This window comes from Schistocerca serialis, chromosome 2 (assembly GCF_023864345.2).
Source record: "Schistocerca serialis cubense isolate TAMUIC-IGC-003099 chromosome 2, iqSchSeri2.2, whole genome shotgun sequence".
Lineage (NCBI taxonomy): Eukaryota > Metazoa > Arthropoda > Insecta > Orthoptera > Acrididae > Schistocerca > Schistocerca serialis.
The window spans coordinates 482,061,163-483,214,595 of record NC_064639.1 but is presented as its reverse complement, the minus strand read 5'-3'; the positions used below and the strand labels follow the sequence as shown (position 1 = coordinate 483,214,595).

Genomic DNA, 1,153,433 nt, shown 5'->3' with positions numbered 1-1,153,433 from the left:
CTTCGACGGTCAATTCGACTAAATACCTAAGAATTACAATTAGGAACACCTTATGTTGGAATTACCACATAGATAATATCACAAGCTGCGACATGGTCGCGAATTGAACAGTGACATGAATGTAGAATAAATTTCCTTTACCTCACGCCTATGGTCAGAAATACTTTGTCATCAGACTACCGGTTTCGGTCTATAATGGCCATCTTCAGATCTGTTTTATAAAAACGTGTCCTAATATGCTGGAGCCATACTGGCATCGTCAAATGCTAAACACAAAATCAGCGTCAGCATCGTCAAATATACATAAATAATAGTATATACAAGAGTCATCTTGTCAGCAGGACTACTCACAGTACTGCGGTATTTTCTGTGTGTAAACGGAAATGGCTCCACAGCCTTCTTTACAACACTGCTGTTATGTATACAAAAAATCACAGCCGTCTAAAGCTATATTTTCTAGGTTCACAGGCCAAATTCTGCAATAAAATTTTTCCCCCATTTGGTACATTGAAAAGCGAGTTTGGCGCATTACACTGCTTAGGGTTTTAATTTGTTTATGCCATTTGTAGTTCGAATTTCAAGGAAAAAATTGGGATAATAACCTCAATTATGTTTACTATCAAATAAGCCAATAAAAATAATTTGTAAAATTTCATTATTTCTGCCCTTAAGACAGCAGCCAGATTACACTCAGAGTACGTCAGAATAAATGCATAATCGTATTCGCCCCCTCGTAAAGGCTCTTGTCTGCATACAATTATAACAAGAGTCCAAAGAACAAAATATTAGCATAACATAATTATTCACCATGCCAAAGACGAAGGACAATTGTACAAAGGTACATGCTCAAGCGATATGGAAAAATTGGGAAGCAGAGGGTGCTAAATACATACGCGTAAGAACTAAGCCTTGCTTGTCTTAAGTAACAGCATTTTACATTAAAGTAAGAATGTAAATTTCTTCTGTAAGGCTACTAATAAAGCAATAAATTTACAGGTATGCATTACGTATAAAACCTCTAATACAACTTTTGAGGAAGTAATACTACGCGTAAATTCAGTGTCCAGAAGCTAGACTTCTATTTACAATGGACCACTGGGTACAATTGCATGGCTGAAGAAGAGCAAATATGAGCTAAAGCAACGTCACTAAAAAGAGAAACTTCCGCATTAACACTACGGAAGCTTAAGGGATAAGGAAAACTTGGAATGCAGTGGACGCTATATACATGCGCGTAAGCCACTAGTAAATGCACTAACTTTGGAGGTATACATTAAATATAAAATTATCAGTAAAACATTTAAGTAGCAGAGTGATATTGCAAGTAAATTTAGCGTGTAGGAGATAACAATTCTATTACAGGGAACTACTTCTGTTACAAAATGGTGGAGGGAAGAATACAATGGATAAAGTTATTTCACAACTTGGGCAGAAAAATTTTGATGAATATTAATTCATCTGCCTTTACGGCAGAAGTAACTACAACTGTAACTCAGTTTATTACGCTATACAGAATTTGAGAAACTTAGAACCGAATCTTATCTCCACTTGTTTTCTACTTTAATGGTCTCGTATTTTACCCTTGTGGCGATTTATTTAAGTGAACTGTATATTAATGTTAGTTTTGTGCGTGTTACAGAAGCTGTTGTCAATGTACAGCACTTGATGTTTGTTGTTTCGGGTCGGATCTCGCGCACGAAATTCAGATGAGCGGCCAATGTCGAACGCCAACCGTCAATACTGTGCTAATTTGTGTCTACTCTTTTCAGGTAGTTGCAGTGAATAATGATCACCCGATATTTGCTGTTATTATTTTCTCTGTAAGCTACAGAGTCTTTGGTTATTAATCAAGTTACTCAATTGTGATAGAGATTCTTGCTGTTAAGACAATTTGCATTTGAATAATTTGAACCCTCGTTTGTTAGAAACTGTTTTAACATACTGACATTTGGAAGGGCTCATCATTTGCCTGGGTCAAAATTCGTTCATTCAAATTCATCAATAGTTAAGTTTTATAATGTTAATTGTGAAAGTAATTCTATTTAACAGTAATACTGTTTTATTGAGGTTTTGGGCCTTAAGCCTGTTTATCGTGCACGCCTTCAACTATTGTTTGCTTAAATGGATGATTTTTCTTTAAATTTTTGTTTTAAGTAATTCCGTACCCACGAGTATACCACTGGTTGCTCATGATAGCATTATCTGTAACTGTTCTGTTATCAGTGTTTGCATCTCGATTTTGTCAAATAAATGTCTTTTTTGTTCTGTGTCCTCCAATTGCGGCTCGGCATTCCACTCCAGCAGCCTTGTGCCCTGTTCCCTACCTTATCACTGACGCCTAAACGTAGTTACGTTAGACACCTCCACATTACAAGCTGCAATTCGGAGCCCTCTAGCGGCAGAGAACTGCAAATTTGTAGACATGAAGAATAAACATGTAGAATGTTACTAACGTTTATTTTATTTAAAAAGCCTCAAAAATTTTCAGATAAAAATTTGGAAACATTGTTTTCCAGAACACCCTCTTATTTGGGAGTGTTTTCGCTATTTTCTGGAACGTTTCTGATTGACTTTTCCTTATAGATTGAGTAGATGGGAGTTGAACTGTTATTGTAAATCTTTTCATTGGTAGTAGCTCTTGAGCCAATGCTTCGATGGACTCTGGGGCTTGTTGGGAACCGTAGCACAGACTGAGAGAAGCATCGGAGTCTGTCCAGTAACTGGCAGGGCTATAGAGAGGTTGGTTGATCCATTCGCCAGCAAGGACTTGGGCTGTGCACCGAAATGGGTACTTTCCGCATTGATGACACGCGGAGCTGGAGGAAGGCAGAGGGCGATAAACAACTGGTCATCTCGCGACTGATGCTGGAACGTCTTCAGCGAAGGCCATCTTTCCTTTGCTGCCTAGTCATCAGTACAGCGGTATTAAGATAAACGTGCGGCACTACGCACAGAGTCCGTAATGAAATTTCGGAGCGGCCGGTTTATAGTTTAGTTAACTTGGGATTGTTAAATGGTGGATATTTTTGTCTACGATGCTCACCAGATCTTACCAGAGTAGAACTTTTTTGGGTTGGGATATATTTCTCATTTCTCTAGTATCGAGTATTCACTCATGGTCGCAATCAATCAAGAGGGATATCATGATTTGCTGTCATGTGCGATATGACAAAATCACTTTCCCTATTCCTAGCCTGTTCGGGATTACCTTCCAGTATTTCAACTGAATGTTAATGTCATCATTTTTCCTGTATATGAGGTATTATACACCTATGTCTGCATCTAGACACATACTGTGCAACCCATAGTACGGTGCGTGGTGGAGCGTACGTTGTGCCACTACTAGTCATTTCCTTTCCTGTTCCACTTGCAAATACGAGTAATAGAAAAACGACTAGCAGCCCTAATTTCTATTATTTTATGTTCATGACCTTTACGCGAAATGTTCGTTGGCCGCAGTAGATTCGTTCTGCACTCAGATTTAAATGCTGTTTCTCCAGGTTTTCTCAGTAACGTTCCTCGCCTTCCCTCCAGGGAACCCCACTTGAGTTCTCGAAGTATTTTCTGGTGCATGGTCTATTTTTTTTATTATTTGCATTTGCTTGGATTTTGTAATTTTTTTTCATTTTTTACCTGTTTTCCAGCCCGGTCCATTCAGCCATCTCAGTGGTAATATCAATTATCACGAATATAAGTACAACACAGCACCCATTCTCTGAACGGAGAAGATCTCCGACCTGGCCAGGAAGCGAACCCGTACCCCTTCACTTAGTAATCCGCCGCTCTGACCGCACAGTCGCAAAGGAGGACTTCTGTGAAGTTGAGGAGCACCATTTGAAACATTAAAACTGTAATATCCCGGAGAATTACTCAGTCCTAAGAAATGTGGAAAAGAAGATAAGGCATTAGATTGACTGGCGTGCAATGTATTAAAACTAATACAACCAACCATAAACGGACATGAAAGTGGTCTACACACTCTAAGACAAATAAATAAATCAACAAACAAAAAGAGAGAGAGAGAACATCTCACTAAGTAGAAATTATCAGAATGGGACGTAAAGCATTAGATGTGATATACATGTACAGACGAATAAATGACTACAATCTCAAAAAAACTGTATGATTTATTCAAGAGAAAGAGCTTCATAAACTGAGCACGTCAATAGGGCACTGGTCCACCTGTGGCCCTTATGCAAGCAGTTCTTTGGTTTGGCATTGATCGACGAGTTGTTGTATGTCCTCCTTAGTGATATCATGACAAATTTTGCCCCATTGGTACTTTAGATCGTCAAAATCCCTATTCATAATATTCCAGAGTTCTTAAATGGGCAGAGAACAGGCGACCTTGCTGGCCAAGGTAGTGTTTGGCTAGCACGAAGACAAGCAGTAGAAACTCTCACCGTGTGGGGACCGGCATTCTATTGCTGAAATGTAGGCCCAGGATGGCTTGTCATTAAGGGCGACACATCGGGGTGCATAACATCGTTGAATGTGCTGTAAGGTTGTCGCCGATGATAATCATATGGGTCCTGCTATGAAATGAAACGGCAACCCAGAGCATCACACCTGGTTGTCATGCCATATTTAGGGCTACATTCAGGTTGCTAGTCCACCACTGTCCGGGGCGTCTCCAGTTACGTCTTTGCTGGTCATTTTGGCTCGTCACTGAATAAGATTCAACTCCAGTCAACGGGGCCCCGGTGACCAGCAGAGACATGTTTGTTGACTCCCAGGGGAGCGGTGGGAAACCAACGTGACTGTCGCCCATCCAAAATGTAGGGGTGATGGTATGGTGTACCATTCCATTTCATAGCAGGACCATTTTGGTTGTCAACCGCGGCACCCTTACAGCACGGCGGTACGTCAACATTATTCTCCGCTCCGTATTATTGCCCTTAATGGCATGCCATCCTGGGCTTACATTTCAGAAAATTAATGCCTTTTCGATGACGGAGAGAATTTCTACTGTTTCTCTTCGTGTTTACCAAACCCTAACTTGATTTGTAATGCCGCCGGATCTCTCCCCAACTGAGAACGCTTGGAGCATTATGGGCAGGGACTCAAATCAGCGCAGGGTCTAACGATGTAAGGTGCCAGTAGGACAGAAATTCCTGCATATCCCTCAGGAGAACATCCAGCGATTCTGTTAAGAATATATAAGGGCCAGAGGTGGACAATCTCGTTATAGATGAGCTGTTTGACTGCTCAAGCTACGTGCTAGAAAAATCAAAATTGCAATTTAACCACAGCTACTTAAAGGAGATAGGAAGCTAGAGATCTTTGCTGATGGACAAACTTGTGGATGGTACGTAATTTTAATTACCACTAAAGAACAAATTTCGTTATTACGGAGTTACAAATCAGAGTAACATAAAATTGAATTCGGACCTTTGTCTTCTTAAGAGAATGTACAGCTGACTTTAACCGTCTGCCATGAGTTATTATAACAGACATATTTTAAACATAATAATTAAATTAGATCTGACTGCAAAAGGATCACAGACAGTCGGCACAATAAGCCCACCGTTAAATTCATTGCTTACGTAACCAAAATTTTCACAACACTAATGATTCACTTTGAGTTACTTATAAAAAGATCTCGTCCACCCCGGCGGATCGGACAGATATTTAAGTGAAGGATGGGCGCAGGGCTTATACACGGTGGTACTCGGAACAAACGAGTAGAAAGCAACAGTCAAGCAATTTCGAAAATGATCAGGCTGAACACCAGGCAGAAAACACGCTGCACACAATCACACACACACACACACACACACACACACGCGCGCAAGCGCGCGCGCGCGATCTTAGCCTGCCCGCCAAGGCGACAAACCCCATCTGTCCCACATAGCAGACCATTTCTGCAAACAGCAAATATTTCCGCGGCAGACAAATTCAACTCGTGGTTCAAATGGCTCTGAGCACTATGGGACTTAACTTCTGAGGTCATTAGTCCCGTAGAACTTAGAACTACTTAAACCTAACTAACCTAAGGATATCACACACATCCATGCACGAGGCAGGATTCGAACCTGCGACCGCAGCGGTCGCGCGGTTCCAGACTGTAGCGCCTAGAACCGGTCGGCCACCCCCAGCCGGCTCAACTCGTGATTCAGCGTTTTCAAGACCAGGTAAGGCTTACTAACTACGCGACTATCTGTAACGTAACTGGCAACCAAAGTGAGACGTTTACCGAATAAAAGAACTCTGCCCTTCATCTTAAAGGAAAGTCTAAAACCAAGACTGGGCGAAGAGCACATTAATTAACATACTTCGTCAAATTAACATTGCACCATCACACGTAACTTATTGCTTCCAGTTACGCGATGAGAAGATGTCCAGCCTGAGACGGCGGACCCGCCACCGTTTCTCACGCAAACGCGTCGAATAATCATCACTGTACACCCGGCGCGCGGCAAAACGTTAGGACGGCGGGGCCCAGGCACAGCGGATAGAGACTAAAGACTGCCTTCAAAACATGTTGGCTCGTTGAATGCCGACCAGCGAGAGAGAGCTCGGCCACGCGCCAAGCTGGAAAACCAAAGGCGGAACAGTCAGAGATACACGACCAGACGAGAGTCGATGTTAGCGACACAAATGGAGGGTAACTAGTGTCAGTCGCCACGGCTCAGTTGACTTGCTCAATTTGTGAAACTCTTTCTCTGGAACAATCACTAAATTTTCTGAAACTACACTCCTGGAAATTGAAATAAGAACACCGTGAATTCATTGTCCCAGGAAGGGGAAACTCTATTGACACATTCCTGGGGTCAGATACATCACATGATCACACTGACAGAACCACAGGCACATAGACACAGGCAACAGAGCATGCACAATGTCGGCACTAGTACAGTGTATATCCACCTTTCGCAGCAATGCAGGCTGCTATTCTCCCATGGAGACGATCGTAGAGATGCTGGATGTAGTCCTGTGGAACGGCTTGCCATGCCATTTCCACCTGGCGCCTCGGTTGGACCAGCGTTCGTGCTGGACGTGCAGACCGCGTGAGACGACGCTTCATCCAGTCCCAAACGTGCTCAATGGGGGACAGATCCGGAGATCTTGCTGGCCAGGGTAGTTGACTTACACCTTCTAGAGCACGTTGGGTGGCACGTGATACATGCGGACGTGCATTGTCCTGTTGGAACAGCAAGTTCCCTTGCCGGTCTAGGAATGGTAGAACGATGGGTTCGATGACGGTTTGGATGTACCGTGCACTATTCAGTGTCCCCTCGACGATCACCAGTGGTGTACGGCCAGTGTAGGAGATCGCTCCCCACACCATGATGCCGGGTGTTGGCCCTGTGTGCCTCGGTCGTATGCAGTCCTGATTGTGGCGCTCACCTGCACGGCGCCAAACACGCATACGACCATCACTGGCACCAAGGCAGAAGCGACTCTCATCGCTGAAGACGACACGTCTCCATTCGTCCCTCCATTGACGCCTGTCGCGACACCACTGGAGGCGGGCTGCACGATGTTGGGGCATGAGCGGAAGACGGCCTAACGGTGTGCGGGACCGTAGCCCAGCTTCATGGAGACGGTTGCGAATGGTCCGCGCCGACACCCCAGGAGCAACAGTGTCCCTAATTTGCTGGGAAGTGGCGGTGCGGTCCCCTATGGCACTGCGTAGGATCCTACGGTCTTGGCGTGCATCCGTGCGTCGCTGCGGTCCGGTCCCAGGTCGACGGGCACGTGCACCTTCCGCCGACCACTGGCGACAACATCGATGTACTGTGGAGACCTCACGCCCCACGTGTTGAGCAATTCGGCGGTACGTCCACCCGGCCTCCCGCATGCCCACTATACGCCCTCGCTCAAAGTCCATCAACTGCACATACGGTTCACGTCCACGCCGTCGCGGCATGCTACCAGTGTTAAAGACTGCGATGGAGCTCCGTATGACACGGCAAACTGGCTGACACTGACGGCAGCGGTGCACAAATGCTGCGCAGCTAGTGCCATTCGACGGCCAACACCGCGGTTCCTGGTGTGTCCACTGTGCCGTGCGTGTGATCATTGCTTGTACAGCCCTCTCGCAGTGTCCGGAGCAAGTATGGTGGGTCTGACACACCGGTGTCAATGTGTTCTTTTTTCCTTTCCAGGAGTGTATCTTTTGTTTGTCTAGACAGGGACATCAATTTTTTTTTCTTTTGAGTGTAAATGTCGGTGCAAAGGGCAGTGTCTGTTAACTAAGCGAACCACATTGAAAAATATCCTAAATATTGTCTTTATAGATGTAGTGGGACGCGAAATTGAAGCGTCACCCATCCACCAGTGTCAGCCCAGTTTGCAGGTGAATATAAGTTTAATTTAGTTTTGTTTATGTATTTTTTGTAATATTTGTAATGGTTGTGAATTGTCTAAAGTTTGTATTAATTTTTTATGTTTCATGTACGGAGAGGGCGGCGCAACGAACGGAGACAGCATCTTCGCTGCCGGGACCAGAGAGAAAATTGCTGGCCACTATACGTCGCGGGTCGACAGCCAAAGAGCAACAGAAGATCCTGAAACCGAGTTGTTGCGTCGTGCTTCCAAAAATCGAAAAAATAGGAATTTGTAATGTTTTGTACAACAATGACGTCATAGAAAGTTTAATCTTGTTGTAAATGTTCAGTTCTGTCTCGTCAAGGCTCAGGTTCACGTCTATATGTAGGAAGATAATAAACTAGTGGATGCTACTGAAGTTTAAATACGTGTTCCGAGAATTTATTTATGAAGAATTATGTTAAGTAATTTATTTAACAAGATTATTAATTTTTGACACCGTTCATCGCGAGTGTGATTCTTGAAAGTTTATTCAATGTGGTTCTAATATTTATTAAAGCAGATCACTTGCATTAATATAATTTCTGAGGAGAAACAAACGACATCTAAATTGAAAAAAGTCTGCGCAAACCAATTGGACTGAGTGACGTACTTCTGCGCATACGACTCAAATGATGTCTTACAGTTTCGTTCAAGAACCATTCAGAGACAATTTAAAAAGAGTTTAAATAATTTTGAAGTGTGTTGTAACTGACGTAGGTAACGAAGTCTGCACATTGTCATATGTCCAAAGAAAATCATTTATACAAACTTGCGTCGTTACACTACACCGTGGCGACCTTAAAAACAGGACTTGTGTGCAACTAAGGCACACAGGTACGAAACAATTAAAACATAAAACATCAAGAGTCCTTCGGAAGTCAACGCGAGTCTTCGTGGAGCCTTTACCAGCCAGCGGCGACTTCGCGGGTGTGGGCAGCTGACGGAGCGCAGCCAAGCAGTACTGTCACGCTGTTATTCTACGAGAAGGCGCATCTGTTGGGCAGCAACTGAACGCTGCAAACCCCGACAACCTTTTTCTCCGTGAACTAACAGGCCCAGTACGTCAGCTGGGGGGCGGTCCTCCGGCTGGTATTAGAGGTGTTGCTGAGGGCTTCGCCTGTCTACGGTGCGGCCGGGCGTGGTTGCAGCCAGTGACGTCTCCGGGGTTCGACCCAGCGTCCTGCCGGTTGCGGAAGTGGGGTCGCAGCATCTCAGCGGCTGCATCGACGGCTGTTACTTCTGCAGCCCATAGCAGCACGCTGATCACCGAGAACTACAAACTACAATATTAGTGTCCGGTGAGTCTTTTTCTAGTTGGAATTGGAGTGTTGTACATAGGGAGTGTGCTTTTAATAGGATTGTTGATTACAATTCTGCGAGTGTAACTAGTTAATATCTTACAATAATGTCGGGAAGTGAAATGTCAGACGAAGAGCAGTCTGTGTCCGATAGGAGCATGAGATCCCTTTTTAGGGCGATCGCTAAATTAAAACAATCTAATGAAGAATCCACTGCTAGATTAAAAGAGGAACTAAAACAGGAATTAAAACAGTCTAACGAAGAATCTACTGCTAGATTAAAACAATGTAACGAAGAATCTGCTGCCAGATTAAAACAGTAATTAAAACAGTCTAACGATGAATCTACGGCTAGATTAAAAGAGGAACTAAAACAGGAATTACGACAGTCTAACGAAGAATCTACTGTTAGATTAAAAGAGGAACTAAAACAGGAATTAAAACAGTCTACTGAAGAATCTACTGCTAGATTAAAAGGGGAGCTAACAAAATCTACAGACAGGTTACAAGAATATCTTAATGAAACCAGTCGAGAATTAAGTGATAAAATAGAGGCTTCCAAACTTGAAATGCAGGAAAAACTAGTAGGACTTAGTAATAAGATTGCTGATAATAGTAAAAGGTTAGAAGAACATATCCAGGAATCGCGTGAGGAAAAAGCTCGCATGCGAAATGATATTACTGATTTAACCAAGAGACTAGATAATGTCAATGTCTTAGTTGTGAATGAAATAGAGAAAAATAACGATAAGTTACGAGATGAATATTCTATGCAAACGGAAACTGTTCGTAGAGAATTATTAGAATTTATTAAAGAGGTTTCTACCAAACCTGTAGAGATTTCTTCAATAGATAATGTAGAATTAGAGACATTAACTCATCGAGTAGAAAAAGATCATACTGAAATAGAAAACATGAAATTTTTAACTACCGAAATATGCAGTAACCTTGAGACTTCCAAAGGCAATAACATTGACGAAGGGACAGAGCGTTCACATCGTGAACACAGTGAAGAATCGATATTAGCTAACCGCGTATCCAATACAGAAATGCGAATACAGGAAATTACTAAACGGTTATCGGAATTAGATAATAATGAAAACATTTCAAGTAGTAGAAGTAATTACGTAATCAGAGACAACAGTCGCATCGTGTTTGCTAGCTCGGACGACAACAACACAAATAAAGAAATCGCGGCAAGCAAATCCGACGCAACTCCGTCTCTGCAATCTAAACAAAATGCAACTAAGTCTCTCGCAGAAATTCCAATGAAGCAAGTCGATTTCCTGTATTGAAACCAGGAGGCGAACTTCACCCTATAATCTTTATAAAAGCTTTTGAAACTTCATTATCTCCTAAATGGAGTAATGAAAAACGGATTCAATATGTAATAGGACATTTAGAAGCAGAAGCTGCGGAATGGACAGTACTGCATAGAACTGAATTTAGGCTCTGGGATGATTTCGTTAAGCAGTTTAAACAAAATTATTCGTCAAGAGGAAAACAACAACACTTAACTTTAGAGTTGTCAGACCCTCCTCCTTATTCTAAACGGTGGAGAGGTTATAGGAATTATTTCAAATGGCATTTAAACCGTGCTAAATTAATTGAAGAACCAATTATAGAAAGTCATCTAATACGAGTCCTAATTAGTCGGTTACCGTATTATGTAAAGGAGAGAAAAATGTTATTCTACGAAATGTTCATCCGAACGAGAAAAGGGAGATCTTGTATTAGTACGATCTCATCCTAAAAGTTCGAAGATCAATAAGGAATGTAGAAAATTCTTCTTCATCTTTGAAGGTCCATATGTTGTACATAAAATTGTACATCCCAAAGCGTTACTTCTTATGGAACATTCATCAGGTGTAATTAAAGGATTATATAGTGTCGATCAAATGAAACCCTTCATACCTAAATAAGTTCATATTTAGTAAATGTTACAAACGGAAGAGCGTTCATAGTATATTCATGTGAAGTTTTTCGTGATAGTTACGTGTTATTTTTAAAGAAATGACAGGAAGTTTAAACAAGTGTTCTACAATAATCTACCGGTACTTCAAAAAGGGAAAGATAACTAAAAGGGTATTTATATGGAAGAAAGTTTTGCTATTAGGTCAGAAGGAATTTTGTATATTTTACATTTACTCGGATAGTAGGAACCAAAGGGGATGGTTAATAATTTTAGAGACCATGGGCGTCCAGCGCTGTATGGCTCACGAGAACATAGCAGAGTGCCTTTAATAGAGATTTGTAATAGTGTTAATATAGAACACACCAAACGGGGCTCTCTCGCTTGTTTCTCCTAAATAAATTGCCATTACCCAACAAAGTGTCCGAAGATAAAGAAAGCCGTGCCGAGATTCTAAAGAAAGTTTTGCTTGATTTCTTCTTGACCGCAGGCATAAATAAAGCATTAGGGAAAAGAACGACGTAAAGTAAATAGTACTATTAGTTATTGTGAGAAACTTACTAGCCATATACATTTAGGAAAGAATAACTCTAGTAAATGAATAAAACTGAAACTAACCTATCACAATTTGAACGCTCCGTCCTAATGTAACAACGTTAAAGAACGTACTAAGTTATTATTTACTAGCAACTACACTCCTGGAAATGGAAAAAAGAACACATTGACACCGGTGTGTCAGACCCACCATACTTGCTCCGGACACTGCGAGAGGGCTGTACAAGCAATGATCACGCGCACGGCACAGCGGACACACCAGGAACCGCGGTGTTGGCCGTCGAATGGCGCTAGCTGCGCAGCATTTGTGCACCGCCGCCGTCAGTGTCAGCCAGTTTGCCGTGGCATACGGAGCTCCATCGCAGTCTTTAACACTGGTAGCATGCCGCGACAGCGTGCACGTGAACCGTATGTGCAGTTGACGGACTTTGGGCGAGGGCGTATAGTGGGCATGCGGGAGGCCGGGTGGACGTACCGCCGAATTGCTCAACATGTGGGGCGTGAGATCTCCACAGTACATCGATGTTGTCGCCAGTGGTCGGCGGAAGGTGCACGTGCCCGTCGACCTGGGACCGGACCGCAGCGACGCACGGATGCACGCCGAGACCGTAGGATCCTACGCCGTGCCGTAGGGGACCGCACCGCCACTTCCCAGCAAATTAGGGACACTGTTGCTCCTGGGGTATCGGCGAGGACCATTCGCAACCGTCTCCATGAAGCTGGGCTACGGTCCCGCACACCGTTAGGCCGTCTTCCGCTCACGCCCCAACATCGTGCAGCCCGCCTCCAGTGGTGTCGCGACAGGCGTGAATGGAGGGACGAATGGAGACGTGTCGTCTTCAGCGATGAGAGTCGCTTCTGCCTTGGTGCCAATGATGGTCGTATGCGTGTTTGGCGCCGTGCAGGTGAGCGCCACAATCAGGACTGCATACGACCGAGGCACACAGGGCCTACACCCGGCATCATGGTGTGGGGAGCGATGTCCTACACTGGCCGTACACCACTGGTGATCGTCGAGGGGACACTGAATAGTGCACGGTACATCCAAACCGTCATCGAACCCATCGTTCTACCATTCCTAGACCGGCAAGGGAACTTGCTGTTCCAACAGGACAATGCACGTCCGCATGTATCCCGTGCCACCCAACGTGCTCTAGAAGGTGTAAGTCAACTACCCTGGCCAGCAAGATCTCCGGATCTGTCCCCCATTGAGCATGTTTGGGACTGGATGAAGCGTCGTCTCACGCGGTCTGCACGTCCAGCACGAAAGCTGGTCCAACTGAGGCGCCAGGTGGAAATGGCATGGCAAGCCGTTCCACAGGACTACATCCAGCATCTCTACGATCGTCTCCATGGGAGAATAGCAGCCTGCATTGCTGCGAAAGGTGGATATACACTGTACTAGTGCCGACATTGTGCATGCTCTGTTGCCTGTGTCTATGTGCCTGTGGTTCTGTCAGTGTGATCATGTGATGTATCTGACTCCAGGAATGTGTCAATAAAGTTTCCCCTTCCTGGGACAATGAATTCACGGTGTTCTTATTTCAATTTCCAGGAGTGTATTAAATGAAAAGGAGTAATCTCCATATATTCGGTTGTGAATTACCATAATAGCACAATTAAAAGTAAACGACAAATAGTCACAACAATATCGTCATAAAAGGATTGAATCTATCTAACAGCAAGGACTTTAGATTACGGAAAAATGTGAGAAACATGTATAATATTAAGAGTTAAATATTGTATAAAGAAGAAGTTTTATTTTCGGTTAAAACCTGACAAAGTGAGCTTGTGGGTGGGGTATGTAGTGGGACGCGAAATTGAAGCGTCACCCATCCACCAGTGTCAGCCCAGTTTGCGGGTGAATATAAGTTTAATTTAGTTTTGTTTATGTATTTTTTGTAATATTTGTAATGGTTGTGAATTGTCTAAAGTTTGTATTAATTTTTTATGTTTCATGTACGGAGAGGGCGGCGCAACGAACGGAGACAGCATCTTCGCTGCCGGGACCAGAGAGAAAATTGCTGGCCACTATACGTCGCGGGTCGACAGCCAAAGAGCAACAGAAGATCCTGAAACCGAGTTGTTGCGTCGTGCTTCCAAAAATCGAAAAAATAGGAATTTGTAATGTTTTGTACAACAATGACGTCATAGAAAGTTTAATCTTGTTGTAAATGTTCAGTTCTGTCTCGTCAAGGCTCAGGTTCACGTCTATATGTAGGAAGATAATAAACTAGTGGATGCTACTGAAGTTTAAATACGTGTTCCGAGAATTTATTTATGAAGAATTATGTTAAGTAATTTATTTAACAAGATTATTAATTTTTGACACCGTTCATCGCGAGTGTGATTCTTGAAAGTTTATTCAATGTGGTTCTAATATTTATTAAAGCAGATCACTTGCATTAATATAATTTCTGAGGAGAAACAAACGACATCTAAATTGAAAAAAGTCTGCGCAAACCAATTGGACTGAGTGACGTACTTCTGCGCATACGACTCAAATGATGTCTTACAGTTTCGTTCAAGAACCATTCAGAGACAATTTAAAAAGAGTTTAAATAATTTTGAAGTGTGTTGTAACTGACGTAGGTAACGAAGTCTGCACATTGTCATATGTCCAAAGAAAATCATTTATACAAACTTGCGTCGTTACACTATATAGACTGCCACAACCAAGAAGTCTGAAGGCACCAACAAACATTAGTTCGCTCAACCATACAATATGCTGATCTGAGGCAAAATTTAATTTCAGAATCCTTGCGCCAGGCAGCCTAAGGTCTTGACTAAAAGTGTGCTTGCTGATACTGCTCCACACGTTTTCTTTGTTTATGTAAGAGCGTCTTCGCACATTCCATTGCTTACATTCCATTGCTTACTATGAGAATTTTAATAACACAAATGAGAAAGAGCATGAGGAGGAACGATTATCGGTCTCAGTGTATGCGGGTTACGCATAGTGAGCAATGGAATGCACGAAGATGCTCTTACATAAACAAAGCAAACGTGTGGAGCAATATCTGCAATCTCACTTTTAGTCGAGACCTGAGGCTGCCTGGCGCAAGGATTCTGACATTATATTTTACCTCACATCGGCATATATGTAATAGCAATTACGGAAATTACTTTCGAGACAGCAACACTTTCTGGCTTTCGGAAACTTTTAAAGGTTGCAATACTTATAAAAGTCCAAAATTTTAAGGCAATGTAACTAGATTTGGCATTGTTGTTAAACAATGTTAGATGAAAAAACACAACACACGTTTCATTTTTATTACGTTTATAATTACAAACAACTGAAATATTTTCAACAAGGTGAGTACAAATGTTCCTTTCTTGAAACATTTGTACGAACGATGTTCATGTATTTCTGCACAAAGTTTGGTATACTATTATTACAAGACTCTCTGGAACAGATCTTAATTCACTGGTTTTCTACAGCTTTACAAATTTCTCTCAAATAGAAAGAAAAATTTACCAAATCTTAGGGCTTTTCTCTTACACAAATGCCTTACCATTGTGATAATGAAAACTTATTCCACAGAAGTTTTCACCATGGTATTGACTAATTGCATGCAAAATTTAAGTACTATAACGTCAGTAATTTTTGAGGAAAAGCTACATGAAGTTGCCAAAACGTAAGTTACGGGAAACCTGAATCAAAGTCCTTAGCTTATGACGATGGACTAGTGCAAATCATATGAATTCTTATTTTCATCCTAAAGGAGTGTTTTCTTTGCATGTCCTCTAAGATTAACCTGATTTTCAAACTGAAACTGACAATGCCAGTTGCATTGGTTCTCCTGTTACCGACTTCCTTCAATATCGGCAGTGTGAAAGCTCCTGGATCAAATCCTAGCCTATGTAAAGTCCACAGTCTGTCAAGATTAGCACAGTTAAAAACTAAACACGCATCATTCGTTGCAACTTTTTCAGCAACAAATGTTGTCTTGGGGCATGGTTTTCATTAGGATTTTGGGTTTTTACACGCACCTATTTTTGTGAAAGTTCTGCATATGCCAAACACATAAATATTTATCACATTTTGACTGTATAAAACTGGAAGAAAACACCGTAGGAATAAATAATATGAGGAAATACAGAGCAGCAAAGCAAGGTTTTGTTAATTATTATTCTTATCACACTTAGGAGTGAAATTGGAACGCAATATTTAGGGATTTAAATTTCAATACCATGCAGTAAATGAAGATCGAATAAAACATTTTTTAGAATTTTGGTCACGTTTGTGTACGTGCCCCCTAATTTGTCTATTGGTCCTGAGTACCAATAGTGCGAGAGACAATGTATAGAAGCTGTTTGCAGCTGACTAGTAATTGGATACATCAATTAAAAAATGGGACATGTGGTTTAGGTATATTTGGAAACCAAAACTGAAATAGTTTTTAGTCTTCTCTGAGACCAGAAATGTTTCACACCAAGTCCATCGGAGGGCTAAGAATGTGACAAAGCAAGTTGACACCCGCCATACTACTTCGTATGCACGCCTATTTCCTGTATTACGGTCTATATAAAACTTTCACTATCTTCCTTTTCAAAATTCCGATGTTTAAACTTGTAACGTTAAGCACATAGTATGCATATCAGAATGGTAGAAACAAATCCCTCCCCACCCACACTCACAAAATGTTATTGTTCACATAATTCAGTTTGTTGCCCTGATTGCAATGAAGTAATTAGTTTCGTCAGAAATGATCGCACTAAAAAATTATTACAGTATAAAGTTTCCTACATCTACTGTTGTGGTCCTCAGTCTGTAGACTGGTTTGATGCTGTTCTACTTTGTGCGAACCTCTTCGTCTTTAAATAACTGCTGCAATCTACATTTTTTTGATTATGCTTACTGTATTCATCTCTTGGTCCTCCCTCTACGATTATCACCCACACTTCAATCCAACACTAAGTAGGTGATCCCTTCATGTCTCAGGATGTGTCCTATCAATCGATCCCGTCTTTTGGTCAAGTTATGCCACAGATTCCTTGTCTCCCCAATTCTCCTTCTTTTGCTCTAGTTATGACACAGATTCCCTGTCTCCCCAATTCTATTCAGTACCTCCCCTCATTCGTACATCTAGCTATTGGGAAAATCTTATGAGCTAGCAGGTAAATTAGAAGGGAAGACCACTTTCAAATCAAAGAGTTACTTTTATTCTTTCCAGTAAATTATTTACACTAATCCAAACATAAATAGTTTAATAATACTGTTAATTAAAGATTTCAAATGTTCCAAAATTTCAGTGCCAATTATAGCTAAACTACTGTAAATTTTCAGGATCTCTTGATATACCATTGATCACCTGATTTTTCTAAATGCAGTGACACCCATACTGATGAGAAAGAGACCCTAGTTAAAAATTACTAAATTTTCAATAAATAAATTTTAACATACAAGAGGATCCCATGCTCCTAAACCCTGGATACCCATTGCGTAGGCATGAATTAGTACTGCATATTTTAATAGATACACCTCATGCGAAATAATGGTTCAAATGACTCTGAGCAGTATGGGACTTAACTTCTGAGGTCATCAGTCCCCTAGAACTTAGAACTACTTAAACCTAACTAACCTAAGGACATCACACACATCCATGCCCGAGGCAGGATTCGAACCTGCTACCGTAGTGGTAACCCGGTTCCAGACTGTAGCTCCTAGAACCGCTCGGCCACCCCAGCCGGCGCGAAACAATGCTCTAACAAAATAAAACAACAAAATCAATGACCGATAAAATATGAATTCTGTAACGTATAGAATCAGTAAATTTTAATTAATTAACTATAGTAGTAGGAGTTTATATGCCAACTAGCTCTGCAGATGATGAAGAAATTGATGAAATGCACGATGAGATAAAAGAAATTATTCAGGTAGTGAAGGGAGACGAAAATTTAATAGTTATGGGTGACTGGAATTCGAGAGTAGGAAAAGGGAGAGATGGAAACATAGTGGGTGAATATGGATTGGGGGAGACAAATGAAAAAGGAAGCTGTCTGGTAGAATTTTGCACAGAGCATAACTTAATCATAGCTAACACTTGGTTCAAGAATCGTAAAAGAAGGTTGTGTACACGGAAGAATCATGGAGTTACTAGAAGGTATTAGATAGATTATATAATGGTAAGACAGAGATTTAGGAACCAGGTTTTAAATTGTAAGACATTCCCAGGGGCAGATGTGGACTCTGACCACAGTCTATTGGTTATGAACTGTAGATTAAAACTGAAGATACTGCAAAAAAGTGGGAATTTAAGGAGATGGGACCTGGATAAACTGACTAAACCAGAGGTTGTAGAGAGTTTCAGGGAGAGCATAAGGGAACAATTGACAGGAATGGGGGAAAGAAATACAGTAGAAGAAGAATGGGTAGCTCTGAGGGATGAAGTAGTGAAGGCAGCAGAGGATCAAGTAGGTAAAAAGACGAGGGCTAGTAGAAATCCTCGGGTAACAGAAGAAACATTGAATTTAATTGATGAAAGGAGAAAAAATATAAAAACGCAGTAAATGAAGCAGGCAAAAGGGAACACAAACGTCTCAAAAATGAGATCGACAGGAAGTGCAAAATGGCTAAGCCAGGATGGCTAGAGGACAAATGTAAGGATGTAGAAACATATCTCACTTGGAGTAAGATAGATACTGCCTACAGGAAAATTAAAGAGACCTTTGGAGAAAAGAGAGCCACTTGTATTAATATCAAGAGCTCAGATGGAAACCCAGTTCTAAGCAAAAAAGGGAAAGCAGAAACGTGGAAGGAGTATAAAGAGGGTCTATACAAGGGCGATGTACTTGAGGACAGTATTATGGAAATGGAAGAGGATGTAGATGAAGATGAAATGGGAGATATGATACTGCGTCAAGAGTTTCACAGAGCACTGAAAGGCCTGAGTCGAAACAAGGCCCCGGGAGTAGACAACATTCGATTGGAACTACTGACGGCCTTGGGAGAGCCAGTCCTGACAAAACTCTACAATCTGGTGAGCAAGATGTATGAGACAGGCGAAATACCCTCAGACACCAAGAAGAATACAATAATTCCAATTCCAAAGAAATCAGGTGTTGACAGATGTGAGAATTACCAAACTATCAGTTTAATAAGTCACGGTTGCAAAATACTAACGCTAATTCTTTACAGACGAATGGAAAAACTGGTAGAAGCCGACCTCGGGGAAGATCAGTTTGGATTCCGTAGAAATACTGGAACACATCAGGCAATACTGACGCTACTACTTTTCTTAGCAAATTGATTAGGGAAAGGAAAAACTACGTTTCTAGAATTTGGAGACTTAGAGAAAGCTTTTCACAATGTTGACGGGTATACGATTTTTAAAATTCTGTAGGTGGCAGGGTTTAAATACAGGGAGCGAAAGGCTATTTACAGTTAGTTCAGAAACCAAATGGCAGTTATAAGAGTCGAGGGACATGAAAGGGAAGCAGTGGTTGGGAAGGGAGTGAGACAGGGTTGTAGCCTGTCCCCGATGTTATTCAATCTGTATATTGTGCAAGCAGTAAACGAAACAAATGTAAAATTCGGAGTAGGTATTAAAGTCCATGGAGAAGAAATAAAAACGTTGAGGTTCGCCGATGACATTGTAATTCTGTCAGAGACAACAAAGGACTTGGTAGAGCAGTTGAACGGAATGGATAGTGTCTTGAAAGGAGGATATATGATGAACATCAACGAAAGCAAAACGAGGATAATGGAATGTAGTCGAATTAAGTCGGGTGATGCTGAGGGAAATCGATTAGGGAATGAGACACTTAAAGTAGTAAAGGAGTTTTGCTATTTGGGGAGCAAAATAACTGATGATGGCCGAAGTAGAGAGGATATAAAATGTAGACTGACAAAGGCAAGGAAAGCGTTTGTGAAGAAGAGAAATTTGTTAACATCGAGTATAGATTTAAGTGTCAGGAAGTCGTTTCCGAAAGTATTTGTATGGAGTGTAGCCATGTATGGAAGTGAAACATGGACGATAAATAGCTTGGACAAGAAGAGAATAGATGCTTTCGAAATGTGGTGCTACAGAAGAATGCTGAAGATTAGATGGCTAGATCACATAACTAATGAGGAGGTATTGAATATAATTGGGGGGAAGAGGAGTTTGTGGCACAAATGGACAAGCAGAAGGGACCGGTTGGTAGGACATGTTCTGAGGCATCAAGGGATCACAAATTTAGCATTGGAGGGCAGCGTGGATGGTACAAATCGTAGAGCGAGACCAAGAGATGAATACACTAAGCAGATTCAGAAGGATGTAGGTTGCAGTAAGAACTGGGAGATGAGGAAGCTTGCATAGGATAGAGTATCATGGAGAGCTGCATCAAACCAGTCTCACGACTGAAGACAACAACAACAACAACAACAACGATGTTCATTAATATCATGGAGCGAGTCGTCATAAAGCCGGACCTCACGCCATTTTTGTCAGCCTACGCTCTCGCTCATTCTGCTCTGAGTCCTCATGTGATATTATGTACTTCGAGTTAGCTAGTCTGTATTCTAGAAAAGCCTTGGAAACCGTTGGTTTAACCTCTGTTTTCATGCTGAAGAATCATTGTTTATAGTTATGGGCAAAGCACTTAAAAACACGTGAATCGGATCATTTGATAATTTTTATGACTGTCGGAATGTTTCTGTGACTTTTTCTCTACTTAATGGCATGTGAAGCAACTTTGGATCAGTTCATGTGTACTGTGTGCTCTTTTACGTTTTGACGAGATAAGAACAATTAAGCTCCGCATATGCCCGTACTAACTACCTGTTTGTACACATTAGAGGCTGTAAGAGATCTCCTCAAAATCAGCAGATTTTTAAAATACGTGATTAAACATGGATAAACTTCATTCACATTTCGAACTTAAAAAGAAGATTTTGGCTATTCATTTCAAGGATAAGTCCTACAACAGCTCTTTCATGTGGTGATCTTGCGAAACTGTGCCGCTACCAAAGCTTATTAAATGACTGGTAGGACTTGTTTACGTATCAAGTGCTTAGACGTTTTCCAATTACCACCAGAAAATAACCTGTTATGAAACATCCTAACAGATAAAAGCTCTGTGAAGGCTTATATTCGAACTTGGGGCCTTTTCCTATAGAGTAAAGGGGTTCGTTAGTATTACTGCAGCGTTAAATGGCATCCTTTTCTTACGACACTGTAGCTGTAAGTATAAATCCCTATCTGTGATTACCTGAAGTGGTGACTGACGCTTATGAGCGAAGAAAAAGTTAAATAATTTCTTACTTGTGTAGCCCCGAATGGGAGAGCAATTTTATTATTAGAATTTAATATCTGCAGCGTCGCCTTTTCGGGTAATAGCCGTTGAGAGATGGAGTCTGCAGACTTCTTAAGGTCCAAACTTTTCCGATAGCTCGACGATATTCTCATCTTGATTGAGGAAAGAGAAAGAGAATGGAGCACAGAAAGGAGGTAGATGGATGCGATTTGATTATAATGATTTAGACGGCCTCTAAAAGTTTATTATTCTCTTCCTTTGTTCTACCGACTTCGTATTCAGGTCAACCAGATTTAATGTTAGCAAACTCTCCCATCGCAGTGCTTTCGACCCAGATGTAGATGATTTATGATGAAGCCCACGCATCTCTGAAATGTGACTGCCGCGTAATTCAGTTTACATCGAGCCATTTCTCACGCGCTGTTAGCAAACGCAAAGTGAGATTACACTGCTCTTAATGTCTTACATGAAGCATTACGGATGAGCACTCAAACCAGTTGCTCGTTCAGTCAAAACTTCCAGTGGCAACTGGCTGCACAGAGCGAAAACTAACTAAAAACATATTACAGGCACAATCGTATTTCTAGTGCCAACAATCTGACTATTATTTAGACTACTTTAAGTTCTGATCGTTAAGTCAAATTTCCGTTTTCATATAGATAACCGTTATTAGGTTTTACCGTTCTTCTTGAGTACGTTTCTTTACATGTGTCCATGATCTGTGGATAATAATCATTTTCTTTTCCACACACTGGCGCTCGTACTACCTATATAGTCACAGTAATTGTGACTGGAATGAGTTCTTTGGTTTTCGATCTACTACCTCCTTACTGTGGGAGGCACAGCACTTATTTGTTATTCTAAACTTGGCAATGTGCGTACAGCTAAGCTAAATGACAAACGAAACTTGTAAAATACTGAGGAAAAATGCTCCTGTCACTGCACAAAGAAGGCGAACTTGTTCCTCTTTAAAAGCCTCCGACAAAAAAAGTCGGGCAACAGCTGCCTCAATCCGCATTCCACCTTAATAACAAAAATTTTGGCATGCGAACACATTCGCGGTATTTCAACACAGAACATTCTAAATCCTTTTATCCGGTCTCTTTTGGTAGTTAAGTCTTCATACTGAGCATGTCTCTCACTGCCTCTCTCTCTCATATATATATATATATATATATATATATATATATATATATATATCACCGTCTCGTCTTTCTCCCATTGATTTAAGATTTAAGCACGTATAGCCCACTATCACTGGCCCCTTTCTTTCCCACTGCCACTGTCTCCACCATACCTTGACAACTCAAAAACTCTGGGACGGCGGGTGTTCAAATTACTTTTCCCCCTATAACCACGTGTTTAAAATTTCGGTCCAAAATGCGCTCTACCCTACACCTACATGTTAAAGTTCTCTGGACAAGAGGGATCCAGACACACCAGGACTATGACCGTATAGTCTCCACTATCTCTATTTTACATTTCCACTGTTCTCCTCTCACTCTCTTATTCTCACTCCTTACATCTCCACCCATCTCTGTACCTCTTTTACTGCTACTACCTCTCACTGACTATCACTATCTCCTCTCCCGTTAGCTTCCACTGTTATTGCCTTCATCCATCTCTCTTTCCTACTCACTGCCACTTTCCCTCTCCCACCCTCACTGCTTCCTCTTTCTTTGTCTCCCAGTGACAATGTATCCTTTCTCTTCCACGGCCACTGTCACTCTTCTGCTCTCTTTCAGCACAGGAAAGTGCGTATGTGTTCGCATGCCAACATATTTGGTGAGGAAAGTGGAATGGGGATTTTGACTGCCGGTTCCTCACTTTTCTGACAGAATCTTTCTAAGAGGAACGTTTCGCTTTTTTTCGTGCTTCGGTAGAAGCATTTTTCTGCTGGTTACGCACTTCTCCCTGGTACACCAGAGTGTGCTGCTTATATACAACTAATTCTATAGGTCAGTAAAGTTCTGACAGTTAATTTACATACGTCCACAAATATACACACTTTGCCACATACGAACAACAAATAACTACGCAAAATATAAGGTTAACACAATATCATTAGCTTTACATTATTTCCGGATATTTTGCACATCAATCACAATTAATCGAAAACGCAAGGCTTGTGATTTTATCTTAAATCAGTAGAAACGTTATTAGAAATATTTCAGTGAATTTACAGTCTGTCCAGATTTATAAAATTTTTGGCGGTCAGTTATAGTTCTTTTCAGGCATGTTAAGACCCTAATAGCTAATTTTTTGTCACTGCAGTAGAACTTGAGGCATATTCATGTTGGTGTAAAGTGCCTATGAAACAGAGACAGCGCTTCATAAAGTTTTAATGGTGAAAAAATTCTATTTTCTTGAGCCATCAGTCTTCTGACTAATTTAACGCGGCCCACCACGAACTCCGCTCCTGGGCCAGACTTTTCATCTCAGAGTAGCACTTACAACTTCCGTCCTCAATTTTTTCTCTATGTATTGCAATCTTCCTCTTCCTCTACAGTTTTTACCATTTACAGCTCCCTATACTGCCATGTAAGTCATTCCCTGTTGTCTTAACAGGTCCTATCAACCTGTCCCTTCATCTTGTGACTGTTATTCGCTTATTCCTTTCCTCAACGATTCTGCGGAGAACCTTCTCATTCCTTATCTTAGCAGTCCACCTAATTTTCAACATTCTTCCGTAGCACCTCATCTCAAATGCTTCGATTATCTTTTGTTCAGGTTTTGCCACAATCCATGTTTCACTACCTTACAATGCTGTGCTCCAAACGTACATTCACAGAAGTTTCTTTCTGAAAGTAAGACTTATGTTTGATACCAATGTACTTCCCTTGGCCAGGAATACCCTGTTTGCCAGTGCTAGTCTGCTTTTGATGTCCTTCTCCCTTCGTCTATAACTGGTTATTTTGCTGCCTAGATAGCAGAATTCCTTATCTTCATGTCCTTCGTGACCAGCAGTCTGATAACTTCATTGGTATTCTTATTTCTGCTACTTACCACTGCAGAAAGGTGGAAGGAATATATAGAGGGTCTATACAAGGGCGATGTACTAGAGGACAATGTTATGGAAATGGAAGAGGAGGTGGATGAAGATTAAATGGGAGATACGATACTGCGTCAAGAGTTTGACAGAGCACTGAAAGACCTGAGTCGCAACAAGGCCCCGGGAGTAGACAACATACCATCAGAACTACTGACAGCCTTGGGAGAGCCAGTCCCTACAAAACTCTACCGACTGGTGAGCAAGATGTATGAGACAGGCGACATACCCTCAGACTTCAAGAAGAATATAGTAATTCCAATCCCAAAGGAAGCAGTTGTTGACAGATGTGAAAATTACCGAACTATCACTTTAATAAGTCACAGCTGCAAAATACAAACGCGAATTCTTTACAGACGAATAGAAAAACTGGTAGAAGCAGAACTCGGGGAAGACCATTTTGGATTCGGTAGAAATGTTGGAACACGTCAGGCAATACTGACGCTACGACTTATCTTAGAAGAAAGATTAAGGAAAGGCAAACCTACATTTCTAGCATTTGTAGACTTAGAGAAAGCTTTTGACAATGTTGACTGGAATACTCTCTTTCAAATTCTAAACGTTCCAGGGGTAAGATACAGGGAGCAAAAGGCTATTTACAATTTGTACAGAAATCAGATGGCAGTTATAAGAGTCGAGGGGCACGAAAGGGAAGCAGTGGTTGGGAAGGGAGTGAGACAGGGTTGTAGCCTGTCCCCGATGTTATTCAATCTGTATACTGAGCAAGCAGTAAAGGAAACAAAAGAAAAATTCGGAATAGGTATTAAAATCCATACAGAAGAAATAAAAACTTTGAGGTTCGCCGATGACATTGTAACTCTGTCAGAGACAGCAAAGGACTTGGTAGAGCAGTTGATCGGAATGGACAGTGCCTTGAAAGGAGGATATATGATAAACATCAACAAAAGCAAAACGAGGATAATGGAATGTAGTCGTATTAAGTCGGGTGATGCTGAGGGAATTAGATTAGGAAATGAGACACTTAAAGTAGTAAAGGAGTTTTGCTATTTGGGGAGCAAAATAACTGATGATGGCCGAAGTAGAGAGGATATAAAATGTAGACAGACAATGGCAAGGAAAGTGTTTGTGAAGAAGAGAAATTTGTTGACATCGAGTATAGATTTAAGTGTCAGGAAGTCGTTTCTGAAAGTATTTGTATGGAGTGTAGCCATGTATGGAAGGGAAACATGGACGATTAATAGTCTGGACAAGAAGAGAATAGAAGCTTTCGAAATGTGGTGCTACAGAAGAATGCTGAAGATTAGATGGGTAGATCATGTAACTAATGAGGAGGTATTGAATAGAATTGGGGAGAAGAGGACTTTGTGGCACAACTTGACAAGAAGAAAGGGCCGGTTGGTAGGACATGTTCTGAGGCATCAGAGGATCACAAATTTAGCACTGGAGGGCTGCGTGGAGGGTAAAAATCGTAGAGGGAGACCAAGAGATGAATGCACTAAGCAGATTCAGAAGGATGTAGGTTGCAGTAGGTACTGGGAGATGAAGAATCTAGCATGGGATAGAGGAGCATGGAGAGCTGCATCAAACCAGTCTGAGGACTGAAGACCACAACAACAACAACCATTTCTTTGATCCTTCTTCGATTTACTCTCGTTCCATATTCTGTAGGCATTAGCCTGATCATTTTACTGAACATATCCTGTAATAAATCTTCACTTTCATTGAGGATCTTATAACTGATATCCCTTCACTTTGAATTTTAATCTCTCTCTTGATGCTTTCTTTTAGTTCCGTCATTGCTTCTTCAATGTTTAAATTGAACAGTAGGTGCAAAAGACCATAGCCCTCTCTTTCGCCCTTTTTAACCCAAGCACTTCGTTCTTGATCTTCCGGTCTTATTTTTGATCCTTGTAGGTATTGTATATTAGCCATCTTCCCCCGCAGCTTACCACTATTTTCGTCAGAATTTCGAATGTCGTTCACCATTTTACATTGTCGAACGCTATTTTCCACGTTGCCAAATCCAATGAACGTGTCGACTTTTATTCGTTCTTCTTTCCAACATACTGCGCAATGTCAGAAATGCCACTCTGGTGCCTTTACTTTTCCTAAAGCCAGACTGATCGTCATCTAAAGATCTTCAAGTTTCTTTTCCATTGTTCACTACGCCAGTTAAAATTACTTTTACACCTCAGAACATATACAGTATTACGTGGGTAGTTTACGTACATAAGTAGCGTAAATGTGAAGTTCTGGATCTCTGTAATGGATGATGGTGACGAAAAATGTTTTAAGGTTCCCCGAGAACATCATCTTAAAAATAGACAATAAACATTTCAACGATATGCCATGAATAGGAATTGTATCATGTTTTTTTTGGCTGTATCTTGGAAAGAGGGGCAGATTTTTAAATTAGGAAAATTTAATTCCTTGACGAAAGTTTAAGTAATGCTCAGTTAAAATTTGAGCTATGTGTTACAATTAGTTACTCAGATAATTGCGCCCTACGCTACATAAACGCCTAAAAACCAGTTTTTGCGATTTTCTGCATAAGCACGGTAACTTTGAACGCCTGGATCTCGGTGACATGTAATGATGGGAAAAAAATCGAAATTTTCAGGAATATCATTTAATGAGCGCTATGAACAGAAATTATAGAAATGGCCGTCCACACAACTGGTCAAGGTTTTTCGGGTTTTTCTCAGGATCCACCAATGAATGAGTGGTGCTTTTGTAAGATCCACATTAAACTACATCTAATGCAATTGAACCAACCGGGGTGCTCCATTTGCCTAGGTTGGAGAAATTGACCCTACAGGTTAGCTACAGTATGCCCATTCTTCCGAAAGGAATACAAATGTCACATTGCCAAGGGCTATACAGGGTGTTACAAAAAGTTACGGCCAAACTTTCAGGAAACATTCCTCACACACAAATAAAGAAAAGATGTTATGTGGACATGTGTCCGGAAACGCTTAATTTCCGTGTTAGAGCTCATTTTAGTTTCGTCAGTATGTACTGTACTTCCTCGACTCACCGGCATGATTTCATACGGGATACTCTACCTGTGCTGCTAGAACATGTGCCTTTACAAGTACGACACAACATGTGGTTTATGCACGATGGAGCTCCTGCACATTTCCGATGGATTGGTAGAGGCGGACCAATTCCATGGCCTCCACGCTCTCCTGACCTCAACCCTCTTAACTTTCATTTATGGGGGCATTTGAACGCTCTTGTCTACGCAACCCCGGTACCAAATGTAGAGACTCTTCGTGCTCGTACTGTGGACGGCTGTGATACAATACGCCATTCTCCAGGGCTGCATCAGCGCATCAAGGATTCCATGCGACGGAGGGTGGATGCATGTATCCTCGCTAACGGAGGACATTTTGAACATTTCCTGTAACAAAGTGTTTGAAGTCACGTTGGTACGTTCTGTTGCTGTGTGTTTCCATTCCATGTTTAATGTGATTTGAAGAGAAGTAATAAAATGAGCTCTAACATGGAAAGTAAGCGTTTCCGGACACATGTTCACATAATATATTTTTTTTCTTTGTGTGTGAGGAATGTTTCCTGAAAGTTTGGCCGTACCTTTTTGTAACACCCTGTATATTTCGTGAAACGGCGCACCACCTGGAATGTGACTTTCAGGACATGACGAACGACTTGCCACATGAAGTCACTAAGATAGCATCAGTGACTGTTTTCAAGAATATGCAACCTAGAGATCGAATCAGTGAAGTCGTAGACTTCCCCTCCATGAACACGATTGCAACACAAGCAAATTGTTGACCTGGCACTCAGGAGGTTACGTGAGGTGGGAGTGCAGAGGAAAGAGTTCTGGCCTATGAAGGGACGTGTAAGTGAATTCCGCATTCGTCAAAAGGTGTTGGTTAAAAGTTTCCATCTGTCCAACAAGGAGACACACTTGTGCCACAAGTTCTATACCGTGTACAGTAGACCAATCCAAATCCACAGCATTGCTCACATTAACACACTAGAACTCTAAACCTTAAAATCAAGGAAATCTCTGAGTATCTACCTTTTTGGAACACCCCGTATAAAAATATTGACTCCTTATCTGTGATCAATAGAACCTGAGCTGTTAAGCTGATTTTTCGATAATTCTAGCACTTGTCGGCTCTTGCAGTCTTCGGAATTGTGTGGATGATATTTCTCGGGAAGTCAGATGGTATAACGCCAGTCTCATACACTCTACTCAACTTGAAGAGTCTCATCGTTCTCTAAATGATGTAAGAAATTATAATGAAATGTTACCTTTCGCTTCTGCCTTAATCAATCTTAAATCTTCCGTTGGTTTTTTAAATTCTAATTCTAATACTGGATCTCCTATGTCTTCTGTATTGATCTCTCCAGAATGAGATTTTCACTCTTCAGCGGAGTGTGCGCTGATATGAAACTTCCCGGCAGATTAAAACTGTGTGCCGGACCGAGACTCGAACTCGGGACCTTTGCCTTTCGCGGCCAAGTGCTCTACCATATGAGCTACCCAAGCACGACTCACAGCTCGTCCTCACAGCTTTACTTCCGCCAGTTCCTCGTCTCCTGCTGTCCAAACTTCACAGAAGCTCTCCTGCTAACTATGCAGAACTAGCACTCCTGGAAGAAAGGATTTTGTGAAGACATGGCTTAGCTACAGCCTGGGCATGAGTCGTGCTTGGGTAGCTCAGATGGTAGAGCACTTGCCCGCGAAAGGCAAAGGTCCCGAGTTCGAGTTTCGGTCTGGCACACAGTTTTAATCTGCCAAGAAATTTCATATTGATCTTTGTTTCTCCTTCTGTCACGTCGTTAGACCGGTCCTCCCCCTCATACAAGCCTTTAGTGTATTCTCTCCGTCTATCCCCTCCCTCCTCTGCATTTACCAGTGGAATTCCATTTGCAATCTTAAAGTTAGTACCCTTGCCTTTAATTTCACCGTAGGCCGTTCTGACTTTTCTGTATGCTGAGTCCGCCCTTCGCCAATCATTTCTTTTCATTTTCTTCACATTTACGTCTTGCAGCCATTAACTGAAGTATTTATTGTGTTACTTGTGGATTCCTTGCCGTTACCTTCGCTGAAACTATGTTTATCTTTCCAACTTCTTGATTGCCCTTTTCAGAGATTTCCATTCCTCTTAAACTGAACTGCCTACTGAGCTATTCCTTATCGCAGTGTATACGAGACGTATTCGGAAAGTAAGGTCCGATTTGGTGCGAAATGGAAAGATAGATGGAGCTTTGCACACATGTGTTGGGCAGTGTCTTTATTTGGACTGTCCATCGCTTTCAGTTCAGAGCACAAAGGGATCAAGTAGAAGTTCCTAACACAAAAGTGTTTCCCGCCAAATATGTGGATCTGGTGAGAGATTTCGCCTGAAGCCATTCAGCTCACAAAACATAAATGTCATGCATATCTTTCTTCAAGACAATTTTCTGCCGCATTCTGCAGGGGCAATGAAGACGCTCCTGTAGCGTTTTCGATGCGAAGTGTTTGAACACCCACAATATAGCCCTTACTTAACTCCCTCCGATGTTCATCTCTGCTCACATAAACCGTTGACTACGAAGACAACATTTTGTCACAAGCAACAACAGGCAGACCAGTGTAGAGAATTGGCGGAATGCAAAGGGCGGCTGCTTTCTGTGACGAGGGTACTGGAAAATTTGTACAACACCACGACAAAAGTCGGAGTGGCGACTATTTACAGAAGCAGTCGGAAGCTGTAGCTAACTGTTATGAATAAATTTTTTTTTTCAGCGTGTTTCCATTTCGCGACCGATTGGACCTTACTTTCCGAACAGTCCTCGTTTATCCTTTGAGAACTTAAGGCGTATGTCTTCTTCCCTTAGTACTTCCGTATCCGACTTCTTTAGTAATAATTTTTCCTGACTGGACTCTTAAACTTCATCCTACTCTTCATCAGTACTACATTGTGATCTGACTCTATACCTGCTCCTGGGTACGCCTTAGAATCCAATATCTGATTTCGGGATCTTCTCCTGAAAATGATGTAATCTTTTCCAAGTATACCTCCTCCCCTTCTGAGTCTTGCACAGAGTATTCGCTATTACTGATTGATATTTATTGCAGAAGTAAGTTGATCTTTCTCCTCTCTCATTCCTAGTACCAAGCTAATATTCACTTATTACCTTTCCCTCTAGGCATTCCCCTACAACAGCATTTCAAACCCCCATGACAACTGGATTCTCGTCCCATCATATACTTTATCTGTCTCTTGATCTTGCGACCTCGGTATGTATACCTGAACAAACATTGTCGGTGTTGGTTTGTTATCGATTCTGATGAGAACAACCGTTTCACTGAACCGTTACGATAACTCACTCTCCGCGCTATCTTCTTAGTCGTAACGAATCCTACTCGCATTATATCATTTTCCTCTGCTGTTGGCATTACCCCATACTCATTTGATCAGAAAGCCTTGTCTTCTCTCCGTTTCACTTGAATGATATTCACTATATCTTGATTGAGCCTTAGCAGTTCCTGTATCAGATTTTCTAGTTTCCCTACCACATTCAAACTTCTGACATTCCACGCCCCGGCTCGTAGAACGTTATAATTTCGTCGGTTATCCAGCCTTTTTCTCATGATCACCTCCGTCTTGGCAGTCCCCTTCCGGAGGTGATACTCCGAAATGTTTTGTCAGTGGAGGCATCATCGTGCTATTTTTTCTATCAAAGGACACATGTCCTGTGGATACACATTATTCGTCTCTAATGCTGTAGTTTTCATTGTCTTCTGCATGCTCATGCCGTTGATCATTGCTGATTCTGATCATTGCTGGTACCCTTTAATAGCAGTTTCCCGCACCACGTGCAAGAAATCGCTCTAAAGCTCCATATTCCCCTCCGACCTGTTTGGAAATGCCATTGACTAAATGAGGGTAACCTATTAAGCTGAAAGTCCTCGTCCGCCATTGCTGTTGATTTTTATTCGAAATTTAAGTAGTGCCGTGCTTCTAACTCGGGACCGAGGATGGTACATCTTAATTTAGGTAGTAACACGCAATTGAATACGTGTTTGGTCGGACGATTATCTGCTGTTTATCTAACGGTTTGTGATTTTTCCCTTTCTTGCTGTGGTAGACTTTACAAAACAGACAAAGGCTGTTGCAACTGAGAAATGTAGCATCCAGCCAAGCACTACAAATGTTGAACCAACTGCTCAGAGTGGACAACAGAAAAATCCATTGTTGAAATTATTCGGAAAATGAAATCCTCGGACAGTGTCCACTGCACTCAACCAGGGTGAAGTTGTGTCGGAAAAGTAGGAGAAGCAATGTCAGGATAGCAGTATGCTATGCTATGCTATCAAAGCAAGGAATTTCCGAAAAGCAAGCGGCATTGGTGAAGGAAGTTTTCGAAACTCAAGCTGCATTTTTGAAGGCAGTCTCCGACATCCAAACTGCACTGGAAGGAATTTTTCGTTTCGCAAACCAATATAGCAAAAGAAACCTCTTACAAGATTAACAAAGCACTGCAGCCGGATACGCACAGGCTGCTACAGTGCCTGTTTGATATTGTAAAATTGCGGCGGCAATTCTGAGACTACCACAACCACACATTTTTCGTTAACAAATGATGCTGAATATTATAATTGGTCTGGCACGAATCTTTGGTAAAAATATGCAAGACCAATGAAACCATTCAATTTCTTCCTCATGCAAGGAGCAGAAAAATTAGCTGCTGCTCTAATTTTGCACTGTCCGGTAACATAATGTCAGATGAGACTAGATGACAAGGGAACTTAATTTTTTCTGTGTCTGAACATCGGTCTTTGCAGGTTGGCAGTAACTCGGCCTACAAAATTTTTTTAAAGTTCTTTTGTATCACGTAGATATGACTTGATCATGTTTTCGTTGCCATCAGCAAATAATCCACATGTAGTGGAAGGGGGATGGGGGGCGGGGACTGTGTTGTGGAGACTGGACTGTTGTTCAGGTTAGAGGCTCTCGGGATATCACAGAAAGGGCGTCAGGGTGCAGGGTAAACACAGGACAGCTAGCAACAATCGGTATTGTAGTTGTTAATTGCAGTACTGTTTTGGGAAAGAACTAGAGCTCCAAGTGCTAATAGAAAGCACTGCAACTCAAATTGAAGTAGGTAGTGAAAGCTGGCTAAAGCTGAAGACAAGTTCCGTCAAAATTTTTATAAAGGACCTAAAGGTCGCCGGCCGAAGTGGCCGTGCGGTTAAAGGCGCTGCAGTCTGGAACCGCAAGACCGCTACGGTCGCAGGTTCGAATCCTGCCTCGGGCATGGATGTTTGTGATGTCCTTAGGTTAGTTAGGTTTAACTAGTTCTAAGTTCTAGGGGACTAATGACCTCAGCAGTTGAGTCCCATAGTGCTCAGAGCCACCTAAAGGTCTTCAGAAAGGATACATTAAATACAGTTGGTAGTGAATTGTTTATCGCTGTCAGCAATAGTGTATATTGTAGTGAACTTGAAGTAGACAGTTCCTGTGAATTATTGTGGGTGGAGATTACACTTGACAACAGAAGTAAATTAATAATTGTTTCCTTTTAACAACCCCCCTGCCACCCCGGCCTCCCCTCCCCTCCCCCCTCCCACACAAGCACAGATGCTACCGTTGCTCAACTGTTCGAAGAAAACTTAAGTCCCCTTTCAAACAGGTACCCAGTTCATATAATTACAGCTGGTGGTCACTTCCATCTAACCTAGAGATATTAGCGCAAATGAATGTTTAAAGTCCATGGTAGCCGTAAAACATCGTCCGAGATCGTACTGAAAGCTTTCTTAGAAAGTTTGTTTGAGCAATGGGCTCTAAATTCCCACCTGAAGAGCTATAGCAACTTGTTCATCTTAGCTAGTGTGAAACACATCTCATCTAGTGAACAAATGCTCATTACTCTTAATTAAGGTACGAATTTTACAGATCATGTTAACTAGACATTTTTTCTTGCTTAGGTCTATACTACCACTTCTGAAAGTTGCATGCCCTAAATTCCTAGCAACAACAGTATCCGTACTTGTACGAGTATTCCACTGTCAGAGATATCACAATGATTTCCCGTTTGTTTCTCAACCAGGGACACTTACCTGAAATTGGTGCATTTATCCCTCTCCATCATTCCTGGAAGTTTGTAACATCAGCATGGTATAACCCCGTTTACAACTGGCGGCGCCTGTAACTTTCTCGCTCCGTTCATCGTTGGATGACTTTTATGGACATGGGTTCTTTTATAAAACTTGATCTAGTAAGTTCCTTCTACAACCTCTCGAGGTGTGTGATATGAATTGTGGAACATCCTATAAACCAAAGAAATTCATAAGAGATGCTACTGATCCTCCACGGTACACAAATCAGGTCAAAACACTGCGGCGTATTTTAATGTGAGGTACTTGGTAACTGTTTCCACAGTGAAACTCTGTCTCGAAATCTGGCAGAAGATAAAATGATATTCTGATCGTATGTAAAACACACCAGTGGCCAAAACTGACGACACCTCACACAATCAGAGGTATTAAACGAGGTTTCTCAAAAATTCGTTCGCCAAGGAAGACGAAGTAAAAATACCAAATTCGAATTAAGAACAGTTGACGGCATGAGAACCTCAGAAGTAAATGACCTCGGTGCAACGAATTAGCTTAAATCAATAAAGGCAAGGCCTGCGGTTCAGATGTATTAGACTTACTTTCCTTTGAGAATATTCTGACACAACAGCTCCATGCTACGCAGTTATATTCAATCGCTCATTAGAAGAAAGTTCCACACCTAAAGAATGGTAAGTTGCACAAGTCACACCCAAACTCAAGAAAGGAAGAAGGAGTAATCCGCTTAATTACAGATCCATGTCACTAACGTCGATTTATGGTATGATTTTGGAGCATATACTATGTTTGAATTTTATGAATGACCTTGAAAAAAACGATTTACTGACAGATAGGCAACATGAATTTAGACAATATCGTTATTGTGAAACACAACTTGCTCCTTGTTCGCATGAAGTAACAAGTGCTATCGACACGAGAGCTCAAATTGATTCAGTAGTTTTAGATTTCCAGAAGGTTTACGACACCACCTCACACAAATGACTCTAATCAAATTGTGTGCCTACACAGTATCGTCTCCGTTGTTTGACTAGAATCGTAAATTCCTGTACAAAGGCTACAGTAACAGACGGAAAGTCATTGAACAAAACAGAAGTGGTATTCGCTGTTACCCAAAAAACTGTTATAAGCCCCCTGCTTTTCCTAATATACAGATCTTTAATTTTTTTTTAGACAAGCTGAGCAGCCCTCCTAGATTGTTTGCAGATGATGCTGGCATTTACCATCTAGTAAGGTCATTCGAAGATCGATGTCAGTTGCACAATGTGTTAGATATGAGATCTGTATGGTCCGGAAAGTGACAATCGATCTAAATAAGGGAAAGTACATGCTTATTGAAGGAAATTAGTTAAATTTTGCTTACTTGACAAATCACACAAATCTAATGTTATGAATTCAACTAAATATATAGGGATTATGATAATGAATAACTTAAACTGGAATGATCACGCAGTTAATGTTGTGGGGAAAGCGAGCCAAAGACTGTTTTATTGACAGAACACTTAAACGATGCTAAAGGTCAACTATAGAGACTGCCTACAGTACGCTAGTCTGTTTCTGTCCTCTTATAGACCATTGCTGTGCAGTATGAGATCCGCATCAGATAGGGTTGATGGAGGGCACCTAAAGAGCTCAAAGAAGAGAGGTTCATTTTGTATTTTTTCGATATAGGAAGAGAGAGTACTACAGATAAGATATGTGTATTGGGATAACAATCATTACAAAAGGGCTTTTTCCGTTGTAGCAGAATCTTTTCATGAAATTTGAATCACCAACTTCCTCCTCTGAGCGTGAAAATATTTTGTAGGCGCCCACCTGCACAGGGAGAAAGTATAACTGTAATAAAAAAAGAGAAATCAGAACTTGGGCAGAAAAGTTCAAGTGTTCGTTTCTCCCACCTCCATTTGAGAGTGGAAGGGTAGAGAAATATCTGTGCTGGGCACTTACTCCTGAACTGCAAAGTAGTTCAGAAGTAGATCCAAGAACAGAGGCAAGTGCTGCTATGAATGCACCTCCACTCACATAAAGACCAGAAGGCAACACATTAAATGAGCAACTCCTACCAGCAAGTATAAAAACTGTGTATTTACCCAGATCCGAGGATGTTTGCCAATATGAAGAAAAAGGCTCAGTTCTTACCAGGTAATTTACTCCATAGAATTTTTGTACCAATTCACTTATATTGTCACATCTCATTCGGGCAGCCACAATGATCTGACTGATAGCTCTTACGTCTATAGCGAAATAGACGTTTCCGCTACTGCAAGAAGTGGACTACAGTAAGGTCTATCTGATGGTTCTATGACATCCCAGTCAAGTATCTTTCTAATCTGTCAATAACAATATTAAATGTGGCAGAAAGTTTTACGTCGCATAGCATTTAGATGGTACTGGTAACCTTGTCAGGCACATCTGCGCTATCATTCATGTAGTATATCTAATAACTCAGTCCACGTACGCTAAATAAATAAATAAGTAATAACTCAGAGCATCGGCTTCTGGTTAAAGAGTTGACTCCGCAACCATCAACTCTATGCACTCCTTTTCGTAAGGAACGACATTAACTTCAGACCACAGGCTGTTTGTCTTGTGGGTCTCACTAGTTATCCGCGTTACCTTGATTCCTCGGCTATTTTCCCATGAAAATAACCGTTTTCAGTGAATCCACTGAAAAAATACCACTGTTTACTATAAAAAAGCATTTTCTTGAAAAAAAAAAAAGGTCGAACTTCTGTCGTTTCCTGCTTTGAATTCAATGATGATAATGCAGTCCAGTATGAAACTATTGATAACTGAGAACCCTATCGCACCACATCTAGGTCCGCACTTTTCACATTTTTTCATCTGTTGTCAAGGATACCCACGATTTAACAATTATTAACAGGTGAAGTGCGAACTCCTACTTATTCACAAATTCCGTTAAATACATCTGGGGACACAGCATTTACAGTTGAGCCTATGGTTACTATGAACGTGACAGATATTGTCGCTGTCCCGCGTTAAACACCGATTTCGTAACAGTCAAGCAGTCGATGTTGCAATTGTCAATATTAGAGCACAGTTCCTGCAAAACATCTGCACTATCACTGTATCTCAATATGTTTACCTCACTAACAAAAAAAAAAAAGTTCAAATGTGTGTGAAATCAGTCCATAAGCTTACACACTACTTAACCTAAAGTACCCTAAGGACAAACACACACACCCATGCCCGAGGGAGGACTCGAACCTCCGCCGGGACCAGCCGCACAGTCCATGACTGCAGCGCTTAAGACCGCTCGGCTAATCCCGCGCGGCACCCTTCTAACAGCCCCTACCCCATTCCACAACCAATATTTCTGGTCTAGATATAGTCGTGTCTAGTTTCCCTGTCTGTCACTCGTCGAATGATTGTTATTGTCGCCAACTTTTGATTTACCCAGTTACGGTGATAGTGCCTATCCCGCTGGCTGTTTCCGAAGCAGTTATTGCTATTTGGTGGAATATGACCTCAGTTACATTAGTGGTCTTCACTTTTCTTTTTGTTTCAAGTGTTGCCGTAGTTGTTATTACAGCTACTACCTCTTTGTTCACATTTAGGATTCAGCAGATGACTGAAGTGGCCACCATGTTAATTACCGAGTGTGTTGTATACCAAACCATTGCTGGTACTCACAACATTCAGCTGATTTGATGGTTGGTCTGTTCTGGTATTGATGTCTTCATGTATTAAATCCATAGATTAGACGACCGACATGAATTCCTCCAAGTTCGATTATCATACACGAGTTAAATTTCTTGTGCTCGTCAAGGGACAACTTCACTTTTTGACAATTGCTTATTGATGTTTTGCGTCTTACTGGTGTACTTCTCGAAGTAACATCTCAAGCTTCCTTGCTACAAGTTGAAGGTTTCTGGATTGAAAACTTTTTTTCTGTGGTGCCCTTAACTGCCATTCGACCAGTATTTGACCAAAAATGTGCTCTCAGAGTTATCATAGGTCCCACAGTATTTCGCATCCTCTGTATCCCAGAGTGTAACATCTTCATGCACCTATCCACTAACAAATCTTATCCTCTGAACAGGAGCACACGGCGGAACGCCCAGATGAAAACTATGGAATGAATACTCCTCTTGTCCAGTGAAGTCTGAAATAGCCGTTTCTTTGGTTCAAATGGCTCTGAGCACTATGAGACTTAACTTCTGAGGTCATCAGTCCCTTAGAACGTAGAACTACTTAAACCTAACTAACCTAAGGACATCACACACCGAGGCAGGATTGGAACCTGAAACCGTAGCAGTCGCGCGGTTCCAGACTGTAGCACCTAGTACCGCTCGGCCACACCGGCCGGCGCCGTTGCTTTAATACGTTCTCTGCAACGAACACAGCTCATAATGCTCACGCTGAATTTGATCTAACAATGGTTCCGCTAATCGCGTTCTCTCAGGTTGGTGTGTAATTAATTGCGTGTCTTGCAACATCTATCTAACTTTGGCATATTATTTATTCAAATGATCATTTCATTAATTAATGGTATCACGACCAGATGTTTTTTCGTCACTTGCAGCTTATTTTTCACTGCCTTTGGTGAACAATCGTACTTAGCTGAGATTGACTGCGACCTAAACTTTACTGTCAATTTCTCTTGCAGTATGTTCATCTGTCCCGTATGTTCAACTAACAAATTTAGTTGCAAATTGTTCTCTGTCTAGTAGGTACCTAAATAATGATGGCCAATCCAGTGGCTGTATTTGAATCTGACGTTGTTTATTCTTCTTAAAACATCCTACCAGTTTCGACACCATATGGTATCATCTTCAGGTCCCTGCATACGGAAACATACGTAATATGACAGAAGAGTATGAGAGCAAATGCAACATAAATCATAGTTTACGAATAGGAAGAAATAATCACATAATAAAGTAACAATAAAAAATGTGGTATTGTTATCCACAGAAAAAAATTGACATCTAACTTTCATTGGAAGGACGTAATGGACTTGAGAGGAACCAACACATACAAAGAGTTAACCCAGCAAAGTGATCGCAGTCACATAGATACCTAACAGCCATCGTCAATATGTAGCCACAGGCTTAAAAGTGGTATTCATGATGTATGTCGACAAACTATTGCCGAGAAATATCTCACGTGGCGCATCCACTACTTATATGTAACAACAGGCTATAATGAGTAACCTAGTAAGAGTCAATGAGTAAAATCAGTAGCCACATATGTGCAACTACGCGTATTGCACCGTAAAGTAAGAAACGCGCATATGAAAATCCAGCAGCCTAAAACCAAGAACATGCACTTATTAAACACAAGAACACGACAAAGAACTCCGAAGATTCCATAATAATGGAAACCCAGGTAGTAAATTACCCAAACGTGACAAACGTCGAGTGCATCTATCTACGTCCCAGACGAAACGCATGATTCATCTCTTACACCCCTGGTCCATTAAACTATACTGGGTAGCGGTACAACAGTGTAACCAAACTGTGCTCCCAAAAAGCACTTCATGCAGAGAAATGAACAGCGAACCCACTCCCAGGTACTAATGAACCGGACACGACCATACATTAATAACAAAATTAAAATAAAAGTGGCTCTTGGAGTCATTCTTTTATTGCATTACATCAAACGCAACAAAGCCACAACCAAACACGATCCTAACATACACGTAATAATGAAAGCGCACACAGACAACATGCTCACGCCCCTTAAAACTTTAAGTGTTCGTTAAGTTTCCAGACCAACAGGTCCACACAACAATCCTCATACCACACACCGTAATATTTGCGCCAATGTCTCTAGGGTAGGGTGAAGTGACCACCAACCATAATTACGTGAAAGGGGTACCTATTTGAAAGGAGTCTTAAATTTTCTTTGAACTATCCACCAACTGTAGCATCTGTGTATTTGTGTGCCGTAGGGAGAGGGGGGTGGGGAGGTTGGTATAAAGAACGAATTGTTAGTTTAATCCTACTATAAAGTATAAACACTACCAATACTAATTCACAGGAACTATGTACTTCAATTTGACTGCAAGATAAACTGCCGCTGACAGCAATAAACACCCACCACCACCTGTATTTAATTTATCCTTTCTGAAGGCCGTTAGGTACTTTGTAAAAATTTCGACCGAACTTGTTTTCGGTTTCAACCAGCTTTCACCACCTGTAACTTTCGAGGTTCTGTGCCTTCCATTAGCACTTGGAGCTCTGGTTCTTTCCTAACGCAGCTACCACAGTTTAAAACTACGACACACATTTTTGCCAGGTGTCCTGTGTTTACCGTACATCCTGACGCCATTTCTGTAATATCCCGAAACCCTCTAAGCTGAACAAGAGCCCAGTCTCCACAACACTGTCCCCGATCTCCTCCCCATTCCAGTACCTGTGGATGGTTAGCTGATGGCAACACAAACATGGTCGGATCATATTGATGTGATACAAAAGATTTTAAAAAATCTTTGCAGGCCAAGTTACTGCCAACCTGAAAAAACAGGTGTTCAGAATCAAAAAATTGAGTTCCTTGGTCTTCTGGTCTCTTCACACAATATGTTACCGGACAGTGCTAAACTTAGAGCAATAGCTAATTTTCCTCCTCCTTTTATGAGGAAGAAATTGAAACGCCTCATTGGTTTGCATATTTTTACCAAAGATTCGTGCCAGACTAATTATTGTATTCAGAATCATTTGCATATTTAAGAAAAAAATGTGCAGTGGTGATCGTCTCAGAACTGCCACCGAAATTTCACAATATCAAACAGGCAGTGTAGCAGCCGTCACGAAAATAGATTAACCAAGTTCATACCCACTGCATGATATCTTCAGGCGTGAAGCTCTATGATGTGTCCATTTCATAGCTTTGTTTCCACATCCCTAACAGCTGCGAAGGAGGTCAGCGCCATACGTATGTTCAGTGTTCCCTTGCGATATCGTGTATTCACCTGTGGTTTGTGTTCCGTGGGAAGGTTATTGGTATTTTCTCGTGAGTGTAATGGAGGAGCAAGAGCCTACATGTTGCGCTACACCAGTCGGTGTACTTAAAGGATGATAAGATATTCTAAAACAGAATATTTCGTATAGAGCGTACTGCAGGACTTTTTAGTGATATGGCCAGTAGGGAAGTGGCCAGGAATATTATAAATTTCGCGCATAGCAGCAGATGCAAAATCATGTAATATTTCCGAATCGACCGTATGCCGTAATAAAAGCGGAATAACATCGGCAGAATCTCCAGATATGAGAACGTGTTTTGATTCTCCAAGAAAGGGTTACAAAATGACATCGAAAATCTACGGAATTTGATGATTTCAACAAACAATTTGTGTCTAGAACTGTTCTTAGTTACTACGACAGAGTATACTTGATTGTAAGAAAGATACAGGGTGATCGTCGTGTAAAAATTAATTATTCTGGATCAGAGACGGCCGTTTTTCGTCTTCTCACCCATATGAATTTCGATTCAGGAAGTTTAATGATGGACGAAAATTTTCATTGAAATGCAGAATTGTTGCAGCAACTGGAGGGAAATTATTGTGTACATTGAACTTATTGCGCGCTGTGGACAACAGGCTTCAAGTATACTTAGATAAATCTTGTGTTTTACAAAACCATAGGATCAAATATACTTTGTTCGATTTCAATGGAAAGTGCCTGCAGCTTCTTTTGTAGTAGATAAATCAGCGTTGGTGGGTGATCGATGCAATAACGAATGATCTGAAACAGCTGAAAATAAAAAATAATTCTGGCGGTATCGAAAATTCTCGTTCCTAAAAGGCAAGCCGTCGGAACAAAAATCCTGGCGGCGGCCTACAAGTAGTCGCTCGCTGCCACGAATGTGGAATCTCTCATGAATAAATTGCGTTGAAGGGTGACACTATACAATAACGATGTCTCAGATGGAATCAAAATTGATTTTGTAGTTTTCTTAACAGTTTTATAACTGTAATTCTCTAGTTTTCTTCCTCATTCTTAATTATAATTTTATGTGTTAACACACCTGAGAACGCACTCATAGAACCAGAAGTGTCATGTGTAGCACTGTCAACTATTCACGTATTGAGCTCAACACACATTCGTGTAAAAGTAAGATAGTCGCGTTTACACTTCTCAATAATGGATGAAGCAGATATTTGAAAAAGAATTGGCAGCGAGTAGTTCACCGAGACCACTCGTGTTTCCAGTCTGCTTCTCAAGTAATTCAAATGGACAGTGCTTCTTTTCAGTTTTGTTTCAAAATAATGCCTGATATTTTCTCTACTTCAACTGATTTGTTAGTTATATAACAGATATTTTTCTCGCTAATAATGTGAATAATACATGAAATCACCTTGCTTGGAAGTTCGCGAAATCCAATAAACTACATGTGGGAACTGAACAGCCTATAAAAGTTTCCTCCTTTTCTGAAGATTACAGAAATCATTGCACTCCGGCTACCATTGCATGATCTGTAAGTATTTTTATGTACTGAATTTGACACGGTTAACCAATTTCGGCATTGCAGGCCATTCACAGGTGCTATAGGTGACAAAACATCTACAACATGCAGAAAATCACACTTCCTTTTTGCTGTGACACTGGTCGTGCAACGAGAGGGACTGAGAAACAGGGGCACACGAAGTGCATCCTCTGGACGTTTTATTTATCAGAACACAATGCACCTGTCTGAAATTTAACTTTTCACTCTACCGTCTTAAACTGGGGGAGGGGAAATCAATAGATCTGTATGAAAATACCTTTATACGGGGTGCTATTAGAGGTGACTTAAATTTGTTTAGTATCGACTGGAAAATTACTACATTACCCTCGATAAGAATAAACAGTCTTGTGGAGTAATACTAAATGACATAGCAGCTAATTACTTCAAACAGCTAGCCCGAAAACCACACGCGATGGAAGCGTTTCGTAACTCCTGACGACGATCAGACCTGATGACAGGAATTATCGACCATTGTAGCTCCGCTAGTTACGAAAGGCTGTAATTTAAGAGAAACCCTTACATGCTGCAGATTAACTTTTGTATTTTACTTGTGCAGCCAGACGGGTTTCGCCTTATTTAAAAGCGCGCCTTCAGTCGGTGTCCTGATATATTACATGATTTTTTTCGTTTGCCCACATAAGTTATAGTTAAAACAGTTCAAGGAAGTTTTGTAATAAAATGTAAAGATACTTACAGATCAGCGACTAAATCCTTATTTGTTAGCGCAACAGCTTTCTCTTATGTGAAAACTTTTCGGAAGCTTAAAGAATTTCTTGTAGTCACTCTGTTTTCTTAATATAACACTATAACTGCCTCTTTTTGAAGCTGCGTCTTTCTGAGTGAAGCGTTTTATCCGAGTATTATCGGATTCCTCAGTTTTTGCTTTAAAAACTGAACCATCTACTTTCCTGCCGTATCGGTTCACGTAGCTATCAACGCTTTTCTGTACCATCGTGTCTCAAATGCTTTGATTCTCTACTATTCTCTACTATTCCGCAGTTCGTGATCCACTTTCATACAATGCTGTGTTCTACACGACAACTTTCAAATCTTTCTTCCTCTTATTACGCTCTAAATTTCATACTAGGAGAGTTCTTATAGCTAGGAATGCTCTCTTTGAGCACCTAGCCTACTTCTTACATCTTACATCGCACGGAATTTTGCCTCGACAGTAGAAGAATTGCTTCCCTTCGTCCATTTCGTGATCTCCAATTTTAAATGTCAAGTTAACTACTAATCTCACTACTTCTGTATTTATTTGGTTTACGCTCTACAAATATTCTGTGTTGATCAAACTGATGATTCTATTCGACAGCTCGTCTAATTCTTCTTGACTTTCACTGAGGATGGGAATGACATTAGCGAATCTTATCACTGATATCCTGAATATTAATTCCATTCCTAAATTCTTCTTTTATGATTCGTAATTACTTCTTCGATATACAGGTTGAACGGCATCCCTCTTTTCCATCCACTTCTAACTCTACTACATCGTCTTCCCCTTCGGTTCCCCCTTGTTTCATGTACACATAGCGTACTAATCGTCTTCCTCTATACCTTATACCTACTTTTCTGAGAATTTAGAACACGTTGCATTATTTTACAAAGTCGAGCGCTATTACAGGTTGACATATACAATGAAAAGTCTCGATTTTCCTTAAGGCTTGGTTCCATTATCAAGTACGTCAGAAATGTCTCTCTGGCGCTTTTACCTTTACTTTCTCCAAACATATCTACAATTTTCTTTACCCCTCTTCTGTACATACATTTGTCAGCTGTTGAAGTAAGGTAGCGAAGTGATTGATTTTAGAATGCTGATTAATGCAGAACGATGAACCCAAAACTAACGAATGTAGATCTTGAAATGATGACACTTTTAACTTAAGCATACCGGCGACCTTGTGTATCAAAATAAATCATGGAAGTAAGTCTTGGTGAAATTTTATTTTGTTTGTGTATATATGCAGTTTCGGCTTTACAGCTATTATCAAATCTTAAAACAACAGTAACTATGAAGACCTATAGTCGCAAACAGATGCAGCTTGTATTTGACGTGAGCAGAGGAAAATAAGCTTCTCACAAACTACCAGAATTTTCTCAGAAAATGCCATTGGTGGAAAACACACGGATAACATGTAAATATTTGACGGAGACAAACAAATAGATCTTGTCATCCAAACTGCTGAAGCTATCATCACCCCGAACGTTGGTTTTAACATTACTATGCTTTACTTACAGGCTTGGTCTATTTTTTGCGTTCTTCTTACCTTTGAGATGATTCACCAAGTCGTTTATAGGGGTAACTACTGTTTAACGTAGGCTCTGAATCAATGTGCTATGAGACATTTCTCACAGTAACGAAAAGTGCCAGAGGGGAGAAAAATGGTAAATGTCAGACAGAAATCCTAGTAGTAATCGGGGATCGAACCTCGGAAGCCGTATTCTGCCTCTTAAACACTGAGCCCCCGAAAGCTGCTCCCAACTCCCTATATTCCCAAAAAGTGATTGCTGATCTACTGCTTTTGAATGTGTCAACCGATACACAATAATATGCAGCATCCTTACAAATATATGAAGATGTGATACTCCTAGAGCTTGCGATTGACAGAGCACAATGCTTGTATGGATGGCGCACGTTCAACAGCAACGAAAGTAGTATGGGCTGCTGCCCAAGGAAGCGTGCTGGCAGACTATTCCGATACTGGCGATGTAACTGGCCGCGGGAAAGTATCGTTGTTGGATGATTCTAAGGAAATCCAGCACGTTTTGGACGGTATTTCTAATCAATTGCAATACAATCAAAATGAATATCAAGATGCCAACAACAAAGAGAAAGATCCGATGGTACATGTCGAAATGATAAGTGAGAAACTCTTAGACGCTGCCAAAACGTTCAGTAGTACTATGTATCCCGGAAAGCCGCCCAGGTTAGAGCGCCACTACCCCATTTCTGGGAGGTCAGCCGGCACCAGACAGAATCCGCCCCGTGCTTTGACTACTATGAGTGGTATGATGACCAGCCTGGATGCCGTTTTTAAGTGGTTTGCCACATCCGAATCGGTGAAATGGTTCAAATGGCTCTGAGTACTATGCGACTTAACTACTGTGGTCATCAGTCCCCTAGAAGTTAGAACTACTTAAACCTAACTAAGAACATCACACACATCCATGCCCGAGGCAAGATTCGAACCTGCGACCGTAGCAGTCACGCGGTTCCAGACTGCGCGCCTAGAACCGCTAGGCCACCGCGGCCGGCCGAATCGGTGAAGACCGGGCTGGAACCCATGTCCTACCTCAGTAACACGATTCCTAAACATTTCATAGACATACACGCGCTTTGACATGAGAGAACACTACATGTAGAAGGTTGAAGCAACAAATTTCATCCTGGGAAGCTAGAGGTGGCAACAGGAATGGCATCTGGCCACTAACATTGCCAAATCCGTGTCAACGTGCTAATTCTATCAAAATATGGATAATGTCAAGAAAAGGTGAAAGGAAACGAAATAGCAACACCAAATAAGATATGCGTGTAATACCGACATAGGTAGGTAATTCAGGACTTTACGTTTGTTATTTTTTTCTGAAAGTGGACATTCCAGCGCACTTTTCCTTTTCCTATCGTGTTTGCTACACGCACGGTAAATGGCAGCCGATATCCAAGGGGAATGAGGTAATCAAGATGGCAGGTAGTGGGAGATTTAAAAATTAAATGCGGTGACACATCTAAAAAAAAACTTAAGAATGACAATGTCAGAAAATTATTTTAGCATCAATTAAATATGAAATAGCCAACGATTACGCTTAAAATATGAGATGACAGTGTCGAGAATTTTTTTTTAGCGTGCATTAAATTGGAACAACTAATCACAGTGTACCTGATGTAAGAATATTAAAAGAAATTAAAGATGGCAGTTGCAAATACTTTCTTTAGCATCCATTAAAAACAAAACAGGTAATTACAGTGCCTTAAGTTACAAGATGGTGCTGATAGGGAAATATTTTTCAGCCAACCACAGTCCAGTATGTATGTTTTACAGAAGCTTGCCATGTTTAAAAGTATTCCCAGATCTATTTATCAAAACTTATGTTTGTTCACACACACACACACACTTTTTTATGTTGAAAAGCGTCTAATTATACTATATTCTTCCCAAAAGCTTCTTTGGGCACAATACTGAAAAGTATTTGATTTTTAATCAAAGCACTTTTGTGAGTACAGACACACACACACACACACACACACACACACACACACACACACAAATTATCCAAAAAATTGTGTCAAGTGTGTAACTTACATTAATTAAAACTATTTTACATGCCAATGCTATGCATATTGTACCATGCTGAAAAATGAGAGTGTGGAAATTGTTTGATTTGTATATCAGAAAAAAACCAGAGAAAATCTGAAATGAACTTTAGTGATGATGACGATGTGGCAGATTTGGAAATATTATATATAATTATTTTACACTGTGCACCCACATAAAGTGTATAAGCTGGACTCGAAACTATATCAATTTGCCCCTTTCCAAATGTACCGGCTTGCCCCAAAAATGTATCAAATTTTCGCAAAAATGTATCAATTTACCGCCAAAAATGCATAAACTTGCACCAAGAGTTTGTCAACGTGACGTCAAAAAAATATTAACTTTCCCTGAGAAGGAATCAAGATGTCCCAAAAACATGTCAACTTGTCCCAAAAATTTATTAGCTTTCCCTGAAAATGTATCAACTGGCCCCCAATACGAGAGAAAAACAAATGTCACAAATTGTGCTTGTGGTGACACATCATCGAACATATGCATTTCCAGGCAATAAATAGCTTACAAATGGCTCTGAGCACTATGGGACTCAACTGCTGAGGTCATTAGTCCCCTAGAACTTAGAACTAGTTAAACCTAACTAACCTAAGGACATCACACACATCCATGCCCGAGGCAGGATTCGAACCTGCGACCGTAGCGGTCTCGCGGTTCCAGTCTGCAGCGCCAGTACCGCGCGGCCACTTCGGCCGGCTAAATAGCTTACACCATCTGCCTTGCTGAGAAGGACCATTTACAGTGGTGATTGACATCACCCCTCACATAATATTAGGTGGACCAGTGATTGTCATCTTCATTTCTCTTTATCTCTCTCTCTCTCTCTCTCCCTCCCTCCCTATTCAAACACACACACACACACACACACACACTCACACACACACACACACTCACACACACACACACACACCTGAATTTAGTGTCATGCTGAGAAAAGTATGGTCTTGAATTGTTTATGCCACGTCAAAAAGAAAAAAGAAATGCTAGATCTCAGTCGTTAGTAAAACGCACACACGCGCATGTGAAAAACATGTTATGAACGTCAGTACTTTATGTAAAGCGTAGTGAACCAGTTATCTCCTCATATCCCAGGTATCAGATAACACACAGCCCAGATGTGCTAAAAGGGAGACGATGCCTATAAATTGACTGATATTACGTTGCACGAAGCTAAAACAATGTATTATAGAGGAAGGGGTACGAAAAAAAATTCAAACCGAAAGTATTCTCGACAGAAGGTTCATTAAAAAATTGTTTTTTTACATACATGGTTTCTACATTCACTGCTGTACATACTATGATCTTTATATTCAGTGACGTTCACATTTTCGAAGCGCAGCTGTCGCTCTCTTTTTGTCACACGCCTCTTCAATGACCGTCTGTCACGATTACTCAACACACACACTTCCGTCTGCCTTGTGGTCTAACCCTGTAAGTAGCATAGGTATTCGATACGGTGCTTCTATTTCGGGAGCATACTTTTTTCATCCCAGTCCTATGAATTTTGTAAAAATCTCTCCTAATAATTCATCTTCCATTAAACTCAGTTTCCTTTTATTGCTGTATAGCATGTTCTGTAATTATAAGTCTAAGTGTTAAACCACATGTGTCTATGACGTTTAACATGAAAATAAATATTTTAGGTTGTTACGTGGTATATTAGACTAACCAAGTCTGTGCAACACATTTTTACATTTTCTTACCCAAACTTTTTCATCGTGTAGTTACTATGAAAAACTACAAGCAACGTCTTGTATATATTCAAAATAGCCATTTCTAAAGCTATAGGATTATCAAAGACAATATTAAGCCTGTTCCATCAACTGCAACTAAATATGGCACTGCGCTTAAATCTCAGTCATGCAGTGAGAGCAGCTGCTCTGTACCACCCAATCTCGTTATTAGTATCACATCACTTTCCTTCGCACATTTTTGGTGCTGTACTGAAAACACTACAAATCTTGAGTTTGAAGAAATTTTTTCGACATTGTTCTTTGCCTTCGTATGTGTCTCAGCATTAGTACATACTGTTTCATCAAGGCAGCTTGATGGAATGACAATTTGCGATGAAATTTCCTTAACATAAGATTACTCTTAAGACACTGCTTTAAATTCCTACTGTAAGTCACATACTTTTCCTTACCGTATAATGTGGAAATGAGTTTCTTTGTATCTCCCGGATTCTTGATGATAGGCGTTGGTACAATTTTCCGTGAACATAACGGTGGATCAAAATAAAGTTCGCGTAAATTTTCTGGGTACCCCATATCCACTCCTATAATATAGGCTATGTCTGAACCATCATGTATGCTCCGTAAGTCAAACCCGTCAGGAGAGATCCACATCAGAAAGGGTCAGGTATTGCATCAGCGTCCAGCTGTACAGACTGTTAACTTCAAGATTTACATTATAGTGCATCACGTACTTATTGTTTACAGCTCCTTGTGTATGTGAGCAGCGAACAATACCACCTCTGATGCCACGCTAAACACATTGTACGAAGGACGTTAAATATGTAATGATCTAATTTTTCACGAAAGCAGATTGGTTTTATCCAGGATTCCAATACATCGTATTATTCCCCACTCTTTTGGCTACAAACCACTGTCCCTCAACATAACCTCCGCTCAGTGTGACACCGTCTCGCCGCCTTACTGGGAGGGCCTGTATGCCTGCACAGTACTACTCTATTGATCGACGTCGGAGCCAACGCCTTGCGACATCAGTAACCTCGACAACATTCACGTACTGCTTCCCGCAGAGTGCATCCTTCATTGGGTCAAACATATGGAAGGCGCGAGATCCAGAGAGTAGGATAGCCGCGGTGAACGAGCGGTTCTAGGCGCTTCAGTCTTGAACCGCGCTATTGTTACGGTCGCAGGTTCGAATCCTGCCTCGGGCATGGATGTGTGTGATGCCCTAAAGTTAGTTAGGTTTAAGTAGTTCTAAGTTCTAGCGGACTGACGACCTCAGATCTTAAGTCCCGTTGTATTCAGAGCCATTTGAACCATCCAGACTGTAGAGTGAATGAGGAAGAACAATCCAATGAAGTCTTGTGAGATACACTCGGATGTGCGGACCTGTGTGAGAGTTTGCGTTCTCATGGAGAAGAAATAGTTCGGTCGTTCGTGGCGATGAACACACGACGTCGTTTCTTCAGTTTCATAAAGGTAGCGCAATACGCTTCAGAATCGAATGTTGTACTGTGGGGGAAGACATCAAGATGGCCGAAGTGGCCGTGCGGTTCTAGGCGCTGCAGTCTGGAACCGCGAGACCGCTACGGTCGCAGGTTTGAATCCTGCCTCGGGCATGGATGTGTGTGACGTCCTCAGGTTAGTTAGGTTTAACTAGTTCTAAGTTCTAGGGGACTAATGACCTCAGAAGTTGAGTCCCGTAGTGCTCAGAGCCATTTGAACCATTTGAAGACATGAAGTAGAAAAACCCCTGCAGACGTCGGAAGACCGTCGCCAGGAATTTAACGGCCGAGGGCGCGCGTCCTTGAACTCTTTCCTCGGAGGTGAGGTGATGTGTCACCAACCTATAGATGGCTCCCTTTTCGACACGATGAATCGATACTTCATCGCCTTTGACGATGTTTGACACAAATTTTTACAATCAGCCTCGTAACGCGCAAGCAATTCTGCACAGATAATCCTTCGTTGTTTTTTGTAGTCTTCTGTCAGGCGGCTATAGACACAGTGGGCACACCTCCACGAGAGCCCCAACAGCTGGACAAGTGTGACAGCCCTACCAGCAGACATGTCCAGTTGAGCAGTGACATGTTTGGTTGTGAGCCATCAGTCACGTCGAATGAGAGCAGACATTCTGCAAGCGCCTATGAACATCTGTGGTGCTCTGGTTTTCCGTCAAAAGAAACTCAGTGGCAGCTCTTTGCTTAGAACTTACTTCCATTACAGGCGCTATTTTGAGAGCTACGTATAGCACCGCCACCTATCAGAACTTCGTGAAACTATTGCGGCAGAATCGGGAATATTCCACAAAGTCTCATAAGAAATTCTCCATTTTCACGACAGAAACTGGCCAAGCAAAATATGTGTTGCATTACTTACTGAACACCTCTCGTAACTGCCCATTGTCGGTCATAACTTGCAATTCCGCAGTAATAATTTTTGGTAGAGCATCCCATGCCACTCCAGGTGATCTAACGTGAAAGGCAGGGTCCAGTTCATGCGTCTTAAGCCAAAGACCATGGAAGTTTTCAAATACATCGAGAAGAAGTGGCACATAAATTTCCAGATATAAATCAGAATAATCTTAAAGTTTTCTACACTTGAACGCATTTCGTACACTGCAAGCTCTATGGTGCCTGGCTTCTGTAATTGTTTCGTTGGCTACCAAACTTCAAAGTTTTCAGCTGGCTATAGACGAGCTTCCATTCAATTCGTTGTTCACATACTCATACGGATGAACAGCCTTCTAATTAACTAGATTAAAAGCTCGATCACCAGAAAAATGTGTTCTCAGTATCCTGCGTTCATCGGATTTTTGGTAAGAAGCACTGATTTCGACGGAGCACATCAAAACATTAAGCTGATCAATAAATCGAAAATTTATATTATAGTACCGCTCTTGATGCAATACCGCTATATTTTTAACAGAAGTTTTATATTTCTCCATATTTGATGCCAGAATAGAAACGTGAAATGATTTTAATTTAACTATCACCCCCTGTATGGTCGCGATCAGGCAAAGCCCGTCATCATTTCTAAGGTTGTGGAATACGGCTGCCGCTGTATTAAGAGGCCTGTAGTTAACATTCCAACTGGTATATGCTGTGCCTCGGTATGCACCAGTGAAATGAGAGTAGTCTGTGTGTTTTACATGCCCTTACTCACGTGGTACCCGGCAAATGTGACAAATCTGAGCTGAGCCAGACGCTAATTCTTCATGACTCATTTCCATCTTCTTATTTTCCGCAGCGCATTCCATATTTCGAGCAGCCCTTCACCTGGATGACGATCTATGTGGACGCGACCAGTCATCTGATGCAACAAGGAATGTGATTCAAATTCAAACAGCTCTGAGCACTATGGGACTCAACGTCTGAGGTCATCAGTCCCCTAGACTTACAACTACTTCAACCTGATTAACCTAAGGACATGACACACATCCAGGATTCGAACCTGCGACCGTAGCAGCAGTGCTGGTCCGGACTGAACCGTCTAGAACCGATCGGCCACAACGGCCGGCAGAAATGTGATTCGATTCAGACGACTCATTGCCGTCGACTTTCGCTCCAATCTCGATAATTCAGTACCCAATACAATGTCGTTGGGTCAACATGGGAAGACGTAGGGGTCGTTCGCTGCGGAGCCGCATGTGCAACGTCATGTAGTAAACCGTGTGCTCCGACAGACTGCTACGTGTAGCGACACTGTACTCTGACGTCCCAGATCGCAGCCTGTTCTGCTTTACGGAGTCGGCAAACTTCCAACCTCCAATTATTGTTCTGAGGCATGGATTTCCAACGTCTTGTTAGCTACTCGTGGTATCTTCGTTATTCAGTTTCCAAAGACGCTCACGATGAAAGCACGAGAACAGCCGGGCATCTTCGCCGTTCCCAAGATGCTCGTTTCCATGCGTCAGACCTTAACAATCTGACCTATATGAACATCCATATTTGCGACCCTATCGCCGATATAATGATTCCTAATTCGTCTGATCCTCTCATACACTTTCTTCATCACGTCGCACGCGCACAGCACCACAAGGCTGCATTCAGGTTCGCGTTAGGCAGACTCATAATGAAATAGACACAAAGAAATTTCGTACATTGGCTGCGGGGAGCATTAATTTAAATCAGTGGGGACGACTGAAAATTTGTGCCCGACCATGTTTCAAACCCGGTCTCCTACTTACTACGCAGATGCCCTGACCAATGCGCCATCCAGACAGTGGTCATCACAAATGCACGGATTACCCTAGCACGCCTCCCGTCAGATCCAAATTCTCAACCTATCCCACAGTACGAATGTAGTGGCATTTACCCATTGTCCTCATTACTCTCTGCATTTCGCCGATTCCCGGAAGAATTCGAGGTGAACAGTCATCGGCCGTCTTCTCCCTAATTATACACGGTGACTCAGGAGGAAAAGTACATGCTTTGATGGGTGATAGTATTAGTGGTTCTGAACAAAAAAATTCATATGGATATATGCCCTATTACGAATGTAGGCCAATTTGTGGTAGTTTCCCGACTTGATAGATCACAAATGTTTCGTATCAAACTTTTCGTCTCAACTTGCTACCTCAATATGCTACCTCAAATTGGCCTACAAAAACTACGTAAGCTACAGCGCATGCGCGTCGAACGAGTTTTTCAACATTCTCGCCCTCTCTTCGCACAAACCATTAGCTCTAGAGAAAAAATGAATAGGACCTTTCTTCTAGGAAATTTAATACAGTTTAATTTTGTACTGTGACACATTTTCTCTGGAGGGTGCGGTTTTCAAGTTATTCAAGAAAAACATACAAAAGTGGTATTAAATGTCGTCTTTCTCGGAAACCATTCGGAATAGAGCATGCATCACGAATACTATCACTCCTCAAAGCAGGTATCTTCCCTCCTGACTCACCCTGCATATATTTGGTGCCTTTCGGACATGTGTTATCTGCTCAGGGTGATCAAAAAGTGACTGTACACACTTCGTGGATGTAATGTATGCAAAAAAAATAGTAAATTGTTAAAGTTCCGTCTGAAGTTGCTTTTTTCTCAATTATGCTGCATAATGTGGTAGGCATTACATCACGGGCCAGTAAAGGCTTTTGACGTGTCGTGTTCGCCTGCATATCGACCAATGTCGACGGTGCACATTTCAGTCTGGAGGTGAGAGAGTAAGAGTCTCATCCCGCTAAGTGGACAGGTTGTACACGACCAAATGAAGTAATTTCAGACAATACTCTATTTAACGTTTTACTCTTATTTTGATGGATACGTTACACCCAAGAACTGCGTACACTTAATTTTGTATCACCCTGTACAATATATGCACTTGACAGCATGTCGATCTTCTATTGCAGATGGACTGTACCTTCCGACTTCTTGCGACAATATAGTAGGTCTGCGAGTTAAGGGGAATAATGGACGGGGGACACTACTCTGTAGTATACGGCATATAGAGATGTGGGTCGGAAGACATCTACGCTGAGACAGCTGAAGCAGTGAAGGTGACCGCTCCCGTAAAGCGGGAAATCCAGATTCGAATCCTGGTGCGGCAAAAATGTTCGTCTGGCGCCATTCAGTTATTTCAGTTTCCCAAAGCAGAAACAACTTAATTTTTTTTTGTCAAGTAGTCGTTATGTTTTGTCTCATAATAGAAGATTTATAGCAATAAAATTCACGTCGCCGTCCGGTCTCCGAGATGTAATTTTCCGTTGATTTTCCTGTCACTTTATGGTAGCACAAGAATGAGTCCTCCACGTAGTTGAAGATGTATTCTGACATCCGAAGTTGTACGATTTACTTCTCGACTTGTAACTACCTCAAAACTCACGGAGCTGTAAAATTTAATATTATCCATTACAAATGTGAGATAATGATTGTTAAATTTTTACAGTAATTTTCGGTAGGATTCAACAATATTTCTGTCCTATACAAGGTCAATAACGCTTTCCGAGAAACAATACTCTCATTATCAGGCTGTAAAACTTAACTCATGAAGTTAAAACACTAAAACACCTACGAACAATGTAAGGAGTACTGCTATATTTAATGTTGTAGAGTATCGATATTGCATTCCCTGATTATCGTGGACAACTGAATGTTCCAAAGCTGAGCACGGTTTTTACGTGGAGGGAGCATTGTATTGCTTTATAATGACAGCAGCGCACCAGCGATAGTCGTCACTCATGTTCCCAGTGTGTGAAGAGAGTCGTTGTTGGCTCCGGAGCTGAGGGGAGGCGGGGAGGCGGATCGCTGATAAATTAGTATTAAGAATTATCTAGGAAGTATAACCAAACGTTGAAAGGATTGAGTTGGTTCTTAGGAGAAAAATGTTAGAGTAATTCAGTTATTTCGCGGACAGATGCGTGGATCAGTTAATGAGATTTAAGGTTGAAACAGTGTAGTGTTTGTAATACAGTATTATTCGTGGAGAATCATATTGATAGTAGAATTTAAATGAGAAGGCTTCCGTGATCGGTGGTAACGCTTTATTAGTATGGAAACGCAAGGTAGGAACGGTTTATTCAACTTGAATGTGAAACAAGCATAACTGCTAACACAGGATGGATGACTGTAGTCATTGTTAGAGAAATGTTACTTGCTAAAGGACAATAAAACAAAGTAAAATGACTTGCATTGCTATTATTGAAAAGTGACATTTTCCATTTCTGAACTGAGTAGCTCTATTATATGGAAAGTATAAGAGACACTCGTGTTCGTATTTGGCACATGGTCTGGTTTATTTTGTAACGAATAGTGTTCTCTATGTAAAGCTCCTATTCTCGAGTCCAGTAGTCCGACGCAAAATTAATCTGAAATTTACTGAAAAGACATCGTGGAGCTTTACTACAGTAATAATCGCGACGATCACGTGATAATACCGAATAAAATCACACTGGTTGTTATGGTTGAGCCAACAGCCGTAGTTGCACATTAATACTAGGTAGGTGTCAGTAAACAATAACATCTGGACCTCCAAAAAGCGTCAAATTGACCGTCTTGGAGCCCACAACAGGGCAATGGGAGGGTTCACAATGGGAGGTATCATCATTCGGATCTCTAGGAGCGAGTTACAACCATATTCTATGCACCTTCTTATTCTTTGACACTCTCTTAAACAAGTTTTCAGGTTCACGAACGTATGTTCTGTCTATCCAACTAATTGAAGGCAGTTTGTTTACTGCCATACTCGTTTCGAATCTTTTATTTGTCAAGCATTGCCATATTCGTTTCGCTTCTTTTATTTGTGAAGCATCTTCACAATTAAAAGAAACGAAACCAGTATGTCAATGAACACACTGCCATCAATTAGTTGCACATGAATTCTGAAGAAACTAAGGAAGGACAGAAACCAGAAAAAAATGACGAATTTTTCAGGTGTTTTTATAGATGTATTTGTACAGTGAGGTAGTACACATCATTTGTAGCTCATATTCAGAAGCATAAAATCCAAAACAAGATGTCGATGTGAATGAAAATGAAATGATGTATGACATTTATGACTGTTTCCAGAACACAGTCAAATATGCTATCGTTATGATGCATGCATGAAAATACGTGATCAGCAAAATTTGAAACAGTATTACATACTATACTTTCCGGAACTGCGAAGAATAGCATGCCTGTGTCGGTTGGTAAACCCTTCGGGAATGTGCCGCTGTACACGTTGCAGTAGGCATGCGCCAATACAGCGACGTCTCGGTTCGCTAGGACCTTATGGCATCACTTCCGAACCGATCAACGTGGGGACTCTCATTCGAAAAAAACAACGTAGCTCAGTACGCAAGCCTACCTATTCGATCGGCAGAGCGGCCGAAAGACAGAATAGGGCCTCTGATGTAGTGTGCGGAGTGAAATGGGATGGCTACGGACATTTGTTTCATGTAAGACAAGGCCCCATAGTCCTGTCTGTTTTTATAACGTATCATGAACACCACAGTTATTATTACTGCAGATCTTTTGATGTTTTGACTGTATGAACATGAAGAGAGCATTGCCTCTCGAAACTCGTTGTCGATCAGTGTATAAGACAGAAGTATGGTTGATGCTACTATTAATCTAAAAGTAATGTCTAAAACTTTTTCCGCAGAGAGCATAGGTGCTTATCGGCAATAACCTGTGAAATTTCTAAAATATCAATAGTTTAACATTAGTTTCAAAACGGAGAGTAAAAGGTTGTGCATGCAGTTCCGAAAGTTGTATTCACCGAGATTCATCTTCTTTGTGGAAGAATGCACATATTTTAGGAAGGAAGTGTCAGGGGCCCTCACAGCAAAAGAGCTGCTTTCCGACCCAAGGCGGAGGACCCAGAGCACCTGCGATACTGCCACTAGAACAGCCTCGCGGACTGCTAGACCGGCGGACTGCGTGGGTTGTGCCCGAGGTGATTGCCACTGTGTGCTCATCCCTCGCAGCTTACGTCCGCCGCCGCTGCAGAGCCCGGGAAAGCCCCTTACCTCCGGCACTCGAGCTGCGTGGCGTAGGACACGTCCCACCCCACGATATACGCTACTGAGCCTGCTTTATTCACTGCCTCTCTTTTGTCCGACACATTACTCCTCCTTAAGCGGCTCCTTGATGGTAGTATTACCGTTCTACACAGCGTGCTTCAAATTGAATATATGGGTTTTGCGACTTTGTAGCATTTATTCGACGTATAATGAACAATACACCAAAGGAAAGAATAACTCAAATACGTTTTTTTTTTGTTTTTTTACGGGTGTTCAATGTGATACGGGAGTCGATTTGGAAGACACAAATGATACAGTACTAGAGTTTAACATAGACTGGGGACAGACGATCAGCCTTTTCGAAAAATATCACCCACCCAATATCGAATGAAGTGAGGACAGACAGCTGTGAGGAACATCGCACAAGCAGTATAAGACTCAGACATCAACGTCACTGACTAATATATAGACGAGTATAAATTAATGTCAGGTTCAGTTACAGTATAACTATCTGCAGCTACATATACATATACAATTCGCAAGCCATCATATGAAGCATGGCGGAGGATACCTTGTCATTCCCTTTGTAAAGTGCCCAGATTTTACGGACCTTAATTGAGTTTGATCCATAACGACAGTACAATACAGTGCAAGATGCTAAAAAAAATTATTATTTTATATCAACAAAAGGCAATTGTAGTAATCTCATGTACCGAAAACTAACAAAACAATATCTAACAATATATGGCAATAAAGTGAAACGCATTTTGGAGACGAACCGAGCAGGTCGTTAATGGCATCGGAAACCCCCACCTAATAAAAGAAAGGCGAGCTTCAGCGCAGAAAGGGATAAGGCCAGAACAACACATTATTCATTTTAATGTAAATATGGCTGCGACTTAGGGTAAGTGGCTGCACAGCATTAGCAGCGCTAGGCTGCAACCCAGCAAGAAAAACAAAATTCACCTCTAGCGAGAGGGCGATTGGCTGAAGCCATAGTGAGCGATGCATATAATGGGGAGATCTCCATTATATAAAAGCATTTTGAGAACTACAATTGCTAGATATCTCTGTCATCTCGTGGCAGACCGCACAAGTGTGTGGAAAATGTCGAGAGCGTTGAGAGCTTTGCTTTCCGCGAAGTGTGGACGATATGCTTCATTTATTGTGGCGACAGATAGCAAACAAGTAATTAATTATTACTGTGGGAATTTTTGCGGGCAAAGAAATTGTGCATGTCGCTCCAAACCTTATCGAGTGTGCTATAGCCATTATTTCTACACTCCTGGAAATTGAAATAAGAACACCGTGAATTCATTGTCCCAGGAAGGGGAAACTTTATTGACACATTCCTGGGGTCAGATACATCACATGATCACACTGACAGAACCACAGGCACATAGACACAGGCAACAGAGCATCACAATGTCGGCACTAGTACAGTGTATATCCACCTTTCGCAGCAATGCAGGCTGCTATTCTCCCATGGAGACGATCGTAGAGATGCTGGATGTAGTCCTGTGGAACGGCTTGCCATGCCATTTCCACCTGGCGCCTCAGTTGGACCAGCGTTCGTGCTGGACGTGCAGACCGCGTGAGACGACGCTTCATCCAGTCCCAAACATGCTCAATGGGGGACAGATCCGGAGATCTTGCTGGCCAGGGTAGTTGACTTACACCTTCTAGAGCACGTTGGGTGGCACGGGATACATGCGGACGTGCATTGTCCTGTTGGAACAGCAAGTTCCCTTGCCGGTCTAGGAATGGTAGAACGATGGGTTCGATGACGGTTTGGATGTACCGTGCACTATTCAGTGTCCCCTCGACGATCACCAGTGGTGTACGGCCAGTGTAGGAGATCGCTCCCCACACCATGATGCCGGGTGTTGGCCCTGTGTGCCTCGGTCGTATGCAGTCCTGATTGTGGCCCTCACCTGCACGGCGCCAAACACGCATACGATCATCATTGGCACCAAGGCAGAAGCGACTCTCATCGCTGAAGACGACACGTCTCTATTCGTCCCTCCATTCACGCCTGTCGCGACACCACTGGAGGCGGGCTGCACGATGTTGGGGCGTGAGCGGAAGACGGCCTAACGGTGTGCGGGACCGTAGCCCAGCTTCATGGAGACGGTTGCGAATGGTCCTCGCCGATACCCCAGGAGCAACAGTGTCCCTAATTTGCTGGGAAGTGGCGGTGCGGTCCCCTACGGCACTGCGTAGGATCCTACGGTCTTGGCGTGCATCCGTGCGTTGCTGCGGTCCGGTCCCAGGTCGACGGGCACGTGCACCTTCCGCCGACCACTGGCGACAACATCGATGTACTGTGGAGACCTCTCGCCCCACGTGTTGAGCAATTCGGCGGTACGTCCACCCGGCCTCCCGCATGCCCACTATACGCCCTCGCTCAAAGCCCGTCAGCTGCACATACGGTTCACGTCCACGCTGTCGCGGCATGCTACCAGTGTTAAAGACTGCGATGGAGCTCCGTATGCCACGGCAAACTGGCTGACACTGACGGCGGCGGTGCACAAATGCTGCGCAGCTAGCGCCATTCGACGGCCAACACCGCGGTTCCTGGTGTGTCCGCTGTGCCGTGCGTGTGATCATTGCTTGTACAGCCCTCTCGCAGTGTCCGGAGCAAGTATGGTGGGTCTGACACACCGGTGTCAATGTGTTCTTTTTTCCATTTCCAGGAGTGTACTATGGAAAGATTAAAGTTCTACGGAATGCAGCAAAGTTGAGACTGGGTGAATTCAGTCAAGGCCAGAATAGGGAATTAGGGTTTCAGATCCAGCACAGAGACAACGGCGCTGCAGATGCTGCTTGGTAAAATACCATCAGGCATTAGGTCACAGTAAATGTTGACTCGAGACTTTGGTCACTCCAACTTGCATAGGCTTTTACTAACCTATCCTCACACTGAGTTCATGAGAGTTCTTTTTCATTGGTTCAAAAAGTAAATTTATTCTCTACCAACTCAGTGCATTGACCAGCTACGATTACGTTGATGTAAATGAGCTGATCAATATTTTAAATCATTCTTTCCTGTGACAAAAAATTTTTGATATGTAGAGATAACGATTTTAATAATCGTCAATTCAGTATGTCCAAGAGTTAAATGTTTTGTAATTGAGTGTTGAAAGTAACTGAACATGATTGTTTTGTATCACTTGACCCCTGAAAGCACAGTTGATAAATTATATGTAGAAAAAAGGGGAATGGCTGTTTTGTCTTTCTAGAATAGATCCCTAGCTTTCACTTTTATTAATTCATGCATTCTACTTAAGTGAGAGCAGAATTTCTAATGGTTTTTGTTACGATCCACACCTAATATTAGCTCCCTAACGGGGCTAGGTTTATATTTATTTAGAATGTCTCTTTGAAACCCTGGGCTTGAGAAGACAGTTCAGATGATTTGTCCATTAGCATGCTAAGTGGTAAGCTAAGTTTGCACATATTAGTACACTCAATGTGCAGACATAAAAAGTGTGGACACTGACACCTTTCTTGTTCTACTCGCAAATGGAGTGAAGGAAACCATTCGTAAGAGCCTTGATTGCCCTTATCTTGCTTCGTGGTCCTTAAACGAAATGTACACTATGTGATCAAAAGTGTCCTGACACTCCGAAAAACATACGTTTTTCATATTAGGTGCATTGTGTCGCCACCTACTGCCGGATACTCCCTATCAGCGACCTCAGTAATCATGAGGCATCAAGAGAGAGCAAAATGGGGCGCTTCATGAAACTCACAGACTTCGAACGTGGTTGGGTGATTGGGTGTCATTTGTGCCATACGTCTGCACGCGAGATTTCCCCGCTCTGAAATATTCCTAGGTCCACTGTTTCCGATGTGATAGTCAAGTGGAAACGTGAAGGGGCACGTACAGCTCTAAAGCGTACGGGGCAACCCCGTCTCTTGACTGACAGAGATCGCAGACAGTTGAAGAGGGTCGTAATGTGTAATAGACAGACATCTATCTGCATCACTCAGGAATTCCAAACTGCATCAGGATTCACTACAAGTACTATGACAGTTAGGCGGGAGGTGAGGAAACTTGGATTTCACTGTCGGGCGGCTGTTCATAAGCTACACGTGGCGTCGGTAAATGCCAAACGACGCCTCACTTGCTTTAAGGAGCATAAACACTGGACGATTGAACAGTGTAAAAATGTTGCGTGGAGCGACGAATCACGGTACACAATGTGGAGATCCGATGGCGGGGTGTGAGTATGGCGAATACCTGGTGAACGTCATCTGCCAGCGTGTGTAGTGCCAAAAGTAAAATTCGGAGACGGTTGCGTTATGGTGTGGTCGTGTTCTCCATGAAGGGGGCTTGGACCCCTTATTGTTTTCCGTGGCACTATCACAGCACAAGCCTACATTGATGTTTTAAGCACCTTCTTGCTTCCCACAGCTGAACAGCAATTCGGGGATGGCGATTGCCTCTTTCAACACGATCACACACCTGTTCATTATGCACAGCCTGTGGCGGGGGTGTTACACTACAATAACATCCCTGTAAAGGACTGGCCTCCACAGAGTCCTAACCTAAATCCCATAGAACACCTTTGGGACGGTTTGAACGCCGAGGCCTCAGCGACCGACATCGATACCTCTTCTCAGGGCAGCACTCCGTGAAGAAGAGCTGCCATTCCCCAAGAAACCTTCTAGCACTTGATTGAACGTATGCCTGCTAGAGTGGAAACTGTCATCAAGGTTAAGGGTGGGGCAACAACATATTGAATTCCGGCATTACCGATGAAGGGTAAGTCGTCTTCAGTCAGGTTTCCGGATGCTTTTGGTCACATAATGTACGTTGGCGGCAGAGGAATCGTTCTGCAGTCAGCAGCAAATGCCAATTCTCTAAATAGTGTTTCGCGAAAGGAGTGTGTTCTTCCCTATATGGATTCCCATTTGAGTTCATGAAGCATTTCCGTAACACTCGCGGTTTGATCTAGCCTATCGGTAACCAATAAAGCAGCACACCTCTGAATTGATTCGTTGTTTTCCATAAATCCTAACTGATGAAGATACCAAAGAGTCGAGCAGCACTCAAGAATGGAGGCACTCTCCTAAAATTCATCCATGATACCGAATCCGTCCACTGCCTTCCCTACTGCGGACCTTACGCACTGGTTCCGTTACATGTTCCATTGCAATGAAACGCCAAGATATTTAATAGTCGTTACTGAGTCAAGCAACACACCACTAACACTGTATTCGGCGTTACAGTATTGTTTTTGTTCGTCATCTGCATTAACTTCCAACGGCCTTTCCGCAGTGGTAACACTGGTCCCGTCAGATCACCGAAGTTAAGCGCTGTCGGTCTGGTCTAGCACTTGGATGGGTGGCCATCCGGTCTCCAGAGCGCTGTTGGCAAGCGAGGTACACTCAGTCCTTGTGAGGCAAACTGAGGAGCTACTTGATTGAGAAGTAGCCATTCCGGTCTCGGAAACTGACATATGGCCGGGAGTGCGGTGTGCTGACCACATGCCTCTCCATATACTCATCCAGTGACGCCTATGTGGTGAGGATGACACGGCGGCCAGTCGCTACCGTTGGGCCTTAATGGCCTGTTCGGGGGGACTTTAGTTGAGTATCTGCATTAACTAACATCTTTCGACATGTAGTTTAAGTTCTCATTCATCAAACGAAAAAAGTAATTCTTCTTAAGTCATACTGTATCCTACCATAGTCACTAAACGACGATACTATCCGTGCACTACAACGTCCGCAGCGAACTGTTGCGGACTGCTGCTCGTCCTATCCGTCCGATCAGTTAAGTATATAGAGAGTACAGGTTTACATTACTTAAGTAGTTTCCAGGTCACTCACTTATTGGGAAACCTATGGCGCATGTTCCAATTGCGTACCGATTGCGTATGTTCGGAGCTTCGTAAACTGTCAGCAACATGGCACCGTGTAAAGCAAATCTGATATATTTCGCTTTAGGAAAAATAAAGGCACCACACAGGAAATTTTGTAGTTTTGCTTGACAATGTGAACAAGACTTTTAAAAAATAGACACTTTTATGGAATTAATAGGCATTCGATTTTGTAAAGTGGTTAAAGGTTTTCGCAATTCTCCGAGACATAGACATGAGCTATAGCGGAAGAAGTGTAATAAACATTGTGTACAAGAACAAAGAGGTAGTAATAACAATGGAAGGTGAGGAACGAAGTGCTCGGATAAAAAAATGGCACAGGACAGGGATGCAGTCTTTCTTCCCTTACCGTTCAGTTTGTACGTCGATGTAATAACGTCGGAAAAGAACGTTTCGGGAGGTAATTTAACATTCAGGGTGAAAGGATGTCAGTGACTTTATTTTCAGTGAAAATGAGGAGGAATTGCCGGACCTCTTGAACGGAATGAGGAATTTGATGAGAATGCACTGGGGGTTGAGACTAAACCAAATGGAATTAGCGATAAGCTTAACATCAAAATTGAAGATCACAACGTAGATGAAGTAAATGAATTCTGCTACCCTGTGACCAAATTTACTCATGACGGATTATGCTGGGAAGAGATAAGAGACTGGTTAGACAGTCAAAAATACATTTCTCGCTAAAGAAGTCTGCTAACCTGACACATGGGCCATTGAAGAACGTATGTCTGGAATGCATCATTATAAGGCAATGAATAGTGAAATGTGGGAAAACCTGAAAAGAAGAGACCCGATGAGTTTTAGATGAGATGCTACTGGAAGATGTTGAAAATTAGGTGTACTGAATGAAGCGAGAAAGTTGTCCGCGGAATCGATGACAGAATATGTACAAAACAGTGACAGGAAGAAGGGACACGATAATAGGGATACTCTTGAGACTGTAGCCAAAAGCGGCCACGATACTAGGAGGAATTTATTCAACACATAATTAGGAACATGTGCTGCTCTGAGATGAAGAGCAGTCTTGGCGGGCCTCACAAAACCACTCAGAAAACTGACAACCGAATATAAAGTGAGAAAAATATAGTAAACGAAGATGCACTCGCAATAAAGCAAAGAAAAAAGTAAAACAAAGTTTCCGCTATGAGCTCTCTAGCCACAGTGAAACTTACAGTGTTTTTTTAATTCGAGTTGGTGTAGCTAGATTGAATAACGTCCCGTTTAAAAAAATCACAGGAATATTCAGGACGAAATCTTTTTAATATGAATGCCTCAGGACGAATTAGAAAGAAGGCAGAATAAGAACGGAACCCTATGAGCAGAAAAATCTGCGTTTGACAACCAAAACCGTGGTACCGGTGTTCCGAATTCCTGTGTCAAGCGCAGGTCGGGAGCGTTCGTTTGAGCAACGGGATCTCCTCTGCACGTCTCTCTGGACGACGGAGAGGACACGAGAGTTCCGAGAGTAGGTTCTGGAGAGGCCTGTCGGTGCGCTCTCAAGAGGTCAAGTGGGATACGTGTCGTTCGTTTGGTCGTTGGCAAAAAGAAGAGCGTAGGGCTTCACATAGCCTGTTTATAGGTGGAGCGGCGAACTGGATCAGAATGAGTTCGCGCCTCGTGTTCTATTGTACACCGAGTGTAAATTAAAAGATGTTTAGTTCTGGGAATAATTTGGCTGACCATGAAACTGTCTGGATTGAAGCTGTTAGTAGTAAGACTTCTTTAAAGAGTCTGGTTTAAAAAAAGCACTCGAATGTTTTAGATCCAAAGGAGTGACAGATTTCTAATGGAAATAAATTTGACTGACACTGCTCTCGCCTTTCCCGCACAATTTATTTTTTCTCCACTGTAGTTGAACTCTATGTATAGTTACTTCCGTCACCGTAAAAATTCCGAGTTGTTTGCGAGAATCGGACAGTGATTCAATAACATAAAGTGGATGCGGTTGATAATGATCATCTGCATTTTTGTGTACATGAAATGGAGCACCTATCTCTTTCTCCATCAGGACAATCATGTGTAACGTGTGTAGTTCAAGCGCCTAGTCGTCTCATAGTAACCAGCTTCTGCTGCAGAGACTTTTGAAAATACCTAGGGGAATCAGAAGATTGTGAGAGTGTACAGGTTTCGTAGATTTCTATATATTTCATAGAGAGGTTTCTGTGTGACCATGTCTGTCGCCCCCATTGTCGAATGGTCGCGAATTATTTACCACTCCCAGGAGATCGACGTGCACTGGAAATATCTAAATAGCACTTACAGTCATTTTTCCGATGGTTTACGAATGTGATTACGTTACAAGTCGACAAATCAAACGCCTTTACAGAGTGGACATAAAGGTGACAGACAAATTGTCCGTAGTTGTGGGCTGTAGTTACTATTCCTATTTCAAGATCCTTGGATCTGGTTTCCATTACTAGCTGGGGTGGAAATGTTCTCTGTTCGGGGATTGAGTATTTGTGTTATACTCATCATTCATCTGATCGTTATCGATGTGCAGGTCACCGAAGTGGCACCAAATAGAAAGACGTGCAGCATGTGACCGAACTAACCCAGGTGGGGTCTCCTGGCTAATGGTGACATATCATCAGTTCATTATCACTGCATAATTCGAATGCAATATATCTCGATAGCAATCTTTATTTAGATAGCACACGGTGTCGTGCATCTGTATCGATCTTCAAATTTTTTTGTGTTTTGTGCTGAACACTATGTGATCAAAAGTATCCGGACACCACCAAATACAAACGTTTTTCATATTAGGTGCTTTGTGCAGCCACCTAATGCCAGCGACCTCAGTGGTCATTAGACATCGCGAGAGAGCAGAATGGGGCTTTCCGCGGAACTCACAGACTTCGAACGTGGTCAGATGATTGGGTGTCACTTGTGGCAAACGTCTGTACGTGGGATTAACACACTGCTAAATATCCCTAGGTTCACTGTTTCAGATTGATAGTGAAGTGGAAACGTGAAGCGTCAAGTACAGCACAAGAGGGTGCAGGCCGACCTCGTCTGTTGACTGACAACGACCGCCGACAGTTGAAGAGGCTCGTAATGTGTAATAAGCAGACATCTATCGAGATCATCACTCAGGAATTCCAGACTGCATCAGGATTCACTGTAGGTACTATGATCGTTAGGCGGGAGGTGAGGAAACTTGGATTTCATGGTGGGGCGGCTGCTCATAAGCTACACATCACGTCGGTAAATGCCAAACGACGCCTCGCTTGGTTTGAAGAGCGTAAACACTGGACGACTGAACAGTGGAAAAATGTTACGTGGAGTGGACGTCGTCTGCCAGCATGTGCAGTGCCCATAGTAGAATACAGAGACGGTGGTGTTATGGTGTCGTCGTGTTTTTCATAAAGGGGGCTTGATTTGATGGAACCAGTAATGCAGCGCAAGTTTTATGTCTTCCTTCTTTACATGTACAGTTTCCAACCAGACAGGTGCGCAGTACTCGGTAGCAGAGTACACAAGACTGATGCCAGTTAAACGCAGACAGTCAGCAGAGGTTCCCCAGGTGGTACCACTGAGCTTATGTAGTATGTTGGTCCTTGCAGCAACTTTATGAGAAAGTTTGGTGATGTGTTCTTTGTAGCTCAGGGTTGTATCTAGAGTGATTCCGAGATATTCCGGGAAAGGATTCTACCTCAACGTTTGTCCATTAAAATGATAGATACTGAAACAGGTCGGACTCGTACCCTCCGTCCCTCTTTGTAAGTCACATTCTCCGTCAAACACTCCACGTGCGAGTTGCTTTTTTGCTGAGCTTAGCGTACCTTGCGAGTCAACAGCAAGCGGCAAAGACTGCGTCGATCTGCGTGTCACATCAATAGCCCAGGTACTTTGACTGGCACGGGCAGATTGACAAATTCAGCTGTACAACAGGCTCTGAAAGCAGCAAATTAGATATTTCTTGGTCCTGCCCTGATGTAGTTTAGACGGTCTGGTGGAAGATGGTGGTGTTTTGATGCTGCGTATCTGTTTGGTACAATTTGATAGTACAGAATATTACTGGATGATTAAGTGATTTATGAACTTTTGCATTAGTTGTGCTGATGATCTTTGCTGTCCTTGTGGCACAGAACCTCTATTCACTTAGCAGTATGCACGGCTTCTAAGATTTTTCAGCGTACAAGTAAGGTCTGTGTGATGCAGAGCCGGCAGGAGTGGCCGTGCGGTTCTGGGCGCTACAGTCTGGAGCCGAGCGACCGCTACGGTCGCAGGTTCGAATCCTGCCTCGAGCTTGGATGTGTGTGATGTCCTTAGGTCAGTTAGGTTTAATTAGTTCTAAGTTCTAGGCGACTGATGACCTCAGCAGTTTAGTCGCATAGTGCTCAGAGCCATTTAAACCATTTTTTTGTGATGCAGATCCTGAGACTCAGTTTTGAATAGAAGTTTTCTAACGTTCAGATCTACCACAGCTCGCTGTTGGTAATTTCAGGCACAAAAGTCATGTGGTATCTCTTAATATCGCGTCAGACCTCCTTTTGCATGGCGTACTGCAGCAACTTGGGGTGGCATGGACTCAACAAAACCGCAGAAATTTTGAGCTATGCTGCGTCCATGAATGCGAAAGTGTTGGCGGTGCAGGATTTTGTGCATGACTGATTTCTCGATTGCGTCCCGCAAATATACAGTGGGCGGCCAAGGCATTCGCTAGAATTGCCCAGAATGTTCTTCAAACCAATTGCGAACAATGGAGTCCCAGTGACATGGTGCACTGCAATCCATAAAAGTTCCAAAGTTTTTTGGAAACCTGAAGTCTATGAATCGCTACAGGTAGCATCCATGTAGCTGAACATTACCATTTCCGGTCAATGATCGGTTAAGTTGGACCACAGGCACCCGTCCATTCCATGTAAACACAGCCCATACTATTACGGAGCCAGCATCAGCGTGCACAGTACCTTGTTGACAACTTTTGTCCATGGCTTCGTGTGGTCTACACCACATTCGAACTCTGCCATCAACTCTGAAATCAGGACTCATCAGACGAGGTCACGGTTTTCTATTCATCTAGGGTCCAACCAAATTTGCCACGACCCAAGGAGAGGCGCTGTGCACGATGTTGTGCTGTTAGCAACGGCACTCTCTTCGGTCGTCTGCAGGCACAGCCTATTAACGTCAACTTCGGCAACACTGTCCTAACGGGTACGTTCGTCGTACGTCTCACATTGATATCTTCGGTTATTTCGCACGCCGACCGCGGTGGCCGTGCGGTTCTGGCGCTGCAGTCCGGAACCGCGGGACTGCTACGGTCGCAAGTTCGAATCCTGCCTCGGGCATGGGTGTGTGCGATGTCCTTAGGTTAGTTAGGTTTAAGTAGTTCTAAGTTCTAGGGGACTTATGACCTAAGATGTTGAGTCTCATAGTTCTCAGAGCCATTTTTATTTCGTACCGTGTTTATTGTCTGTTAGCACTGACCATTCTACGCAAACGCCGCTGTTGTCGTCGTTAAGGCCAACCACCATTGCGTTGTCTGTGGTGGCAGGTAATGCCTGAAATCTGATATTCTCGGCACACTCCTGACACTGTGGATCACGGAGTATTGAATTCCTTAACGATTTCGGAAACGGGATGTACCATGAGTCTAGCTCACACTACTATTCTGCGTTCTAAGTCTGTTAATTCCCGTCGTGCGGCTATAATAACGTCGGAAACCTTTTAACATGAATCATCTGAGTGCAAATGATAGCTCCACCGATCCACTCCCCTTATATATATCTTATGTACGCAGTAGTACCGCCATCTGTAATGTGTACATCGCTAACCCATTACATTTGTCACCTCATGTAGCATTGACAAACAAAGCAACTGGGGCGGTGTTCCTGGACGTCGAAAAGGCTTTCGATCGTCTATGGCACAACGGCCTAATACGCAAACTCAGCGACGCAGGGTCCCCCGACGGGCTCGTACGTCTCATACACTCATATCTCACGGACAGGAGTTTCAACACCGACGTGCAGGGCAAACAATCGGTACGACATGGTATCCAGGCAGGAGTACCCCAAGGAAGCATCCTTGGGCCCTTACTGTTTAACCTCTACATTAACGACCTCCCAGTTACACACAACACGACGGTGGCTATCTACGCGGATGACACATCCATTCTTGCGCAAGATTGGAAGCCGTCTAACATTAACTCATGACTACAGACTGCACTCAGAACGGCAGAACCTTGGCTGGCGAAATGGCGTGTTAGAGTAAACGTCGACAAGTGCGAAGCCGTTCTGTTCACTTGAAGACCAAAGCTACTGCTCAAACATCAGCACTGCAACCCAATAACACTACATGCACGCTCAATACGTTTCCGCGAGAAGGTCAAATACCTCAGTGTCTGGCTGGACCTGAAACTACTCTGGGGGGACCACATCCAACACGTGACCAACAAAGCAAACGCGAGACTCAAACAACTCTACCCTATGCTTAACAGGCGGAGCACACTCAATAGGAGGGTGTCTAGGTCCATGTACATGACACTTATTCGAACCCTGACGACGTACGCAGCCCCTGTCTGGGGATACGCTGCGCCCACTCGCCTGCGCCGTCTGCAGCTCATACAGAACAAAGTACTCAAAATCATAAGCAACGCTCCGCGCTGCACACGCATCGCGGACCTTCACGGGGAATATCGGCTAGATACCGTCTTGCAGGTATTCCAAAAACTCTCCACACGACTGTACAATAACACGAGACACTCGCGCAAGCCGTTTATCCTTTCTCTGGGTAACTACGACCACAGCCATAGATGGAAGCATAACAGACCAAAGACACTATTGGCTAGGAACTTAACATCTATGGTCCATACCACGCTAACACGTACTGGCGAGCCCCTGCAACACAGATACTACTGGTAACCCCAGATACTCGACCCGCCGAAAAACAGGCAACCGCAGGGAAACCGTACCGTACATAGCACGCAAACCAGCCACTCACACCCCTTACACTGCCTGTGAGCCGATATATGACCGATCGCCCACTAATGTACAACTGCAGCAAGCCCCACAACGAGCTCCCGCAACGACAAAGGTAACGATGCACGATACCTCGCACTAACATAACCACACCTTGCATGCACTGTCACAGATAGCAAGCCGCTACTGCCCTTACTACCCGTCCTACTGTCTCAGAGGTTTTTATCCCTTGGCGCTTGCCTTGTCTCATTTTTTTCCTCTGCCCTAACAACCGCTATCCTTCGATCGCTTTCGTCCACTTTCTATCTCCTGATGGACCATGTTAATGAGTAACCTTACCCACACGCATGGATAACATCACAGCCCGCATCCTGTGACTCCTGATTCAAAAACTAACATGTTATACGGAGGTGACAGTAGAACTTTAGGTTTGGTCACCACTTTGGTGTGGGCGTGGAAGGGCCCCATCCTTTGTTTGTTGTGTCATTAATATTTTTTATTGGGATAGATACTCCACTGTTCCTCTAGTCTTCTTGACTGAGGTTCTCTATGTGTCCCTTAATCAATAATGCCGGTGATGGTTCCGCTACCATTGTCGCCGTGGATTCCCGTCCCACTGCAATTCGAGTTAATGTAATAATCTTCAAGACAATTCAGAGCAGAACGACCACAGTATTACGCTTAGCTCAAGCTTGGAACACGATATAGATAATACAGAAACAATAAAAGCATAGACACGCAAACAACTTTCACTTCGTCAACGAACGATGTGTGATACATCACGTTATGTTGGCTTTCTCTCATAATCAAGTTACATCTCCAGAGGTTATCGCAGCTCAAATTCTTGAATACTATTCTACGCGAAATTATTACACACTTTGAGGAGGCTTCTGGAAGAGTGCTGTTCAGTAACCTTACATGAAGCGTTTGGCAGAGGACAACACCATAGTACATAGTCTAAGGATTTTGAAATGATGTGTCTCACATTGTCAGCACGCTCGGCGGAATCAATGGAGAAATAAGATAATGAAAGGAGAGTATGGGGATGTATACTAATACTCGACCATATTTGCACTGTGTTATAGTTAAAAAAAAATGGAAGGTTCTGAATGCAGGAAGATGAAATATGTTTGTGGCTTTTATTACGGTCCATTGTATAGCATAGACACTACCCAGTGCCATTGGCTACGTCGTCTCGTGTTTAATGTACCCACCGCTGGCCACCACTATATTGCGGCGAGGCCCATTTCCAGTAAGCTTTCGGGGAGCCATACCGGACGGACGAGCGCTGTGCTGGGTTACTGTGCCATCTAAAGTTATGCGACCTCGGCTGTTCCGTAATGCAGCATTCCTCAACAGCAACAGCCATCTCAGAGTAACGATACGTCCTACATCTGTGCGCTCCTAAAAGCTGTGGAGCTCACGTTAATGACCAAGTATGTCCTGTACATATGGCAACTCACAACACCCAGCACAGAGGAAAAAATTTTTGCAGTATATGTTAACTGTAGTTTGAACAGTAACGAGTCATCGAGTGCTTTCTTTATCGACTGTATATACCGTTTTAAATTTCATTTAGCTAGAAGACAAAGGCTATATACGGTATCACCGGCTTTGTCTCTGATCAAAATCTTGAGCTTTCCCTGTTTGTGACCCAGGGACTAACTATTTAAATGCTTAAAGTGCTAGTTGTACACAGGGTGGCTTGCCGATTAACTTATTTGGGGAAAGTTTAACCGTATACCGAAATGCTAGGCTAACGATAAATGAAGTACTACAGTAGATAAGAAACTCAGTTCCACCGAAATCGAAACCGCACTCGAAATTGTCTGGACAAGATTTATTATCAAGGATGGGCACACATTTGTATCCGGATCCTTCTATCGGCCATCCGACATATCTCCTATAGGCTCTGAGCACTATGGGACTTAACATCTGTGGTCATCAGTCCCCTAGAACTTAGAACTACTTAAACCTAACTAAGGACATCACACACATCCATGCCCAAGGCAGGATTCGAACCTGCGACCGTAGCAGTCGTGCAATTCAGGACTGAAGCGCCTAGAACCGCTCGGCCACCAGCGGCCGGCATATCTGCTATTCCACAGACGTATAGCTTACGTACTGGGTATCTGAAACCTGCACAATGGTATTAGCTCTAACAGTGAAGTGGAATTGCCTCCCCAGATCATGAACAAGCAGGGAAATGTACAAGGTACCTACCTACGATAATCACCTATTATATGGTCACCATTCTCCTCCATTATGTCTGACGTCCAGCATGCTCTACAGCGGTTTGATCCGGGGAGTACGCAGGCCACACTATACGTTCAGACGTTCAGTATTTTCACTATCCAGTGTGTCCGACACCTCAACAATCCTGTGAGCCCGAGAACTGTCATCCATAAACAGAAAGTCGGGATCTAATGCATCCCTAAACAGACGGACATGATCCAGAATATTCTCCCTTGGGTACCACTGTGCTGTAGCGCTACGTCGCGCAAAGGTGTGCACCAGTGTCCGGCCACTGTGCACAATGCCTTCCCACGCTACAGCGTGTAAGTCACACTGATGACGTCCATGAACATGGTACGGTGTGAAACGTGTTCCCTTTTCTCTCCGCACTAATTGGTGGCAAGAGTCATTTGCCACAGTGAAACAAGATTCGTCGGAGAATATCACTACAGACCACTGCGGATTGACCCCAACCAACACGTAAACGTAGACTTCCGCGGCCACTGTAAAAGTAAATAAAATTTTTCTGTGTTCGTGACCGCATGGTCAGTATGTAAAACTACCGACGTTTCGGTCACTGTTGCAAGTGACCTTCTTCAGGGAGTTTTTGTTTACACATTGAGGAAGGTCACTTGCAACAGTGACCGGAACGTCGGTAGTTTTACATTTTGACCATGCGGTCACGAACCCAGAAAAATTTTAGTGACCCAACCAACATGCTCCCTGCACCAACGAACCCTTTCTTGACAAAGATGTAATCTGATGCTGTGACACAAATAAACAATCCTTCAGATTTAACCGGAAGGCTTAAGGATAAGTTTCCCAACCATACTGTCATGGTTAGGAGTGATTTTAATCACCCAAGACTCATTTTGGAAAATTATAGTTTTCCAATTGATGGGCGTGCAAACTAAATGCGTTCTCTCAGACCTACCTAGAACAGATTGTTCGCAAGTCCACACATAATGAAAATATATTGGATAGAAACCTGACGTAACGTCTTTCAGGATATGCAGACTGAAGCGATGAGTGAAAATTTGTACCAAGGCCGGAATTCAAGCCAGGTATCCTGATCACTAGGAACATCAGCTAATCACTACGCCACTCTGCCACAGTTGCTTTTCATAACGCACAGATTACCGTAGAACGCCTCCCTCCTCAATCCAGATTCCCATTCACGCCTCAGCACACTCGGTATTCCCCTAAACTCGAACTGAATTGCAGGGGATCTCCCAATATATTGGAATGGCCCTCCAGCAACGAACAAAACGGGGGACCCTGTCTTAAACCCAGCATAGGTGCTTTAATCAAATGGAACTACATGGTTCCAAGCATCTATGATGCATACTGAAGCTGCAGTCGTCATCAAGAATCGGTGGATCAGCCGAGGTAGCCCAGTGTTCTGGACACGCAGAACACCTGACCTCGCATGTTGGATTTCTTCCTCTGAGACCATATGAAGCAGCTCATGCAGGAAACTGTTGTGGAAATAGAAAGATACATCGTCGCTACAATTGCCGTCCATGCTGGTACCATTGCGGAAATGCGAGGAATCTTAGAACGAACACGACAGTCAATGGTCCGGCGATGTACTACGTGCATATAGACCAATGGTTGCACATTCGAGAAGTGCCTGTGAATGGCATTGTTGTAATTGGCGTACTAAATAACCTTCTGTGAAAACCTTCATAGCAACAGTAATTACCGTAGGGACCGTACGTACCTTAACAAAATATATTTGTTTTGATGCTCTCTACCTTCTATATCAATCTGAATGAATAGCTTCCGAACATCCGGCATACACAAGGTGTGTCAGGATGAGTGGTCAGCATTCAGGGATATGACAGGAACGGTCATTCGAACCAAAAAAGTCCAATAAACTTGGGCTCTAAACAGTGTATATTAAGAGTTACGAGCAATTTTTCGGTAGAAATGTGTTACACAGTACTGAAGAGAAAAAGTTCTCGTAGCTCCTTGGGTATGCATTTTAGAGCCAACGTTTACGACATTTTTTTGCTTCGTGTGATCGTTTCTTTCATATCCCAGAATACTGACGATTTCTCCTGGGACAACCTGTATAATAAGACATTTTCAAAATTTTAGAAAGAGCCCCAACCATTGTCTTCTGCGATTTACGGAACCCCCAAGTAACTAGATCTGATGGGCACGTCGAAACCTGAATCCCGTTCCTCTCGAATGCTGTGCTAGTGTCTCACCACTGCGTTACCTCGATCAGCCACGTGACAAATGAAACATACGAAGTTGTGAAGTCGAAAGTTCTTGAGTAACTTCACTTGCACCTTGTCTTAAGGGGACTCGATAGCTTGATCCTCTTAAAAATCATCTTCTTCTCATATTTTTTTTTGTGATGGAAAGTCTAGAAACGGATCCACTCTGGATCGTGAGGCAAATCGAAAGGCTTCACCGGACAGAGAATCGAACAACATCAGATTGTTTCTAGTAATAATGGTGTATAAGTCTGTGGAGAGGAGTCAGTTTTACTTCCAGTCGAACACGAGATAGGGATGGAGAAAGAGACTGGATATTGCTTATATTCCGTGTCTGTTTCGATGGAAACATCGTCAATCGATTTAGGGAATGCAAGGAAAACTTAATTCTGTATGAACGGTCAGGGATTTGAACCCACGCCTTCAGAATACGAGTGTGGTGCACCACCTCGCTATAGGAGAGACGCCGTGGATTCACCCCAATGAATTTTATGTGTTTTGTATGTATGCCAGTGTGGAAAATGGATTATAGAGGAATGTAAGAATAATTGGTATCAGACGCATGCGGTAAATTAGTGCCACAATTAAATATTAACTACATATTTTGCATGTGCGTACTTCTGTATGTAGCAAGAGCACTTTACCATCAATGCAAAACAAAACTTAATATTGTTATGACAACTCTGGCTGCTAAATACACATCTCATGCCCATCCCATAAACACAATTTAAAATGCAAACACGAAATAATGTACAAGATGATTATAGTACGACCGACGGACCGAGAAATGGATGTTATATTGCGTCACTGATGAAACACCGTTATTGTTATCTGTGAATTATTAACTAGTCGCTGTCCTCGAAATAACAGTCCGTATGGTGGAAGTAATACAGACAAATGTGACTAGTTAACATTCTGAACCAATGTTTAGAATACTTATTAACTCGCCCTCGTGCAAAGCTCACTCACAGCAGATTCGCTGCATAAAATTGGAACTCATCTGATAATCTAACGCCCTTCTCCACCACGGTGTTCGTGCGTTCTCCGATATTCCAATTAACGCGGTATTCTCGAAACGCGAACCTTACTTACAGGCAGTTCGCTTTTAATTAAAACATTGGAAGAAAGATGTATTTCAAATGGGTTTCAAATAAAAATTTTAAATGAGGTTTACCTTTCTATGTATTTTTTCTGTAACTAGGCAATTGTCATTTTGGGCAGTCCATCTGATACTTGATACTAACTGCTCTTTCCTGTTTAGAGGACGATGCGTGTATAACGAATGTTATTGACAATCTCGAAACGCTTCTTGCTTGTTTTTCTATATAAGACAAGCTGCAGTTATACAACAGCTGTCCCTCATATCCAGTTATTGTCTGTACGCAGAAAGTGTGCAGCAAGATATAGAGATTTAACGAGTTGCGAAATACTGCAAAAATGCACAAATCCAGGAAAGGATATTTACATATCTGTTCCAGTCATGGACCGCAGTTTTTAGATCCGGTTATGAATTTCAGTCTATGATGAACTTCTTCAGACCAGTGTACAAACAATATTTCCAGCATACCATGCCAACATATGTTTTTTTTTTGTTTAAATTATGGAAATTTTAAACAAAAATGTAGCTTATGCATGAAGAGAAAATGTGTAATGTAATGGTGTTACAAATCCTTGTAAGACGTGGATGGCTATCTTGGCCATTCTGAAAAAGTATTAAAACTAAAAAGTAAAAGCGTTCCCGTTGCCACAGTGATTACTTTCGCACCAACGACGAGATGTCACACACCATCACGGTGTGTAGTACGGGGCGTTTTTCTGTTCTCTCGCTATAAAATGGCCGCTTCGGCGCACAGTCTGTAGTCCATACATCTGTTAAGTAGTTGTCACTCTTTCCAATTTATACGAGCACTTGGATGAGAGACAAAAAGATATCGATTGAGTAGACACAGACCATAGTCCACACTTCAAGCAACTGAGACACAATCATCAAAAAGGATATATAACAAAAATGCATTGAAACAGGGAGGGGGGGGGGGAGTATGTCTTGAGTTATATATCCAAATGGAGACAGGGACACTGTGAGTGTCGTTTCACCTTTGCCACCAACGTTATCACTATTCACGGAAGGCGCTACTACAACATCTTTGATTTCGTTATTTATTTATCGGGTAGTCAAGGGTTGATGATGAAGATTGTTATATTGAATGAACAGGTCAGATGCACCAACATCATAAAGTTCTTCAATATTTCATAGGACTCTACCCGGCCAAACATGTTCCAAATGGCGCCTTCGTCGCATTACGTTGCGAACGTCGTAAACTCAGTGCTCTCAGTAGAGAAAGAAATTGCATTCGAGACTCATTTTTTAAGATAATGGTGCTTTATGTACATAAAATAGAGCCGTGATCATGTTACGTAAGAACCCTGAAGCAAATTCCTGTAAGGCCAAACAAGAGGACCCAATAACTAATAACAGATCAGGATGACACAAATTGATAGCAAGAACGAATTAAAATTCCTTAAGAGTTATGAGTAAAAAAGATAAACAAAAATACATATATACTACGTTTGTCTGACTTTCCCCGACTTGGGTTTACGATTTTTTTTTAAATGTTTGGGCGCTGCTGTGCAGATGTGTCAACGACCTACAACCATCAACACTTTTTCAGCCGTTTTCTGACTGGTTGTGAGACCCACCACGAATTTCTCTCCTGCGCCAAGTTCTTCGTAGCAGTACTTTCATTTAGCGCCGATAGTTGTTTTTTGGCCAAGTTCCCATCTCTGTCTTCCTCTACAGCTTTCATCCTCTTCAGGTCCCTCACGTACCGTGGAAGTTATTCCTTGATGTGTTAAGACATGTTCTGTCGCCCTGACGCTTCGTCTTGTCAGTGCTTTACATACGTTCCTTTCCTCGCCAACTCTTCGGAGAACATCCTTTCTAATCCGCCAAGATAATTTTCAACATCCTCCTATAGCCCCAAGTCTCAAAAGCATTAATTGTTTCTTTTCGGATTTACAGTCCATGATTCATTTCATACAGTTCGTTGCTCCAAATGTACATTTGCAGACACTTATTCCTCAAAGCAAATTTCTGATACTATTTGATTTATTTTGGCCTAGAATGCCCTCTTTGCCTATACTAGTCTGTTTTTGATGTCCCTGTTGTTTCATATGTGAAATGTTATTTTTGCTTTCAATGTAGCGGAATACTTTCACTTTCTCTATTTCGTAGTCCCCAATTTTGATGTTAAGTTTAACGTCAGTCCCACTTCTGCTTTTCTTCGTTACTTTCCGTTCACCGTCAGTCCGATTCTGTACTAATTAGACGGTCCATTTCATACAGTAGATTATACTGTTTTTACTCAATTTCACTGAGGACCGAAAAAAATACCAGTGAATATCACCCTTAATTTTGATCCTATACCAATACTTTGATTTCTGCCATTGCTTCTTTGGCGTATACATTGAATATATAGTCATGCCTTACTATAGTTCTAATCCGAACACTACGATCCTAGTCTTACATTCTTAGTTTTACATTTTATTTCTTACACGTAATGCATTGTGACCGTCTTCCCTTACAGCTTACACCTGTTTTCCTGAGAATGTCGAACCTCTTGCATCATTTTTCATTGTCGAAAGCTTTTCTTAAGTCAACATATCTTATGAACGTGTCTTGACTTTTCTTAAGGCTTACTTCAAACATCAACCACAGCGTCAGAGCTGCTTCTCTGATGCCTTTGCCATTTCCTAAAAACGTTTTACAGACCCTCAATATTCTTCTGTATTTTCAGCATCTTCGATGCTTGAACTGTTAAGCAGACTGTGTGGTAGTGTCCACAATTTTCTGGCGTTGATGTCTAGTCTGTATGATACTTTTCCGAATGTCTGATGGTACGTTTACAAAGCAGCGTAAACAGCCGTTTGGTTGCCTCGTCCCCCAACGTGTTAGAAATAACGAAGAAATTTTACTTATTTGATAGTAAGCTTCTTGGAAAAATCCAAGTCACAAGAAAAGCTTGATGGAAGTGCTACAGGTATGTCAAAGCTGACACTGTGAGCTAGTTCGAAAATTCTGCGTTAGATAGTAAACTTACATGTACCTAAACTATTGTGCTTATGAGCGGTTCACCGTCTGCTTTTTAAATAAACCCAGTAAGATAAGGGTTTATGCGACTGGAAGCATGTAAAGCTCAGCTCTTACCTGCAAACACGCCGGACGAAAGGAATGTTTTGTAGCTGCGCCAGTTACCATAGTGATTCGTATTAACACCCACAGCTGCAACCAGGCAGGCGCAATGCCGTAAAATGTGATCAAGTATACGACAGAGAACTTCTGCTTCTGACTCAAAACTTACTATACGACTCTCAATCTAAAATCTGGTGTCCAAGAAATAAAATCTCAAAATTTCATCGTTCAGCCAAAAATCTAAAGATAATTGCGTTTGTACATTCGGAACAATGTGGAATAAAGAATATTCTCGTTAGTTAAAAATATTCAGAACTGCGTGAGAATTTGATTCAACGCCAACGGCTATATGTAATTAGAAGAACTGGAATCCATTGTTCTCGTTTGAAGTCACAATTCACAGAACGTGGACAATATGTGGCTTAAGAGTCAATTTGCTGCAGAGTAGTTTCCTCCCCAAACTTTCTGAGTGCTCCTTCGATTGGCAAACATTTTCAAATCCATAAATACATACCTGTAAATAGTAGAGATCTACATAGAATGTCTGGAGTGTGTTTTACGGAACTTGCCGGTATTGAGCTTGTCAACTTTTGTGGGAGCTCCACAGTAAAGTAGAATGTTTTAAATCTGGATGTGTTGCAAGACCGGGATAGGAAACAATAACGGCACTAACTTTTCAATAAATTGTTCAAATTTAAATTCTCAAAAAGCCTCAACAAACATGTCTCTCCACTGTATCTTATGTGCGGAATACATTTCATGTCAGCATAGGATACGACTTGCACTTACGTTTTTTAATTTACTTCTAGGAAATCAAGAGAGACTTAATCGAAAAAACTTCCCGAAGCATTAAGTCCTGTGCGTTGAAATTAGTGCAAAAACGTAAATTTCGTGTAACAATACTTGTGTAACATAACGACATTAAAAAACACAAGTGTAATTGTGCATTGCAGCTTTACCTTATGACAGGTTCTTTCAACCAGAACCTTATCGTTCTGTTGGCTAGAGACGTATTTCTTTGTGCAATGGAGAGGTTTGGTGTGTGGCGAAAGTGCTAAATCGCATACGCAGCAGTTCCTACACTCCTGGCCGCACCTTGCTTGGTCACGATCCACCCGCTCACACACCTACACAAACACACACACACACACACACACACACACACACACACACATACACACACACCTCCTGTAGAGAAGCCAGCAGACAATATCACTAGCATTGGCCACGTTCATAATTTCACACATCTACCAAAGAACTAGGTACAAGGCAGTTAATGCCTTCATGTTCACTAGTTATATGTTATCTATCAATGCTTGATCATTATTATCTGTAAAAATTATAGTTACGGTCAGTATTACTATACATGATAGAGGCTGCCTAACGCAAAACATAATAATTTGTATAGTTACAGAAATACTTTTGCGCCCTATATCTTTAGCAGAGCATCACGTTATTTTATTGTTGCTCTTGTTTTGGCGTTATTATTCTTTCATCACGTACTAGTCTATACAGCTGATGCTACTTCACATTAATGGCTTCAGTTTTTTAATTCCCTCCTTGATCATCTTAATGGCATTAATGATGTATTTTGCTCTATAATAGTGTTCGTGTTGTCATAAAATTTATTATTGTAATTTCCTCGTTAATCTTACCTTTCTGTTTCGTATTTTGTAACTCGCACGTCTTCTGCAGCACATCATTTCTGGTGTACAGAAATGTACTTGCGTGTGAAGTACAACAGTCGTCTTTCATTGGAATCACTATCTCATTGTAAGCGTAAGATAGGCATAGCTACTGTTCTGTAAAATATCGTTACAGTATCTTTTAGTAATTTCAACTTTTTTTATAAAACTGCAATTTATTGCAATTAAAAGATAAGATATAAAGCTTCCGTTTATATATACCCACTTCTTCTCAGCCGCGCGGGATTAGCCGAGCGGTTTGGGGCGCTGCAGTCATGGACTGTGCAGCTGATCCCGGCGGAGGTTCGAGTCCTCCCTCGGGTATGGGTGTGTGTGTTTGTCCTTAGGATAATTTAGGTTAAGTAGTGTGTAAGTTTAGGGACTGATGACCTTAGTACTTAAGTCCCATAAGATTTCATACACATTTTTGAACTTCTCACCGACAGAGGTGTGTCTTTAGTAAAACAATGGTATTAGTGAGCAACAACGCTTCAGATTCCTTCCTGAACAAACAAATTTAAGTTCCCATTAGTTTTTCTAAGTCGCTTAAGGTATTATGACGGTCTAGAAAATGTTTTTCCAAAGTTGTTGCTTTCGTATGAAATATACAACGTTCTAATTTTGAAATACAGTCGTTTCCTAATTTCAGTATTACTATTTTAGGTGCTGGTAGCTGATGATTATAAAAAGAAGCCTGTTCAGGCTACACAAAAACTGCAGTACGAACTGAGAGATTTTCTTAAGACGGTGTTATTGAACTTCATTCTGGTCATTTCCAGCTGTCTTAGAGAAGGGAGAATACAAATGACTTTTCATGCACCACTCTTTCAGCAATGCTACACTTTATAGTTGAAGTGTAACTCCCATCGACAAATAAACTTAGCATCACAGAGTTAGCGGAGCGCCGATGCGCAAAACATTCTCTTAGCGCTGTAGTAGTAGTTAAGGTCGAAAGAATACTGTATTGTTCGCAAAGCGAAATGTAAGAGAAACTATAGCCATTTACGAGTAAAATGACTCTCTTGCAGTCACAAATTAAATTTTCTCATTGTCACTTATTACGTTTGTTGCATTTCATAAAACTTACAAGAAAATAACCAATGAATTTGGAAAGATAATTTAACTCTATTTCTAAGATAAAGTCGACGGTCACAGAGCTGCCAAAAATTTTTTATGACTTTCCAAGTCTCAAATTTTTCCAATGGCAAGAACCTATTTTTGTATGGCTCTCAAAGTTTCACTCTAGTGCTGCTACACAAATCTTACTAGATGTCTTGGCTAACAGATATCATCTTGAGGGAGGGGCTTCATTCAGCACATCTACAAAATACATCTCTGAGTTTATATCGATTCTACATGATACTTACAATTATCTGAGTATGTATAAAACCATAGAAATATCGCAAATCTAAGTAAAGTAGCCTGTGATCTATGTAATTGTGTTATTATATGTTTATATGTGTAATTATATCATGAAGATATAACTGCGTCATGATAACTGACAAAGATGAAACGTCTTATGAAAAATTCTTGGATTGAGCCGTTCTTATGGTAAGGATAGTGTCGCAATATTTCCAGGATTGTAAAACACCGAAATCGGCCAGCATCTCGGCTTTTGGCAGTTTTTCTAAGAAATACATCATGTAAGGTAGAGCCAGCGCTTCACAAGTGAGTCGCAGACGGGAAGGAATCTGAAGAACTGCTTTATACTATTGAAGATGTTCAAAGAGTATGAATTAACAGTAAGTTGGGACTCAAGAATTGCAGAGGATATATACCTGCTGTCATTTTAGTGCAGCGGTTAGACTTGTAATCTGGCAAATGGCACGATTTTTTCGGTTTTTGGAGACAATGCGGTCATCAGATGTAAGTTGCTTAATTTTGTAAAGGGCAGATAGAACTGCAGTCCATCGAGTGGCTATTGGTTAGTAAAATCTGGAACAGCGAAAAAATATTGCAGTGAACTCCCTGCTCATTCAAGTAACTACTGTGCAGTAAAACTGAGAATAGCGAAAAAATATTGCAATAGAGTAAGGATTAGACCTATCGTAAACTCTTAGAGCCTGAACAGTGACTCTTATTCGTTTTTATAACAAACGACACGATTTCTTTGGAAATATCTACTTATTTAACATATTAATATTACCTGACACTGTCAGTGTGGTAGGAAGCGATCTTTAAATATAATGTTGCAGTCTTTTCTATGAGAACTTTTTATTTGCCAAGATCACAAGGAAGGATACATCGATTCCTTGTTTCGGCCACTTAAATGGTCGTCTTCAGATAACATAAGAGAAAGCGGTGTCTACATCCACTAATGAAGTAAGACTCATTGTCACAATCGTGTTTACAATTCCAAAGTAAAAAATTGTAGTTTTGATTTTGTGAGTCTGGAATTCTAAATACGATTGTGATAAAGCGTCATATTTCAATAATCGATGTAGAATCTCCTTTCTATTACGTCATCTGAAGCTCGTCATTTTACTGGTTGAAACTAAAAATCTGTGTATCCTTCCTTGCGATCTTGGCAAATAAAAAGCTATCGTAAAGAAGACTACAGAACTAAATGTAACATACTTACCACAAAACTGAATTCTGATGTAATTTTAATCACGTTTATAGCACAACAACTGAAGTTTATGTTCGCTAGGTCACACTATTTTATTTGATACCATCTTTGAGAGACGTCCTTTGAAATTCATCTTTGGTGGTATTTTGCAAACAGCGGTAGAAGACTTGATTCCAGTGTGAGAAACATTTGTGCCATTCATTATGCGAGATTATTACTTATGACATAAAGTGCGTAAATAAATCATTATTTATATGAGAAACCACACTCGTGAGGTAAAGGTTGTCTCTATGCATGGTGTGTTAAATAGTATAATTTACAATACGATTCTTACCAATTCAAACTGAGCAGCGAGTAAATTCTATCGGTACGCAAAGCTGTTAAAATTTTTTGGAAATGTGGCAACAGTGACGGGTAGCACGTGGATTGTCTGCTGACATTGCAGCAGTGGTATCAGATACACAAGACGTCGTTAACGCTCGCGACCGCGCTTTCAATATAAGTCTCCAAATGAGACCATAGGGTTGTGAGAACATTAGTTGGTATGTCTATTTATCGATCTATACTTTAGTTAAAAAATAGCTGATCGATAATGTTTGCAGACTTTTGTTACTGGTTTTGGACATGTCTACCACTTCAGGGGTTGACATCAAGCAGTTTTATTTACAAGTGAGAAGCCTTCTTTTACATTTCTTCACCAAACCTAAAACGGGAAAATACAGGATGGCGCAGATAAATGTAGTCCATGTAAGTATAAAGGAAGTGCAGCTAAATTAAAGAAACGAGTAGTTGAAATGGATTTACCGTTTATTTTGTAATTTTTCCTCCTATCTACGTAATTCTGTAGCTCTCAATTCGTTCGACAATCAATCATTCATGATAGGAAACACAGTCATAGCTCAGTCACTCAAAATGATTCTGAAATTTTACTTGTTAGAATGAAATCAGGTGATGATTCTTCTTCTCTGCAGGCACGTGCTTTGCGGAAGTCTGCTAATCTGTACAAATAAAATGCCTCGTAATTTTGGGAGCGTTGTATAATCAGTCGGGAAACCTCAGATCAAGCGGATATTTGGCTTTGATGAAGTTTAACCTTCCGAAGAAGTAATGGAGCTCTTGGATTATTAAATGCAGGTTCGTATCCAGTCTTTCGGAAGTTCCCTTCTGATTAACAACTACGCAATATATCGATAAATATCATTAATTCTCAAATACACACCTTTTGTATGAAGGAGCAATCTATATATATTTCCTTTTTAATCGTACAATTCGTATCAGTTATCTTCTGTGATACATCTCAATAATCAGATTACAGTTCTTCCAAACCAAGCTCAGGCTAATCGGCACGAAGACAATCTCGGAAGCTCCCTTTTTTTTTTCTAACAACCACCAGAGAGAGTACTACAAAGAATGCTTATGCGCTCATGGCATAGCTATTGTATGAAACTATTTTGCGCATGGATTCTGCGAGTATTAAGATAGAAAGGGTAGAATTGTATCATAATAATTCATCGAATTAATGATAATACACTTTGCGAGCTAACAGAAAAAATTTGTTGGGTTGTTTATTCAAAAGAGGAATATTTTGAATTAGTAGAATTTTACTATAGAGAGTATGGGTAACATGTTAAGACAATAAGTTACGAGAATACCTAAGCTGTAGCTTTTACATGTTGCGGGGTATACCCGCATCGCGAGTACATAACCAGGGAAGATGTAGATTGGTGTAATTACGAAAAAGATCTACCCATTTGGGAACTGGACTTCACAGGGACACCCTGGAAAACCCGGAGGAATAGACCCCAGTTCAGGTATTAAAGAAGATACGAAAGCCTAAATCCAGTAATTTTGAAATATATAAAAGCTGCATAGATTAGATCGAAGGAAAAGTGCCTCATAGCAAAAAAAAAAATTACAATATTGCTCAAAAACATTTTTCAAAATTCTTCTTTCGACGATGTAGCCGGCGATCTCGTTGTGAAGTCGATGGAACAGGAACACTGGGTACGGACACCGGGTAGGCGATGTACAGCGTTTGGTGGAGGCGGCACGGAGGACAGACGATGGCTTATGGTACAGAACAGAAGCTGGTAATGTGCCGTAGAAACAGCAAGATGATCTCAGGAACAGATGGTCAGGGACGTGAACATGGAACAGGTTTAAAGTGGAATAAGAAAAGGTTCTGACTGAATAAATCCCTGGAAGAGAGTGGATTAAGGCAACGAAGTTCATATTCCATCGTTGAACTCAAAATCGGAGTGGATTCTTATATTGTTCCATCTGTACTAGACTGGAACGTCCATCAGTCCTGACAATCGCGAATTTTTTTTTTTTTGTAGTCATCAATACCAAAGTTGTTTTGCATTACAACTGCTGATTGTCCAAAACATTGCCAAATAGACTGTGGGCATTTAAATTTTGTTGTAGCTCATATCGAATGTATTCCTCTCAAAAAAATTTTTAATCTAGTCTTCATTTGAATCTTTCCGAGGTTTGCTTTCAATTACGAAATTGTGGATAAAATTTAAGTTTACACCTGATGAAAAATTTTAAACATAGGCATATGTCACTGACTCCACAAAAGGAATGATTTGAAAAATTTTCATTATTCTTATAATTAATTGATTTATAGATCCACTCGCAAATAAATATCATTAATGATGACGTATGTTCATTTAACAAATCATCCACTCGCAGAATCTTCTTCATCCTCTCATGAACATTTATCTAAATATATTTCAACAATTATGTCCATAATAGGAAACACACAAACTGATATTCTTAAAATGTTAATTAAAATTCTTAAATTAATTCTCCTGGTAAAGAAGGCATAATGAAAAATCTAAAAATTATAATAATTTTCTCTCGCGCAACCAGAGAGTTTCTTCAATTGTTTGCGACAGTGACATTATCGACTGTTGCTTCATTTCACAGTTCATTTGTTATCTTGCGTGAACAGCGCACGTCATACACACAGCGTATTTACCTACATATCCCACACTGGTCAAGTTTCACCCGCAATTCTCACATAAGTGCCGTGTCTTGAGGAAATGTAGATGCACTTTCATTGTATATCACTGTGGCTTCTGCTCGTAGTCCACACTTACAAACACTAGTAATTAACAAATTCTTCTACCTATCTTAAAATTTTTGTGCTAAACTATCACAGGAGTAATCTCACTGTCTCTTAACCTATCACAGGAGCACTCTCACTGTCTCTGAACCTACCACAGGAGTAATCTCACTGTCTCTTACCCTCTAGACAACATAAACTTCTTGATATTTATATACACATTCGACTCATAGTCAAATTCCACTCTAAATTCTTCTCCATATTTGGTATCACAGATCTGCGATCCTTCAAAAAATTTCTTAATATCATTATGCGGGAATAATCACTTTATTCTTTTCGATTCGGGATATGCCAACAAGTATGATCCAGGATTTGGTATATTTACAATAACATATGGTCCAGTATAAATAAGATTCCATTTCTTTATGTTCTTCGTCAGTTTCGAGGAATGGATGTGTCACCTCAATAAAACCTTTTCTCCAAGATGAAACGTCTGAATCAGGTGAATCCGTTTATTATATGTCAATTTCCGTTGTATTGCCTTTTTAGTTAAATTGACAAGTGCGAGTCGAATCTTTTCCTCCCATTTTAAATTCTGGTCTTCATACTTTGGCAGATGGTTTATCTAGAAGCTCTTTTCAATCTGACTAAACATAAGCTCTGTTGGAGTAAAATTAGTTGAGGTATGTGTCAGATTATTAAATATTTCTCCAAATTCTGACAAATAATCAACCCATGATGTTTGTTTACTGTGACAGTATGTACGCACAAATCGGTTTAATTCTCGGAAAACTCGTTCTATTGGACTACCTTGTGGATGGTAACATGATGTCAAAATTTGTCGAATACCAAGTTGTGTTAATGTTTGCTTCCATTTAAATCCAGTAAAAATTCTGGCATTATCTGTAATTATGGATTTCGGTAAACCTACATGAGGAAGATAGTCACGCGCCAATCTCACTACAACAACTCTGGTAGTAGCACACTTTAATGGATATAGTTTTACATATTTTGTAAACACGTCAAAGAATCCAACAATGAATTTGACTCCTCCTCTTGATCGTGGGAGAGGGACGCAGATATAACACGAAATTAGCGCCCTTGGCTCTCGTGGAATAATTGAATGCAGAACATGCTTACTACATCCATTATCCGGTTTTGCCTTTTGACAGAGTAAACAGTTTTGTATTGTTTGGTGCACATTTCTCCGAATATTCGGAAAATAACGGTATGCTCCTATATTATTGGCACGTATAATTACAACAAAAACGCCCCATGATAAGTGGGTAAACCAAATTAATTTTTCCTCATATTCCTTTGGGATGCATACACACCATTGTGGATTGTTGTCCTTCCCACATCTGAAGAATAATACTATATTTACTAAATTATAATGATCTAAACTAGCCCTTGAATTTTGTTGTTCCCTTAGCTGAATTATCTTCTTCCATCGAGGGTCTTTTCGCTGTAAATTTCCCATATCTCTACAAAGATGTACATAATAAGTCTTGTAGATATTGTCCTGCAACAGTAATACTGGAAAATCCGAAGTATTTACTGATTCTATTTCCGGCGTTAAACCTTCTGGGGATCTTGACAGTGCATCCGCAATAGTATTTTCTTTGCCAGACACATGAATAATTTTAAATTGGTGCTGTTGTAGTGTCATTGTCCAACGTGACAGTCTAGGATGTAATAATTTACATGTTTGCAAAAAGGTTAGTGATTGATGGTCACAATACACAATCGTTTTCGAACCATATAAATAATAGTTAAACTTCTTGAATACCCAGGTAACCGCAAGTGCTTCAAGTTCTGTGGTCGTATAGGCTCTTTCACAGGGCGATAACACTCGACTAGCAAATGCTATCGGACAGAATGTTGGTACCCCTTTTATTTTCCTTATTTGGAAGAGACGAGCACCTAATCCAACATCCGATTAATTCGTGGCCAGACAGAACTCACAATTCATATCAGGGTGATATAATAAGGATGCGTTAACGAGTTGGTCTTTAATGTCTCCAAAAGCTAGTTCACATTCATCAGTCCATTGCCATGGCACATCCTTCCGTAGAAGCCGGTTTAATGCCTCGGAATTCATGGCTTGAGTCTTTATGAAACGACGGAAGAACGATGCCATACCTATAAATCCCTTCAGCCGTCGTTTATTCCGAGGTGATGGACAATTTCGAATTGCAATTATCTTCTTCTCGGTAGGCAGGATACCTTTCGCATCTATCGTATGTCCTAAGAACTTAATTTGAGGTAAAGCAAATTGAGACTTTTGTAAGTTTACTGTAATTCCAGTTTTCTTGAAAACAGCAAAAATCCTTTCCAAAATATGCAAATGCTCTTCCCATGTTTTCGTGGCTATTAATAAGTCGTCAATAAACACAGTTATACGACTACGTAATTCTGGTCCAAGAACATAATCCAACCCTGAAATAAATATTTCGGCACTAATATTAAGTCCGAATGGGACAACTCTAAATTGGTAACTTCTCCCAGCATAGATAAATGCGGTGTATTTCCCAGATTCTTCATCCATTTGAACCTGCCAGTACGAACTTCTCAAATCAACACTAGTTAAGTACAGAACATCCTGGAAATTTTGAATTAATTCATCTATATTTTCAGGATGAGTTCTTACAGGTTCTATTATTTTATTAATATCTCTCGCATCCAGAACTAATCTAACGTTACCTCCAGGTTTTGGGACGACTAAGAGAGGAGAACAATATGGACTAGTTGATGGCTCAATCAAGTTCCATTCTAACATCCTATTTATCTCCCTTTGAACTGATTGTTTTAAACACCAGGGGATCGGATAGTACGTGTAACAGTAAGTCTGATGTGGCTTCACTTGTAGGTGACAAATATACCCTTTAATAATTCCTGGTTTCTCATCAAAAATCTCTTCATACGCCTCTAACAAATAATGAAGCTGCTGCCTTTGTTCTCCGGTAAGCTGATATGATTCACTAGCTTTTACCATTGTTGTTTGGTTAGAGTCCTCCTGTTGTATCAAATCCTTTGAAAGCTCCTTCCAACGACCGTTTGTAGTGTCAATTCATTGAATTATGGCACCGCGACAATATTTCTCATGCACCGTTTCCTTTCTATTTAAATCCAGTGCTATCTCTTCTCCAATTAATCTACATTTAACTATTCCTTCCAAAAAATTAATCTGACAATCGTACTCCTGCATACTCCCAATACCAAGAATACAGTCCACTAATAACTTCTCCACTACAAGGAACGTGCATTTTATTGCTATATTTCCCATTTTCATCTCTAATTGTGATTGTATTTTGACATTGGGAGAGCGTGCTCCAACAGCTCCGATGATTTTGCAGTTCTGTACTGGCAAAATTGGTACCTTCTTCTTCCTAATAATTCTCCTAAAAAGAGCGCCTGAGATGACATTGGTGGAAGCGGCGGTGTCTAATATCACATTCGTTGGAACTTCCTCGATTTCAACAAATACTTCTGATACAGGAACACTCGATCTGTCATTATGACACGTTATTAAATCCTTTGCTAACTCTTCAGTCACCAGCTCACCATCATTATATCTTAACAACTGTAATTTTACTGTTTCGCCCCTAACAGATCCCCTGACCGCTCCTCCGGGGCACGATGCGGTCATGTTTAGTTTGACTGTTTGTTGGTCCGATTGGTATTTGTCTCTTCAGCTACTTCAGTGATTATCGGTTGTTGTGGTGAATTCTGTCTATGTAGTCTTGCTTGATTCGTGTAATTATTGTTGTTGTTCTGCTGGTGTTGGTAGAACTGTCCTGTGTTGCCATACATTGGATTATATCGATTAAAATTCCTACTGTTCCTAAAATATCCCCTCGCTGCACCATTACTAAAGTTTCCTTTATGGTAATAATTATTGTTTGCATTTTGTCCATTGCTAAGTCTCCTCGGAGAGTGTAGTTGGTTATGATTATTGTTACTGCTACCATTACTGCCATTCCCACTCGAGTTGCAGCTCGGATTCGCTTCTATTGCTCTTCTTTGATATGACATTTCTCTTGCCCTTTTATTGTCCTCCTCAATTATATCAATACGATCAAGCGTAGTCATAAATGAGTCTATATCCTTATCATTTATATATAACAGCTGGTTCCTTATACTGGTGGGTAGTCTGGACTTGAGTATTCTAAGTGTATCCGGCAAAGGAATCGGTACATCCCAATACAAAGATTTATTAACGTATTTCTCAAAATATCTCTTTAGAGATCCTCTAGAAAATGAGAAAGGCTCGGGATATAATACTTCCTGCCTAAGTCTTTCTTGTATTCCAGCAGACCAATATTTTGCTAGAAAAGCCTGCTCAAATTCTTTGTAACATTTACAAGAAGATGTTTGTTCGGATGCCCACAGTGCTCCTGATCCTTGTATATATCCAGATACAAAACTAATCTTTTGCCATTCTGTCGAAGATCGTGGAAATAGACCTCTGAATCTTCGAATAAAGACTACAAGATGAACATTTTTTTTTGTCAGGGTTAAAGATTTGAAATTGTCTCTGTGGCTCTCCGTTATATCGAATCTAACTTGTGACGCTCCAGTTCTGTCTACATCGGATCCTGACGTGGACGGAATGTCACGCACAGATTGAGAGCTTTGTTTCCTACTTCTCGGTGTTTCTAAATCTTCCTGCGAGAGATTTAGTGATCTTTCGATATTTTCTTTCCAACGCGAGAATTCTTCGCCAAGTTGTTCTCGAACTTCCTTTAACCCTTTGTTGAAAAAATTCTCCTCGGAACTCTCTGAAATTGACTGTAAAGCTACTTTCACAGTTTCTTCTATGGTTTCCGAAGGAAAATTTTGCCGTTCTAATGTCATTTCTGAAAACTTTCCCGCAAGTACATTCATTCTATGTTCCACTGTCGTCTGTTTTTCCTTCACTTCGTCAAATTGCTTCTTTAGATTATCTTGGGATTCTATAACATCTGGTATCATAGCTACGGATCACTGTATGTCCTCTTGAGCTTGTATTACTTGAGGAAACAGTTCTACTTGTTTTTGTATCGTGTCAATTTTGACGGATACATATTCGGTTATTTCCGCGTTTAATTTACTATTGTTTTCTTGGCATTGTTGGCGGTCTTGCTCAGTTTGAGCAATAAGATTCTGTTCGGTCCTTTTTGCCTGCTCTTTTATTTCCTGTGTCTGGGTATTTAATCTCTGATCTAAGTCGGTAAAGGTTGCTCTTAACTGATTTTGTAATTCTAATTGATTTTCGGCTAATTGATTTTGGAGTTCATTTTGTATAACGGATAAGTCTCGTTTTACCTCCGCTTGGCCTTCGGCTAATAGAGACAACTGTTGCATAATAGCAACTAATGTGTCAACAACAGTCTGATCAGCTGTCGTATGAATGTTTTCTGAACCAGCGGGAATATTTATATTGCTACCGCTAGACACAACAGTCTCAGAATTGCTATCCGTGGCCTCTGCTCCTGTGCAAACAGATGAAGTCTGTTGCACGTCTCGTTGCTGATTCAATGAGATTTTAAATGCCGCTCTAGTCAATACCATTAAATAACTGTCAAAATCAGGTTCTAGTCACTAAACAGAGTTTCAAATTTACCGTCGTAGACACACTTAACTTTCAAATTACTTCACAGATGGTATAAAGTTCAATGTCCAGATATGAAAATCACACAATATACAGTTCTACAATCTAACTACTATCTGGAAAAAAGTTCTTTCTAAATTGATTTCAAACTATTTTAACTACAGGATAAAAAAATTAGATTTCTCTGTCCTTGTTCTGTAGTCTCGGTGTTGTCCAATAGTTGAAATCGTTTCTTGGTATCAACAATCTTTTACTATGGGCACCGAATCTCTCTTCAGATTAGTTACCTCTCGTTCTCGTTGGTTTTCATGAAACAAAAAATACATATATTATATAACAATCCAAGAGAGTTATCCTCCTATCTACGTAATTCTGTAGCTCTCAATTCGTTCGACAATCAATCATTCATGTAGGAAACACAGTCATAGCTCAGTCACTCAAAATGATTCTGAAATTTTACTTGTTAGAATGAAATCAGGCGATGATTCTTCTTCTCTGCAGGCTCGCGCTTTGCGGCAGTCTGCTAATCTGTACAAATAAAATGCCTCGTAATTTTGGGAGCGTTGTATAATCAGCCGGTAAACCTCATATCAAGCGGATATTTGGCTTTAATGAAGTTTAACCTTCCGAAGAAGTAATGGAGCTCTTGGATTATTAAATGCAGGTTCGTATCCAGTCTTTGGGAAGTTCCCTTCTGATTAACAACTACGCAATGTATAGATAAATATCATTAATTCTCAAATACACACCTTTTGTATGAAGGAGCAATCTATATATATTTCCTTTTTAATCGTACAGTTCGTATCAGTCATCTTCTGTGATACATCTCAATAATCAGATTACAGTTCTTCCAAACCAAGCTCAGGCTAATCGGCACGAAGACAATCTCGGAAGCTCCCTTCCTTTTTTTCCTAACAACCATCAGAGAGAGTACTACAAAGAATACTTAGGCGCTCATGGCATAGCTATTGTATGAAACTATTTTGCGCATGGATTCTGCGAGTATGAAGATAGAAAATTTGTAAACGTCATTCAAGGGTAGAATTGTATCATAATAATTCATCGAATATGAAGAGATATTACAATTTTCAACGAAAAATACAGTAAAAAAATGAATTTATTGAAGATGCTGAAAGTGACCCCCTGAAACATCAGTACACAGCTATCCAAGTCTAAGGATATTCAGTTTCTGCTGGTATGAATTTCTGCTATCGACGGCGGCAACTTCACGGCTGAGATTGTCTTTCAGTTCCTGAATTGTATGTGGACTTGTGTCATAGACCTCAAGTGTCCCTCACTGGAAAATGTCACATGTTCTTAGATCCGGCGAACGTGGTGGCCATAAACGCTTGGTGATAGTTCGTTCCACACAGAAGATATCATACACTCGTTCCAGGGATACCCATGTTGTTGGAAAAAGCAGTGCTGTTTTCATATCCAATGAGTTGAGCACAGAATCTATCAGAAATTTTCGTATTTGCAACCAAGTTGAAGGTAATGTAAAAATATCAGTCCAATGACGCGCATTCCTTTTACACCGCACTAAACGTCGACTTTTTCACTATGGAGTGGTTGCTGGTACACAGTGTTAGGGTTCTCCGTTGCCCAGGACCTCGTGTTCTGCAAATTCTCGTGACCGGAAAGATGAAACCATGCTTCACCACTCTTAACGTAATGGAAAGGATCTAAAAAACCATCACTGGTGTTATTCAAAACTCACGTTCAGTAATCTACACGTTTCTGACTGTCATCCCCTCATAACTGCTGCACAACCATCACGCGATGTGGCTTCCAATTAAGACTTTTCAGTATCAACTCGTCATTCCTCCAACTTACATACGCCTGTTGGGCCAGTTTCCGTGTAGAATTCTTTGGGCTCTGAATAATTCTTCAGCGAATGGCTGCAGTAACTTCCGATGTAAGAACTGTAGGACTTCTTAGTAGTTTTACATTTTGTACAGATGAGTAGGTGCACCAATTTTTATACAGACTCTGTATTGCTCTCTTTGCTGATAGCCCTCCATCCGCATCCCTGACACCGAAAATTTCAAGGGTTTTCTTAATCGAACCTGTATTCACATATGCTTCCCTAATTTCAAATATTTATTCTATCGAGAACGCCATTTTGCAAACCACAAAGAGAAATATCTAACTTCTCTGATGAAATACGCTGAAATCCTGACAGAAGAATGCTACCAATCGATTAGTGCATAATACTGTCCATTGTTGTAGCTGTTTATTTCAGAAGTCGAAATATTGCATTCGCCTTCAAAGGTGGGCGGGCCACTTTTAATTGCACTAGCCTGTATATTCACATAACAGAACATTAACCTGCGTTCAGAATCATAGTTTATGAGAAATCCACAGCTGAACAGCGGAAAGGAGTAGTGGAGGTGCACAGTAATGTGACAACCTGTTACTCGTATCACTTCCACAACGAAGTGTCAGTCTGAAGCGGAGATATTAAAGCGCCCACAGGAAGGTGTAAGCATACGGTATACTGCTGTGATTAACAAGAATGAGTTTAGGATGCTACATGAAGTCGCACAGGAACCTGTAACCAGAATGGGTATACTGAAAATTAGCTTCTCACGACTTTATTCGATCACTAACAACGACAGTCCACTTGTCAAAAATCTATCTGTTTACGCGTTTGGGGCTCTGTCCACCAACAGAAAGTCATATAAAAGCCTTGAATACAGTGCCGTGACACAAGATTTAAGTCTTAACATTGTTGCTGAATTAATATGGAAATGGGGTGATGCAGAAGTATGGTTTGTGATTAACTTTGTAGATCGTTTAATGCAAGGGACGTTCAATAATTAAAGAGACATATTGATGTAGAAGAAACCTGTATATTTTTACAAACGAGGCGTTTACTGATTCCCAACATAATCCCACCAATATTTATACGCTTCTCACAACAATGTACAAGTTTTTTTTATAACTGATGCAAGAATTATTTCTCTCGTTGTTGAGCCACTTTCCCTTAAAACACTGTTCCATGCTTTGTGTTTTGGACTCTGGTTCAAAATGGCGAATCGAAGTTTCATCACACGTTAAATCTTGTAAAGAGAAGTATGACAATCCCTTTCGTAGCGTTCCTTTAAGTCTGTAAACTTTGAGTCTTGATTCATTTTGATGTTGCACGAACTCTTTCGGGGCCTGCCCTGCATTTCTTTCATCAGCTTGTTGATGGTAAGGCTATGAACTATACCAACGTCTCTGGAATTATTTTTGCGATATGTTCACCTATAACACGTCGATCTTCACGAGTAATGTCGTCAAAGCAGGTTTCCAGCGACCAAATCATTATTTTTCCTTGCCGGCCAGGACGGTCCTCGCCAGTGACTGGGTTTCGGCCGGCTGTGTACTGTTCTGCCCACTTACAATTATTTCTGTAGTTCATACAACTTCCACCATAATATAAAAGCGTTCGAGAACAGATTTTAGCCAGTTTATCATCTTCGTAAAGCCAAAAAAGAAAGAAAAATCAAATCAACTAATGTGTAAAGTTTAAGCACCCACGGCAATGTTAAATTCAATATTGAGATTATAAACAGAACAATTTTTTTCAGCTATACTCAGTGACGAAAATCGAAGACCATGACAATAAAAAGTTCCTCCTACAAGCTTTCTCATTTCTCCACGCATTGTTCTCTTTAATTATTGAATTTACCTCATATATATTATTATTTATCCTCTCTTTTCAGGTACTGTCGTCATCAAAACGATAACTCAAGTCCTTTTAAATAATGTTGTGGTGATGAGCCCCGACCGAAACACGAAAACAAAGAAATTCTTAGCGATAAGTAGACTAGTACCACTAGCTACGTGTAAAAGAGGGAAAAAAGACATGCTCAGTATTAACTACTGTAACAGGGTACTGTTGTGTTTTATGACGTTAACACGTTATTCAGAAACTTTGAATAATTATCTTGTTGACAACGGATACTATTAATGAATCTCGGTGTTTTAGCGTCATACAGTTACACCTACTGAGACCGTCTAGCCATCCATACCGTCGCATCGTATCCCCAGGTATAGCTGTGTATCGCTTGCTGTAAACGCCACACTATGCTGATTATTGAATTTCTTATTGTTTCAGGACTGGAGGTGATCGGGCAATTCATTAGAAAAAGCGCAAATTTTTCCTATTTAAACTCGACTTAGCAGTCGATTCTAACAATTACTCCTGAATAATTCACAAATAATATTCTGATAACTTATTATCCAAAACACAAAAAAATAAGTCACCTGTGAAGAGCAAGGCCATCCATTTCATCTCAATTACTCTTAATGTGTGTCGTTTCTGTTGAGTTACACACATAGATAAAATTTTTCGTATTTTAGGAATGTGTCGACTTGTGAGGGGCTTCCACTGTGTCTTCACAGTGCAAGCGTTACTGTTGGAATACTAGCCTGATGATGGAAATTTATTTTGAATTTTAACTTTATTCGTTGTCAATAACATTGCGTGTCTGTTTCGACCCCCAGAAAGACACAGACCTTTTCGTCACATCATTTTAAATTGAAAAATGCTATTGCTAGCTACTGGTGAGAAAGAATTCGATATTTAACGTGTCTTCATGTGTGGCCTACAACGATATTTGGGAGGGTCGATACCCAGTCATCATTGTACTCCTCGTCACGTCACGTCTAGTTCAAACATGCGCACGTCTCGATTCTGATGAAAAAAGGGTATGAAAACTACATTTAATTCCATTCTTGGCTAGAAAGCAACGGTGATAGTTGCTGGATTATAATATAGGGAAACAGAAATTATTCATTTTTCTCGTTACTGCAGTTTCAAACGCGTCGCTACCGCTGAGAAAATTCGATATCTGTAATTTGTTTGTGCTTACGTAACAATCGGATTAGGTACTGAGTTCTAGTCGCCGTCCAACATACAAAGAGTGTTCAAAAAGTTTTGCACAGTCATTTAGCTATAAGTTGGTGTTTAAAAGTATTTTCTTTTATTTACAGGCGAGCCATAATGAACCGTGAAGTAGATGTCAGGTTGTGACAACGGTCGGTGGTGGAGTTCCTCCGGCGATAACTCTGCCACATCGATTCACAGGAAGTTGCTCCCTGTTTATGGGGAGGACACAGAGGATCGCAGCAGTATCCAGCGGTGGTTGCAGAGGTTTGAAGAAGGTGATTTCTCTGTACTGGACATTCCAAGATGCGGTAGGCCATCGATGGCAGTAAGTGATGTGAATAAGGAGACCATTGATCAAATCATCCAAAATGACAGATGTGTGACGACACGACAACTTGCTGAAATGACTCGTTGGGTAGTGTGGTATCACTGACACAGTCACTAGGGTACATGAAAGGCTGTGCACGTCGGGTGTCTAGATTATTGACAAGAGAAATGAAAACGACGAGGAAGAATGTACGCGAGGGTCTCATAAAGACCTTTACTGAGGGGTGGAAACAGTGTTTTGACGGCGTCGCTACCCAGGATGAAACATGGTTGTTTTTGTCCGAACCTGAGAGCAAAACCCAATCCATGGTTCAAATGGTTCAGATGGCCCTGAGCACTATGGGACTGAACGTCTGAGGTCATCAGTCCCCTAGAACTTAGAACTACTTAAACCTAACTAACCTAAGGACATCACACACATCCATGCATCCATGCCCGAGACAGGATTCGAACCTGCGACCGTAGTAGCAGCGCGGTTCCGGACTGAAGCGCCTAGAACCGCTCGGCCACAACTGCCGGCTCAATCCATGGAGTGGCGTCATTGGGGTTCCCCTTGGAAGAAGAAACCAAGACTTTAACGAACAGCAGGCCGAAAGGTGATGGCTTCCTTCTTCTGGAATCAGTATGGTGTCATTTTCATTTACTTTTGGGGAACCTGGCTCCACAATTAACGGGGACCGTTCTGGTTGTCATTGGACAAGCTGCGACGTTCCATCAAGACCCACATATCACAGCTTCAGAGTCAGCTCATCAGGCTACACCATGACAATGCCAAACCTCATACAGCCCTTATGACGCAGGAAAAAATCAAGAAAATGGGTTGCAAAATTGTTCCTCATTCTATCTACCGTCCGGATTTGGCTTCGTCTTACTTTTACCTCTATGGTTGTGTAAAGGCCCACCTGCGCGGTATAATATTTGACAGTGAGAAATACCTTATTTCCTGTGTCAAGCGATGGTGTAAAAGTAAATCCCCAGAATTTTACCAATGTCCATTTACATCATGGAACGAACGTTGGGCCAGATGCGTCACAGCTGATAGAAGCCACACTGAGTAGGCTCAACGTATAGCTAAATGTTCCAAGAATGTTCACAAAAAATTTCGTTCTCCTCCTGCAAAAAAAAAAAAAAAATTGACTACGCAAAAGTTTTTGAACGCCCTTTGTATTATGTGATTTCAAGTTTGTTAGCTGGAAATGAAACCAAAATTTAACATCTTTTGTGGTTAGTTAACAGGGACAACAATTTTTAGATAGCAGGCCTGATACAACATAAAAGTTTTCATCATTTAATTTGCTAACTGATACTGGCTAATAATGTGCGACGTAATGTCTCTTTATGTTTAGTCAGCAATTACGATTAGTGTTGCGGTCTAGACTCACATGTCAATAACTCACATTTTTAACACAACTTTGTGTTAGTTAACAATTCCGGTAGATGGTTTTCGAACTGCGCATAGACCAACGTGCCATCATGGATAAAGTGAATTTGCTAGCGATACGTTGTTGATGGTAAGGCTTCGATAGAGAGCTTGACGCAGTTAATCCTGGTTTTTCTGAGCGGTTAGTTCATTAATAAGTTTATGCAAAAGCACTCGCCAAATGAACGACGGTTAATAGATTGTTGGAAAATCTTTTAGAGAGCAGAAATACTCATGTGTTACGGTCATTATTTCTGTCTGGTACTAATGAGAGTAGTAACACTTTCCAAACGTCAATTCCCGTAATAAATGTGAGTTTACATGCGTTATGGACTGACTGAGGTGTTGGGGTTGGGTGTTTGGGGGAAGAGACCAAACTGCGAGGTCATCGGTCTCATCGGATTAGGGAAGGACGGGGAAGGAAGTCGGCCGTGTCCTTTCAAAGGAACTATCCCGGCATTTGCCTGGAGCGATTTAGAGAAATCACGGAAAACCTAAATCAGGATGGCCGGACGCGGGATTGAACCGTCGTCCTCCCGAATGCGAGTCCAGTGTGCTAACCACTGCGCCACCTCGCTCTGATGTTTGTAGTATCGTTGTATTAATTTATATTTTGAATTATCGCCATACAGAGCAGTGTTTTCTACTTGGGGCAACCACTTTATACAGTTCAATGACTATACCGAAACGAGATTAGAGGACCTGCAAGAAAATTACGTTATGTTGGTTGCTTGAAAATCGGACGAAACACAATTCATTTCGTTCAGATGCTTTTGAGCATGATAGTACACGGCCATTGTGTCTTTTGCCAAGATTTACATTTTACTTTATAATTTATAAGCAGTCAGATAATATTGCTCTGGTCCACAACGTGTTATAGTTGTTGCCTGTTCTGTACAAGTATTAACTGAACTGTTAACTAAATATAGTTTTTGATGCTTGATGCACGCTCTTGGGAACACGTGCTGTATTAGATTTATGTTGTGGGAGAAGTACCTGAGATCACGGTTTAAACTGTCACACAATTTCAAATTGCAATGAAAATTTGAGATGTTAAATATTTATGGGTGCATTTTACCAAACTTGTCAACTCCACATGGTAAAAGAAATTTTTAACAGCAGCTTGGAAAATTTTTTATTTAGTAACTGTTCCTTGTTTCTGGACAACGTGTTACATTTTCGTGGTCTACCACCTTACCAGTCCCAGACACCTGCTTGCTTAAGTATTTCAGTACTAGCAGAGTATAGCTGCAGGCTTGAGTGAGCTGTCATGACAGAAAAGGCACAAAAAGCAAAATTTAATTTTATGACGTAATATTCTTGTGGCTGCCTACTGTCAAAGTATTTTTTGGTTCATAGGTGATTCTATTTTCAGTCATGGTTGTAAGAGATGTATTAGGGCTTATGCACTTCAAGGAGGATCAAACGCTGTACTAATTACAAATATGCTGCCAGCAGATAGATCAATGTTCAAGTAAGTTGTTATGCCTTAGAATGCACGTATGTTAAAAACTGAACTTTAGTGTCTTCTCATTTGATAGATGCTGTGATGATAATAATAGAAAGAACATTTATATTTAAAAATCCATCTAATGAAAGACAATATTAACTGCATAACTAAAGTACGGTATCGTGCGTCATTACTTCCAGAAGCTGTATAGCTGGTGAATATAAAGCACCTGAAATAAATCAGAGTTCTGTTCACTTGTCACCGTCTTGCTGTCTTGTCTCTGGTTCATGGGAGGTCTAGATGAGCAGATGTAAGTTAGATAACCCTGTATATTTTTCTGGTTAAATATTATACTACTATAATCTGTATAGTTCGTTATTTCATCAGAACAGCCAACTTGTCTCCTTACCATTTAATGGATTTACTTTTTACGTATTTTATATCTATTTCCGAGAGGAAACAGTTGAGGTTGTGATGAAGATGATGATGATGGTGGTGTTTGTTTTGTGGTTCGCTCAACTGCACGGTCATCAGCGCCCGTACAAAGTTCTAATTTTTATGCAGTCCATTTTTCTCACAATCCAACATATCCACTGTCACAAATGATGATGATAATGATGAAATGATAAGGACAACACAAACAACCAGTCCCCGGGCAGGTAGAATCCCCAACCCGACCGGGAATCGAACCCGGGACCATCTGATCCAGAGGCAGCAACGCTAGCTACTAGACCACAAGCTGCGGACGTTGAAGTTGGTGACGGACTGCTCGGTATCGAACAACCGAACACTATTCGTGTTCTGTCGTTAACTGATTTTCAGTTGACACCCAGAACCCGAGTGACATCTTTTATCTGACTTTTCCTTGGTCTGAGCAACCATTTATAGTGAAAATTAAGTAGGTATCTTCGGTTACAGGTTCCGAACAACGATGTCTGCCAGCCTGCTAATTGTGAGACTGGAAGTTACGCCACTAATTAAGTGTTATACGACCAGCATCCTACCGGTACCAGATCCAGACTCCCTCTATTTTCAGCTGGTTCAGGGGATGATTATCCTAGACGCAATGTGCCTCTCATCATTGAGATTATGTAGATTAAACTATAATGATCACAAATCCCCTAGCTGATACCACAAAAGTTGATCACGCCTCCGCCTGGTAAATGATGGGATGAAACAAACGTAACGGTATTACGACTCATGGACTAGCAGAGTCACAGGGGGAAAGGGGCGGCGGTCTGTTATGTTGACGGCAAGAGGAGTTCTTACTAGATGGTGTCGTATATTGATCCGATCTCTTCGTTCACTTACTTTGATACGGATAATTTCTTTTTCCCATTGTTTTTCCAATGAACGTCACTTGTTTCGTCGACCCCGACGCTATTGGAGCATTTGTGGGAAGAGTCTTTCTAATGTCTTTCCTCAACCTTTCGAAACAAAGGGGATTGGGATTTCTAAGGCGTGGTTGAACCTTATTCCATAGGGGCGTAAAAGCTGACTGTAAACCCCGTCATCCAGGTTGGGGGTTGAAACGACCGACCTACACCTCATTATTCTGATCTCCAAAAAATCCTAGTCAAAAGTTTCAAACGGATGAATAAACAGCTGCAACGAAAAGGACTAAAGGAAAGGACAACTACAATTAGATCTTGGAAAATTTAAGATCGCAGTTCAATGTGTAACGATGCCTAAGAATAAAGAGGATTTGATATTACTGTTTTGAGTGAAACGTGGAGAGAGGAATGGTAATTATATGACATTTTTCAGCGGTATAATAAAAAATAATAGAGCAGAAGCCATAACATCTTAATAATTGATGTATATGGACTAACTGATGCTGCAGAATAAACAGAAAATATGTTTTTTCATAGGCGGGCGACTGCGCTTTATGAGCAGGATCAAAAAGTACATCGTTCACATGGGCGAATAAAGTGGACCATTTCGGAAGCCCCACTAAGCAAATGGGCTCACATTAATTGAGGTTTGTAGCCACTAATAATTAAAAATCTTAAAACAGATTTCCCACTTCCAACTAAACTTGGATTCTGCCCAAAACTTACAACGCTCACTAAATTTTCTCTAAGTCATGAACGTTATCTCCCCAATTTCAGTTATTATGAACACTGTCATGACATCTTGTACGACGAAGAAGATGAAGAAATGCACGAACCATTTCCTATAATGTATTTTAATTTGAAAATAGTATACATGTGCAAATGAGAAATAAATACATTAAAATTATTGTATTCTGGAATTATAATTTGTGATTACGTGAACTGAAATCTATGCAGAGTGAAAGTTTCACTGAGCAGCAGTGCGTACGCTGTTGTGAAACTTCGTAGAAAAGGTGTGTTGGGCCCGGACTTGACAAGTCGTTATGGTCAAAGTACATCAGTCGCTATTTACACTGGATCCTTACCTGCCTCACTCTTTTTTGTGCCCATCTTGGAAATTAAACTCGCTGAGAAGTAATTTTCATAAAAGCTGATACTTGTGTATTTAAAAGATTACGGAATACTTGTTTATTGAATTCAATAAAAAACTGAATAATCAACAAAAAATAAGTACATAATGTTCGAAAAATAAATTCTTGAGGGATAAAATGATTTTTAATGGCAGTGTCATCTACTGATCTGTTATTAGGTTAAAGAAAATACCTTTGTGGCTCACAATGTGTTGGCGAAACCTGAAGAAAATGAGCCCAGTGTCTGTTTTCAGAGACATCCTGAAACATTGGAGGATCTACGTAAATACGAAGTTGGCTCTGCGGTTGACTACTGCGAGAGCGTACAGGAAGTCCAATTTTCCGGCCCGGAAAGCAGTGCAATTTTCAAAGCCCCGGGCGCTGCCATCGTGTGAAGCTCGCCTTTAAACATTCATAGCTCCATCAGGGGCACTCTCTGCAGTCCCCTTCTGATTGCTCGCCCAGTAAAATAAAAAACCGTCTGTGACCTAATGACCTTGAAAGTTTATTAACTTCGCTGCAGGACAGATTCCTTTAATTTCTGGTTGCTCGCCCAGTAAAAGAAAAGGCCTCTGTGACCTAATGAGCTTGAAAGTTTGTCAATTCCTTTAACTCTAATTTACTTTTAGGGCTTGTATCCTCTTTATTTATGAATGGAGTATCTGTATTGACAAAGCATAACTGCCGCCAAGTGATGCCACACAAAACATTAGACTGCGCTCTTGCATGATGTAACTTATCGATAAAGTTCACCTTAAGGCGTTTAATTATTCCAAGGCAAATAGCAATGTTATTTCTCAGTGGACAATGGAGGAGGATGTTTGATTTTCCTTTATTCTATGTATCTGCTTCAGATTATTTTTCATTTTTCGACAAAGTGCGAAAGGCTTTTAGTTAGTTACAATAAACCTAAAAGCGGAGACTCCCGCTTATTCAGCCTAAGTTATATTACTCACTGTCGCACTAAAAATTTATTTAATAGATTTCCTATTTTAAGTCGTGTCAGTGTCATTAGTAACAGTTGAAACAAGAAAGGAATAGAAGTTATTGAAATGTGGTGTTACAGAAGAAAGCTGAAGATTAGATGGGTAGATAGCGTAGCTAACGAAGGGATACTGAATTGAATAGAGCAAAAAAGAAAATTATGGCAAAATTTGATTAAAAGGGAGATTGGTTAATGGCACACATTCTCTGGCCTAAAGGAATCGTCAATTTGGAGTAGACTGAAGCAGTGGTAAAGGGAGGGGTGTGGGTTAGGAGGGGACGTAAACATTGTGGAGGGAGGCTGGATTTCAGAAGGAAGTTCAAGTGCATGTAGGCTGCAATAGTTAAGTAGACGTAAAGTGGCTTGTACAAGATACGTAGATTAACGTGGAGAATTGCATCAAGCCAATCGCCTTAGAACTGAAGACTCCAGCACCAGGAACTGGTGACATAGATTCGCAAACTAGCGAGAGCATGAGGATATTTATAAGCAATATTGCGATATTAAGAGCACGGCATTCAATAGCGTTTCTATTTGACCAACCTTCTAAACGTGTTCAGTGATTCTTTATGTGTCGGATACACGTTATTTTTGCTTCTGTTTCGTAGACTCTCTTGTTAATTAATACAGTGCTATTACACAGGATGCATAGAAAACTACCGGTGGGAGTTTTATCCTAACGATGCTGTAAATAACTTTCTTTTCCAGCAGTTCTGTGAAAAATTTTCCATTACCTCTAGAACTTAATGACAACACACTGGCATCAGCCACGATTATGTACGAAAAACGGCTTCCCTAGAAAATTATCAGCGACTTGGCTTTCAGTGCTGAATCTGCGAAACTAGATATTTACCTGTAACGATTGTTCGGTGAGGTAGGCAGGAGAGTGTCTGTGGAGTTTGGAATACAAAAGAGGGATACTTGTAGAAATAGAGCTGTGTGGAGTGGCTGGGTAGCTCAGTAGGTCAGCGAAAGACACTGTCTGGCAGTTTTAATCAGCCAGGAAGCACCATGACAGCACAAATTCTACTGTCGAATGAAATAATTTTGCAGATTTTTATGTGATATTTTCTGTACTTTATCATTATAACTGTAGTATAGGTTGAATAAATCAGCCAACCAGTTGAAAACTAAACGTTTATTTAGCCCTTGACCTAGATTTCGATATTACCTAATATACCTTCTTCAGAAGGAGTGGGGCTTGTTACATCTCATGGCGGTAAATTGCATTAGCTGAAGCCGCGCCGCTCTTGTCATGTACAAAATTCAAATAAAAACCAGAAACATCACATGCCACGGGTTAAGACAGTAGTCAGATTACATTCGGCGTACGTCAGAATAAATGCATAGATGTTTTCGCCCACTGGTACAGGCTCTGGTCAATGTAAAATTATAACAGGTGCCCAAAGGAAAAAAAAAATATTTGCATAACTAAGTATTCATCATGTCAGAGACGAAGGACAACTAATGTAATTTACCTCCACGTGATGTAACAAGGTCCACTCCTTCTGAAAAAGATATTTTTAGAAATATCGAAACCTAAGCCAAGGGCTGAATAAACCTGGTTGGCTGATTTTTTTTCAACCTCTTCAAATTTATTCAGTTACTGATTTGCAGCCGTATTTAAGGTGACTGTAGTACTGTTATTAGTATATGATTCACAAGAATTCCTTTTTCGTTTTACACTAGAACGTACTGAAACAGCCAGATACGACCTGGTTAAATATGTCATATAAATTTGTAAAATGATGCTGTTAAAGATATCCACAAGCGTACAAAAGCGAAGGCCATAATTGTTTCATTTTTAGACACGACTGTATTTGTAAATGTTCCAGCTCGTTGGGTTCGAGGAATTACGTGACACTGATATTTAAGTTTATATGCACGAATAGACCGTCAGTAACATAAAATACCTATCTTAATCTGTCAACAGTTGGATATAGGTTGACCTACTACCACATGCCTATCATTGGTTGCCAGTCATAGTATATATCCAATAAGTAAATACAAATGCAAAAATCAATATCATACCATACTGACCTTACGACTTATCTTAGAAGAAAGATTAAGAAAAGGCAAACCTACGTTTCTAGCATTTGTAGACTTAGAGAAAGCTTTTGACAATGTTGACTGGAATACTCTCTTTCAAATTCTAAAGGTGGCAAGGGTAAAATACAGGGAGCGAAAGGCTATTTACAACTTGTACGGAAACCAGATGGCAGTTATAAGAGTTGAGGGACATGAAAGGGAAGCAGTGGTTGGGAAGGGAGTAAGACAGGGTTGTAGCCTCTCCCCGATGTTGTTCAATCTCTATATTGAACAAGCAGTAAAGGAAACAAAAGAAAAATTTGGAGTAGGTATTAAAATCCATGGAGAAGAAATAAAAAGTTTGAGGTTCGCCGATGACATTGTAATTCTGTCAGAGACAGCAAAGGACTTGGAAGAGCAGTTGAACGGAATGGATGGTGTCTTGAAGGGAGGATATAAGATGAACATCAACAAAAGCAAAACGAGGATAATGGAATGTAGTCGAGTTAAGTCGGGTGATGCTGAGGGTATTAGATTAGGAAATGAGACACTTAAAGTAGTAAAGGAGTTTTGCTGTTTGGGGAGCAAAATAACTGATGATGGACGAAGTAGAGAGGATATAAAATGTAGACTGGCAATGGCAAGGAAAGCGTTTCTGAAGAAGAGAAATTTGTTAACATCGAGTATAGATTTAAGTGTCAGGAAGTTATTTCTGAAAGTATTTGTATGGAGTGTAGCCATGTATGGAAGTGAAACATGGACGGTAAATAGTTTGGACAAGAAGAGAATAGAAGCTTTTGAAATGTGGTGCTACAGAAGAATGCTGAAGATTAGATGGGTAGATCACATAACTAATGAGGAAGTATTGAATAGGATTGGGGAGAAGAGAAGTTTGTGGCACAACTTGACCAGAAGAAGGGATCGGTTGGTAGGACATGTTCTGAGGCATCAAGGGATCACCAATTTAGTATTTGAGGGCAGCGTGGAGGGTAAAAATCATAGGGGGAGACCAAGAGATGAATACACTAAGCAGATTCAGAAGGATGTAGGTTGCAGTAGGTACTGGGGGATGAAGAAGCTTGCACAGGATAGAGTAGCATGGAGAGCTGCATCAAACCAGTCTCAGGACTGAAGACCACAACAACAACAACAACCAGAAAAAATATTAGTCAACCCCTAAAAAGAGGACAGTGTTCACTTTTGAGCGGTGTAGATGGTACAGGACAGGTGGCAGGCGGTCATGGGACAGCTCCAACGATGGCGTAGGTCGTGGGAGTGATGTGTGTACGTGCGGGTAGTGCGTATGGAATCAGTGCAGTGAACCGAAATGGCAGAAAAGGGCTGCCGTGTTGCTTGCGGCCTAGACTGCAACGTGCATGAAGCTGCCCATTTGTTGATGTAACAATGTAACCGAAAGGAACTGGACTCTAGCGACGCACATTATCAATGACATTAAGTTGCGTGCGCCTCAATAATTCCTTTTGTAAGTGAATGCAGGTCACATTTGACTCGTATTCAGGAGAACTAAGTTTCAAATCCTCGCCTGGTGATCTAGATTTATGTTTTCTGTGATTTCACTACACGGCTCAGGCAAATTCCCCGATGATTTCTTCGAAAAGGCCATGGCCGATTTCCCTGCCCAGGACGTTAAACTTTAATGTACCTTTCTTCCTTCCTTCGATCCTTCCTTCCATCTGATTGTATGTCCATGTTAACCAGCACCCGAGCGAAAATGTGACGAGAATTGCATGCACCGAGACATTTGAAATCAAGTACCTCGCAAGCTGCACTTCTGCATTTGGCTGTATCACCCACAAACTGGACACTAGCTGACCGAAGGTGTGAAATGTAGTTTGATGAGTCACGATTTGGTCTGTTTTCATACAATGTTACTCACCGACGTCACAGTGAATCGTTTAATCGCCCCTGTTTGGAGAGTGTAGTTCAGATGGTAGTTGACTCTCTGATGTTTCAGGGGCGTTTCTCGAAACAAGACCTAGAAGCAAACTCATTCGAGGTACTATGGACATAAAACAGGAATAAACTTTCTGGCATCTTAAAAGTCTGTTGGACCGGGAATCGAAATTGGGATCTTTGCTTTTCGCGGGCAAGAGGACTACTTAACTGAGCCATTCAAGCACAACTCACGACTTATCCTCGCAGCTTTACTTTCGCCAGTACCTCATCTCGTACCTTCCAAACATTACAGAAGTTTTCTAGCGAAAGTTTCGGGTCTAGCACTTTTGGAAGAAAGGATATTGCGGGCATATGGTTCAAAAACGTTCTAATGTGTGTGTATTCCTAAGGGACCAAACTGCTTAGGTCATCGGTCCCTAGACTTACACACTACTTAAACTAAATTAACCGAACCTATGCTAAGAACAACACACACACCCATGCCCGAGGGAGGACTCGAACCTCCGGCGGGAGGGGCCGCGCAGTCTGTGGCATGATGTCTCAAACCGCGCGGCCACTCCACCCGGCGCAGGCGTGTGAATTGCCTTCAATCTAGAGGATTGTTCCTAGAAGGAATGTTCACTCTGTGAGACAGGACGTTTATTTCAAATATGTCGGTAAGAAAGTATCGTTTCTTCTACATATCGGTGATGCGTGTGCTGCGTACTACAACATAACAATGTTCACTGGGCGGTGTCCGTACGTCCTTAGATGGCTGCACAGGCACCTGATTGCACTTCGACTGGCACACTACAATACTTGATCTTAATGGAATAAAACCGCCTGGGCCATTTAAAACAGCATGTGAAATGTAGTAGCATATCTGAAATTTGATAGCTGTACGATATGTAGTCCTCAATGAATGACTTTACCTTCAAAGTCTCCTTTCATTGCTATTACAATTTTTGCTGACAATATAATGGCATTTTTTAATCTTCAGTTGCTTTTGCAATGATTTGTGTGTCTCTGCAACAGTCAGTTTCAATTATTCGAAATACGTTCTTTGAGCAATCTCTTGGTATCTTCCCGAAGCATTTCGTTTATTTGGGAATCGGTTATGCTGCAGCCAGTGAGGTATGTTATGGGGTTTTTGGAACAACATGGTGTTACATTTCGAGTTTACAATCTCTATTATGTCTAAGTCTGTTGTCTTAGGGAGGCAGTTTGGCTTCGTCAGGTATTAGTGCGGGCTGGTTTAAAGTTTCTACAATGTTAAAGAAACTGTGTAAGATCTTTTAAGCGAATGTATGTGAGCCTTTCGGGCTCCAATCGATATTGATTCCTAACGGAAGTCATTATCTTTGGTTGAGAGCCACGTAGGGGGAAAAAGAGGGCTTGTATGGAGAGCGGGAGGAGGTTTCAGCTGACAGCGTTCGGACGGGCCGGAGGCACGTGGGCCGTCTCGGCCAGGCACCAGGAAGTGAGCAGCAATACTGAAATACTGAGTTTAAGTGCGGGCAGACGGGGCCAGTAGCTGTGGAGTGGCTGAGGGAGTGGGTTTTAGGGGGTTGGCTCCCTGGGATCGCACAACGCGTCACCTGCGTGGTTATTGGGATGTTCCGTGCTGTGCTGCTCAGAGGAACGCCTTGCTCTGGATTTGATGCTTTTTGATGTCAACTGGCTGTATCAGAAATGTGCATGTGTTAATCCATTGGTCTATTTCAAGTCTAAAATTGATCTGATCAGCAGTCTTCTTGTGTGTGTAAGTTGAAGATGTAGTCTTTATGAGGTTTTGCAGCATGTGATTCAATTTTAGACTGACTGTAGAACCTACTGAAGAAGCTTGTTTTACTGCATTATAGGAAACGCTACGGATTTAAATGGTAATCGATTCTGCTCGTGTTTGTGTTTTGGCAGAAGTTGCAGTTTGGGTGAATACAACGCAGGGTATATGAAAACAGTTTTGCGTGGTTGGTATTTCCTAACTAACGTTTGAATACGAACTGAGGCCAAGCTGTTGAGCGAACATGCTTAGTGTTTGTTTTAAATTTCACTGTACTTAGTAGGAGCAGTAAAAATATTGTGTCTTATACCATTTTGGAGAGTAATTCAGTTCCAAACTTTGGATATCGTAATGTTAAGAAGTATGTGGTTCTCACATTATAGACATACCGATTAGAACACTTTTGTAGCCTAGAAAAGTTCATTTATTTCTTAAACTGTAAAGCTGCTGTGCAGTCTGAATCAGATTTTGTAATTGTTACATCGCACTATGCTGTGTGTTTAATAACTGTTCCATTAAGTAGTTTAATTCACGAAGACAGTTGCCACTGAAGGTCTTTTATACGGCATGTTTCATTTGTGGCTAACCGAATCAGTATAACTTTTACTGCACAGCTGGCCATTGCTGTCCTGAATTTCTTATAATTGTTAAAACTCGAGTACATATTAATTAAAATTTTTAATTATTTGCAATAAATTTATTATGATGACCGCCGTTTGAGCTAGAGGTCTTCTGGAAGCATATTGAAATTTTGTTAATGAGACTGAATTTAAAAAACTCAGAAGTTTGAAGTGTTTGTGGCCGTTTATGCCGAGCCAAGCTCAGTGTCCAATCTCTTGGTTCATATTTATGTGAATATGTACCATGCCATGATTTAAGATTTTACAGGATTTTAGCCTTATGGTTAAAATAAGTTGTTCGGGGCTCTGTTTATTTGAAATGTAATCTTAGTTTTTACTCTGTTGCCCTTCTACCCTTGTCTGTGGCTCCTCCTGTTGTCTGATCCTTTTAGGGCGCTTAACCCTGCCGGGTTGTAACTGTATGTGACGGTGCCAGATTAAAGATTCTCGTTCTAAATTCGATTTTGTACCCTTTCAGAAAAAGCTTACAATGAATGTCTTTTATTTCATTGTGGGTAGCCTGGACAAATACCTTTTAAGGGGCTTAGGACGTCAAACGGGCCGACTTGGAGCAGGAGAGGCATCACAGGACATTTTAATTTCCAGTGTCTACACTTTTACAAATAAATTCATCAAACTTTTTCAGCATCGCCAAGCAGGATTCAGGATTCACACCCATTGCAGTGAAAGTTCGAAAATATAACAAAACACATTTTTACGTGCTAAATTTCATCGTTTTTTCACTAACTAATGGCTGCATTTGTTGCTATAGGTACACTTTTCTTCATAAGTTAGAGAGATTCTTCGATGAATTTTGCACATCATACAGGTGTATGAATCTCTAGAATTTATTTAATTTATGAAAAAATGAATGAACTGTTATTTTATAAACTACACGATTAGAAGAAACACAAATTTTATAGTTCATTACCTCAATTTTTACCACAGTTTTTAATAGATTTGGAAAATTCCAGAGTTTCATACACCTTTAAGTATGGTTTGTATGCTGTGATAAATTCATCGAAAAATCTCTCTTACTTATGAAGAAAAGTGTACCTACAGCAACAAATGCTGCCATTAGTAAGTGAAAAAAATGAAGAAATTTCACATGTAAAAAAAAAAATTTCGTGTGTTTTCAAACTTCCACTGCTAAGAGTGTGAATTCTGAATCCTTCCTGGCCATGCTGACAAAGTTTTATGAATTTATTTGTAAAAGTATAGACAGTGGAAATCAAAATGTTCAGTGGTGCCTCTCCTGCTCCAAGTCGGCCCGTTTGACGTCCTACCCCCCTTAAGAGATGTAAGTACTGAAAAATATTATTTCATTTTAGTTGTACTGGCCTGACGCAAATTATGCTGACGTCAAAGTGCCGTACTATTTCGTACGGTAAAGGTAAAAGAGAGGCAATTCTGACGTCAGTCTTTATAATGGAACCGAAATTTAAGGAAAATCAAGACCCGTCCATAGGATTTGTCGACATATAAAAGCAATTCGACGATGTAAAATGATGCACGATGTGGGAAATTCTCAGGAAAATGGATGCAACCAATATAGGAAGACAGGTGCTATACAATGTTTAGAGGAGGGAGAAATTTGAATCTAAGACGAAGAACGAAACGTTGGGGTCAGAAAGGGCGTATGACACATGTTTAGTCTGAATTATTTTGCGCATTTCATTTACTATCTTTGTTTAATACAGCTGCTGCTTAACACCTGTTGTCACCAGCTTTATGATGTACATACGCAAATATGATGTGAGTAGTCAATTATATCCTGCAAATGCAATACATCAGCAATAAATACTGTTTCTTGACATGCAGCTGGGCTTCAAACGGGAAAAGGTAAGTCGTCAGCTGCTGTTGTGGAAGGCTGCCGATTTCTGAATGCACTCTGTAGTGATCGTGTCAGTTATTGAGACATGTTGAGGAACAGATAATTTCGAGGGGGCTCTCTATAAGCAGTATTAGACGATCATGTTCTCAAGATCTGTTCTCATCTTAGTGGTTCAAGTAATTATTGATTTAATTATTATTTAAAGTCTAGATTCAGTGAGTACAGATCAGAGGAACAACAGTTACTGCATAATTTTTGGGTAGTTTCTTGCTCGAAAATTAGTGTTTAATTTTTTAACAGCTAGCTATGTGAAATTCATTCCCGTTTCCTACATTAAGTAAGCGTGTGTGTGTCAGACTATTTTCGTTAAATATTCGTGGCCGGAAGTAGCTTTCCAGTGGTATAATGTTCATATATTAGAGCGTTGCTTGATATTAGACTGATGCCTAAGTTTCGTTTTGCGTGTTGGCATTCCGGTTGCTATGTATTTATTTATCGATTGCCATTTTTTATGTAATTCTCTGTTGCTATTTGAGTTTACATATTGTTTTATCATCTGGAGGTAATGAGTGGAGCTGTGGAAGCTAGAAAATGGAGTGGATAAATTGGAACATTTCGCACATGTTGAAAACGGTATAGGGGTGACAGCAGTGGAGGCAGCCAAAACACTTGCCTCTGCGTATGGGGATAATGACAAAAGACAAACTACGGAAAAAACTGGTTTTCTCGTTTTAAGTAGGATCGTTCGACGTTAGTGACTCTCCGCGTTCATGAAGACCTTAGGGGTTTGATGAAGACCATTTAATAACATTAATCTATAATCATCCACGCCAGTGCACGCAAGAACTGCCAATTGTGATGAACCGTGATCATCCCACCACCGTGCGACATTTGTGTGCACTGGGAATGGCTCAAAAATGGAATTTATGCTTCTCGCATGCTCTAAGTCAGAACCACAAATATCAGAAGGTGGCCATACATGGGATAGGCAAAATAATGTGAACACCTGTACGTACCTGGGAATGGTTTATTAATAAGAGGTTGGACCCCCATTTTGCCGTAATACAGATCCGATTCTTCTTGGAATACTAGCATATAATGCCAGTGGAATATTATGCCACTCTTCGATTAGAACCTCTTCTAAGTCCTATAGTGTCGAGGGAGGTGGAAATCTGCTCCGGAGTCTGCACTCCAATACCGCCCATAAGGGTTCGATAATGTTCAAGTCCGGAGACTGTGGTGGCCAGGGAAGATGCTGCAGTTCACTTGAATGCTCTTCATAACACCATTCCACTATCCTCACTGTTTGAATCAGTGCATTATCATCCTGAAATGTGGCATAGTTTTTGGGGAACAACATTTGAATTATGGGGTGCACATGATCATCTGAAATGTTCACATAAACGTTGGCTGTAACATGGCCTTTGAGAGTAATGATGGGACCAACAGAATACCATGATACGGCTGCTCAGACCATCACACTTCCACCTCCATACTTACCCGTTGGAATCAAGCAATCAGGATTGTTGGGTTCTTCTGGCGTTCTCCAGGCACAAACCCGGCGCTATGTTGGAAATAATGAAAACGTTGACTATTCGGGCAATATGACGTGTTTCCACTGATCAGCCGTCCAAGATTTATGATCGTGACACCATTTTTTACACTTCTTTGCGTTGGGTGTCGTCACTAATGGTTTCGGTATAGCAGATCGTCCATGAATATTCGCTTTATGGACTTCTCGGCGGACAGTGTCGGCAGATACGGGGCTATTTAGCTCTACAGGCACTTTAGACGATAGTTTTGTGTTGTTTCGACACAATTCGTGTTAGCGTACGACGATCTCTGTCATTTAGTTTTGATTTGCGTACACTATTACGTTTACTCGATTATGTCTTTCCATGTTTTGTGTAGGCTGTCATGACTGTTGAAACAGGTGCTCTTGAAACGTTCAATAAGTAGGCTGTCTTGGCCACTGATGCTCCATCTAATCGGACCCCCACAATCTGGCCTTTTTGGAAACTGTTGGGTCTTTCACTGCACGTAGACCTGGGCCTCTGAATGCAGATATGAAGTCTGCTCTACTCGTAAACAACCTGCACTGATGTCTAGTCTGTAGTGAACACGCACAGTCCAGCACAACACGTGCCTTACTGTGCTGTTGACCGTCAAACACAAACATCCCATTACGACCACTGTTCACATAACTTTGCCTATCCCCTGTATGTACATGCTGATAGTTTGGCGTGACTGTCTGATGTACAACACCGACCGTCCCTATACTTTGTCTTTATGCTAACATAAGGGAAAAGAACAAAGCCGCAACTCCCCCTACAAAGACTTGCGCACGTCCACGAAAGATAATGTTATGCATCTGGTGGAACAACGACGGTGTGATGTGCTACGAATTTCTTCCCTGAATTGTAATCAATACTGCTGACATTTATTGTCAGTATTGTGTCTAGGAATCCTGCATACTCGGTTCGCCAGACAAACAATCAAACAACTCGAACTAATGTGTTTTATTATAAGAGAAGACACACTTACTCAACTTTGATACATGTATCGCAAGCGAAGGGCGACATAAAAAATAATCAGTCTTCTTCAGTATAGACAAACTCAGGTCTGTGCTATGTAGAGAGTACTAATTAATTGGCTAATGTTGAAGCTGCTATCGAAGTGGGTTCCCACCAGTTGGGCGCAGCACTTATGTCCTCTTCACCTACGGGCCGCTGCTGCAGCGTTGTCGTCCTGGAGGGAGGTCGGTTAGCGTGCGATTGGCTGACTGCTTCTCACAGCCATCTCTTCTCCTTCGTTCCCGACTGGCGTGCCAGCGCAGACTTCACGTCTCAACAGTCAACATCTGAGACGTCTTACAGACGGATGCATAGAACAACGAAGAGGAAGACTGAGTGAAGTGATGCCACTCCACGGTAACGCCCACCCACAGAGTGCTAGACAAAAAACGCTATACAGGAGGATGGTTGGGAAGCCATTCTTTAACCACATTATTTACCTGATTTTTATGCACTCGGACTTTCAAGTTTCCCGTTGTCTATTGCACAATCTTCAAGGAACTTCCTTGCCCAATGAGAATGTGCTGCAAACATGGCTCGATGAGTTCTTTGCCTCAAAACAACGTTATTTCTACAGACGCGAAAGTCGTGGAATCGAAAAGTCATCTAACGTTGGCAGACTGTTCTAAACAGTAAAGGAGAATATACTATTAACGACGTAAGTCTCTGTTATGTTTATCCCTTGTGTCTATTAAACCCATGGAAAAATGCTACGAGCTTATGCACCAACCCAATAGTTCAGGGCTTTACTTAAAGTCTCACGTTAGTTGTTCAGTCTTTAACACACACACACATATACACACACACACACACACACACACACTCACACACACACACAAACACGCGCGCCCGAGTTCATGCACACGTCTTTCAACATCGATAAGGCATACCTGAAAAAAAAAATTTGTAAACTCTTCGTTACTGTACTAAAGCCTACATCTATATATCGAGGTGTGAGGCGATGTTACACTGTATTATCGTGCTGTCTTGTAGTGCTATAAAAGATAGTGTTGAAGAGATAATGAAATTTTGTGTGTCTCTTGGCAACAGGATCAGAGATTGGTTGTATTGTCTTATCGTAAAAGGTCACTGTAATGATTATTTCACCTGATAAATGTTTTTAAATACCTGACATTCTTTGGGCATAGAGCAGCAGATTAATTTATTTGACATTGATAGGAAGCAACATTATCATTTCCGCGTGTTTTCATGGCCGTGATTCTGTCATACCCGGATCGACACTAAGGGACCAAAAGATTTACTGGCTTTAAAAGAAAAACAGTACACAATTAAAAAAGATTGATTCAGAAATGATAGGAAAACAATAATCAGCGTGTTCGTAAGTTCTGGAGATAAACTGATACAAATTGATTAACATTCAAGTAATGAGGAGGTGGAGATACTTAAGGATAATTTGTTTTGATAAGCACATTTCATATATAACACACGCTTTTTTAATGCTACGTACCTTTTTTGTATTAGTTACAATAGCTGGTGCGTCAAAAAAAAAAAAAAAAAAAAAAAAAGATTTACACATAATAGGCAATAAGTGAGATTAATGTCCTCTTGATGGTGCCTGCTCGTAATTAATTACATAAACATATAAGTTCTCTGACTGAGATGAGAATTAGCACATTGACAGAATATTTCCCACAAATTATAAAACAGAGATCGCGGAATACAGCAAGTCCGTGTCCACCTTTCATGGAATAGAAACAGTAAAAGGTGAAGCGATCAGGGCCTCATTTGTCTTGAAACAACAGAATTCTTCTTGGTTCATTAATCGATACGTGTACATAGAGATTTACAGCAGGAGCGGCAAAGATAAAGAATAATAGATTCTGTCGCTGCTATGCGACGGTTCATTTCTTTTACATTACAACTGTTAGATAACTTCAGGCCATCAGGCGTTTACTATTGAGCGTATACTAATGTTTGTGAGGCGAAAATTCCCAATATTACAGCCTCCGGAGCGAGACAAATTTCTTGTCCGAAGGACTTACTATGTTTAAGGGTTCACAGCGCTAACCTCGCGTCACAGAGGGTCAAGGCGGAATGAGGTGTGTTTGACGATACAGGGTGTGCCTGCTGTCTGCTAGCGAATTGCCGGAGTGGGGCGGCCCGTGGAGGCGCACCCGGACCGCAGAATAATTCAGCCTCAGTGTCTGGTGCGCGCGACGGAGCCGCCAGCCCGAGGCGTCGGCTCGTAGTTTATGTACGCCGGGGAAGCGGAACTGCCAGGGGCCGGCAGCAACACGCGATACGGTGCGCCGCTCACGCACCGCAACATGTGGTCCGTCGTGCGACTGAGCACTCTCTGTTAATTTGCACCATCGTGGTACGTGTATGATTCTTGTGAACCTAGTGCTTCGGACACAGAGGAATTACCTCTCGGTTCCCTTACACTTTGCAAACAAGCAAGGCACTGGACAGTGCATAGTGGAAGGTTTATCGTACCAGTAATTACAATACTTTGTCCTATTCCATTCGTATCGTGAACAAGAAAAAATAAAGACTTTATATGCTTTTGATTCTAGTGATCCCTACCCTCGATATACTATGACAGCAGCGTATTTTTCCCCTAGAACCCCGGCGTCTAATTTCAGAGGAATCCCATTTAAGTTCTTCGAGAATTACTGTTATTTCCGAGCCGTTCGTGCTTACGATATGTAATCGAAAGCGAAGTTTAGCCTCTAATCATCGGCCTGCTCAGTGTCAATCAAGGGGCCACACACGCGGTTTGCCGCATAGGCTTGCATCCATCTCGGTTGAGCTCGGTTTCAATAGTTCCTCACTGATAAAGAAATGTGACCATCCAAAAGTAGCTCCTAGCGCTTGTGTGGGACATGAACGCTACAAGCATCTGACGAAATTGAGTAGCAATTTGAGCTCATGTCTACACTGCCACTCTGTCTATTACATGCCTGAAATATACCAAGCTTGAATGTGTTGGATGACGGCCTTGATTCAATGTCTGCTGCGTCGTATCTACAGAAATTACACACAGCGTTGACTGGTTGAGTAGTATGGACCTACATGGTGCGCACCTTAACGTATAGACCGTACGTGGATCTATTTGGAGTTATCTGCTGTGCTGTGGTGTGCTTAAACCGTGCGTATTAGGCTTCAGTTAACCCCAGTGATATTAAGAGGCGTTTACTGGTACTTATGTTGATAAACTTACCATAACTTTACTCTAATTTCTTTATGTTCCCATTACGCTCTTTCCCCTAATGTGTACACATCGCAAAGAAAAGTTAAATTAACTGTCTTAGTTGAAGCTGGTTCAAATTTCAGTGATAAAATTTTTTGGTGTAATCTGAAAGCAAGACATGAACTTTGCTGAGTCTCTGCCTGCTGATGTTAAAAATATTCTTTACCGTGCCAGAGCTCAGATTGCAAATTAAGAGTATTAATTACGCCAGCTTAGCCACGCAGGTATAAATATATTACTTGTCCTTTTCTTAAAAATTTTATTTATAGATGTTTTATCGTTGCCTGTAGCGTTGTCTGTTCTGCGCTGATAACTGATCGACCATGTTCGGTTTATTACTCTGCAGTATTTGCTTATGGAAATGTTTTTCTCTCTGTTTTAGCTCACATGGGCTTGCTTAACGTATCTCGGAACAACAGCTTAAAAGTGGTCAGAGAAGAGTTCAGCGGCAGGGCGCAGCGGACCTGTGGGAGTGCCGGGTCAGACAGCCTCCTCCACCCAGCCGCTGACCATACCCCTCCGAGTCCAAGGTTCGACACCACAAGGCTACTCATAGAATCCAGTGAAGCCTTCTCGTAGGCAAAGCGCGCACATGACCATCAGGGACGACCGCCGACACTTCACTGATGTAAAGACACCACAGATCGGCGTCAGGCGGCGTCCATCGGACAAGGGCTCGCACCTGAATCGTCTCTACCTTAACGAATAACACAGTTTTCTTGAAGTCTGTCTCATCCTGCAACGGATGCCTTCACCACCTACTGATTCCTGTAGTTCCTGTCAGCCCGCTGAACTCACAACGCCCCTTGGGACAGCAGCTCCTAGTGGTCTCATCATTCTGGATTACTACAAACGTGATGTGCTCAAGATGTTCTCACTAATCATGTGGTCTAATACTATCGGGATATTTCATTTTGATTCAGCCGTTATCGCACTTTTATCAACACTCTAATTAGCAGCAATTCATTACACTAAGCGCCGGCCGCTGTGGCCGAGCGGTTCTAGACGCTACGGTCGCAGATTCGAATCCTGCCCCAGGCATGGACGTGTGTGATGTCCTTAGGTTAATTAGGTTTAAGTAGTTCTAAGTTCTAGGGGACTGATGACCTCAGATGTTAAGTCCTATAGTGCTCAGAGCCATTTGAACCATCTGAATTACACTAAGAGGGAACCTTCTCTTCCACAGAGATGTAGAAACTACTGATTTATGAGCCTTGGAAACATAAGATCTGTGATGGTCTGGCTACTGTGAACGAGAGTTATGAAACGCTAAGGCTCTAAACCACTCCTACATGAATATGGAGCCGGTGGCTTGTACTCAGAGTGAAATAAGAGCATTAATTCTGTCTTATTCCTTTGTAGAATAAGAGGTATTGACTGCTGCGGAAATCATCCTCATCATTTGTTTCGCTCGACAGATTGTGCTTCCCATTGACAGACTGAAACCTACCACAAATGTTTCGCAGTGCCAGAAATCACCATTAACTGTGCGTAGTTCTCCATTGTAATTTAGCTGGTTTTCCAACCTGAATTCCATTTACATCCAACTATCATTTATTACATCGTATTCTTAATTTCATTTATTAACTGCCGTAGTTAACAGCAAAGTTCTATCTACGTTTTGTAAATTGAATAAAATATTGACATCCTTTGTATGATGATTTACTATGTCACAATCGCTTACGTATACATGATTTCCCAGAAGGCTTGATCGTTATACAGAGGTGTGACAGGAACCATCATATGGAACAAAAATGTTCGTTAAACATGTGCTCCAAAATGCATACCTTAAGAGCTATGAGCACTTATTCAGAAGAAATGTGTTTATTATTTATTATTATTTTTGAGCTTTTCCTCATTACAGAGGCTTATCTCCAACATAATAATTTACTTGGAAATTACAATACAAACAATAAACGTTCTTAAACTATACTCTCAAAATATTTCTCCAGGTGTTTCGATCTTGCGTGTCCTCTTCCTCTGCGCCCATTCTCCTCATTGTGTGCTGTACATTTTGTAGCCAGGTGGTCACAATTACAAAGTTGAACATGAACTCATAGCTCTTAAGGTATGCTCTTTAGAGTTTATTTTTACTGGACATTATTTCATTGTTTTGCACCATACTACTACCGCTAAAATATGGAAAACAAAGAACTAGCAGTAGAAGAAGATTGTTTCACAGTATCCAATATACAGAAGTGCTCTTAGATCATAAGGTATGCACATGTTTACAAAACTTTCCTGCTTTGAATTATTGTTTTTTGTTATACCATGGAATATTGATCATTACTCCTGGGACATCATGTATATAAATAAGCAAGTTACTAGTTTCGGCGACCAGCTACTATCATTCACTAAAGACCTTCCCACAGAATGTGTAAACGAACTTAAGCGGTTCCACGAACGTGAACCCAATCAAAATATTTTAATGGATGTACCTCGTACCGTCACATGGTGATGTTGGTAATATGTCAATTTCCTAAGAAAAATAATATCAACTATTTCATAAAATAAATTGTGACAGTTTACAACAGACTTGAAGTTGTGGAATATAGGGCATCAGCAAACTAAGAGCTGTGTACACAGGACCCTGCAGGAGAAGAGAAGCAATCTTTTCCGCACAGAGATGACAAGAGGCGTACTGCTCTTAAAACCGATCACGTCACACAATGTATTTTGTTATATATAGGACAGAAGAATGAAGGAGACTGGACCGCAAAATCTGAAAATGAAAGAACGTTGGACAAAGAAGACGACCATAATAAACTAAGGATAAATTAACACGAAAATTGTAGTTCTCCGATTTCAGTTTTCACCCTTTAGCATAGAATAATCATAATTCAAAAATAGGGGCATGATCTCCGCTTACAATACGATTTTTGAGCAGAGTTTCATAAAATTAGAATCAAAAGGAGAAAGCCAGTGATTTTTTGTAGTATTCAAATTTTCATCACTGTACGAGAAAATCAGCGAATGGTGAAAGGACTAAATTTTTTTTCATTGGGCTTGCAGAACTAGCATTCCTGGAAGAAAGGATATAGCGGGGACGTGGCTGAGCCACAGCCTTAGGGGATGTTACAGAATGAGATTTTCACTCTTCAGCGGAGTGTGCGCTGATATGAAACTTCTGCATGGTTCGCTGAAGAGCTTATGTGATTTTTGGGGGGGTAGGAGATGAGATACTGCCAGAATTGAAGCTGTGAGATGCTTGGGTAGCTCAGTCAGTAGATCATCTGCACACAATAGGCAAAGGTCCTAAGTTCGAGTCTCGGTCAGGTACACAGTGTTAATCTGTCGGGATATTTTATATCAGCGTACACTCCGCTGTAGAGCGAAAATCTCATTCTGGTAACTGGCACAAATTTGCCAACAAGAAAAAAATGTTTAGTCCGATTCGATACTAAAATTCTACTTTTAACGAAATCGATAATTTGTAAAACTTCATTCGCTGATACTTTGTAACAGGAGACGCATCCAGAAGCTGTTAGGACAGCAAATACAACTATCAGATCAACTCTCTAAGCCAAGGAGCCAAAAGTGTGCACAATGATTTTGACGATAAACTAGTCTACGGGATCAGAAGATTGGAAAGATAGGCGCTGTGTACAGACTGAGAATCTCCTGCCGCTGTTACGCAAACCAGCTGGAATATCCAATGTGTATGTTGTGTTTGCAGAAACTAGGAATCCGGTGGAGCTGATCGAACGCTCTAAAGAGACCCGAGCTCGCTCTCGCACTTGGACAACCCCAGCCGAAATCGCGTAACAAATATCTTCATCTACATCCACGTGATTACTCTGCTATTCACAATAAAGTGCCTGGCTGAGGGTTCGATGAAACACCTTCAAGCTGTCTCTCTACCCTTCCACTCTCGGACGGCGCGCCTGAAAAACGAGGACTTAGATTTTTCTATGAGAGCCCTGGTTCCTCTTATTTTATCGTGATGATAATTTCTCTCCGTGTAGGGTGTTACCAACAGAATGTTTTCACCGTCGGAGGATACCACTGGTAACTGAAATTGCATGAGAAGATCCCTTCGCAACGAGAAACGCCTTTGTTTTAATGATTGCCACTCCAATTCATGTATCATGTCTGTGGCACTATCTTCCCTATTTCGCGATAATACAAAACGAGCTTAACTTCTTTATATTTTTACGATGTCATCCGTCAGTTCCACCTGATGCGGATCCTACACCGCACAGCAATACTCCAGAATAGCTGGACAAGCGTGGGTTAAGCAGTCTCTTTAGTAGACCTGTAGCACCTACTAATTGTTATGCTACTGAATCGCAGTCTTTGGTCTACTCTACCCACACTATTTTTATGTGATCGTTCCAATTATGTTATTTGTAATTGTAAACTCTACGTATTTAGTTGAATTTACAGCCTTCAGATTTGTGTGACTTATCGCGCAATCGAAATTTAGCGGATTTCTTTCATTACTCATTCGAATAACCTCACACTTTTCCTTTTTCAGTGTCAATTGCCAATTTTCGAACCATGCAAATATCTTACCTAAATCATTTTGCAATTCTTTTTGGTCATCTGATGACTGTACAAGACGGTAAATGACAGCATCATCTGCAAACAATCTAAGATGGCTATTCAGGTTGTCTCCTATGTCGTTGATATAGATCAGGAACAATGTAGGGCCTATAACACATCCTTGAAGAACGCCGGACATTACTTCTGCTTTACTCGATGACTTTCCATCTATTACTACGAACTGTGATCTTTCCGACAGGAAATCACGAATCCGGTCGCACAACTGAGGCGATATTCATAGGCACGCAGTTTGGTTGGAGGACGCTTGTGAGGAGCGGTACCGAAAGCCTTCTGGAAATCTAAAAATAAGGAATCAATTTGACATCCCATGTCGATAACACTCATTACTTCATGAGTATAAAGAGCCAGTAGTTTTTCGCAAGAACGATGTTTTCTGAATCCCTGCTATGTGCCAATAAATCGTTTTTTTAGGTAATTCATAATGTTCGAACATATGCTCCGAAACCCTAAAGAAAATCGACGTTAGTGATATGGGCCTGAAATTCAGTGGAGTACTTCTACTTCCCTATTTGGGTATTGGTGTGACTTGAGCAATTTTCCAGTATTTAGGTACGGAACCTTCTGTGAGGGAGCACTTGTACGTAATTGCTGAATAAAATGGTTCAAATGGCTCTGAGCACTATCTGACTTAACTTCTGAGGTCATCAGTCCCCTAGAACTTAGAACTACTTAAACCTAACTAAGCTATGGACATCACACACATCCATGCCCGAGGTAGGATTCGAACCTGCAACCGTAGCGGTCGCGCGGTTCCAGACTGTAGCGCCTAGAACTGCTCGCCCACCCCGGCCGGCAATTGCTGAATACAGAGTTGTTGTATCAACATACTCTGAAAGGAACCGGACTGGTATACGATATGCACCGAACTCCTGCCTTTATTAAGTGATTTAAGCTGCTTTTCTACACCGTGGATATCTACTTCTATGTTTCTCATTTTGGCAGTTATTCTTGATTGGAATGCAGGAATATTTACTTCGGCTTCTTTGGTAAAGGAGTTTCGGAAATCCGTGTTTAATAACTCAGCTTTAATGGTACTGTCATCAGTGACTTCACCGTCGTCATTGTGCAGTGAAGGTAATGCTACTGGTGTGGTTTATGTATGACCAGAATCTCTTTGGGTTTTCTGACAGAAATATGAGAGGTGCACCTGAGATAAACAAAATCCTCTTAGTTTAGATACAAGTACCAAACCTCCTCATGACCCTCACAGAACGGAAAAACAAGGTACTGTACTAGAGCCTGGGTACAATAATGGGAAACAAGTTTCCCTGATTATAGCCTCGTGTTCAGTTCCCTATGACAGCAGGAGCACTCTTGCGCTTATTCCATGTACCGTGACTGCAAATTTGTACGTCAGTCTGATGATTTGATATGTTGTGCTGTCTTTCATGAACAGCATTCCAGTGGTTGTTTTTCCCAACAGGGTAACTCTCTCCCATATACCGATGCTGTAACCCAACATGCTCTACAGAGTTTCGACACGTTACCTTGGCGTACTCTATCAGCAGATGTGCCTCCAAATGAACACATATGGAACATCATCGGACGACAACTCTAGCGTCATCGACAACCAGTATTGACCGTCAATGTATAGACTGAGCAACAGGCGTGGAACCCTATCCTACAAACTGACATCGGGCAACATGATGCATGCACGTTTGCATGCTTGCTTTCAACGTTCTGGCTGTCACACCGATTGTTAATGTACCAGCATTTCACATTTTCAATGGCTTACCTCACGTTTACATTAACCTGTGATCTTGCAAAGTTGGTCACTTGAATATGTTACCTAAATAAATGTATTCCCGAAACTTCATTACCCTACATTAATTATTTTTGGTAGTGCGATTTCTTTCCGTCAATGTATAAAGTAAGAAAACCCTCTATACAATTTTCGTCTTGGGCAATACAACAAGTATGAATGAATGCAGAGGGTATTCCATCACAATGAAAAAGTTCGTTAAATGGAGTAGTGTAAACACCTCAGGACCATGAGAGCCCTCTTGCACTGACAAGCATTCAGTAACATTTTGAAAGCGAGAGAAATGGAAAAAGTCAACTAGCTTCCAGTTTGCGTCTCTCCCGGCAGCAAGCAGATAGGTAAATAACAGCCCTGGACATCAACCAGTGACGTTGGACACACGATAAACTTAGCGACGAGCTCTGTCTACATTCTAAACTACACATCAGTCAGTCATGCAAGCAAAGCGCTCTAAGGATTCAATTAAAGGAACACGCATACACTCTTAAGAATGATAGCACATCATATATACGTATAAATACTACAATTTCCGCGAGGCAACAAGATTGTAGCCGGCCGGAGTGGCCGTGCGGTTCTGGGCGCTGCAGTCTGGAGCCGCGAGACCACTATGGTCGCAGGTTCGAATCCTGCCTCGGGCATGGATGTGTGTGATGTCCTCAGGTTAATTAGGTTTAATTAGTTCTAAGTTCTAGGGGACTGATGACCTCAGCAGTTGAGTCCCATAGTGCTCAGAGCCATTTGAACCATTTGAACAAGATTCTAATCGTAACTGAGAGGCTATATTTTTCTTACACTACCAAGAAGTGAAAGATCAGGACAAGACGTGCAATGACTCAGCCTCCAAAATACTAATTTTCATTCTTTTCACGTACTGCCCGAGACACCAGAAAGGAAGGCCGATGAAAATAAAATCTTGCACTTAAGGCAACGTGTAACAAAGCCACGGTGCCAGTTTAACGATGATGACGACAGCAAATGCACTTCCAGGCCCGGAACAACACGGGCTGCAACTGCCGAGCTGCATGTCACGGTACAGGCCTTCACAAACTCTCTCTCCAGATCCCGGTTCGACTCAAACGACCCAGCCTAACCCGTTTCTAGGGACGTCCTGTCTTGACCCTCGTTCGACGGTCGGTCACACTCTGTTTTCGGTGGAAAATCGACTCTGAGCGAGCCGCCACGGCTCAAGGGGATCATTTGGCTTTGTGACAATGATTGTCAACATTCTTGAGAGTCAAACTCGAGAGGTGTTCTGATCGACCTCCTTATAGCCCCTATTTAGTTCCCAACGACTACCACCTGTACATCCAAAACGATCAGCCAGCCCCTTTGCAACACATTAAAACCTCCCGCCTAAAAGCATTGGGGTAGGGAACACTGATGGACAAAGGATATACACTAAAACTTAAATGAAACGGTAAAATCACCCCTCACGTATAAAACGTAAAGCAAAATCAGCCGATGAGGGGGGTGGGCGGGGGGAGGGAGCGAAGCAGAGAGAGAGAGAGAGAGAGAGAGAGAGAGAGAGAGAGAGAGAGAGAGAGACAGAGAGCTTGTGTTTTGACAGGAATTTCTCAGGTATCTACACTCCTGGAAATGGAAAAAAGAACATATTGACACCGGTGTGTCAGACCCACCATACTTGCTCCGGACACTGCGAGAGAGCTGTACAAGCAATGATCACACGCACGGCACAGCGGACACACCAGGAACCGCGGTGTTGGCCGTCGAATGGCGCTAGCTGCGCAGCATTTGTGCACCGCCGCCGTCAGTGTCAGCCAGTTTTCCGTGGCATACGGAGCTCCATCGCAGTCTTTAACACTGGTAGCATGCCGCGACATCGTGGACGTGAACCGTATGTGCAGTTGACGGACTTTGAGCGAGGGCGTATAGTGGGCATGCGGGAGGCCGGGTGGACGTACCGCCGAATTGCTCAACACGTGGGGCGTGAGGTCTCCACAGTACATCGATGTTGTCGCCAGTGGTCGGCGGAAGGTGCACGTGCCCGTCGACCTGGGACCGGACCGCAGCGACGCACGGATGCACGCCAAGACCGTAGGATCCTACGCAGTGCCGTAGGGGACCGCACCGCCACTTCCCAGCAAATTAGGGACACTGTTGCTCCTGGGGTATCGGCGAGGACCATTCGCAACCGTCTCCATGAAGCTGGGCTACGGTCCCGCACACAGTTAGGCCGTCTTCCGCTCACGACCCAACATCGTGCAGCCCGCCTCCATTGGTGTCGCGACAGGCGTGAATGGAGGGACGAATGGAGACGTGTCGTCTTCAGCGATGAGAGTCGCTTCTGCCTTGGTGCCAATGATGGTCGTATGCGTGTTTGGCGCCGTGCAGGTGAGCGCCACAATCAGGACTGCATACGACCGAGGCACACAGGGCCAACACCCGGCATCATGGTGTGGGGAGCGATCTGCTACACTGGCCGTACACCACTGGTGATCGTCGAGGGGACACTGAATAGTGCACGGTACATCCAAACCGTCATCGAACCCATCGTTCTACCATTCCTAGACCGGCAAGGGAACTTGCTGTTCCAACAGGACAATGCACGTCCGCATGTATCCCGTGCCACCCAACGTGCTCTAGAAGGTGTAAGTCAACTACCCTGGCCAGCAAGATCTCCGGATATGTCCCCCATTGAGCATGTCTGGGATTGGATGAAGCGTCGTCTCACGCGGTCTGCACGTCCAGCACGAACGCTGGTCCAACTGAGGCGCCAGGTGGAAATGGCATGGCAAGCCGTTCCGCAGGAGTACATAAAACATCTCTACGATCGTCTCCATGGGAGAATAGCAGCCTGCATTGCTGCGAAAGGTGGATATACACTGTACTAGTGCCGACATTGTGCATGCTCTGTTGCCTGTGTCTATGTGCCTGTGGTTCTGTCAGTGTGATCATGTGATGTATCTGACCCCAGGAATGTGTCAATAAAGTTTCCCCTTCCTGGGACAATGAATTCACGGTGTTCTTATTTCAATTTCCAGGAGTGTATATCAGTGTGTTGTTACTGTAAGTTACTGAAGGGGCAAGGTAAGGAAGGAGGGGATTTGTGGGACGAGGGGTGGGGAGATTGCCTTTCCCAGTGTCCTCTGCCAGTGGTATTGTGAACTAACTCAGGCAGTATCTGCACAGCAGGGAAAGCTCACAGAGCAGCTGCTTCCACTGACCTGTTTGGGAGCAAAACAGGAAGGGAGTTTGGTATCGAAGGGAAGAGGGCACCTAATGCTTTGTTCATCAATTAAGTAGCGGGTGGCCCGAGGTCCGACATTCCCGCAGTCCCTGATAACTGTTCAACGCTCATGCGTCCGCGACCCCGTCATCAACCAATAGTGCACTAAGAAGCAAATGCGTGGAATCGGAAAGCTGTTTTCACCAGATACGTTTAGCGCCATATGTAATAGTGTAATTATGTGCTGTGAGTGTTATATGACGACGGTATTCACTGCGCGATCAGATAAAGTCACCAATTGTTTGAATGTTCCATAAATTGTCTTGTGTTCCATAAATTGTTTAAATTAACAATATTCCATACATTGCAATATATTGTTGGGACATTTCAATCAATCAAAAGTGTTTCAATACTTTCAGAAAGGGTGGGTAACGAAGGGACTGTGGGATCGATTCTCAGTTGAGACAGTAAGGATTTTCACTTAAATGTGTGAGGAAAACGCACGAGGTCATGAGGGTGGACGAGTTAATTCCCATAAATTTCTGATAATTTTATTAATTAGTCAACTAATTAGATACCGAATGTGGTATAGGATTTCCGGAGTGGGGGGGGGGGGGGGGGCAGGCTGGTGATTTCTCAGAGAGGGGCAGCGACATTGAAAAGCCACTTAACGGAACAACAGATTAAGGAGGAGTATAGATTTAGAAACCAAGCACAGTGGGGTGAGAACTGAACAGTATGTTATGGAAGGGAGGAGGGGGTGACATGGAATAGAACAATAAGTTAGGGAGGAATTAAAATTAGGCAATTATGCAGAGTGGAGACATGTCCCCATTCCATCTTGAACAAATTTCGCAACAATTCAGAGTGTGGTAGTGCCGCCATTACCCTACTACATGTGAAACTATATTGTAAAAGCTTCTAAACTCAAACTACGTATATTGTAAAAGCTTCTAAACTCATATTTCTGTGTGTCTGGTTGGTATCTGAGAAAAATATGTAAAACATATTGTGATATAGAAATACATAAATCTCGGTGCAGGGCAACAGAACTGTGTTAAAATTAAATTTTGAACTGAAATATGCGGAGCTCACCCGACACAATGCGAAACACAGTCTAGCCAGTACATCAAAAAATTCGCCTGTGACGGACCAATCCGTTTTCAATGAAATGTGTTAATGCTATTTGACTGCAAAACAAATTACTAAGATTAAAATGTTAGCCCTGTACATTGTTACTCTGTATCTTTAGTCTCGCAAACTATAGCTGTACCAGAGCTTTCAGTATAATTACACAGGAAATTAACATAAAATCTGATGCATCTGACCATTCGTTGAAACTGCTTGAAAACTCACAAGACAGTTCTTTACTGACACCTTGCCCTGCTATTAATCCTCTGACTTAATACATTATTTTCACAAGTAATACTCTGATAATCACTGTGTCCTACAATGGGCATGGATTTTGATGATCATTAAATTTGTTGGCTTACCTGTGCAAGCGATATTCTCGTCTGTCTGCTTCCTTTTATTGTTAAAGTAATGATGGAACTGTCAAAATCAGATTTAGTTTGCCGTACTTACGATGTGTAACGCAACTGTACGAAAACATTTGTACAGATAAAGAATGGAAAATGAGGAATTAAACTTAACGACTGATGAATTGAGAACAAGAGTCCCTGTTAAGCTACGCTTCATTAAGCATTTTCATAAAGTTAGACAAGTTAGCAAAATATTCATTACTAATTTTCCTGTGCACAATTAATTTCCTTGACATTTTTTCAGTTATAAGACAAAATCATATCTTGCATTATAAATTTTCTACTCCAAACTCCAAACATACGCAATGTTCTAACAATGAGAAACTACAAACTACAAATAAAAAAACTGGATTATTATCCGCCATTGATGTTGTAGAATTCCACCTACTCAGTATTTTTCATTAAAATGTATCATTGAAAAATCATTTCTAAATACAGCTGCCTCCACCACACAGCAGCCCAGCTTCCATCCTTTTGAAACCAAGTGCTTGGAAGACTGTCTAACACACACTGACTGCTTCTATGGAAAAGTAAAACTAGCCCCTCTGACCAAGGGCTGTGGTCTCAGGAAATGATTTACAAAGAATTTGGTTATATCGATACAGAGGTTGAGTACATGTATTAAATTCACAGTTCCATTCACATTTACGGCTAAAACATCATGATATCATCAAGGCAAATAAGACAGTCTCCTCTCACTTGTAACTGAGATCCTGCAGACAGATAGTCTATGCATTGGCATAACAGAGAATTGATAAAATACACAGTAATATAAAATAAAAGATAAATAAATAATTTAATATAAAGGGTTCCATCCTAACGTCTGTAATGAATGTAGAAGACAGATAATTATGTTCAGTAATATTTATTCAAGAAAGGGCATCTCATATGAACTGGAAGTTGTCCTACGATATTCAGTTAAAATACGAAAAGTAACCTTGAGAGCATTATGAGAATGGTAGCAAAATCACCAAAGTAAAGAGTCATCAAGGAGTCGCGAAAACTAAGCCCATTTCGCCATCACACACTACTGGCCATTAAATTTGCTACACCACGAAGATGACGTGCTACAGACGCGAAATTTAATCGATAGGAAGAAGATGCTGTGATATGCAAATGATTAGCTTTTCAGTGCATTCACACAAGGTTGACGCCGGTGGCGACACCTACAACGTGCTGACATGAGGAACGTTTCCAACCGATTTCTCGTACACGAACAGCAGTTGACCGGCATTGCCTGGTGAAACGTTGTTGTGATGCCTCGTGTAGGGAGCAGAAATGCGAACCATCACGTTTCCGACTTTGATAAAGGTCGGATTATAGCCTATTGCGACTGCGGTTTATCGTATCGCGACACTGCTGCTCGCGTTGATCGAGATCCAATGACTGCTGGCAGAATATGGAATCGGTGGGTTCAGGAGGGTAATACAGAACGCCGTGCCGGATCCCAACGGCCTCGTATCACTAGCAGTGGAGATGACAGGCATCTTATCCGCATGGCTGTAACGGATCGTGCAGCCACGTCTCGATCCCTGAGTCAACAGATGGGGACGTTTGCAAGAGTTTGCAAGACAACCACCATCTGCACGAACAGTTCGACGACGTTTGCAGCAGCATGGACTATCAGCTCGGACACCATGGCTGCGGTTACCCTCGACGCTACATCACAGACAGGAGCGCCTGTGGCTCTAAGCACTATGGGACTTAACATCTATGGTCATCAGTCCCCTAGAACTGAGAACTACTTAAACCTAACTAACCTAAGGACATCACACAACACCCAGCCATCACGAGGCAGAGAAAATCCCTGACCCCGCCGGGAATCGAACCCGGGAACCCGGGCGTGGGAAGCGAGAACGCTACCGCACGACCACGAGATGCGGGCAGAAGCGCCTGTGATGGTGCACTCAACGACGAACCTACGTGCACGAATGGCAAAACGTCATTTTTTCGGATGAATCCAGGTTCTGTTTATAGCATCATGATGGTCGCATCCGTGTTTGGCCACATCGCGGTGAACGCACATTGGAAGCGTGTATTCGTCATCGCCATACTGGCTTATCACCCGGCATGATGGTATGGGCTGCCATTGGTTACACGTCTCTGTCACCTCTTGTTCCCATTGACGGCACTTTGAACAGTGGACGTTACATTTCAGATGTGTTGCGACCCGTGGCTCTACCCTTCATTCGATCCCTCCTGAGAAACCCTACATTTCAGCAGGATGATGCACGACCGTATGTTGCAGGTCCTGTACGGGCCTTTCTGGATACAGAAAATGTTCGACTGCTGCCCTGGCCAGCACATTCTCCTGATCTCTCACCAATTGAAAACGTCTGGTCAAAGGTGACCGAGCAACTGGCTCGTCAAAATATTCCAGTCACTACTCTTGAGAACTGTAGTATCGTGCTGAAGCTGCATGGGCAGCTGTACCTGCACACGCCATCCAAGCTCTGTTTGACTGAATGCCCAGGCGTATCAAGGTTGTTATTACGGCCAGAGGTGTTTGTTCTGGGTACTGATTTCTCAGGATCTGTGCACCCAAATTGCATGAAAATGTAATCACATGTCCGTTCTAGTATAATATATTTGTCCAATGAATACCTATGTATCATCTGCATTTCTTCTTGGTGTAGCAATTTTAATGGCCAGTAGTGTAATACACGAAAGACTGTCCAGATCAAAATAGTTCATAGTTCAATGTATTGATTCTCAGATGAACGTATGCGATACGAAGAACAGTAACTAATGCTCTGTCTACTCACAGTTCCGTGAATCAATCGGCAGAAGTTCTCCTCTGGAGTACATTCAGACTTCTCGAAATATAAAAAGCGTTAAAATGTTATTGTAGTAACGGCCGTTCACCGTCCAGAAACAATCGCCTGTATGGCTAAATGGCTGACGTTTCTGTAGGCAGGTCTGCCTTCTTCCAGAACTCTTCAACAAACGCCCAGAATTACACCCTCGTGCTCTTCAGTCGAGAAGTCTCAGTCTCGAACAGTGTTCCCCATCAAAAATGCAGCGTTCTCAACCTCTGCAGACACATGGCTAATTAATATGTTACAACGATATTTAAATAAAGAAATGTCATAAACATTACAATAAATGTAAGTAATAATTGGTTCGAAAATTCGCATTCTTGCGCAAGTGCGCTTACTTTAAATGGCAACAGATCGTTGCTAAAATTGGTTAAAAATAATTTATGCCTGATGACAGAAACGTCTTCTGGCACTCTTTTGAATTGTGGTATTCGCTAACACATGTGATTGACCACTTTTAAATTAACGTAGTTTTTAGTAGCACTTGCAGTCAACATTTGAGAAAGTAATTGGCGAACAAGTATTTATTAATAACATGAGATATTCATGTTGTATTTATTTTCTGTGTAAATGTGGAGATTACGATGTTCTGACAAACATTTGCATAATGAAAAAGATATAAAAGTCGTCGTCAATAAATAAAGTAGATATAGATAAGGAGTTTTCAGGGATGATAGCTTCAGTGCAATGCTATAATCTGAGATTGCGTTTGTTGAAATCGCATGAAGCGATTAAAAGTTGTTAATTCATAAGATCATTGTTTATTCGCTGTGAGATGTTAACTTCTGTAGTTTCAAAGGTACTTCACTGGATGTGCTCATTTTTCTGAGATCGCAAATGTGTTCAGATTTGCATTAACATTTGATGTGAATGTCGAATCTCAATGAGCTGTAACTTCGCCATCTGTAAGAGTGTCTGTCACTCCGCTGTTTCCTGGATCATATTCTGTACAAAGGCAATGCTAACATCAGCCATCCAAATTCGCAACTTTGGTATTTACCCATTTCCGGCGATACAGTCCTTGTCTCTGCACCTGAGCTCGCCAGAGGCGGAAACGGTCAACCAGCCACGCTGGCCGCGGCGCGCCCTGTTCCCTGGGCCCGATAGCATTCAGCCGCACAAAAAATTCGGCTTACATCGAGCGGTCGACTACCTCGCCTAAACACGCGTAACGCTAAAACGCATTGCGTATGCTTATTTTACTATCCTGACTTCGTATACGCAACATTCAGTGGATTCTGTTGAGTTTTGGCCATGTGCTGTACTGATTTTCTTGTGAGCAACGGGCAGTAGAACTTGTGCGGAACAGAGTCCTCTTTTGCTTCGCGTAGCTAGATGAATTACATTAGTAAGACTTTCAGCGTTTAGGGCTCCGAGAAGCATTTGATAGAGTCCAGCAAGTACTGCATTGACCTCTCGACCTTACAGCACAGCGCCCATGCGTCCTCTGAACAATATAGCAGCTACCCGAGAATTCATTTATTAACCATGAAAGGGGCAACAAACAGACTGCACTAGTCGTAATTCTGCTGTTACAGTATTCACAGTTTATGAACGCTTTAACTTGCCTATTCAGCCTGCTATTTGTAAATTCTGTTACGGTATTATAAAAGTACATACACACGCGTACCTCAGTGGCTATTGTTTACGGTTTGACACTATTCAGAATGAACTCTGTATGTATCTCTCTGTCTAACGCGCGAGCGTGATCGCGCGAGCGCGGGCGCGAACACCTACACGCACGTACACACACACACACACACACACACACACACACACACACACAGATAAACACATACACATACACTCTCTCATACACTACCAACAGCAGCAGCAGCAACAGCAGCAGGAGAAGAGGACCATTAGCGTTTATAGCAAATACTCACATTATGTGCTGCAGTTAAATGTTCAAATTTGTGTGAAATCTTATGGGACTTAACTGCCAAGGTCATCAGTCCCTAAGCTTACACACTACTTAACCTAAATTACCCTAAGGACAAACACACAACACCCATGCCCGAGGGAGGACTCGAACCTCCGCCGGGACCAGCCGTGCTGCAGTTACATTTATACCTTCCAATGGACAGAACTTAACCGAATGTCAGACTAGTCGTACAGAGAGAACTGTATAATAGCTCCACGAATTCCAAGTAGTGATGCCACTCTGGTACCATTAAAGAGCAGCTTTATACATTCAAGTAAAAGAAATATCTCTATGGAATTCTAAAGGTTATTACGACGCAAGGCTTTGAGAAAATTACATCTGCAAAAGTGAATTATTTCGCTGCACGAATGAGACATATATTTTCAAGCCAAGCACGTATCAGCAGTACATAAAGGCGGCTAGCTCGTGTCGTACACAGCTGTTCTCTCTCGTTCCTACATATCATGTATTTCCGCCATTCCGAATCTATCATATTCTTAAGGAATTTCATTTCCCTGTGTTCTTCGACAAACATCCCCACACCAAAGAAAAATCTATCTGTATACTGTAAGCTTTATGGAATATCAGAATAAAACGACCTCTGGAAAAATCAGTAACCATAGGCGAGTGATTATAGAATCTGTAGGAAATTAAGAGGAAACTCACATCCACTGAGTTACAATAAAGATTTTACTTGTCCTACGCTAACACTTTCCTCCACGATCGAAGTTACTGTTTTTGTGACGAGTAAATTGTCTCACCTCATTCACCTAATAATTATGCGCCTTCAGAAAAATTTAGTTTTTACGTGGAATATACTCTAGTTTTAGGCCCAAAGCTACCAGATTTTAATTTTCATCAGTGTAGCATTAAAAATAGTTTTCTTCCAGATAAATTTTATACCAACTACGGCAATTTGAAGGGTTGATAAACCAATGACAACCTCCAATATGTGTCCTAAGTGATGTGGCGACTAGAAAAAGTAACTGTAAACTGTCACGTATTACTTATTACTAATTCAGTGAACTTATTTTCTCGGAAAGCTAATGTTTGTACTAGCTCATTGCTCTAATTCGATTCGATAAAAAAATGGTTAAAATTACTCTGAGCACTATGGGACTTAACTTCTGAGGTCATCAGTCTCCTAGAACTTAGAACTACTTAAACCTAACTGACCTAAGGATATCACACACATCCATGCCCGAGGCAGGATTCGAACCTGCGAACGTAGCGGTCGCGCGGTTCCAGACTGTAGCGCCTATAACCACACGGCCACCCCGGCCGGCTCGATTAGGATACTCTGTATCATTACATAAACTGAACTGGAAACGTAAAAATGTGTAGTGAAATAGACAGAAAAGAAATGCCTCGTGGATAGTCTCATAATGTTATCGTTCTCTGGTGGAGCAGAAACCAACACTTCTCTCCTTAAGAGCATAACACTGCATCATTATATTTTGGACGGATTGTTTCTGCTTCTAATTGTAGTTATTAGTACGTCCAACGTAAAATTGTAACTACCTATTACTACATCGTACTAGGTATTTTGGCTGCAGGTATTGTAGGCTACATCTAAAAATATATAAATGCCTCGTTTTGCGGCGATAAGTACTGACAAAATTCTCTCGGGCTTCCAGCTGCCTCAATTGGTATAAAATCCACGCTTTTTCTGCCGAGTACTCCTTGATCACTGTCAACTGGTCAGTGTTTTTTAGTTGCTGCTGCCGTCCTTATACAGCCACGCCGCCTTCTGTGACGTCACTGGTCCTTACTCCAACGCCAAACAAGCTGGGGTTTCCGTTAAGCGCTCGCCGTACCCGATTCAACCTAGCGATGGCCGGATCTCAAGTCGTGCTTAAATGTAGGCCGCCGTCTATACTGAGAGTGTTGTCACGAACGTTTATCTCGATTGCTTCTTAAATTAGGTAATCCCAGAAACTACTACTCCATGTAATAACTTCTACAATAAGATGTCCGTTTTCTAGAGCAAGTCCGTTACCGCTGATTTCTCAGGGTACCGAAACGGAAAGCATCATTCGTGTTCTACATAGTGCTGTTCAACAGTACGCAGTCTGTCCGACGTAAAACTGTCCACACCCACACGGTATTTTATATACTCCTGGTGTTCTGATGCCTACATCGTCCTTCAGGCCTCACGAGTTGTCAAACTTTTGTTGGAGCTCTGAAGATAGTATCGATTCTATATCTATTTAGCAGCTGACCTTCCCTGTTACTGAGCAAAAGTACAGAAAAGACAGAAACTTCTTCGGGTCTACTCAGGTGTCCTTCTACTTCAGTGTTTTCGGAAAGATGGCTTGCGAAATCTTGTGGTTGCTGTAACCGTTTTCCTTGAAAATTTTTCCGTAAGTGGCTGAGTTCCTTCGGCAGGTTTTCAGCGTCTGAACGGGTTTCACTCGATGCACCAAGATCCTCACAACAGAACATTACTGCGACGGATGGCGATAGCCGTTAGCGTGTAGATATCGGTCCGTATGAGTGGGTCTCCGGTAATCACTGTGGCTGAGACACCCATTTGCTGTATGGCAGACAAGGACCTCACGGAAAGCCAAGGTACGATAGGTCTCTGCCTCCACCGTGATCTTCATGTTGTTGTGGATATTGTTGATGTCGTCCAAGTATTTCACGTCCATGATACCACACAACGAACGCGTAGTCGAGGTATCACAAAAATCAATTAGGCTTTACAGGCGCTGTGTCCAGGGCGATGTCCTCAAAATGTTCAACAAACAGGTTGGCTACAACGGGAACCAATGGGCTCTCCACAGCGATACCATCCGTCTGATTAAGATATTCACCATCAGACAATAAATACGTTGACGACAGAGTGTGCTTAAATAAATCGACAACGACATCGACGAACAACTGGGAGAGGAGATCTATGGAATCCTGGGTGAAGACATGGCTGAATATTGACACTACATCAAAGCTGACTCTAATATCTCCTTCTCCAAGACGAAGGCATTTAATTCGACTGATGAAGTCGGTCGTATTCTTGATGGAGTGGACACAGTGATCAACATGTGGAGTAAGGAGGCTGGGCAGATGTTTCTCGATTCTGTGAGTCATCGACTCAGTGGTGCTCGGGGTGGGACGCAGAAATGTGTTTTTCTTGTGAATCTTTGGAAGGCCATACAATATATGTGGTCGAGGTGCCCAAGGGAGGAGATTCTTATTGGCATTCTCTTTCAGTGGATACCTCTTGAGAGGCTCCGGCATCTTTCTAAATACTCTGGAAGCTTGCGTTTTTGCCATTCTGTCCCTTTTAACAGGAAAAATTGGCCAGCTCCTAAAGAGAAATGAAATACATTCCGTCTTCAGGGCTCCAACAAAAATTCGGCATCTCACGAGGCCTGTGAAAGACTATGTAGGCCTCAGAACGCCGGAAGTATATAAAGTGTTGCATGGTTGTGGACAGTTTTGTATCGGAAAGACTGTACGTGCTAAAGAATAGCGGTTTCGTTTTCGGCATCCTCAGAAACTCAACGCTCTAGGAAACGGGTATCTTATTGCAGTCCAAGAGACATCAGTTACTATACGGACTAGTAGAACCTGGGATTTTTTTTTTTTTTTTTGGTCATCAGTCAACTGACTGGTTTGATGCGGCCCGCCACGAATTCCTTTCCTGTGCTAACCTCTTCATCTCAAAGTAGCACTTGCAACCTACATCCTCAATTATTTGCTTGACGTCTTCCAATCTCTGTCTTCCTCTACAGTTTTTACCCTCTACAGCTCCCTCTAGTACCATGGAAGTCAGTCTTAGCAGATGTCCTATCATCCTGTCCCTTCTCCTTATCAGTGTTTCCCACATATTCCTTTCCTCTCCGATTCTGCGTAGAACCTCCTCATTCCTTACCTTATCAGTCCACCTAATTTTCAACATTTGTCTATAGCACCACATCTCAAATGCTTCGATTCTCTTCTGTTCCGGTTTTCCCACAGTCCATGTTTCACTACCATACAATGCTGTACTCCAGACGTACATCCTCAGAAATTTCTTCCTCAAAGTAAGGCCGATATTTGATATTAGTAGACTTCTCTTGAGCAGAAATGCCTTTTTTGCCATAGCGAGTCTGCTTTTGATGTCCTCCTTGCTCCGTCCGTCATTGGTTATTTTACTGCCTAGGTAGCAGAATTCCTTAACTTCATTGACTTCGTGACCATCAATCCTGATGTTAAGTTTCTCGCTGTTCTCATTTCTACTACTTCTCATTACCTTCGTCTTTCTCCGATTTACTCTCAAACCATACTGTGTACTCATTAAACTGTTCATTCCGTTCAGCAGATCATTTAATTCTTCTTGTATGGATTTGGAGAGGGCACCAGTATAAGGACGGTAGAATCAACCGAAAAAAAAACATTCACCACTTGACATGGGCCGAGGAGAACTCGGCCGAAGGCTCGTGGATTTTAAATCAGTTGACGCGTCTAGTAGCGCGAGAGAATTATTACGTCTTATAACACTCGTAATTGTTTAAATACGAGTCCCAACTGTGGTGTGCTTACTGTAAGACCTTCGGTACACACAATATCAGATTATTTGACTTGTCGCTCTAGTGAAGTAGGCGAGTGTCAGCAATATGCCTCGTGGTCTTATTGTGGCGTGTTTTATCTTCTGCCGTTAGGTCAGACGATAGAAATGCCACTTGCACGCTTAGAGTAGCAGATTGACGGTGACCAACTTTAAACAGAACTTGATTATTTTTGACACACATTTATTAAAATAAAAAAATCATAAACCTTACTTAACTTAATTCTGGATGCTATTTACAATTGACAATCTGAAGTTCCTTTGGTCTTGGTACGTTAATCTTATTCTCACATATCTCTGATACTTGACAAAGTGTCTGTTCATTTATCTTATGGCTATGTACAGGAATATGATTATCTTATTAGGCACAGACTGAAACTTGACTATAGAGTGGTACAGACAAATGCAGACTAATGCAGACTAATGCAGACCGGCTAATCGGAGGTCTGTACACTCATTATAGTACCTCGCGCGTTCAGGTATCACTGCGCGAGCCTGATCCGCGAGGAGAAAAGGTTCTACGTTAGCAGCAATCTCATTGGCTGCGTTACATATTAATACGCGGATCGGCGGAAGCAGAAATTGGTCCGTCTCTAAGACAGCGCCATCTCGTAGTGCGGAGACGGACGAGCGCTGCGACTGCGCTGTTGTGACGCGGAACTATGTACACAACACAACGAAAGTAGGTAATGTTACCTGCACCTTCCATCTACGACATGCATCACAGTGCTATGTTCACGTTACGGTGAACGTTCAAACGACGAATGCATCAAAAATCCCAAACTGTATACTTTTGTGGCAAATGGATGACTGTGTAACACTGCAGAGGAATTTCACCTCCCAGCTGGCAAGGACAATAAACAGGTGGCATGTCGAAACAAGGGCATAAAGTGTTTGTGGATGTGATTCCGAGTACCCAATCGGACAGTAACTATGCCTCGCAGAGAGACACTTGAACAATAGACGCAGATGTTAGCATTTAAGAGAGGACGTGTAGTTGGGCTTAAAGAAGCCGGGTGGAGTAATCGGCAAATCGTTCGACGTTTGGATAGGACCGATGCCACTGTTTGACGATGTTGACAGGAATAGGGAAACGATGACTGAATATAGCGTCAAGAGGGAAGCAGCCGACCTAGAGAGAGGACCGATCATTCATCAAAGAGGCACTCACAGCCCCGGATTCATCATCGATCCGTCGTGCAACTGGTGCTGCAATGACCACAAGGACCATTAATAGGCGGCTCACAGAAAGGGCGCTGAGCTCACGACGCCCCTTGCGCCAAATACCATTGACCTCTGTACACCAACAAGCCATTTTCCACTGGTGTCGGGCACATTCGCTGTGGTATCCCATTGGTTGGAGTAGCAGTGTCTTCTGTGATGAGTGCCGCTTCAAACAGAGCATCAACGACCAGTGAAGGCGTGTATGGAGACGCCCCAGGCAGTGGCGAGATGCCAGCCCGACTGTTGCCCGCCAAACGGCACGACAACCAGAAGTGGTGGTCTGGCGTGCCGCTTCATTTCATAGCGGGACCCCTCTGTTTGTCATCTGCGGGACTCACACAGCAGAGCAGTGCGACCGCGATATTCTATCCCCGATTGTGTTCCCCTGATGGCATGCCAAACTGGGCTTACATGTCAGCAAGATGATAGCCACCCGCCTACGGCGAGAGTTTCTACGGCTCACGTTGTGGAGCTCTTTCGCGTGAATAGATCATCCAATTTTTCTGAAACTGCAATAATTTGTTTGCCTGCACATGTACATCACATACACCGTTTTCCGACCCATTCGGATAATTTCTTCATAGCGCACCGTTTTATATATGACTTACACGTTGCAACACATTCTGCATGTAGTCATGCATGTCGACAAGCTTCCGCAGTTCCTAAAAAACAAGTATCACAGCGGTTACGAACACAAACAGATAACTGGCGTTGCATTCGTCGAACTCACTGCCGCGTATGACAACATCAACCATAAGAAATTATTAGGAAAGACCAATGCTGTTACGAAAGACTATCATCTGACACAATTTATGAGATGCCTGTTACAAAATAGACGCTTCTTGCTACTCTACAAAACAAAAGGAGTCGATGCAGAATACAGAATAATGGCATTCCACAAGGAAGTGTGTTAGCCCCATTGTTATATAATATCTATACCAATGACCAACCAATTGAACCTGCATCTATGCAGATGGTACAGCAGTTGCTGCCCAAGGAAGAACCTTTGAGGAGGTGGAAGAAAAACTAACTACAGGTCTTCAAACACTGTCTGCCTATTATCATCACGATTACCCGAAACCAAATACCTCTAAAACACAAGTGTGTGCTTTCCATTTACGGAATAGAGAGGTTAGAAGGAACCCAAACACAACCTGGACAGGACAACAACTGACCAACTGTGATACCCCAAAATATCTTGGAGTAAAGTTGGACTGTTCCCTCACCTTTAAAGTCCACTGCAAGGACACAAAAATGAAAGTATCTTCTAGGAACAACATTATTCGGAAACTGACATGTAACAATTGAGGCCCACAACCAGATGTTCTTCGCACATCTGCATTGTCCTTATGCTTCTCCGCTGCTGAATATGTGAAACAGGACGCTTTGTCACTGGCTGCTTGCAGACAACTCCTGTTAATAAAATATATCATCTCATGGGCATAGCACGTCCATATATCAGAAGAAGAACACCAGCAGCAAGAAAGAAGCGGACACAGGAGACAGATCCAAGACACCCCTTGTTCGGATGTGAATACCAACATCTAAGATTAAGACCAAGAAAGAGTTTCCTCCGTTCAACAGAACCACTTTTAACGTCACATTCAAATCGTCGAATATAGCTTTGGTGTAACTCACCATCAGAGAGGTACTGAAGCAACCCTAAAGAACAGCTTGCTAAAGGACGTCATGTCCTATATGAAACATGGAACGTCCTCAACAGGCTGAGAACTAGTGTAGCCCGATGCAAGGTCAATTTGAAAAGGGGGTTTCTCTCCAGGAGATGAACTATGCGAATGTGGCGAACACCAAGATCATCAACACCTGCTCAACTGAAGAAACCTCCGAGCCCCATGCCAATGGACGATCTGGTTATCGCCAATGATATAGCAGTTCAAACGGCGGAATTTTAGATGTCATATGGAATTTAATCATGTACTTATACTGTTCGTAAATTGATTTCATATGGAATTTAAACATGTACTTATATTGTTTGTAAATTGCTTTTGGTCGGCAATATATGTATGTTATGTTCTGGACACAAGTAAATAAATAAATAAATAAATCACAGCGAGCATGCTGCGCTAACTGAAACATCAATCACAAAGTTATTTTGATCTGTTTTGATCGAGAAGTAAGGTACATTCTTATGCTGGTGCAGAAGTTGATAGAATGGCTTCAACACCTCGTCATTCCAATACAAAACACCACAGAACTGTTTTGGACACGTCTATGAACGTATGTAGCTGCCAATAATCGATTACAACCATTTATCTTGTTTTAAACCACGTTTGGAAGAAAAATAGATGCGTTTATTTACAACTAATAAATACCCATTTTTACGAAATTTCTGTTACACAAAACAGATCTATTGTCTGTTATGGTGGATTGTTATGTTGGGTTGCAGCTATGTGGGAGTGAAGTACGATAAGAGATACTGGCGATGTCTACACATATTTCCATTTATTACAGGATGAGTATGAAAACTTTAATCCTAGATGCTTGTTTGAAAGTAGAGGACAAAAGGAAAGGTATCGAACTGATGTGATGCGGAGGATCTGACAAACGATCTGATGGTCCCAACGACATCTTGGCTACACATTATCAGTTGCCGATGTGACACTGACAAAATTATACTTACAACTGAGTCTATATCTCCATCATACTGAGTATATATGATCCCAGAAGATTATGCTTGGGACTTTACTACATCACACACATAGTAATACCCCATTTGTCTCGTGCTCACTACCTGGGGAATTCTTACTTCAACCACACACATACTAATACCCCATTTGTCTCGTGCTGACTACCTGGGTAATTCTTACTTCAACTAACTGCGAAGCGTCCTCCTAGTGAGCCACATATTACAGCGCTTTACTGAACATCTCTATATACTATACACTTGTCCGATACCTTTATTCCTTGCTCGGAGGTAATTAAGGTATTTATCAACAACAAGTAATTTTAACTACATTTGTTTTTAAGGGTTGTATTCCGTTTACGGCGAGACGGAAAATTAAAGCTGACCTCAACCCAAACCTCGATTTCAACAGCACAGTGCTTAGCGGGACGATAAGCATTTTGAAGTTCACCGTGCCGTTATCTTTCGCCGGAGAGCGGTAATTTTGTGTCCGGCGAAGTGTTTAGTTAGACTGAAAAGTAAAGAAAATCTTTACTTTCTGTCTGAAGTATTAGTCTGTCTTGGGGCACTTCGCCTCGGTTGCAGTTCAGTCAGAGCGTGTAGGATTAGTTTAGTGGAAGTTTGATCTTTGCAGGGCGTATTGGTGAAGACAGTGTCGGACAACAACCGCCTCATAGCTTGGGCAAGTGCGATTGTGTTGTTGGAACAGTCTGCATCATGGCTGGCAATGGTGTTGTCTATGAGTGTAGAATACAGGCTTCCACCTTAGTGCATATTTGGGCTCGGATCTTTCGTCAGATCTGCCCCACTGCAGCAGCCAAGATAACACTGGGATCGAAATCTGTGCTTTCATTTTTCTAATTTCAGACAAGCTTCTTGGATTACAATTATCTTCCTCCATATGTAATAAATGGAATGTTACGTTCACATTACCACTAACTTCCATCGTACCTCAATTCATCATAGCTACAATCCACTACAATAAGAGTGACAAATCCATATGACTGTTTTTCTACTTGTGTAGCAAAAGTAATGAACGTATGAAATGGTCTCTATTCTTATTGCAAGGCCGAGTGCAACAAGTAAAAGGCTGGTGCTAGCAACAACCATCCAGGAGTGTTTCAAATGGCTCAAATGGCTCTGAGCACTATGGGACTCAACTGCTGAGGTCATAAGTCCCCTACAACTTAGAACTACTTAAACCTAACTAACCTAAGGACATCACACACATCCATGCCCGAGGCAGGATTCGAACCTGCGACCGCAGCGGTCACGTGGTTCCAGAGTGTAGCGCCTAGAACCGCTCGGCCACTCCGGCCGGCAGGAGTGATTCCAAATTCGTTCTAGAGACGACTCCAAATCCGTTCTGTAGTATTTTACACTCTAAGACGATAAAAAAATGACATACCACGCAAATGATTCCGTGTGCAGGAAAGTGATTACAGTTTCAGAAAAATTGGATGATTTAGTGAAGAGAAAGAGCATCACACATTGAGAACGTAACTAATGCGTCGGTCCACCTCTGGCCCTTAGGCAAACAGTTATTTGGCTAGGCATTGATTCAAAGAGTTGTTGTATGTCTACCTAAGGGACATCGTATCAACTTCCATCCCCTTGATCCGTTAGATGGCCAAAATCACGAGCTCGTTGAAGGGCCCTGGATAATGCTCTAAACGTCATCAATTGGGGGAGATCCAGTGAACTTGCTGGCCAACGCAGGGTTTGGCAAACATGAAGACAAGCAGTAGAAACAAGCAGTAGGAACTCTTGACGTGTGCGGACAAACTTTAACTTGCTAAAATGTGAACCCAGTATGGTTTACCGTAAGGGCCAACAAAACTGGGCATATAGTATTGTGGACGTACCGCTGTGCTATGGATGACTACCAAAGAGGTCCTGCTCTGAAATGAAACGGTACCTCAGCCATCAGCCCTGTTTGTCGGGACGTATGGCGGGCGACAATCAGGTTCGTATCCCGCCGCTATCCGTGACGTCTACAGACACGTATTAACTGGTCATCGAGGGTCACTTGGAAGCGGAACTCATCACTGAAGACAATTACACTCCAGTGAATAAGATTCCAGGCCGAAGATGCGTCTTGAGAACGGCGGGTTACCAACCGTTTGACTCCCGCCAGACTGCCCGACAACCGGAAGTGATGATATGGAGGGTGCCATTTGATTCCATAGTAGAACCCCTTTGGCTTTCATGCGCGGCAACCATACAGTGTATCCATACGTCGAAGACCCCGTTTCGTTGCTCTTCATCGAAAGTCATCCTGAGGTTATGTTTCAGCAAGACAATGCCCGCGAGCTCACGGCGAGAGTTCCTGCTGCTTGTCTTCGTGCTTGCAAAGCCCTACCTAGACCACCAAGGTGGTCGGATCTCTTCGCAATTGAGAACTTTTGGAGCAGGGCCCTCCAACCAACTCGGGATTTTAACGCTCAAATGCGACATTTACATAGAGTTCGGCACGAAATCTCACAGGACGACATTCAACAACTCTTATTAATCAGTGCCAAGCCGAATAACTACCTGCATTATGGTCAGTGATGGACCAACGCGCTGTTGACCTGCTTGTTTTGAATAACTCATCAATTTTTGAAATTGTAAGCACTTGTTTGCCTGTACGTGTACATCACATCTAACGATTTCAGTCCCTTTTGGGTAATTCCTTCGTAGGGGTAGTTTTGCTATCTTAGAGTGTACCATATATGGGGAGAACTAACTATCGAAGACATTTGATCACCTATTGCTTCAGCACAATTACGTAGGTAATTTCTCGATCAAAATAATTTCGAGAATGTCGTTTCAGTGAGTACTGTGGTAAGGGATAGATTCCAGCTTTCTCAAGCGTATCATGTTCGCTGTGTTACTTGCTTTGTAGGAATATGCGAAATCTTATCGAAAATGGCTAATCACATACGGAAAACGCTGTCCACAACCACTGCAATGTGCCAGTCATTCATTGTGCTCATGCTAGACCATCATCATGTTGTTTTTCTTGTTGTTCTGCCGCAAGACCAAAATTAGCCGGCAGCCGTCTGTTGAGGCATGTGTATCACCAACTTCCATTGGGATACTGCATCGCATACCGTGACTTGAAGAAGCGCTTCCGTAATCTCTTGTATGTCCACTTATACTGATGCGGTCTTCTTCCTCTTTCTCAGTTTACTGTTTGCGCATTTCATTCCAATTAAAAATTTTTGCATACGAAATTCCACTTATGTTTAAACTAACTATGGAACAAAACCATGACACAAGATAGAACATTCGGTGAAATAGCTCTCAGATTATTATTTGACGACATTCAACACAAAATAAATTTGAGCCAAATGGAGAATGAGGAGTAACCGGAGCTTGACAATTAATAAGGAGATTAGCAACAACACTGATGTAGAGCTTACCTGACAGGAAATTTCCAACGACAGCAACAGGCTGCATGAAATTAGATTTATCTAATTATTTATTTGCACTTACAAATTTAAACGCTTCTGTTCAGAAGTTGAAGGGCTTCAAATGGCTATACAGAAGCAAAACACAGAGAAAGAGGCAAGTCCGCGTTGTAATACTCAAATCGTTCGTGATACCGCTATTAAGTTTCAGTTCAAATAACAAACTACCTTGGTCAAATTTTAGTTACAAAATAACCATGTCGATATTCGAACAAAGGAACACAAGAATACTTCTACACCTTTTAAAATATATTTGTACCTTTTATTCGGGTACATTTTATTCGGACCTCGCGTGCAGTTGTTTATTTTGTATCCCTTTACGAGCATTCCGCAGAACGGGCAACTCTTGTGTGTTATTTCACATTTATGCATAACACTGGGAAATATGTATACGTGACATTTACGGAAATAACAAGTGTTGCACGGCCGCGCGCAAGCGGGAAAACACACAAAGAGAGGAGGACAGAATGCCGCTCTTACTCAGGCAGAATGCAGTGCGCGCCAGTGGGCGCCGCTATTCAAATGGGTGCTTTGTGTAAATTAATTAAAAGGGACGGCCTTCCTGGGCGACGAAATTTCATATTTCGGGAGCATCGTTTCTGAACCAGTCTGGAATATCTTGAATATTGGAAGAGACGAAGAGTGTTTTGCTACGGTTTTGGAAGCATCAGATGTGTGGAGAAACGCTGAGAATTTAGGCATATAAAATGTATGTGTATGCTTTCAAGATCTTTCTTAACTGCTGGACTGTTTTTAACCAACCATGATACACACATTACTTTTCATCTGGAAAGAAGCGCTGTGGGGATGAGACCCACCTACGTTTAAAAGGTGTGGGGCTGGGGGTGCCCATATCTCGGGTTGTATTTTGGTAGGGTCAAGTCTTTTGAACCTCCCTTGGGCTCGGGAGCATATGTCTACAAAACAGAAGAATAGTCTTGGTGTCCCTATCCTATAGTACAGGGTCAAAATAGGAATATTACGTACGTCCTCCTGCTTGGGGCAAATCGGTTGGTTGATTTTGCATTTGAAGTGGTCTGCGGTGGGCTTCTACGATGGGCTTGATGGGACTTATGGTTGGCTCTGAGCACTATGGGACTTAATATCTGAGGACATCAGTCCCCTAGAACTTAGAAGTACTTAAACCTAACTAACCTAAGGACGTCACACACATCCATGCCCGAGGCAGGATTCGAAACTGCGACCGTAGCGGTCGCGCGGTTCCAGACTGAAGCGCCTAGAACCGCTCGGCCACACCGGCCGGCCGATGAGACTTGGGTAGACGTTATTAGCTCATGGGCGGTTCCTTGGAAACTACCAGAAAAAGGATTCCTTACTGTGTCTGGCCGTCACCAGCGGACCAAAACCAAGTCGAAGATTCCAAGATGGCTATCCACATCAAATGGCTAAAATTTTTACGATGTATTCCTTAGCTCCAGATGTTATCGTTATCCTTTTCCTAGATACAGAAGTTCAGATCTATTCTGCTTCTACACCTAAAATTCGCACGGAGAAAATGCTGTCAACTGCCTCCATTGTCACCTTGGAACATAATGTTGTTGTACTGAAGCACATGCAAATTATTTTTCCACGTAAATTCCGTTCTGAGGTCTAAAATCTGTTTTCGGTTATTTCAGTTTAACATAAGTAAACTATCTAAATTTTACTTACAGTTACATCTCTCTTCATATAATTTACATGACTGCTGCAGCAGCAAAAGAAAGGAACAAGAGGAAAAATACTTATAAGGGAGAACAAAAAATGCGGATAGGTTCCTGTTTACTTGAAAGGTTCTTAGAATTGGACTACCAGCTGCCTAATTCTATGTTCCTCAGCACCTTTATGCTTCTGTCACACGAACGAATTTCTTTTTGTCTACTGCGAGAGAACAAGACGCTGGCTGTGGCAAAAGAATGGAAAAGTAATAAATACTGGAAGACAGAAGACAGTAGTTGTGTTACAGAAAGCGCGAAGGAGACTATGATAGTGTGAGAGAAAGAGCTGGATACAGCGGTAATCGAACATAGTTGACGACACGTGTGCCAGGAAAAGAGTGAAGGACACAGTGCCAGGGGGAGGGCAGGAGGAGGAAGTGTAACGAGGTGAGAACGAGTGATAATGACACTGTATATGACAATGATATCAAAGATGAGAGAGACAGTGACAGAAGAGATAATGTTCATGTCTGGGGAGGTGGCCAGCGGAAGTGTTTAAACTCGGAAGAGTGTTCCTGGTGCCACTCCGTAACAATTGTTTGCAACGTGCTATTCAGAAGAGATCTTCATACCCTCGTACTCATACGGATTTATGGACAGACCTGCAGGATTCATGGTGTCAATTCCCTGCAGCACTATTTCAGACAGTGTCGATTCCATGCCACGTCGTGTTGCGGAACTTCTCACGGACGCCCTACACGATATTAGGCTGGTGTACCAGTTTCTCTGGGTCATCAGTGTATGTACCAGGTGGCCCATGCACGCTGTTCTCCGTTGATGTTAGCTAATCCCAGATACCTCATATGCCGAAAGGCCTGCCGTAGCAGAACAGCAAAGGGGCTCCACACCAACAGAGAGGAGACCCTCCTAAACGTAACACCAGCGCTTGAAAACAAACACTGTACAGCTATAACTGGTCCAATAGCTCGTCGCTAGAAAACATGCTTGATGTAGGAGGAGTGTCGGGTTCAATTCCTGTGGTCGAGAAAGGTGTCTGTGTAGAAGAATGACTATCCCTGACCAAAACAATACGCATAAAGGTCAAAACATATTAATTATCCATTTCAAGGCATATCAACATATGGCAGCTAATTTATTAACAACACATAACGCATCAATTCGTGGTTCAAAATTGGTAGTATTACATAAATTCTATTATATCGTTGGCTGAGAAATGAATATAATGAATATTATAAATGATGTTCCTTTAAACATATATTTATGTTACAGACAGACAAATTCTTAGAATTACATTATTCGTAATATAAATGTTCAAATGCACGTCATTCTTTCCATTAACGAAATTGTGAACCACATGAAGCTCTTGACTTACGTTACCTCCATTTTAATCACTTTACACTTTTCACTGACGACAGCTCTCTCACCACAAGACTGGGATAAAAAGGGCAGAATAACATTTAATCATTCAGCAAGATTTTCCGTTTGCAGTGCTATGAAAGAAAAAGAGATTGAGAAACTAACGGATAAAGTAACGAAGAAAGGCGCCATTATGGATCCAAAATGAGTTGTGATGAATCTCTCAATATAGGTAATTGATGAAGCAGCTGCACTTAAGATAATTCTCGTTGAAGCATCCTTGTTCTGTCTTCCGAAGGTGCAGGCCGACAAGATGTGTCAAGAATTTTGTGGAAAACGAAACCACCCAAAGCAACGTATCGGCGCAAGAAAGGAAAGCTATTAATGGACTCAAGAGAAACGAAAGCATTGTCGTGACGAAATTAGATAACCAGAATGCTATAGTTGATATGAATTCTGTAGATTACAACAAGAAGATCCAGTTAAGCAGCAGCTGAACCGCCACTTGGGAAATGCTAGGATTATCAGCCGTCATTTTCCTACATCCTGGCCGTCTCGATCACCGGATCTTAATCTGTGTAACTTCTGGCTGAGGCACTATCTGGAAAATGTTGTGTTCAGGGTTCCGATTGCAATCTTAGCTACATTGAAGGCACACATTGCTCTACACATTCTGAACGTGACTCCGTTAACACTTCTATCAGTTGTGGAAAAAGCTGTTTCTCGATTTTAACTTGTTGCAGAAAACGGTGGACAGCATATTGAACAAGTTTTGCACCAGTCACTCGGAAATTAATAATCCGATTTGATTTTGATTGATGTTATTTTGCGGTTTTCGGCCTGAGGGCTGTTAAAAACCGATGTTATTGATGATTTTTATGCGGTTTTTGGCCTAAGAACAGTTAAAAACGGATGTGAGTGATGCTTTTCATGCCGTTTTTGGCCTCAGGACAATTAGAAACCGATTTTTCCCATACGATGTGATTTGACCTTGCCGTGGTGGATAGGCGTACGTAACTAACAGTAGCACACTTGTACACTTATCCACACTGAGTAGTACAGTTAGTTTAACGTAAAACGTACACCTTAGGCATTGTTGAATGATTCATTTGTCATTTGCGGTCGACCACTATTAAATTATGATGCTTACAGAACCATCTATTGCTAAATGTTGTAATTATTTATTTTCTTCTGCCATACGTGTTGCCCCTTCTCCGATAATATTCCATTGCAATTTGACGTCATTCTGACCAGTCTCGTTGTTTCTACAGCGGATTCTAAGTTTAACTTTAATTATAATCACACTGTACATGAAATGGCGAGCTGTGCCGGATACTTCCAAGAAGGACCCAATGAAGCCAAAACAGGCTGAGCCTCGTCCCGCAAGCGGCATGTACGACGGACCAGCGAGCGTGTTGATATTCCGTAGCTGACTCTGCTGTAGACCGTCTGCTACACATAGTGCACTGGTGAGCGGAAATATTCTCACCACCTGCTGAATAGCCTGTTTGTCCGTGTTAGAAACGAAATACATCAATGATTCTGCGTGTCAAGGACCCGAAAGTTCGTTGGTACGTTTGTGGAAATATGTGGTATTAGATGTCTACGCACAAGCCATGTAATTCGCGTAAATAAGGGCCCCTGATTTGCGTACGCTGTGATGGCGCCCGATAGCGACGCAGAAGGGTTCCGTAGGAATTGCATCAGGTCGATTTGGTCGCCCAGACGCCAACATGAGTTCACTATAATTCTGTGTAAGGTTCTGCCTCCGAGACAAGGGCGATGATAATGTTGAAAGACGACGTCGCCTTTGGGGAAGACATCAAGGACGAAGGGATGCAGATGGTTGGCAGTTGTCAGCTTGTCCCATGGGAACGCAGGAGTATGTCTCCCATAGCATACTAACGCTCACACCGGCCTGCGTCCGTGGCTCTCTGCACGTTTCGAGCCGCCGTTCACCTCGATGTCGGCGTTTGTGGAGGCAACCTTGGACCACTTGTTGAAAAATGTGATTCACCCGAAGAGTCGACACGCTTCCATTGATCGACGGTCGAATCCTGATAGTCCTGCACCAACTGCAATCGTAACTGGCGATGTCATTGGCTCAAGATGTGAATATATGGGGGTGGACTGATGCAGAGCTCCCGTGTGCAACAATGTACGATGGACGGTGTACTTCGGAACACTTGTTTGTGCACCAGCATTGTGCTCTTCAGGCAGAGATGCCACAGATCATTATCTACCGTACTTTACAGACAAGCCTCCGAAAACCATGTTCTGTGAAGAGTCGTGGACGTTCAACCATTTAGCGCTTAGTGGTAGATTAACTGTCCTTCCACCTCTTTCCGTATATGCTTAGGCCAGTAGCGCATGAACTTTTGGTTAGCTTTTCCGTTCTCGAGATACTCGTTCACAGGGTCTCCGTAACTGAACTGTGCATGGCTCACGTCCATGCCATTTTATTGTTTGTCATCTTCTATTACTGTACTGCCGCCTCGTTTTCTTATTCCATTTATTGGCACCACTAACTTCGTGCCTTACTTTCCCATGTGCGGCAGCAGTAGCGCGTATCGAAAAGCGCACTGTCATATCATTGGAGCCACCGATAGTATTTCTGGGTCGTCGTGTGTCTGACTAGTCAGTTGAAGAAGGACCAGCAGTGCAGTCGGGACGCAGCAGCTGTGAAGTCGGGGACGGAGTGTCGGTGAGGCGCGGACAGCCAGTGCTCTTCGACCACTGGCGACAAACACTCACTGTCTGACGGAGGGAGATTGGAGCGGGACGACTGTTGGTTGGTCGTTCGGTTGGTCGTCTCATCGGTCGACGTATATTTGGTCCTTCATCGTATCCGGGCCTGAGGAGTTGGTCGGTTGGCGTGGAGCCGCGAGGAAATCTCCACGGAGCATACTTTGTCCGGGCCCGCTGGCGGCCTCTATGCGGTGTCGGAGTGTGTGGTGCTGTTCCCATTGCTACGAGGTTCGTGGCTCACCGATCCTGGACATGAAAGTTGAGCTTTGAATTAATCACGACTGTCCACATTGTGTCATTTGGAATTCGTGGGCTGTTGGGATATTCCCGCGAGCAACAATGTGCGTTTCCAAGTTGGCAAATCTTAGCCCCCCTCCGGTGGAGCTTAACTGTACTTGGTTATTATTTGAATTGAAGTGCACCAGCGGAATCTTCTGCCTTGTGGCCGTTAACGTTCCGGTTACCTGCTCTAACCGTTGACATCAATTCGGCAGTGTATGTTCCTCATCATGTTGTCGATATCCAGCACGGCGTGTAGTTTGACAGCTCAATGTTTAATTGTTTGTGGGCACCAATACCTTCTATGTTGTTCCATTGTACTCCCTGTTGTGTACTGGTCAGGTGGAGCAGAACTTATCCTGTCAGTGGGTCCGTTTACTGTTTGTCGGTTGGGTTGTCGTCGGATCGACAATGGTTTGGCCGACTGCCTGCCTCACCTAAATGAGCGTTAGTGTTTGAATTCCAGGCCGACCCTCGGACCTTCTGAGCGCCCTTGGGTGTACTGCCTTTCTTGTTTGTTCGTGTTGTTTGTACTTGTATGGCTTCTAGCCGATTTTTAGATTAAGGTTGTTTTGCCCTTAAGGCGTCACATGCTTTGGGCCTCAGCCTAATTTAAGAATTGTTTTACGTAAAGACTTTGCCATTTTTAAAATTAATGTTATTGGGTCTTAAATGTTGGGCCTTCAGCTGATTTTTAATTTAAGATGTTTGCTCTTAAAGTGTCAGATTCTTTGGGCCTTGGGCCTAATTAAGGAACTGTTTTAAGATAAGGCTTTGCCTTTTAAGTTTCTGATTTTGGTTGAGCTTTAATTTATTGGCTTTTAGCCGTTTTTAAATTAAAGTGGTCTTGTCCCTGAGGCATGAGATTGTATGGCACAATCAGCCGCTTATTATGTTCCAAAACTAAAGCTGTGCTTTTTTTAAATTTTTCTTGTCTCTTGTAATGTTTGATCAAATAAAATGTTGTATGTTCGAGTGTAACTTACAGCTGCTTATTTGGCCCCTCTCCACAACTTAAACTACCTGTCCTGTCCTGCGGGTTTAGCAAGGTGTATCAGTAATAATAATCTGCCCTTTGTCAAAGTCGCTCATATTGATGGATTTCCCTATTTGCAGCCCATATCTTCGCTAGGGTGATGCCCCATCGGTGTCTACTCCGCTTACATACTTTCTTTATCAGTCTTTGACTGGTTTGATGCGGCCCGCTACGAATTTCTCTCAGAGTAGCACTCATTGATGTCTACCATGTGCGCCAGGACCGTATTCTTGTCAATAAATTTTGGATAAATGACAGTATCGCTCATAACGAGTGAAATCGATTTCGGCTACTGTGTGACCATCTTCAGTGGAAAATATTCGGACCTTGTAGGCCCCATATCATAACACAATATTTTCTATGAGGTGTGACATTACTTCCAAGAAGCTAGACTTTTACTGCGTACTTCACAGTTGCTGAGCCAACATACGATCCGTGCATACTTTTCTACGGGGTCACTTGTCCGCGACCCCACAAGGCGGCATCCAACGTTACGGTGGACACTGGTCATAATCCTCTGGCTCATCAGCATATGATCATAAAGTGCAGTATTCCAAGAAGTAGACGATGTGTGGAATACGAACTGTCTTGTCAGAAGGGAGTTGTCAACAATTCCCGTCAAGCCTGCTGCTCATGCATGTCTGGGCTGCTGTAACAGCAGGGTGGGAACGATCTCTTCGACCGGCCAGCTGCGGGATTCTGTACTTGCAGATCAGTGGCAATGTTTGTGGCGGAGCGGTTTATTGCTTACACAAAAATGGTCCACTCTGCTTTCGGTTATCTTCTTCTGCAGCATGCACTTTCCCTGGTGCTGAGAACAGAGTTTCTCCTCTAGAGAAGCTGTCGCAGAAACATGATAAACTTAGCAACAAGGTGCATGAAATGTTTAGGTCTGCCAAGCTTCTATATTGTCACTCCTGAATCTTCTTTCAACTATCAAGTCTGTACTGTTTTGGAGCTCAAATACGACATTCACACGTAGGGACGGTCACTCTCAATAGACAGCTTATGGCATTCACCTTAACAGGCTATCGAAAAAATACATCGGATTGTCTGTGGATTGACTGTCCGCTCAGTACTCTACAAATTGATCACCCTGAGCTTTCAGTTCTGGGTTACGATTTAAATTATTCAAGAAAGTCACAATTCACATAGAAAATCCTGAATATGCACATTTGACATCACATTTCGCCAACATTACTTTTCGACGCTCTACGATCTTTTTAAGACCACGATCAGTCAACTCTTAAACATATTTTCAGAGCTCAGTGCTAACGCGTCTGATCGCCATGATGTCCGAACTCCGAATCGTCTAGCCTCCAGCACGCTCTTTCTCTCTCGCCATACAAAATACGTGCTCTCTTTTGATTGGGTAGGACTCATCATAAGCAGTCAGCTTGCAATTCTAAACCTAATTGTTCCATGTCATCTACCTTGCACTAATTGCATTATTAACATTTCTTTAGATTAATTCATTAAATAATAAGCTTCGAAAAACCCACTCGAAGAAAATTAATTCAGTTTTATTCACAAAATTGAAATACCTGCGTACGTTTCTTGTTTCCCCAATACCGTAAACTGGCGTAATACAAATAACAAATTTCCTTGTTGTATATAACTCACTGATCCAGTCCAGATGCATTCTCCTAGGTCTCATAATACACTCAGTTATTCATAACTATTCACAAGTGACGTTTACATTATATTTATACATTCACACAATCAATAAGAAAACAAATTTATTAAGAAATATGAAGTTAATGACAAATAAACTTAAAATCGTATAAGTTAAAGAAAAGCCTTTTTCTTTTAGTGTAAAGTGGAAAGCTAGATATACCGTCAGACTATCAGACTATCAGTTACGAAATGCGTACAGTAAGTAATGCAACACATTTTTTTTCTGAAAGCGAGTTGGTTTTATCCTGGATTCCAATACACTATATTATTCCCTACTCTTTTGGCTACAGAATTATACTTTTCAACACAATCTTCGATCCATGCGATGGCCTTACGCCATCTCACTGGAAGCTCGACGTCGGAGCCTTCATTGCGTTGCATCGGTAACCCTCCACCAGCCGATTACTGCTTCGCGTGCAGTGCCAAACACATACAATAGGGAAGTTACGCGGTTCGTGATATAGGGTGGACAGGGAAGAACAGTACAAAGAATTTTTGTGAGCTCTTTTAGGGTACACAGACTTGTGTGTTGCCTTGCTTGTCATGGAGTAGGCTTTTCCAATTTTTCTTCGGAGGACATGTGGTGTGCCATCACCCAATGGATAGCCGTTTTCTGTCTGGTTCGAACCGATGAACAAATGTTTCATCTCCTGTGATGATTTTCGACAGAAAAGCGCAAACAGTTCCGCACTGTTTATGGTCTTCGCTTAGGTAGCCAAGAAGCAGCGGGCGAGATGTTCCAATACCCCAATTGATGGACGAGTGTATCAACACTACCAATAAACACTTCCAGTTGTGCCGCGAAGTGTTTGAATATCATCCGTCTATCACGTCGAATGAGAGTGTCCGTACGTTCCAACATTAGAGGAGTCACAGCTGTTTGTGGCCCGCTGTCACGCAGGATATCGGAGAGGCACTCGCGACCTTGTTGCGATGATGACAAGACACCTACCCCAACAACTCACCGTGCTTTTTTTTCACTCTCATATCTGTGTAGACGTTCGGCAGTCGCATTGGATTATCTGTGGATTGCTCTGGGTTTCCGCCAAAAGAAACTCAACGACAGCATTCTTTCTGGAACGCACCTCCGCTACATACGCCATTTTGAAGGTGCCACCACCCGTGGGAATAACTAGGGGTTCGAGCTGTAGTATTGCACGATGTCCCATAACAAATTACGCATTTTTTTCAACGGAAATCGGCCGAGAAAGAAGATCTGTTTTATTACTTATTTCAGGCCCATCGTATTTCACAATAAGTGACTGGTTAATGACAGACTTAATATCTGCGTCTAATTTACGTATCTCTATAACTAAGATTGTTGCACTTGACACTGATGTTGCCTTCTTACGTTATGAAACTATTGTATGAAGTACTGGAATATCCAAATTCGGCATTTAATCTTACAATAGAGTTTTGTTGCCTGGGCGGTAATGACACATCTCGGCTGAAGTGGCGTGCTGCTAGCAAATAGCTGGTTCGTACAAACGAACATCTGCCACGGAGCAGGAATGACCTGCTACCTATACGAAGCTGACAAGTGAGTGTCCCAATATGAGTGATAGATGGCCCTACACCGCACACTCTACTGTGATATGCTGACTATACGGAATTACCACATTTCTGTGGTATTCGCGGGCTGTATGTGGAAAAATAAATTCAATTTTCTCCATTGCCGGATTTGTTTGCAACGTTTTTACTCAAGAGTTAAGTGACGGCGTCTCGACTCTTTGTTTATTGTATAATGTGATAACAGACATCGACTGATGGTTAGTGGAAACAGTACAGAGGCCCTTTCGAAAGTTTAGAAGGAAATACTAATAAGTGAAACGATAAATATGAACAAGGGGCAAAAATTACATGTAAACTGGTGTACAAGCAAGAATCACGAAAGTTTCAAGAAATGTAAGCTGAAAGCTGGCATAGGTAAGGCGAAAGAAACCCACAGAATGGTCGAACAGTGGTGAAATGTGGCAGCATGAATGGAACTGTCGTGAAGGTTGTTTGTTTGTTTGGTTGGTTGGTTTGGAGATAAAGGGACTAAACTACAGGGTCATCAGTCGAACTGTCAGGAAGCAGCGAGTTATTGTACCATTAATGTAACCTGATGTCGTACAGGATTTTCTTCATTCTGACTGCTTCGTGACATAGTTCTTATGTATCACTTGAAACAACTTACTTCCCTGCATTTTATGTCCATTTTACTTTTATTTTTTATATCCATTTTAGATACATTTTTTTAAACTGCGATGTTTCGGCTGTGCAGCCATTTGTATGCAAAATGTTTACCACATTTAACAAATAATGGTTACCCAGAATCCATCAAAGGTAAGGAAGGAGGATATTCTGCGCAGAATCAGAGAAGAAAGGGATATGTGGAAAATACTGACAAGAAGAAGGGACAGGATGACAGGACATCTTTTAAGACATCAGGGAATGACTTCCGTGGTACTAGAGGAAACAGTACATGGCAAAAATTGTGAAGGACGACAGGGATTGGAATACATCCAGAAAATAATTGAGGACGTCGGTTGCAAGTGCTAGTCCTGAGTGCTAGTCCTAAGATGTAGAGGTTGGCAAGGGAGAGGAACTCGTAGCGTCCGCATCAAGCCAGTCAGAAGACTGATGAATAAAAAAAGAAATAAAGCCATCAAATAAGTGTCAGTTCTAGGATTGGTGTAGAACTGTCTTTGGGTCTCTCATTCTCTCGCTCAACTTGTGTGTGTGTGTGTGTGTGTGTTGTAATGACAACAGACGCTTTCAAACAAGGGAGCTTACTGCTTGTCAGTCAACATAGTTATCGTAATGGCACTAAGTAAAGCATAAGCAAACGATATAGTTGCCTCATCAGACGACAACAGTGGTGTAACGAGAGTGCGTAGGTGAAGTATGGCGATGATGAAATGTACACATACCGCTGCGTATCAGACCAGGTGCAGCTCAGCGCAGCAATGCTTTGCAAGCCGTGGAAACTGGTGTAGCATTTTCGATGCATCTGTTAATCAAAGGTAGTTTTGCTCCATCAACGCAGTGCGGCACCGAGTTGCACAGTGCAACAAATATTTGCAAAACCGTAAGCTGTGGCTATGACTACTCTCGCAAACTAAACTTTTCATTAAAGAACTACTGTTTATTTTCTTTCATCTCGTACTGCAAGTCAGCTTTGCTAAGCGCTGACGGAAAAATTCCAACACAAATAAGGATTTGTGCAAGATACACGAAAGTTGGTAGGTTTGTTTCTACATTTAATTGATGACGGGTATTCAGATTTTGCGCCAGTCGCATAAGAGTGGCCCTAGAAATACCACTATGAGGTTAGAAATCAGGTTTGCTTTAAATAGTGCTGTAACCGTACTCAATGTTAGTGACTATTGAGATTGGAGGCAGTGAGTTGATGTTAGTCCAGAATGCCTTTACGATGACGAAGACACTATTATCAACAACTAAGTGCTTGAAAGAGATCATATAATAACGCTGCGAGAAGCTGAATGTTCCTTCCGCGATAGTGCAGTAAGACTTGGCAGGAATGTGGCCAGTGTGCATGATTGCTGGCAACGGTGATCGCGAGAAAGAACGGTCGCAAGAAGACCCGGCTCCGGATGGCCACATGGCACTACCCAGAGGGAAGACCGTCGTAGTCGACGTATGGGTACGGCCCCGTACTGAGTCTGTAGCAGCAGTTAGAGCTGAAGTTGGCACCACAGTGACACAATAAAATGATACAATCGGTTACTTCAAGGACAGCTCCGAGCCAGATGACCTCTGACCTATAGTGTACATCCCACTGGCCCAAAACAACCGCCATTTGCGACTTCTGTAGTGCCAAGCGAGAGCCCATTGGAGGGTGGAGCTCTGTTGCGTTTTCCGAAGAAAGCTGGTTATGCCTCGGTGCCAGTGACGGCCGTGCATTGGTTACAATCGAACCAACCTGTCTGCAGCCTAGACACATTGATCTACACCTGGAGTTAGAGAGCAGGAGTACTGGTTATCCAACGCACTCTGACTGCAAACTTGTACGTCAGTCTGGTGATTCGATCTGTCGCGCCGTCATTGAAGAGCTGCATACCAGCGAGCGTTTTCCAACACGATAACGCCCGTCCACATACCACTGTTGCAACCCAACATGCTCTACAGAGTGTTAACACGTTCCCTTGACTGTTCGGTCCTCAGATCTGTCTCCAATCAAGCACGCATGGGACGTCATTGGAGACAACTGCAGCGTCATCCACAGACAGCACCAATCGTCCCTCCATTTACCGGCCGCCGGCCGCGGTGGTCTCGCGGTTCTAGGCGCGCAGTCCGGAACCGTGCGACTGTTACGGTCGCAGGTTCGAATCCTGCCTCGAGCATGGATGTGTGTGATGTCCTTAGGTTAGTTAGGTTTAAGTAGTTCTAAGTTCTAGGGGACTGATGACCACAGCAGTTGAGTCCCATAGTGCTCAGAGCCATTTGAACCATTTACCGGCCAAGTGCAATAGGCATGGAACTACATCCCACAAACTGACAGTCGGGACCTGCATGACACAATGTATGAAAGTGTGCATTCTTGTATTCAATATTTTGGCCGTTGCATCGGCTATTAATGTACCTGCACTTCACATCTGAATTAGCTTTTCTCGTGCTTACATTAATACGTGATCTTGCGACGTTACTTACTTAAATTTGTCACGTAGACGCATGTATTCCCAAAATTTCATTCCACTACATTAATTATAACCTGGTGTTGGGAATTTTTCCGTCATTGTATATGACTTAGTGACATGCTCCAGCTTTGCACATGTAGCACTAAGTATCCACGGCTGGACGACTGGCATAGCGGTAATAAATTTTATACACAACCTTCCTTGTGAGTCAGTCTGTATATTGGTAAAATCATATCAAAAGCCCTACAGTAGTTCCTAAGGTTACCCTTCACGTACAGCTGAAAAAACAATGGCGGCGGGAGAGGGGGGGGGGCGCCTCTATATACGATACTTCTTTCAGTAAAGGGAATACTCCCAACACCGTGATGAGATCACGATGGAAGCATTATGATCTCCTTGTGTGATGCAATAGTTAAAACATTAAAACCGAAATTGGTGGAGTGGGAAGTCCCTATCCAGCAATAGAAGTGAAGACATATTTCAGGATATTTCTGAGTCGTGGTTGCGTTACTATCAATACTTATCGCTCATTAAACATCTCTGTACTTTGCATCATATGGATGGGTTCGCCGGATCCCACCAGAGGTAGCAAAGCTGATCAGTGAGTAGTTCTGCTGGGAGAATTTTGCTTGCTGCTTCGTATGGTGAATGGTAGCCAGGGTTGGAAATCCAACTCATCGTGTTACGGATAACGATCCGCAATTGTGAAAACTGTGCCTTCGTGGTTGGAGGTTCACATTGTCAGAGTCGTCTGTTGTCAAATCTTGTAGTGCAGGTACATTAACTGCTGTATCTAATCGGATTTGTGATGCTGCTATTTTATTTCATATCTAATCTGATTGGTGATGTTGCTATTTTTATAAACCACTTAAATTTTAAATTCTAGTGGTTGACATTGTATTTATTACTACGACTTTTATCTCAAATTCTTTTGAGGTAAGGCTTATTACTATATTAATTCTTTTGGCAGCTGTATTCTTGTCTTCAGAGCCGTATGTTGCTGTCTTGTTTCTGTTTGTGAATGCCTAGTACTATACCGTCAAGGTTCAGCGTAGAAAGAAAACAGTAAGCACATTTTACTGTGTGTGACTGAAGTACTGGTTCACATTTGCGAAAACCCTGTTGTTCGAGCGAGGCCTTGTCATAGAAATTTAGTTTGGGATCTTGCTTATAATGATTTCTACTTTTGAATACCGACGGTGAAGCATAATTGTCAATTCATTTTATACAGATTAACGAATTGCGCCTGACAAAATGTTGCACTGGCACGTCATGTGAAATCTAGTTTCGCAGGACAGAGCAGATAGGGTCGTGGAAAGGGGCCCAAATCAGTTGCTGCTAGCTGCACAAACGTACCAACTTTATTTGCCAAAAACACTCAATCACACATGCCCTTCAATGAACTCAGAAACAATACGGCTGAAGGCAAGAACACAAGTTATTAAAATTGCGTTAAGGAATACACACGGCTGAAGGCCTTAGTTACAAAATAGAAGAAGGCTTAAGGACGGGTAACAAGAACTCCAATAAGGAAATTTTAAAAGGTTTTAGACAAAGACCTTTCAAATTTCAATTTAAGATTAGGCTTTCAGCCTAATCTTAAAATATTTCACATAAAGCTCTGCTGAAGGCCGGGCCATATACTGAGCATAAAACAACTCAAGGTTTAAGGCCTGGATAACAAATTAACATAAAGGAATATTTTGAAATTTCAAATGATTTTTTTCTTTGAAGGCCGTATCTTAAAATATTCCACATAAGGTTTGGCTGAAGGCCACATACTGAACATTAAAACAAACTAAATTAATACATGGCTGAAGGCCTTGCACAGAATTTGAGACAAAAGAAAATCACAATCTCAAACAACAGAGCACTGGTGCTCAGAAATGTTCCAAGGGTCGGCCTGGGGAGGTGAGGTTAGGTGAGACAGGCAGCTAAGCGTAACACTAAATAATCGGTTAGCAGCATGACCTAGGGACGGCTGAAGAACCAGTCAACAACCTAATCAATTTCCTTCCACCAAACCAACGTTACGACAACCGAAAATCAGTGGAGACGAAGAACGCAGCAGCACTACGTCTTGGTAATTGGCGCCTAAACATAGTCAGGGCACAATAACCACTCCAAAAAAACAACATCAAGCTGTCGAACTACACGCCGCGGTGGACAGCATCAACACCGTGAGGAGGACACACTGCCGGAAAACTACACTAACGACCAGGCCCGGTAACCGAAACGTTAACGGCCACAAGGCAGAAGATACCGCTGGTGCACTTCACTAATAAGTTACAATCATTTCAATAGTTAAACACAATACAGGAAGACGGCTGCAAAATTTTCCTACTCCGGCACACTATTTGTTGCTGCTTGACGGAACGGCCCAGTTCTCGAGTAACTCCATGACCAGGGAGTGGGTTTCTGTTATAGTGAATTGGACTTTCCGACCATTGTTCATGGAGACTTCGTGACTATATTGAAAAAACAAAGCGATGTATCTGTGTCTCTTTGCAATGCAGTGCAGCATTCAATAAAAGTTACTTGGCCTGCCATAATGATAACATTTTGAAGTCTCCCCATAGTTGTAAACAAGAAATTGGTGACGGACATGGAAATTTAAAGAAAAGGCGATTTTCGAATTTTTTAATGTAAAGCATGAAATTAAACAATCTGCTTAATATGTTGTAATATTTACTGTTGATTGTGAATGTACTATGTGAATGTGTATCTTTCTTTGGCAGTATCTACTGATGTGAGGAGCTATTTACAATCATGAGAGAATTCGATCTCCTATCAGATGCATACTTATGTTCATTGTGAGTCAGTTTTGAACGGAATTTTCCGTAAGTATGTCAGGTAATTTCAGAGGGTGTCAAGTGCCAGTAAGAATATTATCGTTGTCGTCCTGTTTTTCAAAGACTTTTCTTCTTTCGGTGCGCACAAATTTACAATTAGGTGTTATTATGTGAACTCAGTTGTTGGTACGCTCAACGGAGAGTTTGGGTTTAGTATGCGTTGTTTAACTATTTTAATGTCGAAGAGTTAATATGAAGTGTACCTACGAGGTAAAGTGGATACCAGACGTTATCGGATAGCCGGCCTGTACGTGTTTCTTTGAATCGATACAGACGTGATTGGGTTCCCAGCCACGTAATTTGGAATGTGTATTCGGAAATCGATCATGTACAGTACGTTGTTTGGTTAGCCGACTTTAATAAAGTGCTGTCTGAAGCAGTCTCGCATGAGGAAGTCTGTAACCTTTCTCGAAATAAAATACTTTGCTTAACTCGTCAACAAAAGGAAGAAATACATATTCGAGTTGGACGTTGTTTGGCCGGGACTGTTCTTTGAGTTTGACGCGCTTGGAGTATATTTTTCCTCCTGAATGAGGCATTGCGTAACAGGTACATAAATTCATCAAATCGGCTTAGTTTTCGTTCCTATCGCGTCAGGAAAAAGTACTCTTCTATCACGAAAGTGCCCCATACCCACTTCTCCAGTTTCTGAACGCGCTCTGTAATATGTTCATCAAATCCCTGGTTCTACAGAGGCCCCATCTGTCCCTCACGGAACAGTATGTACGACATGAAGAGGAAATGTCCTGATGGAGCTCCGTTACAGGCAACATCGCCTGAAGAGATGCGATTGCACGTGGAAGTAGCATGCAATACTGTCTCTCGAGGTGACACCAGGAACTTACACGATTGTCTTGAAGTGCCGTGTCTAGAGAATGCAGTACAAGATATTCATATCGCTCCCCACGTCAATATGTAAACAGAGATGTGGTCAGTGCACTATGTTAACAAAATTTTGCTCATGTGTGACAATTGCTTTAACGTGACCACTTTTGCAATTCACCGATCTGTTAACGTCAATCACACTGTTTTCCACATTATGTTGAGAATACGTTTTCACAAATACAGGATCGAGTTTCCCTCGTGCAATTAAATGTATAAAAAAACGATTTTTCGTAGGGACAGGTAGTCTACCAACTTCTCATGTTGCACTTCTATTTAAACAGTATTCAAGCACTGCTGCGGTCGTGCTCGCACATGCGGTAGAAACAACGAAACATTCACGATCGCGCCATTTACTAAAAGACATACTATGGTGAATTATTTGAAGTAGACGAAAACGATTACCCAGTTCATGAACACAGTCAACGTAGAACATCCAAACTCCAATTCAAAGGTAAAACATAAAAAACACAATATTATAAACTTGTAGGACACGAAAATCCAAAGAAATAGTGACAGGCATGAACTCTGAGCTTGTGGGTGGAACTTCTTTGTGTTTCATTAACTAGCTACGGCTTCTCTGATGTCTCGGTAGGTGGTGGTCTTGTAGCATTCGGATGCGATTTAAGAGCACACGCAGCTCACTCTGTGGGTCTACTGGGGGTTGACAGAAAAACAGCAAAGCTCTTTGGATTGTGGCCTAAAACGGGTCCGTCCATTGCGTTTGGATGGCAGGTGTTTACTTCTGAGAGCGTGCTTTCGCCTACTGGATAGTTGCCGCTACCCTTCCCGTAGCGGGCCACACTTTGGAGCTTGACGGGGCTTCTTTCCTGCCGCTTTGGTTAGTGATCATATACACCGTTCTTGATTCACCTAGGTCTGACGCAAGAACACCTGTGAGCGCCACAACTTGTTTGCGAAAAGTGTCCGTCGCGATTCGTGGAAACAACACTGCGTTAGCTCATTAGTTTCTGTTGGTGTTCTTGTCATAATCTAGCCTGGTTTATGATACTAACCGTTATTTTCGCCAACGCCCTTAAAGTGGATCAGCATCCTACGAATAAAGACGTGCCCGAGTTACACGTTGATTCAACTGCAAGAGGGCTAGCATTTTATCTAGTACCGTTTTGTGAGTAACTGATCTAGAAGGATTTGCCATTATCTGCATTACTGGTGCGTGTATTTTCTATGTTTTGATATTTCATTGTCAGTTAACTTCAAGTACTAGTAGGTCAAATAGCCTCAGTTATTTTCTTTGAGTTTCTGAATCAACATTAAAGGGCCTCAGTGCATGTTGTAATTCATATTGTCATGTAAATTTTACTTTCTTAACGTTAAGTATTTATGGCCGGAATGGGCAGTGTTGTGTGCCGTCTCTGCCATGACGTGAGTTCCGTGTGCTATTTGTCATTTATTTGTCATGTAAATTTAATATATGTCTTATCTGTGTGTTTTAGGATCCCTACTGAATCGAGCAAATGTTTGCGACGTGGGCCGATCTCAAGGCCATTGGGGCTTTACGTTTCAGTTTTTTCTTAGTTGCCCTTGTGAATAATTACGTCTGCTTGTTGATTTGCTAATGCTCCCTTCCTTATTTCAAACGTAATACACAAGTTTGATATTGTACTAACTTGAAACTATTCTTAATGTTTAAACTGTGTTGTGTATTGCGGTCATTGTAATATTGATTACTAAGGAGAAAAAACATTTGTTAAATACACTAAGTACCACTGGAGGCGACATTCCTAACGTTTATCAAGTTCAAAGGTTTTGCATTGTTATTGTTGTTGTTGTGGTCTTCAGTCCTGAGACTGGTTTGATGCAGCTCTCCATGCTACTCTATCCTGTGCAAGCTTTTTCATCTCCCAGTACCTACTGCAACCTACATCCTTCTGAATCTGCTTAGTGTATTCATCTCTTGGTCTCCCTCTACGATTTTTACCCTCCACGCTGCCCTCCAATACTAAATTGGTGATCCCTTGATGCCTCAGAACATGTCCTACCAACCGATCCCTTCTTCTGGTCAAGTTGTGCCACAAACTTCTCTTCTCCCCAATCCTATTCAATACTTCCTCATTAGTTATGTGATCTACCCATCTAATCTTCAGCATTCTTCTGTAGCACCACATTTCGAAAGCTTCTATTCTCTTCTTGTCCAAACTATTTATCGTCCATGTTTCACTTCCATACATGGCTACACTCCATACGAATACTTTCAGAAATGACTTCCTGACACTTAAATCAATACTGGATGTTAACAAATTTCTCTTCTTCAGAAACGCTTTCCTTGCCATTGCCAGCCTACATTTTATATCCTCTCTACTTCGACCATCATCAGTTATTTTGCTCCCCAAATAGCAAAACTCCTTTACTACTTTAAGTGCCTCATTTCCTAATCTAATTCCCTCAGCATCACCCGACTTAATTAGACTACATTCCATTATCCTTGTTTTGCTTTTGTTGATGTTCATCTTATATCCTCCTTTCAAGACACTGTCCATTCCATTCAACTGCTCTTCCAAAGCCTTTGCTGTATCTGACAGAATTATAATGTCATTGGCGAACCTCAAAGTTTTTATTTCTTCTCCATGAATTTTAATACCTACTCCGAATTTTTCTTTTGTTTCCTTTACTGCTTGCTCAATATACAGATTGAACAACATCGGGGAGAGGCTACAACCCTGTCTTACTCCCTTCCCTTTCATGTCCCTCGACTCTTATAACTGCCATTTTGTTTCTGTACAAATTGTAAATAGCCTTTCGCTCCCTGTATTTTACCCCTGCCACCTTTAGAATTTGAAAGAGAGTATTCCAGTCAACATTGTCAAAAGCTTTCTCTAAGTCTACAAATGCTAGAAACGTAGGTTTGCCTTTCCTTAATCTTTCTTCTAAGATAAGTCGTAAGGTCAGTATTGCCTCACGTGTTCCAGTGTTTCTACGGAATCCAAACTGATCTTCCCCGAGGTTGGCTTCTACTAGTTTTTCCATTCGTCAGTAAAGAATTCGTGTTAGTATTTTGCAGCTGTGACTTATTAAGCTGATAGTTCGGTAATTTTCACATCTGTCAACACCTGCTTTCTTTGGGATTGGAATTATTATATTCTTCTTGAAGTCTGAGGGTATTTCGCCTGTTTCATACATCTTGCTCACCAGATGGTAGAGTTTTGTCAGGACTGGCTCTCCCACGGCCGTCAGTAGTTCCAATGGAATATTGTCTACTCCGGGGGCCTTGTTTCGACTCAGGTCTTTCAGTGCTCTGTCAAACTCTTCACGTAGTATCGTATCTCCCATTTCATCTTCATCTACATCCTCTTCCATTTCCATAATATTGTCCTCAAGTACATAGCCCTTGTATAGACCCTCTATATACTCCTTCCACCTTTCTGCTTTCCCTTCTTTGCTTAGAACTGGGTTTCCGTCTGAGCTCTTGATATTCATACAAGTCTTTCTCTTATTTCCAAAGGTCTCTTTAATTTTCCTGTAGGCGGTATCTATCTTACCCCTAGTGAGATAGGCCTCTACATCCTTACATTTGTCCTCTAGCCATCCCTGCTTAGCCATTTTGCACTTCCTGTCGATCTCATTTTTGAGACGTTTGTATTCCTTTTTGCACAGAGCACAACATAATCATAACTAACACTTGGTTTAAGAATCATGAAAGAAGGTTGTATACATGGAAGAACCCTGGAGATACTAAAAGGTTTCAGATAGATTATATAATGGTAAGACAGAGATTTAGGAACCAGGTTTTAAATTGTAAGACATTTCCAGGGGCAGATGTGGACTCTGACCACAATCTATTGGTTATGACCTGTAGATTAAAACTGAAGAAACTGCAAAAAGGTGGGAATTTAAGGAGATGGGACCTGGATAAACTAAAAGAACCAGAGGTTGTACAGAGATTCAGGGAGAGCATAAGGGAGCAATTGACAGGAATGGGGGAAATAAATACAGTAGAAGAAGAATGGGTAGCTTTGAGGGATGAAGTAGTGAAGGCAGCAGAGGATCAAGTAGGTAAAAAGACGAGGGCTAGTAGAAATCCTTGGGTAACAGAAGAAATATTGAATTTAATTGATGAAAGGAGAAAATATAAAAATGCAGTAAGTGAAACTGGCAAAAAGGAATACAAACGTCTCAAAAATGAGATCGACAGGAAGTGCATTGTTATTAATAAAAACAAAAGAACAAAGAAAGGATAGAAAATTACAGTTTTGTCAGTTTTTTGTGGTGTTTGTTGGAGCTTAATATTGTTCGCCTCGTTTGTTGTGATAAATTGTCCTCCACGGCAAGTAAATATGAGTCATCATAGTTTATGCTACATTTGTCCTCTGTGGAAAATAAAAATATTCAAAATGATTGTCTTCTTAGTTTCCAACATCGTACCACTGCCAGATCTAAGCTCCCTGCCACTTAAAATCCCTTCAGCGACAGACGGCATCACAAGTGAGACATCCTACCAGGCTCTATATACGACAAACACTTCCTTAATTTGCAAGTTTCGCAGTTCAGTCCAGTTAACGAAACTAAATATCTTAGAGTATTAAGGCAGAATGTGGTAGCTAGTGGCTACAATATCAGCCTAATTGAAATGCTAGTAAGAAATTGACTATAATGTACACCATTAAATAACAACATAGCAAAAAGAAATTGGGATGTCGTATGCCCGTAACTTCAAAAATTCATATCTCTAATTCAAAATTCCCACACCATTATTTTGGACGACTGGAAGGAGTTTGGCGATTCGACTCAGATAACTTTCTGAAGAGACAAAATCGGCAAAATTAGACGTTGCTAATTATTCGCTTCCACATAAACGAAAAGTTGATACGTGTGATGATGTTTTCCTCACCGAGTCAAAATGCTGCTCCGTACTTTAAAAAAGATTTAGATGTCTCGGGAGGAAATTCACGATATGCTCAGTGAAATAATGAAATCCTTCTTAAATATGTTGCTTTGTATACTGCTGGAGTAAGGTAAAAACAAGACTACTTTACATAAGTATTCTTGTACAAATAACTGTTAGTTGTTGCAGAGAGTACATTTAAATGAAAAGTGGGAACAAGGGATGAACATGAGTTTGAAATTAATGAATAGCTGTTGGTGTTGCACTAATCGAGGTGCTCAGTGCTTAATAAGCACGCAGAAAATGTTCTAGAGAGAGGGATCTTGTGAGCAATTAGCCGCTAATTAACGAGCTGTTGTAAAATAATTGATCAGAGTTTGCACTGCGGCACTGGAAGAACCCCTCAGTGGAGATCAACCTTATTGTGTTGTCTCTGGCGATGCCCTGGTGGGTTCCTTCGTAGTGTAGTGGCAGAAACAGTCTCTTATACAGCCTTCAACGACCTGAAGTTCTTTACAGGATGTTTAGAATCTGGAACTAGGCACTGCTTCGGCATCCTTAAAATTAGGATACGACATTCGTGAGTTCTTTCACACGCTTCTTGAAATAACATACGAACGAAACTAGAAAGGTATGAGACTGATTCCCATCCCTACAACGAAGTTATGTTATCCAACAGAATCCGAAAATAAAAGGATGTAGGCAAATTTAATGAAATTCTGAGGTGTGCGAAAAGTTCAGAATAGTTGTTTGCGCCAGGGGACACAAATACTCTGCCAACATATTTCGTGTCTTGCGCCTGACCACAGAGAGGGTATCGATATTCATCTTAGCGAAATCTGCATGTTGTACTCAAATAAGGCGTTGCATTAAACCGTGGATGCATAACAGATGTTTTTGAGACCCGCTAACCTTTCATTTTATCGATAAACTATCTTAAAATGTGTTTATTTTAGTTTTTCGTCCTTGGAAATACAACTGATTTTCTGTAGGAAAAAAACACTATTTAGTACTGACAAAACTTAGCAGTTGGGCCCAGATACAACTGATAGCTAAAAAGTTAGAAGTACTCTGAAGTCTATAACTCAGCATTGTTCTGTAAGGTAAGAGTATTTATATATGCCAAAATTGTTTCCGCTGAGAGTAAGGTTTACATTCATAAACAGAATACCTGTAGATACTTTACTTGCAGGAAAAGTTCCATATTGTCTATCAGAAGCAAAAGAATGTCATGAAAAACCAGAACAACTGATAAAAAATTTTAGTCAACAATTTGTGAGTGGTTTGAATCCCCTCTGCTCAGAAAAATGATAGCTTTTCGGATACTGCCCGTCTTCCAGCAGTGACGAACCTGATGAGACAGATCACAGAAGTCTTCATTTACTTATAGCCACAGTCCAGCAGAATCGAGTACACAATGCTCTGAAAATTTTACCTGTTCCAGTAGGAAGTACTGTAGCTGCCACTCCTAAAAAAAGCGTGAGACTTATCTCACAAAGAACATTATAGCACATCGTGCATTGTACTAATTTAGAAGGTAGGCAAATTACCAGTATCAAGGGAGAAAACCTGACAGTCTTACTTCTGAGGATATGAATAAATTTTTGGACTCATAATTGCTGGTTTACGTAGAATCTCTTGTGCAAATCACAAAGCTATTTACGACAACTTCACCAGTATTACTTACTTCACCACATTTTCATTTAACAAATCTGAAGGTCTATGAAGAGCCTTGGCAGACTGACCAGAGAAGCCAGGAGCTACACTCACAACATGGCAGAAGTTCGCTACGTTCTGGAACTTTTTAGAGCAGACTGCTATGATAGGATGCATCCCGATGACAGAACTCAGTAAAGGAAAACACTGCCACCACTAATGAACGACTTGTCCCTTCAAAGGCCGTAGCGAGTTTATTCAGTGTACTCCAAGCTTCGTCTTCTTAAGCTAGAGATGATTTACTTTATACCGATGAGACAAAACTTACCAGGGCACTCTTACTTACAATTGGGACAAATACCTTGCTTCTGCTCTTATACCTCATGCGGGAAAATGTTAACATTGTATAACCAACTCCACCGATTTTATTCAACGCTTGAAGTCTATGTGCTGTGGAACATCTCACCTAACTAGTTTTGATGTTGTTTCAATTTTTACTGACTTTTCACTCAGGTACCTTTGGAGGAGTCCTTGTTGCTAGTCGGTCACTTTTTGGCGATAAACTTCTGAGCTGTGTCATCCTGTATTGACATCGACATATTATTTATTAAATGACACATTTTTAAACAAACTGACGTTGTCACTAGAGTCCTCTTTCCGCTACTGTCGGCAATTATTTGGTGGAAGATTTTGGAGATACGGCACTCAGAACTTCTTCTCTACTACCCATATGTTTTTTTGAGGTACGTGGATGATATTTTTACCGTTTGGCCACATGGAATGGAAGCCCCTCATCAGTTTTTAGACCATTTTAACTGCCCTCATCCACGAATCAAATCTGCGATGGAAATTGGAATGGGCGGAAAATTACCTTATTACGACGTGTTTTAGTACACAAAAGAGAAGTGGGACTTTGGGACCCCGTGTACCGTAAATCTACGGGTACAGATCACTACATCTACTTGTCATCCATCCATCAACGCATGGGAGTTCCACGTACATTGGTCAAGAGCGCTAATGATATTTCGGATTCTGACACTTTGACGCAGGATCTGGCTTATCTTAACGTTGTTTTCAGGCAAAATGGTTCTACCGATCATCAAATTGTTCGTGTACGCGAAAGAACTTACCCCCCTTCTAACAGCCGTGTACCGCAAGTCTCTAGAGGAACGGAGGGTTCCAAATGATTGGAAAAGAGCACAGATAGTCGACTCTGTATGCACAGAACAGGGAATCAGTGATCATAAGGCCGTTGCAGCATCCCTGAATATGGAAGTTAATAGGAATATAAAAAAAGGGAGGAAGGTTTATCTGTTTAGCAAGAGTAATAGAAGGCAGATTTCAGACTACCTAACAGATCAAAACGAAAATTTCTGTTCCGACACTGACAATGTTGAGTGTTTATGGAAAAAGTTCAAGGCAATCGTAAAATGCGTTTTAGACAGGTACGTGCCGAGTAAAACTGTGAGGGACAGGAAAAACCCACCGTGGTACAACAACAAAGTTAGGAAACTACTGCGAAAGCAAAGAGAGCTCCACTCCAAGTTTAAACGCAGCCAAAACCTCTCAGACAAACAGAAGCTAAACGATGTCAAAGTTAGCGTAAGGAGGGCTATGCGTGAAGCGTTCAGTGAATTCGAAAGTAAAATTCTATATACCGACTTGACAGAAAATCCTAGGAAGTTCTGGTCTTACGTTAAATCAGTAAGTGGCTCGAAACAGCATATCCAGACACTACGGGATGATGATGGCATTGAAACAAAGGATGACACGCGTAAAGCTGAAATACTAAACACCTTTTTCCAAAGCTGTTTCACAGAGGAAGACCGCACTGCAGTTCCTTCTCTAAATCCTCGCACAAACGAAAAAATGGCTGACATCGAAATAAGTGTCCAAGTAATAGAAAAGCAACTGGAATCACTCAATAGAGGAAAGTCCACTGGACCTGACGGGATACCAATTCGATTCTACACAGAGTACGCGAAAGAACTTGCCCCCCTTCTAACAGCCGTGTACCGCAAGTATCTAGAGGAACGGAGGGTTCCAAATGATTGGAAAAGAGCACAGATAGTCCCAGTCTTCAAGAAGGGTCGTCGAGCAGATGCGCAAAACTATAGACCTATATCTCTGACGTCGATCTGTTGTAGAATTTTAGAACATGTTTTTTGCTCGAGTATCATGTCGGTTTTGGAAACCCAGAATCTACTATGTAGGAATCAACATGGATTCCGGAAACAGCGATCGTGTGAGACCCAACTCGCTTTATTTGTTCATGAGACCCAGAAAATATTAGATACAGGCTCCCAGGTAGGTGCTATTTTTCTTGACTTCCGGAATGCGTTCGATGCAGTTCCGCACTGTCGCCTGATAAACAAAGTAAGAGCCTACGGAATATCAGACCAGCTGTGTGGCTGGATTGAAGAGTTTTTAGCAAACAGAACACAGCATGTTGTTATCAATGGAGAGACGTCTACAGACGTTAAAGTAACCTCTGGCGTGCCACAGGGGAGTGTTATGGGACCATTGCTTTTCACAATATATATAAATGACCTAGTAGATAGTGTCGGAAGTTCCATGCGGCTTTTCGCGGATGATGCTGTAGTATACAGAGAAGTTGCAGCATTAGAAAATTGTAGCGAAATGCAGGAAGATCTGCAGCGGATAGGCACTTGGTGCAGGGAGTGGCAACTGACCCTTAACATAGACAAATGTAATGTATTGCGAATACATAGAAAGAAGGATCCTTTATTGTATGATTATATGATAGCGGAACAAACACTGGTAGCAGTTACTTCTGTAAAATATCTGGGAGTATGCGTACGGAACGATTTGAAGTGGAATGATCATATAAAATTAATTGTTGGTAAGGCGGGTACCAGGTTGAGATTCATTGGGAGAGTGCTTAGAAAATGTAGTCCATCAACAAAGGAGGTGGCTTACAAAACACTCGTTCGACCTATACTTGAGTATTGCTCATGAGTGTGGGATCCGTACCAGATCGGTCTGACGGAGGAGATAGAGAAGATCCAAAGAAGAGCGGCGCGTTTCGTCACAGGTTTATTTGGTAACCGTGATAGCGTTACGGAGATGTTTAATAAACTCAAGTGGCAGACTCTGCAAGAGAGGCGCTCTGCATCGCGGTGTAGCTTGCTCGCCAGGTTTCGAGAGGGTGCGTTTCTGGATGAGGTATCGAATATATTGCTTCCCTCTACTTATACCTCCCGAGGAGATCACGAATGTAAAATTAGAGAGATTAGAGCGCGCACGGAGGCTTTCAGACAGTCGTTCTTCCCGCGAACCATACGCGACTGGAACAGGAAAGGAAGGTAATGACAGTGGCACGTAAAGTGCCCTCCGCCACACACCGTTGGGTGGCTTGCGGAGTATAAATGTAGATGTAGAACAATGGCCACTTGTAAAAACAGTTGCTTTTTTTCTGCGGGGAATATTTCTTCGAAAATCTTAACAATTCTTAGAAAACAGAATATTAGAACTATTTGGGATTGAGAAATCTGGAGTCCATAAAACCCCATGTCATTGCGGAAAGGCTTATATTAGAGAGCGTATTCGAACGGACCATGGCCGATGTGTAGATGATCAACGACACATACGTTTGCTCCAGCCCGAAAAATCTGCCGTTCTTGAACATTATCTCAATGAAGTGCGTAGCATGTCGTTCAAAGATACGCAAATTATTGCTCCGGCTTCCCGGCTTCCCGGCTTCCCGGCATGCCCGTAAAGAGCATCAACAACACCAACAAATGTTTGCTGTTCTACAGTAGAGACACTAATAAAGGCACTAAAAGGAATCACAACACATATTGCAATGAATATTTTTGTTGCAGGTGTTCCTATATTTAAGGAACTGTTGCAGTAAATGATATCAGCAGTGGGAACTTTGAGACAAAACAAAAAAAGGAATTCCACCAGCAGTGAAAGTTTCCAAGTCTAGAGAAGTTATTTCTTCATTTGGTTCCCAAAACAATTTGGCAATTGTAAATTCCGTGTTCGCAAAGAAACAAAAGTGTCCTACTGCTGTTTTCTCTGCACCACAGTGCCATGGTGATGAAAGATATAAAAAAATGCCTGAATTTGTTTTGTTCTATAGTAAAATTACTTACCAGCTGGCACGTACATACACATACAAAAGAGAGTCACGAAGGAGAGTGGTAGCCATAAATTCCCTGTGAGGTTTCTTTCTTTCCACAGCAATGTCTCAACTACAGGGAAAGCAGATCTGATAAAAGAAGCATTTTTCTCAACGAACTGGAGCAAGAAATTATATCTCCTTACATCTAGAAGAGAGACAACAACCACACCTCCAAAAGACTATTCTACAAGCTGTTGTTGTGGAGGCGCTCACCGAAAGCACACAGACTGCGGGAACTGAAAGATCGCCAGCAAACACCTATCATGCGATCCCGTCGATTAAACGGAACAAATGGTTGAAACTGCAGCAAACAGGAACAAATAACTGCAGATAACAAAGTGCAAGTAATTGACTCTGTTTGTTTTTGATGAGCAGAAATTTTGGCGTGATCTGAATAAAACTGAATGTTTGTTGTTTAATTTCGGAAAAAGTATACCTTAATATGCGGTATTGCGTTTCATATAATAAAATAAGGGTCAAAATATCATAAGACTGTTTTCTTATTCATTCAGTCACCAAACCCATAATAAACTGATAAAACTGAGTTAATAAATAGCGTTTGATATTTCTTCTGAGACGGGAGTGTTATAGGCCTCTCTCATGCATCACGCATTTTTGCGAGTCCAGACAATCATGTATCCAATGGTTTGGTTTTGAGCATGTAGAGTTACAAATCAGTCCTGATAACACGGCTGTCTTTTCCGTCAGAGAGTCAACAGATAAATATTCATATTTTAATGTTTTCATATATTTATCGAGCTTTTGGTGAAGTTCTCCATCATCTTCATCGGGAACAATGATCTTCTTGTCTGCTGCTGTCGTAACATTTTATAGCCCATATAAGCCATGTGATAGAAGTTCGTATGTTCACCGTTATGTCATATTACCTGATAAATTCACTGAATTGTTCGTGAGCTTTGACAGCACTGGCACGCTACTGCAGAAGCTCTGGCAGCAACATGCAGTGATGACGAACGCCGACCCTCACAAGGCGTCTGTGGGATACAAATGGTTACCACAACAGCAACCACAACAGATTTTCCTGACGGAGTCGATGGAGGATTTCATCGAAAGTTCGAAATTCTAACCACATTTGATCCTACAAGTAAACTGAGCATGTTCTATGCAAGAATGTCGTCAGTGTAAACTTCGAACCTAGTTCTCCTTGGCCAAATATCGCAGTAGGGCTATAGTGCGACATAAGAGTTCCCATTTTGGAATACTTTGGAGGGTTCAGGAACCCCCTACTCGTACTAAACCTCCAGAAATGTCTCCGTTTAGCCTGTGAGTCCGTAGATGATGCTATAATGGGCTTACAGTATGACTGGTCCAGTATACCTGACCACGCTTTCAAAGCCGAGTTTTGCTATGATTAAGCCAGCTGACTTAGAGAGCCGCCGCGTAGGAATTCTTCCTACCTGTTATGTGGCGATGCCCTCGAGTCTTATGTCTCCTTACAGAGCCGTAGCAGCGTCGTCGGAGTCTGAAAGTGCAATATTACTGTCTGTGTTTTGCGTAATTAAGCAGGAAAAGTTTTCGAACAATAAAATTTTACACGGGATGTTATTAAGGAGTGTTTATTTAAGAAACACCGTAAAATTAACTTGTTCATACTGATTATAAGCTAATTGTTAACGGTACCAGAACATGGTCTGCCGAATGACTACATCGAAAGACAACCTATCGATGACTGCCGACTATGGCGTCCAGTCTGTAACCTGAGCGTTCATGTGGCATAGTCTGTATAAGATTGTACATCTTCAGTTATGCGAAAGTTATTCATTTATTTATTAACATCAACGTTTCCTGGCATTGTAAAATTGCTGAAGGGTAGTATTTATGAACCGTAGACTCATTCTGATGTCTGAGTGACAAAAGGCAACATTTTTTATCAAATATGTATTAATAACGTTTACTTTATTCACGCCAGAATAAATGTACTTTCCCTACCTGTCTCTTTGCTGACGTCACGAGCGATTTCTGCATCGGCACCTCAGCCCACTGACTCTGCTAGCCAGCGTGGCAACCTTCCGCTCTCTCCTTACTCCGTACGTACTGCAGCGGAGATACATTCATTCACATTCGTGATATAGCAAAGCTGGAAATATAGAAAAATGCGCTCTTGTCTGCAAATAAGTTGTACCTTACAATGGAACGCCTAGTTCCCACATTCGCCTCATAACCAATGAAAGTTACCGAAAACGTAGATGGGGACTGGAGGGTTGGAATGATTTCAATTCATTTCTGAGACAATGTTCTGCATTGTCCCAGCCAAAACCTGAAATTTTATTTGCGTTTATGTTTTAGAGTGAAGTATGTGTTGATACAATGTGCTAAGCAGCAAAAAAGACTGAGAAATCGAAGTGTTTGGGGTGGCAGGTATGTATACGTTACTTACCAGAAGACACAATTTACCCAGAAATGAATGACATTAAAATCAGTTTGCAACAAGTGACACAGCTGACTATAAATATAGAACCCTTAAATAAATATTTAAACAAATTTCAAGTCAGATTTTCATGCATAGAATTAACGTTTTCCAAATAACGCAGAATAACGAAAATCTGTCCTTGAATAATTAAAACTCAAAATTAAAGAACAAGATATTGAGCATAAAAGGTCGGTACCAATAATACGAGAAACAACGGAATTGTTTTACACAGAGCCTGGCCCAAGAATTACAATACGCAGTGACCAAACAAAATTTTATAACAGTGTATCAAATTTAATTATTCTATACCCCAGCGTTCCAATGCACATTATAATTTGCCACTATCACAAACTTCACAAAATGAAACAATGAAATGAGTATCAGAATGAACAAAATAACCGTCCTGAATATTTCTCGGGCAATGAGCTGAGTGGCGTCATCCAGAAAGCGTAATATTGCGGTGAAACAGTGTCTTGTCATCTTCAGGTGTTCTTGATGACTGACTTCTTTTTTTCATTTCCAGCTCTGAGGGAGACTGGCGAGCCACGGAGAAAACTGGTTTATTGGTCCTAAGATTCTAAGTAGTTTATTCTGATTTGATTCTATTAATTAATTTGCTGCGATATTGTAAAATAAACAGTTTTCAGCTTTGGCTTGCCTTTGTACCGCCCCTGCAGTCCTCATCTCCAAGCCACCCGGCTGGCTTTGTTTGGATACGTACGTAGTATCTTCAGGAATTGAGCGGTGAGTGAGCGGTGGGGGGGGGGGGGGGGGGCAGCGACGTCGGGCCTCCATTCAAATTCTTCAGTCGCGGCGCGAATGACGCCGGACGCATGTCTCTGCCGGCGTGGCTACTATGCGTTCTCGTCTTCAACCGCCATGACGGGAGCATATTTCCACGTAGATTCCCGCAGTGCCTTGACTGTGTTCAAGGTTGGGTCCAAGGCATTCCTTAACTGAAAACCACTGCATTTATTTATTAGTTCGTAGTGCAGTTGGATCTTTATAGGCTCTTTTAAAATACAGTCACAGAAGGTGGTTGATTACTGCAACAACTTCGCAACGCCATAATTCTTTGCTTGTCCGTGGGAGATGCAGTGCTCTGCCGCTGCGGTATTTGTCGGCTGTTCGTTGTCTGCGTAGCGTTTATGCTCACTGTATCTCTCCTACGCCGTCTTCATAGTCTGGCGTACATACATTTTTCGAGACAGCCGAGGGAAAACGTGAGATCGTGCAACATAACGCTCACCATTAATTTGCTGCAAAATAATTTTTCCTTTATCATTAAATCCCATCTAAAGAATTTGCTGACTCTGAACTGCTGCAAGGAATTCACAGAATAATCTTACCCAAGATAATCACAATTAGGCGTAACCTGTTAGACAACCCCGACCCCGGCGCTAGCTTCAAGTTGAGGCTGTCCCACTGTGACGCACCGCACTCATTAACGCTGTCGCTCTGCACCATACGTCGACTAGCGTGCTGCCACGGCAGAAAAACGTCATCCGCCCAGGCGGCAATTGCCGAGTAGGTCGGGACTTCAACTGTGCCCAATGTGCGTAATGCTAGAAATCTTGCGCCAACCACTGACCACGAGAGGTTTTGTCAGACACTTTGTCAATTTTTATTTTTATTTTTGAATTTGTATACATGCCCTTGTAAATTCTAAAATTTCCCGTAAAAAAGTAAATAATCTACACGTCGAGATGCCACCGCTCACATGCTGTCCTCGTTGCTAACTGTTCCCTCTCTCACTAATCTCACTAATCTCAGACTCATTTTGCAGATTCTGGCTTGCCTCTCTTAACCTGTGAAACCCGACGATCGATAACAATTCCGCCATTTTCCTCTGATTTCAGTATAGTATGTTTCTTGTTCAAGTAAATACAAATCTTCAGAGCACAACATATTTCAGTTATCGAGTAAAATTTAGCTCTTTCCAGTTTATGCTTGTGATGTGACCCTTCCTGTTCATCTACTGGGTGATTCAAAAACAAACCATAGATTTCATTTGTTTATTACAGAGAAGCTACGAAAAAATATGTTGCGGATGTCACTGAACAGAGGAAGGTTCAAAGTTTTATGTTCGAACAGATTCTACACCATAAACTCGGGCACCATGCATTGCTCGAGAAAAATCGAAACAGTCGTTCATTTTATTTCCAAGGCGAGTCAACGGCTTCAACAATTAGATCTCTCGGCTCTTGTTGAAGAGTGGCTACAATAAGTGGGACAAAGATTCTGTCTTTTACGTACCACCACAGAAAAAAATCGCAGGGTGTGAGGCATGTTGATATGGGAATGCAAGTGCAATGAACGAGATCTTGTCCACCTTTTCCAAGCCAACGTCGTGGGATGATGCCGTTAAGATAACGTCGCACCTCAAGATGAAAGTGAGAAAGGGCGCCGTATGCATAAAAATGAAATCATTGGAATCTTCTTGGGTTCAAAGAAACAGTTTCGCAGCAGTCTGGGTATAATATATCTGTCACAGTTTTCTCCACAAAAAAGGAAGGTCCATAAACTATCAGAACAGACACGGCACAAAATACTTCAGTTTCAGTGACTCAAATAATGTTCGATGACGACAGCAGGATTTTATGACCCCCAAATTCTTACTTTACGTCAGTTTATTTTACGCGATAGACGAAACATCGATCAGTAAGAAAAGACGAATCTCTCAGAAATAGTATCCTCTGCCATATACTGGAGAAGTGAAACGCAAAATTCGCACCTTCAGTTGTGGTGGCCACGAGTAACTGTCGCTTGTTCGCCTTCATATGCAGGCGTCATTTCAGAACACGCCACACGGTTGTTAGAGCCTTATGGCCATCCGAGGGCGCCGTGTGAACGCATCACGGATACGCTCAACATTTTCATCAGACATCCGTGGCCGAGCAGTGCTATTTCCTTGACATAAGCAACAAACTTCCAAGAATTCTTTATGCGAGTCATATATCTGCTTGTGCAGAATCTACATCGGAATGCGCGTTGCACCTCAACAATAGACTTCCTGCAAATTCGAAAAACAAAATTATTTCTCTGTAGCTTTACTCGCCATGTTGCTAACAAACAAACAACAGAGCAGGTCTGTCGTCAAAACTTTGACCTTTCCTCTATTCAGTAACAAGAGCAATGAGTTTCTATCGTTTATAGTTTGCCAGTAGTCATCAACTGAGATCCGTTCTTTCTTTTTGAGTCACCCAGTACACAGCATGATTAGCCTTTAATCGTTGTAATAGTATACTGCAGCATTCACACCTTTACATGGGCTTGAGCGCAATAGTTCTGTTGTGACACGAATCAGAGTCTCTGATTTTCGCTGCACTGCAATACACAAGCCACTTTACGGTATGTAGCCAAGGGTACTTCGCGTACCGATATCGTTTCCCGAGTTCCCTTCCAGCTGCACTCGAGGATCGTGATTTGAAGAGCGACAGTCACTACATCTCCGTCTAATCTCTAACTTCTCTCACTTTATAGTAGTGGTAATTTCGCTTGTTGTATGTGCACTCCGTCTTCAGGTCACGAGTGGCCTACTGGGACCATCCGATCGCCGTGTGATCCTCAGTGGAGGATGCGGATAGGAGGGGCATGGGGTCAGCTCACCGCTCTCCCGGTCGTTATGTTGGTATTCTTGACCGAAGCCGCTACTATTCGGTCGAATAGCTCCTCAATTGGCATCACGAGGCTGAGTGCACCCCGAAAAATGGCAACATGGCATGGCGGCCTGCGGCCTGGATGGTCATCCATCCAAGTGCCGACCACGCCCGACAGCGCTTAACTTAGGTGATCTCACGGGAACCGGTGTATCCACTGCGGCAAGGCCGTTGCCCTTCTTGTATGTGGGAGGAAGTAATATGCTACCTGACACTTCTTGGAACGTACGGTTTCGATATTTGAGCAGTAAACCTCTCCTTGATGCACAATGCCACTCTTGCAGCGTCTGCCACTAGAGTTTGTTGAACATCTCCGTAACGCTCTCGTCCTTACTCTGGGATCCCGTTACGAAACGCACCGCTCTTAATTGCATTCTCTCTACCTCTTCGACGAATCCAACCTGTTAAGGCTTACAGACTAATAAGAAGAACTCAAGAATCAATCGAACGAACTCGTTTGGAGCCACTATGTGTATGAACTGCATTACCTTAAGATTCCTAGTAAATCTAAGGCGGGAATTGCTTTCCCTACAAACAATTTCACTTGATCGTTCTTTGGATATCTCCTGACGGTTATGCATAGGTATCTACGTTGGTTACTGTTTCCACTAACTTACCATAAAAATTTTAATGGAACAATAATGAATACACCATTAAAATGATTCTGGGTTTGCTGCTACCTCTCCCGCTGCGTGGCAGCGGCCTGCTGATCAGAGGAAGGCAGCAGCAGCTCGGCTCAAATACCGGGTATTTTAAAATTGTAAATATTTTACAATATGCTGTGACCATACATCTCGAAGGATGCTAGTGAGATTGGTCCCGGATGCGGAGCCCCACGTGTTTACTCGAGTAATGGATTTTGTCGCCTATTTATACGCAGATCGTTACATTACTACTATTCACATCAACTGACACCTCACCAATCGTCGCCCGCATCTCGTGGTCGTGCGGTAGCTTTCTCGCTTCCACGCCCGGGTTCCCGGGTTCGATTCCCGGCGGGGTCAGGGATTTTCTCTGCCTCGTGATGGCTGGGTGTTGTGTGCTGTCCTTAGGTCAGTTAGGTTTAAGTAGTTCTCAGTTCTAGGGGACTGATGGCCATAGATGTTAAGTCCCATAGTGCTCAGAGCCATTTGAACCATTTCTCACCAATCGTCCATCCTCTTCATTTCGATAACGTTTTAACCTTCCTATGAACAACAGCATTGTCTGCGACCAGTCATTCGTAGATTCCGTCGCTTTTAACTTGATCGTTTATGAATGTTTCAAACAATAACTGTGCTACAAAACCCGCTTGGTTAGGTCACGAAATTACATTTCCATCTCATGATTTCGTCCCTCGAACGACGACGTATTGAGTTTTACCTGCTAGTAAATCAAGAATCCAGTCACAAATCTATACCGATATTCGTGAGACTCTTGTCTTGTTCACTAACCTCCCGCAGCAGGTTCGAGTCCTCCCTCGGGCATGGGTGTGTGTGTTATTCTTAGCGTAAGTTAGTTTCAGTATTGTGTATGTCTAGGGACCGACGACCGCAGCAGTTTGGTTCCTTAGGAATTCACACACACATTTGAACATTTGTTCACTAAACGACAGTGAGTAACTGAGTCGAATGCAGAAAGTAAAGGAAAACGGCATCAACCTGGACACAAGCATCTACATCTTTCTACATCTCACGAACAAACAGAGTGAACTAATTTTCACAAGTTCTTAGCTACCGACATTCATTTCATTTTTAAGCAATGATTATGTTTCTATTTAAAAAAGCGCGTAAGACGAGTTCTACAGTTCAAAGACAGATATTGTCACCTAAGTATTGCCGGCCGGGGTGGCCAAGCGGTTAAAGGCGCTACATTCTGGAACCGCGCGACCGCTACGGTCGCAGGTTCGAATCCTGCCTCGGGCATGGATGTGTGTGATGTCCTTAGGTTAGTTAGGTTTAAGTACTTCTAAGTTCTAGGGGACTGATGACCTTAGAAGTTAATTCCCATAGTGCTCAGAGCCATTTGAACCTAAGTATTCCTCACGATCAACAAATCTTTGGAGGAACCAGCAAATTAAAGCTGCATCGAACGAGGTGGGGCAACCTCGATTTGTGGTTCGTTAGTGGAGACCGTGTGCCCACCGTACGCGAACGTAAAATAATGGAGACGCGGAAACAATCACATACTGTGCGCCGCGCGCGGATTGCGTTATCTGTATCCGTTAAGCTGGCAGTTACGTCCTACGCAAGGCTGAAACAATTATTTCGACGAAATGCGAGCGGCTCACGCCCACTTTATTATTCGCGTTCCGCCCATGAATATTCATTATGCGTTTCCATTTGCTCCGGGGCTCCTATTGCACTGCATAGCGCTCGGAAACTTTTTGTACCTCTGCTGCCAGTGACTCATATTCTTTTCATCAGTTTCCACCCTGAGAGACTGACTTGAAATTCCAGACATCGGACAATACAGAGAGAGAAACAAAATGTCTTTGTTAACCTTTAGAGTTGAGATGTTCGCTCGGCTTTTTCACACATTTCTAGTGCAAAAGTTGAAAGGGAAGTAAAATATATATAAAAATAGAGAGAGAGAAAGAGAGAGAGAGATAACAGTGGACACTGAAAGAAGTTTATAAAGACTAACATTCCGCCGACATATTGGTAACTGAAAACAGAGCATGAAAAACTCGGCAATGGCCATTTTGAATGGACAGGTACTCGAGATCCTCTTCAAGTGAATACTGTTCTTCTTAGTTAGGCACACATGGCAAAGGCTGCAAAGTTTTATTTTATTTTTTACTTGAAGATCGCTGCTCTCAATTCGGACCATTGCTTTTTCTCAATATAATTTTATGGTTTATGAAAATTTCATTCTGATGAAGGCGCCCTTAGTAAGTATCGAAACCTAGGTCGGTGTACCAAACGGTAATTTGCAACCGGTTCAAAATATTTATGTGTTTTGATTCCAGTATATACTTCAGTATCTATTAGGCCTACAACTTTGCTTCCGCGGTTTTGCAACAGGTGCCAATAGTAGCACGTGGTGTTCCATGTGGTACGTCGTAAGTCACACAAAAAGCTCAGGAATTTGTAAATATAACGTCATTAGAATATTAGTTGATGTGTATTTCCTTCATAAAGTTATTCTCGATTGACTATATCAACAAACGAGCTCAGTTCTTCTCATCTGCGGGAAATTTTAATTTTCTGATTTAACGTGAAGAAATCAGCTTCTGAAGCCGATGTGATGATGGATAAGACCTACGGTGAGACACTTATTACTGAAAGAACGTGCCGCGCGGGATTAGCCGAGCGGTCTCTGGCGCTGCAGTCATGGGCTGTGAGGCTGGTCACGGCGGAGGTTCGAGTCCTCCCTCGGGCATGGGCGTGTGTGTTTGTCCTTAGGATAATCTAGGGACTGTTGACCTTAGCAGTTAAGTCCCATAAGATTTCACACACATTTGAACATTTTTTTTTTTTTTAAAGAACGTGTAGTGAATGGTTTCAACGATTCAAGATCGGTGATTTTGACATCGATGGTGTTGGATTAGAGAAGTTTTTCCAAGCTACTGAGACCGACGGAAACACCCACAAGAGATGGATAGCGAAAGGAATTGATGCGTTTGAGCCGAGCACTGAAAGCCAAACGATCACAATACGGAGACAGACATGGAAAGGTGAAGTTTCAGCATGACAGTGCTCGACCCCATGTCGCAAAACCCGACGAAACATCCTCGGAAACGTTGAAATGGGGCGCCCTACCACAACGCCGTATTCTCCAGCACTGCTCCCTATGACTACCACCTTTCTCCATCAGTCACACACGGTCTAGCAGATCAGCACCTCCAGTCACACTAACAAGTAGAAAATTGGATCGCTGCATGGATCTTCTGGAACGATACCAAGCTTTTCCGCTACGAGTTTCGAACGCTGCCAGAAGGCTGGGAGAAAGTAGTGACCAGCGATGGCCAATACTTTGAATCGTACATTTTTTGTAGGTTTTCCACAATGAAGCCTCGAACTTTGAGAAAAATAGGCGAAACCAAAGTTGTAGACCTAATATATCAATTGTGCATGCCAAACAGTAGATTTCGGTGTAGATCATACCGCTATTCATCGCCTGAAAAATATGACAAGTAGCTGCACATCTGATTAAGGGAGAAATTCTCCACAGTCAGAGGCCAATGACTCATCTGCCCCTTTTTACTGAGACAGCTTCCTCAATTAACGGTTACCAGTAAAGGATCGAGGTTATGTCGCATGAATACCTGTTAAGGAGATCCTGCGCATCGTGATTGAATCAAATGAACGATCGTTACACCCACTGTCTCTCCCAACACAACCTCTTGTCTCGTTTCTACCCACATCAAGAAGCGTGGCATTTTGAACGGGTCGCTAACAGCAAGATGTCGTTGACAGATTTATTGCGGAGAAAAACCGTTTGTTAGTCACACAGCTGCATCTGTACGAAATGACGACAGTGTTTACGAAATTTGCAAATCTCATCTCGATTCGCAATACAAATAAACTGTTACACTCCATCAGAGAAGTGGCTTGTCACGTAATTTCTGGACTTACCATGTCGCACTCATTGTGTTGTTTTTAATATCTACGTATGTATCTGTTTTGTACGTCAGATGGCATGCTGCGTGTGTACACGCACAGTTCATTAAACTGTATGATTCCTAGGCACATATACGTATTGTTACACATGAAATGATGCCACACACACTAAAGTGACAACACAGCTTATCACGGTCAACTTTCACAGTTCTTTATTTTTATGGAAATATTATGTTAGGGCTTAATGCCCGCAATATGAAACACGTCAAGTGCGATGTGAAGCACCGTAGTAGCTCGTATGTTGAAAAAACATCTCAGATTCTTTTTGTATTGCAGTTACATTGAAATTAATACTGATTTAACGTCGAGAGTTCACGTAGACAAATATCGTTGTGTGGCTTATTTGTCACCCATCATTTCGGAGTAAGTTAAGTTTTGTGAATTTACATTAAGATGAAAGATAGCCGTTTTCGCAATTTAAATTAAAATGACACTGGAATTAAATAATATAATTAAAATGCAAACATTGTAATTTGTTGCGGTGGCACTGTGCCGTTAAATATTGGCAATATTCAAACAATACATTACGGCCGTGCAAACGGCCGACAACAATCAATCATAGGCCTGCGCTCTTCTGCGCTTGCTGATACTCTGAAATAAAAAATTTTAGTATCTTAACATGCAGGTATCCTAAAGACACATAACTAAAGATTTTAAGAGCAAATAAACACATACATTTAACAAAAATGCTACGTAAGTACACTTACAATGTCTCTCGTGTCTATCTTCATCCAAGATCAAGACCAGAGTAGGTAATATACAGGGTGTTTCAAAAATGACAGGTATATTTGAAACGGCAATGAAAACTAAACGAGCAGCGATAGAAATACACCGTTTGTTGCAATATGCTTGGGACAACAGTACATTTTCAGGCAGACAAACTTTCGAAATTACAGTAGTTACAATTGTCAACAACAGATGGCGCTGCGGTCTGGGAAACTCTATAGTACGATATTTTCCACATATCCACCATGCGTAGCAATAATATGGCGTAGTGTCTGAATGAAATTACCCGAAACCTTTGACAACGTGTCTGGCGGAATGGCTTCACATGCAGATGAGATGTACTGCTTCAGCTGTTCAATTGTTTCTGGATTCTGGCGGTACACCTGGTCTTTCAAGTGTCCCCACAGAAAGAAGTCACAGGGGTTCATGTCTGACGAATAGGGAGGCCAATCCACGCCGCCTCCTGTATGTTTCGGATAGCCCAAAGCAATCACACGATCATCGAAATATTCATTCAGGAAATTGAAGACGTCGGCCGTGCGATGTGGCCGGGCACCATCTTGCATAAACCACGAGGTGTTCGCAGTGTCGTCTAAGGCAGTTTGTACTGCCACAAATTCACGAAGAATGTCCAGATAGCGTGATGCAGTAATCGTTTCGGATCTGAAAAATGGGTCAATGATTCCTTTGGAAGAAATGGCGGCCCAGACCAGTACTTTTTGAGGATGCAGGGACGATGGGACTGCAACATGGGGCTTTTCGGTTCCCCATATGCGCCAGTTCTGTTTATTGACGAAGCCGTCCAGGTAAAAATAAGCTTCGTCAGTAAACCAAATGCTGCCCACATGCATATCGCCGTCATCAATCCTGTGCACTATATCGTTAGCGAATGTCTCTCGTGCAGCAATGGTAGCGGCGCTGAGGGGTTGCCGTGTTTGAATTTTGTATGGATAGAGGTGTAAACTCTGGCGCATGAGACGATACGTGGACGTTGGCGTCATTTGGACCGCAGCTGCAACATGGCGAACGGAAACCTGAGGCCGCTGTTGGATCACCTGCTGCACTAGCTGCACGTTGCCCTCTGTGGTTGCCATACGCGGTCGCCCTACCTTTCCAGCACATTCATCCATCATGTTCCCAGTCCATTGAAATTTTTCAAACAGATCCTTTATTTTATCGCTTTTCGGTCCTTTGGTTACATTAAACCTCAGTTGAAAACTTCGTCTTGTTGCAACAACACTGTGTTCTTGGCGGTGGAATTCCAACACCAGAAAAATCCTCTGTTCTAAGGAATAAACCATGTTGTCTACAGCACACTTGCACGTTGTGAACAGCACACGCTTACAGCAGAAAGACGACGTACAGAATGGCGCACCCACAGACTGCGTTGTCTTCTATATCTTTCACATCACTTGCAGCGCCATCTGTTGCTGAAAATTGTACCTACTGTAATTTCGAAAGTTTGTCTGCCTGAAAATGTACTGTTGTCCCAAGCATATTGCAACAAACGGTGTATTTCTATCGCTGCTCGTTTAGTTTTTATTGCTGTTTCAAATATACCGGTCATTTTTGAAACACCCTGTATAAGATCATTCAACTGTTTCACAGTTATTAATATTTTTAACATAGAACAAAGAATAATAGTAATACATCGACACTGTCTTTAAATGCAATTCCTTTGAAAGATAGCCGGCCGCGGTGGTCTAGCGGTTCTGGCGCTGCAGTCCGGAACCGCAGGACTGCTACGGTCGCAGGTTCGAATCCTGCCTCGGGCATGGGTGTGTGTGATGTCCTTAGGTTAGTTAGGTTTAAGTAGTTCTAAGTTCTAGGGGACTTATGACCTAAGATAGTGCTCAAAGTCATTTGAACCATTTTTTTGAAAGATAACTGTTTTTTTCTGTACATTTTAAGTACGTCTTTCAAGAATCATAAAAGTCTTAATTCATTGCACTATTCGTAATGGCATATAAATAAATATAGTTCTCCCCAGGGCAACCAGCACATCACTCAGACACACCTGTAGCCATCGGATATGTCGAATCTAGTGAGATTTCTTCAACAGTCCTCGTCGGCTATAGGTTTCGTTAACCGAATAAATTTAATACGAGAAAAAGCGACATTAGCGTCCAACTAATGCCAAATTCCGCTCTGTATGTTGGTAAGCGAATAAGGCTTCACACGGAACCCAGCAACCCCCCTACCCTCCCTTCCTCCACTCTTCTGCGCTTGCTGATACTCTGAAAAAGAAAATTGTTAGTTTCTTAACATGCAGGTATCCTAAAGATACACCAGAATAGCTCCATCAGGTGGCTGAAGAACTGTCTTCAGCTCAGGAGAACGATATGACTCTTCTCGTGCTGTTTGAAAGTTGCTTTCCGTTAGAACGTTCAAAACAGGGTACTAGCACAAACAGGCAGCCTGGGTGGCTGACTAGAGGGATAAGAATATCTTGTAGAACAAAGTGGCAATTATATCAAAACGTTAGAAACAGGCAAAATCTAAATGCAGCAGCCCATTACAAACAGTATTGTAAGGTGCTTAAAAAAGTTATTAGGAAGGCAAAAAGCATGTCGTATGCAGATAGAATAGCTAAGTCTCAGGATAAAATTAAAACCCTATGGTCAGTCGTAAAGGAAGTGGCTGGTCTGCAGAGACAGGTCGAGGATATGGAATCAGTGCGTAGTGGGAATGTCCGTGTTACTGATAAGTCGTATATAAGTACAGTATTTAATAATCACTTTCTTAATATAGCAGGTGAACTACATAGAAACCTAGTCCCAACTGGGAATCACATAGCGCTCTTAGAAAAAAGTGTTCCGAGACTGTTACCTGAAATGCTCCTCCATGATACTGATTGTAAGTAGGCTGTTTAGGTTTTTTTATTGGTAACGCCACCTCTGTACGAAAATCACTGGCTGTGCTGTGTGCAGTCTGTGGCTGCTTTGCATTGTTGTAATACTCGCCATTGTAGTGTTAGGCAGCTGGATGTGAACAGCGCGTAGCGTTGCGCAGTTGGAGGTGAGCCGCCAGCAGTGGTGGATGTGGGGAGAGAGATGGCGGAGTTTTGAAATTTGTCATGAACTGCTATATTTATATATGATGATATCAAGGTAAATACATTGTTTGTTCTCTATTAATATCTTTCATTTGCTAACTATCCCTATCAGTAGTTAGTGCCTTCCATAGTTTGAATCTTTTATTTAGCTGGCAGTAGTGGCGCTCGCTGTATTGCAGTAGCTTGAGCAGCGAAGATTTTTGTGAGGTAAGTGATTTGTGAAAGGTATAGTTTAATGTTAGTCAGGGCCATTCTTTTGTAGGGAATTTTGAAAGTCAGATTGCGTTGCGCTAACAAAATATTGTGTGTCAGGTTAAGCACAGTCTTGTATAATTGTTCAAAGGGGACGTTTCATATGTCGACCCTTAGCCTAGGATACCTCACTGGAATCTTCTGATTTTTTCTTGTAGTTTGTGTATTTAGTGTAGCTTTTGTTTATTGCTAGCGCGTAATTGTAGAGAGAATCTCCTTTGTAGTTGTAGCCTTTCATTGTTGTACAGTAAAACAGTTGTGGCATGCATATAGATTTGCACCAAGTATTTCGCAGCTACGCTTGCAATTAACTAGATATTATTTTCAGTGCTATGTTAATGTGTTCTCCTATTTTTGCACTTCAAATAGTGCTTTTCTGTGTTATCGTGTGAAATATTGTGACAATTATGGCGTGTGAAAAACGTAACACTAGGCTCCAAACTAAACTGAGAAATAATAGTGACGACGAGCGTAGCTTATCAGCGCCGCCGAGTAATGAATTTACTAATGTTCAAAGTAGTACTTTGGTAACTGTGCACAGGGAAATGGAGCGGGCGTCAAATAATGGCGTGGACAGTGAAACAATTAGTGAAGAGGGAAGCATTATCGATCGATCGGTCGGCAATAGCTCGCCTCAGGAAGCCGAAATGACACGACACGATCTCGCAAATACTGTAGATTCAGGTTTTGGATCCTCACCGTTTTCTCAAATAAGTCAAGACACATTTTCTGCTTGTCAAAATGTGAATGTTTCCGGTGCAAATTCACTGCCGAAAAGCACTGAGGAACATGTTTCAGACACCAATGCATTGTTATTACAATTAATACAACAAATTGGACAAACACAGCAAAAGCTTCAAAAGTTAGACACAATGGAACAAAATCTTAAAAAGTTAGACTCATTGGAACAAACTCTTGTACAAACACGTGAAGATTTAACTACTGAGTTACATAACATTGAATCGAAATGTCAAAAAGTCTGTAATGACGTAAAAACACAAATTTGTGAGCTTTTTCAACCTATTTTTTCGCGGCATGAAAATGCATTACAGAATCACGAAGCAGCCACAAAAAAACTGCAAACTATTGTTCATGAAAATCATGAGACCTTGCAAGCAAAATTTGACTCAGTTGCATCTATCGATTCGGTTACGCAACTTGCAAAAACTCAGGAAAACTTAAAGGACACAGTAGATACTCTGAAACTTGGTTCAGAAAAACACACTGAGGAAATAAGTACACTATCGGAGAAAGTAGCCGAACTTTCGGATCAGTTCACTAATTTATCTACAAAGGCAGATGATGATCTGAATGACACAACACCTGTAGCCTTCACGGACACTGAAGAGTATGAACAAATTAGAAAATTCAAACAAAATCAAAATCAAATCAATACACAGTACAAAAGAGAAATCCGGGAAGTGCAAGATCAGTTGGCACAAGTAGTACAAGAATTACGTGTTTCAGAGGACACTCGCGCCCCAATACGGGAAGAGGGACATAGAAATACGGAACAGACACAAAATAACAACACAGGGCACTTCGGAAATTGTGAAAGAAGTTGGCAAGGTACGCCGAATTTTGAGATGGAACCGCCGAAACGACGTAACAATGACCGATATGCGACTTGCCGATATGATGATTTTGACTATAAGCTGTTCATTACTACACGTAAATTCAAAACATTTAAGAATTCTGGCAACGACATTCATCCACAAGCATGGCTCCATCAATTCTCTCATTGTTTTCCTCCCAACTGGTCGTTAGAACACAGATTAGAATTAATGTGTGGCTATTTAGAGAATGAACCAGCTGTAAGAATGCGATCGGTCATTCACGATTGCCACAGTGAAGGAGAATTTTACCATGCCTTCCTCTCAGCATATTGGTCTCAAGCTACACAAGACCGAGTAAAATATGGCATCATAATGATGAAACATTTCGAACAATCTGAATTCTCCAGTCTTGTGAAATATTTTGACGACATGTTGCACAAGAATCAGTACCTGTCAAACCCATACAGCCCCTCAGAACTCATCCGCATTTGCTTAATCAAATTACCTGAACATTTACGACATATTATTTTAGCAGGACGTTGCAAAGAAGACATTGAGGCTTTTCAGGGACTGTTACAAGAACTGGAAATTGACACTGACAATCGGGGAACGCGGGAACAGGAGCACAACAATTACAGGTCACATCTGTCAGAATTCCGCGATGACAGAAATAATACACGACAAGGCTATTCTTATAACGTAAATCGTGACCAAAACAGACACCACCCATATGACAACCGTTGGCAGAGTAGTAATAGTTACAGGGAAAGATCACCTTTCCACGGTAATGACTATCACAGAGACAATCAGAGAAACAGACAATATTGGAACCAAAACAATTATTATCAAGGGAGACAGAGTAATTTCAGACGCAACAGTTCAGCGCGCAGTTACGATTCCGGGAGAAATTCTCCACCACATGACCGACAAAAAAGAAACTATGTAAACTACCGACAAAACGACAGACCTGAATTCCATCAGAACTGGCGAGCTTCAAACAGAGCAGGGCCCTCTCGACAAAGTGAATTTGTAGAAGTTAGGTCTCCTAATCCCAATAACGACGCGCGCCAACAAAGAGACAGACAATGACTCGCACAGCAGGCAGCCGCGTGCGCCCGCTAGCTCCGAGAAAAATAACATAAGACGCTAGCCTTGAGAAAAATTTTAGCATTCTTTACCGATGTATACAACATGATAATTGCTTTGAAGTTGAAACTCTGCGTACTAGGAAGAGTAAAGGTTTACACCACATTTCACATGTAAAACCATTTATTGAGAGATAATCTGCTTTTTAACTTTGTCTTTGCCAGAAAACTTTTCAATTGACGCTAGTAGTACGCTTTGTCACACTGAGAAACTGTTAACATGCAACAATGTTTTGAAGTTAAATATCCAGTCAAGAACCAAGAGAACTGATTTAAACAGAAATTACGAATGCATTGTTATAATGAACAGACGACACAGTGTTGTTAGTTGTACATTCTTGCTTGTTAGTTGCACGATTACATAACGACTATCAGGCTTACATACTTAGGACACATACTGGTACTGCTAATGAGATTTTAATGCAACATTTTGGTTTACTTGAAAATACATTCTGGGTTTAAAGTACTTTCTGTGAGATACCAGAGGACACAGTGGTTAGTTTATGTGACAGCTACACGATGTTATCACGACGCTACTAATGAGTGACAATTTACAATGTTGCTTTTGCAGTATATCTGTTTTATATCTGCACAGTTTTCTGAATTCTTCTAGGAAAAAAAACATGTTTTAGTAGTAACTTTTGTGGTATAGCTACAATGAGACAGCCTCTTTCGTAGCACAACAATACGTTACTGTACAGTACTTTCTTCATCATGCCAATAAGCATAATAACTACGATATCTATACGCAAAGCATTTCACTTTTGTTTATCATGTGGTAAGTACATTGACTTCTGCAGAACTTAGCTTTCAGAGGACGATAACTACGACACTTCCACAGAGATTATGTTGCGACAAGATGCACAGTTTAGCGCTACAGTACACGCATTTGAGTGATTAATCTTATACTTAAAACAATTATTTTTAAAGATTTTTTTAATTACAAATAAAGTTTTCCGTGATACATTTCATTCCATTGCTGTAATTTGTAACACCTGGGAGTATAATTACATTTATCCTCAGGGGGTACACGCCTACTTTGTGTACCATGTGTTTGGCAAGCACAAGGAACCCTAGCTAATATGGTATTTGCTTATACAACTTTACACATCGGTACCATATTTCTCTAACACACAAATTACACAGCTATCTGATCATGTAACTGAGAGATAAACTTTTTTTATGACATCAGTGACAGATGTTTACGCAATTACACAGTTGGATAACTTCACACTTATGAAATTGTATTTTGTCTGTACTGTGTGAACTGTTCATATTTTTTCGGACCCATTGTGATACTATGAGAGCTTTGAATGATGTATTTGGTATGAGATCATGATTTTTAAAGTACGTTTGAGGCAGATGACACTTTTGACATGAGCAGAGAATTTTTTTAATTATTGGAGGAAGCTACGACGATTTTGAGATTTGACTGAGGTGTTATGATGTTATTTTTACGACGACGATGTGTATTATGCTGCTGAGGTATGTTTATGATTAATAGGCTGAGGCTATATCAGTTATTTGATTATGCTTCATATTTATAATGACGAAATATTGACGAGTGTCGATGGATACGTATATGTGTAATAAGGTAAGGAGTAATGAATAGTGGGTAGGGACTTTTGACTTGTGAAACAGGATGTTGGAAACCAAGAATCGTACTTTAAGAGTTATAAAATGTGTGTAAATGCGTGAATGTATCACAATGCCGGCAAAAATTTTTTTGGACACTTATATTTATAGGATTTTGTTTCTACAGATTTGCAACGCTAATTCTTGACCTGTGAAATATTTTTATGTGAGACTGTCACTGTAGCGGAAACTGCTGTCGTAAATATTTCCGTAAGAAAGTTAAGTGACCACCTGCACGTAATGCGTCGCGGGCACCCACCTGGGCGACAGCCGCCCGAAAAAAAAAAAAAAAAAAAAGCCATTAGCCTTTCAGTGGCACAGGTAGAAAAAAAAAAGGGGGAGGCCATTGTCCATGCTACTGACATTTCCTTGTTGAAAGCATACTGTGGAGCTCGTAATTTATGATATTTACTGAAATGCCTAATAAAATGACAAGAAATATTTTTACATCTGCACACCTGATTATGACAAGCGTCTTTCTATGAGAGTTGAGAGAATTTCTACTAACTTATGAAATGTCACATGACTACTGAATGATATTTTTATGCTTTGCTTTTCATAGTTGCTTATTTCATTTGAAATCTGGTTTCTAGCTGTGTTGCAGCATTGCTTTTATAAAATGAAATGCATTTGCTAATGTGAACACTTTCTGTCAACAGATCTATTAAATAATAATTTTATGATCCACATTCTTTAAAAAAGGAGCACTTATAAAGGAAAGAACAATAAGAAGGAACTAGTAACAATAACACATAATTTTCTTTTCAAGTACATGGTAATATTTCTTTTTACAATCAGTTGTTGTGGTGCACCACTTTAATTACATAGATATTAAGATGTGAATATACATTTCCCTTATCTGCATTGTTGTTTTTACTGTAATATTTTTTCTGCTTGAGCTATGTCATGTTTAGGTATAAGTTACTGCTGTTTGCCAGGCGTAGTGTCACTGAATTTGACTTTGTGTTACTCTGCTAAGCCAATTTTACTACTCATGTATTTTTCTTGTTGCTGCACATTGGCTCATATTAGTTGTAATGTTGCATTGCTTGGTAATTTAGATTTACTGTAGCTTGTTTTGCAATTTTCCATTTTTTTGGTCATTGTTGTTTGTGTTACTTATTTTGTGCTGCTGCATTGCCTCGTTCCTTAGTTTAGCATCTGAGCTCAGTAGATTTAAGTTAGCTTAAGAGGGGGTAGCCTCTAAGAGAATGAGTTGCGATGAATTGGAAGAAATGCATTCAGAAATTATACGAAAAAAAGTACAGAAAACAGGTTTAGGTAGGATTTTCTTGGAAATAAATGTTGAGGTAAGAAATGTGTGAACATATAAATACAGAAGGCATGCTTAGATAGAATTTTTTTGGTGGAAACAAAGGATGAAATAAGAGGAAAGATATATGAAGTTTTGGGTTGGACTGCAGTACCACATGTTACACTGAAAACGAACCCTGTCCTTTCCTATTGGTGTTATCCCACTATGTGTTTGTGTACCCTTGTGTATTTGTTTTCTTCCTGTCTCTGTGTAATTTCATAGAATTTTTTTCTTCTTTTAATATTAAGCTACATTCACTATGAGGAGGAATACTGTTATCCTCGAATATAATTGGCATTAATAATATGTTATTTACTTTGTAAAGATGTTAGATATTATTAATTCTGTTCTGTTTAATGCTCATGTGTGAAGTTGATGTTTCAATAACTATTCTGATCTTTTATGTATGTACTTATCTCATAATTCCTGTAACATTGATGTATATGTTATTTCGATTCTTCTGTAAAGCCTGCATTACTACAAATGTTATCTGTATTATTATGTTTTTACTGATGTATTTTGTACCTTTGTAATTATATTTTCGTGTTATAATATTGTAATTGACACCAGTTAATCAATTAAGTAACTTGTTAGTTACATGTCACTGCACACGTTTCTGTTGGTCATAGTATATGGACAATATGTGAGAAGTAGGGACTGATAGTGTTTGCACGTGTGTTAATGATACAGCAAGGGACTGGATAACAGCATTGCTGGTTCTAAGGACAATTCCAGAAACTTTGTGAGTACACAAGTGGTGGTTTATGGACTTGCTATATTGTTCGCAAGACTCTTCGATGGTGATTGTGCACCTGCACATTTGCAACAGATGGCTGCTGGCCGTCTCTACAAGGACTACAGTGGGTCTGCGTCTTTGCTGACTCACCAGTACCATTATTTCTACAAGGACTGCAGTGGGTCTGCGCCTGTGGTGGCCCACCAATACCGTAATCTCTACCAGGACTACAGTGGGTCTACTCTGTGATGACCTACCTACCAATATTCTTCAAAACTTCGACTGACTCTGCTGTGGGTTAGCTCCGTTGTGGCGCATTACCTGTCTGCATGTCGAGAGTCAGCCATGTCTTTCCGTTGGAAGCACAACACTACTTCTTCAAGACTGCATGGAAATCCACTACTTCTGTGTGCAATTTCTTTTACTAATGAGACTTTGTGAAAAAAAACTGTAATTACTATTATGATGAATGATCAGGACTATCTTTATGGACTGTGAGAAATTTTTAGCTTTTGACCAACATTGTATCAATAAGTGTGTGCATTTGATTTCTTTGTTATTGTAATTATGAAAAATTTTTTTCAAATCTGTATTGGCCACTGTCCAATACAATTTGTAAAATTTTTTGTGGTGAGCATGGGGGCTATGTAAGTAGGCTGTTTAGGTTTTTTTATTGGTAACACCACCTCTGTACGAAAATCACTGGCTGTGCTGTGTGCAGTCTGTGGCTGCTTTGCATTGTTGTAATACTCGCCATTGTAGTGTTAGGCAGCTGGATGTGAACAGCGCGTAGCGTTGCGCAGTTGGAGGTGAGCCGCCAGCAGTGGTGGATGTGGGGAGAGAGATGGCGGAGTTTTGAAATTTGTCATGAACTGCTATATTTATATATGATGATATCAAGGTAAATACATTGTTTGTTCTCTATTAATATCTTTCATTTGCTAACTATCCCTATCAGTAGTTAGTGCCTTCCATAGTTTGAATCTTTTATTTAGCTGGCAGTAGTGGCGCTCGCTGTATTGCAGTAGCTTGAGCAGCGAAGATTTTTGTGAGGTAAGTGATTTGTGAAAGGTATAGTTTAATGTTAGTCAGGGCCATTCTTTTGTAGGGAATTTTGAAAGGCAGATTGCGTTGCGCTAACAAAATATTGTGTGTCAGGTTAAGCACAGTCTTGTATAATTGTTCAAAGGGGACGTTTCATGATGAGAGGGAGATTGAGTTAATAATTAAATCACTAAAGACCAAGAACTCTCATGGATGTGACGGGGTATCTAGCAGAATACTGAAGTATTGTTCCATGTATGTTAGCCCAGTACTTAGCCATATCTGTAACTTTTCCTTTAGGAGTGGTTGGTTTCCTGACCGATTAAAGTACTCGGTAGTGAAGCCGTTTTATAAAAAGGGAGACAGGGATAATGTTGATAATTATAGACCTATTTCTATGCCATAGGTGTTTGCTAAAGTTATCGAGAGGGTTGTATATACAAGGTTACTGGAGCATTTAAATTCACATAATTTGCTGTCAAATGTACAGTTTGGTTTTAGAAATGGCTTAACAACTGAAAATGCTATATTCTCTTTTCTTTGTGAGGTTTAAATAGAAGGTTGCGAACGCTAGGTGTTTTCTTTGATTTAACGAAAGCTTTTGACTGTGTTGACCACTAAATACTACTGCAGAAGTTGTAACATTATGGAGTAAGGGGAGTAGCTTATAATTGGTTCGCCTCTTACTTTAAGAACAGAAAGCAGAAGGTAATTCTCCGCAATATTGAGAGTGGTAGTGATGTTCAGTCCCAATGGGGCACCGTTAAGTGGGGTGTTCCCCAAGGGTCGGTGCTGGGGCCACTGCTGTTTCTTATTTATACAAATGATATGCCTTCTAGTATTACAGGTGATTCAAAAATATTTCTGTTTGCTGATGACACCAGCATGGTAGTGAAGGATCTTGTGTGTAATATTGACACAGTATCAAAAAATGTAGTTCATGAAGTAAGTTCGTGGCTTGTGGAAAATAAGTTGATGCTAAATCACAGTAAGACTCAGTTTTTACAGTTTCTAACTCACAATTCAACAAGAACCGATATTTTGATCAGACAGAATGGTAATATTATATGCGATATGGAACAGTTCAATTTCGTAGGCGTTCGGATAGATAATAAGCTGTTGTGGAAAGCCCACGTCCAGGATCTTGTTCATAAACTAAATGCTGCTTTATTTACCATTAGAACAGTATCTGAAATAAGTGACAGTTCAACACCAAAAGTAATCTACTTCGCATATTTTCATACAATTATGTCGTATGGTATTATTTTTTGGGGTAATTCTTCTGATTCCAAAATGGTATTTTTGGCTCAAAAACGGGCTGTTCGAGACTTCTCCTTAATTTGGTCCCACGGAACAATAAATAAACTAATGTGTACGGTCTAAAGCTTTTACAAACAGTATGAAGCGCTCAATACGATAAATTAATTGGAGAAAAAATGAAATATATGTGATCAACACTGTTACCAGAAACGTTAAAAATTTTCCGATAGCACACAGAATAAATGAAAAGAATTTCCAGTCGAGAATAAGAATGGATCGTTTGAATACTTGCAAGAGATTGTTTTATTACATTTATTGATTTGTATTTGGTTTACGCGCCGCCGAATATTACATGTAGTACAAAGTAGCTGGCCGGCAGTTGTGGCCGAGCGGTTCTAGGCGCTTCAGTCTGGAACTACGCGACCGCTACGGTCGCAGGTTCGAATCCTGCCTCGGGCATGGATCTGTGTGGTGTTCTTTGGTTAATTAGGTTTAAGAAGTTCTAGGGGACTGATGACCTCAGATGTTAAGTCCTATAGTTCTCAGAGCCATTTGAACCATTTGAAGCTAGTAACAGACCGTAATAAAACTTTGAAAACTTTGTGGCAACAGGTTACAAATATAATAATTTTAGAATTTTGAGGAAAACTGGGTAAAGACCGGAAAAAATACATCAACATTTTCAGATGTAAATTTGCAACATTGCTTTCTGGGTGGCTTCCAGACAGCAAGGATTAAGCATTAGATAGGTATGCAACGACGACTCCTGGGTAGTGAAGTGGTCCGAGGTGTGGGACCACATCTGTGTGGGTTTGTTGAAGGAGTAGGCCGCTGGTAAATTAGACAAACAGCATCAAAAGCCAAAACTTTTTTCGTTAAAGTTCATGTGAGTACACTTGCAGCGTTCATGGTGGAGGCGGCATCCATGCCCCTTCACAGCACATGGTGAAGGTGACACGTGATGGCAGCGAACTAAAGTTTACCGAACCGTCACATTGGCACCCAGAAAGGCAGACTACAGAAGCTTATATAGCAGCGTCCACCCCAATTAGCGGGACACGGCTGCTCGCAGATGGATCCAGCGACAATGAAGACTGGCATATTGCCTGCAGGGAAAACCAGTCACTGGTGGTGGATCTCGCCCCAGCGAATGATGGTATGTGACCCTAGCACAACGTGTGGTGATGGAGGCCTGAATTTTAGTAGCATGTGCTGCCCCATAGGAACGTGGTGGTCTCACATGGCCCCCTTGCCTCAGTAGACACTGCTGGACTTCTCTTCCCTCTACTAAAACTAATGGTTATTCACAATGGTTCGAGGCCGAATTGCTGAGCTTGTTTTCAATCTCAACAAGTACGGGGCCTGGTGGGTGGAAATGGCTTAGCTCTTTCTATGCTAGTTCCATTTTACTCATTGCACTGGAATATTGCAGTGCTTCGCCGCCATGTGCTGTGTAAATAGCCCCGCTGTTACATCCAGTACGCCGACGCTTTAGCGCCCTCTGTATGCCTTGAGCTACTGTGGCTGGACTATTAGTATATACGGTAACGCACAAAAAATTTGCTGTGCTGGAGTAACTCCCTTCCCTGGAAAACTAAGTTTCAGGTATCTACCCTTGACCTATCTGCAACAGAACTCAGTATACATGGACATAATGTACAATATTTACTATTTTTTGATCTTAAGTACTAGCTCGAACCACATTAAGAGGTCGAGAATTATCCTGTAATGTTTAGTTCTTATATCCTTACTTAAAACTACAAGTTTACATCCTTATTACTTTAATTAACAGGCCGCGCGGCATAGCCGTCCGGTCCAAGGCGTCTTACCAGGGTTAGGGTGGCTGCCCCCGTTGGAGGTTAGAGTCCTCCCTCGGGCACAGGTGTGTGTGTTGTCCTTAGCGTAAGTGCCCGTAAGTTAGATTAAGTAGTGTATAAGCCTAGGGTCTGATTACCTCAGCGGTTTGGTCCCAAAGGAACTTACCACATATTTCCAAATTTTGGTAATTAACAGTTGATTAGATTTCGTAAGAACATACAACTTGATGTACAATCCAGCTATTAGCATCCTGCTAGCCGTGCCTACTTGACAATTTTCTGTGTCCCATTTAACATATTATCTCACTCACAAGGCCCCCATGGCCTCCTCAATAATCTGATACCTGATTATGTAGAGAATAAACTTTGTGTGTGTGAGTTTTGAATTGATAAGGGTTCATGATCGTATGTATGTAAGAATCATGATCAGTAACAACATATCTTTTGGAAACGGAGCGGGAGAGTGATTATATTCCCGGTTCTTGGGTCGCCGTACGCGAGGATAAGGATGAAGTGGATTCTAGTCGTGGCGCTGCTTCACTTCTTCGCGGAGGACGAAGTGGGAGTGCTGCTGGCTGAGAATCTGCAAAGCGCAGTGCTTACCAGAGAATAAGATGTGGTGATCACTAGGCATTGTTGGCAGATGAGATGAGGAATGAAGTTAGGGGATATTGAAAGGTATGTGCTGAGGTTCGATCAGGGTAGAGCCAGTGAAAAATGTCGATAGTTCCCAACCGCAAGGTTGGACGAGTAGTACATCTTCGAGTAGTAAGATCTTTGACAGCTAACAGAGCTAGGTGCACGCTGTAAAAGTTGGAGTAGTGGTGAGGAGATGCGCAGAGACAGCAGACGTGTTTCGAGTCGGAACTAGATGCCTGCAGGAGGCAGCCGAGTCGTGACAGCATCAAAGTGAGAATTGGCGCTACGCACATAATAAGCTATATATTGAGCGAAACTCGCCACATACCTGAGAAACTAGAAAGAATAATAAATAAAATAGGTTTTCTTTGGTTAATGTCTTAAAGCTAGATAGAAATCCCATTGTTGATGCAATAAGCGTTTTGTGAAACTTTCTCGTAAATCTATGCTACAGAAGTTTTTTTTAGTTTTTCACATGTGCCCTAAAAGTTTGAACAATAAATATTTTTTAGATAAAATTAGAGTTTCATCTCACACCTTATGTCGTTCTCCGCATCCTGTGCTTGCATTGAACCAAAAGGTACATTAAAGTAAAGTTCCCACGAGTAAAGCTAATAATTTCATTTATCAGAGTAAAATAATCTATATGCCATTGCACAGTTGGCAAATTATTCAGATCTGGACAGAATTTTTATTAAGTAACAAACAGGGTCAAAATGAGTAAAGTTATCTAGAATGAAAATTTTATGCCATTGCACTACGGCTGACTTGAATATATGTTTTATTATCGGCTAAACGGGAAGGAGTGCACGAGCTGCAACCACAGACGCAGTCAGATTCAGGTTGGTGACTTTCATTTATTTTTACCACTAAACTTTCATGCAGTCAGATGTGTATTTTGAGTATAAATTTTCCAACAATATTTTCATGCAGTCAGATAAAGTTCAGTTCAGTTAAATACGCAGTCAGATGCAAGTTTCATTAAAGACTAAAGCAGTCACATGCAGTTCAGTCTAGTTTAAATAGAGAATTTTTGTTAACACTTTCACTTGGCGACATCCTCTGTGGTGATGTTCCTGGACATATTTTTTCCGTAACTGTGGACTTTGTTTTCGAGCATTCTTTTTTGCCACCATTGTTTCAGATGTACGCTGCCTTGCTAGTTGCGTAATATTGCTTTGGCGGCTATGCTTGTGTGCTACAGTTGCTAGTTCCGTAGTATTGTGTTTGCTGCTACGCTTGTGAACATTCATTTCAGCTTGCTTTCTGCATTTTTACAGATTTTGTGTGTCCATCCTAAATAATTTTTCTTCTTCTTGTCTGTAAAATACCGTCTTGTGACTTACGTCCATTTTAAAATTGTTGTTAGCCAAATTGTCTCTTTCAAGATGTGTGAAACAAATAGACAGGACGATAAAGTAAAACTAAGCAGATCCTCAAAATCACGTAAGCTAAAACAACCGGACAATGACCCAGTTTTGCCCCTTAATCTTCCTACGTCACAAACTGATCAGGAAGTTGCGAATAAAACTGCAGCTATTAATGATGCAACAGAATCACAAATTTCCTGATCGGTTCGTCTTCTGCGTTCGGATTCTCAGAACACAGGAACACAGTAAGCCATGTAGAAACAGTTTCAATGATATCCTGTAATTTCCTGTCATTTGCTTCCTTGTATGTTTCAATAGTGTGTGTCAATGTAGTTGGCTCCAACAATCAATTTCTCTTGCAAAATCCTTCTACAGATAGCGAAATTGTTTCATCTGAGAGTTTTCAAACAGTCCTTGGTAACCCTAGCCAGCAATATCGGTTGCCACACTCAAATCCTGAGGTGACGCCCCCAGTAACAGATGAAGATAAATTTGACCGTTATTTTCGATTACTACAGGAACGTGACGCTAAGAGTGAGGAACAGAACGCAAAGCGTGACAAACAATTTGCGCAATTGCGTGCAGGTATTGCGGAACATAACAAAACATTAACGGGACGATTAGACGCCTTGTGTGCTGACAATGCTAAGCGTGCTCAGCAATTGACACACACTATTGAAACATACGAGGAAGCAAATGACAGGAAATTACAGGATATCATTGAAACACACAACCGTGACATTACTGACCTTACGAACAGAATCAATGCAGTACTTCCACCAGAGGTTATTGACAAGTTGCAAAAAACTTCTGCTACTCATTCAGAGCAAATACAGGTCTTAACAATCCTGTACAGAATCCCTGACATCTGACGTCACTCAACTTGAAACTAAGGTCAGTGAATTCTGATCACAGTTAGAAAACATAACCGAAAGAATAGCTGCTTTGGGAACGCACGCAGACAATGAATCAGACCATACAACCAAAGTTCATTTTTCAGAAACAACTGAATACCAAGCCCTGGCCAAATTTAAGAGCAAACAAGTCACTATTAACGAACAGCAAAAAAGAGAACTCAATTCGGAATACACTTTTTGATATTCAGCAACAATTGCAGGACGACAGTGCGCCTCGTAATTTTGTCCCAGAACACCAGAGAAATAATGTTGCTTATCTACAACAGCCCCCCTTCGTATCTTTACAGGCTCCATTTTCACAGGATTATCTTCAACAAGATAGTACCTTCCCAGGCAGTCGATTGGATTCAGCAATTTACTGTTGCGTTTCCTCCGAATTGGCCAGTCGCACATCAGAACTTGTTTGTAGTTTCTTGGAGGGCGAACCTGCAACGAGAATGCGACACGTTGCACGACAATGCTTGTCTTTCCAATCATTCCAACAACAATTTTTGCATGCTTACTGGAATCCCACTTCACAGGATGCTGTAAAAGATCAGTTGTTAAATATGCCACCTTTCCATAACTCACAATTCCGCACCTTGACGCAATATTTTGATTACATGATCCAACAAAACCAACATCTCACAGAACCTTACTGGTCTCATTCAGCTCTGTATCAGCGAGTTCCGTTGCTGATAGGGAGTCGCACGGAAAACTTGAACACTTTCCGTGACGTCTTACAGCTTCTTGAAGTAGACGAAACTCATAATTCACGATCTAGTCAACACACTTTCGTTTCCGTAATAACGGTACGCAGTTTCCGAATAACAGACCCCAATATGGAAATGCAAGACAGTTTCTTCCGCAATCCCAGTATCAGCAGAATGATGTGAATGCCTATTCATCAAGGAATCAAAATTATCACACTTCTCCCTCAGTGTCATTCCGTAATAATACCCCACAAGATAATCGGCGGTACGGTAATAGTCAGAGAGCCTGGGATAATCAGCGGAATAATTCCAACTCTGCTTTCGTACAAAGAAACCAAATGTGGCACCAGAACCGCCACCAACCGTACGGAAACAATGACTACCAACGACGACAAACCCTTAACCAACCACCCACTCGTCAGCACAGTCAACAGAATTTCCCAAATCGTAATTATAATTATGCAAATCAGGACCGGAGACAAACCAGCGACAGCCGACAGAATTACGGCAATGACGGACGTGTACCATTTCATCAACCAAATTCCCGGTTCCACCCCAGACCAGATATCAACAATTCATCCGGTCGAACAGTACAATTAGTAGAGGTTCGTCCACCCAACCCACGTAATTATGCAGATACGCAGCGTGAGACAGAATACCAACAATAGTAATTAACTGCTCCGCCTACTGAATGCTCTCCGCAGAGCGGGCGGTGCCATGATTCTTCAGAAAATTTAACGTCACACGTTATCCGTTGTGATGACATACGAGAGGATCTTCTGCTGAAAAAAAAAAAAAAAAAATTCTCTGCTGTACATGACTCGGGTTCTCCCGTTTCTGTAATCAGTGAAGCCGCCTTTCAAAAATGCGCTGCTATTTCTACCATTCCAACACTTCCGCTTACGCATACCAAGATCAGTGGTGCTGTTCCTGGCAAGAGTATAGATATCAGACAACGATGTTATCTGGAATTTCAAGTTGACACACCTTCCTTATGCAACATTTTTAATAGTTCCGCTCCTCACTACAGACGTCATTTTGGGGATCGATTTTTTGAACACATATAAAGCTATTTTAGATTTTCAAGATAATTTCATTCGTCTCTGTGATGATGGAGTTTGCTTCTTTATGGACTTTCACAAACAGTAGTCGAAAGCAGAACAAGATATTAACAAAATCAACTTCATTCAGTCTCAGCTCCCGTCGGACGTAACACTGACTTCATTCTTTGTTCCTTACCCACATATGGACAATAATGATACGACTCCAGAGATTAGCGACACTATTGAGAATAAAATCAAGGTCGTCAATTCAGCCTCAGTTCAGGAAAAGGAAGGTTTATATGCCATCTTAGCTAAATTTTCCCATGTTTTCGCCACAGCTCCAGGCACAATCAAAGATTTTGTATATGAATTCAAAATGAAACCCCACACCCCTTTTGCTGTTCCACCTTATCCGATAGCGTTATTTCACCGTGACAAAGTCAAACAGGAAATCCAATCTATGTTAGCTCACAATACTATTGAACCTGCTATCAGTCCATACAATTCTCCAATACATGTTGTGCCTAAACAGGATGGTTCAATTCGTCTTGTTTTGGATTCAAGGCAAATCAGTACCATCATCATACTAGAAACGGATAGGCCGTTAACGTGGATGAAATCTTACAACAGTTTCTTGGTGTATCTATTTTTTCCTCGCTGGACCTCCGAAATAGTTTTTAGCAAATAGAACTACACCCCAATTGTCGTAAATACACAGCTTTTCTTTGCTTCGGTACACGCTAACAATTTCGCAAACTGCCCTCCGGGTTAACAATCTCATCTGCAACCTTTATCCGTGGATTAAATACTGTGTTGCCAGCTCCTTTGAAAGACAGGATTACCACCTACGTGGATGATATTCTTATTGCCGTTTCTTCCTGGCAAGAACATAATGAAATATTATCCCAACTTCTTCACTCGTTCTCTAGCTTTGGTGTTTCAGTAAATTTGGAAAAATCTCACTTTGGACAAGTTCAAATCAAATTTTTAGGCCATCTCATTTCATCATCCGGAATTCAACCGGACCCTGATAAGCTGAAAGCAATTCGTGACATACAGGTTCCCTGTACGAAGAAACAACTTCGCAGCTTTCTTAGAATGATAAACTTTTTTCGCAGGTTCATTAACAGCAAAGCGTTGGATACGCCTACCTTGTGCAAATTAACTGGAAAAAATTCTATATGGCTTCGGGATAATTCTGCTTAGAAGGAATTTGAGACGTTAAAACAGTCGCTTATAGATGCACCCCTGTTATCTCACCCTGCTATTACGACTGACTTTTGCATTGCAACAGATTCTTCAAACACAGCCCTTGGAGTTCATCTCTTCCAAGAGTTTATGGAAGGTGATAGTAAAGTACAAAGAAACATCGCCTTTGCTAGTCGAGTATTAACTTCTTCCGAAAGAAACTATTCCATCACAGAATTAGAAGCTTTAGCTGTTGTATGGGCGTTTTCCAAGTTCAGACCTTTTCTTTTCGGTAGACACACCACAGTATAAACAGATCATAGAGCACTAGAATTTTTGATGTCAGCTAAACTATCCCATGGTCGTTTAGCGAGGTGGGCTCTCTTGCTACAAGAATTCTCCTTTTCAATTGTGTATGTACCAGGACCTCAAAACGTCGTTGCTGACGCTTTCTCACGCACTTTAGAAACCGACAACGATCCAGCCAACACCTTCTGCCATAACAATTTCAGTTTACTGTATATGCGCCAGATCGCATTTGAGAACTTTGTTTCCGATGCCCTACACAATATTGCGTCAGAACAAGATAGATTCCATCTGGGAAGACGTGAAACAACAATGGCGCGATGTTAATAATACCTCTCTACGACAGTATTACCTCATACACAACAATATTCTGTTCCGCCGTATCAAACCAGATACGACAACGTGGCTAGTTTGTATCCCTGAAGACTTAATTAACCAACTGATTTGCTATGTTCACCTTAGCTATGCGCATTATGGACCGCGCAAATGTTATGAGCTGCTTAAACAAACATCTCACTTTTTCAATATGGAAAAAGTCCTTGCAAAGTGCAGACCTTGTCAAAAAGCTAAAGCACCTACAGTATCCTTTGCTGCTCAGACATTCCCCATCATACCTTTACGTCTTCGTCAGCTGGCGGCCGTTGATTTATTTGGCTCGATTCCTACTACAAATAGAGGTTACGCCTATGTTTTTGTCTGTGTGGAATTAACTTCTAAATTCGTCACTTTCACCCCATTACGTAAAGCTACGGCCTGCACTGATTCACGTGCTTCTACTAAACATTTCCTGAAAGAAGTGGGTCGTGTAACATCCGTAATATCCGACAATGGGCCGCAGTTCCGTTCGCGCACTTGGCGACGTACTCTTCAGAATCACAAAATTTCCCCCATTTTCATTTCCAGGTACCACGCATCTTCCAACCCAGCAGAAAGGTTAATGAAGGAGTTCGTGAAATTATTTAAGATCTTTTGTAATGCAAAACACAATGACTGGGATAAATACCTCCACATGTTTCAGGATGTAATAAATTCGTTACCAAATTCTTCCACACAATTGTCTCCACATCTGGTTTTAAAGAACCAACATCCACCTGACAAGATTACAGAACTCATACGTTTCCCACAGTCTCGCTGCCTAAGGCATCACGAGATTATTCAAATTGCGTTGCAGAATATTAAACGAGCTGCTGACCAACGGCTGCGCCAGTTGAAGTCAACAAAGAGAAATGTTTCTTTTCAAGTAGGAGATAAAGTTGTGGTCCGCTCCTACAGGCAATCCAGTAAAGCCCGCAGTTTCACTCAGAAATTGTTTCTGTTATAGAAGGGTCCATATCGTGTCGTCCGTATAGCACATCCTAATGCAATTGAAGTACAAACCCTACCTACAAAGAAATCACGTGGTGTACATCACATCGCAAACTGCAAACATTTTATTGAATAGACAATACTGCTATCTTTGGGAACTTTCTAAACCTTATTTCTTACATTTACTTCTGTAATCCCAGCTATATACGTCCAGTTAGTTTGTTCAATTATTTCTCCCTGGCCCTTGTACAGTTAGCGAGCGCGTAGCGCGTCGCTGCAACCGTTGCCTGGGAACCGCATTAGTGACAGGTGGTCGGCCGGCGTCGTGTGCTTTTCTTTTAGAGTGCGAACATTCTGACCGTATACAAACTTCAAATAACACCAACTCTGTTTGGATCTGGCAATATGATAAAGACAAGAGTTCGGAGACATCTTTTTCTGGAGACACCTTTATTAATGTTACCTGTTTTCTTCCCTGAGATTTACAGATTTCTTACGTATTGTAATAAACTGAGATTTTTTCTGTACATTACTAATAAACTACGTTATTGTTTTCTGTGGGACTCGTTTCATGCTGGCGTTCGAAGTTGACGTTACAGTGGAGTATTTGGGTCATCATTCATATATTTGATGTTGATACTTACTACGTGATAATTTTGCTCTTATTTTTTTTTTTTTGTTGGTCGCTCACCACTGTTACTTTGCGATGATTACATGGAATTATTACATAATGACACTGCTTGTATGAAGATTTTGTCGTAACGAAGGCTACTTTGTAATGTTGATGTTGAGCTAGTGGTAACAATCTTCCTGAAGTTTACGTAGGGTCTTAGTGCTTAAGGTTGTATTACGCGTATTGAATAAGAGTATTGACTATGAGGATATGAAGATAAGACTAATGTTCTCGATGAATTTTATGTATTTGAAGAAAATGAGGGTTTATAAGAGTTTTTAAGATGATATTGGAAGTTTATGTAGAGAATGAGGTATTTTTAGATTGAAGTTGTTTTTTTTTTTTGACTTTGGGATCTTGGACGCTACAAGTGATTATTACCAAATACTGTGTGCTGAAGTTACGACGACAGAAATATGAAGTGTGAGCGATGTGGTTTTGCATTTACTAAGAATGTCAAAAATAGTTATATGACGAGTTTCAGGTTTCACTTTCATACTATTTAACAGTTAATTTCTTTTCACAACCTTTATGAACAAGTATCAACGATTTTATGACGTACCAAGTTTACCAGAATTTACCTCTGTCAGAATATTTTCATTTTACGTTGACACAATGCAGCAAGTGGTAGATGTTGTGTCGCATACTGATTGGATACTGGGCGAAGAATAAGGAAAACCGTGTTCGGGACCGCGGATGAGGGCGATATTAGGGACATGAATGAAAGCACAGAACAAGAATGAAACAGCAAAACGCAGTAAGGCGGTGTTTAGTATACCACGCAGGTCTTATGCTTTGAGCAAGGGGCGTTGAATGACACGCACTGTAACGAGAAACGACAAAAGAAATAGTGGAGTATACCAAGGCGTGGCTTAAGTTCGAGGAAGAATCTGGCAGCATATTACTTTCTCCCTCATACGTCTTGTGAAATGAACACGACGAGAAAGTGGGAGATGTTAGAACATAAACTGAGCTTTATCGGCAGTCATTAAACACCAGACATCCTCTCTGCCCTGCAAAGCTCCCAGAGCCAGATTCACAGTGTCAGCTGGAAAGGCAAGGGAACTGAGACGAAACTGGTTGTTCCGTCCCTTTACGTTATCTCAAGGTATCCAAAATTTCTTTGTTAGTAATGACAGATTGGGAAAGACGCTGATTTGGGTTCGGATGGCTGTGAGTAAGGACAGAACCTGTGCTGGTCTCCGTCAAGCACTTTCCTAATTTAACAACAGGCTGAAGTATATCTTAGTTTAGAGCACTAATCTGTTCTTTTTCAGCACAACCACAGTTAGGCTTCCATTAGGACCACCTTTTAAAATTGTTTTCCAAGTATATTGGGTAGTTTGTATTCACGATTCCAATGTGAGCATCTGGAGCTTTGTGAATCATTTTTAAGTTGTTAATCCTGTGGTGCCTTCAGCATCCACAATGGTTTTTCGGCTAAGTTACAGAATATTTAATAATTTCGTTGTATTCTATTCCAGAACTTGTTAGACTTTTATTGGTAGCATAGGCTTCTCCATTTGTTCAGCCTTCAACTATGTGGTTGTAACAGTGTGATAGAGACTAATTATTTCCTTAAGGTACTTGGAATTGAGCATGTGAATAGTTTGAAATATTTAAAGAACATTGCATGTGAAGTTAGTTGATTTATTTTTTTCTTTGTTAGTCTTCCTCTCCATGTTGCCACGTGTCCAGTACTGTTCGGAGAAGCAGTCACCAGCATCCTGAATTAAATTAAATTTTGCTTGTGAAATTATAATCTAAAATGCAAGGACGATCGCAGATAGTAAATGGAAATGAGCGTTTGGCATCATTGGCCGGGAGGCCTCTAGCGGGGCAGGTCTGGCCGCCTTGGTGCAGGTCTTATTACAGTCGATGCCACATTGAGCGACCTGCGCACCGGATGGGGATGAAATGATGAAGAAGACAGCACAACACCCAGTCCCTGAGCGGAGAAAATCCCCAACCCACACTGTCCGTCACACTGACCACTTTTTTTTTTGTAGCAGCTAGGTACCAAGTCTTTAATTGCAAAAAAAACGGTCAGAACAATCATATCGCGAGTGGGTAACAGATTTGCAAGGCATGACAAGGAAATGCAAATTCAAATGTGCATTCGGTGCTTTATATTCAGATGTCATGTTGCGTGGTGCGATCGTGTACAATGTCCATGATGTCAAACTCAGAAGACAAATTTTGAAACAGTCCAATTCATCATTTCAGCAAGTAGTGCAAATACTAGATCAGTCGGTTTCCGGTGCTCTGACTGCCTTGCTTGCGATCGCTCTATTCCACACTGGCGGTGTGCGCTAGCCATGCCGAGTAAACACCGTTCCGCGCCACATAAGCAGTTCGCTAAACAGGCGGCTACACAAGGACTTTGAGAACAATACTGGGCGGTAAAAATGTAAATGTCGTGTGACTGGGGCCTCCCGTCGGGTAGACGGTTCGCCGGGTGCAAGTCTTTCAATTTGACGCCACTTCGGCGACTTGCGCGTCGATGGGGATGAAATGATGATGATTAGGACAACACAACACCGAGTCCTTGAGCGGAGAAAATCTCCGACCCAGCCGGGAATCGAACCCGGGCTTTTAGCATTGACATTCAGTCGTGCTGACTACTTATTTTTCTATCAGGTCTTTTTATAAGACGATGATCTTTATAAAATTAAATTATTTCTGGGAAACGTAAATAAGTGGACTTTTTTTACATAATGGTGTAACAATAACAAACATAAACTGCTTCTATCAGTTTTTTTATATAAGACGATGACTTTTATAAAATAAATATTTCTGGGAAACGTAAATAAGTGGACTTTTTTTACATAACAATGAAAAAAAATATCCTGCTTCTGTCAGTACAAATCAATAACGGACCACGTTCCTCTTCTTAGATGCGTACCTCGCTAATCCCGTTACACCTCGCGTTGGCGTCGGGTTCGTTTTCACGTGTGGTGGTCGATCCTGTCCACTGTCCTGGTCCTTTCTTGTTCTGACACTTATAGACACTAATTACATTCTCCTTCCCGGGACACCCCAACTGGGTGGGGGATCAAGCAAGGCCCTCCCTAAAAAATTAACGTAAAGTGTTCGATTTCTCGGATGTCTCATAGGCTGTGAGTGATGTTCTTGTAGTAAGGCCCGGTACATTCTTACTGCCGTCTCGGAAAAGATAAAGCACAGTCAAACCTCGAATCCAAGTCACTGCGTTTGTCTTTGTTCGGGGATAACAGGTTATATCTGGGAGAAGTAGTATCCGTGGTTCTATTGCTTGCGGCACCACCCGAAGGAGGAAGGCGATCATTTTTTGCACCAAACACCATATGTCCACCGAAGGCCCGCATATCAAGCGATGTTCCTGTGTGTCTATAACATTGCACTGCGAACGTAGAAGCTCGTCCGCCATATGAATTGTACGCAACCTGGAACGAGTCACGTATTTCCCATTTACCACCAGATACTACAGTGCGCGCGTTTCCGTATCAAGGTGTGCGTGGTGCACAGTACGCCATACCACTGACCACGTAACTGTTGGTTGGCGGCGCTCTACGGCATTATTCTTCCGTCGTCGAATCAAGATGTGATATATATCACGTGCCGTTGCCCTCCTGGTAGTCGGTAGTTCCATATGTACATAACTGTGTTCCACAAGAAAGGTTCGCATATGGTCAAGCGATGGTGAGATGTGACACAGCTACCGGAGTCGAACGAGAAGGTGGAGCGAGTTCGTCTATCGAGGTGCCCGTCAGACTGGTCCGGTGTCGTCCACATCTTTATCATCGTGCTTACATAAATAGCCACTGCTCGGTCGCGTACGTGGACTAGTGAAAGACCTCCACGACTACGAGGAAGGGTGAGGGTTTCGTATCCGACCTTAAAAAGCAGACCTGTGCTCACAAAATATCCTAATGTTGCCAGGATTCGGAGCGCCAACACCACCGGCATAGGAAGGACTTGTGCCAGGTAGGGGAAGCGAGAAGCTAGGTAAGTGTTGGCAAAGGTGACCCGTTGTATCATATCCAGTGCCCTTAACCTGTGACTTCGGACACACTCATGAATTGTTTGTAGGAGATGTCTGTAGCTCAGTGCCGCCGTGCGTCGAACGTCTGTAGTGAAGATAATTTCTAGGCATTTCATCTTGTTGATCGGCTGTAATGGTGCTACACTTCCTGTAGGAAGTCCTTTCCAGATGTTCATCGCTCCCATTTTTGCCATGTTCAGGCTACTTCCCGTAGCCATACAATACAAATTAATCCAATGCAAGGCCGCTCTTGCCTCGTCGCCTGACCGTGCTAAAAACACTAGATCATCCGCGTATGTTGCGCATATAAACTTGTTGTGCCTTATGGTCATTCCTTGGAGGCGATTCCAGAGCCCGCAGAGCAGCGGCTCGACAGCGATGTCATACAATATCGTCGACAGCGGGCACCCTTGTCTGACCGATCGTGAGATGGCGATGGGCCCCACCAAGCGTCCATTGATGAGCACTCGGGATGCAGCTCCGTGGAGTAGTCTCTAAACGACGGTGACAAAACTTTCCGGAAACTTCATTTGCGTCATCACTTGCGTGAGATAGGCATGGCAGAGCCTGTCAAAGGCGCGACCTGTTGATGCCAGTGCGATAACATCGCGGTAGTCGCTGAGTGCCGTTTGCATATTGCCATCCCCTCCTAGCTGGGTGTGGTCGAGTGATACGCGTTTAAAGCGTGCTGCAAGTATCCTGGTGTGGATCTTGTAGTCGCAATTAAGAAGGGTCAGTGGCCGGTAGGTCTGTATCCCTGTGCCGCCGGATGGTTTGTGGAAGGGGATGATCATTCCTTCCACGAAGGAGGTGGAAGGGCACATTGGGAGACATCAATTCGCAGTACATGACAGTCCATCTGGAGTCATGAGATCTTTAAATGTACGATAAAACTCTATCGGAATCCCGTCTGGCCCCGGCGATTTGTGCGACGCTCCCTTATCAAGCGCTTCCATTACGTCGTCAACTGTGACTTCCCCTGTTAACTCCAGGTTGGCCGTCTCGTCGAGACACGCGCAAAGCGTTCGTCGGACCTCATGAAAGGCTGCCTGATCGTGTTCCGCTTCTTCATAGAGATGACCGTATTGTTCCACAAAAGTGTTGGCAATGTCTTTTTGCGGTGTCATACGGCGACCATCTGGCAGTACTGCCGTCTATATTAAGGTTCTGCGGCTACGTTGTTTTTCTCTGATAACGTGATACATCGACGGTGATTCTCCACGGACTCGTTCAAAGGCCCTTGCACGCATTGCTCCAGACAATGGTGCGTTATGGAAATTATTTGGGTGTGCGCTCGTTTTATACCGGCGCTACGATCCTGTGAATGCGCTTGTACAGAAAGTTCGCGGAACATCGTGAAGTAAAATTCTGTCGTGTGTCGCCTCCACATCATCTGCTCTCTTCCGTATGCAATTAGCGCTTGGCGCAATGCAAGCTTAACAAATTCCAGCCACCACTGCAACGTCGTCGGATATGTCGGGAGGCGTCGTTCACACACGTGCCAAGTGTCTTCGACTAAGCGTCTGCACTCAGGTTCCTTGAGGTGTGCTGTATTCAGTTTCCTAACACTGCGACCCCTCCACACTCGTTGACGACTCAGGGAGACGGTGCATATATATGCTATGTGATCTGAAAAGGCGACAGGGCACAATTCCGCATCGAGGATCGCAGGTTCGAGACGACGTGTTACGTAAATGCGATCGAGACGACTTGCAGAGTGACTCGTGACGTAGGTGTATCCGCGTCTGTCGCCATGTGTCGTCTCCCATGTATCAATGAGATTCAAGCCCTGTATCAGTTGGCGCAGCTCCGGGCATGAATTATAACGTGGGTGTTGATCTTTTAGTGCGAGCGCGCAGTTAAAGTCGCCTCCAAATAAGACATGTTCATACCGGCCTAGGAATAGTGTTTGCAATCTCCTCTGCGTAAAATCGGGATCTATCTCGCCGTCTGTCGGACCCCGATGGTGAGTAAATGTTAACGATCCGTACTCCCAGCACTGTGAGCGCCAGTCCTCGCGCTGACGGCAGGTACACCACGTCCTCGGCTACTATGCCGCCAAGTATCGCTGTTCCGCTGCCGCCGTCGGCAGTAGGTGTAATGTATGTATCGTACTCACAGAGGTCAGGGAAGCTCTCAACACATACTTCCTGCAGAAGAACGATGTCGACGTCTGACGCATGCAACATGTCTCGTAATGATTGCAACTTGACCTGCGTTCTGATGGTATTAATATTAATAGAGGCTGTTCGATATACCTACCGCTGTTCCTCACTGCCTAAAGCGCAGATGAACGCTTATGTTAATTTGTGTGCTGCTGCTCGGCGACATGCTGTCCGTGCGTCAGTCTGCATCTTCTGCGTGGTTAACATCCGGTGGACGCAGCACTCGCCATTGCGGGTGCGTCGTCAGTCCGTGGGTCAGTATCGGATTCGTCGGCCCAGTTTCTGTGCTAGAGGTCCAGCTCCCGTCGTGTTTCTCCGGCCTGGCTGACCGAAGGCGGTGGCGATGCTGCGGTGGGTGTAGGGACTCCTTCCGTCCGCTTTCCGTCCGGTGTGTCTGCATTCAACCCCTGTCTCGTATGATTCGCGTCGTACTGCTGTGTGGGAGGTAGAGCCTCCCCTTGCGCATCCGGATGCACTGATAGACGTTGCACGCAAGTCAGTCTGACGTGGACTGCAGTAAGCAGGTATCCGATTGCGCTAGACCTCGTTTCTTGTGGCGCTTCGGCGATCGTTGTTTGCGCGTGTGCGCCTGTGTATCCGAGTGCGGAAGTGACTCCCGGTGCTCAGGGACGAAAGCAGCTGTCGGCACAACAGCAGGATCAATTTCCATACCTCCTACCGATCCTTTCCGGTCGGGTAAGGGCGTCGTCGGCGCCGGAGTGGCAGAAGTGTACGTCGTTTCGTCACAGGTAGCGGTCTCTGCTGCAGTCGGTTGCCGTAAACTGTCAGGGTGTTGGAGCTGGTCATTCTTCGGGATGGGGATCTGTTCGAAACGCGTCCGCATACGTCAGTGTCAGCGGCGTCAACGTGGACGGGGGCACGGGTTCGCCATTTGAAACTTGTACAATCCTCCGCTGCATACATTCGGAACGGACGTGGCCCTCATTCCCGCAGCCTGAGCATGTTTTTGGTTGTCCATCTTAGATGACTATAGCTCTACATCCGTCGATGAACAAGTATGAGGGTACATGTTGTGTCAGTTCTATTCTGATTTGACGCACCCCATTGAGAACGGGGTAAGTCGTGAAGTTGGACTATTTTTCCTCAACGTGGCTAAGCACTCTTCTATATGAGCGTAAGGCGTCAATGACCAAGTCAGATGTAACCTTGAAGGGAAGTTCGAAAATACGTATGTTTCGTAAGCCCAGTCCTGCGTGATCAATAGTTACTTCTCTAACATGTCCTTCAGAGTGACGAAATTTGAGTCCATGTTTAGCATCTCGGATGATTGTCACATACAGCATCGTTAATCTGTTTGATGTAAACGACACTGCTCACTATGGAGACGTGTATTCCAATAAGTTCGTTGTAGTCAAGTTTAACTTCGTCTCGTAGGAACCTTTCGCTTTCGTAACCTTTCAGTCTCGCATATTGATTTGAAAAACTAATCTTGAGAGTCGCCCTTTCGGTATGTATGTGCCATTCTATATCGAGTCTTCGAAACGCGCGAGTACGCCGAAGAGGGAAACAACTGCGCGAGCGCGAACTTCCCCGACAGGGACGTAAACAGACGTCCGTGCCGCAGCGCCGCCGAAGGCAGACTTCCACTCAGCTATCAGGGCTGACATCGGAGATGGTGAGTAATTTGGACTGATTGACTTCCAAGATCCCACGTGGACTTGGCTACACAATCTATGAGATGACGATCGTTCTTGGGGAAAAATGAAGTAGGGATTGAGAGTGGTTCGTGTGAAAATGTGATACTATCCAAGAACGATCAATGATGGTGACAACGACAAGATTTTAATGAAATGATAGCTTTGGATCGTTGTTCCATACGACCGTTCTTGTGGAACTCGAACGTAGAATTTGGAAGGGTTCATGTGAAGGATTTAATAGGATGCATTTCATTTTGTGTATTAACTGGGAATATTTGAGTCCACTTGCGTACAACCCGACCCCCCCCCCCCCCCCCCCACTATAAGATCGCGTCTTAGTTTGCTATGTTGTTGCCCCCAAAATCAAAGGGGGACGTCAAAATTCCTTTTCAATAGATTGTGTTAAAATAGGAGTTGTTCCTCAGTCCATGTGTGGCAAGATTATGAAAGTGTCGTATGAGAACGGTAATCCCAAGAGCAACGTAATGTTCAACCCCGATCATACATAATAATTAGAAGACCATTTAGCTTACACAGAGTGCGCATTATGTCGTTGTTAACTTCTTGAATGTTAATTTGTGCAGCTTGATAGCGTTACGGAGATGTTTAATAAACTCAAGTGGCAGACTCTGCAAGAGAGGCGCTCTGCATCGCGGTGTAGCTTGCTCGCCAGGTTTCGAGAGGGTGCGTTTCTGGATGAGGTATCGAATATATTGCTTCCCCCTACTTATACCTCCCGAGGAGATCACGAATGTAAAATCAGACAGATTCGAGTGCGCACGGACGCTTTCAGACAGTCGTTCTTCCCGCAAACCATACGCGACTGGAACATAAAAAGGAGGTAATGACAGTGGCACGTAAAGTGCCCTCCGCCACACACCGTTGGGTGGCTTGCGGAGTATAAATGTAGATGTAGATGCAGAACTGAGAGGATGTCGGCTAGTAAAAGTGATATTAGATAACAATCTTCGATGTATAGAACAGTAATACCACCCACTGTCCCATACCCAACAAATTCAATCCTGAAATAAGCTCTGATAATATAATGATGCAAAACCAGAAATTAATGAAAGTAAAGATGCCATGTGGGAGTAAACCCGTCTGATAATGGTCCAGATGCTTTCAGTTATCTGGGTTCTTTGGTTGCTAGGGCTCCTCCCCTCTCCCCCCCCCCCCCCCCAATTCCTATTGCGTTGTTCGTTGCGAAATAGATTTAGTTAATCTCCATGAAATGTAATGACAAATTAAACAATCCTGGCTGTCCGCTTAACGATTATTGGCCAAGCACTGAGTAGAGAAAGGCATCGAGAGGATCACTATCAATGCAAGCTTAAATCACCAGAGTCAGGCAACGACAGATTCGAGACAGAACAAAACTTAGTCGATCGAATTGTTCACAAGTAAGGAAGACACACGGGAACAACGGTAATCTTGCATCATGGCGACCGCTGACAGAATTAAATCTAGGACAGTCGGATCCTCCAGTAACGTAGACATATCAAATGTATTAATCACACTTTTCAGTATTCCATCACTTCTTCTGTTGAGATTAACGTAATTGTTCGTTGGTTGTAATTGTTGTCAAATTTTGGGGTAATGTTTCTGTATTCATTAGTGGTTCAGAGCACTATGGGACTTAACATCTGAGGTCATCAGTCCCCTAGAACATCGAACTACTTAAACCTAACTAACCGAAGAACATCACACACATCCATGCCCGAGGCAGGATTCGAACCTGTGACCGTAGCAGTCGCGCGGTTCCGGACTGAAGCGCCTAGAACCGCTCGGCCACCCCGGTCGGCCTATTCATTAGTGGGATTACTACAGTGATACTTGGGGGAACTTGTTTCATTACATCTTCGTGTAAAGATATTAAGAATAGTCAGTCAGGGTATATTTCTTAGTGGTTCGTGTATGAAGTAGAGTTGTATTTTAGCCAGTCATGGTGGTTATGAGTGTTGTAAAAAGCGCGAGCAAAAAGTTCTGCTATCACGGATGGCGAGGCGACGGTAGAGGCAAATGGGGCGAGTGAACGGACAGGAGAGGTGGCAGCTGCATGTGGCCTCGGAGGGCTGGATGCGGGCAGCTCTAGCGAGGGAAGAGAAACACGCGTTGCCGAAGCAGACCGGAACAAGGCGGCCTTGCCAGCTTAATGTCTTTCTACCACTAGGGGGCAGCTTTGTGCAGACGGCAAGCCGTGCTCCGCTAGCGTTACATCGCCTGCAAGCTTTCAGACCCCCCAATACTGGTGTTCGAACGCCTACGTAAAATGATGCTCTCACGCTATTATTGTAAAATATGACACGATCAGTTAATAAATGATTCTTTGAGAGGAAGCTGCAATTTAATACAGGGTCTTTCAAAAAGAATATACGTATTTCGAATGGATATGTTTATTAAACTGTAAGATGTACGAATATGAAACTTTACACACATATTTACGAACCTCTCAAGTTCAGACTACAGATGTTCAATATGTCCTCCGTCAGCGACACGAACAATATCACATCGATACTCAAATTCCTCTCATACTCGGGCAAACATGTCCTTTGTCACTAATGTTATGGTAGTACGAATGCGGTTCATCAACTGTTACAGGTTCTGTGGGAGTGATGGTACATAAACGTTGTCTTCAACGAAACCCCACAGGAAGAAGTCAGATGATGTTAAATCCGGTGACCGTAAAGCCCAGCTCAGACATCAGTCGCCAGCTCCTTGACGGCCAATCCAACGGTTCGGTAGAGTTTCATTCAGATATTCACACACTTGGCGACTCCAGTGAGGGGGTGCCCAGTCATGTTGATAAATGAAGTTGTCTTCGTGTAGCCTCGGAAACAACCAGTTTTGTAACAAAGCGAGATACTGCTGATCGTTAATCGTTTTCCCATCAAAGAAGAATGGGCCGCAAACAGATGATAAGGATATCGCACAAAACACATTGACTTTGGGCGAATCTCGTACATGTTCAATGGCTGCATGTGTGTTCTGTAGGCCCCCAATTCAAACATTGTGTTTGTTTACGTGACCACTAAATGAAAAGTCGCTTCATCACTGAACACGATGCATTGTGCGAAAGTGTCACCATTGTCAATAGTATCAATAATCTCGTTACAAAATGCCACACATCTGCGTTTGTCATCAGGACGCAAAGCTTATAAGAGCTGTAACTTGGACAGGTTCACAACCAATCGACGTCTCAAAACACACCAAACTGATGTTTTAGGCAGTTGTAACTCCCGACAGGGACGACGAGTTGATTTTGAAGGACTACGTTGGAAAGCAGTTTGAATTCGTGCAACATTTTCTTCAGAAACACGAGAGCGGCCAGGACTCTTTGCTTTATCATACACATCCTGTATTTAGAAACTGTCGATACCATCTGCGAATGTTCCATCCATTAGGAGGATCAATTTTGAACCTGAATCTGAAACGTCTTTGCGCTGTAATCACGGAAATACACTTCGCAAACTCGAGAACACAAAGTGATATCTTCTGCGGAGTAGCCATTTTAAACATATGACGGTTAACAAGCAATTAGACTACGTATTCGTTTCTCCAAAAGCCGAGCCGAGGAGCAGCGATCGATAGTTTGGCAAAATAATACTTTGTAATATGTACATTCTTTTTGAAGCACCCTCTATACTGTTCGATGAGAATAAGCAAAAACTTAAGCGGATTAATAGACTCCTGGATGTACAGGAGGAAGATCAAGAGAAGGTACTTACGAAACGATTCGATGAACAAGATCAAAGATTAGCAGAGATTAATACTAGGGTGGATACAGAAACAACAGAAAATCTAGTGACGACAGAAACAAACCAGAATGACGTGAAGGAAGTTAGACAAAGTGTGAGACGAACGAGCGAATTGATAATCGTTTTGCTGCTGTTGAACATGATTTGTCAGTATTCGAGGGTGTAAGAAAGTTTTGTTTAGGACGTAGTAACGGAACTCTGTTCGGAACAGCATTAAAAATTAGAGCAAGTTGGTCAACAAGTCACGCAAATGATTCCAACTCTTCCACACACGTAAGTTTTATCGCCAATTTTCTAAGTCACCCTGCGTTTAAAGACTGCAAGCAGAGGCCCAGTGTCATGGTGCATGGAGGCTGGACCTTCTAACATCCACTGCAGTCAAACTGAAGTCGACATCAGCACTTCTGACACCCACTGAAAAGACGCGTGGGCCTAGGTCCACTGCTATGAGGAGTTGAATCGTGGCGGTGTGCTGGGGCGGCGAAGCACGCCTTTGGTAGCTTAGACAAACAGCATCAAAAGTCGAAACGTTTCATTAAAATCCATAGGACTACACTCTTAGCCGTCTATGGAGACGGTGACAACGTCCCTTCACAGTACGTGGCGTGTCCCTTCACAGTACGTGGCGTGGAGGGCGAATGCCATGACACTGGTGAGCCATGACACTGGTGAGCCATGACACTGGTGAGCCATGACACTGGTGAGCCATGACACTGGTGAGCCGGACTGCTGATTCCAGAAGCCTACGCTGCAGCGTGCACCACAGTTAGCGGGACATACCACTCGCAGATGAAGCCAGCTGCCATGAAGACTGCTGGGTTGTTTGTCAGTGGTGGACGATCTCACCACAAAAGATGATGGTTCGTTGCGCCTAGCCATCTGCACCAGCATGTAAGGGTGGATGTCTGTATCGCCGTGATCTCATTTTGCTGTCCTTTGCGACAGGAGCCCGCTTGCTGTGGGAGTGAGCCAGGAGGCGACCCGATGCTGGAGGAGTACCAAGTCCTAGAAGGACGACCCGGCGCTAGCAGAATGTGACATGGTGGAGGCCTAAACCTGCACCTGCTGGGTGCTGTCCCACATTGTCCAGTCTGGTGTGGACCTCTAACTGCTGCAGGCACAGCTACACTGCTCCCAAATCTACTAAACGGTTATCTATATTGGTTCGTTGCCCACTTGTTGTTCTGACACACTGTTTCCAGTCGTGCTCTGGGCAAGAAATCTGTGATCTGGCGCTGGGGTAGCAGCTTGGCTCCTCCTGCAACATCTCCGTTTTACCAATGCGTTGCATTATTGCAGTGCTTGGCCTGCCCTCCTCGTGTTGTATAAACAGCCCAGTTGCTGCAACGTGCTGCCTCGAACTGCTGCCACTAGACAGCTAGTTTCTGCGGTGACGCCCAAAAATAATCGTGGCGCTCTAGTAGTTGACATAGAGCGATAGGAATAGTATTCTTTCCCTTGTTGGTCGTGTATGGTGTTAATGTTGATTCACTTCAACTTTTAGAGACTTTTCTCTGTACAAATGCTAACTTAGAACTAACTCTCTAAAGTAGCTCCTATGTAATCCTGCACGTAAATGAATGATGTTGTTATAACTCTGTGTAGTATTAATGTAACTTTTGTGTATTTATGTTAATGGACTACTATGTCTTCTACGACAGAAGTTAACATGTTTGTTTTTTACTGGAGAAGGAGACAGTGGGAATGAGAAATGATTATGTAGACTTGGAAATACTTTAATGGTGGAACAATTTATACTTGAGGAAACACGAAGTAATTTGAGACGAGGTGGAAGCAAACGCCATTTTCCGCTATCGTGATCCAGCAGCATCGCGGTGGTGAGAGAACACGTCCGTGCAGGTTCCACTTCCAGCGACTGCTACTATCTCTGGCAGGCGACTTGCAGAAATACATCTTTGGAACCTTCATTTCTAAAACAACAACGTAATATGCCATAATTTTCATTAAGTCAGTGCTGTTAGTGCTTTAATAACATACTAAAACAATTTTGAACATTTAAATATTACATTTTCAACATAGGATTATACAGCCAACCAGTTGCGGTTAACTGGTAGGTACATTGACCTCTGCTTCGACATCTACGAGGGGTGTCTTCATCAGAGTGAAATTATGATAAATCGTAAAATTATATTGCCAAAAAGCAATGGTCAGAATTTAGAGGAGTTATGCTCAAGTCAAAAGTACATAGCTGCTCTAAATTCTGACGATTGCTTTTTGTCAATGTAATCATAATTTCATTCTCATGAAGACACGTCCAAAAAAAAAATGGTTCAAATGGCTCTGAGCACTATGGGACTCAACTGCTGAGGTCATTAGTCCCCTAGAACTTAGAACTAGTTAAACCTAACTAACCTAAGGACATCACAAACATCCATGCCCGAGGCCGGATTCTAACCTGCGACCGTAGCGGTCTTGCGGTTCCAGACTGCAGCGCCTTTAACCGCACGGCCACTTCGGCCGGCAAGACACGTCCAGTAGGTGTCCAGACCTAGGTCAATGTAGTACCATTTATGTGAAACCGAGTGACTGTACAATCCTATGTTGAAACTAGTTTACGGCTGCTGAGTAACAGCCATGTTTAAAACTATTAAAATATTAGATAATAGAAGTTTAGCTCATTGGAATTATATAAACTACAGGCAGTCCTGTCGGAGGAGCATCCGCACCTGAGCGTTACACGAGAGTTTGCAAATACTGCTAAGTTGCAAGGTTCTTTTGTTTAGAACACGACCGATTTCGGGCCCATACGCCCATCTTCAGGAGTTATTAGTTCCTGCTGTGACCCTGAGCGCCGCGGTTAACTAGTATAGGATGCGGTGTATTACCAGCGACCGCAGAGCACGGAGTATCCGTGGTCTGCACCTGCTAGTAATACACCGCGTGCGGTATTCGTCCACCGCGGCGCTCAGGCTCACAGCACGAATTAAACACTTAACCTCTGGGAAACTATAGGCATAAATTCAGGGTATCAGTAATGAGGCTGCTACACAGAAATAATTATTTCCCTCACAGCTATAAAATTTTCTTTTATGACCGTGTACCACTACACTACAGAGAGCCTACAAGTCAATTATAACCCATGCTACTCAACAAACGCAGCAGACATGTGCGGCCTGGTAAACATGCGTCAGCACATTAACCCACTCTCAAACATACTACTGCCTAAGGTTACTGCAATCTCTGCACGTGCTGGAGCCTGCCAAATCATGTCGATTGTCGAGACCAGAAACAGAGCAAAGCACTCTCAAGCTCACACGGCCGGAAATTCTCTCTCGCACAAACCTACAGCATTAAATAAATTGATACAACACGACCATTTGCGGTACACATACTATCCTTCTTCCATGCGGTAAATGCCTTGGCATTAAATTCAGGCATCTTGCCGGATGCATGGAAATCTGATATAAATAACTGCCCGCTGTTCGCGGTGTTCAAATGGCTCTGAGCACTATGGGACTTAACATATGAGGTCATCAGTCCCCTAGAACTTGGAACTACTTAAACCTAACTAACCTAAGGACAACACACACATCCATGCCCAAGGCAGGATTCGAACCTGCGACCGTAGCTGTCGCGCGGTTCCAGACTGAAGTGCTAGAACCGCTCGGCCACCGCGGCCGGCGTTCGCGGTGTCCTTTGTGACGACGTCTACGCATGTGCAGGGTGAGGCAAATGAAAGCGTCCCAGAGAACAGAGTTCCAGGGAAGAAAGAAAGACAGCAGTGGAAGGGAAATGCAGTACTAAACTTCAGCAGATGCTGAAAGTGACCACAATTCATCTCCTGCCACTTCTGTTCCCTGGTTAGTAAGTTGCTGAAAGCAAATCGAAGCTGGTCTGGAGGAATTGCTGCAGTCTCATCGGAAATGTTCTGCAGCAGTTTTTGGAGTCTACGAGGGTTGTTGCGATACACCTTAGGCTTGAGGGCTCCCAACACAAAGTAATCGCACACTGACAGATCAGGTGAACTGGGTGGCCAGCTGGGGCAGCGAGCAGACGGACCTCTGCTAACAACTGTGTCAGGTGTGAAGATTGTGTAAATGTTCACCATGGATCAGCCCGGTGTACGCAAAGTTGCTCCATCCTGTTGGCAGTAACTCCCGTTAATACTGCCACAAATAGTTTCGAATAAGCGAAACGCGTATGGCAAAAAGCAAACTGCCGTACGTTTATTTTCATAGACAGAACACGCCTCCATACCAACCCCCCGCCGGCCGGGGTGGCCGAGCGGTTCTAGGCGTGTCAGTCTGGAACCGCGCGACCGCTACGGCCGCAGGTTCGAATCCTGCCACGGGCATGGATGTGTCTGATGTCCTTAGGTTAGTTAGGTTTAAGTAGTTCTAAGTTCTAGGGTACTGATGACCTCAGAAGGTAAGTCCCATAGTGCTCAGAGCCATTTTGAACCAACCCCTCCCCCCCCCCCCTTTCCTTCGGATTCTCCGCTGTCCATTCTGTGTGTTGACATAGCTACTCATGTGAAATAAGACATAGAGAATAGATCTGTGTCCAAGCCATTCATTCTTATCTCATTGAACAGTCATTCACAAAACTGGAGGCACCGAGGGGTATCTGCTGGTTTTAATGCTCGAACAACAGATTCTGGGTGCGTTTTGTAATGTTTCTTAACTTCTTCAAAACAGATACCCTCCGACGCCATTTTCGGACTAAGCGTTCCTTGACACTCTTAGCTGGCACTCTGATACCATTAAACTTCTCAGCATACAACTGGTCACACCGTTTCCACGACTTTGTTCTCACGTAACTTTCCACAACGAACACCCGCTGCTCCACTCTGAATACCATCGTTGCCTTTGCACTGCTCCACTCACACCGACGCAGCCCGCACGACGCTCTAAACCGGTGTAGATCACATGGCCCGCGTGCACGTGGTGTGCTCGTCACGGGGTGTGGTTAAATACATACATTCACGTCCAGTCGTATAATCTCGTCGTGTCACTTTTATTTGCTCCACCCTGTATTTTGACGGAAGCTTTGTTGTGTTGGCATCTAGAGAAATATTACTTAAGCTCCAGGCCGCTGTATCTTTATCATTTTCTTTAACACGTTAATAAAGTTAACGTTGTAGTATCTCCGTATTCCTGTGACACTGAAAGCCGATATTAAATTTAATGAACTTATATAATCTCTATTCCAAAAAGTTTGCGAAGAAGAGGTTTTTTGTGAGTGCCGCTGTTCCTCTGGTGAATACTGACTTTGTTGGAGAGACAACAATTGCTCCACTTGGGGATCAAGACTATACAAGGCTTTACTCTTGTATGAAAGACTGTTTTAGCCCTGCCAGGGAACGCTTTAATCGCAACAGGCCCCTACTTTTAAGCGGTTGTCTGGAAACTTTTTTTAGTGTTCGGCTTTTCACATTATGGTAGCACGTGAATGTTGTACGAGGTGAGTAACTTAGGAAAAGGAATTTAGAACCGTAGGTTCGTCCGATGAACTGGGTGGTAATGAGGTTTTCCTGTTAAATAACATATGCAATTCTCCATCATAATGTTTTTTTTTCAGTAGGAAAACAAAAAAAAAAATTGTTTCCAGTGGCTCTGAGCACTATGGGACTTAACATCTGGGGTCATCAGTCTCCTAGAACTTAGAACTACTTAAACCTAACTAACCTAAGGACATCACACACATCTATGCCCGAGGCAGGATTCGATCCTGCGACCGTAGCAGTCGCGCAGTTCCGGACTGAAGCGCCTAGAACCGCACGGCCACCGCGCCCCGCGGAAAACAAGAACTGGTTTCACGTTATGGTACCAGACCATACTCAGTGCAAGAAAATTTTCTTTCATTGGGTGCGCTGTTACAATTCACCGATGGCGGCGGTGCCGTGGGATAGTGGGCACGAATTCGAGAGGAGAGCGCCAAGCTGCGGCGATTTTGGGCACCAGTCGTGAAAATTGGAAAACCTGGTGCCGCCGCAATTCCCTGAAAACCCTTTTGTTCACCCGACTTCCGATACGCATAGTCTGAACCCTTTGTTCTCACTCGAGGGTGAGTGGTGGACTGTGGCGAGATGGCATATCTCTGTTCAGAAGGCGATAGCGGGGTGTGGCCACACGGCTGCCCTTTTCACCTATCAACAGGTACCAGGCGCCATGTTTTTTCGTGGAGCACCCATTCACTTCCCACGGAACATCATTGATCCGTGCAACACAGTTTGGCTCACTGTGGGTTAGAGGAATCATTCTTTGAGATCACTGATGAATTGCCTGCCGAAATCGAATGTCGATCACTCGCATTATACTCGGAGAACATTCGTCTTCGCAGATCTGAAATAGGAAACGTTGATTTGATATTAGTGGACTTCAGCTGATTGACGAAACAACGAAGCACAAAAATGTTCTGCGAAATTCATGAATACAGAAATACGAGTCACTATGGAATGAATTAAACAATAACGGCATGGAAGCTAGGGCGAAATGGATGCATGACAAATTTGAAGGAATCGAAAAAGAAATGTTTGTCAAAAGGACTGGCTCAGCATATAGAAAAGGCAAAATAACTATCGTTGAAATTAAAAGGAAGGGTGGTAACACTAAGAGTGCAGTGAGAACTCCACTGTTCAGAGGATAGAGCAGATAGACAGGAAGATTACATTGACGGTCCCTCTCAGAGGTAGGACTTCTCTGAAGATATGGTAGAAGAAACAGGAACCGACAGAGAAGAGAAAGGGGATCCAGTACTAGGTTTAGGATTTAAAAGAGATGCCAGGAAAGTACCAAACTTTTCGGTCCGTCGCCTGCACACGCGTTTCACCGCCCATTGTTTCCACGGGAAGATATGGCAAAAGGGACTACATTATGATGCCAAGCACGACAGCATCTGTAAACTTTGCAACGAACCATGCCCCAAGTAACGATTAATGAAGTGTGAAAGCAGAACTCAATCATTAAGCACATTGAAACTGGTGAAAGCATAACTCAGATGTAACTGCATGTACACATTGTGTTTAATGAAGCTATTATCAACAACAAAAATCAAGATGAAACCTCGTAACAGATCTTGCGAGAGACAGCTCACACTGTTCGTACATGGAATCCAGAGCGTGATAGACAGAAGTCTTCACGTTGATACCGTGTTCCATGACTTCATTAATGCATTTGATACAGTTCCACAACGTCGTTTAGTGAAAAAAATATATTTGGTAACGGATTTGTAGCTGGATGCCGGCTTCCTTGCAGGTGGAAAACAACACATTGTTCTTAACGAAATTAAATCGATGAATGTAAAGGCAATTTCTGGAGAAGCCCTAGTTCATGTTGCAGTTCAGTTACTATTTGTTACTTATATTAATGATCTAACGGATAACGCTGTAGGCTCAGAGAGGCTATTGGTCATCGGTGCTGTTGTCTGTAGGCAGGCTGTAGGGCCGGAATACTATAGCGGATGCAGAAAGACCTGTAGAGATTCGCCGATAGGTATAGGGACTGAAAGTTGGCCCTAAACGTAAATAAATGTAACGAAATGTACACAAATAGGCGAGGTAAACTACAGTTCGATTACACTATTAGCATCAGTTCACAGGAAACAGTAACTACCGTAAAATACCTAGGAGTTACCATCCGGAGCGACATAACGTGGAGTGGCCACAAGAAAACAAATAGTAGAAAAATCAGATTCTAAATTGAGATTCATTGGGGGAACCTTAAGGAAACGTAATTCATCTACGAAATAAGGGCTTAGAAAACACTCGCTTGACCGTTTCTTGAATATTGTTCACCTTTCTGGAACGATTAGCAAGTAAGCGTGAGAGGAGAGAGAGAGACAATATCCAACAAAGATGGGCGCGTTTGAGCATGGGATTCTTTACTCGACGGGATATCGTTACGTAGAAGCTAAACATACTCCAGTATCAGACACCGCAAGAGAGGCGTAGTGCATCACGAAAAGGTTTACTATTGAAATTTCGAGGGCTTACGTTCCTAGAATAGTCGGGAACACATTACTTTCTGCCTCATACTTCTTTGAAATGAACACATCGAGAAAATTGAAGAAATTAAATATCACACGGAGACTTATCGGCAGTCATTTTTCCCAAGCGCCATTCGTAAACAGGAAGGAAATAGAGCGGGACAATATAGTGGTACGAGACGTACCCTTCACCACATACTATAAGATGGCTTGTGTAGAATAGATGAAGATGTAGACGGTTTCGCGGAAATGAAATGATCTATATGTGTTTCTTTTATCCTATAAATTTACGCAATCATGGATAACATTACCTCATGTACCAATTAATGTCGAATCAACCAGGTAGTCTTGTTTTCCTTGTCTTGCTGGTGCTTATGGAACAGTGCTTATAGCTCTTACGAAATATGTTTCATTTAATAGTGTTTATACCAGTCGTAATACGCGTTTGGATGCCGGTTTGTGACGTTACAGCCAGAGACATACACTCCCGGAAATTGAGATAAGGACACCGTGAATTCGTTGTCCCAGGAAGGGGAAACTTTATTGACACATTCCTGGGGTCAGATACATCACATGATCACACTGACAGAACCACAGGCACATAGACACAGGCAACAGAGCATGCACAATGTCGGCACTAGTACAGTGTATATCCACCTTTCGCAGTAATGCAGGCTGCTATTCTCCCATGGAGACGATCGTAGAGATGCTGGATGTAGTCCTGTGGAACGGCTTGCCATGCCATTTCCACCTGGCGCCTCAGTTGGACCAGCGTTCGTGCTGGACGTGCAGACCGCGTGAGACGACGCTTCATCCAGTCCCAAACATGCTCAATGGGGGACAGATCCGGAGATCTTGCCGGCCAGGGTAGTTGACTTACACCTTCTAGAGCACGTTGGGTGGCACGGGATACATGCGGACGTGCATTGTCCTGTCGGAACAGCAAGTTCCCTTGCCGGTCTAGGAATGGTAGAACGATGGGTTCGATGACGGTTTGGATGTACCGTGCACTATTCAGTGTCCCCTCGACGATCACCAGTGGTGTACGGCCAGTGTAGGAGATCGCTCCCCACACCATGATGCCGGGTGTTGGCCCTGTGTGCCTCGGTCGTATGCAGTCCTGATTGTGGCGCTCACCTGCACGGCGCCAAACACGCATACGACCATCATTGGCACCAAGGCAGAAGCGACTCTCATCGCTGAAGACACGTCTCCATTCGTCCCTCCATTCACGCCTGTCGCGACACCACCGGAGGCGGGCTGTACGATGTTGGGGCGTGAGCGGAAGACGGCCTAACGGTGTGCGGGACCGTAGCCCAGCTTCATGGAGACGGTTGCGAATGGTCCTCGCCGATACCCCAGGAGCAACAGTGTCCCTAATTTGCTGGGAAGTGGCGGTGCGGTCCCCTACGGCACTGCGTAGGATCCTACGGTGCACGTGCACCTTCCGCCGACCACTGGCGACAACATCGATGTACTGTGGAGACCTCACGCCCCACGTGTTAAGCAATTCGGCGGTACGTCCACCCGGCCTCCCGCATGCCCACTATACGCCCTCGCTCAAAGTCCGTCAACTGCACATACGGTTCACGTCCACGCTGTCGCGGCATGCTACGAGTGTTAAAGACTGCGATGGAGCTCCGTATGCCACGGTAAACTGGCTGACACTGACGGCGGCGGTGCACAAATGCTGCGCAGCTAGCGCCATTCGACGGCCAACACCGCGGTTCCTGGTGTGTCCGCTGTGCCGTGCGTGTGATCATTGCTTGTACAGCCCTCTCGCAGTGTCCGGAGCAAGTATGGTGGGTCTGACACACCGGTGTCAATGTGTTCTTTTTTCCATTTCCAGGAGTGTAGGTTAGCATATAAGAAGGAAGCTGCTACATTTCAGCCCAGTTAGATTTGCGGATGCGGCAGAGACGAGTCAGTGCGGTAAGGTGGTTTGAGTGGTGACTCGTTCGCCGCTGCTGCTATCGTCCATACTTAACGTTATTAGCTATAAATTTTTCGGGGTTAATCTCGCTCATGACTTACTAAAAATCGTGAGTCATGTTAAGTAGTGAATAGCTCCCACGATGACTGAAGCTAATTGGGTGATAAGAATGAGACTATGAATTTCTGTAAATTACCATTCACGGTGTAATTCTGTTACAGTTTGACTATGAACTTGAGTTACGCAGAACTAGCCGCTGGTATTTTATTGCGCAGCGACTTGTACCAAGCCGAATGCTACTTATTTTTGAATAACAGCGCTGATAAACTCATATTTACTAATAAACTTTCATTAAAGCTTATATCAATCTTCATGTCACCCAAATCATTTAAGCTGGTCCACATATTTACTGAAGTATATCAACTTTTCAGCTAGCCACTGCTGTCTTAGCAGCAGGTAAGGATGATACTCGTAGTCGGTGCAGAAGAGTATTTCTGGACTCTCATCTGATCCGGAGGACGATGGTAAAGTTGTAATTTGAAGAGCAGCGGTCGTCTAGTATCTGCATCTCTCATTTCCCGTTAAGTTTATGAAGTCGTAATCGGACAACAATGCATGTAGCACAATGAAGGATGAGATGTGCTTTTGTCGGTATTACCTAGGTATCTCTCCGATACAGCTCCACAAATTGCTGTCAGCCGCAGCAAATACCCCATAAGCGCCGGTTATAACAGCCGTATGGAACAGTGAGGGAGAACACGCTTTACATTAGGACTCTGCTCACTGGAATGCAGTTGTTCGTGGTTACCCACTACAAGTAACATGGCACAGCTGTCGCTGTATGTATGAATTGGAATTACAATGTTATATCAGTCACGGTGTTCTGTGTAACGTATTGGATGTTATGCTGTGAGATAGTGTTCCAAGCTGTTGGCGTAGTTGGGATATCGCAAGTAATTCAGAAGCAATGGGAAGCTAATAATGTATCACATGTCCATCCCATCAGGTAAAAGGGGGAAGTGGGCACTATCCTTTGGAACATACGAAGTTTTTTTTCGTGAATTAGTAATGTCAGCAGTTTGGGTTGCATTATACTCTGAATATTTCACACGTTGTTCAGTGTGGCTTCAAAAATCTCCTCATATCTGCAGTCATTTTTCTACCTCTAATAGACCATTTTCTGGCACACAAGTTTTGGAATTTTCAAGACTACGTAGCTGTGACATAAATATTTTACTGTTACCTGTAAATGTTATACACGATCTAGTCTTTTCCAAAGCACTACAAGAAAGATACGAGATTTACTCTTCAGAATGAGATTTTCACTCTGCAGCGGAGTGTGCGCTGATATGAAACTTCCTGGCAGATCAAAACTGTGTGCCCGACCGAGACTCGAACTCTGAACCTTTGCCTTTCGCGGGCAAGTGCTCTACCAACTGAGCTACCGAAGCACGACTCACGCCCGGTACCCACAGCTTCATTTCTGCCAGCATCTCGTCTCCTACCTTCCAAACTTTACAGAAGCTCTCCTGCGAACCTTGCAGAACTAGCACTCCTGAAAGAAAGGATATTGCGGAGACATGGCTTAGCCACAGCCTGGGGGATGTTTCCAGAATGAGATTTTCACTCTGCAGCGGAGTGTGCGCTGATATGAAAGGTTCGCAGGAGAGCTTCTGTAAAGTTTGGAAGGTAGGAGACGAGATACTGGCAGAAGTAAAGCCGTGGGTACCGGGCGTGAGTCGTGCTTCGGTAGCTCAGTTGGTAGAGCACTTGCCCGCGAAAGGCAAAGGTCCCGAGTTCGAGTCTCGGTTGGGCACACAGTTTTAATCTGCCAGGAAGTTTCATTTACTCTTCAGTGTCAAAGCTTTTCCCAAGTTAGTTTACATTAATTTTGTGTTCTCTTACACAGAAAATCATGGTAATGAACAAAACTCACGCACATATTTAAAATAAAACTTTGTATTGCTTAATACAAAGCTTTTATGGGTTTGTGTATTGTATTGTATTAAACTGAGGACCTAGAATCGACGGAGACGCTTCGTCCCCACTGTAGCTGTCAGTGGTACACAACCCTACAACGGGCTATAGCAGTCTACCCACCCCACCGCTGCCCCACACCGAACTCAAGGTTATTGTGCGGTTCGGCCCCCAGTGGACACCCCCGGATCTTCTCATTCCAGACGAGTATAACCGCAATGTTTGTGTGGTGTACGCATACGTGGAGACAGTGTTTGAGCACCAATCGCCGACATAGTGTAACTGAGGCGGAATAACGGGAACCAGCCCGCATCCGGCGAAGCAGATGGAAAATCGCCTTGAAAACGATCCACAGGCTGGTCGGCCCACCGGGCCTCGACACTAATCCGCCGGGCGGATTCGTGCCGGGACCGGCACGCCTTCCCTCTCAGGAAGCAGTGCATTAAACTGCACGGCTAGCCAGGTGGGCACGGTTTTATGGCGTTGCCTTATTTCTATCCGAGAATTCACCTATTCTCGAGAAATAATTTTAAGGAGGAAGAACCAGAAACTACATTCGTAATTTCTGACACAGACACCTTGGGCAAATTGTCAGTTTTATACCTCTCCATGGTAAAGATAAATTTGCTAGAAATGCAGATAACTATTACGTTCTAATACTGTATATGAACATCTGAATTACTGAAGTTCAACAACGCATTTTAAACGTAAATAAATTTAATGTGGTGCTCGATATTCTCGAGATCTTTAACAGACATTTACAACATATGGATCTGTGAACTACTTTATTATTATTATTATCATTATTGTCTGTTGGAAGATTTAACTTAAAATCCTGTATATCCTCAATGAATCAGATTATGCAGAATATATTAAGACTTATGCTTATTATTCTTATTGTAGCAAGATATACACAAAGCCAACACCTATCACATTAGTACAAGTTTATAAGTCAACTAGCTTTGAAGGAATGTATGATGATACATAGAAACTATTCATGTAAGTAGCGTAGACGAAAATGTAATAGTGATGAGGGATGAAATTCGACAATAGGAAAAGGGTAGAGAAGGAATATCTGTATGTAATAGGATGACAGGAGTGGGTGACGTGGTCAGGGTTGTAGGGTGTGCATGGGTAGAAGAAGGCTGTTTTTAGCAATGTTCCTCTTTATTGTTGGTTCTTCCAATACATTCTCTGGTACCTCAGCCCCACAGCTTGTGTTGTGGAGGATACGTGCTGATGCACTCAGCCTGGGGAATGCGACACTGTGCTCGGTCAGTGGCTGCACAGGCGATAGGAGGTTAGCGGCATCAGGCCCAGCCAGGCTCGCCTCCTGCAGACACGGCGACTCGTGATAACGCCGGGAGTCGCCAGTGCAGCAGCGGGCAACGCCCTTCGCCGGCCAGTCCTCAGGCACAGCGTCACTGATGACGATGACGTAACAGCGACTGAACGCCCAATTGGTCGAACCGATGCCAACGCCCACCTCTGATGCCCTTAAATAGCACAGACCATTGCTAAACACGCTGGTTACACGGTGCTGTGTTTATTAGAAGGTTCTTGATGAGTTGGCTAACGCAACTGTGCCACACGCAGCCCGCGCCTGCGTAATTCTGCTAATGCTGCATTCTGGCTGTTGATGGCTGCTGGCCGGCCGCTGGTGGCCGAGCGGTTCTGGCGCTTCAGTCTGGAACCGCGCGTCCGCTACGGTCGCAGGTTCGAATCCTGCCTCGGGCATGGATGTGTGTGTTGTCCTTAGGTTAGTTAGGTTTAAGTAGTTCTAAGTTCTAGGGGACTTATGACCTCAGCAGTTGAGTCCCATAGTGCTCAGAGCCATTTGAACCATTTTGATGGCTGCTGCACACGTACACACATACCGACGCTCGTTGTAAAACTGTATAACCTGCGTAACTGGCCGAACAGCATTCATCCACCGTCTGCCATGAGGCTGGCGCATCACACAGTGAAACACACTATATCACAATTTCGCACCGTATTTCCTAAAAATAACCCCTTGTCCTCTGCAATTCCTCCCTCGCATGAAAAGAATTCGTCCCTGAATTCAATCAAAAAGTCAAAACAACTACAGTTCACTTCACAAACACTACAAAATGCTATTGATTCACTATTTACACTGTGTTCATTCACATGTATCCTCAGTCCAATCTTTGTTCATAAACGTTACTCAGTGTCCTGCTGCAGTGCCTCACAACTGTTCAGTGATTTTGTCTGAACCCTTAGGTTAAAGGTTGGAAGCTGCAGGATTTGGGTACCTTCCTCTTGCACCGATAGTACACTAACCCTATGACAAAGATAAAAATACAGGTGGCGGTGGTTGATGACCCAGTAACTAACAAGCGTTGCTTATGCTCATTACGGTACTCATGCACTCGTTGAGTCCGCAGCTCGTGGTTGTGTGGTAGCGTTCTCGCTTCCCGCGCCCGGGTTCCCGGGTTCGATTCCCGGCGGAGTCAGGGATTTTCTCTGCCTCGTGATGACTGGGTGTTGTGTGATGTCCTTAGGTTAGTTAGGTTTAAATAGTTCTAAGTTCTAGGGGACTGATGACCATAGATGTTAAGACCCATAGTGCTCAGAGCCATTTGAACCATTTTTTAACACTCGTTGAAAAAAATGTTCCATAGTTATACGTCCATCCTGAGCTGCTAGCATCCAGTCCAAAGAGGCGAGCAAAGTGGGGTCTAATGTGCTATTCAAAAGAGTCAGATTTTCTTTCATGACCAATTGCACTGGTTGGTCGGGTACATAGATCAATGTGCGTATTATGTTCATGATTGTAGCTCCAGTAATCATGGCTGGTAAACGGGAAGTTGGCACTGAAATGTCACACTGTGTGTCGTTAATTAACAGTCCCTGCCCCTGTAATTCTATTCTTAGTGTACTCCCTTGCTTACCCTGCTCGTAACAAACGCTAATAACGACTGTGTTTTCCATTACTGAAAATACCCGACCCACTTGCTGAAAGAACTGCACCATGCCTGCTATAATTTCGTTAGGGCACTCCACGACTGGTTCTTGAGAGCAGAATAGAGAATACTCAAAAGATTTGGGAACAGTGTGTAACAATTTTGCCGGGCAGATGGTAACTGGACCTGTTCGACAATGCAGGAAGTCTTGTGCAGTGAGGAATGCATGAGCTTGTCTGTTACGTGTCGCTAACAGTATGTCCCGTATGGTTAATTCTACGAATTGCTGCAAAATTTCCCACTTTACAGGAAACGTATGCAAGGCGTAACATTCAAATTTACAGTCCTTACTTGTTAATGGTATTATGATATGATTTCTTAGCAGGGTACCCGTCTGCGTACTTGTAACAGTGGCCATTTTGTACTACAGAGATAAGTGTTCGTCTGTTAGTGTCGTCAGTAGCTCCAGGGATGTGGGCAATTCCGATTGAACTTTCCGTAATCCTTCCCAAAGTTGTTCTGAAGGTAACAGTACCAGGGTTAGGTGCCCACGCATTGCGTGCAACAAAGCCCCCTGTAGTTCCATGGCTTCTATGCGTGCTCCCGTAATACTATCAGGAAGGACACGGGCCAGCTTAGCGATTATCAGCTGTGAATCGATGTTATCCAACCGGTATTTGATTATACCCAACTCATGATTGGTTGTGTTGGCCGTGGCCTTAATGTGGGACATCAAGGTCGTGGCCAAAGCTCGCAATTGGCGCGTATTATTAACTACATCTTTCTCCAAACTCTTTAATTGGGCTGTGTGAAGATCTAGCATTCCGTGGTTGCTATTCTCATTATCCTGTACCTACCGTAGCGTTTCATTAATACTTTTAATATCTTCCGCATCAGCGGTCCCAAAAACAGTTTTTAGGATATGGCCACCTGTGTCTAACCATCCTCTTTTCCTACTAATGTGTGGGATTGACCCTGCAGTTTGCCGCAACTGAGCTTGTAAGCATGCAAAAGCTGATCGTAGTAGCTGATATTCCCCCTGTGTATCATTAAATCTTGACTGATTAGCCACCATGGAATGAAGTTCATTAAATGTATCCTCTAGTTTACAGATTTCGTCTTCAACCGCCCAAATATTACAGTCCACCCTTATAGTCTATTGATGTCTGGACATAATTACGTCCGCTTGTCGTGAGAACAACACACCACTTGATATCAGACGTACCTTCAAGGCTTCAGCTAAGTTGCAACAGCAAAACAGAATAACTATGCTGAGAGATAGTGCACACCTTCCCTCTTCCCTCTTCAACGCAACCCATGACGCTGGAACTGCTGGTCTTACCAGACCGTTACGTCTCCTGAGAAACAAAAATAAAACAACTTACATTAGCTCTTCCTTTCTACGTGTGGCCTAAGAGGTTAGTAACATGTCTAATCGCTTCCACAATTAACTTGGTTCTCTTGTTTACCTACTCCTTTCTTATTCTTTTTCTTAGATTCATCTTTCTCTCCACTAGAAGTTATTGCAGACAATGAAGGAAGTTCCTCAAAATTCCCCCTGAAAGGCCTAATTCGGCTCGCATGCACAATAGTAGGGCGAGTTGGAATCTGTAATTTCACATTCACTGGTGATTGTGAACTTTGTCCTATCTCTCTAACGCTTTAGTGTTCATTTTTTTCACCTGCCGCCAGATCGTTTTCAACTTTGTGGATAAATCCTTGCCGGCCGGAGTGGCCGAGCGGTTCCAGGCGCTAAAGTCTGGAACCGCGCGACCGCTACGGTCGCAGGTTCGAATCCTGCCTCGGGCATGGATGTGTGTGATGTCCTTAGGTTAGTTAGGCTTAAGTAGCTCTAAGTCTAGGGGACTGACTACCTCAGATGTTAAGTCCCATACAGCTTAGAGCCATTTGAATCATTTCATAAATCCTTAATAGCCAAAATATCGGTTCCTGGTGGGGTCTTGAGCAATTCAACGGAGATGGCAACTTCCAACCAAACAGTACTTCTTACGGAGACAATCCTGTACTTTCATGCACTTCTGAGTTATAGGCCGCAGTTACAAACGCGAGTAGGGTATCCCAATTGTTGTGTTGCGAATTTACATAATAACTTAACATCTTAGCTATTGTATTATGAGCTCTCTTGGTCTAACCATTAGCCTGCAGGTGTAACGCGCTCGTTCGTGATTTCTTTACATGCAACAACTTGCATAATTGTTTCATCAAATCGGACATAAAGTTTGTCTCTTGATCTGTAATTATAGTTTGAGGTGTTCCGAATTTCAATATTCATTGATGTACCATGGCATGAGCCACTGTCTCATCTCACTGGTTCGGAATAGCTGTCATAGACATATAGCAAGAAAAATGATCTATTATTGTTAAAACATAGCGATTACCCGCTGGTGTTTGCACAAACGGTCCAAAGACGTCTACGCCAAGTAATTGGAGAGGTCTATCCGTTTCCGGTAGTCGTTGCAACACAATTTTCTGATGACTCAATTCCGCCCGTTGAGCACACGGAATGCAATTCTTTACGTACTGATCGACATCTTGCCTATGCGTTGACCACCAATAACTCTGTGCTACCCTCTTTTCCGTTGCTCCTCGACCCAATTCACCAGAAAACTTTAATTATGTGCTTGCCTTAAAATTTCGCTTCACAATTTTTCTGATATGACTATGTGTGGACCGTTCTGAGTTTTATGGTACAATATCCCGTCTTCCACGACGAACTGTTGCTGCGAGGTAAATCAGTGACAATCTGTGTCGGCGGTTTGTGCCTCCACTCATTTGTTCTCATTTATTCCTGTCCATTCCATGGCCAATACTTTACGACTCAGACCATCCGCATTTCCGTGCGATTTACCTGGTTGATGAATCACTTGAAAATCGTACTAAGACAGAAAGCGCACTTAGTTAATCTACTCGTTGGGTCTTTAAGCCCTAACCAACACTTAAGTGCTGCATGGTCAGTAATCACCTCCAAACATCGTCCATACAAATAACACCGGAAATAGGTTATTCCGAAAATTAATGCCGATAATTCCTTCTCAGTTTTTGAGTAATTTTTTTCTGCATTGTTTAGCTGTCTGGAAGCATATGCTATTGGGTGTTCCTGCCTATCTATTTCCTGAGATAATACAATACCCAAAGCAAAATTGCTAGAGTCACAAGATAATACAAACTGTTTACTAAAATCTGGAAAAGCCAAACCCGGACTATACGTTAATAAATTTTTTAACTTTTGAAAAGCCTCTTCGCATTCTGCTAACCAGTGAAATTTTTTCCCTTCAACAACTGTGAGAGGGGCCTTGCAATTTCCACAAATTTTGGAATATATACCTCCTGTAGAAATTGGCGAGACCTAAATAAGTTTTCCTCTACAAGTTTCAGATCCATGCGGACGCCCTCCTGTCCTGTAATATGACCCAAATAACGGACTTCTTGCAACAAAAAATGACATTTTTCCATATAAAGAGTTATCTGTGCTGCTTTCAGACGATCGAAAACTTCGCGCAAATGGCCGACATGTTCTTGCCCGTCCTTTGACAAAACAATTATGTCCTCCAAATATACCATACACTGATTAGATTTCAGCCCTCGCAACACGCTATCTAGTAACCGTTGGAAGGTTGCCAGAGCGTTTTTGAGTCCGAAAGCCATTTGCCGATACTGAAAATGACCTGTAGGTGTTGAAAAAGCTGTCTTCGGTAGGTCTTCTGGGGCGACCTCCAACTGGTGCTACCCGCTTCGAAGATCCAAGGTCGTGAAGTACCGTCTCTGACCCAAATTATCCAGACTTTCAGTGATATTAGGCATTGGGTATGCATCCGATACAGTTTTTTGATTCAGGAAACGATAATCACAACAAAAACGATATGCCTGCCCCCATCAGGTAGTTTTTTTAACCACTATTACGACAGGAGCGGACCAGGGACTACTACTGGTTTCTGTTATCCCAGCCCTAAGCTGTTGATTAATAAATTCTTCCATGACAGGCTGTAAACTTTTTGGAACATGATATGGACGTTAATACACCGGTGCTTGATTCCCAGTCGGGGTGTAATGCTGAACTAATGGTGTGGCGGGCAGTGGACCATAAGAATTAAATAACACTTTATATTGCGTCAAAAGGTTCTCCATGACTTCTTTCTTGCCCTTCTAAATGTGCTACTTTACCCCTCAGTGAGGACCAGCTGACACTGTCCCAGCATTGTGTAATCTGCTGTGAAATCCTTATCCAGTTCATCTTCCCCTATTATCGCCAGATTCGCTATTACGTTACCTTGTGCTAATTGCACCTCTTAAAGGTCAAAATTATCAATACTGACAGGCACAACCTTTTTTCCTTCTATCTCCCGCACGTAGTACACGCTACAGCGCGTAAAACACGTCATTTTATCCAGCGGCTCATTCTCAGACAAAGGTTCAACGACACACCACGAATTTACCAGCACGCTAGTTCCAACATCTGCCCAGATTATTTTCCCTGTAACCTTCGATGTAGTATCCCGCGAGTTAACCCTAAGGGACCTTGTACGCAGTTTAGGTGGCCCACCCACGTCTGGCCGGTTCCTTGCGACAGTAATGGTTTTTCGGCCGCAGAACCTAGGCGAAATTGTATTCCATCCAGTTCTACTGTACGCCGTTCCAGGTTAACTTTTGTGTGATGCGCAACCAGGAAATCCAATCCGAGTATGACATCATAGCTGCCGGCCGGAGTGGCCGCGCACTTCTAAACACTTCAGTTGGGAACCACGTGACCGCTACGGTCGCGGGTTCGAATCCTGCCTCGGGCATAAATGTGTGTGATGTCCTTAGGTTAGTTAGGTTTCAGTATATCTAAGTTCTAGGGGACTGACGACCTCAGAAGTTATGTCCCATAGTGCTCAGAGCCATTTGAACAACATAGCTGCTGCCAACAACTGGAAGAACTTCTACCTTCACCTGGAAGTTCCTCATTTCCACTCGGAAGTTTAACACCGCTGACCCAAGTGACTTCACCTGTCCCCCACCCACGCCACTTAAAAACCAGCGTGGTGGTTTTAATTCTACTTTACCGAGTACATTTCTACTCGCCCTGGATACCTGAGACCCTGTATCCAATAAAAATTGTGCACGGTCTGCCCCTCACCAAGCCGGTCAGGAAAAACTCTACCACTGATTCTGCGCTAGCATTAATCCTTACCGGGGGTGTTGCACAGTGGACACACCACCCCCTGCCCCGTTTAACTGAGGGGGTGGCACCCACCTTGCGGTTCCCTATCATGTTTCCGCCAGGGCCCATTGCAATTACGCTCCCGATGACAACGTCTGCATTTCCTGCACTGCATGGGACTTAACTGCTGTGGTCATCAGTCCCCTAGAACTTAGAACTACTTAAACCTAACTAGCCTAAGGACATCACACACATCCATGCCCGAGGTGGGATTCGAACCTGCGACCGTAGCGGTCGCGCGGCTCCAGACTGTAGCGCCTAGAACCGCTCGGCCACATCGGCCGGCTCATGCACTGCACTTCCTTGCAATCGCGTCTAATGTGTCACATCTTACCAAATCTGAAACATTTTATTTCTCCATTAAACACTGCTTTCCTGTCCCACGTCTTTGTTACTGCTTCAATTTCCTCTAACGCCACAGCGATTCTGGCTCCCTCATTGAGAGTCTTAGGGAATTCCATCTTAATCTTGCGGGAGGTTTTGGGTTGTATTCCCCACAAAAATGCGTCTAGTGCCCTCTGTTCAGCTCCCTGCAGAATGGCTTCATTAACCCTATCGGAATCCGTTAGCTCATAGCTATTAACATTAATTTTTCGAATTCGATGTACAAAAGCTTCTATTGATTCGCCATTTCTTTGATACATTCTATTCAATTGTTCTCGACAATATCTCTACGTATTTTTCCTCTGATACCTTTCCAGCAACCCTTTTTTGAATACTTCAAATGTCCGAGCATCTCTTAATTCTTCATGGCATGTAACATACGCTCTGGCATCCCTAGTTACTTTCAACTTAGCGAAATGCAAAAGTGTTTCTGCACCATAATTTCCAAATTTAGGGGCCATACTACTCAAAAAAAAATCATAACATCCTCCCCAGCTTTTCCCGAGGAAGGGGTGACCAAAGACGCAGCAAAAGTGTCAAGAATTACTGCATTAACAGGAAACGGTTTCTTGCTCGCTTCTTTAGACCGAGCAAGCTCCACGCTGTTTAGCGCCCGTAAACCTCAAGCCACATCGGCCGGCTCATGCACTGCACTTTCCCGAGGAAGGGGTGACCAAAGACGCAGCAAAAGTGTCAAGAATTACTGCATTAACAGGAAACGGTTTCTTGCTCGCTTCTTTAGACCGAGCAAGCTCCACGCTGTTTAGCGCCCGTAAACCTCAAGCACACACACACACACACACACACACACACACACACCGAGCAAGCTCTATCTCTAATTCCGACACTCGCTCAAGTAGCTGCTGAATAACCCCTTCGGATGGCACAGACTTTTCCATCACTACCAGTTATCGAATCAAGACTAAAGTAAGCCCAGAAAGAAGAACAGGATGGGAAGACGGACTATGCTACAGGTTCAGACAAACCAACAAACGAAAAATTGGCACTTACTGTCATGTTTCAGGGGTTGCTGATCCATTGTTGCCCTTCTCGGGTGCCACATATCCTCGTCGATTACCAGCCACAATTTCCTCCAAATCCAGGGAGAAGACTAGTACTGTCACCAATTGTAACAGGAGTATGTGATGCACAGGTTGCCAGACTGACACCATGTGTAGTAGGATGACCGGAGCGGGTGACATGGTCGAGCTTGTAGAGCGTGCATGGGTAGAAGAAGGTGGCTGTTTTTAGCAATCTTTCTCTTTATTGTTGGTTCTTCCAATACATTCTCTGGTAACTCAGCCCCATCACTCATGTCGTGGTGGAGACGTGCTGATGCACTCAGCCTGGGGAACACGACACTGTGCTCGGTCAGTGGCTGCACAGGCGATAGGAGGTTAGCGGCATCAGGCCCGGCCAGGCTCGCCTTCTGCAGACGCGGTGGCTCGTGATGATGCTGGGAGTCGCTGGTGCAGCAGTGGGCAATGCCCTCAGCCGGCTGGTCCACGGGGACAGCGCCACTGATGACGACGTAACAGCGACTGAACGCCCAGTCGGTCGAACCGATGCCGACGCCCTCCTCTGATGCCCTTAAATAGTGCAGACCACCGCTGAATCCGCCGGTTACGTGGTGGCGTGTTTATTAGAAGGTTCTCGATGAGTTGGCTAACATAAACGTGCCACACGCGGCCCGCGCCTGCGTAATTCTGCTAATGCTGCGTTCTGGCTGTTGATGGCTGCCGTGCACGTACACACATACCGACGCTCGTTGCAAAACTGGCACCTGCATAACGCGCCGGCCAGCCTTCGTCCGCCGTCTGGCGTGAGGCTGGCGCATAGCGCACTGAAACACACTAAATCACAATTTCGCACCGTATTTTCTAAAAATAACCCCTTGTCCTCTACATGTATGTGAATACGGACTGGGGCAAAGGAATGACAGAGGAAGCCACCTGATAGAATTTTGCACAGAGCATAATTTAACAGTAGCTAACACTAGATTTAAGAATCAAGAAAGAATCCGTCAAAGAGTCCTGGAGACATCAGATGTCAAACTGTAAATCACTTCAAGGGGCTGATGTGATCTGTGGTCACAATTTGTTAGTTATGCAATTTACATTAAGACCAAAGAAATTACAAAAAAGTAGGGAATTATGGACTTGGGACCTGGATAAATTGAAAGAATCAGAGATTTTTGAGAGTTTCAGCGAGAGTTTAATGGCAATGGCTGTCTAGGACAGGGAAAAGGAATACAGTAGAAAGCGAATTGGTAGCTTTGAGAGGTGAAATAGTTATGGAAACACCGATCAAATAGGTAACAAAGGGCCTATTAGAAATGCGAGGATGACAGAGGAGATATTGAATTTAACTGATGAAAGGGGAAAGCATAAAAATATAGCAAATGAAACAGGTGAAAAGGAATGCAAAGATCTAAAAATGAGACTGAAAGTAAGTGGAAAATGGCTAAGCAGGAATGGCTAGCTGACGATTGTAGCGGTTTATAACTATATTTCAGCAGGTGAAAGATAGATACCGCCTACAGGAAAGTTAAAGAGGCCTTTGGAGAAAAGAGATGCAGCTGTATGAATATCATGACCTCAGATGGCAAAAGATACAGTCCTCAGCAAAGAAAGGAAAGCTAAAGGTGGAAGGCGTATACAGAGGATTTGCATAAGGAAGACGGACTTGAAGGCAGTAGTCTATTGTAGAAATGGAGGAGGACGTGGATAAGGATGAGGTGGGAGATATTATACAATGAGATGAATTTGACAGAGCACTGAAAGACCTAAGTCGAAACAAGGACCCCAGGTCTACTGATAGCATTGCGAGAGCCGTATGACAAAACTCTTCCATCAACAGATGCATGATCTCCACGGTTGTTGATCATCTACAGAAGATCGAAATCAGTGCGAGATGCTTATAATTGTTTTTACTACGAAACGTTGTCTAAAAGCCTGACAGAAAATCGAAAGAGCTAGCGGCAAGACACAATCATTGCCTTCTCTGCGCAATAGCAACGGAGATAGTATCGAAGACACTGCTGCCAAAGCAGAATTCGAATGAAGAACAGCTGCCAACATGATTAACGTAGAAGTAGATATCCTCAGAGTGGTGAAGCAACTTAAATCACTTAATAAAAACAAGTCTTCTGGTCCCGACAATATACCAATTAGGTTCCTTTCAGAGTATGCTGATGCAAAGGCAGTACTTAAAAATCCTTTCAACGAAAGATCCGTACCCAAAGACTGGAAAGTTGCACAGGTCACACTAATATTCAAGAAAGGTAGTAGGAGTTATTCACTACATTACAGGCTCATATCGTTAACGTCGATATGCAAAAGGATTTTGAAACATATATAGCCGGCCGAAGTGGCCGTGCGGTTAAAGGCGCTGCAGTCTGGAACCGCAAGACCGCTACGGTCGCAGGTTCGAATCCTGCCTCGGGCATGGATGTTTGTGATGTCCTTAGGTTAGTTAGGTTTAACTAGTTCTAAGTTCTAGGGGACTGATGACCTCAGCAGTTGAGTCCCATCGTGCTCAGAGCCATTTAAACCATTTTTTTGAAACATATATTGTGCTCGAACATTATGAATTACCTCGAAGAGAACGGTCTATTGACTCGCAGTTAACACGGATTCAGAGAACATCGTTCTTGTGAAACACAAATAACTCTTTACTAGCATGAAATATTTAGTGCTATTGACAAGGGATTTCGAATTGATTCCGTATTTCTGGATTTTCGGGAGGCTTATGACACTGTACCATACGAGCGGCTTTTAGTGAAATTACGTGCTTATGTAATATTGTCTCAGTTATGTGACTGGATTCGTGATTTCCTGTCAGATAGGTCACAGTTCATAGTAATTGACGGAAAACCATCGGGTAAAACAGAAGTGAATTCTGGCGTTCCACAAGGTAGTGTTATAGGCACTTTGCTGTTCCTTATCTATATAAACGACTTGGGAGACAATGTGAGCAGCCGTATTAGGTTGTTTGCACTTGACGTTCTCGTTTATCGACTAGTAAAATCATCACACGATCAATAGAAACTGCAAACCGATTTATAAAAGATATCTGTATGGTGCGAAAATTGGCAATTGACCCTAAATAACGAAAAGTGTGCGGTCGTCGACATGAGTGCTAAAAGGAATTCGTTAAACTTCGCTTACATGATAAATCAGTCTAATCTAAAAGCCGTAAATTCAACTAAATACCTAGGAATTAGAATTACGAACAACTTAAATTGGAAGGAGCACTTAGAAAATGTTGTGGAGCAGGCTATTGAAAGACTGCATTTTGTTGGTAGGGCGTTTAGAAAATGTAACAGAGCCAAAAAGGAGACTGCCTACACTACACTTGTCTGTCCTCTTTTAGAACACTGCTGCACGGTGGAGGATCCTTAATAGATAGGATTGACAGAGTATATGGAAAAAGTTCAAAGAATAGAGGCAAATTTTATACTATAACGAAACAGTGGAGAGAGCGTCACTGAAATGATACAGTGTTTGGGATGAACATCATTAAACCAATGGCGTTTTTCACTGCGGAGGACACATCTCATAAAATTTCAGTCAACAACTTTCTCCTCCGAATGCGAAAATATTTTGTTGACGTTGACCTACATAGAAATGATCACCATGATAAAATAAGGGAAATAAGAGCTCGTACGAAAGATTTAGGTGTTCGTTCTTTCTGTGCACTATACGAGATTGGAATAATACAGAATTTTGAAGGTGGTTCCATGAACCCTCCGCCAGGCTCTTAAATGTGATTTTCAGAGTATCCATGTAGATATAGAGATGTAGATATATATCTGATGTACAAGATGTAGGAAACAGGCGAAATACACTCAGACTTCAAGAAAATTGTAGTAATTAAAGTTAAAAAGCATTTGCCGTAGTATCAGTTTTAGCCGGCCGCTGTGGCCGAGCGGTTCTAGGCGCTTCAGTCCGGAACAGAGCTGCTACAACAGTCGCAGGTTCGAATCCTGCCTCGGGCATGGATATGTGTGATGTTCTTAGGTTAGTTAGGCTTAAGTAGTTCTAAGTCTAGGGGACTGATGACCTCAGATGTTAAGTCCCATAGTGATTAGAGCCATTTGAAATATGTTTTAGAAGTCATGGCTACAAAATACTGACACGAATTCCTTACAATAGAATGGAAAATGGAAAAACTAGTAGAAGCCGACCTCGGGAAAATCGGTTTGGGTTCTGTAGAATTGGAGGAACGCACGAGGCAGTACTGACCCTACAACTTTCTTTAGAAAATAGTTTAAGAAGGCAAACAGTTTTATAACATTTGTAGACTTAGAGAAAGCTTTTGACAATGTTAACTGGAATACTCTTTGAAATTCTGAAGATACCAGGGTAAAATACAGGGAGCGAAAGGCTATTTTACAGAAACTAGACGGCAGTTACGAAAGTTGGAGGACGTAAAAAGGAAGCAGTGGTTTTGAAGCGAGTGAGATATGATTGTAGACTGTCCTAGATGTTATCCAATCTGTACATTGAACAAGCAATAAAGAAAATCAAAGAAAAATTTGGAATCGAAATTAAAGTCCTGGGTAAAAAAATAAAACCTTTGAGATTTGCAGATGACGTTGTAATTCTACGGCAGGCAGCAAAGGACTTGTAAGAGCAGTTTGATGGAATGGTTAGTGTCTTGAAAAGATGATATGAAAAGGACATCAACAAAAGCAAAACAAGGATAATGCAATGTATTCGAATTTCTTTTAGAAAGTATTTTTGTGGAGTGTTACCAGGTATGGAAGTGAAACATGAAAGACAAACAGGTTAGACAAAAAGAGAATTTAAGCTTCTGAAATGTAGCATTGCAGGAGAATGCTGAAGATTAGATTGATCTTATACATCACATACCTAATGATGATGTGCTGAATAGAACTGGGGGGAAAAGAAATTTGTGGCACAACGTGTCTAAAAGAACGGATTGGTTGATAAAACACATTCGGAGACATTAAGGGATCACCAGTTTAGTATTGGAGGAAGCGTGGGGGGTAAAAATTGTAGACGGAGACCAAGAGCTGACTACTGTTAGCAGATTCAGAAGCATGTAAGTTGCAGTAGTTATTCGGAGATGAAGAGGCATGCACAGGATAGATTAGTATGGAGAACTGTATGAAACCAGTATTCGGATTGAAGGTAACAGCTATAATATTCTCATGACAAAAGTTGTCATCCAATTGTTTAAGAACTTCTTAAACAAACCTTTGGTTTCTACTTTCAGTTTTCATCTTAAAGTAGTCTCAAGATAATAGTTAAAACTGGTTTTAATTTAAATTAGATCTTGGTGGATATTTTATTACGCGAAGTTGGAGGGAAAAACTTGAACTACTTCAGCCAATTATGCAAATTCAAATAACAGCTTTTACATAAACATCATTTACTATTATGTAGATGATTCTTTGTTTGACTTGACAATAACGTTTATATAAAACGTAAAAAATAATTCTGCAACCTTAATCAGACGACATGATAGATTACCAACAAACAACAATACGAACAATGGGCATGGTCGAACCCACTTCAGTGCATATTGTAATTTCTTCCCGTTTACAGGAATTGCATTCCTCAGTGAATGATTTGAAGAGCCTAGTGCAACATTTTCATTTCTTTTTCTTAAAAAAGACCAAATAAGGTATGAAATGGATTATGTATCCCATAAAAATGTGATTCCTCTAATACAATATTACGAGTTTCACCATCCATTTCGTTGAACGTGTCACAGAAGGTCGCCACTTCTGGAATTTAACATTTTGATAATTTGCTCACTGAAAGTGTAAATAGCAGTGCCAGTAGCGTAGCTATTTTGAAATCCAAACAGAAATATATTAAGTTACGTGCACAGTTCAGGAAGAAATCTAGAAAACACTAATCTAAGTTAAAGAAAATCTAATGGAAAATGGCACTGAAAGGTCAAAAAGTTATTGAAGAGGGTCAAGTCTGTACTGAGTCCAGTGCCTGATTTATTTGCTCTATACTTTGTAATTAATTTCTCTCATAGCCTACCGAGTGAAATGGTGCAGTAGTTGGTAAATTTGACTCAAGTTGCGGAGGAGTAGAATTGAAATCCACTTTCGATTTTGTGACTAGAGCGAATTCCGAGATGATTCACTTGAGTATGATTCTGCCGATTGCCTCTCACGAACTTGCATCATCTGAAGCAGTGCTTCATCTCTAATGACGGTAATTTAAACACTAACATGTTTTTCTTCTTTCCTTACCAACTAAACGAAATTAACTCAATACGTTCGTTCATAAAGTAGTATTACTCCTCTTAGGTATACTTCGATATTACTCCCTTCCACATTATCTACAATTTTATCTGAGTTACCTTATAGCCGCGTATCTATCGAAATTTAAAGTTAATTCTACCACATTGTCTTCTGGCCTAAAGATGCACACATCTTCCCATCTGTGGTTGAAGATCCTAAACTTCACTGTACATTTCTCCATGAAGCTGAAGTGGGTTCACAAGCGGTGTGTGACTCCATCTACTAATATTAAGCCGCTGCTATATTTATTACTTTCTTCTTCATGATCTTCATTACTTTTCAAGCAGTATTTTAATGGCGGGTCGGTACCTGAAAAAAGTATTTTTTTGCTTTTGGAAACAGGAATTCGCCGGCCGCGGTGACCGAGCGGTTCTAGGCACTTCAGTCTGGAACCGCGCGACTGCTACGGTCGCAGGTTCGAATCCTGCCTCGGGCATGGGTGTGTGTGAAGTCCTTAGGTTAGTTAGATTTAAGTAGTTCTAAGTTCTAGGGGATTGATGACCTCAGATGTTCAGTTCCATAGTGCTCAGAGCCATTTGAACCTTTTTTTTTTTAAACAGGAATTTGACTGCTACACTGTTTTCATTTTATTTAGACTGTGCGACGAAAACAAGTTAAGTACTCGGAAGACATTTTCGGATATTGTACACACCGTCAGCAGGTATGTAAATGCCTAGAGATACAATTCTATACGTCAGGTATGACGGCGAGCGAAATGCATTTGTGTTGTTCATGTTTAGTGTTGTTACCTGGCCTGGTAGGGTGTATAATGGGCCGACCAGCATTGCATGTTCAGTGGTCAGTGTGAATGCAAAGAGATGCCGAATGCTCGTATGAGACAGCGTTATCAGCATCTGACGGCGGCTGGAAGGGATCACATGATGGGTTCTCAGTTTGACTGTCTGTCCAAATAAAGCAATTTTCAGGTTTCTGAAGCATTCTGTTGTGACAGTGGCCTGATGTTGGATTCCATGGGAACGGTAAGCCAGGCATACTCGTCGTCCATGTTCCGGTTGGTCACGCCTGTTCTCTCACAATGGAGGATTGCCGTACCGTGCACCAAGCTCGTCACAGCCCCGTCACATCTGCGCCTGCTATCCGATAACAAGTAATGGAGTTCCTGCAACATTTTGTGTCATCCAGCAACATCGGTCGCAGCCTAGCAGAAGCTGGACTATGAAATTACCGCGCCATGTGTAGGCTACCGTTAACACCACAACACAAACAGGTGCATCTGGATGGGTGCCATGACCAGCAAAGATGTGCTTCTAATGAATGTCGTCTTAATGTGTTCAGCAGTGAATCGCGGTTCTGCGGGTCTGATCGTTGCCAGCGAGTATGGCGGTGACTTAGGGAGCGTTTCTATTCTTCCAATACTTTACACAGGAACGGCGGTGTTACTACTGGCGCTATGATATGTGGAGCCTTTCGATGTGCCTTCAGGTCAGGGCTGATAGTGACTGAGGGGATTATGATGCACAGCGGTACACCACCGACATCCTGTACCTTCATGTGTTACCTCGCATGCCACGGTGTCATGGTGCCATTTTTCAGCAGGTCAGTGCTCGTCCAGACATACACGTGTATCTGTAGATTGTCTGCTTGATGATGAGTTACTCCCGTGACTAGCAAGGTCCTCAGATTTGTCATCAATAGAACATTTGTGGTTCACATCATATATCAACTCTGTCTCAGTGCCAGGATGTCAAGGACCAGTTACAACATTTGTGGGCCAGCTTGCCTCAGGAGAAGATACAACAGCTTTATGACACCCTTCCCAACTGAACCAGTTCTTTCATCCTGGCGAGAGTGACTGAAACGTCATACTGATAAGTGGGTTTATAACACCACAACTCTGTAGATGGTCATAAACTTTATACGTGTTTTACGAAGTTTGTTTCATTAGTTGTACTGAGTATTATTCTTGTAAGTATGTTCTCAAGCTACAAATGGTGTTTATTATTTAAGAAAAAGAATATGCATGGAATGTTAACATTTTGTAAGTAGACACGCTGGCCTAGCCAGGAAAAAGATATTGTTAAAGACTGTAATAAATTGTAAATGCATTACCGCTGGGCGTGGGAGCGCGCCAAAAATTTAGCAGTTGGGAGTCGGGAGGAGATGATTGGTGTCATTGGTTGTGTGTATTCGCCGGTGTGAGTATGTCAAAAGTGCGGAGACAAAAAGTCTATTTCTTAAGTGCGGAACAGTGAATACTGAAATGGTTTGTTTGGCGGATGTTTAATATGAGCAAACTATGACATTTACTGGGCACAATACAAATGAAACAAGAGTAATTCACATAACATCAAGAGTAGTGTGGGCCCTTGTTGTTAGCTATGGTATGGCGAGAAGATAAACATGTGCCCTATTTTACCGATTAATGAAGTCACTCGACAAGCTTACCGCATCGTGAAGTGAAGAAAGATCTACACATTTGATAATTAGAAGTGTAATAGACCGACCAGTGTAGTTGGAATTTTATTGATTAAATAACATTGTTTTCGTGCATATTGTCACGTAAATAATTTCCCAAGCTATCATCCACGTAGTATCCATCCTATCCCTTTGTATGAACCGAGATAATCAGAAAATGATTTGAAAATGAAGTGAACATTAATCTATTAGATTATCAAAACATAGCTTTTACATCTTTCGGACAATTACGTAATCATGAAATCTTTGGCTGTAGTAAGAATAATGCCAGAAATAAAATGATGCAAAAGCCAGTATTAATTCATTTATTAAAAATAGATTACCTTTCATAACAAAAAACTGATAGCAGAACTCTGCAGAACTTGAACATTGAATTTCACTGTGAAAGCAGTATTCTAATTTATAGCTTGTGACATAATGTATATCTTTTATTACAAAGAAATAGCAGAGTAACTGCTAGGTAAACAACAGTCCTTACCAATGACTAAATTCAAACAATCCTTCTGCTTGCTACAATTACGACGGTCAGTATTACGGTGAGTACTGTAACAAAAAGTTTCTGTCCACAGCCACTAATCAATCTTACTTTAATTGATCTTTGAAAATTAATATAATATGTTGTATGTGTTTGCTATTTTATTATTATTTGGCTACTCTGACATGTGTGGTGTGAAGTACTTGAAAGTGTGCGTTAGCTACTGTTCCTACGTTATGGCGCCAATAACTATTCTTACTAAGATTGCTTACGAGTATAAAGTTCGGTTTCAATATAATTAGTTTTGTTCCGGTGAGGAACTGGAACCATTGGTTCTTCTCGTTAATGATATACTTTGAAAACTTTTTCCAAATTTTCTACTAACTATTGTTAATTAAAAACTAGTTTACGTAATAAAGATATATGAAGTTAACCGAACTTCGTTTCTGATCGTCACTGCAAAAGTACTGAGAAGAGGCGATTCAGTTATAACTTCATCTACTTCTCTCGGTTTTGCAGTGTTCTTCGAAGTAGATGCCTTTTCCCCATAGATTAGGCATTTTAGGTACACAGTCATATAAAAAAGCCTGATTAGCTGGTAGGGTGTTATAGGCTAAGACTGTTAAATTCTTTGTAATTTAACTTTATTTTCTAATCACTAAATAGTCACATTTCCCCTCACGATTTGACGTTTCATTAACTAACCTCCTCCCCTTTTCGGTGCAAAGTTCTTCCTAACTTTTCTTTTTTTTGTCAGGCAATATTTTTATCTTCTGTTCTTGGTGCTAGCTTCCGGTCGTAACCGCAATTTCAGGGGAGGTATGATTGCCTGAAAGTGAGGCTATGACTGAAACTGGTAACAAGAACGCAAGGTAAATACGTGAATGTTGACTTGTGTTGGCCACCTCAGCCAAAATTGATGTTAACTTCTGTCGTTGATTGAAAATAAGTTATACCTGCTCAAAACTTTCGCATGGACATTGGTTTTAAACGGTGGAAAAAGAAAGACTTATAACTGAAACGACACGCAGTAAGAACAACATTTTTGAGACGTTAAGTGACGGGTACAGAAAAATGTGAGTTTTTAAACAAAAAAGGCTTTTGTGAATCACACACAAATTAAGCTGCTTATATAGAGTGTCTCAGCTAACCCAACGACTGGGTTTTATGCAACTCAAAACACATTCAAATACCACGTGCCTTATTTTCAGACTCTCTTGCTCACTGTGTATGAACTATTAGGCCTCCATATTTTATAGCGGGATATATTTTCGTTAGAGGCTGTGGTTTCCGATTTATTCGAGACAAACGAACAAGAATGACCTACTGTCATGTTTCTCTTAATAATTCGAAAACGTATACCAGTATAAAATTTAACTACATTAAATTTTCTACAAAAAGGTTCTTTTCATTTTTCATGTGGTACTGATAATTTGTGCATAGCGAGCAAGAGAACATGAAACTCTCGCATGTGGGTTTCGAAAGTCTTGCGGATTGCATAAAACCCAATGGCAGAGGGGAGCTGAATTAGCCTGGACATTAAAAGTATAAGATAATTTAAAACATAACAGCTGGTTCAAAAACCCTTTAACTGTTGGTCGACTGAAGCCAACATAACGCATTAAATTTGTGGAGTTACGCTTTCTGTGACACAGTTCTGAGTGCTTCTTCCTAAAGCTTTCATAAAATCTTACCTGTCGATGCTCAAAAAGAAATAAAATTTACATGTGACAGAAACGCTTTACGGTAGCCGATAAACTCCAAGTGGACCATCCTATCTACCGGCCTGTACGAACCGCCGTTCCCCTTAATGACATGAAAGCAGTGTAGAAGTGGAATGTCTGTTTCCAAAGCAAATGTTGCTTGTTTGTTAACAACTTTCATCCTCATACTGAGATAATTATCAATTAGGCAAGTATGCTCATAAAGACAGAAAAATTACTAACGTATCTTAACTGAATAATCAAATCAAAGTCTGCATTCAGTTTTTAAATTTCCTGATGTCTCATGACGCAGGATATCGTTGCAGACTTCTTGTTGACATTTGCTGTCGTACAGCTGGATTACTTCACAGTATCTCTGTATAGATCCGATAATGATGGTGTCGATGGCGAAATCAACTCTTGGAATGCGACGAAGTTTGAGAAGTCATTTTACATCTGAGACGATCGTAGATTTGTCTTGTATCTATTCCTTGACAGCGGTTGGTGTGCAAACTCAAATCTTTTAGGTTGACCACATGGATGATTAGTGGTGTTGCGGTGGATCAATGATGGCTTCAAATGGCTCTGAGCACTATGGGACTTAACTTCTAAGGTCATCAGTCCCCTAGAACTTAGAACTACTTAAACTTAACTAACCTAAGGACATCACACACATCCATGCCCGAGGCAGGATTCGAACCTGCGACCGTAGCGGTCACGCGGTTCCAGACTGTAGCGCCTTTAACCGCTTGGCCACACTGGTCGGCGGATCAATGATGTTCTTTTGTGGCTATTGGCCTCTAAAGATACTTCCAGTACACAAAATCGTTTCGGCGTTTGGAGTCCTTGTCGAGTGGGTGTGGCAACGGGTGTCGAATGTAGATTCGGACTCCTGGGGCCCTGGCATCTCAGTGTGGCCCATACGAAGGTGCACCTGAGGTACTCATCTGACTTAGACAGGAATTCGTGAAGGATGGACGACGTAATTCTTGCTAAACCTGGTGCGAAATTGTAGAGAACTGGTATTAGAATAAAACTGCCCGACCATTCTGCTGGCATCTTCGTATATCTGACACGGGGTCATCAGTACGCAGTCATACAGTCATTTTTCCGTCGCTCAGTATCTGAATGGAGAGGGAACACAATCTGAAATATTGGTATGATGTACCTCGCGCGATGCACTGTGCAGTGACTACGAATTTGTTTATGTTGATGTATGAATCCTGCCCTCTCTGCCCTTCATATTACAGCTGCAGGTCAAGATTCTTGTGTTCTCCGTGTTGTGCATCCTTTTTTTTTTTTTTTTTTTTTTTTTTGAGACCATACAGTTCAGTGAAATTCCGTTATTTAAAGCCAGCTTTGGTACTAAACAAGATAATCATTTATGATTCTACCTGTAGCCACTGACAAGAAGGGCTCGAGTTATTTCTTTTTCTCATCGATGGAGTTGTCGAACGTACATATTGCTGAACTGACGAGTGATATGCTACATCAGCTACTGGTTGAATTACCGAGTGATATGAAGCCAGTACCCTCGTACCCTGACAACGAATGTGTGGCATTTCATGGACACGATCATCAGCGAAATTAATGATTTTATATTTTTCGTTGGTGGAGTTAACTATATGATCTCCAGCTCCAACAACAGGTGCAAATAAATCTGTACGCAACAGCTGTTACAACCTCAAAGGATAGGAGAAGCTGTATACGTGTCCGAATAGGGAACATCACGGTGGAGTGCGTTGTGTAGAACAGTGAATCACCCCCACCGTGTGAACGTGAATTCGACTCTGCGTGAATAATGAGAACTACTCATCCTTAAACAGTGTCTCAAATGCTGAACAGTTTCTGGTTTATATGTCGTTTCACAGTGAAACTACGCGCAATAAAAATACCGGTGATCGCTACTTTTTGATACTACACGGCGGTTCCGAGCGCCAGTTCCTCATGTGGTATGAGTAAGTTACTTGTGATCTGATGATGGATGTTACAACCGAAATACCTCACCATGAATTCTAAGAAAGTATATTACGATTTAGAATGCTACGATTTATTATTATATATACAAAATGTCGCTGACTTTGCTAAAATTTCATAGTGTGAAACACATTTTTCTGAGAGTACTTAATACTTACATTAATTTTACACAGCCTATGCTGTACCTGAGTTACGAGAGAGAGAGTTCTAACAAGATTATATTGATGATAAAGAAGGAATTAATACAAAGTAGTTGCTAAAGATCGAGAAATCGTCCCTCTGTTCTTTTACTCGGCAGTGGGTGGAGTTTCTGGCACCTATCATTGGACAATGATCTAAGACACTTTCTGCATTGCAGGGAAGCAGAATGACGAGTTGAGGTCACTGTCTTACCAAGTTTGTGCCCCTATTAACGGAGCAGCTCTTTGATTTGCTCGCAGGCTCGGCGTAGAGGAGCAGGCGCCGGTCGAAGACAGTGGGGAAGGAGAAGAAAAAGAAGGTGAGAGGGTGGAGCCAACCCTTGGGACGAGTCGGAATTAGATAAGGCACGCGACGCGACGCGGTCTGTATTTATTGGCCGTTGGGGTGAGCGATCGACCGCCACGGGCCACATAAATAACTCGTGAGGTGGGTATAAATTCCAACACCCGGATTGGTTCCCAGGGAGAATCGTTTTGAGGCGTGCCAGACGGCCGGGAAACGTATCTCGCCTCAGTTCGCCGGGCAGTTGGCACGACGTGCCGATTACTCTGAACCGCACCGAGCGGCAAGACACATTCGCCTTCGTAGATAGAAGCAGAGTCACAAGGGGCTAACATTTCATTATATCTCAAGTTGCGACATAAGGTCGCACAGGAACTCTGCGACTATTACGTAACTTCTGGACGCGCCTTATATCACTGCTTCATTACGTCGCTGAAATTAATCGATCACTTGTTAAAAATTAAATTAGCTGACGTGTTTCAGACGTTGTCCATCGTCAGTCATCTGCCAAAATGAAACAAATTCTTACGAAAATACAAGCATAACGTATACATGACATAGAGTAAATATACTTAAATCATTGGCAATTAAGCGCACAAACAACACAGAACTCCTCAGTACCTAGTATTATGCCACATAATAGCATCCTGACGTTGGTGCTCTTCTGAGAGCACGCTGCCGTTTCCAAAATACATGGAACTGGGTGGCACGGCTGCAGTGGCGTTAGAAGCTCTTTTGCATTAAAACTGAAGGATAATTTAGTTATAAAAATGATATTAGAAACGATACAAAGATAATAGAAGCAAAATCCAACCAGTAAAACTAATCACAACAGTCACAGGTGTATAATCAAAAGTACTTCAGTAAATGACATGGTTCAAAATGGCTCTGAGCACTATGGGACTTAACATCTGAGGTCATCAGTCCCCTAGAGCTTAGAACTACTTAAACCTAACTAACATAAGGACATCACACACATCCATGCCCGAGGCAGGATTCGAACCTGCGACCGTAGCAGTCGCGCGGTTCCTGACTACAGCGCCTAGAACCGCATGGCCACGGCGGCCGGCAATAAATGACATGTTTGAGGCTTGATGGGAGCGGCGTGAAAAGAGGGCAGTCAGAAACCATTTTTAACGTAACTCATAGAGATAAGTGCCAACAACACACAAATTTCGTAAGTCATGTATATTGTTTCTCAAATCAACTTCCCTTTTTTCTCAGCACGAACTAATCGTACAGAGATGAATGAGGTATGCTTAGAAAGATTTCTTAGACAGATTCTGACATTAAATACCCATTTTTGCGCTAAAACTTACTACTTCTGCAAAATTTTAACATAAAACAGTCTTTTAACCATCCCAGGATGCCTAGCTTCATACCTATATTTTACGCAGCTAACTTATTAATCACGAATAAAAGACTTCATTTTCATATTATCTTATTGCAAATATCAATTTATTTCCAGAATTTATTTGTTTTAAAGTACTTATTAACTTTATACACTGAAGTGCCGAATGAACTGGTATAGGCATGCGTATTAAAATACAGAGATATGTAAACAGGCAGAGTATAAGACAACAAGTGTCTGGTGCATTGTTAGATCGGTTACTATTGCTACAATGTCAGGTTTTCAGGATTTAAATAAGTTTCAACGTGGTGTTACAGATGGCGCACGAGCGATGGGACACGGATCTCCGAGGTAGCGATGAAGTGGGGATCCTCCGGTACAACCATTTCACGAGTGTACCGTGAATATCAGGAATCCGGTAAGACATCAAGTCTCCGACATAGCTGCTGCCGGAAAAAGATCATGCAATGACGGGACCAAAGACGAATGAAGAGAATCGTTCAACTTGACAGAAGTGCAATCCTTCAGCAAATTGCTGCAGGTTTAAATGCTGGGCCATCAAAAAGTGTCAGCGTGCGAATCATTCAACCAAACATCTTTGGTAATGGCTTTCGGGGCTGAAGGCCCATTCGTGTACCCTTGATGACTGCACGACACAAACTTTACGCCTCGCCTGTGTCTGTCAACACCGAAATTGGACTGTTGATGACTGGAAACATGTCGCCTGGTCGGATGAGTCTCGTTTCAAATTGTATCGAGCGGATTGACGTGTACCGGTACGGAGACAAACTCACGAATGCAAGGACCCTGCATGTCAGCAGGGGACAGTTGAAGCTGGTGGAGGTTCTGCGATGGTGTAGGATGTGTTCAGTTGGAGTAGTGTGGGACCCGTGATAGGTCTAGATACGACTCTGACACGTGACACGTACGTAAGCATCCTGTCTGATCACCTGCATCCATTCATGTCCACTGGTCATTCCGACGGACTTGGTCAGTTCTAGCGGGACAGTGATGCAGCCCACACATTAAGACTTGCAAGATAATGGCTCCAAGAAAGCTCTTCTGAATTTAAACTCTTCCACTGGCCACTAAACTCCCCAGACTTGAACATTTTTGAGCATATCAGGGATGCGTTGTAATGTGCTGATCAGAAGAGATCTACACCCCCGCTCGTACTCTTACGGATTTATGGACAACCCTCCAGGATTCATGATGTCGTTTCCCTCGAGCATTACTTCAGACGTTAGTCGAGCCCATGCCACGTCGGTTGCGGTATTTCTGCGTGTTCGCGTTTGCCCTACACCATTTTCTTTTGCTTTTTAGTGTAGATAATACCGTGACTGCTGGGGTAGTCGATTACTTACGCCAGGAGTACTAGTTGACTTTTCAAAACTAATTTACTTTTCGAGATGAGAACCATATTGGTCACTGTCGCCTTGAATTGTGATTTATCATTGCTACTACGTACTAACGTACTTACATGAAGTAGGAGATGCAACATTATTGTTATGCTGATAAGATACCTGAACGCTGAATACGGCTTAGTCAATGGAACACGCATAGTTGTTACAAAATTTAATGATTTTACAATCAATGTTCAACTGAGAAAGAGACAATAGGAACTGAAAACGACACCGACGACTTTGATTGTACACCAAGGTGAAGAAAGTCATGAAATAGCTATATGCACAAGTACAGATGGCAGCAGTATCGCGTAAACAAGGTATTAAAGGGCAGTGCATTGTCGCAGCTGTCATTTGCACTCAGGTGATACATGTCAAAAAGGTTTACGACTTGATTTGGCTGTAAGATGAGAATTAACGGACTTTGAAAGCGGAATGATAGTTGGAACTAGACTATGGGATATTCCATTTCGAGAATGGTTAAGGAATTCAGTATCTCAGTATCTATATTGTCAAGGGTTTGCCGAAAATACTTAATTTCAGGCATTACCTCTCACTTCACCAAGTTTAGTGGTGTTTGCTTAGAGCTGTCATTGCTAACACACAGGAAATATTCCGAGGGAACCGCAGAAACCGATGTGGGTCGTACGACGGAAGTATCCGTTAGCACAGTGCAACGAATTTGGGCTGCGACAGCAGACGACCGACGCGAGTGCCTTTGCTAACAGTACATCGCCTGCAGTGCCTCTCCTGGGCTCGTGACCATCGACCATCTCGAGGAGGGTCAGTTGGTACGGGTGGATGGCAGAATTCAAGTGTGATGCAGACGCCAGGAAGCTATGGACCCAAATTGTCAACATGGTACTGTGCAGGCTGCTGGTGGCTCCGTAATGCTGTGGGATGTGTTTAGATGGGATAGACTGGATACACCCTCTACCATGCACAGTGTACCATGGCAGTGGGCCACAATTGTTGGCGATTGGTTTGAAAAACATTCTGAACATTTGGAGGGAATGATTTTGCCACCCAGCTCACCCGACATGGGGCGTAATCGAAAGGTCAATTCGTGCACAAAACCCTGCACCTGTGACTTCTGGAATTATGGACTGCTATAGAGACACCATGGGTCAATATTTCTACAGGAGAGTTCTAACGACGTGTTGAGTCGATGCCACGTCGAGTTACTGGATTACGCCCGGCGAAATGTGGTTCGACACAATATTACGAAATATTTCATGACTCTTGTCACCTCAAAGTGGGTCGAATGAATGAATATTGTTTCTTTCACACCTTCATTTGAGACATCGTTTGGTGTCTCAAACAGCAGCTTAAGCAGTTTCGACGAATGATTCTTAGTAATTCGTAGGAGGACAGGTCTTACGGTAACCTGTGTTACGCAGCAGACTGCTATGAGTTTGTGTACTAAGCAGAAATCATTTTTCTCTTGCTCCACAGATAGTCACCCTTTTTGAGCAAAGAGGAAAATACGAGTGTAATGTAATAATGATTTGCACGTAGACAGAAATTAAGATTTGGTAGCATTGAAGCTAATAATCTGTCCGGTATGAACAGCACGGTAACCATCCGCTGTCAGTTATCATCATTGCCATTAACTATTGCTTTAACGTCAAACAGGAGGTGCACCGCACACCACAGCAATTCACCCGCTTTACCTTGAATCTGTTATTCGCACCTTAGCGAGAAGGCCTGCATTTTCCTCTGGGCTATTTGCGCTCTGCTTTCTCTTCCCCCTTTTTGTTGGGAGAGCTTCGTATTACAGGCGTTTTTAATCAAGAGATGGGTCGATGGTGGATGCATGGGTGCTTTCAGCTAGCGCTGTTGTATTTTTGTGTGGCGTCTAATATATCACTGCGGCTTCTTATTGTACTTACATCCATTCATAACGAGAGCTCTCTGTTGCGCCGAAGTACAAAGACTGTTATTACGTGTAAAATTACAGTAGAAAGAACTATCACTGTTTTTCACCGACAAGAGATAGTTCGTTAAGATCTAAATTTAAGATACAGCCAGTATTTTCTTAAGAAAAATGAAATGATCGTATGGCATTCATTGGCCGGGATATCCTCTTCGGGGATCGGCCGCCATATTGGAAGCCTTTTTTAGTTGACTCCACTTCGGCGACTGGCATGTCAAGGATGATGGACACACAACACCCAGACCCCTGCCGGGAATCGAACCCGGAGCTCCTTACCTGGTAGACGGTAACGCTACCGCTGCGCTACTGATTGGAGGAACTTCCAAACTTCTGATCTGTGCGAACGATAAGATCCAGCAGTTGCCATTCGGGTGGCTATATCTATCGTCTCATGGAGAACCGAATGACTTCTGGTAATAATAGGAATCACAAGTATACAAGTTATTTGGGCATGGCATTGTTAATACGGTAAAAGAGCAATCATGCTGAAAGAAAATTATAATTATTTATGAGAAGTGCTAAGAAGTGTCGTACAGTTTCAAAAATTAGTCGAACAGAGGGAAATATGAATTTTCTTTGGCCATCAGTCACAAAAAGTTGTACGACGTGGTTAACGTGCGATTGGCTGTAAAGTTTACGTTCCTGCAGGCGAACAACACAGCGTACAGCATACCTAAAATATTTCGATGATACGACATTTTTTGCATAGCAGCGTTGTCAGCCTGTCGTCTGCATGTCCAGTACACCGTGTCCCCTTACTTGCAACTATGTAAGTGACCTGAGAGTATCCAACAATGTACAAAAATACGGGGTGTTTCGAACTTTTTGGTTCAAATTGAAACAGGTGACAGTGCGTCCACAACCGATTATATGGAGGCAGAGAACCAATCGTAGGATATGCGTATTTATTGTGTTATGGACATACACAGCGCGCACCGCATAACAACGACGTAGTGACGGCCGCCTGTCTCGTTGCACGCTTGCCAACGACCCATGCAGTTGTGCCGCACTCTCTCTAAGATCCCTGGCGTCAGTTGTACCAGCAGCCATGCAGCTTGTACCCTAGCAAGCAGGTCAGGGGTATACGGTCTTTGTCACCCGCTACATTTTCTAGTGTACTACAGACACCCGGGATCTTGGCGAGGGTGCAGCAGAACTGCATGCGCCGTGCAGTACACGCACTGAGACGCGGTCATCGCTTTGAACGGTTACTGTGAGCTAAGTTGTTATTATACCCTGTACACCATGTACGTCCAAGAGGCAATAAATACGTTTTTCTGACCATTAGTTCAATATTTCATTATAATCTGTTGTGGGCTCACTATCAACACCGAGCGAGGTGGCGCAGTGGTTAGACACTGGACTCGCATTCTGGAGGACGACGGTTCAACCCCGCGCCGGCCATCCTGATTTAGGTTTTCTGTGATTTCCCTAAATCGCTCCAGGCAAATGCCGGGATGGTTCCTTTCAAAGGGCACGGTCGACATCCTTCCCTTTCCTTCCGTAATCCGATGAGACCGATGACCTCGCTGTCTGGTCTCCTTCCCCATACAACCCAACCATCACTATCCCCCATGGTAAACAAAACAGGTCCGAAAGCTGTTGCAGAGGCAACGGAAAAAGCATGCGAAGTTAAGAAGAACGCCAAATTCCGAAGATTGGCTAAAATTTACAGACGCGCGAAATTTGGCACCGACTTCAATGCGAGATGCCTTTAATAGGTTCCACAACGAAACATTGTCTCAAAATTTGGTAGAAAATCCGAAGAAATTCTGGTCGTATGTAAAGTACACAAGCAGCAAGACGCAGTCAATACCTTCACTGCGCAGTGCCGATGGTACTGTTACCGACGACTGTGCCGCTAAATTCCTTCACCAGGGAAGACGAATGGAATATTCCAGAAATTGAAACACGAACAGCTGCTAGCATGAGTTGCTTAGAAGTAGATACCTTAGGGGATGCGAAGCAACTCAAATCGCTTGATACGGGCAAGTCTTCAGGTCTTGTATACCGATTAGGTTCCTTTCAGATTACGCTGATACAATAGCTCCCTACTTAGCAATCATATACAACCGCTCGCTCACCGATAGATCTGTACCTACAGATTGGAAAATTGCGCAGGTCGCACCAGTGTTTAAGAAGGGTAGTAGGAGTAATCCATCGAACTACAGACCTATATCATTGACGTCGGTTTGCAGTAAGGTTTTGGAGCATATACTGTATTCAAACATTATGAATCACCTCGAAGGGAACGATCTATTGATACGTAATCAGCATGGTTTCAGAAAACGTTCTTGTGCAACGCAGCTAGCTCTTTATTCGCACGAAGTAATGGCCGCTATCGACAGAGGATCTCAAGTGGATTCCGTATTTATAGATTTCCGGAAAGCTTTTGACACTGTTCCTCACAAGCGACTTCTAATCAAGCTGCGGGACTATGGGGTACCGTCTCAGTTGCGCGACTGGATTCGTGATTTCCTGTCAGGAAGGTCGCAGTTCGTAGTAATGGACCGCAAGTCATCGAGTAAAACTCCCCAGGGAAGCATCCTGGGACCGCTGCTGTTCCTGGTCTATATAAATGACCTGGGTGACAATCTGAGCAGTTCTCTAAGGTTGTTCGCAGATGATGCTGTAATTTACCGTCTAGTAAGGTCATCCGAAGACCAGTATCAGTGGCAAAGCGATTTAGTAAAGATTGCTGTATTGTGTGGCAGGTGGCAGTTGACGCTAAATAACGAAAAGTGTGAGGTGACCCACATGAGTTCCAAAAGAAATCCGTTGGAATTCGATTACTCGATAAATAGTACAATTCTCAAGGCTGTCAATTCAAATGGTTCAAACGGCTCTGAGCTCTATGCGACTTAACTTTTGAGGTCATCAGTCGCCTAGAACTTTGAACTAATTAAACCTAACTAACCTAAGGACGTCACACACATCCATGCCCGAGGAAGGATTCGAACCTGCGACCGTAGCGGTCTCTCGGCTCCAGACTGTAGCGCCTTGAACCGCACGGCCACTCCAGCCGGCGCTGTCAATTCAACTAAGTACCTGGGTGTTAAAATTACGAACAACTTCAGTTGGAAAGACCACATAGATAATATTGTGGGGAAGGTGAGCCAAAGGTTGCGTTTCATTGGCAGGACACTTAGAAGATGCAACAAGTCCACTAAAGAGACAGCTTACACTACACTCGTTCGTCCTTTGTTAGAATATTTCTGCGCGGTGTGGGATCCTTACCAGGTTGGATTGACGGAGTACATCGAAAGGGTGCAAAAAAGGGCAGCTCGTTTTGTATTATTACGTAATAGGGGAGAAAGTGTGGTAGATATGATACGCGAGATGGGATGGAAGTTATTAAAGCAAAGACGGTTTTCGTCGCGGCGAGATCGATTTACGAAATTTCAGTCACCAACTTTCTCTTCCGAATGCGAAAATATTTTGTTGAGCCCAACCTACATAGGTAGGAATGATCATCAAAATAAAATAAGAGAAATCAGAGCTCGAACAGAAAGGTTTAGGTGTTCGTTTTTCCCGCGCGCTTTTCGGGAGTGGAATGGCAGAGAGATAGTATGATTGTGGTTCGATGAACCCTCTGCCAAGCACTTAAATGTGAATTGCAGAGTAATCATGTAGATGTAGATGTAGATGAGCAGTTTCAATTTCACTCTGTATAGACAGTTCCGTAAACTGTATATCTGTTTTCATCATAAATGTACAAATGGCTCTAACAAGGGAATCTCCCCATCGCACCCCCCTCAGATTTAGTTATAAGTTGGCACAGTGGATAGGCCTTGAAAAACTGAACACAGATCAATCGAGCAAACAGGAAGAAGTTGTGTGGAACTATGAAAAAATAAGCAAAATATACAAACTGAGTGGTCCATGCGCAACATAGGCAATATCAAGGACAGTGTGAGCTCAAGAGCGCTGTGGTCCCGTGGTTAGCATGAGCAGCTGCGAACGAGAGGTCCTTGGTTCAAGATTTCCCTCGAGTGAAAAGTTTACTTTCTTTATTTTCGCAAAGTTATGATCTGTCCGTTCGTTCATTGACGTCTCTGATCACTGTAATAAGTTTAGTGTCTGTGTTTTGCGACCGCAAGGCAAAACCGTGCGATTAGTAGACAAAAGGACGTGCCTCTCCAATGGGATCCGAAAACATTTGATCGCAAGGTCATAGATCAATCGATTCCTCCACAGGAAAACACGTCTGATATATACGATATGACACTGGTGACGGCATGTGCGTCACATGACAGGAATATGTTGTTGACCCACCTAACTTGTACACTTGGCAAATGGGTAAAAGGATTGTTCTACTTTGCCCGATTTAGGTTTTCTTGTGGATGTGATAATCACTCCCAAAAAGGTGATGAAAACATAAGAGTTTGTCACATAAACTGAAAATAAAAAACTAAACTTTTGACTTTTTTTCGCATTTTGTTCGTTGTTGATGGTTTGGTCTTTGAGGACGTCACATCACGTCCAGTTAAGTTCGCTGGCGATCCTTACACTCAGTTTTTTTTTATTACAGAGGCAAACCAGCTCTCTGACTGAGCACGCTGAGCTACCGTGCCAGGTAGACTCCTGAGCTCACACTATCCTTGATATTGCCTATCTTGTGCATGGACTACTCAGTTTATATATTTTGCTTATTTTCTCATACGAGGTGCATTCAAGTTCTAATGCCTCCGATTTTTTTTCTCTGGACTGGAAAGAGATAGAAACATGCGCATTGTTTAAAATGAGGCCGCGTTCATTGTCAATACGTCCCAGAGATTGCAGCACCGTATGGCAGACGGAATTTTACCGCCAGCGGCGAGAATGAGAACTGTTTTAAATACTTAAAATGGCGACGTTTTCTTTACTTGAACAGCGTGCAATAATTCGTTTTCTGAATTTGCGTGGTGCGAAACCAATTGAAATTCATCGACAGTTGAAGGAGACATGTGGTGATGGAGTTATGGATGTGTCGAAAGTGCGTTCGTGGGTGCGACAGTTTAATGAAGGCAGAACATCGTATGACAACATACTGAAACAACCTCGGGCTCGCACAAGCCGGTCTGACGACATGATCGAGAAAGTGGAGAGAATTGTTTTGGGGGATCGCCGAATGACTGTTGAACAGATCGCCTCCAGAGTTGGCATTTCTGTGGGTTCTGTGCACACAATCCTGCATGACGACCTGAAAATGCGAAAAGTGTCATCCAGGTGGGTGCCACGAATGCTGATGGACGGCCATATGGCTGCCCGTGTGGCATGTTGCCAAGCAATGTTGACGCGCAATGACAGCATGAATGGGACTTTCTTTTCGTCGGTTGTGACAATGGATGAGACGTGGATGCCATTTTTCAATCCAGAAACAAAGCGCCAGTCAGCTCAATGGAAGCACACAGATTCACCGCCACCAAAAAAATTTCGGGTAACCGCCAGTGCTGAAAAAATGATGCTGTCCATGTTCTGGGACAGCGAGGGCGTAATCATTACCCACTGCGTTCCAAAGGGCACTAATGTAACAGGTGCATCCTACGAAAATGTTTTGAAGAACAAATTCCTTCCTGCACTGCAACAAAAACGTCCGGAAGGGCTGCGCGTGTGCTGTTTCACCAAGACAACGCACCCGCACATCGAGCTAACGTTACGCAACAGTTTCTTCGTGATAACAACTGTGAAGTGATTACTCATGCTCCCCACTCACCTGACCTGGCTCCTAGTGACTTTTGGCTTTTTCCAACAATGAGACACTCTCCGTGGCCGCACATTCACCAGCCGTGCTGCTATTGCCCCAGCGATTTTCCAGTGGTCAAAACAGACTCCTAAAGAAGCCTTCGCCGCTGCCACGGAATCAAGGCGTCAGCGTTGTGAAAAATGTGTACGTCTGCAGGGCGATTACGTCGAGAAGTAACGCCAGTTTCATCGATTTCGGGTGAGTAGTTAATTAGAAAAAAAATCGGAGGCCTTAGAACTTGAATGCACCTCGTAGTTCCACACAACTTCTTCCTGTTTTCTCGATTGATCTATGTTCAATTTTTCAAGGTCAACGTATAACTAAATCTGAGGGGGGTGCGATGGGGAGGTTCCCTTGTAATCACTATGGGACTTAACATCTGAGGTCATCAGTCTCCTAGACTTAGAACTGCTTAAACCTAACTAACCTAAGGACATTACACACATCCATGCCCGAGGCAGGATTCAAACCTGCGACCGTAGCAGCAGCGCGGTTTCAGACTGAAGCGCCTAGAACCGGCCGGCCATAAATGTACTCGCTAATTTCATTACAACCTTGGAGTAACGAATCCCTGATTGAGGATTAAGTATGAAGGATAGTTATAAGCTTTCATAATCACCATAAAAATATCAAACTGCTACCATAAAACGTGAAGTTTTTAGTCGTTCTCGACATACACTTTAAAGCGGCAGAATTTTCAAATCTTCAAATGTGTGTGAAATCTTATAGGACTAAACTGCTAAGGTCATCAGTCCCTAAGCTTTCAAACTACTTAACGTAAATTATCCTAAGGACAAACACACATACCCATGCCCTAGGGAGGACTCGAACCTCCTCTCGGACCAGCTGCACAGTCCATGACTGCAGCGCCTTAGAGCGCTCGGCTAATCCCGCGCGGCGACAGAATTTTCCAGCGCTGTATGTTGTGGCTGTGAATGCGAACGGCCATCCAGTGAGTTCTGCATTGGCTTGGCACATGATAGCATGTAGGTTGCACCGTGTGTGCTTTTAGCGGGAAGTGGTGAACTGTATGAGGAAGTAAACACGCCCGGCCTTGCTAGAGAGGAACGAGTACGCCGTACTCAACTGCTTGTGGAGGTTACAGCACGGGCTGTTAACACGGTGCTACCTGCTAGTTGAATCCAGTAAGGAATTATGGAATGATGGCATCGGTGTTTGTTTGACACGTACAGGCGAGATTCGTTAGAGGCTATTCATTCCGGTTTTGCTAGATTATCATTGAAATCAGCATCCTGATAGTACGGTGAGTATAATTATTATTTGCTTTTGCAGACTACTACGAAACTCTGTCCCACCTCTTAGACTCTTCCGCTATCGTCAGCCGTTCCAGTTAGTCGTTACGCAGTTTGAATTGCCTGGCTGTACTTATCGATCTGCTCGCTTTGTCGGCTCAGTCTGTCCCTCCCTATATTAAGACATTTTATGCTCTGTTCTTTAACAACTTCCCCCAGAGAGTGTTTGCTGTGTACGATTTGTCTGGGGTATTGGTATCTCAAGTCCGTTTGTTTAACTGGCGGCAGGGGCCGCAAAATTGTATTTCAGTAACAAAATGTTCCTTGCGGCGCCAACTTATTAGCGTGGGGTCAGCATAGTTCAGTTTAAGTTCTCATTTTAGTTATTATTGTATTTATTTGTCAGCAGCGGCAGGTAATTGAATGTTTTAGTCTGTTCTAGACTTGTGAACGCTCCGACGCTATACTGGTGGTTTACGAGCCGGCTGTAGTGTATCCGCCAGGTCATTTGTGAGCGAAATGTGAAGCAGCTTGCACTAATTTAGAGTTGAGGAACAAGACTGCAGTAATTTTACTACCGATTGTAATTATGGTCTGTGGAAAGTCTACCTGTTACTGTGATTCCTTTGTTAAACATTCTGCTTCTGTCTAAAGTGTCTTGTTAATTATTCAGTCAAATACCTTGTTGTCAAATAGCGTGTGTTTAACTTAGGCCTTCAGGCCTGTTTCAAAATTAACTTTTCAAGTACTAGTTAATTATTGAGTTTTTTATTGCATTTCTTTAATTAGCCATTGGTTGTAGTTTCTATTTCTCAAAATCAGCCGTTCAGGCATTAGTGGTTGCAGTTTACTATTTCTTGCTGGAATCAGCCCATCAGGCGTTAGCGGTTGTTGGTTGCAATTTTTTTTAATCAGCCCTTCAGGCGTTATTGGTTGCTGTGTGCTGTTCCTTAAAATAAGCCCTTCTGGAGTTTTACTTTCAGAATTTGTTGCATTACCGTCTTTGTTTTTTATACTAGCCCTTCAGGCTGTGTGTGAAAGATTTTGTTACCAGTGTTTTTAAAATAACTCATAAATTTTTAAGGATCACTAGCTTGTACTGTCAAGGATAACTTAATATAAATAAAGTCTGTGTTACTTACCCATCAACTATGTGCAAATGAACAAACATCGGCCCAGTCCTTCCCTTGGTTATTTCGTCTCGTGGCATCGGGATGGATACCTGTCCGCGTCTATCCAAGTTTTTACTGTGGAAAACGTTCCACTTCGAGCATCACTTCGTTAGCGATTTGAAAATGACCACCAAACTACAGTTTCTTCATCCGAGGAAGGAGGAAGAAGACACTGGTTTTCATGTGAGGAGCATACGAGGGCAAGAGGAAATTAACTAGGGCGTTTTCGTGGAGCGAAAATACTCCATTTTCAATCTGCGCTTTGCTTCATCTTGACAGGCACCCGCAACGTCATCAGTAGATTCCGGTAATATGCTGAGGTGAATTTCCCCTGGCGAAGATAACTTTTTTAACACCACACAATCATACCATACTAAAAAGAAGGCACAATTGTCTCTTGAGATAAGTTATGTCTTCACCTATCTCGGTGATGGTGTATCCACACACTGCTTGCTTTGCTACTTTGGCTCGGTGTCACAGTGATCACGGAGCATTAGTCAATCTTAGTTAGATGTATTTGGAAGTCATTTGAATTAGCCTGCCACAGCTGAATCAGTCCCACTGGACGTCCTCCTGAGGGATATCACGCCAAATTTTGTCCAGCTGGATCGTTACAGCGCCAAAATCCCGAACTAGTATTTGTGTGTGTGGCGGGCCGGGGGCTGCTGATAATGCTCCAGATGTTCTGAATTGGGGATAGATCCGGCGATCTTGCTGACCACGGCAGGATTTGGCAAACACGAAGACGAGCAGTAGAAACACTCACGGCATGCGTGCGGATATTATCTTACTGCAATGTAACCCCAGGATGATTCACCACGAAGGGCAAGAAAACGGGGCGTAGAACTAGAACTTTGTCGACGTACCGCTATGATGTAAGAGTGCCGCAGAGGACAGCCAAAGGGGTCCTAGTATGTAATGAAATGGCATCCCGGACTATCACTCCTGGCTGTCGCGCCGGGTGGCGGGCGACAGTCAAGGTGGTAGCCCTCTGCTGTCCGGCGCGCCTCCAGACAAGTCTTCCCTGGTCATCGGCCCTCAGTTGGAAGCGGGTCTCATCACTGAAGGCAATTCTACTCCACTCTGTAATTTGTTTTTTGGCTAGTGCTACTACTACTACTCAGAACATCGGGGGCTTTCGGCTCAACACACCCAGAGTTTTTCCAGTAGATATTACAATTCGCCACAGAGCAGTCACCTACTGGCTGAAGAGGGGAGACGTGACAGAATAAGAGAAATGAATACAAGGCATTACCGACAAACGGAAATTAAACAAGTGGCAGACAGAATGGGACACAGTTGATAAGGAAAGACGAGTCAACTGTTTCTTCCCCAGTATTTGAGAGCGGATGAATCTGAAGTACTTAAACCCAACACGAGTATTCCGTGCATTTCCACAGGTTTGGCCTGAAACACTATCACTTGAGCCTGTGGCGAATGTGGCACACCTGAGCACATGCCAGCACGTAGAACAATTAATACGTAGACAAAGTAACTGGAACTCTGTAAACTATACCGCAGATGAAGTTGTGAGCACTATATGTGGTATACAAAGAGGGTAGACAGTACCCTAGAATAGGACAGGCTCCACATCTGACAGATCAGCAGTACATAGTAAACGACACAGCCACTGTCTCGGAAGGTATATCACACACAGGAAGTGAAGACGAGGTACACATACAAACGTAGCAGAAGTAAGCTAAGTTTTTCCAACACTAAATCGAATCATTCTGAAAATGTAACTCTCTATATACACTACTGGCCATTAAAATTGCTACACCACGAAGATGACGTGCTACAGACGCGAAATTTAACTGACAGGAAGAAGATGCTGTGATATGCAAATGATTAGTTTTTCAGAGCATTCACACAAGGCTGGCGCCGGTGGCGACACTCGCAACGTGCTGACATGAGGAAAGTTTCCAATCGATTTCTCATACACAAACAGCAGTTGACCGTCGTTGCCTGGTGAAACGTTGTTGTGATGCCTCGTGTAAGGAGGAGAAATGCATACCATCACGTTTCCGACTTTGATAAAGGTCGGACTGTAGCCTATCACGATTGCGGTTTATCGTATCGCGACATTGCTGCTCGCGTTTGTCGAGGTCCAATGACTGTTAGTGGAATATGGAATCGGTGGGTTCAGGAGGCTAATACGGAACGCCGTGCTGGATCCCAACGCCCTCGTATCACTAGCAGTCGAGATGACAGGCATCTTATCCGTATGGCTGTAACGGATCGTGCAGCCACGTCTCGATCTCTGAGTCAACAGATGGGGACGTTTTCAAGACAACAACCATCTGCACGAATAGTTCGTCGACGTTTGCAGCAGCATGAACTATCAGCTCGGAGACCATGGCTGCGGTTACCCTCGACGCTGCGTCACAGACAGGGGCGCCTGCGATGGTGTACTCAACGACGAACCTGGGTGCACGAATGGCGTCTATTCGTCATCCCATACTGGCGTATCACCCTGCGTGATGGTATGGGGTGCCATTGGTTACACGCCTCGGTCACCTCTGGTACGCATTGACGGCACTTTGAATAGTGGGCGTTACATTTCAGATGTGGTACGACCCGTGGTTCTACCCTTCATTCGATCCCTGCGAAACCCTACGTTTCAGCAGGATAATGCGACCGCATGTTGCAGGTCCTGTACGGCCTTCCCTGGATACAGAAAATGTTCGACTGCTGCCATGACCAGCACATTCTCCAGATCTCTCACCAATTGAAAGCGTCTGATCAATGGTGGCCGAGGAAGTGGCTCGTCACAATACACCAGTCACTACTCTTGATGAACGTGGTATCGTATTGAAGCTGCATGGGCAGCTGTACATGTACACGCCATCCAAGCTCTGTTTGACTCAATGCCCAGGCGGATCAAGGCCGTTATTACGGCCAGAGGTGGTTGTTCTGGGTACTAATTTCTGAGGTTCTATTCACCCAAATTGCGTGTAAATGTAATCACATTTCAGTTCTAGTATAATATATTTGTCCAATGAATACCCGTATATCATCTGCATTTCTTCTCGGTGTAGCAATTTTAATAGCCAGTAGTGTAGAAAATTATCGAATTTCCCCAATATTCCTCAACGTTAAACTGTTGCGGTTCTACCGTCCCAAGGCTGCATGCCTCGAATCAGCAAGTCAGTATGGGCCAAAATGAATGTAGTGGTAAAAGGAGGGGTCTGGCACTAACAAGCTGTGTGGTGTGGGTAGTGTGGCGACGCATACAGCAGTACCACGACAGCAGCCTCAGATGCTCATTCCAGATAAGCGGCGCTGCAGCGGGACTCGGCCCTTATTTCATGGCCACCCCGTCGCGTCGCCACGGCTGCTGCCGCTTAATTAGGCATGGCTAATGGCCGGTCTGCTCGCCGCCTGACACACACCCAGTGCTGTAATTTTCCGATCGTTACGACTCGGCGCCCGCAACGAGGGGAATGTTACTGCCAAGGGAGTAGCTAGCCTCACGAAGCTACCTTTTGCGTCGGTGGAGCACTGCTGAAAAATCCGGACGGCTGTTCCGCTTGAGTCGACAGATTAGTGGCTACGTATAAAGGGAAATGAATTTGTAATATTGTTGGATAAAGGAAGCCTCGCAGTTGTTAGGCAGCGTGAAAAATGTACGCTCCTTCAGAACTGGAAGCTACTCCCAGTATCAACTGGTTGAATCCTCACCGCGTTACCCAGAGTAGCAGAACCTGGAAAACATCACCAAAATTTGTAGGCAACGTTTGAATTACATTGTACGGTGTGGCTTTGTCGGACTCAGAGATTCAGTGCAACTTCTGTAGCAGAACCGGATTTTTTTTCCCGGTTGAACAGGAAGCGCAGCAAAGGTGAAGGAGTGGTTTGACCTGACTGACTTCTGTCTTTCATGCGTCTTCATACAACTAATCTTAGAAATTTAGCTGTTTATAGTGCCCGAGGTATATTAGAAATAAAGAGAAGAAGGAAACGTTTGAAATTTACTTTTTTTTTTCAACTCAAAACGGAACTGAAATATCGATTTCATTATATGAGTACTGAAAAAAAAAAAAAAAAAAAAAATGTTTGGTGTTTAGTAGGATGTGAGCAGATTTTGTTTTCCAACAGGATGAATTTGCTATAGGATTCAGAAAAGGCTTACTGATCGTTTTGTATCCTCTTACAATGACAAAATCTGCGATAGCGCTTTTTCCATTTTACATGTGGACTCCACATCTGGTGTAGTCACGCCCCTAACTACTGTGGTTGCGTGGAGCTTGAATTAGGGAGGCCCTCACATGTTGCTTCCTCCACACTGTTGTGTGGAATATATCATGCTGTGCGCACAGTTTTTAGTCTGATGTTACTTGGTAATTCCCAAAAAATTTACCCTATGTCTACCTGTACATATAAAAGACAATTGAGGAATATTGTTATTTATCGCGTTAGAGTGGCAGAGACAGTATTGCACCAACAGGCAGCGAAGGAAATAAATTAAGATGACATTTCAGTGGCTCTAAGAGACCTTGTTAAAACGTTTTTATTGTCGTTGCTGCTTTCGTGGTCACTTGTTGACGTGTTAAATGTTGATCATTGTCTAAACATCTTCCGCCGATAGTCATTTCTTATGGACTCTAACCAACGTCATTCGCTAGCATTGTCAAAGATTTACCCGCCACTAGAAATGGAGTGTAAATCCTTGAGGACGCTAGCCACTCGTGCTGGCAAAACGTCAGACAACCTACTAAACAAAAGACGTTTGATGCTGGTAAGACGAGCATATACTAGTATCTTATCATAAAATAATAGTTGTATAAGAAGTAAAAGAAAAACAGCAAAATTTGGGTCCTTTCTTTTTTACAAACACTACCACACGCACGATCCTCCTTTTGGTTTATCCAAATATAATGTATTACCTCGTTTTGAAACGCTACAGTATTCACGGAAAAAATGCTGTGCAGTGGGGCACGCGAAGGGTATGGCATGACAGAAGAGATATTTCGTTCATTGACTTCTTTTAATTTTCAGCTCTTCTTGCTGTACCTTCGCCCCTATCTTTTGTTTCGTCTGCTACAGTCGTCATGTTCATTGCGTATTCCAACACGCAAGGCTAACTCCTGGATATTTGTGAACGGCGTTCCACCCTGCATTGCGTTACTTAAGTGAAGACTAAATTACAGACCTAGTTTGAAAGCTAATATTTCTATATACAATGCTTCCGTAAAATGGAACGCAGTTGTGTACCTCAAAGAGATATAACAGTGAATTAATCACGATTTCCGGTTAGTCCGTTCTTGTTATTGAGTTTTTCGTAGTATGAGAATACTCCTCGTTAAGAGGTCCGGTAATTTAGTTCTGTCTACATTTCTCACCACTTATTCTAAGATATATATTGCCGAGCAGTTATCTTTCATTCGAATTTCCTTTGTTACTCACAATTAGTCTTATATCTGCAATTATATTTTACGACTAGCTACTTCCTCTTATGCTTGTTGAATAAAAACCGCAGCATCTATTGTAAATCCTTTATGAAAGGTACGATTGGTTTCGTAATTTTAAATTACATCACCCTCTTTTCGGTACTCTTTACAACCTTTCCTCTCGTCCCGTTTGTCCATAGATTCCAGTTTTATTGCCGCGTTCTAATCCATGACTGTTTTAAAGAAAGGGCTGGGATCGGACTGTAAAACTGGCTTGACTATTTATTGTATGTGCTCAGTGTTACGGACACTTTTTATCACTGAGATATTGTCTTTGCGTAATTTTATTTACGTTCTCTCTTCTTTTTATTCATATTTGTTCCTGATGATGTAATTTAAAATTACGAACCAGGTCGGGTCTTTAACAAAAGGATTTACAATAGCTGCAGTGATTTTTGTTCATCACGCAAAAGTTTGGCTATGGACCCTATTAATACGCAGTTACATACTTTCTTTTACTTTATAGTTGCCTTCATTAGAGTCCCCGCTCTACACTGTCTGCGTACGTAGCCAGGGCAAAATTACTGTTAGGTTCCTCACATACTATAAATTCATTTATCTAATATTAATAATCCCTGTGCAGGGTAAGTACATAAGAAAAGTTCATAATTTGTTAGACTGTTAACCTCGAATATCAGACTTACCCATCTTAATTTCATGGGAAAAGTTTACACTTTTCACAAGACTATAACGGTCCGTTACGATCCTAGGACTGCGTTTCTGATTCCCCCGTCGTCTGTAGCTGGACGTACTTTAAAATCACTTCAAATATGGTTAATTATTGTAGAATCGATAGCGCTAACTCTGTGATCGGATAGTGCCGAATTCTATTTGTATGTGTCCACATTTAAAGAGCGCAGCCATTCAGCTGCTCTTCTTCGATATATCAGTGAATCTCAATCATTACTGCAAAGAATTTTTTTTCATTTAGTTAGCAAGTCTCAGTCCTGAACACTAATTAAGATTAAATAAAAATAGTGTAATTTGTATTTGTTTACAAACGCAATTATTTTTTACTTTATTGTTAACACGGTGTACAAGCTAACAATCAAATTGTTTAAGTACAAACTAGTAGTTTTGTGTTTCATATGGGGTAAAACATTGAGGTGACTAAAGTCATGGAATAGCGATAGGGACGTATACAGCAGGCGCTAGCATCGCGTATACAAGCTATAAAACAACAGTGCTTTAGCGGACGCGTCATTTGTTCTCAGGTGGTTCACGTGACAAGGTTCCGACGTCATTTTGGCCACACGAAAAGGAATTAATAGAGTTTGAAAGCGGAATGGTAGTTGGAGCTAGACACATAGGACATTCTGTTTCGGAAATCTTTGGGGAATTCAATATTCCAATATCCAGTGTCAGGAGTGTGCCGAGAATATCAAATTTCAGCCATTACCTCTCACCGCTGACAACACAGTGGCAGATGGTCTTCGCTTAACGACCGAGAGTAGCGCCGTGAGCACAGAGTTGTCGTTACTAACAGACAAGCAACACTACGTGAAATAACCGCAGGAATCGATTTTGCACGTACGATGATCTTAGCCGTCAGGACAGTGGGGTGAAATTTGGCATTAATGGCTTTTGCAGCAGATGACTGGAGCGAGCGCCGATGCTAACAGCACGACATGACCTGCTGCCCCTCGTCTGGGATCGTGACCTCACAGGTTGAACCCTTTTTGTTTTTTGAGTCATCAGTCTTCTCACTGTTTTGATGCGGTCCGCCACGAATTCTTCTCCTCCAGCCTCTTCATCTCAGAGTAACATTTGCAACGTAACTCTTCAATTATTTACAGGATATATTCCATTCTCCGTCTTCCTCTACAGTTTTTGCCCTCTACAGCTCTCTCTGATGTCTTAACAGAGATCCTGTCATCCTGCCCCTTCTCTTTGTCAGTGTTTCCCATATATTCCTTTCCTCTCTGATTCTTCGGAGAACCTCCTCATCCCTTACCTTATCATTCCACCTAATTTTCAACGTTCGCCTGTAGCACCACATCTCAAATGTTTCGATTCTCTCCTGTTCCGGATTTCCCTCCGTCCACGTTTAACTACCATACAGTGCTGTGCTCCAGAGGTACATTTTCAGAAATTCCTTCCTAATATTAAGGCCTTTGTTTGATACTAGTAGACTTCTCTCGGCCAGGAGTGCCCTCTTTGCCAGTGGCAGTCTGCTTTTGATGTCCTCCTTTCTCCGTCCGTCACTGGTTATTTAACTGCCTAGGTGGTAGAATTCCTTAACTTCATCTACTTCGTGACTATCAATCCCAATGTTAAGGTTCTTGCTGTTCTCATTTCTGCTACTTCTCATCACTTTCACCTTCCTTCGATTTACTCTCAGTCCATATTCAGTAACCATTAGATTATTCATTCCGTTTAGCTGATCTTGTAATTCATCTTCAATTTCACCGAGGATAGAAATGTCGTTAGCAAATCGTATCATTGACATCATTTCACCCTGAATTTTAATTTCGCTCCTGAACCTTTCTTTTATTTGTATGATTGCTTCTTCGATGTACACATTGAACAATAGAGACGAAAGACTAAAGACTACATCCTTATGTTACACCCTTTTTAATCCGAACAATTCGTTCTTTGTCGTCCACTCTTATTATTCCCTCTTTACTCTTGCATACATTGTATATTCCCCGTCACTCTCTAAAACGTACCCCTAACATTCTCAAAATTTTATACAACTTGCACCATTTCACACTGTCGAACGCTTATTCCAGGTCAACAAATCCTATCGGCGTGTCTTGATTTTCCTTTAATCTTGCTTCCATTATTAACTCCAACGTCAGAATTGCCTCTCTAGTGCCTTTACCTTTCCTAAAGCCAAACGGATCGTCATCTAACACATCCTCAATTTTCGTTTGAGTTATTCTGTTCATTATTCTTGTCAGCAACTTGGATGAATTAGATGTAAAGCTGATTGTGCGATAATTCCCGCAGTTATCGGCTCTTTCAGTCTTCGGAATTATGTGAATGATATTTTTCCTAAAGTCATATGGTGTATCGGCAGACTCATACATTCTACACATCAAAGTGGATAACCGTTTTGTTGCCACATTCCCCAATGATTTTAGAAATTCTGATGGAATGTTATCTATTCCTTCTGTCTTATTTGATCTTAAGTCTTCCAAAGCTCTTTCAAATTCTGGTTCTAATACTGGACCCCATATCTCCTCTAAATGGACTCCTGTTTCTTCTCCTATCATATCAAACTACTCTTCCCCCTCATAAAGACCTTCACTGTCCTCTTTCCACCTGTCTGCTCTCTCCTCTGCATTTAACAGTGAAATTGCCGTTGCACTCTAAACGTTATCACCCTTGCTTTTGACTTCACGGAATAATGTTTTGGCTTTCCTATATGCTGAGTCAGTTCTTCCGACAATCGTTTCTTTTTCGATTTCATCACATTTTTCATGCAGCCATTTCGTCTTAGCTTCCCTGCACTTCCTGTTTATTTTATTCCTCAGGGACTTGTATTCCTGCACTCCCGAATTTCCCTGAACTTCTTTTCTACTTCCTTCTTCTATCAATCAACTGAAGTATTTCATCTGTAACCCATAGTTTCATCGCATTTAGCTTCGTTGTATCTACGTTTTCTTTGCAAATTCTGTGATTGCCCTCTTCAGAGATGTCCATTCCTCTTAAACTGTACTGCCAACAGAGCTATTCCTTACTGCTGTATCTACAGTCTTAGAGAATTTCAAGCCATCTCGTCATTCATCTTGGGTATTAATAATCGCTTCAGCTGTATTTTGATCCTTTATTAATGTACCACTACTGGTTTCGTAGCGTTAAAGCCATATCTTCAGGTGACATCTGTATAACGGTAAATCCAGAATGAATAACAACCCTGACACATACACTAGTGGGGTAAATTGATTTAAGATTTTAAAAAATATTAAAAACTTTTACTTGAGAATATGAAAATGTTATCACTCACATGATTAAAACATTAGAGCCGAAATGCTCTGAATCCTTTTTCCAACATTCGTTGTCTTTCAAATACAAAACACCGCTAAAAGACAGGATGTCACGAATTAAAAACTGCTAAATTCAAATATAGCGGATGGGTCCAAAACAAATCGTATCGTAGTGATTTATTGGTAAGAAGAAAACAAATGAATACAATTAATACCTGATTTTAGGCGAGAATGAAGAACCAAGAAGTGGTTGCCACACAGTGGAGGGATGCTCTACCTAGACAAAATCGTCAAGTAAATAGCTAATGGCACAAAAGCAGAACCTGAGAAACGCACTTGCCGCTTTTCCTATCTATATGGAACTGCGTAGTGGGGATGCGGTCACGTGTTCTGTCATACTGACGGGAAGAAAGTAAACAGTTTGCCTGCGGACGCCTCGCGCATGCACTGATGAAGCGGCGGCTCGACCGAATGATTGGGACCTATCGGCGATTACACGAATGGTCAATGACAACAATGAATATTGGGATAAAAAGTACAGAAACTTTTTTAACCACCAATAGAATATCAATATAATAGTGACAGCAGACATTTTTCGTTAACAACGTCCCCAAGTCATGTTGAAGTCAGAGTGTAAAAGAGGAACATCAAGTGCATATATGCCAGGGCAGCGAAACAGATGTTACGGCAGAGTGCACTGAATAAACCCTAAAACTTGAGTACATTAAAATTCTAAATATTATATCTAGGTGAATACTCTTAGCTGTGGCTGCCTCACTTGCAAGGTAATCTCGTCATTCTTTAATAGATCCGTATCCCACTTCTCTCGCGTATTGATTCTTCCTGACTAAACTCTTAATCTTCAGCCTACTCTTCATCACTACTACATTGTGATCTGAGTCTGTATCTGCTCCTGGATACATCTTACAATCCAGTATCTGATTTCGGAATCTCTGTCTTACTATGATGCAATCTAACTGAAATCTTCCCGTATCACCTGGCCTTTTCCAAGTATACCTCCTCCTCTTGTGATTCTTGAACAGAGTTTCGTTATTACTAGCTAAAATTTATCACAGAACTCAATTAGTCTTCATTCTTTGTCCCAAGCCAATATTCTGTTGCTATCTTTCCTTCTAGTATATCCCCTTGTAACACCATAGCTTACACACTACATACCTTTTGTTGATTCATAAAGCTTTCTGTTTTGTTCAACATCACATCGTTGAACTTCTGTAATTAGTGTATGATTAATTCGATACTGTAATGAAGTGTAATCTCTGTAATATGAGAAAATGATATGTTTTGTCTTTCTCACATAATCTATTTGGTTATCTTTGAGGTTGAACAATTTTGTTTAAATAATTTTTCGAAGAAATGTCAATATGTGCAAATGTTCTGTTTTGTTTAATATGTTTGGTTGATGTTATGTAAACTGCTGACCTTCACTTAGGGTTCTTAGTTATTTTGTATGTAAAAGGCGTTGTGGTTCCCCTCCGGAACGGAAGCATGCAGCGCGCTCAAAATGTGGTTGGTATGGATAGAAAGGTGGAACCAAGAGACAGTCGGGGATGAGCTACTGTGTGAATTGTGCTGGTGCCGAGAGGGGCTTTTTGTGTAGTTTTCCAATGTGCCAAAGCCTCAGATGGATGCAGTAACTAGCTGGAATTATGTTGGAATTGATATCTATCATCGCCACCAAGAAATGACAGAGTCCAGCAATTCTACTTGCGAATCCACCTATCAACACGCACTCGCCACCACATTGTGCAATCACTGTAATGGAACAGAAGAACTATGATAATGTACAGTGAAGGATCAGCTCATAGGATGTTATAGTGTACTCAAATATAAGGTAAATTTTGACTGAACTCTTGTACCTACCGTGATTTATCCTCAGTCATATATCCACTTAGGGTCCCTCCCACACTAAATTGCTTACCCTGTGTCCTTTATTGAAAGCATATTAAAATTAATATGGCAATAGTGTGCTAAAATTAATATTGTTTGTTGAAAGGATCTTACAAATGTCTCAGTTTTGTTGTTTCACTGCAGTAAAAGTTCAGAACTGCAACTGTTGAGAGTTACATGTTCATGCTTGTTAATTACTTGTTTCACTAATTTAATGAAAGGGCGTTTATTTTTCTCTGTTACAGTGGTCAAGATTAATGCCCCCCCCCCCCTTCCCCATTGAAAGTAATCCAAATGCTCAAAGTTACATAATTATAGAAAGATTCAATTACTCTTGCTATTCCTGTGAAGCTCCGTACAATATTGGGTTCCTCTTGTTTGTTAAAAGTGCATATTAATGGTGTAACAGGATTCACAGTTTGTCTATTGTGCTCATGCTAGATAACGATTAATAGAAAGACCACTATCTATGAAAACAGTGACTTCTCTATTCAAAAGACAGTGAGTAGTAATTTGTTAGTAAACTCCATTTAATTTTTATTCTATGTAGAAAGGAGTTTAGTAGTGAGAGACTTAATCTACGTCCGCAGCTCGTGGTCGTGCGGTAGCGTTCTCGCTTCCCGCGTCCGGGTTCCGGGTTCGATTCCCGGCGGAGTCAGGGATTTTCTCTGCCTCGTGATGGCTGGGTGTTGTGTTATATCCTTAGGTTAGTTGGGTTTAAGTAGTTCTAAGTTTTAGGGGACTGATGACCATAGATGTTAAATCCCATGGTGCTCGGTCATTTGAACCAACTTAATCTATGCACAAAAACTAATTTTGCTGTGAACCATATCCATATTTCATGTCTGATAGGAATATGTTTGAAAAGTAACGCCGGCAGGAGTGGCCGTTCGGTTCTAGGCACTACAGTCTGGAACCGCGTGACCGCGACGGTCGCAGGTTCGAATCCTGCCTCGGGCACGGGTGTGACTGATGTCCTTAGGTTAGTTAGGTTTAAGTAGTTCTAAGTTCTAGCGGACTGATGACCTCAGAAGTTAAGTCCCATAGTGCTCAGAGCCATTTGAACCATTTTTTGAAAAATAATATTGAACCTATGCCCAATTTGTGATTCTACAGTGAATATTAATAGTAATACTATTGAGACCATTAATTTCACTAAGCCCTGGTGGTAATAGTGTGTATCGTTATCTATTATATTTATGCAAATAGTTTATTCTGCTCTGTCAGCTCCAACCTTAACGTTAGCATATGCAGGTGCCAGAGTTCGTTGCACTCCCGTGTGACAATGTATAGTCTGTATTTGCCCGTTGAAGTTATTTATTTTCGGTTTCTTGAACAAGAATGTTACTCATTCTTATGCCCAATTAGTCTGGCGACCGTTTCTTTACTCTTTGAACAGTGTGGATGGGTAAAATTTGTCTGTTACTGTTTAAATATTTACGTAATTCTGACTTTCACTTACGATAAGCCACCTCCGTTAGGTACATCGCGGTGAACACAAAAAAATTCCTTTCAGAGGGTAAGATTGCTCTGTTGCTTAATACCATAGTTGCTAAAACAAGATAATTCCATTTTACGATCTGCCTCCAACTTTAAGGTTATAGTATAGCAGTAGCAGACGGTAGTCTTATACCTTTCAATTGCATTTCCGTCCTCCATGATTATCGAATTATCATCTCCCTTTACGTATTATACTACCCATTCAGTATCCTCATATAATCTCTTCATCCTTAGTATGTGACGTCGGCATGTATACCTGAACGATTGTTGTCTGTGGGGGTTTACTGTCCACTCTGAGAAGGACAACCCTATCGCTGAATTGTTCACGGTAACACACTCTCTGTCTACCTTCCTATTCATAACGAGTCCCGTTCCCAGTATACTGCTTTCTGCTGCTTTTGATATTACCCTATACTCATATGACCAGAAATCCCTGTCTTATTGCCATTTCACTGATCCCTACTATATACAGACAGAACCTTTACATTTCATTTTTCAGACTTTTTAGCTTCCCTACCATGATCAAGCTTCTGACATTCCACGCTCCGACTCGTAGAACGTTATCATTTAGATGTTTATTCGATCGTCTCCTCGTCGTCAGTTTCTCCTTGGCAGTCCGCTCCCGGAGGTCCGAATGGGGGACTATTCAGGAATCTATCGCCAATGGAGAGATAATGATGACACTTTTTCAATTACATGGCACATGACCTAGGGATATACGTTATGTGCCTTTAATGCAGTGGTTTCCATTGCCTTCTGCATCCTCACTCCATTAATCATTGCTGATTCTTCCACCTTAGGGGCAGTTTCCCACCCCAAGGACAAGAGAGTGCTCTGAATCCCTGCCCGCTCCTCCGCCCTCTTTGACAAGGCTGTTGGCAGAATGATGGATGTTACGCCGGAAGTCTTCGGCCGCCAGTGCTAATTACTAACCAAAATTTAAGCGTGGCGGCTTTCGGACCCGGGAGAGAGGACGTTTTGGTTACTGATTAGAAACGCTATCCTTTTTTTTCTATTCCGCAACCTACAATTTTCCAGGCACAGCCTTTCAAAGTTTTTTTATTTTACTTTCTTAATAATGTTTAGACAGCACCCCAAAAACATATTTAACCTAAAAACAAAACAAAAAATACTAGTGCCACCGCCGCTTTCACCCCAAAAATCTAAAGCTAACCAGGACGGTTGTTTGCCACCATCTGAGGCTCCGCCAACGAACAAAAATGAAATATACCTCTGATCGTTTTGCCGAAAAAAGAAACGAAAGGGTACAATAGTTTTAGTACATCTGATTTCTTCATTTTTTCTTATTACGTTTTTACTTGCAATTTTTTGTCCGTATTTTTTTTAACCTTCTTCCGGGGGTGTCCACAGCAGTCAGATGGCGGTATGTCCAGGTCGTCTTTTCGTTCAGCTAGGGTGAAACACCCAATAATTACTGTTGATTAACTTTTTATACCTGGGATTCACAGTCATGTAGAATTTTATAAAAGACATCATATTTACGCCAGTGACTGTAACACTTCATTTATTTCACCATTGCAATTTGCATTATCTAGTGAAGATATTGTGGCTATTAGGCCATGTCACCCTAAAATGAGCTGACACATTTATATGTCGTTGTCATTACTATTAAATACATTTGTGACGCTGTTACATAGTTCAAAAATGGTTCAATTAGCTCTGAGCACTATGGGACTTAACATCTAAGGTCATCAGTCCCCTAGAACATAGAATTACTTAAACCTAACTAACCTAAGGACATCACACACATCCATGCCCGAGGCAGGATTCGAAGCTGCGACCGTAGCGGTCGCGTGGTTCCAGACTGAAGCGCGTAGAACCGCTCGGCCACAGCGGCGGGCTGTTACATAGTGCGAGCACACATATCCATATGTCATAAAACAACAAAGTCAGTAGACACTCATGTTCTTTAGCCCATCACTAGTCACATATGCATACACGAACATGAGTGTCTACAGATTATGATGTTTTATGACATATGGATATGTGCGCTCGCACTATGTAACAGCGTCACCAATTTATTTAATAGCAACGACAACGACACATAAATGTGTCCGGTTGACATTGGCTAATAGCCATAACATGTTCACTGGATAATGGCCTAATGCCGAATTTCCAGTCGTGAAATAATGAGTGTTACAGTCACTGAGGTAAATATATCTTTTATAATTACAGTTGATGTCTTTCATCAGTCCATCATGAGCTATATATCAATCTGTTCTCACATCCGGTACACCCCCAATGGTCTGGAGGGAACGTAAAAAACGACCCCAAGTAATTTACAAAGAGCGAACCATACGAAACCTTGTGCCATGAAACAGTGTAGTTGCTCGTTAAATAGTGCCAAAAATCTAACAGCTCTGCAACGATCTCACTACAGAAGTACGACAGTGCCATAGCCTTTACCCACATCGTGGCGTTATGATGACTGGCAGGGTAGTAAGTGAGGTCTGGATGGATCAGTTCTGTCGGCTCTACGGACTGCGGTGTCTGTCGCAGTAACAATGCCAACATTCCCCTGTGAGGTGCCAGCAGTCGGCAGCCGTCTCACAAACGAAAAGTTGTATATCGCTGACGACAGTGGTGCGTCTGGGGCAGAGAGGTTCCTCAGCAAGGTGAATGATGTGTACATGTTGTCGGTTGGAGAATTTTTCACTCGTTGTCACCTACCATAGCGCCCTCACCGCGGTGGGAAGGAAAGGCGAGTGTATGTTCCTCCACACCAGCCTACACCCAACCGCCGGGTGTCGGCTTTCAATCATATTAGCAGGCAATGTCCGTTGAAAGTGCGCTAGAAGTCCTGGTTATAGGAGCCTGTGTGGTCAGTAGGACATCCAACAGATAGCTCATGTCGACCATACAGGTGCGAATGTGGCACGGTGCCTGCGTGATATGTCCACCAGGAATCGGCGGCCGGAGGGATCGATTTGCCACCTCCTCAGAGTACCAGGGAGGGTGTCCTTTCCGAAGAAAGTAGGCGATGCTTCGTACGCAGAAAGAGAGCGCGCGTCCTACTGTGCACGTTTACCATTCCAATGCCATCTGCATGTGTGGGCAACGTTAGTGCCTCGTAAACGTTCTTGAACACGCTACCATCGCTGACGTAATGACGTAAGGCCGCCTGAAACTTGGCAGCTACCGTAGCGACCCTTGGAAGAACGTGTGTGTAATGGCTGGCCGGAGTGACCGTGTGGTTCTAGGTGCTACAGTCTGGAACCGCGCGACCGCAACGGTCGCAGGTTCGAATCCTGCCTCGGGCATGGATGTGTGTGATGTCCTTAGGTTAGTTAGGTTTCAGTAGTTCTAAGTTCTAGAGGACTGATGACCTCAGAAGTTAAGTCCCATAGTGCTCAGAGCCATTTGAACCATTTTTTGTGTGTAATGATGAAGTTTCGGAGCGAGGTAAACGTTGAAGAAATTTACCGGCATGATCAAGTCAATCGTCCACATAGGCATAACATTTAAAATGCGCCTTGCGGAGGCGAAAGCCCTGCAAACGCTGTCGTAGGCACTGAAGTGCATAGGGCGACTTAGCGCTGAACAGTGAACGGTGGCGAGCAGTAGCCATTGACCAGGAGGAAAGGGGCTCCGTAGATGAGACGGAGAACCACACCTGCCGACATTGGGGACAGTCCCATCATCTACTAGAGGGCATATCATTTATATAAATAAGGAACAGGGGCATCCCCAACACTGATCTCTGGGGCACCACCCACTTGATCATACCCCACTCAGACCCCATGTCACAGCCATTCCCAGCACTGTGAATAATGACCTTTTGCCATCTGTTGCTAAAGTAAAAGGTGAACCAATTGTGAGCAACTCCCCATATTCCGTAAAGGTCCAACTTCTGGAGAAATATTTTGTGATCAACACAATCAAAAGCCTTAGTTAAATCAAAAAATATGACCAGCGTTCGAAATCTTTTGTTTAACCTATCCAGTACCTCACAGAGATAAGAGAATGTAGCATTTTCAGTTGTTAAACGAGTTCCGAAGCCGAACTGTACGTTTGATGGCAAATCGTGTGATATAAAATGATCTATTATCCTCACACACACAGCCTTTTCAATAACTTTAGCAAACAGTGATGGCATAGAAATACGTATAAAATTGTCTACGTTATCCCATTTTCCAGTTTTATAAAGCGGCTTTACTACTGAATACTTAAACTGTTTAGGAAACTGACCATTCCTAAAAGAAAAATTACAAATATGGCCAAACACAGGGTTGACATGTGCAGCACAGTATTTTAATATTCTGCTAGGCACTCCATCATATCCATGAGAGTCCTTAGTCTTCAGTGATTTAATTATTGACACTATCTCCCCCTTGTCTGTATCACAGTGGAGTATTTCAGACATCAATCTCGGAATTCCCCGTAGAAAATAAATTTTTGTTCCATTCATCAGCAATACCCAGAAAATTATTTGTAAATACTGTACATATGTCTGATTTATCAGTAACAGAAATGTAAGACATAGTGCTCAACTGGGCCAAATGCGTGCTCTAGCTCAGCTGCCACGAGAGCGCCTTCTAAGCAGCATGCCGCCATATCTCTATAACAGCTTAACGCCATGTGTATATTTTTGCCACCTCCGAGACGTGTTTGGTCGGCATCAATGCCATCTTTGACAATAGCGAGCAGGTGAGCATGAAGTATATGGGAAAACAGCTTGTAATCCGAATTCAGTAATGTCAATGGCCGGAAGTCCTGCGGTCCGCACCTCCGTTTGGTTTTGGCACAGGGTTGATCATGCCCTCCAAAAATTCGGGAAAGGAGGGGGGGGGGGGGGGGGGAACGCTTAAGTCTGGATCCAGGAGTTCGCAGCACATCTGCTGCCAAACTTCCTCCATCATGGCAGAAAAGGTGGAAGACCATTAAGTCCAGGGGTTTGTTTCTCGCGCCACTTGACAGGGCCATGCACATTTCCTTCCACGTGACGCCCTCCAAGAATGTTGCGTCATGCAGGATGTCCTCAACGTCATTGTCAGGCCGTTGACCTGCTAGATAAGAGTGCGGTAATAATCTGTGAGTACACGGCAAATGGCGGGGTGTGTCTTTGCACGTTGCCCATCCGCCGAAGTGAATGCCGTGATGAGTCGCGTCTTTCGATGTCTCCGTTCTCTGACGATGTGATAAGGAGAAGCACGTTCCTCTGGGATGGAATCTTTCAGTCTCACTCGAACTCACGTTCCGTCCCATCTGTCAGCCGTGAACGCCAGAATACATGCCTGTGTCCGGTGGACGTTCGTTTTGCGCTCTGATGAAAGATGCGACGCTAGTTCTAGCAACATCGTGTAGTAAAACTCAGAGGTCGATCGGAGCCAAAGCGCCTTTTCTTGTTCATACGCCATGAGCGTGCGGCGAAGAGCTGGTTTGGCGTAGTGTGTCCACCATCGTGTCGTGGAATCTCAGGTAAGACGCCGTCGCTCACATTTGTGCCAGGTATCAGTGACGGCTGCACTGCAAGTCTCTTCTGTTGTTGTGCCAGAGTCACTGCGCAGATGAAGCCCTGATGGTCTGTGAAAGCAACGGGCCACAGCTCGACACCGACAGTCGTTGCCCGAAGACCTCGGGAGTCGTAAATTCTGTCCAACCTGCTGGCCTAATGGCTCATGAAGTGTTTATATCCGCTTCGGTCACCGTGGATTAGTGTCCATGTATCATGCAAAGCGTGGTCCCTGATCGTAGCATGAAAGGGCGGGACATGGGACGAGGTGAGGGATCTGATCCTCTGGGCGTAAGACGCGTAAGTCCCCGCCCACCACGGAGTGCTCTGTGGCGCCTTGAAACGATGGAGCTACCTCAGGAGAGTAATAGAGAGTTTGCAGTACCAGATTCACAAGGCAGACTGCGTCAATGGTGAGCGCAACACTTCCTGCTGATGCAAATACTGAATATCTTTTGTCCTATGCCATCACTTAGTAGTATGCTCGAACCGCCACGACTGTCGGAAGTTGTATTGACGTAAGACCCGTATCCATAAACATCCAGGCGCAGATCACGACGTACCTCTCGAAGAAACACGGTATCAAAGTCCACCACCAGAATAATGTCCTTTAACAGCTGGGTTCTGCCGTTGATATTGACTGTGCGTATCCGATACACCTGGGTCATAGGATAGTACGATGACGTATCCTAAAGTCGTTAAGCTAGTAACCGCAACGTCGCCCGTCTAACCGTCCCTGTCACCCTCACCATATATATTACTGATCTTGAGAGACAAGATGTCCGTCCGACGATCTGCCAGCCGCGAGCATCAGGTTGTCGCTCGAGTCTGACACCATTCTTTCCATCTAGGACGTCCAAGCACCAAGCTGGAGGTGTGGTAAGTAAGGCGACGCGTGACGTTCATCTGGTGTCTTAGCCGCAAAATCGCCAAGGGGCTCGTCGGTGGGCTGAGCATCGTCAACTTGTCTTTGTGTTTCGGCGGACGTTGCAAGGTGAAGTTTCTGCACGTGGTGCCTCTACAGGCATTCAGAGCATACATGCCCTTCCTGCCAGCACCCCAAACAAGTGCGCGGTTGAATAACTGACGGCCACCAATGATCACGTATGACGGGATGTGTTTGCGCAGTTCGATTCGCACCTGGCCCACTCCGTTCGGAACAGGATATGTCTCGAACGTATGCCACTTTTCTGTCCCGTGACTGCCGGCCGGAGTGGCCGTGCGGTTCTAGGCGCTACAGTCTGGAGCCGAGCGACCGCTACGGTCGCAGGTTCGAATCCTGCCTCGGGCATGGATGTGTGTGATGTCCTTGGGTTAGTTAGGTTTAATTAGTTCTAGGCGACTGATGACCTCAGAAGTTAAGTCGCATAGTGCTCAGAGCCATTTGTCCCGTGACTTAGTACTTCCTCCTTAAGCCGCAGCACAGCCGGGACTTCAAACGGCAGCTCAAAGATTCGTATGTTCCGAACACCGAGTCCTGCATGGTCGATAGTCACTACACCCACGTTTCCCTCTAAGTTTCGATCGCACAATCGTTTATTAAAAGAATCTTCTGTTAACGCACCATCCGTCTGACGATTACGACACCCGGAAAAGCTGTTCTGGGGTTAATACAGCTGTTCCAACCACCATATCGTCAGCCGGATGGTGCATTACCTGAAGATGACATCTAATAGAGGCCGAACCCGGTCATACTTTCGATAAACGACTGTGGATCCGGGACTGTTTTTTACTAATTTTTCTTAACTGACAGATTGCTGTTCCGAACAACGTTATCTAAGATTACAAACATAGTGCACTATACCCATACTTATCTCAGTTGGTCGTACGAAGCTCTAAAGACCAGTACTGTCAGATCGCAACGGAAAGGTCTGCGAATCTGTCACGAGTTTTCCTGAACAATACTCCATACCACTTCTCTTTATAAGAAATACCGAGCGTTTTAGTGCCTTCGGTCGCATTTATCATCAATACTAAGAGACGTTTATAGGGCTTATATACCTTATGACCATTTGACAGCACCTATGACAGCTGTTAGCAAGAGTTCTCAGTGATTATCAGCTGACCGTTCTTATTTGATATATTAATTACATATACGAAGCTGCAGCAGCAACAACTGCACGCAGATTAAAGTTAAACGTTTCGTCGACGACGAGGTCAGAATGATGAGAGGTAATCGGCTTTCGATGAATTCATTAGGGAAATCATGGGAAAGCTACATCTGGAAGGCTGGACTGGTATTTAAACTGGGATCCTCAGTACCAGCCCAGTAACTTAGCAGTGCGTCACATCGCAACGACAAGAGTTACTTTTATGTTAGTTTTCACTGCAACAGCAAAGGGCTGATAGTAGGTGAGGTGTAAAAATGTTGTGAGTTGTGCTATCTTACACAACGATCTGTCATCAGCACCAGATTGATTCCCACAAAATAAATAAATAAATAAAATGCACATAAGTGTTACTTCCTTTTTTAATTTTTTATAGAACTATGTCCGCCATTTTATCTGCACGGAAGATCACTGTGACGTAACCGTGTAACTGAGCTAGTGTTTCTACGGCGAAATAAATGAATCGTTCCTGGCAATAGGAGTTACTCAGGATGCCTTGCTTTTGAACTGAGAAATACAATTTGAGAAAACGGGCAGTCTTCTTCGACAATTTCCAGAATTTATTTATACAAATCGAACGCTTTTTACCCATTTTTGTTGGCACATCCCTTTTTCGGTTCTTCGAATACGATAAACTTGTCTTGCCAGAGGAGATAGCTTTGTGTGTGTCCTATTCCGTGCTGCTGCTGAGGTCGGGTGGAGGATGGTATCTCGAATGGAAATCTGACCGGACTTCTCCGTGCGCGTATCCCGGGGGCTTCGGTTTCAGACGCTATTGTCGTTCCCGTAAAGGCGTTTAGCCTAAAGATAAGCAGAGCAGTAGGGAAAGGAGACAGAGCCTTGGAAGATACACTTCGAAAGAATCGTCTTACCGGAAAAGCAGTCCTCAGCGGAAGCGGAGGCAAATCTCTTCTGAGCAGAACAACACCGACAGTAACAAACGCGGTGACTCGCTCGTCGTATAGAACTCCCGGTTTTAGAATGGACTTTAGAACACATCTCATGTTCCTCAGCCAATCATCATTTTTATTTTGCCTTCCTCAGAAAAGGAAACACATTTCGAGATAAGGTCCCTGCCGCAACGAGACTAAATCTTTGCAATATTGTAACTTTACTTATTTTACAATCCATATAAATATTTTTAAAAAACGTTTTACAACATCAATAGTAATGGTGGAAGAATAAGATGGGAAGACCAAGAATGAAGTGTGCGGATTAAAGAGGGGGTTATCTGTACATGGAAGAAGCAGTAACAAACATATAAGATAGGTTCATGTCTGTCATTCAAACTCAGGGTAAAAGAATATCAATGACAACATTAGAAGATAACATTCCTACCCTTAGTGAAATCCAGAAAGATTTTACTTACCGCCTCAAAAAATAAAGTAATCTGATTATTTTTTTTTATTTTGTTTCCTTGTATATGTAGTAGTCCCGGTAGAAATTAAATATCCGCGCCACAATTCGTAGCACGGCGCTAGATGATTCAGAACAAATAGGCACTGCACATTAGTGAAGTGGAGATAGGATTCACGTGCTTGTTTTGGCTATTCTGGCATCAGATACGGTTCCATGACGGGGGGGATTGCAATATATACCCAGAACTCTGACATTTACCTTCAAACAAACAAAAAATGATGACGCAACTTCATATTTTCGTTTTGATAATTAAAACCTTAACTCTCATGCTGTTACTGTGTTTCGCTACTGCTCGTAATGCTGTACACACTGTTCAAATCTCCGTTGTCTAGTTAAAAGACTGCTCATCAGTAGATTCAGATTGTATGTTAATTTCATGTCCATAATTCAGCTTCTACGTGTTAGTTTTACATTGCTCTTAACAGCGAGCAGTGCCGTTGTATTTATGTCGGAATTTACCTTCTCATACTGTCTCTTGTGTCTATTAAATTTCTGGGAAATAGTTCCCTCTTTGCATTTGCACAATCTATTCAGTCTTTCTTTATTATTTTCAGTTTCCAACCATCGTATCTTTACAGGGCCCCTTCTAATCTCATCACTTCACTGTGGCGCTGCTCTTCACATTAATAAAGATTGGTGGCCGGAAATGACCAGCAGATGTCCCTTATGACCTATCTCTCCTTAAGCGATGGACAATCTATAGTTGCACTGAATTTGCAAATCCGTTTCTCGTGTGACAGTGAATATTGCCCACCCGCTATAATGATTTTTTGGTTTCTTTTTTGTTTTTTGGTGACCAGTCTTCTGGCTTGTGAGTGGCTTGATGCGGCCCACAGCCTGCAACGAATTCCTCTCTTCTGCCAACCTCTTCATCACAGAGTAGTATTTGCAACCTATGTCCTCATATGCTGGATGCGTTCCATTCTCTCTCTTTCTCTAAAATTTTTACCCTTTATAGCCCCCTCTAGCACCATATCTCATCAGATGTCTTACCATCCTGTTCCTCATTCTTGCCAGTGCTTTCTATATATTCCTTTCCTCTCCCATTCTGCGCAGAACCTGCTCATTCGTTTCCCTATAAGTGTACCTAATTTTCAACATTGGTCTATATCACCACATTTCAAATGCTTCGATTCTCTTCTGTTCCCGTTTTCCCTCAGTCCAAGTCTCACTACCATACAGTGCTGTGCTCCAAATGAAAATTCCAAGGAATTTCTCCTCAAATTAAGGGTTAAATATGATACTAGGCAACGGCCAGGAATTCCTTCTTGAAAGTGCTAGTCTTCTTACAATGTCCTCCTTTCTCCATCCGTCATGAATTGTTTTGCCGCTTATCTAGAAGATTTCCTTAACTCCATATACCTCGTGATCATCTGTTCTAATATCGAGTTCCTTCCTGTTCTTTTTTTTCTGCAAGTATTCATTACTTTCGGCCAGCCGGGAGGGCCGAGCGATTCTAGACGCTACAGTCTGGAACCGCGCGACCGCTCCGGTCGCAGGTTCGAATCCTGCCTCGGGCATGGATGTGTGTGATGTCCTTAGGTTAGTTAGGTTAAGTAGTTTTAAGTTCTAAGGGACTGATGACCTCAGAAGTTAAGTCCCATAGTGCTCAGAGCCATTTCATTTCATTACTTTCGTCTTTCTTCGATTTACTTTCAGTCCATATTCTGTACTGATTACACTGTTAATTCCATTCAGCAGATCCCGTAATTCTTTTTCACTTTCATTGGGGTTAGCAATGTCGTAATTGAATATTACCATTGTTGGCCTTCATCTTCAATTTTAATTTCGCTCTTGAACCTTTATTTTTCCCGTCGTTGCTTTTTGGTGCACAGATTAAACGGTAGGGGCGAAATACTACATCGCTATCTTAAACCCTTTTTAACCATATCACTTCGGTCTAAGTCTTCCACTCTTAGTTTTCTCTCTTGGCTCTTCTACGTATTGTATATTACCCGTCGTTCCCTATAACTTAATCTTATTTTTCTCAGAATTCGACCATCTTGCACCATCTGACACTGTCGAAAGCTTTTTCCAGATCGGCATATACTATGTATGTGTCTTGATTTTTCTTCGGTATTGCTTCCATTATCAACCACAACGTCAGAAGTGCCTCTCTGATATCTTTAACACATACTTAGATTTCTTTTCCATTCTTCTGTATATTATGTTTGTCAGCAATATGGATGCATGAGCTGTTAAGGTGTTTGTGAGGTAATTCTCATAATGTCCGGTGTTAAGTGGATAATGTTTTTCTGAAAGCTAGACGTTGTATCACCAGACTCGTATTGAATAGTCACTTTTTTAAATCTTGCTCAATTGATTTTAAACGTTCTAATGGAATGTTATCTACGCCTTCTGCCATTTTTGATCTTAAGTCTTCCAAAGCTCTTAAATTCTGATTCTAATACCGGATCCGCTATCGCTTCTATATCGACTTTCTTCTTCTATAATGTCATCAGGATAGTCTTTCTCCTCACAGAGGTCCTCAATGAACTTTTTTCACCTACAGCTCTTTCCTCGGCCTTTAACGGCGGAATTGCCCTTGCACTCTTAACGTTACCATCCCTGCTGTTAATTTAATCTAAGATTGTTTTGATTTTTTCATATCTTGAGTCCGTCGTTCTGTTGATGGTTTCTTTTTCGATTTCTTCGCCTTTTTCATTCAGCCATTTCGCCTTACATTACAGTCCTTATAAGCTATTGACATAGTGACAGGACGTGCAGCGCTGAAATTTTTACAGTATCGTTAATTTTATAGCAACAGAAGAGACTTTAAAATACTACCGTGTAATTGTATGATGCCTGAAGTTTGGTAACGTATGAAACGTAAGATATATCGTCCACGGACTATATCATTCATATGTTTTCTTTACGTGCATGCTTGATTAGTAACAAATTCCGCCATCTTACTAAACAAGCTACGGTTACTGTCCCGTTGGAAGCTAATCTGCGCAATGCATGAATAGAATGTGTAAATGATAGAACCCTATGAATCCCTTTGAATTTTTGTGTGAGATGTTAAGCTCTTACTATCGTATTTCAAGCGTCAACTGTATTATCGAAAGTTCTGGAACTTCTGTCTACGTTGCACCAACACTCTTCATGTGGCTTCGTTAGTATGTTCACGCTCTCGTAAGTTGGCACTACGAGAGAACACTAACTACACCGACCACAGCGACCTCTGGCCGACGCTGTGGAGCTTAGTGAGTGCCGTCTGGATTTCTGGCCATTTCATCAAGAGCAGACAGCCTGGAAATATCGCTTCTACTACCGAGTAAGCTAGCTTGCTATTGAGACTTTGTATTAGTTGCGTTCAGTTGAAGTTGGACAGCAACGAATATTTGTTAGTTTTGAGGTTATACAGAACAGTCATCCTAACTTCACAGGATTAGACATGGACTACGGCTTCACACCTACGTGCTCATCCTAGCCAAAGTTATGTATTCATTTAATATTTACTTGTGATTTTGTCTATATTAGAAATGTTAAAGTGCTTCACCTCTCCTGCTCCTACTCGCTTCCTTCACTCTCGGCCTATGTTACAGAAGCAGTTCACAGGAGCAGACCCACGCACCGCCTATCCAAGAGAGATACAAAACTTCAGATCATTGTAATACTCATTAATCGTTGTTCTTGTTGTGGTCTTCAGTCCAGAGACTGGTTTGCTGCAGCTCTCCGTGCTACTCTATCCTGTGCAAGCTTATTCATTTCCAAGTAACTACTGCACCCTACATCCTTCGGAATCTGCTTAGTGTACTCATCTCTTGGTCTCCCTCTATGACTTTTACCCTCCACGCTGCCCTCCAATACTAAATTGGTGACCCCTTCATACCTCAGAATATGCCCTACCAACCGATCCCTTCTTCTAGACAAGTTGTTCTACAAATCCCGCTTCTCAGAAATCCGTTCAGTACTTCCCCATTAGTTACGTGATCCACCCATCTAATCTTCAGCATTCTTCTGTAACGCCACATTCCGAAAGCTTCTATTCTCTTCTTGTCGAAACTATTTACCGTCCATTTTTCACATCCATACATGGCTACAATTCATACAAATACTTCGACAAAAGATTTCCTGACACTTAAATCTATACTCGATGTTAACAAATTTCTTTTCTTCAGAAACGCTCTCCTTGCCATTGCCAGTCTACATTTTATATCCTCCCTACTTCGACAATCAACAGTTATTTTGCTACCCAAATGGCAAAACTCATCTACTACTTTAAGTGTCTCATTTCCTATTCTAGTTCCCTCATCATCACCTAATTTGGTTAGACTATATTCCATTATTCTCGTTTCGCTTTTGTTGATGTTCATCTTATAGCCTCCTTTCAAGACACTGTCCATTCCGTTCAGCTGCTTTTCCAGGTCCTTTGCTGTCTCTGGCAGAATTACAATGTCATCGGAATACCTCAAAATTTTTATTTCTTCTACACAGATTTTAATTCCTACTCCAATTTTTCTTTTGTTTCCTTTGCTGGTTGCTCAATGTATAGGTTGATAACATCGGGGATAGGCTACAACCCTGTCTCACTCCCCAACCACTGCTTCCCTTTCACGCCCCTCCACTCTTATAAATGTCATATGGTCTCTGTACTAATTGTAAATTTAACCTCTGCCACCTTCAGGATTTGAAAGAGAGTATTCCAGTGAACATTGTCAAAAGCTTTCTCTAAGTCTACAAATTCTAGAAACGTAGGGTTGGCTTTCATTAATCAATCTTCTAATGTAAGTCGTAGAGTCGGCATTGCCTGACTGATCTTCCCCAAAGTTGGCTTCTACCAGTTTCTCCATTCGTCTGTAAAGAATTCGTGTCAGTATTTTGTAGTAGTGACTTATCAAACTGAATGTTTGGTCATTTTCACACCTGTCAACATCTGCTTTAATTGGGGTTGGAATTACTATATTCTTGTTGAAGTCAGGGTATTTCGCCTGTCTCATATATTTTGCTCACCATATGGAAGAATTTTGTCAGGCCAAGCTCTCCCAAGGCTATCAGTAGTTCTAATTAATGTTGTCTACTTCAGGGACCTTGTTTCGACTTAGGTCTTCCAGTGCTCTGTCAAATTCTTCACGCAGCATCATATCTACAATTTCATCTTCACCTACGTTCTCTTCCATTTTCATAATATTACCCTCAAGTACATCGCCCTTTTATAGATCCTCTGTATACTTCTTCCACCTTTCTGCTTTCCCTTCTTTGCTTAAAACTGGTTTTCCATCTGTGCTGATGATATTCCTACAAGCGGTTCTGTTTTCTCCAAAGGTCTGTTTAATTTCCCTGTAGGCAGTATCTACCTTACCCCTAGTGATATATGCCTCTACGTCCTTGCATTTGTCCTCTAGCCACCCCTGCTTAGCCATTTGGCCCTTCCTCTCGATCTCACTTTGCTAGGTTGTGGTAGCACGTAACTAGACGGTGACGACGGAGAGGGGTCTAAACTGCGGACCGTTACGTACATTAGTCGTGATAACGGGGCAGCCACGACAGACCGACACAGCAGGTCTCAGATGATGGAAGATTCCTCTATCCCAACAGCCACTGCAGCAGCGCTGCCAAATTCACGCGACGACATTTAGAATCTAAGTAATGTATTATAACTTCGAAAATCCTTACACAAATCAGCTTTTCTTTCAATAATAAAACTCGTTATAATTTAACGAACTTACGAGCACGCGTATTCCAAATCATCATCTATATGCCTGATACCTGATCTCTTTAACAGAGAATAAGTTCCATATTTTAACAGTATTAAAAGCTCTAGCCCTCTTGTAAAGCAGTCAACCCAAATAACTCAAAATTTATTTCGGAGAAGAGTGTATAAGGTGCTGCACAAACTCATTGTTTCTAATGTATCTTGAATTAAAGCACGCTGATTGTTCACCTTATGGTTCTGTGGGTAACTGCGAGTCAGATTACAAGTGTTGAATTCAGTCCTTACTAGCGGCTCTCTTCGATCTCCCAATTATCCGTTGTGACGCTGGGCTGTGTGGCGATCTTTGCACGAGCGCACCTCCGCGTCGCGATAGCGGAGCCTCGCTATATTCCGTTCATCATAAGAATAAACTTGATAGAAATATTACACTACGTATTCTGTGGTGTGGGTACTGTAAGACCTTCGTTACACACACCATCAGATTATTTGACTTGTCGCTCTAACGAAGTAGGCGAGTGTCAGCAATATGTCTCGTGGTCTTATCGTGGCGTGTTTATCTTCTGCCGTTGGGTCAGACGATAGAAATGCCACTTGCACGATTAGAGTAGCAGATTGATGGTGAACAACTTTAAACGGAACTTGATTAATTTTCACACACATTTATTAAAATAATAAAAATCATAGATATTACACAACTTGATTCTGGATGCTGTTTACAATTGACAATCTGAGGTTCCTTTGGTCTTGATACTTGACAAAGTGTCTATACATTTCTCTTCATGGCTATGTACAGGAATATGATAATCTTATTAGGCGCAGACTGAAACTTGACTACAGATTTATGCAGACTAATGCAGACTAGTGAAGACTGACTAATCGGAGGGCTGTACACACGTTATAATACCTCGAGCGTTCAGGTATCACTGCGCGAGGGTGATCCGCGAGGAGAAAAGGTTCTACGTTAGCAGCAATCTCATTGGCTGCGTTACATATTAATACGCGGATCGGCGTAAGTAGAATTTGGTCCGTTTCTAAGTCAGCGCCACCTCGTAGTGCGGAGACGGACGAGCGCTGCGCCTGCGCTGTTGTGCTTAGCGGGACGAGTTCTAGTGGGAAAGTTGTGTACGCGCTGACTACGCGGAACTATGTACACAACATATTTTTATGCGTTTTCTGGGATCTCATTGCATTTCATTTCACTTGAGGTGGAATCCAAGCTGTCTCCAGTACAGTCAAGTGCGATAATGAGGACACGTTTTATGCTGTGCGTTACGCGCACTTCTACTCAGCGATAATACGGGGCAACAACTTTACCCGCGCATTTCATTTGGTCAGCACTGCCAGGCAAATGATCCAGCTAGCCTGCAGTGGTGTGAACAATTGGAGTAGAGACGCAAAAAGAGACGAGTAGAGAGCAATATAGCTTTGAATGTCATTTAATTTTGAAACCGAAGGAAATACTATATGTGAAAACTCTGGCGATACGTTCGTTAGGTGATCGGACGGAAAACAACACGCTCTTGATCTTACCTATTTTTTGTAAGTAAGCCTCAGAAACCGTTATAATGTGTTAACATGTCCAAACGGGACGAATGAGATGTGAATATCATCATGTCGTTAAATACGAAAAAAAATTGTTTGTCTGCACCCTAAAAATATTTTATAAAGTATATTGTGTTTAATGACAGTTTGACCTGTTAAATCGTGGCATATATTGTACAATTACCACTGTTTATGTATTTGACTTCTTGGTTTTAACGTAATATTTTACGTAAATTAAGAACTTTGCACTTCTGACTTGCCACGCCAGATGGCGGTTGCTGTGCTATAACAAATTCTGTTATATTTGATGTCATGTTATTTGTATATTTTTCTTTTTTCTTTTTTTACTAGTTCTGTAATCTGACGCTTTATTATTTATCTGTTCATTTTTATTCTTGCATGTTTTTTTTAAAAGTTGTTTTGAAAATAACGCGCCAGTGTATATTGGCAAGATGTGCATTGCCCCTTTCCTTTATGCTATGCGTTTTTAATGTACAATTTTAATTCGAAATATTCAATTAATGATTTGCAAGTGCACATTTGGTAGTTTGTGGTAATCTCTTGCCAAATAAAGTAATGTTAAGTCTTCACGTGACACATGTCACATAGAGGACGTTCCAAGCTCCTGTCACACCGAGGACTGATGTATAGGTGAATGTAAACAGCGGCTTCAGTTATTGTGATCGTTCCATAGCTTCTGTTACTGCTAATAACTAGACACTAGTGTCTACGAGCTTTAACTTGTACGCTAAAGGTATGTTCTTACCAACTGTCGGTTTATACTCAGGTGTATTTGTGGTCTTTTATTCACTTATCGCTATGTGAAACGTTTAACTTCCTCCACTGAAGATAATCATTATGTGAACGAAAATCGATTTTGCTGTTAATAAATCATCAAAATTACGGCCAATGCAGACTTTCCTTCTAATTTTGTTAATGGTGTTCCGCGCGCGGGTTTCACTACGAAGCAGGAAGAAATGTCATCCATTTTCAAAGTACATATGAACAGCGAGACAATTACAGCACAAGAAGCGTTTAAGCCCGTTACAGAGACTGTGACTCGTTACAGAGACTGTGACTTACACGATTTTCAAAATGAAAATTACATAGCTTAAGTACGATTACGAAAAGCGTTGATGGCTGTTAACACTTAAGAATATATTAAAGTTTCATACACAGTGAAACAGTAATGATATTTCTAATACGTAAGTTGGACCTACTTCCAAGAGCGGAACAACACTAATCATCGCGTTTGTGTTTGTTTACATCAGGTTTATTCTTATGATGAACGGATTATAGTTGGAATGTGGCCTCCAAGCAGTAGGGCGTCGGAGGAAGGACCGTGGCGGGCGTGAAGGAAGTGGTCAAGGAGCACTGTGCTGTTAGCTGGAGTAGCCGTGAGTCTGTTGGGGCAGGCGGGTGTCTTGGACTGTGAGTGGAGTAGTATGGGAGGAACGAAAAGAATGGTCATCAGTACCCTAGAACCTAGAACTACTTAAACCTAAGTAACCTAAGGACATCACACACATCTATGCTCGAGGCAGGATTCGAACCTGCGACCGTAGCGGTCTCGCGGTTCCAGACTGTAGCGCCTAGAACCGCATGGTCACTCCGGTCGGCCTCGGAGGAACGCGACGGTGACTGAGCCGCGTGAAGTTTCTTTTTGTGCGTGCCGGGCTGTCTCAGGAAGTAAGCTTACGAGGGACTACCTGAAACGTTGGTTTGACGCGATCTCCTACCAGATGGGAGTGACCGATTGCTGTTGCTGAAAAAGAAAACAAAAAGTTGTCAACAATGTGAGATTCTGTTTTACACAGTGGACTGTTGGTGCCTTGTTGTCAAGGTGCTGTATGAACCTTGCCTCAGTGAATTAGAACTTTGACCTTTTATACGAGCCCTGCGGCCGTTAAATTGTGTTGGGCCGCATAGCGCTCTACCAGGATAGGTCAAAGGCTGTGCCTATTCTGGATTCTACTACGTCGAAGCGAATCTCTAAGTTTAAATTACTGTTCTCCTTGTGTAATTGTTATTGCAGTAAAGGCCTTAGCGGCTGTCTTATTGTGGGTTATTATTAAAGGGGGTAGGGCGTACAAACGGGCCGACTTCGAGAAGGAGAGGCACCACAGGACATTTTAATTTGCACTGTCTACACTTTTACAAATAAATTCATAAAACTTTGTCAGCATGACCAGGAAGGATTGAGGATTCACAATCATAGCAGTGGAAGTTCAAAAACACGAAAAAATAATATTTTTTAATAGTGAAATTTCATGATTTTTTCACTTACAGTTGGCTGCATTTGCTTCTATAGGTATACTTTTCTTCAATAGTAAGAGAGATTCTTCGATGAATTTTGCACAGCCTACAAACCATACTTACAGGTGTACTTAACTCTAGAATTTATTTAATCTATGGAAAAATGAATATGCTGTTACGTTTTAAACTTTGTGTTTAGAGAAAACTCGAATTTTATAGTTAATTATCTCAATTTTTACCACAGTTTTTAACAGATTTGGAAAATTCTAGAATTTCATACACCTGTAAGTATGGTTTGTAGGCTGTGCAAAATTCATCGAAGAATCTCTCTTACTTATGAAGAAAAGTGTACCTACAGCAACAAATGCAGCCAATACCAAGTGAAAAAATGATGAAATTTCACATGTAAAAAAAATTTCTTTTGTTATGTTTTTGAACTTCCTCTGCTATGAGTGGGAATCCTGAATCATTCCTGGTCATGCTAAAAAAGTCTTATGAATTTATTTGTAATTGTATAGACAGTGTGAATTAAAATGTCCTGTGGTGCCTCTCCTGCTACAAAGGCCGTTTCACGTCCTACCCCCCTTAAGATATTTTGTAACGTTTTTGGGATACAGCGATCTTGTAAGCTACGCAGAATCAGTGAAAAAGTCTAGTCGCGATGGCTACTTTATTAAAATGGCCTGTTCCGGCCTAGGCTTAGGCCATCTTCAGACAACACCATCAACTGAAGCTGAAGGCGCTTAGAACAACCGTTTGGCCTCAGTCGTTGTAACTGTTCTTCGCAGCATCAACTTCAGCTAGGCCGAAATCGGCCACTTTCATAAAGTAACCAACGCGATCTAGACTGTTTTTCACTGATTCTATATAATTTTTAAGGGTCTGAATTTTTTAAATCTTTCCTTGTCAGTCGTATAAGCAGGTTTAAGTAAGGAGGGTGGAGGTCTGTTGTGTTTTCTGGTGAAAGCCGGTTCTACTTCGTTGTCAGTGATGGCTGTGTGTTGGTTAGGAGGAGGCCAGTTGAGGACTTCCACCCAACCTGTCTGCGTGCTAGACACACTGGACTTACACGTGGAATTATGGCTCAAATGGCTCTGAGAACTATGGGACTTAACTGTTGAGGTCAAAAGTCCCCTAGAACTTAGAACTACTTAAACCTATCTAGCCTCGCACACATCCACGCCCGAGGCAGGATTCGAACCTGCGACCGTAGCGGTCGCGCCGTTCCAGACTGTAGCGCCTAGAACCGCTCGGCCACGTGGAATTATGGTCTGGGGTGCGACCTCATATGGCAGCAGGAGCACTCTCGTGAATATCCCACGAACTTTGACTGAAAACTGTCTGTCTGCTGATTCGACCCGTAGTGGTGCCATTTATGAACAGCGTTCCCGGGGATGCTTTCCAACAGGAGCTTCATCTGAACCATCCATGGTATCGAGAAAAGTTCCTTTAAGCGAGTCTGCTAACATTTTAGCACGATGTTCACGAGAAGGGAGGAATATCCAAAATCTTTCTGCATGTTTACCCTCAGAAAAAATATATTTGATAACCACTACAAATTGTGAAATGGTTGAAATAACCGTTGACCCGTCTACGATAATTGACACAAAATCTTTCGTACTCGGTAATGGTGAAACTCCGGCATGTATAAAAGTAAATAATTCTGAACTATAGAAGTGCCTTTGAAAACAGTAGCCTTCAAACGATGATCACAAAGCGAAGCATCAACTTCTGCAGTGGAACTTATAAGACCACGGAAAATTCCTAGATTTGATAAATCGCTGCGTTCATCATGTCTACGAAGTTTGAGGTCAAAAGCAATACAGAATTTGAAAAAAAATACAGTTTTAAGGCGTGCGTAATGATTTTTGTGAACGTCATCAAGAAATTGGCACCTCAAGGATCTGTACCGCTAAAACTTATGGACTCCCCAAGGTCCACAAAGATGGGGTGCCGTTACGCCGATTGTCAGCAACATCAGAACTCCAACATATCTGCTGACAAAGTATCTAAGTCCTTACGTGGGTAAATGTCCACATCACACGTGAGTTTTTTGAAACGCCTCAACAACTTCAGGCTAAAGAAGCTTTGACGTCGTTTCGTTATTCACCAGTGTGCTTCTACGCGAGACACTAGAATTCATAAGTCAGAAATATGACACGGAGATCACCGACCTGCTCAGGCATGTCGTAACCTGCATGTATTTTCTGTTTAATGATTAACACAGGGAGCAAACGGAGGGAGTCACGATGGGCGCCCACTCTCACCTGTGGTTGCTAATTTGCGTGTAGAGCTCTTCGAGGAAGAGGCCCCAAAGCTATCCAAATGGAAACCCATCTGATTTTTCCATTATGTGGATGACATATTCTTCATCTGGGACCACGGTATGGACAAACTCCTAGACTTGCTTTTACATATAAACTCCGTACACCCCAACATGATATACAACATGGAGCTCGAAGAAGAAAGAAGACTACCATTCCTTGACGTCATGATCAAGAACTGATGGCACCTTGGGCCATGGCGTGTATCGGAAGGAAATGCACACTGACCTGTATTTTCACGCAGATAGTTGCCACCAATCTGCGCTGAGGAATGGGGTACTAAAAACATTAGCGCGCATGGCGCACATCACCTCAGAAACTGGAGCGCCTCGGATATATGTTCCGAAAAAAACATAGAATGACATATTATCGCGCTTTTCGCCCTTCCTCTATAGTACAACTTATGGAGACGGAAGAACTCACGGTGGAGCCTTTGTACCGTACACGGGCACACTATCGGGGAAAGTCGGGCACATTCTGAAAGAAAGCACCAAGTTAGAAGCGTCTTTTGTCTGACCAATAAAACACGCCAGTTACTGGGGAGTGTCAAAGCTGACCTCTGTTTGCTGGAAGGCCAGGATATATCAGATTCCGTGCCCTCGTGGCAAGGCATATATTGACAGATAGATGCTGAGAACACCCGAGGCTAATGTACCCGAACAAGTCCGCGGTTGCATAGCACAGTTTGTCAGAAAATCGACGGTGGAAACGACCTTACAAAGCTTTTAGCGCAGACATCCAAAACCTGGAACAGTGTCGTAAGAGAAATCGAAATTAGCACTAGGAAAAATCTTATCAGTTGAGACTGCGGCTATAGTTTCGGTAAGGCTTGGAACCAGCACTGGTTTAGTAAAGAAGACACTCAGCAGATCCAGCTACCTGGCGACGGGGGTGGGCAGACCAACTACAGCGATGCTACAACAGACGCCGACGCAAACGCCTCCGAGACTGCCGACGCGCGGCTTCGTCCTTGGACCTCGGAGTGAATGACTTACGGTGGGACAGATATAAGTCGGCCGCGCGCCTTCAGGCGTTCAGATCGTAAACGCACCTGACGATGGCGACATGCCTGACCGCCGAAATATTGTGTCCATTGGACGCTACGAACCAGCAGTTCACCTGTGTACTATTTGATCACATCCAGTCTACTTTCCTGTAAATGTCCGGTCTGAAGATTCTTACAGCTTCGTCAGTTTTATTTTTGGTTTCCTTGACTAGCTTGACATCTGGCATTAGTCTCCCTAGGTCCTTGATAGGGAGCTTATCTTAAAGGGAAAGGCAGGACAAAAGAAAAAAAAATGGCTCTGAGCACTATGGGACTTAACTTCTGAGGTCCAGTCCCCTATAACTTAGAACTACTTAAACTTAACTAACCTAAAGACATCACACATATCTATGCCCGAGGCAGGATTCGAACCTGCGACCATAGCAGTCGCGCGGTTCCAGACTGAAGCGCCTAGAACCGCTCGGCCACTACGACCGGCTAAAGGCAGGACAAATTAGTTTTACTAAGCTTCTGCACCGACTTAGCACACATACTGACTTCGTACTGTAAACACCGGGCGCCGGAGAACTCATGTCTCCAAACCCACAACAGCATACTGAACCCTCCCGCGTGGCAAACAATAATTGCTCCAATGATCTTCTCCACAACTCACCTACGAACTTAAGGCCGGAGTGTGATCTTCGTAGGTGCACAACTGGACTTTGCAAGGCGGGTCGAGCTGAGGACGTAGGCGCTGACTGCCAGTTTGAAACATTAATGCAGTTATCGACGGAGAAGCTCATTTGTATTACCAAATGATTATCTACCACAGAGGCAGGAGAACGGTTTTATGCGCTGTGAAATAATCTTACGCGCGAACGTTTATATGGGAGGAAGGGAGTTCCCTGCTCCGTTGCGCCACAGGACGAACATCCACTGTCGGATATGTTCACGGATGAAGAGTTTGTAGATTTTACCTCTTTTAACAGTTCAGTGAATGCTGTCAAAGAGCGGCATAATGACTCAATTCTAAGTAGTTCCCGCAATTATTGCAGGGCTGTCACTGTACTTTTGCATCTGTATGTAGAAGTTTTGTCACTGTATGTACACTCTCAGACAAAACATAAAGGATGCACCTTGAAGTAATTATCAGAATGGTGTGGAAATCGGTGGATGTGATGCAAACGTGCAGAAAAGCAAATTATTACAAACTGATCAAGTCAAAAACCTATCAGTCCACCTCTTGCCCTTATGCAAGCAGTTGTTCCAGCTAGGCCTTTACTGACAGGGTTGTTGGGTATACTCCTGGGGGATACTGTTCCAGATTCCGTCCAAATGACACGTTAGATCGTCAAAATCCCGAACTGGTTGGATAGTCCCACCCATAATGCTCCAAACTTTCTCAGTTGGGGAGGGATCTGTCGACCTTGCTGGCCAAGGTATCGTTTGGCAAGCAAGAAGACAAGCAGTAGAAACTATCGTCGATCGCAGGCAGGCATTACCTAGCTGAAATGTAAGTCCAATGTCTTGTAAGGTTCTGCAGATGACAACCTGCTATGGAAAGAAACGGAAACGTGGATCATCCTGGTTGTAGGGTTGTCGGGCCGTGTGGCAGGTGACAGTCTGGTCGGCATCCAACCGGTCTGCGGCGTCACAACGCATGTTTTCACTGGCTACCGGTATTCAGCTCGAAGCGAGCCTCGTCACTGAAGACAATTCTTCTCCATTCAATGAGATTCCTGGCCAAATGTGCCCGACACCGCTACTAATGGGATTGTTAGTATTTAGACGCGAACATCATCAAATAGTAGCTTCACTCCACATGTTGAGTGATTCGCTGGTTACTCTGAGCCCAATTACACGTCTTCCGGGGTGCCACCAGTGATGTAGGGGTATTCTTGCTTCGCGTGTTGGGCGAAAAGGTTATACCGCAGAGATTCTTTGTTTCCCTTCTGATAGTGCGAGTCCTTGTGTGTGTCTCATTGTTGTTTGCCTCTCAGTGTCTCGTGCTTGTCAATCAATTATGATGCGGCGTACCCATGTGCCATGATGTTTTCCAAGGCTCCCAGGAACATTCCACGTACACCAACCATCAGTTTTATTTTTGACAAGTCCACGTGTCATGTTCAACCAGCTTTTTCATAAACTGATGATTGGCTTGTAGACACGATCGAGATAACTCAATAACAGGTTCACATGGCTCACATCGCTTCTGTGTGTCTAATGGCAAGTTACTAAACCTGATTCAGGCTGACATGCTCCTTTTGTGGCACACGCAATAAACCCCTTTCATTCATCGGCATAGTTCTAAAAGTATTGTTCTTCTGGCGAATGCGGAGATGGTATATAAGAATGCCAGGGTGTTAAGCTTTCCGTCCGAAGTTGATGACTGTTTCCTCAAGACCGTCGTGCTTCCGTTTGATGCAGTTATTAGGTCGTTTCCTAATGACAGATCATATTTTTCGACTCCAGTGACACATATTACAAACAGATCTCCGCTTTCTCGTTGGGGAGTACAGTAAGCCCTCCCCCCCCCCCCCCCCCTGTTGAAACTGCCACGCCAGTCATATCTTGGAAAACAGTGTGGTTCCACGTTAGTCTTCCTATCCTCACGTTGGGAGTCGCCTCACAGTTGCCCAGGGTCATTCACAATCTGATGCTGACCAATCAAGACTCATGTCCTCAACCTAATACGTTACCACACAGGCTTGTCTCTTATGGACGAGAACAGTAGCAGTGAATTCACCGATAGCTGGCTTTCCTTACCCGATCAACTGAAGATATTTCCACAGTTTAACTTCTCTACTCGGGCTTTCTAGTTTACCGTCGAACGAAATCTAATACGGTCGTATGGATCCTCGGATTCGACATGCACTATGAAAAACAAATGTCCTCTTTTGAATTCCTGAACTGTTTAATTCATTTCTAACATTAAAAAAAAAAACAGCAAAATGAGAGGTGGGGGAAGGGGAGGGAGATGGAGAGGGGGATGAGTCCTCGTGGCCAGGGCTCGGGATTCAACTCCTGCCCACCTTGTCTCCACACAGCCTGCCGCTACAAGCATGACTGGGTCCGTTCCTTCCTATAATGAAAGAAAAGGGGTAGAGTCTGCGACAAGTCCCCCTTCCAATCCCCGCCACTGCCTACATTTTGTTTAAAATTCGGCGTAACAAGTCAGCCTCGTACTGCCAACGCATTTTTCATAGAGGACCGAGGAGGAGACAGAGGCTCAGGTCATTCTCTTGCCCTTGGGGTGAGAAATTGCCCCTAAAGGCAGAATAAACAGCAAAGATCAAAGGAACGAGGACGCAGAAAGCAATCGAAACCGCTGCGTTAAAGACACATAATGTATGTCCATAGGACATTCGGCTTGCAATTGAAGAAATGTCATGATGATCTCCCCTTTGGTGACATTATGGATTAGTTCCCCATTCGGATCTCCGTCAGGGTAGTGCCAAGGTGGAGGTGATCATGAGAAAAAGACTGAATAACCAGCGAAGGGATAACGTTCTGTGTGTCGGTGCATAGAAAGTCGGAAGTTTAAACGTAGTAGAAAAGTTAGGAAAGCTGAAAAGGAAATACGAAGGCTAAATCTAGATAGAGTGGGAATCAGTGAAGTGAAATGGTCATATCAATATAAGATAATATCAACAGTAGCACAAAATGGTATAACTGGACTAGAATTCTGGACACTGAATAAATTTTCAAATGCTGAGATTTCTAAAATCTTGTATTCACATAGATTACCGTCTTCGTCGTTTCCCTGTTGCCACCTTTGGATCTACGTTTGCAACATTACACGGTCGTCTCTTTCAGTGCTAAAAGAGAATATGGTCCAGTGATATAAACATAGATCCGAAGATGATAACAGAGAATTGCCGGAATCGGAAATGTAAATGAATAAATGACTTTACCGGTCTTGTCAGTTGAAAATTTATTCAGCGTTCATAACACTACAGACTACCCCCACTCTCACGATGTCAGAAAAACATCAGGGTTAGACAGAGATTTCGAAACCAGATATTGGATTATACACTATGTGATCAAAAGTATACAGACACTCACAAAAACATACGTTTTTCATATTAGGCGCATTGTGTTGCCACCTACTGCCAGGTACTCTTTATCAACGACCTCAGCAGTCAATAGACACCATGAGAGGGCACGATGGGGCGCTTCGCGGAACTCACGGGCTTCGAACGTTGTCAGGTGATTGGGTGTCACTTATGTCATATGTGTCATACGTCTGTATGCAAGATTTTCACGCTCCTAAACATCCCTAGGACCATTCTTTCCGATGTGATAGTGAAGTGGAAACGTGAAGGGACACGTACAGCACAAAAGCGTATAGACAGATCCCGCCTGTTGACTGACAGGGACCACCGACAGTTCAAGAGGGTCGTAGTGCGTAATAGGCAGACATCTATCCAGACCATCACACTGGAATTTCAAACTTCATCAGGATCCACTGCAAGTACTATGACAGTTAGGCAGGCGGTGAGAAAACTTGGATTTCATGGTCGAGCGGCTGCTCATAAGCCACACATCACGTCGGTAAATGCCAAACGACGCTTCGCTCTGTGTTAGGAGTGTAAATATTGTAGGACTGAACAGTGGAAAAACGTTTTGTAGAGTGACTAATCACGGTGCACAATGTGGCCATCCGATGGCAGAGTGTGGGTGTGGCGAATGCCCCGTGAACGTCATCTGCCAGCGTGTCCAGTGCCAACAGTAAAATTCCGAGGCGGTGGTGTTATGGTGTGGGCGAGCTTTTCATGGGAGAGGCTTGCAGCCCTTCTTGATTTGAGTGTCACTATCACACACAGGCCTGAATTGATGTTTTAAGCACTGTCTTGCTTCCCACCGTTGAAAAGCAATTCGGGGTTGGCGACTGCATCTTTTAACACGATCGAGCACCTGCTCATAATGCACGGCCTATGGCCGAGTGGTTACACGACCATAATAGACTGGCCTGCGCAGAATCCTGACATTAATCCTATAGAACACATTCAGGATGTTTTGGAACGCCGACTTCGTGCCGAGCCTCACTAACTGACATCGATACCTCTCCTCAGTGCAGCATTCCCTGAAGAACGGGCTGTTATTCCCCAAGAAACCTTCCAGCACCTGATTGAACGTATGCCAGCGAGAGTGGAAGCTAATCAAGGGTAAGGGTGGGCCGACACCATATTGAACTCCAGCATTACCGATGGAGGGGCCTCAAACTTTTAAGTTATTTTCAACCAGGGGTCCGGGTACATTCGGTCACAGAGTGTAAGGCGTACCCAGGAGCAGATATTAGATTATGTAGTAATAATGAAGAGTAGACTGAAGTTTAAGAGACTCAATCGGCACAGTTAATTTGTAAAGAAATGGGGTACTAAAATACTAGGAATGATGAGGCGCGTTTGAATTTCTTTAAGGATATGGGTACTGTGATAAGGTATATCGTTGTAGTCAGTTCAGTTGCAGAGGAGTGGTCATTTATAAAAATGGCAAACACAGAGGTTGCACATACAAACATTTGTACTAGGAAGATAACTGCAAAGAAATCTTGGCAAACAGAAGAAATATTCCAATTGATCGACGACAGGAGGAAGTACAAAAATGCTCAGTGAAAGAGCGGAATACAGAAATACAAATCACTTAAGAATGAAAGAAATAGGAAATGCCTGGAAGCGAAAGCTAAATGGCTGTAGGAAATACAGGAATAAATAGAAAAAGAAATGATCGATAGAAGCGCTGACGCAGCTTGTAGAAAAGTCAAAACTATGTTCGGCGAAATTAAAAAAATGGTGGTAGGATTAAGAGTGCAACTGAAATTCCGCTGTTAAACGCAGAGGAGAGAGTGGATAGGTGGAAGAAGTGCGCTGAATATCTCTATGAGGGGGAGGACTCGTCTGAGGATATAACAGGAGAAGAAACTGGGGTCGCTGTGGAAGACAGAGGGAGCCATTATTAGAGTCTGAGTTTAAAAGATCGCTGGGAGACTGGAGATCAAGTTAGTTGAAAGGATTCCTTCAGAATCCCTTAAATCATTGAAGGAAGTGACAACTAACCGCATGTTCACGCTCGTGTGTAGAATGTGCGAGACTGTCGACGTACCATGAGACTTCTGGCAAAATAACATACACACAACTGCCAATATAGCAAGAGCCGCTAATTGTAAGACGTATCACACTACAAACTTAACAGCGTACGCAGCGAAGCTGCTGAGTGGCCGAGCGATTCTAGGCGCTTCACTCCGTAACTACGCGACCGCTACGGTCGCAGGTTCGAATCCTGCTTCGGGCATGGATGTGTGTGCTGTCCTTAGGTTAGTTAGGTTTAAGTAGTTTTAAGTTCTAGGGGACTGATGACCTCAGATGTTAAGTCCCATAGTGCTCAGAGCCATTTGAAGCTGCTGAAAAGAATGAAATACAGGAGAACGGAAAGTAAAACTCAGGATCTGATAGATGACCATTAGTGTGGATTTATGTAATGTAAACATAACAAGGATGGTGGTACTCATGTTACTTTTCATGGTCGAAGCAAGACTGAAGGAAAATGGAGACATACGATATGTAGATCTCTGAACAGCGTTTGACATGTTAAATGCAGCAAAATGTTCTAAGTTCTGAGGAAAATAGGAGAAAGGTATAGAAAATGGGGTAATATACAGTATGTGCAAGAAACAGGAAGTAACAAAAAGATTGGATAACCAGGAAGGATGTGCTCGGAGTGCTTAAGGTAGGGATGTGATCCTTCTCCCCTACTGTTCTATCTACATATAAAGGAAGCAATGAAGGAAATAAACGAAAGGTGTAATGGTAGGGTTAAAATTGAAGATGAGAGGATATCAATGATAAGATTCACTGATGACATTGGCATCCTCTATGAAAGTGAGGAAGAATTACAGGAGCTGTTACATGGAATTTAGAGTCTAATTAGCATATTGATTGGGAGTAAAAAATAGAGAGATCAAAACTAGGAGAAGCAGCAGAAATGGGATCAGTGAGAAACTTAACATCAAGATTGATGACGACGAAGTAGACGCAGTTACCTTGGAAGCAAAATACCCCGCGACGGACGAAGCAAGAAGGACATAAACAGTATATTAGAACGGGCAAAGAGGGCATTTCTTGCCAAGAGATGGCCACTAGTACCAAACATATGCTTTCATTTGAGGAAGAAATTTTACGGTTTGAGCACAGCAGTGTATGGGACTGAAACATGGGCGTAGGGAAAGCCGCAACAGAAGAGAATCTAAGCATTTCAGTTGCTATGCTACAAGACTGTGTTGAAAATTTGATAGATTGATGAGAATCAGTGAAAAAAGTAACATTTGGAAAACACTGCTGAGAAGAAGTGACAGGGTGACAGGAAATGTGTTAAAAACCTTAATGGTACTAGAAGGAGCTGTAAAGGGTGAAAACTGTATTGGATGATAGAAATTGGAATAGAGCAAACAAATAATTGAGGACGTAGAGTGCAAATGACCCTGTCTGCGAGCCATAGTTTCTGTGCAGCTGAATGCACGGAGAGAAATTCGCAGACTTAATGGCCTGGTATCGACATGTCACCTGTTTACAATCCTTACAAGCCGTGCGGTGATATTGGACTATAGCGTCATACATTCATCTATCGGTCGCCAGAGTTTACAATTTAGCATTTTTCGTCGAGACCTGTATCTTATTCTTCTTCGCGGGTGGATCACTTAGGACCACGCGTAATCAACATTTGTTGGACTTCCTTTTCACCCAGAATTCCTTCATAAACAACGAACTGGCTAGCTTTCGTTGCGTAGACCACGTATGTCGGTTAGTTTTTCTCTGTTCTTCCTCAAAACCCGTGTGTTTGTGATTTTTCTGATTTCATTTCTATCATGTAGATTTGGAGACCCTAATTCTCTCAGGTCTTTTTCCGTCTGTGTGCACCAGTTCGGTCTTGTAGTTTTGTTCTTTAAAAATGTATGGTTCAAATGGCTCTGAGCACTATGGGACTTAACTTCTGAGGTCACCAGTCCCCTAGAACTTAGAACTACTTAAACCTAACTAACCTAAGGACACCACACACATCCATGCCCGAGGCCAGACTGTAGCGCCTAGAACCGCTTGGCCAGCCCGGACGGCTAAAAATGTATGGATTTTGTGCGTTAACCTGTTTCTTTCTAAGTGCTCCATGAATTGGATTCATCTCATGCGCATTGTGTCTATCATTTTGGAGATATTTTTATATATTACTGCATTGGGTTTTGGATAATGCACACCATCTTTAGTTCTTGGTCCTAGCATTTTCCTCATTATTTTACGTTCTTTCACTTCTAATTCCTCTTTTAATGTTCTGTGTTAAAGGTTTAGTGTCTCAGATGCGTAGAGAGCTTCGGGTTTAATTACTGTTGTGTAGTGTCGTATTTTGCAGTTCCACAACAGACTCTTTGTGTTGTAAATGCTTTTTGCTAACTGAAACGCCGTCCCCATTTTCTGAATTCTTGATCTGACAGATTTCTTTTCATTACAGTTTTCTGTAATCCATTCACCTATATTTTAAATTCTTTTACTCGAGAGATGTAGTTATTACCAATTTTGAGATGAGAAGGTGCATCTTTGATGTAATCCTATTTTTGCTGCCTGCTCTTGTAATAATTATCGCTTTTTCTGTGCATCGGTAATGTCTTGTGCGATCAGGGCCATGTCATCAACAAATGCTAAATAGTCTAATCTACGCCCTTACGTCTTGGTCACAGTCTGTGTGCTGGTGCACCTGCTTTTCTCCATTCTCTAACAACTTTTTCAAGAATGTGAATATCAATTTTTGACAAATTTGCGTAACTCCGTAGTGGTGCGTCGCTTTTTCTCCCTCAGAGTGTATTCCGAAATTTTGTCAGCAGATTTCTGGTTCATAATTAACTCTGGAGTTTTAGAAGACAACTGCGCGAAAACTCTAAGAGTTACAGAAAAGACACACATCATAGTGGGCAGTTCATCTCTTCAGATTTTTAACGCGCATCACGAGTGCTCAGTATGGGCTCCGTTGATGATGCATCAAACGTCGCGAAACGACATGGTGGAATTAGCGTCTGCATTTATTATCCATCCTTGCAGCTCTTCCAAACTATACGGCTGTAAAGGCAGGAACACTTGATATTTGACATAACGCCAGAAAAATTTATCGTATGGCGTTAAGTCAGGTAACCATGGAGGCCAATGACGAAGAGAAGAATCATGATAGAAAGCACGTCCGATTCAACGCTATGCCAATTCGGCACTGAGGTAGTCACGAACGTCGGAAATGAGGGGTGTGGTGTACCACGGTCTTCTTGCAAAACTAAGTCTCTACTGTCTTTCTGAATTGTGACATAGGCCACTACCGTAGCGTGTACAGGTACAGGAAATTATTCACAGTTTTCTCCACAAAGAAAAATGGTCCATTAATATTAGAAGAGGACACGACACAGATGGCGTTAACTTCACATTAATCACGAATGTGCTCCACAATTACAGGTGGGTCTTACGTGCCACGACAACTGGTGCGTAGCACAAATCGAGATTTGGAGAGATACTCCTAACACTATAAGCATCTACAGAATAAGATTTTCACTCTGCAGTGGAGTGTGCGCTGATATGAAACTTCCTTGCCCATTAAAACTCGGTCCGGCACACAGGTTTAATCTGCACGGAAGCTTTCCTATAAGCGTCATTTTTCTGTGTGTCTTGTACTTTTCTCACAGTCGTCTTCTGAAATGCGGAGGTTCTAATGAATAACCGTGTGAGCTCGTACGCCTGAAATATTGTCTCCTTTCGATTTCACTTATCTGACTCCTGTATCTAGACTGAGGTTTCACGTTTATTTTTCAGATTTTATAATATCCCTGCTACATTCAAACTTCTGACATTAATGGTCCGACTTGTAACCTGTTACCGTTTAATTAGTTTCTCAATGATTTCCTCATGTTCACCTCACTGATAGACAACCCCTTTCCAGAGATCCGAATGGAAGACTGATCCGGAATATCTTGCTAACATAGAGATCATCGTAACACTTTTTTCAATTAAGGTTACTTTTTCTGTGGATGCAAATTATTAGTTTGTAACCAAGCTTTCAACTGTCTTCTGATTTCTCATTTCATCGATTATTACTGATTATTCCGCCCTGAATATCACTTTTTCTCACCAAGGGCAGAAGCGTGCCGTGAACCTCTGCTCTTTTTTACTTTTTGAAAAGGTGTTTGGTAAACTGAAGGTGACTTTTTGCGTCAAAATTTTTCGCTGTCATTGCTCGTTGTTTTGTAATCAATATCTCAGCTGTGGCTAATACTGCACCTTTTAGTAGGACCTGTTGATTAGTAGTGAAAAAATGAATATAGTAAAATCATAGTGTACAAAAAGAGTTCGGAGATAAGATGTGCCCTCATTTGTAAGCTGAACCGCTCTGCATGTGCCAAAAGAGGCAATAGCTCAGACAAGTTGGAGACGAATTTGAGAAAGAATGGATGTGTATCGCAACGAGCTGTGGAGCTTGCACACAGGAAAAAATAGGAGGAAGGCGTGTAGTTAGGCAAGACGTTTAGTCCACAGAGTTCGAGAAGATTTGTATATATTATGTTGGGAATAATTCCATGCCTCGGGCATGGATGTTTGTGCCGTCCTTAGGTTAGTTTGGTTTAAGTAGTTCTAAGACGTGACTGATGACCTTAGATGTTAAGTCCCATAGTGCTTAGAGCCATTTGAACCAATTATTCGATGTTTTTTTTCTGTCAACTCGTTGCTCATATTGGTATTGCAGTGTGAATAGTCTGTAGTGTCCATACTTTCCCAGTGGTTGGTGAAGCGGTATTCTGTACGAACAGTATGCTGGTTCTATTTTGTTCTGGAGTAATGTAAACATGTAATGTTTTGTGTTAACACAAACAAATATGATTAGGTGATAATGGGTGTTTTTTATGGTTACTTCCGAAGTGTTACCTAATAACTGTACTGCGTCACACCTGTTAGAATTTCTCAAGCTGAAGTGAATGATTCAAATATCTGAACTGAAACTGTCCGGACATTGGTTCCTATTGAAGAAATTATGTATTCACTCATCTTTACAAGTCCTAGAAGTCCTTCGAGAGATTCCGAACACCCTGTGTTTGTCACACGTTAACAAAAATGTATTCCTATTATTCAACAACTACACTGGGTTTGATCTATGTTTATTCTGTGATCAGTATACTAGTGCATGGTTTCTTAAACTTTCAAGAAACTGGAACCCCTTCTAATACTCACTTTTATCTGAAACCCCTGTAAATGGATTATTTGTATCAAAACCGACAATTATTTCAAATATCATTTATTTGTTTCGAAGGTTGTTTCGAAATTAACCTAAGGGTTCTTAAAGAAATTTATATTTAAAATAACACAATGAAGCATTACTTCCAAATTTAAATATTAATAATATGAATGGATGTTTTCTTATTCTCGTCGATGTACTTGATATTAAGGTTTATGAAACAAAGCTGGGTTGTCGTGATAGGTTTGGCATCGAGTCTGTTGCAGTATTTATTTTTTGTGTACATCTACTGAGAACCCTAATTCTTGCAAATATATAGTTGTAAATGTACCAACGAGTACCAATGTGATCTCTAGCGCTCAGGCGATAAAGACAACCTTATTCGATATCTGTGTCACTTAGTTATCGACTGTTAAGACAAACGAGTGTAAATGGTGGTTAGTCACTGTTCTGTTGTTTGTAAATTTTATTGTGGCGTAATTTTTTAAGTTACATTCTTTAATATTCAGAAGAAAGGCACATGTCTGACGAGATCCAATGGTTTCGTGGGAATTAGTTTCAGAAAAACAGGTCTAGTGGAATCAAGGTCACAGTTTGTTTGGGACATTCTACTAGTATTTAACTGCCCAGTAATTGGTTCCCGACGATGGCTGATGCTACTTAGGCGGTCAAGTAGTACTTCTAATGATCTATGATTGTCGGCGACCCGTTAGCTTCTTCTTATAATTTAAATGAATATACCGACAGGTTGTCACTGTTATGCCTGCCGCTCTTACGGACAGAAACACACGCCGCAACAATATTTGTGACAGACTGAAAAAATAAATATATGTGGTGACTATACATTGCTATTTCAAGTTGCGTCATGATGAGTTTTTTACATCTGGATACATTCATTGATAATTCGATAGACACTTTATTGTTGGTGCGCTATAGTAATTAGCTGACTTCTATATGTTTGTTTTTCTTTGGCTTTAGAAAATTTTTTTCACCATAATTAAAAACGTTAGTAGAACAGTTAATTGAAGACAGAAAATTTATATACCTTCTGCAGAGCACTACTGAATGGAAATAATTCAAAGGGTCAGCCGATTTCTTCACTTTTTCTGCCCAATCATAAACATTTAAATTTAATTCTGGATGATAACTTAAGAATGGCTCTCACTTTTTCGGAATCTGACATCACTTTTAATATCCCTTACCTATTTTGCATAGTGTTTCTGCAATTTTTCCGTTTTGTTCTTTGACTGTGTGGTCGGTTTAGTAGAAGAAGAATGTAATTTAATGGTAATTTCTTTCAGCAACTTTTTATTGGTACATAGGAGACTGAAGGAAAAATTTAAAGAGACTCATTTTTTAGATTATTACTGGTGTATTGAGCAAATAATCATTGTTTTATATACAACGCTTTCCTCAATTTATTTCACTGAACATTTAGGTGACATTCTTGCAGAAAACATAACTAGTAATGTTGTTAAGTGATTTTCTTTGTTATAAAGTCAGTGTTAAAATTAATGTACATTTACATATATTTTCCTTTACACATGTCTTACATGTAAACACTGCATTTGAACACGAGACCATTGACTCATTACATCCACAAAGATATAGATTTATGTCACAGAAGAAAGTTTCTTTCATTCATTGCAGAAACTGCAAAAATGTATGTAGCCTTTTGACAAAAAAGACAGTAAGAAAATAGTTATAGATCTGTTTACAACTCTAGTTTAAAAATTTTATTTAGGTATTTTATTACTTTCTCAGTCTTAACATACTTCATATGCAATGTTCCAAACAAGTAAACTTTTCATTTATGAGTTTTAATTAATTAATTTCAGACATTTTTCTTACTTTATAGCGCTATTTTATTTTACTGAGTTACGATAGAATCCGAAATTTAGCCAATACATTTTAGGCCTTCTGTTAGTTTTAATGCAGTGTTAGTGATCACTGAAGCAAGTATCCACGCAGAAAGCATAAGTGACTGCACCTTAGATAAATAAAATTACTGAAATTGTCTTTTAAAGAAGCCAGCGACAAGCACACTGCCTGCTAAAAATGTCGTCAGAATATGTATGGTGTAATAGGTATGAGTACCAGAGACACAAAATGTAAAACCTTGGGAATAAATGAAGTTGAAACAGAGTACCATCTTCCATACAGACTCCTGTCCACATTTAGTTTACAAACAAAACATTGAGATATTTGCAGGGGCCAATCAAAATGAAATGACATTTGACACATGAAATAATTTTATAATAAAGTGTAACATACACATTCATTTGACATATAAAATACGATTTCAGACATACATTCCACACAAAGAATAATAAAGAACATCGAGACACATAAGGTATATATGAATATCAAATTCAGAGTGCACATTTGCGTGGATCTCATGCGAAAACGAAATTTTTTTTCACATCACATCTATAACTTTTCAGATCTAGCTATATATTGATATACAAACACAGCAATTAATGATGATGACAAATGACATCATCTATCGTGGAACGAAGGAGTCTGTCTAAAGAACAGATGCCTTTCAGAGCTCGTACTACACAGGTTACATAATAGCTAAAATAACTGTCACAGGAATTATATTTACCCTGAAAATCAGAAGTGCAGGGGAAAGGAAACATTTTTCTTTACGTTTCATTTGCCCTGCACCAAGCGAATACGTTATACAAAAGAAAATGTTTCTTTCTCTTTTGTTTTTAATTGCTAAAATTTCTGTTAGGCCTCTGACTCCAGGATCTGTTAACTAACATTACTTTTCGCTCACACTGATTACGTTTATGCTCCATAGATAGAAATATTCTTTGCTGTTACTGTCATTAAGCATATAGCATTCTCAAAATAAATACTTTTAATCACGGTCTAAATGTACGGAATTTTGAGGCCTTTCTTTATCAAACACCTTGCAGCATTACTGACGATAGTAAATAGCTATCATCGTTATTGTTGATCGGCCCACAGTACGATTTTACGAGATCATCTACAAAGCTTATCCTATTTTATACATACAAAACACTAATACATACAAAACACACAAAAGTGTAATAACACATTGATCCCAGATAGTTTGTTGCAGTCGTCATCAATTAAAGCCCTGGGTTACTTGCTATATCTGTGCCCCGATTAGTGATTCTCCTACGCAGAGAGAGATTCTCGTGGCGAATTGTTTCGTGTAAGTAACTTTTGAAAGGCTCACTACCATTAATGAATATTGGATGCAAGGGAAGTGTGGACCTGAAAAGAACACTCTTCATTCGGACTAACGTCTCCACCTCTAACGTGTTGGGCAATTTCGATTGCATTGCAAGCAATCATGTATGCACGTTTCCTTCGTGTTTAAAAATAGAAAATAAATTGACGCTTTTCTGACAATGTGAAACGTATTTGGAGACAATTAGCTATTCCATCCAACAATATGTATTCAAACGATATCTTTAATTGCAATACTTTCAATTATCATCATGTTTTTTCAGTCAGGAAACACTATAAAAATTCGTTGGACAGATCTTCTGGAATTACTGGTGGGATGACACAACGCTGGTCGAAAAGTAAAAATTAGTGATGGAAGATCACTTGTAAAGGAGAGCGAAAACAAAACGCTGAGCGTAATAACGTTTACCTTGTGATGCATGGGTCTCAGCACGCACTTGCTTTAGCTTTCATGTGACGCGTTTTAATCAGTGTTAACAAAGTGAGTAGCTTGCACAACAGGCCACAGCAATAACGTTTTAGTAGTGAACGGTCTACTTTGCATGAAGATTCTTAAGTATTTTAGTGGTAAATATTTAATGTGGAATGTGGTGTCACAGTAGCCTCAAACTAACTGAATTTCGATACTTTAATCCACCAGCATCTCTATAACGAAGAAATCAGCTTCATTGTAACAATGCTGTGCAAATATTGATCATTAATTTATGCGAAACTGTTCGACACTATTGCTATAGCCGAACAATAAACAAATAAGCACTGTTCTTACATTTCACGATTTATACAATGTGATTCTGATTGTGCTGTCGTCCCCATCTTCGGCGTCTAATACACTTCCTTAATACGTCATATTTCTTTCCCAAGAGTTGGATGCATTTTTATTTCGAGCTTCCTCAGTGTGTCATGTAAGCTTTGTTTGGATGCTACTACTGATACCTCAAGGCGATACGTCACATTTTGTCAGATGACGTTCCTTCCGTATGATGAAAGATGTCCCAAGGTACTTCCAGTGTTCACCTTACGGACATGCAATGATCTTCTCCTTAAAATGAGAAACGCATTACTGCGTTTAATAAATGGGTAATCTTATTCTCGTGTTCAAAAATTTTAGTTATGGCATTGATTAGCATCAGTTCCCAGTATATCCTGCAACAGTGGTCTACACTATTGAAACAGCACATACTGTAACTTCAAGCAGTTTCACGTATTTGCATTAATTGCCTGTCTGACCGCGGGATAGGTGCTACTCATCTCTCCAGTTTGTTGACTGTGCTCATCAGAGCACCTACTTTTCATACACAATGTAAATACGTTAGTGCTGTTTCCTAAAGCTTCACTTTGGCTTTCATTCATTGAAAATTCTCGTATTTGCTGGTAGTCGGCTTAGTTTCCCGCTTGAACTCTAAGAAAGCTAAATATATCCTCCAATCAGCGTTTTTACTTCAAAGCGCTCCTCATAGCGCTTACTGTGACATACCACACTCGGAGAAGCTTACGTCGTTTCACAACTAAGCAAACGAGCTTTGGTGGCGGACTGTCAAGGTTCACAGTTTGAGACACAGTGTGGCCCAGGCGGGGCATTACATGCTACCAGAAATACACGTGTCTCCCGCGCTTCGTGTGCTGGGAGTTGAGCCACTAAGAGGCTGCAGGAGGAAGCCGCCCTAGACTGGGTTGGTGCAGGCGCAGGGCGCGCTGCAGCAGAGCACCGGCACGGCCACGGCCCCCGGCGGCGGCGGCGGGGGCGGCGGCGCCGTCGACGTGAGCACGATGAGCGCCAGGGGCCGCGGCGGGCAGCAGGGCAGGCGCAGCAGCTGCGGCGGCGCCTTTTGCGGCTGCTTCTGCTGCTATGCCAGCGTCACCAGCTGCTCCGGCTCCGGCGACCAGCAGTTGTCCGACAGCCAGCAGCCGATCACCACCGTCACGAAGCCGATCAGCAGCGCCAGCACGATGTACGGCTCAGCGTTGCCTGCAACCCGCAGCACACGCACACTCTGTAAGCCCATACTCACCACGGCATACACAGTGAGTCACTAACTGTAACCACCTAGAACAACTCGGAAAGTATGACAGTAGCTGAAAAGGTTGTGCGACAAATTTTTGCATGGGGCAACTGGGGCCATATTATGACGTTGCTTTCTTGCTGCTAGGCGGGGTCGCGTCAGAGATATGAAGGTCATATATACAACCTTATTGCATGATTCTTGAACCAAGTGTTAGCTATGATTGAGTCGTGCTCTGTGCAAAATTCTACCAGGCGGCTTCCCCTGTCATTTCTTCCCCCCAATCCATATTCACCTACTACGTTTCCTTCTCTCCCTTTTACTACTGCCGAATTCCAGTCACCGATGACTATTAAATTTGCGTCTCCCTTCACTATCTGAATAATTTCTTTTATTTCATCATACATTTCTTAAATTTCTTCGTCATCTGCAGAGCTAGTTGGCATATAAACTTGTACTACTGTAGTAGGTGTGGGCTTCGTATCTATCTTGGCCACAATAATGCGTTCACTATGCTGTTTGTAGTAGCTTACCCGCACTCCTATTTTTCTATTCATTATTAAACCTACTCCTGCATTACCCCTATTTGATTTTGTATTTATAACCCTGTTCTCGTCTGACCAAAAGTCTTGTTCCTCCTGCCACCCAACTTCACTAATTCCCACTATATCTAACTTTAACCTATCCATTTATGTTTTTTAATTCTCTAACCTACCTGCCCGATTAAGGTATCTGACATTCCACCCTCCGATCCCTAGAACGCCAGTTTTCTTTCTCCTGATAACGACATCGTCTTGCGTGGTCCCCGCCCGGAGATCCGAATGGGGGCCTATTTTACCTCCGGAATATTTTGCCCAAGAGGACGCCATAATCATTTAACCATACAGTAAAGCTGCATGCTCTCGGGAAAAATTACGGCTGTAGTTTCCCCTTGCTTTCAGCCGTTCGCAGTACCAGCACAGCAAGGCCGTTTTGGTTAGTGTTACAAGGTCAGATCAGTCAATCATCCAGACTGTTGCCCCTGCAACTACTGAAAAGGCTGCTGCCCCTCTTCAGGAACCACACGTTGTCTGTCCTCTCAACAGATACCCTTCCGTTGTGGTTGCACCTACGGTATGGCTATCTGTATGTCTGAGGCACGCATGCCTCCCCACCAACGGCAAGGTCCATGGTTCATAGGGGGGTGGGGGGGGGGAGGGGGGGGGAAGAATCCAGTGGTGTGGAACAGTAAGGTCTTTTAAGGTCAACGAAGGTCAAAAAAGTGGTTCAAATGGCTCTGAGCACTATGGGACTTAACATCTGTGGTCATCAGTCCCCTAGAACTTAGAACTACTTAAACCGAACTAACCTAAGGACATCACACACATCCATGCCCGAGGCAGGATTCGAACCTGCGACCGTAGCGGTCACTCGGTTCCAGACTGAAGAGCCTAGAACCGCACTGCCACACCGGCAGGCTCAACGAAGGTCACATACGTGGCTTGAACTTCCATTTACAGAAGGTGTACGAACTGATGACCATTGGTATCAACGCAGTGCTGCAGTTTTCTGATCATGGATTGAGTGAGTATTCCTTATAACATCAGCACATATCGAAGCTCATTCTCTGCCAGTTCTCTGTCGCAAATCTTCAGGTGTTGTTTATAAAGAATGTCTTTCACGAATCCCCACAAGAAAAAAAAATCCAGAGGCGTCAAGTCTGGCGAACGAGCCGGTTACGACACATCTCCTCGGCGTTCATCCAACGACTTGGGAAATGTCTCTGCACCTCATTTCTAGCCATCAGCGAAAAATTTGCCGAACACCCATCGTGTTGATACCACATTATGTTCCTTGTTCCTAAAGGTATTTCTTCCAATAGCAGACCTAATGTTTCTTGCAGGAATGTGGTGTACTTGCTACTATTAAGATTTCTTACGATGAAATGGGGGCCTATAATTCTGTCCTCCAGAATCCCATATCATACATTCACCGTCTACGATTTTTTGTATATGAGCTATATACTAAGATGGTATCGTTTCGGACATGTCTGAAAGAACAGATACCATCGGTGACCATGCAGCACACATTTTCATCTGTCCCCGTTGACGTATGTCAACGCCTGTAAGCAGCTAAGTGTGTTCATTTCATTGTAATTTCGTTCTAACTAGCTGCATGGTCACTGATGGGATTTGTTCTTTCGGACATGTCCGAAAGAACAGATGCCATCTTATATAGTTCAGGCTCATTGGCCACTTGACCATCTTCTTCTTCTGTGCAAATGCACAAACAGTGCCCGAACTCTTACGGGAATCGGCAACGCACCGCGAGTATTGAGTATAATGGGCGGGGGCACTACGAATGTAGTGCGGGACAATACGTTGAGAATGTGGGTTTCGCGGGAGGCGTGCCAGAGATAAATCCCTGCAGTCGCGCTATCCTCTGTGTCCTCGGTGGCTCAGATGGTTAGCCGGCACGGTAGCTCAGCGTGTTCGGACATCGTAATACCTTGCCGCAGCCAACATGGATTTTCAGTTGCCCAATAAGGCATGTTATGCAAACTAACATTTCCTCGGTTTGTGAATCTAGCCTCGCCTGTAAATAAAATCAAATTAATAAATGTGTCATCCCTCCGAATTTGAAGTTGAGCCCATTGGCAGAATTGGCAGAATTCAGTGCGACGCATACAATCCGTACCAGTTAATTCATGGTGGAGACTGATATAGTAAGGATGATATTTACGGCCATACAGAACACGAACCGCACTTCTGTGGCTCATGCCAGATTCCCCTGCGATTTGACGCGAACTAACACAAGGATCACGAACCACAGTGACAAGAGTACCAGTTTCCGTTTCCTCGTTAATGACTTTCCTTTGCCGGATATGTTTCCGATGTGTTAAAGGTCAAGTTGTTCTAAATTTATCATACACATATTTAAATGTACGACGTGTCGGGTGAGTGCGTTGAGGATATGTTTCAGCTGTAAGTTTCTGGCTCTCACTGAATTTCGTTGACATTCTCCGTAAATGAGAAGTCTATCGACTAGTTCTTCGAAGGAATACATCATTCACATTCGCTTGATTCGACGATCCTAGTCTTACTGTTTCTATTAGTGTTGTATTGCGAAACCGTCGAATGGTTTTTACATGTCAATGGCAAGTATTCGGCGAATATTTACTATTTGCACGATATACTAGAGAGAACTGTTAGAACATGTGCTTCGATAAGTGTCGAAGTGATAAGGAGTACCACTCAATCCATAATAAGAAAACTGCAGCGCTGCATTGACACCAATGGCCATCACGTCGAAAACCTTCTGTAAATGGACGTTCATGCCACTTTTGTGACCTTAGTTGACCTTTAAAGACCTTTCTGTTCCACATCATTGGATTCGTCTCAATAGCCGCTATCAGAAAATAAGTACCAAACTGTAGCATCCCATTTAAAGAAACAAAGTTAACCTTCAAATCTCTTACATGACCGCCGGCCGGAGTGGCCGAGCGGTTCTAACCACTACAGTCTGGAACCGCGCGACCGCTACGGTCGCAGGTTCGAATCCTGCTTCGGGCATGGATGTGTGATGTCCTCAGGTTAGTTAGGTTAAAGTAATTCTATGTTCTAGGGACTGATGACCCCAGCAGTTGAGTCCCATAGTGCTCAGAGCCATTTTTTTTTTCTTACACGACCGCCGGCCGGAGTGGCCGTGCGGTTCTAGGCGCTACAGTCTGCAACCGCGTGACCGCTACGGTCGCAGGTTCGAATCCTGCCTCCGGCATGGATGTGTGTGATGGCCTTAGGTTAGTTATGGTTAAGTAGTTCTAAGTTCTAGGGGACTGATGACCACAGCAGTTCAGTCCCATAGTGCTCAGAGCCATTCAAAACATTTTTTCTTACACGACCCGCCGCGCAGGGTAGGCACACGGTCTAAGGCGTCTTGTCACGGCCAGCACGGCTCCCCCCGTCAGAGGTTCGACTCCTCTCACGGGCATGGGAGTGTGTGTCGTCCTTAGCGTAAGTTGTTTAAGTTAGATTAAGTAATGCGTAAGCTTAGGGACCGATGACATCAGCGGTTTGGACCCATAAGACCTTACCACAAATTTTCAATTCTCTTTTTCATACGCAACCCCACGTAGCAACATAAAACAACTTCATATTATGGCCCCCGTTGTCCCATGCAACGTAAGTCCCACAAACTTTTCAACTCCTATCAAACTTTCGGAGTTATTCTAGGTGGCAATAGTTAGTGACGGTATATCTGGTTCCTCCGCACAGGCCCAGATTTACATTGGACATCACTTTTCGAAACCCCGCAATTGTGTCCCATTGCGTCGTAGGAATTTTAAACCTGCCTCATAGGTATCCACAACCTTTTTCTGTAGTGGTGCAAAAGTGTGGCTCTTTGAGAGCACCCTCCGCAACACTTCAAACAGCAAGGTGTTCGCACATGCGAAGACCAGAGCTCAGAAGTTCACGTAAGGGGTAGGGTGGGTTAATGACGTCACATTAACACCAAAATGCACCACATTTCTGAGCATCGTCACTTTGGATTTGTCACACGATAGGAAGGTCGTCCGACTCCCCCTCTTACACTCATTTCATCCCTCCTATGGACGGCTCTGCGACGGAGCTCAGAACCGCGGCGCCCAGCGCTGAAATCCAAGCGCTTGTCTTATGGGTGACCGAAGGAAACAACTCACACATTCCGTCGCTCAGAATTGACAAGAACAGGGTACAGGGAGTGTCATAAACGACGTCAGTGGAACAATTCCTTCCCCTTGGGCGTTGATTTCCACCCGTTTGGCGGTCGAAAACGAGAAATTGCAGTGCAATAAACAACAGGACGTCGATACAGACCACATTAGACACTGCTGACACCTCCGAACGTTTCAGCCCACCTCTAGGGTCTTTGTGGGGCTGCATCCCCATTAAACGTTATCCCACATGTTTGGAGTGCAGCGTGATCATAATGTTGTTCTTGTGTACATGTTGGAGCCACTAAGGACACCTGTAAACACTTCTACAATATTTTAACGTGTTCTGAAGCAGCACAGGGTGGTTTTCACACCCTCCTGCTCCGTGATCACGGGAACTGGGGTGGAGGGAGAGGGAATGGGAAGTGTGTGACATTGACACTGCGTGAATAAAAGGGCAAAAGGTCCCTCTAAGAACCCCACGGCTCAGGAGCACCTTCTGTGGTACCTGCCCACCTATATTGAGAGTTTTAAAAGTATGCCTTTACAGAGACGTATCAATCTGAGTGGCGGTGTGTCCATACTGTTTTCCTCAGCCATCCATAAGAAAACAGCGTGATTTCAGCGCCGCGCGTCGCAGTTCTGGCCCGCATCGCATAGGCGTCAAAAGAAGGAGTAAGAAGGCGTATCGAGACCATCACATAGTGCAACAAGTCCGCGCTGGTGCTGGGCAGAATAGTGGTGAAATCTGATGCCAATGTGATTTCACTAACCCAACTTACACGTCACATGAGCTTCCGAGTTTGGCTTTTTTCCTCATGTGTCGACATCTTGCTGTCTGAAACAACGTCGGGCTCGAAGATGACGTCTCAGGACACTTTTGCGCTCTTAGAGAGGAAGGTTGTACGCCCATTTGAACCAAATTTCAAAATTATGCATCGCAATGGGAGACAGTTAGTGGGTTTCGAAAAAAGTGATTCTTTAATGTGCTGCGCAGTGTATTTCTTCAGTTATTACTATCTGAGAAACCTGGTGTTGCTGGCTATATATTTATTCCATTCTTCTATTAATCCGTGTGCTCCTCCCTCTTCTCTTTGTCCATGTACTTCTTCTTCCTCTCTCTGTCCATCTCCTCTTGCCCCTTACGACTGTCCCTCCTCTTACCTCCCCTTTCTATCGCCCTCCCACTCCTATTTTGACCTGTCTACTCTCACTTTATCCAACTCTCTTTCCTCCTCTTTCTATCCGTCTCCCCTTTTCCCTGTCCATCCTCTCCACCCTTCCTCTGTCAATCTCCACCACCCCCATCCTCTATTAGTCTCATCCTCCACCTCTCTGTCCATTTCCTCCTCCCACCTTCCCTCAGTTAATCTACTCATCACCCTGCTACCCATCTACTTCTTCCTCTTTCCATCTCGCCCTGCCTCTCTAATTCCATTTCCTCCTCCCCCTTTCTTTGTCAGCCTCTTCCTTCATCTCTCCCATCTTCCTCTCCCTCTCTCTGTCCATCTTGGCTTCCCACTCTCCCTGTTCATCTCTTCACCTTTCCTTTCTGTGCCCATGTCCTCCGTTCCCCTCTGCCACTTCATCTGTCCATTTTCCTCCTCCCCATCTCTCTGCTTGTCTCTTCCTTCCCGTGTCTGTGTCTATCTGAACCTCTTTCTATGTCCATCTCCTCGTCATCCCTTCTGTCTCTATGTTATAACACTGGCCCCAATAGGAGGCTAGTGGTACTTACACCTACATTACTTCTTTATAGATTGTAAATGATAAGTGTACCAAATTTGACTGAATATGTTCCGTGGCTTTAGAATGAGCTTTCTACCCGTGGATTTGTTCCCTAAGCAAATGTCAAATTTATTTCACACATTTACCTTACTTCACGAGTATTTGTACACATATTTCAGCTCAGATATGTTGCGTGGCACATGTGCCTACTGCCAGCGAGATGTATTGTGAATAAAGTCAGTAGTAAAGAAGCAATAAATTGAAAGGTCATGCATGATGGGAGAGCTTGTCACGGATCTCTGTGTTGCTGACATTGTATCTCCTGAACTGTTTGTAGCAAAATGATATATATTTGTAGGTACATTCAGCGGCAAATGGGAATACAGTCTGCGAAAAATGTTGCGAATAACTTTAGCAGCAACGAAGTCAGAAATTTAGATGTCAGTCATGACGTGGAAATTTTTTTACGCATTCAGCGTTTACGACGTCATATCTCCTGAACTACGAGTCATACAGAAATGTAATTTTTCTGGTACATTCAGTGGCATATTTTAATACTGTATGGAAAAGTGTGACAAATATAATCAGTTATAAAGAAGTAATAAACAGAAACATCATGCTTCGTGTGGATGTTTTACTGCATGAACAGCGAAAAAGTAGTAAGAGAGAAAATTTCTTCCTTTCGTCATTTTGTCAGCGAAAAAATGTTTAATAAAGATTTCAAATTATGAGTAAAGTTTGTTGCAAGTCTCTAAGTGCTTGTATTTATTAATACTGGGTGACTAAATAATGGATATTCTCACTATGTTCACTACACTGATGTTTCTCCTCTGCCCCGTTGGTAGATGGGTGGTTCTGAATTCCACAGTGATTCTTTCCAGACAGTAATGGATACATCTAACAAGTTTGGATGGAATCGGTCCATTGTTTTAGGAGATGTGGGATATATACAGGGTGGTCCATTGACAGTGAAAGGGCCAAATATCTCACGAAATAAGCATCAAGCGAAAAAACAACAAAAAACGAAACTCGTCTAGCTAGAAGGGGGAAACCAGATGGCGCTATGGTTGGCCCACTCGATGGCGCTGCCATAGGTCAAACGGATATAAATTGGTTCAAATGGCTCTGACCACTATGGCACTTAACATCTGACATCATCAGTCCGCTAGAACTTAGAACTGCTTAAACCTAACTAACCTAAGGACATAACACGCATCCATGCCCGAGGCAGGATTCGAACCTGCGACCGTCCGGCCCAAACGGATATCAACTGCGTTTTTTTTTTAAATAGGAACCCCCATTTTTATTACATATTCATGTAGCACGTAAAGGAATATGAATGTTTTTGTTGGACACTTTTTTCGCTTTGTGATAGATGGCGCTGTAATAGTCACAAACTTATAAGTACGTGGTATCACGTAACATTCCGCCAGTTCAGACGGTATTTGCTTCGTGATGTCTTAAAATGGACCGTTTACCAATTGCGGAAAAGGTCGATATCGTGTTGATGTATGGCTACTGTGATCAAAATGTCCAACGGGCGTGTGCTATGTATGCTGCTCGGCATCCTGGACGACATCATCCAAGTGTCCGGACCGTTCGCCGGTTAGTTACGTTATTTAAGGAAATAGGAAGTGTTCAGCCACATGTGAAACGTCAACCACGACCTGCAGCAAATGATGATGCCGAAGTAGGTGTTTTTGCTGCTGTGTCGGCTAATCCGCACATCAGTAGCAGACAAATTGCGCGAGAATTGGGAATCTCAAAAACATCGGTGTTGATAATGCTACATCAACATCGATTGCACCCGTACCATATTGCTATGCACCAGGAATTGCATGACGACGATTTTGAAAGTTGTGTACAGTTCTGCCATCGGGCACGAGAGAAATTACTGGACGATGACAGATTTTTTGCACGCGTTCTATTTAGCGACGAAGCGTCATTCACCATCAGCGGTAACGTAAACCGGCATAATATGCACTACTGGGCAACGGAAAATCCACGCTGGCTGTGACAAGTGGAACATCAGCGACCTTGGCGGGTTAGTGTATGGTGCGGCATTATTGGGAGGAAGGATAATTGGCCCCCATTTTATCTATGGCAATCTAAGCGGTGCAATGTACGCTGATTTCCTACGTAATGTTCTACCGATGTTACTACAAGATGTTTCACTGCATGACAGAATGGCGATGTACTTCCAACATGAAGGACGTCCAGCACATAGCTCGCATGTGGATGAAGCGTCATTGAATACCGTATTTCATGACAGGTTGATTGGTCGTCGAAGCACCATACGATGGCCCGCACGTTCACCAGATCTGACGTCCCCGGATTTCTTTCTGTGGGAAAGTTGAAGAATATTTGCTATCGTGATCCACCGACAACGCCTGACAATATGCGTCAGCGCATTGTCAATGCATGTGCGAACATTACGGAAGGCGAACCACTCACTGTTGAGAGGAATGTCGTTGCACGTAATGCCAAATGCATTGAGGTTGACGGACACCATTTTGAGCACTTATTGCATTAATGTGGTTTTTACAGGTAATCACCCTGTAACAGCATGCGTTCTCAGAAATGATAAGTTCACAGAGGTACATGTATCACATTGGAAAGCCGAAATAACATGTTCAAACGTACCTACTTTCTGCTCGTCTAAAATTGTGAGCCGTATGTTTGTGACTATTACAGCACCATCTATCACAAATCGAAAAAAGTGGTCCAACTGAAACATTCATATTTCTTTAAGTACTACACGAATATACAGGGTGTTACAAAAAGGTACGGCCAAACTTTCAGGAAACATTCCTCACACACAAATAAAGAAAAGATGTTATGTGGGCATGTGTCCGGAAACGCTTACTTTCCATGTTGGAGCTCATTTTAGTTTCGTCAGTATGTACTGTACTTCCTCTATTCACCGCCAGTTGGCCCAATTGAAGGAAGTTAACGTTGACTTCGGTGCTTGTGTTGACATGCGACTCATTGCTCTACAGCACTAGCATCAAGCACATCAGTACGTAGCATCAACAGGTTAGTGTTCATCACGAACGTGGTTTTGCAGTCAGTGCAATTTTTACAAATGCGGAGTTGGCAGATGCCCATTTGATGTATGGATTAGCACGGGGCAATAGCCGTGGCGCGGTACGTCTGCATCGAGACAGATTTCCAGAACGAAGGTGTCCCGACAGGAAGACGTTCGAAGCAATTGATCGGCGTCTTAGGGAGCACAGAACATTCCAGCCTATGACTCGCGACTGGGGAAGACCTAGGACGACGAGGACACCTGCAATGGACGAGGCAATTCTTCGTGCAGTTGACGATAACCCTAATGTCAGCGTCAGAGAAGTTGCTGCTGTACAGGTAACGTTGACCACGTCACTGTATGGAGAGTGTTACGGGAGAACCAGTTGTTTCCGTACCATATACAGCGTGTGCAGGCACTATCAGCAGCTGTTCGGCCTCCACGGGTGCACTTCTGCGAATGGTTCATCCAACAATGTGTCAATCCTCATTTCAGTGCAAATATTCTCTTTACGAATGAGGCTTCATTCCAACGTGATCAAATTGTAAATTTTCACAATCAACATGTGTGGGCTGACGAGATTCCGCACGCAACTGTGCAATCACGTCATCAACACAGATTTTCTGTGAACGTTTGGGCAGGCGCTGTTGGTGATGTCTTGATTGGGCCCCATGTTCTTCCACCTACGCTCAATGGAGCATGTTATCATGATTTCATACGGGATACTCTACCTGTGCTGCTAGAACATGTGCCTTTACGAGTACGACACAACATGTGGTTCATGAACGATGGAGCTCCTGCACATTTCAGTCGAAGTGTTCGTACGCTTCTCAACAACAGATTTGGTGACCTATGGATTGGTAGAGGCGGACCAATTCCATGGCCTCCACGCTCTCCTAACCTCAACCCTCTTGACTTTCGTTTATGGGGGCATTTGAAAACTCTTGTCTACGCAACCTCGGTACCAAATGTAGAGACTCTTCGTTCTCGTATTGTGGACGGCTGTGATACAATACGCTATTCTCCAGGGCTGCATCAGCGCATGAGGGATTCCATGCGACGGAGGGTGGACGCATGTATCCTCGCTAACGGAGGACATTTTGAATATTTCCTGTAACAAGGTGTTTGAAGTCACGCTGGTACGTTCTCTTGCTGTGTGTTTCCATTCCATGATTAATGTGATTTGAAGAGAAGTAATAAAATGAGCTCTAACATGGAAAGTAAGCGTTTCCGGACTCAACTCCACATAACATATTTTCTTTCTTTGTGTGTGAGGAATGTACCCTTAAAGTTTGGCCTTACCTTTTTGTAACACGCACTATAGTTAAAAATGGGGATCCTGTTTTAAAAAAACCGCAGCGTCATCTAGCGGGCCAACCATAGCGCCGTCTGGTTTCCCCCTTCGAGCTAGACAAGTTTCGTTCTTTGTAGTTTTTTCGTTTGACCCCTATTTCGTGAGATATTTGGCCCGGTCACGATCAATTGTCCACCCTGTATACATACTTACGTATATCCATTTTTATTATTCGTGTAGATTTATTCTATGTTTGAAGAAGTAGAGAATGCCGTTTGGAGTCCGACCCATTTCACCGGGTCAGTCCGAGCTCAACCAGTAAAATATTAATAACTTGTAAGCGGATGCTTACTGAGAGATTTGGGAAAAAGGACACGTCAAAGAATAATGCATTCCTTGCGATTTGTTAGCCGCCACTTATCTCTGTATCTGTGTCGCCGTGGACTGTACGCACCTAGCGGCGTCTTGCTCTTCCAGAGGCTGTTGATGAGCGTGGGGTCTCCGCGGCGCCACTCGCGCCAGACGCGGCCCCTGCGGATGATGGGGCCGCCGCCGCCCGGGTTGGGCGTCGACGGGGAGCCCGCCTGCGGCTGTCCGTGCTGACCCTGCGGCGCCGGCGAGCTCACCGCCACTGGAACACACGACGCGACGCGACAGGTGAACACCGCGGGCGTCATATGGCCAAAAGGTCACATTTTGGTCACTCACGCATTCATAGCGCGCTGAATGTGCCGCCTGATTCATCAGGTTTTACCCTTCACAATTAGATGTACCGGGTGATCAAAAAGTCAGTATAAATTTGAAAACTGAATAAACCACGGAATAATGTAGATAGAGAGGTACAAATTGACATATATGCTTGGAATGACATGGGGTTTTATTAGAGCAAAACAAACAAACAAACAAAGTTCACAAAATGTCCGACAGATGGAGCTTCATCTGATCAGAATAGCAATAATTAGCATAACAAAGTAGGACAAAGCAAAGATGATGTACCTTACAGGAAATGCTCAATATGTCCACCATAATTCCTCAACAATAGCTGTAGTCGAGGAATAATGTTGTGGACAGCACTGTAAAGCATGTCCGGAGTTATGGTGAGGCATTGGTGTCGGATGTTGTCTTTCATCATCCCTAGAGACGTCGGTCGATCACGATACACTTGCGAATTCAGGTAACCCCAAAACCAATTATCGCACGGACTGTGGTGTGGGGACTTGGGGGCCAAGCATGACGAAAGTGGCGGCTGAGCAAACGATCATCACCAAACGACGCGCGCAAGAGATCTTTCACGCGTCTAGCAATAGGTGTTTATCAGCCAGGTTGGGGATGATGCGATTCTGTAACATATCGGCGTACCTCTCACCCGTCACGGTAGCAGTTACAAAACCAGAATCACGAATATCATCGAAGAAAAAAGGCCCGATAGCGGTAGATGTGGTAAATCCAACCCATACCGTGACTTTGTCAACATGCTGTGACTGCTGGCGCATCTGATTCTGTCTCTCATTACAGCTCCTTTTATACACGATTGTCATGCGCAGTTACTGACGGTTTGCTGTCCAGCGCCGGCCGGAGTGGCCGAGCGGTTCTAGGCGCTACAGTCTGGAACCGCGCAACCGCAACGATCGCAGTTTCGAATCCTGCCTCGGGCATGGATGTGTGTGATGTGCTTAGGTCAGTTCGGTTTAAGTAGTTCTAAGTTCTAGGGGACTGATGACCTCAGAAATTAAGTCCCATAGTGCTCAGAGCCATTTGAACCATTTTATTTTGAGTGGACTCTGAGACTGGAGGCGAAACGGCCAGTATTGTGACAGGAGTGTTCTGTCGGTGGTACTGCCACCATGAGATGGGAGGAGACACAGATTACCGGAAGCGCAACTTACTAGATTATGACTGATTGTGAAGGAAACACTTTTAAACACTTCATCCTGAACTTAGCAGCCCGAGATAAATACAACATTGCTGATCAGTTACACATTGCTGTATCATGTCAATATTGGTGCTCACAATATTTAATGAATTTCATTTGATACCTCACGAAGTGCACTAACATTTGACCGTGCAGACTGCGTGATAAACCACAAAAAACCGCTTGAAATTGTATGTACATGAATTCGATCACATTAAACCAGTAGTCGTCACAAACATAAAAACCCTTTCATAATTAAAATTTTATTAAACTGATAGATCCAATTTTTAAAAAAAATTACAATTTGAAATTTTATGTAAATAAATGAGCTTAAATAAAGAATGTCTTATTGAATAAGTACTTTTATTGTTAATGACAATTCTCACACATGCAGACATGCAGCCTGCCTTTAGCCTTAAAAAATGAAGCTGACTTCTTCATATACGTGTTCCCTTTTCGACCTGTTCACGGCAGTTCTTGTATCGTCTCCCTCTATTCTTAACATTAATTAGGTGTATTAGTGAATACGTTCCAAAGTGCGCAGCAGCTCGTCTTTCTACCGATTTTGGTTATAAGTAGACTGGGCGCACCGGCTTGCACGGAAACACGTCCGTAATACAATTCAATTTCATTTTCGATCATGAACTCTTCCTACTGGTGTGACATAATACCGATACTCTTGGTTTAAATCTTCACTCCGCCTTCCGAAAATTCGCAAGGTTAACGTACCATTTGCTTACGCAACGCAGTCGATCACCAACTCAAATGTTCATCATTTGTGGTGGGTGCATTCCAAACCCATGCACAGTGACCTAGGCTAGTGGCGCTGCTACCACTGGACAAGACTCCCGTCACAGTACTGGCCACGCCGCCTCCAGAGTCCACACTCTGCCCCCGGTCTATGAGTGATGGCTGGTCTCGCAACAGCACGCTCTCTGTCTGTGACCGTACTCACCTCCAGAGCTTCACCTCTTACTGACCACCGCTCTATCTCAATCGGCAACTGTTCCCCTCCCCGTACTCTGCCCAGCGATTGATTATACATATACATTGCATAGTGCATTCTTTGATAACAGCCGAATACAGGCTCGATCATAACCTACCGTAGTCGGTAATGTGATGCGTCTCGTTAATAAAACTTCATGTAATGATCACTTTTCTCATTTCATTATTCATAAAACCTTAAGTGGCCCCCTGTGCCACAGAAAAAGGGGAAAAGACAGAGAAAAATAAATTCCCAAAGAGACCGATACCAATGAACACCGCCCCATTTCATCTCAATATTTTAATGTACTTGCTATATATTCTAATAATAAAGTTAGCATTGCGTTTTACAGAACCTCTTTATAAGACAAAAATGTTCCAATACATCTTTTAATTACTTATAAAGTTGTAGAAAATAATTTTATGAACTTACTAATAACGCTACACTTTAAAGTGGTTCCATCGTCACACAGGCCTATAGAACGTTCTATTACTTCCAATCGAAGCTATTGTATATGCAATTACGATGTGTCTAATTTTGATTTTTTTCAGATATAATGTTCAAGCATTAACTTGCAGATAGTATTGCACCCTCGCCACCCATGGTCATAGTTTGTTTTGTATGATGCAGGCTGCCTCATAACACTTAGCACTAGTCCATGGTGCATAGTGAAATTGTGGACTGTTTTTCATTCGAGACAATTATAATATTAGAACACTTTTTCTTCATGTTGTCAGTAACTTCTTGTTTATGGGTCGATCCTGTGGCTTGATGTAAAATATTTGTCACATTTTTCTCTCCTAGAGGACATCTTCTGAATATTTCGACTCTGGACACAAGCTTCCCATTAGTGACACGAAATTATTAACAAGTGTAATACCCATGTCATTTTTGCATGAAATCTGCACATTTTTAGTTCCATTTATAGCACCTTAAAGGTATGAGCCTGAATTTCGCTTAAAAATGTTGACATGTTTAAAAATTTTGATATAACAAGGCTTCTGCTTGGAGATCTTGGCACTTTTTGTGTCTCATTAGTTCAGACATTCCGCACGAAAGATCACAACTACTGATTTTACAGTAAGCTTTTGTAACTCCCTTGTTACAACTCTTGAGCCAAGACTTAAACTCACTATGCTCCAACCAAGAAGTTTAAAATTTTTGCATATTTTTTTCTTTACTTAATACTTAGTTTGATGATCGTAAATTATGAGGCATAGAAGGTGGTCTGTCATCATTTTCCTCCGCGGTTAATAAAATAACACTCAAATGTATAATTAACAGAAAATTTTGTCGCAATTGTTTCGCAATGCGGAATGAAAAACAAACGTATTGTACAATACCTGCGCTGGAAGCTGACCGATTGTATCAAGAAACTGATTGAGGCATGTCGGAAGCAGTTGGAATACTTGGAAGAGACTACTTTTTTATGCCATGGCAGCCAAAGTCAGCGATCTATCAGCTGTGGCATTCCTGATTGCCTGGTTTTACAATAGCCCTACGGCTTCAACATTCGTTTTTCCAATAGGTGATTTCAGAGGTCCATTTCCCTTCTGAAGAAGACAAATTAATGTTTGTCGAAACTGTGGTGAAGAACACATGGTAAAGGGTTAGAATTAATCCTGCAACTGGCTGGCTGTTGTTTTAATGTTTTCAAGTTTCTACGTGTACCGTTGGTGAAGTACAGCCACGTTTAAAATTTTATTACAACAGCCTTATTCTATTTTCATATTCTTTACAACGAGTAAGTGCCACGTTCAAGATGAGACTCTGTATAACCCGCATTCACGAAACCTTGTTAGTTATGAGTGTTATCTTTCTCACATTAACTGATGAGTGCAAGGCGCGTAGTGCCGTAACTTATCCCCAAAATATCTCCCTTCTCGCGTCTTGACATCGCGCAGCAGTTTATCTGCTTTGCGTCTATACTTCATACGCTCCGCTGGAGTTGGTCAACTTCAAGTGTGGTTACTGTAATTGTACACTAAAGCGCCAAAGAAACTGGCATAGTCATGCGTATTTAAATACAGAGATACGTAATCAGGCAGAATAGGGCGCTTCGTCGGCAACCCCTATGTAAGACAACAAATGTATGACGCAGTTGTTAGACTAGTTACTTCTACTACAATGGCAAGTTGTCAAGATTTAAGTGAGTTTTAAGGTGGTGTTAAGGTAGGCGTGCGTGGAATGGGACACAGCATATCCGAGGCAGGGATGAAGTGGGGATTTTCCCTTACGACCATTTCACGACTGTACCGTGAATATCATGAATCCGGTAGAACATCAAATTTCCGACTGCTGCGGCCGGAAAAAGATCTTACAAGAACGGGACCAACGACGACTGAAGAGAATCGATCGACGTGACATATGTGCAACTCTTTCGCAGATTGCCGCAGATTTCAGTGTTGAGCCATCAACAACTGTCAACGTGCGAATCTTTCAACGAACCTTGATGACTGCACGACACAAAGCTTTACGCATCGCCCGGGTCTTCCAGCACCGACATTGGACTGGAAACACGTTAGCTGCTCGGACGAGTTTCGTTTCAGATTGTATCTAGCGGATGGACGTGTACGGGTAATAAGACAACCTCATGTCTCCATGGACCCTGCATGTCAGCAGAGGATTGTTGAAGCTGGTGGAGGCTCTGTAATAGGGTGGGGAGTGTGCAGTTGGAGTGACTCCTGATACGTCTAGATACGACTCTGACTGATGACATGTACGTAAGCATCCTGTCTGATCACCTGCATCCAGTCGTATCCATTATGCATTCCGACGGACCTCGGTAGTTCCAGCAGGACGATGCGACCTCCCACGCGTCCGGAATTGCTACAGAGTGGCTCCAGGAACACTTCTGAGTTTGCAAACTTCCGCTGGCCACCAAACTCCACAGACATGAACATTACTGAGCATATCTGGGATGCCTAGCAACATGCTGTTCAGAGGACATCTTCATCCCCTCGTACTCTTGCGGATTTATGGACAGCCCAGCAGGTCTTATATTGTGACCTGAGTTTCTCCTGGCGTATACAATTTTCAAATAACTTCTGGGAATTCAGCCAGGTAACACTTGCAGCGACCGCAGATATTTCGGCGGGAGAACACCCCGCCATTTTCAAGGCAAACTTCAATGGACAGGTGACGTACATGCAAATTTAAAACCTCGGTTCTCGGACTGATGCAGGAAAGATAACACACGCACTGAACTCTAGTGCCACCAAGGATGACCAAAGACAGAGGATATAGATAGACTACGAACTCGCAGGTGAGGTAGCATTGACTCTGTCCCTCTGTTTTTGACAAAGGAGAGAACAGGATTCCAAACAGAGTTTAAACAAAAACCTCCATCTGTGTTAACGAGGTTGCTCGCTTATTTAATCTCAACTGCCTCCTTAATGGCACTGTCCCAATAGCTGGACGTCCATGCCAATATCTAGGTTTTATTATATATAATGGCGTGACCAGTATCCAAGCAATGTTCGGCAATAGTAGATCCACTTGGCTGCTGTAATCGTGTGTGCCGTTTATGCTGAGTACATCGGTCCTCCACGGTCCTGATAGTTTGACAAATACATGCCATGCCACAGCTACAAAGAATGCGACATACATCCGCCTTACGCAGACCAAGATCATCCTTAACAGAACTCAAAAGCACTCTAATTTTAGATGAGGGTTGGAAAACACATTTCACATCGTATTTCCGTAAAGTACGACCGATCTTGTTGGAAGTGTTTCCTACGTAAGGCAAAAAGGCAGTAGAGAGGCGAAGAGAATAGTGAAAGCATGGCTACGTCGAGATAAAAGGAAGTGGATAGACGAGCAAGCAAAGTTAGCAGAAGGGGCAGCAAGACAAGGAAATATAAAAGAGCTCTATAACATAACCAAAAGGTTGTCAATTAAGAATTTCAGACTTGAAGAACCAGTTAAGACCAAGGATGGGGTGATGCTTACAACTCAGCAGGGCACAGCTACAGAGATGGGAGGAGCACTTCAAGGAACTGCTGAATTGTGAAGACAGCCAAGAGGAAGAGCTAAGACATGTTACAGAGGAAGTCGAAGATGATTAAGATACACTCCTGGAAATTGAAATAAGAACACCGTGAATTCACTGTCCCAGGAAGGGGAAACTTTATTGACACATTCCTGGGGTCAGATACATCACATGATCACACTGACAGAACCACAGGCACATAGACACAGGCAACAGAGCATGCACAATGTCGGCACTAGTACAGTGTATATCCACCTTTCGCAGCAATGCAGGCTGCTATTCTCCCATGGAGACGATCGTAGAGATGCTGTATGTAGTCCTGTGGAACGGCTTGCCATGCCATTTCCACCTGGCGCCTCAGTTGGACCAGCGTTCGTGCTGGACATGCAGACCGCGTGAGACGACGCTTCATCCAGTCCCAAACATGCTCAATGGGGGACACATCCGGAGATCTTGCTGGCCAGGGTAGTTGACTTACACCTTCTAGAGCACGTTGGGTGGCACGGGATACATGCGGACGTGCATTGTCCTGTTGGAACAGCAAGTTCCCTTATCGGTCTAGGAATGGTAGAACGATGGGTTCGATGACGGTTTGGATGTACCGTGCACTATTCAGTGTCCCCACGACGATCACCAGTGGTGGACGGCCAGTGTAGGAGATCGCTCCCCACACCAAGATGCCGGGTGTTGGCCCTGTGTGCCTCGGTCGTATGCAGTCCTGATTGTGGCGCTCACCTGCACGGCGCCAAACACGCATACGACCATCATTGGCACCAAGGCAGAAGCGACTCTCATCGCTGAAGACGACACGTCTCCATTCGTCCCTCCATTCACGCCTGTCGCGACACCACTGGAGGCGGGCTGCACTGTGTTGGCGCGTGAGCGGAAGGCGGGCTAACGGTGTGCGGGACCGTAGCCCAGCTTCATGGAGACGGTTGCGAATGGTCCTCGCCGATACCCCAGGAGCAACAGTGTCCCTAATTTGCTGGGAAGTGGCGGTGCGGTCCCCTACGGCACTGCGTAGGATCCTACGGTCTTGGCGTGCATCCGTGCGTCGCTGCGGTCCGGTCCCAGGTCGACGGGCACGTGCACCTTCCGCCGACCACTGGCGACAACATCGATGTACTGTGGAGACCTCACGCCCCACGTGTTGAGCAATTCGGCGGTACGTCCACCCGGCCTCCCGCATGCCCACTATACGCCCTCGCTCAAAGTCCGTCAACTGCACATACGGTTCACGTCCACGCTGTCGCGGCATGCTACCAGTGTTAAAGACTGCGATGGAGCTCCGTATGCCACGGCAAACTGGCTGACACTGACGGCGGCGGTGCACAAATGCTGCGCAGCTAGCGCCATTCGACGGCCAACACCGCGGTTCCTGGTGTGTCCGCTGTGCCGTGCGTGTGATCATTGCCTGTACAGCCCTCTCGCAGTGTCCGGAGCAAGTATGGTGGGTCTGACACACCGGTGTCAATGTGTTCTTTTTTCCATTTCCAGGAGTGTATAAATCTGCAGTGCCCCACAATGGACGAAATTGAGATTGCTTTGAAAACCCTAAAGATTGCAAAGGTTCCAGGCCTAGACAACATAGCACGAGCTCTTAAAAGCCGATATTGAAAGTACTGGTAAAATTCTCAATCCCTTGCTGAAGTATATTTGATTTGAAGAGAAATCTCCAAAGGAGCGGAAAAATGGTTTGGTGGTAAAGCTCCCAAAAAAGTGAAATTTGTCAGACTGTAACCACTGGTGTGGTGTTACATTGCTGTCAGTATCCAGTAAGGCCATCACCAGAATTTTAAACCGAATCGAAAGTCTCTTGAAAGGTGACTGCGTAAAGAACAGGCCAATTTTAGGGCACAAGTGATGTGTTGTTCTTATGAAAACTCTTAGGATCATTTTAGAGCAAAGCAAAGAATTCCAAGCAACCATGTACCTGGCACTCATTAATTTTCAAAAGGCCTTCGATTCCGTGAAACATAAACTGTTCTGGCAGGTGTTGCGGAAGTATGGTGTACAACAGAAGATCTTAAACATAATGAAAGATCTATATGGTGGCTACAAATTTTGCATACTCCACACGTGAAATATGACGGAACCCATAAAAGTAACAGTTGGAGTCCGGCAGGGTTACATTTTATCACCAGCACTTTTTCTACTTATTCTAGGCTCAGCTATGAGAAGAGTCACAGCAGGCAGGAGACGAGGAATCCAGTGGAGGATCAGTGAACGTCTGGAGGATTTGGATTTTGCAGATGATATGGTTTTATTAGCTCAAAGGCTGACTGATATGCAAGCTGAATGAAACTTGCTGAAAGAAGAAGCAGAGACTGCTGGCCTCAAGATAAATATAGGCAAAACACAGGAAATCAGAATAAATTCAGGCAACATGGAGGTGCCACTGCAGCGGTTGGAGACTGTCAACTCTTTCCTGTATCTGGGTAGTATAGTGACGGAAGATGGTGGATCTGGAGATGACGTGAAAAACCGCATTAAAAAGGCAAATGCTGCTCTCATACAATTGTATCCAATATGGAAAAATATAAATGTCAGGTACAAAACAAAAATCCATATTTTTGATACAAATGTAAAGGCTGTCCTTCTCTACGCCAGTGGAAGCTGTAAAATGGGTAAAAAGATAACATCCCAGTTAATAAAACTTTATAAATAGATGTCTCCAACGCATCATGAATATCTGGTGGCCAGAAAAAGTATGTAATGAGGAGCTCTGGCGAATAACAAACCAGATACCTATAGAAGACCAGACACGAGAGAGAAAGTGGGGGTGGTTGGACCACACATTGACAAAACCAAATGGAGCCATTGAGGGAAAAACATTGGCTTGAAATCCCGAGGGAACAAGGAAGAGAGGAAGACTTATGGGCACATGGAAGAGGATTGTGGAAGAAGAAGATGCCAAGTAAATTTTAAGTATGATGGGTGCGGCATACAAAAAGGGCAGGGAACGCCTATCTGTGTTCAGCGGCACTGACAGATAATTTGTATTTAGCTAAATAAACACAAAGTGAATGGAAATCTTAAGAGTAAATTGCGAAACTCCGCGGCGTAGAATTTCTCTTGAGCCTCCAAAGCTCTTTAAGAAGTAACTACTAAATTTTTATGCACGAACTTAAATGGATAACGCGAAAATTATGGCCTTTTGGGGTACATCCTAAGGAGGAAAACTTGCACTGTATTTCCCACTGACTAACGTTATGTGACAGGAGTAGAGTATTGGATATTATTTTTAGCCGATGACTAGTACCTTCCTAGACACAGAGTAAAAGCCTCCAATTTAATGTAAGTGATGGGACCGAACAGAGACAATGATTAAATTAAATATTTTCATTTATTCATAAGCACATTTACGGGAACAACAAATAAAATGAACAATCAAAAACCAGTGGTAACTATATCTGTCGAAACTTGCATAAAGATTAAATAGAAAGTGTGTCACTCCTCTGTTGGTTAAATTATTTCTTCACCTCTTAAGAATTTACTGTCCCACAAAGTCCAACGATAACTGACAACTATTTAATCCTGTAATTCTCGATCAGAACAATGTCCGGAAGTTGGTGACTAATACCCAGAAGTCCACACATTCATTACCACTGCAAAATTTCTCCGCCTCATGATGACTGTGTGTTGTGTGATGTCCTTAGGTTAGTTAGGTTTAAGTAGTTCTAAGTTCTAGGGGACTGATGACCATAGATGTTAAGTCCCATAGTGCTCAGAGCCATTTGAACCATTTGAACCATTTGAACCACTGCAAAAGGAGATGACACAGGTGATCGTCCTGGATTCCACAAGTGTGAAATCAACTTGAACTACTCAGCAGGTGCTGCGATTTATGCTCATCGGACCTTGTGCACCGATCTGTGTGTTGCTTATGAGCTGGCTCTTCAAAAAGACAGAGTCGTTAGCAACCATTCGGGTCTCCAAGAGGAAGTAATCTCTACCGCACTGCTACGCGAAATAGATCAGAACGCCATTGCATCCTAATCCAAATTCGATGCCGACACTTTTAATTTCATACCCGGATCTGCTTACCTTGCAGTTCTGACTTATGCCCCACGTATTCCTTGCCGCCAAAAGGCGCCAGTGGCCAGTCAAAATACGAATCACTGCAGTCCAATAACGAGGGTTCCCTTCAACAGAGAATTCTGCCAGAATTGCGGGCTTTTTCCAGCCTCCACTGACAACAAACACAAAGCTCTCCTCTGGTACCAAAAAGCATTCACTTCAGCGCCGCGATCTGGCGCCACATGTCTTTACGTCAACCGTATATCCCCCACCAACGTCCATAAGGTCGCAAGTGGGTTGGAAAAATTCAGAGAGGACCGCTACAAGATTAAAGTTTATTTCCTGCGGCCCTCGCTTTCTACAGATGATACTTCTATGACTAGTATTAGTGATGTTCTTAAATGACAAACAAGTAATAATGGTCGAAGGCTACATTTCTGATGGGAGAATATCTACGGGTACTCTGATAAAAGATTACAACTTCCACCAGTAAAGAGAGAAAGAAGAGGAGGGACTCAGTTTATTTCGCCCAATTCCATATTTGAATGGTCCTGAGACTTGAATATTTATCATCTTCTCGTGGTGGTCCGTGGAAGAAAAAAGCAATTGGTGAATAATATGACATCTTAATGAAAAACAGAAGTTGGCCTTTAACAGATCTTCCACAAGGGAACAGATTACTACCTTGTAAGTAGAAATTTAAGAAGAATACAAATGAGAAGAGAGAAACAATTCTGTATAACCCAACATTAGTGGTTAAGGGAAGCGTTCGAACGGAAGATGCTGATTTTGATTAAGTCTACTCACCAGTTACAAGGTACACTTCAGCTCAGTACCTGTCTGCTTCACCCGAAGAATACAGCCTAGACAAGGAGCAGATGGATGCAGTAAGTGCATTTCTAGAGGACTCTGACATCGAAATTTATGTGCAGAAGCGTTTGCTACGTATGAAAGATATTGGTGAATTAAACCAAGGAATTGGCACAAACTATAAAATGACTAGAAATCGTTAAACATGAGTGATTAAGTAGACCAAAAGAGATACATAAGTGAAGTATCTTTTTGGAATTTCAAACTGCACACTTGTTCGAACTTCCACTGAAGTAAGCGCAAAATCTGATAAAAAATTATACTGAAACAAGAGACAACATGCACTAAAAACAAGAGATTGGATATTTCATACGCTGTAAACAATTTAAGTCAATGCTGCAATGATACACAGAACCAACAATGGCTCGCCGTGAAACGAGTTTCCAGGTATCTTCAGGGAGCCAACTATCTACCTATCTACAACTACGTTTCACTCCAGAGGACTCGATAGCAAGCCCGGATCTACGGGGAGGGAATGGACGGAAACCGGGTAGCAATTTCAGGGTGCCCCAAATTCGTATTCTTGAAGAAAAAAAAAACCTGGTTTCACAAAGCGCCTAGCAACCAGCACACGTTGGTCTATTGATTATTCATATGTTTTTGAAACGCATCATTGTTGGTTTTTGAACACATTCTAACTTTCATTCTGAACGAATCTTAAGTTGATTTTTGATGCTTCCTTAGTGTACGTGAAGTCTCTGCTAGGGGAATCCTGTCGCATCTAGAGATAAAAAACTTTGCCGCATGCAAAAAAGGACGGAGCTGTACTAGTGAGTCGAATAATTCCTAACAGGTAAATGCCAGTCTCTCGTGGTTTATGAGGTTGATTGGGAGCGCGAATGATCAGTGTTGTTACAATTATTAGCAAAATGCATAGATTCAGACTACCACAGTGGAAATAAACGGGTAACTGGAGTAACAGGTAAGAAAGATTACGTATTAATCTTATCGGCGTATTCAAGAAATTGAAATCTGACGGAAAAAAATTTCCAGATCGCTACATTACTAAGGGACAGTTGTACAGTGGCTGGTTCAGATGGCTCTGAGCACTATGCGACTTAACTTCTGAGGTCATCAGTCGCCCAGAACTTAGAACTAATTAAACCTAAGTAACCTAAGGACATCACACACATCCATGCCCGAGACAGGATTCGAACTTGCGACCGTAGCGGTCACGCGGTTCCAGACTGAAGCGCCTTTAACCGCACGGCCACACCGGCCGGCCAGTTGTACAGTCCCCGGTTAGCAGCCACTTACGTTCTACTCATATTCTTGAAATATTGCGGAAAACGCGTTGTACGAACACGTATTAACGCCGAAACGGAGAATAAACGCGGGTTTAGCTAAACTGGTGTTATTGCAGGGATGGCCAAGTTAACTGGAGAAAAAGTTTTGACAATGTCATAAATAGCTACAGAGTTAGTGATGACAAGGCTGTTCGTTAGTAGAAGGAAGCAGAAGAAATGGGGACATCATACAAATTATAACGAAGAATATGCCGATTTCAAATTTATATAAAATTTCGTATTGCTACTTCTTGATCTCATGCCTGAGAAACTGGAGCGTTTGAATGAGCTGTGAAACTATTTCCTAACATCAAACTTTTTATTTGTAGTAGGTCTAATAGATATTTGATATTGGTACTTCATGAATTATAGTCTGTTGTGATATTTATGCAAACGAGATACATAAAAATGATCAAAGCGGTCTCGCTTATTTCGCATGTCTTACAATTGCTGCAATATTACTTTTTATCTAGCAGAGAAAATAGACGTAATAAAATCGAGAAACCACACAAGTCTTTGGTATTATTTGCATAACAGTTTTTTCAGTATTAGACAACGGCCGTTTGGTTTATCATGTGGCAAAACGTTTGACGAACTTTAATGAGGTAATAGATTCTTTCGCAGAAAGGAAAGCACGCCTTGTAAAGCTGTAGCAAAATTATATGAAAAAAATGTTGGGACCGAAGGATTGAAGAATCGTGTACTATCTAGCTTGTCTCTTGTCTTTACTGGTTTTATGTTTCTTATATTTAATTTTATGTCACGCAAATTAGAAAGTTGTTAGCTAATAGGTAATAAAGAGTGATAATTTTCTGAAGAGTTCTTATTCTCCCGGTTGCAAATAGTCCCAGCCAGTATTAGCTGTGAGTTTTTCTAAGGGAGTGGGCTGTCAAACCGGCCGACTCGAAGCAGGAGAGGCGCTACAGGACATTTTAATTTCCTCTGCCTGAATATAGGTTTGATGGCTTCCATTGCAAAATATACATCTTTGTGTTCCACACAGCGAAATAAAGTGGCGTGCGATAGAACAACGCTGTGTGAAGAGGCGTGGCACTGAACTGTGGCACACTTAAGACCAAATAAAATGTCTTCCAGCTCCTCTAACATATATGTTTTATATACCAAAGTTCTCTCAGAAAGATGTGTACTACAAAACGAACATTTTTAAAAAAATCAGTTTTTTAAACATTTTTAACTTCTTGTCTCGACCACTCGATGACGGAGAAGCAGGAGGCGGGGGGGGTGGGGGGGGGGGGATGAGGGCGCTACTATCTCGCGTAATATGTTGGCAGATAGCTTGACTAAAGGAACAATATGCGAAAATCATTTGTATTGTGCCAATAAAACGGGTTTGTCTTTTTCGTGGAGTGATCATACGTGCAGCACCAAATTGAATTCCCGTCCGCTTGCTTTACAATAGACAAGAGTGTCGTGATTAACCAATAGGAATAATAACTGGCGCATTGCTCGCATTTTAAGCGTACAGTCATAACCACAAAAACCAGTTCAGTTTCATGGAGTGATCATATGTACACCATCAAACTTGATTCCCATCTGCTTCCTTTATAACAGACAAGGGCATTGTGAACAGCTAACAGAAATGGTGACTGGCGCATTGTTTGCATTATAATCATACAGTCATAGCTTCACTCAATATGGACTAGAATAATTTTACAAAATTACGTGTTACAAGTTGATGACTACTGAGTCATCGGCACGTGTTTTATAGTAACAAACACTTGCAGTATGAATATTCAAATTCTTTAGAAAAATCGTAGTTCTGTGTTATTTATATAAATGTCAGCCAATGTCCGCAACAGACAGCTACCCATAGCCAGACGACGCTCTCATGCATAAATTTCTCCGTAGAAAATAAAACATTTATTGGCCACAGTCAACTATAACAGTTTCCTGTATTTCATTAGGGCTCCCCATATTAACTCTAAGATCTCAGTTTTTTTGTGTATTTGTATGCACATTATCTGTATCAAACGATATAAGATTAGTATGCCACTGTCCAGTATACACAGATCTTTAATTTCTTGTGCTACACCTTGTCAGTTACGAACCTTACATCGTTTTTTATACTTGTAGTATTCTTTAAACAGTCCATCTAGGTTTTTACCTAAATTATATGCAGGGCTGTTTAGGAATTAACAGTGGTCTAATTCGGAACACACTCTACATATTTTTGGAGTGCTCAGATTCATACTAATACCTTCTTTAGGCTCCTTATCAAGAGAATGAAATTACAGTACTTGAGCTTTTTCTTAAAATATCAATGAAATTAACAGTGAGGACTTTACTTAGTTTGTTAATTTTGCTTTACCAATAAAACTGTACTATTTCAGCTTTTTAAACAATTTCTTCATAATTAAAAAATCTTGTTTCGTCATCTGTCTGTGAACTGATTGTCTAACTTGTTCTCAGTGTCTCCTTGATGCTTTCAATGATTCTGTAATCCTCATTACTTTTTGGTAATTACTTTTGCATCTACCTACACACTGTTCTAGTAACTTTACTTGTAATTACATTTTGTTCTTCTACTTACAGCAACCCAACTTTCCAAGGAGAAAAACATACACAACAGCATGGTCATTGGTTCACATATTTCTAAATAATCTGTGAGTATTTTTTTTTTATTTTGAACGTTCAGGCTGTAAATTGTTACTATAAAAGATACAGTGATGGCTGAGTAGCCTTGTTGAAGGCTCTCTGACTGAAATACAATCAATGTATTATGATTTGAATAGCATCAATCAAAAAATTCAATTTACCAAAACCACTAATTTCCTTGACTTAAAAATTGTTAATACCAGCAACAGACGCTAGATAGGAATTTTCCAGAAACTATCAACTACTGATTGTTTAATTAATAACTGATCTAGTCATGAAAGTAAACATTAAAATGCTTCCGTCAACTATGCGGTACACTGGTATACCAGTCTTCCACTGAACAGTGAAGAGACTGAGACTGAACTAAATTTTTGCAGTCAACAATGGGTATATGCCAGATGTAGTCACAATATCATAATAAAAGAAAATTAGTCATAATAAGGCCTTGATATTGTGAAAATTACCCAATTAGAGGCGACAAACAAGTGAAAAAGTACGCATTTGTTAGACTTCCATACTTAGGCACTGCATCAAACAAAACTTCTAAAACATTTGATAGAAAAAATGTCTCAGTAGGTTTCCACACCAATAAAAACTTAGGCAACATCCTTAGACACTGTGTAAATAAAACCATCCCGATCAGAAGATCCAGTCTCTACAAGATTATATATCACACATGTGACATATAGTACATTGAAAAGATTGAGTGCTCTTCTGACAATAGGTTTAAAGAACATGTTTTGATACGGAGAGATGTATTTCAGCATTCACAAAGTTATTACAGAAGAATAACCACCAAGTGAAATAGAGTGAAGTGGCTTTTTGCTTGTGCATATATTACATGAAAACAAGAAAATGAATATGGTATAGGAAATGGAAATACAAAACTGTGTGATTAACTCTCTGCATGATCTACTAAATAATCAACTATTACAGCAGCCTTAGACATCATTAGAGAAGTGTTAATTTATCATTGTCTTTAATACAATCATATATCTTTTAGGACACTTTAAAGATTTTTCACCAACCAAAAGATTTAGGTTGGTCATGAGTGTATATAAATATTTTTATGCTGCAGTTTTCTATACTATGTCGCTATATTAGGACCATAGTAATTTGAATTTTATAGATGCACACAATATATGTTGACAATGTATGGTGACAGCCAATTTTCTTTTATTTTAGCTACTGGGCTACAAACATTAACTGTGTTGTAATGCCAGGTTCATATTATCTGTGTAACGATACCATCAAACCCTGACTGTATGCCTGAATTATGAAAAACAATAAAGGTTAATCCAGTACTAGTATACTATCCCAATAATGCAATCACATGTCTCAGGGGACTTTTCTATTTCTACTAACTTTTAATATTTAGAAACTGACAAATAATTTTAGTACATTTTCTTAGTTATTATTTGTAAATGATATCTCAAGACAGTATACAGAACCTATTATATGTGCTTCAGATGGATGCATGGTAAGATTAGTACAACAACATTAATATAAAATTAGAGACTGTTTATGTAATACTTCTGTATATAGTTATGTACATAATGTAGACTGTTAATGTACCATCTTCAGAACGTTCCTCCCTTTCCCTCTTTCCCCTTCCCTCCTTCACTCCACTTTCATCACCCTCCATCTCCTTTATAAAACTTTTTCCACTAAGTTTTGAGATTTTTTATATTATTGCCTCCAAAATGAGTGTTTCGGTATTTTAGCTTAAAAATGTATATAAAGCTCATATAACGCTCATATATGCTTCAGATCTCCATAGGACAGTGTTATTAAGACCACAATAATGTGAAGCTGAATGGTATTACTACAGTATATGCTTATGTAAATGGGAGGGGGTACCAAAATAAACCGGATTTATTTTTTTATGTATTTTCTGTTTACAAAACAAATCTCTTTCGGATGACTCTCCATTAAAGCTAATACATTTGTCTTACCAGTGCTTCCCCCAATTGAAACATTTTCTGTAGTCATCTTTAGAAATGGCTGGTAGCTTCTCCCTCGTTTTTGACATCTTCAATGTTGTCAAATCAGTGTCCTTTCATGCCCCTTTTCATGAGTGGAAATAAGAAAAGTCGCACAGAGTCAGGGGAGTAATGTGTGGGGCAGCGAAACCACGCCATTTTTAGCCAAAAACTATCTAACAGAGATGGCTGTGTGTGCAGGTGCATTGTCATGGTGGAAGAATCAGTCTCCTGTCTGCCACAAATCGGGCCTTTTTTGACAAACACTATTGTGCAATCTTCATAAAACTTCCAAATAAAAGATTTGATTGACAAGCTCTCAAATTTTTTCTATGTTTCCATGATTTGGATAGTCGTTAAGAACGAGGTTTGTCATCAACCGACATACGGCCATTTTTTAATCGAGTGAACCAGCTGTACACTTGAGTTTTTACCATAGTGTCATTCTGGTACGCTGTTTTCAACACTAAAACAGTTTCAGCAGCATTTTTACTTAGCAGAAAACAAAATTTCACAGCTGCACATTGTTCACTTAAACTTGCCATCATGTAAAACGAAACAAGACCGAAACAGCGCTAGCAAAAACAGTCACTCCACATGAACACAACAGGTGAGGTCGGCAACACAGGAGGCACTGAATTGGCAATGAGTTGCACTATGCTACACCTAGTGGCAGAAATGCGTACTACACAAGCTCTGCCCACAGCAGTGTTCCTCTTTTTTGGATGGTGCACCTCCTTATAACGTGAAATATCAGTGTTCCATCCTTCACGCTTCACTTGTTCCCCTTCCATTCTCCCTTCCTCCTTCACCAACTCCGACCCTATAACACCGCCAAAGTTCTTCTACTGTAACTTCAGAGCTACAAACACTAATACATTATACTGTCTAAGTATTGACGCCACTGAAACTGTGAATGCATTCGTGAATTTAGATGAGCCATACGGACTAAGTCAGTACTAAAGTAGTGTCTCCATACTATAGGTGTACACTGATCAGCCAAAACGTTATGACCACCAACCTACAACCAATGTAAAACTGCCCAGGCGATAGCTGCGTCACGTGTTGAGGAATGACTGCTAGTCAGACACACACACACACAATGCATGTAGTGTCATTGAGCATGCTTTCCGTGTGTAGAATGGTGCAGGCACACAATCCAACTTAGTTTGACTGAGGGTAGATTGTGATGGTCCACATGCTCGACATGAAGATTTCGGAAAGTCCACGGCCTGTGAGGTGTTAGAGGAGTATTGTAGCGAATGTCTTCAACACTTGGTGAACCCAATGTGGAACCACATCTGGACAGAATGGGGTTGGGCGGCCATCTTCATTAAAAGGATCGTACGTCGTAGTCTGGTCAGACTAGTAAAACAGGACAGGCTGGGAATTCTGACAGAATTAACATCAGACTTTAATGCTGCGAAGAGTACAAGTGTACGTGAACACACAGAGCACTGAACACACATAACAAAGAGCCTCCACAGCCGACGACACAAACATGTGCCAATGTTAACACTGCAACATCGACATCTATGAATTAAATGGATATGTAACCATTGGCACTGGATGATAGCAGAGCATTGCATGGTCTGATGAATCCCTTTTCCATTATGAGGACGGCAGGGCACAAATCCACCATCTACTAGGGGAATAGCTCCTTGACACCCGTAAGGCATGACACAGATAAGGTGGTGGCGGTCCCATTATGCTCTGGGGAACATTCATATTGGGCCTCTGTGGGTCCACTGGATCTTCGGCAAGGCACCATAAAGGCCAAGGATTATTGTGCACTGGTTTCAGATACATACCCCTCTTCATAACGATCATGTTTCCTGATGGCAGTAGCATTTTCAACAAGATAATCCGCGGTGTCACAAGGCCAGGAGTGTAGCTGAGTGGTCTGAAGAATGCAGTGGCGATGTGATGGTCTACTAATTCTAGGGTCTGAACCTGATTGAACAAATTTGCGACATGATTCAATGTGGCATCAGAGCTCATCCCCTCCCTCTCTGGAATTTATGCGAAGTAGGTGATTTGCATGTGCAGCTACAGTACCCCCTCTCTTCACTAACCTACTAAAGCCTCATTGCTTCTATGTCACGACACATTGCCGCTGTTATTCTTGCCAAAGTGGACATACAAGCTATTGGGTAGGCGCTCTTAATCCAATAACTAACCTAATTTTTAATCTTTAATAACTTCTCAGCAGGTTTTGCTAAATATTCTTCTTTTATTAACAGCTTTCTGTTATGACAATTTATTGTCTGTTTGATACAAATTCTGAAATTATTTTGAACTAACTTCCTTAAGACCTAGAGACTTTAAACATTCAAAATATCTTAGAACTGCAAGACAGTGCAATATTAACTGGCCAAGGGTACTTCACTTTTATATCTGTCAGACTGCACTCATCAAATTTTGCAACTGACTTCAAATTAACTTCTCAATAAGCTAGAGTTATCAGACTGTCAATATAGTTCAGAACAGGATGACAATGTAATAGTAATTTGCTTCACGTCTGATGTGTGGCAGGGGTTAATTTGTTCTTCTGTCTTTTTTCTGTTTGACAGAAATTTTGCAACTGATTTGAAACTAATGAGCTGGAGACTTGGAACTACCTGCATAGCTCAAAATTTGATAACGATGCATGATTGATTCGTTTTATTCTCTGCTGTTTCCCCGAGGACATTTCGTTTTTCTTTCTTGCTTTTTTTTTTTTTTTTTTTTTAGGAAATGCTTAGACTACATAACTGAAGTATAAATATTTTGCCTTATAACTAATACCTATCACATACATGCCATGTTTTTCGTTATAAGTGTTACAAGTATTTTCGTAGCTATTAAAAATATGCAATCACGAATTTTCAGAGCTATGTGTATGCTATTAGGAACCTATATGGGGCTGGGAGAAATTAGTTTACATTATACTTTCTTCTTCATTTAAGAAACATGTTATATTATAGTTAAATGATTATTATTTGTACAATATATATTATTTTAGGAACACATATTTTTGAGTTATCAGTCGTCTGATTGGTATGATGCAACTCACCACGAATTCCTCTGTTGTGCCAACATCATCAATTCTAAGTAGCACTCTTAGCCTTCCTCCTCAATTATTTGCTAGGTGTATTCCAGTCTCTGCCCACCTCTTCAGTTCTTACCCTCTACAGCTCCCTCTAGTACTATAGTAGTAATTCCCTGATGTCTTAACTGATGTCCTACCACCCTGTCATTCCTTCTTGTCGGTATTTTCCATGTATTCTTTTCCTCACCGATTCTGTCGTGAACCTCCTCCTTCCTTACCTTTCAGTCCCCATGATTTTCAACATTTTATTCTATAGTACCACATTTCAAATGCTTTGAGTCTCTTCTGTCTAGTTTTCCCACAGTCCATGACACTACCATACAAAACTGTGTTCCATATGTATATATTCAGAAATATCTTCCCCAAATTAAGACCTACATTTGATACTAGTAGACTTATCTTGGGCAGTAGTGCTTTTTCTCAGGTGCTAGTCTGCTTTTGACATCCTCCTTCCTACATCCATCATGGGTTTTTTTTCGGCCTAGGTTGCAGAATACTCTAGCTTCATCTAATGTGTATCCACCAGTCCCAATGTTTACTTCCTCACTGTTCTCATTTCTGTTGATGTGTGTAGAATCTACTATGTGTACTTCTAATCTTCACATGATATAGTTAGTAAGACAACATTAATATAAAATTAATTATTTCTTGTATTACTGCAGTATATGATGATGTATGTAGTGTAACATGCCAGTGTACCATTTTCGTTCCTTCCTAGCCTTCCCCATTCCACCCTCTCCCCTCCACCTCCACCTCCACCCCCACCATAATCCACTTCCCTTTTATCCCCCACCCCATCCAACTTTCCACCTTCCCTCTTCAGTACAATCGTGTTTTAAATAATATATTATAAACAATGTCTTCTTTTGGGAATGCGTAAGAAACATCATTAAGTGTGTTCTGCACTCAGGGTTTTGCAGGTATGTTGGTTTCTGAGTTTTGTGGTGTTTCTTGTCATTCGCATGAGTCTTGTGAAGAGTCGCATGTATGCGTTTCCTTTATGTATATCACCTGGAGTTAGTAGACTACGATTTTATAGGATTGCATCTATATGATTTCTTTCAGGATCACGTTTTGTAACGTATCTTAAAATGGTAATATTTACATTCCAAGAACGGAGTTCTGTATTCTTCTGTTGTAAGCATTTGGTATGTGCATGTATTATAAGTGTATGCTACACACTATGCCAAACCAATAGTCTCGTTTTGCTTTCCCGGTACTGCCTTGGGAAGTCCAAAGATTATATGATTATATAACTTCATAACGAGTTGTGAAGTTTTTTTTTTGACAAATGTTGTTAGTTGATGTCTGGACATGATGCATGCAGGTCAAGCACTGTGTCAGCTTTCATATATGCAATACGCTATGTTAAGTTTCGTTTGCTATGCACACTATCAGCCGAATTATGTATTTTGATCTGTGTTCATTTCCTGTAATATGATGACTGACTTATAAGTACAGATATGTTATTTCGATGACGACATGTCATCTTATCATGTTGGGCATCTTGTGATGTGTAAGTGATGTTCTCAACGTTGTGCCATACTTTGTATGATATGTACATTTTCTTGTTTTTCAGTTCATTGTGTTCTTCATAATGGCGACAAATCCGACATAACGATTCTCTGAAATAATTGAATAGTAAAACAGAGAGAAAATTCCATACAAAAGTTTGTACGTGATTGTGGTCCCCAACGAAGGACGAAGAAAAGAAGAGACACGACAGAACAAATTTCAGGTAGCCTATGACAAGCAAATCGTGAAAGCAACATTTTTAGTTGAATCGAGGAATGTATTAATACTGACGTTTATGATGGAAATGAGTTTTGAATACAATGGAAATGAAGTCTGATAATTGCGGGCTGGTTCTTCAAGGTGCAACACTTTCCATTTCCATGAGTGTTTACTTTTCAGACAGCCGTTGAAGTAATGTGACACGTTAATTTGACAATTGGAAATAATGATAGAGAGCAGCAGTTGGCAATAGCAGTAGCAGCGGCATGCAGAGGTTGGCAGACCTGTGAGGGTGAGCAGCAGGACGAGCCCCGTGGCGCACACCCGCCGCATCCCGCCGCGCCGGCTACCTCCTCATCGCCGCCGCGCCACACCTGCAAAACGACAGCGCCGCATCACCACTGGACATGCTACTCAGTAATTCTGACGTCGTTTCTGTTCTGCTGCCTTATAGAATATTACTAAAAGGGTACCAGGATCCTTCTGTTACCTTCATTGGAGAAAAGTGAATATTTTACTACAGCCACCACGAGACATTAGACTCGTTAATCTTCAGTGAGTACTCTCCGTATATAAAGATTGGTTCAATCACGCAAGTTTAAGTTTCCTATTGATAAGTGGATGAGATTGTGTGATTGTTGAACAACTCTCATGTTTTTGCAATTCTGCTCGTTGAGCAGTTGTCTATTGAATCATGTCAGTTTCTTCCTGCTGGTGGATTATGTAACTGTACCATGGACATTATGTGTGTAAAATTCTGTAACATACTAAAACTAACTAAACTAAACTCTGTCCAAACAGTCCTTGGAGGGCCCAACGGTACAGTCTGGTTTCCATTACTTTCTCAGCTCATAGGTGTCACTGGATGTGGATATGGAGGGGCATGTGGTCAGCACACCGCTCTCCTAGCCGTATGATAGTTTACGAGACTGGAGCCGCTACTTCTCAATCAGGTAGCTCCTAAGTTTGCCTCACAAGAGCTGAGTGCGCCCCGCTTGCCAACAGCGCTCGCCAGACCGGATGGTCACCCATCCAGATGCTATCCCAGCCCGACAGCGCTTAACTTCAGTGATCTGACGGGAACCGGTGTCACCACTATGGAAAAGACGTTGCCCTGTTACACACTAGAAATATAAATTTATTTGCAAAGTAATAGGATGAAAATTAAAATTTTCACCACTAGTAGTAATGTCGTTTCTCTCCTCACTTTCAGTTTTTATACTTCTCTAACACTGCCCTCCATGCCATCTTAGCAGCTCTATACAGATAATAATCTAAAAATAGTTTTCAACTGCGTCATGTATTTCAATTTCTATATGCCATGTATGACATGGATGTAATAGTATTCTGAAACTTCCTGGCAGATTAAAACTGTGTGTCGGACCGAGACTCGAACTCGGGACCTTTGCCTTCCGCGGGCAAGTACTCTACCATCTGAGCTACCCAAGCACGACTCACGGTCCGTCCTCACAGCTTGACTTCTGCCAGTACCTCATCTCCTATCTTCCTAACCTTACAGAAGCTCTTCTGCGAACCTTACAGAAGTAGCACTCCTGAAAGAAAGGATATTGCGGAGACATGGCTTAGCCATAGCCTTGGGGATGTTTCCAGAATGGGAGGTTCGCAGAAGTGTTTCTGCAAAGTTTGGAAGGTAGGTGATGAGGTACTGGCAGAAGTAAAGCTGTGAGGGCGGGGCGTGAGTCGTGCTTGGGTAGCCCAGTTGTTAGAGCACTTGCCCGCGAAAGGCAAAAGTCCCGAGTTCGAGTCTCGGTCCGGCACACAGTTTTAATCTGCCAGGAAGTTTCAAATCAGCGCAAACTCCGCTGCAGAGTGGAAATCTCATTCTGGTAATAGTATTCTGTTTCCAATGGGACGCTTAGTATTGGTGAGTCTGCTTCCATTTCACCAGTGGGGTGTTTGATTTTAGTGAGTCTCCTAGCCTCTCACCATTGAGGTGTTTGATTCTGGTGAGCATCCATGGCTTCTGCGCCTGTCATTATCTCTTCGTAGGCATCTCATGTTATAACAATAGTTGTGGTTTGTATTCCGCCAGTAGTTGCTTAGCGGTCAGCGTGAGAGTTACGGTGACCGGGGAACACACGCCGAAATCAGTCGCCCTGATCGCAGGATTCGATGACGACCACCTGAATCCGATGGTCTGGAGACTCACTATAATGAACCCCATCGGGAACAGAAAAATGCATTACCATACACGTTTATTATTTGACATAAATGTCAATGGCTTGCATATTACACGTATTTGTACTGTACAATCAGATTTGCAACACTCAAGCAATGTTTGAATATCAGTATCAACCTTTACAGTATATAGGTCAACAGTAACATTGTAAACGAAACGTAGAATCCAATGCATCGGTTTTTATTTGCAAAAACAGGCACGCTTGACATTTGTTGATTACATCGCCATCTACAGCGAATGGGAAACTATGATTAGAATTAACCTTACGTGTTTTATGTTGTAGAATCCGAATATGCGATAAAATACGGGTTTCCCATTCGAAAATACAAAGTAGACCCCGTCCAAGAAGCCGGTATGTTGAGGGGGTTGCAAGCTGTAGCACAGACATATATCCCCTTTGCTAATATTAAGTTTTCACCTAGAACATATTTTTCATACAACGCATCTTATTCGAGATTTTTAACTATCTCAAGTTATATATAATTGCCTCAAGTAACATGTACAGTATACATACCATGCCTAAGAAGTTTGTGCAACCACTGCTTGAAACAGTATCTTTCCGTCCTTGTCTTAGTTTTATAAAATTTTTAGTCACAATTTGCACATAGTTGTATACCTATGTACTCAACAGGACCAATAATAATAGGCCGTTTTCAAAAAACGATGTAAACTGATCAAGCAGCCGAAGACGAAACCTTAGAGCTCGAAATGAAACATGCATTTGTGCCTGAAGGCGTTCTGTTTTCTTTCATTCTATATTCTCCCTCTATTCATTACCTTCACCTAACCTTTTCTCCTTATGACACATTCTGTTTTATGTGCCTTATCCGACGCCTCATCTAAGACTTCATTTCGCTTTTGCAGAAAGGCAAAGTCATCAGCCAATTTAGGTTCTGACATATATTTTCTTCGCGCTTCTTCCCCACTTGCTTTCACTTGCACCATACATTGTATAAGTGTATTTAACCAGTAGTGAACCATGAAACCACAGCTGGATAGAATGCACCTTCTGTTGATAGTTATAACGCCTTAAATTATATAATAATGAGCACATCTGCAATGAGAATATGAACTATCAGCGTCAGGATTATGATGAATTTTTTTTATCAACAACAGTTTACTCACACATAAAGTAATGCGAAGTATGCCTGGTTGTGCAAGACCGGGTTTTTGTAAGACAGCCAGAAAATCCCTGCCATTTATCTTCATCTGGCAGAGTTCCTTTCTTGACACCTACTGAAACTCTCAACATTCTCCAATCAAGGAGGAACGGAGATGTTTGCCACGTTGGGTATGTGCACAGTCCACTGTTCCATCAGCTTCATAACCTCTGTGGTCCTTCAGCCCAAAATTACATTCTACGGACAGCCCACGATCGCAATGAGATGTATGATGCTTTTAGACAGCATCTTTTAGACACACACGCGAAATCTACCGAAATTTGTAGGTCGAACAGAATCCATCAGTGAACAGGAAGGAATCAAAAAGCTTGAAATTCAGTTACAGTTACAGCCACGGACAGCGTAACATGACTCCTGACCAACAGCCCAAAATGGACGCTTAATGGTGTCTTAGAAGGCATAGAAAAGGAACGAGAAAACAAATAAAAAGAAAAGGATTACGACTGATCGTCCTGCTGACAACAAGGCCGTTAAAGATGGACCAAATACTGGCAGGGAGAGGAGTTAGAAGGATAATCGACAGAAACATTCAGAGGAACTACCCTGAAATTTAATAAATCGGTTTTTTTGGAAAATATAGGAAACAGGCTGGACCGGATAGTATTTCAACCATTTAAGTTTTGATCAGATGTATTACAGATTTATCCGTAAAAATATCGTGACTGGCATTCTGTATTAGGAAATAGTGATAGTTATTTCACATTGTAAACTGTGCGAATATCAGGTAACTCATGAAGGAATTTGATGAATAATGGACTTCAGTGGTTTCCAGTTGATATCGATCATTTTTCCCGACTTAGCACTGTTGACACGGTAACAGCGCATTGACAAATATTCACAAAGAAATGAACACACCGGAAGACGATTATTACCTGCGACATAACTAATATCTTCTTATTTTAATTCGAAACATTCCCGTAGAATTTTAAATAAGCTTTGCTGAAAAGTTATGTAACTTCCGAGCTATGAAGGCTCCGTTACGATACGTTACATTGCACTAAGAAGTCTGTATGAAAGAATGTGCCTTGCCTGTGAAAGAATATCGTTTAGAGAAGATGCAAAATATGTCACGAATAAACTATCGTTAGTGTTAATTCATAGTCCTAAATAAGCACTTCACATTTTTTTCCTGTGTGGCGGAAAGTGAAGTTGGAAATATGTGCAGTTAATTTTATGGGATACTGGTCCTACTTTGAAGACGTAAGGCTGATCTGTTTTAGCTTGCAATGTAGCTCCGTAAAATATATGTACCTTGCTTTCGAACTTGAATCCTCAGTACATCAACCTTAGTACTGTACACACGAAACAACTGAAGAGATTGATGGAAACGGGCGACTTTAACGGATTATTTGTAGAACATACCCGGGTCTTCCTGGTGTATCGAAACCGGATTGCTGAACTCTACTGTTTATATCTGTGGATTTTTTTCTATCCGTTTGCTTTTCGATTTGTACAGTACTGTCTAAATACCGGTCAGAGAGCTTCGATAGAAACTGAGACTTCCACTATTTTCTATCAGTCATGGGTATGAATCAAGCAGTGTGTTGTGCATCAATTGAAAGTGACAGGTCGTTGTTCTGAGAACATGTATTGGAATTTAGCAAACAAATTCTTGTGTCATGCAGAATGGTACTTCAAAGAATATTAACAATCAACAAACAGAGACCTATGTGCCGAATACTTTTAAGGCGGTTATTCATAACGTAACAGTCATAGCTAAGTGTCTTTCAGTAGAAGCAGTTATACGTATATTTTATAAGAGTCGCCAGTGGTCGCCCTGAGAAGGCTGAGGCAACCTGTAAAATTTATGATCACTTAGTATTTATTGCAGCAGGCCAAGACTGTCATCGTCACATTGCCTGCATTTTAGTGGATCGTTCACCATTCCTAAATTAGGTTCTTACTTTTTAAAGTAAACATCAGCAACACAAGCATTACTTGTAAAAGAGATAAGAGCACGTTAAGTTGTGGGCAATTAAATCAAAGTTCCTTTTATTCTCATAGAAACTGATGTTGATGTGTAGGGTATGACTACAGTCGTTTCTTTGTTAACAAGCCAAAATATCTAAACAAGTAGGCTGTTGTAAGAAAAGCAAAAAAAAAAAATAAATAAATTTATATACAAACTGAAATATTCAAACCAGATTAAACTATAACGCCCCCTTTCAGTTCAAAAAGTTTCGAGCCTGAGTTAACAAACAGGATAAAAAAGTTGAGATAGTGATTTTGATGCTTCAAGTGTACTACGAATTCTCCCCCCCCCCCCTTTCCCTCCCTACTTTATTACAACACAAAGAGGGTTCATACGACCATGTGAAAGTGACAGAAAAATCCTACTTTGAGACACTGTTCAGATCGAGCGTCACACTGACTTGGATCTCGGTTATGTCGTGAAACCGTTGTACCTTCATATAAATTTCTTCATTTTATGGTTCTGTGATTGGTTCGTATTAACCACAATAGATTTTTATCTCTTGCATTTCAATGAAATCTCGACAGGCGTTGAAGCATTATTGTTTTCGATCGAGAATCAAAGTGAGCCGGACAAACTTTGTACAAACTTCTCTCATTCTCGAAACATTCCAGAAAATAAATTGAACACTTGATTTAGTGATGTCGCTCCGTTACGATTCGTGGAAGAACAACGCTGAACCTCAGTATCTGCTCACAACTGGAAGATGGAAAACACGTATGTTGTTTGAAGTTGTTCAAGCTGCCGCCGTGGTCACTGAGCTGGCGTCGCTTCTACGCCAGTGTTAAAACCAGTCTGAATGTTTTGGACGGACGGTGTAACACATATTGATGTTGTTGTTATTGTTGTTATCTTCAGTCCTGAGATTGGTTTGATGCAGCTCTCCATGCTACTCTATCCTGTGCAAGCTTCTTCATCTCCCAGTACCTACTGCAACCTACATCCTTCTGAATCTGTTAAGAGGATTCACCTCTTGGTCTCCCTCTACGATTTTTACCCTCCACGCTGCCCTCTAATACTAAATTGGTGATCCCTTGATGCCTCAGAACATGTCCTACCAACGAATCCCTTCTTCTCCCACATATAGTAACAATTATAATGAAATTAAATTAGAGGCAAAAATCTGCAAAATCAACATCTGTATTCACAATCGGAAAGTCCTCCACCGCACACCGTCTGGTGATGTATATTGAGTATAAAGCATACTAGACCTATACCCCCCCTCCCCCTTCCGACCCTCTCCACCGCCACAGACCACGCCTTCCCAGTTCCATTCGCAGATAGTAAACGGGGGAAAAAGTTGTAGGACCTCGCTGTTTAAGGCCAGATACCCCAATTTTAGCATGGTGGTCATTATGGTATACGCTGTAGGCTCACCCTTAAACGAATCCCTTATCACTATAACACTGAAGGTCAGTTCTTTAACTCTCTCCGTCTATAAAATAAACCGTGTCGAATTGTGCATTTCTTCTATGTTTATCGTTATTTGAATAGCACTGGAAAATGAAAAGTGGTTCTGTGAGAGATCTCCATCACATGTTCCTTAGCGTTATTGCAACAAACTTGAGCACATCACTGGCCTTATCCACAGCTGGACTGATATGGTAGTTCCATCATACACTCCTGGAAATGGAAAAAAGAACACATTGACACCGGTGTGTCAGACCCACCATACTTGCTCCGGACACTGCGAGAGGGCTGTACAAGCAATGATCACACCCACGGCACAGCGGACACACCAGGAACCGCGGTGTTGGCCGTCGAATGGCGCTAGCTGCGCAGCATTTGTGCACCGCCGCCGTCAGTGTCAGCCAGTTTGCCGTGGCATACGGAGCTCCATCGCAGTTTTTAACACTGGTAGCATGCCGCGACAGCGTGGACGTGAACCGTATGTGCAGTTGACGGACTTTGAGCGAGGGCGTATAGTGGGCATGCGGGAGGCCGGGTGGACGTACCACCGAATTGCTCAACACGTGGGGCGTGAGGTCTCCACAGTACATCGATGTTGTCGCCAGTGGTCGGCGGAAGGTGCACGTGCCCGTCGACCTGGGACCGGACCGCAGCGACGCACGGATGCACGCCAAGACCGTAGGATCCTACGCAGTGCCGTAGGGGACCGCACCGCCACTTCCCAGCAAATTAGGGACACTGTTGCTCCTGGGGTATCGGCGAGGACCATTCGCAACCGTCTCCATGAAGCTGGGCTACGGTCCCGCACACCGTTAGGCCGTCTTCCGCTCACGCCCCAACATCGTGCAGCCCGCCTCCAGTGGTGTCGCGACAGGCGTGAATGGAGGGACGAATGGAGACGTGTCGTCTTCAGCGATGAGAGTCGCTTCTGCCTTGGTGCCAATGATGGTCGTATGCGTGTTTGGCGCCGTGCAGGTGAGCGCCACAATCAGGACTGCATACGACCGAGGCACACAGGGCCAACACCCGGCATCATGGTGTGGGGAGCGATCTCCTACACTGGCCGTACACCACTGGTGATCGTCGAGGGGACACTGAATAGTGCACGGTACATCCAAACCGTCATCGAACCCATCGTTCTACCATTCCTAGACCGGCAAGGGAACTTGCTGTTCCAACAGGACAATGCACGTCCGCATGTATCCCGTGCCACCCAACGTGGTCTAGAAGGTGTAAGTCAACTACCCTGGCCAGCAAGATCTCCGGATATGTCCCCCATTGAGCATGATTGGGACTGGATGAAGCGTCGTCTCACGCGGTCTGCACGTCCAGCACGAACGCTGGTCCAACTGAGGCGCCAGGTGGAAATGGCATGGCAAGCCATTCCACAGGACTACATCCAGCATCTCTACGATCGTCTCCATGGGAGAATAGCAGCTGCGAAAGGTGGATAGACACTGTACTAGTGCCGACATTGTGCATGCTCTGTTCCCTGTGTCTATGTGCCTGTGGTTCTGTCAGTGTGATCATGTGATGTATCTGACCCCAGGAATGAGTCAATAAAGTTTCCCCTTCCTGGGACAATGAATTCACGGTGTTCTTATTTCAATTTCCAGGAGTGTACATCACTCCGTACAAATAGATACTCGGGACAGCCGTTGCACCTAGACGGTGGGCTTGTTATAGTCTCTCAAGTTGTTTGCTTATCTCTTGAGGTGCTAGAAAACAAAAGCCAATGAGATCGTCGCCGTAATAATGTCAATTGGTTCAAATGGCTCTGAGCACTATGGGACTTAACTTCTAAGGTCATCAGTCCCCTAGAATTTAGAACTAAGTAAACCTAACTAACCTAAGGACATCTCACACATCCATGCCCGAGGCAGGATTCGAACCTGCGACCGTAGCGGTCACGCGGTTCCAGACTGTAGCGCCTAGAACCGCTCGGCCACCTCGGCCGGCTAATTATGTCAGTGCGGTAGACATTTGGAAAAATACATTACAGAAATAGTTCTGGGCACAGACAGAAACGATACAAAGGAATACTGTAACGAAGGTATAAAAGTTATGCCTGAAGGTTGCTGGTTTACCGGTCCCGTACACCGAACACTATGGACACCATATGGCAATGTGTAGTTGCAGAATGAAATTTTCGATTTGAAACGGGGTGTGCGCTGATATGAAACTTCCTGGCAGATTAAAACTGTGTGCCGGACCGGGGCGGTAGAGCACTTGCCCGCGAAAGGCAAAGGTCCCGAGTTAGAGTCTCTGTCCAGCACACAGTTTTAATCTGCCAGGAAGTTTCATATCAGAGCACACTCCGCTGCAGAGTGAAAATCTCTTTCTGGAAACATCTCCCAGGCTGTAGCAAAGCCGTGTCTCCGCAAATCCTTTCTTCTAAGAGTTCTAGTTCTGCTAGGTTCGCAGGAGAGCTTCTGTGAAGTTTGGAATGTACGAGACGAGACACTGGCAGATTTGAGGCTGTGAGGACGGGTCGTGAGTCGTGCTTGGGTAGCTCAGACGCTATATTAGCTAGCTGTGGTATAGGGGTAGCGTATACAGTTCATAAATGCCGGAACGGCAGTTCAGCGTGTTCGGTAAGAGGGTTAGTTACCCTCTGTAATAAAAAAAACTGAGTTAATTGATGAACAACGAACTTAAACGGATGTCTTACGACGTCCGCCCCGAGCAGATGCAACGAACAAAAGCGAACAAAATGAGATTAAAAAAAAATAAAAAAAAGTTGACGGTAGAGCACTTGCCCGTGAAAGGCAAAGGTGCCGAGCTCGAATCTCGGTGTGGCACACAATTTTAATCTGACAGGAAGCTTCGAGTATTTAAATATTGATGGTGTGGGGTTTGAAGTGTTATTGACTTTTATGGAGACGATGATGTATAGAGATTAATATTTTGATACTAAGGACAGATGGGCTGTTAGATGAAGTATGAGAAAACTTGGCATCTGAAGTTACTGGGAAGGTTGCATACGTATATGGTTTGTATACAAATATTAATTTTTATAGTTGATACAAGAATATACTTCCACGGCCATTGTCACAGTCACTAAAATTTTTGTGTGTTTGTGACCGCATTGTCAATATGTAAGACTTCGGACGTTTCGATCACTGTTGCAATTGACCTGCTTCAGGGTGTTTCTGTTTTTTAAACAAACCCAGAGGTTCACGGATATAATTTGCAACTCTACGCTACTATTCAAACAAAAATTCGTACCTATTTATTCAGCCCACTATCATTTAGATGATTTAATGAAAGACGACTATGGATAATGTTTCCTTGCCTATTTACATTCACGTGTGAAGTAACTTCCTAGATCACTTGCAAGCCAATATCTCGAGGGCGTGACTGTCATGGCGGAAGATATCGATTATTTATTGCTTTTGTGTCCAGCTTTTATAGCTACGCATGTTGTGATAGTGCCGGCGTTGTGCCAACTTGTAATACTGTCACATGGCGGGAGTAAATTCCGAGATTGTGTACGGAGGAAAGTCGTTTAGACTTCGGAATATCGCTTATTGGCGAATCACGATTTTAGAAATTGCGTGGATTGTCATGGGGAGACGTGTGTGTATAAATTGGTAAAAAAAAAGGAAGACCGACATTGATTTCTCGTTTCGTATATAGTGTGAAATGATATAAAAGAACTACGATCAGGAAAAACTCTGGGTCGATAAACAAAAACTGACGATACAGCAAAGTATTAATTTAATCTCTTCTTGGGTTAAAGAATATTCGTTGAAGTCACTGCTTCAGAAACGGAATTATCTTACAAACGCTGCTTGGGATTACTATGGTTTCTGTAGGGATGTGTGTTATGTGATTTTGACAACCTGAACGTATTTCAGTACGTGTAGTTTCACAATTTGCGGCAGGGTGGCTAAAAGCTTCCTTTTAGACTCTCACAGTTTTCCTGAGAGATATAACTACAGTGCGCCCCGGCTACGGCAAAAAAGGATTGCCCCGGCTGCGTACGCAACACGTGGAATTGTCGATGATGAAGATCTGGATGACGAGTGAGGTAAGTTAAATTACTGTCGTCTTAGTCATATCTGTTGTCAACGGTGTAAACATAATATATATCTGCCGCCATGACGGTCGTGCGCTCGATCTGTATCGCCTGTAAGTGATCTTGTAAATTACCAAGTATAGTATCCTGGACAGTTTCTGCGCACTGGGTGCAGAACCTCCGCGTATCTACAACGCGATTTTGTAAACGTCCTTAATGCAACGCCCCTTTATAGCTCTATAGTCGGCTATTGCTTTCGCCTACAGCCGTTTGCTCTTCGCAATTGAAAGCTGTCTGGCATTTTCTTGAATTCAGTCGACTTGGGAGTGACTCAGTAGTAAAGAGCAGATTTAGTAAACCTTCGTGGGTGATGCGGCTGTTTTTCTCGCGTCTCATTATTTATGACGTCATGTCTACCGAACTAGCATAGGTAGGTGATTCTTATCTTTATTGCAGCTTTTACTTGATAATAAGGGGTGTACACTTGGCTAAAAATAAATACAAGTTCGTGGCGCCGTCCATCGGTAATGCTGGAATTGAATATCGTGTTGGCCCACCCTTAGCCTTGATGACAGCTTCCACTCTTGCAGGCATACTTTCAGCCAGGTGCTGGAAGGTTTCTTGGGGAATGGCAGCCCATTTTCCACTGAGTGCTGCACTGAGGAGAGGTATCGATATCGGTCGGTGAGGCCTGGCACGAAGTAGATCTCAGGTAAGGGTTCTGTGCACGCCAGTCCATTACAGGGATGTTATTGTCATGTAACCACTCCGCCGCAGGCCGCGCATTATGAACAGGTGCTCGATCGTGTTCAAAGATGCAATCGCCATCACCGAATTTCTCTTCAATATTGGGACGCAACAACGTGCTTAAAACATCAGTGTAGGGCCGTGCTGCGATAGTACCACGCAAAACAACAAGGGGTGTAAGCCCCTCCATGAAAAACAGGACGCACAATAGCACCACCGACTCCGAATTTTACTGTTGGCACTACATATACTGGCAGATAACGTTCACCGGGCATTCGCTATACCCACACACTGCTAACGGATCGCCACATTGTGTACCGTTATTTATCACTCCACACAACGTTTTTCCACTGTTCAATCGTCCAGTGTATACGCTCCTTACACCAAGCGAGGTGTCGTTTGGCATTTACAGCGTGATGTGTGGCTTATGAGCAGCCTCTCAACCACGAAATCCAAGTTTTCTCACCTCCCACCTAACTGTCATAGTACTTGCAGTGGATCTTGATGCAGTTTGGAATTCCCGTGTGATGGTCTGGATAGATGTGCCGTCTCTGTCAGTCAACAGAAGAGGTCGGCCTGTACGAAATTTTGGAAATTTGTGGTAAAATCTTATGGGACCCAACTGCTGAGGTCATCAGTCCCTAAGCTTACTCACTACTTAATCTAACTTAAATAAACTTACGCTAAGAACAACACACACACACCTATGCCAGAGGGAGGACTCGAACCTCCGACGGGGGGACGGCCTTTACGATTTTGTAATGTACGTGTACCTTCACGTTTCCACTTTACTGTCACATCGGAAACAGTAGACCCAGGGACGTTTAGGAGTGTGGAAATCTCGCGTACAGACGCAGGACACAAGTGACAACTAATCACCTGACCACGTTCGAAGTCCGTGTGTTCCGCGGAGCGCGCCATTGTGCTCGATCACGATGTCTAATGACTACTGAGGTCGCTGATATGGGGTACGTAGCAGCACAATGCACCTAATATGAAAAACGTATGTTTTTGGCGGTGTCCAGGTACTTTTCATCACGCAGTGTATGTACCAAGTTTGGATGAAGTCGGTCCAGTGTTTTAGGAGGAGATGAAGACACACAGACATATACATACATACACTTTTATAATATGAGTGGATACTGCCAGAAAAAAGATGCAACAACCAGCAAGAAATGTTGCAGGTAGTTCGCCATTTTAAGAGTATGTTGTTGTTGTTGTTGTGGTCTTCAGTCCTGAGACTGGTTTGATGCAGCTCTCCATGCTACTCTATCCTGTGCAAGCTTTTTCATCTCCCAGTACCTATTGCAACCTACATCCTTCTGAATCTGCTTAGTGTATTCATCTCTTGGTCTCCCTCTAGGATTTTTACCCTCCACGCTGCCCTCCAATACTAAATTGGTGATCCCTTGGTGCCTCAGAACATGTCCTACCAACCGATCCCTTCTTCTGGTCAAGTTGTGCCACAAACTTCTCTTCTCCCCAATCCTATTCAATACTTCCTCATTAGTGATGTGATCTACCCATCTAATCTTCAGCATTCTTCTGTAGCACCACATTTCGAAAGCTTCTATTCTCTTCTTGTCCAAACTATTTATCGTCCATGTTTCACTTCCATACATGGCTACACTCCATACGAATACTTTCAGAAATGACTTCCTGACACTTAAATCAATACTGGATGTTAACAAATTTCTCTTCTTCAGAAACGCTTTCCTTGCCATTGCCAGCCTGAATTTAATATCCTCTCTACTTCGACCATCATAAGTTATTTTGCTCCCCAAATAGCAAAACTCCTTTACTACTTTAAGTGCCTCATTTCCTAATCTATTTCCCTCAGCATCACCCGACTTAATTAGACTACATTCCATTATCCTTGTTTTGCTTTTGCTGATGTTCATCTTATATCCTCCTGTCAAGACACTGTCCATTCCATTCAACTGCTCTTCCAAGTCCTTTGCTGTCTCTGACAGAATTACAATGTCATCGGCGAACCTCAAAGTTTTTATTTCTTCTCCATGAATTTTAATACCTACCCCGAATTTTTCTTTTGTTTCCTTTACTGCTTGCTCAATATACAGATTGAACAACATCGGGGAGAGGCTACAACCCTGTCTTACTCCATTCCCAACCATTGCTTCCCTTTCATGTCCCTCGACTCTTATAACTGCCATCTGGTTTCTGTACAAATTGTAAATAGCCTTTCGCTCCCTGTATTTTACCCCTGCCACCTTCAGAATTTGAAAGAGAGTATTCCAGTCAACATTGTCAAAAGCTTTCTCTAAGTCTACAAATGCTAGAAACGTACGTTTGCCTTTCCTTAATCTTTCTTCTAAGATAAGTCGTAAGGTCAGTATTGCCTCACGTGTTCCAGTGTTTCTACGGAATCCAAACTGATCTTCCCCGAGGTTGGCTTCTACTAGTTTTTCCATTCGTCTGTAAAGAATTCGTGTTAGTATTTTGCAGCTGTGACTTATTAAGCTGATAGTTCGGTAATTTCCACATCTGTCAACACCTGCTTTCTTTGGGATTGGAATTATTATATTCTTCTTGAAGTCTGAGGGTATTTCGCCTGTTTCATACATCTTGCTCACCAGATGGTAGAGTTTTGTCAGGACTGGCTCTCCCACGGCCGTCAGTAGTTCCAATGGAATATTGTCTACTCCGGGGGCCTTGTTTCGACTCAGGTCTTTCAGTGCTCTGTCAAACTCTTCACGCAGTATCGTATCTCCCATTTCATCTTCATCTACATCCTCTTCCATTTCCATAATATTGTCCTCAAGTACATCGCCCTTGTATAGACCCTCTATATACTCCTTCCACCTTTCTGCTTTCCCTTCTTTGCTTAGAACTGGGTTTCCATCTGAGCTCTTGATATTCATACAAGTCGTTCTCTTATCTCCAAAGGTCTCTTTAATTTTCCTGTAGGCGGTATCTATCTTACCCCTAGTGAGATAGGCCTCTACATCCTTACATTTGTCCTCTAGCCATCCCTGTTTAGCCATTTTGCACTTCCTGTCGATCTCGTTTTTAAGACGTTTGTATTCCTTTTTGCCTGTTTCACTTACCGTATTTTTATATTTTCTCCTTTCATCAATTAAATTCAATATTTCTTGTGTTACCCAAGGATTTCTACTAGCCCTCATCTTTTTACCTACTTGATCCTCTGCTGCCTTCACTACTTCATCCCTCAAAGCTATCCATTCTTCTTCTACTGTATTTATTTCCCATATGCTATCGAATCCAGACCAAATGAAACATACGTGTTACAGTAAAAGATGCCCAAGAGGTCTCATGAGTAAGCCGTAAATCACACTATCGCAGTGCAAACATGCCGAAGGGCATTCTGCGACAGACGGTCACAAGAATCTTGCAATCTTTGCTATAATTCGGTAGTAGTTCTTGCAGGCTCTGGAGCACCTCATCATGTCCCATTCGTGCTCAATTGGCAAGCTGCCTGGTGATGTGGCTGGCCGCGGCAGTACCCGTTCACTGTACTTGCAACGTCCTGCTGATAAAGCACGTCACCCTCCTGTCGCAGAAGCGGCAGGAGCACGGAGTGCAACGGGGCAGGCAGTTGTTACTTACCCTGTAGAGTCACCAAATGTGACAGCGGATTGTAACTGACTGCCCCCCACATCTTGATTCCTGGGATGAAATCTTGGTGTCGTGGGCGAATGCACGCCGAGATAGGCCGCTCATCACCTCTACGCCGTAACGTGTGCGTCTATCCGTGTCATACAGATGGAAATCGCTCTCATTGAAGAAGACAAGAGAGCACCATTTCAGTATCCATTCGATTCTTCCACGACACCAGAGTAGTCGTGCTTGATGGTGTAGTGGTGACAGTAGTAACCAGGCCAGGGGCACAGGTTGTTTGAGTCCTGCTGCAAGCAGACTGTTGTTCCCAGTGGTTCTTGGTGACACAGCAGGTGTGTCACGTGCCGTACTTCTTCCCTGGACAATCTTGAGTCAGCCACCGTTGCTCGCATCATGCATCGTTCTTGGCGTGCACCTGTACTACGTTGACGTCCAGAACCTGGTCTACAGTTGTGAGAATGTTCCACAGGCCACAGAAAACAGCAAGACGTCACCGACACATTGTGCCCAACATGTGCAGCAATTCGTCGACACGTCCATCCAGGTCCCTTCAGGCCCAAAATGCGACCCCGTTCAAGATGCTGAAGTTGTTCAACACGAGTACCCCACAATGAACGCTGCAAACAGTCTCTAAACTTGTCTCCGTTACTTCTAGCAGTGTCCCAATAGAGAGTGCAGAAATGTTATGGCTTGACTAAGGAAATAAAACACCGCGATTCTATGATCAATTTTGTTAATTTATTTATTCACACACTTTTGTCAAGAGAGGTGACATTTTCAGCAAATTTAGAGGCCATTTATTTGAACCTGAATGTATTAACTGACATCTTTTATACCATGAATTGCTCAATACTTCATATTTTGTCAGTTTAACACATATTTTTTCTAAATTCCATATTCTCTTAAATCAACGTAAAATAACTTTGTCACACAGTTATTAGTAAGATACAATAATTAAAATTCATATGACTCAGAACATTTTTCATGAAAATTGTTAACGTCGATGCAACTTAAGTCAAAATAACGTATTCTGCTTGTATTAACCTTTGCATGAAAATCTCCTGAACAAGAAAAGCATAAATACTTCAACAGACTGCAATGATAAGATACTAATCGCTGTAACGAAACTATATGAGAAATTTCAATATTTCTTGGGCCTCAGATGTTAGAGAGTATAGTATGTAAACACTTGTCATGTAGTTTTGCGGTGAGACAGTTGGAATCTGAACACATCAGAGATACGTTGTTGTTGTTGTTGTTGTTGTTGTTGTCTTCAGTCCTGAGACTGGTTTGATGCAGCTCTCCATGCCACTCTATCCTGTGCAAGCTGCTTCTTCTCCCAGTACGTACATCAGCCTACATCCTTCTGAAAGTGCTGAGTGCATTCATCTCTTGGTCTCCCTCTACGATTTTTACCATCCACGCTGCCCTCCAATACTGAATTGGTGATCACTTGATGCCTCATAACATGTCCTACCAACCCATCCCTTCTTCTAGTCAAGTTGTGCCACAAGCTCCTCTTCTCCCCAATTCTATTCAGTACCTCCTGATTCGTTATGTGACCTACCCATCTAATCTTCAGCATTCTTCTGTAGCTCCACATTTCGAAAGCTTCCACTCTCTTCTTGTCCAAACTATTTAACGTCCATGTTTCACTTCCATACGTGGCTACTCTCCATTCGAATACTTTCAGAAACGACTTCCTGACACATCTGTACTCGATGTTAACAAATTTCTCTTCTTCAGAAACGCTTTCCTTGCCATTGCCAGTCTACATTTTATATCCTCTCTACTTCGACCATCATCAGTTATTTTGCTCTCCAAAAAGCAAAACTCATTTACTATTTTAAGTGTCTCATTTCCTATTCTAATCCCCTCAGAGTCACCCTATTTAATTTGAATACATTCCATTATCTTCGTTTTGCTTTTGTTAATGTTCATCTTATATCTTCCTTTCAAGACACTGTCCATTCCGTTCAACAGCTCTTTCAGATCCTTTGCTGTCTCTGACAGAATTACAATGTCAAACCTCAAAGTTTTTATTTCTTCTCCATGGATTTTAATACCTACTTCAAATATTTCTTTTGTTTCCTTTACTACTTGCTCAATATACAGATTGAATAACGTCGGGGATAGGCTACAAACCAGTCTCACTTCCTTCCCGACCACTGCTTCCCTTTCGTGTCCTTCGACTCTTATAACTGCCATTTGGTTTCTGTACAAATTGTAAATAGCCTTTCGCTCCCTGTATTTTACCCCTGCCACCTTCAGAATTTGAAAGAGAGTATTCCAGTCAACATTGTCAAAAGCTTTCTCTAAGTCCATAAATGCTAGAAACGTAGGTTTGCCTTTCCTTAATCTTTCTTGTAAGATAAGTCGTAGGGTCAGTCTTGCCTCGCGTGTTCCAACATTTCTACGGAATCCAAACTGATCTTCCCCGAGGTCGGCTTCTATTAGTTTTTCCATTCGTCTGTAAAGAATTCGCGTTAGTATTTAGCAGCCGTGACTTATTAAACTGATTGTTCGGTAATTTTCACATCTGTCAACTCCTGCTTTCTTTGGGATTGGAATTATTATATTCTTCTTGAAGTCTGAGGGCATTTCGCCTGTCCCATACATTTTGCTCACCAGATGGTAGAGTTTTGTCAGGACTGGCTCTCCCAAGGCTGTCAGTAGTTCTAAAGGAATGTTGTCTACTGCCGGAGTTTTGTTTCGACTTAGGTCTTTCAGTGCTCTGTCAAACTCTTTACGCAGTATCATATCCCCCATTTCATCTTCATCTACATCCTCTTCCATTTCCATAATATTGCCCTCAAGTATATCGCCCTTGTATAGACCCTCTATATACTCCTTCCAACTTTCTGCTTATCCTTCTTTGCCTAGAATGGGGTTTCCATCTGAGCTCTTGATATTCATGCAACTGGATCTCTTTTCTCCAAAGGTCTCTTTAATTTTCCTGTAGGCAGTATCTATCCTACCCCTAGTGAGATAAGCCTCTACATCCTTACATTTGTCCTCTAGCCATGCCTGCTTAGCTATTTTGCACTCACTGTCGATCTCATTTTTGAGACGTTTGTATTCCTCTTTGCCTGCTTCATTTACTGCATTTTTATATTTTCTCCTTTCATCAATTAAGTTCAATATATCTTCTCTTACCCAAGGATTTCTACTAGCCTTCATCTTTTTACCTACTTAATCCTCTGCTGCCTTCACTACTTCATCCCTCAGAGCTACCCATTCTTCTACTGTATTGCTTTCCTCCAGTCGTGCCAATTGTTCCCTTATGCTCTCCCTGAAACTCTGTACAACCTCTGGTTTAGTCAGGTTCTCCAGGTCCCATCTCCTTAAATTCCCACCTTTTTGTAGTTTCTTCAGTTTTAATCTACAGTTCATAACCAATAGATTGTGGTCAGCGTCTACATCTGCCCCTGGAAATGTCTTACAATTTAAAACCTGGTTCCCAAATCTCTGTCTTACCATTATATAATCTATCTTAAACCTGTAAATATCTCCAGGCTTCTTCTATGTGTACAACCTTCTTTTATGATTCTTGAACCAAGTGTTAGCTGTGAAAGTTATGCTCTGTGAAAATTCTACCAGACAGCTTCCTTTTTCATTTCTTAGCCCCAATCCATATTCACCTACTATGTTTCCTTCTCTCCCATATCCTACTGTCGAATTCCAGTCACCCAGGACTATTAAATTTTCGTCTCCCTTCACTACCTGAATAATTTCTTTCATTTCATCATACATTTCTTCAATTTCTTCGTCATCTGCAGAGCTAGTTGGCGTATAAACTTGTACTACTGTAGTAGGCATGGTCTTCGTGTCTATCTTGGCCACTATAATACGTTCACTATGCTGTTTGTAGTAGTTTACCCGCACTCCTATTTTCTTATTTATTATTAAACCTACTCCTGCATTACCCCTCTTTGATTTTGTATTTATAACCCTGTATTCACCTGACCAAAAGTCTTGTTCCTCCTCCCACCGAACTTCACTAATTCCCACTATATCTAACTTTAACCTATCCATTTCCCTTTTTAAATTTTCTAACCTAACTCCCCGACTAAGGGATCTGACATTTCACGCTCCGATCCGTAGAACGCCAGTTTTCTTTCTCCTGATAACGACGTCCTCTTGAGTAGTCCCCGCGCGGAGATCCGAATGGGGGACTATTTTACCTCCAGATAATTTTACCCAAGAGGACGCCATCATCATTTAACCATACAGTAAAGCTGCATGCGCTCGGGAAAAATTATGACTGTAGTTTCCCTTGATTTCAGCCGTTCGCAGTACCAGCACAGCAAGGCTGTTTTGGTTAGTGTTACAAGGCCAGATCAGTCAATCATCCAGACTATTGCCCCTGCAACTAATGAAGAGGCTGCTGCCCCTCTTCAGGAACCACACGTTTGTCTGGCCTCTCAACAGATACCTCTCCGTTGTGGTTGCACCTACGGTACGGCTATCTGTATCGCTGAGGCACGTAAGCCTCCCCACCAACGGCAAGTTCTGTGGTTCATGGGCGGAGGAGATACGATGTATGCATGTTAAATTAATCCGATTTGCATTCGCTGTGTACTTCGCGAGGTTTACAGCAGAGTGCTACGTTATAAAGGACATTATGTAGTGAAGAAATAAAAACAAATGGAATTAAACAGGGGTCAGCCACTTTATTAAAGATTCGTTTCTAATTGTTTCAAATGAAACCCCGTGTGTGAACAATTTTTGTGTTGGCAAAGCAACAAACCATGGTAATCGGTAGGATGTTACATGAAGCTCAGAAGACAGATGCAGTGTGTTAAACTATAAACGATGTATGCATTGGAATCAAACTCCGCCGACCATATTTCGGATGCTGTTGAGGGTCGTTTTCTGAGTATTTTTCTGCAAAGGTCGGTGTTCTTCTGTGGCTCGTTACGAGTAATTGCATTTCGTATGACTTCTTTCCCTAGTTTTTATTTACTTGTTTATTGTACTGCAGAGAGCTACACAACACTTCAGATGTCAAAAATGGTTCAAATGGCTCTGAGCACTATGGGACTCAACTGCTGAGGTCATTAGTCCCCTAGAACTTAGAACTAGTTAAACCTAACTAACCTAGGGACATCACAAACATCCATGCCCGAGGCAGGATTCGAACCTGCGACCGTAGCGGTCTTGCGGTTTCAGACTGCAGCGCCTTTAACCGCACGGCCACTTCGGCCGGCACTGCAGATGTCGACAGTATGCGATGTGTGTATTGTTTTTAAGTAAGGTAAGGCTATGTACTAAGCCATAGAAGGATGCCAGGTAACGAAACACTTTGTCATTTGTGATTCAGTGTTGCAGACATGTAAATCTTGGCTGTAGTCTTTCCCAAACTGTCTCTTCATTTCTTGCATTTAAGTAATTGCTTATCTTCAGGGAAATTCTCGTGTGACCATGACGGTGGCAGCGTCAGTGTTCTTGTTTTACTGCAAGTGTTCCGCCGAAATTACTTTATGAATATACTGGGACAGAATGGGACAGTTACAGGCAAGATACAGCTAGTAAATTTTTAACTTAATTTAGCAATATTCTTCAGTATATAATAAAATCTAAGGCAGCCTTTCCATTATGGTGAACCATTAATCTACAATGTTAGATTATAAGTTGAAATAGCCCTCTTACAAACTGGAGACTCTTAGAACAAAAAGTATTGGTACTGAAGTTCGCTTACTCCGCCTACAGAATGGTAAACTGGAACGACAAGACGGCAGCAGACCAATTAACTACCTTGGGTCACTAGGAGAAACAAAGAAAAGCCTTAGAATTTCGAATGCACACGGGGTCAAACTATCCAGAGACAGTATGGGCTTGTTGACTGCCATCAAAGTTTTAAAGGTGGTACATACAGAACGTCGCTGACGAAAGCAAGCGTCCAAAACGTCAACAATACATCATGATTCTGACTCTACATCTCTTAGTTGTATATTACGTAATGCAAACACATACCCATATGTGATGAAAAACACGTAATTTTTTTGCCGTGAAATACTTCTACAGTCTATGTCACAGCATATTATGGGATCCAGTGGTCCAAGCGTGATACTGTACAAAGTGATGCTTCGGCGTATGAGTAGACATAAGAGATATATGTATACTATCTTCGGAGCTATATAACCTCACTTAAGTTATGACTTAGCCTCTGCGACGTTGTAGCTCTTGCATACATGCCATGTGTAGGATGCTAACACATGGAAGGTGAGTGGGGTCGGGTGGGCGGGTATTTTAATAAATTGATTGTACGAGTAGAATCATCTTAATACGTGGTTTACCTTGATTAACAGCTCATCGATAGAGTGTAGCGTCGACCCCAGGCATGCATGCCCTCTGCTCCAACGTCTAAGTACGACATCACGAGACGGAATTAAAGGTAAGTCTGGTATCCACGAGTCTGACACGACGATAACGGAGTCAACACAATGCTGTGTTCTAACATGGCGATGCACTGCTACGCCAATGTAATCCGACGAATGTGACGACACTAGTGAACCTGAGACTCACCCAGAGCACCATGTTTCCAGCTTTTTAATAACCTGTTGAAACATACTACCACAACTACAGTGGTAGTAGGCGTTGTCAATCATACAGGATAGCTGCGCTGTACTACCCCTGTTAAGTCTTTATTATGCGGACGAGGAGTGTCCATGTAGCGCCAAGGTGAACACACGGAAATAATGTTTCCGACCGTGGGTCACAAAAAAAATTAACATTAACGGTTTTTCCTAACAGTCACCGCCATTTGGAATTTTTAACAAAAGTTATTTGTGGTAATTACATATTTATTCTGTCATCATACCAGATAGTCCAATATTTCCACTACACGTTGGTAGTTTCAAAAATTGGCCCGTAATGATTTACTGGAAACGATTTCATGTAATAAGTTTATGTGCTTGTTTCGTGTTGTGAACCTGAGATTTTTCCAAGTGTATCAACCACAGGTAGACAAACCTCAGCTAATGTAGTCCAATCCCTGACAAAGGGAGAATACTTAAGTCATGCAGTCGTACAGGAGCCAATTGTACGAATATTCGACGAGTTGGATAGCATAATAGGCAAATATTAGTAAAAACATCACTTTTTCTCGACCTCCGGGCCCACTGACGTTCTATATTAATGCAGGGCCATCAGATGTTGTGGAAGATTTCAGATGAGCATTAGTGTGACAAAGGCAAAGAGAGCGCCAATTGGTAAGCGATAAAGGCGTTACATTGAAATTGGTAACACAGATACACCATCGCGAAAGAAGATGGTGGTTTTTATCGGAGTCGCCCTCGTGGTACCGCCGCAAAACGACCAAATAAAGGGCTCTTCCCTTACCTCTACAGTCAAAAGCCGCTGGGGTTCCTACACACATAGGGGTAGGTTAAGGGACTATCTTCTTTTGAAGTATCCACACCACTGTATTCCCTTCGAGACAATAAAACCGATAAGACACGTTCTCACAGTTCACACTTAAGAAGCCATCAGAAGCAGCTCAGTCGCTAGCAGATTCATGATGACGTTGTTAAATCATTAGTGTGGAAATCGGCGTCTTATGTAGTTAACATGAAATGGATTCCACTGCACTAGAATCGCTCCTCTGTAAAATCAGTACGATTCCATTCGAGGCCGCCCAATTATGCACGTGTTTACGCCATTGCAGTTATGTGCACTCACTGCTCAGTTTGTGAGTTGTCGGTACCACTCACTAATGCTGAAAGGGTAAGGGTTTGCCGTGTTTAGTGCGCTCCGTATTCAAGTCTCTCGTCTCTCACGGAACAATTGTATCTTTTGTCGGTTTCTTAAAATGTTTTCTTACTTTTCACTCGTTAAGACTCTCTAGGGACTGGAGAAACCTTTATTTCGTATCTGTTTGCTTTCTCCCTTATTACACTCCTGGAAATTGAAATAAGAACACCGTGAATTCATTGTCCCAAGAAGGGGAAACTTTATTGACACATTCCTGGGGTCAGATACATCACATGATCACACTGACAGAACCACAGGCACATAGACACAGGCAACAGAGCATGCACAATGTCGGCGCTAGTACAGTGTATATCCTCCTTTCGCAGCAATGCAGGCTGCTATTCTCCCATGGAGACGATCGTAGAGATGCTGGATGTAGTCCTGTGGAACGGCTTGCCATGCCATTTCCACCTGGCGCCTCAGTTGGACCAGCGTTCGTGCTGGACGTGCAGACCGCGTGAGACGACGCTTCATCCAGTCCCAAACATGCTCAATGGGGGACAGATCCGGAGATCTTGCTGGCCAGGGTAGTTGACTTACACCTTCTAGAGCACGTTGGGTGGCACGGGATACATGCGGACGTGCATTGTCCTGTTGGAACAGCAAGTTCCCTTGCCGGTCTAGGAATGGTAGAACGATGGGTTCGATGACGGTTTGGATGTACCGTGCACTATTCAGTGTCCCCTCGACGATCACCAGTGGTGTACGGCCGGTGTAGGAGATCGCTCCCCACACCATGATGCCGGGTGTTGGCCCTGTGTGCCTCGGTCGTATGCAGTCCTGATTGTGGCGCTCACCTGCACGGCGCCAAACACGCATACGACCATCATTGGCACCAAGGCAGAAGCGACTCTCATCGCTGAAGACGACACGTCTCCATTCGTCCCTCCATTCACGCCTGTCGCGACACCACTGGAGGCGGGCTGCACGATGTTGGGGCGTGAGCGGAAGACGGCCTAACGGTGTGCGGGACCGTAGCCCAGCTTCATGGAGACGGTTGCGAATGGTCCTCGCCGATACCCCAGGAGCAACAGTGTCCCTAATTTGCTGGGAAGTGGCGGTGCGGTCCCGTACGGCACTGCGTAGGATCCTACGGTCTTGGCGTGCATCCGTGCGTCGCTGCGGTCCGGTCCCAGGTCGACGGGCACGTGCACCTTCCGCCGACCACTGGCGACAACATCGATGTACTGTGGAGACCTCACGCCCCACGTGTTGAGCAATTCGGCGGTACGTCCACCCGGCCTCCCGCATGCCCACTATACGCCCTCGTTCAAAGTCCGTCAACTGCACATACGGTTCACGTCCACGCTGTCGCGGCATGCTACCAGTGTTAAAGACTGCGATGGAGCCCCGTATGCCACGGCAAACTGGCTGACACTGACGGCGGCGGTGCACAAATGCTGCGCAGCTAGCGCCATTCGACGGCCAACACCGCGGTTCCTGGTGTGTCCGCTGTGCCGTGCGTGTGATCATTGCTTGTACAGCCCTCTCGCAGTGTCCGGAGCAAGTATGGTGGGTCTGACACACTGGTGTCAATGTGTTCTTTTTCCATTTCCAGGAGTGTATTTTTCTTTCTATGAAGAAACGTACCGGAAGAGTAATCTGCCAGCCGCAGTGGCCGAATGGTTCTAGTCGCTTCAGTCTGGAACCGCGCCACCGCTACTGTCGGAGATTCGAATCCTGCCTCGGGCATGGATGTGTGTGATGTCCTTAGGTTAGTTACGTTTAAGTAGTTCTAAGTTCTATGGGACTGATGACCTCAGATATTAAGTCCCATAGTGCTCAGAGCCATTTGAACCATTTTTGAAGAGTAATCCAAAACCAGGGACTGATATCGTCCTCTGCTTTAAGAAGGTTACATCACATTGATAGCTTTTTGAATAGTCGGTATTATTTCACCATTGATTTACTGCTTATCTGTTAAGAGATTGTGGCCTTCCCAGTGTTCCCGCTATATAACTTTTTCTACTGGAAGTACCTGCTTTAGGGACGAATTGCGATGCTCTATGGTCAGAAGATCTGCAGGTAAGTGGTCTTTTATTTGCTTGTATACAAGTGAAACCGTATGTCACAGTTGTTCGTAAGTCTTCTGAACTTATTTATCAACGATTCGCATATGCTACAGTATAAATATATTAGACCCGTGATTGCGCTCAATCGATCTGTAATTTCATCAAGTGTCAGAATCTGTGATCTGAATTTAATTGTCTGGATTTATAAAATGCTCTATCTTAGTATTGATTGGATGTAATGGTTGCTCTGACCTTGCCAACGTGTAAACTTGAAGCGCCGTTTGCTGGATGTTTACTGGAAGTTTCTGAAAAGTATAATACTCCCATTTAAATTATTACAACTTTAAAACATTAGGTATTCCAGGCTTTGTGCGACGCTTTTTCAGTGCGAGCTAGTTGTAGCTGTAGCGTCCACAACAAACTCCGGCACAGTCCAGAGGGTGCTTCAGCGGACACGGAGGCGTCCGTGTTTGCCGTAGCGACCGCCGCGGGCGCTGCCGTCGCGCGACAGCGGCTGGCTGATGTTTGTTCAGGCCGCAGGCGTCTTGTGTAACAGCTACGCAAACAGCTGGAGTGAAGAAGACTGTGCAAGCCCGAGGCCCCCGGCACTGCGCGCCCTCCCGGCATCCGGAGCGTGCAGCGCAACACTGCGGCACAGCTAACGAACCGCTCGGGGATTATGCTGCGGCGTGCGTTAACGGGAGGGCGGTAATCCGAAGCTTAACGGCCGATGGGTCGATCGATCACGTTGTGCTAGCGAGTCCTTTATACGGCATAAAGCAACGTTAACAGCGATACTATCGGCGGCGGGATATACGGGAGACAGGAAAAATAAACCTTCACTTAAGAAGGGACAGCAGGCTCTTTATAAAGATCATTTACAAAGCAGCACACACACATCATCTGTGTTACTGTACCCGATAACTGGAAAACAGTATAATATTCACTGGCCTCATTAACTAAGATGCTAACGTACCTCAGTACTTCGCATGTAATGCTGGACGAGGGGCTTTGTGGTTAGTCCTTTCAGGCACATTCTTTCACTTTACTGGAATTTTAAGATGGTTGAATGGTCTGCTGCATAATTCGTTTCTACAAAGCTGGCTGCCACAGACAATACAACTGCCAGTAGAAATATAAAGAGATTAATGTGCGAGCTTCAAAGATGAAAAGAGAAATGCATAGTGTGAGGTAACCGGCGAGTTGTGGTGCCCTGAAAATATTCAAGTTCGGAGTTGGCGTGGCCGTGCTGGGTTCTCTAGGCAGGCCGCGGCTCGCCAGCGGCCACGTGGTGCCGAATGTTAGCCGGGGTCCGGGGATCGCGTGGCTGGGAATTCCATGGTGACACTGTGTCAATGAAAGTCTTGTATGCCGAGAGTGCCAAAGATGGCGGACTTTGTGAAATCATCATGGCAGACATTTCACAGTTCGTGTAGAAATTAATAGTAGACAGAGGAATCATGACACCTCAAAAAGAAACACGTTCATTACCATTATTTGCACGACGATCCTACATCTACATACATATTCCACAATCCACCATACGGTGCGTGGCGGAGGGTACCTCGTACCACAACTAGCATCTTCTCTCCCTTTTCCACTCCCAAACAGAACGAGGGAAAAATGACTGCCTATATGCCTCTGTACGAGCCCTAATCTCTCTTATCGTATCTTTGTGGTCTTTCGGCGAAATATAAGTTGGCGGCAGTAAAATTGTACTGCAGTCAGCCTCAAACGCTGGTTCTCTAAATTTCCTCAGTAGCGATTCACGAAAAGAATGCCTCCTTTCCTCCAAAGATTCCCACCCGAGTTCCTGAAGCATTTCCGGAAAACTCGCGTGATGATCAAACCTACCAGTAACAAATCTAGCAGCCCACCTCTGAATTGCTTGTATGTCCTCCCTCAATCCGACCTGATATGGATCCCAAACGCTCGAGCAGTACTCAAGAATAGGTCGTATTAGTGTTTTATAAGCGGTCTCCTTTACAGATGAACCACATCTTCCCAAAATTCTACCAATGAACCGAAGACGACTATCCGCCTTCCCCAGAACTGCCATTACATGCTTGTCCCACTTCGTATCGCTCTGCAATGTTACTCCCAAATATTTAATCGACGTGACTGTGTCAAGCGCTACACTACTAATGGAGTATTCAAACATTATGGGATTCTTTTTCCTACTGATCTGCATTAATTTACATTTATCTATATTTAGAGATAGCTGCCATTCTTTACACCAATCACAAATCCTGTCCAAGTCATCTTGTTTCCTCCTACAGTCACTCAATGAGTACACCTTCCTGTACACCACAGCATCATCAGCAAACAGCTGCACATTGCTATCCACCCTATCTGATGGTGTAATCACATTTTCAATATCTTTATTGAAGTTTATTAGCTGACTATAAATTATACAAGTAACATCCAGCAACGAATTTCCAAAATCTAAACGGTTCATCCGATTTTGTCGATCGATGTGTCTTTAGAAAGCTAATAGTGTAAACCTAAATTGCTATAAATTACAGACATATAACTTGAATAGAACATAAGTTATTGGAGGTCAAAGTGGCCAATTACTACGATCGCGTAAGACCATAGGTACTCCACAGTTACACGAAAAAGCGGTAACACCATGCTTGTAAATATATTTATTCGTCTATGTCCTTTTTTGTATCCGAGATATACTATTCGTGAAGGAACTGGACAAATAATTACTGTGTTTTAGACAGCACAGAGACATAAGGCTTTTGGGCTACATTTTCTTGTTATTCCTTTGATTTTTTTATGTATTTATGTTTTACAGCGTGTTTATGGCCGAGCCGTAGGAATATTTATTTAATTTCAAGTTATTTAAATCTAAATCCAGTATTTCGAACTTGTTTCAAAATGTTTGTGAGTGTGCGTTGGCTTGGAGATGTGACGGGAGCGCTACCGAGAATCACAGCGCTCGTTACTAAGGGAGGCGACTGCCGAAGTGAATGGAGGAAGTTCGGGACAGTACGGCATAGGTCACGAGAAGTACTGGACGCGACGGTGCGACCTACGGAGAGTCGCGGAAAGACAGTGTGGAGCGGTTTGGGCGTGGTCGCGGCAGATAGAAATACTTTGGAGTGCCGACTTGTACACTTCTGAAATTTCTGTGGATTCTACTTTGAAGTGCCGACTTGCACACTTGTAGGATTCCTGTGGATTCTACAGTGAAGACGTAGCGTGTTTTTAGAAGTGAATGCCTCACAAGCTACGTTGTTCTTCATAACTAATTACGTGCAGTAAGAACGTATGTTTCCCCATTATTCAGCCGGCTGGGGTGGCCGATCGGTTCTAGGCGCTACTGTCTGGAACCGCGTGACTGCTACGGTCGCAGGTCCGAATCCTGCCTCGGGCATGGGTGGGTGTGATGTCCTTACGTCAGTTACGTTTAAGTAGTTCTAAGTTCTAGGGGACTGATGACCTCAGCAGTTAAGTCCCATAGTGCTCAGAGCCATTTGAACCCATTATTCAACTTATACTTAATTGGTGGACTATCAACACCAATAAGTGTTTTGCAGAAATATACTGCATTCTCAAAACTAATTGTACTATCGTACTCATCATTTAATGTCGATAAGATAGTACCTGCAGATTTTATTTAATTTCAATCTTTCATTTACAAATTTCTACGGTACATTCGCAATTGCTAAGTGATAGGAACCTTAGACCATTCGATTCATGTGTACATACATGTTGTATAGTGTAGCCTCAGCAGTAGTTGGCTTGTAATGTTGCAACTATACAGGGTGTTACAAAAAGGTAAGGCCAAACTTTCAGGAAACATTCCTCACACACAAATAAAGAAAAGATGTTAAGTGGACATATGTCCGCAAACGCTTAATTTCCATGTTAGATCTCATTTTAGTTTCGTCAGTATGTACTGTACTTCCTCGACTCACCACCAGTTGGCCCAATTGAAGGAAGGTAATGTTGACTTCGGTGCTTGTGTTGACATGTGACTCATTGCTCTACAGAACTAGAATCAACAGGTTAGTGTTCATCACGAACGTGGTTTTGCACTCAGTGCAATGTTTACAAATTCGGAGTTGGCAGATGCCCATTTGATGCATGGATTAGCACGGGGCAATAGCCGTGGCGCGGTACGTTGCATTGAGACAGATTTCCAGAACGAAGGTGTCCCGACAGGAAGACGTTCGAAGCAATTGATCGGCGTCTTAGGGAGCACGGAACATTCCAGCCTATGACTCGCAACTGGGGAAGACCTAGAACGACGAGGACACCTGCACTGGAAGAGGCAATTCTTCGTGCAGTTGACGATAACCCTAATGTCAGCGGCAGAGAAGTTGCTGCAGTACAAGGTAACGTTGACCACGTCACTGTATGGAGAGTGTTACGGGAGAACCAGTTGTTTCCGTACCGTGTACAGCGTGTGCAGGCACTATCAGCAGCTGATTGGCCTCAACGGGTACACTTCTGCGAATGGTTCATCCAACAATGTGTCAATCCTCATTTCAGTGCAAATATTCTCTTTACGAATGAGGCTTCCTTCCAACGTGATCAAATTGTAAAGTTTCACAATCAACATGTGTGGGCTGACGAGAATCCGCACGCATTTGTGCAATCACGTCATCGACACAGATTTTCTGTGAAGGTTTGGGCAGGCATTGTTTGTGATGTCTTGATTGGGCCCCATGTTCTTACACCTACGCTCAATGGAGCACGTTATCATGATTTCATACGGGATACTCTACCTGTGCTGCTAGAACATGTGCCTTTACGAGTACGACACAACATGTGGTTCATGAACGATGGAGCTCCTGCACATTTCAGTCGAAGCGTTCGTACGCTTCTCAACAACAGATTGGGTGACCGTTGGATTGGTAGAGGTGGACCAACTCCATGGCCTCCACGCTCTCCTGACCTCAATCCTCTTGACTTTCATTTATGGGGGCATTTGAAAGCTCTTGTCTACGCAACCCCGGTAGCAAATGTAGAGACTCTTCGTGCTCTTATTGTGGACGTCTGTGATACAATACGCCATTCTCCAGGGCTGCATCAGCGCATCAGGGATTCCATGCGACGGAGGGTGGATGCATGTATCCTCACTAACGGAGGACATTTTGAAAATTTCCTGTAACAAAATGTTTGAAGTCACGCTGGTACGTTCTGTTGCTGTGTGTTTCCATTCCATGATTAATGTGATTTGAAGAGAAGTAATAAAATGAGCTCTAACATGGAAAGTAAGCGTTTCCGGTCACATGACCACGTAACATATTTTCTTCCGTTGTGTGCGAGGAATGTTTCCTGAAAGTTTGGCCGTACCTCTTTGTAACACCCTGTATATCCCAGCCCCTAGACAACGAATCCAGCCAAAACTTTAATATTTCATCACGGAGTCAGAGGGTATGTAATTGAGGGCCAACATCATTTCATTCACTATTGTCTGAAAGCCCGCAATAGGTAGAAATAAGATACAAACAGAATTAGTGAAGGACTATGGCAAGAAAAATTGGACTTCTCGTCAGGTGAGTATAGGGTTACCAAAGTAAAATGAAACAGTTAGCGCAGGAGTAGATCTAATAAGTAGTAAGATACTAGGTGTGCGGATAAATTACTGCAGACAGCATTCTGAACACATCACAATAGACAAGGTAGATGACCCACCATAGTGGTACAATAATACAGGGTGAACATTAATAAAGCCACAAACTGCAGGGACGGATTTCTGACTGTAAATTGAGGACAAAACGTGCTATATACATGTGTCTGGAAGTACAGCGTTGACGATGTAGATAACGCTGATGAATGCTAGTTCCTCTGACTACAGGCCTTGTGTTGCATGCTGCGTGATTGGTGCAGCGTACTGTAAGCAGCAAAATGATCTGCTATTCATGTCGGGAACAAGCCGAGATTGTGTTTGGTTACGGCCATGAAGATGTATATAGCAGAACACGTACCCTCACAGATACTAACCACATCACACAATATTTCAAGCCCTTTTTGGGGGGGTTTTGTAATCATGGATTCTTTCAGACATATGAATGTGCAGGGAGGCGACAGATTTTGGGTACCAGATTAGAAGGATCGGATTCTACAGGATTTTGAGATGAACAGTAGTATAAGATTCAGGCAAGTGGACTGCCAACATAGAGTAAGCCAATGTACGATTATGTGTAGCCTCATAGCAACAGCTACTATCCTTATAACCTGCAACGAATGCAAGGATTATTACCAACAAATTTACCTGTAAGGGAAGGATTTTGTTGATGGTTTTTGCACCAGACCATTTCAATTATGGGATTTCTGTCATCAGTCCTCTTTACCGACGAAGCAGCCTTTACCAGAACTGGCATCACCAATCTACATTGCATCCCATGGACACTACACTTCACATGTGTTGTGACGTAGAAGCGATGCAGGTCTGAACTGTATTCTGGGACGATTTGTTGTCACTGCATGCACATCGTCCATTTCCGGACATATGTTCATAGGACCTTTCTCCTCAATTTCGAGTCAGGAACCTGTCGCTGCAGTTTGTCGGTTTTATTAATGTTCTCCCAGTACACTCTTACTAACTCCAAATATGACGAAATTTAAAAAAAGAGTGATGAGAAAAAAATTATTCGGTACTTTAATAGGGAAGATGAAAGTTTAGCGGTCACGGTGGACTCAAAACTGATCATATGCAAGGTGATAAAATATCTAGATCTCACTGTGCGTTAGTAAGTCCACCCTTAGACTTTTCATCCCGTTGTTTCTTGTCTGCTGCAGGTGGCATGTTACAAAAACTAAATAAGCACCAATACAAGGCTATCAGAATATTAACACCGTGGCATTTAAACCAGTTAATTCACTTCTCGTTGAAGCAAACATGTAAATGAAATAACTTTGTCTAAAATCCCTTACGAATTCAGCGAGCCGGCCGCTGTGGCAGAATGGTTCTAGGCGCTTAAGTCTAGAACCGCGTGACCGCTACGGTCGCAGGTTCGAATCCTGCCTCAGGCATGGATGTGTGTGACGTCCTTAGGATAGTTAGGTTTAAGTAGTTCTAAGTTCTAGGGGACTGGTGACCTCCGACGTTAAGTCCCATAGTGCTCAGAACCATTTGAACCTTAGGTTTGAACGAATTCAGCAGAAAAAATTCAAATAAATGAACAGTTTTTCCCAGGTCTTGCGGTTGTCCCTCGGCGCCCTTTAATGCTAATCAAGTGGTTGGCTACTAGAATGGTCCTAGTTCAGCCTGGGACTCGTGAAGCTGATGCTGGACCACATGGCGGATGGTCCTATAGGAGGTAGATATAAATGTAACGTCGTCGTTAGTGCTGGGTAGTGTCGACCCCATTGTAGGGCGAGAAATCACAAGCACACTTGTCAGGGCAGCACCTAGGTGTGCAGGTTCCCTATTGGGAAGATGGAGCATATCCAGCCACTTTCGGTTTGTAAATAGTTGATTTATTTCTCTTTTACGGGGTGAATCAGCGATTCAATGCCCAATCGCAGCAGGTAAGGATTGGGCGTCGAATCCATGGTTTTCGGCAGCAGTGTGCTTTCAGAATCCTATAGACATCTGTAGACAGTGCAGCGTGGCTCAGAACAAAGCAAGCTTGCTTGCCAGAGAGCCACCTCGCACAAATGATGCTGGTCATGCAATCCTGCCTCATGGCCTAGTGATTTTGCTGGTTGGCCCGGCAGCGGCACAGGGTGAACGCAGTGTCATCCAGAGTGTGAACTCTGGTCTCCGATGTATGGCTCTTTGCGCCTGCAGGCGGTAGTTGCTAACTGGGTCATTGGCTACAAGTGAGCTGATTTGGTCCTGGGTCCAATGGAGCTTTTGCTGACCCGCATAGTATGTGTTCGTTCCGGATGACAGACACTGGTGGCTGCAGCTTTGGGCACCAGTATAGTAATGATGATGCTGTCATCTACTCGATGCCTTTCATTGCCTAGGCTGCCAGTACATATACACTCCTTGGTCAGGCGTGTTGACATGCAAATGATCCAAGAAACACATGGTTGCCACGTCGCCGTGCTGCAGGTGTGTCCTGATCTCAGTAACGTCGCTGGCTATAGACCCCGCGGTCGTACCAATGAACTGAGGCCAGCCATGATGGCAAAACGCCGCCCGCTGCTTGATGCAGCCAGCGTGATTACAGCAGCGGTGGCTTGCACGCGCCAGGGCCAGTAGAAAAGAACATAAATCTTTGTTTTAAACATTGCTTCTTTGTTATGAACACCGATACAATAATTCGTTTCCGCAGTTAGACAGGTCACTGACCAATGAAAACTGAAATACTTTCAAATTACAAGAAGTAGTAGCTGTAGTGCAACACTTTACAAAACACTGACTCGAATAGTGAACCTTTCAGTTGTTTCTGTAGTCCGTTCCAGATGGATCAACTGGTAAAGATAGCCCACCATAAACTCAGATATGTCTTCAAACTTTTCGTGCAACAGATTGCATAATAAGACAGGAAAAGCCTTGTAAAATGAGTTCTGGGTGCCTGCTACTACAAAATTATCGAGCGTCAGTAACTGGGAAGGTTATCCATCTACCAAATTCGGATTATTGGTCCAGATTAACACCAATTTTATTCGCTCTTTCTGAGCACACAGACCAACTAGTAGCACCAATTAATATAATTTACAAATACGAAAAATAATAAAATTAAATACAACCAGTGAGCATCAGAATAATTTAACGGCATCTCAAATCCTTTTTACAGGATCATTGTTGTTGTTGTTGTGGTCTTCAGTCCTGAGACTGGTTTGATGCTGCTCTCCATACTACTCTATCCTGTGCAAGCTTCTTCATCTCCCAGTACCTACTGCAACCTACATCCTTCTGAATCTGTTTAGTGTATTCATTTCTTGGTCTCCCTCTACGATTTTTACCCTCCAAGCTGCCCTCCAATACTAAATTGGTGATCCCTTGATGTCTCAGAACACGCCCTACCAACTGATCCCTTCTTCTAGTCAAGTTGTGCCTCAAATTTCTCTTCTCTCCAATTCTATTCAATATCTCCTCATTAGTTGTGAGATCTACCCATCTAATCTTCAGCATTCTTCTGCACCACCACATTTCGAAAGCTTCTATTCTCTTCTTGTCTAAACTATTTATCGTCCACGTTTCACTTCCATACATGGCTACACTCCATACAAATACTTGAAGAAACGACATCCTGACACTTAAATCTATACTCGATGTTAACAAAGTTCTCTTCTTCAGAAACGCTTTCCTTGCCATTTCCAGTCTATACAGGATCATAAAGAATACGTAAGATAAGAATGTCGATCATCTCAAAATGCCTTTCCCTCAAATGCAAAATATCTCTGTTGGGTGCATAAAAATTGCTCCAACCGTACCAGTTACAAATTGTACATGCAAATAACTAAACCCACTGAGTCATGGATGAACCCTCTACTACTACACATAATGAAAAATCACGTTATCTAATGAAGTGAAGAACAAATGAAACGAAAATACCTAACCATTTCTCTCGGGCTATGACGACAACTCAGAATGGCAGGGCCTTGCAGGATAAAGCGAATGTCGTGTCACAATATTTAGGATCACCTGGAACTTTATACCTTTTTGTATATTGATTGAGCTACATTGAAGCGCCAAAGAAACTAGTACAGGCATAGGTATTCAGATACAGAGATATGTAAACAGAGAGAATACGCCGCAACGCCTATACTGTATAAGACATAAAGAGTCTGGGGCAGTTGTTAGATCGGTTGCTGCTGCTACAACCGCTGCTTATCAAGATTTAAGTGAGTTTGAACGTAGTGTTACAGTCGGCGTACGAGCGATGGGACACAGCATCTCCGATGTAGCGATGAACTGGGGATTTTCCCGTACGACCATTTCACGAGAGTACCGTGAATGTCAGGAATCTGGTAAGACATTGATTCTCCGACATCACCTATGCCAGGAAAAGATCCTGCAAGAACGGGACCTACAGCGACTGTAGAGAATCCTTCAACATGACAGAAGAGCAACCTTTCCGCAAACTGCTGCCGATTGCAATGCTAGATCATCAACAAGTGTCAGCGAACGAACCATTCGACCAAACATCGTCGATATGAGCTTTCGGAACTGAAGGCCCACTTCTGTATCCTTGGTGACTGCACGACACAAATCTTTACGCTTCACCTAGGCTCGGCAGCATCGACATTGGACTGTTGACGACTGGAAACATGTAGCCTGGTCAGACGAGTCTCGTTTCAAATTGTATCGAGTGGATGAACGTGCACAGGTATGGAACAACCTAATGAATCCATGGACCCTACGTTTCAGCAGGGGACTGTTCAATTTGGTGGAGGCTCTGTAATGACGTGGGCCGTGTGCGGGTGGATTGATATGGGAACCGTGATACGTCTAGGTAAGCATCGTATATGATCACCTGCACCAGTTCATGTCCATTGTGCATTCAGAAGGTCTGCGGAAATTCCAGCAGGACAATGCGACTTCCCAATATCCAGATTGCTACAAAGTGGCTCCATGAACACTTCCGCTGGTCACCAAACTCCCCAGACACGAACATTATTGAGCATATCTGGGATGCCCTGCAACGTGCTGTTCGGAAGAAATCCCCATCTCTTCGTACTCTTATGGATTTATGGACAGTCCTCTAAGATCAGTTTCCTCCAACACTACTTCAGACATTAGTCGAGTCCATGGCACGTCGTGATGCGGCCCTTCTGCGTGCTCTCGGAGAACTTACAAGACATATTAGGCAGGTGTACCAGTTTCTTTGGCTCTTCAGTGTATAACCGACCGTATTCAACTACTAAGACTGACAAAATGCTGATACGTCTCCTCTAAAACCTCACGCACGGAAGTTTTAAGCATACTTTTCCCCCAGTTTAGCTGAACATTACACTGACACATGTAAGTAATTTTCCAAAACATGTGACATTATAAATAACCCCATTTGTTCAGATCAAACAGTTTATCGTCGGTAAGATATCTGCCAAAACAAACTGAACAATTCGTTGTGTGCCACTGCTTCCCAGAATAATGGCAGATAATGAAAAGCATGTCACTTACAAACTACACAAATGGAAAGGCATTTTCAATTAGAAAGTGAATCAAAAGAAATAAAACTGTAACTTTTACCTGATTCCTGTCAATAGCAATCATTTGCAATAATGTCAGTATATGAAGTTAATAGGTTTGCAAAATCATTATGGTTATGGAAGGAAATAATATAATGGAATAAACAAAATTTTTTTGATAATATTCTGAATGTTATTGAAAAGAAATTAGAATAGCACTAAAGTAGGGTAATTTACAATGTAGCGGAATCAATGATGATGAAAAGCTACTCTTTCTACAAAATGAGTTTACACATTACTGCTTAGAAAAATATAGTTTGCGATATTTCATACCCAACTTTCTTTTCAAAATAGTCTACACTTAGCTGGTCCTGTTTGCGAGTCGTCGACGTCGGCTTAATCATTTAGCGTGTATTCCAATAATTACTAGCGTCGTGCTGATCGTCGTTGCTAATGTAACAGGAGCGCTCGATGTCTCTGGAATTAATTACAGTTTGCGTACCTTCGAGCAACGACTAACACAACGAACGCCTCTCCGTTAACGAGTGACGTAACCCGGCGTCATTGTGTTTGTTAGTTTTTCTTTTCTTTTTTTTTTAGTTATTAGTCTTCTGACTGGTTTGATGCGGCACGCCACTACTTTCTCTACTGTGCCAACAGCTTCATCTCAGAGCAGCATTTCATGACTATATCCCTTCCTCTGTCTTCCTCTACAGCTTATGCCCTCTAAATCTCAATCCATGATGCCTTAACAGATGTGTATCATCCTATCCCTTCTCCTTGTCAGTGTTTTCTACACATTCCTTTCCTCTCTTATTCTGCGCAGAACCTGCTCATTCCTTACCCTATCAGTCCACCTACTTTTCGACTTTCGTCTGTAGCATCATCTCAAACGCTTCGATTCTCCTCTTTGCCGGTTTTCCAACAGTTCATGTTTCACTACAATACAATGCTGTGCTCCAAAAGTATATTCTCAGAAATTTGTTCCTCTGATACAAGTAGACTTTTCTTGGCCAGGAATGCCATTTTTGCTCCATCCGACATTGGCTATTTTACTGCCTAGGTAGAAGAATTCCTTAACTTTATCTACTTCGTGACCATGAATCCTGATAATACATTTATCGCCGTTCTCATTTCGGCTACTTCTCCTTACATTTTTTAATCTTACTTCGATTTAATTTCAGTCCATATTCTGTGCTCATTAGACTGTCCATTCCATCCAGCAGATCATGTAATTCTTCTTCACTTTCACTCGGGATAGCAATATCATCAGCGAATTCTATCACTGTTACCGTTTCACCTTGAATTTTTATAACACTCCTGAACCTTTCTTTTATTTCCATCATTGCTTCTTCGATGTACATATTGAAAAGTTGGGGCGAAACACTACATCCCTGTCTTTCACCCCTTTTAATCCGAGCATTTCGTTCGATGTCGTCCACTCTTGTCGTTCTCTCTTGGCTCTTGTACTTATTATGTATTACCCGTCTCCCCCTATAGCTTACCCCTATTTCTCTCAGAATTTCGAACATCTTGCACCATTTTACACTGTCGAACACTTCTTCTAGTCGACAAATCCTATGAACGTGTCTTGCTATTTCTTTAGTCTTGCTTCCATTATCAACCGCAACGTCAGAATGGCCCCTCTGGTATCTCTACCAGTCCTAAAACCGAACTGATAATCGTCTAATACATTCTCAATTTTCTTTTCCATTCTTCTGTATATTATTCTTGTCAACAACTTGAATGTATGAGCTGTTAAGTTAATTGTGCGATAATACTCGCACTTGTCAGTTCTTGTTGTTTTCGGAACTGTGTGAATGATATTTCTCCGAAAGTTGGACGGTATGTTGCCAGACTCATATATTCTACAGTCCAACGTGAACAGTCGTTTTGTTGACCCTTCCCCTAATCATTTTAGAAATTCTAATGGAATTCTATTGATCCTTTCTGCATTATTTGATCCTAAGTCCTCCAAAGATCTGTTAAATCTGATTCTAATACTGTATCCAGTATCTCTTCTAAATCGACTCCTGTTTCTTCCTCTACCAGAGAAATCTTCCCCTCACAGTGGCCTTCACTGCACTCTTTCCACCTGTCCCCTCTCTCTCTCCCCTGCATTTAACAACGGAATTCCGGTTGCACTCTTACTGTTACCACCCTTGCGATTAATTTCACCGAAGGTTGTTTTGGCTTTCCTATATGTTGCTTCAGTCCTTCCGAGAATCATTTCTTTTTCGATTTCGTCATGCGGCTATTTCGTTTTAGCTTCCTTGCACTACGTATTTATTTCATTCCTCAGCAACTTGTGTTACTGTATTCCTGAATGTCCCAGAACACTTTTGTACTACCTTCTTTCATTCATCAGCTGAAATATTTCTTCTGTTACCCATGGTTTCTTTGCAGTTAACTTGTTTGTACCTATGCTTTTCTTTCCAGCTTCTGTGATTGCCCTTTTTAGAGATGTCCATTCCTGGTCAACTCTACTGCCTAGCGGACTATTCTTTATTGCTGTATCTACAGCCTTAGAGAACTTTAAATGTTTCTCTTCATTCCTTAGTACTTCCGTATCCCACTTTTTTGCGTATTGACTCTACCTCATAAAAGTCTCTAACTTCAGAATGCTCTTCATCACTACTAAATTGTGATCTGAGTCTATACCTGGTCCTAGGTACGCCTCACAATTCAGATTCTGATTTCGCAATCTCTGTCTGACCATGATGTACTGTAACTGAAATCTTTCCGTATCAACTGGACTTTTCCAAGTTAGTCACTATACCTACATATTTCATACACTCCTGGAAATGGAAAAAAGAACACATTGACACCGGTGTGTCAGACCCACCATACTTGCTCCGGACACTGCGAGAGGGCTGTACAAGCAATGATCACACGCACGGCACAGCGGACACACCAGGAACCGCGGTGTTGGCCGTCGAATGGCGCTAGCTGCGCAGCATTTGTGCACCACCGCCGTCAGTGTCAGCCAGTTTGCCGTGGCATACGGAGCTCCATCGCAGTCTTTAACACTGGTAGCATGCCGAGACAGCGTGGACGTGAACCGTATGTGCAGGTGACGGACTTTGAGCGAGGGCGTATAGTGGGCATGCGGGAGGCCGGGTGGACGTACCGCCGAATTGCTCAACACGTGGGGCATGAGGTCTCCACAGTACATCGATGTTGTCGCCAGTGGTCGGCGGAAGGTGCACGTGCCCGTCGACCTGGGACCGGACCGCAGCGACGCACGGATGCACGCCAAGACCGTAGGATCCTACGCAGTGCCGTAGGGGACCGCACCGCCACTTCCCAGCAAATTAGGGACACTGTTGCTCCTGGGGTATCGGCGAGGACCATTCGCAACCGTCTCCATGAAGCTGGGCTACGGTCCCGCACACCGTTAGGCCGTCTTCCGCTCACGCCCCAACATCGTGCAGCCCGCCTCCAGTGGTGTCGCGACAGGCGTGAATGGAGGGACGAATGGAGACGTGTCGTCTTCAGCGATGAGAGTCGCTTCTGCCTTGGTGCCAATGATGGTCGTATGCATGTTTGGCGCCGTGCAGGTGAGCGCCACAATCAGGACTGCATACGACCGAGGCACACAGGGCCAACACCCGGCATCATGGTGTGGGGAGCGATCTCCTACACTGCCCGTACACCACTGGTGATCGTCGAGGGGACACTGAATAGTGCACGGTACATCCAAACCGTCATCGAACCCATCGTTCTACCATTCCTAGACCGGCAAGGGAACGTGCTGTTCCAACAGGACAATGCACGTCCGCATGTATCCCGTGCCACCGAACGTGCTCTAGAAGGTGTAAGTCAACTACCCTGGCCAGCAAGATCTCCGAATCTGTCCCCCATTGAGCATGTTTGGGACTGGATGAAGCGTCGTCTCACGCGGTCTGCACGTCCAGCACGAACGCTGGTCCAACTGAGGCGCCAGGTGGAAATGGCATGGCAAGCCGTTCCACAGGACTACATCCAGCATCTCTACGATCGTCTCCATGGGAGAATAGCAGCCTGCATTGCTGCGAAAGGTGGATATACACTGTACTAGTGCCGACATTGTGCATGCTCTTTTGCCTGTGTCTATGTGCCTGTGGTTCTGTCAGTGTGATCATGTGATGTATCTGACCCCAGGAATGTCTCAATAAAGTTTCCCCTTCCTGGGACAATGAATTCACGGTGTTCTTATTTCAATTTCCAGGAGTGTGTTTGTGCTTCATTGTTCGATGGTAACTTTGCAGTAAGGAAGCACATTAAGTTACTTGTAACTTATATGAACAGTCCGCAGTATACACCGAACAATCGCACCTCTTACAATAGTTACAGTGGTCACATCAATTGCACAGCGATCGGCACTCCATACGTTCCAGATTAAAGTTATTCCCATCAGTCCACGACAAGGAAATGCATTACCATATTCTTGTTTAAATTTACAGACCTTGGCACGCATTAAACAATCTATGCAGTCGAAAATCGACACATTACACTCACAGCGTTCACGTAGCTTAGTGGTTTGTGAATTATAGTTTTTCAACTTAATGTGTAGAATAGCAGTTCAGAGAGACAACCAACACGACACAAAATTAATTCCTTGTGTGCGTACGCACCCAAAACCACAATACTGTTCAAGCAGTTATATTACATTAGCCACGGTCGTGGTAAACAATCTGACACTCACGCAGCAAGACTTTGTTGTTCGCGCTCCCGACTCTGCACTGATGCTTTCTCTGTCGACCTATCGATGTGTTTCTACACCGCTCAACTCACCGCTTCACATTACATTTTCAAAAATTCCTAGTACATCATTAAAGAGTTTCATACAAAATTGCAACTTCATCGAAAAGGTATACAAAAATTATAGGAAAAAATCTACATCGTTCTGTAGTGTTATCTTCACATGTGTCAACCCCCCCCCCCTTTATCATGTGATGTTCGCTAGAACCTCTCGCAACAAAACTTCTCAAATACAGATGATGTATGTTGTTTGCGTACTGCTTGTATTTATGTAAGCTGACATAACTTGAAATACTACTGTTGTCTTTTGAGCATAAACAAAATTGCATACAAATTGTCATTATAACTAACATAAGAATAATCATTTCATATCTCCTTAATTGCTAAATTATCCTCTAAACAATAGAAATAACATGACATAGTCCGTGAAGGAACAAATTTCATCTCTCCTATATTGCCATACAACAAAAGATAGTACAATGGATATGTTAAATAGTACCACAATAATCACTTTTGGGTCCTACTATTCTTAGTCCTTACATTACAAGCATTGTGGCATTTATGCTTGTTATTTTCTTTAATGCTATAAGTAATCACACAGTCTATCCATTATTACTAACCTAGACAATCAGTTGAAAATTACAGACCTTCATAGATTCCAATTCTAATATATAAATCTCTTTTATTGTTACCTTTCCTAGAGTTTTCTTTTTTTCATTTTCATGTTGTAGCCAAATTTAGGGTGGAAACACAGAACTACTAGTACATTAACACTCATCATGCTATGAAATTATCCACGCCTTTTCTTGCAAACTCAAATAAATAAAAAATTCACTTTTGTATTTTAAAAGCAAAATTATGTACTCTCCACACGAAAATTCAGTTTCTCTGGATGCTGTTCGTGGGGAATATGTCTTCTTATGGTCAGATTGGCAATTCTCCAGTTATTATCCACTGAAATTTAATATTGCTGTGTACCTTTTCCATGTTTCATTTTAACTAATCCTCCTTTAATTTTCTATGATGTATACCATTACAGTAATCATCGATTTGCATGTTATATGTTGATCCCCCAAAACATAATTCCACTTTGCTTATGCTTTTTAATGAATTCCAATTGTGACTATATTATGGCAAAGCTACCTAAGAACTTCCACTTATGATATTTTCTACTTCTTCTCCTACGTTATCCCTGTATTTATTTCTGTTTACCTCGTAGTTCTCCCATTATTTCTCACTTTACTCTATGTATTTCATCATTATCCTTCTCGCCTACTCCTTCTTCACTTGACTAATCATTTAATACTTTCCCTTACTGCTGTGTGCCAAAATTCATGATTTCATCCACCAGTCACTTCTTACTCTGTAATTCTACCACACAGCAAAACAGTCAAAAATTTCAATTGAATTCCTCCACATACCTACCATACATCATTAATTCCTTCTATTTTCAATCATTACTCCTACACAGGGACAACATTCTCGAAGGTCTCCTTTATTTCTGTTCAGATTACACCATCCCAAAACAAATTCAGTTAATTAGCTACTCTACTAATACACCATTCTTGCTTTTTGCTAGTACCCTCTGATCTCCTACACAAACCTTTCCAGGATTAATTATCTTATTCTTATTGATTTCCAGAGCTTATATTAATCACTGACTTATCATTTCATATAGTCATACTAGGTTATACCTACTCAATCCAGACTCTAGGTAGTTCGTTAGCTACAGAGTTGCTTTTGACATATACATAGCATAGTGGAAGAATAGTAATCAGTGCAGGAAACTAAAGAAAAACACTGCAACAACTTGGGTTCCTATGCACGTTTCTGTAAATATTCATTGAAGTATAGTGAACACCCTGTGATTTTTTTTGTCACTGCTGATCATTTCTCTACTGTTCCTCCAGGATGCCACAATTTATGGTGTTTATCAAAGTTTTCTTTCCCCTGCAGGCAACATAGTGCTGTCTACCAACACCTCTCACACTATTCCAGATTATTATTCAGTCTATAATACTCACCTACCAACTTAAATCTCTTCTGATAAGGCAATTTCCTTACAAACTCTTCAACTAAACCACTCTTTTTCTATGTGTTGTCCTAATGCTTTAATTTGGTACTCTCTTCTTCTCTACATGCTTTCACACTTTCCCTCAAACCAACTATCATAATCTGGGTATTTTTGACAAACTTCCATTATTATATCGTGTCTATCTCCAAACCAGCACAAATCCAAGAATTCTGAATAAGTTATTTAAAATACTTCTATCTCTCTGGAGCAACTACACCCCATTTTAATCCCTTTTTAAACTAACACTACCGCTTCTCAGTATAAAATTTTCTGAACATTCTGTTATAACCTGGCTTCTGACAGTGTTTTCAACAGAAAATCATTTACTTCGCTACTGCAGTTACAGACTACGTTGTCACTTTGTACTTGTATTATTGAAGAAGTCCTCAACATTCTCTTCTAATTTATCTACCTCATTCCTCATTGTCGAAAGTGTTCTCTTTAATTTCGTCCATATCTGCCTCATTCTCAGTACTAAATTTCTGTGAGGCTGATTACAATCAGTCTCTGCTTTGTCTTGCTCTTGTTCGTCCTCAACAGCCTGGGTTTCAACGTTTTTATCCAAGCATTCTTCAATTCTAATTCTTTAGGAATCATCTTGTTTTGTAAATATTATACTTTAAACTGTAGCGTTTGATCTATTGTTTTGCCTTGCTTATATAGCGTTTTCTTTTGTGATTCATCTACATTCGTGCTATTTTCCCCACTCTACTTTTTCTTCATTTCTTCTTGCCATGCTTCCATTTCTTTCTGCAATTTCTTATGCCCTTCTTTCATTTCCCATTCCATTCACTCCTGCCCCTCTTCCTCATTGTATAGGGCTTTCCATTCCTCCATTCAAGTATACTTCTCTTCTCACTCGTTTCTGTATATTTTCTGTAACTGATTCTGCTTTGTTATCTCCCAACTCTTCGCTTCCTCATATCTGGAAGGTAGTCCCGTTCATACTCTTTAGTCGTCATATTGTTGACCTAATGAAAACAAAACAAAACAAGAACAAATTACACCACTCACAAAATTTCTAACTTTGACCAGAAAATTGACAGATCCCCTCAGGACAGCATTAAACAACGATGTCCTTTCACAATACGGTTCATACTTGTGAAGATAACGGATCAGTGGTGTCACAAAATTTAGCTACGTGATTCGAAACAGTACTTCCCCGAATACTGATTGCGCCAGAACTGATCGTGTTTACCTACTAAATCATAGGAAACCCTGATCCGTCTCTTCTAATTTCTCAGGAACTGCAGTTTTAAGGTACCTGAAACGAGAAATACTCAACTTTTCCCACAGCTTAGTTGAACATTACACTCAGGCACACAAGTAATTTCCCAATAACTAAAGCTTTATGAATGTTCACGCATTTGGTAAAATCAAAAAGATTACAGTTGATAAGACATTCACCTAAAGAAAGTTAGAAACTCATTTCGTGCTACTACCTGCTATTGTAATGCGTACTTCATCTGCCCAGCATTGTAATTCACGGGAAGGAGATTAAATGCAAAACAATAAAACATCCAGATGTAGATAAACACAAACTACATAAAGAAGGGGCATTATCAATTGAAAAGCGAATGAAAGAAAATAAAGCTATTTATCTTTTACCAGATTGGTATTATAGCAATTTTATCTAACAGTAAGGACAGTTTAATAGACGTAGACATGGTCCATGGTAGGTTGTAACGTAATTTTATTTAATCGTGCGATTAGCTAATTTCTACTACTTGTCATTGTCAAGCACTTGTAAAACTAACATTGTCTGCACGCTTCGCACGTATGAATGTTTGGATGTGTGTGTGAATTTCTAAGGAAGCAAACAACTGAGGTTATCGGTCCCTAGATTTACACACTACTTAAACTAACTAAAACTAACTTATGCTAAGAACAACACATACACACAAATGCCAGAGGGAAGACTCGAACCGCCGTCGGGAGGGGCCGTACAATCCGTGACACAGCGTCTCAAACTGCGCGGCTTCGCATATATAACTAACACTTCATGCGATGCATGCAGACAATTTAGCGCTTTTCCGTGTTGGTTTTACAAGTACTTCACAGTGGCACTGGTCGAGATTAGCTAATCACACGCTACAGCCTACTACGGACAATGTTTACGTTTATTAAACATCTGGAGGCAGTGGATCCCCACAAATACAGAATAATGACACCGTAAAAATTAACGGGTTTGCAAAAATGTTGTGATTATGGAAATAAATAATGAATGAAACCAAATTTTCACTATTACTCTGAATGTTACTGGACTGCAATTAGCATGGCAGTTCAACAAGGTAATTTGTGGCCCATGGTACGCACAAAACAGTCTGTGCTGCCTAAAGTCAAAACCGCACAGTAATCACATACCTTAGCGGTCTGCATATCATAGTTTTCAAGCTTAATTTGTCGAATAGCAGTACCGATTAACATGCAATGCGACACGTAAGCAGTTCTTTTTCACGGTACACACCCAAACTCACAAGACGTATCACTGTTCAAGCAGTTGCATGACATCAGTCATGGACACCTTAAACACACTGACACTCAAGCGGCATAAAAATTCCTTTCTTGCCCTCGCTCACGACTCTCAGTTGACGCTTTCTCTGTCGTCTTATCGATATTTTTATACCCAGTTCAACCTAATCGCTTCAAATTACACTTTCAAAAATTCCTAGTACGTTACTGTACAGTTTCATACAAAATTACAATTTTATATTGTTCCGTTCGTGGTAAAGGAATTGGAACAACATGTTAATAAACGTGAAAACTTGCAGCACCAAAAGAAATGAAAATATCAAGCACATTCATAGCAAATGAATTAAGTAAACAGAAGCATAACTATATAAAGAAATAAATTTGCAAAAGTTATCCTGCAATAACTTTTTCAATGTATCACAAAAATATGAGAGGAAACAGATAAAAGAAAATACAGGAAAAACATAACGTATATCGTTCTGCAATGTTAACTTCATAGCCTGCAACACCTGTGGCCTGCTGGAGGCAACAGATTTCACTGTGCAACAATGAAAATGTAAATCGAATGAAAATACCTAATTCCTATTAATACTAATGTGCTGATCGCGAATATCGCAAAGACAATTCAAACTTCACTCTAGTCTTCATTTTACACTGTTTTTTTATGGTTAGATAATCATATAAGGATTTTTATGTTTAGTTTAAAATAAAAAATTATAATGGTTTGTCAAAGTCATAATAACTAGTAACAATGTATTATATTACTATCCCTGGTCTTACTTGTGTGCAATAATTTGGATATAAGCATTTTGATACAAAGTTTAGTGATCTTTTTGTCTCCCTCCTCGTCAACTTTAGTGACTTTGGTGATTAAAATTCTTCTGGGTATTATGCCGCGTCATTGCTAAAAACTAACAACACTAATAAACTAAAACGGACGTTTCGGTCGAATTGCAACGGCATTCCTCATGCCCTGAGGAAGGCCGTTGCAATTCGGCCGAAACGTCGGTTTTAGTTTATTATTGTTGTTAGTTTTTAGCAATGACGCGGCATAACACCCGGAAGAATTTTGATCACTGTGACACCGGCCGCGGAAGCCTACATTCTTATATTCAGTGACTTTATTAATGCATGTAATAATTTTTGCACGTTTGTTTCCAGATTAACTACCAGTTGCTCAAGTTTACTGCTATTGAAATGAACAAAAATGCCACGACTTTGTGTTAACAGTGCTGACACATTTTACTACGTATGTGGAGAAGTGACATTGCTTCACAATAACAGCAAATAACTCCATTGATTAAAAAAGCTTACAGTTGTTATTTAGGGTGCAAACTAGGTGATCAGGATAAACCCTGGGCTCCGCATGTGATCTGCAACACTTGTGCCAGCAACCACAGGTATTGGATGCATGGGAAAGGACGTTCGATGCCCTTTCCAGTGCCCATGATCTGGCGTGAGCCAACTAACCATGCCAGTGACTACTACTTGTGTATGGTTCCTCCTATCAGGAAGGGAATGTCTAAGAAGAAGACTCAGTGATCTATCCTAAGATTCCATCTGCCATATCTCCAGTTCTACATGGGGAAGAATTGCCAATACCAGAACCACCGACAGAATACGAAATTACTTCTAATGGGGACTCTGAATGTCCTGAACCACGTACTTCACAAGATCCAGAGTTTCTCCCAAATATATCATCAACTTATGAACCACAAAAATTGTCTCAAAATGAGTTAAATGATCTCATTAGAGACTTGAGCTCTCTAAAGCTAAGACTGATGGCACCAAGATTGCAGCATCGAAACTTTCTGGAAAGCAATATAAATGTTTCATTCTACCACAGAAGAGAGCAACAATTAATTCCTTTTTTTAACATGCAAGACAGTCTTGTGGCATGTGTAGACATAAATGGTCTAATGAAGGCTCTCAGAATTAATTACAACCCTGATGAGTGGAGACTCTTCATTGATTCGTCGAAGTTGAGATTAAAAGCAGTGTTTTTAAATATTGGTAATGAGCTTCCTTCTATTCCAGTTGGGCGTAGTATGCATATGAAACAGTCATAGAAAAACATAAAATTTTTACTAGAAGCCATCAAGTATAATAACACTCAATGGCAGATTAGTGGTGACTTGAAATTGGTTGCACTGCTATTAGGTATGCACCTAAGGTATACTAAACATTGCTTCATTCTCTGTCAATGGGATAGCTGAGCTGCTGCATGTCATTACAGTAAACATAAATGGCCCACCAGAAAATCTCTTCAACCAGGTATATAGAACATTAAGAGCGAACCTCTAGTAGCTCCTAAAAAGATTCTGCTCCCGCCCTTGCACATCACGTTGGGTCTCATATAAAACTGCGTTAAGGGAATGAACAAAGATGGTGAAGCGTTGAAGCACTTCAGACAAAAATTCCCTTACTTATGTGATGCCAAAGTAAAGGAGAGCATCTTTTGTAGGCCCACAGGTTCGAGAGCTTTTTGGAGAACATACTTCTGATGGAATCATACAAGGTAATAAGACGCATGCATGGTAATGTTTTGAGACAGTCTGTTTACAGCTCTTAGGGAACAAACGAGTAATAAATTACAAGGAGTTTTGTAGATAACATGTTGTCACCTTATGAAAACTTGGTTGCAACATGTCATTGAAAATGAATTTCTTACATAGTCATCTTGACTTCTTCGTCAAAGATTGTTGTGCAGTATGTGAGGAACATGGGGTGCGGTATCATCCAGATATTGCGACATTTCAGAAGAGGTATGCCGGAAAGTGGAGCCCTACAATTTTAGCAGATTACTGCTGGGCAGTCATAAGGGATGTTCCTGGTTATTTTTATAAATGTCAAGCGAAGCGAAAACGGTCATCTTCTGAATTTGTTTCTGAAAAAATATGTAATTGTATATACTGTACATATGGACACATAAAATTTGTAATCCCTTATATATATTTGTGACCAGTTACTTTATATATTTTCTTTCGTGCTTTACATAGTTCTGGTACAAAGTAGACTTACAAATCATTTTCATTCATGTAATTTTATCTTCATTTTTTCTTAATATTTTGCTTTTGTACTTCAAGAATGGCACTGAAACTTATCAATAAATGATACATAAAATAATTCAAGTAATTATTCACTTAAAATTTTTATGCTGAATCTTGGAATATGAATGTGTATTTAGTTAGTGAGTTATTTATACATAAATGTAGATTACTTTTTTAAATGCTAGAGCTAAATATTTATGATTACGATGGTGTTGTATCATTTTATAATTAAATAAACATAACTAACTCGAAATTATGCAATTTACACATTTTCATTTTAGATATTGTTCAGTGTTATCAGGCATGAAGTGATGAGCTGAGTCTCGGATACAAGTCCACGTCTTTCGTCCAGGTATCTCCGTTAGCGTCCAGCGACCAAGTCGAGGTGTGTCCATCCGCACCTCTCGTCCAATTCTAATTTTTTTTTCAATTACATTGCCTGTCTGCTCCAGAGTTACCCACGGAAGGTCAACGGAAACCTTCCTCCACCAATGAGAAAGCTCGGCCAGGAGTTAACCAAAGATGTTTTAAGAAATGAAGCTTGGACATCCCATCAAGAAGATATTTCTTAAGCTTCCCAATGAGGTGCTTTCTTGAGATGGGTGAAAAAAATCTTAGTTTTGTGTGTGGTCTTGTATCTGGGCGATGCTTGTCCTCCATCACGAAAAGAAGAGAAACTTTAACTGCTACAGAGCTTTTCCACTTGAAAACTGAACTGTCTTTCACCCTGGATGGCATTCTCCAGCTTTCTCTGAAGGCTTCTTTGCAAAGAACACGCCCAAAGAAAGTTATTTTAAGATAGATGGCAGAATGTAAAATACGAGCTACGTGCATGTAAGTGCTCAGGAAGCTGCCCTGTGATAGACAGGTTCACCCCTTCTCCTTGTCAGTGTTTTCCACATGTTCCTTTCCACTCCGATTCTGCACAGAACCTCCTTACCTTATCATTCTACCTTTCTTCAGCAGTCTTCTGTAGCACCGTTTGTCAATTGCCTCTGTTCTCCTCCGCTCCGATTTTCGCACAGTCCATGTTTCATTTCCATACAATGCTGTGTTCCCAACGTGCATTCTCAGAAATTTCTTCCCCAAATTAAGACCGATGTCTGATTCTATTAGACATCTCTTTGCCCAGAAATACCCTTTTTGCCAGTGCTGGTGTGCTTCTTATGTCCTACTTCCTCCGTCCCTCAATTATTACTTTGCTGCCTAGGAAGAAGAACTCGTTAACTTCATCTACTTCGTGATCACCAGCTGTGATGGTAAGGTTCTTACTGCTCTCATTTCTGCTGCACTTCATTACTTTCGTCTTTGTTCGATTTACTCTCAGTCCATATTCTGTCCTCATTAACCTTTTCATCCTATTAAACACTTTCTGAAATTCTTATTCGCTATCACTGAAAACAGCAGTGTCATTAGCAAATTTCACCATTGATATCCTTTCACCTAGAATTTTAATTCCATTCTTGGACCTTTCTTTCATTTCCCTTATTGCTTCTTTTATGTTTAAATTGAACGTTAGCGGTTAAAGATTGCATCGCTGTCTTACACCCTTTCTAACCCTAATACTTCGTTCTTGGTCTTCCAGTCCCTCTTCTTTCTTGAACATATTGTTTATTAGCCGTCTTTCACTATAGCTTACCCCTACTTTCCTCGAAAATCTGAACATCTTGCACCGCTTGCCATTGTCGAACACTTTCTCCAGGTAGACAAATCCTATCAACAGGTCTTGATATTTCTTCACCCTTGCTCCCATTATCGACTGCAACGTCAGAAGTGCCTCTCTGGGGCCAAACCGATCGTTATCCACTAGAAACTCAATTTTCTTTTCCGGTCTTCTGTATATTATTCTTGTTAGCAACTTCGATGCATGACCTGTCAAGCTAACTGTGCTATAATTCTCGCACTTATCGGTCCTTCTAAACTTCGGAATTGTGTGGATGAGGTTTTTCTGAACGTTTGATGGTATATCGCCAACGTCAATATTCTTTTCTTTTTTTTACCACTTCCCCCAATTATTTTAGATACTTTGTAGGATTGTTAGCTATACTTTCTGCCTTTTTAGATATTAAGACTTCCACTATGTTTTAAATTCCGATTCTATATAGAGTCCTTTCTTTTTCTATCACATGATCAGACAAGTAATTCCCCTCTAAGAGGCCTTCAATCTTTCCACCTATCCGCTCTCTCCCTTGCATTTAATAGTGGAATCCCAGTGCACTTTTAATGTTACAGCCCTTGTTTTTTATTTCATCGAAGGTTGATTTGACTTTTCTATCAGTTGATCCATTCCTTCCTTCAATCGTTTCTTTTTAAATTTCTTCACTTTTTCATGCAGCCACTTCGCCTTCATTTCCCTTCACTTTCATTCCCTTCGCTTTCACTCCCTTCGCTTTCATTCATAAGTGCCTTGTATTTCCGTATTCCTTAATATCCCTGCACATTTCTGTAGTTCCTTCTTCCATTGATCAACTGAAGATGGCACAGTTAGAGCGTGTTTCGGTAGTAAAAACGTCGAGGGTAAACTATTTAGTTTTCAAAAAGTAACATGATCACAGAAGAAGAATTAATGACAACTCTAAAAGCAATTCTTACTATTCAGCAGTAGTAAATCATTATTTCATATTCGAAATTAGCAATCTCCAAGTTAAAGAACGCGAAACTGTACAAATAAATCACTCTGTTGTATGTAGATTAGAGGACATAGTAAGAGAGATCTAAAATAATAAATCTCATGTCAAAGATTACTGTGTTGCGTCAGTGTGAGATAAATGGAAACGAAATGGCAGATGAGATGACCAAACAGTGTATGTAGGGGAAGAAAACCTCCTTAATGTACCGGCACAGTACGTTGTGTAAAAATAAAAAGGCCATTCGGAAATTAAGGTCCGACAGATCGCGAAATGGAAACTACAGTGAAATCCGATGAAACTTCACACAGATGAGTTGGGCAGTATCTCTAGTAAACCCGTGGATCGCGTCACTTCACTCCTTTCAGTATTGAGCGCACAGTGAGCACGTGAAGATGTCTAGAAGAAAGCGTCTCAAGACAAGTGTGAGGGCCTGGTGAAAGATTTCGCCTGAAGCTATTCAGCCCACATGTGGTGACTGTCATGCGTTTCCTTCTTCAAGAGAATTCTCGCCCTCACTCTGCAGGGCAATGAAGATACTCCTCCAACGTTTTCGATGGGAAGTGTTTTATTACCCATAATACGGGCCGTAATTGGCTTCCACTGCGTTTCGTTTCTGTTCACATGAACCGCTGGCTATGAAGACGACATTTTGGAACTGACAACGAGCTGTAGACCAGCATTGAGATTTGTCGGAAAGCACAGGCGGCTGCCATCTATGACGAGGTCATTGGTAAGTTGGTACAACGCTATGACAAATGTCTGAGTCCGAGCGGCGACTATTTAGAGAAGCAGATGGAAGTTTTAGCTAGCTGTTTCACGTAAAATATTTTTGAACTTCACAGTCGTTTCCATTTCGCGGCCGATCGGACCTTACTTTGCGAATACCTCTTGTATAGACAGCCACTGACAAACGAATAGAAGAAACAATGGTCAGAATCCTCAAAAACATCATGCCAGTACGTCATCTATATTGCATGCAATCATGCGCGCCTAAGACAGCTTTTATATAGCATTTATAGAGCCGAATTACTGCTTTTTCATTGTGGAGTCGCAGAGGATACGAACCACTTGTTTGTTGGATGCTACAAGCAAAGACAAAAGTTGTCAGCATTGATTCAGCACTGGGGGACTCTTAAATGTGCTTTTTCACCATTTGTACCGACACTTCTCTCTACATGAATCTATAAGATATTTAAGCAACTTTTCCGTCTGTGTACAGGAAAGGTATATAAAATTAATCAGATCTTTCTCAATCTAGCATTTATGGGACGTCATCGGACGAAAACTCCAGCGTCATCCTCAAGCAGAATTATCCGCCCCTGTATTGACCGACCAAGTGCAACAGGCATGAACACCATCCCACAAACTGACATCCGGCACCTGCGCATTACAATGTACGCACGTTGTCAGGCCTGCATTTAACTTTCTGGGGTTACACCGGTTGTTAATGTAGCAGCATTTCACGTCTGCGATGGTTTATCTCACGCTTACTCTAACGTTATTTTGCAATGTTAATCTCTTAAACATATCACCCCCTCAAACAAGTTCCCGAAGTTACATTGTTGTTGTTGTTGTTGTGGTCTTCAGTCCTGAGACTGGTTTGATGCAGCTCTCCATGCTGCATCATCTCCCAGTACTTACTGCAACCTACGTCTGCTTAGTGTATTCATCTCTTGGTCTCCGTCTATGATTTTTACCCTCCACACTGCCTTCCAATGCTAAATTTGTGATCCCTTGATGCCTCAGAACATATCCTACCAACCGGTCCCTTCTTCTTGTCAAGTTGTGCCACAAACTCCTCTTCTCCCCAATTCCGTTCAATACCTCCTCATTAGTTATGTGATCTACCCATCTAATCTTCAGCATTCTTCTGTGGCACCACATTTCGAAAGCTTCTATTCTCTTCTTGTCCAAACTATTTATCGTCCACTTCCATACATGCCTACACTCCATACAAATACTTTCAGAAACGACTTCCTGACACCTAAATCTATACTCGATGTTAACAAATTTCTCTTCTTCAGAAACGCTTTTCTTGCCATTGCCAGTCTACATTTTATATCCTTTCTACTTCGACCATCAGCAGTTATTTTGCTCCCCAAATAGCAAACCTCCTTTGCTATTTTAAGTGTCTCATTTTCTGATCTAATTCCCTCAGCATCATCCGACTTAATTCGGCTACATTCCATTATCCTCGTTTTACTTTTGTTGATGGTCATCTTATATCCTCCTTTCAAGACACTGTCCATTCCATTCAACTGCTCTTCCAAGTCCTTTGCTGTCTCTGACAGAACTACAATGTCATCGGCGAACCTCAAAGTTTTTATTTCTTCTCCATGGATTTTAATACCTACTCCGAATTTTTCTTTTGTTTCCTTTACTGCTTGCTCAATATACAGATTGAATAACATTGGGGATAGGCTACAACCCAGTGTCACTCCCTTCCCAACCACTGCTTCCCTTTCATGTCCCTCGACTCTTATAACTACCATCAGGTTTCTATACAAATTGTAAATAGCCTTTCGCTACCTGTATTTTACTCCTGCCACCTTCAGAATTTGAAAGAGATTATTCCAGTCAACATTGTCAAAAGCTTTCTCCAAGTCTACAAATGCTAGAAACGTAGGTTTGCCTTTTCTTAATCTAGCTTCTAAGATAAGTCGTAGAGTCAGTATTGCCTCACGTGTTCTAATATTTCTACGGAATCCAAACTGATCTTCCCCAAGGTCGGCTTCTACCAGTTTTTCCATTCGTCTGTAAAGAATTCGCGTTAGTATTTAGCAGCCGTGACTTATTAAACTGATTGTTCGGTAATTTTCACATCTGTCTACACCTCCTTTCTTTAGGATTTGAATTATTATATTCTTCTTGAAGTCTGAGGGTATTTCGCCTGTCTCGTACAACTTGCTCACCAGATGGTAGAGTTTTGTCATGACTGGCTTTCCCAAGGCCGTCAGTAGTTCTAATGCAATGTTGTCTACTCCCGGGGCCTTGTTTCAACTCAGGTCTTTCAGTGCTCTGTCAAACTCTTCCAGCAGTATTGTATCTCCCATTTCGTCTTCATCTACATTCTCTTCCATTTCCCGAATATTGTCTTCAAGTACGTCGCCCTTGCATAGACCCTCTATATACTCCTTCCACCTTTCTGCTTTCCCTTCTTTGCTTAAAACTGGATTTCCATCTGAGCGCTTGATATTCATACAAGTGTTTCTCTTTTCTTCAAAGGTCTCTTTATTTCTCCTCTAGGCAGTATCTATCTTACCCCTAGTGAGATAAGCCTCTACATCCGTACATTTGTCCTCTAGCCATCCCTGCTTAGCCATTTTGCACTTCCTGTCGATCTCATTTTTGAGACGTTTGTATTCCTTTCTGCCTGCTTCATTTACTGTATTTTTATATTTTGTCCTGTCATGAATTAAATTCAGTATTTGTTCTGTTACCCAAGGATTTCTACTAGCCCTCGTCTTTTTACCTACTTGATCCTCTGCTGCCTTCACTACTTCATCCCTCAGAGATACCCATTCTTCTTCTACAGTATTTCTTTCCCCCATTTGTGACAATTGTTCCCTTATGCTCTCCCTGAAACTCTGTACAACCTCTGGTTTAATCAGTATGTCCAGATCCCATCTCCTTAAATTCCCACCTTTTTGCACTTTCTTCAGTTTTAATCTACAGCTCATAACCAATAGATTGTGGTTGGAGTCCACATCTGCCCCTGGAAATGTCTTACAATTTAAAACCTGGTTCCTAAATCTCTGTCTTACCATTATATAATCTATCTGAAACCTTCTAGTATTTCCAGGATTCTTCCATGTGTACAACCTTGTTTTATGATTCTTGAACGAAGTGTCAGCTATGATTAAGTTATGCTCTGTGCAAAATTCTACCTGACAGCTTCCTCTTTCATTTCTTTCCCCCAATCGAATTCACCTACTATGTTTCCTTCTCTCCCTTTTCCTACTCAAGAATTCCAGTCACCCATGACTATTAAATTTTCGTCTCCCTTCACTACCTGAATAATTTCTTTTATCTCATCATACATTTAATCAATTTCTTCGTCATCTGCAGAGCTATTTGGCATATAAACTTGTACTATTGTAGCAGGTGTGGGCTTCGTGTCTATCTTGGCCACAATAATGCGTTCACTATGCTGTTTGTAGTAGGTTACCCGTACTCCTATTTTTTTATTCATTATTAAACCTACCCCTGCATTACCCCTATTTCATTTTTTATTTATAACCCTGTATTCATCTGACCAAAAATCTTGTTCCCCCTGCCACCGAACTTCACTAATTCCCACTATATCTAACTTTAACCTATCCATTTCCCTTTTTAAGTTTTCTAACCTACCTGCCCGATTAAGGGATCTGACATTCCACACTCCGATCTGCAGAACGCCAGTTTTCTTTCTCCTGATAACGACGTGCTCTTGAGCAGTCCCCACCCGGAGATCCGAATGGGGGACTATTTTACCTCCGGAATATTTTACCCAAGAGGACGCCATCATCATTTAACCATACAGTAAAGCTGCATGCGCTCGGGAAACATAACAGCTGTAGTTTCCCCTTGCTTTCAGCCGTTCGCAGTAACAGCACAGCAAGGCCGTTTTGGTTAGAGTTACAAGGCCAGATCAGTCAATCATCCATACTGTTGCCTCTGCAACTACTGAAAAAGCTACCGCATACCCCTCCATTGTGGTTGCACCTACGGTACGGCCATCTGTATCACTGAGGCACGCAAGCCTCCCCACCAATGGCAAGGTCGATGATTCATGGGGGGGGGGGGGGGGGAATTCATTAGTCTATTCCAATTATTGATTGGTACTGCGATTTTTTCCGTCACTGTACTTTGTTAAATTAGGATTTAAGTAAGCAGTTAATATGAATTTATCTTTCAATTTGCATTATTACCCTCCCGGGTAGCCGGGTACGTTACAGCACTGTCTTCCGGAAATGGGGAAGAACGCCACTCCCGGATCGAAACCACCCAGCGGATTAACTACGAAGGCCAGGACGAGGAGGGTGCGCTGGTCCCATTTCAGCCACACGCTTCACAAACATTTAGGAAACATTCTCACACGTGAAAGTCAGATGACTGAATGCAGATACGTGCAGTTCACAAATTCCGCCTCGATGAGGAGTCTGGCTACCCTCTATCAGTAACAATGCCAAATACAAAGCACACTGACGGAAAAAAAAATCGCTGTACCAATCAGTAATTAAAATAGTCTAATGAAATTTCGGGAACACGTTTGTCTGGGTGACACGTTTAAGAGATTAACATTGCAAGATTACGTTAGCGTAAGCATGAGATACACCATTGCAGACGTGAAATGCTGCTACATTAAGAACCAGTGCAACCGAAAGAATGTTGAATGCAGGCATGACAACGTCCATACATTGCAATTAGGTGCCGGATGTCAGCTAGTGGGATGGTGTTCATGCCTGTAGCACTTGGTCGGTCAATACAGTGCAGTGTCACAGATTAGTAAAGAGTTGGAAACATGGAATATTGTCAAAGTTTCGTTGCCTATGCCGAGAGCCAGAGGCAGTAGATTAGCCAAGGGGTAAGAGGATGGCACATGTATCGGAATGCGTCATCACGCAGGGGCACTGGCCTGGTTACATACAACAAGCGAGGAGAATTGGTTAGCACGTGGGTTTTTGTTAGACGGAGACTTTCGTAGAGTGTAACACAGAGGTATAGCGTCAGCTGTACTGCATTTCGTAACTTTGCGTAAGTCTGCCGTAACAACACATAACTCTGTCACAAGAACACGTAAGGAGCGAGTACGACAGATAAATCAGCAGTGTAAGTGGAACAAATGCGTTCATTACAAACGAGCATGACGTCTGGACGTCGCTCGTGCTTCCTTTAAATACGCCAGCTTTGACAGCAGCAGTTAGACTTGCAGTTAGATGTGTACTGGAACGCTGCGTGGCACTCAGCTGGAGATCGGCATGTTAATCTTTATTAAGGAGATGTTGCAGTAAGTGCTGCCCATCCAGCTGCAGACGTGAGGGGACAGTACCAGCTCTGGTCCTCTTTGCTGCCGTTGCCAATCATCAACCCAGGATTAACAGACATCACAGCACACTCGCTCGCCGCCAATGCTGACCACATTAGTGAGCCGTCGACGAGATCGTGCGGGGCCTAGGCCCTGTGCATCCTCCGTCACAACTGGATGAGCTGACGACGCTGGGGCACTGCAGCCCGTTCCGCCCGTCCACCACGGACGAGACACCAGGAGGAGCAGGGAAGAAGATAGGGTGGGATAGAGTACACTCCGCACTACGAGAACGCTTCTCGTGCCGACAGCGCCGGGACTCCAACCCAGAGATTCCTACGTGCAGCGGCCTGCTGTCCGCCGCCGAACCGGCCGGCCAGCCGGAAGCTGCCAGCCATGCGCGGCCGAAGTAAGGGAGTTCCCCCGCTACGTCACAGCACGTGGCGCTGCACTAGCAAGACTGATGCGACCCAGAGCTGGTGTCATCGCTCTGAGTCAGCGAGGAGTCGGGGAAGGTCGTTGATATCACCAAGCTCAGCCAGCCTGTGTTATGCGGGCCACGTTGTACTCGGCAGGAATAAAGGTGTCCTGAATTAATAATGTTTCCTTGGCGTTTCTGTCGCGTCCACAGTCATTTCCTAACATCCTGACAACTGGAGAGGTCACCGCTCGGCTTCCGGTCCACCATAGGCGAGCGGGACCACCGAGGCGCCTACAATAGGGGCGGTTAATGCCATTTGTGGATGCCGCTGGAGTAGTTGTCCGATGATGTGCCGTAAGTGCTAGATTGAGACAGATCTGGTGATCGAGCACGCCAAGGTAACATATCGACACTCGGTAGAGTGTATTGGGTTAGAACAGCGGTATGTGGACAACCGTTATCCTGGCGGAAACATGAATGGCAGCACTACATTGACGTACCATTTAGCAGGCAATATGCTCAGGATGACCACGAGAGTGCCCCTGCTGTCATACGAAGTTGCACCACAGACCATATATCCAGGTGTATGTCCAGTGTGTCTACCACGCAGACAGGTTGGGTGCCGGCCCTCAACTGTCCGCCTTCTAACTAACGCGTGGCTATCAATGACACCGAGGCAAATCCAGCTTTCATCATAAAACACTACAGACCTCGATCCTGCCCTTCAACGAGCTCTCGCTTGACACCACTGAAGTTGCAAATTGAGGTGGTTTATGGTCATTGGAAAGCACGCTACAGGGCATCTGGCTCGGAGCTGTCCTTGAAGTGACCGATTCGTGACAGAACGTTGGGTCACAGTGGTGCCAACTCCTGCTCAAAATGCTGCTGCACGTGCGTTATGATGCGCCAGAGCCACACGCCGAACACAATGCTTTCCTGTCTCGATAGTGCCTTTTGGTCGTCCGCAACCGTTCTTCTTACTACCGGTTGTTCTCGTGAACGCCGCTGCCAGCAATCATGTACAGTGACTACATTCCTGCCAAGTGTTTCTGCAATATCGTAGAAGGAACATTCAGCTTCTTGTAGCCCTATTACAAGGCCTCGATCGCTACGAAATATGTGGTCTTTGTTGCTTTAAAGGCATTCTTAACTAACATCAACTCACCACGTCCATTCTCAAAGATAATTAAGTTCACGATTGTTGCAGCGTGTATTTAAAGCAAATCTTATTTGCATACTCACAGTGGTGGTACTATCACCACTCTTATACGACTGGTGAGGAAACTGAATAGAAATAATGTTTCAAATGTAGAAACACGCCTAGAAGCTTTAGCTTACGTTGCTCAACTCCTTCTTGGTGCTGCGATTTTTTTCCTCAAGTGTAACATGATAACACCGTGACGACACAGCATAAGACGAGGAAAATAAAGAAAAAGCAGGAGAAAAAGATTTACCTTACTGAACAGAGTAAATTCAACTGACTTGTGTACGACTTGCACAGCATATATTATTACTATTATTATTATTATTTAAATTTATTAATGTCTAGCACTATAGTGTGTAACTTACATGACGAACTTTTACGTCTCTCTTCGCTCTGTTATCCGAGAAAATTAGTACGGAAACTGACAGAAAAATGTTCGAACAGTCAGCTTTACTCAATCACGCTGAAGAGACGCCAGCTGCCAGTCGGGAAGCATTGACAACAACGTCCAGATGTAATTTGAAAAAGCAGTAAAGGACACTGTAACAGATCCGTTTAGTGAGACGCGGGAAGAGCAGAATCAATTCCGTCATTACGAATGACGTTGTAGAGCAGGGCCTCGCCTCGGTGATACAAATCCTCCACCCTCACTAGCTTTTGGCACACAAACCGGTAACCATTCGTATTGCCCTTCTTTGTATACGTTCAATATCCCCGTTCAGTGTTAAATGGTCAGTGGCGCCGATTCACTTGAGCAGTATTCTGGGATTGGTCGCAAGTACCGTAAGCAATCTTCTTTGTAGGCTAACTGCAGTTTGCCAGTTCTTTGCCAGTAAGCAGAAGACTGCCACTTGCCTCACCCGCGACTGAAGCTAAGCGATCATTCCATTTCACTTTCCTACAAATTGTTATAACCAGGTATTTGTATGAGTTGAATGATTCTAATTGTGAAACCTTTGGTAATGAAATATGATATTACACTTTTCCGCTTCGTGAAATGTGTTTGTACCTCATCGAACGTGCATCAAGATTTGATCCTTTAATTGAGTGACATATGCCTTCTCCAGAGTGGTTGGTAAAGGACCAATTTTGAGTGTGTATACCTGAAACGTCAGACTCCCGAAATAACATGTACTTCCGCCTCTAGCAACCACTTCAACAGAAGTTTAGTAACTTATCTTATTACTTCTTGAAATAACGTCATTCGTTTTTATGTGCTACAGTCTTTTCTGAAATTTTTCCAGAAAATTAAGCATTTTCCAAATGTAAAAGTATGTTCCGAGCTACAAAATCGACATGTGGCTAGGGACAAGTACTCGATTTAAATTTAGAAGCATAGAACTCTGGTGTGATCTATTCTTGAATACCGCTCGAGTGTTTGGGATCCGTACCAGGTCGGATTGAAGGAAGACATCGAAGCAGTTCAGAGGCAGGTGGCTAGACTCACTACCGCTAGATTCAAACAACACGTAATTTTTCGGAAATGCTTCGGGACCTTAAATGGGGGATTCCTGGAAGGATGGCAACTTTCGGTGCAAGACACACTACTGAGAAAATTTAGAGAACTGTCATTTGAGGCTGACTGCAGAAGGATTCTAATGTTGTCAACATACATCGAGCATAAGGACCATGAAGATAAGGTACGAGAAATTAGGGGTCAGACGGATGCGTACAGACAGTCGTTTCTCCCCCGTTCTATCTGCGAGTGAACAGGAGGACAAATGACAAGTAGTGGTACAGGGTACCCTCTGCCACGCACCTTACGGTGGCTTGCGGAGTTTCTATGTAGATGTATATGTAGTCGGGAAAATCTTCTTAATACTATATTTAATAGTCTGTCAGTTACATTATTACTCTACCACACACCAAAAACCAGTAAGTGAAATCAATTTAACCTGGCAGCGAGGGCGCTATAGTATGAAGTACGCGAAATGGATATTAACTTCAATTTTTGCGACTTTCGATCGTTTGTTTTGTCAGGGCAAATAGTTATTCCCTCATTATTGCTTCAGCTACCTTGATGACAGGTTTTTTTCCATTGACCACGGATTCCAGCGTGTCTGTGGGATGTTAGAAAGTGAGCGTGTCACGTTTGGCGTTCAAAATACACCGTGCGTCTGGTCATCTGAGTACAATATCTCCGATCTAGTTTCTGTGTTTTCGCTAATATAGCGACTGTTGTGCGTCTGGTTTTGTAGTAATTTATCTATAAGGTACAGAAGATGTTTTTCTTACTCAGGTCTCGTGAAAACATCACAATGACAAACTTTATGAGCTATCAGAGTACCACTTGCAACCAACATCCTCCTCTATTTGCCGGATGTATTCCAATCTCAGTCTTCCTCTGCAGTTATAATCCTCTACAGATCCCTCTAGAACCGCGGAAGTTATAAAATAATGTCTTAACTGAGGTCCTACCATCCTGTCCATTCTTCTTCTCCTCAGTGTTTCCCATGTATTCCTTTCCTCACCGATTCTGCGGAGAATACTCTCATTCTTTACCGTATCAGTCTACCTAATTTTCAACATTCTTCTATAGTACCTTATCTCAAATGCTTCGAAACTTTTCTGTTCTGGTTTTCCAACAGTCCATGGTTCACCACCAAACAATGTTGCGATCCAATCGTACATCCTCGGAAATTTCTTCCTCAAAATAAGGTTTATGTCTGATACGAGTAGGCTTGTCAAAAAATGTTCAAATGTATGTGAATTCTAAGGGACCAAACTGCTTATGTCATCGGTCCCTATATTTACACACTACTGAAACTAAACTAAACTAACTTATGCTAAGAACAATAGACACACACCCGTGCCCGAGGGAGGACTCGAACCTCCGGCGGGAGGGGACGCGAAGTCCGTGACATGACGCCTCAAACAACGCCGTCACTCCTCGCGGCCGAGTACTCTTGGCCAGGAATGCCGTTTTTGCTAGTGATAGTCTGCATTTGATGTCTTCCTCGCTCCGTCTGTCACGTGTTATTTTATTGAATAGGTAGCAAAATATCCTAACTTCATCCACTTCTTGATCACCACTCCTGATGTTGAGTTTCTCGCTGTTCTCATTGTTTGCTAATTCTCATTTCTTTCTTCTTCCATTTACTCTCAATTCATATTCTGTACTCCTTAGACTATTCGTTCCATTCACAGATCCTGTAATTCTTCTTCGCTTTCAGTGAGGATTGCAATTTTAATCAGTGAATCTTACCGTTGATATCCTTTCACTTTGAATTTTAATTACACTCTTGCATCTTTCTGTTATTTTTCTCGTTGCTTCTTCGGTGTATAAATTGAACAGTACAGGCGCAAGATAACATTCCTTTTTACACCTTTATATTAATCTGAGAATTTCGTTCTTGGTCTCCCATTCTTATTGCTCTCTCTTGATTCTTGTGCATTTTGTATATTACCCGTGTTTCTCTATAGGTTACCGTTACTTTTCTCAGAATTTCGAACATCTTGTACCATTTGACAATGCAGAACACTGTTTCCAGTTCGACAAACTTTATGACCGTTTCTCAATATTTCTGTAGTCTTGCTTTCTTTATCAACCGCAACTTGTAACTGCGTCTCTCGTGCCTTTATCTTTTCTAGAGGAAAACTGATCGTCATGTAACAGATCCTCCATTTGTTTTTCCATTCTACTGTATATTATTCTTATACTATGATAGTAGTGAAAATAATTTTGGGCTTGCAGATGAGATATATTTAATGTGAAGAGACATGGTAGGTGGAAGGAAATTTGCAGTGTCGGTGAAAGCAAGGCAAAATAGAAGGAAAACCAGCTTAAAAAGCCAGTTAGGAATTATGAATCCCAACGAAAGGAACCAAAAACAAGCTAGAAATTGTGAATCTTAACAAAAGAAACCATTTTATTCAAATAATAAAACAAAAATGCTTTAATGCAGAAAGTTAGCAGACTTTTATATATTAGGGATCGCTACCCATAATTTTACTAGAAGCATCCCATCTGTGACAAATTTTGTCAGTTAACCCCAACTTGAGATGATAAGAAAATACTAATAAAGGAGGTATTCCTTGAATACGTCTCTACTAATGTGATGGATTAGTATGGAGTACAAAGTACGTCACGTGCCCCCTAATGTAAGAAGACGCACACGTCCTCTCGATGGTTAAACAGAAGTATTATAACAAACCATTTACAAGGTAAACACATTATGAAACAGAAGCTATTAGAAACTATCACTAATTTCTATTTTGAAGACAGGTAAAATTGTTAACGGGGACGTAAGCGAAAGCGACAAAAATTGTGAAAATTTTTTATTGGATCTTCCTTCACTACAAGGTATTGAAGTTTCAATTTCTGAATATTACGTTCGAATTCCACTCCTAAGTGGGATAAAATAATAACTAACAAACGATTGCAAGGAGCCACGCCCCTTTGTACTTCTGTATTCCGTCATATCACTTACCCCTGCGGTGTGTCCTTGCAGTTTTATGCAATCACAATGTGGAGAATATTTCGGTGTTTTACAGATGCAGAACCTCTACAAAAGTGTACCCATAGAAAAACTCAAAATCCTAATGAAAATAACATCTCCGTGATAGGAAAACCATGCGCCAAGGCAACGTTTCCAAAACTGCTGATGAAGTTACAGCGTGTGATCCATGATAAGTTTTTAACTGTGCTAATCTTGGCAGACTACGGACTCTACACACTCTAGGATTTCATCCAGGACTTTCAAACTGTCAAAATTGAAGGAAATCAGTAACAAAGTGATACAGCTGAAATTATTGTTACTCAGCTTGAAAATCAGGTTGACCTAAGAGAAGAAGTAAAGAAAAGACTGCTTGAAGATGAAGAGAAGAATGGATGTGGTTTGAACTAGTTCACCCAGATAAGTTAAGGCCTAATACAAGTAATGTTAAAACTTTGATTTAGGTTTCCCGTAACCTACATTTTGGCAACTTTATGTACCTTTTCGCTACAAACCACTGTCATTAATGCACTTAAATTTGGCATACAGTTATTCAGTACCACAACGAAACATTCTGTGGAAGGAATTTTCATTTGGTTCAATAGTAAGGCATTTATGTTAGAGAAAATTTATAAAATTTTGTACATTTTCCACTGAATTCTAGTGAGCTATAAAAAATCTAGCAAAAGAAGAAATAAATATAATGTTCCACAGTTATTTGAAACAGTGGTATCTCAGACTTTGTACAAAAATACATATGTACTACGTCATGTTGAAAAAATTTCAATTGTTCATAATTAAAAAGGTGTAACTTCAATAAACATTAAAATGTATCTATATATTCAAATAATACTCCTTAAGAACTGTGCCAAATTTAGTTGCATTTCCCTTAAAACTTTGGACTTTATAACGTTTTGTTCAAAGTATAGCAATTTTGCATGCGTCCCCACCGATACTAAAAGACTCAGTTTATTTGCGTGTATCATATGTTCCATAGTGAAAGCCCTACTTCTGTTTCAACGCACAATGCGATGCATGAGCGGCGAATGATGACTTAGCTGTCCACACGTTATACAAATTACTGCAAAAGTATGTACTCACCCTAAAATTCTGTACATGAACACTTAGCTACATACTCCAAATAGCTTTACTCTGTCATACAGAACAAATGTGCTGAAGGCAAAACATTTACAAATGTTGCGCTCAACACACACACACATCTAACAACTGTAGGAAATGGAGGAAACTGCTTATCACGATCAGTTGCGCTCGTTCCTTCATATGATTTTGAAATCTGTCACCATACTGAAGTATCGGCCAAAAATTATCGTATGTTCCTAGGTACACTACCTCCTACACCTGAATTTGGTCGGCATGGTTGGCATTTCTAGCCTGGATACATTAGTGTGGTCCGTAAACTCATGTTACGCAAGGCCAAAACTTTCAGAGATATCAATTGAGCAGAAGCCTTATTCTAACTCCCTTAATACCTCTTTTTCTCCACTCGATTGCTTCCCGGTTTTGAAGAAGAGCTTCTGTTCGGATTAAATCTTCGATATATTTAAGAAGAAACTTCGTCTGCAACTTAGGCATACAGTGCCACAAATACCGCAGAACTGGGCGAGTAATTCAGCGATAGCTGATAGCGTATCAGCGAGGTGTCACGGCGGTGATAAGCCAGCAGGCCGACCGGAGGTGTGTTTGTCGCTGGTGCGCCGGGTCAGTCGAGTGCGGAGCCCGGTTCTGTCTGGAACTGGAGGACATCTTGAGGCCCGCATGCTGTCGCGCCGCCAGGTGAACGGCGGAAAGGCTGGGACATGATTAACTTTCGAGCGCAGTTCACCACTAGCGTACTATTTTCGCTGCTGACCTTCATCACCGGAAGGTACAGCGTTGTGGCGTTGGACGAAACAGGAAAATGTGATCTTGCTTTCGACGTTTTAGACTGTTCCAATCGTGGACTTTATTCAGTTCCACAGATAGAGAACATAAACGTAAGTTTTCCATTAAAACTGAATCTTTCGTTCAATCACATATCGATCGATACAGATGAAATCTTTGATTTCGTGCATCATTGGCCTGATCACCGCATGTACGTCTCTGAACTTTATCTCGACCACAACAGAATACAGTACCTGCCGGTGGGAACACTGAACTCATTTGTGAGTACTGAAGTTGTGGACTTATCGTGGAACCAAATGAAGAATATTTCGAATAAACATTTCTCCAGTCTACGGGAACTAAAACGGCTGTCTTTGGCCGGGAACCCAATCGGCAAGTTGAACATAACACTGCCAACCAATCTCGAGGAACTCGACGTCAGTTCGTGCGAGCTGTCGTCGCTCGGAGAGCGAACGTTAAAGGGGCTGCACCTAAAAAGCCTCGATATTTCCAACAACAGCCTCGTGGCTGTGGACTGGTCTCTGGTGGACAACGAGACCTCAGTGCGTGCGAACAGCAATCCTTGGGACTGCAGCCTGTTGTGGCAGAACAAACCTGAGTTCGCCAGGAGTCAAGAGCGATGTGCGACTACCACCGGGTCTGCAACGACCACGCCAGTTGCAGCTGAGGTGGGCCCAGAAGCGTCGACGACTACGGAGGGGGCTCGGGTCCCTGAGGAGCTGCTGTGGAGCTCCTTCGGCATCGTGGAGGCCGTGCTAGTCGGCTGGCTGGTGTACTTCCTGCTGCTGGGGTCGGCGGCCTGGCTGCGAGCGCGCTCTCTGCACAGGGATCTGGCGCGCGACGGCAACTGGTGGCTCGAACCCCGCCTCTGACGCGCTGTGTCATCTACTCCACTCTTTGGAGTCATTGCTTGCGCCCGCTCGTTCGCGGTTCCGCTGTGTGCGTAAGTAATTGTCCATCCTCTTGTGCACCTCTCAAAATGGAATACGCGAACTGTTAGCTACCGAAGAAGCCAGCAAATGCCCTTTGTGATGTATCGGCCCCTTGTTGTATCCGCGGACTTTCTCACTGCTGTGATGGATTCTACGTACCGTTTACGACTGGACCACTTACACTGTGCACGTCGTTGCGTGTTGATTGACAATGAACTCAAATCATCATTTGCGCGAACAGTCACAGATATAACATGTCCAGAAATCCAAGGCCAAAGTGTCCGACACATGATGCAGTAAGGAATTTTAGTTAGAACTGCACTGTACCAAAGTGTTGTAAGATACACTTTTTGCCAGAAAAGTCTGGTAACGTGTTCTGTGTGACAACATTGCATGTTGGTAAGAGAGATCGGCTTAGATTCCACAGTGCCAGAATGAGATACTCCGTAATCACTATTCCTGTCCCGGAGTCTGAAAGTACAAATGTTACACTCGTAAGTTAGATAATGGTGCAGAAGGACATAATATGTTAGCTTGTTCCATGTACTGTACAATTTTCTCAATTTGTTCGAAGCCTCGAATGTGGATTGAATATCGCTAATAATCTTTTTGGTGTTACCAAGATTTCATAGTGCGTGAGCGAATATTTAGCTGGAACGTAAGTGCCATTTTTCCATTTCACTAAGAGTCGACTGCAATGTGAAGCTGTTGTGGCCTGTTTAAAACTAAGAACTGATTTTCATGTATAATATTTTGGACTGATGCTCAGTATATTGAATTAACGTTGAAAGTTATGTGACCATATATGATATCTGTAATAACTTGTATTGGAACCTTCCTTAACATTTTATATTCTATCTTTTTTTGTTTGTTTGTTCACCTTTAAGTAATTTGCAAAGAGTCACAGACAATAGAAACTCAAATTTACTCACTGAATGATCCCATCTACGTCGATGTAGGACAACTTTTGTCAATTTGGTTATAAACAGCTTGAAAAATTCGTCAGACTATGAAGAAAATATCGTCAGGCAAAGTCCACTACACCAGTAGAAAAGTTTAGTACGACAGACTTCAAGAGTGTTACACAAGGAAATATGTGAGTCAAGAATTTTTAAGAAGATAATTTATTGATTCGTGTACATAGATATGTTTAGAAAGTCGTTTCTACACGTGCCTCAATCGTACATATGAACTGTGTGAGCGAACCCAACAATAAAATAAAATAACTTTGAGAAATTTTGGTTTCTTCTCTTTTCCTTCAATGACGGTTCCCATTTCCATACCCGAAGAGTAATTTTTTGGAAAGGAAATAATAGTGGCTTGAATTGTATGTAGCGCTATTATACCTAATCTAATTCATTGAAGGTGTGAAGTTCTCAGAAAAAAAGGGTCATTTACATTATATCTGCCCTGATTCAATAATCACTTCCTGGTGGATACCGAAAACCTCTGTGAGGGAAACTATGAGTTAATATAGACAAAATTTTATATTCCACGCACTTTAGTGGATATAATTTGACCATATTTCTGTATTCATATCCATATGAACCTTCTGAAAAGTTTGTGTACACTATCTCATACTCTTTTAGTTACTGCTTATTTAGCTGAAGAAAATTAAGAATACACCGAAGATAACATAATGGAAATGACGTAATCATAAAGACGTCTAATTTCCCTTCATTTAAGTGCAGCTGAATGTTTCCTTATACCAACAAGTTTCTTACAGTTCCATTTCCGCCTTCGTCAGTTTGGTTGCAGTCCTCGCGCCCATCTTGCGCACATCCCTGTATTCAGATATGTTTCACACATACGGACATCTATTCCCTCACTGCCTATTATCTAAGAATTTTGTTCATGTTTCAATTGCTTTCCTTTTAATTTTGGTAATTTTGTGGAACTAAATGTAGAGGATTAAGAACAGAAATAAAGTTTTAGTCCTAACTGAAACAACGTGGATGGAAAACATCATTTTGTACTCCGTGAACCGATCTGAGAGCGCGACATCGCTAAATAAAGCACGAGACAAAGTTTAACCTTCTCTATACATTTCGGTATGCGAACTATATTCGTAAAACCGGAAGAACTCCATTTTATAACGATGGTTGGGTCATTGAACACATGGGTTCTACTGTGAACCGACAAAACAAATTCTTGTTGGTATTCATGCCAAGTAATTACAAAATGGCAGTCTCTAGGGGAAACAATATCGGCTGAAAATATTTAAGAAGAAGAAAATTCGTGCTTTTTTTCTATCAGAACTGTTTTTATGATTTTAGCTAATTCAGCAGTTATGAAGAAATTGCCTACTCTTTGTAACAAATTTCAGTCCAATTTTAGTAGTGATCGTCAGATCTGCAGGGAAATTTGGAATGCAATCGGAAAGTAGGCTTGGTAGATCTGCATCTAAACATGGCACTGGTTTGAGAATAAGCTTTAGCTGAATTCGATAACAGAAACTGGTAGCCTTGAACGGGATGTCATAATCTCTGGTGAAAGGCGAAAAATGTGGTTTCTAGAGAGCAAGCTACATGAAGAGACAGAGATTGAGATGTGAACGTTTATTTCCAATTTCTGTTGTTCTGCAGTACGAAATACGTAGAACACCGGCAACATCTGTAAGCCTAGACTGGCGTGTTGCGGCTTATCTGTTGTCTTGGATGACGGAGATCCAGTTCTTCTTACCGTTATCTTATCTCACTAGGAAAACAGAGTTTGAAGTTGGGCTCGGCTACGGCCGATGATTGCGCCTGTACATTCATACATTAAGATAAGAGTAACGAGCGTTGCTGCACAGTAATTCTCCAGGCAGCAGTCTACATGCGTGCTCAAAGCTATAAAAGTTGCGTCCAGCAACTCAAGTACTTTATAAAGTAAAGTTCAGACGTCTACAGGTGAAAAATGTCTATGGATTTTACTGTAATATCGTGTACTTTGTGCAAACAGAAACGTTATTTTCATTAAAACATTTTCGCACAGTGATTACGTCACATCCCGCAGACGATTTAATGGTGAAGACTACGGCCGCGGTGGCTAACGGTCACTGCCCCTTCATTTTTTTACGCTGATATGCATTCCCACTTCCGTGTTATTCGCAGTAAACAAGAAAAGGAAAATAAGAAATGTTTTTTGATGGAAGCAGTCATCGAGTAATGCCTGAATGTTTCGACGTTGTTGAGAATACAATGCACCTTGTACTGTAAAGTGCTTTTTATCATTTGTTTGTTCCTTCTGAATTTTTTTGGAAATCAGGCACCTCTTCTGCCTTAGTGTAAAACATATTAACGTGAGTAACTGGATTGACAGCAAATCAAAATTATTATTAAGTAAAATTATAGCACGTTCATCTCGATTTGAGAAAAAACAATCACGAGAATGACAGAAAACTGAAATCGGATTCTTTTTGCTATGTCAAATATCAGGAGCCGCTTAGGTTCCACGAAAACCGTATTTTTTTCCGAGAAGGTTATATTGTTGTATAACAAATTACTGAAATTCATGGACCGGTCCCCACCCGATCTTCTCTCACAGACAGGCACAAACGACAGAGACAAGAAATGAACGCCAATGCACAATAGGCCTACATCCGGCTTGGAAGGATTGTGCATGAAAAGTACCGATCACATAACACTACAAGTGACGTTTGGCTGAAAGTGACCACCGTGGGGGCTTTGTATGTAGTAAGTGATTATTTTTCTGTATCATTCCACTATTTGATATGTTAACAACTGTTTTTTATAACATTAAATGCCCATAGTTTCGAGTGAATTCTATTCATCGTCATGTGAATGACATAAAGACACAATAAATTACTCTAAATTAAAAGTGAAAGTACTTAAAATTAATGCATTACGCCTGTGAGCATGTATGTTTAGTTCTTATTTCCTGACACTGGTGTGCAGGTATACAGAAAGCGGCCGACTCTGGGAATGCTAAGGCAATGTACGATGGTATTAAGAAAGCAATTGGACCAACTGTCAGAAAAACAGCCCCTCTGAAGTCCAAGACGGGTGAAGTCATTACTGATGAAGGCAAACAAATGGAACGCTGGGTTGAGCACTACCTCGAGTTGTATGCAGCCGAGAATGAAGTTAGCAGGGATGCATGTGACGCCATCAAACAAATGCCAGTTATGGAAGAACTAGATGCAATGCCTACTATGGAAGAACTTAGTAGAGAAATAGATTCTCTTGCTAACGGAAAGGCCCCAGGTGAAGATGGGATCCCTGCAGAGGTTATTAAGTATAACAAGTCTGTTCTTCTCAAACATTTATATTCACTTATCACAACCAGCTGGGAAGAAGGTTATGTCCCGATGAGTATGCGGAATTCGAGCATAGTTACTCTATATAAACAGGAAGGGAACAGAAGTGACTGTAACAATTACTGAGGCATTTCATTACTAAGTGTAGCCGGGAAAGCTTATGCAAGAGTCATCCTAATGCGATTACAGATCTTAGCTTCCAGAATCTACCCAGAATCTCAGTGTGGCTTCAGGCCCGGCCGATCAACCGTAGATATGATCTTCTCCTTAAGACAGCTACAAGAGAAATGTCGTGAGCAGCAGAGGCTACTTTGTATTGCTTTCATTGACCTTGTTAAAGCGTTTGATTTAGTGACCAGAGATGGGCTTTTCAAACTGTTACAGAAGATTGGATGCCCACCTAAACTACTACAGATAATTGTCCTTTCCATGAGAAAACACAAGCAACAATTTGCTTCAACGGTAAAACATCAGAAGCATTCCCTGTTAATAGCGGTGTGAAACAGGGGTGTGTGTTAGCTCCTACATTATTTGGGATTTTCTTTTCCCTTCTGCTCAGATTTGCCTTTGAAGACTGTGAGGAAGGAGTGTATCTACATACGAGGCCTGATGGAAATCTTTTCAACATTGCTCGCCTAAAGGCCAAGACCAAAGTAAATACAGTTGTTATCCGTGAGTTGTTATATGCGGACGATGCAGCTATAGTAGCGAACACAGAAGATGAGCTGCAGTATATAATCAACAAATTATCAAATGCCTGTGAAAAGTTTGGTCTACTCATCAGCCTTCAAAAAACTAAGAGCACTACCAACCTTCCATCCATTAGCATTGATGGCAATCCTCTGCAGATAGTTGATGACTTTACCTACTTGGGATCTACAATATGTAGCAACTTGTCCATGGACAATGAACTTACTAACAGAATAGCAAAGGCATCATCTGTCATGGCTAGACTGAAAAACAGAGTATAGACCAACGGACTGCTTACCACAAAAACTAAATTAAAAGTCTACAACGCTTGTGTTATAAGCACCCTTCTCTATAGCTGCGAGACATGGACAACTCTTTCTTGGCATGAATCTCGACTCAACAGCTTCCATCTCCGCTGTCTCCGGAAGATCCTTCAGATCTCTTGGAGAGATAGAGTACCCAACACCGAAGTCTTTCATCGTGCAAGCACAACCAGCATCTTTACACTCCTGAGTCATCGACGTCTAAGATGGTTGGGACATGTCAGGCGCATGGATCCTGAACGGATACCGAAACAGCTGTTGTACGGCGAACTTCAGGAAGGTGTGAAGCCAGTGGGACGACCGCATCTTCGTTTCAAGGATGTCTGCAAGAGAGACCTGACCAAGACCAGAATCAATCCAAGTTGCTGGGAAAGCATTGCAGATGACCGTGTCAAGTGGCGAGTAACTGTGCGCAACGGCATCAAGCTCTCAGAGGATGAACGCACACAGGAACAAGTCAGGAAGAGGACAAAGCGAAGAGAGAGAGCGGCTTCAGTTCGAAGTCCCTCAAATTTCACATGTCCAAACTGCAGTAGGGACTGCCACTCTCGAGTGGGACTTTTTAGCCACAGCAGACGCTGCAGACTCTAAACCAAGCATGCTACACCATCGTCCCTCAAGGATGGACGGATGCCATTATGGTTATTATGGTGTCGGGTCTGCTCTTCCCTCCTACCACTGTATAAGTCGCTGCGTGCGTTCGAAGACGACATTAATGTTAAGAAATGGTATAGATGGATTCGGATGTCAGATGATTTTACAGAAAGCTGTTATATAGCACTGAAAGTAACTGGAAACATGATATTACTAACGTTATTTTTGTTACGTTACTGTTCGTGTTCACACACGTATGTCACATGGATTCTAGTTTCAAGCTTAAACACTCTCTTTTCTTTTTAATACATGATTGCTGACTAAAGATCAGAGATTGATTATCAGTTCTGGATGGTCTAATATCTGTGAGTTTGCAACTGTCAACAAATACATGATTGGTTTCTGATGGTCGAACGCCCTGTGACAAATAACATATAATTTACTTACATAAATACTCAGTTTGTTCAGGACAGTGTATAACAGTTGGTCCCGACAGCTCTAACACGGCTAATCGAATATGATTAACTTTATTATTATTCAACTGAAATTCCATCTCTATTTCCAGTTAGATCTTGTATGCACCCCCAGGCCACACGGTGATCTCAATGGTGAATTGAATAAACACTACAGAGTCTGTAATTGATTTGGCTTCGAAGGTTTATTGCTTACAGCAATTTATTATGACCCCATTTAGGGGGGTTTAGTACGAAATTTAAAGCCAGTTACATTATACACAACTCTACGACACCTAAATTAGCTAGGCAGCTAATTTCCTTGCACAATTCTTCAGATAGGGACTGAATCCGTCATTGTGGAGCAAATTCAAACGCCCTTATGAAACTTCATAACAGATTCAATTAGTATGACAGAGTAGGATTCGAATCGTATTCGTGTCTTCCACTGGCAATGCTCTTGCTGACTAAATTTTTGCTGTCTTCTATTGAGATGCCAAAAATTACACATACCAGAGTCTGACATTACTGTTCACAATGAATACACATACATTAAGAATCGTCTTTAACCATGGACATGTAGCAAAGGGAAAGAAAGGTGCAAGGTAAATATTATAGTACGTAAAATATGGAAGGACCTGTTGATGAACTGGTGTTACATATCACACATTATAAAGTACGGTAAAAAAAGACAAAGAACGTAGCTTTGAAAAAAAACCTGCATGAATCAGGGCAAAAGAGGACACGACATTACCGTTCTCTGGACATGCGAAACGAATATCAGCCAGGAGCATGACAGTGAAACTATTATTAGCAGTGACAGTCACACGGTTAAAGACGACCGACGTACTGCAAAACCTGTTCAGAGAACTGAAAGTACTGCTTTACACGGCATAAATTACGAAACTTTTCGTCTACGCGTGCTGAGACCACACAGATAAAGATGGGGAAATATTAAATAGCCCGTAAGGGTGCAAACAAGCAGTCATTATTCCCATGTTGCCACCCAGGAATGGAATGGGAAGACACACTAATGTACGATGCAAACACAACTACACTCCGCCACAACTGAAAGTGATTTGCAGAGTGTAGCTGATGCTCGAGATATCTTTATTAATAGAAATGGCGGTACACACAGTTTTTTAATCCTAGTCTGTGTGGAAAGGTGCCAAATCTGTTGCTGTCTTGGTTCTTGGTTATCCACAGATCGGTGAACTACGCCACCGGATCGGATTAATTCTGTACTTTGGTCGTACATTTTTTTGTCATTACTCAGATTCGAATAAAAAGGTAACGATAACATTATTGAACGAAGTGTTAAATACAGAGATATATTTTTAATTACATATATTATATATTAAATCTATTATTGTTATTATTGTTTGTATTGATCAGTCAGTGATTATTTATCTATTACATTATTGCAGCTCATGTTCTACAGGACAGGAGTCACTTTTTAGGTGGCTAATGTTTTTGATCGTTCCCCGTATGCATCCCCAAGGTTAAGCCGTCGCAACACGGATAGTGCTTTCGAACGCCAACGTTGAGCGTGCCGACGTGACAGCGTTGCTGTCAGAAACGACGCGACTTGTTCATACGGTACGTGTGCCTCAACGTGGTATACACGATCGCAGCGCGCTCCAGCGGCAGTTGTCCGCTGTATCTGACCCGCGCATTACAATGTTTACGACAAGAATGGGCCTAAAATTTCTACGTTAGCTCTATCATTACGCACATTTTCTCCCTTGTCCGTCTGCTAGTCATGTTGTTCTGTCTGTGGCATACATAAACACTTCAGTATCCATGGACTTGTTAATGCCGAAAGGAAAGTACCATGTCCAGCCAATTAGGTCAAAGGCTTATAAAACCTCGATTACAAATAGTAGTTCTCCACAAAAGATGAAAATAATTTCATCATTCTCACTTTTAGTGATATTCTAAGGACATTCTTACCACATCATTGTCCCTGTTCAGCAACACATTCTTTGCAACACGTGAAATACGAAACTTACAAAAGTGTTAAATATCTTCCTGCAGGTAGTGCAAGCCGTCTTGTAGATTAAGCCAATCAGACAAACCCACTCCTTAGGAATATTGCACTTATATTTACATAACATCGAATATTAGAGAATTTACATTTATCAATCTAATAAGAAAGTATCATAACTTATTAACAAACGCAAAGGATAGTAAAGAGATTTTGGATACAGCGAGACGCGGACCAATAACAAATCACGTGATATCTTACAATTCTGCAACTCTGCTCATTGCGCCCTATCGCCTGCGAGCATTATGCGATCACACTTTGTATTTTGATATCGACTGAAAGCTTTCATTGTAGATATTTTATTAACTGACATTTAATTATAACAAACTCTACCAAGAACATTGAAACTTTCATGGATTCTCGGTGTACTGTTGTCTTGAAACGCTATAATCCTACAATACGCACATTATTGAAAAAAATAATAAATTAACGATGAGAGATCCTCAGTTTTTTTCTGATGCAAAACAAATAATAAATTAATGACGACAGATCTTCAATTTCGTGATGCTTAGAAACGACATATATACATACCGGCTTCAATATGGCGTCTCGAGACTCTGTACTGCAGAGAGATGTCGTGCACGTGACATAGGTGGCATTCTTGTGTTTCATTTGTCAAAGTTCAAACACATGCTCAGAGTATGTGTCACGCTAGATATTGCTCTGCATGTTCGGAAAGACTCCCAACGGTGTTTTTCTTTTTTTACGCTATGACGGCAAATAGTTGGCATGCTTTAATGCGCCACCCCTGTGCCGATAGGTTTGCCTGCATCTCACTGGTCGGGGCAGAGTTTTGTGGGCTCTTCTCCGGCTTCCATCCAAGGTGGTCTTTTCCTTTCGATATAGGGGTAAAGGCCTCTTATCCATGATATGTCTACTTGTTAACTCAAGACATAACTCAGTCGCCTGGAATGGCTAGCAAAAATTGTTTAGTTATCAGAAATTAATCACCCATCATAATTTTTACAACACGACTGGCATCATGATCTTGAGACTGCTCATTTTCACAGGATAAGTTGAGATGATGGTGGCGGTAGCAATGCCAAAAGACTATCTCCAGTTTTGAAACAGTCTGCAACCAGATACATGCATACAAATAGCGGTAAAACCTAACTACTAAACTGTAGAAAAAGGAGGCAGTACTCCAGTTGGTAGGCTATTGAAATAGTAGCAGTTATAATAATTCTTTTCGTTCCTAAGACTATCTGAACACTAAAATCAGTTCTTAACAGACTGAACTGTTTTATAGAAACTGGAATTCATCAGGTTTTCAGTCAGTTATGAAGTATAGCAGATTAAACTGAAGAAACTGCAAAAAGGTGGGAAATTTAGGAGATGGGACCTGGATAAACTGACTAAACCAGAGGTTGTACAGAGTTTCAGGGAGAGCATAAGGGAACAATTGACAGGAATGGGGGAAAAAATACAATAGAAGAAGAATGGGTAGCTTTGAGGGATGAAGTAGTGTAGGCAGCAGAGAATCTAGTAGGTAAATAGACGAGGGCTAGTAGAAATCCTTGGATAACAGAAGAAATATTGAATTTAATTGATGAGAGGAGAAAATATAAAAATGCAGTAAATGAAGCAGGCAAAAAGGAATACAAACGTCTCAAAAATGAGATCGACCGGAAGTGCAAAATAGCTAAGCAGGGATGGCTAGAGGACAAATGTAAGGCTGTAGAGGCTTATCTCACTAGGGGTAAGATATACTGCCTAGAGGAAAATTAAAGTGACCTTTGAAAAAAAGAGAACCACTTGTATGAACATAAAGAGCTCAGATGGAAACCCAGTTCTAAGCAAAGAAGGGAAAGCAGAAATGTGGAAGGAGTATATAGAGGGTCTATACACGGGCGATGTACTTGAGGACAATATTCTGGAAATGGAAGAGGATGTAGATGAAGATGAAATGCGATATACGATACTGCGTAAAGAGTTTGACAGAGCACTGAAAGACCTGACTCGAAACAAGGCCCCGGGAGTAGACAACATTCCATTAGAACTACTGACGGCCTTGTAAGAGCCAGTCCTGACAAAACTCTACCATCTGGTGAGCAAGATGTATGAGACAGGCGAAATACCCTCAGACTTAAAGAAGAATATAATAATTCCAATCCCAAAGAAAGCAGGTGCTGACAGATGTGAAAATTACCGAACAATCAGTTTAATAAGTCACGGATGCAAAATACCAACGCGAATTCTTTACAGACGAATGGAAAAACTGGTAGAAGCCGACCTTGGGGAAGATCAGTTTGGATTCCGTAGAAATATTAGAACACGTGAGGCAATACTGACCCTACGACTTATCTTAGAAGCTAGAGTAAGGAAATGCAAACGTACGTTTCTAGCATTTGCAGACTTAGAGAAAGCTTTTGACAATGTTGACTGGAATACTCCCTTTCAAATTCTGAAGATTTCAGGGGTAAAAAACAGGGAGCGAAAGGCTATTTACAATTTGTACAGAAACCAGATGGTAGTTACAAGAGTCGAGGGGCATGAAAGGGAAGCAGTGGTTGGGAAGGGAATGAGACAGGGTTGTAGCCTATCGTATTCAGTCTGTATATTGAGCAAGCAGTGAGGGAAACAAAAGAAAAATTCGGAGTAGGTATTAAAATCCATGGAGAAGAAATAAAAACTTTGAGGTTCGCCGATGACATTGTAAATCTGTCAGAGACAGCAAAGGACTTGGAAGAGCAGTTGAACGGAATGGACAGTGTCATGAAAGGAGGGTATAAGATGAATATGAACAAAAGCAAAACGAGGATAATGGAATGTAGTCAAATTAAGTCGGGTGATGCTGAAGGAATTAGATTAGGAAATGAGACACTTAAACTAGTAGATGAGTTTTGCTATTTGGGGAGCAAAATAACTGATGATGGTCGAAGTAGTGAGGATATAAAATGTAGACTGGCAATGGCCAGGAAAGCGTTTCTGAAGAAGAGAAATTTGTTAACATCGAGCATATATTTAAGTGTCAGGAAGTCGTTTGTGAAAGTATTTGTTTGGAGCGTAGCCATGTATGGAAGTGAAACATGGACGATAACTAGTTTGGACATGAAGAGAATAGGAGCTTTCTAAATGTGGTGCTATAGAAGAATGCTGAAGATTAGATGGGTAGATCATATAACTAATGAGGAGGTATTGAATAGGATTGGGGAGAAGAGAAATTTGTGGCATAACTTGACTAGAAGAAGGGATCGGTTGGTAGGACATGTTCTGAGGCGTCAAGGGATCACCAATTTAGTATTGGAGGGCAGCGTGGAGTGTAAAAGTCGTAGAGGGAGACCAAGAGATGAATACACCAAGCAGATTCAGAAGGATGTAGGCTGCAGTAGGTACTGGGAGATGAAGAAGCTTGCACAGGATAGAGTAGCATGGAGAGCTGCATCAAACCAGTCTTAGGACTGAAGACCACAACAACAACATGGAGTATAATATAAAGGGTGTTAAAAAAGTGTCGAATATTTTGAAAGGTAGTAGTACCCGCCAAAAGAAGAATAATAATTTCAGTAAACATGGGCTCAAAATGCATACCGTCGGACCAATGAGCACTTGTTTAGTAGAAGAGAAGTGTTTCAAGTAGCGAAGATGAGCAAGCTCTTAAGGTATACATTTTAGAGCCCATATTTCTTGGACTTTCGTCCTCGTTTTGGTCGGTACTGTCAACTCTCAAAATATGAGAATTTTTTTTTTTTACACGGTAACTAAATTACTGATGCACTAAACGTAGACTCACCAGGTCCTAGTCTGTTTCTCGCAAATGTGATGGATATTTCTCACTCATTGCTGATCTCATCGGTAGAGTCCCCTTCGCGGGAGTGACTAATGCATAGTGCGTCCTGCTGAACTTCTTACTTTTCGACTTCTTTTCAATGTTCTTATTAGAAAGGCGCTTTAAAATGAATTTGGAGTTGGATAAACAAGTGGACTAATGGTGAGCGGATCAAAAGTACTATTTTTAATCATTGATTATGTCGATTTTCGAATAACACTTGTGTTAACTCACCTGGACAGTCACCCTGGACACATAAGCCAATACCTACTGAAACAGGTTATTGCCCACCACTGCACCCACACGTGTGGTGTCCCACTGTGCTCAGTTCAGATTATCTTGCTAAGACGAAAGCCGGCTGTTGTGCGTTCCATTTAGCTTCCGTGACACCTCCATTCATTTTTTCCCAATCAGTATTGATTTCGTAATCGGTTTTCTTTCCTGCATGCGCATAATTTATTTATCTTCGTTGTCTCTATTGAATTTAACTTTTATTTTACTTAAGTTCGTTTCGTTTCAATATCCGACAGTACAATATTTTAACTTTAAACATTCAAATCAACCTCGTCACTGTCTTCGTCAACCAGCGGCCTCCCCTAAGAATTTCCTTGTTCGGTCGTCCTACATGCGCCATAGCACTCCTTTGGATTATGCGCCAAATTGGGCCAAAGTAACCCTGCTTTAAGTTACGTACGTTAACTTCTGCAGGAGAAACATGCTGCTGTAAAATCACTGCCATTTATGCCACGATCAACTGATTTCGGCGCTAAGGTCGCAGGTTCGAATCCTGCCTCGGGCATGGATGTTTGTGATGTCCTTAGGTTAGTTAGGTTTAAGTAGTTCTAAGTTCTAGGGGACTGATGACCTCAGAAGTTAAGTCCCATAGTGCTCAGGGCCATTTGATTTGAACTGATTTCGACTTTTTGCCCTTTTGACGTGCTTACTCCTATACTCGTAAATTTAAACGGTCATTCTGTGCCTGTGGATACAAATGTACATCGCTCACTTTAGTAACTAACGCCAGTCGTGAAAAAAAGAAAACGAATAAGAACAACGTTCCACATTTGCCAATATTATAAGAAAACGTTAGTGCCGTAGTGGCCTACATACGTAAGCATAGAAACTCATAACACAACACATGGATTATTTTTCTATGCGTATTATCTTGGAGCCTTCCATTCATTCTGCCGTTTATCATCAGCTTGTGACATAACCATTTACCATTCCATGTCAGATGGACGGCGTCGTTGGCTTTCCAACAGTGGGCCTTGTGATCCATGACGTCAGCTCTTGCTTCCGATCATAAATATTTCAGCCATGGGTTTTCCGACCGTCAAAGGAAACCGCAACAGTGAGGGAGGCTCTGACGACAGTTTTGTAAGAAAAGCTCCCTTTAGATTCCATCCTATGCCAAACTTACGCACTGTTCATGATCTGGTGCCGCTGATTAAAAATTACACATTTTCATTGGGATACAAGGACCTTCCATCCACTGACTGACCGCACAGCCTGCGAATTTCCCAAGCATTCCTGCACTGAGCATTTCGTCCATTACCATCACACACACTTCATCAACACCGTCTGACGGGAGATGTGCTACTGCTTCACACACGCGGCAAAATAATCGAATTTCTCTGTCCGGGTACTCCTCCGCTAATCCTAGTTCTTGCACATTCCGCCACAGACATTAGCTGAAGTGAAAATTGGAACGGGAAAGCCATATTTTATCTATTTTCATAGTTTCTGTCGTAGCCATTTCAAGTTCTAGCACCGCAGTATTCGGTGGCCACGCGGGCATCTTCCTTTTCAGTCGAGAAAAAATTCTCTCATACGAATTTTGACTTTTGTCTGTGAGTGAAGGAAAAACAATCGCAACACCAAGAAGGAGATGGGCGACATAAAAGAAAGTTGATACGCGTATTTCTACATCTGAAAGATGATGTCTGTTCAAATTTCACAGTTGCGAAAGAGTGGCGCCAGTAGCGCCACTAACAGCATGCAAATCAGGTGTGCTTTAAATACGCCTTCTCACGGTCGTGAGCATTAGCTGCCTTTAAGATTAGATGTGGTGGGTTTATGTTGGCCAAGAATGTCCTTGAGGGGACCAAGACGCCATTATCAACAACTCAGTGAGTTTGAACGAGGTCTTGTAATAGGGACACGAGAAGCTGGAGGTTCCTTCCGCAATACTGGAGAATTGTAGCCACAGCACATGGTGGCCGTGAGACTGTCCGGTTGTGAGATGGCTGGTCTCCGGACGGCCACGTAGCACTACCGAGAAGGCAGATGGCTCTGTCGTATCGTACTGCATCTGCAGCAGTAATCTGAGCAGCAGTTGGCACCACAGTGACACAACGAGCTGTTACGAATCGCTTACTTCAAGGAGAGGTCCGAGTCAGACGCCCTGTAGTGCTCAGTCTACCGATCCCAAACCATCGGCATCTCTAACTTCAGTGGTGTCAAGCGAGAGCTCATTTGTGTCTGATGAAATCTGGTTCTACCTAGGTGCCGGAGGTGGCCGTGTGTTTGTTAGGTGAAGCCCTGTTAACGGCTTGCAACCAACCCGTCTGCGTGCTACACACTATTGAACCAAACGTAGAGTTATGGGCTGTGTTGCGATTTCGTATGAATGCAGGAGCACTCTCGTGGATGTCCCATGTACTGACTGTAAATTTTTACGTCGGTCTGGTGATTCGACCTATTATGGTGCCATTCATGAACAGCATTTAAGGTGTGTTTTCCAATTGGATAATGCTCACCCATATACCGCTGTTGAAACCCAACATACTCTACAGAGTATCGATTTGTTCCTTGTGTGTTCGATCACCAGATCTGTTACCAGTCGAGCACATGTGGGACATCATTGGAAGAGAACTCCGGCGTCATGCACAGAGCATTATCCGTTCTTATATTGATTGACCATACGCAACTGGCATGTAACACCATTCCACAAACTGACATCCGGCACCTGTGCAACACAATGCAAGCACGTTTGCATACTTGCATTCAACACTTTGGCAGATGCATTGGTTATTAACATACTATCGGTTTGTAAGAGGTCCATGACTAAGGAATTTATTGCTAGCGCACTCGAGCAGATGTAATTTCGATGGATTGCTCACGCACTGCCTGCGATATGTAAGCTATAACAGAATGAGACCAGAGAGCAGTGTTGACTGCAGTAGGAACTGCGTGGCAGTAGGAGTAAGTAGTAGCTAGCGAGCAGTCTGGTGTATCGAGTTGGCTGGGTCGGTCGTGGGGAGCGATGGCGGTGCCTGAGCGTTCTAGTATAAGGTAAAAGCAGCCTCACGCATATGTAGTATTGTTATATCAAGTCCCATGTAATTTTTTTTAAAATTTATTAATAATAATCTTTCTTATAAAAATTAACTTTTGACAATCATTCATCTCAATTTAAAGAATTTACTAATTTCTCCAATCCATTGTCATCCCGATTATTGTAAAGAAAAATCAGTTGTTTCTTTTTATACATGACATATCTACCGGCCAGCATTGCACTGGGCTGTGCCAGAAAAATTTCTTATAGGAGCAGATATAAACGCGTTATCCGGCGACTTCATTGAGGTAAGAGTTTTCAATTTATTCAGTGCGATCTTTCAGGGCCATGACGCAACACTGTTGACGTCCAAATTTACCAGTTTAGATTCACAGTCAATTATTGAAAGGTTAAAAGTGAGTCACAATTTTATTGAGAGGTTAGTCACATTGTATTATTGGTAGGTTATACTAAATGTGAATGTTATACATAATTATTTTTACTGTGGCGAGGTTACACTAAATGTAAATGCTATTTATACTTATATTTTTTACTGTTGCGAGGTTACACTAAACGCCAATGTTATATACTTACATTTTTTATTCTTGGGAGGTTACAAGTTCACATTTTCAATGCCGTATCTCGCGCCTACATTAGCCAGTGACCTTGCGAAGTAAGTCACTTAGATATGTTCTCTAGACAAATTTATTTCCGAAATTTCATTACTCTACATTAATTACCTTTTGATGATGCGATTTTTTCCCATCAGTATATTTCTATTACTCACGGAGTATAGAAGTCAAATAAGTTATGTCTGCTAAACTATACGCAGCAAAGGCTGTCGGCGAGAGCGCGTCCTGACAACACATCCGCTGTTAGTGAACGACTGCCGTAAATCAGCGTAGGGGAGGCGCTGGTCGGAAAGCCAACGGTGCAAAACTGCTTCGTTGGAACCTGAGGCACGTAAAAAAGGGTCGGGATGCTCCCGTAGCCGAATGGACATTCTTACGGTCCAGTGCTTCGATCTTTGAGCATCGGTCTGTTTGTCTGACCTCAGCTTCCAAATACAAAAGTAACACGTTCCCTGAGAGCTGATCACTGCAGACTATGGACGCCTTGTGCCCGGAGCTATTACTGCAGCTGTCAACCAGCAGAAGAGGCTGAGCAGACCTGGACCGCCGTGTTAGAGACTCAGGGCACGGGAGACGAAGGCCACGTGATACCAGGGGAGGTCGACAGCGACATTCGCACAGAGACTGCATAAGCTGCCCACGCCCGCAAGTAGTGAGGTGAAGCGGTTTATCCCTCCTTCTACCTCCCCAAGTACTGACACGGGGCTACGCTCAGTCAAATAGGCTGAGACTGTATTTGTACTGTTGACCTGTGTATAAAAGTAATGAACGTAAATGTTTCCAAGTATTTATCATTTCCGTATTCAGTCCAATACATGTTGGCCCTTTGTGTTGGGTGAATTTGTTATCGTATTAATCCATCAGTACAATTTTATTTTGCTGCACGTACTGGCACCCAGTGTGGGACCGCTTGCATATTAATTTCCATCAATCATTTTAATCCATTATATTTTGACACCCAATGTCGGGCAACTTCATGCCGTGCCAATCAATCCAATTCATTACAACAGATATGCGAGAGAGAAAGGAAGAGACGTCAATCTATTCTCATTATTTTACAAAAAAAATCTATTTTTTGTAGTAAAAATTATTGTTGTCATAAAACTTAACTCATCTTCCGCAACAGTTTGATTCAGGTTTATTATTTACAGAAAAAGCCATTCGCGTGATTGCAATCATTCAATGTGCTGTTAACTGCGAGTCTGATTAACTCATAGGCTACATCATATAATTTCCCATGGAGTTCATCACAGATGATAGTTATTAGTACTGTGATTGCTTACTCGCTTTCCTTTATTTTTGTTTATTGTTCTCGCCATGTTTGCAGGGAAGCAGCCTACTCACGCTGTAGTAAATTCACATCAGTTTCCATTGTGTGCCAGCCAGTCTGCTGTAACTAGCTCTGACGTCATAAATGTTGCGCAATACCTTAAAAATCAAGTAAATGACCTAAAACTTTTCTAGCATGTAAGGAATAATACTAAATTAATGTGTGTTAAATATCAGTTCGATAACTTCAGCCATTTTCGAAATTTGGACGTTTTTCTGAAAAAATCATTGGCGGAACAGAAAAGAGCTAGAGACTTCAAAATTTATATTTAGATTCATCTTTCATAATGATTTAATAAAAACAGTACTTTGGATTTCACAAATTAAGATTTTAGTGGAAATTCATGATTTTCTGGTTTTCGTCTCAAAACTGAAGGAAGCAAGATAGATTAAGTAGGCTAATAAATAAGGCTAGGATGTTTAGATTTAAATAGGTTGGAGGTCCGCTATGACTATGAAGATGTGAAAAGTTTCTTTTGAATACCTATAAAATTATAGCGATAGCGGATCTCATAAGGGCCAGTTCAGAGCTCATCTACTGCGTGCAGTGTAATTAAATTAATTCTCTCGCCCAAAATATTTAACTTAGCCACGTCAAAATTTTATTATCAATACTTACCTGCGTGCTGAATGCAAGTTTAAATTAAGAGCTTCATCGGCCATCAGCAAAAGAAGCTATAAATTATTATGTAACTTGAAGTGGTGCGTTACTAGCCCAGAGGCTAGTCGGGAGAGCCGATTTGATCAGGCGTTCCCTTAGCCGTCCGCACCGCGGCTTTATATATAAGAACGTTGCGCGAGGAAGCAAAGGCCCCAGTTCTCTCCAGATGCTGAATAACACGCCATCTGTGTCGGGAGTCGCGTCGCATCGGTATCACTGCTACAAACAGCCTCAGGTGCCGTATTAAGTTACTAGAGATACGCGGAACCATGAAATCATTTCAAGTGAAGGGTTAATTCTGGGATGATTTTCATTATCTAGCTTCAGTTTGCGTATTGTCGTATTTTCACGTGCCGTCCCGCGACAGACATTCTACCAATTATTTAGCGTGGCGTTTGATGAAATACTCTCATCAAATTATGGCGAGCATTCATTTCAACATTTAATTCGGACATTTATAGTTGCATCAGCGCATTAGACTCTGAACTGCTCTGTTAGTTAGGTTGAAAGGATACTTGTGTTTTTTATCAGTGAACTTCAGAATATACTCAACTATTTTGGAAAATCGTTTTTGATTAGAAATCCCGGACAATCTCCTAATTCCTCAGAGCTATAAGCTGCAGCTATAATTGTATTCTCAGATGAAGTGGGCATTAGGAACTCTAATTACAGGCTTCACGTTTTGTTAAATCACTTTCTGGGTGCTAAAAAGTAAATAGAGAGCCAGTGTTGAGAACGGCGAAAGACAGCATTAACAACATTCTAAAAGCCAGAAACTGATTCAACATGCAAGCATTTATATAGCAATTTATTTTTACAAATTATTCGCCGCCCCACATGTTGTCTGAATTAAGAATCACAAATCTCTTTAAAATATACAAAACAGTGTTAAAACAACAACTTGTATAAACTTAATAGGATAGAGTTACATTCGAGTTTATATAAAACAAAAATATATAACTTTTGTGAGTTTAGCAAAACATAAATATGTAAAAATTGGTTTTTGCGTTTTAGGTGTGAAACCTGATGTTTTTCTCTCAATATTAGTGATTTTTGTATCAACAATGCAGTAAGATTTGTAACCTCCCCACTAAATTTGTTTCTGTATGAAATTTTTTGCACAACTTTACTTCCCACACTATAAATGTCCATGTATAACCAGAACTATGTCCCCCACAAACTGTCATCCAACTTAAGCCCGTAAGCTAACCGTCACCTAAACAGAACATAATTTAAACTGCACTGTAACTGATCTGAATACAACTTGTCTTTATATTAAGCACGCAACTGAAGTAAAATAATTATCTGGCCCTAATCAAAATGTCCTCTTACATCGCGTCTTCGCAACATTGTTGCAGATTTCTCGAAAGCACATCATACAGCAAGGAGGTAATGGCTAAGATAGATTTCTAAATAAAATTTCCAAGTGTTCCGTAACACATATGGCAATGCCTGATGATAAACAGTCGGGATGGGGAGAGTAACTATTACTATGAAATGATAGACAACGGTTTTTGAATGAAGTATATATTCAAAAAGACTGAGTAAAACTTCACATGATCTGGACACATACCATAGGTCTGAAAAATACTATGCTTAAAAAAGTGAACAATGACTTAAAAAGGGTGCGCTGTTAACGGAGAATTTCTATAAAAATCAAACAGCTTTATCAGTTAATATGCTGATGCATGACTGAGGGGTGTGGGGCTGTGTTTCTCCTAACTCTGAGCTAGTGAACCAAGTTAACTAGCTCCCAATAATCATTTCTGCAAATTAGGTGCGCAGTGCTGTAGTCTTACCTCAAACTTCTTCTCTTTAAAAAATAATAGTTATTCAACATTTAAATTCCTTTCGCTTTCCAACATATACATCATATTCATCCTTGCTGTCCTTTGCAATAAATCGTTCTTTATCTGACAGATACAATCACACGTCAGAACACCTTTAGAGAATACGTCCGTCATGTATCACACTTCGACTAAGAATATATGAGCCTACTCAGAGGCAAAGTCTGTGCCACAACAAGACCAAAGATTGTTTAACAGATACATAACTTGTTCTCTCTTTCTGAGGTGTACATCGGCAACATAAAAAAACAATATGATACGACCACCTTACATACTTGCTAAGGGGTGAAATACAGTACTTCGAGTGTGCGGTGTTTTCAGCAATTTTAACAAGGGGTAAGTGAAATAAAGGAAACAGTGTGTTTTTTATGACTCATTAATGCGACTACATTCCGTTACGACAGGTCTACTGCTTTCGATATTCTTCTCATACCCTCTTTTCAAAACGCTATTCACTACGTTATGTCCATAGACATACTGACAAAAAATGTAGTAAGACCAAGAAGGAATTGTGCGGCATAAACGACAGTTGGTAGGTGTGTTCCTATAGCTGAAAGATGATCTCCATTCAAATTTCGCGCCAGTCGCCAGAGTATGGCGCTAGTAGCACCACTATGAGGATGAAACTCAGGTTTCCTTTAAATGCTGTATTCGTCGTGAGATTGGACGTAGTGAGTTGACGTTAGTCAAGAATGCTTTTAAGGGGAGCCGGAGGTGCCTATGCTGCCCATGTTAAAATCACTAAGTTTGAGGAACATTTATGAATAAACTACCAAACAGAAAAATTTGAATTTTTTTTACATATAGAGTGGTTTTGTATTGCAGTTATGACAGAGGGATTTTGGAGTATCTTTTCTAGTTTCCTTCCAATTATTTTTTTATTAATGACCCAAATTTTTTTACAAATAATTGCTTTATAATTAAACTGAAATGAAACTACTGAACATATTTCCAAATGGCTGTGTTACAATGTAAGTTTGACCACTAGGAGTGCTGTATAAAAATTTCATCTCTCTAGCTTGAGTGGATTTTGAGAAAATGTTGCTTATATTCGAAAAATTCTAATTTATGGGAAATGGCTTTCAAAGTTTCTCAATACATTCCTGCACTATAGGATGGATTATCATGGTCTACTTCTTCATCCTCCAAAAGCTTCCTCTTCTGTCTTCTTTTCTGGCCTGTTGTTCCATCATACTTCATATGCCTTTCTCTTCTTTCTGCTCCTCTTATCCTTTCTCTGTCAATATTTCTTAGTGCTCGTACAGTGTTCACCCCAGCTATCCTAATGCCTTCACACTGTTCCCTTGGTTGTAGGTTGCTATTGCATCATAAATGCCAAAGTGCAGTGTTTTTATGCTTACAAATACCCTTTTAGGAATCACTTTCCAAATCAAATTGTTTACGCTCTCATTAGGATTCTGCGTCTTTCCGTGTAGACATTTGTGTAACAATTCTGGCTGTGCTAAGTCATGAAAAATTGGTTTTATTGCATTTATCTCAGCTGCTGGAAAACCATGTTTGTGATCATAGTCCTTTTTTGCATTATATTTGCACCAGGAATCTTTTGGGCACAGGCTGTGTTGAGGGTATTCATTGGAAGAGGCAGTATGAAGGAACAATGCCCACACTGCTTTTCGCATGTCACTAACATTACTAGTATTTTGCCTTATAGCATACCCATAGTATCTCTGTAGACGTTCAATCACCTCATCAGTAAGCCTGCCTCTCACTCCTATTGTCTTTCCATCACTGAGCTTACTTGAACCCAAAGTTTGTTTGAGCCATCGTAGCCGTGCACCCATACGCTTTTGCACATGCCCAATGCATTCCAACTTTTCAACTACAAATTCATTTCCATATGGTTTCAGTTCCTCTATAGTCTTGAAACCTTTGGAGTCACCATCCCCAAGGTAGTATTTGCTAGAAGATGTCACAGAGCTATGGCCGGACATGTGTTGCTTAGCAGAAGAACGCACTGTTTCAGTAATTGTAGTATCGCAACTTGATATTAGTGTTAATTATCTTTTCCATACGTTCTTCTTCTTCTTATATAAATGGTTACTAATACGTGGTATCGTAACCAGAACAACGCTTTACACAAGAAGTGTAATACTACCAACAACAGGCGCAACACTGAACTAATTCGAAACGGTAAACAGCAAAGAGACGATGTTCCGCCATCTTAGCGCTTCATTTGTCACAGAAAACAATGTAGCCAACCCTTGCACACTCGCTTTATGCGTAACATAAGGCGTTGTATGCGTAACAGGCCGAGAAAATCCCAAGCAGCTCGCCAGGAAGTCACGAGAGGGTGTTAGATGCATTCAGCGGCCGCCCATTTCCTATGCAGGCGTGGGGGAAAATGGTAATAACTCCACTTCTAGGGCGAGTAGAACAATAATTCAAAGTTTACATTAAAGAGGAATGTTCCAATTAATTTTCGGTAGCAACAAAAAAAATCGTAATTTTTTGGATTTGACCACCTCCGGCTCCCCTTAAGGCGACACAGGACACTTGAGATGTAGCGAAGTCGTGTAATATGAATGCGAAGCTGGATTTTTCTTCTTAGATTCTGCAGAAAGACATTGCAGGAGTGTAGCCACTGTTCACGAATGCTGGCAGCGGTGGTCACGAAAGTGTACAGTCGTAAGAAGATATGACTCCGGACGGCTACGTGGTACGTCCGAGACCGAAGACCGTCATCTTCGGCATATGGCTATGGCGCATCGCAGTGCACCTGCAGCACCAGTACGAGCAGCAGTTGGCACCACAATGGCACAATGAACTGTTACAAGTTGGTTGCTTCAACGACAGCTCCGAGCCAGATGACCTTCATTCCACTGACCCCAAACCAACGCCATTTTAAACTTCAGTTGCGGCAAGTGAGAGCCCATTGCTGACCAAGAGGTCTTTTCTGTTTTCTGGTGAAAGCTGGTTCTGCCTTGACGCCAGTTGTGGCCGTTTGTTCGTTAGGAGGAGGGCGGTTGAGGGTCTGCAACCCAACCTCCCTCTGCATGCTAGACGCTCTGGATCTACACCTGGATTTAGGTCTGGCTTGCGATTTTGTACAAGAGCAGAAGTACTCTTGTGGTTATCCCAACCACCCTAACTCAGTATTTGTAAGTTAATCTGCTGATAAGACCCGTTGTGGTGGCATTCACAAGCAGATTTCCAGCATGTTCTTCAGAGTGTCGACATGTTGCCTTGGTCTACTCTATCACCAGATCTGTCTCCAATCGACCAAATATGGGGCATTATCCACAACCAGCAACAGCCATCCCTGTGTTGAATGATGACTAACTGAAACCCCCAGCTGCCGACAGGTGTTGTTGATATAACTCGATGTGGACAGGTGAAAATGTGTGCCCCGACCGGGGCTCGAACTCGGCATCTCCTGTTTACATGGCAGACGCTCTATCCATCTGAGTTACCGTGAGACTCAGATTCCCAACTGTCCACAATTCTACATATGTAATGTACCTTATAGACATTTGCCCATCCACTCATTACTCGCGCACGCTTTGGCGATTCCCGTAAGAGTTTGGGCAACCTGTGCGCATTCGCAAAGACGAAGGTCAGTGGCTGGGTAGCCTTTAACTATGTATATGAAGACAGTAACTGTTCTCGAAAGAACAGAATACTGTAGATGACCGTGCAGCTTTTCCCTGGCAGCTGAGGGTTTCAGCTAGCCATCATTTATTCCAGTGAAAAGCTGCACGGTCATGTACAGTATTCTGTTCTTTCGAAAACAGTTACTATCTTCATATCCCTGTATTGATCGTCTAAGTGCAACAGCCATGGAACTCTGTTCCACAAAGAGACATCCGGCACCTGTACAGCACAATGCATGCAGGTTTGCACGCTTGCGTTCAACATCCTGAGGTTACATCGATTATTAGTGCATCAGCATTTCACTTGTCAGATACTTAACTCATGCTTACATTAACCTGTTGCAATGTTAATCACTTATAAATTTTACAGAGATGTATTTCCGAAATTTCATGACTCTGTATACATTATTTTTTGGTTTTAGGATTATTTCCCATCAGTGTATACATGTGGATATCTGAGGCTGTGCTGCTTTTTATCCACCAAATGGATGTCCACATCAGAGCAGACTTGAACCTATATGCCTCTGTACATGTAGTGATCACTGCTATCTTATTCTCATGATATTGCTCGAATACTGGTACTTTTCCTTCGTTCTGTAGGCACCAGCTAACAAGCACTTAGATCCAACGCTTTTAAATGATTAGTTGGACGTATATTCCAATTTATATCTTTCCCCTCAGTTTTCTGCTCTGCCCTCCAAATCTCTCTCTAGTATCATGGAAACTACTCCTTGGTGTTTTAAAATGTATCCTGTCACCTTGTTCTTCTATTTTGCCAGTATCTTTCATACTTTCTTTCTATCGTCGTTTATGCATAGAATCTCCTCATTTATTGTTTTAAGAGCCCAACTAGTCTTCAAAATCCTTCTATTGGACCACACATCAAACGCCTCAATGCTCTTCTTTTCAGGTTTTTTCTCAGTCCATCATTCAGTTCCAAAGAGCGCTGTGTCCAAGAAGGTAAATCCGAAGGAACGTCTTCCCAAGTTAAGGCTAATATTTGATTCTACACCGCGCACACAGTTCGACCTAGTTCGGCAACACCGTCGGTGACACCCGCCCGCCTTTATTGTGAATCAAAAAAATGTATCTGTAGCGATACAACTTGTGAAGTAGTTCTAGACGCCTGCCGACAGGCCCCGGCGATTCCAGATGCCTACCTACAAACATGTAGGACTAATTAACAGGCTGTCTCCATAAAATGAAACGACCTCCTACCCAGACCATGACGGCCCAAGGTACGTCTACCGGCTGCTGTGTCATCCTCTGCCTTCTGGCTTCCTTCAGGTGCAGTACAGATGTACTTGTGGTCAGCACATCGTTCTCCTAGCCGTTCTGGAGACACCAAACAGTGGACCCGCCACTACATGATAAAATAGCTCCTCAGTTGGCATTACTTGGCTGAGGGAACCAGCTGCCAGTCCTCCCACAAAGGAAAAAATCTTCACAATAGTGGGAATCGAACTAAGGTTCTCCGCAGGGCAACCAACGATGCCCACCACTCAGCTAGAAAGGCTGTCTCTGGAAAGAAACAATTCGCAGTAAAGATGGTGTTGGACTTTACCTACATGTCGCTAATAGGCTGCCTAAGAGATGCAGTGTTCTCGGAATGCTATACCTCAAGCAAATAACATTAGTAGTTTTATTTCTATAAAGCAATTGACAAAACTTTGAAGATACATTGGTGTCACAATTATCATGCAGTCATGTTGTTCTTGTTGTGGTCTTCTGTCCTGAGACTGGTTTGATGCAGCTCTCCATGCTACTCTATCCTGTGCAAGCTTCTTCATCCCCCAGTACTTATTGCAACCTACAACCTTCTGAATCTGTTTAGTGCATTCATCTCTTGGTCTCCCTCTAGGATTTTTACCCTTCACGCTGCCCTCCAATGCTAAGTTTGTGATCCCTTGATGCCTCAGAAGATGTCCTACCAACCGGTCCCTTCTTCTTGTCAAGTTGTGCTACAAACTCCTCTTCTCCCCAATTCTATTCAATACCTCCTCATTAGATATGTGATCTACCCATCTAATCTTCAGCATTCTTCTGTAGCACCACATTTCGAAAGCTTCTATTCTCTTCTTGTCCAAACTATTTATCGTCCATGTTTCACTTCCATACATGGCTACACTCCATACAAATACTTTCAGAAACGACTTCCTGACACTCAAATCTATACTCGATGTTAACAAATTTCCTTCTTCAGAAACGCTTTCCTTGCCATTACAAGTCTATATTTTATAACCGCTCTACTTCGACCATCATCAGTTATTTTGCTATCCAAATAGCAAAACTCCTGTATTACTGTTAAGTGTCTCATTTCCTAATCTAATTCCCACAGCACCACCCGACTTAATTCGACTACATTCCATTATCCTCGTTTAGTCGTTGCTAAAGGCAAAGTACAGACAAGTAACTGATAAGTATCACAACCAGTTGTTCTTGTAGCACGCTACTCAAATACGTTCCACTAATGTCAGTACGCTGAGGCGATCTGAGCCCCGAGGCTGGCAGGAGCGGCGATTATATTCACTTCCTTCAGATGTCGCTAATGGCGCGGTGCGGTCCAATTCCGCGCATCATTGGCAGACGTTTCCTCACTGCCTTCTTTGGTGTTGCGTTCCTTATCTTCGTTCCGTCTCTTGTGGTTACGCCAGAACTGGTGGGGAAGTGACGCTTTTATTCGCGCATGTGTCAGTGTCACCTACAGGAGGGTTGATAAGCCACCTTTGCTGCTTGGGATCAAATTCGCCAATGGCGCTGCAGACAACCCTGTAGGGAAGGTAACCACAGCTATGGTTAGTACTATTGGTATTAAAAAACCGCTACAGCTGTATTTAGTCCTTTATTATTAGACCATTACCGGTTTCACGACACTAAAAGCCACATCTTCAGGTGAAAATATAACTATATTGGAATCCGGCTGTTTTATTCTATGGCATACCTCCTTTTAGCATTGTTTTGTTCTGACGGTCAATGAATATTGTGTACAAAATCCCGAGCTTTTTAAGTCTAATGAAGATGTGGCTTTTAATATCACGAAACCGGTAGTGATCCAGTAATAGAAGATTAAATATAGCCGAAGTGGTATATTAATATCCAATATCGTCGAATGGTTTTCAACCGCCCCTAATAGTTACAACGTGTACACGAGAGCCAAAATTGTGATTGCGCTGCACTCCAAAGGACTGCTATCATGTTCAGTGGCGATGCAGCCCCACATTGTCGTCAGAGAAGGGTTGAAAGTTCCGGAGGCGTCAGCAGTGTCAGAGGTTATCAGGAACGTAGTTGTATAGCTCGTCTGACTGCGAACTGTCTTTTCGACACGAAATGCGAGGGAATCAACACATCAAGGAAAGGCGTGGTTTATTGACGACCTTTACGTGATACATTGAGACCTTGTCGTGTCGATTTCGAGTGGTGGCGTGTTTCGTCAGCCACCCATTAGAAAACCGCGTGATTTCAACTCTGGGCGTCACTGTTCTGACACCCATCGCAGAAGCGTCTAAAGAAAGGATGTAATGTTGGTGAAACGTCCACGATGGTGCTGGGGAGATTTGTGCTAAGGTTTGGTGGAAACATGACGTTATTAACCCACCTTACACGTCACATGAACCTCTCAGCTCTGGACAGTTTTTCACATGTGTCGACACCTTGCTGTTTGAAGCGCCGCCGGGCGCACGCTTTTGCATCATTACAGAGAGTAGTTGTAGGCACCTTAGAGCCAAGCTTAAACTTCTGTGTCGCAATGGGAGACAGCTACGGGAATTCGAAAAAGTTATCCTTTAATTGTGCTGAGCACCGTAGTTCACTTCTTGTCATGGAATGCTCTCTATGCCTGTGCTTGTCTCCTTTTCTTTTTGTGCATCTTAGTTCACCCACAGCGTGTTATTTGGCTTCCAGGGTACAGAGGTTGAATAAAAAATATGGAAACAATGCGAATAATGCAGGCTCGAACATAAATTCAGATGCTAACGAGCATACAGATTGCGCTGTTGTATTTGACCATGAACAGCATCAGTGCAATGTCCTCAGTACGTGGTAACTGGCAGCCGTGGTCACAACATTGTTTATAGCTGTGAGTGCATTATGTTAGAGCTACGTAAATTCGAACATGGGCGAATTGGCTCTGAGCACTATGGGACTCAACTTCTGAGGGCATTAGTCCCCTAGAACTTAGAACTAGTTAAACCTAACTAACCTAAGGACATCACAAACATCCATGCCCGAGGCAGGATTCGAACCTGCGACCGTAGCGGTCTAGCGGTTCCAGACTGCAGCGCCTTTAACCGCACGGCCACTTCGGCCGGCCATGGGCGAATTGTTTTTGCTCATACGGTGCCTGCATACGCAACCAAGTCAGACGAAGTGTTTGTTGTTTCAAGAGGCACTGTAACGAAGATTTAAGGCGCTTAAATGGAACGCGGAAAACATCATCCATTAAGTCAAAACGCGGATGGAAGTGGGTGTTGAGATGTTGTGAAAGAGGATCACTGACGAAGACTATCACGACAAATAAGAAGAAGACAACTATAAAAGTCACGACAGAACTGAATGTTACAATCGTGAACACCGTCAGCACTAAAGCAACACGAAGGGAGCTCCGTAAGCAGCGTATTGGAGGGTGAGTTGGAATTCCAAAACCACTCATTAGTGTTTCTAATGGTAGTTACAGATAAACGAATTGCTGCAGCCACAAAATCTGGACATTGGAATAATGGAAGAAAGTCAACCGGCCGGTGTGGCCCACTGGTTCTAGGCGCTTCAGTCTGGAACCGCGCGACCGCTACGGTCGCAGGTTAAAATCCTCGGGCATGGATGTGTGTGATGTCCTTAGGCTTGTTAGGTTTAAGTAGTTCTAAGTTCTAGGGGATTCATGACCTCAGATGTTAAGTCCCGTGCCGGCCCGTGTGACCGAGCGGTTCTCGGCGCTACAGTCTGGAACCGCGCGACCGCTACGGTCGCAGGTTCGAATCCTGCCTCGGGCATGGATGTGTGTGGTGTCCTTAGGTTAGTTAGGTTTAATTAGTTCTAACTTCCAGGGGACTGATGACCTCAGATGTTAAGTCCCATAGTGCTCAGAGCCATTTTTGTTAAGTCCCGTAGTACTCAGACCTATTTGAACCATTTTTTTAAGAACGTCATTTCGTTTGTAATAGTCACGTCCCGAGAGTGAAGCTTGGCATGGGTTCGGTAATTATTTGGGCAGCCATGTAGTGGTAATTCACGAGCCATGGCCCCCATGGCTACTCTGCAAGGTCGCATTACTGCCAGGGAATATACACTCCTGGAAATGGAAAAAAGAACACATTGACACCGGTGTGTCAGACCCACCATACTTGCTCCGGACACTGCGAGAGGGCTGTACAAGCAATGATCACACGCACGGCACAGCGGACACACCAGGAACCGCGGTGTTGGCCGTCGAATGGCGCTAGCTGCGCAGCATTTGTGCACCGCCGCCGTCAGTGTCAGCCAGTTTGCCGTGGCATACGGAGCTCCATCGCAGTCTTTAACACTGGTAGCATGCCGCGACAGCGTGGACGTGAACCGTATGTGCAGCTGACGGACTTTGAGCGAGGGCGTATAGTGGGCATGCGGGAGGCCGGGTGGACGTACCGCCGAATTGCTCAACACGTGGGGCGTGAGACTCCACAGTACATCGATGTTGTCGCCAGTGGTCGGCGGAAGGTGCACGTGCCCGTCGACCTGGGACCGGACCGCAGCGACGCACGGATGCACGCCAAGACCGTAGGATCCTACGCAGTGCCGTACGGGACCGCACCGCCACTTCCCAGCAAATTAGGGACACTGTTGCTCCTGGGGTATCGGCGAGGACAATTCGCAACCGTCTCCATGAAGCTGGGCCAGGGTCCCGCACACCGTTAGGCCGTCTTCCGCTCACGCCCCAACATCGTGCAGCCCGCCTCCAGTGGTGTCGCAACAGGCGTGAATGGAGGGACGAATGGAGACGTGTCGTCTTCAGCGATGAGAGTCGCTTCTGCCTTGGTGCCAGTGATGGTCGTATGCGTGTTTGGCGCCGTGCAGGTGAGCGCCACAATCAGGACTGCATACGACCGAGGCACACAGGGCCAACACCCGGCATCATGGTGTGGGGAGCGATCTCCTACACTGGCCGTACACCACTGGTGATCGTCGAGGGGACACTGAATAGTGCACGGTACATCCAAACCGTCATCGAACCCATCGTTCTGCCATTCCTAGACCGGCAAGGGAACTTGCTGTTCCAACAGGACAATGCACGTCCGCATGTATCCCGTGCCACCCAACGTGCTCTAGAAGGTGTAAGTCAACTACCCTGGCCAGCAAGATCTCCGGATCTGTCCCCCATTGAGCATGTTTGGGACTGGATGAAGCGTCGTCTCACGCGGTCTGCACGTCCAGCACGAACGCTGGTCCAACTGAGGCGCCAGGTGGAAATGGCATGGCAAGCCGTTTCACAGGACTACATCCAGCATCTCTACGATCGTCTCCATGGGAGAATAGCAGCCTGCATTGCTGCGAAAGGTGGATATACACTGTACTAGTGCCGACATTGTGCATGCTCTGTTGCCTGTGTCTATGTGCCTGTGGTTCTGTCAGTGTGATCATGTGATGTATCTGACCCCAGGAATGTGTCAATAAAGTTTCCCCTTCCTGGGACAATGAATTAACGGTGTTCTTATTTCAATTTCCAGGAGTGTATTATCAGCCTGGCTGATAATATCCCACCCATGGCACAACGTTTCTTCCCTGATGGTGACGCTGTTTCCCAAGATGAAAACGCCCCTGCGTATACAACTGGCATAATCCAGGATTGGTTTTGTGGGCACGAGTACGAACTGTAGTATATGATATGCCCACGACAGTCACGTCACAATACTACTGAACCTTCGTGACCCAATCTCAAGAGGAGTGTGAATGGTCGCTATCCACTTCCGTCATCTTCACATGAGTTCGTCCATAGTCTGCAGGAAGAATGGTGTAATATTGTCGTGTAGATCATACAGGTCAGTATGTAACCACTCCGAGGCAGCTAGAAACTACAGTACTGGCCATTAAAATTGTTACACCACGAATATGATGTGCTACACACGCGAAATGTAGCCGACAGGAAGAAGATGCTGTGATATGCAAATGATTAGCTTTTCAGAGCATTCACAAAAGGTTGGCGGCGGTGGCGACACCTACAACGTGATGACATGAGGAAAGTTTCCAACCGATTTCTCATACACAAACAGCAGTTGATCAGTGTTGCCTGGTGAAACGTTGTTGGGATGCCTCGTGTAAGGAGGAGAAATGCGTACCATCACGTTCCGACTTTGGTAAAGGTCGGATTGTAGCCTACCGCGATTGCGGTTTATCGTATCGCGACATTGCTGTTCGCGTTGGTCGAGATCCAATGACTGTTAGCAGAATATGTAATCAGTGGATTCAGGAGGGTAATTCGGAACGCCGTGCTGGATTCCAACGGCCTCGTATCACTAGCAGTCGAGATGACAGGTATCTTATCCGCATGGCTGTAACAGATCGTGCAGCCACGTCTCGATCCCTGAGTCAACACATGGGGACGTTTGCAACATAACAACCATCTGCACGAACAGTTCGACGACGTTTGCAGCAACATGGACTATCAGCTCGGAGACCATGGCTGCGGTTACCCTTGACGCTGCATCACAGACAGGAGCGCCTGCGATGGTGTACTCAACGACGAACCTGGGTGCACGAATGGCAAAACGTCATTTTTTCGGATGAATCCAGGTTATGTTTACAGCATCATCATGGTCGCATCCGTGTTTGGCGACATCGCGGTGAACGCAATAATGGCTCCGAGCACTATGGGACTTATCTTCTGAGGTCCTCAGTCCCCTACAACTTTGAACTACTTAAACCTAACTAGCCTAAGGACATCACACACATCCATGCCCGAGGCAGGTTTCGAACTTGCGACCGTAGTGGTGGCGCAGTTCCAGACTGAAGCGCCTAGAACCGCTCGGCTACTCCGGCCGGCATGGTGAACGCACATTGGAAGCTTGTATTCGTCTTCGCCATACTGGCGAATCACCCGGCGTGATGGTATGGGGTGCCATTGATTAGCGTCTCGGTCACCTCTTGTTCGCATTGACGGCAATTTGAACAGTGGACGTTACATTTCAGATGTGTTACGACCCGTGGCTCTACCGTTCATTCGAACCCCGTGAAACCCTACGTTTCAGCAGGATAATGCACAACCGCATCTTGCAGGTCCTGTACGGGCGTTTCTGGATACAAAAAATGGTCGACTGCTGCCCTGGCCATCACATTCTCCAGATCTCTCACCAACTGAAAACGTCTGCTCATTGGTGGGCGAGCAACTGGCTCGTCACAATACACCAGTCACTATGCTTGATGAACTGTGGTATCGTGTTGAAGCTGCATGGGCAGCTGTACCCGTACACGCCATCCAAGCTCTGTTTGCCTCAACGCGCAAGCGTATCAAGGCCGTTATTACGGCCAACGATGAATCCGAGCGGTTCTAGGCGCTTCAGTCTGGAACCGCGCGACCGCTACGGTCGCAGGTTTGAATCCTGCCTTGCGCATGGATGTGTGTGATGTCCTTAGGTTAGTTAGGTTTAAGTAGTTCTAAGTTATAGGGGACTGATGACCTCAGATGTTAAGTTCCATAGTGCTCAGAGCCATTTGAACCATTACGACCAGAGGTGGTTGTTCTTGGTACTGATTTCTCAGGATCTATGCACCGAAATTGCGATAAAATGTAATCACATGTCAGTTCTAGTTCAATGGATACCCGTTTATCATCTGCATTTCTTCTTGGTGTAGCAATTTTAATGGTCAGTAGTGTATTTAGAATGACACCTGTTTTCTTACGTCGTATTAGAAATGGTTATGTGTTGTGTTTTTGGTGTTTCTATATTTTTATGCAGCCTCTGTAGCAGAATTTCTTCACTTGCCCTACTTTGTGCTCCCCAAGTTCTTCCCACTTGTAATTAACGAGAACAACGTCGCCTTTTTCGATTGATTACCACTTGTGTTCCGTAAAGCTTATACCCCTGTAGATTTCGCCGGCTAGGGGAAGCTTGCCCGCAGTCCCGCGGCCCTACGGGCGTGTCGGCCGCTGGTGGCGGCGCGCGACCGCAGGCAGTGTGTTTGGTTTGCATGGGGCGGCAGGGCGCGCCCGCGTGCCACCAGCTGCATCGATCGCCGGCGCCGCGCGCGCTACCTGTTGAGCGCGCCGCTCCTCCAGCCGCCAACCCGGAACTGGAGGCTGCGCCGGCGTCTGGACTCTGGCCGCTTCTGCTCCGCCAGGGGTCCACCGCTCCTAGCAGAGCGCTCACCTCGTGTAGTGTGTGGCTGCACCGGGACTCGTAGCCACTACAATACCTATGCATCTGTATGTACATGCACACATGTGATAGCATGTTGCTCAGCACACTTTGTGTCTCCCGTGCGAAGTACCGCTCAGTTGAAGAATTCCTTGTTCAACTGGGAAGACAACCCAAGCGGTCGAGACAATGACACTCTTGTACTAACGTACAGTTTTGTCTTTTATTTTATATTAACTGTAAACTATGGACTTTTTATAGTTACGTAACACGATTCTTAGCCTTCGATTGTGGTGTCACCGCCAGACACCACACTTGCTAGGTCGTAGCCTTTAAATCGGCCGCGGTCCGTTAGTCAGTGATTGCAGACCGAGCGCCGCCATACGGGAGGTCTAGTCTAGAGAGACTCCCTAGCACTCGCCCCAGTTGTACAGCCGACTTTGCTAGCGATGGTTCACTTTCTACATACGCTCTAATTTGCAGAGACGATAGTTTAGCATAGACTTCAGCTACGTCATCTGCTACGACCTAGCAAGGCGCCATATTCACTTACTAACAGATAATATTGTGAATTATGTACCGTCAAGAGTGACGTTCAACATTAATGGATTAAAGTTAAGTATCAAACTAATTACATCCGCTTTCTGAATTCTAATTCCTTGTCATGTTCCAGACCTAACGTCACTATAGTTCTTCCCCCCTCATGCCAGCCATCGTGAGCTAAAACGCGTGGATTTCGGCCTCCTCTTGTGACATGGTGTTGGCTCTTCTGCCAACACAACATATCTAGTAATGAGTTCCTCCTTACACCTGCTCATTTATTAACTTCTTTGGTTTCTTTTTCGGCATCGTGACCTTCCCTCTTCCAGTGTAACGCTAACCTCCACGGGGTGCTTTCACGACATCGGCCTGTTCGCAATACGGCAGATGTGAGCACTTCATACAGGAATTTGCTGGCCGGGGTGGCCTAGCGATTCTAGGCGCTACAGTCTGGAACCACGCGACCGTTACGGTCGCAGGTTCGAATCCTGCCTCGGGCATGGACGTGTGTGATGTTCTTAGGTTAGTTAGGTTTAAGTAGTTCTGAGTTCTAGAGGACTGATGACATCAGCACTTTGGTCCCATAGTGCTCAGAGCCATTTGAGCCATACAGGAATTTATGTCTTGCTCCCATCGGTTTAACACAGCTCGTATCTGCTGTATCCTGTAATACATCCTAAAGCATGTTAAGCTATTTTTCATATTTTTTCCAATCTCTACGTTTTAGTTCCATACTACAGTATTAATATTTAGACGATATCTTCCAGTGTACGTAGTACTTTCCCTTGACATTAGCTAATATTTATTAATTTAATCTACGGTCGTATTAGTGTCTCATTCTTTCTTCGTTTCTTCTCCCCTTTTTTCAAGGCCTGGCTCATTCAGAAGTCAAGCTTTGTACACTTCTGACGAACATCTTTTGGGTGTACTTAGTTTTACTATGACAAGCCACCAACGCGGCTTGCCTTTTGACGTGCATAATTTCCCGAATACTTGAACTCCGTAAGAGGCCATCTTACATTATGAAAGTGTAACCATTGCCAGTACTTGTCAAGGTTTTTGTTGGATGCCAACACTGTCTATGGTTCTACATTTCTACTATTTCGTAAAATTTCACACAGTGATTTGTATCTTCGTCAGATATACTGAAGAAGCGTCTATATTGTTGTAAAACCGGTGCTTCAGTTTAAAACACCTCCTTACAACTATGCGGCTTTGGTAACAAATAATCATATTTAATCTTTTCAGTTGTTATAAATTTACTGATAATTCAAATGGTTACCGAGTGTTAACCGTTTTTTGTTCTTATTTACTATGACTTCCCCAGAAACTTCCTATGCCATGGGCCCCTAACACTCCTGAAACGATGAACGCTAGTACAGAAATTAACTGAATATGTACTTAACGAATATCGATAATCATGAAGTTAGAGATGGAAGGATTCGGACCATAAGGACTGGAATGACATCATCATAGAAAAGAAAATAAATAAAAAACTCTGAGTGGGGCAACAGCACATTGCTAGTAAATCTTTTGTGAATCGTGCAAGAAGTTATGTGGAAACAATTTTTTATTTCAGACTACTTTAATAAAGAAAAATCGGTCATGCTAAACAACTTCTGTCTGCTCTCAAGTCAGCAGAAGCTAATCGATTGAAAGCAAGTTACTTTTACAACGTCCATCTTTCAATTACTAATTATACAATACACTAACAAAAGAACTTACTTTTTGCTGTGATTCACTAAAAATAAATATAGTTTCTTCATAAAGTATTCCCCGTATTTCAAATAGTAAATATATTTTCTGCTTTAATCTGCATATAGTCTGTTAAGTGTGATTCCTTTCGTACCAATTCATAATTATGTAGATAACTAGTCATTCGAAAGTTCTCATAGTACTATTTTCAGCTACCTGAGAAAGTCACCATTGAGTGGGTATTTATTCAGAGATGTTCCCGAGGCTTCGCACTTCTGGAATTTATTTTTGATTTATAAGGCTTATAACTTTTGAAGTAGTATGACTGGGGTCATGAATGAAGGCCTCTTTTGTTTTACTATGTCAAGAGAATGCCATGTAAATCAGCCACCTGAAAAGCAACTGACACAAATGTCCATTTCTGCAAGATGCAGTGTCTGCCCTTCTACTTTGTTTATGATCATGACGTAACCTCACCGGGAACCCTGCACGTTTGAAGCGAAATTGTAAATTGTTTGGCACAAGACCGACTCAGGGTGTAAAATTTCGCTTGCCTGCACCACATCCCGTCAAAATATCCGCTTCAATGATGTTACGTCGGCGAGGAGTAACTTTACCTGTGTGAGCGAGGTCTTGTGAGGAGTGAGATAAGAGATCGTGCCTCAGATTCGGAAGGAGTTTCCAGAGAGCGAGTTAAGGCCTCATAATCTTCATTGGGTTCTTGAGACAGTATAATCATCAGACTTTGTCCATTCTGGTGTGTCCAGAAAGACTATCTTATGCTTGACACTTTTATTCGCAAACAAAACGAAATCAAAAAGTAATGAGTAGGTACCCAAATCACAAAGCAAACTTAATAAATCCGGTTATTCCTAGCAAACACTATAAATTAAACCTATAGAAAGAAGCAAAGCAATGTCGTTGAGTCTTTAATACCTTAGCTAAGTAAATTTGCTGTCAGTTTGCGTTTATAAAGTTAATATTGTAGCGTTTAGATTAATCCCAGACATAACGAAAATACACATGTCACTAAGTCAAAAAAACAATCCGTTAATATTGTAGCGTTTAGTTTAATCAATGACGTAACGAAAACACCTGGCACTAAGTTAAAAAGAAAACGAACAGTACCGTCTGCCGTTTCTTTGGTGTCAAACGAAACTAACAGTGCTTTATGTACCACGTTGAGGATAGAATTTTAGACAAAATATGACAGAGATGATGGTTGGAAATAAAACTTTAATCTATGATTTTTTCCCCATGAACCAGTTTTGATTAAATGAAGCCTCTACGTTGCCCCAGGCTCTGCTCAAGTTAGCAGTGGAACGCCATGAAAATTCATGTAGTTGATTTGGAGATTAGTGTGTTCAAACAGACAGGATAGTTTTACACTTTTATTATTACTACAGACTAAGCCTTTCCTTATCTGAGATTATATGGAAATGAATACTGTAAACTATGGCTACTTGTGCCCTGAATCCGAATATCCGTAGTGACGTTTACATGTTGAATGAAGTATATGCACACCGCAGTTTGTAACTAATTTACGTATCTTTTCATATAGTTCACTAATTGTCATTCCTGTACATGTCCCAAAGCAAGGACATTATTAGCACGGAATCATCAATCTCTTTGATTTATTAATAACTAGACGCATCTTAATAATATTATAAAACATTTCAGTCTTACTCCATGCGATGCTAATTTATAGTAGTTCACTTCAGAAGTGAACCATTACGTTCACATCCTTTCAAAATTACGTCGATCACCTTTAAGAAGTTTTGGGTGTCTTAATATGACCGTGAGACACAGGAAATGAAAAGAAGGCATATGTGGTTTCATCACCGCCCAAAAAGGGGAACAAGCGACCATAATTGGACAAGATGCTGCTGCGTGTTTTCTGGACTACCATGGTGTGGTAGTAGTAACAGATTATGCTCGTGGGGGGTAACCCGCACCCGAAGCCATAATCCCCTTACTATAATACGGAAGCGTTTCACGGAGAAGGGCCCAACAGAATTTCATTGCTCCACAATTTTCCATCTAATTGCGGGCAAGACACATTCACAGATGTTATCAAACTTTCCCTAATCCCCAGTACTCTCCTGAAGTGGTAGCCATTGATTTCTTCCTCTTTTGTTGAATGGAGGGTCTGTTGCGTGCCAGGCGTTTCCAGAATTCTACACCCAAGGCCTCCGCCAAATAATCTGTCGTGACGAAAAATGTGTCGCATTTTTGGTGAACGTGTGGGCTGGGAGTAACACCGGCACTGAGTTACAGGATCGCTGTTTGTTTTTCAGCGATTAAAATTTTATTATCCTCGAACGTACTGGTCCCACAGGCCATCGGTAGCAGCAGTAACAGCTGGCAGATTACTAATAAAATAATGAAGATTTGACGAAAAAGCAAGATACAGTTCAAAAAGCTGTCGTACCATAGCTGATGATCGGTCCAAAAGGCACCCTAAGATCAAAGACACTAACAAAATCTTCCGCACTATATGGATGCTTCAGAAAGAAACCGGCTTCATAAAGGCTATGTGATGGGGTTAGCACTTACAGTCTAATCTGGATAACATGAACATGCTATCCCAAATATGTTTATCATCATACCGTGACCAGTTCAAAATAAAAAAAAAAGTTCAAATGGTTCTGAGCACTACGGGACTTAACTTCTGAGGTCATCAGTCCCCTAGAACTTAGAACTACTTAAACCTAACTAACCTAAGGACATCACACACATCCATGTCCGAGGCAGGATTCGAACCTGCGACCATAACGGTCGCGCGATTCTATACTGAAGCGCCTAGAATCGCTCGGCCACACCGGCCGGCCCCGACCAATTTCCTACAGAATCATAGGTGTTTGTGATTTTGTAAGAAAAAATTACTAACTGATTCTTCAAAACTGCCACAAGGAAGTACTTTATCAGCACCTACTTCCAACGTTGGTGTTAGGGATTTAATAAAGGCTGCAATGACCAAAACTATTATCTCAGCATTGGACTTGTCATCTTATCTGCGTAACGCAGTCCACAAATGGACTTCGCTGAATACAGGAACAGTATACGCACATTTCGAAAGGCAGTGTAATTTCGCCCCTTTGAAACTTACATGCGATATCGTTTATAAACTTGTTTGGCGGTCGTATTTCTAAGAGAGACGATTGCGAACAGGTGATGTCGGACACAGAAGAAAAACGTCTACCTAATTCTCGTGACGTGTCTATAGTTAATGGCTATTTTAATGTATTATTTCACAGCAACGAATGTTCGTAACTATGCCTTCGACGGCGACATTTTTACAATCTGTTTGATAATTTGTCATTCCGGAGATGTCACCGTTTACCAGATCTTGATTCGTTCATCGACACTAGTTGCTGCATTGCTACAGTCTCCTATCGATCGTTAATTCACGTAATTTATCTTCAGTTGTAATCGCACTAAGGAGGCTAACACTACCTACTCCTGCTTAACTTCTATTGATGTGACAATTAATAATTGCACGACTTCTTACCACAATTCGTCCTATGTAAACTCTTTAGCTTTTACTGCCACCAGTCTCCATCTTGCCGATCCGACCAACACCTTCAGCGCCAGGCACCTACTGTACTCACATGCCTGCAGGTATCGTATTCGAACATGGCGATGCGGCTCAACAATGCTCCCGCTGCCGAACTCAAAGGCGTGTAAGGCACCTGAAGTTCTAGAATATCAGACGCGCAGGTTAGCAAAGAATACTAGTCTAGCTGGCACAATACTCTTCACGGTCTTCATCAAAATCCCTTTAGTTTACCTGTCATGATACACCACACCGTACGTAGGCATACATCTGCCATTTATTAGCTACGACAATATCTGCAGCATTGCCAAACACGTGAGATTACATATTTTCTGGCTTTTGGAGTAAGCTGATGGAGAAGGGGCGTTTCGCAGTACAGAGAAAGGCGGAAGAATACTGTGTACCAAAAGGGAAAAAACAACGCCACCCGCAGGGGCTGCGAAAATAGCATGGCGCGGGTTCAATCCATGTCATCGTTCCTGGATCTTCGTGTGTAAGTTTCCGTAGCTACCAAATCTCTGTGTAGGGAAAGCAGGGCCTTCCTGGTCCCCTTCTCTTGCTGCCATCTCTAGTTCGTGATTGGCTAAAGTCGCGTTACGTGATATTTCTAGCCACAGTGCGCCCTTCTGTTACATCTGTTAGATACTTAATTACATAATACAATGGCCATCTGAACGGCTTACTTTTATCGAAGTAATACATAACGAGCAGTTTTACAGGATATGTATGCACGTACAAACAATTTATAACTTGCTAAATGGCACATGGGCCTAAATTTAATGTCAATGAACAAATTACTTGTCAGTCCTACTCATGCAGCTTTATCTTTAACATTTTTCTAGCATACCACTTTTAAACAAATATATTCCATGACATAAGAGTTGTCCAGAAGAACTGATTTAAAGTTATGCTTACAACTTGCTGTACTACCTGTGACATTTTTTTTGAGCGTGGTGGGTGTGCAAGAGAGAGAGAGAGAGAGAGAGAGAGAGAGAGAGAGAGAGAGACAAAGAGAGAGATTGCTAAAAATTTTTGTTGGTGCATATTGAACTTCCTTCTCAGCAACTGACAGCTTTAATAATAAGTATTAATGTACATTTTTCACTTAGTGTTGTAGGTATGGGCATTTTCTCAGATTGTGATGTGTTATTTATGACGAATTTCATTAGCGATCTGTTTTGTGAAGGTGTAGTTAAAATGTCTAGTCCCTTTAAGAAGTGACTACAAGATGGTTGGTGAGCACCACATGAATACGTCTTGGTTTGGTGTAATCAGTGTTTGCTTTCTAAGTGATAAGACCCCTGTTCTATTATAATTCCTTAAGGTCACATTAAGAAGGATAGTGGCAGTATAGATGGAAAGAATGGTACATCTTACCCTGTGGACGATCTACATCTTTATATTTGTCGGCTATATGAGAAGATAACTTTATGACTGTTTTCTTTTTGTACGTTTGCTATTTTGAACACATGTTGTGAAGATTAATACCGAACTCGAGGATTGATATGTACTACGCAATTTATACTTACTTCGGAATTCATAAAGAGGGTTCCGTCAGGATTGGTAATAAGTAATAAATTGCTGTTAGTGACTTAAGCAGAAATACTGACTGTCACATTTCGTTCAGAGTCTTCAATGCTTCCTATAATCTTCACTTCTTTAAAGGTCAAATCATTTCTATTCAAATTAATACTTACCCGTTGTCTGTTGGAAGACTATTCAATGCCCCACAGATAACTGGAGCAGTAAACACTGAAATATTAGGTGTACAGATTCCCAAATCATTTTATTTTCAGAGGACGTAGATGAAGCCCCACTGCTGGCACACCGGCTGTTGTGAACCATTTGGAGAGATGAGCAACACAAACTGCAGATTTTCTGCTGTATCAGTATATTTACCGAACCGTTTTTCGACTTACTTAGCCATCGCCTGACAGTAAATGACTATCGTCAGAAAGTTGGAAAGGCAGTATCATTATAAATTAATTATAAATATTTTATCCAAACAGAAAAGTGAAGTGTATATACCAGAAAAAATTAATAATATTAATTGTAAATTCATCGTGTGTGAGTGTGTGTGTGTGTGTGTGTGTGTGTGTGTGTGTGTGTGCTTGCACGAGAATGAGGTTGAAGGGAAAGGGGACAATATGAATAAAGAAACGATCCGTTGTCTCACCTGTATCTAAATTTACAACTGTAACACATATGGCAGGATTATGTATTAAATATGGAGAACTACTCTCAATAGAAGAGAAGATGAACATATGGTAAAACAACACAACATTTAGCAGTTACAATTAAAAAAATAAAACAAATGCAAGACTGTTGCTCTTTAGTGTTGGAGAGAAACATGCAAACGTAATAGATGTGGCTTTAAATGCATATATAAGCTGAAATGTGTATCCATGATATGATACAGGCATAGAATGTACTAAAATTTGGAATATGTTGACATTCACGCTAAAGTAAATGAATAGAAGGAGGAATGGGTGACCACGATGTAAAAGATGGTGGAGAAGAAAGTGAGAAATGTAGGGCTTAAGCAAAAGACAGCGCATGGGATATATTCAGCTGAGTTTTATCTTTCATTACTGAAGGCAGAATATCAGAATTTTGTGTTTCTTGGTCATGAATGTGATGATGTTGTAGCAAGAAGCAACAGAATAATCGATTAACATGCCGTGAAACATACTTGGGTACGAGACCAATATATATGTATGTACATTTTGTAGATGCCAAAATTTTATATACACTGAAGAGCCAAAGAACCTGGAATAGGCATGCAAATGCAAACACATAGATATGCAATCAGGCAGAATACGGCACTGCTGTCGGCAACGCCTATATAAGACAAGTTTCTGGCGCAGTTGTTAGGTCGGCTACTGCTGCTACAATGGCAGGTTATCAAGATTTAAGTGAGTTTGAACGTGGTGTTTTAGTCGGCGCACGAGAGATGGGACACAGCATCTACGAGGTAGCTATGAAGTGGGGATTCTCCCGTACGACCGTTTCAGGCGTGTACCTTGAATATCAGGAATCCGGTAAAACGTCAAATCTCCGACATCACAGCGACCGGAAAAAGATCATGTCAGAACGACACCAACGACAACTGAAGAGAATAGTTCAGCTTGACAGAAGTGCAACCCTTCCGGAAATTGCTGCAGATTTCAATGGTGGGACGTGAACAAGTGTCAGCGTGCGAACCATTCAACGAACGCTGTTGCTGATGGTTGATGAGGAGACTCGCGCAAGCACGAAAGAAGAGAAGGGATCGAACGGTACGGAGGGAGGCAATTTGCTAGCGGCCGGCAGTACGTGGAAGGTGGTCCAGGCGACTGTGTAAGGCGGCAGTCTTCCGGTTTGTGGTGGCTATGTGGTGGATACCCAAGTGTAAAGTAGCTGCTTCTCCGGCCATCTCCATTGCCCTTTTACTACCGTCTGGAACATTCGACGTGGTGGAGCCAGGTTTTAATTCCGTCACGAGTACACTTCATCGAGGTTCACATACTGCGAAAGTATTACCTTCGTATAAAGGAACCTGAAAGTGAACACCGGTCCGCTATATTGCTTAATGACTGAATTGTGTCAAATGCGCGTGTACTTATTGGCTTTGAGTTAAGGCGCTCTAATTACGTTTTATTTTAGTCAAACTTCGAAGAGTATATATGGTACTGCAGTGTCTGCATTCGTATCCGAAAGAACAGGCACTGTGGCGACTGCAGTCGCTATGAAATACATTAAACGTATTCGCAGTTGCCGGCCGGAGTGGCCGTGCGGTTCTAGGCGCTACAGTCTGGAGCCGGGCGATCGCTACGGTCGCAGGTTCGAATCCTGCCTCGGGCATGGATGTGTGTGATGTCCTTAGGTTAGTTAGGTCTAATTAGTTCTAAGTTCTAGGCGACTGATGACCTCAGAAGTTAAGTCGCATAGTGCTCAGAGCCAAGCCATTTTATTCGCAGTTAGTTGTGAATACGGACAACCATCAAATGTGTAAGGAAATGAAAGTTTGCTCCGGACCGAGTCTTAAAACCCGAATTTCCTTCTTTGTGCGAGCGGTCGCGTTATCTGCTTTGCCTTTCCGCGTACAATTTGCGGCCAGACCCAAACTTCCATAAGTTGTCGTTCCTGCGTCATACATGTATGTCCGAAGGAACGTTGCTTCCATCTCTTTTAAAAACAGGGGCACTGCGATATCTGCCTATACCAGGCAGAGACGTTCAATTAAAATGTCCATCTCTCTACGGGAATTACGCAATGTGCTTCCGAGTACACGTTGTAATGCAGAAAAAAGTGTTCGACTCGATCCCGCAAAAGTTTTCACTGTCGTCATTCCCTTATACAGCTGATGGTTGGTCGTATTCACAACTACGAGTACATCTCATGCATTCTAATGCATAGGCAGTGATAACTTTCGTGTGTATTGCGAAGTCTGTATGTGCCCGTAACTACTGCACCACCCGGGCGGCATTTTCCAATAAATAGCTTTTGACACTTCCTTAAACGTGCACAGGTCTGCCAAAGGGGCCGTGCAGTAACTGTTTATCCATGGTTGAGACTATTGAGGCAGTTCAGTGATGTTAAATATGCAAAGTTGTTTCCTTATTTCAAGGAATATGTGATTGTTTTTGAGGTGCTATTACATGTTTCGTAACATTCTTCTTTTTCTGTTTTAGAGCTATAAAATTGTTCTTATTCTATCCGTGTAAAACTAGTAAGACGACCGCTTGTGACCAGTGTCAAATGAAACTGCCAACGAGGCCTTGGCGTTCTACGTCGAGATGGAACCAGAATTGTCATTGGAAGTCTGCTCGTACTAAATTTAAATCCGTGAAACGGTACAGTGTTCGTTTAAATTACTAGCATCTTTAAAGCAAGTTGTGATATTAAGTCGCTTAATTAGGCCTTTGGGCTCTTTTGATGCTAAACTGTCTTCTTATTGGTGCCTTTTAAAATTATCTTCCTATATTACAATTGCCTAATTTCGGTTTTTGCGTTTTGTTAAGAGTGACTTCCGATCCCTTTATTGGCGCCCCTTAAATGATTTTGATTTCTAAATTTACCCTGGGTGTTTCCCCATCAGATCTTTTATTGTCACCTTTTCGTTCACTTTTATAGCGTTTCATGTATGGTTGATAGCTTGATGATAATTCGCATTTGCTTAACTGAATAATTGAATGGGCTCACTCTACCGGCGTTCGCCTTGGATAAGTGATTTGTGTTAAATAAAATTGAAAAAATTGGATTGATAGTGTAGGTCACTTACCACTCCCCGTATCCCTGCATCCTATACCGATTCAGTATCCCTGAAAAACTTCTGAAAGTTTGTCGGTGGAGTTGTGGCTCTCCCTGTATATAATATTCCAGTTGTGCCGTTCTTTGGAGGACTCACTATTAGTGACGGCTCGATGACTTCAACACGTCGCTGTTAACGGAACCAAACGGACAGATGTGAAGGTAATTTCGGGAGTACCCGAAGTAAGAATGATAGGACCGTTACTGTTTACAATCCAACGAAGAACGGCGTGTTTGAACGCGCACGACGAGAAAATTCGAGAAATTAGAGGCAATACAGAGACTTACGGACAATTGTTCTTCCCATTATCATTCGCAAGTGGAACACTGATGCGGGATATTAGTTAGTGGTAGCAGAAGTATCCTCCACCACACACCGCCAGGTGGCTTTCGGGGCTATTAACGCAGATCTAAGAGTAGGGAAATGTTGCAACACGCCCCTTTGTCGCCAGTTTATGAAATTCATATTTCTTGTCTGTCATTAGGCTAGTTCCTGGTGCGGGCACTATTCCTAGCCGCTGGTAGCACGTGCTGGGCTATTTTAGGGTGCCGGCAGCTTCCGCCGTTTCCAGCTGAGACGCCACTCAGCTATTCAGCACATGCAAATTAACGTCAGCAGCGGTAGGTGGGCTCTGAATAAACCATTCTTCCTCCTGGATCTTCGCCAGTTACCTGTGCCACGCCTACAGAGATTTCCCAAAGAAAGTCACAAGAAGAACGTAGCTTTCATTTCTGCTCCCAACTGTAAAGTTAAGTACCTCCGAGCGTAGATGCACGGAAGTCTTCCCAGGAAAGCTTTTCAAAACAAAGAAAGGCTTTCCTCTTGCACGGACACGGTGATGAAAATGTCGAGAAGTCGTTATCATGCCGTGATGAGAACTGAGAATTTCTGCGCAGTTCGCGTTGCGATGTTTCTCCGACATTTATTTCCCCTGAGACTTCTCTAAACAGGTTAACGTAACTGAGTTCTCCGGCGGCTGCAGTCGCTGTTGAAGCTGTGCAAAGCGAGCACGTTACGTGCGTGAATGGTCTCAGCGGGTCTCCACGTAGCATATGCTCCTGGTCCGACGAACACAGCTAAAAATGTCCACACATACTTGTAGAGCCGCGAGGACAACGAGCTATCAATTAACATCACAACAGATGCTACATTGAAACGATTCTGCGTTACGAAAATGATTTTAGTGGCCACTATCAAGACTTAGTATAAATACGCCATTTCTATTACCCACTCTGCAACTCTGTGTCGGTAAAGGAACGTTGACAGAAAGTTGTATTCACATTTCAGGTTCTTATAAGGAATGGTGACGTCTCATATAGTAATAAATTATAAAATAATAATTCAAATAATTTGTTACTACTCACACGGACAATGTTTACCCAACAGCTCGTCACAGAACTCATAGACAATAAATCATTTCATTTTTCTATCTTAATAACAGGTAAGAGAGGAAAGGGCAGGGTAATAGTCTGTTAGTACGAACCATCCACAATAATGAGATGATTCGGGAAAACTACGAAAACTCGGAGTGGACAGACAAATCTTTATCATCTTACCTGAGCAGCTTTTTCAGTGCATTTTATTGACTTGCAATTACTATAATCAACTTTTCATTAGAAAATATGTTAATTGAATACGTCGGGACTTTTGAGTTGCAACTTGGTAGGGCAGTATCCCGTTCGTAAACAATTTGACTGTAGTTTCCATAAATATAAGAGTTGTCCTAGCAGAATGGTCAATATTTAGAATATGACAGGAACGATCCGTCGAAGAAGAAAAGTCTGGTGAACATGTATACCTCAAGAGCTATGACCACTTGCTCATCTTCGCCGCTGTGAAACACGTATCGTCTACTCAACAATTGCTTACAGCTCTCCAGATTTACATTCTACTCCCATGTTTGCTAGACTTATTGGCTTCGAATTGTCGTTCCTGTCATATCACTGAATACTCGACATTCCTCCTTGGGCACACTGTGTATGCGTCTGTTGATTAATTACCTCGATTTTCGTTAAAATTCAATTTCTGAACGTGTCATCTATCATCGACTCTACACACCATTCAGTCGATCAGTGACCATAACTTTACATGGTAGTTGAAGTCTGTGTCTATATGGTTTAACCAGTTGCTCCGTCATAAAGCTGTTATTTAATTAGAGGGTGCTTATATTTAAACTTCTGCAATTTGAGGTAGTGTAGACGAAAACTATTTACGATATGGGTACGCGGCTTCATAGGACTGACGTTCAGACTGTGCGCTGCAGGATTTGCGTTTTTATTAGTGTTAGTGTTGTGAGCTGCTGTTACCCTCCGGTACTGGTACAGCGACGCAGGGCTGAAACACAAGGATCAATTTGCATTACAACTGCAGTCAACATGGGCCCCGACAGGGTCGTCGTGTGACTAGGGCCTACCGACGGGTATACCGTTCGCCTGGTGCAAGTCTTTCGATTTGAGGCGACTTCGGCGACTTGCACGCTGACCCGACAGGGTGAACAGAGCTTTACTCGTTAGGCTGTTTTATCGAACGACGTATTAAGGAATACGGAGATGTCCTCTTTTTGCACCAGGGCTGAAGAACATGATTTGGAACTTCGAATTAACTGTCGATTTGAAAAATACTTCTGGGAGAGGCAGACGGCTAATTGCACCACAAATTATCTTCAAGAAGGGAACTATCACGGTAGATGAACATTCCATGGTCCATCGTTGTTTCGGGCAAAAGAAGAGAAATTTCTAGTGCAGTTCCGGGCTGTCGTGGAAAAAGTGATTGCCACAATGACCAACGTTTGTAAACCGAAACGTAAACATCGATCTACGTGCACCAACAAATATTTATTTTGATGGAATTTTGGGTCTCTATTAGGATAATGTTTAGTAACTCAAATCGTTACTGGGCTACTTTTAGCTATACACTATACCTCAAATATTGAAATAGCATTTAGTAGTGTAATAAACATCTTTCGCAATCACCAAATGTTAAACCGCGAGGCCGCTACGGTCGCAGGTTCGAATCCTGCCTCGGGCATGGATGTGTGTGATGTACTTAGGTTAGGTAGGTTTAACTAGTTCTAAGTTATATGGGTCTAATGACCTCAGCACTTGAGTCCCATAGTGCTCAGAGCCATTTGAACCAACCACCAAATGTTAACCTCTCATGTGGAGAACAAAATGACATTTCTCCAATGGTTTATTAGTCCTCATCCGCATCTCATTACAAATGCTTCCAAAAGGTTTCATTGTCCTATGATCACTCGTTTATCATGGGTCCTCTCAAGTAGCGAAAGTTTAATTATGACCAGCCTCTGTATAAAGTAAGACTATACCTCCGCTTAGGTTGAACATACGGAACTATACGCTTATTATAGCGAATGTTGACTCTGTTCAGCTACATGTTTTTATTAACTACAATGATGAGCCAATGCAGCCATCTCATTAATAGTACGTTGGTCCACGTTTAGAAAGCAGCACAGCAACGATTCCACTTGGCATGGATTCGCTGAATCCATGGTAGGTTTCCACAAGTTTTTGACACCAGATTTATGTGCCTTACAGTGTCTTAGATGTTTTCCATCAGGTTCAGATCAGCCAAATTTGGTGGGCAGGTTGATAACGTGAGTTACCTATCATGCTTTTCAAACCACTGTGCGCTAATCTGACCTTGCGAGACGGCATTAGTCCTGCTGGATGGTCCCATCACCGTTCAACAAGTCCGCAGCTCATGGTCTAGTGGCTAGCGTTGCTACTTCTGGATCACGGGGCCCCGGATTCGATTCCCGGCATGGTTTGTGTGTGTGTTAATTCCTGCTGCGGCCATCGGTCCCTAGACTTACACACTTCTCTGACGTGTTACCTAAAACCGTGCGGCCACTGAGCGCGGCCGGCCAGGTTTGGGAATTTCTCTACCCGGGGACTGGGCGTTTGTGTTTTCCTCCTCATTTCATCAGCATCCTCATCATTCGTGGCAATGGCTATATTGCACTGTGTAAAAACTGGACTGTCTAAAAGTTGGGACTTTGTATGGGCGCTGATGACCGCGCAGTTGAGCGGTCCACGAAGTAATCATCATCATCATCATCATCATCATGCAGGAAGCCATCGGCCATGAGTGGAAGCAAGTGATCAGCAATAATGTTCACGTAGACCACTGGTGTCATGGTGTCTTCATTTACTACCATAGGTTCCATGGAAGCCCAGACGAACGACCCCCAATAGCATAATATTCCCCCCAGTGGCTCGTGGTCTATTTCAATCAGCCGTTGATCCACTGCACCATTTCGATTATCCTTGCCGACAGCAATCGTAGTTGACTATCTAGTTGATTCAACGTAGGAACGTGTAAAGATCGCGAGCTGCGATGTCCCATGTTCAACAATGTGCGCTGAACGATGTGCTCCAAAATACATGTATCTGCACTAAGTTGTCAGATCTACCAGAGTCACAGCTTATGCTATTCTACAGAGCGTGTAAGTCTCCGACTTGTAGATTCTCCGACGAGACAATGGACAGGCAACACCCTGTCCCATACTCGTGGTTTCAACGTCCATCAGCCGCTTTCCATCGATGCCGAAGACAGAAGCACGCGAACAACAATCCTCCCTTTTTCAGGGTCGTCTACGGCAGTCCGTATCGTCGGTAGAACGACTCCATTCGTCTCAGCTCCATTTATATGCTTTCGTTTCGAGATGACTTGCCCGCAGCATCTCCAGGAGGCATTCACTCTCTCGCTGGCCAGTCGTCGTCAGTGTTTTGGCTCATCAATGTACGAAGAACTCCGAATCATGATTTATATTTTACTTAAAATTAGAGGCACGAAGTCTTTCCTCGCAGAGGGACCATGATCATGATGATGTAGTACACATCTTGAACCATCAGTATTGTGTTGGTACTTTTGAAGGGTTGTATTCATATCATAACGCAAATGTAAAAATATTTGCGATGCATATCGACTAAGGTTTTTGCAACAAATGCGAGGGGCGGTCAATAAGTAGTGCAACATATCTTTTTGTGAAAGCAGGATAGTTTCAGTCAGGAGTCCAATGCACCATATTATCCCCATTCTTCTGGATTCAAAGCCCTATTTCTCAACAGAGTCTCTGTTCGATGCGACAGCATTAACGCCACCTTATTGGGATGGCTTGCGTGCCCCCATGGTACCGCTGTACTGGCGACGTCGGACTAAACGTCTTTCCGCGTGAATAACCTCCCCATCATCCACGTACTGCTTCCCGCGGAGTTCAACTTGCGTTGGGCCAAACAGGTGAAAGTGGATGGTGCGAGATCCCGGCTGTAGGATGCACGAGGAGGACAGTCCAATCAAGTTTTGTAACCTCCTCTTGGATGCACAGACTCCTAGGAGACGTTGTGTTGTCACGGAGAAGCAGAAGTTCTGTTGAGTTTTTGTAGCGTCGAACACGCTGAAGTCTTTTCTTCGATTCATTGAGGGTTAGCACAATACACTTCAGCGTTTATCGTTGCACCGTGAGGGAGGACATCAAACAGAATGATCCTTTCAGAGTCCCTGAAGATTGTCGCTATGACTTTACCGTCTGAGGTTGCGGCTTTGAACTACTTCTTCGGGGGAGAGGTGAGGTGGTGCCACTCCTTGGATTGCCGTTGTGTTTCCTATTCGAAGTAATGAACCGATGTTTCATCGCCTGTGACGATGTTCGACGGAAAATTGTCACGTTCAGCCTCCTAACGCTCAAACGATTCCACACAGATGGTCTTTCGTTGCTCTTTATGGTCTTCTGTTTGGAGGCGAAGAACCCAGAGGGGCACATCTTTCAGTACATCAACTGATGGACGAGTGCGTCGGCATTACTAACAGGGACGTCCAGTGGAGGAGTGAGGTGTCTGATCGTGCTCTGTCGATCACCAAGAATGGGTGTATCTGCTCCAACATTGCACGACTCAGCTGTGCGCACGGGAAATAGGACACGTTTGCGCAGCCTGGTTGGGATGGTGACAGCTGCTTCGCCCAACGACTCACCGTGCTATTTTTCACTGCCAGATCTCCATATACATTCTGTAAGCGAATATGAATATCTGCGATGCTCTAGTTTTACGGTTAAGGGAAACTCTATGACCACCGTTACAGATGTCATTTTGAAGACTACGTGTGGTGCCACCACCCATCGGAACTTCATGAACTTACAGGGGTTGAAGTGGGAATATTCTACGATGTATCACAACAAATTTCACATTTTCTTCAACCGAAGTTCGTCGAGAAAAAAATGTGTTATATTACTTACTGAACGAACCTTGTACAGCTCATTTTATGGGGACTACTACGCAAGAGTGTTGTCTGACAAGTTCTACGCAGTAGTCTCACAATCGTGAAACGGTATAAATGTTCTTTGGTGCTTTTTCGTAATTTTCCTCAGGTGGTTCAAATGGCTCTCAGTACTATGGGACTTAACATCTGAGGTCATCATCCCCCTAGAACTTAGAACTGCTTAAACTTAACTAACCTAAGGACATCACACACATTAATGCCCGAGGCAGGATTCGAACCTGCGACTGTAGCAGTCGAGCGGTTCCGGACTGAAGGGCCTAGATCCGCTCGGCCACAGTGGCCGGCTCATAGGAAATATTTAGGCGAATGTTTAGGATTTATTCTTTACATCTACGTCCATTATTTTATTTATTTATTTATTGTTCCGTGGGACCAAATTAAGGAGAAGTCTCCATGGTCATGGAAGGAGTCAATACATGAAATTATAACACGATATTAGAAACAGATAAAATGAAATATAAAAAAAACATCTTCAGGTGACAAGTCGTAAGTTTAAATAAAGAAAATCAACAACGTAACACTGGAATTTGCTTAATTTTTTAGCTCTTCCAGGAGCTCCTCGACAGAATAGAAGGAGTAAGCCATGAGGAAACTCTTCAGTTTAGACTTAAAGGAGTTTGGGCTACTGCTAAGATTTTTGAGTTCTTGTGGTAGCTTATTGAAAATGGATGCAGCAGAATACTGCTCTCCTTTCTGCACAAGAGCCAAGGAAGTGCATTCCACATGCAGATTGGATTTCTGCCTAGTATTAACTGAGTGAAAGCTGCTAACTCTTGGGGATAGGCTAATACTGCTAGCAACAAACGACATTAAAGAAAATATATACTGTGAGGGTAATGTCAGAATTCCGAGACTATTGAATAGGGGTTGACAAGAGGTCCTCGAACTTACACCACATATAGCTCGAACAGCCCGTTTTGGAGCCAAAAATACCCTTCTTGAATCGGAAGAATTACCCCAAAACATAGTACCATACGACATAAGCGTATGAAAATATGCGAAGTATACTACTTTTCGTGTTGAAGTGTCACTCATTTCAGATGCTGTTTTAATGGTAAATAAAGCAGCATTTAGTTTCTGAACAAGATCCTGGACATGGGCTTTCCACAACAGCTTACTATCTATCCGAACGCCTAGGAACTTGAACTGTTCTGTCTCGCTTATAATATGGCCATTCTGTCTGATCAAAATATCGGTTCTTGTTGAATTGTGAGCTACTAACTGTAAAAACTGAGTCTTTCTGTGATTTAGCATCAAATTATTTTCCACGAGCCACGAACTTATTTCATGAACTACATTATTTGATACTGTTTCAATATTGCACACACGATCCTTCACTACCAAGCTGGGTCATCAGCAAACAGAAATATTTTTGAATCACCTGTAATACTAGAAGGCATATCATTTATATAAATAAGAAACAGCAGTGGCCCCAGCACCGACCCTTGGGGAACGCCCCAATTAACAGTGCCCCATTGGGACTGAATATCAGTACCACTCTCAATATTGCGGAGAATTACCTTCTGCTTTCTGTTCTTAAAGTAAGAGGGGAACCAATTGTAAGATGCTCCCCTTACTCCATAATGGTCCAACTTCTGCAGTTATATTTTGTGGTCAACGCAGTCAAAAGCTTTCGTTAAATCAAAGAAAACACCTAGCGTTCGCAATCTTTTATTTAATCCGTCCAAAACCTGACAAAGAAAAGAGAATATAGCATTTTCAGTTGTTAAACCATTTCTAAAACCAAACCGAACATTTGACAGCAAATTATGTGAATTTAAATGCTCAAGTAACCTTGTATATACAACCTTCTCGATAACTTTAGCAAACACCGATGGCATAGAAATAGGTCTAAAATTGTCAACATTATGAATGTCTCCCTTTTTATAAAGTGGCTTCACTACTGAGTACTTTAATCAGTCAGGAAACCGACCACTCCTAAAGGAAAAGTTACAGATATGGCTAAGTACTTGGATAAGATACATAGAACAATACTTCAGTATTCTGCTGAATACCCCGTCATATCCATGAGAGTTCTTGGTCTTTAGTGATTTAATTATTAACTCAATCTCCCTCTTGTCAGTATCATGGAGGAGCATTTCAGGTAACAGTCTCGGAACACTTTTTTCTAAGAGCACTATATGATTCCCTGTTGGGACTAGGTTTCTATTTACTTCACCTGCTATATTCAGAAAGTGATTATTAAATACAGTACATATATGCGTCTTATCAGTAACACGGACATTCCCACTACGCACTGATTCTATATCCTCGACCTGTCTCTGCAGACCAGCCACTTCCTTTACGACTGACCATATGGTTTTAATTTTATCCTGAGACTTAGCTACTCTATCTGCATACCACATACTTTTTGCCTTCCTAATAACATTTTTAAGCACCTTACAATACTGTTTGTAATGAGCTGATGCATTTAGATTTTGACTGTTTCTAACGTTTTGCCACTTTGTTCTACAAGATATTCTTATGCCTCTAGTCAGCCACCCAGGCTGCCTGTTTGTGCTAGTACCCTGTTTTGAACGTTCTAACGGAAAGCAACTTTCAAAGAGCACGAGAAAAGTCTTGAGAAAAGCATTATACTTATCGTCTACTGTATCAGCGCTATAAACATCTTGCCACTCTTGTTCCTTGATAAGGTTTGCAAAGGTCTCTACAGCAACTGGATCAGCTTTTCTAAACAGCTGATGACTATATTTAACACGTGTTGCAGCACAAAAATCTTTTAGAGTTAAAATTTGTGCATCATGATCTGAAAGGCCATTCACCTTTTTGCTAACAGAATGCCCTTCTAGTAATGAGGAATGAACAAAAATGTTGTCTATGGTTGTTCTACTGTTCCCTTGCACTCTCGTTGGAAAGAATACGGTTTGCATAAGATTATATGAATTAAGGAGGTCTACCAGCATCCTCTTCCTTGCACAATCACTTATACAATTAATATTGAAGTCACCACATGTAACTAATTTTTTGTATTTCCTATAAAGTGAACCAAGAACCTCCTCTAGCTTTAGCAAAAATGTTGTGAAATCAGAGTCTGGGGATCTATAAATAACAACAGTTAGAAGTTTAGCTCCATTAAATTTAACCACACCTGCACAACATTCAAACACCTTTTCAGTGCAGTACTTTGAAACATCAATTGACTCAAATGGGATGCCGTTTTTCACATACATTTCTACTCCCCAACACCGCAAAGAGCTCCTCGAAAAGCTAGCAGCCAACCTGTATCCTGGTAAAGGAAGCCTCTGAATTATCTCCTTATTTAAGAAGTGTTCAGATATACCAATAATTTCTGAGTCAACATCTATAAGCAGTTCACTAACTTTATCTCTAATACCTTGTATATTTTGATGAAACATACTAATTCCCTCATACAATTTATGAATGACATGAACGAAGCATAAATTCCTTTTGGGTACAAAATTTATGGCATGAAACTAACATTCAGAATAATATTGAATATTACTTAGTCGGTATAATCATTTACAATCAGTCAACATTCATCGTTCAGTACTCAAATATGCCAGGAAAATATGCTTAACTGACGGAGTTTGTGGAAAAGTATTTACCTGGATGCAACAGTTAGGCTCCTACGCGTTTCAAAAATTATGGCGTCACCGCTGCAAACTCTCTTGGCTGAAACTAACAGGTTTTCTTCTCGACAAAACTCGTCTCTACTGAGGCGGCGAGACGCATTCGCAGTTATTAATACCGCGCAGAGCTTTCCCCCGCGAGCAATATTCGTTAATCATGGGAGCCATTACGGAGGATTTAATCGCTCTGAACTGTGAAGCGCCCTGCGTAGCCACTTACCAGCGGGCAGTCCTTGCGCGCTCTTGAATTGCAATGGCCGTCCGGTGCTGGGATTACCTTTTCATTGAACTTGCTAGTGGCCAATTCACTACGCTTGCCAGGGTGGATGAGAACGCAAGGAAAGTGTGCTAATAGCAATTGTAAAATGAACATGTCTGTGGCTCTGTCAATATCGCTGCACAAGAATTTCATTACCATGCGGCTTTGAAACTCCTTGAAAGAACAAATCTAACTCAACCAAACATAAACTTTCAGTAACTTGTGAATCTTCATGTTTTCACGGCGTATTGTTTATTCTATAAAATTCCGGGAATGCAGGAGTATCCAATACTTTACTACTGCTGATATTTCGACTCAGAACCGTCTAGCCATTTTCTTGTCGATTTCCGCATGTGGACCCAAACCGGAGAAGTATCGGCGGAGGAGATATGTACTACTGACTTTCTCTCTATATTGAACACAGTGTCATATCCTCTTGTTGATAAACACTGTGTATCTGTGTATTGTCTTTGAGAGCTGACTATTTAATGTACAGTATTCCACATTATCATTCGTCAGATTTCGATGGCTTCCTTGAACTCCAGTGAGGGCGTCGTAGACGTTAGAATATTGAGATTTTCGTAGACTATTGAGCGACCTATCTGAATACAGTGCTCCGTCGCTGCTGATTTTTCACGCTGTAGACAGACGAGTATGGCGCCGATGTCCCTCGCACCGTTTTCGAACGCTTCTTATTGTCTGCCCGACACGAAAGTTCACACTGACAGGCGGTCCTGTACAATGTTGCCTTACGTACTCCAAGCAATCCTTCATTGACCCGAGTGACTGACTGTCTTCGATTCTCTTGCGAAAGATAACTTTGCACTTCCATACTCTGAGAAGATCCCACGTATTTTAGAAGAAATTCTTGCTAGAAACATATGGGTTGCATTGGATTTAAAACTCTCCTCTTGTGCATTTTGACCCAGGCTGCTCATCTTCTGTTTTAACAGCAGAACCTAGCTTATTTTATACTGTAGGTAGCCGTTGTCTTCAAAATTCTTTTGAGATGTACACTTACTTCACTTTACTGTTTCGTCTTGCACAGGGCCACAGTCCGACTGGTCGTCATCTCCGTTACAGTGACCCCACCTGATGTTTGCTTTTACCGGGGTCATCTCTGTTCTTATGTGGTTCAGGGTCCTCCACGTTTTGTCCGAAGCTCGTGGTCTGGTGGCTAGTGTTGCTGCCTCCGGATCACGGTGTCCTGGGTTCTATTCCCGGCCGGATTGGCGATTTTCCCTGCCCGGGTACTATGTGGTGTCCTCATCATCTCATCATCATTATCATTCGTGACAGTGGTGGACTGGACTATGTACAAAAACTCGCCTGTGTGAAAATTGGAACTTTGTACGGGCGATGATGACCCTGCAGTTGAGCTCCCCACAAACCAAACACCATCACCCTCCACGTTTTCCAGTTTGTTGTGAAGCCGCGAGGCACTACCTGTGCTTATGAACAGTCAGGTAGTGGTTCTTCAGTGGCTGCGTTTAAGAACTTTTTACGCGGTCTCAGTCGTCCAGGTTCGCAGAAAGAGGCTGTGATCATCAGTGGTTCGTCTGAGCCTCTCTGCGAATTCGTGAGATGTTCTTCGGGAACCGGGACTCGCAAGACCAGCGGCTCTGTAAAGCTTTGGTAGTGACGTTGGTTAATACATTCCATTGTTATTCGACCTGATTCTCTGATTCATTAAAGCTCATGTCAACTTTCGTAGTGTAGGTTCACGTGGTCCATAGTGGGCAGGCGTATTCAACCGTAGAGTAGCATAGTGCTTGAGCAACTTGCCCACGCAAAAGCTCGTGGTCCAAAATAATGTTTGGTCTCTGTGACCGCCATGTCCGTCAACGTGTCTACACCGGAATTTGTGTGCCCGAACATCACCCCAGATCATATTATATGGTGAGCGAGTTTTTGAGTACTGCTTGGTGATTTGTAAGCCTCTTAACACTGCCAAATTGTTTGGAGAACCTCTGATGTTGATGTGGCAGCCAGTTCGTTATCACTCGGAGTGAAATTGGTGCCAGTTTTTTTTTTTTTTGTGGTCCATCATATTGACCGTAATTTTTTTCCTTCAGGCACTGACTTACAGTCAGTGATGCTCTTCTTAGCTTCCCATTTAAGTGGCAGCACAGTCCAACCTAATTCCTGTGTAAGTCTTGGCAATTTAATTTTTTTTTCATTAAAAGTTGCTAATCATTATATTTTGTTATGAAGTGTGGTTGTTCCCAAGTGGCATACTTTACGTGAAGAGGTATTTTGTAACTCTGAGTCCAAAAAAATGGTTCAAATGGCTCTGAGCACTATGGGACTTAACTACTGTGGTCATCAGTCCCCTATAACTTAGAACTGCTTAAACCTAACTAAGCTAAGGACATCACACACATCCATGCCCGAGGCAGCATTCGAACCTGCTACCATAGCGGTCACGCGGCTCCAGACTGTAGCGCCTAGAACCGCACGGCCACTCCGGCCGGCAACTCTGGGTTCAATTGTAGCACTGTAAATTCCGCTTTGTCTGTTACACGATGAAAGCATACTGCCGTGTAGTTTGGTACGGTGAGGCAGTACCTCAGCCCTTGTGTACTGATGCATGGGGAGCTTCAGCTGCTGTTTTGGGTGTACCGCTTACTGCATTCCGGTTGGGCGGTGTTTTCATAAGTTGGGTTTCGTAGCCCCTGTCCTGTTCGCTCCCTTTGCGCCTGAAATCTTACTTAAATTGTTTTCATATAGTGTTGCCTTGTTTAAAATATTTAAATTGTTTACTGAGCCAGACAAGGCAGAGATCTCAATGACGTCGGTGTGAAGCTGCTACTCCCGATTCTTTCACGCTTGTGAAACTGAAGAAACACTTCACAACCGTGGGGCAGCAGGTAGTTAGTTTCTGTTAACTTGTATTATCTCCCACGAGAAAACCTAAAGAATTTATTTTTAAATTTTAGCTTAAGTTATTAATTACTTTTGAATGCATTACGGGAACAGCAGTGATCAATGTCTTATAAATAATTACTATTAAAAACAGTCTTGATTACGATTTATTTAACAAGGTGACCGGTTTCGACCACTACTGTGGTCATCTTCAGACCATTGAGTAGGAACCTCTTTCTGTTGAAGAATCACTACTGGTAGTGATTCTTCAACAGAAAGAGGTTCCTACTCAATGGTCTGAAGATGACCACAGTAGTGGTCGAAACCGGTCACCTTGTTAAATAAATCGTAATCAAGACTGTTTTTAATAGTAATTATTTAAGTTATTAAAATCTCTTTCCTATTGTTTATTTTATTATGGTTGATTAAATACTTAAATCATGAAAGTCTTTTCTTAATTAACATCCACTACCTAACCCACTCATCTCTGCCGTCTCGAGACTTCAGTCCGTGGTAATTTAAATGCCACGCTGAGGCGATACGCGCGGCGGCAGTAAGGTGTGCCGCCAAGTATGGCCTTGTAGATGCGCTGACTCAGCTCGCTTCTGGCTTTTGCTTGCGCGACGCGACCGCGTCTGGAGTGTCAGTTGCAAAAGTTTGTGGAAGATGGTTCCACAGAAAACGCGGAATTGATGGCCTGTAAGAGGCCGATCTCTTGGACCTTGGACTCCTGAACTATCTGGCTATCCAATACGGTTAGTGTATTTTATAAACGGTCGAAAAGTTTTGCAGTGGTGATGTTTTTACGCAGTAACATTGTGGCATAATGCAGAGAACGTTGGCACAATTATTACATGTTGGTAAAGCAGAGTCGATTTGATCGTCATTTCAATTTTTTCGATCACTAATTGTGGCAATAGGTTCTCTTGTATATCCATGGTATGAGGGCTTGGTAAAAAATAATACCTCCGAGTTAATGCGAAAACTCTTTGAGCCTTTTCAATAAAACAAAGTTATTGACGTTCCAAATCTTTATTATTCTACTTATTTCTTTCTCAACATAGTCAGCCACGCGACGAACTCATTTCCCCCAATAAGAGACCGGTTAATCCATACCGTCACTGTAGAATATTTGACTTCGTTGACGGAGCCACAACATTAGCCCTGATCGGACCGCTTCAACACTATTAAAGTGAAACCCTCGAAAGTGTTCTTTAAGTTTTTGAAGCACATGAAAATCGGATGGGGCCAAGTGGGAACTGTATGGAGGGTGGTAAATGGCAGCGAGCCAAAGGGGTCGGAGTGTTGCAGATGTCACAGCGCTCGGCATTGTTATTCTGCAGAGGGTGCTCCAAGTGCGGACGAACTCTTTGAATTACAACCTAGATTATAGCACGATGTTTCTCTCGCACCGTCTTGGTTACCATGTACACTCTCGTATTACACGCTACAATTCAGAGTCGTCTAGCGTCAGAGGGCTGAAAATATGTAGAAATTAAGAATAATATGTAAAATTTTAATAAAGTTTGTTTCATTTCAAAATCTTTGAATTTTCACATTAAAAAATCAGAGGAATTAGCTTTCATCACGCCCCTCGTATTTTGAATGATGTGTAAAAACTGTTGCTGAACGAGCATTGTTTAAGTAAATGAGTAACTATTTTATTGATTTCACTGGTGATACAATTTTAATACAATTTTAATTAGTCCTCATGCTTGTTAGGTCCAGTTCTGATGTCAGTGAGTCGTCAAATCAATGTAGAGTTATTCTATTTTATTACCGGTCAGCCCCCCCACTATTATAAATATATTTTGCTAGGAAATTCCCAGAGGGCATTTAATTTTTAAACGATTTTTGGAGAAGTAATGTGGTCATATGAATCTTTAGCAGTCAACAAAGAACTTCCATGCCCGATTCACGGACTGTAAGTTGTAGTTACTGCCTTGAGTTTTCTAATTATTGGTGTCCTTTTCTTTTTTGTAATGCATGAAAAAGAATATTTAAGATCAATGGTCTCTCACTGTTGAACCCAGCCCTACCACTTCCTTAGACCACTACACCATCCTGTCCCAAATGAAGGCTCCACCCGGCCGGTGTAGCCGTGAGGTTCTAGGCGCTTCAGTTTGGAATCGCATGACCGCTACGGTCGCAGGTTCGAATCCTGCCTCGGGCACGGATGTGTGTGATGTCCTTAGGCTAGTTAGGTTTAAGTAGTTCTAAGTTCTAGGGGACTGATGACCTCAGAAGTCCCATAGTGCTCAGAGCCATTTGAACCATTTTTGAAGGCTCCACCCTCCGTTTCCTCAGCTGCCATCACTGTTCCATCCAAACACCTACATCCCAACTATCTGTTGCTTCCCATATCCCTTATCCTTTTCCACACAACATGCTCCCCAAGATCCAAAACATCACACTCCGATGCACGGTACACAGGAGCTAACATTACATCATTCTGGTTGTGATTTAGAATAAACATCATCATCGTCTTTTGCACACTCATCATCTCATAAATCATATTTTAATCCGAACTGTTGTTGTGGTCCCTAGTCTGACGTATGGTAGGCTTCAGTTCTCCATGATAGTCTTTCCTGTGGGAGCCTGATCGTATCAGGATAACAGCTGTAGTTTTTATGCGTTTGAACCACTGCTAGGTTTTAGTCTATAATATTTACCCCTCACATTTCCTTCAATTGCCAAACTGGCTTTTCCTTGATGCCTCAGGATGTGTGCTCGTAGCCGATCACTTCTTTTTGTCATGTTATTGCATAAATTTTATTTTCTCCGCAATTCCGCTCAATACCCCTCCATTAGTTATTCGATATACACTTGAAATCTTCAGCATTCTTCTGCACCACTCCACTTCTCTGACATCCACGTTTCCTTTCCGTACAATGCCACAGTCGATCAAATGCTTTGACTTCGTAACTCTAAAACTTTTATTCGATATTTTGTGCTATTGCCAGTCTGAATTTTATATCCTCTCTACTTAGATTATCACCAGTTATTTCTATGCCAAAACACAGATATCAACTTTCAGTGGCTCATTTCCTAATAGTTTGCTTAGCATGGCTTGATTTGACTTGTCTGATTCTATTACCTTCAGTTCACTTTGTTGACCGGCCATCCTGATTTAGGTTTTCCGTGATTTCCCTAAATCGCTCCAGGCACATGCTGGGATGGTTCCTTTGAAAAGGCACGGCCGATGTCATTCCCCGTCCTTCCCTAATCCGATTAGACCGAAGACCTCGCTCTTTGGTCTCTTCCCCCAAACAATCCAATCCAATCCACTTTGTTGATGTTCATCATACAATCTTAAAGTCACGACCCATTCCTTTCAACTACTCATCCCGTCCAGAATGAGATTTTCACTCTGCAGCGAAGTGTGCGCTGATATGAAACTTCCTGGCAGATTAAAACTGTGTGCCGGACCGAGACTCGAACTCGGGACCTTTGCCTTTCACGGGCAAGTGCTCTAGCAACTGAGCTACCCAAGCACGACTCACGCCCTCATCCTTTGCCATATCAGAACAGTTGCAATATCATCCGCAAATCTTTAAGATTTTAGTTCTTCTACCTGAACTTTAATTCCCCTTCCTAATTTATCCATGGTTTCCTTTACTGCTCGCTCAGTTTACTGAATTAACAACATCGGAGGTCACCTATAACTCTCTCGTACTTCCTTCTCAATTTTTTTTCCTTTCACGTCCGTTATAATTGAAGGTTCGTTTCGGGTGCAAGTTGAAAGCAACCTTTTGCTGTAGCTAGATTAGTGGTTGAACCATCAATGCATTTTACATAATGCGTTTACACAAACCATTCTTCTCAAAATACAAGTCAATTCGCTGAATAGGATGAAGCTTGTGTGGGCGTATGACATCGCTGGCCGGGAGGCCCTATCCAGGGAAGTTCGGCTGCCAAGTGAAGGTCTCATTTCAGTCGACGCCACGATGGGCGACTAGTGCGCCGGTAATGAGGATGAAATGATGATGGGGACAACACAACACCGAGTCCCCGAGCGGAGAAAATTTCCTACCCGGCCCTGAATCAAACCCGAGCCCGCTTGCATGGGCCACCCGGCTGAGCAGTCTGACGATAGGGATGAAATAATCATAATGAAGGCCGTCGCGGTCACGAATGACCTCTGTGCAATAAATGATGGCCGGATTCATTCCAGTTTGACGAGACAGCAAGGTGATGACTGAAATTGTAGAAAATAATCATCGATAAGAAGATGGGTAGTCACTGCTCTATAACAATGCGAATAGCACAATTAATCTACAGTGCTAGTAACATAAAAACTGCTATTCGCTGGGAGTAGGAAGTAACTTCATCAGCTTGTAATAGATCCCATTATCTGGATGTAGTGCTTACCACAGCTATGAAAAGGTCCCTAACTGAAGGGGGAGGTATCGTGCGAACGCCGAACTGCATCAAAACTGGGGACATTTTTGAGCCACGAGAGTAATTTGAAATACTTACCTCAGCTCCTAGCCACTTGGGATAAATATTTTCATCTTGCTGAACACCAATCTTAGCTTGCAAGGACAGTCAGCGTTTGGCGGTGATCGCCGTGGATGGATTCCTAACTAGATCAGTAAGGAATTATTACATAAAGGTAAATGACTTTCGGAATATCATGATGCTTGAGCCTTATCACAAGCTACCCCAAACGACTCGTGTTCTTTCACGCGTGTTTACATATCCTAGATGGACAAATGTTGTTCAACTGTGTAAGCTTATCAGTCCGTCGCTGACATAGAAGACTGCAAACCTTCTTTCCTTCCCGTCTGGGGAAGCTGTGCAGTGACTAGAGTACATGTAAAGCTTACTGGGACATGGTAAATGCTAGCTACAATGAAGTCGATAATTCGATCGTAATATTGGTAATTTAATTTGATATTCCCCACAATTGACAAAATTAACAAAAAAAAAGTGAATCTCTTGGTCCACCGACACACTCCTGAGAATGGCACATTAACAATTTGCAATTACACGCCCCTATTACCGGCAGCTGCGTTGATAAATACTTGGCACATCGCAAGGATAACTTCTAGATTGAGAATATTAGGTAAGTTGTTGGAAGTGGTTAGGCGTTGATGAAAATCTCGCTTCTGAGCACACAAAGAGCTCTAACTGCAGACTCTGCACCGAACACGCGTTGGTGCAATGCTGCGATACAGACCGAATATCTCCGTTCGAAGACGATGGTCAAGACGTCGTCTCCAAATCCGTATAGCTCGATGGCTGAAGGCGAAGTCCTTTCGCAATTCTCTCGTCTCCCACGTGTACGAAAACGCGGCGGAAGAATACTCAGTTTCGGCCAATGTCGGACGCTCTATCATCGCCGAAATCCCTCCACTGAGATCTACCCAATGATCGAGTAGGTCATATCGCCCCTAGGCAGACGAAATTCCCGTCTTCGCCACGTGTTATCCAGCACAGGTGGCTCCGGATGCCGGGCTACCCCCAAAAGCGCCGTATTGTCCCGCGTTTCCGGTGCCCGTTACCTGCCGCCCACGGCGGCCCGGCGAGCTACGGCCATCTGCAGACTTTACATTGCACAATTCTCAACTTCCGACGCTTTTCACCAACGCTTTAAGTTAGTGGCTCAATCCTCCAGACATGCGGGGAGTACTGCTCGAGAGTGCCTCATATTTATCATAATTCAATAGAGTCATGATGTGATGCCCTTGCCAGTCCCTTTATTATTAATACTAATATTGGTAAGCTAACGTGTAAGTGCCCATGTCCTGGAACCTTACAAATGTCTGTGAATTTCTAAGGGACCAAACTGCTGAGGTCATCGGTCCCTAGACTTACACACTACTTAAACTAACTTATGCTAAGAACATCACACACCCATGCCCCAGGGAGGATTCGAACCTCCGGCGGGAGGGGCTGCGTTAGATGGACGTATCTAGATAGATGTGTCAGTGCCCATCTATGTCTGCATGTACAAGCCTGTAGCTCCCTTTCTCTATCTGGCAGCGAGAAACTCTTGCAGAACATAGATTTTCACTTCTTTTAGTGTTCGTAAGTCATGTACGTGAAGAACGATTGTTATTAAGCTTCCGTTTTAACTGTTTCCTTCCATTTCATAATTCTGGTCATTTCGTGAGATTGCTTGAGAGGAAGTACCATGCGGCTCAAAATTTAATTTGTATAGCACTCCCCGAAGCATTATGCCTCTCTTGTCGTGTATGCGACTGGAGTTGGATGAGTATCTCCGGTTACGTGTTTGCTGAGCGAACCCTACACATAACGCGCTACCCACTACTGAACTTTACCCCCTCTAACAATCGCTCACGCTAAAGGATGCAGATGAGCACCAGCAAAGAGTTTGTTTTTTTCCTTTATTGAGTCTCGTTTCCCCCCGAAGGAGGCTGGCTGGCAGCAGCTTAGTACGCAGTTCTTCAGCCTAAGGAATTTGTTTTAAAAAGATGAAGATAATAAATAAGAAAAACAGGCGATAAAATAGGTGACTTAAATGGTAAAATGGCGGAAAATCTTGGAACTTAAAACCTAAAACAAAGGGTTGATGATGCTAATAAAATACATATGAAGCAGACAGGTAAAAGAATAGACATACAACCAGCAACGGAAGTTAAAGATCGAAAAATGTAAAACAATGTCCTTAAGTTTTTAATATACAAAGCGACATCAGTAAATGCGAGTATCCTAGCCAAGTAAACACGCTGTTAGTTTGCATTCGTAAAGGTAAGACTGCTGCGCTCAATTCAATCAATGATGTAAACTTCCGAAAATACATCTGTTTATGACATAAAAAAAAAGACTAACAGTGCTAGCTATCGGCTCTTTGGTGTGCTACTGAACTAACAGCGGTATCTATTGGCTCTTTCGTGTACTACCTCGTCACTAAAGTAAACACCCGAACTATTAAGCTGAACAGACTTCTAACACATTAGTGTCGTTAGTAACGACCTTTATTTTGTTCCCTGGTCCAGTTGTGATGAAATGGAGCCTACATTATGGCCCAAGATATGTTGAAGCAATGTATGGAAACCGCACGAAAATTCGATAATTGACAGACTCGGCGAGTTACTTTTTGTAAACCCTCGTCGCCAGTTTTGTTTGGTTGGTTTGTGGGATTGAAGGGACCAGACTACTCGGGCAATCGGTCACGCCAGTTTTGTAAAGGACTCGTTGCTACTACTGTGGAGGCCGACTTGCCACTGCTGTTACGGCAGGCCGAGTTTTTGAGTTCGTGACACGGCTTCTGGTGCAGTACACCAATAAGACAATTTCTCCCTTCCACTATTACGCAGTTACGCCCCAGGGTCAGGTAACAATAGCAGAACGAAGGTTCTACAACACTCCAACAAATTCGTAACAAAGTCAAACAAATGAGTTAAAAGGTTTACTTATATTTGTCACTAGTTGAAAAATGATGTCTGCAACACTGCTTGTAATACTACACGAAAAAGGCAATCAATGGGTAAGTGCGAATAATTGTAGGTAAATTTCACAGTACATAGAAAATCCAATTTACAACAACTGTCGGCCGGCCCAAGTAGCCGTGCGGTTCTAGGCGCTGCAGTCTGGAACCGCGGGACCGCTACGGTCGCAGGTTCGAATCCTGCCTCGGGCATGGATGTGTGTGATGTCCTTAGGTTAGTTAGGTTTAACTAGTTCTAAGTTCTAGGGGACTAATGACCTCAGCAGTTGAGTCCCACAGTGCTCAGAGCCATTTGAACCACAACAACTGTCTGTTCACTTCACTAAACGACGTTCCCTGTCTAAGTCAGACCTGGACGATGATCTGCTACCAAGTGGGCTAGAGCTCCTCTTCTGTCTTTCTAGTGGGCTTCTGTCCGTTGTCGTCCGATCGTTGGCGGATTGTACTCGGCCGGCAGTTGGCCGAGATGAAATCGATATGTTCATCCTCAGCGCCGCCCGTGGCAATGGTGGAGCTCGCGCGAGTGGTGAGTCTCTATGGCACCGGCACCAGCTTGCATCTTTGAACATGTGATGCTTTTTCCCTGGCTGTGTTTTGGTCGGACGACACAGCATTATTAGTGCGGGTAAGTCGAATGAGGTTACTGTAACATAACCTCCTTAAGCTCATTCCATTGATTCTGTCTTGAGTTTGCCTACCCTGCAAATAGTTGTCGGCCGATCCATTTGAAATTTTTCCTGAGGCATGCTAGATATTTCGCCCTTTGTTTTCAGTGATTAACAATCGTATAACCAACGAATAATATTGCATATCGTTTACTTACGTATGTCACATTTATGCTGGTGGCCAACTGCCACTGGTTGACACAAACAGTTTCAAATCCCTGAAACTGTTCCTGCTCATTGCCGCAATTTCCTGGAGTTGCGAGCAAGCTGTGCGCTACAACATCTTATCAAAACTAAAAACATTTCAGGTAGAAAACTATACCTTGTCAACCAGCATATGGACTTTCCTGCCGACGCTTTGCTGCTAGAACTATCCGCACGTCTGGTTAGGAATACCCTACATAGCAGCATGGGTGAGCTGCTGCGGTGGACGTGAACCACGTTGCCTGCTGGTTTGTGTGGATGGTTGGCGGTTGCACTGTTACGTGTCTGTTACAATATCCGCATCACCGAGGCCACTGGTTAACACTGTGAGCCACCCAAATTCGATACTATTCTCACATTACATGCTAACCTCACAGCCGCAGGTCAGTAAATCTCCCCTATTCAGAAAAAGCGTCCCCTACAACTCAGAAATGGGAGAAAATCCTTATTAATCTCAGAGAGTGGCTCCGCTCTCAGCTATCTCACCAGCAGATGAAATGCATCTGGACTACCTGTCATCCTCTTTGTATATCCATTTCGTCAGTGTATGCAGACATCAGATATCGGAGTAAATTATTCAAAAGTAGCTCAACAGCAAATATTTGCATGACATTGGCAGCCTCACTAGTGTTGTTTATCCATACTGAGGAAAACGTATTGCCATTTCTCAACACCCTGAGGCATATAAATCAAGGAAATGTTGGTTTTAGTCCTTGACTCACTCAGAGACTAGTTCGAAAATAAATAATGTTTAATATTCTAGTACACGATAATGTTCTATAATAACGCTACTCCATAGGTCTTAAGGTAACCAAATATATCAAAAGTGGACAAATGGCCGTTTCATAAAAGAAAGTTATGCTTTGAATCTTCCTTTACCTAGAAAATAATTTTCTACGACCGTCATCTGACAAGAACAACTTTAGATTCGCTACCAGCTTCAAATACTACTAACCATCATCAGGCACAAGAATTCTCAATTACTATTTCTGTACGGATATATGGATACTTTCTGTCTCACTCTAAACAACATCAATAATTCTAACCGGCCAACAGAACTCAATACGTACCTGTTTAGAATATCAAACAAGTCGATAATGTATTTATTTCACTGCAAGCAGGATTAATAACAACTATCTTCCGAAATACACAGCATACTTCCAAGAACAAATGGACTATTTTATTGTCGCTGATTACAGTAATAAAATCATTGGATTGACAAAAATGACGGGTAAGTAGGAGACTATAACTTACTTGCGACGCAGGCAACTCTGAAAGGCTCTGTTGGATCTTGCCCTGTAGAGAGGATCGGCTCTGGATGCCCACTGCCTGTAAAGTTGGAATACGAGAGCTCATTAATTATTCGAAACGCAGTTAACGCAGCAAAAGAGCTGCAATCTCTGTCTGGTGCAACACAAGACAGTAGGTACCAGTTTATTTATTAAACATTCCTCGCGAATTCGGAAGAAACAAGCTGAAGTCAAACTAAGAAGTATTATATCACAAAAATATGAAGTAATGCAGTTCACATGCTATCAGACAAAGAATAATAGTCGCTTTTAGTCTCATTTTCGTGTGGTTTAACTTTTGACTGTCTCCAAAATCGAGTACCGATATTCTATCAGTAACGGCGTAGGGACAGTTTTCTCATAACTGCCCTCACCTTCATAGTGTATATCGGTATAATTTCATGGGGAACGAATACTAACGAAAAGTCTGCAGCTAGCACAGACATTACACCTATAGCATGGGACATACGGATATCGTATCTGCATACCTCCCACGTAAGACACACGAAAAAATTACGTTAACTTCAAGTTCTATAGACTACTAGTACGATAGTAAAGAGAATGATGTAGAACGAGTCTGGTATGTATGGTTTCATACTGGACATATGCAGATCACTAAATAGCAGCAAGGTTTTAAATTTACAAGAGGGAATTTTCTTTAGTTCTATGCTACGTATACCACTAATTATCAATCAACAATTTGTCTAAAGAATAGAAAATGTTATCCGGAATAAATGATTTTATTTGCGTTTCTACTTCTCAGATGTTTTATGTTACTGAACAGTCGACCAAAAATTGTTCTGCCTACATACTGAATAAAATAATCAATCGGAGATACCTAAGGTCGAATCTCACTTTAGAAATTATATCGAGGAAATCCTATTCTGACCCATAATCAAGGTCATTAATAATAAAGGTGTAAATTTTGATAAGAAATTGTATACCGCATTGCAAGTTCGCATCATGTTATGAATTCCAATCAGAAAACCCATAAATAAGTGAACGACTTAGAGTCATTTCAAGCGGAGCAGTATTCATCACCTTTGACGTTAGTACACCGTATACTAGTACCCCGTCAGTTGCAATAACAAATATATTACTGTGAATTATAAGGTGGTCTTAACACAAACACTTCTCATTCCAAGGTCAATTTACACACAAAACTGCGAAGTAGATATGGCATGCCCACTGATATTTAAGACAAGGGGATATTTTTATATTTATTCAGAGATCACATAATATTGTAAGCTTTTCTAAATTTTCCATTAATTGCGACAATAAGAAACGGCTTTGCCATCTGCCAGAAACTATCTCTACAGATAAAATTATTGGTAACACTTTATGCCATCTGACCCAGCAAAAGGAAGTATTGGCTCTGAGCACTATGGGACTTAACTTCTAAGGTCATCAGTCCCCTAGAACTTAGAACTACTGAAACCTAACTAACCTAAGGACATCACACACATCCATGCCCGAGGCAGGATTCGAACCTGCGACCGTAGCGGCCACGCGGTTCCAGACGGTAGCGCCTTTAACCGCTTGGCCACATCGGCCGGCAAAAAGGAAGTATTTATGTACATTATAGTTAACAGAATTCTCTTCGATTAAGTAGAGATGGAGCTGCAACTGCTCACCAGCGCCTTGAACAAATTTAAGGAAAAGCAAGGTGGTAAGACTGGGCCCAAAATTCAGTTTCATTTACAACACTTTCCGCTGTTTTCAGTTCATAAATGTTACATGATTTATTCAAACAAAGATTTTACAATGTACAAAACACACAATAAGCCCAGATAATATAAAACCAATGAACCGTAAAAGGGGATTTCAGGTTAAATTTTCCTCACATTAAAATTTTAAATTCAGTTTTGCAAATTCCAGAAATGAATCATTAGCCCAATCAATAATCAAACTATGAGAATCTGTGGAGTAGGCCTCCAGGACAAATTTTCAGCATAAAGCTCCTTACACAATTCCAAGTTATTTTAAATTCAGCTCTACAGAAATTTTAAAATAATGAATATTCAGCCTGAGTAAGAATCAAATGGTGAGAATCTGTGGAGCAGGCCTCAGGGCAAAGTTCTTTACACATCTTCAGACTTGTTAGGTTCAATTTTACAGAAATTTGAAGATAATGAATAATCAGTTCAATTAATACTATACAGCAGGAATTCACAGGATAGGCGTTTAATTTAAATTGTCAGAAGCCAACAACTCCCTAAATAAGTAACATGGAATGACACCAGTTTCAAAACGTTTTCAACCCTGAACAAGAGGCGTCGAGTCTTTGTCTTGAATTTGGAAAACGCCGTGTATAAATTCGAGCTCTGCTGGAATAGTTCAAAGTAGCCAAAATTAAACCCGGTCCCCTGAAGTGGGGCAACTCGAAAACACAACGTTTAATCACGGAACCGAAGTACCAAGCGTGATCTGAACGTAGAAAGACTAAGGATGCTCTAAGAGGAAACATAATATAACATACAGTAGTGCATATTGTTTAGTGAAACGCAAGATAATTTAACTTTGGTAAGAATGTGGCGAGAAGGACACAGGAGTATCACGGGCACAAGCTATTATACCACACAAAGCACCCATATGGCTGGACTGTCAAGAGGAAACCTTACAGTCGATATATGGACGGCCAGCTCCGGACGTATTTACTACAGCGCTCACACAATGAACGACAGCGGCCTGCCTGCAGTACCGATTGCATTACCTATCCTGAAATACAGTTGACTACAGAAGTACGAGACACCCAGATTTCTAGTAATTGCAACAGTATTTAGAACTCTGCCATTGTACTGGCAAGGACACAGTTAATAAGCTCACTAAAATGGCTTACCAAATGACAGAATGAGAATGAAATAAGGATCTGCTAAGGCCTAGGACGCAATTCACCCAAAATTTAAGAGTTACTTACAATTTGTCATACGCAACTTCATTGCCTTGTCCAACCGGCATGTATCAGACCCATTACACAGGTGTGATACAACCTGCATATAAAGTCATGTCGGTTGAGATTTGACAAAAACTAAAACTATCTAAAATAACACATTACACAAGGGAGAACATCACTATTGCAAAATTTTTCTTAATTAAATTCAGCGTTGCTTAGTATTGAATTCAAGGTTTAAAATCCCATTTGCAAATCCAGATACAGTATGTTAAAGTCTCGCTCACAATTGCTTGAACAAACTACATGGTAATTCAAATGTTACTTTTGTTATTTCTTACATCTATGACCCTTCAGAAGAAGGTCATTGCATCTTAGCCGACATGAGACAATCATGGGCGTTCAAGGTCGCGAAACGAAAACCACCTGTAAGCCTCCTTCTCGCCGCAAAAGGGGCAAGAGGATGAACTTTCCGGCCTCCGGGAGGCCCCGTACCACCGATTCTTCACCTCGGCCACGTTCCAGGGAGACAACAACAACAGCAGGCTCTAGTACGGCCCCCAAGTGACCAAACACTTACCGAGCAACTCCGCACACAAGAGCTAGTCGTCAACTCCGCAAACACCTCTCTGAGCACGTCAGAGCAAGACTCCCTCGCCGCAGGCGCCACTTGATCATCGGACCCGGAAAGGAGGCACAGATCAACTTTTTGCGGTCACAGATCGACCGGATCGAGCCACTGGAGCATATAAGTCCATAGCACTGAACAGGACAGCAAAATCAGAAATAGCTGTTTAAAACTACAATCTATAAATGTGTGGTAGAATATCAGACAAAGTAAGGGTTCCATTTCGGAAATTCAGTCTTCACATTTCGTATACAATACAAAACCATTAATAATATAATTAATCTACAATATTAATATGTACCATTATATATCTGTTACTGCAGGAATCTAGAAAATACGTCGTTCATATTGCAATGCTATTTTGACCAGATAGGTAATTTCGAAACTACGTTTAAAAGAAAGGAGAAGCAGAGAGTAAATCATCTGCCAAAAAATCGAGTTTTACCACTCATCTCTTTAAGAAAAACTACATCAGAACCCTATTCGAACGTAGGTTCCTTTCGTGAATATAATTAAAGTAACCAAAATAAATTCTACGCTCGTAATGGTACAGTGTTCAAAATAATCAGCGCATCTTGATAAACTTAAATTGTCCAGAAGAATTCGAGTCCACATTTAAGAAGTGAATTTGTAAGTAATCATCGTGTCAGAACTATAATTTGAGTCTCCAAATATCTTAACAGAAATGTTATAAATTCCAAATGGACTAGGCTATGGTACCATTTCCTTTTCCTAAGATAATAAAGTCGGGAGCTTTAACTTAACGTTACTCATCCTATTATCACATCAATACTTTAACACCCACTGTTTTAGGTCCCAGTGCACACGCTGGTGTAGCTGTCACTTCACTCAGCTGAGGACGAGGGTGTGTTTTACGGTAGTGACTTCTGTTTCAGCTGTGCCATCAGGAATTCAAGATGTCTTACTCACGAATATTTGGAGAACACCCTAGGAAACATTTTCGACTCAGTGTTCATCTTTCGTTATTAAATATTTATCAGAGAGTAATATTCAGTTCATCAGAGAGTAATAATCAGTTCACATGTCCTCAAACATTTCGATTTTAATCAATTACATAAGTTTAGCAAGTTTTAAAAAATTTTCTCGTTGTTTTCAGAGCTTCCATGTATTGTTGCACCATGAACGAAGGAATCGATACAGCGCTTCTGTTGCACAGAATATAAGTAAACATAGAAGCCGGTAATAAATGTTGGGCAGACGTCACGTAATCTGTAAACGGACAAATTATGCAGGAGGACACCACATGATAGCTTTACAGTCAGGGCCCAAAAAGGTTCGTCTCCCCACCGTCGCCATGTGGAAGCAACTTATAACATTTACTCGCGCCACTGGTTAACGATCGCAACAGATATTATCATGAAACTGTTAGAATTGACTATCACATTGCCGAAATTTGTGCCATAAAATTTATAAATTTGATTGTAAAAAAACAGACAGAAATTTGTCAGGGCGTTAGCAGCCGCAGCAGTAAGAATACACTTGATACACCGACAGACAACGGCAGCAATGCTGGACAGAGTCGCTACAATAAAAAACAACGTATCATGCGTCAACTACAACGAAAGTATTACAGTAACAAAAAATGCAACATGCTTTTGTTTTCAAACTAACGAGTGTCTCATCTGCTTTGGTAGAATACACGTCAATGCCGTTACGCATCCCAGTAGTCTGTTCACGAAAATTAGCTGCAATACTCGTCTCTTGGAGAGAAGGGTTGATGGAAGTATTGAAGCTGGACGTTTTGTAGCCGTAGCGTTCGTCGGAGACGATTAGAAAATTAAAAAGGAGTGACAATCTATGGCTTAAGGAACAATCTCAGAATTCTTCCAAAAAGAGACTGTACGGGAAATCCAAACCTGAGAAACCGGACAGAGATTTCAACACCGCTCGGCCAGAAATAAGACGGGAGTTCAATAATTATTGCAACCAATTTTTTTCTCGGCCGGTTTCTGTTGAAAAAATGCAGAAAATGTCGTGGGACATCGCGATATGTTCTCGTTTGAGCCCCTATAATTTCACGAAATTTCAATAGGTTTTGGCGCCATACGTAGCCATCAAAAATGGCATCCGTAACGGAGGTGGGTCCCAATGAAAGTGCTGTCATTGAGTTTCTTTTGGCGGAAAACAGAGTATTGCAATTTTTCATAAGCGCACGCAACATGTCTTCGGAAACCAAGCAGTGAATAATAGCACGGTGAGACATTGGGATGTCGTCACTGTAAAAGGTCGCGGAAACGTGTGACTCCTGCTATGTTGGAACGTGCGGACACCCTCACTCTATCACAATCAAACAGCTCGCTGCATAGCTCAACGTCTCTGTTGGTAGTGACGACATACTCGTGCAACATTTGGGGTTCTTAAAGGTGTGTGCCAGCTTGATTCCTCGCCGTTCAACGGAAGACCATAAAGAGTAACAAAGGGCCAACTGTGAGGAATTGCTTGCATATTGCAAGGATGATGGTGACAAGTTTTTGTCGACATCGTCACAGGTTTCATCACTTCGAACCGGAAACAAACCTGCAATCCATGGAGTGGGATCACACCAATTTTTCTCCCGAGAAACATAGCCACACCCTCAGCCAGAAATGTTCTGTATTCTGACTGATCTCCTACCTCATGGTACAATTATTAACACCGGTGTGTATTGTGCGACCATCAGAAAACTGAAGAAACGACTTCAACGTTTTCGTCGCTACAAGAATGAAGACGAACTTCTCCTTGACAATGCAAGGCCTCCCACGAGTCTGCGCACCCGAGGAGCTCACAAAACTTCATGAGACTGTTCCTCCTTCTAGACCCTACAGCCTGGTTGTCGCACTTGCCATCTCTTTGGGCAATGAAGGATGCACTCCGCTGGATCAGTACGTGGATGATGGGGAGGCTATTGATGCAGCAAGACGTTGGCTCCGACGTCCACCATGTGTGGTCCATGCGGTCCCTCCCAGTAAGAACCGAAAGGAAAATATGTTGAAAAACAGGGTTTCGTGGCTAAAGGGGATGAGAATAATATGGTGTATTGGAATCCTGAATAAAGTCAAACTGCTTACACAAAAAAAAGCGTGTTGCATTATTTACTGAACACCACTCGTATATCTATAGCGTCGTCTTGCTTGTTTAACATCCCGCTAGATCGTCCAAGAATGTTGCTCAGGATCGTGGACGGTTAGTTGGTTGGTTGGGTGATTTAGGGAAGGGGCTAAACAGCGATGTCATCCGTCCCATCGGATTAAGGAAGGATGGGGAAGGAAGTTGGCCGTGGTGTTTCAAAGGAACCATTCCGGCATTTGCCTGAAGCGATTTAGGTAAATCACGGAAAACCTAAATTAGGATGGCCGGACACGGGTTTGAATCGTCGTCCTTCCGAACTAGAGTCCATTGTGCGAACTACTGCGCCACCTCGCTCGGACTGGACCAATTTTGGATGACATGTCATTCTGTGCTTCACTCGCAAATGGAGCGAGTGAAAACGATTGTCTATATGCTTTCATACGATCTCTGATTTCACTTTCCTTCGCTGTCCTGAAGTGCGATGTTTTCACATGAAAGCGCACGAGTTCAAAATGCAGTTCAACAAAACCATGAGACATACTTCCGCACTGTGGTATCATGTAAAGTAAAGGTAAGTTCTGTACAAAAAATAATAATACGGTTACATATGGGCTCCTTTAGTATCCCGTGAAATGTCTAGACCATACACTGTGTCAGCCTCTGTGCACATAAGCGTTTCTGTGGGATAGGAAGCGAATGTTGTGCTGATAAACCTTTGTACACTTGTGGAAGGATACTTCGTCAGAGGAAACGATGTTTCCCAGATACTTTGGTTTTTGTCCGATCCGTTCCAATATACCAATAGTAACTTCGTGACGAAGCTGCAAGTCATTCCGATTCATTATTTACGCTGTATCAACTTTGTAAGCGTGCAAGAGGAGTCATTTAGACAGCACCTTGGGAGATGTTGAGCGAAAGATCCTTAGCTCTCGCCATGCTCGACAAACTATCATTGATAGGCTTCCTTGGAAGGTCTCTCTGGTGAGCTGCAGCAGTTCTTAAGATTTGCGTTTACTGTCAGACCCTGACTGTCTGTTTACAGTCCCAGTGGCTATGAAGTTATCATGCCAAGTCTAAATCGTCTTAACGTCTGGTAAACTCCTTTAAATTTCATGTCGGGTATTTCTTTGCAGTTCCTTTCCCTATACCAGGCCGTGTATTGGACTCTGTCTTGAGGTTTATTCATTTTTGCTAATATTGTTTAACACCTGTAACAAAATAAACGGAATCGTTTAGAAAAAAATCTACACAAAACTTTTACAATTGCTTTACATGTTGCCCCAAACAACTAGTATCTATTTTAGTTCACTTTTAATTTCATGTGGAAATCAAGAGAATTTCATGTGGACACCTTGTTTTTTTGGTGGGCAGAGTCGTTCTGTAGTCTGTCTCAGACGCCAGTTCTATAAACTTTCTCAATAGTGTCGCGTGGAAAAGCACGTCGTCTTTCCTCCTGCGACACCCATTTTCGTAACACTTGCTTGTTGATCGAACCTGCATGCCTCCAAATTGCTTCGATGTCTTCCTTTAATATGACATGGTTGGAAACCCAAATACTGGGGCAGTACTCAACTGTGTGTCGCATTAGGGTTCTGTACGCAGTCTCCTCTAAAGATCAATTACATTTCATAAAATTCTCTCAATAAATCAAAATCGTTTATTAGTCTTCTCTACAGTCGACCTTACGTGCTCGTTGCATTTCGTGATACTTTGCAACGTTACGCCTAGATATGTAATCTAAGTGACTGTCTCAAGGAGCATACCGTTATTACTGTATTCGATTATTGTACGATCGTTCGTCCTAATAGTCTCCATTAATTTACACTGGTCGACATTTACATCAGTTTGCCGGTCATCACAACAAACAGGAATTCCGTTCGACTGATCCTGTATCCTCAGACAGTCACCTAATGACGATATTTCCCCGTAATCAACAGCGTCATCAGTATGGAGTCACAGATCGCTACAAACTCTATCCCTCAGATCGTTTACGTATCTAAAGAGCAATAGCGGTCCCAGAACATTGCACTGGGGTACTCATAATGATATCAACTAGTACACACCGTATAAGCAGCATTTCATCCTCTTAATATTACATTTGAGTAACGTGATCAGCTCGGCTAGCCAAAATTTTTCTCATTTTGCCATAATGATCACTGAATTTCAAGTATATGCAAGGAAGTAAAATCTTTCTGCTACGCTTTATGTAGGAGTTTATGTTATACAATACGATCTCCTGACTGAAGTGCTTATCCGAGTCGGTTATTTGCTTCTCTTAATGTGAATTAATGTCTCACGTTGATGAACAATGGTTAACAGTTGGGCGTATGGTAGTTTTGTAAGTGGCCGTCTTTGAGGGTCAGTTACATTTCATTCAGGCTGTTCCATTACGTCAGCTTTCTTTTTTTCAGGAAGCTGAATTCACATGCTCGCTTCACTTTAAATCGATCCATTTGGATATTCGAATATACACGACCTATTACGGAGAATGTCTCGCGATAACGTAGTCATACAGTACTGAAACTTTTCAACAGATGAACGCCAGAAAGTCCTCTTGTCTATGTTGAAAGTCGACTACCACCATTTATAGCGAATGAAATGTCTGTGTTATTGGCAAACCTGGCACTATTATTTGCGCACCTTGAAGTTACCCTGCTATTTTGCCTTTAAAAAAAGAAAATGTTTAAATGTGTGTGAATTCCTTAGGGACCAAACTGCTGAGGCCATCGGTCCCTAGACTTACACACTACTTACATTAACTTAAGCTAAGAACAACACACACTCCCATGCCCGAGGGAGGACTCGAACCTCTGGCTGGAGGGGCCGCGCAATCCGTGACATGGCGCCCTAAACCGCGCGGCCACTCCATGCTTTTGCCTTTTATTTCATGTCTATCACTACATCTCCAATGAACAACAGCCATACTTAATATCTATCTCAATTTATCACACCCTGGGACTCTCTTTCCCGCTAATACCAGTGTACCTTGTATTTGGCTGACAAGAACTGAGGCTCCGCAAATATATACAACAAATATATAACAGGCCGTACCTCAAACAGCCACTTCCACCCCTTCGAGTGAAGAATTAAAAATAATTCCTGGTACGTTGAGCTTAAATTAACGGGCATATTCAAAAATTCGTTTTCTCTATGGATTATTATACTCTCGTCTGTGATGTGAATTGTGTCAAAGTGCAGAATTGCTTGGTTTATTACGTATTCCGTGTGATCACAGCGCAATGGCTATGGATATCATATGCAATTAGTAGTATTCCGTCCAACCCATTTCAGAAATCACGAAAATCATTCGCAATGAGTTATTCGTTGTTATCATTCAGAAACAGCTGCATTTAGCGTACCCAACAAGATTCTATTTTTTTAAATTCTTTTTTTCAGTTTCATTTCATTTATCAAAAGATAAAGAGAGAGGCTCTTGTCAAGTGTATCTCGAGAAATTTTCGAATAGACAGCAACGAGATGGATAATTGTAAACTATAAGCTACCCTCTCAGACTGTAATTTTCTGTGTAATGTCAACTGCTCTTCTTCAGTAAGTCTTTGATTTATACTTCAGCATTACATTTAGTCTGGCAATCGAATGTAAGGTCCAAACATTGACCAGGTTGCCTCCAGTAACGACATTAGTGATGGTTAAGTAATCATGTGTCACAAGCGACCGGTCGTCGGGAGTTCCTTGGCCACTATTCTCTAGCCTTTTGTAGAAAGCAGAAGATATTCATGTTGAACGGAGGGCCGCTCCGGTTATCATGAAGATACATACTCCCACAGCAATTACAGGTGCATAAAATTTTTGAAATCTTTATCAGCGATCTTATATTAATATGATAATTAAAAAACAGTCTTGATCGCAAATTTCTTTTAATTGGAGTGACCGGTTTCAATCCTTAAGAATCATCTTCAGACTCTGATATAGCACAGGTACAGATAGAGGGATCCTTACAGTAACGTATATACACTGAAAAAAGATTAAAAACTACAAATACCCAGAACGGCAGGTGGACTTCCATGGAGCAGGCTACGCCGATCCACGACGCTGAACTGACTGCTAAATGGATAGCCAGAGAGTGGTCTTAAATATCACTAGTCCCATTCACCGTGCTGTGTATGACATCAGTGTTAACCAACCAGAAGTACAGTGTGTACTATTAGCATAAAATGTATTACAATAGTCTATATTACTAAGATTTGTAGACGATTTATAGGTAAAATACATCGTAGGATGTCTATGAAATACCTATTCGTCAAAAAATATAAACTTTAGTAAATAACTAGCTTAAAATAAAGTAGTTTATGCTGCCTTCTGTTATCCGTTCCGTAATACACGTGCTGTTGGCAAAGATATATGGAATGGCTGTCAAAGGTTGCTATAGCGATAGAGAGAAGCGACTAGCAAAAATAAGCTATATGGACATTGAGGGTTGCCGTAAAAACGGCGTCCTATATTGATGCGACATTCTGAAGCGCTTCCACAGAGTGCTGTAACGACAGCAAAGACGATCTATGGAAACGTTAAGGGTTGCCGTAAAGAAGGAGTCCTCTATCGATATGACACATGAAAAATTAATAGAAAATATAATAGTTGTTAGATATTATTCATAGTAATATGAATGGCAGAAAAGACGCGAATGGCGTGTTAGACACGAAATGATAATGAACTCATGTAATAGATAACGTTGTGTAAAGTAATGCGGAAATAACCCGTGGAACATTAAAGGATACAAAATCCGTTAAAAGGAGACTGTTAGTGAAAAAACCGTTTGTGAAGAAAAAAAAGTGGGAGGGGGGGTTGGGAGCATTAAGACTATCAACATAACATAAGTGTTAAATATTAGGAAACTATAACGTCATTAATCATAGAAAAATGCTAATAATAAAATTACGAGTTGGAATTATTTGCATAGAAAGAAGATGAACTAAAACATAGGTTGGAGAAAAAACGGAAGATCTGTCAGAATTATAACAAGTCATCAAAAAAAATATTTTTCACTAAAATCAAGCTGCTCGTTCAATAATATGTTTGAGGTACGGTCCGCTATATCGTTATGGAGCCTCAGTTCCTGTCAGCCGAATACAAGGTACACTGCTATTAGTGGGATAAATTGAGTTAGATATTAAGTATGGCTGTTGTTCATTGGAGACGTAGTGACAGACGTGAAATAAAAGGCAAAAGTGCGGAGTGGCCGTGTGGTTTGAGGCGTCATGTCACGGATTGCGCCTCCCTTTCTGCCGGATGGGTGTGTGTGTTGTTCTTAGCTTAAATTAGTTTAAGTAGTGTGTAAGTCTAGGGACTGATGACCTCATCAGTTTGGTCCCTTAGGTATTGACACACATTTGAACATTTGTTTAAAGGCAAAATAGCAATGGAATTGCAAGGTGTGTGAATAATTGTGCCAGGTTTGCAAATAACACAGCCATTTCATTCGCTATAAATGGTGGTAGTCGACGTTCAACATGGACAAGAGGATTTTCCGGCGTTCAGCTGTTAAAAAGTTTCAGTGTTGTATGACAACGTTATCGCAAGACATCACCGTAATAGGTCATGTATATTCGAATATAGAAATCGATCAATTTAAGATGAAGCGAGCATGTGAATTCAGCCTCCTGAAAAAAAGAAAGCTGACGTAATGGAACAGCTTGAATGAAATGTAACTGACCCTTAAATATATATTATATAATATATTTTATATATTCCAGGGACCCTGAAACCGATGCTGTACTTAACAGGACGCATCATGTCCTTAATTTTCTTAGGAGGACGAAAAATCAGTCTTACACCCTGTCTACCCAAGGCTCTTCCTATTTTACTGGATATAGGTCCACAAAAAGGAAGAACCGCAATCGCTGGTTCATCCTGTGAGTGTACAGCATTTTCACGTTTCCTTTTCTTGGAAAACGCTGCCTTTATATCGCGTGCACCATAGCCATTCTTTCGGACTTCAAGTTTTTCTCGTCAGAAACAATTTTTGTTCTATATATCAACGTGCTGAAAACGGCTCCCTTCTGAACGGGATGATGGAAACTCTGTGCATTAAGGCATAAATCGAATCGGTATGCGTCGGCTTTCGGTACACAGAGTGGCCGAGACGCCCGTCCGCCTGTCGTTCTACTGAAACGTCCAACAATGGCAACCTTCCTTTCTTGTCCTTCCCGACAGTGAAACGGATGTTCGGATGTATGCTGTTCATATGTTCACGAATTGTTCGACTGCTTCTGCGCCGTGTGGCCAGACCGTAAATGTTTCGTCAACATAACGATAAAATAAGGATGGGCAGAGTGGAGCCGAATTTAATGCACGTCCCTCAAAATTCTCCATAAGAGTTAGCCAATGACGGAGACAAAGGAGGGAGAGCCCATCGCCATACCGTCCGTCATTTCATACAACTTTCTACCATACAAAAATTAGGTAGTCGTCATCACATCCCAAAACGACTTTATAGTTTCAGGAGGAAGAGGATCCACCAGCATTTTCAAAGCGTCCTCCACATGAACTTTTGTGAATAGCGATACCACATTCAGCCTAATTAAAATGTCATTTGGACCAACTCTAATCTGTTTGATTTTCTCAATGAACATATAGGAGTTTTTGATGTGATGTTATCTCGAATTGACGCAGCAAGAAAACCGAGAATGTTTAACACATCAGTGCCTTCGTGAAAGTTACGCATCAGTGCCTTCGCGAAAGACTTCGTTCTCATATTTTGTCTTTGAATAAAAGTGTTCGTCTCAATGTGTATCCCCTTCTGTTACCTTGTGTACTTTTTATCAGCAGTTGGTCCAAGTTTCATCGAACCACATTCTGTGGCAGTGTCACGTCATCCGAAAGCTACTCTCGCACTTAAATATTGCACACCAGTTTATTTCAATGAGTTGTTGCAACTTTTTAATATGATGCCTAGGAACCGGCGAGATTTGTTGAAAACATCTCGATGATAAAATTAGATTCAAAAACGTAGGTGAATTACTGCAACTACACAGCAACGGAGCTAAATATGGAGCTCTCATTCCGGAGGTAATGGTTCCCTCTACCACTGCTGGATCTTTATTGTCATCAGCGGTATCAAGCACAAATCATGCAGACTAGGAGAGATTAGTACCTACTATTAAACAGACTTTTTCCAATATCTGATCAACAGTACTGGACTATTTAGCATTTGAATGATGTTACCGTCAAAATAGTTATGTTGGCTTTCAATCCGCTAAAAACTGTCTGTATTATAGAAATTTTCTTTACATTAATGAAATTCAGTGCCTTTTCCTAAAATGCGGACTGTATTTTACGGAAATGAGTGAATTGCTGTATCTCTCCATATAACTGGTGAACTTCGAGCAGGCGTCTTGCAGCTAATATTCTCACTCTGAATGTCGTTTTTTGCCTTTGCTCCACGAGCAGTTGAAATTGTTGTTACGTTTGCTTGCAAGTACCTCTGTGTAAGTAGTCATGATCGCCTGATTAGTGTACGCCTTCTGTTGTTCTGCTACTTTTTCTTTTGCATTTATAAACTCGTTACATCTTTTCCACGTCACCAAATGCTCCTCGTTACTCTCCATAGTTAGCGGTTGCTCTTACGGTTGCTTTGTTACTTACCTACGACTTTGCCAACAAACTGTATCTAAACGTTAGGATGGAAGGGAAATGTTTATTGGTGGAAGGTTGTGATAATTAAAGAAACTTTTTCTTTTGCTTTTGTTCGAAATTGTTTATCATTTCCAAGCCTGCTGATGTTACCAATAATACGATTCTCCATCTCCATTTTTCCATTCCGCCCATCACAAAATGAATGTTATGTTGTTAGACAACTCGTCACTAAATAGCCGCACTATAATACAGCAACACAAAACGAATTTTCATTTCATTCAGGCTTCTATTTAATGTCTCATGCATACGGCACGTGAAGATATTTTCTTTTTATGAGGCTGTATAACAGTGAAAGAGAGAAACGAAAATCCAATAAAGCACGAGGCAGCGGCCATCATAATAACTGCGTTACGAAAATATCCAGCAATGTTGCGCTACTGCGAACAGCGCGAGATGACTATGACGCTGAACTCATATTTGAGAAAATTGAGGATCAGAGTAGTCCACACAGACTCATTCAATTTCACTGGCATTTGTGTAGGTAAAGGTAAACAATGTCGACAATATTTTCTTTTTTTTCTTCGGTTTCAACATTTCGTTGACGGGGAACAGCAAGTATACTTAAATTCTTTACAGCGTTAATTAATGTTTCCGTCAACAGTTGCAGTGTATGTTAGGGGACTAGCTTCGAACTTGACAGATTTCAAGCCTGGCCTATTGAGGCCGCACTGACAATGCCTGATCTTAATAATAAACTTTGAGTGGCAACACATACGCTCTATAAATGTTTGTAGGATGAATGTGGCATGCCTGTTACCAAATCAAAACCATTTTTCTATAAACGCCATTTCCATTTGGCGTTGGTTTCGTATATACAGAATTAAAGGGTTAGTCATTTGAAATCCGTAACTGTCTACCACTGCAAAGTAGTGGTTTGAACTTTGGTTCAATGTTCCCTACAGTCTTCCTCTTTACTGGCGTGCGACGTCCCCCTGACGCACGGCGACATTTCAAAAAATGGTTCAAATGGCTCTAAGCACTACGGGACTTGACTTCTGAGGTCATCAGTCCGCTAGACCTTAGAACTACTTAAACCTAACCAACCTAAGGACATCACACACATCCATGCCCGAGGCAGGATTCAAACCTGCGACCGTAGCAGTCACGCGGTTCCAGACTGCAGCGCCTAGAACCGCTCGGCCACACCGGCCGGCGGCGACACTTCACATAGCGAGGTGTCTACATAGGCGAAAAAAATGCCAGACCTCAGAAGTCCATGAAATATGTTAGGTATTTTAATGACTTCACATTCACACCGAATTTTACCACATTTGTACCCAATGCTACCTTGGGCGTGTTCCACCGTGGGAAGGTCGTCACACCCCTTCTCATCAACATTTCTTCTATCGGCGCTTCTGCGATGAATATGAGAACTGCGACGCCCAGCGTTGAATCAGTTGGTTCTCTTATTGGTGGTGTGGGAAAATTCTTCAGACATACTGCCGCACAGAATTGACGGGAAAGGCCTCAGGGATGACATAAAGTGCGTCAATGAAACCACACCTTTCCTGGGGTCGTTGATTCCCACAACTGTTCGCAGTGCTATGAGCAACAGGACGACACTCTTGACACAGCTTTCGACATTTTGTCTTACTAGTTTGGAGTATAGCATGACCACAGTTTTTGATATGGTATGCAGGCTTAAGTTTTCACCCGTGGTCTCGGGTTAGCGTCATTCATTACTAATCAAAACCTCATCGGTCCCGGACTCGAACCCCACCACCGCTTAAATTTTGAATAATAATTGTCAGCAATGGCGGCCGAAGACTGACTTTATAAGAAGTCACTCTCATTCAACCAATTGCCTTGTCAAAGAGGTCGGAGGACCAGATAGAGGGTCCGGACTCTCTCTTGTCTTTGGGATGCTAAACTGCCCCTAAAGGCGGAGGAATAAGTTACGATCAACGCCATAAGGTTGCAGAAGCCTGTGGAAACCGTTGCATTAAATAGACGACATTTGTATCCACACAACATGTGGCCTGTAATTGAAAAAGTGTACTGATAATTTGAAAGTAGCTTGTTTCGACTGTTTAATTGATTGAGAATGTTGGCCAAATTTAGTGTACTAACCACATTTATTTTACCAAACAAGACATAAATTATACAAAACAAGTCACGTATTGAAGCCCCTAAACAACTAACAGTTTAACAAGGTGGTCAGTGAGTCAAGAACGTAACCCTAAAAATGTGGATAAATCAAGCTGAAGTGATCTGAAGCTGAGCAGACTTTGACTGATCAAATCTACTGAAGTTTCTCTACATAGGTGCAGCTGAGAGCAAATGGCGGTTGAGATCTATACGCTCTGACAATGCCAGAGAGGCAGTACGTTACCCTGCTTACTTCGTCGGCGACGTGACTTGCAGCTGGAGAAGTGTGTGCGGCGGAGGAGGTGAGACGTACAGGCGGTACCTGTGAATCATTCGCGGCCACGAAAGAAGAGACACTCAGCAGCTCGGAACGGGCTTTTGTTAAAGTTTCGAGAACATACCTTCACCGAAGAGTCAAGCAGTATATTGCTCCCTCCTACGCATATCTCGCGAAGAGACCATGAGGATAAAATCAGAGAGATTAGAGCCCACACAGAAGCATACCGACAATCCTTCTTTCCACGAACAATACGAGACTGGAATAGAAGGGAGAACCGATAGAGGTACTCAGGGTACCCTCCGCCACACACCGTCAGGTGGCTTGCGGAGTATGGATGTAGATGTAGATGTAGATGTCTAGCGATCAGGCAGACGGATCGCAATTTACTCTCTACCAGAGCTCTGATATCACAGTAGATTTCAGGTTGACACACACCTGTTCACTGGTCGTACCAAGCACTAATTTGGCTCACCTATACGACAGAGCTCACACGGATATCACACGTCAAGACTGGTAAACCAAAAATGAGTAAGTGTGCCCTCAGCAGACGAGTGGTGTGAGACGTTTGAAGTCACACGGTCGGTAGAGTAAGAACTTTACCTCTGGCTCCTTAGTCTAAACTACTTGCAAGTGAAGTCAGTCTCAGGACAGGTCCCAAGTACCATCCACACATGTCAGAGCTTCGACTAGAAGTGCTTACCAGACTGAAGTCCCACACCTGACTGCTTCCCACCTATTCAGAAAAAAAATTCCGTTTTCCTGCAAAGTGCATGGACGATACCACTTTCACACCATCTTGAGCCGATTACAAGGCTCTAGAGTTGCTAAATCTCACCTCCCACACGACAGCACAAACTCGTGGCGAGCCAGGGCAAGAGTTAAGAAACCTGTCTCTCAGAAAAAAAAGAAAAGAAACTGACAATTACCGGCTTTTTTTAAGTTTTTGCGGGGGGGGGGGGGGGGGGGAAACATGATTTTCTCCAAAGTTGTGTCTCTTCCCATGGTAACAAGTGTACAGATATAATCTCTAAGATCTTCATGTAAATCGCCTGTGCCTTGGAGCTTGTTATTCCTAGCTATGAGGTGTAATAAAGATTCCGTCTCTAAACGTTTCTCAGATGCTGGAGTTCTCTTACACAGCTGGGGTGGCCAAGGGAAGTGGCTCACTGACCTTCTTCAAATATCGGTGAACACAAAAACATGTGAATTTTATTATGCATGGCTGGGCACAAAATGCCTGGTTTATGATTCCACTATGTAGATGCATCACTTTAGATCGTCACCCCTGCCCAGACTTCTACTGGCGCCACAGCAGGTATCATGGCATTGTTCTGCTGGAACACTGTCTGCTCTGTATGTCTCTGGAACTGTCTGGCAAGATTTACTAAGGGATGGGCTCGCCACCAATTGCTTTCAACTCCAAAGAAACCATTTCTGTGAGCTAATAATCATAAAAATACCTCTTGCTTTAAGCGCCCTACCAGAGTCCATCAACACCTGCTCAGGATGTTAACTTTCTGGAGTCTCTTTCAAGGTTTATCAGGTTGTAATAAAATCTTTATTAATTTTTCTATACAAAAAGTAGGTCAGAGAGTAACTTGTCCTCTCTCAAATTTCTCCACTGCCAAAAGATTCCAGACTATTCCTCCATTAGGATCTCTGTGAGGGACTGCCAAGAAAGAAGTGACCATGTGAAAAATATTGAATAACCAAAGAAAGAATAACGTCTACGAATCGGGGTGTGAAATGTCTGCAGTCTGAAAGCGGTACAGAAGCCATAAAATCTCAAAAGACAAATGGCAAGCAAGGGTCTAGATATAGCTAGGGTTGTTGAAGTGAAAAGGAACGAAAATGACTTCTGGTCAGATTAGTACTAGGTAATGTCAACAATAGCAGAAAATGATAGAGCAGGGGCAGGATTCGTTGTCAATAAAAACGTGGGGCAGAGAGTCAGTAAATGTGTACAGTTAAGTGAAAGAATTTTTCTCATCAGGATCGACAGAAAACCAACGCCGACAACGACACATGCCAGCGTCACAAGCTGAATATGAAGAAATAGAGAAAGTACATGAGTATATTGGAAAGGTAATTCAAGACATAAAGGGAGCTGAAAATCTGATATAGGATACGGGAATGTGGCTTTAGGGGAATGAGTAGAAGAAAGGGTTATGGGAGAATATGGGCTTGGCACCAGGAGTGAGAAAGGAGAAAGTGTAATTGAGTTCTACAACAAATTTAAGCTACTAATTGCGAATACTCTGTTCAAGAACCTGCACCTGTTCAAGAACCTCCACATCATGGTCATACAGAGAGTCCTATACTCGGTTGTATTTCGTACTCAGGAGCAGACGTAAACCCAGACCACAAAGAAGGTGTGACAAAGAGTAAGCTGAAGTTTAAGAGATTAGTTCGGAAAAATCAACACGCAAAGAAATTTTGGAAATTTGTGGTAAATTCCTATTGGACCAAACTGCTGAGGTCATCAGTCCATAGGTTTACACACTTCTTAATCTAACTTGAACTAACTTACGTTAAGGACAACACACACACCCATGCCCGAAGGAAGACTCGAACCTCCGACAGGGCGAGCCGCGCGAGCTGTGGCAACGCGCTCTAGACCGCGCAGCTATCCCCCATGGCAACACGCAAAGAAGATGAATGCTGAATTACTAAGGAATGAAGAGATACGCTTGATATTCTCTAAGGCAGTAGTTACTGCAATTAAGAATAACTTAGTAGGCAGTTCAGTTGTAGAGTAATGGACATCTATAAAAATAGCAATCACAGAAGCTGGAAAGAAAAACACAGGTACAAACAAGGTCACTCCAAAGGAACGATGGTAACAGAAGAAATACTCCACCTGATCGGCGGAAGAAGGAACTACAGAAATGTTCGGGGTAATTCAGGAATACAGAAACATAAGTCACTAGTGCAGGAAATCTAAGGCGAAATCACTCCAGGAAAAATGTGGAGAAATCTAAAAAAAAATGATTGTCAGAAGGATTGACTCAGGATATATAAAAGTCAATTTGCTATTTGGGAAGCAAAATAACTGTATGACAGTAGAGGTTATAACATGTAGAATGGCAACAGCAAGAAAAGCGTTTCTGAAGAAGAGAAATTTGCTAACATCAAGTATAGATTAGTCAGGAAGTCGTTTATGAAAGTATTTCTATGGAGTGTAGCCAAGTATGGATGTGAAGCATGTACGATAAACAGTTTAGACAAGAAGAGAATAGAAGGTTTTGAAATGTGGTGCTACACAAGAATGCTGAAGATTAGATGGGTAGATCACTTAACTAATGAGGAGGTACTAAATAGAGTTGGGAAGAAGAGAAGTTTGTGGCACAACCTGACTAGAAGAAGGAATCGAATGGTGGGACGCATTCTGAGGCATCACGAGATCACCATTTTAGTGCTGGAGGGAAGCGTGGGGGTAAAAACCCTAGAGGAAGACCAAGTGATGAATACAATAAGCAAGTTCAGTAGGATGTAGTCTGCGGTAATTACTCGGACATAAAGAGGCTTGCACAGGATTGAACAGCATGGAGAACTGCATCAAACCAGTCTTTGTACGAAAAACCACAACACAGAAAAGTCAAAACAACCTTTGGTGGAGTTAAAAGCAAACGTGGTAACATTAACAGTGCAATGGGAATTCCACTGTTAAATGCAGAGGAGAGGGTAGATAGGAGGAGGGAGTACATTGAAGTCCTCTGTGATGAGGAAGACTTGTTTGATGACGTGACAGGAGAAGAAATAGGAGTCGATATAGAAGAGATAGGGAATCCAGGGTTAGAATAAGAATTTAACAGAAATAAAATAGGTTTCTAAGACTTAAATACTGGAATACTCTCTTTCGGATTCTGAAGGTGGCAGGGGTAAAATACAGGGAACGAAGGGCTATTTACAATTTGTACAGAAACCAAATGGCAGTCATACGAGTCGAGGGACATGAAAGGGAAGCAGTGGTTGGGAAGGGAGTGAGACAGGGTTGTAGCCTATCCCCGATGTTATTCAATCTGTATATTGAGCAAGCAGTGAAGGAAACAAAAGAAAAATTCGGAGTAGGTATTAAAACCCATGGAGAAGAAATAAAAACCTTGAGGTTCGCCGATGACATTGTAATTCTGTCAGAGACAGCAAAGTACTTGGAAGAGCAGTTGAACGGAATGGATAGCGTCTTGAAAGGAGGATATAAGATGAACATCAACAAAAGCCAAACGAGGATAATGGAATGTAGTCGAATTAAGTCGGGAGATGCTGAGGGTATTATCTTAGGAAATGAGACACTTAAAGTAGCAAAGGAGTTTTGCTATTTGGGGAGCAAAATAACTGATGATGGTCGAAGTAGAGAGGATATAAAATGTAGACTGGCAATGGCAAGGAAAGCGTTTTTGAAGAAGAGAAATTTGTTAACATCGAGTATAGATTTAAGTGTCAGGAAGTAGTTTCTGAAAGTATTTGTTTGGAGCGTAGCCATGTATGGAAGTGAAACATGGATGATAAATAGTTTGGAAATGAAGAGAATAGAAGCTTTCGAAATGTGGTGCTACAGAAGAATGCTGAAGATTAGATGGGTAGATCACGTAACTAATGTGGAGGTATTGAATAGGATTGGGGAGAGGAGACGTTTGTGGCACAACTTGACTAGAAGAAGGGATCGATTGGTAGGACATGTTCTCAGGCATCAAGGGATCATCAATTTAGCATTGGAGGGCAGCTTGGAGGGTAAAAATCGTTGAGGGAGACCAAGAGATGAATACACCAAGCAGATTCAGAAGGATGTAGGTTGCAGTAGGTACTGGGAGATGAAGAAGCTTGCACAGGATAGAGTAGCATGGAGAGCTGCATCAAACCAGTCTCAGGACTGAAGACCACAACAACAACAAGACTTAAAATCGAATAAGGTAGATGAGATGGATAACATTCCATCATTCAATAAAAAAAATACCAATCGCCGTTATACAGGTTTATTTCTAGGACTATATGATGGTGATCGGTATTGTTATTATTGAACATTGAACAGCCGTCGTCCCATACTGCACCAGAATATGGAGTTATATTCATTGAAAATTCCATCAGGCTTTTTAAAACCGTTGATGAAATGGCAACTAAACTACTATTTACGTTGTATGTAGAATTTAGAGTCTCGCGATGTAGCATTTGATTTTAGGAAATGAAATCATCCTCATGTTTCCGAAGATTGGACGAGCCAACAAGGGGTTAGCATCTCATGTGTACAAGTTGCTGACAAGAATAATATACAGAAGAATGGAAAAGAAATTAGAAGATCTGTTGTATATCGACGAGTTTGTCTTTAGAAAAGATATAGGCACCAGAGAATGAATTTTGACGTTCTAGTTGATAATGGAAGCAATACTGAAGAAAAATCAGAACACGTTCGTAGAATTAGTCGACCTGGAAAAAGCGTTAGAGTATATAAAATGGTGCAAATATATACGAAATTCCGAGAAATATAGTTGTAAGTTATAGGGAAGGCGGATAATGTACAAAATCTAAAAGAACCAAGTGGGAACAATAAGAGTGGCTGACGAAGAACTAAGTGCGCGAATTAGACAGCATTTAAGACGGGGATCTAGTCTTTCGGCCCTACTGTTCAATCTATACATGGAGAAGCAATGACAAAAGTTAAAGAAAGGTTCAAGAGTCGAATTTAAAGTTCAAGGTGAAAGGACATCGATGATAAGATTTGCTGATGACGTTGCTATCTTTAGTGAAAATGAGATAGAATATAGAATATGCTGAATGGAACGAACAGTCTAATGAGTACAGAATATGGATTGAGAGTAAATCGAAGAAAGACGAAAGTAATGAGAAGTAACAGAAATGTCAACAGCGAAAAACTTAACATCAGGATTGTTGATTACGAAGTGGATGAAGTTAAGGAATTCTTCTGCTAGGCAGCAAAATAATCCACAATGGTCGGAGGAAGGAGGACACAGAAATCGTACGAGCACTGGAAAAAATGGCACTCCTGGTCAAGAGAGGTCTCCTAGCATCAAACGTGGGCCTTAATTTGATGTAGAAATTTCTGAGAATATACGTTTGGAGCAGGATAGTGAAACATGGACTGTGTGAAAACCAAAAAAGAAGAAAATCGAAGCATTTGAGATATGGTGATACATAAGAATGTTGAAAATTTGGTGGACTGGTAAGGTAAGGTATGAGGACATTCTCAGGAGAATCGGCGAAGAAAGGAATACATGGTAAACACTGACAAGAAAAAGAGACCGGACGTAGGGCGTCTGTCAGAAGATCACAGAATAACTATAGGGCGCTGGACAGGGTAAAAACTGTAGAGGTAGACAGACACTGGAATACATTCAGCAAATATTCTGAGATGAAGAGATTGGCTCAGGAGAGGAATTTGTGTCAGGCCACATCAAACTAATCAGAAAACTGATGACTCATAAAATACATGCTGGGACCAATAGCGACCTTTCAAAACGATTCAACGAAATCTCGACGCTGTCTGAAGCGATCCTCCTGTTGCGCATCTTCCTGTATCGTGATCACAGGGAAGAAGGGGGGTAAGGGTGTTGCAGCATTGACACGTGCTTGAATAAAATGGTCCCTGTAAGACCACTCAGTTTGGCAACACCGTCAGTGCCACCCGCACACCATTGTCGTTGTTGAGCGCTTTAAAAACGTACTTGTACCTACAGGTCGACACCCATTCAGCTGAATGGCGCTCCGATGCCGCTCTAGCACCTGAGGGCAGGCAACCCCTTTCACACCCCTCCAATTATGCATGCCTGCAAGTAGCGACCGACGGACAGATTTCTCTAATGGGAGCCAGCTTGTCAGGAGCACGGTTGTGCTGCCTCACATCTGCGTCATCAAATCGGATGCACCTTGAAATTTGCGTAAAGCGATTCCTAGCCATTGCTTCACTAAAAATGGGTCTACCATCCTCTATGTTCCACAGATGTGTAACTGCTTCATTATGGGCCTTGTAAGCGCCTGCTAGGATCAAGACACCGATAAAGCACTTCAGTTCAATGGCATTTACTGGTTTCCATTTACTACCATAAACAGGGTTACCCTATTTGTTAGTCCACTCTAGGGATTTCTGCCACGGGTTTTGGCCCCAGCGATTTACACTTTTATCGTTAATATCAGTTTTGCTTAGTATTGCTTACGATCAGTAATCCATATTTAAGACACTACATGAGTTCCTAGTAACAAGACAGGAAGGTGACCAGAAAGTGTGTCAAATATGCAAATATGCACTTCTGTTTTAAATGGAGCCCTCTTAGGTGGATGCACTTTGTCAAATATCTTTCCAGTGAGTAATGTCATTCCCTGAAGTATGATTCTGAAAGCTTTACAAAATATCCATATACATTTTTAATAATCTCTTGTTATTTCTAGTAAATACGGCGGATGTTGCAACAATTTGCACTTTGTATTCCTCATTTCACTGATAAAAAAAAATGAATTGAACACAGTTGCATTGTCGTGATGAAGGTTTATTTCTTTAGAATCCAAACCCCTACCATGTATATTTTTCTTTTTAATTTTCCTGATACTCGTAATTTTGTAATTCTATCTTTTACATATTAATATGTAAGAACAACTCAGTCAGCATCTTTGAAAAATGCTAGGCATAACTCTTACAGTAAATGAAATATATTTCGCCTTCGTGGTGCATGAACATCTATTTTTTGTACCCACGGATTTGATCGCTGTTTCATTTATGGTATGAAGAGGTGAAGCCATTCAACATTCTCAGGAACATCAGACTGACGTACGGAATCAGAAGAACCATTTTTAAAACAGTACAGTCATTACTGGGATCAAAACTATTCTACTCTGCGGCGGAGTGTTCACCGTTTTGAAACTTCCTAACAGATGAAAGTTAGGATTGGAACACGGCAGACTTCCGGTTCGAGTTCTGGTCCAATAGATAGTTTTAATCTGCTTGGAGGTTTCGTTACTGGTTTACCTTGCCCTGCATTGACAAAAGTGGTACCCGTCAAGCACAATGCTTTATTAATGTTGTATTAAGTTTACGTTAGGTAAGATACGCTACTCATTCCGTAAAATCGTAGTGAGAAGTTCCTGTAGATTGTGAAACATATGAGAAAAACAAAGATATGTTACACCTATTTACAAAAGAAAAATGTTTATGTTTCTGTCACAACTGCGAAGTGAGGTGCTCATGAGTATTGATAAAAGTCAAAATTTCTTTGTTTAACAACAACCTGAAAACCGTACTTAGGACATTTGCATACAAACATACGAAAGTGAATAACATAATTACTAGGCTTTTTCGTCCATCATCGACAAAGAGACAGGGAATTAAGTACGGAGATCAAACTACAGCACAGAGGCTGTGCAGACGTCAGGCTTTACAGAAGATTCATGTGATGTGATAGAGTTAATAGTAAGTGTATGAACTCATTTAGCTAAGAAATCCATCAACGTACTAGATTTCTCCTACATTGTACTGCTGCCAAGAAATTGAAACTGTGTGTTCCTGAATAGTACACACCTTTCCCAACCAAACTGAATGACATTATGTGTTTATATAAAACTCTACTCTTCCTATTCACCAGCCTCCTACGTAAGCTACTCTATACACCTTCGACTGTTGTCTGTCTGACGCCTTACCTTGCATTTACTATGAAGTTCTAGTGTTCCCTCCTTCACGTGGATAACGTTAACATTTATCCAGTGTCCTTTCTCTCAAAGTTTCAGAATGAAGAAAGAGATACCTTACCAACTTTCATTAACTTCGGAATACGCTGTTTTGAAAAAAAAAAAAAAAAAAAAAAAAAGTAATGCATTCACGGCACACGAGTTAATCGCCCTTAAAAACACACATATAACAAGAACACATTCAAAGGCCTCATAAACAAAACTATTCCACAGTTTATTACATAACATGTACTTGCGTAGGCCTATAAGGAAACTAGCTTCTGTGCCAGACCGTGATCTTTGCATCTAGGCGTGCAACGTATTAGAGAACTCCTTCAGCACATTTGGAAATTGTTCGACATTAATGAACAAAATTAAAACTTTATTAGTTTCCCAATATATTCCTTAAAAAGTATTATAATTCTTCTTTTCTTGAAACGTGAATATTGAAAACTGAATAATTACACAAGGGAACCAGGACATCAAAAATTCCTACATTTAACGAACGTATCTCGCTGCCTGTTACGTCTCATAAGCTCGCGCAATAGATAAACAAAGTGTCTGATCGGCAACAAGGTGCATATCACCTACACGTACACTTGATAAGATACGAATTATCCCAGCTGCAGGAAAGAAGGTTATTGACGTTGTGGAGAACTTTCTCGGTATTTCAAAACTTTATTTTCGCTGTCATGTTGATCATTGTCTTTCAGCCTGTGAAATGCGTAATCGTCGCGTGTATGTGATCGCGATGAACCTATGTGGAATGTAGTTATTGAGTTTTGAGTAAAAGCTAGCATCGCGCAGAGCCTTCTTGCCTGCTTATAATGATGAAGCCTGAGCTTAGATTACAATCCAAGAGGTGGATCTTCATCAACAGTGCGACATTATGCTACGCGACCTGACTCAAAAAAAACACTGCAAAAAGTCAATTTAATTCAAGACAATGATGTGAAGTCTGATAATCAGAAATTTTATGACACCACATCCTTCTTGACTGCCAAATATCGCAGGTCAAATTTCCTTCCTGTACCGGGATTCGAACCAGCTATAGTTCAAACGCCGCATCACAAGGATATTATATCTATTGCATATACAGTGGGATTTTTCTGCTTTTCTGTACCTTATCACATGCTCTTCTGAAGAAGGTGGATTTCATAAAGCGTACTGCTACAAGCGCTGCCAACGAAGCGTGAGGCACTGTTGATCACCCAGAGTCATTTATATCGGATGTCAACATCATCTGTGAAGAAGGGTGAGGGTCGATCAGCCACGGAGAAAGCACTCAGAACCAGTGGAGGGCAATAAAAGGAACTTAAAAACCAAAATGATGGCTGGTAGTGTAAATCTGGCTATGCAAATGTGCGGCAAACCAAAAAAGATAAAAATCAAGCCATTGTAAAGCTTCCAGTGTCACAAGTAGCTGAACTGATCTCTCACTAGGTTCATGCTAGAGTACATAACCTTCTGAAATATTGATAGCTCGACAAAAAGCAGGACACAAATAATACTGTGGTCTCTAGTCTTGAAATGTAAAAAACGAGAAAAGCCTGTTTTGCCTTGCAAGGCAATTGATAACAGCAATCTCTATTGTAAGAGCATGCACGGCTGAGGGTATCCATTCTTGAAAAATAAACCGCGAACATCTGCTGTATGATACTTTAGAGTTAAATCGTCAGGTACACCTAAAAGAAGGATTAAAAAATAGTTAAAAATTTCTGTATCTAGTGAGTATATGCGAAGAACATAGTGTAATGTGTTATACAAAACTGAGAAAAACGAATTTAAACACAGTAATCAACTTACTTATTTTCAAACAATTTACAGAACAAAGTTATGCGCCTTTGGTGTCCCTGTATTCCCAGGCAGCTACATGTTACGAAGATCGTGGCCAATATCTCGTCTATAGGTGACTGTCATGCACGTCATATACTTTATCAGGTGGAAGATTTAAGCTATATGCATTTCCCATTAACCTTCCTAGGATGTCACGAAATAATTCATAAGTGCTTTTAAGTGAAATACGATAGTCAAACAAACAAAACAGTGCGTGCAAGAGAACGCTTACAGTGTGTTCATAGCATAGCAATAACAGATATTTCTCAAACAGAAGAAAATCAAGGTTCACCGAAATAATTCAGTCAACATAGATTACCCAAAATAAGTTTTGGACTTAACATCTGAAGTCATCAATCCCCGAGAACTTAGAACTACTTAAACCTAACTAACCTAAGAACATCACACACATCCATGCCTGAGACAGGATTTGAACCTGCGACCGTATCAGTCGCGCGGTTCCGGAGTGAAGCCCCTAGAACCGCTCAGCCACCACGGCCGGCAAAGTAAGTTAACCCCACCATTTATTAACATATGGTGATAACAACACAAGAAAGAAATCTCTTTCTATGTGAAATCCGTTTCGCAGAAAGCGTCCTTTCTAGCTGGAATGACGTATATATCTTTCCCACACAATGTTATTTTTTACTCAATGTAGATGCCAAAAATATCTACTGCGGAAATCCGCTGTAACTTGTGAAAAATGCATCGATCGATTGCATTCTGATGTATTCGACCGTACTTGGCACAGGATACATCATTAGTTACCAGTCGTGATACGGACTTCATGCAAAATGTGATCATACAATATACAGCCAAACCTCTACCCTACTTTCTCTATTCCTTTTCGAAAACAGCAAATAGTACCGGTCTCCAGTTTTATAAAGGTGTTCCTTAATATGCAGCTGCACTTAAATTTAAACCTTTGAGTGAGGCACTTGTCGTCTTCCCGACAAACTGCTGCCCAGGGGAGACGAAAATCAGTAGGGACTTCCTGTAACACGACCCTGCAGCTCAGTTTGTTATTGGGTGATTTGAAGTCTGCCACATTTATTTTCGTTTCGTAGTAAACAGTTGCTGCTTCCATCGTACTGTGTTCCTGGTTACAATTTCTTGTGTGTAAAGCCCTCTTTCATTTGCATTGTGAATATGTTGCTCGTAAATCTGCTTGATTTTTGTTCGCATCCATAATATTGAGTGGAGTAACTGATTCCATATGTGTTTTTGTTACACATAAAAAAAAGATCGTTTCGTCGCATAGTGTCCTGTGGACTCATGTTTGTTCCCGATTAAGAATCAGTGTGTGAACTGCACGATTCAAATGCGTTGTAAATATATTTATGGTATTCTGCTTTACTTTAGTTCACATCAGTATTTCCCATTTTCTCGCATTTAAGGGAGAACTCCATGTTAGCAACTTCTGACAGAATTGCTACTGAATTTTATTCCATCTTGTCACGGAATGAGTATGTATTTCTCCTTTGAATGGCGTTGATTATTGCTCTGCTTTCTAATATTTGTGACAGAGTACGTAGTTATTCTACATCGAAGTGCATGCTTGTGAGTGGTATTGTGTGGTAGAAATGTGAACGTCCTTTCACCGTACTGAATGCTGTTGCATTCAGTAAACCTTAGTTATAAAGAAATCGCTAGTAGATCCAATGATGAAAGTCTGGGGATGTGTATTACTTGTTTTTAAATTCTCATTTGAGTGGGTGTATGATAGTACCACATCACTTTCTGCTAAAGTGTATTGTTTGTAGCACCTCTTAATAACGTGTGATCACATTTTCTTAACTTTTGCTGCATTTTTAGCACTTGAATGGAAGAATGCCCTACAATTAGTCGCTAAGTTACGTAGGAAATTGGGTTGCTGTCTCGTTTGCCAAGATCTTAAATAAGACGAAAAATTAATACTGACAAATGTTCCCTTAATCAATACGAGAAATAAGAGAAGTGTTAATATTATCCCTGACGTAACGTTTTAACAGTCTGAAAAACACGAGAAATAAGAGAAGTGTTAATATTATTCCTGACAAAATGTTTTAACAGTCTGAAAGTAGCTAACGCACATACCCCACAGGCTAGATGTTTCGTTCTACATACGTAGAAATAACAGAAATAACATAAATTGAATATAGGAAGCACCAGATTACTGTCTTGTTGCAGCGTGATTCTGAACACACGTATCATAAGTGCAAGCGGTGATAGCTATCTGTTCACTATCATAATGTCAATTTTCAATGGATGAACTTAATTCCTACATTATAACACTAAGAGTGCTAGATATCGTAACCGTTGTATGCTCTCGAAACCATCGCCACCACCACCACCACCACCACCATGTGACGTACTTAAGACTTTAAGAACACTCACCATGCGGAATGACTCCAACCAGTGGAAGCATTGGGGTCGGGTATGTCATGGATGGGGTTTGGGAAGGCCGGCTGTTCCCATATGTGTGACCTGTAAGGAAGAGACGCCTGGCTTCTCCTCATGTATGACTAATGTTTCTCATGGCAACGATATAGACGTACCGTAAAGTAAAATTAAATACCATGACGAGGACGCGGTGGAGTAGCTTGTGGAACGAAGCTATCTTTTACAACAACATATTTGTATTCAAATTGCGTCGTATAGCGTGAACTTCCTTTAAGCCTCCTGAATGCTACTGCACTCAGTAAACTCTAATTATATTAAATTCACTAGCAGCTCCAATGATGAATACCTGGGGTGTGTATTATTTATTTTTGAATTCTCTCTTTTTCCCTAACGCTTCGCTTGGGGCACCGACATACAATTCTTTCGATATAAACTGTCATGCTGGCTAATGTTAAAAATTTTCATTCATGCTGGCGAATATTACTTCCCTTTTTGCAGGGGAACCATGTGCTAGAGATGCATTCGTTATGCCTTGTAAGCCATGGGACTCGGTTTCGTGCTACAGAAACGTCGTCATTTTCCCCCTGCTTGAGGTGCGTAAGCTTTCCACCAGAATCACTGCTGCGAAAACGCCGAGGATATTGGGGTGTTACGGCAAGGTAATTTGGACTAAGATGCAAGGCACTGGTCGTGAACATATACTGACACTATTTTCAGCGTAGTATCGGAATTCGACTTGCGCAGATTAACGATGGCTATCCTACACAGATAAAACCTATGTAATGTTTCGTCAATGCGCAACGGAGACTCAGCCCAAACAGAATGAATAACAAAAGCCCTGCAATAACTTCCGGATGAGATGACGGCGGCAATGCGTTACGAGAAGTTTATACGACACTTCGTGAACCGACTCATCTTTACGATAGGCTATCTCTGTAGATCTGTGCATCACTTCAGTAATACAGATAAACCGTTGTCTTCTTTCGTGGATGGGAGAATTCCTCCACACAATTTTTTTAATCGCTCAGTGTATTTGACTGTGATAGAACGAATGAGCCCCCCCCCCCCCCCTCCAAAAAAAAAGAAGAACTCTGGTCCATAGCATTCCAGATTTGAATTCAGTTATCTTCCGCTACGTGACCTCCAGTATGTGATGCACACCACACAACCCGAATCCTACCGCATCTTACTACCAGGCGCGCGTCGCTCTGCGAGAACGTAGGATGTAATGTAGCACGTGTAATAATGTGATGGTTATGCTATTTGTTCGAAATTGTTCCGTAGGGGACTTTTCCGACAGCCATCTCGTTGTGAGAAGGTCGCAACCTGGTGGAATAACTAGTGTGTATGCCGATTTGACGGTACTGTGCGTCGTATACATATGTAGCAGAGCTGAATTCAATTGCATGTTGATCACGCGCTATTACAGTCTGCCAAGTTATCGATTACATCCGAATAACGTGTTCTAACATATGAGCTTCAAACGCAAATGGTTCCAACAGGGACAGTGATCCAATAGAATTACTGATCCTTATGTTACACCATTGGCTTCTTTCGACGGTACATACTAGAATACCTAGTTATTTGAGAAAGGAAAAGAAGAAACTGTCGTTTACTTAATGCACTTCTTTCGGCTTAGAACAATACCAACGAGTGACAGTAGCTAAACTTCATCAACATCAATAACTTTCGTACTTATAATCTGTAATACATTCTACGACAAAAGAAAAAAGAAATAAAGCAAAAAGAAAAAGAAAAACACACACCACGAAGGAATTATCCGAATGGGATGGACATTGGTAGATGTGATGCACATCTACAGACAAATAAATGATTACAATTTCAGAAAAAAGCTGGATGATTGATTCAAGAGAACGAGCCTCACAAATTGAGCAAGTCAGTGCCGCATTGATACACCTCTGGCTCTTTTATGAAAGCAGTTACTCGGCTTGACACTGACTGAGAGAAATGTTGGATGTCCTTCTGAAGAATTTTGTTCCAAACTCTGTCCAATTGGCGCGTTAGATCGTCAGAGACACGAACTAGTTAGAGGACCTTGCCCATAATGCTCCAAACGTTCTAAATTGTTGATACTTCGAACTTGCTGGACAAGGTATGGTTTGGAAAACATAAAGACAAACAGTAGATAGTCTCGCCGTGTACGAGTGGGATTTATCTTGGTAAAATGTAGGCCCAATGAGGTTTGCAACGAAGGGCAACGAAACCGGGCGCAGAACATCGTCGACGTTCCGCTCTGCTGTAAGGGTGTCGCGGATGACAACCGAAGAGCCCTTGCTATAAACGGAAATGGCACTACCGATGATCACTCTCGACTGTGTGGCCGCATGGCGGGCGACATTCAGGTTAGAATCCCACAGCTGTCCGGGGCGTCAACAGACACGTCTCGGCTGGTCATCGGGGCTCATTTCGAAGCGGGACTCATCACAGAAGACAATTCTACTCCATTCAATTAGATTTCAGGTCGAAGACGTGTCTGGATACGCCACGGACAGAGGTGGAATTTCTATTTTGCACTCGCGAAGTAATTCAAGTACAGACAGGTAACTGTATAATTCTTTGCAGAGGTAAAATTGGGAAATAGAGCATAAAGTCTACATGAATACATCAGTATTTCAGTTTTTGTCTCAGACTTTGATCTTTACGTAATTTCAGACTAACGTGAAACTGAGCGCAGTATCACACTCCTCATGGCGTTTATGACTCTCTCAGGTATGCTTTTCTAGCCCTTTGATACAATGAATCGACGCCGAGTTAAAGCGGTCTCTCTGACACTAGAATGCTTGAGATGTGCAAATGAGGACTTTATAAGTTAAATGAAACACATAGAAAATCCCAATAACGCCCTCCACCCTCACCCCACCACCCTCCTGTTCATTACAGTTTTAACATGCCGTACTGCGTGGAAAATGAAAATGTTACATAATTAATAACTGTGCAATGAACACCGAACATCTGATTTATGAGACAGCCTCAGAACTTAAGAAGACCATTATGAATTATCTGCGACGCAACTCAAAAGTCATTGTTGTTGTTTTTTTGAGACAGCAAGCTATTATGTCTATTAAGGTTAATGTTAAATCGTCATTTCAATGAAATATACTGCCAGTGTGGACTTAGGTTAATAACTTCGTTCCAGTTGTATTGCCTCATGTGTTGCTGGACACCACGTCATCTACACACAGAGAACAATTTTCGGTTGTAGAAGAAAGAGCAATAACATTTTATTCTATGGGGGTAGATAAGTTTGGGTTTCAGAAAAATGCAGGAACACGCAGGTCCTTACTGATAGTCCAAAATTTCTTAAAAGCAAGGAAAGGCACACATACGGTTGCAGCATTTGGAGATCGGGACGAAGTTCGTGACCATGTTGACTGGAATACACTGTTTTAAATTGTGAAGATAGCAGGCGTAAAATTCAGAGAGTTAAAAGTTATCTATAACCTGCATAGAAATTAGACAATTTATTGCAAGAATCAAAGGACATGAAAATATATCAAATATGAAAGAGTGAGCCATAGTTGTAGCCCCGCGCGATGTTCTTCAATCGGTACACTGAGCAAGAAGTAAAGGAAAGCAAGGGTAAATTTGGGAAAGGTATTGAAATTCAAGGATAAGAAATAAAAACTTGAGACTTATGCACTGAAGAGCCAAAGAAACTGGTACACCTGCCCAATATCGCGTAGCGCCCCGGCGAGCACGCAGAAGTGCCGCAACACGACGTGGAATGGACTCGACTAATGTCTGAAGTAGTGCAGCAGGGAACTGACACCTTGAATCCTGCAGGGCTTTCCATAATTCCGTAAGACTACGAAGGGGTAGAGATTTCTCCTGAGCAGCACCTTGCAAGGCATACCAGATATGCTCAATAATGTTCACATCTGGGGAGTTTGGTGGCCAGCGGAAATTTTTAAACCCAAAAGACTGTCCCTGGAGCCACTCTATAGCAATTCAGGACATGTGGGGTGTCGCATTGTCCAGCTGGAATTGCCCACGTCCGTTGGAACGCACAATGGACATGAATGGATGCAGGTGATCATACAGGATGCTCACATACGTGTTACCTGTCACTGCAGCTGCTCATGCCCCATATCATTACAGAGCCTCCACCAGCTTGAACAGTTCCCAGCTGATATGAAGGGTCCATTGATTCATGAGGTTGCCACCATACCTGTACACGTTCATCCGCTCGGTATAATTTGAAACGAGACTCGTCCGATCAGGCAACATGTTTCTAGTCATCAACAGAATAATGTCGGTGTTGAGGGTCCCAGGCAATGCGTGAATTTTTGTCTCGTGCAGGGTACACTAGGTGGCCTTCGGCTCCGAAAGCCCATATCGGTAGTGTTTCGTTGAATATTTCACGCGCTGACACTTGTTGATTGCCCAGCAATGAAATCTGCAGCAATTTGCGGAAGGGTTGGACTTCCGTCAAGTTGAACGATTCCCTTCAGTCGTCGTCGGACCTGTTCTATCAGGATATTTCTCTGCCCGCAGCGATGTCGGAGATTTCACGTTTTACCGGATTTATGACAATCACGGTACACTCGTGAAATGCTCGTACGGGAAAATCCCCGTTTCATAGCTACCTCGGAATTCTTTGTCCCATCACTCGTGCTCTTAGTGTAACACCACCTTCAAACTCACATACATCTTGATAGCCTGCCGTTGTAGCAGTAGTAAGCGATCTAACAACAGCGCCATACATTTGTTGTCTAATATAAGTGTTGACGACCGCAGCGCCGTATTCTGCATGGTTACACATCTCTGTGTTTGAATACGTATGCCTATACCAGTTTCTTTGGCGCATCAGTGTACGTGGCACTGTAATCTTCAGAGACTTTGAAAAGCAGCTGAAAGGAATGGATACTGATAGGTAGTGATTTATTTCAATTACATCTCATTATCCTCATTTTGCTTGTGTCAGTATTTAATTTATAACCTCTTTGAAGATATTATCCATTCCTTTGCTGATAGAATTATATGAGGTAATGAAACACAAGAAGCAGTAGATGAGTTTTGGTGTTTGAGCAACAAAACAAATGACAATGGCCGAGTAGAGAGAATATAAAATGCAATAGCCATCCAAGTGTTAAGAAGCCTTTTCTGAAGGTATTTGTATGGAGTGTAGCCTTGTACGGAAGTGAAACGTGAATGTAAGCAGTTCAGACCAAAAGAGAATAGTAACTTTTGAAGTATGCTGAAAATGTGATGAGGAGGTCGAATAACAAATGAGCAAGTTCTGAATCGAATTGAAGAAAATGAAATTAGCGCAACCTGACTGGAATGGATCAGCTTACGACACATCCGAAGGCACCAAAAAACATCACTCTGGTAAGGGAGGAACGAGTGCGGGTTAAAACTGAAGAGCGAGACCAATGCTCGAATCCATAAATTCAAATTTTCATGGTTGCATTAGGTAGACTGCATAAATCATACAGAAATGAAAAAAACCTTACACGGGACGGATTAGCGTTGAGAGCTGCATCTGACCAGTAACATGACTGAACACGACACCAATAACAGGGACGATATCCAAATGGCAACAGTGTTCGTAGAGAGTATTTTCTCATACGGTGATATACGCAGAGGGCAAACTCTCCTTTTCACGTTCGTATACTAAGTAAAGCCATATGACACAGAGACATTAAATAAGTTCGCTAAGTGGGTCTAAGGCTTCTAGCCAGTCAGTCGTTGACTGGCATCGCAGTAGAAGATAGTAAAAGTAAAGCCAGAGTTTCAAATTTCGGGTTTAAGAGATCATTCACGCAGGAGAATCTTACCAAGATAGCGTCGTCTGACCATCGTAGAGACTCCCGTATGGAGGATATAGTAATATCGCTGATGCAGAGAAACCACTGAAAAAGTTGAAAGCAAAAAGATGCCAGATCACGATGGCATCCCGTTTCTACAAAGAGTACTCTATAGAACTGGCCCCTTATTTAGCTTGCAGTTATCGCGAATCTCTTGTCCAGCGCGAAGTCCCAAGTGACTGTAAAACATTACAAGTAACTCCTGGGGTGGCCATTTAGAAAGAGTGGATGGATGATAATAGATGCCTAAAAATAGGTATGAATGTAAGTTTCAGAGGAAAGACGGAAACGTGGTCGACCGTCTACTTTTTATGGTTTCTGAACGTTTGGACAGTTAACAAGCGAATGTGGAAATGGTAAACGTGAAGTTTTATGTGAAGGGATATACACATAGACCAGACGAGCGATGCAGGAAAGGTAGATAGTGATAGAGGATGGAGAGGGGCGAGGAGGGAGGGAGGAAAGAAATGGACAACGTTGAGTAAGGCCCGTAATGAGGGCGAGGGACTGGAGGGAGGAGGGTGGGGCTGACTGATGTGGGCGGAGTCAAAACTGGGGCATTAGCAAACGACAGTCATTTATTCTGGCGCGTCGTCGGCCGCAGAGGCTGCATCATTTATTACGGGCCTCACAGGCTTCCATCAGCCGCTGGCAGGCAACGCTTCTTCTGCTGGCCCGGGCGGTGGGCGGCATCAGGAGAGGGAGGGGGAGAGAGAGAGAGAGAGAGAGAGAGAGAGAGAGAGAGAGAGAGAGAGTATAAAGCCCCGAGCAAAAAATCACCCAGCCACTGACTCCTGGTGTCATTCGCGCGCCGCAGATTTGGGCCTGCTAATGGATGAGATCGATTGTCCCAATTTCACAACACTTAAAGTTCAGCTTACACTTATCACTTGCTAGGTGGCGCTCGTTTGTTATAAATGCTTCCATGCAATCCATTATAGGTACTTATTCTCGTTGAAGGCAGAGAAGCTTACAGGCAATTTATACGACAGGAATCAGCTATTAAATTGCCAGATATCTTATCTGCAAACATTGATTTATTGATATTTATGTCCATCTCCATACTACAGCACACCTTTCACTTCAGACCGTTTTAAATTTCCGATTAGTAGCAAAAAAACTGACTTAGAGGGAATATAATCACTCTGAAAATGTAGCCCAGCTTACAGTCGTCAGTAATTACTAACTTTTCTCCTTATCAGCGTTCAGTCTAGTTTGTGATGGAGGAAACAATTTTTTGTGGTCGACGTGCAATGTAACACAAAACAGTGCTTCTACGTCTGTACTCCGCAAGCCATCTTACAATATGTGGTAAACATCAGGCGTGGTTCACAGTGAGACGATACGATGTATGTCTTTCTTCAGGTCGCCATAAATGTGAAAGCCACATGGTGAAAGATCAGGGCTGTACGGAGGACGTTGCTCTGTTTACCAACCAAACCGCTGAAACTTAGCCTTCGTCTATTGACAGTGTGGGGTCGGGCGTTATCGTAAAACAGGATGATTCCGTCGCTCAGGATTTCGACAGCCCACAGGCAAACGGCGAAGCCAAAAGTGGAAACATCCAACATCTCCCCCCCCCTCCCCCAAAAAAAAAATCCAAAGCTGCTCCGGTAAGGTCATGATGATCTTCTTCTTTGACTACATGGGGCCTCTTCACGTCGAGTTCCTTGGCAGTGAAACCACAATCAATGTGCTGTGCTATGAAGACATTAGGTATTGACTGCGACACGCCAAGAAATCAAAACACTCAGGAATACTGTCAGACTGAATCATCCTGTTGCACGATAACACCTGCCCCCACGCTGCCAATCGGACGAAGGCTACGATTCAGCGATCTAGTTGGGGAACACTACAACATCGTCCGTACAGCCTGGACCTTTCATCTTTGACGAGCTGAAGAAAGACACGCCTGGACGTCGCCTTCAGCCGGTTGTGAATCCGTCATCGGACGACTGCTTCCTTAGGAATTGATCATCTCCATTCCAATTGGGATTAATGTATACTTTACTGAAAGTGGTACATACAATACATAATTAATGTTTACAAATTAAAAGAGCTCGGACAGAATTTCTTCCATTGTTCAGTGTCACAATGTAGTATATGATACAAGCTGAGGAGTATTCAGATGAAACGTTGCTACATTTAAAGAGAAATCAGTCGCCATCGACATTCTCGCATTGGGTGATGAACTCCGAGTAGGAGTAGAAAATGTGTTTTGAAGAAATGGAAGAAGACCCTGATGATAATGAAAATACTGGCATATACTGCTCTGCTTCGTTCAACATGAGCTTAGCTTTAAGACATTTTTTACACCTGTCACAAAGTTACCTGAAATCAGGGACTATAGACTGAAAAAATATGAAATCTACATCATTAGTTGATGACTCCAGTGTCTTTTCATTTCAGTAAGTCTTCAGTTCCTATCGTCTGATTTTACGGCAGCATACTAAAGAAAGAAACAGGAGGTACCTCCACAAGCAGGCCATAGCATGCAGTGGAGGTTCCGGGCGTGACGCATAGCTGCCAACCTCATTACGGACAACGTCCAGTACTCGTCACACATTTTCTCGAGAATGAAAGGAAGATGGATATATAAAACACTTAAGCAGTCCCATAAATGAAAACATGCAAACCTATAAGGAGAGAAGAAATGTTGCTAAATGTGTAGAACGAAAAGCACGTCAGGAACATTGGGGTAGATTTACTTCTAATGTCGAGACAGCAAATGGCCTATAAGGTTTTGAAAACATTAAACAAAAAAGAAAAAGAGAAGAGATAAACAAACAATAGGGAAGAAGAACAATGGATAAATTTCTACACAGGGTTACAGCACGATGATACAGCACAAGAAAGTGAAATTGAAACAGTAGACAAGGGATTAGACGAAACACCTTCTCACGAAATAACGTATGCCTTAACACCACTTAACAGAAAAGCGACAGGAAGAGATGTATTAATGCTGAATTGCTGAAATATGGAGGAATGATGCTATGTCTACGAATGCTACATCTCATAAACGAATGTTGGAAGAGAAAGAATATCCCCAAAGACAGGAAGATTACTACAGTGATATCAGTTTTAAAAAGTAGACAAAAGCCTGTGCAGTAACTACAGAAGAATAAGTTTACTGGGCTCAGCAAGCCGGACATGCGCTAGAAGTTTAAACACAAGCCTTAAAAACATAACAGAAGTAGTACTGCATGGGGAACAAATGGACCCACTACGATATATGCAGTTTTTATTTTACAACAGATAACACATAAAACCAGAGAATATAATGAAGAACCAGGGATTACTCTTAACGATTTTAAAAAGCTTTTGAGTGTGTTAACAGATTGATACTGGTAGATAATGACGAATCGTGGATATTCACAACATCTAATAAACGCTATAAAACCTTTGTATCAGAACATCACTATCATTCCAGCTTTCAATGGAAAAATGACTAATGAGATACCAACCAGCTTGTTGTGTCTCCCTAGCTTTGTTTAAAATTTTGCGTACTTGAAATAATACATATATGGGAAACATAATTTCAAAACGGTATATGCCTAGATAGGAGGGCTATTTTAAATAATTTACTGTATGCTGACGATGCAGTGATCCTAGAAGATAAAGAAAAGAACATTCAGAAAGGAATCTATTTCTGACACAAATAAGTGCGGAATTTCACGTGGAGATCTCAACAGAAAAAACTAAGACAATGGCCTTCACGGAGAAGGAACATACTAGAACGAAAATAGTGGTAAATCAGAAAGTTTTAGAGCAAGTGAAGCACTTCAGTTACCTTGCATGTGAGGTGACATATGGCTACAGCAAAGATATAGAAATTAAGCTTAGCAAATTCGGCCGGGTATGGGGAACTATTAACAGAACCATTGAAAACAAAACTTGGAAAGACATTGTAATTAAATTTTACAAATCTGTGCAGTTACTATACTGCTCGACGGAAGTGAGACGTGGATGATTATCAAAATGTGAGAAAGTGGTATCCAGGCCCTATAGAGAAATTCCTGAGACGAATTAAAGGTTGCACAATACAACACAGACTAAGGAATCAAGATATTAGAGAAGAACCAAAATTTTTTAGCCTAAACATTAAAATTCTAGATTATAGAAGAAAATGGAATGAACACCTAGAAAGAATAGAGAGTGAGAGAATCCCCTTAAAGTCCAGAAATTTTAAGTATCGCGAAAATAGAGAGATGGGTACCGTAAACAACGATTTCGCCTAGTAGCTGAAGAGAAGAAGAAGAAGAAGAAGATGATGATGATGATGTTGAAAAGGCGTATCGCTGTCTTTCCACCGTTACATTTCTCACACTGTAGTCTGCGAACTAAAACGTGCCAAATGTAAAATGGCCAGTGATTATACTCTTCACCACAAACTTTTCAGAAGACGCCCACTTGTTTACTTTTCTGAAAAGTATCACAATAACTATCGACAACAGCAAAAGAGAACCAGTTCATTATCAACCTGTGATGTCAAACTACAAGATATAAAAAACTCATTTTTTTTTTTTTTTTTGTTACCGAACAGTCTCCTCAAAATCGAATGATAAACACTGGAGGCGAACATGTGTGAATCACAAAACAGTGGTTTTTAAAATTTTGCGTGAGAAGTAAAAGTTTTACTGAGAAACTAGCCACAGAGACGAATGTAGCTTTCCTTCATGTACAAAAATAAAAATAAAAATAATTGCGCATCTGATGACCAGCTATTAACACATTGGAAATTCCAAGAACAGTCTTCTAAATCGTTAGAGGAAACAATTTTTTTAGCATGATTTGGATGGTCGTATGAGAGGGAACGCACAGCATTCGGCAACATCCACCTGTCTCATCCACTTCCTATCCTCAGAACTGTGCAAATTGGCCTTCTCATTGTCACACAATACTGTCGTCCCAAATATCACCACTCCTCTCTTATCTACACAGGGGAAGTCACGTTCTCCGTTTCACATTTTCTAGTATGCCTAGAATCACGCGTGCTCATTATCGAGCCCTGTACACCTTCCAATGTTCACTTCCGACCCACAGAAATACGTGCATCCACGTTACTTTTACATTCATCCCATCAACAACAACGCTATAAACAGGGGATGCGTCACCCGTCGTTTCTGTATGTATAATTTGGTTTTCACAACCAAGAAAAGCTCTATTGATTTTACTAACCCATTAAAATCTCATGTACTAACTCTCAACACGATGAAAATCTGAAAATAAGATCCAAAAATCTCAGAACACACGTTGCATTAAGTCTCTGTATGTCCATCTTCTTACAGATGGTTGCAGGACCTCAGCTGTTCCGTAGAGAATATCAAATCCCTTTTAGCCGTCTAAATTTCCAAATTGTTATTTTACGGGGCAACCAGTTTCGGCGATATATTAAGCAATCTTCAGGTCTTCTGACCGACTGGTCACACTTTTGGTTCAGTCAAAGTAGAGCAGCCATCCAGACTGGTATATGGAGATTATTGAGACAACGATCACCTCAAGCATCACCTACCGGCTCCATTCACGTGCGACAACGTAGCTTGGCTCTCCGTAACCTCAAGCGTTTACAATTTCTTACAGGCCCTCACTTCAATTCACCTTGCTTATCTAACTCCCCCCACACTTATTCTCTAACTGTCACTTATCAGTGTCCTTGAACTAATCAATAAAACCTATACATCCTAGAAATGAAAATTTGGTTTTCAAGTACATACTGTCCAAGTATCGGTTAATGCCACAATTACGCCAACATTTACCTTCCATAAGTTCCAGAACCAGTTCCAAGGAAATTTTAACACTTTTATCTATTGTTCTCTGATAAATTTAACCACCTCTACAAACTGTAGCCTTAGTTGAGCGTACTCTCCCTACGGAAAGGCTCCACCTTGCCTACCAGCATATTATTAGCAGATGAGCCAGTTATTCCTTCCTGTTGCATTTCCCAGTTAACTGTAAAGATAAACTACCGCAACTTTGTGGTTATGGGGTTGCTGGAACATCACAGATTTCTGTAAGGCGGGACATTTGTGGCGGTTGCAAACACATTGGGCGTTTCCGCCGGTGAATCAGTTCATTTCTTAATACAGAAACATCTGCACTTTAAGATAAGATCTGAATAATAGCTCCAGTTCTCCATTTTCCACATGCAAAAGGGGCCTCACGCAGACGAAATTTATGAGTAACACACCCAGTAGGTGCTCAGAAGGAAAAACATACATTTTGAGTTATTATAGTATTTATATGCCTGGTTTCGACACTATTAGAAATCCTATAATTATTATTACTGAACTTCTACTTCATTACATTTATTTTAATGTCAGATATAATGCATTTGAAAATTATAGATATAAGGAACACTGGCTAAGGAAGAAAGACGCCAATGTTTATAATTATACCTTCGCGAAGCATTTATTATTTTAGGGACATAATCCAAAAGGAGCAGACAAAATGGCGATTCTACAGAGAGATAAGAAAGGGTTTAAATATGATCTCTTGGAAGAACTTGAGATCTTTAGACACATGGTCAGTAGCTATGTCCTCATCTTAAACGAATAACTACAGTTCAGAAACGAAAGCTTCTTTGACGCCTTTAAGGCATGGCTCCCAACTTCATGGTGCTTTGGTACCTGTTTCTGTTCTCTTCCATTTCGGAAATGCCGTTCTCCCTTTCCTTTACGGACTCTGTACTTCCTTGCTGAAAGCAAGCCAGATGGTACTGTATACCACATTCTATTTTGCAGATTTTATGTAAAATATAGCATGTATTTGTAATTAATTATTTTAATCGTTGTTTTCTACATATTGTCGTTTTCATTTTCGTAAAAATTATGTTATTCCTTTTGTATATTTTATACATCCTTACTCATGTACTGTATATAGTCTACTCAGGTTAAAACATCTAACTGATGTAGTACTCTAACAGTTGTGTATTTTATACAGCTGAAGTTCATTGCGCTACTAGTACCCAGCAATAGTTTTAACGCCATGTAACTTACTTAAGTAACAGTTTTGTTCGATGAAGTCCATTTCAGTGTTGTAAAGTATTAAGTATTTTAGATGTTTGTTTATAACGTGTTTAAGACATTATAGGTGATTTTTCTTCTGAAGAAGATACCCTTAGTGGTACTGAAACCTGGTCCTGTGCAGCCGGTTGGCTGTATACTTTATTTATCGAAAAAAAGTGGAAATTATACCTTCTTTGACACCTTATAGTATATACAAAATAAATGCATATCTTTTTTTAAACAAAAGAAATTTTTTTTGTCTAAAGCGAACAATAAAGGAATTGGCGAAGGTTTTAACATGTAGAAACACATTGCGGACTGTTTTTGTTTATTTAGGGATCATGCAAGCTCTAAAGGCGAAATAAAGCGTAATTTCGCTTGCCTTGTTCCTCCAGTCAGAAAAGTGGTCGTATTTTTCTAAAAAAAACGTTGTTCGTGCGAAATACGGGAAACAGAGCTAACCTTTATGTTTGGAAGCTATAGTTTCACTGCAGCCAAGAGAGATAGAGAAGGTTCCAACAAAAACTTCAATACTCGTCATTGCATTGTTCGACGAACACGAAATTGTCCAAAATGTTGTGTAAAAACCACTTCGGAAAACGCATTGTAGCACTGCATCACGAAAACGACTACACTAGAGCTTCCTTTCTTCGTTTCTTGTAGAATTCAAGCGCCGTTTACTGGTCATGCAAGCATTGTCCAACAACACCAGGAATGTTCAGGTACAAATCTGACGACCAGGGAACGGTTGTTTCGGGAAACTATCCGGAATTGTTATGAGAGACTGTACAAAAGAAATCGCTGAACGGAAGATAATTTTATTATGTAAACTGAAGGTCGAGGAGAGGAGAGGAGAGGAGAGGAGAGGAGAGGAGAGGAAAGTGAAAATATGTGCCAGTCCGGGGTTCGAACCTGGAATTTCTTACTTGTTAGGCAGCTGCATTAACCACTGCTCCACCCAGACACAGTGTGTATCACAATTGCGCGGACTCTCCCGGCACACCTTGTAGGGAAGCAGCCTACTCACGCTGTAGTAAATTCACATCAGTTTCCATTGTGTGCCAGCCAGTTTGCTGTAACTAGCTCTGACGTCATAAATGTTGCGCAACACCTTAAAAATCAAGCAAATGAACTAAAACTTTCCTAGCATGTCAGAAATAATACTAAATTAATGTGTGTTAAACATCAGTTCGATAACTTCAGCCATTTCCGAGATTTGGACGTTTTTCTGGAAAAATCATTGGCGCAACAGAAAAGAGCTAGAGACTTCAAAATTTATATTTAGATTCATCTTTCATAATGATTTAATAAAAACAGTACTTTGGATTTCACATATTAAGATTTTAGTGGAAATTCATGATTTTCTGGTTTTCATCTCAAAACTGAAGGAAGCAAGATAGATTAAGTAGGCTAGTAAATAAGGCTAGGATGTTTAGATTTAAATAGGTTGGAGGTCCGCTATGATTATGAAAATGTGTAAAGTTTCTTTTTAATACCTATAAAATTATGGCGATAGCGGATCTCAACAGGGCCAGTTCAGAGCTCATCTAGTGCGTGCAGGGCAATTAAATTAATTCTCTCGCCTAAAGTATTTAACTTAGCCACGTCAAAATTTTATTATCAATACTTACCTGCGTGCTGAATGCACGTTTAAATTAAGAGATTCTTCGGCCATCAGCCAAAGAAGCTATAAATTATTATGTAACTTGAAGTGGTGCGTTACTAGCCCAGCGGCTAGTCGGGAGAGCGGATTTAATCAGACGTTCCCTCAGCCGTCCGCACCGCGGCTTTATATATAAGAACACTGCGCGAGGAAGGAAGGCCCCAGTTCTCTCCAGACGCTGAATGACACGCCGTCTGTGTCGGTAGTCGCGTCGCATCAGTGTATCTGCTACAAACAGCCTCGGGTGCCGTATTAAGTTACTAGAGATACGCGGAACCATGAAAACATTTTATGTGAAGTGTTAATTCTGGGGTGATTTTCATTATCTAGCTTCAGTTTGCGTACTGTCGTATTTTCACGTGCCGTCGCGGGACAGACATTCTACCAAAAATTTAGCGTGGCGTTTGATGAAGTATTTTCATCAAATTATGGCGAGTATTCTTTTTTAACATTTAATTCGGACATTTATAGTTGCATCAGCGCATTAGACTCTGAACTGTTCTGTTAGTTAGGTTGTAGGGATACTTGTGTTGTTTATTAGTGAATTTCAGAATATACTCAACTATTTTGGAAAACCGTATTTGATTAGAAATCCCGGACAATCTCCTAATTCCTCAGAGCTATAAGCTGCAGCTATAAGAACATTCTCAGGTAAAGTGGGCACTAGGATATCTATTTACTGGCTCCAAGTTTTATTAAATCACTTTCTGGGGGTCACGGAGTAAATAGAGAGCCAGTGTTGAGAACGGCAAAAGACAGCAATAACAACATTCTAAAAGCTAGAAACTGATTCAACACGCAAGCATATATACAGCAAACATAATTATTTGTACAAACATATTCGCCGCCCCACATATGGTGCATCGGCCGGGAAACAACTAAGTGAAAGTGATTTTTAACTATTCGGATTCGCGAGTGGAATGCGACACGCAACTGAGAATAGAACAGTGAATGTGTTACGTGTGTATGTGGACGACGCAATTGGATTAACAACGCATCTGGATTGACGGAGCTGGCACTGAGTCTAGCGGTGCTGCCGGCATCGCGAGAAGCCAGTCTCGCCGCACCGCAGTCGTCCCCTGGAGCAGCCGGCGCAGAGCCTGCAATTGCGGGCCACGCAAACACACAACAGCCGTCGGAGAGCCGTCTGCAGTTCAACGTGCCACGTCGCATCAGGAATCCTGGTACGCCGCGCCGGCAACGCCATACGTCGTGCAGAAGGAACTAAGTTAAGTGAAAAGCTGTTAAAAATTTTACTAACCTGCACTAAAAGACTGTCGGCGATGGAACCGCCAAAACAAACTGAGTTTAAACTTATATCAGAACCTATGTCTGTTGAGGGAACTGTAAATTCAGACAACGGTTCAAGTGTAAACATGCATGAAAATAGTAATGTTAAAGTGAAAAATGAAGTATTGTCTCCTGACAGTAGTGTGCGAAGGGGCAATGATTCAATAATAGAGACCCCTGTAGTAAAGCGGAAAGTAGAAATTGTAAATTTATTGGATGATAGTTTCTCTGATGAATTAAAAATGAAACAGTCATCAGAGATGGTAGAGTTTAAGAAAGAGAAGTTAGATATGACTAATCAATCAGAAGTTTCATTTAGTTTTGATGATTCTGGTATTGGAGCTAGTTTTTCGTCACCTGAGTGTGATAAAAAGCCAGCTCGTGAGCAACCCAAAGATGCTGGGGTTGTTGATCTAAATGTTATATTACAAGCAATAGCTGCCAGTAATGCAAAAATGTCAGCCAGTAATGCACAAATGACAGCTGAATTAAAGTCTGAAATGGTGGCCAGTCAAACAAATTTTAATAAACGGTTTGAGGCAATGGACAATAAATTAGAATCCAATAAAGCTGAATTAGAAAATTCTTTCAAGGCTAATTGCAATAAGTTGAAAGAGGATCTGGACAGTTTGAATTATAAAATTGATTGCAATCATGAGGATATTAAGAAAAAGGTTGCTCAACAGTTTTCTGAAATGCATAAAACAGTTAAATCCGAAGTTGCTGAGGTTCGCAAAGACTTCCAAATGGAAGATGCGAAGCTGGAGCACAAGTTAACAGAAAAGATCGAGGCGGAATCTGAACTGTGCTCAGATAGATTTAAAGATGTTAATATAAAAGTAAACATATGTCAAGCAGAAGTAGAAGCAATCAAAACTGACACTACTCATATTGTGCAAAGAGTAGATAATGTTGAAATGAAAGTAGAAAATATAAGTACTAACATTGCTAACATTGAGAGTAAAGTAGCTTCAGTAACTTCTGGTAATGGTAATGTACAACAAGTTGTAGCTGCAAACGCCGCTTTTATCGGGTGTCGGCAGTTCTTGCGGTTCGATCCAGATAAAAATATCCACCCGCTAGATTTCTGGAACGATTTTGAAGATGTGATTCCACCAACTTGGTCTGAGCGAGAGAAAATCTCATTTATTAGAAGCCATTTAGCAGGTGACGCCATGCGTTGGTCAGCTGATGTTATGTTGAAGTGTAAAACATTAGCGGAGTTTAAAACAGCTTTCATTAATGAGTATTGGTCTAGCAATAAGCAAAATGAAGTGTTGAGAGAATTTTGGAGTGGAAAACGCTTCAATGCAGGCAAGGAATCAATTAAAGAGTTTGCTAGGTCATGGATTTCACGTTTGTCACATTTGGCGGAAAAGCTAAAACCAGAAATGATTATACTAGGTCTGGAAGCTAAACTGCCATGGTACTGGCAAACTAGAATTATATCAGCCCCTAGAGACAATCTGGATCGTTTCATTGAATATTTGGAACGTGTAGAACGTGTTGCTGCCAATGAGGAGCAAGCACGTAATAACCGAAATGCTAATAACAATAATAGTAATTTTAGGAACGAGCAAAATGGCAATGTAAACATCAGAACAGTAGGTGTTCGTAATCCTAAGAGAGGTAGGAATTGGGGAAATAATTATCAGAACCAACAATGGCGTCCAAGGGATAATAATTTTGTTCCAAACAGAAATATGCATGTAAACAACAGTACGGAAAGCAATGCTATGCCAATTAACTATAATGAAAATAAAGGAAACAGCAGTAGGCCGAGGCAGGAAAACTAGTTCCCGTCTATGAGGACACTGGCGCTCACCAGGCGGTTACTTTTCCTAAGCCAGTAGTTAAGGGAATTGGTAAGACAGATCAGAATACTCAAACTGAACATGTGGATGAAGAGTCGGTAGCACCTAAGGATACAACAGAAATATTAGATCACTCACAGTATTTGATAGATACCGTGTTAGAGACGCTTTCTAAGTGGGAAGAGAAAGAGAAGGCGCAGCAGTGCAACAGTAGGGATGAGCTACAAAATACTGAATTGACAGGTGAAGAAGCAGAAGAAATTCATGCTTATATTTACGATGAGGATGATGTGCTCTTATCTAAAGTGCCTGTGCAGAATGTTGATAATGTACTAATAGATTTAGGACAGGAGATAAGTGAGAATGTAGAGGGTAGCCTGTTGGGGGTCGATGAACCCAGTAGCTGTGACCAGTTGTCACTTGAGAAGGAAACCGACGATAATGGTGAAAGTGGTTTAGCTGTAACTAGTATTATGCCCGGTCTGGAGGCGCAGAATCACTCAGACTACAGTAATTTGGGTCATGTTCAGCAAACTAAATGTAATGAAGTCGTGCGGTGTTTTGATTTAAAATTAATAGACCGACTGGAAAAGGCAGCTGAAAATATAATTCAGGAAACCCCTACACACTGTGACCTAAATGTAATGAAGACAGATGTTGATCACTTTAGTTGGAGACAAATCCAAAAGGAACTATTAGATGAATTTGAGGAACCACCTGTACAACCTAGAATTAGCCACCCTATAATAATAGTGAATATGTTGGGTATCAATGTACGTTGTCTCTTAGACAGTGGAAGTGAGGTGAGTGCAATATCTCAGTCCTTCTTTGATGCATTACCTGGTAAAGACAAGCTTACAGTAATGAGGGTATCAGGACTAAGAATAATTGGTGCTACTGGCAAGGTTTCAAAAACGGTAAAGCAAGAAGCTTTACTACCCTTTAACATTAATGGTAATTTAATTGATCATCCATGTTTAATTGTAAACAATCTCAGTATTGAGGTTTTAATTGGCATAGATTTCTTGTCAAAATATCAGTGTGTTGTTGATTTTGAAAGAAGCCAGTTAAAAATGGTCTTGCCAATAACCGGAGTAATTATAGTACCTTTTAGTGATAAACATGTAGTAACTGATCATGAAACTTGGGAGCTGCCTATACGAGTTCTGAAAAATAGGAGGTATTGGGACGAAGGTGATAATCTTAGTAACAGTAAGCTGAACACAGAAGAAGAAGAAGAAGCACTTATTTTAGACAAAATAAAAGCTAAATTGCAGGAAATCGATAAGATTTCAGACAATCAAAAGGAAGAACTGAGACAGGTTCTAAAAAGACATCATAAAGTATTTTCAGATCGACGTGGCGTGGTCAAAGGTTATGAATGAATGCTGTAGGGAGGAGGTTGTTCTATAACCTCTACACAGTGTGGCAGCTGTGCAGTCCCAGCTGTGTGAGATCTTCTTTCCTTTTCAGGTCTCACTCACTCTTCATCTTTTCTATCCACCTAAAATTTCTAACTCTTCTTTACAGCATTAAACCAATGAATGCTGTAGGGAGGAGGTTGTTCTGTAACCTCTACACAGTGTGGCAGCTGTGCAGTCCCAGCTGTGTGAGATCTTCTTTCCCATTTCAGGTCTCACTCACTCTTCATCTTTCCTATCCGCAAAAATTTTCGACCTTTTCTTTCCAAATAATAAAATTTTCCGTTCTAACTCTTCTTTACAGCATTTAACCAATGAATGCTGTAGGGAGGAGGTTGTTCTGTAACCTCTACACAGTGTGGCAGCTGTGCAGTCCCAGCTGTGTGAGATCTTCTTTCCTTTTCAGGTCTCACTCACTCTTCATCTTTCCTATCCACAAAAAAAAAAAAAAAAAAAAAAAAATTGACCTCTCCTTTCCAGACATGAAAATTTTCTGTCATGACTATCAAGCCATGAGTTATGTAACCATTCTATCTACCGATTAGTGAAGAAAAATACCTAATGTGACAAACCTAATAGTGACAAACAGTAGGGAAGTATGATGTAATTAAGATATAAAATGTATTTGAGTAACAATTATGTATAGTACCCTGCTAATATAGTAAGTACAAAGTGTTGTTTTATTGGAAATGGTCCACCAACAGTAATTTAAAAAGATATATGAATTCATGTACAAGCAGGATCGGAAGTGGTAGTGAAACCTAGTGTATGCTTAGAGCTAACTAATAAATAGTAAGAAAGAGATTGCTTAGTGTTATGAAAAATATGCAGATAAGTTGTAAGGATGAACTCACCTGGTGTAGCAAGGAAAGGCAGTGTAATAGAATTGAGCAGTGTTAGTGGTTGAGACGTGAAGGACACGTCCCTGAAGTATTTATACGATTGGAGTTGACCATTATTTTAGTGTAGTGTGTGACAGGATACACCTACACGTATTGAGGTTATGAGTTGGAAGCGTGAATGCGACCATAGGTACCCTTAGGTTAGATGAGACAGAGCAGCTCATGGTGTCCTATAGGTTTAAGGAATTTAGCATTACGCTCGTCCATAATTATTTGATGCAGTTTAGTGGTAGGTCTGAGAGAGACTACCTGAGGTTTCAGCGTCCGATCGAGTGGAAATGGATTGCCACGTGAGCAAACTAATCAGCTGCAATACACTATGAATATGAAATAAATGTGCTATCCTATGCCTTAAATATTAATACAGTGAGTGTCAAATAAGTTCATACACTAGCAAAGTAAATAAATAACATACTGACAGACGTGAAACATTATTTTAGCTCAGCATAAATACACTTCAAAGTAAGTAAGTACCTAATTGCAGATGTGGAACTGACAACAGCAGAGGACCAATAAGTGGATTTTGTAGTCAACTAAAAGTAGTGTGTTTTGAACACTCACAATTGTACTGTTACCAAAAGTTACTCACATGTACAAAGAAGCTGAGAAAACAACCACTAATCATACTCATACTATCTCTAAGAATAAGGTAATCAAAGATGAGTCAGTTAAGTAAATAAGATGCAGATTTGTCAGGAATGTACCGAGCATTCGTTCAGTGTTCCGGCCCAGAAATAATAAATTCAGATTAAATATGATTCATGATTATATGCCTTAGGAGCATAAATTTTCTCTTGTAAGTGACTAATGGCGTTTTGAACCATTTGTTTACCGATTTTATGACAATTAAGTAACCACGAGAGTAGAATTGAAAAAAAAATTCTGTTAACTTTGTTCCAGCAAAATATTGAAAGATAAAATGTATATATCCCCATTTCATTGTGACCCTCCCTTAGATATTAAGTGAACAGAGTCTGAGGCACTCTTTTGTTTGTTCTACAGGACAAACCAGATAATGGCAGCCTGGTAGCTGCGTGAAAGCGTGGAGTGACTTGGACACAACTCACAGTGACCCCTCCCCTTTCCCCCATGTAATTTAGAGAGAACGTGAAGGACGCACACCATAGCAACTTCCCCTCCTCTACCCTTGTGAATGGAAGTGTAGGACGCCAGCCAAAGCGACTACAACCACGTGTGTAAAAATTATTTGTGAACTTTTCTTTCAGGTTTAGAAAAGACTGCTAAGAAATAATCATCTGTTTATGTGTCATGTTATTTTCTTTGAATTTGTGCATGTAAAAATGTATTTAATGTAGTTAAGATTTTCATAATTTTTCAATTTCTATGTGTTTGTTTGTCTAAGGCAATATGTATGCCAAAATATTTCATGACTTTGTTTTAAAAATTTGAGTAATGACATTGTTTAAAAAGGCAGTGAACATGCCTACAATTTAAATAATTAATGTAGGTCATCAGTTTTCTTTAATGTTTCTACAGGTTTATATTTCAATTTTGATTTTCATAGGGAGTTAAACTGTACTCTTGCTTCCCTTTTTGTAATTAAATTTTTTTTTCATTCATTAACATTCATAAACAAAAAATTTAAGTAGAGGGTGATGTAGGGAAGCAGCCTACTCACGCTGTAGTAAATTCACATCAGTTTCCATTGTGTGCCAGCCAGTTTGCTGTAACTAGCTCTGACGTCATAAATGTTGCGCAACACCTTAAAAATCAAGCAAATGAACTAAAACTTTCCTAGCATGTCAGAAATAATACTAAATTAATGTGTGTTAAACATCAGTTCGATAACTTCAGCCATTTCCGAGATTTGGACGTTTTTCTGGAAAAATCATTGGCGCAACAGAAAAGAGCTAGAGACTTCAAAATTTATATTTAGATTCATCTTTCATAATGATTTAATAAAAACAGTACTTTGGATTTCACATATTAAGATTTTAGTGGAAATTCATGATTTTCTGGTTTTCATCTCAAAACTGAAGGAAGCAAGATAGATTAAGTAGGCTAGTAAATAAGGCTAGGATGTTTAGATTTAAATAGGTTGGAGGTCCGCTATGATTATGAAAATGTGTAAAGTTTCTTTTTAATACCTATAAAATTATGGCGATAGCGGATCTCAACAGGGCCAGTTCAGAGCTCATCTAGTGCGTGCAGGGCAATTAAATTAATTCTCTCGCCTAAAGTATTTAACTTAGCCACGTCAAAATTTTATTATCAATACTTACCTGCGTGCTGAATGCACGTTTAAATTAAGAGATTCTTCGGCCATCAGCCAAAGAAGCTATAAATTATTATGTAACTTGAAGTGGTGCGTTACTAGCCCAGCGGCTAGTCGGGAGAGCGGATTTAATCAGACGTTCCCTCAGCCGTCCGCACCGCGGCTTTATATATAAGAACACTGCGCGAGGAAGGAAGGCCCCAGTTCTCTCCAGACGCTGAATGACACGCCGTCTGTGTCGGTAGTCGCGTCGCATCAGTGTATCTGCTACAAACAGCCTCGGGTGCCGTATTAAGTTACTAGAGATACGCGGAACCATGAAAACATTTTATGTGAAGTGTTAATTCTGGGGTGATTTTCATTATCTAGCTTCAGTTTGCGTACTGTCGTATTTTCACGTGCCGTCGCGGGACAGACATTCTACCAAAAATTTAGCGTGGCGTTTGATGAAGTATTTTCATCAAATTATGGCGAGTATTCTTTTTTAACATTTAATTCGGACATTTATAGTTGCATCAGCGCATTAGACTCTGAACTGTTCTGTTAGTTAGGTTGTAGGGATACTTGTGTTGTTTATTAGTGAATTTCAGAATATACTCAACTATTTTGGAAAACCGTTTTTGATTAGAAATCCCGGACAATCTCCTAATTCCTCAGAGCTATAAGCTGCAGCTATAAGAACATTCTCAGGTAAAGTGGGCACTAGGATATCTATTTACTGGCTCCAAGTTTTATTAAATCACTTTCTGGGGGTCACGGAGTAAATAGAGAGCCAGTGTTGAGAACGGCAAAAGACAGCAGTAACAACATTCTAAAAGCTAGAAACTGATTCAACACGCAAGCATATATACAGCAAACATAATTATTTGTACAAACATATTCGCCGCCCCACATATGGTGCATCGGCCGGGAAACAACTAAGTGAAAGTGATTTTTAACTATTCGGATTCGCGAGTGGAATGCGACACGCAACTGAGAATAGAACAGTGAATGTGTTACGTGTGTATGTGGACGACGCAATTGGATTAACAACGCATCTGGATTGACGGAGCTGGCACTGAGTCTAGCGGTGCTGCCGGCATCGCGAGAAGCCAGTCTCGCCGCACCGCAGTCGTCCCCTGGAGCAGCCGGCGCAGAGCCTGCAATTGCGGGCCACGCAAACACACAACAGCCGTCGGAGAGCCGTCTGCAGTTCAACGTGCCACGTCGCATCAGGAATCCTGGTACGACGCGCCGGCAACGCCATACGTCGTGCAGAAGGAACTAAGTTAAATGAAAAGCTGTTAAAAATTTTACTAACCTGCACTAAAAGACTGTCGGCGATGGAACCGCCAAAACAAACTGAGTTTAAACTTATATCAGAACCTATGTCTGTTGAGGGAACTGTAAATTCAGACAACGGTTCAAGTGTAAACATGCATGAAAATAGTAATGTTAAAGTGAAAAATGAAGTATTGTCTCCTGACAGTAGTGTGCGAAGGGGCAATGATTCAATAATAGAGACCCCTGTAGTAAAGCGGAAAGTAGAAATTGTAAATTTATTGGATGATAGTTTCTCTGATGAATTAAAAATGAAACAGTCATCAGAGATGGTAGAGTTTAAGAAAGAGAAGTTAGATATGACTAATCAATCAGAAGTTTCATTTAGTTTTGATGATTCTGGTATTGGAGCTAGTTTTTCGTCACCTGAGTGTGATAAAAAGCCAGCTCGTGAGCAACCCAAAGATGCTGGGGTTGTTGATCTAAATGTTATATTACAAGCAATAGCTGCCAGTAATGCAAAAATGTCAGCCAGTAATGCACAAATGACAGCTGAATTAAAGTCTGAAATGGTGGCCAGTCAAACAAATTTTAATAAACGGTTTGAGGCAATGGACAATAAATTAGAATCCAATAAAGCTGAATTAGAAAATTCTTTCAAGGCTAATTGCAATAAGTTGAAAGAGGATCTGGACAGTTTGAATTATAAAATTGATTGCAATCATGAGGATATTAAGAAAAAGGTTGCTCAACAGTTTTCTGAAATGTATAAAACAGTTAAATCCGAAGTTGCTGAGGTTCGCAAAGACTTCCAAATGGAAGATGCGAAGCTGGAGCACAAGTTAACAGAAAAGATCGAGGCGGAATCTGAACTGTGCTCAGATAGATTTAAAGATGTTAATATAAAAGTAAACATATGTCAAGCAGAAGTAGAAGCAATCAAAACTGACACTACTCATATTGTGCAAAGAGTAGATAATGTTGAAATGAAAGTAGAAAATATAAGTACTAACATTGCTAACATTGAGAGTAAAGTAGCTTCAGTAACTTCTGGTAATGGTAATGTACAACAAGTTGTAGCTGCAAACGCCGCTTTTATCGGGTGTCGGCAGTTCTTGCGGTTCGATCCAGATAAAAATATCCACCCGCTAGATTTCTGGAACGATTTTGAAGATGTGATTCCACCAACTTGGTCTGAGCGAGAGAAAATCTCATTTATTAGAAGCCATTTAGCAGGTGACGCCATGCGTTGGTCAGCTGATGTTATGTTGAAGTGTAAAACATTAGCGGAGTTTAAAACAGCTTTCATTAATGAGTATTGGTCTAGCAATAAGCAAAATGAAGTGTTGAGAGAATTTTGGAGTGGAAAACGCTTCAATGCAGGCAAGGAATCAATTAAAGAGTTTGCTAGGTCATGGATTTCACGTTTGTCACATTTGGCGGAAAAGCTAAAACCAGAAATGATTATACTAGGTCTGGAAGCTAAACTGCCATGGTACTGGCAAACTAGAATTATATCAGCCCCTAGAGACAATCTGGATCGTTTCATTGAATATTTGGAACGTGTAGAACGTGTTGCTGCCAATGAGGAGCAAGCACGTAATAACCGAAATGCTAATAACAATAATAGTAATTTTAGGAACGAGCAAAATGGCAATGTAAACATCAGAACAGTAGGTGTTCGTAATCCTAAGAGAGGTAGGAATTGGGGAAATAATTATCAGAACCAACAATGGCGTCCAAGGGATAATAATTTTGTTCCAAACAGAAATATGCATGTAAACAACAGTACGGAAAGCAATGCTATGCCAATTAACTATAATGAAAATAAAGGAAACAGCAGTAGGCCGAGGCAGGAAAACTAGTTCCCGTCTATGAGGACACTGGCGCTCACCAGGCGGTTACTTTTCCTAAGCCAGTAGTTAAGGGAATTGGTAAGACAGATCAGAATACTCAAACTGAACATGTGGATGAAGAGTCGGTAGCACCTAAGGATACAACAGAAATATTAGATCACTCACAGTATTTGATAGATACCGTGTTAGAGACGCTTTCTAAGTGGGAAGAGAAAGAGAAGGCGCAGCAGTGCAACAGTAGGGATGAGCTACAAAATACTGAATTGACAGGTGAAGAAGCAGAAGAAATTCATGCTTATATTTACGATGAGGATGATGTGCTCTTATCTAAAGTGCCTGTGCAGAATGTTGATAATGTACTAATAGATTTAGGACAGGAGATAAGTGAGAATGTAGAGGGTAGCCTGTTGGGGGTCGATGAACCCAGTAGCTGTGACCAGTTGTCACTTGAGAAGGAAACCGACGATAATGGTGAAAGTGGTTTAGCTGTAACTAGTATTATGCCCGGTCTGGAGGCGCAGAATCACTCAGACTACAGTAATTTGGGTCATGTTCAGCAAACTAAATGTAATGAAGTCGTGCGGTGTTTTGATTTAAAATTAATAGACCGACTGGAAAAGGCAGCTGAAAATATAATTCAGGAAACCCCTACACACTGTGACCTAAATGTAATGAAGACAGATGTTGATCACTTTAGTTGGAGACAAATCCAAAAGGAACTATTAGATGAATTTGAGGAACCACCTGTACAACCTAGAATTAGCCACCCTATAATAATAGTGAATATGTTGGGTATCAATGTACGTTGTCTCTTAGACAGTGGAAGTGAGGTGAGTGCAATATCTCAGTCCTTCTTTGATGCATTACCTGGTAAAGACAAGCTTACAGTAATGAGGGTATCAGGACTAAGAATAATTGGTGCTACTGGCAAGGTTTCAAAAACGGTAAAGCAAGAAGCTTTACTACCCTTTAACATTAATGGTAATTTAATTGATCATCCATGTTTAATTGTAAACAATCTCAGTATTGAGGTTTTAATTGGCATAGATTTCTTGTCAAAATATCAGTGTGTTGTTGATTTTGAAAGAAGCCAGTTAAAAATGGTCTTGCCAATAACCGGAGTAATTATAGTACCTTTTAGTGATAAACATGTAGTAACTGATCATGAAACTTGGGAGCTGCCTATACGAGTTCTGAAAAATAGGAGGTATTGGGACGAAGGTGATAATCTTAGTAACAGTAAGCTGAACACAGAAGAAGAAGAAGAAGCACTTATTTTAGACAAAATAAAAGCTAAATTGCAGGAAATCGATAAGATTTCAGACAATCAAAAGGAAGAACTGAGACAGGTTCTAAAAAGACATCATAAAGTATTTTCAGATCGACGTGGCGTGGTCAAAGGTTATGAATGAATGCTGTAGGGAGGAGGTTGTTCTATAACCTCTACACAGTGTGGCAGCTGTGCAGTCCCAGCTGTGTGAGATCTTCTTTCCTTTTCAGGTCTCACTCACTCTTCATCTTTTCTATCCACCTAAAATTTCTAACTCTTCTTTACAGCATTAAACCAATGAATGCTGTAGGGAGGAGGTTGTTCTGTAACCTCTACACAGTGTGGCAGCTGTGCAGTCCCAGCTGTGTGAGATCTTCTTTCCCATTTCAGGTCTCACTCATTCTTCATCTTTCCTATCTACAAAAATTTCGACCTCTTCTTTCATACATTAAATTTTCCGGTATGGTTATCTTTACAGCATTTAACCAATGAATGCTGTAGGGAGGAGGTTGTTCTGTAACCTCTACACAGTGTGGCAGCTGTGCAGTCCCAGCTGTGTGAGATCTTCTTTCCATTTCAGGTCTCACTCACTCTTCATCTTTCCTATCCGCAAAAATTTTCGACCTTTTCTTTCCAAATAATAAAATTTTCCGTTCTAACTCTTCTTTACAGCATTTAACCAATGAATGCTGTAGGGAGGAGGTTGTTCTGTAACCTCTACACAGTGTGGCAGCTGTGCAGTCCCAGCTGTGTGAGATCTTCTTTCCTTTTCAGGTCTCACTCACTCTTCATCTTTCCTATCCACAAAAAAAAAAAAAAAAAAAATTTGACCTCTCCTTTCCAGACATGAAAATTTTCTGTCATGACTATCAAGCCATGAGTTATGTAACCATTCTATCTACCGATTAGTGAAGAAAAATACCTAATGTGACAAACCTAATAGTGACAAACAGTAGGGAAGTATGATGTAATTAAGATATAAAATGTATTTGAGTAACAATTATGTATAGTACCCTGCTAATATAGTAAGTACAAAGTGTTGTTTTATTGGAAATGGTCCACCAACAGTAATTTAAAAAGATATATGAATTCATGTACAAGCAGGATCGGAAGTGGTAGTGAAACCTAGTGTATGCTTAGAGCTAACTAATAAATAGTAAGAAAGAGATTGCTTAGTGTTATGAAAAATATGCAGATAAGTTGTAAGGATGAACTCACCTGGTGTAGCAAGGAAAGGCAGTGTAATAGAATTGAGCAGTGTTAGTGGTTGAGACGTGAAGGACACGTCCCTGAAGTATTTATACGATTGGAGTTGACCATTATTTTAGTGTAGTGTGTGACAGGATACACCTACACGTATTGAGGTTATGAGTTGGAAGCGTGAATGCGACCATAGGTACCCTTAGGTTAGATGAGACAGAGCAGCTCATGGTGTCCTATAGGTTTAAGGAATTTAGCATTACGCTCGTCCATAATTATTTGATGCAGTTTAGTGGTAGGTCTGAGAGAGACTACCTGAGGTTTCAGCGTCCGATCGAGTGGAAATGGATTGCCACGTGAGCAAACTAATCAGCTGCAATACACTATGAATATGAAATAAATGTGCTATCCTATGCCTTAAATATTAATACAGTGAGTGTCAAATAAGTTCATACACTAGCAAAGTAAATAAATAACATACTGACAGACGTGAAACATTATTTTAGCTCAGCATAAATACACTTCAAAGTAAGTAAGTACCTAATTGCAGATGTGGAACTGACAACAGCAGAGGACCAATAAGTGGATTTTGTAGTCAACTAAAAGTAGTGTGTTTTGAACACTCACAATTGTACTGTTACCAAAAGTTACTCACATGTACAAAGAAGCTGAGAAAACAACCACTAATCATACTCATACTATCTCTAAGAATAAGGTAATCAAAGATGAGTCAGTTAAGTAAATAAGATGCAGATTTGTCAGGAATGTACCGAGCATTCGTTCAGTGTTCCGGCCCAGAAATAATAAATTCAGATTAAATATGATTCATGATTATATGCCTTAGGAGCATAAATTTTCTCTTGTAAGTGACTAATGGCGTTTTGAACCATTTGTTTACCGATTTTATGACAATTAAGTAACCACGAGAGTAGAATTGAAAAAAAAATTCTGTTAACTTTGTTCCAGCAAAATATTGAAAGATAAAATGTATATATCCCCATTTCATTGTGACCCTCCCTTAGATATTAAGTGAACAGAGTCTGAGGCACTCTTTTGTTTGTTCTACAGGACAAACCAGATAATGGCAGCCTGGTAGCTGCGTGAAAGCGTGGAGTGACTTGGACACAACTCACAGTGACCCCTCCCCTTTCCCCCATGTAATTTAGAGAGAACGTGAAGGACGCACACCATAGCAACTTCCCCTCCTCTACCCTTGTGAATGGAAGTGTAGGACGCCAGCCAAAGCGACTACAACCACGTGTGTAAAAATTATTTGTGAACTTTTCTTTCAGGTTTAGAAAAGACTGCTAAGAAATAATCATCTGTTTATGTGTCATGTTATTTTCTTTGAATTTGTGCATGTAAAAATGTATTTAATGTAGTTAAGATTTTCATAATTTTTCAATTTCTATGTGTTTGTTTGTCTAAGGCAATATGTATGCCAAAATATTTCATGACTTTGTTTTAAAAATTTGAGTAATGACATTGTTTAAAAAGGCAGTGAACATGCCTACAATTTAAATAATTAATGTAGGTCATCAGTTTTCTTTAATGTTTCTACAGGTTTGTATTTCAATTTTGATTTTCATAGGGAGTTAAACTGTACTCTTGCTTCCCTTTTTGTAATTAAATTTTTTTTTCATTCATTAACATTCATAAACAAAAAATTTAAGTAGAGGGTGATGTAGGGAAGCAGCCTACTCACGCTGTAGTAAATTCACATCAGTTTCCATTGTGTGCCAGCCAGTTTGCTGTAACTAGCTCTGACGTCATAAATGTTGCGCAACACCTTAAAAATCAAGCAAATGAACTAAAACTTTCCTAGCATGTCAGAAATAATACTAAATTAATGTGTGTTAAACATCAGTTCGATAACTTCAGCCATTTCCGAGATTTGGACGTTTTTCTGGAAAAATCATTGGCGCAACAGAAAAGAGCTAGAGACTTCAAAATTTATATTTAGATTCATCTTTCATAATGATTTAATAAAAACAGTACTTTGGATTTCACATATTAAGATTTTAGTGGAAATTCATGATTTTCTGGTTTTCATCTCAAAACTGAAGGAAGCAAGATAGATTAAGTAGGCTAGTAAATAAGGCTAGGATGTTTAGATTTAAATAGGTTGGAGGTCCGCTATGATTATGAAAATGTGTAAAGTTTCTTTTTAATACCTATAAAATTATGGCGATAGCGGATCTCAACAGGGCCAGTTCAGAGCTCATCTAGTGCGTGCAGGGCAATTAAATTAATTCTCTCGCCTAAAGTATTTAACTTAGCCACGTCAAAATTTTATTATCAATACTTACCTGCGTGCTGAATGCACGTTTAAATTAAGAGATTCTTCGGCCATCAGCCAAAGAAGCTATAAATTATTATGTAACTTGAAGTGGTGCGTTACTAGCCCAGCGGCTAGTCGGGAGAGCGGATTTAATCAGACGTTCCCTCAGCCGTCCGCACCGCGGCTTTATATATAAGAACACTGCGCGAGGAAGGAAGGCCCCAGTTCTCTCCAGACGCTGAATGACACGCCGTCTGTGTCGGTAGTCGCGTCGCATCAGTGTATCTGCTACAAACAGCCTCGGGTGCCGTATTAAGTTACTAGAGATACGCGGAACCATGAAAACATTTTATGTGAAGTGTTAATTCTGGGGTGATTTTCATTATCTAGCTTCAGTTTGCGTACTGTCGTATTTTCACGTGCCGTCGCTGGACAGACATTCTACCAAAAATTTAGCGTGGCGTTTGATGAAGTATTTTCATCAAATTATGGCGAGCATTCTTTTTAACATTTAATTCGGACATTTATAGTTGCATCAGCGCATTAGACTCTGAACTGTTCTGTTAGTTAGGTTGTAGGGATACTTGTGTTGTTTATTAGTGAATTTCAGAATATACTCAACTATTTTGGAAAACCGTTTTTGATTAGAAATCCCGGACAATCTCCTAATTCCTCAGAGCTCTGCAGCTATAAGAACATTCTCAGGTAAAGTGGGCACTAGGATATCTATTTACTGGCTCCAAGTTTTATTAAATCACTTTCTGGGGGTCACGGAGTAAATAGAGAGCCAGTGTTGAGAACGGCAAAAGACAGCAATAACAACATTCTAAAAGCTAGAAACTGCTTCAACACGCAAGCATATATACAGCAAACATAATTATTTGTACAAACATATTCGCCGCCCCACAACCTCCCAGCCGACCCACACTCTCATCTAGAGTCACCTATCCGCAGTACCCCTCCATGACTCCTACACTTGCTTCTTTGACATCCCCACAGGTGGTGCACGCGTACTGGAGCTGGTGGATTTATTGCCTTTCGAGGCCAGTCACTTATATGAATGCGTGTGGTGTCTGTTCTTTAGGACGTGTCCTAATGAACAGACACTACACGGAATCTGCAGGTGGGGTACTTATTATGTAAACTGAATGTGGGGTAGGGACAAAGGAAAGGAAGGCAACTACCGTAGTCAGTTGCATGGGAAATTTATGTGGAATCTCGTCGCCTCTGATTTCGCATAGAGTCGCGATGCGTTGAAATCAATAGTTCCTTCCCTTTCCTTTTCTTTCTCCTCCACCTTCAATTTACATAGTACGTATCACAGCTGCATATTCCGTGTAGTGTATATTCTTTCGGGCGTTTCCAAAGAAACAGACACCACACATTCATATAAGATCATTTTATGTATTGCGACTAATTAATAATAATTAATAAGTGTACGAGCTACGTTAATGACGAAAGATCTGTTTTTACTCTGGTTAGCGGTAGTGATAAGCATTAATAAATCTGTACTTTGTGTTTAACTCGTAACTGGTATGGTGGAGCCATGCGGAACTCAGTTTTTCTTCTTGTCTATCTTGAAAACTTGTAACACTGTAGGGCTGCGGGTCTCTTACCATCAGACAGTGTGCTCTGAGCTGTTGAACAGAGTGGTCGTGTATAACAAGTATGTTTGTGACCGAAGACCGATTTTTCTTTCCGTTGGGGTCCGACCGACCACACCATACCGAGTAAGAGATTTTTCTGACGAAGTATTCTTTGCTATTCTAGATTGAATGGCGTTACCCTCTCATAATAAAATTAAAGTAAGTAATCCTAAACTCGAAAACTGTGTGTAACCAACCCTTGATGAAAAAGAGAGTGAGTTCATCTGCAATGATGACTCAGATCTTGACATGTCTGTGATTCAGAGTTAGGATGTCAAGAGGGAAATGTAAATGAGATGGAAAGTGAAGAGGTGTTAGCAACAACCAGAACAAAAGACAGCAAAACAACAATTTGCGCTATTACTTGCAACACATCAATGTGCAGTAACTGTGCAAAAAGTGTTTGTAAAGACTGTGTATATACCTCTTTGTGGTTTTCGTTACATCGTTGATCAAGTGTTCGAAATCTATATTATTTCATAGCTATGGCTCGTATTATAAGTTATCAATTATTTCTCAATGTCAAAAATTTTGTGAAGGCAAAATTCGCCATTTCTTTGTATAGTGAATTTTTGTTACTTTAAAATATTCATTAACAAGGAAATGCTTGCAGTTCATTGCAGTTCACACTTTTTAAGTATGTACACCTTCAAAAATTAATAACTTTTAAAATTAAATTCATTATAAGGGTTTATCTTATTGCCACGGTCCTAATTTTGAAACAATAAACTGGGGTCCTGATGACCAGACCATACTAGTAATGCAATAAAAAGCCTTCACCACACTAGTTACTGGTAAAATAACGCAATAAAAACCAAGCCCTTGCTTATTTCTACAGCGTGGAAAGCAACTGACTATGCCTCCTTCAGAGACCCATTCTCTAGATCATCTTACGTGACTGGCAGCAAGACCTTATTTTCAATAAAAGTCTTTATTTCACCACGTCTGCCACCCTTGCACGAAATCAATTAGTGCGATGTGCTTGTGTAGAGCCAGATCGATAGTTGATTGTGATGCAATCGTAAAGTACAGCGTGAGGTCATTTAACAACAAAAATGGCAGCTCACAGGATTGTGGTTCTAATGTCAATCCAAATTTTTCAATATTAACGAATGTTCTCCTTTGAGTGTTTGTGTAGTGACCGATTCTCTGCCTCGTGATGACTGGGTGTTGTGTGATGTCCTTAGGTTAGTTAGGTTTAAGTAGTTCTAAGGTCTAGGGGAGTGATGACCATGTATGTTAAATCCCATAGTGCTCAGAGCCAATTGAACCATTTTGTAGTGACCGATGACCTCAGCAGTTTAGTCTCTTAGGAGTTCACAAACATTTGAACATTTTGAGTATTTGTGCCATCTCGCCACGTACACTCTTCGGACTGCCTTTCATTGAATTTGAACAATTTTTTGCGTGAACATCGCGCAATTTGTTAAATGTGAGAAATAAAATAAAGGAAAGAAGAAATGTGTAGCATACAGAAGGTTGAAGTTACTTGGCAGCAGAAGGTATAGCTAACTGCAGTGAAATAGCGGGCAGATCTGAAAAGTGGAACAGTAATTCTCTTTCGCTACTCCGTCTTCGGTTACAGTAATTTCATTTCTCAGTTATGTTATTATTATTATTATTATTATTCAGTTTATTTCATTACTGTTCATTTAATGAAATGATATTTCATGAACCTCTGACAACTTCGCAGTGAAGCTGTGAAAAGAAAATTAATATGAAGCGTAACAGACGATATTATGTAACAGAATGCTCTTTTCTGTTTTTATTATTCTCCATGAATATTTTCTGAATATACGACTACCACGCTCTTCGTTACTGTAGTCTACAATAATCCGTTGTTTCTGTTGCTGCTGCCGTTTTCGTTGTTCTGCAGCGAATAATTCCCCATTCCCCCCTTCTGGACAAAAGTCTCTCCGAACTTCCTTCAATAGTGTGTGTTATGGTCATCTATAAGGTTGCAGCTCATCTCCCCATCTTCTTCTATATCTTCCTTCTACGAGAAGCAGTTTTGTTGTTAAGATGCTCCATCTGTCATCAGATCTAATCATGACACGCCGTTTTAGTGTGTTACGTTCAGTCAGCCAATTGTTAAATTTTTTCCTCTTTGTGTTACATTTAACAAACTGTATCTGCGCTACTTAGGTTTTGTTTCCTTGTTTATATATTAGACATCAGGTCTGAGAGTCATAAGTAAGGGATAACTGGTACGATCAAGACTATCTATAGTCAGATATTGCAGTTGTATACCAGAAATGTTTGTGTTTGTGAGGCACCAGAAACTTTAATTTTCCGTTATTTTCAGCGACCCTACTTTTCGTAATTGTTAATATTGACTGTAATGTATAACATCACAAGATATTGTCACGTAATTACTAATTAATTATTGTTTTAATTTTTATGTAAATTCTTATAAATATATGAACCTCGTTATTATTATCAATGTTCATTACTTAAAATCTGTAATGTAATTGAGAATGGTCCTGAAAAACTTTGTGATTGAAACGATGGAAAGCTCAGGGAAATTCGTTTTGTACAAAATCTAAAGAGTACGTTTCAATTTCAAGTGAAGCAATAATATCGTTCGGATCGAGCACGCTCAGAAAGCGAGAGGTCAGGTATAGTTGCAAGTTATCGGACGTGAAGTACCGATGTAGTGTAGCGGTGCTCAAGGACGTAATGAAGTGTATTGTCGAAATAGCGTTTTAAGTATGGCCACAATTCAAAGTGTGCAAGAACAATTGGTAATTAAAATGTTGCAAGAAAAATACTGTATGGTTTAAGTTGTAAATAGTTTCTCGTTACTGAAAAAGAGCCTGTTGTCATTAATTATTGCCACAAGACGCATTACTACTCACCATCTGCAACTCGCTAAAAAGAAGATTCCCGTCCTTCCACCATCATTGGCGGGTGAATCACAAGTAGGACAGGTAATATTATTTCAACTGTGAGAAATTTTATTGCACTTTCCAATTAACTCATATTCAGTCAGTTCATGAAGCTACATGCGGTAATAATTAACTTAAAATCATAGTACACTGACATTGTAATTCTGTCAGAGACAGCAAAGGACTTGGAAGAGCAGTTGAACGGAATGGACAGTGTCTTGAAAGGAGGATATAAGATGAACATCAACAACAGCAAAACGAGAATAATGGAATGTAGTCGAATTAAGTCGGGTGATGCTGAAGGAATTAGATTAGGAAATGAGACACTTAAAGTAGTAAAGGAGTTTTGCTATTTGGGGAGCAAAATAACTGATGATGGTCGAAGTAGAGAGGATATAAAATGTAGACTGGCAATGGTAAGGAAAGTGTTTCTGAAGAAGAGAAATTTGTTAACATCGAGTATAGATTTAAGTATCAGGAAGTCGTTTCTGAAAGTATTTGTATGGAGTGTAGCCACGTATGGAAGTGAAACATGGACGATAAATAGTTTGGACAGGAAGAGAATAGAAGCTTTCGAAATGTGGCGATACAGAAGAATGCTGAAGATTAGATGGGTAGATCACATAACTAATGAGGAGGTATTGAATAGAATTGGGGAGAAGAGGAGTTTGTGGCATAACTTGACAAAAAGAAGGGACCGGTTGGTAGGACATGTTCTGATGCATCAAGGGATCACATATTTATCATTGGAGGGCAACGTGGAGGGTAAAAATCGTAGAGGGAGACAAAGAGATGAATACACTAAGCAGATTCAGAAGGATGTAGGTTGCAGTAGGTACTGGTAGATGAAGAAACTTGCACAGGATAGAGTAGCATGGAGAGCTGCATCAAACCAGTCTCAGGCCTGAAGACCACAACAACAACAACATCATAGTACATTGCAGTGTTTCTACTAAATCCTATCAGTAGCTAAGTATAGACCGTGCACAGTGAAAGTAACTTCATATTTCTGGTAAATTAAATATTCAATTCTGTCTAAGGTGACAAAATTTTTTCTATGTTTGCAAACATTTCACGTGAATTGATCTTTTAACACTGTTGTTGCGAAGTGATTCTTCTTGTGTAATGAAATTATCACAAAGTTTTATGAAGTAATGTCTACCATAAAACAGAGATTAGTCTTGGGTATTTCCTTCACAAAACCTGATGACAGGTAGCACGACAGTGACTGATGTTTGCGAGCAGACTTACACCTCCGCTCACTAAATAAGAGCGCGTCGTTATTGTCTCCGATTGGTGTTAGGCGCAGTGCAACTAACGATGTGCGCCTGTGGAAGTTTTGGAATGTAAATGGCATATCACGATCTGGTAACGACTTTATGCTGTGCAATTACTTAAAATTCTCGGACTTCTTCTTCAAAGGACTGCATGTTCAGTCTATACAGTAAGCGAAAAAAGGACATTGACAGTTTGAAACAAAGTCATGTCAACGGCGAATCGGTGCCACGTCGAAACGTAGCGTTTATCCCACGAAAGTCTGAAAAATAAAACTGTTAATACAGTGGTAGTAATCATAAATATATGGAACGGTATGGAAGTAAAGTATTCGACCATATTTTGATCGAGGGTTAGTTTAACATATTATAAATTTTTCAGAGCTACAGAGAGCGACGATTAATGGTCTAGATCTGGAAGGAAAAAGACAAAAGCTGTAAGTAGGCTGTTTAACTTTCTATATTGGTAACGCCACGTAGTGCTCTGTATGAAAATCACTGGCTGTGCTGTGTGCAGTTTGTGGCTGGTTGGCATTGTTGTAATATTCGCTATTGTAGTGTTGGGCAGTCGGATGTGAACAGCGCGTAGCGTTGCGCAGTTGGAGGTGAGCCCCCAGCAGTGGTGGATGTGGGGAGAGAGATGGCGGAGTTTTGGGAGCGGATGATCTGGACGTGTGTCCATCAGAGACAGTAAATTTGTGAGACTGGATGTCATGAACTAATGACTTTTGAACACTATTAAGGTAAATACATTGTTTGTTCTCTATCAAAATCTTTCATTTGCTAACTATGCCTATCAGGAGTTGGTGCCTTCAGTAGCTAGAATCTTTTATTCAGCTGTCAGTATTGGCGCTCGCTGTATTGCAGTAGTTTGAGGAACGAAGATTTTTGTGAGGTAAGTGACTCATGAAAGGTATATGTTATTGTTAGTCAGGGCCATTCTTTTGTAGGGATTTTTGAAAGTCAGATTGCGTCATTTATAATTTTTTTAAGGGGACGTTTCAAAGCGAACAGCCAGGTATCTCCGAGCTGCCTCGAAAACACTAAAGACAGTGCCCTCGTTTATTTCTACACATAATGTAAACGTTAACGTGTGACGTCTTTAGTCCAGAATCATTAAACAAGATTTAAATACGAAAACATTTTTTAGAAAGGGGTATTGCATGTTGTTTAGTTCATCCTGTGCCATGTACTGCTAGTAGCTAATCAGTATTGGATTTTATTGATTACAAAGAATTCTAATACATTAATAATTAACTTAAATTCATTTTGTCATATGTGCTTCTTCCATTCAAGCAAGCATGTGTGCTTTTTGTATTCTTATACTGTCTACCATAAACTTATGATTATTACGTTAATTTCAATTTCAGTTCAGTAGTCAACAGCTGCCAGCTGTTGCTCACGTTTGAGCAGGCAACCGCAATTTATTTACCAGCTGTAATTTCATACAGTTTCAGCTACAAACTCAAAATTATATATACCTACAGTGCAATATCCACATCCATACGGATTTTCTATCCAATCTTTGTCTCACAGATAAGTGTCTGTGCGATAGTGTTCAAGTTATAGCATTGCTTGTATTCTTTTGGTGACGATTATTCTTCGGAATCGATGCATTTTCTGTAAAATACGGAACTTTGGGTAACAGGGGTGATTAATTCATTTAATTAACTATATGAACCAGTTACACTCTTTGATTGTAATTGTGACATAAAAACAAGTATTCTACATTTACGGAATTCTCTTAGAATAATTATTTCGTGGACGCATAAGAGAAACAATGTTTTAACAGCGACCTATAAAAACTGACAAATTGCAAGAGTGCTTCTCAGAAGCATGCCGATGGCCACTACCTTCAGAAATATTTCAAGGCACTGAGAGCTCATGGAGATTCGTCGCAACTGTACTTATTACAAGAATTTCAAGAATTATGGACATGTATTACACTAGCCTGAAAACGGACAAATATTTTCTCTTGTAATAACTTACAGAAGAGAAAATGATTCAAGTTTGTAAATTACTTGAGTTTTTAAAATACTAAATCTACGTTAAACATAATTATAAATAGAACAGAAAGCGTTTTCTTCGCATCAGAAAAAAACTAAGTTGTTTAAGGCTCATCTTTAACCTATTTATCTTTTCCTTTCCTATAGTAGTGACTTTTGGTCAGGTGAATACAGGGTTATAAATATAAAATCAAATAGGGGTAATGCAGGAGTATATTTCATAATGAATAAAAAAAATAGGAGTGCAGGTAAGCTACTACAAACAGCATAGTGAACACATTATTGTGGGCAAGATAGACACGAAGCCCATGCCTACTACAGTAGTACAAGTTTATATGCCAACTAGCTCTGCAGATGATGAAGAAATTGATGAAATGTATGATGAGATAAAAGAAATTATTCAGGTAGTGAAGGGAGACGAAAATTTAATAGTCATGGGTGACTGGAATTCGATAGTATGAAAAGGGAGAGAAGGAAACATAGTAGGTGAATATGGATTGGGGGTAAGAAATGAAAGAGGAAGCCATCTAGTAGAATTTTGCACAGAGCATAAATTAATCATAGCTAACACTTGGTTCAACAATCATGAAAGAAGGTTGTATATATGGAAGAACCCTTGAGATACGAAAAGGTATCAGATAGATTATATAATGGTAAGACAGAGATTTAGGAACCAGGTTTTAAACTGTAAGACATTTCCAGGGCAGATGTGGAATCTGATCACAATCTATTGGTTGTGAACTGTAGATTAAAACTGAAGAAACTGCAAAAAAGTGGGAATTTAAGGAGATGGGACCCTGACTAAACCAGAGGTTGTAGAGAGTTTCAGGGAGAGCATAAGGGAACAATTGACATGAATGGGGGGAAAGAAATACAGTAGAAGAAGAATGGTTAGCTCTGAGGGATGAAGTAGTGAAGGCAGCAGAGGATTAAGTAGGTAAAAAGATGAAGGCTAGTAGAAATCCTTGGGTAAGAGAATATATATTGAACTTAATTGATGAAAGGAGAAAATATAAAAATGCAGTAAATGAAGCAGGCAAAAAGGAATACAAACGTCTCAAAAATGAGATCAACAGGATGTGCAGAACTGCTAAGCAGGGATGGCTAGAGGACAAATGTAAGGATGTAGAGGCTTATCTCACTAGGGGTAGATACTGCCTACAGGAAAATTAAGGATACCTTTGGAGAAAAGAGAACCACTTGTATGAATATCAAGAACTCAGATGGAAACCCAGTTCTAAGCAAAGAAGGGAAAGCAGAAAGGTGGAAGGAGTATATAGAGGGTCTATACAAGGGCGATATACTTGAGGACAATAGGACAATATTATGGAAATGGAAGAGGATGCAGATGAAGATGAAATGGGAGATATGATACAGCGTGAAGAGTTTGACAGAGCACTGAAAGACCTGAATCGAAACAAGGCCCCGGGAGTAACAACATTCCATTAGAACTACTGACGGCCTTAGGAGAGCCAGTCATGACCAAACTCTACCATCTGGTAAGCAAGAAGTATGAGACAGGCGAAATACCCTCAGACGTCAAGAAGAATATAATAATTCCAATCCCAAAGAAAGCAGGTGTTGACAGATGTGAAAATTACCGAACTATCAGTTTAATAAGTCACAGCTGCAAAATACTAACGCGAATTCTTTACAGACGAACGGAAAAACTGGTAGAAGCCGACCTCGGGGAAGATCAGTTTGGATTCCGTAGAAATGTTGGAACACGTCAGGCAATACTGACATTACGCCTTATCTTAGAAGAGAGATTAAGGAAAGGCAAACCTACGTTTCTAGCATTTGTAGGCTTAGAGAAAGCTTTTGACAATGTTGACTGGAATACTCTGTTTTCAAATTCTGAAGGTGGCAGGGGTAAAATACAGGGAGCGAAAGGCTATCTACAATTTGTACAGAAACCAGACGGGAGTAGTAAGAGTCGAGGGGCATGAAAGGGAAGCAGTGGTTGGAAAGGGAATGAGACAGGGTTGTAACCTATCCCCAATGTTATTCAATCTGAATATTGAGCAAGTAGTGAAGGAAACCAAAGAAAAATTCGGAGTAGGTATTAAAATCCATGGAGAAGAAATAAAAACTTTGAGGTTCGCCGATGGCATTGTAATTCTGTCAGAGACAGCAAAGGACTTGGAAGAGCTGTTGAACGGAATGGACAGCGTCTTGAAAGAAGGATATAATACGAACATCAACAAAAGCAAAACGAGGATAATGGAATGTAGTCGAATTAAGTCGGGTATGCTGAGGGAATTAGATTAAGAAATGAGACACTTAAAGTAGTAAAGGAGTTTTGCTATTTGGGGAGCAAAATAACTGATGATGGTCGAAGTAGAGAGGATATAAAATGTAGACTGGCAATGGCAAGGAAAGCGTTTCTGAAGAAGAGAAATTTGTTAACATCGAGTATAGATTCAAGTGTCAGGATATCGTTTCTGAAAGTATTTGTATGGAGTGTAGCCACGTATGGAAGTGAAACATGGACGATAAATAGTTTGGACAGGAAGAGAATAGAAGCTTTCGAAATGTGGTGCTACAGAAGAATACTGAAGATTAGATGGGTAGATCACGTAACTAATGAGGAGGTATTGAATAGAATTGGGGAGAAGAGGAGTTTGTGGCACAACTTGACAAGAAGAAGGGACCGGTTAGTAGGGCATATTCTGAGGCATCAAGGGAGGGCAGCGTGGAGGGTAAAAATCGTAGAGGGTGACCAAGAGATGAATACACTAAGCAGATTCAGAAGCATGTAGGTTGCAGTAAGTACTGGGAGATGAAGAAACTTGCACAGGATAGAGTAGCATGGAGAGCTGCATCAAACCAGTCTCAGGACTGAAGACCACAACAACAGTAATGATCGAAGTATTATATTCAAAAATATTGTTAAGGGAAATATTATGCTGAAAATTTTTTAAAATTGTATCAAAGAAAAACATACAAAAGTGAGAGTTCTACTAGGCGACACTAATTTTATACCATTTTTCCTTTCGAAATTCTGAAGCTAATTTCACTTTCTACATTTTTCAGCAGGTTTCAGACAGTGTTTGGAACACCAGTCTCTTTTTAAAACATGGCTGAAAACACTCTGACCAAGAAACGCTCTGACGCAACTTTTTCCGGGTAAATGACTTGACGCAGAATTGCCGTAGTAGTTAGGAAGATTCTTGCACCAGTGTATTTAAAGCGACGTCTCCTTATAGATAAGTTAACTAGTGCACTCGCCATACGGACTGTATAAGTGTGTGGAGCAATGAGAAGTTTACAACTTCTAGTACACTCAAACGCAGGTGGTACCTACTGGCAGCGTATACATGCGTCTGAGCGGCATGACATTCATTTTCCAGATATTGCAATCAACGTTGTACAATAGTGTTGCTCAGTGCGATATATCATTTCCCCATATCAGGATCCCACCACCACCAATCTAGTCCTGAGCGGTAATATACTACCAGATGTTTGGCGTGCAGCTAGACAGCTGGTTTCAAGACATCATTACATTTATTCATTGGCTTAAGCCAGAAAGTGGTTCTGCTTAGATGATCAGTACTGATATAAGTACTGCGGAAATTTGAACTGTTGGGGAAGAATTGTTAAAGCCTAGAAATAACCTTTATTCGTAGGAATTACGTCGTAAGCTTCACTGAGGAACTGCCCTGTCTTCACGGTGATACTGCAAACAACGATAGGGTATTGTGGTCCTAACATTTAGATTTAGTTATCTTTGAATCAGTTGCTTTGCAGAGAGAATCTTGATCGTCATTTTCAGTATTTGGTTACTTATCTTTCTTAATTTCATCGTTTCTCTTCACCTATGGACACTTGCTCATTTCTGTATTCCATAACATCCAAGAATGATGTAATTTACACTACAGGATAACAGTTTGGGCATGAAAAGTGTATAGCAACATTTAATAACATATGTTAATGCTGCGTAATTTATAGAGGAGCAAGTTCACGCCAAAGAAACGTACTATGTACCGCTACGACTAACGGTTTTAATACAACAGATCTTTTGCCAGATGTCGAGAAAAACTTATTGGTCTCCTGTCTGCAGGAACCAGTGCCAATACTTACTGCCATGGCAGCCTTCGTGATGAATGGGTTGTCATTTCTCGCTAAAACTTGGCTCGGCAGGTGCGCCTGCGAGTTCGGAGACCGTCATAAAAGTGAAGGATGGGCCAATCGGTTACTAGGGGCCATTACGCGAGATGAGCCTCTGAGAAAACTTTGGCTACAGCTTCAGAAATAAATATAAAAAGACAGAAAAAGAAGGATAAAAAAGCTCAAAAGTTGAGACTGTGTTAATGGGTACCTCATCTGAGTCGGAAAACGGGTTCAACTGAATAAGAATGCGGACGGTAATCACCCAGTGTGTTGAACAGCTAACCGCATCTATATTTCCTTAACTACCTTCAGCTGAACGATTGCATCTTTCTGGATCGATATTTAGAACTCAGCTTTCCCCAATACCATTTCACCATTGCACCACCTCGCTCAGGTATATTACACTTTTGGGCTCGCCCATTCCATACTCACCCATGACTTTGATGTAGAACGATAATTCTGAACAAGACGCTATGGGTCAACTGGTATGAACTGACTAGCATGTGGTCTTTCTGAAACAATAAAACGTGTACTCACTTGTAATGAAGATTTTGAAACGGTAGAATCTACGCAAGGCTTGAAACAAGGACTTCCAAGGTAAAGCAAAAGTTCGTCTTAGCAAACTACTGAAATGTACAAGTATGACATCAAAGGTGATGGACATTATCTCGTAAGTCAAGTTTTGTGAAACTAACATCAGAATTAATGGTCAACATATATATTCACTGTGATAGTGTAGTTCGGAAGGGAATGACAGTTTATCATTTAAAACTCATCGCCCAGCTAATTTAATTTGCATCATGATTAAGAGAAAACAACGAAACATACGTACATTCATTATCCTGAAGTTTTATTTACTTTAATTTTTCATAGTTAGTATCTGAAATCACAGTTTCTTCGTGCTCACTTGAGAAAAATTTCTGTAACAGGCTATACACTGGTAATTCCAATAGTGTGTGGATTGTTGCAGCGAATGTGTACAGTATTTCTCACATCGTTACCCACCTAAGGCAATACACTGTTCACGCAGGCATTCTTTTCCGTCTCTGACCTACTGTATGAAATGCTTCCAGCTCTTTCACTTAACTTCAATGATTACACTTGAAGGATGAAAGATCTGTGCTTGTTCCTTGATTTTATCCTCTGAATTTCTCCCATGAAAATGTTGTTTTGGACGTAATTTTGGAAGAATTTGGTGCCTCGTAAATTTATAGTATAATCTGTTTAATTCAGAACTTTGTATTTGGATTTCTGTATTAGTCTTCTTTTCTGTGACAATACTCAATTTCTAGAAACTGTCTTAATCTTCCTTTTCTGGTGTTTTTGCACGGTTAAGCCTTCACAAACACAACATAAAAGAATAGAAAATACGAATCTTGAAAAATTGTCATCTTCATGTTTATGTAACATATTTATGTATTTGTTAATCAATTATTTTTATTATCAAAAACTTAGTACGTCATTGTGATCATCCTATAAATATCGAGAGGTTTCTGCAGCTTCATACCAAAAGGTAATAATTTCTTTGTTTAATCTATGTAAACAGGCAAATGGTCTCACAGAACACTTTATTGAGACATTGGCAGATGTGGTCCTGATGTAGACTGATGTCAAACGGATGGATGGGAATACAATACTACCCCTCGTAACATTCACATACAACACAGCGAAAGGGAAACAGTAGAAGCTTAACTCTGTTCCTTCCGCTCCATGGTCGCGAGGCTGAAACTTCGCTGTATATTTCAAGTCGATGATACTTAGGATGACTACGTGGTACGCCTCATCACCACGCAGAAGCTAAACAGCTGTCTCATATACGGACACAGGACGCTCAGGAGAGAGAGCAAGAGCACTTACAACGCCAAGCATTGGCGTTTATGCACGTGGAAAGTGGGAGTATGGGAATGAATACCAAAGCCCTACTTTTGGCCGTATCGTGCCCTTCATTGGTAGCTGGATGTCACATATGAAGTAGAGGATTATGACCTCTCATCATGAAGTCAAAAATACAAAGACGTTGTCCGTGTTCTCCACATTCATCAGTACTACAGTTGTGATGGGGAGAACGTCAACGATGGCCTCTGGTTCCAGGAAAACGGAGACCCACCTGGCGATCGGAAAGTTCCAGTGGGAGGAGCTACTTCTGATCCTCGTCATAGCGAAGTGGACGCGACAAAATGGCCAGAAAGTGGCGCCCCAAAGAGGACCAGTGACAAGATCTAGACCCACAGTGCTGGTGTCGGCTCCAGTGAGAACTTCTGAAATCAAGTGTGTTGTTCCTCCATTAAAGTGAGCTTTGCCGTGAGCTGTGGTGCCTCCAGTGTTGTGTAATGGTTAGCGTTGCTGAATGCTTTGCTGTGTGTCGTCAGTTCAAACCCGAACACCAGCAGTTATTTAGCGAGCATCATTTCGGATAGCTTCTTACCCGCCAGTGTAGCCGAGAGCGCTAACGCGCTGCTTCCTGGACTCGGGTAGGCGCCGGCCCCGGATCTAATCCGCCCGGCAGATTAACGACGCGGGTCGGTGTGCCGGCCAGCCTGGATGTGGTTTTTAGGCGGTTTTCCACATCCCGCTAGGTGAATATCGGGCTGGTCCCCACATTCCGCCTCAGTTACACGCGTCGCAGACATTTGTAACACATCCGCACTATTTCAAGATTTACACTAGATGCAGACAGTTGGGGTACACTGATTCCGTCCTGGGGGGGGGGGGGGGGGGTACGGGTTGGTGGCAGGAAGGGCATCCGGCCATCCCTACAACTAACATTGCCAACTATGTTGTAACCACGCCGACCCTGCGATCGCTGTGGGACTATGGCGTAAGCGAAAGAATTTCTGATAGGTTCTTGGAATTTCTTGTATTTTTACTATATGTATATCCTGGAATATTCGATGTTGGCATAAATACCAGCAGACTCTGTCACGCGTTCAGCTATGCTCCAATCTATATGCGCACTGGTGTTCATAATAACGTGTACTTCTTTGATGATCCTGCTTTCGGGTTTGGTCTTAATGCTGGTTATGACGTGACATTTATGGAGAAGATACTGGGTACATGAAAACATAAACATCAGTATGGCTACAATTAGGTGTTGTAAGAGTCGTCGCCTGGACAAACAGGAACCGTAATACAAGCAGTACAACGTTCCCTTTGGTCATATATTCAGGAGACCAATGGGTTCCAAAACGGCTGTTAAGTCAGATGCACATCAGGCATCCAACAGTATTTACCAGAGACTAAATGGCTGAAAGGATTCGACCGAGTCGCCAAATATAACACGTGGGGAACACCATATGTTTAGCAGTGGTTCGAGAAGAACGAAGAGATCAACAGCTGATATAAATTCCAGGCAAAAGTGAAGAAAACGTTTGGCGAAAATCACTAGTTCTCTCGTATAGTGGAATAAAAACTGAAGAACAAGGTCCAGTGTCGTGGGGAAACGACACAGTCCTGGATACAGAACTTTCTGGCCCTAAGCCGCATTATGAATCCGAAGATGACAGAACGTGATGAATGTAGCGTGAAAACGTCATGCATACTCCAGCTGTGTGTAAGTACTATAGTACTTTCTTAGGAACTTTCATCTTTTTCAGTTAGATCTGTTTAGTCATCATCCTATTATTTGTTTTTTTATTTCGACAGTGATCTTCTACATTGAACAATGTAGCATGTAATTGAATTTAAACTATCTGAAGATAGGCGCAGTCCCAAAAGCGGTCATGCATTAAATAAAATCGGCTTCTATTGTGACTGGTAGTGGTTTTAATTCTACGTCTTAGATATGCATTTGACAGGCCAGTTGTGGGCACTAAATTTGAAGAAGCGAACGTGTGACTGTAGTGTGCCAATGCTGTTGTGACACAAATCGCAATAGAATGTCTCTAAGCCAGTTGTTGAACACATTCTCTAGAATATTTTGAGAAAGAGAAACGTGTGCGCCAAGTTTGTCCCACACACCTTGTCTCCCAAACAAAAACAACAACGCGTGGATGCCTGTTGCGACTTGACTGAAATGACGAAACGCGGACAGTTCTTTTCTGGGAAAACTCGTCACAGGAGACTAGAATTGGTGTTATCAATACGAATCTACCACAAAATGACAAAGTGCAGAAACTCGCATGAAAATTCAACGATTTGACCACTTCACCGACATTCAGGCCAATGTGACGCGCGAGTTGAACGACATCCCTAAAAAGGACTTCTCTGACAGTTTAACATGGTTGTATGAAAGTTCTGTGTACCGCACTCAAATGGGAGAAGAATATGTGGAACATCTGAAGTATTAAATCCACTGCCTCAGCGTTTCCCCATTTTTAGGGTTCCGTGCCGCAATTACTAAAAACGGCCGTCTGTTCAGAACCCACTTTCTGAGAAATCAAGTTGAAATTTATGTCACATACTATGATCTACGGCCCCTTGGTGGTGTAAGAAACTGAGGCTTCGAAGTCATCACAATCAAAATGTACGGCGATACATGTCACGTATTCTGCTAATCGCAAACTCACTCATCAAAACCAGCGGGGTACTTGCCGTTAGCCTAGGACCATGAAATTTGGCAAGAAACGAGGTTTCACGGTACAGCTACAGAAAAAAACCTGAAAATTGTTAATTTGTAATGATATCAAACGAAAAGAATCTTTTGTAATTCGTTTTCTGACTGTTTGTCCGTCGTTCTGTTAACTTTCCTTTTGTTCAGGATCAGGTAGACGTATCAAGTTGGAATTTACGTCACATACTTAGATCCACGGTTCCTTGATTCTGTAAAAAAGTTAAGCTTCTAAGTCAATGAAGCCAGAAGATACGGTAATTTTTATCACTTAATTTGATACTCGCAAACTCACTCATCAAAACCTGTGGGGTACTTCCCGCTGGCCTAGAACAATAAAATTTGGCAAAAAGGAAGGTTTGACAATACAACTAAAGGGAAAATAGTCATATAATTGTAAATTTGTGATTATATCATACGAAGAAAGTATATAAAGTTAATACATTCTCGAACGTGTCGGAATTCAGAGTGCCTATGTGTCGATACCAGGCAAAAGGCGTCGAGATTCTCGATTCCCAAAGTTAATGAACTATCCATGTACATAACAGGGCCGTTGCTACTACGTGTTTGGCCACCCTTGACGAGAACTGAAAAATGGCGCCCCCTCTCTCTCTTGCTACTATCCACCCCCCGCCCCACTAGCACCAACATACAAGGACACAACAATGCGAATCTCCTATTGTAGTTTCAATCATTAATCTAAGGCGACGAGTTGTCCAAATTTTCTGGGGACGGTTCTCAGTTCAACTGACACTATTCAATTGATCTGCAGACACAAAAGCAAAAAGAGGAATTGATGGAGGTATGATCACATGATCACAGACCAGCACACGAGCTCCCCACTCCAGCATGTGACGTAGATGAATCAAAGTCATGTTTGTTTCCGTTTTGTACTCATTAGTGGCTGTTTTCGTTCTGAGGTAGGTAGAGGCAATGTGTCTACGTTCGTCAAAGTGAGTAAAGACTTATTAAGTAACTGTTCCTTTAGCTTTTGAACACCGCACTATGTTTTACCTTTTCTTCTTTTTCATACTTTTTCCCCTCATTTCATCAGTTTTTCCGCTACCTGATTTGAAAAAGAATCTGAAAAATTTTGCCGCCCTAGGTGGCCGCCTAGTCTTGACTAGTGTTAGAAACGGCCCAGATACATAATTAAGTTTTCACGGAACCCTCAGTTTGCGAGTCCTATTGGCACCTGGCCAGTCCCGAAACTTTTTGGTTGACGGAGTGTATTGCTAAAGGTGCACACTCTGCTTTTTCCCATCCGTCCGCTAAAATTCGAGAAAACGCACTCAGGAAGACAACTTTTGTCCACACAGAAGAAAATCCGGTAGCGTAAAATTAGCATTTATGTGAGAGTTTTTTTTCCGAATGCTGCGAGCAGAGACCAGGGGAGGCGCCGTGCCGGCTGGTGGAAACGTCTCGCCTTGCCGCCGCTCTGCGTGTAGGTGCAGGGCTGTTAACGGCGGCGCGTGGTGATAGCGTTAGCGCGGCACGCCCTGGGAGGGGGTTCCCCGCGAGCAGCCGGCAGCCACTCAGACGCCGCCATTTGCCTGCACAGCTGGCTGTTCCCGGCTTCCGGGGCAGCGGCGGTAATCCGCCTCTCGCTCGCCGCCGCACCCGCCTCCGCCTGCGGCCCGCCCCTTCCGGCCCCGCGGCATTAGCACGGCGCTTCCTCTCCTGTCCGTCGCTCCCGGGGCGCTTTTAACGGCGCGTCGGCAGACGCTCTCACTGCTGTACCCGGACCGGCGCCGGGCGTGTCGCGGCGCGGTCTGGAATCGTTAACGCCTCCCCACGCCCCCCCCCCCCATCCGCGCTTCTCCTGCCACACTTAACGAAGCGGCACCCTTCTGCCGCTGGCCCCGTTACACCGCGTGGATTTCTCGGCCGGTCGTTCCGCCTTAAAAGGCTCCGCACCCCACCGCAACAGTGTACTGCCAACACGACTACAGCGAGTGCCTAAAGTACTCCAGCTTCCGATCTCTACTGTTTTTGGCGCACGAAGTCGAGATCTTGCCATCGCGGCATTCGCTTCCTATGACACTTAACGCTTCAAAAAAACGAAACGCGTCTATCATACAGAGCTTTTACAAATTTGTGGAAAATCATGGTTTGCACACAGCTGTATTCTCTTTTAATTACCAGTTTCGCTCGTAAACGTATCATCCTCAGTAACCAGGTGGTTATACACTGAAGCCCAAAGTAACTGATATAGGCATACTTATTCAAATGCAGAGATATGTAAACAGCCAGAATACGGCGCTGCCGTTGGCAACGCCTATATATGACAACAAGTGTCCGGCGCTGTTGTTAGATCGGTTACTGCTGCCACAATGGCAGGTTATCAAGATTTAAGTGAGATTGAACGTGGTGTTATAGTCGGCGCACGAGCGATGAAACAACGCGATGACGTGAGGATTTGCCCATGCGACCATTTTGCGAATGTACCATGAAACGTCCCCTTACAAAAATTAATTAATTACTGTGCTGACAAACCCCTTACGTTATTTGATTTTCAAACAGCTGAGCAGAACTGAACATACTCAGACATTTCGCTCTTTACCTATTCTGATCAACACTCAACTGACACACAATATTTGTAGCGCAACGCAGTCTGACTTTCAATAATCCCTACAAAAGAATGGCTCTGACTAACATTAGCCTATACATTTCACAAATCACTTGCCTCATGAAAATCTTCGTTACTCGAACTACTGCAATACAGCGAGCGCCACTACTGCCAGCTAAATAAAAGATTCAGGCCACTGAAGGCACTAACCACTTATAGGCATAGTTAGCAAATCAAAGATTTTGTTGGAGAACAAACAATGTATTTACCTTAATAGTGTTCAAAGGTGATAATATATATATCACTCCATGATATCCAATATTACAAATTTACTCTTTCTGATGGACACACGTGCAGTCGTCCGCTCTCAAAATTCCGCCATCTCTCTCCCCTCATCCACCACTGCTGGCGGCTCACCTCCAACTGCGCAACGCTACGCGCTGTTAACAGCCAACTGCCCAACACTACAATAGCCAACAACAATGCAAACCAGCCACAGACTGCAAGCAGCACAGCCAGTGATTTTCGTACAGAGCGCTACGTGGCGGTGGCGTTAGCAATATATGAACCTAAACAGCCTACTTACAACCATGAATATCAGGAATCCAATATTGTGGTATATTCAATGCCCACACAGTGGCGCCTGCAGCTGCGTGGCCGCGGTCTTTACGTCATACAGCCAACGGCCGGAACGCCCCGCTTATTCGCATCTCTGCACAGCTGTACAGCGCAGGCGCGGGCCTTACACACTGAGTGCCTCCGCACTGTCATGGCAACCTCGGCCGGAGTCCTCCCGAGAGACAGTTACGTGAGGCCGCGCCGCCAATCATAACACGACACGACAAGCGGACTCGGTTACGGTGGGCTTATTCCTCCGCCACTCGCCCTATATAGCCGCATACGCCGCCACGCCTGGCAGTCTCGTGTTGGGCTACCTACTGGCTACGTCGACGTCGCACCCAGGAACGACGCTACACTGTGCTACGACTGTTTACTATACCGGACTTGGACTCTGCAGCCCAGTCGCTGCTCTTGATCAACCACCAAGCTGTGTTAGTATTGTGGAACTGTTGGCAACAAACAGAATTTGGAACTCACGCCAATCGCTATTTGTTGTTTCTTCAATTACGGATACAACCAATATAGCATCAAATCTCAGACATCCCTGCGGCCGGAAAAAGATCCTGCCAAGAACGGGACCAACGACGACTCAAGAGAATCGTTCAACGTGACAGAAGTGCAACCCTTGAGCAAATTGCTGGAGATTTCAATGCTGGCCATGACCTAGTGTCAGTGGGCGAACCATTCAGCGAAAAGTTGTCGATAAGGGCTTTCGGTACCGACACCACACTCGAGTACCCTTGATGACTGCACGAAAAAAAGCTTTTCGCCTCGCCTGCGCTCGTCAACGTGGACATTGCGCTGTTGATAACTGGAAACTTGTTGCCTGGTCCGACGATTCTCGTTTCAAATTGTATCAAACCGATGGACGTGTTCGGGTATGGAGGCAACTTCATGAATCGATGGACCCTGCTTGTCCGCACGGGAGTGTTGAAGCTGGCAGAGGCTGTGTAATGGTGTGGGGCATGTGCAGTTGTAGTGATATGGGACCCCTGATACGTCTAGATACGACTCAGTCAGGTGACACGTACGTAAACACCCTATCTGATCGCTTAATCCATTTATGTCCGTTGTACATTCCGACAATTCCAGCAGGACAATGGGACCCCACAGGTCAAGAATTGCTGCAGAGGGGCTCCAGGAACTCTCTTCTGAGTTTAAGCGCTTCCACGGACCACCAAACATTATTGAATGTATCTGGAAGACCTCGCGAAGTTCTGTTCATAAGAGACCTCCATCCCCTCCTACCCTTACGGATTTATGCAAAATTCGTGGAGTCAGCTCCCCCCAGCACTACTTCCAACATTAGTCGAGTCCTTGTCATGTCGTGTTTGCGGCATTACCGCGTGCTCGCGGGGCTGCTACACAATATTAGCCAGGTGTACCAGTTACTTTGGCTCTTCAGTGTAATTAAAATGCAGCTACTCACACAGATCTTGTGTGGGCAGTGTTTATTGCATCGTGACGAAACCTGGTAGATGTTCTAATGCGAAACCTATTCACGATGGAAACAAAATGTTAGTCCCAGTGTAAGTAGCGTGAATAAAAGGACGCTATGTGCAAGAAGCATGAAGCGCCCTTTGAATGTATCCTGATAGCTAAAAGAGCCACGCGCACTTTGAATAAGAAAATGCTACTTGACACTAAATCAATATAAAAGATAGGGTCGCCACCAACTCTAGCCACACGACAAAGAAGAAGTAGCACTGAGTCGGAAAATTACTTAATTTATTAATAAGACAAACTCACAAAAGAACATTCATTGTAAAGTCATTGATAAAGAATGGGATGTAGTTATTAATATGATCCAGGCATTCTTCCCGTGAATCAAATATTGAGTAAAGTAAATAGGTCGTGAACACCATGCGTAAGTGCAGCCTGCAGCAAGATTCGTGAAAACACGATCTATTCCAGAGCATTTGTTTCAGATAAAAAAAGGGACACTAATCACTACACCTGTGCACATGGAAACGCTATAGGTGGGCCAACAAGGAAAACTACAAGGTAAATGGCGAAGGTAACGGCGACGTAACATCGGTACACAAGATAAGATTGAAGGCAAAATTATTTATTCCTTAAAACATTGATGTAGTGCATCTATAGACTGCTGTTGCATGCTAACTATGTACAATTGCTTGTGAAATACTATACGTTTCATAACAGACTCGCGTGCCCACTCGGTCCGCGGAGACAATTTCTATGGACCGTGGCCAAATTTTAATCACATGAGACAAAGAAAATTCACAAATACACAAAAATTACCAAGATCCGAAAAAGATTAGAAGCATACACACACAGTTGTAGGCACATAAACACTCACACTGAACCGAGGGCACTTCAACATATGCAACTCCCTTGTGCTGCGTTCCTCTCACGGATCAAAGTCAAGACTGCATTGGGAATCAAACTGAAAGTCTACAAAAGCCTTGCATTCCCTGCTGCAACCCAGCAAGTAAATCTTTATAAGACGAAATTCGAGACCAAAAGCTAAAAGCTCCCCTCTCTATGTGACAACGCGCCACGCGGTCAGTCCAACTCACCCTTCTTCAACTGGAGCACAGCTGTGTACGCTTCCCGTACCGGCGGCAGACTGCCTCCCGCTTCTCCAGCCTCTTCCACGCTCCGCGTGGACCGGAAAACCCCAGGATGCCATTTCGGCCACCAACCTAACGCAGGTGGATTTCTCCCAAGTAGCGGAAACCTCTTTGCCGACTTGACCACTACGAGAGTTGGCAATGAAAGGTGGCTACAGGACCCTTTCACCAGTTTTGACCAGCAGGTGCATATGTGCAAACGCAAGGAAGACGTATAGAAATGTTTCCTTACGTAATGACTTGGGAATGGGACGTGAGCAGGAAAGGTCAAACAAGTGAGCAACGCGTAATGTAGTTTTTATTATTAACTGCCGCTTACACAATATGTTCAATACAAGCAATGGAGTCGTCGAAGAGATGCTGCACCTGTGAAACGACGGGATCAACAACTGACCGTTGCGCTTCTGGTGGAATCCGGGCAACGTGCTGGCCTTCAGATCAGATGTAAAGTGTATGTGGGAAACGATCAGGTGATCCTGTAAGCAATGCATCGTAAACCTTTGAATGAAAAAGGTTCGTGGAAGACTACATTAAGCATATCTCAGTTGGACGACTGACATGAGATATTGTCCATTCTTGCATCAAAACATTGATTTCCACACAACTGTGCTCTTCCAAAGCAGGAATCAGTTGTTGTACACGGAGGTTTCAATAACATTAAGGCGTTACGGTGCACCTGGCAGGCTCTCTGGGTGTATTGTCTTCAAAGATGAACGGACCGAGAAACAACGCGCCCGTGGAGCCGCACCACGTAGTCACATGCGGCGAGTGCTGTGGCTCTTCGTGCAGAAGATGCTGTTGAACAGTGACCCAAGTTTGGCGGCTCAGTATGTACAGGGATATGCGTATGTCGTCCTCCATGGAAATGGCGCATTGCGCGTTGTGTCACATATTGTTCCAGCAAGGTTTCTTTTGCTGCTATAGATTGAGAAATTTGGCTCAATAAGTACGATACTGGACTTGTATTCTGAATGCGTTGGTCATTTGGATATTGTAACGTCCCGATTTTGTCACCTCCAGAAAGCATCGAGAAATGATGGTATGAAGAATGGTAATGTTTCGAATTGTTTCTGCATATTTGTAATTATCTCTGTTGTAGTATGGTAAAGTTCGTAAATGGTGACCAGTCCAAAGCAAAAGCAGGTGTCACAATGCCCCAAGGCACCTATACGCAGCAATGAAAAAGCTGGTCGAGATGACTGATGGAAAACGCAGAAATGAGCTCACTCGGTGACTCACAAAGAATAATCTAAGATGCAATGAGGAAATATAATGCGTACTAACCAGTACGTGTATTGATAAAAGGACATTCGATAATGCTAGCTGAGAGGGAGAGAGAGAGAACCATGCTTTTTGTTTGCTAGGCGATAACTCGCGCGTCTAGATACATTTTTTGTTTTGAGAAAAATTGGAAAAATATAAAGTAAAACGTACACTGTACCACAAGTGTATTAAATGTGTGAATGCACTGTATAAGTTATTTTAAACTAAACTTTTTTTCTACCTATTTGTTGGGTAGTACCTAAGAGACTTTTATATTTAAATGTGTGTGCATTGAAAGAGTCTGATCAACAAAGCTGAGTTATTAAAGGAAAAGACTGATACCATTAAGATCACTATTATGAATTACAAGTACATAGCGATACCATCAGTACTCACCTGATTCTATTGCAGAGGAAAAATTGTGTCAACAACAATAATATTTCTGTCACCACGCAAAATTTTTCTCAGACTAATATTTATCTTTAACTGTCTTTTCGTATTACACATGCATTCAGTTGAGGCTCAGTGGTTTTAAATTAACAAATTAATTTCAAGCAACAGCAACTGTTAGGAAGCAGCATTGCTAGTATCGAACAGCGGTATAAATGTTGGCAAGAATAATGTCTTACGCTACTCCTAATAAAGGAGACGATGAAAAAGTTTTTGTTCGCAGGTCGTAGAATTTAGAATCGGTATGCCACTCTGGCGAAATCACTTTGAGCGTTGAGGCAATCGCCCCACCGACGCTCCATGTTCAAGATACCCATTTGGTAAAACACCGTATTCTGCTGCTTGCAGAAGTCCGTAACAGCCTGCTGTACATTCTCCACATTTCAAGGCCTCTTTTAGGGGACCGAAGGCGCAATAGTCTCGTGCGGAGAGACCAGGACTATAGGCGCGTGATCGAGTGTATCCCAGTTGAGTTGACGAAACTTCTGAGTTATATCTGCGATATGGGGACGTGCGTTATCATGGAGCAGCAGCACGAAACTTGTCGCACCATTCTACAACGGTGGTTTTCGGCAGTCAAGGTGCCCAATAAAACATTTCTCATTCTCCTATGGATGTGTACGGGTGTCTGTTGTCCATCAGCAGCCAAGAAAAGAATAACAGCACGTTGGTCGTTTGGACTCATTTGGTAATACCGTCACCATAGTTAACTATTCCTTATTTACCCCACGAAAGACACTAATGCCACTCTGATCTCTGGTCTACATATCGCCGTACATATATAAACGTCGGAGTTGCGCTACATTGCATATACGCTGAAGCAACGCCCTCAAACGGAAAATTTTTTGATCGCCTGTTGTACCTACAACAGGTCGACGTGCTAATGAAATAACGTGATTAATTTTGCTACGTCAGTAATGCAACCAGTGATTAATCGGCTTCTATTCCCGTCTTGGGCAGAAGGGGTAAAAGAGGAATGCTATACCGATAACGATGCTGTTACTCACAGCTACATTCGTTGTCGACTTTAGTCCATTTTCCTAGAGGTTCAAGCGTATTGGGTTACGTTGCTCGATTTAAAGGAGGTGTAGGACTCAGCAATACACCGATTGATTTTCCTAAACCTATTGAAGACAATGCTGGGTTGGTAGCTTTGGCTGGACCAGAACCGATTTCCTTTTCTATCCAACAAACCACGTACTCTGCCTTGATTACGATCCAGTCGGTGGGACGTTGAGACGATTGAGTTCTGTATACAGGGTTATTCTAAATGATGGACCCATTTTCAAAAATTCGTGTGTATCCAAACACAAATCCTGAATAAACAAGCTTTATACCAATGAAAAGAGGAACTTTCAAAGTTTTTGGTGGGCGGCGGCGGGCGGGCGGTGATGGTTTCAGAAGCGCCCCGTAGAGTTCGTGTGGCAATAGGGCCGTCATTCCGTTTCAACACTCTGAACTATCTGCGGAACTGGATCACTGCTGCCGTGCACTCAGTAACAGCAGATTCGCTTTCGCGTGTGTGGGACGAGTTTGGCTACAGCGTCGATGTTTGTTGTGCAACCAACGGTGGCAACATTGAACATTTATAACATTTATCACGTTTTAATTATTAATAATTATTAAAAACTAGTTAATTGCAAATTGTTGCAAATTATTACATTTATTAAATTGATATCAAACATTATGAGAAACTTCGAAACTTCCCCTTTTCATTGGTATAAAGCTTGTTCATTTTGGATTTGTACTTGAATGCACACGAAGTTTTGAAAATGGATCCATCATTTAGAAAAGCCCTATATTTTTGCTGCCAATCTCTCTACTACACAAACGGTAATTCTCTGGTATCCTAACGATTTCCTGGGAAATACTAAGTACTCATATTATCTGTGAATGAGACTACTTACAAAAATACTTGTGTAGTTTACAGAGAAATACTTAGGTGCAATTAATTTCACGGGCTTTCATTATGGTCCGGTAATTGGGAAGTCCTATTACTAGAAATCATTCGGGCATTTTCTTGAAATTGTTTGGTAAAACAATATACTATAAAATGTCCTGGTTCGGGTAAAAAAGTCACAACCTTCTTGATATGGTTAACTTTCATTCCCTTCACATGCTCAGTCGCACTGAATTACAATTCGTGGTACGTTAAACTATTGTCTCTTGTTCAATTCACCTCGGTAAATTATAGTTCTGCAGTAGACGGACATAAAGTGTTTCTATATCGAATAGACGTAGTTTTTCTGGAGGGCTGTCCTAAGCTGCTTCTTGGCGCTAATAGGATCTAACTCGTAGGGATGCCTCCTAAAATCGTTTACTACCGTATCGTGTTTACAAACAGTCTTGAACGATTTCATCAATGTGCTTGGATAGGAAACATCGGTGGATGCAGCTTAAACAGTTCATGTTGACAATCATAAACTTGGCAAGGAAGCAGATGCCCTTCCTAGTCAGCTTAAGAATCCCCATCTGGTCAAACACAAGCCTTAGATAGTTTCGTTAATTAAAACGACCTATGCGATAAACCACTTTTGAGCAAAAAGAAAAATATTTGATCTACACACATCAAAAAAAGTCTTGCACAACTCCGGTACCCAGAACTCCTGAAGATTGACTGTGGATATTGTATCACAGATACAGTCCCTTTGAGTGTTCAGAGATGTCACTAAACCCGCCCAAAGATGTAAACAACCGTGCATGAGCAGCGCTTACTAGAAGATGGAGTCCGCCAGCCGGTAAGTTCTAGTCGAAGGAGCTACATGGTTCGTGTTGTCTGTAGTTAACCATGACTAGACGGTCAATAACGTGGTTCTATCGCGTCCGCATTGTTACTTTGTGCCAGCAAGCGCTCTCAACAAGGGAAGTGTCCAGGCGTTTCGGAGTAAATCAAAGCTATGTTGTTCGGGCATGGGGAGATACAGAGAGACTGGAACTGTCGATGTCCCGACTCGCTCAGGCCGCCCAAGGGCTACTATTGCAGTGGATGACCACTACCTACGAATTATAGCTCGGAGGAACCCTCACAGCAACGCCACCATGTTGAATAACACTTTTAGTGCAGCCACAGGATGTCGTGTTACGATGCAAACTGTCCGCAGTAGGCTCCATGATTGGCATCACGTTAACTTCAGCGATGAGTGTCGCATATGTCTTCAACCAGACAATCGTCAGAGACGTGTTTGAAGGCAACCCGGTCAGGCTGATCGCCCTAGACACACTGTCAAGCGTGTGCTGCAAGGTGGAGGTTCCCTGCTGTCTTAGGGTGTCATTATGTGGGGCCGACGTACGCAACTGGTGGTCATGGAAGGCGCCGTAACGGCTGTACGATACGTGAATGCCATCCTCCGACCGATAGTGCAACCATATCGGCAGCATATTGGCGAGACATTCGTCTTAATTCGCACCCACATCGTGCACATCTTGTGAATGAGCACCTTCAGGATAACGACATCGCTCGACTAGAGTGGCCAGCATGTCCTCCAGACATGAACCCTATCGTACACGCCTAGGATAGATTGAAAAGGGCTGATTATGGACGATGTGACCCATCAACCACTCTGAGGTCTCTACGCCGAATCGCTGTTGAGGAGTGGGACAATCTGGACCAACATTGCCTCGATGAACTTGTGGATAATATGTCACGAAGAATACAGGCATGCAGCAATGCAAGAGGACGTGCTACTGGGTATTAGAGATACCGGCGTGTACAGCAATGTAGACCACCACCTCTGAAGGTCTCGCTGTATGGCGGTACAACATGCAATGTGTGGTTTACACGAACACTAAAAATGCAGGAAATGATGTTTATGTTCCTCTCTATTCCAATTTTATGTACAGGTCCGGAACTCTCGGGAAAGAGGTGATGCAAAACTTTTACGTATGTGTGCAAATAGAGCTGCTCTTAAATATTATTCCCGTTGACAAAACAATAGCTACTGGTCAACTGACACCAACGAAGACATCAAATGTAGAAATTCTTTTTATATCTGGCACTACTTTATTGTTATTATTGTCATTATTATTATTATTAGTAGTAGTAGCAGTATAACTGTTATCGCCATTAGTCGCAGCAGCTTCAGTAGTACAAGCTTTGCCAATATTAACTTCACTAGTTGATAGTGTTATTTACTCACATTGCCACTTCAGACGCTCGTACCATTTGAATACTATTTGTCGTATTAAAATTGTTATTCCTCAGGGAACTGTGAGCAATACCCTCGTCTGAATTAAGAGAGTGCCTTTTGGCCCTGATCAGATCAGGTTAAATAAATAAATATCGCACGATGCATTTCTATATCCTTTTTTACAAGACTCCCCGCAGCCCCCTACAGCACCCATTCTTCTTTAGATGAAATCTGACTAGTAAGAGGGTGCACTGAGGCTTGTAGATAGTTTTTCAAAGCCCCTTCTGTAGAGAGAATCGTCGACCTGTGTTTCAGAAGGTTCAAGCTGTGAGGTCAGGAGTTAAGATTTTAGGGCTTGGTTTCTACTTAGTTCAGCAACACTGACCAACCATACTCGCGTGTTTTGAGGCAGTAGTAGTAATTACACAATCATTTTCTATTGAGGTTCACTGTTTCTGTGAGGCAGCGGAGTTATAAGAGTTCGTCAATATTTTCTCATCTCAAAGTGCACGGAGACTTCGAAGAACATGTTTCCCCTTCGGGTAGCCGGTCATTTATCTGTACTGAAGCCTCTTTCAATACTCTGAGTATTCAAATCCTTATCCTCATTCTAGGGTTTACATTTTCCTTCAGCAATGTTTCACTGGGCAGTCAACACAAAACAGAGACCCCAGAGATGGTCGATACAGAGCAAAATAAACATTTATATATCGAAGATTTTGATGAATGGTATGATGTAAGAGCTCAGATAATATTGTATATTGCAGTTGCGCGTACATACCATATTCATTCGATTATAACAGTAGCACTTTTGTTGCATTGATTAAAATAAATTAAGTCAGCCTTCGTTCTCAAGGTCATGTATGTATTTCCCTAAGTAAGCGCCTGTTGAAGAGAACTTTTATTTTTATTTTTTGTGGAGCGATCTCCCCAGCCAATTGCTGAGGCGTGTCTGAAGTCCGATGCCTTCACATTCTTTATATATGTAATTATTTTTTTTCAGAAACAACTTTCTCTTTACGTGTCTCATTAACTATAGCCTAGTATCGAGCCCAGAACATTTGTCGTTGGTTTCCCCTCCAGTTAGAGCCTTATTCAGAAACGCAGAAAAGAGGTGAGCTAGGGGAACTTCGTGTATGTACTATAAGTCGCAATGAGAAAAACACCAAAGAAATATGGGAATGTTTGTTGAACATAAAATATGGCAACAAATGATTTTATAGCGTTAATCTCTAAACATGGATACGAGCTGTAGTTACTGTATAATAATACAGGCTGCCAAATCCAGCGTTGCCAAGTTTCTAATAGAAACGAAAATAAGAATTGAACTGTGTTTGCAGTGAAGTATCAAAAAAATCACATTTCCACGTATTCGTGAAAACGCCTTTGTAATTATGAAACAGTTGTACAAAAAAATATGCACAATGTGGAACTACAGTACCAAAATTAAGGATCATTCTCCTGGACAGTTTTTGTTCACTGTGTGCTGCTGCTTCGCGTGCCTACAATGCGATTTTGTAAACGCCTGTGCTGCAACGCTTCTTCATAGCTCTTACAGACGGCTATCGTTTCGTCTACAGCCCTTCGCGCTTCTAAACTGAAAGCTGTCAAAAGCACTGGCAGGTATCAGGGATTTTCTTATGTTGGCTCGGCTGTAGGATTGTCGTAGCAGTCAAGAATAAATGTACTAAAACTTCATGCATGGTGCGGCATTCTTTCACGTATCTCAGTGTTTAAGTCGTCATATCTCTTGAACTATGCGTCGTTCAACTATATATTTATGTGCGTACGTTCCGCGGCATATGTGGATATTGTACGAAAATATGTTGCGAATAGAGTTAGTAGCAAAGAAGCAATAAATTTAAACATCATACACAATGAGGCAATTTGGAAATATTACAACAGAATTATCTGTGGCTCTACGACATACCGAGAAATTACAATTTCTATCTTACCTACGGCACCTAAGTGAAATAACAAGAGAAATGCCAATATATATATATATATATATATATATATATATATATATATATATATATATATTATGAAAATCGTAATCGTTGCAATAGACGCAGTCTTTAAAAACTGCTACGAATGTCAGCAACCACGTTGGCCAACAAACTGTTTAAGAACACCAAACTGACAGGCTCCCATCAACATCATACGGCGGCAACACACAGCGTTAAACGGGGGAACAAAGCTGCTGCAGCAGAAGGAACGTACGACGCATCCCTCTGTACCGAGTCTGCTTCCCATTTTATGTCCTTACTGTGTTACATGTCAAAACATTTCCACTGCCAAAATTCCAAACGTATTTTATAGCTAAATGCGGTTCATTAGATAAAATGTTATTTCCAGGCCTTTAGGATAAAATCTTCACTGTTTTCCATTGTATTTGATCGTGTTTCAATCTTTTCGAAAAGGAGCTGTATATTTATGAAAATTTATAACAAATACCACGCATGGCGAAGGAAAACGCTCTTAATCTTACGTGTAAATTATTACACCTGCATTTTTTTCCCAGAAAAACGTTATCGATCCTCGCTAAATCTTGGTACCCTCTTTGTGATTTTGTGAATCTCAGCCGGTTTCTGGGAATAAAACTATTTCGCTGTCTGCGTTCATGCAGTGGTGTGCTAAGATAAAGACACACACTTTGTCATCTCTACGCACTTATCGAGGTGAAAATGATAGCCAGACATGAAATCGGTATCACTTGTCAGAGTTCGTTCACAGTGTGTGTATGTGTGTGTGTGTGTGCTGCGTAAGTATACTACAATATCTGAGGTCTGGCGAGAAAGGCAGATACCTCACCAACCAAGCAATAACATTTCAGAGAAACTGACGCATTCGCAAACCACCTGGCATTTGGTCCTGATCTACATAGATCCAAAGATGCCAACTGAGCACTAGTCTTGAAACTGTGTATGATAGGTATAAGACTGAAACGGGAAAATGAAGAACGCCCATTGAATGTACCCACTGGGGCTGCTCCGTAGACTAGGGCTGTTGTCCCTGTGTAGGAAATGAGCATAAAAGATAGGACAGCAGATGGTTTTAAGAGGTAAGCAAATCGGATCGAAAGAATGGTGATCTCTTTGTCAGATTTCTGCTATTTGAGAAGCCTCTTATCAAGTATTTCTCATCCAGTCCAGCACCCTGTGGTGATGTACCCATAAGCAACGAAATGAGATACTATTTCAATCAAGTTCATCTTATTCTGCCACATGATGAACAACAAACGCAGCGCAATACATGCCCATGAGTCGTGATGAGTGGAGGAGGGGTACGTTAAGCATATCAGACAACGGAATGAATTCTTTATCAGTGGAGCCATTGATCTTGATTATTCGTATATTTCTTAAGAGATAAATCCTGAAGTACATAAAATAAGTTTTGTTGTTATACATCTCACTTTGACAAAGGTAACATTACGCATGCTCCTCTCGAAATTGGAACGAGTGCTAAAGCCATCTTTTATTGCCCTTTATAATTTGTAATGTTTCACTTTGACCTTCATAACAATAAGGTGTATTTTGCAGTACTGCCAGTGCTATCAATATGATATTGCGGAGTAAGTTAATATCATATATCAGCTTGCATATCACTGACGAAATTAATCTCAAGTAACTTTACATGCCAGGTAGAACACTATTACATTATCCTTTCGTTAGTGACAATATAACAGCAAGAACTATCATTTACCCTGCTGCGAATATCGAGCTACTTTGGAAATCACACAAATTGAAACTGTTTGCTGAATTTGGTTTGACTCCTCGTCTGATAAGCATTTTAATGCATCAGAAAATTCCACCATTACAAGAACAGTACTGATGTCAAAAAGATGTCACAAATATTTCTTCCAGAGCTTGGGCCTGATATTTTAACACTAGACTACAAGGTAACGCAGAAGAATTCCTGACACTCCTCTTCGGTGTAGTTCATTCAGTTACTGAGCGAAGTCAATATATTCTCCATCGCTCAAGAGAGGTCATTCGACAGAAACCAAAGTATCCTCTCGTGGTTCTCATATTTCATCAACTGATATCGTAGTCATAAAGTTTCTACAAGCTAAATCCCTTAAGGAATTTAAGGTTTAATTTTATGAACCCATAGTGGTCAACGTGGTAAGCGTGCATGATTTCATTATTTTACTGATGTAGATAAATATAACCACAGATTAAAGCACAGAAACGACAACCCTTGTTTTGGATTTTCCTGAATTTGAATGCAAATTGCAGCTTTACTGTCAGCTGTCGCCACTCATTTGCATAGGTACGTATCTACGGTTGAAATCACGTTCTTTCTCTGAATGATAAGTCATTTGGCAACTAATTACCTGTTTTGATCCTGACTTACATCCTATGACGTTTACTACTATATTGCATCAAGTACATCACTTTAGTTTCATCACATTTTGAAAGCTTGTAACTGAACGATATCGAGGCTCACAAATCCAACTGTTTTGCATTACATAAGAATGTGCATGGTAGTTAGAAACAACGGTGTTGTAAGCTTGTGAGTGAGCAGCGTTCCTGTGCATCCTCAGAGAGTATGAAAGCAAGCAGAGTAGCCTAACATCAGACAGATTATATGTGACACAACAGACATGAGTCACTTTGTCGTCGGCTGTATTTATAACAAAAAATTGTAATTCTTATCTGGAGACGTTTCACGTTTTACGATTCTAATTATTATCCAAGAGCTGTGCTAGACTTCGTAACGTGTGGACAATGCACTGGAAGTGTAATAGAAGCGCAAAGTGTCCGAGTGTATGTAAGAAAGTTTAAGGAAAACTGAGCACCGTACCGCAATAAAATAAATCAGCTAATACGGGGTAAACGATTTTGACCAAACACTTGGTCAGAAGAACTAATAGGGGCTCACATACATTGACCGGACCTCGTAAACATTCAAGTCTCAGCAACAAGTAGACATTAGCTGGTTGAAAGGACTTCTGCACGAAGTTCTTGTACGACGTCGTCCATACCAACAACAGCGGCTGTTCCGTTGACTACTATCATGAAGCTGAATATGAAGACCTATTCTGAGAATGAAGAGGACATCATGCTGACATTGTGGTCATATGAGACGGAGCACCGAGTCTATGTCAGAAGAAACGAAGCAGCAAATCTACGTTAGAATCTTGTCTTGATGGGTCGCCGTGGCGTTATTAAGAAAGCCGAAGAGTTCCTAAATTGAGCGCTCTTATTCAGGACTAAGCTGCAGATTCACTGTGTACCCGGTCCACCATTCTCTGAGACAAGACTTACATTAAAGTACATGAGTGCTCAATCTGCTGTTTGAACGTATGCATAATATTATCCTTGAGCCGGTAAAGCAGTGAATCTCTTCCGTACAAGAATGCTATATCTACATTTTACAGTTAACCAAGAAGCCTTTACCTATCAAAGATGCCGGTCAGAGTGGCCGAGCGGTTCTAGGCGCTAAAGTCTGGATCCGCGTAACCGCTACGGTCACAGGTTCGAATCCTCCCTCGGGCCTGGATGTGTGTGATGTCCTTAGGTTAGTTAGGTTTAAGTAGTTCTGAGTTCTAGGGGACTGATGACCTCAGACGTTAAGTCCCATAGTGCTCAGGACCATTTGAACCTTTTTGAACCTTTCAAAGTGACACTATGGGAAAAATTTTAACGAAAACTTTATCAGTGGTTGTTTACCATGCAGCACCAGTTTGCAGTCTCAGATGACTGCTTATCATATGTTACGAAAAATACTTTGAAGAAGGTAATATCAAAAAATTTATATACACTCCTGGAAATTGAAATAAGAACACCGTGAATTCATTGTCCCAGGAAGGGGAAACTTTATTGACACATTCCTGGGGTCAGATACATCACATGATCACACTGACAGAACCACAGGCACATAGACACAGGCAACAGAGCATGCACAATGTCGGCACTAGTACAGTGTATATCCACCTTTCGCAGCAATGCAGGCTGCTATTCTCCCATGGAGACGATCGTAGAGATGCTGGATGTAGTCCTGTGGAACGGCTTGCCATGCCATTTCCACCTGGCGCCTCAGTTGGACCAGCGTTCGTGCTGGACGTGCAGACCGCGTGAGACGACGCTTCATCCAGTCCCGAACATGCTCAATGGGGGACAGATCCGGAGATCTTGCTGGCCAGGGTAGTTGACTTACACCTTCTAGAGCACGTTGGGTGGCACGGGATACATGCGGACGTGCATTGTCCTGTTGGAACAGCAAGTTCCCTTGCCGGTCTAGGAATGGTAGAACGATGGGTTCGATGACGGTTTGGATGTACCGTGCACTATTCAGTGTCCCCTCGACGATCACCAGTGGTGTACGGCCAGTGCAGGAGATCGCTCCCCACACCATGATGCCGGGTGTTGGCCCTGTGTGCCTCGGTCGTATGCAGTCCTGATTGTGGCGCTCACCTGCACGGCGCCAAACACGCATACGACCATCATTGGCACCAAGGCAGAAGCGACTCTCATCGCTGAAGACGACACGTCTCCATTCGTCCCTCCATTCACGCCTGTCGCGACACCACTGGAGGCGGGCTGCACGATGTTGGGGCACGAGCGGAAGACGGCCTAACGGTGTGCGGGACCGTAGCCCAGCTTCATGGAGACGGTTGCGAATGGTCCTCGCCGATACCCCAGGAGCAACAGTGTCCCTAATTTGCTGGGAAGTGGCGGTGCGGTCCCCTACGGCACTGCGTAGGATCCTACGGTCTTGGCGTGCATCCGTGCGTCGCTGCGGTCCGGTCCCAGGTCGACGGGCACGTGCACCTTCCGCCGACCACTGGCGACAACATCGATGTACTGAGAAGACCTCACGCCCCACGTGTTGAGCAATTCGGCGGTACGTCCACCCGGCCTCCCGCATGCCCACTATACGCCCTCGCTCAAAGTCCGTCAACTGCACATACGGTTCACGTCCACGCTGTCGCGGCATGCTACCAGTGTTAAAGACTGCGATGGAGCTCCCTATGCCACGGCAAACTGGCTGACACTGACGGCGGCGGTGCACAAATGCTGCGCAGCTAGCGCCATTCGACGGCCAACACCGCGGTTCCTGGTGTGTCCGCTGTGCCGTGCGTGTGATCATTGCTTGTACAGCCCTCTCGCAGTGTCCGGAGCAAGTATGGTGGGTCTGACACACCGGTGTCAATGTGTTCTTTTTTCCATTTCCAGGAGTGTACATTCAAGAATCATTTACAGCCGAAGTTCCAAATGAATTTACTTCCTTAGAAGCAGTAAATCGTATTGAGTTATTTGGCAACACTGCAGTGAAAATAAAGCTTTGTCGCCTGGAATTTCATGATATAAGTAAGGATGTATATCTTTTGCTCAGTGATATAGGTCCAATAACAATAATTCCATCCCTACACCTTGTTTCAGTGAATCTAGGTTTTCGCAGTCACAGTAAAAAAATATTATGCGAAATCAAAGTGGAATGAGTAGCGTGGTTAGCTCTATCCAGTTTGATTCTGATATTTGAATAGTGAAGAGTAATCGTATTACTCCCACTACCTATATTAATAATAAATCTTTTATTAAATTCTTCGTGAATTTAATCTACAAGTTTACTTGTTATATTCGTAAACACCTCTAACCGCATGAATTAGGTTTCTGATTTGAACAAGAATGAAGTGAACCAGACTAACGGAACAAAGGCAGCAGCATATGCGGGTAATCGCCTCATTTGTTTAAGTGCACCAATGGAATAGTTAAAGAAGGACCACCAGTTAAGAACATATATGAATTGTTTATTATGTCAGTACCTCATCTTGGACCTGTCCTCACTTGAAGAACTATAGAAATTCTGATTATACACATACCTTCTTTGTCTTCTTCTACTTCTCTTTCCTTCCACTACCTATAATTTCTGTCTCGCCAAAAATAGTAGAAACGAGACATATGCACCTACGTTATGCCACAGAATCTTAAGAGCAGCGGTATGAATTGCACAATGCCAGCCCACACTAGCACGCCTCAAACGGGAGGGGCTGCTTAGCACATATAGACGGAGTCCAGCTCAGTGTCGTCAGTCTAGCTGTATAAAAACAGTGAAAAAACAGTCTAGATCGCGATGGTTATTTTATTGAAATGACCGTTTTCGTCCTAGTTTTAGACCATCTTCAGACAGCACCATTAGCTGAAGTTGACGATACATATAGCAGTCAGTTGACCTCATTCGCTGAAACTGTTCACTTGCTTTACCTAGGCAAGCCCATCCGATTTTGCTATCCCGCTCACATATCGCGACACAGAATGACCTCACTGAGCAAGTCGCTAGTGTACAGAACCAAGGCCATCACAGTGCCAATTACCAGTTAGATAGTTACTTGTTGCATAGACCAACTGAACTACTTTTTATCGAAATGATGTGGAATGAGTCAACTTCCACGATATCTAGTGTGTTTAGTATGAACATTAATGAATATATTATTTTTCAATCCCACTGAAGCAACCAGACATAAAAACCAGGTTTCTTATTGGCTACCAGTTTTAAATAAAAATTGATTCGTGGAGTGGAAAGGGCTCTACAGAAGAAATTGTTTCAGTTTACATTTTAAACTTGTTTTGCTACCTGAAAGAGATTTTAAGTTATTGGTCAAATCATCAAAGACTTTGTTGTCGCTTTCTGAACTCTGTAAGAATGTGTAATAGCTTCACAGTGAAATAGCTGCAGCGTACTCAAGACAACAATGCCCGGAGAATGATGTCGGTCAGCATTACTTGGCGTTTGGAATGATGATGCACTTTAATTTTTGCCAAGAAACTATGTACCACTTTGTGGTAATTGTGACGCTCTCTCTCCATGAAATTTCCATGTTTTTGGAGCCACGCAGAAAGACATTCACGGCTGTCGAATTGCTTCGGACGAATAAGTGCACATCTTGGTACAATCATGGTTCTGTAGGCAACTGCAAGTTTTTCTCCGTGAAGGTACTGACCGTCTCCTCTGATAGTGGCATAAATGTGTTAACAGATATGGCGACTACTTTTGAAATAATAAACAATTTACTTACTTTTTTTCAGCTGTCTCATTTTCATGTGAATGTCCCTTACATGACTGAAACTATACCAGAAAAATAAACACACTTGTGATGTGCGCTGCTTCTTATATGTTAAAACGAGATAAAACGAAGAGCCAAAGAACCTGGTACACATGCCTAATATTGTGTAGGGCCCCAGCGAGCACGCAGAAGTGCAGAAACACGATGTGGCATGGACTCGACTAATGTCTGAAGTGGTGTCGGAGGGAACAGACACCGTGAATCCTGAACGGGTACTCATGAATCCGTAAGAGTACGAGGAGGTGGAAATCTCTTTTGAACAGATACGCTCAATAATGTTCATGTCTGGGGAGTTTAGTGGCCAGCGGAAGTGTTTAAACTCAGAAGAGTGTTCCTGGAGCCACTCTGTAGCTACTGTGGACGTTTTGGGTGTCGCATTGTGCTGTTAGAATTGCCAAACTCCGTCGGAATGCACAACGGACATGAATGGGTACAGGTGATCAGACAGAGTCGTATCTAGACGTATCAGGCGTCGCATATCACTCCAACTGCACACGCCCCACACCATTACTGAGCCTCCACCAGCTTGAACAGTCCCCTACTGACATGCAAGGTCCATGGAATCGTGAGGTACACGTCCATCGCTACGATCTGAAACGAGACTCGTGATGACTGAAACTATAATGCTTGACTGGCTCCGAAACATAGGCAACTCCGTTCTAATCGCCTTTCCAAACTACCATCATTTCGTGGTCAGCTAACTGACGACGTTAAAAAAGAAGACCCCTTGTTACTATTCGTGGAAGAATGACTTCTGTGCTTCAACCATAAAAATTAGTACAAATAAATATTTCAAAGATTTCGTTCAGGAATAGCCCGAAAAATGATTCTTCGAACCAGACCATGGGCTGACTCCGAGACAAAAAATTAAGCATTCTGCCATTCCTCATTACTGCATATTGTGTTTTGGTTGCCTGAAAAGCAATGGAAGCATCAGTAATCCCAAAATCATTCAAGGAATGGTTTATTTCAAATACTCTGGACGGCAGTGAATATGATGCGATCTGCAACGACGCTGAGGATGATGGGGAAGGAGAAAATGACTGTTTGTGTTGTTGCAGCTGATCTTCTCGTCTTCATACCTTTCGCAACTTTTTTCTAACGATTTCACGACCCTTTATTCGACTTTATAGTCTGCTACGTCTTCGGGAGCAGTAAACACTGTATGTCACAACATCTTTTGTAATGATGGTGAAGAGAAGCGTTTCTACAATCTCCCTTCCGATACGGCCGTATCTTCTGTTTGCTAGGAAGTTTTCAGCCGAATACTTGTTTCGATATTAACTTGTTTGACACATTCCATTCATATCTCAATAATGGTTCAAATGGCTCTGAGCACTATGCGACTTAACTTCTGAGGTCATCAGTCACCTAGAACTTAGAACTAATTAAACCTAACTAACCTAAGGACATCGCACACATCCATGCCCCAGGCAGGATTCGAACCTGCGACCGTAGCGGTCGCTCGGCTCCAGACTGTAGCGCCTAGAACCGCACGGCCGCTCCAGCCGGCCCAGTCAGATCTCTTTATATCTGCAGTTCATATGTACAACTTCATAATGATTTCAGAATTGTGTGACTATCTTTTTTATCTCAGTTGTCCATACGACTACTTGACGAGTGTTTAGGCGACAAGTTGTTCAGACTGTAAATAGTGCAAGCACTTCGTGTTGGTGCTAAAAGAAAATGGTTGACATCAACAATGCTCTCTCGCAGTACATGACAGGCGGCAGATTTTTATCACAGTTAATTCAGTGATGAAACAACATTTTATGTTAGTGAGAAAGTTAAGCTGGATAGCGTGCACGTATAGGAAATCACTGAACGTACGAAAGGTGCACGTAACGTAATTGATTTTATTTCATTCTTTTCTGAGATCGTGAGTGACAGTACTCTTTTTTATGGGCAACAGTAGTTATAATGAACGTTCTTGAAATTTTGCTGCTTTTTTGCATCACTCCAAGAGGACTCTATTGATTTAATGATGTAACAGGACGGAGCTCAACCATACTGGTACAACAACGCACAACACTTAGCCGATGACATACTGCCTCAACGCTGCATCGTGCTCGCATGTCCCAGAGACACTGCCCTACACACTAGGTGGTTACAATTAAAGTGCACCTACTCACAGAGGCCCAGCATGGGCTGTAATTATCGCGTGGCACCCAAATTTGGTAGATATGATAATGCGTTAATGCGGAACCGATTTAGGCTGCAAAAATTAGTTCCAGCTGTGGTCAGCTGGTACAATCGTTGTTCTGTGAATTTAAGGAAGATACGAACATCAAAAAAAGTTTTCCATCACCTCGCGTTCCAGTGTTGCGGAACCTGTATAGAAAATTTGAATAGAGATAAACATAAACATCATTTCCGCCCTTTTTATTGCTCACGAAAACCACACATTGCATATTGTGCCACCACACACCGAGACCTTCAGAGGTGTTGGTCCACATTTCTGTACACACCGATACCTCTAATACGCAGTATCACGTCCTTTTGCATTGATGCATGCCTGTATTCGTCCTGGCATACTATCCACAAGTTCATCAAGGCCCTCTTGGTTCAAGAACCTTCAACATCGCAGCGCGACAGCAATCGTTGATTAATATATCAAAAAACTAGAAACCCGCCTTGATTGCAAAAAAGCACCTTTGTCAATGATTAAAAGAACATCATAGCTATACATTTATAAACGAAAAAAGGAAAACACAAACAGTACATATGTACAAAGTCAAAACCACTACTTAACTTAATGGTGTACGCTCCACCTCACACCGGCCTATGTTCGATGGGCCATGACCCGCCATAAACTGCAGTTTATGGCGGGTCATGGCCCATCGAACAGCTAGCATTGGCGTGCTCTAATCGAGACTATATTCTGCTTCCGCTAGCCGGCCAAGGAGCCTGTCAAAAAGTTGTAGAACTCCGCAAATCCCGGATTTAAGCTTGCGCTAGGACGCCAGAAGGCAGCCTGGAACCGACGAATTTCAAGAGCGTCGCCGCTGCGCAGTCTATTGTCCATCGCCGATCTTCAACCAAGGTGTTGAGTCCTGAGGACTGTAGTTCGATAGCTTGGAGCGGCTGGACTACGTCATAGTTTCGGTGATTGTGGCTAGGAATGTTGACTTTTTCATTTGTCGTGCTCGGTATAGACGTAGTATTCATTACGAGTGTGCTCCAAAGTATTTTGTCGGAATTTCAACTTCTGTTCCACCAGTCATATCCTCCAGCAAGGGCCTTGATTATTTGTGTTCCTATTATTGATGTTTGACAAGGTTATATTCAGAATGAGATTTTCACTCTGCAGCGGAGTGTGCGCTGATATGAAACTTCCTGGCGGATTAAAACTGTGTGCCCGACCGAGACTCGAACTCGGGACTTTTGCCTTTGGCGGGCAAGTGCTCTACCATCTGAGCTACCGAAGCACGACTCACACCCGGTACTCACAGCTTTACTTCTGCCAGTATCTCGTCTCCTACCTTCCAAACTTTACAGAAGCTCTCCTGCGAACCATGCAGAACTAGCACTCCTGAAAGAAAGGATACTGCGGAGACATGGCTTAGCCACAGCCTAGGGGATGTTTCCAGAATGAGATTTTCACTCTTCAGCGGAGTGTGCGCTGATATGAAACTTTCTGGCAGATTAAAACTGTGTGCAAAGGTCCCGAGTTCGAGTCTCTGTCCGGCACACCGTTTTAATCTGCCAGGAAGTTTCAACATGAGAGTTGTTCAACAATCACACAATCTCATCCACTCATCAATAGAAAATTTAAACATGCGTGAATGAAGCTGTGAGTACCGGGCGTGAGTCGTGCTTCGGTAGCTCAGATGGTAGAGCACTTGCCCGCCAAAGGCTAAGGTCCCGAGTTAGAGTCTCGGTCGAGCACACAGTTTTAATCTGCCAGGAAGTTTCAAGGTTGTATTGTTTACTACAGTGTTCAAAAATAGCTGTCCTTCCCATAGTAAGTATTCTGAAGATGTATTTCATTTCTGTGATGTTAGCTGATCAGTTTCGGAGAACACTGGAAGAAGCATTTTTTTTTACTGTTAATATTTAGCTAGTGCCCTAGAATGCTGAAAATTCAACATAATGGTGTTACTGTATCTTCTCGTTGTCACTGCAGACTTGTATTACGGCAAGGAAGGAGAGGATGTTGTTTGGTGGTCAGTAACCTCTTTCTACAACACAACTGCACGCATGTGTTAACAGGGTTTTTTATTCATAAGAACAAGAACTTACTTATCATAGGCTAGTTCATGAGTTGTGGCACGAGCTCTTCCGTAATAGTCGACGTTAGCCTTACAGCTGGCGAAGTACAAGTCCGCTGTGTACACTGCTCTGGTCACTGTGTGCTGTCTGAGACAGAGACTCTGATTGCATCAATGCCTGTGACTGCAAGTGACGGGCTGTGACTGATGACTTGACTCGGTGACTCACTGGATGATTGGCAGGGACCTCCGGTCGGCGGTGGCGATGTAAATACTGGCGGTCGACAGGGTGTTGTCGGCCCGTTTCTTGTGAGTTTATCTTTGGCCTCTCTCCTGATAGGCTCGCTTGCTGCGGTGCCTATTATCGATCTTCTCGCAGTCTCTTTTCCGTTCGGAGTGCTGATGCCAGCTTACGCCAGCACAGGTGTCAATAAACAGTTTTCTAGTATAGAATCCGTGTGTGTGAGCTATACCGGATATAACACACTGCATCAAGTGGACGAAGAAAAGTTGCCTATTGCCTTGATTTCGTCATTGAAGCTGGTTCTGAAATCATAGCGCCTATGTAACAACACTGCTAAAATCATTAGGATATTTTGAAATCGTCCCTGTTGCATAGCATGTTTCTATAAGTAAATACAGTACTGGCCATTAAAATTGCTACACGATGCTGCAGACGCGAAATTTAACCTAAAGGAAGAAGATACTGTGATATGCAAATGATTAAATTTTCAGAACATTCACACAAGGCTGGCACCGGTGGCGACACCTACAACGTGCTGACATGAGGAAAGTTTCCAACCCATTTCTCATACACAAACAGCAGTTGACCGGCGCTGCCTGGTGAAACGTTGTTGTGGTGCCTCGTGTAAGGAGGAGAAATGCGTACTGCATTTTTCCGACTTTGATAAAGGTCGAATTGTAGCCTATCGCGATTGCGGTTTATCGTATGGCGACATTACTGCTCGCGTTGGTCGAGATCCAGTCTAGATGACAGGCATCTTATTCGCATGTCTGTAACGGATCGTGCAGCCACCACTCGATCCCTGAGTCAACAGATGGGGACGTTTGCAAGATAACAACCATCTGCACGAACAGTTCGACGACATTGACAGCAGCATGGACTATCAGCTGGGAGACCATGGCTGCAGTTACCCTTGACGCAGCATCACAGACAGGAGCGCCTGCGATGGTGTACTCAACGACGAACCTGGATGCACGAATAGCAACACGTAATTTTTTCGGATGAATCCAGGTCCTGTTTACAGCATCATGGTGGTCGCAACCGCGTTTGGCGACATCGCGGTGAACGCACATTGGAAGAGTGTATTCGTTATTGCCATACTGGCGTATCACCCGGCGTGATGGTATGGGTTGCCATTGGTTACACGTTTCGGTCACCTCTTGTTCGCATTGACGGCACTTTGAACAGTGGACGTTACATTTCAGATGTGTTACGACCCGTGTCTCTACCCTTCATTCGATCCCTGCGTAACCCTACATTGCAGCAGGATAATGCACGACCGCGTGTTGCAGGTCCTGTACGGGCCTTTCTGGATACAGAAAATGTTCGACTGCTGCCCTGGCCAGCCCATTCACCAGATATCTTACCGATTGAAAACGTCTGGTCAATGGTGGCCGAGCAACTGGCTCGTCACAATACGCCAGTCACTACTCTTGATGAACTGTGGTATCGTGTTGAAACTCCATGGGCAGCTGTACCTGTACACGCCATTCAAGCTCTGTTTGACTCAATGCCCAGGAGTATCAAGGTCATTATTATGACCAGCAGTGGTTGTTTTTGGTACTAATTTCTCAGGATCTATGCACCCAACTTGCGTGAAATTGTAACCACATGTCAGTTCTAGTGTATTTGTCCAATGAATACCCGTTTATCATCTGCATTTCTTCTTGGTGCAGCAATTTTAATGGTCAGCAGTGTATGAATTTTTGCGTATCGAGTCGTTCGTTCTGAAGCAGCTTGTATTGCAGTGAGCACCAGCCTATGGCGCGTTGCACAGCAGCATTGCGCCGGGCCCGTGACGCATATCTGCAGATAAACCGGCGCCGGCGTGCCCTTGCTGTGCCCCGCCGGTTCGCCGCGCCCCTGCGTCCCTCGCAGTACCAGGCAGCGCCGTGCATTCACTTGTCGGCGGCCGCGGCGCTCGTTTTGCAGGCGCGGCACGCTTTATGGCCAGATTCCAGCGGGGCCGCCCGGCAGCGGCTGAAAAAGCGCTCACCGGCCGCCGCTCGTCCCATTCGGCCGGCAAAGTGCGGGCCGAATCCCCGCCTATCTCGCGGCCGTTGCGCTCGCGCTTCCCCATCTGCTGCCGACGTGTTTAGAACCGGGACGTGGCCGTAAGGCACGCTGCAAATGACGAGCGCATGGCAGGCTGTGTCCATTACACCGTCGATCGTAAAGTTCAGCACCGTCGTAATGTGTCGTCCTACCTCTTTATTTAGCCAACTAAAAAAAAAAAAGAAGGATATTCACGCTCAGAAGCCTCGTTCTGCCACCACTATTATCTCTACCTGTAATTTGTTGAGTTTCTGCTCTCATTATAAAAGTTTTTCATGCCGTAGGAGAGAGGAAACTCTAAAAAAAAAAAAAAAATGAATGACAGACCCTCGATGAACTGTAAGGCTATCAACGCCGGAGGATTGACAACAGTACATAGACGAACATTCTTTCCGTTATACTTATCACACACAAAGACTACGGTGCACACTGAAAAAGAACCGCATGCGTAAAGTAGGTATGGCACGCCTAAACACTCAAACGATATAAGACTGACTACTGATAACAGAAAGTGTTTCATTAATTTCCTTTAATCAACGTACTTCTACACCCTTTGATTACTTTTTCAACAGAAGAAATTTACGAAAAGCATTTTGTGAACTAAACAGAGTATGTAAGAAATATGATAGGAAAATAGCTTATGCTAAATCTCTGTCAAAGGCTTTTTGCAGAGGAGCGTCGAGTGGGAACTAAGACAGTTGTCGTTGAAAACAGAATATAACAGGTACAATATTTTAGCTATCTTCAATGCAAAATATCGTATGATTAAGAAGAAGATATACAGTTTAAGTTTAACACATATGGAAGAATCTGTGGTACAATTAAACGAACTTCAAAGCATAAAACACGGAAAGAAACAAGAATGAAATTTTATAAAACAGTCGCATTGGTAACCGTATTAGATGGAACTAAATCGTGGGAACTGAATAAAAGATAAGACGAAGAAATGAGTAGTTAATGGATGTAAACGAATAAACAAAATACGACAAATGGCTCTGAGCACTATGGGACTTAACATCTGTGGTCATCAGTCCCCTAGAACTTAGAACTACTTAAACCTAACTAACCTAAGGACATCACACACATCCATGACCGAGGCAGGATTCGAACCTGCGACCGTAGCAGTCGCGCGGTTCCGGACTGAGCTCCTAGAACCGCTAGACCACCGCGGCCGGCCAAAATACGACATGATGATATCAGAACTGTGTTGAAAACCTGGAATGTGAAATTAAAACTTGATGAAAACAAAAAATTGGAATCGCTGATCTACAACGAACGGATTCAAAGAGATAACAACATCTGATAAAGAACCTTAAATCAAAGGGTAAACAGATCCTGTCAGAATGAGAAAAAGTGGAGAAACGTAACTTGCCACAATTGTCCTAATACAGAAAGTGCCGAAAAGGAAAAAGAATAGGAAGAAACGGAAGGCTTAATTTAGATGAGTAACACTCATAGACACTTCAAATCCCTCAGACAAAGCTAGTTACCATAATAGAGCACTACGTGTCCTCCAGTCTTTCTCCCACTCACAAACAAGCTATAGCGACCTCGCTCCTGCATTTTACCTTGCGCTGTGAACATGTGACTCTTTGCGTCAGGTGGAACTGCAAACCTCTGTCTGTCTTCGATTTGGTTACACTCTATCCATCTTGCCACAGTCACCACTCACCATACACATTTGCGAGCCCCAATACCACGCTAATATCAATTGCCTGAGCTCGCCTCATGATCCTGCACTCGGACACACTTTTCGCCTTCTGGCTCTTTCGATTGGCCCTCTCATAAAGGTACGTAGAACCTAGTTCTCCTTGCTCATCCCGCTCTTGTGATGCGACCCACTCCCGTGCTTGGCCCTCGCAACCTAATTGACGATATAACCGTCGTCCTGAAACGTAGATATCACTCTAGAAAAGGAAAGTAACACTTCGCAACGGTAGAGCCACATTCGTCTTGCGTACACAAATTTCCCCCACTTTCCCAGAGACGTTACAGTTCCGTAACTACTCTAGGTAAATTATAGGCTTTATAGCAAACGTAACCGTGGATGGTTGCTCTTTTCTGCGTCGATCGAGCCCAAAGGTTTTCTGACCGAGCACTCAGGGAAGCCAGCATCCCAGCTTCAACATTTCGCGGCACAATAAACATCAGTATTATAGTTAAAGGCATTTCGGACCACTTTGACTGATCTTGAACCGAGATGACGTCATGTGCAGTTATTGGCGTTGTACATACTGCGTCAACAATGACCTTGGCATTTGCGAGCATGTCTCGAATGACCTTGAATACATGACGTTATCAAGACAGCAAATGGTGAGAAAATTAAACATAGCGGATGTCGAGAAATTTAAATATTAAATCTGAGAGACAGTGGGAAATTTGAAAATTAAAGATAACAGTTGGGTGACAGATTTAAAAATTAAGGATAGCGGATAGCGGAAGGATGATATGCTACATGGCCCTGGTGGGAAATTTTAAAAATGCAGGATGGTACTGGCAGGACAATTTTCATTAAAACTACCAGTCACACCACAGTACCAAATTCAGCTCACAGTGCAGCTAACTTGGTCATTCTCAGAACTGTCTCAATGCTCCGAAATTTTTGTGCCATGTGCAGATGTATTTATCCAAAAAATTGCATATAGTAGCACTTGCAAATCTGCAAAGAACGATTTTTGTACCATAGAGCCTCAAATTTATTTTCCACACCTGATTTGTTCTATGATGCTTGTAAAATGTAACAAGACAGGAAGGCAGTTATTGGCATGACTGAACTCATTTTGTTTGTTCTGACAAGTCTTGTTTTGCTGACATACAATGAATTTGACTCTCAGCTTGGTGAAATATGACGTGCAAAACTCATATGGACCCTACTGCTGATCTAATTTATAGCTCTCAGTACACTCGTTGACGAGAATTACCAAAGCGGACAATATTATTCCCACGTATAAATTCGAAAAAACCTCGTCTTGAAACCTATATCAATACCAGCTAAATATTGCAGGAACACTATGCAGGCTGCATCTTGCAGTTCAATGTGATTGTAATCTTATGCTGTCTCATAGTGATGGAGACAGTTTGGTGGAATAGAAAAATGAGCAGTAGTAACAGACAGTTTTATAGGTAAGAAACGATGGTTGCTTTGTTGTCAAAGTCAGTCAGACATTGTAAGGACTCGATGCTGGAGAATCAAGTGAACCTTTCGGTACAATACATTTGTCTCATTTTGCATTATAGTGCAGTAGTAATACACATTCATGCAGGTAAGAAATTATGGTTGCTATGCTTTCAAATACCTACTTTCAAAGTGAGTCAGACATCATATTTACCGCATGGTAGAGGTAGGAAGTTTATCTCTCAGTAGAAAACGTTTATCATGTTCTGCTGATAATGCTAAATAATGCTATCACACACACAATGGAAACTACTGTTTTTGGACTCTCAACTTCACTGTCAGTGTCCGCCACAGGAGTGGTGCGGGGAGGGGCGGGAGGGGGGGAGGGGGGGAGGAGTGGGGAAGGGAGCAGGTTCTAGCTACTGGGGTGTCCGTTACTGGGGCTTTTCAGTGTGCCTACGAAATGGATAACAGATAATGGTGGCAGATAATGCAAAACGAGAAATTTACTGTGGGTGATGGTCAGTATTGACCAGAAACCAGCAAACCATGAATGGTAAACAGGCTATGGTAAATTGTAACTAGTAAAGAGTAATAGGTAAGGAGTAAGGGGTGAAGGGTAAACAGTAAGGGGTTGAAAAAGTAAACGGATAAATTGATAAATGGGGCGTTAAATGGTTAAACAGGTAAACAGTTAAACAGTTGAAAGAGTAAATGGTAAAACAGTAAGATCGGTAAAAGATAAGTGGTATGCTCGGTGGTCGCGCAGACACCTCGCTTCTTGCCAGGGACCTTTTTCCTGCAGCTGTCCACATTACTGCCATTTTGTTACTTGGTTCCCCTTACCCATTTACGTGTACCTGTTACCCATTAACCATGGGTTATGTATTACCCGTTACCATTCTTCTGTTTCTCATTACTTGTTACTTACTTATCATTTACATTTACTGCTGCCCGCTTCCTGTTCTTCTTTATTTTTTTTCTTTATTTCTTTTTGCTTTTTTTGGTCATCAGTCTTCCCACTGGTTTGATGCAGCTCACCACGAATTCCTCTCCTGTGTTAATCTTTTCATCTCAGAATTACACTTGCAACCTACGTCCTCAATTATTGCTGGATGGATTCCAATGTCTGTCTTATTCTACCCATTTTGCCCTCTACAGCTCCCCCTAGTACCATGGAAGTCATTCCCTCATGTTTTAACAGAAGTCCCATCATACTGTCCCTTCTCCTCACCAGTGTTTTCCACATATTCTCTTCTTCCCTGATTCCACGTAGAACCTCTTCATTCCTTACCTTATCAGTCCACCTTTACTACTTCTTTACTATAAACCATTTACCTTAAACAGTTTATTGTCTACCATTAAACATTATCCATTAAGCCGGCCGCGGTAGCCGAGCAGTTCTAGGAGCTTCAGTCCGGAACCACGCGGCTGCTACGGTCGCGGGTTCGAATCCTGCCTCAGGCATGGATGTGTGTGATGTCCTTAGTTTTAAGTAGTTCTAAATCTAGGAGACTGATGTACTCCGATGTTAAGTCCCATAGTGCCTAGAACCCATTATCCATTAAACACAACCTATTATAAACCACCTACTACCTATTACCCATTTATCATTTACTTTTTACAATTACTCGTTCCCTGGCTAAACTGGAAAACTGGTCCCAAAGCTGCCGCCCCCCGCCCATCCATTACCAACTAGCTGACACCATCAGTAGCTGACAGCCCAAAGCAAGTGCTATTAAGCCATGGAAAGTTCGCGGAACAACTCTGACGTATAACATTTCTAGAAAATATCCAGTTTAAAAACAGTGTTTCCCCTGTGTGACAGTAATATTTAGCATATTAGCAGAAGGTGACAAACTCTTTGTGCTGAAATGTAAAATTAATACCCCAAATTCGGGTACAAATAATGTCTAACTGTCTTTGAAAGTGTGTGGTTGAAAGAACAGCAGCCACAGTTTCTTACTTACATGGATGTGTATTACCCTGAAGCGCCAAAGGAACGGGTACAGGTGAGCGTATTCAAATACAGATATATGTAAACAGGCACAATACGGCGCTGCAGTCGGCAACGCCTATGTTACACAAGTGTCTTGCCCAGTTGTAAGTTCGGTTACTGCTGCTACGGTGACAGCTTATCAAGACACAGTCAGTCTGAACGTGGTGTTATATTCGGCGGCCCAACGGTGGGACGCAGCATCTCCAGTGGGAATTTTCCCGTAGGACCATTTCAATAGTGTTCCGTGAATATTAGGAATGCACATAACATCAAATCTCCGACATCGCCGGCGAGTGTGGCCGAGCGGTTCTAGGCGATTCAGTCTGTAACCGCGCGACCGCTACGGTCCCTGGTTCGAATCCTGAGTCGGGCATGGATGTGTGTGATGTCCTTAGATAAGTTAGGTTTAAGTAGTTTTAAGTTCTAGGGGACTGATGACCTCCGATGTTAAGTCCCACAGTGCTCAGAGCCATTTGAATATTTTCCTCCGACATCGCTGCGGCCGGGAAAAGATCCTACAAGAACGGGATCAACATCGACTGAAGAGAATCGTTCAGCATTACAGAACTGCAGCCCTTACGCATATTGCTACAGATTTTAATGCTGAACCATCACCAAGTGTCAGTGTGCGAACCATTCAACGAAATATCATCGATGTGGGCTTTCGAAGCCATTGGCTCACTCGTGTACCCTTGATGACTGCATGACACATAGCTTTGCGCCTCGCCTGGATCCGTCAGCAACGGCATTCTACTGCTGATGACCGGAAACATGTTGCCTGATTGGACGAGTCCAGTTTCAAATTGTATGGAGTGGATGGATGTGTGCGGGTATGAAGACAACCTCATGAATCCATGGACCCTGCATGTCAGCAGGGGACTGTTAAAACTGGTGGAGGTTCTGTAGTGGTGTGGGGCCTGTGCAGTTGGACTCATATTGGCCCCTGATACATCTAGATACGACTCCGACATGTGACAAAATCCATTCATGTCCATTGTGCATCCCGACGGATTTGGGCAATTCTAGCAGGAAATGCGAAACTCTACACGTCCAGAATTGCTACAGAGTTACTCCAGAAACACTCTTCTGAGTTTAATCACTTCCGCGGGCACCAACCTCCCCATGCATGAACATTATTTAGCATTTCTGGAGTGCCTTGCAACGTGGTGTTTAGAAGAGATCTCCACCCACTCTCAAGGATTTGTGGACTGTCCAGCAGGATTCATGGTACCAACTCCCTCCAACACTACTTCAGATATTAGTCGAGGCCATGTTACGTCCTGTTGCGGGACTCATGCGTGCTCAAGGGGCCCTATATGATATTAGGCAGGTGTACCAGTTGCTTTGGCTTTTCAGTGTACTAGTCTACTGTAATGTTTGGTATTATTAGCAGAAATTGGCAAATGTGTTACACTGGAACAGAAACTCTACCGTGTAGGTGGTAATACTTGCCTGACTTTGAAAGCGTAGCAACCGTCATTTATCGCCTATAAGAATGCGTATCTCTGCTGTTTATTATGCTGTTCCATTGAAGTGTCATTTAGTTTCCACTGTGTCACAACAGAAGAAGACAGACATTTTGAATTGTGTAATGAATGTATTAACCTACAATGGCGTCAGTATGATATTTGACTGACTTTGTCATAGGTTCTAGAAACTAGTTTTTGATGAATTTAGACATTGGAATAATATGGTTTACTTTTATATATATTGTCGATAAGTGCACTCTAAACTGCGGGTTAGACGAGCAATAGTGTCTGGGTGTGTTTTGTAAAGCAGCATGAGGATCACATTATACTGACTAAGATTGCCAAATGCATTGGATGGCAGCAAGACAAGACAAGAACTAATCAGATGTAGAAAATAATTAAGTTGAGGCTCCATTGACAAACATCACAAACCAATTTAGATGTAGAAGATAATCAACTTGAGGCTTCACTATGCTCAAACCATCTATAGTACAAAAATCGAACTTCACATAATGCTTTGGATAAATACTTTTGAAGATGTCGCAAAAAAATTCGAATTGTTTGGATACATCTGAATACAGCCAAGACGGCTAAGTTATGAACGGGCTGTTCCATTTAAATGGACTATTAAGTAGCTTCAGGTGTGGAAATACAGCAAGTTCCATCCTTTTCATAATTTTTTGCATAAATACTTTAAGCGGAATGGGGAAAAAAATCAGAGAATTAAGGTACTGAAGAAATCAAACTTCGCACATACATAATTGATGTTTTATGCAATACTCCTCAGGATAGAGCGAAAAATATTTTATTACACATCCAAGGGCATTATGATTGGCTGTTTCATTTTATTGACCTGTACATGTGACATCGGAGATGGGTGGTCTTGAGAAGTAGTTGAAACTAGACATTTGAAAGCATCGCAGCGAATATGAAAAAAAAAGGATGAAACTAGGTGGTTGCAAAGTGCATCTGTGGTGTCACCGCCAGACACCACACTTGCTAGGTGGTAGTCTTTAAATCGGCCGCGGTCCGTTAGTATACGTCGGACCGGTGTGTCGCCAATATCAGTGATTGCAGACCGAGCGCCGCCACACGACAGGTCTAGTCTAGAGAGACTCCCTAACCCTCGCCCCAGTTGTACAGCCGACTTTGCTAGCGATGGTTCACTGACTACATACGCTCTCATTTGCAGAGGCGACAGTTTAGCACAGCTTTCAGCAACGTCATTTGCTACGACCTAGCAAGGCGCCATATTCAGTTACTATATGTCTTCTGAACAGATAATATTGTGAATCATGTACCGTCAAGAGCGACGTTCATCATTAATGGATTAAAGTTAAGTATCGAACTAATTACGTCCGCTTTCTGAATTCTAATTCCTTGTCATGTTCCAGACCTCACGTCAGTATAGTTCTTCCCTCCTCACGCCAGCCGGCGTGAGCTAAAACGCGTGCATTTTGACCTCTATTAACACGGTGTTGGCTCTTCTGCCAACACAACAGCATCATTAGTCATTTCATACATCTATGGACATGATGAACAAAAATCACAGTACTCAGATACTTTTTGGTATGGCCAAGATAGCTACATTGTGGGCAGGTCTTGTTAAAAAAAAATACTTTACTGGGATTGGAAATTTTATTTTTCAGAAAATTATCTTGCCGGTACCCCCTCGCATTTTTAAAATTTTCAGCCAGCGCCATCTTGAAAATTTTTAAAATTACCGTCAGCAGTTTTTAAGTTTTCTGCATTCCAAAATATTTAATATTTAAGTAGCCTGTCACTTTTAATTTTTATATTTCCCATCTTTCAATTTTTAAATTTCCTTCGAGCTGATATCTTTAATTTTAAAATTTTCTGCTATCTGACAACTTTGTGACGCCATGCGTTCAAAGTCGAAGATCACACGTGACGCCCCCAGGGTTCTAGACTGATCTCTTTTCTGCTGTGTCTATAGGGACGCTACTCAAACTTCTTTTACTGTAGTTTTGCAAAGGGGGTTTTATTTTACCTGCCGATGAGTTGTGATGGCAAGCCATAGCAAATTTTATCCAAATTTTACCCAAGATTGATAACCACTGAGTTACACGTTTCTATAAAGCCATTAGGTTGGCGTATAAGTTCGTAGCGTTTTTGTTTTTCATGTTGGTATTCCGGTTGCAATGGTTTTATTTATAGATCGTTATTTTTTATCTGTAATTCACTGTTACTACTTGAGTTTACATATTGCATTTTGTCATTTGGAAATAGCTAATGGAGCAGTGGACGATAGAAAATGGAGTGCCAAGTGGAGAAATCCGAACATTCCCGACGTGTTATTCTGTCTGAGCTCAATATAGGAGTGACAGCAGCAGAGGTAGCTAGGAACACTTGCACCGTGTATGGGGATAATGTCGCTGGACAGTGCATGGCAAGAAAATGGTTTTCTCGTTTTGAGGTCCTGGAAGACCTTTGGGGTTCGATGAAGATGGTTTAAACGCATTAATGCAGAACGACCCATGTCAGTATACTTGTGAACTGACAAATGTGATGAAGTGTGATCATTCCACACCATCGCGCGTCATTTGCATGCATTGACAGAGGTTCGAAAATTGGGTATATGTGCTCTAAGCCAGGACCGACCATGGCGACCATAACCGCAACCATGTACGATGTGCGGACCGCTTGTAGACCAATTGTCGGTCTGTCTCGGCTTTTTCTCCGTCCTTCGCGAAAAAGCTCGGTTCGGTGCGTCATTTCATACAGTAGGTTGATATTCCTCTCTATTGGCTTGTGGTCTAAAGGAAATGTAAACGAACAGTGGTTGTCACAGTGGCACATACATTCAAAACGAGGCAGTTTAGCGACGTATTGTCACGACCATTGAAACGTGAGTGACAGTTTTCGAAGAGAAGGATGAAAATCTGTGTCACATAATCGTCAGGCACCGCAAATATGCCATAGGACGCCCAGCATCAGGATGCAAAAGGGATTAAACACTTAGTTGGGCATGAAAAAGAAAACAAGTTGGCGGACATATAAAGGTGCGGTGCTGCACAACGATCGGTGGCAGTGTGAAAATCGTTGTTTGTGCTGTTTGCTTTTCTACGTATTTGCACGTGTAAACCCAGTGTGTTTACAGTCCGTTCTATTGTTTCTTATTTTTAGCCTGCAACAAACTGTAGCTGCCCGTCATTAAAAGCACGCTACAGAACAGAGCTCACAATTGCCAGATCTAATAAACCTTTCAGAGATTCATTAAAAAGTGCATTTCTGAGGCAGTGTAAATCGTGACGTCACTGGGAGTATAGTTCTCCGAAATTAGTCTTTCTTGACAAACAATACCTCGCCGCATAGCTGTCATGGCAGCGGATTTACTGAAAATGTCACCAAGTTCACTGCATTCTCGATTGGTTCAAATTTTTCGATCGACATTTCGGACGTGCCACAATTTGCTATCTACGTTCGTGGAGTCGGAAGCAATTTGCACGTGACAGAAGAACGGTTAAATATGGTGCCAATGAGAGAAACAAGAGAGGGGTCGACTCGATGAAAACTGTTGAAGAAGCAATTGAAGCCGCTGGCCTGAATAGGAACATGTTGATCCCAGCCGCCACCGATGGGGCGCCAGTGACGCGAGGGGCATGAAATGGGGCCCAGGAAACTACGATCAACAGACGATAGGTACGGAAATCATTTTCGCACATCAAGACGCACTTTGTCCTGAATTTTAAAGGATGGAGCACATCATGACACTGTTGCCCTGACTAGTAAATTACCTAACGTCACATGGGTTATTAAGTCGTCAATTTCAAAAAGGTTTCGATGGAACTGCAGGAGCAGTATGGAGACGTGACTTGCTACAACGACGTACATTGGTTAAGTCGAGGGCATGCATGGAGCGATTTTTCAACTTTTTTTTTTTTTTTTTTTGGTCATCAGTCTACTGACTGGTTTGATGCGGCCCGCCACAAATTCCTTTCCTGTACTAACCTCTTCATCTCAGAGTAGCACTTGCAACCTACGTCCTCAATTATTTGCTTGACGTATTCCAATTTCTGTCTTCCTCTACAGTTTTTGCCCTCTACAGCTCCCTCTAGTACCATGGAAGTCATTCCCTCATGTCTTAGCAGATGTCCTATCATCCTGTCCCTTCTCCTTATCAGTGTTTCCCACATATTCCCTTCCTTTCCGATTCTGAGTAGAACCTCCTCATTCCTTACCTCATCAGTCCACCTAATTTTCAACATTCGTCTGTAGCACCACATCTCAAATGCTTCGATTCTCTTCTGTTCCGGTTTTCCCACAGTCCATGTTTCATTAACATACAATGCTGTACTCCAGACGTACATCCTCAGAAATTTCTTCCTCATATTAAGACCGCTATTTGATATTAGTAGACTTCTCTTGGCCAGAAATGCCTTTTTTGCCATAGCGAGTTTGCTTTTCATGTCCTCCTTGCTCCGCCCGTCATTGGTTATTTTACTGCCTAGGTAGCAGAATTCCTTAACTTCATTGACTTCGTGACCATCAATCCTGATGTTAAGTTTCTCGCTGTTCTCATTTCTACTACTTCTCATTACCTTCGTCTTTCTCCGATTTACTCTCAAACCATACTGTGTACTAATTAGACTGTTCATTCCGTTCAGCAGATCATTTAATTCTTCTTCACTTTCACTCAGGATAGCAATGTCATCAGCGAATCGAATCATTGATATCCTTTCACCTTGTATTTTAATTCCACCCCTGAACCTTTCCTTTATTTCCATCATTGCTTCCTCGATGTACAGACTGAAGAGTAGGGGCGAAAGGCTACAGCCTTGTCTTACACCCTTCTTAATACGAGCACTTCTTTCTTGATCGTCCACTCTTATTTTTCCCTCTTGGTTGTTGTACATATTGTATATGACACGTCTCTCCCTATAGCTTACCCCTACGTTTTTCAGAATCTCGAACAGTTTGCACCATTTTATATTGTCGAACGCTTTTTCCAGGTCGACAAATCCTATGAAAGTGTCTTGATTTTTCTTTAGCCTTGCTTCCATTAGTAGCCGTATCGTCAGAATTGCCTCTCTCGTCCCTTTACTTTTCCTAAAGCCAAACTGATCGCCACCTAACACATTCTCAATTTTCTTTTCCATTCTTCTGTATATTATTCTTGTAAGCAGCTTCGATGCATGAGCTGTTAAGCTGATTGTGCGATAATTCTCGCACTTGTCAGCTCTTGCCGTCTTCGGAATTGTGTGGATGATGCTTTTCCGAAAGTCAGATGGTATATTGCCAGACTCATATATTCTACACACCAACGTGAATAGTCGTTTTGTTGCCACTTCCCCCAATGATTTTAGAAATTCTGATGGAATTTTATCTATCCCTTCTGCCTTACTTGACCGTAAGTCCTCCAAAGCTCTTTTAAATTCCAATTCTAATACTGGATCCCCTATCTCTTCTAAATCGACTCCTGTCTCTTCTTCTATCACAGATAAATCTTCACCCTCATAGAGGCTTTCAATGTATTCTTTCCAACTATCTGCTCTCTCCTCTGCATTTAACAGTGGAATTCCCGTTGCACTCTTAATGTTACCACTGTTGCTTTTAATGTCACCAAAGGTTGTTTTGACTTTCCTGTATGCTGAGTCTGTCCTTCCCACAATCATATCTTTTTCGATGTCTTCACATTTTTCCTGCAGCCATTTCGTCTTAGCTTCCCTGCACTTCCTATTTATTTCATTCCTCAGCGACTTGTATTTCTGTATTCCTGATTTTCCCGGAACATGTTTGTACTTCCTCCTTTCATCAATCAACTGAAGTATTTCTTCTGTTACCCATGGTTTCTTCGCAGCTACCTTCTTTGTACCTATGTTTTCCTTCCCAACTTCTGTGATGGCTCTTTTTAGAGATGTCCATTCCTCTTCAACTGTACTGCCTACTGCGCTATTCCTTATTGCTGTATCTATAGCGTTAGAGAACTTCAAACGTATCTCGTCATTCCTTGGTACTTCCGTATCCCACTTCTTTGCGTATTGATTCGTCCTGACTAATGTCTTGAACTTCAGCCTACTCTTCATCACTACTATATTGTGATCTGAGTCTATATCTGCTCCTGGGTACGCCTTACAATCTGATTTCGGAACTTTTCAACTTAGTATCTCATACTGTTGAATTTATGAAGGAAAAAGGGAAGCAGGAAGCGACGTTAGAAGATCCGGAATGGACAGCAGACCTCGCATTTTTGGTTGGCTTTGCTGCACACTTCAGCTCCCTCGGTAAGACGTCGCAAGGTGAAAAGTAATTAATATCTAAGGTGGATGCATTTAATGTGAAAATCACATAGTCGAAGGTACAACTTCTGAAAAAGAGCACCACCCATTTCTCTTGCTCTCTGGTGTAAAAGAAAATGTGAGTTTTGAACAATTCATTTTGGTGCAGAAAGAAACACAGAAACAGTTTTTAAATCGTTTTCAGGGCACTACCAAACTGGTATCTGTATCTGAGACTTTTCAATACCATTTGCAGTATCAGTTGCAATTTCAATTTCATTTTAATTTCTTGTAGTTGTTTGTATATACGCTTGTACCAACAGCCAGTAACAATATAATACCGCTCTTCAAAATACATAGCTTAAGCTTCCAGAATTTCCTAAAATGGCACAATATGAAACCAAGCCACATGGAAGCCGATCTCTGTTTCGCGCGCGATCGTTCTGCCGTCTGAGAGGCGCATTTGCAGTTCCCGCTCAGACAGCACCCCGAGGTCATGAGAAAACGTTCATTGAGACGAGACAGAGCGGCTCGAGCGCCATACTGCCACCCGCGTGACAAGTTTCTGGAGGCATCTCATCTCACAAGGGGAGGCCGCCAATTGTGAAATTCAGATTGGATTCATACTGCGCATAATAAAAGCTCATGGCCACAGGTGTAATGTGGCAAAGCACCAAGATGCACTTCTCAGCCGTTGTCGAGAAAATTTACAGTTAAAAGAAACCGCTGCGGTGAAATACTCTCTACGACAATTAATTTTCCACAGCTTCGTGGCTCAGCGGTAAGCGCTTGGGTTTGTAATCCGAAGGTCGCCGGATCGAATCTCGCACCATGCAATTTTTTTTTAGTATTTGTTTTTTGTAATTCAAATGTGTATATATATATATATATATATATATATATATATATATATATATATAATTCCCGGGAATCAGTTGCAACAATTATGCATTTAATGAGTTGTTGAAAGTCGTTTGTCGCGGAGAAACTGGTGACTTCGAACATCATTATGTTTTCCGCAAACAAAGTTGTATTTCACAAATGTTATTAATTGTCTTCATAATGTTAACCACGTATAGTTAACGGAAGACGTAGAAACGATATTCCGAAACGAATACGTATAGCGTAAGTCAAACGTTCGAATTAAAATAGAGACCCCACGAACACAAATTCGCTGTGGCAGGTATGAAATATAAACTCCTTTACTCGCTCGTTACACTTGAAGGACAGATGTTGAATGGGCCGAAACGAGCCGCCGCGTAACAGCGTAGTTGCGTGCTAACTTCGAAAGAAGGTAGATGCGGTCCCTAGCGCAACTTACAACATCGTCGAAAATCAGTGCGTACGTGAGAGCTTTGGTACACCCTGTTAAACAAACGGAAAAATGGAGGCGGTACAATTGGAGAGCGATCCGCCTTCACCAACATGCATAAGCAATTCATTAATAGTATATATATATATATATATATATATATATATATATATATATATATATATGTAACAAAAAACTAATAATAAAAAAAATGCATGGCGCGAGATTCGATTAGGCGACCTTCGGATTACGAACCCGAGCGCTTACCGCTGCGCCACAACGCTGTAGAAAACTATTAATCGTAGAGAGTATTTCACCTACCGCAACGGTTTCTTTTAGCCGTCGATTTTCTCGACAACGGCTGAGAAGTGCATCTTGGTGCTTTGCCACATTACACCTGTGGCCATGAGCTTTTATTATGCGCAGTATGAATCCAATCTGAATATCACAATTGGCGGCCTCCCCTTGTAAGTGAAAGTCACAACATATGTGCATCTCTGCTTGCTCTTCATAAAGTGACTCGCGAACAACACAGACGATTCCTGTCCTGTATTGCTACAGGTAACGAGAAATAATTTCTTTATGCTAACGTAAGGAAACAAAAGGAATGGTTGAGCCCGAACAAAGCAGCAGCACCTCATACAAAGACCTGACAGGATCTACGACAGATACTGTTATGCATCTGGTGGAACAGCGACGGCTTGGTGTGCTACGAATTGCCTCCCCGAGGTGCAATCATCACTGGTAACATTTACTGCTGACAACTGAGACCTCTTGCAGACGCAATCCAAGAACAACGACCGGGAAGACTGTGTAAATTGATGATACTCCACCACAACGCTCGCCTGCATTCTGCTAGATTGAGAAGAAACACTATACTGGGTTAGGTTGGGAAGTCATTCCGCATCCACTTTATTCAGCTGATCTTGCGCCCTCAGATTTTCCCCTTTGCGCTCTACCAAACTACCTTCAAGGAACTTCCCTTTGCGCGTGAAAGTGCGCTCCCAATATGGCTCGATTAGTTCTTCGCCCCAAAACCACGTAATTTCTATAGTCGTGGAATCGAAAAGTTACCCTATCGTTGGCGGACATTTGTAAATAGTGAAGGAGAATATATTATTGATGACTAAAGTCTCTGTTTTGTGTATCTGCTGTATATATTGAACTTATGGAAAACGATACGTACTTACGCACCAACCTGGTACATAATTAAATAATAAGTAACCAGTTCCATAAAATAAATTTAATTTCTTTCTCGGTTTCGGGCACTTAGTCCTCTTCTTCATGCCTATTGCAATATTTGCATGTGTCAGTAATAAAGTACATGCAGCACAATGTCACAGTTCTAAAAAATTTACGCAGGAGCAATAAGTAGTATAATACTGAATCCATTAATACAACAAGAGCTGTTAGATGCCTACATGTAGTTCACAGTGTTCAATATGTAGACATCTAAGAGCTCTTGTTGTATTAAGGGATTATTATGTTACTTATTGCTGCTGTATATAATTTAGGACTATGTCTTGTGCTATAAGCACTTTATTGACACTCGAAAATAATGCGATAGGAATAACCTCATGCAGATGCCCGAAACCGCAAAAGAAATTAAAATTCCTTTATGAAAATTATTGCTTATCATTTCATTATACACAACTAAAGTTTCTAACGTTGGATAATATATTAAACTAACCTAGTATGTACCATCTCAGTGTAGTTGTTATTTCCATCCAGTAAAAGATAACATCTTCGTTTATGACAAATATATATAATGTACTATACGTAAATCACAGATGATCTATTCATTTAATGTTGTGTTTCGCTTAGCAGAGGGAGCTTATCTGCACTACGAAAATGATAGCTTTCGAACATACTCATGAAATTTAGTTTGGTGAAACCCGGGTAGTTGATTAACTTGGTGAACGACCTCTACAGAAACATGAAACCTTTCGTTTTAGTTGCCATTTAAAGCTCCCAACTCTATTCTACATGTACCCGTCATTAAAAGCGATCGAATATTGGCCAAACCACATAAACCTTCAAACGGCTGCAATAAGCACATGTATGTTCACGTAGATGCAACCGTGGGTGCACATCATAGGTTAATGCAATACTGTAAAGACTCATAGAACAAACTTATCATTCATCCCATGTAAGAAAATGTACTCAAAAAGTGTACAGAGCCATTTTACTATAGAAAGTGTAAGTTGTTATTTTCAGATGTCTAGTGCTTTCGCGACTATTCTTGGCACCTACAGCGCGGCTGAACAGTTATATTTATTCAACTTTTTAGTCACGCCGCAATTTGGGGTTTCCAGTTCGTTAGTTTCATTGCTACTAAAATACTTGTAATTGACCTGATTAAACTTTTTTGTTGCAATTAAGACCACATAACGCATTATTTATGCAGTTGCTCCAATAGACCTTCGTAATATTCTGGAGTCCTTACTTCGCTGCTAGGAAGATAATTACCATGAAAAACCCTTTTTACGTTTCCAAATACCCTTTCCATAAGCAGACCAAAACGATTCTACCTTTATTAACACACGAACACGTGACACATCCACGATGTCTTTTAGTTTGTATCATGAAATGGTAGCGCTAAGAAAACAAAATTGAGTGCATCCACTTTAAAACTATGCTAGCATTTCTTCAGACGTGTTTCCGCATTTATGATGGTGAGTATAATAATATTAAAAAAATATACCTCGCATCTTGGACGATGCTTTCTTGTGTCTACGCTTGGTGTATTCTCCTTGTAAGCTTAAGGAGCCTATTTTTCTCCTCAGTTGTTGGATATTTGTCTGACGTTGTTGCTCAACGTGCAACAAAATAACAAAACGAAAATTTATTGCTATCAGTAACATTTTTCTAGTGGTCCGAAAATTGTCATCTTGTCTACTCATTTCTGATGGAAATTTCAGTCATCAACATGCTTTCGAGCTACATCGTCCGGCCGAATTTCAGCTAGTGATGCAAGGCAGAGATTAAGGGTGTCTCGATATCGCTGTTCATATATTCGAGTGAAACACGCTCAAAAATATTACTTTAAGAACAGGCTATATTATATTGACACTTGACTAACGTTACTGTGAAACGGGTACCAGCTCAAAAAATCATTTTGTCAATATAATGTCTGTACAGGGCTACGAGTGTTTTACGTTAGCTAAGATACGAACAGTAATGCGTAGGGCAAATCGCGCTAGATGAACTTACAGTGAGCCAGATAAAAGATCAGTCAGCCCTCGGAACTGAAGTTACAGGGTCTGGTTGCACTGGCCAACGTGGCTCGTTTTAGGCGACATTCATCTGCATCTAGATAAATTTCATCTAAATCATACTCCGCAAGCCACCTAATAGTGTGTGGCGGAGGGTAATTTCGGTACAACTGTCTGATCCCTCCAACCCTGTTCACTCAGAATAAAATTCACATGATTTGCACACGGGCAGCGTAAGTGGCCTTTCTCAAATCTTTCTAGTGTAATTAACTGAAAAATCTAGATGAGGCAAACGCACATTTTCAGCACGCACCAAGAACTGGAACCATGGCATGTAAGTGATATAAAATACAGGGAAAATAGTGTTAAAACGTGATTTTTAGGTCCCCTTCTTCTTAAAATGAATATAATTTCACACATTGGATAACCTCTATCTATAAGAACAGAATTATAAAATAATGAAATAATAAATTTTTCCTCATGGTCGTAGTTTTGATCCCCAATACATAATTTAAATTTTTATAGTTCACATAGCTCAAATTCAACATTTGAACCTATACGCTATTTATAATGTAGCTTTATCTTTGCACTACCACTGCTCTGCCTTGCATACTTTTATTACAGATACTACTTTACAAATGTATGTAAACAAAGTCACTGTGTAGAATCTGCAAGCTGTATCTTCCTTGTTCGCTCCACCCGTGATACTGTCGACCATCCACGATTCAGCGAGTAATTTGACTCTGATTCTGTGGTCGAATGCTCCTCCTGTCGCCACATAAGTTAGTCACCTTAAGGGACCAAAGACGTTAGCGCAATCCGTCTTTCATCGACTAAAAGCTTGTCTTGTGTGAAGTTGTGATTTAAATGTTGCCGCGTTGTGTCTCCGAGCAGGTGAATCAGCTCGACATTTGCGCATGGAGATTTGAACTGAGATTTGAAAACTCGTGAAACCATAAGAGAAGCTACCCAGTATATGTCTAACGATGGTTATCCGGTGTGTGTAATCGATCCAAATGAGTCACGTCAAGGATGTATCTCTCAAAGTCACCCTTGTGAAATAGCAGCAAAATTAACAGGGAGACCTCAAAAGTGAAGTTCGGCAATGAGAATAGGAGTGTCTGTATAGTACAGTTAGAAACCTCCTTCCGTTCAAAGAAAGGGCACTTTTTATACAGAAGTCTGTAAAGTCTGTGAAGCCTTACCGAAATAAACAACTGGAAAACAGTGCATGTAGTTCAATAACTTCTGTGGCGCCACCAGATGCCAGATACCCACGTATAAACATAGTGGAGAAAAAATGGATTGCTTCAACGTAGGACAAAAGGCAACGTCCATTGGGATTAACATTCACTGTAAAATATGAACAGAGTGCCAATACAGAACCGTAAAAATTGTAATCAATATAAACAGAGGTGGAAAAGGAGTTGGTTAAAACTATATATATATATATATATATATATATATATATATATATATATATATATATATATATATATATATATATGATGTTGCACAAAGAAGGGATTTTTATCGATCCATTATTTGTACTCAAGAATGATGTCTCCTGTCAGAGACAGTCAAATAGTTAATTAGATTTAGCATCACGTGATGAACTGTGATGCCCTCTCCACAGTGCATGATATCTCTAAGAATTCGAACCCCCTGAGCTTTGTACGCACTTATAAGTTTCTCATTTCTGAAAATGTCCCTTGAAGATGAACACGCAATGTAAATGAGTAGTTTCATGCACCTAACCATGTTTCTCAACCAGGAAGTGTTGACATAAGTAAAAGCCGGTCGCGGAAGACTCCATTGTATATCAAATTGTTGGCATAAATTTACTACAGGAGCAATTCAAGAGAAAAAAAAATTGAAACCCATAGTGCCTACTAAACTCAATAATAATAAAAATAGCAACAATATTACGAGAACTATTGTTTTCAACCTCTGTTCGCTCGTGAAAAGAAAACAGTGAAATTCAAAAATGTTTTATTTGCAACAATTAGCTATATATTCCTGCTACCTGTGTACGTAAGTCACCGCTGCGACCAAGGCATCTGTCATAGCATGGTACCAACTTTCCAAATCCCCGTCATCTAGAGCAGCCACCCGTGAATTTCGCCAATTCCCTACCCTCGTCTGCAGCTCATTGTCTGTACCAAAATGTTGTCCTCATAGCTAGCGAGCGGTATGTTGAGCGAAAACACGAAAATCAGAGGCTGTGTGGTAGGTACCTTATAATTCCCATTGAAAACGCTGCAGCAGGGTATTCACTGCTGATGCAGTACTGCAGTATTATAGAATTGTCTTGAAGGAGGAAACGTATTACAGTTGAGCGATCTGCATGAAATCAAGTGAAACCCCTCAGCAGGACTTCACACTTGGCGGGAGATGCTATTTTCAGGCTTTTTTACAGGCTCTCTCAATACTCCGAATTGAAAAGTGCGACGTTACACAATGGATAGACATATTAAAGACAATCCGCAGCACTTTTGTACAAAGTTTTACTGCACTACCACTGCGATTTTCATTTCGGAGGTTGGAAAAAAAGAAAAAGCAGATCTCTTAATAATAATATACGAGGGCGGATCGGAAAGTAACACACAATATTTTTTTCTCCTCTGGTATTGCAGGTGGAATGTTGAAATTTCACGACGATATAGTCTGAAGTGCGCACTACAGGGGGTATTTTGTTTCTATGTGCACCTCTAGCGAGAGAAGCCCGAGCTACAAAACAAAAATGGTGCACATGCTCCTGCAACAACTTGTGAAGAGCAGCGATGTCTAGTTAGATATTCGTGGGCCAAAGGGCATAAACCAAGAAAAATTCACAGGGACATACATGGCTTGTATGGGCCACAGCAATTTATCCAGGTGATGTGCATTGGTCCAAGAGAGTGAGTTACCGGCAGCCCGGAGCGTGGCGAAACACTGAGGTTCGTACGGCCGTCTTGGAAGAATACACACTACCTGGAGACTGTTATGGCCCGTACAGTTGTCCTCATAGACGCCAATCATGTCCCTGTGAATTTCACTTGGTTTATGTCCTTTGTCTCACAAATATCGAACTTCACATGCTGATGACAGTAATATACTCGCCATTTTTGTTCCATAACACAGGCTTCTCTCGCTAGACCTGCACATGATAACAAAATTCACCCTGTTACACAAACTTCAAACTATATAATTGTGAAATTTCAATATTATAGCTGTAATACCAGGGTTTAAAAACATTGTGGGTTACTTTTCGATCATTCCTCGTGTTTTAACTAAATATCTTGACTAGCCGCGACCATGTACATAGCTGCATTTGATAAGTAATCAATCTTTCGACTGGTTTGATTCTAACGATCTTTTCCTATCTAAAGCTACTGCGATTGTCTCTAGGTAACTAAAACAATGAAGATGCTAATCCATTTTCCATATTTCAGTCTTTTTCTGACCCTTCCATTTTCCTCTCTGTTGCTCTCTTCGTGACCAGTTTAACTGTTTATGAATGCTACAGCAGTTTCTCCATTAACTTATTTGGGAAGCGTTTTCTATAGACTTCTGTCCTCACCTAATATTTTACTTATTCTTCATTTCCTGCTTTATCTCAGATTTAATTTTAATATTCATCGACAGCACCAAATTTCAAGTGCTTCCAGTTATTCCTCATCCATTTCCAATGGTCCAAGTTCTCCGTAATGATGCGTTCTAAACATTGGGGTAAGTTAGAGCTCTGTATACTTCTATGTTTCTCTTCTCCATCAGTTCCATATCAGTATCGGGTATCGGTAGCGCTGTTCTACTTAAGGAAACTTTCATCTCCTTTGACTCTCTACTTTCTTGAACATCCTAATCTTTCTCACTAGGTAGGAGAATTATTTCACTTCTTCCACTACCACGTCAACCAAATTTCGTTGCTAATCAAGTAATTTTTACTAATCTTCGTATCTTTTCTTGGCTTTGTTTATTCTTGAACCATATTCCGTGCAAAATATGTCGCAATGTTTTGTTAACATGCTTTCTAAGACTCCTTTACATCCGGCATTTCGCGGCCCTGTACGTCAGCTGCCTCCACTGTTTTCGAGGAATCACGAACTGAATAAACTGTTTTTCTACAAGAATGTGGAAGGAAGAGTTGTAAGAGTTCAGATGAGAAACAGGATTGGAGAACGACGTAGTACAAACGATACAGTTCAAATATATTCAAAATGAGATATGATAAAGAGATCTAGGGCGAAAATAGAATTGGCGTAAAGGCTCGAATAGGATGTGAATTTAACATTCTGTCTTTTCAAAGGAACAATGCTGGATCTCACATTACGTGATATAGGGAGTTCTCTAAAGACATGAACCCGGGGGTGTGGGAGGGACTTGGACCTCAATAACCCTAATGGTTGACCGGTGCCTCAAATATTGTGCCGGCTCGAATGGTCTTCCGAACTTCAGTACTGACAGAAGCAATCAGCAGCAAACAACTACTTACATCTGCGTGTTTGTTAAATTATATGACATTATTAACAGAACATGAGACATTGACAGACTGCAGGAAGGAAGTTTCCACTACAATCTCAATTTGGTGAAAAGTGTTGCCCAAATAACACACCAAGCTGTCCTTACCCCGGTCTGCCAACCCTACGCCTACGCAGAGTCCTACTGCATCAGGAAATATCTCTCTACTAAACACAACCCAAGTAACACATTCACCACAGCAACAGGTTGTTTCCCGCTATTGACTTCTCTTTCTGCATGAGTACTCACAAGCGCACTGGTCACTCGCGGATTTGCTGCCCACTGAAAGTTCTCTCTGAAAGTGCTAAAACTAATGGACTCGAGAGCCGACAAATACTGTTCATGTCTAAAGTTGGATGTGAAGTACGAAGTGCCGTACTCGTGACTCGCTGATACGATCCCAAGAACACGGCTTCTAAGTGCAATGACTGATCTGTTTCTTCATTGTACAGGCTTTCTGCAGTATCCCTACATAAAAATGAAGCAAATGCCACCACAGTTTCAACTCGAAGCCATTACGAATTAGTTTCCTTGTTGACAGCGAGGAAAGAAGTAATCTGTATTTAATGAAGAAGATCTGAGCGTGATTATGAAAGCATTAACATGTCTGCTGAAATACTTAATTACGAAGAGGGAAACGATAAAAACTTTAATACACTGAAAGGAGCTAGGCTATTAAAAGTTCGCCGTCGACAAGATCCTGCAATCCAATCAGTGTATTGCCTATTCTACAGCGAAGTATGTTGACGGCCACGAAGCAGTTAACAACTCCAGAAACCAGTTTTGCCTATACGGATTGCATTGATCAAGATATAATAAAATCGGTAATTTTTTACATACACTACAGGCCATTAAAATTGCTACACCACGATGATGACGTGCTACAGACGGGAAATTTAACTGACAGGAAGAAGATGCTGTGATATGCAAATGATTAACTTTTCAGAGCATTCACACAAGGATGGCGCCGGTAGCGACACCTACAACGTGCTCACATGAGGAAAGTTTCCATCCGATTTCTCATACACAAACAGCAGTTGACCGGCGTTGCCTGGTGAAACGTTGTTGTGGTGTCTCGTGTAAGGAGGAGAAATGCGTACCATCACGTTTCCGACTTTGATAAAGGGCGGATTGTAGCCTATCGCGATTGCGGTTTATCGTGTCGCGACATTGATGCTCGCGTTGTTCGAGAGCCAATGACTGTTAGCAGAATATGGAATCGGTGGCTTCAGGAGGGTGATACGGACTGCCGTGCTGGATCCCAATGGCCTCGTATCACTAGCAGTCGAGATGACAGGCAGCTTATCCGCATGGCTGTAACGGATCGTGCAGCCACGTCTCGATCTCTGAGACAACAGATGGGGACGTTTGCAAGACAATAACCATCTGCACGAACAGTTCGATGACGATTGCAGCAGCATGGACTATCAGCTCGGAGACAATGGCTGCGGTTACCCTTGACGCTGCATCACAGACAGGAGCGCCTGCGATAGTGTACTTAACGACGAACCTGGGTGCACGAATGGCAAAACGTCATATTTCGGATGAATCCAGATTCTGTTTACAGCATCATGGTGGTCCAAACCGTGTTTGGCGACATCGCGGTGAACGCACATTGGAAGAGTGTATTCGTTATTGCCATACTGGCGTATCACCCGGCGTGATGGTATGGGTTGCCATTGGTTACACGTTTCGGTCACCTCTTGTTCACATTGACGGCACTTTGAACAGTGGACGTTACATTTTAGATGTGTTACGACCTGTGCCTCTACCCTTCATTCGATCCCTGCGAAACCCTATATTTCAGCAGGATAATGCACGACCGCATGTTACAGGTCCTGTACGGGCCTTTCTGGATACAGAAAATGTTCGACTGCTGGCCTGGCCAGCACATTCTCCAGATATCTCACCAATTGAAAACGTCTGGTCAATGGTGGCTGAGCAACTGGCTTATCACAAAACGCTAATCACTACTCTTGATGAACTGTGGCATCGTGTTGAAGTTACACTGTACCTGTACATGCCATCCAAGCTCTGTTTGACTCAATGCCTACGCGTATCAAGGCCGTTATTATGGCCAGAGGTGGTTGTTCTGGGTACTGATCTCTCAGGATCTATGCACCCAAATTGCATGAAAATGTAATCACATGTCAGTTCCAGTATAATATATTTGTCCAGTGAATACCCGTTCATCATCTGCATTTCTTCTTGGTGTAGCAATTTGAATGGCCAGTAGTGTAGAAGGCTGTAGATTGCTGTGTTATAAAGGTCAAATTACGTGTTAGTATTGGTCATGTCCAGAAAAGGATGGGCACCAGGTTGGGAAAGTTGAAACAAAGTTTGAGAGACAAGAAACTTTCTGATGGTAAAACCATAAGAAGCAGGCTGACAGACAGAATGATTGATGAACAACAGCAGTATTATGGGAGGGCCATTAGAAATAGTACTGAGGATTAGTCGAAAATGAAACAAGCATTATGGGCTACCTTCTTCCACGTACTGTCAGCTGATGAAAAACCAGTACACCACCTTTGCCCTCCTGGACGTGAGTCATAGTGCAATTACCGCAATGCCCAGTACTCAAACAATTCATACAGCCAAAAACATTCCATCCCAGTAGCAGTCATGGATGTCATACAACCTATTTACAGAGACCTGGGAAATCCTGCATTACAAAAGAAGTGTCTGCATGGTCAGATTCAAAATCCCAGTGAGTCGTTCAGTAATCGTATATGGACTCGCTTACCAAAAAATGTTTTTGTTGGAATGGAGACACTAAAGTGGGGGGGGGGGGGGGTCTGTGATGCTGTTATTGCTTTTAATGATGGCAACATTGGTAGCGTGAAAGTGCTACAGCATATGGGAATTAATCCTGGAGCATAGGGCATCAGAGAATTTGAACAGATGGACAAGGTTGGCATTGATGAAGCAGAGTACGCAGCACATTTAGCTACTAGGGAGTCCAGAAAGAAGAAAAGAAGAAAAAACTTGGAAAACGATTAATAGGATAACATACAATATCTTACAGGGTGCTTCTGAGTGACTAAAAATAAAAAATTAAGCATATATTAAGTGAGTTACAGTCTTTTGAAACTTTAGAAGCCGTTCCTGAAAACTTACATTTTATGTTGCATTTTTTCCTACATCTCAGGAACCACTCCGAGTATTCAAATTTTCAGGAATAAATAAAATAAATATCCTAAGTTTACTGAACTAAAATAAGAACATAATGTAATGTATAATTAAAATTATTTACGATAACGTACAAAAAGTGTAATTATAAAATTGTATTTCCGAAAGCAGTGGCTGAACTGCAATTATTTTAGTTCAGTAGGCTCAGAACATACAGTTTAATGTCCTGTAAAAGTTTCGTGTTAATGGATACAGTGATTCCTGAAATATAGGGAAGCCATTTAACTAAATTTAACATTGTCGGAACGGGCCTTCCAACTCCCTTTAAGTCGGGAGAACGGGCAGGTAAGTCCATTCACCGAAAACTCTCTCATTCCAAGAGGTCCTGCACCTCCACCGTCCCATGCGGTCACGCACTGTCATCCACAAAAATGCAGTCAGGCCGAATGCACCTCTGAAAGGACGCTCGTGGGAAACGGATACAGTATGGTAATAAAGTTCACCTGCGAGGGTATCGTGTTCACATATTTGGAGGCCAGTACGCCTACGCAACATTATGACTCCCCACACCATAGCAGCTGGACCACCAAAGCGATCATGTTCGACAATGTTCCCGGGTATATTGTGTGTTCCCACCTCTCGTTATATGAGAGTGCGTTCGGTTTGGCCAGTCGGATTGAATCTGTTCTTATCCGAAAAGAGCACGCTAACCCACTCCTCTTGGCAAAGTCGCAAATTGTGTCTCCAATCTGAGGGTGTCAACGGAACTTGTCGTCGAGCAAAGAGACCACCCCATGTAGTCACCGTACTTTGTGGCGCGTGAGATGTCGTGTTTTGTAGTTCTTCTAAATATAGTTGGAACAGCACGCGCTGTTTGATATGGGTCGCTCCTTGTTTGTTGTACAACGCAACGGTCATCAGCTGCTGTAGCTGACCAAGGTCGACGCTGCGAGGAATACCAATCTCCTGAGCTGTACTTTTAACACTTAGTCCGTCTTCCATTTCTCCAATACTTCTTCGCTATGTGAAGTCAACGAAATGTCGTCTCCGGGCCACGTTGTGATGAAGAACGACACAGTGCACAGTAAGTTGGCTAGCTCTGAGCACTATGGGACTTAACATCTGAGGTCATCAGTCAACTAGAACTCAGAACTACTTAAACCTAACTAACCTAAGGACATCACACACATTCATACCCGAGGCAGGATTCGAACCTGCGACCCTAGCAGTCGCGTGGTTCCGGACTGAAGCGCCTAGAACCGCTCGGCCACCGCGGCCGGCACACCGTAAGTCCTCGCTGACTGGCACAGTACCTGTCTTTTCTGGTTCGTTCAACTGTCTCATGCTGTGGGATAGCCGTATTCTATGTTACAGCCACTCTGACCTCGGGACGCCGAACTTTCCGTGGACAACTGCATTTGCTCCGAGTAGTTAATATGTTATGTTACTTTATCCAGCTCTTCTTGCAGAGCAGTCTGTAGCCTATTCTTACAAGTGAAACTCCGCATTCCACCACACATCTCACCTCACATTTCGTGGTAAGATGGCCCAGTGTACAGCCAAACAAAAACTGAACACAGATCAAGCATGAAAATAGGATGAAAGTATACTGAACTGCAAAAAAAAAAAAAAAAAAAAAAAAACATGGGAACACTGAACGGTTCAAGAACAAGAAGTGCAGTAGAGAGTAGACTTAACCAATAAAGGCGTTCGGGGTAAGTGGTCATCGTGTTGCAGTGCCATGTGGGCGAGCCGTGATCAAAGTTCTCTCGTGCCATTTATTTTTCACAACATCATTAACTGTCCGTCCGGTCATAGAAATGTTTGTTCTTTTCTGTTGTCTTTGCAGTCATCACACTATATTATATTGGTTATAGAATACGAGTCATGTGATAAGAGTACGTTAACGTCGCAAGAAAATGCGATGAATAGTGACAGCAGGCGAGATACGACGTAGACCTCTCACAGAAATGAAAACAACAAATAAACGGGTGTGAACTATGTTACAACAAAAGAAAGCAAGTTCAAAAATGTTAGAGACATACATTTTGAGAGAAAACAGAGAAACTGTTGCGCTCATTTGTTGCAGCTTGTGTCACAAACTACTACGTTTTCATTATTTCCTTGAGAGTGATCACATTCACATTCATACGAACATTTGTATCTGGAAATTGGTTGGTTGGTTTTGGGGAGGGGACCAAGCAGTGAGGTCATTAGTCCCATCGGGTTAGGGGAAGACCGCAGCTCGTGGTCGTGCGGTAGCGTTCTCGCTTCCCACGCCCGGGTTCCCGGGTTCGATTCCCGGCGGGGCCAGGGATTTTGTCTGCCTCGTGATGACTGGGTGGTGTGTGATGTCCTTAGGATAGTTAGGTTTAAGTAGTTATAAGTTCTAGGGGACTGATGACCATGGATGTGAAGTCCCATAGTGCCCAGAGCCATTTGAAATATTTTTTTGTTAGGGGATGATGGGGAACGAAGTCGGCGGTGCCCTTTCAAAGGAATCACCCAGGTATTTGCCTGAAGGGATTTAGAGAAACCATGGAAAACCTACATCAGGATGGCCGGACGCGGGTTTGAACCGTCGTCCTCCCGAATGCGAGTCCAGTGTGCTAACCACTGCGCTACCTCACCCGTGTGTAAGAAATCTTATCATATGACACACGTACTATCGCTAATGCCGTGTACGGTACTAGACGTGGTTCTCGGTGGAGTATTCGATTCAGTTATCGCCTTGTCATCAAACGTTTGCGATTCCCATTCGAAACCCACTTCCTTTACCGGCCGGGATGGCCGAGCGGTTCTAGGCGTGACAGTCTGGAACCGCGCGACCGATACGGTCGCAGGTTCGAATCCTGCCTCGGGCATGGATGTGTGTGATGTTCTTAGGTTAGTTAGGTTCAAGTAGTTCTAAGTTATAGGTGATTGATGACCTCAGAAGTTAAGTCCCATAGTGCTCAGAGCCATCTGAACCGTTTGAACCACTTCCTTTTGGCTGCTAATTGAGTAGTCGAGCAGAATCAACTGTGATTATAGGCCCCTACGTTACACCTCGCTGTTGCAAACGGCGGATGTTATACCACGACACGGACAGAAATTTCAATAAAGCGAACAAAAAAAAAAAAGAACAAAAACTCTTACATGGCGCGCCCGGTGGGCAGTCCAACACGACAACTTTATCTACGACGCCGTTGATGTTGCAGATTGCTCTTTATAGTTCTTCCTGTTCTTGGAGCCGGCCGGAGTGGCCGAGCGGTTAAAGGCGCTACAGTCTGGAACCGCACGACCGCTACGGTCGCAGGTTTTGAATCCTGCCTCGGGCATGGATGTGTGTGATGTCCTTAGGTTAGTTAGGTTTAAGTAGTTCTAAGTTCTAGGGGACTTATGACCACAGCTGTTGAGTCCCATAGTGCTCAGAGCCATTTTGAGCCTGTTCTTGGACCTTCACAGTTTTTATTTTGCTTTTCTTTCACAGTCCAGTAACTTTCTTCCTGTTTCCATGCTTGACCTGTGTTTGGTTTTTGACGGGCTATTCACTGAGCCATCTTACCACTAAATATGCGGAGGGTGCGAAGGGGAGTTTCCCTTGCTGGTACCGTGCTGAACCGTAACGTCTGGCAAACATCCTGGCCCGAGTCTTAGTCCAGAGCCAGGGAGTTCCAAAAAGTGTGACAACACTGCTGTGTAACTGTTGTTTTATCTGCTCTACAATTACAATATCAATGACTTAATGTAACTGGAAAGTACTCTCTCAGGGCTTCGCAGACCATCCGACTCAGACCAGCTAATTGATTTTCCTGACGTCTGGCAGCTGCGCGCCGCAGAATGTTGATGACGATGTACGTTTAATGACACGCCATTACCTCGCTGATTCCGGAGGTCTAGTTTGGGTTATCGAGTCGCGTGGGAGGTGGGCTGTGGCACGTTGCGGCGACACCGGCTTAATGTTGGCGCGGACGGCACACGGAATTGCTTTTACGTTAAACTGCGCAATCGATATCGACGCCCGCGAGCTGTGGGCGCTGACGCCGGCCGCCACAATCTCGTTGCAGCAGGCCGGCTGGGCGCCCGGAGGCGCCGCCTCCAGCGGCCAGACGCCCGCCCACCCACAGCACTCTGCGAATTAAATGCGCCCCACCGCAGAGGCTGACACCGTTTCACAATGCCTTTAGACCGGTCGCCTCCTCTTCAGGCGATTCCAGCCCAATTATCGACTTTTTCACTTCTGTTACCCGGCACAGAGATAACAGATTTCATTACCGAGTCACTGTGAACGAAGGAGGTCTAGCTTCGAAAATATCAAACAGCGACTGTGAACTGTGGTTTTAGTTGTGCCCTAAGCATTCTGGGATTGTAGAGAAGAGCTCCACTTATTGTCCGCACCTCGTGGTCTAGTGGCTGCCTCTGGATTATTGGGTTCCGGGTTCGATTTCCGGCCAGGTTGGGGATTATCTCCGCACGGGGACTGGGTGTTTGTGTTGTCCTCATCCTCTCATCATCATCATTAGAGACGTGGCGAGACTGGAAATGTAAAGATTGGGAACTTGTACGGGCGCTGATTACCACGATGTTGAACATCCAACAAACCAACATCACCATCACTTCCACTTAGGAAAAGACCTCGTCGCCATTCAGAAGGTGTCCCCCACTAAACAGTTTCTTCATCTGAGGAAAGGAGATGAAGAAGCTGAAAGCTGGACGTTCATATTCCCTTTTTTTTAAGTTGAGTATTGATTCTGCTGTTGCGTGCATACATAGACTCTGAGCCTGAGGAATTATTATCGCGAGTAGTAGCGAGCGAACACTTGTTGGTATCCTGACGCAACCTGGCATGGAGAGAAGCCGTGCGTCAAGAGAGGTCGCAGCCCTCTCTGAGCATGCTAGTAGCGCCAGAAGAGATTTTTGTATTAATCGAGGGTATGTGGTAATTTGCATCTCTGCTGCGCGTACCTCTTGCTTGCTTCCGCACTGGAGATTTCTGTCAGATTCGTGTATCCATACATTGAAAGTGATAATCGTATCGTCGATGTGACCGGAACGTTGTGGATCAAAACAAAATGTCCAGATACTCTGTTAACAAAATGGTACTGAAACAGAGGATGACAGACTAAAGGCCGAAATACTAAACGTCCTTTTCCGAAGTTGTTTCACAAAGGAAGACTGCACTGTAGTTACTTCTCTAGGTTATCGCACAGATGACGAAATGGTAGATGTCGAAATAGACGACAGAGGGATAAAGAAACAATTAGAATCGCTCAAAAGAGGATAGTCCGCTGGGCCTGATGGGATACCAGTTCGATTTTACACAGAGTACGCGAAGGAACTTGCCCCCCTTCTTGCAGACTTGTACCGTAGGTCTATAGAAGAGCGTAGCGTTCCAAAGGATTGGAAAAGGGCACAGGTCATCCCCGTTTTCAAGAAGGGACGTCGAACAGATGTACAGAACTATATACCTGTATTTCTAGCGTCAATCAGTTGTAGAATTTTGGAACACGTATAATGTTCGGGTATAATGACTTTTCTGGAGACAAGAAATATGCTCTGTAGGAATGAGCATGGGTTTCGAAAAAGACGATCGTGTGAAACCCAGCTCGCGCTATTCGTCCACGAGACCCACAGGGCCATAGACACGGCTTCCCAGGTAGATGCCGTGGTTCTTGACTTCCTCAAGGCGTTCGATACAGTTCCCCACAGTCGTTTAATGAACAAAGTAAGAGCATATGGACTATCAAACCAATTGTGTGATTGGATTGAAGAGTTCCTAAATAACAGAACGCAGCATGTCATTCTCAATGGAGAGAAGTCTTCCGCAGTAAGAGTGATTTCAGGTGTGCCGCAGGGGAGTGTAGTAGGACCGTTGCTATTCACAATATATATAAATGTCCTTGTGGATAACATCGGAAGTTCACTGAGGCGTTTTGCGGATGATGCTGTGGTATATCGAGAGGTTGTAATAATGGAAAATTGTACTGAAATGCAGGAGGATCTCTAGCGAATCGACGCATGGTGCAGGGAATGGCAATTGAATCGCAATGTAGACAAGTGTAATGTGCTGCGAATACATAGAAAGAAAGATCCCTTATCATTTAGCTACAATATAGCAGGTCAGCAACTGGAAGCAGTTAATTCCGTAAATTACCTGGGAGTACGCATTACGAGTGATTTAAAATGGAATGATCATATAAAGTTGATCGTCGGTAAAGCAGATGCCAGACCGAGATTCATTGGAGGAATCCTAAGGAAATTCAATCCGAAAACAAAGGAAGTAGGTTACAGTACACTTGTTCGCCCACTGCTTGAATACTGCTCACCAGTGTGAGATCCGTACCAGATAGAGTTGGAAGAAGAGATAGAGAAGATCCAACGGAGAACAGCGCGCTTCGTTACAGGATCAGTTAGTAATCGCGAAAGTGTTACGGAGATGAGAGATAAACTCCAGTGGAAGACTCTGCAGGAGAGACGCTCAGCAGCTCGGTATGGGCTTTTGTTGAAGTTTCGAGAACATACCTTCACCGAGGAGTGAAGCAGTATATTGCTCCGTCCTACGTATATCTCGCGAAGAGAGCATGAGGATAAAATCAGAGAGATTAGAGCCCACACAGAGGTATACCGACAATCCTTTCCACGAACAATACTAGACTGGAATAGAAGGGAGAACCGATAGAGGTACTCAAAGTACCCTCCGCCACTCACAGTCAGGTGGCTGGCGCATTATGGATGTAGATGTAGATGTAGAATGAATAAAGTATTTGCTAATCAAATTGTCGAAGGAAAAGAAAGGTCTGAGTAAAGTTTGTCAGTGTGTGAATCGTCAGCATTCAGAATATAGTAAATTAACAGTTTTTATTGATTCATTTCATTTTTTACACCGTTTAAAACTTGTTGACTGAACCACTCCCGACCATTTAATCTCTGTAAAAGAGAAAAAAGGGAGTAGTTGCATCAGTAGTTTAGACCATGCTTTGCACTCTGTACGGATAGCAGAATTTCTTTTGAATTACTTCAGCACGTTCCTGGATACAGTATATTTGTGCAGTTGCAGCGGCAATACGAGGTAAGTCGTCTGTTGCGTGGAGGAGCATTACAGTATAATTGTTATGAGATGTTAGGGAATATTTAAAAAATATCGCAGTCAATTACAAGAGAATTTATTTTTCATGTATTATAGGAAGAGTAGTTCATTTCTGTTCTTTTTTTTGTCGGAATACTGTCATGTCGAAATAAGGGCTTTCGTAACACAGATTGTACAGATACATGTTAGATTTTAGAGAAAAAGTACAGGTAACGATAATGTTCTCTGAGACAGAGGCTTTACATGTGGACTTCTGCTGCCACAATAATAGTCTTTGATAATAAAACATTCACCAGCTTAATAATAATAATTAAATTAAAATATGATGGCATTAAGGCATAACAGCAAAAACACCGCTTTGTACAGTTTACGGCTACGCCTCTTCTTGATGATCCTAACATCGTCCGTAGCTTTCAGTAATATGGTCTTTTGACAGTTTTCCCCTTACGAGCATAGTATCTTATTACTACGTCATGACAGTCCTGAAGAACACCCTGCATTACTTTTCCAGATGATGGATTGACGTATTTTGGCTGTGGTGACTACGTGTTTCTTAAACTTCCTTTGCTCCTTGGTCTGGCGTGATTGTGATACACGCATCTCTCACCTGTAATGCATAGGTGGTTCAAGAAGTAGTCTGTGCTGACTCATCACAGCTGCAGCATTTCCACTGCTGCCCTGGTTGGACGAGATCTTTGAGTGGACGTGAATAGTCTTGGAACCCAGTGAGAGACGACCTTTGTCATGCTCCGAATTTCGTGCAAGGTATTGAAAACTGATCCACGAGTGACATGCGAGTCTTCCAGCGGCAGAGCCTCCACTTCTCTTACGATATCTGCCTCTTCGCAGAGACCTGGTCTGGAACTTTTGTCTTCGTCATTCAACCTGTTGGAAGCGTCTAACCACTGTGTCATCTGACAGGTTTGTTGCCACATACAGCATGAATTCTTCCTGTATTATTCTCCTTAAGATGCAGGAACGATTCCATGTAATTTGTTGACTGTACCGTTTCGTTTCAGCGGCGTGGTACGGTGCTGAAGTGCTGGGATTTTAATGTGTACCAGAGCTGCAGACGTGTACTTTCAAAAAGACAAAAAAATAACTAAACGGCTATCCAACGTTATTTTGCACGTAGCTGACAAATGCCAGGCAAATCAATTATTTAAATACCAATCTGAAACGGATGATCCGTTAAAGCCCAGACTGCACATAAGTTACATTAAATTAGTAATGCTGAAACTATAACACAGGCAAATAAACATTCTGTTGTACTGTAATGTTGTTCCTCCTTTTCCTGATGGATTTACCGTATGTACCGGCAATATTTCAGGTTCGAGTCCCGTTACTGCGCATGGTTTTAATCGTAAGCTAAACTGCTGAGGAAAAGTTCAGTTATGTTACACCCCTGAATTCACGTGACGTATGAAAAACACGCTAAGATAGCCATTTGATTTCTACTTCTATCGAATACGAATTTAGTAGCGATGAATTTTTTTTGTGTTTACTGTTGCGTTCGGTATGTTCGTACAAATCTAATAATAGCTCACTTTACAGTACTGAAACCGTTGAAACTAAATCTTTCACTATAATTCCTTTGAAGAAGGGTGAGTATGGGTGAATCCTTATTAAAGTATCGTAACAGCTGAGTTTTGACCCATTCTGTATAATGTGCTGTTCCAATTGTTTTTTAAGCCATCAGTTTCCTGACTAGTTTGTTGTGGCTGTCTAAAAATTCCTCTCCAACACTCTCAGAGTAGCATATGCAACCTAGTCGAACTATTTGTTGGATGTATTACAATCTCTGTCTTTCTGTACAGTTATTATCCTCTATAGCTGCCTCTACTGCAATAGAAATTATTTCCTGATGTCATAGCACATGACCTACCATCCTGTCCTGACTTATTGTCAGTGTTCTCCGTATATTACTTTCTTTGGCGATTCTTCGGAGAACCTCTATATTCCTCACCGTCTTACGTCCTATGTGTGGTACTAGAAGACTTCTTTTGTCCCTGAATGCCCTCTATCCCTGTCTACTCTGCTTTTTATGTCATCCTTGCCTTTTCTGGCATCGGTTCCAAGGTATCAATATTCCTTGACCTTGTCTACATCCCGATCTCCAATTTTGATGTTAAGGGGATACGGAATCGGATTTTGGGTTAAAAAATCGAATTTTTTTTTATTGGCGTATTATATTCTGCCATGTTTCCTCTTTAAAATGACGTATCATACATAGCTCTACTACAATTATAACTATTTTATTTTTATATATTTGTGAGATCGGGTGTTGCGCTTTAGTTATACACGTCTCTCGTGGCTGACCATGAACTTTTTGGCAGTACCTTTAAAGTGACATGAATTCAAATATCCCGGTTTCCAGCGACTATTTATACACTAGTTGCCCGAAAATGTTTCTCTCTGGTTTCCTCAAGTTACTCTTTGACTTTGTGGCGGGACTGTTTTGTAAACAGTGTGATATAAGAAAGTAGTAGTTGTTGAGTTATTTCGTATTTAGTGCTTCATTTTTCGCAGTGAAAATGCCTAGAGCTAAAGCAAAAGTATTTAAAAAGCGTGTGAACTGGCAAAAGAAAAGAAATAATGATTCATTAGCAAAGCAAAGCAGTTCATCATCATCACTGTTGGAAAATGTGAATCCACTTATTACTGATTTGCCGAACGAACTTACACCAAATGAAAACAGTGCTTCTCATAAAAAACTAAGAGATTTGGAAGAGAAATATAATTTACTTGATAGAGGGAATGAAGTTTTTGAACTCATTGATACGAATATATTGTGTGAAGCTCTTGAAAACAGTTTGTGCTGCAAAAAATGTCATGGAAACGTTTCTCTGAAAGTAGAATCCCATGTTGGCCTGGCTGCCCAGTTTAATTTAATATGCAGTGTTTGTAAATACAGCTGTAAGTTTCCAAGTTCGGTTTCAGTAACTGTAAATAATGGATACAAGAAAACTGAACTTTATAGTGTAAATATTAGGTTAGTTTATGGATTGCGAGCAATTGGTAAGGGCAAAGCAGCTGGTGATAAGCTATGTGGTGTTCTAAATCTTCCAAGTGCACCTTCAAAGTTTGAAGCTTACAATTATGTACTAGGATCTGCAGTTGAAGATGTAGCACAGAAGTCAATGCAGGTTGCTGTGGAAGAAGCAGTGGAAGAAAATGACGGCAGTCGTGACCTCACAGTGGCGTTTGATGGCACGTGGCAGAAAAGGGGCCACACCTCCAACAATGGTGTTGTAACAGCAACTAGTGTTGATACTGGCAAGGTTATTGATGTTGCAATAATGTCTAAATACTGTAGGTGCACAGGCAGGCTGAAAAATGAACACAGTGATGACTGTATTGCTAATTATTATGGTAGTAGTGGTGGCATGGAGGTTGCTGGGGTGAAGAAAATTTTTCATCGCTCTTCACAGTGGTATAATGTTCGCTATGTCAAATATCTGGGAGATGGTGACTCTAAAGCATTCACAGAAGTTTTGGAAAGCAAACCATATGGGAACAGTGTAAATATAAGCAAACTTGAATGTATAGGACATGTGCAGAAGAGAATGGGTGCCAGGCTGAGAAGGTTAAAATCAGTTATGAAAGGGAAAAAACTAGATGATGGGAAAACCTTGGATGGCAGAGGAAGATTGACTGATTCCATAATAGACCACATTCAGAACTGCTATGGCCTTGCAATCAGGCAAAATACAGGCAATCTTGAAGAAATGAGGAGAGCTATATGGGCTTTATATTTCCACACCGCATCCACGGATGAGCATCCACAACATGGTTTGTGCCCCAAAGGTGAAAACAGCTGGTGTAAATACAATAGGGGACTAACAACAGGAGAGAAATACATTCACCACCACAGTCTACCATCAGCCATCATGGCAGAAATAAAGCCCATTTTCAGAGATCTGGCTGACAGAAGTCTTCTGATGAAATGTCTTCACGGAAAAACGCAGAACCCCAACGAGTGCTTGAATAGTGTGATATGGCATCGTCTCCCAAAAACAGTGTTTGTCGGAATTAATACACTACATTTTGGTGTGTATGATGCTGTGGCAACCTTCAATCTTGGAAATATAACTAAATGCCAGGTCCTTCAAAAGTTGGGTATGTGTGTTGGTTCCCGTACGGTACGTGCTATGTTCTTTTTAGATCAGCACAGACTAAGGCATGCTGATAATATAATCAAGACATTAGTGAAAAAAGCAAGACAGGTGCAGAGGGGTGCCAAAAGAAGACTTGAAGATGATTATGAAGACTGTGAAGGGGGTATTAGCTACGGATCAGGAATGTTTTAATCTTCTTTCTCCGTTTCCCGTAAGTTTACTTTTTACTTCATCTAGGAACATTATCTCAGGTACTGGTCAACCTAGAAGTCTGAAATTTTTATGACGTAGTGACATAGGTCCCTATTACATACTGAAACAACGATTTTTTAATTACTTGATTTACAAAAGACTTAGGGGTGATAGTCTAGTAAAAAGCGATGGAAAAAAATTACTTAAAAATAAATGTACAATATCTCTGTAAGAAAATACTTTGACAATAAACTGTTGTTTCAGTATTGTTGTAACATATGAATGCACATACAGTAAAATTTTTACCTCTCTGTCTCCAGTAGTTTGTGAGAAAATGTTCCCTATAGTAGGCATATATTAACATTGCGGGGATAGGTGATTCCGTATCCGAGTCTACATATTCCCATTACATTTGTCTTTTACCGGTCTACACTCATTACATTGTTCATTCCATTCATCGGATCCCGTAATTCTTCTTCACTTTCATTGATGATGTCAATGCCATCAACGAATCTTATCGTCGATATCCTTTCACCCTGAGTTTTTATCCCACTCCAAAATCTTTCATTTATTTCCGTCGTCGCTTCCTCGTTGCATAGATTAAACAGCAGGGGCGAAAGACCACATCTTCGTCTTACGCCCTTTTCAATACGAGCGCTTCGCTCTTGGTCTCCAAATCTTATTGTTCCATGATGGTTCTGATACCAGTTGTATGTCACTCGTCTTTCCCTATAGCTTACTCCTATTTTTCTTAGAATTTCGAACATCTAGCACCATCTCACACTGTCGAACGCTTTTTTCAGATCCGCAAATCCTATAAGAGTACCTTGATTTTTTTTCACTTTTGCTTCCAAGCAATGTCAGACCAGCCTCTCTGGTGTTTTTATCTTTCCTAGTCATCGTCATCTATCAGATCCTCAATTTTCTTTACATTGTTCTGTATAGCATTCTTGTCAACAGCTTGGATGCTTAAGCTGTTAAGCTTATTGTGCGACAGTTCTCACTCTTATCGGCTCCTGCTATTTTCGGAATGGCGTAGATGATATTAATCCGAAATACTGACGCGCGAGGTAGCCGCGCGGTCTAGGGGTGTCTTGTCACGGTCCGTGCGGCTCCCCACGTCGGAGGTTCGAGTCCTCCCTCGGGCATTGGTGTGTGTATTGTCCATAGTGTAAGTTAGTTAAGTTAAATTATGTAGTACGTAGGCTTAGGGACCGATGACCTCAGTGTTTTGGTCCCATAAGACCTTACCACAAATTTCCAATTTCTGGAAGTCTAATGGACCTCGTCGTCTCATAGATTCCACACCAATCAGAATGGTCTATTCGTTGCCTCTTCACCCAATAAATATAGAAATTATATTGCATCACAATGCACTAGACATTCCAAAACGTACACCTTTCTTTGTTTTTATCTTACATCAACGCACTAAGCTTCACGCAAATTACAGCGATCGCATTTTGCTATAAATGATGGCATCACAGTCTAGAGGAGGGAGGAGGAGGTAAGTGAAGAATTTGCGCTAGCAGAATAGAAATGCGGAAAACACAAATCCGAAAAGAATTTATTGGACTCACCAAACCGAAACAGTAATACAATCTCTAAAATAATAACAGGCTCGATCCCAACTGCGGATCGTCACAAAAATAACAAATAATAATAGAAAAGACTCGACTCTTCACGGAGGGAGATCACAGTAAAAGAATTCTACAAAGCCGTCGACTATACCAAGTCCATCTGCAAGAGATCGGTCAGCTGGAACAGGCGTCTGGTTATGGCTGCCGGGGTGGCAGCTCTGTTTACTTCCAAGCGGTGCATCGAACTGCCCTTCGCCAGCAGTGCGTCGCCCTATACAGCCCGATCGGTAGATGTATCTGCCTGAACTATTTGCAATCACGTGCCTGGTGTATCAAAGTAGTTCCTGGGCTAGATGCGACCTTTGGTGAAGCTGTTCTGCAGGCTCTTTGAACGAGTAGCAGTCCCTGGCAGCCGTTGTTGGAGACCTGGTGTTGTGTTGTATTATGGCCGCCGGTAAATATTTGTGTTGACGGCACTGACGGCGTGGTGAATATGCGCTCTGTGATGCAGGCATCCCGTGTTGGTTGGGCGTGAAGTGGTATGTCGATGCAGTAGACGCTACAATGTATGAAGTGGGCGGCCACAGCAATAAGTGTTCAACGGCCCGTCGACAACGAGGTCATTAGAGACAATACAAAAGCCCGGATTAGGGAGAGACGGAGAAGAAAAGCGACCATGCCTTTTCGAAGGAACCGTCTCGGGAAACCTAAACCAGTATGGCTGGACGCGAGTTTGAACCGCCATCGTCCCGAATCGAGCCCAGTGAGCTAACTACTGCGCTACTCTGCTCGGTCTCTCGGTCTAGAAGTCACAGTCACTCGCTTTTCAGAGGTTGGATCTCGAGTGAACGGTTGCTTACGCATCCGCACTGATGAAAAAAAAAGTCGAAACACCAAGACAGTGTTATGTGACATAAATTGAAGTTGGTAAGCATGTCTCTACTTTGGAAATGTGGTGTCTATTAAAATTTCGCGCCATTCGCATGCTGTAACGGTAATGAGCGTTAATCAACTTGAGATAGAACGTGATGAGTTGATGTTAGCCAAGAAAGCCTTTAATATGACAGAGATGCCATTATCAATACCTTACTGAGTTCTAACAAGTTCGTGCAATAGGGCTACGAGAAGCTGGACGTTCCTTCCGTGCTACTACAGTAAGTTTTGGTAGGAATGTAGCTACTCTACACGACTGCTGGCAGCGGTGATCACGAGAATGTCCGGTCGCAAGAAGACTGGCCTCTGGACGCCATGTGGCGCTACTGAGAGGGAGGACTATCATGGTCAGTGGATGGCTCTTGCACATTGTACTGAAATGCAGCAGCAAACTGGGCAGTAGTGGGAACCACAATGACACAATGAACTCTTAATTAGTTCAAGGAGAGCTCTGAGCCAGACATCCTGTGGCGTGCGTTTCACTGACAAGAACCCTTGCCATTTGCGACTTCAGTGGTGTCAAGCGACATCTCGTTGGAGAGCGGAGTGGAGGTCTGTTGTTTTCCTGATGAAAGCTGGTTCTGCCTCGGTGCAACTAATGGCTGTGTGTTGGTTAGAAGGAAGCCAGTTGAAGGCCTGCAAATAACCTGTCTGTGTGCAAGAACACTGGATCTATATCTGTGGTTATGGTGCGGAGCACGATTTCATATTACAGCAGGAGCATTCTCCAGATTATCCTACACACCCTGACTGAAAATTTGTACGTCAGGCTGGTGATTCGATCTGCTGTGCTGCCATTAATTAACAGCATTCCAGGCGGTGTTTTCCAACTGGATGAAGCTCGCCCACATAAAGCAGTTGTAGCCCAACATGCTCCATAGTGGCCGGCCGTGGTGGCCGAGTGGTTCTAGGCGCTACGGTCTGGAACTGCGCGACCGCTTCGGTCGCAGGTTCGAATCCTGCCTCAGGCATGGATGTGTGTGATATCCTTAGGTTAGTTAGGTTTAAGTAGTTCTAAGTTCTAGGGGATTGATGACCTCAGAAGTTAAGTCCCATAGTGCTCAGAGCCATTTGAACCATTGTGTGTTGACGTGTTGCGTTGATCTACTCGATCACCAGGTCTGTCTCCAACCGAGCTCATGTAAAATATCACTCGACGATAACTCCAGCGTCATCCACAAACAGTATTGATCGATCAAGTGCAACAGGCGTGGAACTCCATTGCACAAACTGACGTCCACCATCTGTGCAACACAATGCATGCACGTTTGCATGCTTACATTCAACATTCTGGCGGTTACAACTATTATTAATGTACTAGCATATCATATTTGCAATGTATTATCTCGCGCTTACATTAACCCGTGATCTTGCAGGTTTAATCACTGTCATATGTTGCCTAGACAAATATATTCCCGAAATTTCATTACCCTACATTATTTATTATTTTTATTTTTTTTTGTGTTGCAATTTTTCCGTCTGTTTATATACAGCCCTAAGCGTAGCGTGAAATTGATTGCTAAGTAGAGACGCTACGATTGCTTTTCCTGGTTACATAAACTACTTGGTAAATGAATAATGGGAAATAATTTGGAACTTTTGTTGTTAAGTAAACTGCTTACTTACGCACTTACTCCTTGGCGCTACAGCCCGTGTAGGGCCTTAGTCTCCTGGTTAAGGAAATTAATAATATTAATTCATCCAAAAAACGACTGAGAGGACTACGATGTATACAACGTACTTGCTGAAATTTTGTTGGTACGTAGAAGACAGTAGCTAAGTTCTCAATAAAGCCACGTTTCTGTGGATGCGTAGGTTTTTTATATTGTGCTTTGGGGGACTGGGTATTTGGACCTCTTTTCACTGTCAACCGTGTTGTAAGATCTTCTTCTGATGTTACCCACAATCTTGTCGCATCTTCTGCTGCCGTTTGTTGACAGAGAGGGAGAAGGAGAACGACTTGGTGTCCTCTCGTTGACATCATTAGTGACGAATCACAAAATCGGATGGGGGAAAAATATAAAAGAAGGAAAATTACAGGTTAACTACTCGTCGAGCAGGAGAAGCTCATATTTACGGAAGGATGTGTAAGGAAATAGGCATTCTTCTTTTCTGAGGAATCATATCGGCATTTGCCTGTACCTATTTGTGAAGCATATCCGTGGCTTCCATTTCTAAGAAACCATACAGGCATCAGCCTTAAACGATTTAGGGAAAATCACGGAAAACATAAATCTGAATGGAGGGTTGGAAAAAAATGCTATCTTCTGTGTGAGACCTGTATCGGCTCCTGCCGATAGCAGTTTTTCCTCTACCGTATCTTGACTTGGTCGCCTAGCAGTGCGTGCTGTGGCGTCTCGCTACAACGAGCAACTCACTCGGCCACCCTGCTTCCAGAGCGCTGTCCACGAAAGCTCGCTTTCCACCACCCCTGCACTTACACGCCCTCCACCTACTCTCCATCTCCCCCTCCCAGATCATGAACTCCGACATTTACTCATCGTACCATCAGACAATCAAGTAGGTAAAAAGACGAGGGCTGGTAGAAATCCCTGGGTAACACAATAAATATTGAATTTAAATGATGAAAGGAGAAAATATAAATATGCAGTAAATGAAGCAGGCAGAAAGGAACACAAACGTCACAAAAATGAGATCGACAGGAAGTGCAAAACTGCTAAGTAGGGATGGCTAGAGGACAAATGTAAAGATGTAGAGGCTCATCTCACTTGGGGTAAGACAGATACTGCCTACAGGAAAATTAAAGAGACCTTTGGAGAAAAGAGAAGCACTTGTATGAATATCAAGAGCTCAGATGGAAACCCAGTTCTAAGCAAAGAAGGGAAAGTAGAAAGTTAAAAGGAGTATGTAGAGGGTCTATACAAGGGCGATGTAGGCTACTTAAGGACAATATTATGGAAATGGAAAAGGATGTAGCTGAAGATGAAATGGGAGATACGATACTGCGTGAAGAGTTTGACAGAGCACTGAGAGACCTGAGTCGAAACAAGGCCCCGGGAGTAGACAACATTCCATTAGAACTACTGACGGCCTTGGGAGAGCCAGTCCTGACAAAACTCTACCATCTGATGAGCAAGATGTATGAGACAGGCGAAATACCTTCAGACTTCAAGAAGAATATAATAATTCCAATCCCAAAGAAAGCAGGTGTTGACAGATGTAAAATTACCGAACTATCAGTTTCATAAGTCACAGCTGCAAAATACTAACACGAATTCTTTATAGACGAATGGAAAAACTGGTAGAAGTCGACCTCGGGGAAGAACAGTTTGGATTCCGTAGAAATGTTGGAACACGTCAGGCAATACTGACCTTACGCCTTATCTTAGAAGAGAGATTAAGGAAAGGCAAAACCTACGTTTCTAGCATTTGTAGACTTAGAGAAAGCTTTTGACAATGTTGACTGGAATACTGTCTTTGGAATTCTGAAGGTGGCAGGGGTAAAATACAGGGTGCGAAAGGCTATTTACAATTTGTACAGAAAGCGGATGGTGGTTATAATAGTCGAGGGGCATGAAAGGGAAGCAGTGGTTTGGAATGGAGTGAGACAGAGTTGTAGCCTCTCCCCGATGTTATTCAATCTCTATATTGAGCAAGCAGTAAAGGAAACAAAAGAAAAATTCGGAGTAGGTATTAAAATCATGGAGAAGAAATAAAAACTTTGAGGTTCGCCGATGACATCGTAATTCTGTCAGAGACAGCAAAGGACTTAGAAAAGCAGTTGAACGGGATGGACAGTGTCTTGAAAGGAGGATATAAGATGAACATCAACAAAAGCAAAACTAGGATCATGGAATGTAGTCGAAATAAGTCGGGTGATTCTGAGGGAATTAGATTAGGAAATGAGACACTTCAAGTAGTAAAGGAGTTTTGCTATTTGGGGAGCAAAATAACTGATGATGGTCGAAGTAGAGAGGATATAAAATGTAGACTGGCAATGGCAAGGAAAGTGTTTCTCAAGAAGAGGAATTTGTTAACATCAGGTCTAGATTTAAGTGCCAGGAAGTCGTTTCTGAAAGTATTTGTGTGGAGTGTAGCAATGTATGGAAGTGAAACATGGACGATAAATAGTTTGGACAGGAAGAGAATAGAAGCTTTCGAAGTGTGGTGCTACAGAAGAATGCTGAAGATTAGATGGGTAGATCACGTAACTAATGAGGAGGTATTGAATAGAATAGGGGAGGAGTTTGTGGCACAATTTGCAAGAAGAAGGGACCGCTTGGTAGGGCATGTTCTGAGGCATCAAGGGATCACATATTTAGCATAGGAGGGCAGCATGGAGGGTAAAAATCGTACAGAGAGACCAAGAGATGAATACATTAAGCATATTCAGAAGGATGTAGGTTGCAGTAAGTACTGGGAGATGAAGAAGCTTGCACAGGATAGAGTAGCATGGAGAGCTGCATCAAACCAGTCTCAGGACTGAAGACCTCAACAACAACAAACAGCTGTTTATCCCATCCAATCCAAGTCATCAGTGCTTCTGCTCCCTCCCCTCCCTCACATTTCCTTATTCCCGCTTATTTTTCATTTGCCTTTCTTTCCCAATTCTCCTCTTTACCCAACAACTATTAGCGTCACCTCTTCCCCTTCTACTCCACCCGCTCATCTCTTTTCTCCCGGTATTCACATCCTTCTATTTTATTTTCCGCCCCTATTTACTTGTCTCTTTTTCACCTAGTAAGATTTTTCCCGTCAATTGTCCGAAGATAGGGTTGCCTATACCGCTGGCAGTCCACCTCCTGGCCATATGGCGCATGGGCGGGGGGGGGGGGGGGGATTAAATAATAATAATAATAATAATAATAATAATAATAATGAAGAAGAAAAGGCTCGCTGTTAATCCGTTTGGAGTGCTCGTGCTGCAGCTGACAATGGCAGGAGGCGCTGTAGCGGCCTGTCCGCTGTTCACATTAGCCCTTTGGAGGTGACGCACTCGCCGGACTGTATTTGAAGAGACGCTTTGTAGTCAGTAGGTTCCGGGAAGTGTCAGACGCCGGCTGGCTCTGAGAAGCTAGCTGTTGGCGACTTCATCCCACGCACTGCTAGGAACAATTAATTTTGTGAAAAAGGCTCTCAGAATACTCGCTTGCAGCATTTGTACTCCCACTAACTGGTGTTTGCACTAGAGGAACCTTAGCTAAACTAATTTTTTTGCCGTGCTTCGTCGTCTTCTGCAATGTTAGGACAGAATGATGTAGCTCTAGTGGCATCTAATGTTATTTGTAAGCTTCTAAACCACTGCCGTTAGACTTGGTAATCTTTCTAAGGTTTAATGTATGAGAAACCTGGCATTTCTGGGTACTTATGAATTCCGTTCTTCTGCTAGTCCATCTCCTCCTCCATCCACTGTCCATCTTCTCTTGCCCCTCTCTCCCTCTCTCTATTCACGTCCTCTTCCCTCGTCTTTCTATACCGATTCTCTGTTTTTCTACTTCTCCTCCCTCTTCTCTGTATTCATCCTCCCTGTTCATGACCACCATCCTCCCTGTCTCTGTCCATTTCCATCGCCCCCTCTCTCTGTCCGCCTTCTCCACCCCTACTCTCTGTCCATCTCCTCCTTCTCCTCCTCCTACTCCTTCTCTCTCTCCATTTCCTCCTATCATTTCATCATTTTCCTTTTTGTCCTCCTCTCCCCTCTCTCTGTCTCCTCCTCTGTCTATATCCCCCTCTCCTTCTTCGTCCATTTCTTCCTCCTCCTTACATTTGTGCCTGTCTCCTCCTTCCCCTCGCTGCCTGTCCATCTCCACGTCCTCCTGTCCCGATGTTATCACATTCACCCCAATAGGAGGCTGGTGGTTCTTACGCCTACAGCATCTCTCGTCACATTGTGTACCAAACGTGACTGAAATCCTTCCAGGGCTTTAGGATGAACTTTTCACCCATGGCTTTGCTAGCATACACACAAGTCGAAAATATTTCACATGTGTTTAACAATTTCACACGTACTTCTACACATTTCTATCTACACAAATGATCTTTTGGATAGGGTGGATAGCAATGTGCGGCTGTTTGCTGATGATGCTGTGGTGTACGGGAAGGTGTCGTCGTTGAGTGACTGTAGGAGGATACAAGATGACTTGGACAGGATTTGTGATTGGTGTAAGGAGTGGCAATTAACTCTAGATATAGATAAATGTAAATTAATGCAGATGAATAGGGAAAAGAATCCCGTAATGTTTGAATACTCCATTAATAGTGTAGCGCTTGACACAGTCACATCGATTAAATATCTGGGCGTAACATTGCAGAGCGATATTAAGTGAGACAAGCATGTAGTGGCAGTTGTGGAGAAGGCGGATAGTCGTCTTCGGTTCATTGGTAGAATTTTGGGAAGATGTGGTTCATCTGTAAAGGAGACCGCTTATAAAACACTAATACGATCTATTCTTGAGTACTGCTCGAGAGTTTGGGATCCTTATCAGGTCGGATTGAGGGAGGACATAGAATCAGTTCAGAGGCGGGGTGCTAAATTTGTTACTGGTAGGTTTCATCATCACGCGAGTGTTACGGAAATGCTTCAGGAACTCGTGTGGGAGTCTCTGGAGGAAAGGAGGCGTTCTTTTCGTGAATCAATACTGAGGAAATTTAGAGAACCAGCATTTGAGGCAAACTGCAGTAAAATTTTACTGCCGCCAACTTATATTTCGCGGAAAAACCACAAAGATAAGATACGAGAGATTAGGGCTCGTACAGAGGCATATAGGCAGTCATTTTTCCCTCGTTCTGTTTGGGAGTGGAACAGGCAGGGAACATGCTAGTTGTGGTACGAGGTACCCTCCGCCACGCACCGTATGGTGGATTGCGGAGTATGTGTGTAGATGTAGATATAGATATTTCATCTATATGCCTAGCGAATTTCCACTGAAGTTTCATTTTCAAGCTTATTAATGTTCATGATGTTGTATCTCGTGATCTGCATGCTGTACAATTAAGTAATTTTGTAGATACAACCAGCCGCCTGCGAAATGTGTTGCTAATATAATTGTCAGTCGAGAAATAGTAAATTAAAACGTCATCTACGATGCGGCAGTTTTTCACGCATTACCGCTCGTGACATCATCTGTCGTGAGCTGTGTGGTGAACAATGATATATTTTTCTAGGTACATTCTGCGGAATATGTGGATAGCGTCTGCTAAATGTGTTGCGAACATCGTTAGTAGTAAAGAAATAACAAATTTAAGCGTCATGCATCATACAGCAGTTTCTCCGCATCTCAGTGTTTGGCGACGTATCTCCTGAATTTTTTGTCGTTCAAAGATAGATAATTGTAGGTATATTCAGCGGCAGAGCCGGGTACTGTCTGCGGAAAGTCTTGCAAACAGAATTGGTAGCAGCGAAGTAATCAATTTAAACGTTTTGCATGATGCGATGGTTTTTCAGCAGTTAGTCTTTGTGACGTCGTATCGTCTGAACTAAATATTGAGCAATGACAGAGTTTCTCTGGTACGTTCAGTGATGTATGTCAATATTGTCTGCAAAATGTGTGATGAATATAGTTAGTAGAAAAGAGGTAATAAGTTAAATCAGCATGCTTCATGTAGCACTTTTATTGCATGAACTGCGAAAATGTAGTAAGCTACAGACTTCTTTCCTTTCATCATTTTTTGGGGGTTGTCAGCGAGAAACAGTTTCGTAGAGGTTTCAAATTACGTGTAAAGTTTGTTGCAAGTATCTTCAGTGCTCTCATTCTCAAACACTGGATAACTAAATTATGGGTATTCCTGTTATGGGTATTCCTGCGTCGTGGGCTACACTGCTTTTTCAGGTCCATCGCTTCTCCTTTGATAAGTGGATGGTTCTTACAACTACAGTGATTTTCTCCGGAAGGTAAATAATACCATGTGTACCACGTTTGGTTGAAATCACTACAGTGGCTTAGGAGGAAATGTGGAACATCATATATACAAACGTATGACCATATATAACTGCCTGATTTTCTTTTCTTCCACTGACTTTACAAAATAAAACAAGTGCTTCCTTTGGCATGAAGTGTTTTTGGTCCAGCCCGTTCACTCCCAGCCACCCCTTTAAAATTTTTCCCTTCGAAAATCTGTGGGAATATACACTCCTGGAAATGGAAAAAAGAACACATTGACACCGGTGTGTCAGACCCACCATACTTGCTCCGGACACTGCGAGAGGGCTGTACAAGCAATGATCACACGCACGGCACAGCGGACACACCAGGAACCGCGGTGTTGGCCGTCAAATGGCGCTAGCTGCGCAGCATTTGTGCACCGCCGCCGTCAGTGTCAGCCAGTTTGCCGTGGCATACGGAGCTCCATCGCAGTCTTTAACACTGGTAGCATGCCGCGACAGCGTGGACGTGAACCGTATGTGCAGTTGACGGACTTTGAGCGAGGGCGTATAGTGGGCATGCGGGAGGCCGGGTGGACGTACCGCCGAATTGCTCAACACGTGAGGCGTGAGGTCTCCACAGTACATCGATGTTGTCGCCAGTGGTCGGCGGAAGGTGCACGTGCCCGTCGACCTGGGACCGGACCGCAGCGACGCACGGATGCACGCCAAGATCGTAGGATCCTACGCAGTGCCGTAGGCGACCGCACCGCCACTTCCCAGCAAATTAGGGATACTGTTGCTCCTGGGGTATCGGCGAGGACCATTCGCAACCGTCTCCATGAAGCTGGGCTACGGTCCCGCACACCGTTAGGCCGTCTTCCGCTCACGCCCCAACATCGTGCAGCCCGCCTCCAGTGGTGTCGCGACAGGCGTGAATGGAGGGACGAATGGAGACGTGTCGTCTTCAGCGGTGAGAGTCGCTTCTGCCTTGGTGCCAGTGATGGTCGTATGCGTGTTTGGCGCCGTGCAGGTGAGCGCCACAATCAGGACTGCATACGACCGACGCACACAGGGCCAACACCCGGCATCATGGTGTGGGGAGCGATCTCCTACACTGGCCGTACACCACTGGTGATCGTCGAGGGGACACTGACTAGTGCACGGTACATCCAAACCGTCATCGAACCCATCGTTCTACCAATTCTAGACCGGCAAGGGAACTTGCTGTTCCAACAGGACAATGCACGTCCGCATGTATCCCGTGCCACCCAACGTGCTCTAGAAGGTGTAAGTCAACTACCCTGGCCAGCAAGATCTCCGGATCTGTCCCCCATTGAGCATGTTTGGGGCTGGATGAAGCGTCGTCTCACGCGGTCTGCACGTCCAGCACGAACGCTGGTCCAACTGAGGCGCCAGGTGGAAATGGCATGGCAAGCCGTTCCACAGGACTACATCCAGCATCTCTACGATCGTCTCCATGGGAGAATAGCAGCCTGCATTGCTGCGAAAGGTGGATATACACTGTACTAGTGCCGACATTGTGCATGCTCTGTTGCCTGTGTCTATGTGCCTGTGGTTCTGTCAGTGTGATCATGTGATGTATCTGACCCCAGGAATGTGTCAATAAAGTTTCCCCTTCCTGGGACAATGAATTCACGGTGTCCTTATTTCAATTTCCAGGAGTGTATTTCATTGGTGTTAAAGCCTTGTGGAAGAACTGGGGACGTAATTATTGCGAAGGGAAAATCATGTTAAGAAATCTGTGAACATACGTAAGTGACTAGCATACAGAGGGACTGAAATAAAATATCTTCATACTTTAAGATGTGACTATTGTGCACTAAATACATCAGACATTGGGTGAACATAATGTGCGCTAGATTTTGTGATAAAGTTTTACTCAGTGTTGTAGTTAACTGCAGTGAGCATTTTGGGTACTGGTACTGGCTCCTATCTTCGACCACCCGTTGAATTCCACTGCGCTGCATATCTTCTGTCCGGACATAGCTCCTGGACATAATTCGAAAAATGCCGTGCCAACTTGCGAATAGGTGACTATCTCACCTTTTCCGTTAAAAACGCATTCGCTCTGCACAGCTGCCGGAGAGATCAATGTAGACAACGCTATAGCCGACAGCTGACAAGTAATGTGCCTACTGGGCGGGAAGTAGCAGAAACGTCTCTGTACGTCCATCTTTTCAGAAATGTTTCGGGACCACGGCTGTTCAGTATAGAATGTCTTTCGTTGTTCTGATTGAAATGAGTGTCTTTCCATTATACTGCATGTGTATCGCAGAATTCTTCAGACTTACTTCGTAGCTTATGGTTTGGTATATCACCCAGCTACACGCCTGCTTACTAGCAAACTTATCATTTTCGTGATAACGCTGGTTGTGCCCTTTTCGGTATATTTCAATGGTTACTGCTTATTGAGAATTCGTCAGAGCATGTTACATTAGATTCATAAATTGGTTCATTAAAAATGTTTTATTAAGTAAGTTTCATCTTTGCATTCTCGTTTTATTAGTTATTATTAGTATATGGAACTTGATGATACAGTTGTGGGGTTGACATCCAGTAGGTGCTTTATGTTTTACTATCATTTGGCAAAATGTACTCAGATGTTTTACCTTTAGTCTGTACTCATCAGTATACGAACTATATTGTTTTACTACAACTGTACCCTGTTACACCGTGATTATCTATGCATAACATGTAATACTGGCCTGCGTTCAGCAGGTTCTTTTTCACGATCATATGATATACGTATTTTGCTCCGTAGTTTATGTTGACACACTGTGCAATTTTATCTTATTTTATTCCCTAATTTATCTGTAATTTTGATGTAGTTTGCTGTACAGTTTGGTGTTGTAATGTTATTACGTATTACCACTCCATATAATACTTTCAGTAACCCTTTTTATGTATTTCAAACTGTTACTATTGTTGTCTGTACACAAGAGCCTGAAGATGACGTAATATATCGCCGAAACTGGTAGCCCAACAAAATAACAATTTGGAATTATAGATGGCTAAAAGGTATTTGATTTGACATTCTGTAGCAGAAATGGCCCCTTTCCTCATGTCCTGAATGGAAGCAAAGAAGACTATTATTTAATGTCCTTCTGATACAGTGGCGTTATAAGCAGAGGTTCAGTTCGAAATGGATAAAGATATGCCTGGAAGTGGATAGTGGACATATCTCTCGCATTAAGAGAAACCACGGGAACTTAAATTACGTGTCGGGGGTTTCCTCGGTCACGGTTGTTCAAAAATGGCTCTGAGCACTATGGGACTTAACATCTGTGGTCATCAGTCCCCTAGAACTTAGAACTACTTAAACCTAACTAACCTAAGGACACCACAAACATCCATGCCCGAGGCAGGATTCGAACCTGCGACCGTAGCAGTCCCGCGGTTCCGGACTGAGCGCACGGTTGTTCGCAATGATACATTTTTTTCTTACAAGGACCCCCTTGAGTACGAGGTCGCTAGTTAAATCCTTAGGAGGGCTCATTTGAAACTGTTGTTTTAACAGTTACGACAGGAAAAATATTAGCTACTAATGACTCACCATATCGATCAATAAAAAGGCTGAAAATGAGTGTCACGGAGGTGCACAGGTAAACTTTCAATCGGATGTACGTATTACACTTCACAAAGTGGATGTCGTCGACATTCAAAAATTCTTCAAAACAAACCATTAACTTACTCAATGAGCACCGATTGAAGAATGACGAGCCAAAGTTATTACAAAGGTTCGCACCATGAAGGTCGAAGGAGAACTCCTTGGGAGATACAAACCTTGCAGGCCGATCAGCTAGGTATCCACTCTCAACGAATGCTTGTACAAGCATGTTGTTGTAACGGGGTGATGAGAACTGATGGACTGTAATGGCATGCAACCGTATGCGAAACAATCTGTCATGGAGCTTATCGCGAAACTGGCTGTCCTTTAATGCGTAGGTGCAGATTTTACAATAATGTGTTTTATGGACTCGGAAAAAAGAAACATCAAGATGGTGAATGTGAGTACAGGCTTTCTCGGCGAATTTCATATATGAAGTCTTCATTCATCTTCACCTGAAGATGATGGAGTCGCATTCCAGTGAAACGTTGCTACGAGGCGACGACGCTACTCGGCTGACAACCCGTGAAGACTTCATACATCAAAATGGTGAATTTGCCCAGTAATTACCAGGGCTATGAACTGCTATGTCACACACTTTTCAGGAGGGATAGTTTGCTCTCTAGGAGTATGAATTTTACAGGCAAACCAAGAATCAAGCAAAAGCATGTTATTTTTACCAGCTATTGGCCATAAGCAGTGCCCATACCATAGTTGTTCTCTTACATTCATTTTACCACTCTTGCTTCCAATGACGTAAATATTCCCTGCTGCTCTTATAAGACCACGCAGACGAGAAAGAATCATAGGGGGCAGAGTACCTCCCACTTTTCACACCATAATAAATTATTTTTCGGCCAATTTACTATCCACATTAACTATCAGCATAATTGTATACGAACGCGTTAAGACATTGATGTTAGCTGATCTTCGTACAATTCTCTTGATACCTCTGATTACCAGGTTTCCTTTCATATGAATTTCCTCTTCAACTCCCTATTGATGGGAGTTGAAAAATTCCTAGCTCAGCGATGTTGTTTATCTCATCTTCAAATTTTCGGGGTGATTCCGTAGTTTGCTGTGCATATTCAAGTTGACGCTTTACATGAAATTTCATTATCTTACATCTTCCAATTCTGTAGCGCTGTTTGAAGTTATGCAGTCATCCTCTGCCTCCCTTGATATCTATGTCGCGCACAGTTTGATGTGCATAAAGTAATAGATCACTATCTTGCACATCCGTTAAATTGCATTGAGCTACATTGAAATGCGCAAACACGAATTTTTGTAATGAGTGCGTCTTACTCTCCCTTGAATACCTGCAGTTTTTCTAATGCAATGCTGCAATAAAAGATTTATCGCTGCGGACGTATTTGAAATTTGTTCATAATTGTTTTGTTTTTTTTACTGGATAGTGGATGATCTTTCATGTACGTAATTACGTTTAGTACCCTCTCCTTGGACAACGATAGTCCTCCATTACGTTTCACTGGGGACGGGATTTGTGGCTCCCTGTCAGACAAGGATGATGAACTACGTGACTCGACAGCTATTTCAGTATCACTCTCACCTGTTAACTACGTATCGTCATTATTATACTCCTCGTGTACATTTTTCGCACAGTCGAGCGTATAGGACAGCACATACTCCCCTGGCGTATCTTGCAGAAATGTTGACTTTCATCTGCGACTTCTTTCTCACTCCTTTCTGACCAATGTCAACTTCGGCAACTGTTGTTGCAGATATAAAGCAATGTTTGCTTTGTTCATCGTTGCCATTGTTCTGCTTTGTGTCAACACCACGAGCACTGTAGCTCGGCTACGAGTTGCTCGTCGGCTAAGCAGCTGAACTACGCTTTGTAGCCTCATGCTATGCTCATCATTGGATACTTCCAGTCTCGCCCCCTGTTGCCATTTGCAGCCAACATTGTGGTTGTACGGTACACAACATGTGGGGCGTCGAATGGGATGTCTAATCCCGTAAATATCATTGGCCTTTTGCGGCCTCGCACTCAAGAGGTTCCTTGCTAGTCTGCTATCGGTACTCTGCGTCGTTGCCGGATTTCACACATCGTGGTCAGTTTCCACGCAGTTGACAACATGTAGCTATCATTTCGAGAAATCGTGGAGTTGATTTCTTGGATCTACAGCTTCTCGCTGCTTCGCAAGGAATATATGAGGTTTTTTTTGAGGGGACGCCCCTTTCGTAACTTTTGGCACTCATGTTCACTTACATTGTTATACGTCCTGTAACCCATCTCCAAAAAATATGGAAACTTATGGTAAGGTCTTATGGGACCAAACTGCTGAGGTCTTTGGTCCCTAAGCTTACACACTACTTAATCCAACTTATACTAACGTACGCTAAGGACAACACACACACACACACTCATACCCAAGGGAGGACTCGAACTTCAGACGAGGGAAGGCGCCCTAGACCGCCCGGCTACCCTGCAAGTCAATCCATCTGCTATCCATCTGTCTCATCTTTGATGAACCAAGGATATACCTAACGTTGTTATTGTAATAAAACACAAAATGCATTCCGCTGAAACGTGTTTGTTCCATTTACAGGGTGAACGGGCTGGGGGTATTTAAAAACATTTGTTTATATTTCAGTACCTATTGAGATCTATAAGTTTATTCGTCCATCGTTGTACACCACTTATCGCCTCATGTTCGTCATGTCGGTAAGTGTTATGATCTACACTGTGGCGCAGATCCATTGTCTCAAATGAATGAGATATCGAACCTATGTTCTATAAACAACGTCCTCGATAAACCCAACAAATCCCCATGCACTGAAATCCAGTGGAGACCGTGGGGATCAGCCAGTGGGACCCATTCCCCTTCCGATCCTACGCTCGGGAAACGTCTCTTGGAGAAAATTTGTAACATCCTCAGGGTAGTGGTAGGCAAGGGGGGAGGGGGGAACCGTCTTGGTGGAAAATGACATCGGGAGACACATTTGAAAATGCAGTTTTCCAAAATGTCGAGATAGGTCTGGCCTGTCACTGGTGGGCATGCGCCATGCGACTCAGCGCTGTTCATTAAGTGAAGAGGATCACATCTTGAAGAGAGGTTCTATCGATTGTGTATTTGCTCAACAACATAAAACGTTGTGCTCTTCCATTTGTTGGTGTACACCTCTAGCCTGGACACCCTGTGTTATTAGTCATGTCTCAGATAATATTAACCACTACATCTACTCTGTCCTTCCTGGAGTCACAAAATAACAGCACTTCAGAGTAAGCACAAGGCCCACCGAGTTGCGAAGTTTACGGTAGTGCTTATAGCCATTGAAGCTAATCATCAGGAAGGAACGAGTACGATCAACAGATCCCCATTCGTCAACCTGTTCTAGTTCTTACGATATCATTGTTGCTCGTAGTTATCCTTATTTATTTCTGCAGGTTTTCTTGAAAGCATTAATTTTTCGTTAGGTTTTACAATGGAGTCTGCCACATACTATAGTGATTTTCACATGTTTCCTTTGAGAACAGTTGTAACCATAAATTATTATGCTGAGTTATGTTGGGCACTATTTTCATATTACGATATAGCTGTTCTGGAAACCGCTAAAATAATCATTCGTACTGAATTAGTTTTAGTATGGGACGAATGTGGTTGCTCCCTCCTGTCTGCAACCACGTTGGACTGGAATGAACGTGATGAAACAGAAGAATGTAATATATTCTGCCTCTCCAATATTTATAGCACAAATATTAAATTTTATTACAAAAGCAATTCAGAATCAGAATCGCAAATCATTTACCGGCCGCGCTCGAGAATTATGAACAAAAGCCTCCGCCGAGCATTCTCTCTCTCTCTCTCTGTCTCTCTCTCTCTCTCTCCCTCTCTTTCTGTATCACACACATACATACATGCACACGTAAACGCGAGCACGCGTCCACGGGTGAAAACGGCGGAAGATGGAGAAAACGGGTGGACAGACAGATGAGTGAGAGAGAATTTGCCCAAGTCCTATTGCCATCATGTCTGATCGACTCAAAAGGGAAACAAATAAGAAAACATAAATATGAGCGGTGGGACGGCTCCAGGAAAAAATATGACAGAGAACGAGTTTCGGTTAACCGACTAAACCATATTTCTGGGCTTAGAAAACATAATGAGTTCTGCTTTATCACTCTACCTGAGACCTGACCAGAAAGCCGAGTGCGTGCTCCCCGTGCACATGGAGGTGCGCCGGCCCCCAGTCGAATCCGTGTTTGGGTCAATGGCCGGATGGTTTTTAGGCGTTTCCCCACATGCGACTACATGAATACCGGGCTGGTACCCACGCATTGCTTCAGATGCACGCTACGCAAATATTTAGAACACGTTCTCAGACTCGAACGTGAGACTGAAAGTTCTTCATATCAAAAACTTGTAATTATTATTAGCCTGGTGAAAGATGTATGGAAAAATGTAAAGCTCTGTCTGTAGAAATATTTTCGTTACCTATACTTTTTGTCTAAGCACTGCAAGGCAATCTAGTGAAACCTTACAATCGTTATCATAAAGTCTGATATGTGGCTGTACCACTTGTATTATGAAAACCCTTATTCCGAAATGTCACTATTCAACCTCTTACAATTGGATATGTCATTACACTGATAGTGAAGAGAAAACTGAAATTAACTACTCTTCCTATAATTCATGAAAGATCAATTCTATACTATCTGACTGCGATATTAAAAATATTCTCTAAGCAGAATTACTGGCTCTGGCAAACAACAAACTCATCTGTACTCTTTCTCCAGAGACTCAATGCTTCAGTTACCAAGAAACTAAATGAGTTCACGAAAATACTGAACAGATTTTTCGCGGAGACTGGGAGTCAGATTGCACACTGTTGCCAATATTTTTGTAGAAAATTTCGAGGCACGTGCCATGCATTGGGCGGCATTGAAAACTGAATGCTTCTGTAGATATGTGGACGATAATATTGTTATTTAATCTAATGTCAGTGAGAGTTTGTGCTGTGTAGATGGAAGTGGATGATTGTTTTCCTTTCCTTTATACATGGCCCTTCCACCTGACACAAGCCCCAGTAACCTTCTTGTGCCGCGCGGACGTTCAGGAAGAGTGTCCGTGAGGTCCTGGGAGGTACTGACAGGTATGTGAACCCATTACGACTCCAATGTTGCTGGGTTTCTTAATTGAGGATACATGACACGAATAGCCCTATCGAGATGATCCCACAGAATCTCGTTGTGTTTAAATTCTGGTAGTTTGTCGGCCAGGAGAGTATGGCAAACTCATCCTGGTTATTTTCGAATCACGCTTGTACACTGCGAGCTGTCTTACCCATTGCACTGTCCTGCTGGCAGGTGCCAGCGTACTGCGGAAAGATCAAACTGCATGTAGGCGTTGTCATGGTCCCCAAAGATAGATTGATACTTGTGTTGACCCACTGTGCCTTCCAGAATGACAAGAGCAACCAGGGAATGATACAAAAACATTCTTCAGCCTACAGTGCTCCCTCCTTCGACCTGAACCCTTATGATGATTGTTGCAGGGCCACGCACACAAACATCCAACTGCGCGATGGAGCATAAAACATGATTCTTCTGAAAAGGCCACCTATCATCACACATCGCACGTCCAGCTGCGGTATTGGCGTGCAAATTCCAGCAGTCAGATTGGCTAAATGAAGCAGTCGCCTGCTGTGGAGACTCGTATGTAGAGAAGTTCGCTGACCGGTCGTTAATGAGACACTGTTGGTAGCCCCTTGGTTCATCTGGGCGGCCAGTTGTTCCACAGTTGCACGACTATTCGCCCATACGCATCTCCGGAGCCGTCGTTCGCCCCTGTTATCTACGGCCAGTGGTGCACCACAATTGTCTCGGTGCCAGTTTTGGTTCAAATGGTTCAAATGGCTCTGAGCACTATGGGACTTAACATCTGAGGTCATCAGTCTCCTAGAACTTAGAACTACTTAAACCTAACTAACCTAAGGACATCACACACATCCACGCCCGAGGCTGGATTCGAACCTGCGACCGTAGCGGTCGCGCGGTTCCAGACTGAAGCGCCTAGAACCGCTCTGCCACACTGGCCGGCGCCAGTTTTGGATAGTGCTACTTTTCCATTCCGGTATACATTAAGCACGGTGGTACGCGAACACTTAACAAACTTACCTGTTTCATATAGTCTTCCACCCTTGGTCCGAAAGCTAATGATCATGCCTTTCGGACGTTAGATAAATTGCTCCGTTCCCGCTTACGATACCGACTGCATTGTTTTTCGCGCCCTCCCCCCACCCCCACTTGCTTCATATAACCTCCACTCCACTGCTACTGCTGACACCTGCCCTCTGTGAGTCGTTATTGGATGCTGATGTGGAACATGAGCAGTGCTCATATCAATGTGACTGGAGCGAGTATGTTAGTTAAGAGAAAGGGAGATGCTGCGTTTGGAAATGCTGTTTTTAGGAAGCCAGCTCACACTGATTTCTGTCTTCAGGATGATATTTCTAACTACCCGGTCCTGCGTGGACGGCTACTTCGTAACTTGGTTCATACAGCCCCTGGAAAGCCTGGCAAACAACGTTCCGGGAGTGCGAGAGCTGCGGCCACACTCCGAAGGCAGCAGCGTTCGGGCTGTCAGAGAGGGGCGAGGAGGTGAAGTAGCAGGACGGCTGCAGGCGGACACGCTAGAGCAATGCAGGGCCTTTGTTGAAAAATACTACTTATGTTCAAGTAGGTTTTCGTTCTGCAATAAGAACACTATGGCGTTCAATCAGTTGTCCAAAAATAACAAACTGGAGAAACCAGATCGTTCATAGCAGTGGGAACTGCCTTACTTCTTCATGATTTAAGGGCATTCCACAGTGCTTAACATGCCATCGTACTATTATGAATTGGAAAAACACTTATTGGAACGTCATTACAAAAATGGTTCAAATGGCTCTGAGCACTATGCGACTCAACTTCTGAGGTCATCAGTCGCCTAGAACTTAGAACTAATTAAACCTAACTAACCTAAGGACATCACACACATCCATGCCCGAGGCAGGATTCGAACCTGCGACCGTAGCGGTCACGCGGTTCCAGACTGAAGCGCCTTTAACCGCACAGCCACACCGGCCGGCAACGTCATTACACCACAACCCACAAAGACTATATGACGCACATTTTCTTTCTGATGAAGGACAGTTAATGTTGGCGCAACTGAAAGTGGCCATTACGAAAAAAAAAAAAAAACTGTGTTAAGAGTAATTAGAGCGGTGATGACATCTTTTATAATCGACTCCATCAGTCATTTGAATTCGTTAAGTGTATTAATGCAAGGGGGGACTAATTAGGTAACAGATATAACGGACAAGATTGATGCTATCAAACAAAGAATAATAGGAAAAATCAGCCTCAAGTTCATGACATATAACTTTTTCCGTAACTCAAAGCAATCAGTTGTGGAAGGGATATGGCTTTCTACGTTTGAGCAAACTAATCAAGAGCTTCCAAGGATATTACACGACGGAAGACGCGTTTCGATATATTTGTCAGATCATTCTCTCATTTGTCTGCTAACATCCCTCATTAATTCCAATTTGAGCTGACAGATGTATATTGTAGCATTCAGATCAACGACCTGTTTTTCTAATCCAATCATTTACAAGACTATTATAAAATGTTACTCCAAGAGCAATACCTTCGACTGCACAGACAATTCGCTAAAGGAATTTCACTGATGGCTGGAAACGGGCATGTGAATATTTTTTTTTTTTTTTTTTTTTTTTTTTGCATGTGTAGCCTTCAGTATATAGCTGTTTCACCCACACACACGAGCTCGGAATAGTGCAATGTTGCGAGAAATCGAGTCAGCATATCTTGGCCAGGACTGGCCTATGTCATCTCAGACCCTGAGAGTTTGTCAGCTCAGTCATCAGCCGCGCGGGATTAGCCGAGCTGTCTATGGCGCTGCAGTCAGGGACTTTGCGGCTGGTCCCGGCGGAGGTTCGAGTCCACCCTCGAGCATGGGTGTGTTTGCTTGTCCTTAGGGTAATTTAGGTTAAGTAGTGTGTAAACGTAGGGACTAATGACCTTAGCAGTTAAGTCCCATAAGATTTCACATATTTGAACATTTTTGAGCTCAGTCATCGACGCCACTGACCAACCATGAATCGGGTGAGTGAATAGATAAACGATGTTACGCATATATAAACGGGTGTTACATTACAGTGATTTATGTTGATCAACTGGCTATCTTCGCACCTCTAGCTGATCATCTTCGAGTTTCCCTGTATTTACAAATAATTTCCTAACAACGTCACCTCTGAAGAAAACGGCGATTATCATCAGAGGACTGTAAACTTTATCTGGCAGATATTTTATATATTCTGTAAAGAGCAACGGTCCTTCATCACATTTCTGAGACAGACCAGGCGCTACTTTCGATTTTATAAGCGACGTGCGGCATTTAGTTTGTTAGGACAATTGCAGTCCAATTGCAGACATGTCCAGTACTGAATAATACGCAGTTTGTTTATGAGACAGACCAGGCGCTACTTTCGATTTTATAAGCGACGTGCGGCATTTAGTATGTTAGGACAATTGCAGTCCAATTGCAGACATGTCCCGTACTGAATAATTCGCAGTTTGTTTGTTAGGCATCAGTGCAGAACTGTATTCAAACTGCAATGCATTACCTTATCAGTACTCTCTCTAGGTTCGTGAATATGGTATACAAGGAGAGAACCTGGACTTCACACGAGCGGTATCTGTGCTGATTCCTGTGGAAGGAAAGATTGCTCTCGAAAATTGTTGGCGTACCAGAGCTAGACATATGCTTCATGAAGGGTCCATCAGCCTCTTCAGCTTTGTTATCTATAGGTATACTGGGAGCTATATGGATCTAACGTAAGTTAGCCTCATTTATTCTTGCTCCATCTGGCAGGTTGGTTTCATGATTCAGTACATTAACTGTGTTGTGTTTATACAGTACGTATTATTTATATACGAAGAGAAATTGGGTTTCATGGTGTCGTCAGGGAATAGAACAAGCTACGATTAGAGAGGGATAACGAAGAGTAGGCCTTAAACGATTTAGGGAACTCATAAGATGAACCAGTTGAAATATATACCTGAATCACAAACGTGAACCAAGTTTCCTAATGACTGCGGCACCTCACATGGCGATTTCACTCAGAGAATCTCCACGAAAATACCTTTGATGTACCCATTTGAAATAAGCACGTTCATGGGAACACAATGGTTTCTGGAAAGGACAAAGAAACATCTTGGAAAATATCATGTCTTAGTTTGATTGAAAAACTCATAAACATATCTGCCATGCCCTTTGAGCGCACTGGCGAATATATACTGCCTGAATCACACCGAAGACATGGTCTCATATCAGTGTAACTCAGCACATCTGCGGATATGTAAATGATGAGAATTGCAATTCTTTGTGAGATATAGTACGGGCGCCGGCGTCCATTAGTGTTGTCCGCGTTGCGTGTTGTTACCGGGCATAGTAGGGCACGTAAGGAGTGTGAATAGCGTCAAACGTTGATTGACCACTCTGAAGGGCATGGAGATGCCACTTACTCGTAAGAAAGAGCATTATTACCACCTGACAGAATTTGATAGGAGCCTCATTGTGGAACCCTATTTGACCAGGTTGTCCAATCATGCAACGTACAGATTTTTGGGGCATTCTGATGTGACAGTGGCATGATGTTGAACTGTATGGGAAGGTATTCTCGTCGTCCGGTTTCCCGCAGACGATGGCCGTGCACCACAAGGCATGACCGCTGTACTGTGCATCAAGCACATCGCAACCCCTTCAAATCTGCACCTGCCATCCGAGAGCAGGTCATGGACGGCCTGCAACATTCTCTGTCATGCCGGACAGTTGTTTGGAGACTGGCAGCAGCCTAACTAAATATCCGCGTTTCGCGTGGTGTCATGACAAGACATGGTAGTGCGTTCAGAAATGCATCATGTTCCTTGACTTCCGAGTTGATTATGGACGGCGAGTATTGCGACAACCTTGGGAAATTTACCACTCTTCCAATGTTCTGAGGAAGCATAGCAGCGATATAATCCCATCATCATCGTGTAGGTAGCCACGGGGTAAGACTTCGTGTGGCGTCTGGTAGTGAATGAGGGTACTGTAAACGCACAACGTTACCTCATGGACATCCGTCATCCTCATGTGTACCTCTCAGGCGACAAACCGTATCGTCCACATGCGCCAGTGTGAATTGTCTGCATGGTGTTCAGATACACCTCTGGCCAGCAAGACCTCCAAATCTGTCTCCCATAGGACTTGCGTGGGACCATCTCGGACGTCAACTCCGTTTCATTGCCTATATCCAGACCATCATAGGACAATTACAAGAATTTAAGGCCAGATTCGGCAATGAGATGGTACAATGGCAACGACAGCTTTCCCAACCGAATCTGGGCATGCAGTCAAGTCAGAGGGGGTGTGCTATCGTACTGATAACAAGAACCGTTTTTGTAGATTTAACTAAATTTTGTAACCATTAAAATAACATCACACACCCTCTCAACCCGTGAGGTTTCGTTTCGTTTTCTCCTCCCCTACTGAGGGCTTCAACTTTTTTTTTTGTCTTTTTTTTTGTTTTTGTCAGGTGTTGAATAAAGGGCGTCCTATGAGGAATAGTCAATATTCAGGCTTATCACAGGAACGATCATTCGAAGCAAAAAATTGTAGTAAACAGGGTCTCTAAAATGTATACCTTAAGAGCTAGGAGAAATTCATCCTCGATGCTGTGAAACGAATGTGTGCTACTGGAAGCACTCTGCTTTCCATTTTTTGGAGGTAGTATGAACTAATACAAGATAAAATTATCTAGTAAACAAGGACTGTAAAATTCATATATTTAGAGCTGAGAAAACGAGTCCAGTACGAGAGGTACGTTTCGTAATAGCGAAGGCGAACAAGTGCTCGTAGCTCTCAAAATATGCGCTTTAGAGCCTATGTCTACTGGATATTTTTTCTTGTTTTGGTCCATGTTAATACCTCTCAAAATATGGAAAGCAAAGAGCTTATTATAGAAGAGATTTGTTCCACAATATCGAAGATGAAGAAGTTCTCATAGTTCTCAAGGTATATTTACTGGAGATTTTTGCTTCGGATGATCGTTCCTGTCATATCTCTGAATACTGACCATTCCTCCTGGGACACCCTGTGTTTGTTGATGGATATGTAGATTTATGTAGCTCTCCATTAGACAACTGTACGTGAATAGCCACTGTAATTCTGAAACCTTCACCAAGATTGTGAAGATAGGTCCTTCGTATTTAGAAGGACGTAATGAGAGGATGGACACAGCTGGTAGGTAGCTGGCGGTTAGGTAATAGCAGCCAACAGATCAGAAGCGTTCCTTCAAACCTAATTTGCAAAATTGACAAAGCTTTTTTTGTGGCAAGGTCTATTAGAGTGAAAAGGAAGAAATGTAACTTCTATAATACACTGTTTTGTTGCTGAAAGTGAGTCTTTAAATGGGATTCAGTGGAAGCACCTAGCCTTACCTTTGTCGGTTTTCTGAAGCAGCCATTGTTGTCAGTGTCCAAAACAGAGGACCTTCTGTTATGCACCATATTGGCGAAAGTCTTATCCTGAGAGGCCACACACTCTGAGAAGCAGTAAGAGTCTCTAGTACAGAGGATTGCTTTCGCCTGTATAGTTTACTCGATGGGAGAATGATCTTCAGGCCAGCAGTCTACTGCCACAATAGAGATGCCATTGCCTACAGCCTATGTAACAAGCCGTAACGTCCATTATCGTTTGGCGTTTATCGTATTTCTCTTTCTCGCTTGTCTCATACCTGTAATGCCTTTTGAAATACAAAATACTAAATGTGTACACTTTCAATTGATTTCTTTTTCGGATAACAACTGAAGCCTGTTAGCAATACTAGTTCTCTCTGTACATTCGATTTCAGTGCATCTACGTGTACACAAGAATTCGCCAAATTATGATGTACGAAGGGGGGGGGGGGGGAGGATACTATGAACCACTACTGCCCCAGTTCCTTTCCCGTTGCACTCGTAGGCCGGCCAGAGTGGCCGTGCGGTTCTAGGCGCTACAGTCTGGAGCCGAGCGACCGCTACGGTCGCAGGTTCGAATCCTACCTCGGGCATGGATGTGTGTGATGTCCTTAGGTTAGTTGGGTTTAATTAGTTCTAAGTTCTAGGCGACTGATGACCTCAGAAGTTAAGTCGCATAGTGCTCAGAGCCATTTGAACCATTTCTTGCACTCGCAAATGGAGCTAGGTAAAATCGACTGCTATGTCAAATTTTTATCCTGGCTTTGCGGTGTTTATACTTCATACACGTTGGCGGTAATCGGCCACAAATCCTGATCTCTAAATTTTTTTGGTAGTGTTTTGCGAATAATTGTCTTCCCTTCACTGAATCCTATTTAAGTTCACGTTACTTCTCCGTAACGCTTGCATGTCCATCGGACCTATTGTAAAACTAGCAGCACGCTTCTCAATTGCTTCGAGGTCGTCATTTAATCCGACCTGTTGGGGTACCAAACTCTAGAGCATTACTCAAGAATAGGTCACGCATGTGTTCTACATGCCGTCTCCTTTGACGATGTGTTACACTTTCCTAAACCTGTCCAAATAAACCTAATTCGTCCATTCGTTTTCTCAATTACCGGCCTTACGTGCTAGGCCCTTTTCACATCGTTATGTCTAGATATTTAGTCGACACGATTGTGTCAAGTAGCTCACTACTAATGGTGTGTTCGAACATTGCATGCTTGGTTTTCTTATTCATCTCCATTAACTTACATTTTTCTGCGTTTAGAGAAACTCAGTGATTATACATTTCTGTTGAACGCAGCATCATCAACAAACAGCAGCAGATTGCTATTCACCACGTCTGTTAGATCATTTATATAGATAGAGAGCAGTCCTTTCACTCTTCCATGGGTACTCCCGACGATACCCTTGTCTGTGGTAAGCACACGTCACTGAGGTCAATGTAGTGGGTTCTATTGCTTAAGAAGTATTTGAGCCACTCCCATACCTGAGAATCTATTCAGCATGTGAGCTGTGCTCACTCCCAACTATGCATTTTTTGTGAACTTCGCTGTCTACCTGTGTTTGGTTTCCCGCCCTTGTTACGGTTACACCGTGTTCTTCTTCCTTCTACGTGTGGCAGCAGCGATGTGTATCGATATGTGCACCGTGTTCCATCTTTGGTTTTGTGCATATAGGGGGGCTGCAGGCAGTAGGTCGGTTGCTGTGGACCAGGGAAGTTATCTCCGCGCGGTGCAGTCGACTGGGCCCGCTTGCAGTCACCGCGCAGTGTCGTAGAATGTGTTTAGCTGTCCGATCGCTACGAGCTTTGTGCTTCACCGACCCAGGACGTCAAAGTTGAGTAGTGGTTTCAACTACTCAAGCCACGTCCATTCATGTTGTGTGGTTCGTTTTGGTGGTTCGCGATTGGGGAGGTTTCCTGTGAGCAACACAGAGTGTTTCTGTTGCTGAAATTTAGCCGCCATGCGGTGCAATTAACTATATTGGTTGGCTACAATTCGAGTGCACCAGCGGAATTTTCTGCCTTGTGGCCGTTAGTGTTCCGGTTACCTGCCCTGGCCACTAACGTAATTTCAAGCAGCGTCCTTTCCTTACCTGTTGTCGCTGTTCAACACGGTATGTAGTTTTGACAACTAATACATATTTCATTGTGCATAATCACGTTCATAACCTTTGGTGTTTGATTGGTTCAAATGGCTCTGAGCACTATGGGACTTAACATCTATGGTCGTCACTCCCCTAGAACTTAGAACTACTTAAACCTAACTTACCTAAGGACATCACACAACACCCAGTCATCACGTTTGGTGTTTGAGTTCTCATGTACTGACTGCTGACAAGTTAGTCGTTGTGTGGGTCGGTCTGTGGCTGTCCCCTGGTTGGTTTTAGACGGGTCAGGTGTAGTTAGGCTCACCACCTGCCTCACCTAAGTAAACGAGGGCAGACCGATGTCCTTGGAGGCTACTGAGTGCCGTTTTCTTTATTGTCCTTCTCACCGGTGTTTAATTGTCTATTCATAATCTATCATAACAAATGATTTAAAGAGTCTTGTTTTTACTGGACTTTTGATTTTTGAAAATCAATTATTGGCCTTAAACCGCTTAAAGCCTTATTCTTGAAATTACTCTTTAAGCAAAAACATTGCGGCCTTCTGCTTTAAAAGATTATGGTAATATATTTTAAGATTTTCAAGTTTAATTGTGCCCTCAGCCGCTTGTATTGCACCTTGCATATGTTTGTTCTATCTACTTTTGCCTTGAGGCTTTCCAGCCTAGCTGTAATACCATATATACTTTAATTATTTTATTTGCTATTTCAACTGCTTTTTTATTTTGTTTACTTTTAAGATTTCTAATAATTGCGTTTTTTGAAACTCGTAGTTCTAAAGGTTCTGTTAAGCTCCGTTTTGATTTAAAGGTGTTATTAAATTATAATAAATCATAATTTTGAGTGAACCTAACCGACACCTTATTTGGCCCTTTCCACAATCTTAATCATCTGTTCTGCCCTGCAGGTTTAGCGGGCGTCTCGGCATGCTCGGATTTTCGTTAACAATCTGCAGTGGGGCACTGTGTCAAGATTTCATAATGTGTATTTGATTAAGCGGATGCAAATAAACTGAACTTTCTTGCACATTCTGCATATCTGCGAATTTTTTGGGCTTAAATTTAAGGGGAGTAAAGAATAAAGGAATAAGCATTATGCAACAAAAAATACTGTGTATCGGAAACAAAACAATAATCGTAGTGAAGGCAGGTCTTCGCAAATCTATGGAATATTTCTGCTGCTGAGTGTCATTCATTACCATGTTCACTATTTAGTACTACAATCATGTCCGTCTGTCTATCCTCGTTCTTCCTACTCCCTCCCCTACCAGTGCGTTATAGCGCACTTGAGTTTCTTTGGAATATTGTCCAAAGATAACTGAGAAACCGCAGCCTGGTCCACTCCTCAACGGCAACCGTCGTGAGGCCAGGAAAGCTCCTGAGATGACGAACTGCATGTCTCAGCTGGTCCCAACCTCTTTCAGTCCTATTTACGTCAGAAGAGACCGAAGAACTGTCCTTTTGGCTTTTTCCTACCACCGGGTGGAAGGTGTTCACGTTGTGAGCACCTCGTTCGAATGACTAATTCATCGCAGAAATTTCATCTGTGGGGCTGGAATCGCAGAAATTTTGTCTTTGGGGCTGGGGAATCGTGCCACTAAGACGGGCTGAGTAGCGCCCAACATCCGAGACTGGTTTTATTCCTGGCGTATTAGCGACGTTAGCCCAGTCATTACGGTGGCAGCTTGAACTAACATTTGTAAACAGCAGATGTATACTCGACCAGTCAGTTGTGAGCACACAGTATTAAGTATCGAAAGAGCACCATTGTGTGCCAACGTTGTTTTGTCAAATTGAAATGGAGCAATATCTCGTCAGACTGTTTTGAAGAAGAGAAAAGTGTCTGCAAAGTGTATCCAGCGCGCCTTGATTCCGGAAAAAAAGCAACGTCTTAAGGACGGTAGCCGCGGATGACGAGACTTTCTGTTATCAGTGCGAATCTACCACTCAACGACAAAGTGGACAAAGTGCTGAAATTTTCAAGTATCAACGCTCTTACGACTTAATCGGCAATCAAGTCAATGTGACGAGCTAGTTGTACAGCACCCCAAAAGGAGGACTTTTCTGACAGATTCACATGGGTTTGTGTATGTTCCGTGCGTTGTACTCGAGTATGTGGAGACTATGTAGCACCCTGAGGCGTTAAAAGCACCGTTCTCAGGTTTTTCTGTTCATTATCAATCCAGTCTAGATACATTTTGGACTGACGTGGTTAGCTTGAAATGATTCTTCGACGCACGTCGCCAATCAATCATGTAGACATCCAACACTGTCCCGTTTACGACTGGAGCCAGTACATGACATACTGAAATGCACTGATTGCCACACAGGTGGCACTTTGTAGCAGTTTCCTATAGTTGAGAGATCATTTTGAAACAACCTTCTATTTAAAAACCAAGAATAAAGAACTGTGCTACCAAAAATGGAAGTACTAAATGTTTTATGTGAACAATGTATTTCAACTTTCGATCCACGTTTCGGCTCTTCACCTTATTAGCATTCTGATATTCTGTTTCCCATTTATCTACAGCCCCATAATTTCTTTAGATTTCAATAAAGGCGCATACGTATCATGCCACTTTCGGACAAGACGCCTGTGAAGGAAGAAAAGCATCCGATGACATAAAAATAAGAATCGTACTTAGGACTTCAACACAGAGTTCTAAATGACTGAAATCGACAGCATGATTGTCAGCGAAAAAGCTGGGTTTTAGATCAATATTACTATTAGTTGCATAATGTTTTCGGTACCAAAGGTGTGATAAAGGCACTGTTCAAAATCTTAATTACAAGTCATCATGCTTCTTCTCGCAGGTGCGCAGGCGGTTACCAATCTATCCGTGAACGAACGGCTTCAAAGCATTTGGATTCTGGCGCGCCTGAGTTATCAGAATCACACAAAAAATCACTGTTTCTTAGCAGGCTACCAAAAAAAAAAGGAAAAAGTCAGATTTTATAAACAGAAATAAGCCTACGTTCATGAATAGTACGAAATGTAGAGAAAGCACGGAATTGTTCCGTAACTTAATTAACTGGTATTCTCCTTACCAGTAACATAGCGTTTTCCCTTTCTTTCAACTCATAAAAAAATGTACAACCCCACTGAAAGGACCTAAGATACATGCTACTAGATTAATTTTTCCTCTGGAACGTGAATAAATGCGAGTGCGGCGAAGACACTTTATCGCACGGTCATAACTCTCGCTATTTTTTGGAGCGATGCCCAGAATCTTTCCAGCGATTATTCAGAGCATGAACACAGATAGCGCACAAGCCTTGTAAATGAGAAACCGCTTTGTAATTTTGCCGATGGACATCGTTCTTCTTCTCTGTGGTGTGGTTTTCATATTGCGGAGAGAAAAAATCTCAACGCTGAAGGTAGATTCCTGTCGATATTACTCTACATCACAGGGGAAAAAATTTACAAGTAATGTATCATATACAATTTAAAATAGATAGATTTAGCGTGTGAAATAATATAACTTTAATGTGATGAATTGTACTCCTTCTAGTAAATCTAGTTATTCAAAAAATAGACGATCTTAAAAATGTCTGTGATCAAAAAATTCATAATTCAGAATCACCAAGGGCTGCAGCTGGAATAATTCTTCGTTTACTTCTGATTTCAGTCCTATGATAATTTAAAGCCATCAAAAAAACTATTTACAGTAGTATACGTGGGCATGTTGTTACTGTGCCGTCAAATCAAATAAAAACCATCCTGCGTCACTGTCGTTAATAGTAAAAAAGGTTGAACAGTAACTAGTGCCATGTAGTACGTAGCGTACTGAATCAGTTATACATACTGTCGATTAGGTGCCACTTTTTCATGTGGAGTCGTTATACATATAAGCTTCCTCATCTCCAAGTAACTACTGCAACCTACATCTTTCTGAATCTGCTTAGCGTATTCATCTCTTGATCTGCCTCTACGATTTCTTACATCCATGCTGCCTTCCAATACTAAACTGGTGATCCCTTGATGCCTCAGAACATGACCTACCAACCAATCACTTCTTCAAGTCAAGAGGTGCCACAAATTCCTCTTCTCCCTAGTTCTGCTCAGTACCTCCTCATTACTTACGTGATCTACCCATCTAATCTTCAGCATTCTTCTGTGGCACTACATATTGAAAGCTTCTATTCACTTCTTGTCTAAACTAGTTATCCTCCATATTTCACTTCCATACATGACTACACTCCATACAAATACTTTCAGAAAAGACTTTCTGACACTTAAGCCTATACTCGATGTTAACAAATTTCTCTTGTTCAGAAACGCTTTCGTTGCCATTGCCAGTCTACATTTTATATCCCTCTACTTAGACCATCATCAGTTATTTTGCACCCCAAATAGCAAAACTCCTTTACTACTTTAAGTTTCTCATTTCCTAATCTAATTCCCGCAGCATCACCTGATTTAATTCGACTTCATCCCATTATTCTAGTTTTGATTTTGTTGATGTTCTTCCTATATCCTTATTCATATCTACTTATTAACAAAAATAATTTTGTGATACCTAAAGATCTTTAGAAGATCGCAACTTTTAATAAATGAAGAATTATTTTAACAGTAACTCTTAGTGGCTTGACGCAGAATATTTTTCAAACACTTAAGATCTGTGGTGCACTACCTGACAAAGAATTTCTCATTGGAGATTGTGACTGTCACTTGTCGTGTATATGTGAAGATATTATTTGTTAGTTACCGATTTATGCTTAACAGGTACTTACCTCCCTAGCGTGAAAGTCTCCACCAGCCACTATCTACAAGGGACAATTAGGTACCTAACAGCGCCGTGGTCCGATGGATCCGTATTTTGCAAGATCACGCTTCAAATTTTCGTCCTCAAATACAAACTTAGGTATTCACTGTGCTACTTAATTCGTTTCAGGCAGATTCTGCCATGGTTCCTTCTGACAAGCCATGGTGATTTGCTAAAAGATTTTTGTAAAATCGGAACTTGTGCTCAGTGTCTAATTACCTGTCTTGTTTATTGTATCAATTTTCTTCTTTCTTCTAGTAAAAAAATGTAAATGTCGTGTGGCTAGGGCCTCCCGTCGGGTAGACCGTTCGCCGGGTGCAAGTCTTTCGATTTGACGGCACTTAGGCGACTTGCGCGTCGATGGGGATGAAATGATGATGATTAGGGCGACACAACACCCAGTCCCTAAGCGGAGAAAATCTCTGACCTAACCGGGAATCGAACCCGGGCGCTTAGGATTGACATTCTGTCGCGCTGACCACTCTTTTTTTTAAATCTCATTTTGTTCGTTTTCGTTCGTTGTATCTGCTCGGGGTGGATGTCGCAAGACACCCGTTTCAGTTCGTCGTTGACCCATTAAATCAGTTTTTTTTTTAATTACAAAGGGCAGCTAACCTTCTGACCGAATACGCTGAGTTACCGTGCCGGCGGCCACTCAGCTGCCGGGGGCGGACGTTCTTCCAGTAATATTTACGTCTCCTGAAAAGAAAATCCCAACCTTCCTTGCAATGGACGACAATTAAGCGTTGATTGTCACTCGTATAATATTTTTGTGCTGCAGTGTTTGAGAAGTTTGTCAGCTTACGGGAAAGTATATACTATGTGACCAAAAGGGTCCGGATACCTACTAATGGACACTAATATGGGGTGAGTCAAGCCTTCGCCATTATGTTGGCTTGAACTCTACTGGGGACGTTTGCAATGAGGTATCTGTGCGTCTGTCGAGAAATGCCACCCTGTTATTTCTCAACAGCCGAAACCAGACAAGACAGAGATGTTGGACGCTGGAATCTGAAGCGACGTCGACGTTCTAGCATCCGAAAGGTGTTCCATGGGTCGAGGTCAGGGCTCTCGAGCAGGCGAACTCGTTTCAGAAATCGTATTGTCCACAGACCTTTGCCTCACAGACGGGGTGCGTTGTCAGACTCATATGAAGAATCATTGTCTCGAAACTGTTCCTCTGCTGTATGCAGTACACAGTGAAATAAACGGTGTTCATACCCTTCTGCACTTCGTATTTTCTTAAGTGCAAGGGGGTCACACGCTAACCACGACAAACACCCTTGTTAGTAACACCACCTCTGTCGTACTTCACTGTTGCCACTACACAGGATGACAGACAACTTATGAAACATAATTTATCACTTCACATTGTACGGATATCCGCAGGTGACTCCTTCACCACGAAAATGCTTCTGTGCTCCTGGTCTTCCACCAGTCTGTTCAAAAACCTCTCTTCATGTACGCCTTCATGTCGTTGCTTCAGTCAGTCTGAAAAACTGAGCATTTCTCCCCCCCCCCCCTCCCAATAATGTGTGAGATGTTGAACTCAAGAGAATGGCGTCGTGTCGCGTACTGTAGATCTAGGCGTATGATAATCTTATATAAGGGTTACATTATAATCATGTTTTGTAATGTGACAGGATGTTATAGTTGTCCGCTTTCTTGTTAACCACTACTCTTAATCCTCTAAGTAACACGTAATCGTACAGTATGCATTTCGTATGAAACATGTTGTAGCAGACTTTTTAAACATATGTATTTCACCATGCGTTTCATGTTCAGTGCTAGTTTATTATTCAGTTACATTCCCAAGTAGAACATACTGTTTTGAGCTTTTCGTTTGTTTGTCCTTGATAAACATAAGTCTAAAGTAGTACTTGTTCCATGGTTCTATGCAGAACTATCAGGGAAATATTTAGTAATGTTTTCCCTGATCTACGAAATAGATACAGAATAGATACAACACAGATAGGTACTCACTTGGTGCATTAAGGAGAAGCAATTTTTTAAACAGTTGTTTGCAATGAGCCAGACTACTACTTCTAATTATTATTCCTAAACATTATTCCGGCAATTTGAAAACTGCATCCATGTTTTGTGCCTTTGATCTCCAGAAAAGATTCTCACAGCTAAGAAATGAGCTCAGATGGAACAGTATGTCACCACAAGACACTGGATGCTGCAGATTGGTGACAGAATTCTAAGAGCATAACATTCTGATGACATTGCTTTTGCCAGTATCTTTGTGTGTTCATTCCGTGTTAACTGACAATCAACGCTCACCCCTACAACATTCCTATTTGTTACACAGTCGTCTAAAAGGCGACTGAGTTGTATTCCCTCTTTACGCGGAAGTGGATGGTGTTTACTTCCTTAGTGTACTGTGTTAATTTATTGTACACTGTCCAAGGTAAATACACTCCTGGAAATTGAAATAAGAACACCGAGAATTCATTGTCCCAGGAAGGGGAAACTTTATTGACACATTCCTGGGGTCAGATACATCACATGATCACACTGACAGAACCACAGGCACATAGACACAGGCAACAGAGCATGCACAATGTCGGCACTAGTACAGTGTATATCCACCTTTCGCAGCAATGCAGGCTGCTATTCTCCCATGGAGACGATCGTAGAGATGCTGGATGTAGTCCTGTGGAACGGCTTGCCATGCCATTTCCACCTGGCGCCTCAGTTGGACCAGCGTTCGTGCTGGACATGCAGACCGCGTGAGACGACGCTTCATCCAGTCCCAAACATGCTCAATGGGGGACAGATCCGGAGATCTTGCTGGCCAGGGTAGTTGACTTACACCTTCTAGAGCACGTTGGGTGGCACGGGATACGTGCGGACGTGCATTGTCCTGTTGGAACAGCAAGTTCCCTTGCCGGTCTAGGAATGGTAGAACGATGGGTTCGTTGACGGTTTGGATGTTCCGTGCACTATTCAGTGTCCCCTCGACGATCACCAGTGGTGTACGGCCAGTGTAGGAGATCGCTCCCCACACCATGATGCCGGGTGTTGGCCCTGTGTGCCTCGGTCGTATGCAGTCCTGATTGTGGCGCTCACCTGCACGGCGCCAAACACGCATACGACCATCATTGGCACCAAGGCAGAAGCGACTCTCATCGCTGAAGACGAGACGTCTCCATTCGTCCCTCCATTCACGCCTGTCGCGACACCACTGGAGGCGGGCTGCACGATGTTGGGGCGTGAGCGGAAGACGGCCTAACGGTGTGCGGGACCGTAGCCCAGCTTCATGGAGACGGTTGCGAATGGTCCTCGCCGATACCCCAGGAGCAACAGTGTCCCTAATTTGCTGGGAAGTGGCGGTGCGGTCCCCTACGGCACTGCGTAGGATCCTACGGTCTTGGCGTGCATCCGTGCGTCGCTGCGGTCCGGTCCCAGGTCGACGGGCACGTGCACCTTCCGCCGACCACTGGCGACAACATCGATGTACTGTGGAGACCTTACGCCCCACGTGTTGAGCAATTCGGCGGTACGTCCACCCGGCCTCCCGCATGCCCTCTATACGCCCTCGCTTAAAGTCCGTCAACTGCACATAACGGTTCACGTCCACGCTGTCGCGGTATGCTACCAGTGTTAAAGACTGCGATGGAGCTCCGTATGCCACGGCAAACTGGCTGACACTGACGGCGGCGGTGCACAAATGCTGCGCAGCTAGCGCCATTCGACGGCCAACACCGCGGTTCCTGGTGTGTCCGCTGTGCCGTGCGTGTGATCATTGGTTGTACAGCCCTCTCGCAGTGTCCGGAGCAAGTATGGTGGGTCTGACACACCGGTGTCAATGTGTTCTTTTTTCCATTTCCAGGAGTGTATCATTGAAGATTTCATTGTATTTCTCTAATGTGAGCTTTGTTATTTTATCGGTGACTATGGTGTTGCTGACATCAGGAAAGAGAACTTCTTTCCAATTCTTACACTGTCTGAAAATTCATTGATAGATATTAAGAACTGAATGCCACCTAATGCAAAACCCTGAGGCGCACCTATTTCTATCTGTTACTTTTCTGACAACAGTTCCACTACAAATCTATCATCTCCTGAAAATTGTCTGTACTTTTGTAGCCTGTTTTATAGGTAAAACTGAAACAACACTTTGTTGTATTCTTTCTGACTTGTTTAGAAGTATTTATGGTAAGCAATGTCAAAAGCGTAGGACAAATCTAATAATATGCCTGTAACCCAGTCATTCTTGTTAAGGGCTTCAGGTACCATTTTACTGAGCTCTGTAATGTACGATATTGATCTTCTGACACTTCAGAAATCAAATGTACTTCCTTAAATTGTATTTACTTTTGTAACTCATTAGTCTACCTTTCACGATTGATTTCAGAGAAAGCTGACAGTAATGAGCCAACGGTCTTGTCGCAGTGACAACTCTGGTTCATGTCTGATCACGGAAGATAAGAACTGTTGGGCTTGGCTACCTCTTGGAAGAAAGACCATCCCCGTCTGCCGAACGCGGGGTGCACTCGCCTTTGTGAGACCAACTGAGGAGCTGCTGGAGTGGGATGTAGCAGATCTGGTCACGAAAACTGACAACGGCCGGGAGAGTGGTGTGCTGACCATGTGTCCTTCCGTAGCAGCATCCAGTGACGCCTTTACATTGAGGACGACGCGGTGGTCGGTCGGTCCCGTTGGGCCTTCTGAGACCTGCTCGGGTGGAGTGCACAGTAATGGAATTGGCCTGCATTAACTTTATTCAGATACTGTGGAAAAATACCTCAACTAATGTACCAATGCATTATGTTCATTAATGTGCCACAGTGAAATTTTCACGCTGTAGCGGAGTGTGCGCTAATATGAAACTCCCTGACAGTTTAAAACTGTGTGCCTGACCGAGACTCCAACTCGGGACCTTTGCCGTTCGCAGCAAAGTGCTCTACTGCTGGAAATAAAGCTGTGAGGACGGTTAGTGTGTCGTGCTTGGGTATCTTAGATGGTTGAGCCTTTGCCCGCGAAGGCAAAGGTCCCTATTTCGAGTGTCGGTCCAGCATATAGTTTTAATCTTCCAGCAAGTTTTACATTAGCGCACACTCCGTTACAGAGTGAAAATGTCATTCTGAAAACATCCATGCCCCCAGGCTGTGCAAAGCCATGTCTCTGCAGTAACTTTTCTTCCAGGAATGCTGGTTCTGCAAGGTATGCAGGACAGCTTCTGTGAAATTTGGAAGATAGGAGACGAGATTCTAGCGGAATTACAGCTGTGAGAACGGATCGCTGAGATGGTAGAGCACTTACCCGTGAAAGGCAAAGGTCCCGAGTTCGATTCTCGGTCCGGCACACAGTTTTAATCTGCGGGGAAGTTTAATTTCATTTGTATGGTTTGTTTTCTGTGTATGCATGCCTTCAGAACGGAGGATGGACCTCATTTATAGCTGCTGCCTTCTTATCTTTTGATTATTGTAATGGCCTTCTGAATTCAAACTCTTGTATTTTATTTTCAGTGCTACATATGTGTTTCAGGAAGATTTTGTTGCAACTGCTCCGCAGTACCGGAGAAATTCTGCAGTCATTTACAAATTTTGACAATTCCATATTACTCTATGCTCATATTTGATTGTTATTATACTTGTAGCATCATTTTCCAGATACTTTGACGTTCCATAACACTTGTTTTTATTTTCTGTATTGGTATACTATTTTGTCATTAAATGATTTATTCGCAGTATGCAGGAACCTGTTGTATATTTATCTGTACGTGTAATAGTCATCTAGAAACTGTGGATTGGTGAGGTGCTTTTGCAAAGAACTGAGAAACTGAAGAATCTAAGGGGGCTTTCTCATAGTTACTGTTGCGCATCTATTCTACTCAGCTGCTACTGTCGAAGTGGCTTCATTTGCAGGTATCTTCCCAAAAATTAATTTAAACAATGTGCAGGATTTGGAGAATTTAACATCTAAATTGTTTTCCATATACACTTCATCCCAGGTTTGATTTTTCGGAAGTCCAAGGGTGAAGTACTAGTTTGCCATCCGAGGAGACTGTTGCAAGTCTGCAGTATGGTAGGTTTTACCAAGCCTATCTTTAGCTTTATATGACAGTAACGATCACAGAGGCCAAGTTTTATAAATACTTTACAAACATACCTAGTTTTAAAAATAAGTCACAATTTTCTCTGTCAAAATTTGTAAGTATTTGTTCTCAGGCAAGTACTGAAATTATGGATAACTTAGAAGCAGTATTTATCATTTTTGTCAGGCCAAAAGTGTTCAAAATGTTTGGGAAGTTATTTTTAGTTTAAACGTCAACACCAGTGTTTTTCTTCTCTCCACGTATTATTATGTGAACAATAATTTTTCCGAAAAGAAAATTAAAGCCTTACCTGTACTGTGATAATGGACGGTCATAAGTATTCACACAGTCACTTACGATGCACTGTTTGATTTAGCCGAATACATCTAAGAGCGTGTCCTCATTCCCTTGCTTCTAAAAACAGCCTTCAGCCTATCCTGCATTGATTGTACTAGCTTGCTTCTTACTTCTGCGTCAATCTTCCCCCATTCTTGAACAGTCACTTCCTTCAGTTGTGTTTTACTGGAAATATGATGTTTTCTGGTTCTTCTTTCTAGCTCGTCCCACAACTGTTCAATAGGGTTCATGTGTGGGGACTGAGTTGGTGTTTGTAGGGGGGGGGGGGGGGGGAGGGTGTTATACAGGCTCCACAAACGTACATTGTATACTGTATGTTTTGGATCATTGCCCTGTTGGGAATGGTTGACAGTATTCAAACCTAATTTTTCAGCACTGACGTTCAAATTTCCCTTTAAAATATCCAGATACATATAGCGATCCATAGTCCCATCAATAAATACCAGTTTCCCTGACGCAGTCATACACCTCCAGACAGTGATGCCGCCACCACCATATTTTACAGTACAGACCATATTAGCAGTTTCCAACTCGGTATCTCGTCTTCTCCACACTAAAATACGTCCATCAACTGCACTCTCGTCAGAGAAAATATTGATTTGCAAATTACAACCTTTTATTCCTATTTGCCTTGCTTATATACGGCTTCTTTCTTGGAACTCGAGCTTTGTAGCCAGCTCGATGAAATATCCTCCGTATAGTCTTTGGGTGAAAGTGTTCCCAGAAAGCTCGTGTATTTGTGCAGGTGTTATTTTAGGTAAATCGTTAAAATGTGCCTGTCTTTTCTTTCTGAAACGTGACGTGGTCTTCCAACACGATGCCCATTTATCAATGTTTTTGTTTTTTGTACCTGTTAACAAACACTGCACCCTGTATAACGGCTCTTCTTAACGATCGTTGCTATTTCCGCATATGATTTACCCTCTTCATGCAACGTTACCATTATCTTCCTCTCTTCTTGAGTTGTTTCCTTCTCCTTTCTACCCATGTTGTTCTCACTGGCGTATTTGCGTGTTCGGCACACTGAACTTGCTGCTGTCTTCACTCAGCGACATCCAGCTTGGAACTGTAGTGATGTGTTTGCATTGTACCGCCGGTGTGTGAATGCTTATGTCTCCGTCAACTAAAATTCCTATCAGCGTTTCGGTCTCAGGATTTTAACCAGTGCTTTGGATTTAACTAAATTTGTGTGTACGCAAACATTTGGGGCACATGGCGCGAATATTGGACATAACAACATCGACAGTTCATCACCTTCATTACAAGGACAGGATCTACTACAAAAAAACATGGGTGTGAATACTTCTGTCCACCTGTGTAGTTACAACATCGGCAGCAAACTGGATGCTGCAGCTACCCCGTGCAAAATAACAGGTTTGTTTAGCAACTATACTTAGCGAGTTGTATATTTATCATATATTTGCTATTTGGGTGTACTTACTTTCTACACTGCTTGTTATTCCGATATCGCATTCCCCCCCAAAACAGCCCAGTACCTGCCATGTTGCCGACTGACATCTTTGTTTACAACCGAAAGATACATCAATGGTCAAAGGTTATATTTTGCTTTCAGATTCTGGTATGGTGAAAATTCTGTTTTGCTTATAGGTTCTGTATGACTAAAAAGAATTGACTGTTTAGCATGGGTGTGAGGAGTGCCCTGCATAGCTATTAAATAAATGCATTACTGACTGTAATTCGATTATATGGGATATTATAAAATAAAATAATATATTAAATTCGATAGAGAAGAAATAATGTTACTCTTTTCTATCATAGTTGGAATGATACTTATAAACAATAAAGACAGAGCAACAAACTCTACATTACGTAGGAGTGCCACAATCAATAAAAGTTCATGCCATCCGAATTTACATGAAATTGCTTTACCCAAAGTAATGCTCAACTGCATGCACGAAATGCCATAAGAACCATATGATGAAACTGAAGAACTAAACAACATTAAAGAAACTGCTTACAATAAAGGCTATAATCCAAAATTTGTGGATGAGCTAGTTATAAAATAAATTTGCGCATAATCAACCGCAAAGACAAACCAGCAGTAAATAACACCATATCACAGCTAACAGAAGTACATGTGTACATCACCATTTTCAGGAAAACTGTTAAATAAAATAGCAATCCCATTCCAAGAAACAAACTTCAGAATCAGTTTCTACACAAATAATAAAATTAAGAGCAAGGCCGTCCATAACATTAAACGTAACAGGGATCCATACAATCGATCAGGCCGGCCGAAGTGGCCGTGCGGTTAAAGGCGCTGCAGTCTGGAGCCGCGCGACCGCTACGGTCGCAGGTTCGAATCCTGCCTCGGGCATGGATGTATGTGATGTCGTTAGGTTAGTTAGATTTAACTAGTTCTAAGTTGTAGGGGACTAATGACCTCAGAAGTTGAGTCCCATAGCGCTCAGAGCCATTTGAACCATTTGAACCAATCGATCAGGAATACACATGTTTAGTTGCAATATGTGTTTAAAGATATACATTGGCCATATAGGAAGAAATTTCAACATATGATTCAAGGAACACATGGGCGCTCTTCGTTTAAAAAATTTAAGCAAATTCGCATTTGTCCTACATGTAGCTGAGGATGAACATCAAGGGAGAGACAAAGCTTAAGAAGTGGTACGCCTGTCTCTCATTTTAACAACACTGTCAGTCACATTAATTATCATATTTTAGGTCATGATCTCGGTTTCCATGAGTCGTATATTTTAGATGTGTGGTTTATTACTTTTTTACATGAAGTTGTGGGCAGCATCTTCATATAACTGCATGTGTAGCCTGTAGAGAACTTGTACCCGAGGAGCCGCAGTACAGGCGAGGGAGAACAGGGATAGAGTGATGGATTGTGGGCCATAAATGCTGGCTGTGTGAGTGACTCTCGGAAGCAGCATTCTGTGTAATGTACCTGCAGAGGGACTTCAGGCAGTGGTACTTCATGCTTTCCACTTACGGTTGGAGCAGGAAGGAGCCAATTCGCAAAACATTTTACCTGCGCCTGACAACACCCCAATCCCGAAGTTGGCCAGTTGGCAGAAAGTGGGTGGAGGAAGCCGTTTAAGAGAGAGTGCTGTAATCGCAGCTTTTGTGCAAACGGTGGGCAGGTCATGAAACATCAAGCATTCTCATGTTAGAAGCTGGGACGGTACTGTCAGAGCAGCTGGTTCACATGTTTAGTGCAGGTAAGATTGTAACACCCTGATGATAGGGAGTCGCCAGATTCTTTTAGCGAGCGGAAAAAAAAAAACATATATTTCGTGGGCACACCTGTCTGGGAAGCTAAACAGCCATGGAAATTGTCGTTCTGGAAAGATGTCTCCATAAATGAGGGGCTCTGGTCCCATCTAGGTAGACGTTAGTATTGTAACAAGGCCAGTCCCATTCCAAAATACCGTTATCCATGATGGCGGCCATGACGTCAGAGTCATTATGAACTGTTTTCATAACACCGTCACCATTCCAAAGCATCGTTAGTCGACAACAACAAGGTCGCACGCAGTGTATCCGGCACGTGTTGACTCTCTAGTCTTTATTACCGTAGCGGGTTGCGACATAGAGAGAGATGGCGCTAACTCTCTCTCTATGTCACAACCCGCTACGGTAATAAAGACTAGAGAGTCAACACGTGCCGGATACACTGCGTGCGACCTTGTTGTTGTCGACTAACGATGCTTTGGAATGGTGATGGTGTTATGAAAACAGTTCATAATGACTCTGACGTCATGGCCGCCATCATGATAACGGTATTTTGGAATGGGACCGGCCTTGTTACAATACTGACGTTGTTTGCCGAAACACGGCCATGCTTACCCTGAGAACGATGCCTACCTAGTCTAAAATCTTCTTTTATCAGGCAAGAGAGATACTGAGTCCCTGATAGGCCCCTTTCAGGATACCCAAAGCAAAGGCTTGCTCCCACCAATGTGGGAACCCTGGTGCTGTCTCTGGATTGGCTACCAGGCTAACAGAACAATCACGAGGGAAGATTCAGTGAGCGTGGGTAGTTCCACTGGTTTGTACAACGTGGAGACTGTCACATTTCTGCTAATTCGGCTGCAGTATCGAGGCTTCGTGGAAAGTGGTTGTAATTTTTTGCCTTCTTCGTCTTCTGTTCCTTCCCTGGTGGAGAGCTTCGGGTCTTTCCACAGAGGGTCAGAGTTGTAGTCTGTAATTAGTGGTGGACTAAGAGCCAGTGGCAGCTTCCAGATGTACCGTTAGTGGAACTGCATATTATCTCTGACATATCGTGTGTCACGAGGTAGAACTTACTCGTCGTGAGTAGGCCGTCTGACAGTTCCAGCACGCACCGTCGTGCTCAAGATTCAAATTGGTTTGGCCAGATCAGTGAAAGGCTGCATCTCACACTGACATCTGCCAAGCTTTCAGGGCCATGACAGGGAAGTTTCCTGCTTTCTAACAGTCAGAAAGCCAGTCTACGTAGTTTGCAGATTTTCGTGGACGCGTCAGAACGTTACAGCTGCTACATTGCGCCGCTCCTCGGCCAGGGCGCGCCGATATCTGCTGCCGCCTAAATCAAGGTAAAAGGATAAGGTACTCGTACTGCTGCACCGGCGTAGGGTTGTTAAATGATATTCATGGCTCCATGTTCTCCGTGAACCGTAGTTGTCGTGTACTTGATTGGAATTCAGCCTCCCAGTGGATTCATGTAAACAAAGTCACATTGCGTTATAAAAGGGATTAATTCAGGAAAGAATTTGTACAGCTTACACACCACTGAATGAGTTGCAAATCAAGCTCATCCCTTTTCTGGTTTTTGTTTGAGATTTTTTTGGTAAGATTTATCAGCTCGTTCTAGTTATAAAAGGATTAGTAAAAATTTGTCATTATTTTTGTAAACTTAAACACGCCACTGTTCTCATTCATATTCCCTTAGCTGTTCACCGTTTTTATTTTATTGTCGTGATACATGGGTACATCAGAAATTCAAGGTTCAATCCTGTTAAATTAGTTAACCTGATTATTGAGTTTTGAAAGTAATCGTGAACATGGGTAACAAAAGCGCCATGAGTAAATTCACTAATATCATATATAAAAAAAAATAACTTTGCATGTGACAACCTCAAGGACTTTAAGAAGACAATACTTTTTCTTGTGTAAAGATAACAACATTTACCATGACTTGGACATATATTTATGATTAAAGCAAGTGATAGCTTGCAATCTCACAACTTACAAATACTCTGCCCAGCCAACAAATAAAAAAAAATTAACTTACTTAAAGAAATCGAAATTTATTCTCTTAAATATGCATCCCCAAATGACATGGTAAATGACCAGAGATACCAAACAAAATTTTGCTAAGGAATTTCCATAATCTGTTCATACAGCCACACACTAAGTACAGTCTCGTAAAAACCACCCAACATAAATCCATCTTGTGCAAAAATTAGCTCCACATACGATAAATCTGTTATGTTTTTACTGATTTGTTTGTGCCATTCCATCTGTCAGAAAAATGTAATTCTATTTCTTCCGTATAAACAGTATTACATTTTATTTTTATAAGATTTCATACAATATAATTAAAGTCACCACTGCGCTTATTTAATAATCGTATGGAACACTCATCAGACTCATGCTAAACCGTTTCAGTTTCTTTTTGTCGTACAGAACGCGTAAGCAAAAGACAACTTCAAACATAGGAAAACACCTAAGCAAAATATTACCTTTGACTATAGATTTATTTTTCGGGTGTAAACAAAGACGTTACTCGGCAACACGGCAAATAAAGTGGTTATGCCACATGCATAAACGCGAAAATCGACTAACATCAGAGTTGAAAGTAAGTGCACCGAAACAACAGTATATCAGAAATATACAACTCGCGAAACGTAGTAGTTAAACAAGATTATTGCTGTACACAGGGTAGCTGCAGCAAACAGTTTGCTGTCGATGTTGTAACCGGGTACTGACTGAAGACTCGAATATGTATTATGTTAGTAGAATATGGGTGAAAGGCAGAAACGTGTATTAGCTTAAATGAAAATACGTAAGTGGCTGGTTGCCGTGTTTATGAAATAACTCTTATGATAGTTTTGCTGCTGAGACCCTTACCAAGAATTTCAGTTAATTTCTTGAAGTAATTGTCCACATTACCACTGGGTGAGCAGTACACGCACAGAATGACTAAGTTATGATGTATGTCTAGCGTTGTTAGTTCAACGACTTCTAATTCAGAAGTCATCGTGTAACAAAAAATTGTTCAAATGGTTCTGAGCACTATAGAACTTACCTTCTGAGGTCTTCAGTCCCATAGAACTTAGAACTACTGAAACCTAACTAACCTAAGGACATCACACACATCCATGCCCGAGGCAGAATTCGAACCTGCGACCTTAGCGGTCGCGTGGTTCCAGACTGTAGCGGCTAGAACCGCTCGGCCACTCTGGCCGGCCATCGTGTAACAGTTCCGGTCTTTATCTCAGGTGCATTACACCTGAGAATCCAACGATGTCGGAATATCTAGAATGTATTGACTACACATCAGACGGGAGAATGCTTTTGGTTGACTCAAGAAAAGAAACACCTGCAGACGTGAGTAACTTCTTTCTGTAGTTTCCTGTGAGCACCGCATTTGAGCTTAACACGTTCATTGTTCTAAACTTTATTAGTGATTTTAAATCTAGTGTTCGTACTCACAGAGATGTCATATGTTATTTCTTCTTATAAGATGCAAAGGTTATTGTCAAGTTATACCAATGTGAATATTGCTTTTTTCCAGTTATTTACACAATGTTTCTACATAAATGAGGACTTTACTTAGTTTACTTTCCATGTACAAAAGTGCTGCCTCCTACACTTTTATTTGAAAACTATTACAGATTTTTAAGTAAAACAAAAGGTGTTAACGTTCTACATTGTTATTGTTTTATCTGCATATCTGCTGCCCTTTGCCGCTGGAGGACTCCGAATTGTAGCGTGTGACAAGGCGGTGTGTAACCTAACTCTGTCGGCGCATGAGGAACAGGGTGCTGTAATTGGTATTCGAACTCTCAGTTCTTCCGTACATGGAGCACCCCCTTCCTCAGTATGGCAATGCCAGGCCACACACGAAAGCTGCGACATCTGCAACAATCCCTAGCCATGGGTCCACTGTTATCAATCATCCTCCATACAATCACGACTTTAACCCATCCTAATTCCATGTGTTTCCAAAACATAAAGGACATCTTCCACGACTTCACTTTGATAGTGAGCAAGCGGAGGTGAGGTTGTAGCTCCGTCAACAAAGTCAAACATTAAAAAAAAAGTGTGTTTGAAATCTTATGGGACTTCCCTGCTAAGGTCTTCAGTCCCTAAGCTTACACACTATTTAACCTAAATTATCCTGAGGACAAACACACACACCCATGCCCGAGGGAGGACTCGAACCTCCGCCGGGACCAGCCGCGGAGTCCAGGACTGTAGCACCCAAGACCGCTCGGCTAATCCCGCGCCGCAAACATTTCACAGTGACGGTATTAACAAACTGGTCTGTTGTTGGGAGAAATATGTTGGTCTACGGGGTGACTGTGTTGAGAAATAAATATGTAGGCATGAAGAATAAAGATGTGGAATGTTAATAACTTTTCTTTTATTTAATTATCCTTAAGAGTTTTTACATAAACGATCGGAGGCATTACTTTTCAGCACGCGTCTGTATATCAACCATATAATTAAAAAAAACTGTATACATTGCTTCATTTGAATTCTGAGTTGCTTAATCGAAAATAAATTGGGCTGTGATTTTATCGCTTTGAAAATAATACATGTTACTCTTTACACAAGAGAATCTTTGTTAGGTAACACTAAGTAGGATCAAGTACATGTATGGTCATTTGAGGAAGCTCCAGCAGTAGGCACCTCACACCCGGAGAACACATTCCAGAGCTTCGAATTGATTATTACAACACAAACACCCGTGAGAAGCTGTGGTTACTTGGCTGGGCCATGCAGACTGCCACTACTGGTTGACCAGTTCTGATTTTCACTGCGGTTCTCAAAAGTATCACTACAGCAGAATTCAGAAACAATGGTAGACTGTTATAGCGAAAATTTATCCAATACCCGTTACAAACAAATAGATGATCGCACACAGTACCGTTTGCGTGCTGTTGCGGCCGTCTCCTGATATAGTAGCATTACACAGATACAGTAGTACAACACAATGGCAACCCTTTATCCGTCGAAAATGAAGCTTAACGGCCAGTATCCAAAAATTAGACATCATCCAATATGAAAGCAATATACACTACAGGCAAGTCCACTTAAACCAGTAAGTCATATACTAAAGACCAGCACACTTCAACATTTTTGACAGACTGGTATGGCCAGCCGATGGACAAGATAGTCATAAGCAGAACTGGCCCCCTATCCGTTTAACTAGGGGTGGCTATTAGCTGTACGTCATTTTCGTCAAAGTAACGATTTGCTGCTCCCACCAGTATTAAAATTTTTGCTCAGTCGGATAAGTGCTAGGCGACCCCCCAAAAGCAATGAAGTTGGAAAATACTATATGCAAATTTCATTCAAAAGCGGTATTCTCTTTCCCATTTCCACTGCGTCCTTTTAGTTCAAAGAACACGTTGTGGCAACATATCAAAGTCACTACAGTGTAAGTTACAAACCTTTCTGAACCAAATTTTCCAAACGATATTTCAAAAAATTTTCCTGATAAATATTACACAAATTTTGTTCTTGTTAATAATGCACGCTACTTCTGTTGAACCCAAAAATGGCGTGACCGAAAGGACATTGAACTTTTTTTCCTGCGAAGGGATTCGATAACTGTTTTCATTCTCCACCTTTGAACTGTAAAAAAAGCTGTTTTCCCAATGCATCTTTTGCAAGAATGTTGTTGTAATCTACATACAACGACGGTCTTTCAAATTTTTTTCGTCTTTGCAGCCAGGATCTTTACTGTAGCCAATGGCTGTAGGAAATTCTTTGTAGAATGTTTTTGTAGCAGGAGCTACAAAAGGCAAGAATTTGGTGTCTGTAAAGGAAGATTTTACCTCTTCGGTTAATTTTTGTTCTTTATTTTCTTTTGCTTCCAGTATCACGAGGCCCATATTTGCTTTAACCGCTGTTGAAACATTGTAATAGGACAAAGTCAGTCACAGTTTCAGCTGATAAGTACCAGATGATTGAGAAATTTCTTATCTCCCCATAAGGTAAGTAAAAGTTAGTTTGGAAGAGGTGTATCTTGGACGTACACTTCCTGGTATCCGAAACGGTATCCTGATCTTCAGAACGTCGCCAGTTAAATGCATAAGTTATCGATAATCGTCTCACTGTTGGTATTTCGTGGAAGCTCGTGTTGGAAACACACAAGCATGGGAGGGCGGGCAATATCAGGGCCTGCACTGATAGACCTGCAGTGCTACCAGTAATGTGAATATTCTTGTTGAATTACGTCCCAGTTTCTCATTTTTGAGAAGTGTCCTACCTGTACACGAAGTTCCACCGTCAGGGTGTCTAAGCAGGTCCTCAAAACTTTGGCATATGGTGACAGCAGGAGGGGTACAAGAAATCAGAATCAAAGAAATTTACAGCTTTGAACATGGCTGACGTTTGCAGCAACCGTATACACAAATTTGAAAATTATGTAAAAATCTCCCAACCGGTATCATAGATTTTCTATACACCTTGACCAGGTTTCGTCACCTCTAAGGGTGACTTCATCAGAGGGTAAGGTATATCATATCGTCAAAGACGTACAGTGACTTAAGAGCTGAGTTGCTCAAGTCGTACATTAAAATATAAGACATAATGTTCTTCAAAAAGTCAAACATTAAAATATAAGTAACACCGGTGTGGTGAGTCTCCTGATTAATAATCAATATCAGCGGCTGAAGGCTTCCGGCATAAGAAGTCACCCTTATTCTGCCAACGGACTTGTCAAACAGGGCAGAGGATCGAGCAGAGGTTCAGGTCACTCTCTTGTCCTTGGGGTGGAAGCTGCCCCTATAGGCGGAAGAATCAGAAATGTGCAACGATATGAGGATGCAGAAGGCGTTGGAAACCACTGCATTAAAGACACGTAACTTATATCCACAGGACATGTGCCCTGTAATTGAAAAAGTGTCATGATGATCTCTCAACTGGCAAAATATTCCGCAATAGTCCCCCATTCGGATCTCCGGGAGGGGACTGCCAAGGGGGGAGGTGAACATTGCAAAAAGATTGAATAGCCAACGAAAGGATAGTGTTCTACGAGTCGGGCCGTGGACTGCTGAAGCTCGAACGTGGTAGGAAGCTAGAAAATTGGAAAAGGGAAATGCAAATGCTCGGTATAGATACAGTAGTGGTCAATGAAGTGAAATGGAAAGAAGACACGGATTTATGGTCAGATCAGTACAGCACAATATCAACAGCAGCAGAAAATGTTGTAACGGTAATGGTATAGGAAGGTATGGCAGAGGATTTGTTACTGTGAGCAGTTCGGTAATAGGGTTGTTCTCATCAGAATCGACAGTAAAATGAACACCGACAACGATAGTCCAGGTATACATGCCGACGTCTCAATCTGAAGATGAAGAGATAGAGAAAGTATATGATGATATTGAAAGGGTAACACAGTAGGCTAAGGGAGATGAAAATCTAATAGTCATGGGTGGTCTGGAATGCTGTTGTAGGGGAAGGAGTATAAGAAACTTATACAAGATAATATGGGCGTGGGACAAAGAATGAGAGAGGAGAGAGATTAACTGAGTTCTGTGATAAATTTCGGCTAGTAATAACGAATACTCTTATCAAGAATCGCAAGAGAAGGAGGTATACTTGGAAAAGGCCAAGTGATATGGGAAGATTTCAATTAGATTACATCATGGTCAGAAAGAGATTCCGAAATCATATACTGTTTTGTAAGGCGTACCCAGGAGCAGATACAGACTCAGGTCACAATCTGGTAGTGATGAAGAGTAGACTGAAGTTTAAGAGATTAGTCAGGAAGAATCAATACGCAAGGAAGTGGGATACAGAAGTACTAAGGAATGGTGAGATATGCTTAAAGTTCTCTAAGGCTATAGATACAACAATAAGGAATAGCTCAGTAGGCAGTACAGTTGAAGAGGAATGGACATCTCTAAAAACAGCAATCACTGAAGTTGGAAAGAAAAACATAAGAGCAAAGAAGGTAACTGCGAAGAAACCATGGGCAACAGATGAAGTACTTCAGTTGATCGACGAAAAAAAGAAAGTACGAAGATGTTGAGAAAAATTCAGGAATACACAAAACAAGTAGTTGAGGAACGAAATAAACAGGGAGTGGAGGGAAAGTAAGACGAAACGGCTGCATGAAAAATAAGAAATCGAAAAGATATGATTGTCCGAGGGACTCACTCAGCAACACGAAACTCAAAACAATTTTCGGTGAAATTAAAAGCACGTGTGGTAACATTAAGAGTGCTACAGGAATTCCGCTGTTAAATGCAGAGGAGGGAGAGGTTAGGTGGAAGGAGAACACTGAAGGCCTCTGTGGTGGGGAAGATATGTCTGATGTGACAGAAGGAGAAACAGGAGACCAGCATCAGAATTTAAAAGAACTTTAAAGGACTTAAGATCAAACAAGGCAGTAACAATAGATAACATTCCATCATAATTTCTAAAATCATTAGTGGAAGTGGCAACAAAACGATTGTTCACGTTGGTGTGTAGAGTGTATGAGTCTGGCGACATACAATCTGACTTTCGGAAAAGTATCATTCACACAATTCCGAAGACTGCATTAGCTGACAAGTTTGGCTTTAGGAAACGTAAAAGCACTAGCGAGGCAGTAGAAACGAGAACAGCGAGAAACTTTTCAGGGTTGATGGTCACGAAGTAGATATACACTCCTGGAAATTGAAATAAGAACACCGTGAATTCATTGTCCCACGAAGGGGAAACTTTATTGACACATTCCTGGGGTCAGATACATCACATGATCACACTGACAGAACCACAGGCACATAGACACAGGCAACAGAGCATGCACAATGTCGGCACTAGTACAGTGTATATCCACCTTTCGCAGCAATGCAGGCAGCTATTCTCCCATGGAGACGATCGTAGAGATGCTGGATGTAGTCCTGTGGAACGGCTTGCCATGCCATTTCCACCTGGCGCCTCAGTTGGACCAGCGTTCGTGCTGGGCGTGCAGACCGCGTGAGACGACGCTTCATCCAGTCCCAAACATGCTCAATGGGGGACACATCTGGAGATCTTGCTGGCCAGGGTTGTTGACTTACACCTTCTAGAGCACGTTGGGTGGCACGGGATACATGCGGACGTGCATTGTCCTGTTGGAACAGCAAGTTCCCTTGCTGGTCTAGGAATGGTAGAACGATGGGTTCGATGACGGTTTGGATGTACCGTGCACTATTCAGTGCCCCTCGACGATCACCAGTGGTGTACGGCCAGTGTAGGAGATCGCTCCCCACACCATGATGCCGGGTGTTGGCCCTGTGTGCGTCGGTCGTATGCAGTCCTGATTGTGGCGCTCACCTGCACGGCGCCAAACACGCATACGACCATCATTGGCACCAAGGCAGAAGCGACTCTCATCGCTGAAGACGACACGTCTCCATCCGTCCCTCCATTCACGCCTGTCGCGACACCACTGGAGGCGGGCTGCACGATGTTGGGGCGTGAGCGGAAGACGGCCTAACGGTGTGCGGGACCGTAGCCCAGCTTCATGGAGACGGTTGCGAATGGTCCTCGCCGATACCCCAGGAGCAACAGTGTCCCTAATTTGCTGGGAAGTGGCGGTGCGGTACCCTACGGCACTGCGTAGGATCCTACGGTCTTGGCGTGCATCCGTGCGTCGCTGCGGTCCGGTCCCAGGTCGACGGGCACGTGCACCTTCCGCCGACCACTGGCGACAACATCGATGTACTGTGGAGACTTCACGCCCCAAGTGTTGAGCGATTCGGCGGTACGTCCACCCGGCCTCTCGCATGCCCACTATACGCCCTCGCTCAAAGTCCGTCAACTGCACATACGGTTCACGTCCACGCTGTCGCGGCATGCTACCAGTGTTAAAGACTGCGATGGAGCTCCGTATGCCACGGCAAACTGGCTGACACTGACGGCGGCGGTGCACAAATGCTGCGCAGCTAGCGCCATTCGACGGCCAACACCGCGGTTCCTGGTGTGTCCGCTGTGCCGTGCGTGTGATCATTGCTTGTACAGCCCTCTCGCAGTGTCCGGAGCAAGTATGGTGGGTCTGACACACCGGTGTCAATGTGTTCTTTTTTCCATTTCCAGGAGTGTAGTTAAGGATTTCTGCTAGCTAGGCCAGCAAAATAACGTATGGCGGAAGATGCGAGGAGGATATCGAAAGAAGACTAGTACTGACAAAAAGGGCACTCCTTGACAAGATAGTCTACTATTGTCAAACATAGGCCTTAATTTGAGGAATAAATTTCTGAGAATGTACGTTTGGAGCACAGCCATGTATGGCAGTGAAATATGGACTGTGGGGGAACCGGAGCAGAAGAGATTTGGAGCATTTGAGATTTGGTGCTACAGGCGAATGTTGAAAATTAGGTAGGCTGATGAGGTAAGGAATGGGGAGGTTCTGCACAGAACCGAAGAGGAAAGGAATACGCGAAAAACACTGAAGAGAAGAAGGGACAGGTTGGTGGTACATCTGTTAAGACATCAGGGACTGACTTTGATGGTACTAGAGTGAGTTGTAGAGGTAAAAACTACGAGGAAGACAGAGATTGGATACATCGAGCAGATAATTGAGGACTTAGGTTTCAATTGCTACTCCGAGATGAAGAGGTTGACACATGAGAGAAATTCGTGGCGGTCCGCATCAATCCAGTCAGACGACTGATGAAAAAAATAAGCACTGTAATCCACTGTGAGCACAAAAAATTGTACAATATTCAAAAGCGGTCGGAGTGATGAGTCTGGACAGTGGTACTTTTGTGCACTCGTTGGATGAAAGAATTCAACGTTGGTTTCTGTGTTTCCTGCTGCAATGAATTACAAGCAAACACGGTACGTTCCTGCAAGTCCTCTGCAGTTGCTGGAATATCGCAGTAGACAGAGTCTTTACATGCACACCTAAGAAAGAAAGGCTAGAAAATTTTATGTAATGTATTTTTTTTTCATCACCGCTACCAGTCACAAACTTTGTCAACTATTGTATTACTTACTTATTTAGCGACATGTTTCGAGGTAATGCCTCATCTTCAGGCTAAATGGCATTACAAAAACAACTTTACAATAAGGCCATGATGATGTAACATAGTCTTTTCGTAAATGCTATGGTCATCCTGTGGAAGAAGACAACTTATTAAGAGGCGATGTTACTTTGGAAGCTGGGCTGATGTTTGCACGAAAATATTTTGTAACGATAATCATCTTGTGGTGCAGTTCTTCTTGTTGTCTCCGTGCTTGCTAAGAAAAAGGGATGAGAAGTTCCGCGATAACGGTCACTCACTTTTTTCTTCCGGCGTGGCAGTCTCGTTGTGATGCGCTGGGGTGTTTCCTTTGTCGTGGCTCTGTTGGTCACTGTTCACAAATTGTCACTAACATAGCAGTAATTGGAAACAAGATCACAAACAGTTCTGTAGTGCAGTGGACAAGATGGTGGTCGAAATACAGCTGGTTTCTATTTGACTATCGATTTGTTGATCTATGTGGTGTCAGAAATTTACATGTTTTCTGCACGTCTTGTTATCGTATTACAGATGTAGGTTGACGAAATACATTGCAAATTGAGCACCTGTTACAATATTGTTGAATACATCATTATATAAATTATTTATGCTACATACAGTATGTCTAAGCTATTGCTGAGGCTAGAGTCAAACGACTGTCATGCTATGTATCGTTTATTCTAGGAGTACTGTAGTGAAATTGGAAAAGAAATGCGAATTTTTGAAGTATGTCATTTCATTCAGGATCTCGTTATTCGCCATGTGGCCATGGATGAATATTTCCGTTTCTTCCAATATGTCCATTTTCCAGCCCCTTTCTAAGTTATGTTGTACTTTGAGGTCGTTGTCAATTGTAACACTGTGATCTGTTTCATTTATATGTTTCGCTATAGCTGATTTATTCGGTTCAGTGAGAGAGCTGGCTGGCCTCTGTAATAAAAAACTGAGTTAAAGGATCAACAACGAATGTCAATGGATGCCATGGGACGCCTGCTACGACCAAATACAACGAACAATAACGAACAAAATGCAAAAATATCTGTAGAGCTTGAGTCTCTGAAATACAAAGGCGCTGAGTTCAAGTCTGGGTTCGGCATACAGTTTTAGACTGACGGTAAGTTATATATCTGTGCACACTCTGCTGCAGAGTGAAAATTTCATCCTGGATCCGCCGGGATATCGCTCTCTGCAGAATTCCTCCTCCTTCTTCTTCTCCTCCTCCTCCTCAGTAGCACTACGCCTTCCTACGACGAAGCTAAAAGTAAAGTAATACGATATATTTTCGAAGTAAAGGCTGCTATTACTCTACACAACATAACTGTACATAACACACCGTATAAAAGTTCTGAACCACTGTACTACATGCAGATGTATTTTAACCCGGAAAATATCACTGTAATGGTTACTGTTCTGCTAAGTTGCATTCTTTATACGTGATTAGCGTTTCCAACTTGTCTTCGTGTGTGTACATTGTACTCGTACAGTCCTTTAACTGATGACAGTAGAGTTAGTCAGAAGTGTGCATTTTCCTCGTGAGACGCCCTCTAAACCTGCTGGACAGAACTGGTGATTAGGATTGTGGAAAGGGACAAATAAGGTGTCGGTCAGGTTCACTCAAAATGGTAATTTATTGTAATTTAATAACACCTTTAAACCAAAACGGCACATAGCCGAACCTTTAGAACTACGAGTTTCAAAAAGCCAATTATTTCACGGCTGAACGCCTCCAAACAAGAAATCTTAAATCAACAAGATAAATGCAAGATAAATCTGAAGTGGTAAAAACATGCTTTTAAAATTGCAAATAAAATAATATATACACACACAGCGACGCTGAGAGCCTAAAGGCGAGGACGAATAGACAAACATAAACAAGATGCAATACAAACAGCTGAAGGCCCACAAAAAAAATTTCAAAATTTTCAAAGGCAAGAGGCCACAATTTTTTTTTTTTTTTTTTTTTTAAGAATAAGGATTTCAGTGGCTGAAGGCCCAGAACTGGTTCCCCAAAATTCAAAAATACATAAAATCCAGTAAAAACAGTTATTTTTTATATCATAGGCTATGATTGATTATAAACAGGCAATTAAACACCTGTGAGAAGGACAATAAAGAAAACGGCACTCAGAAACCCCAAGGAGGTCGGTCTGCCCTCGTTCACTTAGGTGAGACAGATGGTGATTCCAACTACACTTGATCTTTCGGAAGCCAACCAAGGGACACCCACTGACCGAGCGACAAAACGACTTGCTTCCCGTCAATCAGCACATGAGAACTCAAACAGAAAAGGTTACAAACGTGATAATCCACAATGGAGTATGTATTAGCTGTCAAAACTACACACCATGTTGGACAGCTGCAACAGGTGAGGAAAGGACGCTGCCTGAAATTACGTTAGTGGCCAGGGCAGGTAACTGGAACACTAACGGCCACAAGACAGAAAATTCCGCTGGTACACTTGAATTTGAAATACGGTAATATAGTTAACTTCACCCAAAAGGAACACTTTCTGAATTTACATCAGCGGCCAGGGCAGGTAGCCAAAACACTAACGGCCACAAGGCAGAAAATTCCGCTGGTGCACTTGAATTGTAGCCAACCAATATAGTTAATTGCACCTCATGGCAGCTAAATTTCGGCAATAGAAACACTCCGTGTTTCTCATAGGAAAACCTCCCCGACAGCGAAACGAGCCACTCAACATGAATAGACGTGGGTCGGGTAGTTGAAACCACTACTCGGTGGACCACGAAGCTCCACACACGGTCTGACACTGTGCAGGGACTGCCAGCGGACCCAGCCGACTGCACCACGCGAGATAACTTCCCTGGTCCGCAGCACCGACCGACTCACTGCAGACCCCCTAACCGGAAACTATATGCACAAAACCAAAGATGGTACACGGTGCAAATATCAATACACATCGCTGCTGCCACACATAGAAGGAAGAAGAACCACGATGTAACCGCAACAATAGCGGGAAACCAAACACAGATAGACAGCGAAGTTCACGAAAACGCATAGTTGGGAGTGAGCATGGCTCACCTCGCATTTCCATTTGTTTTTTGTCAACTTCAGAAATTGAACGAGTTGTTTTATCCCGGATACTTGCACTATGTGCTAGTATAGGATAGTCGAAATGCCTTGTTTACATTAATGTTGAACTGCTAAAGTTGAGTCATTAAATTCCCATGGGTGTCCATAGAAATACTAACTTTGCCATTTTTTAAGATCTGAAAACTACAGTATGTCATATTGATTATGAATAATACCAGCAAATACACAACTGATTGAAATTCCTCAAAGTGAATAAACAAGTAGTGTACTTTAAAAATGGCTATTAAACATATTCCACCGCTGTTTTCTTACAAAACTTGACTTCTGATCATACTAACTGACTTCGTTGCATTATTTTCATTCCTTTTTTGCTTTTAAAGGAACGATTTCTTAGGTTATATCAGTAAAGTGTAACTCAGGCAAAAATTAAAGTCGGAAACCTACATAAATACAAATTGCCCGTTACACTCGGCCTAAGATTGCACAAATATGAGACGTATTCCCTGAACACCCTATCCCCCCCCCCTCCCCATCCCTCGTCTGACAATTTAGTGTGTAGTCATGCAAACTGCACCGCTGAATCCATAATTCTATTACTGAACTGTCACAGAATTTTATGCTGTCCTGAAGCTGATACAGCTTCAGAAGGTCCTGTTTCTTGAAGTGAGGTCCTTTGAATCTTGGTTATTCATACTTTTTTTCCACTCTTCTGTCGGAGAAAATGATATTTCCTATTTTAGATTCATGTATTTTGCTCGATAGATGAGGTACAAATGAACACACCTACGCCATAGAAAGACCGTATATTTCATTCCTTCCACAGTCACTGTGCGACTGAAAAGCGTAATGTGGCCTGAGCAAACTATGAAAAGTCTTCTTTGATCATAGACAAATGGCGAATTACTGTTGCGATTTAGTTGTACAGTAAGAGGAAGGAGTGACTTCATGTGTGATCAGGAAGGATACTGGGCAGGTAAACTGCAGCTATGCATCCTTCATGCTTAAAATAGCTCTTAGAATTCACGCAACAGTGTTGAAATGGACCCTCTCAGCAGTTCGATGGCGACTGGGTGAAGATGGGTCAGAAATTAGTTTGAGGGCTGTATCTTAGCAATGTTCTGTAAACAGTCACAACTGCCTTGAATGAGATGATAGATAAACTCCAGTGGAAGACTCTGCAGGAGAGACGCTCAGTAGCTCGATACGGGCTTTTGTTAAAGTTTTGAGAACATACCTTTACCGAAGAGTCAAGCAGTATATTGCTCCCTCCTACGTATATCTCGCGAAGAGACCATGAGGATAAAATCAGAGAGATTAGAGCCCACACAGAAGCATACCGACAATCCTTCTTTCCACGAACAATACGAGACTGGAACAGAAGGGAGAACCGGTAGAGGTACTCAAGGTATCCTCCGCCACACACCGTCAGGTGGCTTGCGGCGTATGGATGTAGATGTAGAATGCAGGACATTACCGAAACTACCACCGCGACGAATGAAGAGCATAATTTCCCGTGGACAGCCTGAGCCAGAATTCTGTACCCCAAATTCCAGAAGGGGATAAGTGCATCCTCTTGCCCACCCCACGACTACCCTCGCCCTCGCGGACGCCTATGTAATTTCCGGTCCGGCGCGACAGTTGCCGGTCCATTTACTGATAGATTCATCGGCAGAGAGGCGCCGGACCGCCGGAGGGCCGCTTTAAGCGCGCGTGGCGGGCTGTCGGCGGCACCTGTTGCTGTCGCTGGCGGGGCCTGGCCGCTACCACTTGTCGCTCTGGCAGTTGGCCAGAACCCCAGCAACGCCTCTCCACTTCACGTTGGTCTTCCGTTGCAGGCCGCACGCTCCACAACCCACTTTTATCATCTTTCTCGTAAGTTCAGGATAAACGAAGCAAATTTGCCCATTCAATTTTATTGCAACTTCTCTTTCTCTCGTGGCTTCAGCCACATATCCGTTCGACAAATATGATGCCCCCCCTCGCCCCTCTATTTGTCCCTCTCCCTCTGTATGTCAACCTCCTCCTCCATACAGTTTTTCTGTACATATTCACTCCTCCCTATTCATTTCCTCCTGTCCTCCCCTCCTTTCCCTTCTCCCTCCCCTACACGCCTTTCTCTCTCTCCCTCGTCTCCCTCTCACCCCTTCCCGCAACCCCTCTTTATGTCCATTTTCTCCTGCCCTTTTCTCCCCACCCATGCCCTCCTGTCCCCTTCGTCCCTCTATCTACTTGAACCTTCCAACATATGATATCTTGCGAACCGTGGATGAAGGGTATCAGACGGATGCCATATTCCTTGACTTCCGGAAAGCGTTTGACTCGGTGCCCCACTGCAGACTCCTAACTAAGGTACAAGCACATGGGATTGGTTCCCAAGTATGTGAGTGGCTCGAAGACTTCTTAATTAATAGAACCCATTACGTTGTCCTCGATGGTGAGTGTTCATCGGAGGTGAGGGTATCATCTGGAGTGCCCCAGGGAAGTGTGGTAGGTCCGCTGTTGTTTTCTATCTACAAAAATGATCTTTTGGATAGGGTGGATAGCAATGTGCGGCTGTTTGCTGATGATGCTGTGGTGTACGGGAAGGTGAAGTCGTTGAGCGACTGTAGGAGGATACAAGATGACTTGGACAGGATTTGTGATTGGTGTAAAGAATGGCAGCTAACTTTAAATATAAATGTAAATTAATGCAGATGAATAGGCAAAAGAATCTCGTAATGTTTGAATACACCATTAGTAGTCTAGCGCTTGACACAATCACGTCGATTAAATATTTGGGCGTAACATTGCAGAGCGATATGAAGTGGGACAAGCATGCAATGGCAGTTGTGGGGAAAGCGGATAGTCGTCTTCGGTTCATTGGTAGAATTTTGGGAAGATGTGATTCATCTGTAAAGGAGACCGCTTATAAAACACTAATACGACCTATTCCTGAGTACTGCTCGAGCATTTGGGATTCCTATCAGGTCGGATTGAGGGAGGACATAGAAGCAATTCAGAGGCGGGCTGCTAGATTTGTTACTGGTAGGTTTGATCATCACACGAGTGTTACGGAAATGCGTCAGGAACTCGGGTGGGAGTCTCTAGAGGAAAGGAGGCGTTCTTTTCGTGAATCGCTGCTGAGGAAATTTAGAGAACCAGCATTTGAGGCTGACTGCAGTACAATTTTACTGCCGCCAACTTACATTTCGCGGAAAGACCACAAGATAAGATCAGAGAGATTGAGAGATTAGGGCTCGTACAGAGGCATATAGGCAGTCATTTTTCCCTCGTTCTGCTTAGGAGTGGAACAGAGAGAGAAGATGCTAGTTGTGGTATGAGGTACCCTCCGCCACGCACCGTATGGTGGATTGCGGAGTATGTATGTAGATGTAGATGTAGGCCTTCCTCCCAGTGGTTCCCATCCACAGTTGTAGCCCTCAGGCAAAACAAGTGCATTAAGCACGCTGGTACTACTTTACAACATACCTATCATGCAGGGCAGTCTACATATTAGGGACCTAAAATCCGTTTTTTCCCCACAACGTATAGGCTGCCGCCCAAAGGAGGTCGATAAAGCAGGCCAATATCACTCAAACACAGCATACCTACTGTGCAGGATAGCATACACTTGGATGGCTGCAAAACTGTTCCTATCCTGTGCGTATATATATGTGACTACTTGGCATACTACCACATGTTAGGGGATTTCTCAGGCTCCTGTTGTGTATGAGGCTTTGAAAGAACGACTGCTTAAAGGTATCTGTGTGTGTGTGTGTGTGTGTGTGTGTGTGTGTGTGTGTGTGTGTGTGTGTGCTGTAATTTGTGCATAACTTTGTCTTCACGGGCCCTGTAAAAGGATCACCCGATTGTTCACTTAATACTGCTTCAAGAAATTTTATAAGTAGGTACAAGATGGATAATTTGCGTCTGTTTTTAAGAAACAGCTTGTTCATGTTTTCTTTTTATCATTTCTATGATCAACTCCTGTGAGTTACATAAAGATATCACCATTTGAACCACCAGCCTTTGTTTACGTTCAATATACTATTTTAATTTTATCTGGTATGGCTGTCACACACTTCAGCAATATTTGATACGCAGAAGTAATCTGTAAGAAGTGTCCTTCCCGTACTGCATTTTCACAGTATCCTACGAAGTCTATCGCCTGCTTTACCTACAATTAAGTCGCTGTGATCACTCCATTTCATATCCCTATTAACTGTTACATCCTTATATTTGTACTAGCCCTTCTTTCTTCTTCTTCTCCTTCTTCTTCTCCTTTCTTTTAATGGGTTAGGTGACTTCACGTGTTCACTCAACAAGGTCCAGCCATCTCTTCCATGATTTTCCCTTTATCTTGTTTTGGAAGTCTATTTTCAGGCATTCTATCTATATGTTCTCACCGTTTGTTCCCATTTGGATCGATTTTCTTGTCCAACACATCAGCTTGTATTTCTGAAGCGATCGTCTACAGTGGACCCTTAAACACTATAGATAAATGTCATTTCTACAGTCTGGATCCTGCTCATGTATTTTTTCGTGGAACACAACCTTTCTGATCCGTAGACCATAGTAGATCCTGCCATGACTTCGTAAAACTTCACCTGTACCTCTTTCATGGTTTGCTTTTGAGCATATTTCTAATTGTGTCATAGATTGAGTTAAATTTTAGGATTTTGGTATCAATGTCAAGATCAGAATTTGTTCGTGTGTCACAGCTGAGAAATTGAAAGTCGATTACGTGTTCCAGAACTACATTATTTTTTAAACTATTACAACTTACGAGGGTTTCCCTTGAATGCTATAACTTCTGTTTTATTAGTAGAAATTTTCAAGTTATACTTACAAACAAACAAATTAATATAATAGACAGCTCTTTGAAAAATATATTCATTTTCTTGAGTCATTATTTGATCATGTATATATAGCGGGATACTACTAAAAGGCAACATCTTTCTGTTAACCTCTTTGCTGTAGGTGACATTTTGTTTCCAAGTCCTGACCAGTTAATCTACGTAGATGTTGAAAAACAGTTCGAGGCAGGTCACATCCTTGCCTGCGTCTGTTGTTTTTAATTGTATAGACAAATTATATCCCTCTATTATATTTTTTGTCTCTTTGTGAAGAGCTTTAATAGTTAATTACATGCACTAGGAATTCTATTTCTCCCCGATGTCCCACAGTAGTTATCTACTGATTTTGTCAAAAGCATGTTCATAGTCTACAAACACTGTGTACGTTTCTCTAACGGTAGCTTTACACTAAAAATAGAATCAGTGCAGGATCGAACTTTTGTAGAACCTATTCGTTCAACTAACAATCTGTACCGGAGATAGAAATGGTTCAAATGGCTCTAAGCACTATGGGACTTCACATCTGAGGCCATCAGTCCCCTAGACATAGAACTACTTAAACCTAACTAACCTAAGGAGATCACAGGATTCGAACCTACGACCGTAGCAGCAGCGCGGTTCCAGACTAAAGCGCCTAGAACCGCTCTGCCACAGCGGCCGGCGTGCCAGAGATAGTGCGAAGTCGTTTATTTCAGATTGTACAATAAATCTTATAGCCTGAGTTAACGATGATAATTCCTCTATAGTTGTTTGAGTCGCTTCTGTTGCCATTCTCTAATTTGGAATATGAAGAAAATTTTAGCCATATTTCACGATATTTCACTCCTGATATATCTCACCCGCAGTTCAACATAGGTTAATGAGCTGTAGTATGCGTTCCATCACTGGAAGACCTCCGTATCTAAACAATTCGGAATTTACTCCGTCTGTCCCTGTTGCTTTCCTCTTCTACAATCTTTGCACAGTTGCCTCTAATTCAATCATTTCGATGAGCTCTGTTTTTTCTGTTGATTAAGCAATTCTCACACTATTTCTTCGCGGCTGAACCACCAACCCAAAGATTTTTATAACGCTGTTCCGATCGTTCTAAAGGTATTACATTTATTTTCGCTGTATTTTTCGCTTTTTTCCACATGTGTCTCATTACTCTGTATGCTAGAGACTGTCGTTGATGAATGCTATCTTTAATTTCGTTACTGAAACTTTCAATTCCATGATTCTAATTATGACTTACTGGTATTCTAGTCATAGAATATAACTCTTACTCGTTTTGCAAAGTGCATAATTTTACATTTTCGTAGGTTTAAAGCTTGTTGCTAATCTTTGCACCACTTCGAAATCTTATCAAGATATGATTGAATATTTCTGTAGCTCTTTTCAGCCACTCTTCCATTGTAGATAACTGCATCGTCTATGAAAGGTCCGAGGTAGACGTTCATGTTGTCTCGTAGGTAATTAATACACAACATGAACAGCACTAGTCCCAACGCACTGCCCTGGGGCACGCATGTCTGAACTTACTTCTTTCTACTACTGTTGAAAACTCTCCATCAAAGATAACTTGCTGTATGCTGCCCACCACGAAATCCTGAATTCAATCAAAAATTTTGTTTAATAATTCACATAGTCATTTTTTTGCTGGTAAGTCTTGGTGTGATAAGAAAGGTACAAGTTTGTTTTCGCATGATCGGTATTTTCGGAATCCGTGATGGTTGACTTGGAGGAGGTAATTCTACTCGAACCTCATTATATGTTCTAGGATTATATAAGGCTGTGAATCGTATCTGTTACTTCTTGTAAAGTGGACACAGCTTTTTGTTCTATGAATCTGCGATATATTATGTTCAAAATGGAAGTTAACTCAGCAGTAAAAATCTGGCCATGGTTCCTTACTCAACTTTAAAAATTTTAGCTGATTCTCAGTTCCATTGACACTAATGCATATATCACTCACTTTTGCGCAGCGTGAGAAGTAAACTAGGGAAATATATCTGTTTCTGATTTGCAATGATCAGGTTATTTCTGTTTCTGTGTCATCCCCAAGTGGACACTAGGTTTTGGGCCACTGAGAGCCTCTTCACATGAGGAGAACTTCATTGAGTCTTTTGAGAGATCTTTCGATAAGGTTCTGCCACGGCTGTCATTGAAGTCTTCATGCACTACCCTGTCGACAGCCAAATACGTTTCATTCGACACCTGTCTTGTCTATACTTTTATTTACATTACGGAAAAGTCGTTCTTTCTTTAGAATATTCGTTACAGAGGCTGTAAACAATGGAACTTCCCTCCCAAGCTAATCTACTAGTACATGTCTATCCAGCGCATAGGAAAATTTGATCCACAGTTTCTGTCCAAAGACAGCTGTTTCTCTATGACATGTTACTCGACTAACTCGCTATGTAATTTACTAAATATATAAATCTTTCTAATTATTCTTAAGGTGCCCTTTGTCCTTAAGTAGTCATTATTGCTGTAACTCTCTCATCGGCACTCATACTAGTTAGTATCAATACGAACATCCGCAAAGAGGTGAGGGCTGTTAGTTTCCATCAGGATATATTTAAACTTATTGTAGGTAGCTTCCAGAGTACGCCTTTATTAATGTTTCGCAGAATGTCTTGTTACCCCCACCACTTCAGAAGCCTTAATGTTCTTCAGGGTGACTGGGGACTATTCGTAATATCGAACTGAGGTTTTCTCTGAAGTTTTCGGTTACATCCAGGATTGAGTCTGGCGGTCGACAGAAAGATTCAATTACAAGTGTATGATATTGAGTCTTTCTCAGGCCATCCCAGATGCAGCTTGAATTTCTATCTCTGTGGATTTGAGTTTCTTGTCTAATGCGAAGAATATACGACTTCCATTTCCTAGCGCCCTCTCCTTGTGATATGCACTTAGATTTACTCGATAAACCTCCCTGCTATCAGTTTCTGATTCATCCATCTTTCTGTACATAACACTGTATGAGGTTATAACTGTTGCAAACTCAGGGACTTCGTTGTAAATGATCCGGCAGTTGCTCACTAGGATTCTTACTCAAGAGTCGAAACAGAGAAGGTAGTCATGTTGGATGCTGGGATCTAGAGCGTATTCGACATAATAACTCACCCCAGACGCTTTTCCATGTGTTCAGATCGGAATTCTGGCAAGTTCGTCTCCTTCTGCGAAGTCATTTTCCATAAACCAAAGGTGCTGCTTTATACAGGTTGCGTTGTCACACTAGTACAATCATCGACCTGCGAACTATTCGACTACTGTACGCAATAAATAATGCTGAACAATGTGCTCATATCCTTCCGCTTTCATCGACTTCTCAAGTGTAATAAGGGACCATACTTAAAGACGCGAAACGCTCTTTTGCTGTACCACCATCTCCCTGCGTGCTTCACTTTTGGCACTGCACATGATGGCAGGCCACGTTCTCCAGGCATTCCATCGGAATGTCGCACGTTATGGCTGCATCCATTACCTCAAATCACTCGTTTCCAGTCATATAATACACTGTCCAGTGAAACAGCTCTTTTATTTTATTTCTTTATGTTTTACAGAAGTGCTCCCTTCTTCGAAGGCGGGACTTGTTCAATTGTGTTCCACAATAACTGTAACAAAAGTTATGCCTTATCAGGACGTTACACTGAAGCCCTAATGACCTGCTCTAGTATTGTTTCTACATGGCGATCCTGGGTTGAGCGTGCCAGTGTACTCCAGGTGTCTGGTTGTAGGCCTGGGTACTCACACTTCTCGCAATAGCTACCGTGCGTGGTTGTTGATGGTAATATATAGTTTATGCTGAGTTCTTCGTGTAATTCTGGTGTTCTAGCCCATCTGGACGCTTTTAGCGACAATATTATATTTCATTATGATCTTCATCTGATTCTTTGAGAGCAGTGGGGATAACTTGTGAATAAGACGAACCATTTTCCTTTTTTTCGTTTTTGTCGTAGTGTGTAATCTGAATAGATGTTTACTTTCCTTTATCTGGCCAAGGTATTTGACCCAGTCCGCCCACTGGATTTCAGTATTGCTGATGACAAATCTGTCCCTTAAGTCTGGTCTTCTTTTGTGTGAACATCACCACCTTTGAAATCTTCACTTTTAACCGCATCATTCTGGTACGTAGCCACTGTTCTGTTACTATTCGCTGTAGTCTAAAATTTCCTGCGTTCATTCTGCCACTCCACGCTAAGAACGCAGTGGACTCACTCTTTGTACCACTTCATTTCTTGTTTAGCTTCGTGTTTTTATAAGCTGCTCAACCACTATACTCCATGCCTTTTAACCGCCGGTGCATAGTCATTGTGGTATTTGGCCTGCTGGTAGGTTGCGCTTTGGAATTCGTGAGTGAATCATTCTACTGATTTCAAGCAATGATTTACAGCCACCCTTCGCAACAGCCATGTACCCTGTCGGGCAATATATGAGGTCAGCTTGGTCTTGGCTCAGCTGTGGCCGTTCCATCGTAGTTCCACTTCACAATAACATCACCAAGAATCGACTTGGGCAGCTTTAGAATAATGATATGTCCCTCATGGATTTGTAGTTCAGGTTCAAAATGGTTCAAATGGCTCTGAGCACTATGGGACTTAACTTCTGAGGTCATCAGTCCCCTAGAACTTAGAACTACTTAAACCTAACTAACCTAAGGACATCACACACATCCATGCCCGAGGCAGGATTCGAACCTGCTACCGTAGCGGTCGCGTGGCTCCAGACTGTAGCGCCTAGAACCGTCGGGCGCTTCGGCCGGCTGTAATTCAGGTGATATCCAGTAAGTGGTATATGTTCCAAGTCAATGAACTCGCCCAACCGACCCGGTATGCTGTTACTAGTTCTCTAATGACAATTTTCACCTCGTCCTTTTATCCTAGCGGGTGTACCTTTTGTGACATTTAGCGGTCACTTTCACATTATCTAGGCGCGTCCGGTTTCTTCTGATCAGATAGTGTACAACGTCCAACAAAACGTTTTGTTTAAATAACGAAGGAAAAAACCTGCGATCAGACTTACAGATTTTTCAAAGATAATTTCGTTTCTGGAACATTTTTTAGACTCTGCTCCCTATCAAACTTCATAATAACGTCTAAAACAGTATTAAGTTCCCGTTTATATGGACAATATTAACGCTGTTGAGGTTGGAAAATAAATGAACCACGACAGTTACGATAAACAAAACAGTTGTGACATAGAGGTTAATTTTGTAAGAGAGAAGTTTACATAGCAAACTTAAAATATGAAACAGGTGCAAGTGTTTTTTACCGGTAGTTAAAACACCCTTGGTCGCAGATTCGATCAATACAATGCTGGAATCTTGAATAAATATCACCAGGAATGGTGGCCAGAAAACTTCCAGTTTGAGGAGTCACCCTCAGTCCCTTAACAGAGGGTGGAGGGGCTCACAGAAGGTTCGGGAACCCTTTGCCCTAGGAGTAGGTAACTGTTCTAAAAGGTGTATGCCCCAGCAATGACCTACGAAAGGGGATGCAGAAGGCAATATGCATCCACAGGATATGTGGCCTATAACTGAAAAGAGTTACGATGACCCCTCCACGGACAAATGATCCCGGATTATTTCCATATCCTGATCTAACTAGGAGAAGGTGACCAACGAATGGATACGAGCCTCAGCGTGGAATGTCAATAATCTGAACGCGGCACGGAAGCTAGAAAATTTGAAAACAGAAATGGACAGGCATAGTCTAGATATAGAGGGGATCAATGAAGTGAAATGGAAAAGAAAATAAGGGTTTATGATCAGAACAATATCAACAGCAGCGGAAAATGGTAAAATGGAGTAGAGTCATTTAAAAGGAAGGTTGGGCAGAAAGTGAGTTACTGTGAAGAGTTCCGAGTTAGGACTTTTCTCATCAGATCCGACAGAAAAGCAACGCCGACAACAAAAATTCAAGAATACATGCCGACGTCACAAGTAGAAGATGAAGAAATAGAGAAAGTATATGAGGAAAATGAGGGGATAACGGTACATACAGGGAGATGAAAATTTAATAGGGGAAGGAGCAGAAGAAGGAGTAACGGGAGAATATGGAATTGATAATAGGGATCAGTCGGGATACAGACTAATTGAGTTCTGCAATAAATTTCTGCTGATAACAGGGAACACTCTGTGCAAGAATCACAAAAGTAGGTGGTATACTTAGAAAAGGTTTACGTAGTGGTCAGATAGAGCTCCAGAATCAGGTATTGGATTGCAAGAAGTATCCAGGAATAGATATAAATTCATATCCCAACTTAGTGATTATGAAGAATAAACTGTAGCTTAAGAGAAGCGGACAGGATAATCGATGTGGGAGGAAGGGGAATACTGAAGTACTGATGAATGATGAGGCAAGTTTGAAATTTGCTAAATATGTGGGTGCTACGACAAGGAATACCACTGCATGGAGTTCAGTTGAAGAGGAGCGGAAATCTCTAAAAAAGCAACCACAGATATTCGACAGGTATAGATACAAGACAGGTATCTGCGAACAAACTTTGGGTGAAACTTTGATCGTGAAAAGAAGGTACTACAAAAATATTGAGGGGAAGACAGAAACACAGAAGTATAGACCAGTTTGGAGTTAAATAAATAGGAAATGCGGGGAAGCCGAGACGAAACGCCTGCAGGAAAAGTGTGAGGAAGTCGGAAAAGAAATGTTGGTCGCAAAGACTATAGAGCTTATAGAAAGGTGTGAATTAATTTTTTACTTGTGCTTTACTATTATGATCACTGGAGGAAAATTTAGTCACTTAATATACAGCAACTCAATTTTATTTAGAGGTTTCGAGTAACTGATCTTCAGAATATCAAATGAGGTAAGGGGCTTCATACACACAGTATGGAGTCATGTACAAGTAATGAATGTCAGAGTACTCTGAAACTAGTTACCTGTACATGACGTCATGCCGTGTGTATGTATTCCAAAACTGATTACTTGTACATGACGCCCTATCTTGTGCATGAAGCCCCTCATATTCTTTGTTATTGTGGAGATGAGCTTGCTCGAAAAGCGTAAATAAAGTTAGTTGCTGAACTCAGGTGACTAAATTTTTCTCCAGCGACCATTATAGCAGTGTATAAATAAAAAAATGTTAAATTTATAAAGTAACCACTTTCCACTTACGTGTTTTCCTGTCACTTCCCATAAAATATAGAAAGTCAGAATAATCTTTTGTGAAATAAGAACCAAGAGTGACAACATGAAGAATGCAATTAGAATCCCGTTGTTAAATGCAAACAAGAGAGTGGATAGGTGGAAGGATTGAGGGAGTTGACTTGACAGAAGAACATAGAAGAAATAGAAAATCGTGTATTAGTGCCAGAATTTAAAAGACTATGGAAGATCTGATATAAAATAAGTCAGAAGAGATAAAGAAACATTCCACGTAAATTTCTGAAAGGGGTAAGTGGTAACCAAACGATTATTCAAGCTGAAATCAATGAAACAGATGACATACTATGAGACTTTCAGAAATATACCATCCACACAATTCCTGGATATCAAGGACAAATAAGTGCGGCAACTACAGCACAGTTAACTTTACAACTCATTTATCTAAGGAGGATGTCAAATCAACACCTTTCAGCCGTCAGGTTTGAACCTTATTTTATTAGCCAACCTGTTTCGGTGCTTTATTACGCCATCTTCAGGCACCTGACCAACGTGTAGAAATAATCTACCTCTCTTTTGATAGAAACAGGGGGCAGCAATACTGGTATTAGTAGATATCTACTTGCTACAGTGACCACTTCAAACATCACCCGCCGACTGTCATAACACACTATGGAGTCATGAACAAGTAACCAATGTCAGAGTACTCTGAAACTAGTTACCTGTACATTACGTCGCCTGAAGATGGCGTAATAATGTGCCGAAACTGGTTGCCTAGTAAAATAAGGTACAAAATTGACGGCAGAAAGGTGTTTAATTTGACATCCTCAATCTAACAGCTGAGTCCCGCGACCATTGCTAAAAAGATGGACATACAGAGTTATTTATCAAAGTGTCTGAAACGAATAATACTCAGAAAAATGGAAAAAATGGCATAGTGTTAGATGAGGATCGTTTTAGGAAATGTAGACGCACAGAGAGACATAACGGACGCAAGACTGAATAAAAATGAAGACAATTAACAGTGTAATGAGTACGGAATATGGACTGAGAGTAAACTGAAGAAAAATGAAAAGAATGAGAAGTAGCAGAAATATGAAAAACAAGTAGCTTAACACGATAATTGGTTATCACGAATAGACGAAGTTAAGGAATTCTGCAACCTTGAAAGCAAAGTAGCTCATTACGGACGAGGCAAGGAGGATATTAAAAGCAGACTAGCCCAGGCAAAAAGCAAAGTTCTGATCAAAAGAAGTCCATTATTATCAAACACAGGCCTCAGCTGAGGAATAAATTTCTGAGAATTTATGTTTGGAGCACAGCATCATATAATATTGACTCATGAGCTGCAAGAAAGTCGTAGCAGAATAGGATCGTAGTGTTTGAGATTCAGTGTTACACAACAATGTTAAAAAGTAAGTGGTCTGATACTGTAAGGAACGAGGAAGTTCACAGCAGAAGAAAGGACCATATGAAAAACACTTGCAAGCAGAAGGGACAGGATGATCCGGAAAATTTCATGCAACTAGAGGAAGTTGTGTGTTGTGAAAGTTGTAAGGGAAGACAGTGAATGGAGTACATTCAACAGGTAATTGAAGCCGTTGGAAGGCAGAGTGAAATACCGTGAACAGTTCAGTGATAAGTTTACTCTCATCAGAATCGACAGAAAAATTAATGACCAGAGTAATATTTCAGATATAGGCCCTAAGGGTGAAGGCCCTAAGGGCCGACGTTACAAGTAAAAGGCGAAGCGAAAGAAAACGTAGATCCGTATGTAGAGAGAGACGACGTCGTGACGTAACAAGAAACTGGAGTCGATGTGAAAGACGTAGACGATGTGTTATTGGAGTCCAGTTTCCATGGATCTGAGATTACCACATAAATGAAGTGACGTCTAGTGTGAATCACTATTAGACCACCAACGAGGGGTTGGAAAAGAAATTTATATTTTTGCCATTCTATGGTTCCCTATCAGATAAGAAATCTGCCTGCTTAGAATACAACACGTGTCCAGCGGCAGGCCTCCGCCGAAAATGCGGTAATTGGTGAGATGCTGCACGTCTTAGAGAAATTGGAGATTACATAACATACTGTGAGTCCGGCCAGTCTCATTAATGGCAAACAGTACGTCTTTAGAACATGGAACGAAGAAACATGGGATTTTTTGTCCTACCCTACAGCGGAAAATCTGTTTTAGCTGAGTCTTCCAGAAACGGTCACCGGACCAAAACAGACGACACCTCTGCCATGACCCGCACTAACGGGCTCTGGGGCAGTTTAATTAAGGAAGTGACCAATAAAACCACATAATACAGACGGTGGCCTGCAGCCCAGCTCGACACGTGATCCAGCGAGTTCGACATTGTAGCGGACGAGTCCAAAGCGGCTTCAATGTACGCCTACTTATGGTAGGTGATTTTTCGAAAGCGTGTAGCATTTCAAGCACTTGACGCCACGTGATGCCCTACAACAGTTTCCTACAATGTTTTATTCACTGCATTTTTTACTGTTTTGCAGCAAACTCGTGCCAGTTGAGCAAGCCAGTGGCCTTCGTACCGACCTTGTATGTATCTGTCTGATGTTGGCTCCTAGTCAGGCGTGATGTGGGATCTCATTCCAAGTCGCACAACTATATGCAATCCCTTTTTGTAGACGTACTTCATCGCTCTGTTATCCGAGTAGCCTACCATTTTCTCTACCTACAGCTAAGCATACATTCTCGTTCCACTGAATATCTCTTCACGTCGGTATTCCCAATAATCTAAGTGTACCACTCTTTTAAGTTTCGTGTAGTGCTCCACCATGCAATATCTACATCTAGCTCTAGTTGACATCCTTTGCAGCAAGCGGGTATTTTTTGCAAACTAATTCGATATAAAAATTTTACCGGATAGACTTTCTCCAAAGAGAAAGGCTTTAACTACGAGCACTCTGAAATTACAGCAGATAATATCCGTCTGTAAAGTTCATCATGAATATTACAACATTTCTTTGGGGGTTCTTACCTATGGTGACTGGCTCTGCTCGCATGATCACCTACCATTTACTACCAGTCGTACACCAGGACAAATATCCCGTAGTTCTTTTTTTTCCTTTTCGAGTCATCAGTCTCCCGACTGGATTGAAGCGGCCAGCCACGAATTCCTCTACTGTGCCAACCTCTTCATCTCAGAGTAGCAGTTGCAACCTACGTCCTCAATTATTTGCTGGATGTATTCCGGTCTCTGTCTTCCTCTTTAGTTTTTGCCGTCTACAACACTCTCTAGTACCATCGAAGACATTCCGTGATGTCTTAACTAATGTTCTATATCCTGAATCTTCTCCTTGTCAGTGTTTTCCACATATACCTTCCCTCTCCGGTTCTGCGGAGAACCTCCTCGTTCCTCACCTTACCATTCCACCTAATTTGCAACATTCGCCTGTAGTACTACATCTCAAATGCATCAATTCCCTTCTTTTGATGTTTTTCCACAGTCCATGTCTCACTACCATACCATCCTGCGCTCCAAACGTATCTTCTCAGAAATTTCTTCCTCAAATTAAGGCTTATGTTTGAAATTAGTAGACTTCTCTTGGCCGGGAATGCCCTTTGTGCCAGTGCTGCTCTGCTTTTTATGTCCTCCTCGTTCCGTCCGTCATTGGTTATTTTGCTGCCTAGGTAGCAGAATTCCTTAACTTCATCCACTTCGTGATCTTGAATACTGATGTTAAGTTTCTCGCTGTTCTAATTTCCACTACTTCTCATTGGATTTACTCCCAATCCATATTCTTTAGTCATTAGACTGTCCATTACATTCGGCATAATCATGTAATTCTTTTCACTTTCGCGCAGGATAGCAATGTCATCAGCGAATCGTATCGTTGATATCCTTTCGCCTTGAATTTTAATTCCACTCCTGAATCTATTTTTATTTCCATCATTGCTTCTTCGATGTACAGATTGAACAGTAGGGACGAAAGATTACATCCCTGACTCATACCCTTTTTAAACTGAGCGTTTCGTTCTTGGTCGTGCTCTTCATTATTCCCTCTTGTTTTTTATACATATTGTATATTACCCGTCTCCCACTATAGCTTACTCCTATTTTTCTCAGTATTACCAACATCTTGCACCATTTTACATTGTCGAACGCTTTTTCTAGGTCGAAAAATCCTATACGTGTCTTGAATTTTCCTTTAGTCTTGCTTCCATTATCAGCCGCAACGTCAGAATTGCTTCTCTCGTGCCTTTATCTTTTCTAAAGCCAAACTGATCGTCATCTAACACATCTTCAATTTTCCTTTCCATTCTTCTGTACATAGTTCTTGTCAGCAACTTGGATGCATGAGGTGTTAAACTGATTGTGCGATAATTCTCGCACTCGTCAGCTCTTGCAATCTTCGGAATTGTGTGAACGATATTTTTTTGGGATTCAGACAGTAATATTGCCAGACTCATACATTTTACACACAAACATGAATAGTCGTTTTGTTGCCACTTCCCCTAATGATTTTAATAATTTTGATGGAATGCTGTCGATCCCTTCTGCCTTATTTGATCGTAAGTCCTCCGCAAATCTCTTAAATTCTGATTCTAATAGTGGATCCCCCATCTCTTCTAAATTGAGTCTTGTTTCTTCTTCTATTAGAGCAGACAGATCTTCCCCCTCATAGAGGCCTTCAATGTACTCTTTCCACACATTCGCTCTCTCCTCTGCATTAAAAATGGATTTCCAGTTGCACTCTTAATGCTACCATTCCTCCTTTTAACTTCACCGAAGGTTCTTTCGAGTTTCCTGTACTCTGAGACAATCCTTCCGACAACCATTTATTTTCCCGTTTCTTCACATTTTTCATGCAGCCATTTCGTTTTAGCTTCCCTGGACTTCCAGTTTGTTTCATTCCTCAGCGACTTGTATTTCTGTATTCCTGAATTTCCCTAAACATTTGTGTACTTCCTTCTATCATGGAAGTATTTCTTCTGTTATCCTCGGTTTCTTTGCAGTTACCTTCTTCGTACCTATATTTCACTTTCCAGCTTCTGTGATTGCCTTTGTAGAGATGTCCATTCCTCTTCAACTGTACTGCCTACTGGACTATATTTCTGCATCTACAGCCCTAGAGAACTTCAAGCGTATTTCGTCAGTATCCCACTTCTTTGCATATTGATCCTTCCTGACTAATCTCTTAAACTTCGGCTTACTCTTCATCACTACTACATTGTATTCTGAGTTATATCCGCTTCTGGGTACGCCTTGCAATTAAGTTCCTGATTTCGGAGCCCTTATCTGACCGTAATGTAATCTATCTGAAATCTTCCTGCAGCTCCCGGCCTTTTCCAACTCTGCTTTCTCCTCTTGTAATTCTTGAACGCAGTATTTCCTGATACTAGATGAAATTTATTACAGAACTCAGTTACACATTCTCCTATCTCATTCCTTGTTCCAAGCCCACATTCTCCTGCAAACTTTTCTTCTACTCCTTCCCCTACCACTGCAAATCCTACCCACATTCTAGCATTTTCAGCTGCTTTTCTTAATATCCTGTACTCATCTGACCAGAAAACTTATCTTCTTCCAGATTTTCTTCCCTACCATATTCAAGCTTCTAACATTCCACCCCGCGACTCGTAGAACGTTATCCTTTCGTTGGTTATTCAGTCTTTTTCTCATGGTCACCTCCCATTTGGCAGAACCGAATGGGGTACTATTCCGGAATCTTTTGCCGATGGAGAGATCTCCATTACTCTTTTTCAACTGCAGGCCACATGTCCTCTGGATACAGGTTATGTGTCTTTAATGCAGCTGTTTTCATTGCCTTCTGCAACCTCATGCTGTTGATCATTGGCCTTTAGGGCAGTTTCCCATCCCAAGGACAAGAAAGTGTCCTGAACCTCTCCCCCCTTTGCAGTGCCGTTGGCAGCTTGAAGATGACTTCTTATGCCGGAAGTCTTCGGCCACCAATGCTGATTTTTAGTCAAATTTTAAGGGGTGGCTAATTTCTAACCCGTGACCGAGGACTTTCTGAATACTAATCAAAGACACTACCCATAGTAACATTCTTTATTTGGAAGGCGTCGATATGGTACTCAGTCACCATTTAGACACGCGAATCTTTCTAGTTTCTTCTATCCGTGGCACGAAGCATGTCGTATGCTAGTGGGGTTTCAAGAGGTTGATGCTTTCAAAACTGATGCTCATTTCCTAGGAGAAGTTAAAATGGAGAGTATTGCAGACCTTCCTCCACGTGAAGAAGTCTATGTGATTACTGGATGATGAGACTTCTGGTAAAGTCAAGATCGACTGCTGACCTTCCTCCCGTATACTTAAATGGAACTCACTGCTGAAGAGAAACATCTTCGGTCTATATGCTTCCCTGTGTGCATGGAGGAGTGCCACTGCAAACTCTATCTCTTGAGGCTAGCCGAAGGCAGACATAAAAAGCCATTCTCAAAAGCCTTCTGTTCACAGCGCTCTTCGGCAGCACCCACACATGTCTACGTTTCTCATGATTCTTCCAGACTATACAACTCTTGCGGGATCATACCGCTGAAATTATTTTTGGTTAAAAGTCTATATTTTAACTAGCATTAATTAACTTAAATATCTACAAAGCTACTTCACTGATTCTTATTATGCAGGGTCGTTATAATTACACTTTCGTTACTTGAGAGTGCCCCATGAAAAACGAGAGATGGCAGGGCAATGAAACTTTGTGGAAACAATAGTAACGACATGCGTAAGAGAACTAACGAATAAACCATTGAATGAAGCACATTTTAATTATCACGTGAGAGGATAACATTTGTTAATTGCGGACGATGTTTATCTTCCAGGTTAGAAACGTTGCTCAACGTGACGACCTCGTGCAACCACGTCAGCCTGGAACTGCACTAGAGACTGCATTTCATAATTGTTCGCAATACTTTTTAAACGGTGGATCATAGTATGTTGAGCTGTCGTAACATAGCTCGTGCACTGGTTGTAGATAGCACACTGCGTCCACCATTCTCAGTCACGGCTACAATATCTTCTTCAACAATTGGTAGTGCAATTGGCCATCGGCCTCTCCCAATACCAATTCGTAAATTATCAGTTAATTCGAACTTCCGAATCATTTTCTTCAACATCGGTGCTGAAAGACGACTTCCCTATGTTTAGTCAAAGCTCCCATACTCGCGAATAATAGCAGCACTATAGTTGTGATGAAATAGCTTTACGAGTAAAGCCCTACTCGCCTGTCGCGACCCACGTTGACTGTCTGCAAATGTAATGCACGCTAGCGCTTGTATTTCAACCACACGTCGCCCTACCAGTAACGGCTCCTAGCCACAAGTCATGATATTAACACTACCAACAATCAGTTGAAGACATAAACTCTAAAAATGAGTCCGTGACCATATTTTTGTTTGTAACAGATCTTAAGATGGTCATATTTTTGTTTGTAGAGGATTTTAAGATGGCAGTAGCCGAAACCGGTAATAGTGAATTGTAAAAATTTGTGTGATCAAGACGGACCGGTAAAATAAAGTTCCAAAAATACACTCCGGGGAATGGAAAAAAGAACACATTGACACCGGTGTGACAGACCCACCATACTTGCTCCGGACACTGCGAGAGGGCTGTACAAGCAATGATCACACGCACGGCACAGCGGACACACCAGGAACCGCGGTGTTGGCCGTCGAATGGCGCTAGCTGCGCAGCATTTGTGCACCGCCGCCGTCAGTGTCAGCCAGTTTGCCGTGGCATACGGAGCTCCATCGCAGTCTTTAACACTGGTAGCATGCCGCGACAGCGTGGACGTGAACCGTACGTGCAGTTGACGGACTTTGAGCGAGGGCGTATAGTGGGCATGCGGGAGGCCGGGTGGACGTACCGCCGAATTGCTCAACACGTGGGGCGTGAGGTCTCCACAGTACATCGATGTTGTCGCCAGTGGTCGGCGGAAGGTGCACGTGCCCGTCGACCTGGGACCGGACCGCAGCGACGCACGGATGCACGCCAAGACCGTAGGATCCTACGCAGTGCCGTAGGGGACCGCACCGCCACTTCCCAGCAAATTAGGGACACTGTTGCTCCTGGGGTATCGGCGAGGACCATTCGCAACCGTCTCCATGAAGCTGGGCTACGGTCCCGCACACCGTTAGGCCGTCTTCCGCTCACGCCCCAACATCGTGCAGCCCGCCTCCAGTGGTGTCGCGACAGGCGTGAATGTAGGGACGAATGGAGACGTGTCGTCTTCAGCGATGAGAGTCACTTCTGCCTTGGTGCCAATGATGGTCGTATGCGTGTTTGGCGCCGTGCAGGTGAGCGCCACAATCAGGACTGCATACGACCGAGGCACACAGGGCCAACACCCGGCATCATGGTGTGGGGAGCGATCTCCTACACTGGCCGTACACCACTGGTGATCGTCGAGGGGACACTGAATAGTGCACGGTACATCCAAACCGTCATCGAACCCATCGTTCTACCATTCCTAGACCGGCAAGGGAACTTGCTGTTCCAACAGGACAATGCACGTCCGCATGTATCCCGTGTCACCCAACGTGCTCTAGAAGGTGTAAGTCAACTACCCTGGCCAGCAAGATCTCCGGATCTGTCCCCCATTGAGCATGTTTGGGACTGGATGAAGCGTCGTCTCACGCGGTCTGCACGTCCAGCACGAACGCTGGTCCAACTGAGGCGCCAGGTGGAAATGGCATGGCAAGCCGTTCCACAGGACTACATCCAGCATCTCTACGATCGTCTCCATGGGAGAATAGCAGCCTGCATTGCTGCGAAAGGTGGATATACACTGTACTAGTGCCGACATTGTGCATGCTCTGTTGCCTGTGTCTATGTGCCTGTGGTTCTGTCAGTGTGATCATGTGATGTATCTGACCCCAGGAATGTGTCAATTAAGTTTCCCCTTCCTGGGACAATGAATTCACGGTGTTCTTATTTCAATTTCCAGGAGTGTATTATCACGGATTCATTTTCATAATTTATGTCTTCAATTGGTAAGTTTGTTCCAAGTCAGGCCAAGAACGAGGTAAAGCTGTTCCTTAAAAGAAAAATGCGCATTGTGAACGATATAATGTAAATAAGATTTAACACATTCTGTGTGGATGAGGAGATTGTTCCTGAATACGTTAATGTGAGGACTAATAATAATTCTACAGCAGCGGTACGTGTGAAACGCAAAAATGAGATTATGAGTATAAGGACTGAGATCAGGGAAGCATACACGAATAAATAAAAGCGTAATTTGAAAGTATTCACACTTCAGTTACTTTTAGGCACGTTACTCTCGCCATTACAATTGTCATGTATTTCCAAAGGTGTTAATAATGTAGTGGGCAATGAACAGAAAAAAGATCACTATGAGACATAGGAAGGAAACCTCCAATTTACAGGCGAAGAATAATGTAAGAATAGACAAAAAGCGGGAAGGCAAACATCAGTTTTCGGACAGGGTGGTTAATCTCACGAACATAAAAATGACGGATAATGACATGGATCTTTTGACTAAGGATTTACATCTTAGTATTGCTCCGAAATTGAGCCCACGCATAATTAAAAATACTACTGCGAAGGTAAAAGTTGCTTGTGACGTGGCTAAAGTAAATAAATTTGATCAAATGTGCATAGAAAGTAAAATCTAACAAATGTCTATCCAAACTAGGTCGCTACGACCGTAATAATGCAAAACATTTAGAAGCACTTAAAAGCCTAAATCAAAATTTGGAAATTGAAAGGGCTTTAGTTACAAGTGCTGACAAAGGAGATTCGGCTGTCGCAATTTATGATTCAGATTACATCCAAAAAAACTGAAAAATTTCTTGCAGAAAATAAGTCAAGAGAAATACTGTGAACAAATTTCAGTCAGATATAAGGAAAACAATTGAGAACAGTATCTTTTTGTTTCCTGATAAAAAAGAGAAATGTAGATTAAAAATGATGAATCCGTCTATTCCTGTGCTTCGTTCGTAAATTCAATTTCACAAGAGAGGGGAACAGATTCGGACGATTAGTAATAATATGTCGTGTTTCAATTACAAATTGAACCGAAAATGCCACAAGAAACTAAGAGCAGCATATATTATAAAAAAATCATTCAGTGTCAAGAATATTCATGCATTTGCGAATGCGATTAAGGATGTACCAATATCAGCTGGAGCTACATTGGCTTTTCTTGACGTTGTTAACCTGTATACCAGCGTCTCAGTAAACGAAACGTCGGAGATTATAAGGTTCAAATGGTTCAAATGGCTCTGAGCACTATGGGACTCAACTGCTGAGGTCATTAGTCCCCTAGAACTTAGAACTAGTTAAACCTAACTAACGTAAGGACATCACACACATCCATGCCCGAGGCAGGATTCGAACCTGCAACCGTAGCGGTCTCGCGGTTCCAGACTGCAGCGCCAGAACCGCGCGGCCACTTCGGCCGGCGAGATTATAAGGAAGAACTTTCTAACGTATAAGAAGATTAGTGAGGGCGAAATAGAACTTTCGGAAATTTTAGAACTTGTATTGTCATTTAATTATTTTAAGTTTAACGACAAGATATTTATTAGAAGGACTGACTCGCAATGGGCAACAGTTTGTCTGGTACTTTAGCTGAGGTATTTCTAAGTGAGTTAGAAAATAAGTTTTTTGAACAAAATCCTGACGTCTGCAAAAAAGTTGTCTATTACAGACGTTATGTAGACGACATCATACTACTGTACAAAGGTGATGAAAGTGAAACAAGCGAGGTAGCAGGAAGAATGGGTGGGGTGCACGAAAAAGTCAAATATACAGTGGAACTGGAAGAAGAAGTAAGTATAAGTTTTTTGGATCTTAGATTAACTAAAAGGGATGGAAGTCATAAGATTAGCATATTAAGGAAGACTACAGCAACTGACACGATTATAAATGTGAAATCCTGTCCCTCCAAGAAGCATAACTGAGCATACTGCAGACCTATGGTCAACAGCATGCTAAGACTGCCACTCGCCCCTAATGACAAGGTGGAAGAGTTAAGTTTGATTAAACAATTAGCTAAGACAAACGGATATAAGGATCAAGATGCAATGAAACTTTATTATAAACTAAAATAAAAAATATGTGAGAAGAAAGAGTCAGTAGAACAAGAGGGCAAGAAGTTTGTTGTTATTTTGTACAATGGTGCGTTTTCCGACAGAATTGCGCAGGATTTCAGAAAATCGAAAATAAAAATTGGATTTCGAACGAGAGGTATCGTTGGATGTAGGCTACGACACACAGTTGACAACAACAGCAATAAATATTTGGAATCTGGTGTTTATGAGAACAGCTGCCAAGTCTGCGACAGGTTTATATCGGTCAGACAGGAAGGAATTTCAAGACTCATTTTAAAGAACATACGTATAATCAGCGTCTGTACTGTACCCGTGGTCTAGGGCTAGCGTCTTTGATTCATAATCAAAACGTCTTCGGTCTCAGGTCCGATCCCCGCCACTGCCTGAATTTTGATAAATAATCAGCATTGGCAGCAGAAGACTTCCGGCATAAGAAGTCAGCCTCATTCTGCCAACGGCCTTGTCAAAGAGGGCGGAGGAGCGGATAGAGGTTTAGGGCACTCTCTTGTCCTAGGGGTGGGAAATAGCCCCTAAAGGCGGAAGAATCAGCAATGTTAAACGACATGAGGGTGCAGAAGGCAATGGAAACCACTGCATTAAACACACGTAACGTGTATCCACAGGACATGTGGCCTGTAATTGAAGTCTCATGATGATCTCTCCATTGGCAAAAGATTCCGGAATAGTCCCCCATTCGGATTTCCGAGAGGGGACTGCCAAGGGGGAGGTTACCATGAGAAAAAGATTGAATAATCAACGAAAGGATAACGTTCTACGAGTCGGGGCGTGGAATGTCAAAAGCTTGAACGTGGCAGGGAAACTAGAAAATCTGAAAAGGGAAATGCAAAGGCTCAATATAGATATAGTAGGGGTCATTGAAGTGAAGTGGAAGGAAGACAAGGATTTCTGGTCAGATGAGTATCGGGTAATATCAACAGCAGCAGAAAATAGAACAACAGGTGTAGGTTTCGTTATGAATAGGAAGGTAGGGCAGAGGGTGTGTTACTGTGAACAGTTCAGTGACCGGGTTGTTCTAATCAGAATCGACAGCAGACCAACACCGACAACGATAGTTCAGGTATACATGCCGAGGTCGCAAGCTGAAGATGAACAGATAGAGAAAGTGTATTAGGATATTGAAAGGGTAATGCAGTATGTAAAGGGGGACGAAAATCTAGTAGTCATGGGCGACTGGAATGCAGTTGTAGGGGAAGGAGTAGAAGAAAAGGTTACAAGAGAATATGGGCTTGGGACAAGGAATGAAAAGGGAGAAAGACTAATTGAGTTCTGTAACAAGTTTCAGCTAGTAATAGCGAATACCCTGTTCAAGAATCACAAGAGGAGGAGGTATACTTGGAAAAGGCCGGGAGATACGGAAAGATTTCAATTAGATTACATCATGGTCAGACAGAGATTCCGAAATCAGATACTGGATTGTAAGGCGTACCCAGGAGCAGATAGACTCAGATCACAATATAGTAGTAATGAAGAGTAGGCTGAAGTTCAAGACATTAGTCAGGAAGAATCAACACGCAAAGAAGTGGGATACGGAAGTACTAAGGAATGACGAGATACGTTTGATGTTCTCTAACGCTATAGATACAGCAATAAGGAATAGCGCAGTACGCAGTACAGTTGAAGAGGAATGGACATCTCTAAAAACGGCCATCACAGAAGTTGGGAAGGAAAAAATAGGTACAAAGAAGGTAGCTGCGAAGAAACCATGGGTAACAGAAGAAATACTTCAGTTGATTGAAGAAAGGGGGAAGTACAAACATGTTCCGGGAAAAATCAGGAATACAGAAATACAAGTCGCTGAGGAATGAAATAAATAGGAAGTGCAGGGAAGCTAAGACGAAATGGCTGCAGGAAAAATGTGAAGACATCGAAAAAGATAAGATTGTCGTAAGGACATACTCAGCATACAGGAAAGTCAAAACAATCTTTGGTGACATTAAAAGCAACTGTGGTAACATTAAGAGTGCAATGGGAATTCCACTGTTAAATGCAGAGGAGAGAGCAGATAGGTGGAAAGAATACATTGAAAGCCTCTATGAGGGTGAAGATTTGTCTGATGTGATAAAGAAGAAACAGGAGTTGATTTAGAAGAGATAGGGGATCCAGTATTAGAATCGGAATTTAAAAGAGCTTTGGAGGACTTACGGTCAAATAAGGCAGAAGGGATAGATAACATTCCATCAGAATTTCTAAAATCATTGGGGGAAGTGGCAACAAAACGACTATTCACCTTGGTGTGTAGAATATATGAGTCTGGCGATATACCACCTGACTTTCGGAAGAGCATCATGCACACAATTCCGAAGACGGCAAGAGCTGGCAAGTGCGAGAATTATCGCACAATCAGCTTGACAGCTCATGCATCGAAGCTGTTTACAAGAATAATATACAGAAGAATGGAAAAGAAAATTGAGAATGCGCTAGGTGACGATCAGTTTGGCTTTAGGAAAAGTAAAGGGACGAGAGAGGCAATTCTGAAGTTACGGCTAATAATGGAAGCAAGGCTAAAGAAAAATCAAGACACTTTCATAGGATTTGTCGACCTAGAAAAAGCGTTCGACAATATAAAATGATGCAAGCTGTTCGAGATTCTGAAAAAAGTAGGGGTAAGTTATAGGGAGAGACGGGTCATATACAATATGTACAACAACCAAGAGGGAATAATAAGAGGGGACGATCAAGAACGAAGTGCTCGTATTAAGAAGGGTGTAAGACAAGGCTGTAGCCTTTCGCCCCTACTCTTCAATCTGTACATCGAGGAAGCAATGATGGAAATAAAAGAAAGGTTCAGGAGTGGAATTAAAATACAAGGTGAAAGGATATCAGTGATACGATTCGCTGATGACATTGCTATCCTGAGTGAAAGTCAAGAAGTATTAAATGATCTGCTGAACGGAATGAACAGTCTAATGAGTACACAGTATGGTTTGAGAGTAAATCGGAGAAAGACGAAGGTAATGAGATGTAGTAGAAATGAGAACAGCGAGAAACTTAACATCAGGATTGATGGTCACAAAGTCAATGAAGTTAAGGAATTTGCTACCTAGGCAGTAAAATAACCAATGACGGACGGAGCAAGGAGGACATCAAAAGCAGACTCGCTATGGCAAAAAAGGCATTTCTGGTCAAGAGAAGTCTACTAATATCAAATACCAGCCTTAATTTGAGGAAGAAATTTCTGAGGATGTACGTCTGGAGTACAGCATTGTATGGTAGTGAAACATGGACTGTGGGAAAACTGGAACAGAAAAGAATCGATGCATTTGAGATGTGGTGCTATAGACGAATGTTGAAAATTAGGTGGACTGATAAGGTAAGGAATGAGGAGGTTCTACGCAGCATCGGAGAGGAAAGGAATATGTGGAAAACACTGATAAGGAGAAGGGGCAGGATGATAGGACATCTGCTAAGACATGAGGGAATGACTTCCATGGTATTAGAGGGAGCTGTAGAGAGTAAAAACTGTAGAGGAAGACAGAGATTGGAATACGTCAAGCAAATAATTGAGGACGTAGGTTGCAAGTACTACTCTGAGATGAAGAGGTTAGCACAGGAAAGGAATTCGTGGCGGGCCGCATCAAACCAGTCAGTGCACTGATGACCAAAAAAAAAAAAAAAAAAACGTATAATCAAATAATCAAAATAAGAGCGCTTACGGTACACATTTAGACAGAGAAAAACATTCGGTAGGAAACATGGAGAATAACATGCACAGGGCACCCTAGGGACAGTTACTGAACCTACTCGAAAAATGGAGATTTTTGCGCACAGAAAAAGGCAACCGGAATTACCGCTGAATGAACAGAATGAGTGTAACCTAGCGCCGGCCTTTGTGGCCGAGGGGTTCTATGCGCTACAGTCTGGAACCGCGCGACCGCTACGGTCGCAGGTTCGAATCCTGCATAGGACATGGATGTGTGTGACGTCCTTAGGTTAGTTAGGTTTAAGTAGTTCTAAGTTCTAAGGGCCTGATGACCTCAGCTGTTAAGTCCCATAGTGCTCAGAGCCATTTGAACCATCCATACTCTGTACTCATTAGACTGTTCATTCCACTCAACAGGTCCTGTATTCTTCTTCACTTTCACTGAGGACAGAATGTCATCTGCAAATCTTATCATTGATATGCCTTCAGCTTGGAGTTCAATTCCACGCTTGATCCTTTCTTTTATTTCCGTCACTGCTTCTTCGATGTACATATTGTATAATAGAGGCGGAATACTACATCCCTGTCTGACACCCTTTTTCTACATCTACATCTATATCCATACTCCGCAAGCCAGCTTACGGTGTGTGGCGGAGGGTACCCTGAGTACCTCTATCGGTTCTCCCTTCTATTCTAGTAATGTTCGTGGAAAGAAAGATTGTCAGTATGCTTCTGAGTGGGCTCTAATCTCTCTGATTTTATCCTCATGGTCTCTTCGCGAGATATACGTAGGAGGGAGAAATATACTGTTTGACTCTTCGGTGAAGGTATGTTCTCGAAACTTTAACAAAAGTCCGTACCGAGCTACTGAGCGTCTCTCCTGCAGAGTCTTCCACTGGAGTTTATCTATCATCTCCGTAACGCTTTCGCGATTATTAAATGATCCTGTAACGAAGCGCGCTGCTCTCCGTTGGATCTTCTCTATGTTTTCTATCAACCCTATCTGGTACAGATCCCACACTGCTGAGCAGTATTCAAGCAGTGGGCGAACAAGCGTACTGTAACCAACTTCCTTTGTTTTCGGATTGCATTTCCTTAGGATTCTTCCAATGAATGTCAGTCTGGCATCTGCTTTACCGACGATCAACTTTATATGATCATTCCATTTTAAATCACTCCTAATGCGTGCTCCCAGATAATTTATCGAATTAACTGCTTCCAGTTGCTGACCTGCTATATTGTAGCTAAATGATAAGTGATCTATCTTTCTATGTATTCGCAGCACATTACACTTTTGTACATTGAGATTGAATTGCCATTCCCTGCACCATGCGTCAATTCGCTGCAGATCCTCCTGCATTTGAGTACAATTTCCCATTGTTACAACCTCTCGATATACCACAGCATCATCTGCATAAAGCCTCAGTGAACTTCCGATGTCATCCACAAGGTCATTTATGTATATTGTGAATAGCAACGGTCCGATGACACTCCCCTTCGGCACACCTGAAATCACTCTTACTTCGGAAGACTTCTCTCCATTGAGAATGACACGCTGCGTTGTGTTATCTAGGAACTCTTCAATCCAATCACACAATTGGTCTGATAGTCCACATGCTCTTACTTTGTTCATTAAACGACTGTGGGGAACTGTATCGAACGCCTTGCATCTACACGGCATCTACGTGGGAACCCGTGTCTATGCAATTCGTTCTTGGTTTTACACTCTTATTGTCCAATCTTGGCTCTTGTATATATTGTATATTACCCGTCTTTCCCTATAACTTACCCCTTTTTCTCTCTGAAATTGGAACATTTTATGCTATTCGACGTTGTCGAATGCTTTTTACGGGTCAACAGAATCCTATGAAAGCGTTTTTTCATCAGTCCTGCCTCTATTATCAACCGCAATGTCAGAATTGCCCCTCTGGTGCCTTTACCATTCCTAAATCCAAACTGATCGACATCTAACACGTCCTCACTTTTCTTTTCCATTGATCTTTATAACGTTCTCGTCATAAACTTGGATGCATGAGTAGCTAAGCTGATTGTGCCATAATTCTCGCACTTTTCGGCTCTTACAGTCTTCGGAACTGTGTGACTGATGTTTTTTTGAAAGTCTGATGGTTCATCGCCAGTTCGTTACTTTCGAAACACGAGTGTGAACAACGGCTTTTTTCCACTTCCTCCATTGTTTTTAAAAATTCCGATGGAATGTCATCTACCCCTTCTGCCTTATTTGATTTTAAGCCCTCCAAAGCTCTTTCAAATTCTGGTTCAATTAGTGGATCCCCCATCTCTTCATTGTTGACTCCTGTTTCTTCTTCTATCACGCCATCAGACAAGTTCCCCCACTCATATAGGTCTTCTATGTACTGTTTCCACCCATCCGCTCTCTCCTAAGGAATTAACAACGGAATTCCCATTGCCCTCTTTAATGTTACAGCCTTGCTTTTAATTTTACCCAAGATTATTTTGAGTTTTCAACAAGCTGAGTCAGTCCTTGCGACAATCATTTCTTATTCGGTTTCTTTACATTTTCCTTGTAGCCATTTCGCATTAACTTCCCTGAAATTCCGATTTATTTTATTCGTAAGTGTCTTGTATTTCTGTATTCTTGAACTTCCCTGAAAATTTTCGTGCTTCCTTCTTTCGTCGATCAACTGAAGTATTTCTTCTGCTACCGATCATTTCTTAACGGTTATCTTCCTTGTACTGAAGCATAATAATAAAATAATCTTGCAATTTTACGTTGTCGAACTCCTTTTCGAAGTCGGCAAGTCCTATGAACGTGTCCTACTTTTTCTTTAGTCTTGCTCTCATTAGCAGCCTCAACGTCAGAATTGCCTCTCTCGCGCCTTTACCTTTCCTAATGCCTAACTAATGGTCATTTAAGACATCCTTTACTTTCTTTTCCATTCTTCTGTATATTGTTCTTGCCAGCAACTTGGATACATCAACTTTTAAGTTGATTGTGCGATATTTGTAGCACTTGTCAGCTCTTGCAGTCTTCAAAATTGTGTGAACCATATTTTTTCGAAAGTCAGATGGTATGTCGCCACACTCATACATCCTACACACCTACCTGAATAGTCGTTTGTTGCCACTTTCACAATGATGTTAGAAATTGTGATGGAATGTCATCCATCCCTACTGCCTTATTTGATTTTAAGTCCTCCAAACCTCTCTTAAATTCTTATTCTAATAATTTATCCCCCATCTCCTCTGAATCGAATCCAGTTTCTGCTTCTATCATATCAGGCTAATCTTCCGTGTCATAGAGGCTTTCGATGTACTCTTTCCATCTATCCGCTCACTCCGGTTTATTTAACAGCGGGTATCCTATTGCAGTCTTAATGTTTCCATCCTCGCTTTTAATTTCACCGGAAGTTGTTTTGACCTTGTTATATTTTAGGCCAGTCCTTCCACCAATCATTCCTTTTTCGATTTCCTCACATTTTCCGTGGAGCCATTTTCTTAGCTTCTCTGCACTTCCTATTAATTTCATTCCTCAGCGACTTGTATTTCCGTATTCCATAATTTTCCTGAACTTTTTGTACTTCTTTCTTTCGTCGGTGAACCGAAGTATTTCTTCTGTTACCCATGGTTTCTTCGCAATTACCTTCTTTGTATCTGTGTTTCTTTACAACTTCTGTGATTGCTCATTTTAGAGATGTTCATTCCTCTTCAGTTGTACCGCCTACTGAGCTATTCCTTATTGCTATACCCTTAGAGAACATCAAACGTATCTCGTCATTAGAAATTTTTTGCCTATTGATTCTTCCTGACTAATCTCTTAAACTTCAGCCTACTCTTCATCACTATTATATTATGATTTATATCTGCTGCTGGGTAAACCGTACGATCCAGTATCTAATTTCGTAATATCTAATTTGGTAATCACTCTCTGACATGATGTAATCTAACTGAATAACCTACGAAAAGGTAACATTCTACGATTTGGAGCGAGCGATATCAGAAGTCTGAATGAGGCAGGGAAGCTAAAGATTCTGAAAATGGAAATTTAAAGGCTTGGGCTCAATTACTGGGAGACAGTATCAACAGCAGCAGTAAAAAGTGTAACGGTCGAGGGTTCCGTCACGAAGAGAATGATAAAGTAGAGAGGTACGGCCAATAGTTCAGTCATAGGGTTATTCTCATCAGAAGCGAAAGCAAACCAACGCCAACAAAGTAATTCAAGTACACATTCCGAAATCACGAAGAGAAGATGGGGAGATAGTGTGTAAGGATATTAACAGTATAATTCAATATGTATAGGGAGAGGGTAATCTAATGACATGGATGACTGGAATGCTGTACTAGGGGATGTACTAGGTGGAGTTACGAGAGACTATGGGCTAGGATGTAGGAATGAGAGAGTACAAATTGAAATTTGCAACACATTTCAGCTAATTATAGCGAATAGCCTGTTGAAAAATCGCAAGAGGAGGTTATGTACTCGATAAAGTCTTGAAAGACTCCAGCTGCGTTACCTCATGATCAGAAAGGCATTCTGAAACAATATTTCGAAATGTAAAGTCTACCCAGAACAGATATACGATTGAAGTTTAGTGAACAGCGTGCTGAAATTTAAGAGAATCATCTGGCGGAATCAAAATGGAAAGGAAACTGCAGCTCTGAGGAATGATAAGATCCGTTTAATGTCTTCTAAGTCTTTCGATACTGTGATATTCATTTGTATGGACATTTCCAGAAAAGGGCCAGTCGTAGAAGACGAATGCTGTGCGAAGAAACTTTAGGTAAGCCTGGCCACGCATCTCTCGATTAAATCGCATCGGTAGCTACTGACACTACGGCTACAAGAACTTCCGATTTCGAATTCACTGATGTCGAAAGTTATTGAAAAACATGCAGAATATAATCGAGAACTCGTCTAGTGTTTGTTGATCTGTGAAACGTAATGAAGAAAAGGGGGTATTCATTTCAGCTAATAGATCTCTAGAAATCTAAATCAAGAGAACTCAATGATCAAGTTAGACTAACGGGGATGAGGGTGGGGTGAGAAGGAGCAATCAAGGGTGCAGCATTTCGCCCACGAGTTGTATCAGATTATTCCCTAAAAGCGAATTTCATGATTTTAGCTGCAGTGAGTATAGATGTATCGTCCAATAGTGACGCACGAAAATTTATGCTGGCCGGAATTCTAAACCGGATTTCCCGCTTATCGTTTGTCGCTTTAACCGTGTCAAATATTAGTGAACGCTCCCCAGCCTGATATAAACATTACTTGATTCCCTCTCAGGGAGAATGACACTACCACAAGGAATCTAAAACATTTTTATCGTGGTACAACCCGTCTCGGCTTATATGATTTGATGATCAGAAACCTGAAATCCGCCGTTTGTTGCTGTTGTGATTGCTGATCAGCTTCTCAATGAGAAGTTACGTCGAAGTTGTGCTGGGGCTCGGCAGTTGTGTTTGCAGTCTGTTTACCGCGTTTACGGCTCCCACCATCAAAATGCTATACAAGCGAGTGCAATGCTCGTTATGCATAAATTAAACAAGTTAACTACAATATCCGTAGTGCGGCTACCGGTACTGCAGCGGAAAAGCCATGATAGTGAGACAACAAATTAGGTTTGTAAGTTGTGGTGTCACCGCCAGACACCACACTTGCTAGGTGGTAGCCTTTAAATCGGCCGCGGTCCGTTAGTATACGTCGGACCCGCGTGTCGCCACTATGAGTGATTGCAGACCGAGCGCCGCCACACGGCAGGTCTAGAGAGACTTCCTAGCACTCGACCCAGTTGTACAGCCGACTTTGCTAGCGATGGTTCACTGACAAATTACGCTCTCATTTGCCGAGACGATAGTTAGCATAGCCTTCAGCTACGTCATTTGCTACGACCTAGGAAAGCGCCATTACCAGTTACTATTGATGCTGTAAAACATGTACTGTCAAGAGCGATGTTCACCAATTATGGATTAAAGTTAAGTATTCCCGCAGCTACGTACGTTTTTTGTTAGTCTCATTTCCTTGACCTGTTCCAGACCTCACGCCAGCCTGTGTGAGCTAAAACACGTGCCTTTCGGCTTCCTATCATAGTGGGTTGGCTGTCTTGCCAATCCACAACATAAGTAACTGACTATATATGTTAAATAATGGTCGCCTAGCGAGGATAAAGACATGGGATAGCGGGGATTATAATTGCAAAGCAAGTTTTCAGCGGACAACATCGATTTTTTTTTATTGAAATTCTGCATGAATCAGTGGAAGAGACTTAAGCAATTATCATCATGCAAAAATCAATTGACGGAACCTTAACAGCAGACATTGGCTCCTTAGAAGCTTAATTTCGTCTGAACGTGCCTCTAATACATTGGAAGATACCTCAAATCTAACTGGAAGACTGCAATAAAAGTGCTACAAGCTTTCGTAAGCTGCACAGCTTTAAAATGCAAAGTAATCAAGTGTGAAAGTCACGAAATAATGCAGTTACTCAAGAAACCCGAGTTGTGCAGCAGATCCTGCAAATAGTGAGCTGCTCATACAACAGGCAGCGCTTAACTGCAAAACACGATACATACAGGGTTATTACAAATGATTGAAGCGATTTCACAGCTCTACAATAACTTTATTATTTGAGATATTTTCACAATGCTTTGCACACACATACAAAAACTCAAAAAGTTTTTTTAGGTATTCACAAATGTTCGATATGTGCCCCTTTAGTGATTCGGCAGACATCAAGCCGATAATCAAGTTCCTCCCACACTCAGCACAGCATGTCCCCATCAATGAGTTCGAAAGCATCGTTGATGCGAGCTCGCAGTTCTGGCACGTTTCTTGGTAGAGGAGGTTTAAACACTGAATCTTTCACATAACCCCACAGAAAGAAATCACATGGGGTTAAGTCGGGAGAGCGTGGAGGCCATGACATGAATTGCTGATCATGATCTCCACCACGACCGATCCATCGGCTTTCCAATCTCCTGTTTAAGAAATGCCGAACATCATGATGGAAGTGCGGTGGAGCACCATCCTGTTGAAAGATGAAGTCGGGGCTGTCGGTCTCCAGTTGTGGCATGAGCCAATTTTCCAGCATGTCCAGATACACGTGTCATGTAACGTTTTTTTCGCAGAAGAAAAGGGGCCGTAAACTTTAAACCGTGAGATTGCACAAAACACGTTAACTTCTGGTGAATTACGGATTTGCTGCACGAATGCGTGGGGATTCTCTACCGGCCAGATTCGCACATTGTGTCTGTTCACTTCACCATTAAGAAAAAATGTTGCTTCATCACTGAAAACAAGTTTCGCACTGAACGCATCCTCTTCCATGAGCTGTTGCAACCGCGCTGAAAATTCAAAGCGTTTGACTTTGTCATCGGGTGTCAGGGCTTTTAGCAATTATAAACGGTAAGGCTTCTGCTTTAGCCTTTTCCGTAAGATTTTCCAAACCGTCGGCTGCGGTACGTTTAGCTCCCTGCTTGCTTTATTCGTCGACTTCCGCGGGCTACGCGTGAAACTTGCCCTCACGCGTTCAAACGTTTCTTCGCTCACTGCTGGCCGACCCGTTGATTTCCCCTTACAGAGGCATCCAGAAGCTTCAAACTGCGCATACCATCTCCGAATGGAGTTAGCAGTTGGTGGATCTTTGTTGAACTTCGTCCTGAAGTGTCGTTGCACTGTTATGACTGACTGTTGTGAGTGCATTTCAAGCACGACATACGCTTTCTCGGCTTCTGTCGCCATTTTGTCTCACAGCTCTCTCGAGCGCTCTGGCGGCAGAAACCTGAAGTGCGGCTTCAGCCGAACAAAACTTTATGAGTTTTTCTACGTATCTGTAGTGTGTCGTGACCATATGTCAATGAATGGAGCTACAGTGAATTTATGAAATCGCTTCAATCATTTGTAATAGCCCTGTACTTATAACTCGGCGATCGTGAGCCATTGTGGTGATTGACGAAAGAAGGAAGTGGAAAATGCTTTGGAACAGGCAGGAGTACAGCAATATCTCACTCTGGAATGAGATAAATAGAAAGTGCAGGGAAGCTAAAGCAAAATGGCTGCGAGGAAAATGCAAGGAAATTGAAACAGAAATGTTCCTGTAAGACATCCATCTGATGATGAGCCTATAGCGACTTGACAACTAGTTAACGGTATAATAAATTTTATACAGTAACTTCATAATTAGCTAACGGTATAATAAATTATATAAAAAATTTAAGGATAGCAACTAATTGTATAGTAAATCATGTAACTTGCCGATTCAAGCCACTGTTACAGTTCGCCACCTGCAAGCAAGATAGTGAATTAACTCAGTGACAGCTATTAAGCAAATAAATATGTGGGATTTTGTTACTTCATATGTTGTACGTAAATCATGTACAGTACATAATAGTTTTGGAAGTACAAATTGTAGATATCAATGAGCTACCCAATCATCACAAACAGGTTTCTCCGCAGTAGTTTGATGATGACTCGGTCCACAGCCCTCGCGAAATTTTTAAGTGGAATCACACCGCTTTTGGCTGTTAAAACATTATTTACTGCAATTCTAATTTCAACGCATGATCATTTTCAAGGATTGTGGGATGTTGTAACCTACTCAATCATATAAAGCTGTAACATGCTGTTTAAGGACAGTTGTGCTGTTCGATTCGCCAATACCAAATTAACAGGAGTAATTCGCTGAATTACAGACAAACAGCACTAACGTGGATCTGCAGTAGTATCTTGGAACAGATATTGTGTTCGACGAATTACCTCGAAAAATAAAAGAAAGATTAGAAAACTGTCTGTCTCTTGCAGCACAACCAGTTCTCTATTCTCACGAAGTAATGAGCACTGTCGACAGGGTGTGTCAAATTGATTCCATATCTTTAGGTTTACAGAAGGCTTTGAACACCGTTCCCCACAAGAAGCTCCTAACCAAATTGCGTGCCTGTAGAGTCTCGTCTCAGTTGTGCGACTGGATTTGTGATTTCCTGTCAGAAAGGTTGCAGTTCGTAGTAATTGCGGGAAGTTACCGAGTGAAGCAGTAATATCTGGTGTTCTCCACGGCGGTGTTATAGGCCCTATGCTGTTCCTGATCTATATAAACGATTTAAGAGACAATATGAGCAGCTATCTTAGAATATTTGTAGATAATGCTGTCATTTACCGTCTTATAAAGTCATTAGCTGATCAAACCAAATTTCAAAGCAATTTAGACGAGATATAAGAGGGCTATTCGGAAAGTAAGGATCCATAGGTCGTGAAGTAGAAGCCACAGTGAAAATCAAAACTGTTTTATTTGCAACAGTTAGCTACAAATTCCAGCTACTTATCTCCATCGTGGCCGATCCGACTGAGAGGTTTGTGGTAGCGTTGTACCAACTTTCCAATACCCTCGTTATAGAAGGCAGCCGCCAGTGCTTTCCGCCAGTTCTCTACGCTCGCCTACAGCTCGCTGTCCGTGCCAGAATGTTGTCTTCATGGCCAGCAGTTCATGTGAGCAGAGATGAAACTCAGAGGCAGACAATTACGGGCTGTATTGTGGGTAATCAAGCATTTTCAATTGAAAATTATGCAGGATCATCTGCATTGCCCTGCAGAATGCGGCCGGGAATTGTCTTGAAGAAGAAGACCCACGACAGTTATGTCATGTTGGCTGCATAGCTTGAAGCGAAATTTCTCACTTGGGGGGGAGACACTATTGTTCTAGGTATCTTTATGTGCTCCCTGTGTGCTCAGAACTAAAAAGAACGACGTAACGCGATCGACGGGCATACTAGAGACACTGCCAAACGTACCTGTGGAAAACTTCATCGGATTTTCACTTTTGCTTCCATATCGCGACCGATCGTTCCTCACTTTCCGAATAACATTCGTATCTATGGTGTGAAAAGAGGCAATAGTCTCTAAACAATGAAAAGTGTGAAGTCATCCATATGGGTACGAAAAGGATGCCGCCAAAATTTGGTTACTCGATAAATAATACAAGTCTAACGGCTCAAAATACAGCTAAATACTTGGGGATTCCAATTACGAATAACGTAGGTTAGAACGATCACACAAATCATGCTTGTGGGGAAAGCAAACAAAAGACCGATCACTTAGAAAAAATAACAGGTCTACTAAGGATTGCCGGAGGACATCGATAAAGTTTAAAGAAGGGCAGTTCGTTTTATATTATCGCGAAATAGGGGAGAGAGTGCCGTGGGTATGATACACGAGCTGAGGTAGCAATCATTTAAAGACATTTTTCGTTGCGGCAGACTCTTCTCATGAAATTTCGATCATAAACTTTCTTCTAGAGTGCGAAAATATTTTGCTGACGCCAAGAGCTACGTGTTCGTTTTTCCCGCGCGCTGTTCCAAAGCGAAACAGTAGAGAAGTGACTTGAAGGTAAGGTGATTCGATTAACCGTCTGCCAGGCACTTCATTGTGAATTGCAGAGTAATCACGTAGATGCAGATTCAGAAGATGGAGTTTATATCGCAATTTCAACATCTTTCTAATGGGTATGGTATGCAGAACAGCAGATAAATTCACACCACAACATTCACTAGGTGGAATCATTGCATGTAAAAAAGTATTTTTTGCATTCGAGTCATCCAAAGCGACAGTGAAGGCAATATAATTGTGTGGAACTTAAAATGCGGATAAATTATCGGCGTTTTTATGGTACGTTTCCTAACAGGTTACGAAAACAAATGCACAGTTATTTTGTATTGGCTGTACATTTACCCCAGTCCTTGATTTATATCCCTGATGACCTTCCCCTTTTGTAATAGGGAAGTAGCGGTCTCCGGTCCGTATGCTGTGTTAGCTGGAAGTCTGGGTACAGGTTAACCGCGAGCGCTACGCGGCGCACTACGCTGTGTTCGATAGCGCTTGTCGTTGCGTGCGGGAGAGCACTCCCTACACGCGTGCGGATCTCTGACGTCACGCCAGCTCCTGGGGGTCGTGTGACGTCAGCGCTGTCTCGCGCTGCAGAAGCGTTCGTTCTCGGATCTGTTCCGCAGCCGTTCGCTTTGCTTTGTCAGACGCTATCTCAGTAATTTTCTTTTCCTCGACTCACAAGAAATTACTTCTAGCACCCACACACAATCATCTTTTCTCTAGATGAGTTTCGGCAGCCACCGCCAGTGCAGGGCAGTTTGGTAGTAGTGGTACTGGTACTCACTGCCATTCAAAAATATTATACTTCCTTGTGTCTACTGTTCCTTTGTTTCCCGAACTGATTTAGCCCTGTTTGACCAGTCTCCTACATTTTTCTGTGCAGATGCAGAGTTAATTAGGAACAAAAGCTACAGAAACAGATATGATCCGTCACTTGACATAACAGCCACCAAGTGCTGAACTGTCAAAGTGACATCGGCTGTTCCAGCTGCCTCCTAGGCGTTGGAAGAACTACCTCCCACTTCTAGTTTCTTAGTAAAATATGACTCGAATAAATGTAAGAAAGCAATAAAAATCGCTACCTCTTAGGATCAGGCTTCCGACTTCGGTTTAACTATCATTAGACTCGTCTGCGCTTGCAATTTTAGTCTGTGCGTCGTTTGCTACACATTGCGCGCTTATAAGGAGAGCTGATTATGTATCTGAATGACCAATGATACACGTACCACAATAAGTCGCGACGTTTACTTTCTCATAAAATAGTGCACATCCTACTATTTTAATAACTAATATAAAGTAGTTAGTTTCATTAACATATATACTTAGGTTGGGCAACAATATCGAAACAACGAGAGAAATGCATGCTCGAATAAAAATGCAGATGCTCGACAAGCCTGCAGTCTGCGCTGTTGCGAAGTCCTGTGCAAATGTCCTCAAAGCGTTGAAAGTCTCACTCGCTGCCAGAACAGTGTTCTGTGCAGTTGCGAGTTCATTGTGTCAGAGGTAACTACTTCGAACTTGGTACACTGTTCCTGCTAGTATGGTGCGTGCTTTCGTAACCAATCTACTAGAAGTGTTCGGTTTTGCAAAGGCACCATATTGGAAATTGATACCGCGTACAGAGTAAGGTTAAAACTTCACACGCTAAGCCACAGTGTGGACGAAATTGTGTGTTGTATGATCGTGGCAGACGGGCGCTGAAGAGGACTGTGGCAAAAGTAAGAGAATGACAGCTGCAAAAGTCACTGAAGAATTGAGCGACGCACTCGCGAAACCTGTCTGCAGCCAAGCAAAATGAAAGGGGTGGGAACTGCAGGGGAAGCTGAAATTCCAAAACTATGGTAACAGTAATAACATGAATCCATAGAGCATGGACGATGGAGCGATGGAAGTCATCTGGTCGCACGAGTCCTGTTGCAATTTGTTTGCAACTTCTGCCAAGAATGAAACATTGCAGTGTTTCGGTGCTAATTTTGGCAGCCATATCGTCATTTGCTTTCGACATTTACTTCCACACAGATACTCCGCAAGCCACCGTGCGGTGCGTGGCGGAGGGTGCCCTGTGCCACCACCAGTCACTTCCTTTCCAGTTCCACCAGTAAACAGAGCGAGAGAAACCGACTGTCTATATGCGTTGCGTGTTGTTCGAACCTACTGGTAACAAACCTAACAGCCCGCCTCTGAATGACTCCGATGCCTTCCTTCAGTACGACCTGGTACGGGTCGCAAACATTCTGGATGGTAGGACGCAGTTCTTACATCCCGTTCCATTTTACATCGCTTTGCAACGCTACGCCCAGATACTTAAACGACTTGGCTGTGCCAAGCAGGACATTAGTAATACTGTACCTGAACATTACAGGTTTGATCTTCCTACTCATCTGCATTAGTTTTCATTTTTCCACATCTAGCTGCCATTCATCACACCAACGGGGAAAATTGTCTAAGTCGTATCTTCGCACACTCACTCAACTTCGACACCTTACCCTACACCACAGCATAATCACCAAACAATTGCACATTGCTGCCCACAGTGTCCGCCAAATCATATTTATATACAGAGAGCAACAGTGGTTCTACACTTCCCTGTGCCACTCCTGACGACACCCTTGTCTCTGATGAACAAATGGCTCAAATGGCTCTGAGCACTATGGGACTTAACATCTTAGGTCGTCAGTCCCCTAGAACTTAGAACTACTTAAACCTAACTAACCTAAGGACATCACACACATCCACACCCGAGGCAGGATTCCAACCTGCGACCGTAGCAGTCCCGCGGTTCCGGACAGCAGCGCCTAGAACCGCACGGCCACCGCGGCCGGCTCTGATGAACATTCGCCGTCGAAGACAACACACTGGTTTCTATTATTTAAGAATTTTTCGAGCCACTCACATATCTGTGAACCTATTCCATATGCTCGTTCCTGCAATGGGGCACCGTGTGAAATGCTTTCCGAAAATATAGAAATATGCACTCTGCCTGTTGCTCTTCATCCATAGTTCGCAGAATATCATGTGAGAAAAGGGCAAGCTGAGTTTCACATGAGCAATGCTTTCTAAAACCGTGCTGACTCGTGGACTTCAGATTCTCTATCTCAAGAAACTTTATTGCAGTCTGACTGAGAATATGTTCAAGGATTCTGCAGCAAACCGAAGTTAGGGATACTTATCCGTTCTTTGCCCTTCTTATATACTGGAGTCACCCACGCTTTTTTCCAGTCGCTTGTGACTTTTTGCTGGGCGAGAGATGCCGTGGAGTACTCTTTGTAAAATCTAGCTGTGGTTACATCCGGACCTGGTGATTTATTTGCTTTTACGTTTGTCAGTTGTTTCTCTATGTCAGGGATGCTTAACACTATGTCGTCCATACGGGAGTCCGTCCGACGGTCAATTGATGGTACATTTGTACGAATCTCTTGTGTGTAAAGTCTCTTCAACATGAAATTTAAAACTTCAACTTCATTCTGCTATCTTCAGCTGCCACACCAGACTGGTCAACAAGGGACTGAATGTAAGTCTTAGACCCGCTTAGCGATTTTACGTAAGATCAGAATATTCTCGGGTTCTCTGTCAGATCTTTTGCTAAGTTGTGACGGTGGTAGTTGTTGTATGCTTCGCGCATAGATCTTTTCACAGACTCACGAATATCTACTGACCTTCGCTTGTCGTCATTTGTGCGTTCCCTTTTGAACAGACAGTACAACAGTCTCTGATACCTCAGCATCCCCCGAATTTCGTTATTAAACCATGGTGGTTTCTTTTCATCCTTTATGCAGTCACTAGGCACATAGATATCCTGCCCAGATTTACAATCCGCTTAAATTTTGCTCATAATTCCTCTACATCCATCTTACTGGAACTAAGTGATGCCAAATCGCTGTCTAAGTAGAAGCTAATAACTGCTTATCTGCTCTGTCTAGCAGAATCACTCTCCTAGCCGACTTGACTGATTTATTAACTTTCGTAATCACAGTTGCTATAATGACGTCATTATCACAAATTCCCGTTTCTATACTGACATTGTCGATAAGGTACGGTCCATTTGTAGCTACTGCGTCTAAGATATTTCCATTGCTGCCGAGCTAGCTGCATCCTTCGAATTTCGTTATTAAACCATGGTCGGATTTTTCCATCCTTTATCCACTTACTAGGCACACAGCTCTCCAGACCACGATTTACAATCTGTTGGAAGGTATTTCGCACGATTGTCAATCTGTTACCCCCGCAATGAATCCACTGACATCCCCATCTATACCTGGTAGGTTAAAGTCGCCTCCAACGAGTATTGCATGATCGTTGACTTTCTTTGAATGAGAGGTGTTACATCAGAATCGGGCGGCTAGTAAAAATACCAGTCTGGCCTACACCTATTATCCGCGTCCAAATGACTTCACCGTCACAGTCAACTTCAACCTCAATGGAGACAAAATTTTTGACAACTGCATAGTACGCTCACTCTTCTATGGCCTCTAATCTGGCTTTACGATATATGGTCCACGATTCGCTAAATATCTCAGAGCTTCCCACTTCGGGTTACAGCCAGCTCTCCGTCGCAAGAATAATTGTATTGAAGATACAATGTGTTCTACAGTATTTGTTTTGTTGACCTACAGGCGACTAAATGAGTAATAGCTGCAAAACTTAGATGAAGTATTTGTTCATTACTGTTGTGTTCTGACTAACAGCGATAGAAATTTCATTAATGTTAACATTACAATCTGTCTATCCATATAGGTTCCACCATTCCCTCCATTTCTAAAGTCATAATGCTAAATCTCTCTGTCGAAGATAAACCTCACCAGTCAGTCTTCTAGATCCGCCAAGATTATTAGAACCGATATTTTGCATAGATGTGTCACCGTGTTATTTATAACGTACGTTAGCTTTTCTGTAATTCAAGTGCCAGCGTTTTTTTCTTTTCCAGTGACTCTGCTGCTCATGCATGTGTCTTAGTATTGGCAAAAATAGTGTAGCTATGGAGACAGCTACAACAGAAGTGACATACAGCCTAATGCAGACCGAGCGAAGTGGTTAGCACACTGGACATGCATTCGGGAGGGCGAAGGTTCAGGATTTCTCTAAATAGCTTCAAGCAGTTCGCCGGATGATTCGCTTGAAAGAGCAGCGCCCGTGATCCTTCCCTAATCGGAGCTTGTGTTCCGTCTTTAATGACTTCGTTGTAGACGGGTCGTCAAATACCAATCTCCTCCTTCCTCCACTTAATGCAGAATATCATAGGTAAAGTCCAAAAAGTAGCAATAATTGAGAAGATCATCAACTTCAGAATGTGTGATGTATTGTAAGTAGGGTTACTTTTCGTTCAATAACGGAAATATTGAGAAACCTTTAGAAAGTGACAAGCAAAGCACACCAGGAAAAAATACCATCAACGACCAAGTTACATGACCGTCAAATATCCCTACACAAACATTCGTCATGCAACAACAAATTTCCAGCAGAAGCGCAAGGAATGTAAACTTCAGGTGTTGAACATACAGAGATGTTACAGTGCACATAACTAAGTAGTGCACTACAATGCAGAACGAAAAGTCAGTCGTACAGTACCGAAATCTAATCAGAAGGCGTCATTGCAGGACTTCCACACACATGTATCTTCTTGCTGACAGAAGCAAGTAGCAAACAGTAAATGGGCTACATACCGATATCTCCATCCTCTATCACGCATTGTTATTAAGTCTGAACAGATAGTGGAATTTAAAAGAGAAATTGTAGTTAGTGAAGAGCTGAGCTGTTAGTGGGCCGTTTAGTTTTATTTTCTTGCTTCGTTTCAATAGGAGCAAACATTTTTACGCTTCCTTTTGTAAATTTCTGTCCGGATGTGATAGAAAAAAAACTGTTTTGCATCCTGCAAAGAACTGCTTCCACAATCCCAACTATCACTTTCCACAAATTATTGCAAAAGTTGTTAGACACAGACAAGCTTTTGGTCCTCTATACATCCATACTTAGATCACCATATTATTCACCTACAATCGTCTTAGGACACAACGGAAGAGCTTTATGAATGAGGGCATTCGAACTTATTTTCAATACCAGTCATCGTTCTGATTATTTTCCATTATTTTCGTGATTGCTAAAGGGATTGTGAAATGTGTGGTCTTCACAGTAGAAGTACTAGCTTGCATTCTGTAGGTGTGTCATGTAATGTTCTCCAACTTAATAAAGAAACCGAGACGAAAATCCACTTGGAGCTCACAGTATGAACGTACTTCATATAATATATCCTCCGTAATGGCGCGCTGTTATTATAATATAAGCTTTTCCTCTAGTTACAGTTTTTGTCTTTTTCGAGGGAGACTCTTAGAGTACTGTGAAAGCTGACCGCTGTTGTACAAGAAGTTTCGAGTAATTTTTATTGTCCCTGTTTTAGCAGATTTTTGTAGGTCACTTTCTTATCTGTTTGTCTGTTCGGTACATACTTTGTAACTGATTTTATACCTTCCCGATGGGCTAGAGATGTTAAACATTCAATAGGTCAGAACTGGATGACAATGCAAGATTAACACATTTTCGTGTCTAGTGATTGGTGGAGGATACTTTGTTTTCCTGTGTACTTGTCCATTCAGTAAAAATTTTGCGATTTATTTCAAACTCTTCCCATTGAGCTAGACACTTGAAAACTTTCGATATCGCTCAGAACTGGATGAAAATGCAACATAAACTAGCTGCGGTGTGGCTACGGTACTTTTTTTACCATTGATATTCCCCCTTTTCTGTTCCGTTTAGCCGTAAAAACGATTGCTGATAAGCTTGTGTGTGATCTGGAATCTCTCTCATGTCTACTTCATGATCGTGCCCGCGAGATATGCGTAGGAGGCAGCAAGATATTGGCTGAGCCAGGTCAAGAGAAATCGAAATAAACCTGAAATTTACCACATGAGTCTCTTGTAATCTCATCAATATGTTTGATATCGATTGAAAAATTTCACATACAAGACTAAAAAGCAGAAAATAATTATCTAAGTAAAAAATCCTTTTTAATGTTACACGTTTTCAAAACAGACCAAAAAGTATGAAATGATTTTTCCTAGTCCATACAGATTCCCCACCCCATACAAGTAGCCCTAAAAATTTGTACTAGCGTATTTTTAGTAGCTGCGACAATACTAGCAAAATTTAAGATCAAAAAGTTTGTTGCATGAAATAGATAATAGCAAGGAGTTTAGAGAGTAGCTGTCGTTCAACAAAATCACATAACAGTTCATATAATCTGTGGTCCAATGAAACTGTTTGTGTCTTGGCTAACTATTCATACTCCAATTATCTGTTGCACGCAACCGAAGTTTTTCGTTTAAAATTCTACAGATATTAACAGGCACAGGACTACCTGTTGGAGATAGGAATCTGTATGGGGTTAGAAGCAATTACTTTCTCCTTTTTAGTCCGTTTTAAAGAGGTGTTATATTAAAAGGCTGTTTATTTACGTATTTTATTTCTAATTACTTTCTGATTTAATTTTGACTTGGACATCAGTTCGAAATGGCATATTTCTAGACTAAATAGAAATATACAAAAAATGCCTTCAGCAGGACCCAAATTTTGCTGTTACGTTGTGAATTAAGGATCCCGTCTACCTTGCGTGCGTGCATTTTAAAATGAAGCTCTCTATTAAAGACATTTTCTCCTAATAACTTTAAAAAGATAACGGTAGTTACACTTTTAATGGGCGCCGAGCGAGAACCTTTCGTAAGATGCCATCTCTATTGCACAACCCTTTAAAAATTGTTAAATGTGTTACCGGTCGCAATGTAAGTACCAGTTTTAGAGAATAACTTTTTGGTTCAAATGGCCCTGAGCACTATGGGACTTAACATCTGTGGTCATCAGTCCCCTTGAACTTAGAAGTACTTAAACGTAACTAACCTAAGGACATCACACACATCTATGCCCGAGGCAGGATTCGAACCTGCGACCGTAGCGGTCACGCGGTTCCAGACTGAAGCGCTGGCAGTAACTTTTTCTGGCATTCTTAATTTCACAAATAACCTTTGTTCCTGAGATTGAACATCAACTACAATAAGAATATCGACGAAGAGGACAACAAAGGATATGACAGAAAGATGCTCGAATTAAATTCCAACACTGTGAATATAATTTGATTAAACGCCGAAACGAGAGAGGTAATGGAAAACTGAATTCCGTCGCTGCTCGTGCTCAACAATATTGGAATATCTGTAAGAAGCACTGCTTCTTTTTCTTTTATGAAACGAAATGCTAAGTAAGCGTGTTCGCGGGTCGAACAGAGAAATGCTATTAACCGCATAAATATTCACAAATCCTTTGATTTTACAAAATACCAAAAAAATATTCAGAAAGTAACAACTGGCAATTGAATCAGTTGTGAATCGTTGGATAAGCTCGTGACAATTTTAGTATTGAGAATTTTAGCCCTTTTCTCAGCCTGAAACGAGATGGTTTTCTGGGTGCTTTGCTGCCAAGCAAAGGATATCTCGGCCTTGTGGAAGCAACAGTGGTGCCACCAAATTGTCGTTCCTGCTTGCTTTCTACCTCATAATGAAGATTTTATCCTAATCGTGGACACAAAGCATTACCGAAGCAGGCGATAAGCACAGTAGCTCCGTATAGTGCCATAATTCTTATAATAATGTAAGTTCGAGTGGTACTGCACTCTAAATGACTCTGGTGCCATGCCATACTTAATATCGCCTCCTCGTAATCTATGTCTGTATTAAGTTTTTACTAAAAATCTTGAAAAGTTCTTAGCTATTTTTCTTTATTTATAAATTACAGAGCGCAGCAATCAGTTGTCCTTTTTTTTTTTTTTGCAGGTCTTATATGGCAAATCCAGATTTAGGCTAGTGCCTAGCCATTATCAATGCACTATTTTCTAGTCTCGATGCATGTCAGTTCCCTGTTGTTCGGGCGTCAGTCACAGTTATTTGAATACTTCACTTTATATCCTTACACGACACGCTTATTTAATATATGAAAGTAACAACTGTTGTTATTAGAAATGTCGAACAGTTCTTGGGCAATTTAATTTCTTGCACGATCCGCTGATAAGCATTTATTTAGGCTAAGGACACATATTTTTTTTAAACAGAAATGTACAGGTTTTCTGTTAATACCAACTGCGAGGATTAACTGCTGAGCTATGCTATGAAAATGTACGGTTTCGATATGTTTCTCGCACTCAGTTTCAGCTACGATAAGAGGGCATGTAAACCACTAGACAAATTACTTTCTCGCATGTATATTCTTTATGCGTACACACATTTTCGAAAAAAAAAATTGTACACAAAAACGTGCTGTTTTGCTTTCTTCCTTTCCATCAGCTTTACAGGAAACAGGAAAGTTATGTATATGGTTTATCGTCTTATATTAGAATACTACTACGGAATCTCAATCTTTTAATCCTGACCACACACAGGTCCCCACAGATCCAGCACCTGGAAAGATGTCTCTTATACCCACTATACCAATGATCCCAACCGATTATAGCATTGCTTCTTAAAGAAAAGGAGTGTAAAATCAAGTAATCTATATTCAGCGACAGTGAAGGCGCTATATGTCCTCCTATGATTGTAATAAGCATGATCTTTGTCTCGTGGTACATAAGAAAAGAACTTTTGTTTCTTTGTGCTCTGCTTCTCTTTCATCTTCTTGATTATTACGTCCTAGCTGAAATGCCGCATGTAGATCACGGTCTCTAATTAATTTAACGACATGTAGTGTAACTATAATTTTGTTAAATGTATATGTCAGTATCCAATGTAGCATGTGTTTTTGTTAATAGCAAGAAAGTACCTTCCCCGTCCCTTATTTAATTACATAACAATTAAATGTTGCCCTGGCCATTTTGTGTAAGTGCATTGTTGAACCGACACCTTTGTTGTTAAAATGATAAAAACTTTCTTAATAGTCATTTAATTCTGAAAGTATTGAAAGGATTTAATCGCAATAAATAGAAAACGGCGTCTTATAATATATGCTATTTCATTTTAGGCCAGAGGTACAGTTTTATTACAAACAATTATTTCAATTGTATACGCTGCAGTTGCACGTAGGCGGCTATACTGGAGCATCAAGCCTCACAGAGAAAACTAAATAATTAATTGAGTATTGTGTTTAATTTGCTTATCGCAAAACAATAAAGAAAAATATTTTTTTGTATCCATTGTAAGACGGATGTCTTCACCTTCGAATACGTATGATATTTCTGGCGATAGCGTCCTGAGAAAAATTAGCCGTGGCTTTTAACGAACATAAAAGATGTTTTTTAACAAAACATTTCACTCCAAATTTAACAGAATATTTTATTTCATTCACTTTTCAAAAAGTTAAGCGATGCGATTTACCCATTTATTTTGAGCGATTTCAGTTACCAATCTAAAACTCGTTTGCAGGAACAATAAACGAAGCTGAAGGTCAGAGAGTGCAATAAGAGAAGTGAGGGGCAGGAGCAAACGGTCATAGGGTGAGGGAAGGAGGAACATCCAGTTTCAGGTCTTCTGTGCCTCCTCTAATCCGACGGGCATACGCAAGGATGGCTCCTTTGGAAAGGACGCTGCCATTTTCCTTCACCAGTCTTATTCGTTCCGATCTCGTGCCACGTCTCTACTGAAATAATCGTCAGCCTGACATAGCGCAATCTTACTTCCATCGTCTTCTAATGGCGTCGCAAGAACATTTTCTGTCATCGGTCACGTGATCCAGACAATTTTGTGACGCATTCAACAACTCTACGAAGTTATTACGTCACGGCCAGTAAACACTTCATTGAGTCGCCCTCAACAATTTCATAACATCTGTGTGTGTTCTTTGATCAGTTTGGCAGCCTCGCTATGGCACACAAAAATACGCAAATTAATTGCAAATCTTACACCAATGGTTTGAGCCCTGTTGGTATCAGATCGCTCTCAGAGAAACTCAAAGTCCGATCAAAGAGCCGGAGATAATACACTGATAATACCATACACGTAACTTCCCAACTTGTACCGGAGAACCTGGAAATAAGTTTCACGGCTTTAGTTAAAAAGTGCAAGAGTCTATCAGATACACAACTCTTAAATTTCTCGTACAATTATTTCATGAATTTGACCACACAACTACTTTTTATGGTAAACTAGGATTCGTTCAAAGTGAGATAAGTGCTAAACATTCTCAAAGTCTAGCAACTCCCGAAAAAGTCTCCATAAAACTTATATGAAATGAATGCAAAGCATTAATGGAGTAAACTGACGCAGTTAGTTGACTTCCAGACCAAACACTACGAATATGTTACTTTTTGCGCAAATATTCCGCTAAAAAAATCTACATATTGAATTTACTGATATTCAAAACAGAGTATAACAGAAACTTGTTGGCGTATTTTTACAATATTTGTCTGTGAGAAAAACTGTAAATATACAAACCGTAAATTTACACTTAAAAGCATTTCTTTTATTTTCGGCAGCCCATATTCGATTGGTACTTATCAGTTTTTTGTTACATTATATAGTAAAGTCGAATAATAGATGAAAACTTAAAACGTTGTGTGTGATTATTCTTAAAAAAAGCATACGTGAAAATTTATGACCTTCTATATTAAATACAGGATAAATCTTCAAATTAAACTTCAATTCATTAATAGTACAAAAAATTACTTGATATTTACACTAAAGCATAATATGACGTATAAATGAAATGTAGAGGCTCGAGTTGTGTTTATTAACATTCTATTAACTTTTCTAATTGCTAACTTGTGCCAGTCGGATATGCAGATCTCGTAGCGCATAATGCACGTCAGGCGTGATGTTTCATATTGGCTGAACATAGTACCACTGCATGAGACTCAACATACACCTTTACATATCAGTAAGCCATAACAATAAAGTTTTGCTGAAATTTCTGTAGTTAAATGTAGCGGAACCAGCAGTCATTACCTCTGTAAAAAAGTTGCAGAAACAGAAATATTAAACGGTCGCACTGCGAACGTTATTTCAAACGGGAAACAAAAGCATTTCATCAACTTTCCCACTGAAGTTAAAAACTGGACGTCGACATCACGAAGAACGTAAAATACACTCCTGGAAATGGAAAAAAGAACACATTGACACCGGTGTGTCAGACCCACCATACTTGCTCCGGACACTGCGAGAGGGCTGTACAAGCAATGATCACACGCACGGCACAGCGGACACACCAGGAACCGTGGTGTTGGCCGTCGAATGGCGCTAGCTGCGCAGCATTTGTGCACCGCCGCCGTCAGTGTCAGCCAGTTTGCCGTGGCATACGGAGCTCCATCGCAGTCTTTAACACTGGTAGCATGCCGCGACAGCGTGGACGTGAACTGTATGTGCAGTTGACGGACTTTGAGCGAGGGCGTATAGTGGCCATGCGGGAGGCCGGGTGGACGTACCGCCGAACTGCTCAACACGTCGGGCGTGAGGTCTCCACAGTACATCGATGTTGTCGCCAGTGGTCGGCGGAAGGTGCACGTGCCCGTCGACCTGGGACCGGACCGCAGCGACGCACGGATGCACGCCAAGACCGTAGGATCCTACGCAGAGCCGTAGGGGACCGCACCGCCACTTCCCAGCAAATTAGGGACACTGTTGCTCCTGGGGTATCGGCGAGGACCATTCGCAACCGTCTCCATGAAGCTGGGCTACAGTCCCGCACACCGTTGGGCCGTCTTCCGCTCACGCCCCAACATCGTGCAGCCCGCCTCCAGTGGTGTCGCGACAGGCGTGAATGGAGGGACGAATGGAGACGTGTCGTCTTCAGCGATGAGAGTCGCTTCTGCCTTGGTGCCAATGATGGTCGTATGCGTGTTTGACGCCGTGCAGGTGAGCGCCACAATCAGGACTGCATACGACCGAGGCACACAGGGCCAACACCCGGCACCATGGTGTGGGGAGCGATCTCCTACACTGGCCGCACACCACTGGTGATCGTCGAGGGGACACTGAATAGTGCACGGTACATCCAAACCGTCATCGAACCCATCGTTCTACCATTCCTAGACTGGCAAGGGAACTTGCTGTTCCAACAGGACAATGCACGTCCGCATGTATCCCGTGCCACCCAACGTGCTCTAGAAGGTGTAAGTCAACTACCCTGGCCAGCAAGATCTCCGGATCTGTCCCCCATTGAGCATGTTTGGGACTGGATGAAGCGTCGTCTCACGCGGTCTGCACGTCCAGCACGAACGCTGGTCCAACTGAGGCGCCAGGTGGAAATGGCATGGCAAGCCGTTCCACAGGACTACATCCAGCATCTCTACGATCGTCTCCATGGGAGAATAGCAGCCTGCATTGCTGCGAAAGGTGGACATACACTGTACTAGTGCCGACATTGTGCATGCTCTGTTGCCTGTGTCTATGTGCCTGTGGTTCTGTCAGTGTGATCATGTGATGTATCTGACCCCAGGAATGTGTCAATAAAGTTTCCCCTTCCTGGGGAAACTTCCTGGTGTTCTTATTTCAATTTCCAGGAGTGTATTTCGTTCGTGTGGACGGTCAATACAGTACGATATAACCGAAGAAATCCGATATTTCATAAGTCTACGGCTTTCTGCGAAGTCAGAAGAAAATCAATCAGATACTGGCGTGCAGAAAACAACGAGAAGAAAACATCATTTTCTCCAAAGTTCTTGCCGAGAACTTTACACATAAGTGTTTACCCAACAGACTGTATACATAGAATTTAGTCAGGCCCTTGCTACTAGTTCAGTCAGCTATCAGTTTTCTTAAAGTTGAAGAGTTCGACAAACTTAATAGCTAACAACACTCTGCAAAAAAAAAAAAATATTGAGACGAGCTACAACGAACAAAATGCCATTTCGTAAGGGCAGAAATACTGAACAAACACTAAACTCTATGCAATTGATCTTTGAAGGAACTACGGTCACAAAACAAAAAAATTAAAAGAAATTTATCAACACTGAGGCTACAACAGTCCATGCACAATTCTCAAAGTCTATTGTCAAGGTATTGTTCCAATCATCCTCATCTACAATCTTGAAACCACTGCGATGTGTATGGTAGAGGGTACTTCCTATAATACCACTTAGCCTTCTTCCATTTCAGTAAGAGTATGGGCGTATGTAACGTAGCAAGAATGATGGTAAAGTACACGGAACGTAAGACAGCGAAACAGACACGTGGTTTTCTAGAGAGGTAGGAATTAGTGACTTCTACAGAATCACAATACAGCAACAAAGATAAATACAACTTGCAGGTCATTTTTTTTTATTTAGAAATGTAACAAATTTTTCCGAAGTGAGTCATTCGCTGACTCTTGGCACTTTAGTAAAAACCGAAAAAAATCATAAAATCAGACGCTGGAAACGAAGATAACATAACTATAATAGTTGTTTAGCAGTAGCAGTCGAAATCCGTAACACAGTGAAAACATTTGTTAAATACCAACTGTTTCGTCTTTCTTTTCATGAAAATTATGACGAAGTGTAAAAGCATTATTAGCTGCAGATAACAAACTGTATTAAAACATTGCTTGCCATCAACAAGACAAAAAACAACAGTAGCAGCAAAATGTGCTCCTCAGTTGAAGGTTTTGTGAAACTGACGGTGCTCTTTTTATATTATTTACTTTATTCTGTTAAATGAAGGTAACTCCAAGTCAGCTCCAGCAAAATATGTGAGGATATTAATAAACAACAACGAACTGTTTTTTTTTTTTTTGTGTCAAGGCGGAACCTGCAAACACATTTCTTTTGCTTAAGCTAACGAATGCACGAAGAGTGAGCCTTCTGAGAGGCATAAGAGGTACATTCGTAATTTAAGGACCATTTGATTGCATTTAAATACTGACAGCTCAAAACAAAGTTGCACAAATTTAGCACAGTCTGGTTTTTTTTTTTTTTTTTTTTTTTTTTTTTGTTTCTTTGATTCAGAAGCTGTTTCAGTGTCGGTTGATGCGAATAACAATGGCATCGTAAACAGTTTCTCCCACCCCTTTCTAAGCGGTTTCTGTAATTTGATTACTGTCTACTGAAGGATCTACATTCTCTCGATTTCATCATCAGCTGTGTCGAGTTCGTTGTTCTATAGCAATTTGTGCAGGTAAAATTAGGCAGTTCAACCGAGACTTAAAATATGTCGTAAGAATGTTACCGATGAGAAGTGAGGTGGCAGGCCCATGATCTAAATCGATGAAATCGTGAACTTCTCAATTAATAATTGAGAGTCTATCGAAAATTGAGAAATGGCGCTATGGCTAATTTATTCGTGCAGAACGCTGCATTAGTTGCACGACTGTCAAGGAAAAACTCGGATGTCTCTAATTGTGTGCTTAGGCCTATTGCCCAGCATATAGAGCAAAGACTGTCCAAGAGGTGAGGTGTTTTGGGCCGTTTCGACAGTGTGGCGGTTGGCGGCATGTTTATCCACGAAACATGGGTGAGCTATATCACCCAGAATCGATCGACACAACGCAGTAGCACCATTTCATCTTACCAAGATGAAAATTACATTCAATTAATCTTCTTACTCGGGTCGAAAACCATTTTCTGGACGGTAGTGCGATTTTTGTTGATTACATGTAAGTGGGTCAGTAATTACAGCTGAAATGTTATCCGAAAAGCACAAATCTCGTATGTGCCCTCCGCGGTAGGGAACAACAATTCTATCCTTACCGACGATACGAATCGGAATTTCATTTGGGACCTTTTCAACTACCATCTCTACTTGAAAAACCTCTAACCCTGCGATTACTGCCGGCCGAAGTGGCCGTGCGGTTAAAGGCGCTGCAGTCTGGAACCGCAAGACCGCTACGGTCGCAGGTTCGAATCCTGCCTCGGGCATGGATGTTTGTGGTGTCCTTAGGTTAGTTAGGTTTAACTAGTTCTAAGTTCTAGGGGACTAATGACCTCAGCAGTTGAGTCCCATAGTGCTCAGAGCCATTTGAACCTGCGATTACTATTTTCTATTACCTATGAAGCAATGGTTCGCTGGATAACAGCTCGGAGACAATGAGAAGCTTAAGACCACCGTCGTCGAATGGATCAACTCGTAATCGGAAAACTTTTTCGGGAGGTTTGAAGATTGTTAGGAAATTGTAGACATATTAATTTTGCGAACACACATTGCTATTTCAATATATATACATTATATGATGAAAAATATCCGGATAACCCAGTGTCGCGACATTCCTGCTCGGCTGCTACCTCTGCTCTGTCATCCTCCGCAGTAGCCATGTTCCCTGGGTAGCCGCTGTAATTGGAGGAAGGCCTCCTGCATATTCTGAACTACTTTATCTACTCTGTACAAACGTTGTAAAGAGTGAAGGGCACTCACAGAAACGTAACAGACATGGAATTTAGCACTCGAACCCCATATCATCTACTCCAGTGCCTGTAAGAACCCATGTAATTCGTCATCAAAAGCAGGAACGTCTTGACGCAGTCAGACCTTGAGGACACGAACTGAGAAAACAATGGACTAACCAACAGAGTCGGCATGTTTCCATCCAGTCGTAAAGACAGCTGTCAACCTGTTGTGCTCAGTTAAAAAGTTCTTAAATAATGTATTAAGAACGTATGCAGGATTGTGACCTCTCCTGTACTACACTAAATGTAGAATTACTCTGGACTTCTGGAGTAACCAGGGTGGCAGACGGTTAAAACGCTTTTTTTGAGGTTGTATGTGCTTCATACCAAGTGACTCCAGCACACGCTGCACGTGGATCCTAAACAATGTTGCTCGTGGACGATTGGAGGAATCTTTATTGTCTGTAATACAACATACAATCACCACTGATCTTTATTTTACAATTTCCATTACCAATCTTGCACCATAAAAAAATATACTCATCGGCATTCAATTTCTTCTTCCTTCGGCTACTCAAAGTAAATGGCATACTTGGAACAGTTGTACCATAAGGCTGCTTAGCCAAAAGTCCTGCTGTCTCTGCTATACTCCATGTCTTCCATGTTAAAATATTTCCATCTGGAAAGGCTTCAAGGCCACCACAGTCTGCATGATTTCCCCATACGACAGCAAGAGTAAGCCATGTACTCCCTCCGAAAACTGCTTGTACATCACATGTAAAGTTTAAATGGAGTCCACGAAATACATTTGGACCTCCAATTAATTGTAGTTTATTAAACTGTCCAGCCAAATCAATGTCAATAGCTTTCAAACTGCGATGCACAGGAAAGCTGCGCCGCCCGCGACGTCGTCATGCACGTCGCCGAGGCATTGCTGTGGCACGTGAACGCAAGTGAACAAGTGATTTGGCTGGACAGTTTAATAAACAACAATTAATTGGAGGTCCAAATGTATTTCGTGGACTCCATTTAAACTTTACATGTGATGTACAAGCAGTTTTCGGAGGGAGTACATGGCTTACTCTTGCTGTCGTATGGGGAAACCATGCAGACTATGGTGGCCTTGAAGCCTTTCCAGATGGAAATATTTTAACATGGAAGACATGGAGTATAGCAGAGACAGCAGGACTTTTGGCTAAGCAGCCTTATGGTACAACTGTTCCAAGTATGCCATTTACTTTGAGTAGCCGAAGGAAGAAGAAATTGAATGCCGATGAGTATATTTTTTTATGGTGCAAGATTGGTAATGGAAATTGTAAAATAAAGATCAATGGTGATTGTATGTTGTATTACAGACAATAAAGATTGCCTTACCCGAGAACCATCCCTATCTATCCGGTGAAATTTTTTTTTTTTTTTTAACTAAAAAGAAACTTCACTTACAACTTGGTCTGTAGGCCGGTTTTGGTTCGTTGCTAGGCGTGTGACCTTGAAGCGGACTTGGTCGCTGCGCTGCTCGCTTCGCGTCCTCTGATTGGCTGGGTAGCCTGTGGCGCGCGACTCAAATCGTGGCGCGCATTCAAATCCGGGCAACACGGGCCCTAGTATTACTAGGCCCGTGTTGCTCGAAAACTCACTTCCGGTCAGTTGCGCAAGAGTCTGATAAGGCGCGCTGGCTTCATATCAAGTGACTCCAGCACACGCTACACGTGGATCCTAAACAATGTTGCTCGTGGACGATTGGAGGAACGGCATTCCACAGGTGGACGAGCAATAATGTGGTATGCATGTGAAGTCGGAGCTGCGAGGAACATACATGCATGAGGCAGCGTGAGGAGTTTCCGCCGGATGGTGAGTAATGGTTCCCCAGCCTCAGCCCAGAGAGTGGATATGGGGCTTGCCTTTCAAGCGCTTGTGGGCAGTCTAATCCCCTAATGGTGGATAGCATCGGTAATCTTCTGGTAAGAAGGCCTAATCCACACACTGTGTATCCATAGTCAGCCATGAATGCCCTATAAAACTGAAGCAAGACCTGTGGCTAAGGCATTTATTGATATTCAGCGCCTTCTGGGTTCTGAACTCCAGGTCTCTCACGTATGGTAGCCACGACAGTCAGGAGTCGAAAATGAGGCTCAGAAACCTCACTGAATCTTTAAAACGTAGAATGGCATGCCTCATATCCAAGTAAGGTAAAGTAAAAATATGAAAAGAATGATTAAAACGAACACACCCACACTTATCTGCAGAAAACTGGAAACCCAGTCTTTGCAGCCCACTCCTCTAATCTCTGTACTGTGAGTTTCAAGTGACAGGTCACTGTTTCAACCTGGAGGAACATAAAACTGGAGGAACATAAAACAGTAAAATCATGTACAAATAAAGAGAACTGTAAAGGACCCATGCGAAATTGTTGATGGCTATGGCAAAGAGGGTAACACTTAAAACACTGCCCTGAGAAATATCATTCTTCTGCTCAAAATGATCTGACAGTACGTAACCTACTTGAGACCTAAAAAAGCACCTACACAAGAAAGATTCTAAGAAGATGGTGTGGTAACCACGAAAGCTACGTTGATAGAGTTGCATGAGAATACAGTATCTCCAAGTAGAGTCTTATGCCTTGTATCACAGAATATACTAAGAAAGTGATGTTTACGTAGGAAAGCCTCTTGAATAGCCGCCTCTAGTAGGGTCAGGCTGTCAGCAGTGCACCTAAATCTCTGGAATTTACATTGAGAGTGGCTGAAGAGTTGCCTAGTCTCTAACAACCAAGCCAAACTACGTTTAACCAACCGCTCCAGGGTCTTTCCTACACAGCTCGTTACAGCGAGGCTCCATTAACTACTGGGCCATGTGCCCTTCGTTCCTCATTTGAGGAGAAGTATCAGATCTGCCTCTCTACACGACTTGGGAAAGTTGCCGGTCTGCCGTATAAAATTACAATATTCGAGGAGGATTTCCATTGATGCTGCTGACGAATGTTGATGCATGCAATACCGGATTTGGTGGTGCCTGGATGCAGTAGCAGGAGTCCCACAGTGCCGATTCCAGCTCCCACCTGGAGAAAGGGCAGCTATAGGACTTAGCATTGTGGTTCTGGAGTCCAACTTGCCCCTTTCTGCAGTCGCACGGTAGCGGCGAAACGCCGGATCCTGGCTGGTATCGGCAGTAGTTGCTGCAAAATACTCTGCCAACGTCTGAGTGATGTCTCCGGGCGTTGTTTCGAGTCACCACCGTTTCAGCAGTGCTGCCATTGCTAAATGTGTTCACCGGAAAACATTGTAATGACTTTCTATACCTTTGTATACCAAGCGAACGGTTGATGGAGTCCAGGAATGCCTGCTATGACCTCTTCTTACTCTCTTCGCTACCCGGAAGGCTGTGAGGTTGCCTGTTGTTGGGCAGCATTTAAACCGTCGGAGAGCCATTCGCCTGTTGCAGATTGCTGAGTGCTACTCACTGGTCCACCAAAAGCTGGTTACCTCCCAAGATGACGAATCACTTGTGTACTGTGGTCCAGCGATTCCTGAACGCTGTTGTAATGCACAAGCACAGCCATATGGCTGAAGAGCGTTGAGTTAGCTCTGCTGATCTTCCATTTCGGTGGCTTTTCCTCAAGTAATCGTCCACCCAGTAACTGGATCCATGGCGGGAAGTGAGCACTGGAATAAAGGTCATCACCTGCTTCCTGCTGTACCTCGTCTCCTATCTTCCAAACTTCACAGAAGCTCTTCTGCGCTTCTGTGAAGTTTGGAAGGTAGGTGCCGACGCACTGGCAGAACTGAAGCTATGAGGACGGGTCGTCAGTCGTGTTTGATTAGCTCAGTTGGTAGAGCTATCGCTCGAAAAAGGCAAAGGTCCCGAGTTCGAGTCCCTGTCGGGCACACAGTTTTAATCTGCCAGGATGTTTCACCTTTAACTGGTATGGACCCCAAGGCTTTTGGCCTTCTGAATGTATGTCACATGTTGGGAACTTGAGGTTTTGACCAACAGCATCCAATTCCGCAACTGCTTAACAGATTTTAATGTGCCTGCAGTCCCCTCTAAATCCTTTCGAATTTGGAAAGGTGAGGATCCAGAAACATCCCTGAGTCTGGAGGACGGGCTACATGAGCCCTCTTATTTGATTGGGGTTGGCACCCTCCACCGAAACACCCATTCCGCTGGGAGGTGAAAGAGCAAATTTCAAAGGATCAATCTCGGTTCCGCGAGCATTTGGGGAAATAAATGTCCACCTAGACAGAGCCCTGTGTGCCTTGGTAAGCCTTACACAACTGAGGTGCAGCAGGTTCAGCGACGTTGCCCACTAATGGCTTTTCCACGTCAACAGCCATGGATCTCACAAGCGCGCAGCACACCTTTAGTCTGAGGGCTTTTTTATAGAGATTTGTACCAGCTTCGCGATCGGGCGGTCAAGCCAAGATTCCCGTTCCCTGTGACACACAACATTCCATCGCCGCACTGCACGGTGATCGCTGAAGCATGACCAGAGCTTACAGTGACTGACGGTGCATACCGCATACCAGTCACCAGTGGAGGAACCCCAGGTCGCCAAGCCCATACCCAGCAAACGAGCGCTTAGGCCCTGAGGGTGCCAGTCATTGATTACCAGAATGAAAAATGCTCCTGCCACAGCACAAAAATGGCGAAAATGTTCTGGGCAGAATTAGGGATATAAAAGAATGGACCTTGCTTTTGTACTTATCTGGGAGCTTCAAGGACATCTAATCACAACATCTTAACATATTTGAGCTTTTTTACTTGTCAGTATTAGTACACATTTCGTGTAATATAATGCGTCGTGTCCTGTAAGGTAACATGATAAATGATGTCATGTCGTATAAATTGACACATGCCATCATATCCTACAAGGCGTTTGTCGTGACGTGCAATATTACACAACGTATCATTAAAATGTAGGATGCATGCATACCCCGTCTAGACTAGTTCCTATTGTAGATGTACCTCCACCCTTCGATGCTTCTATTGTATATGCAGCCACTATCTTGAAGCACATAAATTTTTGTCTATTTGTTCTTACATTCCTCACAATACTTCTAACAGGGGATGGGTGTGGGAGAGCTAATTGCGCTGGGGAAGTAGGTTAACTCGTAAGAAAGCACCAACATGTCAATATGTTTTGATTTAAATGTCTCTGTAGCTGCTAGGTAAGTCTAAATCTAGCTCAGTTCTTTTACATTCCTATTTATGCTCACGACATATTCGCCTTTTTTGTGCTATGAGAGGTGCGTTTTTCGTTCTGGCTACCATCTTCTACTCTACCATAATCTTGACATTAGATCGCCATAGGTCGACAATTAAAGTAAATTTTTCTTGACTCGGACGACCACTGATCCATTGTAGGTTTCTTTATTGTCTTTTGAAACAAGTTACTTACATCGTGGCAACGGATAAAGCTTCCACGAAAACAACAGAAAAACCATTAAAAAATTTCAACCGAGTCGCTCTAATCTGAAACTTAGTAATAACGCACATAAAGGACCACCCAAAAACATATCTTTTGCATATAAAATCTGACTGAATCTACATATCTGAAAGCGCAAGTTCTCAGTTTTATAGTAAGAGTGATTTTTTTTATTTATTTGAATCACTTTAAACAGATTCGCCATTCAATTAACATAATAATTTTTACGTGCTACATTTATTTCGAATGTAAATCGCCATCTCTTAACAACGGATAGAGATTTTTGGATAAAAAAATTTCGTTTTGAGTTTATCTATTTATCTACCTGAGTGTAAAGTTTGAACCGATTTGTGGTGATTTAAAATAGAATTGGCACGCTTCGAAAACCTCCCACAAAAACGTGCTTTTTTCCACCTATTTGCGCGTAAATCCGATCGGGGAACGTACAAGTGTTCTAGCTCAATTAACACCTTTTTTAAATGAATTACTCTATTCTGACAATTTTCATGGATGCCAACTCCGGTTCCCCGTTCAGATCTTGCTTAATATACTGTAACATAGCTAAAGAAGACAGTTGTTCGAATGGCTGTACAAACGGCCGCTGGTTGGAGCTAAAGCAAAACGTTTTTGCCTCTTGTTCAGATAAGAACTGAGCACTAAGACCTCTCTCCCCCGAACCGAGATTCTGCGTGCGGTATTACCAAACATACGAGGCTAAGTCAGTCATTATCCTCAAAGTAGTTATAAAATTTTATTGTAATCAAATAGGGAACTTACAAGAACGTCATTCTTCGACATAGTCTACTTGCATTTCAACGCACTGGGTCCATCCTTACACAAGCTACCCGATGCCCTCATAAAAGAAGGTTCTCGGTTGAGCTGCGAGCCAGGAATGCACCGCTCACTGCTTCGTCCGAGGCTAATGGACGGCCCTTTAATGCCCGTTCGAGTGGACAAACAAGTGATAGAAGGGGCAAGATCGGAACTATATGGAGCATGATCCAGTACTTCAAATTTGAGTTACTGGAGAGAATCAGTAGTGTGGGCAGCAGTATGCGGACGGGCATTGTCGTGCAACAACACACCTTTTGACATCAATCATTGGCGTTTGCTTCGAACTGCAAGTTTTAGCCTGGCAGTAAACATCTCACTGTAACGTACACTGTTTATTGTTCCATTCCATACTCTGCGTCTACTCTCCGGTTCGTAATGATTGATCTATGTTTCGTCACCAGCGATCCAACAGATGTCCAGCGCGTTTGTTAATGCAACTGTATGAGTTGTTTTGGGACCCATCATGCACAAACTTTATGAAACCCAAGTCTGTTGTGGATGATTTCAAAAGCAGAACCGTGACTAATTTGCAGACGATGTGCTACTTCACTAGTTAATCGTCTAAGAGAATCATTTCATGTGAACGCTCAATGGTCATCCGGCTCCTTCATCGTGCGCAACACTTGTGCGACCATTTCTGAATTGTTCAATCCATTCGTAGACACTCCGTTATGGCGAAGTACTGTTCCCGTACTATATTGAAAGCCTTTGATGAATTTCGACCCCTCATACGCTGTTCCTACCACAAAAAATGGGTCACTGAACGTTGCTCTTCTTTGGTACAAGTAGACAGCGGAGCAACCATGATTAACAGCGCGCCAGCGATAACGAAAGTAACCTGGCAGCTAGAAAATTGCAAAGATATAACAACAAATAAACAAAGCAGGCGTCATCAACATAAAACGACAGTACTACCAAAATAAACAAAAATATAGCTAAATTGCTGATAATAATTGACTTGCCCTCGTATTTGTTGCAGCTCTTGTCACGTAATGTTACCAGATCGTGGGGACGATGATGGCTGCGATTCACCCGCTGTTGCAAATGGGTGGAGGTATTTCCTATGGGACTACGATCGGGTGTTTCAGCAGGCCAGTGGAGGTGTGACAGAGTGTTGAGTGAATTTCAAAGGAGGAATGTAAGCGTGCACACCTGTGAACATAGTCTTTTCATATTTCAGGAAGGGAGTGTCCGCGGGAAATTCATTGGTCACCGTGTGTCGAAATAAACGTCCTGGTTTATGTTGATGATAACCTGAATGAGTTGGGAAGATGAACGTCACAGAACCACCTCCCATCATACTACATTCTCCGCACGCTGGGTGTCAAACGCCCCGTTGGAATGTTGATGTACTCGATGCCTTCCATCAGATAAAAAAATCTCGCTGTACCACAAAACACACTCCCAGTCACCTACTGTCCGGTTTCTGCCTTGTTTGGCTACGGTTACCATACGTCCAGACAACCGGGATCGCCCCTGATTTGAGTGGTGTAAGTAATGTCCTGTTCATCAGAGTAAAATCCCCAGAGTTTCAAAAAGCAATCTGTTTTCGTAGACAGCAAAGAAACATAGTTTAAACATCCGCCAAACTTCATGAAACTTCCTTTACCTATGAGTTGTCGATACTCAGAAATAATCGATTAGCTTATCGATAGAGTTAATAAACTATCGAATTATCGCCACTTTTTTGCTACATCCCGCGTCACCGCTTCCTTTCTAACTAGAATACTAGAAAGAGTCTTTTTGGTGGTTCTGTGTTTTAAGAAGAAGAATTTGTAGGGATCCATCAAATTCAGTTTGATATTCCGATAAGTGTTATCGAGTGTGAAATATTTAAGAATTTTAAGGTCGTGGCAACAAAACGGAAAACAACATTTAGAGATATACAGACTGGAGAATTTATTTAAGTGAAATGAGGTCGAAGTGAACATGAAGCGGAATGTAAACTCTTAAAATAAGTAAATTTGTATATTTTTTAAATAAAAAGTAATTGGTGAAATAATAATGGGGCTTCTATTCCTAGGAGCTACAATTACTAATTTTAAAAATATTCCTCTTCACACTTACTGTTTTTTGATTGGGCTTAGGGAAGGGGGGGGGGGGGGCTCTGAGGGAAGGGACGTCAGAGATGGCGTAGGTACAGTGAAGTACAGGTACAGGAATACCATGAACCGTGCGTCCTCCTCTAAGGAACATAAGAATTGCATCAGTAGTAATTCGTCAGAAGGAAAGAAAATAACTGCCGCAGTGGCAACGTTTAGTCCAATACGTGTACAAGCAAATTATTCCCAACAATGTACAGCGATTCGAGAAGTGCCACAACACATTCGACTTCGAAGATAAAAAATGAAACAGCGGTAAATAATGTATTGTAGAAGCATAACTACAAGAAAATCATTCTAAAGGTGATGTGATTTTCTTAGTATTAGTGCAAACACCAGTAAACATAAGTATCATATTTGGTGTGATTATTTAATACTTTGAAAAATGTGACGGTATTCAGTCAAAACTAGTTCAGTATAACAACGAAGGTTTTGAAACAGTTTCTGAATTTATTCATAGTTTTACAGAACACAGCAGTGTCAATGAAGCAATAAGTGAATAGGGGAGCGTAACTAAAAATATTTATTTGGGGGGTTTGACTAGAAAAGGTCAGAACAATGTCTTTAGAAAATTGAAGTCTGAATTAGAATGAGCAGTTTTAGGGTTTGGACGTCCAGCCCATATTCTTCATAACTCTGCGAACTCGTCCTGACTGATTTCCTAAAGACATTCAAGATCTAATTGTAAAAGTCTTAAATCACTTTTTTCTCGTATATACTGTTAGAATGGCATCACTCACTCAGTGTTGTAAATTCGTTAATGTTACATATAAAGACTTTAAAAGTAATGTAAAACATGGTTAAGTTAATATCTGCAACTGAAAGATTTTTGTATATGTTGTACATTTTGTTGGCGCCAATCTACTTAGGTAAAAATGCTCATCAATAAAATAAGAGAAATCAGATCTGACACAGAAAAATTTAAGTGTACGTTTTTCGCATACACTCTTCGAGAGTAGAATGGTAGAGAAGTAGCTTAAAGGTGGTTAGATGAACCCTCTGCCAGGTACTTAATTGTGAATTGCAGAATAATCTAGTAGATGTAGATGATCGAGACATTAAAATCTTATTTCACCTCACTCGACGAATGTTCTGTTCTCCTGAAGTATTTTCGCAGAAATGACGTTGGTGACGATTATTTGTGGTTTCTTATGACAGATTTCAAAAGTCCATTGCCAAAATTGAAATTTGGTTGAATTAAGTTAGTATGGTACTACATGAAGTTCAAAAATGGTTCAAATGGCTCTGAGCACTATGCGACTTAACGTCTGAGGTCATCAGTCGCCTAGAACTTAGAACTAATTAAACCTAACTAACCTAAGGACATCACACACATCCATGCCCGAGGCAGGATTCGAACCTGCGGCCGTAGCGGTCGCTCGGTTCCAGACTGCAGCGCCTAGAACCGCACGGCCACTCCGGCCGGCAACTACATGAAGTAACTGACACTTTAACGGAAAAGCAGATTGATGCTGTTTATAGTACAAAAGAAAAGAATTTGCTAGGTGATCTACCCAAAGCACAATGTCGTAAGAATTGAATCAATCGCTGTCACAACAGTAGCATTAGGGACTGGTTACTTCTGCAGATTCAAATGGTTCTGAGCACTATGGGACTCAACTGCTGTGGTCATAAGTCCCCTAGAACTTAGAACTACGTAAACCTAACTAACCTAAGGACAGCACACAACACCCAGCCATCACGAGGCAGAGAAAATCCCTGACTCCGCCGGGAATCGAACCCGGGAACCCGGGCACTTCTGCACATGACAGAACGTTCTTTCAAATGGCTAGGTGCAAGAACTGAAGGAGAGTATCGTATTTGATCAGGTCCTGAATTTAATTTAAAAGAAACACAAAGACTTGATTGCAAAAATATGTTTTAAATGTTACATTTTAATGGTAATCGGTTTCAGTCGTTGAAGATCATCAGCAGATCACTACATGTTCCTTAGGTGATGTGCAGATACGCCGGGCAAAACAGGTACACATGTCTACAGGTAGATTCGACAGGTGTCTGTATACCGCCTAAGGAGACATGTAATGATATGGTGATGATCTTCAAAGAGTGAAACCGGATAACACTAAAATACATTATTTTAAAATTGAATTGCCATCAAGACTGACTATTTCTTTTCAATTTTACAACTACGGTATCATAAATCACCAAGAAATTATTCTTTTAAGAAAGAAAACAAGTCAAAAGCAGAATACGGTGGTTTGTTAACTAGCAAAAAGTGGGTATTGCTCTTCAAAACCTGTATGTGGAAAGAACAATGCTCGAAACAGTCCAGTTTTATTTCTCTGTTGCTGGCCGTAATGTTAATGTGGAGACAGTGTTCAAATGGTTGAAATGGCTCTGAACACTATGGCACTTGACATCTTAGGTCACCAGTCCCCTAAAACTTAGAACTACTTAAACCTAACTAACCTAAGGACGTCACACAAATCCGTGCCCAAGGCAGGATTCAAACCTGCGACCGTAGCAGTCCCGCGGTTCCGGACTGCAGCGCCTAGAACTGCACGGCCACTGCGGCCGGAGAGACAGTGTTCTCACTAATAAATGTTCACTGGAGTAAAGACAGGACTTAAATTTTGGCATCGGTTAGGGCCGTCCTTGACATTCAGTATAATACGACAAATGTCAGTAGTTGTGAATTCTATACATTAATCACCAGCGACAAAATGATGAAATACCTTGACTCTGTACAGTCTTCACAAAAGTACAACTGTTATCATCTACACATATTATAAAAATAGATGGACATATTTGAGCCATGATGGCTTTGCAGGTATCGATATCTGCTCAGAGATGCTAATTTTTCGGTGCTTGTGGGTCGGTCGTGAGGTGGCGCGGCGGTGAGCGGATCGACGGACGATCGAGGAAGGTTTCTTGGACGTGGGGAGGAGGCCCGTTCGGTGAAGAGGTGTTTTGAAAAGTCATTTTGTACAGGGACAGTTGTAACGGCTGTGTCTTGAGATGCTCTGCCTAGCCAAGCAGTTGGTGGCCGTTAACCGATTACAGTTTATTGGGCTATTGTACTGGTGACCTACTTCTCTGATGCTGCTGGACGATTATTTCGCTGACCTGATAAGGTGACATCATTCTAATTATGTCTTTCACTGACCATGCACCTTCTGCCTTCCATATTGCATGTTCACATCACCTGAGACGAACTATTAGCGAGTGCTCAGTTATGAAAGTCTGTTAGTAAACCATGTTGTGGTCGGACGCTACGCAATTTGTTACATCATTCCGATCGAACTGTTGCTGCTTGGTGTCTAGTAGCGTCGGCATTCTGCCTTACCATACAAGCCCTGGGGCTAATTGTGTATAATGTTTTAAAACTGAGTGTTTGGTTTGTTCCAGACAATATTGTGGAACTTGAACACTTTTGACGAGGTTTGAATGTCGCCATCCACCAAAGGCTCGATTATCGTAAGGATAAAACATCATTTGGTGTTTTTTTGGTTGCATCAGGTGTGGAAAGGAGTTCAATCGGTCACTTAAAATATCTCAACCCTAAGTCTTGTTTAGTTGTTACTTGCAAGCTGAGCCGGCCGGTGTGGCAGTGCGGTTCTAGGCGCTTCAGTCTGGAACCGCTTGACCGCTACGGTCGCAGGTTCGAATCCTGCCTCGGGCATGGATGTGTGTGATGTCCTTAGGTTAGTTAGGTTTAAGTAGTTCTAAGTTCTAGGGGACTGATGACCACAGATGTTAAGTCCCATAGTGCTCAGAGCCATTTGAACCATTTTGTAAGCTAAATTTAGCAGTGACAATTTCTTTTAACTCTTGCGATACAGTCACTAGGCCTTTTTATTTAAAGTTGTTTTAAGTGATTGATTTTGGTGTTATTAACATAGCTCAGCTTGAGACATTTGGTTGTAGAGTGTTGCTGCTGCGTCAGCACACACTACTTTTTGGAGCATAATTGTTGACAATTTGTTCTACATCTGTGCCTAGGTGGTGGGTCTGGGCTGCACCTTCGGATTCTCGCTTGTTCTTGCATCAGACGGAACTGAACTTTCCGTTAAGGCCCAGGAGGGGTGACAGCCCTCTGCGTTAAGCGTTCGGGGGGATGGGCACCCGGGGATAGAAGTCGGACGCACCTACTGTACTTCGCGTCTTCTGTCGGGCCGATAAATCGGGCCCGAGCGGCACAACTAGGTGTGGCCCGTGTGGGCTGCTCCGCAGGACGTTGACAGTTTATTTATATATTTCGATACATTTATATATTTTGGAGCATAGAAACAACAAATAAGTAAGCCTAATAAAAGGGTAACACAAAAACATTCATTTTACATATTTTCTTGATACTTTCCCCATCGCCGGCCGCGGTGGTTTAGCGTTTCTAGGCGCTCAGTCCGGAACCGCGCGACTGCTAAGGTCGCAGGTTCGAATCCTGCCTCGGGCATGGATGTGTGTGATGTCTTTAGGTTAGTTAGGTTTAAGTAGTTCTAAGTTGTAGGGGACTGATGACCACAGATGTTAAGTCTTATAGTGCTCAGAGTCATTTGAACCATTTTTGAACTTTCCTCATCAATCACAAATCATCGAAAACTACAGGTTTATAATTTCTGTCTCAAAAGAGAAAAAGGGTCATTATGAACATTTTACTGAATTTGTTGTATTTCCATTTTATAAAATTTTTGGCACTTATTTTAAGTTATTTTCAGACATGGTACACCATTTCTAACCCTTTTTTCACTGAAGAACCACATGTTTATGTAGACGTGAAGTTCAAAAGAGACAGGGAGCCAAAGATTTGTTGGTGACAAAATGGTGACTAAAACAATAGTTTGGTGACTTCAGAACCCTCGCGAAGTCTTAGAAACCCTTGCTATGTTTTCGGTTTGTCAGTTGAAACAACATTTACGTCTGAGACCGGTTTTTAGGTGAATATTTTACGTCTATAACTACGGTAACACATCATTTGGATCTCGGTAATGAATAGTGATGTCGGAGAATATCATGTTAAGAACAAATTACGACATGCTGTCATGAATAGAAACTATCCATGCCCATAGATGGTACTTTTCGTATCCGAAAATCATGGGTTCTCTGGAACCACCGTCGAACAAATGGTGCTTTCATAAACCGCCAAAGGTGCACTCTAGACTACACTTAATGCAAAAGTACCAAGCGATTTGCTCATTTTTCCTGGTTTAGAGGAGTGTGTTACATTTAAATTTTGACTCTGGTGTAGGATAGGAACAGTTTGCTCGTTTTTCGAAAGGCATACAAATGGTCGCTAGGCCAACGGTTATCCAAAACACTTGACACCTTTATCTTTGTGTCCAGTTGAGCCCGAGATACGGTCCCTGAAAAATCAGGTTTTCTTGCGCTGCTCATTGGAACACATTGATACCGTGCGTTGTCTTGCACGGACCGATTAGTTATTTCATCGACAGCGCGCTATATTTAATTACTAATATGCATTTGTACCAGTTTTTGTGTAACAGAATCATGGCAACCCTACGTCTGGCCCACTGAAGACGGAATGTAGTTGAGCTATATTTACATTTACTGACAGCCATAAACTTGACTTAAAATCGATTTGCTTTTACAAGACGTGACACACGTCTCCGTTCCTTGTCTGATGGGATCTACACTGGAGCGCCAAAGAAACTGGAGTAGGCATGCGTATTGAAATACAGGGGTTTGTAAACAGGCAGAATATGCCGTTGCAGTCGGGAATACCTGTTTAAGACAACAAGTGTCTGGCGCAGTTGTTAGATCGGTTCCTGCTACTACAATGGCGTGTTATCAAGATCTAAGTGAGTTTGAACGCGGTGCTACAGTTCACGTACGAGCGATGGGATACAGCATAACCCGAGCTAGCGATGAAGTTGGGTTTTCCCGTACGACCATTTCATGAGTGTACCGTGAATACTAGGAACCCGATAAAACGTCAAACCTCCGACATTGCCGGAAAAATATCCTGCAAGAACGGGACCAACGACAACTGAAAAGAATTGGTCATCATGACAGAAATGCAACCCTTCCGCAAACTGCTGCAGATTTCAATGCCGGGCAATCAACAAGTGTCAGCGTGCGAACCATTCAACGAAACATCATTGATATGGGCTTTCGGAGCCAAAGACCCGTTCTTGTACCCTTCACGACTGCAAGACACAAAGCTTTACGCCTCGCCTGTGCCGTCAGCATGTTGCCTGGTCGGACGAGTCTTTTCCAAATTGTATTGGGCGAATAGAAGTGTGCGGGTATGGAGACAGTCTCTTGAATCCATGGACCCTGCATGTCAGCAGGCGACTCTTTAAGCTCGTGGAAGCTTTGTAATGCTGTGGGACGTGTGCAGTTAGAATGAGATGGGAACCCTGATACGTCTACATACTACTCTGACAGGTGACATGTATGTAAGCATCCTGTCTGATCACATGCTTCCATTCAAGTCCACTGTGCATTCCGGCGGATGTGGGCAATTACAGCAGGACAATGCGAGACCCCACAGAGTACTGCTACAGAGTACCTCCAGGAATACTCTTCTGAGTTTAAACGCTTCCGCTGGCCACGAGACTCCCCAGGCATGAACATTATTGAGCATATCTAGGATGCGTTGCAACGCGCTATTCAGAAGAGATCTCCAACCCCTCGTACTCTTACGGATTTATTGTCCGCCCTTCAGGATTCATGGTGTCATTTCCCTCCAGCGCTATTTCAGGCAATTGTCGAGTCCATACCACGTCGTGTTGTGGCATTTCTGAATGCTGGCGTGGGCCCTACACGATATTAGGCAGGTGTACCAGTTTCTTTGGCTCTTCAGTTTATTTGCGACGGGTTGCACTGTTACGAGCGGGACATAATTCCATGTAGACACGTTCGACACTCGGCGTTGACGCACTAAAACATCGGGCACGTCCAAAAAAAAATAGCTTCTGTATGCTGTTCTGACATGTCTCCATGTCGAGGTGGCAAATATACGTGATACCCCTCGCCCTAAAAGACTCTCTGCCCCTTGCATTTAGCTTGGAATATGAAGTTCTGAACTACCGGTCCACAATCTATCAGCCCAGAGGGTCGGATCGTACTTTTGCTGCTTCTACTAACGTTTCCCATCTAATTTCATCAACGTGGCTCTCATCGATCAAAATAGTCACTGACGGCTCCAAAGGAAGACGGGGCACCAGCTTTGCTTTCTTCTGTGGAGATCCACTATCTTGGGATATGTTTAAGTTACCGACAGAAGCCGGCATCTTCATTGCTGAAGTTCTTGCAATTTAGCAAACCTTACAACACGCAGCAAACCAGGTCAACGGCGTCCTTATTGTCACTGATTCGAGAATTGCACTTGAAAACCTGGAAAAACAGCGGTGAGGCTCGTATACTAACCGTCATGTACTCGATGCAATTAAGATAATCTCTAAGTATGAAAGTCAACATTAACGTGTCCCGTTGTAATGGATCCAGGGTCACTGGTATTTCATGCAACGAGATGGCGGACCACATGGCGAGACAAAGTGTGTTTGCTCAGCAATTTTAATACAGTTGCGTTCTACATACATATTTTGTTGCTGCCATAAAAAAAAGGTCTATGAAGAATGCTCACAGACGTGGGAGATCTCACAATAGCCCAAAGGACGACATTATGCCACACAGCCGACTATTACGTGTAAAACCTGGTTCTCCCACATCAAGGTGTCCAAAAATGATACCATTACTTATAACGCTCATCCGGCTGGGTTACGGCTGTTATCCTTCCTATCTTTATAGGATGGAAGTTCAGCTACCTCCATACTGCGAAGTCCACCCAACTGAGATTGCAGACCTTAGACATATGACACTAAGGTATTCACGCTATGAGAGACAGCACCCCAAGTTTCTTAAGGCCTTAATCTGAACAGGAATTCACCAACCTACGTCTATGACGGCCTGTGTCAGTATTGCCCGGTTTCTGCAGGAAGCGGATATCCAGTTACTAGTCAGACACGAAGGTTACAGCGTAAGAAGTTGTGATGTATGGCCTGTATTGAGTATGTGAATGTACAAAGTGTATCATGAAGTTTACCTGTAATTGATGTAATATCTAATACTTAAGCTGTGTGTGTCATATTGTATGCCAGATCTGTAGTTACTCACTTCCCTTGCTAAATGGTTAATGCCAAAGGCCGATAAATTAATAAAACAACATTTTACCGCGCTTATTCAACACAAACGACTGGTACATATGCACCACTCCACTGCCACGACTTATATCGATATTTGAGGACCACACGACCAACAGGTACAAGTTAAGCAACATTTATAGCAGCTCCAAGAGAGCAGTGTACTCTTCGAACGGAGTCACAAATATTTTCTCCGGCGAACTAATTTTATACCACATGTTTGTCAAGCCCGTAATTCCAGGTGCTGTACGACAGTTGCTTCTCATTGCAGGCAATAAAACAAGGGAAAAAAAGAATTTAAGTTTATTTAGAGTCTTTTTGTTCTGCGGGAACTTAGTTAAGGCTCCTCGCAGGAGGTAACGGACTCGTAATTCATTTAGCGCACGCGCCCGGCACTTTGCGGTAGGAGCACTAGAGGCGAGAACAATGGACGCAGGTTCGTTTGTGTTTACTAATTATGTGCTGTGCATCTCCTGCGGTATTATCCAAACCGAACACGCAGCAGGCAATTAGCCACGAGTTACTGCGAATATAGAGGAGCGAGATAAGGTCCTGCCCCTGGAACGGAGCAGGGCACACGGTGACCCTTCATTGCTGATTCATGTCTGGCCGCGAGCAGCATCTGAAATTGTGATCGAGAACTGCGGATTCGCAGTCCTGTTTTCGATTCTGCATTGCATAAGCGTAATTCTCTTCTTCTGCAGCTATCACCGTAATTAACATCATGTGCTAATTCTTTCGTAGTATCTACCGAACCCAAACCCAGGCAAATGATACGTCAGTTGAAGGTATTTTTATTTAGAAGTTATCGTAGTTCTTATCCATTCGTTCTTGATATTTGTATTTCGTGCGTCCATATGTTACAGTAAACAGAACTGAGCAAAACTAAATCTATCTTATTAAAAACTGAAATACAGAGTATTAATGTTCCGCAATAATACTTGTTTTGTAGTTTACTGTGAACCGACTTTCGGCTTTCTAGGACACCCTAACACAACATAATACTAAACAGTCCACACATCGTCAGTGATATTCTATGTTTGTGTACAAAAAACACAAGCATAAAGGAGATATAATCTAATTAATAAACCTTCCACTAGATTATGCTCAAAGAATCAAATTATACGAATGTACAGCACTACACGAGTGAGTACTGACACAGGTGGGAGAGGAGAGGAAAAGAGTGTGTAATTTGGCTGGGGAACATCTATAAACTTTCCATTAATGTGATTCACCTGAGTTTGTTTTTATTTATTGGAAGAAAAAAAAATATTCAAATGTGTGTGAAATCTTATGGGACTTAACTGCTAAGGTCATCAGTCCCTAAGCTTACACACTACTTAACCTAAATTATCCTAAGGACAAACACACACACACACACACACACACACACACACACACACACACAAACACACACACACACCCATGCCCGAGGGAGGCCTCGAACCTCCGCCGGAACCAGCCGCACAGTATATCACTGCAGCGTCTAGGACCGCTCGGCTAATCCCGCGCGGCTTCATTGGAAGATAAACGACTATTGATTACTAAGAAATTTTAATTCTTCTTTACATGTTTATAGTTTTCTTTTATAATGTTGGGAGGCCAACCGCGCGCACATCTGCATTTTTAATAAGTGGAACCTTGCAAACTAAATTTCAGATTACAGTCTTTATTTGTGTAACCCACATTATTCTGTTGTGTGATGCATAATATTGTCAACGCTCGCCATCTATAACTGCTACCCAGTAACAACTCTGTACCTAACTACAAAGGAAAAAATAACAGCAGCATATAATAGCCGTTTTTTACAAGTAGGAAGTTCACATTCATTGTAAATTGAAACTGCCGTTTTATATTTGAGATGCTGAGAACCACAAGGACCTAAAGCTCACCGTAATTGGTTGTAAGATTGTAGCGCCATTGCATGCTCCTGACACCTGGATCTCTATCTTTGGTCCTTCATTGTACATGCATGTACGTTAACTGTACATTCACGACAAGGCGTCTTACCGATTTCTCAGATATTCGATTCTGTAAGGGTCTGAAGCACGAAGCATGATTTTGTTGCTATGCAATGCTCAATTGAGAATATAATTTAGTGTCTGCATCATGCACTAGTAGCGATAGTTCAGTTTTATGTGAACCTCAAATCACGTAACGTTCTGAATGAAAATAACGATAGCAAGGACAAGGAAGTGTTAGAACAGGTATTAATTGTGTGTGTGGTGCATTTATTATGTGTTCTTTGTGTTCTAATTCCAGTTTCACGTTAATTACAAACTTAACAACTGGCAAAAGACACTATAGTCAGTAATCTACATATGGAAATTTTGTGACTTATCATAAACAATAAATGTAATTTCAAATGTTAATTAATATTTCAAAACATAAAGTAAGTACACTATTTTTTCTAGGAGATACAGAATGTTGAGACTTCTTTAAAAAACAATTTGGACCTATGAGATTGCTTGTTTGTCTATGAATTTAGTTTTCAGAAGGATCAATTTTTCTCAAAAGTGTTTCTGTGCTTTAGGCCCTTATAATTATCAGTGTCACATTACCTTACTAAACTCCTGCTTTGATCACTGTGATGTATCCTCCTTTCGAATAATCAACTTTCGGAAGAAGTAAGTACAAACATATCATTCCATACCAGCTTTTTTGAATGGTATACATGACGCCATGTACCTCTTTCCACATGAAAGAAAACTTCGTGCCCACAGCAACGGGATGATACTTATGCTGATAAAATAGCATCTCTGATATCACTAAATTTATTCGTCATGATAATTTATCGATACTTCAGTAATGCTAAGTCATGCAACCTTACTATTTAGGCATTTCGGTTTAAAATCAAAATAATGTCTGTATCAGGGGTTGAAACAATCTGTGATGTAGAGTCACACCTTTTTATTAAATCAGCAAGTACGAAAGCTTTTCAGCCATGACTGGTGCATATGACAAATCGATGTATTTGCCAAAAATGCAACTGAGATAGGTGAACAACTAACGCCGTTGCTGAATCAAGGATAGATTACCTAAAGTAGCAGAAAATTGTGATAATATACAGCGTTCAAGATGATTTCTGATGATACGAGAAACTGAAACGGATCCTACAGTGATTTTTTTTCAAAATAAGTGCTGCATCAGAAGTATCAAACGCAGGTGAGCTTTATTTAGTAATGTAGCATATGCCGCTGTATCAGAACGCCTAAAAGTAGGCAGACCACAAGGCGCCAGTGTCCTCTGCAACTGTTCTTATATTACTCTAGCCCGATAACATTTCAGCTGCAGTCTCCATCTAAGCCATCTATCATAAACGAAAGCTCTCAACACTTTAAATAGCTATACATTTACAAAAATTAATGATGTGCTTGAAAAATTGAGAAACTCCTCCATACTGGAAGTCGATTAAAAATATAAAAAAAGCTGTAGCGCAGTGGTCTCGAAATTGCGGCCGCGCGCCGCATGTGGCCCCAATCTAGTATTCGTGCGGCCCGCAGCACTCAGCAATATTTTACAATAACATGCATCTACCAACTAACAGCCCAATCCGAAAACATCAACATCGTTATGAGTCATCTGTCTTGAATCTTCTTAAAATGTAGTGTTATACCAAAAAAACTTATATAGTATAATATTTTAAAGCGTGCTTAATTTTATTTGACATTGGTGAACTCGGCCGTGAGGTAAGTAAAGTTCGCCGTTTACCTCAAGGGCAAATGGGTAATTAACGCGGCCATTGCGGGGAAGTTAAGGTGTGTGAGAGGGCGAATATTTTGTTGTTTGTCTTCCAGTACTGACAACTCACAGCTGGTACGGCATACATTTTGACACATACGTAATATGGAAATATAAAAGTCGTCAAATTTATGCTAACTGAAAATTATTTAATTGTCATTTTTTGAGAAGTTCATGTCTTCTTATTTCCAATTACATGTTGCAGAAAAAAATCCAGTCTTGATTGCAAATATAAATTCTTGACTACCAATCTTTTTAAACGGTTGTTAACCATGATAGTTTAATTTGAAAAAAGTATTACAAGCTATTTTTTTCTTCTTTATGTATTTTGCGCTTAACGGAAATGCTCGCGAACCACGCACTTTGTTTCAAAAATTCACCACAACCAAGAATGATTGCATTGCTTATTAATGAGAAAATCATGTCTACGTTGGTAAACGACCTCGGCATAAAGCAAACAAGTCTGCTTCAGACCATATTTCGCAAAGAAACTTTCCTTCGGCGTTTCATTGAGACATTCCTGTTTCAACCACTTTCGGTCATTTCGCATCCTATGTAGACTCTGTATCTAAAGTAAGTCTTTCAAAATGTTGACCCGACTCCACAGGAGCTGTTCCTCTTTGTTTTTAGACTTACACCTACGTGACATTGGCAGGTTTTAGTGGATAAGCTTGTGTCTCGAAGCTTCATAGCCATTCACTTGCCTGTCAAGGACAAACCTTGATACAGATCGTCAAATTCCGTGAGTGTAGGCTGAGAGCTGTTCTTATGGTGCCTCTCGACATCTACGGCGGTCAGCGTGAACTGCGTGTTTCATGGAGCCGTGTTGTCAGTTACAAGTTCTGTGGGACGAGCAGCAGATCGTCTGAAGACAGCCTTGATTCTGTTACAGTTTTCGGCTAAGTTTTTCTGTATGCGGCAAAGGAATTATCGTTATAAGGTAAGTAGGAACATATCGTTTTATTTACGTATGAATGTACATGAAATAACCTTACATTTCAGGTGGTCGCCTATCTGAATTTATTTGTGGGAAACTGAGACCGAAAAAATGACGACGTTGCCAGTAATGTCCGCTGTAAGTTCGCAATATTGTACGAGTGCGATTTAAGAAACTTGCTGCTATAGTGAGCTTCAAAATATACACTCCTGGAAATTGAAATAAGAACACCGTGAATTCATTGTCCCAGGAAGGGGAAACTTTATTGACACATTCCTGGGGTCAGATACATCACATGATCACACTGACAGAACCACAGGCACATAGACACAGGCAACAGAGCATGCACAATGTCGGCACTAGTACAGTGTATATCCACCTTTCGCAGCAATGCAGGCTGCTATTCTCCCATGGAGACGATCGTAGAGATGCTGGATGTAGTCCTGTGGAACGGCTTGCCATGCCATTTCCACCTGGCGCCTCAGTTGGACCAGCGTTCGTGCTGGACGTGCAGACCGCGTGAGACGACGCTTCATCCAGTCCCAAACATGCTCAATGGGGGACAGATCCGGAGATCTTGCTGGCCAGGGTAGTTGACTTACACCTTCTATAGCACGTTGGGTGGCACGGGATACATGCGGACGTGCATTGTCCTGTTGGAACAGCAAGTTCCCTTGCCGGTCTAGGAATGGTAGAACGATGGGTTCGATGACGGTTTGGATGTACCGTGCACTATTCAGTGTCCCCTCGACGATCACCAGTGGTGTACGGCCAGTGTAGGAGATCGCTCCCCACACCATGATGCCGGGTGTTGGCCCTGTGTGCCTCGGTCGTATGCAGTCCTGATTGTGGCGCTCACCTGCACGGCGCCAAACACGCATACGACCATCATTGGCACCAAGGCAGAAGCGACTCTCATCGCTGAAGACGACACGTCTCCATTCGTCCCTCCATTCACGCCTGTCGCGACACCACTGGAGGCGGGCTGCACGATGTTGAGGCGTGAGCGGAAGACGGCCTAACGGTGTGCGGGATCGTAGCCCAGCTTCATGGAGACGGTTGCGAATGGTCCTCGCCGATACCCCAGGAGCAACAGTGTCCCTAATTTGCTGGGAAGTGGCGGTGCGGTCCCCTACGGCACTGCGTAGGATCCTACGGTCTTGGCGAGCATCCGTGCGTCGCTGCGGTCCGGTCCCAGGTCGACGGGCACGTGCACCTTCCGCCCACCACTGTCGACAACATCGATGTACTGTGGAGACCTCACGCCCCACATGTTGAGCAATTCGGCGGTACGTCCACCCGGCCTCCCGCATGCCCACTATACGCCCTCGCTCAAAGTCCGTGAACTGCACATACGGTTCATGTCCACGCTGTCGCGGCATGCTACCAGTGTTAAAGACTGCGATGGAGCTCCGTATGCCACGGCAAACTGGCTGACACTGACGGCGGCGGTGCACAAATGCTGCGCAGCTAGCGCCATTCGACGGCCAACACCGCGGTTCCTGGTGTATCCGCTGTGCCGTGCGTGTGATCATTGCTTGTACAGCCCTCTCGCAGTGTCCGGAGCAAGTATGGTGGGTCTGACACACCGGTGTCAATGTGTTCTTTTTTCCATTTCCAGGAGTGTATTTAGCATTATTAGTGAACATAATGTTTAGAAAGGATGGGATGAATTTTCTAATGTGATCGTTATACTCATTTATTAATCAAATAATAATTTTTTACTGCAGTGTGGCAACAGGAAGACGTTATGGAAAGTGGAGCACAGGTGAATAGCCTTTTGCTGTAACAGTGTGTCTAAATGGGGCTCATGCAATAAACGATTGTGCACGCACATAAAACGTTCCTAAGCCAAAAATTAAGAGGCATGCTGGAAACAAAAATAAAAATGCAAACGAAGTACAAACATTTTTTGCACCAGAGAATCTATTTCCCAGTAAAGGTGAATATTAATTGCGAAAGCATATTGTAACGCATGGAGAGATTCTGCGTGCTGGAAGAATTAAAACTTGCTTTTGGCACAGCAGAAACAAACGGAGTTATAGCTTCACCTGTGAAAAGGAAGGGTTTTGTAGACTCTGCGCGGAAACCACACAGAAATACGTTGGTAAAAAAGAGGAATGGTACTGCGGGTTGTACGGGTAAAGTTGAATGGAAAAACATCATCAGATGTATGAAATGAAAAATGTGGATAAATGAGAAGTGTGCAGGAGTGAGAAAAGGAGTGAAAAAATTGTACTGTAATGTCTGAAAATAGGAATAAGAACTAATATGTGGAACATCTCCGTAAACTTAGAGTAGCACATATCTTCAAGCTCAGGGAAATGGTTTACAAGGGCGGTACAATTTATGGACCAACTGGTACAAGCTAGGAAACCTGATTCTTAAATTGTACCGCTTGCAGAGGTTTAGAAAATTAAGTGTAGTGTATCTCTTTCTCCCAGAAGATCCATTCTTTAATTCAGATACCACGAACATTCTACAGTTTAGAGTGGCACTGTTTCAATAGTTTTATAACTTACTGTTTAAGCTATAATAAACACAACCTCAAAAGTACAATTCAGGCATCTCTCCCCTATATGGGTATGTTTTGCTCCTTCCTCTCGTTACGAAGAACAACTTCGGCATTTCTATAAACTTTCTCTTAAGGCGGTCTCGATCATCCGTCGTTACCTCTTACAGTCGCTCAGCTGTTATTCCAAAGCATTTTTATTTTAAAAGTGGAGAACTGAAGAAACCTTAACCATCAATAAGACTGAGTAAATGGAATTAGCTGAGTATGTACAACGAAGTTTCACTGCACACTTATAAGCATGTAGCTCGACTTAATTAATAAGGATGGTTGATGCAATGCGATTCTGAGTCGTCCTGTGACTTACATTAATACCTATACCTTCAAATGTAACGAAATTTTGGGTCTCCCTACCGTTGCCAGTACAAAAATTACAAGCTAACTAAAACGGGCTTGCAGTAGGACGTCTAAAGGAGAACAGTAGCACGCGGGATTTCTGAAATTACAGTATTATTATGGTCACTACTGGCGACGAGACTGAGGTAACGCACTATGAATCAGAGGCTTTCACCGGAGTGAAACAGAATTTTGATGGCATGCGTAATGACTGACCCAGCACGATAGCCAACGCAGTACAACCAGCACGTGTTTGACCCGGTTAAGACCACAGTTCCCCAGTTTCGGGCAGGAGCGATTCTCGCCACATATGACGGGTTGTCTGTGTACTGAGGCAGCTACAACAGTATGAATAACAAATTAATAATTTTCAGTATACATACAGAATTCTATCATCCATTCAAATGTTCTTATTTGGGTGGCATGCATATTTACAGACTAAAAGGACTTTTATTTATATTTGAAATTTACAATTTCATGCGGACTTTAAAGGTTTTATTGCTGACTTTTTACTATCAGCTTCTCACGAAATTTTCAGCACTCAATTTAAAGTATATTAATTTATTTATGTGATATCTCTAACTGACAAACCACTGTTTATTCATGTAATTTCTGTTGCCACAGTCGAGACAGCAGTAAATCTATACAGACTCTGGAACCGTTCTAAACATTATGCTCACATGATGATACAATAACTTTGAAATTCACTTATGCTCGCATTTCTCACTAGAAAGAACAAATTCCCAACAGATTTCTATTTTACTCCAGATTGGTTAACAATGAATTGAATTCATCAGCTAATGACAAACTAAGCACATTACACAGTTTGAGACACACGAGCTGTGGTCCCTGCAGAGCAGTCTGCAGAGACACTATGTGTGATAGAGCGTTTTTACCACCTCATCATTCGTAGGGACATTGTGTACAACGACCTTGATGGTCGTCACATCGAACGTTACTTGTAGCAGATCAGAGTAATACGGGTCCTTTGTGAAGGACTAAAACGGTTCATCTGTAAACAACAATGTTCGTGAGAACTGATTAAGTCTCTTTTTTTCCGTTGATTATTAATGAGTGGAGCTGTAAAACACATGATGTACTGGGTCACGCCTAATAAATTACACGTAAAAGTGGTCGTATTACCAACATGTTTCTAAAACTGGGCATGGGTACACGTAATATGTAAGTGCTATAAACGACGTTTCTAAATTTGGAAAGCCAAGCTTAGCATATGTCTTTTTTTTTTTGAGAAGTTCATGTCTTCTTTTTTTTAATTACATATTGCACAGAAAATGTGCGTTGGAAGTGGAAAAAGTGACACTGAATGTATCAGAAGCCAGACAAATATTTTATTTTGCTTTTATCTGTTAGTACGAAGCATTGTTATCGTTAAATGGTCGACTACAAACGCTGTATTTACTAACAGACACTCACTCACTCCCTCACTCCATTGGTCTCTCTTGAAAAGTGACGAACCTCCACCGTGTTTACTATTTTCGGCTTCTTCAAACCTCCAGTTCTTACGTCTCGTGCCGCTTCCTTACATTCACTTTGTGATATCCGTAATTCACTGATAGCATAATTATTAGAGTCAAAATAAATCACTGTTACGTTTTCATTCACTCTGTATACACGTGACACCAAACTTAAGTGAAAAGTTTGAGAAGTACTAAATTTAATCAAATTTTGAAACCTGAAGTATAAAACGAAACTGTTATCTACCTCAATGCGAAATCTTATGATTACAATGTTAACAAGTTGGACACAACCTGTCTATTCATACAAATGTACTGTTGGAAACCCAACTAAAGTCAACTGAGTACAGTGGCTTAGGGTTACTAACGTAGGACTGCTACTCTTACTAAAAAGTACTGTTGGAAATATATGATCTATCTCTTATGAGATGGAATGGAAATACCTGAACAGTGCAGCCAGAAGTAAAAGGTTCGTTAACAATTATGTACTGATAGGTAGCTGATGGATACTGACACATTACAGGTTGCATTAGGAGCACTGAAAATTGAATTAGTGGGATGACGTATTGGTTAATGCTTGTAATTTATACTTAGCAAACATGGGATTAAAAAACAATTGAGATTTAACTTACTGGCAGGTTTCCTAAATGACTTCGAGAGAATCCTGTCACCCATTCTGTTAGGTCTACGACTTTCCTTCCGCTGTTTTGCAATAAATATCCGTAGGCGGAAGTGGTCGTATAGGTGGTAGGTCGTAAGTGTCATACAGTAAGCTTAGACAATTGTAAAACAAGGTCATCAAAATAATATTGGATTTGTAATTTCATCATAAATTTATTCTCGATTGAATACGTCAACTTACGAGCTCAGTTCTTGTCATTTGCCGTAAATTATTGTTTTCGGCTTTAAAGTGAAAAAATCAACGTCTGAGGCTCATAAAACGCTCGGTAAGACCGATGGCGAGGCACGTTTTAGTGAAAGAATGCGCACAGAATGGTTTTAACGCTTCAAGAACGGTGATTTTGACCTCCAAGACCGGAATGGTGGTGGAAGACGAAGGTTTTCGAGGCTGCTGAAACCGACGGAAACAATACAGAATGCTGTTATCAAAAGCAGTTGATGCGATTGAGTGGAGCACTAAAAGACAAAAGGCCACAGCACAGCGATAGACATGAAAACGTTAATTTCCAGCATGCTAATGCTTCACCCCATGTTGCAAAACCCAGCAAAACCTACTTGGGGGCATTGAAATGGGGACTCCTAACCAACCTGCAGTATTCTCCAGACGTTTCTCGCTCTGACCACCATCTTTTTTTGACCAAAAGCACACGGCCTGGCTGAATTACACTTCCACTCATACCAACAAGTGAAAATTGGATCAGTTCATGGATCTCCTCAAAAGACGCACAGTTATTCCGTTGTGGGATTCGTATGCTGCCCGAAAGTTGAGAGAAAGTAACGGCCAGCGATGGCCAATACTTTGAGTCACAAATGTTTTTTTTTAAGTTTTTCACAATTAAGCCTTGAACTTCGACAAAAAACGGCGGAAGCAATGTCTTAGTAGGTTCTGTAAAACTCTTTCGAGAAAAACAGTTCATAAACTGAAGTAACATGTCCAACGTAAGTGTAGCCGTGAGCAAATGAATGCCGACAGGCACTTCCAGAATAACGAAGCCGTCAAAAATAATTACGAAGCATTTACATTTTTATTTCTATAGTCGCTCTTGGCTTCCTTTTCATGGCAGAAGCTTAATGGTCAAGGACAAGACTATATATTTAGTGGCATTAACAGGAGGTTTTTATACAAGCCAATATAATATTCACCACAGTCTCGTTTTTTATTTTATCATGTAGATACACAAAGAATCACGATAAACAGCGAATGACTCTCATAATTGAAACGAATGATATGCAGTGTAGTCAATAATCTCACTGACGCTGACATGTTCACATGTGGATCGCAACCGTTTCCCTCCGAGCTGTGATATATACGAACTGTTATTGGCACGAGCTTGTCAGCTTGTTATGTGAATGTCAATCAGTGTGTCGGACCGACAGTCTCTCTAGTATATCTACGATTGACTGCCATTGTGCAGCTACAGAACAACCTACCTGATTCCTTCAGCGCACGGTGTACAGCTTCACGGATCAACAATGCTCCTGCGCTGCTTTGACTCGACGCAGCTGATCTCTAATATTCTCTCCTTGGAGAACACCTGAAAAAGAGAACAGTAATTCTGAAAAATTAATGCCTTTGTGCTCAACAACGAAATAGAGCTACTGCGCTAGCTTCTTAGTACCCAATAGCAGTTGTATTTGGACACAATTGGGATGAGGACTTCCGCCTTATGCAAGACACCTTTTGTTTCACCCATACATCTTTCAGCACTTTTGTGCTGCCATCAGTGGGTTCCATTTTTATTTTTTACTGTAAATTTGTTGTTAACATATTAACATTTTCGTCGTTTACAACATTATGTAAAAGTTCCATTTATAACTTAATTGGCGAAAAGTAACATACCTTACATTATATTATTGTCCTCTTGTTTTGGTAGCTCTTATGCTACACAATATACAACATGTCTTCTGCAAACAGCAAAACGTAATTTATTTTCTATTTGTTATGTATTTACGAACAGAAATAAGACTGTATCACGTTTTCTTTCTGTAACTTGCAGTTTTGAAGCTGTGGTACGTTTTCCTGTTATGTTGGCGAAGTAAATGGGCTTACTTGTTTGCCTGTGTTCGTGTGGTAATGCAGTTTTTCGATTACTCAAAACGTAGGCGGAGTTTTCGCTGCCATTACGTGTTGATGTGGCTGTGTGGCGTTCATTTGTTTCGTAGCGTGTTCTGCTGGCTGAGGCGCGCGAGTTTGAATTGTATTTGGTGTTAGTTGTGTGCGGTTTATGTGGGTTTGCCTGTGTGTGATGAGTACTGGGGCAGAGAGAGAGTGTATGTGTGTGTGTGTGTGTGTGTGTGTGTGTGAGAGAGAGAGAGAGAGAGAGAGAGAGAGAGACTGAAAGAAAAAATAAAGAAAGAAGAAAAGGGAGAGGATTTGTGTGTGTGTGTGTGTGTGTGTTTTACTTGTATAGTTCTTTTATTGTTGCACAGTAATGTGTATTCATTGAATACTTTCTTTCCTTCGGCTATTGATTTTTGGATATGGTAGTTTTCTTCTATAGTTAATTTTTGGTATAGGTTGCTGCTAGTTTTTAGGATGTGAAGGTCAGTTTCAATGTTTGTTGGGTGGTGGTTGTGTGCTACCAGGTGGTCTGCAAATGTTGAGTGTGTGCTATTGCTTTTCAGTGCTCCAAGGTGTTCATTATATCTGGTTCTGAAGGTCCTGCATGTTTGGCCCACATGTACAGATTGACAGCAGTTGCAAGTAAGTTGGTAGATGCCAGACTGGCTGTATTTGTCAGTGTTGGTGGTAATTCTTCCAAATCTACTCTGTATTGTGTTGTTGGTTCTGTATGCTATGTTGAGTCCTTGTTTCTTTAGTATATTACCCACCCTGTGTGTGACTTTGTTGTTGTAAGCCATTATGTGCCATTTGTTGCTTACAGTCTGCCGATTTGTTGTGTGATGAGTTGTGTTTGTATGAGTGTGTGTTTCATGGTCATGTGCTGTTTGTTTTTGTATTTTGTGGTTTATTTTGTCTACTCTCTTTGCATCATATCCATTCTCCTGTGCAATTTGTTTTATTGTGTTCAGTTCTTGTGTGTAGTCATGCTTATTCATGGGTATTTTGTTCAGCCTGTGAAGTAAATATCTGAAGCTGGCTTCTTTGTGGGTTATGGGGTGATTGGATTGGTTATGAATAATGGTGCTGGTGAGTGTGGGTTTTCTGTAGATTGTGAATTCATGTTTGTTGTTTCTCTTGTGTATAGTGAGATCTAAGAAATTAAGTTTTTCATCTGTTTGTGTTTCTATGGTGAATTGTATTTGTGGGTGGATGGAGTTTATGTTATCATGAAGTTCTTTTATGCGGGAAGTGGTTCATGTCACCTACGTATCTGTACCAATATATTATTTTGTACTGTTTTGGTATTACTATTTTGTCAAATATTTGTTTTTCTATCTGGTTGAGGAAAATGTCAGCTAGGAGGCCACTGATTGGGGATCTCATGGGTAGTCCATCTTGTTGAGAGTAAAATCTGTTGTTGAATGTGAAGTAGTTCTGTTCTGTGATGAGCCTGAGTATGGCTAATATTTCTTGTATGTTTGTTGTGGGTATGTTTCCTTGCAGTTGGAGGTTTCTTTCTATTATGTTGATTGTTTCTTCTGTTGGGATGTGTGTGTACATTTAAATTATATCAAAGGAAACCAATGTTGCTGTGTTTGGTATGTTTTCATTTTTTATTTTATCTATTAAGTCACTTGAGTTCTTTAGACATCTGTTGTCAGTGTATTTGTGTATTGTCTGCAGCAGAGTGTGTGTGTGTTTCGTTAAGTGGTATGTTGGTGCTTTGGTGAAGTTAATTAATGGACATATGGGTATTACGGGTTTGTGAACTTTAGGCAATGATTTTAGGATGGGGGCCTTGGGATTTTTCTGTATCATTTTTTTAATCTGTGTTTCTGTGAAAATTGTATCTATGTTTCTCAGGGTTTTCTGTAACTTACTTTGGTATCGGTTTGTTGGGTCACTTGTTAATTCTGTGATGTTGTTGCTTTGGATGAATTCTAATGTTTTGTGAATGTATTCCTGTTTCTTTATGACTACTATTGAATTACCTTTGTCAGATTTTGTGATGATGGCATTTTCTTGTGTTAATTTATTTTGTAGTTTTATGTAGGTTTTTTCTTCAGGAGTCCTAGTGTTTTCTTTTATGCTGGTTTTGTTCTCTTTGATTATATTTCTTATTTCCTCAGCAACTAGTTCTCTTGTTAGGTTTGCATTAAATTCAGGTGTGTTTAGTGTTACTTGTTGCTTTATGCTGTTTTCAGTTTCTGTTATGATATTTTCTACTGTCCTATGTGACACCATTGTGTTAATGTTATGTTTGGGACCCTTTTCAAGTAGGCTGCTTTCTTGTTCAGATAAATTCATGTCTGTTAGATTAATCACTCTTTTGTGAAAGGTGTGTTGGTTGTATTGGTGGTGGGATTGGTAGGTGTTTGTGTGATTTAACATTTTTGTGAGTTTCTTTTGTTGGATTGTCTGTTTTCTGCCTATTATGGTCTCAGTGTATGTTCTAACCCTGTGTATTAATTCGTCAAAAAATAGTGGGTATGTTATGTGATTAGCTAATTCTAAATGCAATCTGTATAATTCAATATTCAGAGTCTGTTTTTTGGAATACAAAGACCGGATTTCTTGCTTTATCCACATGATTTCTGCCTTACGTTTTGTCTGCTGTGCTGCTGGTGACATGTTGTTTAAAGTTATTGTTGCATAGTTAGGTACAATTTTATATGCCAAACATAGTTTATTGAACTTAATGTTGAGTATGGTTTTATGAAGTCTGATGGTTGTGTTCTGATATTTGTTGAAGAGCTGCGATGGGAATACCTGGCTTGGTGTAGAAATAATCATATTGTGGTGCAGTTCTTCTTGTTGTCTCCGTGCTTGCTAAGAAAATGGGATGAGGAGTTCCGCCTTATGCAAGACACCTTCTTCCTTTTGTTTCACCCATACATGTTTCAGCACTTTTGTGCTATCATCAGTGGGCTCTATTTTTATTTTTGACTGTAAATTTGTTGTTAACATATTAACATTTTCGTCGTTTACAATATTATGTAAAAGTTGCATTTATAACTTAATTGGAGAAAAGTAACATACCTTACATTATATTATTGTCCTCTTGTTTTGGTAGCTGTTATGCTACACAATATACAACACGTCATCTGCAAACAGTAAAACGTAATTTATTTCCTATTTGTTATGTATTTACGAACGGAAATAAGACTGTATCACGTTTTCTTTCTGTAACTTACAGTTTTGAAGTTGTGGTACGTTTTCCTGTTATGTTGGCGAAGTAAATGGGCTTACTTCTTTGCCTGTGTTCATGTGGTAATGCAGTTTTTCGATTACTCAAAACGTAGGCGGAGTTTTCGCTGCCATTACGTGTTGTTGTGGCTGTGTGGCGTTCATTTGTTTCGTAGCGTGTTCTGCTGGCTGAGGCGCGCGAGTTTGAATCGTATTTGGTGTTAGTTGTGTGCGGTTTATGTGGGTTTGCCTGTGTGTGATTAGTACTGGGGCAAATACAATTCAAACTCGCGCGCCTCAGCCAGCAGAACACGCTACGAAACAAATGAACGCCACACAGCCACAACAACACGTAATGGCAGCGAAAACTCCGCCTACGTTTTGAGTAATCGAAAAACTGCGTTACCACACGAACACAGGCAAAGAAGTAAGCCCATTTACTTCGCCAACATAACAGGAAAACGTACCACAACTTCAAAACTGTAAGTTACAGAAAGAAAACGTGATACAGTCTTATTTCCGTTCGTAAATACATAACAAATAGAAAATAAATTACGTTTTGCTGTTTGCAGATGACATGTTGTATATTGTGTAGCATAACAGCTACCAAAACAAGAGGACGATAATATAATGTAAGGTATGTTACTTTTCGCCAATTAAGTTATAAATGCAACTTTTACATAATATTGTAAACGACGAAAATGTTAATATGTTAACAACAAATTTACAGTCAAAAATAAAAATAGAGCCCACTGATGATAGCACAAAATTGCTGAAACATGTATGGGTGAAACAAAAGGAAGAAGGTGTCTTGCATAAGGCGGAACTCCTCATCCCATTTTCTTAGCAAGCACGGGGACAAGAAGAACCGCACCACAAGATGATTATTGGACACAATTCCTTTTAGGAAAAACATACTACGAGCAAATTTTTTCTGCAAATAAATTCCTAATTGGATGGCATCGCTATGAAGTTTGCTTGATACCAGTGTACTTTTTCATATTCCCTTCATTTGTATGAAAACGTTGTTCAGTCCTTAAGAGATGGAACATTTGGAAGTTTCTGGTAAGGTCTTATGGGACCAATCTGTCGCCGGTCACTAGGTCTACACACTAGTTAATCTAACTTAAACTAACTTAAGCTATGGACTACACACACCCAGGCCCGAAGGAGGACTCGAACCTCCGACGGGGATAGCCGCACCGACCGTGACCAGGCGCCTAAGACCGCGCTGCTACCCCGCGCAGCAAGATAAGAAATAAGTCTCGAGAACACTAAATCTTTTTACATTTGGGGATGATCCTTCAATATGTTTCAGAGCCGAAGCACGGTTGTGCTCTAGTACTTGCCCTCATTGAAGTGATGTTTTTTTTCTTTTTAAAATACAAACTTCTTAAACTACAATTGTTTAGGTCGGTCCAGAAATTTTGCGACGTATTCGCTGTTATTACTTTAACCATTGCAATGCAATTAATTACAGAGCCATCATCTTGGACACAGGATTTTGACTTACTTCGTTTCCAAAGATACAAACACATGTCTCATTCTTACAAAAGCAAAAAATTTGTTGAACTATGTTTGAAACAATCCAAAATTTGCAGTGAAAAGCGTTCTTGATCATTCATTTTGACAACAAGTGTAACACTAATTTTGTATCAAAGCTTTATCGTCATTAATCTTCATGCAAAATATACTGACACTTTTTCATGTAGTACAGTTTGGGCCTCTTCTGTTTTATGAAAAATTGCATCAGGTATTACCCACAACAAGACTGAACAAATACTGAATAATCTCATCTGTGGTTTCTATTTTTTCGGATAACTGTCAGTAGTACTGCCACTGGAGAAACAGAAGGAAAAGAATCTTTGCAAATCGCACTAAAAAGCTGGAAGAATTTCCGTTGGCGATATTTCGAAAAAAAAAAGAAAGCACATGTGGGCCTGTTTTCCTGTTAATGTATTCCAACGAAATAAACTAATTTAAAAATGAGGACTTACATTTTCCGCGGATCAAGTTGGGATTTATCTTTGGTTATCGCGTGACATGTTCTAATACTATAGAAGCCACATTCCATTGGATCAACGCCAAGTTTGTATAGTGCCGAGTAATTCTTTTCTTCAATAGAAACAACATTTCATTGGATCAACAATGGCAAGTAATTCTCTTCTTGCTCTCATATGCTGCTGTCTCTTTTCAGCACGCAGAGACCCCAGTTAATAAAGATGGAAATAGCATTTGTTTCATAGGTGATGATTTATAGTGGTCACATGAATGAAGCACGCTTTCATTATCCACCAAAGAAAATGAGGAGAGCCACAACGGTACAGTTTATGATCAACAATTTGTGCAAAATTTCTCAATTAAATTTATTTGCCCATTGTGTGCTGCTGTAGAACAGTGACCGTTACCAATCGTAGGCTAGTCGTTCAGCAATCATGTGACAGGATGTCATCAATTTAGATGTAAAATGTTTTTGCATAAACAGTGCCAGTTTTCTAGTTGCTCCTGTTGAGGTGACATGGTCAGGGTTTCTCGAAACGAAAGCTTTAAGTTGTTTCGGCTTTAAAACAGAAACCGTCTGGGTAAATTGAACATGTATGTACTCCACGCAATAGCATCGCACACAAGTGAACGACATTCCGTTGGTTGTGCATATCAGATGAGATCCATTTTCCTTTAGCTATTACTTGATCAAACACAACTAAAGTTTCCGTGCAGATGTAACAAAATTCAAGAATTTATTTTGGGGTATCATGAACAGTTTTATAAAAACTTTTATTTTTGGCGCCATTCGCAAACCTTTACCCGGCGGGTAGACGTGCGAGTAAAAGGGCTGCTTTCAGGACGTGGAGGTGGCCGACTCCATACCGAATACCGAATCAGCCCGGTGCGTTAACAACGGGAGTCTGTGTGCCTGCCAGCCTGGATGTAGTTTACAGGCAGTTGCACACGTCCCACTCGTTGAATATCGGGCTGGTACCCAAGGCTCCCCTCAGTTACAACATTTCGCAAACACACAAAACTTTCGCATACTTTCAGATAGTTATAGCTACACAAAGGTAGTTAGGGCACAGGTATTCTGTCCCGATGCGTGATAGGGAGGAGAAAAACTAACTGCTTAAAACCGATACCGGCAGTTTAGTTCTAAAGAAGCGGTATTTTTCGGTATTTGTTTGGTCTCGGTTATAAGAGGTGTTTTTTTTTTATTTTTCCTAATAAAAGGGGAGAAAATCAAAATATCAATTGGCCAAAAGGGCAGTACTAGATGTTTATTTTTTTAAATAAAACTTTTACAAAGAAGGAGTACTTTTTATTCGTAAAATTTTGTTTTTCCTTCAAATATTGAGTTTTTATAGAAAACGGGAAAAGCGATCAGTGTTCTATTGATATACGAGCCGACAGAAAAGAGCAACGAACACATGGCTTAAGAATTGGTACAGCTTTACTATGGACATAATGTACATATTACGATGTGGCTTGGTCTACAGGATGGCGCATGAGTACATGGAGTGAGCGAGACTTGGACCATGTGGTCTCTACGGTGGTTGTTGTTGTCAGACATTATTTGTATTCCAGAATGGCACTATCACCAGTTTGAAAGTACAACATACTTGCGGCATTACCTAAGGACAAAACATAACAATTCATTCATAGTTTATCTGACTATAGCCTCAGGTTTCACCCTTTAGCACAAGCCACTCATAACACCGAAATAATGGTATGATTCGCGATTACAACATTATCACGATTTTTGAGCAGAGTTTCAAAAAATTAGAATCAGTAGGCGAATACTGGTTGTTTTTTTTTTGTAGTATTCGAACACTTTCCACTTCTCGACAAAAGCAGCGATCGGTGGACGGACTAAGTTTTCTTTTATTTATCTATTTAATTTAATATTTCAATTCTGTATATCTTGAAACAGAGGGAGCCGAAATATTTCAGTCTTTGTTGGATTTCAACGTTTATCACAGGAAAGAATAGGAATAAAGAACCGGAAATTAGTTATTCCGGGAACGGGTTATTTTGGGCGTTTTAACACTCAGGTTAAACCGATGTAAAAATAAAATGATGTAACCGAAAACCGGTTGTTTCAACGATAACCGCCATCCCTCAGGCGCAATGGAGTAGAAACAGGACGGGCATACGGCCACCCCTTAAACTAAACGTGCCACATATTTTAATAACTATGTCGACCCACTACCTATGTGCGACGAAGCCACAAGAGAAAGAAGGAAAAAAACATGACCAGACGCAAACTTTTATATTTACAATTAGCTTCGATGTTTAAGACATCATCAAAGAGCTATTATTAAGCATAGACCGTTACTAGTCATCTGGTACGTGAGAAGGCGTTGATGACGCAGCAGTTTAGTGTCCTAAAACTATAATAACCGTATACTACTTTGTGATAAAAGATTAAACCTAAAACCTAAAGGATATTATCAATGAAATTGGTACCTATCGTTAACGAAGACATACAGGGTGATTCAAAAAGCATACCACAACTTTAAAAATGTGTATTTAATGAAAGAAACATAATATAACCTTCTGTTATACATCATTACAAAGAGTATTTAAAAAGGTTTTTTTTCACTCAAAAACAACTTCAGAGATGTTCAATATGGCCCCCTCCAGACACTCGAGCAATATCAACCCGATACTCCAACTCGTTCCACACTCTCTGTAGCATATCAGGCGTAACAGCTTGGATAGCTGCTGTTATTTCTCGTTTCAAATCATCAATGGTGGCTGGGAGAGGTGGCCGAAACACCATATCCTTAACATACCCCCATAAGAAAAAATCGCAGGGGGTAAGATCAGGGCTTCTTGGAGGCCAGTGATGAAGTGCTCTGTCACGGGCTGCCTGGCGGCCGATCCATCGCCTCGGGTAGTTGACTAACCTTTTTCGTAGGACTCTCCATACAGTTGATTGTGGAATTTGCAGCTCTCTGCTAGCTCTGCGAGTCGATTTTCCTGGGCTGCGAACAAATGCTTGCTGGATGCGTGCTACATTTTCATCACTCGTTCTCGGCCGTCCAGAACTTTTCCCTTTGCACAAACACCCATCCTCTGTAAACTGTTTGTACCAACGTTTAATACACCACCTATCAGGAGGCTTAACACCATACTTCGTTCGAAATGCACGCTGAACAACTGCCGTCGATTCACTTCTGCCGTACTCAATAACACAAAAAGCTTTCTGTTGAGCGGTCGCCATCTTAGCATCAACTGACGCTGACGCCTAGTCAACAGCGCCTCAAGCGAACAAATGTACAACTAAATGAAACTTTATAGCTCCCTTAATTCGCCGACAGATAGTGCTTAGCTCTGCCTTTTGTCCTTGCAGAGTTTTAAATTCCTAAAGTTGTATTCTTTTTAATCACCCTGTATATCAATATTCGAACGTTGTGGCCAGTGACCCACCTACGGACGACGTCTTCACAGCTGAATGGGCAACAGCTGTTTATCATCTGGTTAGGTGTAGTCTGGTACGCTGTCAAATAGCGCTCTCAGGTCTCCCCACTACCGATATGATCCTATTTTGTCATGGTGGTCTGTTAGGCGTTTTTTAAAAATCTTTCAGCATCTAGTGATGACGTTATTCTTTCTGTAGAAATGGCTATCTGGTGATGGCAACTTTCAAATAGCTTAGAGCTGTGTAAGTTTGTGATTTGGATTGAAAGTAAAAATGTTTTATAATGACTGGCAAAGTGCTCCGTCGCAATACAGCTCGTTTAAATATTGTGCAGATTTCAGACGAGGTTAGCTGACCGGGTGTTTTCGAAAACGAAAAGGGGACCACGAGACCTTTCAATTTATATCGTTATCTTGCAACTATAATCTTTTATTTCGTTTGCATTGCACAGTTTTCCACATATTCAGAATTCCTGCAAAAAATGTTGCAGTATCACGTAATGCTCTGGTATCTATGTGTGAAATTGTACTGTATTCGTGGCCCTTTCGGATTCAGTCCGAAATGCAGGGGAGGAAGTTCGCAGTATTTGTCTTATTTTTTATGTGATATCATCTTTAGAATCTTGTCTGCACTAGTTGGTAAAGGACAATCCGAAAGATTTAAATAACGAATTCGTAATGAAATTACTCTTATCCCACTGTTGGTACGAAAAGTTAAAACTTCGGTAGCGGTTGGTTGGTTGGTTTTTTGGGGGAAGAGACCAAACAGCGAGGTCATCGGTCTCATCGGATTAGGGAAGGACAGGGAAGGAAGTCGGCCGTGCCCTTTCAGAGGAACCATCCCAGCATTTGCCTGGAGCGATTTAGGGAAATCGCGGAAAACCTAAATCAGGATGGCCGGACGCGGGATTGAACCGTCGTCCTCCCGAATGCGAGTCCAGTGTGCTAACCACTGCGCCACCTGGCTCGGTCGGCAGCGGAAGAACTAAGAAACTGTGGTAGCAATTTTCCCAACTTCGGGGAAGAACTTGTATATAAATATCCTCTTCATTACCCTTAAGTCACAGGTATGGAAGTTACTGACATCCAGAGAGCTATAACCTAAGCTTGCACCTAGAAAATTTCTACCACCTCAGTTTTATGCCATCTGCAGTAAACGGATATAGCGAAGAGAACATCAGCCATAAACCGGCGTGATTCCTCTATTTTCAGAACTGTTAAAGTTCGACTTGCACTCAATAACTTTATTATTATCGGAAAAGTACAAGGTTTACAAACACTTATAAGTGTTTGTGCGCAGTTGGTTATACGACTTTTATGTATCAAATTACTACAGAAATATGTACAATGTTGTATGAAATTAATAACAAGTTGTGAACTGAAACCTACTGGCAGATTAAAACTGTGTGTCGGACCGAGAATCAAACTCGGGACCTTTGCCTTTCGCGGAAAAAGTGCTCTACCACCTCAGCACGATTCACGCCCAGTCCTCACAGCTTTACTTCTGCCAGTACCTCGTCTCCTACCTTCCAGACTTTATAGAATCTCTCCTGCGAACCCTGCAGAACTGCTGAAAGCGAACACTCCACTGCGAGAGTGCTAAATCTCATTCTGGAAACATCCCCTAGGCTGTGGCTAAGCCATGTCTCCGCAATATCCTTTCTTACAGGAGTGCTAGTTCTGCAGGGTTCGCAGGAGAGCTTCTGTAAAGTTTGGAAGGTAGGAGATGAGGTACTGGCAGAAGTGAAGCTGTGAGGACGCTGTGTGAGTGGTGCTTGAATACCTCAGATGGTAGAGCACTTGCCCGCGAAAAGCAAAGGTCCCGAGTTCGAGTCTCGGTCGGGCACACAGTTTTAATCTGCCAGGAAGTTTCATATCAGTACAAACTCCGCTGCAGAGTGAAAAATCTCATTCTGGAAGTTGTAATGCAGTTTGTTGTAGCGAGTGTAACAGATTTGTTTGTGAAATATCTTCTCGGATACTGACAGATATCAACATCAAACTGATGCGGCGAGCCAAAGCTACAGTGAATAAGTAAATACGTAGTTGTGGGCCCCGTGTACAAGAGATATTTTTAAAACGATCATTTTTCAAAGGTTCAAATTCTGTTAACAAAATGTATTGCTCCTTTCTTCTGTTTTTGAGCTAATCCATCTTTGTTTTGTGTACTTAGTACACTTCTCCGCAATAACAAAAGCGACTATCACCTTCCCTAAATTTCGCCCGAACTGTAATGGGCAGGATCACTAGATTTAGCTAGTACACGGATTTCGTACAGGCTGTTCCTACAAAACATCAGCTGCAAGAGAGCGACTGATGGAAAGGTGGAAGCAAAGGTGGTTTGTGTTAGGAGGCACTCTGCCAGTTCGCCCCTTGTCTGATTTCCTCGGAAAGTATCTGGTGTGGCCTGTTGCAGCCGGTGGGCTTAGTGGAAGGAGATTCAGAATTAGTTATTTATTTCCATAAGTTGCACACAGTGTGTTGATTCTCAGTTGACATCGACTGTCGATGACCGTCGAGGATTCGCGTCGTAAGCGGCCTTGGGCCGGCTCAAGGTAGCTGACGCTGTTCTCTCCGTTCCTGACCGGTCACTGCTTGGCATTCTGCCGCCCGCGGTGTCTCCTGCGCTGTCCGTTCCGCAGTGCCGCGGCAGTGAGTGAAGGCGGCGCGTGTGTTGGACTTACACACACTGATTCTGGAGGTGCTCTGTCCCCTCCCACTCACCGCCGTTGTTCTTCATCTGTCGAGCCCCGATAACGATTACCATGTAGTCTGCCTTTCAGAAACGCAAGCGTTCTGACCCGGGACTGTAGGGAAGACTCCAGGGTCCACCATCTGCAACAGGGGCATGCTGTGATGTTGAACTCTGTGACTCGTGATTGTGACGCTGTAGCCATCTCTCCCAGCAGCAGCTGTCGTTCCTCAGTAGCGTGCAGGAAATCTACAGCAGTCTTGGGCCAGACGTCACTTTAGTGCAGTCAGCGAATCGAGCGGGAGCGTTGTGTACGAGGGTTGTCCAGAAAGTAAAGTACTGTAAATTTTTTCTCAGCCGAAAACAATAGTCCAGTGAAACTGTCAGAAAAAAAGCCTGTACCTTGCATATTGTTGGAAAGGTTAGAAAACCAAGTTTTGCCAACAAAATCTCTCTTGGGAAAACTTTCTCCAGTCAAAAAACTTCGAAAATTTCGGACTTTTTTCAGTTTTTTCAAAATATCTCAGTTTCATTTGCTCCTATCGCTTTGACGTCTATTTTCTTATTTAAAGAGCACAAAATTCTCTACAAATTTTTTACCATTTTCCTCTACTCCCAATATCTAAGGCGCTACAGCGCGTCAAAAAATACCAATTTTTCAAATTTCGAGCAAAGTGGCAAATTACCTAATTTTTGAACACTGTTATTTCAGTTTCTATTTGTGTGGTATAAACATATTACTCATCATGTTATTCATTGGAATCTACCATCTCACTCTGCTGCAGGGCCAGGACAAACAGCATCATATTCAGTAACTACGAACACATTCACGTCGGACTGCGTGAAGTTTATTTGTGTTACAATATGTAATACGACTGCATGCAGGTGCCGTACATTTTCTACAGTTCATTGACGTTAATGATCAGTTACAAGAAAAAGTATGTAGGAATTTTTCTTTAGCGGACGAAAGCGTATTTATTCTTTGGCGGGCGGAAGGCGTTTATGTCTGGTGATTGTTCACAGCGCGCTGATAGCTATTAGCACACAACAATAAGGGTCCTACAGTTTGGAGTCGCTTTCATTCAGTATATGTGTGGTGCTGAAAATGAGTATGTCTGACACGAATTTGTGTTTCATTTGCGAAAAAACTGTGGTGAGTGGTGGATGCAATGTGAAAAAGAAAGGGCTGAGCGCACTTATCGATTGTAGTGCTAAATGCAGGGAGTCTGCTCACGCCCGTTTTTTGAAAACGCTCAGTGAAGTGATGGTGCATGAAGCATGCTACAAGAAGTACATTAGTGAGAGAATGATAGCTGCTAGCCTTCGACATCCTCAGGAACCAACAGGCGTGCTACGTCGGTCGCAGGAAAAAGGTCAGTTCAAGTTCAAAGGGAAACGCTTCTTATGTGCAAAAGGGAATGCTGATGACTTTTTCACCAAGCAGTTAAGACTGCCATATGCCAAACGAAATTTTGATGGAGGGTACCACATCCACGAAGTGACTTGAACTCGAAATGTTTGCTTCAAGTCAATAGCCCAAAGGTATGTTTCTTATCTGCAATGTCAATTTGGATCTCAATTTGCTATTGAATTTGATGGGTATCCATGTGATGGAGACAAACGTAGCACAAAGAGTGCTGAGAGGACTCGTAGGTCCAAAAAACATTCTTCGGTTGACGTTGTGGTTGAATCAGAGATGGTGAACCAAGTCCCTAAGGACAAGTTCTTGTACAACAAACGAAACAAAATGCGTTTGATCACACTTCTTAAACAGGAATTTCTGGAGTGTAGCGTTGAAGTGCACCAGGCACAAGAAGATGCTGACGTTATGATTGTAACGTCTGTCGTTTCAAGAACCAAAGATTTTGGAAGTGTTGTCATTGCAGGAGATGTTGACCTGCTTGTGCTCACGACCGGTTTGGGGCAAGGCATTGAAAACTTATTTTTCTTAAAGCCAGGAAGAGGAAATGCAGAAGGCAAATGGTTTTCCACTGCATCTTACAAGTTTGACAGTGAATATATTCTGTTCACTCACGCCTTTAGCGGATGTGATACAACATCCGCTTTTTTGATCAAGGAAAAATTAAGTGCTGCAATATTGTTGCGAAAAATGAACACCTAACCTCAGTGCTTTGCACGTTCAATAAACCACATGCTACCCGTGAAGAAATAGTAACAGCAAGAAAACAGGTTACTGTCGCATTGTATAGTGGAGGTGTCAGTAGTTCCCACACACTAGACCATTTGCGGTACCAGCTATTCGCCAAATCTGCCACAAAAAGCAAACTGAATCTTGCACGGTTGCCACCTACACTAGATGCTGCACAACATCATTCGTTGCGGACTTACCAACAAGTCCAAAGTTGAATGGGAAACTTGAAACCTCCTGAGAAATGGGGCTGGAATCACAGTGACCACGGTCCAATACCCGTTATAATGAGCCAAGATCCAGCACCGGAAGCACTTCTTCACGTTGTTTCACGCTCATGCGAGCTGAACTGTGGTGGAGCGTTCTCCTGCAGAAAAGCGGGTTTGAAATATTCTTCAATTTGCAAGAAATGTATTGGGGTCAACTGTGAAAACGTGCCAAAATGTTTATATGAAGACAGTGAAGAAGATTTATGGAGCATGTTGAGGAAACCGCTGACGATATCAACGAACTAGCTGAGGCTGACTCGCTGTTTAAAGAAGAGGTCAACGTGGGATCAACTCTAGGTACAGACCCTGAATCCGTAACTCAGGGTATTTCTGGTGACACTGAGGAACCTGGCCCATCAAAACGTTGGAAGTGATGCTCATATCTGTCTCAAATGCGCTAATTTGCGATATTACAAGTATTACACACCCCAGAATTGTCAACATTTTTTAGTAACCGACAATGCATTTTAATTGTAATAAAGCTTCTTATATTTAATGTCAACTGTGTGGCTTTTATACACAAGAATAATTACCTACTTAATTAGGTTGCCTATTGCAGCTAATAATAGTTCAGTTTCCTGAGACAATTTATTTTGTGTGTGTGTGTGTGTGTGTGTGTGTGTGTGTGTGTGTATGTCTCTTAATGATGTATTTTTATATTTATAGTTTTACAAATATTAGGGCTGAGGTGGCCCATAGTGAACTTCAGGTGGTGATATAAGAATCACAATCGTTGGGTGCCTACCAATCCTCATGTTGCATACAGAGAAATTGAATACTTGAACGTGAGGTGGTAAATTCCAACATATAACATGATGTATAATGTATTTATACTACACAAACAGAAACTGAAAAATTAGTGTTCAAAAATACGGTATCTTGCCGCTATGCTCAAAATTTGAAAAATTGGTATTTTTTGAGACGCTCTATCGCCTTAGATATTGGGAATAGAAAAAAATGGCAAGAATCAAATTTGTAGAGAATTTTGCGCTCTTTAAAAAAGAAAATAGACGTTAAAGCGATAGGAGCAAATGAAACTGAGATATTTTGAAGAAACGGAAAAAAGGCCGAAATTTTCCATGTTTTTTGACTGCAGAAAGTTTTCCCAAGCGAAATTTTGTTGGCAAAACTCGGTTTTCTAATATTTCCAACCATGTGAACGAGTTGAAAAAATAAACTCTTCTACCCCACTGTTTGGCTGTAGATCTTCGCGTTTTTTTTAATCTTCAACATTATTATCTTGGACAGTTACTCTGTAATTTATACCTCTGTAAGCCTGAACTTACTAGATGTCAACAGCTAAGAGTAGACTACTACATACTACTGTATTTTTATGGTCAATAGTATTTTCAAAGTTATCGAGTTTATGCATGCCATTACTGAGCAAGTTTCTGGTGGACATCCAGTTGTATTCTGTTTGAATTTAATGTACTTTTGATCCATAGATGTACAGCTTCAAAAGTACTTTCCAAACGATCATCCGCCACACAAGTGTTTCGTGTTTCTAAAAAGCTTGTCTGTATGTACTACAAATGTTTTTACGATTCTTTATGTGCTAGCTCTCCGTGATGATGGTTGCTAAAACTGAAGCCAGTTGAGAATGAAGGAGTGTAGGTACATTTGTTAGCTCAAAATGATTTTCTTCTGTTTCTGTTATTATTTTGAGAACCATAGTTATTTGTGTTAGAGAAAAGGCCGAGCGGTTCTAGGCGCTTCAGTCCGGAACCGCGCTGCTGCTACGGTCGCAGGTTCGAGTCCTACCTCGGACATGGATGTGTGTGATGTCCTTAGATTAGTTAGGTTAAAGTAGTTCTATATCTAGGGGACTGATGACCTCAAATGTTAAGTCTCATAGTGCTTAGAGCCATTTGAACCAATTTTTGTTAGAGAAGAAACCTCATTTGTATTTTATTTTGAGCTCATGTAAAATTAACGTATTTTGGAATACTTAGCTACTGAGTTTAATATTGCAGAATTAGTCGGCAGGCAGCTACAAAACGACAGTGATCTCGGTAGTGCTCTCAGCACACGTCAGTCTCCCAGACAGCGGCGAATAACTTGTAGTGAGGCGTCTTCAGGTTTGCTAATGAGGGCTCACTCTGATGGACGTGAAGTAGCCCAGCTGTCGCGAGAAGCTGCGCTGCCGCCAGGCGGCTGACAGCGGGTCTGAAGCTGCTGGATCTGACTCATGATCTCTGTAGCGTCGCACTCTACAAACTGGAGCGTAGAAAAGGGGGAAAGTAAGATACCTTGACGAAAATTCATCCAGACATAGAAAGAAATGCTACAGTATAGTAAAGAAAGTAATGAAGAAATTACTCAATGAGACAATTAGCAATGACGCTGTCATTCGAAGACAATAATTACAATGAAGACACCGTGATTCATGATGGTCCCCTCCACATTAAAGATGGCGGGACATGATTCTCACTAGGATGTGTGCTCACCACGGACTATAAGCTTTGAAAAACTTTTTTTGTTACTGCAAACTTTAAACTCGCTTTTCTTGAAACAAAATTTTCTAGCATGCGAAGTGCTCTACGGCCTCGACAGATCAACCGATTCATCTGATTTCTTTTTAAATTAAAGATAATTAAACTTTGGAGGCCTTAGCGACAGCGTCTTTTGTAGTCGAATTTTAAATATCTTTTTAAACATTTTAAGATAGAAAACATTCCAAGAATAAAAATGGTTCAAATGGCTCTGAGCACTATGGGACTTAACATCTGAGGTCATCAGTCCCCTAGAACTTAAACCTAACTAACCTAAGTACATCACACACATTCATGCCCGAAGCAGGATTCGAACCTGCGACCGTAGCGGTCGCGCAGTTCCAGACTGACGCGCCTAGAACCGCTCGGCCACACCGACCGGCAACATTCCAAGAAATTGAGATGGTTTGCAAAAAGCTGCAATGTTTTCTAAGTATTTTCCAAATCCTTATCGTGATTGGGACAAAAATTCATTTCAGTTTCGGAATTTTCTATTTTTACGGGTTTCAGAAATAGCCTCAAGTTTGTATCACGCTGCGCGCGAAGCAGAACGCCTGGAAAGGGACATATTTTGACAAGGGCTGCAAGCGCCAGTTTTAATTTGTTTAGAGATACAAGATATATGTATGATAAGTAATAAGCTGGTAAAAAAACCTCATTTTAATAAGAAGAATCCTTGCTCGAAGAAAATCTCTGGACTTGACACATTTTCACTTCCTCTCGACGATGGCAAATAAGCAAACACAACAGTAGTCTGTTGGTGTGTAATGTGATACACAATAAAAAAAACATGACGATAACCTGGTACAGAGTTCAAATCAGTCTCTGTTTTCTGGAACGTCTTTAGTGGATGCGGGTGGTCGCCAACCGTGAGTGGATGAGCACATCCGCCGACAGGCCCCGGAGTTCAGTGCCTGTCAAGTCCCGCCACGGCTCTTACCATCGGCGTAGGTCATCGCAGTTTGGGATCCGCCGAGAGATACTTCCTCAAGATCGACAGAGGTTCGACGCTGATCTCGAAACGATTCCCCGTGAGTTAAAAAAAAAAAGGTTCAAATGGCTTTAAGCACTATGGGACGTAACATCAGATTTCATCAGTCCCCTAGAACTTAGGACTACTTAAACCTAACTAACCTAAGGACATCACACACATCCATGCTTGAGGCAGGATTCGAACTTGCGACTGTAGCAACAGCGCGGTTCCGGACTGAAGCGCCTAGAACCGTGAGTTTCAGCTGCACTGACAAGGGAAGGTCCATACTGAAGAACTGCGTACGGTCGCCGCCTGACAACGGAAGAACTCTCGCTATGCAACCGCCGATCGGCCGAGCGGCGACCTAAATAGCCGCGTAGCGGATGAATACAGCGGACAGCGCGGGAGGGCCCGTACCGGAGGCAGCGATGTGGTGCCGCGGGCAGCTCCCCCTGTCACGAGGGTCGCGCCAACAAGACTCGTGGCGACCGCTGGAGAATGGGTGGAAATCAGTTTGTATGTACTTCGGAATAGTTTCCAGTGTCCGTGTAACAAGCGGGTGGGAAATTCGGCTACACGCAATACACAACTGTAGAAAGGGTAGCAGTATTATAGGCTCTAGCCGTTCGAATCCTTAGGAATTGACTTTGTCAAGTCCGGAGACAGGAGGTCCGTAGCGTTAAAATGTGCGGATAAGAATCCTAGGTCAAACACGCTACAATTCTTTGTTGGCTACTCATTTCAGCTCATTGGAGAGCAGTATTCAGATAAAAAAAATATTACTTAATTCAGTGTGAATAAGACAGTAGATATTACACATTCTTGATGGCGTTCAACTCAGCAGGCCACGGCGATGTATATCTGGTGGATGACGCACTCTCTGTTAAGTAACAATTTTTATTTATCTGAAGATAAATTTATTTTTCTGAAGATTGAGCTGAAATTAGTAATGAATTTTAACGATCTTCACCTAGGATTTTTACCCATACGTACTTATGATTCTTCCAGAAAATACATCTGCATCTGCATTTGCCAGGCTTCTTTTGTGTGGTCGATCCACTCAGCCAATGTGATCCTACGATTTTCAGTCCATACATACAGATACTCTTTGATACTTGACGGCTGACGTATCGTATATGGCGTAACTAAACAACACCGTCCTTATGAAAATGCTTTCACAAATTACAAATACGATTCTACAACGGCTGTGCGATTTACTTACAACACGCGAAAAATTTGTGCTGGAGTAGGACTCGAACCCGTATTTCCATCTGGGTCCAACCGCTTTGGCTATCCGTGCACGACTAAGCCCTAGTGTCAACGTCCCGTAGCGCTCGAGTGCAAATCGTTTGATTCCCGGACAGGGAGAGGTGTTCTTCCTCATCAGATTGCCTTGCTTTGACATGAGACACAATAGGTCTGTGTCCCTATTTTACAGTGTCTGTGTAGTTCGATACAATATCCCTTCGGACACACATACATGTCCTAAGGAATACTGCATTCCATAGGACATGCATGTGTGTCCGAAGGAGCATCGCATCGAAGTATACATACAGTGTAAAATATGGACACTGCCCTAATGGATATCGTATTTTTTATGCACATTAGAGTATATTTCTATACGTTTGAGGGTGTTAGTAACAATTTTAACCACATTACCTTTCTATACATAGTGCGTCGTCTGCCAACTCTGTCAGAGAACTACAGATCTTATTCTGGAGGTCACGTCATGTACGGTATCAGTCCTGCCATAATATCCTGAAGGCCTTCTAAGTAACGTCAGGTAACGAAAAGGAGTAAATTCATTGTTCCTGACCAGAATCATGTGCCCTAAATGCGGTATTAAAGTACCTCTAGACTTATCGAACGTTACAGTTGTATAAACCGTGTCGGCTTTCGATGAACATATCTAGACGTTACAACACCAGGAAAAGCTAGAAACTGCATGCTTGAGAATAACTTATAAAGTGCCGTAAACATGCTGGTGTCGAGCAATGGACAACAGTGTGTGGTATCCACAGTTCCTGTTCCGTGTCATCGTCTCCAGGCGCTAGCATTGGATTATGGTGCGAAGGTGATGTCTGATCAAAACCGGTCACCACCTGTAAATAAAAGTGGCTTTTGTGATCAAGAGTGTTCTATACAATATTTTATAACTGTTCATTGTGATCACTGCTATGCGCAATACATTTACAAAGACCCTCTATAAACACCAACATAGATTACAGAAACAGTAACTTGCGAATCACTTCTCGCCCTGTTCGTCCGTTTAATCCAGACAGCCGTACACAAAGGCGCCCAAGTTTATGTGCTCCTTGACTTTCGGAAGGTATTCGGTACTGCTCCACTATGTCGTTTAGTGAACGAAATATGAGCTTAGCGGACATCGAGGCAGATGTGTAACAGGATTCAAGACGGAGAAATTAATTTGTTTTTCTTAACGAGTTAAAATCGATAGATTTAAAAGCAGTTTTTGTAGCACCCCAAGGTGGTGTTATCGAGCAATTATTCTTTATGTTTTAATGATCTAGTAGACAACGTCGAAAACTGTATGATGCTTTTTTCAGACAACGCTCTTGTCTGAATGCCAGAAGACTAGCGACATGTAGAATGACACGCACATTACCGATTATTAGTGCAGCGACTGTAAGTTAACCAATAACGTAAATAAATGTAACATGTTGTGCCTAAATAGAGAGAAAGATTCATTACTGTTCGATCACGCTCTTGAGGAAAAATTACAGGAAAGAGTAACAACAGCGAAATGATTCTAACGAAACAACAAGTTTATTGTAACCAGTCACTTTTAATTTCCCCAACGAGTTTCGTAGATTTCAGCCACCATCGGCATGTGGATCCAATAAAATAAAATAATAAATAATAAATTAAACGGTTACTGGTAGTAGTATACGTGTTGTTTCATTCGATATCAATAGTAGTCACGGTAAAACCTAACCTAAAACGTTCGCATTGAAATATAATGTGAAATATCTAGAAATATCAGTGCAGATCGGACTAAAGGGTGATGGACACACAAAAAATAGTAGGAAAAAGCGGATGCTGGGCTGAGATTCAGTGGAAGAATACGCTGTCTGATCAAAAGTATCCCCGTCCGTCAGCAGATGACGTCTGCTTTGATGAAGGGTTTGTGGAGCGCTCAACTGCGCGGTCATCAGTGTCCGTACAAAGTCCCAATTTTTACATAAACCAATATCTTTACACAGTCCAATGTAACAACTATCACGAATGATGACGATAATGAAATGATGAGGACAACACACACACCTACTCCCTGGGCAGAGAAAATCCCCAACCCTGCCGGCAATTGAAGTCGGGATCCCGTGATACAGAGGCGGCAACGCTTGCCACCAGACAACGAGCTGCGGACTGGTGCCTGATCTTTATTAGCTACGGCTGCTCTTTCACGTTTCCACAGTCGACTTCGGCAGCTTTAGACGCGTCGAAATATCTGTGACGGATCTGCTACTCCATGACAAGCAAAGATTCCTTCGCCTTCGAAACCACTGAGCGCTCATGACTGACCTGTTCTGCCGTTATTGCTTCTCTACAGGCAACAGAATACTCGCCGCCAACTTTTATTTTAGTGTGTCCACCTCCCGCGGTCAGTCTGCCTAACATACTTGTGGAACTTCACTGTAGATGACCATCAAATTTTATTTCTATGCTCAGTTGAGCATAAAAAATCATCAAATCACCATCTGTTTACTTTTGTGTTCAACTGAGCATCAAAATAAGGTGTATTTCCTTTAGATTCTCCCAAAGATTCTCAGCCTAGCACCTGGATGACCGGAAACGATTGATTTGGAATGATGTATCATTCTCCACCCTCTTGCATTAGGGTAGAATGGTTTGGATGAGGCGATTGACTGCAGAATGATACATTGCCAACAGTTTAGTGCAGGGGAGGTAATTAAACGCTACGGGGATGTCTCTCGTGCTGAATTATCTTGCCTCCCATTACCAAGCTTTTTCACACCTCTATTATACCAAGCGGGGTATTTGGACTACCCCAAAACAATTTTGTGTTTTATTGTAATATTTGTTCTCAGATTTCGTTATTTCCATTGAATGAGTTTATTTAGTATTGAAAAACAACTTTTCAGGTTATTAGATGTATTTAATTAGATCACAAATAAAAAGTACAAAAAATTTTTTATATCTTTCACTAAATTCAGTACTCATGAAACAGATAATTAATAATCTATGTACCACAAGAGTCATTGCTACCTCAACAGTCACTGCAGTAAAATAACACAAGACTTTATTCAACTTTTCAGTCAAGTACATTTTTGCACTACAAGCACTTCACAGTCACAGTTTCTTCTCTGTGTATATTACAAACAGGTTTCTTGCACGTTACACAATAGAATCTTGTTTTCCGATCTTCGTTTCTCTTGCAATCTTGACATCGCTGTAGCGTTGGTAACTTGGAACACTGGGTCTGGATCACTGCTGTAGGAATTGCAATACCACAAGCTTTCAGTGTATCTTGTACATCTTTATGAAGACCATTGATATTTTTGGCTCTTTCTTCCATGTTTCCTTTGCTGAGTCCAAATGCCAGTTCAGCTATGAAGAGTTTACGTGGGCTTCGGTTATTCTTCTGCCAAGACAGGAAATCTTTGAGTGTACAGAATCTATGCATTCAGTGCTGCAACATCTATCATTTCCATGAAGATTCTTAGTGCCCGTCGCCTCGTTCCTCTAACACAACTGAATTTCCTTGTCATTTTGTCCCCATTATCTACAGCACCTTTGGTTTTGTTTTAATGCAGCATGATTTCAGGTTTGTGTTCACTTTCTTCACCACTCACTTGTCTCTCATTATGCTGAGTAGAGAGTAGTATTATTGCCTTTCCCTTCTTTGGAACATAGGAAACTAGGGTCAAGTCATTTGTGAAACCAAACATTGAAGAGTGACGTTCTCTCTTTATGTTTGGCAAGAAATCCTTCGGAATCCCTTCTTATTGGAATGCAGGGTACCAACCAATGTCGTGTTTCGTTTTAGTAGTTCAGCAGGCAATGGGAAACTGGTGAAAAAATTATCAGTTGTTACACAATGACCGTTTCTCACAAATGGTTTCATCAGATCCAAAACAACTCTCTGTCCTTGATTCACTTCCGGAGTATTGTCCACCATTCCTATGTAAATTTGGATCCGTAATAAGTAAGATGTCTTTACATCAGCACAAACCCAAATTTTAATGCCATACTTGCCAGGCTTTCTCTTCATATAAACCCTAAAAGGGCAGTTTCCTTCGTACGTTGCTAATCGTTCATCAGTAGTCACGTATTAATAAGGATAGAAGTTCTTGCAAAAGTTAGAACGAAATTTGTCGACCACTACCCTGATGGCTTGTAGCTTGTCCTTGGTTTCTTCAATTCTCTGTGCTCTTGTGTCTCTGTTGTCAAATCGCAAGCATTTCAGTATATACAAAAATCGGTTTCCTGAAATGGCAGCAGAAAAGAACGGTTTACGAAAGGCAACATTACCTCCCCACAGATCGGAAGCACTTGTGCGATGTCCATGAGTTCGACCAGCTCCTATTAGAATTGCTAATACAGCGTACACTTCAGTTGCATTTATATCTCTCCATGTCATTCATGTTATTTTGTTCGAAGAATGAGATGCATTCCACAAAGAAATTACTGGTTTGACTTCCCTGTTCGTTTCTTCTACAATGATGCTCACGATTTCCGGTGAGATCAATAATAAATATGTCTCTGTTATTGTTTTTCCATCATTCACTGGGCCAGGTGTTAGGTTCAAAATGTTGCGAAGTCGACGCGACCCACCTTTTGGTGGTTCACTAGAAAATTGTAGTCCACTTCTAGAAACAAACAAATCTCCACTGTCTTCTTCTTCTTCTTCTTCTTCTTCTTCTACTTGTTCACGTGAATGTGTAGCGTGAACGATATTTCATCATCAGCTTCATCTGATGCTATGATACGGTCTTTGTCAAGAGGTTCTATAAATTCATTCAGATCATTATCAATGTTCCATGCATTTTCATCGTCATTGACATCAGAATTGTATAGAATTTCCAAGACCTCTTCGCTAGAAAGTCCTTTGGACATCCTTACTTGCTGATGAAATACTGACTCGTGTAATGTCAGATCAACAGTGAACGTCAAATTCAACTCAACAGTAGTAACTAGCAACAATAACAAACATTGGATCCATGGAAAAACTCAACAAAGAAGATGAATGACAGATATATTTCCCAAAGTCTTTTTTTATACAAATAAGAAAATAAGACGTTTCATACAAAGCGGGGTAGTCTCACAACCCCACAAATAAATGACTTGAATAACAATTATAAAGCCAAAAAAAATTAGACAGTCGTGAGTGTGAATTCAACGTCAATTATTTTAGTACAAAGTCATGAAACCACAGGAATGTGGCCCTTCAGATAACATTATTATAGGGAAAAAATCAACCTGGGGCAGTCAGAATAACCCGCTTGGTAATGCGAGGGTTAAGGGAACACTAAATGCGGAAGGATATGAAAATATGCGTACAGTAGAGGAACTATTCGGAAGTGATGATTCTTTGTATCAGCATGACAATGAATCCTGTGAGGATATGATTTGTTGACAGTAAATTCTTAAAATGGACTACCCTCCTCGAAGCCGCGACCTGAACAAAATACATTTGGCATGACTTAGAACGTCGACATCGCTTCATATATCACTCTGGTTTCGGCTCTTGAGGAATACTGGGCTTCCATGCCTCCACAGTCATTCACAAACTCACTGAAGTGTCACCAGCAGAGATGTAGTCGTCATAGGGCAAAGAGTGCACACATCCCATAACAGTGTCTGGTAATAGGTGTCCGGATACTTTTGATCAGCTAGTGTATTACTCATCCACAAAAGCAGTGCATTACGACGTACTTGTGAAACTTCACTGTAGATGACCCTCAAATGTTTATTTCTATGCTCAGTTGAGCATAAAAAAATCATCAAATCACCAGCTGTTTACTTTTTTGTTCAACTGAGCATCAAAATAAGCCACTGATGGTCATCTACAGTGAAGTTTCCAATCATTTGACAGCCGCAAAGCCCCACTTCATCACAAATCTATGTACCTGTTCGATCGATTCTTACGTATTGCTCACGAGTCCTTATCAACTAACATTAACAGAATGGAGACAATCCAACGATGAGCGATACTTCTTGTCAAGCCATCGATAATTAACGGTGAGAGCGTGCCTACAAGAGAGGCTTGTATACCACGTAGTGGTTTCCTGTTGACATTCCGAGTGCGTACGTAAAGAGAAGAAGTTGGGTAACTTATTACATCGCTCCAGAGAAATTTGAGCTCATACGAAAGTTTATCGACATTTGTTCTTCCGGGGCACCATTCATTAATGATACACAGAAGGAGGGAAATTATAGATGTAGATGTGGAGTAGAATTTGTGAGACCAAGGGTTAACCACACAGCAGTTCGTTGAAGACGTAGGAGGCAGTCGTTAATGCAGGGACAAAAATGCACAGGGTAGTCTAGCAAGGAGAAATAATCTCTCAGACATATAAAACGACGCATCAAGAAGCAGTTATCCGGATGGGATGGAAGTCAGTGGATGTGACGTACATCTGTAGACAAAGAAATGATTACAATTTTAGAATAATTTGATGTTTTATTGAAGAGATAGTGTTTCATAAATTGAGCAAGTCAATAACGCGTTGGTATGCTTCTGGTCTCTATGCAAGTAGTAATTCTGTCTCGAATTGATTATCAGAGTTGTTGGATGTCCTCCTGAGAAATATTGTGCCGAATTCTGTCCAATTGGCGCTTTCATCCTCAAAATCCAGAGCTGGTTGTAGTTCCCTCTCCATAGTATTCCAAACGTTCTCATGAGGGAGAGATCCTGCGAACGTGCCGGCCAAGGTTGGCTTTGGCAAGCACGAAGACAAGGCCTGGAAACTCTCTAAACTCTCGCCGTGTGCAGATGGGCGTTATCTTGCTGAAATGTACGGTCAGGATGGCTTGCCATGAATTGCAACAAAACGGCCCGCAGAACATCGTCAGCGTACCACTGTGCTGTAAGGGTGCCGCAGGTGACAATCAAAGCGATTTGTCGGTAACTGGTAGCAGTTACTTCTGTAAAATATATGTGAGTAAGCGTACAGATTGATTTGAAGTGGAATGATCATAAAAAATTAATTGTTGGTAAGGCGGGGGCCAGGTTGAGATTCATTGGGAGAGTCCTTAGAAAATGTAGTCCATCAACAGAGGAGGTGGCTTACAAAACACTCGTTCGACCTATACTTGAGTATTGCTCATCAGTGTGGGATCCATACCAGGTCGGATTGACAGGAGATAGAGAAGATCCAAAGAAGAGCGGCGCGTTTCGTCACAGGGTTATTTGGTAAGCGTAATAGCATTACGGAGATGTTTAGCAAACTCAAGTGGCAGACTCTGCAAGAGAGGCGCTCTGCATCGCGGTGTAGCTTGCTGTCCAGGTTTCGAGATGGTGCGTTTCTGGATGAGGTACCGAATATGTTGCTTCCCCCTAGTTATACCTCCCGAGAAGATAACGAATATAAAATTAGAAAGATTCGAGCGCACGCGGAGGCTTTCCGGCAGTCGTTCTTCCCGCGAACCATATGCGACTGGAACAGGAAAGGGAGGTAATGACAGTGGCACGTAAAGTGCCCTCCGCCACACACCGTTGGGTGGCTTGCGGCGTATAAATGTAGATGTAGATGTATGGCTGACGGCAATGAGGTTGGTATCCCATTGCCGGCCGGGGCGTCACCAAGACGTCTTCGGTCTGCAATCTCGTTGAATGGAGTAGAATTGTCTACAGTAATGATTCCCGTTTCGAACTGAGGCCCGATAACCACCGAAAACATGTCTGGGGACTCCCCAGACAGCGGTGGAATACCAACCTGACTGTCACCCGCCGTAGGGCCCGACAACCGGGAGTGATGTTCTGAGGCGCAATTTCTTTTCACATTAGGAGTCCTTCAGTGTCATCCGCGGCACACTTACCGCCGCACAGCGATATATCTACGATGTCTCTACGACCCGTTCCCTGTTTCGTTGTCCTTCATGGCAAGCCATATACTGCGCTTATGTTTCAGCAAGACAATGCCCGCCGGCACACGGCGAATGTTTCTACCGCTTGACTTCGCGCTTGCGAAATCCTATGTTGACCAGCAAGGTCGACGGATCTCTCCCCAACTGTGATTGTTTGAAGTATTAAGGGCAGGGCCCTTCCACTAGCTCGTGGGTTTGACCATCTAACGAGCCAATTGACCAGAATTTTGCACGATATCCGTCAGAAGGAAGTCTAACAACTCTATCACTATGTGCCAAGCAGAATAACTGCTTGCATAACGGCCAGAGGTGGGCTGACGCTCTGTTGATTGCCCAATTTGTGAAGCTCTTTCTCTTGAATAAATCATACAATTCTTCTGAATTTGTAACCATTTGTTTTGCTTATCTCTACATCACTTCTACTGTTCCATTCGGATAATTTCTTCATGTCGCGTCGTTCTATTTTTCCTTTTTTCTACCTTAGAGTGTATATGAATTCAGTTATCAGGCAGAGAACTACAACAAGGTAAACAACAAACATTTATAAGTATATATGCCTGCAGAGTCTTTCTGGGTCACGCTTGCCCACGAACTCCTCTGCCAGAATGCCAGTCGGCCCTCTGCTGTGTACAGAGGCGGTCCCCACACGGCCCGTTATGAAGGCTCCCCCCTCCGCCTGCCACCTGCTGGATATGAGCGTTCTCTTCCAGTCAGCCACAGATTCAATAAGGCGAGCCGCCGCCTGGCGCCGCTCCCAGCCGCAGCGCGGCCACCTGTGCTCCAATATGGCAGCGGGCCGCACCTGCTCCCCAGTAACGTCTTTACGGGCTCCTCAACTTTGATTCCTCTTATCCCCGCCCGCAGTATCAGATTCCCAAGTTCAGTGATCAGATTGCCCACTCTGTCTACTTTCCGCAATACGGAGCAAAGAGTTTTCCGACACTCGTTGATTCATTTATCGCGTTGAAGGCTCTGCAGTCGCACTTCCCGTAGCTTATCTTCTCTTTCACTCCAGTTTCAGCTGTTTTTTCGAGATTTCGTTGGTTTTCAAGGACTCCCTACTGACTGCCAAGAAAGGCAAAAACTTGTAATAAAAACTATAAATTCTGAAATAAAATATTACCTACTTAGATTAAAATGTTAATCAATCCTCGATAATTAATTTATTATTTCATGGCAGCTTAGAGGGTTAACAAACATAGAAATTCATAAAACTAATTTTTATGAAATGCGTTTTTTCATATTTTACAACTTTCTTTTATTTCTATATGAGGTGGCCATATGCAAAGGGGTGATGATGATGATGATGATGAGGTCCCATACTCCGAGGAGCGTAGGGAGCGATGCGGCCGACTAGACTAGTGACATTTTCCACAAAAACGAGTTACGTACACTTAGAGCATGGTACGTCATGTAAAATTGTTGCTCTGTGCTCGTCCATGGTGAAAGAAAAGAACACTACTTACAAGATATGAGGAAACAGTTATTTACATGTGAGGTTATATATTGAGGTAGCAGAAGGCATGGAATACCTCCTAATATCGTGTCTTCGTGCCATACCTCATTTTTTCCGGCTTAGTGTAGCAACTCAACACATTGTTGGTAGTTGACTTCTAAGGGCTAAAACACACCCCAAAAGGTACTTTGACGTATTAGGTTTAGAGGTAATATCTTCGAAACGATTATAAGCAAAAAAAACGTTTTTCAGGGAATATCTTCGAAACAATGAGATAATATAAACGTTTTTCATAAAGAAGATGATACGTAATTAACGTTCTTGAAAACTGTATAATCAATTTTTCTAATAATTTGAAACTTAGCAAAATTCCGCACAATTTTCAAAAATGAAAACTTCTGCTACAACGTAAATTAAAGAAGCATTCAAGCCACATACATTCATGTCTAATATAACTACTTTCTGAAATACCATTATTGAAAAAGTAGCTATACACAATGTGCTTTATGACTATTTTTAGCATTCTTAATTTAAATATCTAAACATTCGATATTATTCTAAATTTTTATTTTACATGTATTTGTTTAATGTTTTAAATCTTTTACATTCATGTTTTTTAAGTTACCGTTTCACATACGTGTACTTTGTTAGTTGAATATAATAAGTAACTTATTTTTATGATACACACTGTTAGAATAACGATAATTTGGAAAGAAATGCTTAAAACATAACTTTTTTACGCTATTCACATACAATGAAAGGAATTTCTTCACATAATATACATGACTGAGAAAACAATTTAAAATGGAAGTCAGTAGGGTTTTGAATCGTTGCTCGTGATCCTCTAAACATCCTGATTTGTAGCAGACACATTTCAGTACATTGGTAAGCCTTGGCGAAGAGACATGATTATGTACTAGTGACTGCAGTTTGATTATTTTGTTTCACAAGTGGAGGCTGACATCATAACCATTCAATAGAACTAGATCTCAAGATCTTCTCCCTAAGCTCTTCCAACGTCGAAAGCCGTAAACGTCCCAAAGATATATGTGAACCCTTTAGGATTGCCACATGACCAAGTTTTTTGGGCTCGGATACGACGCTCAAAACAAATCTTTTCACGCGGAATGAATGTTCCTGATGGAATAAAAATAGTCTCGAATGCTGATGCAATTGAAGTGACATTTCGTAATGCTTAGTAGCGTCGTGCCGCCTTGATGCAATTTTTTAATTATATTCTTTTTTACTAAATTTTATATAAATTGAAGGTGTTAACGATGAAGGGGGAGAAAGGCAAGGGAAGGAGAGGAACTGATTGTATAAGGTTCATTGGGACTGTACGCGGAATCAGCGGCGACGAGCGGAAACGTATGCCGGACCCGGACTCGGGATATCCTGCTTGCTAGGCAGCTGCATTAACCCTACGCCACGCGGACACAGTTTCTGGCTCAAATGCGCGAACTGTCTCGGCACGCTCTCCGGCCGACTCAGATTCCCAGCTAGCGCCATCTATCCGCTGTCCCGGTGCATGTCCTCCTTGTTGCTAACCGCCATTCGACTACTTATTACCGTATTTATCTTCTGTTCCATCTAGATTTCGACTTTTAATCCATTATCAAGTATAATGCTAAAAACTGTTAGACCACTGTTATGTCATATGTGTTCAGGCTGTCCAAAGCAGGCAAACAAGACTAACACATGTGCTAGAGAGCGGACGTGCTATGTGTTTCCGCCTATAGTTCGGACAAGCGCGCCTTGGTCACTTCCTTAGGCCGACATTAGCATGACGCGCGACAAGATCATAGCGAATCAGTAGCGAAAATCAGCATTGAGATTCGCTTTTAGAAAGTACTTTGCTAGACCATAAGCACTCTATGTCTAGTGCTTTTCAAAGGAAGAGGGCATGATCCCGGCTACCGACATCGTCGACATCCACTTTTCGATCGTAAGTAACACGGGCTATGTGAAACTTAATAACGATACATGCGACAGGATCCTTCAATACATGAAACAAGGACGATGTTTCTACCATGCAGACGGAAATTTTAGCAACGTCGAGGTTGCTCATGCCGGACTGGGACTAAGGACTATACGAATATTCGAGCTACCCTTCGAACTATCGACAGCAGACATCGCGGTGGCGCTCCATCCCTATGGCACAATACACGAACACGCGCCTGAAAAGTGGACCAAATTTAAGACGGAGTATGCCAGATGCGCACTGAACTCAGACGGCAGGTACCATCAAACCTCCAAATAGGAGGTCTTTTTAGACAACGTAGTTGTGTGGAGATAACAGCGATTAATTTACTTATAATCAATTATTCAAAATGAATGTCACAATCGAATTATTTATTTTGCCGCCAACCGGTTTCAACCCGCGATGGTGTCATCTTCAGGACAATTTACACTGTAAAGTTATGATATTAGTAAGTAATCATGTACGTCATCTACAAGTAATTAGTCAAAGTTACATAAATAAACAGATTTTTATACCCATTTGGTCGCTCGCTGGAGTCGTCACCCTGCCTGTGCACGGTTGGTAACTATGCATGGTTGGTTCTCTGCATGAGCTTAAATAACTGCCAACAACACGTGGGCAGACGGTAACGCCCTCTACGGTGACCAACGGTAGCTACATGCTTAAGCAAGAAATCGTAAATTTTAAAGTTTGTTCCAATTGTAAAGTTTTTTAATAAGGAACAACTTTTATGGATAGCAGCCAGAACACACCACGACAACGCATGCTGTGCAAAGATAACGTCGCAGCAGATGACCATATGGATTGACAACAACATGGCGGAAGAATCGTTACGGTATGCTGTTACCATAACGAACGCCGCGCAAAGATGATATTACAGCAGACGACTTATACGAAGCGGCTACCATGACGAGCGAGCGACCAAATGGATATACAAATCCGTTTATTTATGTAACTTTGTCTAACGGCTTGTAGATGACGTACATGATTACTTGCCAATATTATAACTTTACAGTGTAAACTGCCCTGAAGATGACCCCATCGCGGGTTGAAACCGGTTGACGGCAAAATAAATAATGCAATTGTGACTGTCATTTTGAATAATTGATCCAAATAGGAGACTGCCGGGCCATAGTTATTTATGACGGTCAGCTAAAACGTGTTCCGGTTGCGGTAGGGAAGTTCAGTAACATACCGAGTGCCTCCAACATTGAACCACTGAAAATCTACCGCAGGACGTGGCACCTCCACCGACGTCGATAATCTCCTCAGTAACTAACGCGGCGGTGCTCACGACGTCTCCGTCCGTCCAGAAGCAACAGATCCACCGGTACCAATCATGAAGAGTCAGACGAAGCGTAAGAGACTAGTCAGGAAGAATCCATGTCCACAGAAATGGGATATGCAAGTACTTTGTGATGAAGAGACGCGCTTGAAGGTACGAGGCTATAGATACTACAATAATGAACAGTTAAGTAGGCAGTTCAGTTGAAAAGGAATGGCCATGGGGAAAAAAAGCTGTCACAGAAGTTGGAAAGAAAAACATAGGTACGGAGAAAGTAGTTGGGAGGGAACCATGGGTAATAGAATAAATATATCAGTTGATCGAAGAAAAAAGAAAATACAATAATGTTCAGCGAAATTTAGGAATACAGAATTACAAGTAACGAATGAAATAAATAGGAAGTGCAGGGAACATAAGGCGAAATGACTGTGTGAAAAGTGTGTAGAAATCTTACATGAAATGACCTTTAAGAAGATTGACTCGGCACATAGAAAAGCCAAAACAACCTTCGGTTAAAGTAAAAGCAAGGGAGGTAACATTAAGCATGGAATGGGAAACCCACTGTTAAATGCGGAGAAGAGAGTGGATAGATTGAAAGAGTACATTGAAGGCCTCTATGACGGGGAGGACTTAATCTGATGACGTGACAAGAAGAAACAGGAGGCGACAGGGAAGAGATAGGGGTTCCAGTTTTAAAATCAGAATTTGAAAGAGGTTTGTAAGACTAAAAATCACGTAAGGCAGAAGGGATAGATAATATTCCATCTGAATTTCTAAAATCATTGGGGAAAGTGGCAACAAAACCACTATTCACGACAGAATGTATGAGACTGGCGAGATCCAACAGACTTTCGGAGAAACATCATTGATAAAATTCCAAAGATAGCAAGAACCGACAAGTGCGAGAAATATCGTATAGTCAGTTAAGGTAAGAAAGCAAGAGATTCTCCGGAGAATCGATGAGGAAAGGAATATATAGAAAACACTGACAAGAAAAGGGACAAGATGGTAGAACACCTGTTAATACATCAAGGAATAACTTCCATGTTTCTAGAGGAAGCTGCACAGGCTTAAAATCTGCAGGAGTATTGAGATTGGAATACAGCCAGCAAATGATTGAGGACGTAGGTTGCAAGTGTTACTGTGATACGAAGAGGTTGGCATAGGAGGGGAATTCACTGCGGGCCGTATCAAACCAGTCAGATGAATGATGAAAAAAAAAAAGAAACGCTAGTCTACCAGGGTCGTAGGTAGCGAGGTCATGTAAATTTAGGGCCATTTAGTGACGCGTACTCAGGCACTTGCTCCCCCTCCCCGCCCCACCCCCCACCACTCCAATACCTTAAAAGCGCCCTCTTCCTCGTAGCATCGTCGCGCCGGGCGTGGTCGGTGAAGACACTGCCGATACCGCAGAATGCAGGACACCTGATTCCTAAGTACATCTTGCTTGTTCGGTGAAATCTCATCGTCCCATGGCTAGCGAGAAATAATGGGGCCCCCTAGCAAAGCGGGAATCGTCAGCCAACATTTTGTCTCTAAGTTGTTCACCGTGACATGATCAATCACACTTAGTCGTTTGTTGCAAGGACTTTGAAATACCCAACAAACAGCCACCTGATGGCACTGTTTCCCCTCGTTGGGAGAAAATACAAAAGCAGTTGCGTAGTTGACTGGTATCTCCCATCTCGGTAGGTGTAGATTTCTGAAAAAACACAACGTCAATCTGACGAGGAACATATTGAGTGCAAGGTCGCAAGTGCAGTCTTTTGTAAGGCCCATTTGAAAATGTTGTTTAACAATTATGACAAGAAAAATATTAGCTGCCAATGACTTAACATGTGTTTCAGAAGGGCGACTGAAAATAAGTGTCCGGGGGGTGCAGAGATCAACCTATCGGATGTATGTATTACACTTTAACAAAATGGACATCCTCGACATAAAAAAACCACATTTTCTTACACCATGAACACGGTATGAAAAATGTGGGCCACAGTGATCCCAAAGGTTTGCACCATCAAGTTCGAAAGATCGAAGGCTAAGTCTTTGAGAGTTACAAACCATGCAATATGCTCAGCTAGGTACCTAGGTAGCCACTCCTGAGGAATGTATATATAACCATATAGGGTAACAAGTACTGAACTATACGAAAAAAACGTAAGTTAGTTACAAACTACGGCTTGCACACACTTTATTCAACATGTAAACATCACTACAAATATTCAGATTTAGGTTATGACATGTTCGATACACCTACTATCATTGACGATGATGTGACGCAGACGAATAGCGAAATTCTGCATGGCTCGCTGAAGTGACGGAACATCGATGTTGTCGATGACATCCTAAATGGCTGTTTTCAGTTCAGCAGTGGTTATGGGGCTATTGCTGTACACCTTATCTTTTGTATAGCCCCACAAAAAGGAATCGTATATGTTCAGATCCGGAGAATATTGTGGACAATGGAGGCCCACGGCAATGGCCTCTAAGCAACACAGAGCCAGAATGCGGTCCGCAAAGTGGTCTTCCAGGACATCACTCACTCTCTTGCTTTGATGGGGTCGAGCTCCGTCTTGCATGAACCACATATTGTCATAGTCAGGGTCACTCTGGATAATGGGGATGAAACAATATTCCAAAACCTTCACATACCGTTGGGTACTCACCGTGCCATCAAGGACCATCGCACTGATTATTACGTGACTGGTCATTGCACACCACAGAGTCACTTGTTGAGGGTGAAAAGACTTCTTGATCACGAAATGAGGATTCTCTGTACCCCAAATGTGTCAGTTTTGCTTATTGACGAACCCATCCAAATGAAAGTGGGCTTCGTCGCTAAACCAAACCATATAGCACATACTGATTCCCATCATACCCCGCGGCCAACCGTACAGTTTCAATGACCTAACGCAAACCGTTCAGAAGTTATGACGATTTTATTTCATATAGTTCAGTAATTGTCAGCCTGTATTTTTGTACCGGGATGATGAGAACTGATGGAATGTGATGGCACGCAACCGAATGTGAAACAGTCTATCACTGTTATGGAATGGCTGTTTTTAAGGTGTAGTTGCAGGTAGTGCGATAATATGTTTTATAGGCACGGACGAAAACGTCCAGAGGCTGAATCTGTTCAGTGGTTCAACGTGATATGACTTGCACTGGTACACACTTTTCAGGAGGGGTAGTTGGCTCTAAAGAAGTATGATTTCTATACGCAAACCAGGAATCAAGATGGAGCTAATTGGCCAAAAGCAGTGTCCATACTGTAGACTTAGTTGTAGTTTGAGTTACGCCCATTTGCCCACTCCTGATTGCTGTGACGTAAATATTCCCTACTGCACTTGCAAGATCAAGCAGACAAGAAGGAATTGCAGGGGACAGAGCACCTCCAACTTACTGCAGGGCAGTAAATGACTTTCCAGCCAATTTACCATCCAAATTAACAGTCAGTGTTATCGTATACAAATGCATTAAGGTATTGATTATAGTTAATTTCATACAACTCTCTTGGTACCTCTAATATCCAGGGTTCCTTTCTTATGCGTTTCCTCTTCTGATCCTGACTGGTCAGAGTTAGAAACAAATTCGTTAGTGAACGATGTGATATATTATTACCAAATTTTCAAGCGCTACATGGTCATATTGTTGCAGACTTACTCGAAATCTGTTCATAAGCGTCTTCTACTACGCTGCGGATGATCTTCTGTGTAGGTAATTATGTTTATTAGCCGCTCCTTGGACAGTGATTGTCCTCTACTACGTTTCTCTGGAGGCGGGATTTGTGACTTCTTGTCCTGATAAGCTATATGGCTCGACACCTGTTTCAGTATGATTTTCACTTGTTAACCTCGCATCGTCTTATTGTACTCCTCCTGTACAGCATCCGCACAACGAGCGTATACGACACCACACATTCCATTGACCCATCTTCCAGAAACTCTAATATTTCATCTGCAGCTTCTTACTCACTCTGCGAAATTCCATGGGCTCCTTCCTGGTGAAACGTCAACTTCGGCAAGTGTTGTTGTAAATATAATGCAACATTTGCTTTGTTCATCGTTGCCATTCCTCTGCACTTCCAGTGCACTATCACTGCAGCACTGTTTAGAGTTGTCTACTAAGCAGTTCAACTACGCTCACGCTGTGCTCATTATTGGATACCTGCAGTCTCGCTCCGTGTTGCCATTATCAGCCAATATTGTGGTTGTATAGTATACAATATGTGGGCCGTAGAATGTGATAAACATCGTTGGTCTTTAGGGACTTCACACTCAGAGGGTTGCTTGTGTGTTACCTCCCCGTTTAACGAAAGCATGATACGTTACTGATTTTATCTTGTAGTGAAGTCGAAGTAGATACTCCGTGCGAATTGGTATGGATGGAGGTTTTACTTAACAGCCGAACTAAGTTAATAATTGGCTCCTTCTACATACCCCCAGACTCCGGTGATATAGTTGCTGAACAGTTCAGAGAAAATTTGAGTCTCGTAACAAATAAATACCCCACCAATACGGTAATAGTTGGTGGGGACTTCAACCTTCCCTCGATACGTTGGCAAAAATACTTGTTCAAAACCGGTGGTAGGCAGAAAACATCTATTGATACGTAATCAGCATGGTTTCAGAAAACATCGTTCTTGGGCAACGCAGCTAGCTCTTTGTTCGCACGAAGTAATGGCCGCTATCGACAGGGGATCTCAAGTTGATTCCGTATTTCTAGATTTCCGGAAAGCTTTTGACACTTCTAATCAATCTACGGGCCTATGGGGTATCGTCTCAGTTGTGCGACTGGATTCGTGATTTCCTGTCAGGAAGGTCGCAGTTCGTAGTAATAGACGGCAAATCATCGAGTAAAATTGAAGAGATATCAGGTGTTCCCCAGGGAAGCGTCCTGGGACCTCTGCTGTTCCTGATCTATATAAATGACCTGGGTGACAATCTGAGCAGTTCTCTTAGGTTGTTCGCATATGATGCTGTAATTTACAGTCTAGTAAGGTCATTCGAAGACCTGTATCAGTTGCAAAGCGATTTAGAAAAGATTGCTGTATGGTGTGGCAGGTGGCAGTTGACGCTAAATAACGAAAAGTATGAGGTGATCCACGTGAGTTCCAAAAGAAATCCGTTGGAATTCGATTACTCGATAAATATTACAATTCTCAAGACTGTCAATTCACCGAAGTACCTAGGTGTTAAAATTACGAACAACTTCAGTTGGAAAGACCACATACATAATATTGTGGGAAAGGCGAGCCAAAGGTTGCATTTCATTGGCAGGACACTTAGAAGATACAACAAGTCCACTAAAGAGACAGTTTACACTACACTCGTTCGTCCTCTGTTAGAATATTGCTGCGCGATGTGGGATCCTTACCAGGTGGGATTGACGGAGGACATCGAAAGGGTGCAAAAAACGGCAGGTCGTTTTGTATTATCACGTAATAGGGGAGAGAGTGTGGCAGATATGGTACGCGAGTTGGGGTGGAAGTCTTTAAAGCAAAGACGTTTTTCGTCGTAGCGAGATCTATTTACGAAATTTCAGTCACCAACTTTCTCTTCCGAATGCGAAAATATTTTTTTGAGCCCAACCTACATAGGTAGGAATGATCATCAAAATAAAATAAGAGAAATCAGAGCTCGAACAGAAAGGTTTAGGTGTTCGTTTTTCCCACGCGCTGTTCGGGAGTGGAATGGTAGAGAGATAGTATGATTGTGGTTCGATAAACCCTCAGCCAAGCACTTAAATGTGAATTGCAGAGTAATCGTGTAGATTCTGCTTTGAATAAAGCTTTTGTCTTATACGGAAGAGAAATGCTCATACTACTTTAGATTAACGGAAATTCAGGTGTTTCCGTTGTCAACGCATGGGAGACAGTATGTGGGGCGTCAAATGCCGCAAACACCGTAGGCAGCAAGAAAGCACATCTTAGTAAGGTTTATAGGAATGGCAGCTACGCTGACTGCTGCAGTAGAGGAAAAGATAGTTGCCGCAGTATCTTTGCACGGAGGCTGGGTAACGGTACGTCTAAAGCGTCGGGAACGGAGAGCGAAGGGTAGAAAGGTGAGGCCGTGGAGCCGCATTTCAACCGGCGCGGCCACACTCGGCGAGGTTTGTGTGCGCTGCGAGGATGAAGCAGCCGGTGAGTAAAAGCCGGGTGGGAACCCAAGCGCTGGCGCACAGGAGCTGCGGTGGCCGGAGCAGGGAGGGGGAGAGGGGTAGGGTGGGTGAGGAAGAAGCGGCGGCGGGCGCTCAGCAGGTGAGGTGGAGGGGATCGATGCGACCGCCGCCGCTGACTTCTGTTCTGGGGCAGACCTGGAGTACACGGCGGGTCCCGCTGTACACGTGGCTGGTTGCGATTAGAAATCGATATGCTCCGCCGCGCAGGGCTGGCCGTCACTGGAGAGTACGGGACACGCTTCCAGCATGTGCAATAAGCGTTCACCCACCAGCCAGCGGCAGACCAATGAGACAGCGACACCTAATGGGCGTTGGGGCGTCTACCTTTCAACTAGAGTGGTAGTTATGTTAGTCTGCAGGTTTCGTGGACGATGTCACTGAAACCTTCTGAGTCGTTAGACCGCATAATATTTCTTCAAACAATCGATGTTCGATCCTCTGCTGAGAACTTCTTCAAGATTTTGTGGTGTCCTCTGTAGATTCAGAGCACTGTCAGAGACCTTCTCTTATAAAGGTGCTTTTTCTCTCGCTTGTGCTGGAGAAGTACGGTTATTGGATAAAAAATCTTGGGTTACCAACGGTGGGCCATCGACATTGGATAGTAAGAGAAATTTTCCCGAGCTAATGCTGAAGGAGCAGGTTATTGGCTAAATCTCCTGTGGCTACCACTGGTAGTTAGAGGGGGATGTATCCCGCACTTATCCTGCCAAAGTGTTATTGGTAAAATTCCTTTTGCTGCTGTTGGTGAGCTCACATAATTGACTAGAAGCGAAACGGTCAGAACATCCCAATGGTAGCCCAGCGTTTTTTACCCAATAATAACTTTTCTAGAGCACAAGCGTAAGAGAACTCCACTTCATAAGACAAGGCGACACTGGTCTCTGACGCTCAGTCTACGGTGAGCACCACAATATCCTGAAGAAGACCCCAAACGAGGGATCGAAACGTGGATCGTTAGCAGAAATATGACGCGACCTAACAACAAAGAAGATTTTTCCTTCACAGTCGCAATTACCCGTAGTCACAACCGTTATCAGACTGGAAAACCGCCTTCTCGTTCTCAATCTTACGCTTGGTAAAAGGAATAATATTAAATTTTTCCGTGTTGCATCTAATTCTTTGATATCTGCTAATAAAATCCGTACATATTATGAGAATGTATATGTGTATGTAAGTCTGTGTGAAAATGTAATATCTATGTATTTCTGTAAGTATGTTCCACATCCCCTCCAAAACCTCTAGACTGATTTCTAACAAACGTGGTACACATACCCCTTATTGTCAGGCAACCAACGCTGTGGGGGAAAAAATCACCCACCTATCATAGTTCAGGAGATATGACGTCACAAACAATGTGATGCTTAAAATACTGCCGCATAAGGCATGACACTTTATCACTTCTGTGTTACTAATGATATTCGTGATAAATTTCGCATACAGTACCCACATAGCCGGTGAGTGCACCAAGAAAAACACATGATGGTATCACACGTAATTCAGAAAATATGAGATCGTCCACAATGAGAGGCATGAAACCAATTCTATTAGCAACACATTTTTGAGAAAGTATCCAAATACGCCACCGAATTTACGTACAAAATTATTGTATGACTTGCAGATCATGCAACACTATGCGATCAGAAGTATCCGGACACGTGGCTGAAAATGACTTACAAGTCCGTGGTGCCCTCCATCGGTAATACTGGAATTGAATATGGTGTTGGCCCACCTTCAGCCTTAATGACAGCTTCCACTCTCTCGGGCTGCTGGAAGGTTTCGTGGGGAATGGCAGTCCATTCTTCACGGAGTGCTGCACTGTGGAGAGTTATCAATGTCGATCGGTCGAGCTTTGCACGAAGTCGGCGTTCCAAAACATTCCAGAGATATTCTATAAGGTTCAGGTAAGGACTCTGTGCAGGCCAGTCCATTACAGGGATGTTGTCGTGTAACCACTCCGCCACAGGCCGTGCGTTATGAACAGGTGCTTGATTGTGTTGAAAGATGCAATCGCCATCTCCGAATTGCTCTTCAAAAGTGGGAAGCTAGAAGGTGCTGTGATAGTTCAACGCAAAACAACAAGGGGCTCAAGCTCCCTCCATGAAAGCACGACACACCATAACACCAACTCCTCCGAATTTTACTGTTGGCACTACACACGCTGACAGACGACGTTCACCGGGCATTGGCCATACCTACACCTTGCTGTCGGATAGCCACATTGTGTACCGTGATTCGTCACTCCACACAACGTTTTTCCACGGTTCAATTGTCCAACGTTTACGCTCCTTGCACCAGGCGAGACCTCGTTAGGCGTTTACCAGTTTTATGTGTGGCTTATGAGCAGCCGCTCGACCATGAAATCCAAGTTTTCTCATCTCCCGCCTACCTGTCAAAGTACTTGCAGTGGATCCTGATGCAGTTTGGAATTCCTGTGTGATGTTCTGGATAGATGTCAGCCTATTACACATTACTATCCTCTTCAAATGTCAGCGGTCTCTGTCAGTCATCAGACGAGGTCGGCCTGTATGATTTTCTGTTGTACGTGTCCCTTCACGTTTACACTTCTCTATCACATCAGAAACAGTTGACCTAGGGATGTCTGTGAGCGTGTAAATCTCGCGTACAGTCGTATGAGACAAGTGAAACCAATTCACCTGACCACGTTCGAAGTCCGTGAGTTCCACGGTGCGTCCCATGCTGCTCTCTCACGTTGTATAATGACTACAGAGGTCGCTCATACGGAGTACCTGTCAGTAGGTGGCAGCACAATGCACCTAATACGGAAAACGTATGTTTTTTGGGGGGCTGTCCGGGTACTTTTGATCACGTAGTATATGTCACAAACACTGAGTTGAGTGAAAAACCGTTGCATCATGCAAAACGTTTAAATTTATTACTTCTTTGTTACTAACTCTTTTCGAAAGATGTCTCACAGACAGTATCCGCTGAATGTACCTACACAAATGTATCATTGTACGACAGACAGCCCACAAAATATGACGTCATAAACACTGAGATGCGTGAAGAAATGCCGCAGCTTGCATACATTTATTCTTTTCTTCTAAGACAATCCTGCAGTCGGATCAACTGAAGGAAGCCCGCGACGCCTGGCAGTGCTTTTGACGGCTTTTAACTGCAATGTGCACACGGCTATAGGCTGAAACAATAGCCGTCTACAGAGCTTTGAAGAGGTGTTGCCATAAAGACGTTTACAAAATCGCGTTGCAGACACACAAAGCAGCTGAACCCAGGTTACGTCGGTTGCTCAAGAGCTAGCTAACTTAATAATTTATTCATCGTTGTCCCAAGATGTACAACTAGAAAAACCGTTTATAATCGAGTTCTGAGTTAAACATTACAGAGGATCTGTAATTTCCAGACTATGTTTCTTAGTTTGGATACTGTACTTATACATCTGTAAATTATACATATTTCTTTGTACGACTGTTTCATAATTTCAAAGATGTTTCCGGGAATGAATGAAATGAATTTTTTTCGATATTACACTGTAAACAAATTTGATCTTTTGTTTTCGTTTTTAATGGAAAATTGTCAAAATGAATACTGGGGCAATCCCGTGTGTCTAAATTTTCATTAATAACTGATATTTAAATGAGTTAAGCACCTGATGATGGCAACCTGCTGCCGAAACGCGCTGTACGAGAAAATAATAGAGATAAAACGTGACTGAAGCTGAGGAAGTACTTTATAAATGAAGAAAGACAATTACGCTTTATCATCCGAGTTGATGACAGGAATGGGCGATATTTAATGATGTATTAAAATAACACACTTACTGATCTGTATCTACATTTTTTGATCACCAGTCTTGTGACTTGTCTAATACCGCTCACCACGAGTCCCATTCCACCAGCCAACAAAATTTTACTTTTTTCTGCAACTAGCATGAAAACAGTTAATATTGAGTTTTTGTATGTCCACCCTTTTCACTGGAGGCGTTCACTTATGTAATAAAATCAACTACAGCCGTTCTTAAATGTCATTTATCAAATGGCCACCAGTTTCGTTGCTTCTGTTAATATCGATGTTTTCGGGTGTGCTGATTACAAAAATGTTAATGAAAATGGAAGATTAGCTTTCGCTTTGAAGTTATGATTACTTTATTGCCTATATAAGCTTATCCATATATTTAGATTAATATTATCCCTCGGAAGAAGGTAATTGATGGCTCAACTGCCTTGTCTGGCGTTTGTAGTATTCTGCTGGCGATTCCCCAATTAATGATCAGTAGTAATCGGCTAATTGATGCACTCCATTTCCCTGGCATCTCATTTCCACGTCCAAAATTTGCTAGTGGAATCGTTACCCGCATTCGAAGGTTACGAACCACATTTATCAGTAAAGAAGTCCTAGTGGGAATATAGGAAATGTAACTTTAAGGACATGTTGCATCCTAGTGTACTTTAGCAGTGCAGAGGATTTGCCAGGAGATGCTTACAGTCTTCTGTTCACTTTTTTTCGTAGTAGGCTTATTGACATGTGAACAAACGCCTCACTAAGACGTGAAAATTTCTCGTGCTAATAGAGATATTCTTTGTTTTGTCCATGACCTTAACGAAGTTTTGGGCCAAATTTTATATGAAGAGCAGGGAGAATTATGTTCATGGATTTGACAAGGGAGACGTGAATAACACTGTGAGACCTTGGTTCAAGTGATCGACGCTTAGGCCAGTCTTTCTTTTTGTAATGAAGTGCTATGGCGGCGCTGCCCCAGGGGCACAGAATGCAACATAATTTGGCGTAGATACCCCTATGACTTGCAGATACCCAGGAATCTGCCCTTTATACTTGTGATAGCTTAATCGCAATAATAACTGTTTCGTTATTGTGTGTTTCCTTCATTTAAGGTGCGTACCCAATCGGAATCGATGGTAACGCGTTGCCACTACGCAGCAGCACACACTTCAGACTAACTCTGGAGAAGTCGAAGAACAGCCTTCACTAATCACTTTCATAGTCAATGCCCATAGCTGCCACCAGACACTGTTCGTCACTACAAACTATCAGTTCTTTTCGCTTTCCTAAAATGGAATGGCATATGCGATTAAGGAACGCATTCACATTTACCGTCTTCTCAAGACCATTTCACTGCTGCACGTTGTCGCCAACAGTTCAGCTTTACTCCACAGTAATTCCAAATCTCTCACTAGGTCATTATGTTCACACTGTGTTATTTTTTAAATCTCTGTGCACTCGTTACACACAAAATCAGTATTTCCGGAGAACTGGATTTTGAAGGCGATGGTGCGGCAGTAATTTCTATACCGCTCTCGTCGCTGACACAATCAGTTGGTACAAGGACAGACGGTCCGTCTCCGTGAGGTACTGGTCACATGGCAGACAGTACGTTAGGATATGTCCAGGAAGAGTTTTTCTGCTTGGAAATACCATGCGTGATGTCATACAAAAGTAACATTCATTCACATGGATTGATGGTTCTTGCCATATCATGTGTATACCAGACAGAAAGAAAGATTTTTTACGATTTAACCACGAATGAAGACTCCGGATAGATGACATAGAACACGCATGAGGAGCCCAGGGCATGTCATACTCCCTGATTTTACTGCCAAAATACAGTCTGTAAGCCTTCCTAATATATGCTGTTATTGGCCTCCTTTGCGATTTCAGTGTAGGCTGTCCGCAAATGCAGCAAACATTGTCAGCACTGTTCACCAATTTTCGAGGCATATTGAATCACAGAAATTAAAGTGACCGACTTCACTAACTACACTACACTAACCCGTTCTTCTGGCACGCGAAAAGAACACAGCTTGTAACAGACTAAAACTACGCTTAAATGGAACATTCTCCGCTGCTCCCTTCCCCCTCCCCTTCACCTTGTTGCCACAAGCCCTGGCTAGAAATAGCGACAAAACAAACACAGCTAATGTTGCCTGAAAATTCGTCACCCTGTCTACCATCAGCGGGGTTTCGAAGCCTGAAAGGAAAGATACTGACAGTGAATGCTAATAAAATACAATTACAATTAAATGCACCGCTTTAACTTGGAAATGACAGCTAATTCGAGTTTTTCATTGGCGTTTTCGTTATGAGGGTGGTCGATAGAATTAACAAACATTTATTTCGCCCCAGTTACATTTTCGATGTTGGCTAGTGTTCTTGTATCGGCTTCTCCATCTTGAGGTAGCACTTGCTGCCAGTGTCCTCAGTTACTTATCGGTTGTATCGAAATCTTACAGCTTTTATACTATACAATAGCCTCTATTACCATGAATGTTATTCTCTGACGTCTTAACAAATGCCCTATGATTCTGTCCCTTTTCCCCGTCAGTGTTTTCCACACTATTTACCTCGCTGTTTCTTTGGACAACCTCCTCATTCTGTACCTCAAATGTACACCTAATTTTAAAAAATTTTCTGTAGCACCACATCTCAAACGCTTCTTTTCCTGTTTTTCCACAGTCCACCTTTCACTTCCGTACAATGCCGTGCCCGAAAGGCACATTCTCAGAAATTTCTTTACCAAACTAAGACCTATGCTTCACACTAGCAAATGTCCTTTAGCAAGGAATGTTTTCTTTGCCCGTGCTACTTTGTTTCCTACAACCACCGCGCGTCATTTTACTTCCAAGGCAACATAATTCGTCACTTTGTCTACTTCATCGTCTTTATCGATAATCTCATTTCTACTACACATTTATTTTTCGTCTTTCTTTGGTTTACTCCCAGTCCACAACGGGTGTTCATTACGCTGTTATTCCATTAATACACTCCTGGCCATTAAAATTGCTGCACCACGAAGACGACGTGCTACAGACGCGAAATTTAACCGACGGGAAGAAGATGCTGTGATATGCAAATGATTAGCTTTTTAGAGCATTCACACAAGGTTGGCGCCGGTGGCGGCACCTACAACGTGCTGACATGAGGAAAGTTTCTAACCGATCTGGCATAGCGTGCGGAAAGAATGAACACCTATATCTTTCCCTATGAGCTCTGATTTCCCTTATTTTGTGGTGGTGATCGTTTCTCCCTATGTAGGTCGGTGTCAACAAAATATTTTCGCATTCGGAGGAGAAAGTTGGTGATTGGAATTTCGTGAGAAGATTCCGTCGCAGTGAAAAACGCCTTTCTTTTAATGATTTCCAGCCCAAATCCTGTATCATTTCTGTGACACTCTCTCCTATATTTCGCGATAATACAAAACGTGCTGCCTTTCTTTGAACTTTTTCGATGTACTCCGCCAGTCCTACCTGGTAAGGATCCTACAGCGCGCAGCAGCATTCTAAAAGAGGACGGACAAGAGTAGTGTAGGCAGTCTCCGTAGTAGGTCTGTTACATTTCCAAAGTGTCCTGCCAATAAAACGCAGTTTTTGGTTATCCTTCCACACAACATTTTTTGTGTGTTCCTTCCAATTTAAGTTGTTCGTAATTGTAATACCTAGGTATTTAGTTGAATTTACGGCTTTTAAGTTAGACTGATTTATCGTGTAACCGAAGCAGCGCGATTCCGGACTGAAGCTCCTAGAACCGCTCGGCCACAAGGCACGGCAGATTTTCTCCGCTCGGGGACTTAAGTTCGTATCGTCATAACTGACATTCCACTTCTGAGATGCCTGAATGGGTACACCCCGAAAGTCAACAAAGTAAAAGAAAATAAAGACTGCTAACTGTATTCGGCTTAGATCTCTATCTATATATAATTCCTACCTCCGCGTTTCCTTCCGTTGCCAAACAGAGTACTCCTTAATGCCTCAAGATGTTTCCTATCAACCTATTCCTTCTTGTAGTCAAGTTGTGGCATAAAATAGTTTTTCCCAAGTCGAACTGCACACTTTCTAATACGAGCATATGTTTGTTTTCTGTCTTCCATTCCTATTGTTGCCTGTCAGTTCCTGTACACATTGTTTAGTGCCGTTTTCTACCCCTAACTGTTAGGCAAAGGATACACTACACGGAGGACACTACTAATCTTTTTAGGGTAGGGTACTCCAACAGAAAAACTAGTTTTCGTCGTTCCCTCGTTCCTGGGTAGGAATGAAGAAAGTATAAATTTTGAGTATGACCTTTATTTGTGCTAGCAGTCGTCTTCAGATCATAAAATACCGCTACAAAGCGTAACATGCTACATGTTGTACAATCAAGTATTGAGTCACTACCTGGTCGTACAGCACGTGACGCGTTACGCTTTGTATCAATATTGTATGATCCGAAGATGATTGCTAGCAATATCGAAACCGGTCATATCATTTTAGGAATCCGCAATCCAGGCAAACAAATGTTATATGTTTTTCCTTATTCTTGACCAGGTCAGCCACTTTGCGTTAAATTACTTTTGTTCTTGGTGTTAAGAGTTCTTAAATCTCAAACAGATCAACATAATCGTGCCTTGTCACTCTAATGAGTAGCCGCAACGTGTTACACACAGATTTTTTCATTTCGGTCAGGATTTCACGCACCTACGTTCCTTCGGAAAGCTACACCAAAGCCATTCCGTGCTCCAAGCCTGACTCACTAAGAGAACCACACGGAACAGGGTGCGTGCAGTTCGCGGCAGAAACATAATTTACCTTCAGTAACAATTATCACCCTGTCCCCGTAGCCGATGGATAGCACCTTCGACTAACAGTCAAAATTGTTTGGGTCCTGCTGCGATCCCAGACACAGCTTTGATTTTTTTTAAAATTCTTTATTCTTCAGTACATGATACATAAGCAACCCACCACCTAATACATTAGTGGGTCCTACTTGATACTAATACAATTATTACTACTGCAGCTTCTGTTTTATAAACGTTAGTACTATTACTCTTCCACTATGGGCACTACTGCTATGTGTCAAGGTTACCAATATATGCTATGTCTACTACTTATCCTAGTTTCTCTCCCTGGAGGCACCACCTTATCGTAGCACTGTCCGTGCGGGTGGGAGAGTTTGCGTGTTCCTGTGATGCTGAGAGCTATACCGGTGGTAGCGTAGCTACTGGCAGGTTCAACCTAGCCGGTCAGGTCTCAGCAGAGGAGCCAGACGAAGTGTGCCTCACAACGACCTACCGTCCTTTCCTCCCTTTCCCTTCCAGTCCCTTCCCTTTCCTTCTTCCCTTCTGTCGGTCTCTTCATCGGTGTAGGAGGTGGGTAATATCGATAGGTAAACACTCACAGCTTCTGTACCGACGAAGCAAGGCACCTGTGATGTGCCTTAAGGGGGTATGTCAGGATACTTCCAGTGGCATATGGCCATTCACTGCATCCCCTGTCTCTTGCCAGTCGTATCGGTCCTACGATGCACTGCCAACCAGAGGCAGAGGACGAGAGAGTGGATCTGCATCTGCGCAACTGCTTGTCCACTTTAAATACCTTCACGCGCAGATGACTCCGGTAAAGTTTCAATGGACTATGAGCTCTGAAAGTCCTGCGGCGATGGAGTACTGATGGTGAGGCAAGGGTTTCGTGTACCTGAACCTTAGTTGGTGCTCTGCACGTTAGGCGGTCAGACGGTGATGGTCGTTCTGGTACTCGTGAGAGACGGGAGGACTGGTTCGGCAGCTCGTCAGACGACAAAGCAGCCCTATTTAGGATCGCTCTGCTTTCCCTAATCCAGGGAGGGGCCTAGAAAAGGTGGCGTAAACATAGCCCGTCTCAACCCAGCACAAGTGGCAAACTGCGGCCACTTGTTCACTAACATATGCGGTCAAAAAGATAATAAAATAAACAGTTACCTTAAATATCTAATGATTGGAGTCTGGAACGTCCGTACTTTACAGGATAACGACCATAATCAGTGCCCAGAGAGAAAGACAGGACTTATCGCAAGGGAATTGGCTAGATATAACATCGACATTACCGCCATAAGTGAAACACATCTTTGTGACTCTGGGCAGTTATGTGAACCGCTCGGAGGTTATACCTACTACTGGAGTGGAAAATCATCCACTGAAAGGGCGGAAAGTGGGGTAGGCTTTGCCATACGCAATAAATTGGCATGTTCACTAACAGAACTCCCAAAAGGTATTAGTGACAGAATAATAACACTCAGACTTCACCTGGCATCCAAGAAATATCTTCACTTGATCAATGTATACGCACCTACATTGCCATCTCCAGATCAAGAGAAGAACAAGTTCTACCAAGACCTCCGACATGTCCTTAGGGATATTCCTTCTGCAGATAAACTTCTGTTACTTGGTGATTTTAATGCTCGTGTTGGGAATGGAGTCCTCGGTCGCTATGGGATTGGAAAATGCAACTCGAATGGTTTGGATCTTCTAACTCTATGTGCCGAGTTTGAACTCTGTCTGACAAATACATATTTTCGTCTGCCTGAAAAACATAAAACGACATGGATGCATCCACGATCTAAACACTGGCACCTTCTGGATTATGTGATAGTACGGAAAAAAGATCTTGGTGACGTACTGGTCACACGTGCAATGAGAGGCGCTCAGGGATGGACAGACCATCGACTCGTGAGGTCCAAATTAAAGATAACTTTGAAGGCACCACGCCGAGCTTCACACAAAATACCAACAAAATTGTCCTGCAAAATCTTGGCCAATGATCAGACTAAGAGAGCAAAACTGGATGAAAAATTTGGTATCGATGGCCTTTTGATATCTGAATCTGCCCCTGTAGATGAACAGTGGAGTGCATACGCTAGCAGTCTGCGTGGCTGTGCTTCAGAAGTCTTGGGAAAGCCTCAGAAGAAGCACCAGGACTGGTTTGACGACCCAGATCCAGAGATCAGAAAGCTAATTAATGATTTCAGAACCTCTCTTCGCACCCCTGATGATAACAAGCGTAGAGCAGCGCATTACAATCTGAAAGTGAATGTACGTGCTCTCAAAGACAGTTGGTGGGCAAATAAAGCAAATGAAATACAGTTATATGCCAACACACACCAAACGGGCAGATTCCCTGAAAACTATCTTTCGTCCAAGAGTTGGGAAGATAGCACCAGTCTATAACAAAGATAAAAGTTGTCGGCTGACGCAACAGAGTGACATCCTGTCTCGGTGGGCGGAACATTTTAATGACGTTCTTAATCCCGACCATCAGACAACCGATATTCCATACATAGAAGCACTTGAAGACCTGCCAGTTGAGGAACAACTTGCGGATGCCCCTTCCTACGATGAATTCATTTCAGCACTGGCTAAGCTGAAAAATGACAAAACAGCAGGATTAGATAACTTGCCATCAGAGCTATATAAATATGGGGGGCCAAACATCAATAAACCATTGTTTGCTCTGATCTTAAGGATTTGGGAGTATGAAATGATTCCACAAGACTGGAAAGATGCTTGTATTTCCAAGATCTATAAAGGCAAGGGTGACATATCAGATTGCAGCTCCCACAGGGGCATTTCTCTTCTCTCAGCAGCGGGAAAAGTCCTTGCCCACATAATCAACACCCGGTTAACACACTTTGCAGAAAAACTGCTACCAGAGACCCAGTGTGGCTTTCGCCCAAACAGAGGCACAGTGGATGCCATATTTGTTGTCAAACAAATGCAAGAGAAAAGTTTAGAGCAACATCGGCCTTTGTTCATGTGCTTTGTAGACCTGGAAAAAGCTTTTGATCGTGTCCCACGGGAAGCTCTCAGGATCATAGTAAAGAAAACTGGGTGCCCTGACAAAATTGTCAGTTTGATTCGGCAGTCTCATGAAAACATGATGGCAAAAATCCGCCATGAGGACAAGCTCTCAGAACAGTTTCCCGTGACATGTGGTGTAAAACAAGGCTGTGTTCTGGCTCCTACACTCTTCTCACTTTACTTCGCAGTTGTTATGAGAGACGCGACCAAAGCATGAAGTGATCAAATTAGTCTCGACACAAGGACAGACGAAAGTGTCTTCAACATCTCTCGCCTCAGAACAAAAAGTCGCGTAACCAAACTATCCATCTTAGAGATTCTCTACGCGGATGATGTACGCATGATGGCTAATTCTTGCGAAACTCTTCAGACTTACATAAATCTGCTAAATGCCTCCTGCAGAAGATTTGGCTTAGCCATTAGCATCACTGAGACGCAAGTTCTCAAACAGCCACTTAGAGGTCTTAATGCAGATGACTCCAGTATTGAGATAAATAACAAACCCTTGCAATATGTGTCAAATTTCAAATACCTGGGAAGCCAAATTAGAAGTGACAACAGCCTGACAACGGAAATCGCAGCGCGTATAGGCAGCGCAGCCTCAGCCTTCGGTAAGCTTAATGACCGAGTATGGATATCACACGATCTCAAACTACAAACAAAACTTGCAGTCTAAAAAGCGGTAGTATTATCCACCTTACTCTATGCCTCGGAAACCTGGTGCTGTTACAAAGCTGACATTAGGAAACTAGATAAATTTCATCTTCGATGTCTGAGATCAATTCTGCGCATCAAATGGGAAGACCGTGTCCCAAACACGGAGATTTTGCGCCGCGTGAAACTGGCTGGTATTGAAGCTTTAATAATGAAACATCAACTGAGATGGAGTGGTCACATAGTACGCATGGATGACAGTAGGCTACCTAAAGCGGTGTTCTACTCGCAGCTCTCGTGCGGGAAGAGGAGGAAAAGTGGTCAACACCTGCGATATAAAGACACCATTAAACGCCACTTTGCAGCCTGTGGCATTCCAAGCAACCGTTGGGAGGAGCTAGCATTGCGCCGATCGGAGTGGCGATCAACTGTACATAAGAGCATCGAACAATTCGAGCAAAAGCGTCTAATGAACCTGGATGCTAAAAGAGAGCTCCGAAAATCTCAGCTCAAGCCTGTCTACACGTATTCTTACAACTCTGCTGGTCAACTTCACTGTGCTTCATGCAACAGGATATTCAAAGCGAAATTCGGATTCGCGAGCCACATCCGAGCCTACCACAACAAGGACAGAGAAGACTGACGGAGTCGCTGTCGCCGGACACGGTGAGGAGGACATCATCATCATCTTCCTAGTTTACTCTACCTGCAGCGTTACAGGTGTGCCAGCGAATAAAACCTGCATTGGTTGGCCGTGCTCAGAGAGCTAGTCTCGGTGAGCATGCCCCTGGCACTGCACCTTTGGAAAAAGGTGTTTAGTATTTCAGCTTTACGCGTGTCATCCTCTGTTTCAATGCCATCATCATTCCGGAGTGTCTGGATATGCTGTTTCGAGCCGCTTACTGATTTAACGTAAGACCAGAACTTCGTAGGATTTTCTGTCAAGTCGGTACATAGAATTTTACTTTCTAATTCACTGAACGCTTCACGCATAGCCTTCCTTATGCTAACTTTGACATCGTTTAGCTTCTGTTTGTCTGAGAGGTTTTGGCTGCGTTTAAATTTGCAGTGAAGCTCTCTTTGCTTTCGCAGTAGTTTCCTAACTTAGTTGTTGAACCACGGTGGGTTTTTCCCGTCTCTTACAGTTTTACTCGGCACGTTCCTGTCGAAAACACATTTTACGATTGCCCGACAGTGTCTGTGTCGGAACAGAAATTTTCGTTTTGATCTGTTAGGTAGTCTGAAATCTGCCTTCTATTACTCTTGCTAAACAGATAAATCTTCCTCCCTTTTTTTATATTCCTATTTACTTCCATATTCATGGATGCTGCAACGGCCTTATGATCACTGATTCCCTGTTCTGCGCTTACAGAGTCGAAAAGTTCGGGTCTGTTTGTTATCAGTAGATCCAAGTTGTTATCTCCACGAGTAGGTTCTCTGTTTGATCGCTGGAGGTAATTTTCGGATAATGCACTCAGTATAATGTCAATCGAAGCTCTGTCCCTACCACCCGTCCTAAACATCTGAGTGTCCCTGTCTATATATGGTAAATTGAAGTCTCCACCTAAGACTATAAAATGCTGATAAAATTTATGTGAAATGTATTCCAGATTTTCTCTCAGTTGTTCTGCCACTAGTGCTGCTGAGTCGGGAGATCGGTAAAAGGAGCCAATTATTAACCTAGCTCTGTATGAAAATCACTGCCTGTGCTGCGTGCAGTCTGTGGCTGATTTGCGTTGTTGTTGGCTATTGTAGTGTTGGGCAGCTGGATGTTAACAGCGCGTAGCGTTGCGCAGTTGGAGGTGAGCCGCCAGCAGTGATGGATGCTGGGAGAGAGATGGCGGAGTTTTGAGAGAGAGATGGCGGAGTTTTGAGGGCGGATGATCTGGAGGTGTGTCCATCAGAGACAGTAAATTTGTAAGACTGGATGTCATGAACTGCTATACACACTCCTGGAAATTGAAATAAGAACACCGTGAATTCATTGTCCCAGGAAGGGGAAACTTTATTGACACATTCCTGGGGTCAGATACATCACATGATCACACTGACAGAACCACAGGCACATAGACACAGGCAACAGAGCATGCACAATGTCGGCACTAGTACAGTGTATATCCACCTTTCGCAGCAATGCAGGCTGCTATTCTCCCATGGAGACGATCGTAGAGATGCTGGATGTAGTCCTGTGGAACGGCTTGCCATGCCATTTCCACCTGGCGCCTCAGTTGGACCAGCGTTCGTGCTGGACGTGCAGACCGCGTGAGACGACGCTTCATCCAGTCCCAAACATGCTCAATGGGGGACAGATCCGGAGATCTTGCTGGCCAGGGTAGTTGACTTACACCTTCTAGAGCACGTTGGGTGGCACGGGATACATGCAGACGTGCATTGTCCTGTTGGAACAGCAAGTTCCCTTGCCGGTCTAGGAGTGGTAGAACGATGGGTTCGATGACGGTTTGGATGTACCGTGCACTATTCAGTGTCCCCTCGACGATCACCAGTGGTGTACGGCCATGTAGGAGATCGCTCCCCACACCATGATGCCGGGTGTTGGCCCTGTGTGCCTCGGTCGTATGCAGTCCTGATTGTGGCGCTCACCTGCACGGCCCCAAACACGCATACGACCGTCATTGGCACCAAGGCAGAAGCGACTCTCATCGCTGAAGACAACACGTCTTCATTCGTCCCTCCATTCACGCCTGTCGCGACACAACTGGAGGCGGGCTGCACGATGTTGGGGCGTGAGCGGAAGACGGCCTAACGGTGTGCGGGACCGTAGCCCAGCTTCATGGAGACGGTTGCGAATGGTCCTCGCCGATACCCCAGGAGCAACAGTGTCCCTAATTTGCTGGGAGGTGGCGGTGCGGTCCCCTACGGCACTGCGTAGGATCCTACAGTCTTGGCGTACATCCGTGCGTCGCTGCGGTCCGGTCCCAGGTCGACGGGCACGTGCACCTTCCGCCGACCACTGGCGACAACATCGATGTACTGTGGAGACCTCACGCCCCACGTGTTGAGCAATTCGGCGGTACGTCCACCCGGCCTCCCGCATGCCCACTATACGCCCTCGCTCAAAGTCCGTCAACTGCACATACGGTTCACGTCCACGCTGTCGCGGCATGCTACCAGTGTTAAAGACTGTGATGGAGCTCCGTATGCCACGGTAAACAGGCTGACACTGACGGCGGCGGTGCATAAATGCTGCGCAGCTAGCGCCATTCGACGGCCATCACCGCGGTTCCTGGTGTGTCCGCTGTGTCGTGCGTGTGATCATTGCTTGTACAGCCCTCTCGCAGTGTCCGGAGCAAGTATGGTGGGTCTGACACACCGGTGTCAATGTATTCTTTTTTCCATTTCCAGGAGTGTGTATATATATATATATATATATATATATATATATATATATATATATATATAATGATTTTTGAACACTATTAAGGTAAATACATCGTTAGCTCTATCAAAATCTTTCATTAGCTAACTATGCCTATCAGTAGTTAGTGCCTTCAGTAGTTAGAATCTCTTATTTAGCTAGCAGTATTGGCGGTCTCTGTATTGGAGTAGTTCGAGTAACGAAGATTTTTGTGAGGTACCTGAATTGTGAAAGGTATAGGTTAAATGTTAGTCAGGGCCATTATTTGTAGGGATTATTGAAAGTCAGATCGCGTTACGCTAAAAAATATTGTGTGTCAGTTTCGTGTTGATCAGAATAGGTAAAGAGCGAAATGCCTGAGTTCGTTCAGTTCTGCTCAGCTGTTTGAAAATCTAACAGTGTAAGAGGTTTATCTGCATAGTAATTCATTAAGTTTTCTAAGGGGACGTTACATATGTCGACCCTTAGCCGAGGATACCTCACTGGAATCTTCTGATTTTTTTGTAATTAGTGTAGCTATCGTTTATTGCTAGCGCGTAATTATAGAAAGAATTTCCTTTGTAGTTGTAGTTTTCCATTATTGTACTGTAAGACAGTTGTGGCATGCATGTAGATCTGCACCAAGTATTTCGCAGCTGCACTAGCAATTAACTAGATATTATTTTCAGTGCTATGTTAATGTCTTTTCTTATTTTGCAATTCAAATTGTGCTTTTCTGTGTTATCGTGTGAAATATTGTGACAATAATGGCGTGTGAGTCACAAATTCTTTCTGATTTACAATGGACCTTACAGAATCCGACGTATACCACATGATAATTGTGTTGAATTTGAAACTCTGCGCCGGCAGGAGTGGCCTTGCGGTTCTAGGCGCTACAGTCTGGAACCGCGTGACCGCTACGGTCGCAGGTTCGAATCCTGCCTCGGGCATGGATGTGTGTGATGTCCTTAGGTTAGTTAGGTTTAAGTAGTTCTAAGTTCTAGGGGACTGATGACCACAGCAGTTAAGTCCCATAGTGCTCAGAGCCATTTTTTTGAAACTCTGCGTACTAGGAAGAGTAAAGGATTGCACCACATTTCACATGTAAAAACCGTTTATTAAAAGATAATCTGCTTTTGAACTTAGTCTTTGCCATAATTTTTTTCACTTCACGTTACTGGTACTCTTTGTCACACTTAGAAACTGTTAACATGCAACTACGTTTTAAAATTAGCTATCCAGTCTAGAATCTAGGGAACATATTTAGACAGTAATTACGAATGATTGTTATAGTGAACAGACGACACAGTGTTATTGTGTGTGTACATTCTTGCTTGTTAGTTGCACGATTACGTAATGACTATAAGGCTTACATACTTAGAACATATACCAGTGCTGCTAATGAGATTTTACTGCAACATTTTGGTTTACTTGAAAATACATTCTGAATTTAAAGTACTTTCTGAGAGATACCAGATGACACAGTGGTTAGTTTATTTGACAGCGACACGATTATATCACGACGCTACTAATGTGTGACACAATTTACATTGTTGCTTTTGCGCTGTATCTGTTTTATCTCTGCACAGTTTTTCTGAATTCTTCTGGAAAGGAAAACATGTTTTAGTAGTAACTTTTGTGGTATAGCTACAATGAGACAGCCTTTTCCGTTGCACAACAATATGTTACAGTACAGAACTTTCTTCATCACAGCAATACGCGTAATAACGAAGATATCTACATGCAAAGCATTTCATTTTTGTTTATGAGGAGGTGAGTGCATTGACTTCAGCAGAACTTGGCTTTTTTTTTTTTTTTTTTTTTTTTTTTGTAATCAGTCTACTGACTGGTTTGATGCAGCCCGCCACGAATTCCTTTCCTGTGCTAATCTCTTCATCTCAGAGTAGCACTTGCAACCTACGTCCTCAATTATTTGCTTGACGTATGCCAATCTCTGTCTTCCTCTACAGTTTTTGCCCTCTACAGCTCCCTCTAGTACGATGGAAGTCATTCCCTCATGTCTTAGCAGATTTCCTATCATCCTGTCCCTTCTCCTTATCAGTGTTTTCCACATATTCCTTTCCTCTGCGATTCTGCGTAGAACCTGTTCATTCCTTACCTTATCAGTCCACCTAATTTTCAAAATTCGTCTATAGCACCACATCTCAAATGCTTCGATTCTCTTCTGTTCCGGTTTTCCCACAGTCCATGTTTCACAACCATACAATGCAGTACTCCAGACGTACATCCTCAGATATTTCTTCCTCAAATTAAGGCCGGTATTTGATATTAGTAGACTTCTCTTGACCAGAAATGCCTTTTTTTGCCATAGCGAGTCTACTTTTGATGTCCTCCTTGCTCCGTCCGTCATTGGTTATTTTACTGCCTAGGTAGCAGAATTCCTTAATTTCATTGACTTCGTGACCATCAATCCTGATGTTAAGTTTCTCGCTGTTCTCATTTCTACTACTTCTCATTACCTTCGTATTTCTCCGATTTACTCTCAAACCATACTGTGTACTCATTAGACTGTTCATTCCGTTCAGCAGATCATTTAATTCTTCTTCACTTTCACTCAGGATAGCAATGTCATCAGCGAATCGTATCATTGATATCCTTTCACCTTGTATTTTAATTCCACTCCTGAAACTTTCTTTTATTTCCATCATTGCTTCCTCGATGTACAGATTGAAGAGTAGAGGCGAAAGGCTACAGCCTTGTCTTACATCCTTCTTAATACGAGCACTTCGTTCTTGATCGTCCACTCTTATTATTCCCTCTTGGTTGTTGTACATATTGTATATGACCCGTCTCTCCCTATAGCTTACCCCTACTTCTTTCACAATCTCGAACAGCTTGCACCATTTTATATTGTCGAACGCTTTTTCCAGGTCGACAAATCCTATGAAAGTGTCTCGATTTTTCTTTAGCCTTGCTTCCATTATTAGCCGTAACGTCAGAATTGCCTCTCTCGTCCCTTTACTTTTCCTAAAGCCAAACTGATCGTCACCTAACGCATTTTCAATTTTCTTTTCCATTCTTCTGTATATTATTCTTGTAAGCAGCTTCGATGCATGAGCTGTTAAGCTGATTGTGCGATAATTCTCGCACTTGTCAGCTCTTGCCGTCTTCGGAATTGTGTGTATGATGCTTTTCCGAAAGTCAGATGGTACATCGCCAGACTCATATATTCTACACACCAATGTGAATAGTCGTTTTGTTGCCACTTCCCCCAATGATTTTAGAAATTCTGATGGAATGTTATCTATCCCTTCTGCCTTATTTGTCCGTAAGTCCTCCAAAGCTCTTTTAAATTCCGATTCTAATACTGGATCCCCTATCTCTTCTAAATCGACTCCTGTCTCTTCTTCTATCACATCAGACAAATCTTCACCCTCATAGAGGCTTTCAATGTATTCTTTCCACCTATCTGCTCTCTCCTCTGCATTTAACAGTGGAATTCCCGTTGCACTCTTAATGTTACCACCGGTGCTTTTAATGTCACCAAAGATTGTTCTGACTTTCCTGCATGCTGAGTCTGTCCTTCCGAGAATCATATCATTTTCGATGTCTTCACATTTTTCCTGCAGCCATTTCGTTTAGCTTCCCTGCACTTCCTATTTATTTCATTCCTCAGCGACTTGTATTTCTGTATTACTGATTTTCCCGGAACATGTTTCTACTTCCTCCTTTCATCAATCAACTGAAGTATTTCTTCTGTTACCCATGGTTTCTTCGCAGCTACCTTCTTTGTACCTATGTTTTCCTTCCCAACTTCTGTGATGGCCCTTTTTAGAGATGTCCATTCCTCTGCAACTGTACTGCCTACTGCGCTATTCCTTATTGCTGTATCTATAGCTTACAGAGGACGATAACTACGAAACTTCCACAGAATTATCTTACAGCAAGACGCACATTTAGCACTACAGGACACGCATTTGAGTGATTAATTTTGTACTTAGAACATTTATTTTTAGAGATTTTTTCATTCCATTGCTGTAATCTGTAACACCTGAGGGTATAATTACATTAATCCTCAGGGGTGTACACGCCTACTTTGTATACCATGTGTTTGGCAAGCACATGGAGCCCTAGCTAATATGGTATTTGGTTATACAACTTTACACATCCGTACCATATTCCTCTAACACAGAATTACGCAGCTATCTGATTATTTAACAGAGAAAGAAATATTTATTTTACTACATCAGTGACAGATGTTTACGTAATTACACAGTTGGATAACTTCACGCTTACGAAATTGTATTTTGTCTGTACTTTGTGAACTGTTCATATTTTTTCGGAACCATTGTGATACTATGAGAGCTTTGAATGATGTATTTGGTATGGGATCATGATTTTTCAGGTACGTTTGAGGTAGATGTCACTATTGAAATGAGCAGAGAATTTTTTTAGGTTTTGAAATTATTGGAGGAAGCTACGACGATTTTGAGATTTGACTGAAATTTTGTGATGTTATTATTATGTCAACGATGTGTATTATGGTGTTGAGGTATGTTTATGATCAATGAGATGATGCTATATGAGGAATCTGATTATGCTCTGTATTTATTACGAGGAAATATTGAAGACGTGTTGAAAACCAAGAATCGTACTTTAAGAGTTATGAAATGTGTGTACATACGTGAATGTTAGTTACCACAATGCTGACAATACTTTTTGGACACTGTTATATATGAGATTTTGTTTCTACACACTTCTAATGTAAATTTATAACCTTTGAATTTTTTTATTTGGTATGAGACTGTCACTGTAGTGGAAACTGCTGTCAGAAATATTTCGGTAAGAAATGTAAGTGACCTTGACGTAATGCGCTGTAGGCGCCAAGCTACGTGACAATCGCCTGGAAAAAAACAATCCGTGCCAATCAGAGGCACAACAACAAAAAAAGTAGAGGCCATTAACCATGCTACTGACATTCCTTTCTAGAAAGCATTGCAAATACGACACACTCATTACTTGGAAAGATACTTACATCTGCACACCTGATTATGACAAGCGTCTTTCTACGAGAGTTGAGAGAATTTCTACTAACTTATGAAATGCCACATGACTATTGAATGATATTTTTATGCTTTACTTTGTACATAATTGCTTATTTCATTTGATATCTGGTTTTCAGCTGTGTTGCAGCATTGGTTTTATAAAATAAAATTTAATGCAATTGCTAATTTAAATACTTTCTGTCAACAGATCTATTAAATAATAATTTTATGATCTACATTATTCAAAAAAAGGAGCACTTTGGAGATCACGTACTTGGTAATTTTTTGTAGAATAAGTTTTTGTGGTGCACCACTTTAATTATATAGACATTAACCCATTAAGCACCAGTGTCCTATTTTGAGGACAGAGCACATATTTATTTATAACTACACAATAAATTATTAATTTGCAACTATTACTGTTCTACGTCATTTGTTGATGCTTTTTGTAACAAATGTATGCTTACAGGGAATTAAAAGCAATAAATCCTACCATTAATTGATTATTGAATACTAGGGTGCACTTTTCGTTATTGCAGGTATTTACTTTATCGACAATTTAGTAATATTTGAAATATGTGGCAAGATCTTTTTGTGATTATTTATAGTCAACAATGTTTCTTTTAAACTACTTGCATTGTTAGCTCAATTGGAGTTATATTCATTGTTTTCCATTGTTATCAAATTTAGTGTACTCAAAATAGGACACTGGGACTTGGTGTTATCATTTCAGTTATTTGTATTGCTGCACGTTCGAATATGAAACTCTGCTACAGCTGATGTATTTTCATTTTAGAATGTGGCAATTTTACTAGATTCTGTTGCTGAGGTACGTAACGACCCCTCTTTTGGATATGAAGTCATTTTGAAATTTACAGCGTATTATGCAAGTATATTTATGAATATGTTATCCATTAGTAAGTAATACAGTTGAAAATATAAATGAATCTTTTCAAAAATTTGGAATATTTGAGGAAAATTTGTCAATTGACGAAATGATAGTCAAATACTATGTATGAAGGGGCTGGAACAGTTTATCCGAGGCAAGCCTATTAGATTTGGCTATAAGTTGTGGTCTCTTTGTGGAGCAAGTGGCTACTGTTTCAAATTTGATTTATACTGTGAAAAGGATCCAGAAGATACTGCAAGGGATGACCTACTATTGGGATCAAGAGTAGTCCTAAACATACTGGACCACATTGAGACACCCGAGAATCATTGTGTGTACTTTGACAATTTCTTCACCAGCAGAGATCTTCTGATTAATCTGAGAAATTTGTGTTTTCGAGCAACTAGGACTGTCAGAGAGAATCGAGTTGGTGACTGTCCACCACTGACCAGCAACGAACTCAAAAAGACAGTTTGAGGAAACTATGACTACCAGTTCCACAGGAATGGTGAAGTCTCATTTGTTTGATCGCCACGACAACAGATGCGTTACAATTGGTACAAATTTTTACAAAGTTGGACCTCTGGGAGCAGCTACGTGGTACAGTAGACAAGCAAGTAAGAAGACACAAGTGCAACAACCTGCTGTTTTGAAGTCGTATAACGCGTACATGGGAGGTGTTGACCATGACTGGTTAGTTGGAAAATATGCAATGGTAATTAGAGGGGGAAAATGGTGCTGGGTCCTATTTACACGTGTGCTGGAAATGCCCCTAATAAATGCCTGTCCCTTCTACAAACTAGCACATGGGAAAAATGCACTGGATTTACTGGATTTCAGACGTCATGTTACATATCTGACATTGGACACTGGAAGACCGAATATTGGACATCCAATGGAATACCCATCAAGTCAGTTGAGAGTGATACCAGACATCAGGTTTGATGGAATTGGTCATATGATTGACAAAAGAAGCATGCAAAGACGTGTAAGAGCTAAATGCAACGGGAAACCAAAAACATATTGTGTTAAATGCCATGTAACACTGTGTGTGAAGTGTTTTGTACCATTTTACAAGAAATAAATGGTTAACAGTTGAATACAGTTTAGCATGCTATACGATACTGTTAGATCCCAGCATCCTATTTTGAGGACAGCTATTATATCAGCATGTATAAATATTCTTTGGCTATTTTTGTACATATTGGCCGGCCGCGGTGGTCTAGCGGTTCTAGGCGCGCAGTCCGGAACGGCGCGACTGCTACGGTCGCAGGTTCGAATCCTGCCTCGGGCATGGATGTGTGTGATGTCCTTAGGTTAGTTAGGTTTAAGTAGTTCTAAGTTCTAGGGGACTGATGACCACAGTAGTTAAGTCCCATAGTGCTCAGAGCCATTTTTTTTGTACTTATTGTGGTTCATACACTATGTACATTATAATTAAGGAATAAAAAGTTCAACTTTAAAAAAATTAATTTGGGACTTAATGGGTTAAGATGTGATTAGACATTTCCCTTATCTGCATTGCTGTCTTTAGTATACTACTTTTTCTGCTTGAGCTTTGTCATATTTAGGTATAAGTTACTGCATTTGCTGCTGCTGCTTGCCAGACATGGTGCTATTAAATTTAACTTTGTATTACTCTGTTAAGCCAGTTTTACTACTGATTTATTTTTCTTGTTTCCTGCACTTTGCCTTATGTTAGTTGTAATGTTGCATTTGCTTTGCTAATTTATATTTATTGCTGCTTGCTTTGACAATTTGCATTATTTGTCATTGCTGTTTGTGTTAATTTGTTGTGTGTTGCTGCACTGCCTCGTCCCTTAGTATATATATCTGAGCTCAGTAGATTTAAGTTAGCTTAAGAGGGGGTAGGCTCTGTAAGAGAATGAGTTTTGATGAATTGGAAGAAATGCATTGACAAGGTATAAAACAATTGAAATAAGAGGAAACATCTATGAAATGAAGTTTTGGGTTGGACTGCAGTACCAAATGTCACACTGAAAACAAACCCTGACCTGTCCTTTGTGTCATCCCACTATGTGTCTGTGTACCTTGTGTATTTGTGTTCTTCCTGTCTTTATGTGTTTATCTGATAAGACTTCTGTTGTAGAATTTTTCTATTTATGTTGTGATGCATGTACCGTCAGACCGATGTTCACCAATTATGGATTAAAGTTAAGTATTCCAGAAGCTACGTACCTTTTTTCGCTAGTCTCTATTCCTTTAACTGTTCCAGACCTCACGCCAGCCTGCATGAGCTTAAATGCGTGCCTTTCGGCTTCCTCTCATAGTGTCTTGGCTGTCTTGCCAAGTCACAACACCAATACCATTATTTCTACAAGGACTGCAGTGGGTCTGCACCTCTGGTGGCGCACCAATGCCATAATCTCTACAAGGACTACAGTGGGACTACTCTGTGATGACCTGCCTACTAATATTCTTCAAAACTTCGACTGACTCTGCTGTGGGTTTGCTCTGTTGTGGCCCATTACCTGTCTGCATGTCAAGAGTGAGCACTCTCTTTCCGTTGGAAGGACAACACTACTTCTTCAAGACTGCGTGGAAATCCACTACTTCTGTGTGCATTTTCTTTCACTGCTTAGACTTTGTGCATGAAATTGTAATTAATACTGTGATCAATGATCAGGACTGTGTTTATGGACTGTGAGAAAATTTTAGCTTTTGACTAACATTGTATCGATAAGTGCGTGCATTTGATATATTTGATTGCGTTAATATGAAAAAATTTTCAAATATGTATTGACCAGTGCTAAAAACAATTTGTAAAATTTTTTGTGGGGAGCATGGGGCCTATGTAAGTAGGCTGTTTAGGTTTTTATGTTGGTAAAGCCACATAGCGCTCTGTATGAAAATCACTGGCTGTGCTGCGTGCAGTCAGTGGCTGGTTTGCATTGTTGTTGGCTATTGTAGTGTTGGGCAGCTGGATGTTAACAGCGCGTAGCGTTCCACAGTTGGAGGTGAGCCGCCAGCAGTGGAGGATGTGGGGAGAGAGATGGCGGAGTTTTGAGAGTGGATGATCTGGACGTGTGTCCATCAGAGACAGTAAATTTGTAAGATTGGATGTCATGAACTGCTATATATATATTATGACTGTTGAACACTATTAAGGTAAATGCATTGTTTGTTCTCTATCAAAATCTTTCATTAGCTAACTATGCCTATCAGTAGTTAGTGCCTTCAGTAGTTAGAATCTCTTATTTATCTAGCAGTATTGGCGCTCGCTGTATTGCTGTAGTTCGAGTAACGAAGATTTTTGTGAGGTAAGTGATTTGTGAAAGGTATAGGTTAATGTTAGTCAGGGCCATTATTTGTATGGATTATTGAACGTCAGATTGCGTTGCGCTAAAAATATTGTGTGTCAGTTTAGGGTTGATCAGAATAGGTAAAGAGCGAAATGTCTGAGTATGTCCAGTTCTGCTCAGCTGTTTGAAAATCAAATAATGTAAGAGGTTTATCTTCATTAAGTTTTCTAAGGGGACGTTTCAACATTCTTGCATTTTCTTAGGTCTTGCTTCCAGCCACCTCAGTGATTCTTTCACCTTTCATAAAGCCAAACTGATCGTGAATTTTGTTTTCCGTTCTCCTGAATATTATTCTGTTCAATAGCTTGGAAGCATGAGCCAACAGTTCTCGCGCTTAACTGCGGCTGATATCTTCGGGGATAGGCGGCTGATATTCTTTCCGCATGCTTGATGGTATGTCTACAGACTAATAGGGTCTACAAACCAAACTGAATGGCTGACGTAATCCGTTAGAAATTTTCCCGTCTTTCCAGGCCTTTTCCAAGTTCGCCTCATCCTTTTGTGATTTTTGGACAGTGTATTACGATTGGAGAATTCAATTAGTCTTGCATCTCGCTCATTTTCATTCCGGAGCCCATATTATGTCGTAAATCTTTCTATCCCTTCCGCTATCACGATTATTATAGTTTCATCTCCCTTTATGTACTGAATCATAATTTCAACGTCCTCATATATTTTCTCTACATATTCCGCTTGTTGCGTCGGCGTGTATATCTGAAATATTGTTGAACTTCGTTTACTGTACATTAATTGGTTTACTCTACCCTTCCAATCATGAAGGGTTATACTCCCGTTATTCCATTCTCCAGAAATAACAAAGGTGCATAAAAGTTGTAGCTTTTCGCACCCCAGACAATAATGCGTGGGGTGTGGCAAATGTGTCTTGGGCGAATGAACCCTACGAGACAGTGCTCTTCAGCTCAACGTTGTACATACGAGGTGCATTCAAGTTCTAAGGCATCCGATTTTTTTTCTCTGGACTGGAAAGAGATAGAAACATGCGCATTGTTTTAAAATGAGGCCGTGTTCATTGTCAATATGTCCCAGAGATGGCAGCACTGTACGACAGATGGAATTTTACCGCCAGCGGCGAGAATGAGAACTGTTTTAAATACTTAAAATGGCGACGTTTTCCTTACTTGAACAGCGTGCAATCATTCGTTTTTCTGAATTTGCGTGGTGTGAAACCAACTGAAATTCATCGACAGTTGAAGGAGACATGTGGTGATGGAGTTATGGATGTTTCAAAAGTGCGTTCGTGGGTGCGACAGTTTAATGAATACAGAACATCGTGTGACAACAAACTGAAACAACCTCGGGCTCGCACAAGCCGGTCTGACGACATGATCGAGAAAGTGGAGAGAATTGTTTTGGGGGATCGCCGAATGACTGTTGAACAGATCGCCTCCAGAGTTGACATTTCTGTGGGCTCTGTGCACACAATCCTGCATGACGACCTGAAAATGCGAAAAGTGTCATCCAGGTGGGTGCCACGAATGCTGATGGACGACCAGATGGCTGCCCGTGTGGCATGTTGCCAAGCAATGTTGACGCGCAACGACAGCATGAATGGGACTTTCTTTTCGTCGGTTGTGACAATGGATGAGACGTGGATGCCATTTTTCAATCCAGAAACAAAGCGCCAGTCAGCTCAATGGAAGTACACAGATTCACCACCACCAAAAAAATTTCGGGTAACCGCCAGTGATGAAAAAATGAGGGTGTCCATGTTCTGGGACAGCGAGGGCGTAATCCTTACCCATTGCGTTCCAAAGAGCACTACGGTAACAGGTGCAACCTACGAAAATGTTTTGAAGAACAAATTCTTTCCTGCACTGCAACAAAAACGTCCGGGAAGGGCTGCGCGTGTGCTGTTTCACCAAGACAACGCACCCGCACATCGAGCTAACGTTACGCAACAGTTTCTTCGTGATAACAACTTTGAAGTGATTGCTCATGCTCCCTACTCACCTGACCTGCCTCCTAGTGACTTTTGGCTTTTTCCAACAATGAAAGACACTCTCCGTGGCCGCACATTCACCAGCCGTGCTGCTATCGCCTCATCGATTTTCCAGTGGTCAAAACAGACTCCTAAAGAAGCCTTCGCCGCTACCATGGAATCATGGCGTCAGCGTTGTGAAAAATGTGTACGTCTGCAGGGCGATTACGTCGAGACGAAACGCCAGTTTCATCGATTTTGGGTGAGTAGTTAATTAGAAAAAAAATCGGAGGCCTTAGAACTTGAATGCACCTCGTACAAATGACCATCACTTGCGTGTAAGCAGTATCTGCTTTCATCGCTGAAGACCACGGCGTCACATTCCAAGTGATGCTCTGACAGCAGGCCAGCTGTGCTCGTCTATGCTGTGGCGTAGATGGAGGACGGTCTAGAGGTCGAGCCTCTTGTGTAAGTAGAAGACAGGCTAGAGGCGCGCTTGCACCTAGTACCACTGCTAATAATCGGTTCGCAGCAGGTCGTGTTGACACTTCTGGGCTCACAAGAACTCTTACCTGTGCTGTGCCAGCTGTACTATCTGCCACTGCTGCCCTTACAGTAAGACGAACCTGGCGGGCGTCTGTGATACGTGGACGTCCAGAACCTCGTCTACCTGTGTGAGAATGTTCACGTGACCCGTGATACCAGCATCGTTGCACAAGTGAAGCAGCAGATCTACCTTTGTGCATTCTGCGAAAGGATCATCCCGCCACTCGGAAAGCCTCAATGCGACCCGTTTCAGGCTTACTCAGATGGTTTTGGGAAGCGCGAGTCCGTCTCTGTACTATGGTTACCTGCTTTCTTCACACGTTTGCACCACACTGAGCCTTTTGTCTGTGAGCAATCCCTGTTAAAGAGGAGAGACAGATGGCACTCTGGTAGGCATGTAACTATGCTATCTTATCAGAAAATCTAGTCCCCCCAGGCGGTATACTCCGTCATTAGATCAGAATGGACGTCGTCTCTCCAGGTGTCCTTTTCTTTACCGGCACTTTATGAAAGGTCGAACACAAAGTAGAAAGAACTGAAAGTGGATGGTATAGTCTACCATTTGCAACAGCGCATTTTAAAGGCAAAGCGAGTAATAAGTATAGCTAATATGTTGATAACTAAATAAAAAAAGTAAAAGACGTGGACGGCAAATTAGAAAGCTCAATCAAGGACATGAATGGTGCCAAAGAAATAGTGACGATAGTAACTCCATTAAATAAAAAAATGCAGTGTGGTTTAGCACAGACAGCCCAGGTAACATCATGCGTCATTATCTGTAACTACACATATAGCGACTCGGCAATAGACAAATTATCAAAAGCAGAGATCGTTTCGTATTTCGAAATATAAACTGGTTTAATATATGCTGTTTTTTTTATTCTGGACGTAATAATTTTCTCTCAGCGGCGAACGTATTCACACTTTGTCATTCCTTGCCAGACGCCGATGGTATAATTCTAACCTGCGATCTAGAAGTGAACTGTCACAGTGATTTTAACTGACTGAGTAAAAGTAGTTCTTTGCGTGAATGTATTGGTATGGTATGGTTTTAAGGCTTTTTAGATCACACCGGCAGTTTCTAAGAAGACCTCGCCCAGCGTCCTGTCGTCTGCCATCCAGGTCCTCGTGTGGCCTCATTAATAGGAATAGTTAGACATCTGAATATCTCAATATCAGGATTTGTATCCTACCTATACGTCTTCAGAGAGCAAGTGAGTGTCAGCTCCACGTCACTTGTTTTGAAAAGTTGTAAGCTTACAGCACTCAACGAGCGGTTCAAGCGACTTTTATCCCCTAAAAAACCGTTACTTCAGCAGCAAAAGTGCATCCAGTAGCTCGGAATATTCCTGACCCCGAAAGACAGCAACTTACCACTTTATACAGCGGAGCTTTCAGCTTCTTTGAAAGCCTGCCCATCCTTGGAGCTCACAGATAGCGCACGCGCAACCGTATCGTCTACAGGGGGTCGGCGGAGTGGGGGGGGGGGAGGGGGTGGTCTTTCGCAGGCTTGAAGAGAACACGTTTTTAAACTTGTGGTGACTAAAGAGCTTTTTAACGACCGCACGCAGCAGAGGTCACGTTTCAGCGTGTAGTGTCGAAACGCTACAACGTATTTATCAATTATGTCAGAGAAGGAAAAGCCGTGATCATTATGCATTATTAGTAGCTAATCAGATTAATCACTTTTAATGCTTTCTGACTTATCTGAAGTAAGGAAGGAAGTATTACATGCCTTAAATTTCGCATAAATTGCTTAATTAACAATGATGGGAAAGGACTGCTTGTTTTCAGTAACTGCACACCGAATTATAGCTACCTCAAAAATGCTAATTAAGACTGTCACAAGTTTTCTACAATAGCTGAGGATATAAACGCGCAACACTGTAAGTAGCTGTCTGCTCGGCAACACATTCACAAAATGTTGTCTCTCCACCGTAAACCTGTCACTGAAGATTGGTCCTTTTGTGACATCGCAACACCACTTTTCTATGTGGCCTCGGGCTCGAAATGTCATCCATGAATCGTTAACCTGAGTTTTCACACGCCATGTACGTCTTCTAATTTGTTACTGTGGTTCTGTGATTGTCTCATTCATTGTAAATGAACACTTTCTCATCGTCATTTGTGAGCGTACTTTCCGTGAATAAAATGAGAACGGTCTGGAGATGTTACTGCTTTGGTCTTTTTCCCTCTGGGTACTACTCCTCTTCGAATGTCAGGAGGTATTCCACCAACACTTACTCCAGACTGGTGAGCCGAGATTCAATTCTGGGAATTCTTATGTGTTAGCCGTGCGTGGCTCATGTTCCCGCCATCATGTATTTTACACCCTGCTTTTAACGTACTTTCACCTCACTATGTTAATTTAAATTACTGGTGTTACTGAGTTGCTGCTTTGCCTGACCGTGACCGGCGCTAGCAGTACGTATCGATATATCCCCTCTCGTAGTACCTTTGCTCGACTGCTATTACTTCCCGGTCGTTGTCTGTCGTAAGCTAGTTGAGTTCGGGTCGCGAGTTCGGGCTGCTAATCATTTGTAACGCGTCTGGAGCGCAGTCCGGGCCTGCCAGTCGGGAAGTTGCAATGCGGCACTAGTGCAGTCGGGTTGGAGCAGCTTTGAGGTCTGCGTCGACATGGCTCGCCCGACCATTGCCACTACGCATCACTTAAGCCGGATCGGATCTTGGTGTATCGTCGCTCGGTCACCCTATCAGACGACGCGTTTTGGCTCGCTGATTGTTCATGAGTCGGCTGTGTGTTACCTGGCGAAACGTTGTTGTAATGCCTCGTGTAAGGAGGAGAAATGCGTACCATCACGTTTCCGACTTTGATAAACGTCGGTTTGTAGCCTATCGCGATTGCGGTTTATCGTATCGCAACATTGCTGTTCGCGTTGGTCGAGATCCAACGACTATTAGCAGAATATGAAATCGGTGAGTTCAAAAGGGTAATACGGAACGCCGTGATGGATCCCAACGGCCTCGTATCACTAGCAGTCGAGATGACAGGCATCTTATCCGCATGGCTGTAACGGGTCGTGCAGCCACGTCTCGATCCCTGAGTCAACAGAGGGGACGTTTGCAAGACAACAACCTGCGATAGTGTACTCAACGACCAACCTGGGTGTACGAATGGGAAAAAGTCATTTTTTTCGGACGAATCCAGGTTCTGTTTACAGCATCATGATGGTGGCATTCGTGTTTGGCGACATCGCGGTGAACGCACATTGGAAGTGAGTAATCGTCATCGCCATACTGGCGTATCACCCGGCGTGTTGGTATGGGGTGCCATTGGTTACACGTCTCGGTCACGTCTTGTTCGTATTGACGGCACTTTGAACAGTGGACGTTATGTTTCAGATGTGTTACCACCCGTGGCTCTACCCTTCATTCAATTCCTGCGAAACCCTACATTTCAGCAGGTTAATGCACGACCGCATGTTGGAAGTCCTGTACGGGCCTTTCTGGATACAGAAAATGTTCGACTGCTGCCCTGGCCAGCACATTCTCCACATATCTCACCAATTGAATACGTCTGTCAATGGTGGGTGAGCATCTGGCTCGTCACAATACGCCAATCACTACTCTTGATGAACTGTGGTACCGTGTTGAAGCTGCATGGGCAGCTGTGCCTGCACACGCCATCCAAGCTCTGTCTGTCTCAATGCCCAGGCGTATCAAGGCCGTTATTACGGCCTGAGGTGGTTGTTCTGGGTACTGATTTCTCAGGATCTATGCACCCAAATTGCATGAAAATGTAATCACATGTCAGTCCTAGTATAATATATTTGTCCAATGAATACCCGTTTATCATCTGCATTTCTTCTTGGTGTAGCAATTTTAATGGCCAGTAATGTATATTCTCCTTGTGAAAGACTGAAGAGTGGTGTGAAGCAGTTCTCTGCGCTAGTCTGTCCGGACCAAGTTTTTCGATCTGTACAACTTAAATTCATTTGTACTTGCTTACTGTTTTTTAACCTTGGTCTCCCTCCATAATTCCGACCCCTTCCCCTCCTCGCGAGCACACACACTTCCCTACATTATAAAATTATCCCTTGGGGTCTCAGGCACAGAAACATAATTAGTGCTAGGGGATGTCTATTAGTTAGAAATGCTTTTCTTACTATTGGTAGTCTATATTTCATATCCACACTACGTCTGCCATCAGGTTTTTTCCTGCCCCAATAGAAAAATGTTGGTACTACCTTTATTGGCTCGCGTCCAAATCTAATTCCCTCAGTATCGTCTGATTTTTTTCGAGTACATTCTGATTTCCTAATTTTACTTTAGAATAAGTTCACTTAATAGCCTCCTTCCAAGACTATCCATTCCATTCAACTGCTCTTCCATTTCCTTTATTCCCTCTGACTAAATTACTAAGTCGTGACAAAACTTCACTTTTTATTCAGTCTCCATGTAAGTTAATCGTCTTTCAAGAATTCTTCTTGGTTTCCTTTACTACTTGCTCAATGTTCACATTGAGTTGCGTAGAGTATAAGCTACAACACTGTATCACTCTCTTCTGAACTGCTTCTTCCTCTTCCTGGCCTTCGACTGTCGTAACTGCAGTGTGCATCTTTCACCATCCGTAAATAACTTCGTGTCACCGTTACTATATTCTGAATTGAAAGGAGTATTGTCCAGCCGACACTGAATTTTTTTTTTAAATCCACACCTGCCTCAAATGTTATTGTATGTTTCTTAACAATCTTTGCTAGGATAAGACTAAGTACTGCCTCGCGTGTACATTTCACAGGAACCCAAAATGACATTCCCGGAGGTCGGCTTCTGCGAATTTTTGCATTCTTCTGTAAGTTATTAGTATCAGCATTTCCCACGTGTGCCCACTAATTTCACAGGCGTCACCACACACTTTCTTTAGGACTGGAATTTTTATATTCATCTCGAAGCCTGAGGGTATTTCCCCTGCCTCAAATACCTTGTGATGCCTGGCTTCCCCAAGATTCTTAGTAATTGTGATGGAATTTCGGATAGTACAGGAGATTTTTTTCGACTTAGTTGTTTGACTTTTAATGATTTGTAAAGTACTTATAGGTAACGAGAGAGATGTTATCGTGGGATAAAAAGGAGCACCGGAGATTGGTTTTTTTTCCCTGAGGCGAACACAGGAAGTTACTCCCAGACTCTGGGCATCGTTGTGTACGCCTACAGCAACTAAAAAAAAAAAAAAAATGTTTCAAATGGCTCTGAGCACTATGGGACTTAACATCTGAGGTCATCAGTCCCCTAGAACTTAGAACTACTTAAACCTAACTAACCTAAGGACATCACACACATCCATGCCAGAGGCAGGATTCGAACCTGCGACCGTAACGGTCGCGCGGTTCCAGACTGAAGCGCCTAGAACCCTACAGCAACTCACAGATTGCCTTTGTCTTCTATAACAAATTACCTGTCCGTTCGCAGATCGTGTCATAATCGTGTCATGAACATTATGGACAGAAGGGTACTTGTGCTGCCATCCTGGTCACCTGACCTAAATCCATTTGAGAATATAAGGGCACCACAAATCGAATGTCTTTGTCCGAGACCGATCTTATAATTTTAAAGAGCCACGAGCGTTGATTGAGCTATTATGGATAACGACAGATTCCCAAAGCTTCCGGATATCTTACAACTAAGAGTCGCGACCTACAAGGAAGGTAGCTTTAATTTAATTTCTCATATACTTATTTCAATGCATTGGACCATCACCGTACTTCAATAGAACAAACCCACGGTAAACATCGATGTGAGCCATTTTGGCACAGAGCACATTTAACTGTCAGCATTTACAGCTGATATCCATTCAAGCATAACTGCATTACAGTTAACCTTCCCGCTTAATTCGTGTGAGTATTGTAGCTGTATAAGGGTGACTGTGTTTGGAAATAACAGTAGGGCACATCGGTGAATTATGAGTGATACCAATAAAAGTTAGTTAACAAATACCTCTGAACAGGCTGTCTTGGTGGGGAAAAATTCCCTTTCTATTCTTTACTCCTTTGGCAGGTATTCCGTTAGCAGGAAGATCATCTCGTAATACTCAGTAGATTATTTGGATTATGATGTGGAAATGCTATCGCCTTGTCTATGGAACCAATCCAAAGTCGTCGAAAGTGATTAAGAAGCACAGAAGAAAAGTAAAATTACAGGCATGGAAAGTGGAAATGTGTCTCACTATCCCTTTTGTAATAAGCATGCCTTCATGGTCTTCGTTAACTGTGGCTAGGCTATCATCCAATATTGTATCTGGTTATGTGAGACAGAAAGACTTTCCAGGTATCCTTAGTCAATGACAAGAAATTTTTCCCTGCTATTTCAAATCAGTGGCATTTCGTGTGCAATAGTGGCCTTAATTGTGAAAAATAGTAACAAAGAATTAACTACAGATGCGGAGAGGAAAGGTCAGTTCGCTGGAGGTATTTCGGCTTGGACTTTTTTCACATCATTCATTTCATATAAAATATATAAACTGGCAAATATTGTAGCTTATTTCGCTGGGAAAGATCTTGAGGTGTCTGAAGTGGAGCTTTATGCAAATAATGCAGTACTCACAAACTGAGGCGTGCCTAATTGGGATCTGGAGACAATTAGCGACGGGTCATTATATTTAGGTTAGAGGCAGGCAGAGCGGCAGGTAAATGAACGAACCGACGAGTCGGACGTTGAAACGTAATGAGTGTTCCGAGCAGGTTGTGGTTACAGCACGTAAGAATTTGAAAAACGACTTATTTCAATCATCAGCGGGCGTTAATACAGAATTCTATATTCAGAACCGGTTTCTATCTTCAGACATCATAAACTTTTTGTAACAGGTTGCAGAAACAAACACAGAAAATAAAACGTTCTTCTGTAGGTTGTTATAAATACTTTTACCGTATCTGAAAAAAGATCTGAAGGTGTAAACCTGCATAAAATAAAGATTTATTTATCAGGAGTGGTTGAAAGAGGACGTTTTCCAAAAGAGGTTTCCTTATCCAAAGTACGGGATACATAGAAAGCATCCAAGTAGCAAGCCGTCCCAAGGCAACATAATTTAAGAATCGTCGAGTTTTTTGTGACACCGCATTTCAATAATTCAGTACCCTGATTCGATGGTGTTTAGTAACAGCATAGTTTGAACATTGCAATAAACTGTGGCGATGTTAGTTATTTCACACTGTAGACAGAATTAGATGGAGACAAAGGAACTTCATCGCTTTTGGAGCTAGTGGGTGCAGGTTTCTTCCCAATAAACTGAACCAAGGACCCTCAGAAAATAATATGTCGGTCTTCCATCAGTCAGCGTACAATCGTATGAGATATGGAACTATATTATATAAAATTGTGAGACAAGTAAAAATTATGTTTGTTTGTGTGTGTGTGTGTGTGTGTGTGTGTGTGTGTGTGTGTGTGTGTGTGCTGTCCGTCTAGGTACCGAACTTAACCCCAGTTGATCAGCCAGTAACATGTAACCTGACAGTTAAAGCGGAAATCACCTTGGCATTTTACACACACACACACACACACACACACACACACACACACACACACACACACACACCTCAAATATAAACTTCACACGAGGTGTTGGGAGACGACTTGAGACTCGTATACGGTAGATCCCCGAATATTCGAAGCCAGTCTGGATTAGGAGTCAAGAAACATCAATCCTACGAGTGATGTTCAATAAATGATGTAACACATTTTCTTTCTGGGCCACTTTCCGTCAGAAAAATGTGGAATTTGTTATGGGACGTCGTGGAATATACCCGCATTAGCCACTTCAGTTTCACGAAGTTCAGACAGGTGACGGCGCTATACGCAACCTTAAAATGGGCTCTGTAACGGAGAACGTTTCAAGCAGAGAACTGTCACTGAGTTTCTCTTAGCGGAAAACCAGAGCATCGTAGATATTCAAAGGCACTTGCAGAATGCTTCCGGAGACCTGCCAGTGAATAAAATCACGCTAAGTCGTTGAACGAGGTGTCGCCATCACCGCAAGAAGGTCGCGCAAACCCATCGGATCCCTCGCGTGCCGGCCGGTCCTGCAATGTCAGAACGTGCGGACACTCTCATTCTATACATCCCAATCAAAAACCTCGCTACACAACTTGATGTGTCGGTTGATAGCACTGATAAACTCATCCGCCAGTTGGAATTCTCAAAGCCGTGTGCCCGCTCTGTTCTTCAACAAGCAACAGAAAACCATAAAGAGCAACGAGAGACCATCTCTGCGGAATTGCTTGCGCATCACGAGCCTGACGTATATATTTTTTTGTCGAACATCGCCACAGGCAATTATACATGGGTTAATCACTTCGAACCAGAAACAAAACGTCAATCCGTGGAATGGCGCTATACCACCTCTCCTCCGAAGAAAAAGTTCAAAGCCGCACTCTCAGCCAGTAAAGTTATAGCGGCGGTGTTCTGGGGCTCTGGAACGGTTGTTCTGTTTGACTTCCTCCATCGTGATGCAATAGTCAACTTTGAAGTGTATTCTACTACTCTCAGGAAACCCAAGAAACCACTTCAAAGTGTTCGTCGTCACAAAAATACAGACTAACTTCACCCTCTCAGGGCCACAAAATGCCTCACAAATGTGTGCGCACCCGAGTGGAGCTCACAGAACTTCATAGAACTGTTCTTCCTCATCAACCCCTCCCCCCCTTGTTTTTGAGTCATTAGTCTTCTAACAGGTTTGATGCAGCGCTCTATGAATTCCTCTCCTGTCGCAACCCTTTAATCTCGGAGTAACACTTGCAACCCACGTCATCAATTGCTGTAGTTGTTGCATAGATTCCAGCCTCTGTCTTCCACTAGTTTTTACTCTCTACACATCCCTCTAGTACTATGGAAGTTATTCCACTATGTGTTAACACATGTCCTGCTATCCTATCCCTTCTTCTTGTCAGTGTTTTCTATGCATTCCTTTCCTAGCCGATTCTCCAGAGAAACTCCTGATTTCTTACCTTATGAATCGATCTGATTCTCAATATTCTATTGTAGCACCACATCTCAAAAGCTTCGATTCTCTTCTGTTCTGGTTTTCCCCATTATGTCTCACTGCCATGAAAAGCTGTGCTCCATATGTACACTCCTGGAAATTGAAATAAGAACACCGTGAATTCATTGTCCCAGGAAGGGGAAACTTTATTGACACATTCCTGGGGTCAGATACATCACATGATCACACTGACAGAACCACAGGCACATAGACACAGGCAACAGAGCATGCACAATGTCGGCACTAGTACAGTGTATATCCACCTTTCGCAGCAATGCAGGCTGCTATTCTCCCATGGAGACGATCGTAGAGATGCTGGATGTAGTCCTGTGGAACGGCTTGCCATGCCATTTCCACCTGGCGCCTCAGTTGGACCAGCGTTCGTGCTGGACGTGCAGACCGCGTGAGACGACGCTTCATCCAGTCCCAAACATGCTCAATGGGGGACAGATCCGGAGATCTTGCTGGCCAGGGTAGTTGACTTACACCTTCTAGAGCACGTTGGGTGGCACGGGATACATGCGGACGTGCATTGTCCTGTTGGAACAGCAAGTTCCCTTGCCGGTCTAGGAATGGTAGAACGATGGGTTCGATGACGGTTTGGATGTACCGTGCACTATTCAGTGTCCCCTCGACGATCACCAGTGGTGTACGGCCAGTGTAGGAGATCGCTCCCCACACCATGATGCCGGGTGTTGGCCCTGTGTGCCTCGGTCGTATGCAGTCCTGATTGTGGCGCTCACCTGCACGGCACCAAACACGCATACGACCATCATTGGCACCAAGGCAGAAGCGACTCTCATCGCTGAAGACGACACGTCTCCATTCGTCCCTCCATTCACGCCCGTCGCGACGCCACTGGAGGCGGGCTGCACGATGTTGGGGCGTGAGCGGAAGACGGCCTAACGGTGTGCGGGACCGTAGCCCAGCTTCATGGAGACGGTTGCGAATGGTCCTCGCCGATACCCCAGGAGCAACAGTGTCCCTAATTTGCTGGGAAGTGGCGGTGCGGTCCCCTACGGCACTGCGTAGGATCCTACGGTCTTGGCGTGCATCCGTGCGTCGCAGCGGTCCGGTCCCAGGTCGACGGGCACGTGCACCTTCCGCCGACCGCTGGCGACAACATCGATGTACCGTGGAGACCTCACGCCCCACGTGTTGAGCAATTCGGCGGTACGTCCACCCGGTCTCCCGCATGCCCACTATACGCCCTCGCTCAAAGTCCGACAACTGCACATACGGTTCCTGGTGTGTCCGCTGTGCCGTGCGTGTGATCATTGCTTGTACAGCCCTCTCGCAGTGTCCGGAGCAAGTATGGTGGGTTTGACACACCGGTGTCAATGTGTTCTTTTTTCCATTTCCAGGAGTGTACATTCTCAGAAATTTATTTCTCAAATTAAGGCCTATGTTTGATACTAGCAGACTTCTCTTGGTCATGAATGCCGTTTTTGCCAATGCCAGTCTGATTTTCATATCCTCTGCGCTCCGTATATCGTGGGGTATTTTGCTGCCGAGTTACAAAATTCCTTCGTGATCACCAATTCCGATGTTTGGTCCCTCGCTGTTCTCATTTCTGCTACTTCCCATTAGTTTCATCCTCCTTCGATTCACTTTCAGTCCACATTCTGTACTCAGTGGATCGTTCCTTCCATTCAGCAGATTCTGTCACCTTCTTCACTTTCACTGAGGATAGCAATGTCATCAGCGAATCTTTTAATATCTTTTCGCATTGAATTTTTATTCTACTCTTGAACCATTGTTTCATTTTCGCCATTGCTACTTCGATGTGTAGATTTAATACTAGGGGCAAAAACCTATATCCCTGTCTTACATTTTTTTTAACCCAAGCACTTTTTACTTTGTCCTCCACTCTTCCTGTTCCCTCTGGGCTCTTGTACATTTTGTATATCACCCATCTTTCCCGACAGCTTATCCCTGTTTTCCTCAGATTTTCGAATTTATTGCACCAGTTTACATGATCGAAAAGTTTCTACAAGACGACAAATTTTATAAATGTGTCTTGATGTTTCTTCAGACTTGCTCCCATTATCAAATTCAACGTCAGAACTGCCATCCACCCTACGAACTCGATCTCGCACCTTTCGCTTTACATTTGTTTGCCCCAAAGGAGGATACACTCCTCGGGAACCAGTACGTGGATGATGTGGCGGTCGTTGATGCATCAAGACGTTGGATCCGACGTCGACCAATAGAGTCGTACCACGCAGTGCATAGGCCGTCACAGTAAGGTGGTGTAAAGCCGTCGCATTGAAAGGATATTATGTTAAAAACAGGTTTTTGTAGCCAAGAGATTTCTGATAATATGGTGTATTGGAATCCTGAATAAAACCAACCAACATTCAGAAAAAAAGTGTGTTGCATTACGCCCTTAGCAAAAACGAAAATATTAGTTACACAGCGTGAAAATGTTCTATCAACATAGCGTCACTACCGCTGGTCGCTCAACTTCTACAAAGTGGAACATTGTGATACCTCGCTGGACGAAAAATATGACTATAGCTACTGAGTTTAAAAAAAATGTTAATGATCTACCATATAATTAGATATATAGTGATGGCCATACAGGATAACGTAACAACTTATATTTGACACTTTACATGTATAATAAAAGTGGGAAATATGTGGGAGACCGCTTCAAAGTAATTTTTGAGCTACTGAACGACGTTAACTAAATTATAATTATCCCTGCCAGCTCGAATAGTCAGTTGCTTGCTTCCAACTAAAATCCATAGGTACGTACCCATTGCAACAGTGGGATTTCAGAACATGACTATGAAGGGAAGAGGGAAACATATTGATGTTGCACAGTATATGAGACTGATTTATGAGGAATAAATTCTCAGTTAATGAAATTTCATATGTTCAGTAGTATTCGCAGGACGGAATTACAATCTGGCAAACGGTCAAAATGATTCACTCTGTCGGTGTGAAACTGCACATTGGTGTCAGTGGCGTTTAGAAACATCTAAAATCATTAAGGTCAAACATGTCTTCAGGGGATGATGGGATCCCAACCACATTCTACACAGAATTTTCAGCTGAGTTATCTCTCAACTGAATAATAATATACCGTAGAAACCTTGAATAAAAACTTATGGCCATACATTGAAAAACACCATTTAGAGCCCATCTACAAGAGGGGCAACAAACCTCATACAAAAAACTAATGTTCTGTCTCATTGACGATCCTCTCTTGTAAAATCCAAGAAGAAATTCTGACCTCAGCCGTAACGACATATCACGTAATAATGACTATCTCGAAATAATGGCGTCATCCGTGCCTACCAGTAAGGATTAAGAAAACATCGATCTTGAGAAGCTCAATCTGCGCTTTTCTGAAATAATGTTAGTGCAGAAATGGTTCAAGGAAATCAGGTGGATTCAGTATTTCTTGACTTCTATAAAAAATTGACTCTATACGTTTAGCAATAAAATGGAAAATTGTATGGAGTATCAAACAATATATGTGATTGCTTTGAGGATATCTTGGAAGGTAGGATGCAGCACTTTATAGTCATCGACAAAAGTAGAAGTAACTTCAGGCTTGCCCCAAGGAACTGTGTTTGGATCCTTTTTGTCCATGTTACGTATTAATGACTTGGTAGCCAATATTAATACCAACTTAAGAACTTTAGCAGATATTGCAGTTGTCTATAATTAAATATTGTCAAGGAAGTAACTGCAAAAATATACAATGACAACTTGATAAGAGTTCTAAATGATGGAAAGATCGCAAACTTGCTTTAAATGTACATAAATGTAAAATTAGACGCCTGATAAAATGAAAAGTAATCTATGAACACATCAATGATTCGTAATTAGAAGTTGCGAGCTAATCCACAAACATGTGTGTAATAATCTGTAGTTATAAGAAAAAAAAAATAATCGTATAGGCTCAGACTTCGATCCAGTGAAAGACGTGGGCTTGGTTCGCACTCCTTGGATGTTTTTGTTGTCGTCCTCAGCCCAAAGATTCGTCTGATGCAGCTCTGAATGCTACTCCATCCTGTGCAAAGCTCTTCGTCTCCGATTAGCTACTGCAACCTATATGCCCCTGAATCTGCTTACTAAATTCTTCTCTTGGTCTCCCTCCACAATTTTTACCCTCCACGGTTCCCTTCAGTACTAAATTGGCGATCCCTTGATCCCTCAGAATGAGTCCTACCAACCAATCCCTACTTTTTGTCAAGTTGTGCCACAAATTTCTCTTCTCCCCATTTCTACTCAGTACCTCCTTATTAGTTCTGTGATCTACCCATCTAATCTCCAGCATTCTTCTGTAGCACCACATTTCAAAAACTTTTATTCTCTTCTTGAGTAAACAGTTTATCGTCCCTGTTTCACTTTCATACATGTCTAGACCCCTTTACTTTTTGCTCAATACACAGATTGAATAACATCGGGGATAGGCTACAATCCTGTCTCACTCCCTTCCCAACCACTGCTTCCCTTTCCTGCCCCTCGACTCTTATAACTGCCATCTGGTTTCTATACAATTGTAAATAGCCTTTCGCTCCCTGTATGTTACCCCTGCCAACTTTAGAATTAGAAAAAGAGTATTCCAGTCAACATTGTCAAAAGCTTTCTCTAAGTCTACAAATGCTGGGAACGTAGGTTTGCCTTTCCTTAATCTTTCTTCTAAGATAAGTCGCAGGGTAAGTATTGCCTCACGTGTTCCAATATTTGTACGGAATCCAAACTGATGCTCCCCGTGGTCGGCTTCTACCAGGTTTTTGCATTCGTCTGTAAAGGATTCGCGTTAGTATTTTGCAGCTGTGACTTATTAAACTGATAGTTTGGTAATTTTCACATCTGTCAACACCTGCTTTCTTTGAAATTGAAATTATTATATTCTTCTTGAAGTTTGAGGGTATTTCGCCTGTCTCATACATCTTGCTCACAAGGTGGTAGAGTTTTGTCAGAACTGGAATGTAGTAGAATTAAATCAGGTGACGATGAGAAAATTAGATTAAGAAATGAGACAATTAAAGCAATAATTGTGTTTTGCTGTTTGAGAAGCAAAATAACTGATGATGGTTGAAGTAGGGAGGAAACAAGATGTAGACTGGCAATGGCAAGGAAAGCGTTTCTGAAGAAGACAAATTTGTTAACATTGAGTATAAATTTAAGTGTCAGGAAGTCGTTCCTGAAAGTATTTGTATGGAGTGTAGCCATGTATGGAAGTGAAACATGGACGATAAATAGTTTGGAAAGGAAGGGAACTGAAGCTTTCGAAATGTGGTACTACAGAAGAATGCTGAAGATTAGATGGGTAGACCACATAACTAATGAGGAGGTATTGAAGAGAACTGGGGAGAAGTGGAGTTTGTGGCACAACTTGACAAGAAGAAGGGATCTGTTGGTAGGACATGTTCTGAGGCATCAAGGGATCACCAATGTAGTATTGGAGGGCAGCGTGGAGGGTAAAAACCGTAGAGGGAGACCAAGAGATGAATACACTAAGCAGATTCAGAAGTATGTAGGTTGCAGTAGTTACTCAGAGATGAAGAAGCTTGCACAGGATAGAGCAGCATGGAGAGCTGCATCAAACCAGTCTCAGGACTGAAGTTCACAACAACAACAACAACACAATAACATACCATTGTCCTCATTTTGCTTTTGTTGCTGTTCATCTTATATCCTTCCTTTACTATCTCTGACAGAATTAGAACGTCATCATCGAACCTCAAAGTTTTTATTCCCTAGACTTCAATTCATACTCAATTTTTTTCTTTTACTTCCTTCACTGCTTGCTCAACATATAGATTGAATGACATCTGGGATAAGCTACAACCCTGTTTCACTCCCTTCTCAACCACTGCTACACTTCTATGCCCCTAGGATATTATAACTACCGTCTGGTTTCTATACAAACTGTAAATAGCCGTTCGCTCCCTGTATTTTACTCCTGCCATCTTTAGAATTTGAAAGAGTGTATTCGAGTCGGGATTTTCAAAGTCAACAAATGCTATGAACGTAGTCTTACCTTTTCCTAATCTCTTTTCTGTGAGATGTCGTACGTTCAGTGTCCCTACATTTCTCAGGAATGCAAACTGATCTTCCTCAAGGTCGCATTCTACGAGTTTTCCATTCTTCTGTTAAGGATTAATGTTAATATTTTGGAGCCGTGACTTATTACATTGATAATTCAGTAATTTTCACACCTGCCAGCGCCTGCTTTCTTTGGAACTGGGATTATTATATTCTTCTTGAAATATGAGGCTATTTCGCCTGTCTCATACATCTTGCTCACCAGAGGGAAGAGTTTTGTCATGGCTGGCTCTCTCAAGGCTGTCAGTAGCTGTAACGGCATGTTGTAACTCCTTCCATAGCTTATTTGTTTTTTATTCTTGCGATGGCATTTGCAAGCTAACATTCCAAAGATGTTCGGGCTCACATGCGGTTTCTCTTCGACGAAATGTCTTGGCTCAAACTATTCTAGGGGTTGAGACGCACGTGTCGCATTACACGCCCTAAATTAGGCACTTGTGACCCTTTGGTTAAATTGTCTGGCTGGTGGCAAATTTACGAAAAAGCAGAGATAGTAAAGGAAGGATATAAGATGAACAGCAACAAAAGCAAAATTAGGATAATGGAAAAAGCAAAGTTAATACAACATATAATAACAGTAATAATAATATCGAGAACTAAATTAATGACTCATAAACGGTGTAAGCCACTCAGTTGCGATTTGGTTAGAACAATGTTTATTCAGAAAGTAAACTAATAGCGAAACTGGTAGTAATTAGAATTACTGTTACACCCGAGTGCATATCCATTCGAAACAGTTCGATCATTCACAATATCATTGCGAAACGCAAGTCCGATACTCCACCTGGTCATTTACACGAACAGTTCGCACTTGGCGAGTGGCTGCTCACCGCTCAGAGACTATGTACCGCGATACCACACTACTCGAAATTTTCTAAGTCGTTTGTTTCACCTCCTAAAGACCGACTGTCTGCTTTCGCGTCTCAATCCGAACTGTGCCCTTTGGTGTCTAGACCAGAACTGTCCCTCTGCCCGTCTCCGGCCGCGTCCCCCACGTTAAATAATCAAAGCTTGGTCACTTTCACGTTCTAAATAATGTAACAATATATATCCATTACATAATAAGCGTTAAATTCTCTTACATAAAACCAGTACGATTTTCACCCTAACTTTTAATGCCACGGCCAGAAGCCTTGCATCAATGTGCTTTCTGATATATAAATTATGAACATAAGTAACTATTATGCACTAAACTTTACAACAAATATTCTATTACCTAATGATTCAACGAGGTGTCATGCTGTCGTCGTTCAGTGTGTTCTGTGTGGAGGAAATTAGGATTTGATGCTTACCTAAAGATACTGATAATATAAATTTACTATATCTTTTAAACAAATAAAGTTACAGAGTTAATACTTACAACATTCGTCATTTCAATGATGCGCCTCTGTATGAAATGTCGATCGTTGAGATCGACCAAAGCGTTCAGGTTATAGCAATCAGGTCTTTGTTACAAAACTTTTTAATTTGACTTAAAGAGTCAATACTAAGCTATTACAGATGTGATCAATGCTCAAGTTTTATTGGGATCACTCTGAAAATTTATGAAGGATGGTAGATTAAAATTACTGTGGCTTCATTTCTTGAATTACTACAGGATTAAATAGTTTTAATAAATGTTTCCCTTTATGGCCGACCTTAGATCCGCCATATTTAACACTGCTACCTCTTTGGCCACAAACAACTTCTACGGGGTTTTCTCCCACTTGCACACTACAGCGCCTAGGTCTCATTCAGCACAATCGACTCGAAGCCTGTGAATTTTCCTATCTCATGGCGAATCTGTCGTTAACTCACACATTACCTTGTTGCTCTTAATTGGAGCATCAAAATCTCTCCATCAGTCAGCGTACAATCGTATGAGATATGGAACTTTATTATATAAAATTGTGAGACAAGTAAAAATTATGTTTGTGTGTGTGTGTGTGTGTGTGTGTGTGTGTGTGTGTGCTGTCCGTCTAGGTACCGAACTTAACCCTAGTTGACCAGCCAGTAACATGTAACCTGACAGTTAAAGCGGAAATCACCTTGGCATTTTACACACACACACACACACACACACACACACACACCTCAAATATAAACTTCACACGAGGTGTTAGAAGACGACTTGAGACTCGTATCGGTAGATCCCCGAATATTCGAAGCCAGTCTGGATTAGGAGTCAAGAAACATCAATACTACGAGTGAAGTTCAATAAATGATGTAAGACATTTTCTTTCTGGGCCACTTTCCGTCAGAAAAATGTGGAATTTATTATGGGACATCGTGGAATATACCCGCATCAGCCACTTCAGTTTCACGAAGTTCAGACAGGTGACGGCGCTATACGCAACCTTAAAATGGGCTCTGTAACGGAGAACGTTTCAAGCAGAGAACTGTCACTGAGCTTCTCTTAGCGGAAAACCAGAGCATCGTAGATATTCAAAGGCACTTGCAGAATGCTTTCGGAGACCTGCCAGTGAAGAAAATCACGCTAAGTCGTTGAACGAGGTGTTGCCATCATCGCAAGAAGGTCGCGCAAACCCATCGGATCTCCCGCGTGCCGGCCGGTCCTGCAATGTCAGAACGTGCGGACACTCTCATTCTATACATCCCAATCAAAAATCTCGCTACACAACTTGATGTGTCTGTTGATAGCATTGATAAACTCATCCGCCAGTTGGAATTCTCAAAGCCGTGTGCCCGCTCTGTTCTTCGACAAGCAACAGAAAACCATAAAGAGCAACGAGAGACCATCTCTGCGGAATTGCTTGCGCATCACGAGCCTGACGTATATATTTTTTGTCGAACATCGCCACAGGCAATTATACATGGGTTAATCACTTCGAACCAGAAACAAAACGTCAATCCATGGAATGGCGCTATACCACCTCTCCTCCGAAGAAAAAGTTCAAAGCCGCACTCTCAGCCAGTAAAGTTATGGCGGCGGTGTTCTGGGGCTCTGGAACGGTTGTTCTGTTTGACTTCCTCCATCGTGATGCAATGATCAACTTTGAAGTGTATTCTACTACTCTCAGGAAACCCAAGAAACCACTTCAAAGTGTTCGTCGTCACAAAAATACAGACTAACTTCACCCTCTCCAGGCCACAAAATGCCTCACAAATGTGTGCGCACCCGAGTGGAGGTCACAGAACTTCATAGCACTGTTCTTCCTCATCAACCCCTCCCCCCCCCCCCCCCCCCTAGTTTTTGAGTCATTAGTCTTCTAACAGGTTTGATGCAGCGCTCTATGAATTCCTCTCCTGTCGCAACCCTTTAATCTCGGAGTAACACTTGCAACCCACGTCATCAATTACTGTAGTTGTTGCATAGATTCCAGCCTCTGTCTTCCGCTAGTTTTTACTCTCTACACATCCCTCTAGTACTATGGAAGTTATTCCACTATGTGTTAACACATGTCCTGCTATCCTATCCCTTCTTCTTGTCAGTGTTTTCTATGCATTCCTTTCCTAGCCGATTCTCCAGAGAAACTCCTGATTTCTTACCTTATGAATCGATCTGATTCTCAATATTCTATTGTAGCACCACATCTCAAAAGCTTCGATTCTCTTCTGTTCTGGTTTTCCCCATTATGTCTCACTGCCATGAAAAGCTGTGCTCCATATGTACATTCTCAGAAATTTATTTCTCAAATTAAGGCCTATGTTTGATACTAGCAGACTTCTCTTGGCCATGAATGCCGTTTTTGCCAATGCCAGTCTGATTTTCATATCCTCCTCGCTCCGTATATCGTGGGGTATTTTGCTGCCGAGTTACAAAATTCCTTCGTGATCACCAATTCCGATGTTTGGTCCCTCGCTGTTCTCATTTCTGCTACTTCCCATTAGTTTCATCCTCCTTCGATTCACTTTCAGTCCACATTCTGTACTCATTGGATCGTTCCTTCCATTCAGCAGATTCTGTCACCTTCACTTTCACTGAGGATAGCAATGTCATCAGCGAATATTTTAATATCTTTTCGCATTGAATTTTTATTCTACTCTTGAACCATTGTTTTATTTTCGCCATTGCTACTTCGATGTGTAGATTTAATACTAGGGGCAAAAACCTATATCCCTGTCTTACTTTTTTTTTAATCCAAGCACTTTTTACTTGGTCCTCCACTCTTCCTGTTCTCTCTTGGTTCTTGTACATTTTGTATATCACCCATCTTTCCCGATAGCTTATCCCTGTTTTCCTCAGATTTTTGAATTTATTGCACCAGTTTACATGATCGAAAAGTTTCTACAAGACGACAAATTTTATAAATGTGTCTTGATGTTTCTTCAGACTTGCTCCCATTATCAAATTCAACGTCAGAACTGCCCTCCACCCTACGACCTAGATTTCGCACCTTTCGCTTTACATTTGTTTGCCCCAAAGGAGGATACACTCCTCGGGAACCAGTACGTGGATGATGTGGAGGTTGTTGACGCATCAAGACGTTGGCTCCGACGTCGACCAATAGAGTCGTACCACGCAGTGCACAGGCCGTCACAGTAAGGTGGTGTAAAGCCGTCGCATTGAAAGGATATTATGTTAAAAACAGGTTTTTGTAGCCAAGAGATTTCTGATAATATGGTGTATTGGAATCCTGAATAAAACCAACCAGCATTCAGAAAAAAGTCTGTTGCATTACGCCCTTCGCAAAAACGAAAATGTTAGTTACACAGTGTGAAAATGTTCTATCAACATAGCGTCACTACCGCTGGTCGCTCAACTTCTACAAAGTGGAACATTTTGATACCTCGCTGGACGAAAAATATGACTATAGCTACTGAGTTTAAAAAAATGTTAATGATCTACCATATAATTAGATATATAGTGATGGCCATACAGGATAACGTAACAACTTATATTTGACACTTTACATGTATAATAAAAGTGGGAAATATGTGGGAGACCGCTTCAAAGTAATTTTTGAGCAATTGAACGACGTTAACTAAATTATAATTATCCCTGCCAGCTCGAATAGTCAGTTGCTTCCAACTAAAATCCATAGGTACGTATCCATTGCAACAGTGGGATTTCAGAACATGACTATGAAGGGAAGAAGAAAACATATTGATGTTGCACAGTATATGAGACTGATTTATGAGGAATAAATTCTCAGTTAATGAAATTTCATATGTAAAGTAGTATTCGCAGGACGAAATTACAATCTGGCAAACGATCAAAGTGAATCATTCTGTCAGTGTGAAACTGCACATTGGTGTCAGTGGCGTTTAGAAACATCTAAAATCATTAAGGTCAAACATGTCTTCAGGGGATGATGGGATCCCAACCACATTCTACACAGAATTTTCAGCTGAGTTATCTCCCAACTGAATAATAATATACCGTAGAAACCTTGAATAAAAACTTATGGCCATACATTGAAAAAACACCATTTACAACCCATCTACAAGAGGGGTTACAAATCTCATACAAAAAACTAATGTTCTGTCTCATTGACGATCCTCTCTTGTAAAATCCAAGAAGAAATTCTGAATTCAGGCGTAACGAGATATCGCGAAATAATGACTATCTCGAAATAATGGCGTCATCCGTGCCTACCAGTAAGGATTAAGAAAACATCGATCTTGAGAAGCTCAATCTGCACTTTTCTGAAATAATGTTCGTGCAGAATTGGATCAAGGAAATCAGGTGGATTCAGTATTTCTTGACTTCTATAAAAAATTGACTCTATACGTTTAGCAATAAAATGGAAAATTGTATGGAGTATCAAACAATATATGTGATTGCTTTGAGGATATCTTGGAAGGTAGGATGCAGCACTTTATAGTCATCGACAAAAGTAGAAGTAACTTCAGGCTTGCCCCAAGGAACTGTGTTTGGATCCTTTTTGTCCATGTTACGTATTAATGACTTGGCAGCCAATATTAATAGCAACTTAAGAACTTTAGCAGATATTGCAGTTGTCTATAATTAAATATTGTCAAGGAAGTAACTGCAAAAATATACAATGACAACTTGATAAGAGTTCTAAATGATGGAAAGATCGCAAACTTGCTTTAAATGTACATAAATGTAAAATTAGACGCCTGATAAAATGAAAAGTAGTCTATGAACACATCAATGATTCGTAATTAGAAGCAGCGAGCTAATCCACAAACATGTGTGTAATAATCTGTAGTTATAAGAAAAAAAAATAATCGTATAGGCTCAGACTTCGATCCAGTGAAAGACGTGCGCTTGTTACGCACTCCTTTGATGTTTTATTTGTCGTCTTCAGCCCAAAGATTGGTCTGATGCAGCTCTGCATGCTACTCCATCCTGTGCAAAGCTCTTCGTCTCCGATTAGCTACTGCAACCTATATGCCCCTGAATCTGCTTACTGTATTCTTCTCTTGGTCTCCCTCCACAATTTTTACCCTCCACGGTTCCCTTCAGTACTAAATTGGCGATCCCTTGATCCCTCAGAATGAGTCCTACCAACCAATCCCTACTTCTTGTCAAGTTGTGCCACAAATTTCTCTTCTCCCCATTTCTACTCAGTACCTCCTAATTAGTTCTGTGATCTACCCATCTAATCTCCAGCATTCTTCTGTAGCACCACATTTCAAAAACTTTTATTCTCTTCTTGAGTAAATAGTTTATCGTCCGTGTTTCACTTTCATACATGTCTAGACTCCTTTACTTTTTGCTCAATATACAGATAGAATAACATCGGGGATAGGCTACAACCCTGTCTCACTCCCTTCCCAACCACTGCTTCGCTTTCCTGCCCCTCGACTCTTATAACTGCCATCTGGTTTCTATACAATTGTAAATAGCCTTTCGCTCCCTGTGTTTTACCCCTGCCAACTTTAGAATTAGAAAGAGAGTATTCCAGTCAACATTGTCAAAAGCTTTCTCTAAGTCTACAAATGCTGGGAACGTAGGTTTGCCTTTCCTTAATCTTTCTTCTAAGATAAGTCGCAGGGTAAGTATTGCCTCACGTGTTCCAATATTTGTACGGAATCCAAACTGATGCTCCCCGAGGTCGGCTTCTACCAGTTTTTGCATTCGTCTGTAAAGAATTCGCGTTAGTATTTTGCAGCTGTGACTTATTAAACTGATAGTTTGGTAATTTTCACATCTGTCAACACCTGATTTCTTTGAAATTGGAATTATTATATTCTTCTTGAAGTCTGAGGGTATTTCGCCTGTCTCATACATCTTGCTCACCAGGTGGTAGAGTTTTGTCAGAACTGGAATGTAGTAGAATTAAATCAGGTGACGATGAGAAAATTAGATTAAGAAATGAGACAATTAAAGTAGTAATTGAGTTTTGCTGTTTGAGAAGCAAAATAATTGATGATGGTCGAAGTAGGGAGGAAACAAGATGTAGACTGGCAATGGCAAGGAAAGCGTTTCTGAAGAAGACAAATTTGTTAACATCGAGTATAAATTTAAGTATCAGGAAGTCGTTTCTGAAAGTATTTGTATGGAGTGTAGCCACGTATGGAAGTGAAATATTGACTATAAGCAGCTTAGACAAGAAGAGAATAGAAGCTTTCGAAATGTGGTGCTGCAGAAGAACGCTGAAAATTAGATGGGTAGATCGCGTACCTATTTTGGAGGTACTGAATAGAATTGGGAAGAAGAGGAATTTGTGGAACAACTTGACTAGAAGAAGGGATCGGTTGGTAGGACATGTTCTGAGGCATCAAGGGATCACCAATGTAGTATTGGAGGGCAGCGTGGAGGGTAAAAACCGTAGAGGGAGACCAAGAGATGAATACACTAAGCAGATTCAGAAGTATGTAGGTTGCAGTAGTTACTCAGAGATGAAGAAGCTTGCACAGGATAGAGCAGCATGGAGACCTGCATCAAACCGGTCTCAGGACTGAAGTTCACAATAGCAACAACAACAACACAATAACATTCCATTATCCTCATTTTGCTTTTGTTGCTGTTCATCTTATATCCTTCCTTTACTATCTCTGACAGAATTAGAACGTCATCATCAAACCTCAAAGTTTTTATTTCTTCTCCCTAGACTTCAATTCATACTCCACTTTTTTCTTTTACTTCCTTCACTGCTTGCTCAACATATAGATTGAATGACATCTGGGATAAGCTACAACCCTGTTTCACTCCCTTCTCAACCACTGCTACACTTCTATGCCCCTAGGATCTTTTAACTACCGTCTGGTTTCTGTACAAACTGTAAATAGCCGTTCGCTCCCTGTATTTTACTACTACCATCTTTAGAATTTGAAAGAGTGTATTCAAGTCAGCATTTTCAAAGTCAACAAATGCTATGAACGTAGTCTTACCTTTTCCTAATCTCTTTTCTGTGAGATGTCGTACGTTCACTGTCCCTAAATTTCTCCGGAATGCAAACTGATCTTCCTCAAGGTCGCATTCTACGAGTTTTCCATTCTTCTGTTAAGGATTAATGTTAATATTTTGGAGCCGTGACTTATTACAGTGATAATTCAGTAATTTTCACACCTGCCAGCACCTGTTTTCATTGGAACTGGGATTATTATATTCTTCTTGAAGTATGAGGCTATTTCGCCTGTCTCATACATCTTGCTCACCAGAGGGAAGAGTTATGTCATGGCTGGCTCTCTCAAGGCTGTCAGTAGCTCTAACGGCATGTTGTAACTTCTTCCATAGCTTGTTTGATTTTTATTCTTGCGATGGCATTTGCAAGCTAACATACCAAAGATGTTCGGGCTCACATGCGGTTCCTCTTCGACGAAATGTCTTGGCTCAAACTATTCTAGGGGTTGAGACGCACTTGTGACCCTTTTGTTAAATTGTCTGGCTGGTGGCAAATTATACGAAAAAGCAGAGATAGTAAAGGAAGGATATAAGATGAACAGCAACAAAAGCAAAATTAGGATAATGGAAAAAGCAAAGTTAATATAACATATAATAACAGTAATAATAATATCGGGAACTAAATTAACGACTCATAAACGGTGTAAGCCACACAGTTGCGATTTGGTTAGAACAATGTTTATTCAGAAAGCAAACTAATAGCGAAACTTGTAGTAATTAGAATTACTGTTACACCCGAGTGCATATCCATTCCAAACAGTTCGATCATTCATAATCTCATTGCGAAACGCAAGTCCGATACTCCACCTGGTCATTTACACGAACAGTTCACACTTGGCGCGTGGCTGCTTACCGCTCAGAGACTATGTCCCGCGATACCACACTACTCGAAATTTTCTAAGTCGTTTGTTTCACTTCCTAAAGACCGACTGTCTGCTTTCGCGTCTCAATCCGCACTGTGCCCTTTGGTGTCTAGACCAGAACTGTCCCTCTGCCAGTCTCCGGCCGCGTCCCCCACGTTAAATAATCAAAGCTTGGTCACTTTCACGTTCTAAATAAAGTAAAAATATATATCCATTACATAATAAACGTTGAATTCTCGTATATAAAACCAGTACGATTTTCATCCTAACTTTGAATGCCACGGCCAGGAGCCTTGCATCAATGTGCTTTCTGATATATAAATTATGAACATAAGTAACTATTATGCACTAAACTTTACAGCACATATTCTATTACCTAATGATTCAACGAGGTGTCATGCTGTGTGTTCTGTGTGGAGGAAATTAGGAGCTGATGCTTAACTAAAAATACTGATAATATAAATTTACTATATCTTTTAAACAAATAAAGTTACAGAGTTGATACTTACAACATTCGTCATTTCAATGATGCGCTTCTGTATGAAATGTCGATCGTTAAGATCGACCAAAGCGTTCAGGTTATAGCAATCTGGTCTTTGTTACAAAACTTTTTAATTTGACTTAAACAGTCAATACTAAGCTATTACAGATATGATCAATGCTCAAGTTTTATTGGGATCACTCTGAAAATTTATGAAGGATGGTAGATTAAAATTACTGTGGCTTCATTTCTTGAATTACTACAGAATTAAATAGTTTTAATAAATGTTTCCCTTTATGGCCGACCTTAGATCCGCCATATTTAACACTGCTACCTCTTTGGCCACAAACAACTTCTACGGGGTTTTCCTCCACTTGCACACTACAGCGCCTAGGCCTCATTCAGCACAATCGACGCCTGTGAATTTTACTATCTCATGGCGAATCTGCGCTCTTTGTGGCACACGGTCCTGCGCGACAGGGTTCGTTTTACAGTTCCTGAAAGCTGACTCTTTCGGCCATATATTTAAATGAGAGAGAAATACTCGTTAACTCACACATTACCTTGTTGCTCTTAATTGGAGCATCAAAATCTCATACTTGACGAAATATGGGAGCAGGTAGTTTGTTATATTTTTCCTCAAATGCAGCAGTGCCTCTGATGTAGCCATAACAGTTTCCTTTTCCCGTTTTGACCTTTTGGTTCGAAAGCACGGGTGAATGGTTTGAATGCTTTGTAGAAGTCAAAGAAGTCCATTTGCTTATTTTCCGAAGTGGCATTATAAACGCTAAGAATGTTGCGTTTTAGGTGTCGCAAATATGTCTCCCTGAACCAACTTCAGCGAATCACAGGCCTTCCCGCCTTCAAGTCGACTGCAAAAACAGCTAGAAGCCCTTAGCGCCTTTTCTGCCCATCCTCGTTGGGTGGTGTAGCGGGCGCCACCTCCCTCTCCTCAAATATTCGGATTCCGCTCTGAACAAGCGATAGAGGTTGACTTTGTGTCGAGGAATGGTTTTCCAGTCCTCGGTCGGTAAGCAGTTGTATTCCTAGTGGACAGCAAATTAGAATAAGTCGCGATGTATCTGAGTTTGGAAATCACTAGACTTTAAATAGTCAGCGCTTTCTTGTTGCCCTCTAAAAAATTCTTAGTGTATTATGTACTTACTGCCTGTCAAATTCACTTACTCTTTTGGCGCTTTGGACTTTGTGCTCGTGCTTTGTCCCTTATTCATTTTCATGCACGTAGACCCGAAGTGTATCCACGCTAAGTAACGTCTTTAGCCCTTATTTAGATCAGTGTAGCGATTTTCCCGCTTATTCTTTAATTGGTGTGCTAAATGAATATTTACGAGTGAGTAAGTTTTCAAGAGATAGAATCTTGTTGCTTTGTGCTCAGTCCTGATACCTCGTGGCGAGTAGATAATTCGTTGGTTGGGTCTACAGTGGAGTTAAATGATTAATATTCTTGTCCTTGTTATTAGTAGTGACTTTCATTTCCAATAATCCAAGATTTCTTTCCACAACGGTCAAACTACCGCCCATACTTCTCTTTTCTCTCCTAATCGCTTTATCTTATTCCTTATTCTAGAGAGATACGACTACTGAGACGATATGCACACAATTCATAATAGGGTGTATATTGTGGAATGGTACAGGGACTTACAATAACTAGCCTTTATTTGCAGCCACAAGGAAGACAATCTGAGTAATAAATTTGATTTTCGCACATGAAATCTTTTTAATCATTATATCACTGCCTCCCTCCTACAGCAGAAAGTTAACGTATTAGAATTTGTAGAGCACTTGTTAAGAATTTCATGACATTTGTAAAGGAAATAATGTGAGTTGAATCATGTCGTCGTACGGTGAGTCGTGTGTTGAATTACCACTGCATATAGCTTGATTGATTAGTTTCATGACAGGGCTTAATTTCTTCTCTGACCTGACAGGACCATTGTATACGTGACAGACATTTATAGATGATTTACTTGTCATTCTTACATAAAATGTGCCTCATAGGTTGGCATTAAACTAAAATCCACCTGCTGCGGTGAAAGAGAGTATGTTATTAGCAGTGTTATTGTGGGAGACTTTAATTACAGGCATCTTAGGCACGTTTCCTATCCCTTATATAAAATTCTATACCCCTTCTTGGTTGGACTGTTCCACCTAGTGAGCGTAATCTGTCCTATAAATCCCATAATGCTACTTCTCATTACCAGGCACCTATTTTGCCAGTGGCAGGATTCTAAGAAAATGGTCAGTTTACAAAGGAGACTGCTTAAAAATTGTTTGTGCATCCCCAATTAGCATAGTGTCCATGTGTGTGTATGATCTGCACCAGATAGGACCAGTGGGGACTATTGAACGTGTAGAAAGTTGAGCGGTACGAATGGTCCTAAGTTTGAATGATGGAACTGCTGGGTGGAAATAAAATATTCGAAATATCAACCTCTTGAAAATAGGTGAAAACTATCCCGTGAATTCCTGCTTACTAGCACTTAGTGAAGTGTCGTATTCTTCAGCCCTCTATGTATCGCTCCGTAGGGACCGTCAGTACGAAATAAAATTACAGCACCCACAGAGGCAATTAGACGTTAGCTCCGCCAAGGCACTTCACGCAGATTTTCAGAGTATGTATTTAGATGTGGAAGTATTCGGTATGTGAATCCCTCACACACTGCCTTCGTCAACATAGTTGACAGTAAAAGTCAACACCGTGAAACAAAAGTTTCCGCTATGAAATGAGGTCCTTGAGAAAAATAGGTTGCAGACGCTTTTAACGTCAGATGCTACTGAAGAAAGCGATGCGGTGTATACACAGCGACACGTTTACCTTGCACATATAGCTAACTTATCAGCAGAGCAACTGTTTGCCGCGAGAGTCCCAGTTGTAGAAAGATAACTGGGAACGATGCCGCTCCGCTACCCGTTTAATTACAGGAAATAAAAGTTCTGGAGTTTGCACAGCACACAGCAGTCGGAGCAGTGGAGCTAAGCGGAAGGGGTGGAGAGAAGTTCACGTGAATTAGTCCAAGGGCGGATACGGAAGTGCGTTTCGCGCTAATAACTTTGTTAATCCATATACTGCATATACACCAGGGCCCCTAGAAAAAGTTACATTGTTATATCAGAGGAAATTTCCTAGAATGTTAATTATACTTTTGTTCATTTCATTCCAAAGTTTCTGAGGCGAAAATATAATTACTATCTTACATGACAGCACGCAGTAGTCGCACAATAAAACGTTGCTAAAACAAACTTTTGCTAAAACGAACTTGAAAATTCTTATCCTTCTATATAGCTGTGCACGTAGTTCACACCTTCAACTTGGTAGGCGTCAGCTGCTGGAAACTTTCATATGTTATCAATTTTACCACCTTTCGAATGGTTTTATGCTTCGTTTCTTCTTTTACGATCTTGTGCTAACCTTGAGACATTGCGCATCACAACGACTCGGTCAGAAAGAGTGGGCGCGGTGTTGCGGTATTGTAGTAGAGGAAAGTCTGAGGTCCTATAGGTAGGCGTTCACAAGTCCGCTCGGTGAGGACACTCTCAGAAGAGCATCCACATGTGAATCCCAACGTTCTGCTGCCGGTCAGATAAATCTTAATGGAGAATACGAATGATGAAACAAAAATGGCCAATAAGCAAGTAATATGCAGCATGTTTCAGGTTGAGTAGTAAATAAGTCATGACTAACTGCACTCCATGTGAAGCACAGTAGCAAACCATCTAAAGAAGAGTACCCCTGGCTCAAGTGTAATGCAAGGACGTGCAGCCACGCTAAGCACATCAAGCTGTGGTTTCAGCCACTGTGTTCCAAAAAGTGCAATGTGACGGCACACAGTTACCAAACGCAATTTTCATGAGGAGGTCGGTGGTAGAAATTCGACTTATTAAAGGACAAAGAGACTAGCGTTTAAAACTATATTGAAACTCTGATTCTTTAACAATTGGAAGCAGACTTACAAAAATCGCTCACGCAATAGAACATACTCTGCCACGAATTGAGTTAATAAATGCTAAAGGAGTGGCAAATCTATAAATTCTGAGTGCAAGCCAGGTGAATAAATAACTTTACTTGATGTCAAGCTGACTGACCAGAAAATTAAGAAAAATTCCACTAAAAAATTCCCCTTTTGAAGCACAACATTAATTACGTGCAAGCAATCACCGCAGCAACAACTTACCTGAAAATCTGCACACTTCTCAAATCGAGCATTACGAAATCATACATCCAAAATTCAACGTCCTCTCCGTTTTTATCTCTGTGGTCTCTTAGAATTTTCAGACCACTTAGTAGCAAGACGAACATCCGACTCACCTAATTTTCACAGAATGATACTGGCAACGACAATGCTACTGGTAACCAAAGACCACATTGCTTGTACTCACAACCTCTATCATAAAAATATCTAGTGTACAGATATGTTGCATGACATATAAAATGAAAATAGAGCTCACATTACTTTAACTGAATACAAAAAAAAACTAGAAACCTTAACAAGGTTTTCATTTCGCTATGGTTTTATATATTGATTAACATTTTTCTTTGATGTTCATGCTGTGAAGTTGTGCTTCTGGTTACATAACTGATTTTTCTACCATGATTTGTTAGTCAATTCTACTGTATCGTTCAGGCACGCCGCACATCTTTACAAATGTCGAATATGTCGATATGATATTTGTGCATGGGTTTTGTAATCCAAAGGATTCTGCTGATTGTACAGAACAAAGTAGTAGATTTCCTAACCGCAGGGCACCGATTAATGAGTATTTATTCACATTTTCACTGAGCCGCGTCAGGCTTGTGCAGCACCCAGCGGTCATATACCTCTTTAGAGTGTGAATGAAGTGGATGATATTGTTCAGTTGGTAGAACACAATCATTCAAAAAGAACACTCAGAATTTCTACTCTTATTGTTGTACCACACACAGGACGGGGAAAATTGAACTGGACCAGGAATTATACTCTAAGAAAAAAAATTTTTCCGAATAGGACGGAAATCGGTGTGTGACGCACATGTACAAACAACTAATAGTAATCCAATGAATTTGTGGCATGCACCAGCGCAAATACTAGTTCTTCAATAGATATTCGGCCACATATCATGGACGACACCCGGGCGAAATATCAGTTGGAGAAGTGGTATTTGCCTGGCTGCAAGCCCGAAATTTAATGGATTATTCACCACGACACGAGAAGATAAAAATGCACAAATGGTTACAGTTTCAGAGAAACAGAAAAAGAGCTTCACGGTTTGGGGTAGTCAGTAATTCGTTGGGTCACCTCTGTCCCTCATGCAAACAGTTACTCGTCTGCTAGTTGATTGATGCAGTTGTTTGATGTCCTCCTGAGGTATCTCGTGCCATATTCTGTCCATAGTGCTCAAATCGTTCTCAACTGTGGAGAGATCCGGCGACCTTGGTGATCAAGGTGGGGTCTGGCAAGCACGAAGACAAGGAATAGAAATATTCGCCGTGTGTGGGCGAGTATTATCTCGCTGTAATGTAAGCCCAGGATGGAAGGCCACGAAAGGCAACAAAACTCAGAATTTCATCGCTGTACCGCTGTAAGGGTGCCTCGCAAGACAGCCAAAGGGGTCCAGCTTTGAAAATGGTCTTCCAGGTTCAATTTGAAGTGGTGATTATCACTGAGGACAGTTCGACTCCAGTCAGTGAGATTCCAGGCCGAATAAGCATCTGGAGATGCCCTGAACAACGGTGGGATACGACCCTGAGTACAGCTCGCCACGCAGCCCGACAGCGAGTAGTGACGCTCGGGACTACCATTTCGCTTCATAGCAGGAAGCCTTTGGTTGTCATCCGCCCCACCCTTACAGCACAGCGGTACGGCAACGATAATCGATACCTCTCTTTGTTGCCCTTCATGACATGCCATCATGAGTTTACATTCCAGCAAGATAACACCCGCCCGCAAACGGCGAAAGCGTCTATTGCTGGTCTTCGTGCTTGCTAAATCCTATCTTTGCCAGCAAGGTCACCGGATCTCTCCTCAGTTGAGAACGTTGGGAGTATCTGGACAGGAGACTCGTACCATCTCGGGATTTTGACAATAACGCGTCAATTGGGCAGAATTTGGCACAATATCACTCAGGAAGACATCTAACAGCTATTAATCAACGCCAAGCAGAATAGCTGCTTGCATAAGGGCCAGAGGAGGACAGTGCTTTACTGACTTGCTAGTTTGGCAAGCTACTGATTTCCATCCCAGGGTGTATTCCTTCTTAGAGTGTGTTTCACGCATATTAGAAAAGGCAAAGCAAATTATATCATCTGTCTCACTTGGGTTCCATTGAATATTTCATGGGCCAGTTTTATTTTGCCAACTTTGTACAAGAGTATGACAGACATTACGCGTGTACAGCTTCCATCAGTTTCATTTATGGCAGATTTAAAACTTTACAGAAGGCGTTGAACGAAGACGATTTGTTTTTTGTTATTGGACATCTGCAAGTCGCCCATTAATCATATTAATAGTGCATACTAATGTAGTCATTTTCACTCGTCATGGCATTAATAACACTCATTACTCATATCAGTGGTCCGATCGAAACCTACTTTTGTTTCTGGAGACGCATTTTGATGAATGCTTTTCTGTAAAGGTGTGTCGTGTTATGATAGTTGATTGGAGCTTTAGTGTTACGGCATCGTCTTACAGGGCCCGGTTATCTTGACTTTGCTGAAACGAATTTTCAGCATTATCGGTATGGTCTTTGAATCTATGCGGATCATCTTGCGCTTAGAGAGTGGCGTGGCAGCTGCTCATTCTGATCATCAAGTAACACATCACCCAGACCTAACATTTCCAGGAAGACGGAACAGCTAAATTGGTCACTCTTAATGACCATCGAGATACTCCTTAAGAACTTTTCCTTTTGCGATGGTTGAACGGCGAGGTCTACGATGAAAGAGTAAACACAAGAGACGAGTAGATCGTGGGGTTTGTGAATGGCGCTGTCCTCATAAAAGAGCGCCGACAGAAGAGCTACAGGTGATGTTGTCAAGAGTATTAGAAAGCGCACTTAAGTCGAAAGTGGAATTTATGAAAATCAACATTTAAAGTAACCATTTGCCATTGCTAAAAACCCTCCGTCAGCATTTATTTGGGTGACATTCTAATAGCTCTCTCTCTCTCTCTCTCTCTCTCTCTCACACACACACACACACACACACACACACACACACACACACTCTCTCTCTCTCTCTCTCTGGTATCAATTAAAGCCCTACACAGGTTATGTGGAAATTTTTATTCGAATTAGTCTAAATTACCACCTCCAAAAATATTTACTAAACACCGTGAATATATGGACCGTTGTGTCTCCGTGTTATAATGATGTCTCATTCAGAAAGCAAATACGTCGTTCATCTAGAATCTATTTTAACGACGACTTTGCGGCTCGACTCTCCATCTGTGACGATTGTGCTGTGAACACACAGCAGGATGAATTTTTAAATAAATTAATAACCATTTACAGAATCATCCCACAGAAATATACAAGGGCTCAAACGATAGTCAGTGAGGAGTGCTTTCAGTTTACCTCACCACATTCCTGTATGACTATACACAGTCTGTGTGTGACTATAAACAGACTGTAACGGTCAAAGGCTAGAAATATTCATTAATAAAAGTTTTAGCACGGAACTTGTCTCCTATTTCATAAACAAACAACGGCATGTGATAACCTAGAATAGTTTTACCTTAAAGTGTCTTTCAGTGTTTCAACCGCATTTTGCGCAGTTGCAGTTTTACTGGTTAAACCATAACCATTATTCTAAAATGGCACATGGTACGCAAAACAGACTAAGCAAATCAAAATAGTGGACAAAAAACAGTATGTGTCATCATATCGTAATTATCCATTATAATTTACCAAGATGAAAAATGCACCAGTCATAACCCAAGAAAGGCGAATGTGTCCTGTGCAGAGTAAGGGATGTAAAAGAAGGGAAGTAGCTTTTAGATTTATTTGGCAGCTTCAAAGACAATTATATGTAACACCTTGAGATATTCCTGCTTGTTTACTCGTTAGTATTAGTACCCATATCACGTAATATAATTTCTATTATATGTGTACTCCTGCTCTCTGATACTTCGTATTTTAAATGCATCCGACTCTCTAGAAACACACAAATTTGCGTCTCACCTTACTCGTAAGAAGTGGTGGGTTTGGTGGACAAATGGTTCCTTCGGAGAAAAATAAGCCCCTACGCAGAAATAATCTTTTTAGCGACCCCCTCCCTCAGAAACATTTCCATGCCTAGAAATTTTATACCCATCAGACTAACGTTTTAGCTATTACATGTATGCTCTTGGTATTATCTGACTGGTAAATTTTCTGGAATTTGGGCAGAAAAGCAAGGAATTTATCTTGTAAATTGTAACTAACACAGCTCATGTCGGCCGGCCGAGGTGGCCGTGCGGTTCTAGGCGCTGCAGTCTGGAACCGCGAGACGGCTACGGTCGCAGGTTCGAATCCTACCTCGGGCATGGATGTGTGTGATGTCCTTAGGTTAGTTAGGTTTAGCTAGGTCTAAGTTCTAGGGGACTAATGACCTCAGAATTTGAGTCCCATAGTGCTCAGAGCCATTTGAACCATTTTGAACAGCTCATGTCGTTGGGAAGTAGGGCTAATTCATAAAAAAGGGCGAATATTTCAGGATGCTTTGGTTTAAACGTCTTTGAAGGTACCAAATAAGTCGAAAAGCTAATTCCCTTCTTTTACATTCCTGACTGTGACCAGGACATATTTGCCTTTTTTGTGCTATGATAGTATCATTTTCCTTTCTGTTTCCCAAATTTTACTATATACCATAATCTTGACATTAGCCCTCTATAACTTCGCAAGCGATGTAAATATTTGTTGACCATGACGATGACACATCCAGTAGAGGCTTTTCTTTGTTTTTTTCAGCCATGGTGCTTGTATCGTGGCAACAGTTAATGCTTTCACAAAACAAAGAAGGACCGTTAAGTAACTGTGTTTGTCAACCTTCTTTAAAAAATTTAACCGAGTCGCATAAGTTTGAAACGTAGAAGTGGTACGAGAAAAAAATTCACATAAACATGTCTCTCCATGTAAAATCGGAATGAAGCTAAACTTCTGAAACAGGTTTTATAATTTTATCGCAAGACTGCATTTTATTTATTTGATTCGCTTTAAACCGTATGGAACAATGTAACATTTTGAATCAAAGTACTTCATATATTCCAGCCCCTGCAAACCTTCTTGCTTTAAGTTCAGGAAAATATTGGACGTGCGTGTGATCGACTCGAAGACAGACAATTGCTCAAAGTTTTTTGTAGTGGCCATAGCCGACTACCAAAGTCCTGAAGCCCTTTGTACAAAAGCGTGCAAATTAATGCGTTTTTTAATATTCAGTATCGGGTTGACGGGAAATTCTTAATATTATCACTGAAGCAAATAAACTTCGTTCTGTCGAAGGGACGGCAACATTGCTAGTCGGAAGTTACTCATCTAAGACTGCGTTTTCTTCACTTCATGTGACACTAGAAGCACTCGGGGATCGCGATGAATAAGTTGTTTACAGAAGGGTAATAAGTAAAATATTGAAGAGGACAGTAATGAAATGAAATGCCGTGTGGCTAGGGCCTCCCGTCGGGTAGACCGTTCGCCTGGTGCAGGTCTTTCGAGTCGACGCCACTTCGGCGACTTGTGCGTTGATTGGGATGAAATGATGATGATTAGGACAATCTCCGACCCAGCCGGGAATCGAACCCGGGACCTTACGATTGACATTCTGTCACGCTGACCACTCAGTTACCGGGGCCGGACAGGACAGTAATGAGCTTACGGAAGAGTTCATACTCAAAACCTTCTCCGTATCACTACTCTATAATTTGGGAGTACAATTATAACATAGGAGGGCATGATGAAATCAATCCGGTTAATGCAAGAACATATAGCAAATCAAGGTACTTTTCAGCCAAAATCTGATAAATGTAAAATATAAAAGCCAACAACAGATTCATTCGCCAGCGTAACAGGTTTACAGATATTTAATTTCTGACGACTATGCACATATTAAACTCTCCACAATCAAACCATACTTTCTGTAATTTCGTTGATCTGGTTTGTACATCTGTAGATTATGGTCGACATTAGATCTGAAACTGTACTTGGACTTAATGTCAATTTCTCTGAGATTTGCTCTCTCAAAAATGACCACGGTCGCCGAAATAAGCTTCCTATACAAGATGTAAAAGCTCAATGCGATACTTACATCCAGATGTAAGAGAAAGCAGCCTATTTTAACGCTGTGGAAGCAAAAACACCCGCCGAATGCTTCCTAGTGGAGACACACAAGACATCGCCACCGGCAATATAAGAATTTTCCACGCCGCTTAGTAACAAATTTGTAAGAGGAGAAGTACCCTAAAAAATTAGGTTTGAAAGCTGCAGTATTATATTTGTTATTATCGTTACGATTATTATTATTATTATTATTATCATCATTGCGTTTTCACCAGAAATTGTGGGACTTTCCATTTTGAAGTTCATTGGTAGTGGGTAGTTGGAGTCTTACACAAAAACTGTAATATTTTCGAGATTGCTGTTTCTAGGCAGGACAAAATTTTACAAACATTCCGTTCCCTGTGTGACCTCTCCATGACAGAATAAAAATTTTAACGTTATCGGGAGTTCATATATTCAAAATAATTTGATTGGTATTGCAATATGAATAAAAAATTATCGAGAATATCAAATATAGCAGTGCTGGACAATACAAAGGAGAGCATTGCTATTACAGTACCTAATGAGCATCCTACAATCGGTTAATAAATAAATATGTTCAGTAACAAAATGAATTAAAACGAGTTGTAACAATAATGAAAGTTTATTCGTTGTGCCCATCGTAAGTACTGTATCCTAACATCCCGTGAAGCAAGCTGTATCTAATAGTCTTCCGGAACGCCAAATTAACTAAAATATGATGTAGATGTCTTTCCTAGATGTTTTAACAAAATTCTGTATGGCAGTTTAGTTCTTAGATATACAGGGTCAAGAAAAATTCGCGCATTCGGATTTCGCAGGCGATTCCTCACATACTGGCAATACAAAAATGTGTCTCATAAAATTTCGTCCTTCGTATACTTCGGGCAGTAAATGGGCGTTAAAGACTGACAATCTGGCAACACTGTAATCACGAATTGGTAACTACATCTGTCTGGATACATCAATAGTGCTGTGCAGTTGGTGCAGTGGATAGCCTTTTGGGTTAGAATGGAGAGGCCAAGGGTTCGACTCTGCGTCGTGAATTATTTGTTTTTATTTGCTACCAGTAGTCCGCAAGGTACGGTATCTGGCGTCTCAATCGTCATACAGTGATTACGGTGGGTCTTCTGCACAACATTTTCAGTTACGTATTACGCACACAGAAATGGAAATACGATCGTTTACATTGGTGAACTTTTAAAGAAACCTTTTACACGTCGTCGACGCGAATTGTTTCGCACCAATACATCTACTAGATTCCAAACTAGTGTTGTGTGTACGCTCTCCCAATGGTCCTATCAATTAAACTATTATTCTTGCCACGTTTAGTTTAGGTCCATTACAATTATTTAGGGCTTTAGTCACTAATAGGGCTGCCAACATGCTTTGTAAATAATTTCAATTGGACCATTGGAGGAGGGCACACAGAAAACATCTAGTAGATGCAGTGGTGCGAAACAATTCGCGTCCACGACGTGTAGAAGGCTTCTTTAAGAGTTGACGAATAAAACGATTGTACTTCCGTTTCTGTGTTTGCAGTACGTAACTGTAAAAGTTTTGTAGAGGCCCCACTCTAATCGCTGTATAACGATTAAGACACCAAATACCGTACCACGCAGACTACTTTTAACAAATATGCCTCGTTCCAGAATCGAACCCCCGACCTCCTACATGCCAGCCCAAAACCTATCCGCTGCACCAACTGCACAGCACTGCTGCATACGCTGACAGAGGTACTTACGGTAATGTGGTTACAGCGTTGCCAGTATGCCAATCTTTAACGCCCGACACACGTGCAGGATAAAATTTTGTCAAAGATATGTCTGTATTGCCTTTATGTGAGGAATAGCGCTGAGAATTCCGGGTGCGCGGATTTTTTTCACCTTATAAAAACGGGCACATTTCGAAAATGAACACGGTAAGCTTTAGTACATCATACGACTGCCAATTGAAAATTTGTTCCTGATCAAAACGGTAACCATATTGTTACCTAAATTTAACATTTTCATATCCATTTAAAACTTCCAGTAAAATTTTAAAGGTCTGTCTGTACGTTGATCTTCGTGTTAGCCATCTTAAATTAATGACAGACCTAAATGGAATGGTGGCACATGCTAGGATTGTACAAAAATATTTAAACACCGCGACAAGTGCAGGCTTGCACTTAAATGCAGATGCTATCCAAGCCTGCAGGTTGCGCTGTTACATTCGACTAGAAACGCCACCTGTGCAATGTCCTCAATTTGTTGCAAGGATCAGGCGTGGTCACAACAGTGTTACGTACAGGTTTGAGTACATTGAGCGGAGCAAAGTGATTTCAAACTTGAACAGATAGTTTGCGCTCATATATTGGGTATTGTATTGCTTTTTACTGTGTGGACTGGGGACGCAGAAAGGACGGAGAGGTCTCGTCCCCGCCCTAGCCCGCTGTGGTTCAAAACCGCCAACAGGCTACAGAAGTCCACTTACCCCACTGCCGTCTCACCTCGAACACAGCGTTATTGTGCGGTTCACCCCCTGTGAACCCCCCTGGGAACGTCTTACACCAGACGAGTGTAACCCCATTGTTTGCGTGGTAGAGTAATTATGGTGTACGCGCACGTGGAAAAAGTGTTGGAGCAGCAATCGCCGACATAGTGTAACTGAGGCGGAATAAGGGGAACCAGCCCGCATTCGCCGAGGATGATGGAATACAATCCACTCGCTGGCCGGTACACCGGACCTCGACACTAATCCGCCGGGTCGATTCGTGCCGGGGACCAGCACGCCTTCCCGCCCGGAAAGCAGTGCGTTAGACAGCACGGCTAATCGGGCGGGCGCATGTAGGGGTGCTTCAGCATCCAAGTTAGCCGAAAATGTTTCAAGAGGCACCGTGTCGAAGATTTATTCTGCGTACAGGGAAAGCGGAAGAACATCAACAGCAAAGTCAAAACTCGGACAAAAGTGAAACTGAACATCGCAATTGCGAAACCTGGCAGCACCGAAACAACACGAAGCGAGTTCCGTAAGCAGGGAATCGCCGGACTAGGTGGAATTCTAAAACCACACATCTGTGACGCAAATTCCACTAACAGGAAAACGTGGTGCCTATGCCATAAATCCTAGACTATGGAGCAACTGAAGAACGCTGATTTTTTGTTTCTCAATGTTTCCAATTTCTATACCGGTTTACGTCCAAACACTGAAACGTGGCCGGGGTACGATGATTATTTGGGCTGCCATATCGTGGTATTCGATGGCCCCCATGGTTACTCTGCAAGGTCTCATTACTGCCAAAGATTATCCGATTATGTTGCATGATCAAATCGAACCCATGGTGAAATGTTTGAATCCCCAGTGGTGATGTTGTGTTCCGAGACTACCTGTTCACACTGCTTGAATCCTAAAGGACTGGTGTTATGGGCACGAGGACGAATTGTCGCACCTCCCCTGTCCACTCTGCAGAGAAGGATCCGTAATCACTGTTCACCTCCGTCATCGTTACCTGTACTTGTGTCTATTTTGTATGAACAGTAGTATAAGGGTTCCTTGAAAATAATACCCGGATCTATATTTACCGAGACGACTGGAAACTATTTTGAATGCCAACGGATTTCATTCGTCGTATTAGGCGTGCTAATATCTCGTGTTTCCATATTTTTGTTCAACCCTATATACGCGAGCTCTGTTCTTCCGCCCACTTTAGGTTGCAGTTCCCCCTACAAAATAGTTCAAAGGTAGTAGGACGGCAACGACAACTAAACCATGTGTAGGAGAGCATTTTTGGAGCAAGCTTCGAAAGAAAGAAGTCTTTGGTCCCTGCGCTCTTTCTTATTTTTCTTATTTTGTCACCGTTTCTTTCAATATTTGTTCCCCCTACGAATTTAGTTCTTCTATCACAGTATTACAGCAGTTTGTTAAAAGAATACTAGCTGAAAACGGAATGCCTCCATTGTTTTCTGAATTGGAAAAATGCTATTAATCATCCCCCTTAGGGCATACGTGTACCTTCTTACACAAATGCATTTTTTTTAGTTTACATCTGGTATCTTGCTTTCTGGTTTTGTGGCTGTCCAACTCGCAAACACATTACCTATATTTGACCATGGGAGGATTACGATACATTGAAAACGGTCTCCTCTACACTGGAACGTTTCCCCTCGCGCTTCATTAATGGTCATAGAGTACCCTAATCTTAGCGGAAATGTGAGACATTTGAAGTTGAATAGTAAGGTGAAATGAAAAGTATGCCCGCATCTCGTGGTCGTGCGGTAGCGTTCTCGCTTCCCACGCCCGGGTTCCCGGGTTCGATTCACGGCGGGGTCAGGGATTTTCTCTGCCTCGTGATGGCTGGGTGTTGTGTGCTGTCCTTAGGTTAGTTAGGTTTAAGTAGTTCTAAGTTCTTGGGGACTGATGACCATAGATGTTAAGTCCCATAGTGCTCAGAGCCATTTTGAAAAGTATGGGTTAATACGAGGGGCGTTCAGAAAGTAAACTCCGATCGGTCGCGAAATGGAAACGACTATGAAAATCCGATAAAGCTTTGCGCAGATGTGTTGGGTAGTGTCTCTAGTATAACCCCAGTTAGCATCACGTCGCTCTTCTCATTTCTGAGCTCGCAGTGAGTGCGCAAAGATGTCTAGAAAATAGTGTCTGCCGCCAAGTACGAGGGCCTGGTGAGAAATTTCGCCTGAAGCTATGCAGCTAACATTACATAACTGTCGTGCTGTTTCTTCTTCAAGACAATTCTCAGCCGCATTCTGCAGGGGCAATGAAGATGCTCCTGCATCGTTTTCAAATGGAAATGTGAGATTACCCACAATACAGTCCGCAATTGTCTCCCCCTGAGTTTCATCTCTGGTCACACGAACCGCTGTCTTTGAAGACAACATTTTGACACAGACAACGAGGTGTAGGCCAGCGTGGAGAATTGGCGGAAAACACTGGCGGCTGCCTTCTATGATGAGGCTATTGAAAAGTTGGTACAACGCTATGACAAAAGTCTAAGTCAGAACGGCGACTACGTAGAGAAGTAGCTGAAAGGTGTAGCTAATTGTTACAAGTAAAACATTTCTGATGTTCACTGTGGTTTCAATTTGGCAATCAATCGGAGCTTACTTTCTGAACAGGCCACGTATTTCCGCTTCTGTGGCGTTCTTTAGAAGGTCTTTTGTGAAGGCAACCTGAGAACATCAAACAAATTTAGGAATTTTATTGTGAAGTTTGCGATTTCATTTTTACTCATCATTGCTTGAATGGATTAAATATTTTTAAGTGCCCTGGTATCAAAATTGTATGTGTTGACTTTTTTGTTGAAGTACATAATTTTTTGTTGTTATAACTGTCAGCTTACACAGCCATTCTTTTTACTTAGTCTATTCTGTACAAGCGGAATCACTTTTTAATGAGTTTTTCTTCGTTAGGCAACTCATCGCTTAAGACAATTTTGCCGGAGTGCAGATCAACGAAATGTGCGGCGTTTTAAAACAGTATTCTAGATCATTCGAGAACAGTCTGCAAGTTTCACAAACACCTGTCAATATTGAGAAATACTCGTCATAGGTCAAGAATGTTATAGGAAAATCGCGAATTTTTCCCTCTGAAAGGGACAGGAAGGTCCAGATGGCCATTATAATGAGATGGCGACCACGTCAAATACCCATAAAACTACCCGACCTCTCTTAACCACAAGAGCGAACCCAGCACAACGGCTGTAGTACAGAATAGGAAAACCGAGGGACGCACCTCACACAAAAACCACTGATTGGCGGTGTGTAGTTTTGGAGGTATCATCAATCTCACCCTCAAACACTAGATTATATATACAGGGTGAGCCACATAAGGCACAAATCCCCTTTTACTTCGTGAACAGTTACACATATTGAAACGGCAAATGCTAGAGCCCCGAGGGGCACGTATGGTTTTGTTTATTCAATGTTTTTAGCGCTGGTATCAAATGGTTCAAAGGGCTCTGAGCACTATACGACTTAACTTCTGAGGTCATCAGTCGCCTAGAATTTAGAACTAATTACACCCACCCAACCTAAGGACATCACACACATCCATGCCCGAGGCAGGATTCGAACCTGCGACCGTAGCGGTCGCCCTTTTCCAGACTGTCCCGCCGAGAACCGCACGGCCACTCCTGCCGGCAGCGCTGGTATCAAGGGAGAGATTGACGCAAGTACGTCGTTTTTTGATGTACTCGTATACCTTTTATAACTGCATTCAGTAGCTCTTGAGAAGACAATTACAGCGGTAAAGCGTTTGTTAATGTTGACTTTGAAACCTGTAGTAAAAAGATTCGAGAAATGTCATAGAGTGAGAGGGCACGGTGGCCGGAAACGGCATTTGCGGTGCAAACAGTGCCAAGCAGGTGTCTCGCTCCAGGCTGCACAGTTGTATATCGTAAGTTAGGCCTGCGCTACGAGAATGATCTTTATTTCCCCTAGAAACATCTTACGACCTGGACCCAGTTTCACCTAAGAATGTTGTATATGGAAGAGCAACGTAGGCTACAATCTAGGGTATCACATAGGGCTTACGAAAATTATTTCAGTTTGTGTATCCTCCCAGATTTACGTGAGCTGAAACAGAGAAATCAACTGTTTATTCTTCAAAAATAAAGAGGTTGGTACGTGGTCCCCTTTTCGTACCACACTTACCCACCATATCTTAGATACCATAAAAGAGGAAGCGGGATGGAATCATGGTTGGTAGTCACAATTTATAATGAAGATAGTTTATTACCATTCCGACTTTTAAGGAATTTCACAATTAGATCTTCTAAGGAATTTGATAGTTACAAATTGTGGACGAGCCACTAGATAAAGCTTTGCAAATACAGTTAGAAACTCAACGTACTCAGGACTCAAATAAACAGTCCCTTAAGAGAAAGTCATAAAAATTTATCGTGCCAGGCAATTATAGGAACTTTAAGCGTAGTAATTATCAATTACGTGACATTACAACTTCATCAGACTGCTTAAAACCAGTTATTAAATTAAGATGCCCACACTTAACATTCTACACTAAAATACCCTTATAAACTTACTATTTCAATCCGTTAAAGAAGCACTTGTTAAAAGATCAATTACAAACTTAACGTTGCCGGACACTAATACCCCTCGCTTTATTTTCCCTTATTAAGAAAACAGAATTACTGACAAACTTCAGAAATTCAAACTCCCATATAGGATTTCCCTCGAAATACATATGATGTAAACAGTTACCAATAAAGGGTGACGTAATGACACTTCTACACTAGTAACAAGCTAATATCCAATTACATAACATGACAGAACCACTTGTTTAAAAAACTGTAGCAGAAACACTGATCTCTAAAAATGAATGTTCACGTGCTCAGACTTGTTAATAAAAGAGTATCAGAAAAAGCTGCGCAAGGAACTCAGCAGACAGATGCCATGCAATTTAATGTTTATCCAGTTGCCAGGCGCTAATATTTAAGGAAACAGGTTCATATGAGAACGGGTTACATAAAATATATATTTATATATTTATCAGCGTAACCCGCCTTGACGGAAGGAAGATAAATACTAAACTTTGGAAGGCGATATGTGAACAACTCCCGGTAGTGGCCAGATTCTTAAACAGTGACAGGCCTAGACCTCGGATGACATTTCACTCCACGCCAAGGCACTGGCACAATCGCATGTTTTTACGCGAATCACAAAGACATTCCAATAACTCTGAAACAGAACACTCGGCAGAACCTTTGACTCGATACATGGGTAAGTGTGTAAAAGAGCACGTTACACTACTGACAAATTCGCAACTTTGACCTTAAGCATTTTACACATGGACAACTATATTAATAGAGTGCATGCATTGAAAGCGCCGACATAAAATCATTTGATTACAAGAAACACAGATCACTAGTAAAACTTCTGCGAAAACTCTAAAATAACGGCCACCGTTTAACTAGGCCAACTGAACTCTTCCACACCAACTTAAAGTTCAACAGTGAAAGTCTCACCATAATAATACAATTTAAATGCCTCTGAGTGCGTCGGTCAACAAAACACAATTACGACCACTTACTTCATATCACGTACACAATACGAAGGAGCGGGTTCCACAGCTTCACCGCTTCACTTCAAATTTTATTCCCAGCGAAGTCACAGAATTTGTATCTCCAAGTTGTCCATGTCGCCAAAACGCCAGACCAATTTCACACCACAACATATAACGGCCATCACGCTCGTTTGGCAGCCGTCGACACTCGTCTCCCAGAGAAGTCACGAGATCTCGAGGGTTACCCGTTGAAGTCTAACAACCCAATCCCTTCGCCCGCCAACCCGGAAGATAAGACACGCGAAAATCAAAGATAGTTTAGTTCAACCACAAATGACGTAAACGATACATGAACAAAATAACACTGGCGCCAGCTCGCCACGGCTCAGAGGTCTCATACGATGAAAAAACCACCTACTGTGTTAAATATCTAAACGTTAGAAGCAAGATTTGTTTTCCAGTACATGGCAGTGTGTTGCTTAGAAGTAAGATACATGCCGTCGGACAACTGTCTCTACCTACACTGCTCTAAATTATATCATATTTGGTACATTCTTTGAACTAAACATTTTATTAAAAATATTTTGGTGACCTATACGTAGCAAAAACGTAGTTTCATGCTGAACGTTAAGCACGTAATGCCAGCGTTACCAACTGTGTCCAAAACACGTTGTCGACTTGTTTGTCATTGCATTACGATTTCGTACACACATAAATGAAATAAACATTTTAGTAATAATGATTCGATAACCACCCACATAACATAACATAAATGTTGTCTTCCAAAACAATAACTTTATCCTTTAATTTAGTATGTGTTTAAACTGTTGACCATGGACTGAAAGGCAAATTGGCAAATTTACAATCGCCGTTCGAAAGATCGATGAACTGATGTAATTACAGTGGATGACATAGTAGAGCATGCACTGGCGAATCGACGAGGCATATCGACTGGCGTAGTTGGGGCATCGTCGTAGACTGCGTTTTTGAGTGCTCTCCAAAACATCAAGAGGAGTCTAATTGGGTGACCTCGCAGGCCATTTGAAAACAGAATTTCGTCCTATCCAATATCCAGGAAAGATCTCATTCAGTATTTTCGTTGTAACACGGGACGAGTGAGCTGGACAAACATGGTGTCGCAGCCACACACATTTTCTAATATCCAGTGGTGCGTCTTCTAGAAGAATCGACAGCGTATTCGTCAGAAATGTGCTTACGAATGTCCATTTAGCGCGCCTGATATAAAGTAAGATCTCACAATGTAATGTCATATGATACCGCGCCGTACGTTTACGCTCCACGACCGTTGATGTTGCACTTGACGATGCCAGTGTGGATTTTCGCATGCCCAGCAGTGCATGTTGTGCAAATTTACATTAACGTGGTTAGTAAACGCTGCTTCATCGGTGAAAAGCACACGTTGAAAAAACGTAGGGTCGTCTCTCAGTTCCTGAAGGGCAGACCGACAAAATTCTATACTACGTTCGGAGTCACTGTTGTCGAGTGCCTGATGAAGTGACAGATGATAGGAATGCAAATTCTATCTGTGCAGGATGCGAATGACACTATTCTGCCTCATTCCACATTCCTTGGCAATATATCTCCTACCAATGTGTGGGTTAATTAGCGTCTTAGCGAGAACAACTCCTTCATGTTCTCTGGCAGTTGCAGTCTTATTTTTGTCCTCTTTTTTACGTTCAGGCAACCTGTGCGCTCTAGAGTCTTAATGATTCGTACAAATTGTCAGACGCGTCGGAAATTGGCGCTCTAGATAGACAGCCATATACCGCTATACTGGTTTTGCGGCATTTGTTTCACATCCACCATTTTTATTACTGGTTTTACTCCGCCCGTCACAAATTTCTCTCCTGTGGCAACCCCTTTATCTCTGAGAAGGGCTTGCAGTCTACGTCCTCAATTATCTACTGGATGTATTCCAATCTCTCTAGCACCATGGAAGCCAAAATCTGATGTCTTAACAGATATCTTATCGTGCTGTCCCTTCTCCTTGTCAGTGTTCCCCACATATTCCTTTCCTCTCCGATTCTGTACAGAACGTCACCATTCCTTACCTTATCAGTCCACCTAATTTTCAACATTAGTTTGTAACACGACATCCCAAATGCTTCAATTCTCTTCTGTACCGGTTTTTTCACAGTCCATGTTTCACAACCATACAATACTGTGTTACAGACGAACATTCTCAGAGATTTCTTCCTCAAATTAAGACCTATATTTGATACTAATAGACTTCTCTTCGCCAGAAATGTCCCTTTTGCCAGTGCTAGTGTGCTTTTGATATCCTCCTTGCTCCGCTCGTCGTTCGTTATTTTGCAGCCTATGTAGAAAAATTCTTTTTCTTTATCCCCTTCGTCACCGTCAATCCTAATGTTAGGTTTCTCGTTGTTCTCATTTCTGCTACCTCTCATTACTTTCGTCTTTTTTCGATTTACTCTCAGTCCATAATCTGTACTTATTAGTCTGTACATTCCATTCAGCAGATCATGTAATTCCTCTTCACTTTCACTCAGGATAGCAATGTCATCAGGGAATCGTATTATTGGTACCCTTTCACCTTGAATTTTAATTCCACTCCTGAACCTTTCTTTTATTTCCATCAATGCTCGTTCGATGTACAGATTGAACCCTTCTAAATCAGAGCATCTCTTGGTGGTCCACTCCTATTATTCCTTCTTGTTTCTGCTACATATTACGTATTACCCGTCGCTCCCTATAGCTTACCTCTATTTTTCTCAGAATTTCGAAAATCTTGCACCATATTACATTGTCGAACACTTTTTCCAGGTCGACAAATTATTTGAACGTGTCTTGACTTTTCTTTAGTCTCGCTTCCATTATCAACCGCAACGTCATGATTGCTTTACCTGTGCCTTTAGCTTTCCTAAAGTCAAACTGATCGGTATCTAACTAGTCCTCAATTTTCTTTTCCATTCATTTCTATATTATTCTTGTCAGCAACCAGGCTGCATGAGCTTTTAAGCTGACTGTGTGTTGATTCTCGCACTTGTCAGCTCGCCAATCTTCGGAATTGTGTGAATGAAATTTTTCCGTAGGTCACACGTTATACTGTTAGACCCGTACACTCTACACAGCATCGTGCATAATCATTTTTTTACCACTTCCCCTAATGCTTTTAGAAATTCTGAGGGCATATTGTCTATCCCTTCTGCTTTATTTGATCTTAAGTCCTCCAGAGATCTCTTAAATCCTGATTCTAATATTGTATACCCTATCTCCTCCAAATCTATTCCTGTTTCTTCTTCCATCACATCAGACGAATCTTCACCGCAAAGAGGCCTTCAATGTACTTTTCCCACCTATTCGCTCTCTATTCTGGATTTAACAATGGAATTCCGGTTGCACTCTTAATATTACCACCCTTGCTTTAATTTCACGGAAGGCTGTTTTGCCTTTCCTATATGCCTAGACAGTCCTTCTGACTATCACTTCTTTTCTGCTTTCTTCAGATTTTCCATGCTTCCATTTCGTCTTAGCTTCCCTGCACTTTCTATTTATTTCATTCCTCAGCGACTTGTATTTCTGTGTCCCTGAATTTCCCTGAAGAGTTTTGTACTTCCTTCTTTCATCGATCAACTGAAGTATTTCTTCTGTTACCCATAGATTTTTGCAGTTACCGATTTTGTATATATGTTTCTCTTTCCAGCTTCTGTGATTGCCCCTTTCACAGGTGTTCATTCCTCTTCAACTGTACTGCCTACTGGAGTATTCTTTATTGCTGTATCTAAAGATAGCTTTAGAGAACTTCAAGCGTATCTCGTCCTTTCTTAGTACTTCCGTATCCCACTTCTTTGCGTTTTGCTTCTTCCTGACTAATCCCTTAAGCTTCAGCCTACTGTTCATCAATATCGCATTGTGATCTGAGTCTATATCTGCTCCTGGGTAAGCCTTACAATCCAGAATCTGATTTCAGAATCTCTGTTTGATCATGATGCAATCTAACTGAAATCTGCCCGTATCACCCGGCATTTTCCAAGTATACGTCTTGTGATTCTTGAACAGAGTATTTGTTATTACTAGCTGAAATTTATTACAGAACTAAATTAGTCTTTCTCCTCTCTCATTTCTTGTCCCAAGCCCACATTGTCGTGTAACCTTTTCTTTTACTCCTTCCCCTACAACTGCATTCCAGTCCCCCAAGTTCGCAGCTCGTGGTCGTGCGGTAGCGTTTTCGCTTCCCGCGCCCGAGTTCCCGGGTTCGATTCCCGGCGGGGTCAGGGATTTCCTCTGTCTCGTGATAACTGGGTGTTGTGTGATGTCCTTAGGTTAGTTAGGTTTAAGTAGTTCTAAGTTCTAGGGGACTGATGACCATAGATGTTAAGTCCCATAGTGCTCAGAGCCAGTCCCCCATGACTATTACATTTTCATCTCCCTTCGCGTATTGTATTACCCATTCAATACCCTCGTATAATTTGTCTATCTCTTCATGTTCAGCTTGCGACTTCGGCATGTATATCTGAACTATTATTGTCAGTGTTGGTTTGGTGTCGATTCTTAAAATAATAAGCCCATCACTGAACAGTTCACAGTAACCTTCTTATACATAACGAATCCTGCTCCCGTTGTACCATTTTCGGCTGCTGTTGTTATTATCCTATACTGACCTGGTCAGAAATCCTAATCTTCACTGACCCCTGCTATATCTGGATTGAGTTTTTGTGTTTCCCTTTTCAGATTTTCTAGCTTACCTACCACATTCAGGCTTCTAAAATTCCACGCCCCGACTCTTCGTACGTTATCCTTTCGTTGATTATTCAATCTTTTTCTCATGGTGAGCTTCCCTTTGGCAGTCCCCTCCCGGAGATCCGGATGGGGGACTATTCCGGAATCTTTTGCCAATAGAGAGGTCATCACGACAGTTTTTCAATTACGGACCACATGTCCTGTGGATACATTCTGTGGGTCTTTAATGCTGTGATTTCCATTGCCTTTGCATCCTCATGTCGTTGATCATCGCTGATTCTTCCGCCTTTAGCAGCAGTTTCCTAACCCGAGCACGAGAGTACCCTGAACCTCTGTCCGCTCCTCCACCCTCTTTGACAAGGCCGTTGGCAGAATGAGGGTGACTTCTTATGCCGGAAGTCTTCTGCTGCCAATGATGATTATTAATCAAAATTTAAGCAGTGGCTGGTTTCCAACCCGTAACCGATGTTTTGAGTACTAATCAAAGACGCTAACACCCCTTTTTTCTAGCTCTCATTGCTGATTATTAATTAAGTAATACATTCAATCGCTCATTGGTTGACGTGTCTGCACAGAACGAATTTTGAAGCATAAATGAGCGGTCGGCAGTGCAGACAAATATACAAGCAAATCTGTTGACATTCTGACACAGTGTAGCACGAGAGCTCCGATTGGCGGTGATTGCAACGCTAACGTCAGTGTCGGCCATCGTGCTCTCAAAGGCTAACACATTTCTCGAATACTGTACAATAGGTTTAAACGTCAACATTAACAAATGCTACATCACAGTAATTGTCTTCTCAAGAGTTATCGAATGTAGTTGTAAAATGTTTTCTGTTCCACTTAAACCGTGCTTGCTCCAATATCCCCGTTGATACCAGCGCTAAAAGGTTAACCAAACAAAGAAAAAGATGTGCTCCTCGACGCTCTAAGATTTGACGTAAATCTAGTGTAAACAGGGTACTTCAGAAGTGATGGTCAATGTTAAGGGATATGACAGGAATGATGATTCGAAAAAAGAAATTCATGCAAACATAGGCTCTAAAACGCGTACCTTAAGGGCTATGAGCAATTCTTCATCTTCACTACTCTGAAATACAACTTCCCTAGTGAACAAGTACTCATAACATTTTAAGGTATGCGTTTTAGACCAGATGTTAACTGAACTTTATTTCTTATTTTAGTCCATACTGCCACTTCTCAAAACATAGGGAAGCAAAAAGGTTGCAGTAGAGGAAGTTTGTTTCACAGTAGCCAAGATCAACAATTGGTCATAGCCTTTAAGGTATGCGTTTTAGAGCCCATGTTTGTTTGATCTTTTTGCTGCGAATAGACACTCCTGTCAAGCCCCTGTATATTGACAATCACTTCTGAAACACCGTGTATACAGGACGTCTCTCCTAGAGGTCATGAGGTGCATTGTCTGGTGTTTCAGCAGATATTTGCAGTTTGATTTTCCAAAACAAATACTGCTTCTCACGTGTTTCATAGGCCATTCAGCACCGACGAAAAGCGTCAGTTTGTTTCCCATTACAAAACAAAATGACTTTTAAATTAATGTATTGCGATATTCTTTTTATCGATGTGTGTTAACAGGGACTGATTACACACACACACACACACACATATATATATATATATATATATATATATATATATATATATATATATATATATATATATATATATATATATATATATATTGTGTCGAGGTAAAATACTTTGCAGTGTAAAATGTGACTCGTGTTTTTCGTACTAGCTGGTTTCGTAAGTATATCTATCGACAAAAAGATTTTTATTGTTGCCTGCATAGCTTCTTTCATATGCACAGTCTAAAGTTGTCAGTAGCGAAAATAAAAGCTTTGAAGCTCTCAGTTATCCCAGTAGGATATAGGCTCTTAAAGGAGGCCCCTATACCCTACTGGCGTAATTAAGAACTTGAAATCTTTATTTTCCATTTAAAATATATTCTTATACAACTAGATACTAAAAATAATGGACTAATGGTCTTGCTGAATATGGAATGGAATGTGATGGTTATCGGTCACCAGTCCCCAGGCGGTTCTTCGTACATGGGAAAAGAAGCTCCTGAAAACGACGTTTTTAGCTGTTTCCCTCTTCTGTGCGTGCCTGATAAATGTTTTGTATCACCAGCATTAATGACGTTGTTATGAAAGAGAGAAGTCCTAAATTAATTCTCTCATTTCGCTTTAAAGAATTCTTTAATTAGAGCGCTGCAGTTGAAATAGTAGTATGAACTCAATTTATGAGGAATTGTAATTGTTTCCGATAAAGTTAGAGAGTGTAATTAGCTTCTACGGAACTCTGTAGCAGATTAAAGTTCTGCAATGGCAATTACTTTCACATTAGTGCCACCCCTGCTGAAATTGTCTTTGTGCATGTACACACATTCCGACGCACACGAAACAAAGCGTTAAGCTGCAGGTTGACACAACTATACAACGTATTCCTACAGCTAGGGTGCTAATTAAAATCTGTTTTCGGAATATGGTAATGAAATGTTTGTTACCCTGAAGCAACAAACGCTTACCTAGGGTCAAACTGTGATAGTGGTCTTACGGCTGGACGCCCCTTCGGCTGATAGCGTGTCTGGTCCGTTGGATGTGTAACTGTACAGTGCTAATGATTGCCATGCGTTTCTGTGGAAGTAATATTGCTCCATATTCACCGGTAGACCTCTCACCCTCAGGTCAACAGCAAATACGTGTCAACTGTATGGCAATGTGTGAGTTGTCCTAGTTTTGAACCCTTTAAGCCAAAATGGTTTGCTGGCCGCTGTGGCCGAGCGGTTCTAGATGCTTCAGTCCGGAACCGCGCTGCTGCTACAGTTGCAGGTTCGAATCCTGCTTCGGCATGGATGTGTGTGATGTCCTTAGGTTAGTTAGTTTTAAGTAGTTCTATGTCTAGGGGACTGATGACCTCAGATGTTAAGTCCCATAGTGCTTAGAGCCATTTGATTTGAACGCAATGGTTTCTGTCTCAAACCACCATTTTATTGTTTTTTTTTTCTCCTTGAAGTACCGTTGCCTTTCGCTTGAAACCAACGATGCTAATGCAAGACTGAGAATGCAAGCGGTACGCAGAGGTATTTCTACGAATGTAATGCATGCAGCAGGCGCTCACCGCGCACAAAGCTACACTAAGGGGCGGAGTCTTTGCTAGGTGACTGTAGGAGATATGTATTCGCAATTTTTTGCTACATGATTCATTTGACATGTGGTTTTTGTATATTCATCATTGAGATCTTCGAGATCATTGACTGTGAAAGTAAGTATACCTATAGTACAGCTTTCTCGAGTTGTTCCTAAGGGGAACCACTTGAACTCTATGTACTTTTATAATAAATTTTGTAACTGGTTGTAAATTTATGAACTTTAGGCCCATTTTATACTTGTTATTTCGGACAGTAATTTGTTTTAGGTAATGAGTACATGGAAGTTTCTAGATTTTACCCATGATGCCAACGACCGTCTTTTAAAGAAAGACACTCCAAGTGATTTGGATTCAAAGGCATCTGAGGCAGAAAATGCTTCTGTGAATACTCCCCATCAGGCAACTATATCAGGGACAGCGTCTCCTTTGCCACGTCCTGAACTACTAATTGACAATGCAGTTCAGAACGATGCTAATGACGACTATGAAGATGAGCCTGCCATGATAAACTCACAAATAACGTGGTTTAAATCGTACAAATTAGCAGCTATGGGAGACTTCCCTAAAGAGATAGCACAAAATGTTAATGTAAGCTGTGAATCTTCCGTAGAAGTGTTTCTGAGTTTGTTTCCACAAGGAAGGGTATGTGACAATGGTTCCAAAATGAAACCACATTCATAAAATAATTGGTTGTTTAATTTTTGACAGTTTATCGTATTCGTTGCTTGCGATGACAATAAAGGTTAATTTTGCAAAAATTTTTAAATTACATATTTTCTCACATTTTGTCGGGACTCAGGAGATGCCGAGTTCATTTCCCGTTGGGTCCATCTTTACTGTGGTCGGTCGTTTGCTCAAATCACTTTAATGCTGCGATGTTTTCCATGAAAGCTTGTGCCTCACCTGTAAATACGGCAACGTTCATGGGATGTTAAAATTACACTCTAAGCAAGAAAAAACGGCGAACCACAAGAGAATAATCAAAATGGAACGCGAATTGCTAGATGTTATGTACTTGTAAAGACAAACAATTAATTATAGTTTCAGAAAAATTGGATGATATTTTCTTTTTCTTCTAAGGGAAAGAGATTCACAAATTGAGGAAGTAAATAGCTCGTTGGTCGACCTCTGACCCTTATGCAAGCAGTTATTCGGCATGGCACTGATTAAGAAAGTTGTTGGATATCCTCCTGAGGGTCATCGTGACAAATTCCGTCCTATAGGCGCATTAGATCATCAAAACCCTGAGATGGTTGGAGAGCCCTAACCATAATGCTCTAAACATTCTCAGATGGGGAGAGATCCGGTGACCTCGCTGGCAAAGGCAGGCAAGCACGAAGACAAGCAATAGAAACTGTCGCCATGTGCATTATCTTGCTGAAATGCAAGCCCAGGACGGCTTTCCATGAAAGGCAACAAAAATTCCGTAGAATACCGTCAACGTTCCGCTGTACTGTAAGGGCGCCAAGGATGACATACAAACGGGTCCTGCTATGAAATGAAATGAAAACACAGATTAACACTCCCGTTTGCACGGTCACATGTCGGGCGAAAGTCGGGTTGGATCTCACCGCTGTCCAGGCGTCTCCAACAACGCCTTTGCTGCTCATCAGGACTCAATTCGAAGCGGGACTCATCACTGAAGACAATTCTACTCCACTCAATGAGACTTGTCTGGACACGCTCCTTGCTGTGGTAGGGTATCAACCCGTCGTCCGCCTTACGGCCCGACATGCAGGAGTCAGTTGATGGTTGTTACAGTCTGCGGAGACCAGTTCGTAGAGGTTGGCCACTGATGGAATTGTGTCAACATTGGTGTTAGCCCCCACAGGGTCAGTTAAGGCGTGGTGTCCGCAAGCACAGAAATTGGTAGCCATATAATATTTTTATTACCTAAACGGCCAAAGTCCTTCAAACCTTCAGTCAGAAGGATGGACACACATAAACGTACAGGAGTTAGGGCGACATTTCTGTTCATAGCAAGACCCCTTTAGGTGTCACCCGCGACACCCTTACAGCACAGAAGTACTCTGATGATATTTCACCCCCGTTTTCTTGCCTTTCAAGGCAAGCCATTCTGGGCTTACCTTTCAAGAAGACAACGCCTGCCTGCACACGACGATAGTTTGTAGTGCTTGTCTTTGTGCGTGCCAAACCCTAACTTGGGAAGCAAGGTCGCCGGGTCTTTAACCAGTTGAGGATGTTGGAGCATTATGGGTAGGACCAACCTGCTCTGGATTTTAACTATTTAACACGCCAGTTCGAGAGTATTTGACGCGATATCCATCAGGTGGTCATCAAACAGCTCTATAAGTGAATGTCAAGTCAAATAATTGCTTGCATAAGGGTCAGAGTTCGACGAACGTGTTACTGACTTGAGTAGTTTCTTAGGCTCTTTGCCTCTCATCACTTTTTCTTTTTTTTAACTGTAATCATTTATTTGTTTCTAAATGTATATCACATCCACCGATTTGCGTTCCATTCGCACAATTCCTTCACCTTTAGTCTCTTTTTTATTAGTCTTAGAGTGTATTTTCGACGATATGGTGCCAATACGAGAACATTTCAGAACGTGCTGCAGGGAAACCGAAATCACTATAAAAAACGTAAAATAATCATCCGAACTGGAGTTAAATATTATTTTGGTAGTTCGGTGTGGATGTATAACGGCTCATATAGAATAATAACGTGTTGTACAGGTAACAGCATAGTAAGAAGCAGGTATAACGGTTCTAGCACTACTAATTTGTATTAGTACCTAGCTTCGGCTAGTTCAAGATTTAATGAGGCCGACATGCCGGCTCTTTTTTATCATCGTCAAATTGGGGTGACTCTGAAGTAAATGACAGTATGCAATAAGATAGAGGTTCCTCTTACTGAGAAATGAGAAGGACTGATCTTTATGTACTTTAAAGAAAATTTTTATATCCAACATCGCGTTCAAAAGTGTTTTTATTGATTAGTTTTGACAGGTAAGACTGTCATTTTCAGATCTTCAAATACTTGATACTTCATGTTCCATTGTCTGTTCATTACTTATGCCATGTTAACAACTTAGTGGAGAAAATATTGCACGTTCCACACAGATTTGTCAAAAATAAAATTATTAACATGTCTGTCACATACAAAAATATAGACAGCTAAAATGCATATTGCGGGGCTTGTCATGTCTACAAACGTAGCACTCCTTTGATGTTTGTCAGTTGTCGCTATATACTCGTATTGTGGATTTTAACAACTGACAAGCATCAGTTGACTGCTACATATGTAGATACGCCAAGTTCTGTAAGGTGCATTTTAACTGTGTATATTTTTACACTGAAGCGCCAAAAAAACTGGTACAGGCATGCATATTCAAATACAGAGATATGTGAACAGGCAGAACACGGCGCTGCGGTCGTCAACGCCTATATGAGACAACAAGTGTCTGCCGCAGTTGTTAGATCGGTTACTGCTGCTACCATGGCAGGTTATCAAGATTTATATGAGTTTGAATATGATGTTATAGTCGGCGCAGAAGCAAAAGCACACAGAATTTCCGAAGTATCGATGAACTGGGGATTTTCCCGTACGTGTACCGTGAATATCACGAATCCGCAAAAACATAAATTCTCCAACATCGCTGAGGCCGGAAGAAGATCCTGCAATAACGGGACGAACTACGACTGAAGAGAATCGTTCAACGTGACAGAAGTGCAACCCTTTCTCATATTATTGCAAATTTCAATGCTGTGCCATCAACAAGTGTCAACGTGCGAACCAATGAAACATCATCGATATGGGCTTTCGGAGCCGAAGACCGAGTCTTGTTGCCGGGCGGAGTGGCCGTGCGGTTCTAGGCGCTACAGTCTGGAACCGAGCGACCGCTACGGTCGCAGGTTCGAATCCTGCCTCGGGCATGGATGTGTGTGATGTCCTTAGGTTAGTTAGGTTTAATTAGTTCTAAGTTCTGGGCGACCGATGACCTCAGAATTTAAGTCGCATAGTGCTCAGAGCCATTTGAACCATTTTGAAACCAGTCTTGTACCCTTTATCACTGCACGACACTAAACTTTACGCATCGCTTGGGCCCGTCAGCACCGACATTGGACTGTTGATCACTGGAAACATGTTGCCTGGTCGGACGAGTCTCGTTTCAAATTGCACCGAGGGGATGGACGTGTACGGGTATGGAGACAACTTCATGAATCCATGCACCTTGCATGTCAGCAGGAGCATGTTCGAGCTGGTGGTGACTCAGTAATGGTGTGGGGCGTGTGCAGTTGGAGTGATATGGTACCCCTGATACGTCGAGATACGATTCTGACAGGTGACACGTAAATAAGCATCCTGTCTGATCACGTGCATCCATTCATGTCCATTGTGCATTCCGGTGAACTTGGTCAATTACAGGAGGTCTGTGCGGCACCCCAAATGACCAGAATTGTTGTAGGAACTCTCTTGTAATTTTAAACGCTTCCGCTGGTCACCAAACTCCCCAGACATGAACATTATTGAGCATATTTAGTTTGCCTTGCAACGTGCTGTTCAGAAGATATCTCCACCCCCTCGTGTTCTTACGGTTTTAAGGACACCACTGCAGGGATCCATGGTGTCAGTTTCCTCTAGCAGTACTCCAGACATTAGTCAAGTCCATGCCACGTTGTGCTGTGGCAAATTTGCGTGCTCACTGGGACCCTACACGATATTAGGCAGGTGTACCAATTTGTTTGGCTCTTCAGTGTGATAAACCTGTATGTAATTGTATTTCTGACAAACCTGTGTAGAATGTGCGGTTCTAGGCGCTACAGTCTGGAACCGCGCGACCATTGCGGTAGCAGGTTCGAATCCTGCCTCGGGCATGGATGTGTGTGATGTCCTTAGGTTAGTTAGGTTTAAGTAGTTCTAAGTTCTAGGGGACTGATGACCTCAGAAGTTAAGTCCCACAGTACTCAGAGCCATTTGAACTTTTTTTTTTGTAGAATGTGGACTATATCCTCCACTATAATGGTAACATGGTATGTGTAACTAACGCAGAATGGAACATAACGTACAAATATCAAAGGCTGTGAAGATCCGAGGATTACCGTCTTATCTGTCTAAAAGAATCAACAAAAATAGTTTTTACCGCGATCTTAGCTATATAAGATTTCTTTTAAAGTGGGCAGTAACGAATCTTCCCGTATTTAACTCTGTTATTGTGGCATCTTCATATGTTGGAGTCTCCATGAAGATAAATCGAAGGCATTTCATTAGGAATAACTATCGTCTGTAGAATGGTTGCAGAAGGAGATTCACTAAGGAGAGGAATGTGCGCGCATTTGCGTGGCTAGTTAGGTGCGTACTGTGTGCCTTCCCACGGTCCCCTGCGGCCGTTGCCAGGCATCGCTCACGGTCCCTGGGGGCCTGCTTGTATCACGGCGGCGCTACTGGGAGCGGCGCGCTGATTGCGGCCGAAGCGCTGCAGCGTGTGGGTGGGCGGGACAGAGGGTGGGGGGAATGGGGGCTGCCTTTGATTTTCTGGCGGCGCAGCGCGGTAATGGCGGGGTGTGGGCGTGCAGGAGGCAGAGGTGGGCGTGAAGCGACTGCAAAGCATTTGCTCCCTCCCGCCGGGCCACCTCTGTTCAAACTGCCAGCTGCATTCACGGCAAATGACCACACTAAAGCATCTCTATCACTGTCCAGTTGATACATTCATTTTCTGTGGTAAGAAGAAATTCGTTTTGAAAGTCATTAAATGGGAAAGGCGACCGAAGTTCCGTGAACAAGCCGCATTTCAGGCTGCTACGGACGGTAGTATTATGGGACTTTACATTTTGGCTTATACTTACTTCAGAATATAGTGACAGCGCACTTTCGTTGTACATCACTTTTCGTTGTTTCGCATATCTGACTGTGTACCTGATGGCTATCGATATTGTTGTATTCGCCTGGTGGTCGATTTTGCTGCACACCAGGCATGCTGTGCGGGCAGCTGCCCCACCAGGAGGACGAGCGTGATTGGCTTTCATCAAAACATAGAGTTTCCTTGCATCGCATGCGGTGTATACCACGAAGTTACACGTCACCTCCACAGCGTCTGGGAGCGCCAACATCGCCGATAGGGAGCGTTCTGGTCGCAGCAGAGAGAGAGGTGAGCAGGGCACTCTTTTGCTACACCAAGTCACGTGCCCTCACAGCGACTAATGGTTATCAATCCTCTCCCTACTACATAGGTTACTGTCAGATCATGGGAAGCCAGATACATCTTGTGCCTTAAGTTGACACTACCAGCAGTTCCATCTAGTCGCATCAGCAGTTCACTCCAAGCGCCACATACCAACAGTTTCGTCTCAGCGCTCTACACCAGCTGTCCCACCCCAGCGATGTTCCAGATTTTCATACCGTGCCTGTCACGAATGTAGGGGTTGTCGTGTAGGCATATCACAGATAACCTCATAGCAGAGATATGTCTTTTATATATAGCTCTGAGGATATTCATCCAAGGACATAACTGAGTTTGGTTTTGTTAATGGACTATTATTCTTTTGAAGTGTCTTGTATCACCACTCAGGATGAGGATATTTCAGATATCATCTATTACGATTTGCACAGAACTTGCATCAACAACAAATAATGGTATATTTGAAACTCTTCTGGGATCTTTAGTATTCTCACTCCAATCTCCTCCCCAATTCTCTGTCGTTTCCTAACATGTAAGTAACACCTTTATGCAAAGTCCTCAATTATTTCTATTATTTTTTCTAAGTATCTCTTTTATAATTCTTATTCTCTATGGCTTCCACTAGTGCCATGGAATATATTCTGTGGTGAAATGTTTTGTATCATTCTAGTCCTTGCTCTACATTTGTGTACTCACATATTTTTTTACACGGTCCTGCGAGAAACCTCTCCATTTCTCACATTATCTGCCCACCTAATTTTTAGTGTTCCCATATAACGTCACATCGCTAACATTTCTGCAGCAGATGATTCACTTCATAATAACGCTGTGATCCATATCCACATTTTTAGAAATTACTTTCTGAAACTGAGAACTGTGTTTGGTACTAGTACCCTTTGTTGGCAAGTTATGAACCCTTCGCTGATGTTAATCTGTTCATTATGTCTTCCTTGCCTCGTCTGTGTTACGTGGCCAGTTTTCTTTGGAACGGTCGTGCATCATATTTCAGTATGTTTATGTGCTCGCTATCTTGATCAAGTAGCTAATCTCTGATGCTGCAAAATAACTGGAATCAAGATTCAGTAGCACCAACGGCTGTCCCTTCCTGTTCCCTTCCATTTGTTTGAGTGGAGGAATGCATACTCGGGGACAATGAGTGTAGTTGGGAGTGTCAGGGGCGATATGCCTGTAGGGAGACGGGGCAAGGTTTCACCTCCAAGTTGCCAGACCGGCATTGTCCTCCAGCCCTCGCTCTCCATATGGTGGATTGGACAGTTCTTTTCTGCCGATAAAACAGCCGTATTCTGTGTAGAATCCTTTAGAAAGATTAGGAATCTCGAGTCAGGTGTTGCACTCCTGAGGCTGACGTGAAAACAGCCATTTGCTTGAGGAGCGACACCAAAAAATTGCGTTCAGTTTCAATTTCAGAACCCAGCTTTCTGACTGATTCTCACACTTACTTTGCATCGAGCAAACACGTTCTCGTCTGGACCCACATGCCGGCCGTTTCATAGGCCTGTTACGAAAATTTTCTGTGGTGTCGGAGAGCTTTTCTGCATTCTTCTCCAACCCTGCCATGTCTGTTAAACATAGAGTAAATCTGAAAGATTAGAAGAACTGGATGGAATTCGCACTGACACCATTGGCTGGGAAGATTCTGTGTCTGACAGATACAGCGAAGTCTGTTCTGGCGTAAACAGTGAAGACAAAGGCTGCTAGGCGATCGTGGGGTAAAGACTTGTTGCAGATAACTGAGAAGACAAGACTTGCAACTGCACAGAACTATGTCTCGACTTGAGCACCGAGCACAGAGGGAGACAGAGCTGGAATCAGATTCTCCAGTCATTACCGACACTGCCTTCTCCATTGCGTTGCGATTTTAGTAAGATGGACCAAAACTTCTATCATCAATTCTGTAGGAATGCGATATTAGTTCAGTCCCTTCAGGAGCCAGGTATTGCATTTTAATGCTTCGCAGCCTGCTAGTTGCCTCCAGCACGTAGTTTGGCGATCTCACTGGTGTTCGAATCTATTTTTCCGCATTCTTCCAGTAGTTTACTAAATATTCAGCGTATTCGTGTGTTATTCACATAACTTTGCATCTATCGTGCTCGCCCAGCTGTGTTCAGCGTTAAAACCCCTTGCCTTAGGATTAATGTTTCAAATGGCTCTGAGCACTATGGGACTTTAACATCTATGGTCATCAGTCCCCTAGAACTTAGAACTACTTAAACCTAACTAACCTAAGGACATCACACAGCACCCAGTCATCACGAGACAGAGAAAATCCCTGACCCCGCCGGGAATCGAACCCGGGAACCCGGGCGCGGAAAGCGAGAACGCTACCGCACGACCACGAGCTGCGGACCTAGGATTAATGTTCATGTGTTTTGCTTTTCAGTAATAAACCTGATTGTTGTAATGTACACTTGGCTCTGTTATAGGTAAGATTATCACTTCTTTCATTAATACGTCTCGCGCATGGTATGATGCCCGTATTTTGATGCTTGACTGGGTCACCTCTAGTAATTCTAATTCGATTACATGATTCTGTTGTGCAACATTATCATTTCCATTAATTAATTTGAAGGACCATATCGGGTGCTTTCCCTCTCCATCTGTCACCACAGATCGGAGGGGTCTGCACAACAGTAAACTGACACCCCCACATCCGCCATGCATTATTTTTCTTACATGGTAGCAAAATTCCTTCACTTGCTCTATTACGTGGTAGACAATTTACATGTTAAGTCTGTCGGTACTCTCATTTGTGCTACATCTCTATAACTTTGTCTTTATTTCATTTACTTCCAATACACACTCTGTTCTCAGTAGATTATTCATTTAATTCAACAGATGTTGTAAGTCTTCCTTACTTTCGCATAAGATAATGTCGTCAGTGCATCTAATCATCGTTATCCTCCCACCATTTGAACCCCAGTTCTGAACATTTCTTTTATTTCCTATGTTGCTTTCTCGATAGACGCAGGGTCGACTAATAGAGAAGATATACTGCGTCCCCATCTTATACCACTGTTAGTCAAGTCATTTCTGTGTTGGTCTTTGTATGCGGATGTGAAAAAGGAAATGGATTAATAATTCCTTTAATAATTGTTACAATTGTTTGGACAGAATATTTGAGAAAGTTTTGAAGGTAGTTTATGAATCTGTGCACAATGTCGGGTGGACTTTAACTGATACCAGTGCCAACACACCTTGAATGTCATTGCATTCAAAGTCAATAAATATAATTTACTTTGCGCACTGCTGCTTCCAGTAGTGTGCGGTATCAAATAATAACCGCAACCATCGAAATTGTCGATCTGTCTATAAGTTCTTAACCACACGAAGCACAATATTTTTAGAGTAATTAAATCAAGTTCAGTAGGTGCCTAACAATTCTGAGTCATTACTTTCACATTAATTCCACTGTGTGTAGTCTTGAGTGTGACAATGTCGATGCAGGAACGCTCCTCCAGATAAATCGTTAATTATTCTTGTCTGCACCGAACCTCTTGATCCAGGATCGTGGCGGCGAGTGAGATGATGAACAGATAAGACTTGAACTTATAACCATGCGAATAAATATTCCTCTTCTAATTACATTTTATAATACATTTAATGAACGGTTAAAATTCACATTTTTAATAATGCTGGTACGACGGATTCAAGCACACGTCCGTGCGCTACCACTTCTCGAAACAAAACATGAATTAATAAATTGAAGAGCGTATATCTTACTTTGTTTCATACAGATATATAATGACGTATCAAAACATTATCCTTGCCATAAAAACTCGTTAATTTACTTTTGGTGATATCTTCGGTTTATAGCTTGTTCAGTTTACATGTAGCTTGTACATAGCAAAAGAAAAGAAGGAAAAACTAATATGATTCAATACAGCTTCCATTTTTATTCTTCCCTCTTGATTTATGTAGATTTTGCATATTGGCCGTCTCTCCCTATTGCTTACCTGTATACCTACTTCTCTAAGGATTTCAACATTTTGTACGCTCTACATTGTTGAAATGTTTTTATAGGTCACCATATCCTTTGAGAGTGTCTTGGCTTTCCTAGTAAAAACTGCAAGATTATGAATGAAAGGTGGCAGACTTCGGTTCATTGGTAAAATAGTAGGCAAATGCAAACGGTCGACAAAGAAGACTGCATACAAAACTCTCAAGCGACTCACCTAGAGCATTGCTCAAATGTGTGGGCCCCTTACCAAATAAAACTAACAGAAGATACTAAAGGTGTACAAAGAAGGGCTGCACAAAGAGCCACGTGTTTGTCACCTACAGAAGAGGATTACGGAGATAGTGAAAGAAGTGAACTGACAAACAATAAGTGAAAGCTTATTTAGTGTGTCCAAACAACTGACGATAATGCAGCCAGTAACGTCCTCGGTAACCGCTGATATCTCAACAAGTGTGCACCCCGCCATTTTCAAGGCACAAAAGTAACGAGGGACCGCTGTGGAAGGAAATTTATGACCTCGGTATGCCGGGAAACGGTTGCCAAGAACCACACCACGAGATATGCAGAAAGACAACATACACACTGTAAACAGTAGCACCAGGACACATCCTAAAACGATCAACATCGGAAGTTATCAACATCGAATATTAATTAGTAGTGCGTCACAAAGTAGTATTAAATCTGTCCCTCTGCTGTTTAACCTTGAGGGACCAGGTTTACAAGCAGAATTTAGGCAAAGACCTCCGTCCATCCTTATAAGGTCAATTGTTAATTTAACCTGAACTTCTTCCCTAAAAACGCTATAGCAGTAGTTGAAAGTGCACGTTAGAATCTCTGTGTTGTTATGCTCCGTTAGACGACCAGTACTAAGACGACCTAGGCAGTGTTCTGCAATAACTAATTTGCTTCTCAGTTGAACTGTGTGTGACGCTTATGCTGATTAGATCGGTTTTCGATGATGATATTCTGATCAAAGTATGACATGCCATAACTTCAAGGGATACGGTAGACAGATGCCTTCTGCACACAAGATCTTCCTTCACAGACTCTTAAACGGCCGTAATGTTACATGATGATTGAAAAACAACCAATCTCGTTTACCACCTTGGTAAGGCAAACGGGCCGCAGACCTAGCTGACACTTTCTTATTTTCATCACTCACCCGATTCACAGTTGTTTGATAATGCAATGGGCGTTTCATCTTTTCTTTGATGATAAGGATTCAGCGAAAGTTGGACCAAGATGGGGTAACTCTTCTGACATTCCTGTAGGATCTATGATGACTAGAGCTCTATGAACTGAAGTATCTCTTAATACTGAGCCGAATGGCGACAACTACCATTGTGAAGACAGAAGCTGGTGTGCGCTGGCTCCCTACAAATGGTATGTCCGAAGGTATTATCAGCCTTCTTCCTGACCAACACTTGAAAGAAGGAAAGGCAGCCACTCTTTTACAACTAGATAGTGAAAAGAATATTCATATGGATTAAATTCAGGCGTTCTAAAAGATGTCAAAACCCAATGAGGCAAAATAAAATCACTTTTAAAAAAACACAGCTTTCAATGCCGCTGACTCCAGGGCACATATATAGAAATCTTCCATAAATAGATTGGCAATAACTGGTGACAAAAGGCTCCCCACCACAATTCCATCTGCCTGTTCATGACAAGTACTTCACAATGGTTTACGGAGTACAGGTGTAGATATAGATATAGAAATAATTAACTGAATTTGCACTTCGTTAGTTTATCTACGCGTGTGTCTTAATAATCTTTCACAGACACGTCATAGAATAGTTTTAAATTAGTGCTCTCACAAGCGATGTGCGGTCCATTAATAAAAAGTAAGGGGACGCCAACAAATGTCGAAATAGGTTAGTTAATTCAACACCAAATTAAACCCCAATTAACCTTAACAAATTACGGAGAAGAACTTGAGTGAAGAGGAACATCAACTTTAAGTGATGAATCCAAGAATATACTATTTATCACTCCCGTTGAGTTCATGATGACAAGGTAGCTCCGTGCGTGAATCATCTGAAAGGCCGTTAACTGAGAATTTCAGATTAATCACTTAGATGTAGAGGTAGATATGTGAAGGGAATGGTACAATATCAAACACCCTTTGACAAGTACTTCACAATGGTTTACGGAGTACAGGTGTAGATATAGATATAGAAATAATTAACTGAATATGCACTTCGTTAGTTTATCTACGCGTGTGTCTTAATAATCTTTCACAGACACGTCATAGAATAGTTTTAAATTAGTGCTCTCACAAGCGATGTGCGGTCCATATACTGTAAACTACTCGATATGACACCCCCTAAAAATATTATTGACTTTTATTTAACACATTATACCAAACTGCGTCCTCCAACACTCTGTGTGAGTTAGAGTATTGTGTATTAACACCTTGCTTAATAAATTCAATTCAAATCTTCAACTTCCTTTTTGTACTGAGGAAAAGATATTAAATACACGTATTTTTATGAAACAGAGTGGATGAAATCACAGCAAAGAAGTAATAAATGATACTGCTTAGAAACCGTCAGGAGCTGATCCATTGCAGCATTCGAGGGTGGAAATGTACTCTAGCAAAATGTGACAAAGCAACTACTTTCAGTATTACGAGGAGGTTCGAAACACTATGTGAAAGTGAACTTAAACAGTTCAGGTGATGAGATGACTACACATGACGTTGCAATACGTATTCTGTTATTATGTCTCTGTGTATTCCAGTGCTATTGATTTGAGACTATGCTAGCTGAACACTATCTAAATATACGATTTGTCGATAAACAGTAGTTTTGAAAAGAGTGCTTAATTTAATTGAAACGCCGGAAACCACGTCCAGTTTTTATTCCTCAGCCAACTTGCTGGAATCTAATTACCAACAGTTATTATTGCTGCAGAAATCAATACCTACATTTGATTTCGTTACAATTAATGAATTCAGCAACAAATTTTTTCCAGCTCAACGAGTAAGAAACGAAGTGGCATTCACAATAATTCACACTAAATAAGTTATATCTTTAACGCCTTTCTGTTTTGGCTGACTAACACGACTGTGCAGTATACACTAAAAAAATCTCAGTTTTCGGTTCCCAGCCACCACAAAATGCTGATTAAATTAGTTGTCCGTCCATTTAATTTCTGTTAAAGTTACTTATTTCAAATTCGTAGTGTTAAATATCCATACATTCGCCCATAGTGTCTGGAGTGACTAAGAACGTGGAAGAACTGATGGACAGCGATGCGTGACAGAAAGCTACAGTTAAAAGACAACCGAATGCAGATGGGTGTTGGAATTGGATTTCTCAATTTGAGCACATCATTGGATGCCCACCAAACTTAACCATAACCACAGCGGCCCGTACTGCTTATGCTCTCGTCTGCGGTGCTCAAGGCAAAAAAAAATTCATTAGTTATTAACCCAATTATTCTGTATGGTCTACTGGTTTGTGGCATGCATATCATAGCGTTTGCAAGAAGTGTTGTTTCTGTTGCGATTTCATTAACTTTCTAAGCTGGATGCATGCGTGTTACAAGCTACCGTGGTGGATCCAACAAGACAGATAGAATAATTGACAAAGGCAAGTGTAATGATTTACTGCACAATTAAAATTATGTACAATATCGTCTCCAACTGTATGAGGATAATCTGTAAAACTACTGCTACATCTGGCTAGTTTTAGAGTCACATATACTGCCCCTTTTAACGTGACTTCATGTTCTGGACAATGCCCGATTACATTAGGCGAGAAATAGGAAAACCTTCTTAGGGGAATTGCTCCCTTGTCTGTACGTTTATTTGATATGTTGCATAGAACACATATTGAATGCAATTCTTTGCCAACTTGTCGTCATTGAACCCCAGCTGTCACTTTTATTGTTTTATAAAGACACACATAACCCGTAGGAAAGAAGATAACCAATGAGTGTGTACGACATTCCAACCCTCTCCGATTCTGCGCCAAGACTACAACGATCTGTGGCTACAGTTCCAGTCTGCAAGTCTGAGACAAAGTATACTTTGTAAATCTAACTATTCTTTCATTATAATGTACCTAATCTGTGGTATACTGTTGATTTCGGTCACACATACCCATCTTTGCTTTGCAATTTTTCCATTTAGGTATTTGTTACACATTCGTTTCTAATACAAGTAAAATGCTAATCGAATCATGTTTACCATCAGCACTGCATAATATTCTCGCTCTCGTGAAGGAAACCTGCATCAGCTGCTTGTAGGCAGCTCATGATAATATGCTGAAAGCCTGCAGGACTGGGCAGCCTCTACAACCATAGCTCTGAGCGTCAGGTGTTAACTATAGCAGTCACTCATCATGTGAGATACACTGAGCAGCTTCTAAAGCTGTGACATGTGATTTTTATCCGTATGATTCACTGAAGAAGCGTATACATCTTCTATGCGTATCCAGCTTAATAAGAATACGGACAGAACAAATACTTGAATAAACACTGTGACTACATTTACCATTAATGGTTAACAGCACCACCTTGTAATAATATTTGAATAACTCTCTGTTCAAAGAAACAATCTCGTTGAGTGGAAGGCAGATGCTTTGTTAGGGGATCCCTCGATCTGAGACCCTCACCAAGTTAGCTGACCGCAAGTACCGGGTGATCAAACCATCAGTATACATTCGAAAACTTAATAAACCACGGAATAATATAGATAGAGAGGTAAAAATTGACACACATGCTTGGAATGACATGGAGTTTTATTAGAACCAAAAATAAAACAAAGTATTGCTAGACGCGTGAAAGATCTCTTGCGCGCGTCGTTTGGTGATGATCGTGTGCTCAACAGTCACTTTCGTCATGCTTGGCCTCCCAGGTCCCCAGACCTCAGTCCGTGCGACTATTTGCTTTGGGGTTACCTGAAGTCGCAAGTGTATCGTGATCGACCGACATCTCTAGGGATGCTGAAAGACAACATCCGACGCCAATGCCTCACCGTGACTCCGGACATGCTTTACAGTGCTGATCACAACATTATTCCTCGACTACAGCTATTGCTGAGGAATGATAGTGGACATATTGAGCATTTCCTGCAAAGAGCATCATCTTTGCTTCGTCTTACTTTGTTATGCTAATTATTGTTATTCTGATCAGATGAAGCGCCATCTGTCGGACATTTTTTAACGTTTGTATTTTTTTGGTTCTAATAAAACCCCATGTCATTCCAAGCATGTGTGTCAATTTGTACCTCTCTATCTACATTATTCAGTGATTTATTCAGTTTTCAAATTTATACTGACTTTTTGATCACCCGGTAGATACGAAGAATCCAAAGAAGAGCTGCACGACTGGTTTCTTCATTCAGCATCGGAGTGTTACAGAGATCAACAAGCTGTAGCATAAAACCTTACAAACCAGACCTTGTGCATCTTAAATGGCCTTAAAAAGTACAAGAACTAAAAGAAGCGTATTACTTCCTGTAACATATACATCGCGTAGTGATCAAGACATTAAACTTGGAGAAACTCGAGCTCTTACTGAAGGATGTCAGCTATCTTTCCTCCTGCGCACCGTTCTCGAATGGAATAGGAAAAGGCAGGGGAGGGACTGGGATGGGTGGAGATGGGAGCGAGGGGTGGGGTGTGTGGAAGGGATTTTTTGGTTGTGGTGTGTACGCAACAACAAACACGGCTTGCGGGTTGTAGATGTAGATGTCTGTCTGTGAAATGCTGACTGAGTTACATGTAACGCACATAGAGTTTGTCCGTCAGAACGTTTGTTCCCTTTTTTGAATCGACCTGATACGTAGTAACAGTATAATATCACAAGCTGTCCTAGAAACAAATCCCTATATATTCCCCTTAAACATAGAGACAGGTAGGGCTCCGTAGATCACAAAAGTTATTTAACATAAGTACACATTGATTTTCTTATTATGGAGTTGTCGTGGCTTGGGAAGACTAGAACACGTATCCTTAGAGAAAGGAGGTTACTACATGCTTTCCTGGCATATTTGCCTTTAATCAAACTATATGGTTCCAGAGACGATTTCAAGCCTCAAACATCTATTACGTATATGCACACTGAAGTGACGAATAAGAACTTGTAACATGGCTGGGATTCGAAGCCGGGTCTCTTGCTCACTAGGCAGATGCGATAACCACTACACCATCCGGGCACGGTGACTTTGCACAACTGCAGGGACTACCGTAGCACGCATCCGTCCTGAGTCCAAATCCCCATATGAGCATCAGCTCACTTGATATTCCCACTAAACCCGAACAGCATTGCAGAGGCTCGCCAACTCTATTGGAATACCACTTCAATATCGAACGAAATGGGGGATCCTGCTCATCCAGTATAGTTGGAAAGTCTCTGCAATGCTGTTAGAGTCTAGGGGGGATAACAAATGGACTGACATGAATTGAGATTTAGACTCAGAAGGGAGGCCTGCTCGTGTAGTCCGTGCAGTTGTGCAAAACTACTGTGCCAGGGTGGTGTAGTGGTTACCGCATCTGGCTAGTGAGCAGGTGACCTGGGTTCGAAGCCCAACCCTGGCGCAGATTTTCATTCGTCGCCAGTCTGCATATATTCATCGTATTTTTCTTTTTTAAACACGAAGATTTAAGTGATCCATTCATTCACTCTTGGTGATCCTGGGCTGTGCCGAATGGGGTAGTCGTGCAGTCTAAGGTGCCTTGTCACGGTTCGCGCGGCTCACCCTGTCGGAGCTTCGAGACCTGCCTCGGCCATGGGTGTGTGTGTTTAGCTTAAGTTAAATTAGGTAGTGTATAAGCTTTGGGACCGATGACCACAGCAGTTTGGTCCCATATGACTTACCACAAATTTCCAAATTTTGTCCTGGGCTGTATTATTCTTCCGCCATTATTTAGTTGCTTTTCTCAGTGATCGCTGTCCGATGTCTCGTTTATTTCGGCAGACAACACTTTTTTTCCACTGAATGTATCATTACTGCACAAGAACACCAAAGTACCAAATCAAGCGAAGTATCATTCTACCTCTCCACTCATTTTCCAATATTTTCCATGAGTATTGCTGTGTAACCTCATCAGAGACGCGACACATTTAACTACGTTATCGAAGTTTATAGCTTACAGATGCTCTAGTAACTGTGTTAGGGAACTTATAAAAGCTGACTGAAGCAAGGAAATGCTCAAAGTGACACAGTGTCATAGGTAAAAGAGAGAAATTGGACGTAACAAGTGAATGAAATATTTTGCTGTGAAAGGACATTAATATTAATTACTGTCGTCATCATACTACAGACATTATTTCACGGTGGGATAAGTGAAATATCTGACCTCTGAGGCATTAAGTACCATGAAATATTACTGTGTATGGGACAAGATTGCGTTACACGCGAAAAAAATAATAGGCTACTGAAACAAATAAACATCTCTCCTATTATTTTTCCGAAATCCTGAAAAATAAGAATGTGCAGGTAGAAGTACAGGCCTGAAATTAAGATTATTTCTGAGACTATATCGGTAGTACAACGTTCGATCGATGTGAGACAATGACACGAGGAAAGCTGGAAAAATAGTAGCTAAAGAATTTCAAACGTGGTGCTTTAAAACAAATTGAGCAATTAAGCGGGTACAAAACTGTGAAACGAAGTGCTGTTAGTTTGAATAGGCAAGGCAGGTAATCATCAAAACTTTCACCGGAAACAGGTACAGGTTGACAGGTAGTGTGCCAAAGCATGGAAAACTAGACAATTTGAGAACAGAGGGAACAGCGCCGCGGGAAATATTGCGAAATTTATTTCTTTAGAACAGGTTTCTGAGTAACTATTGCGCACAATGAATGAAGATAACATTCAGGCAGTACACTATGAAATCAAATACTGCAGCAAATCTTCCAAACGAGTGTGGCATAGGAAAGTCACTCCACCTACAAAAATCAATGAAGGGGATTTGAGACTTGTTGAGGCAGCAGCATACACTCCATCCACAGGCTCTGGTGGGCTCATAGGTACCGACCAACTGCCGTGTAATCCTATACCAAAAGCGTCACTGAATATGGTATGGAAGGGCGGGGATCAGTACACCGCTCTCCCGGGCGTTGCCATTTTTATGACCTGGAGCCGCTGCTACTCGGCCACATAGCTCCTCAATGCACGTCACGAGGTTGAGCACACACCGTTCCAGTCTTGCCACCAAGGAAATATCGCTGTCAGTACTGGAATCGAACACAGGTCTTCCATATGGAAGTCAGCCGCGCTGACCCCTCACCTACGGAGGAAGACAGATGCGGAAGTAATCTAGCTAAATTAAACGTAGTACAGAAGAGAGCAATTATCTCTCAAGTGTGACGACGTCTATGAAAGCAGATCGTCAGCTTGGGCTTGCATCTAGTGAGAGAAAGAGAGAGAGAGAGAGAGAGAGAGAGAGAGAGAGAGCGAGAGAGAGAGAGAAGGAGTTGGAGATGGGGGTAGAGAGTGAGTGAGACGCAGAAGTCTCTTCCGTCCCTTCACTTAATTATTCAAATGTAGGTTCTTCTATTAATCTGGCTCATTTATTCAAGCAGTGAGCACAAGGGAAGCTGGGACGCCTGCAAATATGCTTCTGCAGTCAGGGATTGAATTAAATTAAATTCTCCGTCGCTAAATACTACTTCTCCACAAAACTAAGGATGAGTGGAAAAACTTTTCCAAATCAATGATCACATAACAATTCACTTTCCAAGGGTGTCATTACGCTATAGTACCAAAAGCTATTAAATCACTCAATTCTAATTTAGTAACACCTTTTTGGTGGTGGAAAGATGTCTTTAACATAATTACTGAAAGCAGTAGGGCGCAACTGAGGGGAGAATAATCTACTTTTTGAAGACTGTACGGCATCTTCCAATATTAGGTGTTTACGTGGCGAGGTAAGTGAAAAATAATTACACATTATAGACAAGTTTGAAGTAGTGAGTAAGGAATATCATTTTTTTTTCAGAACACTAACTATAATATAAGCTGCGCTTCTAGAACGTCCCTGATAGTTTATTCTTATTTTAGTACTGAAGTTTGATGATGATACCTAAGTTTAATTTAACGTTATTTAAATAAGTCAATTCACGATCATGTAGCGAATACCGAAAATTGAAGTAAAACGTGATGACATTAAATAAAGACAAGTATTCAGTTCGCTACGATATACGTAGTAGCTTGCTTAGGACAATAATGTTTTAAATTTCAAAATAGTCACAAAACATTATCCACGTGTCTGCAGGTCTTACTTATGTGAGTAAAACCTCTTGTTCTGCAGCTTAGAAGAGAGAATCGTAAATGACATAAACAAGTGGAAGGACGTCATGAGTTTTGACTGGCATGGAGATCTGCTGTTTATCAATGCTCATTCATAATCGCCGGCCGGAGTGGCTGTGCGGTTCTAGGCGCTACAGTCTGGAGCCGTGCGACCGCTACAGTCGCAGGTTCGAATCCTGCTTCGGGCATGAATGTGTGTGATGTCCTTAGGTTAATTAGGTTTAATTAGTTCTAAGTTCTAGGCGACTGATGGCACCAGAAGTTAAGTTGCATAGTGCTCAGAGCCATTTGAACCATTTTTCATTCATAATCACTACTTGGATGTGTCACAAATACATCCGACATTGATTATCATTTCACGCTGTTTCCAGGTGTAAATGCATATCATCAGTGAAAATATGGTTCTGTTTGGTGTTCTGTTTATATAACAAGAGTTCTGTAGCTCAGTAGGTTTTGTACTTATATATTTCGACACATTTATCTACATTGACACATGTAAACAACAAATAATTACGAATAATATAAGGTCAAAACAAAATCGTTCTCCCATACAATCAAGTTCGCTTTACACTACCTGACGAAAGTTGCACAATATTGCTACGCTACACCTACAGTACAGCAAAAATGCTGTTTTGGATTTGCAAGTACAAAGAATTTTGTGTGATAAAATACTACTGTATAAGATTTTTACGCCGCCAGATGGAACCATTGAGTACAGCACAAACCCACAAAATCACAGTACTGGGACAAACCAACTGTGAAAATACTGTATATCTAGAAAGAGAGAGAGAGACAGAAAATTCTCTTGGAGATCGTGTTTCTTCTCTCCTACACGGTTTGAAAGGTAATACAAAAGTATTTCCTCCAAAACCAGGCGTGTGTAGCCACCTTAAAAGTATGGTAACTTTGAACCACTCGACGAGGGTAACGGATAATGATATGTAAAACAATTTCATGGTTCCTCTAGGACCTCATCCCAAGAACATATGGTAAATGACTGGATGATTTGTCATGAATAGAAGTTACAGAATTGGCCATTTCCCACAACTGGTTCTTTCGGTCTCTAATAATCATGGTTTCCACGTTTACCTCGGGAACCGCTCACGAACAAAGTATGCTTTTTTAAGGCGTCCAAAGCCTACCCTAGACCACACCTAACGCAAAGAAATTAGCAATTTGCTTAATTTGCATGAAGGAAGAATGTACTGTTTAAATTTTGACCCTGTACCTTAGGATAGCTACAGCATGCCAGTTCTTCCGATAGATACACAAACGATCGCTAGGCCAAGAACTATCCAAAACACTTTACCCTCAGAACCTGCAGTACGCCCCCTGCACATATTGCTGGTAATTTAGTGTGCTACCCATTCAGGTTGAAAAGGACACAGCAACCTCAAAATATCTGGAATATCGGTCTGTACGATTCTACTTCGGTTGAACCAGTAATTACATAGAAGTGCGGGGTAATGAAGTAAAGCTTTGAATATATTCCATTGGTATTCTGTTGATTTTTATGAAAAACCTCATTCTGTAGTCTTACAATGAAATAAACGATGACATTGCAGATAATTGCGTCATCTGAATTTACCACGTTCACAGAATATTTTACTATTTATTTTGGAAATGAAAGTTCCACAGCTATAACTTCTTCTATTTATTTTATTAATTGTGGAACTGATTAAGACTGCTTGAGAATGGCGCTGCGAACATGAAACACGTCACAGTGAGATTAAAAATAAAAATAAGTAAAACATAATACACTCATCTGATGGAGAAGATAAAGAATGTATGTAAAATGTTGAAATACATGTCGTTGTCCGTAATGCAATACTAGCTTTTACAGAATGGCTCCATCAGAGTGAGTACAGTCTTCCTTCCTTACAACACAAACTCACACAATCACAGTACTGGGACAGACCAACTGTGAAAATACTGTATATCTAGTAATATTACGATTTTATTGGTTTTGACAGAACAGAGGGAGAGAGAGAGACAGAAAATTCTCTTGGAGATCGTGTTTCTTCTCTCCTACACGGTGTGAAAGGTAATACAAATGTATTTCCTCCAAACCCAGGCGTGTGTAGCCGCCTTAAAATGCTTATCAATACTACCAAATTTCCTTCGTTTCACGGAGATATATAGTTTCGAAAATTCCCTTACAAAGTTGCAGGAACTGTAGAGGGGACTGAGAAGATAATATTTTGAACTGGAAACGTACCACTTCTGTGCTACGACCAGTTGAAAACATGATGGTAAAGCGATCGCTTTGACAAATAATTATTAAGCGTGACACAGTGCATACTTGTTTTACAGTTCCACACGTTAATAAACAAACAAACAAAAATGGAACGTGATGCAGTACTGCCTATTCCAATTGTAGTGTGCGGTGTCTCCTTGGAGCACCACAATCACACCTGCACATAATTGTGGCGAAAAGGGTATGCAATGGAGTCGGATGGTGTGGATAGTGACCTTGATAAAGCCGACGAGTTGTTCTTTCATTACCGTGAGCTTCGCCATACAGAATGTCATATCAGTGTATTCTGTGAACGTGTACTCAGCCTTGTTGCACTAACACACACACACACACACACACACACACACAGACGAACCAGGTCAGAGATGCAGGATAGAAGTCAAATGACATCAGCCCATCCGACGTAAGTACCCTCACCATGACTACTCCGTTGCATACCAACCTAGGAAAATTGTTTTCACATGGCTATTGCAAGGAAACGGTACGTTTCCTGACATGGTTACCTTTTCAAAAGTCCTAGAAGTTTGTAACGGGAATTTCCGAACACCTAGTATGTGATACTTTTCTAACAATGACGATTTTCAATTTCATTTCAGATAGACGACAGGTGTGTAAGGATAGAAAAGAGAGACACCAAATAACAAGTTAGGCGCGTGATAAGCATTCTGAGAGTATTAGTAGCTTGTAATACGTAGTTGAGATAGTTACATAGTTCCCTGTCAAATAACAACATATTTCTTGATGATACAAAACTGTGCTACACTGGAGATTCAATATTGTGTGGTTATTTATTCTACTAAGCTACAGTGGTTGTATAAAAGATTGGCAAATTACGTTGTTTCGGCTTTGTATACCATTTCTGACCCGAAACATAGTAGTAATAAGAACGTAGAACATAAACTGTGGACCGACCGAGGTGGGGCAGTGGTTAGCGCACTGGACTCTCATTTGGGGGGATGACGGTTCAAACCCCGTCCAGCCATCCTGATCTAGGTTTTAACGCGATTTCCCTATTTCGCTTCAGGAAAATGCCAGGATGATTCCTTTAAAAGGGCACGGGCGACATCCTTCCCGATTCTTCCCGACGGGACGAGGGTCTCGTTGCTCGGTCCCTTCGCCCATATCACCAAGGACCAACATAAATTGTAAATGCTATGATTTTTCATTTAAAACTAATACAAATCTGATAAACTGGTGAAATGAAAGAAAATTTCAATCAATCGATAAGGGACTGAGGACGTCGCTGTTTGGTCCCCTCCTCCAAATCAAGCAACCAACCAGCAATTGATAACAGTTGATGTTTAGGGAAATCTCTGGCATTCTTCTCAGTGCGTTCATATTGCCACCGTTAATTTATCCTCTCACAACTTTCACTGTCAACGTGATCTATTAGTAAATGCTTCTCAACCGTGTTAGATCAATAATTTGCCCACAAGCACTACTGAAAGATAAATTGCGAGTCCTAAATTAATTTGAAAAGTGTTAGAATACTTGCGAAGCGTGCGAAATTTTCATCTCCTTGTATTGCATTCCATTTGACGCAACACCTTTCACTGTTACACATTTTTTGAAGTCTGCAACGATGATAAATAACATATCCCTACTACTCAGTCTATATCCTCGTTGGAGCAGTGATTCGTTTACTACAGGAGTTCGGAATTTGAATTATGAGTATTCGTCATATAATAATAATTGGCAATCAATGCTGTACACTCGTAATTAAGTCATGAGACGTTCAATTGACTCTTTTATTAGAACATATTATACGTTTCCGGATTACACCCACCTTCAGACATCACAAACTTCAACTCCTTCCTAACCAACTACGCGTACAGCCTTGACAACTCAAAGAAAGTGTCCAATAACATATGACTATAACTGCGACACAAGCAGTTTTGAAGCAGAGCGTATACTGACTCACGTCTTATAGTTACTTCCTACAGGTACTATCCGTAATCAGAGTTACTACCAGCTGAAAGAAGTATGTATTACCATTCAAGTACGTAAAGGACCATGAGCCAAGTTTGCTGTAACTGACAAGGGATGTGTTTCAACTGTATGAGTAGCATTTGGGTGAAACTCATATGTCAGGGCCATTTCGAGACGGTGAACGCAATGGTGAAGATTTCTTGTTCGGGAAATGCCTAGTATTCGAGCAATACGGCCATTCATTAGTGAGCCATATGCCCGTTTTATTTAGGAAAACGGCTTTGTTATTCCCGAACGGTAGTAAACTCCGCAATATACTGTATACTACAAAGCGGAGGTGGCTGTTTAAACAATAGTGACACTTATTTTTTATTCCTTTAACTTTCTCACACACATAAATAAGCGCATAAATACATGTACAAGTATATGTACAAAGGTTGCATTCATTCACAATCAGTATAACAAATACAGGCTTCTAATTTTCTATTGTAAAATATCATTTCTATACTGATGTACCTTACTGCATCTTACGACAGTATCTTGAAGTGATAATAAGGTCTTATTACAATATGTTTTGGGAGAAATTTTGAGTACAGCGCAAACAGTTATTTACAGCGCCGACTTCAAAGTGTTTGATAACCCAGTCACTATTCTCTGCTTGTAACATTTCCTCTAACACATTACTGAAATTCGTTACATTTCCCTCTGTCACATACACACAGGTATAAATAAGCATGTCCTTGGAAACTGGCAAATACATCTGGTGATGAACAATTTAATGAAGTTTTATTACTAATATCGGTCATATAATGTATCTTGCGATGGCTTCAAAATAAATTTATTCCTAATGCAATATTCAAACATGCGAACAGGAATTTTATACTGTGATGCCTCCACCCGGAGCCACTTTCACCAACGTGTAGCGCTAGCGACCGAGGAGAATGAGGGAGCCAGACTCCACTTGGCGAACGTCGAGAAGCGAAAACAGGAGCCATTCTGCAACCATACACCGGGTATCCAGCGGACGTCATCTCCTCGCTTAAGAATGGATACGTTGCGAAGAGCCTGGCGCACAGTAAGAGGCGTGCCGAAAACTGATGGACACCTGCAGCAAGTATTATGGAACGTCAAGATAGTAATCGCGAAAACATGTGATTTCTTCTGACCTGGCAGCATTCGTTGCAACTGCCATAGAAAGTAGGAATGTACCGTCAATTCCAGCACCCCACAGGCACTAGGAGGAGCCTACACAACGTGCGAGGAATTCGCACAGGAAAGCGTGTGAAGGACGTCAGCTTTATTAAAGAGACGTTTTCTGGACACTAAGAAGAAAAGGTTACCGGAGAATATGGGCTGGGGACAAGGAATGAAAGAGGAGAAAGACTCATTGAGTTCTGTAACAAGTTTCAGCTAGTAATAGCGAATACCCTGTTCAAGAATCACCAGAGGAGGAGGTATAGTTGGAAAAGGCTGGGAGATACGGGAAGATTTCAATTAGATTACATCATGGTCAGACAGAGATTCCGAAATCAGATACTGGGTTGTAAGGCGTACCCAGGAGCAGATATAGACTCAGATCACAATATAGTAGTGATGAAGAGTAGGCTGAAGTTCAAGACATTAGTCAGGAAGAATCAGTACACAAAGAAGTGGGATACGGAAGTACTAAGGAATGACGAGATACGTTTGAAGTTCTCTAACGCTATTGATACAGCAATAAGGAATAGCGCAGTAGGCAATACAGTTAAAGAGGAATGGACATCTCTAAGAAGGGCCATCACAGAAGTTGGGAAGGAAAACATAGGTACAAAGAAGGTAGCTGCGAAGAAACTATGGGTAACCGAAGAAATACTTCAGTTGATTGATGAAAGGAGGAAGTACAAACATGATCCGGGAAAATCAGGAATACAGAAATACAATTCGCTGAGGAAGGAAATAAATAGGAAGTGCAGGGAAGCTAAGCCGAAATGGCTGCAGGAAAAATGTAAAGACATCGAAAAAGATATGAATGTCGGAAGGACAGACTCAGCATACAGGAAAGTCAAAACAACCTTTGGTGACATTAAAAGCAACGGTGGTAACATTAAGAGTGCAACGGGAATTCCACTGTTAAATGCAGAGGAGAGAGCAGATAGGTGGAAAGAATACATTGAAAGCCTGTATGAGGGTGAAGATTTGTCTGATGTGATAGAAGAAGAAACAGGAGTCGATTTTGAAGAGATAGGGGATCCAGTATTAGAATCGGAATTTAAAAGAGCTTTGGAGGACTTACGGTCAAATAAGGTAGAAGGGATAGATAACATTCCATCAGAATTTCTAAAGTCATTGGGGGAAGTGGCAACAAAACGACTATTCACGTTGGTGTGTAGAATATATGAGTCTGACGATATACCACCTGACTTTCGGAAGAGCATCATGCACACAATTCCGAAGACGGCAAGAGCTGACAAGTGCGAGAATTATCACACAATCAGCTTAACAGCTCATGCATCGAAGCTGATTACAAGAATAATATACAGAAGAATGGAAAAGAAAATTGAGAATACGCTAGGTGACGATCAGTTTGGCTTTAGGAAAAGTAAAGAGACGAGAGAGGCAATTCTGACGTTACGGCTAATAATGGAAGCAAGGCTAAAGAAAAATCAAGACACTTTCATAGGATTTGTCGACCTGGAAAAAGCGTTCGACAATATAAAATGGTGCAAGCTGTTCGAGATTCTTAAAAAAGTAGGGGTAAGCTATAGGGAGAGACGGGTCATATACAATATGTACAATAACCAAGAGGGAATAATAAGAGTGGACGATCAAGAACGAAGTGCTCGCATTAAGAAGGGTGTAAGACAAGGCTGTAGCCTTTCGCCCCTACTCTTCAATCTGTACATCGAGGAAGCAATGATGGAAATAAAAGAAAGGTTCAGGAGTGGAATTAAAATACAAGGTGAAAGGATATCAATGATACGATTCGCTGATGACATTGCTATCCTGAGTGAAAGTGAAGAAGAATTAAATGATCTGCTGAACGGAATGAACAGTCTAATGAGTACACAGTACGGTTTGAGAGTAAATCGGAGAACGACGAAGGTAATGAGAAGTAGTAGAAATGAGAACAGCGAGAAACTTAACATCAGGATTGATGGTCGCGAAGTCAATGAAGTTAAGGAATTCTGCTACCTAGGCAGTAAAATAACCAATGACGGACGGAGCAAGGAGGACATCAAAAGCAGACTCGCTATGGCAAAAAAGGCATTTCTGGCCAAGAGAAGTCTACTAATATCAAATACCGGCCTTAATTTGAGGAAGAAATTTTTGAGGATGTACGTCTGGAGTACAGCATTGTATGGTAGTGAAACATGGACTGTGGGAAAACCGGGACAGAAGAGAATTGAAGCATTTGAGATGTGGTGCTATAGACGAATGTTGAAAATTAGGTGGACTGGTAAGGTAAGGAATGAGGAGGTTCTACGCAGAATCGCAGAGGAAAGGAATTTGTGGAAAACACTGATAAGGAGAAGGGGCAGGATGATAGGACATCTGCTAAGACATGAGGGAATGACTTCCATGGCACTAGAGGGAGCTGTAGAGGGCAAAAACTGTAGAGGAAGACAGAGATTGTAATACATCAAGCAAATAATTGAGGACGTAGGTTGCATGTGCTACTCTGGGAGGAAGCGGTTAGCACAGGAAAGGGATTCGTGGTGGGCCGCATCAAACCAGTCAGTAGACTGATGACCAAAAAAAAAAAAAAGAACGTTCTGTATCTACATCTGCGTGATTACTCTGCTATTCACAATAAAGTGCCTGGCAGAGGGTTCAATGAACCTCCTTCACGCAGTCTCTCTACCGTTCAACTCTCGAACGGCCGCGGGAAAACGAGCAGCTAAATTCTTCTGTGCGATCCCTGATTTCTCTTGTTTTATCGTGATGATCATTTCTCCCTTTGTAGGTGGGTTCCAACAGAATGTTGTCCCAATAGGAGCAGAAAACTGGCGACTGAAATTTCATGAGAAGATCCCTTCACTTCGAAAAATGCTTTTGTTTTAATGACTGGCACTCCAATTCACTTATCATGTCTGTGGCACTATCTCCCCTATTTCGATAGTACAAAACGAGCTGCCCTTCTTTGAACTTTTTCGATGTCATTCATCAGTCCCACCTGATGCGGACACCACACAACACAGCAGTACTCCAGAATAGGGTGGACAAGCGTGGTGTAAGCGGTCTCTTTAGTTCGCCTGTTGCTGCTTTTAAGTGTTCTGCCAATGAATCGCAGTCTTTGGCTTGCGCTACCCACAACATTATTTGTGTGATCATTCCAATTTACAAGGTATAAAACATTGCTTCCGCTGTTTGGTGATAGGTGGTGAAACGGTAAGTAGCGGTCGAAAGAAACAGATCGCTGACGTCAGGAAGTTAACTTGGACCTCGGTCAACATAATCTCATGCAAACATTAGACGATTTGTGTCTGCATCATAAAGTAGTTCTTGATTGAAAACGTCAGTTTACGGGCGTAATTCTCGTCATTTGCTGGAGGTGTTACTGTTTTGTTTCAATATGAAGAAAACAGCGGCTGAGTTTCGTCGATTGAGCTGATGTACGTTTGGTAAGGACGCTATTAGTGAAAGCAGGTGTAGTGAGTGGTTTAAACGCTTCAGGAACGGTTATTTTAACGTCGTAGACTGGCATAGTGGTGAAAGAGAGAGTGTTTTCGAAGATTCAGAACTGGAGGAATGGTTCAAATGGCTCTGAGCATGGGACTTAATATCTGAGGTCATCAGTCTCCTAGAACTTAGAACTACTTAAACCTAACTAACCTAAGGACATCACACACATCCATGCCCGGGGCAGGATTCAAACCTGCGTCCGTAGCGGTCGCGCAGTTCCAGACTGAAACGCCTAGAACCGCTCGGTCGCAGCGGCCGGCCAGAATTGGAGACATTGGTGAGTGAAGACTCTTGTCAAACTCGAGAAGAATTGGCACAATTAGTGGGAGTGATACAGGAAACCATTTCAAAATGCCTCAAGGCTTTGGGCATGATTCAGAAAAAAAGGAACTTGCGTCCCGTGAGAGCTGAAACCAAGAGACGTTGAACGGCGTTTGTGTGTTTGTGAACAGTTGCTTCAGAGTCAAAAAAAGAAGGGATTTATGCATCACATTGTGACCAGCGACGAAAAATGGGTTCATTACGATAACCCTAAACGCAAAAAATCGTGGGGATATCCCGACCATGCTTCCACTTCGACGGCCAAACCGAATATTCACGGCTCCAAGATCATGCTCTGCTTTTGGTGGGACCAGCTCGGCGTCGTATAGTATGAGGTAATCAAGTGAAATAATCACATGTGCTCGTTATCAAACACAATTAATGCATTTCGGCAGAGCATTAAAAGAGAAACGGCCGCAATATAGCGAGAGGCACGATAACTTGTTTTTGCAGCACGACAACGCTCTACCCCACGTTGCAAAAGAGCTCAAAACGTAGTGGGAGACGTTAAAATGGGAAGCCTTACCCCAACTGCCGTATTCTCCAGACGTTGCTCCCTCTGACTATCATCTGTTTAGATCAGTGGCGCATGGCCAGGCTGACCAGCACTTCCGATCTCATGAAGAAGTCACAGATTGTATCGAATCGTGGATCGCTTCAAAAGATGAACAATTTTTTCGACGTGGGATTCGTTCACTGCCCGAAAGACGGGAGAAAGTAGTGGCCAGCGATGGAAAATACTGTGAATGATACATGTGTAAGCAATTTGTTTCATTAAAGCCTCACATGTTGGGGAAAAAACGGCGGAAGCAAAGTTGTACACCTTGTAGGTTATTTGTAATTGTAATTCCTAAGTATTTAGTTGAATTTACAGCCTTCAGGTTCGTGTGACTTATCGTGTAAATCAAAGACTCCAGCGGAGTCTGTGACGAAGCCAAGACATGAGTCAGTTTAGGTCTCACTCAGATAGCGGGTACAAAGAACTGTTGTGTGTCGGCTCTCACAACAGTTTCGGAATGAAAATAAAAAACATCGTGAGAATGTTAAATGTGAGAAAGATTCCAGTTCCCGAGTCACACATCAGCTCACACAATGGGAGGCGTGGTCATGAAATGGAGATTAGTCACTGGGCCGCATTGAAAATCTGGTGCGCCAATGACAACGTCGAGAGCAGAAAAAAAATCTAGAAATCGTTGGGCTGAGAGGTGGATGAGGAGTGAAGAGAAAGCTGATGAAGCTGGGAGGAAGCAAGAAGACATGCGGGCTCTTCCATCCATTGCCATCGTCCGCGTTCCGACATCACAGCTTCGGCCTCGCGACCGACAACGGGCAGACAACGCCGAAATCGTACCTGGGACTCGCGCAAAGCAGCAATTGCTGAACAGGGCAGTAGACTCACACTCCGAGACCACGCGATGCACCGTCTCAGTGCCTGCAGACGACGAATGATCACAAACAATTGTGAGACGATTCGTCCCCCTCCTTCCCGTAAGTAACAGAGTCGTGTCGACGCCCAGTCGTAGCGGCCCCGGGATTTGTAATTCTGTGTTGTGTAAACGATACTCAAATAAATACATTTCTTTTACGTTTTAATCATCAATCAATCTTTCCTTTTTTATATCAACCCCTTAATGTCATAACCTTTTGGGAGTTTCATTTAATAATTGATGTCAATTATGGGCTCCCAGTGTGGGGCGATCTCATTGATAATTTTCATGTTTCGTGACATGACTAACAATTTCTCACGGTCACTACATTTTTGGTTAAAAAAAAGAGTTGTTTAGCGGATGGGTGTATTTAGTGCTTTGTGCGGGGATTATTTCTAATCAAATACGTTTTTCATGTAAGGATATCTTAATTTCACGTTCTAAAGGCATACCTCTGTCCGTCTACCAAGCGCAAGACCCAAGCAACAGTAAGGTGTTGTTTTTTAAATCTGGAATGAAAACTTCTTTGACCAACGGATACTATGGTTCCGTGTAATCTTACCAGAAACGTTAGCATCAGCAACGATGTTAAAAGGATTTTCCCGAGTTATCAACCATCTCACCCTTTGTCCAAATTGTCCATTTCGTTTAGAAAACAAAAGTACATCTTTGTGCCAAGATATCCAGCACGTGACATATGAAGTTGAATAGTATAAGAATGTGTTACAGCTGAAATAGAGTTCTCCTATACTCGATAAAGTTCGTTCATTTGTCATTTTATTTTAAAATGTAATTATAAAATCAGTGGAAAAGAGGGTGCATCGCGGTGGTGCTTTATTAAAATGTCCGGTTTTTGCCTATACTTAGTGTATCTTCAAACAGCACCATCAGCTGAAGATGAATGTGCGTCTAACAACCAGCAGAGTTGAGCTGCTTCAGCAACTGCGATCAACTGCCTGCTAGGTGCATCATCGTCGTCAGTTGATGGCGCTGTCTGAGTATAGGCCGAAACTGGTAGTTTTAAAAAAGTACCATAGCAATCTAAACTGTTTGTTCACTGATTTTATATAGATTATGAGATAGCTGCCTCTGAAAAGTTATCAAAAATCTTAAAATAGTAATTGGTCTGTATTGGAAATACTGTGTCTTCTGTAACCTTCGTCTGCGATAACGCGTTGACCTTGTATACGATTGCTGCAGTAGACCCGATTATTTCTTTTTCTCCCTCTTTTTATTTTGTAGAAATGGATGTTACTTTACGGGAACGGCTGCAGTTTCTTCTTTTAAATCTGTCTGCAAAAACTTTCTCCACGGCAAAAATAATAGCACTGCTTCGTAAATTGTAATCATCGACAATAAGACTACGACTCCGTATATTCTTTAAATTTTTCAGAGATTTCCTTTTTTATTAAAGAATACTGGTTTGATTACGGACGGGTTTTATAAAATCTTACCACCTTATTAACTACATTAATCTACAATCAAACTTCTTTGTGGCCGCCAATATGTATTTTCAATCACGCTTCGTTTTTAACTTTTCTGCATCTGCATACTTTTTCTTGTGCCTCTCTACAGTGGTTTCTGTTAGTTGGTTTCGCTTAGCTGGTGATGATAGTTTATAGTTTCTTGTAGAATAACCTCCCTCATTCCCACTTTCAATTGATGGGGCCCATAAACATATCAATGTAACATTTACAGATAGAGATATTTCTTCGAAGTGCTTATCGTTAATAAGTGCGAATAGGGTATTAGCAAAAGAGCGGTCATCTATTCCATCTTCGCTGGCCGAAGTGGCCGTGCGGTTCTAGGCGCTGCAGTCTGGAACCGCGAGACCGCTACGGTCGCAGGTTCGGATCCTGCCTCGGGCATGGATGTGTGTGATGTCCTTAGGTTAGTTAGGTTTAACTAGTTCTAAGTTCTAGGGGACTGATGACTTCAGAAGTTGAGTCCCATAGTGCTCAGAGCGATTTGAACCATTTATTCCATCTTCCATCACATTACGATACATAGCTTTCTATACGGTACATAGTTTCGTAAAATGTCCACGACGTGAATTTCCCTTATTTAATTCACGCTGGTTGCCAAACAAAATTTACGAAACTTTTAACGAGAAGAATAAATGTACTAACAGTGCGAACGTAAAAAAATCGCTATTTATATTAAATATACTAGACTGTTTGACCAGCTGCGACATAGTCGCGTATATCAATAGTAATGCAATACTGCCAAATGATTTTTATTCCAGTCTTTGATCACAATATCAATTCTTTTGACGATGACGGGTTTCAGTCATTAATGGCCATCCTCAGATCTTTTGTATACCATGTCCTGAAGTGATAAGGCCGTATATTTAGATGTTTCGACGATGTCATTAAGACCTCATCACTTTAGGACATGGTGTAGAAAAGATCTGAGGATGGTCATTACTGACTGAAACCGGTCATCGTCAAAAGAATTGATATTGTGATCAAAGACTGGAATAAAAACATTTTACTAGACTGTTAAACAGGCTGAAGCCATATCTAGGATGTGTAAATACGGTACGCACTAGTGCACTATGGTCAGTTCCTTCTGCACAACTATAGCGGGTATTGTCTTAATGAACTTACCGTAAGGGCTCATAACAATACCGAACAGTATGCAGTGCAATGGTGTATTTGCGCGCAACAAGGGCATATAGTTCACATAGCACACATCATTGCAACTCAAAAACTAGACGTTTCCACAGCAAGGGACTATCACCACTGCAATCAGCGGCACACAGAGAGCCCAGTACATACATTTCACCCAGATAAGACTCACATAGTTGAAATGCGTAGGTTCTGGAGTGGGGTCAATGAACGGGAAGGAGTAAGCTGGCCTGTGTCCTATCGCTGCCGCCCACCTCAGAGTCGTCAGAAGCCTGCAGTGGAAGCTGAATGATTCCAGAGTATAAGAGCACCTGACGTCATCACCACCTGCCGGTTAGCAGAGACAATGAGGCGCCTTTTGTGAGGACCTGTGAGCAGACGTCAATGCAACTGCTCCTGCCAAATTAGAAACCGCTTTTGTTCGCCAGCCGGCTTTTGTGTGCAGCCGTTCGTTCAGGTGAGAGAGATTATCCACCGTCAAAGCTGATGACTGACGGCGGCCAAAATTGGTTTTCGCCGTCCTCGGCGCCGTCAACTCCAGGTGTGGGTGTCTGGCTGGGCGTTTCCATAGTAGGCGCTGCGGGAAACAAAGGCGACGGGTCACTACTAAGAATTCCGGGAAGCAATTTCAGTTCCTCCTGTGTTCACGTCGAAGCTATATTCCGCCATAACCCTAGAAATCAGAAGCTGTGAACTTTCTCAAGCAGCATAAAATACTCATTGGAACGCAAAGAGTTAACAATCTTAGCAGGTTTTTTTACCAACGTTCCTATTAAAATGCACCAAAGAAAAAATAAAACGATGGTTTAATTCGAATAGAGTCTTCTCGAAAAGATCTGGCCTCAGACATGTTTTGTTCGATATTTATGCGCCACATAATTTTGAAAATTGGTTGTCCAGCAAGTTAGACATGATCAGTACGAGAAAGAAAGACACCTCTGACTGTAAAGAAAGATTCGAACAGCATTTCAACTGCACTTGCAGGAAATTTACAGACAGAAAACCTAATACAAAACAAAATAAATTTAAGGTTTATAAGAGACAGTTATTTGGAAAATATTATAGTGCAGGTCCCCCCCCCCCCCCCGCACCTCCCCCCCCCCCCCCATAAACCATGGCCCTTTCCGTTGGTGGGGAGGCTTGCGTGCCTCAGCGATACAGATAGCCGTACCGTAGGTCCAACCACAACGGAGGGGTATCTGTTGAGAGGCCATACAAACGTGTGATTCCTGAAGAGGGGCAGCAGCCTTTCCAGTAGTTGCAGGGGCAACAGTCTGTACGACTGACTGATCTGGCCTTGTAACACTAACCAAAACGGCCTTGCTGTGCTGGTACTGCGTACGGCTGAAAGCAAGGGGAAACTACGGCCGTAATTTTTCCCGAGGACATGCAGCTCTACTGTATGGTTAAACGATGATGGCGTCCTCTTGGGTAAAACATTCCGGAGGTAAAATAGTCCCCCATTCGGATCTCCGGGCGGGGACTACTCAAGAGGATGTCGTTATCAGGAGAAAGAAAACTGGCGTTCTACGGATCGGAGCGTGGAATGTCAGATCCCTTAATCGGGCATGTAGGTTAGAAAATTTAAAAAGGGAAATGAATAGGTTACAGTTAGATATAGTGGGAATTAGTGAAGTTTGGTGGAAGGAGGAACAAGACTTCTGGTCAGTGACTACAGGGCTATAAACACAAAATCAAATACGGGTAATGCAGGAGTAGGTTTAATAATGAATAGGAAAATAGGAATCCGGGTAAGCTACTACAAACAGCATAGTGAACGCATTATTGTGGCAAAAATAGATACGAAGCCCACGCCTACAACAGTAGTACAAGTTTATATGCCTAATAGCTCAGCAGATGACGAAGAAATTGAAGAAATGTATGATGAAATAAAAGAAATTATTCAGATAGTGAAGGGAGACGAAAATTTAATAGTCATGGATGACTGGAATTCGTCAGTAGGAAAAGGGAGAGAAGGAAACGTAGTAGGTGAATATGGATTGGGGGTAAGAAACGAAAGAGGAAGCCGCCCGGTAGAATTTTGCACAGAGCACAACTTAATCATAGCTAACACTTGGTTCAAGAATCATAAAAGAAGATTGTATAAATGGATGAAGCCTGGAGATACTGACAGGTTTCAGATAGATTATATAATGGTAAGACAGAGATTTAGGAACCAGGTTTTAAATTGTAAGACATTTCCAGGGGCAGATGTGGACTCTGACCACAATCTATTGGTTATGAACTGTAGATTAAAACTGAAGAAACTGCAAAAAGGTGGGAATTTAAGGAGATGGGACCTGGATAAACTGACTAAACCAGAGGTTGTACAGAGTTTCAGGGAGAGCATACGGGAACAATTGACAGGAATGGGGGAAAGAAATACAGTAGAAGAAGAATGGGTAGCTTTGAGGGATGAAGTGGTGAAGGCAGCAGAGGATCAAGTAGGTAAAAAGACGAAGACTAGTAGAAATCCTTGGGTAACAGAAGGAATATTGAATTTAATTGATGAAAGGAGAAAATATAAAAATGCAGTAAATGAAACAGGCAAAAATGAGTACAAACGTCTCAAAAGTGAGATCGACAGGAAGTGCAAAATGGCTAAGCAGGAATGGCTAGGGGACAAATGTAAGGATGTGGAGGCTAGGGGTAAGATAGATACTGCCTACAGGAAAATTAAAGAGACCTTTGGATAAAAGAGAACCACTTGTATGAATATCAAGAGCTCAGATGGAAACCCAGTTCTAAGCAAAGAAGGGAAAGCAGAAAGGTGGAAAGAGTATATAGAGGGTCTATACAAGGGCGATGTACTTGAAGACAATATTATGGAAATGGAAGAGGATGCATATGAAGATGAAATGGGAGATATGAAACTGCGTGAAGAGTTTGACAGAGCACAGAAAGACCTGAGTCGAAACAGAGCTCCAGGTGTAGACAACATTCCATTAGAACTTCTGACAGCCTTGAGTGAGCCAGTCCGGACAAAACTCTACCATCTAGTGAGCAAGATGTATGAGACAGGTGAAATACCCACAGACTTCAAGAAGAATATAATAATTCCAATCGCAAAGAAAGCAGGTGCTGACAGATGTGAAAATTACCGAACAATCAGTTTAATAAGTCACGGATGCAAAATACTAACGCGAATTCTTTACAGACGAATGGAAAAACTGGTAGAAGCCGACCTCAGGGATGATGAGTTTGGATTCCGTAGAAATATTGGAACACGTAAGGCAATACTGACCCTACGACTCATCTTAGAAGCTACATTAAGGAAAGGCAAACCTACGTTCCTAGCATTTGTAGACTTAAGATGAACATCAACAAAAGCAAAACGAGGATAATGGAATGTAGTCGAATTAAATCGGGTGACGCTGAGAGAATTAGATTAGGAAATGAGAGACTTAAAGTAGTAAAGGAGTTTTGCTATTTGGGGAGAAAAATAACTGATGATGGTCGATGTAGAGAGGATATAAAATGTAGACTGACAATGGCAAGGAAAGCATTTCTGAAGAAGAGAAATTTGTTAACATCGAGTATAGGTTTAAGTGTCAGGAAGTCGCTTCTGGAAGTATTTGTATGGAGTGTAGCCATGTATGCAAGTGAAACATTTACGATAAATAATTTGGACAAGAAGAGAATAGAAGCTTTCGAAATGTGGTGCTACAGTAGAATGCTGAAGATTAGATGGGTAGATCACATAAGTAATGAGGAAGTATTGAATAGGATTGGGGAGAAGAGACGTTTGTGGCACAACTTGACTAGAAGAAGGGATCGGTTGGTAGGACATGTTCTGAGGCATCAAGGGATCACCAGTTTAGTATTGGAGGGCAGCGTGGAGGGTAAAAATCGTAGAGGGAGACCAAGAGATGAATACACTAAGCAGATTCAGAAGGATGTAGGTTGCAGTGGGTACTGGGAGATGAAAAAGCTTGCACAGGATAGAGTAGCTTGGAGAGCTGCATCAAACCAGTCTCAGGACTGAAGACCACAACAACAGTGCAGCTGACGCAGGTAAAAAGAGAATGCCAATATTTTAACAAAAATTTCTTATTTTCAGCAATCTATATTAACATTTCTTACAAAATTGTTTTATTTCTCCGCAGTTCCGTCATTTATTACTTTGAATGTGATTTAAGAGTTTGTAAGATTGGCAGTTATTGTAGTATCTAATTCCAGAGCTGTACACAGAATTGAATACTCACATTAGCACTCTACCCCACTGGCTAAAATAACTATTGCAAATTTAGTATTTTAAGAAAGAAAAACGCTCATAATGCATAGAAAAAAAATATTTTGCTATCTTCACAACTTTCACAGCACTGTTTAACAGGTCGAACAACATGGCGTTCTCTATAAATTACAACGATTAAAACAATAGTAATACTTAGAAATAAGCACACATCCTTCTGAGACTAAATAATTTGTAGAAGCTATGTAATGTATTACACAAAAAGGGCATCAATTGTTTAAGAAAGAAATAATAATAAATTGCGTTCAAATTAGGTGATTTTTCTGTAAGTTTGCACATATGTTTACATTTAAGCCAGTTCAACAAGTAACAAGCATTAAGATGCTCATTCTCGTCGAAATTATAGTATTCGAGTTGCAGCATTGTGACATGAGTGGCACCAATTTGTTCTAGAGACTGTTCTATGGAGACTGGGCTTAGTAGATTTAAAGGAAACAGTAACACCTTGCAGTTGTCAATCTCTTTTAACAGTGGTTAAATGGATGAGTTCAAAAACTGAAAGATGTTCAGTGTTCATAACCTGTAGTACATATTCACTGCTACAACTAAGATTAACAACTAAAACTATCGGTCTTTCTTTGGGACATACTGTGTCAAGTATCATAATCTTAATCATTTTCAACATTGCCCGTGGTGATGTTACGAGTGATAGTGATGAAATAGCGACATTCCAATGAATTTTGTTTTATTCCCAAAGCAGAGATGAGATAGCTACACATTTTTGTGTTTTATAGTTGCATACACTGCTCCAAATGATATTTATAGCTTAGAGTACAGACAGCTGTACCTATTAGTGATGATGGTGATGGTAATAGAATATAGTTGATTGTATATGTATAGCTCACTGGCATTTTCTCCTGATGTGAAAATAATGTAGTATGTTTCAACATACAGTTTAAACAGCAGTGACACCAAAATGCATTAGTGTAGACATGTTGTCAGATCATGAGTTCTCTCGAGTAGTGGTTTCCGGATATCCTACACATAGTGAAACGAAAGTGACATTATCCTTGGATGAGTGGAATCATCTATTTGCTACTTCAGTGGAAATTGTTGCCATGCTCGGTGGAAGTACTCAAACTCCCTCATTGTTATTAGGATCTCTGAAGGAGCTGCCCATTAATGGTTGAACTTTTACCCAAGAGACAGCACTCATTCGCAAGAACAAATATTTAAAAAGATAATGCATCCCAGTTGTTTGATCCAGCACACTCTGGACAGACGACTAAGCTTGGAGCCATATATGTTGTGTAAGAGAAAATATGGACCACTTTCATGGATTTATTGTGTCAAACTCTGCATCCATTTAAAGAAATCGTCACCCAGGCATGTGTTTGTATTTTCAGAAATATTGTTTCAAACCAAATACCAGCTGCCATAGCAGATACTGTTTGTAATTTGAATGGTGCATGAGGACCTGGAACTAATTGAGTAGCAGATGTTAAAGAAATTGGAATAGCCTCTACTACTCCGATTTATTCAGAGACTTATGCTCATCTGAAGAATTGCATTAATACGTCAACAAAAATTATGTGTTTTACTATTTTCAACATTACTAAAACTTCAATGCAGGCATTTATGCCTAATGTTCCTCGTGATGTTCCCACAAAAACGACGGCCACACACATCAATGTTTCAGTATTACATGGGAGCTACTTACCATGAACTCATTTAAGCGGGGGGAAATGGAACATTCCTAATATCACCAGGGCAAACAATAAACTACATTTCGGAAATGATAGAGTTGTGGAGGGACTCCCGGGCTCCTGTGATACCGATGAGTTATACAACCATCTAACTTTACTACATTGAAAACAAAAATAAAAACAACAGAAGAGGCAATAGACTTCCGATTTAAATGTTAAATAGGACCACTATTACGTATCTCCGCCTTGAGTACTGTAGAGCAAGAGGGGAATCTTGTCGATTTGATAGGTGAGGAAGTCACAATACGTTTATACTTGAACCAGCAGCAGTATGGGTGTAAAGTATAAAGCTGGTGCTCAGTACACCACTCCAGAGCCGGATTCCAAGCAGCATTTGCACGTACACCATTTTGTCCAAATGCTGCTTGGAATCCGGCTCTGTCTCTCATCAAAAACGGAGGGACAGAATTAGGGCTACCTCACCTGTTGATTAATGGTCACTATCGATATTTCTGATGTTGGTTATCTTTGGTTGTGTGACGACTTTGCCGTTACATGTTCTGTGTGTGGTATCTTCCTTGTTTCTCCTCTGTGAACCGCGGTATTAAATTCCCTTGCACATTGCTTCATCCTTGCAGTTGTGCCTTGAGAATGGCAGGGTGTGCTCCTGCCGAAATACCGGCAATGGTCGACGACGTCACCCGGCAGCAAAGCCGTCAATTATTTGAACTTTCAATTTGCCGGGAAAAGTTAAGGTCTCACGCTTGCCAAATTGTTTAAAAAGTTAAAGAAAGTATTGCTACCCCCAGTCTATCCTCATAACGTTAACTGTACATAACAGATTATGCTACTTGTGTAATACATTGGCTCATAAATTATAGCAATAAGGATCCCAGGGTAGCCTAATTGGGTCTTAAATTACAGTAATGAAGAACGCAGCGTAAAAAATATCCTATGTTGATAATAAATTATAGTGATCGGGGTAATAAAGTGGTAATACATTACAACGATAAGGACAGTAAATAAACACCTCTAACTGTCACTCAACCAATAGGATAACAGTCCACCATTACACTGAATTCAAGGGGGAGAGGAGGCAGAGGTAGAGATAAGGACAACATATCATACGTCATTGTGCTTCCACCCATTTACTGCCATAATAAAGGGTTTACCCGTACCTTACTACAAGATACTGCAAGAGCACCTGTCGACAATCTTCTGAGATGCCTCGATAAAGAGTGTGTTCGACTGTTATCCTGGCCATCGGCTTTCCAGATTTGCCAACCACTTAAAAGGTTTGGTCATGGTTGCTGAAAGAATGCCACGTCACTACTTGTTATCCACTACTATTGATGAACTCTGGCATAAAACTGAAGCAGTTGCAAACAAATACCAGTAACAGTCATCATGGCTCAGTTCGGCGTCATTCCCAGGCAGAGCCGTTGTTGCTGCCAGATGTGGCAATTCTGTGTATTTAAAATTTTCACACTGCATGACCTCAAATCACCTACAAATTTAATCGAATTTCCTTCCAACACAGCATATCATTTAAAAGTACTACAGAGCTTTACTACATATATCCATTACTGTGTTGCTAACCAACATTCTATTTCTACGTACATCTACGTTCCGGTCATTAATGTACATTTTACTCAGACAAATCTTCGACTGAAGACAGTTGCCTAAATAAATGGTGTGCACTACCTTGCCTTTATATTTGTTTACTGCTAACTCCAGACGTTGGAAGAGTTAGTTATTCCTGGTATATTCACTGCGTGATAGCACGTGGAGTCAGAGTCATTTCTGGTGTGTCTTCAATAAAGTCGTCTCCACGCAAATGATTCAATGTTTCTGAACCGGTTTCTATAAGGAGAAGTGTGTTACTGGAAAAATACATGGAATGCTATTTACAAAGACGTATTACTGTGTATATATCAGAAACCAACAGAATTATAGGGTGACAGTTATTGAACATATAAAAGAAAGCGTAAATTAGATGCAAAATACAATGTTCAACATTAAACGGCGCTGCAGATATTCGGATTTAGGCTATCACATGTTCAATACGCCTACCATCATTGGTGATGATGTGGCGCAGACGAATAGCGAAATTTTGCATAACCAGCTGAAGTGTCGGAACATCGATGCTGTTGATGACCTCCTGAATATCTGTTTTCAGCCCAGCAATAGTTCTGTGTTTATCGCTGTACACCTTGTCTTTAATATAGTCTCACGAAAGGAGTCCCATGTGTTCAGATCGAGAGAAAATGGCGACCAATAAGGCCCATTACAGTGGGTACCCCAGAGCCAGAATGCGGTCCCCACAGTGCTCCTCCAGGACATCGAACACTCTCCTGGTTCGATGGGGTCGAGCTCCGTCTTGCATGAACCACATCTTGTCGAAATCAGGGTCATTTTGGTGAATGGGGATGAAATCATCTTCCAAAACCTTCACGCACCGTTCGGTAGTCACCGATTGTTCTGTGACTGGACATTGCACACCACACCACACAGTCACGAGCTGAGGGTGAAGAGACTTCTCGATCACGAAATGCAGATTCTCAGTCCCCCAAACGCGCCAATTTTGCTTATTGACGAAGCCATCCAAATGGAACTGCGTTTCATCGCGTGCACATGCGCATACTAATTCCTGTCATGCATCGCTGCCAACCGTGCAGTTTGAACGTCCTAACGCAAACCGTTCAGAAGTTATGACGATTTCATTTCATACAGATCAATAGTTGCCACGCTGTACAAGAAAGGCAATGAAGCCGGTTAATGTCAAGTTGGTAGCTAAGCAAAATTTGCTTTATATATGTTTTATTTTGTGTCTGGACGAAATGTTATTCGGTGTGCTCAAGAAAAATGGGACATCCTGTATGTGTGAAGTTAAAACTGTTTCTGGACTATCATTCGACTCAAATCAACTATTATGGTGTCACCGGCCAGGTTCTCACTTATAACGACATTAACTGATGGAACACGTAGAAATATGCTAAGGATTTAAACGAATGTCATTCTACGAGAAGTTTGTGGTTTATGTGATTTGTCAACGATTCCTATGTCCTAGTTTGTTGGTATAATGGTAAACAGCGTGTTCATGGCCATTAATTAAGTTTATGGTTGTCTTTAGATTATCCGGCCTAATACTGTAGAACGACGTGTGAATGGATATGGTAATTATAGCACAGAAAATATGTCGTTTGTACACAAAGAAAGGAAATAACAGTAGCGCAGATGCTAATACTTGAGGCACATCTGACGTTGTGTACTTCTATTGCACCTTTTAGATTGCGTTAGTTATACTTAACGACGTGTGAGGTATGAGTATTCGTAATTAATGATATTTACTCAATAACTAAATTAATATTCATTTGTAACAGGTGATACTCATCTGAATTGTCACATGGAGAGTGCAGAAAGTGTAGCCCAAATATTCTCAGGCACATGAAAAGCTATTATTACTTCTACACTGTCCTTTTCTCTCTCCCTCTCTTCAAGGATGTATCCTCACTAGCTCTAAACGAATTAGTCCAACTTTTTGCATCCTCTTGTGAATTTTCTTGGAAATTCGTTTTTCATGGAAATTCATTACATAGTTTGAAGAGGAGAACGAGAACTTAACTTGGGTTATGAATGATTAGAGTAGCCTGGGACGAGGAAATGGAAAACAAAATTGATCTATGCAGCGCAAGTCACTTATCTGGATACGCTGTGAATCACGGCGAGCCATGTGCAACAACTTTTTCAGTAAAATACTACTGGTTTCATATCGACTCCATATCTCGTAAATCAGTCAGCGTTCTCTTGTTAGGTGCACTCACAATGTGTCATATACCTTAGTTGTTCAACGCATTTTTCTTTTACTTTTTCCTTTTCCTTTCTAAATAAAGACTGTTTTTCCAATGAAAGGTAGTTTTTTGTGGAGAATGGTCGCAGGAAGTAAAAATATATACAGATAGCTGTCCAGTTTCATCTTTTTTCTGTTTGCTGATGATGAAGGTACACCTTACAACAGTTAGCAGAGATATATTGACCGTTGATGCAGTGAGCAATGATCACAAAGAACGAGACTGACAGACCACGAAAGAGATCAGTTAAGATTAAGCAGTCCTTATTAATTTTTCTTGTAATGTGGTCAATATTCCCGATCAGGTAAGGGTTGAGGGCAATTAAAACAAACGTTACTCATGTCGTAAAACTGTTCTTACATCCCTAACTTGCCTCAGAATTGTTGATATATGTGTACTGACAGGCAAAACGAAGCATATTCAGTTGTGAATGATACTTCTCTTTCACATACTGACAAAACAGTCTGCGACCTGGAAATTCTTAAATTATTAGGATTAATATTGGATTTTAGAATTAGACTCCTTTACCAGATGCACATCAGATATATTACAGGGACGCAAACTACCAGAATTTTCGTGATATACGGACACAAACTGTGAAAACTAAGATATCAAAGAAGTCTATTCATTTTCTGCTATGCTGATGAGGTACACCATGAATTCTTCTACTATGACAAACTCTTCGACTCTAAACAGCACTTTTCTCATTTTTGCTACTTCTAATTCGTTTCGTCTTCTTTAGCATTACACTCCATCCACATTCCTCACTCATTAGATGGTTCACCCCTTAAACTCCGTAACTCTTCGTTTGCACTGAAAATCACGAATCTTAAGCATTGATATGCTTTCACTATGTATTTACATCTCACTCTTGAACTTCATTTTTATTTCCATCATTGTTTCTTCGATGTATAGACAACAGAAGGAGCGAAAGGTTACATCCTCCCCTAACACCCGTTTTAATGCGAGCACTTCTTTCTTGGTCTTGCATTCTTACAGTTCCCTCTAGGTTATTGTACAAAGTGCATATTATCTATCTTTCCCTAGAGCTTACACCTATTTCCTTAGAATTTCGAACATATTGCACCATTCTGGATTGACAAATGCTATTTTGAGATCAACAAATTTTATGAACGTCTCTTAAATTTTTTAAACTCTTGTTTCCATTATCAAGCACAATGTCAGAACTACCCCTCTGGTACCTTTACCTATCCCAAAGCGAAATTGATAGTTATTTGTAACCCAGTGTAAATCGATTTGCGAGTGGCATTACTACTGCGAGTAGGTTGTGCTGAGGTCAAATTCCTGTATCAATTTCCTTACTTCCTTAATTTTATATCTTCAATATTCCAACTCCGAAAGAATTCCACGATTTTGACCCAGCGACGTCCTTGGAAGAAGGCTGGACATGGACTGGCAAAGTGCTTGCGGCAGAAGCAGTTCGAAACAGATACAAGCTTGGTCTGTAATAGAAACCAAATGACTAATATGCTAGGTATCAAGCGCTATCTGTCTCTGTCAGCCGAGATAGCTGACAGATTGGGCCCTTAAAATGCAATAAATAAAAGAATAAATTTATAAACTCTGTAAACTGCAAAATTTAAATAAACATTATAAAATGCTTGTAAAATTCCTTACTAAGAGATATTAAAATTTATTGAACTCAAAAAAGTTTGTTTTGTAATAATAATGAAACAACACACTTCGAATTCACTGTTAGGTGACCCTACATGGAAACACATTATTTACAGCCAATAAATTTTTGATGGGCGGCATAATCCCGCGAGGCGTTAGAGTGTTCTCTTAAGTACGTGAACCTTAGGAACCAACTTTAACAGTTCACGGGGTTGCGATTTAAGAGCCTGGATTGAGACCCTTCGCAAAGCATACTAATGAAACAGCATTAGTAAGTTATGTATTTATTCATGTTAACTGTTACAACTGAGACATCTTCTCTTCAGCAGCAGCGAGGAAGACTGCGCACACAGCAATCAGAGTAGAAGCGCTGATTGATAGACCTCAGCAGATTCTCAAGGTCACTGTCTCCATTGCAACAGTTCTCGTAGTACCGTGATTTCATGTATGGCAGTGTGCAGCAGACGCAGTTCGCATAGCGGCGCTGACCCCATGTCGTAGACTTTGTGTTACAAGGGTACTCTAGTGGGCATTGAAGGGCTGTGCATGTGATGTCGACCGTGGTACAGATACAAACGTGCCTGTCTTACAGAGGTTGACTGTAGGTGCCATTTTTTGCTCACAGACACAAGTCGGGGGCCCCAGCCTTCAGCACGTCTTCCAGATAACAAATACAGCAACAAGTGCGTAATGCCCCTGTACGGCTCTCGGCGTGCAGGAGCTAGTAATCCTAAGACTTCTCATCAATGGCTGAGATATTGACAGTTCACAGCAACCAGGTTCAGTTGGCCATGCAAGCACCAATCTCGAAGGTAGAAGCCATCTCAAAAACGGTTGGCAGTGTGTCGCAGGGTCTGCGTCATAGCTGGTTCACTGTTATGGGCTTGGAAGCCCGAGTATTTATTACTGTTCACCTGAGGGAATGATGCTATGTCCGGCTGGGGATGACCGTATTTGCCCTAACTTTGTGGGATCATCAGCGTTCTTTGTCTCACTCTGTGTCACTATAATCCTTGTCAGTGGACTGATAGAAGTAGTTATGTAATATCTACTCATTCCTGCGGCATCGCGCAGTGCTCTCAGAATGAAGTTATCATCCCTCCTCAGTGATGTCATGTTGCTGAATTACCGGGTTATACTTCTCACTCAGGTGAGGTGAAACAGCCGGCCGCGGTGGGCGTGCGGTTCTAGGCGCTGCAGTCCGGAACCGCGGGACTGCTACGGTCGCAGGTTCGAATCCTGCCTCGGGCATGGATGTGTGTGATGTACTTAGGTTAGTTAGGTTTAAGTAGTTCTAAGTTCTAGGGGACTGATGACCTAAGATGTTAAGTCCCATAGTGCTCAGAGCCATTTGAACCATTTGAGGTGAAGCAATAGATTCCTGGTGTGCCATATTCTTTGCTGTATCGGTTCTCTGCCTGTTTGTCATTCTGATTGCTACGAAGTGTGTTGGCCTTGTTTAACTTGGCTTAGAGCAGGCTGGATAAACTTGAAGAAAATTTGTATTCGTCCATGATATCTTTCTGCAGTGCAACAGGACACACACCACATACGACAGGTACCACTGAACCATAAATTAAAGTGATAGTTTCCAGGAATGGCAGGCTATTGGCCACACATTCAACAACACCCAAACTACTGTCCATACAGAACTCTCTTTAGGCCTGTCTAATCTTGATACCCATAATGTTACTTAAACTAAGGTATTAGCCCCGATGGAATCTTACGACTTACTGCTAACGGATAATAGCCATTTTATTCTAATAGCACTAACCGCAATTTAATTGGGAGTTTAGCTGTTGGCAGGGGTTAGTCCCTCATTACGAGGCGGATACTACCGCAGTCAATCTGGTGTGTGATGGTGGCTTGCCCATGCACAAAGCAGTAATCCTAATTTATTACTGACTTTGTTAAACATAGAGTAAGACACACACGCTGGTCAAGGGATTGAACATCGTGATCACCTTGTATAGCCCTCTAAAACAAAGCTAAGCACCTAATGCTGTTCGCCATGCTTTACCAGGACATGCAGCAGCAACACTCAAATCGCTGTGCTCTACTCACGGTTATGGTCGAACATAGAGGGACCGGTATGGGCACTAAATGCAACGAGGCCCTTAATACAAGACCTCCTCAGTCATTTACCTAGAAACAAGAGAGCAATCGCGGTGCAGAGCAAACATCTTAAATTAGGTATACCAAAAAGGGCGTGCGTTCAAGGCCACTGAAGAAATACATGGCCCAACGTCAAACTAATACAGGTTCATAATGAAACTAAAGTCCATTCGGATTCTATTCCGTCGCGGCTCACGTCACCAGCTCACACAAAAGCGGCATGTTGACCACGAGACGGCTGAAATTTCATGGCGCCGCCGAGTTTAATTCAGCCAACGACTCACAGTAATGGTGAATCAATACTTGTAACAACAAAACACAGCAGACGCACGAACCATGTCTATCGATGACGTACTAGCTGTGCTCGACACCTCGCGACTCATTCCACGAATAGGGCACTCCTCCTATAATGTCATCCGTACAAGTCCTGCCCCAACTCCACGGCACTAAACTCTTACAGTACCGCCGAGAGAACAGGTTATTAGAACATTAACAATATCTCGTGAGCTCCACAACAGTTTTGCACACACAAGAGCAACCATCTCTCCCAGTTATCAACAGCCTGTTAATATGTAAACACTCACTCAGTCCGTGAAACCAGCTGCTCGACAGTACACACAAAACCACGTCCAAAAACTGCACAACGTTGACCTTCCGGTACACACCGCAATAAACCAATCCTGAAAGACCACCATGAAACCTTTGTGCGAAAACACACTAAGCACATCCTCCTCCTAGTAAAGTACTAGGTGGTACCACGTCACCCTTCTGAAACCAACGGCGCAATCGAAAGACTGCCGCTCCGTTATCTACCTAGATGACCTAATATCTCACGGCACAAGGCAAAACAAACTGATCCCGGCGGAGGTTCGAGTCCTCCCTCGGGCATGGGTGTGTGTGTTTGTCCTTAGGATAATTTGGGTTAAGTAGTGTGTAAGCTTAGGGACTGATGACCTTAGCAGTTAAGTCCCATAAGATTTCACACATTTGAACAAAACAAACTGACACCCGAAAATAAAACGTGGCCAATACTACCGCCGAGTTCCGCACTCTTGAACGCCACATGATATGTCCTGCGTTGCCGCAGGTCTCAGGTCGCGGCACCAGTCGCGAGATGGCGTCACTTTCAATGAAATCGCTGGGTGGTGCAAAAGGCGGGTTTTCAAATTTCCGAAGATATGAGAACTACTCGGCACGCACACCTACAGTCTGCTTTTCCATTCTTCCCTATATTAGTCTGTAGCTTGGATACATGGAGATGTAAAGCTGATTATGCGGTACTTCTCACAGATTACTGCCCTTGTTCTCACCGGGAATGTGTTTATATATTTCCTAGAATCTGATGGTATAACTGCAGATACATAGGTTTTATACATCGACGACAATAATTGCTTGATTGCCAGAACTCCCAATAATTTCATAAAGTCCTAAGAAATGTTACGCAGCTCTTCTGTCTTGTTTGACACCATGTGTTCAAATTATTTAATTTTGACTGTAATACAGGATCTCTAATGTCTTCGTTATCGGCTACCATTTCTTCCTCATTAGAGAAGACTTCAGTATACTCTTCCACCTATCCGCTCTCTCCTCTGCGCTTATTAATGGATTTCCCATTGCACTCTTAATATCCACACCCTTACTTTTTAATTTCCCATTTATTCTTCTGGACCACTCACTGAAACTTCAGTCTATCGTTCATCGTTAATAAATTGTAATCCGCGTCTATATCTTCTCCTGGGCGCGCCTTACATTCCAATATCTGATTCCGGAACTTCTCTGTGACCATGATGAAGTCCAACTGGAATTTTCCCATATCTCCATACCGTTTCCAAGTATACTTCCTCCTCTTATGGTTCTTGACGGTGTATTTGCTATTACTAACTGAAGTTTATTGCGGAACTCAATTGGCCTTCCTCCTTTCTCATTTCTGCTTCCAGACTCATATTCTGCCGAAATTATTTCTTCTAAATGGTTCAAATGGCTCTGAGCGCTATGGGACTTAACATCTGAGGTCATAAGTCCCCTGGAACTTAGAACTATTTAAACCTAACTAACCTAAGGACGTCACACACATCCATGCCCGAGGCAGGACTCGAACCTGCGACCGTAGCGGTCGCGCGGTTCCAGCCTGAAGCACCTAGAACCGCTCGGCCACAGCGGCCGGCATTCTTTCTTCTGTTCCTTGCCCTATAGCTTCTTTCGAATCACACATGATTACTAGGTTATCACTTACTTTTACATATTGAACACTTGTTTAGTATCCTCGTATCCTTTATCTTTTTAATTCTGCTTGTGAAGCCAGCTTGTATACCTGAACTATTACAGTTCGCATTGGTTTGCTGTATATTCTATTGTGGTCAACCCAATCACTGAACTGTTCGTAATAACTTTCTTCATTACTTTCCTATTTGTAACCAAATAGTACTCCCTTTGTACCATTTTCTGCCGACATTGATATTACCTCTATTCGTCTGACCAGAAATCCTTACCTTCCTTCCATTTCATTTCACTGCCCCACTATTTCAAATTCTTTCTCCTGGTTACCTCTCCTCCCTCCCTCTTGGCAGTCCGAGTGCGGCACTCGGAATCTTTTGTCAACTGAGAGATCATCATGGCAGTCTTTTAATTACAGGCCACATGTCCTGTTGATACCTTTATGTGGGTTTAATACTGCGGTTTCCATTGCCTTCTGCATTCTCAGGCCGTTGACAATTGCTAATTCTTCGGCGGCTTAGGGGCAGTTTCGTCCCCTCCGCCCCCTTTGACAAGGCCACTGGGGGAACGGCGGTGGAACCTCATACCGGCAGTCTAAGGCCGCCAATGCTACTATGGATTTAGTCCACGAAAACACACAAACGATCAGGATTAAAGGATGTTATTGTGTCTACGATCGAAAAGACACCTATATGTTCTACTAGCATTATAACAGCAGAAGGAACTCTGTCTCTTATGTTTCCACAATTAAATTGCTGAAACGATTTGCATGATATTTGGCAGGGAAATAGCTTGAACGCCGATGAACAACTCAGGCTACTTTATAAAGTGTGTAGTTTATCTGTCGACTGCTGAATATAACGCGAATTTAGGAAAAATATTTACGCTTCGAAATAGCTATTTACTCTTTGACTTCTGAACTTTGACACACTTGTGAAAATGCTGTTATTGGTTTGTATGTTCTACGTAATGCGATTCAACGTAATGAATACAATGTTTACATAATCGTCAATGTGCTTAATCTATACTAATATTAGTAAATGCAGAAGTGACTGACTGTTACGTTTTCATGACTAAACCGCAGAGCAGATTTCCATTAATTTTAGTATACAGGGTGTTACAAAAAGGTATGGCCAAACTTTCACGAAACATTCCTCACACACAAATAAAGAAAAGATGTTATGTGGACATGTGTCCGAAAACGCTCAATTTCCATGTTAGAGCTAATTTTAGTTTCGTCAGTATGTACTGTACTTCCTCGATTCACCGCCAGTTGGCCCAATTGAAGGAAGGTAATGTTGACTTCGGTGCTTGTGTTGACACGCGACTCATTGCTCCACAGTACTAGCATCAAGCGCATCAGTACGTAGCATCAACGGGTTAGTGTTCATCACGAACGTGGTTTTGCAGACAATGCAATGTTTACAAATGCGGAGTTGGCAGATGCCCATTTGATGTATGGATTAGCACGGCGCAATAGATGTGGCGCGATACGTTTGTATCGAGACAGATTTCCAGAACGAAGGTGTCCCGACGGGAAGACGTTCGAAGCAATTGATCGGCGTCTTAGGGAGCATGGAACATTCCAGCCTATGACTCGCGACTGGGGAAGACCTAGAACGACGAGGACACCTGCAATGGACGAGGCAATGATTCGTGCAGTTGACGATAACCCTAATGTCAGCGTCAGAGAAGTTGCTGCTGTACAAGGTAACGTTGACCATGTCACTGTATGGAGAGTGCTACGGGAAAACCAGTTGTTTCCGTACCATGTACAGCGTGTGCAAGCACTATCAGCAGCTGATTGGCCTCCACGGGTACGCTTCTGCGAATGGTTCATCCAACAATGTGTCAATCCTCATTTCAGTGCAAATGTTCTCTTTACGGATGAGGCTTCATTCCAACGTGATCAAATTGTAAATTTCCACAATCAACATGTGTGGGCTGACGAGAATCCGCATGTAATTGTGCAATCACGTCATCAACACAGATTTTATGTGAACGTTTGGGCAGGCATTGTTGGTGATGTCTTGATTGGGCCCCATGTTCTTCCACCTACGCCCAATGGAGCACGTTATCATGATTTCATACGGGATACTCTACCTGTGCTGCTAGAACATGTGCCTTTACAAGTACGACACAACATGTGGTTCATGCACGATGGAGCTCCTACACATTTCAGTCGATGTGTTCGTACGCTTCTCAACAACAGATTCGGTGACGGATGGATTGGTAGAGGCGGACCAATTCCATGGCTTCGACGCTCTCCTGACCTCAACCCTCTTGAATTTTATTTATGGGGGCATTTGAAAGCTCTTGTCTACGCAACCCCGGTACCAAATGTAGAGACTCTTCGTGCTCGTATTGTGGACGGCTGTGATACAATACGCCTTTCTCCAGGGCTACATCAGCGCATCAGGGATTCCATGCGACGGAGGGTGGATGCATGTATCCTCGCTAACGGAGGATCATTTCCTGTAACAAAGTGTTTGAAGTCACGCTGGTACGTTCTGTTGCTGTGTGTTTCCATTCCATGATTAATGTGATTTGAAGAGAAGTAATAAAATGAGCTCTAACATGGAAAGTAAGCGTTTCCGGAAATATGTCCACATAACATCTTTTCTTTATTTGTGCGTTAGGAACGTTTCCTGAAAGTTTGGCCGTACCTTTCTGTAACACCCTGTAGAGATAGCTTGGATCCTAAGAAAAAACATTGGCTACTTCAAAAACAAAGTCGAACCCACGCATGACTCGGCGGTGACACTGCACATGCCGCGTCGTTGCCCGCTTTGGTGCAATTTTCATCGTGAACTGTGCTTACCTTACCAGGTAGACACGTGAGGGCAGCTGACGTACAGTAGCTCAGTTACTACCAACACTCATCATAAGGAAACTACCGATACGTGAGTGCAGCTGCAGGTAACAGCCACTATAGTGTATGGACTATGAGTTATTTCTCACCATACGGGTGTCTAGGTATGGAGAGTAACTGCATGATATTCCATACCGTAATTTACAATTATAAAATTCAGCCCAGATCGCAATAAATTATTTATTTTTGATTTCGGTAACTGGTTTTAGTCCATATTCAGACTACGGGCAGTGTGTGACAGGCAACCGTAGGAGGGACACAGCGGCTGTGTGAACAGGCTTCTCACCTCATCTGGAATCCTTGGTCTGAGAATGGTCACAAAGACCGAAATCCGTTATCGTGATTTAATACAAATGATTTATTACAATCGAGGCTGTTTTTTAATTAGTATAATAAAGTTCGATCGCCATAGTTCCTCAATGATGCCAAAAATAACGAACTGTAATTGATGCTATAGTAATGAGAATGATGACAATCTGTGAGAAGTGACTGACTGACTGTTGTTTAGTAACTGTCTGTTAATAGTTTGGGACACTGGTTTCGAATGATGTCACATTTGAAGTCATTATACGGTCCTGTCATTATATATTTACGGATACACAGGCAACATGAGTTCTGCTTTGGTAACGTCAGTGGCATTTGAGCATCAATGATCTCAGTCTGTGAAACGGATTTGTATAAAAATTGTGTAAACATTAGGTGTTATCCTTCCTTTGAAAGATTTAATGTAGATACGGATCTACGCACTGCCATCCATTTCGGAGTGAAGCAACTCATACTTCACTGAATGACTCTCTAAAGTAGGAGATGTTATACTGTAGTTTTTCAGAAAGCAGAAAAAGCGGTTTCTACAAAGTACTTTCCGCAAAACATGCTCTAGTTCTTGTTTGAATGAAGACGTAGAATTATGTTGACGTCTTTGCATATGTATAGGAGAAAGTGATATGACTACTTACATAAATTCCATTTCTTTTGTATTGTCATTTATCAATTACTATTTTATAAACGCATGAGGGAACTGATATGCATCGAGACTAGAAAATAGTCCATCGATAATGGCTAGGCACTAGCCAAAATCTAGATTTGCAAAATAAAACCTGCAAAAAAAAAGAAAGACTACTGATTGCTGCGCTCTATAATTTATAAATCATATCATAGTCAAGTGCACCCACTTTCCTAATGGAAGGTAACCTGGTGAATTATTATTTTATATACATCAGGAACAAATATCAAGAAGTATCTGAAAGGCAGAAGCTTCCTGTTCATGAAACTAAAACATTTTATAATATCTGCGTTTCTTTGTACTCTTTCTCGCACCAAAGACTTTCATGTGTCGTTAAATAGCTCAGAGGCATAACAGCAAATGCGTTATATGCCATCAGCCGCTGCTACGCAGCAGCACACAAATCCAATGGCCAGAGGAGCCGAAAGTGGAATTGCTTTCTCTGCAGCCAAAGGAGAGTGGGGTGATGGAACGCGGAAAACACTTTGACCGTGTACGAGGGCAAAGAATGGGAGCGTCTGGGACATTTGTCAATGTTTCGTTCCAGTATCATAAACCACAACTTGAGGGATAACTCTCTCAAAACGACGGCAGATGTATAGGCCCTGCCAATCCTAGCAATATTGATTGCCTAAGGTTAATCAATCACTGCCGTAATGCTCATTCCTACTTTTTCTGCTGTTTTCTTATCTTTAAGAAAAGATGATTAATAGATATTCGAGGAGAAATATCGTTGGCCATAAACTTATAGGACTGTTTTAAGTACATAAAAGAAGAAAAAAATACATTAGCATACGACATGAGGTGCAGATCACTTCTTAGGTCATTAATCTAGAAGTACAGTGAAAACGTCTGTGTGTAGTGAGCCATGTTATGTCCTGAGAGCCGTATAGGAAGAAAAAATTTTGTTGCTGTACTGCTTTCTGCGCTATCTGCTCAATAATTTTACCTGGTGAACGTAACCCTTGTTTAAAAGGAACAAATAAAGTTTCAAATACACTTCATTGTAAGCAATAAAAGGTGAAATGAGTGTGGAAGACGTGTCTAATGATCATATATATATATATATATATATATATATATATATATATATATATATAAAATCACGTTCTAGTTGTATACTTAAGTTTGGTATTCAAGTTTACTTAAAGTCAATGTAACAGTGAATTGTATTGAGACATCTTCTACAGAATATCAACAAGCGTCATAATTAGTTCATGTATAATAGCAATTCACGGACTTAATTATACGCGGGTGAGTCAAATGTATACTTTAAGTACTTTTTTTTAATTTCTTTTATTGAACGAAAGTGGAGCACAAGTGTATCATTTTTTCGACAGTCTTCCTGTCGTTGAATACATTTCGTCCAACTCGTAAAAAGATTCCTCTGAAAAATATTTCTTTTGGTCGTGTGCGTAGTAACTCGTGCACCACCTGCTTAACCTCTTCAGCGTAACGAAATTTGTTTCCTCCCATTGGCTCTTTGGGTGGTCCAAACATGTATTAATCAGTCCGTATGAGGTCTGATGAATATTGCGGATGTGGGTGAGTATCAAAGTGCAGGTCATCAATGGTTGCAAGTACTGGACGGGCAGTATGAGACCAAGCATAATCATTTTTCAGAATGACACCAGTAGTCAAAAGTCCACGTTGCTTTGATCTTATTGCTGCCGGAGCTGATTTTTACAACATATTGGAATAAGATATATTTGTTATAGTGATCCTAGAAAACGCCTCGTTCATCCCAAAAGACAGTCGGAGGAAGTTTGACTACAGATGTTTGCGTCCGTAACTTATTCGGTTTTGGTGATGAGGAATGGTGCCATTCTTTACTTGCCTTCTTTGTTCCGGGCTGTTGGCAATGTACCCAAGTTTCGTCTCCTGGAACGATTCTCACGAAGAAGGCATCATCTGCGTCAAAAAGCAACAAAAGTTTTTTACACTTTCACACACGTCATATGTGTCTCTTTTGGCTCTGGAGTGAGCTGCTGTGGCATCCAACTTGCAGTCACTTTACGAAACTTATGCACTTCATGAATGATGTGGTCTGCTGAGCCATGAATAACGTCCATATTTGAGGCTAGTTCACTCATGGTTTCAACTGCAGCCGTAGACTTTGGTCACAAAACGCGGTTTGCCTGACTGGGGGCTGAGCTTCTGTCAAAGACGTCACGCCATTTCCGAACATTCTGGGCCACTCATACATTTCCCGATGTGATAGACACGCTTCACCAAACTGGATCTTCATTCAACATGTTTCGCACCTTCACAGCTCAGAAAATGTATGATAGGACGGCGTTCTTTGGTGCACGTCGTATGCAGGGATACCGTTTTGAACTGTTATTGTGGCTGCGTTTCCCTTATCTGTACTATGCGCCGCCTATAGGGCATTCCTTACATCTCTGGTAACAGTAGTGCCAACTTAGGGAAAATGGCGCAAATTGTCGATTTTTATTCCATTTTAAGGTTCTCGCTCGAATCTCCCTCGCATATTAAACTTAGGGAAGAATAAATGAGTTCAAAGAATGCTTCCAGATTTATTCTCCTGGGTATTCATTTACAAATACAGATTTTCGGAATCTCATGATATATTCCATTATTATAAGATGATTATTAAGCTGATGAAGGTTGAAAAATTTTATGAAATCAGTGGCACACTGCTGTCTACATGTCCTTTGTAGTTGCTACTGGTTAAATATAAAAATCACAGTATAAAAGTTCATGTATCCTTTACGTTTAATGTCACGCCGTGTCATTCGTGTCATTCACAGGATATACCAGAACCCCACAGACAAGTTCTCAGAAGTTGCAGAGCTTATCTTTTGAGTATTTTGGTATAACAGGCCCACGGTCTCCGGCAGCTCGTTACGGAGTTACTGTATTTCGTTTGATTTCTTTCCCCAGTTAGCTTTGTATATGTATTGCACTGACAATAGTGCACAACAATGAAGCAATAGTAAACATGTCGACAGTATACACCGTTTGTTTTGTTTAGAAACGAACTTGTTCCATAGACTCAAAGTTACTACCTTTTGACAGCAATAACGCCCATTTTATACTTCGCCCCCAATCTTTCATTCCGTACTGCACTGCTCAATCTCGGGCTTCCGGAGCGTGTTAGTCGTACTTTAGTTGTGATACACAGCAGAAGGGAAACGATTGCTGATGAGGAGATGGTCGATAAGCATCTCATTTGTGGGTTCAGTGAAAGCAATGAATGAGCAACATAACCACACCATGCTGAGATTTTGTCGCAGCGACGAAAAGCCACTACAGCACTTTTCAAGGGTGACTGCAGTGACAAATCAAATAAATCACAATTAAATTATTACTCTGTAACGAGGAAGTGAATGGAATGAACATTTTAATGAGTACAGAATTTAGGTTGAGAGTAAATGTCGAGTAGTGGAAAGTAATGAGAAGTAGCAGAAATGAGAACAGCGAGAAGCGATAAACTTAATATCAGGATTGATGATAACGAAGTAGGTGAATTTATAGAATTCTACTGCCTAAGCAACAAAATAACCGATGACGGACGGAGCAAGGAGGATATCAAAGGCAGACTAGTACTGTCAAAATGGGCATTCGTGGCCAAGAGTATTCTAGTAGTATCGAACATAGGCCTTAATTTCTGTGAATGTACGTTGGCAGCACAGCATTGTATGGTAGTGAAACATGGACTGTGGGAGAACCGAAACAGAAGAGAATCGAAACATTTGAGAGGTGGTGCTACAGACGAATGTTGAAGATTGGGTTCACTGATAAGGTAAAGAACGAGGAGGCTCTGCGCATATTGAGAAAGGAATGGTATATGTGGAAAACACTGACAAGGATGAGGGACAGTATGATAGGACATATGTTAAGACAACAGGGAATCACTTCCATCGTACCAGAGGGAGGTGTAAAGGGCAAAAACTGTAGAGGAAGATAGAGATTGGTTCACATTGAGCAAGTAATTGTGGATGTTTGTAACAAGTGCTGTTCTGAGACAAAGAGGTTGTTCCAGGAGAAAAATTTATGGGGGGCCAATTCAAATCAGAACACTGATGAACTGAAAAAAAAATGAGGAGCTAGTGTACGTAGGAAAGTATCCCTGAACAATGTATGAAAATTTGTCGTTAGAGTTCTGGTGTATGAGCTGGCATGATACATAAATAATACAGTGACATTTTATACCACCGTGACCGTTATTAGAAGAAACCGAAGTGATAGTAATGGATATATATACAGCCATGTGTCACGTATTTAAAAAAACAAAAACAAAAAACAAACAAAAAAAACATAATAGCTGTGGCAGTAGCCTTCAAGACATGTTTAAGAATGGAAAAGGTGAAAATTACATCTTCGTGATTTCCTAAAGATCGTGTCATTCATCAATGAATATCATTGCACTTTATATTTTTTGCAGTATACAATAAGAGCCCACTGATGAGAATTTTTTGAATGTTCTGCGAAAGCCTTTACCTGTTTCTTCATAACGTTAACGCAGTGTTCCCACCTTTATCATATCCCTACAAAAATGACTGAAATAAAGAACTGCAATGTTATTCCCCGATAAAGATTGAAACATAATAAAGACCTTATCCCTATGCCTATTGTTATTTTTACTCTTGCTTTCATCATCATCCTCGTCACGATTTCCTTCCAGCGAGCCGGGTAGGAACTTTGTGAACGGGGATATGCCTTCATTGGTTTCGGTCCTGGTATAGCTTTTCCCTTTTTATTAAATCCCATGTTACTCCTCCTCTCCTCTTGAGACCTTTCTCAACCTGGTCCGTCCATCTCTTTCTACGCCGCCCAGTTGGTCTTCTCTTTCTAGGCCGCCCAGTTGGTCTTCTTCCTGGTACCTCTATCTCCCAATACTGGCGTGGAGTTCGAGTCGGGTGCATTCGCTTTACATGACCGAACCACTTCAATCTCAAAGCACTCATTCTGTCCCCTGTAGTCAATGTCACCTGCATGTCTCTCCTTACATAATCATTCCTGACTCTGTCTCTCCTAGTTTATTGTAGACCTGACCTAAGGAAGGATGACGGTTCAATCCCACGTCCGGCTATCCTGATTTAGGTTTTCTGTGATTTCCCTAAATCGCTCCAGGTAAATGCCGGGATGGTTCCTTTGAAAGGGCACGACCGACTTCCTTCCCCATCCTTCCCTAATCCTATGAGATCGATAACCTCGCTGTTTGGCCTCTTCTCCCAAACAACCAACCAACCAACCTGACCTAGGAACGTTTTTTCACATGCTTGTATTTGACTCTGTTCTCTCCTATTTATGGCACAGGCCTCTAGACTACACATCATGGCCGGCTTGTGTGGCCGTGCGGTTCTAGGCGCTTCAGTCTGGAACCGCGTGACCGCTACGGTCGCAGGTTCGAATCCTGCCTCGGGCATGGATGTGTGTGATGTCCTTATGTTTGTTAGATTTAAGTAGTTCTAAGTTCTAGGGGACTGATGACCACAGATGTTAAGTCCCATAGTGCTCAGAGCCATTTTTTTTACACATCATGATTGGCAGGTGATAAGTTTTATACAAGGTCTGTTTAGCTCTGTGAGGGACTTTCTTGTCCCAGATTAAATTTCGTACTTGGTGGAAGAGGCTAGATCCTTTTGTTATTCTGTTTAAGTCTTCTAGTTTGGAACTTCCATCGCGTGATATGATGCTACCCAGATAATTGAAGCTTTTCACACATTCAACCTTCCCCCCTCCAGCATGATTTGAGAAGGTGTTGGTGTCCTGCTCAGCTTCATTGCCACTGTATTGTTCCTACTCACAGTTAACTTGAGTTTTTAAAATTTTGTGTTTCAGTAATCTGGTGCCCTCTGAACCTCAATTTCTGTCTCTCCCCAAATGGCGATGTCATTAGCAAAAACAAAAGCGTTGAGATCTTCATTTTCTTCTTCCTTGATTTCTTCATGTTAGTGTCCATAAGTGTAATGAAGAGTAAAGGGGAGAGAAAACTGCCTTGCTGAACACCTCTCTTTGTATTAAACCACTTTGATCTTCCACCTCCTACTTGTACACTGCTCTCATAACCATCGTACAGCATCTGGACCTTTTTAATTAATTAATCAGGAACATTATGTTTTCTCAAGCATTCCTATATTTTATCCCTTGGTAATATGTCATAGGCTTTTTCCAAATCCACAAATACTACTATCAAGTCCTTTCCTTTCGCCCAGTACTTCTCCATTAACTGACGGAGGGAGAAAATGAGATACTTTGTGGCCCTATTGCTTCTGAACCCATGCTGTTGATCCTCAAATTGGTGTTCTAGAATTTTCCGCAATTTTTGTCTATGACCTTTTCCATTATCTTAAGGCACTGTGATAACAATGTGATTCCTCGGTAGTTGATGCATTTCTTTCTACTACCTTTCTTGAACAGTGGTGTCGTAATTCCTTTTTTCCAGTCATCCAGCACTTTGTTTTCTTTCCACATCACCCCCGGCACCCGGTGTAACCATCGTATTCCACGGATTCCTGCGGCTTTAATCATATCCGGTGTCAACTCATCTACTCCAGCCGCCTTCCCACTTTTCATCTGCTTCAGGGAATTCTCAGTTTTTAACCAAGCGGTTGGATCCTGCTCCTCCTCTAATTCAATGACTTCGGTGTTACTTTCTTGTGCACCTTCCGCATTCATTAAGACTTCAAAATAATTTTTCATCTCTTCTCTGATACCTTCCATGTCCCTGATAATATCCACATTCTCTGTTTCAATGGAAAAAAGCGGTGTATTGGAATGAATACTAAAATGAACATTACTGGGAATTTACGAATGGCGGTGCATAATAAAGTTTAGTGAAACAATAGCACGAAAGTGGCACATTATGGTGCTTTCATTACGGCAGGGAATTTACATAATAGTTAAAAATATTAACAACCAATTATTGGGTCGTTGTATCCATTATCCCGCTTAATAAGTACAAACTTCACGTTTGGAGAGAAATGGCAGCGTTGCGCGTTTGCCGTGTGGTGGCGGCGAGAACAAACGACATTCCATTGGCGACAGGTGTTCCAGTCGGTCCCGTGTCAGGCATGCAGCACGTTCGCGGTTGATGTTCGCTGCCGGCGTATTGCAGCCATAAAGCTAGTGTATGGCATTATCCGGCCGCGGGTGACACGCTGTTTGCTGTTGCGCCCGCGTCACGTGCAACCGTACTGGGCGCGCGCTGTGAACCGAAATTTGCTGCTGGGCGGCCACCCACCAGTAAACGTAGCAATTCTATCGTGACCACCGCAAAATATAGTGAAGCGTTAGGGAACTAACGTTGTTACGCATATGAGGCGTACAAAGTCTGTCAAATACAGTTCACAGACTAACTAACCAACGTATGGTGACCTGGGTTCATCGAACCACCTTCATGCTATTTCCCTACCGTTAAACTTTGAACAGCGCGCGGGAAAACCGCACGTTTAAATCCTTCTGCGTGAGCTCTGATTTCTGTTATTTTATTATGATGATCATTCCTCCCTATGCAGGTGGCCGCCAACAAAATGTTTTCACACTCTGAGTAGGAGCATGGTAATTTAAATTTCATGAGAAGATGCTGCCGCAACGAAAACGGTCTTGTTTTAATGATTGCCACCCCAATTCACATCATACGCGCGGCGCGATTGTACAAAACGAGCTGCCCTTGTCTGAACTTTTTCGATATCCTCCGTCCATCCTATCTGAAGAAGATCCTACACCGCACAGCAATACTCCGGAAGAAGACGTGCAAGCATAGAGCAGGGACTCTCTTTAGTAGACCTCTCGCTTTTTCTCAGGCTTCTGCCAACCGTTGTCTTTGGTTTAGTTTACCCACAAGATTATCAGTGTGGTCGTGCCAACTTAAGTTATATATAATTGTAGTACTTAAGTGTTTACTTGATTTTACAGCCTTTAGAGTCGTGTGACTTCTGTTGTAACCGAAATTTATCAGATTTCTTTTGGTACTCATGAGGATAACTTGAACTGACACTTTTCGCGTCATACAGGTATCTTGAAGAAATCTTCTTCCAATTTGTTTTGATCATCTGATGGCCTTATAAGACGGTAAATGACAGAATCATCTGCAAACAACCTAAAAGTGCTACTCAGATTGTCTACTAAATCGTTCACGTAAATCAGAAACAGCTGTGGACCTATAACACTTCCTTTACGACTGCCAGATATGCTTCTATTTACTCTATGTCTTTCTGTCAGTCATTATGAATTGTGACCCTTCAGACAGGAAGTGACGAACCAGTCACACAACTGAGACGATAGTCCATAGGCACGCAATCTGATTAGAAGTCGCTTGTGAGGAACGGTGTCAAAAAATTTAAGGATATCTAAATGTTTTTGTTGTTGTGGTCTTCAGTCCTGAGACTGGTTTGATGCAGCTCTCCATGCTACTCTATCCTGTGCAAGCTTCTTCATTTCCCAGTACCTACTGCAACCTACATCCTTCTGAATCTGCTTAGCGTATTCATCCCTTGGTCTCCCTCTACGATTTTTACCCTCCACGCTGCCCTCCAATACTAAACTGGTGATCCCTTGATGCCTCAGAACATGTCCTACCAACCGATCCCTTCTTCTAGTCAAGTTGTGCCACAAACTTCTCCCCAATCTAAATGTATGGCATCAATTAGACAATACTTGTCAATAGCACTCATTACTTCGTCAAAATAAAGAGCTGGTTGTGTTTCACAAGAACGATATTTTCTGAACCCGTGTTGGCTGTTTGTCAATAAATCGTTTTCTTAGAAGTAACTCATAATATTCGAACACAGTACACTTTCCAAAACTCTACTCCAATCGGCGTTAGCGATGTGAGTCTGTAATTTAGTGGATTATTCCTGCTTCCTTTCTTGGACACTGGTGTGACTTGTGCATGTTTCTATTCTTTAGGTACGCATCTTTCAACAAACGATAGGTTGTACGTGATTGCTAAATATGGACCTACTGTATCAGCATACTCTGAGAGGAACCCGACTGATAAGCAAATAGGACTGGAGGCTTTGACTTTAGTAAGTGTTTTAAGCTGCTTCGCTACACCAAGGATAGCTATTTCTAAGTTACTCATGTAGGCAGTTGTTCTTGGTCCGAATTCTGGAATATTTACTTAGATTTTTTTGGTGAAGGGACTTTGGAAAACCGTATTTAGTAACTCTTCTTTGTTGGCACTATCGTCAGTAACATCATCATTGTTATCGCACAGTAAAGGTATTGACTATCTTTCCTCCGGTGTACTTTACACAGGACCAGAATGTCTTTGGATTTTCTGTTACATTTAGCGACAGCGTTTCGTTGTCGAAAGTCTTAAAAGCGTCTCGCACTGAAATTCGTGCTACATTTCGAGCTTCTGAAAGTCTTGAGGGTTTTACGTTCTTTTAAACGCGGCATGCTTTTTTCGTTGCTTCTGCAATTGTGTTTTGACCTGTTTAGTGTTCAATGGGCGATCAGTAACATCTCTTACTAATATATTTGTTATAAGTCTCTCAATAGTTGTCGAAAACATTCCTTCGAATTTAAATCATAACAGGTCGGTTTTTACATATTCAGATTCGAAGGAGTGCAGATTGTCTCTTAGGAAGGCCTCAATCGTATTTTTATCTGATTTTTTAAATAGATATATTTTGTGTTTATTTTTGATGGGTCTGGATGTTACGGCATTCAGTCTCGCTATAACAGGTTTGTGGTCATTATTCCCTGTATCCGTCACAATGCTCGATATTTGCTCAGGATTATTTGTTGCTAAGAGGTCAAATACGTTTTCAGTATTATTTACACTTCCAGTAAGATCCTGAACTAATTGTTCAAAACAATCTTCTGAGAATGCATACAGAACAATTTCGGACGACGTTTTATGCCTACCTCCGACTTTAAACATGTAGTTTCGCTAACACATTGAAGATAGACTCAAGTCACCATCAGTATGAGTGGCGTACCTATTTGAAATGAGTCCCTCTAAGCTAAAAAAAAGAAAAAAAAAACCGCTCAGTCCCCTCCACGCATCCCCTGCTAAACGTTTAGGGTCCTCCTATGTGTAGGGAACCCATGGTCTATCACTGGTAACACTATTGCACATTACATAAAGAAATGTTGTCTCAGAGTGACGTACAGCCCTAACTGCTTTATCACACACACAGAAAGGACAAATTTAATTACATATTTTAAAGTGTCATTTTGATATTTGTCTTGTACTCGTATTATGTGATTTGTGACTGTAACTCATGTGCACATGTAGTCATTATTAAATTATTTATTTTTTCCAATGCACAGCTGTGAAAGTTTATGAAAGTGAAATACCTATAGAAAAAGGTGTTATACGAATTGTAATTTTTGTGAGCTCACAACCAGTAGGTAAATATATCATAAATCTTTGAACCTAGACTTGTAACGAAAGTTAGGAAATTCCCGGTATGGTATGCTGAAGTTGTTGCTCACGTGACAGATTTCAGTCTGGAAGAAGCAGTGCTCTATCTCAGACTATTTTTAACGATTGTTTGTGAGGCCAAATAGCAAAGGGCAGCATTCTATCAGTTCTGAAACATAACTTACCATTACCTCGTATGGACGAATAGTAACGAGGACAGATTTCTGGAGGAACTACTCAATGTGTTGTGGTCGGACAAGAGAAAAACATTTTAGTGATGCCTGTGCTGCTGTATGTCGGCCAGTGACGAACTGAATCTGTAATGTCCAGTGTGAAAGGCAAGAACATTTCTTCTTTTAAGTGAAACGTTGTAATAGGGTAGTGATCACACTTAATATTTGCAGTGACATAAGATGCTGTGTGCTTACGTGTACTAAGTACCTTCCTCATTCCAAAATAATAAAGTTTCGTACTTGTTGTTTATTCAAATGAGATTATCAAGTGATCTTTGATTACGTTAGCTAGTTATATGTCTCACAGATCATGTGGAAGTTTTTTTTATCGAAAAGACTTGGAAGAAGTCAGTTTACATGTATACAAGATACATGATTAGTGCTGACATAATGAAGAAATTATCTTTTAGTCCTACTCATACCTCTACAGTTAAATTCTAGATTTTTAATTTTTTTGTTATAGGCTGCCAATTGCCAAATAGAAATTCGTTCTCAGAATAGCATTTGTCCGAGAGAAATGATTTTAGGTTACATGTCTAGCGTTTTATGTTACTGGGAAATTGACAAAAACGTTTTGTCGCTGGGTGTTAGTCTTCTTTCTGCGCCACTGACAGATTTAATACAGCGAAATAAAGGTCACTTCTTCCTCCAGTGTTTTTGATGTGGATGTCACTATTCTTCTCAAATTGTGAAGGATTATTTATGACGAATTTCATTAGTGAATGTCTGTGTTGTGACGGTGCTGTTAAAATGTCCAATTCTTTGAAGAGGTGCCTAAATGACGGCCAAAGGTGAACACTATATATCCATGTATTATTCTTAATAATCGCTTTTTTTCAGTCATTAATTTTCTATCCAAGTTATGAGATAGCCCGTCAAATTAATCCATAACACATTATTGACTTTCACTACGCAAAATATGCCAGGAGCTTGATTCGTTCGTGTCCAGGATTACCAATTACACGTAGAGCAAAAGTAGCTCCTTCCAGTTCACGTTTTCATCAATATGTACACTCAAAACTGAAGAGCATTCTACCGTATTTACTGACTCCAGTTAACGTGTTACATCAATTTTATATGACTTTTTATTGAACAGAGTTGAATATAGTGTGATGTCCCAAGATTCAGAGACAATACACTTTCAGAGAGCTCTCTAATGATACCTTGTGATAACACTTTGTAAAACATCCTTAAAAATCTTTTCTGTTGTTTTCTTCCTAATGATATTTATTCTAACTCTAGTGTTGTCTGCAAAAAGTACCAGTTCCGTATGTTTAAAATTAAGTGAAAGATCATTTACATATATAACGAACACGAATGAGGTCAAAATTGCACCCTGTGGTACTCCCTTTGTGATTTCTCATAAGTCGCAAAAATTTCCTATCTTCCCAACATTGCCTGAATTATTCAGCATACCTTTGTGCATTCTGTTTGTTGTGTGTAAAGCCAACAATTCCCTAAAACTTAAATTTTTCTCACAGCGTAACTTGATCTACAAAATGAAACACCTTGGAAAGTTCACAAAAAATACCAGCAGGCGACATTTTATTACTTAAGGCTTACTTGGTAGGTGAATGTGCAAATAACTTTCTCAAACTGTGATATTCTAAGTAAACAGTTTCTACTTAAATCTGAGACCACTATTAAGTACATTACTTTATGGAATATTTTGGAGGGCAACTGACGACAATTATTTAAGCATAATTGATGAATATGTCTCTGTCTTACTGTCGTATATGCGTGGAACAAAGTACAAAGTATGTCTCCAGTGGGTACATTGTGTAAGGAATATGATATTCATACGTTCGTTATCAGGAGAAAGAAACCTGGCGTTCTACGGATCGGAGCGTGGAATGTCAGATCCCTTAATCGAGCAGGTAGGTTAGAAAATTTAAAAAGGGAAATGAATAGGTTAAAGTTAGATATAGTAGGAATTAGTGAAGTTCGGTGGCAGGAGGAACAAGACTTTTGGTCGGGCGAATACAGGGTTATAAATACAAAATCAAATATGGGTAATGCGGGAGACGGTTTACTAATGAATAAAAAAATAGGAGTGCGGGTAAGCTACTACAAACAGCATAATGAACGCATTATTGTGGCCAAGCTAGATACGAAGCCTACGCCCAATACAGTAGTACAAGTTTATATGCAGATGACGAAGAAATTGAAGAAATGTATGATGAGATAAAAGAAAATATTCAGATAGTGAAGGGAGACGAAAATTTAATAGTCATGGGTGACTGGAATTCGGTAGTAGGAAAAGGGAGAGAAGGAAAAGTAGTAAGTGAATATGGATTGGGGCTAAGAAATGAAAGAGGAAGCCACAACTTAATCATAGCTAACACTTGGATCAAGAATCATAAAAGAAGGTTGTATACATGGAAGAAGCCAGGAGATACTGACAGATTCCAGATAGATTATATAATGGCAACATTTAGGAACCAGGTTTTACATTGTAAGACATTTCCAGGGGCAGATGTGGACTCTGACCACAATCTGTGGGTTATGAACTGTAAATTAAAACTGAAGAAACTGCAAAAAAGTGGAAATTTAAGGAGATGGGACCTGGATAAACTGACTAAACCAGAGGTTGTACAGAGTTTCAGGGAGAGCATACGGGAACAATTGACAGGAATTGGAGAAAGAAATACAGTAGAAGAAGAATGGGTAGCTCTGAGGCATGAAGTAGTGAAGTCAGCAGAGGATCAAGTAGGTAAAAAGACGAGGGCTAGTAGAAGTCCTTGGGTAACAGAAATAACAGTGAATTTAATTGATAGAAGGTGAAAATATAAAAATGCAGTAAATGAAGCAGGCAAAAAGGAATACAAACGTCTCAAAAATGAGATCGACAGGAAGTGCAAAATGGCTAAGCAGGGATGGCTAGAGGACAAATGTAAGGATGTAGAGGCTTATCTCACTAGGGGTAAGATAGATACTGCCTCTGGAGAAAAGAGAACCACTTGTATGAATATCAAGAGTTCAGATGGAAACCCAGTTCTAAGCAAAGAAGGGAAAACAGAAAGGTGGAAGGAGTACGTAGAGGGTCTATACAAGGGCGATGTACTTGAGGACAATATTATGGAAATGGAAGAGGATGTAGATGAAGATGAAATGGGAGATACGATACTGCGTGAAGAGTTTGACAGAGCACTGAAAGGCCTGAGTCGAAACAAGGCCCCGGGAGTAGACAACATTCCATTAGAACTACTGACGGCCTTGGGAGAGCCAGTCTTGACAAAACTCTACCATCTGGTGAGCAAGATGTAAGAGACAGGTGAAATACCCTCAGACTTCAAGAAGAATATAATAATTCCAATCGCAAAGAAAGCAGGTGCTGACAGATGTGAAAATTACCGAACAATCAGTTAAATAAGTCACGGATGCAAAATACTAACGCGAATTCTTTACAGACGAATGGAAAAACTGGTAGAAGCCGACCTCAGGGATGATGAGTTTGGATTCCGTAGAAATACTGGAACACGTGAGGCAATACTGACCCTACGACTTATCTTAGAAGCTAGATTAAGGAAAGGCAAAAATACGTTTCTAGCAATCGCAGATTTAGAGAAAGCTTTTGACATTGTTGACTGGAATACAGATACCAGTTGGCAGTTATAAGAGTTGAGGGTCATGAAAGGGAAGCAGTGGTTGGGAAGGGAGTGAGACAGGGTTGTAGCCTCTCCCTGATGTTATTCAATCTGTGTATTGAGCAAGTAGTGAAGGAAACAAAAGAAAAATTCGGAATAGGTATTAAAATCCATGTATAAGAAATAAAAACCTTGAGGTTCGCCGATGACATTGTAATTCTGTCAGAGACAGCAAAGGACCCTGAAGAGCAAGTGAACGGAATGGACAGTGTCATGAAAGGAAGATATAAGATGAACATCAACAAAAGCAAAACGAAGATAATGGAATGTAGTCGAAATAAGTCGGGTGATGCTGAGGGAATTAGATTAGGAAATGAGACACTTAAAGCAGTAAAGGATATTTGCTATTTGGGGAGCAAAATAACTGATGATGGTCGAAGTAGAGAGGATATAAAATGTAGACTGGCAATGGCAAGGAAAGCGTTTCTGAAGAAGAGAAATTTGTTAACATCGAGTATAGATTTAAGTATCAGGAAGTCGTTTCTGGAAGTATTTGCATGGAGAGTAGCCATGTATGGAAGTGCTGAAGATTAGATGGGTAGATCTTATAACTAATGAGGAGGTATTGAATAGGATTGTGGAGAAGAGAAGTTTGTGGCACAACTTGACTAGAAGAAGGGATCGGTTGGTAGGACATGTTCTGAGGCATCAAGGGATCACCGATATAGTACTGGAGGCCAGCGTGGAGGGTAAAAATCGTAGAGGGAGACCAAGAGATGAATACATTAAACAGATTCAGAAGGATGTAGGTTGCAGTAGGTACTGGGAGATGAAGAAGCCTGCACAGGATAGAGTAGCATGGAGAGCTGCATGATACCAGTCTCAGGACTGAAGACCACAACAACAACAAAGTTCGTTTTACAAGCTGCATCCCCGACAAAACTGTTATTTGTTAATGCTACTATAAAAAAATGGTACAAGTAATTATTGGTAACTTACTCAACCAGTATTACTGTCTTGCAAATGGTAATAATAGTAAAGATGTTTTAAAAATAATATAGTTCAGCCACCCCTGAGGTGATTACATGTTCCCCTCAATGGGGAACAGGTTGGGAACCACTGCACTACTGTGTAGCTTCACAGACGTATTAAGATGTTAGCACAGCGTCTCTGATTTCCTCTTATCAGGGCTCTCATGCCAGTTTGATGAGAGTCCAAATACTGAAACAGTACTCATTCCAGAGGCACCCCAGTTCTGACTTGCTGTTTACTTTTCTGATGCGTAACTTTTCACAAATCATTAACTCAGGTTTCAAAAGTTTACCGCTAAACACGCATAGTTTCGTGTATTGTACTCCCACAGAACTGTCTCTCATTGCACTAAGTTTAAATGTTATTTTTGCTCCATACTAAGCACATTGTTTGTACTTCTGTTATTATGAATGTCTGAACCGAAAGCAAATATCTTCTTTAACGTAGAACTGAAAAGCTGAAAGTTCCTGACGACATTGTACTGTGTGCCACATGGGCACTTGTCTTTTGCGGGAAGTACTCTCATCTACTCGTCGAGCTGATATCGTCTCATAGCCAATTAGGAGTCTGACTCCGTCGGTACCTACTTCAGAAACAGAGTCAAATTATCATCTCTTTTGATTTCATGGTGCTATTCCAGTGGTAGTTCAGCTGAGTTGTTTGGAAAGTGATAATTCATAGTAGTTATCCGTGTAAGTCAACTGTACAAGCTTGTTCTAGATTGATTCACAACTTTAATACATATGGCAGCTGAAATACAGCACGCAATCCGCTGTTTGTAAGTACTCTATATATTCTGTGATATTCATTACGTGTGTGTGTGAGACACTAGAAAAATGTTGGCGGCATACTTTGAAAATGTCAGCATTCTTCGTTCCGCAAACAATGCGCATTATTTCCTTTCGCATATTGCCTGTTTGTACATTCAATGCGGTAATTTTCGCTCAAACTGTGACGCTTGCGTATTTGATTCTGTAGTGTAGGAGAGAAATCTCAGAGGGTTATGGACAATGGATGCTTCATTAAGAGCCTCTAGGGGCTCTCGAATGCAGATGCCCGCGACAAAATTGCAGCGCTCACCTGAGGCCACCAGGGACTTAGAAGAGCCAAAGAGTTGTAATGTTTCACACGTTACGGTGGAAAATAAGCGTCTGCGGTAACTATAGGACAACGATCGAGAGCGAATATGGTCAAAAGCTGAAAAATAATTAGTAGTCAAATGTTGATACTGTATTCAAAGTGCTCAGGAAGACAGCACTAGACAAATACTCGGCATAACATGGGACGACCGGTCACTGACATCTGCAGTAGCAGCAGGACATATTAACTCTAGGCCTGCGTGAATACAGGCGGTGCACAAAAACATGGGAGGACCAAACACATAACAAACAGTTTTTCATGTTGCTGAGCAAGGGTCATACAATAATTTTTAAATGAACACACCGTCACTTAACTGTACTGTTGTTTATTTAATTACAGCTCAGGTTTCGGCCCTTTATGCCACTTTCAAGTGACTGAGTTTTTGTCATTAACATATATTGCAGGACATAAAGCTTAAAATAGGCCATTAATATGGTAAATATTGTTCTTAATTTATGGCCAGTTTAAGGTTGATGCTCTGCAATATATGCTCATGATATAAACTCAATCACTTGAAAATGGCGTAAAAGGACGAAACCTCAGTCGTAATTAAATAAACCACAATACTTAAATAGAGGTGTGTTCATTACCAAAAAAAGAAAAAAAACAACACACAACAAGTTACCATGCCTCATACGCATTAGGAAAACCGTCAGGATTCAAAACAGCTTCCAGTCGTCTCGGAAAAGATCAACACAGGTCTCGTACAATTTTCAGGCGAATCTTATACCATTCTTCCTGTAAAATAGGGGTAAGTTCAGGTAACGTTGGTGGATGTGGATAGCTATCACGCACCCTTCTCTCCAGAATAGACCACAAAGGCTCAATTAATAGTGAGACCTAAATATTTAATGAAAACAGCGTCAGCTGCATTATTACACATTTCCTCACGGCGGAATTATGGGGAGTAGACACGGCATTCTGTGTTCAGTAAACTGCCCAGGCAGCGTCGCACTACGACACAGGTAAACATGTAAATCCAGTATTTGGGCTCTGTCGGGTGCGATAATCCACTGTGCTATAACAGTCGCTACAATAAATGAAAAGCCCGCATCTCGTGGTCGTGCGGTAGCGTTCTCGCTTCCCACGCCCGGGTTCCCGGGTTCGATTCCCGGCGGGGTCAGGGATTTTCTCTGCCTCGTGATGGCTGGGTGTTGTGCGCTGTCCTTAGGTTAGTTAGGTTTAAGTAGTTCTAAGTTCTAGGGGACTGATGACCATAGATGTTAAGTCCCATAGTGCTCAGAGCCAATAAATGAAAAGAACTTAAGTGCAGTTACTGGTAGTAGCAGAAAAATTTGTGTAGTGATACACCTAAGGTGGCTTTCATTAATCATTAACATTAGTATCAGCTGTGATGCTTAACAATATGAAGATTATATTAACATCTGGAGACTAGTGGGCCGCCCGTTGTGGCCGAGCGGTTCTAGGCGCTTCAGTCCGGAATCGCGCTACTGCTACGGTCGCAGGTTCTAAACCTGCCTCGGGCATGGATGTGCGTGATGTCCTCAGCTTAGTTTTAAGTCTAGGGGACTGATGACCCCAGATGTTAAGTCTCACAGTGCTTAGAACCATTTGAACCATTTGACTCTAGTGGCCAGGGGAGATACGACAGTTCTTCCTCGCCTTCGCCAAGCCTTCCCTGGACGATGCGAGCTGTGTGAACAGTGACTATATCGCCTTGGAGCATAGCACAACCGTAGGGGGAACAACCATTGTAGCATGGGGTGGACCTGATCATCCTGAATGGTCGCGTAATCCTAGGTAATAATGCAACCTTACAGACAAACCACGGGTCCCCATTGAAAAGCATGATATGGCTGCCCAAATCATCACTGAACCCCCGCCATGTTTCACACTTTGAACTTAAACTCTTTCTTTCTTTCTTTGTTTGAGCCTTGTCCCGCAGGTACGCGGGGTCGACCATGGTTAATCGGATGTCGCATGGTAAATTTCAGGCGTGGCCGGATGCCTTTCCTGCCGCCACCCTGTACCCCCGGGAAGGAATTAGTGTACCCCAGCTGTCTATGTCTAATGTAAGCCATGGAACAGTGCAAATGAGTTGCAAATGTCTGCGAGTCGTGTAACTGAGGCGGAACGTGGGGACCAGCCCGGTATTCGCCTAGGGGGATTTGGAAAACCGCCTAGAAACCACATCCAGGCTGGCTGGCACACCGGCCGTCGTCGGTAATCCGCCGGGTGGATTCGATCCGGGGCCGGCCCGCCTACCCGGGTCCAGGAAGCAGTGCGTTAGCGAGCTCGGCTACCCTGGCGGGTTTTTGGACCTGGACTCTGCCACAAGGATACAGTGCGAAACAAGACTCATCCGACCAAATGACTTTCTTGTATTGCTTTGTAGTCCAGGTTTTATTTAGTCCAGGTTTTACTGCTTCAGCACTAAGTTTCCCTTTTACGGGAATTTGTACCAGCGATGTACGGTCTTGGAATTCCAGTTCTCCATGCAATTCTGTGCTTAATGAGCTCTATTAGTGTTTTCCTTTCCTTTTTATTTGTTCTGATAGGGTTCGCGAGTGTAACATTCAGTTTTGCGCTGACCTTTACAGCTGCTGTCCTCTTATTTTTCGCCACAATTGTCTTTAATGACCGTCTGTCTTCATCACTCAACACGTCCGCGTTGTGGTTCTGAGGATAATGTTTTTCCGCTTTCCCTGTATAAGATATAAATCTCCGATACGGCGTCGCTTGGAACACCAAACACTTCGGTAACCTTGACGACGGTTGCACCCACCATAAGAGCACCAACAATTAGCGCACATTTGAAGTCACTTAGTTCCGACATAATGCACCCACAACTACATAGAACATTGTTCTGACCACGACTGACACTTGCAGCTTTATTGCACAGATGATGTTCATGATCAGATTCATCAGTCCAACCTGTATGCTTGGCTAGCATCTGCGTTTATGTTCAAGCGTTCATTTCTCGCGGCATTTACATATTTTTGTCCAAGTATCGTAAGTTTCCTGGTTTGAAGAACACTCGGGCAGCCATAGGACCTAGACTGACCCACTAATTCAGCCATGTTAATCCCATAGGAAATGTCTGACAGTATTCAGCTCGCGAAACGTAGCAATCGTGTTTTACGACGTAGTTCAGCTCACTGACACTTACGGGTTCCCATTGTATAGCATAAGAATAAATGTCGATTTACTTTAAACAGTTGCACACCATAAAGCCATAAACACGTTCGCACTGCTAAGAGGAATCGAAGCCTGTTTTTGAGTATTCATTACAGGCTTCAGTCAGGTGAGTCTCGATGTGCAGCTGGTATAATATCTCAGGTAAATTGACACAGAAGCAATACTCAGTTATCACCATGTAGTCACTCGTTTAAAGTAAGGGAAACGACATAAAAATTTTACAGACCAATACCTAACTCCACCTGAGATCCATGATGCCTGCATCTGAGCATTTGTTCCAAATCAGGAAATATATTTTCCGTAACATCAACTATTAAAAGTCAAATCTAAGGATACAAGCTCATATAGCGAAATACATTTTAATCACGTAGTAATAAGCACTGTTACTGCACTATCGTTTCCAGTGGTTCGGTATAGTCTCTCATCTCCTAATGTTTGTTAAAATTGGAACACTCAAAAAGTGTGTCTCCAATGAAAGAAACTTTCATCCATACGACACTGGATCAGAAGCAACAGATTACAACTAAAGGGAGATGATTTTCATGCAGGAGTATCAGCATAATCTTTTCTGTGAATCGAGCCGGATGGTTCACAGGTGAGACTCTGGATGGGCATTCGTGACAGCTACGGTTTTTATCCTCGAAATGCCGCGCGGGATTAGCCGAGCGGTCTAGGGCGCTGCAGTAATGGACTGTGCGGCTGGTCCCGGCGGAGGTTCCCTCGGGAATGGGTGTGTGTGTGTTTGTCCTTAGGATAATTTAGGTTAAGTAGTGTGTAAGCTTAGGGATTGATGACCTTAGCAGTTTAGTCCCATAAGATTTCACACTCATTTTCCCTTATCGTCGAAAGACCATCCAGATATAAGCTTTCCGTGATTTACCTTGATCTGAATGCGAGGATGGTTCCTTTGAAAGGGAACTTTCTATTTATTTCCCCATCCTGTCGCTTCTGAGTTTGTAGCTAATCACCTTCTTTCGTTCCTGTGGCATGCAGAGTGCTATGTCAGTGAACAACCCTTAGGTGAAGTGGAGGCCTGAAATCACGTAATGCCTGACATTAAACAAATGGTGTATCTTTGGAATGCTCGATCGTTGGGAAATGGGTTTGTCATACCAAGACATCAGAAGCTATACACGGTATGTTGATACTGCAGTGATGTTTGTGTGCAACCAGTGGACAGAAGACCGTAATGGCAGGATCAGGTAATGAGGACACGTCACGGTTGCCGTACTTCTTTTATCAAGCACTGAGTAGATATGTAACTTGAAGAAGAAAAATAATCATGTTAGAGATGTACAGTCACTGTAAAGAAATTTATAAGGAAACAGGGACTGCAGTACGATAGTTGGAAAACAAAGCATAGGGCCACAGATGCTGACAGAAACCTGTTTCACTTTAAAGATGGCACTTTGTGAAAGATTCAACTGTACCGTAGCAGAATGATATCAGAAGACCTCTCTGAAAACCCAAATAAACTCTGGACATATATAAATGTCGTCAGTGGGTGAAACCTGAGTTTAGAGACTTAATAGCTGACGTAACATTTCAAATATAACCATATTTTACTGACTAGGACAATATTTCATACTGAAATCAATAGTAACTTGTAACCACACATTCGTAATAATTACCTTGCAAACGGCTCTTCTGCCGGCTCAAGTTTACTAGAATTTTATAACTTCTATTATGGCGTACCCTTATCGAAGCTGTGGTGGTCTGGCAGATACAGCGCTACGCTCCAGCGTGGGTTTCTAGGTCCAGTTCCACACAGGGACAGGGAATTTCCTCGTTTCCGTCCTTCCAGGACGTCCCCATGTCAATACTGACCACCGCGAACCGTTTCCGAGGATAAAAGGTGGCAAGAACGATGGATTCGCCATCCAACCGTTCCTACTGAAGCTAGGGACGAAAGGCTGCACTCTACCTGCAGTCAGGGCAAAAGTCCATTCAAGGATTGATTGCTACAACCTTTACCTCTGGTTTGCTTCACCCTAAACCAAGGAGGAAATGGCAACCAAACGGCTATTCACGTTTGTGTGCAGAATGGCGATATGTCATTTGACTTTCGGAAAAAACATTATTCACACAGTCCCGAAGATTGCAACAGCTATAGTTGTCGTACAGTGAGATTAAGAGCTCATGCATCCAAGCTACTGACATGAATAATATACAGAAGAAAGGAAAAGGAAATGAAGTACGCGTTGGATGACGATCAGTTTGGCTTTAGGAAAGGTGGAGGCGCCAGACAGGAATCGAGGAAGACTAAAGAAGAATCAAGACACAGTCATACGATTTTTCGACCTGGGAAAAGCGTTCGACAATGTCACATGGTGCTAGATTTTCGAAATTCTGAGAGAAATAGGGATAAACTATTGGGAAAGTCGGCTAATATACAGTACGTACAAGAGCCAAGACGGAACAGTAACAGAGGATGGGCAAATCGACGTGCGCTTATAAAAAGGGTGTAAAGAAGCATGTGGTCTATTGCCCCTGTTATTCAATTTATACATCGAAGAATCAATGACAGAAATGAAAGAAAGGTTCAAGAGGGGAATTAAAATTCAAGGTGACAGGATATCAATAACAAGAGTCGCTGATCACATTGCTGTCCTTAGTGAAAGTGAAGAAGAATTACAGGATCTGCTGAATGGAATAAACAGTCTAATGAGTGCGGAATATGAAGTGAGAGTAGATCGAAGATAGACGTAAGTAAACAGAAGTAGCAGAAATGAAAACAGCGACAGACCTAACATCAGGACTGCTGACCACGAAGTACATGAAGTTAGTGCATTCTGATACCTAGGCAGCAAAATAAGCGACGGAGTCGGAGCAAGAAGGATATCAAAAGTAGACTAGCACTGGCAAAAACGGCATTACTGGCTAAGAGAAGTCTACTAGAATCAAACATAAGCTTCAATTTGAGGAAGAAATTTCTGAGAATATACGTTTGGAGCCCAGCATTGTATTGTAATGAAACATGGACTGTGGGAAAATTGAAACAGAAGACAACGAAAGCATTTGAGATGTAGTGCTACAGACGAATGTTGAAATTAGGTTGACTGATAAGGTGAGGAATGAGTCTCCGGGGAAGCGGCGAGGAAAGGAGTATATGGAAAATACTGAGAAGAAGAGGGACAGGATGGTAGGACATCTGTCATATCAGGAAATAAAAATGGTTCGAATGGCTCTGAGCACTATGGGACTTAACTTCTGAGGTCATCAGTCCCCTAGAACTTAGAACTACGTAAACCTAACTAACCTAAGGACATCACACACATCCATGCCCGAGGCACGATTCGAAACTGCGACCGTAGCGGTCTTGCGGTTCCAGACTGAAGCGCCTAGAAGCCCTCGGCCACCCCGGCCGGCTATCAGGAAATATCCTCGATGGTACTAGAGGGAGCTGTAGAGGGTAAAAACTGTAGAGGAAGACAGAGACTGGAACACATCTAGTCAGTAATTGTGGACGTAGGTTGCAAGTGCGGCTCTGAGATAAAGAGGTTGGCTGAGGAGAGGTATTCGAAGGGGTTGCATGAAACCAGTCAGAAGACTGACCACAAAAAATAATTTTAAAAAAATCTTCCTGTTAGTAGGACTCGATGATTGTACTTGAACTTCTAAAAGAAAAAAAAAACCTTATTTCAGTCCGTACATCTCTCTTCGAATATTGTTCTTCCCGCTAATGATTCGAACAGTTCGTAATTAGTTCGTACGCTGAATAAACAAGGTTCTGAAGAGAGATATTATGGCAAAATGTATTCCTAGAGTGTTAAAACACTACGAAACTGCATCGATAATAATATATTCATTGCAAACATCCTTCAAGAACAGTGAAACAATTGATTATTTTGTGCTGAAATTCAGCTTTGCAAGGCAACTGAATAAATCATGAGTTTCACTCCGCATCAGAATTTAATGAGCCTTTTGCCCATGTTGAACAGCTGAACCCGAACTCTACAAAATTTCGCCATTTTTATACTCAGCAGAAAACTTCTGATAGCTAGAAGCTGTGCTGTGTCGGAAACGATAGATTTTCTGCAGCGTATACAGTTTGAATACTGTTGCCCTTCATGAATTTCATTAACAGATTTCAGTATGACATAGTTACTTTGTTGCTCAAGGCATTCGGATGTTTTGTACAATAAAAAACAATTCAGTTTATAATTAGTGTAAAAATCTTTTAAAAAATGCAGTCAGAATGCAATAAATCTCGACTATATTACCAAATAGTGGGTTAATTACCGAAGTAAGATTTCACCGCTATAATGTCAGTCTCCCACAAATCAAGATACTCTCTAGTAGTAAAGACCGCCATCTGTGTTCTTATATGTGCGTACTTCCAGCCTGAGTTCAAAGCAGTAAATACTATAGAGGAAATCAGTTTGTGCTTGGATACTACCACTCAGGACGACCCAGTCACACTGGCAGGAGACCAGAACTGCCGTGTGGACACACCTTCGCGGAGAACGACAGCCGCTCGGGATTAGCCGAGCGGTCTTAGGCGCTGCAGTCATGGACTGTGAGGCTGGTCCCGGCGGAGGTTCGAGTCCTCCCTCGGGCATGGGTGTGTGTGTTTGTCCTTAGCATAATTTAGGTTAAGTAGTGTGTAAGCTTAGGAACTGATGACCTTAGCAGATAAATCCCATAAGATTTCACACACATTTTTTTTAAAACGACAGATGTCATGAACTACTTGGAAGAGGAAGGCTTTGCACTTGTCAATAACAACTTATTTCTGTCATAACGGTTCAAGCCAACTGACGTTGTATTTGTGAAATCCAAACGTAAACGACTAGAACAACGCGTCATCCTGGAAGTGGAAAGGAAACACCTAACAAACATCGCTATAACTAGAGAACACAGTAAAAAAAAGGCCGAAAATTCCAGTCAAACTAAGCAAGAAGGCAGACATACCAGCACACATCAGCAGACATATCGACACCAGTACAATAACAACACTTCTACAAGGAGAGAATCGCAATGAAGCAACATCATGGATACAAGGACTCATCCTAAAAGAAACTCACACAGTAGACATAGCAAAACGGAAAGCTAAATCGTGGTTCAACAAGGAATGTTACAAAGTCAGACAGAAAGCCATCAATGCCATGCATATAGCCAGAAGAACTCAATCACGGGATGACTTCGACCGCTATGGTAAGCGGAGAAGAGGGTATAGAACCAAGATTAAGGAAGCGCAAAGGGTATTCTGGGAGGAAGAGGAAAAACGTCTAATAGAATCAGCGAAACAGAGACCGTACAGGGCTCTTCAGCCGAAGTAACCAAAATTCCCAGCGAACATCCCAATGGAAGTTTGGGAAAGACATTCAAGCTCAATCCTTCAGGCTAACGACACACGCCCGCCGGCAAGAAGCCCCACAGCGACTCCAGCCCCTAAGCAGGAGATTGAATTTTTCACAGAAGAAGAAATAATCCACACAATTATGAGCACGAAGAACAATAAAGCATGTGGCCCAGACATCTATAAAGAGCACCTGAAAACTACGCTCCCTGTTCTAGTGATTCCACTCACAGCGCTCCTCAATGACTGCCTGAAACGAGGAATTATACCGGATCAGTGGAAACATTCAAAGGTGATAATGCTGTACAAGGGAAAAGGTAACACGGCTGACCCAAATGCGTACAGGGGCATTGCACTAGAGAACACCCTATTCAGGATATTTACAACACAACTGTGCAAGTGTCTTAGAGATATCATCGATGAGAAAACTCCTCGATTCACAGTTTGGTTTCAGATGTGGGAAATCAACAACACAAGCTGTACACTGTCTCCAAACCGATATACACTCCTGGAAATGGAAAAAAGAACACACTGACACCGGTGTGTCAGACCCACCATACTTGCTCCGGACACTGCGAGAGGGCTGTACAAGCAATGATCACACGCACGGCACAGCGGACACACCAGGAACCGCGGTGTTGGCCGTCGAATGGCGCTAGCTGCGCAGCATTTGTGCACCGCCACCGTCAGTGTCAGCCAGTTTGCCGTGGCATACGGAGCTCCATCGCAGTCTTTAACACTGGTAGCATGCCGCGACAGCGTGGACGTGAACCGTATGTGCAGTTGACGGACTTTGAGCGAGGGCGTATAGTGGGCATGCGGGAGGCCGGGTGGACGTACCGCCGAATTGCTCAACATATGGGGCGTGAGGTCTCCGCAGTACATCGATGTTGTCGCCAGTGGTCGGCGGAAGGTGCACGTGCCCGTCGACCTGGGACCGGACCGCAGCGACGCACGGATGCACGCCAAGACCGTAGGATCCTACGCAGTGCCGTAGGGGACCGCACCGCCACTTCCCAGCAAATTAGGGACACTGTTGCTCCTGGGGTATAGGCGAGGACCATTCGCAACCGTCTCCATGAAGCTGGGCTACGGTCCCGCACACCGTTAGGCCGTCTTCCGCTCACGCCCCAACATCGTGCAGCCCGCCTCCAGTGGTGTCGCGACAGGCGTGAATGGAGGGACGAATGGAGACGTGTCGTCTTCAGCGATGAGAGTCGCTTCTGCCTTGGTGCCAATGATGGTCGTATGCGTGTTTGGCGCCGTGCAGGTGAGCGCCACAATCAGGACTGCATACGACCGAGGCACACAGGGCCAACACCCGGCATCATGGTGTGGGGAGCGATCTCCTACACTGGCCGTACACCACTGGTGATCGTCGAGGGGACACTGAATAGTGCACGGTACATCCAAACCGTCATCGAACCCATCGTTCTACCATTCCTAGACCGGCAAGGGAACTTGCTGTTCCAACAGGACAATGCACGTCCGCATGTATCCCGTGCCACCCAACGTGCTCTAGAAGGTGTACGTCAACTACCCTGGCCAGCAAGATCTCCGGATCTGTCCCCCATTGAGCATGTTTGGGACTGGATGAAGCGTCGTCTCACGCGGTCTGCACGTCCAGCACGAACGCTGGTCCAACTGAGGCGCCAGGTGGAAATGGCATGGCAAGCCGTTCCACAGGACTACATCCAGCATCTCTACGATCGTCTCCATGGGAGAATAGCAGCCTGCATTGCTGCGAAAGGTGGATATACACTGTACTAGTGCCGACATTGTGCATGCTCTGTTGCCTGTGCCTATGTGCCTGTGGTTCTGTCAGTGTGATCATGTGATGTATCTGACCCCAGGAATGTGTCAATAAAGTTTCCCCTTCCTGGGACAATGAATTCACGGTGTTCTTATTTCAATTTCCAGGAGTGTAAAAATGGCCTTAACGAACCGAGTGGGGAACCTTCATGCAATTTTCATAGACTACATCAAGGCGTTCGACACAATCAATAGATCCATTGTAATGAAGAAACTGTAAACTCCCTTAGGTCAAAGACATTACCTGTTTCCAATCATTAGACATCTTCTCAATGGGTGGAAATACATGGAAGTATAGATAAGTCGAGCCTGATACAGCAATCAGTTGGAGTGTTGCAAGGTGTCCCACTGAGCCTCTTACCCTAGATTTTAGCTACGGGAGACATCATTGAGACAATAAAACACGACAATGTAAATCTACTCTTGTATGCAGACAACATGGCATTAAGCTGAGGTTTTGAGTATGATCTGCAGAAAACCTTCAACCAGTTGGTGTACTGGACACGAAGAAATGGCCTATCCTTGAATGAAGAGAAGGAAGTCTCCTTGGCCTTCAGAAGAGGAGGAAGACCCGGCACTTCCTACTTTGGAGGGACACCGCTAAAGTCAGTCATCAGTTTCACGTACGTAGGAGTTACTCTTCAGTCACAGGGGACAGAATTCACATGCCACATAAAATAGGCAAACTCTCCCTACGACTGTTTGAACACAAAGCTGAACCTGTTGCAATTTACCGATTGGAAAACATATGGATTCATCTGAAGAAGACAGATCAAGAAAAAAGCTGAAGGCTACTGGCTTAAAAAGGGTGTAATGTCTCTCCAAATACACACTCGTGGCTTGTGTATGAATTGGCCAGAGAGCCATTCTTCATAGAAGAACTGTGACTGAAGCACTTACTACCAATGACGACAGCCTACCAGGACTTATTGACGGAACTACAGGAGAAGAAACGCATGATATGGAAGGATTTCTGTGTTACAGATGCTATGACAAACCGTGAATGGACGCAGAGAGGATACGAACTCAGCCACATAGTGACAAGACCACCACAAACGGTGCAACATCCAGAGCTTCCACGAGCCCAGCACAAGCTGTATACGTGCGGGGTGCGGTGACCAGCGTGAGGTACTAATCTGTAGGATGAGAACAGAATCGCTGGTGAAATTCTGTAGTGACTAAGAATAATAATAGTGAATAGAGAATAATTCCTGTACTTCACGCACTAAATGGCTATTTGGCTGCAATAAACCTATTATTATTATTGGTATTATTATTATTGTTTGATGTTTCCTGCTCTACGATCAGGTATTATGGTTAGCTGAGAGTGACCAGAATCTACACAGGATGTTTCAAAACTCGACGGCAAAACATCAGCAACGGATGCCTCAAATAACAAGAATAAAAGAAAATCTGGTATACATTGGCTCTAAAATGCATACCTTAAGAGATATGAGCACCTCTCCGTCTCGATACTGTGAAACATCTCTCTTCTACTGCAAGCTCTTCGCCTTCCATATTTTGGGAGGATGTAGCATGGACCAAAACAAAAACAAAAAATGATCGATGAACATGCACTCTAAAATGCATACCTCAAGAGCTATGAGCGTTTGTTTTCTTAGTTACCGCGAAACACTTGTATTGAACAAACACGTTAACAAACCAGGTCCCTCCCACATCCGTTCGCTTACTAAGACGTTACCAGAATGACGTTACGTATTACGGAAAATTTACCTTTGAAATCCTTAGAGTGAATCAAGATACACAAATGTCTCGTGTAAAGATTATAACAGGAATGTTACTGAACGTAGAGTGGAGTACCGACTGTCATCCTTTCTGCACACCATTCATAAGTAACATATAAAAGAGAGACCTGAGGGGAAGGCACTAATACCCTATGCGTCGTCTGCTACAAATCATTTGCTGACTTGTCAAGCCCTCATATTGACGCAGGTAGGTTTCGTGATTACTTCTGTACAGCATTTTGCTTTTCGTCGAGCTGGAAACTTACAAAAATGCTGTTGGTATACAACGTAGTGTAGCTATATTCACAAAGGATACTTTTCTGCACAGAATGTTACCATTTTACACGTTCCCAGAACTTCGCCACATCCATTATGCGTCGAGTGTCTGACAGAACATCATTGCCTTTGCGAATGTTGCAAATACTCGACATAGTAACATTCTGTTAATGTTTTCTTTGCTACCACAATCACAACTGATATCGAATGTACTGAAGCCTCAGGAGTGGAGTGGTCTTGTAGGATCTGCCCACTCCTGATCGTAGCATTTTAAAGCCTTCCAGATCAACTGGCTTTCTTTGTGGCCAGAGAGTAGCTGTTGCCCTGTTCTCAATCTGGCGTGGTGCAGTTAAGCTGCCTTCTTCTTCCGCAGTTCCATCTTTGCCTTCTCACGTGGAACGTTAAGAACTTCCTGGAAGCCAGTTTTTGTGTAACCTCAGCGTCGACGGGTGGAATATGTTCCTGCAGCGATCAGGTACTAGAGATCAAAAATGAGCTCCATATACTTGCTTTGAACCCGTCAGCTGGTACTAAGACGTCATCTCCGAAATCACCGTCTCTCTTCCCTAGGAGAATCGACGACTCGCGAGACTTTGCCACTGCCCAATTACGACGCTAACCTTGCCGAATCTTGTCAAGTAAAAATGGCCCAGCGTGGAAAAGAGAGCTAGTACAGGAGCTCACTAGTATAGCCGAGGACTCGCGGAATTGTCTCTGCAGTAGCAATCTTTAAGCATCAAGATTATTATACGCCAATTCAATGACTGATCGACGCACAGTGTTCCCTCCTAAGAGACGTCAGGCTCGTTTTCTCCGGTACTTCGGCGGATGCTTGTGATTCCGTTCCTGCAATATGCAGCTGCAGTCATGGCAAGTAAATACTCTTCATTACGTCCTTCAATTTCTGTTAGTAAAATGGTTCAAATGGCTCTGAGCACTATGGGACTCAACATCTGTGGTCATCAGTCCCCTAGAACTTAGAACTTCGTACACCTAACTAACCTAAGACATCATACACATCCATGCCCGAGGCAGGATTCGAACCTGCGACCGTAGCGGTCACGCGGTTCCAGACTGACGCTCCTAGAACCGCTCGGCCACACCGGCCGGCTTCTGTTAGTACGTCGCAATGTGTCGACGAAGTATCGATTCGTTTCCTGATACAAATAAAATAATTTTTAAGGCAAATTTTACGTTTTCATTCGAAAGAATAGTCCCAGATTAGTCCAGTCCAATATTCATTTCATTGATATGTACTAACAAGGACCGTTAGATAGGAAGAACTACCAGTGCTCCAGCACAGTCCTGGCCCGTGCTGCCTGCAGCCGGCATGCAGCAGCGCTTCTCGGTGGCTGCTGGAGTACGGGTTATTCTTCTTGTTTTACTCTCCCTCTTAATACGTAGCAATGAACCGAATATCGAACTGGACTAATCTGGAACCACTCTTTCGAATGGACACGTAGAATTCTGCTTTAAAAATCATCTTGCAAGGGGAAACAAACAGATACTTTCTGTCGACACTGGTAGACTGTTGTGAACATTCGCAAATATTTGTATGCAGTATATCGAAAACCTTGTCGACAGATATACGATTAGTCGCTCGGCAAAGAGGCTGATGCTACACTCCTGGCCATTAAAATTGCTACACCACGAAGATGACGTGCTACAGACGCGAAATTTAACCGACAGGAACAAGATGCTGTGATATGCAAATTATTAGCTTTTCAGAATATTCACACAAGGCTGGCGCCGGTAGTGATACCTACAACGTGCTGACATGAGGAAAGTTTCCAACCGATTTCTCATACACAAACAGCAGTGGACCGGCGTTGCCTGGTGAAACGTTGTTGAGATGCTTCGTGTAAGGAGGAGAAATGCGTACCATCACGTTTGCGACTTTGATAAAAGTCGGATTGTAGCCTATCGCGATTGCGGTTTATCGTATCGCGACATTGCTACTCGCGTTGGTCGAGATCCTTTGACTGTTAGCAGAATATGGAATCGGTGGGTTCAGGAGGGTAATACGGAACGCCGGGCTGGACCCCTACGGCCTCGTATCACTAGCAGTCGAGATGACGGGCATCTTATCCGCATGGCTGTAACGGATCGTGCAGCAGCGTCTCGATCCCCAAGTCAACAGATGGGGACGTTTGCAAGACAACAACCATCTGCACGAACAGTTCGACGACGTTTGCAGCAGCATGGACCATCAGCTCGGAGACCATGACTGCGGTTACCCTTGACGCTGCATCACAGACAGGAGCGCCTGCGATGGTGTACTCAACGACGAACCTGGGTGCACGAATGGCAAAATGTCATTTTTTCGAATGAATCCAGGTTCTGTTTACAGAATCATGATGATCGCATCCGTGTTTGGCGACATCGCGGTGAACGCACATTAGAAGCGTGTATTCGTCATCGCCATACTGGCGTATCACCCGGCGTGATGCTATGGGGTGCCATTGATTACACATCTCGGTCACCTCTTGTTCGCATTAACGGCGCTTTGAACAGTGGACGTTACATTTCAGATGTGTTACGACCCGTGGCGCTACCCTTCATTCGATCCCTGCGAAACCCTACTTTTAAGCAGGATAGTGCATGACCGCATGTTGCAGGTCCTCGACGGGCCTTTCTGGATACAGAAAATGTTCGACTGCTGCCCTGCCCAGCACATTCTCCAGATCTCTCTCCAATTGAAAAGTCTGGTCAATGGTGGCCGAGCAACTGGCTCGTCACAATGGTATCGTGTTGCAGCTGCACGGGCAGGTGTTCCTGTACACGCCATAGAAGCTTTGTTTGACACAATGCCCAAGCGTATGCAGGCCGTTATTACGGCCAGAGGTGGTTGTTCTGGGTACTGATTTGTCAGAATCTATGCACCCAAATTGAGTGAAAATTTAATCACATGTCAATTCTAGTATAATATATTTGTCCAATGAATACCCGTTTATCATCTGAATTTTTCCTTGGTTTAACAATTGTAATGGCCAGTAGTGTATTACGAGAGGGTGGTTCGACAGAGCTCCAAGGTTTGTAGTGTTCGAGGAGGACATCCACGACAAGATGCAGCTTGCTGATATGCTCATTCGTGAGGACCGACACGTAACGACCCGGTAGTGCTCTTGATTATTCATAAGTGTGTCCACGATGAATTCCGCGCTGTCTTACATTCGGACACAAATCTGTCAGAAAAAAAAGACATTTGTTCTGAGTTGGTGCAAAGGTTTGAAGCTGAGGGGGAAGCTTTCTTGTCGCGGATTGTGACACTCGATGAAACCTTTGTTCACTGTTTTGAGCCCGGAACAAAACGAAAGTCGATGAAACGGCGTCATCTTCACTCTTCACAGAAGGAAAAATTCAAAGGAACTGCTTTTGCCGGTAAAGACATGATCACTGTGCTTTGAGACTGTGAGGGTGTCATACTCATTGATGCGGTGCTAAGAGGCTGCACCATCGGTTCTGAAGCATATGCAAACACGTTAACCAAACAGAAAAAGCACTTCCAGCGACTTCGGTGCCATAACAGCCCTGACTATGGTGACGCTCGGGCTTATACAAGTTTGAGGACTTCGGAGGACATCACTAAACAGGACTGCTTAATTTTTATCCCATCCAGTGACCTACCCCCTCAGTGAGTACGTATCGTTATGTTCAATAAATAATTATTCAATAAAAAAGAGTGGAGCATTCATATATATATATATATATATATATATATATATATATATATATATATATATATGTGTGTGTGTGTGTGTGTGTGTGTGTGTGTGTGTGTGTATTAAACAGTTTGGAAGAAAGCTGCAATTTGTCTTAATATTTAACCTGCATTCAGAGAACGCCCAACAAGTGCATTGTTACACAAACACTTTGGCAGTTGGGACGACAGTACAAGAAAACAAGACACGAGGACGGTATGTCTTCTCTAAATGTTGATTAATTACTAAAGTAAATTTAGAGAAGTCTTAGAAAAATGTTATGCAAATGAATGATAAGCTACAAGCTCGCCGTTACCCATAAATGCAAGTTGCTAAGACTAAAAGAATTCACAAATAGCGCGGTTTTCGATCACAGGGACCTAACAGTGGCGCTACTCTGTACCCTGTTTTTTTATTTCAGCGAGCACATGTCTCCCCTCATGGTGGAGATGGAATAACAAAGAATACAACCACTTTGCTTACGTTAGGTGAAACTGTAAGTATGCCATCTGAACGGTAGACTACAGCATCTAATTTTCTTTCCAGACATCACTGTTTCTGTTGTGGAGCACATTCGCCAGTGAATGCACTGCATCAGTTAGTTTTCCTCTTGAACCCTCCACAGCTTCAGAAACAACAGCTTCTTTAAAAGACATCTGATCCCAACATTTTGCCCTGTCACTCCTACATTACAACAGCGTGATTTTTCCCTCAACTAAGTACTAGTTTGCGACTTCCTTCACACCCCCTCACGCTTCACTAAGCGAGAACAAGTCGACGAGTAGGAAGCCACAGCAACAGCACCTTCTCAGACTCGCAGAGCTACAGCGCGAAGGCGAGGGGCCATTACAGCACTGACGTAACAGCGGCGCCTTCATGTCTAAGGTATGCCATCCTCAAAAACGGATTCTTACTGGCGCCATTTCTGATCTCTAGCGTATTTTATTTGTTTTCATTTGTTATCTCTTCTTATTGCCTCGTGCACCCGTGGTCTTGGGATACCGTCTTTGCTTATTAATCAAACAGGCCACCGCTTAAATTCTGATTAATAATCAGCATTGGCGGCCGAAGACATCCTGCATAAGAAGTCACCCTCATTCTACCAAAGGCCTTGTCAAACAGAGCGGAGGAGTGGACAGAGGTTCAGGGCACTCTCCTGTCCTTAGGCTGGGAAACTGCTCCTAAAGGCGGAAGAATCAGCAATGATCAACGGCATGAAGATGCACAAGCCAATGGAAACCATTGTTTTAGAGACACATAATTTCTATCCACAGGACATGTGGCCTGTAATTGAAAAAGTGTAATGATGATCTCTCCATTGGCAAAATATTCCGAAATAGTCCCCCATTCAGATCTCCGTGAGGAGACTGATAAGAGGGAGATAGCTATGAGAAAAAGATTGAATAACCAACGAAAGGATAACGTTGTATGAGTCGGGGCGGGGAACGTCAGTAGCCTGAATGTGGTAGGGAAGCTAGAAAATCTGAAAATGGAACGCAAACGCTCAATCTAGATACAGTAGGAGTCAGTGAAGTTAAATGGAAAGAAGACTAGGATTTCTCGTCAGATGAGTATAGGGTAATATCAAAAGCAGCAGAAAATGGTACAACTGGAGTAGGATTCGTTATGAATAAGAGGCATGTCAGTTCAGTGATAGGGTTGCTCTTACCAGAATCGACAGCAAACAAGAACCGACAACGATAGTTCAGGTATACATGCCGACGTAGCCAGCTAAAGATGAAGAGGCAGAGAAAGTATATGAGGATATTGAATGAGTGATACAGTACGTAAAGGGAGATGAAAATCTAAGTCATCAGGAACTGGAATGCAATTGTAGGGGAAGGAGTACAAGAATAGGTTACAGGAGAATATGGGTTAGGGACAAGCAATGAGAGAGGAGAAAGACTAATTGAATTCTGCAATATATTTCCAAAAAAAAAGAAAAAGGTTCAAATGGCTCTGAGCACAATGGGACTTAAGTTCTATGGTCATCAGTCCCCTAGAACTTAGAACTACTTAAACCTAACTAACCAAAGGACATCACAGAACACCCAGTCATCACGAGGCAGAGCGAATACTCTGTTCAAGAATCACAAGAGGAGGAACTATACTTGGAAAAGGCCGGGTATTACGGGAAGATTTCAGGTAGATTACATCACGGTCAGGCAGAGATTCCGAAATCATATTCTGTACTGTAAGGAGTACCCAGGAGCAGATATGGACCCAGATCACTATATAGTAGTAATGAAGAGTAGGGTGAAGTTTAAGAGATTAGTCAGGAAGAATCAATAGGCAAACAAGTGGGATTCGGAAGTACTAAGGAATGACGAGTTATCCTTGAAATTCTCTAGGGCTACTGATAGATCAATAAGGAATAGCTCAGTAGCTAGCACAGGTGAAGATGAACGGATATCTCTAAAACAGGCAATCACACAAGTTGCAAAGAAAAACATTTGTACAAAGAAGTTAACAGCGAAGATACCCTGGGTAACATAAGAAATACTTCAGCTATGCGATGAAAGAAGTACGTACAAAAATGTTCAGGGAAATTCAGGAATATAGAAATACAAGTCGCTGAAGAATAAAATAATTAGGAAGTGCATGGAAGCTAAGACGCAATGGCTGCATGAAAAATGTGAAGAATTCAAAAAGAAATGACGGTCCTGAAGACTGACTTAGCATATAGTAAAGCCAAGAGAACCTACGGTGGAATTAAAAGCAATGGCGGTAACATTAAGAGCGTAACGGGATTTCCACTGCCAAATGCCGTGGAGAGCCCGGATAGGTGGAAAGAGTACAATGAATATGAGGTGAGAAGATGTTTCTCATGTGATAGGAAAAGAAACAGGAGTCGATTTAGAAGAGATAGGGGATACAGTATTAGAATCAGAATATAACAGAACTTTGGACACTTAAGACCAAATAAGGCAGAACTTATACATAACGTTACATCAGAATTTCTAAAATCATTGAGGGAAGTGGGAGCAAGACGACTATTCAAAATGGTGTGTGGAATGTATGAGTCTGTCGTCATACCATCTGACATTCGGAAAAATATAATCCACACCATTTTGAAGACTGTAAGAGCCGACAACTGCGAGAAATTTCGCACATTCAACTTAAGGGCTCATGAATTCAAATTGCTGATAGGAATAACATACAGAGTAATGGAGAAGAAAATTGAGGATGTGTTAGATGAAGAGCAGTTTGGCTTTAGGAAAGATAAAGGCACGAGGGAGCCGATACAGACGTTGCGGTTGATATTGGAAGCAAGAGAAAAGAAAAATCAGCACACATTCATAGGATTTGTCGACCAGGAAAACCCGTTCGACAATGTAAAATGTTGCAAGATGTCCAAAATTCTTAGAAAAAAGGGGTAAGCAATAGGGAGAAGAGGTAATATACGATATGTACAGGCGCCAAGAGGGAATAGTAGGACCGAAGCGCTCTGATTAGAAAGGGTGTAAGACAAGGATGTAGTCTTTCGCCTCTACTGTTCAAGCTGTACATCGTAGAAGCAATGATAGAAATAAAAGAAAGGTTCAGGAGTGGAATTAAAATTCAAAGTGAAAAGATATCGTCGATATGATTCAATGACGACGTTGCTATCGTGAGTGAATGTGAAGAAGAATTACATGATCTGTTCAATGAAACGGACATTCTAATAAGTAGAGAATATGGACTGAGAGTAAATCGAAGGAAGACGAAAGTAATGAGAAGCAGCAGAAATGAGATCAGCAAGAAGCTTAACGAGTATTGATAGTCACGAAGTAGATTAAGTTAAGGACTTCTGCTACCTAGACAACAAAATAACCAGTGATGGACGGAGCAATGAGGGCATCAAAAGCAGACTAGGACTGGCTAAAAGGGCAGACCAAACTACTATCGAACAAAGGCCTTCATTTGAAGAAGAAATTTCTGAAAAAAGTTAATGAAGAGAGCTGTGATTTTTAAATCATAGATTTGGATAGTCAAAAACTTCAATAGAATGATTTACCTGTTTTTTGTTTACTGTATTATCGGAATGCTGTCTTGTTCTAAGCTCTGTAATGCCCCTTCTACGCATTGTTTGGGTCTCCTGTAATACCTCAGTATTTGACAGCCACTGTCCTGTTTAACAAAATCTGTTTTTCGATTTACTTAAAGTCAAAGAAACTTATTGCCGTGCTGCGTCTATTACACATGCCCAGAACAACTAATAGAATTGACGACTTAGTGTGGACGTCTCTCCGAATGCATCGAACAACATTAAAATTGTTACAAATCGCCTCTTTATCAACTAAAATTTACACCGTGGCAGGGTGTTTCTTTACAGTCGTTTTCGAACCAAATGACTAAAAAATTTATGTACGAATTTTTAGTAATAAAATGGATTACAAAACTTTTATCTAAAGTAAAGTTTTTAAGAAAATACTTTTCAAGCGCAGCAATAGTCATATGACGTTTATGTTTCATCCTGAAAATTTTCTTCGACTCGTCGACGCTTCAGTGATTCTTTGAAGATATCATTATCGCATACCCCCATTTAAAACATTCAAAGTTTTGAAAGTCACGGAAAAATATTAAATTTTGATAGCTACATTGAGCGACACTGAGTTTAAACCAAAAAAAGGTTCAAATGGCTGTAAGCACTGTGGAACTTAACATCAGAGGTCATCAGTCCACTAGACTTAGAACTACTAACTAAGGTAAGGACATCACACACATCCATGCCCGAGGCATGATTCGAACCTGCGACCGTAGCAGCAGCGCGGTTCCGGACTGAAGTGCCTAGAACCGCTCGGCCACAGCGGCCGGCACTGATTTTACAATCTCTTCCCATATTCTGTAGCTGTCTTTCTTTCCTCCAGTTTCCACAAAATCGTCACGTTTATAGTCCAGCCCCTCTCCAAACGTTATGCTAAAGAGAATTTCATCTGAGCATTTCCGACGCATCCTACTCTGAAACGGCAAGCGGTGCAGGGTAAGGCAGCAGACCCGGGACAGGTGGTACACAAAATATAAATGATTCAAGGTTGTTGGGAAGCTGAGCGAGTCTTCTTTCTTAAGTTCCAAACAAAAAAGGTTTTCAGAAAACAAGTTTTTACTTTTCGTGCGCCTGCCAGAGAATTGGACGGCCAAAGAAACTACTGAATTGGCCAATGATAGAATTCGTCCTAAGACTTGCGAATCTTTGATTTGAGGAAAACATCTTAACAGAGATACACGATACGTAACATGTATCGTGTATCTCTGTTAAGATGTTACGTTCAACAGTTGCTCTTTAGCCTGGAAACACCTCCTCTATCTCACTAGCATACCGCTGTCCATTATTAACCATTCTCTCTTCGCACGCAGAGAAACACACAAATCTATGTGGTCATTCTTCCGCGCTGGAAAAGTCTTCGCCGGCCTGAGTGGCCGAGCGGTTCTAGGCGCTACAGTCAGGAGCCGCACGACCGCTACGGTCGCAGGTTCGAATCCTGCCTCGGGCATGGATGTGTGTGATGTCCTTAGGCTAGTTAGGTTTATTTAGTTGTAAGTCTAGGGGACTGATGACCTCAGATGTTTAGTCCCCTAATGCTTAGAGACATTTTTGAGTTGTTCGTCCTACCCAACCTGGGCTACAGCGTCTCGTTCAATTTTGTTTTACACTAGTAACAAAATGTACTGGTACTGCATCATAGTTTGCCACATTCCCCGATGAAGATGCCATGTATATGGGAACCTAACGTAACAGTTTATACCTCAAATACATTTTTAATAATTGGGACAGTATCATTAGGTTTGTGGCACCTTGTTACCACACATTCGCAGTCGTCTTGCAGGTAGCTCATTTGCGAACGAATGATTACCTTAACGTGTTTGCTTCAGTTTTGGTATACTGTTACCCACTCCAGGCACCCTTGTCCAATGTTACTATCTCCGTTGGGTATAATGCGGCATTTCTAATTGTTGACATATGATGTCCTAATTCGGCCCTCCTCAAATGGTTCAAATGGCTCTGAGCACTATGGGACTTAACGTCTGAGTTCATCAGTCCCCTAGAACTTAGAACTACTTAACCTAACTAACCTAAGGACATCAGACACATCCATGCCCGAGGCAGGATTCGAACCTGCGACCGTAGCGGTCGGGCGGTTCCAGACTGTAGCGCCTAGAACCGCTCGGCCACCCCGGCCGGCCGGCCCTCCTCCATAGGTTCATTTGCATAGACTGTCTCTGCAGTATATCGTTATATCTGTAGTAGTTAGTATACGTCTACTGTGCTCTTCTTCGTCTATACCTTATTTTGTGTGGTCTCCCTCCGAAACTGGTAGCTCTGGGACTCCATTACAGCTACTACAAGAGAAAGACTCGAAATCTTGCACATCCGTTCGATCACAAGACTTTTCTCCTTAATCTTTCCAATCTGCTCAAAGGTCTTCCAATTATTCTGCATCACTTGAACAAGGAAGGGGAAAGGCACAATGCAAATAAGTCAGCCACTAGCTTTCTTTTGAGACAAAATCAATTCCATCGTCGCTGGAGAGCGTCAGATAAGAACGGCTGCAGCGCGAGTAGAGAGGCCGATCCAGTTCAGACCAAGTAAACTCGCATAAACGAAGCTCAGAAGGTCTCCCTCTGGGAGCGAGGCGAGAGAGAGGAATGGAGGGTCGAGGGAAGGAGTATTTCAATCAGTATAAACTGATGCTGAGAACTCTTTCAGTGAGAGCAGACATCGTTTTAATGATAATTTTCGCACAGAGACGTTATTGAATTATCGAGCTTTATCATTTTCTAATTTCGGAATAATTTTGAAGTGTCACTGAGCAATTTTGTAGGCCTGAGTCATTCTATGAAATAACGATCTACATCTCTCAAAACTGTTAGTAGGCTGCTGGGACAATGTTTGCAGTTGAGTACGATTGTTACATATATTTGGACAAAAATCGACGTTACTTGGTCCCACCAAGACAGCATGGCACACTGCGCAGAAAGGCATCGTTTATAAGTTGATACTGCTATAATATCTGACAGTTGCACATTTGCACTTAGTATCTCTGCAGTTGATAGCTCATAAGAATTGATCACAGCGATGCAGTTCTCCACGCGCATGACCCCTTCGGTGATAGATTTTGGCAGCTAAAGAACTCTTTCACATGTTTCTGCAGGTTTCACGACAAGCCTACCAGGATTCTCTGCCTTTAGGATTGTCGTTGGATACGATAATTTCTAGATACCCCAAAAAATAAAAATCTGGAGGATAAAAACAACGGAAATGCATCCTATAAAAATGGTCGAGTCTGTTAATCAGTCACAACAGACATTCAGCAGTGCATACTGAACAACTTCACCTATCGTGAAATATGCTGGAATCCATCACATATTAACCACATGAATCTTTTTATTCCACTTTTCCTAATTATGGAATGATTTGTCAGCTGTGTCAGTACAATGTTTAACAAGAGTAGTGTTCTTTCGATAGTAACTAAGAAACAAAGCAAAACTGAAGCAATCACGTTACAGTAATCATTCGTTCGGAAATGAGCTACCTGGAAGATAACTGCGAATGTGTGGTAACAAGGTGCCACCTGAGATTTATTTCTCATTTCGGAATAATGTAATTATTCTAAACATTGTTCAAATATTTAAATATGTATCCAAAAGTACGCAATTGCGTTGTTCTTTTGTATCTTTTTCATTGTTAAATTTTGCCAAAGGTTATCGAATGACGTCAAAACATTATTTACGTCACACTGATGTTCACATTTTTTTCTTTATTTTGAGGAAACTGAGCTGAAGCAGAAATAATAGTAAATGTATACCCCACTATTGCAAAAATTCGCCTTTGTTTCTATTTATGAATTCAGCTAGAGATTTTCAAAGCCATTTTGAAGCGTCTTCAGCCATAACTTGCTTGTTATGTTTGTAAGGAAGAACTTGAGCATCCCACCATGCAAATTGATAGATTTATATGAGGTACGCGCCTCCTGTCTGCGGTTGCTTTGTGTTTAACTATTAGGACTTGCACAAATCGGGAATGAAAACGACTCCACAAATATATGAAGAATATAGTCTGCGACAAGAGGTCATGGCATTTGCAATACATAGAGAAATTTTTATTCTTGTTTCAGATTTAGACAATCCTATATCACTGATATTAGTGCCTAACGATACCAAATACACTCCTGGAAATTGAAATAAGAACACCGTGAATTCATTGTCCCAGGAAGGGGAAACTTTATTGACACATTCCTGGGGTCAGATACATCACATGATCACACTGACAGAACCACAGGCACATAGACACAGGCAACAGAGCATGCACAATGTCGGCACTAGTACGGCAAACTGGCTGACACTGACGGCGGCGGTGCACAAATGCTGCGCAGCTAGCGCCATTCGACGGCCAACACCGCGGTTCCTGGTGTGTCCGCTGTGCCGTGCGTGTGATCATTGCTTGTACAGCCCTCTCGCAGTGTCCGGAGCAAGTATGGTGGGTCTGACACACCGGTGTCAATGTGTTCTTTTTTCCATTTCCAGGAGTGTATTCACTAACTTATTAGTGTCGTCCGAATTAGCAGATCGCCGGCGTCAGAAGAAGCGAATGGTATTGGGGGGCGGGGATATTAGCTGTCATGGAAATTAACAAGTATGCATTACCTCCGCTGCATGCAGAAATCGCAATTACAATAGAGAAATCTACATACTACGTGCAATCAATAATGAACACATCAAATTTCAGCAACATTTATTATATCAATCACATAGACGTTACCTTGGGCTTGCTACGGCGGAATAAGGAAACGTAATGGATACGAGTATGATGATTGGCTATACTCTGGGACACTTATAGGTATTTGTAAGTTGTCTTAAATTAATGAACGGTGTTTGATATGGATTCTGAAGATTCAAAACACTGCTTAGAGCGAAATTCTGTTGATGTGTGCTGTAGCAACAAACAAAATAACGTAGAGGACAGTTTAACAAGGTTATTTTTAGATTTATCTTTCTGGAAAGAGTGCTTCTTAAGCAAAAAACAATTTAACTTTTCTTTTATTTCCCAGACATGTTTCGCTGAAGTTTCAACATCATCAGTGGCTTTTATTATCTTTCTGTAAAGCAGGAAAATGCTGCTACTTGTCTACATACAAATTCTAGTCTTTAAGGCAGTATTTACAAATGTGAAAAACAAAGTTTTGCACTCTTTGTTATCACATTCTGTGGTTCCCTGGATATTTATGTTTTTTGTTACAGTTGTTTTCTTTCATAGTTTGTCATCTTCACGAACTTCTACGACTGGGAAAGTTATGGTTATGCCTGATATTAAGTAAATCTGTTTGGAAGAGTGTGTGTGTGTGTGTGTGTGTGTGTGTGTGTGTGTGAGAGAGAGAGAGAGAGAGAGAGAGAGAGAGAGAGAGAGAGAGAGAAAGAGAGAGTGAGAGAGAGAGAGAGAGAGAGTGTGAGAGTGTGAGAGTGTGGGAGTGTGAGAGAGTGAGAGAGTGAGAGTGAGAGAGAGGAGGAGGCGGTGGGATTTTGAGTGTTTATGAGTTGTTTTATCTGATAGTTCTTTGAAGGCAGGGTACAAAGTTCCTCTCCAAAGAACTGTGTGTTCATTTATTGTTTTTCTGCAACTATGGCTTTTGGATCTGAGAGCTATTCTTCAATTATCAGTTTCTGTTGGGGCTATTGCTGTATTTGAGAATTTTCAAGTCAGTGTTGATGTTTGTTGGTTTGTGTTTCATGTCCATAAGGCGTTTAGCAAATGTAGAATGGCAGCTGTAACTTTTTAATGCTCTTCTGTGTTGTATGTATCTGATATTAAAGTTTCTCGTTGTCTGTCCTATACGATTTGATTTGCTGTCGTAGCATGCCAGTTGGTAAATTCCAAATGTTTTGAGTTGGTCTGTGCTTGGTTGCCCTTAATTTTCTCTGTAGGCTATTTTAGCCCTTGTTTTTTGAGTATGTTGCCTATTCTATGGGATGTGTAAGTGACGGTGCACTATTTGCTTGTTGTTACGGATGTTTCTTGTCCGTGTGTGCATGTGTCTTTGTTCTGTGTGTCTGTGTTCTATATGTTTATGTTCTACGTGTCTGTGTTTGCTGTTATGAGTGTTTCTTGTTAATAGCGTCTTGTGTGTGTGCTCTGAATCTCTGTGTTTGTAAGTGGGTGACAGGTTGTTTGCTTTTATGTGCTGGGTGTCCTCTTTATTTTTGTATTAATTTTGTGGTTCAGTTTCTCTATAATATTTGTGTCATATCCAACTTCTATAGCCATTTGTTTGATTATCTGTGATTTATTTTTGTAATTTCTTCGCTGAGTGCAATTTTGTTCAGTCTGTGCTGCATAAATTTGAAACTGGCTCGTTTGTACGCAACTGGGTGATTAAAGTATTTGTGTATGGCAGTGCATGTGTTAGTGACTTACCTGTACATGAAGAACTGCAGTTGGTTGTCGTGGCTGTATACTGTGAAGTCGAGGAACTTCAATTTTTTTGCCATTTTCCGTTTCTTTAGTGAATTTTTTTGGGTGAACTGTGCTCATATCATTGTGGTTGTTGGATACGACCAGCTGTTTCATTTAGAAGGCATTTGATGTCATCTACATAGCCATATCAATATAGTATCCTGTATTGTTTGGGTCTTACTATCGTTTCAAATACTTTGTTTTCATATGTTTGAGGAAGCAGTCCACTGACTTATGACCCCATGGGACGGACATCCAGTTTGAGTACAACTGGTTGTCAAATGAGAAATAGTTTTGCTTCAGTCAAATTTGCGCGAAACTATGAGAGTTTCGAACTTTCATCAGTGTCACAACTTTCCCATTTTCCGTTCACAGAGACGTATAATTTCTGGCATTCAGCTGTTGTCAGCGCTTTTTTCACTCCGGAATTGGACACCGTCGCGGTACCTTACATAATTGCGATGGTAGAAACACAAACACAATTTGCGTGTTCATTCCTTGCTAAGAGAGCGCTGAACTGCGTCATCTATTCATATTTTTTGGAGCAGAAAGCTCGAATTTTCAATAGTTAGAACTGGAGAATGCGTAACTCTGGTAGTCGGTAGCTCTCAAATGTGCATTGTTTCGTTGCCTAACAGGCGAGGACGTGCCGCAGTGATACAAATATTCTAATTAATGAGGATTCCTCCAATGCGGTGAAGTATTCAACTTGTGGAGGCCAATTCGGTTTCCCGATAGGCTACTGTGAGCTGACTTTTCCAGAAATTCCTTAATTACTGGTGTGTAATGGCAATATGATTTCTGCTTAACTCATTCAGACTATAAGTGAAATGATCTGTCAGGTGTTCATACATCAAGAAGCGCCAAAATGGTGTTCAGTCGTGTAGTATTACCATGGGGAAGCACTTAAATGGGCGTTCTCGCAATACAGGTAAATGTATGACACTGGTTTTGTTGGTACTGCTGAGATACAACTATGTCTGTATATAACCTTGTTTCATGTGGTCTGATGCCATTCAGACATGGCTGAATTTTACTTGGATGGCGATATCTTAGTACCACAGCGTTTTTATATAAGCGATGAGTTAAGCTTATGCCATACTTGGTTGATCCTTCAAGCGTTAGGGAGAGATGGCTGTAAGTTACTGTCCTTACAATACATCCCCCCCCCCCACCCGCACCCCACCCGCAACCCATAACCCTACCACAACTTTAGTAATTACAAATCACTTTGACTTCTACCAGTCAGTGTACCGACATCGAAAAATACAGATTTGATAGTGATGTCGTTAGTTATTGAACTTTCTTTACACATCAAGTCTTCTCAAACTCACCCCAACATCCAAGAGTTTTGGAGTATATTTCGCCCACAACATGTGCTTTATAGAGAATTTTTTTTTAATTTGCTCCAAATATTCCTGAGTCAAGCTCCTCTATTATCCACTCTCCACCCACACCGCTGTGGGTGGTAGGGTGTTCTAAGATCCACAGAAGTTTCATCGTCATCGAATGAATGGTATAGGAAAGCACTGAAAACGAATTCCAAATTGCAGGACAATTCCGAAAGATGGCAACAAAAAAATGGTTCAAAATGGCTCTGAGCGCTATGGAACTTGATATCTGAGGTCATCAGTCCCCTAGAAGTTAGAAGTAGTTAAACCTAACTAACCTAAGGACATCACACATCCATGTCCGAGGCAGGATTCGAACCTGAGACCGTAGCGAACGCGCGGTTCCAGACTGAAGCGCCTAGAACCGCTCTACCACTGCGGCCGACTGGCAACAAAACAAAGATAAACATGCGTCAGCTTCCCATTTGGCGTTCTGCGACATAAACTACAATTATGACTGTTGACTATTTTGACACGATTACATTTATACGGGGCAGTCAAATGAAAACGATACATTGGAAAAAAGTAAATAACCTGTTTATTGTTTCAAAAGTAATCGTCGGGCTGTTACCACATTCGTTCCAGTGTGAGACAAGACGGTGTATGCTTTCATGGAGAAATGTTTGCCGTTGCCAACGGAACCTGGTTGTACCCAAGCGTGCACATCTTGGTCCGAAACAGATGTCTTTCTTCAGAGCTCAAAAATATAAAATCTCATTGGGGGGGGGGGGGGGGGGGAGTGGGGAGTGAGTTCCCAGTGAAACTTCTGCAGCGTTGTTTGAAACAACCTTGGCAAGATGTGGGCCAAGGGTGATTCGAGTACACTACTCAAGTTTTGCTGGGAAGCCGTTACATATCCTCACTACAGTCCCGATCCCTCCTCATGCGATGTCCATATTTTTCGAGCCTGAAGAAAGACATCCGTGGCTGTACATTTGCTTCGAACGAAGACGTACACGCCTCAGTACAATATTGTTTCCATTCGCAATAGCAAACGTTTTTCCATGAAGGCACCGGCAGCCTTGTCTCACAATGGAATAAATGTAGAAACAATTATGGTGATTACTTTTGAAATTATGAATGGTTTACTAAATGTTTTTCCATTTGTCTCGTTTGTATTTGACTGCTGCTTATATAAGTATTGTATTATCTTAATTTACGAGCCTTGGTGCTGGTTATACATTGGAGGAATCATTTTCTTTTAGCAGTGAACATTCTATGTAATACACAAAGCAATAAAACAGAAAAGTAAATAAGAAAATAAATTTACGCAACCGTCATAAACAACGTCGGTTTTTTCCAGCCAAGGTCCTTAATGCCTAGAGGGACTTTAATAAGAAGATAATGATGTTATCCGTCAAATTAAACGTTAATTTAAGGTTCAAGAAATTTATGGTAATGCTATAGAAAAAGAAATATAAACATAAACAAAGATATGCAACAATGTGTGCAAGAATTTTTACTATGACCCCAAGAATTTGTAGTGCGGACACACGTTTTGAGGCTGTGACAACGCTACAGTACCTCTACTGCGATAGCCATTGTATCTACTGCGTCGAAGGAGTTAGAAATCTTCTATGGTTGGTGAAACAATATATAAGAGACGAGGTTCAAATAAATAACAGATCCGTCTCTTGACGTCACTTTTGTCGTATTTATCTTGTTTATAAGCAAAAATTAACATGATACAGTAAATGGGTCCCTTCGCGCCCTCTCCGGCGAAATTGCCAGTTTTTTTAATGACTGTCACAGAGACGCATAGACTGGAGGCAGCAACGTTAGGAAGAAAGGGAAGAAAAGCAGGATTAGGCATCAACGGAGAATGGAAAATAAAAAAAGTCCAGATGTTAAAAACTGTACTTATTCATACATTGAAAGGTAATATTATTTCCTTCTGAATTTTATTAACTCTTTAAAGCTGAAACCAGCACAACTTTAATTTGGTTTTAAATTTTTGTTCAAGTGAGAATAAAAAGGACAGTATAACATAAGAGTGTTCAGCCTTCAATAAAAGTCACTAGAGTCATATGTCGCAAAAATCTGAGCCTGTTAATAATTCAACGCTCAATCCAAGCTGACAGTGTCGGTGATGCACTGAAGTTCGGTGACGTCACAGTTTTCCCATATTTCGCTGCGTTGTACGGTATCCATTCTCAAAGGCTAAGCAACTTTAGTTTCATCCGTGCAATATTAAAATAGCCGCAGCGTCACAAACCACCTCGTCGACATTGGCGTGCCTCTCACATAAGGCGACTTCAAATGCTTTTGCCAAAGGAACGGCATTAAACATTGGCCACCGCTCCTTTCCATCCTGTACTTTCAAGACGCAAATAAACAAAATGAAAGTGATCTCTGAGGAAGCACTACTATACTTTTTCGTTTCGTGTACTTTCACTGCTGTACCGAATCATAGTTGAACCCACACTCAGCATGGGCGTAGCCACCTTAACCTCATTGATCTACAGCGCCTGAGTCAGTAAGACATACTCATACTATTGCATGGAACCTTTAGTGTGGGCTCATACGAATGTCCACCATCAGAGATGCACTCAAGGGGAAGTCTCTGTGCGACGTCATACTCAACTCTGGCAGGCACAACTGCATGCCGCCTTGTCCCCAAGATGACATCAGGACCGAGTTAATTATCTGAGACGGTCTTTACTGCTGGATATGCCTCCCAGCTGGGCTATGGCCTCACTGCTGCTTCCAATCCCAGCGAAAGACCCCCGACTGAGTCCTCACCCCCCCCCCCCCCCGCCACCCCCCCCCCCCCGTATGCACGGACCGCCGTAGACAAAAGACTGTGAGGAAACTATGCGGTTTTTACTGCTGTCACCAGCTATCCCATCTCCGCTGGAAGGGAAGAATAAGCCCCTGATGTCATTACCAAGCCGCCTATTGACACTGAGGCATTGGCAGGGATGCCCGACTCCTTTACCCACCCATAGTTGAACTTACATCCAGATTGGACGTAGGCACCGTAAAGAAGTTGATCTACAGCGCCTTAGACTGCAAGCTTAGACTCAATTCACCGTTCATTACCACACCAACGTGGCTGTTGAAGCGGAGATAGACCCAGTGTTGCGACACTCCAGCCATATGGTAACAGGTTCGGGGATGGCGGCGGTATTATTTGTCTACAGTCACTTCGGCTGATGCTACGCCAGAGTTCGGGGCAAAGACGTCACAAGGATATGACCGTTGGTCCACTACAGGAAACAGATCTAGTGCTATCAACAGCTACCACATCGTTACTGAAATTTATGTATCCTGTATCGAGTGAAACTGTCATCTTACTTTCTGGAGTTACACTATTAGACTCTGTCCGAACAGGCTTTGGAAAGCCCAACGGTACCGACCGGCCGCCATGTCATCCTCGGGCCACAGGCGTCATTGGAAGCGGATATGGAGGGGCATATGGTCAGCACACTGCTATCCCAGCTGTATGTCGGTTTACGAGACTGGAGCCGCTACTTCTCAATCAATAGCTCCTCAGTTTGCCTCACAAGGTCTGAGTACACCCCGCTCGCCAACAGCGCTCAGAAGACCATATGGTTACCCATCCAAGTGCTAGCCCAGGCCGACAGCGCTTAACTTCGATGATCTGACGGGAACCGGTGTTACCACTGTGGCAAGGCCATTGGCTACATTCTTAGAGATCTGTGACATTTCGTGTTATCATTTAAGACAGTTTTGGCTTTACTTGTTGGCATTGATTTAAGCTCATATTATTTGTAATCCTAGCGTTTGCTCGCTACTGCGTTTTTGATTGTCAACGTAGGTCTGAGCTTGCTTTCCAGGCACTGTGTGGTCATTGGCAGTAAGATCATCTGCATCAACAATTCGCAAGCCACCTGACGGTGCGTGATGGATGATATTTCTGGTACGACTAACTGATTCCTCCTTGCTTGGCGTGGGGAGAATGACTGTCGGTAAGCCTATGTATTAGCTCTAATGGTGAGCTGGCTCGTTAGTCAACTGACGGCTCAAAAGGTACTGTGGGACAACGCAGCCATTTTTATTGTTATCTAGCTATCGTTGAGAACAGTGAAAAACATTAATTCCTATGTTATCCCTTTTAACACGAGAGAGCATTTTTCTTTTAAAAAGCGCTTTACGCGTTCTCAATCAATTTTAACTTCGAAATAGTTGCATTTTTCACAAATACTTACAAAAGATACACTGTACGCTTTCGGGTGTGTTTTGTGGCAGTTGCAAATTTCGCCAGCGCAACTCCACGAAACGTGGCGACCATGGCGCACTTCGCATTGAGTGCTGGTGCCTCTAGGGCAGCGCGCATCGCGGAGCTGACACTGGGCGTTCGTCCCCTCCGTTGTTCTCACTGGGTTCTAAAATATTTAGCAAAGTTAACCCATCATAGCCCGTTGGGAACGCCATACAGCGAGAGACTGCAACGTGTAACTGGAGTATACCAGGCGACTTGCTGTGGATAAAGTCAGTTCATGTAGGGTGTAACACGTAACACAAAGAAAACTTTATACGTGGACTCATTGCCGACTGCAATATTGTCAGTATGCTCCACCGAACCAGCGCTCACGACTTCCGGAAGAAAGCGTTTTCTGTTGCATAGCCACGAAGCAATTGATAAACCGGTTTCGTGAACAAAGCACCTACTGATTTGTATTTTCAAAACCTTAATTAACGGATGTGAAGGTACTAACAGCTACTGAATAATGCAACGATCAATTTGTCTGGCGGAGCTCTCCCTGTTTGAGTGGAAACACCCCACAGTTGCCATCACCCTTCTTTTAATCTTTTGTCGCAATGAATATCAGTTTCATCCTATTGGCTACTATTACTAATGTGATACAATATTATTTTCATCAGGTTTTTTTTTGTGAATAATTGACGCCACATTCATATGAATCGTATAATCGTATTTCCTCTGACATACTAATGGGAACATTTCTAACGAAATGATGCAAATACATTCTTCCACTAACGACATACTGTAAAGACTGTGAGTGAAAGCGCCTTTCGATGGGCTAACTAGAGAAAACGAAATGATAATGGCAGCACTAAGCCTGCAGCTTGATTTTGCATCCTGAAACACTGTTCTACTGAAAACCCAAAATGTTACATTGACTGCCGATCGCAAGATTGAATGCCACGAATAGAGGTGCGGCCACGTGACGTACAAAGGAAAGCATATCGGCGGAGAAGACATGAATTGAAAGTCATTCTAGCAACGAGACGGGCCGCAAGTTGTGATGTCCACTGACAAAGTGTATATTGTTACGGCCCTATACCTAGCGGTGAGTGACGAGCGTTTCGGAAACGGTGAAGCGTGTCGGCTTTTACGCGATACTGTCGTCAACGTCTATGGGAAGTGGTTTAAGCATGGTGAAGTGACGAGTAGATGAGAAGGTGTTGAACGTCACCTCCCATCTCAGAACGTGGAGGTCGAAGGCTTGCTCTTTCTGTACGACGATCTGTGTCCAGCGTCCTTGTAAATTACACATGCATAACCTGATGTGAAGTCACGATCATGAGATCCCAAGTATGGCTGTTTCGGCATCTTGAGTGAGATAGAGTATTTTACACTACTGGTCATTAAAATTGCTACACCAAGAAGAAATGCAGCTGATGAAGGGGTATTCATTGGACAAATATATTATACTGGAACTGACATGTCATTACATTTTCACGCAATTTGGGAGCATAGATCCTCAGAAATCAGTACCCAGAACAACCACCTCTGGCAGTAATAACGGCCTTGATACGCCTGGGCATTGAGTGTACAGGTACTGCTGCCCATGTACCTTCAACATGATACCACAGTTCATCACGAGTAGGGACTGGCGTATTGTGACGAGCCAGTTGCTCGGCCATCATTGACCAGACTTTTCAAATTGTGAGAGATCTGGAGAATGTGCTGGCCAGGGCAGCAGTCGAACATTTTCTGTATCCAGAAAAGCACGTACAGGACCTGCAACATGCGGTCCTGCATTATCCTGCTGAAATGTAGGGTTTCGCAGGGATCGAATGAAGGGTAGGGCCCCGGGACGTAATACATCTGAAATGTAACGCCCACTGTTCAAAGCGCCGTTAATGCGAACAAGAGGTGACCGAGACGTGTAAACAATGGCACCCCATACCACCACGCCGGGTGATACGCCAGGTTGGCGATGACGAATACACGCTTACAATGTGCGTTCACCGCGATGTCGCCAAACACGGATGCGACCATCATGATCATCCGAAAAAATGACGTTTTCCCATTCGTGCACCCAGGTTCGTCGTTGAGTACACCAAAGCAGGCGCCCCTGTCTGTGATGCAGCGTCAAGGATAACCACAGTCATGGCCTCCGAGCAGATGGTCCATGCTGCTGCAAACGTCGTCGAACTGTTCGTGCAGATGGTTGTTGTCTTGCAAACGTCCCCATCTGTTGACTCAGGGATCGAGACGTTGCTGCACGAACCGTTACAGCCATGCGGATAAGATGCCTGTCATCTCGACTGCTAGTGATACGAGGCCGTTGGGATCCAGCACGGCGTTCCCTATTACGCTCCTGAATCCACCGATTCCATATTCTGCTAACAGTCATTGGATCTCGAACAACGCGAGCAGCAATGTCGCGATACGACAAGCCGCAATCGCGATAGGCTACAATCAGATCTATATCAAAGTCGGAAACGTGATGGTACGCATTTCTCCTCCTTACACGAGGCCTCAGAACAACGTTTCACCAGGTAACGCCGGTCAACTGCTGTTTGTGTATGAGAAATCGGTTGGAAACTTTCCTCATGTCAGCACGTTGTAGGTGTCGCCACCGGCGCCAACCTTGTGTGAATGCTCTGAAAAGCTAATCATTTGCATATCCCAGCATCTTCTTCCTGTCGGTTAAATTTCACGTCTGTAGCACGTCATCTTCGTGGTGTAGCAAATTTAATGGCTAGTAGTGTCTCTATTGTTTCTTGCAGACAAAGTCTTTGTCATGGTGTTATCGTCTGCTTTTAAGAATTAGATTTGAGGTACCTTTTTGAGCTTCAGCGAGTTAATTCCATTCCTTCCCTCTTTCAGAATATGTTGCTAACTTTTTAGGACATCTGCCTTGTATTCTGTTTACATGTTGCTTCCATTTCTGCTCATATGTATATTTTTTGTGTCACTGCAAATATTTTAAGCTTATTTCCGATATTATTTGTTTCTTATTTCATCTTATAGTTTACATCCATTAATTGATCTGATGAACTTCACATCTGATTCGATTTAGTTCTTCCTTGTTTGCCGTCGAAGTCTCAGATACATAAAGCGGCACTGGAGCAGTCGCGTTCCTTTACTTGCCTTTTCGTGCAATGTTCTTTTCATTGTTCCAGAGATACTCTGAAATTTTGTTGTTTTATTTTTTATAACTTTATCATAAAAGAAACTTCGCACCCCATGTAGTAAAAATAATCTGTTTGCACGATGATTTTGTTTTTGTCACTATTTCTGAGTAACGGCCATTTACCTCGGAATGCCATTCCTCACCTTTTCATTTTATATAATTATCCTTATCTAACTTCACTCTTTTTTATGCCTTTTTTCTAATTATATCATTTGAATAGAAACTGAATAATACTGGAGAAAGGTAGCCTTGTTTAATTTCTTGGTTAATTATAATGCCACTATTATTTATTTTGCTCCTTTTTTTATTAGAGATTTAATTTCGTTGTATAAGTTTCTTTCTTTTCTTGCAATAATGACCATTTAATGTCAGTCGCCTGTCTGTTGGCAGTTTCCTTTGGCTAAAATGTTCTACATTTCTGTCTCTTGCTAATGAATCATGAAACAAATGGTCGAAGCATATCATCACGAGAATTACTAACTGTAGTCTTTGAAAAGAGTTAAAATCCGGCATAATATCTGGCACCAGTCCCAAGAACGTAATACCTCATGAGTCTGTGCTATGCATCATCAGCATACATGAAGTTTCCGTTCACTGCGAGATCCCATTCTGTACTTCTGTATCTTTCAAGCACTCTACTAGAAAATTGTCATCAAATTTTTTTTAATTTTCGCCAATCGGACAGTTTAATTTCTAACAGAGATTACATCCTTTGGTTGTATTCGCTTCTAACAGTGACTGTGCGCCCTTCATCAATATGGCCATTGTTATAATCGTTATTATGAGTCTAATGACTAGGAAGGTGCTGAATAATAGCTGTTCAAGTAAAGTTTCATCTCATTTTTCCAACTTTCATGAAATATAAATATGATTTTAGTCTTTACAAACGTAATGTTGATATGATTTTACCTTTGCTACATGTGAGTCAATTACCAGCATTAACTTTTCCAGTTACCAGAAATATTTAATTTCAGTTTCATTCTGCATAAATCACTTTGTCAGTGCCGTTCGTACTTCAGTAATTAATTGAGTTTCTGGTGCTTTCGAAACGAAGAATTGGCAAGACAACGGCAACTATCTTTAGAAATTAAAGACAGCACACTTTTTTCATGTTGTCGTAACATTCCTTTTAAAATAAACATCAAGAAATTATGAAAGTAGCAGCTATACGCGTCTCAGGCCGAATGTCTCGAAGGATTAAAACTTCTTTTCACGTAGCATAAATTTCGTTCGTTATTAGTAGCTATCTGAGCGACTACAATTGTTACAGTGATTGTTTATATATCTTTGTCAGAGCTAATTCATACCTTGTGCTGCCGGCAGATGTGCATAATTTCAGCTACATAACTACCAGCAAATGTTTTGTTTAGCCCTGAATTGTGTGCCCACTGCTGCAGAAAGACCATGCGTAATTACAGGGCATGGGTGGGAAAAAAGTGACGAGCTCAGGCAGCGACGGAAGCGCAGCCGCCAACTACGCCAACTATTCAAGGTTCTCAGAGCAGAAACCGTAAATTCTGCATAATGAAAATTGCAGAGACCGGGTTCTGTCTGGTCGAAATGCCGCAGGATTTTTACAACCCGGCTGCCTAGGCACGCAGACATCTCTCTGCGAAGCAAAGAACACAGGAATTTGAAAATGGTACGCTGCAGCGAAGTACAGCACTTGCAATCTGGAACAGTCGGTTTCAGTTCCCATCAAATCCTCTAGTGACCCCGTTTTGACATGACTTCTTAAGCTACTACTGGTCCAAGGTAATACAGCCGTACTTTTTATTTTGTACGATGACTTATTCCATTAAGGAAGGAGATTGGTAGGAAGGAGATGGATCTTCGTAAGAAGCTTGGATATAGGTCACCAAAACAAATACAATTTCGCTCGGACTGGAATCTGATGGCTGTGAGGAGCTGAAAAAAAGTGCATATATCCACATTGGAAATCAGAAAAATAGTGAGATAATAGATGATCAACTAGAAATTATTGCAAGTTTCAGCAAGTCGGAGGCACTCTTCTCTCTTCTATGCTTCGTATATTTGCTTTCCGCCAATCTGCGTTTTATTAAAATTCTTTGTTTTTCTACAGATATTTCATTATTTTTTATTTTCCGGTTATTGCGTTTATACGTTTCAAGGAGTTGTCTGAATACTTTAAAGACAAAATATTTCTGAAATTTCCTACTAGATTACAACCGTGTACCGGACCGGGATTCGAACCTAGGATCTTTGCCTTTCGCAGGTGTGCTATACCGACTGATCTGTAATGCACGACCCTCGAACCGACCTTATAGCTTTACCTCCGCCTGTACCCCATCTCCTACGTTTCAGTCTTCACAGAAATTCTCCTGCAACGTCACAGTAATGGCGGAAGTACAACTGTGAGGACAGGTCGTGAGTCCTACTCGGATAGTTAAGTTTCCACTGTTCAAAGTGCCGTCAATGAGAACAAGAGGTGACCGAGACGTGTAACAAATGTCACCCCATACCATCACGCCAGGTGATACGTCAGTATGGCGATGACGAATACACGCATCCAATGTTCGTTCATCGCGATGTCGCCATACACGGATGCGACCATCACGATGCAGTACCTGGATTCATGCGAAAAAATGACGTTTTGCCATTCGTGCACCCAGGTTCGTCGTTGAGTACATCGTCGCAGGCGCCCCTGTCTGTGATTCAGCGTCAAGGGTAACCGCAGCCATGGTCTCCGAGCTGCTAGTCCATGCTGCTGCAAACGTCCTCGAACTGTTCGTGCAGATGGTTGTTGTCTTGCAAACGTCCCCACCTGTTGACTCAGGGATCGAGACGTGGCTGCACGACCCATTACAGCCCTGCGGATAAGATGCCTGTCATCTCGACTGCTAGTGATACGACGCCGTTGGGATCCAGCACGGCGTTCCGTATTACCCTCCTGAACCCACCGATTCCATATTCTGCTAACAGTCATTGGATCTCGACCAACGCGAGCAGCAATGTAGCGATACGATAAACAGCAATCGCGATAGGCTACAATCCGACCTTTATCAAAGTCGGAAACGTGATTATACGCATTTCTCCTCCTTACACGAGGCATCACAACAACGTTTCTCCAGGCAACGCCGGTCAACTGCTGTTTGTGTATGAGAAATCGATTAGAAACTATCCTCATGTCACACGTTGTGTGAATGCTCTGAAAAGCCAATCATTTGCTTATCACAGCATCTTGTTCCTGTCGGTTAAATTTCGCGTCTGTAGCACGTCATCTTCGTGGTGTAGAAATTTTAATGGCCAGTAGTGTATGTTTTCATCGTGATTGGTTGCAGCCTAGTGGATTTAAATTCCATACGTTTGCTTCTGACAGTTCTTGCAGAGTGAAAATGCAGTTTGACTATTCATATTTCGACTTGAAGCTGTAATCCTTCCCATACGACCACAATACAGTTTAAAGTATTCATTCCTAGTTCTTCGACAAATATATCTTCTTTTAGCTATAAGTTTTTGTTTATTTTCATTTAACGTAGCTTTTATTTCTAGTGTCTCTAGTGTACCATTTTTATGCATAATTCTTGAGCGTACAGGTTTGACTTAGTTACATTGTCTGACTTTATTTTCCTAGAGATATATTTTGTGCTTAATATGTCACTTATTTACACTTAGTGCTATTTCCAGACCCCTGAGATTTGTACACGTCTTTCGAAATCACTCACCTGCATAGCATTTCCGCACAATAAACGTCCTAGGTTACTCTTTCTACCGAATTTCCTAATATTTTGGCGTGTCTCTTGTATATTTCGAAGGGAGAGAGATTCACTTATGAATTACACAAACTGACCGAGTCAGAGTTTTCACATTTGATGACTGTGGTGGACTGTGTGATCCATTACTTTCTTTAATGCAATACAACTGCAGCTTGAACATGGGATGGCTCTAAGACAGCAGCTTTCGCTGCTTGAGCCGGTGTAGACAGAAATTCTATTCAGCATACGGGTATTCAGTGTTATAGGAATGATTTTCAGGCTGTGCGCTGCAGGATTTGTGTTGTTAGCAGCGTTAGTGTTACGACTCATCACTAGGCGCCGGCACTGGTACGGCGACGTAGTGTTGAAACACAAGCATCATTGTTCGCTGGAGTTGCAGACAGTCAACATGAGTCCGGACAAGAGCAGGTCTTTACTCGTAAAGTGTTTTTGTCGAAACAGCAATACCACTGCTGCTCTCTGCGAGTACCGACGCATTAAAGGATTACGGACAGGTCCTCTTTCTGCAGCGGGGTTGAAAAATATGGTTTAGAAGTTCGAATTAAATGGCCATTTGTGAATTGCACCTGGGAGAGACCGACGGTCAACTGCACCACAAATTTTTGAAGAAATTGCTGTTGCCATGATGGAGAATGATTGACGCAGTGTGCCATCTTCAAGCAGTAGACGAGCTGTGTAAAGACAGCTGAACAATGCATGGTCCACAGTTCAAGAAGTGCCACGAACCATCTCTAGTGCGATGTCAGGTTGTCATGCATCCAGATGGTCGTCACATTTAGCAACTTTTGTAACCTGAAACGTAAACATGATACGAAATTAGCAAATGTTGCTCTCTCATGTGGAAATTAAAATGTTATTCTTTCAATAGTTTTTTTTCGTTATTTCTCTTGCGCACGTCCTTACAGATGTTTCCACAAAGTTTCATTGTCCTACGATCACCCTCTCGAGTAGCGAAAGTTTAATTATAGCCACCCTTTACATTCAAGAAAAGCCTTTGCCAATTTACAGGAATCGGCAACATTTCATCGTAAATGCTTCTTGTCATCTTCCTAGTAATTACTGTGTTCTGTCAGGTGAATTGTTCCCCTCGTTAACCCTTTGAAATCAAACGACATAAAAAAATACAATCTAAAACTTTCGCAGAACTGGAATTTATCGTAATAGTAAGCAACGAATACAAGAAATAAACAACCAGTTATTTTATACAGTTTGCTTAATTTTAATATATAATTTTGAAATTTTTCACCAAATTAACCTTTACTGTCATAGTAGGTAGTGACTTCAAGAAGAAATTGGCGGAAAATGAACAATCAATTGTTTTAAAGTTGTGGTTTCACTTCGGAACCACTGGTACATACATCTTTCAACCATCCATCGTTCCACAAGATATGTTTGAAAGCAATTTCGCACTTTTCTTAGGCACAATCACACTTCTCGACACCTCTATGGATTCATAATGCTTAAAACAGAATTATAGTACTTAATTAAAAGCCAAAGTGTGTCTAAAACTTAACAAATTTATATCAAAAGTACATACTGCTCCAGCGGTATTATTTCTAAACCACTCATAATAGTACTAGTAGTATAAACTCAAATATGCGTTACAATAACGTTACGTGATCTCCTAAATATCATCACTATAAAAACAAACACATATCACAATGTTCAATAATAACGTTGAGCAATGGCTTCATGTGAAAGGTATATGGTGGCTATAGGCAGAAACCATTGGTACTCAGGGGTTTAAGTCTGTATTTGTGCTTGGTAACGGATTCCGAATTAAGTTTTGAGTGGGGGGAAAAAGAGAAACAAAGGCGCTAAGGAATATAGCAGAATGAAATAGACAGGAAGAATTACTCAATGTTAACACGTTTCCCCTTTTTCCATTCACCAGGAAAATAGTCCGTTTTTGGCTCTTGACAATTAGTGCCACCTATACACACTGAAAACCGATGACGAATCTCGTTTACTGTAAATACAAAAGACTGCAGTACTTTTTGCCGAGATCTCCAGAAAGAAGAGAACAATCTTTTCCAGAACGGTATAGAGTGAACTCAAAAGATATGCAAGACTCATCTTTGGTATATCGTGTACCATTTGAGAATGCGAACCAACGAATAATTATTGATGGCGAAATAAGTTTGGGCACCTCCAGTGCAGCCTCAGTAGATTAGGCTGGAGAAAGAACCAGTTGGTTCGAAAGTAGTCGCCAAACATATTTACTGATACTCGGAAAGCTTTGTCGATAAATGCTTCTTGAAAAAACTGGAATAACAGTTGAATGATCCGAAGAAATACAGTCTCATGCTGGCAGATGAGATGAAGAAAAGTAATGACGACGCAAGTGACAAACTCTGGTTCGCTGTTGGACAGACAGAAGCTGGGGTTCGCAAGAAGGAAGCTACACAGATGGCAACACGTAAAACTTCAATCCCCTCTAGAATGCAGTGTGTTTTAGGACAAGACGCAGGTTAGTTATCGCATGTTGCATGAAAGTAATTGTGATCTCTCGCTATGAAGAGGTATAAGTCCGTTTACAACGATAATAAAATTAGTGACAGAGAAATATGGCAACTTTCTGACTACTTATTTTATGGTATTTTACATTAATTTTCAGCTATCAGCAGAAATATTTATTTCCCGTACAGAAATTTATAATAAACTGCCTTCAGGCACACAGTAAAACACGTAGCATTAGTGCACTTTCAAAATATGGAATAGAATGAGCTGTAAAGCTCTTGCGATTCGTCTTTGTTTTTTAAGTTAATTATATTATGTATTAGATTCCTGTCATCGTTGGGTTGGTGCACCAAGATATTTTTTTGTGGCTTGCCCTCTCCTTTGTGTGGCACTGAGACACAGTGTTGGATAGTAATTAAGTCACTTCTCATAGCATCGTTTCTGTTGTTGCTGTGGTGTTCAGTCTGAACACATGTTTGATGCTGCTATCGAAGCTAGCCTATCACGTGCAGGGCTCTTCATCCCCACGTAACTACGGCAGCCTACATCCTGTTGGACCTGCTTACTGTATTTGTCCCTCGGCACATTGCCGTCCGTTCCCGGACGACGCTTTGCTGGCGCCTAAACATCCGTCGAAAAAACCGGGCTCCTCTTTTAGTCAATCTGCGGCACAGTTTTCGTTTTCTCCCCAGTTTCATTGAGAAAATTGTCATTAGTTACAATGAACCGATCTAATGTTCAGCTTTATCTGTAGCACAACATATCTAAGGCTTCTTTTCTCTTCTTCTTTCCTGAGCTGCGTATCATCCAGGTTCCCATAAAAGACTTTCTATTGCTTAAATTTTTGTTGGTTGTTAACAATTACCTCTTTTTCAAAAACAAATTTCTTGATGTAGAAAGTCTGCCGAAATAGCAAAACGTAACTTGTACTCTTCGTTTCGCATATCCAAATCCTATTCCCTCAGCATCGCCCGATTTAATTCGACTATACTCCATTACCATTGTTTCCGTTTTGTTGATATTCATCTTATAAACTCTTTTCAATATACTATCCATTCTGTTCAACTGTTCTTGCAAGTCCTTTGCTGTCAGGGACATATTAATCAGTATTAATACCATTTTCAAAATTGGTTATTCGTTGACAGTAAATATTGTACAGGAATAAATGTAGGTATAGTGCCACCGCCAGGCTGTTTTCAGTATGCTCCACTGTTTAACGATCTGTCTACATGTGTCGAATACCAGCGACAGTGTATTATGTTTTCTTGTGGAAATTTCTACATGCACACATTGTGTTTCTGTGTATGACTGTGTTCTTGAGAGAATGAGAGAGAGAGAGAGAGAGAGAGAGAGAGAGAGAGAGAGAGAGAGGGAGGGAGGGAGGGAGGGAGAGAGAGCAAGAGAGAGAGAGAGAGACAACAAGACCATGCAACAATCAGATTTTTGTGATTTTCTTACATTTTGTTGTACATGAAGTTCACAACTGAAGTATGAATCCGCCAAAGCATTTCGATGCGACTGTCAAAAATTGTGCAGAAAATCGGCTTTGAAGTCCTTCAGTCGGCTTTAATTTACTAAAGGTAAAGCGATTTTTGATGGGCCTTGTGGCTGTATTTGTAATGTCAGGCTAGTAATCTCTGGATTGATGATTTGAGTCTCGAATCGGAGCATTACTTTTATATATTATATTCTTTCAGTTCGAATACCTATGTTACTTAAATTTAAAATTCATGAAATAAATAACAAACATATTTTATGAAAGCTGCATTTATGTTGGAGGAAAATGCGAACTAGAAGTGTTGACAGAAGGGCTCGCGCAGGATTACTTGGCCGGTGCGCAGAAACGCATTCTCGTTCCCAGCTCTGGGCTAGTTCACCCCTATGTTCCTAAGGTTCAAATGGTTCAAATGGCTCTGAGCACTATGGGACTCAACATCTTAGGTCATAAGTCCCCTAGAACTTAGAACTACTTAAACCTAACTAACCTAAGGACATCACACACACCCATGCCCGAGGCAGGATTCGAACCTGCGACCGTAGCAGTCCCGCGGTTCCGGACTGCAGCGCCTGAACCGCTAGACCACCGCGGCCGGCCCTATGTTCCTAAGGGGCAGCCGCCTTAGTTACTAATCGCTTAAGCAGTTGTGGCGTTTTGTCCGTTAAGAACAAACCATTCTCCTTTCGCCTCGGCTATGCTGCGACAACAAAGACGTGTGCTTGCCAGTTGCACTGCTACTTTTATCAAATGATTAGTAGAAACTGTTGGGTAAAAAAAAAAATTGATTGTCACACCATCTCATAGCCTCATTCGTCAGATTCATGATGAACTGCCTATCATTTCGTTAACGGTCATAGTTGTTGCAATATTTCTGTATTTAATAAAATACCCTGCTAAATTTGAATTCTTTGCAGTGAAAAATTGGGGTCGCTATGAGTTTGCGTTTGGCACCTGTTAGGCTATACGTTGCTGTGCAATAAATGGACGTAACATACTGAATCTTTCTTCAGATGAGATCTACACCTATAGCCAATCTCAAGAATGTAAATTGTATGTACCGTGCTGACTTCCGATCGTCTGCGCAAACGAGAACTGAAGTGAAATATTCCTATTACCCTTTGATTCTCATAAATGGTTGGAGATACCGGAACGAATTTTTGGCAAATGACAGCACTCAAAGAGGGGGGTAGGGTTGTTTCGCGGGAGGAGACCAGACAGCGAGGTCATGGGTCTCATCGGATTAGGGATGGACGGGGATGGAAGTCGGCCGTGCCCTTTCAAAGGAACCATCCTGGCATTTGCTTGGAGCGATTTAAGGGAATCACGGAAAACCTAAATCATGATGGGCGGACGCGGGATTGAACCGTCGTCCTCCCGAATGCGACTCCAGTGTGTTAACCACTGCACCACCCCGCTCGGTAGCACGCAAAGCAGAAAGTGTTTTTCCACATAGCTAACGTTCATAACTTTCTTATATATTGCTATATATGAGTGACAACAAATGTTTTCAATGAAATAATGTAATTCTTCGAGGGGCTATCGACAACAGCTGGTGAAATGAGAATTAATTGGATTTTGTAACACATAAATGAAGGAATCAAGGTTTTACTTTCACACTAAGCTTGAGATTTTCGTTATGTTATTGACCTCCTATTATCCTCAATTGTCTGATTAATAGTAGACTGTTTCAGGTTCTGCCGCAGTTGCAGCTACATTAGCTTGTTAGTGGGCGTGTACAAGTCAAGCGAAAATAAATCGCCCACTCTGATCTAATTTTGCGTACTCCTGTGCCCACTGTGTTTTTAATAATAAACAGTTGACTTGTCGAATTATTTGTTGTACTGGCATAATCTGTTAGCAATGTCTTTTGCGGACTCGCTGGCCGTAACTTACAAGTTCTGTGCGATTGCCGTTTGTCCACAGGCTGCCACGCTCTCCTGTCAGCAAGCGATCCCCCAACCTCACGTACAGCCCCTTCTGCGCAGATAGTGGCACTGCACGCACTTCTACTTGTTATCTACATGTATTTACAAACTTTGAAATACGTGCGTTAATACTGGTTGACGATGTTAACGACGGTTCTCAGAACCACATCGCATGCCATTAGCCTGCTGCTCACACCACTAGAATTACCTGTGGAGTGGGGCACAGCTGCTTGAAACGAAATATTTTGGTGAATTCCTCGATGCTTGGAAGGGATACGTCATCTTTTGCAAAGGATGGCTGTAACTTTAGTAGCATTTCAGCGTTCGTTGCAGAAGCAATGTTTGACGACGTTGTGCCCGAAAATCTTCTAATCCGACAAAGAAAAAATTCTACTATCGGATGTGGACGCAGGAAATTTGGTCCTTTGGCGGCACAGTAAGATGTTGCTGAAGACTCCTTATGTGCTGAAGTGACAAATGCTCTTGTATTGAACGAATACACTGGCGGTGAGTCTGAAGAAGCAGTATTGTTGCTAACAGAACGATTTTCCATTGTAACTACAAAACGTAGACAAAAAATGTACGTAGCAATTGAAGACTTAATTCTGTGTTCATAAAACAGATAACTATACAGATTTATAACCATTTGGGCTTTGTATTCAAAACTAGAGAACCTGTCAATGCTACACAATTGCTAGATACGTATGAGAAATGTATATATATCCTACATTCCTTCCCCTCTGTCTATCCATTTCCTCCTCCCCCCTCTCTCTGTCCATCCCCTCCTTTCCCCTCCATATCTCCACCTCCTCTCCACTCTCCACCTTCTTCCCGCTCTCTGACCTTGGAGTTGTTATTGTTATTCCAGACGACACCTTGATTGGAAATTGAAGTCGCTGAAAATGAGTGGGTTAAATCAGTGGAAATCGTTGGTACATGAGGTATGAGAGGGGCCTCTCCAGCTGCTAGATCTGTGTAGCTTCAATGACACTATTTCACATAATTTCAATCTGCGAATAGGTAAGTTCAGAAAAGTTTGCAAATTCAGAATGCAAAGCAGTATTTTAATCATAAGCTCATAATCCGTAAACAGAATTTCGTTGTTTTCGGTAAAACTGACTTCTAGGAATGAAACAGCACATTGACATATTGTTTAAAATTGTATATAAAGAGGAAGGACGTATGGGGGGAAAATAATTCGCCTAATAGTTTGCTATCCTAGTTAAAAGTGACTGCGAGAAGCAAAACAAACCGCACATTTTTATCATACCGCATTTTCTTTCTCACAGTCTGTTTTAAAAGAAAACCTGTATAGTATATGTAAAATTGTGAAGTACGATAAACTGGTCAAGAACTTATCGAGACTTTTGCAAACATTTCCCCTAGTCAGCCTTTCTCAATCTGAATGTCTATTACAATCTTCTTTAATAATTTGAAATAAATCGTTCAAGAACTTTTCGAGTTTTATGGTGACAATACTTCCCCTTCATATTTTGTATCAATACGAATATATATTACACACACAGCACTTAAAAAAATATATGTAGCTTACGTTTGTCCTGATTTTTACTGTAGCAATCATGTACCAATCTTAAGTAAATCGGTGTAGCATTTTTCGATATTTTTGGTAGCAACATTAAACAACGATTTGTCTTTATATAGAGTGTAGATGAAATAGGTAACCGAACTGTCAAAAAAAATATATATATATATATATATATATAAATAAAATCTTAAGTCCAAATGTGTGATATCTTATGAGACTTAACTACCAAGGTCATCAGTCCCTAAGCTTACTCACTACTTAACCTAAATTATCCTAAGGACAAACACACACACTCTTGCCCGAGGGAGAACTCGAACCTCCGCCAGGACCAGCCGCACAATCCATGACTGCAGCGCCATAGACCTAAAATCTGAAGTATGACTCGAAACAGGGATCCACCAATTATCACTCTCAGGTGTTACCGATAATAATGGCCAGTGGTAGCTCGTCCACAATTTTAACAATGTTCTACAATGTGGTGGGTTACAGCATTTTGACTTACAAGGAGAGTAATCGTAAGTTAATTGGCCACAATAATGTTATGTACATAAATTGAATTGTTTAATAAATTTAAATTTTGTAATTTATTGTTTAACACAGCAAGGAATAGAGTAAAATGAAAAAAAAACATAGTATCAGCAGGAATCGGACCCAAGCCAATGTAATGACAATATATGAACTTTACCACTTGACCAGAGTTGTGTAGTGTCAGCTGTTCCTTCAAGAATCCCTCATCCGTACCCTTGAACAATATGTTATATGCACTTCCAAGGAAAAGTACTAAGCTGGTGTTCTGGGAAACTTAGCACTTCCAGTGTCAGAAAGGATGACGTCACGTCAGAAGCTGCTCAGTTGAAAGCAGGCAGCTTTGTCCCTTCCCTGAGTCTATTGTATTGAAGATCGCACTTGACAGAGGCTTCTAGTTATCGTAGAGAGAGCACTACAGATAAGTTTCCACCCGTTTTATTTGCATACCAACGTGCATTCAAAGAGAAATGAGTAATTTTATGTGAATTTTCGGCCAGCACTTGCATGAAGTGTGTACGTTTAATGCTATATCTGACCGAGATTCCCAGAGAAACGGCAAAATTTTAGTGCGATGTTGACAGTGTGCTGTAGAACATTAGCACCTGATAACCAGCCGCCACTGAATACGTGGCATGTCGAGGGATGTCCAACTTCCATTAAATGAAAGTAGCTCGTAGAAATTCAGAATCGATTTTCTCGAAGGAATTCAAAGTCGACTTTCTCGGAAATTTTTGAGAATCTTTTCGAAGTGCTTTGAAAATTGATATGTGATTTCTGAAGTTCGGGTACCACAAATATAAAAATTACAAAAATCCAACTGTCATCTGGTCTTCTTGCGAGACAAGAATTGAGAGAAAGAGAGAGAGAGAGAGAGAGAGACAGAGAGGAGATCAGCGGAAGGGGGGAGGGGAGGCGGAGAGCCAAGGATGGGGAAGAGAGAGAGGACAAAGTTGCCGAACTTGACAAGCCGGTCCAGAACTTGTGCACTTGAGTACGTCCCCAGAGTAGCGCGCCTCTCAGAGCTGACTCAGCACGCTGTTACTGGCACGGCGCAGCTAGCAGAGTGCCTGGCAGGCAGGCATATCGGCTACTCGTAGCGGCGACGCCGAGTGGTGCGCGGGCGGGCCATCTGAGCACGAGGGCGGAGCGCGCGGTCCGGCGCTGACCCCGCGCGCCCGGACAATCGATCGCCGGCTGACAGCAGCACGGCCGCCGCCGCGATCCCAGGCGCCTCACCTACACAGCCCCGCCGCGGCCGCGGCCGCGCCTCCGTGTCCGCCTATTGTTGCTGCTCACACCGGGCGCATGCGAAGTGGGCTGAACCCACCTGCTCGCAGCGAGGAACCGTGCCTCTGGGTGTCCTGACGCAGTCTTCCCCTACAGCCTTTACCACCAACGAGCAGAGACTGGAAGCGAGCAATTTTCTCTTGCGTACTTTACTTATTTCTAGAAGTCAATGGTCGAATCTATATTCCCTACAGGGCTGTCCATAAAAAAGAGTACGAAGGGGTCGAAATCTCTTCTGAACACCACGTTGCAAGGCTTCCCAGATATACTCGATGATGTTCATGTCTTGGGAGTTTGGTGGCCAAAGGAAGTGTTTAAACTCGTACAGCCACTGTGGACGCGTGTGGTGCCGCATTGTCATGTTGGAATTTCCCAAGTCCGTCGGAGTGTGTAATGGACACGAATGGATTCAGTTGATAAGACATGGTGGTTACGTACCTGTCACCTGTCACAGACGTATCTAGACGTATCAGGGGTCCCATATCACAGAAACTGCACACGCTCCACACCCTTACAGAGCCTCCACCGGTTTGAACAGTTCCCCGCTTTCTTAAAAAAAAAAAAAAAAAAAAAAAAAAAAAAAAAAAAAAAAAAAAGGTTCAAATGGCTCTGAGCACTATGGGACTTAACATCTGAGGTCATCAGTCCCATACAACTTAGAACTACTTAAACCTAACTAACCTAAGGACATCACACACATCCATGGCCGAGGCAGAATTCGAACCTGCGACCGTAGCGGTCGCGCGGTTCCAGACTGTAGCGCCTAGAACCGCTCGGCCACCTCGGCCGGCTCCCTGCTTACATCCAGGGTCAATGGATTCATAAGGTTGTCTCCATACCCGTATATGTCCATCCGCTTGATACAATTTAAAATCAGGCTCGTCCGACCAGGCAACATGTTTCCTGTCATCGACAGTCCAATGTCGATGTTGACGGGCTCAGGAGAGGAGGAAAGCTTTGTGTCGCGCAGTCAAGGGTACACGAGTGGACCTTCGGCTCCGAAAGCCCCTATCGATAATCTTTCGGTGAATGGTTCGCAGGCTGACACTTGTTGATGGCCCAGCATTGAAATCTGCAGCAATTTGCTGAGTAGTTGCACTTCTGTCACGTTGAAGGATTCTCTTCAGCCGAAGTTGGTCCCAATCTTGTGGGATCTTTCTCCGGCCGCAGCGATGTCGGAGATTTGATGTTTTACCTGATTCCTGATATTCACGGTACACTCGTGAAATGGTCGTATGGGAAAATCCCCACTTCATCACTACCTCGGAGATGCTGTGTCCCATCGCCCGTGCTCCGACTATAACACCACGTTCAAACTCACTCACATCTTGATAACCTGCAATTGTAGCAACAGTAACCGATCTAGCAACAACGCCAGACACTTAGTGTCTTATACAGGTGTTGCCGACCCCAGCGCCATATTCTGTCTATTTACATATCTCTGTATTCGAATACTCATGCATATACCAGATTCTTTGGCGCTTCTGTGTTATTAAAGATCACGATCGGTTTCACGCCGCTAGGAGACGCATCCTCAGGTGATGGTTACAGATGATAAGGAAATTTTGTTTTATGAAGAATCCTTAAGAATGGTGTAAAGAACAAACGGATACTAAAGTTGCAAAGTTGTGCGCGAAGAGTACTCACAACGATTCTTTTTAACAAATCATTGCCGTAAGGTAACTGTGTTAAAGCCCTCCTTATCGTTCACGCGCTAAAAGCAGTAGTCCTTATTCGAAACGATTAAAAGGTCATGGTCAGCGAATTGACTAATATCAGTCTTGACGAAAGTACACAAAATGTTGATGATTAAATCAATAACATTTTAACAAACTCGTTGTCTTCACTATCTCACTGGATTAATCACAAGAGCCTCTCAGAGATTTTACTCCTCTGCATCAGCGTAAAGGAAGTCTACCACTGACTAGCTCATACGTATCGCAGAACGCAGAAGGTATATTTCAAGGTATGGATCTACATCTAACGTTTGTGATCACTGGTTCTGAGACATGGTGGTATCGTCTTCCCACAGGTAAGTGAACGATAGACGATATTTGGTGGGCTGAATTTCAATACCTGTAGTCACCGACTAGAAAGCATCCTTCCTCTTTCAATCCAACCATTTCAAACAACACATTTAAATAGTACTAGATCGATACTGACCAAATCAGATTGCATACGTATGACAATAATGCTAGCATGAGTCTGCTAAACATCGGACACATGTTCTGCGAGTACAAGGACGTTTCTTCCTAGTCACTGTTTGGTTTTCCTTGTGTAATTTGCCTAAATAATTACCTATGCACACACATTACAGCAAAAGGGTAACGAAATCTATCGACCGATTGTCGATGAGTCAAGTGGTTAACACTTATTCTTGAACAGTCAGATTAATCGTAAGGCATTGAAAACTAATTCTGTTCCGATTTGAAATAGTATTTACAAGACTGAGTTGAAAAGTAATTACTCCTATTTATTTATTTGAAAACGCTCTGATCTTTATTTTTTTTTTAAAAAAAACTTTGTCAACACTTTACATATTTATTCTTCTATATATTCGCAGCCCTCTGCTACTAGAAGTCTCCGAATTGTAGCACGTAACATTTCTGCGTGTAACGTAACTACGTAGGTACGTCGGAACGTGAGAAACAACGTGGTATAATCGACTTTGTAAATCGAATAGTTTGTCCCTGACAGTGCCACACCACATGCGAGCGCTGCGATACTTGCAACAATCCGACACCTTGTGTTCATTGTCGTCGATCATCCTCCATACAAGCTAGATTTGCCTCCGCCCGATTCTCAACTGTTTCCAAAACTTGGAGAACACCTGTAATAATGAAACGATGCAAGCACAAGTGAGTTCGTGGGTCCGTCAACGAAGTCAGACATTTTACACTGACGGTATAAACTGGTCTCTCGTTATCAGAAGTGTGTACGTTGCCAGGGTGACTATGTTGAGAAATAAATACGTATACATGAAGAATAAAGGACGTTTATTCCAAAAACTTTCAGAGTTTTCACAGAAAAAAATAGGCGTTAGTTTTCAGTGCGCCCTCATAATTGTGTGACACACATTACTTTCTGCAATTCTATCTCTTGAGGCAGTTGATATTGTAGAGCAGTCACCTCACTAATCGATGTAAGGCCAACGCTCTTCCAACATAAGATAATGGAATCTCAAACCAAAATTCTACCGTTTAACTTGAAGCGACAACTTCGGAATCCATGAGCTGTACATTCGACTTTTAAATTGAAGCTGTCAACAGTAACTACTAAAAAATCTTCGCATAGCAAATCTTCACATAGCAAATCTTCACATAGCAACTCTGGCATCTTCCTAACTGAAAATTTAAATCTACAGAGATCAACACTAGATACTGCATAGCAATTTACGTGATCATATCCTTACGAACAGACTGTCTCCTACATTGTCATTTCAGACACACGGTTAGGGAAGTGCTTTGACTATCCTGGGATACAAAAATGTTCCAGAGCTTTCCAGTCAGTAGCTGGTTGATGCTAAATCGGAGAGCTATTTTAATAGGCTGCGATAGAGGGTCACCAACAGAGTTTGGCTTGGAACGTTTCATAAAATTAGTAAATTAAATCCCACTACAATATAAGACAGATCAGGTGTACATATCAAAATAGATGCATTTTGTGGTTTCTAGTAGAAAATTTATCAACTGATAATTACATGACTATTTTTGAGTTGTGGGAAAACTCATTTCTATTCGCACAAACTAGCAAGTAATACTTTTTATTTTTTTTTGAGTCATCAGTCTTCTGAATAGTTTGATGTGGCCCACCATGAATTCCTCTCCTGTACCAACAACTTCTTTATCTCAGAGTAGCACTTGCAACCTACGTTCTTAATTATCTACTGGATGTATGCCACTCTCTGTCTTCTCTATGGTTTTTGCCATCTACAGCTCTCTCTCTCTCTGTCTCTCTGTTGTCTTAACAGATGTCCTCTCATCCTGTCCCCCCTCTCTTTTAGTGATTTCCACGCGTTTTGATTCTCTCCAATTCTGCGCAGAACTTCCTCATTTCTTACTCTATCGGTCCATCTAATTTTCAACATTTGTCTGTAGCACCAATCTCAAAAGCTTCGATTCTTTTCTGTCCCATTTTTCCCACAGTTCATGTTTCACTACAATACAGTGCTGTGCTCCGAACGAACATTCTCAGAAATTTTTCCTTAAATTAAGGCAGGCGTACGTCTGATACTAATAGACTTGTAATGGCCAGGAATGCCCTTTTTGCTAGTGGTAGTTTGCTTTTGATGTCCTCCTTGCTCCATCCGTCATTGGTTGTTTTGCTGCCTAGGTAGCAGAAAAGGCTATTTACCTGTGTTAAAAATATAGTTCGGATTGTTGTTATTCTGACTGATTATAACATTTAAATAGAATTTACGATCAATATTCTGACAAAACCTGTAATTAAAGCTTTAAAAAAATCATTAAATGGCAATATCTGGTCACGTGATCGAAAACGCTGTTTAACTGCTGATGCTCTGGTGACGTCACAAGCTAGGAGTAAAACGAAGCTATACTTGTGTTACTGGAGCGTTGTCCGAAGATACACGGTTTTTACGTGCTTATAGTGCAAACAGTTTAGCTATTTAGTGATGGGAAACACAATTACAACCTTTAAGTAACAACAGAATGGAATTTTTTGAACACTGATAGTGAAAGCCTTGCGAAAGTTGATGCGCTTATGCTCCTGTCACTTAGAGCGGCGATATGTGCAAGGGTGGACATGCAACGATGGACATTCTTTTCTTTGCAACTTCATTAAGCTCGCTCAAGTCTACGGAACTTTTTCAAATGCGTCCAAATATTTGTCGACTATCAGTCATGAGATACAACCCAAAGACAATAAAATTATTCTTGACAAAACTTAGTTCTGATTTCCTGTGTAGAGCACACTCAGCAGAGGTATGTATCAGTCAGGGGTTCCGTGGCGCAACGGATAGCACATTCGACTACAGTGGAGGTCACATGTTTTTAATTGTTTTGCTCGAAATACGAAAATAGCGTTTTCAACAACTGATTGTAGCAGTTGTTTCGATTGTGGGATGTATTATATACAACTTCACATTAGTCTTAGTTTTAGAAACGGACAACAGAGGATAAATGCATTTACTGTGGGCACAAACAATTCGCTTTTCTAGAAAGCATTGCTAGTAGTGAAGATATCATCATACGTCCAAGTATAACGAGGTGTAGGACGATGAGGTTATACGGAGAGATAAAGCGTGTACAACATGCGGGTGACACCCACGCAAGGGGTGTGATGATTGTGAGTGTAAACTAAAGTTAGCGTCTGAAGCAGGCTTACTTCATCTTTATGTAAGATGATGAAAATGCGCAAGTTTAAGCAATAATAATCCTAGCTAGACATTACGAAGATAAAAACATTATTTCTAATAAAGTGTGTGGCCACATTAAATAGACAATATCTTTTTGAACGTGACATTTGTGAACACCGATTGTAAACGTAAGCACATGCAAACAGCAAGGAAAACAATGATATTCTGTTTCTGATCGATGTCGTGAAATTTTGTAGTAGTGATTTAGTTTTCATATGAAAGCTCTGTCGAGTCGTTTTCTAAATAAGTTAAATTGTTGTTTCGGGTTAGAACAGAACCAGCGATATATGGACATCGTCTTTTAAAATTCGGCGGCTTAGCGCTCTAACAACTGAACTGGCCAACAGTTGAGGTGTAGCTGGATAAAACGACAATTTCCACTATAATTTTAATTTCGTTGAATGACGCTATTCTTCGTTGTAACAGCGGGAAAGCATATCTCGGAGATAATTTAACATTAACTTCACAGTACAACACATTTTTAATTTAGTGTCTACATGGTGATAATTTACAGGTACAGTGCAACCACGTTTTACGCATCTTCTCATTTACGCTTCTTCTCATTCTCTGGAACACTCAAAAACAACTTTTCAGGAGTTTTTGTCAATTTGTAGAGCATGGTACTACACACAATTTGTAACCCGTTTTCCAAAACAAATTCCCCAACAGGACATCACTATGTATTAGCATCATGACAGTAGGAGCAGCGAGCTAGCCAGTGACATCACAGGCATCACAAGACTCGAATGGAGCGTTTTACAGGGCGTTCAAATTATTTGAAATTCATTTCCTTTTTGAAAATGAATACTGAAATTCAAGAGGAAAGAAGCATATTAGGGGTATAAAATGACATAATTATGCATTTAAGACAATTTACATAAAAGATTCAAATACCTTGTTCCTTAACTTCATCTACCTCGTACCCATCAGTCCTGATGTTAAATTTCTCACTGTTCTAATTTCTGCTTCTTGTCATTACTTTAGGCTTTCTTCGATATAATCTCTGTCAGTAATCCATTCTCGTTAGATTGTTCATTCCTTTCAGCAGATCATGCAGTTCTTCTTCACTTTCACTCAGAGTAGAATATCATCAGCGGATCTTATCACCGATATCCCTTCACCCTGAATTTTAATTCCATTCTTATTTTTATTTCCACCATTCCTTCTTCAATGTACAGATTGAACAGTAATGGCGAAAGACTACATCCCTGCCTTTTTAATCCGAAATCTTCGGACTTGGTCGTTGATTCTGATTATTCCCTCTTGGCTCTTGTACATATTTTATTTTACCTACCTCTCCTTATAGCTTACCCCTATTTTTCCCAGAATTTCGAACATCTTGCACCATTTTACATAGCCAAACGCATTTTCCAGGTCGGCAAATCCTCCTAACGTGTCCTGATTTTCATTTAACCTTGCTTCCAATTCAATCGCAACGTCAAAATTGACTCTCTGGTGTGTTTACCTTTCCTAAACCCAAACTGATTGTCATCTCACAGATCCCCGAATTTTTTCCATTCATCTCTATCTCATTATTCTCACCAACTTGGATGCATGAGCTGTTATGCTGATTGTGCGATAATTCTGGCAATTTTCAGCCTTCGGAAATGTGTGGATGATATTTTTAAGAAAGTTAGATGGTATGTCACCAGACCCACACTTTGATTTTAGAAATTCTGATGGAATGTTATCCATCCCTTCTGCCTTATTTGATCTTAAGTCTCCCAAAGCTCTCTTATATTCTAATACTGGATCCCTAGCTTCTAAATCGACACCTGTTTCTTCTTCTAACACATCTGACAAATCTATCTCGTCATAGAGGCCTTCAATTTGCTCTTTCCATCTATCAGCTCACCCCACGTATTTAACAGTCGGATTCCCGCTGCACTGTTAAAGTTACCACCCTCGCTCTTAATTTCACCGGAGGTTGTTTTGACTTTCCTAAATGCTGAGTGAGTCCTGCCCTCAATCAATACTTTTTGTATTCTTCACATTTTTCATGCACCCATTTCGTCTTATCTTCCCTGCACTTCCTATTTATTTCATTCATCAGCGACTTGTATTTCCGTGTTCCTGAATTTCCATTTCCCTGAACGTCTTTGTACTTCCTTCTTTCATCGATCAGCTGAAGTATTTCTTTATTACCCATGGTTTCTTTGCAGTTACCTTCTTTGTACCCCTGTTTTTATTTCCAGCTTCTTTGATCGCCCTTTTTAGATACGTCCATTGCTCTTCCACTGTAATGCCTACTGAGCTATTCCTGATTGCTGTATTTGTAGCGTTAGAGATCTTAAAGTATATCTCCTCATCCATTAGTACTTCCATAACCCACTTCTTTGCATATTGATTCTTCCTGCCTAATTCTTAAACTTCAGCCTACTCTTCATCACTGCTGCAATATGATCTGAGTCTATATCTGATTCTGGGTACGCCTTACAATCAAGTATCTGATTTCGGACTCTGTCTCGGACCATGACGTAATCTAACTGTAACCTTCTCGTATCACCCGGTATTTTCCAAGAACACCGCCTCCTCATAAGATTCTTGAACAGAGTATTCGCTGTTACTAGCTGAAATTTATTAAGAACTCAATTAGTCTTTCTCTTCTCTCATTCCTTGTCGCAAGCCCATATTCTCCTGTAAACTTTTCTTCCACTCCTTCCCCTAGAACTGTATTACATTCCTTCATGACTATTACATTTACATCTTCCTTTACGTACTGTATCACCCTTTCGATATCCTCATATACTTTCTCTATCTTTTCATTTTTAGCTTGCGACGTCAGCATGTATACCTGAACTATCGTTGTCAGTTCTGGTTTGCTGTCGATTCTGGTAAGAACAACCCTATCAGTAAACTGTTCACAATAACAGGCTCTCAGCCCTACCTTCCTATTCGTAACGAATCCTACTCCCATTATATCATTTTCTGCTGTTGTTGATATTACTCATCTGATCAGAAATTGTTGTCTCCTTTCCAGGTCAGTTCACTGACCCTTACTATATCTAGACTGAACCCTTGAATTTCTCCTTTCGGATTTTGATGTTTCCCTACCACGTGCAAACTTCTGACATTCCATGCCCTGACTCGTAGAACGTTATCCTTTCGTTTGTTATTCACTCTTTTTCTCATGGCTACCTTCCCCTTGGCATTCCCCTCTCAGAGATCCGAATGGGGGACTATTCCGGAATATTCTGCCAATGGAGAGATAATCACGACACTTTTTCTATTACAGGCCACATTTCCTGTTGATACATGCTATGTGTCTTTGATGTAGTGGTTTCCATTGCCTTCTGCATCCTCTTGCCGTTGATCATTGCTGATTCTTCCGTCTTTGTGGGCAGTTTCCCATCCCAAGGACAAGAGAGTGTCCTGAACCTCTATCCTCCGCCTTCCTTGACAAGACCGTTGCAGAATGGTGACTGCTTAAAGTCTTTGGTCGCAAGTGCCAATTATTAATCAGAAATTCGAAACCGCTCACCGTTTTGTTTACTAATCAAAGACGCTTCCCCTAGATCACGGGTGTCCTCATGTAATATCCTCATGTAATACTAGGATACATAAAATGAACCTCATCCACTTGCAGATCCTTTCAGGAACACCGAGCGAGGTGGCGCAGTGGTTAGCACACTGGACTCGCATTCGGGAGGACGACGGTTCAATCCCGTCTCCGGCCATCCCGATTTAGGTTTTCCGTGATTTCCCTAAATCGTTTCAGGCAAATGCCGGGATGGTTCCTTTGAAAGGGCACGGCCGATTTCCTTCCCAATCCTTCCCTAACCCGAGCTTGCGCTCCGTCTCTAATGACCTCGTTGTCGACGGGACGTTAAACACTAACCACCACCACCACCATTCAGGAACAGGGTTAGACATTGATGTATAACGTTACGAAACAACTGCAAAAGAAACAAGAAGTGTTGCTGTTCCATGAAGCCCAACTTTAGCAGATATGAAACCCAGAGTCAATTCAGCCTCTTTGCCCTAGTCCCAAGTAGCCTGGATTTGGCAAAAGAGGATGTCATTCAACAGTAAACAAAGAAAAATAATGTAGCGAAATAGTGCATCAGCCATCTCCAGATAATACGAAACAAAGTTTCTTTTGCACATAGACCGAAAAAAAAGAGATTAGGCTGCTCTTCACAGACTCGTTTGAGAGAAAAGAAATGTTGATCCTGATCTTGTTGGCAGCGTAAGGTGTTACTTGAACGTGCCGTCAGCCATGCAGAGGCTTAGTAAGGCATCATCAAGCAGCGTACTATATACACTGTTCGCGTAACTCTTTGAACGTTATTACGAGCTACAAGTGAACCACATTCTAAACTTGTAAGCACTTGGACCTTCCATTATCACATATGGGATGCATTTTGACTTAAAAGTTTTTCATGAAAGTTACGATGATATTTCGTTTGAAACCCACACATACGTCATTCACTTATTAGGCCCGCTTTGCCTCTGCTGGATATTTTAATAGAGTGGTCTCGTCAAGGATAACGAAAATCACCATACGATTGGTGTTGGATGACACAGAACATCTGTGAATGGTATACGTACCTGAAAAAAGTTTTTTTCTGGATAAATTACGAAATCGCTGTACACACAACCGCTTTCTGTCTAGTTTCAGCGAGGTGAAGCCGCCAGCAGCTTTCACTGTTGAGGGGGACGCACAGTTAAATGTCGGTTTTCGGAAACACTGGACAGTTCGAGCAGGACTCATTCCACGGCCAGAGCTTTTGGCCTGTTTAATGCCTCTCAATGCGTCTTTCTGTGACTGCGTCTCACGAATGTGGCGTACATTCCGAATGGAAAAACAGATGTGCTTGACTTTAGAGAGCACGATCAATGCTAGTAATGTATGAGCCTCAGAGCACTATATTTAAAACCGGCCGCGGTGGTCTAGCGGTTCTAGGCGCTCAGTCCGGAGCCGCGCGTCTGCTACGGTAGCAGGTTCGAATCCTGCCTCGGGCATGGATGTGTGTGATGTCCTTAGGTTAGTTAGGTTTAAGTAGTTCTAAGTTCTAGGGGACTGATGACCATAGATGTTAAGTCCCATAGTGCTCAGAGCCATTTGAACCATTTGAACTATATTTAAAACCGCTTTTTTATGTATTAGAATACACCTTTTATAAGTATTCAGTGGAGTTGTAATTATTATTCATCTCCAAACTCATACATCTCATGCATATAACTTAGCGCGTAGGTTAAGAAAATAGTGTTTCGCTCAACGTTTGCCTTCAAGGATTACGGTAAACCAACAGACAGTGTCTGTCATTCAGATGTTACACATAATGTACACTGCTGAGACTAAACATAATATGTCTTGTCTGCCTGCTTAGCTAGGCCGTAAGTTCTAGCCTACCGTGCGACAGGTCCGGGTTCGATTCCCAGCTGAGTTGGAGATTTTCTTTGCTCGTGGACTGGGTGTCGTGTTGTCCTCGTTATTTCATCACCGACACGCCAGTCGCCCATTGTGGGGTCACCTGAAATAAGACTTACAACTAGGCGACCGAATTTCCCCGAATGGGGAACAGTGTTTTGGAGCACCTTTGGAGGGCAATACAGGAGCAATTCTACATTACATGTGTGGTAAGTTTCCGGAGTAGCGCGCCACCAGATGTCTACCCACAGGTCATACAACCAACGCAAACTACCAACCAGTGGTTTGTGGGTGTGCCACTGGAGCCCGATACCATTCCACACTTATTAGACTGTGTTCAGTCTAACGAATTCAGTGGCCGTGACATCGTTAGTTCACTACATGAACCCTCCATCAGCAGGAACACGAGTCTGTCATTGTCAGACGTATAATTATCCTGTTGGAGGACGCCGTCGCCGTCAGAGACGACATCAGGCATGGAGGTTTGCAGATGGCCCACAATAATGTTTACATAGTCCACTGTAGTAGCGATGCCTTCAAATACTACCACAGGTGGCATAAAAGTTCAGGTGAATTTCCTTTAAAGCATAATACAGCCTATACTAGCTTGCGTACATGTTTCGTGCTGCCATTCTCCTGCATGGTGACACATCCGTACTCAGTCATCTACTAGATGTAATAAGACACGTGATTCGTATGACCAGGTTACATGTTTCCATCGATCCCTGGGCCAATCTAGACGATCCCGTGCTCACTGTAATGATTAACTTACGATGTCATTGGATCAACATGTGAACAAGTAGGGATCATCTGCTGCGGGGCTATATATTCAACAATAAGGTCTGCAACCGCATTGTATTCTGTCGTCAGATCTGCTACGGATAGTCCCCTATTCTGGTTTGCAGAGTACGTAAACCTCCAGCCTCCATGTTCTGTGACGAGTCGTGGACGTCTAACATCTGGACACCTAGATATGTCTTCAGCATCCTTAAACCAATTTTCGTAAATGCTGATGACAGTACCACACGAACAGCCACAGCCTTGTCGTGTGAGAGGTGATTGTCCCCAGACGGAAGGCCATAACTGTTGCAGTGGGACGCGAAATTGAAGCGTCACCCATCCACCAGTGTCAGCCCAGTTTGCAGGTGAATATAAGTTTAATTTAGTGTTTTGTTTATGTATTTTTGTAATATTTGTAATTGTTGTGAATCAGCTAAAGTTTTGTATTTATTTTTATGTTTCATGTGCGGAGAGGGCGGCGCAACGAACGGAGACAGCATCTTCACTGCCGGGACCAGAGAGAAAATTGCTGGCCACTATACGTCGCGGGTCGACAGCCAAAGAGCAACAGAAGATCCTGAAACTGAGTTGTTGCGTCGTGCTTCTAAAAACTGAAAAAATAAGAATTTGTAATGTTTCTACAACAATGACGTTATAGAAAGTTTAATTACGTTGTAAATGTTCAGTCCTGTCTTGTCAAGGCTCAGGTTCACGTCTATATGTAGGAAGATAGTAAACTAGTGGATGCTACTAAAGTTTAAATATGTGTTCCGAGAATTTATTTATGAAGAATTATGTTAATGAATTACTAATTTATTTGACAATATTATTAATTTTGACAACGTTCATCGCGAGTTTGAGTCTTGAAAGTTCATTCAATGTGGTTCTAATATTTATTAAATCAGATAACTTACATTAATATAATTTCTGAGAAGAAACAAAACGACATCTAAGTTGAAAAAAGTTTGCGCAAACCAATTGGACTGTGTGACGTAATTCTGCGCATACGACTCAAATGATGATGTTTTAATTACAGTTTCGTTCAAGAACCATTCAGAGACAATTTTAAAAAGAATTTAAATAATTTTGAAGTGTGTTGTAACTGACGTAGGTGACGAAGTCTGCACATGGTCATATGTCAAAAGAAAATCATTTATACAGAAGTATACGTCGTTACACTACACTGTCTACTATTTGTGAAAGCCGCTTACATGAATGGATATCCTCAAATGTCGCCCGTATCGTCTCTACGACTCCCCATTGGACTCTACCCCGTCCTTAGGCATTGCTTTTCATGTCACGTGCCCATAGCTCCACCAGGCGACTTTAGGTCTTGAGGTGGGCAGTGGCTATAACTTTGTGTAAAAATGGTACCTGAAATAAGTATTTTGATCGCTAAGCAGTGCAGGTAGGCCACCGCAATAAGTGGTAACAGCCATCTTTGGTCCAGGACAAGACTATAGTCAATCGACATACGAAAATTAAAACAAAATGGATTGTAGAAATAGACTGTTTTCCATAAACTGAAGGAAATACCACACATTTTCGAAGGTTAGTTCCTGTCGATGGTATATACGTATGCTGTGTAAGTAGTCACTTACTTCAATTTCTCTGTTTATATTTATTTTTCTATTAACACAAGCGTGGGTAACAACGCGTACACAGCCGGACGGGTTGGCCGAGCGGTTCTAGGCGCTTCAGTCTGGAACCGCGCGACCGCTAAGGTCCCAGGATCGAATCCTGCCTCGGGCATTGTTGTGTGTGATGTCCTTAGGTTAGTAAGCTCTAAGTAGTTCTAAGTTCGAGGGCACTGATGACCTCAGCTGTTAAGTCCCATAGTGCTCAGAGCCATTTGAACCATTTTTGAACAACGCATACATCCTCATACTAGTGTAAGGAGCAGTCAAATGAAAACGAGACAGATGGAAATGAGTAACTGATCTATTGTTTCAAAACCAGTCGCCATAACTGCTAATACATTTACCGCAATGTGAGACAAGACGGCCAGTGTCTTCGTAGAAAAACGTTTGTGTGTAGCTACGGAACCCTGACTGTACGGCCACGAATGTCTCTCGTTGGGAGAGATCGGGACTGTGTGGAAAATGGGTACTGATTTCCCAGGGAAACTTCTGTAGCGTATTCGGATCAACCTTGGCAACACATGGGCCATGAAGTTTTACTTCTGAAATAATAAATAGTTTAATTACTTTTTCCCATGTGTCTCGTTTTCGTTTGATTGCCCTTTATAATTTAAGTCAGTTTTTCTGTTTCTGTTCTCTTACAGTAAAGAATACTGCCTGATACCTCAAACATACATTAATAGTTCTGGTGCTTCTTTGGCCAGTGGCGACATTTTATACAGCTATATCCGATGGTGTGTGGAGCTGCTGATGTGAATCCTGGAGAGGGGTTACTCAAAGCATTTTACAACATGTAGCCACGAAACACACCGTAATCAGCTGCCGCGAAATGTTTCGTAATACTTCATCGACGATGAGTCGGCGTCATTGGCCAAACCACAAACTTTCGCGAAGAAAATTGTGACTGTCTATTTAATTTTATTAGGTTTCGGGAGATGGAGGAACCGTGACAGAGGCGTAAGACGTGCTGCAGAACACAAATGACACAACATCGGATTGTAAGTGGTGGGTGTATCGCTTGTAAGATGTGATGTACCGCCAGCATCTTTGTTATTTCAGAACTCGGAGAAGTTTGTCATACCGGCGAAGAACAGATGAAACTGCTAGCGCTTCCGAATTACCAGGTAGTAGATGCCGTTACGCTGTATTGTTTCGCTCTTGACACACAGGAATAAATAGCTTTTGTCGAGACTACACGCAAATAAGATAGCATGTGTAGAGCTCATTTTTGTTAGCGTCGACTAATATAGTTCACTAAGTTCACGGGTATATTTTTGTTCGTCGTACCAAGATATCGTCAAGACGCCATTGCAGATTGCAAATCTTCCGCGATATGCTCCAAGAGAGGGCCAAAAACGTACATTTCATATCTGTGTGTGTGTGGGGGGGGGGGGGGGGGCATGGACAACAAAAAGAAACTTGGTTCTGCTCTTTTCCATATCAGAACTGCATGTAGTTCAGCGAAATGATAAATGCGGTACTGAGGCGCAAAACTGAGAAAACAGCAACTTGGTATGTTCTTAGATACTTGCATTCTCAGATACTTACATATCTTGCCTTACTCGGTGGCTGTCTCTGTAATATCGTCCCGCTAAAGCGATATGCGAAAAGTTCCAGAGGCGTTTGCCATTATTCATCAAAGACTTAAAATAGATTTTTACAACAAACTTTCTTGCTTTCGGCGATACTCATAGAACCGTTTAAGTGCACTTGTTATTTCAAACAGAGAATCAATTGTTTGTTTTAGATTCTACGGTTTCAATAAATGTCACCCCTTGTGGCGTCTTTCAGACTCACGAAAGTCATAAAAAATTGTTTCGAAGTTGTATGGTTTGAAATTATTAATATTTGTGTATCTGAGATCTTCATGGAACTGAACAACTGCTTCCGATTTTTCACTCATTTCATATTTTTTTTCGAACGACTTTCGAGAAACTTCCGGTTGCATCTTATGTTTTGCAGGGTGATGGGGTGTGTCGTAAAACGAGTAATTAAACGATACCTGTTTAAATCCATAGTGTGCTTGTACGGCATTAATTGCGTTTTGATACACAGCCTTAATCACTGAGACAGGTGCGAACATTAGTGAACCGCTCAAGAACAGTGATATTTCGTTTGATGGCACCCTTAGACGAGTAAGGGTATTCCCTTGTACGAGCGTAATGTATACTCGGGAAAGGTTTCTATGTGATGTGGAATTTTTCGCATTCGACGGTCCCGTGAGTGACGGGAACTCCTTTGTCAATAAACTGGGATATATGGTTACGAACGAACCAAATGTGCCATTATTAGCTGTATATAGGAATGATTGTGAATGCCCGTGCGGGAGAAACAAGTCAATCATTCCCGAATTACTACGCTGATAGCCTAATATAGCTCGAATTATCGACATATTTCGAGTTTTGCTGTAAACTCTGGAAATTGCAGAGTTGCCAGTTTTTAGGTTTCGTACACGAGCTTGGTGATTATCTCGGGCGTATGTGATTTGAAGTTGGCAGCTTCGCTGTAGTGGCAGTTGATCGGCAGTGACAATCAGAGCCGCGAGTGCGATGAATTAAACAAAAGTAGTATTATCGTACGGCTTTAGCTTAGTATTCTGTCAGCGAACTTAATGTGTGCTGACGGTACACACACAAACACACAGACACAGCCACACTCACACACACACACACACACACACACACACACACACACATACACACACACACACAAAACTAAAGACAAAAAGCAAATGGGGAAGTGTTTGACTTTGATATGGCTTTCTGACTTTCACATTTGAACTGTTGCCCTAAAGCAGCTCTTTGCTGGAACTGGTGAGAATTTCGGAAGATCAAATGGAGGTTAAACGCTGGCTCTTACTGTTGTATATTTTGAGTCTAGTGGTTGCACCGTGAAATTTGTGTAGTCAGCAGTGATACGTTCTGCCTGAGCTGTGATTATTAAGCCTTGTCTTACGCGTTACCAACGACGCTGCCGACTTTGCAAAAAAAAGTGTCCGCTGGTTAACAGTTTCTTGGCTCACCGACGTGTAGTTACAGAACGAGGATCCCAAACGGCCGACCGATGTGGCCGAGCGGTTCTAGGCGCTTCAGTCCGGAACCGCGCTGCTGCTACGGTCGCAGGTTCGAATCCTGCCTCGGGCATGGATGTGTGTGATGTCCTTAGGTTAGTCAGTTTAAGTTGTTCTAAGTCTAGGGGACTGATGACCTCAGGTGTTAAGTCCCATAGTGCTTAGAGGAATTTGAACCATTTTTTTTTTTTTTTATTCCAAACGTCTGGATGACGTGTTTACGCGATTTCGCACAGGTGTCACGTTGAGGTTTGTCAAACATTGCTGCCCTTCCTGTCGTGCTCATATCATGGTTTCTAATTTTCATCCTGATGTGTCAAAGTACTTACAGCTGTTGCTGATGAAGACAATACTGGTAGTTTCATATCTTCTGATTCTAGTTCACTGTGACATAAAACGTTCAGGTAGTTAAGTCCCAACAAGTAAAACAGAGACCGAGGGACATGGATTATTCAATTACAGTCATTTCGCACTTCCACATTAGCGATACACTCAAATATTATTGATCAGTTGTAAACATAAACTCATAAGCAGTTATTATGGGATTGATAGGAAACAGCTACCCAGTAGTCACTCTCACTTCCACGGCTTTGCAGCAACGGCACTGAATGCATTGGAGAGGGTCTCTTAGTATGTACAACGTACCCCACCAATCACTCATGGAGATTGATTAGAACTGATGGCAGGACAATGACGTCATTTAAGTTTAAACCATGTGACACGGAGGAAACGGGGGGCAAACTCATAGCTGCAGAACAGTCCTTAAATCATCCTCATTTCAGAAGCCATTGGTGAGTAGTGTCCTGATGGAGCTACAGCCCACCTTTGTGGTACTGTAGTCGACCAAACTCACCACAAAATCTGTCAGTAACAATCAATATGGTTTATCCGTGGGAGACGGTGGCAAGCGTATTAGTGGTGACATTATATAGGATGTTGCCTCATTTGCAAGTGAGATGCATCGCCTCGAGTAGTTTTTGACTTACTTGCAACTAGCTGTCGCCTTCTACCAAAATAAGCGAAGGCCTATCAAATAAGCCTGTGTGACGTGCAGTGAGATGAGGGGCACTTGACGAGAGCTGGCTTTGGCTTCCACATCCCATGCCAAACAGGAAATCCTGGATGCTACTACTGCTCACCGGCTGTTGGGTTGTTTGCTGCACTTAACTAATCAGTCGGCTAGTATGATCCACTGTGGTCGACGAGGACGCTGTTGCTAACGGCAGTCCATGCCTGCGTCCGCAGTTCATCTCGAATGGAGGTGTTCACGGCACACCGTTGCCACTGTGTCTTGTGAAAAGTTCGGGGCCTGTACGTCCTCGCAAATGGGGTGACCCAGTCAATACGATCCAGTATATTTCACTTTGATAATCTGTTGCTCCGGCGTAGCCTTATCTTTGCATATTTCAAGCTACCCACCCACTCTGCTGAGGGCAGTTGGACGTTGTCCCCACATTTTAGCCTTATCACTGATTACCTATAGACAGTGTCGGTAAGAGAAAGTCCACATAGCTGCTCAAAAGAATCCGGACACCTGTTAGTGGTCAGTAATATGGGATGAGTCCACTCTTCGTCTCTCCTTTAGTAAGGTTTAAACTCTGCTGGTGACACTGTCGATTAGGCGTCTGAATATCTCTGGAGCGAATGGCAGTCCATTCATCCTCAAGGGTCGAAACGAGAGGAAACGTCAATGTTCTAACTAATCGCAAAGGGCTCTGGGCAGTTCAGTCTATTTCAGGAATGGTTGTGTCCAGAAAATGTTGCTTCACAGACGCTGCTTTATGTCGGAGTGTTTTGTAATACTGATGCAAACAATCACCGTTTCCGAACTGTTCCCTTGCTGTACATAGTGCACAATACTGTAAAAATGCGTTCATATCCTTTCACATTTAGCGTTTTCTAAGCGCAATAAGCAGATCACATCCCAACACCGAAAAATACGAGTACTCCTATTCCGTAGTATCACCTCCTCTAAACCTCACTGTTGGCAGCACACACAAGGGCAGGTAATCTCCTCCAAACTTTCACTATGATCAGACCCTTCCATAGAAGAAAGCGTGATTAATCACTCCAAATCTCTGGCTTCCATTCATCCACTGACCAGTGGCGCACATTACATCAAGCATCGCTTAACGTTGACCCTCACAGATACCCGATCGCACTAAAGCACTGCTTATCCTATACGGGTGGACAAGTCTGCCTCGGATCGAATCCGCCCGCGAATTAACGACGAGGGCTGGCGAGTCGGCCAAACAGGATGTGAGAAATCGTTCTCACGCTTGATCACAGACTCGGATTAGTTGGAAGTGGATGGGGAACGCAGATTCTGTTCCGGGGAGGAATCGTATCGTCAAGAAAGGCAACCGATCACAAACATTGCCTCACCCCATATAACAATGCCGACCCCGTAGAAGAAACTGGGAAATACAAAGGAGGAGAAGGAGGAGGAGGAGGTGAAGAAGAGGAAGAAGCGTCGCTTAGCACTGAGTTCAGGAATGTGTGGCTCATGAGAGGCTGGTCAACTGTTCTACCCTACACTTATTAACTCCCTAAGTACAGTCATTGTGCTTGGTGGATTGTAGGAAGCACTTTGAAACTCACGAGTCATTCCTTCTGCCGATTGTGCCATTTCTACAACAAGGCTCTCCAATTATCGGTGGTCCCTGGGCGTCAGCACATGAGGCCTGCCTGGTCCTGGTTTAGCTGCAGTTATCCCTTCACACTTCCACTTTACAGTCGTATCACCAAGACTCAACTACAGCACCTACAAGGGTTGAAATTACACGAAGGATTTATTACTCTTGTGACAACGAAAACTAATTATATACAATGTCACTGAACTCTACAGACCGAGCAGTTCTACTGTTACTGCTGCTCTAACGACAACAAAATACTTCCCATCTCCTGCTGGATCTGTCGTGGCATCTAGTGGTCAGTTCCCCATTACGTAGACCTGTTACGACAGTTTTGATCAGAGAGTGTATGTCGGGGTTGGCCGCAACATACGAGCACCGAGGCGTTACTGTTAATTGAAGATATGGTTTTGATGTGGTTTAATGGTGTAAAAGCGGGCGATTTATTTCACAAAAGAACACTCCAATAACAATTGGTGAACAGAAAGATATCAGGAATTTATACGACCTCATGTGGTTATGCTTATTTCACAACAGGATGAACTCTGAAAAATTTTTCTAATATAATGATAGAGGGGGAGGGGAATTTCTATAAACGCAAAAAAAAATTAAGAAAAAGATTGTTTAAATGTGCCTGGACTGAAATCGAACAGGTTCCGTAGTTTCCGATAGTTAAGAATGACACCTCGCTTACTGCATGATCTGCCAACCGCCTGCCCTGGCTGCTTGTAAATTAATGTGTCTAAAATGGTGTAAAGTGAAATTAAACGCTCCTCGAAGCAGGAAGCATCTCCAGGGCTGTGGCTCAGCAGTATCCTTTCTTCCACAAGTGCTAGTCTTGCAAGCTTCACAGGAGAGCTTCTGTCAAGATTGTAACATAGGAGAAGAGGTACTGGCGGAAGTACGCTATGTGGTGGGGTCATGAGTCGTGAATGGGAAGCTCAGTCCATAGAGCACTTCCCCGCGAAACACATGGGTTCCGAGTTCGAGTCTTGGTCTGGCACACGGTGTTAATCAGCCAGGAAGCCTCGTACCAGGCTTCATAGATATGTTGTGTATCATATCATCAGTGACTGAAGACTACCAGAGCATACGAACAGGTATAATAAATTATTTTATACATTACATTAACAATAATATACGAAATTTTCACAAAATATTGAAAAGTGTACAGTCCATTAATTGCTGGCAAGCCAGACTTAACGACTGCCTCATATCATACGTTATCATTTGCAGAGTGCTACGTATAGACGCACAGAAGCCTAACTACTAACAATTTCTCACTAAACAGTTATCCATATATGTATTACTACTGACGAATCGGCACAGTACTTCATTTACGTATACCAATAAACGTATGTCTGTATTTTTACTTTGTATTTCAATGTAACGGGTAAGTAGTGACAGTAGGTAACAAAAACGCAAAAGATGGCAAGTATAAACGACACACATTTGTGGTTACACTTTATTGGACACGTTGGGTTCCCAAACGATCCTCTCAAAAACGTCTATATCATTTTGCTTTAAGCATATTACCCCATCACATCGTTTGAGATAAATGTACAGAATGAGTTAATAAAGTTGAGAGACCCCATGTATAAATTATTGCATGATGTACATGGGACAAAAATGTCAGTTATTACAGATTCCTTAATGAGAGTAACTAGATATGAAAGTGGAATTCACTAAACTTTTTTCGAAATTACGTAGAGGGTACCAAAAAATAAGTAAACTTTTTAACCTCTATCAACTAATATATAATTTGAGGCAGCACTGCAACCAAATGGCACATTTGGTAGAAGTATAAGAACCAATATTGAGTACATCATGTAATTCATGACTTACAATAAATGATAATATAATAATATAAAAGAAAGTATCTAGTTCAACGTAAATTCAAAATAACGTGGAGAGACAACGTTGAAAAATGAAAATGAATGTTCCTGAAACAGAAGGGTCTGCACAAATAGTATGAGGCCAGTTAAAGTGAGAACAACACTGAAGCATAAACTCTGCAAACATTAACACCACATTCTTAAAAAAGAACAGTTTGTGACGATACATAATCAACGTTTACTGCAGCATACGTTACTAGATACATAAGGAAGCCAAAAAATTGTTCTCACAGTCGTATGTACGCAGCTAACATTGAGCAAAATACCTGGTAACACAGCACAATGTTTCAGGAAATACGTATGGTAACCAACCTGCAAGATTAAGAAAGGCATAGGTTAAAATTATTGCATGATGTACGTTGAGTAAAGGTATGAGCTCATACAAACTACTTATTAAGAGTAAACAAGGCGTCAAAGGACATAAAATGCTGAGAGCGGCAGCAAACAACACCTGCAATAAGAAGTATAGCGGTCACTATTGGGTGCACCAAGTAATAAAGTCATAAAATGTTTTCTGTTGTCATGATAAAAATACCGTACAAAATTATAAAACAACCACAGAGACCTTTGAGGTCAGTGCTATGTAAACCCAAATTGTCATAGCCAGGTGACACCAGAAAATGAAAACATAGAAAGACTCATCACAAAGGGTCTGAGGCCGCATAACAGTAAGAGGAACATCCAAATGCATTATACAGATAGTAACACAACGTTTTCTTAAAATTCTACAGGTAATTCCTGCTTTTCAAATCCGTTTGTTCATTTAGAACACGCTCGGGATGTACATTAAAAAGCGCCATGAGTTACCATTTCTTCATGGATATTCATCACTCTCCCCTTATTAGTAATATGTAAAACTCCCAATACATTATGACCTTTTGCTTTATGTGTCTAGCATATAAGTGATTGCTGAGCGAAGATTAGTTACAGCTACTAATATTCCTTTCCTTCAACCTAGTTCCAAAGACTCTCTCCGTCTATCTCATGTTATATTTTCCAAAACAATCACAGTTGACTTACATATCCAACACTGCTTCATCACTTCTGCTTGTAGGTGTCATGGCATAGAGATCTGCTAATCTGATTTTACGTCCGAAAACTTACCTGTACTTTTATATTACGGAAAGCCCCAGCTACCTCATCAGAAACGCACCCATGGTATGGAAACGTAGCATGGCTCACTTTTTCTTTTGGCTGCTCTTTTGTTAGTGCAAAATAATACACGTTCTTTTCCTTAGAGGTATTCCGTTCTTTTAATATGCAAGCTGAAACCATTCTATGTTTTACTATTATTGCTGTCCAGCTTATAATATCTTTTAAAGATACTATTCATTGTCTTCAACTGTTGAAGCAATTCATTTGCCGTCTCTGACTGACTTACAATGGCATCGGCAAACTTCAAAGTTTTTTTTTTCTACCTGAACCATAATGCTCATTCCAAATTTCCCCTTGGTTTCCTTTGCTGCTTTCTCAATGTAATTATCAAATTTCTTCAGCGAAGGGCTACAACAATGCCTAACGCCCTCCTCCACAAATACCGCGAGAGGTGGCGCAGTGGTTAGCACTCTGGACTCGCATTCGTGAGGACAACGGTTCAAACCCGCGTCCGGCCATCCTGATTTAGGTTTCCCGTGATTTCCCTAAATCGCTTAAGACAAATTCCAGGATGGTTCCTTCCAAAGGGCATCTCTTCCGGATTCAGAACTGCATAAACCTAGGGGTGATCGCTCCATCTCCTCTGCTCTTCTTCCGTCTTAAGATATCGGCAGGACCCTCAGTTTCGTGTGGAATCGTTCCATCCAACAGTGCCCCCGGTAGTTACGACCGATCTTCCTCCAGTGAACCGTGCTGTCCTTCTTTCCTATGCCCTGAGAAAACATTCGAAGTTTTATATACCTTTTGTAAGGGTTGTTCATTTGGTCTTCTGGGGATGTTATGAGCGTCGGAGTGTCAATGGCTTCTACGTTTATCTATATTCTGCAAAGCGCTGTGAAGTGCATGGCAGAGGTTTCTTCCCATTGTAACACATATACTCTCGTTCGAGTCATATAAGGAGAACGGGAATAACGCTTAAATGTCTCTTTGTGTGATGTAATTAGTCTAAATTTCTCTTCGTGCTCCTACATGAGCGACAGAGATTTTTGTAGTGCATTTCTACAGTCCTCAGCAGGCCGGAGTGGCCATGCGGTTCTAGGCGCTACAGTCTGGAGCCGAGCGACCGCTACGGTCGCGGGTTCGAATCCTGCCTCGGGTATGGATGTGTGTGATGTTCTTAGGTTAGTTAGGCTTAATTAGTTCTAAGTTCTAGGCGACTGATGACCTCAGAAGTTAAGTCGCATAGTGCTCAGAGCCATTTGAACCATTTTTTTCTACAGTCCTCACTTAACACTGGTTCTCGAAACTCTGTAAGTAGGGACCAGCTGCTAATAGCGTGTATCAGCTGAGTATTTCAGCCTCGCGCTTGAGCCAAGAAATCTATGTACTATTCGTGCTCCTCTTATTTGTATACATTTAACATGCCCTGGTACGGGTCCCACACATTTGAACAACAGAATGAATTAAACAGGTGCTTTCTAAACAATCTCCTTTGTAGACTGGCTGCATTTACTCAGTATCCAACCAATGAACTGAAGTCTGCTACTTGTTTTATCTTCTTTGATCACTACATTAAAAATACTAAAACGTGAATATTAGTATGAGGGACACTGAAGAGATGGTTCTGTAAAATACGTACTTCGTAGGAGAGTGACAGAAATCGTATTCACGATATGAACCACTAGAGTTCAACGTCGCTAGGAATGGAGCAGTAACGTGGGTAACAGAGATAGCGTAACGGTTAGAAGTTGGCGATATTTAATGTAACATCTCTGCATCCGTAGAGAAAACGCCTGAATCGTAATCAGACGGCCAGAGTAGATGTGTGAACGCTGCTCCTGTAGAAGACAAGCCCACCAGGAACGTCTTAGTAGCAACGGCCGCTCGTGTTGGCTCGTGGGAGGCCGTTCTCGATTTTGTATTCAGGGAGCGCGCATTTGGGTGCACAATCAATCAGCTATTCACCCACCGATGGTCCCTGCAAGCACCTCACGCCCGCAACCGTTTTTCTGCCGACATTCCTACTCCCGTCCTACTGCGCTCAGCTACAAAGTGGTTCTCAGACGAGAAATGGACAGAAGTGATTCACAAGCATGTGACTTTCTTCTCACAATTGCTCCCAATAGAATTTTTCGACATTTCCCTCACGATTTCTCGCTGACTAAAGAAACCCCTGACGAACCACGCAACTCTACTTTGAATATAAGTATAGACGCCATCCGAAGACGTATCAAGAGCTGACTATCTGAAGATAACAGTTAAGATCGAAGTCATTCTTCAAATGTGACTGAAAAAATAGTTGTCTTATTTGAAGCATGTATTCCTATTTTTCTAATTCGTGTTGGTATGTGTTTCAGAGTTACGAAAAACACTCAAATATTTTCGAATGAGTATTTTGTAATCGACATGCTTTATCAGCATCGATACATGAGATATTTCGAGATGATTCCCTCGAAAAATGACAGCGTGGGAGATTTGCCATATGGGACTAGAGTAGATTGATAAGATCTAAAGTAGAGCAGAGCGTCTCGTTATGTGTTTGTTTAGTAAACACGAGGTGGTTACGGAGATGCTCTTCAGAGTTCTATGGCAAAGGCAGCAACAGCGTGGACGCACACATCGTAGGATATTAGTGTCGAATTGCCGTGAATGTACGTTCAAGATTCCAGGAAACATTATCTTCCGCGCCCACCCCGCCCCCTTTTCCCGAAAAAATGACAGAATGAAAAGCACTGCTCAAACGGAGGCATAACTTGAGTGCTCTCGGTACGCACCATGCATCAGTGAAGCATAAAAGAAGTGAAATCGTTGTTGTGCCGGCAGTATACCACACACAGGTTGCATTTATTTGTGTGTATCTGGAACTGTTTACTCGCAAAAATGTGATTAGGACTACAGGCAGATGGGGCTCACATACGACAACACTGCCGTACCTTGTGTGACTGGTGTCAGTGTTACGTGTAACAAATCTATCTCCACTACTCATTTCCTCTGTGCACTTGTATGCTATTATCTTAATACTGAACTTGAAATATGACAGACAGGTGCGACTAGACGTGCGCTGCTTTCACAAGGGCCTGGGTGCGGTGTTATGCGTGTCACACCGGCTGGCACAGCACGCGTGGAGGTGGCGTCTGGAGCTGCCTGTATCATCAGCTGTTTTATCACATTCACTCTTATTGGCGGAGTACAGTGTGATCCATATGAATCTGAACTACTTTAATGAACCATTACATTTGGACCAATAATGGGACACAATTACATTTGTAGGAGATGATAATACACAACTGGGGGGCTACTTACATACGGGCGCACAAAGTCTTCATAGCAAATATTGGGAGTGATCACCAGCAGCATTGATACACAACTGTACTCTTTTCACTATACTCCGCGACGTTCGGTGAAATGTATCCTCGCCAATGGTGCTTATTTCCTGTGTCATTGCCTCAAGGAGTACTGCAGTTGCCCGTGATCTATTCTTGCACAGAACGCTTTTAATATACATCCACAAGAAAAAATCTGGGTGATTAGGTCAGGTGATCGGGGGTAGAGGAGAGGAGAGGAGTACAAAGTTTGTGACACTATTTACTCACCAAAGAAACTGGTTACAAGTTTCATGGAAGCGTTAGACGTGTGACGTGTTGCTCCATTTTGTTGGAAATAACATTCTGTAAGTTCCACGTCATCCACCTGCTCCACAAATGTTCTGGAGATGCCCGTATAAACTGTGGTGCATTCAAAGAGAACGGGGCCAACAATCCTGGAAGCTGACACCGCACACTGCACTCCAACCTTTTCATCATGCAGTGGTGTTTCGTGGATGATATGGAGGTTTACACCAGAGCAGTATCTGTTGTTTTGTGTGTTGATGTAACCTGGTAGATGGAACCATGCCTCATCTGTAAACGGAGTTGTGGAGAGAATGACTGGACGTTGAATATTTTCTCGTTATCTGTTTCTTGCAGTGGTTGCATCATGTGCGCTCAGTATGGTCGCAATTCCTATGTTTTCATGTATCTCTGACATGTGTCATATAAAATGCCTCTATCGTGCCTCATTCGGCACATTGATTTCCTTGGAGAGTTCTCCAAGTGTCTTCGAACATTATCAGCAACTTCTGCACTCAATGGCAGTCTGCTGTTACCACTGTCACTCTTTAGGACACAAGTTGTCTTCAGCTTTCTTACAACTGATACAATTGTTGCCTTTGTTGGAACACCGCCCACATTGAAATATCTCCGGCATGCCCCTTATTGTGGTAACAAATAAGTCTGCTTTTCCAGTATGTTTTCGCAATAAAAACCTGCTCTCGAAGTCAGTACTGCATGTTTCTGTCAGCTGAATGCTGTGAACTGCGACTTATTTGCTATTTATTGTCGCGCGGCCCGAACTACACGCTCACTGCACTGACTTCACAAACCGGGACCGACGAAGCTACAAAGGAACCCCGAAGACATACTGTGAGTGATTTTGCTCGGCTGAGTGACCGTCGCCGGCCCCCCTCGTGCTGTGAGAGGGCTGTCATGGCCTAAATTCAGAGCTCACGAACTATTTTACGGCCACCGCGCAAGTTCAATCCATATTAATAAAGGTACAGAATAGGCAATGGTACTACAGGTAAAAGAGAAACGAGACGACGAAGCACGTCTGAGCAGCTGTCGTGTAGCGGTCAGCACTGGAACGCAATGACGCGAATTTTTCAACATAAGTAACCAAAACATCTTCACTTTAATAATTTCTTTACATCATTTAAAATCGTTGTGAGGTACAATTACAGTTAAACAGACATTGTCTTACATTTTGTTCTGGCTGTAAAGTTTCACCACCCCAAGGAAATTTCATTATGTGGGAAAACAACAATTGAAAGCTAATGTAAAATGTATCTTAACATGAATGAGCCAAGATGAACTGATTTGTTGGAAACCGGTAACGGTGCTGTTTAATCAAATACATAGCATTGTAAAAAATTGATAGTTGCTGTCATTAGAGATGCAGCACAAAGCCGGCTGGGGTGGCCGAGCGGTTTTAGGCGCTACAGTCTAGAACCGCGTGACGGCTACGGTCGCGGGTTCGAATCCTGCCTCGGGCATGGATGTGTGTAATGTCCTTAGGTTGGTCAGGTTTAAGTGGTTCTAAGTTCTAGGGGACTGATGACCTCCGATGTTAAGTCCCAGAGTGCTCAGAGCCATTTGAACCATTTTTTTGCGGCACAAAGTCGGCTTAAGAAACTAGGCGACCCTGTCGCACTGCCCTTTTTACAGATCCCATATTGACGTTTGCGATCTAGGCTATGAATGTTGATTTTATTCAGAAAATTCTTCTTAGCCAAGATCCCACACAGGGAATTTGTTAACTAGTTTCGACTGTTATCGTCCATCTTCTGATCAAAGTAAGCACAGCAGTGACTAAGGTAAGAGGACACGTTGTCAGTTGGCTGTTAACAACGCAGGGGATTGTCAGCTTCGAATTAGTGACGTGAGTAAATCTTACCTACAGACAAACACAATCTTGGATACAGAGTGACGTATACAGCAGCCACGCTGTCTGGAGGCAGTGACAGTCAAAGTCTCCGTGATGGTAGTTTAGTCTCTTAAATGCCTGGCCATCTATTTGAACAATTGTCCATCCAGATAAGAGGCCAGTGTCTTGCCAATGTTCCACCTTGCTTGCTGCAGGGCATTAGATACTTATATTAATGTACGAGCGAAATTACACCCGAACATAACTACAAGTGACAAGTTCATTTGGTGTGCCTTTAGTATTCGAATCCGGATTTTCGTATTATGAGAAGAAGCCTGCAACCTCTGGCTCCACGGGGTACGAACGTACCACGACCTTGGCACAGACTTAAAAATAATGGGATAGCGTCGTTAGAGAGGCCTTATAACTTCGAACCAGGCACGATCTCATCAACTGAGATGGCGTCTATAACCTTAGCAATGGCTCTGGAACTAGCATAGAGTTTCATTAAGAAGACTCTCAGCAGGCAAAACGATCTGGCGTCCAGGGCGGACAGAGAACTTACGTCAACGCCATCACAGACACAGACGCTAGCGTCTCCGCGGTGTGCTGGGCAGTCTGGACGTGTGATGTTTAGGCATCGGACAAGATGAATACGATTTTAGACTGTCAATCACTGAACCGGATGTGGGATTGCTCCAGATCGTAAACCTGTAGAAATAAAAAAAATGGTTCAAATGGCTCTGAGCACTATGCGACTTAACTTCTGAGGTCATCAGTCGCCTAGAACTTAGAACTAATTAAACCTAACTGACCTAAGGACATCACACACATCCATGCCCGAGGCAGGATTCGAACCTGCGACCGTAGCTGTCGCTCGGTTCCAGACTGTAGCGCCTAGAACCGCACGGCCATGTAGAAATAAGAGAGCAGTAGTTGTTATATGGCTTTAGTACACACACTGTATAAAGAGAAATCCATGAAACCATTGAACATACGTGGGCATTGTCCTAATGCAACTTGGATTGGATATCACCATTCAGTTTGCATAGGGGCCTAAAGATAGAAATAAAGTAGTGTCGAAACTGGTCGAGTTATTATTGTTAGTACAAGATTAGGAACGTGCTGGTACCCACGTCCCGCTTCGCTAAAAGGACTGTACAACTTTGAAAGCTTTCTTACTGGGGTAACACTAGACAAGTTATCAAATCGAGAACCACGCAACGATCCCGTGAAGGCACGGGATAAAGCTAAGAAAAATAAAGTCTGAAAAATAATGAAAATCATGAAACTAATTATACTTCTATAGTCTGAATTTCAGATTAACGGTAGGGCCCTGATTACTCATCACTCCCCACATTAGATAAATATACGTTAATATGTTTTCAGTTAACACAGAGTGTGTTGTGGGGCGATCACTCTGTTGTAAAAATAATTCAAAATCCAAGATCGCTTAAATACTGTTTACTGGATGACCGGTTTCAACACACTAAAGGTGCCATCATCGGATCTGAATGTAGCTTAATCATTGTTACAGAAATAAAAAAAATAAAAACAATTGTTCTCATTGTCATTCTATTCCATCAAATAGGTTTTCACTTAGAGTATGGAAAAATCGAATGCTCTATTGTGTTAGACTGCTCCAGCATTGTAAAAGCGTCTTGTAATCAGTTCTGTCATTGGTTTAATAGTGATTAGAGAAGAGTGTCTCATAATTTTTAGCGTCATTCGCTGGCGCTACATTCCGTGTAGGGTCGTTGTATTTTACTGCCCGCCCGTTCGCTGCAACATAATCGTTTTGTCGGAACGTTGCGCCTCTTTGCAAATCGCCGACGCTCAATAGCGTGGCCGTTCATCTTCAGCTTTGCCCACCGCAAACAGTATTTCAGTAACATCAATGTCGTCAGGCGTCATTTAACGCTTTCGATATTCAGTGGGGCTATCGAACAATGCTGCTCTATGCAGAATTCAGGCAGGCATTCAGGCTTCTGCAGATGCTTATGGGCATAAAACAGACGGCTGTAGCAATCAATTTTGTTTTTCCATCAGTCGACAATGACGTAAGGTTTAACAATCTTTCTTGAATTTATGGTAGTTAAAATGTATGTTCCATCGATTAATTTACAAGTCCTCCTAATTTGTGTATGTGTTTTTCACAATGACAGAATAACACACAGCTATTCAAAAATAAGTAGATCTCAAAAATTTATTTCTCACAAAGGGTACAAGCACAAGTCCAACGCTTCTGGTCAGAGAAAAGTTCAGATTCCAGAGTTCAAAGGGTTGTGCACTCACGGTGACCACCGTCTGCTACACAACAAACATCAAAACTGTACCTCATTTCATGCCACACACGAATCAACCGCTGCCTAGTTTGCGAAGAAGCATCTTCAACAGTAAGATATCGCAGATCTTTAAGAGTAGCAGGAATAGGTGCGGCAGAAACACGTTCTTTTAGGTTCCCTCATAGATAAAGATTGCAGGTGTAAGATTTGATGACCTGATCTTATCCTCTACCAATCCAACGTCCTGGAAACGTGTAACCTAGGTAAGTAAGGTGGGCTGCCACTTGGCAAGAAGATGAAGCTACGTCAATCACTTTAAAGTTAGTGAAATAACAATTTTTGTAGCATGTTCAGATGTGAGATCCCTGTGAGAGTGTTCTCAGTGAAAATGAATGGTCAATAACTATATCCCAGAAATAGAACAGAAGGCCTCAGTCTTTGGTAAGTGACAGAGTTATATTAACTAACCCATAATCCAGAATTTCGACGATTAACTCTACAAAAGAGACGAAAAAATCATCCTGAAAAACTGTCCTCTTCCTTGTCCTCTAGTATTTCAGCCCAAAATTCATACCTTTTTGTGTGATCGTCAGAACGTAACGAATGCTTACACTATTTGCGGTTTAAAGGTTAAATGATGCAAACGTTGTTTGAGAATTCTCCGTAATTTTTCCAGAGGCACTGTGTTTGCCCGTGAATTTTCTAGGGCTCTTTTCGTAAGCTGACGGGAGACGCTCGACGTTTTCGTTCGATGTTTGTGGACGACCCGTACTTATCCGTTTCATTACGTAATCATCTTCCACGAATTTTCAACGCTCCTTGTAAATCTGCGTATGACTTGGCTGATCTTGGTGAAATTGGTGTCCAAACACTCGTTACACATAAGTAGTGAACTCTAATTTGGCTAACTGTAGTAAAGAGAACGATCGTTCCTGTGGTGCCATTTTCTACAAACACGCAACTATGTGACTTTAACTTTCAACTGAAATTTTACGCGAACTGAGCAAAGTTTCAACTTTTCTCTGTATGGGAGGTTTGCTGCTATTCTGTGTGATCTGTGAGAGACAAATTTCCTCATTCTTTTAAAATAGCTCTAGTTAGTTTAAAGAAGCAGATGCTTACTATGTGTAATGCATGTGGGGAGCCGGTTTTATTCTTAGAGAACAGTCAATAAGTCATGTGATACATTCACTAACATTGAACATCCAAAAAATAATACAACCTAAACAAGTCACAAATGATCATCATAGTGTAAGCTCTGCTAAAGAGTAAAAATGTAATCTGTGATTTACCTGAAATTGAGATCAAGGATTCCACTAGACATCTTCCTGTCTTGCTTGCTAATAGAGACTTATACTTTTTCTTCCGTACATAAAGCGTGCACGGAAGGTTTCACTGAAAATTTATTGCAAGGAACGTATGCTCTCTGTGTTTCAATAGGGTAATCAAACACATTTAGTAATTTCATTCTACATCTACATCTACGTGATTACTCTGCTATTCACAATAAAGTGCCTGGCAGAGGGTTCAATGAACCACCTTCATGCTGTCTCTCTACTGTTCCACTCTCGAACGGCACGCCGGAAAAACGAGCACTTAAATTTTTCTGTGTAAGCCCTGATTTCTCTTATTTTATCGTGATGATCATTTCTCCCTATGTAGGTGGATGCCAACAGAATGTTTTCGCAATCGGAGGAGAAAACTGGTGATTGAAATTTTAGGAGAAGATCCCGTCGCAACGAAAAACGTCTTTGTTTTAATGATTGCCACTCCAATTCACATATCATGTTTTTGACACTATCTCCCCTATTTAGCGATAATGCAAAACGAACTGCCCTTCTTTGTACTTTTTCGATGTTATCCGTCGGTCCCACCTGATGCGGATCCCACACCGCACAGCAGTACTCCAGAATAGGATGGACAAGCGCAGTGTAAGCAGTCTCTTTGGTAGACCTGTTGCACCTTCTAACTGTTCTGCCAGTGAATCGCAGTCTTTGGCTTGCTCTACCCACAATATTATCTATGTGATCGTTCCAATTTAGGTTATTTATAACTGTAATCCCTAAGTATTTAGTTGAATTTACAGCCTTCAGATTTGTGTGACTTACCGCGTAATCGAAATTTAGCTGATTTCTTTTAGTACTCATGTGAATAGCTACGCACTTTTCTTTATTCAGGGTCTATTGGCACTTTTCGCACTTTACAGATATCTTATCTAAATCATTTTGCAAGTCGTTTTGATCATCTGATGACTTTACAAGACGGTAAATGACAGCATCATCTGCAAACAATATAAGACGGCTACTCAGATTGTCTCCTACGTCGTTAATATAGATCAGGAACAATAGAGGGCCTATAGCACTTCCTTGGGGAGCGCCAGATATTACTTCTGTTTTACTCGATGACTTTCCGTCTATTATTACGAACTGTGACCTTTCTGACAGGAAATCACGAATCCAGTCCCACAACTGAGGCGATACTCCGTAGGCACGCAGTTTGATTAGAAGACACTTGTGAGGAACGGTCTCGAAAGCCTTCTGGAAATCTAAAAATATGAAGTGAATTTGACATCCCCTGTCAATAGCACTTATTCCTTCATGAGTATAAAGAGCTAGTTGTGTTTCACAAGAACGATCTTTTCTGAAACTCTGCTGACTATGTGTCGTTTTCTTCGAGGTACTTCATAATGTTCGAATACAGTATATGTTCCAAAACCCTACTGCAAATCGACGTTAGTGATATAGGCCTGTATTCCAAAACCCTACTGCAAATCGACGTTAGTGATATAGGCCTGTAATTCAGCGGATTACTCCTACTTCACTTTTGGGGTGATGGCAAGACTTGAGCAATTTTACAGTCTTTAGGAACGTATCTTTCTGTGAGCGAGTGGTTGTATATAATTTCTAAATATGGAGCTATTTTATCAGCATATTCTGAGAGGAACCTAACTGGTATACAGTCTGGACCGGAGGCCTTGCCTTTATTAAGTGATTTAAGCTGGTTTGTTACACCGAGGATATCTACTTCTATGTTTCTCATCTTGACAGTTGTTCTTGATAGGAATTCAGGAATATTTACTTCGTCTTCTTTGGTTAAGGAGTTTCGGAATACCGTGTGTAATAACTCTGCTTTAGTGGCACTGTCATCAGTGACTTCACGGATGTTATAGCGCAGTGAAGGTATTGATTGTGTCTTGCCACTGGTGTGCTTTATGTATGACCAGAATCTCTTTGGGTTTTCTTTGCCAATCTTAAGAATTTTGCGTTCTTTTAAGTTTGGCATGCCTTTTTCGTTGACTTATGTAATTACATTAATGCAAATTTTCTGACAAAATCTAAGAAGTTTTCGGATAAGATGTACTTCAGATTGTCTCCCATCCGCTTGACACCTCCAAATTTGACTCTCCTTGAATATTTTTAGGGGTACCTTAACAATAGTATCTCACCATCCATAAACAATAATTATGAGTGCGGCTCCATAAGTCAACCAGTAGTTATACGGGGTAGTTATACAGCACTGACCCATTCCTTCATGCGTATTTTCACCGTCATTCTATATAAATAATGATCGTACCACAGTCTTAAAGAAGGATGTTTTGTTTCATAGTTGCGCATAATAATATACAGCCTGTAGTAGCGGAATTGTACTTCGTAGTTGTAGGAGAATATGGCGGCCTAAGCAACCGATTGTAACTGATGTAAGATTAAGTGCTTGGAACAGACAGCGATACTGGTCTTAAAAATCAGCACTTTCCTGTTAGTCACTGCCCGAAACTAGTCATCGAATGAAAAATAAAATATTTGAGCTTGGATTGCTTTTTCGTCATCAGTTAAATTTCATGACATAATTCTTAAAGGAAAGTGACGCACAGGGGAACCAAATGTAGCGATGTAGTCCAGAAAGTCTGTAAAGAATCATTAACATTATGTCAGAAACACTTATTTGTTGAGGGTTGTGGTTTTCACAGACGAACCTGAGCACTAATAACATGCTAAAGCAGGCTGCTTCTTATACGACGTGTAAAGGTGATCAGCGGTATTCGAAAAGTGTCAGCTGTGTGTGGTGTCACCGCCAGAAACCACACTTGCTAGGTGGTAGCTTATGACGTTCTTAGATAATACAAATCTCCTTCATCATAACCAACATGGGTTCCGCAAACAGAGATCATGTGAAACTCAGCTCGCCCTATTTGCCCAAGAAATTCACAGTGCCGTAGACACTGGCGAGCAGATTGATGCCGTATTCCTGGACTTCAGGAAGGCATTTGATACGGTTCCGCACTTACGTTTAGTGAAAAAAATACGAGCTTACGGAATATCGGACCAGGTTTGTGATTGGATTCAGGATTTCCTAGAAGAAAGAACACAACATGTCATTCTTAACGGTTCAAAATCTGCAGATGTAGAGGTAATTTCGGGAGTACCGCAGGGAAGCGTGATAGGACCTTTATTGTTTACAATATACATAAATGACTTAGTTGACAACATCGGTAGCTCCGTGAGGCTATTTGCAGATGACACGGTTGTCTACAAGAAAGTAGCAACATCAGAAGACTCGTACGTACTCCAGGAGGACCTGCAGAGGATTAATGCATGGTGCGACAGCTGGCAGCTTTCCCTAAACGTAGATAAATGTAATATAATGCGCATACATAGGGGCAGAAATCCATTCCAGTACGATTATGCCATAGGTGGTAAATCATTGGAAGCGGTAACGACCGTAAAATACTTAGGAGTTACTATCCGGAGCGATCTGAAGTGGAATGATCACATAAAACAAATAGTGGGAAAAGCAGGCGCCAGGTTGAGATTCATAGGAAGAATTCTAAGAAAATGTGACTCATCGACGAAAGAAGTAGCTTACAAAACGCTTGTTCGTCCGATTCTTGAGTATTGCTCATCAGTATGGGACCCTTACCAGGTTGGATTAATAGAAGAGATAGACATGATCCAGCGAAAAGCAGCGCGATTCGTCATGGGGACATTTAGTCAGCGCGAGAGCGTTACGGAGATGCTGAACAAGCTCCAGTGGCGGACACTTCAAGAAAGGCGTTACGCAATACGGAGAGGTTTATTATCGAAATTACGAGAGAGCACATTCCGGGAAGAGACGGGCAACATATTACTACCGCCCACATATATCTCGCGTAATGATCACAACGAAAAGATCCGAGAAATTAGAGCAAATACGGAGACTTACAAGCAGTCGTTCTTTCCACGCACAATTCGTGAATGGAACAGGGAAGGGGGGATCAGATAGTGGTACAATAAGTACCCTCCGCCACACACCGTAAGGTGGCTCGCGGAGTATAGATGTAGATGTAGATGTAAATCGGCCGCGGTCCATTTAGTACATGTCGGACCCGCGTGTCGCCACTGTGTGATCGCAGACCTAGCGCCACCACAAGGCAGGTCTCGAGATACGGACGAGCACTCGCCCCAGTTGTACGGACGACATTGCTAGCGACAATACGGACGAAGCCTTCCTCTCATTAGCCGAGAGACAGTTAGAATAGCCTTCTGCTAAGTCCATGGCTACGACCTAGCAAGGCGCCATTAGCCTTACCTAGTTTGAGAGTTATCGTATAAATGTCTCAAGAAGAACGTTAAAACCAACAAAGAATAAAGTTAAGTATATTCCAAAGCTACGTATTTTCTTTATAGCAGTCATAACGTATCTTGTTGCAGACTTGACGCCAGTCGGCGTGTGTGTACGCGTGCCTTTCGGCTCCTTTCTCAGTGTGGCGTAACTAGCTTGTTACGCCACAACACTGTGAACATATAAAAGTGACTTTGTCTGGTAATAGAAGACTTAAAAATTGTGTGAGGAAAGAACGTCATCTTTAACAATGTATTGAGTTTTTGAAGTACTTAAAGCATTACTCAGGGTAACATACAAATATGTGAACAAAGTCAGCCTGTATTTAGCATTGTAAATATCAACAGTGAGAGACATTACACTGAAATAATTTGATTGTCTCTCGTATCAAATGCAATTAGTCTACACACTGCACACTAATGAGAGGCAGGCGTTTTGTGTAAATGTTGCGGCAGTTATTGAAAAGGTCAAACTTTTGCAAAACAAATCGTTATGAGTGATGAAACGACAGTTCATTAGTCAGGAAAACAAGACTGCAGCAACAAGCCAATAGAGTGATCTGGAAAATAAGGGAGGAAAATGATGATGTCATTCGAGATGGAGCACAAGCTAGGGTAGAACCAGGATGACGAAGAAAATCAGTTGATTCCTTTTGAATGGAAATATTTCAACGTTTTGGAAAACCATGGAGAACCTAAACACGTTAAGTCGGAAAAGGCAGGAAAAAGATGAGGGCTAGCAGTAGCTCCCAGACTGCGAGGTTCCTGGGCGATCTAGAGGAGCTGGCGTGTGACGGTTAGCTGGCTCGACTGCTCCCGCTGCGTTGCAACTTTAGCTGCCCAAAGCAATGTGCCTACCAGACCTTAAGTAGTAAAATTCTCTGGAAGCTACATTTTCGCCTGCATGTGGGAAAAACCCTCATTTCAGATCTAGTTTAAATTAACAAAGGGTTTTGAAACGCTAAAAGGCACTATAAAGATCGATACCATGTATGAATTCAAGAAGAATTAACTTCTTTTTGCATGAGATACAGGCTCTAAATTTGTTGCGAGGTAAAAATTGACAGTACTGCAAAAAAGGTCCATTTTTCGAAGCTAATGTAAAGAAAACACAATGCCATATGCGACTTTGGAAAGAAACGTTGGAGACCGAGGTGCTTTGCTAATCAATGAAAGAGAATTATTTCAGTGAGTTTATTAGATTCGATGATAAGACGTGATAGCTTCGCTGCCAAGTGGCACATTGTAGGATGGCTAACGGGCTACAGATGAGGTGCACTTCACAATACGTAGAAAGGGTCTTAGAACTACAGTAGTGGTGAGTCTCAGTTTGAATCGGTCATCTCACACAAATATCTGTGTAACATTTTATAGGGATACGAAATAGAATGATCACGTAGGCTTGGTCGGAATTAAAGCAGGTGGCAAACATCGGTCCATTAGCAGGATACTGGGAAAATGCGAAAGGCACCATCATCTTCGTCATTCATGGATTAGGTTCGAGAACCCTGTTCCGGCTTCATTGTCTTAGCGCCTCTGCTTCCTGGGCCGACCTACATTCCTTATCCCTTTCGGTAATTGTAAAAAACTTTTATATGATATTTGCCTTGCTGCCTTCTGTTTAACGGTTGCTACCATTTCTGCTTGTACGAGCCGATTCTTTCTGTCGTTACAAATACTTTAAGCTGTTTTCGAATATCTTTGTTTCTTTGTCTCTTAGTTTGCATGCGCTGTCTTACCGAAGGAATTCCCTTATGTTTTCCTTGAACTGTTGCAGTTGTTTTTTGTTGTATGTTGTATTCATTGTTCCGCAGACATCCACAAATTTTTGCCGTTTTATTATTTGTATTATCATCATAATCAAAAGAAACGTCACAGCTCAGATATTTAAAATGGCTCACTTGCTCGATTATTTTGTTTTCTGTCACCATTTTTAAGCACAAATGTTCTTTCTCCGAAGACCATCAGTTTTGTCCTTTCCGTAAGTATTTTGGAATTATAATTTTGGCCAATTTTGTTTAGTTTAAAAATGTTTGTTTGCAGTTCCTTCTCTGAAGGGGCTATTATGTCTGGTCGTCAGCACATATTTACGTTGCTATCCAGCAGCCCTTTGCTCTTTTTGTATCCGCATTCCATTTTTCAATCATGTCATTTATACATAAGTTGGATGTAACTGAAAAGACACTGCAATCTTGTTCAAATGTGTGTGAAATCTTATGGGACTTTAACTGCTAAGGTCATCAGTCCCTAAGCTCAAACACTACTTAACCTAAATTATTCTAAGGACAAGCACACACACCCATGACCGAGGGAGGACTCGAACCTCCGCCGGGACCAGCCACACTGCAATATTCTCTAACTTCTTGGTTAATTATACTGCTATTATTACTTATTTCACTCCCTTTTTTATGGCAAATTTAGTTTCATTATGGTCCATATCTAATGTCGTGAAATTTCGCTGTCGTGTAGTACTGACCAGAGTTTTTTCCTGTTTAAGCTACCAAACGCCTTGACGTACTTGATAAAAGCTATTTGTGTGATATTAACTTATCTTATTTCATTTATCAACATCTTCAAAATAAATACACGGACGGAAAAAAATCGCAACACCAAGAAGGATTTGTGAAACATAAATGAAAGGTGGTAGACGTTCTTACATCTGGAAGATCCCTACTCAAATTTCGAACCAGTCGCAAATGAGTGGTGCTAGCAGGATGCAAATCAGACTGCTGTACATCTACGCTGTGACAGTGGTGAGCATTAGTTATCATTGAGATTGGAGGGGGTGAGCTGACGTTAATCAAGTATACCTTTAAGGTTACAAAGACCCCTTTTATCAACACCTCACTGTGTTCGAACGAGGTCGTGTAATAGGGCTACGAGCAGCTGGAAGTTCCCTCTGCGATACTTCAGAAAGACTTGGACAGAATGTAGCCACTGCACATGATTGCTGGCAGTGATGATCACGAGAATGTGCGGTCGCAAGAAGACCGGGATCCGGACGACGCATTACCGAGAGGGAAAACTATCGTATTCGGCATATGGCTCTGGCGCATCATACTGCATCTGCAGCAGCAATCTCGGCAGGTAGCTGTCACCACAGTGACAGAACGAACTGTTGCAAATCGGTTGCGTCAAGGGCAGTTCCGAGCCAGCGCCCTGTACCGAGCATTACATTGGCCTCAAACGAACGCCATTTGCGATTTCAGTCGAGTCAAGCGTGAGCTCATTGTAGGGCAGGATGGAGGTCTGTTATGTTTTCTGATAAAAGCCTGTTCCGGCTCGTGTCAGTGATGGCCACCTCAGGATCTGCACGAAACCATCTGTTTGTTAGACACACTGGAGTTATCCTCTGGTGCGCGATTTAATATCACAGCAGTAGCATTCTCGTGGTTGTTCCACGCATGCCTACTGCAAATTTGTACGTCACTCTGGTGATTCGACCTGTTGTGCTGCCATTGGTGACCACCAGTCCAGAGGGTGTTTTCCAACAGGATACCGCTGGCCCATATCCTGCTGTTCTAACCCAACAGAGTGTCGACATATTGCCTTGGCCTGGTCTATCGCCACACCTGTCTCCAGTCGAGCACATATGGGATATCATTGGACGACAACTCCAGCGTCATCCACACTTGGCATTAACCTTCCCTGTATTGACAGACCAAGTACAACAGGCATGGATCTCCGTCCCATAAACCGACAACCGGCAACTGTGCAATACAATTAATGTACGTTTGCATGCTTGCGTTCAACATTATGGTGAATGTACCAGTTATTAATGAGCCAGAATTTCACATTTGCAATGGCTTATCTTGCACGTACGTTAGCAGGTGCTCTTGCAATGTTAATCAGATATGTCACCTAGACAATGTTCAAAAACTGACTGAAACCGGTTGCCACTGAAATAAATATTTTTGTGATAGAGACACTAAAATAACTACAGCACCAACATTTCGACGATCTTTGCTGCGTGCTCATGAACGTGTCTAAATAATAATATAGTCACTTCGGTGAGCACTGCTACTAAGACCACCGTGACGATGTCGCTGTGTGTGGTTTCTTTTTCCACTTTTTTTTTTTTTTTTTTTTTTTTTTTTTTTTTTTTTTTTTTTTTTTACAGGTACTCTTCATCAATGATGTTGCTCAACAACCTATGTCATTTCAATCAGATTCCTTGGTGTTGTTCCGGTTAATCTGCGCTTGATTTCTCCCTTCCAAAAACGATGTTTATGTTCACAAGAAAACAACCAGTCCTCCTCGTGGCGTTTCGACAGTGCTCATGATCTATGGCATTTTTCCCAAGAAACCCCTTGAGTGCGAAGTAGCAAAAGGTCAATGGTGCTTATGGCATTCGGCGGGCCACATACTGTCTGCCCTGCTGTTGTTGTTGTGGTCTTCAGTCCAGAGACTGCTTTGATGCAGCTACTCTATCCAGTGCAATCTTCTTCATCTCGGAGTACCACTGCAACCTACATCCTTCTGAATCTGTTTAGTGTAATGGTTCAAATGGCTCTGAGCACTATGGGACTTAACTGCTGAGGTCATCAGTCCCCTAGAACGTAGAACTACTTAAACCTAACTAACCTAAGAACATCACACACATCCATGCCCGAGGCAGGATTCCAACCTGCGACCGTAGCGGTCGCGCGGTTCCAAACTGTAGCGCCTAGAACCGCTCGGCCACTCCGGCAGGCCTGTTTAGTATACTCATGCCTTGGTCTCCCTCTACAATTTTTACCCTCCGCGCTTCTCTCCAACACTAAATTGATGATCCCTTAATGCCTCAGAACGTGTCCTACCAACCGATCCCTTCTTCTAGTCAAGTTGTTCCACAAATTCCTCTTCTTCCCAATTCTATTCAGTACCTCCACAATAGGTACGCGATCTACCCATCTAATTTTCAGCGTTCTTCTGCAGCACCACATTTCGAAAGCTTCTATTCTCTTCTTGTCTAAGCTATTTATAGTCAATATTTCAATTCCATACGTGGCTACACTCCATACAAATATTTTCAGAAAAGACTTTCTGACATTTAAGTCTATACTCGATGTTAGCAAATTTCTCTTCTTCAGAAACGCTTTCCTTGTCATTTTCAGTCTACATTTTATATCCTCTCTACTTCGACCATCATCAGTTACTTTGGTCCCCAAATAGCAAAACCCATTTACTATTTAAAGTGTCTCATTTTCTAATGTAATTCCTTCCGCATCACCTGATTTGATTCCACTTCATTCCATTATCCTCGTTTTCCTTTTGTTGATGATCATCTTATATCTTGTTTACCATACAACCACAATATTGGCTGCTGATGTCAACAGGGGGAGGAACTGGAGATACACAGCAGTGAGCTCAGCATGAGGCTACGGAGCGTAGTTGAACTGCTTCGTCGACGAATAACTCACAACAGTAATAGTGGTGTTGATACAAAACAGTGCAATGGCAACGATAATCGAAAGAAACATTGCATTACATCTACAACAGTAGTTGCCGAAGTTGACATTTCATCTGAAAGGAGCCGAAGGAATTTCGCAGAGTGAGAAAGATGTGGCACACGAAATACTAGCGTTTCTGCAAAATGATACAGTGGAATATGTGGTGTAGTACACGCTCGACTGTGCTGACAATGTACATGAGGTGTACAACGATAACTAAATTCGCTTAACAAGCGAAAGTGATATTGAAACAGATGTCGCGAAATGTAGTTCATCATCCTTGTCGGACAGGGATGCACAAATCCCGTCTGCAGTGACATGCAGTATGGAAGATCATCCGCTGCATAGTTAAAAAAAAATTTAAAAAAACAATTATGCACACAATTCGAGTAAGTCCGCAGCAATATGGCACTGTAGTGCATGAAAAGGAAGGACGAGGTGCACTTTCTACAAAAACCAGTGTTTGCGTGTTTCAAGAATGCTTGACGCAATTTACAGGACGTGAATGATAGTGACCTACTACGTTATGCACTTCAAACTGCGCGCGTCATAGATTACAGTGATTTCAAGGGAAGCAATGGATGGTTGCATAACTTCAAACAGTGCTACAGTGTTGGAAGATAACGAAAGTTAAAACAAATGACAATGCACAGCGAGCTGTGGAAGCAGCCCGAAAATTTGTCGATGAGATAAACAAACTTATAGCATAGTTCAGTAAAGGACTTGTCTTCAGCTCCGATCAGTGGGAATTTGAAGGGGAAATACATACGGAAGGAAGTCAGGAAATTATAGATACTATCAAGGTAGGATGAGGTTTTAATGTCCCATCAACAACGAGGTCATTAGAGACGGAGGATAAGCTCGGATTAGGGAAGGACGGGGAATGAAATCGGCCGTGGCATTTTAAAGGAACCATTCCGGAGTTTTCTTCAAACGATTTAGGGAAATTACGGAAAACTAAAATCTGGATGACCGGAGGTGGGTTTGAGCCGTCGTACTCCCAAACAGGAGTCCAGTATGTTGACCACTGTGTCTACTCGCTCGGTGCGTATCAAGACCAACTAACATCAATGCCTTAACGGACTCGTATACAATTATGCCGACTGTTAATCTGGATGGTAAATTGGATGGAAAGTTGCGCTGCGAGAAGTTGGAGATACTCTGCCCCTTACGAGCCTTTCTCGTGTGCGTGGCCTAGCAGTGGTGGTAGGCAATATTTCCGCCATAGCAAGCATGAGTAGGGAAATGAGCTTAAGAGAGTTACAAATATGGTATGGCCAATATCTGATCAACATAACTTGCTTTTTCTTGATTTCTGGTCAACTTCTAAAAATCATACTCCTTTAGAGCAAACTATCTCTCCTGAAACCTGTACGACATTGCAGTTCGTATCATTTGGAACCATCGAACAAATTCAGCCTTTGCATTTTTTTCCATGCCCATAAAGCATAGTAGCGCACTATGTGCATCTAAGCCCTAAAGGATAGCCAGTTTACGATAAGCTACACGTCAGACTGTTTCACATTCGGTTGCATGCCATCACATTCCATCAATTCTCATATCCTCGTTACGCCAATGTGATCGTATATGCGTTCTTCAAGAGCGGACACGTAGCTGAACGTCTGCGTCATTTGTAATTCCCAAACAGTTCGTCTTCGATCTTGATGATCCGAACCTTTGTGATGACTGCGGCTCGCCATTTTTCATTCGGTGTCCATGGTGCAAGTTAATGGGTTTTAACATCTCCTGAATTTCGGCGATGTCCGTTCTGTCAAGAAGTTCGATCTCTGCACCTTCCGCACGCTAATTTTCTGTCACCCTCCCAATAGACATGGTTATTATTAGCAACTAATGTTTTTCCTGTCATAGCTGTTAAAACAAAACATTCAAAAGAGTCATACTAAAGGTTGAACTTGCGCTCTCACACTCAAGGGTTTCCTTATGGATACAATCGAAAGACTTTATCATAGACTTCAGTGGCAAACTAGGGTACAAGTTTGAAGATTTGGGCGTCAGGATTCACATCGTCAGGCTCACTCGAAACGCATCAGAGGCGACAAGGAATGCAGCTGTTTGCGTGGAATGCATACGAGGGATTCTTTTTTCTCTTAAGTGATTTCTTCTAGTCTGGATAAACAATGCTCCAAAAAATTCGTTTGTATTCCAAAATTATCCTATATACATGAAAATTGTAGGAAATAGGTGAAAGAAGTAGGTGCATTCGCAAGAAAATGCCACGGTTTGTAGCGTTGTTAAAAATATTGAGGTCCCACATAATACTCGTCGCTGTCAGAGAGAAATCAGAGATTGGTAGCGCTGAGGTCTCCGGGGCAAATCTCTTTACCTATAAAGTGACATTATTGCAGCAGCGGAGATGAATTTAAATCATCTGAGATAGAAACTGAGTCAGCACGCTACTTGATTTAGGAGCGAATAACGATCACGAATAGAATAAAAATTTAAGATCGATTCTGCTATCAGCCAGTAGGCTCAATGCAGAAATAACCAACAATTTCGGTTCGAAACCTCGCTAATGTACTAAGCATGTTTCCAATTCGTGTTGTACTAGTTGCTGGAGATTTTAATAACCACATAACTGACTCGAAAATTTACGTAAAACTGATGACCCGGCTCCCTACCCTATATGGAAGTATACGAGACTTGTTTGAAGCAAAGTTCCCCAGTTTCTTTGAGCATTCTGACGCAGAGGGTGTCCTGGGATCACAAAGCATTTATAACAATAATGAGCACCAAAATACAAAGGGCTCGAAACGTTTACACGTTGAGTACAGTGAATAGTGGGGAGGCTGTCTCATTTCTCAAAAGGATGGGAAGGATGTCTCATTTCTCAAAAGGGCCTAGAATCATTTGGTTCAGGCCGTGAACATTTAGAGGAACTATGACTTACATTCATGCAAATAGTCGATCAAACTTTAGAAAGATACGTTCATAGAAGACGAGACCTGCCAGGAAGCTTCTTGAGGGGGGGATGTACGTGAAAGCGACTGAAATTCTGAAATTATTTTTGAATGTTGGGCTCCATAAGGTTCCCTCTTAGTGCAGCGACCGTGGAATGTAAAATTATAAATAATGTAGCATGATAGAAATCTGCCAAGGGCAGTACTTCTACTTATGGCATGTATCGGTTAGAAAAATGCACCGATGATGACGGATATCAGTGGAAAACGATTTGCAACAAGATAAATAAATTATGTTTCCGCGACTGGTTGCTACATCATTTACAATTTGAATTTTTTTAATGGCTATCCATTTTCTTTATGGTACTGAAATATCAACTTCTGAGTATTTCGTCCCAGTCCCACTCTTAAAAAAATTATAAAAAGGATAACTGGGAAAAGCATGCATGGCGTCACGCCCATTTCTTATTCGGTATTTTCTCATAATATTTATTCCTGTGACAATTTCACACAGTTTTACGCAATCACAATATGGGGAATGTTTATAAGGTGCTTCAAAAAGGCTTTGGAATATCATCAGTGCCACTGATATTGTATTCTTCGGTTTACGGTGTTTGTTTGCATGTGGTTGAAGAGGAATAACTTTTATGAAAGTTGTGTGTAGTGTTTAAAATGTTTAGGAAGTGTAGTTCTTCTCGATGCCATAAACACAACTTGAAAAGTAACTCAGAAAGTAACTAAGAAAGAAAGATCCCTTATCATTTAGCTACAATATAGCAGGTCAGCAACTGGAAGCAGTTATTTCCATAAATTATATGGGAGTACGCATTAGGAGTGATTTAAAATGGAATGATCATATAAAGTCGATCGTCGGTAAAGCAGATGCCAGACTGAGATTCATTGGAAGAATCCTAAAGAAATGCAATCCGAAAACAAAGGAAGTAGGTTACAGTACGCTTGTTCGCCCACTGCTTGAATACTGCTCAGTAGTGTGGGATCCATACCAGATAGGGTTGATAGAAGATCCAACGGAGAGCAGCGCGCTTCGTTACAGGATCATTTAGTAATCGCGAAAGCGTTACGGAGATGATAGATAAACTCCAGTGGAAGACTCTGCGGGAGAGACGCTCAGTAGCTCGGTACAGGCCTTTGTTGAAGTTTCGAGAACATACCTTCACCGAAGAGTCAAGCAGTATGTTGCTCCATCCTACGTATATCTAGCGAAGAGACCATGAGGATAAAATCAGATAGATTAGAGCCCACACAGAGGCATACCGACAATCCTTCTTCCCACGAACAATACGAGACTGGAATAGAAGAGAGAACCGATAGAGGTACTCAAGGTACCCTCAGCCACACACCGTCAGGTGGCTTGCGGAGTATGGATGTAGATGTAGATGTAGACGTCTCTTCATGTAAGAAAACAAGTGCTGCTCAGTTTAAAAAAACGGTTTACCCAAGAAGACAAACAATGAAAAGACTCCTTGAGGATGAAAAGGAGTATGCACATGGTTTGCTATAGTTCACCCAGATACGGTAAAGCCTAATACAACCAGCAAAAAGTCTTTGTTTCAGATTTTCCGTAACTTACATTTTCGATGTTTTATGTACCTATTCCTCACAAACCACTGACAATGCAGTACATGAATTTGGCATGCAATTAGTCAATACTATAGTGAAACATTTTATCCAAGGAATTTTCATTTACTACACTATTAAGGCGTTTATGTACGAGAAAAACCCCAAAATTTGCCCTAAAATTCCAGCAAAAGGAGAGATCAAAATTCTGTTCCACCAGTATTTGTAACAATGGTAGAACGAACTTTACAAAAAATGCATTAATTTCATTCCGATACAGTTTTTAAAAGATGAACATTTGTACTCACAATTTTGAAAAAATTCATTTGTTTGTAATTAAAATCGTTTGACGTCAGTAAGGATGAAAATTGTTTTGTTTGTGCACGTAACGTTTCGTAACAACTGTGTGAAATTTAGTTACATTGTCCCGAAACCTTTGGGCTTTATAAGATTTTCTTCAAAGTATTGCAATTTCGGATACTTCCCCCCTAACGAAAAGCACCCACTGCACAGTAGTTAAAAACGAAGTATAATTATGGAGACAAATATGGAACGAGAAGAAAGAAAGAAACCACGTGATGCAGGAGATTATTTTCTGGCAGATACCAAGAGGTGTGTTGAGCTTCCTGATTTGAAAGAGTGCTCCTCCTCTGCCCACAATGGACCCTTTCCTGAGAGTTGGGTGTTAAGTGTATCTTTCGCGTGTAGATGACCATGAGGGATGTTTGTATAGTGTAGTTTCATGTTTTTTTTTTTCGTAATCAAGAGAGAAGGGAGAAGGGGTGAAACCTAGTGCAGGCACTTAGGCTACTTCCCTCGAAAAGAGCCAAGGAGATCTATGAGATCCGTGTTAATGAATCACCATTAACAGATTCATATCCCCATGCTTTAAGAGATACTCTGGAGAGATTCTGAATTTAATCCAGAATATCCGCGCAAAATTTGATGGCCAAGAAATTAAAGCAACCACTTTTCTTTCCTAAGTGCCATTCACTGATGGCGGAAATTTATTTTAACACCAGGATTCATATAACCTACCTCCTATCGAACGCCACTGCAGAGCGGGAAGAAATTTTACAATCTTTTTACCCCTTATCTTCACCGTCAGCATGTTAATCTGCATTTAGTAATGTTAGTGAAAGAGGGTAGCCAGATGCTCTTCCTTACACCCTTCCACTCCCGGACGGAACTTGCGTACACCATCTGGATCTAATGTTACCCCTTTTAAAAGTGCGAGAACGTTTCCGAAATGATTGTGAATTGTGTAACTGAAGAAGGACGTGTGCACCAGCGGAATATTTACGTAGTTTGATGTGGTAAACCACCAGAAAGCACATTCAGGTTGGCCGGCATATGGACCCTCATTGTTAATCTGTTGGATGGATTTGATCTAGGACTGTTGCATCTCCCTGAATCCTGGAAGTGGCATGCTAATATATGTGGCTACCCACGTGGGTCAGAACAATAATATTTACCCCCTGCCACGCACTTCACAATGGTTCATCTTGTATAGATGTAGATGTAATACTAGGCATAGTTGAGATGTCACCCAAAACATGTCATTCAATAATCAGTATTCACATTGCCTACTATGACACGTATTTCCAATCTGCAGCAGAGTTTTTTCCCTCCACACCTATTAGCATCAACAGCACAGGCCATCTCCTCTCTGCTGCCTCTGGGAGCACAGCAACATGCCAAGGTTATCAGTTGAGATGTATCATACCAGTGGACAGTCTGAAGATCAGGACATAATCGGCCGCAACAACAGCCCGCAGCAGTCATGGTCTACAGCAGACAAGTGGTTGCTGTGACGATGGGGCCAGGCATGGCGCCCTGGCCGACCTTGTTTTGTATCGGTGTGATGGTTCATGGAGCTCCTGCTGATGGCGCGGCTCTGTGCAGTAAGAGGACGTCCGGCCGTTGTCAGTGTAAGTGAGGCAGCTGTAATGGAGCACGAGGAGTTGGAACCCACCAAAGAAAGCGAAGCCGTTCTGGAGGAAACTCAACATTCCTGTCTCGTTACGGAGTAGGTATTGTGCCAGGAATCAAGGTAGTGAGGATATGGACCGCCAGAACTGCGTGTGACATGTCGTTAACGCAAGGCCTCATTTGGCTGGAACAACAGACTGTGTCTGCCTTCGAAAGGTCAGTGTATGTAGCGGTTGGAAGCCAGGAAATATTTGCGTACAGTGAATGATGATGATGATGAAGAGTGACTATTATCATTTTGTTGTGCTCACCTCTGAGTCTCTGATGGCATTAAAGAATTGGCAAGATTTTGAATTCATGAAATTTGAGGAATAGTGCCTTATATATATATATATATATATATATATATGTAATGTATTTGGATGAAAAATGGTGAGATTGCATGGGACCTGAATCTTAATACAGCAACTTCTCTCCGAAACTGTATTTTAGCGACTGAAGTAGCCTTCCTACGTGCCCTGGTATCTACAGTGCATGTTTCTTACAAGGGAACCTCCCCATCGCACCCCCCCCCCTCCCCCCAGATTTAGTTATAAGTTGTCACACTGGATAGGCCTTGAAAAACTGAACACAGATCAGTTGAGAAAACAGGAAGAAGTTGTGTGGAACTGTGAAAAAATAAGCAAAGTATACACACTGAGTAGTTCATGGGACGATATGGAATATCAAGGACACTGAGAACGTAGGAGCGCCGTGGTCTCGTGGTAACGTGAGCAGCTGCGGAATGGAAGGGCCTTGGTTCAAATCTTCCATCGAGTGAAAAGTTTAATTTTTTATTCTCAGTTTATGTGACAAACTCTTATGTTTTCATCACTTTTTTGGGAATGATTATCACATCCACAAGAAAACCTAAATCGGGCAAGGTAGAAGAATCTTTTTGCCCATTCGCCAAGTGTACAAGTTAGGTGGGTCGACAACATATTCCTGTCATGTGACGCACATGCCGTCACCAGTGTCGTATAGAATATATCAGATGTGTTTTCCTGTGGAGGAATCGGTTGACCTATGACCTTGCGATCAAATGTTTTCGGTTCCCATTGGAGAGGCACGTCCTTTCGTCTACTAATCGCACGGTTTTGCGATGCGGTCGCAAGAGACAGACACTAAACTTATTACAGTGAACAGAGACGTCAAATGAACGAACGGACAGATAATAACTATGCAAAAATAAAGAAAGCAAAATTTTCACTCGAGGGAAGACTTGAACCAAGGACCCCTCGTTAAGCAGCTGCTCACGTTACCACGGGGCCATGACGCCCCTGAGCTCGCACTCTCCATAATGTTGTCTATGTGGCCCATGGACTACTCAGTTTGTATATTTTGCTTATTTTTTCACAGTTCCACACAACTTCTTCCTGTTTTCCCAATTGATCTGTGTTCAGTTTATCAAGGCCTATCCACTGTGCCAACTTATAACTAAATCTGAGGGGGGTGCGATGGGGAGGTCCCCTTGTTAGTGTGCCGCTGTATATCGTGTATGTTATCTGACTTCTGCGTTCACGTTTGCTTAAGGTGTTGCTCATATAGGATGCTCTCATGCTATGTTTTTGACAAGAGTCCGTTGTTTTCGATTAAACTGTGTGCCCTTTTTGTAAGGATAATCTCAGTGGAGCGCAATATTTATATCGGATGATACACCACGATAAAAATTGGAACGCCGTGTGGGATTAGCCGAGCGGTCAAAGGCTCTGCAGTCATGGACTGTGTGGCTGGTCCTGGCGGAGGTTCGAGTCCTCCCTCGGGCATGAGTGTGTGTGTTTGTCCTTAGGATAATTTAGATTAAGTAGTGTGTAAGCTTAGGGACTTATGACCTTAGCGGTTAAGTCCCACAAGATTTGACACACACAAAAAGTGGTACACCCATTTAGAGGTTTCCAATTCACTCCATATTTATTGTTGCAACAGCCCACATTAAGTACATGAAATGATTACGTTTACAGATCACTGGCACAAACGTTTCTTATGTATCAGGTACCGTCCCATGCTGAAACGCCCATATTAGTAACTGGTGTTGTCTCCACTGGCGTCAAACGCAGGTGCCGGCTGTGGCATCCAGTCGATCGTACAGATGGCGAATACTGTCCTGGGATATGTTGTGCCATGCCTGTTCGATCTGTTCACGTAATTCTTTAACAATTATTGACTGACAAGTCACTCCAGTCACTTCTCGTCCCATCGTATCCCACACGTGTTCGATGGAGACAAGTCCGAAGATCGTGCTCGCCACTGAAGTTGCTTACATCTTGCAGAGCACGTTTAGTTTCCCTGGTAGTGTGTGAGCGATCATTACTCTGTTGGAACCACTACCCTGTTGGAACAACACATCACCTTCTCGTTGTAAGTTCAGAAAAACAGCGGATTAACTTACCGGGCGCTGGCTAGTGTCCACTCCAGAAACCGCAAAGGTGAACGATAGTTGTAATTTATCGCATCCCGATATCATAAGGCCTCGCGTGGGGCCAGCGTGTCTTGGACGAACGCACTCTACGAGACAGTGCTCAGCAGGTCTACATTGTATGCGCGAACGACCGCCACTTGCATGTACAATCTGCTTTCATCGCTGAAGATCACAGCTAGTGAGTCCACCTCCCAGATGATCCTCTGACAGCACCAGTCGAGTAGTGCATATCGATGCTGCGGCTTGAATAATGATGGGCTAGAGGTTTGCGTACCCATAGTCCCACTGCTAATAAGCGGGTTGCAGCAGTTCGTGTTAACATATTTGGGCTCACAAGCTGTCTTATCTGTGCTGTGGTAGCTGTACGACCAGCCACTGATGTCATTACAGTATGACGATCCTGGTGCACGTCCCTGCTGGGTGCACGTCCAGAACCTCGTCTATGTGTGTGAGAATGTTCACATGACCACTGATACCAGCATCGTGCGCAAGTGAGTCAGAACGTCTAAGTTGCTTGGAAATTCTCCGAAAGGACCATCCAGGCACTCAGAAGATCCCAGTTTCACCCCTTTCAAACTCACCGGTAACTGTAGGAAGTATGAAAGAATCTCCGTGACAAGATTCCTCGCTTACTCCACACGTCTGCACCACACTGAGGCTTCTGACTGCGAGTATTCTCTCTTAAATGGTAGACACAGATAGCGCTCTGGTATCTATGCAACTACATTACCTGTTGGCCGAAGAGGCTGACATCAGTACGTCTACTATCCCCCAGGAGGCAAATGTCTTCTTCAGAAAAAATCGATGACGTCTTTCTAGGTGGACTAATTTTTCTTTCCGGCTGTTTATATGTAGAGCATATTAGTCAAGGATTTCTTATTGTTTAATCAGTTGTGCCCCTTAACGTTTTAGTTGTTATTGTGGTGTGACAGGTTAGTTTCATGGATTTTTATGCTATTATATCAGATGTTAAAGTCATTTGGAAAACGAAGTGCAAGGTCCTTCTTTGTTTTGTCTTACGGATTCAGTATGGTAATTGTACAGCCCGTACAGTTAATAAAATTTAGTTACTATAGATCTTTTACTATAGGTCATGAGTGAACGACTGCACAGTCGATGCTTGAGTAGCGGCTGGCCGAAGTCCGCACCCACCGGAATCCTGCGCCGCACTTGTTTGCACAAAAAATTTAGCCAGCCTCTTTGAGCCCGCTGTTGGGTTCTGGAAATTTCGTTTAACTGTAGTACAAACACTGTTTTGTGATACAGTGCAGTGATTTGTAGGCACTATTGCTAACTTATTATACGTCCTAAAGGGAAAGTTGTTGTAAAACTACGGAATTTTAAATTATTTTCCCCTAGAGAGGCGAACACTTATCCTGTATTACGACAGCCAGAAAATCCTTTGTCCGGCGCGTCGCTTCGGCTGTAAATCCTTGATGGCGGAGCCCGCGGGCCAAGATTACAGCACCGGAGGTGCCGCAGGGCTCCGTTTATAGCCCGGACCAGCGGAGGGCGGGCCATGGAATGCGGGCGGGCGCCTCTCGCCTGTCCTCAAAGGGAGCCAAGGGAAGGGAGGCCCGCATGGACACGGCACACCGCCCTCAAACGTGCTTAGCGGTTCAACTGACGTTTCTACTGCTTTATGGAGCTCACTGCATACCATGCCATCCCAGTTCCACTCTTCACAGTATTTCACAATATTTTCCCTTCCTCCTACGATATTTTCGAGTGTAGGGCTAACATTCCGGCGCAGGAGAATTCAAATACGATACTATATCGATGACCACCAACATTATTTTACACACACATCACGTTTTACCTCCAACAAACACACACCTTGGTGAAACCAACTTTATACAACACTGTCGTACCACGAAATTATGCTGTCTTAGATGTTGCAGTATGGTGTGATCTTACAAAATACAGGTTGATCGGAGACATTTAGAGCACGTAGCGAAAACTCTATAGCAGTCTGGCTCAATGTAGAAGGAACAGGGATGTATACCCTTCAATTAAAAAGGAGATTAATTTAATCTGAATCTTCCAGGGAGATTAAAACTGTGTGCCGGTCCGAGACTCGAACTCGGGACCTTTGCTTTTTAAGGGAAAGTGCTTTATCATCTGAGCTACCCAACGCCGGCCGGAGTGGCCGAGCGGTTCTAGGTGCTACAGTCCGGAACCGCGTTGCTGCTACGGACGCATGTTCGAATCCTGCCCCGGGCATGGATGTGTGTAATGTCCTTAGGTTAGTTAGGTTTAGTAGTTCTAAGTTCTAGGGGACTGATGACCTCAGAAGTTAATTCCCATAGTGCTCAGAGCCATTTGAACCATTTTTTTGAGCTACCCAAACACGACTCAAGACCCGTCCTAACAGATGTACTTCTGCCACTACCTCGTCTCTTACCTTACAAACTTCACAGAAGCTCTCCTGCGAACTAGCACTCCTGGAAGAAAAGATATTGCCGAGACATGCGTTATCCACAGCCTGCAGCGGAGTGTGCGCCGGTATGAAACTTCCTGGCAGATTAAAACTGTTCGCCGGACCGAGGCTCGAACTCGAGACCTTTACCTTTCGCGGGCAACTGCTCTACCATCTGTTTTTTATTCTATGGTTTTAAAATATTTTAATGCTCTGACCACTTTTTTCCACTTCAGGTGTTGGCCACTATCACCCATACTACCCCAGAAAACCTATATAACCTAAAAACATAAACAAAGCTAGTGCCACCGCCACTTTCAACCTAAAAGCTAACTAGGACGGTCGTGCACCACCACTTCAGGCTCCACTCACGAACAATATTTAAATACGCCTGTTAACGTTTTGTAAAAGAAGAAAAGACTAAAGGAAGGGGTACAATACTTTCATTTTTTTTGTTGTTATGTTTTTATTTGTAATTTTTTTATCTTTTTTATCTTCTCTATGGGGTTTCCACAGCAGCCAGATGGCGGAATGTCCAGGTCGTCTTCTCGTTCAGCGAGTAATTACTGTGGATATCTCATCTACACTATATCACAATCTCTTCTCATACCCTGTACACCCCAATGGTCTGGAGGGCGTGTAAAAAACGACCCCAAGTAATTCGCAAAGAGCGAACCATACGATGCTTTTCGTCGTAAATCCGTGTAGTTGCTCGTTAAATTGTGCCAAAATCTCACACTTTTGCAACGCTCTCACTAAAGAAGTATGACAATGCCATACACCGAACCCATACCGTGGCTTTATGTTGAGTAGCAGGGTAGTAAGTGACGTCGGGATGAATCAGTTCGGCGGGCTCTACGGACTGAGGCGTCCGTCCCAGCAACAATGCCAATATACGCCGTGTGAGGAGCCAGTAGTCGGCAGCCGTCCCATAAACGAAACGGTGCATGTCGGTGTCGCCAGCGGCTCATCTGGGGCAGACAGGATCCTCGGCAAGATTCGAGTATATCATGTGCAAACGTCGTCGGGTGGGGAATTTTTCAGTTGTCACATACCACAGCGCCCTGACCGTGGTGGAAAGGAAAGGCGAGTGTGCGTTAATTCCACAGCCGCCTCCAACCAACCGCCGGACGTCGGCGTTCAACAACATTAGAAGACAGTGTCCGCTGAAAGTAGCGGTAGAAGTCCTTGGTTCCAGGATCCCGCGTGTTTGGTAAGACATCCAACAGATAACTCATGTCGACCAGATATGTGCGAATGTGACACAGTGCCGGCTTGAGATGTCCAACAGGTATCGGCGGCCGGAGGGACTGAGGCAACACCTCCTGAATCAGTGTACCAGGGAGGGTGGCCTTGTCCTAAGTACGTGAGCGATGCATTGTCTGCAGAAAGAGAACGCGCTCCCTGTTGTGTACGTTTATCAGTCCAATGCCGCCAGCATGTGTGGGCAACGTTAGCGTCTCGTAACGGTTCTTGACCACCCTAACCTCGCTGACAAAATGACCTAAGACCGCCTTGTACTAGGTAGCTACCGTAGCGGGCACTGGGAGAACTGTGTGTAATTATTAAGTTTCGGAGCGAGGTAGACGTTGTCAAAATGTACCCTCATGATCAAGTCAAGAGTTCGAAATTTACGGAGACGAACTTGCATGCAGATCGTATTGTCTGCGTACCTATATGTTGCTGTACGCTGCACGTTCCCTGCGAAAGGTCACTCCCAAACATTTCATTGCTGGGACCTTGGTAATAGGCAATGGCATACTCATATTGAGTCCTCTGAAAACATCAATGTAGTTCGACTTTCGCAGGTTGATACGGCTCCTGGCAACCTCGCCGTATCTCTGAAGCCACGCGATCGCCATACATACATCTTCTACAGACCTCGCCAAGAAAACTGCATCGTTCGCGTAGGCACGACATTTAAAATGCACATTTCGAAGGCGAATGCCCTCCAAAGGCGGTCGTAGACCATGGAGGTTCGTGGGCGACAGCGAGGAAAAAGGCTGACAGAAGGCATTCTTGTCGCACTGAGCGCTCAGTAGTAAACTGTGGCGAGCGGTAGCCATTGACCAGGACTGTGGAAGGGGCTCCGTGGATAAGACGGAGAGTCACACCTGCCGATACTGGGGACAGTCCCATCTTCTCTAAGACAGCCTGGTAGAAATGGTGCTCAACTCGGTCAAATGTGAGGTCTAGGACGCCTTACAAGTGGCATTCCGACATGAGTGCCACCACATCTCTATAAGATCTTAACGCCGTGTGTATATTACTGCCACCTCCCAGACGTATTTCAAATAATGGCTCTGAGCGCTATGGGACTTAACATAATCCCCTAGAACTTAGAAATACTTAAACCTAACTAACCTAAGGACATCACACAACACCCAGTCATCACGAGACACAGAAAATCCCTGACCCCACCGGGAATCGAACCCGGGAACCCGGGCGTGGGAAGCGAGAACGCTACCGCACGACCACGAGATGCGGACCAGACGTGTTTGGTGAGCGTGAATGGCATTTTTGACAACAGCGAGGAGGCGAGCGCGATGAATGCGGGAGAACAGCTTGTAATCCGAATTCACTAACGTCAACGGCCGGAAGTCTTGCGGCCTGCGACCCCTGTTTGGTCTTGGGACAGGGGTGATCATGCCTACCGAAAATTCGCGGAAGGGTGGAGGGGGGACGCGAAACTCTGGATCCAAAAGTTGGCAGCACATCTGCCGCAAACCTTTCTCCATCAGGTCAGAAAAGGTGGTATAAAATTCAAGCAGAAGACCATCAGGTCCAGGGGATTTGTTTCTCGCGCCCAGCGACAAGGCTTTGCGCATTTTTTCCCACGTGATGGTCTCCAAGAAGGTGTCGCCTTTCGTCCTAACCGAAAGTGGCAGGTCGTGCAGGTCGTTGATCTGCTAGATAGTGTGTGCGGTAATAATGTATGAGGGCACGGGAGATGGTGTTGTCTCTCTGCACGTTTCCGTTCCGCCGCAATAACTGCCGTGATTGAGACGTCTCTTACGATGTCTCCGTTCTCTGACAATGTGATAAAGGGAAGCACGTTCGTCTGGGATGGAATGTTACATTCTCGCTCCAAACGCGTGTTCTGCAGAAGCCGTTCCTGTGTCTGGTGGACGGCCATTTGGCACTTTGGCGAAGATTGTGCGACGCTAATTCTCTCAAGACCGTTTAGTAAAAATCAGAGGTCTGTCTCGTCCATACGCCATGAGCGTGCGGCGAAGAGCTGGTTTAGGCGAGTATGTCCACCGTCGTGTCGTGGAATCATAGGTATGACGCCATCGCTCACATTTGTGCCAGGTAGTTGTGAGGCTACACGGCAAGCCCCTTCCTGGAGAATGTTGACGTTGAGAGTCCAATGTCCTCTACTCCAATGTCCTCTACTACGGCTCGTCAGTTGTGGCAGAATCACGGCGCAGATGAAGGCCTGATGGTCAGTGAATGCAGTGGGCTACAGCTCGGCTCCCACAGTCGCTGCCCGAAGACCTCGGGAGACGTAAACCCTGCCCAACCTGCTGGGCCGGCCGAGTGGCTGGTGAAGTGTGTACATGCGCGTCGGTCACCATGGATGAGGGTCCATGTACCATGGAAAGCCTCCAAGAAGGTGTCGCCTTGCGTCCTACACGAAGGTGGCAGGTCGCGCAGGACCCCGGCCATAGCTTGAAGGACTGGATATGGGTCATGGTAAGGGCTCTGATTCTCAGGGCGTAAGATGCTGTTGAAGTCTCCGCCCACCACGAAGTGCTCTGTAGCGCCTTGGAACAGTGAAGCTACTTCAGTGTGTTCGCTCTCGACGCTTCGCAGTACCAGATGTGGCATACAGATTCACAAGGCAGACTGTACCGTTGGTGAGGGCAATGCCTCTCGCTAATGGGAAATACTGAACATCCGTTGGTTCGATGCCATCGCGAAGCAGTATGGCTGTACCACCAAAGCCGTCGGAAGACTCGTATCCATAAACATCCAGGCGCACATCATGCCGTACCTCTTGAAGAAGCACGATATCAATGTCCGTCGCCCGAATCCAGTCCTTCAACAGCTGGGTTTTGATCGCGGAACTATTGCCGTTGACATTGACTGTACCTATACGATACACCTGGGCCATTTGATAGTACGATGAGGTATCTTGCAGTCGTTTAAGGCAGTAAGCGCCACGTCGCCCGTCCGACCATCCTGCCACCCGCACCGTAGATATTACTGATCGACACAGCCAAGGTGTCCATCCAACGATCGGCTGGCCGCGGTCATCAGGTCTGATATTCTTCTTTCTCCATCTCGGAAGCCCAGTCACCAAGCTGGAGGTGTGGTACGTTATGCGACGCATTACGTTCATCAGGTCTCTTAGCCGCAAAATCCCCAGGGGGATCGTCAGTGAGCTGAGCATCGTCAATGTGGCTTTGTTCTTGGGCGGACGATGCCAACAGCGAATCAGGAGCCGTTGGAGTGGGGTCCACAGCCCGGGCCGCAGATGGATTTTCCTCATCCTCCTGCAACGTGTCACCATCTCGCAAAGCATTTCCTGCAGACAGCTTCCTCTTCTCTCGTCGCTTGGGCAACTTCTGCTTGCGGGTACTCATGTCCGCATCCTGTGGATCACGACAAGTAGTAGGCACCTCCCGCATCTCCGTGTCCGAGCTCGAATCGATCTGCTGGTGCTCTCTTGTCTCACACGGCTGAAGTGGAGACGTGGTCAATGCTGTCTAGCACGGCGACGGTTCCGATCGAGGCAGCGTCGTCGCGTCCAGGGAGTCCGGTCCCACGCGGTTCTGTAACAGGAACGGAACAAAGTCTGCGTCCGTCATGTTCCTCGCTGCCTCAACGTATGTAATAGGCAGCGTTGCCGGTTGCGATGTAGGGATCGTGTCTGCACGTGGTATCTGGACGAGGCATCTCTGCAGGCATTCAGAGCTTACATGTCCTTCCTGCCCGCACCCTGAGTAAGTCCGCGGCTGACTGTCATAAATGACGATCGCTCGACAGCCACCAACGGTCACGTACGACGGGATGTGTTTGCACAGTTCGATTCGCACCTGACGCACTCCATTCAGAACAGGATACGTCCGACTGCTGAGAACGATATCCATCGGTGGAACGGCGAATAAGCCGTTCACACGCTGCTTCATCGACAAATTTCAGGTAAACAATGCTGGATACGATCGAAAGATCTATACCGAGAAGTTCCTGTGGATCGACGTGCATTACTTCACGCAGGAAACGCTCTACTTCATAAGCTTTAGGTTTTGCGTACTGAGCATGGATCGTTAATTTAGGGAGCGATGACGTAGGAGTTTGATCCCTCCCCCCTCTTTAAACCAACCAACCGTTATTTTAATCGTGGACTTTCTATAAGAAAGTGCCATCGTTGTTGGAGGTGATGTGTTTACACTGCAATACCACTCCCCGCGCGAGTAAGCAACGGCCCCCTTGCGGAAAGCCGTACAGAGCCCCTTGCACGTCCGCTTCGCAACACGGCTGAGAGTCGAATGACTTGCAGAAGTAGCACTCCTGGAAGAAAGGATAATGCGGAGACATGGCTTTGCCACAGCCTGGAGGATGTTTCCAAAATGAAGTTTTCACTCTGCAGCGGAGTGTGCGCTGATACTAAACTTCCTGGCAGATTAAAACTGTGTGTCGGATCGAGATTCAAACTAGGGACCTTTGCCTTTCTCGGGTAAGTGCTCTAGCATCTGAGCTACCCAAGTACAACTCAGGCCCCGTCCTCACAGCTTTACTTCTGCCAGTGCCTCATCTCCTACCTTCAAAACTTCATATCAGCGCAAACTCTGCTGCAGAGTGAAAATTTCATTCTAGAAACATCCCCCATGCTGTGGCGAAGCCATGTCTCCGCAATATCATTTCTTTCAGGAGTGCTAGATCTGCAAGTTTCGCAGGAGAATGGCTCTGAGCACTATGGGACTCAACTGCTGTGGTCATAAGTCCCCTAGAACTTAGAACTACTTAAACCTAACTAACCTAAGGACATCACACACATCCATGCCACTCCGGCCGGCTTTCGCAGGAGAGCTTTTCTGAAGTTTGGAAGGTAGGGGACGAGGTACTGGCGGAAGTACAGCTGTGAGGACGGGGCCTGAGTTGTGCTTGGGTAGCTTATGGTAGAGCACTTGACCGTAATAGACAAAGGTACTCGAGTTCGAGTCTCGGTCAGGCACACAGTTTTAATCTGCCAGGAAGTTTTATATCAGCGCACACTCCGCTGCAGACTGAATATTTGATTAATTTAATCTGCTTGTTTACCTTATAAGTAATTTTCCTAAGCCAACTGAAGCGAACAATAGCTTCCCTAAGTAGACGTTACCGAATGGCTGAGAGGACCAATTTTCGTGATTACCAATAATTTAATTCTTAAAATACGCAAAGTGACCTTAAGTCATCAGAAGTTCCAGTCTCCGTTAATTCAAGCCGAGGCCACTATTGCGCAGAGGGACAGCAACTTGTCTCGTGAACATAGCGATGGCGCCGCCCCTACGAACGCAAACCTGTGCGTGAGCAGGCCGAACTGACCCTCTGCAGAAAGACTAAGTCACCAACGGCCTGCCTGCCACCCAGTTAGTTATCCTCGGAGGAAGCATATAGTGTGCGAGGATCCGAGGCTACGAAACTGCCAAGAGGCGCCCTCCTGGCCTCTGTTCGTTGCAGTTCTTGGCAGGCTTCACTTGGTGACCAGTAGCAGTGTGGTAGGTGCTGCCTGTTCACAGTACATGCTCTTTTTAAGCGCTTGGAAGTAAATGTAAACAGTTACGTTCAGTTTTAGCCAAGACGTTCGCGGTAGAATTCCCGTAACACTTCCGCACGTAGTGAAGCCGAAATACGCGGTTTACATAGCAAGGTATTAGCTTCATGGTCCCCACAGTTTTAGAGCGGTCATATTTGTCGCGGTACCCCTGTCCGCGTGCTGGCGGCCTATGTCAGCTCATGGCTCATTATCTTCGCTTCTGATTCAATTCCTCGAGATCCATCTCTGATTCACTGAATCAGTACTCTCTCTAAAGACTAGTTATCATTATTTCTGTTGTGTTTTATGTGTTTCCCCCTTCATTAACAAACTAATTTTAACAGGCAATCGAAATGTCCGCTGGAATTGAAGGAGTCTGATGCCACCACAAGCCAGGAAACAGTATATTTTCAATTGAGGTCTACTGGTCCAATAGTAGAGAAGGTAACAGGAAGAACACATCGCTTTCATGATCTATTCGAAGCCAATACCATCTACACTCTCTCACGTTAAGCCATCATATCGACTCGATGAGTGTCTTGTCACGTGTACGAGCTAGAACACTTCAAACAAGCAACAGTTTTGTACGCATTTGGGGTGTCACCTTCAATAGGACGAAGTGTAATGAAGTGCTACGATTTTCAAATGGTCCTTCAGGTTGAGAAAAGCTTTATCTTAAGACAGGGAGTTCTCAGCTACAGCAGCGCCATATTGCATAGAGCTCTTTGTGTTTAGTATATGTGTCTTACGACAGGTATCAACTTTACACTCTCCCTTTTGCTCTGTGCGTGTGTCCCTCCCATATCCTGCTACTAGCTTCGTCCATTCATAATGTCTATCAGCTTACTGATTCTAATTCTTGCTACCGTCTTATATCTATGACTCTACGTTGCTGGTAGTTTCTTCGGAGTATGTGTCCCAGCCAAGACATCTCCCTTCTTATTATAATGTCTACTGATTTTCTTGCTTCTCCTATAATTTTATGTTGTTTTATTCGTCATTCTGTTCCTCCAGTTCACTTAAAGTATCTATCTCCACAACCACCTTGCAAAATTGTTGAAATTATGTTCTGCGTTTCGTCTGTCCATGAATTGATGACATACGTTACTACGCCTCAGACAGAATACAGGCGATTTTTCTTTTTTCGGGATTCGTTCCAAAAGCTGTTTTAGCTATAGATATTATACCTATTTTCCCCTCACTTTCTGTCACCAAAGTTCTCAAGTACCTAAAAGATTTTACTTGTTTCAGCTTCATTCCTTCCAATTATACTTTGACAGATATTTCACGTTTGACGATTATCACCACTTTGACCTTTTCTACAGTCATCCTCTTTTTCACATTTTTACAATCCTCTCCGTCTAAAATTATAGTTCTAACACTGATTTTGAGAATATTACCCGGTCATCTGCTAACTTACATGACATTATCATTTCTCGTCTCACTATCAAGCCTCTAAAAGTATCTAATGTGTTGTCTTTCAGTTCTCAGCATAAATAGTGAGAACAGTTAGTGACAAACAACATGCTTTAACAAATCTCCCAATGCCTGTTTTATTTGTTTCTTTGTGCTAATCTTCACTACAGTAAGGCGCCGTTGAAAATTACTCTAAGGTACAGCGTAGACAATACCGAAGCATTACTGATTCTCACTTCTAGTTCCACTAGAGGCAATAATTACCGAGAAGAGAAGTTAATAGCACTTTGGGCATTCTGCCATGTATAAGAATTCTCGCCATAGACAAAGCAACGTGCTTGTACGGAGCCGTCTTAAGTGTATTTATAAGGACCTATTATTTAAATACACTGATGTGCTAAACTTAACGCCGAAAACAACTTTCAAAGGATGTGCCACTGCCAAGTATCATACCGAGCGAGGTGGCGCAGTGGTTAGCACACTGGACTCGCATTCAGGAGGCCGACGTTTCAATCGCACGTCTGGCCATCCTGATTTAGGTTTTCCGTGATTTCCCTAAATTGCTCCTGGCAAATGCAAGGATGGTTCCTTTCAAAGGGCACGGCCGACTACCTTCCCCATCCTTCCCTAATCCAATGAGACTGATGACCTCGCTGTCTGGATTCCTCCCCAAAACATCCCAACCGAAGTATCATAGCTCCATATAACTTTGACTATTCAGAGAAAGAACTGCTACAGTACAATACAGTACTGAACATAAGTGAAATAAATGCGCAATGATGCCAAAAGAAATGACACTTTTATTGGAGCACAGTATGTACACTGAAGTCACCGAGATATAAGATGATGCCCTGAACATTACAAAAGGCGGGATATCTTAATACGATGTGTGATCATTACTGACGGCAATGCGTGCTCTGTAACGTCCTCCCACAGTGACCACAAGATTGGTTTGGAGTTCCTGAGGCAAGGCGCTCCATTCCACCAACTGCGTGGTTGATAACTGCTGGATACTAGTTGGTGATTACCCTCTCGTTCCAAGAGCTCCTCCACATGCGATTTTAGATGCGGTCGAATCGAATGTACTTCTGCAAAAATGCACATTTGTAAGGAGAACACTGTCGCAATAAAATTTAATGTGCCGTGTTCAATGATTTGGAGGTCAGAATATTATGCAAAATTGTGCCTCATCATACCAAAATTCCTGCACCATGAAAACGATCACATTTGACGATGTTCCTGGGAGCGTTATGTTTTTCCATTTCTCGCCATATCAGGACACGTCCAGTATCACAACTGAATCTGCTCTCATCCGAAATGAACCAGTGATCCACGCTTAACGGTCCCGCCAATGTGAGGGTGTCAACAGATCAGAACATATTGGTCCTCTGTAAAAGGTAAGGATGATGATGATGATGATGACGATGTTCGGTATGTGAGGCGCTCAACTGCGCGTTCATTAGCGCCCGTACAAATTCCCGATCTGTTCACAGTCCACTTTCACGAAATGATGGAATGACGAGGACAACTCAGACACCCAGTCCCCGGGCAGAGAATATCCCCAGCCCGACCCTCATGGTCGACTGGCAAAGAGACCACCTCATGTGGTTGCTGTGCCGAAGTGGAGCATGACAATGAGTGCTTTGCAGTCCTGCTAAATGTGTATGCAACTGCACCCACTGTTCGAAGTGGGTCCCCTTTTGCCTGTTCCACAACGTACCGTCGTCTGTTGCTGTACTCGACCATTCGCGACCACTTACTCTCCTTCGGCTAGCAGTGCCTTTGGTCCGGAACGCTCCGCATGCACGTGAGCCATGCTGTGTGTCACACTGCGCCCGTCTTCCAGTTCCCGGATGATTCTTCCGCGTGTGAAATCACCCAAAATTTCCTCCGGGGCACTTTATTATGAAGAACACCACCATAGTGCACCGTAACTGCTCGGTGATTGACATACACAGTATTTCGTACCTTCAACTGCCTGCTATTGCCCCATTTGCCGGGAAAGTCACGCTGGCCTCATGCCATGTGACGTACAGTTTTTTTGTTCACGATCTGGAGACATCTGGCAACACGATCCCGCTCTTTCATTCGCTCCCATCGAGTCGTTAACATACACCACCTGGGGGATAGTAGATGTGCTGATATGATTTCTACGTAGTGTTACAGTTACCAGAGCACCCTTTCATAGGGATTACTAACAGCCAGAAGTTTCAGTGTGGTGCGAACGCGAGAACCAAGCAGGCAACCATGCGACAGTGACGCACTCGTGATTCCTACAACAAACTGAGCGAGTTTTAAAGGGGTCAAACTGTGGCCTTCAGAGTAGCGGAATGGTCGTTTCGGAGAACTGCCACACAAGTTGAACGTGCTGCCTAACGTGAATAGTCTCTCTCACCCATAGACGAGGTTTTGGACGTCCACGCAGCACAGACGTATTGTAAGGGCAGCAGTGGCAGGCCGTACAGCTAGAGATTAGATTACATTAGTACTGGTTCCATAGATCATGAATATGACGCTTCGTAATGATGTAGAACGTGTCAGGTTAATAAAAGGTGTCCATACAAGGTATTACATTACACAAAATATTACATGACACGTTTTAAATTGTTTTTGGGGTGGGGGTGGGGAAATTACCCATTTACTATATCCAAAAATTCATCTAATGAATAGAAGTAGTTGCCGTTCAATTATTCTTTTAATTTCCTTTTAAATTCTATATGGCTATCTGTCAGACCTTTGACGCTATTAGGTAAGTGACGAAAGACTTTTGTGGCAGCATAATTTACCCCCTTCTGAGCCAAAGTTAGATTTAACCTTGAGTAGTGAAGATCATCCTTTACACATTCACACTATTTCACGATTTATACTAGACGCAGACAGCTGGGGCACATTACTTCCGTGCCGGGGGGTATGGGGTGGTGGCAGGAAGGGCATCCGGCCATCCCTTAAAAATAACCATGCCAAATCCGAAGTTAACCCTGCCGACCCGACGCACAATGCGGGATAACGGCAGTAGCAAAAGAAGAAAAAGAAGAAAGTGAATATCATCCTTTCTCCTAGTGTTGTAGCCATGTACACTGCTATTACTTTGAACTCGTTCGGCTTGTTAATAACAAATTTTATAAGTGAATATATACATTGTGAGGCTACAGTGAAGATCACTAGCTCTTTAAATAAGTGTCTGCAGGATGATCTTGGATGAGCTCCAGCAATTATTCTGATTACATGCTTTTGTGCAATGAACATTCTTTTACTCAATGAAGAGTTACCACAGAATATGATGCCATACGAAAGCAGAGAATGAAAATAGGAGTGGTAAGCTAATTTACTGAGAGGTATAGCGCCAAAATTTGCAATGACCCTAATAGCATAAGTAGCTGAAATTAAACGTTTCAGCAGATCTTCAGTGTGTTTTTTCCTGTTAAACCCCTCATCAATGCATACAGCTAGAAATTTTGAATATTCCATCTTAGCTACCGATTTCTGATTCAAGTCTATATTTATTAATGGTGTTATTCCATTTATTGTGTGACACTGTATATACTGTGTTTTGTCAAAGTTTATTGAGAGCTCATTTGAGGAGAACGACTTAATGATTTTCTGAAAAACATCGTTTACAATTTCATCAGTTAATTCTTGTCTGTTAGGTGTGATAGCTATCCTTGTATCATCGGTAAAAAGTAACAGCTTTGCATCTTCATGAATATGGTAGCGCTGTAAGCACAGCAGAGATAAGAGGGCGTATGAGGCCAGGCGTGTCAGAACGAACTGTTGGTAACCGGCTATTACTAGTGGGACTAAGGGCACGCACAATCCCTCCTTCCATTCATATCACAGCACAGACGCGCACTGCCCAACTGCCGTCAGAGGATCTCTTAGAATGGCGCGCCGCGGTCTTCAGAAATGGAAAAAAGATTCTGCCTGCATGCAATAAGCTTCTCTGGCCTTACTGGACGTCTTATTCCAGTACAGCAGGAGCTTCGGTCAGCTGTTGTAGTATCAAGGGCACTGAAAGTGATTTACAATCACGAGGGGTAATCATAAAATTTTAAATATCACCTTGAAAATATGTGTCCTGTGAGACATCGAAATGCTCGCTCGACAGTGGCGTAGCAAGCCGCCAGAGGAGGAAAAAGCAAAACTGCGCAGCTCACTGTTGAAGTGGACTCAATATTTTCGAGATGATAATAAGAATTACCCCTCGTAAACATCGAACGTCTCGTGTGTACTGTTAATACAAGGATGTCTTATTTGAAACAGACTGTGATTACTAAAGCGACAACCGATCGAAGAAATTATAAGGTAATCGTTACAACTAGGCTATTTCTCCGTAGAGAGAGATAGTGTCATAGCACAGTCGGTTACGTACTCAATAACTGGGAGATCTTTCACTCCTCGGATCTTGTCGTACGCGGTCATAATAAACCACTAGTGGTGGTAGTAGGTCCTAGGTCTTTGTTGCCTTACGATGCGTTTCGAGAACATATTTCTGTATTTCCAACTCATAGACTAGGTACTAGAAGAAAATGTTGTCCGTTAAACAAAAAAAAAGTCAAAAAGGCTAAACTATTCATACGATTGAATATAATTACATTTTCCATATGAGATTTTTGGTTAACGAAGGTTACCTTGTTTTCATTCGACATATACGAAGAATAGAATGTTCATTGAAACGGAAGCCCATAAGTATCAGTTCAAGAGGTCGAAATCTCTATGTTTGCTCGTTTCATGGTTCCCAGTACGTGCGAAGAACATAATTCGTTGTATAATGTTACAAAAGTGCAGAGCGGGAAGTCTTTTTTTATAATCGTGCAATCGGTTCCACACCTTATGCAACCACACACGCAGGCGAAAAGGACCAATTCTTCTACAAGAGGAGATCAAAAAACTTGCGTTCAAGGACGTTGCTACAGGTTATGTGCAAGATAGCGATACTCACATGAGGGTATATAAGCACCGAAATGTAAGCAAGGGACTAGTGGGCATTTCTTGTCCTTCCAACGTGTGTGCGGCAAGAGTGGAAAGATGAATGATTGCAGTGTTATTGCCAAATGCATGCAAACAGGACCACAGTGCTGTTATCCTTCTATTGGCTGCCGAAGAGAAAACAATTGGTGAATGAAGAATGTTTATGGGACAGCACGTCTGTGGAAAACACCCCCAGTCTCCCAAAAAAGGCCTTGAAAAGTCGACGAACCTTTCGCACGAAGATGTGCAGAAGGCAGTTATGGATTTCTTCACGCAGAAGAGCACAAAGCTTTACTTAGTGCGATGGTGGGATGATTGCCGTAATGGTGACGGTGATTTTGCCTGATGGACACATCGATTCTGGACTGAACGCCTTGGAACGGAAATTTTTGATCGCCCTTTATATAACGTAAATGGATTGGTATAAGAAGGGAAACCGTTATTTTGGAAGACTTCTCCTACATTAGACTAAAAAGTATTCTACCTTTTCATAATAATTTTGTCTCACTGTAGCGTGAAAATAATCAGATATACCGTAAGAGTTTAGGCGAGTTTAACTCTGAAAAAAAAAGATACAGGTAGAAAACAGGCTAACTGGCCAACGTAGTCTACAGATTAGAGAAAAACACGGTATCGAGGATTATAATTAGCGCAAGATTATGGAACGATTAAACGAAGAACAAAAGCATACAAGCTGTACTTCATCCGGCTCAGAATGCTGCGAGGATTAAAAGGGACAACAAATGAATCAGGATTATTACCTATTACGACAACGAACGGCAGAGCGCAATTTCCAGTTTTTACGTAGAACGCGTAACATTAATGAAATAAAAATGGTAAACCACAGGGAACACACACAGTCGGGGCCTATCGACATTCAATAACTGAGTTTCCCATGCATTCTGGAGCAAGAAGTGTAATAGTTAAGATGGTCCGTTAAATAAGTGAAACACTATTGACTAAACCTCAGATTAAGAATAAAATGAAGATATTTCACTCAGAGACAATTAAACTGGAGATCCTAGTTTTGAGTTACAAATCTTGCAACTGTACAAGTCAGAGAAGACTAGAAACCGACACAGTTGGCGATTACAGTAGTTTTAGCCGTATTCACAGTAGCAAGCTAAAACATTTAGGACGTGTCCAACGACATGTACACATTTGCGATGAGACGTCAACGAAAACTATCTGTACACTTGATTATCCAGCACATTATGATTACCTATGTAATAGCCGGTATGTCCACCTTTGACAGGATATCAGCGACGACGCGTCATACCATGGAAGCGACGAGGCCTTGATAGGTCGCACGTAATTTCCGGGGAGGGGGGCGATGAGCTCCGACACACGTTCAATCACATCCCAAATGAGTTCGATGGGGTTCAGATCGGCTGAGCTTGGGGCCAACACATCAATTGGAACTCGCCTCTGTGTTCCTTGGAATACTACATCACACTCCTGGCCGTGTGACATGGCGCATTGTCTTGAGGAAAAATATCACTGCCGTCGGGAACCATAACCGTCACGATGGGTGTACGTCATCCGCAACAAGTGTAAGACACTCCTTGGCCACGATGGTGCCCAGCACGAGCTGCACTGGGCCTATGGGTACCCACGTGAATGTTTCCCAGACCATATTGGAGCACCGCCAGTTTGCCTCCGTCCCGCAGTATCCCGCAGTACAGGTGCCAAGAACCTGTTCCCCTGGAAGACGACGGATCTGCGCCCTCCCATTGGCATGATGAAGAACGTATCGCGATTCATCGGACCATGCAACACCCTGTCACTGCGCCAACGACAGGTGCCGATCGACACGTGCCCATTTCGTGGTGTTAACACTGGCACATGCATGGATCGTCGGCTGCGAAGGCCCGTCGTTAGGAGTGTTCGGTGCACTGTGTGTTCAGACACGCTTTTATTCTGTCCAGTAGTAATCTCTGATGTTAGTTCCGCCACAGTTCTCCGCCTTTCCTGTTTTACCAGTCTGCCCAGTATGCGACGTTCGATATCTGTAGTGAGTGGTGGCCGCCCAACGGATCTGGATGTGGTTTCACCTTGGTTTCGTCACGTGTTGAAGATACCACAGTACTACTCGAACACTCAAAAAGTCATGCACTTTTCTAAACGCTCGTGCCGAGCCTCTGGGCCATCACCATCTGCCCTCGGTCAGACTCAGATAGATTGCACGCTTTCCTCATTCTGAACACGGACAGAGACCTCGCTGATACTACGTGGACTGTGCGTGTGTCTAACTAACAGTCATTCCTCGCCACGCGATGCTGCTGTCGCCTGGACGGATTAATATCGATAGTAGGTCCTTGGTCATAACGTTTTGGCTGATCAGAACATTATCAGATCAGTGTGTATTTTCCTCTTACTACGAGCTATCTGAGAGAAGATTAAATACAACGCATTTACTTAAAATCGGCGAATATCTTAATGTAAGCGTCTGACACTGACAATTAGAACATGTACGTTTCTTTAGAGCAGCGTTTTGTCTCATTGTTTCGTATTGTAGGAATAAAGTCGTATTGCAGGTAGGGACGTTTTCTGTTATTCTGTACCGTGTATAAACGCCATCAAGAATGGTCGGTCCTCATATACCCAAGCACCAAAGTAACTGGTATAGATGTCCGTATTCAAATAGAGATGTGAAATATGGCGTTGCGGTCGGCAACGTCTAAATAAGACAAGTGTCTGGCGCAGTTGTTAGATATGCTACTGCTGCTACAGTGGCAGGTTACTAGGATTTAAGTGAGTTATAGTCGGCGCACGAGCGATGGAAAACAGCATCTCAGAGGTAGCGGTGAAGTGGGGATTTTCCGGTACGACCATTTCACGAGTGTACCGTGAATATCAGGAATCCGGCAAAACATAAATCTCCGACAGCGCTGCGACCGGAGAAAGATCCTGCAAGCACGAGGCCAACGACGACTGAAGAGAAACGTTCAACGTGACAACGTGCCCTTACGCAAATTGCTGCAGATTTCAGTGCTGGGCCTTCAACAAGTGTCAGCGTGGGAACCATTGAACGGCCGGTTCGAATCCTTCCTCGGGCATGGATGTGTGTGATGTCTTTAGGTTAGGTTAGGTTTAAGTAGTTCTACGTTCTAGGGGACTAATGACCTCAGAAGTATGTCTCATAGTGCTCAGAGCCATTTGAACAATTTTTTTGAACCATTCAAGGAAACATCATCGATATAGCCGAAGGCCAATTCGTGTACGCTTGATGGCTACAACACACAAAACTTTACTCCTCGCCTGGGTCCATCAACAGTTACATTGGAATGTTGATGACTGGAAACATGTTGCTGGTCGGACGAGTCTCGTTTCAAATTGTATCGAACGGATGGCCGTTTACGGGTATGGAGACAATCTTATGAATCCACGGACCTTGCATGTATGCAGGGAACTGCTCAAGCTACTGGTGGCTCTGTAATTGTATGGGGCGTGTGCAGTTGGAGTGATATGGGACCAGCCTGACAGGTGAAACGTACGTAAGTTTCCTGTCTGATCACCTGCATCCATTCATGTCTATTGTGCATTCCCGCGGACTTGTGCAATTCCAGCAGGACAATGCGAGACCACACACGTCCAGTAACACTCTTCTGAGTTTAAACACTTCCGCTGGCCACCAAACTTCCCAGACAAGTACATTATTGAGGATACCTGGGATGCCTTGCAACGTGCTGTTGAAATGGTTGAAATGCCTGCGAACGTAGCAGTCGCGCGGCTCCGAACTGAAGCTCCTAGAATCGCTCGGCCACAAAGGCCGGCAACGTGCTGTTCTGAAGAGACCACTGCCTCCTCGTACTCCTACAGATTTATGGGCAGCCCTGCAGGATTCATGGTGTCAATTCTCTCAAGCGCTACTTCAGACATTAGTGGAGTCCATGACATGTCGCATTGCTGCTCTTCTGCACCTGTTAGGCAGGTGTATCAGTTTCTTTGGCTCTTCGGTGTATAATGAACGTGGAAACTTCACTATTACAAAGTTTGCACATAGAAATTTGCACATATAAGTTTACTGTTGTTTGCAATGGTAAAGACGTATCACATTTGTGAAGATAAATAATTAACAAACGTTTCTTTAGAAACGTAACCCAATGTTTGCCACAAAATGATTAGTGATGACGAACTGTTTTCGAGTCAAGGAGCGAAAATTGGTGACCACAGGGGAATAAAATGAACTGTTGCTGAATGATACTCTTCAAAAGCAACGCAAATAAGTTAGTACGCGTAAAAAACAGGTCAGTCTAATCACGCTGAAGGAATAAGGTATTTAAATACTAGAGATACCGAAATCTTACCGCTAAAGATATGTCATCACTTGTGTCTCTAAAACCTATTAAACTGTCCATTAAAGTAGAGCTAGAAGGTATGACAAGTTGCCTCTGTTTCATGTTCCCTGAAGACATTGACAGTCATCTGTGGTACTCCTACCCTCGGCCGAGAACCTCAGACGTTATATTAAAGACGGAGCGGAGATTTCATACTCGGCTAGCCTACACGAAGATCCAAATGTCAATAACAGCTCATTGGTGTGACAAAGTCTACTTAAACGTCGTTGCTAACTTATTAACATGAGGAATGGCACATTTTCTGTCTATCTTTCTAACATTCGCAAATCGCTAGAGCGATCCTACAATGTTCCATCTTACGCCTAGTTCCTAATAGAATATTACGTCTCTTGTAGGAAGTGTATCTGAATCAGATTCACCACACTATTGATGAACAATATACAATAATTGCGGTGTCATTCGTGTTTTACACTTCCATTAAAGATTCATCTTCGCAACATAAAAATATTGTATTATGGATTATCCTAGTGACTCTAACAATCTTAAAGGCTGTTTAGAATTACTTAGATATTGACATCTACGACAGAAGTCGACGCAAGAGGACGGGGGACAGAACCCACTAGAAAGGCACGACACACATTCCATAAATCTCAGGGGCCCTGTAGCCGCAGCAACTACCCGAAGATACCAAAGCTTCACCGCCTCCTATGCAAGACATCCCGCTTGCGCAGTGCTGCAGTTTCAGGTAGTTTTCTGTCCTGTGCTTTTGTTGAACCCTGTAGCTTTGTTTGTTATAATCTTTACTCTCTCGGTAGTTTTTATTTTATTGGTTGTTACCATTATTTGTTGTAAGGTAGTGAGCAACATCATAAGGAATTTCGTCGGAAATTACGATTGATAAAGTTCGATGTAGTTCTCTTACGTAAGCGATTCGCATTCGAGGTCGAAAGAGAGGCCGGACGTTATGGCCGAGAGGTTCTAGGCGCTTCAGTCTGGAACCGCGTGACCGCTACGGTTGCAGGTTCGAATCCTGCCTCGGGCATGGATGTGTGAGATGTCCTTAGGTTAGTTAGATTTAATTATTTCTAAGTTCTAGGCGACTGATGACCTCAGAAGTTAAGTCGCATAGTGCTCAGAGCCATTTGAACCATTTTCGAACGAGAGAAATGATTTTAGCGTTGCCGTCCCACTTTGAGATTGAAATAACTGCGGCCCGCTGCTGTCCGTCAACAAGGAAATTGCTATAGTTGCTGTAGCTTTGAATGTAAACAAAAACACTGCTGTGCAGCTTTGCAAGGAAATGTTTGACAAAGGAAAGGAACTTTGAAAAACTTGAAAACTTGATACTGAAAAGAACGTTGTATGGATAGGCAGATCACCAATATAGACCCATTTACTGAGGGTGCTATTCGCGATCATGTTTATGATTATTATCGCAGAAAAGAAGATTCACACTCAGCAAGTTATTAGTTACCCTTGAACAGTCAGGTCTTTTCCGAGGCTGTCGTACATCGCTATTTACAATTTTCCACAACATAGTTCATTGGATATTTCTGTAGCTGTGATCTAAGGGAGGCTAAAGCTGCATGGCGATGCCGATTTTAAAGGCAGATAGATCAATTAACTTGAAGAGACGTGGGCCCATTCTGGTGATCTTGTCAAGCAGGGCTGGAAAGAGTGGAAGTGCCTTCCGACAACCGGAACAGACTTATTCGTCGTCATGCAAACACAACGCAAAGTTATCTTCTACACGCTCTTCTGTTTTCTAAATCAGAGGAGGCAGAAGAGTACCTTGAAGAAATTGATGAACAAAGTGGTTCGCAAACTCAGTAGTTCAGAATCTGGGAAAGCCACCAACAGTTGTTCTAGATAATGCTTCTTAGCTTGCCGGTTGTTGTTGGTAAGACACCTACTTTGGTGAAGCGAAAGGATGAAATGTTGAGTGACTTCAGCGTCGAAGTAAGTGATAACCTTACAAAGGTGGAAATAATTCTCCATAAGCCACAGATCCCCATATAAGAGCTGGCAACAACGCGTGGGCATAAATCATTTGGCTGCCACCTCATGACCGATGACCTCGCCGTTTGGTTCCCTCCCCCGAATCAGCCAGCCAGCTACCACCTCATTGTGGCCATTTAAATCCAATAGACTAAATATGTCCCCAAATTAACGATTACGTTGCCAGAAGTAAATATACATTTACGCTTTCTACAGTCAAAGCACTCAGAAAGGACGCTTTTACAAACGTCGTCACTGGAAATATATGGAGAGACCATGGCAGACTGAAATAGTTGTGAAAAATAGGGTTGAACAACAGTTAACTAACAATGTCAGTTACAGTGATACTTCCAACATCTGTCAGGGATTAAAGTGTTGACGGAGAAGTGTTCCCATTACCACCTAGGAAATGAAGTTAGAGGCGAATTAAGCTGCTTGTTTAGAGTGCGCACTGCGCACTTCACACTGGTCGAGTTTTGTGCATTTTTCTCCGCAGCTTTTGCTTGCAGTTACGATAATACACTGTTTTGACACTTGTTCCACGGGGGAGTCTATCTGTCATGATAATTCATTAGTGATCATAAGCAAAAATCATCATTTGCTTGAGCTTTGATGGAGCTCGTAGAAATTTTTTTGGTCGTGGAGAATCTGAAGCTCTCCACTCATTGGACTGTGGTTTCAACTTCGGTTAAAAAGCCTCTAATCCATGTTTCATCAACAGCGGCAATTAGACTTAAGAATCCTTGACTTTCAAGGTCGAATGGTTGTCTGAGCAAGTTTGCAATGTTCAGGCGGTTCTGCTTCTCTTCAACAGTATGCGACCAATCTTGCAGAAATTTTTCTCTTCTTCAAATCGTCTGACAGGAAATGGAATACTGATTTTTGGGTAATTCCCGTGACTTCAGAGAGTTCCTCACAAGTCGCACTGCGATCTTCTAGAAGAGCATCTGCCACAAGTTTCACACTTCGTTCATCTGTCGACTTTTTTATCTTCCAGGTCTTGGATTATCGTCTATGCTCATACTACCACCACGAAAACGATAAATACAGTGTGAAACTGTACTACGGTCCACAGTAAACTCACCACAAACTTCGCTTAACACACTGTGAATTTCTGTCTTGTTTTTTCCTTGTAAAGTTTCGATCTTAATGTACGACCTCTGTTCTTCAACAGTCTCAGTACCTGAGACCGCTGCAGGGCCTATTTCTACCTATCGCCAATTTTATGTCAGAGTACACAACAAAAAAACAAAAACAATTGCTTCTACCTCCTGCCGACTACATCTGCGGCAATTTTCATTGTCCACAATAACGCCAAGCTGTGCATTATTTATGAAATAAATTAAAATTTAAATTTAAAAGTGCTTCACACGAGGAAATCTTGTCAATAGTGTGACTGTTACATTATTACTCTACGACACACCGATAAGCAGTGAAATCAAATTAAGTAGACTATGAAAAACCATTTACAAGTTAAATACGTTTTGGAATGGAACCTACTGAAAACTGAGATATATCCGTTTCCAAGAAAGGTAAAACTGCTAAAAAATTAAAGAAACTCAGTTAATTTACACATCTTCCATTATAGACCTCCTTCCGTTTCAAGAGACACGTTATATAACCAGTTTTAGAAACGTACAGAATTTCGCTCACGATAAAATTCTGTAACTGAACGATTAAGAATATCTTATAGGCAGCTTTAATATACTATACAAAAAAGTGTGTAGATCTGAAAAATTTACAAACACTGCACAAAATAAAGACACGGCGGTCTCTGGTGCGTGTTCCTTCATTCGATACTACAATCGGTCACTAAATTGAGACGCTGGCCAGAAAACACATTGAGGTGACGAAATTCATGGGCTGACCATGTGCACATATACAGATAGCATTAGTGAGCGAGGTGGCGCAGTGGTTAGCACACTCGACTCGCATTCGGGGGGACGACGGTTCAACCCCGCGTCCGGCCATCCTGATTTAGGTTTTCCGTGATTTCCCTAAATCGCTCCAGGCAAAAGCCGGGATGGTTCCTTTGAAAGGGCAATGCCGACTCCCTTCCCCGTCCTTCCCTAATCCGATGAGATCGATGACCTCGCAGTCTGGTCTCCTCATCCACAACAACCAACAGATAGCATTGCTATCGCGTACATAAGATATAAGAGAGCAGTGCATTGGCGAAGCTGGCATTTGGACTCAGGTGATTCATGTGAAAAGGCTTCCGACGTTATTATGGCTGCACGACTGGAATTATCAGACTTCGAACGCGGAATGGTAGTTGGAGCTAGAGGCATGTGACTGTTCATTTTGAAAATCGATCCACAGTGTCAAAAGTGTGCCGACAATACCGAATTTCAGGCATTACCTCTCACCACGGACAACGCAGTGGCCGAAGCCTTCACATAACGACCGAGAGCAGCGGCGTTTGTGTAAAGTTGTCAGGGCTAACAGAAAAATCAACACTGCGTGAAATAACTGCAGAAATCAATGTGAGACCTACGTCGAACGTATCCATTAGGACAGTGCACTGAACTGGCAATGGAAGCAGACGTCGGCTAATGTGGCCGAGCGATTCTGGGCGCTTCAGTCTGGAACCGCGCGACTGCTACGGTCGCAGGTTCAAATCCTGCCTCGGGCATGGATGCGTGTGATGTCCTTAGGTTAGTTAGGTTTAAGTAGTTCTATGTTCTAGGGGACTGATGACCTCAGATGTTAAGTCCCATAGAGCTCAGAGCCATTTGAACAATTTGGAAGCAGACGACCGACGCGAGTGCCTTAGTAACAGCACGTCGCCGCCTGTAGCGCCTCTTCTGGGCTCCTGACCATGTCGGTTGGACCCTACACGACTGGAAAACCGTGGCCTGATGAGGTGAGTCCCGATCTCTGATACTAAGAGCCGATGGTGGGATTCGAATGTGGCATAGACCCCACGAAGTCATGCAGTTGGTAAGAGCTCATGGTAGAATTCGAATATGGCACAGACCCCACAAAGTCACGTACCCAAGTTGTCAACAAGGCAATGTGCAAACTAATGGTAGCTCCATAATGGCGTGGGCTGTGTTTACTTGGAATGGATTGGATCCTCTGATCAAACTGAACATATCATTAACTGGAAATGGTTATGTTCGGCTACTTGGGGACAGTTTGCAGCCATTCATGGACTTCGTGTTCCCAAACAACGATGGAATTTTTATGGATGAGAGTGCGCAATGTCACCGGGCCACATTTTTTCGCGATTGGATTGAAGAACGTTCTGGAGTCAACAGTTTGGCCACCCAGATCCCCCGATATAAATACTATCGAACGTTTATGAGACATAACCGAGAGGTCATTTTGCACACAAAATCCGTCACCGGCAAGACTTTCGTAATTATGGACGACTGTAGGAGCAGCAGGGCTCAATATTTCTGCAAGGGACTTCCAACGATTGGAGCGTCCTTGACTGGTTGAGCTGCAGCACTGCGCTGGGCAAAACGATGTCCAACGCAATATTAGGAGGTACACCATGACTTCTGTCATTAATTGTATGCACGTACATTATACTATAACTCAGAGTCATATTTCACTGAAATGATTTCTCGTTAAAAACTGTGACACATTTCTTCCTGTAATATACTCACCTTACTCCAATAACAAAAATGTTTCCTTCACGTAGGAAATTCGGTTCGTTGTCAGAAAATACATTTTTTTTTAAATTGTCCGTAATGCGACTTGATAATTTGTTGGCCCAAGTAAAACAAATCAAAGCTTTGCGTTGCTCTTGCAGAATACATTAATGCCAGTTCCATATTTGTACATTGAATAGACTGTCTGAGCGAGTTGCATGAAGCACAAGATTACTCTTGTGCTCCTGACGGGACGTGGTAGCTCTCGTCAATACCACGATCTTGGGGAAGATCATTGATGAATATTTAAACCTATTCATCCGTCCATCCACGTGGCACTTCTGCACCCCACCTCCGTGTGTTCTTGCGGAACTGTCGCTTATAAAGTAGTTTTGAAAGAAGAGTAGCTAATTTATTATCCGTTCTGAATGTTCAGTTTTTCAAATGACGGGTTGCAGTTCAACACGAACCATCCCCACATCCCAGTGTAATGGTTACAAGAGTGTGCCGTCCAACTACCAGCAAATTTACATGCAGCGTCACATTTTTGTTATGTGATTCAGCATGTAAATGTGTCGATGATTCGAAGACACACTCTATTAATAGATATTCAAATCTGAGGATGTTTCATATTGCACAGAAACCAGCCATTTAAAAAATTAATGCAATCAAGATTGATAATAGCTCCGTTAAAAAACCAGTGATTGCGGGTGTGTTCTCCGCGACATTCGTCCATTTTTGCAGACTGTATCTGCATATATCATTTTCACCCACGCAGTGGCTCATAGTTTTTATTTACGCATCAACATACAGAGACCTACGGTACCTTTGAAGCATTCTTTTATTGTTTGTTTTGACGTTTACGTAACCCTTTGAAAGCAAGCACCTTATTAAATTCAGTAGAAACTTCATTCAAGCAAATTACGAATCTTACTCACTCAAAATTTACACTGACATTGAATTTCAGTACGAAAGTTTCAAATAAAGAAGACTTTCAGAATTTTTTCGCATATGACTCTCGTGACTTTGATAAATCAAATATCTTGCTCATGTTAGTATACCATTAGGTTTATGATTACAAGTGCGCGACCCGACCTACAAATTCAAGCCTTACCAGTTCTGCTATTTTTGTAACAGTTACGTCACATATTTTGCAGGGAAAATTGTAGCTACAATTACTAGAACGAAAATTACCATTAGCTATTTGACAGGTAAAATTCTGTCACAGGAAGAACTTAAACACCTGCTAATCTGTGGTACTAGCTGCTTCACTCTTCATACGCATTTACGAGAAATAGTTATTCGTAGTGGCGTGTCTCCACTTGCTTCTGCAACCCTGAATCTTCAAACACCATCCACCCGACTCCCACTCCTTTCCCCAAGAAAATCTCCGATCTGCACCCTCCAACACTACCAGTAAATTTCATTCACTATGTGTAATCAGACTATCGCTGTCGGCTTCCTCCCTCTGCTTTCTTTGGCAAAATACCTTATACATCTGTACCTAGGAATTCAATGTTTCTCTGTACGGTCACCACTGTGTGCTCGACACACACCTGTCCATGAAGTCAATAGGTGGTTCGGAAGACCTCTTCTATGTGTCCCACAACCTGCTCCCGTAGCCGAGGTTCCTAACGCACGTTGGTTGGAATAGCACTTGATTCACAGATAGCAAGTTCAAAAGCGATTGAAGAATTTTTCGTGTCATTTACTGTGATAGTATAGAGATATAGAGATAACAGTATAATAATGATAATCACTGAATTCCTGCAATATACTTGATTAAGTTCCATATGTCTCTACAGTACCTCTTAAAGAGAGGGCATGCAATAATTATAATGACGGTTCGTCCGTTGAATGAGGACGGTAAACTCGGCGGGACCCTTGGTTTTATGCAACGTGTCCACAGCAATATTCACTCTCCCCCTTTATTTCATATCATACACAGCCACAACACAATAAATCGTTACACAAGTAGTCTTGAGTCATCAACATCACGTTTCATAAGAGTTGGGAGAAAGGTAATGGAACAGTGCTTTCACTGGAACCTTGTAGAGGACACCAATTCTAGATTTCATGATTTTTATGAGCAGTCATGCATGTGTAGAACTCATCTGAATGTCTGTCACGTAAATGTCGGTTCCATCACCTAAGTTAATATTTTTTCTCCCGTATCATGGTAAGTAACAGGTACCAAGTAAATATACCCCTTGATGTGGCTAGTGTCACACACAACAGAGCGTTAATGATTGACACTAACATTATATGTACGCTGAACAATACTCTTAAGTGCGTAAGAAGACTGTAACAACAAAATAAAGCTGTGAGGTCGAATCGTCAGTTGTACATGGGTATCACAATCGGCAGAGCATTTTCCCACGAAAGGCAACGTTCCCAGGTTTAAGCCCTGATCCGGCACACAATTTCATTCTGCCAGGAAGTTTCAGTCGGCGGGTATTTGCATGACAATTTGTAATCTCGGTGTTCCACCAATTGCTTTATCATTTTTAAATATTATTTCTGTACATGTTTCATATAGACCCCCATGTTTCTTCATGCACATACTATTTGGCTGCACGGTTCACGCTAAATCGTAGAAAAGGCAATCGGGAGGTTCAGCAGAAGAATCCTCATGAAATTTAATGTACAAAGTCGGTAGTTCCCAAAACCCTCGATCGACCGAAACCTGAGTATTGCTGTTGAATCTGTGACCTTTAACAGTTAGTATTGACAGAGGAAATAGACAAGACCGAAACTAGGGCAGCTGGAATAGTGCACAATTACATCTACATACATACTCTGTAAATCACTGTGAAGTGCGTGGCAGAGGGTTCTCTGTATAGGACCACAAGATTTCTGTCCGCACTAATCGCGCAAATTGACTGCTTAAATGCTTCTGCGCGCACTTTAATTACTCTAATGGGACGGATTCGTTTTTTTAGCGCGAAAGCGTCACGGAGAAGCTCATCCACGCCTAGGGGCCTTATACATTATGACTTTAATATAATTCTAATAGCATAAGTTCCTAGAGGAATCGACTAATACATTGCTGTCTTCTGCATCACTCACTAAAAGGCAATGGAGGTAAAGTTATAGAGACGCAAGTTTATAAATACCAACAGTCTTTCTTTCCGCGAATCATTCGCTTCCGGAACATGAAAGGAGACCGGAGGTGGTGCACGCAGTACCCTCCGTCACGTACCGTCAGGTGTCTTTCTGAGTATTTATGCAGATGTACATATCTGTAGTCATTGCGTGTATAATTCGCGAATCGTTGGAGTGAAGTAAGGGCCTCATGCAGATATATCTGTTGACTGTGCTACGTAAATAAGCACATATTTGCTGAAATAAATGCACAAGAAACTTATAAATGTTCAACTTGCAGCCATGTTTATAAATTAATTTGCGATCTGAATGCAAAATTACTCGATCCACATCACTACGACTTATCGCGCAAATGATCTATAGAATCAGAAACTAACTAACTAACAAAAAAAGTTCACAAACACGAAAGCTGATCTTGCTATCATATTTCTGCATGAAAACTGCAGTGCTTATTACTCCATTTTCAAACTAATTAAGAATGCACTCACGCATATTTCAATTATTACTTCAACGTCACAAAACAGAGGAGATATAACGATTCAGAAGCTTGTAGTTACTAATGGGCAGTCTAATTAAACCTCTGCACCTATATGTTATCTCTTTTCTTGAAGAATGGGGTCGCATTGTTTCTCCAAATGTATTTTTATGAGTATGAAAAATAATTTCAGAGTATTCGGAATAATTGCAATTAAGAACAGAGGCAAACTTCAAATTACTGGCATTCCTAAAACTGAAAAGCAAAATTATTCGAAATGACTGAAGTGTTCGGTTGTTTACGTATAACAGGAACTTAAAGCTTGTAAACATATTTTTGAGCATAACTGAAGTGGCGTTTAAACTTCATTTATACACGCTCAAATTTCTGCAGTAGTAACCTTCCTAAGCAAAGTTTCCAGTTGTGGTCTAGCAATAGCGTCTTTAACTACTAATCAAAAAGTCCTGTGTCGTGGGTTCTAATCCAGTTACTGCTTAAATACTGAATAAAATTCACCTGCAATTTCGGTCGAAAACTCCGGTATAAGAAGTCTCTGTCATGTGCACAACAGTATTATCAAAGAGGGGGGAGGAGAGTGCGAAAGAGAGGACAGAGATTCAGGGCAACCTCTTTCCCTTCGAGTGGGAAACTATCATAAAGGCACAAGAATCAGCAGCTATCATGACATGAGGATGCGGAAGGCATTGTAAACCACGGAATTAAAGACACGTAATATGTAGGCATAGGACTTGTGACCTGCAATTGAAAAAAAAAAAAACGTGAAAACATGTCGTCATGACCACTCCCCTGTCTAAAGGTTCTGAAGTATAGCTCCCATTCGTATCTCCGGAATTTCCAAAGGGGAGATGACAATGAGAAAAACAGTAAATTACCAACCAAAAGAAAACCGTTTTTAAGAGATCATTTTTGTGCCAACAACTGTACTATTTTATTTACTCTCTACTGGCTTCGGCACTGGCTGCCAAATTCAGAGGAGATAATACTGTATCTCAACTGGTCAAACATACATCTCTGCCAAATGCGGCAACATCAAGTACAATTGTTCCATTGAATTTCCACTGTAGTAGATTTACACAATCGAAGAGTTGAAACGTAAACACACTTGATCTTAACATCAAATAACCACCAGAAGCTCAATCAGAGCTTCATCTGTACAGGAAGAGAAGGTTACGTTCTACCATTAAATAAGGTATAAGAGATGGATAACATTCCTTCGGAAATTCTAAAAATCATTGGGGGGAAATGGCAACCAAAAGACTTACAAATTGGTGTGTAGAACTTCATACACTTTCGGAAAAATATCAACCAATCTGTTCCAAAGAGAGCAAGGGTTGATAAGTGCGAGAACTATCGCAAAATTGAAATAACGGCTCATGCATCCCACTTGATTACAAAAATAAAATACAGAAGGATGATAAAAAAAGTCTGAAACTGCTAAATGGCGATCACTTTGGCTTTTGGGAAGGCAATTCCGACGCCGCGCGTGATAATGGAAGCAAGGCAAGAAAAATCGACTCCCTTTCACAGTAATACTCGACCTAGAAGAACCGTTCAACAATGTGAAATGGTGCAAGATGTCCAAAAATCTAAGAAATAAGTAAGCTGCAGGAGAAGGCGGGTAATATATAATATCTACATAAGCCAAAAGGGAACCAATCACTTGGATTAAAAAGGGTTTAAGACTGGGATGCAGTCTTTCGCTCCTATTCTTCAGTCTATACGTCGAAGAAGCAATGAAATAAAAGGAGAGTTCAAGTGTGGGATTAAAATCAGGTCAAAATATATTAATGATTGCTATCCCCAGTGAAACAGAATTGCAAGGGCTACTAAAGGCAATCAATAGTCTGACTATAGAGTATGGAATGAGAGTAAATCGAATAAAGACGAAAATAATGAGGAGCAGTAGAAATGTGAGTAACAATAAACAATCTCAAAATTTGTTAGCCTTTAAGTAGATGAAATTAAGATATTTTTCTACCTGGACGCAAAATAACATATGATGGACAACGCAAGGAGGACAGAAAAAGGAATTAGAGTAGGTGGAGAGGAAATTCTTGGCCTAAATAAGTCTGCTACTAATAAGTACATACATTAATTTGAGGAAGAAAATTCCTGGAATTTACGTTGTACGGGAGTGAGTCACGGACTGTGAGAACATCTGAATATCGAAGCTTTCAAATGTGGCGTTGTAAAATGATATTAAAAATTAAGTGGACTGATAAAAAATGAACAAACAAACGTATGGAAGCAAATGACAAGATGAAATTACGGAATGATGAGGCATATGTTAAAACAACAGGGAGTAGCTTCCGTGGTATCAGAGGGAGCCGCAGAGGTTAGAAGCTGTAGGGCAAGACAGAGATTGGAATACATTCAACAAATAATTGAGGATGCAGAGTGCAAGTGACACTCTGAGAGGAAAAGGGTGGCTCAAGGGAGATTTTCATATAGGGCTGCTGATAAACGAAAAGAATCAAGATTAAATTTAAAAAAAGCGAAAGGTTCTACGCAAGCTGTCGCTCATGGTAAGGGGCAGCAAGAAAAAGCATAAATTATTGGTCTGGTGACATTAATTTAAAAGCAATTACCAGATAGTAACGGAAAGCCCACACGATTTACAATACTACGTAACGTATATTTTTGCTGGCATATATCTAGAATACGGAAACTGAAACAATATCCGTACGAAGGCGAAGTTCTGAAACTAATGCTTCATTAAATGTTACTGAGACATGTATTATGCCTTAACTTCTCGACCGGAGAGACAACGTGAACCGTACAAGAGGCCATACCCGTATATCAACAGATATCTCTCCAAATGCTGTAGCGCATGAATTTACCAATCTGTTTGCCACTCGTAGTAAATATTGCTTACTGTACATAAATAGCAAAATACAACACAGTTTATTCGAATATTACCTAAATGTTCAGTAACATCCTTGGAATCGAAGTCACAGGTTGTAACTATATTAGTTCCGTATGTTCGAGGTCTTTTTCGTAACATTTTGTAAAGAAGAGCATTTCATAAGTGCCAGTGAAAGCAAAATGTGACGATTGCAACTGACTTCATTTGTACACTAACACAGACATCTCGCTAACGGTAACGATACAATAATAGTTGAGTCAGCATGAACATATTATTCTGGAAAACTTTAGTTAACAAACACGTTATTTGGCTTGACTGAAAATGGTCTACACCTCCACGAAATGATTCTCATTATCAGAGCCAGAAGTTGTGACGGTTCAACTGCATATGCTGCAATGATATTTGATTCGTAATCATGTACTGCTTGTACGAAAAATTCGTGACGGAATGTTATTTACTTAAATTATAATCCTTACAGTATCATTTAGAAATAATTACTATGTGCTACTAATTGAGTAGGACATAAAATAGATTTGGTGGTTTTGACTAAAGAAGATGACTACTATTATCAGTGTAGGTAATATTTTTGTTCCCACAAGAAAATTCCACAGAGCCTTCATGAAATACTTCATATACCTATCTATTGCATAGACAACACTCATGTTCGGAAAAGGGGGTGGCTTTTATTCTACTATACATCAGAGTTATTTTTCGTCTCATCCTCATACGAGTACACTGAATGTTATTTATATTTTTCCGCCTTGATAGAGACTGTTCAGGCAGTTTTCTAAGCCTCTTCACGAGAGACCTCTTTCGAGTTTTTGCACTTGAGAGATTTCACTTTTTCTGGCAAAGTCTCTTTCCTCTTTCCGACCCTTGATAGTCCGATCTAGTATGGATCCAATGCAACAGTATGGTAATCCGGTATGTGAGGTATACGCTTATTGAATGTAATCTGTCTTGTACACAAAAGATAGTTTCCCAGTATCTTACCTGAGATACGTAAGCTGCACAGCTATTACAAGGTGGTATCTGAGCTAGATTCGCAGCAAACTCTCTGCTATATCTGTAGCTAGATCTATATTTTCATTTCATTTAATACCTATATACATTTTTATTTGCACGTACTTGTATAACATCGCTAGCTCATTAGTTATGTAATGATAATCTATTGAATTTCCACAATTCGTGAAGTGCACAATTTTACATTTACCAGGATTAAGAGCTGGTTATTAGTATTTCCATCAGGCTGGTGCTTCATGAGGATGAGACTAAGATCACAATTTTATCATTTTGCATGTATTTTATCAGTAAGCTTGAATCTAACACTCTCTATTAATTCATTAATGTATGGTAATGATCCTCACACGAGTTACTGCGATAAATCTGAAATTGCTTCCATGTTTATGGATGACTCCGCAACGATTTGCACTCTCGCTGTCAAAGCATTTTCTGTTTTGTAACAAGCCTAATGTTATATAGAATTCAATGTATTTCTTTACGGTGGTATTGAACCCCAAACATAGCCGTATCTAATCCACCTTTTTAACACTGTAATGGGTTCTTAGGATGTTGTGTGAACAGACCGCGTGCGTGGTTTCAAAAAGTTCGATATTTTCGTGTTTAATATCACCGGCTTTACAGAACGTACTTTAATGTTGCAGATATAATCATTTTAATAGGCAGTGGTCACCAGTTGTTAAATATTTTTTAAATGTAATAATACGTATCACATCCACAATCACACAGAATAATTTTTATGACACAGTCAGTTTCAGTCTGAAACCGACCAATATCACTTTTGCATGAAAACCCGGCGTACTTAATTGATCTCTACAGGTTTAATGAATCACTTCATAAATGTGAAAATAATTGGCCATGCATTTTGGGAGCAATATCCCCCTTATAAACACCGACTGATGTACAATGTGTTGTGAATTGCTCGAAGACCTAAGACGCAGTTCTATGTCTTAATTAAGTTGTCATTGCTAGTCAAATACATGATCAGTTCATTTCATACTCGTGTGAACAATGCAGCCCGATGTCTGACGTAACAACGATAACGAGTATTATTGTAAACTTCTCCTCCTCCTTTCCCAACAACTTAATATTTGCAACTCTGAGTGACCGAGACACAGGACAGCAATCACTAGTGAATATTAAAATCATGCAGGTTGGATCGTTTGGCCACTAGTTAAACACTCTGTGTATGAGTTATAAACCTTGTCTGTAGACTGGGAAAAAATAGTTGTGAATAATGGTGGACCCTATTTTTGTCTTTAGTCTCCATGAACAAAAAAGCAAACTCCTAAGTCCTCTATCGTCCGCTTACATCAAGACGGTCGAGTTCAGACAAACCGACTGTGTTGTAAAAATTAAATCAGCTAAGAGCTATTATTATGATATTCAAAAGACAGATCCATTATATTTGACCTCACAACACATTCTGCAGTAGATGGTAAGCGATATCAATAACTCGTTAGTTCAGCCAGGCAGCACCGAATCCACCAGATGCAGCCGGAGGTGGATTGGCGTCGTACAAGTACCTCGTAACAGCGAAAAAACCTCGCGTACTCACCGGCCGACAGAGCGGTGCTCGTCCACGCAAACGAGTGCTGCCACCACCTGTCGCTTCGCGTACGCTCTGGCACCTCCTGCGACGCCAGCCGGGCGGCCTACGGTCGGACACAGTGCGCGCCTGAAAGACGACGACCCGCGTAGCTCGGCAGCCCGGGCTCGCGTAGCCAGTGGCGGCGGCGGCGACGTCGACGGCGACGGCGCAGCGGCCGAGCACGGGCGGAAGCAGCGGCGCGCCCAGCCACACTGCCCGCGGAGCCCAGTCGCCGCCACCTGGAGCCCGGCACTGCGCATGCGCGCTCCACGGCCTAGTGCTCCGACGGTAAATGTTAATGCGCGCTGCCGGAAAGCATCCTCGGGGAACTGCACTACAACTCGGGTCACCGGTCGAGCAGTCCACCAGCTAATTGCGCACTTCGAGCAGCACCCTCTGTGTGCGAGGAAGAGTCTGCAAATAATCTTAAAAGTTGGCCGCACAAATTTCACCACGTACTTTTCTTCGACCAAAGACAACTTCGATAAGATCCATATTTACACTCTGCGAGCGAGGTTGGGGTACTTCTGGAGGCACCATCTTTTCCCATCCTCCCTGTGCCGCTCGTGAATCCCGCGTGGGAAGAATTTTTGAGGATAAACCGTAGTAGTTCTAATTTCTCTTATTCACACGTTGTGGCCGTTTAGTCAGACGTATTTGGAAGAAGTAATGTTGACCCGTCTCTTTTGGAACGTACGATCCCAGAGTTTTAACAATAAGCCTTTTTGAGGTGTAAAATACCTCTTTTGCTTTGTTGTTGCGCCTGACCCCGGAGTTTTTTAAATATCTCTGTAACGTTTTCGTTCTGAGTAAACGATCTCCTGGCGAAATGCGCCGCTAGTCGTTGTATCTTCTCTGTCACATCTGTTTACCCTACAAGTGTACACCAGGGTCAGTCTGACCCTGGAGTATTTTGTTTGTTACTGTGCATGCGCCACGACACATACACAGCACGTTGCCACCGTGCAAATTCAACCTCGAATGAGACCTAGTGGAGGACGGATGTTCAAAATTGTAAGATATTCTTGTTTAGTTAATATGACAGAAATGTGGAGTACAGATTGTGTTGCTATTTAGTCTTTCTTTCTTTCTTTGTCTGAGTATTGTTGGGTTGTTTTTGAGGGAGGATACCAGACAGCGAGGTCATCAGTCTCAGCGGATTAGGGAAGGACGGGAAAGGAAGTTGGCCGTGCCCTTTCAAAGGAACCTTCGCGGCATTTGCCTGGAGCGATTTAGGGAAATCACGGAAAACCTAAATCAGGATGGCCGGACGCAGGATTGAACCGTCGTCCTCCCGAATGCGTCTGAGCCTTGACCCACAGTTACGCAGGATCGGCCATGGTTAATCGGATGTGGCATGGTAAGTTTAAGGGGTGGCTAGATGCCCTTCCTGCCGGTACCCCGTACCCCCCCCCCCCCCCCAGGAAAGAATTAGTGTACCCCAGCTGTCTGCGTCTAATGTAAACCGTGGAATATTGCGAATGTGTTGCAAATGTCAGCGAGCCGTGTAACTGAGGCGGAACGTGGGGACCAGCCCGGTTTTCACCTAGAGGGATGTGGAAAACCACCTAAAAACCACATCCAGGCTGACCGGCACACCAGCCCTACGTCGTTAATCCGCCGGGCGGATTCGATTCGGGGCCGGCGCACCTACCCGAGTCCAAGAAGCAGCGCGTCAGCGCTCTCGGCTATACTGGCGGGCGTGTTGCTATTCAGTCGCTCAGTGTGAAATACATTTACGTGGAAATCGGACATATGAATGACACTTTACTAGCGGAAGAAAAACTTAATCATGATAGTGACGTAAATGATTTTCCTGATCAACGTGGTTCTGAAGGTGATGCTTCTGCAGGATTTATGGACAATACGGAAACTGATTAGTCCGCCGAATCTTCAGACAGCGATGAAGAAAATACAATCGTTCACGCTAAGAACGGACATTGTTGGAACATAGCTGCCCCTAACAGAAGCCATTTGCTGATAACTTTGTAGTCCATATTCCAAGAGTGTGGAAATAATGAGTGAATGGGCTTACGAATAAATGATGTTCCAAAATGTGTAATATTTGCATTTCATTAAATGAATAGCATCTTCACCTAATTAAACTGCCATTAAAAGCTTTAAAGACGCATCATTTTCAAGTTTCAACTTCGAAAACTTCCATGGGAGTTTTATCTTTGTCTCGAATTTTGGATGCATAAACACTAATATTGATTGAAAAAGAACTTAAGAGAGGTGAAATAGAATACGTTCCATATTCGAGAGTCAAATTTCATCAAAAAAATTCTATATTCAGGCAGTTCCTCCAGAAAATAGTTGAGGGTAACTGTGAACTTGGTGTACAATTCCTGTGACAGTTTCACAGGTGTACACGACTAGAGTTAATACAACCTGAAAACTGTCCCAAACTGATGAACAGTAACTAAAGAATCTGTCGAAGAAGTGTTTCGTAAATGACTTCTTTCGTCGGTGAATTACATTTCCCGAATATTCTCCCAACGATTGTCAGTTTCATATCTGCCTTTCCTACAAATTGTTTTATGAAGATATTCCACTTTAGGGCGCTCTGGCAAACTGGATATCTCCTAGCTATTTTACGATAATAACTACCTCCACTGATTTGTCCGCAATAGTTCAGTCTAGAAGCACTGGGTTTCTTCGTCTATATCCACGCAATTCAGTACATTTATTTACGTTCAGCGTGAACTGGAAGTCCCTACACCTATTACCGATCCTCTGCAGGTCTTCTTGCAATTCACGACGGTTGACTGGCGTTGCTTCCGTCATATAGGAAACTGCAGCGCCTTCGAACATCCTACTAGATGTGACGATTTTATATGTATATTGTAAATAGTAGCAGTTGTATCAATCGTCCTTGGAGTATCAAAATTACCTTAACATTTGTCGTTTCAGTTGTACTAAGAGCGACATGTTCAGTTATATGTGCAAGGAAGTCATGAATCAAATCGTAAATCCGGTCTGATACTCTGTAAGGCTGTAGTTTTGTTGATGTTATTCCGTTTTCTTTTTTCATTAATCGTCATTGCGGAAGCGTATGGAATGCCTTCCGAAAGTCAGTGAAGAGATTATCAGCTCTGACATTGTCATGTGCTCTGGATTTCATGAGCAAACAGAGCGAGCAGAGTTTCATAATATCTGCCTTTGCGGAATCCAATTTGATTTTATGCAATAAATTTCTTGTGTAGTTCTAGACGTGATACAAGGTTATCGAAAGAGTACGGAAGGATTCCAAAATTTTGTTACACAAATCATACAGAATTAGTAGAATGTCGTATTTAAGAATCATAGAGAGTTGTTGCTGAAATAAATCTTTATTAACTACTAGTTTCGGTCAGATTGTAGCATCAGGTATCATAAAAGTGTTTGTAACGCTCCTTCTGTGGCGCCAAATAAAGTAAAAGCCATCCTGGGCCTCTGCCATGAGTAGTAAAAGGCTGCATAAGAGTTATTTGTTAAATGCATTTTTACAGTAAACTGACCTCCGTGAAGTGCCGTAATCAGATTCTACACTTCTATGCGAGAAACACAGTAAGAGGTCGACCGCTTACATGCTAGTGTAAATTATATTATAATATGTTATTATGATCAGATGATAGGTCATTAATAAAGACTTATTTCATCAACAGCTCTTGACAACTCTGAAATACTGAATATAATACTTACTTACGAGTTGTAGCCTACAAAATTGACAATTTACACTGCAGTGATCACAAGTGTGCAAGCTTCTATAAACATCAAGTGGATTTGGATTTCTGTACTATTAGTTGCTCTCTAAATGTCAGAACGATAGTTACTCCAAGACGATATCTTCCGATGCATCTCAATAGTTTCAGTTATAATTGCTTCTCTGCGTTTTCGTTAGCTGATTTGGATAATGTTTCCGCTGTAAACAGTGTTCTTACAGCATTCGCGAAATGAAATGGTGGAGACCAAGGGACTGAGCCACAGTCCCATGCACGAGCTGAGACCCTTCAGTTTATTTCCTGAATGAATCTGCTATCGCTGCCGGTTTTTGTAAATAAAGCCTGTAAGCATATCGGTTCGAAAGAACCATTGAGTGGGACTTCGCAGGACACCACCAGGCTCTTTCATGTGTTTCTCAGCACGAGATACTTTTTGTGGAATGTCGATTTCTACGAACAGTTGGAAGGTCTCACCATGGACAGCCCACTTAATCGGTTGATGTCACACAACATCTCCCAATTGTTGAAATATGAGAGGTGGAACAGTAACGTGGCCACCACGTTCTCCAGGCCTCAGAAGTATGGTTTTCTTTTAGTGGTAGGAGATGAAGCATTTTGTGTACGAGACACCAACTGACACTCTTGAAGCGCCGCATGCCCGTTTGGCTGAAGATGGAGCCATTATTCATCAATCACGTGCTTGTTTTAAGCGTCTTTGACAATCATTAAAACACAGATCTCAGCTGTGCATTAATGGAAACGGATGATATTTTCAGCAACATGTCTAAACCAGTACCCATCACACAGCTGTTTGCATACCGTCTCTGCACATTACTAGCGTCAAATCATTGAACCTGTGATATTTTTGTCACATAAAATACGTGTTTCTTTAGATCTTCTTTAAACGCTAAAGTTCTGTAAGCATAATTGTTATACACCCCGTAATTACAAAATTGATCTGTTCAATAAACATTATGGGTATAATTTGTATTCGATATTATCTAATTTTTGTCATTTATGCCAATATTAGACAGCAGTATCGCTAATGAAACGAAACATCATGACCAACTGCTTAATAGCTCGTTGGTCAACATTTCGAAAGCAACGGAGGTACGATAGTGCAAGTCACGGCTTAGACAAGTCCTTGGAAGTCCTGAAAGTATTTGACAGGACCTGTCTACGCACAGAGCATGCAGTTCCCATAAACTAAGGGCTGGTGGTTTGTGGACACGGAGCTGATGCCCTACGCCGTGCCACATGTGCTCCATCAGAATAAGATCAACTGAACTAGTAACCCAAAACATTGACGAAAGTTCATTGATATCCATCTCAAACGGCCGTAGGACGATTCTGTCTTGATAATATGGAGAGTTATTCTGCTGGAAGATGTCACAGTCATGTCAGCATCGGCCGCTGTGGACGAGCGATTCTAGGCGCTTCAGTCTGGAACCGCGTTGCTGCTACGGTCGCAGATTGGAATCCTGCCTCGGGCATGGACGTGTGTGATGTCCCCAGATTAGTTAGGCTTAAGTAGTTCTAAGTCTAGGGTACTGATGACCTCAGATGTTAAGTCCCATAGTGCTTAGGGCCATTTGAGCCATGTCAGCATCGTTCATGAAAGGGGGCAGCTGGCCCGAAATAGTGTTCTCATACCACACAGCTGTCATCGTCCCTTTCAGTATTGCAGCAGGTCCCATGGGGCAGCCCATGTGATTATCCTCCATAGCATAATACAGCGAACACTAGCCTCCATCCGGTATGTGGTGCATGTCTCGAGCGGTTGTCTCTTGGGCTGACAACAAATCCGGATACGGCCATCCACCTGGTACAACGAAAAACATGGTTCACCCGATCAGGCGACACGTTTCTGTTGCTCCGTGGTCCAACGTTGATTATCTGGTGTCTACTGCTATTGAAATGACCACTTTGGGAGGTATGGGTCATCTGCTGGGAAGTCAAATGTTCAACAATTTATGCTGAACGGTGAGCCCAAAAACACTTGTGCCTCCACCAGCATTATGTTCTGTCCTCAGATCGACATTCGTGTGCTTAGCGGGACAGACTCCATCCTACATGTGCTGCGATGAGGCGTGGACGTCCGGAACCTGGTCGCCTACACCTCTTTTCACCGTCGTTCGAAACTACGCTAACTGACGAGCACCTTTGTTATTTCCGAGATGCTCGTCCCCAGGCGCCCTATCATTACGGTCTCGTTCGTTAAACCTTATGTCAGTGTGTTTCCCCATAATCGTTCGTTCTTATTCTCATTATATACTTTCCCTACTGCGTCATGTGCCAGGAACATCATTAGTGGCAGCTAGCCTCGCGGTGGGCAGTGAACATAATGTTTCACTAGGGTGGTCCATAAGTTCGTAGCCTTTTTGTTTTGCGTGTCGGTATTCCGGTCGCTGTGGGTATACTTACCGACTGTCATTTTTTATTTGTAGGTAACACTAGATTTTTTCATTTACAGATAGTGAGTGTAGTTGAAGACGCTCAGAAAATGGAGAGCCAAATGGAAAAATTGCAAAATTTCCTACATTCTTCTGTTTCAGTTCAGTAGAGAAGTGACAGCATTGGAGACAGACAGAAACATTTGCGACTTATGTGGGGATAATGCCGCCGGTCAGAACACTGCTAGCAAATGGATTTCTCGTTCTGAGGAGTATCGTTTTGACATTAATGACTCTTCATGTTCATGAAGACCTCCTGGGTTTGAAGAAGGTCGTTTAAACTAATTAATTCACAATAAACCACATCAGTGTACTCGAAATGTGATGAACCGTGATTATTCGACTGAAATGTGATCATTCCACCTTCGTGGGCCATTTTCATGCGGTGGGAATGTTGAAAACTCGTGTGTAGGAGTATGAGTACTGAATGATCTAAGCCAAAATCACAAAAACCAGCGAGTGGACACAAGTGCTTCTCTGCTTGCTCCTTATCAACTGGCTCGTGAACAACACAGACCATACCTGTCCTGTACAGTTACTTGTGACGAGAAATGGTGTCTATGTTAGCACAAGGAAAAGTAAGGAATGGTTGAAGCTAAAAAGAGCAGCAACTTCCCGTAAAAATACCCGCGCGTATCCACAAAATATAATGTTATGCATCTGATGGATCAGCGACGATGTGGTGTACTACAAATCGCATCCCTCACGTGTAACAATCATTGCTGGCATTTATTGCCCACAACTGAGACATCTTGCAGACCCAATCGAAGAAAAACGACCCGTAACACTGCGAGAAATGAAGCTATTCCACGATAAGGGCCGTCCTCATTCTACTAGACTGACGAAAACACAATACAGGACTTGGGTTGGGAAGTCATTCCACACCCACCATATTCACTTAATCTTGCGCCCTCAGATTTTCATCTTTCCGCTCTTTGTCGAACAACTTTCAAGGAACTCCGGATGAAAATATGCTCCGAATACGCCTCGACGAGTTCTTCGCCTCAAAACAATGTGATTTCGACAGTCACTGAGTAGAAGAAAAGTTACCCCATCGTCGGCAGACTGTTGTAAATGGAGAGGAAGAATATATAACTGATGATTAAAGTCTCTGTTTTGTGTATCTGTTGTGTTTATAAAACTTACGGAACAACGGTATGAACATCTTCACCAACCCCATTTATGAAACACAGGGACAAAAAGTCACGCGAAGGGTTGACTCATTGGGATATCTCTTGTGCATAATGCCCGAACGTTACGAATATCTGTTGCATGTGGAGCCACTGTAGACAGGATATCGGATCATTCTATCACAGGCATGTGTACAGCGAACACAGCAGCACATCGCCATGTAATCGACTTTGTGAAACAGTAACCGGTGCAAGGCACATTGGCCGGAGGGCACACATGAACTAAAGTTTCCGAGGTCAACATTGTCTGAGGTACCTTCAATATCGCAGAGACAATGTTTTCACACTTGTTAACCATGCACAGGATGACTACAATGTTTACGAACATACATCACGTCGCGTCTCAGATGAACAGTCTGATGTGGGTCGTATCACCACAGATTTGAATGTGAGTCGTCAGGTACCCATCTCCGCTGGGACTGTACAGGTACAAATGATCCCAGAGACATTAACAGTCGACTAACTCATGTCCTTGTCTCCTCTCCGTCTGTGGGCATTCTATTTTTATATGTTCGGAAATATCACGAGAGGGACATAATTGTGTTAATGGACCCAGTCGTTTGGGGGATAGGTTCATCTACATCTACATCCACTTGGATACTCTGCAAATCACATTCAAGTGCCTGGCAGAGGTTTCATCGAACCATCTTCACAATTCTCTATTATTCCAATCTCGTACAGCGCGCGGAAAGAATGAACACCTATATCTTTCCGTACGAGCTCTGATTTCCCTTATTTTATCGTGGTGATAGTTCCTCCCTATGTAGGTCGGTGTCAACAACATATTTTCGCATTCGGAGGAGACAGCTGGTGATTGGAATTTCGTGAGGAGATTCCGTCGCAACGAAAAACACCTTTCTTTTAATGATTTCCACCTCAAATCCTGTATCGTTTCTGTGACACTCTCTCCCATATTTCGCGATAATGCAAAACGTACTGCCTTTCTTTGAACTTTTTCGATGTGCTCCATCAGTCCTATATGGTAAGGATCACACACCGCGCAGCAGTATTCTAAAAAGAGGATGGACAAGTGTAGTGTAGGCAGTCTCCTGAGTAGGTCTGTTACATTTTCTAAGTGTCCTGACAATAAAACGCAGTCTTTGGTTAGCCGTCCCCACAACATTTTCTGTGTGTTCCTTCCAATTTAAGTTGATCGTAATTGTAATACCTAGGTATTTAGTTACATTTACGGCTTTTATATTAGACTGATTTATCGTGAAACGAAAGTTTAACGCGTTCCTTTTTGCACTCATGTAGATGACCTCACACTTTTCGTTATTTAGGGTCAACTGCCACTTTTCGCACCATTCAGATATCTTTTCTAAATCGTTTTGCAGTTTGTTTTGATCTTCTAATGACTTCATTAGTCGATAAACGACAGCGTCATGTCCAAACAACCTACGACGGCTACTCAGATTGTCTGCAACATCGTTTATATAGAAGGAACAGCAATGGGCCTATAACACTACCTTGGGGAACGCCATAAATCACTTCTGCTTTACTCGATGACTTTCCGTCAGTCACTACGAACTGTGTCCTCTCTGAGAGAAATCACAAATCCAGTCACATAACTGAGACGGTATTCCATAAGCACGCAATTTCACTACGAGGCACTTGTGTGGTACAGTGTCAAAAGCCTTCCGGAAATCCACAAATACGGAATAAATCTGAAATCCTTTGTCAATAGCACTCAACACTTCATTTGAATAAAGAACTAGTTGTGTTTCACAGGAACAATGTTTTCTAAACTCATGTTGACTGTGTGTCAATAGACCGTTTTATTCGAGGTAATTCATGATGTTCGAACACAATATATGTTCTAAAATCCTACTGCATATCGACATTAACGATATGGGCCTGTAATTTAGTGGATTACTCCTACTACCTTTCTTGAATATCGGTGTGACCTGTGCAACTTTCCAGTCTTTGGGTACTGATCTTTCTTCGAGCGAATGGTTGTATATGATTGTTAAGTATAGAGATAATGCATCAGCCTTCTCCGAAAGGAATCTAATTGGTTTACAGACCGGGCCAGAAGATTTGCTTTTATTAAGTGATTTAAGTGAGGATATTTATTTCTACGTTACTCATGTTGACAGTTGTTCTTGAATCGAATTCTGTAATATTTACTTCGTCTTCTTTTGTGAAGGCATTTCGGAAGGCTGTGTTTAGTAACTCTGCTTTCGCAGTTTGTCTTCGGTAGTATCACCACTGCTATCACGCAGGGAAGGCATTGATTGTATCTTGCCGCTAACATACTTCACATACGACCAGAACCTCTTTGGAATTTCTGCCAGGTTTCGAAACAAAGTTTCGTTGCGGAAACTCTTATATGCATCTCGCATTGAAGTCCGCGCTAAATTTCGAGCTTCTGTAAAAGATCGCCAATCTTGGGGATTTTGCGTCTGTTTAAATTTGGCGTGTTTGTTTTGCTATTTCTGCAATGATGTTCTAACCCGTTTTGTGTACCGAGGAGGATCATCTCCGTCGTCTGTTAATTTATTTGGTATAAATCACTCAATTGCTGCAGATACCATTTTTTTGAATTTGAGCCACATCTGGTCTACACTTATATTACTAATTTGGAATGAGTGGACATTGTCTCTTAAGAAGGCGTCAAGTGAATTTTTATCTTTTGAATAGGTACATTTTTCGATTATTTTTCGATTACAATATTCAATCTCGCTACGACAACTCTGTGTTCACTAATCCCTGAATCGGTTTTGGTGCTCGTTATTAACTCCGGATTATTTGTTGCTAAGAGGTCAAGTGCCTTTTCACAACCGTTTACTATTCACGAGGGCTCATGAACTAACTGCTCGATATAATTTTCAGAGAATGCGTTTAGCACAATTTCGGATGATATTTTATGTGTACCTCCGGAATTAAACATGTATTTTCGCCAACATATCGAGGGTACATTAAAGCCACCAGCAACTATTATCGTATGAGTCGGGTACGTGTTTGAAATCAAACTCAAGTTTTCTTTGAACCTTTCAGCAACTGTTACTAGTTGCTGTTAAATGGCTGTACAGAGTTAGTTCAAGGAATAATAGTTTTAGAATGTAATTTCCAGTAAGCAATCGGTTTTCTTGAAGTGAAATTTTCAGTATAAAAAGTGTGTGCCTTAGTATCTAAGCATTTTAGTATTTAGGTTTAATGATTGTGGGAAGTGCTTTTCTAAAGGTCCACCCTGGCCAAATATTTTTAGCTTCCTTGAAGTTATCTACTGGGCCTTTTGTCTTTTAAAAACGTAATGAATGAGGGTGTAGTCCAGCATTGTTTAAGTGGAGTAATATTTATTTTAGGAAGCAACTTAAACAGTAGCAAGAAAGTAGGCAAAATTCTGACCTGCTTTTCCAATATTTCACTGTTCCATTGCCTGGCTAGGCTGTCGATCATTAGTACCTGTTTTAAATCCCTAAATGAACTTGGAACTGAGATGTGCTAGCTTTAGTATAATATTATTCATACTGTGTTTCTATCTGACCGCTGGGTAAAATCTTAGGAAAAGAATTGAATAGTCTGATTTATTTATCCATTAGACACAACACACTGTCAAATCCTGTAAAAAGGGTAACTCTATTGATTACACTATCCTCCCATAGTGTACTTGATTTGGAAGTTAAACTAAATTTTAGTAAGACGGTTATACGAGGCAACCTAGAAACAGGGTTTCTGTTATTTAGGTACGAGTACATTAAATTGGAATAGTAGTTGTAGGGTTGTAAGCTTTTATAATTCAAATTCCGCTTATTCCTAAAGATTTATTATTTCGCTTAAAAAAAAGTGTACAATTCCAGGTGAGCGTATGTGATGCCATGACCATAACCAAAGCACAAAGCCAGACGTTGTTGTTGCAGGTGGAAACCTTAATGTCAGGTGCTTTTTGCATAGCAAATGTACGTGACTCTCTCCCACGTTAGGCCGGCCGTGGTGGCCGAGCGGGTCTAGGCGCTACAGTCAGGAACCGCGCGACCGCTACGGTCGCAGGTTCGAATCCTGCCTTGGGCATGGATGTGTGTGATATCCTTAGGTTAGTTAGGTTAAGTAGTTCTAATTTCTAGAAGAATGATGACCTCAGAAGTTAAGTCCCATAGTGCTCAGAGCCATTTCTCTTCCACGTTACTGAAGCAAACAAACTCCTCTCTCATGTCCCCAATTATACTACCTCAAAAAGTAGTATAAAAGGATGCTTTATAGGTAAGAAGTAAATTCTACACGTACGAAGCCTCGGGCACAGCTACAATTGAAGACCCAAGCAACACCGGGTTTCTCAGCCAGTCTGTCATAAGAAGTCACCCTTTTCCTGCCGAAGGCCTTGTCAACGAGGGCGGAGGACTGGACAGAGACTCAGGGCACTCTCTTGCCCTCGGGGCGTGAAACTGCCCATAAACCCCAGAATATTAAGCAATGATCAATGGCAGGAGGATAAAAAAATGGTTCAAATGGCTCTGAGCACCATGGGACTTAACTACTGTGGTCATCAGTCCCCTAGAACTTAGAACAACTTAAACCTAACTAACCTATGGACACCACACACATCCATGCCCGAGGCAGGATTCGAACCTGCGACTGTAGCAGTCGCGCGGTTCCGGACTGCGCGCCTAGAACCGCTAGACCACCGCGGCCGGCAGGAGGATACAGAAGGCAATGCAAACCACTGCATTGAAGTCACATAATGAGTATCCACAGGATATGTGGCCTGTAATAGGAAAAAAGTGTCGTGATGATCTTGGCAAAAAATTCCAGACTAGTCTCCCATTCGGATCTCCGGATGGGCTGACATAGGGAAGACGACAAGGAGACAAAGATTCAATAACCAAAGAAAGGATAACGTTCTACGAATCGGGACGTGTAATGTCAGAAGTTTGAACGTGATATTGGAGCTATACAATCAGAAAAGAAAAATGCTGAGGATCAAACTAATATAATGGGGGCAGTTAGGTGAATTGGTAACATGTCTGGACAGATGAGTATAGGTTCATATCATCAGCAGCAGAAAATGAGAAAAGGGTATAAGGGTAGTAAGATTCGTTATTACAGGGAATGTAGGTCAGAGAGTGAATTACTGTAAACAATTCAGTGATAGAATTGTTTCTCCTCATAATTGACAGAAATCCAACACAAGGTGACGTCGCAGGCGGAAGATAAGGAGACAGAGTAAGTATATGAGGATGTTGAGCATGTAATTCTCTTTGTAAATGGGATATTGGAATGCTGTTGCTGGGAAAGGAAGTGAAGGAAGGGTTACGCGAGAATATTGGGTTAGTAGTAGAAATAAGACAGGAGAAAGGGTGACTTGAGTTCTGCAACAAATTTAACCTAATAATAGCGAATATTCCGTTCAAGAAAAACCTAACAAAGAGAAGATATAGACCCAGATCACAATTTAGTGATGATGAAGAGTAGGTTGAGGCTTTAGAGACTAGTCAGGAAGAATCAGTGTTCAAAGAACTGGTATTCGGAAGTACTAAGGAAGGAAGGGATACGCGTGAAATTGAGTGAGTCTATGATTCGCCGACAGGGAGTAGTTCAGTAGGTACTTTTGATCAAGAGAAATAGACACCTCTGAAAACGGCAATCACAGAAGTTCTAAATAAAAACATAGATACAAGGTATGTAACTGCGACGAAACCATTGGTATCGGAGAAACACATCAGCTGATCGACGAAGGTAGGAAGTACAAAAATGTTGAGGGAAATTCGGGAATACAGAAGTACAAGTCACTTAGGAGTGAAATAAACAGGAAATGGCTGCATGAAAAATGTGAAGAAATCGAACAAGAAATGATAGTCGGAAAGACTGTCTCAGTATATAGAAAAGTCATAACAAACTTCGGTGAACACTAAAGACCTTTACGCGGGGGAGGATTTGTCTCATGACGTGATGAAACAAGGGACAGAAGTCGATAGGGAAAATATAGACGATCTAGTGTTAAAATAAGGATCTAAAATATCTTTGGGAGACTTAAGCACAAACAAGGCAGAAGGAATACATAAATTTCATCGTAATATCTAAAATCATTGGGGGAAGAGGCATCAAATCGATTAATCACATCGTATGAGACAGGCGATGTACAGTCGGACTTAGGGGAAAGCGTCATCCACACACTTCCGAAGATTCCAAGAGTCGACAAGTGCGGGAATGATCACACAATAAACTTACCTGCTCATGCACACAAGTTCCTGACAATAATAATATGCAGAAGAATGAAAAAGAAAATTCAGGACATGTTAGATGACCATCAATTTGGTTTAGGAAAGGTAATGGCACTAGAGAGGCAGCTGAGGCAGCTCTGCCGTCACGGTTGACAAAGGAAGCAAGACTGACGAAAAATCAAGACTGGTTCATAGGATTTGTCGACTCGGAGAAAGCATCTGACAATGTAAATTAGTGCAAGATGTTCGAAATTCTGAGAAAGGTACAGGTAAGCTATAGCGAAAGACGGGTAATATACAATGTGTACGAAAGCCAAGAGGGAACAATAAGACTGGACGACCAAGAACAAAGTGACCGTATTTAAAAGTTTGTAAGAGAGGAAAGTGTTCTTTCACCCTTACTGTTCAATCTATACATCAAAGGTGCAGTGACGGAAATAAATGAAAAGTTTAAGAGTGGGATTAAAGTACAGGATGAAAAGATATTAGTGATAAAATTCGCTGGCGACATTGGTATCTCCAGTGACAGTGAAGGAGAATTACTGGCTCTGTTGACTGGAATGAACAGTCTAACGAGTACAGAATATGCACTGAGAGTAAACTGGAGAAAGGCGAATTGCAACTGAGAAAACAGAATTCAACATAATTTTTTTTAAATGCATGAAAACTAATAGAAATAGAGATAAGTAAAACCGAGTAAGTAAATTTAATCTTGAAGAAACTATACAAAAGAATGGACGGACAATCTGCAGTAGCTGTAAGAGTTAACCAAATGAAGAGATCATATGGTTTGAAAAACAATATGGACAACAAGAAAGCCAGTCTAGAAAAAGAAAAACTGAGACGTTATATCCCAGTGGTAAAACCAGAATATTCATATGGATGTGAATAATTAACGATGAACGAAAAGTTGGACATCAACAGAGGTAAATGAAGGAATGGGTGCAATACAAACTACAGATGGCTAGAAATAATGAAGTAATGATCTACAAAAATATTGAGAAAATATCAGTAGCAATGGCTAGAATAGGATTAATCTTTTTTGGGTAGCCCTACCGAATGAATGAGAAAAGTCTTATAAAACAAATATTCCTGTATCTCTGGGAGAAGAAATCGACAGTTGCACTGATTACAGAAATAAGGAAAGAATCAGAAAGAAACCGCATCAAAGAACTGGAAATAACAGATAGAACCCTTTTTAAGAATAAAATATTTAATTTAGAAAGCTTTCAATGCAGAAGACATAAGAAATTGGGAACATCACGGACAGAAGAAACTGAAAGAGAGGGTGGCGAGAATATGAAGGAGCACTGGAAAAGTAGGAAACAACGCAAAGAAAGAAAGGAATTGAAGGTGTTATGTGATTCTAGTTGGTCAATACATAGGTAAAAGAAAGGTTCGGGAGTGAGATTAAAATCTAGGATGGAAAGATATCAGTGATAGATTCATTGTTCAAATTGTTGTCCTCAATTAAAGTGCAGAAGAATTACCTGTTGACCGAAAAGAACAGTCTAATGAATAAATAACATGCATCGAGAGTAAACTAGAAAAGACGATGATAATGAGAAGAAGTAGAATTGAGAATAGCGAGAAAGGAATAGCTTCTACAGTCTTAGAGGCTAAAACTGTTGGAGAAAATATAGCTTTCAATACATCCAACCAACAATTGAGACATACGGTACAAGTGCAAGTGTTAATCCACAGTGAAAAAGTCAGCACAGGATACGAATTCGTGGCAGCTGCATCAAATTCATCAAAAGAAAAAAAAAATGTGTGAACTGAATCTCGTCAGATCTCAATCATAGGTTCCAATATCCCTCCTACGCGAACTTAGAAATCGTTACCAGATACTAGACTACGTTACACACATTATGACACAATGTTGATATACTTAACACAATGGAGATCAACTATCTGAAATTTGGCCCTAACATGAAATCCTAAGATGAGGCATTGCTATCAGATCCGATAACAACTGTATTTTAAAAATCATTCTGATAATGAAACTGAGATGAAGGGAACACTACCTTCTTTAAATGAGATTAAAATCAAAATAAACGTATTTATTACAAAATTTCGACTTTGTACACGAGAAAACCAACAGACTGATAAATAAGAACCTAACATGATCGACTATTTATTAGCACAAGTATTATATCCAAGGGAAGAAAAATGGATTTAAGAAGGACAATGGGCTCAACCTGCACATTCGCTCAGTGATGTGAATAAACCATAAGAATCTTCATTTTACTATGCAGGGGGTTGCTTGTGCAGGCCAAAATGAAAAGAACCTTTTTGGTAACTGGAATCTAACGGCAGTGCGGCGTCGGTGTACCCTAATAAAAAGTTAAACTACCCCCAACGAGCCGGTGCTGCACAATATACTCACCAACCTGTTCTCACCTCGATGGACATAAAGATGTGGGGCAGCAAGAGATCTGCACCTGCCGGGAATCTGCAGATCGCGCTAAGTCGTCGGCACGACTTCCCAGCGCAGAACACCAGAATGATCGCCCTCTCAGCGATCGAGCATGTGCAGTCGCCTCTAAAGTCGACTGATACCAGAGTGTTCACGATCATTTGTCCCTGCACCCGACTCCCCGTTTTGCGCCAATAGAATGTTATTTACTTCTGTCCAATGATCGGTCTCTCCATGAATAGTGAGTTGCCTCCAGATGTTGGCAGATGGCGGGCCAGCCCCTAACACTCAAACCAGCCAGCCGGGCACCGGGCAGTACTGCTCGCCACAACACAGAAAATCCCGTCCTTCTCCACAAACCCCTCTCGAGTGTCTCTGCCACCCGCGTAAGCCAGGGAGCGAGCCCCATTACTACCAGTGATGTGTGCCTCGGCCGCTCCCTAACACCTGTGCAAATGAACTACAAGGCTCCCACGAATTCTCTTGGCCGAAGCGACATACGTCCAGCCAGACAACCCCCGCAATTTTATTCTAATTCAATACTCACAATCAAGTACGGTAATCAGAGTTAAATAAAGAAATGAGAATGAGGTGTCCCGCATATCTCCAGTAATGACAAGGATAAATTCTGTTAGCTTATTAACGGAATAAGGCAAACCAGACGGCTTGTAACTTTTCAAGGTCACTGGAGATTGTCTGCGAATGAAAGAATATAAATGCATCTGGCAACCAAATGAATAGCGTTTCATTTAGCTGTAGAGACGGAATCTGTATAACAAGGACATGTTTGTAGATAATGAATATTTCAAAAATACGATAACAACGGCGAGTGTGTTGCTGCTTCCCTTGATGCCGCGCCTGACAGACTGGTATGCCATCACTCTCCAGTTAGTACCATCGATGAATTTTTGAGTTAATCAGATTGGAAAGACGTACCCGTGTCTATTATACAAGCTGAGTTTGGCATGATGCCAGACGGGTTAGAGGCACTGTTGCTGCCAGAGTTGGCAGCTGTGGCATCCATAGACAATTAACAGAATATTATAGACACGATGTTATGAATATAAGTGCAGATATTGCTGTTGATGACTGAGGACAGTGTACTGAACAGCATTACATAATTATTTGCTAAATTTGTGGACTAACAAATATAGTATTACGAGTAGTATGGTTTTAAGTTGGTTGTTACCAAGAAGTGTGGCACAAGCAAGGAGTTAATGTTTATTTTCCACTGGCCAGCAGGTCAGGTATGGAAGTCTGGACGTGTGGACAAAAAACGGAAAGTCTGTGCTACAGCCGTCCTACGCTGATATTTCTACAACTGTGCTAAAAACATCAGGTTCATCGCTTACTAAATTACGTGATATGCTTGCGTGAAGGCAGATAGCAGAACAGAGAAAAGTGGGTACATATTAAGGCACCAGTTATCGCAATATTTGTACTTATACCTCTACCACCCTGTATGCAGTACATCATATGAAAGTAATATTAATTCAATTTAGTGTCTTAGGTATTTCAGACAAGAGCAATGTATTATTAGTTATGATTATCTGCAGGTTATCTTTCTTTGGCTATCGTCTTCGCATTCAGCGACGTAAGAAATACTTTCATTGTAGTATATTCGCTTCGTCTTTAATGGAAAATGGAACGCCAACACAAAACTGTATCTGCACTGTCTCAAAAACGTAGCAGACTACAATATTAAATAACATACCTCTACAGATCCTTCTAGTAACGCGGGATTTTTTCTCCGATGTCTTAACAGATTTCCTGCCATCCAGTCCCTTCTTCTTGTCAGTGTTTCCCATATATTCCTTTCCCCACCGGTTCTCCGGAGAATCACCTCTTTCCTTACCTTATCAGTCAAACTAATTTTCAACATTCTTCTGTGGCACCACATCTCGAAATTTCGATTCCCCTCTTTTCCGCTTTTCTCACAGTTCATGTTTCACTACCATACAATGCTGTGCCCCCAATTTACAATTCCAAAAATTTCCTCCTCATATTAAGACCTATGCTTGATACCAGTAGATTTCCCTTAGTCAGGAATGCCCTTTTTGCCAGTGCTATTAATGCCAAAGAAGCAGAATTCTTTCACTTCGTCTATTTCGTGGCCACCAAACATGATGTTAAGTATTTCACTGTTCTCACTTCTGCTACATTTTTTGCTGCTTCTCAATACATCCGTCTTTCTTCTATTTACTCTCAGCGCATACATTGTGCTCATTAGACAACTTATTCCATTCAACAGATCCTATAATTGTTGTTCTCTTTCTCTGAGAATAGAATGTCATCAGTGAATCGTATCATTGATATCCTTCCACATCGAATTTTTATTCCACTCTTGAACCTTTCTTTTATTTAGTCATTGCTTCTTAAATGTACAGATTGAACAATAGGGGTGAAAGATTGCATTCCTTACATCCTTTTTAACTCGATCACTTCGTTCTTGGTCTTTCACTCTAATTGTTTCCTCTTGGCCCTTGTATATATTGTGTATTACCCATCTTTCCCTGTACCTCACTCCTACGTTTCTCACAATTTCGAGCATCTTGCACCACCTGAGACTGCCGAACGCTTTTTCTAGGTCGACAGATCCTACGAACGTGTCTTGATATTTCTTTAGTCTTGATTCCATTAATTACTTCAACCAGTCTCTCCGGTTATTTACTTTTCCTAAAGCCAAATTGATAATCATCTATCACATCCTCAATTTTCTTTTCCATTCCACTGTTCTTATCAGCAACTTGTATGTACGAACTGTTAAGCTGATTGTGTGATAATTCTCGCAGTTTTCGGCTCTTGCAGTCTTCGGAAATGTGTGAATGATGTTTATCTGAAGTAAGTAAGTGACCTTAAATGGTTCTCCACACACAAATTAGACACAAGCCCCTGAGCGCTTATGTACTTGTCTAAATGCTACTATGTACTACTTTCAATGTGATCTATGTGGAGTTGTTGTCAGAGCAGGAGTAATTATCAGAATAGTCGCAATCCATAGCCAGCAGAGAGAAGAAGGCGAAGCTAATTCATGTTCCCTTGTCTTAAATAAATAAAAAGCAGAATTGCATCAAATGATGCGATTCTCAGTCTTAAGCAGCTACAGTGACCGCAGGGATTAATCAGTCTTAGCGAATGCATACTAACAGAGGAAATACTTTTGAAACATCGCAAAGCTTTGTAAACAAAATTTCCCCTAACAATTTAAAAATTGATTGTGCATCCTGCCTCCTATACTGTATGTACACAATAAGAAAAATTTCGTTTACTATCCTTCCAGGTGTGGCAGTTTCAACAGAAAGCAGCAGTTTTTTTATATAGGTCGAAGGCCGGTGCTACAGCAAACGCCCCTTTACATTTAGCTGCACTTCTCTGAAGTCACACCTGTAAACAAAGACAACGTGTTTGCAACGTTTCTGAGTACCTATTTCAGTAAGATATGTGTTGGAACCCCCCCATGAACCATGGACCTTGCCGTTGGTGGGGAGGCTTGCGTGCCTCAGCGATACAGATGGCCCTACCGTAGGTGCAACCACAACGGAGGGGTATCTGTTGAGAGGCCAGACAAACATGTGGTTCCTGAAGAGGGGCAGCAGCCTTTTCAGTAGTTGCAGGGGCAACAGTCTGGATGATTGACTGATCTGGCCTTGTAACATTAACCAAAACGGCCTTGCTGTCGTGGTACTGCCAACGGTTGAAAGCAAGGGGAAACTACAGCCGTAATTTTTCCCGAGGACATGCAGCTTTACTGTATGATTAAATGATGATGGCGTCCTCTTGGGTAAAATATTCCTGAGGTAAAATAATCCCCCATTCGGATCTCCGGGCGGGGACTACTCAAGAGGACGTCGTTATTAGGAGAAAGAAAACTGGCGTTCTACGGATCGGAGCGTGGAATGTCAGATCACTTAATCTGGCAGGTAGGTTAGAAAATTTAAAGAGGGAAATGGATAGGTTAAAGTTAGATATAGTGGGAATTAGTGAAGTTCGGTGGCAGGAGGAACAAGACTTTTGGTCAGGTGATTACAGGGTTATAAATACAAAATCAAATAGGGGTAATGCAGGAGTAGCTTTAATAATGAATAAAAAAATAGGAGTGCGGGTTAGCTACTACAAACAGCACAGTGAACGCATTATTGTAGCCAAGATAGATACAAAGCCCATGCCTACTACAGTAGTACAAGTTTATATGCCAACTAGCTCCGCAGATGATGAAGAAATAGATGAAATGTATGACGAGATAAAAGAAATTATTCAGGTAGTGAAGGGAGACGAAAATTTAATAGTCATGGGTGACTGGAATTCGTAAGTAGTAAAAGGGAGAGAAGGAAACATAGTAGGTGAATATGGATTGGGAGGAAGAAATGAAAGAGGAAGCCGTCTGGTAGAATTTTGCACAGAGCATAACTTAATCATAGCTAACATTTAGTTCAAGAATCATAAAAGAATGTTGTATACCTGGAAGAATCCTGGAGATACTAAAAGGTATCAGATAGATTATATAATGGTAAGACAGAGATTTAGGAACCAGGTTTTAAATTGTAAGACATTTCCAGGGGCAGATGTGGATTCTGACCACAATCTATTGGTTATTAACTGCAGATTGAAACTGAAGAAGCTGCAAAAAGGTGGGAATTTAAGGAGATGGGACCTGGATAAACTGAAAGAACCAGAGGTTTTACAGAGTTTCAGGGAGAGCATAAGGGAACAATTGACAGGAATGGGTGATAGAAATACAGTAGAAGAAGAATGGGTAGCACTGAGGGATGAAGTAGTGAAGGCAGCAGAGGGTCATGTAGGTAAAAAGACGAGGGCTAGTAGAAATCCTTGGGTAACAGAAGAAAAATTGAATTTCATTGATGAAAGGAGAAAATATAAAAATGCAGTAAATGAAGCAGGCAAAAAGGAATACAAACGTCTCAAAAATGAGATCGACAGGAAGTGCAAAATGGCTAAGCAGGGATGGCTAGAGACAAATGTAAGGATGTAGAGGCTTCTCTCACTAGGGGTAAGATAGATACTGCCTATAGGATAATTAAAGAGACCTTTGGAGAGAAGAGAACCACTTGTATGAATATCAAGTGCTCAGATGGCAACCCAGTTCTATGCAAAGGGAAGGCAGAAAGGTGGAAGGAGTATATAGAGGGTTTATACAAGGGCGATGTACTTGAGGACAATATTATGGAAATGGAAGAGGATGTAGATGAAGACGAAATGGAAGATGAGATACTGCGTGAAGAGTTTGACAGAGCACTGAAAGACCTGAGTCGAAACAAGGCCACGGGAGTAGACAACATTCCATTAGAACTACTGATGGCCTCTCCCAGAGCCAGTCATGACAAAACTCTACCATCTGGTGAGCAAGATGTATGAGACAGGCGAAATACCCTCAGACTTCAAGAAGAATATAATAATTCCAATCCCAAAGAAATCAGGTGTTGACAGATGTGAAAATTACCGAACTATCAGTCTAATAAGTCACAGCTGCAAAATACTAACGCGAATTCTTTACAGACGAATGGAAAAACTGGTAGAAGCGGACCTCGGGGAAGATCAGTTTGGATTCTGTAGAAATGTTGGAACACGTGAGACAATACTAACCTTACGACTTATCTTAGAAGAAAGATTAAGAAAAGGCAAACCTACGTTTCTAGCATTTGTAGACTTAGAGAAGGCTTTTGACAATGTTGATTGGAATACGCTCTTTCAAATTCTAAAGGTGACAGGGGTAAAATACAGGGAGCGAAAGGCTATTTACAATTTGTACAGAAATCAGATGGCAGTTATAAGAGTCGAGGGGCATGAAAGGGAAGCAGTGGTTGGGAAAGGAGTGAGACAGGGTTGTAGCCTCTCCCCGATGTTATTCAATCTGTATAGTGAGCAATCAGTAAAGGAAACAAAAGAAAAATTCGGAGTAGGTATTAAAATTCATGGAGAAGAAGTAAAAACTTTGAGGTATGACATTGTAATTCTGTCAGAGACAGCAAAGGACTTGGAAGAGCAGTTGAACGGAATGTACAGTGTCTTGAAAGGAGGATATAAGATGAACATCAACAAAAGCAAAACGAGGATAATGGAATGTAGTCAAATTAAATCGGGCGATGCTGAGGGAATTAGATTAGGAAATGAGACACTTAAAGTAGTAAAGGAGTTTTGCTATTTAGGGAGCAAAATAACTGATGATGGCCGAAGTAGACAGGATATAGAATGTAGACTGGCAATGGCAAGGAAATCGTTTCTGAAGAAGAGAAATTTGTTAACGTCGAGTATAGATTTAAGTGTCAGGAAGTCGTTTCTGTAAGTATTTGTATGGAGTGTAGCCATGTATGGAAGTGAAACACGGACGATAACTAGTTTGGACAAGAAGAGAATAGAAGCTTTCGAAATGTGGTGCTACAGAAGAATGCTGAAGATAAGGTGGGTAGATCACGTAACTAAGGAGGAGGTATTGAATAGGATTGGGGAGAAGAGAAGTTTGTGGCACAACTTGACTAGAAGAAGGGTTCGATTGGTAGGACACGTTTTGAGGCATCAAGGAATCACAAATTTAGTATTGGAGGGCAGCGTGGAGGGTAAAAATCGTAGAGGGAGACCAAGAGATGAATACACTAAGCAGATTCAGAAGGATGTAGGTTGCAGTAGGTACTGGGAGATGAAGAAGCTTGCACAGGATAGAGTAGCATGGAGAGCTGCATCAAACCAGTCTCAGGACTGAAGACCACAACAACAACAACATGTGTTGGAATCTCTCGAGCTGATGATGTGTTTTGTAGCCATTGGCAGGCAGAGACTACCTCCATAACAAGAACTGATGAGTGTATGTGTCTTCTTCATTCGATTCTTTAAGTAAACAGCTAATATTTACAAGAGGATCCAAGTAAATGGAAAGTCCATACAACAGAAAGTCAAATGCGTCAACATACCACCATTCTGAAGTATCGTGAACACAAAAGGAGACATGCTTGTAAATTGGCAATAGATAAGTAACAAGAAAGGGTGACAAACGATAAATATTCGGCAGATGATGACAGATTCTTGTGCTCTGACTTAATGACGTAGTTCGAGAAAGAAACAGAAGTGGTTTGATGTTTCTGGCTATTACATAATTGTAACTGACCACTGACAAAGTGTCTTCTTGTCATAGACACTGCTATATATATTCTGACCTGAAGATAAATGGCGACGGTCGAAAGTGGCTATCCAGTTTCATCTATGAGATCTTGGCTATAGAGAATTTTACAAAAAGTTAATCTTCTTTGAAGTAATAGATCGCGTCTTTACACTAACAACGCCAGGTAACTACACAACAGAATCATTTGAACACCAGCATAACGTGTCACAGTTCTGTATTCACTGAAATAAGTTTACAAATAGTCACTTCATGTTTGGTCGCAACTTAATCATTTAGTTGACGATGAAGGGGGCGGGAATGAAGTATTGTCTCAGGAATCGTCACCAATTGAAGCGACAACTACAGAAATCAGTAGTGATCACTGCTACCAGTCCAAGGGGCACGTGATAATTTACGAGGATATACAAATAACAGTGGTGCCTCACGTTATTGGAAATTTGTCTTTGAGAAGGCAGCTGAACTTATGTTCGTGGATAATCCTATTCACAGAGACTACGGATTAGCATTAAGTAAGACGTAGTTGTTATACTTTTAGACACAGAAACCAGATATAATGAAGAATTTAGCCCAAACGTCTTGAAGAGAATTTTTGAGGTCTCATTCGCAGCAGCCAGGCATTTGCCTCGTTAAAATTCATGGCATCTGAAATCTTGAGAAGCCATCATAAATACAGGGTGTCTATTTAATTGTGCACTTTGCGGAACTGTAAAAAATTTTACCGAAAGTCAACAAGCACTTCATCTACATCTATTTTGCTGTCTGTTATCTTCTTTGCCTTGTGATCGAACGGAGCTTACATCGTCAACAAAATTTTCTGCGTTTGTGACCGCATTGTCGATATGTAAAACTACCCTCTTCAGAGTATGTTTGTTTTGTTTTACATAATGACAATGCGGCCAAAAACCCAGAAAAATCTTATTGGCTGTGACAATGGTAGCGGAAGCATATGTTTATGTGGAGCTTACGTAGTTTACGTTGAAGGGTGAAATAATGACACACTTAGATCCAGGAAAAATAAGCTCACCGCACAGAAAAATCCGTCATTCCAGTGTGGACGTGGAGACGAATCGTCAAGCCTTTACAGATGGCGCAGCGACCGAGTCATGTGCTCAACCGTAGTCGCAGTGCCTCTACGTGAGCAAATGTACGTAGCGATCAGGGAGACATTTATATTTCAAGCCGACATTGCACGAAGACATGGGTGTGACAAACATCCCCACGAAACACGCCGTCGGGATTGTGTTCGGAAGGATGTCCTGACTGGGAGGGACCGGAGACTAGTTTCACGGCTTGTGAATCAAAATCACTTTCACATCCGACATGAGTTGCTGCAGGCAATGAATGAAGATCCATCCTTAAACTGTCAGCGACAGAACATTCAGACGTGAACTGCAAAGAATTAAAAATTGGAGTCTGTCATCTCGCAAGAGGCTATTGCTCACACAGCCACATAAAGACAACAGCAAAATACATCTGACTGGAAGAACATGTGATTAGTTCTCTGGATACTCCCCATCGCATTACATCTCGATTGGCCTGCAAAATCACTTGACCTCAACCCAATAGAAAACACCAACATCGTCATACCCACAGTTTGGTGAAACTGCGTGATCAAAGACTCAGCAAGTGGATCAGTCTGGACTTGTCGTAGAGTAGGCGGAGGTTAAACACCACAATTTTCAAGTTTTCTAATATTGTGGTCAATGGAGGGTAGAATTTTCCGCGATTTCAGACTGAAGTCATACGTGGGGTTATTACCTTTATCGTATCCAAATCTCACTTCTCACTGAGATTGATTACCGAGAAATTTGCAATTTAGCTAAAACAAAAACTGTGGGTTTTAGCCCAAAAAAGTGAGTAAAGGCCTGCAGTACGGATCTTTGCCCCATTTGACATAAACATTTATGAATGTGGATTACTGCATAATAAAAACACTTTAAATAACCCTTTTTAACATTGCTGTATTGTAGCCAAGATATTCAATACAATATTGAGCAGAAGTGTGTCGTAAATTTAAACATAATGCTTAAAGATACTTGTACAAAAAGTGCTTTCTTCCTCACAAAAGGAGGGTTAGTAGGGTAACCTGAAAGAGTTCAGTCACTGAGGCTTAGCTACTTAGGTACGTAGTAAATAGTGCACTTTGTTAGGGCCTCCGAGACATCCTCGATGTACAAGGCTCTTGTTATTCTTCTTCTTCTTCTGACACTTCTTAAACAGATAGTGAGTCTATATTTATATCTGACCTGCTGTCATGATGCGAGAAGTCTGAACCTGACTCTGGAGAATAATCAACTAGTTGATCAGTTTGCTTCCGTTTTTTTGACATTGATGTAATGAAATCTTCCTATCACGAAAACAGACAACGGCCGGGAGACCGGTGTGCTGAGCACACGCTCATTCATATCCGCATACAGTGACGCCTATAGGCTGAGGATGACACGGCGGTCGGTCAGTAGCGTTTTGTTTCTAGAGCACGCTCTTTTATCATCTTAGTAGCTAGGCAGGTAATTCAGAAACTCGGAGCGGGTGTGTACTCCAAGTGGGACTTTACCCCCTCCCTCCCCTCTCCCTACCTATCTTATCTACACAACCTTGTGGATTCACTTCCTAACCGAATTGAGGCAGTTATTAAGTCCAGGGGCGGAATTACACGGTGTTAATTGGTGGTTGTAATGCTGTCTCCAGCGATGATTAATTTTTTCCCCGGTAACTAATAAAACAACCGCTCGGATGTATCCGAAAGAGAAGACAACACGCATTCATGTAACTGATTCGCCTCGAATGGCAATGAACCCACCACGTTCAGTGCGGATGCGCAATTACGTCCGACATCCCGTGACAATCTCAAAGTTGCAAGCATGGAGGACATGGATAGAGACTGAGAATAGGTGACACTAGAGGGGGGGGGGAGGAATGTGGGTTGGCCGAAAGGCGTGTCGGGATATTCCGCACAGGTAGAGAAACAACGAGTCTGGGTGGCGGAGTAGTTAACACAACTGCCTAGTACGCAGGAGATCCCGGTTTCGAATCCCGGTTCAGCGAAAATTTTCTCTCATCGCCGCTGACGCCGCACATAGTTCTGATGCAGCTGATATCAATAGTCCTTTACTTTCCTTTTGTTGCTCCCCCATCTTCCTTCAATTTACGTAATATGTATCACAGCTGCGGATTCCGTGTGATGTCTGTTCTTCCAGACATGTTCGGAAGAACGATCACCACGCATACATACCACTTTTACTTCTAAAGATTGGTTAGTTGGTTGGTTGAGTTGGGGGGGGGGGGGGAGGGATCAAACAGCAAGGTCATTAGTTCCATCGGATTAGTGTAGGAAGGGGAAGGAAGTTGGCCATGCCCTTTCGAAGGAACAACCCTGGTATTTGTCCGAAGCGATTCAGGTATATCACGGAAAAACTAAATCAGGATTGTCGGACGCGGATTTGAACCATCGTCCTCTCGAATGTAAGTGCAGTGCTAGCTTAAGACATTCACAATGTCATGGATAACGAAAAGAATTAAGTAAAAAATAAAATACAAATAACATAAAATATGATGCTAAGACATTACACAGTAAAACAGTCCATATTGTAATAAAATATTAAAAGCAAAAGAGCAAATTCATGTAGCTATTTTTACATTTAGCGTTTATATACCATTCATGTTACTATAAAACATTGATCTGCCCATGAAGCTTTTAAACAGGTAAGTGTAGTGTTGACAATAGAACCATATATCAAACATTCAAAGTTATTTTTATTGAGAAGAAATCGAGCATCCAGAGCGAACAGTGACGCAGTACGGCTACGTACTAGTCTATAACCGGCAGTTGATCTTTGGCCGCATCTCCAGTTTCATGTCCACCCAAGCAGCGTTCTGGTGTACGCCGGGCGCCTTGGCGGTGCTGCATCGAGCCTCGCAGGTAATGTGCAGTTGTGGAAGACTACGTGGGTTAGCTTTGATATCAGGGGATACAAAGAATCGCAGTACTGTTCCATACAAACATGCGGTGCTTTGAACGTTATCCTGTTGTGAAATTTTAATCCAGTTGTTATATTCTGAACCTGGCAATGCTTTATATCTATAAGTTATGAGACACCTTTACGTCCATAATTACTTTGCAGATTTGCAGCTTAAAACAAAAAATCCAGTTCACTTAAAACATCACGATGCTAAGACCCCTATGATCATAAAATCGATCTCTACTTCAATTATTAAGAACATAGTAGGCAGTGGGGTATATCGCAATAAATATCCTAAATTTGCACACAATAGTACTGCACAGCTCATATCGGGAGGGAGGAAGAGGACGTGGTAAGGCGAAAGGGCGATCTTAGTTATGGGCCTAAGAGAAGGAGAAACAGATGATTTTCTGCAAATGTAGTCAATGATTAAAAAGCGGGGTCGGGGAGAGGAACGAAAGGTTCGAAAGAAGATCAATAAATTGTCGATTAAAAGTGTATCCAGCAAATAATCTAACGACGCAACCTAATATTTATTTTGTGAACAGTTCTAGGAATTGTTTTTCCTTGTATTCTGTTTAATCGTTGAAAACTTATCCGTTCTTCTTTTCATATTATTGTAGATATACACATTTTTTTCAGGACCTTTATCAGTGGGCTCTACGTGGCAATATGCAAAATATTAAAACTGTTCCCTATGTGTTGCATGATTATTTTGAATAAGGTGTTGCCGAGGGCAAACTATTTTTTCTTACTTGCCGCAGCAGAATGTTCTTTAAACCTCGTCAGACAGTTCCACCCCGTTTGTCCCATATGAAAACTCGTTATTAGAAATTTTGCAACCCCTGAATTTGCAGAATTTTGAATAATGTTATCACTTGGATTCATATTTTCTGATAGAAAGGGTTGTAGCTTCTCAGTTAGGTTGCCATACAGAATGCGTTTCCGGCGCAGCGGTTTATACAAAATTAATGTTGTTGGTTTCAGTCGAGCAATAGTCACTGAAAAATGTCGACGACCGGAAACATGGTACATCAACTGTGTCGAGTGTTGCACAATTGAGTTACTCGTTCCAGAAGTGCACGCCATTCCGCATAATGTACTTCAATATCTTTCTCATTTTGTGACTGCATTCAGTTGTCACAAACAGGGACCGGAAATCAACGCTGCCTCTTTTTCCTACGGTAGCATGGAAACGGCAGCTGATTTATGAACTGTAACTCATTTTGAATTACGCATAATACACAAAAGTCTTATGCACAGTGTTAATGCTCTTTTGCACGAACTAGAGTCGCTAGTAGCCGGTGTGCCGTACATAATGCATAATTTCGGAAAAACAGTGATACTGTTTTACAAACTGTGTAATTTAACTGGATAAATTAACTTTTTTAAGTACGGTTTTCTGTAAAAATTTACGTGCACTAATGTAACCACGACATTCCAGCACACATCTTGATAATCTATCTTGAAAGGCTTGTTTGGGTGGCGATCAGTTCTATCCCTAATTTTCTTTTAAATGAATGGTTTCCAGTATTCCACTCTTCTGGCCTCGTCTCTCTTCTCTTCATTTTCAGCAAGCGTAAATCTGAAAAAACTGAAAACTGTATAAACATCATATCTTATCTGTTAATTCGGTCTTCAAAATTTTGCAAAATTGTGGAAAAGCACTCACGATTATTTCCTTCGCACTCATGCTGGACTTTGGTTTTCTAAAGCATCAAAGCAATTAACATCAATCGTGAAAAATGACATATAATACGGTTTACGTAATGTTGAATAAAAGTTTGTAATTTGATTCTTTTTTGGATAAGAAATGTACCGCATTTTGATCGCATCTTAGAGACACTTAAAACTATCTTCACAGTTAATGTTCATTAGAGGGAAACATTCTTTTGTTCACGTGTAACTCTGATTTTATTTTGGTATGGCACTGAGTAATTAAACTCACTACAACCTATTTCAGAATAATTCCGCACTTTTGTTATACGGCGTAAACATTAAACAAAGAATTCCAAATAACACGAAACATATACACTGATGCGTCAAATGAAACGAGGTTTCACACAAACATGCTACTCCCGAGTAACATAACTGTGTGAAACTTTGATCATACCTAGAAAGAACTGCTACAGTGTACTACAGAGGATAACTGAAAGAAATAAACAGCGAGACCAACAGAATTTTAAGCAGTCTCCTTTATACATTGACTGCATTCTCCCAGTGTTTTACCTCTGAACCTCATCGCATATCTCATCATTCCAATTCCAGTTATGATTCATCGATGTTGAAGTCATATGGTACAACTTTCTGCATTTTGTGAAGTGCATAACTTTACATATCTGAATATTTAAAACAAGTTGACAATCTTTGCACCACTTTTAAAAATTGTCAGGATCTAAGGTACATTTGTGCAGCTTTTGTTTCCGGTAGAATTTCGTTACAGATAACCGCACCATCTGCGAACAATCTGAGCTTACTCTGAATAATTTCCACCGCGGTCTTAATATATAACGTGAACAACAAGAGTTTCAAAACACTTTCTTTGGGCATGCGTGAAGTTACTCCCATCTACATCTGCATGGCTACTTCGCAAATCACACTTAAGTGCCTGGCGTAAGATTTATTAAACTACCTTCACAATAATTCTCTATTATTCTACTCCCTAGCACAGCGTGGAAAAATTAACACCTCTCTCTTTCCGTGCGAGCTCTGATTTCCCTTATTTTTTGTGATGACCATGTTTCCTATTTAGGTCTGCATCAATAAAATACACACATTAAAAAAAATTTTGCAACACCCCGATTCCCAGAACTTCTGAAGATAAACGTTGACTGTGGGTATTGTATCACAGACACAGTCCCTTTGATTGTTCAGAAATGTCACTAGACCAGCCCAAAGATGTAAACAACCATGCATGAGCAGCACCTATTAGACAAAGGGGATCCGACAGCCGATCAGTTCTAGTCATTCCACCAGGAAGGAAGGTAGTTCAACCACTCCTAGGCGGTCAATACCGCGGTTCCATCTGGTACGCGGGAAGGGCTCTCAACAAGGAAAGTGTCCAGGCGTCTCGGAGTGAGCCAAAACTATGTTGTTCGGACATAGGGGAGATGGACAGGAATTGTCGACGACATGCCTCGCTCAGGTCGCCCAAGGGTTACTACTCCAGTGGATGACCGCTACGTACGGATTATGGCTAGGAGGAACCCTGATGGCAACGCCACCATGTTGAATAATGCTTTTCGTGCAGCCACAGGACGTCATGTTACGACTCAAACTGTGCGCAATAGGCTGCATGATGCGCAGCTTCACCTCCAACGGCCATGTTGGAGGTGAAGCTGTGCATCCACGACACCATGCAGCACGGTGCAGATGGGCCCAACAACATGCCGAATAGATCGCTCAGGGTTGGCATCACGTTTTCTTCACCGATGAGTGTCGCATATGACTTCAACGAGACAATCGTCGGAGACGTGTTTGGAGGCAACCCGGTCAGGCTGAACGCCTTAGACACAATATCCAGTGAGTGCAGTAAGATGGATGTTTCTTGCTGATTTGGGGTGGCATTATGTGGGACCGACGTACGCAGCTGGTGGCCATGGAAGGCGCCGTAACGGCTGTACGATACGTGAATGCCATCCTCCGATCGATAGTGCAACCATATCGGCAACATATTTGACTAGGCGTTCGTCTTCATGAGCGATAGTTCGCGCCCCCATCGTGCGCATCTTGTGAATGATTTCCTTCAGGATAACGACATCGCTCGACTAGAGTGGCCAGCATGATCTCCGGACGTAAACCCTATCGAACATACCTGGAATAAATTGAAAAGGGCTGTTCATGGACGACGTGACCCACGAACCTCTCGCCGTTGAGGACTTGGACAATCTGGACCAACCGTGCCTTGATGAACTTGTGGATAATATGCCACGACGAATACTGGCATGCATCAACGCAACTGGGTATTAGAGGTAACGGTGTGTACAGCAATCTGGACCACCACCTCTGAAGGTTTCGCTGTATGGTGGTACAACATGCAATGTGTGATTTTCATGAGCAATAAAAAGGGAGGAAATGATGTTTATGCTTATATCTATTCCAATTTTCAGTAAAGTTTCCGGAACTCTCGGAACCGAGGTGATGCAAAACTTTTTTTGATGTGTGTATTTTCTCATTCGGAGGAGAAAGTCGGAGATTGAAACTTCGTCAGCAAATCTCGTCGTAAGGAAAAACACCTTTGTTTTAATGATATCCATCCCCAAATCATACATCATGTCCGTGACACCCTCTACCATATTTATTGATAATACAAAACGTGCTGCCCTTCTTTGAACTTTCTCGATGTACTCTATTAATCCTCTCTGGCAAGGATTCCACTCCGCGCAGCAGTAGTCCAAAAGACGTCGGACAAACGTAATGTATGCAGTCTCCTTAATAGATCGATTGCATCTTCTAAGTGTTCTACGAATGAGACGCATCTTTGATTCGCCTTTTCCACAATATTTTCTGTTTTACATGTGATTTATTTTTTCGTGTAATCAAAGTTTAACGGATTCCTTTTAGCACTCATGCTGATGACCTCACATTTTTCATCATTTAGGATCAAGTGCCAATTTTCGCACATATAGTTATATCTACTAAATAGGTTTGCATTTTCTTTATCTCCTAATGAGTTTACTTAACGACAGCATCATCTGAATATAATCTAAGGCGGCTACCCAGATCGTCTCCTATATGGTTTGTAAGGATCATCAGAGTCCCTGGGGAACGCCAGAAATATCTTCTGTTTTACTCGGTGGCTTTTCGTCAGCTATTACGAACTGTGACTTCTTGGACAGGAAATCGCGAAACCAGTAGCATAGCTGAGACGATAATCCGTAAGTGCGGAATTTGATCACCAGTCGCTTACGAGGTACGGTGTCGAATGCCTTCTGGAAATCTAGTAATACGGAATCAATGTGAAATCCCTTATTGATAGCACTCAGAACTTCGTGTGAGTAAAAATCAAGTTGTTTTTCACAAGAAAGACGTTTTCTAAATCCGTGTTGACTGTATGTCAACAGACCGTTCTCTTAGACGTAATTCATGACGTCTGAACACAATATAATGTTGCACTTCTGGCAATGGCTGTCCATACAAGATAACACATCGTGTCATCCCTACCAAGAAATCCTCAGTGCAATCACAAATTTTCTTTAATAACTCAGGTAATGGCGCTTGTGTTAATAATTGGTGTCCCACAGGGTCAAATTCTTTTCGGAAGTCAAGAAATAGAGAAGGCGTCACAAAATGACAGTTCGTAGTTCTACAAGGCGCAGTCATCTATGAGTGTGTTGAAACTTGTGCCCTCTCGTTCTCGTGTAATTGAGACAATTGTCATGCGGGATAGATGGTGTTACACGGTAATAGTAAGACGTCTCGTAGGAGTGACCAATTTTTCGTCCGGGGTGCTTATGTGTTCTGTATATTATCCTATTCCAATACTCCGCAGATAGCTTTAGTTTTATGTGCCTGTTCCACTTTAAATCGCTCTGTAGAAGCATCATATACAGAGTGTATCACCCAAGACTTGTACCACAGATATTGGAGAAGTGGAAATTGCTATTGATGTGCGGTTTTCACATAGTCGATTGGTTGTCAGGGGCTCGTATTGTTAGCCAATAAACAGATTGTAATAACACTTATAAACTGCATTTTTTGCGCCAACATACACATTTTTAAACTGAACAATGTCTGTTGACATTAAAAATCTAAAATTAGGATAAATTAGAATGTTGGTGGTGTTTGTCATAGGATCATTGTGCGAGCTGTTTAGGAGATATAACATTTTGAAAAGTTTCCACATTAACACTTGTTTGTGTCATTCAACCAGCGTACTTGCTAGGTACAATGTTCTTGAGTGTAGTTACAGTGTGTTGTACGACAGTGCATTGCGGATTGCTAGTCAGTTAGTGTGTGACAATCCAAGCAGCTGGTCGTGAATGGATGATGGATTTAACAGCGCAGTAAAAGCCGACGTTCTCATGGTGTATGGAGAGTGTAGGAAGAATGCAATTCGTTCCTGTAGTACAGCATACGCGGCTAGATATCTCAGTAGACGTCAGTCGTCTCGGCGATCCTGGTTCAACCTCATCAATCAATGGTGCAACACCTTGAAAACGGAACAGAAGGAAACAAGTGACAACAGAATAGGGAGAAATTTATGTTCTTGCAGGTGATGCAGTTCACACCTTAGCTTCCGCGCAGTCGTACAAGGAAGCGTCATGATTCCTGCAAGTGTCCCACACATTCTCCATCGACATAGGATCCACACCTATCTCGTCTCTCTCCTCCTTCAAGAGCTGCATGGAAACGATTAGGAGAATCACGTTAAGTTCTGCAGATGGGTATTAAAACAGGATACTCCAGATGTATCGTGTAGCCTGTACCACATTTACCAAGCATGATCGGATAAACCTGAAAACAGACACTCTTAGTCTGTTGACAATTCTCGTTGGCTTCGTCGGGTGGAACGTCTCGTCAATGTTGTGTAAACATTTGTTGCGGACGCGCACATGCATAGCAGCCTCCTAACAGATCCTCTTCCACGGATGCTAGAAGACGTTCCTCTGCAGACTAGAGAAATCTATGATACCAACATGATGGCTGCACGTCTTCATGAATTGTTTTTAAATACTGGGTTGGACGCAGAGGACCTCTACCTTGGCCGGCGCGATCCCCTCTTTGACGCCTGTAGACATTTTTATGTGGAGAAGCTGAAAGACGTTGTCTACAAGGACATGCCAAGTACACCTGATGATATGCAACGCCTTATTACGGCATCTTGATCAGACATCTCGGCTGAAATTCTTGCATGTGTGCGCCAGTTGTTCCATACTAAACAGGAAGCGTGTTTTCCACTGCCGGTGGTCATTTTGAACACAACCTATAATGATCAGTTGTCTCATTACTGGTCAGATCCACATGATTAGTGTATTGAATTGTGTTATACTTCAGCGTCTGCTCCCACAGGTAATCTAGAGTTGTCGGTGTGGGAACTTTTCAGAATACCATATCTCGTTAAAGACTCGCACTAGAATCCTGCAATAAACACCACTGACACTCTAATGTAGCCTAATTTCAGTTTGTTAATGTCAATAGGCGTTCTTCCTTTTAATAAGTGTATGTCTGCACAAAAATACACTTGCTAAGTATTATTACAAGCTGTTTATTGGCTAATAGTACGAGCCCCTGAATACCAATCCATTCTGTAAAAACCGCACATCAATAGCACTTTCCATTTCCGCAATATTTGTGGAACAAGTTTTAAGTAATTTACACTGTATGCACAGTGTTTCAGAATTACATCGACAATCTTCGAGTGGATTTACAAGGTGTCTTGAGGGACAAAATTACAGGAACTCGTCTCCGATAACGTCATCCAGCAACGCTACAGGGTGCCGAAGATTTTTTTTTATTTTTTATTTATTTATTTATTTATTTTTTTTTTTTTTGCAGGCACCGGCGCCTGTACATGTAGGTATATTCATAGTTACTTCACGATGATGTTACACATTTTCAGGAATGATGGAGAAGCATCAGATTGAGGAAAGGAAACTGATTCAGGAAAAAACGAATCGAAAATTACAATGAAAATCTCTATAGAGGAAAACATGTTGTTGCTAAGATTGGAGGGTAGGTGACTTTAAGATATGGTAGTATGGACCAAAACAAGAAAAATGTCTAGTAAACAATGACAGTAAAATGCACTCCTTAAGAACTACCCACATTTTTTTCAATAGAGGAGATGAGTTTCACAGTAGCGACGATGAACAAGTGAACCTAGCTCCTCAGGTATGTATTTTGGTGCCTACTTATATCTTTCGATCGTTCGTTTGAGGATCAGTGTCCCTTATTTCAAACTGAGACATTTATCCTTCTCCATTATCCCTGAAAATTTGTACAATAATCGCGGAATCATCTTGTATGTAGAGTGATTCAACTGCTCTTACCTATAAGTTTCAAGTGACCCGCAACACCTTCATAAGACCCGCAGAAATTTTTCATAGTCTCTTGCTCGCTGTGCGCAAACTATTAGTCCTACATCAAAAATGTACAGGACATTTGGAAAGGAAATTTTATATAGCTGAATTTTGTAACAGTGTACGTATACACTGGAGGCCACGGTATTCCAGTTATTCAAGGAAAACGCGTTTCAAGGTCACTACTTTTGTGCGTTCCTTTTTTTTTTTTTTTTTTTTTTTAATTCGAAGTGTAGCACTTATAGCCAATAGGTATCCCAGTACCAAATTTGAGTCAATTAAATATCATACAGAAGCATTTTTGTAGAACTGATAGTTTGCTCTCAACGAGCGAGAGAATATAAAAATTTTGCATGTGCTATTTGAAGGCGTTGCTGGTTGTATAGAACCCATAGGTCGAGAAGACTGAATCACAGGTGCCTCAAAACACCTCATACATCCGTTCGAAGTTTGGATGTTTGATGCTGTAATTTTGAAACACACACTGGGGAAAAAATCGAAACACCAAAAAGAAGTTACGACCTAAACAAAAGATTGTTGTCATGTTTTTTACATCTGAAAGACGATGTCTATTCAAATATAGCTCCAGTCACAGAAGAGTAGTGTTATTAGTAACACTAAAACGATGTTTTTCAGTTTTGCTTTAAATGTATGCTGTCACGGTCGTGTGCATTAGATACCACATAGACTATATACCTTATTTACTACGATAGGGGAGGAGGAAAGAAAATAGCGAAAAGTTCCGAATGATGAAGAGTTTGGTTGTCAGTATGAAACGAAAAGGAAATTATATTGCCAACAAATCGGGGTGACTGTTGTTCGATCTAGACCTGTCGACGCTAAGAAAGCGCGTCCCCTGAGGCCTATTAACTACTACTGTCCCCATCATCCTTCTGTATGTGCTTCAAATCAATAATATTTCGCAATCCCACAAGTTTGTGCGACTTAATATATTCTAACTTATGTATTCTAACTTATGTGCATTGGCATGAGGCATGACCACAATTCTAAAGGATCCCACATACTCATCTGTAAACTTTTTGGTTCCTGTTTTATGCTTTTTAGATTTTTCCTTGTTTTTCACCAGCACTAATTCGCCTACTTGAAATTCTTGTAGGACACGCTCTTGCATCATATCTTGTTTTACTTTCTAGTGTCTTTTTCTGCTGCATGGGCATTCCAGTAAGAGTGGGGAATTCAACTAAGCCAAATAATAAGTTATTTGGTCTGATTCCACACATTAACTCTGCAGGAGCAAAACCAGTTGCTTCACGTTTCAGGTGATTAATCAGCTCTTCAAAATATTCCAAGCAGTTGGCCCAAGCTGAATGCTTCTTGTGGCAATGAGTCCTACAGACACGATTCAGTTCTATCAATATTCTTTTGCTTATATTTCCCTGGGGAAAGTAGGCTGAAATCTTGGACGCAATCTGTGGTCCATTATCTGGTAACATGACTTTAGGCTCCCCAATGATTACAAAATAACCTTTCTCTAGTTTACTAACAATTACTTTGGAGTCTACCTTTTTTATAGGATAAAATCCAACGTAATTCGTAAATCCATTTACCAATACAAAGACATATTCACAACCCCCCCCCCCCCACAACAAAAAGGTCCACAGCTACGAGATCTAGCCTATTTTGAGATTCTGCAGAGTACATTTGTCCTTGTATGATCCAATTATTTGCTCGTACCTTCTGACATCTATCACAAGGCTCCCGCCTTTTCTGAACCCTGCGCCACATGTTATCGAAAATACTTTTTCTGGCTCCGTAATGGCCTTACTTCCTGCACAGATAATCTATTAGCAAGACCACATGTTGTTCTGGGAAACAGATGCCCCATTTCTCCTCATCGTTCTTTCTTCGCGTAAGTAGTATCTCCTGATGTATTTTGTAATATTCCGCTATTTGCGGAAAATCTGGATGACCTAGCCTTCTTTTTACCGGTTTAATATTCTCATCTTGATTTTGTGCCCTCCTGAGGCTCTTACAAATGCGTTTAAGCGGTCCTTCTTCCTCTAATTGTATTGTTGCCGCCGGCCGGTGTGGCAGTGCGGTTCTAGGCGTTTCAGTCTGGAACCGCGTGACCGCTACGGTCGCAGGTTCGAATCCTGCCTCGGGCATGGATATGTGTGATGTCCTTAGGTTAGTTAGGTTTAAGTAGTTCTAAGTTCTAGGGGACTGATGACCACAGATGTTAAGTCCCATAGTGCTCAGAGCCATTTGAACCATTTTGTATTGTATTTTGTATTGTTGCCAGCAAAACATCATGGCATTCCTGTTGTCCTAAAGGATCTACTTCCTGTCCGTTTTCTTTCACTTTTCTAGACAATAACTCGGCTACCATGATCTCTGAGCCCTTTATGTACTTTACCTCTATATCAAATTGCTAGAGATACATTGGCCACCTCCTCAGTGTAGCGTGTATTAGTTGGCATGCCTGCAAATACGTTAAGGCCCGATGGTCACTGTAAACTATTACTTCGTGGCCTAATAGGTTATGTTCAAATTTCTGTAGCCCAAATATAACTGCCAGAGCTTCCAGCTGCGAAATGCCATAGTTCTTTTCCGCCTGTTGCAACGATCTACTAGCAAACGCGACCGTTTTGTGGACATGGTTTTCTCATTCTGTTTCACTTTGGAACAGTTTCACCCCCCAGACCAGAACCATATGCATCTGATCCAAGACAGAAAGCCTTGACAAAGTCAGGACGGTTTAAGATCTAACTACTTAGCAGCTCCTCTTTAAGTTCTTCAAAGGCCTTCTGACACTCATTTGTCCATCTAAACGGTACGTTTTTCTTTAATAGTTCTCTCAGACAAGGTGCATTGAACAATTTTCCGTGCACAAATTTTCGATAAAATCCAAAAAAGGCCAACACACCTCTTAATTAGGGGCCGATGACCTTTGTAGTTTGGTCCCTTTAATCTTTAAACCAACCAACCAAAACTCCGTTTTGTCTAATTTGAGTTAAATTCCATCCCTTTCTATTGCTCCTAAACCTTGTCCTACAACAGTGTTCTGCCCAAGTGGGAGTTGAAATCAACACATCGCCCACATAAACTGTAATTCTTCTTAGTAACTGGTCACCTAGCTCTTGGGACATTGCCCTAACAAATGCACAAATGCTGATGTTTGACCCAAAGGGCACAACCTTGTACTGATAGCACCTTCCCTCGAACAGCGAAGCTGTGTATTTTCTAGATTCTTTCGCTAACGGTAGGTTCCAGTAACCACAAGTTACATCAATCGATGTGAAAAATTTTCGACTTTTAAATTTTTGCAATAATTCTTCTATATTTTCAGGGCTCTCATCTCTTTCAATATCATTTTGTTCAAAGTTCTAGCGTCCAAAACGAGCCTAATTGAACCATCTTTTTTAGGCACCACAGCCAATGGATTGTTATACATACTATTTCTCCTTTTTGTAATGTCCCATTTAAGCATTTAAGCATTATCCCTCAGCGCTTCTTTACGTACTTCCGCAACAGCGAACGGCTTTCGGAAGAAATGTGCATCCTCTTTTACAGTTAGATAACATTCGTAATCTCGAACTAGTCCTGGCTGGTCAGAAAGCACTTCCTGATGCCTGTTCAAAATTTGTTTCAGCTCATCCTTTTGTGTCTCCGTCAAATCCAGTAATACGTGTACTTTTTCGTTAGTTAACATACAGATATGTCCTACCTCAGAAGGATATACTTCCTTCCTTTCGCCATACTCATTATATCCCACAATATCCTCTTTCTTTCTGCAGTAACGTACAGACGTGTCGCATTACTCGTCGGATTCATATTGCATTTTACCAACAAAAGGAACAGCTATTGTTCTTCCCTGCATCACAATGACCGCTTCATTACGTCCAAAATCCACTTTTGCTTTGTACTTTTGTAAGAAATCTGCTCCCACCAGCATTTCTACGCATAAGCCATTTATTATCAGAAAATTCTGGTTCAACTGTACATCAACGATCCTGACAGGTAGCTTAACTTCATGTTTAACTACTTTATTACTTTTCCCTGTGGCTACAATAATATTTATGCCATTCACTGGCATTATAACCACATCCTTACTAGCAGGGAGAGCATTCATAAAATCCTGAGACACTGCACACAAATCGGGACCACTCTTCAGTAAACAAGTAACCTTCCCATTAAAAATAATAACTTCTATTATAGGCTCTCCTGCAGTTTTCTCTCTGACTTCAGAATCAGGTTCGTCTAACAAATCTTGCACTCGTCACGTCTATTGAATTTTACACCTTCTGTGGAAATTACATACATATTCACGGAGTCTCCCTCCTCTTTAACTGTGGCATCTTTAATTAGTCTGTCCACTACTGACAAATCAAAACACTTCCTCAAACACTCTCCATTTTTAATGAAAATATCGGATTCGGCAACCCTTCCTATCGTATTGTCAGAATTATCAAAATAACCCCCTACTTCCCCCACTTCTGTTCCTTCTTCGTCACTATGAGACACTACTCCTTCTAATCTACGTAAAACTTCGTCTGTCCTTCTATATTCTTCCTCAGGTACCTCTAATACCGTTTCCCCTATTATACTGCTAATTCCACAGTTCACTGTAAGCTCCTCATTTGCATTGTAGTGCTCACTTACGCCTACATCCTGTTCTGAATCGTTATTTTCTAATAGCTGTTCCTCATTTACGTGGTTCCTGGAATCGCTGTTATGACCTCTTCTTCCGCGAAAATCTACTACACTTCCCTGAAAAACACATATTTTAACAGGGTCCCTCTCCTCTGCAACATCTGTTTCTGGTATATCAACCTCAAGATGTTCAGCTGGTGGCTGCCTTACAAAAGGTTTTGCTAGAGGATTTAACCTATGCTGCCGCAGCCTGCAAACGCTAGCTAGCACCATTACAGATTGCCATTAGTTTTCCCCCTCTCCTACGCGGTCATTGCCACTGGCATTTCTGTGGGCTGGCTGTCTACACCACTCCGTCCAGTCAGCGGACTTCTGCTGTCTATATTCAACCTTTCGTTCTTTGTCATTATGTCTACTTCCAACAGCTCCCCTTCGCCCTCGGTACCTGCCTCTGTAATTACTGAATCTTTGCATTCTTATTCTATTTACATATGCCTCGACTCTGTTTTCATTTTGCTTAACGGGAGGCCTATAATCGCTCCTAACATTCCCCTTCTCTTTTAAAATATTGAAACGTTCTCAAGATAATGAATCAATTTATCAGTATCATCCCTACGTGCCGAGATTATTTTATTACGCCAGTACAAAGGCAAATTTCTCTACCCCCATAATGATCAGTTCCGTCTCCATTTTAGAGCTCAAATATGACAAAGTTGTGACCCATTTTTGTACAAAATTTTTAATGGTATCTTTCTTCGGATCATATTTTTCACCTGACCAGAATTTGTTCAAGACTTCCATCTGCTTTCGTTTGCCCCAATATTCCTCAAAAAATGCCTGTTTAAAATCCTCTATCATGTCATATTTATCTAGTGCCCAATTTCCCAACACTGTAGTTTCACCCACCAAATTTGACGCTATGAAGCCAATTTTTTGCTTGTCAGTCCACGATTTGGACAAAACGACCTCAAAATCATCCCAAAATTCTTTAGGATATACATTTCTATTTAGATCAAATAGCAAAAACTGCGGATGTGTCACATATGCAATTTCTGGGGATTCTACCACACCATTAGATATTATATAACCACTACCGTTAGTAACACTTTGTTCCCTCAATTTAGTCTACCATCACGGTTACGCAGTTGTTCACCTACAGCTGTATTAAATTGAGTTATGTTAGTTACCAGGTTAGTAAATTTAGCAATCATTTGCACCCCAAATTTCTCGCACACATCCTTTCCTTCCTTGATTTGATTTCCCATTATAGTGTGAATATCCTTACATTGTTTCTCCACGTTATTTACTTCTTCCTGCATTTTATTTAAATGTGCATTTACTTGTTCCCCTAACTGTTTGCTATCATCAGCAACTTCCTTAATCTGAGATGTCAATTCATTTTTTACTGTTACAACAATATTATTAAATCTTGTTTTACTTTTCTAATTTCACTTTTACACTGTCATTAAACAAGTCATAACGTTTTTACATGGATCTTTTAATTTAGAAATTTTGTTTTCCATTCTGTATTCCATTTCTACTGACGTGTTAATAAACCCTTGCTTATCTTCACAAATCAATCCATCAACTTCAGTATGCAACCCATTTATTTCAGTGTGCAACCATTTATCTCAGAACTTATAAAATACTTTATCTCAGAACCCATTTCCTTTATTTTAGTATTAATATCAGGGGTTGATGAAATTTTTGTTTCGGAACCCAATCCATTCATTTTGATATCCACATCCACCATATGTTTCAAAATATTTCATATCATTTCTGAAATACTATGTTTCTGCTCACATGCAATTGACATTGGTTTCTGTTTTATCTCTGTAACAGTAACAGGTGTAAACTTAACATGAACCTCAGATTCTGCTTCACTTTATTCCTCATAAATAGGAACAGGTGTGGTGTTTTCAACCTTCGATTCCCTTTTCAGCCTTTGAACAAGAAACGGTGTAAACTTGACATCGGTTTCCACTGTGTTCTGTTCATTGTCTGTCTTATAATTAGCATGCATTGAATCTGGCAAGTCACTATCATTTGCTTGTGATGCATCAAAATTAAATTCACCAGCCACTGCATCATCTGCATGTATTACTCGCTCAGAATCTACCCCCACATTCACGCCTACTATAGCAGGGTTATTATTTTGCGCCATGTTCACGAGTTTCTCTGTACACACTGCTGTTGCTCATTGTCGCGCGATGTTTAGCTGTTGCCGACGTCGTCAGCCGCCTTCTCCACTGGTTGTTCTAGCCGCTGAATCTAACACTTCGCTATTGCTGTCCTTTCTGAATCATCTTCCCCTAGATCACCTCGTTCCTCTGTCTTTCTATTAAAGTTTATTTATGAACGTGTGGGTCTTTCTTTTATCACGTTAGCTATACTGCTGCTTTTAAAGTTCGCACTCACTTGAACTTCACGTTTCCCGGCAGCTAATTGCACCAATTGCGGCAGCGCGCGGTCCCTTACCATCTGCACTCGTCCTGTCCACCTCTCCCCCACCCTCACCTACCTTGGACTCACCATTGACCATCACCTCACCTGGATCCCTCATCTCTACTCTATCCAATCAAATGCCCACAACCGCATCTGTCTCCTTAAACTTCTCTCTGGCCAGACATGGGGGTTGAACCTCTCTACCATCCTCCACACCTACAAATTCTTAATCCGTCTCATCCTCTGTTATGCCAGTCCCTCCTGGATATCCGCCGCCCCCCCCTCCCCCGATTCTACAAGTCTCTCCAGGTCCTCGAGTGCCATACACTCCACCTCACCTTCTGTATACACCTCCCATCCCCTACACGGATCCTCTGTGACCTGATTCCTTCGCCCCATTCCTTCCCCCCACCTGCTCCTTTCCCTCGAACATATCCATGTCCTCTACCCCTCCTGCAGACTTGATCCACCCTCACCCCCTGGTTGATCCTCTCCTCTCCAAACCCAGCCCTCTGCCGCATCTTCACTGTGGTGTCCTCCCTACCCTCCACCTCTACACCCTTCATCTCCTTTCCCAAGGTGGCTTCCATCAACTCCCCGTCCACAATGATGCCCTCTCCCCCTCCATTTATCCCTCCTATCAACTCTGATCCTCACCTCCCCCTCCCACCCCCTTTCCTCTCCCTGGTTTCCCTCTCCCCCTTCCATCCTGCTTTTCCACACCTACCCTCTCTTTGACACCCTTTTCCCCCGTGAATCCTTTCCCCTCCACTGCCTTCCACAATCCTGCATCCGCCCTGCCCCCTTTTTCTATGTCCTCTCCCTCCATTGGCTTCCCGTCTTTTCCTCGCTTCCCCCCTTTTTCGCCCTCATCAGTTCGAGTTTTCCCCACGCCCACATTTGCCACCGTGTCGCCTCTATAGCGCTGTTTAAAGTGAATATTCAGTGTTGTGCGCCCCACGTCAGTGTTGCGAACAGCCACCATGCTGTCGCTAGTTGTGTTTTTTCTCTCGTGCGATCAGAAACCAGACTCTCGCCGTGTTTTTTTAATTGTGCCTGTCTAATTACTGTGTGTCTTTCAGGCAGTGTAAAGCAGCGTTGATGAAACCACTACCTAATACCTACGGCACAGAGACCGCGTAACTCTAGTTGAAAGTTCACGATTAAAAAATAGAGCGTTCGGAATATTCAGTCTGCTTGCAGAAAAGCGTTTAAAACTACATAAACTCTGTTTTTTATTTACAATGAAACACATGAAATGGCTATCAAGTCTATATTTCATACGGTGACACATTATCATTGAATGTTCACTAACTGTATAACAAATATTCACCCGAAAAGCTGCCAGAATTTTAGCAAGTCCGATCCGACTAATTTTCATGTTCTGCCAGTCACAAACCCACAACTATTCGTGAGTTAAACATACGGTAGATTCAGTGGTCTCCTTGGTAAGAAGTTCTCGGCAAAATATTCTGTACAGAGCACGAAACACGCCACACAGAGTTGTTACTATGAAGTTGTTACTATGACTAGACATTTCACACGCTCATATTTCTCAAACTATTTAACTTACAAACAAAAAACTTTCATTAAAATGTTCGTAACTCCAGTCATTTCAATCACGATACGTCAGAACCCAAATTTGCTCACTATTTACTCGTCTTACACAGTATTTTTAAGGAGCGATCTAACATCGTGTTATCCGTAGGCCGGCTAGCAAGCATCTCTGTCGAGGTAGTCTCCTCTCTGCACACTCCTGATAGCTTAATTCTGATTGGCTGTTGATCCAAACGACCAATCAAAACGTTCCTTCCCTGATTATTCTAGCAGCAAATCTTTTCTTATCCAGTCACTAATTTGATAGTAATTAACGTCTGCAAAACTTCGATTTTTGTATTATGTTTAGCCAAAATAAACAAAGTGCGAAATATTCTTCAAATTAATAAATAAAGTTATTCCACTCTAACTTCCATTCTGGCTGGTTTTATACAAAAGCCTACTCCCATAGACGTCCATCACCTGAATCGCTGTTGCAACATAACTTTCCCAAGGTTAGTTTGTACAAGATTTCACGTAAAATGAAATACTAAATTTTAATATATGTTTCATATACACTCTCTCAATGATTCTCGGCCACTCACGGAACAAAATATAATCAAATAATACACTAATGGCCATTAGAATTGCTACATCACAAAGATGACGAACTACAGACGCAAATTCAACCGACAGGAAGAAGATGATGTGGTATGAAAAGCTTTTCAGAGCATTCACACAAGGTTGGCGGCGGTGGCGACACCTACAACGTGCTGACATGAGGAAAGTTTCCAAACCATTTCTCATACACAACAGCAGTTGACCTGCGTTGCCTGGTAAAACGTTGTTGTGATGCCTCGTGTAAGGAGGAGAAATGCGTACCATCACGTTTCCGACTTTGATAAAGGTCGAATTGTAGCCTATCGCAATTGCGGTTTATCGTATAGCGACATTGCTGCTCGCGTTGGTCGAGATCCAATGACTGTTAGCAGAATATGAAATCAGTGGGTTCAGGAGGGTAATACGAAATGCCATGTTGGATCCCAATGGCCTCGTATCACTAGCAGTCGAGATGACAGGTATCTTATCCGCATGGCTGTAACGAATCGTGCAGCCACGTCTCGGTCCCTGAGTCAACAGATGGGGACGTTTGCCAGACAACAACCATCTGCACGAACAGTTCGACGACTCTAACATTCTGCGTGGTGTCTGTTTGTTCTATATCGTGTCTCCCTACCACTTTCGCGCAACGACGCTCTGAGCGTGTTTTTTAGGGAATTGACTAGTTTGATCCTGGGACCTGTTGCTGGTAAGGAGACGCCAGACCACACATGACATGTAGAGTTCAGAAGAGTTGAGTGAGAGTAGCGATGATATAACCAAATACTTAATGATTTCAGTGTCAGCTCCACTGCACTCCAGGTAAAAGAATCTTAATACTAACTACATTTAGTGGAAGGGGTTCAAGGCTTTCCTATTTTTAGTTAGCTGGTAAAATAACGTCGAAAAAGCAGTTAAGTTTACCATTGGAAATTTTATTCTACTCACAAAACATTGTTTATAAATTGCACTATTGTTAAAATGAAATGTTTTAATACAGGATGGTAAAAAGCAACTGCGTTCAACAAAAGTGTGAACGAATATTCCCTGAATGGGTTTCCAAGTTCTACAATGGATCGAAGGATGACCTATGCCATATCACATCTATAATCTAAGTTTAAATTAAGTTTCACAAAAGAGAAAACTATCAAAATGGTCTACAGTGACCCTCAATTATCTTTAATTACTCATATAGCTTGTCGTAAATTACAGTGGCTGATGTGGCTTCTCAATAACTATATAACAGAAAAATCATCGCGTTTCAGATTGTTACTTCAAGTGGCAAATGTGAACACCATGAGCTTTAATTGACGATCGACACTAGTATTACGCAAAAAGGGGATGTAACAGGTGAGTCTTCTGCAGTTCTGAGTGAAGCTTTATGCGCTGTTATGCGGCATCGCGTGCATTCATTACCTTGTCGGTGTTCATCAGGGGGCGGCGAGCAGCACAGCTCCGCTCACCTCGCCGTCTCGGAAGCAACTCCTCCCTAACTTCTCCTTACTACAATTTACCGAAGTTGGTTTAAAAAAAAAACAATCTGGCTGTGTTTTCATCTGACCAATTAGGGTCTCAATGTTAACCTTAAGCTCCGCCTACAAAAATTCTGTCTATCCAATGAGAAACGTCATACATTTCGTGGTGGGGCAATGTTTTTAAAGTCTGCAACGTAACAGAGACGCAAAAAAGTCTCACGCTAAAACTTGCAGCTGGTGTGGTCCTTTTACTGCTATCGAAAGATTTATACTGTTCTTCTGGAGGGCTCTATCTTTTAACATGGGCTGGGGGGTAGTCCTGACGTAACAGAGACGCGAAAAAGTCTTACGCTAAAACTTGCGGGTGGTGTGGCCCTGTTTGTGTTATCGTAAGATCTATACTGTTCTTCTGGAGGGCTCTAGCTTTTAACATGGGCTGGGTGGTGGTCCTGACGTAACAGAGACGCGAAAAAGTCTCACGCTAAGACTTGCGGCTGGGGTGTGGTCCTAGCGGTTAGCTGGCGACGTGGGTTTTCATGGAAGGTGTTGGATTTGCCTGACACCTTACACGACGTTTGCAGCAGCATGGACTATCAGCTCGGAGACCATGGCTGCAGTTACCTTTTTACGCTGCATCACAGAAAGGAGCGCCAGCGGTGGTGTACTCAACGACGAACCTGGGTGCACGAATGGCAAAACGTCATTTTTTCGGATGAATCCAGCTTCTGTTCACAGCATCATGATGGTCGCATCCGTCTTTGGGGACATCGCGGTGAACGCACATTGGAAGCTTGTATTCATCATCGCCATACTGGCGTATCACCCGGCGTGGTGCTATGGTGTGCCATTGGTTACATGTGTCGGTCACCTCTTGTTCACATTGACTGCACTTTGAACAGTGGACGTTACATTTCAGATGTGTTACGACCCGTGGCGCTACCCTTCATTCGATCCCTTCGAAACCCTACATTTCAGCAGGATAATGCACGACCGCATTTTGCAGGTCCTGTACTGCCCTTTCTGGGTACAGAAAATGTTCGACTGCTGTCCTGGCCAGCACATTCTCCAGATCTCTCACCACCTGTAAACGTCTGGTCAATGGACGCCGAGCAACTGGCTCGTCACAATACGCCAGTCACTACTCTTGATGAACTGTGGTGTCATGTTTAAGCTGAATGGGCAGCTGTACCTGTACACGCCATCCAAGCTGTGTTTGACTCAATGCCCAGGCCTATCAAGGCCGTTATTACGGCCAGAGGTGGTTGTTCTGGGTACTGATTTCTCAGGACCTATGCACCCAAATTGCGTGAAAATGCAATCACATGTCAGTTCTAGTATAATTTATTTGTCCAATGAATACCGGCATTTCTTCTTGGCGTATCAATTTTAATGGCCAGTAGTATAATTTTGAGTAAGTTTTTGTATTACTTAATGCGAAGTGGGTAAAGTTTTAAAAAGAAAACTCTAATTAATTGATTTTTATGCACTAACAACTTTGTAATGGCTTCAAATGATAAAGGAAGTCAATCTCTTATCGTTCCTAACTTGGTTTTAAGAAACAAGCGAAAGTTCTAGTACTGTTAGGTAATTCTCTTTATCTCCAGAACTATAATAACGAAAAATCTGATATTTTGAGAGCATAATACCAGTAATAACAAAAGGCTGTGTACCATATATGAACAAAATTGAATAATGACTAACGTGGATTACTTAGATTGGTAGAAGCTTCGTATCGACTGAATACTACGTTATGCAGTTTTCAAGGCAGGCAGCGTCAGCTGTGCTGTGAGCAGAGCGAAAAGAAGATAGCCATCCTGCAGCCACAGTACCAGACTGCTGCGTGCTTTACTGCAACGAATGTTATCTCCTAACAACTTGCTGCGCTGCAACTGACAACTGTACATGACTGCTGCAGGAGTGGTCTCGAGAATGTTCAGTTGCAAGAAGAGTGGGCTCCGCACTCTCGCGTGACACTGTCGAGAAGGAAGACCATTGAGTTTGGTGTATGGCTCTGGCACATTGTACTGCATCCTCAGCAGCAATTTGAACACCGCTGGCAACACAGTGACACAAATCGTTCACTTCAATGACAGCTCGGGACCAGATGCTCTGTAGTGGGCATTCCACTAACCCCAAACCACCGTCATTTGCTGCTCCAGTTGTGTCAAGCAAGAGGTCGTTGGAGGGCAGTGTGGAGGCCAGTTGTGTTTTCTGCTGAAAGTTGTTTCTGCGTCGACGCCAGTGACGGCCCTATGTTGATTAGGAGAAGGACTGTTCAGGGCCTGCAACCAACCATTCTGCGGGCTAGACGCATTGGACGTATACCTGGAGTTATCGTCTGGAAAATGATTTTGTATGACATCAGAAGCGCCCTCGTAGTTATCCTACTCACACAGACTGCAAATTTGCACATAAATCTGGTGATTTCACCTGTCGTGCTGCAATCTGTGAAAAGCATTCCAGGTGGTGGTTTTCAACTGCGTAACGCTCACTCACATTCCGCTGCTGTAACCCAGCATACGCTGCAGAGTGTCGACATGTTGACAATCGTGCACATACGGGACATAATCAGAAAACAACTCCAGGTTCTTCCACAGACAGCATTAACAGTCCCTGTAGTGACCGACAAAATGCAACAGGCATGGAACTGCACCTCACAAACTCACATTCAGTACCTGTACAATACCATGCACGCACGTTTGCATGCTTGCATTCAACATTCTGGCGAATATACCGGCTATTAGTGTACCAGCATTTCACATTTGCACATATCACATTTGCCCGTTTCAAATTTGGAATTGCTTATGTTAAAAATTTCATTACATTATATACTTATTTAGAATAGAACAACCACATGAAACTAATTCTACGTACAACTACTAAAGAGCCTAGAATTTACTTAGTGTTGTTAAAGCCGGCCGGAGTGGCCGAGCGGTTCTAGGCGCTACAGTCTGGAACCGCGCGACCGCTACGGTCGCAGGTTCGAATCCTGCCTCTGGCATGGATGTGTGTGATGTCCTTAGGTTAGTTAGGTTTAAGTAGTTCTAAGTTCTAGGGGACTGATAACCTCAGCAGTTAAGTCCCATAGTGCTCAGAGCCATTGGAACCATTTTTTTGTTGTTGAAGAACATGGAATTTTGCCGTTTATGGAGGGAGTGAGGGAATAATACTGTGTTGTTCCCTATATTCCATGATCTGTGCCCTGTTGAGCTAGCTGTAGACGAAACCTAGCGGAAATTTAGGAGGGTAATCAAAGTTCAGAGAGATGGTAGCTGTGATGTTTGAAATTTTTGACGGCGTGACACGACCCGGTAACGCGGAAGTTGTAAGTGAAGTTGTAAGTAGGTTCTTTAGGTTTTTATGTTAGTAACGCCACGTAGCGCTCTATATGAATATCACTGACTGTGCTGTGTGAAGTCTGTGGTTGGTTTGCATTGTTGTAGTATATGATATTGTAGTGTTGGGCAGTTGGCTGTTAACAGCGCGCAGCGCTGCGCAGTTGGGAGGTGAGCCGCCAGCAGTGGTGGATGTGGGGAGAGAGATGGCAGAATTTTGAGAGCGGACGATCTGGACGTGTGTCCATCAGAGACAGTAAATTTGTAAGACTGGATGTCATGAACTGATATATATATATATATTATGACTTTTGAGCACTATTAAGGTAAATACATTGTTTGATCTTTATCACAATCTTTCATTTGCTAACTATTTCTATCAGTAGTTAGTGACTTCAGTAGTTAGAAACCGTTATTTTGCTGGCAGTAATGGCGCTCGCCGTATTGCAGTAGTTTGAGTAACGAAGCTTTTTGTGAGGTAAATGGTTCAAATGGCTCTGAGCACTATGGGACTTAACTGCTGAGGTCATCAGTCTCCTAGAACTTAGAACTACTTAAACCTGACTAACCTAAGGACATCACACACATCCATGCCCGATGCAGGATTCGAACCTGCAACCGTAGTGGTCGCGCGGTTCCAGACTGAAGCGCCTAGAACCGCTTGGCCACTCCGGCCGGCTTTTGTGAGGTAAGTGATTCATGAAAGGTATAGGTTATTGTTAGTCAGGGCCATTCTTTTGTAGGGATTATTAAAAGTCAGATTGCATTGCGCTAAAAATATTGTGTGTCAGTTTAGTGTGGATCAGAATAAGTAATGAGAGTAATGTCTGAGTACGTTCAGTTTTGCTCAGCTGTTTGAAAAGCAAAGAATGTAAGAGGTTTATCAGCACAGTAATTCATTAATTTTTCTAAGGGGATGATTCAAAGTTAATGCCGACCGTGACAGCGTACATTGTATGGATAGAAACGAGTGATTTTCATGTCACGTACGTCGCACTGAAGGGTGTGTCCCGATTTAAAACTGAATGAAAGGTGAAGGACCCCACAGTTTCTCAAGAACCTGAGTTACTAGTGACAACCGTAGATCTTTGACAATGGAATACCTGAAAATGCACCTTGTGATCCAGTGCAACTTTGCAGATACTGAAGATTGACATACGGTATTAAATAATGTGAAAGCCTTTAAATACTATGTAGAAATAAAAACATTGTTTTACTGTTTCGATAGATGATCTTTTCGCTGTACTTTCTGTTTAGAAAATAAAACATTCAGACATTCAAAAAGTAGGTGCAGATTAGCCACAAACCCTACAGAAAGAAAGAAATATACTTACAATAATTTGAGAAGTGAATTTTGTATTACTTTATGGTGAATAAAAAATTAAATAAACAAACAAGAATGCTTTAAATAGACTTCTTCTAAGTCATATTTTATTTCTTAAGGTTATATTTATGTACGTTTTAGGTCATAAATGCTTGCTTATTTCACTGTGTTTTACGTAATTAAAATCCATGCCTTCGTGATTATGAAGACAAGTATCAATATTACTTACCAAAACACTATGTAGGCACTGTGATGGACAGAGTAATGGTAGCACAAATGACTGGTCCATTCAACAAGAGTTCTTCAAAAAGTGGGCCAATACACTGGTCAAGGCATGGGAGGCCGTGTTGCGTTGCATATCCAACATCATCTGGGTGGGCTTTAATGCGGACAACATCGTCGGTAATGTGAGAATGTTCTTCACTTGTATCCACATTCATAGCGTGTACATTCCCATTTAACCACTCCCATAAACACAAGTGATCTGCCAGGTTAGTTAATGGGTCGCCCACGGCCAATCTGTCGTTGAGGAAATACTCAGATACTGAAATAACTGTGCTTCAGTCAAACGGTGATCCATTACGCTGCAGCTACACTTGCTATCGCTGCTCTAATGTCACGTCTTCCAAAATGCAGGTAGGTCTTCTGTCAGGAAAGAAGCTGTCATACGATTTGGCGGAATCATGGACACAATCACCAGGTCATCAATCATACCACACCAGACGTTCACTGAGAACCTAGCTTTAAATCTTGCTTCCCTAGTGTAATGTGGGTTCTCCATCGGGGTCATCATGATACCATTGTGGCCTCACCTGTAATTAAGTGTATTGTATGACGTCTCTGTGTAAAGCCAATCTTTCACAAAATTGTAGTTAGCTTACTGAGTAACCTGGATGTAGATGTTGTACTGGATGTCGATGGAATGGGTACAGTCCCACGCAATGTAACGTACACCACACTCGGGCTTAGGGAATATTTTGCTAACGGCTAAAACGGTGTGTACTGATGGTGGGACTCTGCTGCACCATAACGTCGTCACTTTCCTCAACTGACTGGATGGCCTCACGTTCTGACGTTACGTGTACACTGGGTATTGTTCTGGGTTCAGGTAATATTTGAAAAACTCTGGGAAATACCCTGCTGCAGAGGGTTCGCCGGTAAGGGAAACGTCTTTGGTATTCTGTCACAGCTGCAGGGGGATTAATATTACAGTACCCACACTCAAGCAACATGTCTTTGTATTGTACATGGGTGAACGTAGATGGCATGTTGGTATTCACGGACACAATGCACTTAATTAAACAACATTCAATCACGAGTTCACACAGCATCACGACTGCTCACTGATCCAGTGGACAATACCACACTGGGTACCCTAGCAGCTATGGCTTCAGTGCGACGTCAAAGTTCTGCCATCTGCTGGAGAACTCTAACACCTCCTGTAAGATGGATCAGTCTTCCGCACCACCATTATTCTGTCCAACCCAGAGCCTACACGACATTTCGCTAAGTAATATTGCACCTGTGGTCTAGGGGGAGCGTCTTTGATTCATAGTCAAAACGTCTTAGGTCCCGGGTTTCAATCCCGCCGCTGCTTACATTTTGATTAATAATCAGCATTGGCGTCCGAAGACTTCCGGCATACGAAGTGACCCGTCATTTTTCCAACTGCCTTGTCAAAAACGGCGGAGGAGCGGACGGAGGTTCAGGGAGGTTCAGGGATGGGAAACTGCCCGTAAAGGCGGAAGAAACAGCAATGATCAACTGCATGAGGTCCAGAAGGCAGTCAAAACCACTGTATTCAAGACATAACTTGTGTCTAAAGGACATGTGGCCTGTAATTCAAGAAGTGTCATGAAGATCTCTCCATTGGGAAAAGAAACCGGAATAGTCCCCTATTCAGATCTTCGGGAGGTGACTGCCAAGCGGGAGGTTACCGTAAGAAAAAGATTGAATAATCAACGGAAGGGTAACGTTCTACGATTCGGGGCGTGGAATGTCAGAAGCTTGAACGTGATAGGGAAACTAGAAAAACTGAAAAAGGAAATGCAAAGGCTCACTCTAGATATAGTAGGGGTCAGTGAAGTGAAGTGTAAATAAGACAAGTATTTCTGGTCAGATGAGTATAGTGTAATTTCAACAGCAGCAGAAAATGGTTTAACTGGTGTAGGATTCGTTATGAATAGGCAGGTAGGGCAGTAGTGTGAATAGTTCAGTGATAGGCTTGTTGTTATCAGAATCGACAGCAAACCAACACCGAAACCTTTCAATATCCTCATACAGTTTCTCTATCTCTCCATCTTCAGCTTGCGACGTCGGCATAAAACATCAGATGTTTTATGCCGACGTCGCAAGCTGATGATGGGGAGATAGAGAAAGTGTATGAGGATATTGAAAGGGTAATACAGTATGTAAAGGGATATGAATATCTGATAGTCATGGGAGACTGGAATGCAGTTGTAGGGGAAGAAGTAGAAGATAAGTTTACAGGAGAATATAGGCTTGAGACAAGGAATGAGAGACGAGAAAGACTACTTGAATTCTGTAACAAGATTCAGCCCCAGTAATAGCGAATGCTTTGCTCAAGAATCACAAGAGGTGGAGGTAGACTTTGAAAAGGCCGGGTGATAGGGGAAGATTTCATTTAGATTACTTCATTGTCAGACAGAGATTCCGAAATAAGGCGTACCCAGGAGCAGATATAGACTCAGACCACAATATGGTAGTGATGAAGAGTAGGCTGAAGTTTAAGACATGAGGCAGGAGGAATCAATACGCAAAGAAGTGGGATACGGAACTACTAAGGAATGACAAGATACGTTTGAAGTTCTCTAACGCTATAGATACAGCAATAAGGAATAGCGCAGTAGGCAGTACAGTTGAAGAGGAATGGACATCTCTAAAAAGGGCCATCACAGAAGTTGGGAAGGAAAACATGGGTACAAAGAAGGTAGCTGCGAAGCAAACACGGGTAGCAGAAGAAATACTTCAATTGATCGATGAAAGAAGGAAGTACAAAAATGTTCGGGGAAACTCAGAAATGGAGAAATACAAGTCGCTGAGGAATGAAATAAATAGGAAGTGCAGGGAAGCTAAGACGAAATGGCTGCAAGAAAAATGTGAAGAAATCAAAAAAGAAATGATTGTCTGAAAGACAGACCAGCATACAGGAGAGTCAAAACAACCTTCGATGACATTAAAAGCAAGGGTAATAACTGTTAAATACACAGGAGAGAGCGGATAGGTGGAAAGAATAAATAAGAGGCCTCCATGATGGGGAATATTTGTTTCATGTGATAGAAGAAGAAACAGGAATCGATTTAGAAGAGATAGGGGATCCAGTATTCGAATCAGAATATAAAAAGGATGTGGAGGATTTAAGTTCAAATAAGGCGGAAAGGATAGATAACATTGTATCAGAATTTCTAAAATCATTGGGGAGAGTGGCAATGAAACGAATATTTACGTTCGTGCGTAGAATGTATGAGTTTAACGACATATCATCTGACTTTAGGAAAAACATCATCCACACAATTCCGAAGACGGCAAGAGATGACAAGTAAGAGAATTACCGCACAATCTGCTTAACAGCTCATGCATCCAAGTTGCTTACAATAATAATATGCAGAAGAAAGGAAAATAAAATTGAGGATGGGCTACATGACGATCAGTTGGGCTTTATTAAAGGTAAAGGCACGAGAGAGGTACTTCTGACTTTGCGGTTAATAATGGAAGCAAGGCTAAAAATAAATCAAGACACGTTCATAGGATTTGTCGTCCTTGAAAAAGCGTTCGACAATGTGTAATGGCGCAAGACATTCGAAATTCTCAGAAAAGTAGGGGTAAGCCATAGGGAGCCGGCCGCGGTGGTCTAGCGGTTCAGGCGCTCAGTCCGGAACCGCGCGACTACTACGGTCGCAGGTTCGAATCCTGCCTCGGGCATGGATGTGTGTGATGTCCTTAGGTTAGTTAGGTTTCAGTAGTTCTAAGTTCTAGGGGACTGATGACCACAGATGTTAAGTCCCATAGTGCTCAGAGCCATTTGTAAGCCATAGGGAGAGACGGGTTATATGCAACATGTACACCCAAGCGGGAATAATAAGATGGACGACCAAGAACGAAGTGCTCGTATTAAAAAAGGATGTAAGACAAGGATGTAGCCTTTCGACCCTATTGTTCAGTCTGTACATCGAGGAAACAGTAATGGAAATAAAAGAAAGATTCAGAAGTGGAATTAAAATTCAAGGTGAAAGGATAGCAATGATACGATTCGCTGATGACATTGGTATCCTGAGTGAAAGGGGAGAAGAATTTCATGATCTTCTGAACGGAATGGACAGTATAATAAGTACAGAGTATGGACTAGTGTAAATCTAAGAAAGATGAAGGTAATGAGAAGCAGTAGAAATGAGAACAGCGAGAAACTTAACATCAGGATTGATGATCACGAAGTAGATAATGTTAAGGAATTCTGCTACCTAGGCAGCAAAATATCCAATGATGGACGGAGCAAGGAGGACATCAAAAGCTGACTAGCAATGGCAAAAAGGGCATTCCTGGCCAAAAGAAGTATACTAATATCAAATATCGGCCTTAATTAGAGGAAGAAATTTCTGAGAATGTACGTTTGGAGTACAGCATTGTACTGCAGTGAAAAATGGAATGTGAGAAAACCGGAACAGAAGAGAATCGAAATATTTCAGATGTGGTGCTACTGAAGAATGTTGAAAATTATGTGGACTGATATGGTATGGTATTAGGAGGTTCTGTGCAGAATCGGAGAGGAAAGGAATATGTCGAAAACACTGATAAGGAATGGACAGGATGGCAGGACATCTGTTAAGACATAAGGGAATGAATTCCATTGTACTAGAGGGAGCTGTAGAGAGCTAAAACTGTAGAGGAAGACAGTGATTGGAATACATCCAGCAAATAATTGAGGAAGTAGGTTGCAAGTGCTACTCTGAGATGAAGACGTTAGCACAGGAGAGGAATTCGTGGTGGGCCGCATCAAACCAGTCAAAAAAAAAAAAAAAAATAAATAAATAAATAAAACAAAATAAGTAAATAAAAATCTTGCTCATCCTTAGCTTTCCAATTGTGCAGAGTACTTCCTCATTTAATTTATGTTACCAGTCAATATCACTTTCAACATCCTGCTCTAACACTCAAGAGATACACAGCAATGCTACGAGACGCAATCACCACACAACTACACGCTAGGTGCCTCTCAGTTCTGAGCTGTTCGGTACCGCTCTCTGGTTCTGCGCCACATCCATCAGCGTGTCACATTCGGCCTTGAATAGTGTTACCAACCATAAAAGAGAACACAGTTAACAGGAGATTACGTTGCTTCCATCTAATACGGGCAGAGATGGAAATCCCTCCGGCGACAGGCAGAAAAGACGATGGGCCGAGGACATTCTCACAATTCAATGCTTGCATTCAGCACGGTACCTGCAGTCAGGTCAATACTGTTCCTGCAATTGCGCTATGGAGCACCGTCCCCCAAGTTTCTGTCCAGAAGACTACATTCAACTTTCTTTTAGTGTCATCAGTCTTCTGACCGATTTTATGTGGGCTGGCAAGAATTTCTCTCTCGTGCCAACCCTTTCATCTCAAAGTAGCAATTGCAGCCTATGTCCTCAATTATTTGCACTGAAGTTTTTAAACTCTGCAACTCCCTCTAGTACCATGGAAGTTACTGTCTGGTGTCTTAAAAGATATCTTATCAACGTGTGACATCTTATTTCCAGTGTTTTCCACATAGTCCTTCTCTCGTTTTTTCTGCGGAGAACTTCCTCATTCCCTACCTTATCAGTTTTTGTAGCACCACATCTCAAATGCTTCAACTCCCTTGTGTTTCTCTTTTCCCACAGTCCACATTTCACTACCATACAATGCTGCGCTCCAAACGTACATTCTCAGAAATTTCTTCCTCAAATTAAGGTGTATGTTTGGTACTGGTAGCCATATCTTGCCCATAAATGACTTTCTTTGCAGTGCTAGTCTGTTTTTTATGTCCTTCTTGTTCCAGCCACGATGTGTTATTTAGCTGACGAGGTGACAGAATTCCATAACTTCATCTACTTCGTGATACCAAATGTTAAGTTTCTCGCTGTACTCATTTATGCTACTTCTCATTACTTTTATCTTTCTTAATTTTACTCTCAATCTATATTCTCTTCTCATCAGACTGTTCATTCCGTTTAACATACGCTCTTCGCTCATATTCTTCTTCTCTTTTACTGAAGATAGCAATGTCATCCGCGAATCTTATTATTGACATCCTTCCTCGGTGAATTTTAATCCCACTCCTCGTTCTTCTTTCATTTCCGTCATTGCTTCGACGGTGTGCAGATTGAACAGTAGGAGCGGAAGACTACATCCCCGTCTTACACACTTCTTAATTCGAGCGCTTTGTTCTTGCTCTTCTGGTCTTATTGTTCCGTCTTGATTCTTGTACACATTTCATATTATCCATCTTTCCTTACAGCTAACCCCTATTTTTCTCAGAATTTGTACCATCTCAAGTTTTGGAAAGCTATTTCCAAGTCGACAACTCCTATCAACACGTCATGATTTTTTTCCCTTGCTTCCATAATCATCCATTGTCACGATTGTCTCACAGACTCCTTTCTCTTTCTTAACGCCGGACTGCTCGTCATCTAATTATTCCTCAATTTTTTTTCCAGTTTTCTGTATATTGTACTTGTCAGCAGCTTGCTTGCATGAACTGTTAAACTGATTATGTAATAATTCTCGCACTTATTAGCTCTTGCTGTGTTCGGGATTGTGTTGATGATGTATCCCAAAAGTCGGATGGTATATCGCCAATCACAAGCATTCTAAACTGTCACTTCAATATTTGTTATGTTGGTTGGTTAGTTTGTTTATAGGAGGGGGAGAAGGGACCAAATTTCGAGGTCATTGGTCCCTGGTTCCCGGTAAAATAAGTACACAACGGAAAGAAGAAAAGAAAGGAGACGCACAGCACAATAACATGAGAATGGAAGAACCAGAAGAGAGACAGAAGGACAACCAACACTTCCATGGACATAACAGGAAAAGAAAACACAGAGAGAAACAAGAAACAGGTAGAAGGGATATAAAGAAGAGAGCAAATGACCTTGGCTGGCCGACCACGAGAATAAAAAGGAAAAGCCAGCCACTCTACGACACATTAAAACATCCCACCTAAAAGAATTAGAGTGGAGAACACAACGGGAAAAAGGAAAACTTAAACAGAATGATAAAACACACTGTCACGTATAAAACGTAAAACTAAATTAGCCGATAGGGCGTTGTCATCTAAAATTAATGGCAACGAGTCCGGTAACTGAAGTGTCCGTTGCAGGGCAGCCAAAGAAGGACAGCTCACCAAGATATGGTCCACTGAGGTGGGACATCACGGCGCAGGAAGTAGCTGTGTGTCACCCAAGCGTGGCCAACGCGGAGTCACTGTAGAGCTCGTCGACGCTCCTTAATTATTTCAGTGACTTCCGGCGACCACCAAAGGATTTCCATTCGCCAAGGGCACCCTAAAGAGCGAGGGAAAGGATTGTTATAGCCACCTGCTCAACCATCACATCGATTTTCCCGTGTGGGGGAGATTCAACAGTGACAGCAATGGTGAAAGTTTCCCACTCCGCCTTGTTTAAAGCCCATCTGCGCAGGCGTCCGTGTGCCTGACGGCGTGGCAGTCACAGGAAGATGGGGACGTGGTCACTACCACACAGGTCGTCATGTGCTTTCCAGAGGATAGATGGCAGAAGTTCTGGTGTGCAAATTGATAAATCAATGGCTCAGTAACTACTATGAGGCCCGCCCAGTTGGCCGTGCGGTCTAACGCACAGCTTTCCGGGCCGGAAGGAGCGCCTGGTCCCCGACACGAATCCGCCCGACGGATTTGTGTGGAGGTCTGGTGAACCGGCCAGTCTGTGGATGGTTTTCAGGCGGTTTTCCATCTGCCTCGGCGAATGCGGGCTGGTTCCCCTTATTCTGCCTCAGTTACACTCTGTCAGCGATTGCTGCGCAAACACGTTCTCCACGTGCGGGTACACAACCATTACTCTACCAGGCACATATAGGGGTTACACTCGTCTGGTGTGAGACGTTCCCTGGGGGGGGGAAGGGGGGAGGGGGAATCCACCGGGGGCCACCCCACATGGGGTTATGGGCATTAAAATCTCCCAAAAGTACGAAAGGTTTAGGGATTTGATCAATCAGTGCAGCTAATGCATTCAGGAAGAAACACATTGCAGACAGTTATTTCGTGCCTCGTCCTTATTCTGACGGCCACAGCTTCAAGAGGGGTTTGAAGGGGCACAGGTTCACTACAGAATTAAGGACATAAACTCAAACTCCACCTGATACTTGATTATAATCGTTAGGGTTCCTGTAGTTTCCCTTATAGCCGCGGAGAGCAGGGGTCCGCATTGCCGGGAACCAGGTTTCCTGTAGGGCAATGCAGAAAGCAGATGTAAAGCTTAACAGTTGCCATAGCTCAGCCAGGCGGTGGATAAAACCGCCGCAATTCCACTGGAGGATGACGTCATCGCGAGACTGGGAAGGCATGAAACATTCAATGAGGCAGTTTATGCCTCAGGGTCACCTGCTTCCACCGACTTATTGCCTGAGCAGTGTATATCCATTGCGTCTGAGGGTCTGGCAAGATCTAGGTCCTCAGCGCACACTAGAATCTTCACCTCATCTGCAGACACAGAGTTTGTATGTAGCGGTGGTGTTGGTGCCACCGCAATTCCCTTGGTCTAGGTGATGTTTTTGGATTTGCTCCTTGGATTTACCTGGCTGAGAGGACTTCACTGATTCAGTCACCAGGAGTGAGGATGAAATTGAAGCCCTATGAAGCGAGAGAAGCGGAAGAAAACTTACGCTTCTCCTTCGTAGAAGTGGGGACTGATTTCCCCATTGGTGGTGGTGGTGTTGGGGGGGGGGGGGGGGGGGAGCGTTGTTGCTTCCGAAGCAGGTAGTGCAGGAGCAACAGGGAGGGGAGTTGCCCCCACCATCAAGAGACACATGTAGTCTTCCGGCTCGTGGACGGCGATTGCATCTTTCAACACGATCGAGTACCTGTTCATAATGCACGGCCTGTTGCGTAGTGGTTACACGACAATAACATCCCTGTCATGGACTGGCCTGCACAGAGTCTTAACCTGAATCCTATAGAACACCTTTGGGATGTTTTGGAACGCCGACTTCGCGCCAGGTCTCACCGACCGACATTGATACCTCTCCTCATTGCAGCACTCCGTGAAGAACGAGATGCCATTCCCCAAGAAAACTTCAAGCACCTGATTGAGAGTGGAAGTTGTCATCAAGACTAAGGGTGGTCCAACACCATATTGAATTCCAGCATTACCAGTGGAGGGTGCCACGAACTTGTAAGCCATTTTCGCCCAGGTGTCCGGATACATTTGGTCAGACAGTGTAGGTAACTTCACCCAGCCAGTCTTGGTTACAGGTCAACAAACTTATCCATCACACTTCGAAAAATCCCTAGAATCTCCTTCTGAAATAGCTTCGCATCCCTATCTTGGTGGCCAGCGTGGAATTCGTGGAATTCGTAATTTTACCACAGTGTTTCAAGTTAAGTCACAGCGCTGGCCTCTTACGTTGCGGCCAGTTACCTAGTGGTTAATGTCTGCGAATGCGAATTCTGAGCATTCATGACTAGCTAAGGAGGCTGTATCTTAACAGTAGGCCTTCAGGCCCCTCACTGGAGCGTATTTTAAGGCAGCCAGGTCACTGGATTTCAGCTTTGTTTCAGTATCTTCATATGTTGCGGCACTCCCTGAAAGACTGTCACTAATTTTGCACAGTGTAGAATATCTAGGATTCCGTTAGAGAACACTTTGCAACTTGGTTTTCACTTTGTCAGCCACATGACTACGAGCTCGACCCAACTCACTCTGCACATGTTGCACAATACTCAGGGCTTCACATTGCTGAGTGCCAAAAGCTTCCAGTCGTTTGATGGCTTTTGATATCAATGAAAAATTGGTGTTGATGTATGTCAAATTTTGAGACAATGTATCTGTAAATGTATCTTTCACAATTTTGATAGCACTTGATTCATCGCTATCAAGCTCACTGAAGATTGTCTTTATTTGGGTGTAGTTGGTGCAGTAATACTCAGCAGCATTAAGCCAAGTACCCCATCGTGTAAGAACAGGTTTAGGTGGGAGGGGCGTTGAAGGTGCTTGTTCCTTGAATTTATGCACCTGTAGCGGAGCCTTCACATAGATTTTCTTGACACAGGAAATTAATTTGTCCAGGTCAGGGTAATCTGATCGCACCTCTTCGGCAACTCTGTGCAACGCATGTCGCATGTGCAAGCTAAGTGGCGTACACCATACTGGGGCAGAGAATCTGAATCCCTGTGGCTGCTTTAGCCATATATGAAGCACCATCTGTTACAAGCAGCAAAACGTTGTCTCTTTTCACACCATACGGCCACAGTAGCTTCAGAGAGTTGTCAAACAAAATAGCAATCGGCGAATTGTTTACTCTATCGAGAGCTTCACACGTTACTGGAACATATCTCCAGGGCCATCAGCTTTTAGAATACCAACAATAACATTTGCAATATATCTCCCACTAATATCCGTAGTTTCATTTATCGACAGCCAGATCTTTTGCTCAGCAATAGTAATTCGTATTCTGTTGAGCACATCATTGTAGCTTACGGATAAATACTTCTTTCTCAGTGTAGATTCATCTGGAACTGGATGTGTTTTGTACTTTTCCAAGAACCGTCTGAAGAGTGGATTCTTCAGCTTTTCCAATGGGATGTAGCAGGACACCATCATCTCACACAAATCCTTGCAGAATGATTGCAGGGTTGACGATTGACCTGTCTGTTCAAATAACAGCGTTTGCCTGCTGTTATTTTCAGCACTTCGTTTCACACAGCTGCTGTGTTTAGTGGTATTAGAGTGTTCTTGCACATTAAAGCGCTATTCTGCACTAACTATAACTTCACACAGTCTACAAAATAATATTTTCCCATCAGTTTTAAAGAACATCTCTCCAAATTCTCAAACAAATCATCGCAATTTCACACTGTCGGAGCACTTTTCCTTAGGCATGTTGAACAAGGCAAAGGCTGTATTCAAACTGGTTACGAGAAACACCTGTGCGACTGCGATGATTATTACGGCAGAAGCCGCCTTTGTTGGCTCTGAGAGCGTATTGTCGACTCTGCAAATCAGTGTTTTATGTTCGCGAAACGACTGTTGTGGTACACCGATTTTCTGCTACAGCCCTGTACTAATTTATCTGTTTCTCTTTCATAATAGCACGTTAAATATTGTCTCGTGAGCAACATATTCATTTTCTTATTCGTGTGTCCTGTAAGATACGAGAAAAACGGTATATGCATTTTTGGCAAAAGTTGACGGAAATATGATCTATTATATTAAAAGTTATCCGCAATATGACCTATCACTAAAATTTGTGGAAATATGACCTTATATGCACAATCAAAATACATTTTTCGACAGTAAAAAGCCTAGATTTGTGAATAAATTGTTCTAAAATTCACCCTATAGTTCAGAAATAAATATGACTTGTCATTAAAATCCGGGTCCGGGCCCTGGTAATCATTCATGAACATGTTTAGTCTTGAACCAATTACAGTTCCGTAATGGTCGAAAATCGGATGCATGTTTATAGGACTTTTTCGGTTTACCTTCACATATAGAACCATCCCAAAAACTGTGTGTCATTCCTCATTAATAACGCCGCATATTGAAATTTGGGTGTAGTAACCGAAGGAAGAAACTGAACTGAACGATGAGAATCGCGGTGAACTCAGGTGTGGCTACGCTACCAGACGGCAGCCCCGGGGACGCACAAGGACGACGAGATGTAGCGGCGCGGTCTGCGGCGCTGAAAGCATTGCGGGTGTAATCAGGTGCGACGCAGCGCGCCTTTCAGCCTCCAGATGCGGCCGAGATACAGCGGCGTCCGAGGCGCCGGCGGTGGGCGGCGAGAGGCGCTTATTTCCAGCGGGCATCCCGGACAAAGGCCAGACCAGGCAGCAGCCAACCCACGTCTTCCGCACGGCTGGACACCGGTCTAGGGAGGCAGCCATTCCGGCACTCGGGGTCAATAGCGCACTGCGACCCTCGCGAGCTTATTTCAAGGGGCAGAAACCGAAACTAATGTGGCAGCGATTCCCAGCAACGAGCTACTGCGATTATTTAGAATTGTCTATACTGACGAGGAGAACATGGCAAGTGCCATTAACACGATTTCCCAGAAACTTCCCTCAGTGGGAGAGAGCCAAATCAGCAAACAAGTGTCTCTCTACATACGTAGATACTCGACCGTTTCTGAGAAAACGATGGTCCAAGTTTTCGAGCTACTTTAAGTGCCTGTTAGTGAATAATTAGCTCAGTAGAAGCGGTGGCACCGTGCACTGCGTCGAGGCCTTGCACATTTGCGCCCCTTGTTCGAAACACGACTCCTATTTTCATTTCTGTCTGTCATTTGTCTACCCATGACCATAGGAGATTACTACACGAATATCTGTCAATGTATATTGAAATAAAGTTGCCCTTGTTCGTCTACTAACTGTACGTGTATACCATGTGTATGAATTTGTGGCAAACCTACCTTAACGCGATGCTCGTGGTGTGTTCGAATTTATATGTTTCGAATGTTTCCACGATTAATATCATCCAAAGAAGTGCACCACACCTTCTTGAGCAATAAACATAAGCATACACAATAAGAGTTAATTGCATTGGTGACTGTTCCGTCGGTTCTTGGCAAAATATTTTATACATCATGAATGAATTATTCTACATCATTTATTATTTGTTAAATGAACCGGTTTTCGTTCATCATCAAGTATAAAGATAGGTTATGTGGTGCAGCGAATTTATGATGGAGCAAACCTGTTCTGTACAGATGCTATGAACCACATGACGACGGTATGCATCTTATTGTTGACACTCGCAAATAATGTGATAGGTATAATCTTCTGAAGAAGGACACATAAGTGCCTGAAACCGGTAAAGAAATTAATTTTCTTTTATGCAACTGGTTGCTTATTATTTCGTTATGTACAATTCTAGTAGCTGAGGATGGTTAAAACACTAAAATTAATAAAAGCAAAAAACAGGCTGCGAACACTGGGCGCAAAAATGAAAGCCTGCAACTCTAGCCACTGTGCCACCATCTCAGCTGAGACTATTGCGCGCAAAAAGAGATAAATTACGTCGAAACATTTGAGCATCGTTTCCTCAGGAATGGTCCAGTATCTACGCATAAGTCGAGACACGTGTTCACTCATTCTGACTTCTCTTCCAGTGAGCGAAATTTCTAGGATATATTGTTATGTCACTTCCAGTGTTCTCCAAGAGAGGGAAGTGCTCAATATTTCTGTCCTCGTGTAAGTGTCGGGTAAGAGTACGCAGTTACGGGTATCTGCTTAATCATTTTTATTTCAGTTACTTGAAGAAATACTGCAACCTTCCGCTTTTTGGTACAGCTTTATGCTTTGCAAGACACATTTCGGGATTTCATCTATTTCCATTTGGCTTAGTATATAAACATCTTCGTGAGTATCAGTCGCTGCAGCTGTCTTTTGTACTGTAATTTGTGGTTCATTTTTCTGACTTTGCATGCAAAGCACAAACACTTCATCTACATCTACATCTACATTGATACTCCGCAAGCCACCCAACGGTGTGTGGCGGAGGGCACTTTACGTGCCACTGTCATTACCTCCCTTTCCTGTTCCAGTCGCGTATGGTTCGCGGGAAGAACGACTGTCTGAAAGCCTCCGTGCGCGCTCTAATCTCTCTAATTTTACATTCGTGATCTCCTCGGAAAGTATAAGTAGGGGGAAGCAATATATTCGATACCTCATCCAGAAACGCACCGTCTCGAAACCTGGCGAGCAAGCTACACCGCGATGCAGAGCGCCTCTCTTACAGAGTCTGCCACTTGAGTTTATTAAACATCTCCGTAACGCTATCACGGTTACCAAATAACCCAGTGACGAAACGCGCCGCTCTTCTTTGGATCTTCTCTATCTCCTCCGTCAACCCGACCTGGTACGGATCCCACACTGATGAGCAATACTCAAGTATAGGTCGAAACACTTCTACGTTTTACAATAACGATGAAGGCTGAAGCAATGAATTAATATTTTTATCAGCACCAGGGTTCGAACCTGGGTCTCTTGCTTCCTAGACGAATTCACTATTCATTGTGACACAGGGGAACGTCACATAATTTGTGAGATGATTCTAAGCCGGCCGGTGTGGTCGAGGGGTTTAGGCGCTTCAGTCGGGCATGGGTGTGTATGATGTCCTTAGGTCAGTTAGGTTTAAGTAGTTCTAAGTCTAGGGGACTGATGACCTCAGATGGTAACTCCCATAGTGCCCAGAGGCATTTGAACCATTTTGAGATGATTCTACATGTGAAAATAAACCGAAAAAATTCCTATGAACATTTCCAATTGTTCCGGAACTGGAGCAGGTTGAAGACTACTCACCTCCACAAATGATCATGAAGACGTCTGAATATTACTTATCGAAATACTATATAGGCGCTGTTGTGGACAGATTAATGGAGGTCGAGGTGGGGCTCAGATGACTGATCCGTCCTACAAGAAGTGTTCCCCTAAAGGCGGACGTATCAGCAATGATCAACGGCATGAGGACGCAAATGGCAATTCAAGCCACTGCATTAATGACTCAATGTATATCCACAGGACATGTAGCATATAATTGAGAAAGTGTCATGATGATCTCTCCATTGACAGAAGGCTCCGGAATGTCCACCAGTCGGATCTCTAGGGGGACGGGATGGAGGGTTTTTCAAGGGGGAGGTGGCCTTGAGCACTCCAGTATCCCAATTATTTGCGCATATATTTTTCCTGACTAGTCTCTTGAACTTCTCTGGGACTATAAACATTACGATGTTGAATACATCTGCAGGCAGTTCAGCTGAAGAAGAATGGATATCTCTAAAGAGGGCCACTACAGAAGCTGGAAAGATAATAGTAGATAGAACGAAGACAACTGCGAAGGAACCATGGATATCAGATGAAATAGTCCAGCTGATAGACGAAAGAAGAAAGTACAAAAATCTTCAGGAAATTCAGGAGGACGCAAATACAAGTCACTTAGGAGAGAAATAAAGAGGAAGTGCAGGGGAGCGAAGGTAAAATGGCTGCATGGAAAATATGAAGATGTCGAAAAAGAAGTGATTCTCGGAAGGACGGATTCGACGTATAGGATAGTCAATACAGCCCATGTTTATATGAAAAGCAATGGTGGTAACATTGAGAGTTCACTGAAAATTCCACATTTAAATTAGGAGGAGAGAGAGCGTGTAGGTGGGAAGACTACATTCAACGCCTCTATGAGAGGGAGAACTTTTCTGATGACTTGACATAAGAAAAAACAATGGTGGACAGGTAAGAATTAGGGATTCATTATTGGAATCAGAATTTAAAAGAGCCTTGGAAGGCTTAAGATCAAATAAGGGAGAAGGGATAGATAAAAGACCATGGGAATATCTAAAATCGGTGGGGCAAGTGGCAATAAAACGATTACTCACGTTGTTGTGTCAAGTCAATGAGACTGGCGACATACCATCAGACTTTCAGGAGCACATCATTCACACAGTTCCGAAGATAGTAAGAGCCGACAAGTGAGGGAATTATCGCACAATCAGGTTCGCAGCTCACGCATCCCAGTAGCTGACAAGAATAATATACAGAAGAGTGGAAAAGATAGTTGGTGAATATCTGTTAGGTAACGATAAGTTTGACTTCAGAAAAGGTAAAGGCCCCAGTGAGGGAGGCAATCCTGACGTTGCGATTGATAATGGAAGCGAGACTGAAGAACAATCAAAACACGTTCCTAGGATTTGTGAAACTGGAAAAAGCGTTCGACAATGTAAAACGGTGCCAGATGTTCCAAGTTATGACAAAAATAGGAAAAGCTATAGAAAAAGGCGGGTAACATACTACATGTATGAGAAACAAGAAAGGAACAATAACACAAGAAGACCAAGAACGAAGTGCTCTGATTAAAAAGGGTGTAAGATAGGGATGTAGCCCTTCTAACTTACCGTTCAATCGACACATCGAAGAAGTAGTGAGAGAAATGAAAGGTTCAAGAATGGGGTTAAAATGTGGGGTGAAAAAATATTAGTGATAAGATTCACTGATGACATTTCTATCCTCAGTAAGAGTGAAGAAGAACTGCAGGATGTGTTGAATGGAATGAATAGCCTAATGAGTGCAGCATGTGGACTGAAAAAATCTAAGAAAGGCCAAGGTAATGAGACCAACGACAAACTTAACATTATCATTCGGGATCATGAAATAGACGAAGTTAAAGAATTCTGCTACCTAAGACAGCAAACTAACCCATGACGGACAGAGTGAAGAGGACATAATAAGAGGACGAGCATAGGCGAAAATGTCATTCCTGGCAAAGAGATGTCTACTAGTATCAAACATAGACCTTAATTTGAGGAAGAAATTCCTGAGAATGTACGTTCCGAGTATAGTATTAAATGGTAGTGGAAAACGAGCTGTGGGAAAACAAGAACAGGAAGGGATCAAAGAATTTGAGATGTGATGCTACAGAAGAATGTTGAAAACTAGGTGGATTATAAGGGAAGGAATGAGGAGGTTCTCAGAAGGATTAGCCAGGAAAGGAACATATAGAACACAGTGACAAGAAGAAGGGGTAGGATCATAGGACATCTGTTAGGACCTCAAGGGATAACTACCATGGTACTAGAGGGGGGTATGTTGGGTAAAATCTGTAGAGGGAGACAGAGATTGGAACACATCCAGCGAATAATTGAGGAAGCATGGTGCGATTCATACTCTGAGATGAAAAGGTTGGCACAGGAGAGGAATTCGTTGCAGGCCACATCAAACCAATCAGAAAACTGATAACTCGTACAAAAAAGTTCTTCTATCAATAAATGTATGTGTGCTACGGCTGTCATGTGATTCGGCAGGAGCACAGGCCCTGTCACCAAGTCATCAACAATGCCACATCAGACGTTGACTGACAACTTCGAATTTTGTATCCCTAGTGTCATGTGGGTTCTCCATCGCCCATGTATGAGAAATGCAGGTGTTCATGATACCATTTCGCCTTAAATGTAGTCTCATCTGTAAATAAAGCCTATTGCATGGCGACTCTGTCTACAGCTAGCCTTTCACAAAATTGTTGACTGCTTGCTGAGTTACCTGGATGCAGATACGGCATAGCTGCACAAGCGCTCAGAACGTAGCTTACGTCACACTCGTGTTTGTGAAATTCGGAACGGACGGCTAATGCGCCACGTACTGGTGGTGGTACTCTGTTGTATCATTGCATTGGATGTCCTCTCTTTCTGATGTTACGTGTACACTGGGTAGTGTTCTGGATTCACTTTAAGTTTGGAAAACCCTTGGAAATATCCTCACGCAGGGAGTTCGTTGATCAGGGAAACATCTCTGATATTCTTTTACAGCCACCCGGGCACTGCCATTACGGTACCCATGGGCGTACCCAGCGAGGGGCAAGGGGGGGGGGGCGGGGGCAGCTCCCCCCCCCCCCCTAGAAGATACTCGAATTCGTTCGCGCAGATCCGGGAGTAATTTTTTCGTCTTCGGCACGTTACTGTCGGCAGGGAAGTTTATAGAAATAATAAATTTAGCGATAAGCAATCCGCTCTGCTATTTGCAGTCATGTTACGTCGCCAAGGAACAGCGTATTCACTTGTAGGCAGTAAGGGATCATGACTATGTGAAGTTTCTAACGAACAACATCGTTTCTCCTACCATATTTAAATGTAAAATGCTTTTCAGCTCCTAAACTATTAATTTTTTAGTTACAGCTGACGCTAACTGTAGATTAATAGCAGTTGACGTGCAGGTTATGACAAGCAGTAGATGGCGTGACATTTAGTGCAAGTGATTTATAAAATAATTTTTAGAACGTTCCACATAACTGGCCATCACCGAAAAAACTACCGGTCACTTCAGTAAAAGGCCCATTAGGGCTGCCTGAAGCCCTTGCTCACTTGCATAATTTAATGAGTCCATATTATGGATTGTTACTAAGTGACGAAGAAAGATTATTTTCCAAGAAATTATCGGCGGCTAGAGTGCTAGTGGAACGCACGTTCGGATTTTTGACGAGTAAGTTGCATATTCTCCTTTAGAACACGAAGACATATTAATCTATAAGGGTAGACCCAAAACCTCCCTTCAGTTGAGTTTTTACCAGGACATAATCGAAAACAGCGCTTTGAAGCATGCTTTCAGAAGCAAACAGTGGTGCTTTAAGATGGATGAGGAGTGGAGGAGAGGTGTTCAAAACCTGTCAACTGTCATTATTGCAAATTTACCTCATGAATCGTTTATTGAATACTGTAACTACTGCGGCTATTTATTAATCTACTGGGGCATTTCTTTACTAAAATGATAAAATTTGTACGTAACTCAAATATGATAATATACCAGAGTTTATGCGTTTCTTGTCTGTAGTATTTTTGATAGTTATTTATTTTAATTTTTTGTACTTATACAGTTCATTCCAAGCTTGGCATACCAGACCTCTGTCGTGGCACTGTTTGTTTTTCTGATCCCACAACACGGGATGTTGATGTACATATGGGACTTTCGATGTCCATCGCAACAAAACGCACCCAACGATCGCTAGAAACAAAACTCGGAGCTACCGTGCAGCACTGTTCTGCATCGCTCTGCTCATCCCGCAGTCTAAACGGGCACCTCGCTATGCTACTGTTGAAACCAGGTTCCCCCCCCCCTTCCCCCCCCCCCCCCCCGCACCCACCCACGCTCATTACACGATTTCATTTTCCATTCCTTTGTCATCGCTCGGTTCGGCTCGACATCGCATTGTATTTCATCGGGGAAGCAGTATAAATCTAAACTAATAAACTGATCTACCAATTTTTTTTATTGTTCCATGGAGTTGTTGTAACTGTGGTGTCACCGCCAGACACCACACTTGCTAGGTGGTAGCCTTTAAATCGGCCGCGGTCCGTTAATATACGTCGGACCCGCGTGTCGCCAGTATCAGTGATTGCAGACCGAGCGCCGCCACACGGCAGGTCTATAGACACTTCCTGGCACTCGCCCCAGTTGTACAACCGACTTTGCTAGCGATGATTCACTGACAAACTACGCTCTCATTTGCCGAGACGATAGTTAGCATAGCCTTCAGCTACGTCGTTTGCTACGACCTAGCAAGGCGCCATTACCAGTTACTATTGATGCTGTAAAACATGTACCGTCAAGAGCGATGTTCACCAATTATGGATTAAAGTTAAGTATTCCAACAGATACGTACTACTTTTGCTAGTCTCATATCCCTGACCTGTTCCAGACCTCACGCCAGCCTGCGTGAGCTTAAACACGTGCCTTTCGGCTTACTGTCATAGTGGATTGGCTGTCTTGCCAGTCCACAACAGTAACCATGAAATTGACATCAGGAAAATTTTTAAAAAAGGTGATTTTAGTTACATTACCTACTTCTTTGCTCGCGTTTTTTAAGAGGCAGGTTGTTTAACTAAATTTTATCTTCTGTGTGGATATTATTTTATTATACTGTAATCTGAGAAGCAATAATAGTGGTTATTAGTATTCAATGTTCTCTATACAAACTGCTATATGGTGCATAAATAAATTCATGCTGTTTATGCTGGAGCAGCTCTACTGACATGTTCAACGAATAATGCATAATGAAATGTGACTCGAAATATCTTGAGAGTGTTACAACAGCAAATTACTTTCGTTCCACACATAAATTGATTGTTGCTTGAATTACAATTCTGTCTGCTTCGTGTGCATTTACTAAAAATCATAGGAGTGTAAATGATGTGAATATATTAACAAGTTCACAAATAACAATAATATGTCATGGCTCACGGCCAGGTGGAAGTAATAACTTGGCAATTGAAACTTATTAAAGGGGAGAGTTGCCTTAGTTGGACCACATTCGTATTTCGCTATGTGTCGATAACTTAAAACCTTCAAGTTGGTTATACTGGTGAGAAATACTGTCAAAGTCGTGTGGTCCAGTGGTCAATTGACCCTACCCAGTGAAGCAAGAATATCTGCCATTGTTGTATGCTCTTCGTCTTTGTTATAAGTATTGTGTTACAAATCAAACTTCTGTATAGGCAGTATAGTTCGTAAGTGCCTTTCATTAGTCAATAACTAGACGTCGCAAATTAGAACTTGCAGTTACAGTTGGGAAAGGAGGCGGAGGTGTATAACCATGTTACTTTCAATATATCTCTGTCAACAGTTCTGAATAAAGCTATCTTTTAAACTTATACATCATTAATCCTACGATTATATTTATATATTAGTCATAAAATATTCCAGAAAGCACTTAAAAGTATACTGTTCTAGCCGAACGGAAAATTGTTGCCTTATTTGTGTTGTATATTTGAATTCCTTGAGGAAGAAGGCTATTTTCATAGAGGCAAAGGTCCGAATTTTGAGTCTCGGTCCGCCACACAGCTTTAATCTGCCAGGAAGTTTCATATCAGCGCACACTCCGCTGCGGAGTGAAAATTTCATTCTGGACTACGATAGTAGTGAAGGATAAAAGTTGAAAAGTTGCGTCTATCTGGGAGCGTGCTAGGCTAGCTCCTGCAGCTGCGCTATCCACCGTGTCCACATGGCTTGGTGCTAGTGACTAGAGTTGTGGTGATTTGTCAACGAATCGTTCATTTGAATGAATATAAATAAAGAATCGTAAGAATCGAATCGTGGTAGGGACGAATCGTCGTTCAAAAGAATCGTAAGAACGATTGCGTATTTCTGTCTCATGACGATTCCAAGTTTCAACGATTCATTAGAACGCTATGCATCGATGGCAACTGCCGAATCTTGCCGAATGATTACGAACGCCAGAGAGCAGTCAAGAGGGTGACTCGTGTGAAGAAACGAAGCACGGAACGAATATCGTGCGCCGTTGACTAAATACACACGATTAAAATCAAGAAATCAAAGTATGATGAATAAATAAGTACATCTAATTTGTTCCAGATGCAATGCAACACAAACGCACGTTCTTTATACAGTTTTCATACATTTAAACGAGCAATTCTTGTACATACTATAATATTTCGCATATCTCGGAAACAGCGCTAACGATTTGTATGAAATTTTGTATGTAGACAGGTTTTTGCTTTTAGAGTTCACTTACTGAGCTGTATGTTTCGTAAAAACGCAATTTTACAAAAAAATATATATATGTAAAAACGCGATTTTACATGTTTTATAACGCCTTCTCGTAAATCTGTGTTATGATTGAATGTAGATAATATTTTGGTCTTTATGTTTATCTGCATATATGTGTCTCTCCTAAAAGAACGCGATTTTAAACAAAAAACATTTTTATATTAGAACGCGAATTTCGTGTATCTCGGAAACGGCTTCAACGATGTGGATAAAATTTTATATTTAGACACGGATTTTGATTTTTAAGTTTATCTGTATAGGCGTGTTTCTCATTTCCTTGACATTTTCAGACATGTTCTGCCATTTATGAGTAAGATGAAGAACGTTTTGGCATTCTGTAAGAATCGTGCCACCTCAAACTAGAAAGAATTGTGAACGAATCGTAGAAATCGATACGCATTGTGCTGGAAAAGAATCGTGTTGGCCAACTCTAATGTAAGGAAGGCACTTCGACATTGGTGCCAGAGACAGCACCGTGACGTGGTTGAAAATTAACTAGTGCCGGTGACACTGCTACAAAAATAAATCTGTGAAACGTTTGCAAGAATAAAAAGGCCTGTGACCTGAACATTGATCTTAAAGGGCAACTCCTTATTTGGTAAGGACAAGAATCAATCAAGCCTGCTTTTCGATGAGTACATCTAATATCATTTGATGGAAGTGTATAGTTTGTACATTATTGTTCAGTATATTTTGATTCAATTAAATACATATTGAAGACTCGGGGTGACAAAATCTAAAGGTGGTCCAATGTAGGCAACCCTCCTCCATTTCCTATAAGTCTTCCCTTTATTTCTCTTAACCCTGTTTTCTTTCTATGGCTAAGTAGTAGGAAAATAAAAAACATGTATTTATTTTGTAGGGACTACGCTCACGAAAGGAAAAGGAGTCGGAATAGTAGCAGTGGCAGCGATGACGATCATAAGAAAAATGAAGTGTCACAATCATCACCTAAAGATGACGCTGAACAACAATCAAATTCATCAACAGCACCTGTAACTATAGCAGCCCTTGTTCACTATTCTTTCTCAACAGCCCAACTAGCTTTTGTGTCCAAAGACGCTTCTGAAATTGTGATTAATAATTACTGCAATGAAAATGATCTGGGTCGGTTTATTGGGCTAACTACCCAGCTACCAGTGGACAAGAAGAAGGATCTCTTACTAAATACTTGGATCCCTTCAAATAATTATGATTTTGAAAGTGATGCAAGCCATTTGCAAAGAAAATTTAATCATGCATGGATAGATCAATATTCACCATGGCTAGTAGACTGCAAGTTTGTGAAAGGTGCCCAATGCAAGCGCTGTGTTTTGTTCCCTCCTGTCACTGGCACTGTTAGAAGCGTTTTGGGATCATTTATCATTAGGCCATTCACAAAATTCAAGAATATATATGAAGACTCTCGGAAACATGTTAAAACCCACATTCACTTAACAGCGTCAGCTGCAGCAAAATCTTTACTTGAAAATGTACCTGTGGACGTCCAATTGCAGAATGTACACCAAAGAGCGATCGATGAAAACAGGCAAATACTGTCATCCATTCTTTCTTCTATAGTGTTTTGCGGCACACATGATATGCCTCTTAGAGGAAAACAGACAGATGAAGGTGTTTTATTTGATTTATTGAACTTAAGAAATGATTCTGGGGACGACAAGTTAAGGAGTCATCTGGAAAAATGTCGCCGCAATCCCGTTTACACATCGCCAAAAATACAAAATGAATTCATAAATTTATTTGGCGATGTTATTATGGATAATATAAGCACTGGCGTTAAAAAAGCGACGTTTTATGCAGTCTTGGCTGATGAAACAGCTGACAGCTGACGTAGCTGGGAAGGAACAGGTATCAATAGGCGTGCGGTTCTACGACGAAAGAAAAGTGAAAATCCGGGAAGAATTTGTAGGTTTTATAGAACTGAAGTCACAAAATGCCACTTAAATCGCCGAAGCAATTGACAGTTTTTTGATCACTAATAATCTTCCAGCAGAAGACTGTGTAGGATTTGGCTTCGATGGCTTTTCTAGAATGGCAGTTAAAGAGAGTGGTGTACAAGCCATTTTAATAAAGAAATATTATCGAGCATCATACGTTCATTGCTCAAGCCACAAATTCAACCTTGTGGTCAACGATGCAAACGCAGTGCCGGAAAATAGGAATACTGTTGCCACCACTATAAACTTTTTTAGAAACTCGAGTACACGTCGGAAATACGCTCCTAATTTAACAAGAATGTGTGAGACGAGATGGTCTGAAAAATATAAATCCATCAGACTATTTTCTCAAAATTTCCCAGAGGTGGTGAGAGCTCTAGAAAAATTGTCTACTGAGGGAAATTATGCAACGAGGAAATCTGCGTATCAGTTGCATTCAGCCATTACCAAACTAGTGTTCATCTTATCTTTACAAACAATAGCCAAATACTCAGCAGTTTTGGAACCAGTAGCTAATGTCCTGCAGTCTAAGTCTGTAGATATGATCGCGGTGAGGGAACACATCAGAGGAATCCTTGACGTCCTCAGTAATGACCGAAAGGAAGCGGACAGAGTAACTAGCGAATTACTTGCAAAAGCACAAGTTATAGCAGAGAAACTGGAAATAGAAATTGCTGTTCCACGTTTTGCTTGCAAGCGAAAATTCAGAAACAATCCACCATCCCAAAATGACAACGAATACTGGCGACGGTCGCTGGTAATACCATACATCGAATCATTCATGTCATAATTAAATATACGATTTTCACCAGAAAATACACCAGCTTTTGCTCTAAATAAGCTACATCCCTTGAATATGAGCAATTCTAGTGTAACAGACTTCCTTAGAAGTGCAGAATTGTTTAAAACATTTTATGGATTGGATTATATTGCCGGAGAACTGGAACTATGGTACAATTTGTGGAGGAAAAAGAATATAACTGAAGCTAAATTAAAGGATATGGAATTCGTTGACCTGTTTAACGAAACCAATATTTTTTTCCCTAGCATGAAAAAAGCACTACAAATTTTGAGCACTATTCCATGCACAACAGCGACTGGGGAACGATCCATCAGCCCACTTCCAAGAGTGAAGACGTGGCTCAGAAGCACTATGGGAGAAGAAAGGCTCACAGGATTGTGCCTGATGAGCGTACACCGCAATTATGTAAAAGAAAAGTGCGAGATGTTAGAGAAGAAAGTAATTGAGAAATTTGAGGCAAATCCTAGAAGATTATTACTGAATTAAAAAGTTGTATTTTTACACAAGTGCATTCTTAGATTTAAAATGTCTATTGAAAGCAGTTTTTCACTAGTTTTCTGTTTTATTTAATAAGAAATGCTGCATGTTTTCTCAGATTGTACAAGTACATCGTTGTATTTAAAATGTTTATTAAAATCAGTTTTTCACTGGTTTACTGTTTTATTTAATAAGAAGTGTTGTATGTTGTCTCGAGTTTGAGCTGTCTCTCCCCCCCCCCCCCCCCCCTCCTCCCCCCTAGTTCAGATCCTGGGTACGCCCTTGACAGTACCCTTACACAAACAACATGTCTGTGTATTCTGCATGGGTGAACATATGCGGCATGTAGCTATTCACGTACACAATCGACTTGCCCTGTTAAACAACACTCAAGCATGACACGCTCACGAACTCAAACTACTCAACGATCCAACCCACGGTTGCACAAATAGTACACTTGCAGCTGTTGCCTCAGTTCGATGTCACAGTGATGCGATCTGTTGGAGAACCACCATACCGTCTTCTTCCTCCACCACACAGATTCAATGTCCTTGTTACACCTCCCCCTCCCCTGTAGGCCAATTCACTTACATTTTGCAGTAGAGTATTGTGCTCAATGGCATTTTCTGCAAGCTCTCCAAGATAACCAGTATTTACAGTTTTGGGGTAACTCATGCTATAGTTTTGGTGAAATTTGTTACAGTTTTTGCTGAACCCTTGTCGGTTTGTTATCAGTATTGTAACTACCCATTGTCAACTTCTTTTCAAGACCGTCATTCATAAACACATGTAGATTATTGCAAATACGAGACATTAATGTTTAACAGTTACTACAGTCCAATACTTAAACAAATATGTCTTGTCACAATCCACATCTATTTATACGGGAACGTTTCATTGTAAAGATTTTGTCCATGGATTAATACTGTGTGAAAAAATGGCCGACACACTATGATGTTATCACCAAACAGTGCTTCCTTGCCAATCTTTTCCACAGAATTCCAACAGCGCACATCCAACTATAGTTCAGGACCGTCGTCAAAAGGCACAGTAGATCACTTTTAACATCAGATCTTTAAGGGGGGAAGTAACGGAAAATGTTAACATTTATTTTAAAAAAAATCGTTACTGCCATATTTATTAATGTACAAATAAAAAATTTTGTATGTGTAAAGCCAAAGAGCTGAGTTTTAACGTGAGAATATATTTAAATATTCATGATTCATATTTTGCCAGAAATTGTAATTTTTAATTTTTTTATTGTCTTTTTATAACAAGGCATAACTCAAATTCTAATAATGTAATTTATCTGAAAATTTTATTTTAGTGCCCTGAGAAGCTTAAGACTACTGAACTATAGTTATTAATTTACGGTACAAATTGTATCATTAACAAAGTGAGCAGTGCGCGGTCTGTGTTCGTGCCATTTATTACTTGATATCTTGTATTTACAGCACTGCTGTCCCGTTTCTTATTCGATTTACTGGCGTCGATAAGTTGCTGGCTTGCCTGACCGTGAATGGCAGCAGCAGCACTTATCGATAAGAGCACTGTTGTACTATCTTTGGGGCGACTGGTAGTATTTCCGGGTCGTCATGTGTCGTGAGTTCAGTCGGGACGGAGAAGCAGTGAGGTCCGGACAGCCATGCCTTACCCTACCGTTGCCGACACTCATGACTTGAGTGGGGACGAACTTGGTTGGTCGTTTGGTCAGTCGTCTCATCGCCGACCACTTCTGGGTTCTCTGTGTGTGTCGACTTGTGATTGGTCCTTGTTGTTCCACAGTGACCGTTTTCGTACTATTTGAGCTGTTTGTGTAAGAGTTTTCATGCAGCCGCGTGTACCTCAGGTGGTTTTGCCTGAACCGTTATTTTAATGCTGTCTGCATGCTGGATTGAGTCTGTCAGTTGGGACAGAGCAGCGAAGAAGTCTCCGCAGTGTGAGGTCAGGCTGGGAGCGCTGGCAGCGTGCAAGCACTGTCGGATTGTGAGGTGGTAGCTGCGAGAGCTACTAAGTTCGTTGCCCACCGAACCTGGACACTGAAGTTGAGTGATCAGTTAACCTGTTATGAAACCTCAATTGCTGTGACATCTCTTCGTTCATTGTTGGTTGTTTCTTCCTGGGACATTCTGGCTAGCAGGAACGTTTGGTGTGTTGGAGTCTGCCGAATTTTGGAACCATCTTCCTGTGTGGTCTAAAACTATTTAGTTGGCTGTTATTTATCAGTGAAGTCCATCTGCGGTATTTTCTGTCTTGTGGCCGTTAACGCCCCAGTTACATGCCCTGGCGTTAGCGTAGTTTTTCCGGCAGTATGTTTTTCCTAACTGTGGACGCTAATTTTGAAGACGTAGTGCTGCTGTTATCTTCGTCCTCGGTTGATATTTTTCATTGTCGTACCGTTGGTTGGGCAGAAGGGAATTGATTAGGTTGTTGGTTGGTATTTTAGCCATCCCTGGGTCGGGCTGCTATCCGATTATTTAACCTTACTCTTGGCTGCCTGACCCGCCTCACCCTACGCTAGAGCCACCTCCTCAGGCCAACCCTTGGAACACTTCTGAGTATCACTGTTCTCTTGGTTTTAGATTGTGATTTTCACTTTAGTCTGATGAACTGTGTGAGGCCATCATCCGTCTATTAATTTAGTTTGTTTCAATTTAAAAAAAAAAGCCTTCATCTGTCTTAAATTAAAATTTGAAGATTGATTTGTTTAAGAATTAAATTTTGAAAGTTTGTTCTATATGAAATTCTTGTTATCCAGGCCCTAATTCCTGAGTTGTTCAATGATCAGTTATTAAACACGGTTTTCCAAACCTCCTTCACCAAAAAAGACAAAGTAAATATTCCTGAAGTCCAATGAAGAACAACTGCCATGATGATGCCGGCCGGAGTGGCCGAGCGGTTCTAGGCACTACAGTCTGGAACCGCGCGACCGCTACGGTCGTAGGTTCGAATCCTGCCTCGGGCATGGATGTGTGTGATGTCCTTAGGTCAGTTAGGTTTAATTAGTTCTAAGTTCTAGGCGACTGATGACCTCAGAAGTTAAGTCGCATAGTGCTCAGTGCCATTTGAATTTTCGAACTGCCATGATGAGAAACAAAGAAGTAGATATCCTTGGAGTAACGAAGCAGCTAAAATTACTTAATAAAGGCAAGGCCTCCGGTCCAGCCTATACACCAGTCAGGTTCCTCTCAGATTATGCTGATCAATAGCTCCATACAACCACTCTCTCACAGAAAGATCTGTAACTTTTTGTTTTGGTCATCAGTCTACTGACTGGTTTGATGCGGCCCGCCACAAATTCCTCTCCTGTGCTAACCTCTTCATCTCAGAGTAGCACTTGCAACCTACGTCCTCAATTATTTGCTTGACGTATTCCAATCTCTGTCTTCCTCTACAGTCTACAGCTCCCTCTAGTACCATGGAAGTCATTCCCTCATGTCTTAGCAGATGTCCTATCATCTTGTCCCTTCTCCTTATCAGTGTTTTCCACATATTCCTTTCCTCTCCGATTCTGCGTAGAACCTCCTCATTCCTTACCTTATCTGTCCACCTAACTTTCAACATTCGTCTGTAGCACCACATCTCAAATGCTTCGATTCTCTTCTGTTCCGGTTTTCCCACAGTCCATGCTTCACTACCATACAATGCTCTACTCCAGACGTACATCCTCAGAAATTTCTTCCTCTAATTAAGGCCGGTATTTGATATTAGTAGACTTCTCTTGGCCAGAAATGCCTTTTTTGCCATAGCGAGTCTGCTTTTGATGTCCTCCTTGCTCCGTCCCTCATTGGTTATTTTGCTGCCTAGGTAGCAGAATTCCTTAACTTCATTGACTCCCTGACCATCAATCCTGATGTTAAGTTTCTCGCTGTTCTCATTTCTACTACTTCTCATTACCTTCGTCTTTCTCCGATTTACTCTCAAACCATACTGTGTACTCATTAGACTGTTCATTCCGTTCAGCAGATCATTTAATTCTTCTTCACTTTCACTCAGGATAGCAATGTCATCAGCGAATCGTATCATTTGTATCCTTTCACCTTGTATTTTAATTCCACTCCTGAACCTTTCTTTTATTTCCATCATTGCTTCCTCGATGTACAGATTGAAGAGCAGGGGCGAAAGTCTACAGCCTTGTCTTACACCCTTCTTAATACAAGCACTTCGTTCTTGATCGTCCACTCTTATTATTCCCTCTTGGTTGTTGTACATATTGTATATGACCCGTCTCTCCCTATAGCTTACCCCTACTTTTTTCAGAATCTCGAACAGTTTGCACCATTTTATATTGTCGAACGCTTTTTCCAGGTCGACAAATCCTATGAAAGTATCTTGATTTTTCTTTAGCCTTGCTTCCATTATTAGCCGTAACGTCAGAATTGCCTCTCTCGTCCCTTTACTTTCCTAAAGCCAAACTGATCGTCCCTAGCGCATTCTCAATTTTCTTTTCCATTCTTCTGTATATTATTCTTGTAAGAAGCTTCGATGCATGAGCTGTTAAGCTGATTGTGCGATAATTCTCGCACTTTCAGCTCTTGCCGTCTTCGGAATTGTGTGGATGATGCTTTTCCGAAAGTCATGGTATATCGCCAGACTCATATATTCTACACA

General features: G+C 42.1%; 2 protein-coding genes and 1 pseudogene across 3 annotated transcripts; 1 reads left to right on the top strand and 2 right to left on the bottom strand.

Moving 5' to 3' along the window:
- Window positions 1–315,076: 315,076 nt before the first annotated feature.
- LOC126455609 (uncharacterized) lies at window positions 315,077–1,074,047 on the bottom strand. 2 transcript variants are annotated; one of them, XM_050091370.1, is made up of 7 exons: window positions 1,073,929–1,074,047; window positions 757,312–757,415; window positions 552,691–552,770; window positions 480,773–480,847; window positions 348,767–348,856; window positions 326,450–326,626; window positions 315,077–315,239 (listed from the first exon to the last, which is right to left on the bottom strand). In XM_050091370.1, exons 5-7 carry the CDS (start codon window positions 348,813–348,815, stop codon window positions 315,118–315,120), a joined length of 348 nt encoding a protein of 115 aa, XP_049947327.1. In that variant the 5' UTR covers window positions 348,816–348,856; window positions 480,773–480,847; window positions 552,691–552,770; window positions 757,312–757,415; window positions 1,073,929–1,074,047; the 3' UTR covers window positions 315,077–315,117. The 2 variants fall into 2 exon arrangements, with proteins under 2 accessions (XP_049947327.1, XP_049947326.1); XM_050091369.1 differs by lacking the exon at window positions 552,691–552,770.
- Window positions 413,560–414,243, top strand: LOC126456109 (leucine-rich repeat-containing protein 70-like). The gene has a single exon (XM_050091863.1). The coding sequence runs from the start codon at window positions 413,560–413,562 to the stop codon at window positions 414,241–414,243; it is 684 nt and encodes a 227-aa protein (XP_049947820.1).
- LOC126458844 (5S ribosomal RNA) lies at window positions 973,105–973,222 on the bottom strand (annotated as a pseudogene).
- Window positions 1,074,048–1,153,433: the final 79,386 nt, after the last annotated feature.

Excerpts from the sequence above, each read along its gene's own strand:
- LOC126455609 (XM_050091370.1), bottom strand. The coding sequence starts at position 348,815 with ATGCGGCGGGTGTGCGCCACGGGGCTCGTCCTGCTGCTCACCCTCACA. Across the intron at positions 326,627-348,766 it reads CCTGCTGCTCACCCTCACAG|TGGCGGTGAGCTCGCCGGCG; the intron begins GTCTGCCAACCT and ends CGTGTGTTCCAG. Across the intron at positions 315,240-326,449 it reads GAAGAGCAAGACGCCGCTAG|GCAACGCTGAGCCGTACATC; the intron begins GTGCGTACAGTC and ends TGCGGGTTGCAG.
- LOC126456109 (XM_050091863.1), top strand. The coding sequence starts at position 413,560 with ATGTACGTCTCTGAACTTTATCTCGACCACAACAGAATACAGTACCTG.